The 1143494-nt window shown below is 51.8% G+C and overlaps 6 protein-coding genes and 7 long non-coding RNA genes across 43 annotated transcripts; 5 read left to right on the forward strand and 8 right to left on the reverse strand.

Moving 5' to 3' along the window:
- Positions 1-30148: 30148 nt before the first annotated feature.
- Positions 30149-36189, reverse strand: LOC128776703 (uncharacterized). Its single transcript, XM_053901818.1, has 4 exons — positions 36158-36189; positions 34581-34613; positions 34139-34400; positions 30149-30648 (listed from the first exon to the last, which is right to left on the reverse strand). Exons 1-4 carry the CDS (start codon positions 36187-36189, stop codon positions 30244-30246), a joined length of 732 nt encoding a protein of 243 aa, XP_053757793.1. The 3' UTR covers positions 30149-30243.
- Positions 36190-53669: 17480 nt separating this feature from the next.
- On the reverse strand, positions 53670-105318 carry ERICH1 (glutamate rich 1). The gene is made up of 6 exons (XM_019427996.2): positions 105204-105318; positions 86044-86190; positions 78401-78553; positions 60724-61242; positions 58325-58519; positions 53670-54196 (listed from the first exon to the last, which is right to left on the reverse strand). Exons 1-6 carry the CDS (start codon positions 105223-105225, stop codon positions 54129-54131), a joined length of 1104 nt encoding a protein of 367 aa, XP_019283541.2. The 5' UTR covers positions 105226-105318; the 3' UTR covers positions 53670-54128.
- Positions 105319-110762: 5444 nt separating this feature from the next.
- Positions 110763-897307, forward strand: DLGAP2 (DLG associated protein 2). 9 transcript variants are annotated; one of them, XM_053900746.1, is made up of 16 exons: positions 110764-111054; positions 209020-209125; positions 297528-297582; positions 551445-551477; positions 729231-729296; positions 778304-779373; positions 788542-788753; positions 828791-828938; positions 839193-839412; positions 866713-867062; positions 867986-868027; positions 874046-874131; positions 876748-877163; positions 886704-886795; positions 893476-893628; positions 896956-897307. In XM_053900746.1, exons 2-16 carry the CDS (start codon positions 209111-209113, stop codon positions 897172-897174), a joined length of 3177 nt encoding a protein of 1058 aa, XP_053756721.1. In that variant the 5' UTR covers positions 110764-111054; positions 209020-209110; the 3' UTR covers positions 897175-897307. The 9 variants fall into 9 exon arrangements, with proteins under 9 accessions (XP_053756722.1, XP_053756721.1, XP_053756720.1 ...); XM_053900745.1 differs by lacking the exon at positions 209020-209125; XM_053900749.1 differs by lacking the exon at positions 729231-729296 and having other exon boundaries at positions 110765-111054.
- On the reverse strand, positions 178766-179343 carry LOC109254233 (uncharacterized). The gene is made up of 2 exons (XR_002074701.2): positions 178974-179343; positions 178766-178892 (listed from the first exon to the last, which is right to left on the reverse strand). It is a non-coding gene; the product is annotated as an uncharacterized LOC109254233 (long non-coding RNA).
- On the forward strand, positions 456122-458146 carry LOC128776471 (uncharacterized). The gene is made up of 2 exons (XR_008421520.1): positions 456122-456864; positions 457724-458146. It is a non-coding gene; the product is annotated as an uncharacterized LOC128776471 (long non-coding RNA).
- Positions 676732-679361, reverse strand: LOC109254245 (uncharacterized). The gene is made up of 2 exons (XR_002074715.2): positions 679111-679361; positions 676732-677061 (listed from the first exon to the last, which is right to left on the reverse strand). It is a non-coding gene; the product is annotated as an uncharacterized LOC109254245 (long non-coding RNA).
- Positions 897308-898002: 695 nt separating the features above from the next.
- On the reverse strand, positions 898003-914934 carry LOC109254251 (uncharacterized). 2 transcript variants are annotated; one of them, XR_008421519.1, is made up of 5 exons: positions 914628-914932; positions 903294-903656; positions 899693-900333; positions 898739-898985; positions 898003-898618 (listed from the first exon to the last, which is right to left on the reverse strand). It is a non-coding gene; the product is annotated as an uncharacterized LOC109254251 (long non-coding RNA). The 2 variants fall into 2 exon arrangements; XR_008421518.1 differs by having other exon boundaries at positions 898739-900333; positions 914628-914934.
- Positions 914935-918026: 3092 nt separating this feature from the next.
- CLN8 (CLN8 transmembrane ER and ERGIC protein) lies at positions 918027-966146 on the forward strand. 7 transcript variants are annotated; one of them, XM_019428016.2, is made up of 3 exons: positions 918027-918140; positions 930683-931353; positions 965124-966146. In XM_019428016.2, exons 2-3 carry the CDS (start codon positions 930811-930813, stop codon positions 965685-965687), a joined length of 1107 nt encoding a protein of 368 aa, XP_019283561.2. In that variant the 5' UTR covers positions 918027-918140; positions 930683-930810; the 3' UTR covers positions 965688-966146. The 7 variants fall into 7 exon arrangements, with proteins under 7 accessions (XP_019283561.2, XP_053756726.1, XP_019283560.2 ...); XM_053900751.1 differs by lacking the exon at positions 918027-918140 and adding an exon at positions 923108-923131; XM_019428015.2 differs by lacking the exon at positions 918027-918140 and adding an exon at positions 923793-923880.
- A 4483-nt stretch (positions 966147-970629) lies between these two features.
- On the forward strand, positions 970630-1074572 carry ARHGEF10 (Rho guanine nucleotide exchange factor 10). Of its 5 annotated transcripts, none has more exons than XM_053900755.1 (29): positions 970630-970728; positions 989650-989717; positions 997574-997723; positions 998317-998604; positions 1000953-1001016; positions 1005582-1005658; positions 1007726-1007782; positions 1014759-1014922; positions 1017035-1017151; positions 1019664-1019778; positions 1022979-1023085; positions 1026897-1026974; positions 1027204-1027383; positions 1029052-1029168; positions 1031072-1031164; positions 1034390-1034560; positions 1036185-1036330; positions 1040437-1040609; positions 1045420-1045535; positions 1045922-1046049; positions 1046211-1046311; positions 1048433-1048554; positions 1051481-1051567; positions 1054203-1054381; positions 1054885-1055042; positions 1059611-1059753; positions 1063848-1064022; positions 1070737-1070859; positions 1073461-1074572. In XM_053900755.1, the coding sequence occupies exons 2-29, from the start codon at positions 989681-989683 to the stop codon at positions 1073970-1073972; spliced, it is 3978 nt and encodes a 1325-aa protein (XP_053756730.1). In that variant the 5' UTR covers positions 970630-970728; positions 989650-989680; the 3' UTR covers positions 1073973-1074572. The 5 variants fall into 5 exon arrangements, with proteins under 5 accessions (XP_053756730.1, XP_053756731.1, XP_053756732.1 ...); XM_053900756.1 differs by lacking the exon at positions 970630-970728 and adding an exon at positions 972269-972420; XM_053900757.1 differs by lacking the exon at positions 970630-970728 and adding an exon at positions 986887-986910.
- On the reverse strand, positions 1054607-1056486 carry LOC128776473 (uncharacterized). Its single transcript, XR_008421523.1, has 2 exons — positions 1056417-1056486; positions 1054607-1056247 (listed from the first exon to the last, which is right to left on the reverse strand). It is a non-coding gene; the product is annotated as an uncharacterized LOC128776473 (long non-coding RNA).
- An 11738-nt stretch (positions 1074573-1086310) lies between the features above and the next one.
- On the reverse strand, positions 1086311-1088808 carry LOC109254252 (uncharacterized). Of its 2 annotated transcripts, none has more exons than XR_002074723.2 (3): positions 1088486-1088808; positions 1088137-1088386; positions 1086311-1088003 (listed from the first exon to the last, which is right to left on the reverse strand). It is a non-coding gene; the product is annotated as an uncharacterized LOC109254252 (long non-coding RNA). The 2 variants fall into 2 exon arrangements; XR_008421521.1 differs by having other exon boundaries at positions 1088615-1088805.
- A 13-nt stretch (positions 1088809-1088821) lies between these two features.
- On the forward strand, positions 1088822-1115927 carry KBTBD11 (kelch repeat and BTB domain containing 11). Of its 11 annotated transcripts, none has more exons than XM_053900760.1 (3): positions 1088822-1088951; positions 1102394-1102674; positions 1109132-1115927. In XM_053900760.1, the coding sequence occupies exon 3, from the start codon at positions 1109916-1109918 to the stop codon at positions 1111941-1111943; it is 2028 nt and encodes a 675-aa protein (XP_053756735.1). In that variant the 5' UTR covers positions 1088822-1088951; positions 1102394-1102674; positions 1109132-1109915; the 3' UTR covers positions 1111944-1115927. The 11 variants fall into 11 exon arrangements, with proteins under 11 accessions (XP_053756735.1, XP_053756734.1, XP_053756737.1 ...); XM_053900762.1 differs by lacking the exon at positions 1088822-1088951 and adding an exon at positions 1088990-1089287 and having other exon boundaries at positions 1109132-1115922; XM_053900765.1 differs by lacking the exon at positions 1088822-1088951 and adding an exon at positions 1088991-1089245 and having other exon boundaries at positions 1109132-1115922.
- LOC128776472 (uncharacterized) lies at positions 1105072-1110567 on the reverse strand. Its single transcript, XR_008421522.1, has 2 exons — positions 1110477-1110567; positions 1105072-1108688 (listed from the first exon to the last, which is right to left on the reverse strand). It is a non-coding gene; the product is annotated as an uncharacterized LOC128776472 (long non-coding RNA).
- Positions 1115928-1143494: the final 27567 nt, after the last annotated feature.

The raw sequence follows: 1143494 nt of genomic DNA on the forward strand, positions 1-1143494 counted from the left end.
AAAAAGAAAAAAAAGAAAAAAAAAAAGTGCATGGAAGCCAATGAAAAGCTCTGGGATGCAGCAAAGGTGGTCATTAGAGGGAAGTATATAGCAATCTAGGCCTCCCTAAAGAAGGAAGAAAGGACTCAGATACACAACCTAACCTTACACCTTAAAGAGCTGGAAAAGAACAGCAAATCAATTAAAAAAACCAGCAGAAAATAGGAAATAATAAAGATTATAACAGAAATCAATGATATTGAATCCAAAAAACAGTAGAACATATCAATGAAACCAGAAGCTGGTTCTTTGAAAGAAGTAACAAAACTGATAAACCCCTGGCCATTTTGATCAAAAAGAAAAAGGAAAGACCTAAACACATAAAATTAAGAATAAAAGAGGAGAGATCAAAATCAACCCAGCACAAATACAAACAATAATAAGAGAATGTTATGAGCAATTATATGCCAATAAAATGGGCAATCTGGAAGAAATGGACAAATTCCTAGAAACATATACATTACCAAAACAGAAACAGGAAGAAATAGAACATTTGAACAAACCCATAACCAGTAAGGAAATCAAATTAGTAATCAAAAATCTGCCAAAAAAAACAAGAGTCCAGGGCCAGATGGCTTTCCAGGGGAATTCTACCAAACATTTAAGGAAGAGTTAACACCTATTCTCTTGAAGGTGTTCCAAAAAACAGAAACAGAAGGAACACTTCCAAACTCTTTCTATGAAGCCAGCATTACCTCGATTCCAAAACCAGACAGAGACCCCACTAAAAAGGAGAACTGTAGACCAATTTCCATGATGAACATGGATGCAAAAATCCTCAACAAGATACTAACCAACTGGATCCAACAGTACATTCACCATGACCAAGTGGGATTTATACCTGGGATGCAGGGCTGGTTCAAGATCTGCAAAACAATCAATGTGATTCATCACATCAATAAAAGAAAGGACAAGAACCATATGATCCTCTCAATAGATGTAGAGAAAGCATTTGACAAAGCATCCTTTCTTGATAAAAACCCTCAAGAAAGTGGGGATAGAAGGATCATACCTTGAGATCATAAAAGTCATATATGAAAAGACCCACCGCTTATATCATCCTCAATGGGGAAAAACTGAGCGCTTTCCCCCTAAGGTCAGGAACACAACAGGGATGTCCACTCTCACCACTGTTATTCAACATAATATTGGAAGTCTTAGCCTCAGCAATCAGACAACACAAAGGAATGAAAGGCATCCAAATTAGCAAGGAGGAAGTCAAACTTTCACTCTTTGCAGATGACATGATACTATATGGAAAATCCAAAAGATTCCACCCAAAAACTTCTAGAACTGACCCATGAATTCAGCAAAGTCACAGGATATAAAATCAATGCACAGAAATCGGTTATATTCCTATAGACCAATAATGAAGCAACAGAAACAGAAATCAAGGAATCAATCCCATTTGCAATTACAACAAAAACCATAAAGTATCTAGGAATAAACCCATACACCAAAGAGGTTTAAAATCTATACACTGAAAACTATAGAAAGCTTATGAAAGAAACTGAAGAAGACACAAAAAAATGGAAAAATATTCCATTCTCCTGGATAGGAAGAACAAATCTTGTTAAGTGTCAATACTACCCAAAGCAATCTACATATTCAATGCAATCCCTATCAAAATAACACCAGCATTCTTCACAGAGCTAGAACAATCTTAAAATTTGTATGGAACCAGAAAAGACCCCGAATAGCCAAAGCAATCCTGAAAAAGAAAACTGAAGCTGGAGACATCACAATCCTGGACTTCAAGATGTATTACAAGGCTGTATCATCAAGACAGTATGGTACTGGCACAAAAACAGACACTCAGGTCAGTGGATCAGAATAGAGAACCCAGAAATGGACCCACAAACATATGGCCAACTAATTTTTGACAAAGCAGGAAAGAATATCCAATGGAATAAAGACAGTCTCTTCAGCAAATGGTGCTGGGAAATCTAGATAGAGGCATGCAGAAAAATGAACCTGGACCACTTCCTTACACGATACACAAAAATAAACTCAAAATGGATGAAAGACCTAAACATAAGACAGGAAGCCATCAAAACCCTAGAGGAGAAAGCAGGCAACAACCTCTTTGACCTTGGCTGCAGCAACTTCTTACTCAATACATCTCTGGAGTCAAGAGAAATAAAAGCAAAAATGAACTATTGGAACCTCATCAAAATAAAAATTTCTGCTCAGTGAAGGAAACAATCAGCAAAACTAAAAGGCAACTGATGGAATGGGAGAAGATATTTGCAAATGACATATCACATAAAGGGTTAGTATCCAAAATCTATAAAGGACTTATCAAACTCAACACCCAAAAGCCAAATAATCCAGTGAAGAAATGGGCAAAAGACATGAATAGACACTTCTCCAAAGAAGACATCCAGATGGCCAACCGACACATGAAAAAATGCTCAACATCACTCATCATCAGGGAAATAAAAATCAAAACCACAATGAGATATCACCTCACACCTGTCAGAATGGCTCACATTAACAACTCAGGCACAACAGATATGGACGAGGAGGTGGAGAGAGAGGATCTCTTTTGCACCTCTGGTGGGAATGCCAACTGGTGCAGCCACTCTGGAAAACAGTATGGAAGTTCCTCAAAAAATTAAAAATAGAACTACCCTATGACCCAGTAATTGCACTACTAGGTATTCACCCAAGGGACACAGCAGTGCTGTTTTGAAAGAGCACGTTCACCCTAATGTTTATAGCAGTACTATCAACAACAGCCAAAGTATGAAAGAGCCCAAATGTCCATCGATGGATGAATGGATAAAGAAGATGTGGCATATATATACAATGGAGTGTTGCTCAGCAAACAAAAAGAAAGAAATCTTGCCATTTGCAACTATGTGGATGAAACTAGAGAGTATTATGCTAAGTGAAATTAGTCAGTCAGAGAAAGACAAATATCATATGACTTCACTCATATGAGGAATTTAAGACACAGAACAGAAAAACATAAGGGAAGAGAAGCAAAAATCATATAAAAACAGGGATGGGGACAAAACGTAAGACTCTTAAATATGGAGAACAAACAGAGGGTTACTGGAGGGATTGTGGGAGGGGGGATGGGCTAAATGGGTAAGGGGCATTAAGGAATCTCCTCCTGAAATCATTGTTGCACCATGTGCTAACTGGGATGCAAATTTAAAAATACATAATAAAATAAAACAATAAACTTGAACTAAAAATTTTAAAAATATGGGCAAAGAATCTAAATAGACATTTTTCATAAGAATACATACAGATGGTCAACATGCAAATGAAAAGATGCTCAACATCACTAGTCATTTGCACTAGGGAAACACAAATCAAAATTGCAGTGAGGTATCACCCTACACCTGTCAGAATGTCTATTATCAAAAAGACAAGAAATAACAAGTATTGGCTAGGACATGGAAAAAAAGGAACATTTTGCATACTGTTAGTGGGAATATATATTGGTACAGCCACTATGGAAAATAGTAGGAAAGTTCCTCAAAAAATTAAAAATAGAACTATCATATGATTCAGCAATTCCTTTACTGGTTATCTATCCAAAGAAAATGAAAACGCTAATTTGGAAAAAATATATGCACCCTTATGTTTATTGCCACTTTATTTACGATAGTAAAGATTTAGAAGTAAACTGTTTCCCTTGGTAGATGAATGGATAAAAAAGATGTGGTTTAGTATTCAATGGAATATTAGTCCTAAAAAATAATGAAATCTGCTGTGTGCAACAACATGCATGAGCCTATTTTGCTAAGTAGAATAAGTCAGACAGAGAAAGACAAAGATCGCATGGGTTCACTTACAGGTGTGATCTACAGAACGAAACAAAGAAACAAAACCAAACCCATACTATTAGGGACAAAACAGATTGGTGGTTGTCAGAGAGTGGTTGGGGGCAGTTAAATGAGTGAGAGAGATCAAGTCATACAAAATTCTAATATAAAATAAATAAGTCATGGGGATGTAATGTATAGCATGGGGAATGTAGTCTATAATATTGTAATCATTTTGTGTGGCGGAGACAAGAGGTAGACTCACTGTGCTAATAATCATTTTGTGACGTACACAAATATTAAATCACCATGTTGTTAACTGATATTTTGTGTCAATTATACCTCAAGAAAAGAAAAATTACTTTGTTCTAATACAAAAATAAATACATAAGTAAGTAAGTAAATAAATAAATAAATAAATCATGAAATGTTACTAGAGACAAAATGGGCCATTTTATAATAATAAAAGGGTCAATTCATAAAGAAGACATAACAATTTTAAATTTCTATGCACTGAAGAGTGGGACCCCAAGTGCATGAAACTGACAGAATTGAAGGGGAAATAGACAATTTAACAACAGCTGTTACAGACTTCAATACCCAATGTCAATAATTAATGGGACGGGCAGGCCAGAGATCATCAGGGAACCCTACTTCAATTTTAGTATATGTGCTGCCGAAGCAAGCACAAGGGAACCCTACTTCAAACCCACTAGACCTAACCGATGTCCAGGGAATGCTCCACCCAACAGAAGACGTGGGCAAGTACACCGAGACGTACTCTGGTGCTGTGTCAGGTGCCATGAAACACACTCCAGTACATTTAGAAGGCTGGAAACGATACAGAGTATGCAGTCTGCATACAGTGGAACTAAATATGAAATAAATAATGGAAGGAAATTTGTGAAATTCACAAATATGTACATTAAACAACACATCCTGGATCAAAGAGTATATCCCAAGGGAAATTAGAAACCCTTGAGATTAGCGAGCATGCTAACATTTACGGTATGTGGTTAAAGCAGCACTCAGAGGGAAAATCATAGCTACAAATGCCTATATTTAAAAAAGACCTCAAATCAATAACTTCTCACCCTGAGAAACTAGAAAAAGAAGAGCATGCCCAAATCCAGCAGAAGGAAGGAAATAATTCAGATTAAAGCAGAAAAATGAATCAGAGAAGAGAATAGAGAAACCAACAAAACCAAAATATTTCTTTGAAAAAATAGATAAAATGACAATCCTCTCACGAGTCTAAGGAAAAAAGAAAACGATTAAATTAGCAAATCGGGAACAAGGGGGGATGTCTTATAAAAATAATGACCTCATAAATATAATAGAAGATTAGAATTGAGCGCTATCAGCAAAGTTCACTGAAGTGGATAAACCCTAGGAAAACACAAACACTGAAACAGACTCAAGAGGAAAGAGGAACTCTGAAAAGATATAAAACAAGTAGAAATATTAATAATGCAAACTTTCTATGAGCATCTAGGCCACAGAGCTGCTCTGTGACTTCCCGAGAACATCTAAGAGGTATTGGCGTCAACACCTCCCAAACTCTACCAACGAGTCAGAGGTGTGGATGCTTCCCAGCTCTTCACCACCCTGACACCAAAGCCAGGCACGGACCCCTGGGGAGGAGAAAAGTGCAGCCTGATGTCCCCTAGGAACACAGACACGGAATCTCCATCTGCTCACCAGCACAGAGGAAAGCCGCACGGAGGCAGACGATACAACATGCGTAAACAGGATTTACCCAGCCGTGTACATTTGGCTTAACAGCAATCAATGGAATCCACCGTGTGATGAATAGAATAAAGGACAAAACCCACACGGGCATCTCAATGGATGCAGAAAATAATCCCGACAAAACCCATCACCCTTCCACCATTACAAAAATGCTCGCCAGACTACAGTAGGAGGAAACTTCCGCAGCCTGACTCTTCTGTCTGGTGAGGTGATTTTTGACAAGGGTCCCAGGACAAGTCCAAGGGCAAAGGGCAGTCTTTCACACCAGTGGTGCTGGGACAGTGCGATATTCCCGTAAGGAACAACCGCGTCGGGGCCTGTTCCTTACACTACGCACAAAACTAACTAAATGTGAACCATGGACCTAAGCGTAAAATTCTTAGGAGAAAACAGGTGTAAGTCTTCATGACCTTTGGTCAGTGATGGTTTCTTGGAGTCAACATCAAAAGCCCAGCGACAAAAGAAAAAATAGATAAATTAGACCACACTGAAATTAAAACTTGTTGTTGCAAGTGGTGTCAACAAAGTAAGACAACCCAAGAAGAATGGGAGAAAATATTTGCAAGTGGGTGAAAATACTGCAAATCATTTGCAAGGTCTAAGGTAGAACTGACATCCAAAGTATATAAAGAACTCTTTTAACCTGATAATAAAAAGGCAAAAAACCCCACAAAACCCTGTCATAAATTAGCAAAGGATTTGAATAAACATGTCCTCAAAGAAGACATACAAACGGCCAATAGGACACGAAAAGATGTTCAAGTTCAGCAGCCACCAGGTAAATGCGAAGCAGAATCACACTGAGATGTCCCTCCAAGGTGCTAGGACGGCTGTAACCAAGGACTCAGACCTCATGGAGTGTCAGACACACCCGGAGGTTGGCGCCCTTGAGACGGAAAAACAAGGGGCACACATTGCTGACGAGAACGTAAGATCGTGCTGCCACGGGGTGCGGGGCGGGGGTGGAGGGGTGCTCAGTGGGTTGAGCGTCTGACTTCAGCTCAGGTCACGATCTCCCAGTCTGTGAGTCCGAGCCCCGCATCGGGCTCTGTGCAGACAACTCAGAGCCCGGAGCCTGCTTCCGATTCCGTGTCTCCCTCCCTCTCTGCCCCTCCCCTGCTCGCACTCTCTCTCTCAAAAATAAATAAATGTTAAAAAAAAAAAAAGGGGGTTTTAAATTTATAATACGAAATTAAAAAAAATAATAGGATGGTGCCGCCGCTTGGGGGAGTAGTCTAGCAGTTCCCCAAATAGTTAAACATAAAATGGCCCCGTGACCCACAGGTGTGCGCGTCCGTCCCGGTGTAGGCGCGGCGGGAGAAGCGACAGTGGGGTCCACACAGCAGATGCTCCAGCAGCATCACTCCTAAAGGCCCCAAGTGGCGGCGGGCCCGCGTCCCTCCTCTCAGGTTGCATGTGCGCCCTGGAGCGTCACTCGGCCTGGGAAGGGATGAGGGGCCGACCACCGGAAACTTGAAAATGTTACGCAGGTGCGCGGCCGGGGCCCGGAGGACCACAGGGGGCCCACTCCCGGGGGGCGTCCGCAGACCCACAGGTAGAGGAGAGGCTGCCAGGGGCTGTGAGCAGACAGCGCGGCCGATGCTAAAGTCTCGGAGCCACGGGCTTTCTCTGGGGGCAACAAGCGTTTTCAAATCGTCAGGCAGTGTTTGCACAACGCGGTGGTTCCAGGGGAGCCTTCGAGGTGCGGACTTTGAGTGAATGAGCCAACACGCGCTGCAGAACAGATCATGGCGCTCACACGTCTCCCTTAGCCCAGGGGACACTCGGGGGACAGATGTGCGTAAAACCCGCCTCTGAGCCGTGCATCGCCTTAGGCCCCTTCCTCCAGTTTCCAGACTCACTGACTTATGTCTTCTCTTCACCCCGGGACAGGCTATGTCTCCCTGTGTTTCCAGTCAGGCCACAGGGATGTCGCCTGGGGCCAAAAATGCCCTTGAACAAGAAAACTGACGCAGACTTTTCCACGCCATAGCCGTCAGTCACGTTGTTTAGGAACGTCTGTGCTCGGCCCATCAGGGGTGCAGGTTTAGTGCCAACAAGACTTCCACGCCACCCCCCGCCCCTGCACACAGATCTTGGAGGCGTGCAAAACCACCTCCACAGCCCCCCCACCCACCTCGGCCTTCCCGGAGAGATTTCCCGGGGAAAGCAGGCTGGTCTGGGTTTGACATCGTCCCAGGGAATCTGAGCAGACGCGCGGCTCAAGTTCGCCGCACGAACTGCCTGTAATTCCGTCTGCTTCTGGTGAGAAACTGTGACGTTTTAGAAAAGCCCATCTTCTGAGAGCCAGGCGTCCAGGACTTCAGCACAGTTTAGAGAAGGACCTCAGTCGCTCCTCCGGAGACCTCGTGCCCTCCTTCCGGGCGACTCCGGGTCCCCCGCTGCGTGCGCGGGCAGGGCGCGGGGCGCTTCTGAACGCCACTGGATGGCGTGTGCGCGAGGAAGTACACAGAACTTCTGCTCAGACGCAAGGACGAAACTGTCACTGGACGACCTGTTGGGGGCTGAGAAGGTGCCGCTCTGAGCAGCGTCACGGGGTCAGACATGACACTCGGTGGGCACAGCCGAGTCGTGGTCCTGAGGGGTCGGCTGCCCTGCCTGGGGACCCTCCAGGCCGGGCCCACCTCGAGGGGTGGCGTCGGACTCAGCTTTAAGTCCTGGAAGGTGTTCTGTTCCGTCCCACTTTCTACATTGGCCAGCCGTTAGGGACCGACGTGTGGGCCCCCCAGACACACGATGGAGCCCTAACCCCAAGGGGGTGCTGTTGGGAGGGGCTTCAGGGTGACTGGGGTCAGGTGAGGGCGTGAGGGTCGGGCTGCAATGGGAGCAGGGCCCTCGCAAGACCAGGGGAGACGCTTCTCTGCCTGCCACATGAGGACTCGGAGGGAAGGTGCCGTTCCCAAGCCAGGACGGGGTCCTTACCAGGAGCGGAGCCCGCCGGCACCGTCATCCCAGACTCCCAGCCTCCGAGCAGAGGAGTCAACATCTGAGGCAAAGACAAACCTTCGTTCACACGGCGGTCCCGGTCTTGCTGGGAGATCGTCCGGAGCAGAAGTAGCGCCGTTCGGCTCCTGTGGTCCTTCCCAAGGGCGATACATGATCCTCCGGGACAGGCCAAAACGAGGCCTCAGATCCAGTCCAGAGGAGGTAAGAGGAATTCAGCTCACTAGTTCCTAAGCACTCAGCCTGGAGACACCTGGTGTCCTTGGGGGACCACACTCGTATGTTACGGGGCTCCCGCTGGACAGGAACACATGCATTGTTGGACACCAGGGGCCAGTCAAGGTCGTGGTACCAGGCAGACCAGAACAGACAACACAGGCCCAGGCCTGCATCCACATTTGCTCTCTCCTTGCTGCGTGCCCTTAGGCAATTCACTCGACCTCTCTGAGCCTCGGACGAAGGAGACTCATCTAGAACAACGTGAGGGCCTCGTCCACAGCATGTGAGGATAAGTGGTCGTTCCTGCTCCCCTCCTCCCTTCCACGGGCCTGGCCTTCGCACTGAGTGATTTCATTTATTTCCATCACACCCTTCTGAGGCAGGGTATAGGAGCCCCCGCTTTCTTCACACAGAGAAAGTCAGTTTTAGAAAAGTTCACTAACTTGCTTAAAACCAAACTGCTAGCGAACAGGAAGACTTTCACGGCAAACCATGCCCTGCCCCACCACATCTGCCTTGGCCCGGGGCAGTGGGAACCAGACGGCGAGGCCCGGGGCAGCCAGGCCCCCGCCCTCTGCAGAGCACGTCATCAGGTGTCCCTTCGTGTGGCCACGGCTATGAGACAGCGTGTGGCCGGCAGAGCTGTGGCTCTGGTCGCCCCCGGGGCCTCCCAGCAGGTGGGCAGAGGCAGTGACGCCTCCCCCCGCCCCCACAGGCCAGGCCAGGCCCTGCAGAGAACAAGCAGGTGCCCAGGGCTGCGGGAGGAGGGCAGGATGCGGTGCGGAGTCCCCTGTCTTTCTCAAACGTCTCTAATGAGCTCTGGAAAAGCCCCTGGAGGCCATCTCACTGGCCGTTCCCTGACCTGACACTCCCTCCTCAGCTCTGTCCTTGGCAGAGCGCCCTGGGGTCCCAGGGGGAAGAGAGTCGGGGGGCCCCCCCTCCGTGCAGGGTTGAGCAAAGAGCCCAGGAGACAGAGCAGCGGAGGGTGTGGGCACCTGGAGAGCACAGGTTCCAGGCAGCGTCCTGCCCTCCCCAGACTCGGGTCCTCTAACCCCACATCACCTCCCAAAAGCCAGCAAGTGAGGCGGGGAGGTAGGCCCTGAAGGAGGCCAAGCTCACTGCCAGGCAGTTGCCGGCCTGGAACTGCCCTTTGGGGCGACCCCCTGACCGGGAGCCGAGATCCTCTGTTCTGGGGGGCAGCAGGCAGGGTAGGGCGGACAACGGCTCCAGGGCCCCATGGTGCAGGCTGAGGTCCCTGGTGGGATCCTGGCAAGGCCCCTTCCCTTCCCGTGAGCTGCCATAGCCAGGGCCCCACGTCCTGGCCCAATGCTCACGGATCCCCAGCTGGGGGCTGAGGTCTTCTCAGCAACACTCAGGGCTACACGGGTCCTGTGCCCCTCAGGGGGCAGGTGACAGGCAGGGCTACACGAGTCATGGGCACACTCGGGGGGGGCAGGCGACGGGCCCCCACTGTCTGTGTGGGGACCTCCTGCTCGGTTCGGCACCCGGCCATCCGGACCTGGGCTCAGTCGCCTCCCTGGAGTGTGGGTCTCTGCAGATGAGTAGGGGACATGTCTCTCTGGTCCCATCTGCCCATCTGCCCTGCAGACTATCCCCTCCGGGTGTGACACAGGCTACGAGGGCACCTACCTTGTCCCCACTGCTCTGGGTCCCTGGGGACGAGTCAGGCAGGAACTTCGGGGAAGCACCCGGACTTTTCAGCTTCCAGGCTGGTCTCTGGGAGACGTGGCTTCCAGTCAGGGACACTGGGCGGGAAGCCAACGAGGCCGGATTTATGCTCCTGGTCCTAGTCCTGCAACGGCCTCCCACATGCGTTCTGCTAAACTACTAACATTGAGCCATTTCTGAGGGCGCAGTACGGCGGCATGAAGCACATTCATGATGTTGTGCGACCTTCACCACCATCACCTCCAGAACCTTCCGTCAGCCCTAACTGGAGCTCTGTCCACACTGGACACCTCCCACCCCTGCACCCACCTGCCCACCCCGTCCTCCGCGGATCGGACCCTCCAGGCACCGCCCGCGGCCCGTTTGTCCGGGCCACGGCCTGTCAGGACTGCCTTCCTGACGGCCGTGTGGACCGACCACATTTGTTCGTCCACTGCTCCGGCCACAGATGCTGGCTGCCCGGGCCCCCGGGGGACTCATGGTGCCCAGAGGCCTCTGGTCCCGAAGCCGCACATTCACTGTGACCAGCCTGCGTGGGCAGAGCCCAGCACGTCCCCCCACCATTATGCTGGTGGCAGATTCACTGCGGACGCGGGAAGGGGTGAGGGGAGGAGGCGTTCACCTGCGTCTCTCATAGGAGTCAAGACCAAACCCAGATCCCACTGGGTAGCTTTCCTTGAAAAGGAAAACAAAACCAAAATACTAGTTTCACAGCCCCTTCCCCTGTAAAACCTCGCCAGATTCCCTTCAGTGTTCGCTCCTTGCTTATCCTGTTTCTGAATCAGCTGCGAGACCGTGTGCGGCTGGGGAGCGGGGGCTGGGGTCCGGCCGCCCGGGGTGGGGGTGGGGGGGGTCTTGCACTGGGGGCTGCGTCTGGCCCTTCCAGGCTCGGTGCCTGCCGATCTGGCCCCCCTGTGTGGCACCTCGGACACCTGCTCCTGCCCCTGGAATTCACTGGAGAGACACCTCACTCAGCTACTCCCAACGTCCAGGGCAGAGTAAACTCCATGCCAGCACCCAGGACCCTGAGGGAGGGAGGAAAGGAGGGTAGGAGAGATACAGCACAGAAAGACACACGGAGAGACAGACACACACATGGAAAGACAGAGACAGAGAGAGAGACGCAGATGCAGAGATAGAGAGAGACAGAGACAGAGAGATAGACACACGGAGAGACAGAGCATGTGCAGATCAGGCTTCCTCTAAAGGGACCCTCCAACACCCAGCAGCTGTAGCTCTTTCTTCATCAGATAACAAATTGGCTCCTTGGGTTTTAATTTGTGGGTGATTAAGAGAAACACATTTCTTTGCAGTTCTCCTAAAAACCACACGAGACTTGCTATTTTCATACGTGCCATGCCAGCTGACTTTGTGGGGCCCTCGGGGACAGGCTGCCGGGATACTTCAGGGGGGACGGGCCCAGGCGGTGATTCCCAGTGTGGCTTCCACATGGGCCTTCCCCCCGGGTCAGTGCCGCGACTGCTTCTGTGAGCAAACACCCACAATCTGTGGGGAGCCCCCCAACGCCCACCCTCCCTCTTCCCGGGACACCCACCTCTTCTTTAAGGGCCGGGGTGGCGGCTCCCTGCTTCTGGATACTTCCCACAGCTTTACAATGAGAGGACGCATCTCTGCATCCGGAGGACACACACCGTGATTCCCTCCATGGAGCAGGGACTTCCGAGAGGCATAGACAGAACTCCATCCTTGCGAGAGAAATGGTTCATTGCGTAAACACTGGAGTCTGGCTGCAAGGGGGGTGGTGTTTCTTTAACAAGCTGTTCAAGCCTGATGTTATAGTTTTTTGTCCCGGCCCCAATTAACTCATTAATTCCAACGAGTTATTAACTGTTCAAGTGGAGACTGTTTTTTGTTCAACTTGATCACGTCTATGGCGTCCTCCCTGGAACAGATCCCCATCCTCAGTAAATCTCTGTTGAAAGGAATAAAAGAAATTCAGTTAAAAAACCCCACCAAAATCCTTACAGAAAAATGTGTAACACTTTGAGTTAATTAATAACTTTCACTAGCTAGTGTTTTCAGAGAAAAACATCCGTGAGATAATTTTTCTCAAGCTATGACTGATTTTGGCCAAATTGATTCCTAATTAGCAGCACAACTCGAGTGAAAAGTAAATGCCAAACCAGAAAGAAATTCTGAAAAAAACCGTCTCTTCCTATTTAAGACTAAAAGAAACTGAGCAATGAAATTGACCAAAGATTCTTAAAGCTCCTCTGTTTAAAACTAGACGATGCTTTATCAACTCAATATGTTTTATATTTCCCATCTTTGTAAGGATAAATTTACGAACATTGTTTTGCTACAGAAGACCATTAGAATAAGTAGCAAAAAAACAAGCATCCAGAATACTTAAAGATATATAAATTGGTAAGAATAAACCGAAAAACCCAGTACAAAAATGGGCAAAAGTTGTGAACAGGAAATTCACAGAAGAGGAAACATGGTGGCCAAAGGCCACGGCGGCACTCCATCTCACTGGCGCCTGGAGAGAGGAAAAGGGAGGTGAGTGACATCATCAACACAAGTTGACAAAAGTTAAGATCTTTGGTTGTTCTCAAGTGGGGTGGCATTGCCCCTCAGGGGACATTCAGCGATGTCTGGAGTCAGTTTTGACTGTCATGAGTGGGAGGTGCAACTGGCATCTAGTGGGGGGAGGCCCGCGACGCCCCCCAAGAAATTAGCCCACTGAAAATGTTAACAGTGTTGAGATAAGAAATCCTGAGACACACAGCAGGCGATGGAGATCAATGTGGATATTGGACTTGCTGGTGGGACTGTGAACAGGTGCCGACTGATACTGTCTCGTAAAGGTGACGATGTGCACACCCTATGACCTCGCAATTGCACTGGGGTTTATACTTTAGAAAAACTCACTCCGGCACCAGGAGATATGGTTAAAAATGCTCATGCAGTGTTGTCTGAGAAATGAAAACTGGCACATCCATCAGTGGGAGAAGGAGGATGCATTCGTGTAACTTTGTATTGCATCCGAGTGAGCAAAGTAGGACACACATATCAACATGGATGAATCCCACGATCAGAGTGCTAACATCTGCCGAAAGAAAAGTACATTTATAGGACATTTTACAACCCTAAGAACAATGTTATCTAAAATTTTGTCAAGGGGCACTTGGGTAGCTCAGTCGGTCAATCGTCTGACCTCAGGCTCAGGTCACGATCTCTCAGTTCATGAGTTCAAGCCCCACATCAGGTTCTGTGCTGACGGCTCTGACCCTGGAGCCTGCTTGGGATTTTGTGTCTGTTTCTCTCTCTGCCCCTATCCCACTCACACCCTGTGTGTGTGTGTCTCTCTCGTTCAAAAATAAACATTAAAGAAAATAAAAATAAAAAATAAAATTTTATCAAAATCCCAATGATACTTTTTTGCAGAAATAGAACAATGCATCCTAAAACCCATACAGGAAATCAAGGAACCCAAGTGGCCAAACAATCCTGAAAATAAAAGAGCTGGTTGTATGAGAGCCCCTGATTTCAAAACCTACTACAAAACTACAGTGACTGAAACAGTGTGAAACTGACCTCTAAGTCAACGGAACAGGAGAGAGCGCCCAGAAATAAACCCTCACATATACAGTCAACTGACTTTTGACACGGGTGTTGGGGACATTCAAAGGAGAAAGGACAGTCTTGTCAACAAATGGCGTGGGGGATGCTGGATGTCCACATGCAAAAGAATGAGGCTAGCCCCTCACCTGACACCATAGACAAAAATTAACTCCAAACAGATCTACGACCTAACTGTAAGATCCAAAACTATAAAACTCTTAGAAGGGAACATAGGGCAAAAACTTCATGACACCAGATTTGACATTTATTCTTGGATAGGGCACCAAAGTTACAGGGAACAACAACAAAAAACAGACACACTGACTTCATGCACATTGAACAATTTTGTGTATCAAAAGACACTATCAACAGAGTAAGAAGGCAACCCATAGAATGCGAGAAAATATTTGCAAATGTGTATCTTATAAGGGATTAATACTCAGAATCTATAGGGAACTCCTAAAACTCAACAAAAAAAAAACCAACCAACCTGATCAAAAATGGGCAAAGAACTTGAACAGACATCTCTGCAAAGAAGACACACAAACAGCCAATTAGCACATGAAAGATGCTCGCCTAACACCCACTGGGATGGCCGCTCCTCACAGCGAGGACACAGGGAGAAGACCGTCTGCCAAGCAGGAGGAGGCCTCGCACCACCTTGCAACCTTGGACCTGCCAGCGCCTCCATCTTGCACGTCCGGCCTCCAGAACCGTGAGAAGCCCCGGTCTATGGTGTCCTGTGGGGGCTGCCCAGGGTGAGTGAGACAGCTCGTCTTCTACTCTCTGTGATATTAATTACGTACACGCCACGTATACCAAGTGGAGGCGTGCTGGGCTGGCAGCTTCTGAAGCACATTTGTTTTTGACTCACTGACAGTGCCCAGCAAGGTGCCAGGCAGGCCACAGGTGCTCACTGTGTGCAGGAGGGAGGACGCAGGGCTTGAGGAGGAACCTGTGCTCCCAGCAGTGAAATCAGCATGGGGACGGACACGGGGCTGGACACAGCGAGCTCCTAGCTGGCCGCCGGCAGGCCACAGGTGCAATGAGCAGTTCCCCCCCCCCCCCCCCCCCCCGCGAGGAAAGAGAGGAAAGAGCCCGTGCCTTTAGAGCCCTCCGCATGCGCCGTCCCACTAACCAGCCGCAGGGCGGGGGAAGCAATGGAGGACAAAGGCTCTTTCTCTCAGGTTTCAGCAGCTCCGTGGCCTGCACCCAGGAGGAATCGGGTGACAGAATGGGTCCCACCAGGGCCCTCAGGAACCACCCTGGCCCCAGGGCCACATGTGGTTTTGGGGTTCCTCTGGGGAAGGAAGTGGGGAGAAGGAAGAAAGCAGCCTTTGGGGCTTTGTCCCACAGCCACCTGCTTCTCACTGCTTCCAAGTGCATTTGGGGTTTGGGCTCAGCACGGCCTAAGGCTTCAGAAACTCCCAGAAGTTGACATGTGGATTGCCAGAGCAACCTGTCTAAAAAGGAGCATTTCTACAAGAGTGGGTGTCTGTGCGTCTGTCTCAGGCTCTCTCCCCTGCAAGCACTCGAGGTGACATCCCACTCTGACAGTCCCAAACGAGCAGGAAAAAAATCACATCTCAGCTCAAGATGCAAGGAGGAAACAGTTCTGGGGACACCTGCTCTGTTCAGGGTCGCGGGGAGCCAGACGGCAGTGGGAGGGAAGAAGGCAGCAGGGGTCGGAGATGCAGGGCGGGCTCCCACGGAGCTGCCCCAGTTTGGGAAGCACGCCCCTCCGCTGCTTCAGGTTTCCCTGATGCAGCACAGACATGTGACTGCCTGAACGGTGTGCCGGCCTGGGACCCGGGCCCTGAGCCGCCCTGGCTCGCCTGTCAGAGTTGGCGCCGAGCAGAGGGAGGGAGGGAGGCAGGCGGAGTGCCCACCATCGCACCGAGACGTTCTTCCCCACTTTCCCGTCTTCGGGTTTCACGGTGTGTGGGCGAGGTCTTCCTCAACGCACTCACCTTCAAGGAGAGGAGGTGACAGCTGGAGAGGGGACGGCGTGCGCACGGGCACCCGGGAGGCTGCAGAGGGGGCGGTGTGAGCACAGGCACCCGGGAGGCTGGAGAGGGGGCGGCGTGCGCACCGGCACAACCACAGCTGGAGAGGGGGCGGGGTGCGCACGGGCAGGACCACGGCTGGAGAGGGGGCGATGTGCGCACGGGCACCCGGGAGGCTGGAGAGGGGGCGGCGTGCGCACCGGCAGGACCACGGCTGGAGAGGGGGCGACGTGCGCACGGGCACCCGGGAGGCTGGAGAGGGGGCGGCGTGCGCACGGGCACCTGGGAGGCTGGAGAGGGGGCGGCGTGCGCACCGGCAGGACCACGGCTGGAGAGGGGGCGACGTGCGCACGGGCACCCGGGCGGCTGGAGAGGAACCCGGGAATCCAGGCTCCGGCAACTTAGTCGGTAGCAACGGAGAACTTAATGGTAATCATAGTGGGCAGCACCGATCCTAACAAGCTTGATGCAAGTCGCGTGCACACCTGTAAGCGCACGCTCGCTCCCCGAGAGGCCTCGTTACCCGCCTCAGCTTATTGTGATCCGGCTCAGCGTCTGGATGTGAGGGTCTGGTCAGTTACAGATTCGTCCTTCCGGAGGGGACGCCGCTTATCCGTCTGGTGGGTGGCTCTCGCACAATTTGGGGCCAGTGGAGTGAAGCAGGGAACTCCCGGATCCTTGCAGGTGAAACAGCGAGGAGCCGCTGCCTGAGGGCGGGGTTCTCGGAGCCGCGCGAGTCTGTGGGTCCCCACGCGGACGCGCAGCCTGGCCCGCAAACCTCTGCCCGGGCAAGGGCCCTGCATGCCGAGCCAAGTGTAGTTGAGAGACGAGCAGGCTTAACGTTTGTGAATTGTGAGCTAGGTTTCTGTTCTTCCTAGATTTCTATAAAACGGCGAGGCTGCATAGGATTTTCCTGGCATGACGTCATAGCCGGCAAATGGTCCTCAGTGCCTTCCTGATACCCTACTTCCCCTCTTTAAAAAAAAATTTTTTTTTCTTAACGTTTATTTATTATTGCGAGACAGAGAGAGACCGAGCACGAGCAGGGAAGGGGCAGAGAGAGGGAGACACCGAATCCAAAGCGGGATCCATGCTCTGAGCTGTCAGCACACAGCCTGCCGAGGGGCTCGAACTCATGAGCTGTGAGATCACGACCTGAACTGAAGTCAGCCGCCCAATGGACTGAGCTGCCCAAGCACCTCTACTGCCTCTCTTTCTTGAAACAACACCCCCCCCCCTTTTGTTAGAAATGGGAGCAGCACTGCGCCCAGACCTAACTAGTAGATAGTAACTGGTTTAAGAAAGTCACAGTGACCTGTTCTCAATGTTCCCAGCTTCCCTTGCAGCTGCAGGGGGAAGAAAAGCTTTTCCTCTACCCTCTTAGTAATGTACCTGGGGCCTGCAAATTAAACCAACAAAAGACAGATTAACAGCAGAAGAGGCATACAATTTTTGTTAATGTTAATATTTTTATATGCCTGGGGGCTCCACAGCAAAGAAGGGGAAACCTCAAAGAATGAGTTAGACTCAGGGACTTAAGTACCATCTTAACAAAGGCCAATACATTGTGGAGAAGTGACCAGACAATGGAAAGGAGGCTTGGACTTCTCAGGCTGATAAATTATGGGAAGATGGCTAACAAAAACATGCGGGAAACTAATGGTAGTTAAGGAGAGTTTAGGAGAGTTTCTTTATGTGACTCATCTTGGTACCACCTCCAGTGATTAGGGCTGTTTTCCTCTTTCTGGTATCGAAGAGGGGGACACTTGGACAAAGGAAATGTATGCTCTGCTCTTAGGGAGACAGGGAGAGGACAGAGAGCTCTTCCTGTGTCTGCTTTTTTGTCATTGTCTTTAGCTTATAATTCCTATATCAAAGTGACATATTGTAGTGTGGCACATTCTGATCCCTTTTGCCTCTAAGGGTGGCCATGTGACCCAGGTATGGCCAGTGGAACTGTTACAGAAACTGGTCTGGATCACCCGGCAGAAGAACCAAGCGGCACTTGGAGATCTTGGAAGGAAGGAGGTTTATTTACACGGGTGGGCCCAGAAGAGATCATTCTCCAGAGATCTGAGCCCAGAGCATCTACAGAGGGGACAATTTATAGTCTGTTACTTCCGCATTTCTCATTAGGAGTAATTTAGCGCCTGAGGCAAGCAGGGTGGGAACAGGAACCCAGAAGGGAAGTCTTTAGGCAGGGACTGCAATTCCCTTATCAGTCCTGTCGCTGTCATATAACAGATTTTTCCCTAACAGAACCAAAAGACCAGTTGGATGTAGGTGTTCCTGATAAAAGAGGGTGGGTGTGCCTGGATCAACCGTTCTTCCTCATTTTTCTTGTCTGGGATGCAGATGTGATGGCAGGAAGTACAGCAACCACCCTGTGACCATGAAGCATTAAGCAAGAGCCAACATACTAAAGATAGAGGAAGAGAAATCCATGAAGGGTTTGGGTCCCCCAGTGGCATTGCTGAGGAGCTAAACCAGCATAAGAGGTCACCTACTCATCAACTTCTTGGTGAGACCAAAACAGTCCCGTGTGGTTGGGGCTTCTATGACTTTGCTATCAGACACATTTCTGCGTGATTTTCTGGCTGCTCTACGCAGTTGCTTTCCTGTCGCTTGAATATTTAGTCCTCCCGCCCCACGATGTCCCTCTTCCAGCTGCCAGCCTTAGCACTGCCCAGCCCTGCTGAACAGACTTGACTTCCCAGCAGTTCTGCCCTGACACCAGGGGGCTCCTTGCTCTCCCGAAGACTGATCCCCCTCCAGAGGCTGCCCCGTGAGTGCCTCTTACTCTTCCCCACCTACTCCATGTGCCTTCGCCACGTGTCCTTCTCAAGGGAGCTGTGCATGCACCATGGTGTGTGCTGTAAGTTCTGACTCTTGTCTGCCCTCCCCCGTCAGCCTGCAGGTGGTGCGGGTCAGGCTCGCCTCTGTCTCCAGGGCCTGCCACCAGGTAGGGGCCTTATGTGTGTTTATTAAATAAACAAACAAATGGACAATGCCCTAGCTGGGCTCTGGAACAGACACGTGACTGAGTGTTCTGGGACCAGCTCCCGGGCATGCTGCGCCTCCAGCAGTAGATTCTGGCTCCTTCGCTCCAGGAAATACCCCTCAGCCTCCCTCAGATCGCTCCCAAAGGCACCAGGCTGTTCCACCTCGTCATGCAATCTGCTGCTGGACCAGGGGGTCACCAGCAGCCCTGGACTGCCGACCCCAGCAGTGGCCCTGACACTGTCACTTGCGTAACGTCCTTCCCCTCTGACGGTCTCTTCCATCTGTGAGTCCCGTGGGTAGAATCTAACTCACCCCCTTGCGGAATAAACCAGAGAGACAGAGCACGGGCAGCGGAGGGGAAGAGAGGGAGAGGGAGAGGGAGAGGGAGAGAGAGAGAGAGAGAGACCCCCAAGCAGGCTCTGAGCTGTCAGCACAGAGCCCAGTGTGGTGGGGCTCGAGCCCATGAACCGTGAAATCATGACCTGAGTCCAAATCAAGAGTTGGATGCTTAACCCACTGAGCCACCCAGGTGCCTGGAAGTGATTTGTTTTAAGTGATTCCCGTAAGGACATGAGTTCTCTAAGTCCAAGACCTGCTTCCTTTTGGGGAAACTGTTTTTCATGAGATTCAAGCATCGCCCCCCCCCCCCCCCCCATCCAACATTAGTGCTTTAGAAGAAATTCTCCACCTGTGGACAACTCAGAGGCAGGATGCTTGCAGGCTTGCAGGCTGGATGTGCTCTAAATGCGCGTGTCTGACCACCAGAGCACAATCTAAGAACACACAGGACAGAAATCTGTGACGTTTGCCTTCTTGCTGCTCACTGCTTATTTCCTTAGCAGTCAAATTTCATTACGTAGACATGACCGGTCCTTTTTAGATTAAGCCCTGGTTTATCACCAAGCACAGCTGTGTTGACAGAGGGGTCCGCTCTCTCTCTCTCTCAAGCACTTAGGGGTCTCTCAGGCCCTCTCGGCAAGCCCACCTGCAGCTTTGGCTTAAGCAGGGGCTCCCTGGGAACAGACTCCGTGCATTCCTGTGGACCCGCGGGGACCTTCTCCCACGCCAGCCACTGTGCGGGTACTGAGTTTTACGATTACGGGAGTGGGTGCTCGATCTCAGCGGGGACCCAGCGCCAGGCTGACTCCTGTGGCCCAGTGGGCTTCCGTGAACTCAGGCCTCCCCCCCACCACGATGCCACTGGCTCCTTTGGCCCACGGGGGCTCCTGTGGCACCAGGCACCCGTGGACTCCAGCAAACGCAGGCTCCGGCACTGGCTGGGTCCCGCAGCCCCAGGCTCCTTCTGGGCTCCCCCGAACCCAGGCCCGCTGGGTCCGGCAACAGGCCAACTACCATGAACCCAGGCTTTGAACTCCCCAGACCTCGGCTCCTGGCCCACCCCAGCGCCGCACCGGCCTCCCAGACCCAATCTACAGGCTGGCCCCTGAGGGCCGGTCCTCCCCAACCTCTTCTAAACAACGGAAGAGAAGGGAACGCTTCCAAACTCATTGTACGAGGCCAGCATTTCTCAGACACGAAAGCCACATAAGGACACTGTAAGAAAGCTACGGGCCGGCGTTCCTGACGAACACAGATGCAAAAACCCTCAATACAATACTAGCAGACTGACTCAGCAGCAGGTTAAAAGGATCATACACCATGGGCAAGAGGGATCTGTCTCTGGGATGCAAGAATGGCTCCACACCCACAAAGCAGTACACGGGATCGATGCCCCACAGGAATACGACGAGACGTAAAAGTCATGTGATCATCTCAATAGGTGCAGAAAAAGCATGTGACAAAATCCAACATCTTTTCCTGATAAAGACACAATAAATTGAGTATACAAGAAAACCACCTCAGCATAATAAAGGCCCGCGCCAACATCACGCTCAGTGAGAGGTGGAAATCTGCTCCTTTCAGGTCAGGAACAAGACGGGGGCCTCACCACCACTATTCACCACGGTACCGGACGTCCTGGCCACAGCTGTCGGGCGAGGAAAGGAATAAACAGCATGCAAATCACAGAGGAAGAGATTTAAAACATTATCCCTATTTGCAGATGAGCTTATATTTGGAATAAAGTTTACACACAAAAAACTGTTAAACCAATTTAGTAAAGTGGCAGGATACAAAATCAACATGCAAATATCAATTGCATTTCTGTATACTAAGAACAAAGTATCAGAGAAGGAAATATAAACAACCTCAGGGGCATCTGGGGGGCTCAGTCGGCTAAATGTCTGACTCTAGATCTCAGTTTGGGTCTGTCTCAAGTCACGCATTGGGTTCTGCACTGGGCATGAATCCTGCTTTAAAAAAAATTGGGAAAAAAAACCAATCTTATTTACAATAGTATCAAAAGTAACAAATGCTTCGGAAGAAATTTAGCCAAGGCGGTAGCAGATCGGCAAGACACTGATGAAAGAAACCGAAGCAGACACAAGTCGGTGGAAAGATCTCTCGTGCTAGTCAACTGGAAGAGTTAAGGTTGTTATTGTGTCCACACTTCCCAGAGTCATCCCTAGACGCAATGCGATCCTTCTGAACAGTCCAGTGGCATTTTTCATCGAGGTGGAAAACAGTCCCGAGGTTCGTGCAGAATCAGTCTTGAGAAAGGACAAAGTGCAGGCATCACACTTTACGGCAAAGGTGGGGTTATATGAACCATGTGGTACTGGCACAAAAGAGACACCTCGCTCAGTGGGCAGGACAGGGAGCCCAGGAATAACCCCGCACACGTATGGTCACTTAATTTACAACGAAGGAGTCAGAAATGAACAGTGGGCGCATGACCGTCTCTTCAATAAAGGGTGCGGGGAAAACTGGGTAGTAAAACGGATTCCCTATCTCACACCATTCACAAAAAAGTTGATTTGACTTGAACTAAATGTAAGATGTTAAACTACAAAACCACCAGAAGAAAATAGGGAAAAGCCTCCTTGACACGGGTCCTGGCAGTTACTTTTTGGAGAGGACAGCAAAAGCACACAACAGAGAAAAACAAACAAGTGAGACCACACGGAATTAAAATTCCTCCCCACAGCAGAGGAGACCGTCAACAGAACTTGCACAGAGGATCTGGTAAAGAGGTAACTTCGAAAATGTATAAGGAGTTACTACAACTCAGTAGCAAAAAAAAAAAGAAAGAAAATGTATAAGGAGTTACTACAACTCAGTAGCAAAAAAAAAAAAAAAAGAAAGAAAACGTATAAGGAGTTACTACAACGCAGTAGCAAAAAAAAAAAAAAAGAAAGAAAATGTATAAGGAGTTACTACAACTCAGAAAAAAAAAAAAAAGAAAATGTATAAGGAGTTACTACAACTCAGTAGCAAAAAAAAAAAAGAAAGAAAATGTATAAGGAGTTACTACAACGCAGTGGCAAAAAAAAAAAAGAAAATGTATAAGGAGTTACTACAACTCAGTAGCAAAAAAAAAAAAAGAAAGAAAATGTATAAGGAGTTACTACAACGCAGTAGCAAAAAAAAAAAAAAGAAAGAAGGGGTGCCTGGGTGGCGCAGTCGGTTAAGCGTCCGACTTCAGCCAGGTCACGATCTCGCGGTCCGTGAGTTCGAGCCCCGCGTCGGGCTCTGGGCTGATGGCTCGGAGCCTGGAGCCTGTTTCCGAGTCTGTGTCTCCCTCTCTCTCTGCCCCTCCCCCGTTCATGCTCTGTCTCTCTCTGTCCCAAAAATAAATAAAAAATGTTGAAAAAAAAAAAAATTAAAAAAAAAAAAAAAAAGAAAGAAAATGTATAAGGAGTTACTACAACTCAGCAAAAAAAAAAAAAGAAAATGTATAAGGAGTTACTACAACTCAGTAGCAAAAAAAAAAAAGAAAAAATGTATAAGGAGTTACTACAACTCAGTAGCAAAAAAAAAAAAAGAAAGAAAATGTATAAGGAGTTACTACAACGCAGTAGCAAAAAAAAAAAAAGAAAGAAAATGTATAAGGAGTTACTACAACTCAGCAAAAAAAGAGAGAAAGAAAATGTATAAGGAGTTACTACAACGCAGTAGCAAAAAAAAAAAAAAGAAAGAAAATGTATAAGGAGTTACTACAACGCAGTAGCAAAAAAAAAAAAGAAAGAAAATGTATAAGGAGTTACTACAACTCAGTAGCAAAAAAAAAAAGAAAGAAAATGTATAAGGAGTTACTACAACTCAGTAGCAAAAAAAAAAAAAGAAAGAAAATGTATAAGGAGTTACTACAACTCAGTAGCAAAAAAAAAAGAAAGAAAATGTATAAGGAGTTACTACAACTCAGTAGCAAAAAAAAAAAAGAAAGAAAATGTTTAAGGAGTTACTACAACTCAGCAAAAAAAAAAAAAAGAAAATGTATAAGGAGTTACTACAACTCAGTAGCAAAAAAAAAAAAAAGAAAAAATGTATAAGGAGTTACTACAACTCAGTAGCAAAAAAAAAAAAGAAAGAAAATGTATAAGGAGTTACTACAACTCAGTAGCAAAAAAAAAAAAAAGAAAAAATGTATAAGGAGTTACTACAACTCAGTAGCAAAAAAAAAAAAAAGAAAGAAAATGTATAAGGAGTTACTACAACTCAGCAAAAAAAAAGAGAAAGAAAATGTATAAGGAGTTACTACAACTCAGTAGCAAAAAAAAAAAAAGAAAGAAAATGTATAAGGAGTTACTACAACTCAGCAAAAAAAAAGAGAAAGAAAATGTATAAGGAGTTACTACAACGCAGTAGCAAAAAAAAAAAAAAGAAAGAAAATGTATAAGGAGTTACTACAACGCAGTAGCAAAAAAAAAAAAAAGAAAGAAAATGTATAAGGAGTTACTACAACTCAGCAAAAAAAAAAAAAGAAAGAAAATGTATAAGGAGTTACTACAACTCAGTAGCAAAAAAAAAAAAAGAAAGAAAATGTATAAGGAGTTACTACAACTCAGTAGCAAAAAAAAAAAAAAAGAAAAAATGTATAAGGAGTTACTACAACTCAGTAGCAAAAAAAAAAAAAAAAGAAAGAAAATGTATAAGGAGTTACTACAACTCAGCAAAAAAAAAGAGAAAGAAAATGTATAAGGAGTTACTACAACTCAGTAGCAAAAAAAAAAAAAAAGAAAGAAAATGTATAAGGAGTTACTACAACTCAGCAAAAAAAAAGAGAAAGAAAATGTATAAGGAGTTACTACAACTCAGTAGCAAAAAAAAAAAAAAGAAAGAAAATGTATAAGGAGTTACTACAACGCAGTAGCAAAAAAAAAAAGAAAGAAAATGTATAAGGAGTTACTACAACGCAGTAGCAAAAAAAAAAGAAAGAAAATGTATAAGGAGTTACTACAACGCAGTAGCAAAAAAAAAAAGAAAGAAAATGTATAAGGAGTTACTACAACGCAGTAGCAAAAAAAAAAAAAAGAAAGAAAATGTATAAGGAGTTACTACAACTCAGCAAAAAAAAAGAGAAAGAAAATGTATAAGGAGTTACTACAACTCAGTAGCAAAAAAAAAAAAGAAAGAAAATGTATAAGGAGTTACTACAACGCAGTAGCAAAAAAAAAAAAAAAGAAAGAAAATGTATAAGGAGTTACTACAACTCAGCAAAAAAAAAAAGAAAGAAAATGTATAAGGAGTTACTACAACTCAGTAGCAAAAAAAAAAAAAGAAAGAAAATGTATAAGGAGTTACTACAACGCAGTAGCAAAAAAAAAAAAAGAAAGAAAATGTATAAGGAGTTACTACAACGCAGTAGCAAAAAAAAAAAAAGAAAGAAAATGTATAAGGAGTTACTACAACGCAGTAGCAAAAAAAAAAAAAAAAAAAAAAAAGTCCTATCGTTTTGCGTAAAAAAAAAGGAAATCTTGCCATTTGTAGCAACGTGGATGGAGCCTGAGGGAGGGATAAGCCAGACAGAGACAAGAGCTGTGTGTCCTCACTGACGTGTGGAATCTCAAAGAGCTGAACTCACAGAGGAGCGTTTGCGGTGTTGGCCAGGGCCGGGGTGAGGGGCCGGGAAAACGTTGGTCAAGCGGCACAACTTGTCAGCTTGGGTATGAATGAGTCCCGGGGACCTAGCGGGCGGCACGGCGGCTACAGGGGACAGGACTGTGCTGCACGTGCACCAGGAAGGTGGGGAGGGAGTGACCTTATGTGTTCTCACCACACACAGAAATAGCAATTCTGTGACGTGATGGGCATGTTAGCTTACCCGGTGGTGGTCATTTCACAATGTGTTTGTGTATCACATCATCACGTATGTTGTATCTCAGCAAAGCTGAAAAGAAAAACTTCCGCCCCCCACCCCCCCAACTCGCCTATTTCATGGGCGAGTGGAATTGCAATCTTCAACAGGTGCCGGAAGCACCAGCTGGGTCCGGCCAGGTGGGTGTGTAATAGGTCAACTTACAAGATATCAGAAAGCTTATTGTATGTAAGTTCGGCTTAAACTCACCTTTCATGAATAATTGAGATAAAAGCTTATGTAGTTCCCTACTAGGGTTATCAGAAATTACTAACCGCCCTATCTCGCTTCTGTAACTTCGCCTGCTTGCTAAATAGATAACTTAGGTGGCAAAACGCTCCCGCACCCCTTCTACCAAGATCTGGCCTAGGCAAGGCCAACACGTAAAAAGTCACCAACTCGCTGCCCCACGGTATCTTAGGTGTCTAACTACGACTGGTCATTTTAAACCCTCTTAGGACAAAGAACTTTAAGTTGATAGGTTCCCGCCAACACTAACGTCTGTGTGTCACAATATGACTACCATGAAATGTTGTAAATTGCAATCGGTTAACTAAATAATGACCTATTCCGACTTGCTAAAATCCATAGAAGCTCACTGCTACCTTTGTTCGGGGCCATTCTCTGCACTCTTCTCCTTAAGATCAGGAGATCAGGTTTGGCCCGGCCGTGAATAAAATCTTGCCTCGCTTCTATTCGGCGTCTGGTGGGTTTTTTCGACAGCACCCTGTTTCAGGGGGAAGACCGAGACGGCAGCAGGGCGGGAGGGCCCTGGCCTCTGGGCGCAAGGTGACGGAACAGCAGAGAAGGGATGGCTTCTCCCAGCTGCCCATCACCCCATGGAAGGGGCTAGAAGGCCAAGTCCTCACCCTCTGGGGCGACTGCTAACAGCACCGTGGCCTGGGACTGTAAACCACACCGTCGCTTCTCACCGTTCGGGGGCCGGACGTCCGAGATCAGGCACCCGCGTGGCCAGGTGATCTCTCGGTTCATGGGTTCGTGAGATCGAGCCCTGGGTCGGGCTCTGTCCTGACAGCTTCTGTGTCTCCCTCTCTCTCTGCTCTCCCCACCCCCCCCGCCCAAATAAATACACATTAAAAGAAAAAAAATTCCCTTAAAGAGCCCGCAGGGTGGGTGCTCGTGAAATGGCAGCAGTGCCCTGTTTTTGTAACAAAATTATGAAATCTTAGTATTCTGGGGAACTTTTCACTTTCTAGTTCCTGCCTGGAGCCGCTGAGGGGTGACCGCCGAGGGCTGCACCCAGGCCCAGGCCAGCACGCCTCTGTGGCCACGACGACTCTCTTTCTTCCAGTTCACCTCCCGAGAAGCAATGTACACAAACACCCTGGGCGTGAGTGGGGCTCCCCCCGTTTGTAGAGTCACCTCGCTTGTGATTCTGAAAAACTACCAGATCCAGGGCACGTGTCACTGGCCCCGTCCTCCTGAGTGTGACAGGGCACGCCCACCTCAGCCCCAAGGAGGTGCTGCTTACGTGGGTCAGTGAGTTTTGAGGGAGATGTGAAATTCCACAAAACACTTGCTTTTTCCGCCTCGCCGGAGAGCCCCTCTGGCCCCTTATGTGTGGATGTGGCCGGCGTTCCCTCTCTCCCCCTGGACGAGTGGGGGCAGGGGCCCGAAGTCAGTCCAGTCAGTACTTGTGCAGGTAAATACACGGACCTCTGGAAACTGATGGGGCGGTTTGGGTCAGAACCTGCCCAAGTTTATGTTTCAAATTTCCTTAAACGAGTTCTTGTGTGGGAAACGTCTTCAGGATGGTATAAACCTGTACTTCATAATGCTGAAACGATTAAATAACCCTTGAAAAAATCCTTTACAACAATCATCCTGTTTAGCAAGTCCCTGAGTGTCTACACTAAATGGTATGGACAGGGCATCCTTTGCAATATTAAAAATTAAAAAAGAAAAATCCCCAAGACCCCCTAAAACCCTGGGGAAGGAAGCTGATGTAAGGCAAAGTTACATTACATACAATTACAACTCTGGATGGCTCTAATTAGCCTGGTAAAGGTTAATAGCTTGTACCCCAAGGCATCTTCTGAAAGGTCCCTCTCGCTCCACATACGCAAGACCTTTTTTCAAAGATCATTCACATGATAGTGTAATAATATTTCCAGATTAATTGTGCAGGGAGAAGGGTGTCGTGTGTGAGCCCGTAATTCTGTGAGGAGGGACATACCTTCTGAAGCAGAGAAAGCTCACGCAGATGATTTCACTCGAGCCTGGGTACGAGGAAGGGGTGTGTGTGTGTGTGTGCGTGTGTGTGTATTTTCAAAAATCACCACTTAGGCATCTGCCACGTTACGTGAGTATTTTCCGCACAGCCTGTCTTGGGAGGGGAACATCACACCGGCAGGTAAGGCTCTGGAGCTCGGCACGTGCGGCCAAGTATGTAAGCTGTGACCTGGTCCACATGCGTGTGCCCTTCCCTTAATTCACCTTGGTGGAGGGCGTGCTAATAAGAATTCCCTAAAAAGGTCAAGGTCTGCAAGTGATTGTTTTAGCTACAGAAACCACAGCTGCCTGTGTCTGAGTCATTGGTTCCTGTGACTGCGCTGTAATTGGGTCTGAGATCACTTACCCACTAATGTCTGAGTCCCACTCAGAGGCGGTCAGCTCGAGTGAGTTCACGTGTTCCCGTCCGCGGGGTCGGGTGTTAGGTGGTGGAGCGAAGCGGCTGTTGCTCTCTGGGGCCGTGAGCAGCAGCCCCACCCGGTTAACAGGAACAGTTCCCGCCCTGGAGCCAGACCAGAGGTGGTTCTCCCGGTGGTTAGAGGTGAGGAAGCCCCCAGACACAAGAATCGGGCAATTCTGCTGAGTCATCCTTGTGCGTGGAAAAAAAAACCACCGTCAGCTGGTTAAACAGCCCCTGCGGGCCTCTTCCACACCTGCACAGGGGGGCGCCCTGTCCACGCCTGCACCTGTTGTGCTGCTGGGCGCCTGCCTCCACCGCTGCTGAAAATTCTGGGTGACAGTCCGTGGTTTCCATGGTTCCCATCTGTTCCCTTAGAGGAGAAGCAGCTGTGTGAGGAGCAGCACCAAACAGGGAACCAGGAAACCAGCTTCCCCCTGCCCTCTGGGCACAGGCTGCCGGAGAACTGAGTGCGGAGTCTGCAGGGGGAAAGGGAGGCCCCAGAAACCCCTGCGTCCCTGATGAGAGGGCCTGGGGCAAGCTGAGGGCAAAACACAAGCTAACACCGCCCCCCCCACCCCCCAGGTGGGATACGTGTGACATTTCTCAGCCACTCAAGGCTGCCTGGGGACAAAGAAAAGGGAAAAACACATGGCTACCTGATAGAGATCACAATCCTGTAAGACCAGTCTCCATCGGTTTATAAATATCTTAGTAAATTACAAGAAAAGGCACTATTGTCAATAGCCTCATCTGCAGAAGCCTATAGACTCAGTTTCCTGGAGCCCCAACATCACCCTCCACAGTGATGTGGGAACAAAGCAAGAAGGAAATGGCAGGTGAAATTAAATGCCCTCATAACCTGCAGCCCATCGACCAGACCTGTGGCAAATACAGAGCAGAACATCTCTCCAGGACGCCCTACCGTCCTGATGTTAATGCCTCCTGGAGGGAAAACAACCTGAACTCCACAACAGCCAGGCCTCTGGCATCTCTGAGTCCTGCTTAACGGGATCACAGTCCCTCTGGGGGCCGCCCTTTTGACGTGACCCCCCAGCTCCAAAGTATAAAACCAGACACTGTTCACAACCCCAGCTCTGCTCTTCCTGCCCATGGGTCCTGTCCCCTGCTTCAATAAAATCACCTTTTTGCACCAAAGACGTCTTCAAGAATTCTTTCTTGGCCATCGGCTCTGGACCCCGTGAACCCCCATCACCCTGAAACTTCACCAGTCCCCAACCTCATCCACCTTGTTACATAAAGTCAGACAGCCCACCCGCTCTGCTTCTCCGATGACTTCGGCTCAAAGTAGGCAATGTGCCCGAGCGCGTGTTTGTGTGGGGCCTCTGCACCCCTTCAATAGAACAGAACTGCAGGGGAGCCTCACCATCCGCCATCCGTTCCCGGCGCCTGCAGGATGGAGCAAATCTTCTGGAGCATCTGGGGAACGAGGAGGGGGAGACAGGAGGGTCATGACAACCGGGGAGGCTCCGGATGCCTATGGGCACGACCCCAGGGCCACGGGCTTCCTCTCAGCCGCTGCAGCCACCGTCCAGCCCCCCTTCCCTTGGGAGCCCCAACCCGAGTCAGCCCTCCACCCAGAACTCAGCGGCAGGGAGCTCTCAGAGGACACATTGTTTCATTTCATCCTGCAGCCCTGGAGGGGGTCAACAGAGTTACCCCTCCAACCAGCCCACCCAGGCTGAGCACGAGGGAGGCACTGCCGTCCCAAGACGCAGCCGGGGCCGAAGGGCACAGGCAGGGGGCCAGAGGCTGGGACACACGTGCTCCTCACCTCCTCTGCGGAGGGCCAGGCCGGGAGCTCCTGTCTGGGGCTCCACCTGGCACACGTCTGGGGGTTGGGCTGCAGCAGGCTGGCCTGGTGGTAAGAAGCACAACTTTTCAGGAGCTCCAGCCGACTCCCCAGCACCGGTTCCAAAGGGCTGATGAAGGGGGGCCAGGGCTGACCCTTCTCATTTCCAGCCTTGCTCCCAAGTTTGCCCACACACCATACGGTTACCTGCAGGCACCCCCGTTCCGGCCTTCTGGGGACCCTCTGGAAGGGAATTCCAAGAAGGTGCATCTGGTCCGAGTTTGTACTCTGGATAACCTCTGCGGACCCCGAACCGTCAAAGCTGTTCGGTTCAGGGATGTTTGTGTGCTGTACAATAGCCGGAGAGAATTCAGCGTCTGGGCCACGTTCCTAAAGAGCAGGGTCCGAGCTGTGAGAGAGGGGAGGCCCGCACGGGCGCTGGGGGGGATGTGGGGAGCAGGGCCAGGGGCCTGAGGAGCCTGTGGACACCTGTGAGCTCCAGGAAGTCACCGCCCTCTTCACCCCCGGTGCCCAGACCCAGGTCAGGCGGTCGAGGGGCTCCTCAGCAGAGGGCAGGGGCTCCTGGCACGATGCGGGGGGCATGGGTTTCCTCCAGCGCACACACACACACCCTGGGCTTGGTGGCCTCGCCAACGTGTGAGGTCCTGCTCTTTGCTGGTGTGGAAACAGCCGGGACGCACGCACCGCGGGAGGACCGGCAGGGGCTGCTGACTCAGAGCCTGCTGTCCCAGGGCCGTCAGCCGGCTCACCTGCCTCTGGAAGAAGGTCACGGGCAGGCACAGGAGCGGGGCCTCCGCCGGGGGGAGGGGGAGGAAGGTCCGTGTCCTGACGGAGGCTGTGGGCGCCGTGAAGTCGGGCCTGGGCAGGCCTGGAGCGTCGTCCTCAGAACTGGTTTGGGGAACGTGTTTGGCTTTCTGTGGTTGGTCCTAAGAGGGAAGCGGGGACAAAGTCGGGGAAGCTGTCAGTTACTGATCAAGTTCTGGCTGTGGGGACAGCTGTCCAGCATGATTGTTGGGCTTCCTGGATGGGTTGCTAGAGACAGAGGTCTGACTTCCTAGAGACACGTCTGGCTTCAGCAGGCTGGGCCCGCAGGGCTGGTGACCTCTGAGGACAGGGCTGGGTGCCCAGGGCTGGTGACCTCTGAGGACACGCTGGGCCCCCAGGGCTGGTGACCTCTGAGGACAGGGCTGGGCCCTCAGGGCTGGTGACCTCTGAGGACAGGGCTGGGCCCCCAGGGCTGGTGACCTCTGAGGACAGGCTGGGCCCCCAGGGCTGGTGACCTCTGAGGCCCGGCTGGGACCCCAGGGCTGGTGACCTCTGAGGCCCGGCTGGGACCCCAGGGCTGGTGACCTCTGAGGACAGGCTGGGCCCCCAGGGCTGGTGACCTCTGAGGACAGGCTGGGCCCCCAGTGCTGGTGACCTCTGAGGACAGGCTGGGCCCCCAGGGTTGGTGACCTCTGAGGACAGGGCTAGGTCCCCAGGGCTGGTGACCTCTGAGGACAGGCTGGGCCCCCAGGGCTGGTGACCTCTGAGGACAGGGCTGGGCCCCCAGGGCTGGTGACCTCTGAGGACAGGCTGGGCCCCCAGTGCTGGTGACCTCTGAGGACAGGGCTGGGCCCCCAGGGCTGGTGACCTCTGAGGACAGGGCTGGGCCCGCAGGGCTGGTGACCTCTGAGGACAGGGCTGGGCCCCCAGGGCTGGTGACCTCTGAGGACAGGCTGGGCCCCCAGGGTTGGTGACCTCTGAGGACAGGGCTAGGTCCCCAGGGCTGGTGACCTCTGAGGATAGGCCTGGGCCCCCAGGGCTGGTGACCTCTGAGGACGGGCTGGGCCCCCAGGGCTGGTGACCTCGGAGGACAGGGCTGGGCCCTCAGGGCTGGTGACCTTGGGGGATGGGCTGGGCCCTCAGGGCTGGTGACCTTGGAAGACAGGCTGGTTTCCGGCTGGCGGCTGCAGGGCTGGGGCAGAGTTCTATTGCACATGGCCCAGCTGTTGCATATTCAGTCTGTCACTGGGGTCCCCAAGCAGGCACGATAGCATGATAGCAGCGCCCCATGCCCTCCCAGGGGCCGGGCACAGGCTGCATTCTCGCTGCTGTTGTTCTTGGGAAGAAAACATCTGGTCCGACGTGTTCTGTGGTGCACGTGTCACCGATGTGTCCCAACATTCCCGTCCTCCCCAAGCAGGTCTCCCGGGCTCCCAGACAGGTCTCTGCAAGTGTGTGCGCTAATTTTGGCACAGCTTGCTTTCCCCTGAAAACGATCGGCCACCTTCATGTTACACTTCCTGGACTCAGTCCTGTGTCCCCTTCCCAGTATTCTGCACAGGACCCACACATGTGCCGGGAGCCGTGACACCACACGTGGCACTGGCTTCCTCTGAGACAGAGCAGTGGCCCGTGTTACCGCGAGGCCCCACCTGCCCCCTTCCCGCTGGCTGGCTCAACCACCACCCCTCTTGTGCCAGAGGCCCGACTAGGTGCAAAGATTGGGGGCAAACAGCAGACAGACAGTCCCCGCTTGCCGGTGGAGAGGTAGGCACTGGCCTCAGGAGAAGTCCGTGTCAGCACCTCCTTCGCGGGTCCCGTGTGCTCCCTGAGCTGCAATGAGGACCCTTCCCGTGACTCTTCCCGCAGCAGACTGCTCCCTGCCGGTGCCTCCACCGAAGGCCTCCCGGGATCTCAGGGCATTTTCTCGTCCCTGATTCCCTGCGTCGTCCGCTGCGTGAACTCGGTGGCACGTGGGTGCTGGGCATGTGGACGCAGGAAGCAGTGGAAAATCCGAATATTTCAAACGCTTGCTCGTGGTGTCTCTTACTGTAGCTCTGCCTCCAATTATGACTCAAAGTCAAGCTTGGTTTACCCTGGGGAAGTGTCGCCTCGTGCTGCTTTGAATTGTACGTGACCTGTGGACCGTGCCTCTGGACGCCAGACTGCACGCTGGTGACTGGGCACAGGGCCGTCCTCGTGTTCAAGTGTCCCCACTGCCTCCTACACGAGGTGACTCCCATACAGAGTCTAATGCAGAGATGTTCATCATTTAATTAAAGCAGGAGTTAGTACAGCTCTTTCTCAAATGTTTGGTAGTAGCTAGTCCAGAGTGACAGCCATGCTCACTTTCGTAACTCATTTACCTTTTAGCAGATGCTTAATTAAGACTTTCACGAACCATTATGAGACCTAACGGGGAGAAGTCTGTGTTCATTTGAATTAGTTTTACTAAATTACAGGCTAGAAGGACTTTCAGCAAAATCGATACTGCATTCAAAGCTGTAATTAAAAGGAGAAAAACTAGAATTTTTTCCCTATCACAGCAACCTTATATATTCAGAGCAATCCTCCACAGGTTGAAAAAGATCATCAGGAGTGACGAGAAAGTGCCAGCAAAATCTTCAGGTCTCACGAAGACTAAAATTGGGAAATTTGCCTAAATTGACATTTAATGAGGGGCGCCTGGGTGGCTCAGTCGGTTAAGCGTCCGACTTCGACTCGAGGTCCGTGAGTTCTAGCCCCGCGTCGGGCTCTGTGCTGACAGCTCAGAGCCTGGAGCCTGTTTCAGATTCTGTGTCTCCCTCTCTCTGACCCTCCCCCGTTCACGCTCTGTCTCTCTCTGTCAGGAGTGACGAGAAAGTGCCAGCAAAATCTTCAGGTCTCACGAAGACTAAAATTGGGAAATTTGCCTAAATTGACATTTAATGAGGGGCGCCTGGGTGGCTCAGTCGGTTAAGCGTCCGACTTCGACTCGAGGTCCGTGAGTTCTAGCCCCGCGTCGGGCTCTGTGCTGACAGCTCAGAGCCTGGAGCCTGTTTCAGATTCTGTGTCTCCCTCTCTCTGACCCTCCCCCGTTCACGCTCTGTCTCTCTCTGTCAGGAGTGACGAGAAAGTGCCAGCAAAATCTTCAGGTCTCACGAAGACTAAAATTGGGAAATTTGCCTAAATTGACATTTAATGAGGGGCGCCTGGGTGGCTCAGTCGGTTAAGCATCCGAATTCGACTCGAGGTCCGTGAGTTCTAGCCCCGCGTCGGGCTCTGTGCTGACAGCTCAGAGCCTGGAGCCTGTTTCAGATTCTGTGTCTCCCTCTCTCTGACCCTCCCCCGTTCATGCTCTGTCTCTCTCTGTCTCAAAAATGAATAAATGTTAAAAAAAAAAAATTTAAATTGACATTTAATGAAACACGGAACCCAGCTTGGTTTTGCATAGTGCTTTCTGTTCCAAGGATGTCTGGTCCCAGTAGGTACATTTCCTACCGCTGCCTCTGTCCCTGAGCCCCGTCCCCACACTGCCGTGACCCCAGTCTTCCTCGAGGGGCCACTCCGCCAGGAAACACCGGGCCCCGGGCCTCCCTGTCACAACGTCCACGCCGCCTGCCTGGGAGAGAAACAGTGAGGAAGGAGAGCTCGGTGCCTCAGGCTACTTACCGGCAGCAACGTGGGCAGGGAGTTAATCCGCCTCTGCCTCCTACTCGCTGGCCGCGTGAGGGCTCCCGGAGGTGCGGTCTGGCCTCCTGAGGACACAAGGCGCTTGTCTCCCTTAGTCCTGTCGCTGTCACCTGGTCCTGGGCGAGGAACCGGAGGCACAACACCCCAGCAGCCCCGCTGGCACACCGGCCACTTGCTGCTGGTCTCCGGGGGTGTCTGTTCCCCAGCTGACCACGCGGGGGTGGGGACTGCCCTAGCTCTTCTGGGTCACACATGTTCCAGCTAAGAAGGGCCTTGATGATGCCGCCACACCCACCCGGACAGCCCCTAGCGGTGACGCACAGGCCACTGGATGGGCGGCCACCGCCTGAGGGCTGAGCTCCACAGTCGCAGGGAAGCCCAGTCCCGTGGGCGCCCAGGGCTCTGGCTCACGTGCCCTGACCTTGAGCCCATGCCGGGTTTGGACACCGAGCACCTGCAGGAGGACCGGGAAAACCGTTCAGGCTGATCCGGCAGAAGACCAAGAGGAACAACGTGCGTCTCACCGAGGACCCTCGTGGACATAAACGAGTGGCCGTTACGTCACGACTTCACATCTCGCAACCGGCAGAAAGCACGCCTGTGCCATTAGCCGACCCTCGTCTCCCCGAAACCACTGGCCCACTGTTGAGAAAGCCTTCGACCCGCCTCCTGAAAAAAGAGCATAAACAGGATTTGTTCCAGCATTTTCAGTGTGAAAAATGCCATCATCATTTATCGAACCCTGAGAACTTTAACACTTTCCCTGGAACATTAAATACCTTAACAATTAGCTGAAAGAGGCGTTTTCCTTGCTGTGCGTCCCTAACTGCAGCCTGGGTGTCTCCGCACATCGGTCACCACAGGGCACTCGGGAGGGGTCACACGGGTCACACGTATTCCTTCGTCAGTTTCCAGTGTTTTACGAGGATTTTAAAAAGCTCCGATGGGCTCTGTTATACACGCTTTTCGGGTTGTCAACAATAATTTACGTTGCCAGTCACATGACACCGAGGGCGGTGTTCCTCCTCTGTTCCTTTCGGGGGCGAATGTGTCATCTGTGCTGCGGCCTCAGGGACGCAGCGGGCCACCGCCCATGAAAACACAGGGTGAGCTCCCGTGGCACAGCCTGGATAGATGCGGACACACAGCCCTGGGGAGCTGCTTCGTGATGAGGTCGAAGAGGCGGACGGAGACAAGAAAGAACGTGGCTCAGTCAGCTGGGACGTGGCCAGGGCAGCGGCCCCTGTGTCTGCCCAACCAGTTTGGGAGAGACTGAGCCCTGAGCACTGCCCAGCCGCCGGCCCGGGAGAGACTGAGCACTGAGCACTGCCCACCTGGGGGCCTGGGGGAGACTGAGCACTGAGCACTGCCCACCTGCCGGCCCGGGAGAGACTGAGCACTGAGCACTGCCCACCTGCCGGCCCGGGAGAGACTGAGCCCTGAGCACTGCCCACCCGCCGGCCCGGGAGAGACTGAGCACTGAGCACTGCCCACCTGCGGGCCTGGGGGAGACTGAGCACTGAGCACTGCCCACCTGCCGGCCCGGGAGAGACTGAGCACTGCCCACCTGCCGGCCCGGGAGAGACTGAGCCCTGAGCACTGCCCACCCGCCAGCACTTTGGGCGTGTCTGGGCCGTGCCAACCCACAAAGCAAACCTCAGGAATTAGCACCTCCAGTAAGGTTTTCAGTTTAGGGTGGAAATCAGGGCCCCAAGAGGCCAGCTGGGTTTTCCTCTGTGTCAGGCTCATCATGGACAGGGTGACGTTGGGCCCGATTCCAGCTTGAACTCAGGTAAGTGCTGTGCAGCTAAACCACGGGAGCCCCTAAAAGCTGACTTCCATTTGTCAGTAGTTATGCAGGCATGGGTGGTCCACACTGGGTCTCACCGGGTACACGAATGACATTGACCCCCAACAGCCACACGACCATTTCAACCTGCCCTCAAGGGGAGAGGCTGGCATTGCCGAGGCGAACAACCAACAATGAACAAAACTGACCTGTCAGGGTGGCACCGATGGCCGGGAGTCATGCACCCCGGGGTCCCGTGTCCTCACCTCAGAGAACGTCTGCTTCCTCCCCACCCTCCCCACCCTCCCGTCTCCATCTCCGAACTGACAACACCTAAAACACAGTTTAGTGTGCTGTTTGCCACTGTCCTTATCGCATGGAAACGGAATCCTCTCTGATTCCTTGGAAATGCAGTGTGTTGGCTAGTTTTATGTGTGCTTGTGACCAGACCACAGTGCTTAGATATTTAATCAGACGTTACTCTGGCAGTTTCTGTGAGGTGGTTTTTGGATGACATTAACATTCAAATCAGTGGACTTCCAGAAAGTAGAGTGCCCCCCTTCTGTGGTGGGCCTCATCCAATCAGTTGAAGGCTTGGCTAGAACAAAAAGGCCATCCTCTGCCTCAGCAAAAGACAATTCTCCAGGGTGTGGCATTCAGACTTGGACTGGAACACGGGCTGTCCTGGGTCTCCAATCTGCCCACCTACCCTCAGACTTTGGACTTGCTGGGCCAACGACGTGAGGCACTTCCTTATGCTAAATATTTTTTTATATATCTCTTATCGTTCTGTTTCTCTGGGGAACCATAATGCAGGCAGTCATGTTGAATATACCACAGTTTTATAAAGTAAAAACCCAACTCAAGTTACTCTGATTACATGAATCCTCAACTGAGATTTTCTTTGGGTGAGTGGTACAAAGAAAATTCCAGCCCCTTACAGTGTTCCCTGTCAGGGCACGAGCCTAGCAGGACTCACGAAGGTCATCAGACATTTCCTGCAGATCTGGTTATACTTCTGTGTGGATGTTCGCTGGGCCACCTGTGCGTGTCCTCCACTCCATTGTCATGTGGAGTCCCGGTGCGTCTGCACAGGTCCTCAGAAAGCGGACGCCAGGAAGGGACCAGAGGCATGTGTGACGGATGGAGAGTGTGTTAGTTTGCTCAGGCCGCTGTGACGAAATGCCATGAACCGGTGGCCCACACAATAGAAAGCATGATCTGTCTCAGAGTTCTGGAGGCTGGGAGCCCAGGGTCAAGGTGCCAGGGGGCGTGGCTCCTTTGGGAGCTGTGAGGAAGAATGTTCGACTTCTCTTCCAGTGGCTAGGAATCTTTGCGTGGCTTTGTAGATGCATCACCCCATCGTCTGCCTCTGTCTCACGTGGTTTTCTCCCCACGTGCATGTCGGCGTCCATATTTTCCCTTCTTATAAGGGCACAGTCATACTGGGCTGGGGACCCACCTTCCTCTAGTACAGCCTCACCGCAGCTTAACAGATCACATATGCAATGACCCTATTTCCAAATGTCACCTTCTGAGGCCTGGACATCAGGACTTCAGCACACCTCAACCCTAACACGGGGCGAAAGAACAGGGGGTGAGCAGAGGGAGCTTCGGATCACGTAGGTCTAACAGCCACGACCGGAGACTGAGGAGGAGGAAGGGCAGGAAGAACAGGAGACAGCACCGCAGGGTGGGGAGAGGTCTCCTGTCACGCTAGGCTGTCAGGGGAGCAGCCCAGGCAGGGTGGCCACGGTGTGAAGACAGCAAGGGAAGTATGGTCCACCTCGCTTGTGAATGTAAAGATTTGACTAACCGAATCCGTGACCACAAGGAGACTGGGCACCTTGAACAAGTGAGGGTCAGTGCAAGGATTCATGAACAAGGAAAATCTATCCATAAATCAGCCACATGCTCCAGTAACTGCTGGCGAACAACAAACGAAGACCATGGCACCACTCAGGATTTTATGGGTCGGAAACTGGGGGAGACTGGGCAGTTCAGTAAGGGTGCACCGAGCACAGCTAACGGACATCTGAGATGCCGGAGGGGTCTTACGATGTCCTCACGGAGGAGGGATATGCATCCAGAGCGTTCAGCGAATTCCCACCAGGCTTCGAGGACAACGGAATCCCTACAGAACCCTAGGAAATGGAGGGACGGGCTGATCCCGCAGGGGCGGTCCCCGAGGAAGCATGCGTGGATACTTGCTCGAGTCACAGAGGGGACGAGACACCCATCCGAAGGGGGAGCCGGCAAGGAGCGTGTGCGCCAGGTGGGGGCGCCCATGGGGTGGGCGTCCTGGAGCGAGTGAGGCAGGGGGTGGCGGGGATGGGGTGGCTCTGCTCTGTACAGACCCAGATGCACCTGCACGTGGCCTCACGCACCTTGGGTGTGCTGTGCTGTGTCGGGCGAGCCCACGTGGGGAGTGGGCTGGTGAGGATGGGCATGGCCGCCTGCTTCCTCAAGCCCACCTTCCAGGGAGACGTGGCCGGGCCCCAGGGTTGGTGAGACCTCCTCCTTTCTGTTCCGGCCATCCTGCCACCACCTGACCCAGCCTCTGCAGGTTGAGGCTGGTGTGTGTGGCCACGTCAGGTTGCTCCAGGGAGGCACGGAATGTGGCGACCGTGGTCTTTTCGTGAGGCCCGGGAGTGACGCCCCTCGCTGCCCCCAGGGGCCTCGCCGTCAGAACCCAGCTACGCGGCCGGCCCAGCGGGTCAGAGCAAACCCGTTACTGGCCGGGGAAGGGAGATGGGGGCGTGGGGCCCACGGAATGGGCCGTCAGCTCAGACTGTGGAATACCGGACGGCGGCTGCAACCCACAGTTGGATGCGCAAGGAGCGAAACGTCTCAGTCTTAGAAACGGGGCGTGAACAGGAACGAGCACGCCACCACGGTCTCCCCAGGTGACAGCGTCCCTCGGCCGAGGACCAGCCCCCCGTATGCATAAACCACCGCACATTTACCGAGCGTCCACGCTCAGGTATGCGCAGCGGTGCCCTGCCCGGGGCGGAGCGGGACACGTCCTCCCTGCAGCCGAGGGCGCAGAGGGGTGACCGCTGCCCGCTGGGTCTCCCTGTCCCCGCTGGGCTGACCCGGCGCCGGGTGGCCGTGGCCCTCGGTCCGGGTTCACGTGGAACGGAGCAGAGCGAGCAGGAACAGCCTGGCCCCCCCGTGCCCGATGCCTGCGAGGTCTGCCGCGTCCCAGTGGACCAGCTCCGGTGAGTCTGTTCTGGAAATCTGCACAGGCTGCACGTGATGTAAAGCTCAGCAGAAAGATTTAGGGACCCCTGCATTTCCGCGGTAAGCGCATCACTTGGAAAGCGCTGGCCCGCGTCTCCGCACGCGTGCACAAGCACCGGCCGCATGTGACTGACCCCATGAGTGAGGACAAAGGGGGTCTGAACTCTCCAGAGCGCTTTGCTGCCGTCTCCCAAGGTTTGGGGAGATCGGAAGACGGAGCTTCCTCCGGGGCACCGAGGTGCTTTGCTACCACAACGTGCACAGCGGGCGGAGCCTTCACGCCTCACCCTGGAAACCAGGACGGAGCTTACAGAGAAAATGGCACAACTCAGAGTGGCTTTCGTGTTCGGTGAGGAAGCGGCCTTCTTGGCTGGGAACCAGCTCCTCCCGTCTGTGCCCTGCCCCCTCGAGGCCGAGCACAGAGAGCGTCCACTGGGGCGCCCTGCCTGTCTGTGGAACGTTCTCAGTCCCCCGGGGCGAGAGCTGAGCCCTGTGGCAGCCATGCACCCGAGAAGCTCAGGTCAGCCCATTTGTGGCACCGGGAGCCAGCCCCAGATCGCCAGACAGTCCTTCCACAGGGAGGCGGACTCAGACCCGCCAGCTCCCGGCCTGGGAGACGGGCCTGGGGCATCACCCACCTGAAGCGTGTGGACTGGCCAACCCTGGGCTGCAAGGGGCCCTTCTGGGGGTGCAGGGTGTGTAGAAGGCCCAGCGAAGAGCAGACACACGGGGATCGAGAGCCGACGCGACACGCTGGGGTCTCTCCAGGTGCCCCAGGGGTCAGGGCGAGGTCCGAAGAGGAGGTGAGACTTGGCCACACGCTCACGGGAGCGTGTGGCCCGGGCGGTGGGCCTGGGGGACAACCGCCTGTCCCGACAGCCTTGTTCAGAGCAGTGCGGGTACCGGCGCCCAGGCAGACTCTGACGGCACAGAGGGCACATTCTCGTCTGCAGGGAGCACGCAGAGCACAGTTGTGCGGGTTGTGAGTCTGCGGACAAGCAGGTGTGGGTGGGCAGAGTCCGCGGACAAGCAGGTGCAGGCGGGCATTCCGGCTGTGTCGTTGGGGCGTCGGGGGCCAAGGCGGGGAATCAGGAGGGGACTTCGCGGGGATTCCGGCGGTGGTGCTAGCGGCCTCCACCACGTCTCCCCGACGGGACAAGCAGTGCTGTGCACTGAGTGTCCCCCAGACTCACAGGGCAGGGCCCCAGCCCCCGTGGGACTGTGTGGACACAGGGCCTGGAGGAGGAGACGGAGGCTGAGTGCGGTCCCGGGCGGGCGCGCTCACAGGAAGATCGGTGGTCTCTGGAAAACACACGACTTGGGAGCCGCTTACCACGTTTTCTTTTCAATGGCTGCATTCGATACGAAACCGATGTATTTTTTAAAATTTTATGAGAGAGGGGCGCCTAGGGTGGCTCAGTCGGTTAAGCGTCCGACTTCGGCTCAGGTCATGATCTCACGGTTTGTGGGTTCGAGCCCCGTGTCGGGCTCTGTGCTGACAGCTCAGAGCCTGGAGCCTGCTAAGGATCCTGTGTCTCCCTCTCTCTCTGCCCCTCCCCTGTTCATGCTCTGTCTCTGTCCCAAGAATAAATAAACGTTAAAAATAAAATAAAATTAAATTAAAATAAAATAAAATAAAAGTTTATGAGAGAGAGATATGGTGAGTGGGGGAGAGGCGGAGAGAGAGGGAGAGAGAGAATCCCAAGCAGGCCCCACACTGCCAGCACAGAGCCCCATGATGGGCTCAAACTCACAAACCACGAGATCAGGACCTGAGCCGAAACCAAGAGTCGGACGCTGAACCAACTGAGCCACCAGGCGCCCCTGAGACTGACAATTACGTTGAGCGAGACACCCAAGTCAATGTGGGTTATTTTGGGCTTAAATTCATGCTCTGGTTCAGTGCGGGTTGTCAGTCTAGAGGCAGGAAGAAAACTGACATTCTGTTTTGTTTTTTTTTTTATTCAGCACCTTCTATGTACCAGGAACTGTGCCAGGTTTTATAGGGGTGAAGGTATCCCAAACCTACCTGATGTTATGAACCACACGGGCGGTGGCGGTAGGGGGAGTCTGTGAGGAAGAAGGATTCTGAAAAATACTGATTCTGATTCTGAACCCATCCCTGGAGAAACGGCTGATCCCAGCTCTGGGCACAGGAAGTGTGAGGCTCTCCCCCCCCACCCCCCATCTGCTGCTTTCAGACAGCAATGGTGACTCAAAAACACAGCACAGTGGGAGGACACAGGGGCAGCTTCGGGGGGCTCCCGCTGGCCCCAGGAAAATCTGCGAGTCCCTAACTGGCTAGAGAGACGGACACACACACATCTAGCTGTCCCCGTGGAGTCTCCACCTGGAAGCTGGCTCCTACCGGGTAGGGGATAAATGGAACTCTCCCCTGCCTTCGTAGGGGAGCCGTGGTCATCTGAGGGTGACGGGAAAGGCCTTCTCGCAGCTGGTTCAGGAAAGCGTCACAGACAATGTGAGCAATTCGGGGAGGCTTAGGGAACAGAATGACCGCAGGTGAGCTGTGTCACCCAGTTTACCTGCTGCCCTCAGAGACAGAAGCCACAGGGAGTACAGGGTCAGAAGTGGGGAAACAGCGGCCTGGCGGAGGACGCAGGCCACTCTGGGAAGAACTGACCCGTCTCTCCAGAGCGGATGCCGAGGGAAGGTCCTGGGGCACGGCGTCTCTGCGAGGCCAAGGCGCGCGTTGTGGATGGAGCAGGGGTGGGGGTGACCGCGGTGGCCTGCGGCCTGCCTGCTGTCCCATAGGGCCAGAGCGTGGCAGGCAGTTTATGCAGTCGTTTGGAGATCAGGGGATTACCGTTAATTCTCTTAGGGATAAATGAGGGTGTGGTGTTTATTCCCCGAGGACGCCTGGGTCCGGGGAATTCAAGCGGCCTCGTCCGACCAGGGCCACGAGGCTCAGATGAAACAGAACTGACTCATAAGAACGTGTGGTCAACAAACAAATGCGGGAAGGACTTGAATGGCTATTTCTCGAGGGGGAGGCACGCAGATGCGGGCTTTGCTCCAGAAAGGGACTTGACCCTGCGGCTGCCCCTTCTGCCCGTGCTTCCAGGGCAAGGAACGCGGTCGGTGCTTCCGGTTCTTAACCAGCTAAGATGAGGAAACGACACCGACACTGTGGCGAACGAGGACGCCTCTCCTCCAGGAGGCTGCCCTCGGCTGTGACCTTCCCAGGAGACAGAATGTTTCTGTCTTTTGCCCACAGTCCTCCGAGGGTCTCCACTCACCACCCGGTCCACCGTGTTTCCTCCCTCAAGCCCTGGCCCGCTCTTCCCGAGTGTCCTGCCAGGCCACTGGCACCCTGAACCACAGCTGGACAGCCCCGGAAGGAGCCGGAAGCCACAACACCCACCCCAGCACAGGCCACTTGGCTGAGAAGACACATGAGACACAGCTGCTCCCTGCTCCACCCGTGGGCCTAGAACAAGGACAGAAATGCCGTGGGTAAAGGCTCCCCTCTCCCGGGCCAGGAAGAGGAGGGGTCATGCTAGACCCTTGCCCGCCCTTGTGGGCACCGTGACCTCCTTGGTTCCCCAAGCTCTACCCTCCAGGTTTGCTGCCCTAAAAGCCCAAGTCCCTCCCTCTGGGTCACCACCCCACTGCAAATGTTCTGTTCTTCGTGTTGCTGGTGAGGCCGGTCCCAATGCCAGGAGCCTCTCCTGCGATGGGGGGCCCTCCACCTGCTAGCAGACTCTGCTGTTTCCACGTGCCTCGGTGTGGGCGCATGTGCACCTGCAGGGCCCCGCCTGGAACCCGGGGGGAGGCGGGGAGAGAACCCGGAGGGGAGGGAAGAGAACCCGGTGGTGGGGGGAGACACACGTGCCGCGGTGTGGCCGCAGGTGAACTTCAGGCCCCCCCCTGGAACCCGGGGTGGGGGAGAAGCTTTTTCCCCTTGCTCTACCCTCCACACGGGCATCCTAAGGGTGTTCCTGTGGGGGGTTGGGAAGTGTGAGCAGGTGATACCGAGTCTGTCCCACAGGAGCCTCAGCCCGGTCCAGGCTCCAACTGTGCTCACGGCACCGGTGCGGCCGCTCAGCCCGCAGACGGCCCGCCCTGCGCAGCCTGGCTCACAAGCCATGTCCCCCGCGGCTGGGCCGTGGTGTCTCCGTGACGCCCCCCCCGTGAGGCCCTTCCTGGGCACCTGCTATCAGGAGACTGACAGAGTAAGACGTGGGGGAGCTTGAGACACACAGGCCAACGTCAGCAAGCTTGGGGTGGGGGGAAGTAGTCCCGCCCGCCCCGCCCCGCGGCTCAGCTGCAGAGGGTCCGCCTAGTGGGGGATCCTCGGGAACGTCCCCTGTCTCCCCTCTCCTTCTGTTCCTGACATGTGCCTCCCTGAACCCCTTTTTCAATGTCGGTTAATAATTTTATGCATAAATGTTGCATTTTTCCTAATTGAAAATGGCATGTGCGTAGATAAATGCATCTTACTATCGGGAAGAGAGAGGATACAATGGTAAAATCATGAGTGAATGTCTGAAGGAGCTTTTTAGTAGAAAAGTAAACGATTTTCCAGCTCCACCAACTTGGGCACCTTCTCTTCAGTTAGAAACGCCTATTGGCCACACTCCCAACAGAAGCTTCGTCAACGGGCGGAAACCAGGAGCCACGCTCTCGCCGTGTCCTCGGAAGTGTCTCCGCAGAGCCTGGGTCCGCAGCGGGGCTCAGCGGCCGCCTGAGTCCGAGGCACAGGTGTGGGCGTCTTGGGAAGAGCGGTGGTGCTGGGCTCCGCCCCTCGTCTAGGTCTGGCACCTGCTGTCGTCCGCAGACGGCGTGCCTTCCCGAAGTCTCCTCTACCCTGTGTGCAGACACCGAGGGCAACAGGCTGTCGGTGAAGCAGACAGCAAATAGTCACTAGGCCTGTGCAGAGCTTTGTGTGTGTGTATTAGCATGTCCAGGGTTCTCTCGGAGTTGCTGACATTTAAAAAATCTGATACGCATTTCATTACTTTTCTTTTGCCTTCTCTCAGAGACTTCCAAGTCTCAGAAAAGCAGATTTCGCGTCTCAAACTGTGAGTGCTCTTGTAAATCACACACCCACCACGTTGGGTACTTGCTCTTCTGTGGTTCGGTTGGTTGTGTGCTTGTTCGGTCGGTTGGTTCGTATGTGGTTGGCTGGACGGTTGGTTGCTGTTCTTTTGTTTCCTGGACTCCAGTTGCTGAATTAATCATGCTGCTCACTTTCTCCCACGTGACCACACTCAGTCTGTACACGGCCTTTTCTCTTGCTCATTGTCTTTTGTACCAATAGACTAGGATTTGATTTTCCAGATCTGCCCAAGGGCTTTGCTTCCTCTCCCTTCTCCTCATTATCGTGAGTTGTGAGTTTATGTCTCTAAAGAAGCCCCCTTATGGGGCAGTCACTGAGCCCAAGGGCCTTGGTGGCGATTCCCGAGCAGGAGGGTCAGGGAGAGACGCGAAGGTGGAGGCTGGTCTCCTGTGTATAGAGCACTGCAAGGGCTGCTGACCCGGAATGTCAGGTGACAGGAACCTCTTGAGGCTTGAGGTAGGCCGCGGTGTGCCCCCCACCCTGGGGCTCCTCCCCTCCCCGGGGCCGCCCCACCCTGGGATCAGAGTGCCAGGGAGAGTCTCCCCCACCAGAACCTAGAGGGCCACCACCCACTGCCCTTAAGGAAGGCAGGAGCGCCCCAGGGCTGGCGGGAAGGCAGCTGACGCGGGAGGTTCCGACTGAGGGGAGGGGCCTGGGGAGCCCCTCTCACCGCGCGGGGGGGGGGGGGGTGGGGGGGGTGGTGGGGGGGGCGCTGAACCCGCCCTTCCCAGCAGGGCAACCAGCCGGTGAGGCCCGGCTTGTTTCAGACGACAAGCTGTGTGGCGGAGCGGTTTCCATGTGGCCCTCGGTAAGTGAACCCCTTTCCCTCCCAGCTTCTGGTCTGAACACGCTCCCCCTCCGGCGGATCCGAACACGCTCCCTCCCGCAGAGAAGCTGCAAGAACAGACCGCGGGCCTCTCACCTAGACTCCCCCACCGCACACGCCTTCCCTCTTCCCGAACCATATGGAAAACCAGACACTGCCCGAGAGCAAGGACACCCCCGCCGTCCCTGGGGAAGGTTTCGTGGACTCGCTGGGACCTCGCGTGGGGCCCACTCCTTCCCCCCAACAACGCCCCCTCGTGGGAGCCCCCAGGGAGTGGCTGCAGTCCATCTGGGGAAGGGTCGGCTCTGCCCAGCAGGGGGCCGGCCTCCCGCCTCCCCGCTGGCAGTTACTGTGGGACTCGGGGTGGCCTGCCAGGGGCCACGTGACCTCCCTCTTCCCCAAACTCCGACTGTTTGATCCACTAAGGTCATTGCTGTCTTGGGTGCTTACCTGATTCCCAGTTTGGCTTCTGTGTCACTCTGATGAGTCCTTTGCAATGTCTGAGCCCTTACGTGCTTCCTGGAACAAGAAACTCCAACCCCCCGGGTACTTCTGCTCGGGGCCTGGAATCAGCCCTTCTCCAAGGAGTCTGGGGGAGTTGGCGCAGATGTGTAGACGGCAGTGGCTCCTGAACTTAGGCCTGAGAGTTCGTGAGGAACACGGTGGGCTGTGCTGTGTGCATGTGTGGACGCTGTCAGTACTCACCAGCTAGAAATTGCAACGGAGATACAAAGTATATGTTAGTTAATTTAAAAAGAATAACAAACCCGTCATATGTTCACACAAATAACACATTTTAATGACAAATAACTTTCATTTGCAAAATCAAGCTCTTTGGCAAATTTACTATAGAACGGGAAAAGTGAGGAGTATGTTAGTAGCCTTTCTGAATAATTATGGATAATTTTAGACAACAGCAAAACCCAGTAAGTTGCAGATTCTTACAAGTCAGTTGCAAAGCGGAATAGGAAACCATGTCGATAACACTGATGGATACAGGTTTTCCAAAATTCAAGCTTCCAGGTGAAAATGTGAAGTTTATCACTAGCAACAAACACTGTCAGTGTGCATTGCATATTACACATTATCACACGTAATTATGTATCACAGTCTATAACATGTACGTGTGTGTGGAGATGTAGCTAAAACGTTTGTTGGAGATGTAAATTCAGGATGAACTCCCGGAAGAGTAGAGGCCAGGCCAGATAGTAAACGCAGGGCTGTTTGCTGGGTATTTCTGGATTATCTTGGGGGCCGTGCTGCGTGATTCCAAAGGCTCGTCATCAAAGCTTTGTTTTTGTGAAGCTCTTTGATTTCTTTCCAGTCTGGTCTGTGAAGTTGCAATCAGGTTCGAGCACACAGCTCCTTCTGTGTATTTTTCCCTCCCGGACAACCAACAGGAAAACTGGTACAATTATATTTTTCATAGTTTCCTTTCCACCTGCACTGAAGACATTCAGGTGACCTTCTGTGGAAGGACTCCCAGTCGGGACAAAAATAGGAAACAGAGGCCAGCCCGTTGCCAGGCCGCACGCACCGCCTGCCCCCAGCGCACAATGTTTGCACAAAGTCCTGCTCTCAGGGGCACATTTGCGTGGACAGTCAAGCATCCCCTGTGTCCATTTTGGACCTCCCATGGGTCTCTGAGCCTCTCGCTACATTTTATTTTCTCCATTGAAGAAAACAAGACATGAAATTGTAAAGGTTTACAGTCCGACCCAAAGCGTTTCTGCGCTTGGGTTAATTTGTCCCACCTGACAATCCTCAGTGGAAGGAAGATGGAAAACCAAAGCCCACGGTCACGCATGGCCACAGGCATCCTGCTTCCAACCCTCTGGGTCTCAGCACCTCCAACGGGCGAGCACACAGTAGGAGCTTACTCAGTGCAGCCTGCCCTGTACAGGTGACAGCACGTGAGTGGGCGGGCGCTGGGGTCCCGGGGGGGTCAGGAAACCCCCCCCCTCCGTGCGTGCAGGTACCCAGCACGCAGTGCTGTGGGAAGAGCCGGATGGCCCCCCGCACCTGGGACGGCACCCAGGCCCCGCCCGGCTGGGCCACTGCTCCAGCCATCTCACGGGCACGAGGTCGCCCTGGTCTTGACGGAAGGATCGGGTCCCCGGCAGGGTCTGAACACCGCAGGCACCTCCTCACTGCCACAGCTCCACGACGTGGCCCCGGGGAGGTGAGCCCTGCCGGCTTCACGTGCCACCCTCAGCCACGCACCAAGGGCGGGGCTCCATACTTCACAGGCCACAGAGACGTGGCGCCTGCCCCTCGTCCCCTCTGCTGGGAGGCGCCTGCGGCCCCTGCGGAGCTTCCTCCTGGGTCTCTGGGCATTCGGCACCTCGGACCGGCCCTCTTTCTTCTCCAGTTGCCCTCCGCCCACTACGGGCTGCCCCCTGTCCCCCAAAGCCCCCGCTGAAGGCCCGTCCCAAGTGTGACTGTATTTGCAGGTGGGGTCTTTGAGGAGCCAGAGAGTGAGGTCACAGGGTGGGGCCGGGGCCCCTGGGCTGGCGTCCTTGTGTGCAGAGGAGGGACGACAGAGCCCCTGTCCCTGAACTCAGGCCTGGACGAGGGCTCACCGCACACCAGCCGCACCTCGGCTGCCAGGGCTGTGAGGAACAGACACCTGTTCCGGCCTCCCTGCCATGGTGTCTTGGCCAGGACAGCAAGGGGCTGAGAGCCCTTCCCCGTGGGGCCCTCTTCCTTAGCCTCTTCCTTAGCTGCTGGCCTCCTCCAGAGGCCCCTCCGCTCTGCTCCTGCACCCCACGGGCCTCCTCACTCCAGCCTGGGCGTCCTCTCCCTCGCCACGCGCCCGCGCCCGCGCCTCCACACTGAGTCAAGTTCAGTGGAATCGTGAGACACAAGCCACATTTTATTAATGGATAGAACATGCCGGAAAGTCCCATTTGTCTTTTGTCAGTTTGCCAAGCGTACGGCAGCCAAATAACAAGACCATTAAAACCAGCTCTTACGTCACAAGAACTGACGTGGGCTATTTATTCTGTAAAGCCGACCGTCGCAACGGCTGACAGATGACCGTCCTTTCCAGGCATCTTATGGGGACTGCTTACAGCATTTCCTCAGCGGCCTCGGCCTGCTGGCCACCCGGGTGAGGCCTGGCGACCCCTCCTCAGACCTCGTCCACGCTGTTTCACCCTCTGTGTGGCACCCACTGTCCCGTATGACTGATGCCACTCACACAGTTTGCCTAAAATGGACTTTCTGTTACACAGCAGCACAGACATCATCCTCCTGGTCCAGAAGGTGCTAGAACACTGAGAGCGGCCCCGATGAACGTGTGTTGCACAACCCTTCACGTTCCTCGTGGCTGCTCTGACGTCCTGTGGCCTCCGTCTCTGCTCTGGCTGGTTGTGGACGGTCACACTGCCCAGGACTTAGGCTGACGCACGTGCTAGGATTTATTTGTACGCATGCGTGGAGTCTGCAGCGGGAAAATGAAGACGGCGGGGGCGGGGGGTTGGTGAGCAGGCAGCAGAGACGGGGAGACACGGGGGGACGACTGGGTGTGACAGGGTCACGCTGCTGGGAGTGTCTGTCCACATGCACTTGGGTGTCAGCCGGTCTCTGGTGACAGGAAGTCTCCGCTCTCCCTGGTGCAGGGAGGGTGGCTTCCTTCGGGAAATGTCACGGCCTGCCTCCAGGGGGAAGGCGGAGGTAGGGAGCGCGTCCGTCCGTCTGCTGCCTCTCTAGCGCCTTCGGCCCCCGGTGGCTGACATGCCAGAGCCGTGTTTGGGGCGGCGTGTTCTACATCGGGCCCCTTCCGTGCCAAGTATGAACAGTCACTGTGAACTCACGGCTGTCCCCAGTGCTGATGGGCAAAGGTCGAGGCCCGGGGGGCTAGAGGGAAGGAAACCCAGCGAGCCAGCCGCGCAGGAAGGCGGTAACGGTGACAGGGACCCGTCCCGGAGGGTGGCATCGCCATGGTGGGGCCAAGGGGGCTTTTGCACAGGGTGTTTGTTCTCTAGGAATGTATTCCCTGAAAAACCCACTAAGGGGAAGAAGAGGGTTTAATATTTGGAGTCCGTGCTGATGATAACATTATTTTCTGGAAATTTGTATTTACACAGCCAAAAGGAAGATAAAATCAGGAGTGTAAGAAAGACATTCATTTGTGGAGGGTTTTAAAAATCTGGGCTGAGGCAACTGGAGTGCTGTTGTGTTTTCCCCAAATAAGAGACACCACCTGCCCAGGCCGACTCGCTGATCTCAACTTCCCGGGACTAGGTCAGTAAACACTCTTTTCCACCTCCGCTCTGCAGCAGGTTCCGTGACAGGAGCCTCCCTTGGGTTAATCACATAATTTTTACAACAGTCCTTGACACCTGCATGTGCCAACTCATGTGTGTGCCAACTCATGCGTGTACCCACCAGACACCCGTGTGTGCTGACTCGTGTGTGTGTACACAGGACACCCATGTGTTCTGTGACTTAGGTGTGCACGACCCAGGCATCTTGTGTGGCGGTCACTGAGAAGCGGCAGGGTGCCCCACGGGCAGTCGTCAGTACGATAAAGCCTTGCCCGCATTTATTGCAGTGTCCTGAAGGTCCCCAATCATCAGTTTTAAATTGGTCAAAAGGGACAGCATCCTGGGGAGGGGGGGTGGGGCTGCATCCGTCAGGGGAAGCCCTTTGGAGAAAGCTCAGCTCTTCCTAGATTCTTCTGCCAGGGTTGAAGGGGTCACTGCTAGGTTGGGAGGGACTCAGAGGGGTCTGTGGCTGGGACCTGGGGGTCCCCAAGGAGCTGAGAGATGTCCTGGCCAACAGCCAGCAAGGAAACCAGGACCTTGGTCCTGAACCACAGGAACAGAGCTCTGCCAACAGTCCAGGTCCAGTGAGGCCTGGAGCATATGACCCAGGCAGCCCGGGCCCCTGACCCGCAGACACTGGGAGGGAATAAATGGATGCTGTCTTAAGCCACTGGTTTGTGCTAGTTTGTTGTGCAGAAGTAGAACATTAACACACTGGAGAATATGCCTCTTTAAAGTTGCACACGATATTTGTGTGTGTGTGGGGGGGGTAGGGTGAAAATGTGTGAATACTCCTTATTTTGGAGATGGTCTGATGCTTTCATCAGACTCTCTGAAGAGTGAGTGGCCCACATGAGGAGACCCGTTCCCTGGAGTAAGTGCTGGACACAGAAGAAAAATCCAGAATCAGCTACGCAGGTGCCGGTGAACTCAGGACAGCTTTTCTCTGAAAAAGACCCCACTGCAGCACTGGGGTCATGGGGGGCAAGAAGTGCTCACACACACACGTCGTGGCCTCCTCTAGGCTCTCGGGCTTCAGGACTGCAGGAAAGCACGGGTGGGCTTTTCTCCCAGGCACCACTGTCTCAATATTAACGAGCTAATAAATATTCCTCCCATTTCCTGAGAGCTTCCTTCTCTTTGCCATGATGGGTACGGTTCACAGAAAACAAATTACATGGACTCCACGAATACTGTGCACTATCATAAAAGATAAATGGATCTAATTACTAACCAACTTCAGCCCCATGGGGATAAACAGATTATCGTATTTATGCTGACACATTAGAGACAGGATTTATTTGCTGTTGTTTTCTGGAAGAGGCATTCTTCCGTTTGGAATTAGAATGAGACGGAGCTGGCTGACCCTGACCACCCCACCTGTCAGATTCTGTCCCTGCTTCTCTGCATTTCCGAGTGTGGTCAGGAGCACACAGAACGTGAGACCCAGCGAGGTGTGGCAGGAGGTGGGGGACAGTTTACAGGGATTGTGTGTGGAGAAGGAAACCAAGTAAAGGGCCCTGTCTGCCAGTTGGAGGGTTTTCCTCTCCATCAGTAGTATGTTAAATGTAAATTGTTCATTATTAAAGGACACAAATTGGATGTTGAGAATTAATAGGAAAATTATGAATTTGTCCACATTTTCATATTGGCAGACACAGTTATTAACTTGCAGGCCTGTGGAGAGGGTTACAACATGGCACACCAGAAAGTCAGGCTTCCTGAGGCTGGCCACGAGGTCCTTGAAGGCGAGCAGCCGACACCCACCTGCTGAGAGGTCCCTTGTCCCTGTAGGAAGGGGCCTGGCTCCTGGGTGTCAGGGGGAGAGGATGCAGTGGGTGGGCGGGACACCCATGCTGGTGACGGAGGGTGGGAGGGGAGGGGAGGGATGCCTACACAGGTGACACTCCTATCCCAGGGTGTGGGGTGTCCACACCAGTGACCCTGGTGGGGTGGGGGACACCCAAGCAGGTGACACTCCTGTCCCAGGGTGTGGGGGCCCATGCAGGTGTCCCGGCCTGGTCGGTGGCTCCGCTCACTGACGTTTGTTAAGCTCGGGAGCTTAACAGCAGCTACCCGCAAGCTGATGGATCTCCAGAACTGGCAGCAAATCCTGGCTGTCCCAGTCTGCCTCCAGAAGGTTCTACTTAGTGGAACAGGTGTCTCTGAAGGACATGAGGGATGTGAGGGGAGGGGACCTCTGGAGAATGGGGGCATCCAAACTGGAAGGGAAGGAACAGAAAGAATGATCTCCTTCACAGATGATATGATCCCATGCGCAGAAAACTTTGAAGAATGTGTGCACACACCGTGATTAGAGCTAATGTATGGATTCCGCAGGATATAAAACCAATATACAAAAACCAGCTGCAAGCCTGTACTAGTGATGAACAATCTGAAAGGGAATTTAAGAAAACAATTGCATTTACAATCGCATCGGAAAGAAAACAACTTAGCAATAAGCTTAATGGAGAGAAAGACTAGTCCACCGAATACTACAAAACATCAGTAAAGGGAATTTAGGTAGAGAAATAAATGGAAAGATGTCCCATGTTCATGGAATAGAAGACTTAAATTTAACAGTGTTCAGATGATCATACCACCCCAAGTGATCTCCAGATCCCATGAAATCCCTAAAAAAATACCAAAGGTGTGTTTTCTGGAGATAGAAAACCCAGCCGAAAATTCACATGAAATCTCAAGGGGCCCCAAATAGCCCAAACAATCTCGAAAAAGAAGAACAAAGTTGGAGGATTTACACGTCTTAATCCCATACCTTCTACGAAGCTACAGTAATGAAAACAGTGTGGTCCTGGCATAAGGACACACACAGACCAATGGAGTCGAACAGAGAGCCCAGAATAAACTCTCACATACACAGTCAAATGATTTTCAACACGGGTGCAAGACCATTCGATGGGGAAAGGACAATCCCTTCAACATATGATCCTGGGAAAACTGAACATCCACACACAAAAGAATGAAATTAGACTCTTACCTCACACCATGTATAGAAATTAACTCAAAACGGATCAAAGACTTAAATGTAAGAGTTATAAAGAACTACAAAACTCTTGGGAGAAAACATGAGGGAAAAATGATACTCGTCTGGCAGTTATTTCCTGGATACAACACCAGGCGCACCAGCAACAAAAGAAAACATAATTAAGTTAGACTCCATCAAAATGTAAACAATTTGTGCATCAAAGAACAGTAGTAAGAGAGAGAAAAGAAGTCACAGAATGGGAAAGAAACACAAGATCATTTCTCTGATAAGGGATTAATATCCAGAATATGAAAGGACTCTTATAATCCAATGACAAAGAGACAAATAATCCCATTCACTAACGGACAATGATATCAACTGTATTTCTCCAAAAAAGAGAATGGCCAACAAGGGCATGAGAAGCATTCAACATTAGGGAAATGTGAACCCAAACCACCGCGAGACACTTTGCAGCTGTCCAGATGGCCACTGTCAAGGAAACAGGAAGTAACGGTGTCGGTGAGGATGTGGAGACCATGGTGCCTCGGCGAGGGGCTAGTGGATGTGGCACGGTGCAGCCTTGTGGGTGGCAGACTGGTAGTTCCTTGAAAAGTCATGCACGGAGTGACCGTCAGACCAGGCACTTCTACCCCCGGGAGGCGGGAAGACAAGTGTCCGCACGGTTGTGTGTGTGATGTTCAGGGCGGCATCGTTCACAACAGGAACAGGGGAAACATCCCAAATGTCCATCAACAGATGACGGACCAGCAGAATGCGGTGTATCCATGCAGTGGAGTGTTATCCAGCCTTAAAATAGTGGCTGAGTATCCTACCCTTAAAAATGGCTAATATGGTGACTTTGTGTCTATTTTACCACAATAAAAAATAGTTTTTCATAGACAGAGCCAATGATTTCCTAATATGTGTGTCAGTTGATGGGGCGCCTGGGTGGCTCAGTCGGTTGAGCGTCCGACTTCGGCCCAGGTCACGATCTCGCAGTTTGTGGGTTCGAGCCCCGCGTCGGGCCCTGTGCTGACAGCTCAGAGCCTGGAGCCTGCTTTGGATTCTGTGTCTCCCTCTCCCTCTGCCCCTTCCCCTCTCATACTTTGTCTCTCAAAAAATAAATAAACATTAAAAAAATTTAAAAAAAAAAGTGTGTCAGTTGACAGATGTTTAAAAAACCCAGTAATCCTAAACATAGGTGACTGTCACCAGAACAATAGGAAAGATCAAACAGCAGGATGATGTTCGGCATTTTCTCAAAGTAGAGAAGAGGAAACAAGGAAGAAAATAACAAATTCAACTAGAGCCAAGCTACTGAAACCAGAGCATTTAATGTCTACAAGGTGTTCTTAGAACACAGACTTGCAAATACAAAGCAATTTAAGCTTTATAAAAATAAATAACAACTTCAAACTCTAGTTTATTTAACAGAAAATCCGTTTTCAATTTTTAGCAGAATCAGAAAAACAGGATCACTGTGTAGTAATCTGAGACAAGCAATTTCAGATAAGTGAGAAATTTCCATTTTATCCCAATTTCTCACTTAAAGTCTCAGATCGCATCTTGCCCACTGTGCACAACACATGAATAAATAACATGGCGGTGAGGTCTTCAACGTTCCCATTGGGCTACGTTCCATTTGGGCTATGAAGAAAACTTAGGGGATTCCGTCTTTTTGTACGCAGGAATCATGTCTCTGTCGATTTCATGTTTGCCTTTTACATTTTCTGGCCAAATGTTAGCTCTTCTCAAATAGATGCACCGATTTTATTCACTGCTTCTCAGGAAGGACGTGTGTGATCCAGTAATTAAAGAAGGCCACGAGCACTCTGGCATGGTCTGCAAAGCAAACACAAAACAAAACCAAAAATAAAACCAAACAAGAAAGCCCCCGAATAAAAATGGCGATTTATCGTTTTGCAAGCATAAAACCTGCGATGGGCCTAAAACAGCACAACTCTGGCACGAAAACAGTGCTGGCAGGAACATGTCGCACGTGTGTCCTACAGGACACGGCACATCTGGACGTCTGAACTTCACGTGGGTGAGAGCCCCGCTGGTCTACAAGTTGTTGCACCTTCAGAACATCCGGGTACAATATCATGTTGACCACCCGGGCTCCAGGAAGACCACAAGGCAGACTGGAACCCAGTGTAGACAGCCGTGTGTCACAGGTGAGGGGCTGCTGGCAGGTCGGAAGCAGGATCCTAAGTGAGGACGCGGGGACACAGGTGCTGAGACGTGGGAGCCGGCCCATATACCTTGGCGCCCAGCCTGCCTCTAGCTCCACGGGCCCGTCTCCCACCTCAGGGCTGGTCTGTCTTCCAGTGCAGGTTCTTCACAAGTGCCAGGCCTCCTAGCCGCTCTGACACGTCGCAGGCCGCCATGCACAGTGGCCCGCTGACCCTCTCCAAGCAGGCGCTGTCCTAGGGAGCATCCCCCCTGCAGGCCAAGTCGGACGCAGCCGGGGCCGCCGGGAGGTGCTGCTTCGAGCAAAGAGAGGCACACGGCCAAGGCCATTCTGAAGGCGCCCTTCTGCCTGGGACGGCGGCCTGACTCCTGCAGCCTTGTCTCCTCGGTGACAATGGTGGCCCCTCAGTCCCTTGCGAGGCATAAAGCAGGGTGCGTGACAGACACACAGTAGTGGCAGCTGATATTGGTGGTAACATGTGTGCACGCGTATATGGTGAGATGTGCTTTGTCCGCACACTAAACACACGCACCGAGCTTGCGAGGAGACTGTCCAGGGCCCGGCCACATGAGACATCCCAGCGTCAGGAACAGTAATGACTGAGCTGGCAGGGGAGGACCCTGCGCCGGCTTCCAGGACACCGCCACCCACGCCCAGCCCACAGACCACGCACCCGCTCCCCACGCTTCCCACGCTACGTCCAGGGAAAAGTCGGGGACAGACATGCCGTGTTTGAAAACAAAGCTTCACCATTTACAACTTCTTTTTTTTTAAATTTTTCTTTTTACATTTTTATTTATTTTTGAGACAGAGAGAGACAGAGCACGAGCAGGGGAGGGGCAGAGAGAGAGGGAGACACAGAATCAGAAGCAGGCTCCAGGCTCTGAGCCATTAGCACAGAGCCCGATGCAGGGCTTGAACTCACAGACCGTGAGATCATGACCTGAGCCAAAGTCGGACGCTCAACTGACTGAGCCACCCAGGCACCCCACTTCTTTTTTTTCTTAATTTTAATAAAATAGCTTGAAATAGAAACATTTTAAATGCAGGGGTGTCTGGGGGCTCAGTCAGTTAAGTGTCCGACTTTGGCTCAGGTCAAGATCTCACGGTTTGTGAGTTCCAGCCCTGCGTCAGGCTCTGTGCTGACAGTGTGGAGCCTGCTTGGGACTCTCTCTCCCCCCTCTGTCTGCCCCTCCCCTGCTCACACTCTCTCTTTCTCAAAAAAAAAAATTAATAATAAATTAAAAACTTAAAAAAAGAAAAAATTTAAATGTGTATCCTACATACACAAAAGGGAATCCATTTTTAAGAAAAGTGCTTCATATGTAAGTTTTAGTTGTGCCAATCGCTTAAAGTAAGTGCACTTGTAGACAAAACACGTCTGATGGTTTCAGTATAAGAAACCGAGAGAAACATTTCTGCTAAATCCCCAATTACTGCCGAAAACTCTTCTGACACATTTTAGAGCAATGCATAAGAAAGGCCTCCGTGAGAGAAACACACAAAAAAGTAACAAAAACATTTTAAATGTAGTTTATCTTCTTATTTTTTATTTTGGAGAAAGAAAGAGTATAAATGGGAGTGGGGGAAGGGCAGAGGGAGGGGGAGGGGGAGAGAGAGAGAGAGAGAAAAGGAGAGAGAATCCCAAGCAGGCTCCACGTTCAGCATGGAACCTGACTTGGGGCTCGATCCCACAACCCTGGGATCATGACCTGAGCCGAAATCAAGAGTCAGATACTCAACCGACTGAGCCACCCAGGTGCCCCCCAAATTAAAAAACTTTTAAGTGACTTATGTTTGTCTCACAAAAACTTCATATTTAATTTAATAAAACTGGCTTTTCACAATTTGAGAAACAACTTCTGGAAATTTAAATTAGTTAAATGCTCAGTATAGGACAACCAACAATGAATGCGGACCCTGGATTGACCTCTCCGAGGAAGCTATGGCCGCCCCGCGCCCCGTGAGCCCGGCTCCTCAGCAGAAGGGCCCTGGGGTCTGTCAGCCTCTCCTCCGCTGCGATGCTGCCATCTTGAAACCCCTCCCTTCAGGCTCCCCCTAGCCTCCCCCTGCAGGGGCCCTGGGTGGGGTCTCCAGCCTCCATCTTCTCTGTTCCGTGAAGGGCCTCATCCTAAGTCCCCCAGCTGGGTGTCCAGCCAGCATGTGACCCTGGCTCCCAAGGGTCCCTGTCTCACCCCGAGTGTCACAGCTCATGACCGGCCACCAGGCTCTTCCGGGGGTGCAGGCCCCACGCCTGGTCGGCCGGCGATGCTGTGGGTTCCACCTGCACAGCCGACCTGAACCTACCACACCTCCGGACGGCCTCTTTCAGCCAGAGCACAATCAAAGCCCCCGGCCTCCCACTCCGGAAACTTCACTCTGGTCTCAACCCGACAGCTGGGGTCTTGCTCGTGCCTTGGCTCGACTTTGCACCGGGGCCGACACCACGGCCAGGCAGGCCTCTCTCCTGCCTGTCCACAGCCACCACCTGCTCCCACCACATGGCGCCCGACACGCTCCATCCCTGCGCATTTGTCCTCGGCTGCAAGAATGTCCCCTCCTGCGGATTTCTTCCTCTGCCAGCTGCGGCCCCAGTGCATACATGACGTGTTTCATGTCTTCATCCCGTCTTCGTCTCTGCACCGGGACACCGTGCCCAAGGGCGGGCTTTCGCCTGCCCAGGTCTCTGAGGCTGCGGCAGCTGAGAGCAGAGAGGAGCAGAGAGGGGCAGGGAGGGGCTCCAGCAGCCAGCTCCGCCAGGACCGGGGCTCGGTGACGGAGCCCCTCAACGTGAGAACGAAGGCTCGCGGTCCCGTCACTCACCCGACCTCGGAGGCGCCTCCCTGCACTCGCCTGTCCTTTCTCCTGATGGGATGTCTGGGCTCCAGCGTGCAGCCCGAGCTTTCGAGCTTTCTGGTGGGACCGCCATCACGGCTACTTTGACATTCCCGCAAAGAAATCGGCAGGCCCCTTTTCGTTCATGCGTCTGAACACGTGTCCAGCGCCTGTTTGGGGTGTGCACGGGAGGGGCGCTTGAGAGACCCCGATTTTCTGGGGTTTGCTATCTGCACGTTTGTGTGGCCTAGCGTCCCCACCTCAGCCCATTTCAAGCTACTAACGAGAAGTCACGACCATGGTGTCAGGGACACTTGCGCACAGGTGGCTCCTGCACCCGACAGCTGGTGTGGAATCAGGAATCGAGGCTGAGTGAGGAACCAGGGAAAACCCTACAATTCACCCTTCTTCAAGGTGTTCAGAGGATAGAAAAAATTTACCTTCTAGCAATGCAGTGGTGGAGAAGGAAGAAAGAGAGGAGAAATTTTCTCTGACAATATTTGGCCCCAAGAAACTATTAGTTCATAGCTCACAAGTCTGGAAAATCAGGTTGCACAGGCATTTCTGCATCTATCATGCGAATTATTATTATTATTAAGCTTATTTATTTATTTTTGAGAGACACAGCATGAGCGAGGGAAGGGCAGAGACAGAGAATCCCAAGCAGGCTCCGCACCGTCAGCACAGAGCCCTATGCGGAGCTCGAACTCAGGAACCGTGAGATCACGACGCTTAGCCGACTGAGCCCCCAGGTGCCCCTGACTTGTGAATTACTTTTACAGCAAGCAGGGACACGAGGACCACGCTCCTCTATTCTCCCAAGCCGTACGTGCGTCCTCACGTTTTCTGATTCCTGACCACTCTGGTGGAGCATAAGGTTTCGGGACCAACACGGACACAAGCATCTGCAGCAGCATAAGGACTAAGCAGTCAATACATACCTGCCGGCAGTGTGCAGCGTTCCGGGAACATTTCGAGGGCTCGTCTCAGCCCTTTGGTATCTTGCAGAAGCAACAGGCTTTTCATGTGATCCAGCAGGAGCACATCTGAGGGGGACAGGCCGTGACTGTCAAGATGCTTAAATAGCTCCTGAGTGGTTTCCAGGAGGACGGCGGAGCCTGGATCCTGGCAGATACCTAAACGAAGCCAGGAGCACTTAGAAACACATTTTTATGTTTATGCTTTAAAACAAAGGTAGGCTTTCGTCTCCTAAGGAAAGCTTCAAGTGTAACCCACTTCTACTTGGAACGAGCCGTCTGGGATGTAGGAGCCATCGTCAGAGCAGAGCACTGACCCGTACACAACACGCTGCTTGCTGAAGGACGGTGGGGGCCGGCGTCCTTGTGCATGGGTCTCACACAACACCTTCCAGACACGCAGCTGGGCCACAGGGACACGGCCGAGCTCTGAAGGTGGCCGAGGTGCCCGGGAGCAAAGGCCCCCCGTTTGTGCTGAGCAGCGAACAGTCAGACCCCACTGCCCCCTGAGTGTGGTGTTTTCTGCCTCAATCCTGCTTGGAGTTCACACAGCTGTTTCAGTCTATGACTTGATGGCCTTTACCCACTTTGAAGAGCTCCCGACTATCGTCTGGACACGGCCCCTGCACCTCGGCCTGGACGCCAACCACAAGTGTCACCCCTTCTCCTGGGTCCCGGCACCCAGTGCGCTCCTGTCTGCTGTTCCCACCCTCCCTGATGGACACCGCTCCGGTCTGCTTCCAGCTGCTACTTCTCTCTTGTGCTGAACCCAAGGGCTGTTTATACCCGGCATGGAGTTCGTAATTTCAGTGATTCTGTTTCTCAGAATTTCCGTGTGATTATCCTAGCAGACCAAAATTATCTGGTGAAATTCTCTAATTCTTCACTGTTTTTCTCCATTTCCCCCTATTTTTGTGAGCTCCTTAATCAAGCCCTCTGCATTCCTTGTCTGGTCACATCCGTGCCCTCCACGCCTGCGGATGCACCCCTGCTTTCCTCTCTCGTGGTTTTGGCCACACGCTCCTGTCCTCTGCCCTACCCGTGGCCATCTGTGGTGCGCCAGGAGTCAACCCTGGTCACCCTCGTCTGCACCTCAAAACTGCCAAGACGTCTGTGCTCCTGGCCACCTCGCATCCCTTGGCGTGCAGTCTGGCAGATTCTGAGAGAGACCAACAGAGCACGTGGTCCTCCCGCTCCCCTTTCTCAGCAGACTCGGACCCATGTGCAGACCTGGCAGACTGCCTGGAGGAAAGGGTGGCTGTGGAATGCTGGCTCGACCCTCACGTGCTGCCCTGTCCTCTAGGATCTGTCCCCTGAGGCGCTTTTCCCCAGAACCTCGCAGATGCCCTGTGCACCTAACCTGGCTGTCCCAGTTCCCTGGCAGGACAGGCTGCCTGCCACACACACTGTCCCACACATGGAACACATCCTGGACGGAGAGCTTTCCAGCCTCCCGTTCTGCACTGTATTCACGGTCTTCCTATTAGCGTCATTTGGACGGTTGTTAAGTGTGTTTTCAACCTGTTCGTACAAAGTACTGACACACGTGCTAACGGGGGGACATGGTTACGCTGCTCTGTTGACAGTGGTCCTTCGACATCCTTGCTTAAATCAGTCCCTGGCCTCCCAGGTCATCACACAGCCCGTCTGTCTGCACCTCGTGCATACGGCACTGGCAGATTCTCGCGGGAACGGGGAGCACTAATCACCCCGGCCCTGACTCAGGCAACGGTTCATTGTGAGCACTTTGTCCCTGGTGTGAACGCGGGGCTCTGCGTGTGCACCTGTCCCTTCCTGGTCCGGAAGTCGGCTGTCGGTAACCCCAACGCTAGTGGGAGGAGTCACCGTCCGTGAGAATATATCGGCTCTCGTCCTTCGTCTCCCCGGTCAACACAGACAGCTGCTCACCGAGGATCTCAAATCAGCAAGCCACATGTGGGGGGGTGACACAAAGTGTGTCCTAGAGGAGCCAGCCGTGCCTCCCGCCCTCCCTCTGAGCTGATGGAACGTGAGCTCGTCGGACTGCAGTCTGGACTTGCCTTTGCTTGGGAAATACAGCCGAGAATGCCACCCTGCTCTGCGATCGGGCTCTAGAGGAATCGGGACGACGAGGCCAATTATGGTTGGGCCACAGCCCTGCCAGGACTCTGCCATTTCTGTCGTTTGCCTCGCGAGGACGAGGCCACTCCCCAGCTTTGGGGGAGGGAACTTAAATGTTCTCATTTTTGCCTCGAAACTAATGATTTATTTTGACTATTGAATATCTTAATGTTTTATATTTTAAACACTTAAATATTTTACCCTCTTTGTTTACTTTTCCAAATAAGTGGATGCCGCTATTCAAAAGAACAGAAAAAACATACCGTCATAAAAATAAATTTCTTGTGTTGACTTTAGAAAATTCAGGATACCAGCCGCCTTTTCACTGATACTTTTAACACCTTCCTCATTGCTGTCTTTATGGTTTTCCTCACTGGTGTCTGTACTGCAGTGCCCACGGGCGTCTGCGCCGTCCCCCCCGCGGGCGTCTGCGCCGTCCCCCCCGCGGGCGTCTGCGCCGTCCTCGCCATCACTTTGGTGCTCGACGTCACGTTCACTGTCGCTCTGCTCGGGCTGGTACAGGAAGTTGACGCCAGAAGCTTTGGTGATCACGCCGGCTGCTTTTTTCCTTTTAATTTGCTGTTTCTTTTTCAGTTTCCTTTTTTTATTTCTGCTGATGGTGGGGCCATCTGTGCACTGTGGCTGCAATTTTTCTTGCAAAAGACTCTGCTGCTTCTCTAATTCTTCTTGTTCTCCATGAATATTATTGGGATCTTTAAAATTTTTCTTTGATTTATGCTTTCTAGCTCTTCTTCTCTTTGGTTGATCGTGAAAATCCTGATCTATAGAAACAAAAATTCAAATACAACCACTTTCTGTACAATGGAACCGTAACAAACAGATGAGGCTAAAAAAGTTTTCGCTTGGAATCTTGCAAATTCGGTAGAAAAGGAATTTAAAACATTTACTTCAGTGATTCTCAGCTTGATCTCAACTAATTATGTGATCAAGGAACCTGGGACTTACCGTTAAATGAATAGCTGACGTGTTCTTCTAGAAGGTCCTGTATAGATACAGACACACACACACTGACTGTTGCTACAATTAGGACAAATGGTGAGGTTTCAAGGATGTAAGAGTTGTTGCGATTTTACTGGGAGTAACTTTTCAGTACTGTGGCCTTGGGGGAAAAAACATTAATTCTTATTTATTTATTTTTTTAAGTTTACTTTGGTGCCTTGTGAGAGTTCACTGGATGTGAGAACAAACAATAAATAACGGCACGTTGCCCGTGGGAATCAGCAAGAGGTATTCCGACTGGGCCCCTGGTCTGCAGAAATGGGTCGGTGGTGGGCAGACAGTGCGAACAACCGGGTCTCTGGCTGGAAGCGCCCTGATGGTGCACACGGCCACCGAGCGGAAACCGTGACCCTGGCGATCCTGCACACGCAGAGCCCACAAGTGCGTACGCACCATGTCGTGGCCACAGTGCATCATGGCCAGCTAAGCACCCTGCAGGCCTTGCCTGACCTTGCCTGGGACCCCAGCACTTGCCAGAAAGTCTCCTGTTCAGCCAGTTCTCGTTAGATTTGTCTGAGCAGCATTCTACGGCCTGTGACGGATTACGGGTGGGAAGTGACACTGTGTGTGAAGTTGGTGACACACGGCTCAGGAGCCAACTTTACTGAGCTGAAATTTGCTGTAATCAACACGATTAGTAGGCTGAATAAAAATCTCTTTCCCTCTACTGTCTACTCAAGGGCGTCCACCCTGACCTCTGAACTTGGGCACAAGATGTCTACCCTGTGCTCCATGGGGCGGTCCCTCGGGTGGCTTTCCTACGAGCCCTTTGACGGTGTCAGAGACACGAACCGGCAGGTGACGGCACTGTGGGCGCCTCAACGGTACAGGTCACTCCCTCCGGCGCTCTGGACACCCCGCGTCCATTGCGCAGCCTGCACCCCGCGTCCCCGGCTGGGCGGCCACACCACGCTGCTCGCTGGAAGCGTCTGTCCAGATGGGCCCGAGTCCCCATCTCTCTCGGGCGACACAGATGCCCCCACCCTGCCAGCTTTGTGCCCTTGCCGAATTAGACTCCGTGTCCTGGAAACAGGAGAAAAACGCCACTGCTGATTTCTGAATGACAGCTCTGTCTCGTGATACACATGATGGCCACACCTTCAACTTGGCATGGGGCCAAAGTCACTCCCCAGGAAATCATGACACAGACGGCTGTCCAGTCCCACGAGCAGTGTGTTTTCTCCCCTCAATCACCAGGGAGTAACTGAACACGGTAGTTTTCTATTCTATTTGATGTAGCGTGCCTTGGCAGGGGACCTGCGAGGTAAGGCTGACAGACCAAAGCTGGTCTTACAAAATGTCAATGTTTGAGAGGTGACCGCTGCTCATAGAAGTCCTTGTTTTTTGTCTTTGTTTTCATTTTTGATTTCCCCGGTCCGGTTAAACTAACTAAATACATAAATTTCTCCTCACCGTTGTCTATTCAAAATAGATGTGCTCGCCTTCATTAATCTGGAGAAAAGTGATCCATACTGTGTTTTACTATCATCTTATCATCTCAGAGGAGAGCTGCCTGGGGGGGGGGGGGGGGTGCACAAGGCAGGTGACCAGGGGCGTCCTCGCTGTCAGCCGCGCTGCGCCCAGAGCTGGTCACTGATTCCCTTGGGTCTTGGCGAAGCCACACGTGTACCTGGTGGCTTATTTCCTATTCTGGGTGCTTAGTGCAAGCACGCCATCGGTTCTCCGTGTTAAGAGTGTGAAATAGTAACAGGACAGAAGAGGCCGTGAAACGATCAGCACATCACACTCTTCCACACACACAGGCGTGTATGCGTTGTGTGCGTACCTTTAAAAAGGAAAACGACGCACATTATGATAGCGTGAGTCCACACCCGGCACGTTAACGGTGTTAACTTGGCAGGTGCGAGCATAGGTTGGCTTTTCCTGCTGTACTTTCCTGATTTCCAACTTTAGGGCAATGAGTAGATACTGTTTTTGCCATAAAAAAATAACTCATTTTAAATTTGATGAAATTATAACATTTCAAAACATATGGGATGCCAGTAAATTCTACTTAAATGGGAATTTATACTCTTAAATGTATCAGGAAAGAAGGAAGCTATAAACTGATGATGTAAACACTCACCAGAAGAAGCTAGAAAAACAACAGCAAATTGAACACAATGAATGTAGAAGAAATATACATAAGAGCAGAAAATAAAGAAAGAAAATAATGCGGTAGAGAGACGTCAACAAGTTCAAACAGCTGGCAAGTCTGGCTGACGAGGGAAGGCAGATGAGTCACCAGCCAGGGCGTGACAGGTGTAGGTGACGGTGCACCTGCTCCGTTAAGTGAATAAAAAGACATTGAACAAGTCTATGCAACTAATTAATTTTGTGAAATGCAGGATCCTGAGAAAAGCATAATTTACCAAAATGGACACATGAAGAAACAGAGAATTTTCTGTCTCTATTTAGAAAATGGAACCTTTAGTTAAAAATAATCCTGCGGAAGCACTTCAGGTCTATGTGGATTCACCTGTGATTTCTATTCAGCACATAAGGAGAAAACGACACCCAACTTACATAGACGTTTCCAGAGAACAGACAGTGAGATCTGTCCTCACTCCAGACCCTGATGGGGACCTTCAGAGAGGGGCCAGCCGCGGGAAGTCCCTCCCATGACCCTACACGAAGCATTACTAAACAGATTCCAGGGAAACACAATAAAAACTTGTAGCAAAGCAGAAACGGTACTGGAACATTCTGAATCTGACACAGGACAGCTACGGAAAAGCCACCGGGAGCCCAGTGCGTGGGGTGGCGTCCTAGAAACCCTTTCTGAGGTCAGGAAGGGTGTGGGACGCCGCCTGCTGGAGATGCTGGCGGGGCGGTGAGGCGAGGCACTGCGTGCTGGAGCTGGGAGGGAAGGCGCAACAGAAGTGGCACACGCCCCGACAGACGGCGGTTGTGCAAACACAGAACACCCGTGGGACCGCGCAGATGGGCTGCCCTGCGCACGCGAGCACACAGCTCCACTGGGGGGGGGGGGGAATCCCTGCGCACTGGGGAAGCAAACAGCACACAACGGGGACGGCGAGCGAGGGCATGCAGACCGCGGTCTCACGACGGTATGGAGCTGGGGCAGGACGGCCACGCCGGGCCTCCACCCCTATGCCGTTCCCTGGTCTCCCTGCGGAAGACCGTGAAGCACCCAGGTGGAGGAGGGGCGCCCGCGCAGGGTGCAGATGGCAACTGCTAGGGTGATGCTCAGGCAGCCCCGCCCGCGTCTGTGCACACACACGCTTCTTCACGCTCCTATATCGTAACGCCACCAGGCGGCAAAGAGTTCCTAACCTTCCGGAAGGTGAAGTGTGGGGCAGGGCACCTTCCGTAGGAGCTGATACAGGAAAACAACACAGCTTATTTAAATGCCGTATTTAAAACCTAGACGGGGGGGGGGGGGGGGGGGGCAGCGGGGGGAGGGGGGGTGCGCGCCTGGGGAGCTCAGGCCGTTGAGCGTCCAACCCTTGATCTTGGCTCAGGTCGTGATCTCACGGTTCGTGGGGTCAAGCCCCGAGTTTGGCTCTGCACTGATGGTGCAGAACCTGCTTGGGGTTCTCTTTCTCCTTCTCTCTGCCCCTCCTCCACACGTTCTCTCTCTCTCTCTCTCCCTCTCGCTTAAACATAAACATTGAAAAGCAAAACAAACAACAACCTGTACAGCTACACAGGTTGTGAGAGCTACCACACCCAGGCACATATTTGGCGACTGAGAAGAAAAGACGTTTGTGAGTAAGTTTCACGTAGGAGATGAAGGAAAATTTCCTTGGGGGTTGGAGTTAAAAAACACCATCAGCAGGGGCGCCTGGGTGGCTCAGTCCGCTGAGCTTCGGACTCTTGATTTTGGCTCAGGTCATGATCTCACGGTTCGTGGGTTCCAGCCCCGCCCTGGGCTCTGTGCTGACAGCTCAGAGCCTGCTTCGGATTCTCTCTCCCTCTCTCTCTGTTCCTCCCCCACTTGTGCTCTCTCTCTCTCTCTCTCTCTCTCTCTCTCAAAGCAGATAAATTAAAAAAAATAAACACCACCAGCGAAATGCAAACTCCTGGACACACAGGGGCAGTAATGACTCAGATGAAGGAAATCAGATACGGCCTCGGAGTCAGGTCTCCAGTGTAACCCACAGAGAGGCTTTCTCAGTGCGCCCTGCCAGGGGCACAGGACAGACGCAGCCTAGCCTGTCTTTACCACCCTGCCTGGCTTCCTGCCAGGGCAGAAAGCATCTCCTAGACAAAGCTGCATTTCCATCTTGGCGGAAAGACACCTAACACACGGCTTACACACCTCATGGTTCATCAGAGCCCCTTTGCTGGGCTGACCGTGATGATGTCCTGAGCGTTAGCAGAGAACAGTGGACAGTAAGACTATTTGGCACTAAGACACCGAAGGCTTGTGGCAGTTAAATTTTAAATTAGTCTGTGGTAGCTGCCTTCTCCTCTAAACGATGAGTTTCCCGAAACAAGAACTGACATAAATTGCATGTAGAATCCTAACAGCCCCTGGCTTGGGATTTAAATATATATGCCTTTTAAAGTTTATTATTGGGAGAGAGAGCACAAGTGAGTGGGGGAGGGGCAGAGAGAGGGCGCACAGAGGAGGGGGTGCAGGCAGGACAGGCCACGGCCGGGAGGGGACGCGAGCTCCCGGGGGACGCCGGCCAGGGCAGCTGATGGAAGGAAGCCCCTTTTGCTCATGGTGGCCACTTACTCTGTGATGCGTTAGGGCCACCCACCCCGCACCTCGAGCTTGACCTCTTGATCTCTCGACCCCTGTCCTCAGGCTGTCACAGCTCGGTCACCTGAAGTGCTCGTGCCTTGGGGCACCGGGGCCCGTGGCCTGGCCCCACCTGCCCGCCGTGTTGGGGGGTGTCCGCGGCCGAGCGCCCCTCGGCCCTACACAGGCCCTTCCTCAGGCGGCCTCCCCGACCCTGTGGACCAGACAGGGCTCTTGTGTGCTCTCACTGGACGTCACAGGCCCCTGGATGCTGCGGTCCCCACAGCAGCCTGCCGAGGGGAATGTCCACTGTACTGCAGGCTGGGCACTCGGTGAACGGCCAGCGTGACCGGATTTTTTATTTTACTTCGGTGACATGTACTGTACTCATGGAGGCCACACTGGGCCTGTTCACCCTGAAACCCTGGCGCTGGACGCCGGCCAAAGTGAGGGCTCTGCGGCTGTTGCCGTGTCAAGTAAGAGACTGTCTCTGTCTCTGTCTCTCTGTGTCTCCGTCTCTGTGTCTGTCTCTCTATTTCTATGTCTCTATGTCTCTGTGTCTCTGTGTCTGTCTCTATCTTTGTCTCTCTCTGTCTCTATACCTGTGTCCCTGTGTCTCTGCCTCTGTGCCTGTCTCTGTGCCCCTGTGTCTCTGTCTCAGGACCCTTGCGCTGCCCCGAACGTGACAACTGCACAACGCGGGCTCCCATGTTACACCTGTAAGCGGCTCCCAGGCACGGCGACCTCCCGGGCTTCCAGGGATGATGGATGGAGGTGAAGGGAAGGGGCAGAAAGAAAAGAGGCCTGATAGCCCCAAGCTCCTGTTTTATTTTTATTCCTTTCCCGGTTTGCTGAGGCGCAACCGACACACAAAAATCGCGTCACGGAAGGCACGCCGCGGCCCGATTCGATGCGCCCACACCGCACATGGCAGGCCTGTCCCAGCGCAGGGCCCTGGGCACGCCGGCCCCACATTCTCGCCCAGCCTGTGCTCTAGCGCGTCCCACCAGTCGCCCGAGCGCCTGGGTGTCCACCGCGGGCCCCAAATCCCGCCACGTGTCACTCCTCTCGCAGGCATAACGCCAGCACCGGCCCCTGGCAGGAGGCGATCAGGAGTACGCTGTCCCAACCGGACATCGAGGCAGACGAGCGCCGAGCACGAGGAGCATAAAGGTTAGGACCTCTGCTGCCATCACCCCCGGAGGACGGGTGCGGCCCCCACGTGGCCCGCCCTGGGGGCCCAGGAGCGGTGTGGACGGAGGCGGGAGGACCGAGGTCTGCCCCCTGGTCTGCAGGGCCTTCTGAGCTGCGCACAGGGCCACAGCCCTGTGGCCACCCTGCCCTGTGATGCAGGGCTGGCCCCTCTTCCCGCCTCCTAGCTGGCCAGCACGGTCCAAGGGTCCATCCAGGCCCTCAAGAACAAGGCCACCGCCCCCCAGTCTGGCCGACAGGCTCCAGTCGTCACACAGTGGGGACAGTCCGTCACAGACTCTGGTGTGAGCGTCCCCCGGGGCTCAGGCTGGTGGAGGAACGCCCCACGCAGGGCTCAGCTGAGGGAGGTCACAACAAGGACCCAGCGAGAAGACGCTCGACTCCGCAGCTTATCACGCTTTTCCATTCTTTAAAGGTCCCTGCCCTCAAAACAAGGTTCTTTTACAATGGAAAGTACATTAATGCTCATCTTCCACCTACTTCACCCACATTGACCTTGTGTTTCACAAGAAAATCTGAGGTGCAGCTCTTTGAAGTGACTTTCTCCAAACGTGCTGCTCCATGGATTCTAGAACGTTCCATCTTCATGGGCCCACTACATGCCTACCATCTTGCCTTCTTCAAACCCTCACCCACAATATAAGCTATAGGAACATTTACATTAGGGAACCAGTGGCTTGACTATTTATACTCTGAGAAGCACACTAATTTTGAAAAGCTGCCATCCCCAAAACATACCTTTCAGACATGCTAATTTTAAAAATAATCACAATTTGTCCGAATTCTTGCAGCTACTATTTGGTACCAACATCCTGATGAACTGCTGTAATAGAAATAGTTAGATACTAAAAACAGCCATAGTCTCCAGATTATTCCAATTCTCACAGCGTATCATGTTGCATCGGGCTAAATGCTTGTAAAGGGCTAAATATTGTAAAGGAAATGTGACTTTTATTCTAGACTCAAAGCTAAGGCTACAAACACTTGTGATAATTACCCTTCAGCGATCAATGTCCCTAAGCGCTAAGTGCAAAGCAGTGAGCTTATAGTTAGTGCTGAACGACCCCGTTTACATCAAAGTCATTGTGAAGATATAGAGGTATGAGCGGCTTCCGGTCACTTTCATAGTCTGGGTGCCTAAAACTCAGGACAGTATTGGGTAGTAATCTGTGCCGGTTGTACACGCCCAGCCAGGTGAGAAAGGGGGGTGTGGGAGGGGAATGCTGGGAGAGCCAGGGAGGGACGGGTTCACAGCCCAGCAGGCATCTTGGGCAAAGGGGACTGTAAGAGTTCCCTGTAACTTTAAAAACGGATTCTCTCTCTCTGTTGTATTGGTTCTGGGTATCTAGAGCAGAAACTTCCAAAGCGGGGGGGGGGGGGGGGGGGGTGGTAGTGGGGGAAGCAGCCGTGACAGCAGGAACAGGGCAGAGTTCTGCCTGAGCTTCCATTGGGTCCCAATGTATAATTTAGCTTTTAATTCCAAATAAAATTGAAAGAACGCACGAGACCTGCATGTCTCACAAAGGGCGGCTGGCTAAAACACCAGTCCAGATAATAAATATTTCATGACTGTAAGTCTGTATGCCTATGGCCAGCTGACGAACTTTGCTCTGATAAGCAAGGATGTTCTCATCTGTTGCCACTATATAAGTATCGACTTTGCAAGAATGTAACAAACACGTGGTCAACATACACATTTGATAATCTTCAGCCTCATTACTTCCTGTGTTCTTTCCTGAATCAGGTTTTGACACTGAGAAGATCTCCAAATTTTCTAGGTTAGTTTCCAAGAGGCTTAAATTCTATGTTTTCAGAAAATGAAACTACTTTTCATGTCCATTTACTGGGTCTTGAAAACTGAGGAACAGGTGCTTAGTGGACGGATGGCCTCACCCACAAAAAGATTCGGATACATTCTTCTCTAAACAATTCACATTAGTTCCCTATGATAACTTTCAATAAAATGACCAATAAAATGGTGAAAATTTCAAAGTAATAAAATAAATGGTTTAATACACGGCAACAAAATGCTACATCCCTTAAATAAAAGGTTGAAACCAACACGATACACTGAAGTTACAATTAGGTGAAGGGGATTTTTAAAGAATGGGAAGTCAGGAAAGTGATGAAAACATAAATAAGGAAAAGACACCTCGATTTTCAATAAATACAAAGTGATAAAAGGTTTACATGGACTGAATATATTCTCCAAGAACAGAACAGGGCGGGGCAGGGGGGGGAGTCACAGGCCGAGCAGGCAGGCGTGTGCCGGGCACGTGGTCCCTGCCACAGGTTCCGCCGGGCTGCAAGCTGTGGGCTCACTGGGCACCTGCCTTGCACCCCCAGGACACTCAGCCGGGGCTCCAGGGCCAGCGGGCTCCAGGCCAGAGCCCGGGTGTGCACTGACAGCCTGCGTGCGTCCACACAGGGCACTGGGTGTGGAAGGGCCCGTGTGGACATACCAACCCTCTCCCGACTCAGCCCCTCACACAGGGTCACCGTCCATCCTTGTCCCCCAGACTCCGCACCGGCGGCTTCTGAACACACGTCCGCAGACTCGCTCAGTGCCTGGTCTCAGCCCTCGTGTGAACCTGTTCTCTGAAGACAGAAGCTTCCAGGGGGCCGGCTGGTCATGAGGTACCACGCGTGAGGACTTTGCTCCCAGGACACGCATCCTTCTCCCGCCTCGTTCCCTGAAGCCAACAGGACTCTCTGCCCCGGCAGCCCGTGGAGGCCGGGTGTTGTGTCGCGTCTTGTGGCCATTTTACAGATGACAGACAGCGGTCCCTGCGGGGAGACTGAACTAGCCCACACCATGTTGTCAGCTGACCGCTTACACCCAGCACGGCTGCCGGGCTCAGGGATGGTTTCGCCCAAGGAAACATATCCTGTTTGCTTCCTAAGGGTAACGTCTTGACGCAACTTAGCTCGCAAATTTCATACGACCCAGACACGGTTCACTTCTCTTGAAAAAGAGTCATGCACGTTAGTAATTAGATCTGATATGCAGGCAACGTAAGCGATATAAGCATCGTTTTAAGTGTCAGCAGTTCCAGAATAACCTGTGGCCTGTGTCCACTGGGCAATGACTACACGTAAATGAACGTCATCATTTTTCCGAGAAGGACAGAATGTAGCTGCTGGCTGCATTATGTGCAGAGCTCTGAGTAAAGTACAATGAAAAAAAATGGTGAAATGATAAATTTGACCCTTTACAACAGTTTTCACATCAACATACCAGGCCTTTTCATGGCTCTTCATTCCCTGTGCCCAAAACTAACTTATTTCCTGCTTATGAGCCAGCCTTCTCTTACTGCTGAGTCCAGGCTCAAACCTGTGACCCCAGGGCTCTCCTCCCACTAACAACATCGGCAAGTGAGGCTAAAACTTGTCACAGGCTCTACGCCACTTACTAGGCCGAGGGCCCTACACGCGAGAGGGTTGTGTTTCGGCCATGCTTGTCTCTCCGTGTCTGATGTTCTAGGTTCTCAGCAAACAGTTCGTGTTTCAGATCCTGTCTCAAGGAGGAAGCAAGGAGACTGGGGAGGCCAGATCTCCTTGCGCCCTCAAAGTCAAAAGCAAAAGCCGTGATCTCTCTTATGAATCCACTGTCTTTTGGAGCCCGAAGTATCGTGGCCTGCGGTCCACTTTGATCCCACACCAGGAAGGCGCTCTCTTATCCAGGGTTTCTCTCTCTCCATCAGAGTGATTAGGGTGGATTTGGGAGGAGATCTGGGTCTCCTTAACTTCTTACTAATGGGGTTCCTTGGGTTACCAGCTAGTGCGTCTCAGGGTCCAGATGGCTGGGACACTCTCAGAGACGCCACCCAAAGACGGACGAGAGCACCCCGGGGGGAAGGGGGTGGGGCGTCTCCACGCTGTCCTCCTCGCAGCTGGGGGTGGGGCCATCACTGGCTCTTCTGCGGCCACCTGCTCCTTCACAAGCCCCCGTTTGGGGCAAACTTGTGTTTCCTGAGGGTCCGAGGATGCTGAGATTGAGAGTGGACAGGCGTGGGAATATAATGGGACCTCCGTTCAGAATTCATGGGGTTCTCGTGCTGCCTCGTTGTTTCAAGGCACGGCAGAGCTATGGAAATCCTTAATTCCAAAAGACCACTTTTCTTTAACCTTTTCTTTATTTCTGAGAAAGTGTAAGTGGAGGAGGGGCAGAGAGAGAGGGGCAGAGGGTCTGAAGCAGGCTCTGTGCCGACAGCAGTGAGCCTGACATAGGGCTTGAACTCACGGCCTGCGAGATTATGACCTGAGCTGAAGTCTGCAATAACCACACACATTTGTCCCCGTTTACTGTTCATTCCCTATCTCCTGAATAATTTAGAAGAAGGTGGCAACTGCTCTTAGGAAGGATTTGTGAAGTCCCACGTAAAACCAAATTTGTGTCCGTGTAGACATGGGAGAGTGCAGTGACCTGGCGGCTGGTGCTGCAGGAAGGTCACAGGTCGCCACCCGGGAGAACGTGGTCTGTCTGCACCTCACTTCCCTGAAGCCTCAGGAAACCTCTCGACAGTGCTCAGCACCATCTGCAGTGCGCGGACAGGCTAGGCAGTGGGGTGGGGACCCTGCCGTCCACAGCTGGGCCGGGGACCAGCTGTCAGTCTACAGGGACCGAGTGCTGAGTGAAGGGTGGCCCCACGGGGCTCAGCCCGGTGCTGCCTCGTGTTTCCTTCGCTCCCTGCTCTCCGACGTCATGCTGTCCGTCTGGCTGATGCTGGTCTCCCCAGAACACACTGTCTGCTGAACAGTTTGCCCCCCGTCCACCGGTATCGCGTGTTATGCTGGCACACCCCCTCACTGGTGGCTCCAAGACGCTGCTTCAGAGTTAAAAGTATTTCCATGGCTACTCTTTATCTGTTATTACTTTACAGGACAGTCAATTCAAGGAAATAAAAGTGCACTAATGTTTCAAAGTGGCAGAGTCTTCAGAGAACCGTCTAGTTCAAACCCCTCATTACACAGACGAGAGAAACGTGACCCCCACGGTCAGGAGGCCGGTCAGGTGGCTGAGAGCGCTGGAGAACTCGGGCCTCAGACCCCCGCACGTCCCTCTTCCTGGCATCTCCCGCACTGGCGGCCAAACACCCCACCTTCGCCTGCTGCCACTATCGAAGCTCCGTGCACAGACAGGCCTGGGATCCCGGCCCCGAGGGAGACGGTGCCCGTGCAAGGCCCTGACCGGGAGCGCAGCACAAACCCTCCTTTTGGCCGTGGACTTGTGACCTCGTGCATGGAGAACTCCGCAAGCCCGCGTGGTAGAGGCTGTGGGTGCTGGTGAGGATGCCTCAGCCCGGACACCCGGCGTGGCCCAGAGGCGTGGCCCAGGGGCGTCGCCCAGAGGCGTGGCCCAGAGGCACGGCTGTCCTCCGGAAACTTCGGCATGCACTGGTGGGGCCGGTGCTTGGGCTTCTGATGGGACTCACGTGGTCCTGCTCAACGTCACTGCACGTCCTGTGTCTGTCCTTGCCTGCCGCATAGGGTGCGACCATCCTCTTCTCAAACAGCCCGGACTCCTCTCCTGTCAGAGCAGCAATCTGTGCCCATTACCCGCCTGTCCCATTTCTCCCAACCCCTCCCGGGTGCTCTCTTTCTAGGACTTAGCCTTTTGTTTGTTTAGGTTCCACACATAAGGGATGCCATGCGGGATTTCACTTCTCCCTCAGACGTGGCTCACTCACCTCCACGTCCATGCATGTGGTCACAAATGGCAGGATGTCCTTCTTTCTGCTGCTGATCAACATCTAGTGTACGTTCACACGATGGCGACTTCATCCACCCAGCCTTCCATAGACACGAGGGGTTGTTTCCACGTGTTGCTTTTGGGAACCACCCGCAGTGAACACGGGGACGGGTTTCTCTCGGTGATCTTGTTTCCACTCCCTGAGGTTCTGTGCCCACAAGTGGAATTGCTGGGTCGTACATGGCTCTTCGAATTGTGTGAGGAGCCTCCACACTGCTCTCCAGAGCGGCCGCACCAGTTTGCATTCCCACCATCAGCAAGAAGCCTCCCCTTTCTCCGCACCCTGGCCGACCTCTGTTGTTCCCTGAGTTGTTAACCGTAGCCACTCTGACAGGTGTGAGGTGGGATCTCCTTGTGGCTTTGATTTGTGTTTTCCTGATGAGGAGTGATGCTGAGCATCTTGTCATGGGTCCGTTGCATCTGGAGGCCTTCTTTGCAAAAGTGTCTAAATGTCTATTCATGTCTTCTGCCCATTTTTTAATCAGATTTTTTTTGTTTCTGGGCTACTGTTGCATAAATTCTTTATATATTTGGGATATTAACCCCTTATTGGACATAGGCTTTGCAAATATTTTTCCCATTCCCTCGGCTGCCTTTTTGTTTTGTTAGTGGTTTCCTTAACTGTGCAGAAGGTTCTTATCTTGCTATAGTCCAGATAGTTTATGTTTTGCTTTTATTGACTCTGCTTTTGGTGTCAAATCCAAAAAATCACTGACAAGAACTATGTCAAAGAGCTTTCCCCCTATGTTTTCTTCTAGCATTTTCATGGTTTCAGATCTCATATTTAGGTCTTTAATCCATTTTGAATTTATTTTTGCGTATGGTGTAAGAAAGGGGTCCAGTTTTCCCAACACCATCTGTTGAAGAGATTGTCTGTTCCCCATTTGTATATTCTTGCCTCTCTTGTTGCAGATTCACTGACCATATAGCTGGTTGATTTCTGGGCTCTTTGTTCCGTTCCACTGATCTACGTGTCTGTTTTGTGGCAGTACCACACTGACTCGACTATCACAGCTTTGTAATATAACTTGAAACTTGAGATTGTGTTGCTTCTAGCTTTGTTCTTCTTTCTCAACATTGCTTTGGCTCTTCAGGGTATTTTGTGTTGCATATGGATTTTAGGATCGTTTGTTCTATTTCTTTGAAAAATGCCATCGGTAATTTGATAGGGTTGACACTGACTCTGCGGACTGCTTTGGGCAGTACGGACGCTTTAACAATGCTAATCTTCCAGCCCATGAGCGTGGAGGTCTCTCCATTTGTCTTTAGTTTCTTTCATCAGTGTTTTATCAGGTCTTTCACTTCCTTGGTTAAGTTTATTCCCAGATATTTTATTCTGTTTGATGCAGGTGTACATGGGACTGTTTCCCTGACTACTTCTAACAGTTTGTCGTCCATGTATAGAAACGAAACTTATTTCTGTATACTGACTATGTATCCTACATCCTTACTGAATTTATCAGTTCCAACAATTTTTTTGTGGAGCCTTTAGGATTTCTTCTATGTAATATCATGTCATCTGCAAATAGTGAGTTTCGCTTCTTCCTTGCCAATCTGGATGTCTTCTATTCCTTCCTCTTGCCCGACTGATCTGGCCAGGACTTCCCATGCTGTGTTGAGTACATGTGGTGTGAGAACAGACGTCCTTGTCTGAAATAATGTCCTACCTTCTTTTCTCAGGGTCTCCTTCTAGAACGTTTATTAGTTGAATAACTATTAATCAATATGTAATAAAAGTATTTACAATTCATTCTATTACTGCAATGCATTCACTTGAAGCTAAAGTAGAAATCTACATATTTCTCTAATCCAAATTTCTTATGAGTATATGCCAATGATGGCTGGAAAGTCAGTGGCTCTACTTTAAGAAAATTAAGGGCAAACAGAACAAACGTGGCTGAAGAGGTGAACTGAGTGCATCAGCACATGATTTCAAAATAATACTCTGACATCTTGTGCCACGGGGCCCATGACCAAACATTCATCAGGTTTGTGCTGGCTCACTTCACTGAGGAGGGACCCAGAGCATCAGGTGCGTTGGTAAGACACCAGAGGAACACAGCACGAGCGCACACAAGAGCTCCAGCCTCTCAGGGGCCCAAGGATGCACGAAAGCCTTCCAGGGGCTGGCAGCTCGTTCTACCTCACGTCTGGTGAGGGTGCTTAGGTCGTCAGCAGATCGACCCCACCTCCACTGCCCCTCCCAGCCACCTGACACACCCTCAAGCAGGTGGGACGTGGCCCCTGGTCAGCAGGTTTTGGCCAAGTGCCTTCCTAGGCCTCCCCCTTGCCTCCATCTGCATTTGGTAAAAACTGCACTTGGTAGTCAAACAAGGTGGGGCGCTGGGCTGCGTGCTACAGTGACGCCCTCGGAGGCCTCAAGGAAGCCAGGGGTGGGGCTTCCCTCAGCCCAGACACAGGCGACAAGTCTGAAGCCACCTGCCAATACACGGAAGGGACAGATGCCTGGCTCACAGTGAGTCTGCAGGGAACCGTGCAGTTAGCTCCTGCTTCCAAAAGCCACGAGGTCAGTGTTTCCTTTCGTGCATGTTATTAGAATAATGATCAGAAGACTTAATGTTAATGACTTTGCAAATTCACCTGAACAAAACCACGTCCATATGGCCAAAACCACTGGTGATTATAAACTTGGAGAGCAGACTTTCCTCACGGGCTGTTTCTATAAATAATTACTGCCCTCACCTCCCAACGTTGACTAAAGACTCAAGTCCGGGCTCTGGTGTCTCGGGGAACAAAAGCTGGCTGTGCTTATGTTGGCGCAATTTTGCAGTAAACCCACTTTAACTGGCACACAAGTCCGGGCTGTTACCGCCATGAGGCAGGTGAGGGAAGTGAGTCCAGAGGACAGAAGGATCCCTCGCACAGGACGTGGTGCTGCAGACCTGGGGCCCTTTCCCCTGAGGCCCCAGCTGTCCTGAGGCTGGGGAAGGTGTCCTCAGCATTGGGACAGCGACACAAACAACCAAGAACAGGACAGCGGGCCACTCCACAAGTACTGGACACGGTGGGCCGCTCCAGGGGTAACGGGACACGGCGGGCTGCTCCAGGGGTAACGGGACACGGCGGGATGCTCCAGGGGTAATGGACACATTTACCAGCTTCTTGAGAACAGCATGCAGCACTGTGTGAGCAAGATGGGAAGAGCTGGGGTGTCTAAGGCAGTAAGGAGCACAGGGAGCACGGATTTCTTTTTATCTAAAGCTGTAGAAGGTACTGAAGTGACTCACATGCAAGGGGGTCCTGGTCCTGGGTATTCACAATGGAAGTCAATGGTCTAAAGTGGTTCTTTGAAAAACAGTAACGATTTGACTTTTTCTTCTTTTTCCAATCTCAGTTCTCATGTTCTCTTTGCTTAAAATCACAAATGAAAAGATTCAGGATTCCTCCCAGCTTCCAGGTTTGCACACCCCTGCCTGGCGCCTCCTCTGGCCCCACAGGGAGCTAGGTGTGGCTGTGCAGCAGCGTGGGCCCCGGGCCTCGGCGAGACCCCAGCCCACACGCCCACCGCACAGCACTGTACGGCCTTTCATTCCAGAGACCACTGGTGGGAGGCCTTCTCCAACTTTATCACCTCCAACACCCTGCTTCCTGGGCTGACAAGGAACAGGGAGTAAACAAAGTAGTTGGAAACATTTAGACGTCAGTTACAAGTGTTCACAAGTGAAAGATAAGGACTTCCCAGGCCTGGATCTGTATTCAAAGCTCTTCTGGAAAAGTGGACATAGGACCCTGGACTCACAGGGCCTCTAGAAAGAGCCGCCTCTTAAAGCCAAGCCGTGGTCCCCATGGAGGTGGGTGGAGCCGGTGAGGAACTGCAGACCCGAGTGGCAGACGGCCGGCCACACAGCATCGGGGCCCAAGTCGATGGGAGCCCAGACGTAAGGTGAGGGCGAGTCTCAGTGGACAGAGCAACGTGGACAGAACTGATCTCGGGTACAGACCTGTCCATTCTCTCCTTGGTGGGTGATGGGCCAAGTACCATCCCCCACATCATCACTCCCTTCCCGGGGAAAGGAAGACCCACGGAAGGTTCTCTCCACAATGGCCACGCCCACAACAGGTAACAGAGGAAGAGACAAACTGACAAATTTTCCTGACGAACACCTCACAGAGACATGCCCTGTGATAACGCTTCAGTCAACGGTACACAATTTGCGTTGAACTCTGAGGTGACCGTGGAGCTAAAAGGAATGCATCCCAGGTCCTCAGTGTCCCTGGTCTTTTCTCTTTGGCTCTCATCAGTGCACAGCTGTCAGGGCGGCACCACAGGGCCACCTCGTGCGAACACCCTGACTTCCTAGGAGGGCGTCCCTACAGCGCGGAGCCTACCGGTCACAGGACAGACTCAAGCCTCTGGCACTGGGGTCCCTCACGTGGCCCAGCCCGTGCTGGCCTCCTCGGCAGGGCCGACTGTGTGCGGCTGTGGGGGAACCAGAACTGACTGAGCACAGCGGCACGGGACACATGGTTTTTACTGAATAGACTGAGCACGCGGTGAAGTGTGCTCCCCAAAGTAATTCATCCTCGTAAGAACACAGTTAAATTTCCTAATGAAATAATCCCTTTATCTACTAATCGCATTCCAAAGATTTTCAACAGGGTTTGAAACGATGAATAGATTATTCCTCACCTACCCCATTTTTGGTTTTATGGTTTCTAGTCCTTTAATTAGGGACTTGGAAAGATCAGTGTACAAGGAAACCACCTTCTCTTGACATTTGTAGGGTAGAGTTTCTGAGTTTATACTTGTTGAAACTCGTCTGGGTGAAACCTCTATTTGTGGATTTAACGTAACATCGGCACATCCACCAAAGCAGGTATGTCTTTTGTTCACGCGACCTTCAACCACAAAAGCAAGACAGACATTCAATTCTTTCACAAAAGTGAGGCAAAGCAAGTTATTTCCATCATTACAAAATTCATATACAATCTCAGAAATGCTGAATAAAATGGAAAATCAAGGAAAGAGTTCTACTTAAACCACAACAACTACCATTAACATGTGACGCGTTTAATAGCAGCACGAGTGATTACGGCCACGGTCGGGTCCCAGCTAAATCTCCTCCTGCCTCAAGTCTGTTTTCCAGCCGTGAATTTTGTGACGTCACTTTTAATGATTGCAGGACACAAACCAGCCCACTCGGTAGCCGTCCAGTGACCTGCTCCCCCGGCCCTGTCGCGGTAAATTTGGGTGAAGTTAAGCTGCAGAATCACGCCTCACCTGAGAGGGGGCATCCTTTCCCCGCATCATCGCTGCCCGAGCTGTCCTCGGAGGCCGGGCTGGCCTGCGGCTCTGGGGGGGCTGGGACATACCCTTCAGGAGGCAAACTCGCCGTGTAGAGCCGCCTTCGAGGAGGGACCTTGGAGTCTCCACCTGCAGGAGACAAGGGGGCTGTGAACATGGCATACTGTGAAGAGACCCTCACTGGCCCTGGCCCTTCCCCAACCACATCCACTGGAGACACGAAACCCAACAGGTCACAAAGCCCAGCCACTGCTGTCAGCACTGATCTCAGGACACCAAGCACTTGGCCAGAGCAGCAGGACAGCCCAAGATCCAGCCAGGAAAGAGGGAGGATCCATGATTACCTAACCTCTGTGTTTTACAATGATGTAAAAGTATAACTGAGCAGAAAAAACAGTATTCCTCATAGCATACCTTCCACTGTTACAACATGAATCTCTTGACATCTTGGTGCACAGTCTGGGATTTCTCCAGGTGTGCAAACAACCCACATACGCTGTGTACACACACACCTTAATGGGATCTTGCCACATGCATTTCATTATTACACATTTGTATATTACGTGTATCGTATCATTCAGAAGTTAATAGAACGTGATGAGGAAATATATTAAGATATATTTACATCTACACGATCTTTTAACGGCTATATAATATGCCACGTTTGGCAAATTATAATTTAATTATAACCCAACCATTGTCCTAGATTTTGCACATGGAGATTGACTCTAAATTTTCACTATCACAAACAGCTTCTACGACCGTCCTTGTTGCACAAACTTTGCACACTTGACCACGGAGTTCCTTCAGACAAAGTCCTGGAGATGAACTGCTGGTCCGAAGGATGAGCACCTTTTTTGCTGGCTCTTGATACACGTGGTCCAGAACGGCATCCCCACCACCTCGCCTCCTCCCATGCTCTTTCCGACATCGGGTGGCATTGGCCACAGTTGATTCGCGTACAGCTGACAGAGCGTGTTGTATCCGTTCACGCATACCACAAACGGACTCGACCACTGTACGCACAGTGCCCTGTTCCTGCGAGAGGCACGGTCACCATCTGTCAGCACACGGCAGTATGACACTACGGACCCTGGTCCCCGTGCTGCACTGTCATTTCTGTCACTGGACCACGCACAGGAACAAACTCCGAATAAACTTGGTGTGAGCAGAGAGAGTGTGGGGGCAGTGGTGCAGTCGGGGGGAGTTCCGGGGACCCGCGTGACTCAAGTGGAGCCCATTCTGGGGTGGTCGCCAACACGTGCCTGGTCATCCTGTCCTTTTAGCTCCTTACTCGGACCTGGAGTGGCTCACACTGAGGTCACTGAGCAACTCCCGCGGGGCACTGGACACTGTGACACACGGCAGCCTCATCTCTGCCCGGGAGGGAGCCAGTAACGCGGTGCTCATGGCCACACAGAGAGCCACGAGGGAAACGAGCACAGGACACAGGGGCAGCCGGCCAGAGGAGAGACCCGGGGCCATGACTCTGTCTTGTGCCCGAGGAGCAGCACAGACTTCATGAGGAGGAAGATGTGTTCGGGACAGGAGCTCAGATGTACAGGCGTCCCTACAGGGTCCCCTGGCCCCTCGGCCTGTCCGTAACGGAGACGCGCTTTCAGAAGCTTGCACACTTGACCCGAGCCGGTTCCGGGTGTCCAACCCAGCATCTCAGAACAGAGCCAGCAGCACAGCCAGGCTTTGAAACGTCCAAGTAAATGCCGTCACTGACCGAAGGAGAGACGTTTGTCACAGTGTCCTCACACCACGTGCCACCATCAAAAACGGGTTTAGTTCCTTCCTTCCGTGACACACACAGCAGGTGTGGCCATTAGGTGTTCAGACTTCAGACTTTCAGCCCCCGCACAAGTAACAGGCTGTAAGCTCCGCCTTCCTGTCTCTGGTAGAATGATCGAAACTTGGCTCTGGCCCCCGACCACACGGTACGGTCGGCCCAGAGCCCTCCTAGAGCCCCCACGAGTCCTGGAGGGGACACCTTGTCTTCCCTGCTCTGGCCCCAGTCCTGGGCCTGGCTCCTACCTCTCCTTTGTCCCTGTCATTCCGGACGCAAAATTCGGCATCCTCCTTTTCTACAAATTGTCCACTCACCCCCAAGCACCTCGAGAGCTGAGTAATTAAGAAAATACTTAAGACTTTACATTTTTAGAGGTTTTAGGTTCAGAGCAAAATTGACAAAGGTACAGAGATTTCCCTTATACCTCTCTGCACACACACACTGCCTCCCCCAACAGTATGGGCACCCCCCACCCCCATCAGAGGGCACATCTGTTACAGTCAGAGGTCCGACACGGACACACTGTCATCACCCAGGGTCCACAGTCCACGTGAGGGTCACTCCTGGTGTTGTGCATTCTGTGGGTCGGGACAATGCAGGATTCCCTGTACTCACATCACTGCCCCAAAAACCCTCTGTGCTCCGCCTGGCCATCCCCCGCCCCCAGCCTCTGGCAACCACTCACGTTTTCCCTGTCTACCTGGTTTGCCTTTTCCAGAATGTCATGTAGTTGGAATCATGCAGTTTGTAGATTTCTCAGCCTTCTTTCACTTAGATCTGCATTTAAGGCTCCTCTGTGTCTTTTCACGGCTTGAAGGCCATGAAATATTCCAGGGTGTGAACGGACCTCAGCAAACCTGCCACCCACTGCAGGGTCTGAACTGACCTCAGTGTACCCGTTACCCACTGCAGGGAGTCGTGGTTGCTTCCACATTTTGGAAACTATGAACAAAGCTGCTGTAAACATCTGTTGCAGGTTTCATGTGGACAATAGTTGAGCTATTTTAATGGAGTTTTGAGGGTGGGTGAGGGGTCAGATCATTTTCTGCACAATCTTTGCCATCTTGGTATCACTGGCCCCTCCTCCTGCACCTCAAATAGAGTTCTTTTACCCTTTCTGGAAGTCTCGGGGCCACCAATACTTGTGCCCATGCAACTCAGGCAGGCGTTCCTCCTAAGAGGTAAGGGAAGTACATCAGTCAAGCAAATGATTTCCTTTGGGAAGGGGTCAGATTCAGGATGGGCTGACGGCTGGTACCTACACAGAGCAGAGAAGGGAGACGAGCTCTGGGCTTTGACACTTATAGGGATGGGGAGGGATGGGGTGGTGTCTGCCACGGACATAATGCTGTATGAGCATATGAGAGGGAGAGAGAGTCCCAGGCAGGGTCCATGCCCAGCACGGAGGCCGACATAGGGCTTCATCTCACGACCCTGGGCTCATGACCTGAGCTGAAATCAAGAGTTGGACGCTTGACCGACTGAGCCACCCAGGCGCCACAAGGAAGACTTCTTAAGCCAGACACAAACAGCACAAACCACAGACTTAAAGACTGAGAAACCACATTCTATGAACTTCTAAACAATAGAACACATTGTTGTTTTCAAAAATTAAGAGAATCCATGGAGAGAAGGTGTACAGTTGGCCAAGAATTGGGATTTGGAATACAAAAAGAAATGAAATCTGTAAGATAAACACCAAAAAAAAGCCCAAGAGGAAAACGGGCAAACAGTATGGTTTACACACATGCGCAAGCCGCCGAGCTCTTTACCTCACTAACCATCAGTAAAATGAGGTGCAGACTCCCTCCACGTGAACAACATGGGTTTGAGCTGCTGGGGTCCACTGATATGGAGATTTATTTTGATACATACGGTACATAACATGAATAGATTTTCTCTTCCTTATAATTTTCTTAATGACGTTTCCTTGTCTCTAGCTGACTCTGTAGTAAGAATACAGTATATAATACATATACAGACATGTGTTAGTTGACTGTGTTATTGGTAAGACTTCTGGTCAACAGTAGGTAAATTTCTGGGAGTCCCAACTGCCCGGAAGGTGGCATCCCGACCCCTGGCTCGTTCAAGGGTCAGCTTGACTCAACAGGAATAACTGTTGAGTAGGACCCGGGGAAACAGGAACTAGCAGGTCACTTGAGTGGTGCACGTCTGACAGGCAAATTGGCAAAATGAACAATAAATCTGAAGCTACTTCTCTGGGGACACGTGCTTGGGAAACGCCTGTGTGCAAAGGAGAGGTTGATGGTGACCCAGCGTATCCTTACTTCTAGAAAAGCCAGAAGAACGTATGATGTGCTTTTCCAGTCAAGACGGGGTGGTGGGAAGCGTGCACCACCTTGCCCAGAACAACCACAAAGACAGGCCAACCTGATGAAACAAGTTCCAGATGCTGATCTCTGAGGAAGGGAACCAGCCATGAGACTGTGGCCATGCTGGCCTGGGGCGGAGTGAGCTCGAGGATTGGGGGTGGGGCCTGGCAGCTGGGCTCCAGGGGGAGACCCCTGCGTGTTCTGCTGAGCGTGATGTGGGTGCCCCTGTGAGGAGCTGCCCGGCGGGGGCTGGGGCTCACAGCCTGGCACTGGGGGGAGCAACCTCAGGGAAGGGCCAGACAGAGCTGGGAGGCTGGGCAGGAGCACAGGAGAGGTGGCCCCTTCCGACCCCCTTGGGGCACCACTGGATGACAGACGGCAGCTTCCGCGGCCACGTGGACTTCTGCCTTGCCGCCTGGCCACGCACACCCAGCCGGCCGAGATGTGAGAACATCTTAGCCCCATGGAAGTCCAACAAAACCCACAGAAAAGGACAAGGCATGGGACCAACAGGGCATCTGTAGGCTGTGGGGCAATGTCAGGTGGCCTCGTACGTGAACTTGAAGCCCTCCAAGAAACAGTCAGGGAACATTCCCCACGTGATGGAAATCACAACCCCAGAGACCCAAGAAGCTCAGAAACTCGAAGGAGAGCTGTGCAGGAAACCACACGAGGCTCCGAAAACTCAGATTGCTAGACACCGGAGGTGGGGGGTACATCCCGATACAGTCACACAACAGCACAGGACGGCGGCTACATAGACAGCAATCGCCATCGTTAATATAAAGTTTCACAAGCCCCCTAGGAACCACGTATATATACTAAAGTATACACACTGTATCAGCAAGCATGAAACTACATGGGAACCGGGGCTTCCAAATTCTAGGGAGACGAGAGGGAGACGTGGCTGGAGGGTGTTCGAAGATTTCACTTACGCTGTGAAACCCCAGGGGTGTACCGTTGTACTGATGTGACAACTTAAACACTGCAAGGTGATGGCCACTCCCCTCACATAAGTACGACATCTATTCTCAGGAACTGTTGGGTACACAATACAGAATCGCTAACTGTATTCATCACGCTGTACATTAGCCCCCAGAACTTATCCCCCTTATAACTTTAGGTCGGTTCCATAATCTCCCCGTCCCCCAGCCCAGCCCCCAGCAACCTCTGTCCATTCTCTCTCAGTTTGAAGTTTTCAGCGTCCACGGAAACGTGAGATCATGCTGTGCCTGTCTTTCTCTGCCTGACTTACTCACTGGGTATAAGGCCCTTGAGCTCCATTTGTTATATTTTTTTATACAACAGCAGGCTTTCAGAGAAGTGGCAAAGGTTAAGAAGTAAAAGACCTGGGTAGAAGGGGTTCCGAGACATCTGTCGTATCATCAAGATTTTATAAGGAAATATTCACATCTTAATGGAAAACTGCAGTTTTTACCAAAGAGCTTTGTCTATTTTCATGACATCTCCAGGCATTCATAGATGTGTCTCCACATACTGATTTTCACGGACCCATAAAAAGCCCAGATTCAACAGCACGAACCTACCTGACCGACGCCCAGCCACCTGCTAGCCCACCTGTCAGCCCGGAGGTGGGCACTGCTCTTGCACACATATTCCCTAAAAACAAGTTTTAAAACTGGTGCCTCCGTACATACAAGTTATAGAGCTTGAGAGCCGCCATATGGAAGACTTACTTGTGCTGTGTCTAAGGGGGATCCAACACACCACAGCCACTTAAATAAGATACGTGATCAAACTCTTGGCTCATTCACCCTTTTGTCCTCTGGAACTCCAACTCCCCCACAGTTTTGCCCTAATATAATAATTTTACTGCATCATGCTTCTCAAATAAACCGTCTTCTTTAAAAAGTTTCTATGATGGTAAACATAATTTTTTCTACATTATTAGAATTAGTAAAAGGCAATTGATCAAAAGTAACAATTACTGCTTTTAATCATTACCCACTACAGAGCAAGTCCCTTGGGCCAAGATTCTCTGCTGAGAGGGAAGGAGTATGGAAGCACATGTGTCACTGCTACGAGACAGGGTCCTACAGGAACACTACCCGTTTTCATTTTACAGAGGTAACTGCTCAGAAACTCTGAACAACAAAAATAGGTAGATGACAGCATGTGGCTTTTTAAAAATAGCAATATTACTCGATTCATTGAATTCTTTGTAAATAATATGCCAAAAATCAAGGAGAAATCCATCATCAAACAAAATTATTATTTTTTATTAAAGATTTTTAAAGTTTATTTATTTTGAGAGAGAGAGAGAGAGAGTGTGTGAGCAGGGGAGGGGCAGAGAGAGAGAGAGAGAGAGAGACAATGCCAAGCAGACTCAAACCCACAAACTGTGAGATCATGACCTGAACCGAAACTAAGAGTTGGATGCTTAACTGACTGAGCCACCCAGACACCCCTTCACAAAACTATTTTTTTTAATCTTTATTTATTTTTGAGAGAGAGACCAAGTGTGAGTGGGGGAGGAACAGAGAGAGAGGGAGACACAGAATCCAAAGCAGGCTCCAGGCTCCAAGCTATCAGCACAGGGCCTGATGCGAGGCTTGAACTCACGAACCATGAGATCGTGACCTGAGCTGAAGTCAGCCACTTAACCAACTGAGCCACCCAGGCGTCCCTTCACAAAACTATTTTTAACGATCGGCTGATAACTATTTCCTTCAATTTTGCTGAAAGCAAAGGAATGTCTAATACGTGACTTGGAAAGAGATGTGTTGCATGTCCTTAGAATAATTCGCTTTCTTTCTGTGAGACCAGTATTCCCCACCGTCCCTTTGGTGGGCACACCGTGGTGGTGTCTATGCCTGGTAGGTCCTCCTTTTGCAAATGGGGGACCAGCAGCTGAGCAAAGTAAGCCTGCAGGACCCTGGGCACTTGCTTGGCGCAGGAGCTGGATAGTGTCGTGGACAGCAGTGTGGACAACGGTGCAGGCAGTGGTGTGGGCAAGGGCGTGGAAAAGGGCGTGGACGATGGCGAGGACAACAGTGTGGATGGTGGCACGGACAACGGTAAGGACACGTTGCTGCTGCGAATACCCACGTGAAAACGTTTGTGCAACATGTGTTTTCACTTCTCCTGGGTGTGGACAACGACATGGAAATGGCCAGGGGTCCTCCCCGCGCCCCAGCCACTGCCCCGTGCTCCCTGGCTCTCACAAGGGGTCCTCCCCGCGCCCCGGCCACAGCTCTTCACACTGCTTCCGCACCTGCACCGGGACGAGGACAGTCTCTGCCCAGCACAGTGAACTCAAGCTGGTCTTTAACGGAGGTGCCAGCACCAGCTTCTCTCCGCACTGAGCACGCTGAAGTCCAGTGTGGGCACAGTGACCTTGCACTGCCAGATACAGGACGTGCAGGGTCACCACCCGACAGCCAGGCCAGAGCTGCCTGCTCCAGGGCAAAACATGACAACTGCCAGGTCACTGACCCCCCCCTCCCCTCCCCCCCCCGCAAGCCCCTCACCTGTCAAGGTGGGGGCACTCCTGCCCCTGAGGTCCGTAGTGGCCACCCTCTCGGCTGGGTTTCCAGAAGCTGGAGCCACGAGTACCCTCTTTTCTTGGCCACAGGGAACACTAGGGAAAAGCCTCCTCAGAACTTTCTCCACGAACACTACAAGTGAAAAAGAGAAGAAAGAATTATTCACGGAGGTTCATTTAAATTGCAAATGGATTTTACCTAAAATAAAGACAAAGCCTGACATTACCACCAGAGAGAAAAGGGAATGTGCGTGAGGACAACCTAGCACTGTCCCCCGAGGACCCCCAGCACCATCCCCTGAAGCCTTGCCAGCACTGTCCCCTCAAGGACCCCCAGTACTATCCCCTAGAGGACCCCCAGCATTGTTCCCCGAGGATCCCCAGGACCGTCCATCAGAGGACCCCCAGGACCATCCATCAGAGGATCCCAGGACCATCCATCAGAGGACCCCCCAGGACTGTCCAAGAGAGGAAACCCCTGCACTGTCCATCAGACGACTCCCCCAGGACCATCCATCAGACGATCACCAGGACCATCCATCAGAGGATCCCCCAGGACTGTCCATCAGGGGAAACCCCTATACTGTCAATCAGACGTTCCCCCCCAAGACTGTCCATCAGAGGACCTTCAGGAACATCCATCAGAAGACCCCCCAGGACTGTCCATCAGAGGACCCCCAGAACCATCCATCAGAGGATCCCCCCAGGACCGTCCATCAGAGGACCCCCCCCAGGACCGTCCATCAGAGGACCTCCCTGCACTGTCCATCAGAGGACGCCCAGAACCGTCCATCAGAGGATCCCCCCAGGACGATGCATCAGAGGACCCCCCAGGACCATCCATCAGAGGACTTCCCTGAACTGTCCATCAGAGGACCCCCAGAACAGTCCATCAGAGGACCCCCAGAACAGTCCATCAGAGGATCCCCCCAGGACCATGCATCAGAGGACCCCCCTGCACTATCCATCAGAGGACCCCCAGAACTGTCCATCAGAGGAACCCCCTGCACTGTCCATCAGATGACTCTCCCAGGACTGTCCATCAGAGGACACCCAGGACCATCCATCAGAGGACACCCAGGACTGTCCATCAGAGGACACCCCCAGGACCGTCTATCAGAGGATCCCCAGGACCGTCCATCAGAGGACCCCCCACCAGGACCACCCATCAGAGGATGCCCCTAGGATCGTCTATCAGAGGAACCCCCTTCACTGTCCATCAGATGACTCCCCCAGGACCGTCCATCAGAGGCCACCCAGGATCGTCCATCAGAGGATGCCCCTAGGACCGTCCATCAGAGGAACCCCCTGCACTGTCCATCAGATGACCCCCCCCCCCAGGACCATCCATCAGAGGACCCCCAGAACCGTCCATCAGAGGAACCCCCTGCACTGTCCATCAGATGACTCCCCCAGGACCATCCATCAGAGGACCCCCCTGCACTGTCATTAGATGTCATTAGAGGACCCCCAGGACCATCCATCAGAGGGCCTTCAGGAATGTCCATCAGAGAATCCCAGGACTGTCCAGCAGAGGAACCCCTGCACTGTCCATCAGACAACCCCCCCCAAGACTGTCCATCAGAGGACCCCCCAGACTGCCCATGAGAGGACTCCCCTGCACTGTCATTAGAGGTCATCAGAGGACCTCCAGGACCGTCCATCAGAGGATCCCCCCAGGACTGTCCATCAGAGGACCTCCCTGCACTGTCCATCAGAGGACCCCCAGAACCGTCCATCAGAGGATCCCCCCAGGGACCGTCCACCAGAGGACCCCCCCAGGACCGTCCATCAGAGGATCCCCCCAGGACCGTCCACCAGAGGACCCCCCCAGGACCGTCCATCAGAGGATCCCCCCAGGACCGTCCACCAGAGAACCCCCCCGGGACCGTCCATCAGAGGACCCCCCTGGACTGTCCATCAGAGGAACCCCTGGGACCGTCCATCAGAGGACACTCCAGCACCATCTTCCAAGGGCCCCTAGTACTCTCCATCAGGGGACCCCCAGCTTGGTCCATCAGAGGACCCACTCCCTACAGGACCAGCAGCCTGGATGTCCACAGGTGTGGGGACAGGAGCCAGGCTGGGAAGAGAGGGCAGCAGGCCTGGAGAGTGGAGCATATGAACTCAGGTATTTATGATTGGGTTTACAAGTAGTCTTTCTTCCCTGCAATGTTCTCTCTCTTTGAAATTGTGTAAAGTACAGACTGTGAACCAGTCTCCGAATTTGGGGTCCAGGTCCTGGATGCAAAGTGTCCCCCTAGACAGGATCACACAGAATAGCTCGGGACGAGGGGTGGAGCCGGGCAGACAGAGCAGGGCCGGGGGGCCCAGCAGCACAGGACACTCCCTGGGGAAGTGCATCCGCACACACTCCCCGCTGCGCTTAGGAAGACAAGCCTGGTTCCAGCAAGTACAGGGAGATTTTCCACTTTGTTTATTTTAGTTGACATTCTGCTTTAACCGGGGAGAAAGCTGTCATAATGAATAAGCATTTCTGTCCGGATATAATGTGGATAAAGAACGGGCTTGAATCTCAAAACGGCATCTTGGAAGAGGTGAGGGAAAGCGTAATAAAGTAAGTTTGTTTTAACCTTGGTAAATGTAGAAACGGGTGCATGAAGGAGAGAGCTGCTCTGGGGTGGCCAGCAGTCAGGGGCAGAGTCAGTGCGCTCGGGGCAGGCAGGCCAGCTTCCAGATCCCTCCATCGCTGGCGCATGGGGACTGGAAGTGGGTGGCCCTCGGCAGGGACAGGACCCTGAAGTCACAGACCCTCCCAATCTCATCACACTCTCAGGCAGTGTCCCTACTAGAAATGACTCCCACTGACCTGGCCAAGTTATAAAAACATAATTAGGGTTTAAAATACGAAAGGGTGCCCTCCACCCTGATGGCTCCTCAGATAATCTACTAAAACCAGGCCGGCACTGGGAGCCTGTGCAGCCTGGTGGCTCCCAGGGAGGAAGGAAAACCGTCCGTGCTAGTGACACAACCATTTAAGGCCACAGGTCCTAGCAGTAAAAGATTCCCCATGCACTTTTGTTGAATGTTCTACAAAATCTTCACTGGCATAGGACCTGGCACAAAGCGTGTTTCCAGTACAATCTGCTGAGGGGAAGTGTTCCCAGAGCCTTCTGTAGAACACGTTCACAGGCAGGGTGTCTCAGAGCAGCACCCAAACTGGATTGTGGGGAGAAGCAGCTTGTTTTGCACGTTAAAAAAAAAATGTTCCGTGGTACTCAATGATATCAGTTAGAAATTCCATCGCCGTGTGATTCCTTAAAGGGCAGAGAGGAATGCTCTGTTCTGCCCCTGTTAGGTAGGACCCCGGGTTAAGGCTAGCTGAGCCCCAGCACTTCCCATCACAAGATGGGCAGAAACGCCCCCGACATGGCAGCACTGAGACAGGCATGGCTGTGTGACAGATGTGGCTGCACCTACCACATGTGGCCCTCCCACCTCACCCACGAGTAGGGCTCTCTGGGGTGCCTCTCCCCCTCACACACCTCCCACCAGCCACTAAAGGGCGAACCTCCACACCCACGCTGGTGTTTACACACAGCACTTGTTATTTCAATGACGCAGAACTGAACTCGCCTTTCCCACCCCATGTTGTATGCCCAGGGCCACTTCCCGACACCACGAGCGGCTCCAGCCTCATCGTGTACAAGCAGCCGGTGTCAGAAGCAGGGCCCGGGCGTGCCTGTGAGGAACAAGGGCACATGCACTGCACCTCATCTGTCTAGGATGCCGGTGGCTGGAAACCTGGGGTGATCATCAGTGACCCGAGCCGCTGTGAACAAGCCTCCAGACAACCTCAGATCGCAGGAAAAGAGGCCACGTACTCAAGGCTTGAAGACAAATGTAAACACAAACACAACTTAAATATAAAAGTTCTGCACTTGAGCTTTAAATCCCATGTGATCATGTGGAGGTGGAGGGAGAACAGTGCAGATTCAGATGTGCTGATTCACGAAGGTCGAGAAGGTCTGTTCAGTTTACATTTTAGCAGATGACAGACACAGTTCCCCTAACTTTGCCTTTAAAACTAGGCCCAGTGGGGCACCTGGTTGGCTCAGTCGGTTAGGGGTACAACTTCAGCTCAGGTCATGATCTCACGGTTCATGGGTTTGAGCCCCGTGTCGGGCTCTGTGCTGACAGCTCAGAGACTGAGGCCTCCTTCTGATTCTGTGTCTCCCTCTGTCTCTGCCCCTCCCACACTCATGTTCTGTCTCTCTCTGTCTCAAAAAATAAACACTAAAAACAAACAAATTCAACCCAGTGGTCCAACAGCCAGAACAGAAAGAAAACCTTTTAGCACCCTAAGCTAAGCTGGGTTAAGAATCTTGTAAACCCAAGTGGTGAACGTGATTTCTCTCCTACACTAGCAGGTGTTAAAACCTCATAAGCAAAAACGTCCTTTCCCGCGGGACTAGGCGCTTCTCAGGACAAGGCTGGCATCTGGCTACTGCACCATGGCACGCTGGCTCTCCAGAAGTTGGAGGTGCTCGAGAGACTCCTTCCTACCCCCGCTCCTTGGTACAGCACTGTCACAGGAGAATGAGTACTGGGTACACAATTCCTGACAGTCGTTGGGATTGACGAGGATACCGAACACTGGAAATGCTGGCTTTATGTCCTACTGTCCATGATCCATGAGTTACTTACAAAGTGCACCATCGATAGGCACAAGAACAGATGATCTAAGAGATGTCATGATGGGTTTCTCAATGTCAAGGGGGAGTTTTGTCTTCAATGAGAATTTTAACTAATAAATCTGAACCCAATCTAACTATCCAGGTATCTCAGAATGAAATCATTTTGCTAATAAATGCACATCTGATGCTTTCAATTGCCAGAACTTAAAGCATAACGTCTTTGTAAAAATATCACTTTAATTTAAAATAATCAGCTTTAAAGAGCAATGTACAACAAAATAACAATTACTTTCTGGCAACTAATATTGCTGGAAGATTCAGTCACGTGCCTCCCTCTATCTCAGTGTTGAGACTACACGATAAAGTCGGGAATGAGACTCTGTGGGGTGCCTGACCTTCAGGTCCGCACAGCTGTGCTGAGACAAACAAGCCCTCGGTCCACCACATGCACACAGCAACACTGCAGTTCTAGGGGACAATGTGGCCACAGTGCATGGAAGCAGTCACATGGACTCTCCTGTCGCTAAAAGAGTTCGTAGTTTATTTAAACAGAAGTAGCCAGCTATTTCAGGCCTAACAACATGTTGTACAGCCACTTAAACTCTCACTGCTACTCAGAGCCTACAGAGTTATGAATGAAACATGTACTCGACGAACCGCTTGATGGTTTCCTGCAAATATGGACTTAATTCTGTAAACAAAGCATGTCTTCCAACTGGCCAAATCTACTCAGTGAGTCATGTTAAAAGCAGAGCAGGAAAGAAAGTACAGTAAAACCTTGGATTGCGAGTAACTTGTTCTGTGAGTGTTCCGCGAGGCGAGCAAACATTTCCAATAAGTTTTAACTCGATAAACGAGTGAGGTCTTACAATACAAGCCGTATGTGACAACAGACGTCACATGATCACAACTGAGCCGATGGTTCTTCTCTCTCTCGCTCTTGCTGCAGGATTGTGCATGGTCGTCAATGCAATGTCACGTTTCCGTGAAATCCTCAAAAGGAGGCAAAAGCAAGTGTCATTGGATAGGTTCCTTGTTAAAGCTGCACGAAAAGAAAAAGATTCCATTGAGCCAACAGATGGCAGTCATTCTGTCAGTGACAGTGAAAGTCATCCTACATAGTAACCCTCCTCTCTCCGGTCTCCCTCACGCTGGCCATGAAGGTTTTCAAAGATAAGTGCAGGTCAGTTGGTTTACTTTTATTATTTTGTATTATATTACAGTATTGTAATCATCTTTATATGAATATTTTTGTGTGGAATGAATCATCTGAGTTTCCATTATTTCTTTGGAGAAATTCACTTTCATGTAGAAGTGCTTTGGATTACAAGCATGCTTCCAGAATGATTTTTGCTCGCAAACCAAGGTTTTACCGTATCATTATGTCTTTCAGGATGCTGGTACGTAGCAAAGCATTTTTAAAAAGTCTTTCATTTCTGGTTTGCTGAAATGCACCTTTTGACCTAGTGTGTTTGCGTGTGTTTACTCACTACAAATGTTAACTCTTCTTCAATGCAATTACTATTTTTAAATCTCACATTTGGGCATAAAAAGGGAAGAGTATATTCCATTTTTAACAAAGGTGTTAACGGCAGCATTTCAAGGAATTGCTTTCCCATTTGCCGTGATGTTAGAGCAGAAGCCTGAGAATGCCATGCTTGCGGTGTGCAGCAAGCTTCTGGAGGGCAAGCAGGTAAGCCCTCCCAGGTGAGCTCCCCCAGGTGAGCCCCCGCAGATGAGTCTCCTAGGTGAGCCCCCCAGGTGAGCTCTCGCAGGTGAGCTCTCCTAGGTGAGCCCTCGAAGGTGAGCTCCCCCAGGTGAGCTCCCCCAAGTGAGCCCCCACAGGTAAGTCTCCCAGGTGAGCCCCCCAGGTGAGCTCCTGCAGGTGAGTCCCCGCAGGTGAGCTCTCCTTGGTGAGCCCTCGAAGGTGAGCTCCCCCAGGTGAGCCCCCACAGGTGGGCCCCTGCAGGTGAGTCCCCTAGGTGAGCCCCTGCAGGTGAGCCCCCCAGGTGAGCTCCCGCAGGCGAGTCCCTGCAGATGAGCTCTCCTAGGTGAGCCCCCCGAAGGTGAGCTCACGCAGGTGAGCTCCCACAAGTGAGCCCCCACAGGTAAGTCTCCCAGGTGAGCCCCCCAGGTGAGCTCCCACAGGTGAGTCCCTGCAGGTGAGCTCCCCCAGGTGAGCCCCCACAGGTGGGCCCCTGCAGGTGAGTCCCCTAGGTGAGCCCCTGCAGGTGAGCCCCCCAGGTGAGCTCCCGCAGGCGAGTCCCCGCAGGTGAGCTCTCCTAGGTGAGCCCCCCGAAGGTGAGCTCACGCAGGTGAGCTCCCACAAGTGAGCCCCCACAGGTAAGTCTCCCAGGTGAGCCCCCCAGGTGAGCTCCCGCAGGTGAGTCCCCGCAGGTGAGCTCTCCTTGGTGAGCCCCCCGAAGGTGAGCTCACGCAGGTGAGCTCCCACAAGTGAGCCCCCACAGGTAAGTCTCCCAGGTGAGCCCCCCAGGTGAGCTCCTGCAGGTGAGTCCCCGCAGGTGAGCTCTCCTTGGTGAGCCCTCGAAGGTGAGCTCCCCCAGGTGAGCCCCCACAGGTGGGCCCCTGCAGGTGAGTCCCCTAGGTGAGCCCCTGCAGGTGAGCCCCCCAGGTGAGCTCCCGCAGGCGAGTCCCCGCAGGTGAGCTCTCCTAGGTGAGCCCCCCGAAGGTGAGCTCACGCAGGTGAGCTCCCACAAGTGAGCCCCCACAGGTAAGTCTCCCAGGTGAGCCCCCCAGGTGAGCTCCTGCAGGTGAGTCCCCGCAGGTGAGCTCTCCTTGGTGAGCCCTTGAAGGTGAGCTCCCCCAGTGAGCCCCCACAAGTGAGCCCTCACAGGTAAGTCCCCCGGTGAGCCCCCCAGGTGAGCTCCCGCAGGCGAGTCCCTGCAGGTGAGCTCTCCTAGGTGAGCCCCCCGAAGGTGAGCTCACGCAGGTGAGCTCCCACAAGTGAGCCCCCACAGGTAAGTCTCCCAGGTGAGCCCCCCAGGTGAGCTCCCACAGGTGAGTCCCTGCAGGTGAGCTCCCCCAGGTGAGCCCCCACAGGTGGGCCCCTGCAGGTGAGTCCCCTAGGTGAGCCCCTGCAGGTGAGCTCCCGCAGGCGAGTCCCTGCAGGTGAGCTCCTCCAGGTGAGCCCCCCCCCCCAGGTGAGCCCCCGCAGGTGAGTCCCCCCTCGCCCCCAGGTGAGCTCCTGCAGGACAGCTGGCTGCACTCTGCAGCACTTCCTAGCCAGGCAGTCTCACAACAGGGGAAAACGGCCGTGTGCTCCATTTGAAAAAGCTCTTATGAAAAAAGGAAAGGAAATAGGAACATTTTCTTTTAGAATATTCCATTCTGAAAAAAGCAAAAGAGAATTATAAAAGGTGGCACAGAAAAAGCACCCCATGACCTTTGACACCACTGAGGACGTTACTCCCCCGTCAATATCAGGAATGTTTTTCTTTCTCTTAAAAAAGTTCACTTGGATCACCAAGTAATACAGGTTCCCCTCAATATTTGTGTTCACAGTCTACTTTATCTAAAGTGGGGGAGCAGCTGTGCATTTAGTCCTCCTAAGTATATGCCATACATCTGGAGAGCTGTCTGGTGCGGATGAGAAGTGTTTACTCATTTGTGATTCTACAGGCAAATTTGTCAGAACCTAGGTTCTCATCCCTGCAAACCACGGTCTCCTGGAAAAGCGGGACTCTGAGGGGACGAGCAAAACGTGTGTGGGGCTAGTCTGGGACATGAGGAAGGCAATTAGTTCAAAAGCAGTCTTTTAAAGGGTGGACATTACTGGGAAGGAGCACGGCCAACGAGACTACATTCTCACTGGAACTGCACAAAAATGGAAGGGACCCCAAATACCCACATAACTTTAAAATGCTTGAGAGGAAAACATAGAATAGGTTTACGACACTCTCTAGGTTTCTGGTGAACACACTTACATGTGGAAAAGTGATCATCTAGAGCTTGGCAGTTGCCAGGCTTCCTGAAATCGCACTCAAGAAACAGTGCTGCTGAAAACAGAAGCTCGGTGGCCGTGGCTGAGAGACCGTGCCCTGTCCTCACCTTGGCCTGACGCCAGGAAAACCGTCCAGAGTGCACCAGTGACAGACACACACGCACCAGTCACGGCTCCAGCGAGAAGGGAGAAATCTCCCATCTCAGCAAATGCCAGGTCAAGCCATGCCCCTTTCCATCCTGAAATGGATGACTTCTGAGTATCTTGTTTTAACAGATGCTTTAAATTCCTCACGGTTACTGTATTTCTTGGGATCTCATGTTCTGAATTTTATCTTTGCCGTCAAGACCACGTTCAAATGCCTGCCTGGTACCTGCCAGCCTATCCATAGCTTTCTCAACAATGTTCAATGTTTTATTTTTCCATTTTATCCCAATAATGAAGCAAGGTATTTAACCACTGTCTGTAATCAAGGAATAAAGGAATAAATTGACAATAGCACTATATCATTTCACAAGATAGAAAAGTTCAGTATAATATGTTAATTTAATAAATGACACTTTCTTAATGAGTTTCATAATAGAATCATAAATGTAAGAATGATTAGCTAAGATTTAAGCAAGAGTTGGCAAGCTTTCTGAAATACTCATTAAAAGGGAAACAGCACTCAAAGTAAAACCAGAGACTGTTCTCAAATGGGACGTACTTAGAACGTACACCATGACTGACACGTGCTCTCCCGTGTAAGGATTGATGTACACCGAATATGCATTTTCTCCCAAACTGTAACATTAAAGAAAAGCCCAAATTTTGTCTCTAATTCTTGCAGAACGTCAACATCACTGACTGGATCAGCCACCAGTGGGCACGGCGGAGCCCTGCCCCACGCGGGACCCCGAAGGACACGCCGCGGACCAGGGCGCGGCCCAGCAAGGGCCTTGAGAAACTTGCTTCAACATCCTGGGGACCCAGGATAACCCGTCACGTTCACTCCAGTACTTTTATCGCTCCCAGTTCGACGAAGAGTGGCTCCTCATCGCTCAGATCTCGAATTCTGCCCAAAGCGCACAAGGGGAGACTGGCCGCGGGTCACTGGCACGAGCAGGGAGGTTAACCGCTTGCTTTGTGCAAAAGCAGACTGGCGAGCGCCCGCTCCCTCCACTGCCCAACGTTACCCCACGGGTGTCCCTAAAGCCACCTCCACTTGGGGACTGGGCCTCCTCCAGGCGCCTCCTCTCCAGCCCCCGAGCCGGGCATGCGTGGGCCTCCCCCCAAACGATGCCCTCCCATGCTGGCTGTCGGTGCTGCTCTGTGTCACCGTCAGCCGGGCTGTGACTGTGGACCACGCACTTCACGTGTGCCTTCCGGCAGAGCCCTTAGGATAAGGCCAGCGTCACCACACGCTGCACGCAGTTCACCTTCAGGGTACAGCTGCCCCTCGAACGATGTGGGGTTTGGGCACGGACCTTTGTGTCCTTGAAATTCCCCAGTCAGGAGAACTTGTGAGTCTCCCTAAACTTGACCAGAAGTCTGGCCAATAGCAGTCGATGATCACTTGCCTTGTACACTACATGTATCCTGTCGTGCGTTCTCACAACAAGGGAAACCAGAGAGAAGAGAAGGATATTAGGAAAGTCGCTCGGAAGGGACAACACACTCATCGCACTGCACGGTTCTGACCGGAAAACACCCACGTACAAGTGGACGCATGCAGTTCAAACCCGTGTTGTTCCAGGATGAGCTGGGTGATGATGTTCTGACATCTTAAAACTTTCTGGCTGGGGAGACCACCCCTCACAGGGCAGCCCATTCTTAAAGGAGAGCAAACCAGGGCAGTCACGTCCATTTGCAAACTGCTCCATCCAGAGCCCTGCCTCCCCATCTGTCCTGTACCCAGGAGCAGCACCCCTCTGCTCTGCCTCCCCCATCTGTCCGCCGCCCCCAGGAGCAGCACCCCTCTGCTCTCCCTACCCATCTGCCCCCCTGCCCCCTGCCCCTAGGAGCAGCACCCCTCCACCCTGCCTCCCCCATCTGTCCCTGTGCCTAGGAGCAGGACCCCACCAGCCTGCCTCGCCTGTCAGACCCTGCCCCCAGGAGCAGGACCCCTCCGCTTTGCCTCCCCCATCTGCCCTGCCCCCAGGAGCAGCACCCCTCCGCTCTGCCTCCCCCATCTGTTCCCCTGCCCCCAGGAGCAGCACTCCTCTGCTCTCCCTCCCCATCTGTCCCCCTGCCCCCTGCCCCTAGGAGCAGCACCCCTCCACCCTGCCTCCCCCATCTGTCCCTGCGCCTAGGAGCAGGACCCCTCCACCCTGCATCCCCTATCTGATCCTACCCCCAGGAGCAGGACCCCTCTGCTCTGCCTCCCCCATCTGCCCTGCCCCCAAGAGCAGCGCCCCTCCGCTCTGCCTCCCCCATCTGTCCTGTACCCAGGAGCAGCACCCTTCTGTCCTACCTCCCCCATCTGATCCTGCACCCAGGAGCAGCACCCTTCTGTCCTACCTCCCCCATCTGATCCTGCACCCAGGAGCAGCACCCCTCTGCCCTGCCTCCTCCATCTGTCCTGCCCCCAGGAGCTGCACCCCTCCACTCTGCCTCCCCCATCTGTCCTGTACCCAGGAGCAGGACCCCTTCACTCTCCCTCCCCATCTGTCCCCCTGCCCCCAGGAGCAGGACCCCTCCTCCCTGCCTCCCCCATCTGTCCCATCCCCCAGGAGCAGGACCCCTCCGCCTTGCCTCGCCCATCTGATCCTGACCCCAAGAGCAGCACCCCTCCGCCCTGCCTCCCCCATCTGTCCCTGTCCCCAGGAGCAGCACCCCTCCACCCTGCCTCCCCTGTCTGACCCTGCACCCAGGGGCAGGACCCCGCCGCCCTGCCTCCCCTGTCTGATCCTGCACCCAGGGGCAGGACCCCTCCGCCCTGCCTCCCCCATCTGTCCCTGCACCCAGAAGCAGGACCCCTCCACCTGCTTCCCCCGTCAGATCCTGCACCCAGGGGCAGCAACCCTCAGCGTTGATCATCCTGGGCCCCGGTGCAAGGCAAGAAGGGCCACCTTTATTGCTCAAAACTCACCAAAATTGTACAAACTAGCCGGTCCTAAATTGTTTACCATGCCTTGCCGGCCTGTCCCAGCCAAGCCCAACAAAGCCCATTCACGGTGTGAATCCTTCCCTGCCTCCTGGGGCATCCCCATGTCGTGCCCCTGTCTCTAGGACCCAGGAGTGTAACAACCCTGGCTTTCCTGAGCCTCCGCTCCGGGTCCTCTTGTGGCTGCACCTGACTGGCCGTGTCACGCAAGAACCCTGGACGGCCCCCACGGATGGAGGGGACAACTGAGGATTACAGGGAATGCCATCACAGGGGCCCACCACCCTCTGAACAGCAGCGTCCCACCCTGGGGCATGGAACCTGCTGCCCACACACCACACACCCCAACCGGACCCGTGTCTGATCCCGAAGAAAGTAGTCTGTAACTGCCAACCTACAAGGTCAGTCCCCACATCCAGGGTTTTTGGGAAGCTTCTGTCCCCCGCAGCTGCTGTCTTACTCCCCGTCGTCTCCACATACCCACGAACCCCCAACAACACGCTAGCTGGCCCTCCTGCCACTGTAACTGCCCCTTCCCACAGTTATGCCGTCCAGTCTCGGGTGGGTCTTTAATGGAAGCAAATGCCTATCCCTGTGGTGCCTGAAACCTGCAGCTCAGGGTCCCTACCCCCAGCACAGGTGCCCTGGGTGGCCAGGACCCAGCATTCACCCAACCCCCTTGTTTTACATGGAGCCATTTGTGCATTTGGTCGCTGGGCCATTCATTTCAGAAGTGCTTACTGAGCTCATTCATTCATTCATTCATTCATTCAGGAAGTACTAACAGCCCATCTATTCATTCATTTGTTGAGGAAGTGCTTACAGAGCTCATTCATTCATTTATTCCTTTGTTCAGGAAGTGCTTACTAAGTTCATTCCTTCATTCATTCATTCATTCATTCATTCAGGAAGTGCTTACTGAGTTCATCATTTGCTTAGGAAGTACTTACTGAGCTCACTCATTCACTCATTTGTTCAGGAAGTGCTTACCGAGCACACTCATTCATTCATGTGTTCAGGAAGTACTTACTGAGCTCATTCATTTATTCATTCATTCAGAAAGTGCTTACTGAGCACACTTATTCATTCATTCGTTCCTTCAGGAAATGCTTACTGAGCACAGGAAGCCTGCCTGGTAGAAGGATTCAGACAGGAATCCGGTGGTGATGATGCAGAAGGCAGCCGTGTGTGATGGAGGGAGCACGCCATCAGGGGAGCTGGCACCATGGGGTGGAGGTGCTAATCCAGCCTTGCTGGCTCTGGCCTGGGCAATTTCTGTGATCAGTAAAGCCAGACCATGTCTCCTGTAGAAGCATCACAGGCATAAGGATGAAGCTGTGCCCCAGCAGTCACCCTGTGCCAGCTGGCACCGAGCATGCAGCTGCCCAAAGAAACAGGGGGCTCCTTCCCACCGAGGTGCAACCCAACCAGAGCCTGAGGTTCTAAGATCCCAGAGGACCTCGTCGACACTGAGAAGGCTGAAGGTATGACTGGAGAGACACGTGCACACAGGTGTATGAACACATACACACACAGATACACATGTGCACACACACAGAGACACACACATGTACACGCAGATACACGTGTGCACACACACGAACACAAAGAGACATGTGCGCACACATGCAGAGATATACACACGCACATACGTGTGCACACACACGTGGATACGCACGTACAGAAGACACACATGTGTGCACAGTGGAGATACACATGCACACACGCATGCACAGACACACGTGCGCACACACAGAGGCACACATACATGGACACACATGTTCACAGACGGATACATGTGTACACACATGTGCGCGCACACACGCACACGTGCAGAGATCCACACATGCACACACGCGGAGATATACAGACACATGTGCAAAGAGATACACACACAGACACACACATGCACACAGAGATTCATACGTGTACATACATGCAGAGATACACACATGCACACAGGTAGACACACGCATGTACATGCACGAGCACAGACACACATGTGCACAGACTCACATGTGCACACACAGACATGCACACACAGACGCCCCATCCCAGTCCTGCTGGTGTAGGAACGCTATCCTCAGCACCCAGGCCACAGAGAGCACCACGGGGAGGGGTAGGTTATGCTGACCACAGAGCCCTCCCACAGAGTCATGGATTCAGGGATGAGGACAAGAGCTCGGTCATCCGGAACTGAGGCCACCACAGTTCAGATCTCATCCAAGGAAAGTCCTTGGAGGACAAGGATCTTGTGGCTCGCACTCCTGGCTCCTGGGCGAGGTGCGCCCTGGGAAGACCAGTCATGGCGGGAACAAATTCTTATTGAGAAGCAACTGGAGGGCCGCCCGGGTGGTTCAGTCGGTTAAACACCCAACTTCGGCTCAGGTGGTGATCTTGTGGTTCACGACTCAGAGCCCTGTGTCAAGCTCTCTGCTGACGACTCAGAGCCTGGAGTCTGCTTTGGATTCTGTGTCTCCCTCTCTCTCTGTTCCTCCTTGGCTGGTGCTCTGTCTCTCAAACGTTAAAAAAAAAAAAAAGCAATGGACCATCTGCATCACACACGCACTCCCCAACCTGGCAGTCGGCCTCATGAACACAGGAGGCAGGTGCAGGCAGAGACAGGTCAGGGCCAGGTTCAGGATCCCAACCAACGTACAAGCGCGTGCAGGTGGGAAGCCAGGGCCACGGGCACTCACTCAATCCTGATAACATGAGAGGCTGAGATGACCGTTTCCTCTTGATGAGACATCTTAGGATTAACAAAACTTAACTGAAGGGTGGGGGTGCTGGATGAGACACAGGTGCACTGCTGGGGGACAGGCACTCTGCCATGGTCTTGACTTGCATCCATTCCTGCAATCCTTTCCACCTACAACTCATCTTGTGAGTACAGGAGCAGGGAGGGACAGGGGCGTCCACGCTGCAGTCGTGAGTGGCAGGGAGTGAGGGACAGGGGCTGAGTGTGTTCCTCCTGGTCCAAAATGGACAGCACACTCTCAGCAGGCTGCCCTGCCCCAGCACGTAAGCACCCCCTGTCCTGGGGGCCAGGGGAGCTCACCTCCCGTAAGACGCGGGCCAAAGCCCGCACAGCCTCACGCAGCATGAGCTGGGAGGGGTGAGGACGGGGCGCTCTAGACTCTCGGGAGGCGCCGTCTGAGGAGCCACCATCCTCACCGTACACACTCGAAGCAGCAAAGCCGTTCCCAGGCGAGTGCAGCAGTGAGGTTCTCTACAGGTGGACGAGGCGCCTCCTGAGATACCGCGCACCTGCTACAAGAAGCTGTCCGGAAAGGTACGAACAGGCGCCTGTCGGGCAGGTGGCAGGAGCACTCACCCTGCTCCCTCATCTGAAGGGTTAACCGTGCAGCTGCTGCGGGGCGGTGCTGTGTGACATGGGGACCCAGCTCGCCCGCCGCACACCTCTTCCCCGGGCAGTCGGCCCTCAGGGCAGCTACTACCTGATCCCTGATCCGCCGGGGACCCTCCCGGCTTCCAAGTGCTGTCCTGCTGCCTCCGGCTTCCTCCAACACCGACTCCCGTGAGCACGGCCACCCCACCTGACTTAGCACTTTGCTCCCTGCTGGATATGCGCCCGCCCTCCGCAAGCAGGGAGGAAGCCACTCCAGCCACCACATAGGATGTGCGGGCCTCCGTGCGGTTCACGTCGGTCACGGAGGGCTGTGCATTTCACGTCTGTCTGCTCACTCACAGAGGTGTGCGGAGTCTGGCCCCGGAGATGTCTGCTCGTACTGCTCACACATTTTCCCACATAAAATAGAGCATATTAAATAAAAAAAAATTACTCAAGTAGTATCGTTGCAAAGGCAAAGCATCGTCCCCATGAATGCCGCAGAGTTCTGCGACACGCTGTCTGAGGGGAAATTAGGGCATCAGGGGGATACACAGCCCAGTGGGAGCAACCTTTCAGGGAAAAACCCTAGGACCACCGCTTCAGACAGACTGCCAGCCCGCCCGTGGCACGTGCCAGAGCTGAGTACCTTTCTCCTGGGATGTGTCCTCATCAGCAACCATGACCCTAGCCCAGGGAACAGGTTGGAACCTCCCTAGAAGCAAAGCACTTGCTTCCCTGCTGTGTCCCCAGTGCCTGAACGAGATGCCACACACACTCAGCAGACTCAATACGCATTTGCCGTGCGAGCCAGTGTTAAGAGTTCTGCGTGAAGTTGACTTGATGCAGCCGCTGTGGGAAGCAGTGTCTCTGAAGGGCAGCTGGACGGCGAGAGAGCAGGGATGCCAGCGCAAGTCTGCACCGGCCCCGGCCTTCTCCATGCACCACACGTTCCCCAGACCGTATGCTTCCACAATTTACAAGTGCTTAGACGTTTTTCCAACTATAATCTCCCGTAAGTGTTTCTGGAAGAGGGAGTGTTATCCCAGAGACATGCTCTTCAGTGATCTCGTTAAAAAGACTCAGAAAGCTAATATTTTGTTTCCCACTTACATTTAATACATACTAATCCGCCCTTCCAACCGCAACGTCTTAAACAACCTAACTTTGTTGGACAATTTTATCACCGATCCAATGGGAAAAGGAGGTCTTTTCAGAGAAGACTCCTGACTGCGGAAAACAATGAAAGGTTTCTTCAGTGAGCTGAGAAAGGCCTTTACAATTGACTAGGCACAGGAGAGGACCATGATTTCTTGCAGAGGGAGAGCATTCAGTGTGAGGCTTGGAAGGGTCACAAACACACACGGGGTGAGAAGGTATGAGGAGAAGGGGTGGACGCATAGTAGAAGAGGAAGGACTCCTGTGTGAGGGAGAAGAAACCCTAAGGGCTTATCAGCCAACCACGAAGAACCACAATGGCCACCTGGGTTGGGACTGCTCCCAAGAACCTCAATTTAACCTGCAGATTCTCTAGTCCTACTTATGGTGTGTGTGTGTGTGTGTGTGTGTGTGTGTGTGTGTGTGTGTGTAAAAACAGTGCTTTGAGTACTCGTTAAGATGTTTTAATGTTCCTTTTGGAGCCTAACATCTGACTGGTTAGAAATTAAGTCATCTTAACCTATGATGATCTGTTTTTAGAGCTCACTATGGGGAAGTCAAAACTCAGCAGGATGCGGTGCAGTAGGGAGGCACCAGCATGGTGTTTTCCCATAAAGGAAGCCACAGAGAGGGGAACTCTAGTACTCTCCATATTCTGCCTTTTTGAGAAATTAGTTTCCTTTGCTTACTTTAAGCAAGCACTTATTACCTATAATGGACACTTGACTTTTCATTTCAAAGGGCAAAACCACAATCATCCATTCTAAACTTAGAAAAGAAGAAAAAAATAACCACAGCCTGAACCAGTCCAAGCAACATAAGAAATGTCTCAAAAACCTTCACTTTTACCTGAAGCCATAAAACTTCTAGAGGAAAACACAGGGAAAGAACGTCTCAGTGACGGTCCTGGTGAATTTTTTGAAATGACACCTGATGCGCATGCAACAAAAGCCAAAATCAACAAGTGCGAACCCCCTAATTAGAAAGTGGGTAGAGGATCTGAATAGAAATTTTTCTATAGAAAACATAAAGACGGTCAAAGAACACATGAAAAGATGCTCAATACCACTGTTTACCAAATGCTAATCCAAACCAGTGAGAGACCTGTTAGAACAGCAGTGATCAAAAAGGCAAAAAATAACAAATAGTAGGAGGCGGAGGACAGGGAACCCTGTGCACTGTTGGCGGGAATGTAAGTTGGTGCAGCCACTACAGAAGGCGGATTCCCCAAAATATTAAAAACAGAACTACCCTATGATCCAGCAATTCCACTTCCGAATATTTACTCAGAGGAAATGAAATCTGGAGCTCCAAGAGATATCTGCATCCCCACGTTCATTTCAGTGCTATTTACAAGACCAAGGCATGGAACAGCCTAAGAGTCCCTCCAGGATGGATGAATAAAGATGATGTGGTGTAGACGCGCAGTGGCATATTCAGCCATTAAGAAAGAAGGGAATCTTGCCATTTGCAACCACATAGGTTGACCCTCAGAGCCTTGCCCTAAACGAAATAAGTCAAACAATGACAAATACCACTTGATCTCACTTATCTGCTGCGTCTAAAAAAACCCTAGACTCCCGGGTACAGAGAACAGGCTGGTGGTTACCAGAGAAGGGGAGGTGGTTACTGGGATTGGGAGAAGCCGGTCAGAAGGTACGGTCTTCCAGTTCTAGTCTTGTAGGACTAGTAACTCCCAGAAAGTCGCGTACGGCACGGCGACCAGAGTTTACAATGCTCTGTGGTAGAGCTGAAAGTTGCTAAGAGAGGAAATCCTACAAGTTCTCGTCACAAGGAGACTACGTGAGGTGCTAACTTACGGGGACCATTGGCAGCGTCCACGCACGTTACATCACTGTGCTGCCCACGTGGAACAGGTACGGGGTTGAATGGCAATCATATGTCAATAAAACCGGGGATAAACAAAACCTTCCCTTTTGTCATTTGAATGCTGAGGATTAAGTGGTAATGAGAAGATACAGTTTCTAAGACTCCAAAATGTTAACCAATACATTTGTATTCCGCCCCTTGAGTGCTGGTTGAAAATATTATCAGTTAACAAAGGCTGGGTACAAGGTAGAGTATTATGTCCATTTTACAGGTGAAGAAAATGAGGCTCAAAAAGGCTTCTGACCTGTTCCCAGGGAGGAATTCCAGTTATCAAGCAGACTGCTCAGTATAAGCCACAGGTCCCTGCATCAGCTTTGGGAAGTGCCTACCGCCCCATCTCCACCCTGCAATCCCACAGTCACTCATGGAAATGTGCTCCTTCCTCGCTCCTTTGGGGTCCCACAGGCCTCCTTGCCTCTGCCCAGTGCCCCTGGACACCCAGGGCTGCGATGAGGATCCCAGAGACACCGGGGACCCAAAGGGGGTGGGGGGTGGGGGGTCCTCCTGGCTCCTGGTGATCTTTCTGGCCCTCAGTGATCCCCGTTCTCCACCCCCACCCTCCCCAACACCTGTCAGGGTCTGGGGACCAGGTAGGAGGTGGGCCAGGGATCGAGCTAGAGGTAGGCTGGGGTCCCAGGTCTGGGTGGGAGGTGAACAGGGCTCTAGGGTCTGTGTGGTGGGTGGTCCCAATCCAGGAAGGAAATGGACAAGGCTCTGGGGTACAGCCGGGAGTGGGCCGGGGGTCTCGGAAGGAGGTGGCCAGGGCTCTGAGGTTCGGGAGGGCGGTGGCCAGGGCTCTGGGGTCCGGGCGGAGGGTAGGCAGGGGGTTCGGGAGAGAGGTGGACAGGGAGGGCTATGGAGCCCGGGCGGAGAGTGGGCTGGGGGTCCCGGAAGGAGGTGGCCCGTGCTCTGGGTTCTCGGCGGTGGGTGGGCCGGGTGTGCGGGGTCTGGGTCCGAGAGCAGGAACTGGGAGGGCCGCGTCCCCTTCCCCACTACCCACCTGCGCCCCCCGCCCGCGCCTCCAGACCCCTACCCAACATACCGTGCCGTCTCAGCGCTGCCATGGCGATGCTGCGACCCCAGCTCTATCCCCGCGCCAACAGCTTCAGGGCCAAAGTAGCGCTGCGACGCTTCCGGATTCCGACCCTCTATGCCCACCCACAACAATCGGCGTGCCCAATCGGGATCCAGGGTCTTTCCCGCTGGATGCCAATCAGCGGAGTCCCGGCTGTGGATTGGTTTTTGCGGGGGCCGTGGGCGTGACCAAGGGCGCTAGTGCTTGGAGCATGCTCAGAGGGAAGTGACTGATTACTGGGTGAGCCGGCTTCCCGGTTTTGGTGCCTTAGAAGAAAGTCAAAAGATGCAGGGAACTCCAGTCTCATATAAAGCCTATTAAACTATATCCTCTCCTTATTACCGTTTATCAGTATTCAAATGAAAAAAGGGAATTTTTTTATTTTTTCCCAGTTTTATTAAAATATAATTGAAATACAACACTAAGTTTAAGGAGGTATTATGAGTAGGGGTTCAGGGGGAAGGGGCTACGGAAAGGGGGTCATGGGAAGGAGTTCATAGGGACGTGGTCATAGGAAGATAGCAGGAAGGGTCAGCAGGAGGGGATCAAGGGGAGAGGAGACTCAGTGGGAGGGGCCCCTTGGTCCTGTGGCTCTGTGACCACTTAAGGTGTCACCTGGGGTTCTGTGGCCCCAAATCAGGGGTGCCAGTGCTGTAGGGGTGGGAGCAGTGCAGGGGTCCACTTAGCGCCCACCGTGCACCCAGGTGTCCACAGGTACTCCAGCACTAGGGGTGTGAAGGCCAAGGGGAGGAAGAGAGCCCGCAGACTGCTGTGGGGAAGACCCCTGCCCTCTGCTGTCCTCTTCCCCGCCGGTCCACTTCCCCCAGGTGGGTTTCTTCCCTGGGCACCCTGTCCAACCCCACTGAACCCTCTCTGTGGCCTGGATTTATTGTGTTCTCCTCTTCTTGAATTTACCTCTTTGGAAAATATATTCTCCAGAGTCTGTCAATGCAGGACACTGTTCAAGATGCTGAGAACATGTCGTGAATGGCCTGATGACAGCAGACAGGAGAGGATGAAGTGAGACACACAGCATATGTCACACGGACACGAGTGTGGGGGAGCGGATGGTCAGGAAGGTCGTGTGAGTCAGGCTGGGAGCAGGACTCGGTGGTAGCTGGGCAAAGATCACTCAGCAGAAGGGCAGCAATGTCCCTTGAGACTCTTGAGGGGGCAGAAGGACTGATGTCATCTGTCAGGAAAAAGGCCTCAGTGTTGGGACAAGACCCAGAGGGGATCATACTACTTTGCGTTCTCCAGCGAGGGAGGAAAACCATCAGCCCGGGAGAGCAGAGGTGTGATATCTGACATACATCTCACAGAGGGGCCTTGAGGAAGCAGGGAGACCAGTGTCAGCCATTGCAGTTAGAGGGACCTTGGTGGCCAGAGTCAGGGCGGCAGCATCCGGGCTCGCAGGAAGAAGTCCTCGGATTTCTGATCTATTCGACGACAGAACAAGAGATTTTTGTGTTGACCAGTGTGGGCTCTGAAGAGGAGAGTGACACATCTACACAATTTTGTTCGGGAAACTGGAAGGCTGCAGCCGCACTGAGGAGATGGGAAACATCCAAGAGGAGCACCCTTGGGTGGGGCCTGTGGGGTGGGACACATGAGGTCCGACGCTCACGAGACACAGAAATGTAGGCATCAGTTAAACAGCTGAACGGGACTTTCGAGTTCAGGAGATGGTGAGTCTTGTCCAAACCCACACAGTGTCCAGCACCAGGAGTGAACCCTGATGGGGCTCACTATGACTCTGGGTGACGATGGTCAGTGTGGGCTCATTGTTTTGACAGAGGCACCATCTGGTGGGGGTGTGGACAGTGGGGGGCTGTGGGGGGGCAGGCAGTACGTATGAAGTCTCTGCACCTTCCCCTCAATTTTGCTGTAAACCCGAAACTGCTCCAAGAAATAAAGTAAAACATGTTGGTGCAGGAGGAGGGGTGTGTGCGGGAATCATGTCCTCAAGGAGGCTGCATCCTGAACTTTTCCTTCTCTTTGGCAACATCCCCACCGGAGTTCAAGCCCACTCTGGACATGGTGGCTTTACAACAAAATCTCCCCAGAAACCAGAGTTTCCTCCTGTGCTAAGGTGATAATGTCTTTCACACCCAGACTTGAAAGAATTGATGACGACGTCAGCCTCCACTTTGCCACATGCAGCGTGTCTTCTGCCACCACCCTCGCTGCACCTGTTCCTATGTCACAGGACCCCAGGTCACCCATGCCCATGCAGGCTGACCACTCGGTGATCTCCCTGAAGTGCCATCGGCCCCTGTGCAGAGCCCAGCGTGGGATCATCACTGAGCCTCTTCTCCTCTCTTTCTCCCCCCTATAATGTGCCCGGGAAAACCAGCCAAAGATGTTCTCCCTGCAGCATTTCTGGCCTTCCCTGCCTTCATGTCTCCACCATCTCTCACTGGAATCTCCCCGGGTATTTAGACCGAGCTCCCCAATTCCACGCGTTCTTCCTCACTCTCACCTCCGTCCGTCTCTTCTCATTGCAGCCAAAATGTCTTTAAAACCCTCACTGCCACTCAAAACCAGTGAAGGTAATCCATCACTTTTGCAAACTAAAGTACGAAATTGCATGGTCATATCAATAGATGCAGAAAGGACATCTGACAAAATCCAATATTCGTTCATGATATAAACTCTCATCAGACAAGCAACTAAGGGGGACTTCTTCAACTTCATAAAGAGCATCCATGGAAACCCTGCGGCTAAGGTCATGTTAACCCTATGGTTAAAGGTGTCCCTCCCAACATTCTCTCTCACGTGGCACGGGACGGACTCCTGGCTCATACAGGAAGAAAAGGAAATAAAAGGTATGCAGATTGGGAAGGCAGAGATAAAACTGCTTCATCCACAAATGTCATGACTGTCGGTGGAGAGTATCTTTCCCCGCTCAAATGTGAGCAGGGATACAGGATAAAATTCAGAGACCTTAAGAGGTTTTCTAAACCCCGGACTCATTCTCCTCCCACTTTCACACCACTCTTTCTCTGCTCGCTTTGTCCCCCTCACTCTGACCGGTCAGAGCACCGACCCACCTGCCCTTCCCTCCACCTCCCTGCTCTTCCTCCTTCCTAGAGCCCCTTCCCTGCTCTGGTCCCAGGCTCTGGCACAAGCAGTCCTCTGGATTGTGGTTCTGCTGCACAGTCCCCAGCACTCACCCGCTGGCAGCCCAAACCCACTGCTCGGTCTTTCTAGAAGGTATAGGAGTTGCTCGGCCAGAGGAACCCGCACTAGGCCAGTGGGGATGGAACTGTAGGACTGGGGGATGGAAAGCAGATGAGCACATGTCCAGCCCTCCAAGCCATGGTCAAGCAGTTCTGAGTCTGGGGGATGGAAATCAGATGAACACAGGTCCAGCCCTCCAAGCCATGGTCGAGCAGTTCTGAGTCTGGGGGATGGAAAGCAGATGAGCACATGTCCAGCCCTCCAAGCCACGGTCGAGCAGTTCTGAGGTGCACTCCAGAGAGCTCCCCCAGGGACCCCAGCCAGACTGAGCCCCAGACGTCTACGGGGATGGCCGGCTAGATATCGTATCCTGTACACTTTCCCTTCCTCCCTGACGTGCTCTCTTCCAGCTTCCTGGACCAACCTCCCAAATAAACTACCTGCACCCGGATCCATGTCTCAGGACCTGCTTGCGGGTGAACCTGGGGCAAACTAACACTTGAACCCGACTGTGGCCTCCTCAAAGAGTTCTTCCCTGACACCCCACGCTGTAGGAGCTGCCCTTTTTACCTTCTCCACCAACACCCCACATCTGTCCTTCTGAGAAGCAGTTGAACAGCAATATCATTACAAATTACAATTTTAGGGGCGCCTGGGTGGCGTAGTCGGTTAAGCGTCCGACTTCAGCCAGGTCACGATCTCGCGGTCCGTGAGTTCGAGCCCCGCGTCGGGCTCTGGGCTGATGGCTCAGAGCCTGGAGCCTGTTTCCGATTCTGTGTCTCCCTCTCTCTCTGCCCCTCCCCTGTTCATGCTCTGTCTCTCTCTGTCCCAAAAATAAATAAAAAAAACGTTGAAAAAAAAATTAGAAAAAAATTACAATTTTAAAAACTGACGCCCTCCCTGGACCGCAAACTCCAAGGACCAGTGGCTGTTTCTGTGTTTGGCTCACGTACGGAGACATGACAGACACTCAGCACATTGTCGTTATTTTTGTCGTTGCTGTAGCATGAATGAATGAATACATGAATCTTGAAAAGAGGAACGGTTGGGGACAAATATGGAGAGGAGGGAAGGAAATTTTTTGTTAAAAAATTGATGTAGAATCTAGACTTCTGGTAGAGATTGGCACACATGATTCATGGGTTTTGACTGCAGAGACAAATTGGAAGATGCTAGAAACACTGCAGAGAAATGCGACTGTGAACAGGTTTCTCTGATTCATCTTGTATCCACAACCCTTGGCACTTGGAACTTTGCTGTCAAATAAAATGCAACGGATTAACAGGAGTGATCAGTTCTATGAAGAAGAACTCTTATGGAGACAGGGCTTTTGTTTAAAGGTCCTGGAATTTCTGGAAAAGGCTGGTTCATCCCTCTCCAAACATTTTTGATCACCTGCTTCCTTTTCTGGTCCCTGTCCATTTTCCTATGAACCTTCATCTTGCCGGCCTCACTGTTCTGGCAGCTCAGACTTGCCGACAACCCAGGGGGAGATGTGGAGGGGTGCGTTCTTTCAGAAGTGTTACAAGGGGCCCCCCTGACCTGCTCCAGGCACGTTACCGCAAGGGCGCAAAGGGGAGCAAGAACACTTGGCCTCCGGTTCCCAGCGGAGCAGGGAGGTCTCTGGCGGATGACCCTCCTTGACTGCCGGCCATCTGGTCTTGGAAAGGCATTCCCACGTATTTAATGAAGGTTTATCGAAATACGGCCAATGTCGCTCAGTTGTCCAGATCGCTCAGGTTGTCGATGCAACTTGTGCTGAATTAATCCTTCCTCCTCCCTTGGCCGCTGTCTTCTCGGTGTTGCTGAGAGCAAACGCACGGAGGCGGCCAGACCCCACGGATGATGCTCGCCGCTCTGCGCCCAGGTTTCCTACTACAGAGAAGGCTGTTCCTGGGGCCGCCATGGTGCACCCCGTCTTCCCTGCGGACACCACGCACAGTTACTGCACAGGACAGTGCGCCCACGGAGGGAGGAGGAGGCTCGGCTTCGGGGCACCCCCAGCCGCAGGACGGACACAACGGCGGCACACCCTGGCCAGCAGCTGGAGCACGCGTGTTCTCCCGAGTCCTCCCAGGCTAGGGAGCTTCTGGGTCCGGAGCCGACTTCACCTGGGCGCGCGTTCCTCCTCGGGACCCGGAGCGCGTGGTGCTGCTCGCCGGGGGCCGAGGCACGTGTGGGATCCGCGCGCTAACTTCGCGGCGCTCGGGCACTCTCCCGCGGGCGGCGCCGGAACCGCGGGACCGCCGGCCGAGCTCCTCGCGTCCGCAGCCCTCGCGGGCGCCCGGCGCAACAGGTGGCGTCCGGGGCGTGGCCTGCGCGCCGGCGGGCGGGGCGGGGCGGGGCGGCCGGGGGCGCGGCGCGCGGGCCTGGGCTCCCCCGGGCGCGGGCCTGGCCCCTCCCCAGATGCCGCCGCGCGCCGGCCGCCCCCCAGCGCGCCCGGCCTCCCCGGGCGCCCAGTGCGCAGGCGCCGGCGGTGAGCTCCGACCGTGCGCCGGGCTCGAGCGCGGTCGGAGCGCGCGGCGGCGGCGGCGGCAGCGGCCCCACGGACGGACGGGCGGACGGACGGGCCACGCGCCATGTCGCCCCGGACCTACTGAACTCTGAGCGCCCGAGGATGTCTGCGCTGAGGAAGGTGCGAACCGGAGGGTCTGGGCTCTGCGTGGGGCGCGGGCAGGGACCCCAGGGCAGCCTGGGCACGGGGTCCCGAGCTGCGCGGGCGGCCTCGTCCCTCGCTCGGGCTGGGCGCGTCGCCGGCGGTGGCCGGGGGTCCCCGGACCCTGGGCTCTCGGGGTGTGGGTGCGGTGCGGGCACCGCGGAGGCGGGACGGGCTGCGCTCGGCCGGCAAGCTGCGGGAGCCCGAGGAGGGGGCGGCGTCCGGCTCCCGCGGGGCAGCGGCCAGGGCACCGGGGCGCAGGGGGTCGCTGGTCAGGATTAGGGAGGGTCGGAGGGGGGGGGTGGGGGAGGCCGGGAGCCTGGGCTGCGCCTGCATGGGGCGCGGGCCGGGCTGGGCGGAGGGGCCACTTCTGCCGGGTCGCAGCGGCTGCAGCGCGGGGAGGGGGTGGCCGCCGCCCCGCTCTTCAAGTGGGAGCGCGAGCACCGGGCTTTTTTCGGGGCGGTTGCTAAGCGCGGAGCTCCCGGCGCAGGGTTTTGTAACCAAGCCTCCCCCGGCAGCGGCTGTTGCTGTTCTCGGCTCGCTCGCTAACGATCGCAGAGAAATAATGAGGATGTAATTATTGCATCCTGCGCTGCCAGGGGTGGGGGCGGCAGGCACGGGCTCTGCGTGCGCGGGCAGGTGGGGCCGGGCTGGGGAGGGTGCCCCAGCCCACCTGGCAGCCCTTCTTGCGCGTGCTGCGCCCAGAGGCTTGGAGCCAGCTGGACGGGGGGCCGGGGGCGGGGGGAAGGTTAGGAGAAAGAGTTAGGAGAGGTCGGGAGGGGGCCACCGGGCAGAGTGTCTCAGAGGTCAAGGAGGTCTGTAGATGGAGAGGGCCACGTGCAAAGGGGAGAGGGTGCAGGCGGAGAGAGAATAGGGCCCAAGTGGAGGCAGGAGATGTCTGCAGGTGGCGAGAGCAGAGGTCTGTGGGTGGAGAGGGGCGAGGGCACAGGTGGAGAGGGGAGGGGCTTGCAGGTGGAGAGGGCGCGCGTGGAGATGGGAGGGGGCGCAGGTGGAGAGGGGAGAGAGCCTGTGGGTGGCTGGAGATCTGCATGGGAAACTCCAAGCAGCCGCTCTTCCACACTTGTCAGCTGCTGTGATTCCAGCCGCCTGTGGTCTCTTCTGCCTAACGAATGGCGATCCTGGCCGGGGCTTGGAATCAGGAATTCGTGACTTCTCAGCCTGGGCTGTCTTGTATTGATTACAAATCAAGCGATGGGTAGCGAATGAATTCTTCGTTGGTGGTGTTAAGGCTGCGGGCGAGGGCTGGTGTGGTTTTGGAGCTCGGAATGTAAACTCAGTGGTTTGTCCCCTTGGAAGCCAAGGCAGGGGAGCTCAGAGGACTTCAGACAAGGACTTTTCTGGGGGCCTCATCCCTGGGGTCTTGGTTTTTTGCTGGCAGTGTGTCCTTGGGGAGCATGGCATGTGGTTGGAGCTCGGGGACCTGGTACTTATTTGCAGATGGTGAATTAAATTAGTTGTATTAGTGACTAGAGAATCCCTAGGCTCCCAGCACAGCCTAGGGGAGTCCATGCACCTCCTCCAGCGGGGACTCTCTTCCTCCAGTCACAAGGCTGACGTCACACACACCCCCTCTCCCCACTTTGGAAGGAGCCACATTTACATGTGAGGTTCATATGCCTTACAATGCCATTTTCATTTTGCTTCCTAAATAGTCTCAGGGTAAGGCAATAGGTAATAACTGAGGCAGAAAATGGTGAATTGATGAAAAACTGGTGATTGTTGGCAGGTCATGTTGTTATTCTTGTGTTCAAAAAATGCCATTAATCAGGGTTTTCCAGTAGCCAAATTGTCTTGTGCAGGCACTGGGTGACTCACAGACTTGGCTCCAGCAGTAATTGTGGAGCGTGTACCACGTCCTTTTAGATGATGTGACTTTTTCATTGCTTGGAGGAGAACAAATTGGAATATTTTATGCCTCACATCAGGGAACACGACTAGCCAGCACTGGGGAATACGGTCTGCTCGGGCACATCTGGGCAAAGTACGGACCTAATGAACGAAGGTGGGGGAGGAAGTCCTGTCCTAAAGCACACTGCCTGTTTCTAGAGCACTGCGGATGTCTTGTCCAGCTTGAGAAGGTCTGTAAAGCGTGGTTTACTGTCACCAATCACCTGTCAGGGGAGGCCCACTCTGTGTCTGTGAGCCTCTCTGCCCCTTCATGAACTCTCCTCCTGAAACCCTCTGTTCCTGGTGAAGAAGTCAGTAAGCCTTGAGTGACTTCCTCTAGTGATGTCACATCTGCAGGATCACTGTCAGTTACAGGGTACGCTGAGCGAGCCAGATACTGCCCCAGATGGTAATCCAAGGTGACCATGGATTCAAATGAGTGTTTTCTCACCACAGAGATGTTTGCTCAGAAAAGCTGTCTAAGCCAACTTTTCATTCTGTTAATCATGTATTCCCTTTCCTTCCAAGAAACTTGGTACTTACGCTAGAGTTGTCCAAAGTAGTTGTGCCCGAGACAGAAGGAAACATGTCTTCATTCACCACTGGTTTGGCATGGCTGATGTCCTGATGATTTAGGTGAATTAAAAAGCGTTTATTTTTATAGCATTCGGGACACTTTGCATTATATCTCCCCAGGGACAGAAATATGTCCTTCTATGGCACTCTCTTGCTTCTCTTATTTTTGTCTACTTTGTTTGTGAAATTGGGGGAAATTACAAATTAAATATTAAGAGCAAAAACATGCTTTGCAGCATTTGGGTCCCGTTGGATCCCAGATGTCCAGAACCACACCAGTTCTGAAACAAAAGTGTTCTCATATGATTAATATCATCAGAGGTTTTCTTATGTCTGTTTTTAGCAGATTATCTTACATCTTGTGCCTACGTGAGGAAGACTTCATGATTACTGAAGAAGCTCAGTGATGAATACTTGGAGTATAGATTTTGAAGGCAAAATAATTTAAAGTATTATTTATTGGCCCTTGGAATGGATATGCCAGGGTCATTCGGTGGATACAATAAAAAGAACTGTGATTCATCGTTTTGGACAGATGGGAGTCTCTTTAGAGCATTGCCAGTATGTTGGTTATAAGAGAACTATAGGCTCCCATACAGGAAGCTAGTGGGCCAAACACTTCGGGAACTTAAAAGTCCATGGGGCGCCTGGGTGGCGCAGTCGGTTAAGCGTCCGACTTCAGCCAGGTCACGATCTCGCGGTCCGTGAGTTCGAGCCCCGCGTCAGGCTCTGGGCTGATGGCTCGGAGCCTGGAGCCTGTTTCCGATTCTGTGTCTCCCTCTCTCTCTGCCCCTCCCCCGTTCATGCTCTGTCTCTCTCTGTCCCAAAAATAAATAAAAAACGTTGAAAAAAAAAAAAATAAGAGAACTATAGGCTCCCATACAGGAAGCTAGTGGGCCAAACACTTGGGGAACTTAAAAGTGCTTCTTCGTCCACCACGGTTTTATGGGTGTGTTGTGTCCTCTCACCGTGGTCCTAGCTGAACACCAGCTTCTCACATGTGTGTGCTCGTTCGGCGGGTGCTTGTGACAACAGCGAATGGGCCCGGTGCTCCGTGTTCACTCGTGACCAGAACAGTCGTGTGTAGGGAGCCGGCCTGTGTGCTCTGGGTGAAGAGGGTGGGGTTGCAGGGTGTACTGCCTCCCGCTTGCCTCCTGCATCTGCCCGTGGAAGAGCCCTGACGTTTCCAGCCCCCTCTCCCTCCCTGGGCGTCCCGGCTGGGCCAGGTCACAGATGTTGTCAGCATCCGTCTCCTTGGCTAGGCAAGTGGACATGGTGAGTGAAACCCTGTTCTTCTCTGTGAGCGCCAGTCCCGCGTGTGCTGGCTTCACCGGCTTCCGAAAAAGGTGCTGGCGGTGAGCCTCCCGTGGGCCCCTTGGCGTCTCCTGACTTTCAGGCCTGGAGCGGTGCCTGCCCGTTTCTCTGGCTGTTCCGACAATTCCCACCAAGCGCTTCAGAGAACGTGTCTCCCCGCGAGTGTTTGCCAGCGGATATCTAAACCGTCACATTGGACTTTGAGCTCTCTGTCTTTCTGGATGCATCTTGAAGGAGATAAACTCTCTAGACCAGCCTCTGTTGTACTTGCCATGCGGTGTGAATTCACCCTTCCGTGAGGCCATCTATTTCCTTTGGAGGGTCCCCTGTGCCCACTTTGAGGGCTTGGCTGGGGTGGTCTGCCCTCTGTTTAGAGGCGGGCTCCCCGTGGCCTAAAGGAAGTCACAGCCCCGGCCCTGCCTCAGGAGTAAGAGCATCCCTGTGGAACTTGACCTTTCCTTTGAGCCCAGAAGTGGCATATGCATTGTGAGGAGTGGGAAACTTTAGGAAGCCAAGCTAAAAAGATGTGGGCCCTGGAGTCCTTGCCATAAACTCACAACCTGGAGGGGTGGCCTCTCTGAAAAGGAAGCCACCTTGCAGGGAATACCAGTCTGCGAGGGACAGCAGGGCTCTGGCTGTGGGTGGAGACCACTTGGTCTCAAGAGCGTATTGTGCATGAGGCGTCATTACTGCTTGATATTCGGTTATATAAACCAGGAAATCTACCCCAGTTTGAATTGGGTTTTCTGTCCCTGACTACAAGATGAGATGTGAGGATTTTTTAGTTTCTCCAAAATGTCTACGTTAAAGCTTTCCTTGTGGTGTAAGATTGGTCCATGTTGAGGTGATATTTTTGTCTGATAGACCCTTTCATGTGTATCCACGGGAAAAAAAAAAAAAAGAAAGAAAATCTTTGCCAAAGAGGAGTAAGCCTTTTCAGTCATCCCATCCATAAAATTGCAGCAAATATTTTAAGAAGTAACTTTGTAAATGTAATTGGTCATAATCTTTACGATGATGTACATACTCTGCACAAAAACAGCCGTGCTGCAATGATCCCTTTGGGGTCCATAGAGAACATAAGCCGGGCAAATAAGCTCATCCTCTCGTGCTTAAGGAACGTGGGTCCTACTGATTTCGCTTGGCACCGACCGACAGCGTCCATGTGGGCAGTGTACATGGTGGTGAAGAGTGCGGGCTCTGGAGTCTCACCTGCTGGGCAGCCCAGGGCCAGTTGATTTGACTTCAGTCTATGGCAGTCCTTTGTCCCTAAGAGAGGGACAGACGCAAGTGACTCTGTGGGGCTGTCCTGACGTTTGAAGGAATTGATGGCCGTAGAGCACGTAGAACGGTGTGCCGTAAGCGCTCGGCGAGCGTTGACTGTTTGCGTCACGAAGTCACAGTGGAGCCCGGTGTGCACCATCCTCTGTTGGGTGCAATCAAGCGACTCTCGGAGTTCCCATAACCTAGGTATTTATTATTTCTACTCTTACTTGTGTATCTATTTTGCTGCTTACTTCCAAAACGTTTTCACCTGAGTTAACCACAAAAGACAAGGCCAAAATACTGATAGACAATGAGAGCAAACAAGCGTGGCAACTACGAAGGTTCACATGATTCTTTGGGCATACAATTTGACTGAGTTTCCTTTTTACCAAGTCAACGAAAACCAGAAAATACAGGACCTCACATGATCACCTCATGGGCTGGACTCGGCATACTTGTTTTTCAGTGAAGAAAGTATCGTCCTTAGCGCTAAATCACGATGTTCTCCTGGTAGACTTTACAGCGAGGGTTTGAGGTTGTGCCAGATGTAAGAGTTGTACAGATACAGAAGTGTTTTCATGAGTGCATCTTTCAGTAGACCGTGAAAGACGTGGAAAGCAGAATGTACAGACCTGACCTACAGGAGGCCACAGTGACCTCCTCCAGTATTTCCATGTTGTCTCCATGACCAGAGGAGAGGTGTGGGTTCAGGAGCCGTGTCTGCCTGACTTTGCCTCATGCCCTAACCTGCTGTAGTTTAGTGTTTGTGGGTTGAATATCCTGTGGACATCTCAGGTTTCTTAGCTCTTCCGTATCTTCATACCTGCATAGACATGCCCAGTGAACATGTCTTAGTCAAAGATGAGGGACCGTGTTGTCCAAATGTGACCCCAGGTGAATGGGGTCATCGTGGGTATGGTCTCCAACCCCAAGGCCACTTCCTGTCTCTGTCCTCCCCCCACACTTTGGGGAGTGGTACTCAGTCTCCACGTAAGAGCTTAGAAGCCATTGTGGTAACTTTCCTGACCCTGTGACATCGGCTAGGTAACTCTCCCTGTGCATCTACTATTATAGTAAACCTCACATTGCACTGTGATTAACCCTTTACTTCCCTTTCAGAATGACAGCTTTTGAAGGAGGATGCTGGTCTCATGCATCCTTGCCTCCCCATCTATCTAGCTATCTGTGACGGTGCCTGAAAGCGCAATGGGGGGACCCAGCCTGGCACAACGGGTGTCCCAGATCTGACCTTATGTCTCTTTCTCTTCCTTCGTCCCCATGGCTCCTCCCATGGGTTTTGAGGCTCTGTTGTCAGATCCCGTCACTGCTTGGTTTCCTCTTTCCTGACTTGGCCATGAGCAGAATGATTCCAGGCTTCTGTCCACACTTAACCATTGTTTCTTTTGTGTGCTGTCCTCGATTTATCCTTTCAGATCTCCTTGAACTGCAGCTTCCCCGTTGACGGGTTCTTTCGATGCTGGAAGCAAGTTATCCCTGTGGTTCTTGGTGCCTCTCTTCGGGATTATTTCATGGAAGACCATGCTTTGTGCTCCTCATGCTTCCATGTGCCAGTTGCCCAGCTCTGTCCATGGTGTGGAGGAGAAGCAGTGCACAGGGGGGATCTGAACCACCCCCCCTACGGTTTACAGAGCGTTTTAGGTCCTATCGCTCAATAGATGTTTGAGTAAGTGAATCCACAACCAGTTACCTCCTTGGTGCCCTGCAGGAGAGGCTCCATCCTCTTTTCTCAGAGGGTATGAGGCTGATCAAGCTGGGGAATTTACAAACACATCAGTAGATGGCTTATCTTTTTCATTTGACAAAATACTGAAACTTTTGGCTCTTTGAAAATAATTTCCATTTTTCTGACATTCTTTGTAGTTGGCAGTTTCTGAACAAAACTTTTGAGCATCTGTTTGCTGACTCGTAAGTGTGGAATATATATAGTGTGATAACTTAGAGATTTTCATAAACAGTTGAATATTGCTTCTTCAAACTTCCATTGTGGCTATTTTAGCATAACCTTCCTGGCTGTATGATCTAACGTTCTAGGTCATCACTGTCATTAGATTCAAAAGTTTTATTTTTGTTGCGAAAGACAGATTGTATAGGTATTTCGAGCCACCGAACAGTATATTTTAGCGTTCAATTTATCCACTTGTTTCTCTAATGATATTTTATTAACAGTCACAGCACTCATTTAAAACAAAAACTTCTTTTGTGTATAACTAGTGCCAGCAATTTCACCTCTGGGAACATGTCCTAAGAAAATAGTCATGGATTTATAGGAAATTACCTAAGCGATGTTCACTCCAGCTTTGTTTCATAGTCAAATGTTGGAAAACAGGAATACTAAGACATTAGATAGATTCGCTATGTTACCGTCGCGGGACAGAAAAGTCAACACCCGTTAAGACGAAAGTGAGTACTTGGGACCACAGAAAGGCGTCCGTGGCACGTCAAGTGAAGAAGGCGGATTAGGAGGAGCGGGGACACCGTCGCCCCGTGTCCCGGAAGCGTCCCTGGCCTGAGCAGAGAAAAAGGATGGGAAGGACGCGCAGCGGCCCCGGTGGGGGCCGCGCCTCGCCCCTTCTCAGCTCTGGTGTTGTGAGAGGGGCGGCTGCCCACTGCGATCTACGATCTACGCCGCAGACCCGTCCGACTCGGTGAGCCCTCCGGGTCGCTGTCCTCGCCCCGCGTTTCTCTGCTCATGTCGGACCCCTCTGCCCGGTTCCAGGCTGGGCCGTGTCCCGCCGTCGGGGCCTCAGCTCAGCCCTGGCCCCTGCCCCCGTGCTCCCGGACCCGGCGGTCACCCCTCCCCGCGCGGCGCCCTGTCAGGGAGTGCTCCCTAGTTCCCGTCCGACGCGCTGTGAGTTCTTTATTTTGGGGCGTTTGTCCCCGGCCTGTGACAACCAGCAGTGCCGAGTCCGTGCGGAGCGCGTGACACACGGACCCGTCTTCCCTGCTCTGGTCCCGGGAGGTCGGCGCCCGCACGTGGTGCATGAGGAGACCCGGGCAGGGAGGGCAGGTGACGTGCCGAGGGTCACACGTGTGGTGTGGCGGAGCTGGGGAGCTGGACGCTTCCCGCGTGCCTCTGCTGGAATATCAGCTCTGCGAAGGTAGGGGGTGTGTGAGGGGACGGGGTCACAGTGTGAGGGGACGGGGTCACAGTGTGAGGGGACGGGGGTGTGTGAGGGGACAGGATTGGAGGGGACAGGGTCCTGTGAATTTTGGTCACCGCGGTGTCCCAAGCCCCTAACATGCCCTGTCCCCTGCTGCTCCTTCCGTGTTCGTTGACAGGTGAATACTGATCAGAGCTCTGACTGTCGTCCGTGATGCCACCTAGGTTGATGATCTCTTGGTTTCTCTTTTTCTGATTGTATCAGAATGTGTTTGGCCTCGGGTGACAGTCCCACACAGAATGACTGAAACAGGACGTGTGTCTCTCTTGTCACAAGGGGTGGTGGGCAGCATGTCACCAGGGATCCTGCTTTGTGCCTGTCCTGTTTGGGGTCTTCACTGTGTAGGTCTGAGCCTGAATGGTGAAGGTGGCTGTCACTCCCAGGTGTGACCACAGCTGGTGGGAGGAGAGGACTGGCCCCCGCGTTGGGGACCCCACCAACCGCTGTCACAAAGTGACAGTGTTCGTTAGCTCTGTGGCAGAGCTTGGCTTCTAGCTCAGGTCAGGTCAGAACAGGGTTCCTGGTCAGTGAGTGCTTTCCCCAGACCGCGGGTTCTGGACCCAGGTTCTCTCTGTGGCTCTGCTGTCCTCACTCGAGGCTTCCAGGGTCTCTGTGCTCATGTAACCAGGAGAGCGAGGCACCCGGAGGACCTCGTGGGGCACAGCTGGGGGGCAGGGCCTCAGACCACCTGCCACCTCTCCTTCCCCTTGGCCTCTGTCACCTGCCAGGTCGCTTGCAAGGTTGGCGGTGGGTGCAGAGCCCTGTGGGGCCAGAAAGAGGAGGAAGTTTTTGTGATCAGCTGACCACTTTTGAGACCCCTTCCTTGCTTCATTTTTCTGACTGAAGAGACCTTGCCTGGAGGGTTTCCGGAAGATTTGACCTCTTCTCCAGGCTCCTCTGGACCAGTTACTGGAGAGAATGACAGGGCCATCGCTTGGATTAACATCAACCCTACCCATCGTGGGGTGGGCTGCACCTGGCTGCTATGAGGGTACATGGGGGAGGTTGGGGGGGGGGGGAGCTGGTTTCCCCCAGAAACCAGGAAGGCGGGTGGCTGTTCTGTGTTCTATGCACAGCCTCAAATACACTGCTCTTCTGACTCGATAGCTTCTCCACATAACACTTGCATAGTAGAATAGTAGAATTCTTAGAGGAATTAGAGGAATTCTTGATGCGTCTGTCCAGTAAAAGATTGCAAGTAGGGAACGATAGGCCCCCCGTGAAAAGCCACTAACGCCACAGGACCTAGCCTGTCATTGGTCAGCGATCATATGATCATTCACCAGTGGATTTACCAGTTAGAGTTCTCTGCTCTCAAGTACCGGAAATAAATCCCTGCTAATTTAAGCAGGAGAGAACCCACTGGAAGGACCTGGACAGGTTTACAGACCTAAGAAAAGCTGAGAATCAGGCTTCAGGAAGACAGGAGCCTTGGCCGCTCACTGGCAGGATCTGTGGGACCCCATCACAGCCTAGTTGTCAGCATGGAGCTTCCGTGCAGCTACCCCGGGGCACATGCAGGCCCCTGGATTGGGGTGGCTGCGGACCATGCGGAACGCCGGCCAGGCAAGTGCATCTTGTCCTATTCTTTGCAAGGAGAAGACCTGGCCTTTGCCCATAAATCACCGGAGTCCAAACTGCGGAGAAGGTGAGACCCCTAAGATCTTGTACCGCTTACGACACATAGCTACATAGGTACCTTGGGTCGAATGAGGGTGAGCAGTGACACGTGAGGAGTGTCACTAAGGACGCCTTGGATTACTGGCAGCACTGCACAGTCTCTTCCTTTGGCTCTGCCTGTGAGCTTTCGTTCTAGCACTTTAGAATTTCCCTTTATTTTATTTTATTTTGTTTTATTTTATTTTATGTATTTTTTAAATGTTTATTCATTTTTGAGAAACAGAGACAGTGCGAGTGGGGAAGGGGCAGAGAGAGAGACACGCACACAGAATCCGAAGCAGGTTCCAGGCTCTGCGCTGTCCCCACAGAGCCTGACCTGGGGCTCGAACACACGAACCACGAAATCATGCCCTGAGCTGAAGTCGGACACTTAGCCAACTGAGCCACCCAGGGGCCCCAGAGTCTCCCTCTATTTTAGATGTAGGCTATTCTTTGTAAAGTATGTAGGGTCTTCTCGGGGAGCAAGAACAGGCAGAACCCAGGGGCCAGTGTCTTATCGTCAACCTCAGTAACGTGTTTGCTTGGCTGCCAGATGCTGTTGTCTCTTGCATTTCTACCGCTTTTTGAAACCTCTACTATGATGTAGGCTCTCCTCTCCCTTAGCTGGTGGAGAAATTGGAGGCTAGCTGGGTGACATTCATACATTCTCTTTTCTTTTTCCAGTCACTGGATAATTTAGGGTAAACATTTAGAAATTTTAGAGAAGCACGTATTAATGACTTAAAAGTTACCAATAATTCCATGACCTAGAAACAATCACTGTTTTTGTCTTACATGCTTCCTTCCCATCTTATTATTTTTTAACTTTATTTTTTTCCAAGTTTATTTATTTATTTTGAGACAGAGAGAGAGGGACGGGTAGAAGAGAGACAGTGGGGGAGGGGCAGAGAGAGAATGAGAGAGAGAGAATCCCAGGCAGGCTCTGTGCTGTCAGCACAGAGTCTTGATGTGGGGCTCAAACTCACGAATGGTGAGATCATGATCTGAGCCAAGATTAAGAGTTAGACGCTTAACCCACTGAGCCACCCAGGTGCCCCTATCTTACTGTTTTTTAAATCAAAATTGGGAGCTATAGCATGTTTTTCACTTCATACTCTTTTCTGAGACTGTGCCCATATTTTCAAAACATTTTTTGAGTTGATTTTATTTGAAGTGTAGTAATCCAGTGTGCAGTGTTATTCAGATATTCCCCTGTTGTTAAAGTGGCTTTCCAAAATTTTTGGCCATTATGTTGCTGTTAATAGCTTTTCTGATCTTTTCTGGAAATCTAGGTAATTTTCCTCTAGTAAATTCCCAGAAAATGAATGATTGGATTAAAGGGTGCATGTAGTTGATTCGGGCTGCTGTGACAGATTACCACAAGCTAGTGGTTTAAAATAGACGTGTGTCCTGTCGCATTTCTGGGGACCAGAAGTCCGAGATGGAGGCATCCCCGAGCTGTGCTCCCTGCACAGACCCCCTCACTCCGGTCTCTGCCTCTGTCTTCATGTGGCTTCTTGTCTGTGACTCCTGTTTCTCTCCAGTCTCTCTCTTTGAGAGACTCTTGTCATCGGATCTGGAACCCACCCGGATGACCCAGGAGTGTTGCCTCATCTTAGGGTCCCCAGTGTAATCACACCCTCAGAGATGTGCTTCAAAATGAGGGCAGGCTACCAGTTTCCAGCCAGTGGAGGCCTCTCCCTGCAGAGCCGAGTACCCCCACCAGCCTGGGCCTGAGTGCTCAGCACATTCTGGGAAAAGGGGGCAAGCATGTGCTGACTGTGGCTCAGGACAGGGCTGTGCAAGTTTAAGAGCCCTGAGAGCCAAGGGAAGGAACATCAGAAAAGTTCGGTGCTCACCATGCTGAGCTTGGTAGCACGTTGATCTCATCCTTAATGGGCTAATATCCTTTATATATAAAGATTATTTTCATGGGTGCATAAAAATGGGCGAGGAGGGGCGCCTGGGTGGCTCAGTCGGTTAAGCATCCGACTTCGGCTCAGGTCATGATTTCATCGTCCGTGAGTTCGAGCCCCGCGTCAGGCTCTGTGCTGACGGCTCAGAGCCTGGAGCCTGTTTCCGATTCTGTGTCTCCTTCTCTCTGACCCTCCCCCGTTCATGCTCTGTCTCTCTCTGTCTCAAAAATAAATAAACATTAAAAAAAATTTAAAAAAAAATGGGTGAGGATTAGCAGGAAGTTAATAAAGGAGTTCATGGTGTCAATAAGCATTCAAGAATGGTCAAACTCACTAACAAAAGGTCACAAAAAGGTAAATTCAAAATCACTCTTTTAAACTCGCAAAATAGGTTATTATTTTAAAAATAATTAATGGCCACACACTTTCAATATTTGATTATCAGGCATCTGAGCATGAGCCCATTCGTTTGTATGCCTTCAGCTTTCCCAAAATACCCCCGTGGGGCATTTTTATCTGCCAAGTGTGCCGTCCCTAACGCTCGCTTTCCCCTGCGCTCCACAGCTGATCAGAGAACACTGTGTTCCGACTTTATAATGAAATGTAGATTTCCTGTTTCAAAAGGCTGAATGGGATAGCATTTTTTTAAGAAGAACTCAAGCTGGCTAAATTTAGTGTCTGAAAAATGTCCAGCCCCAAAATAGACCTTTTCCGAACTGTCGGACGGGCTGCACTGTCTTCTTGATGGACAAGGTGAGCCGGAGAAGGTGCTGGAGCCTGGAAGTTCGGTCCTCCCGGAACCTCAGCTGGCAGACAGGTGCTGTTAGTGATGCTGATGGTGTCCCGGCCACCGCGCCCTGGAAGGATCTGTGTGCTGTGCAGTCTTGTCCCTTCCCATAGTTTGTGACACAAATGTCTGGTGGGATACAAGCTCCTGACTGTTTCTGGTTCCTGTTCAGGGGTCTCTCTCCTGCCCCATTCTTTGACTTGCCAGCTCAGCGTCCTCCCTACTCGTCCTCGCTTTCTGTTGTGAAGACTTTAAAAATTTTTTTTTTAACATTTATTTATTTTTGAGACAGAGAGAGACAGAGCATGAACGGGGGAGGGGCAGAGAGAGAGGGAGACACAGAATCGGAAGCAGGCTCCAGGCTCTGGGCCATCAGCCCAGAGCCTGACGCGGGGCTCGAACTCACGGACCGCGAGATCGTGACCTGGCTGAAGTCGGACGCTCAACCGACTGAGCCACCTGGGCGCCCCTCGTAAAGACTTTTAAAAAGGACCTGTAAGGTTTCAAACACACCAGCTCTTTTCTGGATTTCCTAACTCACTCCTGATCTTTAGGGCAAGTTTAAAATTCTGCTTCATCTGACATTCTCGAGCTTCTTATTTCCTCCCGATGCACTTCACTCACTGGCCGTCCTTTGTGAAACGCGTTGTGTCGAGTCACATGCTGCAGTCAGAGAGGATCGTGAGGCCCGGTCCTTGCCTTCCAGAGGGTCCCAGTCTGGTGGGAGCCATGGAAACGGGATAGCAAGTACCGCTGGTCCTTGAATGGCGCTCAGCGATGGCATCTGATGCAGACAGCTGGTGCAGGGACCCCAGGGGGTCAGGTGCGCGCGGGGCCTGCTGAGCATCTGTCTGGGATGCATCTGGTGTGGTCGCGAGGGAACGTGGGCTGAGGCTGCAGGTGTGTGCCCAGAGCTGTGCCACCTGCCGGTCTTCCTGCTTTCACGCTCTGGGCCCGTTCATTCAGCAAGAAACCCAGCAGATGCCACTGTAAGGGGGACTGGATCTCCTTTTGAAGTGTATGAGTGGGGGCTGCAGTGGTGGCCAGCAAGCGTGGGATCCATGAAGACCCACCCAGCCTCTGGCAGCGGACCCTGAAGGGTCAGGCAGATGTGGACTTTGACGGGTGGCAGGTACCTCAGGGCTAAGCCTCTGTGGAGTGGGATGCTGGCTGGCTGGGTCCCCTCGTCCCACAGCCCAGAGTCGCCCCGCTGTTGGCCTCCCTGCATGCAGCCTGCCTCTTGGGCTTCTCAGGACGGTCTTCCTCTCGAATATTGCATTTCTTTGTTCAAGGAGACTCCTGCTTACCTTGTTTCTCAAGGTTATTTTTAGAAATATAGGCAAAAGCCACAGTCACTCCACTCTGATTGTCTTCTCCTGAACCCCCACCTTAGAAGAGCACAGACTGCAAGCTGAGAGTGCGTGTTTAACTTGACTTATCTGGGTCAAGTGTTATCATGCCTCTCTTGCAAACATGCAAACAGTGTCTTTGGAGAGTTGGAGGCCTTTACAGTGTGGGACACAAACCAGAAAACTTAGTCCGGGAGCAGGGGTGTAGCCGAGGACCTGTGACTGCAGCGGGGAGAGGTTTCCCTATGTGCTGCAATGTTCCCCCGTGGGTCAGAGTAGGGACTTGCCACGTGCCTCTCGGGAGGAACAGTGAGTGACAGCAGGGCATATTAGGCTCGGTGTTTTTTCCTTTTTTTAATTTGAGTATAGCTGACACGCAATGTTAATTAGCGTCCGATGTACAACATAGTTATTGGACAGCTGTATGTCACGCTGTGGCCACCTCAAGTGCAGCTGAGTCTGTCAGCATAGACGTTCCAGCGTCACTGACTGTGTTCCCCGTGCCGTGCCTTTCTGCCCCCCCCGCCCTAACTTACTCGTTCCAGAACTGGAAGCCTGTACCGCCCACTCCTCTTCATCCATTTTGTTCATCCCCTCAACCACCTGCCCTCTGGCAACCATCAGTTTCTTCTCTGTATTTGTAGGCTGATTCTGCTTTTTGATTGTTCAGTTCTTTGTTTTTTTTTTTTTTAAGATTCCACATATGTGTAAAATTGTATATTTGTGTTCCTTAGACTTATCTCAGTTAGCAGAATACACTCCAGGCCCATCCGTGTTGTTGCAGATGCCAAGATATCATCCTTTTTTATGGCTGAGTCATATTCCGTTGTGTGTGTGTATGTATATCATACTTTTATCCATTCATCTGGTGATGGATAGTTGGGCTGCTTCCATATCTTGGCTATTGTAAATAATGCTGCTATAAACATAGGGGTTGTGTATCTTTTTGGATTACTGTTTTTGTTTTCTTTGGGCAGATACCAAGTAGTGGAATTGCTGGATCATGGGGCATTTCTGTTTTTAATTCTGAGGAATCTCCATACTATTCTCCAGAGCGGCTGCACCAGTTTGCATTCCCACCAACAGTGCACGAGGGTTCCCCTTTCTCCACAGTCTCATCAACACCTGTTGTTTCTTGCGTTGTTGATTTTAGTCATTCTGACAGGTGTGAGGTGGTGTCTCATTGTGGTTTTGATTTGCGTTTCCCTGATGAGGAGTGATGTTGAGCATCTTTTCATGTGTCTGTTGTCCATCTGTTTGTCTTCTTTGGAAAAGTGTCTATTCATGTCCTCTGTCCATTTTTTAATTGGATTATTATTTTGGGGTATTGAGATGGATGAGTTCTTTATATATTTTAAATATCAACCACTTATTGGATATATCATTTGCAGATATCTTCTATCCAGTTGGTTACTTTTTCATTGTTGGTTTCCTTTGCTGTGCATAAGGTTTTTATTTTGGTGTAGTCACAATAGTCGAATTTTGCTTTTGTTTCCCTTGCCAAAGGAGACATATCTAGAAAAATGTTGCTACAGTTGATGTCAGAGAAATTACTGCCTCTGCCCTCTTTAGAAGTGTTATGACTTCGGGTCTCACATTTAGGTCTTTAAATCCATTTTGAGTTTGTGTATCATGTAAGAAAGTGGTCCAGTTTCATTTTCCTACATGTTGCTGTCTTGTTTTCCTAATATCACATGTTGAAGAGACAGTCTTTTCCCATTGGATAATCTTTACTGCTTTGTCAAAGACTAATTGACCATGGAAGCGTGGGATTATTTCCTGGCTCTCTGTTCTATTCCATTGATTTATGTGACTGTTTCTCTACCAGTGACATAGTGTTTTGATCACTACAGCTTTGCAGTATTTCTTGAAATCTGTGACTGTTTTCTTCTTTTTTTTTTGTTTTGTTTTGTTTTTCAGATTTTTCTTTCTCAGCATTGCTTTGAGCCTTTTGTGGTATTTTGTGGTTCCATACCAATTTTGGTATTATTTGTTCTGGTTTGTGAAAAATGCTTTCATCTTCTGATAGGGATTGCGTTGATTCTGTAGATTGCATTGGGTATTATGGACTTTTTACCAGTATTAGTTCTTCCAGTCCATGAACATTGGATGTCTTTCCATTCTTGTCACCATGTTTGTCAGTGTTTTATAACTTTCAAAGTATAGGTCTTTCACCTCTTTGGTTAAGTTTGTTCCTAGGAATTTTATTTTTTGGGGGGTGCAATTGTCCGTGAGATTGTTTTATTTCTATTTCTGCTACTTCATTATTAGAGTATAGAAACTCAACAGATTTCTGTATGTTAACTTTGTGTCCTGCAACTTTGTTGAATTCTTTAATTCCATAGTTTTTGGTGGAGTCCTTAGGGTTTGCTATGTAAGTCATCTGCAAATAGCGGAAGTTTAACTTTTCCTTACCAATTTGAATGCCTTTTATGCCTTTTTGTTGTCTGGTTGCGGTGGCTAGAACTTCCAGTACTGTGTTGAATAAAAGTGGTGAGAATGGGAATCCTTGTCTTGTTCCTGATTTTAGAGGAAAAGCTTCCAGTTTTTCTCCATTGAATGTGATATTCGCTCTGGGTTCATCATAGATGGCCTTTATAACATTCAGGTGTGTTTTCTCTAAACCAACTTTGTTGAGAGGTTGTTTTTTTTTTTTTTTCTTTAAATCGTGAACAGATGTTGAATTTTGTCAATTTTTTTTTCTGCATCCCATGAGGTGGTCATGTGTTTCTTTTATCCTTTATTTTATTAATGTGTTGTATCACACTGATTGATTTGAGGATATTGAACCATTCTTGCAACCCTAGAATAATCTTACTGGATTGTGGTGAATGACCCTTTTCATGTATTGTTGGATTGAAGTCTCGGTGTTCTTTAGTGTTACTTCTGGGTGAATATGGCCCAATTTATTTATACTGAAGCTTTCTCTGTAGGAAAATGGGGGCATTCAATGCCTGGGAAGAAAAAAGTTATTTAAATCGTCAGTATGTTCAGTAAACATTTCCTTGTAGGAAAGAAGAGTCAAGAATATCTGTGAGATAGCAGGTGTCACTGAAGGTCTTCAGAAATTATGGGCAGGTCTGCGAGGAGTGAGAAGTTCTAGGTGAGGCAACCCCAGAGGAATAGGGAGGGTGGAAGGTGCTCACAAAATTGAAGGGAGTCACGGAGAGAGAATAGAGGAGATTAGTACTTGGTGCAGTCAGCATATGAGCCCAGAAGCTTCTTTGAGATCTTTGTTCATCTGTTCAAATATTGTAGGCATAAAGAATTTATCAATGCACCAGATGGAGATTTACCAGTTTTTAAACATGGTTGTGTGACCTCTAAGATGATCCAAGATAATAAAATGAGATAAATAATCGTTATTTCCCTTGAGGTATCTGTAGATGAATGATGGAGAAAGCATGGCAAGTTGTAGGGTCTGCTGCAAATGAGGGACAGTGGCCCTGTCCGTGTGACTGTGAGGGGGGTGAGCATTTCAGGACTCCTGAGAGCCAGAGCTATGGAGACGGTACCGTATAGACTTTGATTCCCTGTTTAAAGTGATGCCCCAGTAACAGCCTTCATTGTTTCCAGCCCTCTTCCTGAGGGGCGGGCTCAGTGCCCCAGTGAGCTGCTGCCCTCAATCCCTGGTGCTGGGAGGAGATGGTCCTGAGCTATGGCATGAGTGCGTCAGGAGCAGGTGGGCTGGTCCCACAGGAATTTCCGAGCCAGCTCTCGGCGGCAGTGTCTGAATGATACGTCCAAGCTCTCCTGGGGCCCCGATGGATGTCTACCATAGCGAGCTGCCAGCTCCACCTGCAAACACTTGTGGAGTTTCCCCAAGTCGCAGCTCCACTGGACTTTGGCACCTTTCACTGTATCTTAAAGGGAAAGATATCTCCTTAAGTAGCAGAGAATCACACGTTCAGGAGGATGGCCATTGCACACCAAAGAAACTGTCAGTGTGGATTTCTGTGTGTCTCAGCTCTCTTTGTGTGTGTGTGGAAGCCTTTCATGGAGGGTCGAGTGAACAGAGGTTAGAAACCAGGGCTGCAGTATTCGCAGTCTCTGTTCCCAGAGAAGGGAATACTCAGCAATTAGATGTCTGCAGCCACAGAGTGGACACATGTCTTTGTCAGCGGGATATGTATTTTTATTCCGTCTGGTAAATCTTCCTAGCAGTTTGTAATAATCTGGAGAACTTAGGCTGAATTTCTAGACATTTGGTGGTTATGTGGTCCTTTGGAAGGTACTTTCTGGTGCATGTCTGGTGGGTACAAGAGAGAACATTACAGTCTATGCATTCATTTGATGTGGTGATTTCTGAACTCCCAATGGGCCAAGCGCCGTGCTCAGCATTACGTGTGTTTTAGTCAACAGGACAGCTCTTGCTGGAGTAAAGGTCTGTGGAGGGAGGTGAATGTTAAATTAATATATAACAATTCCTCGGAGTGTATCTGCAATTACAATTCCAAGTCTACCCTGGGGACTGCTCTGAAGGAGAAGCATTGGTTGATGTTTGGTGGCCTGGAGCCTGGGGGCAGAAGTGGCATTTCAGGCGGGTTCTGAAGACCAAGTAGGAATTTGGAGCACTGTTAGGGTGGCAAAGGTAATTGTCTTCTGGCCCAAGGAAAGGATGTGCAGGGAGCATCAAGGACTCTCTGTGGCTCCTGCCTGAGCCGGTGGAAGATGGTGCCATCCTGGGCCATGTCGAGGGTCTGGTAAGGTTGGAACCATTAACCCCCTACTTGCGAACGTTCCCTCACCTGCTCTGAGGTAGTGGGGTGCAGTCGTATAGTTAGGCTCTTAGGAGAGTACCAAATGCGAGAACTCAGTTTGCCAAACTGGTCTCGTTGTTTAGCTGTGGCTCGGGGTTTGCTTTTCTTTCTTCCCCCCGATCCCTGTTCCTATCCAGCCCACTTGCAGATCTTACCTTTTGGATCGTCTAGAACGTATTGGATCTCAAAGCGCTCTAGATGAAACGTCTGGCCAAGCCTCCTATTTTACAGATGGAGAAACTGAGGATGGCCGTTCCATAGGAGTGCTCTTTCCCTCTGCCCGGCTCTGCACCCTGACCACACCCTCCCCCCACTGTGCTTGAATTAGTAGAACGTTCTCTTAGCAGGTCTCCGCCTCCAGTCTCCCTCGGCTTGAAACCATCCTACACACAGCTGCTGGGATCATCTTTCTAAGGCCATTTTTATCATGTCACTTCTCTGCATGCTGTTTTCTGTTGCCTTTTGTCAAATCCAGATTTCTCCCTTCTGGCTCTCAGAGCCTCTTTCCTACAGTATTCCACATGAGGCTTTGTGGAGCGTTTGCACAGGGTACTGCTCCTGTGGGATTCCTGTTCATGTTTTACTGTTGCTTGCCGCTGGGTCTTTGCACATGCCGTATCACCCACCCGGAAAATTCTGTATCAGCCTGTTTCTTGTGTTACATTTCTCCCTTGGTCTGTGTCCATTTCTCTTTGCTATCTGACTCTGAGACCCTTTTTATCCTGGAACTCCTATGCTTCCCTCCTCCACCTTCAGTCTTTCCTGTCCTCTGTCGTTCCCTTTCGCAATTATTTATTCAGCTTATAACCTGCAGAAGATGTCCTATGCAAGATATCTTAATCTGCAAACCGGGCATCATATAACGGCTAGCTAGATTTGTAAAATTATACAGGGTGATACCCCACAATGAGCTTGCTTTAAATAAGTTGTTTCCATTATGTATTGTCAATGGTGCAGTGACATGAGATTTATTTCACACCAGGTTTTAAGGGATGTGAGTTATAGCTGTGTTTTCCTGGCTGACAGGATGTTCCAGCACCCTCCTCAGAATGAGGTCGTGGCTAATCTGGGCCTGGGAGTGTCTCCTTCAGCATCCTGTGCTGTTCTTGTCAATTAGGAAATGGTGCTGATTCCCAGGCTGTGTGGTCCATGGGCCCTGGTGGAGTCGTGGACCCCACACTACTGTATCTAAGATCAGATGTCTTTGATTTTCCCATTTTAGAGCCGTATTTTAGCAGAGCGCAGATAGTGCTGAACGTGGTGGGAAGCTGTGTGCCTTTCCCCAGAAACTCTGTGAAACTCACTATGTAATCAGAGGCCGAGTCTGTTCTCTTTGTGGATTTCAAAGCCATCAGACCATCTATACCAGGTGCTCTCAGGAGCGGGTGGCCCACAGCTCTATTACGTTCATGAGTGTGGGGTGACCACGGGGCATGGTGGGGAGTGGGTGAGGTCGGCAGTGGCTCTGATGCTTCCTGGCCTCCTGGCTGAGTGCACTTGGCCCCCATCACGGTGTCTCTGAGCTTCAGTCATCTTCTCTGTGGAATGGGGGTGAGGATGGCTTCATCCTTTCTGCACACGTGCATGGAGAGCAGAGCGAAACTGAGGGTCCTGAGGTCCAAGGAGCCTGGATGACCAGCCAGAGGTTCAGTGCAGCCTGGACTGACATCCCTCCCTGCGTCTTTGCACCTGACTGAAACCTTCTGTGTCGCTCCTCATGTAGCATCCTGGCCAGCTCCGTTTGCACACAGGCAACAAAGGTGGATTAACCACACATTACTCATACTGCCTTAGATTGGTCGCCCCAGATGCTGTGTGTGTGTCTGCTATAGACTTCATCCGTGTGCAGAGAGATGGAGCAGGCGGGGAGGGGGGGGCAGCCTCGCCTTGTCCACGCTAACCTCATGTCACGTCTGTCTGGTTCCTTTGGCTTTGTTGTCACGCGGTCTTTTCCAGGTGAGTCCCCAGCTACACCTGATCACAGGTCGGCCCCTCTCAGCCATGTGCCACTGTGTAGACTGTCCACACTGTTTTCCTGACAGTCTCTCTGAGTCATAGCGAAGTCCTGCTGGGTGTCCCCTGAGAACTGAGTCACTCAACTTGTCCACCTGATAGTCATGCCTCTTTTATGCCTACAGGTTATTCTCCTAAAATGCATTCATTGATGACTTTACTGGTCGCTGACTTTAGCACTAAATCCCCATTCCTTTTGCTGTTGCCTCTTCGGCCAAACAGCCATGATTATGTGCACATCAGCCTTAGCTCTGCGGTCCCCATTTCTAAGTATGTGGAACTGGATTAGATAATTTCTACAGTTCAGTTCTGAACATCAATTTCTCTACTTCTGTATTTATTTGGGTTTAATTGTTCAGGATTTTATTTGGTTTACTTATAGATTTGACCCTTGCACAACATAGATTTGAACTGCATGGTCTGCTAATATGTTATTTTTTTTTTTACAATACTGTAAATATATTTTTCTTTGATTTTCATAGCATTTTTTTCTAGCTTACCTTATTTTAGGAATACAGTATATTATACATACAGCATGCAGAATATGTTAATGGACTGTGTTATTGGTAAGACTTCCTTTTGGTCAAAAGTAGGCTATTAGTAACTGTGTTTCTGGGGAGGCAGAAGTTACATGCAAATTTTATTAATTTATTATTAAATTTTTTTAATACTCATTTTTCAGCGAGAGAGAGAGAGAGACAGAGTGTAAGTGGGGACGGGCAGAGAGAGAGGGAGACACAGAATTCGAAACAGGCTCTAGACTCTGAGCTGTCAGCACAGAGCTTGACGTAGGGCTCGAACTCACAAACTGAGATTGTGACCTGAGCCAAAGTGGGACGTCCAACTGACTGAGCCACCCAGGTGCTCCTAATTTTTATTTTTTTTTAACGTTTTATTTACTTTTGAGAGACAGAATACAAGCAGGGGAGGGGCAGAGAGAGAGGGAGACACAGAATCTGAGACAGGCTCCAGGCTCCGAGCTGTCAGCACAGAGCCCAACGTCGGACTTGAACCCACGGACTGTGAGATCATGACCTGAGCTGAAGTTGGACGCCTAACCAACTGAGCCACCCAGGCTTCCCTGTATGTGAATTTTAGACTGCACAGGGGGACTGGTGCCCCTAATCACTGTGGTTTTAAAGGGCCACCTTACCCTGACCATTAAAGATAGTAGAGGTTAAGCTACCGTTTCCTGAGCAAGTGCACCAGGCATTGGTGCTAGATGCTGTGTAGACAGCAGCTCGCTGAGTTCCATGATGTCGTCGTGAGAGTCGTCCTGCTGTTGACAAACCCTCAGCCAGACTAACAGAGAGAAAGACTCAAGTAAATCGGAGGTGAAAGAGAACACCTTATCCTGGAAGTCCAGAAATAAGAGGGTCATGTGGGAGCATCATATGTGATGACATGCTGGCACTTTGGGTAGTCTGGAGGAAATGGATAAATTCCTGGACATACAGCCTATCACGCCTGAGTCAAGAAGGAGAAAGCCAGAACAGACCAATTACAAGGAGATTGAAATAGCAATCAAAGTCTCCCAACAAAGAAAAGCCTGGGACCAGATGGCTTCACATCTGAGTTCTACCACATATTCAAAGAAGAATTAATACCAGTTCTTCTTAAACTCTTCCAAAAAGCGGAGGCAGAGAGAACACTTCCAAACTCATTTTATGAGCCTAGCATCACCCTTACACCGAAGCCAGATGAGATCCCACAAGACAAGAGAGCCACAGGCTGTATCTCTGTGATCAGTCTGGTTCAACCGTGAGGGAACCAGAGCCACAGACTATCACTGCCCAAAGGTTCAAAGCAGATTGGGGTGGATGGGGTCTGCCCTGCTCTGAGGATGTGGGAGCTGGGAGGGATGGGGAGGCAGGATGCCGTACTGAGGTTGGCTGTATTGAAGGCCTGCCAAGTGTTTCCTTCATAAAAATCATCTGTGTCTTGGTACTCTCTGCATAAACCTTGAAACGATAATGAAGGCCTTTCTTTAGGTCAGGAAAAACCTTAACACTTGTTACTTTTGTTCGATATGAAAACTTTAATGTTAATGTATATCTTTGCATATATTTTGAAGTAACATTTGCACATAATTAAAAAAAACTCAGCACGGAAGGAATGACGGTGAAAGCAATAGCATCTTGCTCTGCTTCTCCCTGTGACCAGGCCCGGCAGAATCACGAGTAACTCAGAATTGTTGAATAGACTTTGTTTTTTGGTGCAGTTTTAGGTTCATGGCAAAGTAGACAGGAAGATGCTGAGATTTCTCATGGACCCCATGGCCGCCTCCCCCCATCGTCAGTATCAACCTCTGTTGACGGTAGTTACCCCTAGGTAATCTGCACTGATACATCCTTATCACCCGGAGTCCACAGTGGACCTTGGGGTCACTCCTGGTGTGGTGTGTTCTCTGGGTCTGGTGAATGGGGTGGGCGCATATCCACCATTGCGGTGTCCCCCAGAGTATTTTCGCCGTGTGACTCGCTTTTAGCTGTTGCTGTGTTTTCAGGGCTTTGCAGGGTGATTTCCTTGGGTCCTGACTAATCCACTTTAGACATTACTCACCACGCACCACATCTGCCCCTTCTCTCAGCTTAAGGAAGTTACTCCTTTTAGATTCTTCTCTTAGCTCGCTCATTTGCTTAATTAACAGCTTCCACTTTTACTTCTTACCCTGTCAACTCTAGGTTGCCAGATCGACAGCCTGGCTTGTAACGAGGAGATACTTCCTTCCTTTCCTGTTTCGCTTAGCTGACACGTGTCCATCACTGACACCGTTAAATTGTGTTAAGTGATCATGGTTACGTCTGGTGCTTTTCAGTAGGTTGAAAATAAAGGAGTGTGTGTTGTTATCTGAATGGAGATATTATTCAGGGCAGGGCTGCCTGGTGCACGTCGATTATTTTCTTTCTCAGGTGGTTGCTTGTTCTGCCTGAAGTTTCTGATGGTTGTCACTTTTCTTGCATTTTCTTTCTTTATTGCCTTTACAGTTGTTCCAAATGCTCAAGGGGTAGTGTCCATTTTTCTCCTGAAACCACCTCATTTCCCCCATGTATAAGGGCTACTTCCTGAAGCTCTTGTCACTCAGAACTCATTACCTTCCAGCCATGAGGGTGAGCCTCACCCTTTACGTCTCTTTCATTTCTCTCCTGGCTAGACCTATTGCTCGGTAAATTTCTTGCCTTTTTCTGCCTCTATTTTCACCCTCACTTTGTTAATGGGCATCTTCGAGTAATTTCCTAAGAAAATAAAAGTACAAGGTAAATTTTTTGATCTTGCCTGTCTGCTCTCATATGTGTGAAAGTTTGGCTGGGTATAGAATTCTACACTCTAAATAATTTTGCGTATGACTTTCGAAGGCATTTTTCCTTTGTTTTAATTCAGTGTTGTTGTTGGCAAGTCTGATTCTTGTTCGTTTGTTGTTTAAGTGATTTCTTCTCTCTGCAAATAGATTTTTCTCTTTATCTTTGTGTTCTAAAAAAATCATGAAGATGTACGCAGGTGTAGGTTTTTTTCCCCTCTCAGTCAAGATGCCTGTGTGGACTCTTCTGGTTAAAAGTTATGTGCCTTTGGCTTTTGTAAACTCTCATGTAGTGTTTGTTTGATAATCTCTTCCCATCTGCTTTTTTTTTCTCCTGCTGGTTTGTTTGTTTTTTCCTTCCAAATTCTTGTTATTTGGATATGGAACTCATCCTAGATCTATTCTTTCTGATTTGTGTGTTTTATTACATGTTTTTAGGTCTCTTTTATATTTTTTTGTTCTACTTTCTGGCAGATTTTCTCAACATTGTCTTCTAACATTTCTAATCAAATTTTAATCTTTACAATTTATTTTTATTTTCCAAAACATCTCTATTTCTGTTTTTATAGAAACATTTTTTGAATGACCCAATATCTATCTACTCAGGTTACTGTTTTATAAAATGTTTTATTTACTTTTTGAGAGACACAGAGCATGTTCGTGCAAGTTGGGGAGGGGCACAGAGAGAGGGAGAGAGGATCTGAAGCGGGTTCTAGGCCAACAGCAATGAGCCCGACGTGGAGCTCTAACCTGTGAACCGTGAGATCATGACCTGAGCCGAAGTGGGACGCTCAACCAATTGAGACACCCAGGCACCCATCTCAGGTTTCTTTGTGGAGACTAATTTGCCTTCTTTTTGGGGGGTGGGCGTTCAGATAGCTACTTTATCCTCTGAACTTCCTCCTTTGCCCTGGGCTGCTCATTCTGTTCATTTTGGCTCTAGCTCTCAGTTTGCAAACAGAACTCATCACCCAGGCCTTCTCCTGAGGGTGATGGGCAGAAGCAGGCCATGTTTCTGGAGAACCCCTAAATTCTAGAATTCAGGTCTTCATTTAGAGTAAATTAATTTTATTTTTGAAAAAGAATGGCCCTGTTTTGTGAGTTTGGTTGCTAGGCTGATAGGCATTTTATGTGGAGGGATATGAGGTCCCTAGTGATGCTTTAAGCTTTGCCTGGCACCCAGTGCTCGCTGTGTTCCAGGCGTGCTGTGAACTGTTCACGTGGGTTCCTTAAATGCTGGCCTTTCTCCATCGCTCTGGGAGGTCTGTGCCCACATTCTGTAAGATCATCATTTTTTTTTTTTAATTTCTCCAGGGCATTGTGTACGAAAATCTGTGGATCTTAGTATTTCACAAGTAGATACGGACATACTTGAAAAATCAGTGTTGATGGCTTTGAGCTAGAGAAGCAGTAAGTCCTGTGTGTGTGTCTGCCGTGGGGAGCGTTTCCGTGTCATATTTGAAAGCAGGCGTTTTCGCAAGCCCGGGGGGCAGAGACTTCCTTCTGCGTGTATGAGCCCGTGTTACACGTCGGCGAGGGTCCTGCATCACAGAACAGAGCTCAGCAAGACGCACGACATTCCCCATTCCCATGTTCTCTCTGCGCCTTAGCGGTGATGCTTGAGAAGGAGCCTCGGGTGGAGGAGTCCATCGTCACAGTGTTCTTGTCACACGTCCCCACCTGCACCTGGTGGGCACATCTGTGGGGTACTCAGAACACTGGTGTGAGAAGTGACAGAGTCCATGGTTCTAAGGACCAGGTAAGGTCTTGCTGTGTATCAGGTTGTTCTGAATTCTTTGTTTTCAACAAAACTGAGGGGGAACCTAATCATATTGCCATTTGGTGGATCACTGAGAACAGGTGAGAGATCGCTGTCAGCTTTGGCATGTGACATCATGGGAATCCATGGCCGGGGTGACATTACTATAACAAACCGCTGTCTCTGCGAAAATAGTTTCTCATGCTTACTTCAAAAACCCCCAATCTGTGTAAACACCTGGACCTCATGGGCACGGGATGTCTAAAACGTACACTTTAATTCGCTCACATAGAATCTTTGCTATAGGGACAGATGAAGCAGTAGTCAGTAAAAACTTTCATGCGTAAAATATATTAGTTGAGGATGAAATTCTCCGGGGTCAATGGAGTGGAATTAAGAGTCCAGGAGTAAAAGTAACAATGTACGATTTCTAACTGCTTGGTTCACTATTTAAGGAGAGTTGATTCTGAGTTGCTACCTCGCCAGCAGCCCCGGGGCACTGTCCAATCTCCTCCGCCCTGAGGGTGGGGGCCTCCCGTGGACATGGCCGTCTCCAGGCCACTGGGTACACTTAAGAGAACAGGCTAATGGTTTAGTTTAAAATGGCAGTTGTTACAATATTCCAGGAATTCAATCATTTGCCATGCTTTGCTAGTTATTCAAAATTCTTCAAAGGGCCCCTTGAGTGGGGAAACAAATGTGAAAGGACCGCTAGTTCAGGGAATGTGGAATCCGGAAATCCGGCAGTTTCAGGAATCTGAGGATGAGGATAGAAGGGAACACCAGGAAATCCAGCTCAGGCTGGTCGTGCCTGGGGACGAGGGTGGAGAGTCAGTGGTGCAGCGAGAGTGATGGCCTCACCACCCCCGGCCCGGGCTTAACACGCACTTGTCTTTGCGTGCTCTTATGAGACTTACTTGAGAAACTTAAGTTTGAAGGAGTGGTATCTCATTTAAGCAGAGTACAGTATTACCATCTTAAGTAATAGTTTTGTTATCAAGATAAGTGTTCTCTGCTCAGGTGTCGTTGGAGAAGTCGCCTGAATCTGAAGGGCTGTACTCGACCCTCTGGAGTACACTACTGTCCTATTAGGGATTGTTCAGAAGGGAACATTGGAAAGGAATGGCGTATAAATGGCATCTTGAAATGGAGTTTTATGGTGTGATTCCCACATTATAGACCATTCCTAGTAGAATTTGCCTAAAGGGATCTATGGAGAATAAGAGTTAAGGAGTGACCATTTATAATGAGTACAAATCGGGGCGCCTGGGTGGCTCAGTCGGTTAGGCGACTGACTTCAGCTCAGGCATGATCATACAGTTTGTGAGTTCAAGCCCCACGTTGGGTTCTGTGCTGACAGCTCAGAGCCTGGAGCCTGTTTCAGATTCTGTGTCTCCCCCTCTCTCTACCCCTCCCATGCTCACACTCTGTGTCTGTCTCTCAATAGTAAATAAACGTTAAAAAAATTTATAATGATATGAATCCATGGTGAATGTCAGAGATGATTTAGGCACATGAGCCGATGGTGGCTGGTCAGTAGCAATCCAAAGACAGGATGCTGGTTAAGAACAGGTGCTTACTTAGCAGAGTGTTTGGTATATGCTTTCAAAGAGAGACAGATGTGCTCTTGCAGGGGAAAATCCATGCTGACCATGCTGCCTTGCGTGCATGTAAGACACAAAGAACTCAAGACTCATTAGCTGGATTTAAAGAGAGTAAGAAGAATCAGGGACATTGAAATAAAAAAATTCTTTCTAATTGAAGTTTTGAACTTTAACTGATAACTTCCTTATGTAAAACAACAGTGAGAATTAAACAAAAATGACAGTCTCATAAAGTAAATGAAGTGGTTGCGGAATGTTAGGATTTATACCTTATTTGGCTGTGCTTCCAGCTTTTAAGTGGAAAGCTTCACTTTTGAGAGCCTGGGAGGTCATTCCAATAGGACATTGATGTCTTACAGCTTCCTAATCTATAAACAGATTTAGTTCTTATGGTTTAAATATATTGGCAAGACACTGAGTCATGATCCCTTCTTCCAGAAATCCTGACATGGTGTCTAAATAGAGTTCTAGGGCTCATTGTTCTCTGCAGGCAGTCGCCATCCATTCGCTTCATCTTGACAAAGACGAGTCAGAGGCGTGGATTAAGGTTACAGTGTTGAAAGGGTTCTCTCTGCAGAAAAATGAGCAAGTGAGTGGTGCAAGATTTTTATTTTAGCTTCTGTTTAGAGAATTACTTCTAATCACAATGCCTTTTGAATCCTTAATATTTTTTTTTTACTTCCTATGAGTTAGTCCATCTGGGAAAAGATATGACATCAAAGGTCCATAAACGTGTACCATATACTTTTGCCATGCTGGTGTTTAAAGAAAGAACTGTGAGTTTTTTTCTAAAAATATTAGCATGTCCCCTGACAGAAGAATGACTAGGAAGTGACTGCTGGAGCCTCTGGGCTTCCCCGGTGCTGCCGAGGCCTGGTGTCGCTACCTGGGTTCAGCTTGTTCTGTTTTATCGTTAGGCAGTAATGCTCAGCCACATGCCGTTGGCCGGTTACTTTTCCAGTTCCACACAGGGTGACCTGTCCCACATGCTCCATAGTATAGGGCCCTGACACACAGCCTGTTGGTAACCGTAGGTCAGTGACCGGTGCTGTCTGCTCAGCAGGTGAGTCTGGTGCATACACATCACAGATCCCCTCGGAGATAGGAGCATGACCCGGACAGTGAGCAGTTCCTCTGTCACCAGTACAAAACACAGAACTTGAAATAGTATTAAAATCCACCTATAGGTCTACATATTTGGTGATTTAACCTATTCAGAGAAGAGCGAAGCTTTAGAAGGGAAAAAATACTTCTCAGTAACCAGAGTAGATGAAGTAAAGTTTGTGGCTGTTACTAATGCACTAGTGACTAGGGGTGGTGAGCAGGTGTCACGGGAGTGTTTGAGCATTGCACACGGGACTTAGGAATCAGGGGGGAGCCACAGTGGGTAGGTGCTCCAGCCTCCTTACCTAGATTTCACTGTGAACGTCTCTGCTTTTATCTGTATTTTCTGTGACGGGGGGGAGGGGTGGGGTGGGTTGCGTACTAGTTTATTTAAAATATAATTCAGTGGCAAAAAACAAGTGGTAACATGAACAGTATGATTTTCAAGCGTCCTTCTAGGACTAAGGTGATATGATAATAGATAAATTTCAAGTACTATTTTTGGTAAAGACCTTGTTTTCCTTTTGTATGTATATAGATTGTTGAGAATATTCTTAGATCTGTTACAGAGTGGATGGAAAAAGGAAAGAAATCCCTCACCAAGTGATTCTAATAGTGTGGGTCCCATCATTGGTAGAGGTAGTTTCTGTTAATTTTTGTGCTAGGAACAAATAATTATTTGCCAAAATACATGACATTGGGCGAATTGCCATGCCATTGACCTTGCAATAAACTAGCAGGGGGGTGCCTGGTGGCTCAGCTGGTTAAGCCTCGGACTTTGGCCCTACATGGGGCTCTCTGCTGTCAGCACAAAGCCTGCTTTGGCTCCTCTGTCGGCCTGCCCCCACCCCTCCCCTGCTTGTTCTTCATCTCTCTCTCAAAATAAATAAATAAAAACATAAAAAAAAAAAAAAGGAAAGAAACCAGCAGTTAGAAGCAGGTGAATATTCATCTAGATGAGGTTCTAACACATCCAAAAAAGATAATGAAATGGTGACTTACAGAGTGATTAATTTTTCCATAATGTAAGCAAGGGCCACACTTGGGCTATGCTGGGCTCTGTAAGAATTCCCTCATCATCAAGTATATGGGCTTATGTGTTCTTGCTCTGCTATCCTGAACTTGTGTTTTTATCTCATGGGCTGGGTTGGACGCTGGAGCTCCAGCCACCTTAACCTGCTTTCTAAGCAAAGTCAGAGGGAACTCAGATGTGCACGCCCCCCTATCGCTGAGCACATATCTCAGGAGTCACACACAACGTTTCTGCTGACATCTTACTGTTCAGAACTTAGTCCGGGGGCTCTTCCTGTCTTCCAGGTAACTGGGAGAGGTAGTTTTTATCCTAGAGCAGGGGCACACTCGCGGTTTCTGTACGAGGTCAGATGATAAATATTTTATGCTTTGCAGGCCACATGGCCTCTTCAGCACTCACGCCTGCCATTTTCACGCGAAAGCAGTCCCAGACAGCATGTAACTGAGCGTTGCCGTATTTCAGTAAAACATGATGGACGCTGAAATTTGAATTCCGTATGATTTCCACGTGTCATGTCATATTATTATTTTTAATGTTTTTTCCAAGCATTTAACAACATAAACGTTTTCGGCTTGAGAGTCCTATGAAAACAGGCTGTAACAATTGTCCTGCTGGTCAGAGTTTGTTGGGCTCTCGTTCTAGAGCGCCATGAATCCCGTTGAAACCCAGCGGGTCTAGAGACAAAGGAGGACATGACATATTGATAAAAGGTTCAGTCCTTCAAAAAGGGTAATAATTATAAACATACAGGCAACTAACAACAGATCCCCAAAATATATGAAGACTACGTGACAGAATTAAACGTATATTCTGTTGTGGAGAAATAAGCAGTTTTACCACAATACTTGGAGACGTCAGTGACCCTTTTTCCGCACAGCAAACATGCAGGAGGGCGGTACGGGGCCAGGGCCCTGAGTGACACTGAACACCAGGAGGCCTGACAGACGTGTGCAGAGCCGCCATCCGGTAGCAACCGCAGCCTCTTCAGGTGTATATGTGACTCTCTCCAGATGCACCAAATGTAGGGCCACAGCACGAGCCTCAGTAAATTTCAACATGTTGAAATAACATGAGTAACTTCTGGCCACAGAGGAATGAAACTAGAGATCAGTAATGGAAGGGAAATAAAGGAAACACCACAGTGTGGAAATTAAGCAACAGACTCCTAAATAACGAATGAGTCAAAGAAGAAATTGCAAGGGAAGTCAGAAGCCAGGAGACAAATGAATAGAAAACCACAGTATGCCCAGACTCATCGGATGCAGGGGAAGTAGCACTCAGAGAGGAACTTACTGCTTCAAATGCCTACATTTCACAATGAAAATGATCTCAAATCGGTCACCTAGTTGTCTGTTGACACACGATGTTACATTAGTTTCGGGTGTACAGCGTAGTGATCAAGTCACCATGAGTGTAGCTGCTGTCTGTCACCACACAGGGCCATTACAGCTCCACTGACTGTTCCCTGCTGTTCCTTTCATCCTGTGGCTTCTTCATGGCTTCACTGGAAGCCTGGACCTCTTGCTTCCCTTCACCCATTCTGCACCCCCCCCCCCCCCCACCCGGCGACTGTCAGTTCTTTGTATTTATAGGTCTGATTTTGCTTTTTGTTTTTTTTATTCTAGTCATTTCACTTAATATTATATCCTCTAGGTCCATCCATGTTGTCTCAAACGGCAAGATGTCATCCCTTTTTTATGGTGAGCAGTATTCCATTGTGTATATGTATCGCTCCTTCTTTATGCATCATCTATGGATGGACACTTGGGCTGCCTCCATAGCTTGATGTTGCCAGTAATACTTCAGTAAACACAGGGGCACATATATCTTTCAAAGTAGTGTTTTTGTTTTCTTTGGGTAAATACCCAGTGGTGGAATTACTGGATCACATGGTAATCGTATTTTAAATATTTGATGAGCTTCCACGCTATTCTCCATGGTGGCTGCACCAATTCACATTCCCAGCGGTAGTGCACAAGGGTTCCTTTTTCTCCACATCCTCGCCAACACTTGTGATTTCTTATCCTTTTTATTCTAGCCATTCTGGCAGGTATCAGGTGATCTCCGATTTGCATCTCCCTGATAACTCTCACTGTACGTGTTAAGAAACAAGAAAGAGAATAGCAAACTAAACCTGTAGTAGGCAGAAGGAAGGAGATAATGACAATTAGAGTACAGATAAACACATGGAGGATAGAAAATCAATAGAGAAAATCAGTGAAATAAAAAGCTGGTTCTTTGAAAATACAAACAAAATGGATAAACTTTTAGTTAGCTTGACTAAGAAAAACACAGACTCAAGTTACTAGAATCAGAAATTGAATGTTAGTGGCTTAACAGAAATAAAAAGAATTGTAAGATAACATACTATGAGCAACTGTCCAGTCTTCCTTGACTTAAGGTGGAATTCTATCCCAACAAACCCCTTGTAAGTTTGAAATATAACTTGACGTTCATTTGGTTTCAACTGAATGGATATTAGTTTCTTACTATTTTTCATAAAGTCAAAAAGTTATAAGTTGAACCATCATAAATCAAGAACTATCTGTATGCCAAAAAATTGAATAACCCAGATGTATCAATTTCTAGAAATATGTTAACCTCTCAAGACTGAATGTAAAGAGGTAGGAAACCTAAATAGACCTGTAAGAAGTAAGGAGATGGAATCAGTAAAACCTTCCAACAACAACAACAACAACAACAAAAGCATAGGAACAGATGGCTTCACTGGTAAATTCCACCAAAAATTTAAAGAAGAGTTAACATCAATTTTTTCCAAAAAATTGAAGAGGAGAGAACACTTCTGTCTCATTCTATGTGGTCAACATTAACCTGACACTACAGTCAGACAAGAATACTTCAGGAAAACTATATGTGACTATTCCTGGAGAATATCTATGCAAATATACTCCACAGAATACTAGCAAACCAGAATTCCTTGGCACAGTAAGAGAATTTTACACCATGACCGGATGAGATTTATCCCAGGAATGCAAGTGTGGTTCAAGATGTGAAAATTCATCAATGTAATACTCCACATTAATAGAATGAAGAAAAAGCCCAATGATCATCTTGATGCAGAAAAAGCATTTAAATAATCCAATACTCTTTCATGATAAAAGCCCTCATTAAGCTAAGAATAGAATGGAGCTTCCTGAACATGATAAAAGTCACATATGAAAAGTTGTAGCTAACAAGTTGGTGGCAGAAGACTGAAAATTTCCCCTAAGACCAGGGGCAAATCAAGAGTACCTGCTTCCATCATTTCTGTTGAGTGTTCAAATCAGAAAGGAATAAATCTATTTCTAGATGACGTGATGCTGCATGTAGAAATCTAAAGGGGAACCTGGGTGGCTCAGTCGGTTAAGCTTCCGACTTTGGCTTAGGTCATGATCTCACAGTTTGTGGGTTCGAGCCCTGACTCAGGCTTTGTACTGACAGCTCAGAGCCTGAAGCCTGCTTCAGATTCTATGTCTCCCTCTTTCTCTGCCCCTCCCCTGCTTGTGCTGTGTTTCTCTGTGTCTCTCAAAAGGAAATAAATGTTAAAAAAATTTTAAAGAAGAAATCTAAAGAACCTACACACCGAAAACTGCTGGAGCTGATAAACCTAGGAAAATAAACTTAGCAGAGTTTCAGTGTGTAAAATTAACATACAAAGATCAGTTGTATTTTCTGTGCACTAACAATGAAGAATCTAAAAAGGAAATTAAAACAATTGTGTTTATGTAACATCAAAGAAAATGAAGTATTTAGGAATTAAGTTAACTAAACGAAAGACTTGTTCATTCAAAACTACAAGACATGGCTAAAACAGATAAAGACACAAGTAGATGGACAGATATCCTGTGTTCGTGGGTTGGAAGACTTAATATTATTATAACAACAACACTACGCAAAGGAATCTACAGATTCAGCGAAATACCTACTAAAATTTCAGCAGCCTTTTTGCGGAAATAGAAAAATCTATCTTAAAATTCATATAGAATTTCAGTGATGCCCACATATCTAAGATACATGCCTTAAAAAAGAACAAAGTTGGAGGACTATACTGTCTGTTTCAAAACTTGCTATAAAACTGTTATGAAAGCAACATGGTGGTGGTATGTGGATAGACATGTACATCAATGGGATAGAACTGCAAGTTCAGAAATAAACCCTGATGTTTACTGCCAATTAATTTTTGACAAGGGTGCCAAGTTTATTCAATGGGGGAAGAATTGGACCTTCAAAAAGTGTTGCTGATAGACTGCATGTCCTCATGCAAAGGAATGAATTTGGACCCCTACCTCACGCCATATACAAACATTATCTCAGTATGGATCAGTACCATTGTAAGAGCTGAAAACTCTTAGAAGAAAACATAAGGGCAGATCTTTACGACCTTGGATTTGACAACAGTGGTTTCTTCATGTTGACACCAAAAGCACAGGCAACAGAATAAAAGATAAATTGGGCTCTGTTTCCTGCACAAAGGGCACTATTGAGATAAAAAGTCCATGAATAAAATATTTCCAAATCACATATCTGGTATGGGTTTAATATTCAGAATGTATAAATCCTACAACCAACCACAAAAGGTAAACAACACAATTAAAAATGGGCAAAAGACATTAACAGACACTTCTCTAAAAGTGATATACAAATGGTGAGCACACACATGAAGAGATGCTCAATATTGTTAGTCCTTAGGGAAATGCAAATCAAGACCATAATGAAATATCACTTCACACCTACCAAGATGTCAAAAACAAGCAAACAAAAAAAAGCCCCCAAAACAACAGCAAAGGAAGGTAACAAATTTTGGTTAAGAGAAATTGGAACCCTTATACACTGCTGGTGAGAATCTTAAAATGGTTCACCTTTTACGGCAAAAAGGTTTGGAAGTTCTTCTAAAAGTTAGTGGAAGTACCCTATGACCCTGCAATTCTACTCCTAACTATATGCCCAAAAGATTTAAAAATTGTAACTCAAACAGATATCTGTATGCAAATGTTAACAGATGCTTATTCACAGTAGTCAGAAGGTAGAAACACCCCAGTGTCCATCCATGCAAGAGTGGATAAATACAGTGTGGTCTATCCACACAGTGGAATATTATTCAGTCTTGAAAAAGAGTGAAGTTCTGGCACATTTTGCACAACATGATGAACCTTGAAAACATTATGTGGGGCTCCTGGGTGGCTCCGTTGGCTAAGCGCCGATTTCAGCTCAGGTCATGATCTCCCGGTTTGTGGGTTTGAGCCGTACGTCAGGCTCTGTGCTGACGGCTCGGAGCCTGGAGCCTGCTTTGGATTCTGTGTCTCCCTCTCTCTGCCCCTCCCCCACCTCATGCTCGCTCGCTCTCAAAAATAAATAAATTTTTTTAAAAAGGAAGCATTATGCTAAGTGAAATAAGTCAGTGAAATACAAGTATTTACAGTACAATTCCAGTTACGTGAAATGCCTAGAACAGGAAAATACATAAAGACAGTATAACTGGGACTGTCAGGAGATGGGGAAGGGCATGGGGACTCATTTCATATTAGGTACAGAGTTTCTGTTGGGGGTGTTGGAAAATTTTGGATTTCGTGCTGGTGGCCGCACAGTATTGTGAATGTAATGATTTTACCTAAAAATCATTAAAATGGTTAAAATGGCAAATTTTATGTTACCTACATTTTGCCACCAGCACAGTGAAGAAGTTAAACTCGGGTTGTGTTACTAAGGACAAAAAGAGAGTGGGTGCTAGGGGACAAGTGTCCGTGCCTCCACAAATTCCTATCCCCCCATGGCCACTCAGCAGTCTTCTGATAATGTCTGCCCTATGAGTATTTATTTTAGATGAAATACTAAATATTTCTGAATAATTTCTAAATAAATATTTATATTAGTATTTATTTAGGTGTGTCAGTTCCTTTTGAATAGCAGCATACAATGACAACGTTAGAAAGTTTAGAGCCTTGGATGATAATAGCTATGCTTTTACTATTCGTTCTTTTTTTTTTTTTTTTTTAATTTTTTTAACGTTTATTTATTTTTGAGACAGAGAGAGACAGAGCATGAACGGGGGAGGGTCAGAGAGAGAGGGAGACACAGAATCTGAAACAGGCTCCAGGCTCTGAGCTGTCAGCACAGAGCCTGACGCGGGGCTCGAACTCACGGACCGCGAGATCATGACCTGAGCTGAAGTCGGCCGCTTAACCGACTGAGCCACCCAGGTGCCCCACTATTCGTTCTTTAAAAACCCAAATGTCCTGTTAGTTTGGCAATATTTTTAAATGTGTGTGTGTGGTTTTTTTTTTTGCATATTTGCATCATACACATTTTTTTAAAGAATAAAAAAAGATACAAGGTACATACGCAAAGGAGATAAAATCACTGTCCCATGGAGGTATTCACACTCCCCTGGTCACTGCAGCATTATTTACAGCGGCCAAGACATGGACACGACACTGTGTCTACCGACGGACCGATGATTAAGAAGGGCGTGCGCACAACAGAATAGTGAGCAGCCGCTAGAAGGAAGGACCCCTGCCATTTCTGACGGTGCACCCAGGAGGATGGACCCTGATGCACTATGCTAAGTGAGGTAAGGCAGGCAGAGGATGGTCTCGCTTGTCTGTGGACGCGAAAGCTGTGAACTCCAGAGGATGGTAGTTACCAGGGCTGGGGGGCTGGGCAGGTGCTGGTCTGAGGGAACCGACACGCGGTTACAGGTGAATGAGTCCAGCATGGTGACCACAGTGGGCAGTACTAATATAGTTGGCCTAACACGTGTCGTGTGCTTGAACGGCATTGCAGGATGATGTGCTAGCTCACCTTATTGTGGCACAAAGTTCACAGGGTACACGCATACTGAATGATCACACTGTGCACAAATTTGCACAGTGTGCTAGGTCCGGTATATCTCAGTAAAGCTGGCAGAGGAGGATGTGTTTAGAAGAAAACCGGAGCTTGCTGGTCTGTGGCCTCCAGTCGCGTGGGACGTGAGACTCTTAAGGACGCTGGTGTCCTAGCGCTGCTTTGCCACAGGTGTGTAACTGCCAGGTGGTACCTTTCTGTGTCGTTGGGAATGCATTGATGCTCATCGGTATGTACAGTGGATTGTAGGAGGAAAACATGTTTCTAAGGCCGTTGAGAGTGTGGCCTGGGTACAGCGGCATGTCCTGGTCAGACCAGGAGACGTGTAGAACTTGGGTGAGGTAGGGACTCGGTCTTCACACGTTTTCGTCGCAGCCATGGGGCCTGTAGACGAGCAGAGACACGACGTAGAAACCAGAGTAAAGCAAAGCAGTGTGGGGGAGCGGGGTGGGCAGCAGGCGGGGTCACGGAGCTGGCATGAAGGGCCTGGCTGTTTTTTTTTTTTTTTTTTTTAAATTTTTTTTTTTTCAACGTTTTTTATTTATTTTTGGGACAGAGAGAGACAGAGCATGAACAGGGGAGGGGCAGAGAGAGAGGGAGACACAGAATCGGAAACAGGCTCCAGGCTCCGAGCCATCAGCCCAGAGCCTGACGCGGGGCTCGAACTCACAGACCGCGAGATCGTGACCTGGCTGAAGTCGGATGCTTAACCGACTGCGCCACCCAGGCGCCCCGGGCCTGGCTGTTTTGAGGAGGCTCAGTGCTACCTGTTTTGCAGTTCCGGTTCGAGCTACCGTGAGAGGCTAGGCTTGCACTGAGGTGCTGCACACTGAGCCCCTGTGACAGGTCAGCTCGTGCAGGGTGGGGGGGATGTTCATGCAGACAGGTCACATGCAGGCTGGACACGGTCTGGGGTCCCGATGGGGCTTTCTGAATCCACACTGGGTGCAGTCCCTGTGATCTTAACAGAAATGGAGGTGCTTAGGATTGTACCTGATGTGTTCTTATTCCTGTGTGTGCCGAACCTCTTTGCCATTAATATCTTAAAAAGTACGTAAGTAGTGGAGATGGTTGTACAACGCTGTGAATGTCCTTAGTGCCACCGAATGGTAGACTTAAAAGGGTTAAGATGGGGTGCAGGCAGCTGGCTCAGTTGGTAGGGCCCGTGACTCTCATTCAGACCCCATGTGGTGTGTGGAGCCCACTTAAAAAAAATTGAGATAAAATTGTGTGTATACATATATGTGTGTGTGTGTGTATGTGTGTGTGTGTGTATATATATATACACACACACACCTACATATACATATATAAGAGGTTAAGATGGTAATTTTATGTTATATATGTTTAAAAAATTTTTTTGAATTTTTATTTACTTTTGAGAGAGAGAGAGCGTGTGTGTGCAAGCAGGCAAGGGGTAGAGAGAGGGAGACACAGAATTCGAAGCAGGCTTCAGGCTCTGAGCTGTCAGCACAGAGCCTAACGTGGGGCATGGACTCACGAACCGTGAGATCATGACCTGAGCCAAAGTCGGACAGCCAACCCACAGAGCCACCCAGGCACCACTATGTTATGTCTGTTTTACCACAATACAAAGCGTGTAGATAGATGCTGAGTGTATGGTTTCCTGAATAATAGACTTTCTTTTTAAACTGATACCAGAAAAGCCAACATAGTAATGCTTTCTCTTTCTTGAAGATAGTCCTTTGCACCTGTCATTTATAATAACTGTAGCAATTTTTTGATGACAGGTGGAGATTTTTGAAGAGGCTATGTGAGTGGGACACTTAATGTTTCCTATTATGTCTTAGGTTTTAAAGGATTAAAATACATGATTGTTGGTATATTGGAACTCCTCAAATAAGTTTTCTTCTCGTGATCTTGCAGTTTAGTGACATACGTCCATTTTAGGGACCTTCCGCATTTAATTATGAAAATAATTTTAAAAAATGTATGCTTTGTAGTCTCTAAGTACTTTTTCGCACACAGTACATCACACAGCATCACACTGAATGTGTGTCATCACAGATGGGTTTGTGGGTCCTTCCTGCCTGGAGATCCAGAAATAATGTGGACTTAATTAAGATGTACTGCAGGCCGAGGGGAACAGTAATCCCAGCTCGTCCACCGCAGCGCAGAATGTAAAGTGAGTATGAGGGCAGGCAACTCTTGCCACATAGACTTTTCCTGTTATATTTAAAAACAAAGTGGAAAAGGATCTGTCTGTGCCCTAAAGTGGAGAACGAGCATCCCCCAGCATCTTGGTTTCTGTTTGCAGACGCCTTCCCTGGAGATTCTCCCCTCCCCTTCCCAGACAGTCTCTTGTCCCACCACTTCTAACCCCATTCAGCGGTCAGAGCCTGTGGGCCGGGGACCCTCTGTAGACCTGTTTTGGTCAGTGACACACCGTGTCCTCGTGTGGTATAAGCTCTTGGGAAGAAGAGTGGTGAAATTGGGCATAAACCATGTAAATCGGATTCAGATTTGCTGAATTTAGATTTAATTCAGATTTACTAAGTTCAGATTTACAGATTACTGCCTTAAGAGCCTGGCGTAAGTCACTTAATTTAAACATTGGTTTCCCTGCTTGCAAAGGACCCTAATCCTACTCACTTCACAGGCTATAGCAAGAGATGAAAAGAACTGGGTGTTCGGTCCTCCGCATGGGCTCCGAAACGGGCCCCTCATTTTTCCTTCCATCTCTCCCTTCTCCAGCTGACAGCATCGTTGTGTTGAGGCCACAACACTCATTTGCCATGTTCTGTTATGTTTGTCTGGTTGGCTTATTATTATTATTATTTTCTTTTTTTTGAGAGAGAGAGAGAGAGGGCACATGTGAGTGTAGGGGCGGAGGGAGAGAGAGAGATGAGAGGAGAGGAGAGGATCCCATGAGGGGCAGAGAGAGAGAGAGAGAGAGAGAGAGAGAAACACGGCTCATGCTCACCCAACGTGGGGCTTGAACTCATGAACTGTGAGATCATGACCTGAGCTGAAATCAGATGCTTAAGCCTGAGCCATCCAGGCGCCCTGCTTGTTTCTTTTCGAAGAGAAGCTAGAAATCAGCTGTTTCTGGATCGTGTGCGAGACGATGCACAGCTTTCATCATTGACACCTTGTTACGCTCTCGCTAAACCCTCCGTGGTCAGTGCGCGTCGTAGCAGGGGCCAGAAGTGTCCCAGGCATGGCCACCGCGATAGTGTCTGCTGTGATGCTGGGGAAGACAGATTGTCAGAAGTGCATTCTAGAGGGAGAACGAGCCGCCCGGAAATGAGGTACATTCAGACCTTCCTCAAACAACGTGTCATCTTTCACCCTCAAGAACACAACAGCATATGTGCTGACAAGGTGCTCAACTTTGTTTCATCATAATTGAAGCTTCTTAGATTTAAATTATATCAGAAATGGGACATAACGTAGAACGTGAATACATAAGTGTCATATGCAAATTAGCTTTCCTAGACATAGGGTGTTAACATCATGAAACACTATTCATTCCACTCAAGAACTGACTTTCTAAACTCTAAATTATTACCAACATCAGGTCAGACCACGAGGTAATGTGATCAAACCATACACAGCAGGGTGACCCTGACCCTACCACCTCCTCCAGGTGACCCGGAGAAGCCCCTGCCCGCGTGCTGCCTGGGTCAGGAGCCACCAGTGCCCCCTCCCCCCAGCTCGTCTTCAGTGCACCTCTCACCTCCGGTGGGAGCAATGTGTCCACGAGCTACACTGACTAATAAGCAGGGGTGGGTGGAGCATGTCCCTGTTTCTTCCCCCGTTGCCCCAGTTATAGGAAGGGTTGACTTTGGTGCAGGCGACACCCTCACTATGGACACCACGGGGGACGTCTCTTCTGGGCCCTGCTGGGGCCGATTGTTCACCATCAGGCCCCCGTTAGCCCACCGAGGAAAGGAAGCCTGGAGACAGGGGGCATCTAAGGTGGCATTGTGCTCACGTCTCAGGACAGACACTGCGTGGCCCCCCGTGTACGGGCTCCCTAAACTGTCAGACCCATGGAATCTGACAGTGGGATGGCGGCTGCTGGGACGGGAAATGAGGCAACGATGACTTATTGGTTGGTGGACGTGAGTTCCAGTTGAGGTGAGTACGCTCTGGAGAGCTGTGGACCGCATTGTGCCCGTAGTCGGCAATGCTCTGTCGCACCCACCAATTTGTGGAGAGAGAGATCCCGTGGTAAGTGTTCTTGCCACCATACAATTGAAAACGAGTGGCATCCGTCACTCTGTTTGGATTAAGCCACATTTCAGAAATACCAATTTCACCTTTTCACTTTTAACATACACTAACTCATTATTTGCAAGTTATCTCTTTTCAAGTTTGGTACTTACTGAGTGGTGCTTTGTGACAACCTTGGAAATCCTGATAAATGACAACTCTTACCTACTTTGTCTACATTTGTCTACATTGTCGTTACTGTGGGTCAAGCTGCCCTTGAGTGCAGCTGGACCACCTGTGATCTTGGTGAGAGTGCTGTGTAATCAGGGGCAGGGATGTCTGAGCTCCAGCAGGTGACCAGGGACATCTTGGTGCCCTCTACTGTCTAAAAGCAAGTTCCTCTAGGTCCCACCAGTGCAGGGAAAGGCCTCAACACTAAGATCAGCACTTAGCAATGGGCCTTGTCATTTTTTATCTGAGTGTAGAAAATAACTTTTTAAAAAAATGTATTTATTTAAATTCAAGTTAACATACAGTGTAGCATTGGTTTCAGGAGTAGAACCCGAAAATTCATCACTTACATACAACACCCAGTGCTCATCCCAACAAGTGCCCTCCTTAATGCCCATCACCCATTTACCCCAACCCCCACCCACCTCTCTTCCAGCAACCCTCAGTTCTCTGTGTTTAAGAGTCTCTTATGGTTTGGGGCGCCTGGGTGGCGCAGTCGGTTAAGCGTCCGACTTCAGCCAGGTCATGATCTCGCGGTCCGTGAGTTCGAGCCCCGCGTCAGGCTCTGGGCTGATGGCTCGGAGCCTGGAGCCTGTTTCCGATTCTGTGTCTCCCTCTCTCTCTGCCCCTCCCCCGTTCATGCTCTGTCTCTCTCTGTCCAAAAATAAATAAAAAACGTTGAAAAAAAAATTAAAAAAAAAAAAAGAGTCTCTTATGGTTTGTCTCCCTCTCTGTTTTTTGTATTTTTCCTTCCTTTCCCCTATGTTCATTTGTTTTATTTCTTAAGTTCCACATTTGAGTGAAATCATATGATATTTGTCTTTTTCTGACTTATTTCGGTTAGCATAATACACTCTAGTCCCTTCCACATTATTGCAAATGGCAAGATATCATTCTTTTTAATCACTGAGTAGTATTCCATTGTGTGTATATGTATATACATGTATGTATGTGTGTGTGTCTGTGTGCATATATATATATATACACACCACATCTTCTTTATCCATTCATCAGTCAATGGACATTTGGGCTTTTTTCCATCATTTGGCTATTGTTGATAGCATTGCTATAAACATTGGGGTGGATGTGCTCCTTCTAATCAGCACTTTTGTATCCTTTGGATAAATTTCTAGTAGTGCATCTTCTGGGTTGTAGGATAGTTCTATTTTCTTTTGAGTTTGTTTAAGACAGCACAAGTGGGAGAGGGGCAGAGAGAGAGGAGAGAGAGAATCCCGAGCAGGGTCTGTGCTCGAACCCATGAAGCTGAAATCATGACCTGAGCTGAAACCAAGAGTCGGATGCTTAACGGACTAAACCACCCAGGTGCCCCGGAGTAGTTAATAACTTTTTGAGGAACCTCCATTCTGTTCTTTAGAGCAGCTGAACCAGTTTTCATTGTGCAAAAGTGTTCCCCTTTCTCTACATCCCCTCCAGCATCTTGTTTCCTGAGTTGTTAATTTTAGCCATTCTGACAGGTGTGAGGTGGTATCTCAGTGTGGTTTTGATTTGTATTTCCCTGATGAGGAGTGATGTTGAACATTTTTTCATGTGTCTGTTGGCCATCTGGATGTCTTCTTTGGAAAAATGTCTATTCATGTCTTCTGCCCATTTCTTCACTGGATTATTTCGTTTTTCGAGTATTGAGTTTGATAAGTCCTTTATAGATTGTGGGTACTAATCCTGTATCTGATGTCATTTGCAAATGTCTTCTCCCATTCTGTGGGCTGCCTTTTAGTTTAGCTGATAGTTTTCTCTGCTGTGAAGAAGCTTTTTATCTTGATGAAGTCCCAATAGTTCATTTCTGCTTTTGTTTCCCTTGCCTCTGGAGATGTGTCGAATAAGAAATTGCTGTGGCTGAGGTCAAGAGGCTGTTGGTTGTTTTCTCCTCTAGGATTTTGATGGCTTCCTGTCTTACATTGAGGTCTTTCATCCATTTTGAGTTTATTTTTGTATATGATGTAAGAAAGTGGTCCAGGTTCATTCTTCTGCATGTCGCTGTCCAGTGTTCCCAGCACCACTTACTGAAGAGACTGTCTTTATTCCACTGGATATTCTTTCCTGCTTTGTCAAAGATCAGTTGACCATATAGTTGTGGGTCCATCTCTGTGTTCTCTATTCTGTTCCATTGATCTGAGTGTCTGTTTTTGTGCCAGTCCCATACTGTCTTGATGATTACAGCTTTGTCATACAGCTTGAAGTCCGGGATTGTGATGCCTCCTGCTTTGGTTTTCTTTTTCAACATTACTTTGGCTATTTGGGGTCTTTTGTGGTTCCATACACATTTTAGGATTGTTTGTTCTAGCTCTGTGAAGATGCTGATGTTATTTTGATTGGGATTGTATTGGATGTGTAGATTGCTTTGGATAGTGTCAACATTTTAACAATATTTGTTCTTCCAATTCATGAGCATGGGATGTTTTTCCATTTCTTTGTGTTTTCTTCATTTTCTTTCTTTACCAAAGAGGTAAAAGATCTATATGCTGAAACCTATAAAAGCTTATATAAAAAATATTGTTAATTATTTTTAATAAAAAATTTTAATTAAAAAAAATTTATATTTGAGAGAGAATGAACGAGCAAGGGAGGGGCAGAGAGAGAGGGAGACACAGAATCTGAAGCAGTCTCCAGGCTGCAAACTGTCAGGACAGAGCCTGATGCGGGGCTTGAACCCACAAGCAGTGAGATCATATCTGAGCTGAAATCGAAAGTTCAACCAACTGAGCCACCCAGTGCCCCCAAAGTATTTTTAATTCTTAATGAAAAACTGCATTTATTGGCCTAAGGTGTGAGGTTTCTTTTCAAGTGATCCTCAATGTATTTGCCTTATGGTGATTTGGGCACAGAATTTGAGAAAAAACTAATAATTGAGAACATGATAATAAAATTAATATTTTTTTCGAATAACAATTTCACTTTGTCCTTCCAGATTTCACTTGTTCTTAGTACATAATTGTTCGAAGCAGGGTGTTTCAGAGTTCCCTGCAGAGGGAGGTTACATAAGGGGGTATGTATTTGTGTATCTTTTATCTGGCTGTCTTAGCTTGGGGTGCCGTGACAAGACAGCAGCCTGGGGGCTTACACCACACGCATTTGTTCCTCGCAGTTCTGGAGGCTGTGAGTCTGAGGGCAAAGTGCCAGCAGGGTTGGTGGCTGGGGAGGCCTCCTCCTGGACGGCAGACGGCTGCCTTCTCACTGAGTCCTCACGCAGCCTTTCCTCTGCACACTCTTGCTCCTGCCGTCTGTTCTTCTTCCTATAAAGACACCAGTCCCATCAGATTAGGGCCCCACCGTAGTGACCTCATTTGACCTTAATTATCTCCTTAAAGGCCCCATTTCAAATACTGTCATACTGGCATCAGGGCTTCACTGTATGGATTGCAGGGACACAGTTCAGGCCATACTGCTGTTTACAACATCCATGTAAATCTTTTTGCAGCTTAAATTGTTACTCAGTTCAATTGTGGATAAACAAGTATGTTCGTCATGGTCCACTTTGCTGATTCTTGTGTTTCAGCAGAAGTATTTATAAAATCATAGCACATGCACACATAGCGAAGTTCACAAGCAGTGGTGCCTTTATTTTTAAGTTTTTTGAATTTACAGGTGTTGTCTGGCTGAGTTAGCTGAGCTGTCGTAAGCATCATGCACATGATTAAAAAGGTTGGGAGGTGAGATGCCAGAGAGGCTCGCTCATTTCTGTGAGAAGATATTTCAAAACCGTAGACTGTGTCTCTAGCCTTGGATGTTACTCAGTATCTTCAAGGACAGCCAGGCAGACAGCTACTGTGTTTAGAGTGTTCACTAACATGGCAGGTACCTGATGAGTAGCTCTGTTCGATGTCCGTCTGTTTCCCCCTCTTTATGGAAGAGGAACCAGTGCTTAGAGAGGTTGCCTCTTGTCCAAACTCACCTAAGGGAGGTACCGTTATGTGTTGATAGAAGACCCAATTTTAGTACCTTAAAATTAGCGTCAGAAATACTGTAATTCAAGTGAATTCTTTTTATCTATTTTGCATCTGTCTTTCATAATATGGCACCTCTAGTCCTGTTGTGTACGTATCGTTCTGTTTGCACCTCTGTCTGGGTGTCAAGGAGAGGCGTGTTGCAGAATTTATGACAAACAAGACAAGCTTCTACATGCTGTTGGTTTCCACGGAGACCAGGTAAGAGGATGCAGACGGCTGTGGGTAGTTTACAGTGTTCCTAGAACACAGCTCAAAGGGCAGATACCGCCGAGAGGTGGGAGACCTCACTCTTCTGCAAAACAACAGTGCATCCCTGTTATGAGGCATTAAGCAGTGGATGCTTATTTATTCAAAGCTCGATAAAAATAGATTCATGAATTCAAAGTGATATCTCAGTACTACCCAAATCTCAGTAGGTTTACATTAAAAATTGATTTGAGAACAAACCTAACAATTCTGCACATTCACTAATGGCTGTGCCTGCGGTGGTAGGACACTTGGTGCATCAGCAGACGAAGCCCGCTCGTGAGCCCTGTTCTCCTTTTCTGGGCGGAGCCTCTCTCGGGCACCTGCCTGCCATCAGGTCCCACGACAGGGTGCATGGCCACATCTCTTCTGCCCTTGATTCTCTCCCTCCTCCTTGCCAACCCCTCCCCTCTCTGCAGTCGTTATAACTCTGGTTCAGAGCGAAGGCTTCTGGGGTCTAATCGGGTAAACTGTGGGTTCTCAAAATTCGACACCTGACGGTGGTTTACGGTGAAATTTCTGTTTCTTGGAGGTTTGGGTCTACTTATGGGTTTCCTCTCTTTGTCTTAGTTTTTGATTTACTCCGGTGCTAATCTGTGCTCTCATTCAGAGCCTATAACTTAGAGGCTGGAGGATAAAGGGCTGCCCCTCAGCCAAGTTTCCTGTACAGAAGATGCTGGGCAGCATGTGTGAGTGGTCTCACCGGGAATCTAGGTTAAGCAGGAGGAAGCAGGATGGGGGAGGTAGGGACCCTGCCTCCTGTAGGGAGGGGTGGGGGGGAGACAGCCACTGACTGTAGGATCCCGTTACTTGTGGGAGGGGAGGCAGGTTCTGGTGACTCGGCCCAGAATCTCTGGAGGTAGAGGATTTGAGGCCAGGGAAAGCCCACAGCTGACTCCCCAGAAGGAAGGAGTTGAGAGAAGTTCCTGTTGCCTCTTCAGAGTCGGTTCCAGGGGAAGACGACCAGAACGACTCCTGCTGAGGAAAGGGGTCCTGTGGGCATCCTGTGGGCATCCAGGCAAAGCTTCGGTGCTGCCTGAGCCCGGACGCGTCCTAGAGAGCAGCTGGTTGCCGTCAGTGTGGAAGTTACCAGGGGGCAGGGGCTCCCCTGAGAAATCAGGCAGCCACACTGCTGAGTGTATGTGGAAGTGGGCAAGTCTCGGGGAAACCCAGGGAAATGAGTTTTTGGACCTCAGTCAAGAGAGGAGTATTCAGATGAAGGTTTTCTCTCTGGGGGAATTCAGGAACCAGTGTGTTCCTTAGAGAGGCAGGCAGCGAGGACCTGAGAAATGAGACACCCAGGGCAGTCCAAAGCCTGCACCACAGGAAACCTATTGAGGAAGCCTCAGCTACTGTAGAAGAGAAGTCTCTTAGGGTCCTCTGAGCATTGATGGGATATGACTGTCAAAGCAGAACTTCCTGGTTTCCACTTGCCTAGGACACACTGGGGTGTCACTGGCCCAGCTGGCAGGGTTCCAGATGTGGTGGGCGGATGCCTACAGCTTCAGCCTCGGTCCTTTGGAAGGGTCAAGCTAAAAATTAGTTGTGTTTTGTGTGGGTCTTGGAGCCGCATTGAAAGTAGATTGTTAGATCCTGGCATCCATAGTGGGATTTCTCATCTTGAAATAAAGAGGTAAAGAATTTCTTTCTTTCTTTCTTTCTTTCTTTCTTTCTTTCTTTCTTTCTTTCTTTCTTTCTTTCTCTCTCTCTCTCTCTCTCTCTTTCTCTTTCTCTCTTTCTTTCTCTTTCTTTCTTTTCTTTCTTTCTTTTCTTTCTTTCTCTCTCTTCCTCCCTCCCTCTCTTCCTTCCTTCCTTCCTTTCTTTTCTTTCTTCCTTCCTTTCTTCCTTCCTTCCTTCCTTCCTTCTTTCCTTCCTTCCTTCCTTCTTTCCTTCCTTCCTTCCTTCTTTCCTTCCTTCCTTCCTTCCTTCCTTCTTTCTTTTCTTTCTTGTTAACATACAGTGTAGTCTTGGCTTCCGGAGTAGAACCCAGGGATTCATCTCTTACATACGACACACAGTGCCCATCCCCACCAGTGCCCTCCTTAATGCCCATCACTCATCTAGCCCATCCCTCACCCAACTCCCTGCATCAACCCTCAGTTTGTTCTCTGTATTCAAGAGTCTCTTATGGTTTTTCAACAAATATTGACACTGTGTCTTATAGATCAGAGAAAGGTTTTAGAAATTAGGCTAGTTCTGCCCTGACAAGGTGGCTTAGTCTTTTCAGGCTTTTATAATGCCATAGGTTAGGCATAGATATGTATCTGGAGTTCAAGATCAGGCAGTAGGAGATTCTGTATACGATGAGGCCCTCTTCAGTCTATGTCCTCACTTGGTGGAGGGGGTGAGGGAGCTCTCCGGCGTCTCTTCTCACAAGGGCTCTAATCCCATCACCACCCCCATGACCTAATCACCTCTTAAAGGATCCGCATCCCAATACCATTACACTGGGGGTTATGGTTTCAATGTATGAATTTTCCAGGACATATACTTCCAGTGTAAAGTAGAAAGATGAGAACTCAGTGGTGGCGATAGAGTCTCAGTGTGGTGGAAAGATAGAGTTGCTGAGTATAATTGGAACACAGGTGGCCTTGTGCAATATGCACAGGAAAGAATTTCAAATAAAAATGACGTTTTTAGGTTGCAGGAGGCTGTGCCTAAATCAGGTGTGCATGCAGCTGGCTCATTTTTTAATATGAGCAAGCCTCCAGTTAGGTACAAGAGTTTAGTGTTGGAGACCAGGTGGTCTTCTGGGGTTTTGTTTTGTTTTTGAAATCCTGTTCTTCATTTATTTAAAAAAAAAAATCTGTTATCTGTACCATGGACTTCAGTGAAATAGGCTGGGAATCTTAATCACAGATCTTTAAACTGCTTTTTCCCACCTGGGACCAAGCACGTAATTCTGGCTGGTTTCACGAGGTAATACAGGCACCTTATAAAGTCTCCTTCTGAACATAAAAGGTCTTTATATACCTACAACTAATAGACCAAGAATTGATTAGACACTGTTTTCCCTGTGATCGTATTTTAACATCAGGTGAAACAGGGCCATATAAATATCAACTTTACAAGGAGCATGTGATTGATTCCATGCCTTAACGCCAGCTGTTATTAATTATGATAGAATTCTGTGCTTCTCAGCTGGTGTGCAAAAACCATGTACACAACGCTGTCCTGGGAATATGCAAACACTCAGGATAGACTGGGCATATCTTGTTGTTTTTTAAAGAAATAACAGCTTTATTGAGATATGATTCACATGCCATCCAATTCATTTAAAGTGTGGAAATCCCAGGGCACCTTGGTGGCTCAGTCGGGTGGGCGTCTGACTTTTGATTTCGGCTCGGCTCATGATCTCATGGTTTGTAAGTTCGAGCTGCACATGCGGCTTGCACTGACAGAGTGGAGCCTGCTTGGGATTTGCTCTCTCTGCCTTTCCTCCATTCATGCACGTGTGCGCTCTCTTTCAAAATAAATAAACTTAAAAAATAAAGTGTACGACTCCATGCTTGCGCATATATTCACAGAATTATGCAGACATCACCACTGTAAATTTTGGAACATTTTCATCACCCCCCAAAGAAACTACATACCCATTAGCAGTCACTCCATCCGCAGTATCTCCTGGAAAACACGAACGTACTTTTTGTCTCTATGGATTTATCCACTCTGGACATTTCATGGGAATAGAATCATATGATATTTGGTCTTTGGTGATAGGTTCCTTTCAATTAGCATCCATGTTGTACAATGGATCAGAGCTTAGTCCTTTTTTAAAACTTGTGGTAAAATATACATGACATATTACTTACCATTTTCACCGTTTTTAAAAACAAATTGTTTCAATGTTTGAGAGAAAGAGAGAGCAGGGGAGGGGCAGAGAGAGAGGGAGACACAGAATCTGAAGCAGGCTCCAGGCTCCGAGCTGTCAGCACAGAACCTGATGTAGGGCTCGAACTCATGAACCGTGAGATCCTGACCTGAGCTGAAGTCAGATGCTTAACTGACTGAGCCCCCCACGTACCTCACCATTTTCACCATTTCTACGTGTACAGTTCAGTACGCAGCCTTCACCGTTATCCATTTTCAGAAGTTTAAAAAAGTAATTCCAAACAGAAACTGTATCCGATTAAACACTACCTCCTTATTTCCTCCTCCCCCAGCCCCTGATAACCGTTATTCTACATTCTGACTCTTTGAATTTACCTAATCTAGCTATATCATATAAATGGGATCATTTGATATTTGTGTTTTTTTCTCTGCTTTATCTCACTTAGCATGTTTGGGGGATTCATCCATGTTGTAGCATGTCTGAGAATTGCGTTCCTTTTTAACACTGAATATTCTGTTTTGTGTAGCTACTGCTTTTTTTTTAATTAAAAAAAATTGTTTTTTAAATGTGTATTTATTTTTGAGAGAGTGACAGACTGCGAGCAGGGGAGGGGCAGAGAGAGAGGAAGATGCAGAATCCGAAGCAGCTCCAGGCTCCGAGCTGTCAGCACAGAGCCCCACATGGGGCTCGAACTCACAAACCGCGAAATCACGACCCGAGCTGAAGTCGGACATTCAACCAGCTGAGCCAACCAGGCGCCCCGCTACTGCTTTTCTTAATCCATTCTTCTGTTGTTGGACACTTGGGTTTCCACCTTCTGGCTATCAGTAAAAATGTTGCTGTGGATATGGGTGACCAAGCATCTCTCTGAATCCCTGATTTCCGTTCTTAACGTGTATGTACCTGGAAGCGATGATAATGTGTGTGTAACCAGGAGTGAAAATAGCCATCCTGGTAGATGTGCGGTGGTATCTCATCGTGTTTTGATTTGCGTTTTCCTAGTGACTAGTGATGTTGACTATATTTTCATGCTCTTTTTGGCCATCTGATATCATCTTTGGAGAAATAGGTATTTAAGTTCTTAGACCATTTTTGTGTGTGTTTTTTGGTCTTTTTGTTTAGGGGTTCTTTATATATTCTGGATATTAATCCCTTATGAGATATATGATTTGCAAGTATTTTCTCCCATTGTGTGGGTTTTTTTCACACCTTTGATGTTGTATATTGATATGTGAGTTTTATACTTTGACCCTATGCTTTCTTCTAAGAGTTTTACATTTTGAACTCTAGATTTTTGTTCCTTCTGGTTATTAGTTTTTGAATGTGGTATAAAGTGAGGGTCCAATTTCATTATTTTGCATAAGGATATTCAGTTTTCCAGGATTTTATGTTGAAAAGACTAGCCTTTCTGGATTGAATGGTCATGATACCCTTGTTGAAAATCAGTTGATGATATATGTGAGGGATGACTTTTGGACTCTTTTCTGTTTCGTTTGTATGTTTTCTGCCAATACCACAGTGTTTCATTACTGCAGCTTTGTAGTAAGTTTTGAAATCAGGAAGTGTGTGTCATTCAGCTTCATTCTTCATTTTCAAGATCATTTTGGCTATTCAGGATCTCTGAGATTCCATAGAAATTATAGGCTGATTTTATCTCTTTCTGCAAAAAGGCCCACCATTGGAATTTTGATAGGGTTTGCACTGACTCTATAGACCACTTTGGGGATGGGTAAGGTCATTTTAACAATATTTAGTCTTCCACTCCATGAACATGGGATACCTTTCCATTTATTTAAATCTCTTTTAATTTCTTTCAGCAGTGTTTTCTTTTTTTCAGTGTACTAGTCTTTTGCCTTTTTGATGAAATTTATTTCTAACTATTTTATTCTTTCTGATGCTAATGTAAATGGAATTGTTTTCTTAATTTTTCGGATTGCTCATGCAACTGATTTTTATGCTTTGATTTTGTATTCTGGAACTTTATTGAATGCATTTATTAGCTTCAACATTTTTTAAGAAAATCAAAATAAAGAGTTTTTTAAAAAATTAAGAAAATTTTCTAAGAGTAATTTAACATTCACAAGAAAATTAAGGGGAAACTACAGAGATTTCCCATATATGCACTGCCCCAACACATGCATAGCCTCCCCAATTATCAACATCCTTATTAGAGTGTTACATTTGTTACAATTAATGAATTTATGTTGACACATCTTTATCACCCACAGTCCATGTATTCACCATTATAGTATCACACAAGGTCCTTTCATTGTCCTAAAAACTTTCTGTGCTCTGCCTATTGACCCCTCACCATCACTAATCCTGGGCAACCACTGGTAGTTTTACTCTGTCCATAGATCTGCTTTTTCTGGAATGGTGTATAGTTGGGATCATCCAGTATGCAGCCTTTTCACATTGGCTTTGTCTTAGTAATATACATTTAAGTTTCCTCAATGCCTTTTTATGACTTGGTAGCTCATTTCTTTTTATCACTGAAGAATAATCCATTGTCTGGATGGGTCACTACTGAATGACATCTTGGTTGTTTCCAAGTTTCACATATTCTCATTTGTATGTATTTGCTTTTGTTTTGTATGCTTTTGGTGTCCTATCCAAGAAATCATGTCAAACCCAGTGTCATGAAGTTTCACACCTATTTTTTACTCTAGGAGTTTTATAGTTTTAGGTCTTACATATAGGTTTTTAATTATTTTGAACTAATTTTTTTATTTTTTATTTTATTTATTTGAGGGAGCAGGGGAGGGGCAGAGAGAGAGAGAGAGAGAGAGAGAGAGAGAGAGAGAGAATCAATCTCAGAGTCTACACTCAGCATGGAGCCCCACACAGGGCTTGATCCCAGACATTCTGGGTTAATTTTTGTAGATAGTGTAAGGTAAGGGTCCAGCTTCATTCTTTTGCATGATGATTTCTAGTTTTATCAACGCTTTTTGTTGAAGAAACTGTCTCAGTTGTGTAGTCTCAGCTTCTTGTCATAGATCATTGGATGTGGTTTCTATTTGGGCTCTCTTCTGTTCCACTGGTCTGTTTGTGTGTCTGTATGCCAAAATTACAAGGGGTGTGTGTGTGTGTGTGTGTGTGTGTGTGTGTGTGTTTGGGACAAGGGTGCAAAGATAATTACATGAAGAAAGAACAGTCTTTTAACACATAGTGCTGGAACCACTGGACATGCAGCACATGTAAGCAGACAATGTTGGACTCCTCTCCCACAGCATATATAAAAATTAACTCAAAATAAATCAAAGACCTAAATACAAGAACTAAAATTATTAAACTCTTGGAATAAAATTTAGTCATAAATCTTTGTGGCTCTTGATTACTCACTGATTTCTTATGTATGACACCAGAAGCACAGCAAAAGAAAAAGCAGATAAGTTGTATGTGTATGCCCTGTGTGTGTGCACAACTGTATGTGTAAATATTTATATATATATTTATATACATATGTTTTGTGCAGTTTCTTTTAAAATCAAAGGAAAAATGTATTCATACTGTATTTTATAATTACATAGTTATCTTCTTTAGATGGTTTGGTTTTCTATTGCTTTTGTAGTAGATTACCACAAATTTAGTGGCTTACACACAAATTCATTATCTTACATTTCTGGGGTCAGAAGGCTGAAAGGGGTCTCACTGGGCTAAAATCAATAAAATCAAGACTGTTCTTTCTGGAGATGCTGGAGTAGAATCCATTTCTCTGCTCTCTGCAGCTTCTAGAAGGCTCATGGCTCATGGCTCCAGTCTTCACCTTCAGAGCCAGCAGTGTTGGCCAGGTCTCTCACAGTACTATCTCTCCAGTTCTCTATCTTCTGATTCCCTCTTCCACTTAGACACTTTTGTGATTATATTAGGCTCACTCAGAAAATCTGGGATAATCTTTTCATCTGAAGGTCAGCTGACCAACCTTAATTTGATCTGCAACCTGAATTCCTCTTTGCCATATAGGCTAACATATACCCAGGTTCTGGATGTTATGATGTGGAGACTTGAGTGTGTGTGTGTGGTGGAACTGTAATTTTGCCTACCATACTGGTAGTTTTTGCTTTGTTTTTCATATATTACTGGCATGGGTCATGTGCTTTTAGATGGAAAAGTGAGTGTTTCTTCTAAGGCAGTTCTGCTAGCAATCAATTCTCTGCTTTTATTTATTTGGGAATTCTTTCTTTTACTTTAATTTTTGAAAAGTAGTTTTGCTGGGGGTGCCTGGGTGGCTCAGTTGGTTAAGCATCTGACTCTTGAGTTCGGCTCAGGTCATGATCTTACAGTTCATGGGATTGAGCCCTTCATTGGGCTCTGTGCTGACTGTGCAGAGCCTGCTTGGGAATTCTCTGTCTCCCTCTCTCTCTGCCCCTCCCTTCCACGCTCTCTCTCTCTCAAAATAAATAAACTTGAAATAAAAGTGTTTTTCCTGAATGGAAGATTCTCGGTTGACAGTTTTTTCTTTCCGTACTTTGAAAATGGCATTTCATTTCCTCATGAACTCATTGTTCCTGATGTGATTTCAGCTGCTCCTCTTTTTGGTGTTCCTTGTATCTGAAATCATTTTTCTCTTGGTATGTGGCTTTTAGCATTATCATGTATCTGGATATGGATCTCTGCATTTATCTTACTTGAATTTTGTTGAGCTTTTTGAATGTGTAAGTAGTTTTTCATCAATATTTGGGAATTTGTTTCCAGCCATTATTTCTTAAAGTATTTTTTCTGTTTCTGCCCTCTCTTTGTGGTACTCCCATAACACATCTGTTGATTTACTTAGTGATGTGCCACATCTCTTTAAGGCTGTCTTCATTTTGCATTTACTTCATTTTCCCTTTTTTATCTGCTCATCAGATTGCATTATCACCTTTGACCTGTCTCAAAGTTGCTTATTCTTCCGCCAGCTCAAATCCGTTGAGACACTGAAGTTGAAGTTTTCACTTCACTTACTGTGCTTTTCAAGTCAAGAATTTCCACTTAGTTCTTTTTTTTTAATTTTTTTTTTTTACATTTTCTGTGCCTTTTTTGATATTCTGCATTTGATGAGGCATTGTTAGTCCCTAAGCGTGATTTCCTTTAGAAATATTTTGAACATGATTTGTAAGGCATGCCTTGGTGTCTTTGTTAAATCTAACGTTTAGGTCTCTTACAGGTAGTTTCTCTTGTCTGTTTTTCTCCCCTCTGTGTATACATTGCATTTTCTTGTTTGCATGTCTCATAGTTTTATATTAAAACCTGGATATTTCAGATAATGTGCCAACCCTGAATATTCATCTTCCCTCTGGGGCTTGCTTCTGTTTTTTTCTTTGCTTGTTTAAATTTTTGAAAACTTCATTTTCATGAAGTCTACACCCCTCTTGTGTGAAGCTTTTTAAGTTGCTCTTTAGAGTGGACAGCCTTGCACACGGTCACTTGGATAAGAGTGGTTTCGGTACTCTTTGCGTTGTCTCTTTTTCTGCCTCGTTTGGTATCACACAGAGCTGTTGGGCTCCACTAATTGTCAGCTAATTGCTCTGTTGTTTTGTGTAATGCCCAGGGGTACAAGCTGCGCAATAGTCTGATCCAATTTTGTTTGGACCCCATTTTCATGATCGTTTTGGGGCCAGTCTTTGGGATTTTGTCTGCCCTCGGAAGGGCTCTTCTTAGCTGTGTGTTTCTTTGCTTCTTCCTGGTACTTGTTTGCCTTGAGTTTAACTTAGTGCTTTGCTAGAGCTACCATTCTCATCTTAATTGGTTTCCTCCTAAATATCCATTGTCTGAGAGTCTTCTTGGGCTTAAACTTCTCGTACTGTTTCAAATAAAGCCACTCCCTTTGGGGAGAGCGTTGGGCTTTCTGTTCTTATGGACTGCCTCTCCCTTGGGGCAAAATCCGTGAAGTGTAGCTCCAGAGCTGGGAGTGGGGTGGCCTGATCGTCTCTGCATGATGTGCCTGCTTTATGGGCCAGATGCGGGCAGCTACAGTTGCATCTGGCCTTCTTGGCTTGCTCTGTCTTCGTCCGTTTGTGCTGCATTAACAAATTGTCATAGACTAGGGGCTTAAATAAGCCACATGTAGCAAATATTGAAATTAAGCACCTGGGGCTTCAAAAAACTGATGTTCCTCTCCAACTATATCACACAAATGACTAGAGTAGTATTTCTGTACTGCTTTAAGGCTTGAAATATCCTTTCCTCTCTGTGTGATGTTTAAATAAATATACTTATTTAAACTAAGGACCACGTTAGTCATGTGACATTTTCAAGTACTCCCAGGTGAAATTTGGTAGAAGCAGGACTCAGGAGTTCTTCTCATTCAGAATCCTTCTACACATGGGACCATTCTATTCCTGTATTCCATGTTTTCTTCTTTAGGTAGTATATACTGTAAACGAATTTAAAAATTGTGTAGTTTTAAATCTCTGGATTAAACAAAGCGTAGTCAGTAGCTGTTGATGAGGTTGCAGTGTTTGCCACGCACCAAACTCTGGGAATACAGTGTGAGCCAAACCTAGTTCCTGTCCACGGGGAGCTTCCACTTGGCAGGAGTGTAAGGAAACGAGTGCGTAGGTAAATAGGTCAGGTGGTAGAGACGCTGTGAACAAAAGGATGTCGGGAACATAGTATCATGAGAGCGTAGGGGCTCCTCTTTGAGGAGAAATGGTCCAGGTACCCTTCAGTTATCCCCTCGGAGGTGACTTTCCTTTCTAGTGTGTCACGCCCATGCTGCATGGGGACTGGGGCAGTGTCCTGTTGTCCCACACGCTAATATTTCTGCGCCGGAGCCTGGATGTTCGTGCTAAGCAAGGCGAAGAAAGATGCGTTCCTTCACACTAGTGCCCATCAGTCGTTGCCTTTCTGGGAAGGGCAGAAAAGTGAGGCTTTGTTGCCAGATGAGATGCCAACACACTTGTGATTTTCAGAACCTTTTGAATTTTGGACTTTTGCATTAAGGGGTGGTGGATTTGTACTATATTTGTGAAGGCTGAGGAGGCTGAGGAAGTAGGAGGGGTAACTTTAGGGGAGAAATTCCTTCTGTTCGTCCTCACTTCTGGCACGTGCCTGTATGCTCACGCTTGCACGAACACCAGTGCATGTGTACACGTGCGTGTAAACACATGCACACGCATTCACAGGCCTGCAAGCTTGCATACCTGCACACGCCTACACCTGCACATGCACGTACGTGCCCAGGGCATGGGATCTAGAACACAGTCCTTTCCCAGTTAGCTGATCAGGTGGGCTGGCTGCCATGCAAACACTCATGCGCAGTAAAGTCACGGTCATGTTGGACATCCTTTTCCAGGTGATCACAGCACTCCTTGAGGTCAAATAGATGGCTCTGGTGACCTCCAGAATTGGACCACGGTATGACCTGAATCTGCACAGCAAATATCTGTTGATCGTGGATTGACGACCGTCTTGTGTGTGAGTCTTTTGTCTGCATATGCTGTGTGTGTGGACTGAGGTTTTCAGGTGCACGTTTCCTCCTGGGTGAGGAGAACCAGGCATGATATTCGGGAGTGGTCATTTCAGGTGTTGGTGGAGACCTTGCGGTTCTGCGGAGGACGAGATTCATTAATTAACCAACCAAATTCTGCCCTCCCAGACTCAGGCTCCAGAGAACTATGTGATCCTGAAACTCGCTGCTTGCTTTCTGACCGTTCACAGACGCAGTTGGGAATGGACGCTTTCTTCCTGCAGGCTCACTGGAAAGCGTTCGAGAGCTTCTTATTTATGTGCCATTTTATCAGTAAATTAAATGGCCCAGACTGTGAGGGGTGAACGGCGGGGGAGACTGTAGCAAAGGAACACAAGAGGCCAGTGATTCGGGAGAAGTCCTTCCTCATCTTGGAGCTGCAACTCGTGTGCAGGCTGATGAGAACCGGCATCGGGGCTGCGAGGTTGTGGACGATGAAGTTTCCTGGGCACTTGAGCTTCCACAAAAGAGATATTAAGTTCAAGGAGCTTGGTCAGGCCCCTTCTGTTGGCTGTGTTTCTTCTTTTTCACGTGGGTGTTCCTGTTTGTGAATTGTGTTTCCCAAAGGACACTTAACCCTTGCCAGGACACCTTCCCCCACTCTGCTCCTGGAACTGACTGTGCGTGTTCTCTTGACAAACTTTGATTCATTCCCAGCAAGGAGACAAGGACACGCAGCATGTTCAAACCTTGTCCTTGGAGTAAGGCCAGGCATCAAGGAGGCTGAAATGCACAGATACAATTGGCTAGTCAGTCAGTTCTTGTACCTGTGAGGAGCTTACACACCAGTTGTAAGAGTAACGAGACATTGCAAAGCATCTTTAAAGTAGACGTTGAGAACACAGGAAACACAGGACATTTTCTGTAACTGAAACAGAGCTTTGGGATGGGTGCTACTGATGAACAGTTTTCATAGTAGCAACTGATTATGAGGTTTAAAATTTTTTTTTTAATGTTTGTTTATTTTTGAGAGAGAGTACGAGCAGGGGAGGGTCAGATGCTTAACTGACTGAGCCACCCAGGTGTCCCTATAAAGTTTTTATCAAATTCTGCAAACTCAATCATCTGGGAGCCATTTCTGGTAGCAGAACGTTTCCTGGTGCCCCGTGCTAATAAAATAAACAGGATGGTTATTTAAAGTGTGTTTTACAATGGAAGAAACAATGCAACACTGATACCTTTGGAAACACGCTGCTTGCCTGACTTGTACTTATGCTGTGCCACCTGGACTTGGGGATTCTCATTCTCTCTGTTTCTAGTTTCCTTCCCACTCTGGGGATGCAATCAGGAGTAAAGCTGCAGTGCCTATCACTGTGGGCGTGTTTCAGTCCTCTGGAGATCCCCTTCTTGTCACCTGATATAGGGAAGGTGGAGTGGACATTTGTTCCATAAAAGCACTGGTGCAGCTATAGGAGGTGGTCTGCCACGTGCACCTCTCAGAGGGGGGTCACGGTCACAGTTGCTGAGCCCTGTTGGAGCTTGTCTGCAGGCCCAGATCTTCTGTGGGCTTCACTTCTGAACCACTGTGTTACGGTAGCATCATCCCCATTTACGATTACGATAACACAGGCAAATCACTGCTATTTGGGTTAATTTACTTTATGTTTCTACAATTTTTTATCGGTTTATAGTGACTTAGCCCTGAAGCCAGAAATGACATGCATCGGTAACATTGGTATAACCTCTTACTAAGCCACCTCAACATTGCAAGCCTAGCACCACTAACCACTTAAAACCTACGTGGATTTGAAAACTTTAGATTTAAAATTAAGATGTTTTTAAAATAGAAAATTCATGAATCATCTTGTGTTGTTACTTATGTCCTGGGTTGTGTCTGGAGTGGGAGGAAAGTGGTCTGTGGGGCCTGTGGGATGCTGGCCTCAGGTGAGATGGAGTCCGAACCCAGGCATCTGCTGAACTTGTAATGGGGACTGTCCCTCCTTCCCTCTCTGATGAGGCCTCCCCATCTATAAACTGAGGGTGAGACCAAAGGAATAGCATTGAATATTGAGGAGATGGTGCGTGGATGGCTAGGTGTGGACCCTGACACCTAGCAGGCAGTCTGTCCATATCAGGAATGGCAAGTGCTATCACCTAGACCCTGCAGAGAAAGGAGATCAGCATAAAAATCTCTTAAGGTTAATGAATAATGATAAAACTACAAATGATAATTTGTAGTAATTTGAAGTTAAGCTTCTACAAAATGAAGATTTATGGAGTATTTGTGGTGTTGGATCTCAGAAGCAAGAAGTATTGGCTTCTGGGACTTCCAAGCAGATACCCAGCAGAGAATGTTGAAAAGAACTTGTTTATAGGCCATTGGTAGGTGTCAGTCCTACAGGGAGAAAACTGGCTAACATAGGAAGTGTATCCCTGGACCTCAAATGCAGGAAGACCGTGACCTACTTTGTTTAGTGAAATGACACAGTAGATACTCTTCATAAGCCTCTGTGTTTTCATATTGGTCTTGTGTTTTAATTTATGAGTAGCTCTTCATGAAGTTTGGGAAGGAGCAGAAGAGTAAATTTCAGCTGACATTCATCCAGAATCTTGATGAGTTACAGATATCTAGAGTGAAACTAGTAGAATTTGAATGATTTTTTTTTATTTTTTTATTTTGAGAGACAGAGACTGTATGAGTGGGAGAGGGGCAGAGAGAGAGGGAGAGTCAGAATCCCATGCAGGCCCCGTGCTGTCAGCACAGAGCCCGACATGGGGCTTGAACCCACAAAGCCATGAGATCATGACTGAGCTGAAACCAAGAGTTGGGCACTTAACCGACTGAACTACCCAGGCGCCCCCAGAATTTGAATGATTTAGATGAAGCTTAAACTTCGGGTTCTACAGAGTGTGTTTGGGCAGCCACCATGAACTGCGGGATCATCCAGATTGGGGACAGCGAAAAGACTGGTGTTTCCATTCCATATCCTTGTAGGGACAAGAGCCTGTCATACTCAGTGGAGTTCGTCCCATCAGATAGGGCAGCTCAATGGCAGCAGGAGCCACGCTCTGTGTGTCCACAGGTAACACTGGCAGCTTCGTGGCTGTTACACAAAACACAGTGGACATGGGGAAGCCTCATAATGGAATGTGGCTGAAGTCAAGGGGGCTTCCACAGCAGCAGGTGTGTGCGCGACGCTGAGTCACGAACGCCGCTCCACACGCTGAGAGTGTCCTCCGTGTCTACACTAGCAAACCACCAAGGCAAACATTTGCAGGTGTGAATGATATTTGTGTATCCTTTTCCTGCTGGTACCTTCGAGATCTTCCCCATTTTGTGTGTAATTGTAAACAAGAAACATACTTTATTCCAATTTATTCAAATTAATTTCCCCAGCACAGGGTTGTTCACGATTTGTCTGGAGTCAGGGAGTTAATGCTGAGCTGTCTAGCACTCACGTGGAAACGGTGAATCTCTCAGCACAGGGACAGGAAAGATACAGTTGGCTGTTGAACAGCTGCTCCTGCACAGTGACCTTTGCCTCCTCACCTGGAGAAGTAGGTCACACATCTGATTGATTTAATTACAGCCCATACAGTGGCAATTTGTCCACAACTGCAGGTTTTCTGACTGGTGACCAAAAGGCTTTTCTCCTTATGGAAGCTGCACGTTGAGACCACGGGAAGGCCTGTGTTCTCCGATTTCGTGGTGCCGCACCAGTAACACCCTGTGCTCTCCTCGGCTGATTTTGTAGTGCCCTGGGTGCTTCATTAGCAATTTCCGTGGACTCTGAAAATGTTCTGGGCCTCTACCTCTGTCTCCGTTTTGACTGTGAGGACCTTCTCCACGTGGAAGTCCTTTCACTGGCCAAGTTGGCGAACGCTGACATTTTTGACAAGTTCGCCAAATTGTGTGTGCTTCGTGAACATACGTGCCATCAGAGCAGTTAATGGGTGGGGCAGCTTGTGGTTACTGGGCTCAGCTGTCATATGGTTTGATAAGGACTTAATTTCTCTTGCCCATCGTGGAACATAACATTTGACTCACAAGCCTAATGTGATTTGGAAACGATTCTCTGTAAGAAAGCACAACAATTTATATGAATAATTGTACAAGGGCTCTCTCATGCCCAAATGGAAGTTGAGTCAGTATTTTGTGTGGCATTCCTAAGTGAGGACTGTTAAAACATCTTACCTACAGATGGTCTGTTTGCTTTGGGGCTTTGAACAAAGTTGATAGATGTTATCGGGGAAGCATTATGATGTGAACCCAGCACAGGAGATTATACAAGTGTAGTTGGGAGCACCAGGCTTTGCCCTCTGCCCTGGCTCTTGTCCTGCTCCAGCCCTTCATTCATTTTCGATGGAGGGGCTGGTCACTCCCTCCTCCTGCGTCCGTGGCAGCATTGATTAGCTATGGCAAAATCCCTTAAGTTTCCAAATAACCTAAAGACTTCGTCATGTGTATTTCTCCTTTTCTGGCCATATTTCCTTGACCATGCCTCCGAAGACTGTCGTGCAAATACTCCAAACTCGAAGGTATAACTCTGTAATGCACATGTTTGGCAAATGCTTCTCATAAAGGGAACGGAGAGTCTCTGCTAATACCTGGATCAAAATCACTTTCCTAGGACCACTATGCTGGTCTCCCTTTTGAGCAGAGAACACTTTGGGAAACCCTCACAGTTTGTCTCAAGGCCTGGTGCCCATAGTAGGAGAGTTTAAAATGGTTTTGCTGGCTGTCACTGGGTGTTTGCCGTTTAATTGCTTCCCATGCAAACATGTGGACGATAGGGGTCTCTCCCAGTCCTGAATTCAGAGGTGTTCAGTACTCCTCTAATCGGTGTAGTTTAGGTGGTGGTGATGGTAACACCAGCATCACCTGCCCCCACTGCTGACCTTGTCAGCTGACAGCTTTGGCTGCCTCCGTGGACCTGTCCTAGCATTGGCGGAAACAGATTTATCTTCAAAAGCCTTTTTTTTTTTTCTTTTAAAAGTCATGTTGTTTAAAAGTTAGGGGACTGGTTTACATTTCCTGTACACAGGTATATAAAAAATGAGAATCCCCCCACCTAGTGCACCCAAGTCAGTCCCGTCCAATCCAGGGGTAGTTTCCTTTATCCAGCAGTGTCCCACAGAAATAGGAGGGGAGGCACATACTTGATTTTAAATTCACCAGTACTCACAGTGAAACAAGTAAAAGTAAACAGGTGAAATTATGTTGAACAGCCTATTTAAGACAGTATATTTAAAATATTTTAGAATTCTTATAAAATCATTAAAGTATCTTACATGTTCTTTTCTCCTGAGGCTGTAAAATCCGACACGATTTCCACTGCATCCCGTCTCATTTGGACTAAGCTCACCCCAGCGGCCCAGGAAGCACGGGGTTACTGGGGACCGTACTGGGAAGCAGTTCTGGACCTGGTTCCTTACCCACAAATGGCTTTTGCAACGTAGATGAGATTATGTGTCCTGCGAGTAACTTCGCTCACTTTTCCATATACGTGGCCGGGGTTTCTACGTATGTACACGTGGATCTTCTTTCTCCTTTTAGTGGCTGCACAGTACGAGAGTCCAGACCGTGCAAGGCACTGCTTTCTTTGGCTGTTAACACACACTGTTCAGGGAGTTTCTGGTTCGTTGGTGTTGCAGCAGCACAGCCATGAATATCTCCGGATATAATGGGTGAAGGTGAATACACATTATGTATTTTGATAGATCTGCTGTTTTAACGAGCCGGTTGTGATTGTGGTCATTGGTTTCCAGAATCTTACCTCTGCCATCCTGGGCCGTACAACCGTCTGCAAACCTTCACTAGCAGCCAGAGATGTTTCTACCGCGGTTACTTTTCTTCCTCTGTGTCCTTGTTTGTCTCCGACAGCATTTCTGACACCAAATATGCAGGGGTTTCCAGCACCAGGCACTTCCCCCAAGTTTCTGGACACGCAGTGGATGTCCTCCGGTTCAGTCCAGTTCTGACACCAGCTGCTGGGGTTAGCACAGGCCCTCAGGTTGAGGGCTCAGCCCATAGGGTCCTCCCCTCCCCCCCCACATTGTCCCCTGTACTCCTGAGTGACCCGCTACAAATTCGGGTTCCCAGGACCCTCCACAGTTTGCTGCAACGGCTCACTGAAATCAAGAAGGCACTTACCTTTGTGGTTTATTATAAAGGCTACAGCTCAGGAGCCCCCAGGTGGAGGGGACGCAGGGGCAAGGAGGGTGGAGGGAGAGCTGCCACACCCTCTCCCGGTGGGCGCACTTTCGCCTAGCACTGTGTGTGTACCAGCCACAAAGCTCTCCAAACCCCTTAGGTGGCAGTTTTCCCGGAGGTTCTGTTAGGGTTTTTCTGGAGGGTTTATGTTGTGATTAAATCAGTAGCCATTGGTTGTGGGCTGGATCCCCACCTCCCCCTCTCATCCTCTGAAGTGGGGGTGGAGCTGAATGTTCCCAGTCTCTAGTCCCCTGGTAGGTTTCTCTGGCAGCCTGAGCCTCCCTGCAACTGGTCATCTCCGTAGCATAAACTCTGGTGCGGTTGAAAGGGGTTTGTAGGCATAACAACAGATGCCCCTCTCGCCCCATCAGTCAGGAATCCCAAAGGATCTGGGAGCTCTGGTGCTGGGAAGCAAGTATTTCTTATTCTGTCACAATATCACACCTTGTTCTCAGACCCAGAAGGCGTCGCTCCTGTAGCAGAGGAGACCCCCAGCGTATACCAAGGTCAGTTCACTGGTATTAAACTTTGTGTGAGGAAACTCGCCTTTGGGGAGAAATTAGAGTTCTCTCCATGCAGCTGTGTAGTGACTCGTGATTTTTAAAACATTTTTTTAGCCTTGTTTCAGCCCATAAGAATGAATGCATGCACAATTTTTTAAACTTTTCTTATTGTGCAGTCCTTATTTAAATAAAAGTAAATCATGTATCTGTTAAGGATTTCTACTAGTCTTTTTTTTGTAGTAATACTTTATTATTAATAAGTAATATATTGCTGGGCACAGTACACCTAATAGTGTCAAATTTATAAATGCATTAAATTAATTAGATATTAAAATTCTGTGTTCAGAATTTTTGCTTATATTTTCTCCATTGTTTAAATGCTGTTAACATATTTTGTAATTATTTCTTGGGTCTAGGTAATAAACCGGTTTGAATGATACAGGAGAGTAAAGAACATCCAAGAAAATAATTAATATTACCTCAGGGATTTTGTGTGTGTGTGTGTGTGTGTGTGTGTGTGTGTGTGTGTGTGTTAAATAGCTTAAGAATGCAAACAATGAATGAAGATATGAAAACATTTGAGACTCACTACAACAGTGATTAAGTTCTGTAATTAATATTTTTAGTGTTTACAGCCCTCTTAAAAATGGAGTGTTGCCAAAGTACCACATTGATACTGTGAATGACAGAAAATGAAGGTGCTAATGGGTTCTAAGATCGTTAGCACAAAAGGGAAAAAGGAATTCAATGGGACACAGTGTTTTGGCTGAACACTTCAATGACATGGTAAGGAATTAAATTCCTTTCTAGAGCCACAGAATGGTAGGTATGGAATTGGTCTAAAGACTTGTGTGATTGTTGCTATGGGAACTAGACCTTTCTTCTTGATGTGTTAGGGTTCTCTGCAGCAACAATTACTTAACCCAAATTTTGTGCTGTAATTTTTGTTTCTTTTGTTAAAAAGTTGAATGCATTTAGGAGATAATGTCACTGTCATTCAAAAGATGGGATACACTGGTTTCTGCTCATTTCTGTGGAATACCATAAATAACTTGTAATAAGTGCTGATACATGGATAGACTTAGCTTAGATTCTCCTTTGAAACTGTGCAAGTCCCACACTGTCTCTGAAACTGATGACAAATCATAAATATTCTGTCTCATCAGGCTTTCAATTATGTATGGATACCTAAATACTGTAATTTAAGAGACTTTGTGTTATTTCATGTGAATTAATATTTTAAAGCTAAGCATCCTTAGTTCTTAATCTCCTTGCACCACTTAATTTTAATGCCCAATAAAACAGTTTAATTCTTGATAGAATTGAGAAATTTGGGTTAAATTATTATGGAAACTTCAATACATGTCAGCACACTGAAGTTGTGGTTCCTTTTTTTAATGTTTATTTATTTTGAGAGAGAGAGAGCGAGCTAGTGCGCGCGCGTGCGCACACACACACACACACACACACACACACACACACGAGTGGGGGAGGATCAGAGAAAGAGGAGGGAGAATCGCAAGCAGGGATTCTGATGCGGGGCTTATTCACACAACCTTGAGATCATGACCCGAGCCAATATCAAGAGTCAGAAAGTTAACCAACTGAGCCATCCAGGAGCCCCTGAAGTTGTGGCTTCTATCCCCAGGTAATTGAGCTCCTCTGGGGCACTAATTTTCTCAACTGTTTTTCTTAGCCCATGGCTTCTGACTTATTTGTGCTGCTTACAGTGTATTAACTCATGAGGATTTATTGTCTGCCAGTCACATGCTTCCCTTGACTCTTTTAAGAATATGTCTTGGATATAGTCCTCCTCAAGGACACTCTGGAGCCTCTCTAGCTTTCACTGTGAGGTCAGCTCTCAGATGACCAGAGATGAGGTGCGCGCCCCAGACATCCCAGTGCATGCTTCAGCGACAGAGATTGTGATGGGCTCCGCTACCTTATTCCAGAGAGTAGCGTGAGCACAGCGTGATGCCTGTAACAATCGGGGAGGTTCTCCGGTTTTCCATGATTAAGTGAAGCTGCACACAGTTCGCTGGAGTGACTGTGGACTAAGAGTCCGCTTTTTCTAGGACATAATTTAACAGTGACAGAATCCTTTGACGGAGGCGGGTCCTAACACTGCTTGCTTGCAGATGTTTTCTATAACTTCCTCCTGAAATACCCCAAATATTAATCAATGTGCTTCTGCAGCGGCCGTGAGGATTGTTATAATCCAGCACTTTCAGTTGTTCAGAGGCAGCGTAGAATATGGTTTGTCTCCACACTATGCCCTTGAGCCCTCGTTTCAGAGAGAACACTGGTAAAGGAATTAAAATGTGTGTTGATGTTTCCTTTCTCTATCTTGGTTTAGTCTTTGTTTTTAAATTTTGAAAGTAATGTCATGATCTTGTGGACATGGGAGAATATGGTCATTTTCTGAGTTTAAAAAGCTGGGTACAAAAGAGATACAGTTTCTTGATATCTTGAATATGACAGGGACTCTGTTTTATTGCTTTATCTAAATATGAATCTTCAAAGCACAGTGCTTACTCTTCTAGAGCATCAAGACCATTTCTGGAGTATGTGATACAAGATAGTTTTTAGGAGATTAATTCCCTGATCTTAGGTTTCATGTGTGCTTTTTCCTAAGGCATGTTATTCTTTTCTTTTTAATGTTTTTATTTTATTTTTGAGAGATAGTGTGAGCAGGGGAGGGGCAGAGAGAGAAGGAGACACAGAATCCGAAGCAGGCTCCAGGCTGTGAGCTGTGGGCACAGAGCCCGATACGGGGCTTGAACTCACGGACTGTGAGATCATGACCTGAGCTGAAGTTGGACACTTAACCTACTGAGCGCCCCACCTAAGACATATTATTCCGAGAAAGTGTCTGAGTTGTGTTTTTACATCTTTCCCCTCTGTTCTCCTGCCCCCCTTCCTTCACTTTATAAAATGCATGTGTGCATATGCGGCCCCATCGTGAGTCTTCCCGAGGTGCATTGCACAGGTGAGAAGCGGCTCGAAGAGAAAAGGGCAGTACTTGTGTGGGACTTGCTGTTGAGGAAGTTGATGGCTGTAATGAATAGCTAAAATTTTTGGTTGCCAATTTCTTGCTTTCAACACAACTGAAATAAGACAATTAATACTTTTTGGTGACAGATACTGCTTTCTGAAGGAGGTAAAACAGTTGAGAGTTGTTGCCATAACAAGATGCTACTTCATCATCCACTTAAAATGTAATCTAAGTTTCTCAGTGCTTATAGCAGTAAAAGGTCATTGGCACTCAGCTGTCTTCTTCACTAGCAAGTAATATTAACCCATGGACATGTTAAGGATTGTGAAAAATCTCTATCCATCTCACTAAAAGATGTATTTCCAATTGAATTTTAATATTTAATACTTAACAAAAATTTTAGTGTATTTATATTTTAGGCTCCGTTATGTACCTCTAAGAGTAATGATAATTTGGTCAAATAGAATTTTTAATCATTTAGAATCTATACCACAGAAAATTAAAAATTACATTTATGATTTTACGTACATACAAGTATATAAGCACATGAATGTGTGTGTGTGTACACACAGAAGTCTTTTTTTTTTAAGCACCCTTTACACCTAGCACAGAGCCCAGCATGACTTGAACTCACTACCTTGAGATCATAACCTGAGCTGAGAGCAAGAGTTGGATGCTTAACCAACTGAGCCACCCAGGCACCCAAGAAAGAAATCTTGTATTTATTTATTTTTAAAAGCTTTATTTATCTATTGTGAGAGAGCTAGAGAGCATGAGGGAGGGGCAGAGGGAGAGGGAGGGAGAGAATTCCAAGCAGGCTCTGAGCTGTCAGCGCAGAGCCCAATGAGGGGCTTGAACCCATGAACCATGAGATCATGACCTGAGCCAAAATCAAGAGTTGGATGCTTAACTGATGGAGCTGCCCGGGTGCCCCAAGAGAGAAGTCTTTTAAACCTAAACATGCTTTACAGTAGGATACAATTCTGTGGGGGAAGGTAGAATGGAAATAAGAATTTAAGGACAAAAATGCAAAATGTAATATTTTAAGCCTTTAAGATGAACTTGTTCATATGTTTTCCGATGGATGATGGTTGGCGTACAATTGGTGTGGCGTTTATATTCCTGTTGATACATGTGAGGGGGATGATGTAAAAGTTTTATCTCAAAATTTCCATGTAAATTATACAAGATATTATGTCATGTGCCACTAGACTTATAGACAAAGATTCAAGGTGTCACTGCACATGGGTGTACGTATATAATGGTCGCCTTACTGCACATGGGTGTACCGTATAATAGTCGTCCTGCCAGGGGTAGGTGCATCATTCCGCCGCGCATACGTGTGATGGTCGTCCTGCCGTGCTTACATGTATGTGTATTGACGGTCGTCCCGCCGTGCATCCGTGTACGTGTGTAATGGTCGTCCCACGTGCGTACGTGTATGTGTGTGATGGTTGTCCCGCCGCGCCTATGTATACGTGTGTGATGGTCGTCTTGCACGTGTACGTGTGATGGTCGTTCTGCTGCATGTACGTGTGTGTGGTCGTTGTCCCGCCGCGCGTACATGCACGTGTGATGGTCGTCCTGCCACGTGTACGTGTGATGGTGGTCTCGCCGCGCGTACGAGTACACGTACGTGCGACGGCCATCTTGAGCTCTATGGGAGACGGGTGGATGAATATCTCTGGGGGCCAGAGCCGTCTGTCCACTTTGCATCTCTGATTACGGCACTGTGACACCCGGCGTGGGGAGGGTACAGCTGACCGCCCGCGTACAACGTACTTTATTTGGGGAACGTGACGTACCAAGGAGACGAAGGGAGGCCGAGTGTGTTTGTTCAATGTGGGTCCTGTGTGCCGTCTTCGGGGCCCCGCGTGGTCTCGGTGTTCCTCAGCTGAAAGGCAGATGCGCTCTCTTTCTGTGCCAGGTGGGCCCTCCCCCGTTGTCCCGCTGCCCAGACCCCTCCTGCACTCACCTCGGGTCTTTTCCTGCTACGTTCCCCTTTCTGCATGGGCTTCGCTGCCTTTCCTGGCTCAGCGAAGACTGACCCAACCGAGGAATGATGCGGCTTGGAGCCGGAGCTTTTGCAGGCAGCGGGTCCGCTTTGCTTGTCTGCAAAGTGCGCCTGCACCGCCGGCCGTGCAGTGAGCTCGCTGCCTCCCTCCTTCCCCAGCTTCGGCCACGCCTGCGTGAGAGACGCGTGGCTCTCCCTCGCTCGGTGGCGGGGTGTTGTTTCTCTCGTAGATCTCTGTCTCGCTTATTGCAGCCTGTCGCCTTCACTGTGCTGTCAGGTGGGCTGAGTGGCATGGGGTCTCTTCCCCCGAGCTCCAGGGAGGCAGCCAGGCTGGTCTTCCTGCTTGTGTGTTCCGTGATTTCACCTTCCAGGATTTCACGTTCCAGGATCTCACAGTCCATGATTTCAGGTTCCAAGATCTCACGTTCCATGATTTCACGTTGGCTGTGCACAGTCGTCTGGCTGGGTGGAGTGTGGACTGCGTTAGGTGCCGTGGATCAAGCCCCCCACCTTCTGAGCTGAGTCACCAGCGTGCCGTTGCTCGTGGGTGTATTTTCCTGGGCTGAACCCCACGCTGTGATTCTTGAAAGAACTGTAGAAGGGTTAGCATAGGATTTGGAAACTGTGACAGGGTCCAAAGCTTTGTCTTCCAGCCCAGATGTGGATGTACCTTACGGCAGCTGCACACGTGGGGCGCTTTCCAGGCACATTGACCTGACACTAAGGCCCTGCGAGGTGGATGTGATCCCGGATGTGTGTGCCATTCATGAAAGGGAGACACACACAAACCACCAATTCTCAGAAAACGGGGGTGTTACTGCACAGACCGCACGAGGGGTTCTGAGGAGCAGCTGTGGGTTGACATCGAGGCATCAGAAATGCGTGAGAAAGAGCATTTCCGTGGGATCAGCTCATTTCAAGTGGATGATTGCTTAGCTTATGCTCTTAAAAAATTGATGTTGAAAAAAATCATAAAACTCATCTTAATTTTCTCAACACCGTCTCTGTGAGGCCAGTGAGAAACGGCTTCATCAGGGAGAGCCAGTGACCGGAAGGTGTGCATGCAGCCCTGTCCCCCCACCTCTGCCCCGGAGCTGCCTGCAGCAGAGGGTGGACAGCATGTTTTGGGGATCTCTTTGTCAGATCATAAGCATAAACAGTGCCTTTCTCTTTAGTTTTTTCCTTTCCTTTCTTTCTGTTCCTTTTTTCTTGTTATCAAAGGAGCTATAGAACTTGGATATTATTTTAGATAAACAGGTTCTTTGATTTCATTGGCTCACGTTTTTTTTTTTTTTTCCACAAATCACATCTCACTTGCTGCTTTCTGTTCCTGCCTGATAGAGTTTTTACCCCGTCTGTACGAGTGGGTTCTTCCTTTGAAGATTTTAGATAAACTGTCTTCTGCATTGCCTGTGTTCAGATCTCTGCAGGATCCGTGAGCACACCAGAGTCCTGATGGGTGCGTGTGTCTTCTTTCCTTCTGTGCCGTGGCGGTAGTTACGTTCTGAGACTGGTAGGAACCCCGTGCAAGTGCCCGTCACCAACCACTAATGAGCTGTGCCCACGTCAAGCTGAGGAAGAGTCCTGAAAATATTTCTCCTTGTAGCCTCCGGGAGGAGCCAGCCCCACAGGCACTGTAGTCCGGTGGGACTGATTTTCCACTTGGGACCTTCAGAGCTGTAAGACAACACACTTGTAGTTTTTAAGAAAGAAAGACAAATTCTTTTTCTTCTCTCTCTTTCAAAGATAACACCCCCTCGGGGCGCCTGGGTGGCTTAGTCGGTTGAGTGTCCGACTTCGGCTCAGGTCATGATCTTGTGGTCCATGAGTTCGAGTCCTGCATTGGGCTCTGTGCTGACAGCTCAGAGCCTGGAGCCTGCTTCTGATTCTGTGTCTCCCTCTCTCTCTGTCCCTCCCTCCCTCCCTCATGCTCTGTCTCTCTCTGTCTCAGATATAAATAAACATTAAAAAAAATTGAAAAAAAAAAAAAGAAGGAAAAACCAAAACCCTTTCTTCAGGTTTGTGCTTATTCGAAGGCAGAGTGGGGCGGGTCGTTAAGTGCCCGTTCAGCTGGAACCAGCTCAGATTCAGGGTGGGAATTGCTCACAGACACTGCTCCACCTGCTTCGAATCCCCTCATTTGGGTGAACCTGGCACCAGGGGCTGGTTTGCAGGAGCTGGGAGCCGGCGCAGTGTGGGGTCCGATCGGCCTGTGTTCCTCCGTGGGTCGGCCCCACCTGGCTGCTCTGTGCCCTAGGCCCTGTCTTGCCAGATGGCTCTGTCCTTAATATTGTAGATGATTTTATCAGGGGACTCACTATGGATCAAATGTTTGTTTTCCTACAAAATTCTAACCCTAACCCCAGCTAGATAGAATTTGGAGATGGTGCCATTGGGTCATAATTAAGGTTAGATGAGGTCATGAGGTTTGGGCCCCACAATGGGATCAGTGCTTTTGTAGGAAGAGGCAGGTACAGCCAGCAGGCAGCCATTGGCACGCCAGGAAGAGGCCTTCCCCAGCCCTGGGATCTTGGGCCCCAGCCTCCAGAGCAGTGAGAAATTGGTCATAGGAGCCCAGGCCGACCAAGACGGGGCTGACAGCCTGCATGAGAATTTCTGCCACAGGAGCAGGTTTTCACAAGAACATCCTCGGGGCCAACGTGCCAGGGTGGGGTCTGCACGCGAAGCCTGGGTTTGCAGTGGCTCCCTGGGCACCCCGGGCAGCTTGTGAAGCTAGGGGGCCTCGTGAGGTGAGGAGGGGGCTGTCTGCTTTGAGTCTTACTGACCGAAATCAGCCCGATTGGGTGCCATAGCCACTCAGCTCTGGTGAAACCAGAGATCATCACCTCGAAACCCAGAAATGTGCTGGTTCAGAATTTTGGATGGTGCGTACGGAGTGACATGTTCGTTCGAGGAGATGATGTCAGGGTCTGCCTGCCCCTCTGTATAAATGGATCGTATTAGACGTCACGCCACGTACTTCACAGTGACTACATCTCTATCAGTAGGGTGACGTCTGGTTAGAAGCGCGGTCACTGGTGATGAAGTGCATTGTACTTGTACTTGGGCAGATCTGAGGTTTTTGTGTCCCCCCCCCCCCCCACCGCCACCCCAGTTCTCGAATCCAGCTCTACATCTTTCCCATGGCAGCTTTTGTTGTTGTCCTGTAGAGAAATGGCTGTTTCTGGGGTGTTGGGGGCCAGTCTTCAGGTGAGTGGTGTCCCAGCCCCTTGGGTCCGGTTTGCTGGTCCCACACTGTTCCCGATAGTGTTGTGTGGGGACTCGCGGGCACACTTGTGTCTTATGGAGGAGATTCAGGTTGCGTACATGTCACCTACACCTTTGATAAACCCGATGTTACCAGGTGAAGTATCTCAGCCGAGGACAAGGCTCCGACGGCACGGAGTGCATGAGCGCACAGCGAGACCTGAAGGTGCCACCAGGGAGCAGAAGCTATATTATCCTCGAATCAGGCATCCTTCCTTTACTTCTAGCAGTATTTCAATAAGAAGCCTTTAAAAAATTTTTTTGATGTTTATTTATTTTGAGAGAAACAGAGCATGAGCAGGGGAGGGACAGAGAGAGGGAGACACAGAATCCGAAGCAGGCTCCAGGCTCTGAGCTGTCAGCACAGAGCCCAACGCGGGACTTGAACCCGTGAACTGTGAGATCGTAACCTGAGCCAAAGTCAGATGCTCAACCAACTGAGCCACCCAGACACCCCTTTATTTTTTTCTTTTAAAGTTTATTTATTTTCTTTGAGAGAGAGAGAGGATCCCAACTAGGCTCTGCACTGTCAGCACAGAGTCCACTGTGGGGCTCGAGCTCATGAACTGTGAGGTCACGACCTGAGCCAAAGTTGGTCGATCCACCGCCTGAGCCCCCCAGGTGCCCCTCCCCTAGTTTTCCTGTTTTCAGTGTGGCTTCACTGTGAAACGCTTGTGAGCCTCAGGGAATGAGCACGGTCAGTTCTGTGTCTGTGGACCAGTGACACAGGGCCCTGGTCTGTTAAAGCAGAGCAGGTGCACACAGACCTTCTTCTCCCATTTATCTTCCTGGGTGAAGCGACTGTTCTAGTTTTTCCCCACATTTCAAGCGTGGGAGGTTTGCTTTCTTCCTGGTGAGCTTCCGGAGTTCTTTATATGTCCTGGACACATAAAACCTTGTCAGATACGTAACTGCAGAGAGTCCCCATCTGTAGTTTGCCTTTTATTCTCTGAACAGTCTCTCACGCAGAAGCTGGCTTTCGGTGGCAGAAGGTTACATCTTCAAGAGGGTAGTTCTCACTGTGTTTTCAGGAACACACTGGTGGCGTTTTAGATATCCCCCAGAGTGGGACAGACCACGTCATTGATCAGATACACATTGTCACTGCTGCATTCCAGCCCTTTGGGAGTAAGTTGTTCTGTGGCGTGAAAGGTGAACCGGACTCAGACCCTGCCTGGATGTGGGTGGTCATGTGGCTGCAGATGTGGCCCGTGAATGTTGCTGTGGGTCTCTCTAGAATGAGCATGTCCCGGGTGAGTGGTCCAGTGCCTGCAGATGTGGCCCACGGGTGCGGTCGTGGGTCTCTCTAGAATGAGGGCGTTCCAGGTGCGTGGTCCAGCGTGGTCGCAGATCATGGTCTGCAGACAGAGTCACATAGAGCTGCTCCTCGTTTTCCACTGAGGAGCTGTGCATGGGTCATCCCCACACCAAACTGAGAAGGGCCTTTCTGTTGCAAGGAAATACATTCGGTCAGCGCTGGCAGGAAGCTGTTTCTTTCCCCATGTCTCTGTTTCCGTCTGGGAAACAAAACAGTGACTTTCCCCACTTCTTCCCTGTCATTGGACACACATTCTCTAACCATTCCACGTTATCGTTAACACTGGGTTTTTAAATATGTAAAGTAAACATTATTTATATAATTTTCCCAAGTTTGAGGATAATAACAAGCACATTGTAGAAAGCTTGAGGAGTACTGAAAAGCAAAACGAAGAAGGTAGTGATGGATTGTAACCCCACCACCCACATGTAACCACTGCTGGTATTTTGTCATGTTTTCTGAGTGACGGATGCTTCCCATGACTTGTGGGACTGCCCGCTGATTCCCCATACTGAGAAGCTCGGAGAATTCGAGATTGATGACTTTCCCTGGAAATGTTGGCCTGTCCTCCCTTCCTGCTGGTATACCCAAGTAAAAACAATGTAAACAAGAAACGTGTTTTTAAAAGATTTAGAATGTTGCAGATAATTCATAGTTGAATGCAGAATTTTAACCCTCAAAATCCTTATCCTCCCTGGCTATACCTGTGTATGAGACTTTGGTGTTTCTGTGCATTTATATGGATAAATGTGTTTATCGTGAATATATACTCAAGTGCCCCTGTGTACATTTCTAACATAATTGAGATCAGGCTACAAAGAGTTCTGCAGCTAGTTTTTTCACTGAATGAGCCAAATAGATCTTTGTATTTTAATGTATGTGTATAAAAATCTGCATTTCTTTTAAAAACAACCTTTTTGGGAATAACTTCAGACTTTTGGCAAGTTTCAAGAAAAGAAAAGTCGTGTGTATATTCACCCATCGTTGCTGTTTCACCCTGTTTGTTTTATCACCTGAGCTCACACTTGCACTCCCTCCCCCTTTGCACACATGTGCACACGGTACGTTCCCATGACCCACATGGAGCACCTTGCATGGGCCTGTGCTCTTCACCTCTGTGTTCTGCTGTGCGTATTCCTATGAACGTGGGCGTTCATTCCCTAGGCCCAGTGCTTCATCACCCGTGAACCTAACACCGATGCAATGTGTTTATCTCTTGTACCTTCCATACTCTCGATTTTGTCTGTTGACCCGGTAGTGTGTTTTATGTCGTGTCTCCCTTTTGCGGAGACTCCAGTTTGGGGTCAGGAATTGCATAGTTACCGTGTTGCTCAGTTGCTTAGTTCACTGTATTGCGTGTGTCCCATGTTTCACAGTGGATGCGTCGTCGTCTGGGTAACCGTTCCCCTGTTGTTGCGCACACAGGTTAGGTGGTTTTCTTCCTAGAGCAAGCATTGCTGTGATAATCTTTGTTGCATACTCGTCTTTTTGAATATACGCAATTGCTCATCATGTGGAATTGCTGAGTCAGTGAGTATTCATGTATGACTTTGACAGACATCATTTACCAACTCAGATTTTAGCACTCTGATGGAGTCATTGTACCATCGTTCTCATTAAATTTCCAAGACGACTAGGGAGGTTGCATATAGGAAGTTTTTCTTTGTAGGATGCGTTGGTATCATTTAATAAATAAGTCACATTTTCATATTCTTTTGCAAGTTTTTAAATTGTGCTGTTGTATTGTTTCCTTATTGAAGGGTTGCTAATTTGGTGTCAACCTGGGTCTTCTAAGTGGATAAATTGTAATTGTAATAAATAAAAATTTTATTTTTCCTTTCCATATCCCCCCCCCCCCCTTTTTTTGTCTTATTGCATGGCTTAGGACAGGTAGCATGGTGTTAATTACCAAGATAATCACTAGTGGACTTAAGGTAAACAATCTTTTACGAAAGAAATAAATTCCCCTTTAATCTTAATGTTCACATTATATAAGAAATGAGGGATGGTGTTGAGGTTAATCAAGCGCTTAGCCAGCATCTGTATGAAGAGGTCTCGTCTTCAATACGTTTGGAACGAGGTAGTAACTATTCTCATACTGAACCATTCATCCATTTCCCAGTTGGAGTGTCGTCTTGTGACGTGCTGCGGGGCTCAGTGTGCTAATATTTTATTGAGATCTTTGCGTTTCCCTGCACAAGGCAGCGTGTCTTCACATCGAACACGTGTGACACGCACCTTTCTGTCAGAGTCCCAGTCGAGGATCTGGGACGCGGTTGATCCCCCCAGGCCACCCCTCCTCCCCGCCCCCGCCGCATCGGCCATGCAGATGTGTCCCGGCTGTATGTGGTGGGTCCGTTGGCTGTGTGTCCCCTGTTGCCACACGGGCTCCTCTGCCATGTCTCCTCCTCAGCTTTTATTCATTTTCCCTTTGCTGTTGTCTCTTCTAAACAGTCTCTTTGTTCACATCTGTGAGTGGGAAAGCTTTTAGAGTCCTTGGTGACTAAAAATATGTTTATTCCCACATAAAATCTAATTTTACTGAGCATTGGAATCAAAATCTGTAACCACTCTCCTTGGAAACCACTGACACGTACGTAGCGTCACCAGCGGAGTCCTGTTGACCGCAGGCCTGACTCGTAGGTCAGGTTTCCTCCCCGCCCCCACCCGGTTCCGCACATGGGTGCCCCCGTGAGCTTTTCCTCCTGCTGTGGCCTGCTTTCCTGTTCTTGCCGCTGGGTGCTCAGTGGGCTCCACCGAGCTCAAGCTGCTGCTTTTCCTTTATTTTGGGGAATTTTTATTCTTTCTTTTTTCCTCTGCGTTCTCTCTGGTTTTTCTTCCGAAGGTCGCATTGGAAACACTTGAGCTCCCCGGAATAGTTCTCGATGTCTTTTAACCTTTGTCCCGTCCTTGCATTTTGTGCAGTTTTCTAGTAGAATCCTCAACGGGGTCTTACAGCCACTGGCTTGCTCCTCCGTGATCACGCGCATGCTCAGCCCGTTCTGTTTCATGACAGTTAGTGTGCATCTCCACGCAGTTCTTTTCCAGGCCAGCGTTTCCCGGTACTTCTCACGACCATGCTTCTGTATGCAGGCTGCTTCTCTGTGACTTTTTCTGTTGGTTGAGTTGGGTGCCCTTCTTCCCCAGCGGGACGATTCTAGTTATCTGTCTGTCCTTGTTTCCGAAGTCCAGCTGGCCTGATGGCAGGCGCAGTTGCTTCTAATCACGAGAATTCATTTGTAGTGATTTGAGAGAGGGTACATGTTGTGCCGGTGACTTGTGGTGTGGTGTGGCTCTTTCCCCTGCCTTGGGTGACGTTGGCTAGTGGGGCCGCTCCACTGCCTCCTGTCTCAGGTTCTCTGGCACCGCCTGTGACCTAGCATAGCACCCGTGGGAGGGGAACGGCCACGCTTTAGAAACCCCCAGTGCATTTTCTCGTTTAAACGTCTCACCGCAGTTGGTTCTCGTTATTCGCGGTCCTGGGCTCTGTGAGGCCCCTGGACCTCAGCGTCTGTGAACGTTGAACCACTGCTCCCAGAGAAGCACCACGTCAGGTGCCTGTGAGCCTTTGGCTACAACATGTTCATCAACCAGTCAGTACACAGCCTCCTCCTGTCTGTGTGTGTGTTTAAAGACCTGTCACTTACTGCACGTGACCGATTCGTTTCCATGGAACTCACACCTGAACAGAGCTTCCCTAACACACGTTATCTCTGTGAGGCACTTTGCAGCCTTCTTGACCTTAGGAGCACTGGGCAGCAGTCTGGCACTTGGCCTGGGGGCATTCTGAGCAGTGAGACCACCAGTAGAGATACATGCGAAAAATGCCATGAACAGATGTGCTTACAGCCCAGGAGTTGGAACAGAGGCAGGGCGGGTCTTCTTTGACCTGAGCTGCAGTCGAGTGCGTTGAGGACCATGTTGTTTGTCACTCTGCAAACAGCCCCGATGTGTGTATTGACTTGTGGGGTATGGATGAGCCGTGGCAAGTAGGTGAATGCACGCACACAGACCCCAACAATGAGGATGGGCTGTGCTTGCCTGGCACCCTCCTGGTCTCTGGACTCCGTGCTTCCTGGTTCGCGTCCCAGGGTCTTTGCTGCCGCCTTGGCCACTCCTGGGAGGGATTTTATCGTGGCCTCCCCTCTGTCCCTGTTGACCTCTGAGTTTCAGGAAATCCTTAAGATTTCTGTACCACTGATGGGACTCTGTCTTGGCTTCTGGTGTTCTTTAAGAAATCTTTAACATGATGTCTGGGGTCTGGGGAGGACGAAATGTGGAAGGAGCAGTCTCTTCCTTGGATTCTTCATGCCCAGAGCTGCTGCCTGACTTCAGACTCTGGCCGGTTTTCCCTGGTGGCTGTTCCAGTCTAAGAGGACTGTTCTCCTGTCCTCTGAGCTGGCCTGACCTCTCGTTACTGCCTCACAGTACAGGTCCCATTGTGATGTCTCCTATTTAAAATCCTTCACCGGGAGGCTCCCAGCCTCCAGTAGGACAGCACAGCCTCCTTGGCCTGCCCCCTGCCCATGCTCAGCCCCCTTCCAGCCTCTCGGATGCCTACTCTCTGTGGACCCATCATCTCTCTCCAGCCTCCTTTCCCCTGAAGCCGCCTGATATGAAATATTCCCTCCTGACCACAGTGTTTTTGATGGCAAATACCTACTTACCATTTCACAGCACAGGTCAGGGATCCCTTTGCCTGTGAAGCCTTCCTAACTGCCAGGAACTCTGTCTGCAGATGCTGTCTTGAACTTAAATTTGCTTCCGTCTGGGCATCCAGTATTCCTCTTTTTTACGTACGTTTGTATGGAGGAATAACAATAACTTACATACAATAAAATGGACAGGCATTAACTGTTACAGTCAGTGAGTTTCAACAGGTGCAGGTAATGGTGTCCCCATCACCCCACAGTGGACAAAAGATCCCAGAAACCTTTGTGCTGTTTCTGGGAAGTCCCCTACCCACCCCAGAGGCGACTCCTGACCTCTCTCTCGTGGAATAGTTGCATGTGTTCTTGGAAACAAACTGGAGTCCGGTCTTCTGTAGTTTCCTGTGCTTGGAGACTTCCACTGTGTCTGAACGTGTGAGGTTTATTCCTGTTGTCGCACATATAAGTACTTTGTTTCCCATGATTGCTGGGTTGGTGTTCCCTTGTACGAATATGCACATCCCACACTTCTGTCTGTTCGTTCTTCTGTGGAAGGACTCCTGGGTCATGAACAGTGTTTGGCTCTCGTGGGTAAGGCGTGTTTTGGTGGACATATGTTTTCATTTCTCTCGGGTGGTTCCCGGACCACAGATGTAGGTGTGACTCTTCAGGAAGTTTGCCAGTGTCCTGCATGGTGGTCTCATGTGTCTGTGCCCCCGCCAGCTGTGTCCGAGACTCTGGGTCTCCAGATGCCCACCCACGTTTGTGGTGCTTGCCTTTGGGATTCTCCCGGGGGCCCTGTTCTGTCTCCATGTGGTTATTTCAGTCAGAATCTTGTCTGCTAGTTCTGAAACTTTCCAGACGGGGTCTCTCGGTGCTGTCCCCACGCCATACTCAGGGCTCCTGGTAGTGTGTGCCCCACGCTGAACAAATGGCAGGTACTGGTTTCCATCAATGATGAAGATGCATGTTCCTGATTGGCTTCCCCCGGACGCTTTGCTAAGAATCTTGGGTTGGTGGTGTGCTCTGACCTCAGATTCCAGGTGAGTGTGCTGGGATTGGGATTCCTGGAGGAGCCCTACAGGGAGAGGCACCCGTCCACAGCCCAGCACTGTGTATCGCCTTCCTTCAGGCGAGCTGGTCCTGCCGTTGAAAACAGTTTCTCTGGGGAGCTGACACCAACACCTTCTCTCAGTGTCCCCTTCATCCTGGACCCACTTCTCAGGTCCCTTCCCTGGAGATGCACCTGTTGCTTTCACTCTGTGCTCAGGGGGTGTGGCCGCACCATGCTGGAGGTCCAGGGGGTGCCAAACAAGGGTGTGGAGAAGGGTCAGGTGGATGTCTGGGGCAGGGCGGGGCGGGGGGGGGGGGAGCGCCGGAGAGAAGGCTCATGTGGTAGCGGGAGTGTTTAAATAGTTCATGAGCAGCAGGAAGGTCCTGGGCGTTTGGGACTAGAAGCTCCAGAATAGAGGAAATCTGCCATTGGCCGAGGTGAGAGCTGGAAGATAGGTAGGAAATTCTCAAATTCAGCTTACTTCCCATTATGTTTGGGGCTGGCTCTGTGTACCTGACACAGCCAACGTGGTGACAAGGCATATTTTGCAAAAATGCATTTTGCTAATGATGCATACCAAATAGTTGATATTAACTGTGAACTCACTTTGGATTATTAAAAGCACTTAAGCATTGTGAATTAATGTTGTAATTACAGTAATTGGGTAAGCATTTCTGCTTGCCTTAATTAGCACTGTGGTTACACAGAAGAAGCACACTGGGAAAATCACACTTCTGGGTGATGTTTCTGAAGCTCTTAAAGCAGGTCCACTCTTCAGGGAAACCACCTCAGCCTGTTCTTTGTGTCTGCCCGCACTAATCTCCTGCCCCAGTGCGGCCAGCTTGACCTTCTGAGGATCTCATTACGTTACTCTCAGACAGGAGACGCTGCAGAGGCCCCAACCCCGTGAGGAGTGTTGTGTTGCGTTTAAAAAGTGCCTGAGTTGTTGAAGTGTGTGTGAAAGGTGTTCAGGACACTGCTTCTTTAAAGATGATAAGGTGGTATGTTGGAGACACTTAGGAAACCCTCTGATATCAGCTCAGTGCTGACTCTGGAAGGGGAATCAGCTGGACCTGGGAACTGCTCGCGGAGGTCCCACAGCTGTACACAACCATGAAGCTGCCACGAAGGACCCACGTAGCTGCTCACATGGACAGCAGCAGCATCTGCTGGGAGCAGACCTCACCTTCCCGGCCAGGGGGAGGAACACCGTCCTGCTGCTTGAGATTGAGATGACATGACAAGATGCTCGGTGTCTACAGTAGAGAAACTGTGTGTGTGTGTGTGCACGGCTGCAGGTGGGTGCACGTACGTATGCAGGTGTGCATGGGCATGTGTGCACATGTGTATATGTGTGCCAAAACAAGTCTGCCCATGTATACGAATGCATGCATGTGGGCATGTGGGTGTGCATATGCATGTTCGTGGTCATGTGTGTGGGTGTGCTTGCACGGAGATGTGTACACACTTGTGTGCGTGTGTGCATGTTTGTGCATCCACGCAGACATGTGCATGCACACGTGGGTAGGTACGCATGTAGGCGTGCATGTGTGTGTGTGTGCATATGCGAAGTCTGGGTATGCACATCTGTGTGCACTCCTCTAGGCGTGCGTGAAAGCACGTGTGTTTTCTCGCAGTGGGTTGTGCCTTGGGGCAGATGATCTTTGTCAAGAAGTTGGAAGTGAGGGGTCCTGCCTCTCCTAGGCAGGCCTGTTTCCTTCTTCTGCCACGTGGTGCAGACCCTTGCCCACTCCTCCTGTCTGCTGCCTCCCCCTCCCTGCTTTGCTCCTCCTGTCTCTCTTCCTGGGTGACCTCCTGTCTTCGTGTCACCTGCCTGAACCATGATGTGCCTGAGAAGCTGGGTCACGACTGTGACTCTCCTGAAGCCTTTCCCTGCCAGCTCTTCCCCCCACAGACCCTTGACTTTACCTAAATAAACTGTTACTGATGTGACATTGTCACCACCTCTCCTGGACATTTCTTCCTCCCTTCCCACAACTCTGGGCACATGCTTGGTTGTGACTATGCATAGTTCTGACCCTCAGGAAGCAGCCATTAAACAGCAATTACTATTAACATATCTTTATTGAATTAACGAAGCTGTTTGGGAAAATAATGTAGCAGAAAGCATCTCTAAGAGGAAGCAGTTGGAGGAATTTAAGAGTGGATCTTACAGTCTTGATTTCTAGATGTATGTTATCTCCTTTGTGAAGAGAAACTGAGGCATATTGGGGTCTCATCCCTGCAGGATGCACCTCTTCCCTGAATTAGGAAGGGGTGTAAACACTGGAGAATACGCACACGTTAAATTAAGGACGTGAGTGGTAGCGTTTGCGAAATGCTGAAGGACGCACTGACCTCGCACGTCATGTCAGTGACGGATGATTTCAGAGGAGCTGCCGTGGACGACGGGCCTTGCTGAGCACAGCGTTGTGTAAATGGGTTTAGGGGAGGGATGTCTGCCTCTGTTCTGAATCAGGATCCCTTGGCGGAAGCTGCGGTTAGCCAGTGACCTGATCGCAGCAGGACAGTGTCCGTGATTCCTTCTCGCTCTGGGACAGTGTCTGGGGGATGGCCACTCTGGGGCCGTGTTTTCTTCACCTCCTTCTCTGCGTTGGTTGTGAGGTGCTGACCGCGTGGGGGTTGACCTGTCCACGTGTTTTTTCCAGCCCTCACACGTGCCCAGCTCTGTGCTGCGCTCTGGGGTCCAGGCGAGGATGACGTTAGCTGTTATGCGAGCTCACAGCTCACGAAAGCCTCTCTGTGAACCTGTGACTGCAGATTGGTGTCTGAGGCTCTCCAACCGCTGTAATATCTGGGTGGGAGCAGCGCTGACCCCGAAGCGCTGACGCTGTCCCCTAAGAGGCGGAGGCTGGAGACTAAGACGCTGGCAACCGCGAGTGGAGGCCAGACCCGCTGTTGTCATTTCCAACATGGACAGTTCAGAGCAAGGAGAAATGCGTGGGATCGGAAGAGGTAGGGAAGGCGTCAAAGAAAAGGTAGGGCTACGGCAGGGCGCTAAGTAGTCTGCAGGGTGTGAGGAGGTGAGAGAGGCGGGAGACACCGTGGGAATTAGAGGATGGCCCACAGGAGGCTCCTCAGAAGGTGGTCCCGTGAGAACCTGTGCCCCAGCTCTTGCGGCCCCAGCTCTGTGCTGGCCTTGGGTCATTTTCCGGGGCTTGGGGACAGTGTGCTGGAGGGCACACTGTAGTGTCACAGTGTAGTGTGACCATGGACCTGGAAGAACCAGTGCCGTTCTGGAGCCATTAGCCAGCCCAGCTCTGTGTGTGGCTGAGCCCAGATGCCTCCTCACTGCCTGTCCCCCAGGAAGGGATGAGGCGGGTGCCACAGGCTGTCTGCTTTGTACTGCGCCTTCCACTCCAGCCACAGCCGTGGCTGGCGCTTTGCTTCCTGCCTCCCAAATCTGCCTTGTAACTCGGACGCCTGATGTCAACCCCTGTGCTGGCCCCAACCCTCACACTGACCCTGATCTCTGTGCTGACCCCCTGCGCTGTCCCCGCCCCCATGCCGAACCTGACTTTTGTGCTGACCCCTTGTGCTGGCCCTGGCCCTCGTGCTGACTGTGATCCTTGTGCTGACCCTGATGCTGGCCATGACCTTTGTGTTGACCCAGACCTTCATGCTGACCCCTTGCACTGTCCCCGGCCCTGCACTGAGCCTGACTTCTGTGCTGTTCTTGCCTCCGCGCTGGCCCCGTCCTCACTGTTGGACTTAGTCATCACTGGGTCCCTTCTGGTCCTGGAACAAGTCCATATTTCCTGGCTCAAGTGTCCTCGCGACCCTCGCAAATCCACTCTCCTCCTCGGTTTTCCTGTTCACTGTTACACACTGGCTGTTCCCTGCACACTCACCCTGTCAGGGCTCCACCTTGGCCCCTGTCCCTGGACCTGCCTGTTCAGGTCTCAGTGGCTTTGGCCCAAATGTCCCATCCTCCATACGGAACTTTCCATGTTTCCCCAGTGCGGAATTGTGTCTCCCAACCTAGGACTCACTTTCCACTGATCCCTTTCTCTGTTCCTAGAATCAGAGGTGTATTCCTGCTGCTGTAGTGGGTTTTTTGCTCATGGTTTATTCCTCGCTACACAGAGTGTAGACTGTCTAAAAATAATCAGCATCTGATCTGCTTTTGTAACTCCTGCACATGCATCTTTCTGATTGAAGGTGAAAGGGACCTTTGAGGCATGTGGTTCGCTGTCTCGTGAGGATGGGACTGTGGAAGCCCAGCAGGGCTGGTGGAGAAGGGCCATGCGACGCGCACATCCAGAACTTTGCTTTTCGTTAGTTGTCAATTCTGCCTTTTATAAAACTCAAATCCCATTATACAGTTAGTGTCCAGAGGCCATTTCAATAGATTAGGCTTTCCTGGAAAATAGAAATACTTGGGCCACAGGGACTTGTCTGTTTCAGCCCGAGAAGTGCGCCCCTTTGAATTTCATGTTCCCACTTTGCAGTACCCATGCTGAATTTTGAGCATCATAACTGAGCATGTTGTATTTGTACTGCACTATCGATTGGAAATAGTGTTTTTCAAACACTGGGAAGAAAATATAACTCCACGGCCTTCAAGTTAAATTTGGAGTTAAATTCTGGATAAAAAGGCTTATCCTTGAATACATCCGCCTGCCAGCTCTAATGTGAGTGTTAAGTGGCCTTCTTAGTAGGTTAGGAGGGGTGTCCGTGGTGAATTTAAGAGGCAGCAGGGGGGCTTTTGGTTCAGAATAAGAAATCATCGTCTCGACATTGTAGGTGATTGAACGCCAGAGCCCTCCGCACACAGCATTACACGTGGACTTGCCTGTGTAGAAATCTCCAGAAACAGGAGACAGTCGCATATTTAACAGTGGGTTATTGAATTAAAGGCAGAGCTGTTCTAGAGGATTCCTTGCAGTCTGCTTTAGTGCCAGGACTCTGGGATTTTTAAGGAAACCACTTTCTTCTTTGTCTTAGGTGTGCCTCTGGTTTCAGACTCTTGCGTACCTTCAAGGGAAGGTGAACAGTCATGGAGTCTGTGTCTGTGCTAAATTTCCGCAGATGTTCTGTCCCTCCGGCTTGTTCTGCAGTAAGATCACATTCTCTGTGGGTCTCAGGAAGCCACTCCTGACACACATCTGTCTTTCAATTTCGGAGTAAATCCCAGGAGGGTGGTGGCAAGGGGCGGGGGGCAGCGTGTGTCCTCGTTTGTCCTGTGCTCTACAGTTCCCAGTTTATGGTCAGCTGCGGGAATGAACGCTGCCTCAGCAGCCTGTAAGGTTTCCAGGAAAAGTCTGACACGAATGTGTTTGAGGGTGTGAAGTTAATTATTTCCTTCCTTATCGCTCAGGATACTGGACACTTTCTTGGAATGTTTTCACTGTAATTCAGCTTAAGTTGCCCCAAAAGGGACCCGCGTGTCCTAATTTCTATAAACTCGTCTCCCTTTTCCTAAGCCTTCAGACACTCCCGTAATTTGCAGTGGGTGGGATTTGCTAAGTGAACTGCAGTTGTCAAAAGTTACCTTTTTCCTTTTTATTTTTTTAAGTTTATTTACTTATTTTAGGAGTATGAGCAGGGGAGGGACAGAGAAAGAGAGAGTCCCAAGCAGGCTCCGTGCTGTCACTCGGGGCTCAAACTCATGAACCGTGAGACCATGACCTGAGCCAAAATCAAGAGTTGGATGCTTAATATGTTTTCACTCATATGTGGATCCTAAGAAACTTAACAGAAGACCAGGGGGAGGGGAAGGGGAAAAAAAAGTTACAGAGAGGGAGGGAGGCAAACCATAAGAGACTCTTAGATACTGAGAACAAACTGAGGGTGGATGGGGGGGGGGGCGGTGAGGGAAAGGGGAAAGTGGGTGATGGGTATTGAGGAGGGCACCTGTTGGGATGAACACTGGGTGTTGTATGGAAACCAATTTGACAATAAAGTATATTTAATAATAATAAAAAAAGAGTTGGATGCTTAACCAACTGAGACACCGAGGTGCCATTTTTCCCCCTTTTAAATGCCAAGAATAAACATCTTGGTGGAATTGTAGCGGGAGCGGAGCTTTAGAAATGGCAGCTCCAACCTTCGCCCCCCTCACTGCTCCCTGTGGTCCTTCCCAGGTCTGTCTCATCTCATCAGGGTACTTTCCCAGGTCTGGGAAGCCATTTCTGTGATTGCCCCCAAAGCTGTGTGGGTCTTTTCTGGGGGAGTGCATTTGGAGCTGGTCGTTCCCAGCTTCAGGAGGGCCGTGTTTTGGTATGTTCTTAGTGTTACTTGTCTTGAACTCCAAAACCACCTGCAGTTTCTAGGGTTCCAGAAGGATCTGCAGTATGATTTTTTTAAGCTATAGTTCCCCATGTCCTATATACCACTCTGAGTTCATCTTTTCTCATTTGTTTGGACACGAACAGAGCTGGGAACCTAACCAACACTTATAATTACATTTCTGTGGGAAACTACATTCAGATTTCAACCTGGACTGTTAGTTCTTGCTGGGTTTCCCCTTCTAGCCCTTCCATCTTGAAGACAAAAAAGACAGGATGCTATATTTTGCTAATTTACTTTGCCAAGACCATTTGGAAACCCCATGGAAAATTGGGCATAAGGTAAGATCTTAGAACCAGAAGATGTGAGGCAACATTTTACTATGATAGACGTGTAGCTTCCTCAATCAGGTGGGTTTATTTCATTACAGGTGACAGCTTCTCGGCTCATTATGGTCTACAAACCCTCAGGGTGTGTATGAGACCCGTATACAGGGTCATGTAAGTGGAGGCTGGATCTAAGGGCTGAGATGATGGCATTAGGGTGTGGATTCTCTGTCCCCTGCCTGAGGCCCTTGTGGTTTCTCTCGGGTGGCCTTCTCCACCTGGTAGCCTGTGGCACCTGCAGCCTTACATTATCTTGGAAGTCATGCCCAGTCATTCCACCAAAGCCCATAGTAGCGACTGTCCTCTGGTCCATGACTAGCGTGCACAGCTCTGGACACCTTGCGTGTGTGGGGGGGCAGACTGCACGGCCTGACCGGGTCTGGATCGTGGGCCCAGCCCTGCAGGAGGGCAGGTTCCCTTGTGGGTTGATGGGGGTGGGGGGTAGTCCCAAAGGAGGATCAAGGCAGAGCCAGGGGATGAGGGATAGGTGCCCCACAGGCAAAGACAAATAAATGTGTGGGTTGTTTTTAACTTCTTGTCCACTGTGGTACATGCTACAGTTTTAGATGCTTGTCTTGGAAGCCAGAGCTCCATTTACTCTGTCAGCCATTTCTTGTGCAATTCAGAGAAATCATGGGTGATGAAGCATCTTTGTGTCTGTAGCCTTCAGTCAGTGAGGCAGTGGGTGGTCCTACTCAGCTACACCTGTCAGTGTTACATCGCTCTTTCTGAAGAGGTTTTATAAATTAGCACTATGTAAAAGGACGGATGCCAGATTATTCCCCTTACATCATGGCCAGGATGCTGAAGAGCCAGACTGGCAGGAACGAGAAGCAGAGACACTTCATGACGCAGTGGTAGGATTGGGGGTGTGTGATCCCCATGCTGCCCCAGAGTGGAGACACCTAGTTGTAATGTGTGCATCTCCGGGCTCGGGCGGAGGACCTCAGATAATTCTCGACTCCGAGAGTTTCAGTGCCTTCAGATGTCCTATTTCTCATAAATGTCTTGTTTTTGGAGTTTTGCTTCCTCTGTGATGGCTTTTGGTTTCCTCAGGTTTCCCTCTGGGCTGGGAGCACAAAGCATCCGTGCTTCTTCCCTAAACACTAAGCTCTTGCTCTCTTGTGTTATGCTGGACAAAAGCCCGAGGAGAGAGATTACCATTAAGGTAGGTCTGTTTTCTGTACAATCTGATCTCTTTCCCCCCATATCCAAAAGGCAGTTTCTTAGCCATCTTTCCTGTTACCTCTTTCCCTTTGAACATAAAGCTCCTTTTGACACGCGGAGGACAGTGGTTAAGAGGAAATGAAGGAAGGGGAAAGGGCAGGGAATAAGCAGCAGAGGGTGGGGGCGGTACAGACAGCCCCGGGCGGGGGGCAGGGGGTGGGAGCCCCAGGGAGCCTCAGGAGGGAAGGTAGGACCTGGGCTCTGTTGTAAAATGAAGCAGAGAGTGGCTGGTGACTTAGTAGGTCCTTTGGAACATACGACTGACTTGAAGTCAGATCGGAAATGGAGTCCTGGCTGTGGCTCCTGTAAAGTGTGTTGTTTTGTACTGATCCATCTCAAGGTTGCCTGTCCAGAAGCCCTAAGAAGATGACGTGCTCCATGTGTTACAAAGTGACACAGGGGTCCTCAGGCTGCGTGTCACCAGGGTTGACAGATAGGAGTTGCGCTGGTTGAACATTATCTGTTGGTGACGTCCTTCTGTGTGCAGGTGTTGGGTGCGGGAAGGGTTGGGATGTGCACGTGGATCTTAAAGGAAGGGCCTGTGTGTGATGGTGAATGTCACTGAGGGAGGAAGGGCCCAGAGGCAGAGATGTATGAGGTCTGTTCCTCTTTCTTGGTCATCAGAATGTGTTCCCGGGTCTGCTGAGCCCCAGGGAGGTTTCCTCTCTCCTGTGGGAGGGAATGGGCCCCTGGGAGGCTGCTTCACCCCTTCCCTGAGGAGAATAGGAGAGAGCTGCTGATTGGGACCTGTGCCTTCGGGGGGACGGGGAGTGGGCGGCAGAGCTAACCCCTGAGTGGTCCCCAGGTGCGATCTCAGGTGTGTCAGTGAGCGCCCCAGTGGAGCGGCCTTCTGTCCACACGGGTGCACGGGTAGGTAAGAGGCAGTATGATTTCTCCACACCAGAGGTACACAGGCTACCGTAAGTTTGTGGTGGATATTACCCCACCCTAGATAAATAAATACCTGATTTACCCCATCCTAACATTCGTACTTAACACTCAGTACCTTTCAAAATGGCACCTTTCAAATTAGAATATCTTCTTCCCATTTTATATGTGTCTGTGGTGTCCTCATGTGGGGCCGCCTCTGCTGGTGTGCTGAGACTCCCTGAATCAGAGCGTGCCTGGAAAGGGCTGTAAATCCCCGTGTGAGGTTCTCTCTCACCATCTGACAGTTTGTCCGGGGATCTTCTCACTTCTTCATGGCCCTGTGATGTGATCTAAACTTCTCCTGCTTAGGAAGTCCATTTCTGAGCGTGGACACACACGTGCCCTCTCGCACAGTGTACTGGCGGCTTATTTCATGCACCCCCCAGGTGTCCCAGCCATTTCCAGCTTCTCTCCCACCCAGCACAGTCCTGCCTGGTTCGAAGGGGGTGCGTCAGAGCAGAGAGTTGGGAAAAACGGGACTATGGATAGGAGGGCTTCCTCTTATTACGAGTTAGAACACGTCTACTGCTGCGAGTGAACTTGACCTCAGTAAAAAATGGAGGTATTTTTCCTGTGAGTAGATCTGTTAATATGAGGTAGGTGTGTTCGTTGGTGGTCTCACCCTGGATGTCACTGAGGGCACCACCAGAGAACAGAAGGCCTGTGGTTCCTCCAGCATGAGGAGTGCTTGTCAGGATTCCTTTTACTGTCCTGTTTTGTTCTCTGGAATGGACTCTGTCATGGGAAGTACTGGCTGGTTGTCCTTCTGACTTGCCAGGAAAATGGTGCTGGCCTTTGGTCTGTGATGCCCTGGAGGAGACCTCCCCTGTGAGCCTCTGTGGGTGGTGACGTGTGGGATAAAACCCTTTTCCTCAGTAGGGGTGGGTCCTGCGGTAAAATTGGGGTTTACCGTGATGCACTCTCAGGCCCTTTCACTAGTCTACTCGTGATCGGGGAGGCGTCTCTGAGCCCAGGTCTGCCTCGTCTGTGTGCAGTGTCTGGACTTCACCGTGAACCGAACGCAGCTTTACTGTCTCCACCTCTGACCTCTTTTAATTCCTCCACTTCTTCCGGTTCTTGCACCACGTGATCATTCGATATTATTCAGAATGCATTTTATAATGAAATTCTCCTCTTTGGTCATTAGTTAAAATATTAAGCAGAATACGGAGTTGCTCGTCTGGTACACACCATTACCCATCGTATGCTAATGGCAATACAGCAATTATAAAACAATTGCAGATAAGAAGATGTAAACGCCTAATGCTCTGATGATTGGATTTCACACAAAGCCCTTTGCCACCTACTGTTCTCGAAGTACATTCTACAAATGAACTTCACTCCACTGTAAACCGTTGTGGAGTTCTTAATCTGTGACATGTGCCACATCACAGTTTTCCAGAACCTTTGTTTACTAAACAAATTTAACACCGTTTTCAACACAAGGATCTAAAAAGGTCTGAGTTTTCTTTTTTTTTTTTTTTTTATGCTTAAAATTTGTGACTTTTATTTTTTTATTTATTTATTTATTTTTTTTTTTTATTTTTTAATATATGAAATTTACTGTCAAATTGGTTTCCATACAACACCCAGTGCTCATCCCAAAAGGTGCCCTCCTCAATACCCATCACCCACCCTGCCCTCCCTCCCACCCCCCATCAACCCTCAGTTTGTTCTCAGTTTTTAACAGTCTCTAATGCTTTGGCTCTCTCCCATAAAAAGGTCTGAGTTTTCTTATCCAGTTTGTTTATTGAAGATTTTTTTAAACTGAAGGCAGAAGGAAGGTGGTTGGCAGTGACTCGTGAACCCGTGTCTTAGTCTTGCCGTGCGTGGGTTTTCTCGCTGTGCCGACCTGTGCAGCACTCACTCAGTCCCCACCTGAAAGGGGTCCGGCGTTTAGAATGGCACTTGTTTCGCTTAGGGACACATGTCTAAATGGAATAGCAAACGTGATTAGAGGACCTTCCGTTAACGACGGCATGTAGGTAGCCGCGGGCTTGGGCTCCTGCTGGAACACCTGTGAGGAGTGAGGGGCTGACGGAGAGGAGGACTGGAAGGGTGAGCGTGCACAGTGAGCAGGAACTGCCCCCACCTTTACCTCTGCTGTCCTGATGAGGACGCTCATGTCTGTTGCGAGGTCCTCTGCGTTACCGCCGCTCTTCCCAGTGTCCCGCGGCAGCCCAGGAGCCGTGGAGGAAGCTGGGTCCATCACGTGGGCACGTTACCTGACCCAAGCCTTTGAAATTGGAAAAGCGGTTTCTGAGAAAGAGAAGCTTCCTCTTCTGGAACTCACACTCCCTGGAAGTGAGCAAAGAAATCTCTGGGAGCTCTGAGCAGCCCTCCTGCCACTGTGAGGTGTCATCAGCTTTCGGCTGAAGCTGTGATCACAAGATACCGGGGGAAGAGAGGGTTTCCGAGTGCTTGGGGTCATGGTGCCAGGCAGTCAGACCAATTCTGAGCTCTGGACTGTGCAGCCTTGTGAGCCTATAAATTGCCTTTATTGTTAAGTGAGTTTGAGTTCTTCCTCCTTTCCCTTTCCCTTTCCTTTTCCCTTTCCTTCTTTCCTCTCTTTCTTCTCTTTTTCTCTTTCTTTTCAGAGTGAGCACAAGCAGGGGCAGGGGGCAGAGGTGGGTGGAAAGAGAGGGAAGGAGAGACAATCTCAAGCAGGCTCCATACTCAGGGCAGAGCCTGACGCAGGGCTTCAGCCCACAACCCTGGGATCATGACCTGAGCCGAAATCAAGAGCCAATTCAACCGACTGAGCCACCCAGGCGCCCTGAGTTCATTTTTCTATTACCTGCCGCCAGACACAATGTGATTGCTACTAAGACAGAGCTGATAGGATGTGTATCTCTACCTGTGTCTCTCTATCTAGAGAGAGACTGATTGATGCAGGAAGTGGGCTCACATGACGGCAGAGACTGGACGTCTGAAATCTGCAGGCAGCCTGCCAGGCCGGAGACCAGGAGCAGGTTGCTGCGGCCTGAGCCTGAAGGCCATCTGAGCCCAAGCCTCAGCCCATGCACGTGACTTTGTTCCAAATGATGGTATGTGTCCCTGTCCCGCCGTGTGTCATGTGCACTGCGTGCAGCTGTGGGACGGTGGGTAGGAATGTTCTGTGTTCTGGCCGCCTGCTGCCCTGGGCTCACAGTGACCGCTCTGCTCTCTTCCTGCAGAGGAGTCTGACGTGGAAGACGGGGCAGCCCAGGTGATAGGATGCAGGTGCTCAGACGAAGGAAAGATCAGTCTGTGTCGGAGATGTCATGTATTAGAGAAGGCAGTTTAGCCTTGATTTCTTTTTAATAATGAGATGCCTGTGACATTTCAGTTAAATCTGTAATCCTAGAGGCGCCTGAGTGGCTCAGTCAGTCAGGCGTTCAACTCTTGATTTCAGCTCAGGTCATGATCTTGTGGTTTGTGAGTTTGAGCCCCGTCCCATATTGGGCTCTGCACTGACAGAATGGAGCCTGCTTGGGATTTTCTCTCTTTCTCGCCCCCCCCCCCCCCACCGCCCAATAAATATTAAAAAGCCTGTAGTCCTAGAGTAATATGTTATAGAGGAATCAGATGGGATTAAATCAACCGTGTGCCATTGGTTTTGGTGTTGAGGAAATTTCAGCAGACATTGATGAAGATGGTGATGACAGACTACCAGTTAGAAGACACGGCTGGCTCAGTCGTGGAGCATCCATACCTCTAGATCTCGGGGTCGTGAGTTCGAGCCCCACGTTGGGTGTAGAGATGACTAAAAAAATAAACTTAAATACTTAGAAGACAAATGAATATATGAACTAAATTTCTAATCTGGGTGGAGAAATCAGATTGAAATTAAGACATGGAACTCTGGAGTACGGGAAAAGTTGAATTTAAGGAACAATAGTCATTATGCTAACATGTGTACAGTGAAATTCGAATTTACAACACATTGATGGAATTTAATAGTCCTTTTGAGTAGATATTTTTGTATATAAAAATTTTATCAGACAATCTCATTCTGTAAACATAGACGCTTGCTATTACGTGGGCACCTCTAATTTAATGGCTAGAGGAAAAACAATGCTATCATAATACTTACCTGAATTGATAATGTTGAATGAATTATTTTCAAGTTGTTCATCGTTCTGTTCATACTTTCAGACCTGAGCCTCAATTTATGATACTTAGTAGAAGAATCACATCAAGGTGAAGGTCTGTACACATCTTTATGGACACATTCTACTTTTTCTCCGTGTGTGTGGAAATGTGGAAAGTGGTTAATTCATGTTTGCTGGAAAATAGGGATGATGATTGCTTTGGCTGGCGGGGTCCGGTGAGGGAATGATTGATCTCTGTGTATCATTTAAGTGGCAAAATGAGATCAGTAGAATTGCATGTGGAATTATTTTGCATTACTCGGTTATGCTTTGCCATAAGCACTTCTTAACTATAATAGAAGACATTTTTATGCTGTTGACTTGATTACCTTCCAGCCAACTAAATAGAATTTGAAATGTCTATATTTTCTCATAATACTAAGGGAGCAGTACAGCGAACATACGGTGAGCTCAGTTCCTGTTATCACAAGGATATAACATGGTGGTTCATGTTCCTTTTCGAAAGATAAAAAGTACCTGAGATATTTTGGGACGGTCAATTAAAATAGTTGTAGATATGAGAAATTAGGTAATATTTGGTGTAATATTTATATTCGTATATGTATGCTATAATCAGGTAAACGTTTTGTGATTTTGAAAGTAGATTCCTATAATTTTGTCTTTTAAAAAATTTTTTTTTATTTGGGAAAATACCCATGTAAAATGTAAATAGGGACCTTGCTCTGCTTTGCATCCTTGAAGCCTGTGTGTGTGTATATGTGATTTCTTAAAACCTGTTCTTTTCAGCACTGAAGAATAAAAATGGAAAGTTAAATGCATATTACAGTTACACAGTGTGGTCCTAAAGGAGGTTGAGGGCCTAGAAAGCTCAGAGGTGCTGCTGATTGGACCCTCACCCAGGGGCCTGCCCCCTGAACGTTCTCCCTCGGGAGCTGGGGGAGCACAGGCCTTTCCGCCACCCCAGCTCTACATCCTCAGAAGAGCCTAAAAGTCTGAGGTCCCCGCTTTCCTCACTGATGGAGAGTCCACATTTTCCCAGCGAATCAGGAAGGAGATGCTTGTCACCCTGCTTCTCGGCCTTCTGGAGCCCCAGAAGAACGACTCCTGGCTGCTTAGAGTGTGAGAGAGGAGGATGAACAGGTGAGGAAAAATAGGCCATCGAAATGCAGTCATCACTTGGAAGACAGGACACACTGAAGTATAGAGGGCAGCCTCCTGGTGAAGTAAATTTAAAGGATAAACGGGAAGAAGATTCAGAAAAAGATGCCAAGGCTCATCTGTACACTAGGAGCGGGAGGCCATGAAAAGGGAAGAATGGTAGAACAAGATTTCGTTTTCTTTTTCCTTCAAGTTAGAAGCAGTGGAGATTAGACATCGTGCACACTTGGATCAGTGTGAGTGACTGAAGTAACAGGCCCACAGGTGCACCGGGTGTAAACTCTGTGGATGAGCACTTTCTTCCCAGAGACCATGTTTGCAACATGTGTGGAGTCTTAAGATGTTCCCATCGGTGTTCTGAGGACTCCACAGGAAGGACTCCCTCAAGCCGCACAACTACCGTATGTCGTCGGTCCTGTTGTTAGCTCCATTTTACACGTTAGGAAACAGCACAAAGTGCTTATGTAACTGACGTTCTGAGGAAGTGTTCCTAATGAAGACTGGATCCCGGATTCGGTTGTGCTCAGATCCCTGTTTTTAGCCCGTGTGCTATGTGGGACAGCTGTGCAGAAAGAGTAGGAGATGATGTGAAAGAACCAGTTAGAAATATTATAGAAATTATGGCCCTTGAAAATAGAACTCAGTAAATATTCACAGATCAGACATAGCTGAAAAAAAAGTAGTGAACTAGAAGATGAAGCTGAAGAAATTTCCTAGTATTAAGCACAAAAAGAGAGCAGATGAGAAACTACAGTCAGTGAATAGATCTAAAAGGCAGCACATGCATTTGATAGAAGCTAAAGAAATAAATAGTAGGGGTGAGTTTGTATTTGTGATAAAATGGCCAATAATCTTCCCAAATCGAGGAAAACTGTTTTCAGATCGAAAATGTGTACCGCCTGACAAATACCACAGGGTTTCAATTGTATGTAGAATTTAAGAAACAAAACAAATGAGCAAAGGGAAAAAGAGAGAGAGACAACAAACCAAGAAACAGACTCAACTCCGGAGAACATACCAACGGTCACCAGAGGGGAGGTCGGTGGGGGATGGGGGAAACAGGTGATGGGGATTAAGGACGAACCTGTCATGATGGGCACCGGTTTTTGTATGGAAGTGTTGAATCCCTATTTGTACACCTGAAGCCACTATTATACTGTATGTTAACTAATTGGAATTTAAATAAAAAATTAAAATTGGAATTTAAGTGAAAAAATGGATACAGAAAACTTGTACCACCTTCTAGGACAGAATAGGCCAACAAGACACACATCTTGAGCCATCCTTGTAAAACACAGCGGTATCCAGGGTAAAGACGGAATCCTGAAAGACTTATTAGTTAAGAGAACAGAAATTGCTTAAAGATTGATGAGAAATTTCTCAAAGGTAACAACAGATGCCTGAAGCTATCTGTTGGATTTCTTGAATTCCATACTTATGTAACTGTCATTCAATCCTGAGGGCAAAATAAAGACATTTTCAGACATATAAGGACCTGGAAAGTTTGCCACACAGAGACCATGTTGAAAGAAAAACAAGAAGATATTTTTGAGCATGAGGAAAAATGAACCCAGAAGCATGGTAGCAAAGAGATCAAGAGCACATTAATTTATAAGTATTGATTTCAGAATAAGTGATTTGTTTTCTTTTGTTTAATGAGCAATCGTGTTTGGCCTCCACACAGTAGTAACATCAGAGCAGCTGCAGTATGGGGAGGGCATTCTGAACTTGGGGGGAAGTGTGAGCACCCTAAAGTTCTTTTATTCAAGAGGATATTGGAGATACTGTTTTAACCAGTGGCTTTGCTAGAAAAATACATGTTTAATTGCCTATGTTAAAACTGTTAAGGGAGAAATAGGACGTATAGGCACTGAGAAAGTAGTGAAAAGTCCTGTTGTAAGGCAGTAAAGAATAAAGTACAAAGAAAAACAAATTAAACACGAACTATCAGGACAATATAATCCCAGTTTATCAGTAATCACAATAAACATGGGAGGGTGAAACTTAGACATTACAAACAAAAACGGTCAGATCACATTGAATACAATACAGAATCCTATGGGTCTTTAACATAACGTTATTATATTTCAATTAAAAATACAGAAAAGCATTAATTCAATGTTCAACAACAAAGAAGATGCAAAAAATGTCTTGCGAATAAACTTGTGCAAGATTAATTAAAAAAAAAATTTAACAGTGTGAAGAGTTAAGGATAAAGAGTGTGACAGAATCACAGTTAAAAGGACCATATTATCAGCAGAAATTTTTTGCTGAAATTTGAAAATCAAGATGAAATGTTTGGTTTTCTTGGTGAATATAAGTGAAATAAGTTGATCTGACAAAGCTAGAAAATGTGAATGGACTAGTAACCATGGGAAAATTAAAATTTTCCTTCGATGTACTTTTGTGAAAGATGCTGGATCAGTTTTATGGGTGAACTCTATACAAATATCTACGAATTGATAATTCTGTTATCTAAACTAGTTAAGCGTTATAACCATTACTCTCTTTTTTTTGAGTTTTTTTTTTTTTTTTATTTTGAGACAGAGAGAGAAAGAGAAGGAAGGGTAGGGGCAGCAAGAGAGGGAGAAGGAGAGAGAATCCCAGGCAGGCTCCATGCTATCAGCACAGAGCCTGATGTGGGGCTTGATCCCATGAACTGTGAGATCATGACCTGAGCTGACATCAAGAGTTGGATTCTTTACTGACTGAGCCACTTGGGCGCCCACCATCACTCTCTTTTAATGAGTAATTACCAAACTTGATAATATAGTAGAAAAAGGCTAATTTTACTTAAGAATATAAATATAAATTTCCTAAGCAAAATATTGGCAAGTTGCATCTAATTGTATATCTAATATGACCAAATGGCTTAGTCTGTAAAAGCAAGATTCTTTCAATAATAGGATCTCTATGTTAGTAATCTGTAGGATGAGCATGTTAAAAGAAAAAAAAAAACACGGATGTATCCTAAACACCGAAGGACCTTGAAACAATACAGCAGTCACTTAGGATAAAATTCTGAGAGGGAGTAATGGCAGGACAGTTCCTTAATAGGGTTCAGAATATAATCAGAAACCCTGAAGCAAGCAGACAGTTATTGGGAAATTCTAAAGTGTGGAATTCTCACCATTAGTCCCTCTCATTCTGGGGTCTCCAGTTAAGGTTATATGGGAAAGTAAAAGAGACAAAATATTAGAAATGCTCAGTGGAAAAGGGAAGAGACCATACAATATCTATTAGATAAGTAGGAACATGGATTATGTACAGCAAATACAAGCTCAGTAAAATAAAAACCATGAACTGTACTGCATGTGATAAAGTAATGGCAAAATAGGTCCAGTATCAGAAACAATAAACCCTACAAAACACCTTGGGAGAAAACAGGAATGTTTGAGGTCTATAGGGGGGAACAAAACCAGACTTTGAAATATGTGGAAAGGACGTAAAACATTACCTAGTGCTTGGTAGGGAAGTACACTTTAATGGCAAATTTAGTATTAAAACCTATCACTTCACTTCAGGTGTGTGTGTGAGAGAGAGAGATAGAACTTCAATCAAAACCTGTTTCGGGGGGGGGCAGTGGAGGTGGGGAGTGGGATTTGATTAAGGGATGATAAAGTTAATACAGAAGAATGAATTCACAAGGTGTCCAGTAAAGTTTTAAGGAAGATCTGTATAGTGGGAGTTCTGGTCTGCTAGAGAGAAACACATGTACAAATGCTACGGGAGATCAATTGATCTGTGTGACAGTCTTTTCTGCGTGAGTGGCATTTTCAAGTTGGTGGATAAAATATGGATTATTAGGCAAATTTGTTGGGATCATTGGTTAGCCGTTGGAGAGAAAGTAACTTTTCTACTTGGCATCTCAAAAAAGTTCCAAACACATCAATGATCTAATTGTTAGAAATAGTTGTAGAAATGCTAAAACAAAATTTAGTCGAATGTGTTTTTTTAAATTGTGGAGTTGGGAAGATCTGGGTAATGACAGAAGCCCTTAGAGAAGGGATTGGTAGATTTGGACATAAATTCTATCAAATGCACCTAGGTTGTTGGAAGGACACCACCGAGGGAGTTAACGCGTGAGAAAGAAGGAAAACCGTTGCAGCCTATAGAGCAGACAGACGGTCTGAAATATGTAAAGAGATACTACATGGTAATTAGGAATTTCCCCCAGAAGGAGCGGACAAATCTATAGAACAGGCAGTTTGCATGGAAAGAAGTTTGATCAATAATCACAACAAAAGTTCTTCCAAATCCACGGAAACAGCGGGAAACTTTTCTTCCCCCAGAGGCATGCAGAAAACCTGGCGACGTGTGATGTGAGCACTGGCACACGCATGGCAGTGTTGTGGACTAAAAACGTGCAAGTCCCGTGACCCGGGGACTCCACTCCTGGAAATCTGTTCTGCACAAACGCACCGAGAAGCATATGAAAATGTGTGCACAATTCTCAGCAAATGGGGAAAATTGGAAACAACCCAGATGCCCAAAAGTAAGGGGTTTGTGCGGTCAGTGTGAGTGTTCAGGCAGGAAAATACGGGGAGATCCTGGTGCAGGAAGCTAGTGAGTGAACAGCAGTGTGTCAGTTCTAGAAAGGCAGAATTTCAACAGGAAATGCCTGGAAATAAATACACAGTTTAGGGGACAGTCACAGCAGACATCTAGTAAGTGATTCCCGGAAACCAGGGGTTAATTTTCAGTTTGTGTGTTATTATCTGTATTTGCAGACTGTCCTTGCTAACGTAAAAAAACAGCTGATTTTCTTACCTTCTTGGACTCATACATTTGAAAGTAAGTACAGCATTTTGTAACGTGACCATTTGGCCAGAGTTTGGTGACAGAATAAGTTTTGGAAGATGGGGTGCATCTAAGCAGGACCTCTGGCCTTCATAGAAATTTATAGAACCTGATCAGTGTTTTTGAGGGCCACGTCAAGTATACATAGATAAGTATTTTGTGGTCATAGTAGCTTACTAAGAGAAAAAGCAAGCGTGTTTTTCTGGCGTGATGGTATAAACACGTCTCCTCTGGAGGCTCCTTTTCCTATTTCGTCTGATTCACTTGGTGGTGATGGTTGGGGGCAATAGTAATTTGATGTGTCCATGTGCAATGAAAAAAGCAGATAATTTTAGAATTATCAAAATGTATGTTCTAGCATTTTTAAATGCTGCCCTCATATTTATCGGGGTGTAGTGCTATTTTCTTTTTCCTGGAAAGAGGATGAGCAATTGTTAATATTCCTGGTACTGCTCTTGTTTCTTGGAATCTGCCTGGTTCCTTGCGGAGCTAGCCCAAGGTGGCAAATGCTGCTTCTGCCATTGGGTTATTGGAGAGACCATACCTCTGATTCAGAGTACGTCGCGTTATTTCTGGTTGCATATTTTCAAGTGGGGAAAGCTGACGTATCGCAATTTCGGGCCCCGACTGAGAAATGAAGTACTTTTCATCATGAAAGCCTACATCTGCACTTACACGACGTGTCATTTTGGGACCCTGTGTCGTTTTTCATACGTAGCTTCTCTGCCAAAGTGCTGTTCTCAGGTGATGGAAGTTTTGCTCAGTGGTTTGTTTTCCAGGCACTTCCCATGTATTTTCTTTTCCAGGGGGGAGGTTGCTTATCTTTTTTTTTTTATCATATTTTCCCCATTTCTATCCGTTCCTCATCTTAGGCCTTCCCTGCACCTGAGGCGCGGCCGTAAGCCCGGCCCGGTTTCAGCACAGCTGCCCTGGGACGCTCGGCCTGCACCCAGCCCGGCCGCCATGGGGACCGCTCAGGTAATGTTCCTGCTTTCCTTCTGTCCTCTGTCCTCTGGGCGGGCGGCGGGAGGGAGGACGCGCTCCAGGCACACGGGTGGCTGCTCTGTCATACCTGGGGACGTGGTGAGCGCTCTGATGAGGTCAGGCCTTTTGGAAGTGTGGCCTCAGAGCAGCGCGTCTGTGTCCCGCATGAGCAAGTGGTAGCCGTGGAGGAAGCCAGCTCCTCTGGAATGGAGCTTCCCCGGCAGGGCTCTGGTTCCTTCGCAGTGGTTCCTGGTGGACGCCTTCATGTGGCATCGGTGGTGGTGGTTCTGCGTTTGTGTGTGTGTGGAGGGACCCGGGAGCAGGTCCACAGAGCAGGTGACAGTGAGCAGATACACACGGGTCCGAACCACAGCGTGTGGACTGCCTCACGTCCCCAAATCCCCGGTACACAGTGTTCCAGGACTCCCCAACGGCCACACCCACCATGTACCTGCCTGCAGACACGGCTGGAGACACGTGAGGGCAGGGCTGTGGCCTTCCCTCCCCAGGGCCAGCAGGTAGACCGCACCATCAGCTGGAGCTGCCCCCCCAACCCCCGCCAGGGCCAGTGGGTAGACCACACCGTCAGCTGCAGGCCTTCCGTCTGATCTGGGAACAGAGGGTGCGTGCAGTGTGTCTCGTCTCTCTGTCCACAAGACATGAGCCTGGATGAACGTGGCTCATGGAAGTGTGGCTGGCACTTCCCATGACGCTCCTTTGTCCCCTTGTGTGTCACTCAGTACCCTATCATGTTCGCATCTCCCTTTGCTAGTATCTTCTTCTGCTTATGTGGTATTCTCAGAAAGCAGTGCTGCCTTTGGGCGTCACTCTTCACAGCCAGGAGCACGGGTTGCCCTGCGGGGGGACTTCAGTTTTGTGTAAGAGCCTTTGGGGACACATGAGGCGAACCTGTCCTTTTATTTTTATTTATTTTTATTTTTATTATTTTTTGTACAGGTTATTTATTGGTTTAAGTAATCTCTCCACTTGACATGGGTCTCAAACTCACAACCCCGAGGTCAAGAGTTGCACGCTCTTTAGACTGAGCCAGCCAGGTGCCGCAAGCTTTCCCTTTAAAATCTACTTGTCCCTCTGCTCCCGCAGGGACCATCCATGATGCCTCTTCAGGGCTCTTAACTTGTTAGAGTCCTTGAAGCTCAAAACAGGCGGTGCCCCCTTCCTCTGTGGGCTAGCTGGGGTTCTTGGTTGAAGAACAGAATTCATTCTGGTCTGTTTGAGCAGAAAAGGAGTTTGTTACAAAGGATATTAGGCCATCACAGACCTTTACATGGGGCTGGATAAAGGCTGTCAGCCCCACCGCTGGGACCCCTTGGGACAAGGAGACCTCCCCCAGAACGCGCGTTCCCCAAGTGGGGGAGGGCCGCGTGGGCACAACGTGGGCGCCAGGAAGCTTGAAAACCAGTTCTGACGTCGGTGGTTGTGTCTTGGCATTGCTCCTGGGGAGGGGTCACTCACAGCGTGGGCTTCTCGGAGGTGCAGGGCAGCTGCTGAGACGTGGGTTTGGAGCCACTTGGCTGCCTGCCCACCCCCACCTTCCTCCACCCCCTGTTCTACAAGGAACAGCGGCTTGCCTTAAGGGTGCGCTTCTCCCATGTGAGGTGAGAACACTAGCCTTCATCCCCAAACGGGACTGGAGGTGAGGGAGCTGCCAGGGCTCCTCCCTCCCTGGGACTCCCCTTTGCTGCTGCCGCCTATGCCATCAGACCAGCACCCACACTGGCTTGTGGCTCACGTGCCTTCAGCCGAGACACCTGGTTGCTGGATGAGGTAGTTTTCGTGGGTTCTGCTTCAGAGAGCAGAGCTCTAACCTTGGGAGCCTGTACAGGTGCAGTGATGGTGTCTAAGGGGCAGTTCTGCGTTCTGAACCAGGTAATTCTCATGGTCGGAGCGGTCCTGCGGTGTGGTGGGATGTTCAGCATCCCAGACCTCCAGCTGCACTCTCCCTCCAGCCGTGAACACAGAAGTGTCTCCAGACATTGCCGAGTGGTCTTGAGGGGCGGCCCTCCCCTCCCACCCCATGGAGAAGCACCGAGGTTTTCGGGTTTGCTGGAGTCAGGTTGTTCATAACCTTCCCTCATCTTGCTTTCAGTATCTGAGCACCTGTGACTGTGTGTTGCTCCTGTTAGGGATGCCGTGAGTTTGAACGTTCTCTGCTTCTGTCCTCCCCAATCAATGTTGCCAGTTTTAATGATCTCAATGAACCAGATTTTACGTCATTGATTTTCAGCATTATTTTTATATGTTCTGTTTCTCCCATAAGCCTTCTGGTTGTGATTCTTTCCTTTCTTCTACTTACTTTGGTTTCAGTTTGCTTTGATTGATTCCCTTTTTTTTTTTCTTTTTTAAAGATCGAAGATGCGGTGAATGATTTGAGACTCCTCCCTCCCTGATAGACGTTTAGTGTTGTGAATTTCCCTGAGAATGTTACCTTGTTGGGAGCCGAAGATTGTGTTTCTATAAATGTTCTTGAGAGGTGGTGAATCACGCTTCCGGTTTTGCGGGGTGAGCTGTCAGAAGCCCTTCCTCCCCTGCCCCTCCGTGGGACTGGCCTGGCCCTGGCCTAGATGAGCTGCCCACTGTCCACTCTCTGGGCCTTGGGTTTCACTCGGCCATGTGGCTCCCATCTGTGTTCTTAGAATTTCCTTAATGATTTTGCTGTGTAGGTGGAATGTTCTTGTTTTCCGGCTGTGTTTGGGATTTATTCCCTTTTACCCACCACTGGCCTTTCTATGGATTTGCAGAAGGAGAGGGAGCCAAACGGGGACTCCTCCTCCCCACCTGGGTCCCGTCTTTTTCAGCTGCTCTGTTCTGCCAGTGCAGAGACTTGTGTCCCCTCCCAGGTGGCCATTCCAAATTCCACGGGGAGGCCTCTGCCTCCCTTTTTATCGATCATTCTCAGGTAGGGCAGTTTTGCCCCCATGGCCATGGGCATTAGCAGTGTCCAGAGAGATTTCTGGTGTTCACAACTCGGGGAGGGTGCTGCTGGCATCTGGTGGGTCAAAGCCACGATGCTATAATCATCCCTCAGTGCATCATGAGGACTGCTCTGGTCCAAACGTCGTAAGAGACAAGGTTCAGGAACCTTGCTTTACTTTTATGATCTAACCTGTCCTACTTAGGTGTCTTTGAGAGGTTGAATGTTAAAGGAGACGAATAATGTGGTTTTGTGGAGAACCGCTTCTCTTCAGGGAGAGGATTTGCTCAGGAGCGCTCAGGACTTTGACCGGTTTGCATGCAGATTCATGTAGATACATTATATTTAAAATGTACATTCGGACTTTTTGGGATAACAATAAAATTTTTTTTGAAACAACCTATTGGAATTATTAACATGCTTATCTTCTTATCGTGTAATTGCGTAATCGCATCGGTAACCCTGACATTGGTAACTATTGCAACCCTCACGCAGGATTTGGAACAGTATTTACATTTATGTTGTTCTCAGACAAGGACAAGAGCAGGCTGTGGTTTGATATTTGTCTCATTTAAAGTAAGGGAAAAATTATAGAAAGGGTTCTTAGCTTTGCTGCTGAATCAAGCCACAGTAATTCTGAATGTAGGAATCTAGTTTATTTTGCAAAAGAAAACTCACTCTTCTCAGGGTAACTATGAATAGATCTATGTTGCTCTGAGACAAAGATTTATAGGAAGGGAAGCAAAATGGTCCTAAATGTGTATATGCAGTACACTCATGCTTCACAAAACAGCCCTCTGTTAAAGCATTATTCGTTTTCTTTGGGTAGAGTCATCGGTTTTTAGCTAGGGTTTTGGTTAACCAATGTTTTTCTTTATTAAGCTTATGGATTCAGTTTGGTTTAACTGTTTACTGGGCTAAACCTACTGGTTTGTTCTTTCCTTCCTCCCTTATTAGCAAGAAAGCCAGGAGGGCACTCGTATCCCCTGTCTTGTTGGTGGAGAATCCAGTTCTGGTGTAAGGGAGAATGGAGGCGGGTGTGGACAGGTGACCAGTGTTTGCTTGGCAGTGGGAAACCCAGGTTCTCATTCAGATTCGTCCATAACTCTTCCTTGTCTGTGGCAGACTCCCTTCCTGTGTGTGTCCCCCTTCACCATTCCTGTAACTGGGGGGCTTGAGTCCTCAGTTCTCACGGTCAGATCACACACCTGCCAGGATTTCACACATGGATGATGAGTATTTGTTGTTAGTTTAACCTTCTTAGTTCAGCAAGTATATTTGTGTTAAACATAAATTATACAAATTATTTGTGGGAGTACCTTCTATCTAGCTAATTCAGAGATTTACCTGTAGAAATTATGAATGCCATAATTATAAATTGTTTTAAGGTATTTGTCTCTTCCTTTTTATTTATATATTAATTAAAAAAAATTTATGTGTGTGAGAGAGAGCATGTGCACACACAAGCAGGAGAGGGGTAGAGGGAGAGGGAGTGTCAAGCAGGCTCTGTGCTCAGCACGGAGCCCGACATGGGGCTTGATCCCCATGACCCTGGGATCATGACCAGAGCCAAAATCAAGAATTGGACACTCAAGGGGCGCCTGTGTGGCTTAGTTGGTTAAGCGTCTGACTTTGGCTCAGGTCATGATCTCACGGTTTGTGAGTTCAAGCCCCGCGTCCGGCTCTGTGTGGACAGCTCAGAGCCTGGAACCTGTTTCGGATTCTGTGTCTCCCTTTCTCTCTACCCCTCCCCTGCTCAGGTTCTGTCTCTGTCTCTCAAGTAAATGTAAAAGAAAATTTTATAAAAATTAAAAAAAAGAGTTGGACACTCAACCACCTGAGCAACCCAGGGGCCCCTGTCTCTTCCTTTTTAAAAACAATGCCAGCAATATATCTTACCATGGAAAAATTGGCATAAATAAAATTAGCATAAGTAAAACAAAAATTCAGAGATGGTCATTGTTGACATGTTGGTTTACTTTTCATATTTTCTTGTGTCCTTATATGTATGTAACCACAATTTGTTTTAATAAAATGATTGTATGAATTATTTCAATAGCAGATGTCTTAACAAATTAATGCAGTATATTATTGGCAACTCTCCTTGTCTATAACAATATTTAAAAATGTTTTAATGGTGTTGAAGCATGCCATGGTACAGGCAGCCTCTCAGGTCGGCAGACGTGTTCGGTTCTCTGGTCACGTAAATAAGGTCGGCACAAATTACTGTGCCTCCCCTAATTATTCTCTTAGAATAAATTTGTGAACTTAAAAGGTTTCCAAAGGTGGAAAGATTTTAAAGATTTTCAGCATACCTTTCAAATGTGGTATTTACAAAAACACACCTGTATGTCCTCTCCCAAGAGCACACACTCAACAACGTTTGCTTTTTACATTTTCTTTATAATTACGGGCTTGACAGGTGATCTGTATTTGGCAGTTTGTTTACTTAGGTTAGCGGCTCTGTTGCACGTATTTTTTTCCCTACTTTCCCTTTTGGTTGGTGTGTAAATGGCGTGGCATAGGGTCTTTTCCTCATGCCAGTATTATCAGGATGTCTATTTTGAAATCCAAACCATGAGATATTAACTGTTTTCATGTATTTATGATCCAAATATTGTTTAAAGTTTTTAAAAATTTTATTTATTTTTGAGAGAGAGAGAGTGAGCGAGTGAGCGTGTATGTGCATGAGCAGGGGAGGGGCAGAGAGAGAGGGGGACAGAGGATCCGAAGTGGGCTCTAAGCTGTCAGCACAGAGCCTGATGCAGGGCTGGAACCTATGAGTCAGAAGATCATGATCTGAGCTGAAGTTGGGGCTCAACCAACTGAACCACCCAGGTGCACCCCAAATAGTTTTTTGCTTCTCACATTGCCATTTCACCTTCAACTCTTATGATGTATATATTTTTATATATATAAGAGTAAGTTGTCATGCAGTCATGTCTTTGAATGTATTCCCTCATGATTTCTGTCTTTGGGGAACACTTAAAAAGCCTTTCTTTGCCAAAATTTGCATCAGCATTTAGCCATATTTCACTTTCACATTTTATTTCGGCTTTTACATTCTTTAATTCTTCTGGATTTATTTTGGTTTCCGTATAAAGTGAAGGCTGTACGTCTGCCACTAAGTGGCTAACCAGACATTGGAATATAATTTCCTGAGAAATGATGCTGTTGCATTTTCTCATACTGGATTATCTTTATATTTGGGGAAAATGCTAATTGATTTCTACCTTCTATCACTATCCCCTTTCCATTGACCTCTGTGGGTAAACATTTATGTTAAAGCTGTTTATTTGTTTGCAAAGTGCCTGTTGAGTTCACAACAACTGTGCGTGTGTGTGCGTGTGTGTGTGTGTATGCTGTAACGATGATCCCTGAAAGGTGGTGTTTGGCTTTTGGGAAAATCCTAACTGTGACAACACCGTGTGATCATGTTGTTTGGAGGAACTGGCCAGGACAGTCCATTGGAGACGGGCTTCTGTTTCTTCCTGAAGTCAGTTCTTTGTGATGAGTGACATCTACAGGGCACCTGCTCGCTCCAGTGTTGTACGTGAGGGCGTTCACCCGACTCTCAGGTTGATGTAGACACAGTAACAGACCCAACAGGCATCTTCGATGGCCGCCCTGTAGTTGCAGCAGGCAAGATGGGGATTAGACAGGTCCATGTGGGAGTACTTCTTACCGTATTTCTTTTTCTAATGCTACATGTGTAATCAACGCAGATACCTGACAGTGTTCTGTAGCGGTGATATGGCCAAATTACTCGTAGGATTTTTGGGCAGGCATAGCACTAGAGTAAGCATTTTATTGCCCTTATCCAGAGAGAATTTGGGTCTTTTTATGTAACAGATTACCACGAACTTGTTGGCTTAAAACACATAAATCTGTTGTCTCAAGAGTTCTGTAGTCTGTAGGTCGGGCATCTGGCACAGTCTCGCTGGGCTGAAATCAAGATGTCCACAGGGCGGGCTCCTTATGGAGGTTCCAGTGGGGAATCTATTCCTTACATTTTCCAGCTTCTAGAGGCACCCACATGCACTCCCTGGTTCTTGCCTGCTGGCTGCAGCCTCACACCTCTCACACGTCCCTCTCTCTGGTCCTCTGAGCTAGGAAACGGTTTCTGCTCTCATGGACGCATGTGATTATCTTGGGATTATGTCCTCACCTTAAGACCCCGAATCCCACATGCAAAGTCCCTTTTGCATTCGAGGTACCATGTTGGCAAGTTCTGGGATTAGCCTGTGGGCGTCTTTGGGGCCATCATTGTGTTGCCATGATATTTATGTGTAATTTAAATTTGTGCTTCACTTTCCTCTCTGGAGATTTTATTTTTTACCTTGACCTTGAATAAAATTGCTACATTTCCTGGAAAAATAGTTGAAAAGTGTAAGTTTTTAATCTTTTATCTGTATTTATCTATTTTCAGGATGTAACAAGGTTACCTTCTTTACCATTAAAAAAGTTTTTTTTAGTGTTTATTCTGTTTTGAGAGAGAGAGAGAGACAGAGACAGAGTGTAAGCGGGGGAGGGGCAGAGAGAGAGGGAGACACTCTCTGAAGCATCCGAAGCAGCTCCAGGCTCTGAGCTGTCAGCACAGAGCCTGATGCGGGGCTCGGACTCACAAACTGTGAGATCATGACCTGAGCCAAAGTTGGATGCTTAACCAACTGAGCCACCCAGGCGCCCCTTTAGCATTTTTAAAGTAGTAGAAAAAATTGTTTATTGAGGCTGATGATCCCTCAGTAGGACCTGGATTTGTAATTTTATTATCAGTGTGATGGGCTTACCTTTTTCTATGACATGTATAGACATAATTAAGATGTTGCCCTGATTAAGAATGAAATAACTGAAGGATAGGATTCACTAATGTTTTTAACGAACATTAATTCATTAATGTTAAAGAGAATTCCGGTGTGAATTACTCGCCCCCAGTCCATCAAGGTTGGTGAGCACATGAAGATCCATCTCAGGATGCAGTTACATTTAGTGATTTTGTCACTCGCCCCTCAGAACAGTCTTGGATCGACCGCAGGAGCACAGGCTGAGGAGTCAGGACAGGAACGTGTTTATCGAACAGCGTGTCAGGTACCGAAGGAACGTTCTGGGCTGGTGCCTGCCACTTGGGTGTGACAGAGCTGCAGGCACATGTGGGGCGCTTCAAGTGCAAGCAGATGAGCAGCGGAGAAAAAAGACAGACGGGAGGAACAAACCAGTCTCGTTTTAGGAGGCCTGTGAGTGGTTCTGGGCGGATATAGGCTGAGGGGCGCTTTTCTTGTTTTCTAACGCCACGAACATGTTATTCAGGACATTGTTGTTGGAACGAACGAACTATTTTTAGTTTAAAAAAATGGTTGTGAATTTCCTTGCTCTGTGCCGCGTATCTGCATTTTAGCTTGTGTTTCTTTAGAGGAGTTGGGTCTTTTTGCCTTAAAAAAAGATCTGTCCTCCTCTACCAAATTGCTGTAAAGAAAGAAAAGCTTTCAGAAATACAGCTTTGGGATCATATCCTTGTTGCCCGAGTTCTCCTGCCTGTGTGGGTTAGAACAGTATCATCCTGATGGTTTTATTTGTTGGTTCTTCCCAAATGTGCTCTACGTTATTTTTCCAAAGATATTTAAAGAACTGGGGGTGCCTGGGTGACTCAGTTGAGTTTCCCACTCTTGATTTCAGCTCAGGTCATGATCCCAGGATTGTGGGATCGAGCCCCACATCGGGCTCCACGCTTAGCATGAAGCCTGGTTGGGATATTCTCTCTCTCTCTGTCTCTCTGTCTCTCTGTCTCTCTGTCTCTCTGTCTCTCTGTTTCTGTCTCTGCCCTATCCCTGCTCTCTATCTTCCTCTCTCTCAATTAAAAAAAAAAGATTTAAAGAACTTAAAGATTGAGACTTCATTAACTCAGGCATGGCTGTCACATTCAGTGTTGTGTGTTTATGTATTTGTGTGAGAAGGTATGTATCCTTGTGTATGAATGTCAATATTTGTGTGAACAGCTGTGTGTCTATTTGTGTGAGCAGGTGTGTATCTGTGTGTGTGTGTGTGTGTACATGTGTGTGCGCCATGAGGACAGGCGCGAGATCTCTGATCAGGGCCGTTAGTATACGATGAACTTCGTCCACACAAGTGAGTAGTCATGTGATATGAGGAATGCATTTAAAATATTAGCTAGTATCGTAAGCATTTCAATTTTTCTTTAACTCCTTAAAGTGTTCCCTACTTCTGTTGCATATTGCTTCTCAAGTCTAGTAAGCAGCGTGTGAGGTTTGAAATGTCATTCTCCAGACACATTCTGGAGAAATAGATGAAAAATCGAGGTGATGTTAAAGGACCCTGGCCACGCCCTCGCCCGGCCACTGCGTCCCCTCCCCACTGCCTTCTCCCCATGTGTGTCACATGAGTGACATAGAGCCACGCGCTCACATCTGCCTCCCCGAGACCCTGCAGCAGGCAGAGGGCATTTTCTGGCCCGCACGGCTAAGAAAGCCATGGCTCCTCCCGGGGAGTCATTTGGTATGATTTCCGGATGTGGTCGGTGCCGGTTCTTCCCAGGAACTTTGGGTTTGCCTTGTGTGAGCTTGACTGAGAACTCCTGTCTCCATGCTTGGTCGAGTCGCTAGATTCTTCAGATGCTTAGAGAACGATAAGATAATCAGCACGTTTGTGGTTGTGGCTCGCACACACTCCTCCCTGTGCCAGCCGGTCCCTGTGACAGGCCGACTTCTGCACAGGACGCCCCAGACTCGTTCTGGTGCACGGTGCTCACGTGCGATGTTTATGCACTTCCCGCGTGAGTGTATTAGCCGCAGACCTGCTCTCGTTTTGTTCGGGACACGTTTCCTTCCTCTGACGACTCTGTCTCCAGCAGGATGAATACGTCTGTACTTACATAAGAAAATAAACACCTAGATTTAAAGAACCATCTGTAACAACAGAACAGACCAGTAACACAACAGCTGTGTTGTTCTTAAGAACTTTTTTCTCTGGTCTTAAATTTAGACACAGTTACCCCACAGACACTAACTGGGAGGAAATGGAACACACGGCAGGAGCCCGGCCCTGTGGTCATTTGACGCGGCTCGCGTCACAGCTAAATGCCATGGTTCTCATGCTCCTGGAACCCACAGTCCTCGAGGCAGACGGACGGCCTCTGCCTCGCCTGTCTTTCCTGTGGGGTGGCCAGTGTGCGACATGCCCGTCCCTCGGTCCTGCCGCTCACAGCAGAGCCATCGGCATTCCGAGATGTGTCTTGTGACCTGTCACGTCGCTGGGAATGATAACAGTTGTGAAGTTTCCACTTGGGAGGGGTCTGGCCTCCGGTCAGTCACCGTTTAGACTGTGTAAACTGTTTAGACTGGTGAATGTGTTTGCTGGAGTGTAGGTGGTGGGTGGCGTCACTAAAGAGACTTTGGATTAGGCCTTTGCCCTGAATATACTTTGATTAATGTCCTGCCTGGAGCTCAGTGCAGACGGCAGACGTGCAGACAGACACGCGGACGCGTGGGCTGTGTTTCCAGCCCTCTTGCTGGGAGGTTCATCTGCAGTGTGTGGGGAGGGGACCCTGTGGGAGTCCCTGTGAGGGGCCTTCACCAGCCGTGCCCGGGCCGTGTGCTCCCATGGGCACTGAGGCAGCAGGTGCCCGAGGGACTCCTCTGAGTCATGGGGGAGGAACCGGGCCTGCGTGGGGCTCAGTTAACCCGAGAGCGAACGTGTACGTGTGAGCTCCAGGAACCCCCAGCTCCCTGTCTGCCGTGTGTTTGTGGCTGTGAGATGGGGGTGCCGTCAGGGGAGTGGAGGCAGTGAGCCTGCAGCGTTTATAGGGCTCCTGTAATGCTGTCGAGCACTGTGGAACCAGCTGCTGCTTCCAAGTTTTGACGCCTTCCCTTGAAGCTCTACCAGCTTGTCCTGGGGTCGCTCTGTCGCTCCCTGGGAACCAGGATTCCCGCAGAATGAGACGGGCGGGCTCATCGAAGACAACAGTTGGACTTGATTGTGTTTGTATCCTTGGCACTCTCCCTGGCGCCTGACACGCCATAAATCTTCTCATTGAACTTATTAAACACCAGTTTCGACCAAGACTACAAACTCAAACTCAATAAAAACACTGGAGAATGTAATATTTAAACATCTGCATGTCTGAGGGTCCTTCCTGCAAAATGCATGCCGCGTGTTTATCATCACTCCCCCTGAGAACATGGCGCTGTGCGACGGAGTTTTACTTGCTTAGTTGGCTTGAGGTTGAGCCACATCCCCCTGGTGTGCTTTCCTTCCCCTGCTGGAGAAGAGCCAGATACACTGTGGGAATTCAGTGTGTGTGTGTGTGTGTGTGTGTGTGTGTTGCACATGTGTTAGGAGAGCTTCCCTCACGCAGAGATGGTGTTGTGGCGGGTGATGGAAACAGCCAGCCGCATGCAGGCCCCTGGAGGGATCCCAGATATACTCAGTAGGGTCTAGGCTACACTCACGGTCACGTCTCCTTGTCCTTCTCCTCCTGCACTTCTTCCCTGTGTCTCCCCCAAACTAAAGTGCAGATACCCTGAAGTCCAGCTGAAGTCTGATGTTAATTATGGCTCTTACTTTATAGTAGTTGCTGATTTTTTAATAGGAAAAGTGGTCCCGAATCTCCGTTGGTGATGCTCAACCCTAACCGTGTTCAGGAGTCCCGTGGTGAGGGCAGGCTAACTCAGATTCTGGTTCACCTGTCGTGGGGTGGGGCCCTGGCATCCGCATGTTTGATACCTCCTTGAAAATTCTAGAGCAGGGGGCGCTTGGGTGGCTCAGTTGGTTGAGCGTCCAACTTTTGATCTCAGCTCAGGTCAGGATCTCGTGGTTTATAGGTTTGAGCCCTGCGTCGGGCTCTGTGCTGATAGCTCAGACCTGCTTGGGATTCTGTCTCTCCCTCTCTCTGCCTTTTCCCTTCTCATGCTCGCTCTCTGTCTCTCGCTCAAAATAAATAAATGAACTTGAAAAAAAAGAGGGTTGTGAACCCACCGCACACAAATGAAATAGAGATCTTTGGGAATTTCATTTAATTTGTAATATACAGTGTTTGATAAGCTTAAGGTAAAAGAGGAAAATATATATCTGTTGACCTATTGTATTTAGCTGTCACAGTTGGGGTGAGCACTGAGGGACCACTTACAACCTAGAAGAACAGCCATGAAACACTGTCACCAAGAGGGAGCAGGGGTCTTGTTTGCACAGCGGAGATGGGGGCCACTGCTGGAGGGGCTGTGGTCGTGGCTGCTGAGTTTCCCGAGCAGGAGCGGGCCGCTGGCTGGTGCTGCTGTTAGGCCGAGCAGTAGCTGGGGTTCGTTGTCTCGTCAGCCGCTGAGAAATGCCCAGCCATGATGTACGCAGCCCTGGGGTCACTGGGAAAGCTCGCATTCCCTTCACTGGCCTTGTGCAGACTTTGTCCTCCTCGATGGTATGATAGGAAGTGCATGTGGTTGTATGTCAATAAAGCTTTGAGGTCCACCGATGGCCTAACAATCAGGAAGTTGTCGGAACCACACTGTGAACAGAACGACAGAGGCAAAGTGAAGGCTACAGAAGATAAACATGCAGAAATATGGTTTGAAGAATTACCCTATGGAGACAATTACCAGGATGTTCTGGCCTCTGCTGTGTTCCTTGTTCCGTGACATGCCTTCTGCCCACAGTGACCACTGTCCTGACTTGTAAGCTTGTCTCCTTTGTCCCTCAGGTCAGCCTCCACTTGTGCGTCCTGCACTCTGTAGTGGAGCCCTGGCCTGTTCTCCCTCGAGAAGTCTCTGTGTCTCTCTTACACGTCTCTTCTGGGGCCCTTCAACCCAGACTCTGTCCTGCAGCCTGGATCCCACGCCCGGGCTAGCTGGGTGATGGATGGGCACGGAGAGGGCACTTGTGGGGATGGGCACCGGGGGCCGTATGTAATGATGAAACACCGGGTTCTGCTCCTGAAACCAAGACTACACTGTATGTTAAATAACTTGCATTTAAGAAATGTTATAAAGTCACGGATTAAATACATGTCATGTGTTTCAGTTGTTGTGGTGGTTTAGAGATGCTTGGACTCCCCCGTCTTTGGCTGGGGTGAGTGGGACCTCCTCAGGTTGGGCTGTGAGCCCTTTGACACGACTCCAGAGTCTGTATCTTTAACTTTGTATTTAACTTCCAGTTAACAGTGTAATATTAGTTTAATTTAATTTTTATTTAATTTAATAAAATTAAATTTTATTTAAATTCCAGTTAACAGTGTAATATTAGGTGTGCGATGTAGTGATTCTGCCTGTCCACACCATACCCGGTGCTCCTCACAGGGGCACCCTTCACCTCCATCATCTATCCTCCCCCATCAACCTCCTGTCTGGTGACCATCGGTGTGTTCTGTACAGTTAAGAGTCTGTTTCTTGATTTGTCTCTCTCTCTATTTTCCCTTTGCTCATTTGTTTTGTTTCTTAATTTCCACATAGGAGTGAAATCAGATGGTATTTGTCTTTTTTTTTTTGACTTATTTTGCTTAGCCTTATAGTTTCTGGATCCATCCATGTCCTGGCAAATGTCAGGATTTCACTCTTTTTGATGCCTGAGTAATATTCCGTTGTATATACATACATGGTATATACAGCACATCGTCTTTATCTACTCATCAGTCGATGGGCATTTGGATTCTCTCCAGAGTTTGGCTGTTGTTGAAAGTGCTGTTGTATTCACAGGGGTGCAGGTGCCCCTTGGAATTAGTGTCCTTGCATTCTTTGGGTAAATACCTAGCTCTGTAGTCTTTGATGGATGTTCATACTGTCCCTTTTCTGTCCCAGACTTGGAATTAGCCAGTGTCTAAGGAGCCTTTTTTTTTAGGGAAAGTGGCATTTCGAGAATACTGTCTTCTCAGGATGCCTGTTGTTACAAGTTAGTCATTTCAGGTTTGTAGGGGCAAAGCTAGGACAAATGTGTTAAGTTGTAATGATAGACTCCCTGTGTACTCGTACTGAGACTTAAAATTCAAGTTCAGGACTCTGGAATTTTTACTACGCCTCTTCTGTATTGCACATGTATCTGTTTTCTTCCATGCCGAGAGTCCTGATTTCCAAGAGCACAGGAGATGACAGTTAGAATCACCTATAATTCAGTATCTACTATACCTCATGCCGTACATACAGCAGCATTAAAACAACAAGGTGAACACCACCACCATCGTGACTGCCAAACACCACTGAAAGTCTTTTTCATAAGCTCTCGCTTTTCTCCATTTTAGATGGCGAGTATTGTCGGCACACCTGTCCATGAAACCGTGTATTCTTCCCACCCTCCTTCCGTCTTTGTTCTCCGCGTCACGTGCTACTTCTGGCTGCCTATCTTTGCCTCACTCTCTCCGGTCGTGCTTTCCTGCAGCACCTTGTCCAGCAGGAAGCTCACGGAAACTACAATCCTCGAGCTAGTCTGTGTCGCTACCAGCTTTCCTGAGTCCTTTATACCCGGAGGGCAGTTTTGCTGGAGATAAAAGTGGGCATCTGTTTACTTTTTCCCCCCCGGAGGTGTTACAGTGTTATTCCACTTTCCTCCACTGGTGGTGCTGTTGTGGAGGCCGCTGGCCCAGAATCTTCTTTCCTTTCCAAGTCGCTTATCTTTCTGTCCAGATGCCAGAGGGCTTTAGTGTTCTCAGTGTTCCATGATGGAATTATATATCATGGCATTAGCTGTTCTGAGTCGGTTTCTCTGGTTCTTTCAATATGTAGCCAAACCCGTTTTTTGGTTAAATTCAGTAAACTTTTCATGAATTATGTCTGTTCCATGGCTTTAATTTTCATTTTTGCAGACTTCTGTTGTCCCTCTTTTTTGCGTTTTCTTTGCCTGCCTTTAATATTTGGAACTCCCTTTTTGTTTTAAAGTTTCCTTTTCTTCCCACCTCTCTCAATGCATCATTTATTATGTTTATTTATTCTTGTTTCTAGATTCATGGTTTTCTGAAATGAACTATCATGTATTTCTGTCTCCTCATTCCTAAGTTCTTCTAATTTTGATTTGCCTGTTCTTTTATGTGTCATATCACTTTCTTAATGGGTTATAACGTGTTTAGCATAGTGGGTGGTGGGTTTGAATTACTTTGTGGGCCTGCGTTTCTGGTGCTGTCATTGTGTGGGGGTGTCATTCTGTTCCTTTTTTAAAAAAACGAATTATTTTTTCAGTTTTATTGAGATACTGCTCCTTTGCCCCTTACAGTAACGTTGTCGGGCCTGACCTTGATGCTTTTCCACTGCTCATTTTTGTCACCTGGCTTTTGCTGAGCGTCTGAAGGAGGCTTTTCTCACCCCATGAGCTCTGCCTGCTGTTGTTTGCATGTGGAGTTAAAAATACAACAGCGTGATTTCTGAGGTTTCTTGGCTCTGTTTCCGTTCCCCAATTTGATCTGTACCTTCTCTTCCCTTAGCCTCAGTTTCCCCATCCTGCTCAGTTTTGATTGTGGGGCCCTGTCCTGGAGGGGAGGTTCTGCAGACCAGTCTCTGGAGTGTAGGGGCTGTGCCCTGAGACCCCCTGCTCCCTGGCTGTTGGGGTTGGGTGGATCCCTTCTGTTGCAGTGGCTGTGTGTTAGGGCTGGCCTCCCACATCAGCAGGGAGTGCCCCTGTGCCTGGGCTGGACCCCCACATTAGCAGGGAGTGCCCTGTGCCTGGGCTGGAACCCCACGTTAGCAGGGAGTGTCCCTGTGCCTGGGTTGGCCCCCCCATATCAGCAGGGAGCGTCCCTGTGCCCAGCTGGCCCCCCACATTTGTAGGGAGTGCCCCTGTGCCCAGATTGACCTGCCACGTTTGCAGGGGGGTGCCCCTGTGCCTGGGCTGGCCCCCTACGTGTGCAGGGAGTGCCCACCGGCTTGGCTTCCTGTCCCTGCGTCCCTGGTGCCATGCGGCTCCTCTCAGCATCGGTGCTTTTCCCTATTTGAGTTTTGTGCTTCTTGGGGCTGCCTCCTCCTGCAGTTTCCTTGCAAATGGTGTTCATGAGTGCCTGTTGGCTAACTTGTTACTTTGTATCTTTTGGTGTGGGGACTTGGGCCATGGTGAAAAGTATGCTGCTGTGTTTCCCACACATCTGTTTGTAACAGGGCATTAACGCATTTTCATATGGAAGCTTTAAAACCCAATAGCCTTGTGATATTTCCAGTCCCTTATATCCTTGCAGTATAACGTCTGTATGTCTTTCATATGTGTTCTTTTAAACACAAATAAGAGCTTTCAATATCTGGAACTTTATTTTAAAAATATATTTAAACATTGATTTTCACCTGGATTGTTTTAGACCTGTTTTAGTGGATTATTTGGTAGAGGAAATGTCTTAAAACTTTGGTAATGGGTTTCGGTGCGTCAGATCCGAATGACTTTAAAGAGGGTTTGACAGTTACGGGTTCCAGTTGGTGTAGGCATTTGATGCTGAGTATTCATCCATATTTCTCATTTGTTTAAAGTTTTTTGTCACTTTGTCGTGCAGCTTGGATGCTCACGCATCTTTGGCTTGTCCACGGGGATCAGTGAATTAGAAGGAGGTGCGTCCAGAGGTCGGGAAGAGGAACTCGGTAGAAGTGACAGGGCTGGCCCTTGTCTGAGTCTGCTTACCTTTCTAAAAAGGAACCTTTGATGGAAGTACAGTGTATCTTCAGAAAATGGTACGTTCTTAAGTTTACAGGTCCCTGAATTTTCGTGAAGGGAACGAGCCCTTCCGATCAGCAACTGCCTCGGCAAGTGGAATATTCCCAGAGCGCACGAGGCTCCCTCGAGCCCCTTCCTCGGCGCTGACGTTACACTCTTCCTCTCCCACCGACGGCCACCATTGGGCTGACTGCCAACAGCCTACAAGAGCGTCGTTTATGTGTGACCTTCACGTGCCCGGAATCACGAGTGATTCACTTCCACTCGGTTCAGATCTATTTCGCATCCCACACAACGAGCCTCTTTAAAGGCCACAGGTCACTGGCTTTTAGTGTATTCGTGGAGATGTGGCACGTCACCACAGTCAACTTCAGAACCCTTCCATTACCCAGAGAAGAAACGGCACGCCCCTTAGCCGCCCCCCTCCCGCCCCCCTCCCGCCCCCCTGCTCACTGATGTGCCTTCTGGCCTTTTGATACGAAGGTGATTCTAGGAGACGTGGTCTTTGTGTCCGCCTCCTACTTAGCACAGTGTTGTCGGGGTTTTCCCACTTGGCAGCGTGCGTTTCCTTTGGGTTCGTGACGGGATGGCGTTCAGTTGTACGACTGTCCGCGTTTCATCTGTCCAGTCACGAGTCGCTAAGCTTTAGGCGGGTATACACCTTTTGGCTATTCGGAGTAATTCTGCCGACACTTGTGTGGAGAGTTTTTGTGCGGACGTGCGTCTTTACTCTCTTGGCTGTGCACCTAGCTGTGGATTTCCAGGCTGGTTTCCAAAGCGCAGCGCCATTTTACATTCCGGCCGCTGGCTGTGCGGGTTCCCATTCCTCGACATCCCTGCAACACTTATGTCCTTGTTGTTCCCATCTGTGTTTTTTTTTTTTCCTAAAAAAATTTTTTTTAATATTTATTTTTGAGAGAGAGAGCGAGTGAGTGGGGGGAGGGAGACACAGGATCTGAAGCAGGCTCCAGCTGTCAGCACAGAGCCCGATGCGGGGCTCGAACTCACCTCTAGATCATGGCCTGAGCCGAAGTTCAGATGCTTAATTGACTGAGCCCCCCAGACGCCCCACATCTGTGGTTTTCTGATGGCTAACGAGGTCGAGCATCTTTCCATGTGCTTGGTGGTTGTTTGTATGTCTTGTTTGGTAAAATATTTACATCCTTTGCCTGTTTTTAAACTAGGTGGTTTCTTTTTGAGGTGAAGGAGCTCTTTATATATTTTGGAAACAAGTTCCTTATCAGATTCATGGTTTGCAGATTTTTACCTTGTTTCGTGAATTATCTTTTTCACTTTCTTGATATGCTCTTTGAACCACAGGAGTTCTTATTTTGATGATGCCCAGTTTATCTGTTTTCTTCTTTCATTACTTGTGCTTCTGGTGTCGTATTTAAGAAAACGTTGCCTAGTTGAGGCCATGAAGATTTGTACTGTGTTTTCTTGTAGGAGGTTTATATTTTGTTTACTTCTGCCTTTAGGTCTTAGATCCATTTTGAATTAATTTTTGTATGTTGTACAAGGGTAACCTTATTCTTTGACATGTGGAGATCCATTTGTCCCCATTTGTTGAAAAGACTATTTTTCCTCACTGAATCGTCTTAGAACCTTTGTTGAGAATCAGTTGACCCTGAATATATGGCTTTGTTTCTGGATTCTCAATTTTATTCTGTTGATCTATAAGTCTCTCTTATGGCAGCTTCACACTGTTTTGGGTACTTCATAGGACTTTGTAGTAAGTTTTAAAATTAGATATGTGAGTCTTTCTGCTTTGTTCAGTCCCAAGATTGGCTGTTCAGAGTCATGTGTAACTCCATACGAATTCTAAGATCAGTTTATCGGTTTTTGCAAAGGCGTCATCTGAGATTTTGACAGTGATGCCATTTAAAATGTAGATCCATTTCCATATTGTAAATATTAGGTCTTCTGATCTGTGAACATGAGATGCCTTTCTATGGATTTAGATTCTTGTTTTTTTCAACAATGTCATACAGTTTTCAGAGTGTAAGTTTTGCACTTCTTTTACTAACTTTATTCCAAAGTGTTTTATTCTTTTAGATGCCATTGTAGAGTTTTCTTGATTTTATTTAACTGATTGTTACAAGTATACAGAAATACAATTGATTTTTGTTGATTTATCTTATATCCTGTAATGTACTAAACTCATTCTAAGTTAAAAAAAAATGTTTATTTTGTTTTGAGAGACAGCATGAACGGAGGAGGGACAGAGAGAGAGGGACACACAGAATCCAAAGCAGGCTCCAGGGTCTGAGCTGTCGCACAGAGCCTGATGCAGGGCTTGAACTCACGAACCGTGAGATCATGACCTGAGCCAAAGTCTGAGGCTTAACCGACTGAGTGAGATACCCAGGTGCCCCATCCTAACATTTTAAAAAGTGGATTTCTTAGGCTTTTCTTTTTGTAGAAATTATGTCACCCACTGACAGATAATTTCACTTCTTCCTTTCCAATGTGTGTATTTGTTGTATCTTTTGCTTAGTTAATTGTCCTGGTTGAATGGAAGTGGTGAGAACAGACTTACCTTGTTCTTGATCTAAGGGGGAAAGCGGTCAGTCTTTTGAGTTTTCGTAACTTCCCTTTATCAGGTTGAGGGAATTACCTTCTATGTCTAGTTTGTTCACTGTTTTCTTTTTAAGTTTTTTAATGTTTATTTATTTTTGAGAGAGAGAGACAGCGTGCAAGCAGAGGAGGGGCAGAGAGAGAAAGGGAGACTCAGAATCCGAAGCAGGCTCCAGGCTCTGAGCTGTCAGCACAGAGCCCGACGTGGGGCTTAAACTCACGAACTGTGACATCATGACCTGAGCTGAAGTCAGACGCTTAACCGACTGAGCCCCCCAGGAGCCCCAGTTCAGTGTTTTTAACATGAAGAATGTTGAATTTTGTCATCTGTCCATTGACATGACCATGTGTTTTGGTCCTTTATTCTCTTGATATGGTGTGTTACATTATTTAATTCTGGATATTAAACCAAGCTTCATTCCTACGATAAATCTAGAATATTTTCTGTTTTATTTGCTTTTCCCCACTTAACATTTAGCTGTGTTGTATTAATTCTAGACTGCTTACCCTCATTGCTGTATAGTAGTCTATCGTGTGACTTTTTCACTACTTATTTCCTCATTCTCTTGTTGGTGGATACTGGTTGGCTTACAGGTTTTGTCTGTTATGGGTAGTGCTGCTTTGAGCATCATTTTGTCTGTCGCCGGGTGAACATATGTTTGCATTTCTTTGGTGCATTCCTGGAATGGGCCAGTTCCTAGGTTTGCCTGTGTTCAGGTTGAATAGAAATTTCCAGTTTTCCAAGGTGGTGTTACCAGCTAATACTTCCGTCAGCAGGATTTGGTAATTCCTGCTTCTGATTTTAGCCAACTCAGTATTTTCTGTGCTTTTCATTTCAGGCATCCTGGGGAGCTTATGATGGTACTTTATTATAGTTTTAATTTGCATTCTTTGATGACTAATGAAGTTTAGCACCTTTATATATGTTTTTTGGCTGTTTGACTCATTTTCAAGATGCTTATTCAAATGTTCTACCCATTTTTCTAATGAGTTGTCTTTAGGTTTTTAGAAAAATTATGTAGTAATAGTTTATATATTCTGTAAATCTATCTTTGATTCCATTTTTTTGCCATTGTGATTTTCACTTTCTGAATAATATATTAAGTCATTTGCAATTTTAATACAATTAAATTATCTTTTTTGGTAAGCTAGCATTATTTTTTATGCTGTTTAATAAGTGTTTTTGTACTCCAAGGTCCTAAGATGACCTCCTAGTTTGTCTTCTAACCCTTTTTTTTTTTTTTTACTTTCTTCATTTTTATTTGCTCTCATTCTAGAGTTGATCTGACAAATGATGTGTGAATTTACTCTGAAAAGCCCTGCTTCCAAATTAGAAGCATTATTTTTTTAATGTTTATGTATTTTTGAGAGACAGAGAGCATGAGTGGGGGAGGGGCAGGGAATGAGGGAAACACAGAATCTGAAGCAGGTGCCAGGCTCTGAGCTGTCAGCACAGAGCCCGACGCAGGGCTTGAACCCACGAACTGTGAGATCGTGATCTGAACCAAAGCCGGAGGCTTAACCGACTGAGCTGCCCAGGCGCCCCAGAAGCATTCATTTAAGTAGCAGGGAACGCTTTGGTGATTGTGCCTTCGTATTCTGTCACGACACTGCGGTAGACACACTACGTGTATGATTAATGTAGCATGTTCCCGGTTTTATGGATTGGGAGATTGTGAAGCGTAAGCAAATTGCTTGGACCTCATGGTTGGATCTGGCATTTGCTTGTACTTTCTCACACGCTGATAAGAGTTGTCTGTTAGCTAGCGTGTCACAGATGCTGGCAGAAGGCAGGTGCTCCTGGCTCAGAGCGATGACTTCATTACTTACGTCTGAAGTACTACGTGTGTGACTGCTGCGTATGCACTGGGTTCAGGTATCACCCGGGGGACAGAGCTTGGGGAACCCCCACTTCTAGTTCAAGCAGCAGAACATCTATCCTTGGTCCTGGAGGGAAGTATCAGCCCTCCAGATGGCTCTGGTGCAGCCACGGTGCTGAGAAATGGCCCAGAGGGAGAGCCGCGAGTGCCGTGCCTTGCCTTCTTGGGTCCGTCCATGCCTGTGCTGGACTCCCGCTCGCAGCACAGGTTCCTGATTCGATCAGTCGTATTTCTACTACACCAAGCTGAATAATACAGTATTTTTTGTGTATGCAACCTGTTAGGAATGTGTTTAAGATGTGTCTGTAAGCATGCTGGTGACAATTAGTAATCCAGGCAAGTCTAGCTGTTAGTAGAGAGGAGCTGCGTGGCCACACGAGATGGAGGATGGTCTCAAACCGGTAGTAATTCAATGCTTGCCAAATAAGTATTTTTTGTTGCCAAATAAGTATTTCGCTGCATTCTTTTCGTAATGCTGGGAAGGAACCTGTAGCTAATGTAACTTTCCTATACACGTGATTAAATACTGATGTAATGCCCACTTCTAATATAAAGGTGAAACAAAGGAAAATACTTTATAATAATAGAATAATACGTATTTTAATAAGTATATGCTTAGGTATGACCACAGTCAATGACTTAATGAAAACAGCAGGTGCTTGTGTATGCTGAAAATGGATGCATTTGTTTTATATTCAAGTAAATGTTAATGGCACATTTATAGTTGACATTTAAAGGGAAGGGCTACATGGGGGTAGGTCGTATGTCTGGAGAATCCCTATAAATATAGCTGTTTTGACAGCTCTAATACCATGTTAACGTTTTATCCACCATGAAATGGTTTTCCAAAATAGTAAAAACAACAACAACAAAAAACGACGCTTAAATCTTCAAACAGGACTGCAGTCCTACTTGTATGTATATGAGCCTGCATCATAATAAGTATTTTTTTTTTTTCTTCTTTAATGGCAGAGCCAAGTTCTAGCTCAGCTAATTGTGCATTTGGTTGACTGACTTTCATGAGTGGCTGGCAGAACATTTCAAAGTTGGGTGTGAGGCAGGAGCGTCCTGTGTTGTGCAGGAATGTCCCGGGCATTACTGGAAACCTGACATCTCTGGTCCTGCTCTTTAAATTCCGGTAAAGACCCCAGTCGTCGCAAACAGATTTTCCCGGCTCCCCACAGTCTGTCTCCACTGGGGACCTGGTCGCGAGGCACTGATCTTGCACGTGTTAAGTGCCCACCCCGCAAGGGGACCGTCCCCAGACGGGCCAGGATGCAGCCGCTGGCCGTGGGTGGTTTTCGGAACCCTGGAGGAACCGTGCCATGCGGCCCACCCCTTTCCACTCTGGTTTCTCTTCCTGTGCTTGAGTTCCGTTTGCCTCGGCTGATCTCCCTGAGTGGTGCCTGGGAAGCTAGTTAGCATCGTGCTTTGAACAGAGGCAGAACTTGCAGCATCACCTGTTCGGATGTTAACAATGTTTCCTGCTGGTGATACATCATGAAAGAAATCGGAACGGTGGAAACCTGTGCTCCCCTCTAACTGGTGTTAGGTTCTCATGTAGGGACTGACGCCAGGCTTTCGGTCGTTAAGACGTTTTTTGCAGGGGCAGTAGCATTCTTTCTCATTTAAAATTGTTTCCGAAAAATAACTATGATGAAAACCCTTCAAGATTTCATTTGAAGTTCTCTCTGGGGCTTGGTTCTTCGAGCCTCATAGAGGTAATCTGTTGCCTTTAAAAAGACACTTTAAAAAATAATTTCACTAACAATGTTCCTATTCCCCAGAGGAAACACTGCTTAGTTTTTTTTATTTAAAAAAAAATTTTTTTTTCAACGTTTTTTATTTATTTTTGGGACAGAGAGAGACAGAGCATGAACGGGGGAAGGGCAGAGAGAGAGGGAGACACAGAATCGGAAACAGGCTCCAGGCTCCGAGCCATCAGCCCAGAGCCCGACGCGGGGCTCGAACTCACGGACCGCGAGATCGTGACCTGGCTGAAGTCGGACGCTTAACCGACTGCGCCACCCAGGCGCCCCAACACTGCTTAGTTTTATAAGTATTTGAAGTTTGTATTCACAGAACTGTCGTCTTTGCCTCTCTTTCATTAGTAGCTCGGCGGTGCTTCGTTTGTTGGGGATTGCGGTTTCGTGACTTTGTGAACGTGGCCCGATTTGTTTCTCCCTCCTTCTCTGCGTGAACATGTGCACTGTTTGCAGGTCTGTTACTCCAACGGGGATTCTGCAGGGAGAGTCCTCGGGTCCCTGAGCGTGCACGTCTGTGGCCCCCATCCTGCGGAAGACTGTTTGTAGCATCGTGAGCTGATGCTAACTGGTTGGCTCAGTCCCGCTGGCCCTGTGTCAGGGGCTGGTTTCCTCAGTCCTGGGCAGTAGGTGACATGGTCAGATTGAAATATTTTTGCCAGTCTTTTGGCTGTGAAGTCATCTCTCATTTAACTTTTGTTTTTCTGATTTCTAATGAGATTGGATTTTTTTTTAAATTTTTTTTTCAACATTTATTTATTTTTGAGACAGAGAGAGACAGAGCATGAATGGGGGAGGGTCAGAGAGAGGGAGACACAGAATCTGAAGCAGGCTCCAGGCTCTGAGCTGTCAGCACAGAGCCCGACGCGGGGCTCGAACTCGCGGACCTCGAGATCACGACCTGAACCCAAGTTGGCCGCTTAACCGACTGAGCCACCCAGGTGCCCTGAGATTGGATGTTTTTTATGTTTGTTGACCATATGTATTTCCTGTTGAGGTAAGTACTTCTTGAAGAGTTTTGTCAATTTCTCTTTTTGGTTATCTTTATATTGCTGATTTTTTAGGAATTCTTAATGCTTTCAGGGCGCCTGGGTGGCTCAGTTGGTTAAGCGTCTGACTCTTGGTTTTGGCTCAGGTCATGATCTCATGGTTTGTGAGTTCAAACCCCACGTCGGGCTCTGTGCTGACAGCTCAGAGCCTGGAGCCTGCTTGGGATTCTCTCTCTCTCCCTCTTTCTGTTGCACATCCTCTCTCTCTCTCTCTCCCTCAAAATAAATAAGTAAATAAAAAAAAAAAAGGAGTTCTTAATACTTTGGACTCAAACCTTGTGTCGCTTACGTGTGATACAAATTTATTTTCCCCGTTTGGGTCTGTCATTCCACATTCTCTACAGTTCATTTTAATGAGCAGACGTTCCTGTTTGCTCAAGTCCATCCGTTGGTCTCATTCTTCTTGGTGAGGGGTTATGCCCGTGAATGTTGCCTGGGAGACAGACGGCACCCTGTGTGGTGTGGCTGAGGGGTCCGGTGAAGGGGGCCACGGAGCACTTTGTGGCAGGCTTCCAGGAAACCACTGCTTGGTCCGGCTGGGGGGAGAGAGGTGCATGCGTCCGAAGGGAGCTGTAGGTAGCAGTCACAGTGGTTGGTACCATTTTGAACAACTCAAAATTTGTTTGGAACCTGAACAATGCCAACCCACTGCCCACGGGGAGGGCACAGGGTCGTGAAACCCCAACCCCACTGTCTCCCTGCATTTGATCTTGGTCAAATGGACACGTTGCTGGAAGGAGAGGGAAGGGGGTCCTGGGTGGAGTCCCCAGAGTTCAGCTCCGGGGCGGGTGGCTCAGGTGGGGGTGTGTGTGCACCGTGCACACAGAACAGCCGCGTGTTCTGGCATGTTATCTTCTGAAGCTGTACCCTGTTATACCTTTTACCTGATTTTAAGCACCTGGAATCTATTTCTTAAGCTTTTTTTTTTTTCATTTTCTTATTTTAGTGAAAAGAAGTGCTGTCCGTGGGCACATTTGTGTGGTTTCTTGTCACCATAAAATACTGTTTTGAAAGTTCCTTTCTGTTCCTAATTTGCTAAGTACTTTAAAAAATCCTGAATGGATGTTAAATTTTTACAAATGGTTTTTATTTGTCTGTTGGAATTGTAGTACAGTCTTTTGGCCCTTGCCAACCCTCCACGCAAATATCCACATATAACTTCTGACTCCCCCAAAACTTAACTGCTGACAGTGAGTTGTTGACCAGAAGTCTTACTGATAACACAGTGGATTAACACGTGTTTTGTATTTTGTGTATCATGCACTCTATTCTTTTAAAAATTTTTTGTAATGTTTATTTGTTTTGAGAGAGAGAGAGACAGAGACAGAGAGACAGAGCACAAGTCAGGGAAGGACAGAGAGAGAGGGAGACACAGAATCTGAAGCAGGCTCCAGGCTCCGAGCTGTCAGCACAGAGCCCGATGTGGGGCTCGAACTCACGAACCGTGAGATCATGACCTGAGCTGAAGTCGGATGCTTAACTGACTGAGCCACCCAGGCGCCCCTCATGCACTGTATTCTTAAAATAAAGTAACCTAGAGAAAAGAAAATATTATTAAGAAAACCATAAAATAGAGAAAATACATGTACAGAATGGTTACCTTGTTTATGAGAAACTCCGTGTACGGGTGGACCGTGCAGCTCGCGTCTGCATCATTCATGGGTCAGCTGTGCCGTTTCTCCTTTAGTCTGTTATCTGGTGGATATTCATGCGTTTTCTAATCTCAGATTTGCATTTTTTGGATGTGGCTCAATTTGTACGAGTTCTCTTTACCTTTTCATAGGCTTTTATTTGTTCAGGATTATTTTGTCCATGCCCCATGGGGGACAGCGGCTTGTAATTGGTTCTCCTATGTTCCTTGCTGGGATTTACTGTTACATTTGTGCCAGCCTCATAAAATGAGTCGTAAGTTGCTGATTTTTACTTACTTTGGAATAGTTTCTGTGCACTTCGAAGTCTTTTACCTTAGATATTTGGTAAAACTTTTCATTAAAACCATGTGGACCTAGAGTTTTCCTTGTGGGTAGGTTTAAAAAAATTTTTTTTAACGTTTATTTATTTTTGAGACAGAGAGAGACAGAGCATGAGCAGGGGAGGGGCAGAGAGAGAGGGAGACACAGAATCTGAAACAGGCTGCAGGCTCTGAGCTGTCAGCACAGAGCCCGACGCGGGGCTCAAACTCACCATTAGTGAGATCATGACCTGAGCTGAAGTCGGACGCTTAACCGACCAAGCCACCCAGGCGCCCCCCTTGTGGGTAGGTTTAAAACCACTAACTCCATAACCGTAATAATTTTAGGAATATTCAGGTTTTCTGTTGCTTCTTGACACACTTCTGGGAAACTTTGTATATCTAAACTTACCCCTATCATGTTAGTTTTCCAATTTGCTGACAGACTTCTGGTGTCTCATGAGCTGTTCGATCTTTGTGTTGTTTTCAGTTATGTTCTCCTTTTCATTGATGCTGGCTCTTAGTGCCTTTTATTTTTAATAGTTCAAATTAAAAACAATTCTAATTCCAGTTTAATTGAGCTGTAGTATAATTTTGAAAAGAGATATAATTCGTAGACTCTTTCTTTTATTCTCTGTAACTGGCCAGAATTTCTCAACCAACCAGTCTTTTTGCTGTTGGATCATCCCTGGTGTGCCCCCTTTTTTTTCTGTTTGATTTCTGTTCCTTTCTCTTCTGCATTTTTTCTTTCTTTGTAGCATTTTAGGTTGGGTGCCCAGCCTGTTGATTTATGCTGCTTTCACTAATGTGAACTTTCAAGGGATGGAAACTTCCGTGAAGACGTTATTTCGGTTGTACTGCAGTGACCCTCTTCTGTTCTGAGGATTGTGTCCCCTTGTGTCATGCACCTGCTGGCCTCTTTTCCGTCCTGCATGTTTGCTTTCTCCAGAATGCCGTGTGTTCCACAGTATGTTCCCTGCTGATCCTGGCTTCGTTCACTTAGGCTCCGAGACTCGCCCACGCTGCCGTGCGCACCCACAGTCCATGTGCGGACACTTGCTGGGTGATGTTCCACCGTGTGATTGCAGTCCTGTCCCGGTCGGTTCCGTGTGGACAGATATGTGAGCTGTCCCCAGCTTCTGGCAATTATGAAGGAAGCTGCTGGAAACGTCATGTGCAGGTTTTTATGTGAAAGCAGGTCTTCCTTTCACATGCAGGATGCGCACGGTGTTCTAACAACGGCCAGGCTCTCTTCCCACCTGCACCTCGGCCTTCCTCGCAGTGCGTGCAGGTGCCTGTGGCCCGGGGTCTGCCCACTGCGCTTGGCTGGGCTGATGTGTGTCGTAAATGGGGTTGTATTTCTCCTGGCTTATCTCAGGGTTTTACCAGACTTCCCCAATAACTAATGACATTGAGCCCCTTTTCGTATGTTCACTTTCCATCTTTAATTCTCTGATGAGGTGCCTTCGAATATTTCATCCACTTAAACAACCGGGCTGTTCGTATGTTAATGTTTAGTTTTGTGATTTCCATATGTATCCTGGGTATGGGTCTTTTCTCAGACCTGTGATTTGCAAATTTGTTCTTTCAGGTATGAATTTATTTCTTTTCTTTTCTTTTTTTTCTAAAGTGTCTTTTGGACAACGGACTATTTTAATTTCAATCACGTGAAGTTTATCATTTTTCTCTTGTATGGATTATGCTTTTAGGGTTGTTCTAAGAACTCCGCCTTCCCCAAGGCCATAAATACTTTGTCCTGTGATTCTGCAAAAAGTCTTACAGTTTCAGGGTGCCTGGGTGGCTCAGTCGGTTAAGTGTGTGACTTTGGTTCAGGTCATGATCTCATGGTTCATGAGTTCGAGCCCTGTGTCGGGCTCTGTGCTGACGACTCAGAGCCTGGAGCCTGCTTCACATTCTGTGTCTCCCTCTCTCTCTGCCCCTCCCCCGCTCGCACTCTGTCTCTCTTTCTGTCTTAAAAATAAACGAACATTAAAAAAAGTTTATAGTTTAAAATTTTACATTTAACTCTCTCAACTATTTTTGACTATTTTTGATTGTCATTGAGGAAGTTGTCAGATTCGTCGAGGCTTGTGTTTTGCATTGTCAGTCACTTGCTTTTTTAATCTTAAAAAATATTTTCAGCACATCAGTGTATTTCAAAACACTTGCACAGTTATCTTACCCTGAACGCGTGTTTCCAGCACGGATGTAGTTACAGCATCTGGCTGCTCTTATTCTTGCAAAGAGAAGCTTCCCGAGTTCTTCGTGGATTCTTTCATGTTTCAGGGAGCTTTGAGGGAGAACTATTTTCACTCAGTTTTTATTTGGTTTGATGCTTAACTGATTTTGTGCATTTATTAAATAACTTTTACTTTAGCATTGAACAGTCAACCTTTCCTTACGTACTTGGAGATGATATGCATAGTTAATTACTGCACTATGGGTTTAACAAAGTTTCTGAACATTTAAATGCCAATTTAAAAAGTGTCTAACTGTTTATAAACATTTAAGTTCATTCTCCGTTTTCCTAACTGAACTTACTAATGAACACAGACAAAAATACCACGGTGATTATAAAACTGTTAACCCTTATATTTTAAGTTACTGTAAAACGTCATGCTTTCAATTAAACATTTTAAGAAAATCCTTCTTCTTCTATATATTCTAGGTTCACTACTTACTATAATTTTGGAACTTACGCCCCTACAACCTTTACAATGTTCACACTCTTTCCTGGCCCCGGAGGAAGGCATCTTGTCTCCCGTGAGCCACCATGGCAGATATTGGGATATTGGATTTGGGTGTGTGGGGACCACTTCCGTTGATGAGAACCATTCAGGCACAAAGCCATTGATGTCCAACCCAGTGAGTCCCTTCTACAAAATCAAGAGATTATCTTTTGTGTCAGTCGACGTGAATGCCTCTATTTTTCATGGTAGATTTTTGGAGATTTGGTTTTACTTCCAGGAAGAGAGTTGTTTGTTTTTTGTTTTGTTTTTTTTTTTTTAAAGGTTTGGAATTTTGTATCTCTTATGACCTACTGACCTGGTTAGTTATTATTGCTAAAACTGTATGTTCGTTTAAAAACTTTGATTCTGAGTGGGACGACTGGAGGTTTCGTTAGATGGGCTGGGTCTGTGCACTTAGCTCTTCCCTTAGGAGATTTGACTAATTTATCGTTTTGGAATAAACCTCCTTTTGTGACAGCTCATCCCCTTTAATCATCAGAGCCTTTCTGGTGAATTATATGATTCCTGCTGGCTGATCCTTTCTGTTCTTTTGTGGCCCCTGCTTTGGCAGGGTCGGCTTGCCTTACACTGTTACTGGTTTTCTGCTGTCAAAGATAGAATCAAGACTAGCAGAAATTAGACAGTAGGAACAGACTAATGCTTACCAGAAGAAACACGGTATCGTCACACACCTAGTTGTTTCTTTGTGTCAATCAACAGGTGGGTATTCTGATGCATTCATACATTCACAGTGGTCTTTCAACTGTATTCTTAAAACACTATTAATTCTTCCTGCCTGGATTTCATTATCAAATCAGGCTTTTGTATAGACTTCCCTTTTTCTACTTACATCGTCATTATTATTAATTTTTAAAGGATATTTATTTATTTTTGAGAGAGACAGTGTGAGTCGGGGAATGGTAGAAAGAGAGAAGGAGACACAGAATGGGAAGCAGGCTCCAGGCTCTGAGCTGTCAGCACAGGGCCCGACACGGGGCTCGAGCCCATGAGCCAGGAGATCATGACCTGGGCCAAAGTGGGACGTTCAGCCAACTAAGCCATCCAAGCACCCCTATGAATTTTTGATCTCCTGATGGCTCACTGAAACCCCCTCCCTACCTCATGTTGGCTCTTTGTGATATTAGCACAGTGCCCAACTGACCTTTGAGGTCACTCTTGCATTCTGGTAACAACAGTATGTTTCCCGTGTGTTCTGATGTTTTCTTGTCTCAGGAAGTGGGGACACTGTCAGTAGAGAATCCAATCTGAGCACCAGAGGGTACAGGTGGCTGCCGGATGCTCCCAGTTAAGAGTGAGTCCACAAGGGAGATTGGAAGCTTGGTCACGTCTTCACTGACCTGCCCTTTTCTGCACCTGACTTGTGTCTGCTGTGTGGTTTCGTCCGCTGCAAGCCCTCCGTCTGTGTTTACCAGAACGGTGCCAGTGGTTTCTGACAGGAGCCCAAGAAAAATGCCAGGGAACTGGTGCGATGTGCAGCAGGAACGGGGGGCAGTCACTCTTGTCTGTCACTGTTTAATTTTTTTTTTAACATTTATTTATTTTTGAGACAGAGAGCATGAACGGGGGAGGGTCAGAGAGAGGGAGACACAGAATCTGAAACAGGCTCCAGGCTCTGAGCTGTCAGCACAGAGCCCGACGCGGGGCTCGAACTCACGGACCGCGAGATCATGACCTGAGCCGAAGTCGGCCGCTCAACCGACTGAGCCACCCAGGCGCCCCTGTCTGTCACTCTTTAAAGTGGCTGCTATCCTCTGTCAGTGGGATATTGTCTTGATCAAACTGTCTTACTTCTCCAGATGGGGTTGATTTCCTGAAAGGAGGTGATGAAGAATTTGGGTCAGCAGTTGTTTTAAACTTTTAACTTGTTGCTTGTAGAAGTAAAATGTTGCTGTTGCCATCCTGAAAGACTCATTCTACCGTTAATTAATTTAATTGAATTTTTTAAGTTACATTGTTTTTACTGTTTCGGGGAAAGCTTAAGATAAATATGTAAGAATATTTTAGAATAGGGCAGCTAATATTTGAACACTTTGATATTTGCATATATACATATATGAGCGGGTGTGTGCACATATAGAAATATGTTTGTTGTTTTATAACCCAGGTAGATGCTGGCATTTTTATTATATGTAAGCAATGAGATTAGACTCCCAACGGAAACCAACATGTGCATTATTGGGCTTTATCTATTTTTTTTAAAGGTTACTTTAATGTTTATTTTTGAGAGAGCGAGGGGGAGAGAGAGAGAGAAAGCCAGGGAGGAGCAGAGAGAGGGAGACACAGAATCCGAAGCAGCTCCAGGCTCTGAGCTGTCAGCACGGAGCTCGGCGTGGGGCTCGAACCCACAAACCATGAGATCACGCCCTGAGCCAGAGTCAGACGCTCAACCGACTGAGTCACCCAGGCGCCCCAGGCTTTATCTATTTTGAAAATGATCTTACAGCAGCATGAAATTTTAAATACTGTGGCACTCACTGACCACTGTTACCGTAATACTGACATATTCCCACAGTGCTATAGTGCTGTAGGGTGGTGTGGCTTAGCGATGAACAAAACCTGTCTTGGTGATGCTAAAGCGATCGTTAAACATCATTTTTGTTCTCTTTAAGGAGTTCAGAGATAAGTGAACAAAACTTGGTAACAGTTTTTTTTTCTCATGCAGTGTCATCTTTTACTATCTTTTCATCCTTGAAATAACCAAGGTTTATACCATTAGCACATTTCTTTGTGAAGAGAGAATTTACAGAGTCATGTTATTAAATTTTTGGGAGATAAGAGCAAATGATAGGAGATACACTTTCCAGACTCCAGAAGCATTTCTTTATCAAAACAACATTTTTAAAAATATTGACTTCTTTGTATCTCTCTGCAGCAGATGTTTGCATTTGAGGGAAGCCTAATGAAAAAGCTTTTAAAGTCCCCCTATTGTGTTTGAGCCCAAAGGGCTTTTTTTTTTTTTTTTTTTTTCTTCACAAAAAGGTTTATAAGTTTATGCCCCACTTGGTTCTCAGGACACATTTCTGGAACTTACTCTTATTATTAATTTTTTTTCCAACTTTCTCCTTGCCTTAAAATAAAAAAAAAAAAAACCAATAGGGTGGAGATTGTCACAGGACAGTGGCTTTCCACTGTAGGCAAGTGTAAATGCATATATTAAAACTAATCTTGGTGACCCAGCCAAGGTTTTAATTTCAAAGCTGGAGGGAGTCAATCACTGACTCCTGTGCCCTTTCTTCCACTCCCTTAAGTGATTAGTTGGGCTGGATGCATTTATTTATTGTATTTTGCAGCAGCCCAGGATATCTGGTGCCGGCTCAGTGATGAGAGAGTCTTCCTTCTTTGGTTAGGTTTCTGATTACTCTTTTTTTTGAGTTTATTTATTTATTTTTGAAAGCGAGCGAGCCCAAGCAGGGAGGAGCAGAGAGAGAAGGAGAGAGAGAATCCCAAGCAGGCTCTGTGCTGACAGCATGATGTGGGGCTTGAACCCACAAACTGAGAGGTCATGACCTGAGCCAAAACCAAGAGTCGGATGCTTGACTGGTGGAGCCACGCCCCCACCCCTCCCCCTTTAAGTTCATGTATTTGCAGTTCATGGTCACCCTTGGGAAGTGGAGTTGGCAGCCCTCCCGTGGTAAAGCTCGTCTTTCTGCACACGTCCTGCATCTTTGTATGTTCGCTTCCTCCAGGGCCTTCAGCAGGTTTGGAAATACTTCGAAAAGTTCTTTTCAGAGCACATATCGTAAGAGGTTTGTTTGTAACATACTGGCTGCCGTGTTTTTTTTGTTTACAGCGACACTCAGAGGAGCTGCTGGTCTTGCTAAATGTCCATCAGTAAAAACCATCAAGACGCTTGGTAGGATAGGCGGTAGTTTTCCAAAGGGATGTCCGTTCCTAATGTCGACGTAAATCTCAAAGGCCTTGGCTGCGTGGAGACTTCTAAGAAATGCTGTTTCGTTGGGTGAGCCGCTAGTGAGGGAGCGTGGCGGCCTAAAGTTTGGTAGCTTTAACATAGAAACCGTTTCTAGGAATCCGTGTCTGGAGCCTCCCCTTTTGTGGGTTTTGTGAGGTGGGCGTGTTACCGGAAACTTGCCCTGACGTCCTGTGTGTGTGTTGCATCTGTCTGTCATCCACATAATTCGGCTCTTTTTCTAAAACACAGAGTGAGGCGTGAGGGGTCGTTGAAGACCTTGCCACGTGTCACAGACGCCCTCTGAGGAGCACCCCGCAGTGCCCCCCACGGACACCACCTGTTTTGATCCCTGCATTTGCAGATGTGGAATCTGAGATTGCATAGCTGTCCGCCCGGGTCCGAGGCTGGTGCCCCTTTCTTCTTGCTGCCCCCACCTTTCCGTGCAGCTCCCGGGACCCTGGTGGATACCTACGATTTTGTGGTAACGTTCGTGAAAAACGTGAAGGAAGATGGGACACAAAGCTGCATGTTCGCATCCTGTGAAACGTTTCCGGGAGCATGAAGACGTCATACTGTAATTGGAGCAGAGGTTCTTAACGGGGTGTGTGGACCCTCACGGGCTGGCAGGTAAGGGCTCGCGTGGCCCTGTAGGCTCGAATAGGAAGCCTGTTTCAGTTGCTTCTGATGGGCATTTACGTTTCCCGGAAGTATCAGTGTAGGCAACACACCCCAGCGTAGGTGACAGCACTGTGGCCTCTCACCAGTAGGGACAGGAGAGAGCTGCTCATATCAGGTCAGTGTTGTTGCCTTAGCGTGAGTGAGCGAGCTCATCCATGCTTTGAAGTTAGTGTCAGTGGATCACACACGTGATGTGGTAACAAGCCTCCTGCGTTACTACCTCATGACTAAACGTATTTGATGGTTTCAGTATAACCGTTCTGTGTGTGTTGTGTCACATGCATTTACAAACACCGTTCTCAAGGTGTGTGGGTTCGCGCGACCAGTCAGCCCAGCACTCTGTGGCATGAACTCATACACCTGCTGAAATACTCAGACGTGCTCCCAGAAGGTTCACGGAGGTTTACTTTTATTTATTTATTTATTTATTTATTTATTTATTTATTTATTTATTTTAAAAAAATTTGTTTAACGTTTATTTATTTTTGAGACAGAGACAGAGCATGAATGGGGGGAGGGTCAGAGAGAGAGGGAGACACAGAATCTGAAACAGGCTCCAGGCTCTGAGCTGTCAGCACAGAGCCCGATGCGGGGCTCGAACTCACGGACCGCGAGATCATGACCTGAGCCCAAGTCGGCCACTTAACCGACTGAGCCACCCAGGTGCCCTATTTATTTATTTTTTAAATATAATTTATTGACAAATTGGTTTCCATACAACACCCAGTGCTCGTCCCCACAGGTGCCCTCCTCAATGCCCATCACCCACTTTCCCCACTCTCCCCCCCCCCCTCCCCCATCAACCCTGAGTGTGTTCTCTGGATTTAAGAGTCTCTGATGGTTTGCCTCCTTCCCTCTCTGTTTGTAACTATTTTCCCCCTTCCCCTCCCCCATGGTCTTCTGTTAAATTTCTTAGGATCCACGTAAGAGTGAAAACATATGCTATCTGTCTTTCTCTGACTTATTTCCCTAAGCATAATACCCTCAGTTCCATCCACTTTGCTGCAAATGGCATGATTTCATTCTTTCTCATTGCCAAGTAGTATTCCATTGTATATATAAACCACATCTTCTTTATCCATTCATCAGTTGATGGACATTTAGGCTCTTTCCACAACTTGGCTATTGTTGAGAGTGCTGCTATAAATATTGGGGTACAAGTGCCCCTCTGCATCAGCACTCCTGGATCCCTTGGGGAAATGCTTAGCAGTGCTATTGCTGGGTCATAGGGTAGATCTATTTTTAATTTTTTGAGGAACCTCCACACTGTTTCCCGAAGAGGCTGCGCCAGTTTGCATTCCCACCAGCAGTGCAAGAGGGTTCCTGTTTTTCCACATCCTCGCCGGCATCTGTAGTCTCCTGATTTGTTCACTGTAGCAGAGGTTTATTTACCGTCGGTGGCAGTGGACAGGAGGATGTGTGGACCTCCCCGTTCACTGAACAAAGCTTGTGGAGCACACGCTGTTTGTCACACAGCACCAGATGCTGGGCTCTGCGGGGCCGCGGTTTGCGAGCGTCCAGCGCAGGCTGGGTGTCTGCTGGTGGTGGGTGGGCTGCTGAGCCTGTGTGCATGCCTGGAGGGGCTTTTCCTGCCGCCCCTCTGTTGCTAGCAAGGACACTGAGCCTTAGGAGGCTCCCCTGACTTTCTCCAGGCCACTCTGTCTGTGTGGGGAGCCGTGATTTAGGGCAGGTGGGCCTGGCTCCAAGCCTGAGCCCCTCACAACCACGCCGACTGCTGATGACGCCTGCACACGTACAACTTACCCCCTTCAGACCACGGTCATTTGCATGGGGTGGAGGTGGGACCTCTTAGCAGCAGGGGCAGCGAGTCTATGCGCCTAAAGCCAATCTCGGCAGTTTACGGTTTTGGGGTTTGACTCGACTGATGGGGTGATAAAGCCGCCTTTCTCCCCCAGCCGGCTCTGTCCCACTGACCACACTCCTTTCTGTTCTGTGCACCTGGGTCTCCGAGTTTGAACAGAAGGCACTGTGGACGGTCCTGGGCTTTGTCACTTGCTTCCTTTGCCTCCGTCCTGCGTGTAATGAAGTCACCATGACCTCCCGTCAGAAACCTTGGATCGGGTTTTCTCACTCAGTCCTTAGCCCTCTTGCAAGAAGATAAGACTAATGGCAAATCCAATCAAACTGTCATGATACTTTCCCCTTTATCTGTTTATTGGCCGTAAATTGTAATGGATTATCAGCTTCATTCTACTTAAGATTCTGTGGGTCATTTTCATCTTTCTCCTGCCAGCTTAATTGATTGTCTGCCTACAATGAATAAGCAAATCAAAATCCGTCGGCTTCTTGGGCTTTGATATAAATTGCCAACAGAATTATGTTCCCAGCGAGCAGGGTTTGTGCTGATCATATTACCTGCTGTCACGTCAGCCTCTCTGACACTGCAGTAGTTTTGTAAAGGGTAAAATACCCTCCAGAGCCCTGTGGCTTCGTGGGCTTGCTGGTGAGCTTTTCCTTGGAAACCCGAGGGCCGCGAGTTTACCGTGAGCGAAACTGCCTCCTCACATGCACCTGCTGCTTTTTACCGAAGGCTTCCTTGCCCTGTGTGCTCTTTTCGTCCGCGAGTCTGCTGGTTGATTCAAGTATCTCCACGGCAAACACTGGTGAGCCTTGTCATGTGTCTGCTGTGTACGGACTTAGTGCTGGGCACCAGGTCGCCAGATGTAGATGGCATGTGGTTTAAGAATCCAGAGAGATGTCGTGGTGATGACACATTCACTGTTATGGGTAAGTCCTTGCTACAGAGAGGAAATTCAGTGCTCAGAGCTTTTGTGACAGCTCAGTGGGGGGCTGGAGTGGAACGCTTCAGCTGTGGGGGGGTTCCCCAAGAGCCCCCAGGTTCACTGATTCAGCGGGAGCACTCGGCATATGGTTGAACTCAACAGCTAAGATTGATTTCAGCAAGAGGCTGTACCGCCAGGACCTAAAACGCCTAGCGTGCTGTCTTGTGACACGGGGCTTCGTCCCCTGTCCCTGAGACCAGCACTTGTGTGTGATGGCAGTGACAAGCCTGTTGTGGCCTCAGGGCTTTGCACTTTCTTTTTAAAAAATTTTTTTTTAACGTTTATTTATTTTTGAGACAGAGAGAGACAGAGCATGAATGGGGGAGGGTCAGAGAGAGGGAGACACAGAATCTGAAACAGGCTCCAGGCTCTGAGCTGTCAGCACAGAGCCCGACACGGGGCTCGAACTCACGGACCGTGAGATCATGACCTGAGCTGAAGTTGGCCGCCCAACCAGCTGAGCCACCCAGGCACCCCTGCACTTTCTTATCACTCTGCCCCAGTGCCTTTCTCCGTGTGCTCCAGGTTGCTGGGGCTGCTGTGATGAAACACCTCGCAGCCAGTGGTGTAAACAACAGAAATGTAGTGTCTCACAGTCCTGGGGGCCGGAAATCCAAGATCAAGGAGTCATCGGCGGTGGTTCCTCTAAGGACTGTGAGAGAGGATCTCTCCTTTGCTTGTAGATAGCCATCTTCAGTGTCTCCTCACCTCTCGTTCCCTCTGCATGTCCGTCTCTGTTCAAATGTCCATTCCCTTTTTTAAGACTCCAGTCTTACTGGATTAGGGTTCATGCTCATCTCAACCTGACTATCTCTGTGAAGACCCTGTGTCCAAGTAACATCACATTCTGAAGTATCAGAGATCAGGACTTTAGTATACTTTGGTATGGGGGGGGCACATTACCCATAGAGCCATGTTATGAGCATTCTCTCTATAATGCCTCTGTTTTCCACTAACTTGAGTACTCTGCTAGCAAAGTGTGTATGTTTGGGGCAGAACTATATACCTAACACTTGACATGGGCTGAAATCTAGTATGAACTCCAGAAATGGTGGTTGAATGAATAAATGGGTGAAAAAGGAGTGACCAGACAGGTGTAAGGAGAACCAGGAAGTTGGCGTATTGAGGAAGCCGAGAGACAAGTTGAAGAAGACAGAGATGCATACTAATGCCTCCTGTGATAGACTTAGCAAGAGGAGGATAATGAAGAGTGTCTGTGAAATTGGTACTGTAAAGGTCCTAGATAAGTTCCAGGTGCCTGAAAGGAAAGCCACGTTTGTTTTGATTGGGGATAGAAGTGGAATGGCAGAAGGAAGGACGTTAGTTACTAATTTTTGAGGCATATGTAACAAATTGAAGATTTATCTCAAGTATGGGAGACTGGTTCAGCATTTGAAAATCAACTAATGGAATCGATCACATTAGCACACCAAAGAAGAAAAGTCTTATCTTATGAGTAGTTGTGAAAAAAGCATTTGACAAAATCTAACATCTGATCAGTAAAAACTCTGAGCACACTGGGAATACAGAGTAGCTTCCTCACTAAAGAAAATCTACAAAAACCCCACAACTGATGTCATATGTTATAGTGATAAAGGAGAGTCTTTTCCTCCAAGATCAAGAACAAGGGAAGGATGCTCCCTCGCTGCACTCCTTTTCAACTTCATACTAGAATTCTTGGCTAATGCAATAAGACAAGAAAAGGGAAAAAGAGGTATATAGATTGGGAAGGATAAAGTAAGATGGTTTTTGACACGGCATGATTGTTGATGTAGAAAATCACAAAGAATCAACAACAAAAAAGACCCTGTCAGAAGTAATAAGTGATGATATCAAGGTTGCAGGATACAAGGATAATAGGAAAAAAGTGAACTGCTTTCTTACATACCAGCAATGAACAATCAGAATTTGAAATTAAAAACAAAGTATTTAATTTAGCCCCAAATAATGGAATACATAGAAATATAACAAAATATATGTAAGATCTATATAGAAATAACTACAAAACCCTTATGAAATAAATAAAAGAAGAACTAAATAAATGAGAGACGTTCCATCATGTCCGTGGATAAGAAGACTCAACGTTGTTAAGATGGTATTTTTTGACAACTTAATCTGTAGATTCATTGCAACCTCAGTTAAAATACCAGCAAGTTACTTTGTGGATATCAACAACTGTTTCTGGCATTTATTTTTTTAATAACCTTTTATTTTTATTTTTGAGACAGAGAGAGACAGAGCATGAATGGGGGAGGGGCAGAGAGAGAGGGAGACACAGAATCGGAAGCAGGCTCCAGGCTCTGAGCCATCAGCCCAGAGCCCGAGCGGGGCTTGAACCCATGGACCGCGAGATCGTGACCTGAGCTGAAGTCGGACGCTTAACCGACTGAGCCACCCAGGCGCCCCTGTTTCTGGCATTTATATGGAAAGGCCCAAGACCTGGAATGGCCGGTGCAAGAATTAAGGAGAAGAACAAAGTTGCAGGGCTTACTCTGCCAGACTTCAAGACTTATTAAAAATCCAGGTACGGGGGCGCCTGGGTGGCTCAGTCGGTTGAGCGCCGACTTCGGCTCAGGTCACGATCTCGTGGTCCGTGAGTTCGAGCCCCGCATCGGGCCCCTGTGCTGACAGCTCAGAGCCCGGAGCCTGTTTCAATTCTGTGTCTCCCTCTCTCTGACCCTCCCCCATTCATGCTCTGTCTCTCTCTGTTTCAAAAATAAATAAACGTTAAAAAAAAATTTAAAAAATACAGGTACGGTAATCAGGAGGGTGTGGTATCGGTGTGAGTCCAGACAAATAGATCAGTAGAACAGGATGGAGAGCCCACAACTGACCTGGATAAATATATTCAGCTGCTTTTGACAAAGTAGCAAAAACACTACAATGGAGCAAAGATAGTGTTTTTAATGAGCTATCCTGGACAGTTGGATGTCCACATGCAAAAACAATGAATTTCGACACATACTTATATCCTTTACAAAAATTATCTCAAAATGGACCACAGACCTAAGTGTAAAATGCAAAACTAAAAAAAACACCTGGGAGATAACAGAAACTCCAGATGACTTTGGCTATGTTGATGATTTTTTAGACATAACACCCCAGGCATGATCCATGAAAGAAGTCATTGATAGACTGGACTTCATTAAAATAAACTTCTGCTCTGTGAAAGGTAGTGTCAGGTGAATGAAAAGACAGTCCACAGACTGGGATATCATATTTGCCAAAGACACAGCTGATAAGAATTAGTATTTGAAATATACAAATAATTCTTAAAACTCAACAATAAATTTAAAAATGAGTATGAGCAAAAGATTTAACAGATACTATGTTAAAGGAGAAATACATGGGCAAAAATTGAACAAACATCTGTATATGGATGGTAGAAACACATAGGAAAACAAGTTCATCATATGTCTTTAGGGAAACACAAGTTAAAACAACGAGATGCTACCACACTCCAGTGAAAATGGCCAACATCCAGAGCACTGACCACACCGTGTGCTGGTGGAGACGTGGAGCACTGGGGACTCTCACTCACTGCTGGTGGGAACGCAAAATGGGGCCTCCACTTTGGAGACAGTTTATCAGTTTCTGAAAGAACTGAACATACTCTATCATCTGATTCGATAAACCTGCTCCTGAAGTATTTACCCAAAAGAGTTGAAAACCTGTGTTCTCACAAAAATTTGCACCCAGATTTTTATAGCAGTTTTATTGATAATTGCCCAAGCTTGGAAGCAACTGAGATGTCCCTCAGTAGGTGGATAGATAAAGAACCCTTGGTCCACCCAGTCAGTGGGTATTATTCAACACTAAAGATCAAGGAGCCATCAAGCCGTGGACAGACATGGGGGAAACTCACATGCATATGACTGAGTGAAAGTAGTCAGTCTGAAAACGCTGTATCCTGTATTTGCCTCTGGAAAAGGCAAAAGTACACAGACAGTAGAGATAAGTGGTTGCCAGTGTTGAGGGGAGGGAGGGATGAATAGGGGGAGCGCAGGTTTTTTAGGGGAGTGAAACTACTCTGTGTGATTTTGATAGTATCATACTCTCTATGATATTTTATGACACTGTATATCAAACTCTGTGTCATACTAGGTCATCATTTATCCAAACCCATAAGATATACAACACCAGGAGTGACCCTGATGTAAACTAGGGACTTTAGTCAATAATAATGTATCTATATTGACTCAGCAGACATAACCAATGTTCCACAGCGATGCAAGATGTTAATGAAAGGGGAACTAGGGGCGCCTGGGTGGCGCAGTCGGTTAAGCGTCCGACTTCAGCCAGGTCACGATCTCGCGGTCCGTGAGTTCGAGCCCCGCGTCAGGCTCTGGGCTGATGGCTCGGAGCCTGGAGCCTGTTTCCGATTCTGTGTCTCCCTCTCTCTCTGCCCCTCCCCCGTTCATGCTCTGTCTCTCTCTGTCCCAAAAATAAATAAAAAATGTTGAAAAAAAAAAAAGGGAACTAGAAGAGGTTGAGGAAGGGTTATATGGGAACTCTGTGTTTTCTCCTCAGTTTTTTTTATGACCCTAAAACTACTCTAAAAATTATCTCTTAAAAAAATTGGTTACTAAAAAAGTAGAGCTGGTTAATGGCAGAACTTGAGGTTTGAGCAAAGGTGGCCTGACCTCAGGGCTCAGCACGCCTTCTGCAGCACGGGAGTCTGTTAGCTAGTGACCGTGTGTGTAAGCATTCTGCCCGTGAGTTACTTTCCTGGACGTGTGGCTCTTGCGATGAGGTCTTGGCATCAGGGCACGTGACCGCCCAGGTGACGAACTGCATTGATAACAAGACCGCAGTGATGTTGAGATTTCAGACTTACTCAGTTTGCTCGGCCAGCCTGTGGTCCAGCGGGTCCTGGGAGCTCAGCAGCAGGACTGAGGGCTCATTCCTAGCTTCCAGTGGCGGTAGATGCCGGGGCAGAAAGGGCACGTGGCTCAGATGGAGTCAAGATGGTGGTGTCATACATGTAAACGCGGGGGGGGGGGGGGGGGGAGGGGAAGGGGGAGGGGGGTTGAAAGGCGCTTCTCAGAGACTTCCCAATGTTGAGGTTTTGCCTTTTCATCTTTTTAGTGTTAATGGTGATAAAAATAGATTAAAGTTATCGTTAACCAAGATGATTTTGTTTCTGTTTTAGATTATTGTTTCCCAATTAAAGAAAGAAACCAGGAAGGGTAAATATTCCTTGATTTTTTTTTTCTTTGTTCTCTTTTTTGCCCTTTTGATGCAGATTCTATAATGACTTGCAGGAGTTTTCCACTGTTCCCGAAGTCGCCCTAACCACAGTTCGAGTGTGACCTTTGTTAGGTAAATTTTCGAAGCCTCTGCCTAGAAATTAGAATGGGGTTCTGGGACGACTTCCCAGGTTTTGCAGAAAAATCACTTTAATTACCAACAACTCGTCGCTGCCGCGAACTCCACTGATACCGTCAAAGAGCAAATCTTCTTGACTGATTGGCTGTGACTTAAAAATAAAGAGAGTCCTATACTTCACAGACTTCTCCAAGATTCTCCATCTGTTTATCACCTTGGCTTTTCCATCCTGATGGGATAAATGCTGCTTGTCAAGGAACAAATAGCTTTGTGAGGCTTGTGCTGAACCTGGAAAAGATCTGTGTTTCTCAGGGAGCCACTGAAGCCTTTTGCCAAGCACTCACTCTGTGATCGAGTTAGGGTGAATGCGTGTTCTTCCTCCTTCACTCAATCCTTAACCCCTTACCCCGTGTCTAAGTCATTCTTCGCCCTCGTTTCTTCGCAAAAATGTAAACACAATGAATGTTCATTCACTCATTTGTTCATTCCACAAATATTTGTCTCACATATGTCCCAGGCGTGCTTCATGGAGACCCAGCAGGTAAAAATCCCTGTGTAAAGTCTAGCCGTTGAGACAAAAAATAAGTAAACAAACAATGAGATAATACTATACAAAACAGTACTTTCCAGGAAGAAAAACTAACACAGGAGAAGGAGTAAAGAGAGTGATGGGGGGGGTATTATTGTAGATAAAAAGACCTCTTTCACTGAGCAGAAGTGACATTGAGCAGAGTCCTGGGTGAGAACCTGCACGTCTCTCATGGTGGATGAATATTCCAGACTGAGGGAGCCACAGGTGCAAAGGCCCTGAGGCGGCATCGCGTATGATGTGGCCGGACAACAGTTGGAGTAGAGCGAGTGGGGGGAGGGGGCAAGTGGCCCAGGGCTTTCCAGGCCACAGGAAAGACGCTGAGTCTTGTTTTCGTTTTGATGGGCAGCTGTTGGCTCGCTTTGGGCTCGCGGTCTGATTCACATTGGGCAGCATCACTCAGCTGCTTTCTGCAGAGCAGAGGCGGTAGTGGACTGAGCCCAGGGGCCGGACAGTGGCCTTGGCCAATCCAGAGGCGAGGTGATGGTTTACAGCAGGTGTGGCTGGAGGAGGCGTCTTGGCGGTAGAGCTCGCAGAATTGAATGATGGGTTAATGGGATGTGGGCGTGACGGAAAGAGGGAAGTCGTGGGTGACCCTGGGGTTTGTGGCCTGACAGCTGGGTAAACGGTGCGACTTGCCGATGGTCTTTGTTAGTTTGCTGTGTCACCTGCCGTTGTCTATCCCAGTGGTCCCTGGATCAGAATCTGGGTTCCAGGTGCACAGATCCCCCTTCCGTGACCGCTGTGCACAGCGTGTCTCTTCTGCGGGTGGTCACCGTTCTCCCCTTTGACCTGACAACAATCTGTCCTCTTTGTTCAAGTTCAACTGAAAGCTCGTCCTTGTAAGTGTGCCACAGTTCTTCCCCAAGCTTCCGCCTCCCAGAGCACCCGGCGCACCTGGCTAAGGACACACCGGAGTTCCTGGAGGGCCAGGGCCCCGGGTGCCTCGCGGACAACAAAGGTCTAGCTGCTGACCAATGAGGGAGTCACTGGTGGAGAAAGTCTTCGTTAGCTGCCAAGTCCAAGTGTTGGTGTTTTGACATAGGGTTTTATCTGAATAAAATGCTTCTTTAAAGCATTCATCTACTTATGCACAGTTAATTCCTAAACAGCTAATATTGAGGTACTGTGTTCTTCATTTTATTATAAACTCTTTCAAATGCACACCTATGAATAGAGAAAAATATAATGCTCACCACTGTACCACTCATGTTTATTAAATATTAATGTCATGCCAAGTCTGTTTCATATTTTACTTTTTCTAAGAAAGCACTTAAGGATGTGATTCCTTAAGGATCCTTTTTACTTTCCTCAATCCCATCACTGCATTCGCGTCCTGGAGCTGGTCTGTGTCGCGTCTCTGGTTTGTATGTTCCCAGGTCTTCAGTATTGTAGATGACATCTTTGTGCGTCCACAGATAATCTGCAGGTATTTGCAGGTGGAGGTCTATTTGTATGGCTGTGTTTAGCTTAAATGTTAAGCTGCTGCATGGCTCTTGCATTCTTGAAAATGACTCTGTTTATCTTTCTTCAGCTTGATTTAAGGCACTTAGGTTTTTTTCCAGGGTTTTCAGTATTGCAGAGCTGAGCTGCAATGAATAGCTCCCATTTCTGCTTAGACAGTGTCCCTCTTAGGCAGCAGTTCTCAAAGTGGGGTCCCAGGTCCCGCACCATCAACATCACCTGAGAACTTGGTAGAAATACAAACTCTTGAGCCCTGCCCCAGACCTCCTGAATCAGAAACTTTGCCTTTGAGGCCCAGAAACCCGGGTTTTAACAAGCACCCCAAGTGAGTCTGATCTAAGCTAAAGTTTGAGAATCTGCTCTAGGGTATATCTTGAAGTAGAATTTATGAGTTGTAGGGTAAGAGAATCTTCAACTTGACTTTAGTTTCAGTTTGATGTAAAATGTGGTATTTCCTCATCATTTCTGTTTGTTTCTAAATTCTTGATTACTAATGACATTGGACATATTTTTCTAAGGGTTATTGATTCTTCATATTTCCTTTTGTGTTAATTGCCTCTTCATATCCTTGGCTCATTTTTCTATTTGTGTATTTGTCTTTTTTTCCAATTAATTTATAGATGTTCTTTATATATTTGAGATACTAATCCTTGTCATCTATGACTTCTTTTGTAACCTGTTTTATAGTGTCTATTGTCACCCGTTGTGTTAAAAACATTAATTTAAGTTAAAATTTAAAATCTACTTCTTTCTGTTTCACAGTTTTTATTTTTTATTTTTGCTTTAGAATTACTTCCACACCTTGATATAAAGGGTGCTAATTATTTTCTTCTAAAGATTCTTAAAGTTTGCGTTTCACCGTTACATGCTTCATTTACCCAGAATTAGGTTTTTGGATATGGGATGAGATAGAGATCTGATTTTCTTTTTCAATATGGATAATCTGTTTTCCTGGGTAAATAAATTTCTCATCACTCTGAAATATATCACCGTTACATGGCAGTTTTTCATGGGGTATGTGTCTCTTCCAGGGCTTTCTATTTTGTTTCCTTGGTCGGTTTATTAAAACTTTTGGTAATGATTCATGTTCTTAATTATTACATCTTCAAAACAAAATACTTGGTGTAGAGTAAATCTTCCCAATTTTCTTTCAGAAATTATTTTAATTATTCTAGGCCATTTATTTGTTTACATGAAAACTGCTTATTAAATTTTCCAAAACACGATTGATTCAAATCGTTTTGAATTTATGGATTAACTAATGGAGAAGTGGTAGCTTTACAATATTTAGTCTTCTATGTTACAAGCACAGTATATGTGTCCAAATATTCAGGATTTTTTTTATGTTCTAAAGAATGTTATCTTTTCCATTTCAATTTTGGGTATCTCTGATTAGGTTACACTTACACTCAGAAAATCATCTTAGAGTTTTAGCGCCTAAAAGAGATTAAAAAAATATCTCTTGTCTTTTCTAGTTGGTTACTCCTCGTGTTATGTACTCTACCAGGTTTTTATTACTGATTCACTGCCCTAGCAATATTGGCAACTATTGTAGTTTGGTAGTCGATTCTCTTGGATCTTCTATGTGGCTCGTTACCTGCAAAATAAATTTTATCTCTTTGTCCTCATATTTTTGTGTCAATTCTAGTCTGTTAATGTTTCTGCTGTACAGAAGGTTTGCTTTTTCACTTTCAGTTAGTACATAGATACTTGGGAGGAAGAAATTGGCCATCTGCTCTTTTGTTCTTACGTGGGCACGACTTACAGGTATAGTTACCTTGCCCTCCTGGAGGCAGCTTTTATGACCAAAGTAATCTTTGTGCTCAGAACTGAAAATGAAGGAAAACTTGGGGATGGGTACTTAATTCTGTTACTGTCACTCATGCTCTTATAATCACAGCGTGGGCTTCACACTTGCAGTGGAATTTCTAAATACTCGTGTAAGAAGTTTGAAGCCTTAACTCCAAACCTGCTTTGGGCATTTCTTTTAAGGAGCAAATATTGCCTGTATCTCTAGTTGCCGCAATCCTCATTGCTACACAATAGGTGTTGTTGAATGAAAGAATGATAAGTAAGTCCAAAGATAGCTGGTCACCTTTTATTATAAATAGGAATTTTGCAAACCTGGCACCCTTTCGTGTGAAGCGAAGTATACAATTCCAAACAAGCTGGGGAATTATTCAGAAGATTACGAGAAATGTATTTGACAGTCTTAACCATAGCAACCATTCGTTAAAAATATTGACCTAGCAAGCCTGATAAGTGTTCCGTGCTGGCTCAGGACGGAGTGGCATCGGGTCTGCAGCTGTGTCACTGGAACAGGAGGGTATGTCTACCCTCCAAGTGGAGACGTGTTTGCTGCTGGATGCTTTGCTGTTTTGCTGGGAGATTATTCTCTGCTGATAATTCACATGCCATTTAATTCCTCAGATAATACTGTTTGGCTCAGTGTAAATAAATGCAAATTGTCTTCTTTCAAATCATTAGGAAATTATTTCAAAAGGCAGTTATGTATAAATTCTCATCCCACCAACTGTTTAAATTAGCAGACTTTTGAAAGAAATTCCAGCCTCCTGCATCAATGTTTTCAACACAGTTTTCTATAATTCTTCTGAAATATATGTAGAAACAATAATTTCACAGCTTTCTGAACGTATCATGATTGTGGATCCAGATATAATCGAATTTGAAATAAATGAGAACCTGTCCTTTGAGTACTGCCTGAACCGTGGGGATGTGTGATACATGGGTGCTGAGAGGCGGACGTGCTGAGACATTGACTAGCTCGTCTCTGTCTATAATCAGAGCAAACGGCTGAGGACAGAGGTCTATGCTGTGGGCGGGAGAAGACTCTACACCCAGGGTGCACCCAAGCCTGGGCCATCGCCTCTGGTAGTATTCTGGGCAGGAAGCGCTGCCTCCTATGGCTGCTGGCCCTTCCCTTGGGCATCTGGAGGGAACACTGGACATCAGGAGTGTTGGACTCCAATTTTTAGTTCTGGAAGTAGCTGTGTTGCCCTGGGAATTCACACGATTCTGCCTTTCCCTCAGTTTCTTCATCTGTAAGTAAGTGATTTAGAATGGATCAGTCCAGGGTTGCTTCTGAATCCACGTTGAATTTGAAGCCTCAGTGTTTTCATGTTTCCAGGAGTCTGGTGTTGGCACGCTCACCGATACAAGACTGTGAGTGGTCACTTGACGTTGTATTTTACTTGTTATATATAACTGATAAAATTGGGGCAATTAATCCGCGTACTTTCCATTGTCGTCCGAGAGTCCGAGCCAGTGTGTGTCCCGTCGCATGTTTAGATATGAACAAGGCAACCGTTCAGGTGTGCTGGGCGTGGTTGTTTATCAGTTGCTTATTTACGTGCTGTGATACTTGAGCGGCAGCTCCTGTGGGGCTTCTCTGGCGTGGTTCCCCTTGCTCCCAGAACAGTGAAGCGACAGTGTAGTTCACTGGTCAGGTGGGTGTTGGGATTTGGAGTGAAGGTAGGAGTGGTCCCACTCTGCCTCCCTCGGTGGTGACTGGGGCCACCCAGGGATGTAGTGTTGCCAGTGTCATCACTTTCTCTCTGGCTTGGGTGCTCTGGTTCTAAACCAGTCCCCGTGTCACTGACTGCTTGATTGGTCTGAACAACAAATAATGGTTAAATCCCCAGTGTTTAAGATTTGATGCCCTTCGGCTCTCTATGAGGAGTAATTTCTTAACCCTCTTTTCAGTGTAGATGATCCCGTACCATGGTATGTTCTAGCGTTCAGCCAGTGTCCATATGTCTTGGAAATAATGCCTCAGGGTTCTGGCTAGAAAAACAGATGAGGGTTGATGTAGTGGTTGCAGGAGAAACCCTGATCATTTGTTAGGATGCTTTGATACACAATTCTAACTTACTTTCGATTAAATTAATGTCTTTCTACCCACTGGGAGTTCAGGACGATAAAGTGTTGCATTCAGCGATGGTAGTCAAACAATATTCTTTTCAGTAAATATTTTATGGTCATAAAATGGTGAGTGTTATCTGTGTTTTGGGAGCTCATGGCACTTAGTGACAAATGGCCAAGGCCTGCACTAACACTGATAGTTTATTTCTAAAAAAGGATCATTTAAAATAAAATACCTCGGAGATGTTGTGGTTTGCTTCCAAACCACTGCAGTGAAGCAAATATCACAATAAAGTGAGTGGAATGAATTTTGGCTTCCCATTAAAAAAAGCTATGTTTGCACTATACTGTAGCCTATTAAGTGTGCATTAGCATTATATCTCAAAAATATACATACCTTAATTAAATAATACTTTATTGCCCCAAAATGCTAATCGTTATCTGAGCTTTCAGTGAGTTGTAATCTTCTTGCTGGTGGAGGGTCTGCCTCGATGCTGATGGACCAGGACGGGGGTTGCCGAAGGCTGGGTGGCCGCGACAGTTTCTTAAAATAAGACGACGAGGAAGTTTGCTACATTGGTCGGCTCTTCCTTCCGTGAACGATGTCTCCACAGCACGCGGGGCAGTTTGACAGCATTTTGCCCGCAGTGGGACTTCTTCCGGCTTTGGAGCCACCGTCTCAAACCCTGCCGCGGCTTTCTCAACTCGGTTTATGTCGTGTTCTCAGTCCTTTGTTGTCATCTCAGTGACCATCACAGCATCTGCACCAGGACTAGATTCCATCTCAGGAAACCCCTTTCTTTGCTCGTCCACATGAAGCGTCTCCTCACCTGTTCAAGTTTGGTCGTGAGACGCGGCCCCTCGTCCACTTGTGACTCTCGTTCTCTGGCTCCTTCCACCACGTCTGCCTCTACTTCCCCATGAAGTCTTGACTCCCTCAGCGTCATCCATGAGGGTTGGAGTCCACTTGTTCCAGACTCCTATTTATGCTGATATTTTGACCTCTTCCCATGAGTCACGGATGTTCTTAATGGCATCTAGAATGGTGAATCCTTTCCAGAGGTTTTCCATTTACTTTGCCCAGGTCCATCAGAGGAATCACCATCTATGGCAGCTGGAGGCTCATGACATGAATTTCTTAAATTGTAGGTCTTAAAAGTTGAAATTACTCTTTGATCCATGAGTTGTACAATGGATGTCGTGTTAGCAGGCATGAAAACTACAGTAATCTTATTGTCCATTTCCATCAGAGCTCCTGGGTGACCAGATGCATTGTCAATGAGCAGTGATATTTTGAAAAGGATTGTTTTTCTGAGCAGTAGGTCTCAACAGTGGGCTTCAATACTCAGCAAACCACGTTGTAAAGAGATGTGCTATCATCCAGCCTTTGTTGTCTGTTGATGGAGCTCAGCCAGGGTCGATTTAGTATAATTCTTAAGGGCCCCAGGATTTTCAGGATGGTACATGGGCATTGGCTTCAACTTAGTCACCAGACGCATTAGCTCTTAACAAGAGAGTCAGTCTGTCCTTTGCAGCTTTGAAACCAGCCGCTGACTTCTCTCTGGCTATGAAAGTCCTGGATGGCATCTTCTTCCAACAGAAGGCTTCCAGTAGATTTTCCAACTTAAAAGCTGTTGGTCGGTGCAGCCACCAGCATGAATTGTCTCAGCCAGATCCTCTGGATAACTGGCTGCAGCTTCTGTATCAACACTCACTGCCTCACCTTGCAGTTTTACGTTATGGAGGCGACTTCTTTCCTTACTCCCACCAACCATCCTCTGCTCGCATCAGATGTTTTTCTGAAGTTTCTTCACCTCCCTCATCCTTCAGAGAATTAATTGAAGAGAGTCAGGGCCTTGCTCTGGATTAGGCTTTGGCTTCAGGGAATGGTGACCTTCTATACAGACCACACAAACCTTCTCCATATCTACAATAGGTCTGTTTCAGTTCACTTTCTTTTTTTTAATGTGTGTTTATTTTTGAGATAGAGACAGAGCACGAGCAGAGGAGGGGCAGAGAGAGAGACACACACACAAAATCCTAAGCAGGCTCCAGACTCTGAGCTGTCAGCACAGAGCCCGACACGGGGCCGGATCCCATGAACCGTGAGATCGTGACCTGAGCCGAAGTCGGATGCTTAACCGACTGAACCACCCAGGCTCCCCTCACTTCACATTCTTATCACCCATGTGTTCACTGGAGTTGCACTTTTAATTTCCTTCAAGGACTCTTCCTTTGCATTCACAGCTTGGCTGACTTTTTGGCACAACACACCTAGCTTTCAGCCTGTCTCTGCTTTCAGCGTGCCTTTCTCACGAGCTCATTCATTTCTAGCTATTTAACGGGACAGACCTTGAACACTTAGGAGGCCGGTGTAGGGTAATTAATTGGCCTGATATCAATATTGTTGTGTCTGGGGGTGTAGGGAGGCCTGAGGGTGGAGAAGTCAGAACTCACATAACATGTATTGATTAAGTTGATCGTCATATGGACGCTGTTTGTGGTGCCCAAACCGATTACAGTAGAACAGCTCGCTGACCACAGATCACCATAACAAATGTGACCGTAAAGAAAAAGTTTGAAATCTTGCACCTGCTACCGAAATGTGACACAGGGACATGAAGTGAGCAAATACTGTTGGAAAGGTGGCACCGACACACTTGCTCAACACAGAGTTGCCACGAACCTCCCATTTGCTGAAAAAGCAACATCTGGGAAGTGCAGTCCAGCAATAAAGTGAAGGCCTATGGAAAGCACTTTAAAATAAAAATTTATATTAGGCAGTGTTCTTGTCATTTAGGATGATACAACCAATTCAACAGCCCTATCTTTTGACACCTCTTTCCTTTTTTGAAATTTTAAGTTGTATGTATTCCCAGACATAGGAAAATTGGAAAGTAGATTTAGAAATCTCAAATATAAACTTGTTGAAAAGCTGAATCTCTTCTAGATACAGTTGCCTGGCATCCATTCTCCAATCTGGAAATGGCAGTTTTCAGTATTCCTGCAACAGGGGAGGCCCCGATCCCTCTGCGCTCTCACTCTGCTGACCTCTGGGCAGCCAGCGGAGCCCCTTGAAGGCACGGCGGCGTGAGTTTTCGCCCTCAGTTCGTGTGCTGTCTGCAGTCGCTTTGCTGCAGCTCGATTGCTGTATGGAAATTTCCCTCCGCGGATCTTCCGGCCGTCCCTGTTGGAGTCCGGATAATACAGAAGGCCACTGGGGAGTTATTACTGCTTCCAAATGCTGAGCTCATGCTCCCAGCCTAATGCTTTTATATTAGCTTCCGGCCGTTAAGATTGATTTTAAGATTGTACTTTAAAGTTAGACTTTCTGGGACTCGTCTCGATTTGCACCATCAGTTCTGTATCCAGACTTCCTTGTAAGCTTCACACTTTTCTGTATTGATCTGATTATGTCATGTGCCTCGGGCCGGGTTCAGTGTGGACACCACCACGTGAGCACTCCAGTCCCTGATGCCCCGCCTGACTGTCCATCTGTAACTGTGTGCATTCGCTCACCGGTATACATTTGTATGTGGTATTTAGTCGTGGGAAGGGAGGAAGTCCTGGTTAAATAGGGCTTTATAATCATGGGAACAGCTTGCTTGCCTTAACAACGCTCTGCTCTTTCTACAAAGCTTGCTGCCAGTGCCCCTCCATGGGTCTCTAGGCCTTTGTCCCGGTGGGAGGGGCTTCCACTGGTATTTCCTGAACTCAGCTGGTCTCTGCGGCTCCCGGGTCTGTGTGTGTTCTCTCGGGGAGCGGTGGGGTCTGTGTGTACACAGTTGAATTTGATCCCTAAGACAAGAGCAGCTTTAAAATTTCTGGCCTTCCCTGTTGAGTCTCCATTGACGATAGGTTGAGGAAGCGCTTAGGAGGGTAGAATCTTCTAGTCCACGTATTCTCGTGGTTTCTTCTTAATTTTTATATAGAATAAAAAACATGATCTTAGGACCGTATTTTGGGGCCTAGAGTGTTTACTTAATTGCAGAACTCGCCCAGTCTGCAGCAGGGTTGGCGTTCCTGGCAGAGGGAGGGTGGTCGGTTATTCTTTTCCTCCCTTTATCCTTGTTCCCAATTGGACATGAGTGTCTGATGAGGCTTCTCCTGTGCTGTCCAGAGTCGTTCAGTGTGGCTCCAGGGTCTCACCTGTGATGCTCGTTCTGCCTGCTGCTACTGCTGCTCACGACGTTTGCACCGGTGCCACACACTCCCAGGAGGTGCCTGGAGCGCCGGCTGTGTGTGCGCTCCGGGTGGGGGGCACAGCAGTAGGGGCACAAGGCCTGGGAAGGGTCCTGCAGAAGTTCCAGGACAGCGCATCCGTCCGTCCGTCTTGTCTGCCGGTTTAGTGCTTGCGTTTTTCGTTCCCAGCCACATAAGGTGGTTGCCCAACCCTCGTCTTCTGACAAACCCGCTTCTCTGAGACCTGCTCCGTCAACTCCCATGGGGCTTGTCTGCATCAGACCACAGCGCTGATAGTGGGTCTTCTGTGTGCCCAAGAAAATGGAGTTTTACTAACACAGCCTGTCCGAACAGGTGCGTTTAGCTGTGACTTGTTCATAGAGAGCCTGGTGTAGCTCCTGGTGATCGCGACCATGGATTCTAAGTATGTTTCCCAGGCGTTGTTAAGTATGAACATCGAGTTAATAAATCCCGTTCATTTCTAGGATGTGCCCTTTCCTCCTATGAATTAATCTAGACTTTGCTATTCTTTGTGTTCCGGATCGTAACCTTATCCCGTGTGAGTGTTTGGAAGAACTCGCTCAGGGACGATTTTCCCCTCTTGCTCCAGGGCGCTAAGGGGACCACCCTGGCTCTGAAGGCCAAGCACGTCTGTCTTCATAGTTTTCATGGTCTCAGTGACCTGGTGCTGTGATTGCTTGTTTATGGTTTGTTTTGGTTCCTTGTGCAGCATGAAGGCCCTTCTCCTTATAGGTCAGACCGATGTGAAGTAAGAGTGAAGAAATTCTGATGTTCTGTCCTGTGTTCACCTATGGATTGTTAACTCTGTGTGACTCCAATTTATATGCTGTTTACCTGCCGTCGTCATTGATAAAGGCACAGTTGGCTTCTGGGTTCAAAGGCAGAATTGGAAATTAAATTTTATCTTTGTCTACCGGGACTGGGCTGTGTTCCATGGGAAAGAAACACTGTGTTTTCTTTGTGTGTTTCCCATCTACAAAGCATCTTTTTTTTTTTTTTTTCATAGTTTGTTGTTGTTGTTGTTGGATGTGTGGAATTTACGTATGTTTAATTATCAAAACTTCATGCACCTGCTAGTTTTCATCAGCAAACGTTAGCTTCTAAGCTCTGATTTTCCTATTTGGTGGGAAGGAGAAGGAGCAGTTGCAGGGGCAAGGTCTGAGGTCCCACACAAGCTCTAACAGGTGCTGAGTCTCGTGGAAGCGTTACTCCATTTTGACATCCAAACTATGGGACGGCAGAAGCACAGTGTGATCACAGTTACGTCACATGGATTGTTCTGTTTCATATTCACACTGGACCCGGTGACCGTAATCTTCAGTGATGTACATGTATCTGCAGAGTTTTAGATTTGGGCTTTAATGAGTATGAATAAATCACACTGATGCTGGCTGTACTTTAGTGTTGTTCATGTGAGATTCTGTTTTGCCCTGTCATCTGTGCTTTATGTCGGGGTGGCTGCCTCAGATTTTCCACCACGTATCTCTGTTCACACTCGTTTCTCATGGTGTGTGTGTGGCGGGGGGGATGAAGCTTTGGGTAATACTGCTTTGAGTCAAATTCTAGAATGTGAGCCCAGCATTTTTTAAGTAAACGGTACGTTTTGTGTCCACTCATATTTATTATGAACATATTTACTCTCTTGTGACACTTGTATTAATTTTATACTCACTTAAAAAAACTTAGCACCTGGCAAGATAGTTTTAAGTTTTCAAGTTTGTTTTTAAAATTTCTTATCACTTACATCGGTCAGACATCCATTGCTTCAAATGCAAATGTGTATGAATTATTTAAAGGTGTCAGTTTTCAAGATGGTTATGTGATTTATTTCCAGCTAATTTAAAAAAATTTTTATATTTTTTTCTTTATACTTGGGGATAAGAATACCATGGGAAAGGCATATAAGAAAAAGAAAATGGTTCTTGTTTATCCCGAAGGCCGTTATTTTTGTCTGTGTGAGGCGTCGTCACATGTGTGATTGCATATCCACGGGACTTCCCCATTAGGTGTAGGTGTTTTGTCTTGTAGTTGCCCTCCTTAGTGGGGGTGCTCACGGGTTCATGTGTTGCGCCCTTGTACTTGGAAGACTGCATATTCCTGTTGTAATGTTTGATTCAGGAAGTCTAGTAACTGTGAATCCATAAGACACTTACCTACAGAAAAACAAACCATCTGACTCATTTTCTGAAACCCTTACGAAGCACGGCCACGTGAAACAGGTACCTGGTTTCATGGCTCTGGAACCCCCACGGTGCTCCCACTTATCTGGAGATCAAAGCTGCTGGAGAGAATCAAGATTGGTCCCCATGGCAGATAATCTGAAAAATGTGCTGTAGTTTCTGAAGGTGATTATTAAGAAGGGCTCTAGAAATACGATAACGACTGTCAGCCTGTTCCCCGAGGACACGAGCTCCGAGGGAAGCACGTGTAGGTTTCCGTATGTCTGATACACGTTCAGCCTACGATCTTCAATCATATGCCTTGTGAACACCTTGTCCCCCTTCTGGGTGGGAGACGTGTCGGTCTAACGCCATCCCAAGTCTGGAAGCCCTGAGGAGTAAATAACTGGGGACTAGACCAGTCAGTCTGGAAATGGTGTTCAAGGGGGTTTTCACATAGTTTCTGCCACTATGCCTCCTGGTACTTTGGGTCCCCGTGATCACGGTGGCACAGAAGAATCTGAAGGAATTTCCCCCTTAGGAAAGTTTTGATTACCATTTGGTCTGAATTTGATAAGCAGGAGAAGGTGCCTGGCCCCTCTGCAGACGTCCCCGTCGGCCGGCTGAGTACGGGGTGAACACCGGTCCCTGGCGGTGCGCCTGCCCTCCGGGTCCCACTGCCGGTGGCATCTTCTCTGCCTTGAGGGCCCTCCTGTGCCTCCTCTTGCCTGATGTACGTGTGCAGCTTTGCATAATCCTGGACCAGCTTATTATTTTCCCTTTGGTTTGCAATGAGCCCCCCAACGAGCTCCTGTGAGCTTGGGAGTTACTGTCTGAACCTTTCTTTATTGTTGATGGAGAGCGGCCACAGCACCGAACTGGATTGTGGTGCACCCACCCCCTCCCAGCGCACCCCCCTGCTTTCTCACGGAGAAGTGGTGCCCTCCCTACCCCGTCCCTGCCCCCCAGCTCATTTGTTCAGGGCCCTCTTTCTCTCACTGAGGCCAATGCTGCACATCTCCTTCTTTAGAGAAACAAAATGCCCTTTCTGTCTGTGCTCTGAGAGCTTGAAAGTCAGTGATTAAAATAGACGCTTCCTGATTTTGCTCTGGAAAGGGATAGCCAGTCACCGTTAATCACTAGGAGGAAAAGCATGTCTCCAGCACCAGCTTTTTAATTATGCCAAGACCTCCGTGTCTCTTCCCAGGCTGGTGGCGGGATAAAGTTGGACTTAATAAACATAATAAGAAAACGAAAAGACTCCTTTGTCTTTGAAATGAATATGCACATGTCCTTTTCAGTCCTGCTGGAACATGAAGGGACCAAGGTCTGGGCGGCGAATCCGCAGTGGTGGTGTGGATGGCCATTCAGGAGTCTGGGTCATCCTGCCTGGACGCAGGCCTCTGCTCGCCGAGTGGGCCCAGTGGCGCCTAGTGGGCCCAAGGTGTCCCCACAGCAGGGCCGCCCCGGGGAAGGGGCTGATGACAGAGTGCAGGGCTGGGTGGCACCCGGTGGGCCAGAGGTGTCCCCACAGCAGGGCCGCTCCGGGGAAGGGGCTGATGACAGAGTGTGGGGTGGGTGGCGGCTTCCTCAGCGGAGCAGAGGGTTTGGGCACCAGCGAGGAAGACACTGTTACCATTTTACAAAACAGATTTGACGTGGAAAGTGAAATTCTGGGCCTGGTTTCGGGTCTTCACTCTAGGCGTGATGAAAACATTCTCTGGCTTTGGGAGGACACGACCCTGGTTTTCCTGGTTCCGTGGCTGTTTCTTTGTTAGTTTCCCCCCAAATGCACGTCTTTCAGAGTTTATAACCGTGTTTCTCTTCCGCTTATAACCGAGTTTCTCACGCGTGGGCAGGCTCCTGGAGCTGCCCTGCACCTTTACCACCGCTCTCTTCCTCTGACCCTCTGTCCCTCTACCCTGAAAACGCGGCCACCCTGGCTCCGTGACAGCAGACGCAAGCCCTGGGAGACTCTCGTTGTGTCCCTGCTCTCCCTTCCTGCACCCTCTGCCCAGCCCGTCCAGGGGTCCTGTCTTCATGCCTTGTTCTTCTGCTTTGCCGTGGTCATTGCCCCAGTCTGGGCCCATATCTGGCGTTTTGGCTGACTGCTTCTTGGTGGAAGATTTCTAGAACCGCCCTCAGCTTTCTGGCACCCCCGCCTGCCTCTGGTGGGGTCTCTGTCTATGGCCTTGCCTCTGTGCCTTTAGTACTCATCGCAAGGACTGGGAAGGAGAGGGACCCGGGTGGGGGCCGGGCCAGGGGCTGCAGGTCAGTGCCCTGTGGCCAGGCCAGCCTGCTACCTGGAGGGCCCAGTAGGTCCCTGGACCCACCTGGGCTGCTTCCCCAACTGTGCAGAGACACCACCAGAGCCCCTCATCTTTCCTTACGTCCTTCAGAGTAAACAGAAGCGGCCAAACATCCCCACTTATTTTCTCCGGGATGGTCTGTGGCAGAGAATATGGAGTGACCTCATGTGCCTTCTTCAACCGAGTCTGTATTTTAAGTGTCTGGGATAATTTGAGGAACTTCTCCGCCCCGTGCCCTGGGTTATCAGTATCCCTTCCCCACGGAAACAGGATTCCTCAGGTCTCCACCTCTACTCAGGCCACAGGCCAGCAGCAGGACCCACCGTGGTTTTCTTCCAGTGGCTCCCCACTTGTCTCACGCCTAAACTAACCAATTAATCTGTCTTTTGTGCACTTTTCAGTCAAGCTTTACACAGATCTGTTAGCATGCACCGAATTTCCATGCGTACTTTGGTTTATTCCTGGATCTTTCTTTTCTTCCATCACTGTGGCAACAGCTTGCTGTTACAGGACTGTTTTGTAACCTCTGACGGCGTGATCCCCTCTTCTTGACACATTTGTCCGTCCAGATCAACCTTAAAATCGTGTTTCCAGTTTCCAAAGAGCATTTATGTTTGGGATTTTGACCAGGCTTACGATGGATTTGCAGACAAAGTTGGTAAGAATTGGTGCTTCCTGGGTGTTGATCTGCCCCGTGGCAGACGTGTGCACGTCTCCATCCCCTTGAACGTGTGTGTGGTGATCTGTTAGCACTACTGGGTCCACAGTCTTCCCGCCCTCCCTGTTCCTGCCTCCGCGGTGGGACCCACGATGGGACGTGGATGTTCTTTCCCACTGCCGGGCCCCGCTGTCTCCTTGGTTTTCTCCACTTTTTGCTTCAGCCATTTTGACGCGTGTGGATTCATGACAGATGTTGACTCTGACTGTTTACCCGTGATGAAATCTCCTTCCTGTTTTTGACAGTTTCGCCCCAGACTCAACACTGTTCTGCGTTAACATCTCAACTCTTGTTGTTGTCTGTTTATTTTGGAGACCTGAGAGTCAGATTTTATTTTTTGACACAATCTGAGTCTTTCTCTTTCTAGGTGATTTTATCCTATTTAATGTAGCATGTGTTTTGTGCTATTCTTGTTTATTTTTATTTAATTGCTTTTATTGTTTAAAAACTCAAAAATATTTTATATACTTTGTGTGTTTTATGTGCTTTCTTCTCGTTCTTCCTCAGAAATTTAAAGGGATTTATTCTATTGCTTTTAAATTATATTTTAAATGATATGTTGACATCCATGTTTCTTGATTATTCAGTTTCAAAACCATTACTGTTAGGAAAGACGCAGAAACAACATTATACTCACACGTGTAACCACGACTAAACTGTCTTTCTACCCAAGGAGTGTTTCCTCTCATTAAAATAAAAACAGTTTTATTGAGATATAATTCACACGGCACACAATTCACTCACTAAGTTTATGACCCAGTGACTTTTACTGTATGTAGCCATCATCATGGCCAATTTTAGAATATCCTGTCACCTCTGCCATCACCCCCAAGCTCCTACCTCTGCCTCTGCTTGAGGCGCCCCTTCACCCACCTGGGTCCCGGGCATTTCCTGTGGGTGGGGTCTTAAGACATGTGGTCCTTGGTGACTGGATTTTGTCACTTTGGAAAAATGTATCCAAGGTTGAATTCGTCAAGTAGCATGTATCAGAACACCATTCCTTTTAAAAATTCCTATTTCTTTTAATTTTAAAAAACTTAAAAAATATTGTGGCAAAATATGTATAGCATACAATCTGCCATTGTAACTGGTTTTTGTTCCAGCCTTAAAGATTTGGAATTTGGCCATTTTAACCGTTCCTAAGTGTGCAGCTCAGCGGCATGACGTACATTCACCTTATCGTGCAGCCGTCCCGTCTGTCCCTTTGTAGACGTGTTTTGTCCTCTGTTCATGCCACACCAAAGTCAGGAAGTTTCACCGCTGCCTTTCCTTCTAAGGGCTGTGCAGGCTTAGTTCTCACACGTGGGTCTCTCCTCCATATTGAGGTGGTCTTTGTGTCTGGCCTGAGATCAGAGAGTCCATCTTCATGCACCGGCGTGTGGCCCTCTGGTCGTTGCAGTGTGTGTGTTGAGAAGTCTCCTTTCCGCGTTCGATGGTCTTGGCATTCTCGTTGGAAATCAGTTGACCATAAAGTATATGAGTTTGCGTCTGGATTCTCAGTTCTATTACACTGATGTGTCCTTGTGTAGGTACCACAGTCTTGGTTACTGCTGCTTTGTCATAAGTTTAGAAGTCCAGACGTGAGTCCTCTACTCTGTTGTTCTTTTTCAGGATTGTTTTGACTATTTTGGGTCCCTTGCAATTCCGTGTGAATTTTGGAATCACCTTGCTGATTCTACAAAGACGTTAGGTAGGGTTCTGAGGGGAATTGCATTCAATCTGTGGATTAGTTTCAGGAGCATTGCCACCTTAACATTTGATGTCTTCTGCCTCATGAACATGGAATGTCTTCTCATTTTTTAGGTCTTTAACTTCTTTCAACAATGTTTTGTAGTTTTCAGAGTGTAGGTTTTTCACTGTGTTTGTTAAATTTATTCCAAAGTATATTATTGTATTTGATACAGTTGTGATTGGAATTGTTTCCTTGGTTTTATTTATAGATTGCTCATCTCAGGTATATAGAATTACCATTGATTTTTTAATATTGATTTTGTATCCTTTGACTTTGCTGGACTAATTTATTCTAATTGTTTTCGGTGGATTTCTTAGACTAGTTTATATACAGGATCACATGTTAGGAGGTGGAGGAGGGACAGTAAAGTACCTGCCAAACTGAGAAGGCACTTTGAGCCTGGAAACTGAAGCAGGCCATTCGGTATATTTGACACAGTATACTTGGTGTCACTACGGTTGGGGGGTGGGCAGGATGGAGGGCAATCCATGGCAGCTGCACAGATATTCTCCATAAAATCCCAGCCTTGGTCCACAGATTTTATAGGAGAAAAGGACACACAGAAGTGCACTGCAGTGAGATCAAAGGGGTTCAGATGCACCATATGTCAAGAGTTGGCACTAATTTGTAAGGTTCCGGCAGAAATCAGCAGAGAAGCCTTCGGAGTCTGTGGATACTTTTTGATGACTAATTCACTGTCTTCACTTGTTATAGGTCCGTTCATGTTGTCTTTTTCTTCTTGAGTCTGATTTGGTAGTTTGTGTCTTTCTAGGAATTTATCTGTTTTTTCTAAGCTATGCAATTTTTTGGCATACACTTGTTTATTGTATTCCTTTATAAATCTTTTTATTTCTGTAATGTCTGTAGCAAGGTCTGTAGCACTATCCCAAGTTTCACTTCTGGTTCTAGTAATTTGACCTTCTCTTATTTTCAGTTTGTCAATTTTGTTGATCTTCTCAAGAGCTAGCTTTTGGGTTTATTTTTCTCTTTTGTTTCTGTATTCTCTGTGTCATAAATTTCTGCTTTAATCTTTGTTATTCTCCTTCCTTCTCCTTGCCTTCGGGGTAGTTTGCTCTTCTTTTTCCAGCATCTTATGTTGGAAGAGTAGCTTATCTTTTTTCTTCGTAAAGGCACTAACTGCTCTACGTTTCTAAGCACTGTTGTAGCTGCAGCCACTTAGTTTTGGTATGTGTGTCTTCATTAATCTCAAAATATTTTCTGGTTTCCTTTTTGATTTGTTCTTTGTTCCATTGGTTATTTGGGAGTGCATTGTTTAATTTCCACATATTTGTGAGTTTCCCGGTTTTTTTTCCCATTACTGATTTTTAATTCTATTCCATTGTGATTGAGTAACATAATTTATATAATTTCTCTCCTTTCACATTTTTGAGATTTGTTTATGGCTTAGCATGTGGTGTCTTCAGGGAATGTTTCATGTACACTTGAGAAGATCATATGTTCTGTTGCCATTGCTGGGTGGAATGTTGTACAGATGTCTGTTGGGTTAGTTCATTTCTAGCGTTGTTCTTGTCTTCTGTTTCATTATTGATCTTCTGTCCACATGTTCTGCCTATTATTGAAGGTGAAGTGTTGAAGGCTCCAACTGTTGTTGTCAAATGTCTTCCTTCATTTTTGTTTGTTTTTGCTTTAGGGATTTTGGTGCTCTGTTGTTAAGTTGCATATGTGTTTATAGTTGTTACATGTTTCTGGTGGATTGATCCTTCTTTGGTTATAAAATGTCCCCTTATCTCTAGTAACACTTTGGTATCTTAATCTGCTTTCTCTAAGATCGATGTAACCACTTTTAGCTTTCTTGCGGTTGCTGTCTGCTTGATATATTCTCCATCCTTTCACTTTGAATCTATTGTATCTTTGAATCTATGGTGTGTCTCCTCTGGCAGTGTTAAGTTGGATCATGGTTTGTTTTTGCTAAATCCCCTCTGACACACTCTGCTTTTGACCGGGTGGTTTAGTCCATTCACATTTCATGTTATTGACATGGTTGGGTTCCATCTGCCCTTCCAGTTTTTGTTTTCAGTTGTCTTGAGTCTTTTACATTCTGCTCTTCCTCCTTACTGCTTTATTTCTTTTGTGGTTGTTTTGGGGCTTGCCTTGTGCACAGTACCCTGTTGGAATCAGCTTTAGATTTATGCCAATTAAGTTCTGGTCATATATAGAAACACTACTCCTTTGTAGCTCTATTACATCTCCCCCTTACAAACTCCATGGCACATTGTTGTAATTATTTGTTTCTTTAGCACATTGCAGCTCTGCTCCCACCCACCCTCTTTGTGCTGTTACTGGCAAATATCTTAACACATATGTTACTCTATGTTACAGGCCCACAAATACTTTATATATAGTATATGTATATAAAATATATGTTTTATACAATGTCATTCCGTTAAGAGAAGAAAGGAGAAAATGTGCATTTATACTGTGTTTTTTATAATTACATAATTACCACTACTACCCACACTCTTCATTTTGTTCATATGCATTTGAATTACCACCCGAGGTCACTTGTTTTCAACCTGAAGAACTTTTGGTATTTCTTGTGAAGTCGGCCTGCTAGCAATAAGTTCGTTCAGTTTTTTTGTTTCCTGGGAAGATCCTCATTTGCCTTCACTTTTGAAGACTTACTGGCTGCACATAGGATTCTTGATTGCGTTTTTCTTGAGCACTTTCAATATGTCATCCTACTGACTTCTGGCCCCTCTTGTTTCTGCTGAGAAGCCAGCTGTTAATCTTACGGGGTTCTGTCAGTAAGGAGTCCTTTCTCTTGGGGCTTTCATGATTTTCTCCTTGTCTTTTCACTTTCAGAGTTTTACCTCTGCTATGCCTGTTTGTGGATCTCTTTGAGTTCTGCCCCGATATGTAGGTTGTTTTTCAAGAAGTTTGGGAAGTTTTCAGTGATTGTTTCTTTGAGTATCTTTTCTGTTCCTCTCCTCTCTTTCTCATCCTGTTTGGCACGTGTTTGAAAGCCGGGCGGCGTCTCACCTTTCTGAGGCTGTGCGGCGTTCCTCAGCTTGCATCATCTCTACTGATGGGTCTTCAGGTTTGTTTATTCCTTCTTCTCTCAGTTCAGGGCTGCTGTTGTGCTTTTCGAGTAAGTTTTTATTTTAGTCATTTCACTTTTTAGCACCAGAATTTCTATTAAAAAAATTTCTTTCTCATGCTTGCTTCGGCAGCACATATACTAAAAAAAATTTCTTTCTCTATATTCTTGTTCTCTGTTCTAGCGTTGACATCATACTTTCTTTTATTTCTTCAATCATGGTTTTCCATTATCTGTGAGCATGTTTGTACTGGGTGCTTTGCTGAGTGTAGCTCTTACACATTCTCACCATATGCTCACATGTGAGTTAACTAAGCCACATGATAGATATGTTCATTAACTGGATTGTGGTGATCATGTTACAAGTATAGGTGTATAAGAAATCCTCACGTTGTACCCCTTAAATATATACAGTTTGGTCAGTTTTCCTCAATAGAGCTAAAAAAAATAGGTTGAGGGGCTTCCTGTGTCTTTACTGACCAAATCTGGCAAGGTTATGTGTTAAAAAGAACTTGAATGTGTAAAATTTAATTTAAAATATTTTACAGTGACATAGATACTATCTGAATACATTTTATGTGGGATCCACAGGGAATGTAGGTCAGTTTCAGTGTGGGCTTGATGAGTTGATTCACTGAGGGACAGGAACACATCCGGGGGAGCCTAAGTTGTTTCCCCCTTGGCTGCTGAGTGCAGAACTCCTCACTCTCCCAGAAGTCATTTGCAGAGTCTGGTTACATGATTGTCAGCCTTTGAGGAGGTGGCCGTTGTGTCGTTGGAATGTTCACAGGGCGTCAGGCTGTGCTCCAGGATGGACACCCAAGTAAGTGCCCAGAGGTGCCCTCAGTGAGCCTGTGATTTTCCCGGTCAGCCCTTGCCTGCCCCACACAGGTGCTCTGTCCTCCACTTTCAGTTTGTCCTGTGTGGCCCTCCTCCTGCCCCAGGAGCAGCTGTGACTTGGTTGGGAGACACTCTCTGTTGACACAGAACCCAGTCCTTGGACACCTGTGGTTTCTCCCTCCATCGGTCCCCTCTTATCTTCAGAGCCATTCCTAGGGACACAGGCCCTTGCGGATCTGTTGTTCCGAGACTTTGGCTGCCCCTCCTCAACCCTCTCTCTTCCTGGTCTGTCATTGCTCTCCTTGGCAAGATTCCAAGTGTGGGTTAATTCCATGACTGAACTTCTCCACTCAGTACCCGAGAAGATTTCTGCTAAGGAAACCGTGTATCTGTGCTGATGCTGCTGATTAAAATTCAGCACCCCCCCCCCCCCCCCCCCCGCACCGCAACGGTCTCCACTTCGCGCCCATGTTGTTACCAGCACTTTCTCGTCTCTGCCCTGTCCAGACGCCCCTCTGTTCTCCCACCCCGTCTCTCCCTGTGGTGGGACCCCGCGTCTCAGCCCTCCTCAGGCTCCCCCACCTGCTTCCTTACTCGTTTACTCTCCGCAAGCAACATGCTCCATTTCACACAAAGAACACAGAGGTCAAGGAAACACTTTTCGTGCCTTGTCCCCAGGCTGCTCTTCTGTTTTCCTCCTGTGCTCTCACTCTGGGAGGGTGGGGGGGGGGTGTGTCCTTCCCGCCAGGGGGTTTTCTGTTCACTGTGTTCTTGGCTCCTCTCCTGCATCAGGTCTGTTCCCTCTCTTCATTCCTTCTGACGGGGTTTTACCACGTCCTCTTGGCCCATTTCCACGTTTCTAGTGTCCTTCCTACCTAAGCTCCTCCTGCGATCTGCTGCCAGATTTGTGCTCCGCGGGCACAGACCTGCCTGTGCTTTGCGTGAGACTCTGTCAGCCACGCCCAGGATAGCATTCAGACTCAGGCAGAGGGTTCCGTCCGTGGTGACTGTCACATGTGTGACCACTCCACAGTCTTGGTGACACGGTCGGTCCTGCTGGTGACTTTGCACGTAGGGGCCTCTGCTGAGGGTAGTGTTCCCTCATCTGGACACCTTCTCTGGTGCACAGGCCCAGCTTCCTCGGAGAAGCCCCTCCCTCCTACACTGGGGTGCGTGGCTCTTCAAGCGTGGCCGTGATGCTCTGAACGCTGCTCCAGAACAGCATGCACGGTGTTAATTTGTGGCCGGCACACCATGTCCTCTCTAATTGGATGGCCAGCTTTTGCCTGCAGGACCTGTGCCACGGCCCGCTCTCGCAGGGTGCTCTTTAAAGCTCTGAAGAACTTGCGGAAATTACATGCAGTGTGACTTCGGTCATAAATTTAATCTTACGTGTTTTAAAGTAGAATAGTCCTTTTTAAAACAATTCAGCAAAGTTATACAACCTAGAATGGGGATTTTAACTTTTCAGAAAATTAATAGACAATCTTTGTTTGAGCTATAAAATTCTCTCCAGTGGTAATAGGTCTACATAGGCTTAACGTGACCATGAGTCTCATTTGTCCCTCAGTTTTATATGAGACATTTGTCCCCTATAATTTGGCTGGTTGTAGGATACTTCACCAGAGTATCTGGTTTCTCTTCTGTTCCCCATTTCCCAAGTTATGCATCCCCCCTCCTCCCTTCCCTGACTGAGTTTATTCAGCAGAAATGTTTGAGTTCGTCCCATATGCAAACTCCTCGTGGTGTAAGTACTACTTAAGAGAAGCACTGACCTGTTTTTTGCCCATTCTGGGCACTGAAATCTTGGTATCATTAGTCAAGTAATATCCTGCAGTCCAGACATCTCTCTGGAATGGTTGAAATGGTTCTTTAATGGAGAAACTAGTGAAGGCAGTCAAAGAAGTTTTGAGTGAGAAACACCTACCTGAACACCCGTATGCGTATATGCACTTACATGGACTTAGACTTTCACTTAACCCAAGTACCACTGCCCGCGGCAGATGGACTGAGACTCGGTAGGACTGATTTCCTTCGGTTCGCTGGTTACCGACGGCCACCCTCCTCAGTGACCCCGCCCTGGCTCGCACCTGTGACTTCTGTCAGCGCCTCTGCCTCAGTCTGTAGAAGAAAAGCTGCTCAGAAGTGATGCTTTGAGTCGAGTTTCGTAGATGGTGGTGCCGGGGTCGGCCCCTCCTTCTTGTCAGCCACTGTATGGCTGTGTCGCACGGCCCTCTTTAACCCCCGTCTCGTGTGTGTTGCCGTGTTACTAGCTGATTTTGTGAGCGGTGTAGACCGTGCTGATAGGGTGGCTTCATTCTGTTCCTCTTGGTAGAAGAATTAGCTTTCCAGACTGTGGTCTGAGCAGGACCCTGTTCCCACCGTCGGGCGAGCCTTGATGGCATTGCCCTCCCCTGGCCCGAAGGCTGTGCCCTTGCAGCCGCCCTGGGCCGCTTGCTTGCCTCTCAGAAACCCGTTGTCGGGCGTCGTGTCTGTCTGCAGGAGCCGGAGCCAGGTGGGGCTGGCCTGGCCTGGGCCACCGTGACCACCACCCCATGTGCACCACTCGGCTGTGCAGGAATTGAGACCAGTGATCCTGAGACAGTTTCTGATAGAAACATTTAAGGAAATTTACCTAAGTTTAACCAATAACAAAGTATGTACCGGGGCACCTGGGTGGCTCAGTTGGTTGGGTGACTGACTTTGGCTCAGGTCATGATCTCGCAGTTTGTGACTTCGAGCCCCGCATCAGGCTCTGTGCTGACAGCTCGGATCCTGGAGCCTGCTTCGGATTCTGTGTCGCCTTCTCTCTCTACCCCTCCCCTGCTCACGCTCTGTGTCTCTGTCTCTCAATAATAAATAAACGTTAAAAAAAATTAAAAAACAAAAAAGCATGTACCTCACACACATCCCACATCAGGGTCGACCTTTTTTGCGCAGGACTTTTTAGAGTCCTTAATATGCTAATTGTTGTCAGTCACCAAGATGAGTGTGTGATTGATATTTAGTGTTCCCTCATCTTCTTTGACCTTGAAACTCTCTTTTTCCCCATGGAAATAGTATTTGGAAAACAGAGTTCAAGCCTAATTGAAGATTAGAAATAGCAGTCACCTCAAAATCTTAACTGTGGGGTTTTTTTGTTTTTATTTCACCATAATTAACCAACACTGTTTCTGTTACTTTCAGGTAGATATAGTGATTCATCACACCTGGTGCTCATCACAACAGGTGCATCCTTCGTCCGCATCACCTGTCTTCCCATCCCCAACCCACCTCCCCTCTGGTGACCAGCACTGTGTTCTCTGGACTTAAGAGTCTGTTTACCGGCTTGTCTCTCTCTCTCTCTCTCTCTCTCTCTCTGTCTCTCTCTCTCTCTGTCTCCCCCTTTTTCCCCCTTTGCTTGCTTGTTTTGTTTCTTAAATTCTACATAGGAGTGAAATCATGGGGTATTTGTCTTTCTCTGGCTGATTTATTTTGCTTAACATTGTACTCTCTGGCTCCATCCATGTCATTGCAAATGGCAAGATTTCATTCTGTTTTATGGCTAATATTCCGTTGCATATATATTTTACCACATCTTATTTATGGATGGACACTATGGACAGATGGACACTACAGACAGATGGACACTGTGTACGGGTGGACACTATGGATGGACCCTGGACGGATGGACACGCTCCGTATGGATGGATAGCCGTCTTGGCTGCTGTAAATAATGATGCAAGGAACAGGGGGTCATGTATCTTCTCAGATTAGTGTTTATCTTTTCTTCGGGTAAATATGCTTCCTGTCTTATTTCTGTATTCAGCTCTGTTTAAGATCGTGTGTTCCTGTGTCCTGTGCTCTGTCCCTACCTTGCTGCCTCACTCAGCCCACGGCGTGTGTTCCACACCGAGAGCACAGAGCGATGTGACCGGGCGGGACCTTCCCACCCTGCCCATACCCCCTAACTCTCTGGTCCTTGTTCCCAGGTCACATGTGGTTCCCTGCACTCCCGCCCTCTCCTCAGGTCCTTGTTCCCGGGTCACATGTGGTTCCCTGCGCTCCCGCCCTGCCCACACCCCCCATCTCCCTAGGTGCCTGTTCCCAGGTCACATGTGGTTGTGGTCTCGGGTTTTCAGGGCTTCCCCTCACCCTGTCCCCTGCTTGTGAGCACATGACCGCTCTTTCCTGCCTGCTCCACCAGGTCTCCCCCGGCCTTGCCATGGACTCTGGAGCCCCTACCGCTCGGCCTGTCCCCTCAGACTTTGTGCCTAAAAACCCGCTGTTCGTTCAGCTCTGCAGAGCCTTCGAAGCCGACGCTTCTCTGCTGGCATCTGCCCCCCTCCCACTGTTGTACCTGGGGTTCTGTGGGTCTGCAGCCCACCGGCCCCGTGGTGCACTTCTGGGGGCAGGCATGGGGGTGTCTGCCTTACTCCTCCCATCAGATGCTCTGGGGCAGATTTGTGAGAAGGACATGACCCCGTCCGCGGGGGCTGCACCTGTCACCAGGCATGGTGTGAGGCACTGCTGGCAGGTGACAGCCTTTGAAAGTTGAAGGTGAACGGGGCGTTTGTGGCATGAAGGAGTCAAGGAGGGTGTTCTATTCAAACTTAATTTGGAACAGTATTTCAATAGGAAAGTGAAGAAAGGTCACTGGGTAGGGCTGAGGAACTGAATGTCCAAAAGGTCAGGCTGCATAGGGTTATACCCAGTGTTGCCTTTGGTTGGTGCCTGCAGGACAGAGAACTCACAGGTGCCCCCTGCTCGCCCAAGACCGTGCTCCCGGGCAGGACAGAGAACCCACAGGTGCTCCTTGCTTCCTGGTGACCGTGCTCCTGGGCGGGACAGAGAACCCACGGGTGCTCCTTGCTTCCTGGTGACCGTGCTCCTGGGCGGGACAGAGAACCCACGGGTGCTCCCTGCTTCCCTGTGACCATGCTCCTGGGCGGGACAGAGAACCCACGGGTGCTCTCTGCTTCTGGTGACTGTGCTCCTGGGCAGGACAGAGAACCCATGGGTGCCCCCTGCTCGCCCATAACTGTGCTCCTGGGCGGGACAGAGAACCCACGGGTGCTCTCTGCTTCCTGGTGACTGTGCTCCTGGGCGGGACAGAGAACCTACGGGTGCTCCCTGCTTCCTGGTGACTGTGCTCCCGGGCGGGACAGAGAACCCACGGGCGCCCTCTGCTCACCCATGACCGTGCTCCCGGGTGGGACAGAGAACCCACGGGTGCTCTCTGCTTCCCGGTGAGTGTGCTCCCGGGCGGGACAGAGAACCCACGGGCGCCCTGCTCACCCGTGACCATGCTCCCAGGCAGGACAGAGAATCCACAGGCCCGGCCCCGCTCGCCCATGACTGTGCTCCTGGGTGGCCGTGGGTGGCAAGCTTCCACAGGGCAGCCCTTTGCTGTTATGCCAGACGCGGGCGTGGGAGGCCTGCGCAGGGTGCACACGGGGCCTCTCTGTGCGTGTGAGTCCGTGTGCAAGCAGGCATAGGGTTGACCTTGGAAGAAGACCATTCAGGGCGCACGTGGCGGTTGCTGTGAGCCTGGGAGCGTCCACAACACATGATACGCCAGGTGCTACGCGGCTGCCATCCACGAGGAGCCGGGAAGGCCCGCGGAAACGTGGGGGAGGGTGCAGCACGGGGTGGGTGTGGGGAGGGCACATTCCGGAGAGCCTGGCCTCCAGAAGGTCTGGGGAGCATCGCGTGGATCCGGGGTGGAGAGCAGAGCCCGGGCCCCTGGTGCTCTCGGGAGCGCCGCGCACGCACGTGGTAGCGCATGCGCACTTGTTCACGAGCCCTGCCGCAGGCGGTCTCACGGCCACCGGGCTGGCTGCTGTCAGAACCCAGAGAACAGCAGATGCGGGCAAGGGCACAGAGAAAAGGGGCACCTTGTGTCCTGTTGGTGGGAATGCAAAGTCCTGCAGCCATGTGGAGGTCCAGAGAGGTAAGAAAAGCGCCACCACCGGGGCCAGAATTTCATTAAGTATACACGCCTCCTGGCGGAAGCAGGGACTTGGGTCCTGCATGGCTGTGCTCACGGCAGCCAGCAGGTGTGTTCCTGTTGTTCCTGTGCAGAGAGGGGCTGAAATGTGTCCGCACGTGTGTCCACACGCGTGCACATGTGTACGTGTGTGTCCTGTTATCTAGGTGCAGCGTTTCTCCAGAGACTCCCAACTACGACAATGTCGTTTTCCGTTCAGTAGACAGGAAGAAAAACTGGAATAATCCTGAAGAAGAATTGTTTCATGCGTCTTAACCATGCCGAGATGATCGATTAAATGAACAGGCATTTGTGATTTATCTTAGTTACATGTGCTCAGTGCACTCAGATTTTCTTACACTGCAAATAAATTTAATTAAATTTAATTAAATGGATGGAACCAGTATGCGCCCTTGTCTACAGCAGAGAAGCAGGAGGAATGTGAGAGGAGAGGGCTGCTCGAGGCCATGGCCCCACGGTCTTGGGTGAAGACGGGCTGACGTGGCCTCAGGGCCCCGGGGAGTTGCGGCAGGAGTCTCCTGGGTGGATTCAGCCCTCGAAGGGGGGACGCTGTGGTCGTGGCCGAGCACCTGCCCGCCTGTCTGTGTGTCTGTCTCCGCGCTCATTTCTATCTGTCTTTGGGGAGAATGTGTATCGAGTCCCCTCTGTGCGAGGTGCTCCAGTTCTGGGACAGCTTGTGAGTGACACAGCGCCATGTCCCCTGCGTCCCTCCCCAGGGGCCTCAGCGGGGGCCAGGTTGTGGCCCGCCTCCTCACCTGCCCGGGGGTCCACCGCTCCTGGAAGGTGGGGTTCCCCTCATCATGTACTAAGTCATAGAGGATCCCACCTGCTTGTATAATGCTGCCCTGAAGCTTCCCTGACTGCTGTGCTGGAGATTTGGCTGTCAGTTGATGGCATGGTGGATGGCGTCGTGGGTGGCGTGATGGATGGTGTGGTCAGTGCTGTGGTGGGTGGTGTGGTGGATGGTGTGGTCAATGGCATGGTGGGTGGCGTGATGGATGTTGTGGTCAGTGGTGTGGTGGGTGGCGTGGTCAATGGCATGGTGGGTGGCATGAGGGACAGTGTGGTCAGTGGCATGGTAGGTGGCGTGGTGGATGGTGTTGTGGTCAGTGGTGTGGTAGGTGGCATGGTCAATGGCGTGGTGGGTTGTGTGGTGGATGGCATGGTGGTGGTGTGATGGATGGTGTGGTCAGTGGTGTGGGTGGCGTGGTCAATGGCGTGGTGGGTTGTGTGGTGGATGGCATGGTGGTGGTGTGATGGATGGTGTGGTCAATGGCGTGGTGGGTGGTGTGGTGGACGATGTGGTCAGTGGCGTGGTAGGTGACGTGGTGGATGGCGTGGTGGGTGGTGTGATGGATGGTGTGGTCAGTGGTGTGGGTGGCGTGGTCAATGGCGTGGTGCGTGGCATGATGGATGGTGTGGTCATTGGTGTGGTGGGTGGCGTGGTCAATGGCGTGGTGGGTGGCACGAGGGATGGTATGGTCAGTGGCGTGGTAGGTGGCGTGGTGGATGGCGTGGTGGATGGCGTGGTTGCGGTGCTAAGTGATTCTTGCCTCCTGCCCACATGTGCTTCTCATCACAGGGGTGGCCGTGGGACTGCACTTTGTACCTAAGAGATGCCAGTGGAGGCGCTGCATTCCTTGTGGTGACCCTGAGGAGCCAGTGCGTGACTGCTTGCCCCCACCCTGTGGCCGTGGGCTCCGGACAGTGGTCTCCGTGTGTCCCCCCTGAAATGGACGTAGTCAGCGAGCTTCATCTGTGTGTCTGCCACCCAGGCACCGGGGGACTGTTTGCCGCTACGGCACAACCAGGGCATTTGCATGTTCTGTGCAGGGTTCTGAAGCCACGGTTGTGAGTGGGCATTTGACAGGCAGTCACCAGGCCAGGTCAGCTCACGCCACAGTGGTGGAAGTTCTGTTTCTGAAGCCGGAAGGGTCCATCTGAGCTGTGAAACGGCCAGCAGTCCCATGACATCTCCATTCCTCAGTTTACTCTAAAGTGGGGGAATCATGGCAGGTTTCCTGAGATCGCCACGGATATGGAATCAGAGCGCGACAGGCGAGCATGTGGCCTGAGGCCCGGACAGTGAGTGCTGTTGGATTTGTGCATCCTGATATCCACGGGTTTGCTTGCAGCTGCCATGCCCTGTATTCATCTGGGGGGCAATCCCGCCTCGTGGGCCCCGCTGGGAGCAGCGGGAAAGGAGCCCTTGGTGTCCTGGGACCCCACAACTCAGACACATACCCCTGCACCTGCTGTTTGTTAGGGTCAGTGGTCTGAGGCTGATGACCGCTCTCACATGTGTCAGTGTACTGAGTACCTCAACAGACACTGACTCAGGGCCCACGTCAAGCCCGGCTCTGGGCCCTGGGGCCACAGCACGGCCCCCTGACAGACCGTCCTGCCTGCACAGAGCTCCTGCTCTAGCGGGGCAGGGGGAGAGCGCACAGAAGCAGGAGGTAGCACCAGGCCATGTAAACTACGAGGGAGCACAGTATGGGGAGAGCAGAGGAGCGGGTGCAGAGAAATGACCTTGAGAAGGCTGGAGGGACCTTGCAGGGAATCTGGAGGGAGCCATCGGTGAGGACGTCCTGGAGGGGAGCTTGCCAGCAGAGGGCAGCACGGGCAAAGGCCCTGGGGGATGCTTGGCAGGTGGAAGAGCAGCAAAGGGCCCGAGCGGCTGGGGCTCTTGAGGGGGCTGAGATCAGTAGCTCCTGCCACAGAGCTCTGGGGGCTTTGGGGCATTTAGGGACCAAGTGTTCTGAGGATGCATCAGTGTTCTGGGCCAACGATGACATCCAGACTGGCTTAGAAGGTCAGACTGGTTTGTGTGTGAAGACCAGTTTTGGGGCCACAAGAGCGGAAGCAGGCAGGCCAGTCAGGAGGATGCTGGACTCATCCGGCCAGTGGTAGCACGGCCGGGGCAGGAGTGGGGGGCGTGAGACCCTGCCTGAGTCTGATGCAGGCTTCCAAGAGAGGTCTGAGGCCCCCGCCGGGGACAGTGTGCTGGCACCATTTGCAGAGATGTGGTCATGCATGGATGCATGTGGTCCGATGATTTGTTTACAAAAAGTGAGGTCGTTTGTTAGGGGACATGTTAATTTTGAGATCCCACTGGACGTGTGAGTGGTAACAACAAGTGGGCAGTTGTACGTGTGGCCCTGAGATCCAGGGAAGGGAGTGTGCAGGGCTCGGGGATTCTGGACCAGGGCCCGGGTGGTGATGGAGAAAAGCCGTGTCCTAGGCACCCAGAGCTGAGAGGCGAGGCGAGGATTTGGCACAGGAGACTGGGAAGGAGCCGGAAGCCAAGGCGGGGGCCCTCCTGTGCTGTCAGAGGGCATGAGTTCAGACGGAGGCTCGGTTAAGGGGAAGGTTCACAGGTGACGTGGAACCAAGCGTTTCTGTGGGGTCTTGGCGTGGACCCTCAGTGCTCCACTCACATCTCCGGGGGGCGCACATGGCAGGAGTGGGGTGTTGGGTAAGGTGCTTATTTTATAGCGTTAGGCGTTGACCGTTCTTGAACTTTCAGAGAACATAATTGACACAATTACCAGCGTTTCTGTGCGAATAACAGAGCTCTTTAAAGTGCCAGTGTTTGTGGGTCATCACTGGCCCCCACGTCCCTTCACCTCTGTGGACTGAAGTCTCCGGGACCCCTCACCCTGCAGTCAGGAGGGACAGCCGTTGGTGGTGAGGCTGGATGACCCGTGATTTAAGTCACTCTTTGCTTTTCCGATGATTTGTTTACAAAAAGTGAGAAATGATGTCTGTTCTCGTAATTTAAGTTACGCCTTTTCAAAGCTGTCCATAGGACTGTAAGCTCCTAATTAGTTCCTGAGTTCTTAACTTTGTCAATCAATAGTTCCTGAAACTTAGACTAACAAGTGTGTGGGCCAGCGTTGTGAAACAGCCAGTCTAAACTCATTACATGCCAATTTCTGCTATTTTAAAACTCAGATAACTGTTCTGTAAAATTAAGTTAAATGGTCTCTTCTATAAGAATGGAAATATCTGCAACTTTTCTTGGCCCTTTTCTGTCTGTAACGGGTACAATTTGTGCAGTGTGTGTGCTGGCACTTCTTGGTTCCAGGCGTGCCCCCCCCCCCACCCCGTCTACAGGATACAAGTATATTGTTTGACTTTCAGAAATGAGGTGTTTGACTCCTTCACGAGACCCGAAAGGCAGGCTGTCCTGAGGGGGTTTAGTTTTCTAAATCCTCAGGACCCTGTGAACACCCCGTGAGCGTGGGGTCACCTTTCCAGATCACAGGCGTTTGTTCTGTGCCAGCCGTTGGGGTGGGGCAGCATGAGGGGCTCGAGGTCCTCACTGCAGACCAAGGATGGACTCAGGGGACGGTATGAGGAGGCACCCCCATCCCGAGGTCGGCCTCTCCTGACAGCAGCACTGAGGGAAGCTTCTGGAAGTTTGAGTGGAGTGCATGCCTGAGGGGAGAGCAGGGCCGGGGTGGTTGGTGAGGGTCTCTCCCAGTGTGGGGCCAGCCCTCCAGTCCCCACCCCCCCCCGACTTTCTTGTTGAGCAGAATGTAGGTCCATTGGCTTCCCTGGCTTTAGGGCTTGACCCTGACACCTGTCTCACTGCTTCTACCCTCCACATGGCTGCCTGCCTGCCTGTTCCCATAACAGGGCCTCTCCCCTGTACCCGGTCCTTCCTGGGGGGGGTCCCCACACCACAGTAAGTGGGACCCCCGTCCTTCCCGGGGGGCCCCGCCCCACAGTAACTAGAACCCCGTCCTTCCCCCTGGGGGGCCCCCAGCCCACAGTAACTAGGACCCCCCGTCCTCCCCAGGCAGCCCTCACCCCTCATCCTTCCCAGGGGCCCCCAGCCCATAGTAACTGGGACCACCATCCTTCCCTCCAGGGGGGACCCCGCCCCCGCAGTAACTGGGACCCCGTCCTTCTCCCCGGGGGGGGGGGGACCCCGCCCCACAGTAATGAGGACTCAGGAGCTGGCATTGCTCTGGCAGGTGCTCAGGGTCGCCCAGTGAGAATTGGGGAACAATTCAGAAGCCACATGTGCTCAAGAGCACACACCCCTGTCGTGGTGGCTTGGCCCCTCCCCTGCCTCCCCTGTGTCCCCGTCCATCACGGGGAGAGCCCGAGAGGATGTCCTCACAGGGTGGTCCCGGGCAAGTCGCCAGGGCCCCCCTGCATGCAGCCCCCACTGCTCTGCGAGCCGGGCTGGGCCGTGCAGACACGGGGGTGCAGCACGAGATCTTTGGTTGAGGAAAACCTCTCCGAGAACCGCTGGGGCGGTCCCTCACCCCGGTGCTCCCGTGGTCACCTGCTGGTGTTGACGGCACGCAGGGGCTGGGCCCACTCCAGGGCCCTACGATGTCCTGTCTCCGCGGGCTGCCCCGCGGGAGGTTTGCGCCAGGCTTCGTGGCCGAGGACCTCTGCTCTGGGCCTCCAGATGCCGAGGAGGCTGGTGCTGGTCTCTGGCTTCAGCCAGGGTGCTCCAGGGCCACAGAGCCGCAGGGCTCACGGGTGTGTCCGTCTGTCCCCCTCTCTGTGTCTCTCTGGCAGGACGTTTGTGGTGAGGAAGTGGCTCGCGCATCACGGAGGCTGCGTCCGCAGGCTGGAGGCCCAGGGGCTCCGAGAACCAGGGAGCTGCCGGCTCATCTCCCAGGGTGAGGGGCAGCAGGCACACTGTGGTGCCAGCTCCCGCCCTGAGGCGGAGAAGCGGGGGCAGCTCCTTCCTCCTCCCCTTTGGTCCTGCTCAGGCCCCGAGGGGAATGAACTATACCGCCACGCTGCCGGTCTGGTGCCGGGTCTGCTGGGGCAGGCTGTCTGTGCTCTGGAAACCCTCAGACGTGCCCAGAAACGGGGTTTCGTCTCGGCACCCTGAGGCCGGTCAAGGACGCCTCGGGACGCACGAAGTTAACCCCGGCACGGAGCCAGCAGGGTGGGCATCTCCAGCCGGGGGGCACGCGGTGGGCCGTGCGTGCAGTCTGACGGCCATGATCGCCCCGGAGGAAGGGGTTTGAGGGCGTCGAGGAGCGAAGACGGCGTTTCTGGCCACAGCCGTCCTGCAGGCCTGTTGCTCTACTTGGTCTCGTTCTCGAACGTGGGGGGTGTGCTGACGTGTGCCTCTCAGCCGGCTGTTTGCTGAGGGTGCAGAGGCTGGCTCCTGCTGGCCTGTTTCAAAGAACAGCTCTCGTAAGGCTGGGCAGTGGCCTACGTCGTGCACTCAGAAGTGGTTGTTATCGTTGGAAACACTCTACACAGCTCGCTCAGTACGTGGTTTCTCGGCCTCGAACATCGCCCCTCAGTTTGTGGATGTGCTGGGCGCCCCGCAGGCCCCCTGAGCTGGCGGCGGTGGGGAGCTCACCCAGCTGCAGTGTGTGGTTCCCCCGTTGCCTCACTTGGGGGGTGACGTTGGGCTTGGAGTCGTGGCCTCTCCATCTCCAGGGTGTTAGGTGCCAGTGCGGCGACATCGGGCGGATCACCGATGAGGACAGCCTTGTGGAACTTGACCCGCCCGTGGGTCTGGTCGTGTGGCCTCTGCCCATCCAGTGCCATTTCAGCGAGAGGTCCCTGCAGCTAGGTGACTTTGGGGTTTTCCCTGTTTCCCCCTGAAATCACAGGCAGCACCTTGTTCGGCCCCTCAGTGAGAGGCCTTGCACTACAGCGTTGAGAATGGCTTTTTATTTTGAGGTTCTCATCGCGTGGTCATGTCCAGTGGTGTCAAGGGGTTTGCTTATTCACAATCAGAACCGTGACGGGCAACGCCCGTCTGGATGAGCTCCCAGGACGGGGTTTGAGGGCTGCTGTGGGTCAGCAGGGGCAGCCCCCACATGGGTTTCTCAGCTGTCGCCCCAGCCACCCGACCGAGGGGAGGGGACCGTTGACCTCACTTTGTACGGACGCCCTGAGCTGTGTGTCTGTTGCCACGGAGGTGATGCTTTGTGGTTTGTAAGGAACGTTCAGTGCGGTTTTGTTGTTTGGAACACCACAGCAGTGAAGAGGGGCTATTAACTCCTTCTGGCGGGTTGAGTTTTAATCCTTGTGTTGACATCCATCTTTCCAGTACACAGCATGATGTGCACGCACGAACCCTGCATGTGCAGTGTCTCTGGGGGCTGTTGTCTGTGCGGCCCGTGCTCTGTGGTAATGCTTCTACCAGCAGAGATGCACCCGCCTCCCAGGAGAGGTGTGCGGTCACCCTGGGTCTCCTGTGTGTGACAGATGACAGCCGTTCTGCTGACAGAACAGTCCCTTGGTGGAGGGAGGGAGGGTCCAAGGAGGCCCAGCCGTGGGCACAGAGCCAGAGAGCCTGCACCCCCCCCACGCCCTCAACGGGCAGGTGGGGCACCTGCAGGAGGCTCATGTTCACTGTGTGGTGAAGTCCCTACGGTCCCCCGGACGTGCTTGCATTTTGTGTGAAATACAAGCCAGTTTCCAGTTTCCAGCATCGATGAGCATTCTCCCACCCTCCCCTCCCCCAGCACCCTCACCAGACGGTGCATCTGTCACACCTAATGATGTCGCCGTCGCCCAGAGTCCACAGTCTACACCGGGGTCCCTCTTGGTGTCATGCATCCCGTGGGTTTGCGGAAATGTGCGGTGACTTGTGTCCGTCCTTACGGTGTCACCCAGCCTAGTCTCACTGCCCCGAGCCCCTCTGTGCTCCACCTGTTCGTCCTCCCTCCTCCCACAACCCCTGGCAGCCAGCCTCTCGTCTTCTCACTGTGTCCGTAGTTTTGCCTTTTCCAGGACGTCCTGGAGCTGGAATCACACAGGAAGTGGTCTTTCCAGATCGGCTTCTTTCCCTGAGCGAGGCGCATTAAGGTTCCTGCATGCTTTCATGGTTGGATAGCTCACCTCTTTTTCATGCTGAACGATGTTGTACTGTCTGGATGGACCATTTTATCCATTCATCTGCTGAGGGGCTTCCGAGTTTGGGCAATTATGAGAAAGCTGCTGTAAACTTCTGCGAACAGGCATTTGCGTGCACGTGAGTTTTCAACTGCTTTGGGAAATATCAAGGAGCAGATTTCTGAATTGTACGTCAAGAGCGTGGTTAGTTCTGTAAGAAACAGCCACCCTGCATCCCCTAGAAACAGCCATCCTGCGTCCTGTAGAAACAGCCACCCTGCGTCCCCTAGAAACAGCCACCCTGGGTCCCCTAGAAACAGCCACCCTGGGTCCCCTAGAAACAGCCATCCTGCGTCCTGTATAAACAGCCACCCCTGTCCCCTAGAAACAGCCATCCTGCGTCCTGTAGAAACAGCCACCCCGCGTCCTGTACAAACAGCCACCCCCGTCCCCTAGAAACAGCCATCCTGCGTCCTGTAGAAACAGCCACCCTGCGTCCCCTAGAAACAGCCACCCTGGGTCCCCTAGAAACAGCCATCCCGTGTCCTGTACAAACAGCCACCCCCTGTCCCCTAGAAACAGCCATCCTGCGTCCTGTAGAAACAGCCACCCTGCGTCCCCTAGAAACAGCCACCCTGGGTCCCCTAGAAACAGCCACCCTGGGTCCCCTAGAAACAGCCATCCCGCGTCCTGTATAAACAGCCACCCCCTGTCCCCTAGAAACAGCCATCCTGCGTCCTGTAGAAACAGCCACCCTGCGTCCCCTAGAAACAGCCACCCTGGGTCCCCTAGAAACAGCCACCCTGGGTCCCCTAGAAACAGCCATCCCGCGTCCTGTATAAACAGCCACCCCCTGTCCCCTAGAAACAGCCATCCTGCGTCCTGTAGAAACAGCCACCCTGCGTCCCCTAGAAACAGCCACCCTGGGTCCCCTAGAAACAGCCACCCTGGGTCCCCTAGAAACAGCCATCCCGCGTCCTGTGTAAACAGCCACCCCCTGTCCCCTAGAAACAGCCATCCTGCGTCCTGTAGAAACAGCCACCCTGCGTCCCCTAGAAACAGCCACCCTGGGTCCCCTAGAAACAGCCACCCTGGGTCCCCTAGAAACAGCCATCCCGTGTCCTGTATAAACAGCCACCCCGCGTCCTGTATAAACAGCCACCCCGCGTCCTGTATAAACAGCCACCCCCTGTCCCCTAGAAACAGCCATCCTGCGTCCTGTAGAAACAGCCACCCTGCGTCCCCTAGAAACAGCCACCCTGGGTCCCCTAGAAACAGCCACCCTGGGTCCCCTAGAAACAGCCATCCCGCGTCCTGTGTAAACAGCCACCCCCTGTCCCCTAGAAACAGCCATCCTGCGTCCTGTAGAAACAGCCACCCTGCGTCCCCTAGAAACAGCCACCCTGGGTCCCCTAGAAACAGCCACCCTGGGTCCCCTAGAAACAGCCATCCCGTGTCCTGTACAAACAGCCCACCCCTGTCCCCTAGAAACAGCCACCCTGGGTCCCCTAGAAACAGCCATCCTGTGTCCTGTAGAAACAGCCACCCTGGGTCCCCTAGAAACAGCCACCCTGGGTCCCCTAGAAACAGCCATCCCACATCCTGTGTAAACAGCCACCCCCTGTCCCCTAGAAACAGCCATCCTGCGTCCCGTAGAAACAGCCATCCTGTGTCCTGTAGAAACAGCCACCCTGGGTCCCCTAGAAACAGCCACCCTGGGTCTCCTAGAAACAGCCATCCCGCGTCCTGTATAAACAGCCACCCCCTGTCCCCTAGAAACAGCCATCCTGCGTCCTGTAGAAACAGCCACCCTGGGTCCCCTAGAAACAGCCACCCTGGGTCCCCTAGAAACAGCCATCCCGTGTCCTGTACAAACAGCCACCCCCTGTCCCCTAGAAACAGCCATCCTGCGTCCTGTAGAAACAGCCACCCTGCGTCCCCTAGAAACAGCCACCCTGGGTCCCCTAGAAACAGCCACCCTGGGTCCCCTAGAAACAGCCATCCCGCGTCCTGTATAAACAGCCACCCCCTGTCCCCTAGAAACAGCCATCCTGCATCCTGTAGAAACAGCCACCCTGCATCCCCTAGAAACAGCCACCCTGGGTCCCCTAGAAACAGCCACCCTGGGTCCCCTAGAAACAGCCATCCCGTGTCCTGTACAAACAGCCACCCCCTGTCCCTTAGAAACAGCCATCCTGCGTCCTGTAGAAACAGCCACCCTGCGTCCCCTAGAAACAGCCACCCTGGGTCCCCTAGAAACAGCCATCCCGTGTCCTGTACAAACAGCCACCCCCTGTCCCCTAGAAACAGCCATCCTGCGTCCTGTAGAAACAGCCACCCTGCGTCCCCTAGAAACAGCCACCCTGGGTCCCCTAGAAACAGCCACCCTGGGTCCCCTAGAAACAGCCATCCCGCGTCCTGTATAAACAGCCACCCCCTGTCCCCTAGAAACAGCCATCCTGCGTCCTGTAGAAACAGCCACCCTGGGTCCCCTACAAACAGCCACCCTGGGTCCCCTAGAAACAGCCATCCCGTGTCCTGTACAAACAGCCACCCCCTGTCCCCTAGAAACAGCCATCCTGCGTCCTGTAGAAACAGCCACCCTGCGTCCCCTAGAAACAGCCACCCTGGGTCCCCTAGAAACAGCCACCCTGGGTCCCCTAGAAACAGCCATCCCGTGTCCTGTATAAACAGCCACCCCGCGTCCTGTATAAACAGCCACCCCCTGTCCCCTAGAAACAGCCATCCTGCGTCCTGTAGAAACAGCCACCCTGCGTCCCCTAGAAACAGCCACCCTGGGTCCCCTAGAAACAGCCACCCTGGGTCCCCTAGAAACAGCCATCCCGCGTCCTGTATAAACAGCCACCCCGCGTCCTGTATAAACAGCCACCCCCCTGTCCCCTAGAAACAGCCATCCCGCGTCCTGTACAAACAGCCACCCCCTGTCCCCTAGAAACAGCCATCCTGCGTCCTGTAGAAACAGCCACCCTGCGTCCCCTAGAAACAGCCACCCTGGGTCCCCTAGAAACAGCCATCCCGTGTCCTGTACAAACAGCCACCCCCTGTCCCCTAGAAACAGCCATCCTGCGTCCTGTAGAAACAGCCACCCTGCGTCCCCTAGAAACAGCCACCCTGGGTCCCCTAGAAACAGCCACCCTGGGTCCCCTAGAAACAGCCACCCTGGGTCCCCTAGAAACAGCCATCCCGTGTCCTGTACAAACAGCCACCCCCTGTCCCCTAGAAACAGCCATCCTGCATCCTGTAGAAACAGCCACCCTGCATCCCCTAGAAACAGCCACCCTGGGTCCCCTAGAAACAGCCACCCTGGGTCCCCTAGAAACAGCCATCCCGCGTCCTGTATAAACAGCCACCCCCTGTCCCCTAGAAACAGCCACCCCCTGTCCCCTAGAAACAGCCATCCTGCGTCCTGTAGAAACAGCCACCCTGGGTCCCCTAGAAACAGCCACCCTGGGTCCCCTAGAAACAGCCACCCTGGGTCCCCTAGAAATAGCCACCCTGGGTCCCCTAGAAACAGCCATCCCGCGTCCTGTACAAACAGCCACCCCCTGTCCCCTAGAAACAGCCATCCTGCGTCCTGTAGAAACAGCCACCATGCATCCCCTAGAAACAGCCACCCTGGGTCTCCTAGAAACAGCCACCCTGGGTCCCCTAGAAACAGCCATCCCGCGTCCTGTACAAACAGCCACCCCCTGTCCCCTAGAAACAGCCATCCTGCGTCCTGTAGAAACAGCCACCCTGCATCCCCTAGAAACAGCCACCCTGGGTCTCCTAGAAACAGCCACCCTGGGTCCCCTAGAAACAGCCATCCCGCATCCTGTGTAAACAGCCACCGCCTGTCCCCTAGAAACAGCCATCCTGCGTCCCCTGCGGAGGGAGAGGGACAGCTTCCGTTGCTCCGCGTCCTCGTTCGCCAGCGCTCGGCGTGCTCAGTGCTCGGGTTTGGGCTGTCCTCACAGGTGTGGGTGGCGTCTCCTTGTCTGAATTTGCGTTTCCCTGATGACACGGGATGTGGCATGTCTTCTCACGTGCCTCTTTGCCGTCAGTCAAGGTCTTTGGCCCACGGCTTGAGTTGTCTGTTTTCTCGTTGGGTGTTCTGCGCACATTTTGGATAGTAGCCCTTTATGAGGTGTGTCTTATGCAGGTATTTTCTCCAGCCTGTGACTTGTGTCTTCTCTAGACAGTGCCTTTCACAGAGCAGAAGATTGTAGTTTTCATCAGGTGCAGCTTACTAATTCTTTCTTTCATGGCTCGTGCCTGGGGTGTTGTACCTAAAAGGGCGTCTCCCTGAGGAAGTGCGTCTAGGGTTTTCTTCCGTGCTATGCACTAGGGGATTTATAGTTTCGTCCTTCACGTTTAACCTGTGATCCACTTCGCGCTGTTTTTTGTGAAGGCCGCAAGTTCTGTGTGTGGATTCGTCATTTTGCGCGTGGACGCCTTTGTTGTGAAGACCACCCGTCTGCTCCGCTGTGTTGCTGGGGTCCCTTTGCCAGAGATGAGTTGTCTGTGCTTATGTTCCACTGGTCTGTCGTCCGTTCTTTCACTGATACCACGCTGCCGTGATTACTGTGTTTAAATAGAAGCACTTGACCTGAGTGCTTATAGCCTTCGTAAGCCTTCTCTTATAGCCCTTCGTAAACATTTTATCGTGAAGTGACTCTGGATTGGGCCAGACCGTGCTCCTGTTTTGTTCTTGCTCCTAGCGTTTGCCTTATCCGGGTTTGCTGGATGTGGGTTTTGTATGAGGTAACGACTGAGTTCAGGTGTGTCTGACTTATAATGACAAAGCTATAAAAATGTGTGGAAGCACTTTAATTCCAAATAGGTGTTTTGGTCATTTTTGTCATTTTGAATGCCCTTAAGGACAGGGGCAGGCGCTTGGGTGGCTCAGTTGGTTGAGCGTCCAACTCTTGATTTCGGCTCAGGTCATGCATGCTCTTACGGTTTGTGAGTTTGAGCCCCAGGTTGGGCTCTGTGCTGACGGTGTGGAGCCTGCTTAGGATTCTCTCTCTCCCTCTCTCTGCCCCTCCCCCACTTATTCTCTCTCTCTCTCTCTCTCTTTCTCTCTCTCTCTCTTTCTCTCTCTCTCTCTCTCTTTCTCTCTCTCTCTCTCTTTCTCTCTCTCTTTCTCTCTCTCTCTCTCTCTCTCTCTTTCTCTCTTTCTCTCTCTCTCAAAATAAATAAACATTAAACGAATAAACATCCTTCAGGACAATTTAATACTGCTCTCCTATAATTGTAAAAATCATTGTGCAGACTGGCCGTACGTTATTTTATGTGAGTTAATTTTAATTATCACGTGAATCCTACATGTACACACTATAAAAAGTGAAGTGGTTTTAGGAGGTGTGTGAAGAGCGGCCCCGCCCTGTCCTGCTGCCTGGAGACCCCTGTCCCCTCCGAGTGCCCCGCTGGCGTGTGTGGAAGATGGGGCCTCTCCGGCCCCTCCCCCTGTGCTCAGTGTCCCTTCTGTCCTGATTTTTGGGTAAATCGATGGTCAGTACTTCGATCACATTCAGTTTATAGGATCACACCTCTTTTTTTGGTAACGTCTTTTATTGTTTGTTAATTGCCTTATTCTTTACTGTCTTAACATTTTTATCTTTCTTTCCTGTGTGTTCAGCCTGCATCCGTCCTCCGCACTCCCTCCTTCCCTGGGGCCATGGCCGGGTGTCACGTGGGGACCCTCCACCTGAGTGTGGCCCTCGCCTCCCCGGGGGTGGGGGGGTTGGGGGGGTGGCCTCTCGGGCTCTCTGTCTGCTCCTGCCACAGGTCTTGTGGGGTCATTTTAGAAAGTGACCCATTTTATGCCTTGCTTGTCTCATGCTGTCTTCTGTTTCTCCCTTGGAATTTCTAAAACACCGTTTCTGCATATTCTAGCTTCCAGTATTTAGTATTTTGGTTGAGTTTGGGACTGTTTGTTCTGGATTTTCATGATGGTGAATCTTAGGCTCGTCACGTTGTGCTGGCTGTGCCAGGAGCTCAGTGGGCCTGTTGAGTCCGAAATTACGTCGTTCAGACCTGTGGATCATGACCGTCTATGTGATGCTGTGTATTGTTTTGTGGCCTTTCACTCTGGACCTCCCACTGGCCAGAATGGTGTGCCCCTGGGATGGCCACATAACCTCTGTTCTCTCCTTTTTTCCCCTCTTTATATAATTTTTCTCTAAACCTTCTGGGAGACTTCCTTGAATTTGTTTTTTCAACTATTTTTTAAGATTTTATATTCATTTTTGTTTTCTTTTTAAATTTCCAAAAGCTGTTTCTTGTTCTGTAGATTTCCCTTTTATAAGAATAGCATCCTGTCCTTGGGTCACGGACAAAATCTCTCCTCCGTCTTTCTGCAATGTTAATTATCATTATCTTAAAATGTTCTCTCGTTTTGGTAATGCTTCTGTTTCCTCTGATTTTGTTTTTCTTAGTCACTGTCAGAGTGGGGGGTTTCTTTAAATGCATGATAATCCTCAGCTGTGAGTTTTCATTAAGTGCAAGACATTAAACATTTATGTGGAGTTGGTTTTTGGTGACTAAATGGGGCTTATTGGCTGGTGGAATTTTCCACACAGATCTGGTGGCAAGCCAGTTTTAATTGGAAAGCCTACGTTAATAGGTATTTTCTCTTGGCCTTTTTCATTTTTCAGAGGAGAATATTCTGGTCTCCTGCTTGGGGAGGATGGGGGTGGGGCAGGTGACAGGCCAGGGTTCTCCTTCTGGAAGAAGGTGAAGCAGGTGGGAGGCAGAACCGTTGGGCGTGCCAGCTTTGTGTCTTGCTTCTGTGCAGCCCCAGGATCGCTCCCCAGCACCCGTGTGCTTTTTGCTCCCTCTGGTTCATGTCTCTGGGTGTGTGGGAGGGGGGCCAGGGCACGACACACTCCGGCGTGGCTGCTTGTGCCCTCCCTGGAGACACAATGTGCTTCTGAGCCTCAAACTTCTGGTGCTGAGTCCTTGCCGAGAACTCTTGGACAGTCAGACCCTAGATTTATGGCTCTCCTCTTTCTGCTCCTTATCTTTTTTTTTTTTTTAAGTTTATTTGTTAATTTTGAGAGAGAGGGAGAGAGAGAATCCCAAGAATCTGAGCTGTCAGCATGGAGCCCAGTGCAGGGCTCGAACCCACAAACTGTGAGATCTTGATGTGAGCTGAGATCACGAGTCAGATGCTTAACCGACTGAGCCCCTCCGCCCCCGACGCCCCTTTCTGCTCCTTATCTGTCAGGCACCTGTTGAAATCCTTTCCGTACGTGCTCAGACACTCGGTTCTTGTGTGTGAGTTTTTATCTCAGCCGCTCTTCCGACTTAAAGTCATGTCTGTGTGTGTCGAAGGGACAGGTTAATTGAACGTGTTGCTGTGTTTACGCAGCATAAGCTGCATGCTGGGCTGGTTCAGTTCGCCGAGTGTGTTTCCTGTCCAGGGAGCATCAGTCCAGGGAGCATCCAAGCTTCTACTTGGGAGCTCAGTAGAAGTGTAGATTCTGGGTGTGTCCGTGCACCTGTGTGTTTAAAGGCATAGGAGAGATTTATTGAAGATTGGGAACAAAGTCTTTTCCAGAGCTTTGTTGTGGTATAATTGATACACGAAAACTCCAGTTTGAGGCGTTGGGATGTGGACACACACCATCCCCACAGTCAAGGCCGTGAACATGGCCACTGCCTCCCAAAGTGCCCTTGCCCCTCCTCGCGGTGTGGTGGGCACCCCCTACATACCATCTGCCTGCACACATTCCAGGAGCTCGGCATAGCATCGCGGATGGCGGGTGCTGCGTGTGCACAGGCCTCCCGAGCTCCTCCTCCAGCCCGGAAACATGGGTGAGTGCAGGGCTGGTGGGGTGGGGGGGGGGGCTGTGCTTACAGCCCCCTGCATCACGCTGATGCAGGCAGAGTGTGATGACGCACCCCTGCCCCACTCACATGTGACCGTCGAGGCTGCTGGTGGCGGAGGCTTGCCCTGTGCACGTGCCTGTGCCCTGAGGGTGTAACAGTGGCCTGTATCACTAGGAATAGGGACGTCTCTGTCTGTGAACCCCCTCTTCCAGTCCGCCCTCCAGTGTGGGAGTGCGTGCAAACTCCCTTCATCCCCACAGCCGCCCTGAACGTGTTTTCTTTGGAGATGCGAGCTGACGGGCATGGTGCGTGTGGGGCAGCCGCCTCCCCGGCCAGCTGCTGCGAGGGGCCGCCACGGGCACGGGGCTCGACTGAGCACACGGGAGGTATGCCGGGCCCCAGGGCAAGCGTGGGGCCGGGGGCCAGCCTCTGTGTGGCCGTGTGCCTTGCAGCAGGTGCCTAAGCTGGTCACTGCTGCTCAGCTCCCCTTGGGAGGGAGGCATAGGAGAGAAAGCCTGTCAGACATGTGCAGCTCCGCGGGCCTGGCAGTGACGTGGGGGCCGTGTGCAGATCTGTGTGCAGATCCGTGGTCCTGGATGGGAAGCGGGGACCACGTGTAAATCCGTGTGCAGATCCGTGGTCCTGGCTGTGACACGGAAGCCTGGCTGTCTCATTTCGTGAGAGCCACGGACACGGCTTCTTGTCGGGACCTGCCTGCAGCTCTTGGCTAACAGTTATTGGCCGGGAAGAGGGGCCTGAGCAGCTTGGTGTACCCCGTGCTCCCCGCGCTGCAGAACGTGTCTGAGGCTCACGTGCCCCGTGGAGCACGTTGCGCTGCACGGTGTTAGTTTGCAGATGTAAAGGGCACTAGCTCGTTCCCTGGGCCGTAGGAAGTAAGGCTGTGAGGGCCTCCAGCTCACGTGGCTCGTTGAGTCCACATCCAGCTTCTCGTGACCACACGGGGATGGAGAGGCTTCTGCCTGGATGGAGGGAGAAGGGGCGAGGACGAAACAGCACCCCTGAGAAATTTTATTATTTTTTTTATTTTTTATTTTTCAACGTTTTTTATTTATTTTTGGGACAGAGAGAGACAGAGCATGAACGGGGGAGGGGCAGTGAGAGAGGGAGACACAGAATCGGAAACAGGCTCCAGGCTCCGAGCCATCAGCCCAGAGCCTGACGCGGGGCTCAAACTCACGGGCCGCGAGATCGTGACCTGGCTGAAGTCAGACGCTCAACCGACTGCGCCACCCAGGCGCCCCAGAAATTTTATTTTTAAATATGAATGTAGTTGACACAGGATGTTGCCTCCAGACCTTGTTTTCTTCTGAAAGATGACGCACATATCTGAGGTCTGCGCCATTCAATACGGCGGCCACAGCCACGCTCGCACTTGAAATGTGGACAGTGCGACCGAGGACCAGAATTTCGAATTTTAATTGACTTCACGTATTTTCACTTAACTTCGCCCGTGTGGCCAGTCAGCGCCGTATTGGGTCAGCAGCACCGGATCTGAGGCTCTGGCTCTCTTGACCTGACGCCTTAGGTAAACCCTGCTCAGGTTGGCCCCGCCAGGAGTCAGCATGCAGGGAGGAGCGAAAGCTTGAACTTGACATTCGGGGAATGGATTGTCAGTTGGAAGACTCTGGACACAGGACGCAGAGGACGTGGGCAGCAGCGGTTTCCGAGAGCACGTGCTGTGGGTGTCATGCTCGTGATTACGTGGGCAGGTGCCCATGGATGTGTTCTGTGGGGTGCAGAGCACGGTGTCCCCCAGGTATTCTCCGCAGTAAATGCTCTCCTGCAACGGGCAGGTTAGTGGCTTTGAGCCTTTACTAGTGCCGTTGGTCAGGCAGGGTGATTTCATTCCCTTCTGCTGTTTCCTGGGGAGGCTTGAGGGAGGGAGCGAGGCTACTGTGGGTCCCCGGCCCAGCCCCAGCTGGTGGCGAGGAAGAGACGTGAGGCTGTGGTGCCTGCCGGGAACGAGCACCGGTGTCTCACCTGTGGCCATAGCGAGGAGGAGCTTGTCGAGATTAGGGATGGGTGCTATTTTTGAACTCAAATGGTCTGCCCTCAGCAAAGTCACAAGTGGATTCTATGGCTGCTTGTGATTTCTCTGGGCCCATATGTTCTCTTGCTTGGGGTCACGTGAGAAGAGCCACACGGCTTGTTCACAGAGACTGCGGTGGCCAGGGTGGGCTGAGCGCTGCCTCGGTGGGACCCTGGAATGAGCAAGTGGCCATGCCAGTTGGTGGCCGCGTGGGGCAGCGTCTAGGGTGGGGGCTGGAATGGGGAGAATCGCGGGGTCGGGTGCAGAGGCCTGTTGAGGCTTAGTTGTGTGTGTGGGTGCTATGCATGGGAGTTCCTGTGGCTTGCTTTTAGAATCACCCGTCTAATAAGCTGACGTGTGTTTATGGACATCTGTGTGGCTCTCGAGGTCTTTCTTCCCTGACACAGATGCCACAGGATGGACCCCAGTGGGGTGTGATTGCCCTGGCATATCGGGGCCTGGAAGGGGGTCTTCCTACCTGTGGACAGTCCCTGTGGAGCGTGCGGCCCCCCAACCCCACCCCAGGCGGGAATCACGGATTCTGAGGCAGCCCTTGTCACCACTGTGGTCTTTCCCACTGGTTCCTGCACTGCCTAGAACCACAGACTTGGGGTGTCTCTTAGGTTTGTTTAGACTTGGAAATTGGGAATACCATTTTGTCTGCAGCTGATGATACTTGGGCGTGAATTATTCCTTCCCTGGTGTGGAGGGATGGCAGGCAGCATGGGAGAGAAGGCCGATGCTCTTACAGAGCGAAGCTTCTGTGACCGTTAGTTCCACCTATTACAACAGGCTGTGCGCTTGACTGGATCGCAAGTCGATCAAGGGCAGACCCTGGGCTCGGTGCCCCCCTGCCTCCCCCTGCCTCCCCCTGCCTCTCCCCTCTTCCTCTCCCCTCTTCCTCTCCCCTCTTCCTCTCCCCTCTTCCTCTCCCCTCTTCCTCTCCCCTCTTCCTCTCCCCTCTTCCTCTCCCCTCTTCCTCTCCCCTCTTCCTCTCCCCTCTTCCTCTCCCCTCTTCCTCTCCCCTCTTCCTCCCTCCCTGCCTTCCCCCCTCCCTCTCCCTGCCTTTCCCCCTTCTCCCCCCCTCCCTCTCCCCCTCCCTCTCCCTGCCTCTCCCCTCTTCCCTCTCTCCCTGCCTCTCCCCCCTCACCCTCCCTCTCCCCCCATCCCTGCCTCTCCCTCTTCTCCCTCTCCCTCCTCCCTCTCCCTCTCTCTCCCCCCTCCCTGCCTCTCCTCCTTCCCTGCCTCTCCTCCCTCCCTGCCTTCCCCCTCCCTCTCCCTGCCTTTCCCCCTCCCTCTCCCTGCCTTTCCCCCTTCTCCCCCCTCCCTCTCCCCCTCCCTCTCCCTGCCTCTCCCCTCTTCCCTCTCTCCCTGCCTCTCCCCCCTCAGCCTCCCTCTCCCCCCATCCCTGCCTCTCCCTCTTCTCCCTCTCCCTCCTCCCTCTCCCTCCTCCCTCTCCCTCTCTCTCCCCCCTCCCTGCCTTTCCTCCTTCCCTGCCTTTCCCCTCCCTCTCCCTGCCTTTCCCCCTCCCTCTCCCCCTCCCTCTTCCTTCCTCTCCCTCCTCCCTCTCCCTGCCTCTCCCCCCTCCCTCTCTGCCTAACTCTCCCCCCCCCACCACCCGCCCTGCTTCTCCCTCCCTCCCTCCCTCCCTCTCCCCCCTCCCTGCCTCTCCCTCTCTCTTCACTAAGTAATTGCTCCGAGATAAGTAATGCCTGCTTCTGGGCTGAGAGTCTTGGATGGGTGTAATCACAGAGGGTTGAGGAATGGTTGCAGCTTCATCGGTGGAAAACTCAGGATGGAAGTCCAGCTTTTACTGTGATTGAGTTAGAACACCGAATCGTAAATCCCCACGTGGTCTCTTCGGTGCAGCTTCTTTCAGTCTGTGCCTTGCCGTCGCCTCACGCTGCTGTTTTCTGGGGAGAAAGCTATTTTCTGTTATTTTCACCTTCCCTTCACTTATCAAATAAGATATTTCCTTCATCATTTACGACCAAACCATGAATGTAAATAGAGCCTTTTCTCCCACATTCCTCTTTGTGACTCATCCTAGATGAAAGCATCTGTGCCTGGATCCCACAAGACAGGCTCTGTATACTGCCGCTGTATGCTTCTCCACTTTCAGGCTCTAATTGCATCTAATATTTTAAAAGCCATCACAAAAATTGGTGGGCCCATTTGCCTCATTGTAGGAGTCCCTTGAGTGCAGCTTTCAAGATCCTCTCAGGACCCATTAGGGGCATCCATGAAATAGAACTGCATTACCATTCTGGAACAGCATATATAATCAGCACACCTACCTGATTAACCTTTTTGATGAAAAATGTGTGTCATCAAAATTTTTCTGAATTGTTTAATTTGTTAGATCGTTCTGGGCGTGATGACCCTGTGCGACACGGAGCGACCTTATTAGAGAAACACTGCTACAGTTAATGAGACACCTTTCTCCACCTGAGTGATAACCGGATGTATCTTATTTGTGTGTTTTGAAACAGGTTTTGCCTGGCATTCTGCAGAAGCATTGCTGTATCTTACCAGACAGGAATACAGGTAAATATATTTTGTTCTTCTGATATGAGCTGACGGGTGTTCTCTCAGTGGAAAATTTGAGAAATATGATTGCATAATTTAGACACCTTGTGTTTTTAGCTGTTGTTTTAGTGCAAGATTGTATATTGACTGAAACAAGCGAAAAACTGGATTGTTCAGTTTTGCGGTGAGTTACAGCCTGAGCTCGGAGATCTGTTTCTCTTTGACAAAGTAAATATATTTAGATGATTGTTGTCTTAGGCTTTTAAGGGAAACTGGTTGTGTTTTAAAGTTGAATATCTGAGTTTCAAAGTGGTTTATTTTGTTGGTTGTACTTACTAAGAAAGACCTCCGGGACTGGCAGGCACAGAACGTGTTTGTGGTCAGTCTGCTGTCTGGGCGTTACTGCAGCCAGGCTAGGAACTGGCCAGGTGTTCTGTTCTTAAAGCCTTGAGGGTCTCAATGAGAAAACAAAGGATGGGTGTCTTGCCGTGGGAGATTGTGTGTTGTGTGATTTCTCACAGATTTGGCATCTGGAGGTTGTACATGAGGTGGTTTGTATTACTCTTAGGAAACACGTTGGTGGGGGGGGGTATCCTGAAAAGAAACCTTTGGAACTTTATTAGTAGTTTTAAAGTTCAGGAACAAGCATGAAGATCACATGATGGAGTGTGTTGTCCTATGGGCCTTTGTCTCAATTAGTCTCCCTGGTGGGGTTTCTAATTTAGAGCATTTTCAAAAGAAATTGCAGGACCTGAGGACAAGATACAGAATGCTCTGTCTTTCCTCCCAGGGCTGGTTCTGTGAGAATTTGCTCCTTCCTGGGATAAGCTGTGTCCCGTCAGATGTGTCTGCATCCCAGGGTGCTGGTGCTGGGTACGGAATGGAGGCACGCTGCCGTCCCCTTAGGGTTTACGGCTTTAACACAATGAGCCATAACGGACTCTCTGAGAGTCAGAAGAATTTAACGTGTTGGGATCTACTCTAACAGCATATTAACCAGCTAGAATGGTTATTGGAGTCTCATTCTTAAGTGATCAATGAGTTACTGTTTTATATTATGCATTCCAGTGTAAAACACCGAGTATTTGGGGAAAATAGGATCTTTATTTATTTTTTTACTTATGATCATGGACAGACTGTATCACCACCTGTATTATTTTTCAAAAACAGTCCATAGAGTGGTCCCTGTTTTGTTATCACCCATTTGGATATACCCTGGTTGTGACTTAGAGCACACTTACTTACAGGGGAGTTGGTCTGGAATGTGGCTACGTATTTTTTGAGCCTCTTTTTATATTTCAGAAGTCTTGGTTAGTAACAGAAATACACGAACAGGTCCCATGTGAAGGAACAAAGATTTTTGCAAACTGTGTCCATCAACAATAGTGAGTGGCACACAAGTTAAAGAAGGAGTGATTAGTTCTTGCACATTAGTTTATGTCTTCCAGGCAAGTCTCTGTTTCTGAGCCACATCAAAAAATAATGATAAAATTCGCTAAAGGCTAAGTACCATTCTCTGGGAATCTAACTGGATTTTAAATGTTGAAATGAGCTTTCTGTATTTTTAGACCATTTGTTACATAAGAAGTTTCAAGTTAATATGTGAAATTCTGCCAAATTGAGATGTTTTATTTGCTTTCTGTAAGAATCCAAGGAACTAGCCTTTAGAACCCAGAAAGCATCCCCTTCAGTAAGACCTGAATACTGAGAACGTTTGTTAGGGGATTTTCTTTTGAAGATTTTTACATTATAGAAGTCAGTTCTTGAAGACCCAAGGCTATGACATTAGGTGCGGAAAACGAAAGGAATTGTATCGAATGAGAGGAGAGGAAAGAAAAGTCGGCTGAAATTATCACTCTTTCAAAGTGTCAGCTCATTCAGAGCTGAAAGATGTGTGAATTCTGGTTTTTACCACGTAATGTGATGCAATATGTCTGAAGCTGCTCAATTATTTAGGAGATGTTGTTTGGAAATTTCTTCAGACTCAGATGGAATGGTTTATTGGCTTTGCATTTTAATGACATACAGGTTCCTTATGAACTTGAATGGATATTTTTGTAGTCTTAGTAGTTGTATAGAAGCGTTTCCACCTTTTTGATTAAAATCAGTGCTGAAATGGGGAAAGCGTTTCATTTTGGGAAGATGAAAATGTTCTGGACGGTGTTGTTGGGTGTGTGACACCCTGCGTGCACCCAGTGCCACTGAGCTCTGCACTTAAAAATGGTTAAGATGGTAAATTTTATGTGTGTTTTGCCACAGTTAAAAAATTGGACAGCTCTGGGATGAGCCATGCTGTGATGTTGTTTGCGTTTTGCTTTTTAGTTATTTTAGAAATTCTGTAGCTGCATACCCGGAAGAAGATGCACGTATTTTCAGGCGTTTGTCATTGTCATGGAACTGATGCCCTTAACAGAACTGGGTATGAAAAGCACGAGGAGTAACATCGGATGGCACACTTCGCCCTTCTCTGGATTAAACAGGAAAGACAGACGTCATCTTCTCTTTGTGTTTCGACTCCTTGGGATACTTTTGGCCGATGATACGCAGAGCTGAGTGAAGTCTCTTGACCAGCTCCGCACACTGCCTTATTTTCCGTGTTGCTCTCAATAGAGCGTCAGGCAGGCAGCGTGTGTCACGTCGTGGTGGGGACGCGCCTGCACAACCAAATGCGCCCGTAGGCCCTTTCGTGTTTTAGTACGTCAGCTTTGCTTCTAGCCACTCTCTCTTTTCTTGTTTTGGGGCCCCTGTTTGACCCTTCGTCTGCCTTCGGTGTGCCCCCTCTCTGGAGGAGAGCACTGCCTTCGGTGTGCTCCCTCTGTGGAGCGTGTGTGCGGATCCAGCACCTGCGGGGGGACGGGACCGGCTTGGGGAGGAGTGGCGGATGCCCGGCGGACCACTCAGGTGGGCGGTTGGCACAGCAGCAGCATCTGGTACTCAGCTCCCTTACCAGCCTCTCCTGGAGTGGCCGCGAAGTGTCGTGGGCCCCTCCGTCTCTCAGCACCGGTATGGGGAGCTGCCTCTGACCCGCACGTGGAATGAGGGCAGGTGTCCTATGGTCTGCTTCCCTTCAGCGTGGAACCCTTGTGTCTGAACCCCAGATGGCTGGTCTTTGGTGGGACCCCTGGACACTGCACAGTTAAGATAGTCCAAGGTGGTGCTCAATCCTGTGTGGTTGGAATCTTATTTGAGCAGTGACTTCTTCACAAACATCATTTTATTATGAGTGGCTATTTTCCGCACTAAAGTTAACCCGTCTTTACTTTGTAATAGGTAGTTTCCGCTGTGAGGTTGGCGGACGTCGGCACGTTCGTTCCTTGCGGTACGTGACTCACAGCCCAAGCTGCCCGTTACCTCTCTGACAGTATCTCGTGTCTCATCACACGAGGGTACGGTTTACCCGTAACCATTGTTGGCTAACACATCGGGGGCAACCCTCCATGAAAGAGATGTGGATTAGGAATCCAGGTTTCCCCAACAGTGAGGATTTGAGCAGCGAGGAGGTTGGGAGATGTTTAGTTCTTGGACAGTTGGGCTTCCTTATCTTGATCAGTGTGGCTGCTTCAGAAGTGCCACGCCACTTGGGGAGTCGTGAGCTTGGCAGATTCTCCTTTGTTCAGGCTACACAGCAGGCAGGGATTGGTATTCCGAGCTCCACTGTCCCGCAGCATTTATCCTGTGTGGTCAGGAGACAGCCCATTCCACTGCTAAGACTAATGAGAACTTTCTGGAATGAATTGGGTTTGCAGTGAAGCAGTGGCTGCACCCACACAAAGTTTGGTAGTAACACCTACGTCACGAAGCCTCAAGCGAGGGGGCTGCGTCATGCCTCTGTTCGACGGAATGGAAAATGTGAAATAATCTGTATATAAAAATTGGGGTGGAAAGATGTTAAGTATTTCTGTTATTTTGTGGAACCGATTCTTGTGTTTGCAAATATGTACTGTGTCATTCACTGAGGCCATAAGGGTTACTGACTCTGGTTGTTGTTGGGTCCCTGCCAGTGAGATGCTGGTCAGTGTTTGACAGTGAGAGAGGGGCCAGGAGGCCCGGGTGTCTGTGCTGGATGTGCTCCACCCCTCTTGTGGGTGAGTGTGGGTCCTCGAGGACTTCTCAGCTGCTTGCCCTCCCCAGCTGCTACAAGCTAGCTCTGCTGTCCCACCGGTTCCTGCCTTTGTGCCCATGCGTCCTTCCCGAGGTGTCTTATCCAGGGGCCAGGGGTCCATGTGTTCAGTTGTGTATTGGCTAAATAGAATCTTGGATTGAGCTTAATGTTTGTGAGAGGGCATTTAGTTTACCAAACCTACATAGGTTGACAAATATCTTTATCCTGTGTACTTGGATGTGGAGTCTAAATGCACTGTTACATAAGGTTTTAGAAGCCTATGGGGTGGTGGACTTAATTACACATTATTGAACTCTTCAGTGAGTAAGGCTATTGGAATATGGACACCCGCTGGGGTCGTTTGCATACTGAGCTCAAATGGCAGAGGGAACATAGTTGTCGAAATGGCAGGAGCATTTGTGTTTGCTCCATCTAAATCCCCGGTGTCTTCAGAGCCAAGGGTTTAAAAAGCTTAAAATTGTTTTTAATGTTTTATTTTATTTTATTTTATTTTATTATTTTTTTAAAAATATAATTTCTTGGCAAGGTGGCTAGCATATAGCGTATACAGTGTGCTCTTGGTTTGGGGGGTTCCTGTGATTCATTGCTTACACACGACACCCAATGCTGGTCCCGACAAGTGCCCTCCTCAGTGCCCGTCACCCATTTTTCCCTCCCCCTGACCCCCAGCCCCATCAATTCTTAGTTTGGTCTCTGTATTTTTTTTTAACGTTTTTATTTATTTTTGAGACAGAGAGAGACAAAGCATGAACGGGGGAGGGTCAGAGAGAGGGAGACACAGAATCCGAAACAGGCTCCAGGCTCTGAGCCGTCAGCACAGAGCCCGACGCGGGGCTCGAACTCACGGACCGCGAGATCGTGACCTGAGCGGAAGTCGGCCGCTTAACCGACTGAGCCACCCAGGCGCCCTGGTCTCTGTATTTAAGAGTCTCTTCTGGTTTGCCTCCCTCCCTCTCTGTAACTATTTTTGTGTTATCTCCCTTCCCCCAAGGTCTTCTGGGAAGTTTCTCAATGAGAAAGAATGAAATCCTGCCATTTGGAACCACATGGATGGAACTGGAGAGTCTTATGCTGAGTGAAATAAGTCAGTCAGAGGACAGATGTCCTATGTTTTCACTCACATGTGGAATTTGAGAAACGTTTTATTTTTGAGAGAGACAGAGTGTGAGTGGGGGAGGGGCAGAGAGAGAGAGGGAGACACAGAATCGGAAGCAGGCTCCAGGCTCTGAGCTGTCAGCACAGAGCCCGATCCGGGGCTCGAACCCACGAACTGTGAGATCGTGACCTGAGCTGAACTCGGACGCTCAACGAACTGAGCCACCCTGGTGCCCCTTAAAAAGCTTTTATTTTCGCGATGGGCACATACAGGAAAATCAGTGAGTGAGTTTGCTGTGTTTGCCACAGACCTGTCTCAAGAATAAAGGGTTCCCAGTAACTGATGGCGGAAGAAGGCTCACGGTCTGCGAGTGGGAGTGAACCTCTAGTTTGTGATTTTCACACCCAACGGGCGTGATTCCCCAAAGCTCTGCATGCAGCCATGTCACCAGTGTTAAACTTAAGCTTTGCGGTGACCGTGGGCGTCGCACCTTGTGTTCCTAAGGTGTCTCGGTTTAAAAGTCTCTCAGATCACGGTAACTTTTCGGGAGTCCTTCCACTTTCTTGGGAGATAGGGAATGTGGTGCCATTTTGCGGGTGATCCACAGGTACATGTGACTTCACGTGTTGTCACAGAGCTGCTAACTACTTTGCTGGGACGCAGATATCCGTTTTCCAAGTCAGCACATGACACCACAGTGACCCTGTGTGTAGACTTCCCTACCGAATACGGTTCCGGGCAAGCAGTATGGACCAGGGTGCCAGTGGAGGGAGACCAGCTTGGCCTGTGGAGCTTCAGGATGATGTGGGCAAGTGCTCCAGATGGCTTTGTTGCCAAGAAGATGTCCAGTTAAGTGGGAAACTTACCTCCACAGGATGCTTAACCATTTTCAAAATGTCAGGTGAATGGCATTTGAAGACTAGGTTAAGGGTAAAATGTCACTTCTTTCAAAGGTCAAATATTTCATAAGTTTCTCTTACCCAGATACTGAAATTATTTACACAACCTGAGGTGTGCAAATGGGGTGCCTTGCTGTGTGGCTCGCACGGTGGGAACGACAGAGGAGAAGCCAGGAAGAGCCTTCTGTGCTCGGCCTGTGTCTCTGTGGCTGGTGACCCCCCAGCCTGTGTCTCTGTGGCCTGGTGACACCCTAGTCCACATCTCCATGGCCCGGTGACTCCCCAGCCTGCATCTGCACGGTCTGGTGATGCCCCAGCCTGTGTCTCCCCGTGGCCTGGTGACACCCCAGCCCACATCTCCATGGCCTGGTGACACCCCAGCCCGCATCTGCAGGGTCCAGTGATACCTTAGACTGTGTCTCTGTGGCCCAGTGACTCCCCAGCCCGTGTCTTGTGGCCCGGTGACCCCCCAGCCTGTGTCTCTGTGGCCTGGTGATGCCCCAGCCTGTGTCTCCATGGCCTAGTGACACGTTTCCTTCCCTGTCCACCAACTGAAGACAAAAAACAAAAATCCTCATCTGCCAAAAAGGGCTTTATTTCATAAACTGAAAATTACTTTATTAGAATCCAAGTCATGCTATTTAATTGCTGACAGAATGAAAGGTTATGGATCAATAGTTTTAAGGCCAGAACTGTTTTTTTTTTTCCACGTGGCTTATTCCTAACCCTGAGGGCCTGCTTCTAGCCTAGCTGGCATCTTTGCACCACGTAGAAAAATGTCACCCCTTGGGGAAAGCGAGATGGAAATGAACGGAAGCGGGTTCCTGCTCTGCTCACCCCGGGAGCAGGCGCTTCTGTGCAGAGCAGGTGGAGGTATTTACTGACTGAGTTTTATGTTTAGTGGCAGTTTAATGTGGAGACACCAGCTCTGTGGCTCAGGGTTGAACGTGGTCTGGATGTGTCTCCACCGGGGGCCTCAAGATCCCCCGAAGACTTACTGGGACCGCCCTGTGTGCACTGATCGGGGAGGGGGGGGGCGAGGGGACCTGAAATGACTGCTCACGGGGAATGCTCAGCCCTGTGAGCGGGTTCGTGCCCTGGGGGTGTTGGGAGCGTCTTCACGGCTCTGGGCTCGTCTGCCCACTAACCCTGGGGCTGCATTTCACGGGAGCACAGAGGGCTCCCGGTGCCGAGCGGTGTGACCTTGCTCATGCCGTGAGCCGTGTGTCCAAAGCCCCGCGGGGAGAAGCCGGATCTGTGGAGGAGAGTGGCCCCGACGTCTGCCCCCGCGTCTCGAGAGCCCTGTGTGTGCACTGTGTGACCGTGAGTGCACAGCTGCCCCACGTCCCCGTGTCCACTGAGCAGGCCTGGTGCTTGCTCCTGGAGTGTGAACCGCCCACCTGCTCCCCAGGGGCTCCGGGGCTCCTGACTGAGGACATGTGCGAAGGTACATGTCTAGCTGCTGTCTGTCCAGCGCCCTGTGTGTCCATCTACCCGCGGTACGCCCCCCCCCCCCATGTGTCCTGTCCACCTGCACCTCTGCTTTACCGCGTCCTCCCTGCCCTCTTGTTATTTTGTGTTGCTGCCACCAAAGCAAATGCAAGGCAGGTCATTCGTAAGCGACTTTCAGTTCTTTCCGGCGTGAGACAGCACGCACGTGCATTCGTACAGAAAGAAAACTGACGGGCAGGTATCAGTCTGTGGTTGATCGTTAAATACAACCTAACCCCTTTCAGCCACCGGAACTGAAGGAGGAGAGGCCTGAAGCTTCCCTCGAGTTGCTGTTGTAAGTGCTGACTTGGTGTGGCACCAAGACGGGTGACCTGGCCCCAGGGTCTTTGCTTCTTGCTGTGGGAATCTGGTTCCGGGAGCCAGGAATTAAGGTCCTGAAGAACTGGATCAAGGTCAGGGTTGATGCTGAGGGGGATTTGAGGGTCTGGACCCTCCCCCCAGGCTCGCCATCCCTGTGAGAACCGGGTGGTGCCCTAGGCCCTCCTCTGGCCTGCAGAGTCCCCTCCGGGTTCGTCTCTTGCTGGGCAGAGGATGGTGTGAGTGCTGGAGGGTTGTGGGGTCGCCAGCTTTTCCTTCGCCCACCGTTCTTCTGAGTGAATCGTAGTGAGCCACGTATGTCGGCGTTTTGAGAGTGAGATCCGGAAGAGGTTTGTCTGTTGCCCCGCCAGGAGCACTCAGGTTTGGACGGGCACATTCTTTCCCAGGATGCTGCTGCCCACACGTAGGTCCGAGGAGGGAGCGGGAGGTGGAGGGAGGGTGCCCGGTGCAGGTGCGCCTGCACTCCTGATACGATCATGGCACCCTTTCTCCGCAGGAACATTAGCTCCCCTTGTGTTAGTCATTCTGGGCTTAGTCGAGGGCTTCTTGCCCTTCTGGAGGCTGGACGTCCGCGGGCAAGGCCCCGGCAGGCACTGCCCTCTTGCTGTGCCCTCACCTGCACAGAGCAGGGACGTGATCTTGTACCTCTTTGCTAAGGTCACTGACCCCAGCAGGGGGGCCCCGCCCTCATGACCAAGTCCCCTCCCAAAGACCCCGTCCTGACACTGCGACATTGAGGGGTGGGCTTCAATATAAGAGTGTCCTGGGGGCACAGACTACTGGTCTGTAGCAATCCTGCTCGGAGCTCCTGTACACTTAACCAAATGTGCTCTTCCCCTCGAAACCGTTAATGCTCATCTTTAAAGTGTCGGAAGGTTGGTGGGGTTATTGGTCTTTGCCAATGGAGGAAACCCGCCAGTGAGAGAAGCTGTCTTGTGGAGTGAGGCCAGCTGACCAACAACCTTTGACCCTCCCCATGATGCGGAGGGTCTGTTTCCCAACCCCTCAAGTCCAGACTAGCCTTGGCTCTGAGGCTGGCTTTGACCTATAGAACCCGGTGGAAATGATACTGTCCTAATTCTGAGCATGGCCTCTGGATGTGGCCATTTTTAGAAGCCTGAGGTAGCCTTCCAGAGGGTGAGCCATCACGGGGAGAAAGGCTGTGCCTGCTGGGTGCCTGTGTGAAACCACCTGGGATCTTCCCACTGCTGGGTGGGGCCCGGGCAGGACCCCAGTGCCCTTGCACAGGTACTGGCAAACTAGCAAGCAGCCTTGAGTTTGTGATGCATCGGTTCATGTGGGGCATCAGTAGTGGCCACTGCCGTCCTCAGGAAGAAGGGGCCATCGCCACTCACCGGAGTCCCTTGTGCGCCAAGCACGGTACCCTCCTTGTGAGGACCTGACCTGGAGCCAGTTCCCGTGTTAGGAAAACGTGCTTCCCCAGGAAACCTTACTCCCACCGCAATCCTTTGTCTTATCTCTGTCGTGGGACGTCTCCAAGGTGTGCTCTTTCTGAAGAAACCCTGATCAAAATGAGTCCGTACAGAATGACCGTGTGACTGTCCTGACTTTGGGACCTGTCACTGTTGATTCCTCGTGTGCAGGACGAGTCCTCGGGTTACTTTTGGATCTCAAGCTGCAGGTGATGTGGAGCTGAGATATTTGGTGCTGCCGTTTGGGAGTCATGGGCTTAAATCCGAGTGGATTTTCTCAAGGTTCCTGGTCTTTCCAGATTTTTACGTCTCCGTCTCTGAGTGGTGCCGGTATTGTGTGTGCCTGTGCGTGAGATGTATGAAGTCAACAATTTTGATTTAGTTTCCTGTTTTAAGATGTGCCTCTGCCATTTGAGCATGGCTGATTAGGGTTCCTTGTAATTTAGAGGACTGCTAGTTTTTCATCACCTTAGTGGAAAGTAGGGTTTACAGAGTCGTCTGGTCGTCTGGTGCCGGTGGATGAGCTCGAAGGACAGCCCGCTCTTAGCTCGTGCCAGCGTCCTCGTGGGGGTTGCGTGGGGTATGGGTTCTTGGAAAGGACGGTGCGCTTGGCTTTGTGGTGGGCACCAGCACCTGGTGGGCCTTCCTGTTCTCTGAAGCAAGTACTTTGGTCATAACACCTGGCAGATAAACTGGCAGTTGCTATAGATTTGTTTTCAGGAAGACCATTGTGTTAACCCACATGGTTATTTGGTTTAAGTTCTTTTCTTGAAAAATATTTTTAATGTTTATTTTTGAGAGAGAGAGAGAGAGAGAGTGAGTGAGCCGGGCAGGAGCAGAGAGAGAGGGAGACACAGAATCCGAAGCAGGCTCCAGGCTCGGAGCTGTTGGCACAGAGCCTGATGCGGGGCTCGAATCCATGAACCGCGAGATCCTGACCTGAGCCGAAGTCGGATGCTTAACCGACTGAGCCACCCAGGCGCCCCTACGCAGTTTTAAAAATAAAGTTTTAAGCACTGCCCAAATAGAAGGTTCTGGCTGATTTTTTTTGTGTGCTCTATGTCTGAGAACCTTTATTATCGGCACCCACAGCCATATATAATAGAAATAGCTTTAGTATGTATTTTAATATTCTTGTCTTAAAGTGGAATGAACACCTCAGATAAGGACAGTGACTGAGTTTTCCAACAAGGGCTTGCTTATTTAGCAGTGCAATTTCATTGCTAAACAGCTGTTCAGGTGGGACATAAATCATGCTGGGCGACTTGATTTATAGCAGTCATTCTCTCTGGTGTGAGGCGGCTAATGTGTGGGGATATTAGGAACCGGCACACAGATGATGAACGAAAGGGAAGACAGTGCCTCTTTGGGGAAACGAAGCCAGGGACCTGGGCCGCACACAAAGGCCACGTGCGGTGACCAGAGCTGGCTGCTGGTGCGCCCTGTGCTCTGCAGGAAGCCAGACATCCTTTACACGTCAGAATGGCTTGGTCCGTGAGTGAGAAATTGGCTCTACATCACGGTGGCACCCGGGTTTTGGGGCCGGGTCCCATGGCAGCATCGTTCTGGGCTGATGTGCAGAAAGCCTCTCTGCTGGACGAGGGCCGTGATGGATTTGTGATGCCCCCCTGGGGGGTGGGTGGGCTTCCCCTGGGTCAGGAGCACTCCTGACCGATCTGGGTGCCCCTCTCATGCAGGCTACACAGAGGACGGTCGGGTAAAAGCAAGTTTTAAATTGAACTTAACGTTTGCTTTTATCAGACGGCTGCTGCCCTGTTACGGGGGAAGTGATAGAGGAGGAAAGCGTAACTAATGAAAGGGAAATGTCTTAGAGAGTGGCGTTTAAAATAATTAAACGGTCAGAGACTGCCAAAGGTCTCAAGTTCATTAGCTGCGTGCCCAAGTAGTGTACAAGTTGCACGGCAGGCAGCAACGGCCTGTAGGTGACATCAGGTCCGTTCCAGCAAACGTTCTCTTCTGAAGAGACCGACGGTTAAGTGCCCTACGGTAAGTGAGCAGTGCTGGCGATGCTGCTTCAGTCGGGGGTGCCAGCGCACAAGGGATTACAGTGCAGGCGGGAGGGTGTAAGCACCGGGACGCGGGTTTGGGGAGAGGGGCTCGCACAGCGTTGCTGCACTTTGCAGTGTGTGGTGACACGTGGAGTGTTCGTTGGGGACAGCGTTAGCGATCTGTCCCGAGCTGTCCAGTGGTCGTGTGTGTTCTGAAGCGGGACACTGATTCCGTCCCATCTGCGGGCAGTGCTGTGCTGGCAGTGAGAGCACAAAAATGGGGTCTCCTGTCTGTGGGGGTCCTGTTTTCCCAGGTGGGTCATCACTGCCCACGAGCTGGGGAAGCGGGGCTGCAGAGGGGCCGGGAGCCTGGGTTGGAGCTCGGTGGTGGCGGCCGTCTGGGTGCTTTGAGGAGGGGCTGGCTTGCGGTCACCGTCGGAGGTGAGCCAGCCCGGACAGGTGTGGATGGGCGGTCGTGCGGGTGCGTTTCAGAGACCTCCGGATGTGGTCACTGCCTGTTCCTTCTGAACTGTCCCTAGTGATTTGTGAAATTCTGGCTCTCTAAAGACCTCAGCAGGTGAATTTATACTTGTCTTGATAATGACGGTCACAGAGGAGCGTGATGTAGATGGCCACTTGGAATGCTGCGGACGTACTTATTTGGATTTTATGTACGGAATGAGCTTGCCTCCTCTCTCTGGATGGAGGTGGGTCACACAAGTCGAGGGAAGGACGCTGTGCTTTGTGGGGCGCTGGGAAGGCTTTGCGGTGGCCCAGGAGTCAGTTACGGGCAGCATCGCAGATGGGCAGAGAGCCCGGTTAGTATTCCTAGGTTGTAAACATGGTGCACGGAGCAGTTCTGTGGCCTCTGTCTGAAGCTGTATAAGAGTTCTCCAGAGAAACAGAACCAGCAGGATGTGGATGTATGCACACATACACGTGAGCACATGCATGTGCACACACATGCACACACTTGTGTACGTGTGAGCACATGCTTCCTTACGTGCACACACACAGGTATACACCCCCATGTATAGACCCATACGTGCACACACGTGTGTACACATGGATATACATACACATGTCCACACACAAACACATGTGCGTGCACACATGAACCCACGTGCACACAAACACACATGTACATACATGTACACACATGCAGATACATGCACGCACCCTGCATGTGAACGTTCATACGCATGCACACAGACACATGCATACAAACATGCATACACATGCATGTAAACACACACACATTGACACATTCACACAGCAGAGGGAGCATGAGTGCTGGGGTACAAGGCATGTGCTTGTGCGGTAATGCAAGCAGTCAGGTCTCAGTATGTGGAGGGAGAGCCAGCACGCTGGGGCCCTGGGAGACTGGATGGCATCGTACGTCTGAAGGCTGGTGGGCCAGAAAGCCAGGAAGAGCTTATGTTTCAGTTCAAGTCCCAGAGGGAGAGTCGGGGTCCCAGTGTGGAGTTAGGTGCAGTCCCCCTCTCTGTCTTCTGGTCCAGCCCTCAACTGATTGGACGAGGCCCACCCACACTGGGGAGAGCAGTCTGTTTTCTCCGGCACCAAGTCAGATGTTACTCTCATCTGTAAATGCCCTCCCAGACTCACCCAGATCAATGCTTTACCAGCTGTCAGGCCACCCAGTGGCACAGTCACATTGACACAGAAAATCCACCATCACAGGACACACCTTCAGTGGAAGCCCAGAGCAAGCTCTCCTGGACCCACTGGGAGCCCAGACATCTGGGCTGAGGCAGGAGCCAGGGGGGCGGCCCATGGGCAGCACCAGCCCCGGGGCTCGGCGGTGACGCAGGCTCTTGGGGCCAAGAAGGCGTCCGCTCACGGTCTGCTGAGGCCACGCGTTCCACGCCCCCAACACCAGCCAAGTGGTGGAAGCTCCACCTGCCCGGGCACCATCTGGAGAGGAGACCGGAAGACCCTGGCACCTGTTCACGTGCTGGGGTCAGACCGAGTTTGCTGTCTTGGACCAAATTCGGGCCTCTTCCTCCTGTACATCTGCAGCTGGGCTCACCGGTAGAACAGGTGAGTGACAGAAAACACACCTGTCTCCCTCGCTTGCTGACTGCCACGTGTGCACCCGTGAGCCTGTGACTCACAGGTCGTCTGGTCTCTTCATGGAGCCTGGGAGGCGGGTCTGGTTTCACGCGCACGGCTTGCAACAAACGCACGAGCAGTGAAGACTGCGTTTGAGACCAGCCCCTTTGGGTCTGGAGTTTGGGCTCTGTCCACAAAACCAAAAGGAACATACGTGGGATCTGAACTCCGTGCGTTGGGAGGTTGTTTCTTTGGTTCCCTGACAGGCCTCCAGTATCCATGGGCTTGCCTGGCACGGGGCAGTGTCCAGGAGAAATTTACTGAGCACAGAAGGCCCAGCTCAGCTGGTCCTGCTTTGTGTTTGAAAGAACACACCTTGCGGTTAATTTTTTGCCAATATAAACTATAGATTACCGTTTGCTTCCCTATAAGGTGGAGGGTGGTCTTGGGTGAGGTCACAAGCCTGGCTGGGCGGGGATGGAGGTTGGAGCATGGAGGGGCTCACCTACCTCGGGCTCCCTGCTTCTGCTGGCAGCGTCCTCATGGGGAGCCTTACCCCGCAGAGACGCTGGAGGTCAGAGAAGCAGGATGTGCCAAGGAAGCAGTCTCCTCCCCTCTGAGGTCACAGGCTTCACCCCATGGAGCCACTTGGGTTCGGCTCTGAGGGAGGGACAGGTATTAGTTGTGTCTTTTCTGTTTCTTAGGCTGTGACATCTGGGACCTTGTATGCTCTGCAGGGCCCGTGCCTCCTGGGGCACCAGTTCCTAGACCTGCAGACCCAGAGCCCACACCCCGACCCCTCCTCCACGGGCTCCTGTGTCTGGGCCACCGAGCACCTGCCCTGCTCAGCGCAGGCCCTGAGATCAGAGCCACTGGCCCTTCCCAAGGCTGCCCCCTCCCCAGCCCCGTCTGTTCCTTCCCAGGAAACCACAGTGAAGGCTCTTGCCCATGTTCTCCTCTCCCTCTGCCTGCGGACGGACCCTGTGCTTCTCCATGTGGCCCTTATGCCCCTGTGTCCAGGAATCTGTGGGTATAAACGTTGTCCTCAGGATGGTTCATTTCTGTGTCTGCGTGTCTGTCTCACCTGGTTAAAACCAATCCTGGGCGTATTGGACACAAGCAGAATCTGGGCCCCACACTCTCCCAGTGCCAGGTGTGTGGGCTCTGCTTCTCCTCCAAGAGCAGGTGCTGTGGGGGTGGGCGGGCCAGTGGGGCGAGAAGTAGTCCCAGGTGGGCTGGGGGCAGTCAGGCAAGCGGGTGCTGGCTGTGGGGCCAGAGTGGGGCCAGCGCCCTGCCAAGAGGTGAAATTAAGCATGAGGGTCCTGGTATAGGGGGCAGGGCATCAGAAGAGGCCCCCTCCTCCAGGAGGGCCTCGGGCTTGCCCCTCAAGAAACTCTGAAGTCAGATAAGGGAGCATGGGGTGTGCCCCAGGGGGGAGTCCTCTGTGTCCCTGAGGAGTGAGAGCCCTGAGTGCTGGGCTGGGCGAGGGGGAGCAGGGGGATCAGGAGGCCGGCCGGGCTGAGTCCTGGCTCAGAAGTCTGGGCAGGACAGCGGGTACCTCAGAACCCACTGGTCACTTGATTGATAGGGACCGAGTGAAAGCCGTCCTGTGGCCCGGACATCCTTGTCATCAGTGGAACAACAGTATCCCTTCTGTGTCCTTCTCAGAGGATTGTGGGTCCCACCACTGTGAAGAGGAAGGGCGGGCTGCAGCGTGTGGTTGCTGTACCCATGCAGGGTCACGGTCCTGTCGCACACTGGAGCACGGGGTCAGGGTTTGCCGTTCTGAGAAATGCGCGAGAAATGGAGGTGGAGTTGAGGGAAGGAAGACAGTCTGCAGAGTTACGGGACTGGAGCACATGTGTGCCAGGGGGCAGGTTCAGCTGCATCTGTCGTGCGTGTGGATCCACGGGCCCTGGACCTGCGTGGGGTTAGAGACGCCCCACACCCCGTGCAGTCGAAAATCCACGTATAGCTTCTGACTCCCCCAAAACTTAGCTACTAACAGCCTGCTGTTGACCAGAAGCCTCACCAGTAACATAAGCAGTTGGTTAACACAGATTTCGTGGGTTTCGTGTATTACGTACCATATTCTCACAGTGAAGGGAGCCAGAGGAAAGAGAATGTCCTGAGGAAAACCCTAAGGGGGGGGGGGGGGAACTGCTGTATTTAGTGAACAGCAGTCTCTGTAAGTGGACCACACCCTCCAGGCTGTTGTTCAGAGCCCAGGGCTCAGTGTAACTCAGGGCGTAGCAAGTCAGTGAGAAGGGGTGGCCGTTGGCCGTGGGACCCTCTGTGACTGTGCCCGCCGGTGGGGAGGGCAGGGTGGCCCTGGAGCTCCCGGGTGCCTGCGGGGCTGTGTGCTGCTGCTCCTGAGTCCTGGCCGTCTCCCCGGGTCGCCGTTAGGTGCGGTCTAGCTGGGCGCCTTGGGGGCTGTGGTTAGGACAGCGCCTTCGCAGACTGGTGGCCGAGCGAAGGAACTGGTGTTGGGGTCTGTCGGGGAATCCTGGTCGTCCACTGGGACCGCACCACGTGCGCGGCCCTCAAGCCACAGGTCGGGTGTACCTGACCACGTTACACGTCTGGGGCGAGCTCTCGCACTGCTAAGGTTAGGAGGTTGGGGGAACGCGGCAGGGCGTTATGGGGACGGATCTACAGGTCCGTGGCGTGGCCCCGAGCGGGCGCGCTTCGTGGAGGAGGAACAGAGGGCAGGTGCGTTGGTGCTCAGCAGATGCTCACAGGCCTGACTCGGTGCCGTATGCCTGTGGCAAGGGCACCTGGGCGGCGTGGGACACATTCGCATCACAGCGTGACTCTCACTTGGAGCCGGTAAAACAACCTGCGCAAACACGCGGAGGTGTCGGTTGGTGATGAGGCGCGAAGAGCTCCTTCCGCCCCTTTCGCACCCAGCGCGAGTGTCTCCATGTGTGGGCCTGGGGTTAGGTGAGTCGCCCCCCTCGGCGCAGGTCAAACCCGAAGCCACAGGGCGCCAGACGTGGAAGGGCCTTGAACGGGATCTGTCTCAAAGCCTGGTTTCATGGACAGCTCGCCGCGCACACGTGGGGGCAGCGGCCGCGGGTGCCATCTGCCCTCAGCCCGGTCCTCAGGCTTGACTCCCTGAGTAGAAACCCGTGAATGTCCTTCCGGCATTCGCCCTGACTCACCGCGGCCGTCCGGTGACTCTGAGGCCTGAGTCTACTTACACCCGCAGGGAGACGTTGCCGGGGGCCGCCGCGGTTTCTACGGTGAGTTGTTTCCACTCTCAAGTGGGTTGCCGTGAAAGGACGCGTCTGTGCCCGACGTGAGTGCGATGCATTGAGCCAGTTAGTTTGGTCTGCCTGGTTTTGTCTTCCCCTGGAAATTAATCTTTCCTTCTGTTGCAATTCTGATTTTCCACGTCGTGTCCCAAGAAGTGGGTCCGTGTGCCTCTGCAGCATGGTTTTCCTGCGTGTTTCCACCTGAGACAGGCCACCGGATGCATCTGCTTGGGGTCGAAGGCCAAAGGTTCTGAGGCACACGGGCCAATCCTGGCGTCTCCTTTCTGTAGCATTTACGGAGGTGGCTGCACAAACTGAAGCCGCACAGCCCCTTCCCTTCCTGAAGGAATGGAGACGACGGTGCAGCGCGTCCCGTAGATCTTCACATGGCTCCTGAGCCGGCGCGGCGCTCCGTGGACGCGGCCGGTTGCTGTGGGACCTCGCCTCTGCTTTGGGGAAGTCCCGGTGCTCTGGCGGGTGGCTGGGGAGCACATGCTCCTGTGCCCGTGATGAGCCCTCGTGCTCTGGGCCCGCAGCGGGGACGTGCTGATGCCGGTCAGGAGCCAGGCTGCGAAAGCCTGCCACGCGGGAGGTGGTGGAGGACGCTTTGAAGCGGCGTTTTACGCGAGGAGGAGCTTAGCCAGGTCCGCCAGGACGTTCCGGGTCCTGGAGGAGCCCCGTGGGCTCAGACACTCAGAGCAGTCATTCACTCGGGGCTCCACTGTCGCACATTCACGTGGGGTGCAGAGGGGGAAGAGATATCCGGAGCAGGCGTCTGAGTCGGTGTGGATGGCAGCCTCGTGGGGTCGAGAGCGGTAGAGACGTGCGCAGCTGTGGCCGTGACGGGGAGGCGTTCGTGGATGAGCAGAACCTGTGAAGACGAGCTCAGACGTGTGTCTGGTGCATGTGATGGAAGGAGGGGGCTTACTCTGCCCGTGGGGGGGGGGGATGGAAGAGGGACCCTCCTGCCATCCCCAGAAAGGCCGCAGGGTCACAGAGTTCTCCCTGTGGAAGGCCTCCCGGGGAGCGGGCAGGGACAAAAGCACAGAACCGTGTGTGCACGGACGGGAACTGTGTGAGCAGGTGCCCTCGGGCGGTGGGGCGAGGGCCTCAAGCTTCCTGGACCTGAGTCCTGGGGACAAGCCGACTCTGTGTGTGAGGGCTGGAGGGCGGCGTGTGCCCCTGACACCAGGCAGGCGTATTCCCGTGACGGTTACACCAGCCACGTGGGGTCTGTGGGGACGCGGCCCCCCTCCTGCCTCCCAGCTCTGGGAAGAGTCACCGTCACGGGCAGCACGATGCCACCTCGTCACTCTTTGAACTCCCAGTCTGCCCGGAGACGCCGGGGCTTCTGATGGTTCCCTAAGGACTCCACATCCCGCGGCTCCTGAGAACGTTCGTCCTACGGTTAGAACTCGACACCCGGCTCAGCCATCGGCCCACACCCGGGTTCCCTTTGGTGTTCGTGCCGCCTCCCCTCTTCTACCTGCCGCCAGCTGCACTTGGGACTGTGGGACTTGCACTTGGGCCTGTCCTCACCCTGGCCGTGCAGCCGCCCCAGGTCCCCCAAGCACCACGCTGTGTGCATCCAGGAGAACTGGCCTTGCTTGGCATTGCTTTCCTTTAATGACCTTTATAATCCCATTATACCGCTCGTGTCCACTTTTTAGGCATCTTGGTTGGTGAAGTGTATGTAAAAGCCTAAATGTGGCCTCTCTCCTCCAGCCACGGGCACTTGTTAAGGCTGCGACTCCATTCACCGGAATCCTTGTGGACGGTCTGGTCAGAGAGAAAGATTGAGGAGCTCCGTTTGGTCCCTGTGGGTGGGAAGAAGTTATGGGATTATGCACCTTGCACATATTCTGTAATTTGTCTTTTGTCTGGGGAGCCTTCTCTTCCCAGAAATGCCTTCTAGGAAATACTTGAAGGAAAACACACATCCTGAGATCTCTGCATGAGGCAAGCAGGTTTTCCTGATTTTCCTCTGTCGGCGGACCCACCCACCCGTGGCTTCTCGGTCACTTTTGGGTGAACGGATGAGTTCAGTGCCTGACCCAGACTGCTGCACGCCGTCTGGGATGGCAGGGGCCTGTGAGGGTCAGCTTGGGGTCTCACACTCACAGGAGCGGTGTGGAGATGTGATGTTCCTCTTAGAATTTCTAAGGGGGAAATTTCTCAGGCTGTAGAGGGGAAAGCTGAGAAATGTTTCCAGGTTAAAACCAGAGATTGACAGGTACACGAGACGTGTGGTCTCGGACAGGGGATTTTTCCTTTGATGCACAGGAGGAGGTGAGTGACAAATTTGAGGCCTGCCAGTTTCGTGTCCTGATTTTAACGGCTGTCCTGTGGTGATCACAGAGGTGTCCCTGGTTTTAGGGAACATGCCGGATCACCAAGGGCTGTTCTGTCTGCAACCCAGTCTTCAGTGGTTCAGAAAAGACGGGTTACGGTTCATGAAAGACAGATTAAGAACAGCAGACGTAATAAAACGTAATGTGTGGGCAATCTGGAGATCCTCTGCAGCTTTTCTGTATGTCTGAAATCATTGTAAAATTAAAAGTTAAAAAGTAAGAGGATGAAGACAATGAGGGTAACTACTAGGTTGGAAGAAATGCCATCAGTGTTCGTCACCCACCCGGCCTTGTTTTCTGATCCTTCTGCCTGACCCGGGACCGTTTCGGGCAAAGGTGCAGGACACTGGGACTGTCACGGCGAGGGAGTTTCTTCCTCTCATGGAGGATGTGGGGAGGAATTGGTATTTTCACTGCATCGTTCTGTGTCGGCCTCTGAGGGCGTCCACAAGACTGTCTCCACTTAATTCTTGCAGGAGCCGCTTGGAGGGGGTGCGTCCCTTTGCTCTGCAAAGCGTTGGCTCGCGGGTGGTTCATACGTACCTCGCTGCACACGAAGACTGGTTGGGTTGTGATCCAGGGGTGGGTCTGTTGGTGCCACACTTCTCCCTGCGCCCCTGGCCTCTGAACTGACACTCACACGGTCCCCATACGCCATCTCAGTCCTGGGTGGTTGGGGCCTAGCGGAGCACAGGGGAGCCACACTGGCATGTGCCCACTTCCTTCCCTTCCTCCCCCTCCTCCCTTCCTCCCTTCCTCTCCCTCCTCCCTTCCTCTCCCTCCTCCCTTCCTCTCCCTCCTCCCTTCCTCCCCCTCCTCCCTTCCTCCCCCTCCTCCCTTCCTCTCCCTCCTCCCTTCCTCCCCCTCCTCCCTTCCTCTCCCTCCTCCCTTCCTCTCCCTCCTCCCTTCCTCTCCCTCCTCCCTTCCTCTCCCTCCTCCCTTCCTCTCCCTCCTCCCTTCCTCTCCCTCCTCCCTTCCTCTCCCTCCTCCCTTCCTCTCCCTCCTCCCTTCCTCTCCCTCCTCCCTTCCTCTCCCTCCTCCCTTCCTCTCCCTCCTCCCTTCCTCTCCCTCCTCCCTTCCTCTCCCTCCTCCCTTCCTCTCCCTCCTCCCTTCCTCTCCCTCCTCCCTTCCTCTCCTGCTTTGAGCCCTGGCTTCTGCACAGGTGCCCGTGTTTCCTAGGGAAGGGCTGAAGGACCCAGGGGCAACCCTGAAGCAAACTTGCTGGGTGGGCATGCTCTTACTTCCCGAGGACCACAGCTGGGGAGGGAGGCTTGCCCACCCCAGTGTGTTCCCAGAGTCACTGGGCTGCAGTTGCAGGGGTTGGAGGTCATGGGAGGTCGTTACAGAAGACTTGTTGAACTTGTCTGCATGTGGTGGAGGCATCAGTGCAGAGTCTGCTGGTTCCTGGGGACGGGCAGAGAGGACGCCCAGTCAGCTTTTCCACCAACTTTCCCACAGAATAAAGTCCCGGCAGGAGGGGCTCCCCCCGGCTGTGTCTGGGAGGACTCTTGTCAGTGCTCCCGCCAGCTCGGGCCATTTAAGTGTTCACGTGATGCCAGCCCATCAATACTGCCCTTTCTAAATGTCTGAACTCATTTTTAAATTTCCTGCGGCCCCCGAGCACCAGTCAGGCTTCCTAGACCATGGTGCAGCCCCTGGCGTGCTGACATTCTCCCTGAATATCCCTGAACGTCAGTCACTCACAGCAGTTGGTGCAGCCCTTTGTGCTGTTCTCTCAAGACCCCCTAGGCATGTTCTTCAAGGCTTTAATGACCTCAGGGTGATGCTCCTGTTTGTTTTGGTTTTGCAAAACATGCTAATCCTTACAACGGTTCTCTGGTTTATGGGGCAGCGACTCACAGGGAGCCAAGGAAGTACTTAAGCTGCTTTCCTCCCCGCTGTGCCCCTGTGCCTAGCAGGGCGTGCAGGGCACGTCACTGGCCAGTGGACAGTCCGTACCTTGCCCCTAGGTGACAGTACGGTCGTGTGCTTTGTCTTTATTACTGCTTCAGAAACATGCGCTTCTGTAACCAAAGCCTTATTAAGGTCAAAACAGAAGCGATGTTCAAAAATCTGGTCTAGTTGTTAATTTGTTTTCTTCAAAAAACTGTCTTCTCTATGGCTACCTAAGGCAAGCTGCTTTGAAGAGACGCTCACTAATACAGGTTTTCCTGAAGGTCACAAATGTCACACCGCCGAGAGCACCAGGTGTGTGGATTCCCCGTAGGACCCTGTGGTCGTGCGGGGGACAGAGCCCAGGAGGCAGGGGCCCTGGGGAGCGTTTCTCTGCATTTCCTCTCAGAGATTATTGTGAAATTGACTCATTAGACTCAGATTATTCCGTGAGAAAATGCAAAGCCCATTGTAGTTCAGACCATGTTGAGATGCAGACCCGCCAGGGCGAGATTTGTATGTTCTTGCGGGGAGCTCAGTTCGTGTTTATAAGTTTAGGCCGAGTTTTAATTATGTGTCTTGTGCTGTCCCAGGGTCTGGGGAAGCAGAAGCAGACGGGGCAGCTTCTGTCCTCCAGGAACGCAGGGGCCCATCGGGGAGACGGAACAGAGGCAGTTCCCTCAAGCACAGGGCATGGGAGGTGGCTGTGGCAGAGCAGAGGACCCTGGAATTACTCGTGTTTGGAGTACTCACAGACCTTCTCCCAGGGGGTCCAGCAGGCGTTGAGGGCTGAGGACGGCAGATGTTCTCTGGAGGGAGGCGAGCTGTGGAGGGAGGGAGGTTGGGGTTGTGTGGTCGGGCAGGGTCGGTAGGCCGGGACGGGGTCCAGGAGGGCCCTTGGTGCTGCTCGAGGAAGCCTCCACCTCCTCGGCACGCTGCAGGGAAGGAGCTTACGTGGCTTGTGTGGCCATTCTGGTCAGAAGCTGTAAGCCGGCCGTGAGGCCACCCCAGAGCCGTGGCCAGGGGTCTGTCCCACTCTTCCTCCGTTTGGCCTCAGGCCCATGGGGTTCTCAGAGGAGGAGGCCCCCACGGGCACCCAGGGTGAATGAGCACAGGATACAGCAGAGGCCACGGAGCGGATTTGGAAGATGTGAGCAAACATGTGGCGGGAGCTCAATGAGGAACAAGGCGCAGAGGCAGTGACGTTTGTCCTGCACACCTACACCCATTGTGCCCAGAAACCTCCCAAGTGCCTCTCTGAAGGAGCGACAGAGCCCCGGCCTCGGGGCTGCAGAGACCCCTCCCAGACCCTGCTGCTGAGCAGCATGTGTGGCCAACACAGGGGTCCCGGGTGGTGGCGACGGCGGAGATCGTGCCAGGCCGCGGCCAGGCCCTGCAACCACCAGCGAAGGAATCTTGGTCTTCATCCTGAAGATTAAGAGTGCCTCTGGCTGGTATTAGAGCAACAGCATACTTGGAATTTAAATGAAGGCCACAAGAGCCGTGGAAAGGCTCTGGGCCTGGGGCTAAAGATGGGGCTTCCTGTTTGAGTTTCACCGCTCACTTTATGACTCTTCTGACATTTACTTAAATTCTCGGATTGTCCATCTCACCTTTAAAATTGGTACAACAGCGGCAGCAGCAGCGAAAGTGGTTGAGTGACGTGAACAGGGAGTGCAGGTAAGACACTTTCTGTGCCATAGGTGTGCCTCACGGTGGCTCGGTGGGTCTGGGGATCCGGGACCGGGATGGAACACAGCGGCTCAGACCCGGGCCCTAGCCAGGTTTGCTCTAGGTGAGCAGCTCACTGATGACCCTGAGGTGCCCTGCGGGCCCTGTCACTCCCTCATCTATGGGGTGTATGCAGTACGTTCACACACGTGAACCCTGCGTGCATACACCGGGCAGTGGAGGTGTGTGTGCGCAGTGCACACGGGTATGACCTGTGCAGTCCGGGCACATAGATGCACTCTGCACACGTGCATGCAGGGAATTACATGTGTGTACGTGTGCCGTGTGGGACAAGCACACGTGAGCGCTGTGCACATGTATACGCTGAGTGGGATATGCACACGTATGCACTTATATACGATACATAGGCACAGTCTGCGTGTAAATCCATCCTGTAGTACAAGTACCTGTGGGGGTCATGCACACGTATATGCACTTACATATGATACATATATTCGCTACGTGGTATATAAGCACCGTGAGGGGTTAGTGCGAATACGCACCGGGCGTGTATATGTGTGTGGCAGCACATCGTGTTTGTCAGCAGATCCCTAATAATGGTGGAAACAAGTTTTCACACCATCAGATAATATCAGCATCAATTCTCCAGTCAAATGGATATTTTCCGGGATAACCCTGTTTAGGAAGAGAACCATGAGCTTTTGATGAAACGGGGGGTGCTTGCTTGTTTGAAAAATAATTTTCAGAAGATCACTGTGGAGTGGCTCCCATTTTCCACAGGAGTTGGTGATGCTCTAATGGAGAAAAAAATACTAATGAAGAAAGTTAAGTCTCTGGCTGTGCCTTTTTTTTTTTTTAATTTTTTTTAACATTTATTTATTTTTGAGACAGAGACGGAGCATGAACAGGGGAGGGGCAGAGAGAGAGGGAGACACAGAATCCGAAGCAGGCTCCAGGCTCTGAGCCGTCAGCCCAGAGCCTGACGCGGGGCTCAAACTCACAGACCGTGAGATCGTGACCTGAGCTGAAGTCGGATGCTCAACCGACTCAGCCACCCAGGCGCCCCTGGCTGTGCCTTTTAAGAAACGACTTTGGAATCAAACCTGGGTTCAGATCCTACTTTTAGCTGTGAGAAGTGGTCAGTGTTGTGGCTCTTATTTTTTTGGATAAATACACAGGAATGCTAACAACGACAACATTTATTTAGGCTTCCCGCATGTCGAGTGCTGTTCAACCAGCTGTGTGTGCATAAGTACGTTTAACGCTTAGTGTTCCTAGGAGAGAGCCCTCATCTCCCCCTGCCGTGTAGACAGGAAGCGTGCAGGGCACGGAGACACTGCGGGAGCATCAGGCACCCTGCCAGGTGGTGGGCGGGAGGGCGGGACCCACGTGCACAGAGCCTCGGTACATACCTCGTGTGAGCTACGTGTAACTTTTAGCCAGGTAGTGGTCATGCCAGAGGGATGCAGGGTGAGACCCAACTCTGATAATACGCTTTACCTATCCTCGTGTACCCAAAAACGTCATTTCTGAATGTGTGTTGGGGTCTTCAGGTGGACCCCCAGGCTTGACCAGGCACTGGGATTCCCAGGGCTTGACGCACAGTCGTGCTCATGGCAGTGATTTATTACAGCAAAGGACCCAGGGCATAATCAGCGAAGCCCGAGGAAGCCAGGCTTCCCCAGATGTCCCCGGGGTCACAAAGGCTGCACGTGACTGCAGCCACACAGCGGAGCGTCCACCAGGGAGCCTGGGAGCCAGCATTTCCTGCCCTCTGCTCACATGTGCCCCAATTCCTGAGTCCCAGCAGGAAGGCACACTCTCACCATGAAGTTGATGCCTGGGGTCAGGGTAGCAGCCCTGCATGGTCTCCCCCAGACCCCACCCTGTCCGGTCCTCACCTGTAAGCTTGGTGCTTGGATTCCGAGGCTGCCTGAGGTCGGCTCCCGTGTTCCTTGACCGTGGCACCTGAGTTCACGAGTATAGGCAACATCAGAGGTGGTGTTCGTGGAGGGTGGGCTGGACCTGTGTGTTGTATGTGGGCAGTGCTGCTGGTGCGTTGGGCATGCCTGGTGAACCCAGGGCACCAGGGAGCGGCTTGGAAAGGACTTCCTTGCTCCCCGTGTGTCTCCAGGTGCCGGGCTTGGGCTTCTCCCCATTATCACAGGATCAGCGCGGCCCATTTCGTAATCCTGACTCTGCACATTTTGTTTGTCATTTGTTATTCTCGTGCAGACCTTCTATGAGGGTGAGTCGGGAGCAAAAGGGGACAGATGCACGTTGACACAGTGTGTCTTACACAACGTAACCAGAAAGGACATCCCCTTCAGGAGTTGGTCAGGGCAACTTCCTGATCTTTTATGGAAGTCTAAAATAGCTTTGCACACTCTGACCCCTCTTGTTACGCTGATTGAGTAAGCATCCTAGAAAAGACCCCTGCCTTTTAATCATTTGGCTGCCCGGGTGGGGTTGCGCCGGTGGGAGGCAAGGGAGGGAGATTCAGACCCAACACAGGTCCCAGGGACTTGGGGACCACGTGTCAGGAGTGCACAGAAGGCCCCAGTCAGGTTTTGCAGGAATCACACTTAGGGGTCACAGCCGGTCTCCGTGTGGCAAATGTGGAGCAGGCTGGACGCCCCCCGGAGAGCAAGCCCTTTCCTATGGGCAGGGAGGGGACACTGGCCGTGTACTGAGCCTCCGGGTTTTCAGGCCCCTGCAGACTCCGTCTTCCACCCGCTGTCCCTGAGTCTGAGTCGTGTGTATAAGCAGTGATTTTGCTGGGTGTTAGCCCAATACCGTGAGTTCTGAGAACGAAACAGCTAAGAGCAGACCCTCAGGTTTTAGCTTAGTGTGAGGTCTTAAAACCAGAATCTGTGACTCCAGGATTTACTTCAAACAAACAAAAAAAGTGGCTTTTCTCAGGAAGCCACAAAGCTGAGGTGGCCGGGTGGCTGTGTCCCAGGCCGGAGTGGCAACAGCCCTTTCCCAGGCCCTTTTGTCTTGCCCAGCTTAGGATCTCAATCACCACCGAGGAATATGCACATCAGGCTCTAAGGGAGACCTCGGATTTAAGAGCGCTTGTTAGCAAGCTAAAAACCACTTGTCAAAACTCCAAAAGTGTGTCCCCAACTGCAGATTCTCTCTTCTCCTGTCTCCGTTTTCCGTGGGCTCCAACGGACAAGATTAGGGCAGCTGTCATCAGTGGTGCAGATTTGTTATGTTCCTAATAGTCAGAATGCTCTTCGAGAGTTTCCTCAGATCCGTGGCTTGGAAGGCAGCGTCTACAGGGGCAGCACTGCCAGGGGGTCCTGGCCGGGAAGGAGGGGGAGGCCACAGCAACAGTGGGTGTGTTTTCTCTCCTGTTTTCCTGTTTTTTTCTAAGCCTTGGTTCCATTTCTGGGACCTGATTTAACCTTCATTCTTACTACTTGACAAAGAGCATAACACCTGCCTCACACCTGTGGCACCTCCAGGCTCACCTGAGGGATGTGTGAGGTCTTTCTCCCCCCACTGGAGGAGAGCACAAAACCCAGAGGCATCACCGGGACTGTGCTGTACTGCCTGCATCAGCCAGTGCAGCCGAGAACATTCCAGGCACCCAGTGCACCCTTCCTGGGGCTGGACCTGTTACTGTTGAATTGCATCGGTGACTTTGGCCTTTTGGATGACAGCTGAGGTGCTGTTTACTGCCCGCAGTGACTCAGGAGCCTCCCAGACATCTGAGGTTTGACCCTTCCGCTCCTTTGTTCCTTTAAAACAAGCTTGTGCCCGGGGCACCTTGGGGGCTCAGTTAAGCGTCCAACTTCAGCCCAGGTCATGATATCACCGTATGTGGTCTTCCAGAGGCAGTTTGGTGCAGGGAAACAGTACGTAAGGTCTGCAAAGAGGAGGGTGTGTGGGGGCAAAGTCTGGGAGAAACCAGGGCTGGGTTTCAGAATCTTCTCCCAGTGAAGCTGGGACACATTTAATCCCTGCAACGGTGAGTGTTGTCTGTCGGAAGTGTTTGCCTGAGGGGTGCCTGGGGGGCTCGGTTGGTTGCGCATCTGACTTCGGCTCAGGTCACAATCTCACAGTTCGTGGGTTCGAGCCCCATGTCGAGCTCTGTGCTGACAGCTCGGAGCCTGGAGCCTGGAGCCTGGATCCTGCTTTAGATTCTGTGTCTCCCTCTCTCTCTGCCCCTCCCCTCCTCATGGTCTGTCTCTCTCAAAAATAAATAAACATTAAAAAATTAAAAAAAAAAGTGCTCGCCTGAGCCAGGAGTCTGAGTGTTGACCGGGGGCTGGCCACATCGTGCCCGCGTGACTGACCACAGGCACTCAGATCCCGGACTCCCGGAAGGAAAGAAGGTGTTCAGCAGGCACAACGCTTGTAGAGCGAGGATGGGCACAGCCAGCTACTCTACCATTTAGGGAAGTTTCCATCAGTGCGAGGGGGAGAGAACTGTTTCCCAGTCATTCTCCGAGATGCCAGCAAGGGTCATCTCTGCATCAGGCCTTTCTGAAGACAGCGGCCTCAACATGCTGGGCTCACTCCTTCCTGCACAGCACGTGACCGATAGAAAAATGTTTAAGGAGACCTTTACGCTTTGTGTGCGTGCTGTGTGTGGAATCAGGCGTGCATTTCCACCTGTGGGACGCCTCGTTTGGACCAGCCACGCCGGCAGTCAGCAGCAGCCTAGCGGGTGTACCGTGTGTGCGTGCACGGGCTCATGGATGGGGAGCGTCTGCTCACGTCAGAGCGTGTGGGAGAGCTGGCGGCACGTCATAAATTAAGATATCGTGTGGTGAGAAATTATGGATCGGATTAAGTGGTCAACGCTGAGTGAAAATATTTGAACTCTCTGTGCTTATGTTTCACACCTTGACCTCCAGGACATCAGCCTCTGTGTCTGATTCTCTGTGTTGAATCCCCAGGTGAAAACAGTGATACCTCCGTGCAAAGGACTAATCTTGGGATTCCAGACATAGATGCAACTCTGTCCTCAGAGGTTTATTTGGGCCCAGATACCATACGGTGTTGAACTCTGTTGCATAATTTGCCCTAATTGGGAAGGTAAGAGGATTGCTTACTGATAAGCAGGGACCCTGGGGCTGGTGTGGGGGCAGGAGCCAACCTGACACCCCCTGTACCTGCAGGTGACTCATTTGGGGGCACAATTGTCCAGTTTCTCATCTCATCCAGGTCCTTCGGGGTTCCTCGGCAGAACCCTAAAAAAATAGGATTTTGCGCACAGAATGCCCTGTTAGGAGTGTGACCTCCTTTATCCGGCTAATTTATGTGAAGTCTGAGCCGTATTTCAGAGCCGCGTCACCAAGCACTGACATGCTCTCCTTCGCAAACCATCCTCCCTCCAGGGTCCCCTCGCTCCTGCCCTTGGCCTGGGGCCGCGTCCTCCGCCTCCTTTACGGGAAGCATTCCTCTGTTTCCGGTCAAAACCCTGCAGAGAGAGTACGTTTCCAGACCCTGTTTGCACGTGGCATATTTGACGTTGAGTAGCGTGGGTCGTACCATGGGGTGATTATTGTGACACCCTGAAGTTTCCTCATTTTCCTGTAGCGTGAGACACAGGAGTCGGGACAGTGGGGTGTCTGCTGCAAGGGGCCGTGGCTGCCTACCACGTCCCCTTGTCCTGCTCCCTGTTCCCCTGAGGAGTGAACAGCATCATGTGTAAAGTGCAGTCAATTCTGTGAAGGAATCGTTTTTCCAAGAAGCCTGGTAGTGACCTTGCGGGTCATGTGTTTAAGGAGTGGCCATTCCGAGGCGTTTCTCTAGCGGCGTCTTTGATGGGAACTTCACGGATGCTGTTTTCCACGTTCTCCCTTAAGGGCCACTGAGGCACGTCCACTCCCGTGGCGTCTGGTCTGTGACGTCAGCGTTGACACTCCCGTGTGTCGGGGGACAACGCGGGAGGTCAGTCAGTAAGCATGCCCCGTGTGCTCTCGTCTCTGCACCGCCTTGTCCCCGTCATGGGAAGTAGGCCTCTGTTGGCCTCCTTGGGGGTCCTCCCACATGTGCCGGGGCCCCGGGACGCTGGGTGGCCAAACTGAACATGGACACGCAGGTCTTGCCACCGTGCAGCCGGGTCTGGGGCTGCCGTGGCTTCAGGTTCTGAGCTGGTGCAGGTGCTCTCTTGTGTGTGACCTTCGTGGCCTGGGGGTCGGGAGAGGCCTGCAGAATGCCGTCCTCTGGCTGACAGTGTGTCCGATGCCCTGAAGCTCTGGTCGGGCTCTGCCTGAATGACGAAAGCCTTCTCTGAGAAAAACGGTATTTTCTTAAGTGCTCACACAGCGCTCAAGGCAATGAATGACGAGACAGGATTTCTTTCTGCTGTGATTCCTAGTTTAAATGAATTTTTGAAGTGGTAATGTTAGAAAGACAGGTGGTTGAATGGTTGAAGTGGTTACAGCTTCACAAGCTGTGTGAGCATCCCGAGCGTCTGTAGATGTGACTTCCTTAATGGTCTTCGAGAATTGGGTGTTAACTACGCAGACCCAGAGCCAATTCCTGTTGATGATCTCACAACCTCAACTGCACATGGGGAGAAACGCAAACACAGTGTTAGATGTTATATCCCCATTGGTAACTGGGATGTTTTGAAAATTTTCTGGGTTGCATGCAATTTCCTAAATGGTTTGCACATGTTAATTTAATTTAACCCTCCAGAAAATAAGAAAAAATGGGGAATTGGAGATTCTGGAGCAAGGTTTGTGAGCCACGGCCTTGTTGGCATTTGGGCATAACTGTGGTTGTGGCCGTCCCGTGCGTGACGGGCGCTCAATTGGCACCTTCCCAGTCACCCAGCAGGGAAGCCTCCAGCCACTGCCGCTGTCCCCACGTGGGCAGCAGGCATCAGCCCCGACTGAGAGCCGCTAAGCGGGAGTCAGAGCCTCAGGGAAGGAGAAGGGATATGGAGACAGTGACGCCAAGAGACAGGAGCTTCTGTGGCTGGGGTTAAGTGTGCAGGGATTTGCTGAAGGCTACCGGTGAATCTGAAAACACTGGTGGCATCTGTAAGTTTCCCATCACTAGCCTGGTTTACTCTTGCGGTCACACGGGGGGCCTCCCGGACCTAAAGTAAATGCACGCAAAAGCCGAGCAGACAGCCGTGGTTTCCCTGCAGGGTGAACACCTCCTCTGTCTTAGCTGAGATTTTTCTGGTTTGAGAAATCGTAGCCTCGCGGGAAGAGTCAGCGTCACATCGAGCAGGTTTTCTGAGTGGCTGCCCTTCCCGGGCAGGAATGGACCCTTAGTCTTGAGGCTTGGTCGCTCGGTTCCCCGAAATGCAGAGAAGAGGCAGGAACCCCTCTTGGCCTGCAGGCTGGGACCTGAGCCCTGGCCAGGCAGGGCCCCCTCTGCAAGGTCTGCACGGCAGCGCCACCTGGTGGGCATGGGAGGCCGGGTGGCGGGAGGGACAGGAGCAGGTGCCCAGGCAGGAGATCTTCAGCTCCCAGCCCCGCTCCTGTGCTCCCGAGGGGCCCCCTGCTCTAGGGTGCTTTCCTCACCAAGATGAGCTCCTGCACGTGTCTGGAAGACAGCGAGGGCCTCTGGCTGGCGAGCAGACACCCGATAGGAAGGAGAAAACCCCGGTAGGGTTAGGACGGAGCCCTGCCACAGGTGTTCTGCTGGGAGATGCCGGGGCCCCGTCCCTGATACTAGACACGGGCATTTTCCCCCTTGTCACACGGGCTGCAGGCTGCAGGCTTTGCTGTCACCACCTCGAGATTCTTAATTTTGGGACAAGGGGCCACGTGTCCTCATCCACCCGTGATGCCACCGGGCCTGCCTCGGCCCCCTCAGCCCCCTCGGTTCTGCCCCTGTAGCTGAGGACAATGTGTAAATAAGTGTGAGTGCACTCTGATAAAACTATATAAAAGCAGGTGACCAATGCAGTTTGCGGAGTCCTGATCTGCGGGTTAAAGGTCACCCCTCACCATGGCTTCCGTGACTCCCAGAACCCAGCCTAGGCCACTTTACCAGCACTGACGCTGTCCATTGTGCATTCTACACCTGGGCCACACCAGGACCGGTACTCAGTCCTTGCTCTCCTGTGGATGCTGTGGACCTGGGAGAACAGGACGGACACTGAGGAAGGAGGAGATAAAGTGTGCACACAGGCTCTGTGTGGTCGGTACAGGAGGAAGGACAGACGTCCAGCATATGGCGTCCACACTCTGGTGGAGTCGGCACTCCCTGAAGGGCCAGCTCCTGGTCGGCGGGGCCCTGGTGATGCTGGTGTCTAGGTGGATTTCAGTGTTAATGCTCTCCTGGCTTTAATCACATGGAGGGTCACCCTTGGAGCAGGTGTGGTCTTCTGCGAGATACCATTTAAACTGAGCCTTGGCGGGTAGAGAAGGAGCCGGGTCTGTGAAAGCCAGACAGGGAGCCTGGGTTGGGGGAGGGCAGATGTTGTCCGTGGCCTCAGACTCAGGCACGAGTGAACTCTCACAGGCCGTGAGAGCCACAGGCCCAGGAAGGGCGTGAAGCTCGTGTTGTGACCTTGATGATCACGGAAGGGTCCGCAAGGTGAGTGTGTAATTAATTGCAGGTGTGAGGGGTTTGGGGGGGGCATGTTCTAGGGGAAGGACCTGCTGCTGGTGGCGGTGGCATGTGTGGGAGGTGGAGGAGGGAGGGGAGGAGCCTGGAGAGGAGGTTCCCCACAGATCAGGCTTCTAGGGTCTGCACCCTGGAGCCCTCCCTTAGGGCCCGTGGGGAGGTTCCCCGGACTCCCCAAGACCTTCATGGTGACCTGTCATAAACACAGACTCGCGATTTCCTGAGTAGGAGCAGGGGTGGTGGGAATCCGGAATTCAGTGTTGGCCCTCGCTGCACTCAGTGGCCTGTTAGAGGCTCAGGCATAAGAGCAGGGCACACCACCGGTGTGAGTCTGGAGATGGGCCTGGGGGCTGTCGGCATGTAGGTGGTGTCTGCAGCCAGGGGTTGGGTGGCCCCAGTGGGGCCCCAGTAGAGAGGAGGGGTTGGGTGGCCCCAGTAGAGAGGAGCAGAGACAGGCCTGAGAGATGAGCCCTGGGGCCAACAAATTCAGGAGGATGGAGGAAGTCCGGCAAAGGAGGCCCAGTGCCGGGCCAGGTGGGAGAAGGTCACACAGCTGTGCACACCACAGGCACACACTTGCAGGTGTACACTCACACTCACGGAACGCATCTGGTTCTGCGTTTCCCATCCCGGAGCTCAGCCTCCTTTAGCTGTGTTCTTTCTGGCAGGTTCTCTCTCTGCCCCACTGTCCTCTTGAGACCTCCGCACGTCTCCAGGGAGCAGCGTCTCATGTCTGGGACCATCTTTGGGTCACCTCAGGGCTGTGGGCAGATGGTCCACGCCACACCACAGGTGCAGAGTGGACTGAAGGAGGAGGGGCTCTCGGTCAGGAAGGGCTGGGCTCAGCAGAGCACGCTGGCACACAGTACGGGTGACGACTCTCTGGTGTCCGAACCTGCAGACCATCTGGCCGGCCCCACGGGTGCAGAGTACTAGGAGCTATTGCTTTTCTGCCAATGGAAAACAGAGCCATGGAAGATACTTCTCCTGGCACAGCCGCGTTTATAGCATCTTGTAACCAAGGCAGACGGACACGTCATTGCAGTGTCTTCCCTCATGGTTTCTCCAGAGGACCCCAGCTTTCCACGAGGGCCTCCATGCCCTCGGGCGTCCGTGTGGCTGCACGGAAGATCGTTCTGTCAGCGATCTGGCCCCGGATGGTGATCCCGTGCTGGATTTCCAGTTCCATGCCCAGCTGACGTGATTTGTGATCTGAAGATGGGGCTCTCTGATGCCATGTTATCAAAAATGAAGGAATACGACATGGCCAACTTTGTTTTATTCTCCGACGTGATAGAATTTGACAGGGACACAGACTTACAGTGGGGCGCTTTCCGGAGGAAAATGTTTAATAACCTTTTAAAAATCAACTTTTAAATTATACAACTAACACATAAAGATAACACTATTTATTGAGCACTTCATTTCGATCATCTCCTGTATTTTCACAGCGCAGTTTTGTGATAGGGGCCTTTTCTGTGTTACATAGTTGAGAAAACACGTTTGAGGAGACATAGAACAGGGCTGGTAAATTGCAGAGGAAAAAGTAAATCCAAACCAGATCTGTACGTTTGACCAAAACTCTACATGTGCCATGTGGAAATATTAAGAGATTAAGTTAAGCCAAAGGAAACACTCGTCTACATCTTCTTCCCAGACAGAGTCACTGTTATTATTTGGATTCTCATTTTATTCATGTGTTCTGTACGTCAATTATATAAACAGAAGACTATGCATACTGTTCCGTAATTCTTTTCCTTAATGTTGTACTGTAAATATTTTCCTGTGGTTCTCTTTTCTAATGTATTATTTATAATATTCCATCGTGTGCCTAAAGGATTATTCAACAATTGTAGGATTTCTACCTTATTTCTGATACTTTCCTACCTAAGAAAAAGTACCACGAGTAATGTCTTTGCGCATCTCCTGTGTCCTCAGGATGCCCTGGTAGACTGATGGGTAAGTAGTGCATTTCTGACTCAAAGGGTAAGCAGACTTGTAGTTCGTGTGGTTTCATTGTATTCATGAATTTGTCCCGATTTATACTAACGTGTTCAGTAATCCAGTAGATACCCCCTGAGGGACCAAGCTGTGCTGGGAGCTGTCCACGGTGCTGCCCGCTGGTGTGTGCGCTCAGGATTTCCCTGCCCTTTCACATTTTCACTTGCAACTACCTCACGGTGATGGAACATTTGGAGGAAGAAATTGATCTCCAGATTCCAACATTGGTAACATTACAAATACGTTTTTATCCAAATGCTTCTGTTTATCCTGGGAGGCGGAAGGGCAGATTCCTATTGAAACTATGAAGATAACTGTGTCATCATGGAAACTGATGAGACTCGGTAAAGAAACTGTGCTATTTGATCAGTGTGAAGGATGGGTGTGCACGCAAGGCCAGTTCCCGTGTGTGACCACTTCTCCACATCCTCACCTGGGCCAATAGGCTGCCGTCACTGGAGACCGTGTTGTCCGCAGACACAGGGTAGTTTGAATGACTGAAGCTTAAATGTGGGCACTGATGAGCTTTCTGAGGTTGATACTTGTGAGTGCACTCCTTCCGATTATTCTAGTCCTTGCCATACTTAAGGTTTCCCTGATGGCTCATTATTTTGTAATTTGTGCTGAGATTTTTTCGTAGGATATTTTTACTAAATTCTGAGGGATTTGTTGAACAAGATACCAGTGAGAGTGTTGCATTCCAGTTAGCAGAGTTACAGTTAGAGGATGGGAACAGGCGGAGCAGTGAGGAAACAGGCTCTCTTTCCTGACCAGCAGACTGTGGGCAGTCATGCTGAGTGGGATCCGTGGACGGTCATGGTGAGTGGGATCCGTGGATGGTCATGCTGAATGACATCTGTGGACGGTCATGCTGAGTGGGATCCATGGACGGCCATGCTGAATGGGATGGGCCAGACACAGAAACAGCATTGTCTCACTTGCATGGGAAATCTGAAACAGCCTGGGAGAAGTGGCGAGCAGACCCGTGTTGCCAGGGGAGGAGGATGCAGAAGTCATGGTCACAGGGCAAGGAGTCCAGGTCGTGAAGGATGAGTTCAGGTTCTGGGATCTGCTATGGGATCCAGCTGCCTGCAGCTGACAACACCATTCTGTGTGCTTGAGATCCACAAAGAAAGTAGATCGGCGTTAGACGTTCTTAACCACACACACTGCGTGTCATTGTAATGGGGGCCAGCAGGACATTTTGGTAGCAAACTGTGGCCTTGGTGGTCGTGATGGTTTCATGGCTGGATTTTCCCCAAACTCATGGATTTGTACATGTTAAATACATGCAGTTTCTTACATGTCTATCATGCCCTGATAAAGTGGTATTAGAAGAAAAAAGAACATAGAACATTACCTAAAATTGAAGTACCCTCATGGGTTCTACCTGGCCTCATTCTTTTTCTCACCCTGACTTTGGCCGGCAGTCAGGTTTTGGGGGTCATCTGCCTGTGCTGTAAAGCATCCAGGTGACTGTGAGCCTGTCTGTGGGTGCAGAGCCCTTGCCCACGGGTCACGTTCCTGCTGCAGCCATTATGGGGAGCTTTCCCATCCCTTCTTTCGAAAGGCCGCCTGCTGTGCATGGCAGAGGTGAGGAGAGAGGAAGTACGACAAAGCAGGTGGCTCCGTTCAGGTGTCACAGTCAGTGGCAGTGTCAGGTGGAGGAGAGCAGAATCCTCTGTGGAGATGTGACCCATCATGATGTCATAGGCTGGGCCCATGGTTGTCCTGAGTTGCGCAGTTGTGGACATGCTTTACCCCACACCGTCTGGTAAAGGGCATTTACCCGCTGTCAGCGACCGGTCTTGTGAGCCTAGAAACAGAATCTTATTTTTTTTAATGTTTTTATTTATTTTTGAGACAGAGAGAGACAGAGCATGAACAGGGGAGGGGCAGAGAGAGGGAGACATAGAATCCGAAGCAGGCTCCAGGCTCTGAGCTGTCAGCAGAGAACCCGACGCGGGGCTCAAACTCACCATTAGTGAGATCATGACCTGAGCTGAAATCAGACGCTTAACCAACTGAGCCACCCAGGCGCCCCCTAGAAACAGAATCTTAAGAGTCTGCGTATCAACAGTCTTCATGCTTGTCTTCGTAAATATGCTCCCATCCACTGTAGAAGGTGTACAGGGTACGAGACCTGAGCACATGCAGGTGAAACTCCTGGCCTGTCCTTCTGGCCTCAAGGAGGTTGGTTTCCTTCTACTTTGACAGTCCCTGAACTTGATGAACAGGGTGGCTGTCAGAACAGGCCACACTTAATTTCTAACACCCTCCAACACCTTTTACAGGATGATGGCTAGGCTGTAGGTGCCAGTGCATGGCACAGGCATTGGAATCACAGGACAGCAGTGAACACCCACAAACTCATATTTTTGACCACAGGGTTTGACCCTGGGTGTCCCGGTCTGACCCTAGATGACCTGGTCTGACCCTAGGTGTCCTGGATCCAACCCTAGGTGTCTCAGGTCCGACTCTAGTGTCCCAGGTCTGACCATAGGTGTCCTGGGTCCAATCCTAAGTGTCCTGGGTCCAATCCTAGTGTCCTGGGTCCAACCCTAGATGTCCGGGTCCATTGGGCAGTTGTGACAGGGCATCACAGACAGGGGCTTATAATAAGCAGCAGATAGTTACTTCTTATGGTTCTGGGGGCTGGATGTTTGAGATCAAGGTGCCAGCAGATCCAATGTCTGGTGAGGTCTCTTCCTGCTTCATAGACGGCATCTTCTCACGGTGTCCTGTCATGGAGGAGGGGCTGGGGGCTCTGGAATCTCTGGTGAGAACACCGATCCCATCATGGGGGCTCCACCTTCATGACCTCATCTCATTCCCAAGGCCCCTCCTCCTAACCCATCACCTTGGATTTCTGGGACACACACATTCAGGAGACAGCAGGGGGAAGGAATATCACAGAATGGTCTCAGGGGAGATGGTCACTTGATTAAATTCAGTGCCAGAGGGCAAGGGATGTTGTTGTGCAGCTACCTCATAGTCCACATGTAGCATCACGTGAAAATGTAATTTCAGAAGGCAAGATGATTACAAAGAAAATTAACTTTCCAGAGGTGAGGAGCACGTGTTTTGTGATGCATCATGATACATTTTATCGTGGACACTTAGACAATCTCCTCTTTAGTGATGCTGAAATAAACTTCTCGGGATGTTCGTCTCTCCCTGTCATGCAGGTGCCTTCGCGGGTGGGTTCTGGGAGAGGTCGCTGAACCAGGTGACACCCTTGATTTCACTGCCTGTGCCATGTTCTGATGGTTCATGGTCTACCTACCACCCTGAGTTGATGGCAGTCAGGCTCTTCACAAGCTTAGTGTTTCTTAAAGTGCATCCTACCCTTGAGCAAGTGGGGACGTGCCCGGATCAGGGTCTGTTTCACTTTTAAAATGGTTCAGATACCACACAGCCTTGAGAAATTTGTGCCAACTGTGTTCTCAGTCTTTGTGGTTTTGAGAGTAAGTGGGTTATTCTTATGCATTTCATCTGAGAAAGAGTCACTGGTTGCTGAAGCTTAGAGAATGTCTTTAACTCTCTGGATACCTTCGCGAATTCCGGGTTTCTATGTGAGTAATAGCTGTATGGAAAGATCAGGGTGGGATAGCTTGTAATTCAGTGTGAAACAAGGAGAGATTCAAAGTTTGGCAGAGGTGCTTTAGAATTTAACTGCACAGTTGTCTCAGGCTGGATTTTTTTCTTGGATGGGATGTACTTCTGAGGAGAGGCACAAATATCTGTATGGATCTGCTTCACAGAATCACTGAAGGAAGTTTGTTTTGTTAGCTTGTAAGATCCTGAGGAATCCAAAAAGGTATATTCAACATGGAGGTGGTTTTTCATGATGAGTAGGACATATATGTTCTCTGTTTAGGCTTCCTTATTCCAATTTAGTATGATTGAGTCTGATTTAGTCTCTTTGCTGACATACGCATGGGGCACACTCACCTCTGAGCTCACACACACCTGCACACACACTTACCTGTGCTCACATCTGCACACATACCCATATACATGCACCCACACCTGCATACACACACAGCAGTACACACATACCTGCCTTCATACAGACCTGCCCCCACACCTGTATACACATATATCTGCACTCATACCTTCACATACCTTCACTCACGTCTGCCCACATACCTGCCCACACCTGCATGCACACACACCTGTATCCACATACCTGCCCACACCTGATGCACGTACCTACCCACACCTGCATGCACACATACCTGCACTCTCACCTGCACTCACATGTGCACCCACATCTGCACACATCTGCAGACACACAGACATGTACACACACACACCCCGAAATTCATTTGCTTTACTCACGTTTTCTTTTGATAATCCTTGAGTATTTAATCTTAATTCGGTGACTTCGGACAGCATCTGAATTGCAACTTTCGTTTATATTGTAACTTGGAAAAGCAGGCTTTTTACTGAATACAACCCCACATAAGCAGTAAAAATAATGGAATAATGGTGTCAGCGGTGGTTATTGAGTGCTTACCTCCTCCCAGGCTCTTTACCAATGGCTGTACTGTGCTGACTCACTTAATTCCATAGGAAATGTACAGTTGGTGGAATATTGAACATGTGTGATGGAGCAGGAGCGCAGCACAGGCAGAGCCCCTGAAGTACTCGGTGAGAGGTGGACGAGCTCACAGCAGGCCCACATGGGGGCCTCTGGAGCCCGCCCCCACCCAGTGCACACCTCTGCTTGCTCCCTCGAGGCGCCTGCTTGAGGCGTCTCCCCCGGGAGAGGCCTGGGCACCGGAGCCCCCACCAGGGAGCCTGGTGGCGGGGAGCAGCCCAGCCTTCCCACCTTCCCTTTGCAGTCCAGGGGAAAACGCTTGCGGTAACTGGTGGAGGTCTTGGGCCGGGCCGCAGGCAGGGCTGGAGTGGAGCAGGGCCACGGTGCGCAGGAGTGGATTCCTACCGCCCTCGCGAGGCAGGTGCCGCCTCTGCAGGCGTTTTGCGTGTCAGTTTACACATCAAATGATACAGAGGTCGGGGAGACGGGAGGATGAACAGGTGGGGCACAGAGGATTTGGGGGCAGTGAAACTACTCTGTGTGATACTGTAATGGTGGATACGTGTCACTATACATTTGCCCAAACCCACAGGATGCCCAACACCAAGAGGGACCCTGGCGTAAACCGGGGGCTCTGGGTGATGACAATGTGTCCGTGCAAGTTCATCAGTGGTAGCGAATGTCCCTCCGGTGGAGACGCTGATCGTGGTGATTGTGCACCTGGGGGGGCCAGAGGGGTACAGGCCGTCTCTGTGCCTTCTCAGATTTGCCGTGAACCTGACACTGCCCTAGAGTACAGACTGGGCTGAAAGGTATGGATGATGTGAACTCAGAACCATGAACACTATCTCACAGGTACCGTCCAGAACACATGTCCCATCTACTGTCACCTGGGCTCTGGAAGCTGTGTCTGTGGCACTGGAGGGGGTCCTGCACATGGGCTCCTGGTCAGTGATGCCCTCTCAGTGGTGTGAGATCAGAGTGTCGGGGGGGGGGGGTCCCTGCCCTGGGAACTGACCGCGTCCCATCAGGGCCTGATCGACTGTTTCATCAACTGTGTGAGCCGACAACTGTTACCAGTGTGGATTAAACTTGAAAGCGTGTTGGGTCTCACCAGCATGTTGCAAACAGCGCAAACACGGAGGAAATGCTCTTTTAATGTTCAGACACCATTACGTGGTTCAGCAAGGAAGCTGCTCACATCACTGACAGACGAGGGAGATTCTGACACGTCTTCATTGTATTCCCTTTTGTCTTGCTCGCTAACACAAGCAAAAATAGCCACCAACGTTCACGTTGGAGCCGCACTCATTTGTCGGTGACACTGGAGCTCTTTGGCGAATCAGGCCGCAACCAAGCATTTCTCTGTGGTCTTATGTGCTGACGGTTGTTGGTCACACAGCCTCCCCCCACACCCCCTAGAAGCAGCTGTTAAACACTAACTGGCACCCACAGCTTGGGGACCTAGACACCCATCTGTTTGACCTTAGCTGTGTTTCTCTGTGATAGAAGAGAACAGGACTGTTGTTTAGACTGGAGTAAATAGGTGTGATTGGATTAGACTTAAAAGGATGTTTATCAGAAAAGCTTTGGAAGGAAAAGTATGTCATTGTTTTTTCGAACCAAGAAGAGCTTTCTCCTTGTGACTAAGAAATGGGAATACGTGATTTTTCTGTCCTTGAAAAGATACAATTACTTTAATAAAATGCTCTTAAAATTTAGTATATGAAAATGCTTTAATTATTCAATTAAATCAGTGGTATTCTAGACCTGAGCTGTGCTGAGTTCCTAGTATGTTCTGTGGCCTTGATTCCAGGCTTACTAACACACCTGAGATTTTCAGTGCATTTTCTATGATAGATCTCAGACTCCAGAGTGCCCTGACTTTAATGCAGTTAAGATCTCCTAAGCAAATATAAAATTCTAGTGCAAAATTCTTTTAAGGTATAAGCAAGTTCTTTTCTTTTCTTTTTGCCTACGTTCAGCATGTTTAACCATAAACTTCAAATTGTGCACGCTCTTGATGTGTCTTTCCTTCTATGTCAGGATCTTGCCTTGGTCTTAAATGATTATCTCAGAACCAGGCAGTGTCAGTCAAGACTCAGGACTTCCGTATAGAATTGGACTTTATCCAGACTGAAAATTCTGAGCTCCCAAGGACAACATCATGGAATTGAAAAGATACCCAAAAAGTAGGAGAAAATATTTGCAAATCACATATGATGTGGTCGAGGGGATACCCAGCCCTCGCGTGTCTCTTCTTCCTTTGCCATGTATGGGGAACATGGCAGAGAAGGCGCAGCCCAGGAACGCAGGCTCAGAGCAAGACGGAGACGGAGCCACGGCACCTAGAGGCTTCCCCGACCACACACCTTCCCGCCACAGCAGTGGGGTTCTGCAGGGTGACAGGCCTGCCTCTGCCTCTGCCAGGCCCTACTTGAGGAGGAGTCTTGAGGGAAGCCCAGAAATAGCAGGAGAGACAAGAACACCAGAGGAAATATTAGCGTCCTGGCCTGAAGGTACAGCAGACACGGAACAGCCCAACTCCTATGCAGGTGAGCGTCAGCCGTCCCGTCAAAGCCCTTACCTGGTGCAGCCTGTCCGGGGCTCTGGCCTTCATGCTGAGAGGCAGAAGGCACAGTCCGAAGAGACGTGCGTCAGAAGCAGACTTGGGTTCAGCTGGTTGTGGAGTATCAGATGGGGTGGGCTGAGGGCTCTGGTGGAAAAAGTGAACTGCACAGGGTGGTGTCAGCAGAGAGATGGAAAGTCAGGAAAAGAATAAAAGGAAATGCCAGAAATCAAAATTCTGTAACGGGTGAAGACTGGACACAGCCAAGGGAAGAATCTGTGGTCTGGAGGAGTCATCCATGGAAGCTTACCCAACTGGAAATCAAGGGCAGAGAGAATGAAAAATAAAGGAACAGGCCGGCCAAGCCCCATGGGGTAGTTACAAAAGGCTGGCGTACGTGTGATAGTCGACACATGACGTTATGTGTTTACCAGAGCTCATACAACAGAGCAACTGAGTGAGCCCTGAAGTCAGGGGTGCCCTTGGCTTAATAAGGGCGTGCCAGTGCTGTTTGTTAGTTTTCACAGACACACCCCAGTGGTGCACATGTTGACCATGGGGATGCTGGGGTGGGGCATAGGGGGCGTCAGCGGGGACATGGGGGTCTCTGTACTTTATGCTCAGTGTTTCTGTGAGCCTAAAAATGCTCTAAAAATGGACAAAGATTCTGAATAAACAGATTTCCAAAGATACTCAGATGTCAAGCATGTGGAAAGATGCCCCACACTTTGGCCACTGGAGAAACGCAAGTGAGTGCCAGCCACGGTCCGGTGCCACCCCACATCCACCAGGGTGCCTATAGGGATCAGGAAGAACCATGGGAAATAGCACATGCGGGTAAGGGTGTGGAGAGATTGAGACCCTTGTGTGTTGCTGGTGGGAGCGTGAAGGCTCAGTCGTGGTGGAAGGCGGCTCGCGGTCGCTCAGTAGGTGAATTACTGTACCACCCGGCGGTTCCTCTCGAGGTACACACCCAGCAAGGAGAGAGGAAAGCTCACATCCATGCAAAACTTGTACTGGAATGTCCTCACACGCATCGTTCTCAGCAGCCAAAGAGTGTGAACAATCCAGGTGCCCGTCAGGAGGTGAACGGAGGGGTAAGACGTGGCACTCCAGTGCGGTGGGGAATTAGGGATAAGAAGGGATCTAATGCACTCTGCGGCGTGGATGGACCACGAAGGCACGGTGCTCCGACAACGCCAGACGCAGGACGTCACGTGTTGTGAGTGTGTGTATGGGGAACGCCCGGAGCAGGCAGACCCACTGAGGCAGGAGGTCACGTGGTGTCCAGGGTGGAGGGGCACGGGGATGGCCGTCCCTGGGTGTGGGGTTTCCTTTCGAAGTGATGTCAGTGTTCTAGAATTATTGCAGTGGTGGTTGCCCTTGTCTATAAATGTGCTAAAAACCAGTGTGCACTTTGAGTGAGTGGTTTTTTACGTCAGTGTGTCATTTCTTAATAAACCTGTTAAAAACTCACGACTTATGACTTGGATAGGTGGCCGTGATCTATGACTTGTATGCCGAAAAGCCAGACCCTCTCAGTGACAACGAGGCAGTTTTGCGTGTTCCTGTCTCGTCTCCTCTTCTGCCGGTGGTTTGTAAACATTCCTCGTGGACCAGAGTGGGTAGAGGCCTACTGGCTTCCTCCCTCTTCTACTCCACTTCTGGGTGCTGAGAAAACGAAATCATTCTACCCCCGGAGATTTGTCCTGAAGAATACCTCCTACCTTTAGTGTTTCTGGTGACAACCTATGTCCACACCTGCTTCTTGACTGCAGGACGCCGAGTCTGCGTGCGGGTGGGGGGGGGGGGTGGTCTTGCACTGGCTCACGTCAGGGTGACACGGTCAACACTGCGGGTGTCTGGCACCACGATGTGACACGTTCTGATGGAGCAAAACCTCTCTCCCCAACGGGTCGCACTTCAAGCTGCTGCTCCAGGTTATTGCCAGTTGGTTTTACATGTTTACTTTTGAGCTCCTGCCTTTGCTGGGTTATTTTGAGTTGTCGGGGAAGGGGGTACATATTTTCATTCATATCTGGCAAAATCTGTAAAACTGTCTTTATTCTTTACAGGATATAGAGAACATTTTCTCATTTTTGTAGACTGTTTATCGGGTCTCAAGGCCATGGGGAGGGTGGTCCGGAAGAGAGGGAACATCCGGGTTCTCATCTTGGCTTGGTCGTAATTCAACACGGATCTTTGTCTGGCAGGGCATTTCAAAGCTGTATTTGCTTTTCCTAACGTTTAAAAGGCTTTGTGCAAGGCAGCTTAACTTCTCTGTGTTTTATTGAACGAGGTTTCTTTAAACGTTCCAAAATGAAAATAACGCAGCTCTGAAACGTTAATAACAAAAAGTGTACAAGACGTCTTATTACAAAAATAACTTTGCAGCCGGCGCCCCCCGCCAGCGAGCCTGTGGTTCACGTAGAATCAGTGGTGTTCCCCAGGGCAGCGTGATGAGTGAGGGACCAGTTCCTGCACTCCCTGGCGTCTGAGGGGGAGTCAGCAGATGTGACTTCTTGAGGCAGAAGAAATTTAAATCTGGGTGTGGTGATCGCCATTCCAGCATCTGGATGGGCCCAGTATTATTAAAATCCTTCAAAAAGCAGTCAGGACAACTCCACAAAGGATCCTAATGGCAACAAGAGTCTCCTCTAATGGGATTATAATGACAAAATAATAAGAGCATTAAGCAAATGGAGATGAGAGCATTAAACATACTGATCTCCAAATAGTTGGGAGAACAGCTAAGACCAGCAAGAACCCCACCGAATATCCCCCACGAGGAAAGAAATGGTATTTGAGCCTCACGGAAGCAGGCGTAGGGGATCTGTGTGTGCGTTCTTCCCCAAAAACATGCTGTCGCCAGGTGATTGCGTCACGCTTTTCTTAGTAGCATGCACCTGACTTGCGGCCGGGGAGGGGAGGTGTTGTGCTTTGACGTTTGAGCAGGAAGTGCTCCTGGTTTTTACAGTGGCGGCTTATGCTTGCGCCTGGTGATGGCGGTCTTCCCTTGTCACGTCGCCTGTGTTTGCCCCGTCGGCATCGGGAAGGACCAGGATGTGCTGACACTTGATCTGAAGACCAGGTGTCTTCAGGCCAGGTGCAGGGACTTGAGGACAGGTGCCCTTGCTTGATCGTGCTTGGCGGGTATTGTGCTTTTACCCGTGGAGGTTCTGTTTTCCCAACGGCGTGAGCTCGCTTCGTGTCTCTGTGTCACATTTGGCAGTTCTCCCCATACTTCAGATTTTTTATTACTGTTACATGTGTTATGGTGATCTGTGTTTGGGGTTACAGCTCGCTGAAAAGCTCAGGTGATGGTTAGCATTTTTTAGCAATGAAGTATTTTGAATTCGAGTATGTGCATTATGGCAGACGTGATGGTATTGCACAAGTGAGACAGGGTAGTGTAAACGTGTTTATGTGCACCGGGAAACCAAAAATTCACTTGACTTGCTTTATGGCGTCTGAGGCAGAACTGGCATTGGCCCCGAGGTGAGCCCGTTCCTCCTGAAGGTGAAGGTGTCGGGCGACCGGAGCGCCTGGCACAGGCCAGGCCTGAGGCCCCACCTCTCAAACTTCAAAAAAAGAACCCGTAAAAATGATCAAAAATCAAATGCTTTTATTTTCAGAAAACTCTTACATAGTGTTTTTGTCTATTTGTTTCAGAATAAAATTATTTTATACCTATATACGCTTGTGGTAATAATTTACACTTATTTATATAAAGTCTGCATAGCGTATTCGGGATCTTGAGAGAATGCGTGTGAGTGCGTTAGGGTCACTTGCCATCAGACCGTAGGGTTAAGAAATGCTGGTTTGCGTGAGGAGTATATCCTGACATTTACCTCACGGTCGTCGCCTGACATCCGTGTACCACTTCCTCGGTACGTTTTGTTCTTTCAGATGCTCTGTTGATGCAGGTGTTCTGGTCGGACTCCCACAGTCCGTGACTGTTGGCACGCGGAGGGGACGGCGTGTGGGCTCCGCGTGGGCGCCACGTGTGCAGCGGGCTCTGCCTCAGTGTGTCTTTACTGTGCACTTCCGCACGCATCTGCTCCGTCGAATGCCCTCGACAAATGCACAGGGAAAACCAGCATAATGACTCCAACATCGAGTCAGAAGATGGTTTCGCAGAAAAAGGAAGGGGCTTTGGCCTTACCCACCTTGGTTGACGGACAGCATCGGTTCAAGTCTGTGTACTGATTTTTCGGTCCATCTCTGTGATCAGGAACAGTAAGCCGTCCGCCTGGTTGGTAAGGCCAACCCTCCTCGAAATTTCCTTTGAGCCAGAAATCCACCTTAGTGTCTCGGTAGGGTTTTCGAAGTGCCCCCGGCCAGAAGAAGTGCCTACCTGTTCATCTTATCAGGTTGTTAGGTTTGAACAATTTGCTGAGTATTTCGGTGCTAACATAGTAGTAGTTATTTAAAAACTGCACATACAAACTTCCGATTGTAAGTAAGTCCTGAGGGTGGAAGATAGAGCACGGTGACTGTTGTTCGCGACACCGTGTCGTATATTTGCAGGTGGCTAAGAGACTCAATCTTTAACGTTTTCTCCACAAGAAAAAAAAATTAGTGACTACGTGTGGTGACAGGAGTTAACTACAATTATTGTGGAGACCATTTGCAATATATACAGCTATCTAACTGTTAGGTTGTACACATGAAACTAATGTTATATGTCAGTTGTACCTCAATGAGAATGCACGTAAACTGAAACAAAGATACTCACATCTCATTGTCAAACAGCCGTGTGCACTTACTAATGGAACACGTATCCCCGTGGGCTCTCATGGCTTCCCCGACTTGCTATTTCCTGTTCCCATACTGAGTTTTTCCTTGGGCCTTGAATGAAGGGCCGACCAGAGACCCAGCCTCACAATGATATGACCCATTGGAAGGAACATAGTACAATTTAATGAAGAAACTGAACTCTCTTAAGGTGATGGTTTCGGTGGCCCGACAGATATTGAGGACTGGTCTCTTTTCCTTGAAAGTTTAGGTGATCTGGTGGCCTTGTCCCCCAGGGTGCCCTGGAGCACAGTCTGGGGACTGTGATGCTAACACTTTCACTGTCTCCCTGTGAGTCGTGCAGTCTGGGGTTATGGCACATGCACCGTGTGCCTGCCCCTGGGTGAACTCGACACACAGGGGGCTCTGGTGGAGCTTTGGCCCTGCAGCTGCTGGCGGTGGGTAGAGTCTGAAGCACAGAGCTCTGAGGGTCCCTTGGGCACCCCTCGGCCAGGCTGAGGGAGGAGACCGCCAGCAGCCAGGAGACGCCGCGGAGAAGGCAGGTCTGGAGTCAGCGGGTGGAGGGAACTGCGTCGCAGAGAGGGCGGGTGCGAGTGTGGGTCAGCTGGAGGAAGGGACCTTCATGGCCGGAAGGCCCCACGGGCAGGTGCTTAAGATCCGGGAGGCACTGAGTTCTCTGTTGAAGAGTTTCAGGGTTTTATTGTGAAAAGTGTGCATCCGTGGAAGTGTCAGGGTTTTATTGTGGAAAGTGTGCATCCGTGGAAGTGTCAGGGTTTTATTGTGGAAAGCGTACATCCGTGGAAGTGTCAGGGTTTTATTGTGGAAAGTGTGCATAAATGTACCTCTTCACCATTCTTCAGTCTACAGCTTGGCGGCATGAAGTCCGTTCACAGAGTTGTGCGAACATCCTTTTCATCTTGTTCATAGTCCCAGAGACCCTACACCGCCGCCCTAGCCCCGGGGACCCCACTCTATGTTCTTCTGTATGAGTTTGCCCATTCCAGGCACATTATCATTACTTGACCTGAGTGAGTCATATGGTGTTCGCCCTCCTGTGTCCACACATCTCACGTGGCATGACGTTTGCAGGGTTTATCCGCGTTGTGGCGCGAGTGAAAACCTCATTCACTTCTCCAGCAGAATAACGTTTCTGTGTATGTGTGCCCTGCATCTTGTTCATTTCTCTAGTGGATGTTTGGGGAGTTTCCACCTCTTGGCCCCGGTGCGCCTGAGGCCCTGCTCTCACCCCCTTGGCTCTCTACACCCAGGGTGGCATTACCAGATCATAGGTTGATCCCGTGTGTAACTTTTTAAGGAACGGCGAAATTGTCCACTGCGGCTACAGCGTTTTATGTTCCCACTAGCTGTGCACACAGCTTCCAGTTGTCCACATCACTCGTTACTTGTTCTTTTGAACAAGTGGATGTGAGGTGGTCCCACGGCGGCTTTGACTTAGTGTTCTCTAGGCAGGTGGTGGTGAGCCGCTTCCCGTGTATTCACTGGCCATCCGTAGGTCTTCTGTGGAGACATGTCTCTTCAAGTCCTTTGACAATTTTTGAATTGCTTTCTTTTTGTTGACTTGTAGGAGTTCTTTGTATATTATGGATATTAATCCCTCCTCAGTCAGTCTGATGATTTGAGAATATCTTCTCCCATTCCGTGGACTTTCATGAGGAGGTTGGATTTTATTATTGACTAGAAATATAGTAAGTCTTGATATCCCAAATTTCTTATCTATTTCTTGTCATATTCAGCCCAATCAGACGCCGGTGTTTCTTCTTCAGAAAGCCTTCTTTCTCTTTTCCGGGCATGTCCCTTGCTGCTGCTTAGAAGTTAGCTGCCCCCCTTCTCAGCTTGCCTGGTCCTATCTGACCGCTTCCCCTCGGCACAGAGAGTGCGCAGAGCATTTGAGAGTGGACCCGAACCTCCTGGCTGGCTCCCATGGGCACTGCCTCTGCCTCAGCCGCAGAGTTGGCGGAGTGGGTGTGGTGTGCCTAATGGGGGGCGTGTGCAAGTTACTGGTGTGCTGCACACCAGCACGCAGAACTCCACCCAGTATGCAGTAAGCACTCGATAGTTGCTGCTGTTTTTACGTAGGTGTTTTTTATATTCAGTCAGACTGGAGGAAGCATTGATCGTTTGTACTGTCTCCTGAGTTCTTTTACCCCAGGTACGAGGAGTTTTCAGCAGTCAGCCGAGGATGTGAATTACTGCTTCGTGCTTGTACTGCAAGGGGCTTTTTCCACGGAGGGTTTATAAAGGATTTTTATGAAGTGATACAGATTGTCTCTTTGTAGGGGAAAAAATATATAGCCCTATAAAGAAAACCAGCGGTGCTCTCGACAGAAGTGAAGGCCAGGAGGTTTAAGAAAATGAGGATTCTTTGCTAGAATGTAGAATTATCTTGAGAAATAAATGCCACGGGCGTGTTTGAAAATTTGAGGATTTCTGAGTCTCAGCACCTCCCGCCTGTGAGTACTAGAAGACCTGCTAACACTTACAACCACATGGGACTCTGCCAGGCACCCGGGGCCCCCTCATCCTTCTTCTGTGTGGCCTTGTACTCAGCGTCAGAGCCGGCACCCCTGGTCTGGGAGCCGAGTACTCACTCACGTCCATTCGTGACTGTGGGGCCCTTACAGGCGGCTCTGACCCTCCCCCGGCTTCACACCGAGAACCGTCTTAAGACGGACTTGTCAGGCGGATACATTGGCTCTAGGCTCCTGTTTCTGTCTACGCCTTTCCTTTAAGGCAGTGAGTTGTTTGGAAAACAAGAGCTGCGGCTCACTGATACTGTGGCTCGGAGCGCAGAGGGTGGACCTTGGGGTCTGGCCGGTTTGGGTGCACGCGGTAGACGGTCAGCACATCCCCTCAACACCCAGCTGCCGATGGGCCTGGAGCTTGCTGACGCGGAGACCCGGGCGTGGAACCAGACACTTCACCGCGCTGCCTGGACCCGCCTGCACGTCTCTGAGCCTCAGCTTCCTCCTCTGTTCGCGAGGCTCTGAGGGTGCAGTAGGTGCGCAGCCGTACGAGGGCGTCTCCTCCGTACAGAAGCCTGTGCTGGATGGAAGGAAGTGGCGGCAACAGGCCGTCCGGTGCCGGGCGCGCCTGTTTCACCCCGTGTCCCACAGGTGGCTTCGGGGCGTCAGTTCCCACCCGGGGGTAGAAGTCGTTTCCGGGTTTTGTCGGAAGCATGTCCTTGACAATCACAGTGGAGAGAGCCCTGGGCTCAGACTTGGCGGCCTCGGTCCCGGCCCAGGGCACCGCCGGCCTGTGTGTCCTCGCACATAGAGGCGGGTGGGTGGACGGGGGCTTGGTGCCTTCCGATGCCAACGTCCTCTGCCTCTGTCAGGTGTCAGTGTGTGCCGACCCCGTGTCCACCATCAACAGCAGAAACACCCCAGCTGGCAGCTGGAGACCAGAAGCGCCCCCCACCCCGTCGGGAAGCGCCCTCCCCCTTATTTCTGAGGGTGTGGGTGCAGATTCGGCTCGCCCTGCTCCAGACCACAGCCAAGCCCAAGCCACCGACCTGGGACTGCCCGCGTGGACCATCCCGAGGAAGGGCCTGACCCAGAGAGCCAGTGCGGACGTGCTCAACTCGAGTGTCAGCACCCCGGGACCCAGCCGGCGTGCAGACTCACTCGAGCACGGCGGTGTTTCGGAAACAGGCTGCCACTGTTGGGTCAGTTTTCATCGTTGTTGTTATTTAGTTTGGGTCGCCGCGTGTGGTGTGAGTGACCGACGTGAGAAGTAAACGAAAGCCGTGAAGACAAGTGTCCGTGTTCTTCATTGGCCGTTACAACAGCAACAGCCTGAATGTGCCACGTCTGACCCCGGGCAGGCTGCTGGACTGCACGGCACGGTGATGCTGACTGCATGCATGCGTCTAAACTTTGAGCTGAAACACAACAGCCGCCAAGTGTCTCAGACATGCTTCCAAGTAAGAGGGAAGTAAAGCAAGTATTTACAGAGTTCGTACTCTGTGTGACGTTTCACGCATCTCCGCCACAGCCATGGCGGCGCTGAGGCTGGTCTGGGCCTTTGCCAACACTGGCAGAATATGGCGCCGTTTGGGCTCTCGTTCTGATCCGGGAGACGGGCATTCTGGAACCGGCTCAGGAGGCCTGCCTGGCCTGACTGTCCCTTGAGTACGTTTTAGTGCCGAGTGTTGGTTATGGGTGGGGCAGGTACATGAGCTTCAGAGTCAGGCTCGGGCCTCAGATGGAATGCTGTGTAGACCGCTTATTTAATCCCTTAGAACCTTAATTTACATAGGTGGAGAACAGCGTTGTCAGGATTAAACGAAGTAATGCATGTGGTTAGCACACGGGTCATCTCTGAAACATCAGTTTCCCTGTCCGTTCCCCAGGTACGGAGTGAGTCAAGGTGATTCATGCGGAGAAAATTTTGCAGAGAGAAATGTTTCAAAGGAGAGTAGACCAATCAAATTTATATAGGATTTTTTATGATGTTTCATAAAATGAAACCCTAATAAAGCCTACAGCGTATCTGAGAACAAGCATCCTGAATGGCAGAATTTGGTTAAATTCCCTGAAAATCTATAATCCGTCAGGGGAAGATGGTTTGAGATGGCTCTCTTCTGCCTTATGGTTCCTGTCCGTCCCCAGATGTGGGACTGAGGGAAGCGTGTTCATGACGGGCAGGAGCCGTGTGGGTCAGGGTCCTGGAGCTTAGTCCATGGGTGCCCTGACATGAGTCCCCAAGTGTTTCAGTGCCTTGATCAAACCCTGCCCTGGTGCTGTCCTCCCAGGACGTGGGGTTGGGCAGGGCTGGCGGGAGGAGTCTGCGTGGCCCTTTCCACCACACGCCTTCCCGGCGGATTTCCTTCGGGTTGACGCTAACAGGAGCTGACCTCATCCACGGTCCACGTGTTGACAGCCCGTGTGGCTTTCCTACAGCTGCCTGGTCTCCTGGGCGGCATTGGCGAGGATTTCCTTCTCCAAGGACAATTTACAGCCAAACTCCCCCAAATGTCGGGAGATGAAGGGGCTGTGTCCCCACAGCAGCGAACAGCCGTTAGGTGACCTGATTTGGAGGAAAGAAGAAGGGCCCTGTATCCATCAGGCCCCGCGGCCTGTCCCGCACCGTGTAGCTTAATGTCTCGACACCCTAGGAGGGAGTTTACAATCACGAGCAAGTACGTGGGGAAATCGGGATCAAACCCCTATTTCTCGTCCTGCCTCAGCCCTCCAGGTCTTTTCACCGCACGCACCTTGGACATTTCCCATTGTTCCAGATCTTCTCAGCTGCTGTCTCTGCTGGGCAGCTGCTCCTGGGGGTTGGCTGTGACCCGGGTGGGACATGCCCCTGGCACTTGGCTCTGAGGGCGTCACGATACAGGAAGGCATCCCTGTGTCCAGTGTCTTTTCTGAGTGACAGGAAGACGAGGGAGGTCCTGCTCTGCAAACCTGCAGGGGTCTTACCGGGGGACATTTCCACATCTGCACCTCCCTCCCCGCTTGTTCCAGGCAGGTCACATCTCCAGTGACCACACAGGCAAGAAGCAAAGCCCACTGCCTGAAAACCTGAGGGACCCCTGCACTCCCCCTGCCGCAGCCACCTTGAACCTTGAAAACCGCGGGACCCCTATGCTCCCCTCCCTCCCCACAGACACCTTGAAGACCCTGGGGACCCCTGCACTCCCTCCTCCTCCCCCCACCCACCCCCGCCACTTCCCAGCATCTATTGTCTAACTGTGGGCTTTTGTGGTTGCCCCGGAAACCCTGCCAACAGACAACCAGGGCAAACTCCATGTTTGCCCAGATGTTCTGCGCCCTGGTCTTACTGTGGACCTTGGGAATTTCGCTGTCTTCCCCGTGAGGCTGTCCTCACCTTTCCTGCTGGGGCTGGGAATCAGTCCCAGTAGACAATGAGCTTCATTTCCACTTGCAAATGCTGCTGCTATGTCCGTGGAGCTCGGCTGTGCTTTGAGGCTGGCTTCCTTCCAGTGTGGATGAACAGATGATAGATGGGTTCTCCTAATGTTTATCTGCTAATCCCCGGTGCACCTGTATGGTGTTGTAACAGCACACGTAAGTATATGTTATGGTAAGAAGTTGATGTTGTCTGTGGCTGCAGCAAGCTTCCTCAGAAGGACTTCTGGCCCTCGATGCGGCTTCATGCGGAAGCTAGCCCACAGCTGTAGGAAGAACCCCTCCAGAAGGGTCCTGGACCCGTTTGGCTCTCGCAGACTCTGCCACGACCCGTGCGTTGTGGCCTCACGGTGTCACGTGTTGGTACTTCAGATGGAGTGTGTTCTCTTGCCCTAAGTATTCTTACCTGCTTGGTGCCCTTAGTATTCAGACCAAAAAGTAGGCACCAGATCACCTGCAAGCGTGTCCTGGGATTTTATGAATGTGCGTGTTTAATGAGAATATACATTTTAGCTTCAGGGTCACCGTGAAACCCGGAAATATCAGTGTCCACAAACTGAGGCCCTCCAAGTCTCTTGGCAAAGTGTAATGTTCATTCTTTGCTCCAAAGCTTTGGTTAACACTCAGCCTAAGAGTATTTTACTGCCTAACTTCATTTCTTAGCTGTTCATTCCGCGTGAAGGACTAGAAATGTGATTTCTTGGTCTCAACTTAAAACGTCTTTGGCAACACAGGAGATCATCAACAGATTCCTCGTACATCTCTTTCTCTTGTCCTGACCTGGCTTGACCGCTGTATAGTTTGTGGCCTCAAAGTCCTTCCAGAAGCTGGTGTCCCCTGGGCCACGTGCGCCCCCTTCTCTCCTGGACACTGCCTGCCTGGCCTCCTCTTGACCTTCAGATACCGTCGTGCCTGGGCTCTGACCCTCCAGCTTGATATGCCCCCTCTGGCATCAGGGGTCACGTGTCAGCCCTGCTCCCCCGTCCCCCGGCCCCGGCCTGAACCTGGGCCTGCGCAGTGCACGAGTCCTGGTCTTCTGCGTCATTCCCAGTTGTGCCAAGGACCCCGCTGTCCCCACTTGTCTGTCCTCGGACCCCACAGCCCACCAGCCCTGCAACTTTTACGTCCCAAACAGTTATGCATCTCCTCTCCACAGCCGCCCTTCTGCCCCCATCCCCTCCCACCTATGCCTGCCGCCCCCCCATCCCGCTTCCATCCCCCCTCCGTCCCCCCATCCCCCCTGCCCCCTCTCCATCCCCCTCTCCATCTCCCCCGTCCCGTCGCCTGCTCCCCCATCACCTCCTCCCCATCACCCCCTCTATCCCTCCCGCCATCTGCCCATCACCCCCTCTGTCACCCCATTTCCTCTTCCATCCCCCCTCCTTCCCCCCTCCGTCACTGTCCCCCCCGTCCCTCCGTCCCCCCTGCCCCGCTATGTCCCCCCCTCCGTCACCATCCCCCCACCTCCTCTCCATCCCCCTCCATCCCCCTCACCCCCTCTTCGTCCCCCCCTCCATCACCGTCCCCCCCTCTGTCCCCCCTCCATAACCACCTCTGTCCCCCCTCTGCCCCCCTCTGCCCCCTACTCCGTCCCCCCCTCCATCCACTGCCCCATCCCTCCTCCATTCCTCCCACCCCATCCCCCTTCCTTTTCCCCCACCCCATCTCCCCCAGCTAAACCTCCTTCATGTGCCTTGGGAACTTTCCTAAAAGACTCTGAGTTCCTGAAGGACAGGATCCCACGTTACTTGTCTAGTTCTGATGCCTGTGTCATTGTGAGTCCAAGTGGATGTGTGTGAATTTTGGACAGCCCTACGGTTGCCTCACAAGCTGCATTTACACACGGGGCAGACACTGTATCTCCATTGGCGTTCGGGGATGGTTGGAGGACTGGGGAGCCCGGGATAGTCACAGCTCAGAGGAGATCATGGCGTGCTGAAGCCTGGCCAAATGTATATTTGTTACAGGTGACACCAGACCTCAAAAGCCATCCCGTTTCACTGTATGCACGACCAGTTTATGCTACATGTGAGTGCATTTTGCTGTAGCGACTTAGGAAACAGAATACTAAAGCAAATGAGACGATGGGGTGGTTGGTCTCACATGGCTCATGTTGTATTTATACCTGAATTAGACACCCGTTAACTCCTCTGTCGAGGTGCTGAGAACAAGTCCAGTGCTGCTTTGTTCTGTGCAATAATCTCAAAGTCCATAAACATGCCTGGAAATGATTGAAAAAATGAAGAGTATTACATGCAATTAAAATAAAGCACTTAAAAAAATTTTTTTTAACATTTAATTATTTTTGAGAGAGAGAGACAGAGCATGAACAGGGGAGGGGCAGAGAGACAGAGAGGGAGACACAGAATCTGAAGCAGGCTCCGGACTCTGAGCTGTCAGCGCAGAGCCCGATGCGGGGCTTGAACTCATGAACTGTGAGATCATGACCTGAGCTGAAGTCAGATGCTTAACCGAATGAGCCACCCAGCCGCCCCAAAAATAAAGCATTTTTATTGCCTTAGACACACTTTTATATGGTTAATGTAGAAAACCAGATTTAAGTATGTAAGAGAACAGTTTGGTGGGAGTCAGGGTGGAATTGGGGAGGGGATTGTACTCATTTATGAAGTGTTGGTATTTCTGTGCACACTCGGTTTTTTATTTTTATTAAAAAAATTTTTTAACGTTTATTCATTCTTGAGAGACAGAGACAGAATGTGAGCAAGGGAGGGGCGGAGAGAGAGGGGGACACAGCATCGGAAGCAGGCTCCAGGCTCTGAGCTGTTGGCCCAGGGCCTGTCGCGGGGCTCGAACTAAAGAACCGTGAGATTGTGATCTGAGCCAAAGTCGATGCTTTCAGGAAAATACTGAAATAACTCGAATCACTGATGAAAAGTCTGAGTGATGTGTTGTAAATGAGGCTCAGCTGTGACGATGCAGTGAGGAGAATCTTCAAGTCCTTGTTTCTCAGGGAGGTGTCAGTAGCACTGACATGCTTGGAGAGATGGCAGACAGGAGTCTGTCTCCCTAGAGAGCCAGCTGTCACCCCCGTGTGGACGCTGAAGACCTGACACCCAGGAGGCCCCTTCCAGCACCCACAGTCTCCTCCCGCCTCTGCCTGTTGGCAGGTGCACACAGGCTTCATGCCAGGAAACAGTCCGTTCGTGGAGGTTCCCTGGCCCCTGCCTCACAGCCTCCTGCTCCTCTAGCCCGGCGCTAGCTGGGGTCTCCCCCAGAGTGCCCAGCTGCTTAGGGGGATCCGAGAACACAGAGCTCTTCCTGGGTGGTCTGGGGTCATGATGGAAACGGAGGAGTGAGATCTGGCTGAGGCTTTGGGGTCCTGTGTCCTCAGTGTGGGGCCTTGGGCAGCAGCGTGGAGACTGGTTTGGGTGCTGAAGGCACCCTCCGCGGGGACCGGAGTGTCGGGACGTACAGTTCACCACATTAGCAAAGTGCCTCCTGTGACCGAGCCTGCCCCTCCTCAGAACACTGGAAAGATGAGTTTTGTTACCAGCCATTACGTGGAGGTTGGGTCTTCGCAGAAGGTGTGTGGGTTCAGGGGTGTTCCGCAAAGAACCTGCCTGACATTGATCTGCATGAACTGATCATACTCGTACCGGAGTGCCACGTACTGTGATACCCACTCCTCCAGCCTGTGTAGTTTCCAGGGAGAGGAAGAAAATCCCAAGGGCAGGTCAAGCACACCTCCCAGGGGTGTATGTAAAGAGTACTGTGCCCAGTTTCCCTCGAAACAAGCATCCTGGAACTTCGACATAAAAAGGGGTCGCCTCCCTGGGAATCGCACCGTTTTATACCCTTTCCAGAATTTCTCTCTGGGACCCTTCGTGGGCCTGGAATCTATCCAGAGGGAGTATCATTTGACCTGGGTGGAGTTTATGTTCGGAGGTATTGATTGCCACGTTCTTCAGAAGTAAGTGGTTAGGTGGCCTGCAGAACCCTTGCGATGGACTGTTCTGTTCACTGTGTGAAAGTCACCCCAGCAAAATCAAGAGTCCAGATCATATGATCCTCATTTTGTGAAACTGTCTTGTGACTTTGGCTACTGTTTCAACTGTTTCTGAGGAACGTGCACTTCGAGGTGTCATGCTGTACGACTTGGTTTTTCAGATTGAGGGATTGGTCCCCATTGGTTCACACGGAAGATGAACTCAAATACAGAAATTAGTTTATGAAAATTACAAAGCAAATCTTACAAATCTCAAAATACTGTTTAAATATCTGGAAAATCTGGATATTTTTACTTGATGGTTTTCCTTTTCAGTTTATCTTACTAAAAAAAAGCAAAATAATATATATATGCTCTAAGGCATTGAACCACTACAGGAAATTAGAAGGTGTTCGTGAGAACTCCTGCCTCTGGGGAATAACCACCGTTAAACACCACGTCCAAATAGTGCAAACTCTAGGAATACTTTGAGTAAATGAGATTGTATTCTGTTTGGTCCATTTTACAAAAATATGAAATGTAACTATTCAGTCTTAACAGAAGCAGTAAGTTGATGTGATGCTGAAGTCGTTGCCATTCTTGACACAAATATCTCTTCGTCCCAACAGATTTAATCCCTTAAAAGGCCTTCTAAGAATAAAAAAAAAAAATTGAACAATATTGGGAAGCTTTGAGAGAATGAGTAGTATTTTTATATTCTCTCCTTTGTCCCAAGACCTGGAACGTGCACCTGTGCACACGCACGTGTCTGTGCCATGGAACCAGCCCCGCGGAGACTTCTTCTCCGTTCTGCATGGGCTCGGTGCTCCCCACCACCCCTTTCACCGTGGCCTTTCTGTCTGGCCAGATCTGTTCTGATTCCTGGTTGGCTGAAGGGGTTCTTCTTAGCACCGGCTGTGGGGGTTGCGGCTTTTTCCTCCTGGATGAGAACGTCTGTCTCCTGCTCTCGTTCTCCAGGGAACACTTGGCTCATCTCACCTTCCTGGGTTGTACGACTTCTGGGAGCTCACCAGACGCTATTCCCTCGTCGTCTTGCCCTGGACATTCCGTCCTCCTCCACCTGGCCCTTTCCCCTTTCCTTTCCATGGCCAGATTTTGTGGCGCGGCTGACGTGCTCGCCACCAAGGTGCACAAGGCCGTGTTCCCTGAGTTGTTGGCGGTGGAGAGGGCCGACGACAGCCTTTCTGCCTCCAGTGTCCTGGGGCCGCAGTTTCCCACAGAACTGCCAGAGTCTAGTGTCGTATCACATCTGCACGGTTGATGGTTTTTTAAAATTTTAGACTTAAATCTTACCTATGCATGTCTTGTACTGTGTACGGATGGCGTAGAGTGTCGTCAGTCCTTTTCTGTTGGAGTTTGCGGTGATTCCTTCATGGCAGAGGCCCCTCCTCCTCCGATCTCGGGGGTTATTTTGGCCCCGCGTGTTTCTGCTTTCCCGTGAGGGTGTGTGGCGCTTCCTCTCCAGCCGAGCCGCTTACCCGCATCGGCCTGTGTATGGTCGTCTGATCTCATTTCCTCTCTGATTTCTCTGTGTTCACCTTGACTCTTCCATGGCAGGAACATGGTTTCTGCCTGTATCTCTGCCTACTTGCTCGTCCCGACTGACTTCTTGGTTCCGTGATGCTGGTTTAATTCCCTCCTCTGACTTTTTTACAAGGGAACGATTGCCTCCGTCTCGTCTCTTCTCATGTCATTAAGATCCAGAGGGGACGGTGCCGGAAAGCGCCTCTCCTCTGTCCGGGTCCAGAGGCCACATCACTTGATGGTGGTCCAGCCAGAAGCTTGCTGAGCGACTTTTGGACAAAAACATAATGTCATGTTATTTCCATGCGTTTGTTTTTAATGTTTATTATTTTTAGCCCAACCTTTGGCCACAAACTATTTAAATAATATAGTTTTTCAGATATTTCCTCTGTATAAAACCGCTTTTATGACACACCATTGCTTATGAAAGTGCTTATGTTTAGAAGGTACTCTGTTAAAAGATATTAAGTTTGTTGAAATTTCTAAAGTAAGTTCTAGAGACAAAGGGGGGGGAAGCTGAACTTTGCTTAAGGGTAAAACACAAGTAATATTTTAGAATTGATTTAAGCATCACTGTTTGGTTTCAGCTTTCAAAATAATGCTGAAGCTCTGAGCATTACCTGGGTTCATGAGCATGGCGGGAAGCAAGCCATCTTTTCCCCATTCCTCTAGAGTATTTGCAAGTGGCAATCTCCCTCCAAATTTCTGGCACTCTTTCAACACCAAGAAGCAAGAAAAAAATCTCTGATTCGGAACTTCACCGAAGCAGATTTGAAGGCTGGACAATCGGCTGATGCTCTTGGGCTTGACAATAGGCTTGGCTGGGAAAGTGATCTGTGTAAGAACTTGTTTGAGCTTAAAACACGGCCCTAAGAACCTAGTGAGTTGACTCCATGGTGGCAGGTGCTCATTTCCCTGTGTGGTAAACCGTAATGGCCCTTCCCCTTCCCCTTCATCCTGGGGACCTTGTTAGGCACTTCTGTGCACCTGCCTCAGCTGCTGTCATCACCCCGTTTTACAGATGGAGAGTTTGAGGTGCTGAGCACGGTCCCTGCGGAGGCTGCACAGCTAATGAGGCGTGATGACAGGCTCTGTACCTTGGCCGTCAGACCCCAGGGCTCTTTGTCACCACATTAAAAAAAAAAAGGCACTACTACACAAACACAGTGTTTCTAGCTGGTTTTCAAACCTTTTCCACCTTTCCTTATGGTCCTGTGACCTGTTGTAATTAAGGGGAAAGAGGTCTTAGTGAGATGGTCATAGTGAACGTGTTTAACTAAACCCATGCTGAGGAAATTGTCGACAAGAAATGAGTGGTTTGCACTAAAAAGAGCCAAGCTTTGAAAGGCCAGAGTTTAGTAGGACACGTATTCAGTAGCACTTAGGAACAGTCCTTGGCATTGAGGGGCGGCATCAGGAAGGTCAGCAAGGTAACAGGGGAGCCTGTCTGCTTTCCCTTTCTGAGCATGGGAGGGGTATGGTCACCAGTGTCCCTGGCCAGGCCCCTCGAGGTGGGATGGGTCAGGTGCCTGCAGGGGAGGGGGCATACATACACTTTGGGGGGGTGCTGGTATCCTGGGGAGGTCCTGGGTGTCCTGTGGGGGGGCCTGGTGTCCTGGGGGGGGTCCTGAGTGCCTTGTGTTGGAGGCCTGGTGTCCTAGGGGGACTGGTGTCCTGGGGGGGGCCTTGGTGCCCTGTGGGGTGCCTGGGTGCCTTGTGGGGTCCCTGTGTGTTCCTGTGGGGGGCCTGGTGTCCTATGGGGGGGGCTGTGTACCCCTGTGGAGGGGCCTGGTACCCTGTGTTGGGGGCCTGGTGTCCTGTGGGGGGGGGCTGTGTGCCCCTGTGGAGGGGCCTGGTGCCCTGTGTTGGGGGCCTGGTGTCCTGGGGGGACTGGTGTCCTGGGGGGGCCTTGGTGCCCTGTGGGGTGCCTGGGTGCCTTGTGGGGTCCCTGTGTGTTCCTGTGGGGGGCTGGTGTCCTGTGGGGTGCCTGGGTGCCTTGTGGGGTCCCTGTGTGTTCCTGTGGGGGGCTGGTATCCTGTGGGGGGGCTGTGTGCCCCTGTGGGGGGCATGGGTACCCTGTGGGGAGGCTGTGTGTCCCATGGGGGTTGGGTGTCCTGTGTGGGGGGGCTCTATGTCCCATGGGTGTTGAGTGCCCTGTGGGGGGGGCTGTGTGTCCCATGGGGTTTGGGTGCCCTGTTGGGGGGGGGGCTATATGTCCCATGGGGGTTGGGTGCCCTGTGAGGGGGGGCTCTGTATCCCATGGGGTTTGGGTGCCCTGTGGGGTGCTGTGATGTGGGGCTTAGAGCCTGAGTACACTTGTTCCCAGCAGTGTCCCCTGATTCCTGAGTCCATCACCATTTTTAAAATTTTTTTTTAACATTTATTTTTTTTTGAGAGACAGAGAGAGATAGAGCATGAGCAGGGGAGGGGCAGAGAGAGAGGGAGACACAGAATCGGAAGCAGGCTCCAGGCTCTGAGCTGTCAGCACAGAGCCTGATGCGAGGCTTGAACTCATGAACCGTGATATCAGGACCTGACCCGAAGTCGGACGCTGAACCCACTGAGCCACTCAGGCGCCCCCCATCACCACTTTTAAAAGGGACAAAGAAAAACAAGATGGGTCCTAAATGACACAGGGAAGTGCCCAGTGGCTGAGAGGGAGGCATGGCCTTGAGGAGCACCCAGCAGGTGACAGGGGAGGGTGTGTTTGCTGTGGCTCCTGTAAGTGCCGCTCCCCCTCCCCCACCCGTCTACACAGCCACGACTGGTAAATGGAGCTAATTCGCTGTCAGTACAGTATGTTCTGTGCTCCCACTATGGCACATGGGCTTTTATCGTGACCGGGAATCCCAGTTTGAAGTCAGCCTTCTTGTGTGCTCCCAAGGGACGTGCTGGAGGGACTTGGCCACGTGGGTAGGCAGACCCGGTCCTGAGCCAGCGCCTCCACCCCTGCTTCAGCCCACGTGGCCTCCAAAGACTCCCTGGAGGGCGGGCCCTGTCTCCCAGCAGCTGCTCTGTGTGGCCACGGCTGTGGGAGCAGGCAGCAGGTGCACACGAAGGAGCCGTGCGCCCAAGATCCCACTGCCCTCGTTACCTTCTCCTCGTACTTAGGCCTCACCGCGGCCTCCCCTTGGCTGGCATTCCTGGATGCTAGTTTTGACGGGAGCCCGGAAAAAGACCGTGCAAACACTTCACAGGTTACGCTGTTGATGAGCCCGGGGCCCGTGGATCCCGTTACAGATGTCACAGTCGGCGGCAGCTAGCAGGACCGCTCTAACGTGTCTGCGGGTGGATGGAGCATTTCTCTGGCCACATCACTTTCTAATGGAGTCCTCTCTGGTGCTGACGGATGGCTGTGTAGCAGACCACTTCACGGCTTAGTGCCTTGAAACCACAGCCAACATTTATCGTTTCCAGAGGCTGAGGGAGAGCTGGGCTCCGTGGGCTGGTCCCTGGCCCTGCCGTGTGACGGGCCTGTGGTCGCCGGACTCTGCGGAGGCTGGGATGGCCCAGATGCTCGCTCACGGGGCTGGCAGCCCCCGCTCTCTTAGGGCTGTTGCCCTGACCCCTTGGCTCCTCCAGGGAGCGCCGTCTGGTGCGGCCGGGCTCCGCGTGGGACTGCTGGGTGACTGCACAGCCATCAGGGGCGATGCACAGACCACTCACGATTTTCTCAGGTGTGTTTTTACCGTCATGTTGTGTTGAAACTATCTTTTTATTTGGTGCCCATCCCCGGCGTTGTAAGTTTGTCAAGTACCAGGAACATATTTTAAATCTTTTATCCCCGTGTTTTATTCCCGTGGAGATGCTTGAGCAAGCACCCAGCGCCTGTGAGAACAGAACTGACATGTAAGTTGTTTTTGATTTTTTGGCTTCTAGGATATTAAAACCGTCATTTCTAATTGACCTGTGGCAATGACAATCTCCCTAGGACCGTCCCTGGAAATGGAGGCGCTGGCTGCAGGTACCGCGTGTTTGTGACTCTTGATGCGCGTCTCACTGCTTCCCCTCGGGGCGGCACAGGTTTATGTCTCCAGGGGCAAGCCCCAGCAAGCCCTTTGTAGCAGCTTCCCCAGCGTTGGCTCGTTTTCGTTTTGTCTCCTGTCTAAATAAACTGGCTGAGCTAAAGGAGCGGGTCACTATTCCTGTGAGTCGCATTTTGAGATTAAGGTTACTTGTGACATGAGTAGGGGGGCTCTGGCTGACCGAACATGCGTGCAGTTTTGGTGTTGACTTGGCTTGCACCTGCGGTTTAGGGCCAGCTCATACAGAACTGTGGGCATGTATTGTAAGCACTATTCTGGGGTCCGGATGCGTGCTTTCACCCTTCTAGCCCCGTGACACGTGTGTGTTGGAGAGGGCGGCACGCCTGAAGGAGTCAGAGTCTGTCCACAGTCATCCCGCTGACCCTGTGGGCCAGTTATGGCGAGAACTAATTATCAACCTAATTTCACTATCTGATGGATTTATGACCATGTTCCAGTAAATGCAGAAGTTTTGTTTGGTGCCAGTTAGACCGTATACCAGCAAATTGAACCCTCTTCCACGTTGTCCTGTCCCCTACTTTGTAGGATCCACTTGACATGATATTGTGCATGAATCGTCACGCTGTCGTGTTTTATATCCTCCAACTGCGTGAGAACATAAATATCACACAGTGCACAAAATTCACCGCTCTGGGGAGTGATCCTGTGTTTTGACTGTAGTGATGGTTACAAAAATGTGTGTGTGCCTGAAAATACGGTGGTAGAACTGTCCACACAGTGTTTCCATGCCAATCTCCTGCACGTGTTGTGTGGTGTTGTCCTACAGCTGAATCAGGTGTCCACACTGGGGGAGGCATACGCAGGGCCATTCTGTACTTCTCCCGTATCTTCAAGTGCATCTGTAGTTATTTAAAAATAAGAACAGTCTTATTGGCACCTCTGTGAAGAGTTCTTAGCACATGGTTGAAACTCACTGACATCACGCGCAGGTAGGAATCCTTTCTGCCGATTGCCTCACAGGGTGTTTGCTCGAGGTCTTGAGGGGACAGTTGCTGACCTTGATTTTCTTGGAGTGAAGCTGTCGTCCTGTGACTCCCGCCCAGAAAGTTCTATCTTGAAAGGATGCCATGGAAAAGTCAGCCTCCTCCTTTGTAAGGCAGCCCTTCAAATATTTGATGCCTGTGCCGTGCTGGCTACACATCCTGATGTTGAAACGGTGCCCGTGTGGCAGGAATTTCCTTCCCTACAGCTTCGAAGATTTCTCTCGTCACATACTTACCCAGCTCCTCTCTGGGACTGTGGTCCCAGGTGGTGTTTTCTGGGAGTGTGCTCCAGACGTCTCTGGCCAGCACAGTGAGAACCCAGGTTTCGTGGAGATCACAGGCAGCAGGGTAACGTTGGCGAGCTGTGTGTAGGAATGTCAGAGGCCCTGGGTCAGCCCGTCCCGGGGCCGGGGGTGGGGGGCATGCTCGGCTCTCACTTCATTGTCTCCAGTGCCGTGTGATTTCTGGAGGTGCACCACGGGGGGACACGATCAGTGGCTGTCCTGAGGACCCTGTCCTGCTCTCATGCCTTTGGCTGCAAGCTTACTGAGGCGGGGTGAAGGGACAGAAGTGGCATTTTCATGCTGCATTTTATTTCTCTATTTTTTATGGGCAATTCTTTTTTTAGCTTTTTAAATTTTTTTTTTTATTAAAAAAAATTTTTTTTAACGTTTATTTATTTTTGAGAGAGATAGAGCATGAATGGGGGAGGGTCACAGAGAGAGGGAGACACAGAATCTGCAACAGGCTCCAGGCTCTGAGCTGTCGACACAGAGCCCGACGCGGGGCTCGAATTCACGGACCACGAGATCGTGACCTGAGCCGAAGTCGGACGCTTAACCGACCAAGCCACCCAGGCGCCCCTAGCTTTTTAAATTTTAGTACAGTTGATGCACAACGTTACGGTTGTTTCAGGTGTAAACGTAGGGGTTCGACAAGTTGATACTATGGTGTCTCGTAATGTTGGTATAGCTCAGGATCGATTTCACTAGACATCTTAGTCGTGGACAGAGTCAGGTGACTTGTTTACACGTCAGAAGGGAAACGTCCCGCTAGGCAGATGCCGTGCCTAAGGACACAGAGCCCCCCGATCTGCCTTGAATCCGTGCGGTCAGCGTGGCTGCCTTATGTCTAGGGTGTTTCCTGTAAAGATGCGAGTGCTGTTCTGGGGCAAAATATACTTAACGGACTGGCCAGCTCCAACGCCGTCTGTTTGGGCGTAAGCGGGAGCAGTACCTGGCAGGGTCATAGGAGCCCCAAATAGGCAGGCAGATGATGTGGTTATGGCTTTCATCTGGTAAAATCTGTTTTGTGTCTTAACTGAAGTTGTGATTTTAGGAACAGGGTTTTTGGCTTATTTTGAGCTCAGAAATAGGAGAATTTGTGTTTCTCAGATTTGTAGCAAACGTATTTTAAAAGAGAAAATGTGCTGTAATGGGGGAGAGGGTTATACCCATTCTCTGGTGCTCGGTTTCTGAAGAAGCATTGTGTCCCTGACAATAAAATGCCCTGTGCATGGGAGCAGATGTGTCCTCTCTAATCTGACGGGTTACAGAAGCTGCGGATGTATGCTTTCATGTAGTCGAAAATGACATATATTCTCCAGGCTAGAATAAGTTTTTAAGTATTTCCTATTTTTCACCAAAATTGATTAGAAAAGCCAGATCCTGATCTATCTCACCATCAGACATATTTATTCTGAAATTAGAAAGTATTTTTTAAAATTCCAGGTCAAAGGGCACCTGGGTGGCTCAGTCGGTTAAGCGTCCGGCTTCGGCTCAGGTCATGATCTCACGGTTTGTGAGTTCCAGCCCGGTGTCGGACTCTGTGCTGACAGCTCGGAGCCTGGAGCCTGCTTCGGATTCTGTGTCTCCCTCTCTCTCTGCCCCTCCCCTGATTACACACTGTGTCTCTCTCTCAAAAATGAATAAACATTAAATGGAAAAATTTTAAATTCTGGGTCAAGATTTTGATCAGGAAATAAATGTCAGTTGCCACTTAGAAGTATTGCAAAAATTTAAAAAGGTCGCTTGGAAATTTATACTTCAAATAATATATACAAGGCCATGACATAGCGAGAAGTGATACTAATCATATTGTGTGATTTTAACATGATTGTGATCATATTCTAATTTGTAACAATTTTTAAAAGGAATTATGTTCTTGAAAAGGGAACAGTGAATATTTGTACATAAAATCATACTTTCTTACTGATTCACAGTAACTTAGATGGGTGACTGTTCCCACATGAGGTGAAGTTTAACGCATAGAAACATGACTTGAAATCCTACCAGATGCTTAATGTGGCCGTGGTTACTGGAGCAGCTCTGCTGTCCCCTTGGTCGTGCATCCTGCATCTGGAGCGAGGGAGCCACTAGCTACTCTTAGTGACGGGTCGCGTGCTCCTGACCATCAGCTCGCTGGGCGCCCGGCCACCTGTGACATGTCGGCACAGTGGGTCTGCTCCCTGCCTGCTTCCGGGGGAGCCCTGTCCCTCCCATCCGTCCGTGCAGGGATGCCGGTGACCAGGTGGGTGACACCACTAGCCACACAACCTCCAGTCCACCCCTGGCCGGAGCCCCGGCAAGGAGCAGGGGAGGGCAGGGTGCAGAGGCCCCCAGTGCATTCTGTCCCCAGACCGTCCTTGCGGCTTCTGCCGGCAAACCTCCCAGACACCCTGTGATGTCATGCCTTGTTTACCTGAGACCTTAGGGGGTACGTGTCCTCTGGACGCTGGGGCCCTGCTGCAGGCTTGGTCTTGAATGGCCCACGTCCAGGATCCTGTTCTTCCCTTTGGTCAGACGGCCGTCCTCATTACAAAACGTGCCGCCTCTTCAAGAGCCCTCGGATGCCGACTTGACTTCACTGCCCGCACAGCCCTGTTTTCCCTAATGCTCATCCTCCTGGCCTTCATGAAGTAGATTCAGCTTCTGTTCATTAAGGCCCAGTCCACACGCATAGCAGGAAGATACCCAGTTTCCATTTTATTAGAAATTTCATGGACCTTGTGTGAGCTCACTGTGTAACGAGCAGGACTGGCTGTCTTTATAATGGCTTATTTCACCCAAGGAGCACACAGAGTTTTTGAAGGAGGATCTAACTGTTGAGAATTCGGCTGTCATCCAGAGTTAATACCTGGAACAGACCTTCACAGATGTGCTGATGTGTTTCTTCGTAAGTGTGGAGGATGAAGTGGGATGTCTAAATGTGAGTGGGGCTGTGAGCTTTCCCTGGTGGGCTTTCTCCCAGGTTGAGTGGCCAGCCTGGGGAGGGGGTGGAGTAGGGTATTCACGCCCTGTGTCAGCAGGGAGCGGAGTCCGTGACCCTGACAGAGCTCGGGTGTTTTATTCTGCTACGAATTTGCATTGTCAAGAACCAGAGATGCCCCTGATCATGTCAACCCGCCCTGTGTGCAAAATGGGCACCATCTCCTTTGTCTTGAGGCGTGTAGTCCTTGCTTACGTAACCCTGGCGCTTTGCAAAGCCAGGTGGGACTGACTTGAGAGATTATTATCTAAACTAGAGAATAATCAGTAGCCAAGGCCCATCCGTCTTGTCAATAGCAGCACTGTGAGACACTGTACCGGACCTGGTTTGCCACTAACAAGCCTCTGGGGTGCTTGCGTTTTTGCACACTGGAGCTCATGCAACTAAAGAACACTAGTGTAATTTGTCTTTCAAGACAGGTTTCTGGGTACTGCTTTAATAAAGTAAAAATGAGCGTTAGGGCTTCATTGCAGTTCTTGTGGTTACTCTCAGAGACCGGAAGAATTATTTAGATTCAACAGACTGTTGTTTTAAGAATATCTTTTAATTGGTTAGTCACCAGCTGTTTAGGTATAAACACACTCATGTGTGTACCCACAAGCGTGCACGTACGTGCACACACACACATGCACATACATGCACACACCCAAAATACACACACACATGCATGCATACACATGCAAACACACGGCACACAACGTATGCACACACATGCACACAAACATGCAAACACACGGCACACAATATACGCACACACACGCACACATGCATATGCCCGTGCAGACACATGCATGCACACACACACATGCAAACACACGGCCCACAAACATACATGAAAACACGTCACACCATGTACGCACACGCACACACATGCGCAGATTCAAACACAGACACACGTGTACATGCTGTCTGAAAAGTCAGTGGTGCCCCTGACTTACAGGCAGTCTGCAACTCCTGTTCCGTTTAAGACGTTCAGTGGAGCGTAATGAGCTTTAAAAAAAAAATCTGAGCCACTGGGAGCAGCTTAGCTAGTAGGTGGCCACCTCAGGGGTGTGATTTGAGGGACCTGAGAAAATTATCTTCCCAATTTCCTGCCATACTTACTGGGTTTTTTCCTTTGAAGATGAATTCCTGAGGGTCTTGGAGACTCTGTTTTAACCCCCTGCAGTTACACTTGGATCACATCTTAGGAATCTACACTGTTCATTGTTTTGCTGTGATTTCCCTCAAGGTGTATGTACAGGCAGGACCCAAAAGAATGAGCCTGCACAAGTGATCCTCGGGGTTGGGTCCCTCACTGACCAAGGAATCAGGAGCCGGGGACAGACGGTTTTGCTTAGGGGTTTGTGTATTTTGTCAAGGGAATTCTCTCGTTCTGTCCTTTGCTGGTCATGTATAGGTGGGCACAGAAACACGTTCCAAGCTCCGGACTGGTTCCTGGGGTGGCTCAGACCAGGAAGCATGACTCTGATAGGAGAAGTGGCCTGGGGACCTTTCCATAGGCTCTGCAAACGAGGGCCAGGCGCTTAGCAAGCCCCTGCAAGCCTGTCTGCCTCGCACCCTCTGCCAGGCCCCTCAGATCCACCTCCGAGCTGAGCTCTGTGGTGTCCTGAACGTGGATCTTCGCCTGCCATCCTGTGACCTGCTCCTCTGACATCATTTACCTTTGGTCCCTGACAAGCCTGAACGCCTGCCTGTAGTCTCCACATAGTTGTCTCTGTTCCTGGAATTAAAGAAAACGCTGATGGAATGAAGCCTTTTTTCAAAACTGATACTATCTTTGGGATGAAAACACATGCATCCTGGCTCCAGAGGCTGGTTCTCCCGGGAGCTCTGTGTCTGTGTTCTTGGGAAGCTGTGTCCGGGCTGGGTGGGCGCTGTCTGTCCCCCAGCTTCCTCTGACCACAGCTTCTCTCCGCCACGTCCTCATGGTGCACTTCAGGCTAACACCCAAGTGCTTGTTAAATGCCTGACGGCTGATTTATTTACTTTAATCTTTATTTTTGAGAGAGAGAGAGAGACAGCACGTGAGCTGGGGAGGGGCGAGCAGAGAGAGAGGGAGACACAGAATCCGAAGCAGGATCCAGGCTCCGAGCTGTCAGCACAGAGCCCGACGTGGCTCTGTGCAAGTTCATAACCTGACCCGAAGCCGGACACTTAACCCACTGAGCCCCCCAGGCGCCCCAGATGCCTGATGCTTTAAACGTGTGTCTTATTTAACCCCCAGGCCCCATGGGGGGCCCCTGCCAGTGTCGTTCCAACTTTACACAGGAAGAAGCCTGGGCTGGGAAGACACTTCCCATCTTCATGAGGGTAATAAATGCCGAGTCGCAGTGCTCCTGGGTCCTGCTGCCCCCCCCCCCCCCCCACACACACTCTCGTGTTCTCTCTGCAACACCAGAGTTCATACCAGGTTGTTGACAGACCCCTGCTACTAATTCTCTTCATGTTTGTGAGGAGTCAGGAGCTCTTTGTATACATTTTGAACTTTTGAACTAAATCATTGGTGTGAAAAATTTAACAAGTGTTTGTTAAGTGCCTGCTGTGTACCGTCCCGCATGCAGGATAGAGTACGGCCTTTTAGCCTCTTGTAAACTGATGAGGAAAAAGCGTAAATGCAGATGAAAGAACAGGGGAAGAGAGTAGAGGCTTGTGTGCTGGCTGCGATCTTGCAGACTTCGGGATGGAGAACTCACCATGTGTGCCCTGGGGCTGACGCTGGACCTGGGTCTCGAAGGGGTCTCCGGCATGACCCTGGAGCCCTGGGGTCCTGACCTGGCTCCGCACGGAGTCTCCAGAGTGACCCCGGAGCACCGGGGTTGTGACCCAACTCTGCACGGGGTCTCCAGGGTGACCCCAGAGCATCAGGGTCCTGACCTCACTCAGCACAGGGTCTCCAGCTTGACCCTGGAGCCCTGCGGTCCTGACCTGACTCTCCACAGGGTCTCTGGCGTGCAGGGGACGTCCCGCACATTCATCCCGTCCTGACCCTGCATGGCTCCAGTTCAGGCCAGTGAACCGCAGTCTGTGTCCCTCTACGTGTTGTTATAAATAAAGTTTTATCAGCACACAGCTCCCTCCCCCCGCGTTGCTCTGTCCTCCCCGGGCTGCTGTCCTGCTGCGGTGATAGTTGTGGCAGAGAACGTGTCCTCCTCAAATGCTACTGTATTTTCTACCTTGCCTTTGTGGAGAATGGTCCCTCCCTCACTGTCCCTGTACCCTCACCGTGCTTTGCTGTGGGCGGGCGGAGGCGTGGTCCAGACACAGGGTCAGGGCTTTCTCGCTGATTTAGGGTGGTGGGTAGCATAAATAAACCGGGCTTTGAAGAAGAAGCAGGAGTAGTTAATGTGACCACAGGGCATCTTCCTGTGACTCTGCTTTGCATGAAGTCAGGACGTTCTCTGCGAAGACATCACCTTTGCTGTCTTGCTAGTTAGCGGCTCTCGACTGCCCTGCAGGTATATGTGCTCGCGCCAAGGTTGATCAGCAGCCCCAGCAGCCCTCGCGCCTGGAGACCCTGGTTCTCGCCCTGCCCTGCCCCGCACATGTTCCTCTTGGCAGAAATTAAAATCTGTTCACCCTCACGATCGTGTTGAAGACTCCTAACTCGTGATATTTAACCGAAGTTTGTAATTTTTACATTAATTCTAGACCCTATTCTTAGAAGTATTTTGTTAATTCCAAGGAGACACATTTCAACTGTCACTTCAACTAAAACATCACTGTTTGAGATTTCATCTTCTTGTCCGTTAAAGAACATTTGGTGCCGCGTTGTATGTGATTTCCTTTTCAAACCCTGAAATCCAATAACAATGACAAGCTGACGCGGCTGTTGGGAAGGACGGTTGGAAGGCAGTCCTGCGCTCCCGGAGCAGAGACAGATGCGTCTCTGCGGGTGACGGCCACCGTCCACCGTCTGATACCCTCGAGGCACGGGAGGAAGCAGCTGAGAAGGTCAGTGCTGTCAAAGTGCTCTTGGCCTGTCCTGTTTGGAGGAGTCCTTTGTTGTGTGCGATGTGCCACCGTCCGAGTTAGAGCTGTTTTCACGCACGCACTGTTCTCTCCTAGTGAGCACGAAGCACTCTTCACACCCGAGAAACACACCGCGGACGGACAGGTGGCTCGTGCACAGCTCACCGCTTCCTGCTGGAGCTCAGGAACCCGTACCCCTCCTGTACCGAGATGCTTGTACCAAGTGACAGTACCTGGACCAGTGGGCCTCCGCTGAAGAGTCACCACCCAGGACAACTCCACAAAGTAAGATTTTCACCCAGAATCTCCTATAGGAGAGAATTCTCTCTGTGTCCTGAGTGTAACATCTGCCCTCTGTGGACAGGGTTCAAGATGAGCGTCCTCTGCTGGTGGAGGCCGTGTCTGGGTTTGAAGGTGAGTTGTTCCCACAGCATTTAGTAATCCTATGTTTGCAGGGAATGTGGCTTCTTTTGCTTCCGATTCTGACTATTCTAGAATTTGCTTTGTTGTGATTATGGGTGGGATCTGTTTTGGCCATATTCTCTTAGCTGCTGGCATCTGTCAGGGACGCACGTGGGGTCGGTGATCCAGCCTTTGGCCCAGGATAGGGTAAACTGAGTGACGCCCGGCCTTGGGGTGTGAGCATGGATGCCTTACAGGGCCAGCATGGACTGCTGGGCCCCCTCCAGCACAGCCTGTGTGCAGGAATGGGGGAGGGAGCGAGGCACGGGAGCCGCTTCTCTGGGAGAGCAGTAAAGTTATTCTGTGAGCTTTGGTTCAGTATTTCAGTTGCCAGCAAGTAAGACGCACGCGAGGAAGCAGACGTGGATATTAAGGCGCGATGGCTGTAAGCCTGTCTCTGTAAAGTCGATGCATCGTTTTCCAGGGACGGATAAATTATACGGTTGTTTGCGTATTTGTGTCATAGAGCAGGCTTGGTCAATGGTCTTGCAATTAGGCAACCTGTTTATTTGCTTTCAAAGTACAAGGGGGCCATCCTGTTCCTAAAAAAATGCTGAGCTCTAGTTTTGACGTGAACTGAGGAGGCAGGTTGGAGGCCCGAAAGAACGTGTGTTTTCCGGCCGTCAGGCCCTTGCTGGCAGGAACACTGGCTTCTCTCAGTCAACAAGTGTTTGCCGGTTCTTTCTCTGCATGTAGTGCTCTGGAACCTTCTCTGAGGAGCGAGGGCTTGCACGCGACAGCGCTGTGGCATTCCGAGGTCTGCACATGTACCAACCACCTCACCTTGTTTTATACTCGAAACAGGTCGAGGTCTTTGGAGTTGTGACCACATGATTTGTTAGCTGAATCAGCGTGTGTTTGAGAGTGAGACCAACGTGTTAACCAGAGTTACCAGGACGGTGGGCACCAACTGGGATTGTACAGATGATACGGGACGTGTGACCCCTTGAGCTTAGGACCCCTTGGGTTTCAAAGGAGCCAAAACCCAATCAGAGTGTCCCAGGCCAAAATGAGGTTGGTTCTCCAGCCGTTGGGAGAGACCTTCCCGAACCCAGAGCACGGTGGACGGCACTATCGTCCAGCTCTGGGTTTGCCTCACTGAGGGTCTGTACTTGAGAGGCTGAACGTGGTCAGTCTGCAGACTCGGGATTCCTGGCAGAGCGAGTCTGTCCGGCCCAGTGGAGACCAGCGTCCACCCTCCTCACTCCGCATCCACGTGCTTGCTGGTCACGGTCCCTGGGAGCAGGCGGAATGGTATCCAATATCCCACTGCAGGAGGGCTCGGTTCTTGTCCACAGATCGTAGATGGAGACCCTGAAAGGCAGGTGGAAATGATTTACCAAAAGTCAGCTGATCAGCGAGTGTCAGGTTGAGGGTGGAAATCTGTGTGCCGCTGTGATGGCCACATGTGTTTAGAGTAATCCGTGTCACCTTCACTGTGTTCCTGGGGACAGACAGTACCAGCCGAGGTGAAGCACCTTAGGTCCTGAGAAGATGAGCGTGCCCTTCCCACTAGAAGCTTCGTAAGGAGATCCAGACGTGTGGAATTGCTGATTTTTCTCAGGCATGAAGATCATTAGGCAACCAGGCATAAAATGCCATATATTTTGTATCTCGTATTTGCTCAGAGAAGAACACTGAACCCATCTCATGTCCTGGTGATGGAGGTGGTCTTTGAGATACAGGACGGGGCTGGGGAGCCTGTGGCGTCCTCTTGTCTGGATTCCAGCAAAGACGTTGTTGCTTGTAGGGGTGGATTAGCTGTGCTGAGTGCGGCTAACATCTCTGGGCCAGTTACCAGACTGATTTCCCCCTAATTATAGAACCACAAATTGTGGGCAGGCAGAAACCTGTCTTGGCCGTCCTGATCTCAGGCAGTCAGAGGCCTGGACAGACTGTCTATTCATATGATAAGAAGAGTGAAGGAGACAAAGTAATTCCCTAAATTGGTGAGAACTCAGCTGTAGACTACACAAGACTTAAATTCTAATGATTTTACCCGGAGTTTATTTCCCAGGGAGAGGCCGGGGATCCAGGGTCCTCTCCTGCTGTGTCTCCTGACCATCTATCTGTCACATGCCCGGGCATCATGGGGTGTCCTCTGTTTGTGACGGGTGGTGTGGACCTGTCACTCTCCGACTTCCTGCCAGGTCAGCACTCCCTCCAGGCAGCCTCCGGGGATACCTCCTTCCTCATGTCCCAGCTGGTGTGGCCAGGTTGTGGGTATAGGAGGGAGCCGTCCAGATCCCAGGGAGTCAACCTGAGTGAGATGTGTGGGGGGCAAATCCAGAACAATGCACGAGGTGCTGAGTGCTGTCCCCCACCCGCCCCCTCACCCTCCAGGGCAGAGAATCAGATGAGGAAATAGATGCCCCTTCCCTACAGGCAGTAAAGGTCGACCAGAAGTGTGCCCGTCCCACTGTGGAGGGGATCAGAGGCTGTCACCGTGGCAGGCTTGTAGCGACCTTCTGATCTGTGCTGGATGTGCTTAGGTTTAGAGCAGGAACCCCACACCCCGGTGAAGTCCCAGGAACCCACGCGGTGTCCACACCGTCACTGTGACCAGGGCACCGGCAGCTCCTTCTCAGGTGTCGGGTTCTGCAAGGACACAGCCCCGCTAACAGTGGTACCATTCTGTGTAGATGCCCGGGGACGAAGGGACCGCCGATGAGGTTGTTAGCAGAGTGCCAGAGATGGGACGTTTCCGAAGTGCAGCTTCAGCTTTTACAGATAAAGAGTTCTTTGAAGTTCTGGATGATTCTTTCCAAAAGTTTGTCCTGATTCACCTCCAGAAAGGTCAGCATGTTTTAAGATAGAAAGCAGGGTCCTATGGGTTGTGTTTGGTAGAAGGTGTTCCTTCCCAGCTGCCCGGGCTCTGTGGTTGTAGCTGGCCGGGCACATCCCGTGGGACACACTTTCCTGTCTGCAGTAATGGACCTGAGGCTGGTCCATACTCCACAGAGTGACCCGTTGGAAATATGGCCCAGGCTCTGGAGTACGTGTGTGTGTGTGTGTGTGTGTGTGTGTATGTGTGTGTGTGGCAGGTCTGTGTGTAACTGCACGTGTGTGTGTGACTGCACGTGTGCGTGTGGCGGGTTCCAGTCCTTCTGCTCGGGGGCCTGTTGGTTCTGTTGTAGCCAGATCCCGTGCCCGCCCCGTCTCTTCCATTCGGGGCCTGTTCTCCACTTTCTCGTGACTGCGGTGAGATGCCACTTCCCATGGCAGCCATGTCCGCATTCCTGTTTCCAGCTGGTGCTCCCTCCTTCCACCCACGAGTGCTCAACCTCACAGCTTTGGTAAAGAGTTTGCTGCCCAAAAGCTCTGCGCCCCTGGCTGCCCGCTTTCTGTTCCGGATTCTCCTCACCTCCACCTCCTGCGTCTGTGTCTGCGGCTGCCAGTCTGATTTGCCTCCACCCAGGTGTGCCACATGACGTGGCAGGGACGGTGTACGTCCCACCTGGACGGGACGAGGTCCTCGTGGCTGGGGCTCCAGTTGAAAATGAGCGCCCGTGGGAGATGCTTGAGCTCCTCCCCACATCACCAGGTCTCCCCTTGGCGACACAGCTCTGGACCAGGGGCTTCTCCCTTCACGCCGCCGTGACGTGGGCACCTCAGTGGTCCCGGTTGCCTTGACCAGAATCCCTTTCTCCTGCTGGGGCAGAGCTGAAGTGAAAAGAGGTGACCCATGCTCTCGCCCCTTGATGGGAGGGGGGCGGCGGTGTGGGTGTGTTCTCTGTGTTCATGAGACCACAGATGCTTCACGCTGAAGGGGTAGGGGGGCCATGCAGTGATTCAGAAGCCCAGCTTGCCTGTGCAAGAAGATGAGCCTTACAAGTATCCTGTGTCTCGGGGGATTAGGCCAGATGATCCCCGAAGCCCCCATGGTCGAGGCGAAAGACTGACCCTGCTTCCCGACCTGGGGCGTGGCTCCCTGAAGTTAGGGAGAAGCCAGAGCAGAGTTCCGGAATGTGCTTGGATGCCTGGGCAGATCAGTGGGATTCGGAACGCAGCTGATGTAGCTGGCCACATTTTATCAGGTCCCGCTTCTTTCCAGATGTACAGTGGTTCCTTCTCTGTGCACGCATATACACACACACATGTGCATACACACACACGTGTGGACAGAGATGCAGTTACTGTACGTGTGTGTGCATTTATGCACGTATGTGTGCATGTAGCCCCACGTCTGTGTGCATACATGCGGCCATAATTACAATCCCCAGACACTGGAAAGGGCCCAAGGTGGCATCCTGATTTTGTGGGCTCTGTGTCCCTGGGAGAACCCATTTTCATCAGAATGTCTGCACTTGTTGGGTTCTTCTAGAACATTCTCCAGGCATGGCCCATGCCGCTTTCTAACCAGCAATCCTCCCGCTCCTGTCCTCACCTCCATTCCCTGGCCCCATCTCTGTGTTTTCTTGCGCAGTTATGGCGGCAGACAGACCCGCGTCTACAGGCTGTTTTTTGATGCTTTTCTCTTGGATTCCTGTCTGTTTAGCAAATCTTCACTCTAAACCCGCCGTGTGCCAGGCACTGGGATGGCAGAGATTCATAGCATACGGTCCTTTCCAAAGGAGCTCATTTTCTAGTTGGAAGAGGGCTATCTAGACAATAATGTTCATGTGACAGGAATGGGTCCAGGATGGAGACAGCTGTCAGGATGGTTTCGGGAGGGAGTCTCTGGTTTAAGTGACTGGCACGCGCATCCGTGGAGTCCTCCACCACGGGCACTTGCACCAGCGAGGATGGAGCTTCCCCCCCGCCCCCACCGGAGCCATGCCTGGCTGACGTCCCCCTGGGTGCGTGGATGGTGGTGCCGTCCCCCGTGACACACGCAGGGCGGTCGCCCTGGGCCCCGGCGGTGGGACAGGCTGATGTCTCCCTGGGTGCGTGGATGGCGGTGCTGTTTCCCGACGCACGTGGTGTGGTCGCCCTGGGCCCCGGCGGTGAGTGCGCTCTTGGCCACCCTGCCCGTGTCCTAAACCACTGCTGTTGCGCAGACTTTCCTAACAATCTCCCTTTCTTCACAGGTCGCTTACAGAAGACGGTTTGTCACCACACGCAGCTCTGTATCTGCAAACTGAAAACAGTTCACAACAATGGCAGAAGGACTCAGGAAATTCTGTCGCTGTTTAGTTATTCTGTCATTTTGTATCAAAATGTTAAAACTGAAATTAAACATATATGAAACATTTGGTGCGACTGGGATTTGTTTCTAACGTTAGCTTTATTAAGGGATAATTGACATAGAATTGTCGGATATTTGAGTGCGTATCGCGGTGGCACAATGTGCACATGTGTCGTGAAAGGGTCCCCACCATCTGGTTGGTTACCATCCGTCAGGTCACAGAGCTGCGGTGAGGGCGGTTCAGGTCTGTTCCCGTAGCAGATTCCATCACACACTCGTGTCACTGACTCGACCACCGTGTTGACGTAAGATGCACGGCGTCGTTCACCTTACGCTGAAGGTTTGCGGCTTTCTACCGACCCTTGCCCTCTTCCCGCCCCAGGGCTCTGTGTCTGGGACGCTGACCTGTGCCGCTCTGTCGTAGATTCTTAGAGTCCGCATACACGTGATACTGAGGGATTTGTCTTTCTCTTGTCACCTCACTTAGCGTAAGGCCCCCAAAGGTCCATCCGGAGGGTTGCAAATGGCGGGATTTCCTTCTTTCTTGGGGTTGAGTGACAACATGCTGGGGTGTGTGTGTGTGTGTGTGTGTGTGTGTGTGTAAATATGTATTTACACATCCACTATCTCTTCTTTATTCATCTACTGATGGGCACTTACACTGGTTTCATAATGGCTCAGATTTCTTGTCCAAGCAAAGCATCACATTTACCTATAAATCTTTATATTTACGAATAAATTAACATACAGTGTGTATCTAATCATGTGTGTTTATTTTTAGGTATTTTATCTATTTATGAACACGCCCACAAAATTAATGACAGGTTTTAAAGTGTGTTGTAACCAGTCCTCCCATAACAAATACATGCTCATTTCTCTTTATTTTTGAAATTCAAAGATTATCACTGAACGTTGGGAATATCGTCTCTTATGTATGCTCTCTGTATAAATTATTGAGAATCATCCACGTTTTGGGCTTTAACATTACCCAGTAAGGATCCTATTTTGAGAAGCTGGAGGTGATTATCACCCACACTGTCTTGTGGCAGGTGACATGTGTGTCTGTGGTGGACAGGCCTCTTTAGCTGCAGGATTCAGTTACGGTTGTTCAGTGTGAACTACTTCTGGGTAAGGGTAGTAAGGCAGGAGGACACGGAGACTTTGCCCGTGTCACCGTTACATGACTCATACAAGGGGATGACCACGAACCAGCAGGTTGTGAATACGCATCAACTCCAAGACTGGTGGAGGGCCCACCCATTAGGGTCCAGGCACGGTGCTTGGTGCAGTGGTTTTAGGCAGTGGACGTGGCGTGGGACAGCACAATGTGCCCCCACACCTGGGGTGCGCCGGGGCACAAGGAGGGTTCGGTCAGCGGAAGGCCGCAAGAAGGCCCTGGTGGCAGGTCATTAGCTGGGAGTCTCCTGCAGAGACCTGCACTGTGGCGGCTCCCTAGGGCTGCTTCTGCAGGGGGTGTGCGATAGGTGTGAGTGGAGGGCAAGGGAGGGGAGGCTTGTGAGACCCCTGTGACCTGGGTGGTGGCTGGTGTGGAGAGGAGCAGAGACCGGGAGTCCTGGGAAGGTGTGTCCAGTGGGGAACAGGCAACGGTGCTTCACGGCCAAGCGGGCCTGGGTCGGGAGAGGGAGGGACCCAGGCTGGCTGCTGGGTCCTGCTTGAGCCATTGGGAGGGTTGTGTTAGCAGGACACAAGCCGTGAGGCCGGGGGCAGGTGCACGTATGACCTCTTGGTTCTGGTGCCGATGTGGTGCTTATGGGTCATCTGCATCCAGGACACAGGTGGGGCCGTGGGGCATGGACAGGGTCTGGGCTGGGGCTGCTTTGGGAAGGTGCATCCTGGTGAGTCCAGATTCACATCTGGATGTTAATTTGGGTGGGAGGGGGGCTGGGATTTTCTGGGAAAGTCCTCTGGTGAGAAAAGGGGAGGCCCAGAACCAAACTCCATGGAGACCATCATTGAAGGCAGGGAGAAGTAGAGGGAGGGATGCTGGGAAGGAATCGGTGTGAGAGGGGAGTGGGGTGTCAGGGAAGCTGCTGGCGGGATGCTGTGGCTATCTCGTCCCACTGCTGGGGGGTCCCTTCCTCCTTTGTGGCCGGACGATGTTGCAGGACCAGGTGAGGTGGCAGGAGACCCTGGTGACAGCAGTTTCACTGATGCCACTGAGAGTCGACTCAAGGGGAGGGAGGGCTGGCACACGAGGGTCGCCTTTGTGCCCACTCTGCACAAACTGCACTGTCCTCGAAGGTGCAGGGGGCTCTCAGGGCAGGGGTGGGGGTGGGGGGCTGGGGAGGAGGGGTGTGTTTCCGAATTGGACGAGTGGGAGCTCGTTTGAGTTCCGGTGGAATCCAGCCTGAAGACCATGATGGAGTGCCAGAGCGGAGGCTGGCAGATGCTCTGATACGATGCCGTGGGAAGGCTGAGGGCGGGCCGTCGTCGTAATGTGGGGGGCTAGCCCGTCATTCTTATTCGACTTCAGAAATCTAAAAAATCCACTCAGTCATTTCTTTTTCCTGAAAGAGATACTTTGACCACGTGGAACAATTGTTTTCATGGCTCATGTTCCTTCTCCATACAGTCTGTTATACGCACCCCAGCCTCTCAGGCCCTGCACCTGCTTTCCCGCCCGTGCCCCCCTTTATGGCCTATTGACATGTGGGTCCCCGCTCACGGTGGCCCCTTCCAGAAGTAATGGAACAGTTGTGTGTTCCACACTTCAGTCCCCAAACTCTGTAGTTCTCTTGTATTTCTTCCTGACGTGTTATGAAAGTGTTTATATAGACATTTTCACATGGGATGCCATTCAAGAGTAAATGCATTGATCAAAATATACCAGCACTTTTAAAATTTGGTGCTGGCTGCAGGAAATGAGATTGTAACATGTGGGCAGCTGAAATAGATGTCCCCTCGCTGGATTCACAGGCTTTCTTAGTCTTGGCTACGCCATACTACGTATTCTTTCAGTCTGTAGAATGTGGACTAGTGCTATTTTGATAACTTCTGCCCTCAAATGTTCTTTCAAAAACACTTCTTAATTTTTAATCTGCAGTACTGTGTGCTTCCAGTGACTTAATTTACGTGCTGTTGAGAGTGTCCCTAGACTAGCTCAGGACACTTATTCTATATTTTGTTTTGGTTTCTTTGCTGTTTTAATGTATGAAAGCAGCTGCCGTGGCACCATCCACGTGGCGGAAAGCAAGGCGGCATCTAGAGAGGTTACGTTGTTAAGGTTTTTTTTGTTTGTTCACCTAATGTCCACTAAAGTTGCTCACGGCAGCAGTGCGGCCACATGAAGCATCTTCAGTCTCTCCTGGAGGAAAACAGTCAAAACAGAACAAGGTTCAGGCCTCGGGCGCTAGAGGCCCTGAAGACAAGTCCAAGAAAGGGCCGGTGGTCCCAGCATGTCTGCTGTCGGACCCCCATGGCATCCCGCTGTGTGTAAGTTGTTTTGTTGTTTGAAAAAACAGTAGTAGTTACAAAAGGTTGTTCTCCCTCGTGGCCGCTGTCCTCACCCTCCTGAGTTTTCAGGGCCCTCCTGACACTGGTGGAGAAGCCGGTGTTGTTTTCTGAGCAGAGGCTGCCATGGCATCTCTTCCTAAGGGTGCCAGCTGGTGGTGGCCGGGCCTCCTGTCCGACCCGTCCCAGCAGCCGGCTGAGAACCCTGGAGTCGGGCATGCTGACATCCCATACTGTACAAGGTGGTACGATTAGATTAGAAATATTTCAGCGAAGATGTTATTATTAAGAGTAATTTTACCAAAACAAAAAACGTCACGACTCATAGACTTCTCCACCTCATTTGAAACCAGCTCTCCTAAAACAGTCCATCACGATTAGAAATGAGTTTCCTAATCGCCGAAGTTCGTTAGACTGTGTGGCTGTTTCCCAAATCCAAGTCTTTAACCCCAAGGAAGCAAGTTTGCCGTCAGCTTCGAGCCCCTGAGCCATCTCCGGAGGTCTGTGCTGATGGTGGTCGTGTCATGTCCTGGGGGCTTGGCCAGCTGCAGGGGGGCTGCCCCCTGACTCAGCACAGACCAGGCGTCAGGTTTAGCTCATTTACTGAAACGGTGAAGGGCGTGCCTGTGGCGTGGGGACATCCCCGATGGCTGTGCAGGGACAGCAGGCGCCTGCATGCAGGATGCAGCCCGTGTGCCCAAAGCAAATCCTAGGACTCACACGGGCCGGTTTTCCTGGAAGGTAGACTCCCTCCTTGTTGAACAAAGGCCCAGACCAGCATCTGGGCACCTCTGAGTCATTCCGAGCCAGACGAGGTAACAGTGACCCTCACGTCCTCACCCGTTCAGCTCACACCAGAGGGCTGACGGCACGCAGACTCACCGCACGATTTTATTTTGTGGATGTAAGCGCTTCCTGGTCTATTTCTTTTAGGCCTGTGCTGAAAGATGTCACCGTGCCCAAGAGGTGAGGTGTTGGAGTGGACAGCCCACGTGTGCCTGAGCCGCTCACTCTCCACCGTGAACCCCTCTGGCTTTGGTTGTGCTCTTGAATCGCCACTGAACGTGGACAGTGCCTTAGTGGAGGGCACCTCTCTGGGAAGCACCCCGTTGTCCCCAAAGCGCCACAGTCCCCACCGTCACACCGAGTCACCACACAGGCGTCAGACAGTAGAGAGGCATTGTTCACGGGGCTGTGCTTGAAGCTGGTGATGTTTAAGGCAATTAAAACGCGGCCATGCCTCCATCTGCTGCCGTGTGTTGTGTTCCGACAGCTGTGGCAGGTGCTCTTGTGGCCGTTGGGTGCGTTTGAGGGGTGCGTCCCCCACACACACGGGGTGGATGGTGTTGGTGAGCCCAGGGGTGAGGAGCAGCCGGTTATAGGGATGGTGAGTGTGCATTCCTGTGGCTTAGAAGGTCTCATGTCAACCTGCTTCCACAGCAAACCCGGGTCAGCAGGGGAGGAGGAAGGCCTGGCCAAGGCCACACGACTACGAAGCTCTGAAGTTGGGGCCAGACAGAGCCCGTCACTCAGACTCTGCACTCCTGGTACAAACCCACGCATTCATGCATCAGTTATGGGGGTTAACGAACACCACGGCAGAAGCTGGGGAAATGACAATGCCACCCTCCCACCCCGGGTGGATCAACAGAGCGCCACAGTGTGCCCAGTGCCCAGGACCCTGCACCTGCTGGGGCCACCAGGGAGGACAGGCTCCCCCTTAAATGTGGAGTTGGGGTGATGGCGGAGGGTGGATGATATTCTAAGGCATGTGAATGAGCATGAGGGTTTTCCGCCTGGGGACTGGCAGGTGTGTCTGGACCGGCTGTTCCCGGGGCACCTGAGGAGGGCTGTGGGCCTGGGCCTGGCGCGCTCATAGAGGCCACTGTACTTGGTGCTCACGGAGCCATCGAACGCTCAGTTTACAGGGGAGGGGGCAGTGGGCTTGTGTTGCAGAACGACCATCCTGGCCGAGAGGAGACAGCGGGTCGGAGGGGCATGTGGTGGGAGCCGGGACGGTAGCCAGGTCGCTAAGAAAGGTGTGAACAGGGTAATGCAGTAATTTGTGTAAAGTTTTAGTGCCCTCAAAATAGTAGAAGATCACGTATTCTTAATTGTCTGTGGAAAATCAGTTTCCATTTGTTGGACATCAGAATGTGTGCTCACCTACCTTATGCAGGTGTCACGGGCAGTCAGCGTCCACGTCCTTGTGTTCTGGTGGGCGAAGGGGTGCCAGTGACGTCAGGGTCCGCACCCGGGCCTGGGGGTCGGGGGAGCCCTGTTCTCCAAGCGCCCGTTATTTGGTGCACTTTTGCACACCGCAAAATACGGTGTTTTCAAGGCCCGCGATTCTGGAAGCTGCACACAGTGAGCAGTGGGGAGTATCTCTTCCCTCGAAGACATGTTATCCCTGAGTTTGGCCAGAGGGGAACGTGCAGACGTGGCCCCTTTGTAGCTACTTCAGGCCATTAAAGTAGTCAAGCCGAAGGCTTTCTGCTCCCGTGACGAACACTGGGAGATGTTCTCATAAGTCACATCGCCGCCTCCGCCCGGGTTTCTGATTCACCAGGCGCGGGGTGGGGGCCTTGGCGGGGAGGTGATTGATTGTATTTCCAAGGAGTCCCCGGGTGACGCTGACGTTGCCAGTGGCCACGACTGACAGCCACGGGTGTGAGCCCAGGCTTTGCAGACAGCATGGTGGCCTGTTTCCAGTGTACGTAGTAATCAGGCGAGTTGACTCAGAGGCGAGGGAAGCCCAGTGTGGGGCTTGAATAGGCAGCTTGACTCTATTATCGTCATGAGCTGTGCGCGTGTTGTGTCCAGCGTGGTGAGTGGGTTCACGTACGTGCAGGGGGTGCTCTGCTCCTTCGAGTGCAGGGCTGGCGCCCGGCATGTGTCCAAGGTCACTTCATCAGACGCTTGAGGCTCTTGTCTTGTTGTGGGCGGGTCACCGTGTAGATGATTGTGCCGGACGGTGTCTCCTCTCCACGCCGTTGGGCTCGATTCTGGGGTGTTCTGTTCAAGCGTGACCTTGGATAGCTGGGTGGGATTTGCCCTGACGGGAAGCAGTGCCACTGTGACCGCTCCCTGGACTTGAGGAAAAGAAACTGGAAAAATGCCGTAGGCTCCAGCGGCATTATGAGTTTCGCCTCCCCCGGGGCCTCTGTTAGACACCAAATCAGAAATCAAGAGGCGGAGTGAGATAATTATTAAAAAAATTTTTTTTAAATATTCGTCTTAGAACGTGCGAGTGGGGCGGGCGGTGGCCGAGAGAGAGGGAGACACAAAATCGGAAGCAGGAGAGCGAGAGAATTCTTAAACAGCATTTTATGGGCCATAAATACTAAGTTGGCTCTGATTCCAAAAAGTGACCCTATTCTGAGTGTGCTAATTGGGATGAGGCGGTTAGTGGTTTAACCTCACTGCTGCCGTCCCTCTGGTTTTTGTTCTGAGGAGTGCGTGGAAGGAATCCTGCGATTCTAACAAAGGCCGGAAGCAGGTGAGGGCCGGCGTCCATGCAGGTGGAAGAAGGACTGTGTGTGTGGACACGACCCCACACGTGTTCGTTCACCCATCAGCAGCTGCTCGGCCAGGAAATCGTGCTGTTGCGTGTGAACGTGGCAAGCTGCCGTGTCCTGCGGCTGCCGTGAAGGCAGGGTCTCGGCACACCGCTGCTGCGTTTGCACGGGACGTGCATGTCTGTGTGGGCTGCGTCCAGCCCTGAGGACCTAGGCTGGCAGGGGCCTTAGGGTGCAGCACTTGGGGTCTTCCAGAAATGTGCTTCAGTCGGTTTCCTCATCCATGAAGAGAAATAATCACGCCCGTGTAGCACACGCAACACAGCGCTTGCCTTGGATTGAAACCCGTGTGGCTAACACGCGTGGAATCGGCGACCGGCAGGGCTTGGAGGTGCTGTGTGCCGGGGGGTCACCCTCGGACAGGAAGGACGTGAGCCCCGCGAGGAGCCCTGCTTCCCGCCCTTCCTCCCGACTCCAGGACCAGCCTTTTCTGTCCCGGCTGAATTGCCTTCTGCCAACTGCCTGCTCGTGACTCGTGTGCGTCTCATGTGCGAAGGGGTGTGACGCCTCCAACAGTAAATGGTCAGGACACGGGAGCCTCTACTTGAGTTACTTTGCACTCGGGACACACTGAGAGAGCAGAATTTTCCCTGTATCTGGGAATGGAGCAGAACTAATCTGTCTTCTTTAGGGAGAAATCTATCCTTGACCCTTGATTACGGTTCATTTAAAATAAAATTTAAATGCAGGCGTGGGATCACGTCAGTTTTGGGACTGTAACAGGATAGCATTTGCATCTCATTTACTTGATTTATTGAGGAAGAAAATGCTGCTTCCGTGACCCGGTCCAGCTCCTCCTGGTGAGGCCTATCTCATTGCTGATCTCTGGACCCGCAGTGTGTGCTCGGGGGTGGGTGGGGTCAGGCCCTCTGTGCCCGCTTGTGGGGGAGGCCAGGTGGAGCCGTCCCCACACGCCCCCCAGGCTGGCCAGCTCGGGACTCACCCCCGTCCTGATGCACAGACACTGCCTCCCTTAGATCTGTGAAGCCCTTCTCGTCCCCTCGTCTCGTAAGAACACGGAGTCCAGAAGGGTTAGACAGCGTAGCTGTGAAGGTGTCGGGGGCTTGGCTACCCTGTCCGATCGCCACACTTGGGGACCTTGTGTGTCCATCGTGTCTGGCTTCCCGCTCACGCTCGACATCCTTTCTTGTTGCCATTGTTGTGCTGAGAGATTCCCCGTGGCACGTTGGCCGTGGGTGAGACAAGCAGACAGTGATGCTGAGCGTGACGCCCCAGTGACACCCATTACGACCGTGGCTGAGCAGAGATGTGCCTCCCCCACAGCCCTGGCCTTTGAGCTGGGAGCGGAGGCCTCGGTGGCAGGTGCCCATCTGAGGTTCCCCGAAGCAGCCAGTGGGCAGAGCTGGGAAGTGCTGGCTGGCAGGCGGGGCCTTGTGGGGGGACGCGCTCCCTCCCTTGCTGCAGGGTGAGCGCGTCTTCTGCTGCCCCTTGGTTGCTCCCCAGGGGAGCTTGCTGTAGGAGCAGCTGGGCCCTCACAAGTAAGGGAGAATCTCCGTGATGTCAGCGCCCGGCCCCAGAGTGAGCACCGTCTGTGGGAGTTCAGGGATGGAAAGCTGATCCTCTGAGAGTTAGCTGCTAAAGTGTCCACGTGTCCCCTAGATGGAGCCGTCCCCCTGCCTTGTGAAGTGTGGGGACCCAGATATGTCACGCAGGGTGTCAGTGGCCTGGGTGCCCGCACACTGCAGACTCTGGGCGGACACTGACCGGCGGGGGTCTGCACTCACTTGCCGTGGGGAATCGGGTGCCTCCCAGGTGTGGACCTCCCCACGTGGGCGAAGTCTGTCCCTATCCGCCACCTGGGACCGACAGCCCATCTGGCAGGGGCTCCGGACATGCCCACTGTGGAATGCAGTGCCCACCGTGTGCATCACCATGTCCCCAAGGTCGTGATCCGTGTGGTAGCAAACCAGCAGCATGATTCCCGCGAGAGCCAGATCTGTGCTGGATCCCGGGTTCCTGGCTCACGGCCTGCGCAGGACTTCACTTCTGACCTTGAATCCCTGTCAGATCACCTATTCTCTGGTAAAAGCGAGCCCTCCAAGGGGTGTTCTGCGTGCGGTGTGTGTGGAGGATGGCCGAGGGGAAAACCCTGGGGTGCCGTTGGGTGAGGCCCAGCCGGCGCTAGGGAGTGCTTCTCAGTGAGCCCCAGGAGGTGTAGACGGGGCAGACGCGCAGGTGGCGACCGCGGGCCCTTCTCACGGCAGTGGACGGGGTGTTAGAGCACGCTGCTCGATGCGGGAAAGAGACCGGGGTGCTGCCAGCGCAGTCCGAGGAGACCACAGACGGGACATTGTCCCAGGATCTTGAAAGACGCGTGAGCGCTTCCCGACTGATGGGAGTGGAGGTGGAGCGGACAGACGGATGACGGGAGCCCCGTGTCGGAGGCGGGAGAGGGCTGCCGGGGCCCCAGGGGAAAGTGTCTCGGGCCAGCGGAGCCCCAGCAGGTGGTGGCCAGTGGTGCTGCTCGGGGGGCAGGGACGTGAGGGGGCAGACGTGGGTTCCTTTGCAGGGAGGGCTTGGCGGGTGCAGGTGTGCGCGGCCAGAGCAGAAGCCTGTCGCGGGAGCAGGCGTGAGATGTGCCCACGCCCGCGTTTCGGGTGCGCAGTGGCACCGGGCGTCTTCTGCGCCCGTGATGCTCCTGTCCCTACAACATGACGGGCCGGTGCAGTCGCCCGAGAACAAGCCCATGCACGGAAGGCACGTGTCTGTAGCCGGGCTGCGAGAATGTCAGGGGAGAGGCTCCACCACTCACCACCGTGGCTTTGCCGGGCTGTTTGTTCCCCTTCTCCTTGAAGCCACGAGGACAGAGCTGGCTGTGGGTGTCCTGTGGGCAGTGGCCGTTGCATTACGCAGTCACGTTGTATACCTCGGGGGCCTCTGTCCGTGTTGTTCTAGTTCAGGAGGGTCGGACTCTGCCTCATCACGTGTCCCTTTCCCACCAGCACTCTGCCCAGAGTAGAGGCTCAACGGAAATTTGTTGGACAGACTGCTGGTCCTAGAACCTGACGTGCAGAAAGCCCTTAAATTATGTAGCTTGGTGTGATCCCAAGAGAACGGAGTCCCTACGACTGTGAAAGCTCAGGGGTGTCCAAGATTGCACACCCTTCCGGCAAGGCTCCCCACCTCTGGATTTGTCATATTCGTGTGGCAAAACCCAGTCCCGTGAGCCGAGCCCCTCTTCGGCCCCTGCCCCCACACAGCTGCCTGAGGCTGGGACGGGCCCAGAGCCGTGCATGTGGCCTCCAGTCTTAAATGCAGCCTCACAGCAGCTGACCGGCTCCCGTGCTTCTCTGGAACATTGGCCTGCACGCCCCCCACCGCAGATTCCCAGACGTCCAAGCCCCCGCTTGTGAAGCTTCAGGTCTGCCTCCTGTACTGCACCACCCCGCTGACATGTGGTCAGTCTGGAAGGACCTCTCTGGACCAGCCGGCCCTCACTCCTGCTGCCTCCTCTCTGCTTCTTGGGCTCCTGTCCCTCCACTCCTGCACCACCTGCCCTGAGGGTCACCGAGGTCTCCCTCTTGTTAAATCCTACGTGATCCCCACTGGCTCCCATCTGACACCGTGTGGGGTCCTGCTGCCCCTCGCCCCTGTCGCTCCCTTCTCTCTGGGCTCTGCCGCAGCCTCAGCGTTTGCCCCCCCCCCCCCTCGCCTCTTCCTACCGGCTCTCGCTTGCTCTCCCCTGTTGACATGGGCCCGGCCGTGTAGCATTAACTCTAGTCAGAGCTGACTCTTCGGACTCTCCTCAACACACTTCTCTCAGCACGATGCAGACGCCCCAGGCGGAGACTGGCTTGGGGCTCCCCAAAACGGCGTGTCTCTGACTTGACCAACTAACTGTGGTTAACTAATGTTAGCAAATCACGGCTAACCAAAGTTAGCCAACTATGGCTAACTAGCCATGGCTAAATAAAGTTAACTACGATCAACTGTGATTAACTAAGCAAGGCTAAATGGTTAACTGAGGTTAACTAACCAAGGTTAAATAAGATTGACTCGCTAAGGTTAACCCAGGTTAACTAACCAAGTTTAGGTTAACTAAGGTTGGCTAGCTAAGGTTGACCCAGGTTAACTAACCAGGGTTAACTACGCAAGGACAGCCTGGGAGTCTGATGCCTTCCACCCTGCCCATCAGGAAATCCCGTCTGACCTCGTTTCGAGCCGTCCACGTGCCACTTGGCTCCTCCCATGGTCCAGATCCTTGATGCCCTGGCTTCTCAGCCCTGGGATCCTTCAAGGGTGTGATGGGTTAACACTCCTCTGAATAAAACCCAAGCGGCTTCCCGTGAAGAAGCCTGGAGAAACTAGCGGCCAGTGTCCTCCTGGCTGATATGGTTGCACCCGGCTCGCACCCTCACCTGGGTGCCCCCTCCCTTCTCACTGGGCTCCAGGCACCCGGCTTCCATAGTGTTTCTCCAGCCTGGTGTGCTTGGCTGGTCCCTGGCCCTGGTGTTCCCGTGTGCACGCCTGGCCGGGTCCCACAGGTGTTCTGGTCTACACCACGTGCAGCCCCCGTCTGCATGCCAATCACTTTTCCTTTCCGATGCTGTTATCGCTGTTTGACTCATCCTAGCGGGTGTCGGTATCTTCTCTCTTACCCATGAGGAAGTGAGCGGATTGGTTTTGTTCGTTGCTCCTTCAAATGGATGTCCGCTCCACCGGACAGGCCTTTTCTGTTTGGCCCCCTTCTCTGTGCAGCACCCAGCAGAGAGGTGCATGATAAATGCCCAACAGATGCTTGTCGGAAGAAGGTGTGCGAGGCACCCTGGGGCCCTCGGGGAGAGCTCACCGGCCCAGGATCCTGCAGAGAGCCGCACAGTCGCCGTCAGGCCCGACCGAGTGTGTGACCCAGGTTTCATGGTGCTGGGTTCCGGACACGTCAGGGTGGAGGGGTGCAGAGGTAAGCCCTCGTTGGTTTTAACTGGTAAGGAGGGAGTAGACGGGAGTATGCAATAATATGCTATTCGATTTTATTGAAGGTTTTTCTATTAAAAATAATGAAAAGCAACCCAGCAGTATAAAAGCTGTCCAGTTACTAGTAAATTAGTAGCAAATAGAATAAAACCAGGCATTTATTAACAGAAACATTATTTTTGAAGCATAATGTGAGTTTAATTACCTTTATTTCCTTACCGCTTTCATTTCTGCTTTGCCTTTAATGGAATCTCTAATTCTGCAGAATGGAATCTGTGCATTATAAAAACATTTGCTTTGCTGTTTTCCATAAAAATGTCAAACTTTGTGTCTGACCATGGTGCACACTCTGTTTCGTGGCGAGGCGGGAAGTAGTTTCTTTTTTTGGTTTGGGTTTGTGACCCCAACGCCCCACCCAGTCCCCCAGCTGCTGTGCAGGTGTGATTCCGCGGGGCTTGTGGAACGGCACTGGCTCACTGAAACGCCCTCTGCTAAAACGCTAAAGAAAGTAACAAACGTTGCAGAGGTCCCAAGTCATGCCACACTTGAGCGCAGGCTTCCGACACTTTGGTGCCTGCCATGCACACTCTCTCTCCACCGCAGTAACCAGAGCGTCAGTGCATGTCGGGTGAGCCGACAGGCGTGCGAGCCACCACCTCTACACCTCACATTAGTACCTTGCCTGAAGCCAGTTTGCAGATGTAAAAGCGGGGTAACCTCCCTGCGGCTCCCGACGAACAGAGAGGCTTGTGGAACGTGGGACGTGCCGGGTGTGGAACCCACCTGAAGCCCCCACCGGGGGCCCGCACGAGCATCGGTGTCAGCACCTCGTCCAGAGCAAGCGTGCAGTGCTGTGCGCGAGATTGGAAACCTGTTCTGCATCTGCTTGTCTGCTTTATTAAAGCCATATATAATTTTCTGACAACAGCTGTACTAAGGCATAATTCACATGCTGTAAAATTCACTCATTTCCGATCCACAGTTCACTGGATTTTGGCGTATCCACAGACTTGGCAACCATCACCAGTGTCTAATTCCAGAACGTTTTCGTCACCTGCAGAACAAGTCTGGGGGCCAGTAGTAGCCGGTGCCCGCTATCCCCTCCCCAGCCCCCAGCAACCGCCAACCCGCATCCTATCTCCACAACGTAGCCTGTTTCGGGCATTTGGTACAAAAGGAATCGTGCGATACGTGGTCTTGGGTCTGGCTTCTTTCACTTTGTAAGGCTTCGAAGCCCATGTTTTAGGATACGTGAGTACTTCTTTCTTGCCAAATAAAATTCCATTGTGTAGATATACCATGCTTTATTTATCCATTTATCAACTGATGGACGTTGTGTTTTTAGATAACACTACTCTGGACAGCATGTATGTGGACATACGATTTCCGTTCTCTTGGGTGTGAGCGGGGGTGTGATGGCTGTGTCATAGAATCCCTCTTGTGTTGTGGAATCCCCAGAGTACTATCATTCTCTGCTCTGCCAGCAACGTGACCGTGTTCTGATTTCTCCACATCTTTGCCGACGCTTCTATCATCTGTGTCCTTTTATCCGATGGCTGCAAACAGGTGTCTTTTTGTGGCTTGGATTTGCATTTCTCTCACGTTGAGCATCTTTTCACATGCCTACTGGACATTTGAATGTCGTGTTCGTTCAGATCTGTCTATTCGGATTCTTTGCCCATTTAACATGTTGGGTGATTTGTCTTTTTGTTATTGGGTTGTAAGAACGATATAGTCTGGATACGTTTCTTGCCGGTTTGTTATTGGTGAATATTTGCTCCCATTTTGTGGATTGACTTTCACTTTCTTGGTGGTATGTTTGCAGCACAGGACTTGTGAATTTTGACAAAGCCCAGCTGACCTATTTCTCTCTTTTATAAGTTGTGCTTTTCGTTTCATACCTAAGAAAACCTTGCCCACTCCATGGTCATGAAGACCGCTCCCACACTGTATTCTGAGAGTTTATGCTAGGCCTGCGATCCACCTTGAATTAATTTTACATGTGGTGTGAGGTAGGGATCTAGCTTCATTTTTCTGCACATGCATTTCTAGTTGAGCACCATTTGTTGAAAAGACTCATCTTTCCCCTGAAAACTGTCTTGGCATCCTGGTTAAAAACCACTTATAGGGGTTTATTTTCAGGCTTAGTTTTATTCCATTGATCTACACATCCATCCTGTGTAAAGAGATGAAACCTCACCTTTGTGCTTGAACATCACAGATGCTTTAGGCATGTGGGGTGGGCTGTACTGTGTTCAGTTCAGGGTCAGGGGCCCACCTGCCTGGGTGATGTTTCCACTAGAAACTGTAGGTCTGGTTGTCCTGCTCCCTAAGGGTCAAGTTCTTCATCTACAAAGTAAAATGCACTTAAAAGAGTAGGCATGGTGTTAAGTGAGGAGTTGTACGTCGTCTGTGCAAATTGCTCAGAATGTGCCTACTGCGTGTTACTTGATTCTTCACGTGAGGTCATCATCTCTGCCTTATAAAGCAGGACACAAAGCTCACAGAAATTAAATAGTTGTCCTGGATCATGAGGGAAGCCAAGCAGGCAGAATCTGAGTCTACTTCCACACTATTCCCTCTGTTTTGCCCTGGGCCTCTTGTTACAGTGACCGCTGACTTTGAGACCTCACGCTCGTGAGCCTTGTCTGCTTAGTTACCCCCTGAGCGTGAAGGAAGAAGGGAAAGCCATGATTCTCCCTCTGAGGCAGGGCGGTGTCCCACTCTCTCTGCCGGACATGACTTTAGCCAACGGAGCACAGTGACAGACGTGCTGGGCCACGTCCATGGGGCAGCACTCTGAGACACTGTCACAGCAGCCGGGGCCCTGCCTCGGTGCTCGGTCCTGCCCGCCTTCCCTTTTGCTCTATAAGATGAGAAGCTTGAGTTACGTATTCCCCTAGGTTCTCTCTGACTTTAAAATTCAATGTGCCCGTAAATACGAGTAAGTGATTTTCACGACTGTATTGAAATGACACGAACAGACTGAAAGGTAGAAAAATAGCAACGGTGTTACTGCCTGAGTCACAATTGGAACTCAGTTTTTCAGGAAGTACATTAAACTGTAGAATATTCTGAATGAGATTGATAAGAGATTGACATAGTTCTGTGTCTGTCATCATGAAGTCCCTCCTGTTTCAGGGTAAATTCTCACAAATGTATCCTCGGGGGACGATTTTGAGCAGGATATCATCAATGATTCGTTCAAAGACTATCAAGTGTCTCTGAATTTTTATATTGTAAGGATTTTATATTCATTGTCTCTTAAATTACTGGGAAAAATTTGTAGTGACGTTGTGAGTAATGTTAAAAATTTACACGTCGAGGGGCGCCTGGGTGGCTCAGTCAGTTAAGCGTCTGACTTCAGCTCAGGTCATGATCTCACGGTTTGTGGGTTTGAGCCCCACATTGGGCTGTGTGCTGGCAGCACAGAGCCTGCTTGGGATTGATTCTCATTCTCTCTCTCTCTCTCTCTCTGCCCTTCTCCCCCCTTCACCCCCTGCAAAACAAGCAAACTAACATTAAACAAAGGTAAATGTTGAATGTGAAGGCATGTTCTCCTCTGTAATTTCGTGTCTTCCCAGTTGGACGTTCTTTGCCACAGCTTCTCTGCAGCGTCCCCGGTCAGGGCGCCATCAGCAAAGACGTTCGCCCATCTCTCTCTCGTCACCTCACCCAATGCCACAAGAGGGTGGAACTTACCTTTCTTCTTTTATTTGTTCAAATTAAATTAACTGTGTTTGTCTCTCAGGTTATGTAAATAGTGTTTCCTTTGGGAGATACGGGATATTTAGAAAAAGCAATGAATCTGGCCTTCCCTCTCCGACCTCTCTGAAACACAGCACTGCCGATACATTGCTGCGTTCGTTCCCGCTGTGCACACAGCCACAGACACAGATGCGCGTGGACACAGGGACATGAACGGGCGTTTCTGACGCTTTCAGAAAGCAAGCTTGAGTTTTTGGAATGCATGTCATATTAACCAACTTTTAAACTGAATCATGTAAGTGTATACCTGCAAATATTTTATGTGTTCTTAGTAGCTACTTTGTATTTCATGTACAGGTAATATTTTTTTCACCCCAGTCCCTGTTCTTGATATTTAAATTGCTTTCGGTTTTTCGCTGTTCTGAGTAACAACATCTAAGAACATACTTGTGTTGAAATGCCTCACTCCTTTCTCAGAAATTCCTTTAAAGTGCAGGTTCCTGGGGACTTCTCAGCAGGTCCACGGAGGGGATGGAAAGAGGCTTCCATTTTTATGTGCTTCTGACACACTGTGCTGCAGCCTGAGAGGTGACGGTGACACGCCTGCTTCAGAGGAAGAGGTGTCCCAGGGCGGGCGTGTGCAGCATGGCAGCCGCGGCCCCCGGAGGATGTCAGGGCTGCGCACTGCCGCACACAGGGTACCTGCTGTTCTTACAACTCTCTTCCTCCCAGAGAGTCCGGCTGCTCTGGGAATGTAGAGACAGCACTTTCAAGTGGCACTCAGCCGAAAGAAGCACTTGCCTGTGTTGTTTAGGATGCGGCCTCCTCCCCTCTTGATACGAGATTCTTTATACTCGGGGATAAGGTGGGCACGTACCACAGGCACATGCAGAGGAATCCGTGTGGTTTTGAAAGCGTAGGTGCAGGTTTTATTTTAATAAAGTCTAAGATGGCGTAATAAGAATGTTTAAGGGGACAACAGAGAATTTTAGGCTGTTGTCACACACACAGAGAAGCAGTTTTGGGGCCACCTCTGCTCAGGCATAGCAGGACCTCTGAGCAAGCCTGCAGCTCGCTGGGCCTTGACTTACTTCTGAACAGGGAAGACTCATCCTGAAGGCTGTTAAAGTTTGTTTTGTTTTTATTTTTAATTTTTTTTAGTGTTCATTTATTTTTGAGAGAGAGAGAGAGAGAGATTGAGAGAGAGAAAACATGAGCGGGGGAGGGGCAGAGAGAGAGGGAGACACAGAATCCGAAGCAGGCTCCAGGCTCCCAGCTGTCAGCACAGAGCCTGACGTGGGGCTCGAACCCACGAACTGTGAGATCATGACCCAAGTTTTGTGAAGTCGAACGCATAACCTACTGAGCCCCCCACCCCACCCGCCTGGTGCCCCAGGTGATGCTTGCTTCTTTTTTTTTTTTTAATTTTTTTTAACGTTTATTTATTTTTGAGAGAGAGAGAGAGCGAGCTGGGGAGGGGCAGAGAGAGAGGGAGACATGGAGTCCGAAACAAGCCCCAGGCTCTGAGCTATCAGCACAGAGCCCGATGCGGGGCTCAAACTCACGGACTGTGAGATCATGACCTGAGCTGAAGTTGGATGCTTAACCAACTGAGCCACCCAGGAGCCCCGGGTTTTTTGTGTTTTAATTCTGACAAGCTTTGTTTTCATGAAAGCAAGTGAGCTTAAGCAAGTGGTTCAAAAATATATTTGTTATGTTATTTGTGCACGTGGGATGCTCACTGTTCACCTCCTACCCAAGGTAGGTGCCCCTCCCCACCCCCCGAGGAGGCAAAGGGAGAAACCAGCCCACCCCCCACCCCCAACACATATATCCTGCAAATAATGGCCGGGCCCCAGTCTCTGGAGCCTGGTGACTCAGCTTGGAGTACTTGCGTGGGGCACGGAGCTCCCGGGACATCCTAGTGAGGGCAGAGGGAGTGCTGGTCCCCTCAACCCATTGCACCTGTGTGGCTGGCTCTCCACCCCTACCCCCATGAGTCTATAGGAGAGAGTTTGTCCAGGGTGTCTGACAGGCCCCCCTGACCGCCGGGGAATTCTCTCCTTTGCTTTTGTTCCCTTCTCTTCTGCCTCTCCTCCATCTCCTTTCCACACACCCAAGGACTTAGGTTGCATGAGGGGCATGCCCAATGCTGGGGGAAGTCCCCTGACCTCAAAAGAAAACAGGAGAGGGAAATCACTTTTCAGGCGACCAGGATGCCCGGCAGTGGAGGGTGTACCGTTATGGAAAGTTTGCAGGAGGGTCTCGAGGAGGGAACAGAGAGGAAGAGAGGACGGCACTGGCGGTGACCCCAGCCCAGGTGTTGTGCGGAAGGACTAACTCGGGCGGGGGCACACCCTGGAAGTAGGGTCGGAGGTCATAGGGAAGAGCCTGAAGGGTGGCAGAGGGGACTAGATGCTCGCCTGGGAGCCACCACTTGGGTGTTTAATTGGCTTGTTTGGGAGGTTTGCCTTTTCTGATTGACGGGCAACATGGGCACTTCTCCTGGTTACTTACAGGGAGGGGCGCCCTGGTGGCCTCAGGGACATGTAATGGACTTGGAAATGTGCAATGCCAGTTTCCAAAAGGCTATTAGTATTTCTGGGAGGCGTCCTGTGAAACCCTGAGTGATGACAGGTCCAGCAGGAAACTGGAAATGCTGTAATTCATCCAATTTCTGTATTCAAACTGTGCCTTTCCCCACATGTCTGTCTGTGCAGCAAAGCAAGGAGTGCCTGGGTTAAGCAAATATGTGAACCTATTAAGAGAAATGTAAATTGACATAATCAATAAATTTGCTTGTGTTTCTTTTCATTGTAGACTTGTTATTTGATCAAGCCTCAGCTTTCTATGTGTGTATGTTTACAGACACGAGGGAACATACATAATGTATGTTGCTGTTTGCATTTTTGCAACAGCAAAGTGATGCTTTATGTTTTGTTTTGTGAGTTTGGGTTATTTGGAAAACTAAAAACAGAAACATGGATGATATGGAACCACATCACATCTGATGTGGGATCTTCTCTCTCCTGTTGACCAGCCAGTCCCTTTGGGCAAATTACTTAGTATTTTGAGACCTCAGGTTCCTCCTCTACAAAATGCCTTCATCCTACAGCTCTTGTGAGGGTCAAGGTGACATAAATGGTTCCTACATCCTCCAAACAAGCGTGATCATCAGCAGCTGTGCAAGTCTGACCTGCCCAGAGGGAGTCTGGAGGGTGAGTGCAAACGTTAAACTCTGTCCCGAAGGCCCATCGTGGATGCACACGGTCTCAGAGGAGCAGTACGCGGGGCCCCGCTGACCGAGGGCAGGCTGGTTAATGCACATGCACCGGGAGACAGGGCAGCCCCTGGGTGGAATTGTAAAGGGCACACAGCCTTTCTGTGAACATATTGGGAACTAGCCGGATGTCTCCATAGCAACCAAGGAATAACCATAGCAGGCTGGCAAGCAGCAAAAAAAATCATTACGATATTTAAGAAACTATTTAAGAAGCAAAACTTTAATTATTTTCATTATTGTTGCCGTAGTTTCCCCTTCTTGACAGAATAGGCTCTTGTTCTATTTGTAGAAACTTGTTCCGCGAGGCTTTCAGAGCCGAGTGCTGTTGGGGTTGTATTTTCCAAAAGATGAAAAGAGTCCTTTTGAGGGATTTAACTTTTATTTGGGATTTTGTGAGTAAAGAAGTCTGTGGTTGGTGCTACAACAAATTTGGTGTTAGACTTCCATGTTTTCCTGGTTTCAGGTTTATCATTTGACTCCTGGGACCTGTTCATCATCAAAAGTGCCAACATCGGGAGCTGATAGTTTGCTGCAAAGTTGTTTCTTGGAGGGTTTCTGTATTGATTAATTTTTCTCTTTTCCCGGTTTGAACACCTACACAAGCGCCTAGAGAGACACAGAAAAACCAGAGCATAGACCTCCCCTCCCCCCCCCCCCCCCCCCCCCCCCCCCCGTGCCCGTGAGCACGTTCCCGCGCAGCACTGACAGACCGTGTTGCTGTTTTCCTGTCTGTGTTAAATGACCGACTTCTGTTCTTAACAAGAGTGTGAGGCGTGTGGCTGGCTGCATCGTAAGGCCTTTGGGCCTTGTTTTACCGTCTCATAAGCATAGAGTTTCGGATCAATGCTATCACTCTGGTAGTCTAAGTCACCGTGTTAGAAGATGTGTTTCTGCACGTTTGTATTTTTCCAAGGAGTTCCTGAACGAATAATAAAACACACACAGTAATTTGGCCTTCCCCTCTTGGGCTGCCTGCCTAGGAATGATCAGATCATGATGACTGCTTACATTTAAATTTTATTTAATTTATTAATTTAAATATTTTCTCCTCAGACACTAAAACTATGTAGAACATTTGGGTTTATGGTTTTGTGCTATGTTAGTTTTGTACTATTATATTTAGGGTCAAGATTTTAAAACTCTTTTGGGAACAGAGAGGAAACTCCTCCCAAGTAATCAAATGGTGAGGAAAACCTGTCTGACCTAGAAAGATTTTTCATTATCAGGTATTTTGAATAATGTGTTTTGTGTCGCAAAATCGCCGGAACAAAATCATACCAGTATCCTTAGCCCATGACACCCCAACTTTCCTTCACTAAGCGTTAAGCTGCACGCACGGACCTGAGCGGTGCGTTCCCACAGCCGGGCGCCCAGGCATCACGCGCTTGGAGACACAGTCACACGTGTACAAGACGCACGTGCGCTTGAGCCGTTTGTAAGGATCTGCTTCCCAAAACGTCTTACCAAGAATCCGGTCTGCAGAACATGTAGAGGGGCACTGATGGGGCTCGCTGAGGGGCTCGCGGACCAGGCCCGCCACCTGATGGGGCTCTGGCGGTCTGTGAGCACAGGGCGGCTCTCCTGGCGTCAGGGACCGATGGGGGTTTCAGGGCAGGCAGAGGGCGGGTGAGCTATCGAGGACTTCAGCTTGCTGCACTGGCAAACCAGTGTCTCTCTTTCGTTTTCAGCCGTAAGCGTGGTGATTTAGAGTCGTCTGTTCTCTCAGAGTCTCCTCTTCCCCACGTAGAATGTGACACGGCCAAGCTCTTGCACCCATGATATGTTAGGGCTTTATCTGGTTTAGTTTTCGAGTCACATAATATACTTTTCCACTTTGTACTCACTGCTAAGATTCCGTAATGCATTATTTAATAGTCCTGTTGGCAGACATTCCTGTCAAAACTCTTCCCTACGCCAAGTATTCTCCTACAACCCTTAGAAACCACCGTTTTGGTTCTCGCCTTTGGCTGGCCACCGTCCCAGTGCTCCACGAACCAACCCCAGTGTGGCTCCACTGAGGGGGTCCTGGGGGGGATGGCACCAGAGCCTCACACAATCGGCTTTGAGCACGGATTCTCACATCCTGGGTTTAGGTGAAATACTTACTCTCCGTGGACCTAAGCTCCTTCATATTTCAAGGTCAGGGGCAAGAGCGCTGGTTGGTGCGATCCTGGTGAGCCGATAGCTGGCATTGGGGCCCTGGGGGCACATGGGCTCTGCTCCAGCCAGGAGGGAGTGTTCATCACAATGCAGTCGCTTCTTCAGGCAGCTTGTTAGAACATTAGAGGTTTTAAAAAAACTCGAATTCATGTTTTAAGAAAATCTGCCCGTACTGTTTTGCGTTACAATTTTTTGATTAAGTGGCTTCAATCAAATGTGTTACGTGGAATCATTTTACAAGAGGCCCTATGGGTCACTCCTGTGAGTCTGTACATTTGAGTTTTATTTAACTCAACTACCCCCGTGCCTAAGGAGGGGACGGGGCTCTGGGGCCCCCGTCTGTCCTTCCTTCTTCTGCCCACTACAGCTGTCTCTCATTATCCTTTCCTCTTGTTTAAAAAAATTTTTTTTAAATGTTTATTTATTTTTGAGAGAGAGAGAGAGAGAGAGTGCAAGTAGGGGAGGGGCAGAGAGAGAGGGAGACAGAATCTGAAGCAGGCTTCAGGCTCTGAGCTGTCAGCACAGAGCCCGACGTGGGGCTCAAACTCACGGACTGTGAGATTATGACCTGAGCTGAAGTTGGACACTTCACCGACTGAGCCACCCAGGCACCCCATCCTGTTATGTGTGTGTGTGTGTGTGTGTGTGTGTGTGTATTTATTTTTCTTGTTTTAATTTTAGGATCTTCTTGTGTCTTGATATGTACTTCAAGGAGTTATTCTTTGTTCTCCATTTGCTATAGTGCTAGCAGAGTTAAATTGGTGCTGGCGATTTAACACCCAAGAAATAACCGTGTTGTGAAGGCTATTGTTTTTTGTTCCCCCAGATAAAGAAAACGTGTTTTATAGATGCCATTAAGATGATTACTTCCTACTTATGTTACCATTTCAAAATAGATCTTGTTTCCAAGCTGGGGAAAAGAATTGCGTTTCTCCCAGTGAGCAGGACCCCCACGTGCATGACGCAGCGGCCTCCAGGTCGCTGAGCACCCTTGCCGCACCACCCCCCCCCCCCCCCACCGCCGCCCCGGCTTTGACGGTGGGAGTCTTGCGAGCGTTGTGCTGGAGTTAACACTGAATTTGGAGTCCAGTGGAGCGTGGCGGACAGGCCCTCCAGAAGTACTGAGCTCTGATGGGGCCCAGCCCCCGTAGCTCAGAAGTCCCTGTGCCGACGTTGGCTGTGCCGTGACGCCCGACGGTACCTAGGAGGTGAACTGTAATCCCTGACTAATCCTTTGTGCCTCCGTTTTCTACTGAAGACGACCAGAGCGTGGAGGTAAAATGTCATGAGGACAAATCCCCTTGAAGAAGCGAATGATGTGATTGTTGAAGCTGAGAACTCGTGAGCCTGGGAGCATCGTCCAGATCTCGTGTGATAAGTGGCTGCCAGAGCCGCGTCTGCACCGGGACAGTGCCTTGGAGTTGTGACATTATCACTGCAGACTTTCACCTTCGGGCCTGTGCAGGTCTTCACCCGGGAGCTGCAGAGTCCCCCGTGGGCGTTTGTGCGGGAAGACAGATCGAAGTCAGTGGTTTGCACTGGCAGAGCTGACTGGACAACAGGAATGAGTTACGGTTCGAACCCTCACGGGGTGATCTGGGTGGAGGTTCGCGTTAACCCAGAGGTCCCGGCTCTGCCTTTGTTTTCAGTTTGGCTGAACTGTCGTCCGTCACGACCGTTGTGTAGACAAGAGTAAATCATTGATGGCCCAGTCTTCCCTTCTGTGGACATAAGTGACGTGCCTCAAAACTCCACAGTGTCTCTGTTGTCTCCATAACTTGCTAGCCGGCCTGTGTCTCTCTCTGAAAGAAGATGAGGCATCTCTGTTCTGAATACCAGCAGAGCCCTGGGGGTGGTGGCTGGGGCCACGCACAGCACAGCCTCTGGTCTGATTGGCTCTGAGTGAGATTGGTTTGCAGACGGCTGGTGTCCTTTCATCTTCGAGAATTGTGACCATGCGGTTGATAGTAACACCAGGGGTCAACATGCACTACACAGGAAACAGAAGGAAAGATAACCTCTCACTTAATGGGGTGAAACGCAGTACTTGTGACGCTTTGCTGCTGGAGGCTGGAGAATTAGAAGAGGTACAGGCAGCCAGTCTCGCCGCTCTCCCAGTTCTGGGTCCTTGGCTCCTCGTGAGGCCTGGGGCGTAAAGCCACAGAGTGTGTGGTTGTGGAGGGAAGTCCAGGGAGGGCGTGCTCTGGGTAATTGTGGCAGTTTTGAGAGGACAGAGCTGCACACATAGCTTCTCTGTGTCCACGGTCAGGGTCCCCTGGGGCCAGGGAGTGACTCTGGCCCGGGCTGCCCTGGGGCATTGGCTTAACTGACTGGCTATGGGTGTCATTCTGGTGTTTTGTTAAATCCCTCCTTTTGGAATGTAGCTGGTGCTGTCCAAGGTGGTTGGTGTTTCCTCCTAGCTAGGGAATAGGCCTGACTTCGCAAATGGACCCGTGAAGCTCGATTCATGGGTCACCTTGCCTGGGACCGGGCTTGCTGGTGAGACCGTGTTTCTGGGCCTGCTGTGCAGTGTCTGTGAGACACCAGTGCCGGAATCGGTGGTCTGTGTGGAGGAAGCCTCCCTGGCCTCCCACCTGCTGGGGGCCTGTATAGGACTGAAACACAGAGGAAGGGGCAGCATCCACCTTGTCCTGCTCCACCCCCCCCGCCCCCCATGGCTCCCAGGCCGTCAGACTCGGGCTGACTTCTCCGTCTGCAGATGCGGTCAGTGGGGCTTCCAGGCGTCCATAACCACGTGAGCTCTTCCTGTAACAAATCTGTTCTTATCCCCACATCTCTGTCTCTCTCTGCCAGCTCTGTGTCTCTGGAGAGTGCTGGCCAACACAGGCCCCAGCCTAGCCACACGCCACAGACTGGCAGTGTGGCCCACATTAGGTTATGAAATCCAGTTGGGTCCGTGGGCACCGTTCTCCGCACGTCCGTGTGGACGGCCGTTCTCACGTCTTGGGTGGCATTGGCGCAACCTGGTGGCCGTGTGTGCTCCATCAAGGTGAGTCCACACTGATGGAGAGGGCATGTTAACATGGACTTTCCTAGTCCTCGTGTGCGGGGGTTCGACCTGTCCTTGACGTGGGTCTTAATGACAGTGCCTTAGTCACTTGTGACAAAGCTCGGCGTTCGGACCGTATGTAAGATCGTACGACCTTAGACGTGGCAGTTAAGGACCCCTCCTCAGACTTGGCTGTGCCGCATGCAGGTGACCTAACACAGCTGGACACCCGTTTCCCGTGGTAACGATCCCACCTGCGTCTACCCCAAAAGCGCTAATAAAGTCAGAAACTACAAATCCATTGCGGTGAGCCTTCGCTTGGCAGTCGACGGCCTCACTCAAGACAGCCTCTCCTTCTGAGGACACACACGGAGCTCCTGTCCTGTGGAGGGACTGCCACAGGGCTCCCTGAGCCCCGGGCTGGGCCCTGACCAGCCCCGAGATACCTGGGACACTCCCCTCCCGTCCTCGACCCCTATCTGCAGCTGCTTCTGGGGGCGATCTGTCACCCTGTGATGTTCCCTCCACCCCATCTCCTGTGGTCCCAGCGTTGGCCCCAAAGGCTGCCCTGCCAGCTGCCCTGGCCCTCCCACTTCAGCCTGTGGGCAGACGGCTGCTGACCCTTGATCAGTGCGCAGGCTGGGGTACCAGCCCCTGTGCATTCGAAAACCCACATACAGCTTTGACTCCTCCAAAACGTAACTACTAACATTTCACTATTGACCAGAAGCCTTGATGATAACAGCCAATGAACACGTATTTTGTGTGCTGTATATATCGTATGCTCTGATTTCTTACGATAAAGTGAGCTAGAGAAAAGGAAATGTGATTAAGAAAATCACGTGGAAGAGAAGATACATTCACAGAGTAGAAACTTTGCGGGTGAGTGGCTGCGCAGCTCAGGCCGTGCTGTCCACAGAGCCACAGCATTTGTCTGCTTCCTCATCTGCACCACTGTCCCAGCATGTGATGTGCCCTCTGTGTGTGTCATCGGGAGTGGGCTGCAGACCCTCACCTGAGTGCCACGTGCTTCCCTGTGGTGGTGCAGGAGCTGTGGACTCGCCTCTGTAACCGGTGGGGACATAGGGGCTTGGCGGACACAGGTACAGGGACCACGGGTCACGATGATTCTGTTGGCATTAGCAGCATAAATCGCTTGTATGCAAAGGGGAGTTTTCAAAGGTGCTTACAGGCTTTGGGGGGCCAGCAAGATGGCGGGGAAGATGGCTGGACGGCCAGCAGAGCTGCTGGGACCTCTGGTGATCCAGGGGGCAGCTTCCATTGTGGTGTCCCGGGTCTGGGCTTGCAGAGTCCCCCCAGGAGATCAGCAACAGCAATCAAGGCTCTGGGTCAGGAACCGGCTGCAGGGTAAACACTGGAGTGTTTTCAGGACATACGCGGCTGCCTTCATTTCCTGGGACTGCCCTAACAAAGCTGGGACTTGGGGCTGAGAACCACAGATGTTTCCTATGGGTGCATTTGAAGGCAGGGGTCACGGTGTGGGCGGCTCTGCTTCCTGCTGAGGCCCTGGGGGAGGACCAGGCTCTCCCTTCCCCTGGCTTGTCCCTTCCTCTCTGTGTCCTCTCTTCCCTAGGGAGGATGCCCACCTGCTTGCCATGGCATGTAGTGTGCAGTGGATTTTTTTTTAATTTTTTTTTTAACGTTTATTTATTTTTGAGACAGAGAGAGACAGAGCATGAATGGGGGAAGGTCAGAGAGAGAGGGAGACAGAATCTGAAACAGGCTCCAGGCTCTGAGCAGTCAGCACAGAGCCCGACGCGGGGCTCGAACTCACAGACTGCGAGATAGTGACCTGAGCCGAAGTCGGACGCTTAACCGACTGAGCCACCCAGGCGCCCCTGCACAGTGGATTTTAATACACAGTGACTGGATCTCAAGATCCTTAATTACATTTGTAGAGACCCTACTTGCAAATAAGGCCACATTCTGAGGGCCAGGTGGATGTAGATTTGGGGGACACTGTCCACCCCTCCCAGTGGTACAGGTGATGTCCCCGCAGGGTGATTCACTCTACACTTCAGTAAGCCGTGGAGGTCACCCTCTGTCTGCAGGGCTCTCCCAGCTCTGGACGCAGGCTCCAGAAACGCGCCGAGGTCAGGCCCCACGCTGCTGCTCCTTGAGGCATCCCGGAACGCTGCTGGAGCAGACTCTGGTGGGGTTCGCTTACTGGGGGTTCATTTGTTTGGGAAGGAGGCTCAGAGTCCCGATCCACTTGGGTAATCCTGTAATCCTTCTCGGCATCATGGACACCCCTGTGTTGTGGGACCCTCAGTGCTGCCTCCCAGGGGCACAGGCAGGCCCACCGCGGGCTCACTCCGTCTCCATCCCTGGAGACTTGGGTTGGGAGTTGGTCAGGACTCGTGCTGACAGAAACCCCTGGCACCCCAGGGCATCCACGCTGGCCCGTGGGACGTTTCGCAGTGATATGCTGGTGTAACTTAGTATACCTGAGGTCTTCATTCGCTAATCAGTCTTATTAACGGTGAACAGTGTGGTGCAAACCCTGTCTTCTCCCGCTGCCCTGTCCCTGTCTCCAGAGTAGTGCAGGGGGAATCTCGGGAGACTGTATCATGAAATCTGCCTGAATGCCTCCCTTACTGTCTCCACGTGGCCACTCAGCTTCGGGCATCTTCCTTTGCACTGGATTCTTGCCATCCTCTCTTTGTGGGCACACGTGATGAGGAAGCCGAAGGTTTTTACAAATAGTCTCTCAGGGGCGATTCCACACGCTCCCCGACAGCCGCTTGGCGGGGTGGGAACCCGGCTTCAGTGACATCGTCTCCGTGCGTGGATCCTGGAGGGATCTCAGCCTCCCTGGACACTACCTCTCTGGGTTTTGATCCCACCTCTGACTGGAGTTTCGGAGGGTGAGGTGTGTCCAAGCAGGACACGGTCCCGGTGCCTTAAAGGGCACCGGCCACGGGGCCCAGACCTTTGCTGCAGCGGAAAGTGCCCCATTCCTCTCTGTCGGGGGCTGTCGTGGAGGTGGGTGGAGGGGTCGTGTGACAGACAGGTGCCGGTATGCCCCCTCCCACGCCCACTCCTCCCCGCCCTGCCAGAACTGGCACTGTCCCCCGGGAGGAGGTGTCCAGAGGCACACAAGGCATTTGAGGGGAGGCTCTCCTCTCCTGCTGTAACTTTGGAGATGGGGAGCATTCCGCGTCAGGAGTAGAAGCTGCCTGGCGGACGGGCCTCCGAACGCCACGCACGCTCACGTTTATAAAGACCCGTGTCGCCAGAGCAGTGACGCTCCCTAGGAAGTTGTCCATTTATGGCTACTAGAGCAAATGATATCATCACAATAGGTGGCTCCTGTCTAAATAGGGATCATTTGTGAAATGAGATTATAGACATTTATCTGAAAAAACAGGAGATGGAGGCACCTGCTTTCTGTAATTGATATCCTGGGGGATAGCACTGCATGGAATTAAGGCGTCCATCTCCGTGGCTAATTCCGTTAGGAGCAGAGAGCCTCCCTCTGCTGCTGTGTGCCAGGCGGCCCCCACATCCACATGCAGAGCACTCCAGATCCGTGTTTTCTGTTATGCCTGAATATATGGGACATGCATTGCAACCCTAGGCCACCGTGCTGCAGTGCACTTGTCTGGCAGAGCCCTGTGGCCGGCCAGCCCCGGCTGTGACTGGCCAGGTCCTCGGACACACACTCCGTCGCCTCTGGCCTTCTCCCGTGGCGGTGATTTGGGACCTTTTCTCCAAGCACACGTCTCCCCGTTTGCTGAGAAGCCGCCTGCTGTTTGCATTTGGATGCGGCCGGCAGAGCAGCGGGAACCCTGCCTTGGTAAGTCCAGGATGACTCATTTCTTACTTTTCCTGCCTGGCTGTGTGCTTGCACGGATGTGGTAGCTCACCTCCGGGAGCGGCTCGCCTCTCCGTACTTTGCACCACGGCTTTTCACTGCCCTCCCTCCGGGCCCCGGGCTGCACCCGCCTTTATAAGTAAAATGCTCCTGTCTCTCGGCTGCCGTGCCGGCAGCAGCTGGGGACACAGTCGCTGCCATCCCGGGAGCGTCTTAATTGGCACGGAGGGTGTGGGGGAAAGGTCTCGCCCAGCAGTCCACAACTACACCGCTGTAATCCTAGAGTGCGAGTTCAGTCTCCAGTTACCCGTTATTCCTGTCGTGGCTGAGCCCCAGGCACTTTGTAATGCAGGAACTACTCTGGTCGCCCCCGTTTATGACAGCAAGGACGCATCAGTCTCGCCGCTGCTTCAGCACCCCTTTGGGAATGAGCGAATCCAGGGACCTGTGGTTGTTAACACCCGTGCGTTCGTGTGCAAGCGAGGGGGAGAAGGAAGCCTGTGAAGACAGCTTCCTTTGTGATGCCTAGCGCAGCGAGGGTCTGTGCCGCTTACCAGCTGCATTCAACGGGCTGGAAGAGAAGGAGAGAGCTTTCCGGGAGGTGCTAGGCAGCTGCCCTGCGTGCCATGAAAACCGAAACCTCTTCAAAGGCAGGAGACTCCGGCGTTTAGTGCCGAGCAGGTAGCGGTCCCGCGTCCCCTCAGAGGTGACGGCGTTGGACCGTGGTGGGAATTGCTGAGGTTTTCGAGGAGGCCCCCGGGCACGCGCTCTGACCGGGGTCCCTGCAGGCCCCTGGGCCTCCCGCCCTGACCCCCGAGGAGGCTTCGTCAGAGGGAACTTTGTAGCCAGGGGACTATGTGCCTCGAGCGCGTTGAGCGGGCGGCTCGAGCTGTCCCCTGAGGGGGCTGCTGCTGCTTCTGTTTCCTGTCCTGCTTGGCTAGCATTTTTTTATGTGCTTTCTTTACCTTGTGCAGAAACGCGCACACCTCTAAATAGTAGGGGCCGGCTCCTTCCTAGTGAAAGAGAGCGTCCATAAAGGGTATGTTATTAACTCGGGCATTAGGCAGTAGCTGGTTTTGAAAGTTCCTCTCATAAATGACCACGACGCCTACTCTGTGGGTGTTATACTCCCTACACAACTGAGCATGTCCACTCAGATGTTATTGGTTTGCCCACATGTAGGTGAATGTTGACTTCTTCATTCATAATTCTGCCCCCAAAGCTCAGACTTTGTGTAATGTGGAACATTTCGTGCCCTTTAATTTGTTCAGACAAGAGAACCCATCAGTGGGACTTCCCTGGCTTTGTGACTCACGCTGTACTTAGCAACAGGTAGTTGCCCAGGACCACTCGTCACTGCACGGGGGCTTTGCACGCAGGGTGGCACGCTTCCCCCGGACACAGCAAGGAAGCGGGGCTCTCACTGGCAGTGGCTGCACCGGGGGGAAGGTCTCAGTCAGGGAGAGCAGACGGCTGCCCGGGGCTGAGGAGATTGCCCAGCCTGACCCTGGCCCATCCTTGGCACTAATCCAGTAAGTTTTTGCAAGCATCGAATACCGCATTTTTAAACAACTTGCTTCAATTTATTTACGGCTAAAGCAAAAGCGAATAACCTAAAAATAAGCGATGTAGCGGTGTTCAGATTGGAAACACGTCACCGCGAGATGGACGCCCAGTTCCCTAAAGGTGACCGCATCAGATCTTCCCCAACTTGAGTGCCGTTTGGGGGTAGTGTGCTTTGGCAGAGAAGCTTTAGTTCTCCACTCTGATTTTATTAAACCAGCATCAATAACCTCAAAGCACTTTCTGTTTTCCAAAGCAATGTCACTTGTATTTCAATACTGTTTAATCTGGTAGCTTTCTTAAGTGAGTGAGTCTTTGCATTAGTGGATTAGACTGACATTCTCCAGAAAATACAGTGTCAGTGCAGCTGGGATGTGGTTGCTGCGACGCCAGCCGCATGGACGGTTCTCGGAGAACATCTCCTCTCTCCTTTCAGCCTCTGTATGCTGCAGTGGCACAAATGCCTATCAGGGGGAATAAAATGACCATGCACGCACCTGCACACATGTCCACCCACCTCACTTAGAGACCCCAGCTATGGGGCAGTAGGGGGTGAGCGCCCGGGACAGCCCTGCACGCACCCCAGGAGGTGCGGAAAGAAGTTCTAAAGCGTGCTATGGATTCACCGTCTTCGTGGTGTGTGTGGGCCTTGAGTTGAAAGTAGACACCTCCACACAGCGTGCACAACACGTACAGGGTATTTCTGAATAAACACACGTCCACATGCTACCCGGGGCTTCCTTTCTGCACCCTCTGCATTTAAAACGCAAAGTTACCCGTTCCTGGCATCTGTGCACATAGCCAGTGCTCACAAGGCTTGTGTCTGAAACTCTGACTCAGGAAGTTATTTTCAAAGATACAGCAGTTGCCAGAAATTTGATCGTGGGGTCATTATCTTATTCGTGATTATTTCGGGATAATAACTGGTAGTAAAATTAGCAATCTTCATCTGACTCACCTCAGGAAAAAAGTCAACATTTCTATTTAGAGAAAACTAATTGTGAAATGGCCTTCTTGTCCACACAGGTTTGTTAAAAACGCACTGCATTCAGGGAGAGCGACGTATTTTGGCAGGAATCTTCTGTTTCTGTCATTTATCGAACTCCATGAAGCATTTTGCTTCTAAATCTGGTGGCAGGGGAGGAGGGCTTCTGGGGGTTGCAGTCCCGTGCCTTAAGAACGCTCCTCTCATTAATTACGACGTGCACGGGGGATCATGGGAAGGATTTCGAGTCTGCCTTGTCTTTATCTGATTGCCCCACAGACACTCACAGACACTTTCCAGATTCAGACAGACCGCCCTCTGTCTCCACTCTGGCTCTCCTCTTAAGGACCTGATCGTTCCTACAGAGTCTTTGTTATCCGAGCCCCCAAGTGCTTTTACAGGGTTCCCCAGGGAACCCAGAGTTCTGCGCGTTTGCAGACTGTCAGCCGTCCTCCTGGCCTGAGCAAAGGGTGGCACCTTGTGGGGTTCCTTCCTGAGAACCCAGAGGGGCAGGCGGGCGGGCTCGGCTGGGGTGTCGCATCCGCCTCAAAGGCTCCCATGGGTGTTGTGAGCAGGCGGTGTTCCCCGCGGTTGCACTTACGGTTGCCCAGGGGCCCGGCTCTGTGCATTGGCTCCCCGTCAGGATGCAGTGGGGAAGGACACACACCCCACCTCGCCTTCAGGCCGCACGTGTGGCGTGCTGTGTCCCCGCCGCTGGGAAGGCTGCAGGTCAGCTGGTTTGGGGTAGCTGCTGTCTGCAGCAGCTGCAGGGGGAGGGAGGGGACCGTCCCTGGCAGGTCCCGATCGATCGGGCCGTGGTGAGCTCTGCCCCCACACGCGCCATCCACTCTGTAACCCGTGAAACGTGCACACTTCTTTTGCTTCGACCGCACCAGCCTCTCTCGGCAGTAGCTCCGTGGTTCCGTCGCTTCTGCATCATGCCCCACGCCCCACGCCCCACACCGGCCTTTGTGTGGCGGTTACGTTGGGCTCGTCACGTCTCGCCCCTTACCGTTCTGTCCTGTCCACAGCGGGTGGATGGCTCTGATGGGGCCTCTCTGTTGACCTTCTGGGTGTGCTTGACCACACGCCGCCTCCGTGTCCTGCCAGAGGTGTCAATCCAGACGGCCGAGACGCTCCCCTCAGTATTCTCCATGATGCAGAAGTGAGGGTTCAGGACGGGACGCCAGCTGAGAGTCAGGTCACAGCAGCCAGCTCAGCCCCGTCAGTGTGGGATTTCTGGTGAATCAGGGTTCCTCAGTTGTCACAGGCCAGCTAGCACCTTCGTCAGGGGAGGTGATGTGTGTGGGGTCCATCCTCGGGGGCACTGCGTCTCGTGGACAGGGCAGTGGGGCCATGCGTGGCTGTGGGAGGACCATCCCGAGATGGCAAAGTCGTGCTGCGCTGTCACCCAGCTGCTAACCCACGAGTCCTGCCCACCCCTGTGCCCGTGCCCATTTTGCAGACAAGAAAACCGAGGCCCCTTCGATCGGCCTAATGTTTTATCCCTGGGCAGCAGTAGTTCCGTCTCCGGACGCTGTGCTGGTTTGTCCCTGCTGGTGGAGGGTGGGGACGGGGGGAGGCTGGTGTGGGCACGCAGGTGAGCAGAGGACACAGAAAGCAGGGCGCATGGGGACCCTGCCCCCGCCAGGATGGCGGGAAGCCCCCCTCCCAGCACGCGCCGGCCTCCCAGATACTGTCCACACCCCCTTCCCAGCCCCCAGGCTTGTCTGTCCAGACGAGGGTCCACAAAGGACGGAGAAGAACGCAGTCCGTCCTCCAGCCTGTCGGAGCTGGAGGGACCGGGGAAGGTGAGGCTAAGTGACTGTGGACTTGGAGTTTCGTTAGAGAGAATTATGGGATCAAAGTGTTGGAGAGACACCGAGCCTCATTCTCTCCTCCCTGCAGGTTTACTGTTTTCTCGCCATGGCCCTGTCTTTTGTTAAAAACACCACCGTTCGTGCATAGCGATGTGTCATATTTTGAGCCTTACATTTAATAGGCTACTATGTACCGTAAATATGATCAATACGGGGACGACCAGCTCTCCAGTCACTGCTGCTTGGTTAGTGCCAAGTGCTGCCTGAGGGCACGGCGTGTGATGTGGCGCTTTTGGTATTTACGTAGGATTGAGTGGGAGCCCACCAGCATTCAGGGAAGACGTGACCTTGGCTGGGCGGCCTCTTTGCCAGACTGATCTCCCACTTCATATGCACACACACACACACACACATACACATGCACACACCTCACATGCACACACACGTACACACGCCTCATGCCCACATGTAAACACACACACTCAATGCACACACACATACCTCACATCCATATGCACACACACACACACACACACCTCACATGCACACACACACCTCACCTGTACCCAAACATGCACACATCTGACATGCACACGTACACACACGCCTCACATGTACACACACACATGCACATGCACACACCTCATATCCACACACACGTGCATGCATACCTCACATGTACACACACATATTCACATGCACACACACACAGTTGTAGCCGTGGGAAGGAAGCAAGGGTTTTCAAGTCAAAGTACAATAGACACACATTTAGTTTTGCAGAGGTTTTTTTCTTGTACTTGATAATGTGTCTTTCTGACCCTGTGCGTGTTCCGGTACTCTTTGCAAATCCAGAAGCTTCTTCCTAAAATCACTTCATGTCATGAGCTGGTTCATGTCTCGCCTCTGCACCCAGACAGATTGGTAAACCACACAGTCCTTCCCTCGGCCTTCCTGCTGGATTGTGTCCTTGCTCTGGGGGAGGAGGTGACCTACTGGAGGTGGTTTTAGGGCTCCTGGGGAGAGCCTCCCCTTCCTCCTTAACTGGTGGTAGATTCCAGGGAGGAGACACAACACTGCAAAAATGGGGCTGAGAAGTGCCAGTGACGGGGGAACGAGCCCAGCCACGGGGCAGAGTGTGCTGTGCTGTGGACGAAGCCGTGTGGATTCTCCGCCAGCATGGGGGGCGGTCCCTCCCCTGCCACCCACTGCTGGCAGGAACCCTGCAAATCTGCGGTGAAGACGTGGCCTTCAGGCTCGTGTCCCTGGTGAGCCGTGGAGATGGCCGGAGGGCAGGCTGAAGCTGTGCTCTGTACTCTGGCTCTGGTTCCTCACACTGTGAACAGAAGTCTGGAGGAAAAGGCACAAGTCTCTTCTCTTGTTTCAATTTCCCTTCATTCACAGAAAAGGAAATGGGGGCTGGGGGAAGTTAGCCTGTAACTGTCTTCCCCCTGGCTCCCCCCGGCTGAAGTCAGGGTGAATGAGCAGACGTGATCCCAGGAAGGATGGCTTTGGCCTTTCCTGCGAGGGGAACGGTTCTGCAGCTCGCGACGGGCCGGGCCGGGCGGAACCATGTGCCATCACTCCCAGGAGCCAGGACCCGCCGCTCAGTGTTGAAGTGCGCTGTCCCGGCACCAAGGACTGTGGGCACCCCTTTGCAATTCAGCTGATATTCAGAGGGTCGCCTCTAAAATCATCACGGACACTCTAGCAGACGGTGCGTTGCAGGGGAAGTCAAGGTCAGGATGTCATTCGTGCGACGAGCATCCTGGTGGGTCTGCATGCGAGGCACAGTGCCTTGTCACAGGCACCGTGGGCTGGCCGTGCATGGCCTCCATTTTCCACTGCCCGTGGCCCAGCTGCACAGCAGAGGTGGAGGGGGTGAAGAGCAGTGGTCTCCAGTTCAGCTTTTGTGTGATGATACAGCTGTCATCTTCTGGGCAACCCAGCACTAACTGAACCCACCCATCACCTTCTCCTGGCGGGGGAGAGAAGCATCCACTCCTTTGCTTGAAGCCTGAAGAAATCTAACACAAATAAGTGCTCTGCTCAAGCTCCACTGCCCTTGACTTTCCCAGTGACACCCCTTCTCTGTGGGTGGTCGTGGGAGCCTCCGCCCTGCCCTCTCTGACCCACCTGCGGCTGCTTCCAGAGGCCGCAGGGCATCACGTGGGCCAAGCATGAGTCGTCCAGGATCCGATTCAGCAGAACATTTGCTCCTGGATGTGCGCAAGGCAAGAGCCCCTCAGATTCTCTTCCCCGTTAGGCTCTTTCCACAAATAGAGCCACAAGCGTCCTGTTCCCTCCTCACTGCGTCTCATTTTCCTGTTCCTCTTATTCCACCTCCTTTTGCACCTATTCCAATTTTAAAATTCATCCCCCTTTAAAGAACTTTGAATATTTCCCAGCCTTCTAGGACAGTGTGTGGCATACAGGCTCCAGGTGTGTGCGTGTGCGTGTACTTTAGATACGTTTTCCTTATTCATCTTCCATGTACATGCAGACTTCAGTGAATCACCCACGTATTTAACCAAGGAAGGGATTCTTCACAAAAGCAGGGTGCTCTTCTGATGTTGCTCCAGAAGCCAAGTGAGGTGGCAGGCATGTGGGCACAGGGAGCTAGGTGCGGACCCGGCAGGGAGGTGTTGATTCCTGCTGGGGTGCAGGACACCCGTCCGTCTGCGCTTGCATGGGTGCTGACGGCAGGAATGGCTGCTGGGAGCCACACGGGCGGGGGGTGGGATCCTTGCGGTGCCGTGCTACCGTTCAGGTCGTGCCGTTGCTGCGGCCCAGGCAGGTGGCGCAGGTGCTCGGACTGGAGAACAGCGATGTCCAGAGGAGACAGTCCCAGGTGCCTGTTCTTGCTCCCTCCTCCTCCTCTCCATTTCCTGTGTGACCCATGTGGTGTGTGTCAGTTTTGAGAGGAAACAGCCTGCTGTGATGGTCTCCGTCCACGTCACTATTAAGCCTTCGTTGCCGTGAGTGTCCCACACGCTCTCGCCCAGTGCCCACCCGATGTACTGAAATCAACGTTTGTGTCCTCAGACGTAGGAGTGTTTTTCAAAGCTGAACTCCAGAGTCCTCGTTAATATTCAGGCTTCCCCAGGGATCGCTCCAGGACGGGCCCCAGCCTCCACCAGCTGGGCGCCCGGTGTGTCTGAGCAGGTGCGCTGATGTGACTTCTTGCCTTCCTTCGGGCAACATATCAGAGCCAACAAACGTCCTAGCCCTTGTGCCGTCTTGGAGAAGGGGATTGTCACTAACAGCGTATCGGAACACACATACGGTCTGCACCAGCAGGCTCCGGCCAGTGCAGAGAATCTTGGCTTCTGATGTCACACGTGTAAGGTGACCGACGGCGTGTGTTAGGCATGTGCCGGAGATGAAGGAAAACAGCCGCGGAAGCACCAGCAAGCTGTCTGGAAGGTGTTCTCTGCTGGCTGAGTGGCAGTGACTTCTCAGGGAATGTGCTGTTGCAGTATTAATTCAATTAGGGAGCTTCTGTGTGACACATTATGACTTTTAATCCTGTTCCATTAATTATCACTCTCCACTTGAACCTCTGAGCTCATATCATCAGGATCATCACAGAAAGACGCTTACGCTACCTAAGGAGGGAGAAGTCCACAGTTGAGGCCAATAACAAAGCCGTTATTTTGAGTTAAGGCAATACCCACTTTCAAGGTGGGTTTTCAGCCTTCCAAAACAATTCTTGAGTAGAAGCCCTAGAAAAACAGCCCAGATCACTTTTCTCTCCTGCCTTTGAGCTGTGTCAATTCACATTCCCTTCTAAATGTTACCATGAATATCAAAAATTCTAAAAGCCATAACGGATATTAAAAAAAATAGCCACATCATCTGCTTTATTGAATTGTGTGGAATTGTACAGTTTTGTAGCTAATGCAATCAAGAAATCATCACTTTAAAGTGTATTTCCTTCTAATGACCACGGGGATTATGAGACCTTTGTTTATAGAAATTTCTATAATAAAAACATTTTTATACCGGTGCTAGAATCTATAGATGGGAGTAAGTGGCTCAGAATTGAGGACCGTGCATGTGTTACGTCTCACTTTCCTAAAGATCTTTTGTTTGTTGTCCCCTCACTGCAGACAGCTTCGGTGTCTTCTTTCCTTGGAGGAGGTGGTGGGACGTGGGCCCGTGTGTGGTACCTGCAGGCCAGTTTGTGGAGTAGCTGGAACTGTTCCTCGGACAGACGGCTCCCACAAGCCTTGTGCCGACGTGGACTCCACACACGGAGTTACTAATCCTGAGAACACCAGGTTTACCTAGACCTGTTACCTTCTGTGCACGCGGAAAGGTTTCATCGTCTGCCACATCGAGCTCTAGTTATCGCCCACACAGTCACCCTTCAGGGTGAACACGAATGCACCCGGATCCATAGTTGGGATTGGCTGTCACAGGAGGCAGGAAAGGGGGCATTTTTCTGGCCTGCATTGTTCACCATTTGCCCGCAATTTGCCTGCTGAACGTCAGAAATGTGGAGTGGTAGTGGGGTGGGTGAGAGCCCCCCTCCACTTCAGGGCCAGCCCGTGGCTCCTGGCCCCATGTCCCTGTGCCTTGGCGCCCTCACCACGAGGAAACCAGGCCAAGTGTCGGCTCCCGGGACCCCCTTTGCTGGAAAGAGCTGTCCTGTTGGATCTGCTGCTGACTCCACGGGGGATGGGCAGCAGGCAGCTTTTGGGAGAGGAAGGAGAGGTTCCTGGCGCTTGTCCTTGTGGTAATCAGATGAGTAAGGCGTGGGGTGATTTTTGAGATGTCATCTGGTTCATTCTTGGGGATTAAATTGTCTTGGTCCATTTCCACCTGAGAAAGTTCAACTCTCTCTAGCAAAGGGACCTCTGCCTCCAGGGACCAATGGCTTGTCACTGGGATCCTGCGTGGACTCAGAATGGCAAAGCCACGCTCTGGTCCATTGCATGTGAGAAGCACATGGGCGACCCCCCCCCCCCCCGCCCCGTGGCCCTTACCCTGTGGCTGGGTGACTGGGGGCCTCAGAGGCCAAGCATATCCTTGCGGCTGTGTCACTGGACACCTGTCACTCCTCTGCTGCTCTCCACTGATGCCCTCAGACCCGAAAGACATCCTCCCTTTAGGAAAAGACCCAGGGTTTAGCAAGAAAAGGCCATGCGTCCTGGTGGGCATGGCAAAGAGAGGAGTCTTTTTCAGATGAGCGGCCTATGCAAACTTTGGGGGAATTTCTGGCCTAGTTTATCAGTCGGTCACCTTGCTGAAGTGTTCGTGGGAAGGGGCACCGAAGTGGGATGTTGCACGGGAACTGCCCCGGCCGGCGTGTGTGGTGCCGCAGGTGGCCTGGGGGGCCTGCCCCTGACGCTCTGGAGGCTGGGAGCGGTTTCCAGGCGGTCTCCTCCTGCCCGGCGGAGCACATGTTCCTGTGGGTTTTGTGGCACGTGTGACCCAGCCACACGTTGTCCTTGCCCGTCCCCCTACTGTTCCATCTGGTCTCCTGTGGGGGAGGGGACAGAAGTTTGTGTAAACAGCAGGAGCTCTGCACACCAGTGGAGTCAGAGGGGCGCGTTCGAGGTAAATGAGCTCTGGGGACCTTCAGTCTTACTTTGTAAGTGCTTTTGGGAGGCAGAGGCTGGTCCCTGACCCCCCAGCCCTCCGCGTCTGGCACTTACACCTTTATAAACTACCCAAGAGGAGGGTCTGGGCCAAGTCCTTATTTGCGGCCTTGTGGGGCTCCTCCAGAGAGAGTGGTTTGAGGACTGATCTGAAGTGCACCTCTTGAAGAGGAGAAGTGTTTCCTACGAAGAGCAAAAGGTAGGAGGAGGGTTTAACAGAAGTGCTCTCTTGAAAACCTGCAGGTGGACTGAACATCCCGCACCTGCTGGCCCCTGTGCAGAGAGCTGGCTGCCCACAAGCCCTCCCTGTCGGTGAGGGGTGCGGAATTGTGTGTGCCCCCCTCCCCCAGCCTCCAGCTTTTACTTGGGATGCATTTTGGAAGCTTTGTTGTCTCCTTCTCCTTCTCCTGAGCAGTTGGTAGGTTTGGGGAAATAAATGGTAGCCCCTCCTTGCCATTAGAGGCCATTCCCCCTTGGTGTGCTAACTTCCTGGGGTGGCCATAACAGCACCACAGACAGCAGGCTTGAACGACACACATTCTGGAGGCTCAAAGGCCACCATCAAGGTGTCGGTGGAGCGAGCTCCCTCCCAGCTTCCAGGGTTTGCTGGTGTCCTTGGTGTGTGGGGGCATCATCCCTACATCTTTACCCGGTGCGCTCCCTGTGCGACTGCCTCCACACTCCTCACTTTATGCAGACACAAGTCAGTGGATGGACACTCCTCTTAACCAGTTACATCTGCAAAGACCTGTTCCCACGTCAGGTCCCATTCTAGGGGGCTGCGATTAGGGCTTCAGCACATAAACTGGGGGCACAGCTCTGCCATTACACTCAGTAAGAACTGGTCTTAGGATGTGGCTGTGCTGTGGCTGCCATGGCTTTTGGGAGCCAGGTGATGGTGGTGGCGGTGGTGGTGGTAGGGCCTCTGCTGTGACAGCCACTCACGATCTGGGTTGTGAGTGTCATTGCGATATTACACTTTTAGCAGAAGGTCAGTGGATCCAGGTTCAGCCCTTGGCTCCTCTGTTTCCCAGGCTTGAGGCTCTGGATAAACACTGTCCCTCTTGGGCCCCTTCCACTCGTCCCAGCATAATCATGATGGCAGCATTGACTCGCGTGCTCACGTGAGAGCTGACCGTTGTTGTGCCAACTTTATTGGGAAACATGCTGGAATTTCATATTTGAGCTGTGTCCTAAAAATGGTCTCATGAACCTTTCAGATTTTTGCTCGGCTGTCTCTGTGGAGAGGTTGGCCTCACAGAGAGGCTGCTTTGCTGTCTTGGATGATTCGATGTCTCAGAACTGCCTCCTCCACAAAAGGCGAGTGCCACACACATCTGCTTGGGTGGTTCTTCCCACATGATAAACGTGGGCTCATGACCGTTTCCCCATCTCCTCACACAGCAGACTCATTCACAAACCCAGAGGCTGTTGTCACACAGCACTCTTCTTGGCCGCTACCCACTCAGGGGGTGAATTTGCACTTGAAGGTCAAGCCAAGATCAATTTGAATCCCACTGGGTCCTTGGGCAGGTGACCCTCTGTCCACCTTTTCCTGAACTTTGAAATGGGGATGAGTCTAGGTTTTCACCTTGCCAGCCCTGTCCACATGCTGGCTCATCAGGGATTTTCTCCTACTTCAGAACATCTGTTCGTCCTGAATAATATTAATAATGATAGTAAGAACAGCTGGCACTGGTTTTTAAAATTAATAGACTCTTCTCAAGAGCAGTTTTAGATTTATGGAAAGATTGAGCGGAAAGTGCAGTTTCTACCTATCCCCCCAACATCCACTTCTCCTTATTTTTGTTTCATGTTTGTTTATTGATTTATTTTGAGACACACACACACACACACACACACACACACACACACACACACAATACAGGGTGGGGAGGGACAGAGAGAGAGGGAGAGAGAATCCCAAGCAGGCTCCACTCTTTCAGCACAGAGCCCAACGCAGGGCTCAGTCCCACAAACTGTGAGATCATGACCTGAGCCAGAATAAAAAGACACTTAACCGACTGTGCCACTCAGGTGCCACAAGTTTTCTTTATTTGAACATCCTGCATTGGTGTGCATCTTGTTACAAGTGATGAACCAGCACTGATACGTTATTATTGAATAAAGCGCATAGTTTACATTAGGGTCACTCTTGGTGTTCATTCCATGGGTTTGGACAAATGTATGAAGACCCGTATCCACCGTTAAAGTATCACGCAGAGTAGTCTCACTGCCCTAAAACCCTGTGGGCTCCACCTGTTCATCCCTCCCTTCCCCCAACCCTGACAACCACTGATCGATCCTTTTCCTGTCTCCATAGTTTGCCTTTTCCAGAATGTCATAGAGTTGGAATCATACAGTGTGTAGCCTTCTCAGACTGGCTTCTTTCATTTAATGAGATGCATTTACATTTCCTCCATGTCTTTTTACGGCTTGATAACTCATTTCTCTTTAGTGTTGAGTAATAGCCATTGTCTGGATGCAGCACAGTTTATTTATCCATCACCTATTGAAGTTTATTTATCCATCACCTATCCTTCACCTTGTGTCCCTCCCATCACCTATCCATTTGGTTGTTTCCAGGTTTTTTCAATTATAAATAAAGCTCCTGAAACCGTATGTGTGCAGGTTTTTGTGTGGACATAAGTTTTTAGCTTATTTAGGCAAATACCAAGGAGAGTAATTGCTGGATCCTATGGTAAGAGTATGCTTAGCTTTGCAAGAAACTACCAGGCTGTCTTCCAAAGTAGCTCTGTATATGATGTTGGCATCTTTTCATAGTGTGTATTTACCATCAGCGTGCATTCTTTGGTGAGGTGTTTGTTCAGGTCTTTTGCACATTTCTGAATTGGCTTGTTTGTGTTCTTGTTGAGTTTTAAGAATTCCTTGGATACCAGTCCTTTAACATGTTTTGCAAACATTTTATTTTTCTGATTTTGTGACTTGTTTTCATTCTCTTTAGTACTGTGTGTGTGTGTGTGTGTGTATTTATAAGAAGTAATAATGCCTTAGTTTTTTCTAGATTATTGAAACTGTTTCAAAAGATCTAAAGTCAGGTTAGCAGAAGTTATCAATCACCTACTGAGTAACAGATGGTGTGTTAAGCACTCATTTGGCTTTTATAAGCTACTGTCTTCTGTTATTTGTGATTTTATTCTTATAGCTAGGACCCCCAACAAGGGTATAAGCTCTAATAGTCATGCATTTATTTCTTGAACATTCACTGACTATGATCCATGAATTGGAATTCTCCTAGGTGATGGAGATACAGAGACAATTAAAATATGATTCATATGTTGAACAAGGTTGTAATCCAGTTGGGAAGATAGTCATAGACATAAATAGCAAAACACAGCAAGCAAGAAAGTGTTCAAAACAAAGGTATAAATGCAACAAGAACATGGGCTCTGAAGTCAGTTTAAATTAGGTTTGAAGGATCAGTGACAGTTTCACACAGGGAACAGCTTTCAATTGGACTTAGAAGTACAGCTGGCATTTTTATACCAGAATTGAAAGAAGTCATTTCAAGCTGAAAGACACTGGGGAAGGTGTTCACTACTGCTTGGGGTTGTGAAGGACCAGGAGGTGGCTAAATGACAGTTTAACAAAGGCGTGGATATGCATCATCTCTCCCCTCGTGTTAGTGTGGGCTGGCATTATTGTTATTATTGTCAATACTGTAATATTATTATTCTGATTTTACTGATGGAGAGATGGGGGCCTAAGGGAGAGAGAGACTTGTTAAGAACACAGGTTTTGAGTGCATGAACCAACTTCTGCACCTTATTACCACGTGGCCTTGAATACTTCCTATGGCAGGCTGGCACTTCCATGTCGTAGGTGTGGACGTCCACAATAGAGTTTTTTACAGCTTTGCTGTCCACAACATGCTGAGCTTGCCATGAGGCAGGCATAGAGGCTCTCAACGAGGTGAGGCAAATGCTTGATCTGAGCGAGGCAGAGCTGCCCTTCCCCTGGGGCCGATCCCCTTCCTCAAGTGCCCTGTAAAGCTCATAAGTCCACTTTCCATGCGGGGCTCTTATGAAGGATGTGTTTAGGAAGGTAGACTAGTCATGCTTGGAAAATCGCCATCAGCCATGGAGCAGCGTGTCCACAGTGAGATAAATATTAAGGAGGTAACAACTGGTGTCCTATGAAACATGGAGTCTCAAGAGAAAGGTCACGCCCATGGGGGTCTGTCCATGGTGCTGAATGTGCACTAATTGCCTGGTAAAGGCTCCTGAAGGTGGGTGCTTGTTCAGCTCATGCTGCATCTGGGGTCCACTTTCCTCAGTTCCGGTTATGAATCACAGACGTTAATATTATCAAGGTTAAACGACATAACTCCTAAGTGGTGAATTTATATTAGGCCACATCCGTTTATACAGTGCTCTGAGGAATTGTCCAGTTTATTTTACTGTAGTGGAAATATATTGTGTTAAGTATTGCTTTCAGGGAGTAATATATTGACTGGAATTCTGAATACCTAGATCTAGAATGGTTTTGAAGATGGAAAAATCATAGGCTCCCTCACATACTGAAAACTCAGTGATCATTGTTAGCCATTGTTATTTGTTATGAAATTTCTGATTCATTATAGGATAAATACATATTTTAAGAAAAAACTCACTGCTAGTATGTTTCTGTCATTACTGGTTCCATTTTATTCATCCATGGTTAGTTGAACCTTTCCCGTGTGCAGGCTGCCTACTGCACTAGGAATTTGTAAAGTTGAAAATACCGCCACATCTGAAGTTAGTCTCATCCATGGTATCAAAGAGAAAAAGAATTGTGAGCAAAGATACTCTGGTCTCCACAGCAGTGAGTGGATTCCATAGCCATTTCTGGGCTTTCCAGCCTCCATCAGGATGACAGGAGAGTGAATGCTCACTCACCTCCATGTTGTGTCAGAAGACGAACTGCAAAGAGAAGAAGACAAGGGGACCTTCTTCCCTTCTTGCGAAAGGGGCAGTGTGCAGGGTGGAGCTCTGTGCCGAGAGCCCTCCACATCAGGTGCTTGTACAGTTTGCATAAACGTCCCGTTGCTTTTTATTTTAACCCTTTGGAGATAGAATTCAAGTAAATAGTAGGTTCAAAACTATACTTATGTGTGTTCTGTGCATAATTCAAAACCAATTTTGTGGACATTTTGCAAAAATAAGAAAAAATATTTATAAACTTACTTTTTTTCTTTCTGTTCTTTGACTTTGGTCTTCACACTTCTACATTCTCTTTATTTTATTTTATTTTTTTAATTTTTTTTCAACGTTTTTTATTTATTTTTGGGACAGAGAGAGACAGAGCATGAACGGGGGAGGGGCAGAGAGAGAGGGAGACACAGAATCGGAAACAGGCTCCAGGCTCCGAGCCATCAGCCCAGAGCCTGACGCGGGGCTCGAACTCACGGACCGCAAGATCGTGACCTGGCTGAAGTCGGATGCTTAACCGACTGCGCCACCCAGGCGCCCCAACATTCTCTTTATTTTAAAAAAATGTCCTTTACAGGGGCGGGGGTGGTAATAGTTTCTGTGGATCTGGTTGGGGTGGGAACATCAATCTGGGATACTAGTGGAGAAAATATTCTGTCTACTCTGAGGGACACTGTGGCTCTCCGGGGCAGGCTAATCACATGCTCATGGACAATTACACCCAAAAGGAGAGGCACATGCCCCTGAAACACGCTTGCCAAAGAATCAGCACTTGGCACACGTGAGGCTCGGCACAACGCTGGCTCCAAGCTGTGTCAATCTGTTTCCATCCATGGGTTGTCTCCTAGAAAAGATTAAAATGGCTTATTTAAGGACTGCTGGGTAACCAGAGGCATTCATCATGCAAGAGCAGTGTACATACTTTCCTTCCTTTTTGTAGGATTTTACCTAGACTAAAAACCGTGGTAGGAACAAAATGCCACATTGGGGAGATAATCAGTGGTGACGAATTTGATTTGGGAAAAGCAGAATTCAAACTAGGCTATCCCTGAAACCATTTAAAATGAGGGCAGGGTAGAATTCCAGTGTTATTTCCTAGTCTGGTTCATTTAAACCTTTTTTTTAATAAAAGTTCTTTTTAAAAGGGTTTGTTATGGGCCTATGCTACATCATATTGAAGTGTTAAAATATATATCAGCATTCATTAAAAAAGATCTATCTCAAGCACAACTAATTACTTAGTTGTGAGATTTGACTGTATGTTTACTAGTAGAAATGTAGTCAATTATATAATTCTCTCTTCCTCAAAAGAAGTCACTTTTGGAGGGGAGTATGCTAAATTTTAAATGAACTGGTCCACATAGGGTGTTATATGGAGGGCTTTGGGGGACACAGACATCGGTTCTCCGCAAGGGCACAGGCCGTTCTCTCACTCCTGTGCCTTGTAGACCCTCAGTGACAGCTGACTGTGGACACGTGGCTCCTCCATCAGTAAGGATTCTCTGTGGCTCGCAGAAGCCCAGCCCTTGTGTAGAGCCCGTGGAGGGGAGAGCAGCCATCTTCTTTATTTTCGATTCTTTTCTCCATTTCAGGAATTACCAGATATTATAGGGGATTTTGAAGTCCTTTTAGCTCTTGTATGAAGTTTCAGTTTGTGTTGACTTCATTACCCAAATTCATACTCTGAATATTTTGAATTTAGCTCATTTGCTCCGAAAAGTATACATCTATTAATGTCTTATAAATGTCTTATATATGAATTTAGAAATGGCTACTTCCCTCATAATTAGGCTGACATCACGATTCACTGAGAATCAGATTTCATTGGTTGACTGAGCTGGGACAATTTGTGTGGTGTTTATTAGTCTTTTGTTAGGGCACGCATTTCTAAAGTAGATCATTAAAGAGAAAATTTAAGAGCATTAATTTCATGTGCAAGCATCAGCACATGACTTACCAATTACACCGAGTTCTTAACGTTAGAAATCAGAACTATGAATGTACCTTCAAGAGAAAAGGAAGGTCTTCTTTTGTGCCACAATGAGTTTTTTCCTAATATAGAAAGTGACTCATGTATCTCGGTGGCTAATAAAGGAGTGTGCTCCCGGCAAAATGCAAAATCCTAACACTCTGAGGTCTCTTCTCAATCTTATGGGGTCTGATTTTAGTAAATGGTGAAAGCATCATATTTAGTTGTAAAAGCAGCATTTCTACTTCACGGAAGTCTTCCTGGTGTAAGTAAGAACTTAGATTTATCTTTAACCATCTACGGTTGCCGGCATGTTCTATGTAGGTCTTCCTGATCATGTCATGAGCACGAAAGTAGTGGAGATAATGCTCATGCTCTTCCCAGCCAGTGCCCAAAGTTTTCTTCTGGATGGTCATTCTATCCCTGCGCCACCTGGGATTGTGACCTTAAGTTATGCCATGTTTGCATTTTTAGCTCTTAACTCTCTACCCTCTCCACCGCGACAGAGCCCTCTGCTCTCACGAACATGAGATCCTGATTCTTTCCCCTGATCGGCTATCTTCCTTTCCTCCCCCACTGTACTGTGTAGACTCTGCACACTTTTCCTCCTCAGCGAGCTTCCCTCTTGGACCACAGATGCCCGCTCAGAGGTGGGCACAGCTCGACTCTCGTTGATTCCCGTAGCAGCTGGTGGGATTGACGATGGCTTGGTCAGCTATTTGCACAGCCTCTCTTTCTCTCTGCATTCAAAGTGTAGGTTCCTCTCCGTGTTCTCTCTGGCTGCTCTTCCCCTTCTGTCTTCTCTGCTTTGGCTCTTCCTTCTCATCTCATTTCTCCTGCTGTCACCTCAACAAGCTGGACCCCAAAGGTCAGTGGCAGCCTTGACGTGTCTCCAGATGGCCAGAGCTTTGCTCTGGAATCTGGACGATGTCACTTTGGGGACCTGTCAGTGCAGTACAATCTGTCACATCCTGTCTTCTAACCCCTGGTCTAGTCTTCTCTTTGAGGCCCCACCATGTTCAGACACTGAAGCTCAAAACCCTGCTTCTCCCCAGCCCTGTCCCTGTGGTTGGTCTCTTGTCTGTGCTCCTCGGTCACCTCTCTCTGTGCTGCCTGTGACCTTGACCTGGGCTGGACGGAGCCTCTTGTCCGCTGATGGCCTCCCGGCCCCTCCCAGCCCAGTCCTCCCCATGCTGCTCTAGAACTGAGGATGTTATCCCCCAGGACCTGCTGCGAGGCTTCTCTGGTTCCATGTCACCAGCGGGAGGCACAGAGATGACAGGTAGGCGGCTGTGGTCTTGCTCCAGGCTGGCCCTGGATGTTCTGCATCCACCCATCTTTCTGTCTGGTGGGGAGGTTTGGGATGGCACATGGGGCCAGCTTCTAACCCAGATGTGAAATCTCATTTCCTTCTCCTCTGTGCGACGTTGGCTTATTTCCAGTTTCACAGCAGTTGATCAGTGATACTGTTGGACAGTGTGACAGCAGCTGGGTGTTTTCTACACCTGATGGAGTGGTGAGGTCCCGGGCGTGAGTGCATCCTTGAAGATTCTGAGGATTTAGTCCAGCCTCCTCTGGGGCTACAAGCCATGTCACCCGCTCCCTCCGCCCAGCCCTCTTCCACGGATGTTCCCGTGCAGTGGCCGTGGCCACCCCGGGCAGTAAGAAAATAAAACCCAAGGACCCTGAGACCAGTCACCGGCCTCCTCTGGGCGAGGGTCTGAGGCCCTGCCAGGTTTGCCAGGCAGGGGAGCATTTCATTATTGAAACAAATGTCTCTCTGTCTCCTGTGATACCCGCTAATGCCCGGAGGGATTTGCCCTCCACGGTAACCATGGCCCAGCTAGCTTCGGCACTTTTCCTCTGCTGTCGGGGCCTCACCCACCTTCCCTGGCACCTCCTGCTCACCCAGGTTTGGCGTTTGTGTGGATTCCAGGCCCGCAAATGCTGTTCCTATTAACACCGAATTAGCAGAATGAGGAAGCAGAGAGAGGGCCCAGAAGAAAGGAGCCGTGCTGTGTTTAGGACCTGTCATGTATCATGGCTAGCCGAAAGAGTTGGTATGTATAATGGAGTATTTCTCTCTGGCACAGCGTGGAGAACGTCCCCACATGCCAGGCTGCTCACTGAGTCCTGTGCCCTGATTTACTGCCTTGTGTGGAGCCCCGACTCTCCACCTGGCCCTGGAGCTCACGACGACGTGAGGCAGGCTCTCCCTTCAGGAGCAGAAGCCCCACTGACACTGTGCTGGGTCCCAGAGGCGTTGGACACTTGCCTGGGGTGATTCTGGTGGTAAAGGGAGGGAAGAGGGAGAGGGCGAGGGCCAGTCTGGGCCCAGGGCACTCGCCGGCGGCCTCTTTGCCCTCAGGCCTGTCCCTCCGCCAGGGTGTGCACCCTTGGCCTCTGTCCCAGCTGCACGGCCAGTGTATGGCGGCCCCCAAGCGGAGGCCCAGCAGCAGGTTGGGAGTTCAGGCCTGGGCGAGAGGGTGTGAAGGCTGCAGGCCCGCGCGGGGGCTTTGCCGGAGCTCCCGCAGGCGCCGGGAGGCAGCTGTAGAGGCAGAAGCAGGGGAGATTCTTCAGCACAATGTGTGTTGACTCCAGGGCACTGTGGAGCTGGCTTTTTGTTTTCGTTCTCTTGATTTGTGTTTCTAGTTTTGTACTAAATCTGAAGGTGGGGGAAATAATTCTGTCTTTATTGAGGGCTCTTGTTAATGGAGATTTTGTGTGAAGGTCCATTCATACTCCTATTGAAATCGGTTCAAAATTAGACATTCTGGTGACCAGGGCACTAATCTCAACCATCTGCCTCTGAAGGATGTTTTCCTGTTCTGGAATTTCAAGCTCCCTTTGCCAAGACGTCACTTGATTGTAGCCTCAAGGACTGGATATTGGCCAGGGTTCCCTCGGGGTCTCCCCCTTGGCCTGTGACTTACAGGGCTGGGGCTCCTGGGCAGCGTTGGGAGCCGGACCGTCCTGACGGATGGCGAACAGGGAGGCTGGAGCTCACGTGGGCTGTCTTTGCGAGCCAGCATGTTTGTTCCGGTGTCATAAACATCACCTCTGAAAATACTGGGGCCACAGGAATCACTGGAAGCCCAGAGAATAGGTTCAGAAGGGGTAATTGTAAGGGTTCAACCTGTGCACACAACCGTCTGTAATAAGAATCTACAGAGATTCTCAAATGCAGTGCTGAATTTGGGATCAGCGAGGTGTGGGACGGGTGGAGGCGTGGGACGGACTTATTGGTGCTGTAGCTTCCTGTCTGTTCCTGGTTAGAGACACAGCCAATTGTTATAAACCGTAACAGATAAAGGAAGTGGGAAGGAAAAAAACGGGAAAGGTCATCCGTGTTTGCTGCCCAGACTGCTAATGCTTGGATGTCTTCACATATGTGCATGAATGTGCTCATGCTTGCTTCAAAAAAAAAAAAAAATTATGCTTATTCATTTTTGGAAGAGAGACAGAGTGCAAGCAGGGGTGGGGCAGAGCGGGGGGCGGGGGGGGGGGGCGGACACAGAATCCTAAGCAGGCTCCAGGCTCTGAGCTGTCAGCATAGAGCCTGACATGGGGCTCGAACTCACGAACCGTGGGATCATGACCTGAGCCTAAGTCAGACGCGCTCAACCGACTGAGCCACCCAGGTGCCCCTCCGTGCTTGCTTTTTAACAAAAGTTTTGAAAATTCGCCGAACTGTGTTATAGGGTTTTATTTTCTTTCCCACCTCATCCCCCTCTGTGTTCCGTGACATGTGCATCAGAACATCGAGACCACAGGGGAATTGTGGATTGTTGACTCCACCATCCTCCCTGGATGTGAACTCGCGGCTCCGTGGGAGTCTCTTGTGGAAGAGCTGCTGTGTTGGTTCTGCGTCTTGTGCCAGAGCCCCGTCCCCTCTGATGCCATGCTCCCAGCCTCCCGTTATTTCCCCACCTGCCCCTTCTCTTTCCCTCCTCAACCACCCGAGACCGTGGGCCTCACGCTGGATGCTCCTGGACGTTTTGTTCTATGCCTGCTTCCCCACCGTGGCTTCCTCACTGTGGTTTCCCCGCCGTGGTCTGTTTGCTGGTTGTTCGGCTGTGATGACAGAACATGTAGCTTCGGAGAGCAGCGAGTGCATCCCGCACCAGTGGTCGAGCCTCCGTGTTCTCTTTCCTTAGAGACACGCATGGCCAGCCTCATCACACGAGCCACGTGGAGGGGCCCCCTCTGCCTGTGGGCACCTGCCCTGTGGTGCTGATCCTGCCTCGCTCGCCACCTGTGCCTGGCTTGGGGCTCTGCTATCACACGTCCCAGCAATGTTCCCACAAGGAGCCCACGCACTTTCCTCTCTCCTGGGTCTCACACATCCTGTACCGGTCTGGCGGATGTGGTGTTTAGGGTCCCTGCATGGGCTGTGGGCTGGCCTGGCACCCTGAGGCCTGTCAGTGCCTGCAGCCAGCCTGCCTGGCAGACGACCAGGCTTCACTGCTCTCTGTTCAGCTGTGGTCTTGTTGAGGGGAAGACCTAGAAGTCCCAGGAGCCCAAGGGTGTGGCTCTGGTAAGGGGGTCCCTGCAGAAGGAGGGGTCTGTGGCCGGGTCCCTGTGCCAGCTCTGTCCCACGCAGACTGGATGCGCCCCCCCCCCCCGCCCCCCGCATCAGGGAGGGGGTTCTGCCTTAGCCAAGTCCACCAGCTTAAGCGATCATTCCCTCTAAACGGTGCCTGCCCAGCCACGCGGACGGGTGCTTGAGGGAGCGTCTGGGTACCGGGGCCCAGCCACGCAGACACGTGGACATAACCCTCGTGGGCAGTACTTGCTCTGTGGTTTGGAGCATTCATGCATGAAATGAGGCTTGAGGCTGAGTGGTGTCTGAGGCCCCATCGACATGGTCCCCACGGGGAGGTGGTCCCGACTGGCAGATCTGTGCTCCAGAGAGACTCCGGGGTGGCAGCAAGGGCGAGACCTTGTATAGCTGAAGGCTGAATCACGTCGGGAGTCCTTACTGGAATTATGTGGATTTCTTTGCAGCCCTCTAGCAGCATTTGGAACCTGTAAGGTGGGTCCCCGACAAATCGGTTACGGTGAAACCAGATGCTTCCAGGACAGAGAATGAATAATTAATTTTGTTTTTCTGGGTAAAAAAAAAAAAAAAAAATCTTTCAAGCGCTTTTCTCTGTTTTCTGCTGAGGCTTAAATTTTTTAGTCCTTTGACGACATCCCTTCCTCCGACAAGTCTGGTTTCCATGGCGATGGCCGTGCGCTGTGGCCTGGCGCTCTGGCCCATGACAGCAGAGGGTCCTTGTGGGCTCTGTCCAGAGCATCAGAAATCGCCGCCACGTGCGTTTCTGGAGCGCTGGGTGAGCGCACGGGTGGCCAGCGCCCCGTCTGCATGCACACCCCCTGAGTGGGGCCGCCGTGCCCCCCTCCACAGGCAGGTGCTCATCTTAGGACAGAGAACGTGACAGATAGCCCCCACAGCCCCGTCTCACCACATTTCCTGGCCCCTCCAGTGTTTCTTTCTGCTTGTTGTGCTCCTGTGAGTGTTCTGTCTTAGGTGGGAGGAGCTGACCCACAAGGGGCAGGAAGAAAGACCTGCGGGTCCCCTGGGACGTAGCAGGGACTTCGTGGGCCAGTCAGCCCCCATCTGCGGCCACCTTGTGAGGACGTATCTGCAGACTGCTCTTGTAGTCCCCTGGGGAGACTGGCAGGACCCCATGGGCCAGAGGCTTATCCCCACGGACATTTTCTTCTCACAGCTCTGGGGGCTGGAGGTGGAAATTCAGGTGCCTGCGTGGGTGGGTTCTGGCGAGACCCTCCTAGGGGAGGCTGTTTGATAAGGACACTGACCCCATTGGTAGGGGCTCCACCCTTATGACCTCATCTTCTCCCTGGGGCCCCCCTCCTGACACCATCACACTGGGGATTAGGGTCCAATACACGGATTTGGGGGCAGAGGCATCCCGTCCAGAGCAGTAACCTTGGCATTGATTCAGGAGAGAGATGGGCTCCTGGTCCTCCTTTTCTTGGTGTTTTATAGACAACGGGCACAAAAGTATGGGAACAGAAGCCATGGTGGCTTTGGACCAATTTTAGGAAGAACGGAACAGTCTTATCGGAGTCCCTGTATGGAGGGGAGGACACACATGTCCTTCTGCCCTGCCCCTCTGTCTGGACTCACTGACACCTGACCTGTGTCTAATGGCAGACTCCCCCCGCCCCCACTCACTGCTCACACTTGCCTCCCGTGGTCGGGGATCCGCTGGGTCCTCTGTCAGGGCTCTGGGGCTGATGTCACAGGGGTTCCTGAATAGAAAACAATTTGGAACTTGTTTCCTGGCCGCTTCTCCCTGGGAGTCTCACGTACTTAGACTTTAGGACTGGGTGTGGGCGCCCACCTTTGAAGATAGCTCTGGAGGTCAGATGGCTGGGGACACCCCATGTGACCGCACAGCAAGCTGGGATTAGTATTGCCATCCTCACCTTTATCAGGTGTCCCGGCAAAATCGTCCCACGCTGAGGAAGGAAACGCACGGGCCTACGTTCTTCAATGTTCTTTCCTCTCTCAGTATTAAAAACAAACTTCTGATTGTGGAATGCAGAGTAAAAGGGTAAGAAAGCAATTACATACGTTAATAAGAGTTGATTCATTCTTCCGTATGGATGTTAAGCATGAGACGTCTAAGCAGTGTCCGTAGAACAAACATTTGCTTGCCTTTCCCGGGGAGTGTGCTCCACGTGAATCTGACACCAACAATGTGTAACAACTTCAGAGAACTCTGCATGTTTTGAAAAAGAGAAGTTTATTTTTCAGTAATCAAGATCTGGATGTTAAATGAAGAAAATGCTTTGTGAAACAAAAATAAATGTTTATTTTTTTATTTTTGAGAGAGAGAGAGAGAGAGAGAGAGAGACATTGGGAGTAGGGGACACACAGAGACACACACAGAATCCGGAGCAGGCTGCAGGCTCCAAGCTGTCAGCACAGAGCCCCACGTGGGGCTCGGACTCACAAACTGTGAGATCATGACCTGAGCCAAAGTCGAGAGCTGGACGTTTAACCGACTGAGCCACCCAGACGCCCTGACACATTTTTCTTTAAAAACAGGTTTGTTTGGAGATGATGTCACCCTGACTCTTTTCCCTAATACACAGAGGGCATGGGGGGCGCTGGGTTTGGGGTGCTGGTGGGCGCTTTGTCCACTCTGCATCCTGGCCGACTTTCCTTGGCTGCTTCCAAATGAGTAGACTGATTATTTCCCAAACTCGTACCATAAGAAACACCTGGGACACTTATTACAAGATTAAAAGATTGTCAACTCAGACTTCCTCCCCGGACACTTGGGTTATGACTCTACAGAGCCCATGTGTCCCATGTGTTCCGGGTCACGTGTGTCGTCAGGAGCTCGGGGAGTCACCGTGTTACGCAGCACAAGAGGTGAAGCAGAAACGCCCACTCGCTGTGTCTTGGAGAACTTCCTCCTGGTGCAGCCAAGCCCGCGTCATGCACAGAATGGAGCCTGCATGAAACGCACAGACCTGAGCCGGTATTTGCTGCTACGCTCTTTCTCCGGTTGGCTGAAGGCTGAGCTCTTGGTAGTAACGCAGTCATTTGGCCTCCCACATTCCTGCCTCCTGTTCTGCTGCTCTCACTGGTTTTTGCCTGAAGACCCCTCAATGACTTACACTCATGTTGGAACAGAGATCTGGCTCTCTTTTAAACCTACACCATCTGGAACATTCTAGGTGCCCCTCCCTCCCCGGGAGCGCACAGGCCCTGGAGACCAGCCCAGTGCCAGAGCTGTTCTGCGCTTGCCTCAGGGAAACTTACCCACACCAATTTGTTTACAAAAACATTCTGAGATTCAGAAAACTAAATTGGAAGTAAGTCATTTCAGATGTGAAACGGTAAATAAGACGCCAGCGCAATCTTCATTCGGCTCCGGCTCTAGACTGGACTTCTAGAACATGCAGGAGTATCAGGGGTGTGCCTCTGGCTTACCCTTCCTTCTTGAAAGGGCATCTCACGCAGGGATGCGCTTTCACACCCTCGTAGACAGATTTGAGAATATTGGCCAAGGCACAGAAAGTGTGGAAGGGCGCCAGGGTCGTGCGGGCCCTTGCGGAGAAGTGTCTCAGCACACTGAGATGGCCTCTGCACCTGCCGTGACCTGCCTCCAGTCTATACACATGCACCTTTTTGTTCTCCTCTTGCTCCGGACATTATAGAAATCATCAATGTGATTTTAGTGGATTAGTGCGTAGGTGGGAGGGCGTGCATTTTAACAGCGTCCATTTGAGAGAGGGGGACACTTCATGACCATTTCCTCTGGGGCTAATGTGCATTGTAGAAAATACTATAAGTGTGACATTTTAAAGAGATTCTTTGAAGCCAAAAATTAAAAAAAAAATAAGTTCTTAGCACTGCTGACATTCCTGGTACCTAGCTTTCTCAAGCTCTTATGTGTCTTGAAATTTTCATTCGATTTGTTCTTTCTTTTAGACCTTGTAGTAGCTGCTACGAAATTCTCCCCGAGTGCTTCTGGGAATTAATATTTTCTGTTAGCAGCGTGAAAAGCTTCACAACGATAAAAAGCAAACAGGGAGTGATTGGTGCGTTGTGCAGAGCGGGGTGTTTGGTGACTTCTGAAGCCGTGTCTACTTTTGAGCTCCTGCTGTATGCCGAGGGTTACACCGGAGATGACGTTGGTAAACAGCTTAGGGTCTCGGCTGCTATGTGCTCACAGTGGCACTTCCTCCTGATGGGAGGGACCCTGTCCCTTCCCCAGAGAACTCCAGAAGGACACGAAGGAATAGGTTGATGAAATGCTTCCATGTGAGACGTGGAGGCAGGCTCCAGGGGTGCAGAGCATTATCTGCCAGCCTGCCACTGGGCTTCCCATAGGAACTGAGCAGAGAGCTTGTTTTACATCAGTCGGTTCACTGAGCAAAGGTAGCCTGACATTTAGACAGTGATGATTAGTGCATAGGGTATTGAGCAATAGTGCAGGTCTTGTGTCATTACCCGATCTTTGGCATTCTGAAGATAATTCACTTAAACTTAGATAATGTCTTTCTAATATGCATCGACCTGCATTCAAGGCCCTTATTTCAATAAAAATATATCGCTTCTGCCCTGTCACAAGACTGACACAAGAAAACAAAGGTGCAGCAGGAAGTCAGAGGGCGTGTTCTGGAGGGTAGTGCTTAGACATCACGGTTGACAGGTGTAGTAACCTGTGGAGGTAAGCGCAGTAGTTTGGCTCCCGTGACCTTGTCCTCTGCTCGTACGTGACTAAGCAGGAGAGAGGCCACAAAGATGTGCGTTTGAGGAATTACATGCTCTGCAGAGACAGACTAAATTTGAAAAATGATTCAAATTTCTTACAGGCAATAGCATATAAAAATCAATTTCTTAAAGCAGCCCATATTAACCAAAATGTTCCCATTGCTTCACAGCTACCCGTGTGAACTTTGTTTTAAAACTGAGCAACAAAAAACGTTTTCTCTTCCCTGCACCGTCTGCGGTGGCCGCTGCTGTGGGGGCGGTTTTCTGTGCTGGCTCTGCCCATGGGCATCTCTAGGATTCCCGGGTGTCAGCCAGCGCATCCGCCTCCTGAGGGCGGGAGCACAGACGTGGCAGTCACTCGGACCCCAGGGCCGGGGTCTGCCCTGGTTTGCCACGGCACGATGCCCCCGCCCAGTGAGCTGACGTGTGCGAGGGGCTGGCTGCGGGGCTGCTGGGCACACCGGCAGGGGGCACAGAAGGTCCCAGGCCAGGGACCGACGGAGTTGTATTGTCTGGGGCAGGTTGCCCACCTGTGAGTGCTGAATGAGCGAACGCGCAATTCTTCCCTTGTCGGGAAATCCCGAGGGCCAACACTGACACTCTGCTTCCTCTTAAAGGTCCTGTGAAGGGTTTTTATTAAACATTTAATGTTAGTGCTTTTCAAAGGTGGTTTCTCTGTATTGGGTGAGAAAATGGCATGCCCGTGTCTATGGGATGGGCATTAAAAGCCAGTCTTGACAAATGGAACATTACTCCACCTTGCAAAGGAAGGGGATTCTGACACCTGCTGTCACATGGATGGGCCGTGAGGATGTTGTGATCGGTGAGATAAACCGGACAGGGACAGACAGGCCAGGGAAGGACAAGTCTATCTGGTTCCACTCATGGACGGTCCCTGGAGCAGGCACGTCCCCAGAGACCAGGACGGGGATGGTGGCACTAGGGCTGGCAGGGGGGTGGGGTCCGTGTCTGGGGGGACAGAGCTTCAGTTTGGGAAGATGGAAAAGTTGTGGAGGTGGATGGATGGTGGCGATGGTCTGGCGACTGTGTGAATGTCCAGAATGCCGCTTAACTGTGCCCTTAAGCATGGCTTCACGTGGTAAATTTTGTGTATATTTTACCACACACGCACAAAATGTTCAGGAGCAAAACTAAACAAACAAAAATAGCCAGCATGTATCACATGACAGAGAAATAATTGAATTGTCAAAAAAATTGAGAAAAAAGGTAAAAAAACAATGTATATCCCTATGTAAAATCGCGTTCTAAAATTATATGTTATTAAGTCATGTCTATTATAAAATCACGTATTTGGTACATATATACATATAGAAACAGATACGTATCCGTCTTACGTCAGTGTGATTGGTGTGTCAGCTATAAAATCAGGGAAGGGAAAAGGAGTCTCTCGAATGACGACATGAGCCATAAGTATAATTTCAGAGATGGTGAATCATTTCTCTTAATACCGTATTATTGTTCGAAAGTTTTGTTGGTGTTGAAGTCTTGGAGACCTAAGTTCTCCCGAAGGGCAGGCACAGGAACGTGTTCCTTCTGTGAGGTCCCGATAAAATTATCAGGAAATACAGTATCACGTGCTCTGAGTGACGCCATCCGTGTTACAACTTGTCTGCGGAATCTGAAACCTTCAAATCCTGGAGCCTCCTTTCTAAAGCTGTTGAGAGGAGGCCCTCAGAGCCAGGTAAGGCGGGCAGTCCCCTGGCCCCCGGCGCCTCCCTGCCCAGAGGTCACGAAGACTTGCAGCCACTGTTACACCATCAGGCCTATTTGTTGGATGAAAGGGGAGGTTTTTGGCCTGAAAGTAGAACAGAGTGGCTGGTGGTGGGTCCCGTCCGGAACCAGGTGGGCTGAGTCACACAGTCCCTGTAGCCACGGAGGCTCGTGGTGCGTGTGGAAGCAGGAGCACCGTCAGAGGGACCTGAACCATCACTCAGTCGACCCTGAGCACGTCGGTATCTGGACCGCGTGCTCTGGCCTCCCGAGCCTCTGCATGCCCGGTCGGGAAACAGTCCAGACCCCTCTAGGAGGGCATCACACGTGGCCACTGGACAGAGCTCTGCGCCTCACAAAGGCCCAGGGCTGATGGGCCGCGCTGAGGGCATGGGGTTCAGGAGACACCGATCCCGAAGTCCGTAGTGCCATCTCCTTCCACGTCTTGTTACCGTGCAGGCCAGGCTTGCCGGGGACGTGGCCTCAGGGACCAGCCGTGTCTGCTGCTGGATTAATTACCCTTAATTAGGTTGCATCCCTTTCTGGAGAGAGAGGGAGAGAGACATCTAGTGCCTCCTCCGTCTGCAGGGTCTCTGAAGACCAGTGAGGGCTCCCTCCTTGGCGGAGCGAGAGTCCCCGCTGCTGGCTCCCCTGGGAGGGCGGGAGAGGAGGTCACGGGTGCGGCCGAGGCTACAGCGGCGGGGCTGCGGGCGTGCTGGAGGGCCCCCACGCTTGGCCGTGCCCGCATTTCACCCTGAGATGGACGGACGGCCCTGTGCTCACCCACGTCAGCCACACTGCACAAGGGAGCCCTTCCCCATGGGAATGATATTGCCCGTTATGACGTGGAGCTGAGAAGTCCTGAGCCCGAGGAAGGCACCGCTGTCATTTTCCTGTGCCTTAAAGCCCAGGGAAGCTGGTTCTGGGCACTTTGTGGCCAAGGGAGAACAGCAGAGAGGGGACACTGCCTGCATGGGGGGCTGCTGGCAGGCACACACATAGTGGAACGAACAGAATCGTTTATTCACCAAGTGCCTGTAGGGACGCTTCACGCTGACCTTCTGTACACACAAGGCCGAGTGCAATTGTGTGAATGTTTCACATGAGCACACACTCCATATAGCGATGCTTCTGCAGGGCTCCTAGGCGGGGGGCTCCCGTCCTCCCCACCGCTGTCCAGGCACCGGGGGTTCCTCTAGAGGCTCCCACCACGTCTGCACTGGAACCCAGACACCCGGGCCTGAGTGTCCTCGCCCTGCCCGTGGACTGTGCCTCAGGACCACCCTGAATTCCCCAGCCTGGGAGCCATCCAGTAATGATCTGCATCGAAGACGCCTGGAGGACCTGGGCACGTTCTGTGGTCCCCGGCTCTGTGCCATCATCTGTGACTCCAGGCGGTTCCCCAGCTCCTGAGCAGGGAGGGGGCTGTCACTGCACCCGTGGTGGCCGCATGAGGGCCACTCCGTCCTACCCGGTTCCAGAAGATAGATAACTCTCTTAACTCTTAATGAGATTGAGAGGGTTTTGTTTTTTTTTTATTCTCTAGACAGAGAATAAGATTCAATTGTAAATAACCTAGAAAGTCAGATCATTCTCTGAGGTCAAAGTAGCTAATATAAAAATGCTCACAGCATTTCTAATTCATCAATGAATTGGCAGTTACAGATGCCAGTGCCCTGCAGGCATCCTCCAGGGCGACCACAGAGGCCGTGGGACAGACACGTCCATGGTGCCCTCCCTCTCGCTCTTGAGTCTCCAAGTAGTTTGTGTGCAGAAGGTCATCTTGTGCACTGCCACACTCATGTTTTGTGGTTTGTCTAGCAAACTTCAGGGACACTGGAGGGAACTGCAGAGGCAGGAGCTGGATGTGGCAGGTGGGGACACGCGGGGTTAGAACATACCTGTCCTGGAGGGCATCATTGCAGCATCTGTCCATTGTCATCTGTCAGGGCCGCGTTCAGGGGGAAGCTTTAAAATGAGAACACAGCCATGTGGACTCCACGGTGAATACGATAGGGAGGCTCCTGAAGCACATGTTCTTCAACATCTCAGACATCTTTTCTTCTGGGACGGGTCTTAGCCTCTGGGCAGAATGAGGGCAGACCGTCGATCAAACCAGATCTGTTCACTGCATCCAGAACACAGAGCTAAATGTGCCCCCAAATGGATTTTCCTTCCCAATAAAGTGTTCAGCTTGGGGAATTATCACACGTGCCTCAAAAATAAAAGTTTGCGGTATTGTTAAAGCATGGTGACCAGGAGCAGCTTGACCATTCTGTGGCTTTGGCTCCGTTTTGTCATCTGTGAAATGGAGACAATCTCTGACAGGAGGGTCATTGGTGAGGGTTCCCGTCACTGTGCCTGGCACAGAGCTGACCCTGGGCCAATTGCCCCTTTCACTAAAGGCCAAGAGGAGGGTCAGAGCTTGGGGACATGTGCCCTGTGGGCATCCAGGTGCTGTGACAGGCGTCCTTGCTATTGCTGAGACCTCATCAGATGGGGCAGCCTGGCACAAGTGCCCCCTTGCGCGGAACTCAGCAAGGCCGCCAGGAGCCCGGAGGCATAGGCTTGTCATCCTGTGTGGATCACGTCTGAGCTGGGGTTTGGCAAAGCCACAGCCCTGTGCAGCGACTGTCAGTGCGTCCGTGGTGTGGAAACTCTCACGGTCCCCTGGTTTGAAGAGGCGATGTGAGGTGGGATTGCCAAGGCCGCCGACTGGTGAGTCTGCTGTTGAGTGAGCTTTCTGCAGGACGTGGTCTCTGATGCAGGCTTGTCTCCCTTGACTCTTTCCTGGGGTGGCTGTTTTCGTTGGTCATGTGTATTATTTGCAGTTTTTTGCTTTAATTGTGCCAAGAGCCCTGCTTCCCCTCCACTCCTCTGGTATGGTTTTGTCCCCTCACCAGGTTTGGAGAGAAGCTTTCCGACCCAGACCCCACGTTCCTGAGGGGGCCAGAGCCATATGTCCACCTGCAGGGTGACCTGCTGTGGTTTCTGTAAAGCTCAGCACCTGGGTTGTCGCCCACAGAAGCAGTGCTCAGCTCTGCTCTTCTTCCGGAGGTGACCCCCTTGACGGGGTGAACTTCAAGTGCATCGTGGCTTCTCGAGAGTTTTCTGAAGATGGCCATAAAGCCCAGCTTGATTTTCTTGCCCGTTTATTGCTGTGTTTTGAAGAAACAGTCCTAATGTCAGGCCATCCTTTGCACTTGTATGAAGGGTGTCCATTACACCCACGCTCACAACCACGTGGTGCACAGGAGCTAAGGTGTGGAAGCCGCCTGTGTTCCCCAGGGTGGATAGAGAAACACAATGTGTGTGTATGCCTGCTGGACTGGTATTCAGCCCCGAAAAGGAAGGAAATCCTGGCACCTGCTGCAACAGGGCTGAACCTCGAGGACATTGCACCAAGGGAAATGGACAGATACAGGATGATAGACACGGTGTGGTTCCACCCACAGGCGACCCCTGGTGGAGGCACATCTGCAGAGATGGAGAGAGGGTGGCAGGGGGCGCCAGGGCTGGGGAGGAGGTGGGCTGGGGGTTCGCTGGGGACAGAGTGCCGGTGCTGCAAGATGAGCTCTGTGGATGGACAGTGGCAGCTGTCCACAGTCTGATGAAATGGCTGCCACCGAGCCGTCCACTGCAAAAAAAAAAAAAAAAGCTACAGTCGTAGCTTTTATGTTATATGTATTTTATCACCATAAAAGATGGGAAATGGGTCTGTAAGACAGCTGTGGACACCATGCAGAGTCAGGATTTCAGGCAGGAAGAAGGGACTGAAGAATTTTCGGGGGGTGACTTTGCTGAAATATTCAGTCTAATCATTGCATCTATGTCTGGACACTTTCCTCTAGGTGGTCCCCAAACTCAAGGACATGGTGAGGTTTTCTGCCTTTTTGCTAGTTGATGGGGAAACGGGAAGAAGAAAGTAAAGTGAGTTTTCCCAAAAGTTAAGCATTTCCGTATTATAACTACCCTTTGAATAGTCTTTTCCACTAGTTTGTTACGACAGAGTTTTGTAATTGACGGTGACAGCGTGAAGTAATTTTGTGAGTGAGCACGTGTCTGAAAAGTCTTCATTTGATACACGTGGAGGCTGACAGCCGTGGTGTCTGTCGAATTAGGGGAAAACAGTGACAAGTACAGACAATGGCAAATACCTGCTTTCAGTGTTCAGGAAGACTCTCAGCTGAATTCCACTGAGGTTCTGCAGGAACCTTCTTGGGCACTTGGCTTATTCATTGTAGCTTTCAATTTTCCTCTCCTGGTGACTGCCAAGAGGTGTGACGACCCACAAGTTCACGCCTTGCTGTCTGAGCCTGGGACGGGCATGGGCACAACCCCGCCCCTGGTCTCCCTGGTGCATGAGGCTTGGTGACTGTGCAGCTGGCTGGGCGACTGGCTCACGTGCTGGCACAGCCATGCTGGGTCCGCCGGCTGAGAAGGACCTGCTGAGCACACTTGTCCCACCGCCAGCGAGACAGGTTCTGGATCACGGTCCTGGTGCATGTGTCTCAACACCGCAGGGCCGCCCCTTCTGGAAGGGGAGCCCCTTGAATAGGCTCAGCTCATTCAGAATGAGTGCCCACAGCTTTTCTGTCTTGCTGCGCCTCACAGGTCCCTGCACCTGTCCATGGCAGGCACTCTGAACGCAGAGGTGACTGAATTGTGCAACATGATTTAAGCATAAAGAAAACGTGGAAGGATTTGGCACAGTGTCTGTCTCAGTGCCCATTAGCTTCCCCAGAACAATATTGGAAAGAATTTCCCTCAGTTCTGAGGAGGAATAGCATAGGAGAGAGGGAAGGGCATGGATCCTGGGGCCAGGCTACCTGGGTTCAAGTCCTGCCACCATTTCCTTGCCATGTGACCTTGAGCAAGTTTCTTAACCTCTGGGAGACTCTGATTTTTCTGATAATTGGGATAATAATAGTAACCTGTAAAAGACTGAATGTTTATGCCTCCACAAAATTCATAAAAAATCTTAAATCCCCATATGATGTCAGGAGTGGGGCTTTGGGGGGAGATGAGGTCGTGAGGGTGGGGGCCCCCGTGTGATGGTGTCAGGAGGGGCTGATTTTGGGGGCAGATGAGGTCATGAGGGTGGGGCTCTCGTGATGGGATCAGTGTCCTTAGAGAAGACACCTCGGCAGAGCCCCAGGCCCTCCTCCATGTGAGGACAAAGCCAGAGTCTGCCGCCTATAAGAGGGTCTCACCCCATGACCTCCAGCCCAAGAACTGCGAGAAACAAATTTCTTTTGTTTGTGAGCCACCTGGCCCGTGGCCCGATGGACTAGAGCCCTGCCCTTCCAGGTGGTAGTGAGGGTTAAGGCAGTGCGTGTGTACAGAGAGCTTGCAGCGGCACCTAAGCCTGCAGGAGCGATTCGAAACTCTGTAAAATGCTACAAGTACAGGGGAGGTCTTAGGAATCCTACCTGGGGGCAGTGATAGAATCCAAATAATTAAGGAAATGCTGGAGCCACTCTGAGATACACGTGCTGCTCAGAGACTCCCAGGAGAGAGACCACTGGCTACGTTTAATCGGGGCTGGTGCTCCTTGTATAGGAATTCAAGCCAGTGGCCAACCTGGTGGTTTTGAGATTTTATGACAAAAACTATGCCGTTACCATTCTGTTCAGAGGGATCTGACCTGGGTCCTTTTCTGGTCACATCTGTGGCCCCGTCATCTACGCAGGATGTCCTGGGTATGCTCGACATTTCCGTTTCTCGGAGTGGGGCACGATGGGTCAGACATTCCAGAAGAGCCCCCTGGGGAGTGTCACCTGTGGACTCAGTGCCAGGGAACCACTGTGTGGACAGCACCGAAGGAATCATCAGCCTCCCCAGACGGGCAGGCAGCAGGACTGTGCAGTGCTCTTGGAAGTGCTGGAGGCCTGAGTCCTGCTTGGGCTTTGTGGTGCCCAAGACCACAGCTTTGAGTAGGGGAGTCCATTAGACGCCAGATGGGACACATGTCCACCGATGGACGCCAGCCTCGGCCTCAACTGAAGAGAGATGGGGGAACCTTCAGGTCATCTGAGCCTGTCAGCAGATGGCCGTGTTTTCCACAGTCCCTGACCCTGCATGGTTTTCCATGGGCCCGAACCCCGCGCTGTTTTCCACAGTCCCCGGCCCCTCACGGTCTTCCGTCGTCCCCAACCACACACGGTTTTCCACGGTCCCCAGCCCCACACTGTTTTCTGCGGTCTCCGACCACACACAGTTTTCCGCAGTCCCCAGCCCCGCACAGAAGCATCACGGGCCTGCACGCAGAGCGTGTGACGTGTGGTGCGCAGGGGCGCCTGCCGCCGTTTTGCAGGGTGATTGCTCCTCTCTCCCCTTGCAGCTTCACAACATGTCCCACTGACTCTCTTGCTTCTGTGAGTCGACAATGTCATTCTAATGGGCGTCTGGTGGATTGGGGATGAGGCAAACTTGGGAGTCAGAAAGCCTGGGTTTGAGTTAAATTTTACAATCTGGGGGCCGTGCACCAGACAGGAGGCTCTGAACACTGCCTTATTTTTTCAGTTCCCTTTCCACAGTGAGAATGGGGCAGATAGTGTATTTGAAAATATCCAATAAATATCTGGGACATGCTAGGAACTGAATAAAAATTAGTTGAATCTAAATATGGCTGATGGGAAGACACAGAAACCAAAGCAAACCCCATCAGCAGCCAGTAGCTTTTGGCTTATTATGCAAAAGGGAAATGCCAGGATTTCTTTTGCCAAAGGAAAGCTGAAATATAAACCTGCTGTATAGTCCTCAAATAAACCCGGAGCTTTCCCACAGGATCTAAAAGGTTTTACGGGGTTTGAAAATTCAGCACGACCATTTTACCTTCTCGATGCCCATCATCAAGAAGAGATTTCAGAAAACCTGACATCATCTCTTTGACCTGTTTTCTTGAAGCAGCCCTGTGAGCACAGCCCGGCACCAGCACGGTGCTGCAGGAATGTTCCCAGGGCAGAAGCCATCCACGTGCTCTTGAGCAGATACGTGACAACGTCCTGCGATGTGGGGGTGCCTCTACTGAAATGTTAGGATGCACAGGCTTCTCTCCACCAAGAGCTCCGAAGTTCAAGGTTGGAAACCTGTAATAAAACGTGGATTATAAGTGTCAGACCCAGAGAGAATAAAGGTGGGCACACACGCACAAGGTGGCAGGAACTAGCAATAAACACATGAGCCAAGTAGGTAAGAGTAAAATCAGGAACCGGCGTTCTGGACGGAGTCCGTGTGGGGTGGGCTTGGATTCCGGGGCTTTGTAGTTCCTCCTGGTGAGGTTGCCAGAGTGAGGGCAGGGCGTTGAGCAGAGCCAGGGGCACGTCGTGCACACGGCGACTCCAGGCAGATGACTTGCACGAGGGCAGGTGCGCACGGTCATTACCTGAGCCCCTCAGCACCCATTTCAGCGCATGACATCCCAGGTCACCGTCGTGGGTAGCGTTTGTTCAGTTCAATTTTGAAGTTGTTTTTTAGAAAGGCAGACGTAAACATCAAGAATGCAAACATGGAAAAAACATTTTAAAATCAAGGTTAATGAGTACATACCCTTTTCCAGATGGAATAGACCCAATGAAATTATAAAGCAAATTCCCTAATCTTGATATATGTTGAAAAGGATAATGGGTTAATTTGATCTTCAGTGGCTTTGATTTTCATGCTGTCTCTCAGCCATCAGCGTTAAGGCTCAGCTGGCCGAGTAGGGGGCTTGGAGAGAGGACCCCAACCACAATTCGGTGGACCTTGCATTGCTCCCTAAGATGCATCCCTGACACACGCGTGAGGGCTGTGGATTCTGAGGAGCGGCTCCACGTACGTGGACTGGGAGCGGTGCAGGCAAGGGTCCCCTGGGGGGTCTTGGGCTGGGTGGGGTGCAGGCCTCGGGGGTCTGCTTTATTCTTCTCTGTTCAGGCTCCTCCACGGCCATCTGGGTGCAGTGAGGGGGGGCTCTGCTGGCTCACAGTGCTCATTCAGCTGTCAAAAAAAGCATAATTCATTTCAGGGCAAAACTCCTGCCTGGGACAAATGGCTTCATTATAATCCAAAAGCAGTGTCAGGAAAACATAAAATTGTGCAGATGGAAGCAAACGGAGCCAGTGCTTCCTGGTGCTTCCTCAGGAGGGCGGGACCTCTTCCTACTCCTTCCCCAGGAGGGCGGGGCCTCTTCCTGCTTCTTCCCCAGGGGGGGCGGGACCTCTTCCAGCTCCTTCCTCAGGAGGGCGGGGCCTCTTCCTGCTCCTTCCTCAGGAGGGCGGGACTACCTCTTGGTCCTTCAGGAGGATGGGATGTTTCCTGTTCCTTCCTCAGGAGGGCGGGACCTCTTCCTACTCCTTCCCCAGGAGGGCGGGGCCTCTTCCTGCTTCTTCCCCGGGGGGGTGGGACCTCTTCCAGCTCCTTCCTCAGGAGGGCGGGGCCTCTTCCTGCTCCTTCCTCAGGAGGGTGGGACCACCTCTTGGTCCTTCAGGAGGATGGGATGTTTCCTGTTCCTTCCTCAGGAGGGGGGGGGGACCTCTTCCTGGTCTTTCCTCAGGAGGGCGGGGCCTCTTCCTGCTCCTTCCTCAGGAGGGTGGGACCACCTCTTGGTCCTTCAGGAGGATGGGATGTTTCCTGTTCCTTCCTCAGGAGGGCGGGACCTCTTCCAGCTCCTTCCTTAGGAGAACGGGGCCGCCTCCTGGTCTTTCCTCAGGAGGGCAGGACCTCTTCCAGCTCCTTCCTCAGGAGGGCGGGACTACCTCTTGGTCCTTCAGGAGGATGGGATGTTTCCTGTTCCTTCCTCAGGGGGGCGGGACCTCATCCTACTCCTTCCCCGGGAGGGCGGGACCTCTTCCTGCTCCTTCCTCAGGGGGGCGGGACCTCTTCCAGCTCCTTCCTCAGGAGGGCGGGACTACCTCTTGGTCCTTCAGGAGGATGGGATGTTTCCTGTTCCTTCCTCAGGAGGGCGGGACCTCTTCCAGCTCCTTCCTTAGGAGAACGGGGCCGCCTCCTGGTCTTTCCTCAGGAGGGCAGGACCTCTTCCCGCTCCTTCCTCAGGAGGGCGGGATTGCAAGCCCCGAGCACAAGCCCACGGGAGCCACAGGAGAGCAGCTCCCCGGGCCCGAGTCCACGGATCCCCAGCCTCCTTCATGGCAGCCACGCTCCGCCCTGGGGCTGTCGGATGTGAGGAGCTGTGCGCGGCCCGGGGACCGAGACCCTCTCTGATCCTCACCTGGGCGAGATGGCGGGAGCCAGTCCTTGGGTGAGCTCGTCTCGGCGCTGCCTTCCGCGGTAGCCAGATCTGCCTTGAAGCGACACTGACACCTCCAGTGAGTTTTATTTCGTGAGGAATCGACTCACATTTACTGAGGTGAATTGGTCGGGTGTCAAATAAGCATTCGCGAAGGCCAGGCCGTGTAAGCGACTATGCACGTGCCTGGCCGGCTGACCCCACGTAACAGACAAAGTGTGAGGGACAACGGTCCGGTCAGCGGTTCTGACACCTTGCCATCGGTCCCATTACAAATGTTGCGAATCTTTGCACGGAGTTCCGGTTGTGCCTAGACGGCATGTGGGAGTCACGGTCGGGTCCCAAGTCACCTGCGGATGTTTCAGCCGTGCGACTGCTCGCCCCGCGCCTCGCGGGGACGATGCCTGGCCACGCTGGTGCGCGGAGCACGTGCCCGTTTTGCCCCTTGCCGTCGAGGCCTTGCTGGGCGTCTGCGCTCCTCGCTTCCCGAGTCGGCAGTAAGCCTGGCACCGTCCCACCGGCCTGCGCGTCGTGGGCGCGTCGGGTGGGAAGCGAGGGAGGGGCCGGGGACGGGCCCGTGGCGCGATGTCCCCCGGCACAGGCACGGCCGCAGTCTCCGCGCGCCGCCATCTGCTGTCTCCTGGGAGCTCCCGAGTCGAAAGCGGCATTTAGGCGTGGGGGGCTTCCCCGACGCCACCGGGCTCTGTGTCCCCCGCAGGTGCCGCCGGCTTCTCCGCGTCCTCGCGGAGGCTCGTGTGTGGTGAGCGCAGTCCACGCGGGGCCGTGCTGGACGTGAGGGGGAGCTGCGCCCGCGAGGCCACACGACCCGCGACGGCTGCGGCCGCGGCTGTGGCTCCGTGCGGGGAGAGCTGGATGCTGCCGGCCGGCTCCTTCCCCCGGGCGCCGCTGTCCCCTCCCGGGGGCGAGGAGTGAGGGCCCGTGTCCTCGGAGCCCTGCTGGCATAGTGGCCCTAAGGGGAACGGACCTGCCGACTCTCAGCCCGGCTGGTCTTTGCTGCCGGCTCGGCGCTGACACAGCCCCCAGGGAGGGGGAGGTGGTGGGGAGGCGGGGGGGGGGGGGGGGGGGGGGGGGGGGGGACCGGCCCACGCACCCCCTGCCGGGGTCAGGCAACTCCGCAGGCCTCTCTGGCCGGCCGGGACGTGGGCTGTCCGGACCCCACGCGGTGGCCGTCTTCCCTTCCTGGCGGCCACCACGGCCGAGGCGGACGTGATAGGCCTCCCTTCAGAACCTGTTGATGCCCATCGGGTGTTGGTGGGTGGCCCGGAATGGGGTCGCAAAGCAGGCCTGACCGCCTGGGGGCCCAATGCTCCGTTTCCAGCCAGGCTCCCCGCACAGGGCCAGCGGCTGGCTCCCCCGGGGTCCGCTTTGAGGGAGACACAGAGCTGTTTCAGTCGCACTATCTGCCCCCCCCCCCCCCCCCGCCCCCCGCTGTTGTCACAGGCCAGACGTGCACGGTGCTCCGGCCGTAGGGGTCGTTGCCTTCAATCCTGGACTTTCAGTTCAGAGAGAGGAACCCAGTGGGACAGCGGACGAGCCCACGTCGCCCCTTCCATTGCATTGCGTGAGAGCGTCGAGTGGTGATGAAGTGCCCGTCTCCTCCTGTAAACCATGGCAGGCAGCCTGGCTCCCCTGCTGGGTGGGGTGAGGACAGGGGTCTGCGCCATGGTGGCACTGGCCTCCCCGGGCGTTCTGAAGCCCACGTGCCTGCTCTTTCCACGCACGTGTGTACAGAAAACAATGCATGTTCGTGCTTTTCCAGAAAGAGAAGGAATATGAAATTCTGAAACAAAGATGGCACATCCTGGTCTCTCCTCCCAGGTCAGGGATCAGATACCTCGGTCAGGGTAGCAAAAGCCTTGGGGTGGCAGGCGACATAGCAGGTTCTGGATTGTTTTCCTGAGCGGCCGGTCCTCACTGCTGGGTCGTTTGAAAGAGAATGAAGGTGGCACGTTGGGAACCTGTTTGTACAGCCACCTGCCAGGGATGGATCCTACACAAAGATCAGGCTTCCTGCCCCACAGTGAATTGCTGATTTGAGTTACAGTTAAGAAAAATATTTTTTCTCCCTTTCTGACAGTTTTGTCATAGGAAACATTTGCTCTTGGTGCGTGTGTTCGCGTGTTTCCCTGCTTTATGTGGTCCCCTCGTCTCTCAAAAACACGCCTGGCTGGCTTCTGCCTCTCACCAAAGCTACTAATCCTCTGTGACAAGTGTTTATTAGGTAAAAGATGGTGGGACCCCCCCCCCCCCGCCTTTTTGAGAAACTTTCTTTTTAAGTTTAATTCAATCTTGAAAACAGAATTTCTCTATTTCCCTGACCAGCCGTCCCCTCACATGTGATTGCAAACATCTGTCAGGCTCTGAATTGAACTGGGGGGAGCCCGGGGACAAGAGTCACAGCCACTCTGGAGGACTCAGTACACCGGGGAGTTTTTGTGGCTCAGGGACAGATGCGTGAGCCCGATGCGCCTGTGCCCTCCGCTCTGTCACGCAGACTGGGTGGGGCCAGAGGTTCCGGGTGGATTTGAATCTTTTCTGTCCAAACTGGCCAACAGGAAAGAGGTATTGACCTGAAATCTTTGAACGAGTGTTTTTGATGGTTCTATGAACCGGGGACCAAAAGGCATCCCCGTTAATCTGCTTTTATACCAATTTCAATCAGAACTGTGTTTTGTATTCCAGAGCCTAACTTAAAAGTTAGCGAGCACTGATTTCTGTTACCGTAAATCTCATCCGGTGGTTCTCTTCTGTTTGATTTCTGTCCCCGTGGGGTGGGTGACAGGCACAGCCCGGGCACTTCCCCTGCGAGGTGCACATGCTCCACGGCCTTCCGGAGCGTGGGCCAGGCGGCCGCCTACGATCCCCCACGACTCCAAGCTGAAGATAGTATGTGTCATATGTTTGCACTGAAGCCTGCAAGAACAATCATCGTAAACTTGAGTGAGCCTTTCAAGTACTTTGCAAATCACCTTTTATTCATTCCCTAAAGAAAAAACAATAGTAGGAGTAGTTCTGTATTTGTTCTCTTTCTCTCCTCTGCTGCCCTCTGTCTCTCTGTGTCTCTGTCTCTCTCTGGGTCCCTGTGTCTCTCTCCACGTCTTTTGGAATACAGCCTAAAAGAGTTTCTTTTGGATACTTTGTAAATGTGTTAACAGTCACTAATAATAGTGATTTTTTTCCCCCGCTAATAACAGTGTTAAGCATTAACATCACCTTTTTCTCAGAACACTGGTTCTATTCTCTCTCTTTTGTGTAAAATTATTCTTTTATAAGGAACTTTCTTCCTCTGAAATGAAGACCGTATAATGAGGACATATGTTCCCAGGTAGAGCGAGGGAAGGTACGGTTTCACTCGTCTTGTTTTTTGGAGAGAGGCAGTGACGCTTCACAGCATCAGCACTGATTTCCCCTGGCTGCTTAATAACTGTTAACGGGGTCTCCAGGCCTCTCTGCCCTTGGAGTCTGAGCACTGACACTTGTAAAGCACATGCCACAGCTCATCTGACCCCCACACACGTGAGGACACAGGTGCCCCGGCTTGTCATCCTGTGCCGAGACAAAGGGGGTGCCAGGCCTGAGGATGCGGGGCTCCAGGTGTCTACGTGGGGAGACCCTTGGGTGTCCATCCGTCCGTCCGCCCCCACTGTGCCTCACGGGTGGCCGGGACATCATCAGTCTCCCAGGGGCTTCCCAGCGGGCCGGAGACAGGGTGCCCCCCATAGGTGTTTGAGAGGTGGGCCTATAAAGCGAGCTGTGCTCACTGAGCGATTAGTAGCACATCCCCCCAGCTTTCAGTCGTCACCCTGTGCAGCTGTGAGCTGGATCGTCTGACCCTGTCGTCTTGCGGTGTCCCCCCATCAGCAGAGCCTGCACTGCCGATCTGTGCTGTTACTGTGAGCAGGTGTGCGGGTTTCATCGGTGAAACATCGTGTGCGTCTCATGGGTTCCATCCGTGTCACGTGAAACACCTGCGTGTCCCGCATGTTGTATTCCTCCGGCCATGTTGTGTCATTTGTGACGTGGGCACAGCCCCTTAGAAAGAGTGAGCGGGAGCCCTGGTCCCCAGACACGTTCCCGGTGATGCTGCCGGGTCCCCGTCCTCAGGCCCGCCTGCTAAAGGGCCATTTCTCACCGTCTCCTGTCCGCGTGTCCCGGTTGCTGGCCTGGATTCCCGTCACCGGCTGCCCTGCTGGCACATGGGGTCCACTTTCCCAAGATGGGCATTAGCGTTTCCGTGGTACTACATCCCACCTGGGCCGTGACCACACTGAGCTCCTTTATGACTCCCCGCGAGCGTCGTCCGTTACTACCATTGTGGTTTGCAAAATCCCCCGCAAGGTCTATAAATGTACGTGTCCACTTGGGGCTGCAAGGCTCCGGAATATTATGGTGACAGCTTTGGAATTGAAATTCAACTGCATCCCTGATGAATACTCAGCTCTTGATCAAACGTTTTCTTATGGAAAAATGAGTCTCTTCCATTACTTGAAGGGGATTTCCTATAATAGAATTACACTTCTTTTCCAGCCAGTGTTAGGCACTGCATACGGCACAGTAATCACAAGCCCCAGATTGTCTTGGGGTTCAGTGGGACCCCTTGTCCCGAATCATATGCAAATGAAGCCAGCTCAGCTCTGGAAAAAAACCGTTTCCTCTTGTTGTCTGGTCTCATTCAAATCTAGTATAAAAACAAAGCCGTTTATGTTTTTATGTGTTATCAGATAAAGATCATAAAACAGTGGCTGTTGTATTTGGAATGTACTTTGATTCATTTACACATTTTAAACTTGCAAGGCATCCCCTTTTTGCCTCACCTGTAAGTCTCTGGAGATCTGCAGGCAGAGCAGTGCAGGGAGTGAGGCAGCCCTGTGTGCGGGCTGCAAGGCCCGGACGGATGGGCAGGCAGGGGTGGGACGGGTGAGCTAGGACGGCATCCCACCGCCCACCGCACCCTTCTCCAGATACTGCTCTCAGTTCACGGATCCTTCCAGCTCTACAGGTCCGTGGTTTTATTTTACACGTCTGAGGATGAACAAGAAAAGAAAATTGACTGTCGTGTGGATGTTTGATACGAGTTGACAAATTCTTGGCACAAGTGGTGCCATGGTTTCCGTGTTTAGCTGGAAGAACTGCCCACTCAGACACGCATGGCTGTGGGAGGCCCATGAATTTTCTCCACATGGTTTCTTCATTCTCAAAAAGATGCTGATCTTTAAAATATGGAGGTCTTCTGAGGTTCTCCACATATGACGTCTCTTTATGGATAGCCACTGAGTGACACACACGTGCAGGACGTGTGACAGCAGCTTCCATGTGCACCAGCACAAGGGGATGCCTGGTGACGTGGTCCTGTTTACTGATCCCACCTCCCGCTCGCCTCTGGACTTTGTTATATGCAGTTGTAACGTGTATCATGAGGGCTCTGGTCTGACACCTGATGCTGGATTAAGAAAATAAAACAAAAAGCAAAAGTAGCCCACCCAGTCCCTACGTGTCGTGTACATGTTCACAGGTGTCCTGAAGAATCAGGACCCATGTTTTCAAACCAGGTTCTCTGTGGACATCTCCCTCCCTCCCTCCCTCCCTCCCTTCCTGTCTCCCTCTCTCCCTTCCTCCCTTCCTTTCTCCTCCCTCCTCCCTCTCTTCCTCCTCCCTCCCTCCCTCCTCCCTCCCTCCCTCCTTTCCTCCTCCCCTTCCTCCTCCCTCCCTTCCTCCTCCCCTTCCTCCTCCCCTTCCTCCTCCCTCCCTTCCTCCTCCCTTCCTCCTCCCTTCCTCCCTTCCTCCCTCCCTCCCTCCCTCCTCCCTTCCTCCCTCCCTCCCTCCCTCCCTCCCTCCCTCCCTCCTCCCTTCCTCCCTCCCTCCCTCCCTCCCTTCCTTTCCTTCCCTCTCTCCCCCCTTCCTCCTTCCTTCCTTCCTCCCTTCTTCCCTCCCTCCCTCCTTCCCTTCCTTCCTGCCATCCATCCATCCATCCTCCTTTCTCCCTTCCTTCTAACAAATGTGTACAGAGGCTCTATTGCATGTTGTTGAAAAGCATTCAGTCCCTGGGCAGATGGAATTCCCAGGTGTCTGTTAGTCCTGTCTCCATGGTGGTGGAGTTCATCTCCAGTTTGGCCATAAACTCTTTAAGCAGCTCCGTGTTGTAAGCACTTTGCTGGACAACAGCTGTGTGCAGAGCTGGCCACCACTGGCTCTCACGGCACCCCCAGGACAGAGGGAGAGCTAGTCATCAATGAGAAGCGCCACTGATGGATGCGTGCTGCGTGCAGGATCCTGCCTATCATGGGAAGCAAAGCCTGCACACGGTGGACTGCATATGGTCTCCCCACATGGAGACCTTGGCCGGGAACTTCTGGAAGCTGGGGGAAGGCTGGGGGCCACACAGGCCAAGGCAGCTGGTCTGCAGGGGTCTGGGCATGGGGAGGCTGGCAGTGTGGAACAGACCTAGTGAGACTTGAGACAGGGACAGCTGGGCAGACTATTCCTGTCTGTGACTGGAGGGCCACCCAGGTAGGAAGTGGGGTGGTGGGTTCCTCATTTGAGGCTCCATAGAGTCTAAGCTGAGTCAAAAGATATGAATTCTTTTTTTTGACTCTTTTTTAATAATGTGTATCTGTTTTTGAGAGAGACTGAGATAGAGCATGGGAGAGAGGCAGAGAGAGAGGGAGACACAGAATCCGAAGCAGGTTCCTGGCTCTGAGCTGCCAGCACAGAGCCCGATGTGGGGCTCAAACCCACAAACCATGAGATCATGACCCGAGCCAAAGTTGGACACTCAACCCACTGAGCCACCCAGGCACCCCTTGACTCTTTCAATAATGAATAAACCATACAAAATATTTTAAAATATCATCATTCTTTTGTTTGAACAACCAGTTTCTTTGTTTTGATAGCTTTCCCTTTAGAAAGGAGCGGCCCAGTCTTCATGTTTAGCTGCTTGCTCTTTTGCACACTTAAGGGTGTGTGTCAGAGACCTTGGAACACTAGAATTTAGTGACTTTTTCCAGAGTCCTGAATACTCAACACTCTTGAGGTTGTCTAAAAAAAGAGAGCGTTAAGAGTTAGCTGTTTTAAAGAGTGGGGGACCGAGGCTTTCCTAGTTTCTGCTCATCATTATTGAAAACAGGCCCTGAAAGCATAACGTAGGTTGCTCTTGGGTAGAAATACTGGAAATACCACGAGTCTGGCCAGGCTATGTGCAGGTACGCAATGCCGATGCCCCCCATGATGCTGCGAGGTTTGGGCAAGCATCAGAGGCGTGTTTCTAGAATCAGCACATCCGAGTGAACTCAGAAGTCCACCTCCTGACCCGTCTTCTCTGTGCGCCGATGTGAAAATTTGAGTCAAGTGTTTCTTTTGGTTACTCTTAGAAGGTAAAAGTGATTAAAGATTAAAGGCAATTTTGTGCTTTTTTAGAACTCAGGAACCATCACTAACATTTGTACCTATAATTCTAATGACATTTCGTGAATTACTGCAGGGAAACATCTTGTTAATATTCTCACTGCCGAGGGTCGCTGCCTTAGTGGTCCTGTTGTACCGTGTGCAGACATCGTCAGTGTGCCTGGGTGGGTAAACACATGTGCCATTGATTTCACCGTACTCTGTTTTCCCAGATCAACCAAACAGTTGTGTCTGTAACTGGGAGCACGGGCAGATTTGGGTTTTGGCATGTTTTGTGTTTCCCATGTTTGTGTGTACATGTTTTTACGTGAGGACAGCTGTCCTGCCTGATTGATAGGAGAGAAACATCCCTTGTGATGGACAGTCGCACGTGTCAGAGCAGTCTAGATTTCCATGCTGACCCTGAGGTCAACAGGCCGTGAACTCCCTGCGCCTCAGAACCCCACATTTGTAAAATAAGGGGAGAATATCCATTGCACAGCGTTGCTAATTGAAACCATAGCCAACCTGTGTTCTGTGCTTCCTGCTTCTGGAGTACTTCACGTGAGTCCGGTGAGATTTACAGGGAGCAGTCTCCCTGGCACAGAGCGAAACCAGTGAATTACCTATGATTAATATTTATAGTTGGCGAGTGTACCCCTCTCTCCCTTGCTTTAAAAAGAATCACTTGCAGAAGTAGATTTTCAAATGACGGGAGCTTAAATGTTACACCGTTTCTATATGTGTATGGCTATACCACATGTACTTGTTTTTTAATTATCCGTTATTCAAAAAGTAATAAAGGACAACCCAGAGTTAAGGGTTCACATTCAAAGGGAAACAGTGTGTAAGATGGACAGAACTGACCTAACAAGACAGAACGCTGCGCTGGTTTGAGATGAATCCAGCCTGGATGGGGTAGGGAGACAGGGTCAGTTCTGTGGTTCCTTGTGTCCTTTATGTAAAAGCGGACGCCAGTAACTCCCTGGAGAGCAGCCACACCTGGCTGCAAGGCCAGCAGGGACCATCCCCGCTGGGTTTTCCCTAGGAGCTCTAAAGTGCTGCAGGGCCAAGACCCACATCAGCGTGGCTGTAACCGTGGCAGCCAGGGGCCCAGAATCTTCTCTGAGTCGGTGGCCCAGGATAGGCTGGTGACATCCCTGCGGCCACTCTGGGGAGATGCCAGGCGGGAGCAGCACCTCCTGACCCTGAGGAGACTGGAGATGGACCCCCGTGGCTCTGGCCGGCCGCGCCCATCCCTCGGAGAGGCTCCCTGCAGAGTGCTGCCAACAGGCTCTGGGTGGCTGGACTTCCTGCCGGGCCTCTGCCGCCCTGGGACGTGACCTTCACAGGACTCCCAAGACCTTCGCACCGCATGTTTGCACCGGCTCATGATTCCCGAAGAAGATGTGCGCACTGATTTCCTTAATTTTGAGGCAATTTATGTATTTTCATTATGTAAGAAATATAAAATACATTCATCCTGTAAAAGAATAAAAGCAAGAATCCAATCTTGGAAGGGAAAATTCGAATCTTTCAACTGCTTTCCTTGGATCTCAGAGATTCCCTCAGCAGCCTCTACTGAGTAAGGGGTAGCGTGTGCATGTGCACGAGTGTGCGCATGGGCGTGCACACGTGTGTGTGTGTTCGTGCGTGTGTGTGCTCCTAGGAAAGTGAGCAGCTTTCATGAGGATTGCTCCCAGCGTTTCACGTTAAACGTAGCGCTTGCTGGCGTTCTGGTAGGTCACCCTTCTGTTGCAGACGTTTCTTCTGATTTCCAGCTTGTGAAGAGGTTTCTGTTGTTTTTTTTTTTTTTTAAATCAAGAATATGTTTTGAATTTTATGCTTCTCGGGGACCATCTATTATAAGAAGCATGTTTTCCCCCTTGATTGATCAATTATGCTGTTTTGTTTTTAATGCCATATCATTCTTCTGCCTCTGGGACATACCCTACTTGGTTATGATGCTCTTTTAATAGCCTACTGGTTTTGATTGACGAATATTTTATGTAGAATGTTTCCATGTTTGTTCAGAAGCCAGATTGTTGTGGATTTGAGAGTATCAGTTGTATCTAAGCTTGGCCAACAATTAAAGAATATTGGTTGCATTTAACTGTCAACATAGACTAAAACAAGGATTGAATAGCTGTTCCCAGATGATGTGAGAAGGGTAGTACAGTGATCTCTCACAGTGAAGGACAGCTTTTGATTATGTGTTTATTGCAACAAGCAATTTGCCTTCGAGTAGAAAGCTACTGTGGTATCTAAAAGACATAAGTTGTAGAAATAGAAAGTGGTGCTTTTGACAACTGACTCTTAAATTTCGTAGGATCTTTATTTTCTTGTTGGTAGTGTTTACTGCAGGATCTCGTATAATCAGCTGACTTTGTAGCCTGTGCCCAATCCTGGACCTCCTGCATCATGGTGTGGAGCCTCTGGTGGACAGGTGGAATTAGTCCTACTGTCAGGTCCTGACAGTACAGTAAGTTCCTGGACATTCCTGGTGGTTCAAAGATGAGTAAAAGGCTAATAGGCATCCAAACACCTCCAGGTTTCAGCAATCAATACCGATTTGGTGGGTTTCTTGGCAACACGTTTATACACGTAATTTATATGTGTGTAGCTCTCCGTATTAGAGCATACTTAGAAGATTACTAAAAAAGTCATCTCGCAGGGTGCCTGGGTGGCTCAGTCAGTTGAGTGTCTGACTTCAGCTCAGGTCATGATCGCACACTCTGTGAGTTTGGGCCCCACGTTGGGCTCTGTGCTGACAGCTCAGAGCCTGGAGCCTGCTTCGCATTCTGTGTCTCTCTCTCTCTCTGCCCCTCCCCTGCTCATGCTCTGTCTCTCTCTGTCTCAAAAATAAATAAAACCATTTTAAAAATTTTTTTAAAAAGTCATCTCTCTGTAAAAGGAAGCTGAACTAGGAGGATTGTAACATTCTGTGTGTTATCGATGGGAGAAATCATCCTGAGAAATACGTGTTCATATATAAACAAAAAAATGTTTTGTTTTTTCTTATAAAAGGCATTTAGGCTGACACCTAATAAATATTTACTTTCTGGAAAAATTAAGTCCAGCTTAATAAAAAATAGATATCTGGGATCGTGACTGCCCCTCCCAAATTGTACAGCTGATTCGAGGGGCATCCAGGGGACTCAGTTGGTTAATTAAGTGTTGGACTCTTGATTTCGGCTGAGGTCATGATCTCACAGTTTGTGAGATCGAGCCCCACGTTGGGCTCTGCGCTGACAGTACGGAGCCTGCTTGGGATTCTCTCTTTCCCTCTCTCTCTCCCCTTCCCCTGCTTGTGCTTTCTCTCTCAAAGTAAGTAAATAAACATTAAAAAATAAAGCTGATTTGGGATTAAGAAGGGCCTGGACCCAGTCATGCTGATGACAAAGTCATGTGGTTTGTATGTGGTTGGTCTGTTACCCAGATTTTATTCCAGCATCACAAATGTCGGAAATTATATTCACCACATTGCAGTGAAGAAAGTTTAGAGTATTCTAAGATAGAATTTTAAATCAAATGAAAGGAAAGAACTCTGTTTGGTTAAACTTTGATTATGACTTTTAGGACTAAAGAACTTCCTCATAAAATTATCCTGTAATCCCTCATTTTAATTTGATTTGATTTAATGTGACCATCCATTGTTTTTCCTAATCCAGCATCAAAAGATTTCCTTCCCCAGCGATTTTAGCACCTTTACATATATATCTTTCTTGCATTTCTTTTTTGCAAAAGTTTTCTTCCTGCTCTTGGTCTTGTAGGCCTCTGGTGTAAACACACAGTGACATATGACTCAGCCATAAGAAAGACAAAAATCGTGCCATTTGGGACAACGTGGATGGAGCTAGAGTGTTACATTAAGTGAGCTATGTCTGAGAAAGACAAATTGTATGATCTCACTTACATGTGGAATCTAAAAAGCTGGATTCATACAATCAGAGAGGGGTGGGAGTTTCCAGGGGCTGGAGAGGGGAGAGGGTCAGGAGGTGTTGGCCAGAGGCTACGGGATGAGATGTGGGGATGTAAGCTCAGCTTGGGGACTGTTGAAACCCCAGTGCTGCCTCGTTTAGCTGCACGTTGCTAAGGGAGTAGACATTGTGAGGAGACCACAGCAGGAAGGTGACCATGTAGGGTGATGGGTGCGTAGTTAACCTGGTCGTGGCGATCACTTCACAGTGTGTACGCATATTAAATCATGCTGTACGCTTTAAATATGCACGATTTTTTTTTCAAATACAGCTCAACAAAGCTGGAACCAAACCTTAATGTGGGAGCTTCTCCTAGGCAAAGGAGTGGGGTTTTGTTTTGTTTTGCATTTGAATGAATAGATGTAAGTCATTGTTTTCTGGGAGCACCTGAGCAAAACCTTTAGCTCCAAAGCCAATTGCGAGAATGAAAAGGCAGCTACAGAAGCTGGCAGAGGAGACTCGGCAGAGGAGTCTGTGCCTTGAGCAGCTCGGCAGAGGAGACTGTGCCTTGAGCAGTCTTAACAGCCGCGAATGAACGAACATCTTGTCTCAAGTGACAGGCCTTTCAGTGGGCTGATAGAGTTTGAAGTGGCTTTTATGAACCACGTAGAGATAATCGCTTTCAAATTCCTCACCTTGAATGACGGAAGGGAGTGCTTTCCTTGTGGCCCATTTCCTAAGCAGTGGGAGATGCTTAGGGTCTTAGGTCTTAGATGCTTAGAGTGTGAGGATGCTTCAGAAATGCGACTTCCCAAAAGTAACCGTGAGCGAGCGACATGCTGTGGATGTTTCACGACCCTGGGACGGGGCTTGGGAACTGTTTTCATGAATGGCTTGTTAGACCCCAAGCTTTCGGTTTAAAAAAGCTGGACCTCACCATGAATGTGTAGGCTCCCACTTTCGTTTCCAGTCGTGGTTAGAAACAGTCCTAATTTCTCATAGAAAGCCACAGAAGGATGTGTTCACGATGAAACGGGCAGGCCCAGCTGGTTCGAGAGAGACAAAGGTCGGTCCCTTTTTACACAGGCCGGTGTTCCGAGAAATTGAGTTAGAATTTGCCACACACGTCGGACCAATGAGCTGTTCGCCCCAAGAATCCCAGCTGATTCAAGTCTCATCTCCTTTCTGGACCTGAAGCCAACCTTTCCCACCTGTTCACAAAGCCCCCTGGAGTAGTGTGAGGACCCCCACTGCCCTGCTCCAGGGGTGTTTCTGAGCAGGACGGCATCACGTGGAAGTGGAGGGACCTGTTCGGCTCTGGCCCGGCCGTAGACCTCAGAGGCCTGGCCTCCATTTCTGGAGCTGTCAGACTTCAGTCTCCTATAAGCCTGTCTCCAGCTGTGGTGGGAGATTTCGGCCTTGGCAGGTGCCTAGGCCAGTTGAGGGCCTTGCCAGGACACCAGATGTGCAGACGAACAGCGTGGGTGTCCTCCCTGCTCATGCTGGTGTGCGGAATCGACGTGCCCCGCGTGGTTATGCGGAGAACGTGTGGAGCGCCCAACCCCGTCTCCGGCACAGAGAAGGTCCACAGCTGTGAACAAAACCGGACTTACCACCCACAAAAGCTACTTTCTCCATGTTCTGCAAACAGAAGAGGGATTTCACCAGCTCTCTGCAGAGGGACTTGAGAAATCCCTGAGGCTAGCACGTGACACCCGTGAAATCTGAGGCCCGACGCGGTGCTATGGTTCCTGCCCTGATGCACACGCCTGGCCTTCTCTACGTAGATTGATGATACTAATGATCAGAACAGAAACGAATATTTGGATGACTGTGACTCTTTTTTGAAACGGAGGTCACCCAGTGTTCTGCTGGGACAACACACATTCGTCTCTCACACTCTGGAGGCTGTAGGTCCAAGGTCAAGGCGTCACAGGGATGATTTCTCCGGAAGCCTCTCTCCTTGTGTGGCTGACAGCTGCCTTCCTGCCGTGGCCGCACATGTCATTCCTCTGTGCACATGGACCCCGGTGACCCCGGGTGTCTCTTCCTATAGGGACACTAGTCCTGTCACACCAGGGCCTCACCTTGAAGACCTCATTTAACCGTAATGCGTCCCTAAAAGTCCCATCTCCAAACACATTCACGCTGTGATTGTGGCTTAGATTTGGGGGACACATGGGGCGTATGGCTCAGTCGGCTAAGCGTCCGACTCTTGGTTTCAGCACAGTTCATGATCTCATAGTTCATGAGTTTGAGACCCACATCGGGCTCTGTGCTGACAGTGCAGATCCTGCTTAGGATTCTCTCTCCTCTCCCTCTGTCCGTCCCCCGCTAGTGCTGGCTCTCTCTCTTTCTCTCTCTCTTAGTAAATAAACACTACAAAAAGAAAAGAAAAGAATTTGGGGACATATTTCAGTCCATAGCACCCACCAAACCATAGGCCTGACCAAGATCCCAAGAATCCTGTAACTGGTGAGGCTACCGGCCTTCCTCACTATCCCGTCACTGTAGGAATCCCGTGACCTCCAGGCATCATCCAGAGCCACCCAGCCCACAATTTTTATATTGATTACAGGTTGAAATGATAATATTTTGGATATATTGGGTGAAATAAAATCTGTTATAAAAATTTAATAGATAATTTAGAGGTTTGTATTTTAGTACGTGGTACCTGAGAGCAAAAACTTCTAAATTAGCACAATGGGTAATTTTTAACGTGGTATTTGATTTAATAAAACTGCTTTCCTAATATCATGTTGTTTAAATGCTTCGTGGCATTTAGGGTTCTTGATAACCTAACTTTTGAGAACATGAGCCATCTGAACTGAGAACACCGGCCTCAGCTTTCCACAAGTGCTCTTTCTACTGTGTGAACTGCCCAAGTGGGGGCATTTTCCATTAGAAAATGAGAACTACCAAGGCTGTATTCTTGGAGTGAAGTTTACAACCCTTGTGTCAGGTGCTGGAGAGGACAGTTTCCATCACTTAGATTTCACGAGTGTTCATGAAAATGGGTTTAGGATTTGATGTCATGTGTCTGGTTCCCTCTGGCACTCCCAGCTCACTCTTACCCAGCTTTGGCAAGTGTATCTTCCAGGGGGCTTTCTGTGGCCTGCCGAGAGTCCCCTGTCACCTGGGAGGGAGCCACGGTGACACTGGTGTCCCTTTGGGCCCCCACACTGGGGGTCTGCTCACCCCTGGGCTCCCAGGAGAGCCCAAGGCCCGAGAAGTGAGTGTCAGGCTGGGCCTGAGGGGAAGAGGGTCAGGGCTGGGGGGGGGCTGGCCACACCGAGCCTCCCTCCCCGTGTGAGTGGCGCTGGGAGGCTTGCCCACCACCGTTGGCAGACACACCTTGCAGGTGCCCAGTAGCCCACAAGCTGGCAGCATGGCCTCCCAATCCAACCTGGGTGTATCCCAAGCTCAGGAGGCTACTCTTGGGCTTCTGGAATGTATAAGAGAAGAAGCCAGAAGTTGTGGCAATGGTTTAAGCGGGTTAGAAACATAATGGGAGACATCTGGGAGTTCAGATCCACCAGGAGATTGCCCCTGAGGCACACAGGGCCACACTGGCAGGTACAGGACGTGCTGGTATTTAGAGGAAACAAACGTGAATGGAAAAAGCAAAAGTCCTGCAAAGTATTGGTGATAAGGTCTGATGGGATCTTTCTTATTGGTGATAAGGTCTGATGGGATCAGTGGGAATCCAGTGAGCTGTAACCTTTGTAAGAGATACACCTATTCCAGAATATTTTTTCTGTGGATATAATCAAAGACATGGATGGATATTTATATCAGCCAAACTTTGGAAACAACCTTAAAATTTTAAAATAGAGGAACGTAAGATGAATTATGTGCCAGAGGTTGGCAGCTAAGATTATTTTTGAATAATATTTAATAGTATGAGTAAAATGGTTAGGGCATAAGTTTAACTGAAAAATACAAGATTCAAGGCTGAATATAAAGAAGACTACAAAAGACTGATACTTGTTTTGCATTTTAAATTGTTTCTTTTTACTTCTAAGAATATTCTCCATGGTTTTCAAACTGAAGGGATACTAACCTTACAATTAGTAAGCATCCTATAAACATTTTGTATAGAAGAATTTATAATTAGCTTTTTTTCATTTAAAAAAAAGATTCAAAAAAGTATATCACAAGTAATTCGACGTTGCCAAGGAGATACACACATTTCCACTTTCTGCCTCTGCGTGTAATTCGTTTGCCGTGGTGTCCCAATTCAGACAATAATCCTACACAAGGAAGCTTTTCAAAACCTTGGAGTAATAGCTTTATTATTTTTTTAAATTTAAGGCTCTGAAAATCTTTGAAGTTCAGGGGGGTTGCCATAGAGATTTATATTAACTGAATAATAAAAGTAAGAATTATAAGGCAGTACACTGGTAAGTTGAAAGGTTATACAAGTTTTTCTTTCTTTTATGAAAAAAAGTACAATAAATAAGCCATGGGTTGTGAGCCGTCCATGCCTGATAATTTAAAATGTAATAACCACCACAGCAGTAGGCTTGCTCAGCAAGTCCCCGCCTAGAGAGCGGGGGCAGAGCAGGTGCCCAGACACATAGTCCTCTCTGCTGACTTTGGTGGGGGGTCCTGCGCTGTTCAGGACGAGTCTGGGAGGGCACCTCTTGCCAAAGGACCGTAAGGAGATGCCGCCGGCCACTCTCGGAGCTGGAGCCGCGGGGCAGATGGCGGAAAGCGCCTTTTTCTCCAGGCGCAGAGGGACTTTTGGGTGAGGGGCCGGGGCCCTCTGCAGGCCCTTAAATGGCCTGAGCCGGACACTGGGGGGCTTAGACGCTTGTGTGCCTGTCCCGCGGGGGCCGGGCGGCTGCTGGGCCTGCGGCAGGTGCACTGGGGATTCGGAGCCCCGATGCCATGACGTGCGGACAGCCGCACTTTCCTCTAGAAACAGGCTGGCAGGTGAGGGGCTGGGGATGTGCAGGCCAGGCTCCCCTCCACATGGTCCTTCCCTTCCCACTGGAAGCTTTTCCTCAGAAATGTGGAGATCCGCTAGAAGCAAGGGTCTGTTTCCCTGAGCCAGTGGGGATGACGGCTGGAGTGCGGGGCCCAGCACAGGCCACCGGAGCCCTGTGTTCCCCTGAGACACCTGCTCTCCCCACCTTCTAAGCCAGTGCCTTCCTCCTTAGTAAATCAGGGAAAACTACCCCGCCTGTTCTCCGCCACTGTTCCCTGCACACGATGTTAGGAGAGTGAAAGCACAGACACAGGCACCTGAAAGGCTAGGAAGTTTCTGTAAGAGGCTCTGACCCCCGTGGTGGAGCACAGTACCCTCAGTGGGTGTTTCTCGGGGATGGGCTGGACTGACCATGTCTCCAAACCTCCCGAGTTCCTGTTTTTAATCCATGGCTTCAGCACTGTGGTTCTTTCACTTCATATCATCACCAAGGTACTGTGTTTTTGCTTCAAGATTTGTCTCCCTAAAGCTGTAGGGGATGTGTACCTAGTTGTCAGAGCACTGCTGCCATAACCGAGCGCCACGCACTGGGGGACCACAGGCTGGGGGGACCACACACTGGGGGACCACAGGTTGGGGGGACCATGCACTGGGGGACCACAGGCTGGGGGGATCATGCACTGGGGGACCACAGGCTGGGGGGACCACACACTGGGGGACCACAGGTTGGGGGGACCATGCACTGGGGGACCACAGGCTGGGGGGATCATGCACTGGGGGACCACAGGCTGGGGGGATCATGCACTGGGGGCCCACGGGCTAGGAGAACCATGGGCTGGGGGACCACGGGCTGGGGGGGACCATGCACTGGGGGAACCACGGGCTGGGGGGGACCATGCACTGGGGGACCACGGGTTGGGGGAACCACGCGCTGGGGGAACCACGGGCTGGGGGTCCATGAGCTGGGAGACCATGCGTTGGGGGACCACACGCTGGGTGGGGACCTTGGGTTAGGGGACCACAGCCGGGGGACCACATGCTGGGGCGGCGTATAAACCACTGATCTCTGTTTCTCACAGTTCTGGAGGCTAGGAGCCCAGGATCCAGGTGCCAGTGATCTGGGGTCTGGTGAGGGGCTCCTCCTGGTTTGCAGACGGTGTCTTCTCCCTGCATCCTTATGTGGAAGAGGGGCTGGGGGGTCTTCTGTAAGGACACTAATCCCATTGTGGGGGCTCTACTGTCATGACGTCATCACTCCAAAGCCTCCGCCCTGACACCATCACTTGGGTGGAGGCTTAACATATGAATTTGGGGGGACGCAGACATCCAGTGTGTGGCGTCTGTGATTACGGGATTAGAAAAGGAAGTAAGTATGCAGTCGACTTCAGCGAAAGTCCTGGTGACGTGTGAGTGTTGCTGAGAGTCCCTGGGGTCTCAGATCATAGCGCCTGCAGCGGGACGGGAACTCCGGGCGCTTGCTCTCCCTCACCAGCGCCTTCCCACCACTGTGCCATGGGTGTGGCCTCATGGGCACACTGCGTGCCTGTGTCTCCTCAGGCACACTGTCTGCGGCCCTGCCTCTCACCATCCCGCAGCCCCCGGGACTCCCGTGTGGCCTCTCTGGACCCGCCAGCGAGAGCGCCGTGGCGGAGCTGTGTGCACATCCAGCTTTGTTCCAGTTCCCGGCTCGGCGACTAGGGCCTGCAAAGGGCAGGAAAACGTCCTTCTTTCCCCTACCCTCTGTCTGAGAGGGGCAAATTAGGTGGACAAAGGACAGATTGGCGAGAAAAACACAGAGGCGTTTATTAACACGCGCGTTGCTCACACGCGGGATCATGCGAGCTTGAGGATGCACAGGGCGGGTGGGGATCCGGCTCGAGCCGCATCTGAACAAACACCAGTGTTTTGTACAGAAGTGACAACACACAGAAAGAGGACCTTGGGTGTCCGGGGTCACAAACGGTGGGAAGGCAAGTACACACAGACGTGGTGGGGGATGAGGGCCACGCTCAGCAGAGTGCGTTCTGTGGATTCCGTCGGTGCTACTTCCTCTCCGGCCGAGAAGGGTCTGCGGCATCCCCCATGATTGACTTCTTCCTGGTACTTCCCGTCTCCCTTCAGCTCGAAATAGTCCTTACACTGAAGTGGTCTACCTCGGAGGGCCCACTCCAGTGCCGTACGGAGACCCGAGCAGATGAGGAGACACAAGGGTATCAGGCAGAATTCCCGAGGACCTAGCACTGGGGCAGTATTCTCGTGCAGGCATTTTGTGGAGCCGTTATTAGCATCGCCAGCATTCACGCTTTTTCCTAGACACCCAGAACAGGAGCAATTATATCAAGCAAATTAACGAAGGAGGTCACGGAAGAGTAAAGATGAGGCAAAAAGAGAAAAGGGGAGATTATTTCCAGCGGGGCGCATTTTTGCGGCCATGTGCCGGGAAGGCGTTTATGAAGGTAATGAATATAAACTTACACCCTCCGAAAACAGATAGAAAGTGCAGTGGAGCATTCGAGTGGATGATTAAAGAGAAAAACAAATCAGGAGGTAAAATTACTGTGTATGGGGCCAGAGAGGCTCTGCGGTGAGGTCTGGTGGAATTGTGTTTCAGAGGACGCTGTAAGGAAACGCAGACGCTATTAAGGCTATAAAGATCGATAAAGATTACAGTGAACCTTCACGAGACAGTTTTTTCTCCACTTCCAAGCACTTCTTCCGAGTCTGTGTACTCCTTGGGCCAGATGTTGTATTTCACATCCATCACAGTACAGGGTCTTTGCCCTGTCTTTATCCCTGTGGCCAGCTTCAGACGTTATAGAATAATAGACCCTTTTCCTATGAGTGTCTCTTTCCCACACAGATACAGTAAAATTAGGTCCAAATAGTTTTATTTCCACGGCTTCCAATTTTCTTTCCTTTCTGTTGTAAATACAGACGTCATCTGAAGGTCTTTTGTTGTCAAGGAATGATTTGAAATTCCGCACCGTGTCTCTCTTGGACACGCCGTTCATGTGATTTCCCAGCATTTCCGTCGCTGTCCCAGAGAAGGGTGGGGCGTTCCAGCTCAGATGTCTGCAGACTGTGTTAGGAAAGCATTTCTGTGACAGCTCACAGGTGGTCTGTTTTGAACAAATGTAGCTTTTTCTCTTTTTCTACCTTACATTTCTATTTGTCTCTACTCTCAAGTAAATGTTCCAGTAAAAGGGCCAACGGAAGAATTCAAACATCCAGATTATGGACGTAGAAATTTTGATAAAGTGAACGCAGCCATGTATGCACAGTGTGAACCATAAGATAGAACTTTATCAGCACCCCCCGGTCACCGTCCCCAAGAGTAGCCACTTGTAGTTCGTCTCCTGTCAGTTTAGTGTTCCCAGCCTCGGGGGACCTCAGGCACAGACTTGGGCACAGCTGTTTGCTTCTGCTGTTTGCCGTGTGAGCCTCCTTGTGTCGAGATCCTACACAGCTTGTTCGTGTCCTTGTAGGCGTGTGGCTGCACTGGTCCTTGTCACCCACTGTGAGGTCACTGGATGCCTTTTCCTTTCCTCCTCTCCTTATACCTTCTCCTTATCCTCTGCCTGTTTTCCTGGTTTGGGACTCTGGCAAACAGCACTGCTGGGCCTATCACCTGCATGTTTCCAGTGAGTCCAATGCGTTCTGCGGTGGGTGGGGGTGGGGCCGCAGCGTCCTCACGTCCAGCCCCGAGGCGTCCCACCGGCAGGCTTCACACTCACGGGGTCAGTGTGCACTCCTGCACACAGAGGGTGGAGTCCCTGCCCACCCCTTCACCAGTGCCTGATGTTAACCTTGCCGTTCAGGCCACTCCAGGTGGCCTCAAATGGCACCTCACTGTGCCTGCAAGATGGGTTTCCCTGACGATCAGTCACATCGGGTTCCTCTTTCTGTCGTTATTGGCCATCAGGACAGCCTCTTTTAGGAAATGCCTGCAAATCTCCTGCCATTTTTTTTTTTAATTAGAGAGAGAGAGAGAGAGAGAGAGAGAGAGAGAGAGAGAAAATATATCCCAAACAAGCTCAATACTCATTGCAGAGCCTGATGCAAGGGCTTGATCCCATGACCCTGGGATCATGACCTGAGCTGAAATCCAAAGTCAGATGCTCAACCAACTGAGCCCCCTCCTGCCATTTTTATTATAGGTTCTCTGATTTTTTCTAAACTAGTCTAGAAAGGAGACCTTTTAAAGGACACGTTTTTCGCGTATCTTCTCCTACTCTGTGGGGTTTGTTCTAACAGCATCTTTGATGGTCTGGATTCTTCAGTGCAATGTAGCCCCAGCGCATTACTGTTGTGTTCTGGAAACTTACTGTTTACCTTTATATCTAGATTTGTGATATACCTGGGGCTCTGGTGTGTGTGTGTGTGTGCTTGTGTGTGCGTGCACACGGGAGTGAGGTCAGGGTCTAGATTTGTTCCTTTTCCAGAAGGATGTCCAAACGATCCGTGTCAGGGAGGGAAGTATATTTTCTCTGCCCATATCAGGCTCTCCGGCTGGGGCCCTCCAATACCGCATGGACGGAAGACAGATCAGGAAGAGCAGCGCAAACAGGAGTCAGTAACCATGTGTGTCAATCACGCACACAGGGGCACAGAGAAAACTCCGAGGAGTGGGGGGAACCCGGCTCAAGCTGGCTCTGAACAGGTAGCACTGAATTTGTACAGAGGTGACCAGACAAAAGAAAAGGACTTTGAGTGTCCAGGGGGGCAAATTGTGGGAGAGCCAGAGTGAGCACAGCCCATTATGTGGACGCCTTTCCATTCGCCGCTCTGCATTTCCATGTGAGATTTAGTTTACAAAGAATAATTCACGGGGATTGGATTGGCAGTTTCTCAAAGATACAGATTAAACGGAATTTTCCAATTGTTTATTGCTGTTACAGAACAATAAAATTTTCATTAACCTTGTTTCTAGTAACATTGCTATATTCACTTATTAATTTATTCTAATTTATTTGTTCTGGAGATATTTTAGACCTTGTACATCCAAAGTAAGTTGGTTGCAGATGCCAGTTTTATTTTTTTCCAGGTGTTTTGTTCATTTTTTTAGCTTTATTGTACCAGTGGGACCTCCAGGGTCATGTTAAATAGATGTGGTGACACTGGGCATCCAAGTCGTATTCCTAAATTCAGTTAGGGGTGGAGAACTTCCAGTATTTCTTTATTAAACATGATGTTCTCTGTAGGGTGTGTATGTACCTTTTGTCAGGTGAAGAAAACTTCTTTCTAGTTCTGGTGTGTTTAAAGTCGGTATCATAAATCTAATTTTATCTATTTTATTTATCATGAAGATTATATCATTTTTATTTTTTGTTCTGGGTTTTTTGTTTTGTTTTGTTTTTGAGAGAGAGAGAGAAGGAGGGAGGGAGGGAGGGAGAAAGAGAAAGAGAGAGAGAGAGAGAGAGGGAACACGAACAGGGAGGAGCAGAGAGGTAGAGTAAGCAGAGCCTTGCATAGAGCCAAGCAGGCTCAGTGTGGGTCTCAGACTCACGAACTGTGAGATCATGACCTGAGCTGAAGACAAGAGTCAGATGCTTAACTAACTGAGCCCCAAGACACCCCAATTTATTCTTTAATATGGTATTAAATTGATTGATTTTTGAATGATAAATGAAATTTGCATTCCTGAAATAAATACAATATTTTGTGGTGTTTTTATATCCTTTGAAATACTGCATAATAATTGGTAATATTTTGTTTACTACTTTTTTTTTTATTTTTTATTTTTTAACGTTTATTTATTTTTGAGACAGAGAGAGACACAGCATGAACGGGGGAGGGGCAGAGAGAGAGGGAGACACAGAATCGGAAGCAGGCTCCAGGCTCCGAGCCATCAGCCCAGAGCCCGACGCGGGGCTCGAACTCACGGACCGCGAGATCATGACCTGAGCCGAAGTCGGACGCTTAACCGACGGCGCCACCCAGGCGCCCCTTTGTTTACTACTTTTGCGTGCTAAAGTTTACGACGCATTTGTCTGTTCATGACACAACTGCCTGATTTCATTTTTTAACCCCCTTGTTTGGAATGAATGTTAGTCTGACCTCCAAACACAAACTCGCAGGAGTATTTATTCTCTAAAACATTGGAAATATTTCTGGAGAAGCCATCTGCTCCAGGTGATCCTTTTAGGTGAAGGATTTTAATTCCAGATCTAATTTCCTTACTGGACACAGAGTTGTTGAAATTTTTTATTTCTTCTTATGGCAGTTACTGTAAGTTGTGTTTTCCAAGGAATTTTTCCAATTCAGTGAATTTACAGATTGGGACATACAGTTGCTCTCATTGGCCTAGAACTGTTTAATGCCTGGGCAGTCTGGGGCGGATTTTCTTCTCCTTTTCTGGTATCATCGTTGAAAAAGCCCTCTTTTGTTTCATTCCCGATTAAACCTAACAGAGCTTTATGAATTGTATTAGCCTTTAAACAATAACGATTCTTTGACTTGGTTGAATTTTCGTGACACTGTTTTTCTCTGTTTAACTTCTGCCCTTATCTCCATTACTTTCCTTTTGGTTTCCGTCTGCTAGGCTAACGTCCTGTGGTGTTGCGAGAAGCCATTGGTGCCTGGCCTTCTGTCCCTGGTGCAGCTCGCCCTGGAGGCATGGACGCTTCTGGCGCTCAGTCTCGCTGTGTCCCCTGAGTTTCGATGTGTAGACTTCCCCAGACTTCTACTCAAAATGTTTTCTAATTTCCACTTGACTCTTTCTTTAGCGAGGAAGTTTTAGAAGCGTACTACCTCCTTCTGCCTCATTGTCCGTTTACTGTTAGCTCTTTTATAACCGAGTTCACATTCAGCTGCTCCGTAGTTGGAGAGCGTCTTCTGAGTCCTCAGTCGCAGAGGTTTGCTGGGGTTTGACTTCAGGTTCAGCATGTACAGACAGTTCTGGCAATTGTTCTGCACAGTCCCTTACAAGTGGAGTTATTTAATCCTTGGATTCAGGGCTCTGCAACTGTCAGCAGCTCCAGATTATTAATCCCCTTGTTCCGATGTGTCGGTTGAATCCTTACGGTGTTTTTCATTTAATCTGTGAACTTAATCTGTCAAATTTACCTAGATGTATTTCTTTTTCTCTCTTCTACCAGCTTGTCCTTCTTATATTTTGAAGTCCTGTAGTGAGACATACAAGTTCTGACTGCTCTATCTTCTTGTGGATTCACCCTTTTATCATTACAAGATACCCTTCTTATCTCTGCCCGTGATTTTGGCTTTAAAATCTACTTTGATGTTAGTATGTATCCGCTTTCTTGGGGTTAGTATTTGCAGAGGGTATCTCCTTCCGTCGTTTCCATCTGTTCTTATATTTAAGTCATTCTCTCTGCACACATGCTGGTTTTTATCTTCACCTGGTCTGACCACTTACATTAAATCCAGGTCCTGGTTTGCTCAGATTTCAATCTGCCATCTGGGGATTCATACTCTGCACTACCCATTTTATATCGTTTCCCCTCCTTTTTTTCTGTTAATCGAGATTTGGTTTTTTTGTGGCATCTCTTTCCTCTCTTGACTTGTAATTGGCACGTCCCACGGCTGCACCTTTGGTGGCGTTCCCGGGAGTTGCCAGAGTCATCTTTAAATTATCAGAAACTATTAGGGACGTCTGGGTGGCTCAGTTGGTTAAGTGCCTGACTTCAGCTCAGGTCATGATCTCACGGTTTGTGAGTTCGAGCCCCACGTTGGGCTCTGTGCTGACAACTCAGAGCCCAGCACCTGCTTCCGATTCTATGTCTCCCACTCTCTCTGACACTCCCCCACTCACTCTCTGTCTGTCTCTTCCTCTCTCTCTCTCTGCCCCTCCTCTGCTTGCTCTCTCTCTGTCTCAAAATAAATAAACATTAAAAATTTTATTAAAAGAATGCCCTATTAGGAGTAAAATTACGGGGTCAAATGTCACAAACATTTTTTTTTAAATTTTTTTAACGTTTATTTATTTTTGAGACAGAGAGAGACAGAGCACGAACGGGGGAGGGTCAGAGAGAGGGAGACACAGAATCTGAAACAGGCTCCAGGCTCTGAGCTGTCAGCACAGAGCCCGACGCGGGGCTCGAACTCACGGACCGCGAGATCATGACCTGAGCCGAAGTCGGCCGCTCAACCGACTGAGCCACCCAGGCGCCCCATGTCACAAACATTTTTAAGACTCATGATCTATAAAGACAAATTACTTCTCTGATTATTTGAACACATGATGCTCCTGAGAAATTTTTGAGCACTTTTTCTACTGCCATCTCACTAGCTTTAAATTGTAGTTCATTTTTAAACTTTCCCAAATTAAAATGTGAGAATTGTATCTTGTTTTAATTTGCATCCCTTTGTTTCCTAGAGAGGCACATGCGTGTGCAAATATTTACTGGCTATTTATATTTCCTTTGTAAATTTTATTTGCAAACGTTTAACTGTTTTGTCATCACAGTGTTAGTGGGGTTTTTTTTTTTTACTGTTTTCTAACAGTTCTTTGTAAAATGTTGATATTAATATTTTCTATTGTTCAAAATATGTTTCAGTTGCCCTTGTGTCTTTTTATTGTGTAAATATTATTTTTAACGTATATGAATGGTGATATATTCCTAACCTATCCCCTGGAATGCACCATTTATTTCCTGAGCACTAAGAATGCAAAAGTAAATGAATCATCTCGCCTCAAAGAAACAATAAATGTTCAAATGGAATAAAATAGAGTCTCAGAAGCTGAATAAGAATGATTTCTATTGTATTCTATTACCTGGTTCTGGTGAAACAGGAAACCATGTCTTCTGTTTTTTTCCCTTGCGGGGAAGAAAATAATTTTATCTCTCCCCTTCTGAGTTCTTGGCCGAGATCCCTGTAATAAAAGACTGACAAAGGAGAGAAACACAGACGTTTATTAACATGCGCATTTCGTAGGCACACAGGACAGACCGTGAGTCATGTGACAAAGTCTGGGGTGGGTCCTGTGACAAGTGTCCATCCTCCCAGCTGGTTAGACTCCAGGGACGTGATTGGTTCCAAGTGCTTCCTTGGGGGAGGCAGTCTGTGTGCAAGCAGATGGGGGTTGTTCAGAGAAAGCCCCTCCAGGCACCTGCTGGTTCTCCAGCATCTTCAGCTCAAAATAATCAGTAGACCCAAGTGGCAACTTTTGGGGTGCTGTGTCCCAAACCCCTGCAGTCCTACTTTGGGGTGGCATCTTCTGCTACTTGCCCTTGACACCATTCTTTGAATGACATGTGAGATACACAGCAGTGAGCAAGGCCATGGTTGAGCACAAGAAGTGTTTGATGGATGTTGGACATCTTCCATCCAGGAAGGGTTTGCAGGAGGATGTGACCAGGAGGACAGGCAGATCTGAAGCTGAGAGGCAAAGAGATCCGTCACCCATCTCTCTATGTCTTTGTAAACTGAATGCTCACACAGCACCAACTTTCTCCCTGGTGAGGACATGAGTGGCTCCATCCAAAACCCGGCAGCCAGCCTCCATCACTGCTTGTCTCTTAGGGCCTGTGTGCCTGCGTGGGACGGCCGTCCTTCTCGCTCTGCTTTTGCTTCTGAGATGACAGCGTAAGTGAATTGGCATGTCTTTAAAGTATGGATGCATGCCCACTCAAACATTTTTCCTTGATAATATACTTGGCACTCACCAAAAACTCATGTCTTCTAAAGAAAGTTAAAAATGAAATTTACCTCCTTGACTCTCATTCTCAAACTTCTTTTTAGAAGATTTGATTTCAAGAGTATTGTGTTGGACAAGATGCTTCCTTTTTCTGCTCTGAGGCTGTCTTCCTCTTGTCCCCTCTGTGCCTGAGGGGCAGGGGCCCCTCTTGCTCAGGCTCCAGGGTCACGGGGACATTAGCCAGACTAGCTGGTGCCTCTCTGTCTCAGCAGACAGACATTGGTCCTAATGTAGAATGTGTTCAGATGATCACCATCTTCTTCAGAAGGAAAAATCAAGCCTCTGATTTGGCAGTGTCTAAAGCAGAACTTGTGTACCTCGGGCCTTTAAAGACGGTCAGGCCAGGCTTCTGGACAACACGCTGTCTGTCTCCTTTATGGCCATTGATTTAATTAGCAAAGAACATATTAGTTTACTCTCTCCGTGTGTAGAGCGGAAAGCCCGTCAGTTGTGTGATTATCACCAAACCCTCTTCCGCGACTAACTGAATCCACAGAGTCATTCTAGAAAAGTTGATACGTCTGGTTCCTGCAGAATTACTTAGCCTACACTTCATTTTCTTTTCTTTTTGCTCATGAGTGAAAGTATCAAACAATAGTAAGTGAAGGTCGCAAACTGAGATCTTTGATCTTAACTTTTCACAGGCATTTTGGAATGTGACTCTAATGAGAACCAATCCATCAAAATTAGGCTTTTCTTGTTTGCCAGACCATTACCATTATTTTAACATCATTAGCTCTGCTTAATAGCGCACATTTACAGTCGTAATTATTAAAAAACAGAGTAATGTTCTTCAGATCCATTTCAATGATAAAACTCCAGAGTGAGATCTTGATAAACACAAGGTTTAAAGATGTCAGTGGTATGAAATTATGTCCAACTGGTGAGAGACTGCATACATTTCTCTGTCTTCTCCCTGCACACGGCCAGCTCCATGTTACCAGCCATCCTGTCTTCTTGTGCTTTTCTTCTTTTGTTTTCTTTAAAAAAAATACCCTTTGGGGCGCCTGGGTGGCTCAGTCGGTTGAGCGTCCGACTTCAGCTCAGGTCACGATCTCGCAGTTCGTGAGTTTGAGCCCCGCGTTGGGCTCTGGGCTGATGGCTCAGAGCCTGGAGCCTGCTTCTGATTCTGTGTCTCCCTCTCTCTCTTTGCCCCTCCCCCATTCATGCTCTGTCTCTCTCTGTCTGAAAAATGAATAAACGTTAAAAAAAATTTAAAAAAATACCCTTTGAAAAGAGAGAAAGAAAGAAAAGAAGGAAAGAAATAAGCAAGAAGCAGAAAAAGGAAACCAGAAAGTTCAAATGTGCTTAGTTGAGTATTTTAGTCCATTTTCTTCTGATTAGTTTTCTTTGCCTTGTCTTGGAATCAGAGAAGTTCGTCATGTGGAGATAACTCATCGAACAGGTGAGTCACACCTGCTGTTTTGATCAGAACAGAGGAACGTGCAAAAAGATAATGTTCTGATAGATGTGTTTGGGGGCAAATATGTCCAGATGTCTTAGGCAGGTGTTGGTCAAGAGAAAATAGGGAAGTTGATAAGCCAGGTCCACGGTGAGAATTGTGTCTTTAAACCCAGGATTGCTCTCATTTGCTTTGTTGTCGTGCATTTTCTATGCTGATCGAATGACTTGGTAATTACCCTGCACATTGCTTTGATGCATTCAGTCCTTAAAGTGTCCAGACGCAGCCATCTGGTTTGATATCGTAGAGGTTTGCGGGGCACTCCTCACTGGAAGACACCTTGAACCTTATAAATGCACGTGGCTGCTGGATTCTCATAGATGGCGAATCTGTTTCTCTCTTCTGTGACTGCAATTTTCTTTCCTTTTTCAGTGCATAATAAGACATCATCCTTCAGAGTGGGGGGATCCAGAGTAGTTCACTTTTATCAATTGTTGCTATGATTTGGAAATATCCAGTTTAAAGCAAAGCCTTCTCTGAAATCCTACTGCTTCTGCTTCTTTGATATTTAAGTTTTGAGCCCCTGCTCTTGTGTGTAAGAAGATCAGCAGGAGTCAGACGGACTTGGACCATAGGGCAAAGGGATGTTGATCCCAGCAGGTGTGACGGAGCAGAATGTAGCGGCATCAGGGGGCACCAGGGACCTCTGCCCTCTGGGGCTCGGGGACACGATCACTGCCTGGCATTACAGCCGAGGAGGCACCGGTGGCTGGCGGCCAGTCTTCAGTCCTGGCTCTCGAGAGGTGTCCGCAGTAGAGCCACGTTTCATTAGCCTTTGTGTTACACTTGCGGGGCTTGAATCACAGCTGCCATTCTCCTCTATTTCGTTGTGACACCAGCGGGTCCTCCGCGGACATGAGCAGTGGTTTGCTTCACTTGCTGGGTCTGCCTGACTGCAGCTTGCTGTTCCGAAGTGTACACTTGATCGCTCTTCCAGATGCAGTCTTTCCCCGCTTCCTGTCGGCTTTCTTGCACTTGGCCATATTTCATGACGCTTCTTAAAGGTGGGTGCCCCCAGAGCGGCATGTGTCCCCCTCAGGAAGGCCGGGAACATCAGCATGTGAAATTCTGCTCGAGAACTTTTGCCTGGTTCCCTCTGATGTGATGCATGCAGAAAATGCCAGTGACGGGAGCAGGATGGTCGCAGTGCCAGGAGGAAGATAGGCACCGGTTCAGCGACAGATGCTTGGGTGGCGGTGAGAACGCGTGAATGGCATGGAGATCATAGGTAAAGAAGGCAGATGAAATCAGAATTTCCCCCTGTTGGTGCATAAAGCTGAACACACTCCAGCAGAAAGGCCAATAAGTGACATCAGAACTGGTCCTGTCTAATACAAGGACATATTTAGGATCACGTAGATATTTAGAATATTCAGCTTTTGCTGAAGGCAAGCCGGGTCAGTAGATGTCTGTCCAAAGAGAAGCTGGTCCTGCTCTCCCTCTGCCTCCGACACGTAAACAGAGGTCATCAAAGCTGTACTTGGGCACGCCCTACCTTTACATGGGCCCAATTACTCTGCGTTTATGACACTTAAGAATGGATTTGTTCAAAGGGCGCCAATATGCCACCTGGTTTTGGATCGCCCCTAGTGTGAATGCTTCCCCTTCGGGTCAGGGTTGGCCACCTTTGATAGAGCTGAATCACGTCAAGGTGGGGTGAGTGTGCAAGGCAGCCCCAGGTACGCAGACGCATTTCCACCCGTGGGGGGTTCTCTGCCTCCATGGAAGGACAGTTCCATGACCGTTTCTATTACGTTCAGCAAGCCCGCTGGGATCCAGAAGTTTCTGACCACAGAAGGAGGAGGTCTGGAGGTCTGAATGAATGTTGTCATGGAAAGTCACAGCCTTTCGTCTTTTCCGCGAAGGATCACGTGGGTACTTGTGGCCCCTGGCACGTGAGGAGTGCTGCGTGCGGGGTGCTTGTGCCGTCCTGAGAGCTCGGCTTGCGTCTTCAGCGGGTTTCCAGGTGTTTCCTGAGTGCCGCCTGGGGTCTTCCAGTCTCTTCTGACATTCTTGTACAAACGGAGCATTTTTCAACTGAATTTAGTTTGTTTTGGAGACATGAATCTTGCCTCTCCAAGATTGTCAGGCGATTCCTCATGGTGATTTCCATCATTTGTCAAACCTGCCTCTTTCCAAGCCCAGCAATGCGGCCCCACATGAGCTACAAGGAGGGGGGGGTTGGCTACTCTCCATTCCCGCACAGAATGGGCGTAGGCGCTGAGGCCAAGACTGCTCGGGGCCACGCCGGCCTCTGGATGACCACCCAATAGGGTGAGTGCTCCAGTCACACACACACACACACTCACACACTAATACTCACACACATGCACACACATAATGCATACTCACACATGCGTACTCACGTGCACATATGTATGCACGCTATCACATGTACGCACTCACATGCATGCCTGCCCGCATGCACACACACCTGCACACTCACGCACGTGTGCACCCACACTCACATACACTCTTGCACGCGCTTAATGCACACAGCGCACACCCACACACATGCACGCTTTCACACACATGCACATGTGCGTTCACACGCACACATACACCTTGGACTGCTCTAATTTGTATCACTATGTCACACAGATCTTCCAGGAAAGTGTCTCCTGAGATTCAGAGGCCCAGAGTTCCCTGGGTGGATGACTAGGACCCTGGTATTTGTTCCCTGACTGGAAGACATTTTCAGAGTGTATGTGGCAGTACCTAGCAGGTTTGATGTCAGTTCTCTGTTTCTCAGAGATACAAATAATCACTGTTTCTGTAACTCATTCTCGGTTGTCGGATGCTGTGATGTCAGAAGTACTAAGCCAACGTGCTTTCGCTTGTACGTGGTGAATCTAGGTACGCACTTTATCACTAAGGGGCTTTCATCCGTACATGTAGAATCTAGGTACGCATGTCAAACCGGCTGCCCTTACTAGCTGGCTGTGAGGGAAAACTCATTTTAACAGTAGCGAAGGCATCGAGTTTTACACTCACACGCCCCAGGCTGGGCGCATTAGTTGTTCGTGGACACTGATTGTGCTGCTGCCTGAGGGAGTGGCCCTCATCCACGTGGCCCCAGTGGGCCAGGATGTGGCCAAGCTATGGTCACCGCATCCATGTCCCCGATGGCACATCCTTGCCTCTGATCACTTCTGGAACATTCCACACACTGCTGTATTTGCTCCCCACTGCCTAGAACCTGGTCGCACAGCTGCCCTCTGTGGCTCGGGCACCTGGAAATGTCATTTTTCTTCTGCAAGACAAGAGCTTGTCTCCGCATTGGGGTTATGTGGCCAAGCAGGAGGGCACAGCACATGGGGCGATGAGGCAAATTCCTGGCCCCCATCTGGTCTCAGCTTCTGTGAGCAGAGTCAGCTCCTCAGGGTCTGCTCTGAGATTCCTGCCGCTCTGTCCCTGGCACGTGGCTTGAGGAGTGACGTGCGATTGTGCCCTTGCTGTTGGTACCTCTCCTCTGGGTGCCATAGGTGGGATTTGATGTGTCTGAAGGCAGACTCGAGATTTTCCTTGCCTGTCGCCCCCTCCCCCCACCTCTGTGTCTTATCTCTGGAACAGCGGCCTCCCTTCCATGCAGTTTTGTAGGTAGGACAAGCCAGGATTCCCCTATCCCTTGACGTCATGATTGGTGGTTACCAGGTCCTGCCAGCTTTGGCTTTGGGTTGTGTGGGTGCGTGGTAGGTGCCACAGCCCAGGCTGTCCCCCCTCAGTGGAGCACTTCTGGCCCTCACCCGAGGTGCCAACCCCACTTGGGAGCTCCACACGGGGCCCCCAGCCCCGTCAAGGGGCCCTGCATGGGGAGGAGACAGCGTTCCCGACGCTCAGACAGCTGGGTCCATGCAGGTGGACAGAGAGTCAGTGACAGAGTGTCTTTTGCCATGGCACCCATGCAGCCCCTCCAGGAGGTGCCCTTGCCTGTGGGCAGGCAAGGGCTCTGCTCCCTGGGGCCCCTGCCCAGCACTGGCCTCCTGGGAACTTCTCACCGGGGCATCTAGCTCTGGGCAACGCTGCCCCATAGCGCCTTCCTCCGGTGCTGCCAAAACCTGGTAATGGTGACACTACGGGTGTATATTCTTTGTCCTCAACGTCTCTGAGGGACATTAGGATGTCCCCCCATCACGTGTGGACACAGAGCCCACGTTGTTTGCCCTGGAGGACTGGCTTTCCTTCTCTCAAGGTCGCAGAGTGCTCGTTCTTATTAGGTCTCAACATCCACGGGAGGGCAGAGGAGGGAGGTGTTTTCATCAGGTTCTGGGGAAGCTTGCTGACCTACCAAGGCCCCAGATGGCTAGTTTGACACTCTGGGAGAAAGGCAAGCCCACTGGGCTTTCTCACAACGGGTCTCTGTACGCGGCGGCCACCGCGGCCCTTCAACAGCCTGTTACGCTCTATCAGAGTCCAGCCCTCACGACTCTGCCCATGGGTACCCCGTGTCCTGTGGCCTGGGTGCCCTTCCTGATACCCCCAGACTCTGCCCCAGGCCTGCCCCTGGGGAGCCCCCTTGGCTGCACAGTCGGGAGATGCACCGGCCACGTGCACCCCAAGTGTCTGCTCTGCCGGCCCCGGGTCAGTGTCCTGGCTTCCAGCACACGTCCTGAGAATATGGGAGTGAACGCGTGCACCAGCAGATTGTCCTCAGGCCCCCCTGACTCTTCCCCTGGCCCTGCTGCAGCCTCCCTGGGACATTGTCTCCCCAGGAGGTCACCGGGCTTTTGCCGGGTGAGGCCGGTGAGGACAAGTGACGGGGTGGCCTTCCAGGCTTTTTGAGACCAGAGATAGAGCGGGTACCATTACCTGCACTTCCTACAGCACCCGTGATGTCATTCAGAAACCGTAGGCAAATCATTCTAAAAACGTCCAGCGGAACTTTCCAAAAAAGCACGTATTGCGGGAGTTTATTTAAGGCAGTGGATTTGCACTGCGGTGTAGGCAGGTTGCTAGGCAACCACCTCCAAGCGTGGCTGAAATCAGCAGAGAAGGAAGGAAGCAGCCGAGTCCCTGGGCCTGGCCAGGCATCCCTGGGACCCGGTGGGGCCTCTGCGTGGCAGGCGGTTAGACACCCCGCCAGGAGGCCTTGCTTTTCAGGCTGTAAAATCCCTGTGTGACAAGCGGTATTTAAACTCGGCTGTGTCTCCTAGCATCCCGTGAGCTACCTGCTGGCCGCAGAGCTGCACGGGCCTCTGGTCCCTGTGCCCGGAGCAAGTGTCTCCATGATGGAGAAAGCCCCGACTCTGCCCGTTTCTGTGGTGTAAACACTCCCGCCCTTGCCGCTTTCCGGCCAACAGCACGGCCTCCCTGAGCACCGGCTCGGGCACAGATGGGCACACTGGGGTACACAGCCGCGGGGTGCGGCCAGCAGTAAAATGCGGAGTAACGAGGGGGCGTGGGTGTGAGGGTTTGTTACCTCTGTTTAAACGTAGTGTATTTGGTTGCAAGTTCACGGAATCCAGTTTTAAGAATGGCCGTGTAACGCCGGCTCCTACGATTCCCTGGGATGTAACGGTCTGTCTCCCGGGCCGCTCAGAGGGGCTCTGTTGCTAACACACTCCCATGGAGGCTTCGTCGCGTGTGGGGGCCCTGTGCACCTGGGAGCATCTCCCCACAGCCGAGGCAGAGTTGGCTCTGTGGCAGGGCCATCAGGGCTCGGGATGAAGGTGGGGCGGCAGGAGGCTGGCTGTCCCTAAGCTGGTCCCCAAGTGAGCTCTCTGCCTCACCTTCCTGTCTGACCCTGACCTGGCACTCTGTCTTGCTTGTGAGAGCTGCTTCCCTTTGGTCATCTGGGAGGTTCTGGCCAATCTGGAGACTCTCCCGGCGTCCACCCCTTTGGGTCTCCACGGACTATCCCTCCTTGTCAGGGTGCAGTATTTGTGACCCTGCACGGCTTGTGCTCTCCCGTATTTCTCTCCGCCTCTGTCCCCTGTGCAGCGCTGCTCCCTGGCGATATGTTCTCAGCCCCCGCTTTTGCTCCAGGGTGGCATTTGCTCCCGGGTGAGCTCACCTGCTCTCCTACTGTCGCGGCTCCGTTATTAGCTCCTCGTCGGCACGGATGAGACGTGTCTCCAACCTCGGTGCCTGGCCGTGGCCCCTGTCACAGCCCGAGGACAAAGCCAGCACCTCCACCTGGATTTGGAGCTGCTTCAGCTCCAGACCCGCTGGCCTGCCTGCTGTCTTCTCCTCTCACCCCGCCATCCACACCGTCTGCCTCCGTCCATGTGCCAGGCTGCCTTCGACAGGTGCTGTCACTCACCGTTTTCCCGTGCGCACTGTGTGCCCACCAGCATCTCCCAGGCTCGGCCCTCGAGCCCAGTCTTATAACAGCCCAGATGGGTGGCTTCAACAACGCGTGCTTCTCCGTGGTCTGGGGGCTGGACGCCCGACACGGAGGCGCCGGCAGATTCCGTGTCTGGTTCACACACCGCGTCTTCTCACTGTGTCCTCACGTGGAGGCGGGGCCGGGGGCTGTGGGGTCCTGTCACAGGGGCCCCACCCTCATCCTCTCCCAGAGGCCCCTCTCCCAGCGCCAGCACATGGGGGAGTCAGGTGTCAACGTGCATTTTGAGGGTCACGTTAGGTCTGTGGCCGTCTCCATTGCTAACAATAAGATGTAGTGAAGTTGGCCGGCACCACGTTCACCCCAGTGCCTCCTGCACGTGGACTCGTGTGCACATGGCCCGCATGGCCCGTGTGGCCCACACACGGCCACATTGCCAGGCTTCCTTTGAAGACCCCTGTGTTCACAGAATTAGCCACCCAGCCATCCAACAAAGTCCATTCAGAGGTCGCCGGCTCTGCAGAGGGCCATGGGGTCAGTTCTGGCTCCATAAGACACCTCGTGACGTCTCTGTGCCTCCTGTCCTAGTCACGATCTCACACGCATGGCCCCTTTTGGGGGTCTCCGTGCTGGGTTACCACGGCCCCCTTGCACATACCTTGTCCCTTCCCCCCCACCTCCCCTGCTTCCTCCTGCTTTCTCTGTCTCCTCCTCCCCCGTCTGTCTCCTGCATTCAGTCCTCTCCTTTCTACATTTGGGCCAGGTGGCTGGGGCACGTGAGAGACATGGCAGGGACTAGAGGACACAGAGGTGGTGGCCAGGGGGGTGGCCGTGAAGGATCACATCCTGGAAGCCGACACAGGCCCCTGAGTCCTTTGCTGGGGCTGTCCCCTCGGCCACATCCCGATGGGGAGAAACTTGGGGAAGCCGCAGTCTGTGGCCTTCCCACGCCCTGGTTCCGGAAGCTCGCATGGCCCGGGGCTGTTGCCCCAGCTGCGGTTCTTCGCCGTCTGTAGCCCTGACTACTCGTCTTCCATTCAGTGAGTCACACTCCTAAAATAGCCGAGCCCTCTCTGAAGGGGGCGGCCGTGCGGGTGCGAAGGGCTGTCTTTGGAGCCTCCCTCCACCAGAAGGAGCATCCAGGCGGACGCCGGGGCACAGCACCCCTCCTTGTCATCTCCATCCTGTGAGCCTACGTTGCACCAGGGGAGCCCTGCTGTGCGGGGCCCTGGGAGCTGACCTCACCAGGTTCCCGCGAGTTCTAGGGGCTCCGTGTCTGTTCCCCTTCCCCACTCGGCCCTGCCTAACTGAGAAGACCAGAGTGGCCATGGAGGATGCTCCTTGCGTGGGGTTCCTCCCAGGAGGGCACAGGTGGCATCCACATGTGCCTCCATGTGTTCTGGACCAGTCCCCACCCTGAGTCAATCACTGGCCTGCACGCTACGCCTTAATGTCCTCTATCCTGACATTGGCTCCATGGCTTGCGTGGGCTCGTCTCCATGTTGTAACTGGTGAAAAGCAGTGACTTTTCCAGTTGCATAGACAGTGACCAGCAGAGCCAGGGGCAGAGGGCAGATGTACCAACTTCCAAAGCACATTTCTTTTCCCCATCGCACCAGCTCATTTATCCCATGTTCTTCAGAGAAAACGTTGCCCCCAAGTCCTGAGATCTGGTCCTTGCGCTCCAGCTTTAGTGCTGCTGATAGAGGCCGGGACCATCTCACTGCGGTCCCTCCTTAAGAGCCATACGGTGTAGACGTGAAGCCACATGGTGCTGGTAGACCAGGCCTCCTGCTTGCCATCCTCAGCACGGAGATGCTGAGCCTCAGGAAGGTCACAGTGTTCACTCCAAGTCCTGAGTGGGCCAGTTGTTCTGTCATCGTCAGCCAACTTGACAGCCTTTTCCCGGGTTCTCACCTCCCGGACCCTGTCCGGGCCCGGCTGTGGCCACACCTGGATGCTGCTCTGGCCTGTCTGTGAGGGTTTGTGGAAGATCTTGGTGGCATTCAGTTACTCAAGTATGTGTTGACACACTCTGCTTATCCTTCAGTCTTTCCGGGGCTTTTGGATTTACTGAGAGTAGCAAAAAATAAGGTCTTCCTGGGTCTGTGACGGGCCCAGGCCACACACACGGGGGCAGGAGAACCAGCCGGCACGGCGTGCCCAGTGAACGTTCACACTCGGTGCATCCACACGATGAACCGTCCGCGTCCAACAACGTAGTGCGGTTGTGAGGTCGGTTGGTGGTTCCGCTGACACCCGCCGGCTCCTAGAGAAATCTCTGAGATTTCTCTGAGGGCCCCACCCTCAAGGACGTGGTATCTCTAGAGAGATTCAGTGTTACTTTTGGGGTCATGATCGGAAACCAGGCGTCCCAACTTTGTGCGTTGTCAACCCCTTAGGTCTACAGTTTGCTTCCACTCGCCCCAGGCCCCACTGACCAGTCTTCTCTTCAGAGTAACTCTCGTGGAGGTCGCAGAGAGGTTGCTGGCTCTGCTGTGAACCTCGACCCTTGGGGCGGGGCTGACGTGCGCTCACCACATCTGTGTCGGCCGTTCCCAGAGGCCGGTTCTCTTTGGCAAAGGTGCTAAATGACAGGTTCTTAGTTAAGGTGACACAACGGCATCACAGAGAGTACCAGCTGCCAGCACGTGCATGGCCTTTCGTAACTGAAACACGTCCCGTAAAACCACATTTCTATCAAAGAAGGGACGCAGGGCCTCCTATTTATTAGCGAGTGGAGGGTCCCGGGCCTCTGTTAGGTGCTTTTAAGTTCAGTCTCATTGGGTTTTCTGGGGGGTGAAACGTTATCCTCCACATTTTCGGTCTTCAGGGACATCTGCCCAGCACAGGGGATAGGTTCCCCTTCTACAGGTGAGGACGCTGGGCGCTAAAGAAATTAAATTGCCATCCAAGCTCACCCAGGACGGAGCCGCAGGACCGTGGCTCAAACACTCGCTCCGGCTCAGTCTGTGTCCTTTTCCTCCTAACGGGCTGTGCTGCTGCTGCGTCCCAGCGCGCTGTTGGCACAGAGCTGCTAAGCCATGCTTGGTCGGTCTGAGTCCCCAGTCGTAAGCCATATGATTATTTTGTGGCTGCCGCCAACATTTTGGAATTTAAAACATGAGGCGCTGCACGAAACTGGCCGTGCCAGGCTGCATGACACTGAGCAGGAAGCAGGTGCCCCATGACATCGTGTGCGTGTATGCACGCGTACACGTGTGTGCGTGACGTGTGTGTGTGTAACCCGTTGTGACCCTGAGAACACGTGTGTCGAATGTTTTATTTGTGCTTGAGAATGCCAACTTTTAATTGATACTTGATTTACAAGTGATACCACCACACCCTGGGTGCTTTGGGTAATTGGTTGCTTTAATATGTGATTATACATTTCAGGGGATAGGTATGAGTTACTCGAGAAATACATTTTCACACGTAGAAATTGCTCTTTTCGTGACTTTGGACAACAACAATTTAATGATTGGCTTTCTATAGAAGTCACTCCATTTCTTTGCCAAGTTGCTTAAAGCCACAGCCCGTCCCTGGTGCCTGGTACTGGCCGATGCCACGGAGGGCAGTGACACTGCCCTGTGCCCCTGCACGCGTGAGCAGCCGCGTGGAGGCCAGTGGCTCAGAATCACACCAGCCCCTGAAAGTGTGTCATGATGTGGTCCACGCCGACAACTGTAAAGTTTATTTTCTTGTGTATCAATCACTTTAGGGGTCACTGTAGTGGAACGTTTCCTTCCCATTTAACAGAGGACATGAGCGGAAGGTCTGGCCTGCCCCATGGAGCTGAAGCTAATTAAAATCAAGGGCAACCTGCGCGGACTGACCCTGTTTAAAGGTACGGGACTCTCCACGGAGGCCGTGTTCCTGTCTGTGTGTCTGTGCGCGTGAGGGAGCGGGCAGGTGTTGGCGCTGGTGCGAGCGGTCTGTTCCGGGAGAGGCAGCCGGTGCCGGGACCCTCCAGGGGAAGGATGTAGACCTGTCATTTATACCTTCAAGGGACGTGTATGACTTTTAAAAAGATATCCAATATCAAGAGTACAGAACATGTCGGGGTTCCCTAAATTTACTTGTGAAACTCTCGTAAATTGGACTTTTTTATTGTTTTTGTTTTTTATTCCATCTGTGAAATGAAATGGTCACTTTATGTTTCTCGAATGTCTCTTATTCTTTTGCCCTTTAAAGAAAATGTCACAGGTAAACTTTGTGAAGAAAAAGTATCAGGAATAATGAAGGTGTTAGTTTTTTTTTTTTTTAATGTTTATTCATTTTTGAGAGAGAGAGAGCAAGTAGGGGAGGGGCAGAGAGAGAGGGAGACACAGAGTGCGAGGCAGGCTCCAGGCTCCAAGCTGTCAGCACAGAGCCCAACGCGGGGCTTGAACTCACAATCTGTGAGATCATGACCTGAGCCGAAGTCGGACGCTCAATTGACTGAGCCACCCAGGCACCCTGAGAGTGAGTTTTAATACCTTGAAATGTCGAGCAGCCAGAGAAATGAGAATTAAAACAAAAGATGCCATTAAAAACAAATTTTTTTAACATTTATTTTTGTGTGTATGTGAGAGAGAGAGAGACTGAACATGAGCTGGGGGGGGGGGGGGGGCAGAGGGAGAGGGAGACACAGAATCTGAAGCAGGCTCCGGGCTCTGAGCTGTCAGCACAGAGCCCGACATGGGGCTCGAACCCATGGACCGCGAGATCATGACCTGAGCCAAAGTCAGATGCTTGACTGACTGAGCCACCCAGGCACCCCAAATGAAGTAGTTTTTAAGGAGATTGTTTATTTCCAGAATTGGTTTGTTCTGTGAGAAGGAGAACGTGTCTCGGTTCCTGGGATGTATCACTTACCAGCAAACCAATCAGTGCAAAGTTGTCAAGAATTTAGTGTGTGCAGAGCTTACGTGACCCAGCGTTTCTCCTTATCCGAGTTTTTAGTAAGTTGTAGGTGATAATTAAACCACTCATACCCAGCAAGCTCCTGCGTGGTCAGTGTCCCATCTAGGGTTGAGTGAAGGAAACGGCTTACTCACAAGCATCCATAGTCCCCCAAGATGGGACTGGGAATATCCTTTGTCCACTTTAAATACATTGTCATCGTACACGTGGTCAGTACAGCTGTACTGAGCTGTGCTTACACGATTTCAGTCATGAATTAGAAATTCTAGTGAAGCATTCAGCAAACAAGTGAAGCCTTTCCCTCTGGTTTCTGATGACCTCAGGCAGGAGTGAGTAGTATCCCGGCTCTGCTAGTTTCTGCGGGCCACTCTGTGGGTCACTGGACCTGAGATGCCCCGTGTCACTTCACAGTGGGACTAGTAGGACTGAGGGCGCCACCCTTCCCTTGTGAAGGCATCAGGGGCCATTGGCCCCGGATGGGGCCTCTGTACTTGGAAAGTCTTCAAGCGCATTGTGTGAGCGTAGAAGTGTGTAAAAGTGAATGGCGCACCTCTCACGTTGTGTCTGTTGTGATGATAACAGAGGCAGGGCTCCCCGTGGGCCTGACCACAAGACAGCCTCCACCTCCTGCGGCCGGACCCAGTGCAGCCAGCCCCCGGGAGCCCTGCACCCTCTCCTGCCATCGAGCACCATGTGGCAGCATAGATGGAGGCTGTCACTTGGGGGGTGGCGGTTGTGGTACCAAGCACTCACTCGGACGTGTGTCACCTTGGTGGGAACCCTTCTTGACACACCAGAGTGGTTTCCCCCGTGCTCTGGGGAGTCCGATGATGGCCATTCCCCTCACCAGATTCACCAAGCCCCCGTTCTGTGCATGACCAGGGGGCAGCCACCCTCTGGGGTCCAGGCCAAGGAGGAGCTGGGCCATGCCTCCAGGTTTTCTGGGAAGTGTACATGAGAGATCTTCTCCGGCTTTGGAGATTTCTTTTCCACCAGGGGAATCTTTTGTGATTGTTTTGTATTATAAACCGAGAAGGATACAGTACGTATGTGTTTTGCTTTGGATCTTACGCTCATCAGCTTATGAGTTTTGAGGCAACATCTTAGTTCTTACACAGAGAGATTCCAGAAGCCACGGTGGCTCTCCGCCTGGCATCATGAGTTTTTGCCTCAGTCTGTGCTGAAGAAGGCCCGCCACGGGGCTGTGAGGGGCTCAAAGTCAGCGTGGCACAGATTTCAAAGCACAAAGCCACACACAGCCCTGGAGCTTCTCACGACAAAACCTCTCTGGGAAGCACGGAGGCTTGACTTTCTCCACAGTCTTGAGGACCAGCCTTGATTTTGTTTCCATTTTGGTCACGTTTGTTTTTGAATTTCATTCTACCAACCAGGTAAGTTGAATAACATCCCGGGTTTTTCACTTGACATGTTATTTTTTTTCCCCAGCGTCATCACAAAAAAAGACAATGGTGTTAGGATTCCCACTTGCGGTATCAAATGTTCTATAATGTAGAATATCTGATGGGTTTATCTCTACCCAGTGTCTTACTGATGGCATTCAAGGAAGTGATCGGGGTTCTACTTGGCCTGGGACGACAGGGTTAGTTTTATGGTGGTGGTTATAAATTGTCAGTAATAATAAATCAGGTCTTAGCTCGACACACGGTCGGCGCGATGGCCATTTGTCAGCACACCTGTGTCCCCCGCTGTGCAGAGATGGGCTCGTGGAGGGACCAGTAGCTGATTCACAGATGTACAAAGTGACGTCACGTGCCCGGGGCCTGAGATGCAGCCGGCACTCACTAGGTGCTGCTGGGGCGTGGGTGGCCGGTGGGGTCATGGCTGTCAGTTCTGCCGAGCCTCTCAGCTTAACGATCAGAGATTGTCTGTAATAGGATCCAGAAGCGGGAACACCCACAAAACTGCTAGAGACGGTGCAGGTGGCCTCAGCGTGAGGTCGGGAGGGTCAGGGTCTGGACACACGGAAGGACCAACCCCCTTGTGGAAGCACTTTCAAATCCACACTGAAAAACCCACCAGCCACCCCTGTGCCAACGTGGTGCTGCCCATTGGCAAACTGTTCTGCAGGGAGCCGAACGTCGATGCTTCCCAGGTGCCAGCCTGTGGGCAGACAGGCAGGCAGGTATGTGAGACCGTGATGGGGCCGGCCTGCCCTGCAGGTGCTGAACCCGCGCCCCAGGGCAAGGCGGGAGGCAGCATTTGCGGTGCCTGAGCTAACGCTGCAGTTTCCGCGTGTCGGGGGTGGCACGGGTGACAGGTGCAGAGCGGAGAGGAGGCTGCGGGTCGTCCGCTCTGGGGGAAGAGCATCTGTACAGCAGCTTGTCTGTCAAGGGCGGGCGTCATTTCCCACGGCTGTAAATCCAGCCATGGCCGAAATGCCCACAACCACGGTGGAGATGCCTTAACGTCAGGGAGAGGAGCTGTGTTTTCATCGATGGAAAACCAATCAATTACAGCGATCACTTTCCTCTTTACTGAAGAAAAACACGTGACTCACTCACCTGTATTATTAGGAAAGGACACCCCCAATACAGGAAAGATTAAGTGAGTTTTAAAAGTTTCAGAATAGAAACCATACAATAATCTCACGATCACATGCGATATTTAGTATAAATCTGAAATATGAGGGTACACACATTTCAGCCCCGTGTTAGGGCTCACGAAGCTTACAGTGACTTTCTAGTGTGTTACTTCTTTTCTATTTTGTGACATTAGAGCCATAATGTAGCTTAGGAAGCGAACATCTGTGCAGAAGCACCTGATTCCGACATGACGGTCTGAGTGTGGTTTGTACGGCTGAATTATGCACAGTATCTGCCAAAGTGGAGCCCACGAGCCAGAATTTCTCACTTGGGTGCTGACATGGACCTGTGGCGGCCTCTGGAAAGTGCTGATGGCAGATTTCGTGGTATCAGTGGTCTGATCTCTTACCAGTGGGATCAAAGTGTCAGATATTAAACTTTTGGAACCGGAGAATCTCAAGTGACGTTGCTGCCTGTAAGTGTGGCAGCCTCTTCGCCCTCCCCAGGGCCAGTCCCGTAATACTTCCCAGGGCCGGGTCTCTGTACAGCCGCCTGGGCACCTTGCCCCATGGGGGCGAGCTTCAGATGTGAGCGGGAGTTACGTACTCGGGATGCAGGGTGACCCCGACGTGTGGAGTGGTCCGGGTGGAGGGCGCTCTGTGAGCAGGGAGTGCCAGGAGCGGGCAGCAGGAGGGCCTGCCGGGGGACACAGAACAGACCATGCACATCTCATGCCGTCTGTGAAAGTGACGTGGCCTCCCCAGGTGCAGGGTTACTCCACCTTCTGTCCCTCAGTGGCCGGGTGAGTAGGGGATCAGTGCTCCTGCAGACGAGGCTCAGACGGACGACAGCCAGGAAGGCTTCGGATCTGCTCAGCACTGGTGCTGTCTGTGCTGCACGCCCCGAACGGACCTCAGCCCCGTCCCGCCCTCACTTCATCAGCTACTACTCTGTGCTGTCCTTTCACAAGATGCTTCCCCAGGAACTCCATCCCCACTGGCCCCTGGAGCCACGTCCTCTGTGGGAGCCCAGAACTCCAACCACCCAAGCTTCTCCTGTATGTGTGCACGACCTGGGCACAGCCCCGTGGGAGGGGTCTCCACGGACAGAGCCAGCCTAGGTGACAGGGGGCCGTGGGTCCTGCCAAAGTGTCCATGGGACATCTTTTAGGGCCTGAGTGACAGAGGGACTTGGAGGTTAGGATGAAGGGAGGGAAGGGAAGGAAATGACCCACGCATGTCTGCCCACAACACGACCTGAAAGCTAGGTCCCAAGTCTGCGTATCTCCACCACGTATTTTGTAAAGGTTTTCATTCCGACTCCTGGTGGCCAGAATACAGTGCAGGTGGGGAGAAGTGGGACCTCCCCACCCCGGGCAGAACCAGCCTGCCCTCTGCTTTAACCCATCCCTGGCTTCTGGAAGGACAAAGCTGCAAATCCTCAGCCTGACAAACCCTTGGGCCTGCAGGGTTCGCACAAAGGTGCGCAAGGAGCGGTCTGGACGGGCTGATTTCCACTCTTCTCCACGCCCCAGCTCCTCTGGTGGGGGCCTCCTCCTTCGGCCGCAGCCAATGGGACCCAGAACCTTCTGACCGGGTGTGCTGTGGGCTCAGGACTTAGAGCACAGCCACTGTGAACTCTCATAGAGTCCGTCTGTTCACTTGTTATTGGCCTGAACTACATTGTGCTAATTAAATTAACTCACTAACTCATTCATCAGGTGCTTATTCAAGTGCGTCCTTGTCGCCGGTACTGTCTCAGCACAGGAGATAGGACGTGAGCCCTGCCCTAATGGGATCACTTAGATGCTGTATGTTGGCGCTCAATAGTACTTTCATTTTTATCTTTTTTACTGTTTATTTATTTTTGAGAGACAGAGCGTGAGCCGGGTAGGGTCAGAGGGAGAGGGAGACACAGAATCCAAAGCAGGCTCCAGACTCTGAGCTGTCAGCACGGAGCCTGACGCGGGGCTCGAACCCACGAACAATGAGATCATGACCTGAGCCGAAGTCGGATGTTCAACCGACTGAGCCACCCAGGCGCCCCAGGACTTTCATTCATTTAAAGTTCTCACTTTTGTTTGTCAAAATTATGTTTCTAGCTAAGTTATTTCCTACGCAAATTTTACAAACAATATCATGAATATTTTTTATTTAAAAAAGACAGATTTTCACAACTTCTAGCTCTTATTACTTTGATTTTTCTTGTGTGGTTTTCAGTTCTAAAATGCCGTATCTCCCCCTGTTACATTTTAGAAAATGAATTTTTTTCAGGAAAGTTTAACACTTCTGCTACTTTGTAGATGGCAACCTACTGTATCAGGCAAGCCTGTGACTGTTGTCCCGGGGTTTGTCCTTGTGGGTTTTCTCCTTCTGGCCAGACCGGGAGGAGACGTTCCCGAGGGATTTCCCCAGGTAATTAATGAACCCCCTGTTGTCTGGGCTTCGTCTGAGGAGGGGACCCCGCAGTTTTGTCGGTCAGGCACCCATGGCCAGGCAGCTGACCCGGGTCCCCGCCACCCTTCCCAGGACTTGTTTGGATCAAAGCACGGCCTGTATCCCCACCTTCTTCCCCACAGGGGGCCGGACTGGAGGCGAGGTCACCAGCTTTTGCCCCTCATAGTGCACCTGCCTGTAGACCTGCTCTTCGGCCCGAACCCGGCCCTGTGCCCGAGGCCAGTTTGATTTTGCAGTTCACCATGTGGTTCACCCTCTGACTGTTGGGGTTTCCCATCTCTGAATGTGCGGTCGGGGGAAGACTTCACAGGAGAGTGTCTCGTCTGGCGGGGGGAACCACCTCACGCTGTGGCTTGCCTTGGCGTTCTCGTAGACAGCGAGAACACTCACAAGAAACATTTCTCCCGTTTGCTGGTGTCGGGTTTAATTATTTTATCTTTTCTGGGAACACTAGGTTCCAGGACATCATACGGCAGTGCAATCTTTCAGGTCAAAAACAAAACGTTTCCAGTCATGATCAGGATAGTTTCCTCACTTTCCATGAATGGATGATGGTATTTAAGCAGCTTCTGAGTTTTGAAGAAAAGAAGAAGCGTTTGTGAAAGCCTCCTGATGTACGTCGATTATGCAGGAGGCTATCGCTCGAAGGTTTTGGTTCCGGGAGACTGATGATAAGCCAGAGATCTCAGGAGCTGGAACACACACGTGGGTTGCTGGAGTCAGACACACACAGGCACTTTAAAGCGATTGCTCACGTCCATTTTCCCTCAGTCATTCTGGCCACCGCAGTGTTGGCCGCGGACGGAAATGCACACGTGCCATTGCCGTGCCATCGTGGGGAGCGGCAGAGCAAGACGGCCCCGGACGGGCAGCAGAGGGCACAGGCCCGGCTCTCAGCCAGCTGGGCTGCGTGACTGGTGTTCGAGCACAGTGCAGCCCCCGGGCGTCCTCAACATGAAGCTCGACCTTGTTTCCTTGGACTTAGATGATTCTAAATGACCCACACTGAGTTGATAACCTAAAAGTACATGGGACATAATTTAAGCTCACCTTGTAAGTATGGTGGTGGCATTCTTCGGGACACTTGCTGTGCAAAGTGACCGAATTCCTGGTCCAGGGACGTCTGCAGCTGCTGGCTCCCAGGCTTGTGTCCGTTCACCCGACAGACCTCCGCCGTCTGCCATGCGGGGCTGGGGCGCCAGGTCGGGTATGGAGTATGTGTCTGCGGTGGGCCGGTTACGGGGCACCCGTCTCGAGGGACGCGCCGGTGCAGGAGACGTTCCTCGGCCGTGTGGGGTCAGAGTTGCAGTCAGAATACACAGTGGCCCCGGGTCAGGGAGACCCAGTGGACCCTGAGCTATGTGGAAGGCTGATTGGGAACCAGGTTTTCCAGAAATCTAGGGGGACGGGACAACGTGAGGAAGAAGTGCATTCTCGGGGTGGGGGGGGGTGCGGACTCTCCACACATCAGGGCGACCCGGTGCGCTGTCCCCTTTCCTCCAGGTGCGCAGCCGGCGGGAGGCCCTCGTGGGTGAGGGGCGGGACACTAGACTGTGGCCGCTCACAGGAGGTGGCGCTCAGAGCCCTGCTGCCCACCCACCCTTGTTGTGGGGACAAGTACATCAATGTCTCTCTTTTCCCTGGGAACAGAAATTGCATTGTTTTCTCCACGGAGTAGCCAGATAACAGTAGACAGTTCAGATTAAAGCACAAAAATAAATTCATGAACTCAATCAAGGCCCCCCCTCGCCCCCCGCATATAACCTGCTCGACACCTCCTTCCTGTAGGTCTCAGAGAATCTGTTTTGTTGACTATGGAAATTTCTGTAATGACACTTAGGCCACGGGCCATAAATTACTTACTGGCAACCTAGGATGAGCATGGAAATGTTTTCGTGTCCTTGACTTTTTTAAACTGCAGAAGCAGAGTGAGGCTCAGCCCTGGCGTGTCGAGACAGACCCAGGCGTGCGTGTGCGTGTGGGGCGTGGCTTCTGCGAGTCTCTGTGGCACGTCTCCCCAGAGACCTGGGTGAACAGCAACAGCTGTAAAAATCGCATTAGCGTTGTATTTGGGGGCAAAAACGGGCTTCACTTACAGAAGAAAAGTCTATTATCAAACTTAATTTGATCACCTGATGTCCTCGTGGCAATAACAGTGGCATGTCACGTGTCACTTAGGCTCCCGTAAAGAGCGGGGACTTGATAGTCTGGTTGTGAGTCCCTCAGTGCAGGGGTGAGGGGGGACAGAGATCTAGACGGTGCTGGTAGTACATCCATCCCTGTGTTTTGCCGTGACTTCGTTTTGTCAAGCTCTCGGAGACCGTGTGTGTGGCTAAAGCTGGGCACCTTTGAGAACCTGGCACTGGGTCCACCTTGAGGTAGTGCTGAACGGTATGTGCCGTTCTCCCCAGATTTTGTGCTGACGGGAGCCGGGAATTACAGTCACTGAGCGTGTGGTGGCCTGTGAGGCACGTGGACTTCGGGTGTAGACAAGCTTAGCCTCAGACCATGTTTCCGGCCTTTATCCCCGCAAACACGGCATCCACGCGGGCTATCGTGCAGACATGGGCGTGTGGCGGGCTCCCGCCGGGACAGCTGTGAGTGGGGCCGTGTGGGAGAGCCCACCAGGACACATCACCCCAGGGGAGCTGGTTTCGGCGTGTCTTCCGGACTGCGAGCTGTGAGGTCACACTCGCACATCTGCTCCGAGTATTTAAGGTGCAGAAGGACGGATGAAGCGATAAGCCATTCTAGCTGGAAGGGATGGTTCTCCGAGATGCTGCCCTCCCAGGGTCCTCGTGAAGGTGACCAGTTTAGTGACATAATCAGAGCTCAGACCCCATGAAACTCTGTGTCCCTTCTGGTTCCTCTGGGGCTGCTTCGAGGGGCTGGAAGCTGAGAGTAGTAGGGACACATGGCCCCGAGGTGTCTGTGATGCCTACGTGCAGAGCAGGACAGAAAGTGGGGTGTGTGACAGTCACCCCAGTCCCGTTCGGGCTCCCTGAGCTGGGATGGATGTGGTGGCCACGTTCACCCACATCCTTACGAGATACCAGGGGCAGGAAGACCAGACGCGACTCAGAACCACATGCGGCCAAGCATCTCCAAAGCTGACCAGCAGGGCAGCACCTTGCGGGTTCTTGGACCTACTCGCAGGTCAGGTTCACACACGTGGTGGACAGGCTGTAGAAATAGGAGGAGTTAGCCCTGGAGGCTATGCTGACCTTGTATTAACGGTTTTATAATTTTACTTTCCTAGGCGTATAGCAATATAGTCAACCTAGTCTGATGACCTAGTTGTAGGTAAATAGTATGTAATTACATGTGGGATTATATCACATATAATCTATATAATACTCTAATACATAATCACATATGATTACATATAAATAATTACATCTGTGTTGATGAAAAACAAACCTTTTAGAATTTCTAAAAGGACAGAAGGGACTTCAGGACAGCTGCCCAGAAGGAAACCGTCACAAGGAGGAGAGTGCTTCAGAAAGGGAATAATTGGTGTAGGGTGATACAGTTTTTTCCATAAAAGGTTAAAAATCATTACACAAAGGATGTTTTGGAAAGTTGCAGTCCTTCCATTTCTAGTATTTGCAGGACTGTATGCTTTAATCTTACGGACCCTGGGAAATGTCTTCCTTTTTCTTATCTTTTGTGTTCAGAATGCTCCATTTTGGTTATTTTCTTTAACGAAGCGGATGCACAGTATGTGCTCAGGGCACCAATGGAGCCCGTGCCTGGACGTTTTGCCGAGTCATGTTGACCTTGGTAAATGTTGGAGTTTGGCTTCCGTGGGAGCCCAGGAGCAGGGCCCACAAACATTGGAGCATTGAAAATGTCCTTTATCATCTGGTAACTATATGTATATCTATTTTGTCTAAACGCCCCGGTCCTGTGAGTGATCTTTGCTCAGTGAGTTAAGATTTTGAATGGGTGCATTTAGATCTTCTCCCCTAGCTCAGCTGTTTGGATGCCTTGTGTCCCACGAATGCACTTTAGTTTGGATCCTTTGCCAAAGCCACATATTTATTTATCTGTTCTCCGTATGTTACTGGAGTATTTTTTGCTCCAGGGAGGAATTACATCGGCAAACCTCAGTGTTTTATCAGGTCCAGATAGAGAAATACGTGGTCTCCTGGCCAAGCTGTACCATCTGTCGCCAGGAGGCAGCCTCACTCTCCCCCGATATCCATGCAAACCGAAGTCCGTGCCTGTGGCCACGCACTTCTGGACGCAGGATGGCGATGTCAAATATTGGCAGTTTATTGGCAAATATTGGCTTTGTTTCTTTGTGCCTTTCCTCCTGGCCAACGTTTATTTCCATTACATTTAAGTCTCAGAGAAAACGGATAAAGCCCTTAGAGGCTTACCTGATGCTTCGGTGATTTGCATCTTGAAGGGAAATGTCTGTACGTGAGGGGCTGTGGTTATGGTTTGGGGCCCGGGCATCTCATCACAGGGCACGTGGGCCAAATGCCAGTGAAGGGACCAGCGAATATCAGCATCGAGGGTGCTTACCGAATTAGGGATCCAGGGCCTCACTGGAGAGGATCGTGAACCCCAGAGGGCCGCTCGAAGGCGACAAAAGGTGAATTTTGGGGAGATGGTTTGCCCAGGAGTGCATGCCCAGGTGATTTCTCAGAGGTAATTCACAGAGTTGCCACTTCCTGGCATTTGCCGTCAAGGACCGTGATCACCCTTTTCCCATTAGGACAACCCTGCCCGTCCCTAGAGCAGCTGGTGGCCTGCAGAGGGTGAGCCTCCATCAGGTCGAGTGGATTCACAGGCAGATGCCCATTCACTTTGCCTTTGTGCCATTGCTTTGGTGTGGAAACCCTTCCTGACATAGCCAGACGTGCAGACCAGTTAGTGGTGGGGTTAGACCAGAACAGCGTGGGGTTTCGTGTGGCATTTAGAGAGAGACAAACACTTGTGTAGGCTTGGGCATTGCCTTTGTTCTTCTCCAGGTAGAGTTTTAAGGACCGCGTCATTTGCCCTGATTCTAAACACGAATTAAGTTGCCATCCAACTTCTAAATCCACCTCAAATCGTTTTGGGGAAAGGTACAAAATGGGACACTTTGCAACTTCAGGCTTGTGAGTTTTCTCCACTGTGACCAAGAATCCTATTGTGACCCTGCTTTGTTAATTCTGGGAAAGACCCTGGGTCACTGTGTACCCTCGTCAGCACTTGGTCCTTGGCTACAAGAGAAACAGGAAGTTCCCCGCTTGCCCAGCCCTCCAGAGTCCCCTGGGACTGGTCTTTATATTAGGAGGGGTGGTCTGCACTGCCTGAGCCAGCCTCTGCTCCTGCAGACACGCCTGCCTGCCTGCCTTATGTCTCCGTTTCACCTGCCGGATGTCCCTATAGATTTATTCTGAGCCTCTGAATAAAACTGCCAGTTTATGTCAGGAGTTAAGTTTAACACACACGTGCTTAAACTGGTTCTAAAAAGAAATATCAGGTGACTTTTCTATACCTTGGTATTGTGCCAAAGAGCCTAGAGTGTTTTATTATACTTAATTTCTTTTAATCCCCTGAATGACCAAAGAAAGCAAAAGGCAATGCGTATCCTTGTTGCCGTGATCACTTAATATTTCAGAGGAGGTACACCCAGCATCAGGATGGGAACCCAGCTTTCCAGAGAGATCCTCTCCTGCCAGGCCTCGTGGAGCACGCAACACCTGAGGGAATACGTCAATTGGTAGCTCTGGCGAGAAGACATGGCCTGTTGTTTCCAAGGACTCCACAGCTCATTCCTCATACCTTCCCCTGATTCGAAACAAGATTCTGCAAGTCTCGGTCCTGCATAGGAGTCCCCTGACAGAATGAGTTCTGCACCTTTACTATCCTATCAATATTCATTTGGTATTATTAATATTAAAAATATATTTTCTCCTTAATTCAGGAAGGTGAAATAAATACAGTATTGTGTAATTAACTCTCCAAGGTGCTTATGCAGGATCGTCTTCAATAATTCTGCTTTCCTGTGTCTCTTGCAGTCAGAGTTTGCTTTACTAAAACACATGAAATGATACCAGAATGCCAATTACTACGTTAGCATACACTTAGGCAGTTGTAATAGTTTTATGCAATGTAAGTGTGCGTATGAAATTTTCTCAGCTGAATGCAAAAAGTATTTTTGGGTCTGTAGCATGCCCTTAAATGTGCACCCTGCGATCGCCAAGAATAAATAGGCTAAGGATCCCTCCACGTGCAATTCTGGCTGTCGCGCACACATCATTATGTGAAAACAGTGACTGGTGGATGGAAAATTGAAGCATCCCCTTAGAAATACAGATTGGATTCTTGTTTGAGGAAATGCAACTATGATATTTGGTGTTTGTTACTATCCAATTAAAGTGAAAACAGGGGCACCTGGGTGGCTCAGTCGGTTGAGGGCCCGACTTCGGCTCCTGTCATGATCTCGCGGTTTGTGAGTTCGAGCCCCGCGTCGGGCTCTGTGCTGACAGCTCGGAGCCTGGAGCCTGCTTCAGATTCTGTGTCTCCCTCTCTCTCTTCCCCTCCCCTGCTTGTGCTCTCTCTCTCTCTCTCTCTCTCTCTCTCTCTCAAAAATAAATAATAAACATTAAGAAAAAAAAAAGTGAAAACATCACGGAGCGCCTAGTAGCTCAGTCGGTTAAGTGCCCGACTCGACTCCGGTCATGATGTCATCATGGTTTGTGAGATTGAGCTCCGTGTCGGGCTCTGTGCTGACCGTGCCGAGCCCACTTGGGATTCTCTCTCTCCCTTTTACCTCTCTGTCCATCTTGCGCTCATGCACTCTCTCAAAATAAAAGTGAAAAATCACGTCGCTTGTTTGGATTTGAATGGAGAAATACTCACAAAGGGTTATTGAGTATTGAGATTATATTCCTATCAGTTCCATAAGTTGAATAATCAAATAAAAACAGATATGTCTTCCCAGTGACATAAATGTCCTTCATTGTTTCCAAACTAATGAGGACAGAAATTAAGATTCATTTCTCTTGTAAAGCCAAATGTGCTCTGTTTAGTGGTATGTAGTTTCATCCAGTAAAGAGCCCAGATACTGGCTGTGCTTGTGCCCACAACACACACACTAGTCATGGTGCCAAGCTTGTCTACACTCCAGAAACCCCCGCGTGGGCCTTCTGGTCACCACGGATGAGCCGGCTGTGATTTCCCCAAGCGAGCCTGCACTTAGCGCAGGTGCATGCGTGAGGCGTCCTACTGCTGTTTTCGTGGTCTGCAGTGAGATGAATGAAAGCTACATCACATCACCCGGTCCCGAGGATGCACGGTGCGAAAACACCCACGTTGAAGGGAGAAAGCCCGTTGCTTCCATGAAGATGGGCCGCAGCTCTGGAAAGCGCGTCCTCAGCAGGAAGCTGCTGATGGGTCGTGGCCGGAGCGCCATGGGCTGATGTGGAGGGACCGTGGCCACTCGGTTCTGCCTCCTCCTGGCCGCGTGGTGGCCCATGACTCTGGTACTTCCTGTGCAACCCAGAGCGTATTTCTCCTGTTCCTTGTTTGCGACGAGTCGATAGAAGTTCATGTTTTGGGTGAATGTAGATACTGTGGAATAATGTGGCTGAAGGACAGGAGGGAGTTTCATGGCTGCAAGTTCACGAATGCATCCTGGAGGCCGGGGGTGGGGGAGGGGAGAGTCATCCCCCTGCTGGGTTGTGCTGGGCGAGGAGCTGATCTTCAGAAGCATTTCTGTGTGGCACTCTGCACGTGCAATGCTAGGTTATGTGTCCTTAGTGCCTTGCTCACATAGGTGACCTCCCACGGTCCTGTTCCACGTACCGTGTAAACGTGTGCGAATCCCCCTGTTCTGGATACAAATGTGCAAGAAGGGCACCTGACATTAGTCCCTTGAGGTCCCCGATTGTTTGTGGCAAATAGAACGGAGCATCCTCCTCACACACACAGCATCAGTTAGACCGCTGAGCTCCTGGACGCTGAATTGTGCAGGAGGCTGCCATTGCCCTCACTTCATGGCTGTTGCTTGGCAGGGTGGGCATTTCCCCCTCCCTACAGGCCACTGGTGTCTTGCTGCCACACAAGGCAGAGCTCAAGGGGGAGCGGAGCGGTGCTGTGCAGGTCACAACACCACACCGGCCGCCTCCAGCCAGGCTGGCCTTCTGCCCGGCGGGAAGGGAGTAACACTGTGGGGGAGGGGCCAGGCTGGGAGGCGGGCACTTAGAGCGCGTGGCATCGGCTCCAGCTCACTGGCTGGCCTTCCTGAACCAGCTCACCGGTGATGCTGGGGGAAAGCAGCTGGGGAAGCAGGTATTTGAGGGCCAGCTAGGACAATGTGAGAGGACTGTTGTCTACAGAACACAGTCCTTGCTCTCAGAGGCTTCTGGTTGCTTAGGCAGCTGCCCGTTGCACAACCATGTGTGTCGGATGCTGGCTCTCCATGGGTGCTGAGAGAGGAAAACAAGGCTTTGACCCGGATCTGAGAGCTGGTGGCAGGAAGATGGCAGCAGACAAGTCATTACTGTAGAGCCGACTGTTTATGAGAATGGACGTGTCTGCTGAGTTTTCTGAGCTGTAGAGTAGCATGCGAGTCTGAGTTCTCCAGAGAAACAGAGCCATAGGGCATGCAAGTGTATATATTTAGAAGGAGGTTTATTATAAGGGCTTGGCTCACACGATTATGGAGGGAGGCAGCTCCAAGATCTGCAAGGTGAGTTACCAAGCTGGAGCCCCAAGACAGCCGATGGTGCAGTGTCAGTCTGAAGGCTGGTGGGCAGGGCAAATTCTCTCTTACTGGAGAGAGGCTCAGCCTTTTGGTGCTTTTCAGGCCTTCATCTGATTGGATGAGGCCCACCCATGTTAGGAAGGACAGTCTGCTTTGCGCAGTCTACCTATCCGATGTTAATGTAAAAACACCATCACAGACACACCCACTGGGTGTTTTATCACATGTCTGGGTTCCCCGTGCCTCAGTTGAGTTGACAGTTCAGCTAACCATCAGGAAGGAAGACTGAAGACCTTGTCCTATAGACAAGCTGGACCCCAAAGATAAACAGGTCTTATATGCCAATTCTCCAGATGCTCTGGCCAGGTGATGATTGCTGAGGAGGTTTAGTGGACGGGCTAGGCATGAATGAAGAGAAGTTCAGGTTTCTGGTTTGGTTCTAGAAATGTCTAACAGCGTTACTAATACAGGGTGCACATTGGCGTAGCCCCAAATTAAAGTGTGCTGAGTTGAAATCCAGAAACACCATGGTGCTTTAGTATTTAGCCACATGACATCCCCACACGTATAAATGTGGCTGTGTCATGTGATGTGACCACAGTCCATCACAGTCCTTAGGATACACCTGATCATTGTCCAAACCCACGCTAGTTCCCCGAGCTCCTGACCCAGCTCATCCCAGGTAACCAACCTGCAGGCCTCCTGTAGATGTTCTCAGGTCATTTGTCTTATTATTTTGGGGAAAAAGACATTTTGGGGACACTTTGTATATATGAGACAGTATTTTGTTTTTAAAGAAATTTAAAGAAATGTTTCAGGGTCAAGTTCCTATCTTCATGGATCTTACAGTCTGGTTGGGAAAAGTAATGTGTATAATATTAGAAGCCAAGTAAGATGGAAATCAGTGATCCCAGCCACGGAGCATGTGATGTGCTTTCAGTGTGTGCCAGAGACAGAGACAATTTCAGTCCCAAGAGCAGTGATCCTGGGCAGGGTGGAAGGGGAGAGTGGGTTTCACAGACTGGTGGGAACAGCATTAGCAAAGTAGGAAAGGTCATGGCTCAGGAACGTTCGGGATCAGTGAGCGCACAGGTGCAGGACTTCTCTGGTGCACCTGCCAGGGTGCAACTGGAGAGGAACGGAGCTCACGGTGGCCATGGTCAGGTGTCAGTGCAAGGAGCCTGGGCTCCGCCCGGGGCAGGGGCAGTGGTGCTACAGGGAGCGTTCAGGCTTGATGTCCTTGAAGAGACAAGTGGAGATGGGGGCAGACGCGGCGTCTGTGGTGGACGCGGCAGAGCGCTGGCTGAGTGGCTGTGGTCTGGGGACCCAGCAAGGAGCACCTGGTAGGGCAGTGGCTGTGGGGCTTAGGCCGGGGGTCTCCCCAGTGCGAAAGCCACACAAGATGTGGGGTTTCAGCAGAGCAGGGACTCCAGAGCCGTCTTAATTCACAGATCAAAGAAAATAATTATAATGGCCAAGATGGCCAATTTGTAATCTGCCCAATGATTTATTTTTAGATCGCAGATTGGTTGGTGTTTGGTGTGTGTGTGCAAGTGTGTTTCCTGATAGGAACATTTGATCTAATTAGTGGACTCCACTGGTCTACACGGCACACTGCTGAAAACAGTTGTCAATGTTTACGCACCAGAACGGATTCCAAGTGCTAAAAATATACTTCTGATTTAGTGATGGCAGCAGCCTATGGAGGCAGAGGCCGCTGGTACCTTCCTGTTGTACACGAAACAGTGAACAACACGCAGGGAGGTGGCGGGGGGGGGGGGCACGCCGAGGGAGGGTTTGCAGCGAGGCCCTGGGCCCCCTGTGAGGTAGCAAGAGCAAATTGCACTCAGTCCCTGTTCACGCTATGGCATCGTTATTAACAGACGCACAGAACAGGGAGCGCTTGTGAGCCTTCCAGGAGACAGGAGTCTTGGCCCTGCCATTTATTAGCTGTGTGACCTTGGGTGAATTTATTTCACGTCTCCGGGCCTTTACTTATTTACGCATAAAATAGAAATAAGAGCATCTAATTCATGCCACTTTGGTATTTTTCACGTCACTGTTATGTGGCGGGCATCGAACTGAAATGGAGTGTGTTTGCGTTTTGTTTGAAGCTGTGCCATCTCGCCATGCTGTCCAGGAGCCTGTGAGGCATGTATCACTCACTCCTCGACCTAAAACTATACTAGAACGTGTACTTGAAAATTTAAATCTCAAGATAAGCTAGTGAAGACATCATGTATTAAGATACGAGGCATTTGAGGTTCCTTCGTTCAAGACGGGAGACCCCGTGAAAATGGGCATGGCTGGCAGAGGTGGACGGCACGACGAACGTGAGCCCGAGTGTGAGAGCTCACGGGACGTCGTGCTGTCACGTCTCAGCTGGGCTCTCTCTCCCTTACCGCCCAGGGCTGTCTGAGCGGAGGCTGCTGTGTGGGACGCAGGACCAGATGGTGTGGCCGAGACCACTGCCCGCTGGAGCCCGCGGGACACGTGGGGAGAAGTGTCCCCCTCCTTCTGGGCAGTTGGTGGGGGGGATGTCGTGCATGAGCACTTTCTAGAGCAGGGTTGACTGAGTCTCGGAGAGTTAAGTGAGGACTTTCCAGCTGGGCCCTAAGCTGGGGGTGGGCTGCACGGTCCTTGGAGGCAGTGAGAGGGGCTGAGCGGACATGGTATGGAAGGGACAGACAGCACGGTGCAGGAGCAGAGATGGCCTGGGCGAAGTCTGGGAGAGAGGCACGGCCTCGTGACGCCACAGACACCCCACGGTGGTGAGTGCTGGCCAAGGTCCAGGCCCTGCTCCGTTTAGACACGTGCTCGTGCCGTTGCGGAAGTTGCCTGCTTGGCCCCAAATCCTAGAGCCGAGCGTGGAAGAGGCAGACACAGACCCAGGCTCTTCCCTCTGAATCCAAACGCACTGGGCCTTTCCCTGTGCGCCAGAATCCCCCGCAGGAGTTACGCGTGTCCCCCTCACATTACCAGGAGCCCTGTACGCTGTGGAAAGGAGGTAAACGTCTGTCTGGAGCCAGAGCAGAGCGAAGGGCTTGGCCCAGCGGGTCCTGAAGCGACTCGGTTCCCAGGAAAACACCAGGGCGCTGCCGTCCGTCATCACAGTGGTGGCTGCAGTCTGCCGAGCGCCTCCTGTGAGCCACGCTCTGTCTGCTGTCCTCTTACTTCACGCGTCCTTACACAAAACTGCGAGAGGTGGCTTCCTGTGATGTGGTTCAGTTCACAGGGGCCTCTGAGGCTCTATGTGCCAGACCACGGGGTGCGGGTCAGTGAGTGCGCTGCTTTGTGAGATGCTGAGTTTCTCTCAGTGCCGTCATCCTGGGTCGTTCTCGGTGCCACGGCATTTCCAGTAACACTAGGTCTCCCGCAGACACGGGTGACTCCAGCGGTGCCACGAACGTAAGATCAAACGTTTCCATTAAACGCGAGCAGACAGGACACTTGAGTGGCTGTGAGAGTCTTTTGATATAGAGGTTGTTTGATCGTGAGGGGAGGGAACATCCCGATGTCTGTCAGTCACTTACTGGAGCCCTATTTCAATAGAATAGGATGGTGGAAACAAAACACCAAACCACAGGGAAAAGCAGTAGAATACAAGATTCATGGGAGAAAAATCAGCAACTAGCTCATGAGGAAATGCCATGAGACCCAGTACGTAGTTTAAATAGTCACAGACAGGCTCAAGCCAGCCATGGACAGTGCTCCGGAACCAGACAGCACGGAGTCCTGGCTCCATCTGGACCTGCCCTCGACCATGTCCCCCAGATGCGGGTCCCCACCCCAGCACTTCCTTTCCCATTTCCCTGTGCTGACGAGGGTCTGGCGGCTGAGCGCCGGGACCCTGGAGACCACCTTCTGGGGTCAAGTCCTGCCGTGGCCACTTCTCAGCTGGGTGACCTCCCGGACCACTGCCCTCCATGACTCAGTGTCTGCATCTGTCAGATGGAAGGTTTGGTGAGGGCACGTTGGCAGGGCTGGTGTCAAGATTAAAATGGATCGATATGTCCGAGGCATTGAGGGCAGTGCCTGGCCACGGAGCACGTGGCGTGGCGATTATTCACACGGGTTCCATGATGTCAGAGCATCTGGAAAATATGGGGGCCCTTGGAATAGCAAACGTAGCTCCTTGTTATTATCACGATCTGCAGTGGCAGAAGTGTGACCACGTCAAGAAGGAGTTTTGGGGTGCTTCTCCATCACCTTTTTGTGCACGCGGTCATGCTCTCGGCCACACGCATGTGGGCCTTAGAGCAGCGCCCACAGACTTAGCTGTTGGAGCCTCACAATAACCCTGAGGGAGAAGGAAAGTCCCGGGGGAATTGCTGTGAGCATGTCTGCAGGGCAGTTTTGAAAGTCGTGCCCTGCACTGGCCCTAAGGGGTCGACGTCGTCTTGGAGGTTCTCTGAGGAGCAAGCCGCAGGGTCCCCGGACTGCACTTGATCCCAGTCTTCCTGTGATGTTGGACGTGACTCCTCCTCCAGCCTCCACGCCTGCCTGCCGCACCCACCCCGCGGCCCGCAGCCCAGCATCTTAGACGTTTGCCCCAGATACCGCGTGGTACTCGAGAGACGTCGTGTGTCTTCCTTTCATTCTCACCCTGTTCCCAAATCAAACAGAGCAAGCTCAGGCCACAGTCAAGGAAACAGGAGTGGGTTTTGGGGGGTCGTGGTCTCGGCGTGCAAGGCAGTTATTCTCAGCAGCTCTGTCAAGATGCAGCCGCAGGGGTAGCTCTTTAGTAACTTTGAAGATGCCATCGTGTCACCAGAATAGCACAGGCCACGTGGTAACTGCATGTAAAACAGGGACGATAATAACAGCATTGGAGCCCTCGTGAAATTTCACAGCACCTCCCAACAGGCCCAGTGACTCACCCTACAAGCAAGCCCGAGGGAGTTAAGTATATGTTGCTTCCCCGTTTGGCAAGCAGTTGGGCCGTAATTTGTTGGTACGGTGTCTGAGCCGTCAGCGTCGGGAAGAACATTTCCGTGTCGTGCAGTGAAGAAAGGCCTGGGGGTGTCCCCTGCCACGTCGTCAGGATGGGACCTCCTTCGGAACCACTAACTTGTCACTCCAAACGGTTAACGAAATAACAGACCTCCAAGGATAGATGGCACCAAATATGCTCAGTCACACAGATAGTCTTCTGTGGGTCACGTGTCAAGGTATTTTCAACTGTGTGAATTCATTTCACACAGAATTCGAACCTGAGCAGAAGTTTCTGCCAGCGTTAAGTGAGGATGGCACGCACAAGCGTTTGGACACCCAACAGCCTGTGGTGGGGACTGGAACTCCCAAGGTGGGGACAGGTAAGACAGGCCCGTAGCTAGGAGTTAAGATGGGAACGTTTACCCAGGACGGTCAGCGTATCAGAGATTGGGGGAAGGGGACGATTCGTCCCAGAGCCCCAGCGGGCACCTCACAGTTTCTGACCTCCTTCCGCACGTAGACGACGTCACGTCCCGCTCATTTGCGCTCATTCACCGCAATCTGCAGCCATTAGAAAAAGACCAGCGGAAGCTTTTACCTCCAGTAATGAAGAAACGGTGGTTGTGGTCATTCAGGCACGTGTGGTGATGCCGTGTGACGGCGCCGTGCCTGGCAGTCTGGGCGTGCAAACGACGGGACAGACCTCCCTCCACGGTTTGTGGCCGCGGCCAACTTCGCTGCCGTACAAGGATGCTCCCACGTGCTGTGTCAGGCAGGTGTCTGCGACACAGCTGCCCGGATGCTTCTGGGATGCAGAGCGGCCGGACTCCCCCCTGCAGGGCGTCATCGCGTGCCTGTGCTTAGGGGTGCTGGCCAGGCCGCCTGCCCGCCCATCCTGGAGCCGGAGCATCTTTGTCTGTGAAACGGGACGGTGGTTGACAGCAGTATTACTGTGTGATGGGGTCTAAGGAGTGAAAATGGGAACTGGGCGAGATGCGCAGGGCCTGGCTCAGTGCCCACACCTTGTGTGATAAACGTCCTCCCTTACGAGTGGGAAGGAGCATCTTGACTCTTCCTGGATGCTTCCTCAGGTGGATAGGAGCAGCGGCCACAGAGCAAGGGACTGTGGGTGGCAAAAACCGCAGACAAGAGAGACTGGAAATAATCGCAGGGAGGGGTTGTCATCTGTCCCACCCTGCCAGCTGCTTTTTTCAAGGCGAGAGGATTGGGATCCTGAAACGGAGTCTAGAGTCTGAGCAGTTGCTTCAGATGATGTAGGCAATGCTATTTGTTGGTCCTTGGCATAGAACTAACATTTTAGGGTTCAGGATTTACACTTTTAATAATCTAGAGGCAACTTAAAAATCCCACAAGCTCTTTTCCGGTCTGACTTGATGAGGTGAGGGGACCATTGTGACCAAGCGACAAACCCCTTCGGGACCCGTGTCCAACAGGGAGACAGACATGTAAGGAGAGGAGCCAGAATGTCATGCAGCCTGAGGGCAGGGGACAGATGGAGGCTGTAGGTGCAAGGTCAAGGCCATCTGCCTGGGCTTTGAATGGTGAGTGGCTAACCAGAAGGCAGGGGAGCATGTGCGGAGGCAGGGAGATGGGCAGAGTGGGGCCGGGGCTAGCATTTTCCAGAAGGTCCTCCAGATCCCGCCCCGGGCCTCCTTCCTCTGTGCAGGAGACCACGTGCGTCACAGTGCCCTGCTGCTGGCCGCTGGTGTGGCTGTGTTGAGAAGGACACGTCCCAGAGCTCACGGGGGCTCTGTCTGGTCTGCTCCGTGGGCCACAAACTCCTAGAGGCAGGTGCAGGGTCTTGCCCCAGTAGGTGCTGTTTTATCCTGCTAGAAACAAAATAGAACGACTTAGACCTATAATTTAGAATCCTGTGCTTCTCAAAGAATCCTCTTTTATAATTATGTTTGCCCTTTCTGGCTCCGGGCCACCCCTGTGAAGGGTGACTGTCCCGGAATTCACTCATTCTGTGCACGTGCTCACCTTGCACTCGGTGGTGATTTTCTGTTCTTGTTGCTGTGGGGTTGTCACCCGCCCAGACGTTAGGGCGTCCGTGGCTTCTGGTCTTGCGCCGCCCCACGTGCCGCACAAGGCTGCCCCTTCTCCGTGTACGGGGCCCTCCTGTGTCCTTACGTGGGGAAAGTTCCAGAGGTCTTTATCTGTGGAATTCCGCATCCCTCCCTCTCCTATTGGAGCCACGGTGGGGAGCGCCACCGGGTCGTGAACCAGCAAACCGCAGCCAGACGCGTGCACCTTGCTGGTACCTTTGGCAGGCGCCCACGGAAGCGTCAGCCGTAGCACATGCATCGGAACGGTGAGGGCTGAAGAGAAGCGTTCACAGGGAAGACATCCCTCGCTCAGCCTGGGCTTTAGAGATGGGTCCACAGCCCATGGTTCTCCCTTTGCCTCTGCCTGTGAGGCACCCGTCCAAGTGAGCTTGCACAAAGCAGCAAGAGTGCACCTCAGATACGGTGTTTCTACCAAGTGTGAAGGCGGTAAAATGTATGTGATCACCTAGGGTTGAAGTATAGCATCAGAGCGTATGGATTTATTTATTTATTATATTGATATATGCGGATTTGTATCATTAATAAAAAACATTGTGAAGTGTTTTTTAAAGGGAAGCCTTAATAAATCCTAGGGCTGCCTGGCATATAAGGACAGAAAGCTTTTTTTTTTTTTTAAGTATCCCACTAAGAAAAATGCTTTCTACCTATCTGAGTCATACAGTACCTTCTTAAGAAATAATTCTTTTTCTTATTGAGGTACAGTTGATATATAGAATTATACTAATTTCAGGCATGCCACAGAATGATTCGCTATTTGTATGTGTTACAAAACGGTGTCCACAGTAAACCTGGTTCACATCCATCACCACACATAGTTGCACATTGTTTTCTTGTGATGAGAACTTTTGAGGTTGACTCTCTTCACCACTTTCAACTATGCAGTATGGTGGGACCAATAGAGTCACCTTACATCCCTAGGACTTGGCTTATTTTATAACTGATAGCAATCTCAAAAGAAATAACTCTTCTTAAGGCATTTCTAGAAAAACATTTGTAACATCTCTTCCAAAGGATTCGATTCTACTTTTCGATAGGCATCTTGTCAGATGTTAGAGGCGGGTGTGTTTTGCTTACATTTTAATTATGGGAGGTGCCGACGTCTCACCCTTCCTGCTGTCCTGAGGACCGCCACATCAGGTTTGAAGGGACACGTGTCATTCAGTCAAAATGCTTCCAAATGAGTCCAATAGGCTCAGGGAAGCTTTTAGCATTTCTGATTCTCCCATAAAGCACAAGAATGTTTCATTCTAGCCTGATTAATATTTGCTTCCATTTCTGGACTTTTCCACCAGGCATCTGTGGGAGCATCAGCTAACCTGGTGTGAAGAAGCTCTCACAATAGGAGAAAGTTTGAAGGTGAGGCCCCGCCCTCGCCGTCTCATCATGACTGACGCGTCGCTGCTGAGTAGGGGCCCTGTCGCTTCTTCCTCTTCGTAACCGTTCTGTGCCGTTGGTCACCTTTTAGATAGTGGGTCTCAGCATTCCATTGTTGGTTTTGTAAATTATCTCAAATTCTTTCGTAACGGGCTCAGTTTCCTTGAGTGTGTGTGCACGTGCGTGCGATGCATCTGCACAGAGGACAGCGTGTGCACACGCACACACACATTTGCAGCGGTAGCTGTTTTCCCGATGGCACGACACTCCCCTCGTGGGGTCCCTCAGCGCAGGCTTTTCGCCCAGACAGGCAGAAACATCTGCTTACAGTGGAGTGGATTTCCAGGGCTTGTCTCTGGTGCCAGAATGGGTGGACCTTTGGAGCACAGCCCTCTGTGCAGACTTTGATTTGAGTGGCAGAGGCAGGTTTTGGAAAGGGAAAGCAGTCTCGTGTTCTGGAGTTCGCAGAGGGTTGCTGTGAGTGCGTCCCGCCAGCAAAACCTCATCTCCCGGGCTGTGGGCCGAAGGGCAGAGTGGCAGCCCGAGTGTGGTGGTTGGCTTCCAGACACAGCAGCAAGCACGGACCCGGCTTTCAGCACCTGGTGCTCTGAGTGTCACGGGGTGAAGGTGTTTCCTAGACGGAAAAGTGTCCCGTTCTCATTGACTTCTTCACGGGGCTGTGTTAGCTCTTACAAGTGGGCCACGAGCTGCTCCAGGCCGAGGGCTGTGGCTCCACTCCCCAAAAGCAACTGTTTTCATGGAGTCACAATTTGACGAGGAAAGTGAATACTAGGAGAATATAGAACATGAAACGTAAGGGTGTCAGTGATGTGAGCAGAGGAAGAAAGGAGAGCAGGGAAGAGCAGGCGGGGGGGAGAAAGGGAGCGTCTTCCTCTCCTATGATGCGCATCTCTGTCAGCTCGGCCGCCGTAGCAGAGACCCCGCATGGGTGGCTTAAATCCCAGACCTGCACCTGTCACGTCCTGGCAGCGGGAAGCCTGAGATCCGGGTGTGGGCCAGCCGGTTCCTCCTGAGGCCTCTTGGTGCCCTGCAGACATGGTGTGTCCTGTGTCCTCACGTGGTCGTCCCTCTGCCTTTCTGTGTCCTCACCTCCTCCTGTGGGGACAGCACAGTCGGGTTGGGGCCTCCCCAACGGCCCCCTTTTACCTTAACCCCGTTTAAAAGCCTTCGTCCATCTAGTCACTTAGGGAGGTGCTAGGTTTAGGGCTCCAATGTAGGAATTTGAGGGACACGGCTCTGCCTCCCGACTTCTGTGAGGCTGGCCCTTTCCCCTGTGATTCCTCAGCTGCAAAAGTAGACCCCGAACGCCTCGTGCTGTGTTGTACTCCCCCTCTCCGGCCTGGACCGTGTCTTCTGCATCACAGAGCTTGACACAGATGGAGAATCTGTGTATGTCCTTGTGTGTGTAGAATCAGATTGGACGACCCTTGAATGCAGGAGGTACTGAGGGGCTGTGCAACAGCCCACGTGGCCAGTGACATCCCTGCATGGTGGTCCCAGTGGACGGTGACACCCCTGCGTGACGGTCCAGGCAGACGATGACATCCCTGTGTGATGGTCCAGGTGGATGGTGACATCCCTGCGTGGTGGCCAGGTGGACAGTGACGTCCCTGCGTGGTGGTCCAGGCGGATGGTGACATCCCTGCGTGATGGTCCAGGTGGACAGTGATGTCCTTGCGTGGTGGTCCCAGTGGACGGTGACACCCCTGCGTGATGGTCCAGGCGGATGATGACGTCCCTGCGTGGTGGTCCAGGTGGACAGTGATGTCCCTGCGTGGTGGTCCAGGCGGATGGTGACATCCCTGCGTGATGGTCCAGGTGGACAGTGACGTCCCTGCGTGGTGGTCCAGGTGGACGGTGACGTCCCTGTGTGGTGGTCCAGGCAGATGGTGACATCCGTGCGTGGTGGTCCAGGTGGACGGTGATGTCCCTGCGTGGTGGTCCAGGCGGATGGTGACATCCCTGCGTGATGGTCCAGGTGGACAGTGATGTCCTTGCGTGGTGGTCCCAGTGGACGGTGACACCCCTGCGTGATGGTCCAGGCGGATGATGACGTCCCTGCGTGGTGGTCCAGGTGGACAGTGATGTCCCTGCGTGGTGGTCCAGGCGGATGGTGACATCCCTGCGTGATGGTCCAGGTGGACAGTGACGTCCCTGTGTGGTGGTCCAGGTGGACGGTGACGTCCCTGCATGGTGGTCCAGGCAGATGATGACGTCCCTGCGTGACGGTCCAGGTGGATGGTGACATCCCTGCGTGGTGGTCCAGGTGGACAGTGACGTCCCTGTGTGGTGGTCCAGGTGGACGGTGACGTCCCTGCATGGTGGTCCAGGCAGATGATGACGTCCCTGCGTGACGGTCCAGGTGGATGGTGACATCCCTGCGTGGTGGTCCAGGTGGACGGTGACGTCCCTGCGTGATGGTCCAGGTGGACGGTGATGTCCTTGCGTGGTGGTCCCAGTGGACGGTGACACCCCTGCGTGATGGTCCAGGTGGATGATGACGTCCCTGCGTGGTGGTCCAGGTGGACAGTGATGTCCCTGCGTGGTGGTCCAGGCGGATGGTGACATCCCTGCGTGATGGTCCAGGTGGACAGTGATGTCCTTGCGTGGTGGTCCCAGTGGACGGTGACACCCCTGCGTGATGGTCCAGGTGGATGGTGACATCCCTGCGTGGTGGTCCAGGTGGACGGTGACGTCCCTGCGTGATGGTCCAGGTGGACGGTGATGTCCCTGCGTGGTGGTCCCAGTGGACGGTGACACCCCTGCGTGATGGTCCAGGCAGATGATGACGTCCCTGCGTGGTGGTCCAGGTGGACAGTGACGTCCCTGCATGGTGGTCCAGGCAGATGATGACGTCCCTGCGTGACGGTCCAGGTGGATGGTGACATCCCTACGTGGTGGTCCAGGTGGACGGTGACGTCCCTGCGTGATGGTCCAGGTGGACGGTGATGTCCCTGCGTGGTGGTCCCAGTGGACGGTGACACCCCTGCGTGATGGTCCAGGCGGATGATGACGTCCCTGCGTGGTGGTCCAGGTGGACAGTGATGTCCCTGCGTGGTGGTCCAGGCGGATGGTGACATCCCTGCGTGGTGGTCCAGGCGGATGGTGACATCCCTGCATGACGGTCCAGGCGGATGGTGACATCCCTGCGTGGTGGTCCAGGTGGACAGTGACATCCCTGCGTGGTGGTCCAGGTGGACGGTGACGTCCCTGTGTGGTGGTCCAGGTGGACGGTGACGTCCCTGCATGGTGGTCCAGGCAGATGATGACGTCCCTGCGTGACGGTCCAGGTGGATGGTGACGTCCCTGCGTGATGGTCCCAGTGGACGGTGACACCCCTGCGTGATGGTCCAGGCAGATGATGACGTCCCTGCGTGGTGGTCCAGGTGGACAGTGACGTCCCTGCATGGTGGTCCAGGCAGATGATGACGTCCCTGCGTGACGGTCCAGGTGGATGGTGACATCCCTGCGTGGTGGTCCAGGTGGACAGTGACATCCCTGCGTGGTGGTCCAGGTGGACAGTGACGTCCCTGTGTGGTGGTCCAGGTGGACGGTGACGTCCCTGCATGGTGGTCCAGGCAGATGATGACGTCCCTGCGTGACGGTCCAGGTGGATGGTGACATCCCTGCGTGGTGGTCCAGGTGGACAGTGACATCCCTGCGTGGTGGTCCAGGTGGACAGTGACGTCCCTGTGTGGTGGTCCAGGTGGACGGTGACGTCCCTGCATGGTGGTCCAGGCAGATGATGACGTCCCTGTGTGACGGTCCAGGTGGATGGTGACATCCCTGCGTGGTGGTCCAGGTGGACAGTGACGTCCCTGCGTGATGGTCCAGGTGGACGGTGATGTCCCTGCGTGGTGGTCCAGGTGGACAGTGACGTCCCTGTGTGGTGGTCCAGGTGGACGGTGACGTCCCTGCATGGTGGTCCAGGCAGATGATGACGTCCCTGCGTGACGGTCCAGGTGGATGGTGACATCCCTGCGTGGTGGTCCAGGTGGACAGTGACATCCCTGCGTGGTGGTCCAGGTGGACAGTGACGTCCCTGTGTGGTGGTCCAGGTGGACGGTGACGTCCCTGCATGGTGGTCCAGGCAGATGATGACGTCCCTGTGTGACGGTCCAGGTGGATGGTGACATCCCTGCGTGGTGGTCCAGGTGGACAGTGACGTCCCTGTGTGGTGGTCCAGGCAGATGATGACGTCCCTGCGTGACGGTCCAGGTGGATGGTGACATCCCTGCGTGGTGGTCCAGGTGGACGGTGACGTCCCTGCGTGATGGTCCAGGTGGACGGTGATGTCCTTGCGTGGTGGTCCCAGTGGACGGTGACACCCCTGCGTGATGGTCCAGGTGGATGATGACGTCCCTGCGTGGTGGTCCAGGTGGACAGTGATGTCCCTGCGTGGTGGTCCAGGCGGATGGTGACATCCCTGCGTGATGGTCCAGGTGGACAGTGATGTCCTTGCGTGGTGGTCCCAGTGGACGGTGACACCCCTGCGTGATGGTCCAGGTGGATGGTGACATCCCTGCGTGGTGGTCCAGGTGGACGGTGACGTCCCTGCGTGATGGTCCAGGTGGACGGTGATGTCCCTGCGTGGTGGTCCCAGTGGACAGTGACACCCCTGCGTGATGGTCCAGGCAGATGATGACGTCCCTGCGTGGTGGTCCAGGTGGACAGTGACGTCCCTGCATGGTGGTCCAGGCAGATGATGACGTCCCTGCGTGACGGTCCAGGTGGATGGTGACATCCCTACGTGGTGGTCCAGGTGGACGGTGACGTCCCTGCGTGATGGTCCAGGTGGACGGTGATGTCCCTGCGTGGTGGTCCCAGTGGACGGTGACACCCCTGCGTGATGGTCCAGGCGGATGATGACGTCCCTGCGTGGTGGTCCAGGTGGACAGTGATGTCCCTGCGTGGTGGTCCAGGCGGATGGTGACATCCCTGCGTGGTGGTCCAGGCGGATGGTGACATCCCTGCATGACGGTCCAGGCGGATGGTGACATCCCTGCGTGGTGGTCCAGGTAGACAGTGACATCCCTGCGTGGTGGTCCAGGTGGACGGTGACGTCCCTGTGTGGTGGTCCAGGTGGACGGTGACGTCCCTGCATGGTGGTCCAGGCAGATGATGACGTCCCTGCGTGACGGTCCAGGTGGATGGTGATGTCCCTGCGTGATGGTCCCAGTGGACGGTGACACCCCTGCGTGATGGTCCAGGCAGATGATGACGTCCCTGCGTGGTGGTCCAGGTGGACAGTGACGTCCCTGCATGGTGGTCCAGGCAGATGATGACGTCCCTGCGTGACGGTCCAGGTGGATGGTGACATCCCTGCGTGGTGGTCCAGGTGGACAGTGACATCCCTGCGTGGTGGTCCAGGTGGACAGTGACGTCCCTGTGTGGTGGTCCAGGTGGACGGTGACGTCCCTGCATGGTGGTCCAGGCAGATGATGACGTCCCTGCGTGACGGTCCAGGTGGATGGTGACATCCCTGCGTGGTGGTCCAGGTGGACAGTGACATCCCTGCGTGGTGGTCCAGGTGGACAGTGACGTCCCTGTGTGGTGGTCCAGGTGGACGGTGACGTCCCTGCATGGTGGTCCAGGCGGATGATGACGTCCCTGTGTGACGGTCCAGGTGGATGGTGACATCCCTGCGTGGTGGTCCAGGTGGACAGTGACATCCCTGCATGGTGGTCCAGGTGGACAGTGACGTCCCTGTGTGGTGGTCCAGGTGGACGGTGACGTCCCTGCATGGTGGTCCAGGCAGATGATGACGTCCCTGCGTGACGGTCCAGGTGGATGGTGACATCCCTGCGTGGTGGTCCAGGTGGACAGTGACATCCCTGCGTGGTGGTCCAGGTGGACAGTGACGTCCCTGTGTGGTGGTCCAGGTGGACGGTGACGTCCCTGCATGGTGGTCCAGGCAGATGATGACGTCCCTGTGTGACGGTCCAGGTGGATGGTGACATCCCTGCGTGGTGGTCCAGGTGGACAGTGACATCCCTGCGTGGTGGTCCAGGTGGACAGTGACGTCCCTGTGTGGTGGTCCAGGTGGACGGTGACGTCCCTGCATGGTGGTCCAGGCAGATGATGACGTCCCTGTGTGACGGTCCAGGTGGATGGTGACATCCCTACGTGGTGGTCCAGGTGGACGGTGACGTCCCTGCGTGATGGTCCAGGTGGACGGTGATGTCCCTGCGTGTTGGTCCCAGTGGACGGTGACACCCCTGCGTGATGGTCCAGGCGGATGATGACGTCCCTGCGTGGTGGTCCAGGTGGACAGTGATGTCCCTGCGTGGTGGTCCAGGCGGATGGTGACATCCCTGCGTGGTGGTCCAGGCGGATGGTGACGTCCCTGCATGACGGTCCAGGCGGATGGTGACATCCCTGCGTGGTGGTCCAGGTGGACAGTGACGTCCCTGTGTGGTGGTCCAGGTGGACAGTGACGTCCCTGCATGGTGGTCCAGGCAGATGATGACGTCCCTGCGTGACGGTCCAGGTGGATGGTGACATCCCTGCGTGGTGGTCCAGGTGGACAGTGACGTCCCTGTGTGGTGGTCCAGGTGGACGGTGACGTCCCTGCATGGTGGTCCAGGCAGATGATGACGTCCCTACGTGGTGGTCCAGGTGGACGGTGACGTCCCTGCGTGATGGTCCAGGTGGACGGTGATGTCCCTGCGTGGTGGTCCAGGTGGACAGTGATGTCCCTGCGTGGTGGTCCAGGTGGACAGTGATGTCCCTGCGTGGTGGTCCAGGTGGACAGTGACGTCCCTGCGTGGTGGTCCAGGTGGACAGTGACGTCCCTGCGTGGTGGTCCAGGTGGACAGTGATGTCCCTGCGTGGTGGTCCAGGTGGACAGTGACGTCCCTGCCTGGTGGTCCAGGTGGATGGTGACATCCCTCCGTGGCGCCCAAGGGGTGGGCGGGCTGCTCACCTGATAGTGCTGAGTTTGCTGTTTGGCCGACACAGGCACCGTCACGGGCGGGGGGATATGCGGATGATAGAGCTGGAGGGCAGTAGACAGGGAGGCACAGAGGGGATGCGCATCTATGCCCTGGGGAGGAGGTACCCCCTGAGGTCATGCTGGAGAGTCCCCAGAGCGGGGGTGCTGATGGAAACACATGCAGCCACGTGCCCTTATGTCACATGCTGGGTAAACGTGAGCTTACGGGAAACAGGTGGCCGATGTGTCCTGGTGACAGGATGGTCGAACGCGGCATGCCCTTCCCCGGGGCTGACTTGTGCAGGCCACGCTCTGGAGACCCCCCTCCCCCCCCGCCGCCGATGCCCGCGAGCCCCGGGTCTCTGCTCCAAGCTCTTTGCCAATGAAAGCCTCATGCCTCCAAGCCTTCCTGGGCTCCTCTGCTCCACCCAGGAGGTCTGAGGTCTCCTGAGGAAGGAGCCTGGGGTCTGGCAGAGGTCATGTGTCTCCCACCATCTGTGCCCTGTCCCCCTGCCACCCCCTTGGGGGAATTTCAGGCCCGTCTGCATACAGCAACCTCACATTCCTGAGGTTCCCAGCAGGGGCAGTTCTGGGGAGCAGTCCTGACAACCAGGGTGACCTGGGGACCCTGGGAGGCTGCCCTCTAGGGCAGAATCTCACCTCCCTCCGGTGTGGCCGCCCTGGAGACCGAGCCTGGGCTGCGGCTCACCTCCACGACCCCACAGTCTGCACTGGGTGTGGAGATGGAATTTAGAACCGTTGCCGGGCTTTTGAGGCTCGTTGTGCTTGCATCTCGCGGTGCTGGATTTAACTCCAGGGCTGATTTCTAAGTCATGAGACATCTTGCCAAAAGACGAGTCTGGGGAGTTGATTTGTTCTTGATTGCAGGCACCTCTTTGATGAGCCCTCATCCCTCGGAAGGCCCCACTGGGGGGCAGCTGCAGGGATGACAGAACCGTCTAGAACCCACTTCTGGGTGGGGCTCTGCCCATCCCCTCACGGACAACAAGCCGGCCTTGGGAAGAGCTCCAGAGCCCCCCTTGTGTTTGCGTGTGAGAGTCGCTGGGGCTGGAGAGGCAGGCCTGCGGGTCAGGCGCTTCTCACCGTCGTGCGTGTCCTGAGCCCCGGAGCTGCTTAGCACGAGTCAGTGGACTGGGTTCCATGGGGCGACCGCACTTGTTTGCTGCTCTGCTGGTTTGATTGTTCTTCCTCTGACCCGGGGCAGAGAGCACCTGCTCTCGGTGCAGCTTGGCTCAGTAGGCGGCTGGCAGGGATTTAACCTACGAATCCTTGTAACGCACAGTCCGACCCAGAAACTCCAGAAGTTTCTCTTCCGGGCGTCTTTGACCAGCAGCGCCACCTCCTTCTAGGGGGAGGCCCAGGAGTGTGGGGGGGGGGGGGTCCCAGGAACAGGCGCCTAGCAGGCTCCCGGTGACACTGGTCCACAGTCTGAGACGCGCTCGTCCGGGGAATGGCTGGAATTTCCGGAATTCTGGAACAGCTGAAGGGTGGGAACACACAAACAAAACCACAAGCCTTCCAGCCGTGGGAGAAGCAGCTCCTGTACCCCAAGCCTGATGTGTTGTGTCTGAGAGTGAACCTGGTGGTGCTGATGGTCAGGATGGACGGACAGATGGCCAGGACCACGCGGGCGCCGGAGTGAGCCCGGGGGCTTCTGGGAGCACAGGGACCCCTGACGGGAGTGTCTGAGAGCAGAGTGCCCACCTGCCATCCTCTGTCCAGGCGGGGTCCCAGAGGTGAGGTGGCCGGACCCCGGACTCTGCTTAGTATGTTGCTCAGCGGCTGGTCTGGATGAGCTGCCGGGGCGGAAACGTGTCCCCAGAACCTCCACGAAGACACGGATGTCAGCTTTGGGAACGTGCATGCCTGGCTGTCTGTGTGCGTGTGTGCGTGTACATGCTCACACAGGCTGCACACGCACAAACTCGTGTACCTTCACAGGGCGCATCTGGACGGGTTGACTTATTTTAGTGAGCGCATCCCCCATCCAACCCCGTGAACTGCCCACCACCCTGAAAGTGAAAAGGCTTTTTTATAAGCGTCCAGTTTGTGGTCTGACTTAAAAGCAGCCTGGGGACACTTCCTGTTGTTTTGAAGCGACGCCTGCAGCCTCAGTGCCGGGGCTCTAGGGACCTTGTGCCACCACGCTCCGGAGGGTGGTGCCCTGACCTGGCCTGGGACACTCGCGAGGGGCACAGCCGGCCAGCGGGAACAGAGGCTGGAGGGGTCAAGCTCTGCGTGCACTGCCCCCAGCCCTCAGCTCTGCCCCAGGATCCGCAAAGTCACACCTTGCGGCCAAGGTCACAGCCCGTGGGCACGAAGCCCGGTTCGCTGGGTGGCCCAGAGCAGATGGGAAGGTTTGCTCTGCGAACAGAGACCCCGGGGGAGGTGGGAGCAGCAGCTGAGCCACTGAGGCCCCCTCCCCTCCCTTCTGCTCCCCTCCACTCATCCCAGGCCCTATGCCTTGTTCAGGAGGAGACAGCATCAGGCAGGATGGGGAGCTGGGGGAAGGGAGACTCAGGACTCGGACTCTGTGGTAGGGGTGGCACCTGTTCTCTGCTCAGGCTCGGTTTGGGCCAGAGCTGTTGGGAGAAGAGATACGTGGGAGAGGGGGACGGGGCAAGAAGCCGGCTGGGGGGGTAGCACGCACTCCCGCACAGAGGCAGTGACATACCGTCTCCCACCGACTGGCTCCAGGCGAGGACGGGACTCCCGCCGGCCGTGAGTGGAGATGGGAGAGGTGCAGGTACACAGGGCGGCCGCAGCCCCAGCCAGCAAGCGGCAGTCGGGGAGCTCCCCAGGAGCGAGTGAGGCAGCACCCCCCTGCGGCCCGTGCCCCTCGGGCGAGAACAGATGGCCGGCTGTGCACACGCAGTGCCATAGGCCCGGCAGCCCATCTACGGCAGGGATGAATCCTGCGCTTCTGGAGGCCAGGCGTCCGGGTTCAAGGCGCCAGCCGTGTGGTGTCTCGTGAGGTCTCTTCCTGGTTCACGAGGGCATCTTCTCGCTGTGTCCTCCTGTGGAGGAGGGGCAGGGATCCTGTGGGGTCCCCACCCTCATGACCACATCACCCTCAAGGGTCCACCACTTTCAGTACCATCACACTGGGGATGAGGGTTCAACCTAAGAGTTTTGGGGACACAGACCCGTAGTGCATGGCAGAGGTGCACAAGAGAGGACAAGTCACAGTAGGAAGGTGCACCCTGGTCCTCTCTCCAAAACCACGAGGCCGTGACCTTGCCAGTGAGAAGGACATGAGATTGAGGTGCAAAGTGCATCATACAAAACTGGGCTGCTCATCCCTGCAAGGGACCAGAAGGAGTAGTCGTCTAAGGGACTGGACAGAGCACAGGTGAAGGTGTGTCGGGAGGGAGGAAGATGCCTTCACGGCTGCCCCTGCCTGCCCTTCTCCTCCCCCACAGCCCTTCCAGGTCCCTACGGGGGCTCTCAGACCCATTGCTGTACTTCTAGGCTGTGCTTTCAAGGCCGAGCCTCCTGGACACACTGTCACATGGGAAAAGCACAGCCTGGTTACCGTTGAGTGTTGCAAAGTGATTTCACTGGAGGTCTGCCTTTTCTATCTGATTAATCCATTTATGGACGATTGATTGGCTTAAGTATGTATAAAAATTACTCTGCTGACCACTGGGGCTCAACGGGGACCTTCGGTTCAGTTATTTGCAGGCAGTGTGAGCCCAGCTAAGGGAATGATGGGGACCCAGGGCGCAGGAACATGGAGCGTGGAGGCGGTGTCTCCCGAGGCCTCAGGGTCACCCCTCAGCACACCAGTGTTGCCAAAGAATACGGTGGAAATAGCTGCAGAAAACGTCTGCTTCAACCACGTTTCAGACGGTTTTGCTGTTGCTATATTTTTATTTTGTCACTTTAAATCTACAAATCCTGCTAACGGCCATAGTTTTCCCCTTGGAGCATTCGTTGCTGCCACCACGGACGATCTCTGGGCCTGGACGCGGCATGAAGCCCTTTGTGTGGTTTCTCCTTTAATCCTCACTCCAGCGCGATCCCTGTTTTCCCCTGAGAAAGGCGAGGCCCACAGGACAAAGGCGGCTTACTGACTGCATGGGGCTGTCGGTGGCCAGAGCGCGTTTAGATCTATAGCTGATGCTCAGAGCAGATGGGGCCCGGGTTCCACATGGCGGCCACCGCAGTGCACATGACATCGCTGGGCTCGCTCTGACATCACAGCTCCTGCTCTGACATCACAGCTCCTGCTGTGACATCACATCTCCTGCTCTGACATCAGGGCTCCTGCTGTGACATCACAGGCTCCTGCTGTGACATCAGGGCTCCTGCTGTGACATCATGGGTGGTGGTGGGCACGTCTGCCTCGCCCAGCACTCAGTACCTGTTCACCCCGTGTCCTTTCTTTGGAAGGTGAGGTACAGAAAAGAAGTGGGTACGCTGGTGGTGCCCAGCAGCTCAGCAAGTAGAAACACATATTTGGACTCAGCTCTCCACGTACACAGGTCCTTGTAAACCTGTGCCTGAAACGGGCTAATCGTTGGAGCTGTTGCAGATCTGCTCCTGCAACTTTTCACAGCATGTCGGGGGACAGAATAAAGATGATGTTCCAGTCATTAGGAGCACTGCAAAGCCACCGGAAATAGTAAGACTCTTTTCTAAAGCAGTTATAGAAAACTTTAAATACTTACACACACAATAGTCTGATTTACTGGAAAGCATTCTGGACTATTGAGTAATTTTCTAGAAATAAAATTTTAATGTCTTCACTCAGAGTAGGAATAATTAAAAGCATGGCTGAACAGATACCATTTAGGAACCTGCTTTAATGAATAAATAAGCATATAGCAATATTTGAGCAGGTTACGCTCTTCCTTTGTAATATATTTTGGCCATTAATTTGTGTAGCGATTTCTTTTTCTCTTACTAGAAAAACAAAAGTGAGTACACGTTATAAATGAGTAGACATTGTATTAAAATTTGGGATAAAAGCCGAGGTACAGGAACGCAGAAAAGGTACGCATATGGCAGAGTCAAGGTATGGAAAGATGCGGGAGTGGTCTTCAGATGGTCAGCTGTTTGTCAGGCCGCCATGTCTGAAGACTCATGGTTGGCTTGGAAAGGTCATGAGGTCTTGGGAGAAGCGTCTTCGTGACCCAGACTGACCTCGGTCAGATTAGTGCCGGAAGGCGATCCCATCTTTTGCAGCGAACAACAGTGCGTTCTGGTGGGGAACCTTCCGCGTGTGGCGACGGCTCTTTGTAGCCAAGACACGGAAGCGCCAAGCGCTCTGTGTGAGGAAGGTGGGTGTGGTGGAGAGTTGGTGAAGAGGAAACAGGAAGTCCTGGAAAACTCGTGGTATCGAGGCCAGCAGGGCCCAGTCTCCTCCTTCCTCCGTGGCACTTGGTCTTTAGTGGCACTAAAGGTTCTTTAGTTCGCACGCGGTCGGTTCCTGGAAGCGGTCGGGGAAGTTGGGACGGTCTGGAGGAGTCCGGTGAGCGGCGCTCTGTGCCAGGAAGGCCGAGGAACCCGGCAGGCTGTGCAGCTAGCCATCTACACTGGCCGCAGCTCTGCCTTCCTCGTGTTCCCCTGGTGCCTTTCCTTCCATTTGCAGTGAGTGTTTTTCACACGTTTCTGGTCTCTTGCTCCTGCTTGTCCTTTTATCGTTGAGCGCGGCCCATGCCTCCCTCCTAGTTTATCTTTGGTGCTTGTTAAAACGATGCTTTTCATTTCCTGTCCTCAAGGACAGTAGCCAGTGGATGTTCAAATGATTCACTGTGCTTCCATTCCTACCAGGATGCTCATTCATCATAAAACTATCCATCTGGACTCTCGCTCCTCGGGGACAGTGTTGCTGGAGTAACGTGGCCGTCCTCGGGTCTGCCGGGCGGACACGTTCGGGCCACTCGCCCTCTCAGACCGGGGGGCTGTGCCACGTGCAGGGGCCTCCACGGCACCCCCTTCAGTGAGGCCGTGGATGCAGATGTCGTGCTGGCCCCTCGGGGAAGCCTGCACACTTGACCTTCACAACCTGGGTCTATCTAGAGATGCAGGAGATCAGGGAGCCTGGGCTCAGAGTGCAGTGCTTTTGTTGTGGTAACGCTTCCTGCCTGTGCGGGACCAGAGCCTCGGGAGGACTCAGAGAGAACAGTGCCCTCAGCGTTGTTTTCCGTCTGTGCACATCTTTGCCGAGTGTACCTTTGTGCCAGCCCTCGGCTCTGAGCGACGGTGCGGCTCGGGTCCGCCCAGTAGCCGCAGGTGGAGCTCCGTGGCGCTGCACTAATGGCACGGGCATGGGAGGGGCGTGATGTTTACCTGCCAGGGTCCTGTCCCAGTAAGGGACCCGACCTCAGGGGAGCGACCGCTTGGAGGAGGATGTGGGGCCCGCGGGATGCTCAGGCACCCAGAGGCCAGCAGCGGAGGAATCATGGGAGGCATGGGGAAAGGAGCAGTGTTGGGGAGCCCGTGGCGAGAGACCTCAGGAATCTATGTACAGGAGCAGGCTCACGTGGTTACGGAGGCTGGCAAGTCTAGGTCCAGCAGAGCCGATGTCCCATTTCGACTCTGAAGGCTGGCGGGCTGCCATAGACCCTGGAGGAGCCGAGCCCCTGTTCTAAGGCTGTCAGATGGGGGAATTCTGTGGTTCTCTTCAGGCCTTCGACTGGTTGGACAGGGCCCACCTATCCTGGGGATGGCAGTCGGCTTGATGCACAGCCCACTGATTTAAATGTTAACCCCAAAACACATTCACAGACACATCCAGAGTGTTTGACCAAATGGCTGGGCACCCCATGGCCCAGTGATGTTGACAATACAATTAGCTGTCACCCGGCCCCCAACGAAGTTCTCATTGTATGGAGACTCAGGCACAGCTGTCCTGCAGCACAGGGAGGTCACTCCCAGCCTCCAGCCTGTAGCCTCCCGCCGCCAGGTCAGTGGACTGCTGACGAGCGTGGGGTGACCCTGGGCCCGAGTCACAGAGGGCGGGGGAGCGAGTGGGGGACAAAGAAGATCCACGCTCGCGGTGCAGAAGAGAATGTGGAGGCTGATGCAGAAGCACATGGAAGGTCACGGTGGACCCGCGCCCCTGCCTCCCCACTCCGCTCCCCTGCACACCTTCACACAGTCTGGCGGCCTCCCGGGCCTGCTCTCCAAGTGCCGCTTCCATGGACTGCTGGAGCCACATGTCATGTCATTGATGGGAGCTGGCTTTCTGACGAGGTCCATGCGAGCCACGCCCTGTGCTTGTCCTTCTGTTGCTGGGAGATCCCACCAGGAGGCAGGACGTTCCAAGGAACAGACGGCTCTTGAGTTCACCGTCAGCAGGTGGTGGTGGATGGATGGTGTTCATAAGCATAGGACAGGTTCATCAGGGTAGACGGGCCGGTTTCTGTGCTTGCAAACGACTGCCCTAGATGCCCTGGGATGGGGTCCTGGTCAGAGGAGGTGTGAAGCTGTGGGAGAAATAGCCACAAATCCTGTGACCCAAATTATTTTTTGGAGCATTTGTTGCCATAGCTGTGGAACCAGAAAGAGACCAATAGAATGGCTGTAGCCACAGCTGGAACCCACAGCCGGCTTCGTGTGGGTGGAGGGTTTGAACGAATCCCACTGGGGGCTCTCCTCCTCCTTTAACATTACATACAAGTGAGAACCAGCTGAGAGCAAATGCCAGTGATGACCTTGGTCCAGGGTCTGGGGCTGAGCCATCAGAGAGGCAGCCAGGTCCAGTGGGAGTGTGGACCCCCCGTCCGTTCCGTCCTGGTCCCCGTCCCTGCCAGGGTTCGCCTTTCCTGCAGAGCCCTGCAGCGTGTGCCCTCGGCTTCCCCTTTCCCCTGCACCACCCACCCCTACTGCCGAATCCCACCTCCGGGTTAGGACCAGACCCGGAGCAGAGGCGGCTCGGCCCACCCACCCTGAGCCACCGTCAGCCCCTCCCACCCCCTTGCTGAGCTGGGCCTTCGTCTGGAGTAAATGTCCCAGGACACTTGGGGCCCTCAGGACCCACGCAGGCACCTGTCCTGTGTGAGGTCCTGGATGCCCACCTGTGGCAGCTGCTGTCTCCCCATCGCTGTGTCCTGGGCCGCCTCTAGGTGTTCTGAGGCTGTGCTCAGCGCGTCTGACATGAACTGCACCCGGGTGGTGGTTTTGGCTTGAATGGCACCGGTCTGGAAACGTGTCTGTTGTTAAGTAGACATTGCCATTTTCATTCTTAAAGGCATAATTCAATCTCTAATCCTAAATTAGGGCTGAGTTTTAAGATGTGCTACATTTAAGGATGTTTCGTAAGCTCATTACGGCCTCAAAATCATGAACTCACCACCCCCTGCTGCTAATAAGGGACGTATGTTGTATCCATCCACAGTCGGGGCCGGATTGTCTGACCCACTGCTCTCAGAGCCCTGTGGGGTCCCCACTGAGAAGTCAGAGCTGGACGCCCCACTCTGAAGGGCAGACTAAGGCATCCCCAGGACACATGGGAAGGAAGGATTAGCCAGATCCATGATGTTCGGCTTAAATGCATTTTTACAGTTGAAATGGCAAAGAAAGGAGTAACTCCCGTCTTTCTGTTATAGCTTAAGATGCTGTGCTAGGTGCCCTGGTAATCCCAAGAGACATTGTGAGGTTCACCCTGATAAAATACCAGAAAAACAGAAAACAACAGTCAGCCAGCCCTAACTGCTGGGTCTCTGGCAGGGATTTAGAGGGGATTCATAGGAAACCGTTTTATTTGGTCTGTTTCCCTGAGAAGCACTCGTTATGGGAGCCTGTGACCATCCCCCTTTGCCATGGCCGTGCACATGGGTACCCTGCAGGCATGTGAATTGTGTTCTCTTTAGCCTCAGTGAAGCCCCTTCTCACACCAGCTCTTCCTGTGTGTCGAGACCCTCTGTGGTACTTACTTGTGCAAACACTCCAAGTGGTCATTCAGTATTACTGAATCCACCTTCCTGTGCCACCAGGCTTCTCTGAATGCTGACACACAGGAGTGACCAAGTGCTGGTCTGTGTCCCCTGGGTCCCCACACGTGGCCCCATTCCCCACAAGAGTTCCCTGGAAGACGGTGGACTTACCACAGCCAGATCTGGGCAGTGGTTTTCCTCTTTGGTCCTGCACCTTCCTAGGTCTGGGTTCTGATGATTCTGTGGCCTTTACCCTTAACTGAGCCAGAAGAAGCACAATTAATCATCCCAGCCATCACCCCCTCGTGTCTGCCTACAGGCTGATGGCTGGCGTCATGCAGGGAGGCAGATGAGCTCCGGGGAGGCGGGCCCCAAAGACCCCATCCCAGAGGGAGAGGTCAAGTCAGCCTGACCGCCTCCGCGCTCACGCTGAGCCCCCGCTCATTGCTTCCCACTCTCCAGACGGCTTACTTTCACCGTCCTCCTCCCCGAGGGCCATGGGATTTAGTGGTTCATCATCCAGCCTCTTAAATTTCCTGACTTCACACCTGCGTGGGTGGTTCTGCCTTCCCCCTCTGGGGGTGCTCTGCAACCCTGGGAGCTATCCGGCTGCCCTGCGGGTCAGCAGTCTACAGACGCCGTCTCGGGACGCCCAGGATGCCCGTCTCCTCTCTAGTGGGTAAACCTGTGCACCGGCCCGGTGTCCATCACACTCACCTGGTGTTCAGCACAGAACCAATGGGTCTTCATGGTGCCGGTGGAGACACAAAAACCCAGAGTCCGATAACTTTTAGGCACCCCTCGAATGTAATAAAACATTTTTCCTTTTAAATAATGGAAGTAAAGCCTGGCTTCCTGCTGTGGGGAGTAAATGGTAGACGCGAAAGGCTTCAGCTGACCTGGCCGCAGCACGAGGACCTTTAGGTGATCTTAAAATTTCCTACGTGCAAGGGACCGATTCCGTGTCAGGAGAGGCAGGTGCACCAACTGCCTCCCATGTTCAGTTCGCCTTGAAGACCTTGTGGCAGGTGCCACCAGGAGCTCTGTCAGCAGAGTGCTTCTGAGTGCAGGGCCCTGGCGGGGCCGGGATGCTGGCGGTGACCCCAGCTCTGCCCTGGGGGCCTTGGCAAGCCTGTTCCCTCCTGCTCTGTCTCACTGTCCATCCGCCCAAGGGAGGGTGTGATGAGGGGACTTCTTGTGTTTATTCTTATCTTGTACAGTCAGTGCATTTTAAAAAATTTTTTTTCAGGCGGTTTTAGATTCATAGCAAAATTGAGAAGGTACAGAGATTTCTCATATCCTCCCCCGCCCCCCGGCACGCACAGCCTCCCCCTCCACCAGCATCCCCACCAGACGGTGCATTTGTTACAAGTGATGATGTTGTCATCGCCCAGAGTCCACAGTCTACATCAGGGCCCTCTTGGTGTCGTACATTCTGTGGGTTTGCACTCCCCATCCTCCGCCCCTGGAAACCACTCCTCTTTTTACTGTCTGTGTAGTTTTATTCTTTCCAGAAGGTCATAGAGTTAGAACCATACAGTGAGTAGCCTTTTCAGTCTGCCTTCTTTCACTTGGTAAGACTCATGTAAGGTTCTTCCACGGCTGTTCATGGCTTGAAGGCTCTTTTCTTTTTAGGGCTGAATAATACTGCATTGTCTGTATGGACCACAAGTTATTTATCCACCAACTACTGAAGGCCACCTTGGTTGCCTCCAAGTTTTGGCAACTATGTAAACATTCGTGTGCGAGATTTTGTGTGGACATAAGTTTTCTAGTCTTTTGGGTAAATACCAGGGTCGTATGTTTAGTTTTGCAAGAAAGCACCAGCCTGTCTTCCAGAGCGTTCACACCATCTTGCATTCCCACCGGCAGGGAGTGGGGTCCCTGTGGCCGCACACCCTCGCCAGTACTCAGTGTTGTGTGCGGTGTTGACTCTAGGAGCCACATCCCTGGAAGGAAGGAAGTCAGCATCTCCTGGCTGGTTGGTTATGGGCGTTGGGCCCGTCTCTGGGTGTGTGCTCACCCAGAGCCTTCTGGCGCATAGGACGGAGCACATTTCTACAGGGCTCCATGAGTGGGAGAAAGGGCACCTCCCTACATCCCTGCCGTCATGGGCCTCATGCTTGTCCACTAATGTTACCGGAAGGTTCTCCCCTTATCCTCTAGTCCCTCACACACCGTATCCTGGGTGTGCTCAGAGGCTCATGGCTGTGGAAGCTCCAGAGGCACCTGGTCCTGCGGACCCCAGGGCCCAGGTGGGGACACATATGCAGCCCCACATGGTGACTGACAGCCCGTGGAAGGCAGCAGTGATGGTGTTGGCCGGCGTAGGTACCACATAATCACGGGGGAGGAAACCTGAACTCAGTGTCTGGGGGAAAGCAGGAAGACGTGGAGAGCGGTGTTAGTAAAGGGCTGGAAGCTGGGACCTGTCGGGCAAGATTCAACCTAACATCTTGAATTGGGGTTTACTGATCGTGGGAAGTTGTGATGTTTCCTTCAGAGGGAGAGCGAAATGTCAGACACACCAAATTTACTTTTCAGGAAATATATTCCAAGCCTACTGATTGAATGCATAGGGATTCCCGGCGCTGGGAAATGTGCAGATTCCCCGGGAAGTAGCCAGACTGGAGGTGGTGACAGGCTGTAGGAGGTGAGGGTCCGAGGCTCATGCCCACAGCTCTCAGGGCCAAGGCACGCACAACGATGCCCTGGATGGGAGAGCATCGCTGGTCCCTCCCACCGTGTCCTGCACGTGCGTCCGGGCAGCCAAGCCCCTGCATGAGCCCAATGGGCTGCGGTCCTAGGACAACAGCTCCCGTGCCTCGTGGAGAACCTGTGAGTGGCCAGTGTGCACTGCCCACTGCTGCCTCCACGTGCACCCGTGTCCACCGACACCACTGCCCACGCGCCCCACCAGGCCCACACGAGGGGTGGTCTCCAGTGGCCCCAGAACCATGCTGGCGGCCTCCTTTCCTGCCCCGGTCCGCCTGCTGCCCTCACTGTGCCCACACGGCCTGTCCCCTCTGCTCCCACACCTCCCACTGGGCCTGCTGTCCCTTCAGGAGGCGATCAGGATCCACCAGGAGCCAGATGCTGCTTCTCCTGGTCTCAGGGCCTTTATGGACCGCAGTGGGGCTGTGTGTGACCCCTTTCCTGCGGACACAGCCCCCCGCCCAGAGCTGGGAGAATCCCCATCTTTCTACCAGATCTGTAAGGTCGGGAAGGCTGGGGACTTCCCTGATCCTATCAGCAAGGGTGGCCTTTGCTTTCTTGGATTTATTCATTCTTGGGGGAGATTCCAGGCAAAGGTGGAAATCCTTTCCCAAAGCCTTCCACAGGTGGACAGTAAAGGACGCACTCAGCATCCAGGTGACGCAGCAGATGTGGGGTGTGGGGCTTGTGGTGTGGGGTCAGTCCATGACGTTCCTGGAGCCTCAACTGTCCCCTCTGGGTAACTGACTCGGTGTCAGGTACTGTGGTCGGGAGGAGTACTGGTCAGCGGGCCCTTGGAGCACACGCGTGCCTCACACCTCGAATATATTTACACGTATCCGTGTGCGTCATTCAGTGATGCAACTGTCCGTACCTCTGTTTTGGAACCCGTGAGACGTCTAATCCTGAGGTTTTGAGATTTCAAGGAAGAAAGGCCTTTCTGAACTACCCGTTCCGTGTTTCTCGCGTCCTGAGTAGGAACGCCCTTCCCAGTGGCCCCTGCAGAGACGTGTCTACAGGGTGTCTTCTACCAGTGTTTCCCCCACTCCTCCCTGCACTATGTCCTTGGAACGCGCCCCTACCTTCACATGGAGTTGTACTTACATCAAAGGAGGAGTGGAGGACCGAGCCAAGAGTTAAGATTACAGGAATCCCTTTATTTTGTGTCCCTTTCCTATCTACAGATGACTGCTGTTCTCTTCACAGTAAGGAAACATCACTCTAATCCTCACATCACCAGCTTCACCCAACAGTTAGCTCCTTGTCCCCCCACCTTCCCCGAGCAGGGAGCCGGCTGAACAGAGACCGGACCTGCCACTCACTTGTGCCGAGAGTGGATATGTTTACCTCAGTGATGTCCTCACTCGCCCGCAGGCCTGCCAGGAAGTGTATGCGTTTCAAGGGTCAAACAACTGGTCAACTTGGGGCGCCTGGGTGGCTCAGTCAGTTAAGCGTCCGACTCTTGATTTTGGCTCAGGTCACGATCTCGTGGTTCTCCAGATCGAGTCCTGCAGGGGGGCTCTGCGCTGAGCTGGAGCCTGCTTGGGTTCCTCTCTCTGGCCCTTCCCTGTTGGTGTGCGTACTTTCTCTTTCTCTCTCTCTATCAAAATAAACATTTTCAAAAAATTGGTCGCCTTTGAAAAAGGTTTTGTTTTAACTAAAAATGTAAGTTAGATCACTGCTTCTCAACCTTCTACTTGCTTATGAATCACCTAGGGATTTCGTTAAAATGCAGATTCTGACTTAGTAGGTCTCAGGTAGGACCTACTGTGTTTCCCAGTACAATGCAGATTCTGAATTTCTAGAATGTTCCCTAGTTGATGGCCATGCTGCTGATCTGGGGATCAGCACTGGATAGCAAGGAAGCCAATAACATTTATTAGAGAATATCTCAACGTATTTTGATAAGCATCCGCTGTGTGTTCTTCACTATCAGATATAATGAGAGATTAAAAACACTGTAATACAGAGTCTGGACCAGAACTACACGGGAGGGACAACTGTGGAGCCAGTGTGTGGGAGCAATGCAGTGTTTGGGAATAAAGAAGGAACAACAATGCTGTGGACCTTGGAATAAAGTGAAATTTCATGGGTTATTTCAACAACACTGAGCAAGTTACTTTATGTAGTTGACTTTAGTTTTTACCTGTAGGAAAACAGAACAAAGATATGTACATAAAAGGTATATGTGTATGTGCATATGTGTATTATATGTGTATATATTGTATATATACACACCATCCAGCATGTGATATACATCCTGTGGGTATGCACAAATGCGATATAGTTAGCTTACTGTATACGTGCATCATGTGTATGCACAGATGCGGTGGAGGTAGCTTCCTGTGTGTGTGTGTGTGTGTTTGTATTTGTTGTCACGGTCACAACGTATTTGTTGTGCATCTTTTCAGGCTCAGGTCATGATGTCACAGCTCATGGGATCAAGCCCACATGGGGTTCCGTGCTGAGTGTGGAGCCTGTTTGTGATTCGCTCTGCCCCTCCCCCACCCTCTCTCTGTCTCTAAATAAATAAGTAAATAAACTTAGGAAGGGAGACACTCACCGAGCTCTTTCCTGGGTTTTGCTGGCAGAGTTGGGAGCAGGAGGCAGCGTCCCCTCGAGGCCCCGGCTCTGACCTTGGACGGACACAGGCATGCTCGGGCTCCAGGCTCCGTGTGGACAGGCTGCACGTGCTTCTTGAGCTCAGGGTCTGTGCCATGGAAATGAGTTGCCGGGACCCAGCCCACATGGCGGCTGTGCCCATCAGTGCCTGGTGGAGCCTTGCACGTGGCCTGTGGCGTGTGGTGGCCCACGGTAGATGCTGACCTCACCATATCCTGGACAGAAGCATTTTAAAATCACAAGCGCAGGAAAGACGACTGGTGACCATTCAGTATGCTTTACCACGAGGGCGTGACAGGCACTGGACAGGCTTGGGGGTGCCATCCGCAGGGCTGGGGCTGCACCGAGGAGGCAGCTGGGGGCTGCACAGGCCTGGGGGCGCGGGCAGGGCTCAGGGAAACAGCTTTTTACAGGTGTCCTTATTTTACGACTGACGTGGCTGTCCGCCTGAGAGGTCAGGCCTGTGAGCGGTCCTGCAAAGCTGGGGAACCGCAGGCACTGGTTAGGACGCTCCGGGAGGGACCAGCAGCCCCTTTGAGGTGGGGGCGCCACGTTGCCCTGTGTTCACCTGGGAGCAAAATGGTGGGGAGCGGATGCCGCGGGGTGAGGGCAAGCCCGCCATGGAAGGCCATCCCGTTCCACGCAGGATGCTGGTGTGCTTTGAATTTCAGGTAAACGAGTGGCATTTTAGTGTTAGGTCTCAAGTTTGCGTGGGAAAGATTCACACTACAAACTTGTTTGTGGTTTATCTGAAATTCATGCTTAACTGGGCCTACTTACTTCCTGAATCTGCCTACTTCATGCTGAAGGGGTGCGCTCTGAACTCCCGGCCAGTGGCCATCGGGGCTCACCTTCCTGTCTCTGAGGACCTGTTCCTCCTCCACCTTGTGAGCCCACACGGCTGGCCACACGCTCCTTGGACTTTCCACGAAGCTCTCACTGTGTCTCCACCCCAGCCCGGCTGCACGCGCCACGGTCTGGTTTCAGCACCGACCTGGCAGACACATGGCTGACACCGCGGACGGAAGGGCGTGGTCCCCATGAGGCTGCCACACTCCAGGCTCCCAGTCCCCTGAGCTTGCCCCTGGCTGGCTGCAGATATGGAGGCTGCCGTGACCCTTGGATTTGATAATTCACTGAAACTCATGGTTAGATTGTTGCAAAGGACCCGTGCAGGGTGAGGTCGGGGCGGGTCCTGAAAGAGCTTCAGACACACCCTCTCCCTGTGGACTTAGGGCCGGCTTATCTCCCTTCAGGGACATCAGTGTCCGGGACACTCAGCTCTACTTGTTTTCATACAAAGTTCATTGCAGAGACAAATTTTAAATATCACCAATAAGGAAAAAACATTAAACAACAATAATCGTTTATAACCATCCTCGAGATACTCATTTTTCAGGTTCCACTATGACTGTACCGTGTATATTTTACCTACTTCCTTAGTTTGGCATTGTGTTAAACATAGATGCACTTTAATGCATAAGGATTTACAACATTCTTTAAAAAAAAATTGTTTTAATGTTTAGTTATTTTGGAAGAGAGAGCACGAGCAGGGACAGGCAGAGAGAGAGAGGGAGACACAGATTCCGAAGCAGGCTCCAGGCTCCGAGCCGTCAGCACAGAGCCCCACGCGGGGCTCGAACCCACGAACCGCGAGATCATGACCTGAGCGGAAGTCGGACGCTTAACCGACTGAGCCACCCAGGTGCCCCTCAAGACAGATTTTCTGACCAACCTTCATTGGAGAGAGGGGGGTGGATTTAATCGCACATGGAGTTTATTCAAGGGAAGTATAAAAGTCTGTGACAGAAACAGTGCAGGAGGAACTCTCAGGTTCACACGGAGACCAACTTCAAATCGAGCGTACGTGTTAAAACGAAGAGTTCTGTGCGGTCGCTGCCAGTGCCGCAGATCCTGGGTCGGTGATTTCAGGCAGGTTCCTGGGGAGGATAGAGCTGCCTCCCCAGGGACGCGCAGATCGGCGCGGTCCGTCTGCGTCGCCCCAAGCGCCACGTCAGCCTCCTCCCAGCCCCTCTGTGCGTCCCCACTCCTGGCGGGGACACGGGCGGCACAGGAGGTGTCCTCCTAAACCCCCTCAAGTGTGCCAGAGAAAGCAATGTTAAGTATGTAGGCTGAGGTCCCAGCTTTGAGCACGGTATAAAACGCCTCCCGAGCTACTTCTGTTTATCCTTTCCTGTGCCCGTTTTGCAGCCCCCACGCAACTGCCCATCTTTCCCCACACGCACCACGTTATCTTCACATGTCTGTGCTTTAGCCGCGTTTATCTTTCATGCCTGGAAAACGTCTTGTTATTGTTCGGGGAGCTAATTGCCCCCATCCTTCAGTGTCTAGCTGAGGCTTAATCTCGAGAGACTCAGTGGGACCCACAGTGTCGCGTGTGGGTGGGCGCAGCGCGCGCTGGGTCGTGCGGGGATGCTCTGTGTGCACGGCTGGCTCCTTTACCACCAAGCGAGACCCTCCGTGGGCAGGGGCGCGTCTCATTCCAGGGCCTGGGGCCACGCTCACTGGTGTGAATGTTCCACTTCCCTCTGGAGCCTCTCTCCCTTCCCTGAAGGCTCACTCTGCCCGCACGCACACACACACGTGTGAGCTGATTGTGGCATCGTGTTTTGTGGGGGGGAAACAGGAAGAAAAGGGAGCCCCCTTCTTCCCAGATGGGTGGTCACCTCATGAGATTGAAAAATAGAATAAATTGTTGGGGAGGGAGGGAGGGAGGGCCGTGTGTCACAGTCATGACAGGACCGCACGTGGCTGCCTGACCCCCAGAACCAGCCTGGGAATCCAGAAGACTGTTCGCGGAGCCTCGGCCACCCGCCGGCACCAGACCTTAAAACCGTACAGGACCCAGCACGGGCATGTCTTAGAACTGAGACCCTTGGCCGGCTCCTAAAGCAGGAATAGGAAGACAGTGGGCAGGTGGGTTATTTGAGATCAGTGAGGACACGGAAGTGTTGAGATTATAAAAGTGAACAGGAGAGAGTAGAATATACACTGATGATTCCTCTGTGTCCTGGGTGGGAGTGGGGTTATGAGAAGCTGGGTCTTACACAGGGGTGTTTGCACACTTTGCACACATTCTCAGTGAACCCCCGCTCCTGCGCGGCTGGGCCCACGTCCACTGGCTTCTCCCCTTCAGGGCCCCGACGAGCGCCAGTGCAGACAACAATCTAGAAAGCGAAAAATCTGGTCAGTGGGACAGGAGAAGGGGTTTTCCAGTGGTGATAAACACCCCCATTGGGCTCTTTTGGTTTCCTATACAATAGCTGAATAGAAAAGTTCTACCCTCGATTATACCTCAATAAAGCTGAAAAGAGAGAACAACAGTATAAAGGATCTTGGCATCACAAAAAAAGGATTTTACTTTATAACCTAGAGCTGTTAGGGTTGGAAGCAGATCAAAAACTCATAAAAAATTCTGTAACCACGATGTAAATTACTCTCCTATCCAAATTGCTGTTTTCAAGATACGTACACAGCTTGGGTGATGCGCTCTTAAGTTACCACTTCAGTTCATCAGTGTTCATCTCTCGCAGTAGACCCGGCCCCATAGGCTGCTCAGAGGAAGCCTGGTTTGCTCCGTTGTGCACCTGACTCACACCCCTGGAGCAAACCGCAGGGTGGGCGGTAGTTATTTTCTGCATAAATAAAAGAGTTGGGACTTAGGGGTACGATGACTGAGAGACTGTGCGAAAATACGAGAGCAGAGGAATGAGCACAATGACATATGCTCAAAATTCACAGGAACCGTGTCTCGATGACCGTCTTTTAGAAACTAGAAGTCATTTCTGGGGCGTCTGGGTCCCTGCCACCACCTCAGGGAGGGAAGGGATCTGCAGCAGATTTCAGTGCCAGTAGAACGTGCTCCTGGGGAATGTTGCTTCCTCCACAGAGGCAGAATAAGAAAGCCCCCTTTCTCTCTGGTTGACACCCAGGGAGCATGAAAACAGGCATCTCAGACTGTGTGGCAAACAATACCACCCTTCACATTTTCACCTCATTCATTCACTTGACAAAGATTGGTTCAGTGTCTGGTCAGCTTGTACTGGACATTTTTGAGCCACAGGGTGCTGGTTCTAACGACATGAGATGGGCAGAATCTCCGTGCCCGTGTGCCTCCCCGAATGGTTTAGAGGCAGAGGCAGGGTGCGATCATGGAGGGCTGCCTGGAGAAGTCCCCTAGAGCCGGGCTGTAAAGGACAAGTGCCAGCATGGAATGCCACACCTGATTGCATTTCTTTTAAGACATTTTCTGAGGTCTCTACTTTTCCCTAACCCTAACCCTATCCTTTTCCTGTAGTGGGCATTTTGATTAAAGTTCTCAATTCCTAACCCTTGAGAAGGACCACGCATACAGCCTGTACTCTTCCCTCCCATACCTTGTGTCTCTCAGTTTGCTCATCTTTTCATCTGAAACCACTGGAAGGTTACTCCTGTTTATAATGTATTGTTGCTCTTGTGCTAGAATATTTTCCTTTAAATTGTCTCATTTGTTTCACGGTAAGAATTTGGGAAGCCACCCAACAGTGTGTACTCAGCACCTTAATAAACTATTCATTTTTTTCTGAGATCTCTTGATTTTTCTAGAAAGAAAATCATTTCATCTGAGTAATGATTTTGCATCTTTTTGTTTATTGAGTGATATTAACTATCCAGCTGATGTAGTGTTTACTGGTTTGTTACATAAATGGATTCATATCTACATATAACCAGCAGGCTTAATGATCATTACTTTATAATAGATTTTGAAGCTCATTTAAGGAACTTATATCTGTTTGGTTTTCATAAAAGTTTTGATCAATTTTGCAAGTTAAACCTTGTCAAATATCTTTTTACTCTGCATTGCAGTGATAATCTGCCATATCCTGCTATTAACTTATGAAAATAATGACATTCATCATTTCCCTAATATTGCTTTCTGAGTTCCCCAGAGTAAATCACCATTGTGTTAGTGGCATTATTAATTTTATGTATCAGTAAATTTCTGTTGCTTCTATCCTACTTAGGAATTTGTATCTGTGAGTAAGATTGGTATGTAAGTTTCTCGTGATGCGGTTCTCAGGTTTTGGTAGCAGTGGTGAGCCAGTGTCCTAGGCGAATTCCCCTGTGTTGTGCACTTTAAATGGTACGGGAATGATGTCTCCCCTCACCCCTGAGAACAGTACCGTAAGTGTGCCTGTGACTGTCAGCTTTCATGCGGTGACCTTGGACTCTGAGGCCAGTCATTCCCACAGCCCTGGGTTGGCTGAGCCCCTGCCTGTCCCTGAGTCAGCTCTGGGATCCTTGCTCGTGGGGAGAATGAGCACAGAGCAAACGCTCAGTCTCCAGACTGTATGCGTGCCTCACCTGTCCCGCTGGCCCATCTGTGTTCCCTGGGAGATGGCGTCCCCCCGCCCCGCCCCACGAGCATCGGTCACGGTCTCCTGTCTACCCTATCTCCTGCTGCCCTCACGAGCCCCCTGCCGCCTGGGAGCCCTGCTGTGGCCGCAGCTGGAAGGCACACAGCTTCCACACAGGCTGTCAGGGACCCCTTGGTCCTGCTGTGCTTTCTCCACACCCCCTTCCTCCCTGCCGCTGCCTGCCCTCCTCACCACCACTTTCCCCCGCCCCACCCAGCTGGCTCCTTTTTAGTTCTCAATGTTTATTTTAAATGTCCTGAAGCTTTTCTTGACCAATCTGAATGAGAGTAGTGGCGATAAACAGTGTGTATCCATTGCCTACCATGAGCCAGCATCTCGGGGTCGGGGTGCATCCTAACATGAGCCAGCATCTGGGGGTGGTGGTGGCATCCTCTGTCCCCCCAGCCGGGCCGCTCCTGAGAGGGAATGGTGGCTGTACTAGGCGAACCAGTGGCGCCATGTGGACCGGCGCTGTGGAGGACATGCTGGGATGTCACGTGGGCTCCCTTGCCACCTGCCCTATTACTCTGCCATGTCTGCTCTGCAGAGAAGTGAGGCAGAGAGCCACCCGGGAATCTGATCCTGGGGGCTCCACTATCCTCTTACACGGCCCCCTCTTCACTCATCCCTCACCTTTTCCTTAGCTTCCAGATACTCGTAGGTCTGTGGGGTCCTCCTTATGTCTGCAGCTGCAGCCAGGTCTCGCGCCCCACGTCAGCGAGGGCACGGCGTCTTCGCTCAGGGCTGCAGACCTGGTCCTTAGCACACGTCCGGGAGGCTTTCGAGACATCTCTGCAGTGGATACGTGCATAAATATTTGCTATTCTTGCCACTATCGAGACCCTCTAATTAGCCTTGAATTATACACAATATTCTCTGATGAATTAAGAACCATCTGGTGCTGTTGTTGTTTCCATGTGCGTGGCCATATCTGAACTTAACTGGGGCACACGCACATCTCCTCTGACTACAACCCACTAGAGCTCACACTTAGAGTCGAGGTGCAATCCACACGTGGAAGCCTTGCCCCCACATTCTGCTGCCTGCTGTGCTCCGTGGACGTAGGCGAAACCCAGAGGGCCATGCCGGTGTAGGAAACAGTGGGTACCATTAATAAAAACGTGGGGCAAAGAGGCAGAGTGGAAGGAAATTAAGAACAGAGTATCTCAGTTTCAGTGAGAAGAACAGGATCATGACACCTAAGTGGGAATTAAGACAAAGAATTCGTGAGAGGAGAGCAGAAATTTGAGTTAATGTAATGCTGTCCTCTTGACAGGTTGCCATCCCTGGATGGGACCCCACACGATGAATATGTGTACATGAGTAGGTTGATGTGTGTGGGAACACACACGCCACGGATGCTGTCCTGGAAGGAGCCTGTATCATATGTCCCTGGTGCTGCTCCTTTGCAGAGGGTGATTTCCTTCTCATTTGTGAAGGGAGTTTCTTCACTGTTTTTTTCTGGTCTTAAGGAGCATGAGTAGATGGGTGTGTGCGTCTCAGACTTACATCCGTCCATGGGGATCGAGAAAGGGCGCCTAGCCTTGTCAGATTTGAGTTTTCAGGTATTGCATGAAAAAAGTCTCAGTTACCCCAAAGGACGAGCGATAATTATAAGCAGCCGTGTTTTCGCCTCATCCTGGAAGCCTTGGCATTCTGGAAAGGTACATCACCCCTTGAGTGAATTAGGCTTCTGTCCTAATTGTTATGGAACCACCGATAACATTTTTTTAATTTAATTCTCTCCTTAAACTGCAGTGTGTAATTTCACATTACCAGCTATCACCTTCTGTCTTGCCGTCGTGCATAGATCATCCTGTCTTCCCCACCAAAAAGCTCATATTTTCCCTGAATTGGATGTAAAGTAAACAGTATGATGTAAGCAGTGGTAACATGATTAGAGGATAAATTCTGTTCTGTCTTGGTTGATGGAAGGTAATGAAAAATCAAGGTAAAGAGGATACGTTTTTTTCAACCAAAGGTGCTGTTTGTCACTTTACAGTGAGACATAACAGGATAATACCTCTGCATTTTTTAAGCAGTGACTAGAGGGTGGGAAGGAAAAGGATGAGTTTGAACCAATTAGTGGGTGGATGACATTTCTCTTTCCTTTACCAGACTACTAGTGAAAGTTTAAAGCATTGAAGAAAAAAATCATTGCATAATAAGGGCTGCTTGAAAAAAATAGTATGACCAGAATTGCTGATCCTTGCTTCCCCTTTCTTATTGTAAGCAGGAGAGAAATCCAAGTTAAAATAGTGTTTATTAACTGCTTCTTGACAGGCTGATACCATTTTAAAATATGATTTATTAAAATTCAGTGTGGCTCAAACACCAGAGATGGCTGCATAGAGTCAGTGGCACTGGTTTATCTGGTTCCCACAGTAAGACTTTCCAAATGGAAGGACATTGTTTTGCAAAGGGACCCCCCCCCCCCCCATGGTTAAGTTATCCCCTGCTGTCATTATGGAGGGTTTTGAGATGATGGTTTAATTTTCCCTAACTGGGGCAGGACAGTTACCTGCTGGAATTCTAAGAACAAAATCAGTTGAACAATAGGCAGATACTGATTGAGCACCAACTGTATGCTCATTTCTGGTGAGCAACATGTGAGATAGGAAAGAAGTTGCATAGTCCTTGTCATTAAAAACACTCAGGGGGCACAGGGCAGGGGGTGGAGCGGCTCAGTCGGTTAAGCTTCTGACTTCAGGAAGCTCAGGTCATGATCTCATGGTTCATGGGTTTGAGCCCCGTGTGGGGCTCTGTGCTGACAGCTCAGAGCCTGGATCCTGTTTCGGATTCTGTGTCTCCCTCTCTCTCTTTCCCTCCCCTGCTCATGCTCTGTCTCTCTCAAAAATAAATAAACGTTAAAAAAATTCTTTTTAAACACTCAGAATATTTTCTTAACCTTAACTATATGACTTTGTCAGCTTTGATTTCTTCTTTTTTTTTATGTCTCCTTAATGTTAATTAATATGAGGGCAGATCCAAATTAACCAATCAAAATGGTCGTTTTAGGGTGATATGTTTGAGGCATGATGGTGGGCAGAGTTTAAATCACAAGGATAATTAAAATAGGGTTTCTACTCTCCAATACCTTATCTTACTTTCCTGTTGGCATTTCCCCGGCATTCATGGAGCATTTCCCAGGGGCCAGGGAGAAAGCGTGTAAAGATGGGTAAGGCAGAGTTCTTCCACATAAGCAGTGCATCTGAGTGTTGCTGTGAGGGCTGCAGTCTGCAGTGAGTTTTCTCTGCCATATCCTGAGTCCCTAAGACACAGCCTGCCTGGCAGATACAAAGTGTCCAATGAGAAGTCAATGAATTAATAAATATTTATACACAAGTTCATTTTTTTATTATTTAAAAAAATTTTTTTAACGTTTATTTATTTTTGACAGAGAGGGGCAGAGCATGAGGGGGGGAGGGGCAGAGAGAGAGGGAGACACAGAATTCAAAGCTAGCAGCGCAGAGCCTGACGCGAGGCTGGAACTCACGAGTTGTGAGGTCATGACCTGAGCTGAAGTCGGACACCTGACCAACCGAGCCACCCAGGCGCCCCACAAGTTCATTTTTTAAGGCCTCTTTACATCCAGGGTTTCACTTCACCCTCCCCAAAACCCCGTGTAATGATAGAGCAGAAACTAATGAAATACAGAAGAGAAAAACAAGAGAGAAAGTCTATGAAAGCAAAACTTTGTTCTTTGAAAAGATCAACAAAACTGTTAAGCTTTTAGCTAACTGCTGAAGAAAGAAAAGAGAGACAATTCAAATTATTAAAATCCAGAGTGAATAAAGAGACATTACAACCAACCTCCAGAAAGAAAAAAATTACAAGGTAGCATCCAGAATATGTGAGGATATTCTGACAGAAACGATAAAAATGTTTGGAACCAAACAGAGGTGGTGCTACACAGCCTTGTGAACATGCTAAATGCCACTGGATTGTTCCGTTTAGCTTTATGTTACGTGAATTTCACCTCAATTTAAAAAAAAAGGAGACTTAAGAATTTTAAGACAGTACTATAAACAATTGTAAGCCAGTAAATATCAGTTAGCAGAAAGAGATGAATTCCTAGACACATACTACCAAAACTGACTCAGTAAGAAATAGAAAATCTGAATAGACCTATAAGAAAGAGAGAGATTACATTAATAATCCCCTAAAAATATTAGAAACAATGACTGAGTTCAGCAGGGTTACAGGAAACAAAATCAATTTACAAAAATTAATTTCATTTATGTAGACTTCCCATGAACAAGCCAACAATGAGCAAAACGTAATGAAATTAGTACAGAATTTATACTGTGACAACTATAAACTATTGTGGAAGGAAATTAAAGATTAAATTAATGGAAAGGCATGCTAAGTTCATGGACCAGATCAATACACTTGATGTTGTTAAGCTGGCAGTATTTCCCAAATTGGTCTACAAGTTTAACAAATCCTTATTAAGATCCCGGCTGATTTTCTTCCCCAGAAATTGATGCACTGATCCTAAAATTCACTTGGTGATTCAGAGCAGCCAAAATGGCCTTGAAAAAAAGAACTTGTAAGTTCTCACACTTTCTGATTTCAAAACTTACTGCAGATCTATAGTAATCAAGATAGTATAGTTCTGGCAGAAAGATTGACATATAAATCATTGGAACAGAATCGACAGCCCAGAAATAAACCCTCACAATTATGATCTGTTGCTTTTCAACAAGGGCACCAAGACAATTCAGTGGAGAAAGGATAATGTTTCCAACAAATAGTGCTGGGACAACTGGACATCCCCATGCAAAATCTCTCCTTTACACCATATGCAAAAATTAGTAACTCAAAAGGAATCAAATTTTAAAGATTAATAACTGAAACTATTAATAAAACAGAGGCAAATCTTCACAACCTTGTAATAGGCGATGCTCTCTTTGATGTTACACCAAAAGCTCAATTGGCAACGAGAAAAGAAGATAAATTGGAATTCACCAAATATTCTTAAAACCTTGTGTTTCAAAGGGCACCATCAAGAAAGGAAAGGACAACCTGCAGAGTGGTAGGAAATATTTGCACGTCATCTAACAAGGGTTTATCTAGAGTATGTACAGACCTCCTCCAATTCAGTTTTTAAAAGTTCTCGCTCTGAAGAAGACACACAGTTGCCAAGAAGCACATGGAAAGGTGCTCGCCGCCATTCATCGTCAGGAACACGCAGACTAGCACAGCCATGAGGCGCCACTTCATTCACACCCTCCGCGGTGTCCATACTAAAGGCAGACGGACAACACCGAGTGTTGGCAAAGACATGGAGAAATCAGGCGCTTGTAAACTGCTGAGGGGAATGCAACATGGTGCAGCCACTGTGGAAAACAGGCTGGCGGTTCCTCAGGTGACCGAACGCAGAGTTAGTATGTGGCTCATCCTTCCCCTCGTAGGTATGTACCCAAGATAAATATCCACACAAGACTTACATGCAAATATTCAAAGCAGTGTTACTAATAATAGCCAAAGTGTGGAAACAGCCCCGATGGCCATCAACTAGCTGATGGGTGAATGGATTAATACATTGCACTGTTCCTACTATGGAATAGTTTTCAGCAATAGCAAGGAATGGAATTTGAACACACACTACAACGTGGATGAACCTTGAAAACTTTACATTCATTGAAAGAAGCCAGACACAGAAACCACATGTTATAGGATTCTGTTCCTATAAAATGCCCAGAATAGGCAAATGTTCATAGAAAGTAGATGAGTGGTTGCCCACAGTTGAGGGGATAAGGAAGTTGGGAGGGGTGACTGCTAAAAGGCATGGGGTTTCTTTGGGGTGTGATGAAAATGTCCTAAAATTGATGGTGGTCACAGTTGCATGTATCTGTGAATATACCCAGAACCATCAAGTTGTACACTTTAAATCGAGTAAACTGTGTGATATGTGATTATATCTCAGTACAGCTATCCCCCGTAATCCCCCAGAAAGCCGACTTTGTGACATGTAATCACCATTACCTTTATTTTATTTTATCTTATTTTATTTTATTTTATTTTATTTTATTTTATTTTAATTTAATTTAGTTTAGTTTATTGTCAAGGTGGCTAACATTGTCAAGTGTGTAAAGTGTGCTCTTGGTTTTGGGGTAGATTCCCTTGGTTTATCGCTTACATATGACACCCAGTGCTCGTCCCCGCAGGTGCCCTCCTCAGTGCCCATCACCCACTTTCCCGTCTCCCCCACCCCCCATCCACCTTCAGTGTGTTCTCTGCATTTAAGAGTCTCTGATGGTTTGCCTCCCTCCCTCTCTGTTTGTAACTATTTTTTCTTCTTCCTCTCCCCCATGGTCTTCTGTTAAGTTTCTCACATTCCACATATGAGTGAAAACATTTGATATCTGTCTTTCTCTGACTGACTGACTTATTTCACTTAGCAGAATACCCTCCAGTTCCATCCACGTTGCTGCAAATGGCAGGATTTCATTCTTTCTCATTGCCAAGTAGTATTCCATTGTATATGTAAACCACATCTTCTTTATCCATTCACCAGCTGATGGACATTCAGGCTCTTTCCATAATTAGGCTATTGTTGAAAGCACTGCTATAAATATTGGGATACATGCGCCCCTGTGAATCAGTACTCCTATATCCTTTGGATAAATCCCTAGTAGTGCTATTGCTGGGTCATAGGATAGTTCTATTTTTAATTTTTTGAAGACCCTCCATACTGTTTTCCAGAGTGGCTGCACCAGTTTGCATTCCCACCAACAGTGCAAGAGGGTTCCCGTATCTCCACATCCTCACCAGCATCTGTCGTTTCCAGAGCTGTTAATTTTAAGCACTCTGACTGACCACTACCTTTATTTTAAAGACAAGGGCTCTGAGACCCAGTGTGTCATAACAGCTTGTTTGTGAGCCTAAAGCTGTCGGGGTAGCTACAGAGGGACATGAAGTCCAGTCTTTAATCCCAACCTTCATTCTGTTCCTAGTCTGCATTACATTATATACAAAAGGACTGCTATAGGAATTGGAAAGTATCTACAGAAGCAAGGAATCGGAATTTTGAATTACTTTTTCTCCGGTTTGAAGGAGAGTCCAAAATGCTTATTTAGGACATTTACAACGCAGCATCGTCACTTTTACAGGTGGTGGTAGCTGACCAGTCAACTAGATAAGGCGTCCCATTTCGACCTCCAGGGGCTGCCAGGCTGTGGGAGCCGGTCCACCGAAGTGAGGAGCTAGCATCAGGAATGGGCACTCCAGGCCGGAGCTTGGTGGCTTGGCCTTTACGTTGGGATGTCCTTCCTCTCCTTAAGGACTCTGAGGAGCCCTGCCCGTGGAACCTGACTTTCTCTGCCAGCTGTGAACACTCCTCTGCCCCCTTCTCTCGGGCTCTCAATTTCTGGGCTTTTCTGCAACCCTCTCATGGTCGTGACTGCCACATTGACCTGTGGGTGGCGAAGAGGAAAGCGTGGTCTTCTCTGGGTCACCTGACCTTGCCCCAACTGGTCTTGTCCCTTGAATTGCATGTCCGAGGCTGGATTGTTAGTGGGCCGGTATGAGGTGTAATAAGGTGGGGACTGTGATGTTCAGGCATAATTCGTTCCTTTACAATTGATTACGGATATTTGTGTCTATTGAGTGTTTCATTTACAAGGTGCTACCATATATAGCATTTCATTTTCCTCTCTCAAAACTCCTGCAAAGTGGAGATGATCGCTCTTCGAGAAAGAATTTATGCAGCATGTTCAGGAACTTACCTGAGGCCACTCACTCATCTGTTCTTTTTTCCACTAACATTTTTGAACGGCTTTATTGAGATGTAATTAGCAAACCATATAATTTACCCTTTGAAAGCATACATTTTAATGAGTTTTTTAGTGTATTTATAGGGTTGTGAAACCATCACCACCCCTACTTAGTTTTAGCACGTTTTTGTCCCCCACAGAAGAAATCTTGGGGGCACAGGCCCATGAAGCATCACTTCCTATTCCACGCCCACCGTTCACTGGCCCTGGACAACCACTGTTGTGCTCTGTGTGTCCACAAATTTGTCTGCTCTGGACGTTTCAGATAAAGTGAATGCTACAGGCCTAGTGGTCAACATTTTGTGCCCCCTTCACCCAGCACAGTGCTTCCCAGGTCCATGCATGCTGTAACATGTATCAGAACTTCATTCTTTTCATGCCTGAATGAGATTTCACTGTATGGATATTCTCAATTGTGTTTGTCCATCTACTGAGTAATGGGCATTTGAGCTGTGTCTTCTTTTTGGCCCTGATGAGCCACATGGCTGTGAATACTGCTGTGTGAGTTTTGTATGTGTTCCACTAACTTTTGTTGCATGTTTGGCTCACCCCGTGCCACGTGGTGTATTTACAAAAGTAGATCTGGTCTTGCCTCTGCTTGAAGGAGTCCTCCATTTAATAGTGGGGTAAGCTGTGGTCCCATGAGAACAGTCCCTGTGACTGTGTCATTAATTACTGGAATGTCCTGCGTAACATCAGGATCTCCAGGAGATCCTGGGTGGGGGGCTGTGTGACTGAGCTCAGCGTAAAACAGTGCAGGGTGGGTAGCAGCTGGGTCACAAAGCATCTGGGTTGCGTTTAAGAGAACCTGAGGTTAGGAAGTCATTGAGGCAGGACTCAGCCTCGGAACTTCTGAAGCCCATGTCTGAAGGCTCTACTCTAATTTTGCTCCAGTTTATGGTTATTAACAGATGATCTTGTCAACAAGAGCTTACTGGGTACCTGTCCAGTGGCTTTCTAAGCAACTAAAGGAAAATAGGGAGAACATAAGGTCGCCTTAAGGATCTCACTTCCTACTTGACAAAGCACGTTACATACTGGAGACGTGAAAAGTGCTGTGTTAACCCACAGGACTGCAGCATAAGCTATGTGCTCTGTGTCCTAGATAAGACGGTGTCCTATGGATGCATGTGAACTATAAAAATCATCCCTGTGAAACGAGGGACTCAATATGCCCCAAGGGCCTCCACTGGGGTGATTCTAATGTGATTGATCAGTTGGTGCGCGCTGATGACACTATTGAAACTCCCAAATGAGCATCTACATGTTTTCAAAGACAAAACGTCAGAGAGAAATTCTTCATTACTATAGAGCCTAAAATGGTTGAGAAAAACTGAGTGTAAAGGGGCTCTCCCCTCCTTCCAAGGGGAAGGTACTACATGGGCCTGGTCATAGGCGGAGTATTGGTTCCCTGGGGCTGCTGTACCAGAGTACCATGGACCTGGGGGCTCAGACTGCAGAGACCTGTTGTGTCACATTCTAAGCCCAGAAGTCTAACCCAGGGGTCAGCAGCGGCTCCTGCTGAGCCACAGGAGGCTCCATCACAGGCCTTCCTCACCTTGGCGGTCCCCTGGCTTGAACAGATCTTCACACGGCATTCTCCTGTCTGTACCTCTGTGTCCACGTATCCCCTCTGTATAAGGACACCAGTCATACTGGAGTAGGGACCCTGGAATGACCTTGCTGTAACTTCACTAATTCCATCTGCAGTGACCCTATTTCCAAATAAGGTCCTGGTCTGAGGTGTGGCGGGGAGGGGTTGGGGAAGTTAGGGTTTCAACATGTGAGCTTTGAAGGCCATAGTTCAATCTTGATTCCAATTCTAAAATCCCATGTCAGAGAATGGTTTGAAAACAAGGCTTAAAATTATATCCCTCGATCTGAATTTGATTTTGGGACTGCTAATGAATTTGGTTTTTTACTTAACTTGGACATAAAGTGTGAGATGGTGAGAATTAGCCCAGAATGAAGAGATCTTTGGGCTGGGGCTCTGTGTATGTTCTCGAGTGAGGAAGGGCACAATGTCTATAGCAGGTGCAGTGCAGACACTTTTTAATGTTCTGTTAATATAATACTGGGTTCAGGAGACCCCTCATTTCTTCCTTGGAGTCATTACAGGTGGTCCCTGCCAATGCCCACCTACGTGAACACTGCAGGAAGTAGAATCTGGTTCATCTGGGGGTCCTCTGATACACTTCCATCCTGGGTGGGGAACAGTCAGCTCCTAAAATCTTTAGCTCTGCATTGGGCTCAGTCATTTGTAATAGGCTTCATCTTAACTAACGGAAATGACTTGTACTAACTGCATAATTTTAATTTCTCAGAGCATGAATGTGATTTAGATTTCAGGTCAGCAAAAAATATGTAGGTGGTAAAAAAAAAAAAAGTAATCAATCCTGGAAACATTCAGATTGTCCTTATTTAATTTTATAGTTCAGTGCTACCTACACTGTTAAATCTGGTGATTCAATTTTCACAACCTAGAAATACAGAGAAAAATACAGCTGTCACACTGTTCAAGTGACTTTTCTAATAAATGTTTTTGAAGTTTTAATATGACAGTATACATCAATTATGAGCATTACCTCTGTTTTAAATGTTTCTTTATGATACGAGATTATCTCTGAGAGTTCTATGGGGAAAGATGTGCATTTAAGACTTGCTTTGATGATTGGCATTTCAGTGTAATTTGGTGTAATGGGATTTAATTTATTTGTAGATAAACTTACCTAAAGGGACCAACACGAGAACAGAAATCTCATAGCTTATATAAACAACGGAAAATTAATTAACATGGAAGCACTAATTAGTTTATCCAATTTGCTGGCAGAGCTCTGGGCACCGAGGTACTGAGGAGAAGAGGCTCTGTGTTGGGAGGTGGGTGGAGGAGAGGGGCAGAGGGGAGGCTTGGCGGGCTGGGAGAGGGGCCGTGAAGCCTACTGTCCACAGATTGGAGGAGGCACTGGTGCCCAGATGAGGTCGCCAGCTAGGGCCATGGCCCTGACCTTGTAGCCGGAACGTCGGCTCCCTGTGTCACCTGTCTGTCTCCCATCCACACGGTGGGGACGGGCCTGTGTGGCTGACATCACTTGTAGACTAGAGAACATTCCTCTCTCTGGAATGCCTCCTCATCCCGTTTCCTTCTAAACATTGCTCAAGGTCATTTCCTCAAAGGCACTACCCTCACTTAGACAGGTAGGTCCTAGCTTTCCGGTCTTGTGCACCTTTCCTTGGGCGCACTGACCACAGGTGGCATGTTACATTTGTCCTTGGGACTCCCTGGTTAATACATGCCTCCCTTACTTGAAGGTAAGCCCTGGGTGTGGGGGAGAGAAACCTGCAATGAATGGATGAATGAGTGAATGAATGAGGGAAGGAAGGAAGGAAGGAAGGAAGGAAGGAAGGAAGGAAGGAAGGAAAATCTCCCCTGCTGGTTCAATGTCATCTCAAGCATTCTGCTCTCTGCAAACGTGTTCCTGACCTGTCCCCAGGCAAACTCCAGCATTCTTAACCCTATTTTCCACTTTCCATTACTGTATTTTATTGTGCGTACATGTTCCCTCCTCCACGGACATGGGCTCCTCGCACTCAGAGACTCAGCGTGGGGCCTGCCTCACGGTGGGCTCTCACATCTTCGCACTAAATGAAGAGGGGGCGACCAATGAGCAGGGAGCAGGTGGGAGCCTCCAAACCCTAACACAAATACACTCTGTGCTGAGTTTCACAAAGTGGGAACCCATTGGCCGGCAGAGCTTTTGTGGGGAGGAAATGGGATTCTGCCAGGCCTTGGCACCTGTATATTTTACTAAAGCTGCACTACGTCCCTTTCCACAAATACCCATAAACCCACATCCTTGCAGACTATGGCTGTTTCCACTGCTGAGCTGCCCAGGACTCTACATTGAGTCATGAGATATGGGGACTGGATTGTGGAGGACAAAGAGCCCCAGCTGGGAGCATTGGCTTTGCGGCAAAGCAGACTGGGCCCTGGCTGTCCACGTAACTTGGGGACTTTCAAGTCTTGGACCTTGAGAAGAGGAACACAGGTGGTCAGAGAGGTGGGGGGCAGGGGTGGGGGCTGGCAGCAGCCACCCTGGGAAGAAGGACCCAGAGGTACCCATGTTTCTCAGAGGGGGCCCCCAACGCCCCATCTGGCAAGGAGGCCTGTGCACACGCCCAGCGTTTGCTGGACCAGGAGCTGACCACGCTCTTCCTGTTTTTTTCTGTTCTTCCCTGCAGTTGTTTTCTCTGATGGTGATTCTGTTGTTGAGAACTGCTCATTCCCATCTCAGGTTTCTGGTTCCCTCTCATGATAAGTCATGAAATCAGTTACTTTCCACTTTCCTCACATTAATTTGAGAAGTTGGGTAACTGGATCGCTCGTTGGATTTTCCCTGTATGGCCCTGTTACTTTCCTAAGTGGGATTTAAAACAAACCAATCGGGCATTATTTCCTGGTATTCCACAGCCTACTTGTGTGGGGCCTTCCATCCCACAACCGCTGCTTTCCTCCTGTCTTCCAGGAGCCCTCAGCAGTCACTGTCTTACCTCTGCGCCTTCTCTCAGATGCTCATCCGCCTGCTACCACAGAAGTCTTTCTGAAACACAAGTTTGTTTATGTAACAGCCTTGCTTAAAACCCCTGAGTAGCTTCATTGTCCCAGAGGGTGGAGCCCCACCCCTGGGACTTATTCTTTTATTAAGCAAATTAAGCAAGCTGATTAGACCCCTAGAATGTGACCCTGCCTGCCCTTCCTGGTTCAAGCTCTGCTTCAGATATGCCCAGCCATTTTTAGGCTTGCCTATATGCTGGAGGTTCGTTCTTGTTTCAGAGGACATGATGCAGGTACAGGGTGGATTTATTCGTGCACATATGCGTCTTCTGCACAACTAACTCTGTACTCCAGTTCGCAGCCCGTGTTGGGCACTGTAGCCAGGCGCTCAAATAATCATTGTACAAATGATGCATCATAGACCATTTTCACTTAACATTGCATAACGTGGATTGTAGATGTGCACTAAAGGCTGTGCGTATGTATGTATATATATGTGTGTGTGTATACATATACGTACATATATGTATATAATCATATATATTCGTTATACAATTATATATACTTATACGTATGTATACAATTTGTGTGTGTGTGTGTGTATATATGTGTGTGTGTGTGTGTGTGTGTGTGTGTGTGTATATATATATATATATATATATATATATATAATCTCCTGAGGGAGAGAGACGATTCTAATGAGACTCAGGTATTCAGGTATTACAAAAGTTGCTGCAGAAGCACAGAGAAGGAGCCATTTAATTCATTATGGAGCCCTACAGCTAACTTCCTGAAAGGATTGACATTTACAATGCATCTTAAAGAATGAATAGAATTTCAGCAAATGGTGCTGAATATCCTCACACGAAAGAATAAGGTTGGGCCCTTACCTCACATCATATGTAAAAATTAAAGTAAAATGCAGGAAAGATTTCAATGTAAAAGCCAAAATTATAAAATAAAATGAGCACAAATCTTTGAGCTTTTAGATTAAGTAATGATTGAGCATCTGACTCTTAATCTCTTGATCAAGCCTCACATCAGGCTCTGTGCTGAGCATGCAGCCTGCTAAAGATTCTCTCTGTCTCCCTGCCCCTCCCCCACTTGTGTGTGTGCATGCTCGTTCTAAAAATAAATAAATAAATAAATAAATAAATAAATAAATAAATAAATAAAATTTTTAAGAAGGTAAAGTAATGGTTTCTTAGGGAACCAAAAGCACAAGCAACAAAATGACTAATTGAACTTCATTAAAATTAAAAATGTTCAGGGGCGCCTGGGTGGCGCAGTCGGTTAAGCGTCCGACTTCAGCCAGGTCACGATCTCGTGGTCCGTGAGTTCGAGCCCCGCGATGATCTCGCGGTCCGTGAGTTCGAGCCCCGCGTCAGGCTCTGGGCTGATGGCTCAGAGCCTGGAGCCTGTTTCCGATTCTGTGTCTCCCTCTCTCTCTGACCCTCCCCCGTTCATGCTCTGTCTCTCTCTGTCCCAAAAATAAATAAAAAACGTTGAAAAAAAAATTAAAAAAAAAAAAAATGTTTCAGAGGTCACCATCAAGAAAGTGAAAAGAAAACCCACAGAATAGGGAAAATGTTTGCAAATCATATAATATATACAACTCAATAATAAAAAGACAAATAAGCCAATAAAAGAATGAACAAAGGACTTTGAATAGGTATTTCTCCGAAGAAGGCATACAGACAGCCAATAAGTACAAGGAAAGGGGTACAACATCACTGTATGTCAGAGAAATGCAAATCAAAGCCACATTGGGATACTATTTCACACCCATTAGGGTGGCTTTCATCAGAGATAGCTAGTAACAAGTGTTGGCCAGACAATGGAGAAATTGGAACCCTCACACTCTACTGTTGTTTGGGAATGTAAAATGGTGTAGCCACTTGTGAAAACAGTTTGGTGTTTCCTCAAAATGGTAAACGTAGAGTTACCATATGACCAGAAATTCCATTCCTTGGTGTATATCCAAGAGAAGTGAATCATATGTCCACTCAAAAACTTGAACATGAATATTTAGAGGGGCATTATTCATAAGAGTCAAAAAGTGCAAACAACCCAAGTATCCAACAACCAAGAAATGGGTAAATAAATGATGAATATCCATACATTGGAATATTATTTAATGATCAAAAGGAAGTATGACACATGCTATGTAGCAGAATAAACCTTGAAAACATCTTGCTAAGTGAAGTTGGTCACATATTACAAGCATATAGGATTCCAGTCACATAAATTGTCCAGAATGGGCAAATATATACAGAAATTAGCAGAGTGGTTTCCAGGGGCTGAGAAGATGAGGACTGGAGGTGGACTGCTAAAGGGTAGAGGGTGGAATGTTCTCAGATTGATTGTGGCAATGGTCACACATCTCTGTGAATATGCTGAAAGCCACTGAATTGTACACTTTATTATTATTTTTTAAATGTTTACTCATTTTTGAGAGACAGGGCATGAGCTGGGGAGAGGCAGAGAGAGAGGGAGACACAGAATCCGAAACAGGCTTCAGGCTCTGAGCTGTCAGCAGAGAGCCTGATGTGGGACTCGAACCCACGAATCATGAGATCATGACCTGAGCCGAAGTCGGACGCTCAACTGACTGAGCCACCCAGGTGCCCCTGAATTGTACACATTAAATGGGTGAATTGTATGGTATGTAAGTGGTATCTGAAAAGAGCTGTTATTTTTATATTTGTATTTTTTTAAGTTTATATATTTATTTTGAGAGAGAGACACAGAAAGCAAGCAGAGAAGTGGGAAAGAGAGAGAGAATATCTCAAGCAGGCTCCACACTGTCATTGCAAATCCTGATGCGGGGCTCAAACTTGTGAACCATGAGCTTGGACCTGAACTGAAACCAAGTTTCAGCACTTAACTGACTGAGCCACCCAGGCACTCCCAGAGCTGTTATTTCTAAAAATCACTAAGGAAAAAGGAGGAGTAGTCATTTGCCAGACAAGGGCAGAAGGATGCACTCATGAACAATGCAGTGTGCAAAGACCCAGGGCTACACAACAGCCTGGCTTGATCTGAGAGGGCTGTGTGGTCCTGGGTGGGTGTAGTGCAGCCTAGCGGAGGGCGAGAGAGGTGCCTTCTATTCCTCGCTGAGAAGTGAAGGCTGTTATAATTTAGGAAATCGATCTCCTGACAGGTCAGAGCAGGGGAGTAATGACACTTTTAACTTTCACATTAAAATTTTGTGTTGAATTTTGTTCCTGTTATTTGTGTACTATCAATGACTGCCTTTCAGCTCAAATGAGCACATTTGTCTCCATAAATATAGTAAATGTGTTATGGATAGGGTCCCTGTCTGTGTCTTCTAAACACTTTGTAGTCACTCTGTTAAATTTGGTCACTTTAATGTTCAGGATGTGTATAATTCGCCCAAATAAAATCAATAATTTAAAAATATTTTTAAGTTTATTTATTTTCAGAGAGGCAGTGTGAGCAGAGGAAGGCCAGAAAGAGGGAGAGAGAGAATCCCAAGCAGACTCTGCACTGTCAGCACAGAGCCCAGTGCAGGGTTCAAACTCATGAAATCATGAGATCATGACCTGAGCTGAAACCAAGTAGGAGGCTTAACCAATTGAGCCACCCAGGCATCCCAAAATTGATAAATTAAGGAGAGCAATTATCCTAAATCTGGAAGAGTTCTAGAAGCTGTCAGCCAAATCTGGAACTGTATAAATGAGTTTCCCACCTATAGCAGTTCCACTCGGACCACGAGAAACTGAGTTGATGCTTTCGGCTACATTACTGCTTTTCAGGTTTTCATCCCTCAATACTCTCCATGCCTTTCTACAAATACAACTTGTCCACGGCTGCCAAAATCTTGATGAATCTCTTAGCCACATTTCACCTCTGCTGACCCTCTGAATTCGGGGGTCACTGCTGCTGTTCTACACAGGATTTCATCATGAAGTATGAGTTTAGGAGTCCATATTTTAAATCACTTTCAGACTTGGAGACAAAGCTTCCACTGTAGCTGTGTTTGGCTCCAACTCAAGGTAATACTTCATATAGTCTGAACTATCACAAGGACTTACTCTCTTTGAAAAATAAATTCAAGATAAATTCAAAAACATTTGTAAAGACCCTATACTTTGTCAGGTAGGTGTAACTGCCTTTCAACTTCATCCACTGCCTACAAGTGACATAAATGGAAAAGAAATAGGTTATGATGGGTCAAAAAATAGAAAATACAAATTCAAGTAAAATTAAAGTATGACAGCCACTACCTAGCGAATATTGTTTTAAATTTTACAGTGGAGTTCTTTCTGTACAGCAGTGTGAGTAATGATCCCAGACATGTCAAATAAATAACAGCCGCTGTCCATGGTACTAAATAACGCCGTGCGTATCAACTCTTGTGAATCCTGCTATGATAAATGAATACCTTGCCACGAACAAAGAAAGAGGCTTAAAAATAAGTGATATTTTGCTGACACTTTTTGAACAAACCAAGGACACACTGATGCCAGGGAAAGGATATTTGGTACAAAAGGCTCTAGTGGAAATATTTATGGCTTGTGGAAGTGAAAGTTAGCCCTGAAGCAATCTTGGACCTTCCATTACCCATGGGGCTTTGATAAGGCTCTTGTCCTGGGTTTACTTATGTCATCCCAGTATTGCAGACTGTGTGGTATTTTTGTCATTTTGTATGGATTTACGTGAACTTGGCGATAATAAATTAGGTCAAGTCTTCTGAGGCTAATACTTATTCTCTGTGTATGATTATCAGAAATATATATGGAACATGAATGCTTATTTTTAAAAACATGAGCACCTGTGGACATGCCATGCCACATTGGAAGGATACACACTGCACACACATACTTCTGCGTATGAGTCTTATATTTGTGCTGATGTGTGTGTGAGGCATATAAATAGAAGCATGCATATGCTTATGTATGTCTTTATGTATTTACATTTGTGGTTAAATACTTATATACCTATATGTATCTATACATGTATTTGTATATTTATAATGAGATCCCTATGGAAATAGTAGGCAAATGACTATACATTCATGTGAATGTAGTCGGTATGGCACAAAATATGTAAGAGATGTTGACAAGATAATGTTGACATTATTTATAGTTGGAATTATTTATAGTACAATGTAAATCTTAGGGACACTTCCTTTTCAGAGGGGGAATTGAGTCTTTGTGTTCAAAGACTGCTCTGATGCTGAAACCTATCTGGGTACAAGTTCTGGGGAGACTCAGCCTTGACCTCTGGACACCCCCAGTCTAGAGGGGAGAGAAAACCACTTCAGCCACATATTCACACGTAAAGAACTTCATGATCCTAAAGGAAGAAGCGGAAACTAGTTCTGCCTGGTGCACTGGTGGCAACTGCCAGGCAGGGCTGCTGCGTTCCATGAGGCTGGTCCTCGGGGTAGGGGGCAGAGTTCCCAGCAGAGATGCCGAGCAGTCAGTGTGGCATATATTGGTTCTGGGATGTCACATGTCGTCCAGACCGAGTGGCCTCTCAGTGGGTGCTGCCTCACCCAGTTCTGTCTCTTATCACACGTGGCAGCTGGTTCATCGCCATGTTTGTTCCAATGGCTCCCACCCTCCTGTTTTACCTCGTACCCATACCTGGCACATCTTCTAATGTGGGGCATAACAGGTACTTGTGTCCTGCCTGAGATACTGCAAAGGGTACCACCTTTGCTGCTGGCTAATGGATCCTGGTACATATTATTAGGCACATTTTGTGCATTTTGGTGATGAAACTCCTCATGGTGATAAGAATCGTGAGTGTTGTGATTTATTTAACACACATTCATCGAGTATCTGTTGTGTGACAGGAACTATTTTAGATCTGGTGATAGAGGAACACAGTAAACAAGAATCATGCTCTCACTGTGTTTGTATTCTGTTGGGTGGGAAAGAGATGAATGTCAAGTCTTTAACCAGATGCACAAATAAATCAGTAATGAGTTTGAGGATGAACATGAGATAGGGCACTGGATAGAGACAACAGCAGAGGAGTTTGTTAAGGATGAATTCTCAGAGCAGAGGGGGCAGCCCTGTTGTAAGGTCTGAAGGAAGAACATTCCTGAGAGAGAACAGCAGATACAAGTCCTCCTGGCCACCAGTACGTGGACAGAGCCACGTTGAGGACAGAGCCTTGTAGCCAGTGCCGACGTCAGAAGGAACAGGGGTCAGAACCTCTCAGGCATTGGGAGAACTTTAGCTGTTTTCTTAAGTGTGAGGGGGACCCACCAGAGGGCTCTCAGAGGGTGTAGCATGGTCTGACTTATGCTGTGGAGTTGCCATGCTGGACACCAGGCTGGACCTAGGAGCACCCAGAAAGCTCACCCTGGTGGAGGGCATGTTGGGTAGCTCTGGTACATGGTCTTGGCAGTTAGGATGGAGGCAGGGAGTGGGTTCATGGTGAATTTTGGAGTTAACAATTTGAGAGAACTAATGATTAATTGGATGTAGGAGGGAAAGGAAACCATCAAAAACTATACCTATATTTTAGCCTTGATTAACTATGTGGATCATGATGAGATAGTGAAGTCTTGAGATACTGACCACTAGGGACCCAAACATACTCTTCAGGTTGAGTGAAAACCTGTGCATCCAGAAGGTTTTTAGGGCAGTGAATCTACTGTGTAGGATCCTGTAACGGCAGATACAAGACATGGTACATTTGTCCAAACCCGTAGAATGTACGACACCAAGAGGGACCCTGATGTAAACTGCAGAATCTGGGTGATGACGTGTCCATGTGGGCTCATCAGCTGTAACAAATGCACTATCTGGCGGGGATGCTGGTGGAGGGGGAGGCTGTGTCAGCGGGGGAGGCAGGGATTTAAGGGAAGTCTCTGCACCTTTCATTCAGTTTGGCTGTGAAACTAAAACAGGCTCTAAAAAGTAAAATCTATACAAAATAAAACAAGGCCAAACAACCAGTCCATCTGTCTTCACATGTTGCAGATTTAATTGGTAGGATTTATGTGGTTCTTACAGTTTGGGCTTGTGCAACAGGCAGGATCAGCTTGGCATCATCATGCAGAGGAGGTCACTCATGGGTCATATTATCTGTGGTAGAATCATCTGCACTTTTGATGGCTCACTTTAGTGGCGATATGAAGGGCTCTCTTCGTTCGGGATGCTGTAACAAAGTACGGCACACTGGGGGGCTTATCAGCATCAGAAATGTGTTTTCCCATAGTTTCAGAGGCTGGGAGTCTGGGACCAGGTGCCAGTGAGGTCAGCTCCTGGTGAGGACCTCTTCCGGGGTGTCCTCACTTGGAAGAGGGAGGGGAGCCCTGGAATCTCTTTGATAAGAGCACTGATCCCATCGTGGGGGCTCCACCCTCATGACCTCATCACCTTCCAAGGGGCTGGCCTCCTAATACCATCACCTTGCAGGTAAGATTTCAGCATATGAATTTAGGGGGCGGCAGGGGTGGAGACATAGACCATCAGTCCATTGCACATATGACCCAGCAACCCCACTTTTGAGTATATGCACAGAACAAATGAAAGCAAGGACCCAGACCCTGGTACACTATGTTCGCGGCAGCATTACTGACAGTAGCCAGGAGGTGGAAGTGATTCAGAGGTCCAAGGATGGGCAAGTGGATAGACAAATAGTGGCTTGTCCCTGCAGTAGAACATTAGTCAGCCTTAAACAGGAAGGAAATTCACCCACAGGCTACACGTGGACGAGTCGTGAAGACATTGTACTCAGTAAGCTGAGCTTGGGGGCTAGGATCTTAGCATATGAAGTGAGGGAGCACAGACCCTCCGTGCACTGCGAGAACCCCTGGAGATCCACAGGAACAGCCCATTGGGAGGCCGTGGTGTGCTGGGCAAGAGTGAGAAGTCAGACGCTGGGGACATGGCACTGTATGTGGTGGGTATGGTTGAATACGGGGGAAAGGCAGACGCCGGGTTGCTCAGGCCCAGACTGAGGGGCGGGGGGCGTCTCTGCCCGAACAGTGGGTCTCAGCGGCTGCTGCTGGGCCTGGGGTCTGCAGATCTGGGCTCGGGGAAGGCTGTTGGCATAAGGGAGTGGCAGTTGAGCCATGAATTTGGGGAGCTCCCCCAAGGAGGCCACGGAAGATGAGGCACCAGTGGACCGAGAGCAGAACCCTGGGGGCATTAGCTTTTAGGAGAGCCGTCCATTGTATTGGCTGTGATGTCGCAGTCACTGTACTGGGGTACATCCTTGGGAACCAGAAATCAGGTTCGACACAAGCTTCCTTCATGCGGTTGCAGGGACAGCGGCTGATTTAACGGGGAGATCGGCTTGTGCATGTTTTGTTGGCGAGAACAGAAATGCCAAGAGCACATCATGTTGAGCATTCGTGGGTGCCATGGATGTATTTCAGGAGCAATTTCACACAAATAAATTGAAATAAAGTGCTGGTCCTGGCTATTAACTTGCCTGCATGGCTGGCCCGTGACTTCATTTCTTTAGACTTCTCTTTTCCTGACTGAATGAAAGAAATAATAATGCTGGTATTTACATATAGTTGTCACAGGAGTTAATAAGATCGGAATCATGAGGAGCTTGAAATTTCGTAGATAAAATTGGCACAGGATGGAGTGACCCTTGGATTATTTGCAGACAAGCCATTTACTCTGCAGCGCAGTCTTCACCCCGGCGTACCTCTGCCGGCAGTGAGCGTGCATCCCAGCAAGTGACGTCGGGACCCTGGTTTTGCTCAGAGATCCCAGGCGATTATTTAACTTTCCTAAGTCAAACTTACTCTGAAGGTGAATCAGCTCCCCAGAAGCATTCCGGAGTCAAAGATGACATTTAGGGACATGACGGCTGGAAACGGGAGAGGCAGAAGCAGGCACTCACAGGTGACTCAGGTCAGAGGCAGCTGGAGGGCCTCCCGGCCCTGCCGAGTGCCTGCTGAGTGCCTGCCGCTCCCACAGTTGTGGACGGTCCAGTGCTCCACATGGCCGTTTGCTGTTCTGGTCACAACTGTGTCCTCAGGGAGAGGGGAAGGACGGAGGGAGGCGTCCTTGGAGATATGTGAGCATCCCACGTTAGCGCTGATCCTGAAGTTGTGATCGTATGTGTTATGACGGATCCAGAGTGGAGAGAGGTCGATGACCAGCAAACAGGGGCTTCCAGACATCTGTCCGTGGACTTTATATTTTGTTCCCTTTGGCCTATTGCTTTATTAAAGCTACTGATTTCTGGGTTTGCCTTCACATTTTTAAATTTTGTATAATAAAATCTCATTGGAATTCTGTTGACATTCAATTATTTGATTGAGTGAATGGTCCTACCCTCCAGTCACCACTTAACAGCGGGGCATATGTGCAGCCAGCTTGTGGCCCAGCTACGTGGCTTCTCGTAGGATTTCTTCTCGTGTTTCTCAAGTATTGAAGATTTAACGGGAGTGCACATTAAGAGATGAGAAAGAGATAGCATGGAACAATATTCTGCTTAATGGAACACTTTGAAAATGGTTAGAAATAGAACTTGCATAATTTCCTTCCCCAGACGCTGATGCAGACTCCTTTCCCAAGAGGGCCACACCTCACCTAGAGAACTCCTACTGATCCTTCAAACCCCCGGTCACTCTTGCTGTCCCTGCAAGTGCTCCCATCTTTCGGGGCTACATGTGCGTTGCTACATTTCTCCTCCCTCAGGCACAGCTCTTACAGTATTGTAACTGGCTCCTGTCGTCAGTGTCTGCCCACGTGAGGTGATTCTTATCTTTGTAGAAAAATGACCCGTGAACATTCTTACTGAACTGCTAACATTTGGTGACTGATCACCGTGTGCTAGGTTTGGGGATAAGGCATCTTCATGATTATCCCATTTACTTTTGGAACGCCCTTGGAGTAGAATCTATTACTCTCCTAGATAGTGTAATCGTGTCCTGTTTATTTTGAAATTGGAACGAGGGCAAACTCAGATGATTGTCATACTAACAGCTAATATTTAGGGACTGGATTTGTGCCAGAAATTTTTTTCCTTTATACTTAACCTGTTTGCATTTTGAAAATGCTTTTCAAATGAAAAGTTAGCCTAAGTTTGCTGAGAGCTTCAGGTTATACTCCTTGTCCGTAACCCGTACTTTCACTCCTATTGCCCCGTATCCCTAGAAATCATCTGATATAAATCCACTGTTTGTCATTCTCGGCTTTGCTCTGCATTTATCCGTGTACAGCACCCAGTGTATCGTAACAGTATTTTCAGTGCATATCAGCAGCCCTGGCACACAGTAGGCTCTCTACATGTTGAAAAATATTAACACGCTTTCAAAAATGGAAATGAGATATGATATTCTATGCTTTCCTCTTTTTACTTTTGAATGTTTGAGATATTCCCATTTTAGCTCCTAAGACCCCTGTGTCAATGGTCGTGACCCAGTTAAGCTGTTCCTTGGCTGATGAATAGGTTACTTGAGCTGTTGCACCATCATATTATCACATAGCCGTGAAATCATAGAGTTCCGTGTCCCGGTCCCATTAAGCGTGTGGACGGGTGATCCTGTTCATGTGATCTTTGCGGAGGGTGTTCACACTGTGTGCATGTTTGGGGGGCACTAGTGGTGACAGTGCTGCTCTGCCCGCGTGGTGCCCGCAGGTCTGACTCGCTCCCCACCCCCCATCCAGAGGATGGCTTCGCACTCCACCTCTGGTGGCCCCTGTGCTGCACCATTTCCCTGGGATGAGAGCCACGGGGTCTCCTGCACCTTTGAGACTTGGGAGGACAGACATAAGCTGCGAGGTCTTGGCCCCCGTTAGTCGCGGCCCCAGCTGGAGGGAGGCAGGGGAGTATGTGAGGAGCGGCAAATTAATACAGTTGGCACAGCAGCCCAACGCCGGGCCCTCCACCACCCCTGCCCGCCTTCCTGCTGCCAACCTGGGTCTGCTGTCCCCTGTCCAGCCACACCGCACAGCCCACGGCCAGCACCACCTGTACCGCCCAGCCCATGGGAGCCGTCCACACCGCCCAGCCCATGGCCAGCACCACTCACACCACCCAGCCCACGGCCAGCGCTGTCCACCCACCCAGCCCGTGGCCAGCACCACCTGTACTGCCCAGCCCACAGGAGCTGTCCACACCGCCCAACCCAGCCCATGGCCAGCACCACTCACACCACCCAGCCCATGGCCAGCACCGTCCACACCACCCAGCCCACGGCCAGCACCACCCACACCACCCATGGCAGCACCACCTACACCGCCCAGCCCACAGCCAGCACCACCCACACTGTCCAGCCCACGGCCAGCACCACCCATACCACCCAGCCCACGGCCAGCACCACTCACACCACCCAGCCCATGGCCAGCACCACCCACACCGCCCAGCCCATGGCCAGCACCACCCACACCGTCCAGCCCACGGCCAGCGGGAGAGACCCTACATGTGTGCATGCTTCACACTTACACTGAAAGCCACCGCTCTGAAAACACGTGTAGCAATTTAGAGTAACCTCCACACGTAAAATGCCTTACGGATTCACACGGGAGACGTAGCCGTCCCTCACTTTGGGAAGATTATGCCAAAGCAAGAGCGGGTTAGACTTTCACGGTTCGTGTTTTGTAGTTTGGGGAATGTGCCGATCCTTCCAGGGCTGCGTCTGGTTCAGGTATAGATTATGGGCACATAAGATCATCAGGCAGATTTCTCTATCTTACGTCAATTAGCATAAATTAGTGTAGTCTTCTCCTAATTTAAATGAGACTCTGTACTAATGATGATGAATTCACAGTGTATCCAGTTTAATTCCCTTCTACATTGTGTCTCTTTTTTTAATGGGTGTTCCTGAGGGAAGACAGGTTGGCGTAGATCACATGCTCCTCCCTCCCGCCCACGTTGGGTAAATACTTAAGCTCATCAAACAGCTCACCTTTCTGTGAAACTTCCCCGGCGCATTTCCGGCAGAAAAAACGGTTGTAACGTGTATGTTCACTGTGCTTTGCGTGAGTTCAGGTAGAGTCCCCAGAGCTGGGCAGGCCTGCTGTCCTTGGGTTTCCGGACAGTCAGCTCCCAGGGCACTTAGGGAGGGGAGAGTCTGGTGCCCTGATGGTCAGGGACTTAGGAGGAAATGTCATTATAATGAGGTCAACAGGCCACCATTGACAGGGGTCACTGGTCTCAGCTTAAATTGTCATCTTGGAATATCTTCCTGATTGTGAGGGTGATGACGTCTATGATCCATGTAAAGTGGGGAACAGCACTTGGCCCCAGCCGCCTTCCACACACAGGCTGGCCGGTTCCCTCACATGAAAACCTGTGCTTGAGACTCGGGGCACGTGGAATTTCCGGTGCTCCCTGGGGTCGTTCTCATCAGTGTGGCAGTGGGTCCCCCAGGGATGCATTTGCCACAGACAAATGGAAAGCCTCACCACCCTGCTAACAGTCCCTGCAGCTCACGGCAGAAGACCCATGACGGAGCTTTACAGGAAATAGTTGGACTGTACCAAAGAGTGATGAGTTAGTCACGTTGTGTCCTGCCTGGGCTTAGAACACAGAGGATGATGGTTTCTTACCTGTGATCTTGCCGGAAATAATTTTTTTAAGGATAAGGCCTAGGTGCACTAATAATGAACTCCAAAATGGCATTTGCTTAAGCCTTGGACTCTGGAGAAGTTAATGCTGCCCGTGGTCAAACTGACATGCTTCCCCAGGCGCCTGGTGATCTTTGATTCACAGAATTGAATTCACTGTCAGTTACTGTGCTCTGATCATTATTGTGTGATCGCTGTGCCTTGAACTTGGTGGATAATTCTGACACCTGACCTGTGATGGGGATTGGATGTACTGAGAAATCCTATATTCCTGGATCAGGTTAGCACTTCGGGATGAGTGGGGATGCCAGTGTCTGAACTACGTCCTACTTGAGCAGCCTGGTGCTGAGTTCCGGTCTCTTGTAGGAGAAGGAAGGGTGGACGGAGGTCTTGGCTGAGGCTGGGCTGAGAGGTAAACCCGGCTCTCCCATGTGAGTGGCTCTGAACTCACGGCCGCCCTTGGCCCCAGGCTGCCCGCCTCCCTGGTCCCCTTCCCCAGCTCCTTGGTCTACTAGGGAGCCCTGAGCCATCACCTCTTTCTCCCCCATAGACACACATGCCTCCCAGAGGCCCCAGGAGAAGTTCCATTTCTGTCTGTCCTGTCACCATGAGGAGAGCCGGGGCCGGGGGACATCAGGCTCCTGTGTCATCGTGTGGCCAGGAAAAGGTCCCTTAGTGCAGGCAGCTCACCCACAGGGGAGGCAACAAGGGGTCTCCAGCATCATCTGGGGTGTGCTCAGCATCGTAGCCATGGTGCGCCACAGAGAAGGCAGATGCCGCTGTGCAAGGGGGGCCTGGCTTTTGAGATTTGAGTGATGCTCCTGGGGTGTCGCTGGGCACTGGGCAAGAGGTCCCTACTTCCTGTTTCCTGTGGATCCCCGATCAGTGGTGCTGTGAATTCATTGCTTATCTCTGCATCGATCACTGGCGTCCACTCCTGTGGCTGCAGGGATGTGGCCTCAGTGCTGTGCCAGCTGCCCTGTGTCCTGACCCCAGGCCTAAGTCCTGAGCCCACGTCTGTGTGCTTCTAGACCTTGGCGTGGTGTCCAAGGGAGCGAGGCCCCTGCACCTAGTTGTGGCCTCTCTGTTGAACACTCTGGCTCCCCCGTTTTCTGGATTCCCTCACTTGTCCCCTCCCAGCCTGTCCTGGCCACCAAGGTGGTCCTACCACAGACTGATGAACACACCACACTCGCCACTTCAGAAACCATTCCAGGCTTCTAATTTTACATTAAAAGAAAAAAAAAACCTCTCCGCTCCTTTTATGACTTTCAGTTCCCTTCCCAAACTGCCGGCAGTGTCTCCTCCCCACTTATCTGATGCTGATGCCCGCCAGCCCTGTCCTATCCTGCAGCCAGACTTGTCACTTGTCACTGGCCGTCTGCCTTCTCCCAAGCCTGTCCTCTGACTTGGATGCTCTTGTGCTATATTCCTCTCTACTGAAAATCCTACGTGTCCTTCGCGACTCAGCCCAGACGGTCTCTTCCATGAGCCCTTTGCTGCTCCTTGGGGTTGGAGTGGAAGGAGGCCACATTCCCCTGAGTGCCCGGTGCCTGATGGGCTGAATGAATGCATTTGTCACTCAGCCCTCCTGTCCCTGCGTGGAGGATACCAGTGTCCCCATTCTGGAGCCACGGGGGTGAGTCACCTGCCCAGAGTTACTCAGGAAGGTGGACAGTGACCTGGGGCCAAAGTCTGACCTCTTCCTCCAAAAGACAAATATAGCCATTTGCACCTCCATTTACTGTATTGTGTTTGTTACGGTCATTTCCCTACGTGAATGCCACAACCCCAAGTGTCTTGGGTGTGTTTTGCAGGGCCTGACGCAGAGGCATGGTCCTGCTCAGTGAGGACACTCAGTGCTTATAGGCTTAGTGTTTTTACTGAGATATAGTATCGTCCTTTTGCTCATAATTGTGTGTGCCTGGAAGCAGATACAAGGGTTGTAATCATAGTAAAGGTTTAGATGTTAAATTAGGTGATATAACATAACATTTATTTCAGCTAAGTGATTTGTGTTGAGTCATACACAGTCATGAAAACATGTTTAATGTGTGCATGTGCATATGACAAAGAGAGATCAGTATTCTACTGAAATGTAATATGTGAGGTATTTGCTAAGGTAGTTTCTCTGAAACGGAGTTTGCTCAGGTGCGGGAGCCGTGCTGGCTGTGGCATGGAGATGGCCACCCATGTCTGTGAGGCAGGTGGATGCAGCTGGACGGCACCCGTCTCTCCAGCGGGCGGTTCTGTCATTGCTCTGTCGTTTAACCTGTGGCGCCAGCTGGAGACCCCTCAGTAACGGCCTCTCTCTCTCTCTCTTCCTTTTGCAGAATCCCAGTGCACCCTCTGCGGGGAGCCGGAAGGTGAGTGTACTCGTCCTTACCCCTGCCTCCCGTGGGCGTGGCGGGGGCTCCACGGTGGCTCATATGTTGTGTTGGACGGTGACAGACGGCGGTGAGGCGCGCCCAAGCGCGTGTTACAAATTGGAAGCATTCTTCAAGGTGTTTGATGGAAAATGGATAAAATCATCTGTGTGATGTATAGGATGAGGGTAGGGAGGAGGTAATTTCCCTAGGAAAGTGGAATCACGACCAAATTACAGCATTTTTCCTTTTTGTTTTGGATTTAGAGATTTTCATCCGGTTTCTCTGGGTAATAAATTCCAGCATTAGAAATACGTATTTCTTGGTTTTCAATATATTAGCAAAAGTCCTGATGAGCCTCCTATGAAATAGGACCTCGGAAAACCATTCCTTAGTATTAGTGACTAAATCTGAGAGACACAGCATGAACTTTGCTGGTGATCAGCGATATTAAACAATATACGATAATTTGAATTTTATGTGTCTACAATACTTTCCAAAGTAGAGCTCCTGGTTATATGATTTAACTATCTTCCAAAATTGTTAAGGCCAAAATCTGTCACATTTTTCAGTGTCACAATAAAAAATAAAATGTGGTCAGCACAGGACCTCCGCTAATGGGGGGATTGATTTCTGGGGTCAGAGCAGTAACTTCTCGCTTGGCGCACTGCAGAAGCCTCGCGATGGCCTCTGAAGTATGTCCACGACCCCAAAGTGACTGTGATAAGTGCACGGAGCTATGTAAGTGTAGTCATACTCACTGGGAAGATTTTTACCCACAAGCTGAAAAAAAAAAGTGAATATTGGGTTAACTTGGAAATTCCATCAAACACTCTTGTTTCTTCAGTTTTGTGGTTGAGATATGGCTAAGTTTTCAGAGTTCTTGCTGTGTTGTTTATGGAATTTATTACGCACAGATACGGCTGTGGCAAAGTGCACTAAGTTAAAGTGTAAAGTCTTAAGTGTCACTGTTACAGAAAACACGCGACTTTGGACCCCTGGTGTTTCCAGGGTCACAGAAGAGTCGGGTGTCAGAGTCGGGGGTCGCAGAGGGCCCTCCGGGGCAGGTTCCTGATGAGAGCGGCTGCCTCCTGACTGCTCTCCCAGGACCCCTCTCCCAGGTGCTGAGGGTGTGGTGGGTGCTGACAACGTTCTCCAGCGTGTCTGTGTCCTTCCGGCATTTGGAGATTCTATTCCTTCTCCTCATACAATTTGTGTTGTCTTTCCCACGCCGGGAACGTGCACGTCACGCGACTGCTCCCTGTGCACTCCCTTTGCCCACTCCCAACATATGCGCTTTTTGCTGAACGTTTTCCGTGTGCTCCGTGCTCTGGAGAAACCCTGAGATATAAGAGAGAGCTGTACCTCGTGGCTTGTCCACGCCACATCATGCTTTCTCGTCTGCTTGGCCCTGTTCACAGTGTCTGTCGTCTGCGGTCTGTGTGCGTCCTGTGGTCTTCAGCTCTTTGCTGCTTCACGCTGTCCTGAAAGAGCAGATTTCGGTTGCCACAAATCGGTAGAGCTCACGTGGGAGGGTGTGGTTGAATCCAGGTGGTGTTGAATCGAGGGTGCGGTTGAATCAAGGTGGGAGTCTTCGCTCAGGGATAGGTGTCTGTGTGTTCCTGTGGACGCCCTGGTCGTGGGACCCCGGGGCTGACCTCCGCGCAGGGGCCTTCTGCGCTGCGGGCTGGGGTGGGGTCCTTCGCCTGGAGCGTCCCAGCCCCACCCTGTCCGACATCAGCCCTGTGTCTGCCCGTCCTGGACAGTCGCCGCTGTGCCCCCAGCAGCCTGCTGTTGCCTCACGTCCACATTACAGACATTGTCCATGCACACCCAAGGTGTCACGATGTCAGAAGAGGGAAGAGATACGGCCTTAGTCTGGGGGCAGCTCCAGCTGTAGATGTGAAGCAAGACCTGCTTTACTCAAAGAACAATCCCAGTTGTCCAACCCCAGGAGACTGAGGGGCAGGGAGACTGAGGCCGAGCCTGTGGGGCCGTGGGACACACTGCCGCCGGTCCCCTTCTCCTCTGCGAGCCCAGTCTCTGCAGCCCATCAGCGTCTCAGATAAGCAAGCGAGGTATCCGTAGATCAGAGAAAGGGAGGGAAGATTTGATGGCATGGTCTCAGCTGGGCTTTACTTTTTGAAAGGCACTATCATGCATATTCATACATTTTTAAATCGTTTAAGTAATTAGTCTAAGTGAGAGCTGCCTGAGTGCAGTGAGTGGAATCAGAAATCAGTTTTTTTGTTCCGTAATTTCTTGCAGCTTCTATGAGTTAACTCATAAAGGCTGTTGCACAGAAAGGATCAGAGCCGGAGGCTGGTGCAGAACGCAGTCAGATCTGGGTGCACTGTGCTCATTCCATCCACAAGGTTAAGGCATCAACTCATTAAGCTTCTCTCTTTCTTGTCAGAAGGCTGTTAACAGTCTTTCTCTGCTAAACCAGTGAAGTGGGAAACACCTATTTGCATTTTAATGATTAGTTCTCTTGGAGGAAGCTAGTTCTTTGGGTTCAGATTGAATAATTAGCATTGTCTCAGATGATAATATCTGTCAGGCTGCCAGACTAGGAACAAAGTTTATGGGGTCCTGGAGACCTGAGGATGCCACAATTGGGGATCCCTGTTTCTCAGAGAACATACATTTGTAATTGTACATGAAACGTAGACCACAATTTCAGTATGCAAATTTGCTTATACTTTCCACCTTGCAAGGTTTCTGAAATTTGGATGACTATGTTCTCAACAGGAAAATGTTTAATGGAATTTCTTGTTACTTGTGGGTATCTTTCTTCCTAGCAAGAATATACAGACAGTTCAAGTCTGAAAGCTGCGAGGAGGGGCTGCCAGAACGTGGAGGGGCTCCTTACTCAGCCAGACTCACCGTGCCATGGGCGGGGAGACGGTGACCATAGTGTTTTGCCACACTAGAGACCAATTTAAAAAAACAACAACGATTAGAATCTGCTAAGGGCATTCTTGTTATAATAGTTAGCGATAGTCCTTGAGTAGTAAGACTGTCCCTATTTGTATCATGTTCTGAGTGGTTCCTGCTGTCTTTAGACACGGGAGTGACTGCACTTTAACTGGCAAGATCACGCAGTCGGTCTATGTTGATGCTGCAAGCATGACAGAGGGCTTCGTGTGATATAACCCATCAGTTTGATGCAGGAAAATACTTGAAGAGTATATGATCCTTTCAGACTGTATTGACGGACACATGATAACACTTGCTTTTTAACCAGACCACAGGGAACGTTGCCTAGAACCACAGACGTCAATTCCTGGACACGCCTGTTTGTTTACTTTTTTATGCTTCAATTTGCTCTCCTAGCAAATAGATTTTCTGATATGGGAAGACAGATAATGGTGCCTACAAGGGTTTAGGAAGACTGATTAGAGACCCCTGCAATGGAATAACAGTGCCTTCCATCTACATTACTTAACCCAATTAAAACTAAGGAATAAATTGAGCTACTTAATATAAATTTGGTGCAAAGGAATAATGCTACAAAAACGTTTGGATGGGTTTTAGCCTGGAAGACTTTTAGCGATACTTGCCCTAAGAGCCAAAGTAGACCATTTATGGAGGCATCGATATATAGTAGATTATTTGGAAAATGTTGTTTATAAAAATTCTGGTCCCAGAGCAAAATTCAAGTTCAAAAAAAAAAAAAACCCACAAAATAAGAGACTTTCTTTTAAAATCTGTTTTGTTTTCTACTTTGATCATTTCAGGACACAAATTGCATACTGCTTTTAGAATTTTGGACAGACATACAGACTATTATATTTCACTACGAATAGAAGGAACCTGATGAGGTTTTGGGGTGATGGTGGGGTGATGGGGTCCAGAGAAAGAATTCTTGAAGACATTTGTGATGCAACAAGGTGATTTTATTAAAGCACAGGGACAGGACCTGTGGGCAGGAAGAGCTGCCCTGGGACGCTGAAGAGAGGCTGGTTATATACTAATGGAAATAAAGTCCAGGGGAAGTTTGCAATGAGATTTTCACACATTATAGAAGACTCCCAGGATCCCAGATGCCTAGTTATTGTCAAGCTAAGGTTGTTTTCCCTCCAGCAGAGATTAGCATTAAGACATGCTAAGTTCCTGGAGAAACATTTTGCTCTGCTGGCCCCAAGTATCTATCAATGGGCTGCAGGTTATAAGGACATTTAGTTTTATCTGCCATTTCCTTCTGCCTTTGTTTCCACATCACTATGGAGGGTGATGTTGGGGCTCCAGGAAACTGAGTCTGTAGGTTTCTGGAGATTAGGTTATTGATAAGATTGCCTTTTTCTTGTAATTTACTAAGATATTTGTAAACTATGGAGACCCATGTCCTGCATGACTGTGATCTCTGTCGGTTAATCCTTTGTTTTCTTTCCTCTCTTTTGTCCTTGGGCAGCCAGGAGAGCCTGAGGAATGTCACACATATCCCACCTGTGGGGGTGGTGGGGCTAGCTTGTACTTTGTCCTCAGCCCACCACAGGCTCCCTCATCAGAACCCAAGCTACCTCTTCTCTTCCTCACTCATGACAAAGAAAAAGTGGAAAATGTTTCCTGGATTTACTAGCATTCTGTTCTTGATTTTTTATTTGTTTATTTATTTATTTTTAACTGTTTATTTTATTTTTGAGAGAGACAGACAGAATGCGAGTGGGTTAGGGGCAGAGAGAGAGGGAGACACAGAATCCGATGCAGGCTCCAGGCTTTGAGCTGTCAGCACAGAGCCCGACGTGGGGCTCGAACTCACGAGCTGTGAGATCATGACCTGAGCTGAATTCGGACGCTCAACCAACTGAGCCACCCAGGCGCCCCTGTTCTTGATTTTTTAATGTAAGTGTTGAAGATTTGCCTCCCAAATGACTCCAAACACCGTAAAACTTCCATTCTGTTTTTGCGCCGTAATTGAGTAGATATCTTCCTAAGATTTTAGGATCTCTCAACAATTGGAGAAAAATAGGAAGGCTGCTTTTCAAGGCCTGGGCATCGTAGGTTTGAAAAGAAATGTTTTGGCCCCACCTCTGGGCTCACGGAAGCCGAATGCGTCAGCACCTCACCTGTAGCTGCTGCCCTGTATTGTGTGCAGATCAGACCTCTTTAATTGTATGCTTTGGGTAAAAATGGTCTTTTCTGATTGCTATTCTTGGAGATTTGTGGAAGAAAACCAGCATTTAGTAAGTTCTGAACATGTGCCAGGCACTGGAGAAAAAATTAGCGTTGCTTAGGAACCGAAGAATTCAACTGGTTTTTGAGAGAAAACAGAATTCCATTCCAGCCGATCTGTGTTCTGGGACCTTCGAATGGTTAGTGTTTTAGTACAAATCGGAACATACTGTTGAGGATACAAGAAGGAAAACTGTTGGTCTCGCCAGGTTAGGATGGAGGGTGGCAGGAGCTCTTCTCGTTGTGTCGTAAACACACCAAACTGTGCAGCAGGTCAGAGCTGCTTTGGGTGTGCACCTGAGCTTGAGTGGAGGAAGGCAAAGCTCTGGGCCCCAGATAAGAAACACTTTTAAACCAGAGGAGAGGCAAGACTCAAGCCGCAGTAGCCCCTGAGAAATAAAACCCAAAGGGGGTGCTGGGATGGGTGGAGGCAGAACAGCCTGGCAGGTGTGGGGTGCAGGTGCTGGGACCCTGCCCCGGAGTGAAACTGCAGAATCTCAACAGGTTTCCCCGTGTGAGAGAAGACTAGAGAACCCTGACCTAGAAGGCATAGCGGAAGCCCAGCACGGTTCCAGGGTCATGGGAAGAGTATAAAGTTACCAGCAAGGAATGCACACTCCAGGCGTGGACGTGAGATCTGAGCCCCCGCGCCTGTGTGCCACAGAAGGCCACTTGGTGAAATAGATGTGAAAATCGTTCCCAAATCAGTTACGGTTCTGTCAGAACCTGAGAGCCGCAGTGGGATCAAAATCACAAATTATCTACAGAATCGTTGACCACATGGGACTCCCCCTTTCCTAAAAACGAAAAAACCCACTTTAGATAAACAAGCATACAAAAAACGATTTTAACCCACATAAAGAAAGCTCAAGGGGATGGGAACACAGGATAGAAGGGTGGGCTTGTACAGATACTGGCTGTGTTTCAATTACTAATCAGGTTTTGAAAAGGAACAGAAGTCTTGATAAAATAACTACCTAGTACAACAAAACGATGAAAGGACAGACGGCGTATCTAAAGACAGGAAATGTCATTTAAATTCACTGCTGTGTGGGGATTGCCAGGAGAAGGTGACAAACCCAAACCCCAGTAGTAGAGCCCTTGTCTCCGTGCACAGGGTCGTGCTGGGGGGACTGATCACCCAGGTGAGAGCAGACGAGCGCTCAGAGGGGGTCCTGTGGCCCAGGCACCCTGACTGGGAACGCTGCCTACTGTCTGCCAAGGGGTTCCTGCCGCGTTCAGGAAGTTTCCTCTTGTTCAGCCACAGTTCTCCTACACTTGTGACTGTCTCCGCAGGTGTTTATGCAACCAACCATGCTTTTGTTGGAAGTATTTGCAGAAATGTAGGATCCTTTTGGTTTCTAGATGGACACAGATTCACTTGGAGCACGTTCTCTTGGTGGGGACGGTGTGAAGGAGGAAGCAGCGTCTCTGCTGTCCCCTCACTGGGTCTCCAAGCGCTCAGAGAACCCAGACTCCCCTCTCAGCGTTTATAGCCAGCTGTGAACATCTGCTCCCAAAGCCCGTGTCAGACTGCACTGTCTCCTGCTTCAGATGCTGTCAGAATCCCTCATCAGCACTCCACATGCAGACTCTTTCAAACATGCCACAGTGTGCCTTTCCACCCATGTTTGTGGCAGGTAACACATACCCATTTTTGGGTCCCTACCTGGGGACATAGGGCCCCGTGAGTTCATTCTGGACGTGGAAGGAGTTTCTGCAGTGCAGTGGGCAGAGGAAGGAGAGTGGTGTGTGGGGAGCATGCACATGTGCGTGTGAGTGTGTCTGTGTGTGTGGGCACGTGTGCCTATACATATCTGTACGTGTGTATATGTGTGTGCGTGAGCACGTGTGAGGTCAACATGGAGAAAGGCACGAGGAGTGGCCTACGTTTGTTATCTTAGCAGAGGTTAGGGCTTGCGTGGATGGGGGGAGAGGGGACACGTGATACTTTTTCTTAAAGACAGAGAAGTCCAGGAGCAGACTTGAAGGTCAGCCCCAGCGCCATCTGCGATAAGCCCCGCGTCCTTCCCATCAGACACCCTCTGTCGTGCCTCGTCTTATGCTCCATACAAGGTCCTTCTCCGCGGATGCCTGTCAGAGCCTGATGTGCCTTGGGCCTGTGACGGGGCACCACGAGCAGAGGGGCCGTGTCGTTCTCATCTCCACAGCCGGGGGTGCACTTCACAGTTGTGTGTGTCTGAGCCAAATGCATAAAACTGACCACTCCGATATCTGGTCTCATTACCAGCAGAGGCAGTTTTGTCAGCCGCGCTTAGAATCAGAGGTGAAGCCACAGCTACTAAATATGATAAAATAGAGTGAACGTGGGGATGAGTTACATAGACCATCTGGTGTCTGAGACTCGGTCACAATTATGCATTTATGCAGAATGATATAAAATGCACAAATGAACCCTAATTTGCACATTTCTATTTTTTTTAGATTATTCAATATCTGAGATTCAGGCATTCAGCTGGCGCTGAAGCAATTTTACCTCATTAATGTGCTCAAGGAATAAGTAAATGCTCTATCTTTCTGGTCACCGACCAATTTAAATATCAGGTTGCAGATTTAGTATGTTTAGGTAAAGTACTGTCTATTTTCTTGTTGCTAAACTCATGACTATTGGCTGCATTTTGAAGCATATTCGGAAGAGAAAGTACAGATGGGATATGTGCAGTCCGACGTAGAGGACGAGCCGACTGGAGCCCCCTGGAATTGAAAATAGGTCGTCTTCAGTTCTGGAGAAGGGCTGACGAGAGAAATTTCACATGAGGACAGGGTCCGCCGTTCATCTTCCACGTTGGGATGTTGCCTGTTGGAAAGGAAGAGTTTGTTGTCAAATCTGCGTCTCGTCCGTGCTCTCATGATGTGGGCATGAAATACCCCACACGCGGTGTCTTGGGTTGGTCTGCCTCGAGACCTGTGTCCCTGAGAGAGCCCTTGCGGCTCCTGGAGCTCCAGGAATGAGAGGCTGAGTGACTCCTGGTCCCAATAACGACGTGTCCACACAGAGGCTATATTATCTGCACGTATTACTCGTCTTCCCCTAGTGGCTAACCGCGTGCTTTCGGCTAGCCCCTGGCAAACATGGCGGGGATGCTGGGGGAGGCTCGTTCTGGGTTGGCGGGTACCACCACGGCCCACGGACGAGCAGGCATCCGTGTGCCTTGCGCCTGCGGGCTGGGAGAGCTTCGTGGGCCAACAGCCCGTGTAGATGCGCCCTTCTGCAGTGCGGCCCTGCTGTCGGCCTGCGAGGGGCCCTGACCCTCGATACAACCAGGCCTCAACTTCTGGGGCCTCCGACTCACTTCCTGCTGGGCAGGCTGTCACCCAGCCTGTCCGTCCGCAGCGTCTCCAAAGGAGGGGACGTGAGCCCGAGGTCAGGCCGGCGACCTCTCTTGCACACACCCGTGTTCTAGCTCATACACGTGACTGGGTTTTAGATAGCACGCATCTTTTTAAGTGGCTGACAGAAAGGAGAAACCATTTTCTCCGAAAGCCCTCGTTATGATTAGTGATACGTATTCCTAATTTCGCTTTCCTCTCTGATTGTTGCATCTCATTAGCTACGCATGAATCATAAATGCCTGGGGATTTTGCAGCATCGGCCTCCGTGTGCCAGCCTCGGAGGGGAATGTCCGACATGCAGTTAGCGTGCGTCCCCCGTCCCCCCCCCTCCCCCCCAGCCTCCCATCCGATGGCCCAGGGCTCGCTGTGGGTCTGGACATCAGCCCCGTGCTTTGAGGGCCCACAGACGCGGGCAGGGTGCTTGCCCAGGATGAGGTCGCCGTGGCAAGGCCGGCAGCGGTCTGGGAAGCACAAAAGCAAGCTGGGTCTAGGACAACTTTTTCTGAAAAGAAATGAGCCGAAGTTCTTTCTTGGTGGGGTTGTTGAGGGGCTCACGTGAAATGACATGTGTGGAAGGACTTGCAGATCTTAAAATCCATGTGTTCCTGGGTTGGGGAGAGTTTTCAGGAACGGCCTCACCAGTAAACATGCCACAGATGATGGACTTTCCCCGTTTCTCCCTTAGACAGGCCATCGTCCCCTCTGAGCTCCGTTCACAGCGGACCCTCATACAAAGCCTTCCCCTGGGGAGCAAGGGTGGTTTTACAGTTTATAAATTATGTGGGCCGTCTCCTCAACATGGGCGGCGGTGTGTGGGCCGGGATGCCGGATGCACAGGGCTGGGAACCAGCTACTTGGATGTACGTGCAAGGTGACTTTGGTCGGGAGAAGTCACACTTGTCAGAACACATCTGTCAGGCTAGAAATGTATGGAAAGGTGGACACACAGTGTGGCACCTCAGTGCATATGTTATTCATTGTCAAGACTTTATCGACTAATAAGATACAAAATCACTGCTTTTGCTCTAAAGCATAGTTTTTGAAATACATGTCTACTATGTGGACTCCTGCCTTCTATCTAAGGTTACTGAGTTTCTGGGGAGAGATCGAGGCTCTGAGTCTGGTAGAAAGGGAGTCGGCAGGAACCAGGAGCCCCTGTCCCAGCATCTGTTGTTAATTCGGAGCGTGGGCTTTCAGTAGCACTCAACCCCGTGGGCACGAGTTCTCACCCGGAAACGCTCCACGTCTTACAGTTGTGTGTCTGCACATGTGTGTATGCCTGCACAGTGAAGTCTGCCTTCAGAGGCTGGCTGCTATTTTCTGGGTGCTCTGCATACGCACAAGTTGGTTTCCATGACGCTGTGCATCATTGACCTGCTGTTTAGCGAAACTCTGTGTTTTATTATTAGACATGACGCGAACAAGGCAGATGGGAACCAGTCTTTCAAAATTGTGTTGAGGGATGAGCCACGTCCCGTTATGCCCACTCACGTTCCTCCCCCACATCTTTGCAAAGTCCGCGGTGGTTAATTTTGGCAGATTACCTGCTACCGGAGTAAAGAGTTATCAATTAAATGAACAAGTGAGAAATGTACAAATGAAAATGTGTGAAGAGGTTAAAAAAGACCATACATTAAGAAGACAGAACTAGAACTAAACAGATTTTTGTGCAAATCTTGCTGTCTCCCCTTAGAACCTGCAGACCTTGAACAAATCATGTAACGTCACAGAGTCTGAAGTCCTCATGTATAGAGTGGGTAAGACGGTACCCTCATCTCAAGGCCGTTCTGAAAATGACAGTGTTGAGCATAGTGCCTGGTGCAGAGTGGGGACTCAGGGAGGTGTGTGCTGTATTTTGCTGCTTACTTCTTTGTTCAGTTGTTGATTCCATTTCTGTGGTTTGCATTGGTGTCTGCCAGGCATTATTATCCTAGGTGTCGGGGACGTGCCCGGCTATGCATCTAAAGAAAACGTAAGAGTTAAAACGATAGTCGTAATAGTTACAAGCACACCAGTAGTGGCATTGTAGCGATAACGATAATCAACGTGGTCTTGCGAAAAGTGGTTCTCACATGCAGTCAGACTTTGCACATGAATGATTTCTATCCAGGCTTCTTTGACTCAGAAGGCAAAGAGGGACTTTGGGGTAAGGAGAGAACAGAAGAGAGAGGGAGGGCTCTTTTTTTGTCTTTCACATTTTAGGAGTCTTGTGAGACATAGCTGTAGAAACCTTTCTTGTCTGTCTGCAATGAGTTTCTCATCCCAGTTGGAAACTAAGAGCCCACAGCCGATGGGTACGTCACTGTACCTGCAGTGTGTGCGTTAGTGCCTGGCAGGTAGTAGGAGCACAGAGGAGATTTGTGAACTCGCGGTCAGGCTAACACACCGCTGACTCGCTGAGCAAAGCACAGGGAATTGTACAGAGTAGGTACTTCCCAGGTGCATTATCCTGATTCTGTTAAAGCCTGGAGAGAGAAGCAGAGAACCTTCACATTCGGGTGGACCTCGTACCAGCCCTTCAGCATTGTCGTCATGAGCGCTTGAACTGGGAGAGGTGTACGGTGGGAGGCGACTGGAAGGAAGGGAGAACGGGGTCACGATTCGCCTTGAGAAATTGCTCAGGACTCCTGAGCAAAATGTGAATTTTATTTTGAGTCTTTGTGGGGATGATTCGGTGGGAATTCTTGGGAATATAATTAAGAGCAGTCCTTAGAGGGACAAACTAAACCAACATTGAGGAATGTTCCAGAGCGTTGACGTGGATTCCACGTTGCTGCTGACAAATTTGAGTGGTTTATATACAGAAAGCTGACCTAAGATGGCTCTTCCAACAGACACGCTTCTTACTGCTCTTGAACAATGAAATTATAATGATGTTGGTATTCTCCATTTTTCCCAAATTCTAAAATAGTTACTTAGGTATTGCAAGGTGAAAAAAGGAAAGTTAATGTGATGACAGATGCTACTGAAACACCCCAGTTTAAGATACAATGTAAGATGTATCATATGTGTGCAATTAGCATTTCCTCCCAGGTTTTGCCATTGAAGCGCTAAGTTCACGTAGATCAATATATGGAGAGTGTCTGATGTGTGAGGGAGGTGAGCCAGGTGACGAGGGCTTCAGACCAATGACGTCTAGTGGAGAAAGAAAGGCATGCGCATCGTATAAATCCCAAAACATTTTAAACTTTGTGTTATAGTAGTGTCGGAGAAGAAGTAAATAATGTCACTGTGGGAAGGAGTCATCAAATGATGAGCACTGGATGTGGGAAAAGTGTCTGAAATAAATGATGAGCTGGACCCCAGAAGAAGACAAGGCTTGGGAAGCATGGTGTTGAGGTCTGAGGGGTCTGTGGGACTCAGGTTTGGGGGGGGGGGGGCGACTTTCCATGTCACCCTGCAGATTTTTTTCCCTGCATCTCTTAAAGACAGACCAGGAGCCATAGGCCTGTCACAAGCCCACAACTATATGCAGAACTTTTGGAAGTGTCTGTAAATTCCTTAGGGACAAAAGGATACATCATTTTTGTCAATTTCTCGTGGAGATTTAGGACCATGAAAAGGTAAAAAGAACAGCTCTCTTGCTCTTTCCAGGGAAACCTGGAAGGAACAATCACAGTTTATCAACGTTTCAGTGCTACAGGTTTTGTCTCTGACAAAATCCACCTGGCCCCTGGGAAGTGACCTTGGTTCTGCTTCTGGATTCCTACTCAGGGCCAGCCCTTATGATAAGAATGAGTAGATGACAGCTCCGGAGAGCTGCGGGGGCCGGGGGAGGGGGGCAGCGCATGCGTGGAAGGGACTTGCCAGGCTGGATGGTACAGTTGGGTGAGTTTAGAGACAGGACTTCACCCTAACGCCAAATCCTGATTGACTCCGGTTCCGAGGAATCGGGCGAGGACTAACAGGCAGCAACAGGAAGCTCCCTGGATTGTGCAGTCACCAACCTGCCCAGTGCTTGCTTGGGGAGCGTGAGGCACTGATCAGGGGCTCCCGTGTCACACTGCGCCGCAGCTTGTGGCGACACACAGGGTCCTGGACGGTCTCCCATCTTGATCTTGCTCGACTGGTCTTCTGGCTTTAAGTATACCTGGTGCCACTTACCTAGGTTTACGCCTGAGGCGGAGGACCGGCCCATCCAGCCACCACGGGTGGATGCAAGCGCGGACGGAAGCGGGCAGGTGGCGCGGGAGAGCGGTGACGTGCTGGCCTCGCAGCCTCGCCGTGGCTCCGCCATCCTTTCCGGAGGCATCCTAGCTTTGCGTGGACGCTGGAGTCCGCTGCACAAAGGCATCGGTCTGCATGTGAATTTAATCCAGGTTCTCCAGCCGGTGTGAAGGTGGCCACTCAGAAGCTGTTTGTACTGAGCTGGGATGTATACCGCATGCGAAATTAAGATAGACGTGCTGTAGAATCCCCAGCGAGGGAGAAAGGATTCTGTTCAAAGATGAGGCTGGAGAGACATGGATGTGATTCCAAGCGGGAAACTTGCGATGATTTGTTAATACCTTTGTGTGAGACTGAGAGGCTGCTCTGACCTTGGACTGTGGGCCAGATACTAATCAGAGCAACTTCCGGTTCGGGGCAGGCACTCATCAGCACAGCTTCCGGTTTGGGGCGGGTACTCACCAGTCAGTACAACTTCCCGTTCGGGGCAGATACTCATCAGCGCAACTTCCGGTTCGGGCGGCTACTCATCAGTACAGCTTCCCGTTTGGGGCGCGTGCTTATCAGTACAACTTCCCGTTTAGGGCAGCAACTTATAAGTACAACTTCTGGTTTGGAAACCAGCTGGGAACCCGTCAGTCAGCAGCCAGCTCTCAAGTATGGGAGACAAAGTCACGTACTAGGCTGTGGTGCCCCAGCATGATAGCCCTGCTTGTCACTTCCCACTCCACATGAGTTACGTGTGTTTTTACATTTATGGAGAGTGCATTTCTGAATTATGTTTTAATTTATGTAAGAGAGTAGATTAAAAGTGAACTGTTCTTTCCCCAAATGTCAGCGTGCTGAACATGCACACACACACACACACACACACACACACACACGCTCATGTAAACAGGAATAGAGCAACATCTGTAAACACATAAAACATACGATAAGTGTCTTTGGATTTATTTTCTGAAGTAGTTGTTTTTACTTTTATTTATTTATTTATTTATTTATTTATTTATGATGTTTGTTTATTTTTGGCAGAGAGAGAGAGAGAAAGCAGGGGAGGAGCAGAGAGAGGGAGGGAGACACAGAATCTGAAGCAGGCTCCAGTCCCTGAGCTGTCAGCACAGAGCCCGACGCGGGGCTCGAACCCACAGACCATGAGATCATGACCTAAGCTGGTGTCGGAGGCTGACCCGACTGAGCCACCTAGGCGCCCACTTTTATTTTTTAAAACAGTGATTCAGCTCAATTAAAACTAAGAATTTACACCAAATATTCAGGCTGCTGACAAGAGCAGAGAAGTAACTCCCTTGCTCTTAATTTTCTAACTTAAAAATTCTCTGTATTTCTTTAATTTCTTCATTAGAAAACTTCTATTAAATATTTTCCGTGACTCCTTCCTTCTACAGCAATGATAATTGTAGCAGCCACGACTGGGTGCTGTCTGCTGTATTGTGGTCGGAATGCCCATCTATTTGATTTGCTCCTCTCTGTTTACTTCTTATTTGCCATCATAAATACGTCAGTAAAGTTGCCAGCTCAGTCTTACATGACCTGTGAGAGATCAGACCTGAATCTGGAGGCCTCTGACTACAACACCAGGCTCTGATATGTTCCTGAATCACACAGAAGCAGCTGTGGTGTGATACAGACACACATAATTTGGTCATGGTATTGAGGATGGGGGAGGGGGGGACCTTAAAGATCACGTGGTCCAAACCCCTCCGTCTTCAGTAAGTACATGGGTTCCGGAAGGCAAGGTGCCAGCTGCAAGTCAGAGTGCTAGCTCATGGAGCAGGTAGAAGCAGGCACACTTTGTAGCTCGTGGCAGAGAATGTGGAACAAGAAAAGCAACACCGTGATAGATCTGTGCCCCAGATGCCGCAGGGAGAGTGCGGACATCATGCTCACCGAGATGCCTGGACAGTAGCACTGATTCGCTTCTCTGTGAGACCCTAAATTCCGTGCGCCGTGAAAGTCGTCAGAGCATCATTTTCACGTGGATGGAATCATGTTTCCTTGTCAGATATTTATGGAGACGTGAGGCCAAAAGGTCATGCAAAGCCTCTGCTGCTGATAAGTTCCTAAGGAAAGGGTCAGAGTGGATGACTGCCATTCTGGGGCTTTACCCCCAATCCAAAAAGAGAAGAGCAAAGGAAATTCCATATAGAATAAAGATTTTTAGAGAACTGTAGAAGGACTAAAATAAAATATGCTTTTTGTAAAAAATCAATATTACTCTTTAGAAGCATCCATCAATTTAGATCTGTCGTATATAAATGCTGTTTTTTTTTTTTATTTTTCTCATCATTTTATTTTGGCCTTATTACAAAAGAGAACAATAAAATATAACTAGGGGAAATGAAAACAGAAACCATCCATCATCTGACTGCCCCCGGGACCCGGTATGTGCAGGCTTCTCCTCTGTGTGCATTCACAGACTTCTTCCTTCGACACTCTGATTAACAACCATCCACCACCGTGGCTCTTGAAATGTGGCATCTCTTTCTGACAGCTTCTAAAAAAAAATCACGCAACTGCTTTTTCACCCCCAAAACACTAAGGGAAGTGATATTTCAACATCAGAGTTTGGACTAACACGTCGGTTCACTCGGAGCGGTAACGGTCAGACAGTGGCTTGTGGATCAGATCTGACCCACATGCCACGTCTCGGCGAGCCTGCACAGCTTTGCTGGGGCATCCTGAGAAGGGAGGGGTGCCGAGGTCACTTTGCTGTGACCCTTCACCTTGCTGTGTGACCGTGTTCTTGACACGTGTTGGTCCTTCATTTTGCCCTGAACATGTTTCTCTTGCTGTAATTTAAGTGCATCTTAGGTGCTGGAGAACTGGGAGCCCAAACGTTGCATATCAGATGCTTGGTTCTCTGACATTCTCTCGCCTTCCACAGAAGCGTGCCCTCACACCCTCATAGCAAGGCCACATTGTTGAATGTAGCAAGCTGTGTCACTTACATTTTATGGCACAATTTTGTTGGTTTACTTTGTAGTATTTATGACAAACATAAACTTGTTTGGATCCTTTAATTGATACGTTTTTCTATAGGTGAAAATTATTTGTATACCTTGGATTGGAAGAAGATATAATTTTAGCTCATTAAAATGAATAAAATTAAGTTTTCTTTTTATGGCTTTTCACTTTGTAGCAGGGTTTTCAGGAATGTCCTAGGCAAGGAATGGATGTATTTGTTTACTGAATCATACCACACATCTTTCCTTATTATCTGCATTTTTGCTTGGCTATGAATTGTGAACTCTATTCCATAACATTAAATATGCTTCTAAATATCATTTTTAGTGGTTATGTATTATTCCATTGTCTTGGTCCACTGTGATTTATTGGATTAATTCCATTTTAATGAAAATTTAAGCTGTTTCTAATCTTTTTATGAATATAAATTATACCTTCATGAATATATTCATAGCTTTATCTGTATGCTCATTCATGATTATTTCCTTGGGGTAAATTCTAGACGTCATAGAAATATAATTGTTAATTCAAAGTGTGGTTGCTTTCTTAATGAATCTTTGGAACACAGGAGTGATTCATATCATATGTTTCCTTTCCATCCTGAAGGGGAAGACCTATCTGTGCAAATATGATCACCTCACCAAATGTTTGGGAACTTTAATTTGTATTATTATTATTATTATTATTATTATTATTATTTTGCAGGTATCCAGACAACCTGTTTTCACTAGACTTTATACTAAGCACTAGGGATACAGAAAGTAATGGAGTAGGGAGATTTTGTAGGAAAAAAATCCATATATCAAGAAATATATAAAATAAGTATATACCATTATAGATTTTTAGTGTCCAAAGGGAATGGCCAGCTTTATCAGGAAGCAGGTAAATCATAAAAAATGATTATAAGAGAGGTGAATCTTCAACTCAGTAGTGAAAGGTGTCCAAGTGTGGGGGCCTTCCAGGCAGGGTGTACCATTGTAATACTCAGGGACAGGAACCAGCAGAGCTAACTCACTGGGGTCACATCAAATCAGTGGTCAGGGTCAGTTTGCTCCCAACCCTTGTCCCCTGCCTCAAATTCATTTAAGGTGAGCATCTCCCCAAGCATCTGGGGCCAATAATACAGAAAGAAAGTCAAATAGAGATGTCTGGTGGGTTATAAAAATTGTGCGGGAAAAATTCTCTTGAATCTGAGTTAATTTAAATTTTTTTTTCAACGTTTTTTATTTATTTTTGGGACAGAGAGAGACAGAGCATGAACGGGGGAGGGGCAGAGAGAGAGGGAGACACAGAATCAGAAACAGGCTCCAGGCTCCGAGCCATCAGCCCAGAGCCTGACGCGGGGCTCGAACTCACGGACCGCGAGATCGTGACCTGGCTGAAGTCGGACGCTTAACCGACTGCGCCACCCAGGCGCCCCGAATCTGAGTTAATTTAATGTGGTTCTGAACTGGGTGTTGGGAGGTTGACAGGGTTGGGAACTCATCAAACTACTTGCAGAACAAACCAATGGCGATTCATAATTTGTCTTAGTCAACAGTCATTTTTAATGGCCTTTTTCAATTCCAGAATGCAGGAGACATGGTCATTCTGGAAGATACCCACACCAGGTCTCTCACAGGAGCCACACTCAAGCAGAGCAGGTGCTGTGTTCTAGTTCTTTTTCTGCCACCAAAGGGCAGGATGACCTTGCACAAGACACTTAATCCTCAGGGCTCTCAATTTATTTATGTACAGAAATAAAAAAGAAGCATGACCTCTTGGAGCCTTATAGTTGTGTGACTGAGAGAGCAGAGGTGAGAGGTGTGATCCTTGACCGCGATGCGCTGAACTCCTGAGACTCTGCTCTTCAGGTCACCTACATAATCCTGAATGTGGTCAATACTCAATTACTTTCTGTGCTGTTGGCAGAAGGAATAAATGCCAGGAAGAATAAATGAATTCCAATGCAATTAAATCCTTATGCTAACTTAAAAAAAAAAAGAGAGATCCTCATGCCATTTTATTTGCTTACCAGTGCTGTCAGTAACTTGATGAATCTTTAAAATTCAGATTTTAATAAAGATGATATATTTCTCTAGTCAAACCATGGGTTTATGGAAGAAAAGACATCCCTGTGTAGCTGATTGTGTATAAGGGAAAAAGCTTCATCTTACTCTCTCTAATCACTGGTACAGTCAATTTTATGTTTATATTTTATGTACACGTGGTTATAACATGGGATACATAAGTCATGTGATGAAGAGCCCTTGGATAATGAGAGGCATAAAGCCATGAAAATGCCTCAGTCATTCATTTGAGTAAAAGACGGGCACTTTCCAGTCTTCTCGGAGGAGATCTATTAACGCAGAAGTGCCCTTCACATCGATGAACCCATGCCCGCTGTGCAGACGTGATTTCTTCCTGTTCACACCGGGAGAAAGAACATCTAGAAAATTAACAACAGTTGTGAAGAAGTAAACTTTGTTCACCACAGGGAATCAATTTTAACTACATAAATTTGCAAAACAAGCAACAGAAGCAAAAATCAACGAGTGGGACCACATCAAACTAAAAAGCTTCTGTAGAGGAAAGGAAACCATCAGCACAATGATGAAGCAAGCTGCAGAGTAGGAGGGCGTATGTGCAAGCCACATATCTTATAAGGGGCTAATATCCAGCATATGTAAAGAGTTTCTATAACTCAATGGCCAAAAAAAATCAACAGTTGAAATGAAAAATGAGCAGAGGACCTAAACAGACATTTTTTCCAAAGAAAACGTCCAGTTGGACAACAGACACATGAAAAGATGCTCAGCATCACTGATCATCAGGGAGATACTGATCAGAACCACAATGAGATTCTGCCTCACACCTGTCAGAATGGCTAGCATCAAAAACACCAGAAACAACGGGTGTTGGCGAGGATGTGGACAAAGGGGAACCCTCTTGCCCTGTTGGTGGGGAGGCAAACTGGTGTAGCCGCTCTGAACAGTGTGGAGGTTCCTCAGAAAAACAAAAACAGAACTAGCATAGGATCCAGCAAATTCACTTCTGGGTATTTATCTAAGGAAATGAAAACACTAACTTAAAAAGACACCTGCATCCCCATGATCACTGTGGCCTTATTCACAAGAGGGAAGATAGCAAAACAACCTAAGTGTCCACTGTTAGATGAGTGGATAAAGATGCTGTTTTATATGTATGCATTATATATATTATTCAGTCACAGAAAAGAAGGGAGTCCTGCCATTTTGGCAACATGGATTGACCTTGAGGGCATTATACTAAGTGATGTAAGTCAGAGAACGCTAAGTACTGTACGATCCCACTTACATTTGGAATCTAAGAAAGCCTAACTCATCAACAGTAGATGGTGGTTGCAGGGGAGGGGCTGGGAAATGTTGACAGACTTGCAGTTATAATACAAGCGAGTCCCAGGGCTCGAGTGTTCAGCCTGATGAGTGCGCCTTAAAATACGGCATTACCTACTTGAAAGTTGCTAAGAGAGTAGACCTGGTCACAAAGAGGAAAAAAGGCAACCGTGAGGTGGTGAATGTTGGCTGTGGTGATGCTGCAGTACCTACGTGTGTCAAATCACGTCTGCACAGCTTAAACTTACACATTCTTACCTGTCAATTAGATCTCAATAAGCCTGGAAAAGCAGATACTTTCCTAATTGGGACTTGCGTGTAATTGCAATAAGAGATGTGTGACATCTCTGTGGTTTGACAGCCAGACTGTAGCAATTTTTAATTAGAAATTCCCTATCTCAAAAGCGATTTGTGAAAACAACTTGAAAGTCCTTTGATTATTTGGATACTAGGATTGGCCAACTCACTGATTCTGTGCTCTAGAATGTTCTTCAACTCAACTTCAGTTTAAAATTTTATACCTGCTGTCGGTGAAGACCTACTCTGCGCTTTTGTCTGTGTGAACGTGTAGACATATAAACGGGAGGCCCGTCCTAACTGAACTGATCAAAACATAGGAAAAGTTAGACATGTTGAGAATCTTGAGTCAAGAGAGAAGCAGGGTCCTAATGAGTATATAAAGAGCATGCTTTTGGAGGGAAATTGGAATTCTAGGAATATTAGCTTTGGGCTGCATGGAAAATTACCGCAGACACATGCCTTAAAAGGACACACATTTAGTATGTCACAATTTCTGTGAGTCAGGAGTCTGGGCATAGCTTAGCTGGATCTCCACCAGACCTCAGGAAAGGTGTTGGCCAGGGCAGTGTTCTCACTCGTCAGCTTGTGTTAGTGGGCGCCCGCTCCCAGGGTCACTGAGCTTGGTGGCAGGATTCCTGGGGCCGTGGTGTTCCTCGAAGCCCACAGTGGGGCCAGAGAGCCTAGAGCCTCTGACGGTCCTAATGGACCCGGTCACAAGAGTGACACCGTGGCCTTGCTTAGGGCCACGTCCTGCCTGCATGCAAGAGGAGGGAGTCCCACAGAGGCATGACCCCCAGAATGTGGAGACACCCAGCGCCACCTAGATTCTGTCCACCGTGCCAGGGTCAAGAAACGGCCTGAACAGAACTTCTCTGCTTTGAGAAGCTTACGGTTTAGTGACCTTGACAGGCACGCAGGGCTCAGCAGTTTCTGACTCCTCTGTACGTGAGTCTTCTTTCTGATTCCACAGTGTGCATGACTCCCTCTGGTAGCTGCTCACAGCCAGTGTAGACCCCTCCAGGGGTTCCCCTCTGTCGGCCAGTTTTCTGGATCAAATCTCAGTGAGGTCTGCGGCTACTGACTTGAAAGCCGCAGTGCTCTGAGCTTGCAGTCTGTCTACGCTCCTGTCCCCTTCCCATCTCTTTGCTTGTGGTCAAGAGTGACCCGTTAGTATTTAACTGGGAAGAATCAAGACACCTGCCTGTGTGACAATATTTATTTATTTATACCCATTTAGTTAATAGATTGATTTTCCCTGAACCAAAAAAACCAACAGCACAAAAAACAAAACACCCATTCTACATGTTTAGACTGGAAGGGATTTAATAAGAGAAGGTGATATTTAGGAGGCATATAAAGGAAGGAGGGTTGATTGTAGCTGAAAGATTAAGCAACAAACTTCCTGGCAGAAGTGACACTTGATGCCTGTGGTGAGCGATGAGGATCTTGTTCAGGGGAGAAGGGGTAGAAACCGCGGAGTCAGCCACGAGTCACAGACACCGAGGAGAAAGGAGCACCCGGGTGTGGTCCTTGGCTGGACGTAGGGGCGTTTGGGCGACAGGGCCAGAGGGCGGCTTGGGGTCAGGTCTTCGTGCCACCTTCACGTCTGCAGATGTCAGTGGTAGTCTGAAGATCCTTAAGTGAACCTTCGAGGACATCCTCGGGGTGTGTTGAAGTGAAGTCTACCCTATAATCACGTTCATAGTTTTGTGTGTGGCTGTCTCAGGAACAGATCCGTTGCCTTGATGTTTCGAAGCTGTCAGGGGAGTTTAGGTTTGGAGCCTGTGGGACGTGGCAGGGAGGCCTGGGGAGCCCATGGGACATGGAAGGGAGGCCTACGGATAGCTCTGTGACCTTGGGCAAGGCCTGGCCTTGCTGACTTTTCCCTGTAAACTTGGGACAGTAACAGTCCCCAGCTCCAAGTGTTGTCAGCGTTAAATGAGATCATGTGTGTAAAGTCCTTATCATAATGCCCGACACAGAGTAATAGTCCAAATATATATAAATATAAAAAATAAATTTTTTTCCCCAGTTAGTCTGCATACTATAATGGCTAAGCAGTGCTGACTTAGCAACCCCCAGAAAGCACACACTTGCCAAGTCTTGGATTTGGGTTTTGAGCCAACTGCGTCTGTCCCTAGTTTATGGCAAAGGCAGTATATACATTGGCTTTTCCCGTCATCGTGATCTTGAATGGTTCCTCATCCTTTAGACTCCCAGACAGCTCCCGGCTTGATGCTCAGTCCCCCCTGCACCCCCTCCCAGCCCTCCCGTCCCGGCTGCAGACTGTCACCCATCAGCCCCCACACAAGGTGGGCCACAGGGCTGAGCCGGCATCCAAGAACAGGGGTACATCCCAGGGCTGAGCAGTTGTGAGCACCCCTTGTGTCCACATACAGATGAGACCGCAAGGAAGACCAACCTGGGAGAAGCCCCCTCCCCAGGCTGTCCCAGGAGTCCACGGGCTGAAATGGTAGTAGAGGCATAGAAGAGGTTCTGTTTCTGTCACTCTTTGCTTTGACCTCCTCTTGGAGAAACCTGAGAAAGACAAGAGGGTCCCTAAAGGTGATCATTGGTGAGCACACCAGGGCTGCAAGGTTCCAGACAGACACAGGGTTCCGCACCTGTCGCCCTGGATCTATCATCTGGTCTGCTTCCCTTCCCAGAGCCCCAGACCTTTCATTTTACAAAAGAGAAAGCATGATTTTTTTTGAGTAAAACATGTTTGTTTTTATTTACAGAGTACAAGTTATTTTAAAATAAAATATTAACCTATCTTCCTTTCTACTAAAAACATGAATTATTTGGTGGCCGCAAAAGGCAGTTTATTTCAGCCCAGATGCTGTTTTGCTTTGTTCTGATTTCTAGTTTTGTGTTAGGTGTTTTTTTTTTTAATTTTTTTAAATGTTTATTTATTTTTGAAAGAGAAAAAGAGAGTATAAGCGGGGGCGGGGAAGAGAGAGATAGATACACAGAATCCGAAGCAGGCTCCAGGCTCACAGCTGTCAGCACAAAGCTCGATGCGAGGCTTGAATTCATGAGCTGCGAGATCATGACCTGAGCCGAAGTTGGACACCGACTTCGTGACTGAGCCACCCAGGTGCCCCAGGTGTTGTGTTTTGTTTTGTTTTTTCTTTTTTCTTTTTTTAATTCCAAAAAGGAATAGTGATGATACTGATAAAACTTTTATTGAATATTCAACTTTTTTTTTTTTTTAGTAACAAATTCTCTTATTACCTAACCATCATCTTGAAAATGCCTGCACACTGTGGTCTTATAATTCTAATCCTGAGACTCCCTCTGTGAAAATAAGTAAAAATTTAGCAAAAGCTCCCATACCGGCTTGTTTTGCAACTTACTTTATACAAGCAAACACTTGGAAACGGCCTTAAGTCTGACGGTAAGAGGATGCTATTGAACCACGTATCTCCCATGTGACGAAATCCTCCGCAGCCTTGTGATGTAATGCGTTACGTTTCGAAAACCGTGGGGAGAGCTGCAGTGAGCACCTGTTTGCGAGTGCCACAAAGCCATCCCATACATAGGTACATAGATGCAAACATAAAATAGAGCTCTGCATTCCCGTGCTTTCCTCCTCCTCCTCCATATATCCTAAACTTTCTGTAACTGGTGTGTGGCCTTTCTGGGCACAGGAAATACTATTTAAAGTCTGCTGTTGCCTAGACCTCAGACCAGCAGGCGATACTACATGCATTCTGAATACACAGCTTCTTCAGTTAAGCCGTGAAATGCCCTGTCCCCAGGACAAATGGTGTCATGGCTGCTAGTGGTCACATGAGCAGCCCATTGTAGGCTGGCACTCGAGGGGAGATTTTCTAAATTGCTTCAAAGAAGCCCATTAAAATGATCCTCTCGGTATAATGAGGCTCACCGAACCCATCCTGGTACCGTTCTCTGCGTCAGTACAAAGAAGGGATTTGCTCCAAGATGAAATAAGGTCCTGATGCCAGTGAAGGAATATCAACTCACCCCTATTTGTGTCTGCTCGTTCCTCTCCTTTTCTCAAGAAAGTCTCTCCTTTTCTCAAGAAAACTCTGTCCTTTTCTTCCTGACCTTCCCCGCTTCTATTAATCTCTGCCTGTGCATCTCTCTGCCCAGAGTCCCAGGACTTAATGACCTCCAGATTGCTTTATCTCGCTTTTGGTGTTTTGCCAAAATTTTGCTACAGTTATGTATGGCACAGATTCTACCAGATAAGGCAGTTTCCACCTGAAATTTTGTCACGAGAACTTATGTTTTCAAAGTAGATGTCTGTGTTCTGTTTCATCGATCACATTTTCAATAGTTTCCATAGTGGGATAAGAATAGAAATAGATGAAAAAAGTATTGTTAGGTGAAACTTCTTGACGTCTACCATCTGAATGGTTTTTCTCAGTATTCATAGTTGGAAAGCAGCTGATATGTGTATTTTTAAACAGTGTTTCGTGATTCATCTTTCTCAGTAAGTTCAATCATATTTCAAAACGACACTGACAGATGAATGTAACATTGTGCATTTAGAGTCACTTTAAGAAGATATTTGAGGGATGGGACGCCTTGGTGGCTCAGCTGAGAGTCCAGCTTCGGCTCAGGTCATGATCTTGTGGTTTGTAGGTTCAAGCCCCGGCTCAGGTCATAATCTCAAGGTTCGTGGGTTGGAGCCCCGTGTCGGGCTCTGTGCTGACAGCTCAGAGCCCGGAGCCTGCTTCCAATTCTGTGTCTCCCTCTCTCTCTCTGCCTCTCCCCTGCTCATGCTCTATCTCTCTCTCTGTCTCAAAAATAAACATTAATTTTTTTTAAAAAGAAGATATTTGAGGGGCGCCTGGGTGGCACAGTGGGTTATCTCTTGGTTTCAGTTCAGGTCATGATCTCACAGTTCATGAGTTCGAGCCCTGCGTTGGGCTCTGTGCCCAAGGAGTATGCTTGGGATTCTCTCTCTCTGCCCCTCTCCTACTTGTACACACACCTGTGCACTCTCTGTCAAAATGAATAAATAAACTTTAAAACAAGAAGATACTGGAACACGCTTATAAGTAGAAATTGTCCTAGAGATGATAGGAGACTGGCTTTGACTTTGCGACGTAAATATCTGGTACCTCAGTACTGCTGGTGAACCACAGCCAAGTGTCCCGTGACATCAACGAGACATACCTTTCCGAGGACACAATTCTCTGATTCGTTACTTTTTTAAAACAGAGAAGAATAAACTTGTAAACAGGAACTTTTTTAAAGAAGTGAGATGCGATAAGTGTGCCCTAGATATTCCCGTTTTTTACTTGTCCGCTCATGTTATTTTTATGTGTCAGCAAACCGTAGGTAGGAGTCAGAGTCAAAAAGGTTTGGGGAGAGGCTCAGGGCTCAGACGTCTGCCCAGCGGCATCGGCTGTGAGAGCTGGGCTCCCAGTCTGTCTCCTCTTCTCTGAGCTGGACGAAAGCAGCCGTGTGGGTGGGGGGCCGTGGTTGCAGGTGTTCAGTAAGGGTCGCTGGCCTTCTGTTTCCATCCCCTCGCCGGTGAAGGCCCACCGGTCCTGGGCTGCATTCGCACGCGGGAGGGGCCGCGTGCAGTCCTGCCCGAACGTGACCGTGTCTCAGAAGCCTGACGTCCGTCCCTCACGGGGCGCGTCCTCTGTGCGCCGTGACACCTCCCCGAGTCTCCCGGCTTGTCCCCTTTCTGGTGGACTCCAGGGGCCGTAGGCAATATGATGAAGGTGCCCTGGTTCACACAAACGCGTTCTGGGGGAAAACCATTCGTTCTCCACTCCGACACGACTATCGAATGCTCACAATGGGGGCCTGTGTTTCCATTAACCCTTGGTGACTGATTGAGACACTTAATAGCCTCAGTAAATTACTTAGGAATGTTGGTCATAAAATGTGGACTAATAGCCTGACACATTGTTTGCCTGTGTTTGGGTTCAGTGTGCACATGTGTGAGTGTGCATGTGTGCACATGAATGTGTACGTGTGCACGTGCGAGTGTGCATGCGTACACAAGTGCATTTGTGAGTGTGCACGTGTGTGGGTGTGCATGTGTGTGCACGTGTGAGTGTGCATGTGTATGTATGCGTGTGTGACTGCATGTGTGTGCATTTGTGTGAGTGTGTGTACACGTGTGTGTGTGTGTATGAATGCGCACATTACACAAGTGCATTCCTGCATGTGCATATGTGTGCGTGCACTTGTGTGCATGTGAGTGCGTGTATGTGCGTGTGTGTACATGTGTGTGCGCGTGAGTGTGCATGTGCATGCACGTGTGCGTGTGCATGCATGCGTGTGCACGTGTGTGTGCACATACAGCTCTCTTAGTGTAGGGAGGGGTAGATCTTGTAGGATGTTCACTGTTCTTTAACATTCAGATGAATTTTGCTGCTTGTTGGGTTCTTTTTTGGAAAATCATGTAAGATTTTCAACATGAAGATCTGGACTTAGAAAATTCTAGCCATCTATGCATTAGAGTTGCTGAATTTAAAAAAAACCCTCCAAGGAAAACAAAATTCCTTTTGAATCGTTCTCTCTTTGACATTGACCTAGAGCCGCTCTTGCTCTGCTCTGGTACAAGTGACGCAAATGCCCTTCGGCAGGCTCCTGGAGGTGAGATCCCGACCATTCCTGGCCTGAAGGGCACTCGTTTCTGGATCCGAGTGTGTGTGTGTGTCTTAGTAACTGGTGTTAGGAGCTAAGATTTGTTGGAAAGCAGGGGAAGACTGGACAAGGTGAAGAGAGCAGTACATTTGTCGTAGAATTGTTAAAGATGGAAACATCTCCTTTTTTAACGAGTTGGAAGAAATAAAAGTCATTAGCATATTATGACATGTAAAAGTCACATTTTTGACAAATGGTGATTTGGGTTTGAGACTTGGAGTTGCCATTTTAACTCTGCTGTTATGGCGGCAAGCGGCTGAGCCTGCCTCTTTCACAAGGTTACCCTCTCTACACCCTGGAGGCCCCTGTGCATGTGGGACGGCATCGAATACAAACTATTTATTTATGTATTTATTTATTTTGAGAGCCGTAAGGTCATACTTCACCATTTTTATGCCTGTGGACTCAAAGTCAGAGTGTGTGTCCACGGCCAATCTTCGTCACGTCACCCCATTCCCGGTACACCCTGGGAGCACCTGCTCGTGTGGGGTTTGCCCGGATTTCGATTCGTACACCCCGCCTCCTGATGCCTCAGGACGGACTTCCAAGTCCCCCTCATGCAGCGTTCTTACAAAAGTACCTGCCTGAGCTAAAATTTCACGAGATCAGGAGACCCCAGCAGAGTGTGCCCACCCTGGTGGTTTAAGGACATCACGCCTGTGCCGTGTGCTGACCGAGGACCCGAGGGAAGAGCTCCGAATCCGTATTCCAGTTTCAGTAGCAAGTGTAACTTGGGAGCCTCTCTCCTAAGAGAGGTGAGATGGTTTTCAAGTGGTTTTATTCAGTTACATATTTCTTGACCATCTGTGATACCCCAGAAATGACATGATAGATTCTGGGGGAGAGAAGACGTGACATAATAATACCTAATACAGGGACCGAGCCAGATGGGGTGGGAGCAGGGGAAGTGTTCTATGGCCAGATTTTAGGGTCCCAATCATAATAGTTCACTGACGTGGTTCGTGTTGGGAATTCACTCCTACCTGAGATACAGAAACTGGGGGAAACAGGAGACAACGACTGTTTAATCTGAGTGGCCACATACCTCCCCAGAGCAGATTTAATTAGGCGGATCTAGTGAAAAGAAGCCATGGAGACAAGAAAGCTGCGGAAAGCCTTGGAAGGAAGGCTGTGGGTGGGCTTCTGCATGTGCTCAGCTCCATTTCTCACCTCAGCCTGTCAGGATGTGTCTTACGGCTCGGAATGGGGGTTGTCGTGGTCAGTGTGATGGGGGGGAGAAGGTGTACCCCACTGTCTTGGGGGAGGTGGCCCAGAGATGCCGGTGAGATCCCCTCGATGGAGGGTGTTGTGGAGTTCGACTGTGTCCTCACTGATTTTCTGCCTGTGGAGCGTCTCTGACAGTGGGGTGTTGAAGCGTCCCACTAGAATCGGGGGCCGATCTACTTTTCTTGGCAATGGCATCGGTTTCTGCCTCCGAGAGAGCGACAGAGTTCTGTTGTTAGATGTGTGCATGAGGGAACGCCGTGTCTTCTTGGAGAATTCTGGAATGCCCTTCTTCCCTCATGACCTTCCTGCTCTGAAGTCCCTCCGACTGGCTGCTTTCTTTGCGTTTTGTTACCATGGTGTATTTTTCTCCATCTGTTTACTTTGAGTCTATCTGTGTCTTTATATTTAAAATGGGTTTCTTGTGGGCAGCATATGAACAGGTCTTGTTTCGTGATCCACTCAGACAACCTCTGTCTTTTACTTTGTACATTTAGACCACTGGTGTTTCACGTTATTACTCACACAGTAGAGTTCACGTCTACCACATCTGGCACTGTCTTCAGTTTTTTGCTTTTGAATTCTTTAATTGCCATTTAAAAACACACCGCTAGTTGAATATTATTGTCCCCACTTTATAGATGAGGAGAGCGAGACTCAGAAGCAGTTAACATTTTGCCAAGCACACGCCTTTTGTCACTACTGATAACAGGGATTGAATTAGGACCGTCTGACCAGTTAATCTCTGCTCCCTCCATCCCACGAAACTACTTCCCAGACTTTCCTTCTCTTCAAAAGTTTTTCATCTCTCTCTGAATATGGTAACCATGCGAGGCTCTAAACCCTTTATAATGGGTCACAGTTAGTTGTTAAGGGAGGGGAAAAGTCACATGAGCCAGCATTCACGGGCAGGTGCTGATGCGGGACGAAGGGGGGGGTGCAGGTGGGAGACGGGAAGGCTGGAGAGCTCTGGGGTCGGAGGTCATTCTCTCCTGTCTGCTTTCCTGTGTTTCCTGAGATTAAAGTTTATAGTGTGGACTCACAAGATTTCGAGCTCATGCTCCAGCCTGAATGGCTTGTTATCAGCACACAAAAAGTTGCAGGCAAAGAGAAATGGCATCAGTATCTTTTATTGTGACAAAATACACAAGACATGAAATTTACCATTTTGACTGCTTGTCAGTGTGCAGTTCAGTGGCATTAAGTTATTCAGGGCACCCCTTTGCCACAGAGAGAACCACCCGTCCTCCTGGCTTGTCCTCCAGCCTCGTATTGACCCCGGGACAGACAGACCCCTCTCTCTTTCCCCCCGGGACAAACAGACCTCTCTCTTCCCCGGGACAAACAGACCTCTCTCTTCCCCGGGACGGACAGACTTCTCTCTCCCCTGGGACGGACAGACGCCACCCCCCTCCCCTGGGACAGACAGCCCCCCCCCCCCCCCCATGGGACAGACAGACCTCTCTCCCACAGGACAGACCTCTCCCTGGTTTTCCTTCCTCGCTTCCTGCCTTCTCCTGCATTATGTGCTTTTTATCTCAGCAGCATTGATGGTGCAGGGACTTTCCCCATTATCTCCCATCGGGTCTGGAATCTTTCCTGAAATAATGTACATATTTATCCGTTTTATCCTGTGCTGAATTTTTTTGTCGTCGCCTCCGTGGCTGCTAACCCCGGCTCAGACAAGAGGAGTTTCCCATGCCTGCTACCCCAGGGCCGCCCCGCCGGGGGGAGGAGGAGAATTCCCTGCCTTGTCCCGCTCCCCGGGGTCCACACGGAGCAACACAGCCGGACACCCCTCGGGTCAGCACCCATCCCCTCCTGCCACGTGCATGGCAGGGCCCACAGGCCGCCCACCGCACACTCGGGTTAGTGAGCTGTGTCTCCCATCCTCCTTTGTCGTCCACAACCGCCGTGATGTTGCTATGGCGTCTCCTTCTGGGAGCTGTTTCCCCATTTTTCCGATGAGTAAATGGGACCTTGTGCCGAAGACATTTTCACTTGTTGCGTACTGGCTGTAAGTGTAGCTGGGAGGGTTGTGCATTTCACCCGCGGTCCTGCGTCCCCTCCGCCCGCGTGATGCCCAGAACACAGAAGCCACTGGGTCAGCGTCGACTTGAATTTTTAACACTAAGAGAGTAGAGAAGCTGTTTACTACCTGTCACCAAATTTTTAAAATACAAAGCCGCCCTACTGAAGTACTTGTGTGCGTATGTGTGTGTGTGAGATAATAGAAGTTTCATTTTATTTTCAGTCACTAAGCTTTGGAGTAGTTTATGCAGCAATATGTAATTTATACACTGAGTAGGACATACATGGAGACTTTACCAGGAGACAGTTAACTTAATCCATGTGAGAGGGAAGAACCCGACAACCGAAGCTATTGGAGGGAGATGTTAGTACACACAAGTGAAAGGAATGGTTGGGAAAGGCAGACCTCAAACCAGAGATTTGGAGGGTCAGACAGCGGGCAGAGACCGGCCAGCTGGCCGCTGGACTCCCTTCTCGTCCTTCCTGTCCCCAGCCTCCCCGCAGCCAGCCACGGCAGTGACACGGCACCACCAAGCTGGCGCGTGACTTCCCACAAACCCTCTGTCTGTGTGGTTCCCGCCTGTTGGCAAGATGGAGGCACGCACGGTGACCTCAGAAGCCACGTGCAGAAGACGACAGAGCCCGGGTCCTGATGGGCCTCGGAGCACGTAGCGCCCAAGCCGGGCACACGGGGGCCTTGCCATCCGCCGCGTGGCCTTGGAGGTCTTCTCCTCCGGCAACCATTCTGCCCGGGAGTAAAGTCACGCTGGGTCCTGGCCACCTCGGCGAGGAAGTGGCACGCATCACTGTGCCCCAAGCACTGGTAAACACGGGTGGTTTGGCCCCAGGGGACTAGAGGGAATGGGGCGATGGCGGTCCAGGGTGGCCCTGCAGGGGAGGCGGTGTGCCACCTTCCTATGGTCCTTGCACACAGACACTCTGTCCCCAGGGGCTGACCCACCACCTCCAGGCTGCATCAACTTCCGCCCATGGTCTGTGAGTCTCCGAGGCACTTTCCCTGGACTAGCTGATTTTGCAGAAGATATTTTGGTGTGTGAGTCGTTTATACGGGTGAGCTCTTGAACACCTGTTTTCCTTCCCGTTCCTAGAAACTGTGGGGGCCGTTATTACTGCATTTAACCAAACACCCGAGGTGAAGAGTTTATTACCCTGTGGGTGCTTTCTGGAGCGTTGTGGTGCAGACCACATGTGTTTTGCTTTGCCTGTTTACAGTGTTTAAAAGTGACCTCTGTACACATCTGTGTGTGTGTATGACATAGATCGATATTCATATATATGTATACATGCACATATTTAATACACACACACACACACACATCTCCCAAGGACTGAAATGTTTTTGCAAAAGGCAGTTAAGTCTGTTGAAAATAGTGGGGAAAAAGCCTTGTCACGGCGCTCCGCCTTTATTCTGGCGCAGGCATCGATCTGATGGCAGGTGACTCTGCAGAAGGGCTGTCCTGGCATCTCTGTGTGCTGACGCCTTTATTCCAAGGACGAGAAGAGAGGTGTGCCGTTTTGCTTAAAGCAAAATCCATCAGTTACACACCTTTTCCACGTACCCACCTGGGAATTTAAAACCATTTTAGGAGCCTTAATTAAGGACGCATCACAATGTGCCTGTGGGCTAGCTGAGAAATATCCCAATTTGGCTGGTAGGCAGAGCCCTGCAGAGGAGTGGGCCCAAGCTTTTGAAGGTTACCCCGTGACTTAACGAAATCCTTGGAAACGTATCTGCCTTTTGTGGGATTTTTTGGTTTTTGGGGTTTTTTTCGTCTGCTGTTAGCACAAGGGTTTTACACCTTTCCTGTATCAGTTTCCCCAAGGATACGCCTGGGGCATGGGGTTCTGGCCAACACAAGCTGGCCGTGGACCTGTGGCTTCTGTCCTACACTGCAGGTGGGCTGGGACCCTTAATGAGCGAGAGCCTGAGGGAAAATGTCTGTGACATCCGACGTTTCTCCTGAACGCACGTTAGCTTTGCGGTCTTGGGCTACCTTGAGTCCTTTCCAAGAGCCTCAGCTGCAGCGTTACAAATACGAATGCGTCCCAGCGTGTGCTTGGGAGAGATTTCCTAGGCACCTGCAACCTCCTGTGGAATTCTGATTGCACGCACTCTGTACCTTCCAGGAACATTTCCTCAGTGATGGTCAAGGTCAGAGGCAGGCGTCCTCATCGGACATTTCTCAGCCTCTATCTACGTGCACATCTGAACGTCTGCTAATCTTCGCCATGGCCTCTCTTGCCAAGCGTGCATTTTATTCAGTTCTTTTTGAGATTCTACATAAGTAAACATATGCCGGGAGCAGCATGCAGGCTGGTCTCACAGTCTGTGTGAAGTCTTACTGAATGCTTAACTCCCACAAATCCTATGAACAAAGAACAGCCTTTTCACTCCTGCTTTAAAAAGAAAGCACCTGATGAATCAGCACCCTTTGGATTCATCCAAAGGATGCGTCCCGTGATCCCTCCCGTGGTGTGGGGTAGATGGCCTGGTGGCTGCAAAGTGCAGAGTGGGAGGCCGTGTGCCACAATGGTCCCCACAGGGTGTTGGGGCTCAGACATGCTTAGCCTGCGTCTGACCCCACTGGTGGAACACAAAACTACACCAGTTTAGCCTAAAAAAGCATATGGGGAAGTACTCCATAATAACAAAACCGCCGTTCTAAGGATTAGGTTTTACCTTTCCCTCAGCGACCAACAGCTTTGTTCCTACTAGGATGTTTACTTGAAAGCCTGTCTTCCGATGCTGGTTGTGAATTAGGAGTAATAACGCTATTTCCTACCTAATATTTTTTTAAATAACTTTTTTTTAAATAATGTGAGCCCCTCAGAAGAAAAGTCCTTGCGGAACCAGAATGACATCATAATTACAATGATCTGCATTTCCCGCTGGGCTGCGCTGTGAACGTAGGTCAAGAATTGGTCTAGAGAGACCTTCTTGTGTAAGTAAAAATGTCCTGGCTGTTCAGATGACTTTGGTCTTCGCTCAGCTGCCCTAACACAACACCAGAGAGGGACCCATATTCCTCACAGCTCAGGGGCTGGGCGTCCGAGATCCCGGAGCCGGCCATCCCAGAACCAGAGATCCCGGAGCCAGCGATCCCGGAGTCGGCTGACTCAGTTCCTGGTGGGAGCTCTTCCTGGTTTGCAGAGGGCACCTTGTCTGTGTCCTCACCAGGCGGAGACAGAGAGAGATCGGTGGTTTGCGCCTCTTCCTATGGGGCACCAATGCTAATCTGATTAGGACCCCACGCTCCTGGCTTCCCTTAACCCCAATTACCCCTCAAAACCCCCGTCTCCACATCGGTTACATTGAGGTTAGTCATCAATATATGAAGAGTCCCTTGCAACCTTCAGTAGCGATACCTCCATAACCTGTACGCGAGCTGGCCCCTGCGTGGGCAATATCTGGGCCTTTGAAGGTAGTCGGGACCTTGTGTTGGACTCCTGCCACTGAGAGTGCTCCCCCTCCACTGGCATTTGCTGAGACAGGGCTCCGCACCTGCCACACGACTCACAGGGTCTTCACCGTGCCTTGCCACCACCAGACCTCTGGAAAACACAGAGCCCTGTTCCACCTACACCAGAGACTGACTGACAGGTGGAGGTACCTCCATCCTGTTCAGTCTGTCACGTTGTCAGCACACAACACATATTTGCTCGCTAAATGTAAGAGTGGGGAGCAGGGGAAATTTTGGTAAGAAAATGGAGCTGTCTCTGGACGGTTCTGCCTGGTGTCCAGATCCCTAGCTGCCAGCACTGGCCCAGGGTACAAGAAAGGTGACCACCACTCATTTATACAACAGATATTTACTGAGTGCTGACCAGGAGAGTCTGCTCTGTTCTGGGGCCACACCATGGACAGCACAGGCCTCAAATTTGGGGAAACAGAAGGTGACAGGGGGAGGAGGCCCTACAACTCCAGCAGTAAACTCTGGTGTGGTTTTGTTTCCCACGTGATTTCATCCCCATCGAGGTGTTAGGGGAGACGGGACAGGTGTACTTGCGACGTGGACCCAGCTCAGTGGCTTTCCTGGGCTTGGTCCTGCCCCTGATGTGCTCCAGTTCCAGGAGGGGGCCCACAGCCCCCGGCCATGCTGCCTCCCCACTGAATGCAGCTCCACACCCCCTCCCACGGGGGTCCCCACCTCCCCACTGCTCTCTCAGGCTGGAAAGCCTCTGCATTTTTTTCCAGTAGACCCTGCTCTCTTTTCCAGGCTGTGCTCTTATGCAGATGAGCAAACTTTGCAATCTTTCTTTCTTTCCACCTTTCTTTCTCATCAAAGCCTTCACTGAAAGTGACAGTCCAGATGTCTGCAGAGCCACCAGGGGAGTCCCATGCTTGACAGCGGTGCTGGCTTTCTGTTTGTGCCGCTGTCACAGCGATCTGCCTTCCATCCTGGTCCACACACCTCTGCCTATGCCGGGGAGCATGTGGAGTGTAAGCCAGGACCTGGAAGATGCCCCCTTATCATAAACGAATGCCACGGGCTACAGAGGAGGCAGAAAGAGCCGTCTGATTGGGATGTCGCACTGTGTGTGTTCCCGTTTCGCTTGGTCCCTTCCCGCATCAGCAGAGAGCCAGAGCTGTGTCCTTCCTGGATCGGTGCATCTGGCCCCACGGAAGCCAGTCTTGCTCAGACACCCGTCTGCTGAATGGCTACGGCGCTGCCCCGGGGAGGCACGGAAAGGGTGTTTTAGCAAAGGTGTTTTAGCAAAGCCTCCCGCGTTGGTCTAAACAGTTAGGTAATCATTAAACCATAGTTTGCAAGGAATTAATGACAACTAGGGTGGCTGCTGGGGGCTGGTGGAGGGGAAGGGGCAGCTCCATGGTCCAAAGCTCTGTTGGCGAGATGGGTGGGTCCTTGAGGGGCCGGCTGAGCAGCAGAGCACCTGCAGCCGACGACACCGTCCGTGTACTGTCAATAAAATATATTAGCGGGAGAGATCTCCTTATGTGCTGTCACCAAGACAAACACAAACTTACAAAAACACAAGGACATTTCTGGAGGGGTGTAGACATAACCACACTCATCGGAATGCCCACATTTCGCACGTACAGTGTTGTGTGTTTCAGTTACACCTCACCAAAGCTAAACAGTTCCTTTTGTTAAGTAACAGCCAGGTAGTCTTTCCTCAACACTGTCTCCCACAACTTACACCGACGTGTGTGTGCACGCAGGGGAGAGAGCAGGGGGCACAGCTCTCCTGGTGGGGCACTTGCCAGAGCCTGGATTAAACATTTTCCACGAGTGAGCTCCTCCTCTGCTCATCACAGTCCTACAAAAGTACACAGTGATGCCGTCCCGTTCCAAAGGCACCAGTGGCTGTGGGTCCCGGGGCCCCGGGCAGGTGTCACCACAAAGCCTGTGCTCTTCCCAACCATCCCCAGGGCCGCACACCCCAGGAAACCCCACTGACATCGACCCACCTTCATAGACTATACTCCTTATCATCTGTCCCCAGACCTTCTGACTATAGTTAGTTCATTTCTGCCATGCTTTTAGTAAACTCAACATAAGGTATCCATGTCCTTTGAATTCTGTCATCGCTGTCTCTGTGCCGGGCTAGACAGTGTTCCTCTTGTAACTAAATGACGGTCAGTTGGCTCTACCTTCAGCGGGGAGCACACGTCCCTGGAAGAGGGGGCAGCTCGTGGAATGAAAAGGAAGGTCAGGATTTCACGTGAAGGGGAAGGACCCGTGACCTGAACAACAAAGTGTGTTCAAAGGCTAAGTGTCTAGATCTTTATGCTTGGTGTTTAGTCCCTCGTAGGATCCATTAGCTTTAGGGATTTATTTTTCCCTTTACAAGGTCCAACTTTTTCTTTCTTTTTTTTTTTTTTTTTTTTTTTGTGTGTGTTGTTTTGTTTGTTTTTTTTTTTTCAACTTTTTTTCTTATTTTATTTTTGGGACAGAGAGAGACAGAGCATGAATGGGGGAGGGGCAGAGAGAGAGGGAGACACAGAATTGGAGACAGGCTCCAGGCTCCGAGCCATCAGCTCAGAGCCTGACGCGGGGCTCGAACTCACGGACCGCGAGATCGTGACCTGGCTGAAGTCGGACGCTTAACCGACTGCGCCACCCAGGCGCCCCAGTCCAACTTTTTCTTAACGCGGAGTGAGTAAAGTGCTTCTCTCTGCTTTTAAACACAGACGGCCACAGACAGCACGTAGTGGTGACTCCCAGCACAGGCAGGAACCCCAGGAGAAGGGAGACCCCCAGGGCCAGGCCACTCTGCTCCCCTGCCCAGTCTCCGGAGTTTGGGATTGTTTCTTCCACGGGCTCCTTAAGCCCTATCTCCGGCGCTCACGGTCTGCCCCGACTGTCCCGTGAGGCACGTCTGCTGACCCTCCCCAGTGGCCTCTTTCCTTTGCTAGAACCACGTAGAAGTTGAGAGGATGGGATTCCAAGGCATGTCTGTGAGCCCACTAGAGACAAGAGCTAACGCACTCTGAAAGAAAGTGGCCATTAGCCCTTTGTGAGGAGAGAGACGACTCCCAGCGGATGCCTTCACCGCTCAGACTGCGCAGCAACTTATCAAAGTTCAGCAGGTGGAATCAAGAGAAGTTTTCGCGTGTGTTTTCCAGTGCAGAGGCCATTTTCACGTTCCTGAAATTGTAGCTGAAGCCCAGAGAAAGGCCACCTCCGTGGCGTCAGTGTATCCGAGACAGGAAGGAGGATGTGTCTGCACGGGGTCGGCCACTGGGCTCTGCCAGAGGGGTCAGCGGGGCCACGGACTGGCGGATCACACAGCGCTGGCTCCCGCGGGCCCCACCGGACGTGGCAGGTGTGTCAGGACTGGGCAGGGATGAGGGTCACTCCCATAGGCAGACCTTTGTTCGTGATGCAACAGGGGAGAAATTTGAGGTTCCTGGGCTTTTCCTCACAGAGAAGGTAGTAAATGAGGTTTTTAAAATAACGACAACACATCTGCACCGAAACCAAACAATGAAGAGCTCGTGGCCGAAGTAGAACATCTGAGGAAGATGAGCACAGTGGTAGTTCACTAACAACCGAGAACGTTAATGACCCGCTTTTGCTTTAAAGAAGAAGAAAAGGGGCCGCCTGGGGGGCTCAGTCAGTGAAATGTCTGACTCTTGACTCGGCTCAGGTCATGATCTCACAGTTCGTGGGATCGAGCCCCACGTTGGGCTCTGTGCTGACGGCACAGAGCCCGCTTGGGATTCTCTGTCCCTCCCTCTCTCTCTCTCCGCCCCCCTGCACATGCTTTTTTCTCAAAATGAATAAATAAACTTAAAAAATGTTAAAAAAAAGGAATAATAAAATAGAGCAAGGGAAGGGACCAGAGGCACATGTTCTTTTCTTAATTCAATAAAGTAATTTAACTTCGTATGACTATACTTTAAATTTTTTTTTAAGTTTTTAAATAATTCTACCAGAGCAACAGAGCTTCAGGAGAGATAAGGAAGCGAGATGTTACGTCAACTCAAGGGGCATGAGCTACTGAAAGCCACGTAACGCTGGGGCCTATATGTGTGCACCAGTATTCTGTGGATCACGTTGGTACTAACCAACAGACACGGAGCGCCCCCAGCGCCGCAAGCACACGCTGGAAAGGCACATCCCTGGAATCACATCCGATGCAGTCGTATGTCGTTCACGCAGAGATGGGCGCGAGGTGACAGTCACACGCAGACCCACCTGAAGGAAGATGCGTGGGAGCCGGGCAGGTATGACAGACACGTATGTGGGGGTCCTCAGCGGTTTCCTCCATTTCAGCGGTGAGACAGAGGGTAGAACATGGCAGGCGCTCTGCCGTAGGGGTGAGCCCCAGGGTACCCCGTGTCCTTTCCGGCCCCAGCCAGGCTGACGCCGTGGGGCGCCCGCCGGGTGGAAGTGCCTGGACTCTGGAGCCGGACAGCCTGGGGTTTAAGCTCGCCCTGCGGCTTCCCAGTCGGCGAGGTAGCCACGGCAAGGGATATAACGACCCTGCGCTTAGTGTCCTTCCTTAAAAATGACAACCGGGGCGCCCGGGTGGCTCAGTCGGTGAAGCGTCCGACTCCAGCTCCGGTCTCGATCTCACCGCTCATGGGTTCGAGCCCCACGTCGGGCTCTGTGCGGACAGCTCAGAGCCTGGAGCCTGTTTCAGACTCTGTGTCTCCCTCTCTCTCTGCCCCTACCGCGCTCAAGCTCTGTCTCTGAAAAATGAATAAACCTTAAAAAAAATTTAAAAAAATGAGAACAGAATCTGTGTATCTGAGGAAGTGTGAGGGGCCCAGGCCTCAGCAGTCTCAGGACACAGTAGCCGTTGCTTCTCTGATGTCGTGAGGCTCAGCCCTTCAGCGTTGCCCTGTGAGTTCATGCAAATCGTGTGTTTATTTCATGCTTTACTTAAAATAGTGGGCCCTCAAGATTTTCCTGGTGGCTAAGCCTATAATATAACCATATAACTTTGTTTGAAACGGCGGCAGGGGCCTCAGCAAGAACCGGCCAAGATTCCGTCTGTGCCCTTGACAAGTTCTGCTGGCCCTTCACCTCCCTAGGCCTCAGCTTCCTCTCCGGAAGTGGGTACCATACAAGATTTGCGAACGTCCGTGTGTCTGGCGCGTACCGTGGCCCGAGTAACTGGCCGCGGGCAGCGCTGTCACGTGGGGTTCTCTGTGAGCACGTCGCAAACTCTGCTTGTGTTCTCTAAAGAGAGTGTGTTGTTTTCCTCAGTACTCTTCCCAGATCCTAGCGAAGCAACGCGCAATTAAGTGGTGTTCAAAACTGCTATTTAATAGAGTTTTTAACTTCTAAATTCAGTTTTCTTGATCATGACCAGGAAGTTAGCAAATTATCCCGGAATTTGGTCTTCTTCACTGGCTCAGAGATCGTTCTCTGTGTTTTCTCGCTTGTATGGCCAATAGCTGCCATTTCACTGGGGCACAGTCATTAGATCAAACTGTTTGCTGGGGACCTTACAAGGTGAGTCATGTCATGAGCGTTTACAAGTTACTTCCAAGGATAATTGCAGTTTTAAAGCACTCAGGTGGCAGCTCAGACCCTTCATGAGGTCGATGGCATGCCAACCCTAACCACACTCGAGGCTGCAACAACGGGCCTGAAGAGGTCACTGGTTTGACCTCAGACACTGGAAGTCCAGTTTGCCAGAGGACATAGGGGACCGTGTCCTGCGGGTGCGTCCCCTGCTGTCTCAAGAGACACTGAGACCTTCCTTTCTGTATCTCGGAGAAAGTAGCCTCTGCGGTAAGGACACCCTCTTACCTCATGTTATGACTCTGCACACTGGTTCTCAGCTGGAGTGGGAGGCAGTTGCCACAGACAGTGACTCTGCCCTAATCCACCCTTTAAAATTTCTAGTGAAAGAAGTCAGTAGAAGTCAGATGAAACAGGGCTGAAAGAACGAGCTGTGAGTCTAAATAATACTCACCCGGCTCCTCACGTGCCCCTGCCTCAGGGGGCTTCTCCCGTTCTGTATAGGCTGTGCCCAGTGCCCGCGAGAGCCCTTTCCTGCCCCTGGCTCTCCCTCCTGCGCCCACACCCCTGCCCACGTTAGAGTCACCGGTGTATGAGGCAGGTGCGACAGCACACCCTGCCCCAGGCTCCGTGATTGTCTTTGTACATTCGCTGCGCTTAGCTAGATTGCTGAATGGTGCATATCTCACCGTATTGATTTGTAGCCACGATTTCTACGTATGAAAAGATACTCCAGCTTTTTAACGATGAAAGAAAAGTTTTTATGAGGTGCTTTCCCCCCCATCCAGTTGGCAAAGATCTAAATATTTCTAAGGCACCAGGCTGAAGGCCTGAGATACTTCCCCCCATGGCTGATATAGTTTCTCTGAAGGGAAGTTTAAGATGCCACTGGTGACAGGAACTGGTGACAGCTCCTAGCGCCAGCCTACCTGTGGAAACAGCAAAGTAAATGGAACCTTACAAAATAGTCAGAATTTTACAGCAAGCTTAGTGCTTATCAGGCAAGCTGAATCAAGCAGAGGGCGACTTTAAAACGGTAAAAAATTTAATTTAATTAAACTTTTAAAATGGAAAAAAATTAAATTAAATTAAAAATAATTACTAATTTGGGCGCCTGGGTGGCGCAGTCGGTTAAGCGTCCGACTTCAGCCAGGTCACGATCTCGCGGTCCGTGAGTTCGAGCCCCGCGTCAGGCTCTGGGCTGATGGCTCGGAGCCTGGAGCCTGTTTCTGATTCTGTGTCTCCCTCTCTCTCTGCCCCTCCCCCGTTCATGCTCTGTCTCTCTCTGTCCCAAAAATAAATAAAAAACGTTGAAAAAAAATTAAAAAAAAAAAATAATAATTACTAATTTAATTTAATTAAAAAAATATTTGTGGAAGTGTTATTTGTCCTCACCCCACACGCTCACCAAACCTTACACTATGTGTATTTTACCACCACACACACACACACACACACACACACACACGGCACCCATCTTTAATGGAGAATTTAGAAAGCCCCATGTGTACTTAGATCAATGCATATGTTCATGGAAGACCTACGGAGACTGTAAATGTTCAGTTCAGGCTCATGGCAACCCTGTCCAAGTGATGAAGGGTGCCCTAGCACACAGAACACCTGCAAAGGCTGGGGAAAGTGCTTTTGTTTGTTAGCATTTTGGTTTTTTGTTTGTTAGCTCCTGTCACTCCAGGAAGTGTCTGTCAAATACTAGCTGAACACAAAGCTGAAGCAAAGACTCTAGTGACCACACACCACAAAGAAGACAGTCCTTATAAAAGTCGTTAAAGTTACCAACTAGACTACTGTAGCCTTCAAAAGAAAGAAAAAGCAGCCAACCCTGGAGAAAGCTTTTCAGAGTTACATCATAACCTTCAAATGTCCAGTTTTCAACAAAAAATCAACACGCATACAAAGAAGCAGAAACATATTACCCATTCAAAGCCCCAGAGTAAATGGAAAGAAAAGATCCTTAGAAAGCCCCGACGTTGGAGTTACTGACAAAGATTTTTAAAACAATTGTTTTAAATATTCTCAAAGAGCTAAAGACAATTGGCAAGACAGTATATGAACACAATGAGAATATTAATGGATAGAAATTATAATAAATTCTGGAGGGAAAAAAATCTACAAACCTAAGATTAATGAACTCCAAGTAGGTTAAACACAAAGAGACCCATGCAGACACACACTACAATTAAACCACTGAAAGACAAAAAAATAAAATAAAATGTTAAAAACAGAAGAGGAGCGACTCATCGCCTGCAGAGGACTTGTAAGAGCTTATCACTCACCTTCTAATGAGAGACTGTGTGGCAGAAGGGCAGGGGATGATATGTAAAGTGCTGAGAGAAGAGTGTCTCATGGAAAGTCTGTGTCCACTAAACCTGCCCTCCAAAAGGAGGACAAAATGAAGCAGTTGCATACAAGCAACAAATGAGAGAGTTTGATACCACAAGACCTGTCCTACGAGAAATACTGCGGGAGATCCAGTAGAGATAAGGGTGGGGACCATAACTCAAAGCATACGAAGAAACAGATTACCAGGGGATGTCAATACACGAGTAAATATGAAAGCTGACCTGATCATACGGATGGCTCGTAACTCCATTTTTTGTCTCCTACAGTGATTAAAGACAATTACATGAAAGCTAATTACAAATCGATGTTATTGAAGGTCTAATTTGTGAAAACCAACAAGAAGGAGACGAGAACTTTTTGGCATGCCATTGAAGTCAATTTTGTATCAATTTGACCTGGACTGTTATGCATTTAAGATGGTAAATGTAGCCCTAACACCCTACATATATCCACAAAGAAAATATCTAAAAATGTATACACAAAAGAAAATTAAAGAGAAATCAAAATGATTCACTACAAAAAAAATCAAATAAACACACAACACAGTAATGGAGGAAATGAGGAACAAAGGATATTTATATATTGATGAAAGTGTCAATTCACCAGGAAATTATAATAATTTAAAAAATATGTGCACCAAACAGTCTTAACACGTATAAAGCAAAACATTACCAGAATTGAAGAAAGATGGAATTGAGTAAAGCCATCGGGTTACAGTGGGGAGGCGGGGGGAACCTGGGCAGACAGGCCCTCAGGAAGGGGTCACGGGTGCACCTGGTCCCTCCCGCAGTGTGGCGGCTTGGCCTGACTGGCCAGTCCCCCAAGAGGCAAAGTATTTTCCGATCAGAGGATGGGAACACAGAGGGCAAAGCCCGGGGTCAGTCGGCGCTGAAGTTTAAGCTCAAATAATGATTTGTTCCCTCCGGTTCATTAGTTACATCAGAGAAGGGCTCCTAATCCACCTCATTTCCTGAAACTGCCGAAATGTAGCTTTCCCACATCAGATGGTAAAACTTAGCTATTTGTTTATAGACTTTAAAAATTAAATAGTAACCAAGAAAATGTAATGTAAGAAACATATTTATTTGCTTTAGAATTTGTAGCCGCACAAGCTTTTTGATCACCTGTTGTAATGTAATCCTTAGTAAGTTAACCATGTGCGATATGTTTGCTGAATAACCCTTAGGAAGTAGAGACCTTCTCCTCACACTGAAGGCCAAGTTCATTTTTCAACCTTGAAGTGACCTTATCATGCAGCTTTTTGCCTTCAAGTGTTACATTTTGGAGTGGTAGAAACTCACGAGTCATACATTTTTTTAATCTGTCAAAATCAGGACGCTGTAGATCCTTCCGTTGTCTGATAATTTGAGGGATTCTCCTTCAAAAATCACATCTTTTTGCACATTCGGGGAGATCTCGGCTCCTTTACTGTCTTTTCATAATTTCCCTTTTCTGGCTTGAATCCTCCAAGACCACCTCCTGACTTTACTCTGTGTTGAGGGAGTGAACAGCATCCCTCAGGGCACCTAGCACAGCTCAGGAGAGCAGCCGACGCTCGGCGGTCAGGGTCCAGCCTGCCTCTGCCCCGACTCCGACCACCATGCCCTGTATTTCTGGGGAAAAACATCATGGTTCCGGTGATGGCTGAACTTGCCGTCAACTTCCAAGTGTCCCCTGGACTTCTCCAGGTAAATTCCAAGCCTGTTGAAGAAAAAGACTGTTACTTTTCTGTCTCCTGTGGATCCTGCCAAGGAAGAGGCACGCCACATGGAAGGCGGGCTTCCCGGGGCAGCTGCAGGCAACAGCGATGCTTTCCTGCACTGCTGTGGGCTATGGCTTCCCCGTGCCATTTGCCAAATCCTGTGAGCTGTGTGTAGGAAACGCAGCACCTGTGGTGGGTAACGTTTGGAGATGAGCGGAACTCCCTGAAGCAAGTCGGGAACTAGCCGGGGTCACCGCCAGCACCCGAGAAAGCCACCCCTTTAAAACTGGAGCCTCCACACAGGAGGCTGGAAGTGCCCATCCTTTCTACTGTTTGTTTTCTGGTAACTCGTGGTCAGTCTCCTGTCAATCTTTGATTTCTGGAAACCAGAGCAACAACCTGACAGCGGTTTGGGGTTTAGACGGACCAGGAACGTGGGGTTATCACTTTGCTCTCACTTTTCTGGGTTTGCTGTCAACGGCACTTGCATGATTCCCCAGTCCTGTCACCCGCCACAATCATCCAGTGCGTGAGAGCTGCCCATGACCTCGTTCTTCCGGAGCCTCTGCTGCGGGAAGTGGCTCTCCTGTCACCAAAATGCAGCCTGAGCCTGCAAGGCCGACTCCATCTAGCAATTAATGTCAACATTTATCACTTTTTAAAGGAAAACCAAATGGCTTGCCTTAAATGTAACTTTAGTCCATTTTATTTATTTTTTTTAATGTTTATTTTTGAGAGAGAGAGACAGAGAGAGAGAGAGAGAGAGCGAGCATGTGCGCACAAGCAGGAGAGGGGCAGGGAGAGAGGGAGACACAGAATGCGAAGCAGGCTCCAGGCTCTGAGCTGTCAGCACAGAGCCCGATGCGGGGCTCGAACTCACGACCGTGAGATCATGACCTGAGCCAAAGTCAGACTCTCAACCGACTGAGCCACCCAAGCGCCCCAGTTTACTCCAGTTTAATTGTCTGTACAGACATGAGAACTGGAGACCCAGGCAACTGGAAAGCCAGTAACATGTGATCTGGAGGGAGGATCTGCTTTTCATGCCGGAAAAGCAGCCACGTGGGGCCTCACGGGGAGAGCTCCCTGGAGACTAGGAATTCCTTGAATGTTGCAATGTAGCATTCTTAAAAAAACAAATATGAAAAAAACATTGTCCCCTCCATGCTGCACACAATAGGTACTTGTTAAATATTGCTTGTGTTAAACTAAAAACATTTAGTTTTTAGTTTTAGCCTGACTCCAGGCTCTGAGCTGTCGGCAAAGAGCCCAATGTGGGACTCACACTCACAAACGGTGGGATCATGACCTGAGCCGAAGTTGGATGCTTTGAGCCACCCAGGACCCCCCTTTTAGACTCTTGAACACAGCTTCATCCATCAGGGGGTGAGACCCATACACCTGTGCTCTCTGTGCCCCTTTTGACTGTCCTGGTCCATCTGCCTGGGGCAGGTGAGCCTCAGTACCACATCAGTTATGCCGAGGACACAGATGCAGTGTGGGCTGGGGGTAGGGGTGCTATCATGCCACCCTGATGTTCTTTTCCTGAAACTGTCTTCTGGGTGCCATTGTCTTTCTTTTTTGTGTGAAATTTATTGTCATCAAGGTAGCTAACGCACAGTGTAGACAGTATGCTCTTGGCTTTGGGAGTAGATTCCCATGATTCATCACTTACATACAACACTCAGTGCTCATCCCAACAAGTGCCCTCCTCAGTGCCCATCATCCATTTAGTCCTTCCCCTACCCACCTCCCGGCATCAGCCCTCAGTGTGTTCTCTGTATTTAAGAGTCTTTTATGGTTTGCCTCCCTCCCTCTCTGTTTGTAACTGTTTTTCCCCCTTCCCCTGGTCTTCTGTTACACATATGAGTGAAAACATATGGTACCTGTCCTTCTCTGACTGACTTATTTCACTCAGCATAATACCCTCCTGTTCCATCCACATTGCTGCAAATGGCAGGATTTCATTCTTTCTCACTGCCAAGTAGTATTCCATTGTGTATATAAACCACATCTACTTTATCCATTCCTCAGTTGATGGACATTTAGGCTCTTTCCATAATTTGGCTATTGTTGAGAGTGCTGCTATTAACATTGGGGTACAAGTGCCCCTGTGAATCAGCACTCCTGTATCCCTTGGATAAATACCTAGCAATGCTATTGCTGGGTCACAGGGAAGTTCTATTTTTAATTTTCTGAGGAACCTCCACGCTGTTTTCCAGAGTGGCTGTACCAGTTTGCATTCCAATCAACAATGCAAGAGGGTTCCCATATCTCCCCATCCTCGCCAACATCTGTTGTTTCCTGAGTTATTAATTTTAGCCACTCTGACCGGTGTGAGGTGGTATCTCAGTGTGGTTTTGATTTGTATTTCCCTGATGAGGAGTGATGTTGAGCATCTTTTCATGTGTCTGTTGGCCATCTGGATGTCTTCTTTGGAAAAGTGTCTATTCCTGTCTTCTGCCCTTTTCTTCACTGGATTATTTGATTTTTGGGTGTTGAGTTTGGTAAGTTCTTTATAGATTTTGGATACTAACCCTTTATCTGATACATTATTTAAAAATACCTTCTCCCATTCTGTCCGTTGCCTTTTAGTTTTGTTGATTATTTCCTTTGCAGTACAGAAGCTTTTTATCTTGACGGAGCCCCAATAGTTCATTTTTGCTTTTATTTCCCTTGCCTTCAGAGACATGTTGAGCAAGAAATTGCTGTGGCTGAGGTCAAAGAGGTTGTTGCCTGTATTTTCCTCTAGGGTTTTGATGGTTTCCTGTCTCACATTCAGGTCCTTCGTCCATTTTGGGTTTATTTTTGTGAATGGTGTAAGAAAGTGGTCTAGTTTCATTCTTCTGCATGTGGCTGTCCAGTTCTCTCAGTGCCATTTGCTAAGGAGACTCTCAATTTTCCATCAGATACTCTTTCCTGCCTTGTCAAAGATTAATTGGCCATACATTTGTGGGTCCAATTCATTCTATTCCATTGGTCTGTATGTCTGTTTTTGTGCCGATACCATACTGTCTTGATGATTACAACTTTGTAGTAGGTCTGGGAATGTGATGCCTCCTGCTTTGGCTTTCTTTCTCAACATAACTTTGGCCATTCGGGGTCTTTATTTGTGGTTCCATTCAAACTTTAGGATTGTTTGTTCTAGCTTTGAGAAGAATGCCAGTGCAATTTTGATTGGGATTGCATTGAATGGTGGATTGTTTCGGGTAGTATTGACATTTTAACAATATTTGTTCTTCCAATCTATGAGCATGTAATGTTTTTCCATTTCTTTCTGTCTTCTTTAATTTCTCTCATAAGTTTTATGTAGTTTTCAGCATACAGATCTTTTACATCTTTGGTTAGGTTTATTCCTAGATATTTTATGGTTTTTGGTACAATTGTAAATGGAATCAATTTCTTGATTTCTCTTTCTGTTGCTTCATTATTGGTGTATAGAAATGCAACTGATTTCTGTACATTGATTTTGTACCCAGAGAGTTTGCTGAATTCATGTATCAGTTCTAGCAACCTTTTGGTGGAGTCTTTCGGGTTTTCCATGTAGAGTATTGTGTCGTCTGTGAAAACTGAAAGTTTCACTTCTTATTTGCCAATTTGGATGTGTTTTATTTCATTTTGTTGTCTGATTGCTGAGGCTAGTACTTCCAATACTATGTTAAACAGCAGCAGTGAGAGTGGACATCCCTGTCGTGTTCCTGATCTCAGGGGGAAAGCTCTCAGTTTTCCCCACTGAGGATGATATTGGCTGTGGGCTTTTCATAAATGGCTTTTATGATGTTTAAGTATGTTCCTTCTATCCCGACTTTCTTGAGGGTTTTTATTAAGAAAGGATGCTGAATTTTGTCAAATGCTTTTTCTGCATCTATTGACCAGATCATATGGTTCTTATCCTCTCTTTTATTAATGTGATGTATCACATTGTTTGATTTGCAAATATTGAACCAGCCCTGTAGCCCAGGAGTGAATCCCTTTTGATCATGGTGAATAATTCTTTTGATATACTGTTGAATTCGATTTGCTTGTGTCTTGTTGAGAATTTTTGCATCCATGTTCATCAGGGATATTGGCCTGTAGTTCTCCTTTTTAGTGGGGTCTCTGTCTGGTTTTGGAATCAAGGTAATTCTGGCTTCATAGAATGAGTCTAGAAGCTTTCCTTCTGTTTCTCTTTTTTTGGAAACACTTGAGAAGGATAGGTATTAACTCTGCTTTAAATGTTTGGTAGAATTCCCCCGGGAAGGTATCTGGCCCAGGACTCTTTATTTGTTGGGAGATTTTTGTAACTGATTCAGTTTCTTTGCTGGTTATGGGTCTGTTCCAATTTTCTATTTCTTCCTGTTTGAGTTTTGGTAGTCTGTGGGTGTCTAGGAATTTGTCCATTTCTTCCAGGTTGTCCAGATTGCTGGCGTATAATTTTTCATAGTATTCTCTAATAATTGTTCATGTTTCTGTTGATGTTGGTTTCTCTTCTTTCATTTGTGATTTTATCTCTTTGGGTTTTTCTTTTTGAGAAGTCTGGCTAGGGGGTTATCAATTTTATTTTTTTCATAAAACCAGCTCTTAGATTCATTGATCTGTTCTACTGGTTTTTTTTTTTTATTCTATGCTGTTTATTTCTGCTCTAATATTTATTCTCTTCTTCTGCTGGCTTTGGTGTTTCTTTGCTGTTGTGCTTCTAGTTCCTTTAGGTGTGCTGTTAGATTTTTTATTTGGAGTTTTTCTTGTTTCTTGAGATTGGCTTCGATTGCAATGTATTTTCCTCTTAGGACTGCCTTTGCTGCATCCCAAAGGGTTTGGACTATCATATTTTCATCTTCATTTGTTTCCTAGAGCAATCACAAAGTTGTCCATGAAACCCAGCACACCATGTCTGCTGTGATGATCAGGCTGCTGTCTGACATCTCGGATGCCTTAGAGCTCCTCAGGGAGAAAGAGGTTTCACGTCCTGGTTCATTTCCTAATCACACCTATCTTGAGCAGACAGCTTTTCATGATGATGATGATGATGATAATGATGATTTTCATAATTATTTTATTATTTCTGCTGTGTTATTTCTTTCTAGAAAGCACTGTAGGGTGGTTTCAGTAGAGTAAGGACTTGATGTTTCCTTAAGGTGGATGGATTCAGTTTTATTTATCAAGTAAAGTACATATTTGCTATAATATCCAACAGGAGAGATTGGAAATGATGTCTAATCTTTGGGGTTCTTGGGTTCATCAAATGAGAAGTGTTAATTGAGGGAGGCAAGACATGACTGTGGTCTCTGTACTTTGAATATGTATCCTTTGCTCTTGAACTGCTTTTGAGCATTATTTATTGTTTTCTAAATCAGAACAAACCACTGTCTGGGCTCAATAACACCCAGTCGATGTTTGTAAGTCAGTAACAGCAGAGTCTCGGTGCATCCACCGACTGCTTATCCCCAAGAGCACACGTGGGTTCTGTCCCGTGTTGTTTGTATGGATTATAAACCCAGCCCTGCTCCGACTTTACAAAATCGGAAGCAAACTGGATTGCTGGTACATTTGCCCTTTTCAAGCTGAATATGATTTTACGTCTCCATCACTGTCGGTAATTATTCCACAACTCACATTTGCATAATTCAGTGTCCACAGCGAGCAGGCTCTTCTGAGATGATCTTAGGTCATTAACATATCGCTCCAAATGTACAGTTGTCTGAGGCACCGTGTTATGTACATTTTCCATAAAAGCTTTTTTCCCCAAATCGTCTGATAAGGGGAACAAAAAGTGTCACCCAATCAAAACTTCCTTTTTGGAGGTTAATTCCTCCTTCTTTGTGCTGCATCAGTCTTAGTCAAGTGTTGGCCCTTTACTCATTGAGAGCCGACAGGGACCAGATGCTGGGGCAGGTGCACTGCTCTTTCCCTGTCTTTCTCCCTAAGATACCAATGAAGAGGGAAGAAGGCACTTCAGTACCTAAAACAAAACTTTGCCCAACAGCCCAGCACAGTGAGGAGCTGACTTCCTTCCCAGGGCAGGGCCCAGGCACTTACAGAGGGGGCCACCCTTTATGCGGCCTTCTGCCTCACACTGGGCATTTTCCAGCCTCCAGCGGTACTGGTCCTTGGTGTGGGCCCCGCCACACCGCAGCCAGGCTGCTGCGGGAAATGCGGGAGCTGTTATTTACGTGAGCTTTCATGATCTTCTGCAGTTTCAAGATGTGGGATGCTTGATGAATTTATTGTATTTTACAGACTTCATATATAAATTGGTAGCCCAGCATAAGTTAAATCTTATTAACATTTCTTTCAAATTTGGGATAAAGCAGGGGCCTCTCCCCACATGGGTTAAGAAGACAGAAAGGGAACCTACACAGAGCCCCTCCACCAAGGGTTTGCACCTGCTGCTCATTGTGCTTGTGGGCAGTGGCATCTGCAAAGTGGGTAGCAGTCTAGGGAGGTCCGCCTTGCCCTCGAAACATGGCCAAACTCAGATCTGTTCCCTTGAGAAAGGTGAAGTGTGAAATTACCGTGCTGGGGTTATCCCGGGCTCCTGCAGTTTTCCCCAAAGATTCCCTGTAGACTTAGCTTCCCAGACATATTCCGCCACAAAAGCCCAATCCTGCCATTTTGTAACACCTACCAGTACAAATTACAGGCAGATCCCCGTCTTCCCAGGGAGCTGTAGGCCCATGAGAATGTCAGCTGCTCCTTGGGCCAGAGACCTAATCTGCAGGGCCTGGTGCAGAACGAAAATATGGGCCCTTGTTCAATAATCAGGAAGAAGTGCTATTAAAATATGAAGGCTTTCATTCCCCCCCCCATCTCCTCAGTCGTGGTTTTGTTTATTTGCTCTGTAATGTCATCCCGAGTAAAGAAAAATGTAAATTGTAACCATCAGCATGAATTTTACCAACCCTCCTTTACGCTGTACATCACAGTTTTACATGGAAATAAGAGAGCATTTAACTTCAGTGCAGAATGACTGAAATTTTACAATATACGCCTGTGTGTTTTCTTTCTGCCAGAACAGTGGAAATGTTGCCCCAAACCGACTCGGTTTCTTTAACTTTACATGGTGCGATGCTGCCTCCAGTGCAAAATCCCTATTTATGCAAAAGTCATCATTTATTCTCTTGTCTTACTGGCTGAATAGCACCAACTCACTTGCTTATCACCAGCTTATAGTTTGTGAAAAATCGATCAGAGCAACTGAACTTGACCTTCTTGAAAAATTTAAATATTTGCAGGGGTGGGTAAATAAATGAAGCGGAGGAAAACACGAGAACATCGAACGGACTGTCGCTAAGTCCCCTGGAAAGGTTTGCATCCATAGGATGCTCAGCAACTTAAGCCTGTTGGAGGCTGGCTGGTGCCCGGGGTGTGGGGGGGGGGGGGCTGCTGGTTTCCGTAGCGACGGCACAGCCTCTGGGTGCCACCTCAGACACATCCCTGTCTGGAGAGGATAATTTCCATCACCCATACTGGAAGTGGGTCTCGAGACGTGTTGTGGATAGACGTGCTTTATTCACTTACGTGTTATTTGAGGTAGCTGAAGTTCAGGAGCACCACCTAGACTTAAGACTCTAATTGTCTATTCACACAGAGAAAAAAATAAAAATCCCGAAACACTGGTTTCAATCCATGTGAGCTGCCATAACAGAATATCACACACTGCATGGCTTGTATCCCACAGACATTTACTTCTCCTGGTTCTGGGGGCTGGATGTCTGAGATCAAGGCTCAGGGGATCCAGGGTCTGGTGAGGACCTCTTCCTGGGTCACGGATGGTGTCCTCTTGCTGTGTCCTCTGGGAGGGGCTGGGAGCTCTCTGGGGTCTCTGACAAGGGCACAAATCCATCATGGGACTCCACCCTCATGACCTCATCTCTTCCCAAAACGCCTATCACCTTGGGGGTTCGGTTTCAATGTATGAATTTGCAGGGAGACGCAAACATTCAGTGTATACCAACCGGGAAATATTGCCACAAATACAAGAAATACAATGGTACATGACACCCTCTAACATAATAGCAGTACTAGGTAAGCAAAATCTGAAAGTGTTTTTCAGTAAATTCTGGTAACTAAAAAGCAAACGAAATATATCACAAAATTGAATTAATTTGATATAAAAGCTTTAGGCAAAGCAAATTCATCAGTTAAAAAAAACCCCAAGAAAATAAAAAGAAAAAATACAACAAATTTGAATGAATGTGTTTACAAAGTAGCTATAATACATGATTATAGAAAATGAGATATTTCAGTATAAACTGCTCTTACGCATACATAAAAATAATCTGGATGCGGAGAGATGGCCATGCTCGTGTTTGAAGTAAAAGGAAACATTCCCCTCACCATGGGACCATTGTTAGCAACAGAAAAATCACTGAATTCCAGTAGAAATTATCTTGAACCTTATTTGAAAGTCATGTATCCATTGTTTTTGAGCATAGGTTAGAACTAGTAATAAATTTATATGACTTCAGTTAGTAGAATAATAACAAATTTGTTGCCGACCAGCCTAAGACTTCTGGCTTGATCATTTTGAATCGGACTACCTGCAGGAGGTGAAGTTTATCTCTTTGGTGGGGTGTCTTATGCTGGAAGCGGCATCTTCCTTTAGGACATGCCCCAATCCCCAGGACACTGGCCCACAGTCATTGGCATTCCATCGGTGCAAAGGGCCTCACACTCAGGAGGGCTCTGTGCTTGGTTTAAGGCTGCACTCTTGCTGTTTGAACAAGGGGACCTCCGTTTTCATTCTGCTCTTAGCCCTGCAAATTATGGCCTGGTAAGAATGGTGCATTTTGTACAAGAGAATTTTTTATGTATTTTTTTTAGTGTGACCACACCTTATATTCATGCCTATTTGCATGAATGCAAGATTTTTAAGATGCTATTTGGTTGTTAAAATTGCAAACATCCATTCTGCAGATTTTTCTTAATTGTGGGTGTCCTTACCTAGACTATACATAAATACAGGGATTTCTGGTTAGGAACCTGAGGTCTGCATAGGATATAGCAGACCCTTTAGACTTTTATGGGTGAACAGGAGACTCTTTTGCTATGATAATCTTTTATAATTAGTATATTTCCTTTGTAACTTGAATGATCATTATCGTTCCGTCTTCTTAACTATTAGAAAAGGCAGACAACAACAAAATAAAATAAATGTCCCATGATAATGGAAAACACAATGGAAATGTCAGAATACTAGTTGAATATTTGGATTTTCGTGTTCTCGAGACATTTCTTGGAAACATAGAAAATAGATATTTGCCGTGAACACTTGAGTGATTTGGCTGAGAAGCCTCCTGGAGGCTTTTGGGAAATTAGATACAATAAAGGATGAAGTGTCTGGTTATCTAAACATTAATACTTGGAGTAGCTTGGTAGGTTTGCTGCAGATTTTGCATGAAAGGTGGCCTCTCAGGCTTAGAGGCAGCACAGCGGGACAGCTAGAAAACCCACGTCTGCGGTGACGTGCCTAAATACGCAAGCAAGAAGGCCAGAGGAAAAGTCCCGAGAAGGGTGAAGAAGTGGGACTCTAGTGATGTGATGAAGTTGGATTGCCAGTCTCCAGCCCAGAGTGAGCCCAGATCGGCCCCAAGGGCTCAAGGGATAGAGAAACCTTTGCAGATTATGGAAGAAAAGAAAATGAAGAAGAAGGTTCTTCTAGTCAGTCTTTAAAGATACTTTTAATTTCTGGAATTCCCTTAAGAAGTTAGCTCTTAACTAGTCACGGAAGTATGCCAGGATGCCCCAGTCTCCAAAAATCCTTGCCAATTGAGATTAAATGGTATTTCATTTTAGAATCAATACTCTCTTTTTAATGTCTTATAAATCAGTTGGATTAAGCCAGCTCTATTTTTGAAAGTTCATTTTAGACCAATGTATAATGATTATGAAATCTTACATTTCTGTCCTTCCTAAAAGTGTACGTACGTGCGCGTGTATTGAAGACCTAGCAGGGTCTACTCTGGGGCTCCAGGGAATGCCAGTTGAGCAGGTGTTCACTGAATGTCTCCTCTAGGCCAGTTATGTGCCAGGTCCTGGGGACATCAGGGGAGTAAGGAGAGGGGGTCACATTTGAGCAACAGAGAGGATTTGGGGGTCGTGGGCAGAGTGTAGATCCTGCACCAGCCAAGCGGCTGCTGGCACCTCCTGGAACCCAAGTTAGCACCCCCGTGAGCCCTGTTAACTTGAGGCTGTCTTTTCTCCCGTGTGTCTCCTACCAAGTAGGCCTGGAAGATGGCAGAGTCCCTCCGAATATCACAGCCCCTCTTAAAGCAGATAACAACACAAAGCCCCAGCCCCTCGAGGCTGGGACCTGCCTCAGTGGCCACAGCATGTGGCTGATGTTGTAGGCTGATGTTGTAATCTCCGTGCAGAGATTAGCGCCTGGTGCACTGGCCCTCTCTCTGCAGTGATGCGGCTCTCGGGGCCTCCCTCCCCACTGCCACTGACCTGCCCCTCGCCTCCCCGCAAGCAGTCGCTCGGTGGTCACAGCCAGACCGCAGTGGGACCACTACCTGCATGGTAGTCTCTTCCCTTCTCACATCACCGGCTGCGTATTTGTAGTTTCCTTCCCAGGGCCTCTTTGTCTTTGCAGCTTCTAAATGTGTTGGTGCCCAGAGCTGCATCCTTGGACCTTTCCTGGATTTGCACTTATTTTCCAGGCCACCCCATCTTTCTCGTAGTCTTAAATGAAGGGTATACGTTGATGATTCTTTAACTGATTCTTAAATGTCCCCTCGAGGCCCAAGCACATACATCCTGCAGTCTACCCCAGGTCTTTGCTTGATGTCAGCATGCCTCTCAGAGCTCTCACGCGTCAAAGCAAACAGTATCCGGAACCCATGAAATGCTGGCCAGGATGTGGGGCAACAGGGACTCCCACCGCTGGCGGGGTTGCAGAACGGTGCGGCCACTTGAGAAGGCACTGGGTGGTTTCTTACAAAACTAAAATAGTCTTACCAATGACTCAGGAGCATGTGCCTTGGTGTTTACCCAAAGGAGCCGAAACCCATGTCCAAACAAAACCTGCAGCTTTATCCAGAACTCCAAAATTTGGAAGCAACCAGGATGCCCTTCAGTAAGTGAGTGGTAAATAAACTGGTTTATCCAGACGGTAGAACATGATTCGGAGCTAAAAGGAAGCGAGCCATCAAGCCATGAAAAGACATGAAGGAAACTTAAATGTGTATCACTGAGTGAAAAAAGCCACTCTGAGAAGGCCACATACTGTATGATTGCAACCCCATGACATCCTGGAAAAAATAAAACTATGGAGGCAGTGAGAACATCAGTGATGCCCCTGGTGTAGGGGGAAAGGAGGAACTGGCAGAGTGTTGGCGATTTTTAGGGCAGTGAAGCCACTCTGCCTTATTTGCCTTTGTGGAAACGATCCCATCTTGCAAATGGGATCAATTCACCCTTGAACAACACGGGTGTGAAGTATGTGGGTCCGGTTACATCCAGTTTTTTTTGATAAATGCAGTTCAGTACTATGAATGCATTTTCTCTTCCTTGATAGGATTGTCTTAGTAACATTTTCCTCTCTCTCTCTTACTTTATTGTGAGAGTACGATATGTGATACATGCGACACACAACGTTTGTGTTAATCAACTTTGTTATCGACTGGTAAGGCTTCCAGCCAACAACAGGCTATTAGTGGTTGAGTCTGGGGGGGAGTTGGAAGTTGTACATGGATTTTTGAGTGCACGGTGGGGGCGGTTGGTTATTCCGGGGTCACCTGTACACACAGGCGTGTATACACACACATACACATATTCAAGCAGGTGCATAGCTAATTTTCTAAATTCCTTATTGGAATGGTAGTTTCATGAAAGGACAGGTGTTACTTTTTCCGCTGCCGTGTTCTCAGCACCCGAAACGATGTCTGGAACTTAGGAGGCACCCACCAGTGCCTGTAGAACGTGGGTATGTTGTCTCATCCTCATTATTTTCCCCCAGATTACAAAGGCTTCTGCCGAGTAAATGTATTCTCCCCAAGGACCGTTTTCTTGTGAGTTTGAGAAAGGAGGTGATCTTGCTGTAGAACATGGCCACCTCCCCCTCTTGGTCTAATCCATCTGGTGTCCAACGGGTTCTCCCGTGGCCAGAACAGGCTCCCCTGAAGTGACTTTATTCCACGCCATGCCTGGAGGTCCTTGTGGCCATTTGTGGCCACAGTTGGCTTGTGAAGTGATGTGTCTCCAGGGGGAGATGCGTCTCTGACTAGTTAGGGACACGGTCGTGCTTGGGCAGCCAGCGGGCACCAGCGCACAACACTGACCCCTGGGACTTGGGAATCAGGATGGGAGCCCGTTTGCAGGGAGCCCCTGCTGGAATAGCTGGTCTTCACTGTGGCTGGCTCACCACTTGGTGGATAATCACACCCTTGTTCATAACCCAGTGACAGGCACAGCAGTGCTTTCTGAAGCTTGCAGCCCGCAGTGTATTTGCTCCTCCTCTCCCCTCGTTGAGTTTGCCTTCGTCCCTCGACGTTCTCGGTGAACTCTCAATTCCTCCTTCCCCCTGGAGCCTTTTCTGGTGGCTGGGGATGTCCATGGTCCTGCCACGTTCGTGAACCCTGCTTGCATTTAAAGTCCTTGCTGTCACAGCACCGGTGGTGCTCGGTAAGACAGTCTGTTCACTGTCACGCCCTGAGCAGCACGGACCAGTGACTGTCTCAGGGCTCGCCACAGCCCAGGGCTGTTCGTGGCCAGGCATGAATCCGTGGCTGCAGAAAGACCCCAGCTCCGTGCCTGGTGCAGCCAGCAGCTGGGGTTGGAGAAAATTTCCAGACGTGGGCGAGATCAGGCAGCCTTGTTGCTGTTTTCCTAAAAGGACCCCCAGCAGTGCCTTCCTTCCCAAAGCACCCGTCACCCAGCAGCAACACCCACCGCCCTTTGAGTCAAGTGCAGCTGCAGGAACGTGGGGGCTGTTGTGTCACATCTTACACGGTGCAAAGGCACCTCTGAGGTCATTCCCCAGCATGCCTCCTGTGTAGACAGAGACCCCTTCAAGGAGTGGGTGTCTGCTCCTCTTAAGCAGACAGGTCTCCATACGCAGAACTAACGTGAAAGAAGTCACAGAATATTCTGGAACCTTCTGGATCACATCCTGGCACTTTGCAGGTGCAGGGATCTGGAGCTGCATTCCTGGGCCACTGCAGTGCCCTCTGGGAGAGGGGGTCAGACCACGCAGGGCCTGAGAGCCGCCAGTGTTTCCTGGTAGCTTTTATTTAGCCTCATCCCGAGCCCTCCTTGTGCACATCCCGGCTCTCCCCTGCCTCCTTGAGCGGAGGAGGATCTGTGTGTGTCTGTGCCCCAGATGCCTGTCCCCACAGGCCCTGCCCTCCCCGCAGTCACCGTCGGCAGCCCTGGCTCCAAGCCACGTATGATTGGGTCTGAACAAGAGACCAAGTTTGGATGTCACAGGGGTGCGGGGCGATGCACGAAAAGCTAGTGAGCTGGACGTTAGTCACGCAGGACGAATGGGCTCCAGGCTGGCCGCACAGCGTGGAGCCTGTGGGCAACAGTGTCGTGTTGGGCACTTAACTCTCGTTAGGAGGGCGGGTGTCATGTGAGCATCTCTTACTGCACACAGGCGTGTGCACACGCATGCACACACACTCTTGTGAAGCACAGGGACACGAGGAGACTTGAGGTGATGGGGGTGTGTCTGTTCCCTCAGTTGCTGCGATGCCTTCACGGGCAGATACCTGTGTCCAAACTCATCACAGTGGGTGTATTAAATATGCACAGTCTTGCATAGATCAGCCGCACCCCGATGAGCTATTTTTAAAAAGCAGAATGCAGTAATCTGGGTTGCAATGGAAAGGAACGTGGAATATTAAAATCAATTTTGTGAATAAGTTGAGGTATTGGGGCACCTGGGTGGTTAAGTATCTGACTTCGGCTCGGGTCATGATCACAGATTCATGAGTTTGAGCCCCACGCCTGCTTTGGATTCTGTGTCTCCCTCTCTCTCTGTGCCCCTCCCCTGCTCATGCTCTGTTTCTCTCCCTGTCAAAACTAAATAAATATTTAAAAAGTAATTTAAAAAGTTGAGGTATTAATTTTGGGTTAAATCTGTTGAACTTGATGAAATTGCTTGGAAATAAGAAACAAAGAGTCAAAATCAATTCCAAGGACCCAGCCTTTGTGTGTGGGCCCCAGGGGCCTCTGAGGCTGGCCTGAGGCGCAGGTGTGGACCCGCTAGGGGTGCGGCCAGAATCTGGGGACCGGCAGGGGCTCCCACAGGGTATTGGGCAAAGTCACGGCAGTGCCGCATTCTTTGGACAAATCCTCAACTGTTGCAGATGAGAAGGGTGTGCAGACTCAGGGCTGAATCTGGGGCAAAATGTCCATTTTGGCTGCACAGAGTGGTGAGGTCTCTGGGGAGAAGGCGAGAGGTGGTAAAGGCAGCCACTCAGAGTGAGTCCGTGATGAGGGTCCAGGCAGTGGGCACTTCACACACAATCTAAGCACGGCTGTGCTCCCCACGATCGCTCCACGCATGGCCACTTTATATAAATAAGGCGTGTCCACTGCCACGGATTCATGAAGCAGGTCCCTGGCCGGGGCTCCTGAAGGCCATGGCTCACGGCAGTGCCGGCAGATCACGTGCGCCGAGCTCGTGCTGCAGTGAGTGTTCCCATCCTGCTCTTGAGCAGATGCATCCCGGGAGGTCCCGAGGACACGGGATGCACAGGAGCCGTGGTCCCTGCCCGTGGAGGCTCCTGCCTGAGAGAGCGGCGGGCCTTCATCCAAATTCCTGCATAGAGTGTGTGTTCTAGGAGAGTCACAGCCACGTTGAGGGGACACCTAGCCTGACCAGTAGGGGCTGCCGGGAGCATGCCCTGCAGCCCAGGTGGGAAGGGCAGGGACACACACAGCCAAGGGGGGGGACCCAGCGGGAGGTGGGGGAAGGGTCATGCAGTTGCATTTGTGTTGGAACAAAACTCCGGCTAACCTCACGGGACAAAGGTGTGTGTTTAAGATGCGGACTGTGCAGACCCAGGACACAGAGCCCTGGAATCGCGGGGGGCCTGGCCTCCCGAATCCCAGCAGACCCGGCATCCTGGTGGTGCTGTCCACACACAGTATTCAGCCCTTGCAGAACCAGTGAGCGTGGGTGGAGAAGACCCTCAGTCAGTCAGTGCACTGTTACGGAGAACTTTCATCGGGGCAGGAACATGCTAGAAGCTCCCTCCCTCTGCCCAGGACCCCGGAGCCACCCAACAAAGAAAGCCTTTTTGTGTATTTTTCCTGGCGGCCTCAGAAAGAGGAAGGCATTGCGTCAGGGAAGACAGGGTTGGGGTCAGGACAGGGCGCTCAGGTTTTTATGGGGACAGAGAAAGGGTGTTGAGCCCTGGACACGTGCCACCATATGGAAAGAATTGCTGTAAAAGCCACAGGAAGGCTTCCCAGCAGGTAGAACATCGTGGCTTCAGTGATAATTCACCAGGAGAGACTCTTCCGTGGGCACGCTGGCGCAGCATGTGGAAACATGACCGGGGGGCATGGCGCTACTTAGATGCATGTAGGAGTGTGTGCGTGTGTCAGGGCACGAGCACGTCCACACGTGAACACGCGTGCTCACGTGGCTCTGCTTGGACCAGGAAAGCACAGCCAGGCTGACCTCCCACGATACGACACGGCCGGCTGTGGCTTCACCGCCTGGCCCGGGTGTCAGAAGGGAGCCAGGCGTGTGCACTGGGGTCCCGGAGCGCGCAGGGCATCGTCTGTGCGCCTGGGGTTTCCCGCCTGCCTCGTCGTCCAGCCACGGGTGGGGCCTCTCTTCCTCCCTGCGTGATGCTCCCACGCCGTCCAGGCTCCTACCTGCCGTCCAGATGTGTCATCAGCCCCATCGGGGACCCGCCACGGAGTGGACATCGTGATGTCGTGAGGTGGAACAGGCAGGAGGCGAGGCTGTCAGTCTGGAGAGTGGGCGTGTTCGCGGCACTACATTCACGCGGAATGTGAACCGCGTCTGTGGCCCTCGGCATAAATCCAGTCTCGGGCGCCCCTCCTGCCCCAGCCGAGGTCAGCCTGGACTCCCTTTGAGAGCAGGGGAGACCAGAGTGAGGACTTCTCAGCCCAGACTCCACAGCCACGCGGGCGACACAGGACCCAGTCCTCCTGCCTCCCGTCCGCGAACTTGGCCCTCCGGGGCTGTGGAAGCTGCAGAGGCTGGCGTGCTGTCAGTGAGCGGTCAGCACGACCGCCGGAAACGGTTCTTTCCGCGAAGGGGGCCCGGGGGCCCGTGGGTTGAGGCCGCGTCCCGAGGCACCTTCGGCATGGGTGTCCTGTGCGCCACGCCGGCCCCGGGCACCTGTGGCCCGTGCCCGCCTAGGGAGCTGCACCTGCGGGAGGCGACTTCGCTGAGCATGGTGCCAGGGTCAGAAGCACGGGGCTCCGTGGTGTTGCTCTGCAAATTCCCACGGGCTGCCTTACAAGCCACCAAGCTGAACCAAAGGAAGAGTTTGCCCATGAGAAAAGCCGGCAGCTTTCCAGCTGCAAACCCACATTGTTTCCGCTAAGAAAGCCGTGGAGCTGCCGAGCCGCTCACACCGGCAGGACTCAGGACTCACCAGGCGCCCTTCCTTCACCTCCCGCCCCCTCGACCACATCTGCAAACTCTGCATCCAAATGTGGAGACTTTCCGGGGATAAGATCACATTTTCTCTGAGGACATGGCACACAGGCCTGCCGTGAGTTCGCCATTTTTACTTGATTGCTGTGCTCAGTCTTTAAAAGTACGGCCAGGAAGTGGCTTTCCGGTGAGAACGCGCGCGGACACGTGTGTGTGAGACATTGCGCCGAGTCCCCTTCGCTGCTTCCTACAGACTCGTCCGCGTCATGTGCAGTCTGAAATTCGTGGCTTCCTCGGCGCCCTTGCTGGCTGCCTGTTCTGCCTCCGAGACCGATGCCCTCACTGCCGGGGAGCAGTGGTCTGAAATGGACCGTGTGTTCACAGGTTGTAGAGAAAAGGGGCGCTAAAGGTGCCTCGTGAACTGCGTCCCCTTCTTGCTTCTCTGCCTTCTCCCCCTTGATTCTCTGTCCCATCTTGTCTACTCTTGTGCCTCCCTGTGTCCCCTCCTGTCCCATGTCCCTTCCTGTCCTGTGCCTCCCTGTGTCCCCTGTCCCCTCAGCCTTCTCCCCGCTTTGCTGTAGGGCGTTGGCTTGCCCCTCCCACCCCCACGCTCCCATCAGATGGAGTCCCAGGACCCCGACTTCGCAGATGCTTCACTAAACTTTGAAAAGGCAGAAATCTTCTCAGCTTCCGGGTAGATTCTGGCTAGTGCTGAGGTGTCTCCCACGTGGGGCAAATCTGAAGGAACAGCCAGTCCTCGGGACCACAGAATGATGCGTCTATGCGTGGGAGCCCCTCGCCCAGAAGACTTGTGGATTTCTTGGGGCGCCTGGGTGGCGCAGTCGGTTAAGCGTCCGACTTCAGCCAGGTCACGATCTCGCAGTCCGTGAGTTCGAGCCCCGCGTCAGGCTCTGGGCTGATGGCTCGGAGCCTGGAGCCTGTTTCCGATTCTGTGTCTCCCTCTCTCTCTGCCCCTCCCCCGTTCATGCTCTGTCTCTCTCTGTCCCAAAAATAAATAAACAACGTTGAAAAAAAAAATTAAAAAAAAAAAAAAAAAAAGACTTGTGGATTTCTCGGGCACGGACAAGCAGTTGTAGTGTGGCGTGTGGCCCCTCTGACCCACCTTAACGGGACACTCGGAGGGCCAGAGCGGAGAGGACATCGTGCTTCACCTGGAGACACAGGTGGTCCGTGAACTGTCATGATGCCGCCTAAAATGTGCTGTCACAGAGAGGTGTGCCCGGGGCCATAAGAACCGTATGTGCCCGGGGCCATAAGAAGGAGAGACCTGAGCTTCCGGGACAGAAGGTGTGGCAGAGCGAGACGCTCATGGCGTGTCTCGTTGGATGAGCAGGAACCTGGTAGACGGAGTAGAAGAAGCAGTTGCTGAGCAACCAGGAGGGAGACGCAGGGCCCGCGGGGGGCACGCGCCATGCTCGCGAGCCCCGGGGTTCCTTGTGTGCTCTGTTGCCCCGTTTGTTTTCATCCTGTCTTGTTCCAGAAAGGATTTCTTAGGGTGAAAGAAAACCAGGTTCAGATCAGAAAACTGGAGGAATGGAAAGAAAAGAAAGGAAATAGGAGGGAGCCAGGCCATGGGTCACGCTCCTCTGAGGACGAGGCTTGGTCTTTTTCCTGCAGCATCACTCCGGGCCCCTGAGGGAGAGCCCAGAATGGACCGAGCACACGTAAACACGTACACGGGGAGACGAACTCTGTGTGCTTGCTGCCAATGGGGCCCAGGGTCCTGGAGAAGACCGTGCCAGTGTTACAGAAATTAGGGTAAGTGCTCAGCAGAAAGTAGACTAGAGAAAGAAGGAAAACCCAGTACTCCTGAAAGTCAAAGGTGACCCACAGAACATGATTTCTTACTCAGGCTCCCAGAAGGAGGGAACCTCAAGTGACTGATGCACACAGAGCATCGTCAGGAGCAGGATTGTAGCTGCTGGGAGAGTCCCACACGAGCTCCTGATGAACAAGCCTCTGGGGAAGAAACGTCACCTATAAAGTGACCCCTGAACCCCAAGCGATGCTGCCGGTCTCCTGTCCTGTGATCCGGCTCTTCTGCCCCCATGCTCCGGGACGATTCCAGAAGCCAGATCCCAGACCCTGAGGGCACCGAGCCCTTCTGCCTCCGTGCCCAGGGGATAAAGTTGGGCTGACTCCCGCTCCTCTTGGAGGACGTGTTCCCAGCATCAAAGGACAGACTCCAAGCATGTCACTGCTGTTCTTATTGTCCAGACTTCTTTTGAAGACACCGGCTCAGTGTTGGTGTGGGAACAGAGAATCAGCTGAGCTCTGAGGTGCTCATCCCTCTGGGGAGAGGGAGGTGGGAGAAGGAAGACAGTGGGAACACATAGTTTCCAGCAATAGGTGCAGAGTCAGACAGACGTCTGCTGTGTGGACAGCTTCCTGTTGGACGCCTTTATTCTGGACGCTTCTCCAGGCCAAGTATGCCCAGGGAGGGGAGATTGCACTCGGTCCAGCCCATCCTGTCACTGGCTGACAGTCCCCATGGGGCCCTGTGCACCCAGCAGCTACCCCACCGCCGCCCCCTTCCCCGCTTCTGCACCTCTCCGGGTCTGGAGCAGCCCGGAACCCTGCAGGCATGACACGGAGACCTCTGAGCCAGCCCCTGAAGGAGGTGATGGCCACGGTGGCCTCAAAGCTGATGTGGAGGGTGATGGGCTCTCACTCTTCTTTATGAGCCACTAGGTGCTGGCATCTGCTTGCTTCGTAGGGATACCGTCTCTCTTATCTTCTTGCAGCGTCAAAATTTGTAGTGTCATTAAAAAGTGTAGATTCTACAGTCAGAAAAACATGGTTTTAACTAAAAAAAAAAATGACCCTGAGCAACTCACTGAAGCTTTCCAGAGCCTCGTGCAGCCATCCCGACATGGAGGGGTCACTGACCGCCCAGCACTGATGGGGCTGTGCTGAGAACGAGCTGTTCGTGGGGGTCCCGGCCAGTCCTCGGGGGTCAGGGCGTGGTAGCCGGTGGCTGCTGGGGTCAAGGGCTGGCGGCAGAGGAGGGAGATGGTGACAGTGGTGGTGGCCTCACGTCCTGAGCCCCAGGGGAGGGTTGACGGGCGGGGCCACAGTGTTCCCGACGGTGCACACTAAGTGCTTTCTTGCACCCGGCCCTTGGGAAGAAGTGTGGGGACCTAGGATTGGGGCCCACCAGCACTCCGAGCTCTTCTCTCAAGTGTGTAAAATGCGAGTAATGCGCAATTGCTAGAGAATTCAGGGACATGCCCGGGAGGTGAAGAAGCTTTGACTCGTGTCTGCAGCCATGTGAGGAGTGCCCTTCACCCTCCAGTCATTAAATTACAAAAAACCTCACAAACAGAGCCGGCTTTATACGTGGTTCATGAATCGGCAGCCCCCGGCCAACATGTGAGGGGCTCCGGGACTACCGAGTGGAAGGATTTTACGGGGCGGGGCGGTGGCGGGGGGTGCAGGAAAGTCATTAGCAAGAGAAAATGTTCCGGGCTCGGATGCTGCCCCTTGGGGGAGGAGCAAGGGGTCTTGCCCTGTGGTGACCTCACCAAGCTTTGGAGGACGGTGGGGACCCACGGGCAGACTCAGTGGGCCGAGAAAGGGTCCCGACCGACCCGGGAAAACTGCGCTTGGGCAAGGGGTTGGGGAGGGGCTGAAGCTGCACGTGGAACAGGAATGGAGCATCCTCCCCTGGTTTGGACTCTCGGGATACGTAGCACTGCCTGGGGTCTGCGGTCCCCTTTTTAACAGGTCCCGGGAGTGACAAAGCCACGGCCACCTGGCCGGTAATGCGCCTCACCGCTGCTTTCTTCCGTTTGCTTTGTTTTCTTTTTATTTCTGTTTTCCTTGCCTTAGTTCCAGAAACATAGCGGAAATGGGGAAAATAGCACGGCCTCTCCCGAATGGGAATGTAAATTTTGCTCTCCCTTTCTTTTAAATATTATTTGCACTTAAATGTTGAAAGCTCTCCTAGAGAAGAACGATTTTCAGAAACCACCACGTTTCCATCGTGCGCCCAATGTAACACGGGGTGGGGGGGACTTTATGACAAAGGCCAGCAGCCTCGTGGGAAACCAGAGACCTACCTGGTCCTGACAGTCGCTGCGGCAGGAAGGGGAGGCCGTGGTCTGTTGCTGTCACAACACCTCGCTGCGGAAGAAACGGGAGTCAGTCTGACCCAGGAGGCACGTTGAGTTCCCCGTCTATTCACTCATTCGTTCGTTACGAAAAAAAGGAGTTTTGGTGCCACGCCCTGGGAGCACGGCTGGGCCCGCTCCACGACAGGGTTAGAGACCCGCAAAGCCTGCAGCCCTGGTGGCGGTCAGCAGAGCCACGGCACCCGGCCGGCGTGGGTGCAGGGAGAGGCATCGTTTCCAATAGCCCCCGGCATTTTCGGGTGACGCGCCCAGGCGTGTGCTGGCTCCTTGGTGAGTCGTAGGTGAAACCGCAGCAGGTGACTCGTCTGTCGCTCAGAGGGAGCTCTTCGCGGCCAATGAGGGAGCCCCGGGAATAACTCCCAGGGCGCGAACCCCAGACAAGGGGGACGGTTCCTCTGATTTGAAGGGATCCTCGTCATCGTACGTAACGGCGGGCGTCCGGGGTCCCGCACCAGCGGTCCAGGCGGCCGGGCGGGCTGCAGGTCCTGTCTGGGCGGCCGTGTGGCTTGAGAGGCGGCTCCGGTTTCCACCCGTGTGAGTGGAGACAGAAGTTGCAGAGAAGAGCTGAAGGCAAAATGCGGGGCCAGGGTGGTGAGTACGAGCAGGTGGGCAGGGGAGGTAGGCCTGGGTGGCGCTGGAGAGGCTCCCTGCCCCTGCCGTCCCCTGCCGTCCCCTGCCGTCCTCACCGTGCTGCTACGGGAGCTCGCTGGGCTGCGCCGTCTCACCCCCTTTCTGGGGGGAACTGCACCAGGATGAAACCACAGGTCACCTCCCGTCTCACAGGTCACCTCCTACCTCACAGGTCACCTCCTGCCTCTCAGGTCACCTCCTGTCTCTCAGGTCATCTCCTACCTCACAGGTCACCTCCCATGTGACAGGTCACCTCCTACCTCTCAGGTCACCTCCTGCCTCTCAGGTCACCTCCCATCTCACAGGTCCTCCTATCTCAGAGGTCACCTCCCCTCTCACAGGTCACCTCCTACCTCACAGGTCACCTCCTACCCCACAGGTCACTTCCTGTCTCTCAGGTCACCGCCTATCTCACAGGTCACCTCCTGTCTCACAGGTCACCTCCTACCTCTCAGGTCACTTCCTGTCTCTCAGGTCACCTCCCATCTCACAGGTCACCTCCCATCTCACAGGTCACCTCCTACCTCACAGGTCACCTCCTGTCTCACAGGTCACCTCCTACCTCTCAGATCACCTCCTACCTCACAGGTCACCTCCTACCTCACAGGTCACCTCCTACCTCTCAGGTCACCTCCTGTCTCTCAGGTTACCTCCTACCTCACAGGTCACCTCCCATCTGACAAGTCACTTCCTACCTCTCAGGTCACCTCCCATCTCTCAGGTCACCTCCTACCTCACAGGTCACCTCCTACCTCTCAGGTCACTTCCTGTCTCTCAGGTCACCTCCCATCTCACAGGTCACCTCCCATCTCACAGGTCACCTCCCGTCTCACAGGTCACCTCCTACCCCACAGGTCACCTCCCGTCTCTCAGGTCACCTCCCGTCTCACAGGTCACCTCCCATCTGACAGGTCACCTCCTACCTCTCAGGTCACCTCTTGTCTCTCAGGTCACCTCCTACCTCACAGGTCCTCCTACCTCACAGGTCACCTCCCGTCTCTCAGGTCACCTCCCATCTCACAGGTCACCTCCTACCTCTCAGGTCACCTCCCGTCTCACAGGTCACCTCCTACCCCACAGGTCACCTCCTGTCTCTCAGGTTACCTCCCATCTGACAGGTCACCTCCCACCTCTCAGGTCACCTCCTGTCTCTCAGGTCACCTCCTGTCTCTCAGGTCACCTCCTACCTCTTAGGTCACCTCCTACCTCTCAGGTCACCTCCTGTCTCTCAGGTCACCTCCCATCTCACAGGTCACCTCCTACTTCACAGGTCATCTTCTACCCCACAGGTCACCTCCTACTTCACAGGTCACCTCCCGTCTCACAGGTCACCTCCTACTTCACAGGTCACCTCCCGTCTCTCAGGTCACCTCCCCTCTCACAGGCCACCTCCTACCTCACAACAAACTGAAAGGCGCCTTTGGCTTGTTCTCCGGGAGACGATACACCATTAAACTGAAACGTGTAGACCAAAGGCAGCAGAGATGCGAAGGATTCTCAACGCAAATTCCTTCCGGGATAAAAATGCCTTCGGACCACTTGATTTTGACACTCCCACTTCCAGCTACCGTGTGCCCAGACCCTCCCTCGTGACGCCGCCCCCTAGAACGAGCACTGGGGTCACTCCGTGTGTCTCGGGCCCTGGGGCTGCCACGTGCCCAGTGCACACCCCTGGGGGGAGCTGTGCTCACAGATGACGGTGCTGTGACGGGTGCCCACAGGAGGGGACAGCCCCCTGCCTGGTGCAGGCCACCGTCCCGAGCATCGCTGGCGTTTAGGCCGATCGCCTTTCAGACTCCTTTTTCCTGCCGTCCGTGTGTTCAAGGCCATCAGTCACGTGCCTGTGGTGAACCCGGGTTTCCCCGATTCCTGGCATGGGGTTGCGAACACTCGCCCTCAGCTTTAAGACGGAGGGACTTGAGAAGATGACAAGGGCTTAGTAAAAGAGCAGCCTTTTGTTCCTGCCCTTGTTGCCAGAGATGCCTGGGTATGTGTTCGACTTTTAAGGCACGGAGGAAGTACTTCAACTTCCCTTCACCGCCACCCAGAAAATGGGAGTGACATCACCTCGCTCAAGGGCGTCTGTGAGGCTGAATCATCAGAGGAAGCTTCTTCTGTCCGGTGCTAAGCAAGCGTCTCATCAGTGTCGGTTCACTTATGGACCGGCTTACCGGGAGGAAACGCAATTATGCATCAACAGTGAATTTGGATCCGTGTGTTTTCTGTTCTAAACTCTCAAAAACCTAAGTCAGTTAAGCTATTTAAAACATATCACAGATCTCATGAAAACTGACTCTGTGCTTTATGTTTTCATGCATGCACGTTTATTCCACAAACAAGAATGAGAAACTCCGGTGTGCTGGCCCTGTATGAAGTATTGTCAGGTGTATGGGGGCAAACGGGGCCTACCTCACACCGTATGCCCGAATTAACTCAAAATGGATCGGAGATCTAAATCTAAGAGAGAAAACTAGAAAACTCCTGTGAGAAAAAGTAGCTGTAAACTTTTGTGACCTTGGATAGGCCATGATTTCTTAAATATGACAAATGACACAGACACACAAAAACCAAAGATTCAGAATTAAAATCTGTGCTTCAAAGGACATCATCCATCAGGAACATGAAAAGATAAGCCACGGAATGTAGGAAATATTTGCAAACGGTATATGGTGTGAGACCCTCTATCTAGGATATATAAAGAGTTATACAACCCAACAAGAAAGACCGCCCAATTTAGAAGTGGACAGAGAATTGAAATAAACATTTCTCGAAAAGACGATACACAAATGACCAGTGGGCACATGAAAACAAGGTCAGCGTGATCGGTCATCGGAGAGATCCGAGTCAGAACCGCGAGGCACGGTTTCACGCTCACCTAGCGTGGCTGTGATCGCAAACACAGCAACAAACAGTGATGGGGAGGAACCGGAGCCCTCGCCCGCATCCTGACCAGAGCGCAGGATGATGCAGGCACCTTGAGGAGCAGTGTGGCAATTCCTCGGAAAGTCAGACATGGAGTTACTGTCACTGGGCAACTCCAATTCTAGGTACACACGCAGCAGAATTGAAAACATGTCTGTGCACGAACGCGGTGTTTGTAGTTGTTTGTAGCAGCCGCGAAGCGGGAACAGTCAAACACATGGACTGGCGAACAGATGAACACATGAGGCACATCCACACAGCGAAATGCTGTTCAGCCAAGGAAGGACCGAGGTTCTTACTCACGTGACACCGTGGACGAACACTGAAAATCTTTTGCTGAGAGCAAGAAGCCAGGCCTGAGAGTCTACAAACTGTGTGATTCCATTTACACGAGACGGACAAGCCCCTCAGGGTCTGGGGCAGGCTGGGGTGAGGGGTAATGGGTAACAGGTGCAGAGCTACCTTAGGGTCAAGGCAGACATGCTCGACCCACACAGTGGTCGTTAGCACAGCTTCGGGAATACACTGAAACTGCTGAATCGCACACCCTGAAGGAGCGCACTTTGTAACACGCTCATTGTATCCCGATTCAAGAAATCTAAACAGACAGACCAAAGGCCAAGCAAACGGAGTAAAATCTGACATCCGTGCAGCATGAAGAGCATCCAGTCCGGCCGGGGGGGCCCGGACACCTCAATAGACCACAATACAGGGTCCGTCCCACGAGGACGTGATAAGGGGGGCACCGAGATATCAGGATGAGGGAGCCATTCCGTCCGCATCGGAAACAGGAGAAGAAGGTGTGCTGGAGACCGGCCTCCAGGGACCTGGAGACTTTGGTGAAAGGAGTCTTTCAGGGATCAGCTCTAGAATGTCAGCTCTGTGTGGAGGCCCCTGCCATGAGCCAGGCTTCATGAAGACACGTGTACTCTTCAGGGCTCAGCGCACACAATTTTGTCTGTTTTACTGATACAGAACCCCTAAGAGGAGCTTCGCACGCATTATCTCATCTAATGCTTCTCACGACCTTAGGAGGAAGACACTGTCACCTTCCCTTGGTGTATGAGAATCCTGAGTCTCAGGGGGTTAAGTGACAAGGCCATCCACAGGTGACGGGGACGCTGTGAATACAGTGAGCCTGAGCTCAGAGTGCTCTTCCCCACGAGCATGTGCCTCTTTGGCTCAGTGCTTTGGAAAATAGGGAACTTAATCTCTCAGCACTGTTGGAAGGAATTCTGTAGAAGAGGTTGTGATCATCGATAAGAAGTAGAACCTATTTTTTATCTTCTGGGATCCCATGATTCAGTGACAGATTATGTATTTGCAGGAAGCTGCATAAGCAATGTCATGTTAGCTGGTTTAAAGTAACGATGGAAAAGCACCCAGACTCCTGAGGTGCAGACACGATAACATCCAGAGGTGTTTACAAAGTAAGTCTTTAATATTCTCCTTTTTGTGTAAAAAATTAAATGCCTTTTGCATCCACGAGCATTTTCCAGGAGAGCTCTGTTTAATTCTTTTGGCACATTTTCCTTTTACAGTACATTTAATTTTGTTAGATTGTTCTTACGCAAAAATACTTTGTAGCCAAACTGTAATTGAACACTGTCTTCCTGAATCACTCTTCTCTGCAATACACATAGGTGTATTAAACAGGATTCTGCTGTCAGCAGCTCTGCAAACAGGATAGGCTTGCTGTATTAGTTAAAGTGCATCTCAGAAAGCGCAGACGGGGAGAATGAGTATCGCTGACCTTTTAAAAGAATTTATGCCATGTGCTCATTCCCAGACGCTTGCAGGTAAATATGGACACACAGGCCATCCGATAGCCCAGGCCTGACCAGGAGAACTCCCAGAGAAGCAAAGGTGAATCAGGGTGGCCCTCAGTGGCTCATCTTGTAACCGCTTCAGGGTACGTGAACAAGGTGTGCTAACCAGGGGCCATTTACCAACATGCTGTGGCTATCATCCCTTGGGGTTGTTCACTGAGGTGGTCCTGGAATGATACTGCACGCTGCGGGTGTGGACTGAGGCAGTGGCAAGGCCAGCGTCATGCAGGAAGGACTCGGACGTGCTGGGAGCTGGGCTGAAAATGCGTGGCCGTTTGCATGGCGAGCGCTGGGAGTAGCAACAACGAAATAATGATAAGTTACACAGTTTCGTGAGCATTTTCTCTTAACCAAACTGATCCTTGCAATTAATTAACTTTCGTAAAATTGTTTCGTCCTACTCAGTGACCTCACTGCCTGTGAAAGGGAGCTGAGACCACAAAGGAGAAGCATCGGCAGAAAGTGCAGCCATTGTGAGTGAGGCGCTCCAGGAGGGCAGCCAGAGCAGGGGCTGAAGGCCACACCTCACACTCACGGGTTGATTTTGGGCAGCGGAAGCATGGGGTCAAGAGCAGACATGGCTCAGCTCCACCTACGAGGATCTCTAGCTCTCCCAATATAAATTTTAAAAATTAGCACTCGCCCACCTAGCTACCTGGTTCCCCATCAGCGTCCCAATTTCTTTCAGACAGGACACAAGCTTGGGATGGGCGGGGGGAGGACGAGGGTCTTTTCCCATTTCCCTACAGCCCAGCACGCACCCGGCATGTTGTCGGTGCTCGGTGAGTATTTGGTGGACGGTCCCGTGGGCCCGTCGTGCAGCCATCGGGCTCCTCTACGGACTCAAGATGGCAACACGAGGTGGGGCGAATGGATCCCACAACTCACTAAGTGTCCGCCAAGGTGGTCCCTGCTTTCACAGACTGGGCATCGACAGAAGAAAACACGTTCCTGCCTGAGTGGAGAAAAGCAAGTGGTCAAAGACAAGAAACTGTTATATAAAATGGAATATTACCCAGCCATAAAAAAGAAATCTCGCCATTTGCAACAATACGGATGAACCCGGAGGACCTTATGCTGAGTGAGATACATCACTCAGAGAAGGAAAAAAGCTGCAGGATCTCACTGACATGTGGATTCTGAAAGGGTCAGATACATGGAGACAGAGCATAGAACAGTGATGACCGGGGGGGAGGCGCTGGCCAAAGGGGACAAAGCCGTGGGGGAGGAGTCAGTCCCGGACCTCCTGCAGGGCACGGTGACCATGGTGAACGATACCGTATTGAATACTGGAACTTAGTGGGAGAGCAGGCCTCAGGTGCTCTCAGGACGCACACGGTTGACCGTGAGGACAGGAGCCATGAATTTGTTTGGCCACGGGAATCATTCCGCTGTGTGTGGCCCTCAGAACGTCGTGTTGTACACTGTACATGTTCACAATTCTCACTTAAAAAAAAATAAGATAAAAGAGGGGCGCCTGGGTGGCTCAGTCGGTTGAGCGTCCGACTTAGGCTCAGGTCATGATCTCGCGGTCCGTGAGTTCGAGCCCCGCGTCGGGCTCTGGGCTGATGGCTCAGAGCCTGGAGCCTGCTTCAGATTCTGTGTCTCCCTCTCTCTCTGCCCCTCCCCCGTTCACGCTCTGTCTCTCTCTGTCTCAAAAATAAATAAACATTTAAAAAAAAAGATAAAAGATAATCCTGCTCGGAAGTTGGGACTGTGACTGAGGACCACGCTACCTGGTATGTGATTTTCAGGCGTTGATGAGTGAAATGAAATTGAGTTTTCAGGGGTTTTTTGTTTTTTCTATTGTGGTTTTGTGTCGCATTTTTTTTTTTTTTTTCAGATAGGCTGGCATGTTTGGAGCTTCAGCATTAGGTTTGCTTCCTGATATGTACAAGTACAGAAAGGTGGATTCCAGGCTGTGCTAGAATTTCAGCCAGCGCCTCTTCACTGAGGAACGCTGAACTTTGAGACGAGGTCGCTCCTCTCTAGCTTTATTTCCCTGTCCTCTCATTAGCCAAAGTGACCAAATGGAGCTTCACGGTGGAAATTAGCGAGCCTGTAAAACACATCATATTTGTTGAAATGCCAGCTAGTGTCATCCACTCTGTATGTGGCATTTCTCCGCCGTGGATGAAGGGACAGCAACAGTGTAAATACCGTTCGCGACTCTTTCCTCCTGTACGCATTTATCCTGAGCTACTTCCTAAGTGCCGCCTTAGCTCTGAAATTGAGATGGGAAAACAGGTGCTGAGGGCCCAGCTGCTCCTTCTTTTCCTTTAAATGTCAGGTTTTGGCACGCATTCACACTGAGGAGCTCACAGAGTATTGAGAAATCTGTTCTTACCACATTCGTTTTTCTACTTTTTCCTCATGTTCCTTGAACTGAGACATAGACCTTGACCAGTTCTTGGTAGATGATAGCGTATTTATTATTCACGTGTCCTAGGACCACCCTCAGGTTCAATGATTCTCTAGAAGGACCCAGAAAAACTGTTAGGTGCCTAGTTACGTTTTATCAGCAAAAGGGTAACCGTTAACCTCTGCACAGGGCACAGTCCAGATGACACGGGGGCCGGTGCAGCCACGGCACGTAACTGTCCAGCACCAGCCCTGAGGGACACGTACAGCGTACTGCCCATGGGGGCTCACCCGGCTCGTGTGCGGGGCTTTGCTGGGGGGCCGGTCACGAAGGCACGGGGCACTCATGTGACTGACCCAGATACCCCACCTCCAGCCCCAGAGGTCAAACAGGCACCGCGTGGCCCGGGGCCCAGGCAAACAAAAATAGGCATTCACCATAAATCACACTGTCAGCATCAAGGATCTAGTGCAGCCCAGTCCCAGATAGACACAGACGCTCTGACCGGGCAGGACGTTTCAAGGGCTCAGAGGCTGACTCCCAGGAGCCGTAAAGGGCCACCCCTTTCTCTGGAGCATGTGGGGTTGGAGCTCCCGGACCTGCCAAGTTAACCCCTTACTGAACACCCACCACATGCCTGGCTTATCCCAAGGCAAGGATTTCGGCACATCTACGTTTTATGAGCAGCTGTGCCTGAAGAGGGGTGTTGGATGCTGTCGTGGAGAGGGGAACTGCTGTTTGAGGTCTCTCTGTGCACTGGGCACAAAATCGTGTGCTTCGTCCTCAAGCTCGTGGCCAAGGGACTGGGTTCCAGCTCCACGTGTGTTCACATGCCTCACCCTGCTTGGCACAAGTACCGTTTCCCAGATGGTCAGCGTCCGTAGCTCCCTGCAGGCCGTGGCCGGAGTGAGGGCAACACAGTAGGGACAAGCGACCTTGTATTTAGAAACGTTTCCCGCATGTTTCAGCACACGTCCATTTTTATGCCACTCGGTTCCTGCAAAAGTCACGTGAATGAGGAAGCGCTAGTCGTGGGGCGTTAGAGGTGCCGGCTCCTGTGTCTGGCGGTGGTGACCATAGGAACAAGGAACAAGGGAGCTCGTTGGGACCACATGTGCTCTCCTCTTGTCACAGCAGCAGTTACTTACGTTACGTGGGTTGGCCACGTTAGTTTCCAGGCTGCCATGATGAGGTGCCACATGCCGTGAACTGACCCCGTGGCCCCCCATTCGTATGTTGGAATCTAACCCCAATGTGATGGTCAAAGGAGCTCGGGCCTCTGGGACATGATAACAGCATGAGGGTGGAGCCCTCATGGTGGGTTTAGCGCTTTTGTAAGAGCCCCCCGGAGCCCCCTCAGCCGCCCCCCACCCCCGCCCCACTTGAAGACAAGGAGGAGACCCCGTCCGTGACCCGGAAAGCAAGTCTCAGCAGACAGGGAACGTGCCAGCACTTAACGTGGGATTCCCAGCCTCCAGCCCTGTGATGCCCTGTTTATGAGCCCCCCGGTTTGTGGTGTGTGTCTGGCCACCCGAATGGGCTAAGACGATGGACTGGGTGGTTTAGACAACAGACATTTACTCCCATGGCAGGAAGTCGGGGATCCTGGCGTGGGCGGGCTTGAGTCCTCCTGGGGCCTCTCTCCTGGGCGAGTGGACACCTCCTGCCCTGTGTCCTCACTTGGTCTTTCCTTCGTCCTCGTGTGTCCTTGGTCTCTCAGTGTGCTGAGCCTCCTCCTCTTGATAGAAGGACAGCAGTTGGACTGGAGCCACGTGAACAGCCTCCTCTGACCCAAGTCACCTCTGTCAAGGCTCCGTCTGCAAATACAGTCTCGTTCCGAGGTCCTGCGGTGAGAGCTTCCACACATGAGTTCAGGGGCCACAGTCCGGCCCACGACAGCAATCCAGTTTTGATGAGCCCCTCACTCCCCTGCACGGCACATTGCTTCCGGCAGCAGCGTCCCGCCCCGGTCAGGACCTGGGCCACCTGTAACAAATCTTTCACCGGCCTGTAGCAGATGCAGAAACCAGGGCGCTGTGGGGAGACTGAGTGATCGGTTTTTTATGGACACGTAATGGACGTAGGATATCCTGGTAGTTTCAAGTGCACATCACAGTGGTTCAGTACTCGTGTACTTTATGAAATTATGCCCACAGAAAGTTCCGTCACTGTCTTGTCACCACACTAAGTGATTACAGTATTGCTGACCGTGTTCCCTGTGCTGGACTTTCCACCCCCATGATTTGCTTATGTCGTAGCTGGAACTTTGTAGCTCTTCATCCCCGTCACTGATTTCACCCCCTCTGCACCCGCCTCCCCTCTGGGAACCACCAGTTTGCTCCCTGTGTTTGCGTTACTTTTTGTGTCTGTTTTGTTTGTTCCTTTGTTTTTTTGGATTCCGTATGCAAATGGCAACAGATGGTCTTTGTCTTTCTCTGAGCACCATACCCACTAAGTCCATCCGTGTTGTCACAATGGCAGGGTTGATCTCTTCCTTATGACTGGAGAAGATTCCACTGCACACACACCACATCTCCTTTACCCATTCATCTGCTGGTGGGCACTCAGGCTGCTTCCACAGCTTTAATATTGTAGATACTGCTGTACTATACATAGGGGTGCATGTGCCTTTTCAAATTGGTGCTTTCATTTTCTTCAAATAAATACCCAGAAGTAGAATTACTGGATCATACTGGTAGCTCTATTTTTAACTTTTTGAGAAACCTCCATGCTGTTCTCCAGAGCGGCCACACCAGTTTGCATTCCCACCAACAGTGCAAGAGGGTTCCCCTTTCTCCACTCCCTTGCTAGCATCTGTTGTTTCCTGAGTTGTTAATTGTAGCCACTCTGACAGGTGTGAGGTGGTATCTCAGCGTGGTTTTGATTTGTGTTTCCCTGATGATGAGTGATGTTGAGTATCTTGTCATGGGTCTGTTGCATCTGGATGTCTTCTTTGGAAAGTGTCTGTTCATGTCCTCTGCCCATTTTTAAATTGGACTGATTTTTGTCTAGTAAGTGTTCTAAGTTCTTTACATATTTTGATTATTTATCTTTATTTGGATGTATGTTTTGCAATTATCTTCTCTCATTATTTTCCCTTTGTTGATGGTTCCCCTGCTGGGCAGAAGCTTTGAGTTTGGAGAGGTCCCACTTGTTAATTTGAGATTCACTTGCCTCTGCCTGAGGAGACTGGTCCAGAAGCATGTTGCTGAAACTGAAGTCACAGAGCTTATTGCCTGTGTTTTCTTCTAGGACTTTAATAGTTTCGGGTCTTACATTCATGTCTTTAATCCACTTCAGGTTTGTTCTTGTGGGTGGTGGACCTTGACTGCTCCAGGGTCATTCTCTGGCACATTGCTGTCCAGTTCTCTCAACACCGGTCATTGAAGAGACTCTTTCCCATTGGATATTCTTTGCTCCTTTGTCAGATTAATTGACCATATAAATATGGGTTTCTTTCTGGGCTCTGTATTCTGTCCCATTGATATAGGTGTCTGTTTTTGTGCCAGTTCCATACCGTTTTGATCACTGCAGCTTTGTCACACAGCTTGAAGTCTGGAATTGTGACGCCTCCAGTTTTGTTTTTAATTCTCAAGATTGTTTTGGCTCTTCGGGGTCTTTTATGGTTCCATACAAATTTTAGGATTCTTTGTTTTAATTCAGTGAAAACTACTTGATATTTTCAAAGTAATTACATTGAATCTGTAGGCTATCTTGGGTAGTATTGACACTTCAACAATATTAATTCTTCCAGACCATGAGCATGTAATATCTTTCCATTTATTTGTGTTGTCTTCAATTTATTTCAAAGTCTTACAGTTTTCAGAATACAAGTCTTCCACCTCCTTGGTAAAACTTATTCACAAGTATTTCGTTCTCTTTGATGCAATCGTGTGGTAAGATTTAAAAGACAAAATGCTCAATGCATTCATGTTAAAGGATTGGTCTTTATTTTGAGATTATTTCCTTTCCACATTTTTATATTATTTTATAACATTAATATAAAATGGTGGTTTTGTTTTTATTTTATTCCTTAACAAAAAAAGACATTGATAACCCTACGTTGGCTCCCGTTACATAGGGGACTTTGATGGGCTGCTCCTGAAATGCACAAATCTGGCCTCAGCGCGGCCCAGCCACCTCCCCCTCATCATGGGGGCTCCTGACATTTGCAGCCCTTCACACCTTGTGCTCCGTTCTGATATCTACTCTCCCCGTGTGCCAGCCCACATTCCCCTCACGTTGTGTGAATGCCTGGGGCGCAGCTATCTGTCCTTCAGGGACAGCTGACATCCTCTCCGGGAAGCTCTTCCTGTCACCACAGAGACAGAGCTGAGCCCGCCCTCTCTACCGGGCTCCAGTGCAGCTCAAAGTCTGCATTCTGCACTCAGACTTTCAGGACCCACTAGTGGCTGGACCCTGAGCATGTTACTGGCCTGCTGGACCTTGAGCAACTTACCAAACCATGCTGTGCCTCAGTTTCCTCATTTGTAGGATGGGAACACTCACGCTTCCTTCATGAGGTTGTCCTGAGGATGCACTGAGGCAGCACGTGCCAGAGACCGAGTGTCTGCTTGGTACCCGTTAGCGACTCTTCTTCCCTCCACACCATGACCTTGGCTGGGCTGTCACAGCCATCCATCTTGAGGGCTCCTGGGTCCGTGTGCACCTGTGCACAGCTTGCCATCTGGTTCAAAGCAGGTGCAGGGCAAACATTTGTTGAATGAATAAAGAAGAGACCAAAGAATGAAGGCTGGGCTCTCTGTTGGGATACATGTTGTAGTCGAGGATGTGTTCTTGGTTCAGATGACTCAGCACATCAGACATCCTAAGAGGGCTCACCTCTAAGTAATCACATTTAGCGGCTTCCCGATTTGATTTGCAGAGAACAATTTAGAGGCACATTTTACCTAGCTCTTTGAAGAGATCCTCGCTGTGGAGAACTTAGCTTAGCTGCCCCTGAAAATGAGCCGTTAAGTTTTTTTATATTGTTTTCTCATGTTGAGAGAGAGAGAGACAGAGACAGAGCATGAGCGGGACAGAGGCAGAGAGAGAGGGAGACACAGAATCCAAAGCAGGTTCCAGGCTCCAAGCTGTCGGCACAGAGCTCGATGCGGGGCTCAAACTCAGAAACCAACCACTAGATCATGACCTGAGCCGAAGTTGGACGTTCAACTGACTGAGCCCCCAGGCGCCCCGAGTGATTGAGTTTTTTTTTTAATTTTTTTTAACGTTTATTTATTTTTGAGACAGAGAGAGAGTGTGAACAGGGGAGGGGCAGAGAGAGAGAGAGAGACACACACAGAATCTGAAACAGGCTCCAGGCTCTGAGCTGTCAGCACAGAGCCTGACGCGGGGCTCGAACTCACAGACCCTGAGACCATGACCTGAGCCGAAGTCGGCCACTTAACTGACTGAGCCACCCAGGCGCCCCCCGAGTGATTGAGTTTTGATGCTATGTTAACACCAAGGGAACTCACTGGGGTTCAGTGTGCTTTATATGAAATGGAATTTTGGGGAATGCTTGGCACCCCTTCCTTGGGCATGCAGGTACGATTCCTCCCAAGCAGACTGTCAGCTTGTTCTGTTTTTCTTCTACAGATACACTTGTTAGATTTCTTTCATCAGCTGCAGAAAACTACATTATATAGGTTCCCCTACTTTGAGCTGCTAAAATCTAAAGAGGTTACATTTAGTTCAAAATTATAAAAAACATTTCACCCAGATCTCTCCCTTCCTTGAAAATAGTTTCTGTCAGTACTTCCGTTTTTTTTATATGAAATCTCCTGTTTTATACATTTTGACATGATAAGCTCTCTCAACTATTTCAAGAAAATAGATTATGCATTTTTAACCTGATTAGTTTTCAGTGTATATTTTCCAGGGCACCTGGATGGCTCAGCCAGGTGAGCATCTGACTCTTGATCCCCAGGTCATGGGATTCTCTCTCTCTCCTCTCTCTCTCTGCCCCTCCCTGACTCACGTGCCCGCTCACTCTTCTCAAAATAGATAAACATTATAAAAACATAATAAATGCATATTTTCCCTTAGTGGTAGAATTGTAGCTAAAACATAGCACTTTGCATTTATATAATTTGTGGCTTTCATAGCTCTCCATGTGCATTAGCTCGTTTGATCTGTGCACAATAATCCTGGGAAGTAGAATGGACAGATGATAATTTCCATTTCATAAAGAGGCAGACAGCGTGATGGTTAGGGCCATAGGCCTTGGAACCAGACGGATGCCTCAAATGAAAGGTATTTGGCTTTCCTGAGCCTCTTGGTTATTGCTGGTATAATGATGCTGTAATCCCTACCCCAGAGCTGCAGTGAAATTAAGAGAGCCTGTTCACAGTGCACTTGGCATCGTGGCAGTTACAGCCCTCCAGGAAGGAAGCTGGGTGTGGAGAGGGCACGTGCTCCCGACCGCGTGCACACGTGGGCCGCCTCTGGGGGCAGCTTCCAGCCTGGGCTGTCCTTGCTCCCGTCGTGCGTCCTGCAGACGGGCCAGGTCCGCGGTCTCAGCCGCCATGCACGCACAGTGGCTGCAGGAGGACCTGAGAGACGCTGAGTGCAGCCCATGGGCGCTGCTGGTTTCTGTCCCGCGGGCACGTGCCAACCTCTCCCTACACCGCCTCTCTGCCGGTGCCCCCTGGCCCCCTGCCCCTGCTTCCGGGATCTGTGGAGCCATCTCTGGGTGAGCCTCTGCATTTACCCTGAATTGCCCTGGAAAATGACTGCCAAGGCCTGTCACCTGGCTTAGGAATAGGTGGAAATAGGAGACATATCATTGGTGTTCATTTACTCTTTCTGGAACCTGTAATGAGATGTAACGGAAAGCAGTTATGTGATGCTTCACTCCCGTGAGGCCACCTGAAGGAAGCACCACTCTGACTAGAGTAGCCGTTTTTATTTTTATTTATTTAAAAAAATTTTAATGCGTATTTATTTTTGAAAGAGAGAGAGACAGAGCATGAATGAGAGAGGGGCTGAGAGAGGGAGACACAGAATCGGAAGCAGGCTCCAGGCTCTGAGCTGTCAGCAACAGAGCCTGACGTGGAGCTCGAGCCCACGAACTGTGAGATCATGACCTGGGCCGAAGCCGGACGCTCAATCGACTGAGCCCCCAGGCACCCCTAGAGTTACCATTTTTAAGGGCTGACGGGTCCAGTGGTGCCCTCTTCCGTCCAGTCACCTCACACAGATGTGGCATCCGCAGAATTTGACGACACTGTATGCTGCGCCTTTAAATATTAAACCTCAACCCTAAGATAGTTGGGGTTTGTGAACTAGAAGTTAAGGAAATAGGGCTGCTGTAGGGACCGCGTGCTCAGCCTCTTGCCCACGTCTGCATTCACGTGGAGTACCCTGGGCCGTGGCTCCACAGATGCCGTAGACAGGAGCAGAAACTCAGGACACACCTTGACCATTTCAAAACTTTGTATCGCTCTATTATAAATTCCATAGACCCATTAAATCGTAATTCTTTACGTAGGTGTTGTATACTATTCCAAACACAATTGCCTATAGATGTTGTATTTTTTTTTGCCAGCAACCGAAACACATATTATCTTAAAGTGAATATAAATGGGAAAAATGTGGCTTTCGTATCGAAAACGGTTCCTTTGTAAAGTGGCAACGATTGCTTTGAATGTGTAAACCCAGCTGATTCTTAAAACACAGGGAGAATTCAACAGCACGCGCAGCCTCCTTGTGCTCTTGTGATGTGCGGTCAAGGACCAGGACTCGGCTCCTGGAGGCTGTGCTTTCTGCCGCGGCTCCTCTCTGGAGGGTGCCCTGTGCCTGGCCCTTTCTGCTCTGCTCTGTGGTTCCCTGGCCCTCCCGACGCAGCCCCCACCCTCACCCCTGGCCACACAGCTTGACTCAGGTTCTCACTGAAACTGTAAGCTCTTTCTGGGCCATTTGTCTGTTGGTAAAGGAGGCTTTGTGAGGGCTGGAGGGCAGGGTGGTTATTCTTGCCCCATCTCGCCACCCCGTCTCCACCTTCCCCACCATCTGTCCGGGTTTACTGGACATGCGTCTGCCATGAGAGCAGCTGGTGCGACGTCCCAGGGAAGTGGCTTTCCTTCGAGCACGCACGTTCCCAGCAGAGCTGCGAGTGAGGGAACAGACGGGAAATTCTCCAAGTATGTGCCTGTGATCCCCGTTCCTGGTGCAAACGGCTTCCCAGCCTAGGACGGTCTCTCCGCAGGGGGACTGTGCTCCCGGTGCCCTGTTTCCCTTTCTTCCTGAAGGTTCTCCACCCAGATGGATCCTGGTACCTCCACTGTGATGTTCATGTTCTTAAATGTTTGTGGGGGTATCATTCGGACTCATGCATGTTAAAACAATTCACTAGCAATCCTGTCGCTCCAGGAGGGTAGAAGTTTCCACCGCTCTCTGTTCTGTGGCTGGGATGAGGATCCAAACCCTGACCCTGGTCCAGCGACCTTCTCCGCAGGTCCTTCCTGTACGAGTCCTCTGCCCAGTCTGTGGTCCCCTCGCTGGACCCTGGACGCAAGTTCCCCCGCACGCCCCTACCTGCCACACCCTGGCCCTGACATGTTACCGTCGGTGCACCTTTCCATCTCCCTACCTTAGGAACCAGTTCCGTGGAGAGGTGGACAGGGTCTCGGGGAGAGGAGGACGTGGAGGGCTAGGATATCCGGGGATGGGATCTCAGCTGTGTGGCGGGAACGCTGTCCCGCATCCCGCCCAACCCCCAGCAGGGCCGGGAGACCCCGCGTGGTGGAGAGCTCTGACCTGGAGCAGGGTGTGGGAATTGCCCTGTGGACGGGGAGCCTCCTGGCCTCTGCCGTTGTCCCATTGTGGTGTGAGCTGCCTTGGGAAGTGTGTGGTGCTGCCCAGCGCCCTCCTGTCAGGGACAAAGAGGACATGTGTCCCCAGTGTGTCTGTGAGCTTCACGCACAATCTGGCTTTCCGTAGTTATCGCCTACCTTTGGCACGCGGAGAGGTTTCCGTTAGGCACGCGCACACAGAAGCACTATGATAAGTTTGAGGCAACTCTTGGGGTTAGCCTTTATGAACATGAAACTGAACACTGGGGTTTTAATGAATACAAATAATTGACTTAACATGAGAATCGAATTTCTATAGGTCAAAAAAATCATAAACAAGAGTAAAAGGCAGAAACACAATGGGAAAAATAATTGCAACGTATTTTCATAAAAACTTTAGGAAACAATATCTCAGTTTGGGAAACACGAGGTAATATTATCAACAAAGGAATGAACGATTATTTCACAAAGTACAGCTTTAATAAATGTCAGTATTCTTAGCAACAAAATAAGTAGAAATTGAAAAAAAACTAGAAAAGAGTTTTTGTTGCTACTTATCATACTGTTAGGTTTTTGCATGACAACGGCCATCAGTTTTTATGGAGGATGAATATTGATGCTGCCTTCTGGAGGAAAATTATGTATCAGAAGCCCTAAAAATGTTCATTTGACTTGACCCCCAAATTCTAGTTCTAGAAATCTTCCATAAAAGGAAGTTCTCTCAGCACGCAAAGTAAAAGAAAATATTATGAAATCCAGCACAGCCACCATGATGATGTTGTAGACGGACGTGGAATAGGGTGGAAACATGTACATTGAAGTTTTTAGTAGAAAGAATTATGACCGTGTGATCGCATTTGTGTGAAACCACGTGTGGTTTATGCGGAGAGAACCCATGTTGTAACGCAGCACCAGCCCTCACAGAGGTTGTCCCCAGGGAGGTTGGAGGGGGTGATCTGTCTGTCCGTCCAAGCCCATATGTGTAGTTTAAGACGAAAACAAAATTATTTTAGGTGACACAGGCATGTTCATCTGCTTGCCTCAGAGACTGGATGTTCACAGGCAGTGAAACAAAGTCTCTTTTCTAGATTTTGAAACCTTATTAAGTTCAAAATATCAATATAAAAAGAGAGAAAAAAAGGCGTCTGAAACTGAGAGAGAAGGTTTCAGGGGGATCGTAGCTGAGCAGTCAGCAGGGACCGTCTCCCCAGGGCTCCGGGTTCCAGCTGCATCTATGCCTCCGGCTCCTGCCGTGGCCTCACGAGGGGCCCGAAACAGGCAGCGGGGCATCAGTCCTCACGGCCCCGCACAGGGCACGCGGCACCAGGCAGGCCGGGCAGGGCGTGGAGGGCCCAGGCGTCAGCCCCGTGAACACGGCAAGTGCTGGAAACAGAAGGTGAGGGGCGGACCGGAACGGCAGAGAACGGGTAACAGTAAGGGACGTCCAAACAGCGGTGCCGCCTGTAACCCTCCCCGGCCTCTGTGCCTCACTCGGCAGACACGCACGGAGCGACCGCTGGTGGGATGTCCCCGGGCTGGGAGCCGGTGGGGCGACAGGGTCCTGAGCCCAGATCTGATGAAGGACGTAGTCATTCCTTTTGATATCTCACAGTGAGAGCTTCCTGTACAACCTGAGTTTGATTCGTGGCATTAACAAAAATGGGCAATCCAAACAAGTATATAGCTCTGTCGTCCGAGGGGAATGAGATGTGCCCCGACCGGTGGCCTGGGGGACAAGCAGACGCATTGTCCCCATTGGAGCCCCTGGGCCCACCAGTCTGGGCGTGGCCTCGCACGTTCTCTGGGGTGTGGGGTGTGGGGTGTGAGTGGTCCTCTGAGAAGGAGCGAGCTTTGGCAGACATTCTCCTGGGGTGAGAGCAGTCGGGCTCGTGGACCGGAGGGTCGTGGCCGCGCCCACCGTGCACCAGTGGAATCACGCAGCCCCTTCCTGGGGGATCTGCTGGGGTCAGACCTTCTGAGCTTGCTGCTGTCACAGCGGTCACAGTGATTGTCATTAGTCCTTCACGGCCTGGTCACCTTCACTGTTCCAGCTACTGGCAAGAGTGATAATAGCCAAGGCATCAGTCACAGCAGAGGCTCCACCTCTCAGCGGCCTTGCTGTTGAGTGAGTGGAGAAAGCGTCCTATGTCCCCCTGAGAGCACACCTGATCAACTCTCACACAGCTGCAAGAAAAGACCAACTCTGGTCTTTGACTGTCTTCAGGTCTCACGGAGAAGATGTGAGCCAGTCCTCAGCTCCCACCCCAGCTCCCGAGCGGTAGAGCCCGACGCTTCCTGGCCCCGACCTCTGTCTGTTCGAGGACAGCTTCCTAGCACCGGCCCGGCGCCCACACGCCGCGCTCGCAGCCGCCCGTGGCAGCTGTTTGCCCAGCGCGGCGTGTGGGAACTTTGCAGTTCAGGTTCTTGGACTCAGAAGCACCAGGAGACACTCAGGTGCCTCTCCGAAGGGAGCGCACGCCCCTGCACACGGGACCTGGGCGCAAACCGGGTCGCGGCTTCGGGGCGACTCGTGTCAGCCGTGTGGTTCTGCTCCGTGGTTAAAACCCTAGGGCACAGCCAGTCAGTGGGGGAGGGAGAAGACGGGCAGTGTGTGCGGGCCGGGATGCTGACCCTCTGGGGAGGGGGTCACTCAAACGTGGTGGAGACCACAGCCCAAATAAGAGAGGGAGGACACATGCACACACACGTGTGCACACGGCTACGCACAAGTGCACCCGTGCACACGTGTGCACATAAACGCGCACACGACTGCACACGCATAACTTACACACATGTACAACACACACTGACCTGTTTTTTAAGTCGCTTTTCAAATACAAGATAGAAGGACGGAGACAGGTGCAGTAAAATGGAGTGTGAAGGAATGCTTCTGAGGGTTTGTTCAGAATTCCACGAAGATCTCGCGCTTTCATTAAATCCGTCCGGCTCCTCCTTCCCCAGAAGCAGTCTCTGGTGGGAGTACGTCTGATGCGGCGCCGGAGCCAGAAAAGCACTTGGGTGTCTCTGCGGTGGGGGCTAGAGGTCCAACCCGAAGGTCGTAGCTGTGCAGGAAGTGGTGGCGGGCAGTGTGCCCCCAGGAAAGGCTCATGCTCCCCTCACCGTGCAGGGCTGGGGGTCCGCGTGCAGACTCCCGTCAGGCCCTTGTGCTCATGGCCACGCACCTGAGTGAGGAGGCCGCCTGGGGGGGCTGGCAGGCCAGCGGTGGGGGGGGGGGGGATCCCACGCAGGCACCAGATTCAAGCGGAGACGGGGTTCTTCCTCAGTGCACATGAGCGGGACCCTGGCTTTCCTGGTGCTGCAGCATTGCGTGCAGGGCCCCGCAGAACTTCCCCCTTGGCGGGTCTGGGGTGGGCCAGGAATCTGCATTCCTAGCAAAAGTCTGGGGAGTGCTGCATGAAGATAAAGTGCGCCCCCCCCCCCCCCAGTTTGTTACTGAAAATGCCTTTGGGCTTTGCCGCTGTGATCGTGATTTAAATGACTTGATCCCGTTTTTATCAGTGACTTCAGTGGCTTCATAATACTGTACACTGCTCAGTGTGAGGGAGCCCGCTGGCCCTCCCTCCTTGTCCTCCTGTCCTCCCACAGCCTGTCCGTGCTGCCCATCCTCCTCTCTCCCCACCCCCTCCCATCCACCTCCATCCAGCATACACATTACTGTTAGTCACCCTTGCTGAGGGGTTCCCCACCGGGAGGCAGGAAGCATAGGCAGAGGGTGGGAGGGGAGGTTCTGGAGATCCCTGGGTGGGGGGCCAGCCGTTCAACAGCATGGTGGGGTGGGGGGGGGGCGTGCCGTTCAGGGCATGGTGGGGGGGGGGCGTGCCGTCCCAGGGCGTGGCGGGGGGGGTATGCCGTTCAAGGACATGGCGGGGGGGGGGGGGGGGGGGCGTGCTGTTCAAGGGCATGGGGGGGGGGCGTGCCGTTCAAGGGCGTGGCAGGGGGGCGTGCCATTCAAGGGAGTGGCGGGGGGGGGGCGTGCCATTCAAGGGAGTGGCGGGGGGGGGTGTGCCGTTCAAGGGCATGGCGGGGGGGGGGGGGGGCGTGCCGTTCCAGGGCGTGGCGGGGGGGGGGTGTGCCGTTCAAGGGCATGGCGGGGGGGGGGGGGGGGGCGTGCCGTTCAAGTGCATGGGGGGGGCGTGCCGTTCAAGGGCGTGGCAGGGGGGGCGTGCCATTCAAGGGAGTGGCGGGGGCGGGGGTGTGCCGTTCAAGGGCATGGGGGGGGGCGTGCTATTCAAGGGCATGGTGGGGGGGCGTGCCGTTCAAGGGCATGGCAGGGGGGGTGTGCCATTCAAGGGAGTGGGGGGGGGGTGTGCCGTTCAAGGGCGTGGCGGGTGGGGGGGCGTGCCGTTCAAGGGCATGGCAGGGGGGGCGAAGCTGGCGGCTTCCCAAGGGGTCTGGTGTGGCAGAGGCCGTGGAGGGCAGGGCTGAGGACCCAGCAGGGCTCCAGGCCATCCCTGTAACTCCCACCGCTGCCGATGGCAAGGACTGCCAGGTGTGCAGGTGTCTGTGTCAGGAAGGGGACCCAGATGACCTTCTCCCGCTTAGACAGTCCCTGGACTGTAGCTGACTAGTTTCTCTCCCGTGTGGGGGCCGGGCAGAGACGTGCTGTCAGTGTGGAACCGTGCATGCAAGCCCGTGACACACGGCCGGTGACTGGCAGAGAGGACGGCTTTGGCACCGCTCTCAGCCTCACAGCCCATACTCCTGTGCGAGTCTGGCGCGGCGCGGACCAGCCCCAGCGGACGGGAGGGTGTCCTCGTGTCTCCCACCAATCGCACGTGTTCCACGCGTGCAAGCTGTGCCTCGAAGGGTGGCGGGCACGTGCAGCAACGAGAAACGGGCAGATTGAGGGGTGCCTGGGTGGCTCGGTCGGTTAAATGTCCGACTTCAGCTCAGGTTATGATCTCGCTGTCCGTGAGTTCCATCCCCGCGTCGGGCTCTGTGCTGACAGCTCAGAGCCTGGAGCCTGTCCAGATTCTGTGTCTCCCTCTCTCTGACCCTCCCCTGTTCATACTCTGTCTCTCTCTGTCTCAAAAATAAATAAACGTTAAAAAAAAATTAAAAAAAAAAAAAAAAAAGAAATGGGCAGATTGAAAACCTCACCCTGAGAACAGGCAGGAGGCCGTCCGTCTGCCCCTCCGTCAGTCAGCATGCGTGGTCCCCTGTGTCTGGGGCCGGAACCCAGGTTCATACTAGTAATGGAGCAGAAAAGTCCTCCGGGGACACGCTAAGCAAGATTGATGACCGGTCCTGCCAGCGCCTCACACGCACTCCGACGCATCGACCCCCCGACTGCCCGGGCGTGGCTGTTCTGAGGGGGCGGCATCTGCAGGACAGGTGGCCGACTCTCTGGGCTGACGTTGGTGGATCCCACTGTCCCCAGGCAAGGCTTCCGAGTGCCGAGACCTGTCCGTGCCTTTACTTCAGATTACATGAAAGGACACAGATTTTCTTCAGTTTCTAAAGGTGAAACAATAAGAAACCTATGTGTTGTCTTTGAAGATTGCTTGTCTTTCTCCCGATGTTTCTTCTGCTGTGATCTTCAGGATTTGTTTAGTGCACAGTTCCGTTGACACCCGCCCGGCGCTGTGACACACAAACATCCTCCAGCTTCTGTGTGGTCACTATTGTTTCAGGTAAATGGTATCCAACGAACTTCGTTCCTTGGCTTCGTATTCTTGACTCAATACACAGAACTGGAAATCAGTCTAGAGGCTGCCTGCATCCGCTTCTCAGATTTCTCGGGTTAATCAATATGCGTTAAGCATCTTCTCTGTGGAAGGCACGGGCGGGAGCCAACTTAGTTTGTGACTGAACTCGTATCAAAAAATCTAATGCAAGACGGAGTATTCTGCCAGAATTTGCCTCTTCAAATAAAATTCTTAAAAGTGCACTGTTTTTCCAAGGAGTAATTTCTTGACACGTGAGTGTGAAGGCAGGCAACTCCCCCTTCGCCTTTTTGGAGGTTTCTTGTTCTTCCTGCCTCCTTCGTGCTCCGTAGGGAGGCGCAGGTGGGAAGCGGGTGGGTGGGCTGTTCTCGGCTTCTGTGGCCAAGTTCAGCGTCCCAGCTGAAGTTTGGAAGAATTAGGAAGAAGACCCACCACCAGACCGTGCACGGTGACAGGCGTGAGGCTGGCCCGAGGCTGCAGACCGTGACTGCGTGTGCGTCCGCGGGCCGGGCTGCCTAGAGAAGGCGGTGTCCTGCCCTCAAAGCAGGTGACCTGGGTTTGGACGCTCCAGCTGTGCCCCACGACCTGAGGCAAAGCTCCCAATGTCTCTGAGCTCAGCTTTGTCGGAGTGTGAGTACAGACAGTCACTGTGGCATTGCAGGGTCTGGAGTTCCGTGGGAAGACCGCGTGGCGGGGATAGCGCGGACCTCGGGAGCTGCCCCATCAGGGCGCTGGGCTCCTGGTCATCCCCGTTCCGTGTCGGAATCCCCGCAGATGGGTGGCAGCCGGTCTGGCCGGTGCGCCCTTACGGTGGGTGCGTCCCTTGATGGCGGGTCTAACGTCAGCCTAGCACAGGCACGGCCTTGGCTTTCTGGGAACCTGCTTCCTCATGGTGCCGCCCAACGCTGAAATAATTCAAGTCTGTCCTCTGCCGGTTTGTTTCTCCAGTCCGGAAGCTAAAACCTTTGTCTTGAGCAAAGCAATGAGCTCTTTCAATAGTATTCATTTTAGTCTCAGAAACATGATCCTGTGAGTTTCTAAATTTCTAATAATTCAGTGTGAAATTTGAAAGTATACACAAGGAGTCTCCCTTTTCTTCTCATTTCCGAACTCTCTTTATGGTGCCACCTTCTCGCATCTGGGGAGGGGGTACCGCAGAGGCCCGGCGGACGGGCCGGCACCCAGAGGGACGGCCCGGGCCCCACCCAGATTCAGGCTCCACGCTGCCAGATCCTGTAAGCATTGGAGAAGCCAGAAATCTGGTTTCTGTCTGAAATCTTCTCATTTTTAGATGTTGGCAAGAATTTCATTAGAAGAAATGCTGTGTGAGCTGAACACATCCCATCAGCAGGTGCGGCTGGCTGCCAGCCCACTGGTTTCCAGCCTTCCCCACAGGGAGGAAAGCAGGCTAGGTGACAGGGCAGGGGGCCTGGGCCCCGGGGCAACAGCCTCACCATCCTCGGACAGCGGGCCTCCCTCTGTCCCTCACAGCTGCCCTCTCTGGACCTGCGGGAAAGGGTGGGAAAGGGGACCGAGTGCTGTCTTGCCCTCCCAGATATTTTCCCCAGTGATGCCTCTTTTCATGGGAACAAATCTTAGCAGGAGACGTGGGTGGGTTTCACCATGGGATTGCGGCACTGAGCACATCACCCCGAGAAGCTCCGCAGGCGGGGATTGGCAGGAAGGCCACGGGCCGCGGAGCTCAGGCGCCTGCCAGGGAACTTCCCTCTCTGCGTCACGGCCACCGCACTGCCCCCTAGAGTCGTGCAGGCAGCTGCATGAGGCCGGCAGGAGCTGTCAGAGGCAGACTGGGCGAGGCTGTGCCACAGGCTGGGAGGGAGTGAGGCTGCTCATAGACACGGGCACCTCCTGCCCCCACCGCTGGCTGCAGCCAAGGGAAGTGGGCTTTCTGGTCCCTGCAGGATAGCAGGTGTCGGCCGAGACTGGGCTGCTCGCCACCCCCATCTCTGCGAGGGGCGCCTTTCTGAGGGATGGCCGTCCCATGTCACAGGGGAGAGGTCGCCAATGACAAGTGTGTAAAGTGAAGGTTCTGAGAACCGGGAGTTGGGGGCCAGTGTCAGGAAGACGCCTGTCTAGAGGTTGGTCAAGCTGAGGGGCGATGACCACTGGCTTGGATAGCTCCTTCTGGTCCACAGCCTGGGGTCTGATAGATGAGACCCTTCCCTGCACAGACGGAAGTCCTGCCCCTTCATCCAGGCACTGGTGGGAGACCCTGGGGACCAGGAAGCGACGGGCCGCGTGCATTCCCAGTCTTCGGGGAGAAAGTGCACACCACCGAACAGGCACCCGTGCGTGTGCAGGAGGCCCGCCCCCGCTGAAACAACCGTGGCCAATCCTAGCCCACCACCTGAGCGTTCTGTCGATGAACAGCACTGACCTGAACACTGAACGTGCACACACCCCCAGCCACACCAGCAGAATCACCCTCCAGTCCCCTCAGACAGAGCCACCACGACCAGCGTTCCTGAATTAGCACAGACTGCAGGAGGCCACAGGAGGAAGAGCCACGGGAGGAAGAGCCACAGTCGGGCACACGGGGACAGGTGCACACTCCACCAGAATGCCCAGGAGACCGCACGCAAGGCGGGGGCTCGGATGGAAATGTGGACCCCTTCCCCTCACCGCCCAGGATAGATGTTTGTCCAGGAGGAGGAATGGGCTGCAGGAGCCCCACGCGCCCGATGCGGGACGAGAGCACCGTGTGGGATGCGGCCGAGACATTGTGCAGCAGCTGTGTGCCTGCGTCCGCGTGAGAGTGGCCCGTGAACTCGAGTCAGCCTGAGGGCTGGCCTGACCGGGACATCCCGCTCCGGGAATTCATGAAGCTCGCACACTGTTTAGAGTTTCCTGTTTTCTTTTCTTTTTTAAAAAAGTCATTTCCTGAATTGTCAATATTCACATGTTTATTTCTTCATAAAATATTTGCCACCTAACGTGTAGCAGGGTCAGTGCCACGGGATAGAGATGTGAGCCGCGTGTGCTGTCCTCAGGGACTCACACTCCCGAGGGGGCTGTGTGCCCAGCGGCTGGTCAGTAGGCATTGGCGAGGGCCTGTCGTGGTGGAACAATGCCCACGGTGTTCTGCAGGTAGACAGAACCCAGCCTGCAGGAGGAGAAATCAGGGAAGGCTGCCTGGAGGAGGTGAAGAGAGTGGGCCGGTGAGGTGTGTGTGGGTATAGAGACGCTCCAGGCACAGGACGGGGCAAGAACAGTGACCCAGTGGCATGTGCAGGGAGTTGGGGACCACTGGGTTCAGCCAAAACAGGACTGAAGACCAGGGAGGCAAGAAGTTAGGAGGGAAGGGCCCTGGGTTCCCGACAGCCTGGAGGGCAGACCGACGTTCACCCGAGGCTCCCGCTTCCTCCCAGGTTCCTGCAGCATACACCTGTGAATAGGAACGAAATAGTCAGGTTTGGGCTGAGTCTTCGAGATGGACGAGATTCGATAGTAAATCACCGAAATTTATGTAACTTAATCCCCCACATGCTCGCTGGACCGTGGAACCTAGTTACCAGTGGGATTGATTAACTGTGAGCCACACTTTGATAAAACGGTTTCCTAAGGAACGAGGGGGTGGCTGTACAGCCGATGTGTGAGGATGCGGCCGCTGTGGGGTCCTCGTGTGTGAGACTCCGTCACCAGTGCCACACAGAGTGCGTGAGCTCAGACGTTCCCTCCAGGAGCTGAAGTCTAAAGACTGTTCTCTTGGATTCTCTACTGGATCCCAAGCTTCTTTAAGAATCTGTTGAAAACATGTTACTGCCTGGGAAAATTCGCAGATCAACCAGTAACACAAAAAATCAGCATGCCTGTTCTGGGGCTTCGAGACTCACTGAACCTCACGTCAGGCTCGGAGCCCCGGCCAGCCTGGGCCACAGCCTGGGTCCCCAACGTCCAGGCCCACCTGCAGGCAGGGAGTGACCCAGGAAGGTGGGATCACTGCCACTCTTCCCCTCCCCCAGCTGCTCTTGCAGTCTTAAAATGTCCAGAAAGGCGGGGCGCCTGGGTGACTCTTGATTTCGGCTCAGGTCACCATCTCACGGTTGTGGGATCGAGCCCCATGCTGGGCTCTGTGCTGACCGTGTAGAGCCTGTTTGGGATTCTCTCTCTGCCCCTCTCTCTGCCTTTCTCCTGCTTTCTCTCTCTCTCAAATGAATAAATAAGCATTTTTTAGGAAACAGTCCAGAAAGATGTAGGTAACTCACACATTGCTAATAAAAAGCATTTTGGAAGGTAGGTTTTTTGTTGCTGTGCTCGGAAACTATGCTAAACCTTAGTCCTGTAGCAAAGAGGGTTTAATGAATATCTCATTCAACACCAATTTAAAAAAAAAAAACATGGGCCGTGATTTATGCATTCTTCACTGTGATTCAGATGACCGCTCACTTGTGCAAGTATTTACAGCATATCGAGATTAAATGTCAAGTTTCCATCAGAAATGCCAAGTTACTGGGCCCACGTCTGTACGTAAATTATTTATAAAGTGCTCGGAGGAGAGGGAGGAGGCAGAGAAGCCAGGTGCAGCGAGGAGATGTGTCCATCCCCATGCTCTCTGGTTTCTTCCACCAGGAGCGTGAGCAGCCTGGAGCCCAGGGTGGGGACCGTCGGGAGGGGGTGACAGTGTTCTGTGTTACTGGTTATTTCCCTGCCGTTTCCGTGTGCAGACCTCACCTCAGGCTCCGGTCCAACTGAGGTTCTGGTCGGGCAGGTTTGGGGCAGGACTGCAGACCAGCGTTCACGTGTTCGCACCTGAATCCCGCCATCTCTCCCGCGGCGTCCTTTGTGAACGGCCAAGGAGGATGTGACACATGGCATCCACTGTAGCCCTCCCTGTAGTAAGCATGGGCCTGTTTGGGGGACAGTTAATGATCGAAAACAGGTAAATCTTTCAAGATGAATGCAATGTTCATTAACCTATTCATCTTTCCTGTGAGCTCACACGTACCGTTTTTTTTAATGTCGCATAAACCACGTGAGAAGCTATGGCGTGACTACATATTATTTAGGGACTCCAAATCAACGCCCCTGGCAGCCCGTGCTGGTGTGTCCGGCCCTGGGGCCCGAGGCTCCTTTTCAGCATTTGGATAAACTTCCGTTGGCCAGGACGCATCTGCTCCTTCTGTGTCTTCTTTCTTTTTTCCTACAAAGGCTCCAGCTGCCCTTCCCTTTCATGTGGCTTCTACAGGTGCTTTACCCACTCATTCCCTGGGCACTGGCCCCTGAGACATCCTAGGGGCATCCGAACACGGACCCACGTGCACAGAGAACCCAGCACAGGGAACCTGTGATAGGTACTGAGGTGGGTCCTACACACAGAGCCCCTGCCTGCATGGACAGTGGAAACTGGCTGATTGCTAGGTGGGACGATCCAGAGTCCCACCTCCAACACCCATAAAGTAACATGGATTCTCATCCAAGTGTTCTAGGTGGTGTATTACTTGGCCTGAGGGGCTGGCTGTGCAGGACCTACCACAGGCCCTCATCTCTCACGTCTTAGAGGCGGGAAGTCTGGGACCCAGGTGTGGGCGGGGCCAGCTTCTCCCGAGTCCTGCCTCCTTGCCATGTAGATGCCCTCACTCCTCGTCTCCTCACACGGTAGTCTTCCTGGGCATGTCTGTTTCTTCACCATCTCTTGGACGAGGACACCAGTCCTGATGGATTAGGACCACTCTAGTGACCTCATTTTTCCTGAATCGCCTCTTTAAAAGCCAAATATAGTCACATTCTGAGGTCCTGGGGGTTGGGGCCCTGACTTGTGGATGGTGGGGACTCAGTTCAGTCCGTGGCAGCTGGTTAAGGCCGTGGTGTCTTTTCTCCCCCCGTCTGTTCTGTCTGGCATCGGGCTTCCCTGCAGGAGTGCCGACACCGCATGGAGCCGCATCACGCTGGTGTGTTCTTCTTGGGCTGACTGTGTGCAGCACCTGTTCCCTTATCTGACCCCTGCCCTCCCGCAGGCCCGCTCCCGTCTCTGCGCCGTTATGTCATAACGCCTTTCCCACCCTCTCCCCGGCCACACAAAGTCCGGCATGCTCTGAGCCCCTCTAACGCCGGCATCTGCACGGATCAGGCAGTGACGGAGGAAAGTGCCCTGGTCGTCCGGACATTTAGGTGTCCACAACGGGCGGTTGGACGAGGTCAAGACATGAGCCAGAGGGGAGACCAGGTCCCGAGGCTCAGACCCAGCACACAGCCGACCACAGGTCTGCGGAGGGAACTTCACACTCGACCCGCCGCGTCCCTTTAACCCCATTTACTGAGTGACGCGCTCTCACAGGGCACGTGATCCACGCTCGGGGACTCTGTGCCCAGAGGAAGGTGTAAGACCTGACTTCCCAAAGTGAAGAAGCACGAGAGAAACAAACAGGACAGAAGTGAAATCATAAGGCAGAACAGAACAGGGAGAAAGGTGCACACACATCATAGACCAAAGATGGTAATGGGAGGGGGAGCGAAGGACCAGACGTGGAGAATGAGACCCTGGCCCTCAGGGTGGAGGGGCCGTAGAGCTCTCTGCACCCAGTTTTCCCCTTGGGTTTGCCAGTTGGGCAACATCCTTTCCAAATCCGGGTCCGGGCCTGTTGGCCGTTTCCAGGGTGATGAGCACAGTCCTGGAGCAGCCCCTCTCCGGGCTGTCCGAGTGGAAAGCTTTGCCTGGACCTGACCCCAAACTTGACCTGAATTCCCCCTCCCATTCTCAATACTGCCATCCAGAGCATAGCCAGCGAGCTCGGTCCCTTACCAGAAAACAGGTGAGGCCTCTAGGCAAGCCGGCCCTGACAGGCCCTCCCAAGTCAGTGCACACGGGTCACCCCAACGCTATGGGTGGGTGGGCTCCCCGGGGCTTGCCACCAGCTGGGCCTTGCAGAACCCCCTCCCCAGGGACCTTCCCCTTCATACAGTCACAAACTCGCGGTGCTGAGGAATTCTCCTTCCCCTTCTAGTAACAGTAAATGTCTTTACTCAAGGAATAAGCCACATGTTTATTCCTCTTTGCTTGGCTAAAAATATGAACGGTAAAGATTAAAAAGAGGAAAAGCGGCCTCGGGCCATCGCTGGTGGCTGTGGCAGAAGGGACGCAGACAGCAGGCGCGTGGAGCGAGGCATGGACGCCGTCCGGAGCGCATCTGTCCCTGGGTCGTTCCCGCAGAATACCTCTGTCTCCGTCTGTTCTCGTGTCTGTCTTTGCCGCACATTCGTAAGCTAGGCGCACAGAGCTGGCACCCAGGTTCTGCCCGCCAGCAGCTGCTTGGCCTTTGCGAGCTACTGAAGCGCTCCGTTCCTCGGTTTCCCCGGCTTCACAATGGGGCTAAGGCGAGTGACCCAGGCCATGGGATTGTTCTGAGATTAAACGGATTAGTCTAAGTGCTCATGCACGCTGCCAGGGGCGAGCACCGCACATCAGCCCCGTCTCTCTCTTGATTATTGCCACAATCGTCATCTGAAGCAAAGTTGGCTTACGCACTGCCTTACCTTATTTCTAGTTGTACGTGCATTTCCTGTCTCCCTACTGTGCGCGTCAGCTCCTGAGGGAGAGCGAAGGCGTACTTTTCTCTCTGTCTGTCCTGTGCCCAGAGCGGTGCAACATCTGCCAGGTGACCTTTAGGCACCAAGCGGAACTGACTTAATTCTTGCTTTTGCAGCAGCCCCTGGGGACTGCTCATTGACCTCCTGTCCCCGGCCTGAAATGCTGGCCGGGTCCCGCTGTGCGTTTTCTGGGCTCACAGCAGAAACCCGGAAAGCACGGGTGAGATGGTTCAGGCTGATGTTCTGCCCAAACGTCCGCTGCCCGGCCACCACAGGGTTAAGATTCAGCGGGAGTTTGGTTTCCTAATTGGAAATCTCTTCAGCTGAACTCCATTATTCTCCCACTTAGTGTGGCTTGCTCGGAAAAGGAGGAGTTTAAAGATCTTGTGTGTTTTCTTAAATTTGATGGTAATAAGATTGGATGTTGAAATTTGAGGTGAATAAATCATTGCTAACAGGCGGTCTCAGGGCTCCGCGCGGGAAGAATACAACTGCGTGTGGAGTCGGCAGCCGATGGGTCACCGCCAGGTTAGGAAAAGGGAAGCGGATGTTTGTTCTTACTCTCTAGACTTTATTTCCAATACTCTGAATGCTTTATTGTGGATCGTGCCATCGTCACACCAACTCATAAGACATTCTGCATTTCTGTTTGAGAAAACCGAGCCCCAGAGAATCGCACAGCTTGGTGACAGAGCACAGTATTGCCTCGAAAGTGCCTCTTAGCTCTGAAAAGGAAGCAGGTGACAGCAGGGAAGAGTTTCTTCCAAACATAGACTTGGCGTGTAACCTACAAGTAAGCTCGCTGGTGCAGCCTCTTGACCCTGCAGGTGAGGCAGTGTGACCCCTGGTGAGGAGGGGAGCTGCTGGGTGACCTGGCCACAGCTGCGGGAGCTCCAGGACCTGGCCCCCCCCGCCAGCAGCCTCCACCGTCCCTTCTTCCAACTAAAACTTATAATAACCATCTGCTAGGGCTCATTTGCTGTGCGTTTCCTAAATACTTCAGGTGAGTGGTTCTTTTTAACATTTTTTGTGCAGAATAGATCGTGAATAGATATAGCTGCTAAATAGGAAAAGCCGCCCGATTAAATTTGATATTTACTGAAGTCTTCATCTCTCCTTCCCTTCATCCTTTCCTGTGTCCGTTCTTCCCAGAGAGGCAGACTCACGGAGAGCACCACGTGTGTGTCTGTACCTGTCATGTCTATGTATCCACCTCTAAATCTAAATATCTACCTGTAGATGCGTGTCTGTCATCTGACTGCCTGAATTACATTGGGAGCCTGCGTGTCAGGTGCCAGGGCAGAGGACTCACAAAAGTAATTTCGACCCTATGTGGTTTTCCTTTGTGCCTTCACTTTAGCATGTTAGAGCAAAGCAAAATACAAGAAAGTAGAAGAAAGAGCAGTCGTTTTTGGGGTGACTCTTTAAAGAAAGGTGGGATTCCCTAAGAAGAAAAAAAGCAGGATTATTTCAGGCAGAGAGCACAGCACACGCAGGGCAGAAAAGCATCGTGCTACGTGGGCCCTTGACGTTAGAACACGTGGCGGGAACCACACGGTGTCAGGGAGGAGACAGACATCGGGGTCTAGCCCTTGCCTCCAGTGAGAGGTTCTCAGACTTCCGTGAGCATCAGAATCACTGGAAGGGCGTGATGTGGCACACGGCTGGCCCTGCCCTTGTCTCCAGAACCTGTGCTTCAGGGGAGGGGCCTCAGCGCCCAGCTCGTTCCCCGCTGATGCTGGTGCTGCCGGTCCGGGGACCCCACTCTGCAAACAGCACTCCCGGCAGTGAGCACCGAGTGTTAAGTAACAGAGTGATGGGGTTCGTTTTGCACTTGAAACAGTCCATTTTCCCTGTTGAAGATAGGTTTTCCAGAGAGAAAGTCTGGACAGGAGGACCAGTGGGGGAGCCCTGGCCATTCTGTACGCATCGGTTTGGTGCTGTCCCTGCAGGTGAGCAAAGCCGACGCACCCCTGCCCCGCGCACGGCCCTCTCCTGGCGGTGGGGGGACGGACGGTGGGCCACTCTGGAACAGGCTGTCAGCTCTGCTCTGACACGGGGTGGCGAGTGCTCCGTGTGGCGGCTGTCCACGCCCTGGAGCATGTCCAGGAGCCTCCCTGGCTTCTGCCCGTGACATCCCAGAAGCACTTTGTAAAAAAATAAAATAAAAGAGAGAGAGAGAGAGAGAGAGAGAAGTTCTGTAGGTTTCAAGTCCCAGAGCTGTTAGTGGAGGGCTAGTGTTGAAGCCAGACGTCTTTACCTTCTAAGTGTCTGAACGCTTTCGCGGACGACGGGTGGGGCAGGTGGGAGGAGGTAGAGGACAGTATTTCTTATATTTTTATGATGCATTTCGTATTTTATGCATCGCAGTAGAGACCGTACTTTGTCCCAAGTGAACATGGAGGTCGAGATGACCAAGTCAGAATCTGTTCCAGCACAGGGATTCCTTGATGTGTGTTTTCTTCTTTGGTGTGGAACCATAGGAGCCTAATGGAAACATTCTTCCCGGCTATTCTGAGTAGGCTATTAAATGTTTCTGTGGAAGAAGCACGCAGTTACCCATGAACTGAAATGGTAACGCATGCATGGTAATAGTGGGGTGCAGATTTTAATTGTATTTTAGGACCAGATTTGTGTTTGTCCTTGTGGTTTTCCTGGAGATTTTCCTCTGTGCTATGGGAGGGCTTCCCGTGACACATCAGGGGACGTGGTCTGCACACAGACACCCTTTAAGGATACAGTTTGCTGTGCCCGTCTGAGCGTCAGCAGTGACTTCCACTTGATTTAGCAATCACTCAGTCTGAGTACATCCCACAGAGCCAGCTTGCGGTAATGAAGGTGGGGCACAAGGGGGGCTGGGGGGCTTACCCGCTCCTGGAGAGGTCCATGCACCGACGCGTCCGCTGGCTGCAGGGTGGGGGGCTCGGGGTGCCTGTGGCTCTCAGATCCCAGCCTGCAGCCCAGCAGACAGCATCCATTGTCTCAGGGCCTCGTCCGGAGACCCCGTCGGGGATCATGTGCAGCCTGGGTGTCTGCGGCAAGTTTGTGTTCCCTTTGGAGACACATCTGCCCACATCCACCTTACCGAGATGTGATTTTTGTCCATATTTAGTGATCTTATTTGTGATATACTGAACGTGTGTGCCCTGAACATGTCTGTAACCCCCAGTGTGATGGTCCTGGAGGGGGGCTGTGAGAGGTGACCAGGTTTAGATGGGGCAGGGAGCCCTGCGTCGGGCTCTGCGCTGACAGTGTGGAGCCTGCTTGTCTCTCCCTCTCTCTGTGCCCCTCCCCTGCTCTCACACTGTCTCTATATAGATCAAAATAAATAGATAAACATTAAAAATGTATGATGAGGAAATGCAAAATATAAATTTCTTGTTTGCCTCTGCAGTCCAACTCTTAGAATAGTAAAATACAAAGAAGGATCACATATATATTTATGGAATCTGGAAAAAACAAATATACATAGATGCATGTACAGAAATAGGTAGAGGGTTTTTTTTTAACTTTTTTATTCTTTATTATTTTTGAGACAGACAGAGACAGAGACAGAGAGCAAGCAGGGAAGGGGCAGAGAGAGAGGGAGACACAGAATCGGAAGTAGGCTCCAGGCTCTGAGCTCTGAGGACAGAGCCCGACGTGGGGCTCGAACTCCTAGACCACGAGATCATGACCTGACCTGTAGTGAGCTGCCCAACCGACTGAGTGCCCCGAGTTTATTGTTTATTTTTTAACGTTTATTTTTGAGAGAGAGAGAGAGAGAGAGCGAGTGAGCATGCGCATGAGTGAGGGAGGGGCAGAGAGAGAGGGACACACAGAATCCGAAGCAGACTCCAGACTCTGAGCTGTCAGCACAGAGCTCCACACAGGGCTGGAACTCACGAACTGTGAGATCATGACTTGAGCCGAAGTTGGACACTCAACCGACTGAGCCACCCAGGCACCCCGAGTTTATTTTTATAATAGCAAAAAATTAGATGGCATTGTGGATGTCCCATCAAAGAGGATTAACTAAGTAAACTTCAGTTTTTCCAAAAAAGTAAAGCTTCTTTGTGGGCAGTTGAAATTATGGAGGGACATATGTATGTGGGATGTGTGTGTTCACACGTGTGTTTGTGTGGAGAGACAAGGGAGACTCTAATCGATAAGAAATTACACTCATGATATTATGTTAATCTGATAGAAAAGCATATGTGGTGTTGTTTATGTAAAACATGAATCTAAACATCTATATATACATAAAACAGAAGAGTGTTAATCACAGCATGAGCCATGCCATATTTAGTTTGTAAGATTGTGACATGTTTTTGGTATTTTAGCAAACTTAGTTATTTTATCATGTATACTCATGGATTTTGTAGCCATAAAAATAGGCTATTTTTATTTTGAAAAAATAATGAAGTGCTTACTGAGTGGTTTAGGGAATAAAGTACTTAAAACTCTCAAATGTGGAAAAGTATTCAAACAATAGTGCTGCTCTAGACAATGGGATGGGCCTCGCCCCGCCCCGCCCCTCCGTCACGCAGGTGCGGGTGTCACACGGGTGTGGGTCTGCTCCACGTGGGGTCCGTGGGCCTTTCCCCCTGGACCTGGGTCCCCGCTGTCTACCTTGGTCCCCAGGCTCTGGTAGCCTTCCTCAGGTTGATGTCTGGGAGGTTTGATTTTCCAGAGGAAATTAAATAGCTTTATATCAAATTATATTACAGTAATTGCCAAATGCTTTCCTTTAAAAAAAAAATAGTGCTCTCTCCCGCCCCTCCTTTGTGCTGGGTGCTACTCAGTCTCTGAACCTATATTGGCTTCATGGCGGCAGGAAGTAGGAGTTAAATTCGTGGTCAGATGGCCATTGGCAGTTCCCGGCAAGCATTTTCCAGCTGAGTAAACTAATAAATCTATTTATTCTTCACGGATGACAGAGCCCATTAGCGGCTGCTGCCTCTGGCGACAGATTCTGATGGACAGGAGGTGGTTCTGATGTAACATGTTCATAACACAAGAGGGGCCCAGTCTGTCGAGACCCAGCATCTGCACGTGGTGAGGAGATGTGTGAACAGAGGGTAAAGGGTCTTTGCCATTCGCTGGCGCTTTCAGATGTTGGGAAAGAAAATACTCTGATCCAGGCGTTAATTAATAAAAGGACTAGGTCAGAATCCTTAAACTAGTGTTCCGAGTCTGTATTTGTGAAAAGGGACACGTGACCATGACTACCACCACCTATGGACCTGTGAACGTCAGATGAAGTGGCCTTTCCTGGGTCTCGTTGCTTGGGGAAGAGTAGGGTTCGTGGCTACAAGCCCGGCTGTGTGAGTGCGGAGGGCAGGGCTGGGGCTGGGGTCCTCATCTGCCCCTGTCCCCCACGAGGACTGCGTGCGGGGGCCCGCTCCCCACACTGGAGCTGTGAGAACCAGTGCCCACAGCCCTGTCCTTGGGAAGGGGTGAGGTTTGCAACCTTGCTTTTGTTTTGCTATTTCACATTCAAGTTCAGAAGCATCAGACCCCGGCAGGAATCCACATCGTGTGTCATCACGTGAGACCCAACCCTTACAGAGGCCGGGGTCCCACCAGACTTGGCTTTGGAGGCCCTGGAGGGAGGCCTGCCTCAGCATTTGCAACGCCTCCTGTCTACCTCATCACACAGACCACTTGAGACAGCGTAGAGGAAGAACATTCTCACTGGTCATGGGACTGATACACTACAAAGGATGGAGTTGGGAGAGAGGAAGTGGGTATGTGGACAGGGCAGGAGGGTTTAACCGGATATGACAGCTGTTCAGTCTGAGGGCGCAGGGGAGGGGCGGCCTGACCCTCAATCACAAACCGTTTACGGCCCCTTCTCATAAAAAGCATGGCGGTTCTTCAACGGAAACAAAGGTTTTCTTGACTCTGAGGCATAAGGAAATTTCCTACACAGAATTCATGTGAGAGAAACAGCGCCATGTTATCAGAAGCCCCCTCCACCTGTTCTTAGAATAAACACCGTAGCTGGTTTGGGGGAAGGTTCTTACAGCCCCTGCCCTCGATTCCCAGCAAGAGTAGGATGTGCAAATGCAAGTCCTCAAAAGCCATCTTTGCAGGAGGCCACGTCAGTGGGACTAAAGAAGGAGCAAAGCCAACAGCAACTAAAAACTTCATCTATTCATTCAAAACACTCTAGTGAGGCTTCCTGTACATCTGACGTTATGGTGGAAACTGAAAGTACCAGACAATAAATGCTCCCCTGGCTGCTTGTCTGAGAGCTGTGGTCTCCTGAGGGCCCCGGGAAATAGAAGGAAGGGTCTCTGCTATGGGGCCCAGAGGGATTTCCAAGCGGGACGGGGGTCGGGGAAGGGTTCCCAGGAGAAGACATTCATGCTGCTCAGGGAGGGAAGTGGGAGACCGTTGCCCCCACCCAGGGGTGAGAGAGGAGAGGAGGGAGTTTCAGGCAGGGTGAGGGTGTGCGGAGCAGGGCATGGGGGCTGATGCGAGGAAGGTTCAGGTGTATCCTGAACACATGGGGCATCTTTAGAGGATTCTGACCCGACAATGAGAAGATCCTTGATTTGCATTTTAAATCGACCCATGAGAAAATGAGTTTGGCTGCAAGTGATGTAGCTCAGGTGTGCAAGGGGGCCAAATGTGTGCCTTCCATACACACGTGGATCCCTACTCCATCCGTGGGGATGACGGCAGTTTGGAAGGAGGGAAGCAGGTCAGTGGGAATTAGCAGATGTGGGTGGCAGGATCAATGCTAAGCCAGCAGAGGGAAATGGACAAGAAGCCAGGGATTCAAACCTGGGGGACGTTCTCCCTTGGAAGACTCCAGAATGGAAAATAGCAGGCAGCCAGGAGGATGGGGATGTCGGCAAACAGCAGCTGGACCCCACATCCCAGCTCGCTCAGGAGCGAGGCCCTGCCGGCCTGCAGTGGCTGAATAATCTGCCCGAGAGCCGAGTTCTGCAGACGAGCAGGGTTGGGGCAGGAGGAGCAGAGCATTCCATGGTAACAAAAGGAATCAGGAGAAGAGCTGTGCTGTGAGCCAGCCTCGCCCAGCCCCCTTCTCCTGGCGCACAAGCAGGCCAGCACCTTCCCATCCTCAGTTGAGGTTCCAGGGACTCCTGACTGACCAGCTGCAGACCCGGTGGAAACTTCTTGGTGCCTGTGGCTCCAGCGCTTACTGCAGTCAGCTTGTAGCTCCCACCACACATTTGAGAAAAGCCTCTAATGAACTGAGTGAGCCTGAAACAGAAACTGAAACAATTAAGAGTAACTGAAAATTGCAGATCAACACTAACAAACACCACATCTCAGAATGATGGAAAAATCCTCAAACATGAACAGGATGCTATGAAACAGGAATATTCATGAATGTGCAAGAACTCCTATGAATTAAATATACGATTGCAGAAAATATGGTTTAATCTACATAAGATTTGGAAGATAACATTGAAATATAAATTCCTGAAAAGTAGGATAAGACAAAATAATTGAAGAATAAAAAGACAACATGCCTACAGTATCTTTCCAGCCACTCCAATATATGACCAGAAAGTTCTTAAAGGGACTGTGGAGAAAACAGAGCAGGAACTTATACCCACCCCCCCCAAAAAAAATTCTAGAAAAATGACCAGACCCAAAATATATGTGTTTCCAGATGTAAATGGCATATCAGGTTTCCTGAACAATGAAAGAAATACAGACCTATGCCAACCAAGAGATTTCTGTGCACTGGGCATAAACAGAGGGGCCCACGTGGTTTTGGCAAAAAAAGACAGGTGAATACACAAAATGACAACATGCTCCTCAAGGGTGACACCGGCAGCTGGAAGAATATGCACAATTGCCTTCCATGTTCTGAGGAGAAGGAGATCAAGTCCAGAATTCTATACCCAGAACAACTACCTGCCTGGTGTAAGAGCAGAATAAAACACTCAGCCATGCAAAACTTCCAAAGTGTCTTTTCTGTTGTACAGGCTCTGAAGAAGAGTCAGAACATGTGATGATTCAAAAATGGGACAGGAAAGCAATGAACAGACAAGTCTGGGAACCCTAGAGACAAGATTCCACATGGGCAAGGGCAAAGGTGATGCTCAGGATAGTGGAGGAAAGTTCACACAGCATCTGATGCAGAGAAAGCAAGAAGGTGGGATCTAAAGAGATAAAGAGAAACATCTGGTGGGTGTTTAAATTGGTTTGACCATATTCATGGAGAGGAAATTATGATTATGTTGAGAATTTGGGACTGTGTTAATAAGAGGAACCTAGAAATTCCATACATTGAAAAGTAATAACTCCAGGGAAAGCAAAAAGTTTCTTAACAAAGGAAATGTAATATTAACTTATTATACAAGTTATCTGTGAACAGTGTTTACCTAGAAATAATGTTTATACTAAATATTGATTTGGGGGCACCTGGGTGGCTCAGTTAAGCACCTGACTCTGGCTCAGGTCACGATCTCATCATTTGTGGGTTCGAGCCCCACGTCGGGCTCTGTGCTGACAGCTCAGAGCCTGGAGCCTGCTTCAAATTCTATGTCTCCCCCTCTCAGCTCATACTCTATCTCTCTCCCTCTCTCAAAAATGATTAAACATGAAAAAATTTTTAAATTGATTTTAACAAATGTTAGGATATTGGAAAAATGGAGGAGAGGAAAGTAGGTATAGTAGGTATTACAGGTATAGCTCAAGGGCTAAAATTTAATTATACCAAAATAGTGGTCTAATCATGGTCGCTATAAATAAAGAGGATAATATTAAGGAAAACAGCTGGGAGAGTTGACAGTAGCTGCTTTGGGGCAGAGTGTTCACAATGAGAATAGGGGCAGGGCCCAGGGTTGCAAATTTTTTAATAAGACTTTTGGTATTTGGTTTCCATAAAACTTTACACATCAAGATATTATAAAGATGGAGTCTTTATTAGAAAAAATTGAAATAAATTTGAAGACAGTGGGAACACCTAGACGTTGGCAAGTGGGACTGGGAATAGAGTGAAAGGGGTGGGTTTGAAATATCTGGGGGGGCTCCTGGGGGCTCAGTCAGCTGAGTGTCCCAATTTGGGCTCAGGTCATGATCTCGTGGTTTGTGGGTTCGAGCCCGGTGTCAGGCTCTGTGCTGACAGCTCAGAGCCTGGAGCCTCTTTCGGATTCTGTGTCTCCCCCTCTCTCTGCCCCTCCCCTGCTCATGCTTTCTCACTCTCTCAAAAGTAAATAATCTCGTGGTTTGTGGGTTCGAGCCCGGCGTCGGGCTCTGTGCTGACAGCTGGGATCCTGGATCCTGCTTCGGATTCTGTGTCTCCCTCCTTCTGCCCTCTCCGCTCATGCTCTCTCACTCTCTCAAAAGTAAATAAAAATTAAAATTTTTTAAAATATCTGCAAGAAACGTATTAGAAAAATCAGTACTGGATATCTGATTTAACGGGTGCAGGATTTCAGTTTGGGGAGATGGGAAAGTTTCAGAATCGGTGGTGGTAGTTGCACAACATCACAAATGTACTTGATGCCACTGCACTGTGTGCTAAGTGGTCAAGTGGTAGCTTTTGCCAGAATTGTTTTTTAAAGACGGGCTATCTGATTGAATGTCGGAAGGAAGGAAGAAAGGGCGAAAGTCAGTGGGTTTCAGCTGGAGTTGCTTGGTGGCTGGCTGGAAATGGCACGGGAGTGGGGGTGGGGAAGAGTGCCAGTTTTTCATTGGGCACCTGGGCAGAGGGTCTGACCTTTCACCGCAGTAAGAACCCGGGGAGGGAGCGAGCTTTTTAAGGAGCCACTGATGTCAGTTTAGGGTGTGTTGAACTTGAGGGCACATTCAAGGAGATCCATACATATCGCGCAGCAGGCTGCTTTGCACGCGAGCTCTGGGGCCCAGCCAGGTCAGGAGTCCAGCTGAGCAGAAACGTAGAGGGAGTCCGCCAGCCCAGAGATGATGGTGGAGCTCAGGAGGCCAGGCAGGCACCCTCGGGGAGAGGGCCCGGGCGTCTGTGGTTTCCAGGGTGCTGGGTTGTGAGAAGTCAGGGTGCGCGGTGGGCAAGAACTCTCACTGGAACACGAGGGAGGGGTGATGGGAGGAGATGCTTTTCTCGTGGTGGATTAGAGTGTGAACATTTTTATTGGAAAGCTGGACCTGGGGGGGAGAACAGTGGTTGGAAGGTGGCCTCCTCTCAGGCAGGACGCAGCGGAAGAGGGGCACTGGTGGGTGATGCATGGGAAGGATCCACAGAAGGAAGACTGTGGAAGGAAGAGGCCATCATAGGGCGCCTGGGGGGCTCAGTCGCTTACGCGTCCGACTTCAGCTCAGTTTATGATCTCATGGTTCATGAGTTCAGCCCCATGTCGGGTTCTGTGCTGACAGCTCAGAGCCTGGAGCCTGCTCAGATTCTGTGTCTCCTTCTCTCTCTGCCCCTCCCCTGCTCAAACTCTGTCTCTGTCTCTCTCTCTCAAAAATAAATAAATCATTAAAAAAAAAGAAAAAGAAGGAAGAGGTCATCACTTGGAGTCTCAGTGTGTGTGAGGCAGGGTGGACGCAGGGACACAGATGGACAGGGAGACTGCATGAAGGACGGTGAGGGCTCAGAGGCTCAGACTGCTAGTGACTCTGGTCTGTGTGGTCCATCAGCTTTTATCCGAGCTGGCCTCATCCACTGGGAGAGGAAACCTTGAGTGACTGCAGAGTGTGGCCTTGAGGCCTCATCCACTGGGAGAGGAAACCTCGAGTGACTGCAGAGTGTGGCCTTGAGGCCTAAGAGTGTGGAGAGTGGGCACAGTAGAGAGATAAGAACATGTTCTCTGCCAGAACACTCTCCGTGGATGCCAGCTTTCCAAGCCTGCCTTTAGTTAAGAGCAGGATAGCAGGGGGTCTGCACTTACTGGGCAGGCCAAGAGCAGAGTGGAGGTCCCCTGGGGGTTAAAAGCAGCTATGCCCTCTGGTGGCATCATTTTCTGGACATCAGGAACCTTGATCATAATTGCCAAAAGACACTAACCCACTTTGCACTCAGGTAGAGAGTGAGGGAGCACACAGAATTGGGCACTAAGTCATGGAAGGCAAGGACAGCCCTAAGGCATTGGCAACAAAGCCACAGCATTTTAGACTAAGCACAGAGCAAACCCAGACTGACTTTGCCTAAAAATGTTTCAAAGCAGGAACGAACAAGCAGCCACTTGCGTCGGGGCTCAGGGTACCCTTTGTGGAGTAGGTAGTTTAAAGGAAAAGCTATTCCGGAATCAGTAAGTGGGCTACAGAGATGTAAGCCAATTTAATCTGGAACATTCTGTGCTACAGGTAGTCACGTGGGTGACAAACCAGACACAGGCAACCCCCCTGCCCCCCCCCCCCCCGCTCCTGCAGCAGGTACAGATGACGTTCCATCACCTGCGTGCTGTGATGGTGTCTCACTTCCTTTATCAAACCCTACACGTAATCTCCTTTTATCTATTAGAATAATTGTGATTTTATTTGTTCCGATCCTATCCACCGGACAAAATAAATGTATTTGTGTGGAGGCTTACCACGAAGCAGCTGGCCATGAACTTTAACTGTTATTTGCGAGCCCACCTCAGACCCTGCTGTTCGTCTTGGGACCTCTGCGTTCTGCACTGCAATTACAAGATTATTATTTGTCTTAACTGTGCTCCTTCCTCTGCGAGGGCATCGGACTCACTCCGCCCCTCGCTGGCCGAGGGAACTGGGTTTCTGCCCTTTAATTGCATTCTTGCCCACCTTTTCACCTCCTCTCCGTGACCACCCTCCACGTCCGGGGGCTCTTGTCTGGATGTGGTGATCAGGGATGTTGACACTTGGCCGAGGGTCTGCCTTAGAAGTCAAGAGGCAGGGTTAAACCCTAACCCCTTTTACAAACCTATTATCCAAAGCTATCAGCAACAGATTGAGCCCATAGTGAGTGTAAACGTACCGTTCTATGTAAGAGAGATAGAAATCTACGACAACATCCCTGTCCTCATAAATGGCCAATGTAGCCAGGACCTAGAGGACAGATTCAAACACAACTAGGAAGGCAGGTGGCAGATAGTAGGAGCTTTGTGGTGGGTGGACTGGCAGCAAATGTTTAAGAGGATACCAAAGGGCCCCGGTTGCTGCAGCTGGGAGTATGCGGAGCAGCACCCACAGATCAACATACCCTAGACCTTGAAAAAGAGCTGCATTAGGCATAATCGGGATAAAAGGGAACACCTTCCAAGAGCAGGAAGAACGTTTAGGGCAGGAACGTCTGGGGACAATGAGAATTTCCACCGACTAGATTGGAATGTTCACGTTGGGAAACCGGGAGAGAGAAAATCAGAGGTGTCCGGGGGGCCCGGTTGTCCGGGACCGAACTCCTGAGCTGTCCGGGGGACCCAGTTGTCCGGGACCGAACTCCGAGGTGTCCAGGGGACCGGTTGTCCGGGACTATGAACCCAAGGCTGTCTGCTCTGCGTTTCAAGGTTGGGCGGTGGGACCATATTAAAGGTTTGGAGCAGAGGGAATGAGAGACGTTTAGGCGTGGCGTCAAATGCACAAAGGGTTGGAGGTAGTGCGAGTGTAGACGTAGGCGGCCAGTTTCCCTGTGAGCAGAGATGTGTATTTCATCCAGGATTCCAGGGTGGAATACAAGTGCAGGCACCATGAGTAACAAGTCACAGAGGCACGGAGAAGGAAGGGCACCAAGAACAGTGGTAGTGCGGGTCCTGACCCCGCACGAGAGCAGTGCCCGCGTTGCCGGCGGTCAGAACTTGCCCTGCACACGGTCTGCGCCCAGTCTCGAGGAGCCGCTGCCGTCCACAGGTCCAGATGCCACGCCCCATAGGACGGAAGGTGATGAAGTCAGAAATGACATCTGGGGGTGGTTCTGCTGGCGTGTTTTCTGCTCTTTCTTTCACTGCATTATTTAAGGAGCTCTCATAGTAGAGGAATTTCTTTTCCTGGATTGACCTGAAGACCCTTCTCAAGCCAGCTGGTCTAGTTTGGAAGTAACCTTTCTACCAGCAGATGCAGTGGCCGCATTACCCACTCTTCCACACCCGTCACATGTCCACCTCGGAGGGCCGTGAGGGGCCAGTGCAGCCCTGGGTATTTGTGAGGAAAATGGCTCACAGATTGCACCAACACTGAGGTCTTTGGGAAAACACGGACAGTGGGTCTGGGAGCTTCATGAAGAGTGATGCTTGTAGTCTTATTGAGGCCTCTGCGTCTCCACAGGACAGGCACTAAAACCAGAAGTGTGGAAGGGTCTGGAAGGCAGGCTCCTGACCCCAGGCCAGGCTGCCCGCACCCACCGGCGGGACACCTGGCTCGCTGACGCCGTGGCCTTTGGTGGGGGGGGGGGCAAGGAGACAAATCGTGCCATCATCGGTCAGATCTGGGACTGGATTTGTAGAGACATAGGTCTGCGGGCTCTGCTTTTCCTCTGTGTTCTCAGGAGGCGACAGCTCACGGCACTAGGAGCCCCTGCTGGCTCCCATCTGCTGTTGGGTAGCGGGAATCCAGACTCCCCCTGCTGACCCTACCGCGTCTGGCCCTTCTCTTCAGCAGCGTTATCCCCCTGTGCTTTGTTGCCACATGTAAGGGGGCAATGCAATGAAAGCAAATAGTCCTTGTCCCAGATTGCCTAAAATCGACTGATTATTTTCATAATATCTTTGCATTTTAATTGTCATCTTATGTGGCATTGAGAGTTGAGAGTCACACAGCCCGGCTAATGAACTGTTAGGTTTTCTCTGCGGCTCTGGGGACTCAGCAAGTGATTTGGTCAGCACTTTCCATTTGAGGAGACAGGCTGCACTCGGGCCCCGTAATTGCACAGAAGCGAGCCGCGTGCATCCTGCTCTGCACTGTGGACGAATGCGGTTGGTGCCACTGGGCGTCCCTGATGTGACGTGGTCAAAGTGGACACACGTGTGCATCTGAATGGGGCTTGCATATTCGTTAAATAAGCCCCTTTTTGCACAATAATTTCTCCAAAATGCAGACAGACTGGTCTTGTTGCAAATATGGAAGAGTAAGGCATTTGGGCTTGTCAGAATCTCCTGGTACTATTACTGTTGTCATTCGAAATGATTGGCAGCGGGCTTGCTGGGTACTGAGTGGTCTATTTCAGGGCTTCTTAACAGTGGCTTCACTAACATTTGGACCGGATGGTTCTGTGTTGGTGAGGGAAGGGCCGTCCTGCCTGGTGTGTTGGCTGTTTGACAGAGGGCCTGGACCCCACCCACTAAATGACAGTCCAGACTGTCTCCAGTACAGCCAGATGTCCCCGGGGGAGCAAGTCATGCCCCCGTAGAATGGCTGCTCTTTATTACAATCCAGACAATTCTCCAATTCACCCTTTCTTTCCTGAGCCGATAAAGTTTTCATCCAGGAACCCTTGTGCTCATACAGAATCTGCCTCACCATCCAGCCCAGATGCAGTTTTCCTTAATGCCATTTTCAAAGTCAACTCTCCCTCCTGGTAACCAGGATAGGTTCCTTCCCTCTTAAGAGCTCCCGATGGCTTCCACTTGCCCTTGGGAACATACCCACGATCTCTTTGGCTGATAAGCCTGTCCCACACTCTAGGCTTCTCTCCGGTCTCCAGGACTGTGATCTCCCCATCTGTTCTCCCCCCTATTCTGGCACTGGGTATGATATAATGAGGGCATTGGTGGCTTCTCCTCTAGTCGTGGGGTCCTGGTGACAAGGCTGCTGCTTTCCATTGTGATGTCAGTGTTTTCAGGCAGAGACATGAACACTTTTGACCTCTCAGCATCTTCAAGTCTTAAACCTGTTACCTAGAAGAGCCGACATTTTTCATTTACGAGTTTGCAAGTGCATCTCAGACACGGGACGACCTTCCATCATTAGGTTGTAAACATCCACGTGATTTCACTTTCCAGTGAAATCAAAGCCAGGAAATGCTGGTCAGCCTATCCCGGGAGTGCTAACACGGAGCAGCCATTCATCTGTGCGCTGTGGCCACTTTGCTGTGTTAACTGGACGGCCAGATTGGCCGTCTTCATGCTAAGATTGTAAAGGCTCTGAGTGCGGTGAGTGGCAGCCATGGGTCCCAGTGCTGACTCTGACGGCCTCCTGGTCTCTCGGGGTCACTGGTGTGCGAAGGTGGACATTTTATTTGTGTCTATTGGCAAAGCATCAGCCAGTTGTCTGAAAACTAAATCCACGTGTGAGAAAGGGGGCCACATGGTCTCATTTCCAGAATTCAGTCCACCCCTGGAATGCTATCCAGCACCTCCCTACCACAGGGAGCATTTTTCTCATCTGAAGAGTCATTATCACGTGCACCTGTTTGTCTGGGATAGCTTGAGATCCAGAATAGAGACCCATTTCAGAAACCCGGCAGCGCTGGCTCCAGAAGGGAGAGGCACAAGTCAGGTGTGCAGGGACCTCTTTCTGTTTGCCTGTCACCCAGCGTGCAGACCGTGGCCAGCTAAGAAATCTGTCTTTTCTGTGAGCCAGACATCGCTCGGTCCGGATGACTCAGACTGCGACACACAGAGGACATGCCGTCCGGTGGAGACCAGGAGCCTCATCCAGTGCCTGTCCTTGGGGGTTTGTCAGAATCTTGCTTGCATCAGGGAAGCACAGATTCCTTGCCCATGGAGGGAGGTGGCCATGAGGGTACCAATAGGAGGAACACAGAAAACAAACCACGAGAGCGCTGTGTTGTGGTCCAGCCAGCCTCCTGGTGAAAAAGGTCATGGCGAAGCAAATACAGTGTGTTTCAGGGGTTGCTCAACTTTTATCCCTTTACAATATTTATTTAGGTGCATCTTCTTTTTTTTAATTTTTTAATGTTTTATTATTCTTGAGAGACGGAGGCAGTGTGAGCAGGGGAGGGCAGAGAGAGAGGGAGACACAGAACAGGGGCATCCTCTTTATTTTCTGCCCGCCCCTGCCAACTATCTCTGTGGAAATGACTTACTTTAACGTCCTGCAGTTTGCGGGATGGCTGAAGGATGCCTTCCTGGGGGTGTGTCTCCGCAGAATGCCGCATTTCCCGAGCAGGTCGGCTCCGGACGTGCTGTAAGTCAGGTGTTGAGTCAGCTCTCTCGCTGGGATGAATTTCGCCAAGTCGCCTTTGTAAACGCCCTGCATATCTCGTAAACAAGAAGAGGTCACACCCCGCGGTACACATAGCATCAGCATTGACCACCTGCCTGCAGGAACACAGACCAAGAGCTTCTCATTTGCAGCCCACCTGTATTTTATTCAGGGCTTTGCCAAGATGCCCCCACTCCTCCCATGCCTCCGGGCACGCGTTCTCCAGCGGTTTCTTTATTTGTTGTCCTAAGCAGTGTTCTCCTGGAAGGAACAGTCAGTGCTAGCAGAGATGTATAAATAATTATTTTAAGGTGTTTTAATAATTATCTTGTTATAATTCTATGCTATTATGAATTAATCTGGTTCAGCAGCTACACGAAGCTGTTGTTTGCCCTCCTTCAGCATGGCAGACGTGTGCCAAGCGTGACCCGAGCCGTGAGAAACATGTACTGAAGGCTTGCCACCCATTGCCGGTCCATGAGAAGCATCTCGGCCAATTTCCAGCATTTGATTGAAAAATCAGTGCCCATATCATGTGTTTCAACCACGTACAATAACCGTGCACAATAGCCAAAGTATATACTATTATAGCTTTCAGAAAACAGGTATAATCTAAAAATCAGAGCGTTTACATGGTTTCAAAGGCAGTGAATTTTAGTGTTCATGAATACAGGCTTTCTACTTGAAACAACAGAAAAAGAAAACAGTGACCCTTAAGGTGACCGGAGGCCAGGTGACACTGGGCTGACCCCTGGAGCCAGCACTTAATGACTCTGGAAATTTGGCCTAGTTATTTCCCCTCCACCAGCCTTGGAGGGTCACACAAGGTGACCAGTACCAGACCCCAGGGCTGTGGAAGGCTGGCAAGGCCCTCACCTTGGCCGGTGCACCACGCCTCTGACCTCCTTCCTGCTTTGAACCATGCGCTACACCTCCAACGGTGCCCATAGCACACCTTAGGGGGCTGCACCTGCTTCCGTTTAAGCAGCTTCCAGAATTATTTTCATCAACTTTCTGGAACTTGAATTTCACAGAATGCTACAAGCTAAGCCCTACGCGACGGGCTCTGCCCTCCTAACCCGTGAGATGTGTTTGTGTCCTGCCAGACCATATCCTCAGGCACCGAAGTGTGCTGTGTGCATGGCCACCTCAGTGCTACCTGCTTCTTGTCATGTCCACACTCTCGCAGGCCACGTGCGGGGGCCGGGCTTGCCTGCGGCACATCCGGGGCCTGTGTCCTGGCGAGACCTTGCCCTCTCTGTGAAGCCACCCCGCACACATCCTCAGGGAGGCCGTGCTCCCTGCCCCCGATCTCGCCTGTGTCCTGCCCTGCTTCCCAGGGAGCCGGCCTAGACTCTGCTGTGAACTCCCCGTTAGGCCACGTCCTCCCTGACCCCATCCACCACCGTCTCTTTAACCCTCCCTCCATCGTCAGCTCTTCCTGTCCATCTTCGGTAGACCTGGAGGTTCTGGAGGGTTCTGGGAACCTCGCCTACATCTCAGCTCTCTGTTGTGCTGGTGTGCTGCTCTTGACCTGTCAAGTGAACAAGACATTTCCTCAGTTGGTGTTGCACATCCCGGGCAATCTCTGACCAGCTGTGAGTTTCTGGGTGAAGTCCCCCCACCTCCCTCTCTCTGCCTCAGTGTCCTAATCTGGGAAATGCTGATAAGTGATCCTTCCTCAGGGTTCCTGGTGAAGATCAAATGAGTTCACACAGGCAACTACTGAATCCTTGGTACAATTCTTGGGCACATGAGAGAAAACCCTAAGTTTCAGGCTCTAATACCCCCTTCCCACGTCCCAACACCCCCTATATGACCCATGTGTCTCAAATGCACAGGACTGCATGCTATTTCCATCCTATGAATTCCCTCTCCCCAACTGGGGAAATTCCAACAGCTACCTCAAAGCTGCACTTCCGGGAAAGTCCTTGCCCTTCCTGTGTGGTTGGTTGGTCCTGTGCTTGGCCCCTTGTCGGTCTCCTTGCAAATCTCGATGGAGCGTCTATGCAATTGGGTCCCATTCACCCATCTGTCTTCTTCCCTAGACTGTGGCTTCTTCAAATTAATGGCAAGTCTTCTTTAGCTTTGCCACCCTTTGCTGTGTTCAGTACCTCTGCTGTTGCCTACTTGTGAATAGCATTTTGAAATAAATAAAGCAAATAAGAGAAGAACCATAAAAAGAATGAATAAATGGATGGGTGTAAAGGAGAAAGATGTAGGTAGGAATGCCTTTTCATTGTGATATAAATGAGGTTAACCTATCAGAAGGAGGGAAATAACATGGAAATAAGATTTTTCCAAGATGACTCAGGTAAATTTAAGGGCCAACAAAAATCATTATGCATATTTTATTTAGATTCTCAAAGGAGCTGTTGACTATTTCCCACTAAATCTGTCAAGTACAGTTATAGTGGAAATGAAAAAAAATGTTTATCACACAAAAATATTGTCTCGAAGTCAGGAACTATGAAATGTTTCAAGGCCCTTCTCTGGATGGAGAAATGATAAAACAGGGACTCAAATCCCCAGTAATCAGTGACTGGATTCACTATCTTTTATAAATCATCTTGAATTAGGAAGGCACCACAAAGTCTCCAACGCTGGAGTTCTTGTCTGGTGCCATGGAGACAGTACAGGTAGATCACATGAGGCTCTCATGAGGCTGCGTGAGTGCGTCCAGAGGAGTCGGGAAGGCTGGGGCAGGACACGCCTGCAGGTATGTAACAGCAACTGTATAGTTACTGACGACGAGTTTGTGTCTGTCACTTTTTTCCAAAAAGAACCTTAAATCACAATAAGCCATTCCCCGAAGGCACCAACCAATAGGAGGCTATGATTTAAAGCAGATAATCAAAAGGCTCCACCAAATATGGGCACCATGAAGAAAACTTGGTGACGTATCTGAAAACATTGTCATATCCTCTGTTGGGAACAGATGTTCTTGCAAGGTTCTGTAAAGCCAGTTAACGCCGGTCAGAGAAAGAAAACCAAAATATTCAGTGTTGGAAGGAGTTGTCTGTTGAGAAGCAGCTAAGAGGAATGGGCTTACATTGGGAAGATGGGCTGAGCAAAAAGGGGAAGTAGTGTGGATGGGGTGCTGTGTGATCTTTCAGCGGGATTGGAATGATGTCCCACAAATGTGGTAAAGGTTCAAAGTAAAAATAACTTCAAAGGAGTTTGAGATGTTTTTTACGTGGTAGATATAGCATGGACATTGCATAATGGAAGCCAGATGGACTATTGGTTCTTTTCAAATTATTTCAAATGCTCCCTTTGAACATCAGCCGTAGTGTACCCAAATGACCCTCCCATGCCCATGCTAGATGCACGATGGTTACCCACTTGGCCAGGCGTGGCATTTCCTAGGTTCTCATCATGACCTCCATGGAAACTGATGAGTTTGTGCTTAATGCCTTCTTCTCTGTGCCCATGTGGTCTCAGGCGTCTTGAGGGCAGCGACACCATACCGGATACCGCGCTTGTGTGGTGTAGTGCACTCTCTCCTATCTGTGATCCTCCCATGAGGTCACAGAGTCGGATTCTGTCACTGGTGTCCTGTGGATGAGGAGACGGAGCTCCAGCAACACCGAATGCTCCTCCCAAGGTCAAGAAGATCGTCTCCATCCCCCCACCTGCCCCGTTCTGTGAAAATGTGGACAGAGAGACAAACAGCACTGCAGTTAAGTCAAGCACCTGTCAGGCAGCTTTTAATAAGTGAAAGAGGAATTAAAAACTTGGCAGCGTCCCGGTCAGACGTGTGCATACAACGAACATTTCTAGCGGCTGGGTTTTGTTCTGCAAACAGGCAGCCCTAGGCTCGCTTTCTGCACGTCCTGTCTCTCTTCAGGTATTTATTCCGAAGTGTGAACATGAATCCATCCCTGCACAAAGCCTGTTAGTGCAAATGCTCGTGGAGTTATAAAGCATGTGCTTTTGTTCCAAGTAATAGGTTTGCTTGGTTAGAGAGCCGCCCGGCTCTGATGCCGCAGGACTCCAGGCACTGCCATTGTTGGGGCTGCCATTGGAGAGCTCCATGCAGTTTATGCCACGGAAGATCGCGTCCCCATCCCCCTCTCACGTCCATGATGCTAGCTCAACCAAGGAACCCGGGGGGAGCAGGGGAGAGACACATGCACTTCATACCTGTCATCTGCTTGGTGCAAATGCTCTGCACACCTTTCCTCCCTTCATTCCTACAAAACCCTGCATCAAGCATTATTATCGCTGCCTTAGTGCTGGTACAGAAATCTGGGGTGCAGGTAGTTGAGCAGAACTTGTCTCTGGCTTCACGTCCTTCTGTCCTTTTGCTGTGAAGGCTTAGAACACGGTCCCTTGGCCAGGGTCAGTGTGGTAGATAAACTACAGGTGTAAATGCATGGACGTAATCAGAAGGGAGGAGGGAAAGCGGAAAAAGGGAGACAGCAGGAGAAGAGGAAAGAAATGTAGGGTGGATGAAACAGAGCAGAAATGATGTTGGCTTGGCGGCCCACCTCCCCTTGCTCGGTGGGGCAGCCGCCCACCACATGCACTTGGCAAGGGTCTGTGCAGAGGAACCCAAGGAGGCCTTTGAACAGACCCCTGGGCGTCCTGGAACAGTTTCAGAGAAATCGATCAAGGTCCACCCACATGCAGCTAATGCATTTGAAGGATTCAATTACTGCCTCATCCTTCCTGGCAAGAATTCAGAGGTTCGCAGCCCATAAGTTTGAACACCAGGAGCCTGTGTTCTCACCAAATATTACATTTTCAAGCATAGCTACCACTCACACTCATCTGTCGTGAAGTGAAGAATACAGTGTCTGAGATCATCGTGTGTTCAGGGGGTGGGGAGAATGTGTTCAGTTGAGTCCAGGTGTGGGCAGTGCAGCATCAGATGCCCCCAAGAATACTGCGACCTCATTAGCAGGGACAATCCAAAGTCTGCTCCACCGGTAATTGAAGCCTCTCCAGTCATGCAGCCACGTGCACCATATTCTGCCTGAAATCCATCTTCAGAAATTGTGATCTTGGTTGGCCAATTATTGTGTAAGGTCTCCACTGGTGGATATTGAAGAAATGGATATCCAGTAGGTATAGCCAAGTCATTTGTTAGGTTATGTGATGTAAAAAAGTTATATAAACTCCCTTTAAATGGTGGACACCTGAAAACTATTAAGTTCTAGAACATTCTTGGGTCATTGTTAGAAATACAGTGAATGGATTTTATTCTAGGATTTTTTGGAAAAGTAATTATTTTTCCAGTCACGTAGCTTGATGGATGGTCCTGTTGACTTCCCTCTTCCTGTCAAGCTCCAAATCCCGTGAGTTAAGTCTTCTTTCAGTGTTTTAAGTAAATGAACCTGAAAAAAATAAATCTATTTCTGTTAACCTTTTTAAGATCATTTCCCCCCCCCATCATATGTAAGCATCCCAATCCGTCTCAACATTTTGAATTTCTTTCCATCCCAATTCATTCTGTGTAAAATATCCTGAACTACAATTTCATGCACATCACTTCCCGATTCAGAACCATGTAAGTTATCAGTAGTATATCCTGAATATACAAAAATTATTAAGTTCTATATTTAGCTAGGTACCTTCGCCTTGAACTCAAAACTTTCTGGATTCAATCTGTCCTTCCAAATGCATTCCTTTCTACCAAAACACCCTTTACTCTAACCAAATTATACCGCTTGCTGTTTCCCAAATATCACTTGCTTGCTTTGGTTCTTTGTTAATCTGGTTAACAGGGCCCTCCCCGCGTCTACCTTGATTGAAGCCTCCCACACATCTGGGTCTAGAGCTGCCGGTTCTGTTCCCGCAGCTCCATGCTGTGTGCTCTCTTTGTCACCAGCAGAGAACTTTGCCATCTTGGTTTTAGTGAGTTGAGTGGCTGCCTTAAGGCCAGCCTGGATGTCAGCTTCCAAAGGGAAAGATTCTTTTCTTATGGGCGATCACTCCCCTGAGAAGGATGTGTGCTGTCTCATACCCTGTCCAGCTCAGGAGAGTGCACGAGAGAAAATGGAAGCCCCTCCAAAAAGTGGCAACACAAAAATGGCAAAATAACAAAGCGTGCATTTCAGACGTCTGAATGCCGTGGCTCATGAATAAGGAACCTGGTTCCTTCTCCCTGGGAGAGAGCTAGTTCGTGCCGTATGATACGGTCTGTGATAATCTGGGGACACGGCCTGCCATTCGCTCATCTTGGAGCTTTTATCCAGTGCTTTTTAAACAGAAAAATACGTGTCTATGTCGTGCACGTATTAGCATCTGGCAGCTGTGTTTAGAATATAGTTTTGACTACAGTTCATCAATCAACATCAAATCTTACGACTCCCGGAATAAGAACACCTGAGCAATCTACGCAGCATTAATACACAGGCCAACAAGGCTTGAAAGAGAGGATCAGTTTCATGCTATACTGTCAGTCTTACTATGATGTCACAGTACTCCACTGAAGGTGGGTAAAACTTCACCTGTTAGAGCGGCGAATATTATGAAAATTGTATTTCCGTAGACTGAGTTCACTAAAGAGGCAGAATAGAGATTAATGGTGACCAAGAGGCAAGCATATAGATTTAGTACATACAATAAATGTGGCATATAAAAATATTAGCAGTTATGATGGCCGACATTTACCGAACCCCTAATATGCACCAGGAGCTGACGGTAAGGTTGCGTTCATTATTCCATGTAATTCTCAGAACACCCCAACAGGGTAAGTAGGAACCCCCCTGCCCCCCACGGTTTTCAGGTGGCAGAGCTGAGGTTTGATGGAGTTTCCGGAGGTTGCAAGGCCACTTGGAAGGAGAGACTTCCCATCTATAGGAAGCGGGCTTCCTGTGGCTCCAACAACAAACGACAGGGTTCTCCAAAGCCACCAGCACGGCGTCTGCTGAGGCTGTGGTGGGGGCTGCTCCCCTACCCTCAGGGGGGCCCAGTGGAGGCCCCGTGCACTGAGCCACGCGGCGCTTTCCTGGCATGTCCCAGTACCTTTCCCCACCAAGTGTTGGAATGTGGCTCTTTTTGCTTTTCCTGTGCCCTTTCCTTCCCAGGATTCAAGGGCAGAATTGTGGGTGGCTATAGCTGAGGGGTGGTTTCACTGATACCCACAGTCCTGCGGCCACAGTCTCCTTCAGTCCACTGCCCACCCCACACACAGGCTCCATCAGAGACCGCCTGCTCAGTGCTCGACATCAGCACCGTGACAGCAGCTGGAACTTTCCTGGAGATGAACTTTGGGCAGACCCACCCGCACACCTGACATTGAGACCAGAGAGGCTGGAATCAGAGCGGTGCACAAAGATGAGGCTTTGTGTCCCTCTGCTGACTTCTGGAAATCTGACACAAGGGGACAGAGACGTTTGGGTCTGCTGCTCTTGCTGAGGCATGGCAAAGAGAAAGCACATCTATTCAAATCTATTTAAATCCATTTTCTCTGTCAAGAAGAGTGATCTTCTGACAAAAAGGGTAGCACGCATATTTGAGGAGAGAAATGAAGTCTGAGATGGGTGAGAACATAATTGCACTAAATTAGTTTAAATTTGCAGTCCCAGATGAACTCCGTCTCAGGGAAGCGAAGGCACTTGCATATATGATCGCTAACACGCTGGCAGTAATTCTTGAGAAGTTTTGGAAAATAGAAAAGATGCCAGAAGACCTAGGGTAGGAAATACCATTCTGGTTTTCAACATAGGAAAGAAATGGATTCCAACAATCCATTATGTTCTGGTGCAATCCTTGTTTATTGCAGGCAGAATTCTACAACCAGACTTTCAAGGACACAGGTGATGAGTGTTTAGAAAGAAAAACAGTGACGTCTGTGATTGAGTATGGATCAAATAATTTCAGAGAAACTCCAATTCTGTCTTTATAGACATAACACAAATCTGTGTCTTGATTCCACGAAGACAGAGAAGTGTTTGAAAAAGACTTTCTCTGGGAGGAGAAGGGCGGGTGGTGGAAGGGTCCCCAGGTATTAGGGGGGCTTTGAGGGCCTGAATCACCTGTGGCTGGAAGGGTGTGGGCTGGTGTGTGCTCACTGCCCCACGTTGTGGAGTATACAGTAAGTGCTCGTTAAGTTTCCAGGGAACCCAGGAAATGTGCAAATGGCCAGAACTGTGGGGGCACGTGTTCCATCATCAATTGGGGGAAAGCTGAAGAAACAGTTCAGCCCAGAAATGTGCTCAAACATGACAAATGCCAAGGGATTACACGCACACTCCGCTGTCTGGGAGTCAGGTGAGTGACAGTGTCGAGTCAGCAGACATGTGATGCAATGAGCAGCTGGAAGGCGGAGTGAGCCCAACTAGGTTTGTGAAATGCTGCGCTGGGGCTGTTCCATCCATGACACCACACCCTTCCAGGAACTGGAATGACGTTGCAGGAGGTGAGGCAGCTGGCTCCCCTTGCTTCTGAACACATGGACCGATGACCCTCCAGGTGCCAGGCAGGGACTCCACTGCGCCCCGAAGGGAACCAGCCCTGGCCCTGGACGTACACAGAGCTCAGGACCATGGACAGGGCCGGGCCCCCAGATCTTGTGAAGCTGGGGCCTCCTGGAGGAGGTAACTTGTAAGTTTGTGGGGCACGGTCACCTGCAGAGGATCGGGGCACGGCCCACCACTGAGGAGCATGATGGAGGTTAGTGGTGACTGCCATGGGGACAGAGACATGGGGCTGCTAGGGAGCCGGAGAGGTCCTGGAGCAGAGTGTAGACCTGCAGGGCCACCAGGGCCACATGGAGGCCGGGGAGGACCGGGTGAGGCCACAGCGTCTGAGGCATCTGCATCGAAACCGCTATCACCCTTGGACGGGAAGGCCGATGGGAAGGAAAAGGAACGAGGGAGGCCCACGAATGGAGAGAGTATGTCTGGGGTAGGTTCACGTTAGGCCACTTGGCAAGAAGTCTTCTTTGGGGGATACAGCGTCCCTCACATCACATCCCATTTCGAGGCACATGTGGCACATGGTTTCACTACAGGTGATGATAAACTTTCTCATCAGAGTGTGAGTGACTGATCTCTCCATCGCAAAGGGGTGTCTCCCCATCTTCAGTCAGTAAATAACGCATGGGGTGATGGTTTACCTCCATGTGCATTTCCGTGCAGGTCCTTGCCTGATTCGGTTATTACACTTGTTTTGGAAAACGGTGATTGCTCTTCTTAGGCCATTTCCTCTAGATTATTAGCTAGCTTCTGACTGTTAAGAAGAACCTTTCCTTTTTTTGTAGATACAAAGATTTTGAATTCTGAATTTTTGATTCCTTGATTTATAGTATTTGCTTTATTCATGTGGTAAGGTCCCTTTTGAGAAAGATCTCATTTCCAGATAATGCCAGCTGAAAGTACTATTATATATTTTATAAGACAAGAAATTGAGAGAGCTTGTTGTAATATGAGTGGTACAGTTACAGAGAACCCCAGAGGGCACGCGGTCCTTGAACAGATGTCAGTGAAAGCTTGTACATGTGTATGTGTTAAAGAATGTGGATGGCTACGCCGTGCCCCCTGTGGGTGAAGGATGAACAGATGGCCATCTCTAGGGAGAGCTGGAAATTGCCTAAGCGTGTGGATAACTACAGCAACATCATAGCACACCGAAACCAGTGACCCTCCTGGCAAGAGTTTGAGACACAAAAAAAGATGAAATGTTTGGGACGGACGACCCTAACAACATAGATTCATTGTATCTTTTGGGGGAGAGGGAGATCTGTTTTTGGGACAGTGAACGAATCCATAAATGTCAACAGCTAATGCCAAGGTGGCAAGTTGGTGGTTTAACATGTATTTTTGAGTTTGATCGACAGAGATTTAATGTTTTCATGTAAACAGGTGCATTCTGTCACTTCCTTTCCCCAGGGTGTCTGTACATGAGATGGAGCTCCTGGGGTGCCCATCCCTGGGGACCCCCACCTTGGGGTGGGTGAGGGATGGGACCTGCTTTTTTGGCCACCCCTGTGCCCATACACGACTGATAACCATGGTGCTGACGGCTGACCGCTCCTTCCTTCCTTTACCAGCTTCCCTGCCCTGGGACATGTCAGCGTCCATGTCTCGGCTCCGAAACAGTCTCGGAGTGCTAATCCCGAGCCAACTGACCATGAATTCACGTAGTGGAGGTGGGTGGCACCTGCTTCTCCCCGTTGGTCTCTTGTAGACAGCATTCACAGGCGCTGAGTGTGCGAGATGCTCTGGAGGACGGAGTGGGGGCAGGGAGGATGGGCAGAGCTGGCGGCAGGAGCAAGGAGCCACGCCGTTTGAGCTATTTCTGGTTGTTGAGCGATTATCGTTGATCCTAAATTAATCTCTGCAAAAGTTAGACCTGCAGGTATGTGATGCTCCCCAGAGTGAGGGTTCGGAAGACAAGAATCTAACGCATCCAAACTCACCTGAAATGACCAAGAAGTATTGGAAAATAGACATGCTCCTACTGTAAACACCGTGATTTCAATGAGTTCAACAAAAATAATAGCCAGACAATTAAAAAACACATTAAGTAGCCAACTGGACGGAGCTTTTCCTGTTTAACGATCTAAATTTATGGTGGCAACCACCCCATGTGCATGTCCAGGAGGGTGACAGGCGCCCAGAAGCCCCTGGAGAGGAAATGTAGTGTAGCTTTTAAGTATTTCTCTCTTTGACCAAATGTAGAGAATTGGGGGCATTTAGCTATTCTTAGGCTGATTGTCTGACACAGGTAAGAAGTATGTTAAAGCCTAGGGAGGCCTTTTCTTTTCTCTGTGTTCTAATTCCTAATTTAAAGGAGACCATAATTTTTACTAACACATATGTACTGAGTACCTTTTAGTGCTTGGGGCCGTATTAGACCCCTACATTGTTTTCCTTCAGCCAGAACATACTGACACTGTGAGATAGAGGGTGCTTGTGATTCCCAAGGGAAATAATGAAAATTAAAATGGTCAGTTCTTTATATCCATACGGGAGAATATTAGCCAGCCTCAAAAAGGAAGGAAATTCTAACACCTACTACAGCAGGGATGGACCTGACATCTCAATGCTGAGGAAAAGAATCCAGACACACAGAGACAAGCACTGTGTATTTCTACTTACGGGTGGTCCCTGGAGCAGCCACATCCACGGAGACAGGATGGGGACAGTGGGCACTGGGCTAGGCGTAGGGGTGGGGGAGTGTCCAGTGGGGACTGCGCTTCAGTTTGGGAAGATGGGAAGGTCCCAGAGGCAGACGGTGGTCATGGTCTCACAGCATGACTCTGACTTAATGCCGCTGAACTGGACGCTTAAAAATGGGCGAGGTGGTAACTGGAATGTGAAGTGTAGTTTACCACATATAAAGGCTCAGTCGGCTAAGCGTCCGACTTCGGCTCAGGTCATGATCTCGGCGTTTGTGAGTTTGAGCCCATCAGGCTCTGCTGACAGCTCGGAGCCTGGGGCCTGCTTCAGATTCTGTGTCTCCCTCCCTCTGGCCCTCCTCTGCTCACGCTGTCTCTCTCTCTGTCTCAAAAATAAGTAAACTTTAAAATAATATTTAAATGTTCAGTTCTTAGTAAACTGGTGTAGCACTTTGCAAACTAAAGCGTTTATTTGTTTATTTTTAATGAGATGCATTGACATATAACATTATGTCAGTTTAAGGTGTCCAGAGTGCTGATTTGGCAGGTTTATATGTTACGGTATGATCACCACCACGGAGTTAGCTAACACCTCCATCACATCCTATAATCATCAGTTCTCTCTTGTGCTGGGAACAATGGAGACCCAGTCCCTTGGCAACGATGGCATTCATCAGACAGTGTTGTTGACCGTAATCATGCTGTGCGCTCATTCTCAGGACTCACTTATCTCCAGCTGCGAGCTCGTAGCGGTCAACACCTGCCCAGTCCCCTTCCCCAGCCCCTGGCAACCACGTTACTCCCTGTTTGTATCAGGTTGACCTTCATAGATTCCCCATATAAGTGAGGCTGTGCAGTCTTTGTCTGTCTGTCTTCCTTCACTCAGCATAAGGCCATCAAGGTCCATCCATGTTGTCACAGATAGAGTCCTTCCTTATACCTGCGTAATAGCCCACGTGTAAGTGTCCTCTTATCTGTGCACGCATCCATCGGCGGACACTGAGGCTGTGTCCCCGTACCAACTGCTGTGAATACACTGCCGTCAGCACAGGGGTTCGTGTTTCCATCTCCTTCGAACGTATGCCCAGAAGTGGGATTGCTGGATCCCATGGCGGTTCTGTTTAATAATTTGAGGGATGTCCCTACTGTTTTCCACAGCCTTGTACAGCACTTTGAAAAATAAGGTACTTAATTTTTTAATTGTATTTTGGCACTGAACAAGGTAATATAAATTATACATAACCGCGTAGCTTCGGATGCGACGACGTTGTGAATTCGGCCTTTGAACCGATGTCAGTGAAAGCTTGTACATGTGTGTGTATTAAAGAATGTGATGGCTCAGCCGTGCCCCCTGTCCATAGAGGACAAGCAAATCCCTGTTCCCTGGTAGGTGGGAATGTGGCCTTGCATTAACTGTCTGGCTGTCATCCCCTGGAAACTTCACAAGGGTCAGAACGTTACCTGGGTTTTCAGGCAGTATCGGAACCAGTGAGCCTGGCTGGCAAATTGAGGGAGGGAGACACATCTGCTGGCGACAGCACGTGTGGCTCTTTCCTGAGTGTGGTGACACTGGTCAGTGGGCACGCCCCTGCCAGGACCCAGGAAGTTGTAGACGTGCAGTGTTACCGTGAGATGTTGTCAGACCCTGGGGGCACCCGAAGGGGATGTCTCTACACCTGAAGCATCACCTGAACACAAGGGGCTGTGTAGACGGCAAGCTGGGGTTCCTGCCCCGTGTTGGAAAGTGGCCTTTGTGGACTATTGAATGGGGATAAAAGTCTCCATGAACACATGGAAGATAAACCCCTAGTGCGCTGACGGCGGGGGACAAGGCCAGGGAACTCCTGCAGTGCAGACCCCAGGCACGGGAACTCAGCCAGAAGTTCAGGGCGTGGGAAGGAACATGGACGCGAGCCAAGGCGCCAACCTAGACCCGTGTCCAAAACCTGGAGAGAACACAGACCGAGAAACGGAACACAGCAGACACAGCTGAGGCAGGTTCCTCCAGACAGGATCAGCAAATGCCTGGCCTCCGAGCTGAACGCCAGGCATCGATGGCCTCATTCCAACAGCTCGAGGCCACCTTGGCGAGGGACAGCCTGTCAGATGAAGGTCCCAGGAGGAAGCACCATGGGGCCATAGGACAGGGAGGTGGGGGGGGGGCGGTGGTGAGCGGGCAGACTCACCAACGGAAGAGAAATGCCCTGCAGGTGCCCTCAAGTCACAGGACAATCACAGGATGGTTTTAGAATACATCCGGCTAAAAGCCACATGGAAGTAAAACAAAGAAAAGAAAAGAAAAGAAAAGAAAAGACACCTATCCATCCAAATGACAAGGGAAAAGATAGGAATCGAGAGCAGATGCTCATGAAAAATGAGGAAGCAAATACTTTTAAAATATAGTCACTGAAACTTAAAAATAATGCACTAGGCAGGGTAAACTCTGGACCCTTGATCTGTGTGGGGAGGAAATTCTGAGTTGTTGACCAGAATATAGTGGAAAGCACGGACAGAGACCAAGAAATAAGGAGGAGACATTTAAGACTCATCCGTATGTAGAGCAGGAATCCCAGAAGAAAAGATTCCTAGAAATGACAAGGAAGCAGTGGCCAGAGAGTGGTGGCCAGGAACTAACCAGGAGACATTCTCTGTCACTAGACGGAACCTGCAGCTACGACCAGCAAGGACCAGAATGCCAACCTGAACAGCCTGTAGTTAAGCTCAAGGCTGTCCAACACCAAGAACAACTCTAACCGTCGGCTGGAAATTCAGTCTCCCCAGGCACAAGGCTCAGACCCACGATGGAGTCCTGCAAGAATGGTTGAGGTCAGAGCTCCCAGTATTGAAGAGAAATTACTTCCCATCGAAACTTCCCTTTTTTTTAAAGTTTATTTGTTTTTTGGGGGGGCGGGGCAGAGAGAGATTGAGAATCCCAAGTAGGCTCCCATGCTGTCAGCACAGAGCCCGATGTGGGGCTCAAACTCACAAACTGTAAGATTGTGACCTGAGCCAAAACCAAGAGTCGGACGCTCATCTGACTGAGCCAGCCAGGCGCCCCCCATCTAAACTTTCATGTCTACGTAGAAAATCACTTATTGTGAAATAATAATAGTGTCAGCTATACAAAAACTCAACCTTTCGTTATACTTGAAATATCACAAAAAATCAAGAAAAAAAGCAAGAAAAAAGAAATTGACAGGTCTACATTCATAGATTTTAATGTAGTTTCTAGAAACAAGTAGCTCCAGCTGACCAAAATAAAAGTAATGAGGATATAAATTATCTGAAGAACGCAGTGACAGAGGTAATGTAACTGTGTCTCAACAGATAGAGAATAAACATTTTCAAGCACACGTGCAGCATTTACAGAAGTCAACCACAAACATTTTAAAGAATGAATATGATGAAGCTACTTGCTTTAAATATAATGAGATTAAATTAGAAACCATAACACGAACAAACATCTGTACATTTAGGAACAATCAGATGCCAGAAGGAAATATCTCTGTAATTCATGACTTGATGACACCACAATGAATATTATGAAATACTTGGAGTAAATAACATCACACACACTAATATCAGCATTTGTGGGGACAGAACTAAAAATGGTACTTAGATTGTAATTTTAAAACTCCATAGATGCATTTATTGAAAAATGACAAGGATAATGAAAAGTAAATGAGTTATATAAAGAGTGAAATGAGCTAGGAAAAGGGTCACAGTGCTGCACTAAATAGAAAATGATCAAGATCAAAGAAAAACGAAATCAAAATGGAAAGCAGAAATGGCTGGTGGCTTGAAAATAGAAAAATCTCTATCAGAATTGATCAAGATAAATCAGGAAAATTTAAAAATCCAGTTTTTTAAAAAATCCTAATATAGCACGAGTAATTTCATGATAATAAATTTTAAAATCTAGATAAAAAAGACAATTAAAAAAATAAAACTGGCTCAAGAATAAATTGAGAAACCAAATAAACCAGTTATCTGTAAGTGGATCCATCATTTAAAAATTGCATCTCCCCCTTTTTTTTTAATGTTTATTTATTTTTGAGAGAGAGACAGACAGACAGACAGAGTGCGAGCAGGAGAGGGGCAGAGAGAGAAGGAGACACAGAATCCAAAGCAGGCTCCAGGCTCCGAGCTGTCGGCACAGAGCCTGAAGCGGGACTCGAACCCATGAACCGTGAGATCATGGCCTGAGCCGAAGTTGGACGCACAACTGACTGAGCCTCCCAGGCACCCCAACTCCCATCTTCTTAGAGAAACTAACAGGGGCAGAGAAAGGTGGGGAGGGAGGCAAAAAATATAAATAGAAAAGGAAGGAAAGCTGAAGGCAAATATTTTAGAAAATACAAAAAAAAGGGAAAAGCTAGCCAATGTTATGAGTAGTATTTTCTTGGCACCAAAACAAGCCAAGGACAATACAAGGGAAGAAGATTACCAATTCGTTTTATCTGTGATCACAGATGGGAAATAGCCAGATGTTAGAAAACTATGGTATAGGATAAAATAAGGGTGTCTATGCAATACATAGGAGTAGTCTTAGTTTTCTCATGGTTTTACCCTTACTCTTGACCGCGGAAGGGTTATCTCAGGAAGGGAGAGATAGCTGGGCACAGAAAATGCATGAGAGCAAAGGTTTATAAACAGGAGACGAGTAGGTGCCTGTGCTACAGGTGTATTACCTGCCCCAACGCCAGGCGCTGAGGGCTGCCGTCCAGGAGCTCCCTGGGAGCTGTCACTCCCTCCCCAGGGGCAGCACCTGCCCAGCCTGACCCTCCTCTTGTTTAACTGAGACCCAGGCACGCCCCTGATGGTCCCCACCGTGCACTCACGGGGTCCTGGACGGAGTCTTATTCGTTTCTGTGATTTCAGGACTTGGCAAGATACTGGGGAAGTGAGGTACTGAGTGTATGGGGAGTGTGGATAGAATGAAGGGCTGCATTGATTTATTGATAACGTGCAAGCAGATGAGTCTGTGATGCTGAACACTGCCCTTTTGTGAAATGCTCCTACAATAACAGCTTACTAGAAAATAATTCCTGAAGGCAATCGTCTGCAGCCACAGAGATGACTAGAGAAAAATGCCCCAGTGTGTGGTAGATGGATGTGGTTAAAACCAGGCTGTTGGCACGGCTCACACGGGTGTGCAGCCGCACACAGCAGGTGTCAACGCAGAGTGGAGTCCTCCTCCTGACTTTTCTCCCAACCGGTTCAGTCTGTCATGTGTTCCCTCCATAAAGGGAAAGTAGGCAATGCCTCCTCCCCGGGACACTCCCTCTAAGGCAGAACAGCAGCGTTTTCATGTTCACTAAAAAAAAAAAAAAAAAAGAAAAAAGATTCAAGCAATACTCCCATAACTCAGCCTCAGTGACCCCCCCCCCACCCATTACTTATGGAGTCAAAAGTATATGCTCAGAGTCCATTTTATCTGTTTATTTCTTTTTACTGAGATACGTTGACATGGAACATTGTGCACATTTGCGGTATCAGACATGTTAATTTGGTGCCCTTGTTAATCGTGGCGATGGACATTGTGGTGTAATTAGCACCTCTATCGCATTACGTAATTATCCTCTTTTCAGTGGCTAGAATCACTAAGCTCTGGTGTGTCGGCAAGCATGACTGTGATGACGGAGTGCTGTCTACGTCTCCGTACTCTGCACCGCTTCCTGCTCACTGCGTCAGAACACATTTCAGATGTATTCTTTACGCCCTTCTAGATGATTCTCAGCTGTGCGGCACACTGCACTGTGGAATGAGAACAAATGGGTGGACGAACAATGTACGTGGGAAGATACAACCTGTACTTAGCGAGCACCATCACGTTACAGTAAGGCAGACTGAGCGACGGCGGTAGGACCTGCCTGGTGGGATCATCTCATGTCTCCTTAACAGGTTCCAATGCACACTTTCAAGAGGGCGTTCTCTGCAAAGAGATTTTAATCCCTCTGTGTCATCAGTGGCCTGAGATTCCTTTGCTTAGATTTTAATTGCATTGGAAATAAGCATTAGAAATCATTCTTGCTACAACTAATAAAATCACAATACATTTTAAATATTAAGAGCCTTCATTACTTTTACTGGAGGAATATAGCATGTTTATGCCATGTATGTGAACATACATACGTGTGCTTTCTCGAACACAAGGAGCCCAGGCAGACATTTCTTGTGTGGCTAGTTTGGGTGGAACCGTAAGAGGCAGAGGACTCTGAACTTGTTTTTTGTTTTGTTTTGTTTTGTTTTGTTTTTAATTTCTGGGAGAGAGAGAGAGACAGAGCATGAGTGGGGGTGGGGCAGAGAGAGAGGAAGACACAGAATCCGAAGCAGGCTCCAGGCTCTGAGCTGTCAGCACAGAGCCCGACACGGGGCTCGAAGTCACAGACCATGAGGTCATGACCTGAGCCGAAGTCTGACACTTAACCCACTGAGCCACCCAGGCTCCCCTTTGTGGGAAGTGGGAAGTCTCCTGGTAGAAGGAGCCTGGGGCTGCTGGTGTCCCATGTGTTTCGTGGCTGGTGCCTCCCACCAGCCCAGAGCACCTCCCGGCCTCAGAACGTCAGTGCTTAATACGAGCATTGGACTGTGGCTCTCAGTACATGATCATCTATAAGATCAAGAAAAGAGGGCAGCCTGCCTCCCATAATGTGCTGAAGAAAAACTAAAGTTAATCATTTGATGTATTTTTCTTATCATGATTTGTTTCTACTCAGAAACAACTTTAAACTGTCGTATCAAAAAAAAAAAAAAAACGGTTATTAAAAAACTGTTTAGGGGCACCTGGGTGGCTCAGTTGGTTAAGCGTCCAACTTCAGCTCAGGTCATGATCTCAGGGTTCGTGAGTTTGAGCCCCGTGTCGTGCTCTGTGCTGACAGCTCAGAGCCTGAAGCCTGCTTCAGAATGTGTGTCTCCCTCTCTCTCTGCCCCTCCTCTGCTTGTTCTCGTTCTCTCTCTCTCTCTCTCTCTCTCTCTCTCTCTCTCCCTCTCCCTCTCCCTCTCCCTCTCCCTCTCCCTCTCTCTCCCCCCCCCTCCGAAATAAAAACAAAGAATTACAGAAAATAACATTAAAAAAAAGTTATTAGTTTTTAAAATAAAAGACAACAGTCAGCCAAGAAAGGAACAGCAACTTCTTACTTATTCGGGCTGAGGATTAATGGATGATTCTGACAAGTGCCAGCTTCCCATCCTGCCTCTGCGGATTGCCACCCTTGGGGCTCGCAAGCCTGTGTTGGCCGCTCACCCCAGCTGTTGCCTCTGTAGCCTGAAGCCAGTGTGGCCGCCCCGCTCACCACGAGGGGCAAAGGAGATATTCTAGACAAATCTAGAGGTGAACCTGTAAACCACAGAATGCCACGCAAAGGTCTCTGTTCCCAAAGGTCCAGGAAATGCTTGCTCTCAGTGTGTAGATCACTGAAGGGAGCTGCCCTGGAGGTGTTACAGGCCGGGAATAAAAATACGTCTCGTGTCAGTCTCACACAGGATTAGAATCATGGTGTTTAAGCTCTAAAAAATTTTTAAAATTTTTTTTAAAGGCTGAAAAATCACTAAATTTAACTTTTTAGTAATGAGTAGAGTAAGAGTTTGATTTCGTTATTCCTTGACTGCATGCCTCATAGGTGGGACCCCCCCCTGCTGGGTGTGAGCCCCATCTGCCAGGCAAGCGGCTCCGCCCGTGAGCCCATGGTAACATTAGTACGAAGAGGGGTGGAAACAGAGGCAGAAGAAAAGTGTTTCCAGCCCATCACATACAGGCTGTCCCTCTGAAGGCAGAGCTGGTCAGGCTCCCCCCCTGGAAGGTACCTCTGGGCCACCACGCCGCTCACGGGAGGGGGCTGGCAGCTGGGTCTGACTCCTGCCTGGCGCACGGTGGGTTTCTGGTCCCTGTTCACATTCTCGGGGACATCAGGCGCTCGCCTAATCTGCCTTCCTTGGAGCTGGTGCGAATGGAGATAACGTCTTCCGAAGGCTGCGTTGAGGCAGCATCCAGCCCCGAGTCGGCGGCCAGTGGCAGCGGCCTCGTGCTGGCTAGTCACCAGCACAGTCATCATGGGGGCTGGGACACGACGTTTGGACCATCTGGTGCTGTTTCACCACATACTCATTATGGGAACAGGTGTTTCTGCTTTTTTCCCCCTCCATATTCCACTGGAGTCGACAATTTGCGAAGGCCAGTTGCCAAGATCAAGATCATAGCATTTAAAATTCTGCATTGATTCGCTTCCCTTTCTCTGCAAAAGCAGCTGCCAAATTTAATCTGAGAGACTGTGTTTGCGTTCCAGAAATGCTGCGTGCCTTAACAAAGAGGTAGAGACGAGGAGACACCAACTAAAGTCAGAGGGGTGAAGAGTCAGGACATTGGTCCAGCCAAGGAAAGTGCAGTTTTGTCTAAATGTTTATTTATAATTGTCCCGTAAAGATTCATGGGGCATATTCTCATCCAACGGCCACCAAAATTGTTGCCGGGGGTAGGGGGTAGGGGGACAAGATGGGGTATGGTCTAAAGTGTGTTGGGTATTGAATTTAGGAAACTATCTCTTTATTTTTGTTTCTAGGAAGTTAGGATTTTTTTTTTTTATTAATAGTAAAAATGCATTTGAAAAGTTTACATTGGAAGCACTTATACAAAGCTGTTCATTTCTACGTCTGTTGTACTTGCATGCTATGAACTTTTGGAAATAAACACCTGGACTGTCAGCCCAGGGAGCCCACGTAATTCCCCTCCAAGTGTGTTTTGGTTAAGCTGGGTTCAGAGGGAGCTGACTGGTCCCGTTCCGTGTTGGGACCCTGAGCCATCAGGTCCCGGAGCTTAGACCCCCTGCTCAGGCTGAGGCCGGGAGTGTAGGGAAGACAGGTGAAGGCAGACGTGTGTTTGTGGGAATGGTGAGTGCAGGTGCAGAACCTCGTGGAAGATCCGGAGGGCCACGGCCTCAGTCCCAGCGTTTCCACCTAGAGGGATCGTGGCCCCATAGGAGGCGGCACCAAGCCAGACCTCTGGACTCCCACATCTGGGGCCCTTTCTCTGTTCTGCGTTCAGTCAAGGGGCAGTGGGAAGATGACTGACAGCACGCCTTGGGACTACCTTGACTGACCACGTGTTCCACTTGTGATGTGTCGGAACCCAGCAGATAAAGGAGGGCTGTAATAGCAAGCTCACATTTCCTCTGGAAAATCTGCTGGGCTTGCTGCGTTCCATGAGCTCTCCAGGGAGTTTGCCTTGAAACTAAATCACTGAAGACACCTCCTGTGATTTTGGTGACAGAGCCCATCTGGGAGTCCTCTCCGAATGATCTGCTCCCATACCAGCCCAGCCACCACTTGGGGTGAAACACGGTGGGTCGCAGAATGCACGTGATCCGTGGCAGGGCACGAACAATTGGTGACCTCCTTACGCACAGACGGCTGAGTGCTTGAATAACAACATGTTTTGGAAATAAACCTTTGCAAAGGGACTTGTCGCTGAGCTTGTAGGGTTGCTTTGGCTCTTGCTGGCTTGTTGGTTGAAGTGGACGAATTGCACCGTTTGGTGAGCCAGCCCAGGAGTATCCGTTAGATGGCATGTTTGAAACTCAGTCATAATCAATATGGCAAAATTACTGAACGCTGGGTAGCGAGACCAGCAGACCATCTGATCTGGCAATTTTCCTGTGTCCACAAACATGCTTTCGGCAACCACTGATCCCCGTCAGGTCCTAGACGCTACAGTAAAGAGATAGATGCATGAAGCCCGGCTTCTTAGATCCAGGAACACAGGCATCGGAATGCTGGGGTCCTGCACGGTAGAAGGTCAGATTTGTAGGAATCCGGGTTTTATTAAACTACATAAATGTCTGTTTATTTGTTGTAACTTCTCCACGCATATGGAATCTGGTTTAACAAATGTTCCTTCCATCCCCAGGGGACTTAAAGTACTCAAAAACAGAGAGAATAATACCTCTCTGAAAACCACAAACCAAGATCCTTTATGTAAATATTATCTGAGAGAAGAAAAGGAAATGGGGCCCATCCATTCCCCCCTAATAAACATTTTTTGCAGACAGTTGGAGAGCCAGCACCTGTGGGGAGTCTGCTCTGGGGGAGGGGCCACCCCGTGGGGAGCGTGGGATGTGCCCATCTCTGCTGGCTCTGGGGGATTAGTCAGACCTCAGCAGCTCACTGGTACTGCTCTTTGGGCATGTTTTCTCTTGGTGAACATGGAACATTCTAGGGTGTCTCTGAGCACAGTGCCTTTAGCTTCCCTAGAAAATTATCAGTCTCCAAAGAGTTGCCAGGATGGGTGGTCAGAGAAACTAGACTAGATGTGGGGAGGGCTCCACGTCAGGCGGGAGCTCGGAACCTACCCCAGCATCCATCTCCGTGCGCGGCAGAGGGCTCAGGGCTCTGGCCCACATCCGTCCCGGGGCCGCAGAAGACACTGCTCGGTAAATTCAAGGGAAGGCATATGACAAATAGAAAATGTTCTATAAACGTGAGTTGTGTGGATCATGGATCGTCCCACGGGCATCCCCATCACCAAGAGGCTCCAGCGGCGGGGAGAGGCGCCCGCCCATGCCCACTTCAGCCGCCACCAGGGGCGTCCTGATGTGCTGTGTCCAGACACACAGGCGGGAAGTAGCCTTTCCTCTTCCTCTAAGACGTCAGCGCTGCCAACATGGAAGGACCACGTCCGCCCCCGTCTTCCTGCCTGTTACGAGGCGTTCAGGCCGTTTCTGACTTAGTGACCCACTGCCCTTCAAGTCTCTTATCTAGAAACAGGTGTGACGCAGGGTCAAGACATTTGAGTCCAGGCCCCAGGTTCTGCCCATTCGCTGTGTGAGCTCATCGAGTTCCTGAGAGGTGGGGCTCGAGCCCATAGTGGGTGGGGGCTGCCCGCTTGCCAGGAATAGATGTGGGGGGGGGGGGTACGCAGCGCCGGGTACATGTCAGCTCCTCTGGTGCGTGTGCACCCCACTCGTACATGGAAAAGGGGCATTTTTGCTGGATGTGGGGAAAGAAGCTTGGGTTAAAATACCTATTTCGTGCAGAGTATCTGCCAAACTATGAACTAAGTGTTTCCCCTCTGAAAATACTTGTTTTGTCCTTGGACACCACTATGCCCCTCCCACCAGGCCCGGGGAGGAAGGGGCCCGTCTGAGCCCCGCGTGCAGGGGGAGAAGCCCTGGCTGACGGGGTTGATACGTATTTTCATGCATGTTTCTCTCTGTCCCCCCCCACACACACACAGCTTGGGCTCTGCGGCCCAGCCCTTTCATTAGCGCAAGGAAGAATGTTAGTCTTTCTGTCTCTGAGAATTGAAACCATAAGACCAGTTACAGCTGGCATTTTTGTGTCACCCTCCTGGATCCCCTGCTGTAGTCGGGAGGCCATTTTTCATGGACCACCGAGAGAGCTCTCCTAAAAACATAACACCATCATCCTACCCTAACCGTCGGTTTCAAGGCCCATCGAGCGGTGGTTTGTGAAGCAGACTCACTATGCATACATGTAAGTGGTGACTCACCACTCACTTTCAGCCAAATAATTTGTCCTTTTAAAAAGAACTAATTATGCAGAAAATATTTTAGTGAAACTAGCAACGAAGGAGGAAATGAGAAGTGTTCTGTGTGGATGAGCGTTAACGGGGCAGCGCTGTCCGGAGATTCTTTCAGAGAATGGGAAGGAACCACTTTCGCTAAAAATATGTTGCTTGTTGCCATGGGAACCATGGCTCACGAATGTTTCATGAGCCCAGTCTAGCCAGGATTTGAGCGGGGTCTGATACTGATACCCTAATATTAATTTTCCTTTTGAGAAACAGCATCATTTTCACAATTGTTAAATACAAACATGAAAATAGGGACGCTTTGTTCCAGCACAGTCAGCCACTTAAAAGCCATCACTGGTTAGGGGCCCCTGGGTATCTCAGTCAGTTAAGCGTCAGACTTTGGCTCAGGTCATGGTCTCACGGTTCGTGGGTTCGAGCCCCACGTCAGGCTCCGTGCTGGCAGCTCAGAGCCTGGAACCTGCTTCAGATTCTGTGTCTCCTCCTCTGTCTGCCCCTCCCATGCTCATGCTCTGTCTCTCTCTGTCTCTCAATAATAAATAAACGTTAAAAAAAATTTTTTTAATCATCCCTGGTTCTAAAGGAAGGGCCGGTTTAGGTGGAGACAGCAAGAGGGTTGAGTGGGTAATGGTTACCTGAGCCAGTCGGGAAACTTCGCAACATCATCTCCGATAATTTATTGACATGTGGGCCAGGTTCAGGTACCAAAACAGTTTTTTACTTTTTTAATTTTCTTTGTTTTATTTTTATTATTTATTTTGAGAGAAAGAGAGAGACAGCATGAGCAGGGGAGAGGCAGAGAGAGAGAGAGAGAGAGAGAGAATCCGAAGGAGGCTCCATGCTGTCAGTGCAGAGTCTGACATGGCGCTCAAAGTCACGAGCCATGTGATCGTGACCAGAGCTGAAACCAAGAGTTGGACGCGTAACAGAATGAGCCACCCAGGCCCCCCTCCTTGTGCCTGTTTCTAATGTTTATTTATTTTTTAGAGAGAGAGACAGAGACAGAGCATGAGCAAGGGAGGAGCAGGGAGAGAGGGAGACACAGAATCCAAAGCAGGCTCCAGGCTCTGAGCCGTCAGCACAGAGCCCAACACAGGGCTCAAATCCACAAACTACGAGATCATGACCTGAGCCAAAGTCGGATGGTTAGCCACCCAAGTGCCCCTGAAACCGTTTTTTTAAAGAAAGCGTAAGCTGCACAGACTTCTTGTTTGGAACAGGTGGGGAAACTGAGGTTGGTCACGCGACTGTGGATGGAACACCTGGTCGGTGGGGCTGGGATGGAGACCAGCACGTGGCTCAGAACTGGTTCTCAACCGCCGAGCAAAGCTGCCTCTCCCGTCATTGTTCTCGGAAGTGGCAAATTGGATTTCCCGTCTCTTCAAGTGAAGAAGGAAAAGTCTGTTAGAGTAAGGGGGAAAAACCCTAGGACAACTCCCCCCACCATATAGATTAAAAACAGCATCCCAAATTGTGGTATAAAGTGGGTTCCTATTTTGAGTTGAGTTTCCCTTTTAGCACACTTTTAAATTCTGTGCTTGAGGCCCATTTAATCTAACTTTAGATTGTGGGGGCTTAACTGATTGAGGGTAAGGGGGGCTTACCCGACCAAATATACGCTCTCTATAAATATACTCTGCCCTGAATTTGCATTCAGCTTTTCCAAAGTATGCGTAGAAACCAGCTACATGGCACACAGCCTTGCTTAACTGTGTGTGGGGCTGGCCTCCATGCAGAAAGTACTAGAAGCCCCTCAGCAGGAAGGAAAGGAGAACAGGGGGAAAGAAACTTGGTAGCTGTAGAAACGTGACGCTGCGTGAATTTCCCACGAGAATAATGTAGGACCGAAGTGGGGGAAACAGCAGAAACAGGCTCATGAGCCATTCCTGATAAACAGGTGGCTGAACCCGTCGACATGGGCTGGACCGGGGATGGGGGGCTGCTCCCTCTGTGGTCCTGGGGGGGCTGGACACTTCCCACGGTTGTGCGAGATCTCGTCTCGTTTGTACAACCGACAAACCCATTTCGGTAGATTTGGTATTAGGCAGTCATCAATTTATAGTGATGGGTAGTTCTTTCAATATGCTTCTAACTGAAGAATTCATCGAAGTGCTTAGTACTCTTTTATAGCACAGATGTTGATAACCGTTCACATAAATAGACGTTTTAAATGGCTACAGGGGCGCCTGGGTGGCTCAGTAGGTTAAGCGTTGACTTCAGCTCAGGTCATGATCTCGTGGTTTGTGAGTTTGAGCCCTGTGTTGGGCTCTGTGCTGACAGCTCAGAGCCTGGAGCCTGCCTCAGATTCTGTGTCTTCCTCTCTCTCTGCCCTCCTCCACTCATGCTCTCTCTGTCTTTCTATCTCTGTCTCTTTCTCTCTCTCTTTCTCTCTCAGACATAAGTAAACATTAAAAAATTTTTTTTAATAAATAAATGAATGGCAATGGTTGTGCCCAGGTTGGGAGAGTGCCTTCTGAAATACCTCATATAAAAGGAACCGAATGTAAAAGCACTAAGTCTACACTATAAGCTTCCCAGCACTGTGATTTTGTAGCCAAATGGTTGGGGCTTATGCAGAAAAATGAAATATTCCGTGGTTACAGTTTAAGCATGTGAAAAGAACAGAAAATTCTATATTAGAATGTAATCTGAGAAGAAAAATCAAGCTCCAAAAAACAAAGTTTTGAGGAAGTAAAGCTTGGATGAAAAGATGCATTAATATAATTGATGTGTAGTATTTATTTAGTGCTAATCTCTTCATTAAAATGCATTCTGAATGTTCATAAGTTCTAGAGATTTAATTATGGATATGCTATTTACCATTGTATTATAAAATTGCATAAAATTACCACCTTTCTGAACATCTGCGCTGATTAAATAATATAAATGTCCTCGTGCCTCCGTTCCTATCAAGTGTCTGCTCTTTCAGAGACTGATTTACTTAAGACCTCGTGCAAAGTGAAACTCCCATCCGCGGTCACTGTCGTAACTGAAGTTTGCTTCCCGAGTTTATGACGTATGGCGAAAGCGGGCTTTCACTAACTGGCCGGTTTCTGTGGGGAGCTGTCCACACGTGGGAACTTTCTTACCGGGGCTGTGGATGGACATGTGGCTTTTTCTCAGCTTCCTCGGAGAGGTGATTTATCAACACATTGATCTGTGTGCTATTGATTGGTTCAGTGATTGTTATGATACCACTAACCCAGACCATCCTGCATCTGGTTATTTTTATCAGACAGATATGCTTAAGGCTCTTTCCATTAAAATGAAGGCAGGGGGGCGGGTAGTGTTTGAAAAGCAACACTTGCATTGGTGGAAGTTACTCTTCTGTGATTTCAATTAACCTCTTGACCATTTATTTAATACTTAGTGCATTTCTCTCTGCTAGACAACCATGAATGATATTATCATCTTAATACTGCAGACATATGGGCAGCTCTAAACTTTACAAAGTAACTTAGAGCTTTTCTCATGTCACAACAGCAATTCAGTCATTATAGGCAAGATACGAAAACATAATGCCGCCTCCGAGAGATGACCGTGGTGGACACTGGGTGTCCTTCTTCCCGCCCCCACTCCCTCCCACACACATATGTAAGCATCCAACATTCTTCCCTGCTCCTACTGTAACTGCTCACTGTGTTACGAATTTCTTTTCATATCACTGCATCTCTTTCTGCAACACAGGGAGCCCGATTAAAGTGTTGAGGTCAGATCAGGGAGGAGTGGCACTAATTCAATGCAAAAGCCTATCTTGATCATTTTCAATCAAATGGAGGTGTGGGCCAGTTGCATGGCTGATGGACTTCTGACAGTCCTGTGACTTTACCCGTGCCTGTGATGGTTGGGTACATGCAGCGTGTGGGGGGCTGGGGAGGGCACGGCCCCTCATACCCCCTCACCCCGTGTCATCTGCGGGATCCCCATCCTCTCCGTCAGTGGGGCCGGGACACAGCAGGCTCAGCCACGCCCATGTCAGTGGACGCTCAGGCCGTATTCGAGGGTTCAGCCGTGAGCCACAACACTATCAAATCCTCATGTTATTTAAAGGGAAATTGTGGGGTTTCCTATCTTCGGAGATCGGTGTCTCAACCGTTTCCATATTTAATGCCTTCCCTCGTCGTGTTTTGCTTGACATCCTTCATCTGGCATCATATCTATGTTGGCACTGCGCCTTCCCTCTTGAGTTCAAAGAGCCCCGTCATCAGCGTGTTGAGAAGCCCTCCGTCCTGTCTCCGCCGTCACCCTTACGTGGGTGTTCCTTCTCACGTTTCAGGCCTATGACGCCGTGATTTGAATGACAGTCTCCTTTCCTGTGTGTTTACCCCACGCCCTGTGGACTCCCCTCACGGTTACCCTCCAGACCGCTAATACTCACAAGCTCAAATAAACACTGTGGCTCAAAGGAAGTACATTTAAATAATAAACTTCTGAGCAACTGTCTTGAAAACCTGGACATTTCTTTGCTGTTCTTTTTAAATCTGTTTTTAGAGATGCAACTTTCTCCGTTACTGTTACTGTTCCCAATCACTAGCTTTTAGGCTGAGTGCATTGCGTTGATGACCCTGAGATAGTAACGGAAAGATGGGGGAGGGGCACAGGGCAAGCCGGGGTTCTGTGCACCTGACTTACGAGTGTGCTGCCTTGTGTAAACCGCTCGGATATCTTTGGAGTGTCCACTAACCTCAAATGTCATGGTAGGTGCTGGGCATCAAAGGTGGGAACAGAACAGGGTGTGTGCCCTCAGAGAGCGCCTACTCCTGTTCACAAGCTGATATGTGGACTGAAAATGGAGCAGAGATCTTGTGGGTCTCAGCACAGACAGGGCCCCCACTCCCAGGGTGGTCTGGCTCTGCCTTTGTCCTGGGGTGGTAATCATTCCTGCCCCTCCCCTCTCCCGACTGCCCTACAGGGAAAGTAAATGAGTCATCCCAGCCCTGCAGCGGAGCGGGCTGCTCAGAGCCCAGGCTGAGCCTGAGAAGCACCGGGAGGTTTTCACGCGGACGGGGGTCTGCCCTCAGCCCAGATTCCAGCGGACAGGTCTGAGATGGGGTCAGGCCCAGACGGTGGTCGAAGCTCCCAGATGGTTCTCAGGTGCAGCCAGGGCTGCGAGCCAGTATAATGAGCAGTGTGACGAGCGGTGCCATGAGCGAGGTATGTCAGGGCGCTGAGGTGGGTTGGATGGCTCAGCCTGAATGATCAAAGAGGGTTTCACAGAACAGACGCAGGCCAGGCTTCCAGGGTGACTGAAACTGACAAAGCCCGTGTGGAGTTCAGCATTTCAGGAAGACTGACCAGGAAAGGCGGCAAAGGAAAAGCACGGCCCGTGCATGGATCTGGGGCGGGCCCCATGCTTGTAGCAGTGCTCCTCGTGTTTTGCTCTTGTCGAGGCAGAGTCTGGGCCCTGGGCCCTGAGCCCTTGGGGCTGAGTCACACTCTGCATTTCTAACAAGCCCCCAGGCAGTGCTTGTGAGGTCCTGGGACAACACTTTGAAAGGGAAAGGTTTTCAGCCTACGGTGGAAACAGGGAACACTCGCATGGATACGCACTCAGCAACCCTGCTCGGGCCTCACTGTGAAGGCTCCTACTGTGAGAAGCCCCGAGCCCAGCCAGCTCTCATGTGAAAGCTGCTCAGACATAACACCTCATCTACAAAGTCGTCACGAAGATCTAATGGCACGATGCAGGCATGCTGGGCTGGAAAGACCCACCGAAGTAGGGGTGGTTAAGGCTATTGTACTCGCCCTTTGGGTTAACAGAGGCTATCTGGGAGCAATTCCTCATGCCCATCCTCATAGGGTCATTAGGGAGCACCTCCTCATGCCCATCCTCATCAGGGCCATCAGGGAACACTTCATGCCCATCCTCATAGGGTCATTCAGGAGCACCTCCTCATGTCCATCCTCATTGGGTCATCTAGGAGCACTTCCTCATGCCCATCCTCATAGAGTCATTAGGGAGCATTTCTTCATGCCCATCCTCATCAGGGCCATTTGGGAGTACCTCCTCATGTCCATCTTCCTCAGAGTCATTAGGGAGCATTTCCTCATGCCCGTCCTCATAGAGTCATTAGGGAGCACTTCCTCATGCCCATCCTCATCAGGGCCATTCGGGAGCATCTCCTCATGTCCATCCTCACGGGGACTTCCAGGACCTCTTCATCATGTCCATCCTCATAGGGTCATCTAGGAGCACTTCCTCATCTCCACCTCCATCGGGGCCACAGGGAGCACTTCCTCATGCCCATACTCATAGGGTCATTCAGGAGCACTTCCTCATTCCCGTCCTCATCGGGGCCATTCGGGAGCACCTCCTCATGTCCATCTTCCTCAGAGTCATTAGGGAGCATTTCCTCATGTCCATCCTTACCTTGGTGCCTGTTTTCCCTTCCACACTTTGTCTTTCCTACTGATGGTTCTCTCTCGCTAAAATTATCTGACACTGCAGTTCTAAATAATGGATGTACCAAGTTTCTGGGATGAGGAAAATGCTACAAAATGAAGCTGTATGAGGATGCCAGCTGTCACTGCAGCTGAACAGCAAAGAAAAATTTTCCCTCCTCTGATGTTTGTGTCTTTATGCTCACATGTTCAAAAGCTTGAGAGACAGAAAAAAAATGCTATTTAAGAAAATAGAAGAAAGAGTGTTGGAACTAGTAAAGTGAAAAAAATAATTTTTATTTTAAAAGAAACACTGTAATAACCAGCCCTTTAAAAGTTGCTTAGTAAAACATGTTCTCATGATTTTTAAGCTAAAGTGCTGATTTATGTTTGTGTAATTTCCTTCTCTATTTGAAAGCTCATCATACCTTCACGTTGTGAACTTGATGTGAAAGATCCAGTGTCTGTGAATTACAGACTACTTCCCATTGTCTCTGTGGAATTTTTTTTAAATTTGAAAAAAAAAAAGCAAAAAGTTTGCTCAAATTCCCACATCCCAGAGATAACCACTGTTAATATTTTGCTAAATCTTTATCTTAGCCTTTGTATATTCATATATATAAAAGCTTTGCACTGGTTGTCATTTATGCCAGGAAGTGGACATTGGTTATAAAAGATAACTTTCTGGGGCTCCTGGGTAGCTCAGTCGGTTGAGCGTCCAACTTCGGCTCCGGTCATCATCTCACGGTCTGTGAGTTCGAGCCCCGCGTCGGGCTCTGTGCCGACAGCTCGGAGCCTGGAGCCTGCTTCCGATTCTGTGTCTCCCTCTCTCTCTCTGACCCTCCCCCATTCATGCTCTGTCTCTCTCTGTCTCAAAGAAATAAATAAATGTTAAAAAAAATTTTTAAAAAGATAACCTTTCTAAACCACTGATGACCTCAATACCCAACACTCATTTAACATCTCATACGCAGAACTTTATGCGCATTATTTCTTTTAATTTTTTTGATCACCCATCAAAGTAAGTTTAGGGATGGTCAATATTCTACATCCAGCGAAGGTAGAGCTCAGAGACAGAGCTGCAAGTTTAGGTGGCTGATGAACGGAGGAGCTATCCTTTCAAGTCATATCTGACTCAAAGCCCTCAATCACTGCGCTTTCCGGGCTGTCTCTACTCCACCCGCCGTTTGGTCCTAGGACGCTGCGCTCAGTTGTGTGTGCTGGGAATCGGCTGACAGAAAGACTGAGCAGGTCTGGTTGTTGAGATGTCTGAGGAGCTGGTGCTTCGGAGTTCATAGGCCATTCTTCCTGTGGAGCTGACCTCACATCACTTCTTTCCTCCTCCCACTTGTAAGGTCATCCAGGTGAGACTGGCCCACAGACACTGGTTCCCCTTCTGTCGTACATTTTTCCTGTGGCCGGTGGGCTTTATGGCGAGGGGCACGCTGCCCGCTGGCAGGCTCTTCTGTCCCACGCAGCCGAGGGGCAGTCACAGTACGAGGAAGGTACGAACCAGCGTCTCCAGGTTGCTGTCAACCTCACCACCCCCAGCCTCACGGTGCCCCACGCATCACGTGGAGCGAAAGAGAGGCCCTGGGGCTTTTTCTCATGAGATTTGCTGAATCCCCGTGGAGGTTAGAGAACATGCGCTGACCCAGAGGAAGGGAAGCTTGTCACTCTGAGAGCATTGTTTACTCGGGTTTAGATAAACACAGCCGGTAGACGTGCCTGTTCTCCTTAGACTGTGTTGTTCGACTCCTTTTGAATCCTTCCCGTAAGTAAGAAAGACTTAACCTCAGAATCGAAATTACTCATCTGAAGGGCGCAAGAACAAGCAGATCACCGTTTGCCTTTTCTTCACCTGACCTCAGGCGTAACTGAGCAAAGTTGGTCCTGCTTGGACTCAGCATGGGGGTGCTGACCGCCTGCGTGCCCCCCCCACCCCGAGCCACACCCGGGAGGGCTGGCTCCGAACCCGTGCTGCTCCCCGCCCCCCTGTGTGTCACAGTGCATCCGGGAGGGCCTCAGGGTGTCCCCCTCCATCACTTTCCACCTGGGGGAAGGGACCGTTTCATAATCTTTTTAGTCCTAAATTCAACAAAACCAGAACAAGAACAGAAGCGCACTCATGGTTGCCTTGAGGATCAAGTGGGATAAACAGTGCAGTGTCTGCGAAGTAATCCGTTTGTTGTTTTGAGTCCTGGATCCTTATCATCTGAGGTGAAGTTATTGAAACATAATTTTATATACAAGTTGGAGCCCTTTCGAGATTCGATTTTCTGCATCAGTAATACTGATGCTTCCTTAATCCCCATCGTGGAGAACATCCAGCGTTTGACATCAGCTCCAAAACTGCCCCTCCCCCCTGCCAAGTCCATGACTGACCTCCAGGGACACCTGACCACGGGGACCCGTCCCCTACCTCTGGGCCACTCTGTGACAGCAGCCCAGGCCTCCCTGAATTTACCATCCCCACCGCCCTGTCCTGAGAGCCCTGGTTTGGGGACACGGAGGGGCTCCAGCCAACACCGTCTGCCGTCCAGGATTATGTATTTCTTGGCGGTATAAACAAGCATGACAGATCGCCGAAACCCACTCGCTGCAGGCTGACCCTAGTGGTGACGAAAGACCCGAGTCACGCGCTCACCGTGTCCTGTTTTCTGCAAAGGCTCCGGCCTCCTGACGGAAGGAGCCACAGGCGCGCTCGCGTGCCCCTGTCAGCAGGGAGCCCCTCGGGTCTGAAAGTCTTACCACGTAGGCTCCCCCGGACCAAACCCGAGGCAGCCTCCACCAGGGCCAGGGAGTACGGGAGCTCAATCCCGCGCCTGCACCTCCGTTTCCACATCTGTCCCCCGGCACCCCCACAATGGCTGAGCTGGAGGAGGGAGGCCGGTTCCGCATGGCATGCGGGTCAGACAAGCCCTCTATACAGGGAGTCACGTGAGGCCTCTGTAGGGGGAGCTGGGTTCATACCATCCCATTATGACTCACCCAGCAGCATGCAGAATCTGGAACTAATTTTGCCCCAGTGGCCCCTGCATCTGGCGCGTTGAGACATACTAGAAGGCAGGAGACAAGGGCCAGTCCCAGCAAAGGCACTGCTGATTCTAAGCTGCCGATTCTGAGCCGGAGGCCGAGCTGTGGTCACGGCAGCAGGTCTGAGCCCCGGTTTAGAGTCAGTGGTTCTCAAGGTGTTGCCCTTAGACCATTAGACCAGCAACTGTAGTATCACCTGTGAGTATCTTGGAAATACAGGTTCACGGGCCATCTCCCAACCTTCTGAGTCAGACTCCCTGATGAGGGGACCCATTCAGGTTTGAGAACCAGTTTTGGTAGAAGGAGGGGGTGGCTGGATGTATTTTCAGTGGGCGCCCATGCCTGTGTGTGCCACAGATTGTAGAGATTCAAAACCTGCCAGGCAGCGTGCTTGGGCACGGCTTTCAAAGGTGAGGGAGGCATGGGCGTCCGCCGTTCGGAGAAAGGACACAGTCGCACGTCGTACAGTGTTGGAAGCTGCCAGATGGAGGCAGGCCAGCCACAAGTCGGAGGTCCTGTCCGGGACGAGCCTGGGGCTGAGCCGCTGAGGACGGACCGACGTGTGCAGGCGTGTGCAGCGAGGCCATTCCAGGGCGTGGATGGGCAGCGCCCCGCTAACTCGGGGAACTGAGGGCAGTCGTGAGTCGTCTGTGGCTGAGCTGAGACGTGGGACCGCGCGGGGCGGCTCCAGGTCCGCGAGACCGGAGACCCGGAGACAAACACATGGAGGCGTTGTGTGAGTACCGTCCGTGTGTGACAAAGACTGTGGTACCTTCCACCGTGAAGACGGCCCTCCCTGCGTGCCCCCCACACTCAGCCCCGAGAGAGCACGGGCCGTAACGAAACCCGCTCTTCTAACTGGGTTCCCGTCAGGTCAGTCTAATTCCCTGTGACATGAGTGACAAAATTGAACGTCCACCAGCCTGCGTGTGTGATTGCTTTGAAAATGGCTATGCATTCTGAAGGAAAGACCCAGAAATTAGGTGGATTATTCCAGAGGACCACCGTTTGCAGCCTGAACTTAGTGACACTTCATAGAACGTCTCTTGGGTCCCCCTGGGAAGGAGCAGGCGTAATCTCCTCTGTGTCCGTGGCCCCCACCTGACCTACCTTAGCACCACGTCCAGGCCTGAGAAGGAGCGAAACTTTCTCAGAGCGCACAGGTTTGAAACCACCACCTGACCATGTAATCGGAGCATTTGGGAGGGTCAGTGAGGGCACAGCAATGGAGATTAGCTGTCGGCAGCCACTCTCATTACAATATGCGATTCCATATTAGCCGTATGTGTTCGTAACCATAAGCGGCTTGCAGACATTTCAGCCCGCTCCAAAACTGTGAAGCACCAGGCTCAAGTTATTAAAAAAACAAAAACAAACCAAAACACCCTCTCATTAGACAGCTCACTTTGATTCCAGTCTCCATAGAGACGGGATATTCAGATGCGTTAAGATATTTTTGTCTTTGGGGGTGTTTGTATGTCTCGGAATTTGGGCATGTGTGGAAACAAAAAGCCAGATGCCTCATCCAGTGTCGGAGACACGGTCTGGAGACGTGTCACGCTGGGCAGTGAGACGCGTCTGAGAAACAGAAGCAGAAGTTGCCACTGTTGAGTGGCAGATTCAGAGCTGAACCTGCAGAGTGACAAAAGCGTGGAAACTTCCTGAAAACAGGCGGGTCTGACATTCCCGGCTGGGGAGAGGATTGGAGTCTTCTTTATAAACCAAGTGTTGACACGTGTGTGTGTGTGCATGTGTGTGTGCGCACGTGCATGTGTGTGCATGCGTGTGTGTGCATTGTGAACGTGTGTGTGTGTGTGTGAAAAACACATCGCCAAAGAGGCGTGAGCAGGACACCTTGTTCAGGGTCGTCAGCAGCATCTCCGCCACGAGGACCTGGGGACCGTGTCCTGAGCCGCGTAATGGAAGACAGGGTGGTCTTCAGAGGGGATTTGCTGCCTTCGTTTCTTTTTAGACTAGAACAAAACCTCCTTTCCCTAAGTGCGCGGAAGGCAAAGATTTTCTTTGCCTTCAAAACATCACTTCCTTCGTCTCAGGAGGACGGAGGCTGGCTGTTCGCACCCGGGGACAGTCCTGCTGGCTTTCAGTACCAGTTGTGAAGTGAACCCAAACCAGCACCAGGAGCGTCAGACGCAGCGGCAGAGCGTTGCTGGCTTTGCGCCGGGGGCGTGGGGATGTGCCCGGGGGAGCATCCACTTCACGGACACCGGATCTTTCTCAGATGAAGCGCCTACACGTGTCTGGGCTCCAGGAGGTGAATCCTGTCCAAACGCAGGCGGGCGGCTTTCACTGCACCTTGTCTCCACGGTGTTTGCCGTGGGTTTGGCAGGCTGGCCCGGTTCTGGGACGCACAGCAAGGAGCAGGCTCGTGGTCACGGGAACACAGTGAGAAGAGTGAGCAGAGCACGGTCAGAAGCCAGCGGTCCACTGTGGACCCGTCCTGGCCCTGGTCCCCCCGTCCCGGGGACACTGGGTGTTCCTGGTCACAGAAGCTGCACCAGGACCCCCGGGGGCTGCCCCTCTCTGGAGCCGCTAGGTGTTCAGAAAGCACAGCCATCACGGGGCGCATGGGGGGCTCAGTCGGGTGAGCCTCCGACTCTTGATCTCAGCTCAGGTCATGATCTCACAGTTCCTGGGATTGAGCCCCTTGTTGGGTTCTGTGCTGACAGTGCGGAGCCTGCTGGCGATTCTCTCTCTCTCTCTCTCTCTCTCTCTCTCTCTCTCTCTCTCTCTCTCTCAAAATAAGCAAACAAACTTAAAGGAAAAAGCAAGCACAGTCCTCAGTGACTACTCTCGCGTAGTCCGAGTCTGGGGAAGGAGGGTTCTGAACTGGAGGCAGAGACGTGTCTCCAGGTGCAGCCTGAAAGTGTGTATGTGCAGAAGCTCAGGTCCTCGGATGCAGGAGGGACACTGCCGCAGGGTGAGCCCCCAGGCACTGTGCCGTGCTCAGCTCCTGGCTGCCAGCCTGGTCAGGACAGTGGGCAGCGGTGAGAGGCGGAGGGCACAGGGGTGAGGACACTGGCAGGGGCAGGGCTGCCTGTGGAGGCTCGGCGTGCGGAGAGCCGGTTTCCACAGCTCGTGCGCGTCCAACCCCACAAGTGACAGGGGAGGGTGGCGGGCAAAGAGCCAAGGTAACCCCACACCCAGACCCCTCTTTGCCTGCTGCGATCCCAGATTTGGGGAAAACAGCTAAAACAAGATGTGAGTCTATGGACAGTCATACTGAGGCCTGATTACAGGTGCACAGAGGAGTTAGGTGCTGGAATATGACCACTCACGTCTTCCTCCTAAGACAGACCCCTCCCTGCAACCTGTCTCCCTTCTCACCGGCAGTCTTGGGATGGATTGAGTCCTTGTGTCCCACTCCCCCTGACCCGTGCGCTCCCTGGGCCATCCCTCCCCCCACAGGCACAGAACCCATTTCTTGTCTCATTAAATGTCACTTCCCCAAGGAAGCATTTCTGCACCCCTAGCCTAAGCAGACTCACCTGGAGAGTTGCTGAGTGAGCGTGCAAAATATCCTCCTAGTAAAACCCACCTTAGTATCTTTTATTTTAAGTAGGCTCCACGCCCAGTGGGCGGGTCTTGAACTCAGGACCCTGACACCAAGAATCGAGTGTTCTACGGACTGAGCCCGCCAGGCGCCCCCTCACTACTTCCTGTTGGGTCTGAGTGTCCCAAGTGAACAGTCAGTGCCAGGAAGGCAGGTGGCAGGTCTGTCTGGTTCACGGCGCCCCCTGGGTGCGGCCTGACGCCAGCCCGAAGGCTCCGTTAGAGACCAGAGGCCTTCAGATCTGTTACTGGTCCCCGACTGTAAAACAGAAACAACGCTCTGTATTGACTGTAACTCTTCGGCTTTATTGTGAGGAGGCTGCTGTTGACCGAAGTAGTTTTTCCTAGCAGTTTTCCAGGGATGAAGCTTGCATTTCATTTGGAAACAACCTGATGGCTTTTGGAACAGGCCCTTCCCAAGAAAGCTGTAGACTCCGCAGTATTTTGCAAATAGGAAGCTTTCTCATCTCATAGAAACATCATGTGCCAGCAGCCACTCCGCTACCCTGAAGGTGTGTCTTTTTATCGGAGACAGTGTTGCAGGTTAGAGAGAAACATTTCCATATGCAGGCTTCCTCCCAGCTGCCGAGCGGCTGATGCTCATTTTGCCCTTTTCAACGTGACTGAAGTTCTGTCAGTCTTTCTAAAGGAAAAGCGTCTGGCGGGTGGTACAGCAAAGTGTCTTCCCGGATCATGTAACTGTTCGGGCTGACTTCAGTGTCTACTTTGTTGCTTGTAAATAAGGGTCTCTTGATCGAGATTGTTACGGTATAATCTTGGAAATGGCTGATTTAATGGTCAAAACTACTTTCAAAATTATTGCCAGAAGCATCACTGTTTTGCAGCAAAGTATGCTTTTTAATTAAAAAAAAAACAGTGCCACCAAAGAAACATAAATCACATTGTTTCAAAATAAAAATGAGACAGATCATGCGGTGATCCAGAGTGCGTATCGGCCTAAAAGTTGCCCAATACGGGTGTGTCTGAACGTCAGGAATTTGTGGGTCAGGCTGGAGGAGTCTGGGTGCCGGGCAGGGTGTGTTGACAGGTGTCTACGCTCAGCCCCCACTTCCTTCTGCCCAGAGGCCTTGGATTCCCCCCAGCTCTATGTAAACTGTGGTCTTTGTTCCTTGAGCCCCGGGAACATGTAGAAATTCTCATGTCGGTGGAGTTGCAAGATTCTTAGGGGTGTCCTGTGTACAAGCAGGTTAAATATGTTCCATCAGGCACTTTCCTGCGTTCTTTTATGCCCTGTTTTATTCGTTTTATTTACTTTTTTTTTTTTAATCTAAATCCAAAAGCTTGACCTCAAGTTCTAGTTCCAGCCCATAAAAACGGTCACGGGCCTGGGGCCCCGAGAATAGTTTCAGCGAGAAAACCAGAGCTTCGAGCTCCCGGTTCTGGTTCTGAAGTGGTACTCTGCGTCTCGTGCGGGCTGCCTCTGCCACGAAGAGAGAAAATGGAACGAGAGATGTGGCCCAGCCCGTGATTCCGTGTGCCCTGTCTCCTAGAAACATAGGTTTGGATCCTTAATTAGTAGCTGCGAGAACCATTCTGAATACTAATAGGCAAAGCCAATGGCAGCAACTCAGAGCCTCCGTTCTGACAGGACAGATGGTCCCCTGCAAACAGAGCTTCGAGCAGCCTCGCTTTGCAGTAAACTGAGATCTGATATTTACTAAAAATGGCATCTTCCATACAGGTGCTCCACTCTTGAGCTTACTTGCCAGTTTTGTCTTTGCTGCTAACGGGAAGTTTAGCTGCCTTAGCGAGCAGCCGACTTCGCAGTCCCTCAGCACCCCATGTCTCCGTCCTGAGGACTCGCTCTTCCTCCGTCTGTCCGGGTGACGGCGATACACGGCCGACACCTGCAGCCTGGCCGGCCTCCCCGTCTGTCACTGCTTCCTGAGTCCCGTTCTCGAGCGCACGCGCGATTCTCTCGCTCAGGCAATGGCTGTAAACTCAGTGGCACAGCTGGGCAGTCCTGGACACTTGCTCTGTTCTCCGGTCTTAATAAGTCCTGGGCTCTCTTCCTAGAATGGCTTTGAAAGGTAGAGAATTGTTGAATTTTTAGTAACCTTGTCATTCAGGTTAGCTTACTGTCCTAAGTGACAGAGTGTTTTCCCAGAGTTTGGAAAATCTGTTCTGTGGCTTTAGGGGAGAGTCACTCCCATGTCTATTATACTTTATTTTCATTGTGTTGAGCCGGATGAGATAGCCGATATCCCGCTGTTTCTAACCTTCTGCAGCAGCCGCGTCCCGTGGCTCCACCCAGAACGTTCCGACGAGGTCTGTCAGGTGGCAGTGCAGACAGCGGTTGGGCATCTGGGCACCGACGGAGCCCTTTCTGCAAAGTGGCGTGCCAGCCTGTGACTTCCCGTCAGTCTCTAAGCAAGCTCAGACTCTCCCACACGACGTACCCGGACGGGCCCGGACGCCGCGTGTCAGGGCTCCAGGTCACGGGTGTGTTTCATGGGAAGGCAGGGTTTTCACTCAGCCCCACAGACACGATGCTGGTGTGCAGGCTAGCAAGGGCACCTGGCTGGCTTCTCGAGCCCCAGGCACGAAGAGGGAGGAGAGAGGGGCGCTTGGAAGGGATTCCCAGGCAGAGGGGAGGGAGAGAGCCCCTCAGGTCTGCAGTGCACCCGGGCCCTGTGACACGGGCCGGCCCCTTCCCAGCGGACTGTGCACCAGAGAGACCCCACTGCCTCAGGCACACGTGGGCCAGGTCACTGTGCTCTGCTAAGACTCCATGTTGTAAATGTTGAGGGACTGTCGCTGGTCACCAGATCTCGTTCCTCTTTTGAAGGCGTGATCTTCGTTATCCGTAATTAATATTGCAACCCAGGTATCCCTGAAAGATGTTCTGTTCTGGGAACACTTGTTTGTCATCGTCAGGAGAGCCTCATTGGACTTGGGCTCATTTCTGCCTCCCATTAGCAATTAGCTGTTAATACCAAGCGTGTGTTATTTGTAAAGTTGATTAATCGCATCTAGACAAGCCTATCACCCTTACAGAATCTGCCTGTTTCAGTTAGTGCCTCTCTGTTGGCATTTTAAATTCTTTTGTTTCCTTAATGGGGGGGGGGGGCAGAAAGTGCCGAGAGAGGTTTAGTATCTCGACCCTCGTTCGCGTTCATGGCCTGAAGTCAGTAAGCACTGTCACCCCCTGGTTCTTTGCGGGCGGGGGTGGGGGGTCTGATAGGGAACCAGACGGTGGGGGAGTGGTGCGGGTCCCAGGCGACCAGGGGGTGGCAGGAGTGGTGCAGACCCTCCAGAACCTTCTAACCCCAACCTGAGGCGGTTCCCACGGTCTGGGCGTCTTTCCCTGTCGTTGCTCCCTGGAAACCCGGTGCCATGCGTGTGAGAACAGAGTCCACCCATTTACGATTACTTTCTATTTGAGGACACTTACCCCAACACGCCACACCTATCTCCCAGTAGCCAGGTGGCTTCTAACTGAATTAGTGTCTCGTAACTGATTGTTCGCATTAGCTGGGAAGAAACCACACTTCTAGTTCTGATGTTTTAAACAGATAGGAATGGGCTTTTTAATTTTTCAATTGAAAAAAAGGATTGAAACAAATATTGACCTGCACCCTTGTGAGGGCTCTGTCTTATTTTACATTCTCCTCACAGCAGCCCCTAAGGATTAAGATGATAGAGTTTCGCCGACAAGGCGAGCAGGGTCCCGAAATTTGGAGCACCCCTCCCCCCGCCCCGCCCCGACTCTGCACTGTACAAGAGGAGACCCAATGTTGGGTTCTTAACTTAGGGGAATGATGAGTCTTACTCCTTTCTCTAGCGTCTGTAGATAATTTCTCTCCCTCTGTTAACACATTGGGTTAGGGCGGCCTTTTCCCAACTGTAAAGGGATGAAACCCTTGTGTGGTAGTGTCTCCTGGAGAATGTGAGGTGCAGCGAAGAGTAAAGCATCAGTTTTTTAAATCAGAGAATCTGCTTTCTGGCGGGGGCTGCAGTGAGCCCCCCTCCCTGGGAACTGGATAGCCAGTGTGTTTTCTCATTCACTAGACTTTCCACACGAGTCTTCGAGCTCACAGGGACACAGAAAACACGCTCTGTAGAACATAAAAGGCAAGGTAATATTTGGGAAGGAATCGAAATTGGAAACCCACTCTTGCTTTCTGTCTCCATGAACTAGAATAGTGACCCGCTGGGTGAACTTGGTGAAGGAGGAGGAAGGGAGCCGGCCGAGTCCATGTTGGAAAGAAAACAGTTTTCACCTGCTGTTGTTGTATCAGGCAGATATAAATTAACTTAATTCCTCCTCTGCCGTGGTCCAGCCCCTAGGACTGGCTCCAGCAGGATGGGTTGCTTGGCAACAGGTGCCCAGGGAGCTGGAGGCAGCAGGACTGAGCGATGGCCGGCGGGCGAGAGGCTGGGCCACTTTCCGGAGAAACCTTATCTCCGTGACACACGCCAGGCCCCCTGCCCCACGGGCCCAGCGGCATAGGATTTATAAGATCCATTTTATTGTCAAAGGACTGATCCAAGAAGAAAATGGTACTTCCCGGCCAATGACTCAAACCGGTGTTGCGCCTCATCCCGTCACACGAGAAATTCTAAGCGGCAGTAACAGTCCAGCGGACCACAGACTCAACGCGAGGCCCCGCTTGGTTCTATTCATTAACGGCGACACGCAGCAGGAACTGCTATGTTGTGTGCTCTGTAAAAGCCACGCGTGAAGACAAGTGCCATCGTCATTCTTCCACGTCCAAAAGATGGCTGTGGTCCCCAGGACCCTTTGGGAGCCCGCCATGCTGCTCCTCCGTCCCGTGCCGGGTCACACAGGTCCCGGCCAGCCCTGCTGATGCTCCTGCCCCCAGTGACCATCTGCGGGGGGGGGGGGGGTCTGTGCATCACCTGGGTGGGTGCAGGAGTCTTAGCCCCAGTCCAGGACCTGGACCCCCGAGGCGTCACGTCACATCGGATGGCCAAGTCTGCTTGTGTTTCCCAGCAAGTGTTGCTGGCATTCCAGTGAGTGTTGCAGTGAGTGTGGCAGCAGCCAGCCTGCTGTGAGCACCTACCCCGCTGAGACAGCCCCTCACGGGGACGTCTGGAACACCCAGGACGAGGAGGGGAAAGCAGGCAGAAGCAAGAGACACGTCCTCAGTGATGGGTCTGATGCCACGATTGGAGCTGTTTCACCGAGTTCTTGCGATTTTTTTCTTTCCATTTTGTGACCTCGGAATTCCAGAGGGGCTGTTATCATCCCAGGGACACAGGGGTACTTCTGGTGGCTGTTGTGAGGAAATAGTAAAAAATCTTTCAGGCTGTGTGATAATTAGAGACACCCCAGTGTCACACAGGGAAACAGTGAGTCAGTATAGATGCCGCTGAGTGTCAGTGAGAGCCACCTTCTCAGAACAGTAATTGAGCAGTTGTTTAACAATTGAATAATTCTGTGGTGTCCCTGTCCCCAGAGACTGAGGAAGGGGATGGGGCTGGGGCCGGTGGGGGAGGGGGCTCCAGGAAGGGGCTAGTGGGCTTCCTGGAACATTCCCAGCACCCCTGTTTTCTTCACGCCAAACACGTGCACACCATGACTCAAGCTTTGGAACCTGTAAACAGCGTGCTACCAGAGCTCGTACTTTCCAGGCCTTTAAGGGAGACGTCCAAGCCTAGTGGCAGAAATAGCAGAAAGATGACAATTATAGTATAAAACAATTGATGGCTTTTAAGCAAGAATTTCAGGGGAAGATGCTAGAGGATGCTTTACAACAAGAAAGAAAGGAAGAAAGGAAGAAAGAAGAAAGAAAGAAAGAAAGAAAGAAAGAAAGAAAGAAAGGAAGAAAGGAGAGAGAGAGAGAGAGAGATAAAGAAAGAAAGGAAGAAAGAAAGGAAAGAAAGGAAGGAAGGAAGGAGGGAGGGAGAAAGAAAGGAAGGAAGGAGAAAGAAAGGGAGAAAGGAAGGAAGGAAGGAGAAAGGAAGGAAGGAAGGAAAAAAAGAAAGAAAGAAAGGAAGGAAGGAAGGAAGGAAGGAAGGAAGGGAGAAAGAAAGAAAGAAAAGGAAAGAAAGAAAAGGAAGGAAGGAAGGAGGGAGAAAGAAAGAAAGAAAGGAAGGGAGAAAGAAAGAAAGAAAAAGAAAGGAAGGAAGGAAGGAAGAAAGAAAGGAAGGAGAAAGAAAGGAAGGAAGGAAGGAAGGAAAGAAAGAAAGAAAGAAAGAAAGAAAGAAAGAAAGAAAGAAAGAAAGGGAAAAGAAAAGAGAAAAGAAAAGAGAAGAGAAGAAAAAAAAAAGAAAAGGTAGAGTTTCCTTACACCGTCTGGCTTAAGTTGCTTTTCTGGTAATCAGCCACCCGTGTTTTATCACGTTTCGATTTAAGCTGGAGCACGCTTTTTGAGTTCTATGGAAAACCAGTCAGAAACATACGTGTGTGTGTGTATGTATCTTGAGTCGATGAGCTGTGAGATCATGACCGGAGCCGAAATCAAGAGTCAGATACTTAACTGACTGAGCCCCCAGGCGCCCTGAATTCTGCTAATTTAGATCCCATGTATTAGTAAGGTCACAAAGAGCTTGTGTCTGTCTGCCTTACTTCACTCAGCTTCACGCCCTGAAGGTCCATCCATGTTGTTGGAATAGCGGGATTTCCTTCTTCTTATGGCCGAATCCCATCCCATCCCATTCCAGTCCCTCCGTCGACGGACGCCTAGGTGGGCCTGGTGTCTTGGCTCTTGTGACTGACATGCTGTGGACGTGGGGGGCAGATGTCTCTCCTAAATACTGCTTTTGTTTCCTTCGGCCGAATACTCAGAAGTGGAGTCCTGGGTCACACGGTCCTCCTGCTTTCGGATCTCTGAGGAAGCTCCGTGCTGCTCACGTTCCCACTGATTTCTAAAGGGTGATGAGAAGTCTAGACATTTTGAAGCTTACGTAAACTGGGGGTACCCTGGGCTGGTCTAACGCTCTGCAGCAACAGGTGAGAGATGGGCTCTGGGTCCAAAGGGAAGAGCAGAGATGCCGTCCGGCTGAGGAGGAGGGCTGTGTGGGGACCTTGTAATGGGTTCCTGGATTTCTCCTTTCCTTGAACTTGGCCTCCTCAGCCAGGTGTGACCTCAGCGCTTCCCCCACTTAACAGACCCCAGGCCCCTCTGCAGCCTGGTCTGCACAGCCGAAGCTCCACCCAGCTCCGCAAGCCGACCCCCAACCCACGCACCTGCTCCTGAGACCCCACACCTCCTTTCTGTGGCCCCACCTGCCATTGTCCACACTCCTCACCTCCCCTGCTCCCCACCCCAGCCACCCACGTCACCGCGTCCTGCTCGGGATGCTTCTGGAGCCCCAGACAGGCGTGGGTGCTGGCCTTCTGTTCACCTGTTCACCGTCGCTCCCGCTCACAGACAAGCCCGGGCCCAGGGATTCGGTCCTAGGCCCAGCGCCACATGTGGCCTGCGTATGCACATGCCCTGACGTTCTCTGAATTCCTGACAGAATGGGCGTGGGGGCGGGGGGGCTGCTCTGTGTAGCTTACCGTCAAGAGGCAGAGAGGGGAGACTGCCATGGTTCTCAAAGCGTGTTCTGTGGAGCCCCAGGTTCCGTTCGGTAGTGTAGACCTAATGTGGTGCTGAGGCCTCAGAGCCACCACAATCAGAATCCTGCTGTTAAAAATTATTGGAAATCATTACCCAGCTGGAGGAACGCTAATCTTTCCGGCACCTGCGCCCAACACCCCCCCCCCCCTCAAGAGAGAATGTACTGCCCACATGCTTCTTTGAGGTGCTGAGTGGTGGCTGCTTTGGCTCACTGCTCGACCCCTCGCAGAGCTGCCTTCAGAGATAATTGGCCCGAGGAGTCAACCCAGGGTCGGAATGGCAGGTAAATGCGGGCTGGTCCCGTGTTTCTCTAGCACTCTCGGTAGGTTCTGAGAATCACCACATCCGTTCAAACGATGTGGATCTTTTGAACCTTAGATGAGCCTTAGATGCCTCATCCCAACAGGTCAGGACCCTAGTGTGGTCTCGGTCCTGCAAAGGGACCCCAGGAAGACCGGTGTTCCAGGACCAGCGCCCTCATGGCGGGACCTGCTTCCTGGGGCCTTCGTGACAAGTGACTGAAGTGGTGCCCTGAACAGGGACTTTGTTCTCCCACAGTCCAGAAGCTACAAGCTCCAAACTTGGGTGTTAGCAGAGCCGGCCCCCTCTGATGTCTCTAGGGAGAATCCGGCTCTTGGTGGCTACAGGGTCCTCGGCGTCACTTGGCTCATAGACGTGTCCTCCGGTCCCCTGGTCCCCCCTGCTGCTCACGCGGCCTTTCCCTGTGTCTCTGTGCAAATCTCTCTCCGTGTCAGGACACCAGTCACTGCACTTGGGGCCCCTCCCTTATCTGAACTTCACTGCATCTGCAAAGACCAAGGTCAGACGTGAGGGTCCCGGGGGGCACGGCGGCCGCTGTGACATCCTCTGAGGGAGAGAGCACATCCTGCACGTCAGGCTCTGGGGTGTGAGGACGAGGCACACAGCCCTGCCCTCGTGAGCAGCCCTGCACAGGACGGGAGAGCCGTGCCCCCGACAGCTTTGCCGGCTCCAGACACACAGCCTGGTGCCTGGACGGAAAAACCGTCCACGAACGAAGGCTGCATCACGGGGTTCCCACCAGCATGGCTGCAGGGCCCACCTCCCCCGTCAGGAGACAGGAGCACGGCCGCCCACATACAGCAAACCGTTTCTATTCAGGACTAATGGACAGCACCCGGGGCTCATGCTTGCTACTGGGGCTTTCGCCTCATCTTTTTGTCGTCCAGGTTGACCGCCCTCAGAAGACCTCTGACTTCTGTCACTGCAGGGTCCGCAGCAAGGTTCCCTCGCTACAGGATCACATGCTCTCAGGCTCCGCTCCACCCCCCGGGCTGGGCTCAGGGTCTGAGGCATCTACTCGGGAGTTCTGGACTGAACTACACTTAAGATTTGTTGCCCTGAATAAGACTAACCCACAATAGGCCTCATCGAAGCATGTCTGCTGTGCATGAGGAACGAGCCAGAGACATCATCTGTGACCCTGCTCCGTAAGGGACGGCCCGCGATTATTTCCCTAGGCCTCGCCCCAGTAAGGAATCCTAAGAAACTGCGTCGTAGCTGGTTACTGAAAGGCAGAGCTCATGGCTGCGTGTGCTGTTCGGCTCCCGCGGTGGGCTGGGTCTCTCTGCGGCGTGTTGTCCCAAGTCCACTCCGTCCCCCGCGCTTCCCCAAGATGACCTCATTGGTTCCCCCCACCCACATCCACCCCCGCGGGACTTGGAGTTCGTTCCAAGCGGCGAGGCTGTGACATAACACTTGACAAATACTTTTAATATCACCTCTGCTGAAACGTAATATTTTGTCGTGTGTCCCCTCCTTCCTATCTCTGAAGAGTAGCTCAGAGGTGACCGAAGCAGTGGGTTGGTAGCGAACGGAGGCGCGTGTACTGGTCGGTAGCTTCGTCTGCTTTCTCTTAAATATTTGATGCCTGACAAATCCTCCAGAGGTGGAATAAAAAGCTTGGCAGAATCAAAGCAGAAGTGACTAACCTTCCAGCACCATCTGCCATTTTCCCTAGCTTCAGCTCCCCTCTAGTGTCCTAGTGTCCTGTGACAAAAGCAGCTGGCGGCCGTCCCCTCCTTCTGCGCTTCTGACCCGTGTCCCCAGAGGGCGTAGAGCGCCTGGTCGGAGGACCTCGCTGGAGGCTGCATTCCCCTCCACCCCCCGCACGGACACCGCAGCCGACCCCTGCCCCCCATGACGAGGTGAGCCCGCAGCCCCACCCCAGCCTTAAGTCCTCCCCGTCCCTTCTACGAAGACCAAGAAGCCTCTTCCTCTGGACGGGAAGGGGTTCTTTCAGAGCGGCAAGATGTGACAGGTGACATGCTCAGGGGAAAGCCGGGGGCTTCAGGTGACCCCCGTGTGCCTGTCACCTCCGGGTCCAAATTCAGCCTCTGTGGTTTACAGCTCAGTGAACGTGGGCGAATCCAACTGTCCAGGCCTCCCCTTCTTCCTCCGCCTCGCCGGTTGTGACGGTTGAATGAGCTTCTCTGGAGATTTGCCACTTCACCCACATTTGTGTCCAGCTCCGCATCGTGAACTCCTTCATTAAAACTTCATTTCACAAGCATGTACTTGCGAGCCGCTCTGTGCCAGAATCCGAATGTAACACAGGGAACAGAAGACTCCAAAAACTCCCTGCTCTCATGGCAAGTTATAGTTTAGGGCAGGAGCCATACGAGGGACGGGAGGAGCAAACCCACAGCCGGTCTGTGCAGTGGGGTGCATGGAGAGGACCACAGAAGCACAGAGCTGAGCGCGGTTGTAGGCGGGTGACCCGGCCACGGGCAGCTGGTGGGCAGAAGACCCCACAAGCAGCGCGTGGGGACCTGGGGCGGAGCTGTGCCCCAAGAGGGCGCCAGCCTGGTGGTGGGTTAGGGGGTGAGGTGGGAGGGGGTAGCAGGTGCGGATGGGGGAGGTCAGCCCCGCGATCACTGGACATCACTTGGGATATCTGGTATTTGTCTTCAGCAAGGAACGGCGTCGCCTGACTTACACGTTATTAGAACCTCTCCAACTTTATTTTTTAGAGCAGATGCGGCAAAAATAGGGAGAATAAGGTCAGACCCAGCTGCTGAGGCAGAAAGGACGCCGTCTTGGGGATGACGTCCTAGAGGGCTAAGAAGTGATCCCATCGCGCAGAATGGCAGGACGCATAATCGAAACAGTTGTCTCCGTCGTGCAAGTTGTCGGAGTTGTGAGGCCCGACACGTGTTGTCTGCAGGGGGCAGAGATGGGTCAGGGTCCAGCTGCAGACTCTGCAGAAAGCCACACACAGGCTCTCAGCTTCCCCAGGACCCCAGCCAGGCTGTCCCAGCTTCCAAGAACAATGGAACAGAAGGTAGGGCAGGACAGCCAGCATGTGGCTGGAGGCCACCTCCTGGAGCCACCCTGCTTTCTCACGCTGGGACCACCAGCCACGGCAGAGGCCACCAGCAGTACGGAGACCGTGTCTGTGCTCACTGCTTTTCATCCTTGAGGTCAGAGCAGCACCTGACTCATACACCTGACACGCACACACCTGAGAAGCACACAGCACGCAGTGCGGATTTGACGAGAGGGGAAGCACGAATACTCTGCTGCTGCCTCGAGCCACGTCCTTCACAGCGGTGTTAGCGCCCGGCCACCCCCAGGTTTGGGTCAGGCCGGCTCACGGGTTCTCAGCTTCATGCGTGTCTGTGAGGCCGTTCCAGAAACAAGCCAGGGGCTCCCATGGCATCAGGCAAATGTGGGACTAGTGACCACGTCTTGAAAGCCATCTGAAAGGCGCCCAACGGTTTAAGATTCTCCTTGAAAAGGAACGCTCGTCCCAGCCTGTTAGGATGGCTGCATCGTGGATGCGACGCCACCAAGGGGGGCAGCTTGACCGTTCGTCGAGCACATCGTGCGGCAGCCACGTCTGGAGTTGGTCCGGTAAAAGCCAAGCACGCATGTTGCACACGGCCCCGCATTTTCTTTCCTGGGTGCCTCCCTGACCCAGTGAAAACTGGGTCCACGTGACATCCGTGATACACAAGCTTATAACAGCTTTATTCGTAACAGCTAAAATCTGGAAACACCCATGTGTCCCTCACTGGGCAAGTGGCTAACAAGCTGGGGTCTGTCCACATGGCAGAATCCTGCGTGGCCACAGAGAGGAGGGAGCGTGGGACACGTACAACAGCAGCATGAGCCTCACACGCGTGGCCGTGGCTTCACGCACGTGGTAGAAGAAGCCAGACTCAAAGGCGCACGCCGTGCAGCCCCATCTTTGTTGCAATCTTTAAAACGTGAAACCAGATCCGTGCTGGCCGGGGGCTGCAGGTCGGTGCGAGGGCCCAGGGACTTCTTGGGGTGATCGAGGGCACCCTGTCCCGATCACAGTGCTTTCGGTGACTTTGCTGCGTGCGCTGCTCTCTGTGCGGATTACGCCTTGACGATCTTATGCTCAAGAAACCGTGTTATTCCTCCCGATAATTTCCTCAAAAATAAGGGAACGCCATACGCACTGTATTCTTGGCCAGGGAAGCAGAGAAGTGGTTCGCCTCATGGTCGGGGCCCAGAGAAGCCAACAGAGGCCCCGAAAACAGGCAGAGACTGCTCAGGGTTCGGCCTGTGGCGCAGGAGGAGGGCCACGCTTGGGGCCAGGTTGCCCCTGACAATTGTCTGCGTCACCGCTCTCTCCAGACTGCAGGTTTCTTCCCGTGTTAAGTGGGGTCACAGCCACGTGTTGACTATAATGGACTTGATTCACGGATGTCTTTGAAATAGGAGCCGCTTTTATTCTGGGTGCAGAACTGGGTGCAGCGTCTGCACGTGCACCTCAGGGACCCCCGAACCGGGCTGGAGGCCACCCTGCATCATGGGCACCTAATCTGTGTTCTCGGAGCTGCCCCAGCCTTTAAGCTTTTTGGTCTGCAGCGCATGCTAAGAGATGCCTGTTCCCCGAGGACCCAGAACAGCAGCAGGGGCCAGCTCACAGGACACCTGTGTCCCCAGAACAGAGGAGAATAGTTCCACAAACAACAGTCGCCTTCACTACACGAGGGGCCTTCTGTTCCTCCCTGCCCTGCTCTGTGCTCTGCTTCTAAACACAGTTCTGGCCACAGGCCACAGAATTGAACGTGCACTAGGGGGTCACTGGCCGCAGTTTTAAAAACAGCCCGTTAGAAAGCATTTCAGGACCGAGGCTGCGAGTGAGCCCTCGGAGAGGGGCCCTGGGGCGCCTGCTCTCCACTTACCCAGACCCACACAAAGTCTGAATGATCTTTTTTGTGACTCAGAAATTCCCTCAGCAGCACGAAGCCCGTCATACACGTTTACTTACTTGGAGACGTGTGTTGTCACGGTGTATCTGTGCCCTGGTAACACAGTGAAGCTCTGTGTCGGGTGCCGCCGTCCTGGCCTCATCCTGCTGCCAGAGTATAAACTCACTGAGCACAAATTGGTCTGTCCGTCTACTACACGCACCCCACTTAGTTGTCAATAAACAGTGGCTTCCTGTGGCCGAATGCATTTAACTCAGAAAGTCGGTTTCGGCTGACTCAGTGGCATCTCCGAGAAATCATATAGGTTAGCCTGATGCTGCTTTATTCCCAACAAGTAAATATCCTGTCTGTGCAAAGTAGAGCATATCGGGGGTGAGTCACAGTGACAGGAGTCCTTGTTGCCCCAGCCTTCTGTTTGAAAGGAGCACCACTGATGGATTGCTGGATATTCTAGGTGGATCGACAGAGGGCAGGGGTTAGTTCCCATCCGCTCCGCTGGGGGACCCCACGCCCGAGTCCTGAACAGTCTCTGCCTGTCCCGAGTCTCTTCCGGGCTCCCGGCCATCTCCGATCTACCCCAGCAAGCCAGGCAGGGGTACGTCCAGAGCACCCTCTTGTCCGATGGAAGAACGGGGGTGGCCTTCTGCTGGCACCGGGAAGTCAAGGAAATGTTTCCCAAAATGAATTACTTTCACCCACTATTTGATGATATTTCTAGAGTGTGATTTATAGAACTTTTACTTTTGCTAACCAAGTGGAAAGATTCAATTTGCAGGTTCCTTTTGTTTTTCTGCAGAAAATCTCAGCAGTCCCTTTTCTTCATTAAAAAGAAAAATATTGTCTGTAGTTACTCTTCCAAAGTCTGATCTCGCAGTCAACAGAGCTGGTCGATCTTCCTTTGGAATAATGGAAGCACTAGGGGCCCAAAGCATTCTTCAAAAGGGGGTGTCGCCGCTCGGTTCCAGCTGTGACGGGCGGGGGCAGCGCGAGCAGCATCTAAAGAACAGACCGCAGCATCATCCATTCTGTGCCACAGCCATTCTCACGACCTTCGCGACGGGAGACGCTCCCGTGAATGCACGCTGTGCCTTTGTGTCTTGGGATAAGATGCTTCTGATTCGTTATAGTGAGGTTTTGAGGAGATATTCAGGTGCTTGTTAAAAATCATCCTGAAGGCTTACTTACAAACACACCCATGTGAGTAAAACAGTGCAATCCTAATAATATCCCCTTACACATTTAAACCCGTATCGAGAGGGGTGCCTGGGTGGCTCAGTCGGTTGAGCGTCCGACTTCGGCTCAGGTCACGATCTCACAGTTCGTGGGATCGAGCCCCGTGTGGGGCTCTGTGCCGACAGCTTGGAGCCTGGAACCTGCTTCAGAATCTGTGTCTCCCTCTCTCTCTCTGACTCTCCCCCACTCATGCTCTGTCTCTCTCTCCCTCTCTCTCTCTGCCCCTCCCCTTTTCATGCTCTGTCTCTGTCTTTCTCTCTCAAAAATAAACAAATGTTAAAAAAATTTGAAATAGAAATAAACCCCATATTGAGAGACAAATCTACCCTTATAATGTGAATAATTGGCCTTCTGTCCTCTGTGCTTTCAGAATGTCCCCTGATCTACTCCCTTATGGCCTCCTTAATTCTGTATAGTTTAGCTGAGCCAGCACGTGTATTTGGCTGAGTCCAACTAATTTCCGCAGAGACCAGCCTTGGTGTTTTGATCACACGCTTCCTCCTGATCCCTCCCCTGGTGCAGATTTGGTCTCGTTACTCCCGAGTGACACTCCAGAGAAGTCAGTCTGCCTCCCACTGACGTGCCTTCGAGGAGGACCCTATTCGTAAGGCTGTGTTCTCACCCAACTTATTTGCTCATGTTTGCTAAGTGACACTACGCATCATAATGTGCTTGCTTCTGGTGGTGCTCAGGAAGCCAATATACATAAACACTGGCTTAGTCTTGGGTAATTCATGCAGAATAGAGCACCTACTGTATGCAGAGTTTGCCTTTTTCCTCCTGCATGTGCTAGACTGATAGCCTTTTGCCTCTAGGAGGATTTGGTTCATTCCACTGGGTGGGTTCCTTGGAGGAGGTGTGGGGTGGAGAAAGGGGTTCCCAGATCTTTGTGCCTGAGGGGCAGGACGCATGCGTATCTGCCCACAGGAGGCATGACCGGAGACCCAGCCTATCTGCTTAGATTGGGTATTTGGACCGAGCGACAGGTACAAACACAACATAAAATACCAGACAGATAATGCCGCTCCCCTGACCACTTAGTGGTAAATGTGTGGATGGCGGGTATCCTGGGGGACGCTGGCTGCCCCCCACGTTCCTGCTGCACGTGCACCCACACACTGTTCTAACCCCCGCCCCCGTCTGTAAACATCCCCTGTGAGATCGCCCACTCCACTTGCTCTTAAACTGAGGAATGGGGCTCTTGTGTTGAAATTCTGGCTCAGACACACGGCTTGAAAGCTGGAGCGCCAGGGGCCACAGCAGTCTGTCCCAAGCACGCGTCTGACCTGGTATCTGGTGTCTCACACTTTACCCTTGTACCGATCTGCACAGGGGGCCGTGGACCCCAAACAGCTGGCTCGTTTCCTTTCTCACGTTTACGTATGTGGATTATGATGGGTTCACAGACTCAGGGCCGACAGTGTGTATTTCCTGTTCTGCCGGGGGCTCCAGGTGGCATCCTGGGAGCGGTTTCCAGGCCTCCCTCCCCTGGGGATTTGCATCCCGGAGGATACAAGCAGGTGTTAGCAAGCTGTGAGACCCTCCTCAGCTCACGTGAGATGTGACGTGTGCAGGCGTAGCCTGTTTTCTCAGCGAGTGGTTTCTAGAAGATTTTCAAAGGTTCTTCAAGACATTGAGACCACGGCTTTGACTCCTAGCTTGCCTGGGTGAGCCCTCGGCTGCCCACCATCCCTGGCCCCTCTTCCGCCTCAAGACCGCTCACTCTGTTTCTCTGTCCGTGTACGTGCATCCTGCTCGGTTACGTGGCCGACCAGGAAGGCCTGATCCCTCCTCCCTCCATCTTCCTCAGCACAGATGAGTTGCTAGCCAGGTACGGATGAAGGAAGGACGGCTTCGGCACGGTGCGAAATCGAGCGTCAGACGCATCAGACGCACCGTAGCCCAAATAGGACTCACAGAGCAGACCCTCCAGACGATATGTACTGACCCGCATCCACAAATGACGCTGGGACGATGAAGTCCATAACCTCCCAGGACCTGTAGTACCAAGTCATGGCCCCAAGAACCCAAGGGGAAGCCAGACTAGTGATGCTCCCGGTGAGGTGGGCGCCCGTAAGCGGGAGGGTTCTTCCCGGTGACCTGGGTGACCGCGGGTGTCAGAGTCAATGAGTCTAAAGCGAGCTTCCGTTTCACAGACCGAAGGGACTTCCTAAGCTTTGCTCAGTCACCAAAAAACACAAATGGGAGTTGTAAGGGGCACATGTAATAAGAAGCTGATCCGAGTGATAATTAGCCCCTGCTCAGATCACCTGTGCCCCAGCTGTTTTCTGGACGAAAACACATTTTTGCAGGAGGAAGCTTTGCCCTGAGTAGCTGATAGGATTTGCCACCTGCACGCAAGAACTCTGAGGCACGGCGAGCCATTAAGGAACTGTAAATGGGTGACCGAAAAGCAGACCCATCGTTAAAGGGGTGGGGACAGAGTTGACTCCATGGGGACGTGCTTCATGAAGCAAGAGTGAAAGCTGTGCCTTCCACTGCGTATTGATTCTTGAAAGCAATGAACAGTATCGTCGTTTTGGTAAATCATTGATTTCTGTCCCCCTCATCCTTCCAATCATGCGTCAGGTCGGCCAGCCCTGAGATGGAGACAGTCACTGGTTCTGTGAGAGTCTCTTCCTGGGGCCTCATCCACAGCTCCTACGGCCCACGCTGATGGGTGTCTGCACTCCGTGGTGCTTTGCAGTCAGGTGGTGCAGACAGCAGAACTTTGGTTGGAAGGAAGGCTTGGAAGCTGTAATTATTTGCTTGGGATTTATCATGGAAGTATCTCAGGTGCCTGTCTAAACTGGGTTGTGCTGGTGTGGGGACGGTAATTTCCCAAGGACGCTCTGCGGTGAGCAGACACTTAACTTGGACATTTAGCAAAACTGTGCTAAGCCCGCGTCTCTCCCTGCTGACCGTTCGATCATGGGAGAAGCCCCGTGAGGTGGGGCGGGGGTTTCCAAGTCTTCAAAATGTAGGGCTTTCTGGCTCTGGAGCCGGCACGTGACTTACGTGAGTTTGCCCCGTGCTTCCTGGACAGAGACCAGGAGACGGATGTCATCCCTCTGTTGTGTTCAGTACACGTTACTACGGAGCAGTAACTATGCACAAACAGGGACGGGGCAAATGTATTCTCACCCCTTGCTCTGAAACGACTTAAACCAGGAGAGAAGATAGTTGTTGAAGCGAATACCCAGGTCAGCTGGTGCTGTGGCTGCCCGTTGTATCATTTGTAAACAGTTTGCCAAATAAGAGAGTTCTTGTTAAAAAGCTGAGCAGTGTGTTCCAACCTGCCCGGGGTCTAGTGTCCTTGCGTTCCCACACCGTCCGTGCACAGGCGCGCGAGCACACGAGCAGCTGGGTGACTGGGTGGCGAGGCCCTTCCCGCACCAGGCCTGACGGGAAATATCCTTTTCTTTCCACTGGCAAAGACTTCTTCCAGAAAAATCTTAGGAATAAAAGTCAAAGCTAGATTATGTTTTACAGGATTTTATTTGTAAGGCACTAAACTCTTAGAAGATGAATTTTAAAGGCTTCAACTCTTCAGCTGGCCCAGAGAATTACACTCATCTTAGGGCGCCTCCATGTGCCGAGCATCAGCTGGGCTCCGGCTTCCCCTCTCCCTGGACTGCTCTGTCCCCATCCCCTGGCCATGGGACGTCACTACCTGTCACCCTGGACTGTTCTGTCCCCATCCCCCGGCTGCGGGACGTCACCACCCGTCGCCCTGGGCTGCTCTGTCTCCATCGCCTGGCTGTAGAATGTCACCAGCAGTGTGGAGAATGGCCAGGAGGAGATGCCCGGGGCTGGTCCTGAAGCTCTGCCCCCTCCCTCAGTGTCCGCACATCTGCTGGGATCAGGTCTGTCTTCTCAGGAGGAAGCTGCTGACGTCTTCGAGACGGGACTCCAAGTAACCGAGCCTTCAGAAAACAGAGACGATGGGGCACCTGGATGGCTCTGTCGGTTAAGCGCCCACCTCTTGATCTCAACTCAGGTCATGATCTCAGGGTTTGTGGGTTCGAGCCCCACATCAGGCTCTGTGCCGACGGTACGGAGCCTGCTTGGGATTCTCTCTCTCCCTCTCTCTCTGCCCCTACCCCACTCGTGCTCTCAAAACAAATAAACTTTAAAATATTAAGAAATAAAAATAAAACAGAGAGGCCCCTGTGGCTGTGTGGTATCGGTCCCCTGCCACCTTGAAGTTTGGGGGAAGCTAGTTCTATTACAAGGTATGTGCCTGAGAATACGTGGGTTTTAAAGACACTTTTAAGTCCAGAGCACTTGGTTTTCCAGATCATAGTTTTCCTCTTAGAGAAACGTGAAGAGCCGTGCGATCTGCTTGCTGATACTAGACACACCCGAACTGAGACTCGTTACCGTCAGTTATTAGTATCTGTTAGGAACCTGCATGATGTTTGTGGTTCTCAACCCTGGTTTTGGTGCTTCATTTATGAAGTTTTTATATCTAAAACGTGGTTTGGCACGTGCTGAAACTCATTGCGTTACTGTTTAAAGAATTTATAGATATAATGGTAGAATCTATGGAATGTCTGCTCTATTAAGCGATTTATATCATTTTTTATGATTCTCACAATAGCTCACAGTAGCCCCATAAAGTATCTTGTAGTTAATAGGAAGGCTCCACGAGATTAACGCTTCCGTACTTAACTCCGACGGCCAAGTCACGGGTCTGCCTGCCTTGTCCGGGCTTCCTCCCAGCCCCATGGCTCCTGGAAGCCACCACACGGCCACACACCCTCCAGTGTATGGACGAAACCGGGGATGGTCACCCAGCAGAGGAGTGAGGCACCTTTGGGACCATCTGTGCCCCAGCAGCTGGTCTGGGTTCCTGCATCCACAGCCCCCTCCCTCCTGGCGCTGGCTCCAGTGGGTCCCCGGCACCTGCAGGGACAGCCAGCCTCCCATCCAGCCTGCAGAGCCTGGGGCACAGGGACTAGTGAGGAGGGTGGCTCCTTGCCTGGGGCGTTTCCAAGGCATCAGTAGGGGGCAAGCTTCCTGTGTGATGACCTGGGGATTTGCACATTTGTGGGAATCTCAGAGGGTTTTCAGGAGGAAATGATGCACCAGAACTTGAAAACGAATCACATTGGACCTGCACCACCCGAGTGGGGGAGGGGCCACCACGGGCAGAACTCCAGCCACACGTGGATGGGCCGCCTGCACATTTTCAGAGTTCCGCACGCCCGCGGGGAGGCCGTGTGCACCGGGCACCCCCCTTTCCTCCGGGAGGCCGGGGGGGCGGGCGTGCAGGGGCTTCTCCAGAGGACGGACACAGAGAGGCCAGAGAGTTCCCACACGCCGTCACGGAGCAGGACGTGTCTGTGGGTCTAGAAAACATCATTTGCTCAAGATCGTTCACTGACTAGTGCCTGTTAGATTCAAAAGTAGCAATTGTTAACAGCGATCAGAACTAAGATCCTTCCTTTAAAGGAAAGGTCGGCATCCACACTCTCGCGTACGGAGCTGGTGCCACATGGGGAGCAGAGGCTGTGCCCAGTTTGGCGGCTGGCGTGGTGAGGAGGTTACCGGAAGGAGAGGAGGAGGGGGAGGCCCGGTCCCTGGAGCGTCTGGGCCTAGGCAGCGTGGAGGCCGCACGGAGAGCAGACACGGGGGTCCCTGACGGACACTGTGGGCCTCGGAACCAGCTGCCTGGCAACGTTTACCACCGTTACAGCACTTACAGTGTTTCCGTGCCCCATCATTCACACCTGCAGCCTCGCCCTGGCCCGGCCCAGCCAGCCCTCACGAACTCCCGAATTCAGCACTCGCAGGTCTGAAACGGAAAGTCCAGTGGTGATTACTGGAAGGCTCCAAAACGAGTTGTGTAGATCTTCACTGCCCAGAGACAGCTTGGACGAAACTCGAAGTCTGGTGGCTTAGCCCTACACACGGTAGGCCGTGTCCCTAAGCCAGAGGACTTCGGCCGTATTTCGTGGAACATGAATTTCTTATCTGAGGGCAGACCATTTGGTGGTAGTGGAGAGCCCAGTCCAGAAACTCAGAGGACTTTCAGTGATTGGGGTCATGGGGCCGTCCATGCACATATGAGGTATTTGGGGGTCATGGGGCCCTCCGTGCAGACGTGAGGTGTTTGGGGGTCGTCGGGCCCTCCGTGCAGACGTGAGGTGATCAGGGGTCATGGGGCCCTCTGTGCAGATACAAGGTACTTGGGGGCCATAGGGCCTTCCGTGCAGACGTGAAATGATTGGGGGTCATGGAGCCCTCCGTGCACATGTGAGGTGTTTGGGGGTCTTTGGGTCCTCGTGCACACCCCAGCTGGTAACACAGATGCAGACATGAGCTGATGGGACTTCTTTCTCAAGTGACCATCGGTTTGATGCAAAAACATTCATGGTGTTGGTTCATAATCCCTCCCAGGAGATCGATGGCAAGTGAGCCCAGCCCCACCTGGCCATACATCTGAGGAGTGGGGCAGTAACAGAGGGTGGTGTGGTTTCCGAGACTCTGGCACTCACCCCAGGTCTGCAGGCTGCACCCAGACTCTCCCTGCACCAGAAAGCAGGTGTGTCCCCTTCACGATTCACCGTGCACCCTGGATGACGTCTGCCCCGTCGCAACTGTATTTTGCCGCCACTGCTGCCCTGTCCTTAAGGAAATGGTATGCCGAGCGTTGGTGACACAGAGTAAGTTGGAGCGGACATTATACATTAACCCCAGACACTCCCACAGTCTCGTGTCTGGAGCCGTACGGGTTATGTGGACACTGAAGACTATGCCTTGACGGGAGGCTTTAGAAAGGAGCTTGAAATTGGGATGATTATAATGCAGTGGCCCCGTTTCCTTGTTTTTGTAAAATAAGTAAAAACTTATTTTTGTCCTCCTTTTCTCTCATCTGGGCAGTTAATCATAAGCCTTTTTAGTACAATTTAGATTAGGTTCATTAGCCAGACCTGCTCTGCAGTATAAACACAGCTAATGAATCACAGACTTTTGCTGAGGTCTTGCACCTTAAAGCACAGGCAGGACGTGGCTGTTCCTCAAGTGCAGAACCCGTGTCATAGAGCGGTCACACCTCTCGAGAGTTTGCAGGAGAGCGGTGGAGAGATACAAGGACCACGCCGCTTCAGAGGAGAAGAGAAGGACAGCATGTAGCCGAGTGGGAGACTGAGTAAACGGTTTTTGGTGGAGACAGCTAATGAAACCTGGCAGCGGCCCCGTGTCCCAAGGGCAGAGGGGCTGGGACTTCCCTGGTCCTTCTTGAAAGCACCCAAGTTCAACTCCTGACGGACGGGTGTGGTCTGAAACACTGGCCCATTTCGCAGATGAAGGGACAGAGTGAGCCTTTAAAGGCTCGAGTGTCTTGTAGAAAATCAGCAAATACACAGTCTTTATCTTCAGGATCTCCGCTCCCTGTTTGCTCCTCCAGTGTCCCCTGGTCCTCACTACCCAGACCCCGTGCTGTGGCCCGAGACCTCCCTCGGTGGCTCAGCTGTCATGCTGGAAGGGAAGGGACGCGGGCATAGCCTCTCCCGGGAGCTGTTTGGATTTTCACGGAGAAGGCAGGACGTTGAGGGTGTGTTAGTGTCACATACTCTGCTCGGGGATGTTACGTAGGTTTTTCTCACTTCATCTCTTTGAGGTGCCTCAGTCCGCCGTTATTAAGCGCCCGACTTCGGCTCAGGTCACGATCTCACGGTTCGTGGGTTCAAGCCCCGCGTCGGGCTCTGTGCTGACTGCTCGGCGGAGCCTGGGGCCTGCTTCCGATTCTATGTCCCCCTCTCTCTCTGCGCCCCCGCCCCCCGGCTCATACTCTGCCTCTCTCTTTCTCTTTCTAAAATAAATAAACTAAAAAAAAATAATAATAAAAATCACACACCCCTTTGACATTCATGTTGTCCCCATCTTACAGACGGGGGACCGAGGCTCAGCTTACTCACCCCAGTCATGGAGGCTGGGACATGCTCCCGCCTGATTGGGCAGGTCTGCGCTCACCCCACAGGGGCCGGGAAGCCGTGCCCCCAGGTGGGAGTGTGGACTGCACACCTGGACCCAGGCAGGTGGAGCTTCAAGTCCCCGAGGTGGAAGACAGAAACCTCAGGTCTGGTGGCTGCTCAGCCTTTGAGCTCCTGAGGTTTCCGTGCCTCGGGGGAGGAAGCCTGTCGTGTTCCGGATTCCCATTAGAGGACATAAACTGCTGAGGCAGACACGCTGCCCGTGAGCCCGCCGTGTGAGCACCGTCCCTCCACGGCACGGTGTCAGAACACGCGCATTTGCGGCAGCTGATCTGGGATGCGCTACCAGGGGACAGACGGACCCGGCGGCTGTCAGTGCTGCCCCACTTGCCTGGTGTCGCCGGGGAGCCCATAGGACAGGCCCTTTGGGTGATTGAATGACACTGGGTGACCAGGCCGCCAAAGCGTGATCCCGTCCTTCTGTGCCTAGTCCCAGGTCAGGGGCCACAGAGTTTGTTAAACCGGAACCGATCCAGAACCCGAGGCTTTGACAACGAATTGCCACCTCGGTGGTGCGGTAGAGGCCGCCTGCTAGTCACCGTGACGCGGGATGTATTCAGGCAGGAGGAACGAGGCCCTCGGCACGATTTGTCAGCGAGTAATAGGTAACCAGTCTCATCTTCATGTTTTAACAAACGGTGTTCACTGTTATTAATACCCAGAGGAATAGTGAACAACAGCTAGGCCTGGGGCTGTAGATCAAAGTTCAGTTTTATGGCTAAGTACTCCTGAAAGTGGGTATTTACAAAGATTCAGGGTCTGAAACAACCACCCACAAATCAAACCTTTGAAATTGCTTTCTTTCAGAAAATAAAAATAAATATGACATTTTGGCTATGAAATATTTTAATGTATAGATTTATATAATAAATTTTATATGCAATTATGGGTTTATTCAAGTCTTTGAACGAAAGAAACATAATAAATCATGAACCGTTACTGGAGTTGACAATGCATTTTTTACGGTGATTCTCCCGGTGAAGTCCGACCGTCCTGTGCCCACGTGAAGGACGCCCGCTGGTGCATCAGCGGGTTCTGAACTCCCTTCACTGTAGAGAAGTCATGCTTTTGTGTGAGTTTCCTCCAGACCGTGGCCCCGAGCTCTCAGTGTCAGTCAGCAGGTGTCTGCCGGGTGGGAATTTCCAACCCCGAAGGTCCACAGGTGTTGTGTTCGTACGTAACAAGGAGGCAGCAATGCTGACGGAAAATACTCGGTTCAGTGAAATAGTACGCATGAAAATATCATCTCTTCAATGATGCTTTGGGGGAATTTTAATAATGTAGGACTAGCACGTGATGCGGTTAGAGGTATTTGGTCCTCTGGCAGGGTGAGGACTTCCCGACGGGCCCAGGCCTCACGTGGCTGTTGTGCAGGGTGGGGTGGGGTAGAAGTGGCTGAAGACTCAAGGCCACTGCATCACAGGCTACACTCGACGCCCGGTGGCTCTGGGGAAGGACACAATTCCTGGTGCTACTCACAGGCAGAACTGGATGCAGAGCAAGCATTCAGGGAAGGCTTCCTGGCATCTATTTACATTTTAGTATGAACGAGTTGGGCATAGCTCTTTTCTGAGCCTGGATTTCAATTCCAGAAAGGAATTTCCTAAGGATGATACTGAAGACTGTGGGCACATGAACGCCTAAGAACAGCACAGAAGCCAGGGAGAGGTAGTGCCAGTACCCACTTGTCTCCCCAGTATTTTCCCGAGTGTCTGCACGGCTTCAGGCTGACAGACAGGTGGCTGATGCTGGCATGCAGCACAGGGAGGGGGGACTCAGAGCCAGAGAGAAAGGTGGGGCCTGTCTGGCCTCCGCACCCACACAGAGTGGTCGTGAGATTGTTCTAGCTGAGGTATCGCGGGCACGGCACCGTGACCGTGGGCAGTCACACCGTGTCACGTGTCTGAAAGTCGCTAAGAGAGCACCTCGTACGAGTGCTCATCTCACGAAAGGACTTCTGCAACGGCGTGCAGTGATGACTGCTAACGGGGCTTACCGTGGCCACCGCGTGGCCATGCGTGCAAATATTGACTTACTATGTTGTGGGTCTGAAGCTAATACAACGTTAAATGTCAGCCGTGCCTTATAGGGTTTTAGGTTAGTTACCAAAAACCCCGGAAGATCACCCTCCTCGTTTCCGTGTTCAGGTAACAAGCACCCTCCTCTAAGGCGAGGTAACTGCAGGCAGAGAGTGAGTGAGACAGCAGGCTGACTGTGTGAGATAACGGGCAAAAGGGGCGCCAGGGGCTGGGGGCCTGGATTTCCAGTCTGGGGTGGGTGAGGGACTTGGGCATGCCATCCGTGCAACTACCACCTCACCCCTTCCTTGGAAAGGAGCTCGAGGGGCAGGTGCCACAGGCTGAGCCGATGCACAGTGTGAGGCGTCTCTGCTCCCCGCCCGCCCCCCCCCCCCACACCGTGTTCAGGGTCTGCAGGGAGCCCGGGCGCACCCATTCTCAGAGTTATGCTCAAAAGCTGCCGCTTTAGATGCCAGGATGCCCTACGTGTGTGTTGCAGACAGAAGGTAAGAGAACACACAAAACTACTCCTTTTTCACGTTACCTACAAACTGTAAATATCTGGAAAGCAGTTTTCTGTGCCGAACCGTGGGCCGGCACCTCAGAGAGCTGTGGCGACAGGAGCCACACGAGCTGCCGGCTTCACGGCCACACGTGGCAGACGCTCAGAGACAGACCGGCCAGCCGAGCGGACCAGTGGCTCGCTCTCTGTGGGCGTCTTCCTGAGCACTGATTCTCCCACCGTACGCACGAAGGACGGCACTGAGTAGACACCGGTGTTTGACGGAGGAGGACAGAAGCTGTGTATCGTTGCCCTGCCGTCTTCAGTCCAGACCATCTCGTTCCAGTGAACAAGGAGAAATTCAGACGTAGGCTTTACCAGAGACTGTGGAACAGCAACTGTCTTTATCATTTCTTTCGTACGTATAAAAGACTGTGGGCTGGTGGACAAGATCTGGAAAGCCCAGGAGGTTTAGAGGACGACCAAATGTCACTATTGTCATCCCTCCGGTCAGCGACGGTCCCAAATCAGCATCATGGTAAACTGCCTCCAGTCTGCCCTCTGAGCAAAGCGGGGACCTCGAAGGACACAGGGTTTGAGCAATGCTTCTCCCGCAAGCGTTACATCAGGAATCTCTCAAGTACTTGCAAGGTCTCTAACGGTCTACACTTTGTGCCATAGTGAACCATTCTGCTGCAATCAGATACCCAAAAGCCAAGGCTGCCGAGGTTTTTAGAGAAGAAACGAGCGTCACTGCTTCCCTGCAGTCCCTCGTGCAAAACCCAGGGCAAAGACCCCTTGCTCACCCCTCCTGCACATCACAGCACATTCCAGCTGGCGTGGAAGTCATCCTACGGGGGGTGAACAGGCAAAGCGAGACACCAGATAGTCACCCGGTATAGAAGATTAAGACAACATGCCAAATACACAATTTAAGAGTATTTGAAAGTTAATATCATGGCTTCTTTTAATGTTAAAATGCCTAGAAAACTCCTCTCCAGACAGCTGGTGGTGTAACAAAGAGAGGGAGAGGAGGTGGTAACAGGCAGAGGATCCCCTTCCCCAGCTTCACACGAAGCCAGTAATTCCGGGAGCACCTGCACACTGTGGGGCTGGGCTGGGTGTCCCTGCAGCCCAGGAACGCTGGCCACAGCTGACCTGTGGGGGGTTGGATGCCAGCTCTGTTGGCTTTAGTTAGAGAAGGAAAGGGAGGGATCAGGGCCTTGGATGAATTACTTTTGTTCATTCCACTAAGTTAGTGGTTCTCAACCCTGCCTGCCCACCAGACTGGCCCCTGGTGCCATGAAATGAACCCGCCTGGGCCTTGGAATGTACTTTCTCAGATGATACCTCGTCATCGTTGATTTAGGGTTAATAGATTGGTTGTTAATCCCAGACTCAATAGTGACGTTGAGTGGAGGTGGAATCATCCTGCCAGTCCTGAAGTCATTAGAGCAGCTGAAAGGGCTCCTGTGAGTGGTCATGGACTTGGGTTAACTCTGTGGCGTGCGTGGGTTTGGTGGGTCATTACATGTTGTTATGTAGTCTGGACTTACTAACAGGGTGACGACATAGGTTGGAATTCAGGCCACAGCAAATGCCAGGGCTGTTGGTAAAACGAGGTGGCGAGATAATGAGGGCGACAGCGGTACTGATGTTCATTGGAGCTAGGGTGGCCCCGCCAGCTCAGTGGGTTAATATGTGGCCCTCGGTAAGTTAGCTGTGAGTCCCACACCCAGGGCTACTGGTTGGATAAAGAGGCTGAGCGTCTCAATAGTTACAAGTATAGGAATTAGCTGAGCATCTCCTACAAGCCCCTCGGGGGAATCAAGCCAAGATTTAGCAGAGTGCCCTGCAAGTTGAGTGTCAGATAAACAACAGATACTGCATGGGACAGAACAACAAAAAAATTACTCTTTGATTATCTGAAATTCAAATGTAACGGGGGTTCCTGTGTATTACGCGGCGGCCCTGGCTAGGGACTCCTCATGAGCCAGCGTCAGAATGAGCTGCCCGTCAGAGACAAAGAACAAGTTTTGGTCCCCGCAGTGTTCATGCTGGTCTCTGAGACTTTCATGTAATGTAGGTATGGGCAGTAATAACCTGAGGGAGGAAGGCCAGGTTTTTCTAGGCTTTATAAAAATGCCCCTCACTCTGTCTGTAAAACAATATTTCCAGTTTAAACATGATGGACAAATCTTCATGCAAACTTTGGCATAAAACCTTATTAAATACAGAAGGTGGTGCAAAAGATTTAACTCCGCATCCATTTGGAATGTAGACTTCAAACATATTATATAAAACATAATTAATGTCACTTTTGAAGTGAGTTATGTTCAACTTTCACAGCAGACAGGTATAGTTTCATCTCAAAGCCTTCAGATATTTAAATAAGAAACAGTCTGCTTTTCACTTCAGCATTTTTAAATCTTTTCCCCCAAGTCAAGAGAAATGCAAACGTTAAGTGGATGTTGTAGTTGGTTGTAACTGAACTCCTTGGAAGATGGTCTTGTGATTTATGTGAGTACACAGTGGTGGGGTTGTGGTGAACTTAACTTGATAAGCCTCCAGGCCTGAAAGCCAGGGCTGTGAGTGCTAATGCCCACACAAGGTCTGCTCAGCTGTCTCCTGCTTTGAGAGCCTTTATTATCCTGGGCAGAGTTGGGGTTGACTTGTTAGTGACTTTGAGTTGTTCTCTTAGCCTGACTTAGGTGACATGTAACTATTAGTGAAAATTCTGCAGACTTTAGGGGCAGCTTCTGCTGAGACTTGATCCTTGGTCCAAAATAAAATCGTGAGCATTTCTATGGCTTTCAAAGAAAAGCCATTAGTAATCACTATGGTAGCGTCTGATGGCACAGCTGTGAATGGAAGAAGGGGAAGCGAGCATTCAGGCTAATCAGTGTCTTTGTCCTAACAGAGCAGAAATGAATTCTTAATTTAAGCAGCCTTCAAATCCTGTCATTAGGGAAACGGCTAAAATGTAGGCTTGAGTATGCTTTTTTTAAAGTAAACTTTTAAAGACTGGAAGACTCTAGAAACTGGGCGGACTGTTGGATTGCTGAACTTTGTGGTTACTTCACTTTCTCAGTGGAGCTCACGGGGTCCTAGAAGCAGCTGCCAATTGTCATGCCTGAAGCCTGGGACCGCCTAGCACTCTGGGGGTGTCACTGCGCCCGTGCCAGTAACACCAGTGACTCTGCAAGGCCCTGTGCTGTGCCCTTTCTGTCTATGAGGAGTTTCCTGACCGCAGCCACATGGCCAGGAAACTCAGCTTCACAGGGAGACTCATTGACTTGACCGCCGGCCTCCTTGCCTGGCCCCATCCCTTAATCAATGCGCAGGTGGCGTTCCGGAGGGAGGCTGACACTGGTGGGGTGGAGAAGGCGGGGAGCCAGACGGTGAGAGAGCACAAGTTTGCAGGCTCTGGATGGACAGAGGCAGCAGTACCTGAGGGCAAGGCACCCCATGACTTGGACAAGGCCTCTGTGAGCTGGGATGGGCCCCTGGGCTGCAGAAGGAACAGAACAGCCCTGTAGTGGGGCTGACCCCAAGGGAAGACCTGGGGTCAGCTGAGCACAATGTGGGGGCAATGCATGGCCTTTGGGGACATGAGCCAGAGTTTGAAACCTAGACATAACAGCACATCTTCCAATTCCACTCCCATCAGAGCAAAGCCTCCTGTCCCTGCAATAAAAGAAAGTGAATGTCTTCTTCAGACACTTAGGTGAAGTCAGCTTCCAATGTCTGGCTGCTCTTGGGCTGCCACATGTGCCCTTCAACCCTGTGGTTGTGCAGAGGAGCCTCGTGGGCGTCAGCGCAGAGGGCTCAGAAGGGGACAGCCCTCCTCACGTGCTTCCCACCCCAGTGCTGCTCTGTAGTTTGGGGTTCTGCATGGGTCACACTTGGGAATGGGGCTGTCCCACCAAAGGGCTGTGCTCCAACATGCAGCATGGAGTCATGGTTCTGGTGAGGACAGGAGGGTTGCTTCACTGCTCTGGGCCTTTGTCAGCTTGGTCAGGACACACGTCTGCCCTCCCGCCACCACTGGGGAGCTGCAGGGCTCACACACATACACACACACACACACACACACACACACACACACACACACACACACTGCACGGAGTGGGAGATGGGGCAGAGTGCCAAGCACAGTGGATAAAAACGTGGCATTTTGTTTCCTTGTTGTTTATGAGGTAATGCAGTATTGGATTCCTTTATGCGGAGAAATCCAATATTTTCTTATGAGCAATTTCCCTTTTCATATACAAACATTGTTTTCCCTTCTACCTACTGTTTTGAAGCCTTTCCTGTTCCTTATTGTAGATTCCGAGTTAGCATGATTCAGAGACAACTATTCCCTTCCCCAAAGGTGTAATTTGTACCTGTGCTTCCAAGGGTTTAAAACCCAGAGGTTGAACACATGTGTCTTTTCTGAGCCTCGCAGTAAGAATTCACAGGTCAGGTCTTTATGAAATGAAGGGTCACTCATGGCTCACGCCTCCAACCAGCTGCCCCCACGCCGCGGCCTGAGAGATCCCTGAACTGCAGAGCCAGAGGCTGGGCTCGACAGGACTCTTCAGGGACATCACCCACCCTCCCCAGACCCCAATTTCTGCATCCATCATAGCAGAAATGAGCAGGTGTCCACCGACTTCCGTGAATGTTGGACTTCTTGAAGTTTGTCTCCCTGGGCACCCTTGAGCCTAAGTGGCCCTCCCCCACCCAGAATCATCTCTCTCACCTCTTCAGCCCCTTTGTTCAGGGGGGGTTACCTCATTCCAATACCAGTTCAAGACACTGGGCTTCCTCTTGAGGAAGGTCAGCGCAGAAGCCCCTCTGAATCAGACACAGGTCATGGCGGATGCATGAAGGGACCCAGAGACATGACAGAGAGAGCAGAACCAGTCGGAGATGCGGGGGGCTGTGTGTCCTCAGGTCATGTACTCAGCCTCTCTGGGCCTCATGTTCCTTGTTGGACAATGTCCATGCTGCGACCAGTTGATCTTGCTTGTGAGGACTGGCTGTGGGCAGATGCTGTGCTGCCTCAGTTTCCCTTCCAGCGAGTCTTACGGTGCTGACACCACTCCTGCGGTGACTGGGGAGGTAGAAGCCATGATGCCTGATGGAATGGCCATGATGCCCTGTGTTTTACTGAGTGTCGCCCCCAATGATCTCAGACCCCTCCCTTGTCCGCAGGTGATTCCAGAGACGTGAGGGAACGTGCCCATGTCGCGTTGCATCAGTGGCCACACCCAAGTGTGTGGGGTGCTCATCTTAGACACACGCCTCGTGCACGCAGAATTAAGTGTTGGCTCTGGAGAAGCATGACTGACACAGGGTCACACAAAGGCCTGATTACGATTCGCCCCAAGGTGGCAGCAGAAACTGGGTCCCGTGTCAGATGGCACTCATCTGGGTTTCAGGATGACAGAAAAATAAGTCATGAGGTGAGTCTAGTCAGAGAGGTTGTAGGCTCACAGCCCCAAGTTAGGGGTGTCCCTTCAGGGATCATAGGAGTGAAGACCGACTTCATTACGTGCGTGTAAATATGTCGGTGGAGGGCTTCTAAAACTTTTCAGTCTATGGCACATTTCTGTTTTTTTTTTTTTTTTTTTTAACGTTTATTTATTTTTGAGACAGAAAGAGACAGAGCATGAACGGGGGAGGGTCAGAGAGAGAGGGAGACACAGAATCGGAAGCAGGCTCCAGGCTCTGAGCCATCAGCCCAGAGCCCGACGCGGGGCCCGAACTCACGGACCGCGAGATCGTGACCTGAGCTGAAGTCGGACGCTCAACCGACTGAGCCACCCAGGCGCCCCAGCACATTTCTGTTTTTGCTAAGAAACCGCGACGGACATTTTCACTTGATGTCAGATGGGCATTTCGTTTCTAGCACTGAGTACCACTCTCACTCTCGTAGCCTGTGCCGCTCCGGCCCCTCCTGGCCATGGAAGGCACAAAGCCAGGACACTGGGCCAAGGCGGCCCACGGCCACCAGGTTCAGAAGGTCGGTGCAGAGCAAGCAGAGCCGCTGGCCCAACACGCTGCCCACGCTTCTTTCTCAGGTGACATTTGCCTTAGTGACATTGGCGAGGCAGAGGGTTCCCTTCCCGAGCACGGACGGGGCCAGAAGAAAGATCCCCGAGAGAACGTGCATGCAGGTGTCCCTGGATCGGGCCCAGGGATCGAAGCCAAGGCCTGTCAGAGCGGGTGTCCGAGCAGGACGGTGTGGCCCGCCCCCCTTAGCTCGCCCGTCGCACATCCGATGGCGCCCAGGGTAGATGCTGGGGACGGCAGGGCGGCGGACGCACAGGCACTGCCCGTGCATCTCAGCGGCACTGCCGTCTGGGTCGGGTTCCGGCTGGGAGATGGTGCAGATACGGTGAAAACACACTTAAGCTGAAAGACAAGGCCTGGTTGGGTGAGGCGGGACGGGAACCACTGCTTGTGCCAACACCCACTTGAAGCGAAGCCTTATCAGCTAGGAGGCAAGCCAGAGCCAGAAAGCTTGAATGCATTTACCCCCAACCCATATCCTAGTTTTCTAACTGTGAAGGGTTCGCCTGGTTAACCTGCTTCTAGGCCTTGTTGAATTTTGGTCTGATAAAGGACAAGAGCAGAGGCAAAGTCGGCAGTTAATCATTCCCACCTTTAAAAGTCAGGACCGACTGGGGCTCTGGGTGGCTCAGTCGGTTAAGCGTCCGACTCTGGCTCAGGTCATGATCTCGCAGTTCGTGAGTTTGAGCCCCGCGTCAAGCCTTATGCTGACAGCTCAGAGCCTGGAGCCTGCTTCAGATTCTGTGTCTCCCTCTCTCTCTGTTCCTCCCCTGCTCGTGCTCTCACTCTCTTAAAAATAAATAAATATTAAAAAAAAAAAAAAAAAAGTCAGGACCGACCTTCAAACCCACTCACCGTCATCCGGGGAATGTTCTCGAAATAATGCGACAGGCCCGTGTTCAGCTGCGGCTAAAGCTTTGTGAGTGCCTTGTGAGCTTTCTGTCGGCGGCCTGCGTGTGCTTGGTGTGTTTGCAGGCCGGCCTCTCGTGCGTTTGATTTCCACAGCCGGCTCAGCGTCCACTCACCCTTCCAGTCCGTTCTGCGGAAGCTTGCCCTTTGTTGCTTTCTGCTGTGTACGTGTGTGTCTGAGCTAAGGCGAACGAGGTCTGCAGGCGGAGGCTGGCTGTTTTGGTTTATTCTCCTAATTCCATTCTTCCCCAACTAATGCAGACTGCTTCCAAGTTGGCCGCGCGGGCTGCGTGACCACGGTCGCCATGGCAACTGTATTTAATTAGAAGTGTGCATTCTGTTGCATTCTAGTTCTAAAGAGACGAAAGCACAGCCGTGTCTGGTCTAATGTTATACCTAACGTGCTCATCTGACGGGCCAGCTCTGGAGCAGACCAGTCACGAGCAGGAAGACACAGCTCCAAAGTGCACAAAGTGGCTGCTGCTGTGGGAAAATGGGGCGTGGTCAAATCACGTTAAATGACTTTAATGAGCTGTCTTGTAAATACTTGATTGACCCAGTTCACACACCATTCATATATAAAAGTATAACACATGTCACTTTTCAAGCAACGGCCGGAAGATCCCATAACATGAAATTCCACTGCAGGTTTGCGTGAGAAGTGCCCGTAGCCTCGGGACCATCTCTCATCGCCAGCCTTGCATCTGCCTTTCTTAACGTCCTGTAAACGGAAAATGCTGATTTGCTGAAACGAAGGTGGTGACAGCCCATGTGGGTTTGGTCACAATGTACTAGAATGAATCCTTCTGCAGATGACAGCATGGTTAACCATATTTAACGTTACTAGCAGGATCTAAGCGTGGAATGTTTGTGTGCCTTAAAACTCACTCATGAACACCGGAGGCCTGCATAAGTGCACGTGGAAAAATTATATTTATGGGACATGTGCCAAAGTATGTATTTACTACATACGTGATGTATTGCCAGAAGAGCCCTTGCCTGAAGCTGCCTGTCTCCATATGGAGATGAGCCAGCTATGCCTCTCACCTCTGACTGGGTGTGGGGGTCCGGGACCCCGGCGCAGCCCCGGTGGAGGCTAGGGCAGCAGACTGCTCTAATCCGGTGCCCCGGGGGCCAGCTGGGGAAAGAACCCAGGTCCCTGCATCTCCGTGGCCCTGCCATCCCATCTGGGCAGGAAGGGCAGTGCTAGATGACCCCCAAGACCTTTTACCCCCACGTGATGATGTCACTGCAGGCACCTGCTGTCTGCTTTTGCAGTACATGCCACTGAGCAACTGAACATCAGTGCCAGTGACCTGACGTGTTCTCCCAACAGAAGGAGACAGATTTCATGTTTGGGATGTCGACCTTAAGATTAACTAACGTTAGGCGTGGACACGGTAACTGCAGGCTTTGAATATTGCTGAAGGAGCCTCAGTGTAGAACTTTATGGACAAGAGAGGTAGTGTCATCCTGGGCAGTGCAACGCTCACCCAGGATTCAAGGGGCTGGAGGTGGCGGGGGGTGGGAGGGATGGAAGCAGAGTGTGGCCGACTCTGCAGACGAAGTCTAATAAATCTGCAGAAGAGCTCAGATTTATTATCTGTTATTTATTAAACCCAAAGTAGAGCGGAGACTCACGGACGCCCTGCCCGGGTGGACACCTGCACGGGACAACCATGCACCACGTTCCAGTGCTGTGTTCATAGAGGGGGCACCCGTGCCAAGGTTACAGCTTGGCAGGGACCTCTGAGCAGTGCCCTTGGAGCAAAGAGGCACGAATCTCTCGTGTTTGGGCATTGGGGGTGCGGAGCGTTGGGGACGCGCTGAGCTAACTGCCATCCACTCCTGAAATGTATTAAAGAGTGACTCTCTCTCTCTCTTGCAGAGGAAGAGGGCGGGGACCTGGTCCAGCCGGGCATCAGCTTTCCGGGGCCGGCAGAGGAGGATCTAGGTAGAGTACACAGCTCGGCCCCGGTGACTGCACAGATCAGACACGGCGGGCACGCCCCGGGCCGGGTGGCGCTCTGCACCTCAAAGACGGGATCCCCACCGCAAAAACGGGTTAAGCAAGCGTGTGACTTTGCGCGTCCTAATTTCAAGAACGGAGTAAGATGTGGTGAACATTTTAAATAGTTTGTAGACATTATGGAAGCTGTAGGTGAGAACACGTTTGCTCCAAATCACCACAGATGAATTGCTGAGGCAGCTAACTATTATTAATAATCATCAAGCTGTTGGCATCATTGATATGTGTGTGAGATGGCACCTGTCGCCTTTGCTCTCTTGTGACTAAAACTTGCTCTCAGTGGATCTGAGGAAGGGAAGAGCTCCTCATTTATCGTTCTTACGAGCTCTTTCACCCGACTTGAGACAGCAGATTACTGCGGGCCAGCCCAGTGCGCACCGGGGTGTGGATGCTGAGTATGGCCGTAAGCTCCAAATTACCGTCACAGCGTATTTCCTGTGGAGATTTCCTTTTTATGCCACATCACAGACACAATCGAGCCAGTGCTCTCTTTGGCCATCGTCACTTGACGTGGATCATGCTTACATGAAAAGGGGCCAGTGTTTCTGTAAGACATGTGGAGTGTTGAATAAATTCAACATCCAACAGCAAGTGAGAAAATACACCCTACTCGTGGCTCCACGCTGTCTGCCCCACGCTGTCTGCCCCACGCTGTGCGATGGCCTAAAAGATGCCAAGCTGCTCTCCCAGGTCACCAATGGTCCTGGGCTGTCACAGCCCTCGGGGCTGAATTAGGGAACATAAGGATGGTTTAGGCTTGAATTTGAATTTTTCCTAATTTATTTCAGACCTTTAGCCAGTGAATCTATTGCCCATTTGATTGGCTTAAAGAATAATATTGGAAAGTCAAAGAGGCCATTTGTATAAAGCTGTGATTTCTTTTAAAGAAAATTAGGGGCACCTGGGTGGCTCAGCCGGTTAAGTGTCCGACTTTGGCTCAAGTCACGATCTCGCGGTTTGTGCGTTCGAGCCCCGCGTTGGGCTCCGTGCCGACAGCTCAGAGCCTGGAGCCTGCTCCCGATTCTGTGTCTCCCTCTCTCTGTGCCCCTTCCCTGGTCACACTCTGTCCCTCTCTCTCAATAATAAATAAGTATTAAAAGAAAATTTTAAAGAAAATCAGAAGCAAAAAAAAAATTTCTTTTCAATGAGATTATAAGTACAGATTTAGTTGTAAAAGAGTAGCTATTTTCCACTGTGATCAAGTTCAAAATTTACTTCTAACTTGCCGTTCTAAACAAGCCTTTCTTTACTCAGAAATATGCAAACCAGGTTATCTTTACTTCTTACTAGAGAGCGAACTGGCTCGTGTGGATGGGTGTGCGTTATGTTTTGTTCCACTCGGTGGCGCTCTCCATCACCCCGAGCAATCACCAGGAAGCAGGCGTAAAGAGGCGTCCAGTGAACGTACGATTCCGCCAACTTTTGTGTCACTGGGACTTTGGCGGTTCACCTGCACTCGTGCTGTGTCTGGACGTCTTTAGATCACCATGTGCCTGTGGTACCGGTTCCCTTCTGTGACCGCCTCAGAACAGGGGACATGGGCCAGAACAGAGGAGGGGTGTGCGTCTTTAAGCCACATTTTGTGGCCGGCAGGATTTGGTGCTGACAGTCAGCAGCCAGGAGGAACTCAGGGGAGAGCCAGGGCGCATCCCTGAGAGCTGGTCCACCTTGGGGGAGACGCCTTTTCTTGGCTAAATCACGGCACGCTGGGCCTTGTGTAACACGGGACGGCGTCCCGGAGGGGCGTAGGTGACCAAGCAGCGGCACAAAGCCAAAAGCTTGTGGGGATCACACTGGAAGCACAGGTCCCACCGTGTTCTTACTGCCGAGTCCCAGACGGGGAGTTTAAATATGTTCCTGGTCACGCAAACGGAGTGTGGAGAGGTAAGTACAGGGATTGAAGGGGTCAGAGCATCTCACTGGCAGCATGACATGGGCTGCATTGTACAGACACAAGGCATTTTGTCTTGGTAAAATATGCACAGCGTAAAATTCATCATTTTGACCCCTTTTCAACGTGTGTGTTCGGGGACGTGGAATACATTCACAGTCACCCAACAGGGTGATTGTCGCCCGTCCCCAGATCTCTTCCCATCTTCCCAAACCCAACTCCGCACCCAGGAGCAGGTACTTCCCGCCCCCCCCCCCCCCACCCTCCTCCTCTCTGCTTCTGTGAGTTTGACTATTTTAGATTCCCGGTCTGAGCGGGGTCATGCAGTATCTGTTGCTCTGTGACTGACTTCTTTCACTCTCTAGAATGCCCTCAGGATTCGGGCATATCGTAGCACATGACAGAACTTCCCTCCTTGTTAAGGCTGTGTAGTACTCCGTCGTATGAATCGACCACATCCAGTCTGCCCCTTCATCCCTTAATGGACACGTGTGTTACCTCCACCTCTAGGCCACGATGCGTAATGCTGTCAGACGCACAGAATCTCTTCGGGACCTTGCCTTTGTCTTTTAGAATTGCTGGATCCTAAGTTTGTTTTGCGGAACGTCCGTACTGTTTAGGGACAGAAAGTGTTTGGTGAGCTGCTTGTGCGGTCTGGCCGTGAGGGGATGACGATTACAAGCACGTCAAGACAGTTGGATTTTAGAGGCGGAAAGAAAGATGAGGCTCTGGGGAGCGTTGGCCACAAGGAGCTCGCAGACACACATCCAGCTTTCCCACGCGTGGTGCTGAACAAGCAGGCGTGGCGTGACTTAGACCCACGCGGAGGTGGCCCCGGTCGGGGACATGCACCAGTGGGTCCCGCCATCCTTCTCAGCCCGTTCACGGCAACACTGGGTGTCCACCGTGGTTCTCACTAGCCGGAACCACCTGGGGAGTATTTAGAAATACGGAGACCTGGTCCCGCGCCGGGACGTTCTGATGCGTGGTTGCCTCTGAGGGTTCCCTGCGTGACTCGAGTGTGGCCCGGGGCAGGGAACGCTGGTGTCAAGGGCACAAACGATACTCTACTCGACAGCAAGGAAGGCAGCTAGGGCGGCTCAGCGGGAGGAAGGGGGGAAGGGCTGAGTCACGTTCCCACTGCTGCTAGAGTCGCTGATCAGGAACAAATGCCAACTCGTAGACTTTTTCTTTTTTTCAAATCCCCTCTGCCTGTAGCCCCTGAAGCGGATGGGTCTTTACAGGTCTTCTGTCTTGAACGCACGGCTCTCCCATCCTCCTGCCTCACATCCACGTTAACGGCCGTGGCTGTGGAAGGAGGACGTCTTGTTTCCGAAACGTGTGGCCGCTCCTCAGGGCAGCTCGGGCTACATCCGGGCAGCGGTGAGGTTACAGGAGGGGCGAACGGCACTCACTGCAAATCCTAAAATTGTCCTTTGTGACAGACAATTTGGCAAAGAAATAGGAGAATCGGCTCCGGCTCCTCCTGTGCCCCATTAAGGGTGCATGCGTGCTGCAGAGCTCACATAATGCAGCGTCTGGAAGTAGGAAGATAAAGCAGGTTGCTTTAGAATTAATCTGAAGTCGGCGGTAAAAGTCAATTGATTTAGCACCTTCTCAATGACTACAAGGGAAGACCCCACTTCTCCCAGGGAAAGGGTTTGAGGGAAGACGTTCAGACACACTGAGATCAGATTGCTCTCTCTGCCGGTAATTTTCGTGACACCGTTCTCTTGAACGTTATGTTTAAATCAGTTGTAGAGAGTTGCCAGTTTATAAGCATTTATGAGGACTGCAATATTGGCCTAGATTTTATGCTGGTAAGTCAGCTGCAAAGTGAAAATTTTTTTAAAAAGGCGACATTAAATGATCAAAGAAGAGTAGGTACCTATTATATGAGACACGACACAAGGAAAAGGGGTGGACTCTGCAATTTAAAAAAGTACTTGAATGTTGAAGCAATAATTACCGACACAGCCTTCTGTGGGGCAGGTGCATATGTGGGGATATGGTCTTGTCTAGTGCCACTCCCCCCATTACCATTTCTGGTCTGCACACCATTTAACCACATGCACGTCACACGGTATTTAATTACACAAAACTTATTTTCAAAGAACTCCCTTTTTAGATGGGGCACCCGGGTGGCTCAGTTGGTCGAGCGTCCTACTCTGGATTTTGGCTCCGGTCATGATGTCAGGGTCATGGGAGGGAGCCCCGGGTCGGGCTCTGCAGTGACACCACAGAGACTGCTAGGGATTCTCTCTCTCCCTCTCTCGCTCTCTGCCCCTCCCCCACTTACATGCTTGCTCTCTCTTTCTAAAGGAAAATGTTTTTAAAAAAAAAAAAAAAACTCCCTTTTTAGAGATTTATATTTTGTGTCCTTTTATAAACACCCCTGGTCATCTTGTAGACATGTAGCTTTGTAACTGAATGGACATCCACACTTATTTCCTTAAGGGAAGTTCCTAGAAGTTTCTAGAAATAGTGGAAATGGTGCCATGTTTCTGTGCAGTGACAGTGTGTTCATTTGCTGCACCCTAAGTGCTGTGAAGCCCTCTCTCCATCCTTCCCTGCCCTCCCCTTGTCCTTCACCCCCACGCACCAGTACCCGTGGGAGCCCAGAGGCCACAGGGGCAAGAATCCTCCCCAGGGTGTGACATCCACAGTTACCATCACATGCGGCAGGACAGGGGGAAAGGTTAAACATCAGTAAAGAGAGCATTCCAAAAGACTGTATAACCATTTCATGTTAAAACTTTATTTCTATACAAAGAAATCAAAATTAGTTTTAAAATTGCTAATATTTATTATTTGTGGAAATTAGGATGTTAGGAATTTACATCTAAATTTCTGAACTGCATTCCCTAGCTTTTCCCCTAAATATCAATTTTTAACTTGCACAATTTCCGAGCCTGGTTGTTACCAAGTGAATTACGGTATCTTTTCCCCGGGCCGGCCCCCTTCCTCAAGCAGTAAATCTTTATTGACTCATTCATGCTTCCATGCACACGTGCCTTTGTCCTAGCTTGTTCAGGCCACGGTAACAAATGACCGCGGACTGTGTGGCTTGTAAACAGCAGCATTTGTATCTCCCTGCTCTGGAGGCTGAAGTCCCAGATCAAGGTGCTGGGGATTTGGGGTCTGGTGAGGGTCCTTCCTGGCTCATAGACTCCGTCTTCCTGTGAGTCCCCACCCGGGGGGGGGTGAGGGGGCTCTCTGTGGTCTCTTATATGAGGGCACTAATCTCTCATGAGCTAACCACCGCCTCAAGGACCCCCCTCCCAATGCCATCAATGTATACATTTTGGGGGATGCAGACATTCAGACTGTAGCAGCCTTCATTCATTCATTCATTCATTCATCCATTCAAGTGACAAAGTTCAGTGTTTTCTGCTCCGTAGGGTGCTCCCACGTCCACGCAGACGACCACCAAGCTCCCTGACTCAGTTCCACTCGGTGGAGGAATTAGAAAAAAACAAACCAGGCTGGTGTGTAGGCTAAAGAAAGTGAGTTCAGTACAGCTAGAGAGGCACGGACAACGTTCCCTAAAACTGCAACAGGTGTCAAACTAGTGCAGAGCGAAGAACCAGAGAGGAGGGTGAAGAAGGTGAGAGAGAAGCTATGCAGCCAGGCCTGAGCTCAGCAGCCGTGTGGGGCGGGGCCACCGGAGGACGGGCCGTGCGTCCACCTGCTACTCAGCCCTCCTGGTCCGGGAGCAAAGCATGAGATCGCTCTCGACCCTGACTTGGAAATCCGACAGCCGCCCTTGGGGCATAAAACACATCAGCGTGTGAACTGGTAGTTAAAGAACCCGTGTAGAAAAAGCGTGCCCTGATTAGGATCCCAGCGCCGGCCCGTGCGGGTGGGGCTCCTTCTGGAAGGCGAGAGTCAGTGAAGCACAGCTGTGAGGTTGGGTGTCCATCCCGCAGAGATGCACTGCACTCAGCAGGGCACACGGTGTGTAAGCCTCACCCACACCAGGAAGACGCTGTCCCCGGCCTCATGGCCTCAGAGGGCCTGAGGGTCGTGACGTGCCCACGGCCATTGAGACGATGTCACCCACACCAGGAAGACGCTGTCCCCGGCCTCACGGCCTCAGAGGGCCTGAGGGTCGCAACATGCCCACGGCCGTTGAGACGATGTCACCCACACCAGGAAGACGCTGTCCCCAGCCTCACGGCCTCAGAGGGCCTGAGGGTCGCGACATGCCCATGCTGTTGAGACGATGTCACCCTCACCAGGAAGACGCTGTCCCCGGCCTCACGGCCTCAGAGGGCCTGAGGGTTGCAACGTGCCCACGGCCGTTGAGACGATGTCACTCACACCAGGAAGACGCTGTCCCCGGCCTTACGGCCTCAGAGGGCCTGAGGGTTGTGACGAGCCCATGGCCGTTGAGACGATGTCACCCACATCAGGAAGACGCTGTCCCCGGCCTTACGGCCTCAGAGGGCCTGAGGGTCGCGACGAGCCCATGGCCGTTGCAACGATGTCACCCACACCAAGAAGTCACACTCCCCCGCGGGGAGGCCGCTCTGTCCTAGCATCTGCGTCCCTGCACACGAGACGCCCCACACACGCCCAGGCCCATGTGTGGCCATCCAAGATGCTCTCTGCAGCCATCGCCAGATGCCGCCTGGGGGCCCAGCCTCCCTCCCTGGGAACCGCTGTCCTGCCCCTGCACTGCACTGAAACCGGGGGTTTCTATTAGAAAACAAGAACGCACTTCACTCACAAGATTCTATTTTAGCTTTGAAGTCATTTAAAAAAAAATCCCACAAAGTACTAATCAAAAAGTAGCTAGATGAACTCCTAAATAAAATAAGCATCTGAACGTGAGGCTAATGGCAAAAGCAGAATCGTGTTGGGCTCTGGCCTCATGATCCCCAGAAGCACGTGTGGTGGGCACCAGGGACCGGAGATGTGAGGGAGGAGAGGGGGCTGGCGCCCGGCCGGAGGTGCAGAGACAGCCAGAGTGGACAGCAGCCCCGCCCACACCCCCCACAGGGACCTCGCTTCCGGACACCCGGCTGGACTCGTGGGGGTCCCCTCCACCCCCGTCTGGACCTCCAGACTCATGGGGGGCCAGCCCCCCACCTGCCTCCCTGAGGCTCTGACACAGCCTGCCCAGCAGGTCCCTCCCACAGAGAATCCGTAAGGAAGCGAGCTACTTGCATATGTGTATTTGCACATGCACACACATGCTCACACGTGTGCACATGCTTGCGAATGGAAGCAACAACACGCAGAAGCCTTCAGCTCACCTTTCAGAGCTGTGCCTTCCGAGACACCACTTTCTCCATAATAGCACCTCGGGCCAGCAACGTCTAAAATCCATGTGTGGTGGCCTCGCACCAAGTGAAGTGGTCGTGGGTGGAAATAGATCAGGAGGGCAGAGATAAGGTGGCAGACGTGTTGTTTAACGAAGGAAGGTGTGGCTCGTCTGACCTTTTCCTAATTCAGTGAGAGATTTTCGCTTCATTTCCTGTGTCTCCTCATCTATATTGACACAACACTGGTTTTTAAACGGTGGCTTGCAATGCACTGATAGGCCATGAATTCAAGTGCACTGGCAATTTTTAATTTTTTTTTTTAATGTTTATTTTTGAGAGACAGAGCATGAGTGGGGATGGGACAGAGAGAGGGGGAGACACAGAATCCGAAGCAGGCTCCAGGCTCCGAGCTGTCAGCACAGAGCCCGACGTGGGGCTCGAACTCATGGACAGTGAGATCGTGACCTGAGCCGAAGTCGGACGCTCAACCAACTGAGCCCCCCAGGCGCCCCTCGTCGGTAATTTTTAACTGAAAAAGAAAAAGGAACAGGAATGTATGGAACGTGTAGGATGAACAGAATCAACGCACATCAGACACAATAAGGGCAACTATCACTTAAGGAAACCGTGTGTGTGTGTGTGTGTGTGTGTGTGTGTGTGTGTGTGTGTGTGTGTGTGTGTATATTAGGTTCCGGTATAAAACATCTTGTTTTTACAAAACTTTTTTTACAAAAAGTTCAGCCACCGAAAGACTGTCTTGCATAAAACCAGGGTGGTAGAAAGAGAGCATGTTACGTTTGTGCCACATGTAGTTTTTGGGAACGAGAGCCCCTGTGGGGTGGGGATACTGAGGCAGGCTCTGAGGGCCGACCCCAGTGCCCAGGCAATTCGCCTCATTTCCCTGTGACTTTGATCCCTTAAATACTTGTTTGTTTATTTTTTAAAGAAAAGGGGCAGCTAGTAAGACTATTTCCTACCTCATAACAGATTAAAAGATGGTAAAGATTCAATCTGATGACCTTAGCAAGATTTATCACAGTAAGTGTTCGATGAATATTAGCTTCTACCATAATTCTTATTATTGCAATGTTCATTGCTATTAAACCAACCCCGGGTATTAAAGAATGAGTTTGGGGAATCCGGGGGGATGCAGGGATCACACACAGGGAGGACGGGCGGGACGCTCCGAGCAGGCCCCGGGCTTTCCTTCCTGCCATTTCAGAACAGGATTTCCACGAGTACTAAATTCATTTACAAGTTTCAGTAACAGAGACGTGGACTTCTGGGATTGTTTTTAGATTCTGAAGGCTTTTTTCGGGTGGAAGGGTTTGCCTCTTCGAGTGCACGTGACGCCTAGGAGTGCGTGCTGGAAACGTGCTTGGGACCGAAGGGAAGGAGCTTCCAGGAGGTGTGAGTCCTTGGGTGGGAGAACCCGGTGGCAGTGGGGCGGGCTGGTCTGGAGAACGGCGGAATCTCCCTGGTTCCCGTGGAGGTTAGCCTGCAGTGGTGAAGCACGGCTTCCGGGACCCAGTGTATGAAAGGTCCGCTGTCGGGGGTCACCTGACCAAATGTTAGGCAGCTGGGGAGCCTGGCAGTGTGAGAAAGAGGGGAAGTAGAGGATGCACGAGGTTCAGGGCATTTTGCCAACTCCGGATGGTTGTGGTGGTGGCTTCAAGAGTGAGGGAGTGCCAGCCGCTTGGCAGGTCAGAGGACAGAGAAGTGCGGGAGACGTGGGACAGGAAGGGACTGTCTCCAAGCACCTGCTGCCCACGCTCCCCGCCCTTTGGGCGACAGGGTCGGTCTCCTGGCCAAGCTGCCTGATTGCCAGTCTCTGTGCAGGTGAGGAGCAGCCGCTCTGTCCGAACGGAGCCGAGCCTGGTGAGGTCGTCCCGCAGCTCGGGTCCCGCTTCCTTGAGGAGGACCCCACGTGTCACAGACCTCATGTCTGGCCCCGTATACCGAATGCTCGAACAAAAGGCATACTGTGCATTTGACACCTGAGATGGAATTAAGTGTTAGGTAGATAGTAACAAATTGCACTTCGAATAAGCACGGGCTAGCATGCACGTGAGCGTGTGTCCATTTGCTTAACTGGCCTGCACTCCGTTTTATTACGTTTTTATGTTAATGCCACTACGGTATTGTATTTGAGTCAGGTGTACATACAGTGATTCGTCCCTTCCGTAGATCAGCCAGTGCTCATCAGAGCAAGTGCACTCCTATTTGTTTAATGTTTATTTTTGAGAGAGACAGAGCATGAGCAGGGGAGAGGCAGAGAGAGAGGGAGACACAGGATCCGAAGCAGGCTCCAGTCTCCGAGCTGTCAGCACAGAGCCCAACATGGGGCTCGAACCCACAAACCGTGAGATCATGACCTGAGCTGAAGTCGGACGCTCAGCTGCCTGAGCCACCGGCCTCCCTCAACTGCACTCCTTAATCCCCATCACCTATATCCCCCATCCCCCCCCCCAACCTCCCTCTGGTGATACAACATCAGTGTGTTCTCTGTAGCTAAGAGTCTGTTTCTTGGTTTGCCTCTCTTCTCTTTTTTCCCCTTTGCTGGTTTTTTCTTAAATTTCTCATGTGAGTGAAATCCTGTGGTATTTGTCTTTTCTGACTTACTTCACTTAGCATAATACTCTCTAGATCCAACCATGTCCTTGCAAATGGCAAGACTTCATTCTTTTGGACGGCTGAGTAGTATTCCATTGTATGTGCACCACATTTTCTTTAGCCATTCATCAGTCAGTGGACACTTGGGTTCTTTCCATTGGCTACTGTAGATAGTGCTGCTGTAAACATCAGGGTGCATGTATGCCTTTGAATCAGTATTTCGTAGTCTTTGGATAAATCCCTAGTAGTGCAATTGCTGGGTCATAGGTTAGCTCTATCTTGAACTTTTTGAGGAACCTCCACACTGTTTCCAGAGTGGCTGCACCAGTTTGCATTCCCACCAACGGTGTAAGAGGGTTCCCCTTTCTCCACATCCTCACCAGTTGTGTTGTTGATTTTAGCCGTTCTGACACGTGTGAGGTGATGTCTCATTGTGGTTTTGATTTGCATTTCCCTGATGGTGAGTGATGTTAAACATCTTTTCATCTGTGCGTTGGCCATCTGGACGTCTTCTCTGGAGACCTGCACACCTTTCTGATGTCAGCAAGGGGAGTTCTCCCCTTTAATCTGTAGAAGCCTCCTCCACACTTATTCGTCCTCTCTGCACCTGTTACCCAGGCCACCAGTTAATTCAGGGCCCAGCCTTCCTCACGTACAAGTGTGCCCTCTTCACTGCGATGTGGAACTGAAACATACATGTCCATGTGGACACAGACCTTCCATGGGGAGGATGGCCACGTGGTCACGGCAGTGTGTCCACGGGCCGAACAGGACCTCGAAATCTGTTTAGTAATAACAACAGAAGCGATGTGGCCCAAGTCTTATTGGGGTAGAATAAAAAACATGCATGTTTCAAATCATGAATTTGATATAAAACGAGTACTGGCTGTAATTCACGTTAAATGTTTAGCTAATGACATTGTAGGCAGCTCCCTTGCATCAGGGCCCCTCAGACCTGTTTGGTGCCAGCCCACGCAGGCAGGGCAGAGGCCCCAGACTCACGCACGCACCCGGTGGTCCCCAGGCTCCCAGTGGGAAGAGCACTGGGTCCAGACACCGCAGAAAAACTCGTTACACGTGTAGCGGACGGCCAGCTGCTCGCAAACAGACGCCAAACACATGGTTACATTATAGGAGAGGACTATGCACTTATACACAGAATGTCTTAACAAAATAACACCCTCCAAACTCAAAAGTAACCCAGGAATTGTATTATACTCACCCCGACAATATAAGCAAAGTTATTTATTTGACATCATTTCCTAAGCAGGATGTCACCAATGAAATGAAATGTCACTGTTCCCACAAATTGTGATATAAATTACAAGAAGTGTTAGGGACGGAGGTGAAAGCGTATCTGCTTCAGCCGTGAGTGTGTGGTGATTCTCTCTTAAGCCTTGGCGCCTTGATACTTTCATGTCTGGTATGAGGAAATCAGAGTCCCGAAGCCCGGGACATACTCTTGAGCGCAGGCAACAGCTGGCAGCAAAGCAAAAATGGTCACAAAACGCCCACACTGCAGGCCAGGAACAACGAACAACAGAGCACAGGGCTGTCTGTCCAGTGGAGCAGTCCTCCTGGGAGAGGGTTCTGGAAACCTGCCGATGACGAACGCCTGGGAGCACCCGCCCGGCACAGGTCCCCAGCCCTCACACCTCTTCCTCACTGATCTGAAGTCTAGTCAGACAGCCGTGTGACCATCGCCCACATTCCTGGAGAAAAGTGACATCCACATGTCTCCGGTGCTTCCGGTGCTGGGGATTCTGGCCTGGGACCTGGCATGTGGCCACACCCTCCTTGCTGAGAATGTGGGTCGTCTCAGGGGTCCCCGTGGGCCGGGCCCGGCCTGTGTAGAGTCACGGTGGAAATGCAAGCCTGTGTGTTCCCGGACTACAGCAGTGTAGGAGGGAGTGTTGTCACAGGGGCCGTCTGTGTGCACCCTAGCCCCTGGCACATGCAAGCCTCCAGGGAGCCGTGGGAGCCACCCCTCCCCTCCCAGGTGCTACAGCCCTCCTCACTTAGAGATCCCCAAGTATACCCCGCTCCTCAGTTATCAATAAACCATCACAGATCCATAGGAAGTCGTAGAAATGATCCCACTCCCAAGACGACATGGAAATAAACCTGGCAGAATGTCTCACGCTACAAACGTGACCGGAAGGCTCAAGGATCCATTGTTCACTCATTCATTCCTTCGTTCGTTCATTCATTCATTCATCCAGCCACCCAGCCATGCATTTGCTCATTCAAGTATTTATTACAGCCCTGCTATGCACAAAACACAATTTTTTTAATGTTTTTTATTTTTGAGAGAGAGAGAGACAGAGTGTGAGTGGGGGAGGGGCAGAGAGAGAGGGAGACACAGAGTCCAAAGCAGGCTCCAGGCTCTGAGCCGTCAGCACAGAGCCCGATGCGGGGCTCACCCATGAACCCCAAGATCACGACCTGAGCTGAAGTTGGCCGCTTAACCGACTGAGCCACCCAGGCGCCTCCACAAAACGCTATGTAGATTTTGAGCCAAAAGATGCAAAGAACTCTGTGTATTCTTTCCAACTCCTTTCAGAATGGTTGTTTTAGGCCATGCAGAGCATTTAGGTTTGCCTTAACTAACAGGCATCGGAGTGCCTCCGTGCAGAGCAGAGCCGGGCGGGCATCTGCTGAGAGCACACACTGCCGTGTGCACAGCGTCAGGGAGGCATGAGACCCAGCACCTAATGAGGCAGCCAGCAGGGAGGTGGGAGGCATTGGAAGGGATACAGTGCCCGCCGCGAGTCTCAGATGAGATGCTCCGTGCAGCATAAAATGTCCTCTCCTCCCCGGATTTTACATTCATCCCTCGTATGTTTTCTTCGTTCACCAGTCTTCCCAGGAGGCCACCTCCAGCCTACAGAATGAAGTGAATTCTGAGCAGCCTAGGTATTTTTAAATAGCATTTATGAGCTTTCTGCCTTCTCTTACTCCTGGTAAAGAATCTGCAAGGGCAGCTGAAACTCCATTTTTAAGACTCCATGAAATTATGGAAAATGTAGCTGGGTTGTAACCAGATCAAGAGCACAGGGGAAGTAGCTTGTGCTGTATAGAAGAGTCTAACAAGACAGCGTACGAAGCGTTGATATTTAAGTGACTGCTGAAAACGTGGTTCGGGTGGGAGTGTGCACGGAATCTGTGTGCCCACTTCCCGGGCACATCTGCATTCCAGGTCCTGTTGGGAGCGTGTGACTTCTCCGCAGCCCTCTGTCAGCCGGGGTTTCAAAGGTGGGGAAGGTGACGCCTGACGTGGATCCAGCGGGGGAGAGGTCAACGCTGAAAGCCTTGGAGAGGGCCTGGGTCATGTACCTGTGTGGGTGACTAATGACTCACCAGAGGCACGGAAGTCGGTGCTGCATGGTGCCTTCCCTCCATTTACTGCGAGAGAGACCCTGCTGAGAGCACGCGGTGTGGGTGGTTTCTTGTGAGGAGCAGGGACAGACCACATTCCTCTCCAGGTAGACACCGCCCGAGGTCAGCACTCTCACTGGGGTGAGGATTTAGCATGTGACTCGGGACACACACCCAGTCTGTAGCGGTAGGCCAGGGAGAAGGCTCTGTGTGGGTTGGAGGTTAGGAAAGAGAACGGGACGGCGTGTTAGGAGGTCCCAACCTTGGCCGTGAGGGCAGAAAGCCAGGGAGGACACCCAGAGTGGAGCCACGGCTGTAGCGATGGGCGAGGGAGTCCCTCCCTGAACCATACAAACTGCCCCCTCCCCCAGGCAGGAAGCCCCTCCAGGGAGCACACAAGCTGACCCCGCCAAGGCAGGGAGCCCCTCCTGGGAGCACACAAGCTGACCCTGCCAAGGCAGGGAGCCCCTCCCCAGAGCACACAAGCTGCCCCCCACAGGCAGGGAGCCCTCCCTGGAGCACACAAGCTGACCCCCCAGGCAGGAAGCCCCTCCCCAGAGCACACAAGCTGCCCCCCCCCAGCAGGGAGCCCCTCCCCAGAGCACACAAGCTGCCCATCCCCCAGGCAGGGAGCCCCTCCCCAGAGCACACAGGCTGCCCCCCCTCCCCCGCGGGCAGGGAGCCCCTCCCCAGAGCACACAGGCTGACCCCCCAGGCAGGGAGCCCCTCCCTGGAGCACACAAGCTGCCCCCCCAGGCAGGGAGCCCCTCCCTGGAGCACACAAGCTGACCCCCCAGGCAGGGAGCCCCTCCCTGGAGCACACAAGCTGCCCCCCCAGGCAGGGAGCCCCTCCCTGGAGCACACAAGCTGACCCCCCAGGCAGGAAGCCCCTCCCTGGAGCACACAAGCTGACCCCCCAGGCAGGAAGCCCCTCCCGGGAGCACACAAGCTGACCCTGCCAAGGCAGGGAGCCCCTCCCCAGAGCACACAAGCTGCCCCCCCCCCCCCCCGGGCAGGGAGCCCCTCCCGGGAGCACACAGGCTGCCCCCCCACCCCGGGCTGGGAGCCCCTCCCACCTGGCCTGTGCCCTCTCAACCAAATGTAAGGTGAAATCCCGGCTGCTCTTGCAGAGACACTGAGATCTTATCCCTGTCCTCGTGCGCATATGCACCTGCTGAAGCGACCCGGCCCGGGGCAGGAGCTGTGGGTCCCGGGGCGGGGCCGTGCCAACCTGCAGCCAATGCGCTCACACGCGCGTCGTCAGGAGCGCAGACGCGGCAAGCAGTCCGGGCCCGTCCACCTGTTGCTCTGGGAGCCACAGATGCGCGTATGTGTTTCATTTTCAAAAATAAGCCTTGGCCTTCTGATGTGTCCCTGAGGCAGGGGTGGAGCCCAGACGTGGACTCGGGGAGCACTACATGAAATGATCGTGCCGTGGCGTGGAAATTGCCAGAATGAATGCCTGTCGTTGGTAACAACACACTAACTGAATTTCACTCCAGGCGGATTTGTGGACTGTTTTGTCGAAATGACATCTGTGGAGAAATTTAGAAGCGATGACTGCCGATAGCGGCTGCCAGATTAGAGGCTGGTGTATCTCAGACAGTGCTGACGCGGGGCGGTCCCGTGGACGTGTCCGGAATATTGAGTGTTACGCCCTCATGTGACTCGTCCTCAGCCCTTAGTCTTCCTTTGGGGCAGGAAATCAAGTTTGCTGACGCTCAGCCTGAGCAGGATGGGCCACTGTCCCAGATCGCGTTCTGCTCATAATGAGATCTGTCTGCTTCACTCGTATTTACTGGGATAGAGAATATTAGCTCTGGGGGGTTTGGGGTTTGCTTTTGTCTTCAGATTGTGTGTTCTTTGGTGTGGCAGACAAGTATGTGTTTAAAATGGACTTTTAAACTACGCGTTGTAAAAGGAAAGCGCAAATCATCACGCGATGCGCGTTTTGGTGCTATGAACACGCAAGGTACGTGGAATAGAGCTGACAGGCTCTGTCACTGCCCTGGAGACTCATGACAGCTGTGGGTAGTATTCCGTTTTCTAATACAGAAACTGAGTCTCAAAGAGTCAACTGAATTGTCAACGAGCAGATCAGCTAATAAATGACCGAGCCATGGTGTGGACCCAGGGCTCTTGGAAGCATTAGGGTTTCCAGTGGATCTGGGGTCACATAATAGACATTTGATCTCTCCCTGCTGTTTATCATGGATTTAAGTAAGTTATTGAATCTCTGAGCCTTCCTTTTCTTAATTTCCAAATACTGTCACAATCACACGTGAATTCTGCAGCAGCCCTGAGGACCAAATTAGGCCAAAGTGAGCCGTATTTATTCTAGTCACCTCTTTTGACTACGAAAGATAATTTTTAGTTATTGTATGTATGTGTGCACGTGTGTGTGTGTGCATGTACACACTTCCGGGGCTGGACGATCACCACGTACTTAGAATCACTCAAACGAGACCAACCGTGGCTGGAAGGTCACCTGCGTCTGAAAGCCATTCAGTTCTGTACCAGCTGCCAGGCACTCGGGCGACAGCAGCCAAGACAAACAGCACGTGTTCCTGCTGTGACGAGGTCCACCGTCTGGGGAAGGGATGTGGACGTTTAAATGGTAAGATCTGTCTATCAGCTGTCCCGGGTCCAGAGCACGTCCCCTGTGCTGTGTGGACAGCGGACGGGATTTCCAGTAAACTACAGAACGCGGAAGTTAACTTAGCTTTCGGCTGCTTGTTTCCATCCTACGCCCAAAAACCAAAGTGTCAAAAATAGAATCCTTGTCTATATGGAAATCTTTGTTTCAAATCTCAAGACCTACGCTTGGCCAGCCGAGCAATGGCTCCAGGTGGACTTGGTGGCTCAATTCTGGTGTTGTACGTGACGAGGTTCATTAACCCAATTTCTGGAGTGGGTGAGGCAGGCTCCGGATTCAGGGACGCTGAGTTTTGAAGCTGGAAAGGTTGCTGAAGTCTCTCTTTCTGGCTCGATATTTTAATTTCATGGTTTAGTGGAGCCTGTGGCCAGAGAGGCCCGCCCTGAGTCCTCTGTGCCAGGGGTGCCACTGGGTCCTCACTCTGCCTTTGCTGAGTCCCTGCCTCATTCCCTGTGTTTCATATGCCAGCCTTACCTCGAGCAGACTCACTGTCAAGATGCTCTGCATGTGGCTTGTGGGATGCCTTGCCTGCCTCTCAGGCTGGAGGAGCAGGTTCTGGGAGCTGCCGGGATGCCTGCTTTCTCCCTTGGCCGGCATGACAGGCCGTTCTTATGCAGATCGGGGGTGGGGGCTGAGCTGGGCTGGCACCAAGATCCCAGACTCGGGTCCAGTGCTTCGGGTTGGGTTTGGACCATCCCCATCATGCTGTGCCTCTGTGACACCTGAGCACCAGTCAAATACACAGGGAAACGATCTGGTGTCTTCTGTCCTGGATTTTCTCAGACACGCAGCAAGACGCTGCAAATCTTATGAACATGTATGGGATTTATGCAAGGAAACCCTTTGGCCACGTCTGAATGTGTTGGCAATTCATCATGTGCCGATTAGTCATATACTGTGGCCAAACAAGGGCCAGACCCTGCCCTTGAGGCTCAGGGTGGAGGGAGGGACATAAACGTGTCAATGAAGAATTGTGGCATGAGGAGGTCATGCAGGGATAGAGGGACACAGAAAGTGTTTGCAAATAAGTGGAGACAATGATGTGACAGTGACATGGCCAGCAGCATGACAGCTGCAGAGACATCCCTGTCCTGTCCCCAGAACCTGCAAACACGTCAGGTTACGCGGATAGGGGTTTTAAGGTTGCTCATCAGCAGACTTTAAAGTTAGGCGATTGTCCTGGACCATGAGGTGGGCCCAGTGTGGTCATAAAGGTCCCTGGGGGACAGAAGGGTCCAAATAGAGAGAAGTGATATGAGGAACATAGCCAGCCACTGCCGGCCTTGAAGACGGAGTTGTGTCTGGGAGCCCGGAATGCAGCTAGCCTTTGATGCTGGAAAACCATTGTCCCCAAGGAGCCCAGTGCTGCCGACATCTTGTTTTACCCCCGAAATCTGTCAGACTTCTGGGCTCCACTGCTGAGATGAATGTGTGTGTTGGTTTTGGGGAGAGGGGCTTGTTTTCAGTTAGTAAGTTTTATCATGTTGAGCAATTTTAGGTGGATTTAAAAGTCAGACAAAGTATAGAGTCCCCCACCGCAGTTTCCCCCATCACTCCACCTTGCATTAGTGTGGAACGTGTTACAGTTGATGAGCCGGTGTGGACCCTGTATCCTTGGCTGAAGTCCGTGGTTTGAGCTCATGCCCACTCTTGGTGGTGTGTATTCTGTGCATCTCGGCAGACGTCTGGTGTCATCTGTCCACCATCACATGCGCGGTCTCACTGCCCTGGAAGTCCTCCCTCCCCCACCAAGCCTGGCAACCCCAATCGTGGGGCCGTTGCTATAGTTTTGCCTTTTTCTGGAATGTCATATAATTGGAATCCTGTTGCAGAGCCTTATTATACTGGCTTCTTTAACTTAGTAACATGCATCTGATGTTCCTGGCTGTCCTTGTGTCCTTGTGTGGCTCCAGGGCGCGTGTCTTTTGTCACTCAATGATAATATTCCACTGCCCAGATGTTTATCCATTCACCTTGGTTGCCTCCAAGTTTTAAGAATAATGAATAAGGTTTTAATATTAATTAAATCTACCCAATCCATTTTTTCTTCTTTCATGGATCATGCTTTTTGGTGTTGCGTCTAAACACTCATTGTCAAACACAGGCTCACCTACCTTGTCTTCTGTTATCATCTAAGGACTTTATAGTTTGATGCTTTACCTTTAGGTCTGTGATCTAATCTAGTTTCAGTTAATTTTGGTGAAACATGTAAGGTCTATATCCAGATTCACCTTTTTTTTTTTTTAAACATATGGATATCTAGTTATTCTGACACCATTTCAAAAACAAAAACAGAAAACAAAAAAACTGTCCTTTCTCCATTGAATTGCCTGTTCTTCTTTGTCAAGGTTAAATGACTGTTTGGGTCTATTTCTGGGCTCTCTATTCTGTTCCATTGATCTATTTGTCTCTTCTTTCATCAATACTGTCACCGAACCCCAGTTCAACTGCCCGTCACTCAAAATGCCAATACTCAAGAGGCGAGTTTTGGTTGGAAAGGAATATGAGCTTTCTTCAGGAGGCCACCACCTGGGGAGAAGACAGACTCTTGTCCAAAAGCCAACCCCGAGGTCTCTGCCTGGCCCAGGGGTTTATAAAGGGGTTTAGGGCCGTTAATCAGCAAAGGGAATGCAGGGGTCTACAACTTTCCTCCATTTCACGCAGATTCCTCGGTTGCCAGCTGCAAACGTTTTCTTGGTGCGAGAGGGTTGTGTGAGGGGGTGTGGTTCCTGGTTCATGATGCACAGGAAGACTCTGTTCTCTCTGCAAAGGAGGGCAACGTCTACAGATGAACAAAGAGAGGTTAGTAAAGTCATTTGTGTGACCTACAAAAAGAAAAACATTTTGCTAAAAACTTGCTGGGCTAATCAGGCGGAGACAGCTTCAAACGGGCCTGCTGGCTTCTGCAGCCTGGGAACATTCTGGCCCTTCTCTGCCTCAAGGCCACTGGTCTGATAACCTCACAGAGAGTAAATGAGTTGTTACTGCGAGGGAGGAGTGTATTCACTTGAAGCAAGTTAACCCTTCAGAGTAGCTGGAGTGCTAGACCTCAGCGTCCTGATGACTGTGGCTTTGTAGTGGGGTGTGATGGCGTGTAATGTCACTCTCCATTGCCTTTCTTTAGTACTGTATTGGCTGTACCAGTCTTTTGTCTCTCCATATGAACTTTAGAATCCGTTTGTCAATATCCATGAAATAACCTGCCAGGAGTATAATTAGGATTGCTTTGAATCTATAGATCAAGTTGGGAGAGACTGATGTCTTGACCATATTGAGTCTTCAAATCCATATACGTGGAATATCTCTTCATTTTTCACATCTTCTTTGACTTCTTTCATCAGAATTTTATAGTTCTGCTGATAACAGAGCTTGCACAGATTCTGTCAGATGTATAGTTCTTTCAGATTTTGGCACCAATGTAAATGGCTTTGTGTTTTTAATTTCAAATTTAATCACTCACTGCTGGCCAATGAGAAAGCAGTTAAGGGGCACCTGGGTGGTTCAGTTGGTTAAGCATCCAACTCTTGATTTTGGTTCAGGTCATGATCTCACAGTTCATGAGTTTGAGTCCTGCATCAGGCTCCATGCTGACAGTGCAGAGCCTGCTTGGGATTCTCTCTCTTCCTCTCTCTCTGCCCCTCTCCCGCTCATGTGTGTGCTTTCATGCACTTTCTCTCTCTCTCTCTCAAAATAAATAAATAAACTTTAAAAAAATGTTTAAAAAAGTAATAGAGCAGTTAACTTTTGTATGTTGACCTTGAACTCTGCAATGTTGCTACGATTAATTATTAGTTCCAAGAATCTTTTATTGATTCTTTTGGATTTTCCATATAAATAGTCATGCCATCTGTAAACGATGAGAATTTTGTTTCTTTCCTCCAAGTCTGTATACGTTCTACTTCCTTTTCTTGTCTTATTACATTAGCCAGGACGTCCAGTGCAGTGGTAAGCAGGGGTGCTGAGAGGGAACACCTTGCCTTGTTTCTGATCTTAGCTGGGAAACAACTTGTTCTTCACCAGTAAGTATGATGACAGCTGCAGGTGATCAGCCAGTGCTTTCTACCATGAGGTGGAAGTTTCCTTTTTCCATAAATGGATGTTGGATTCTGTCAAACGCTTTTTCTGCATCTGTTGATATGATCGTATGACTTTTCTTCATTAGCCTTTTCATGTGATAGAGTACATTCATTGATTTTAAAATTTTGAATCCATTTTGCTTATTTGGAATCAACGCCACTTGGTCATGGTGTACAAACCTTTTTATACATTATTGGGTGCAAGTTGCTAATATTTTGTTGATCTAGATTCATGAGAGATATTGATCTGTGGTTTTCCTTTTTTCGTAATGTCTTTGGTTTTGATATTATGTAACACTAACCTCATAGAAGGTTTAAGGGAGTATATTCACTGATTATATTGATTTGGAGTAGATTGTACAGAATTGGTATAATTTGTTCCTCACATGTTTGGCAGGATTCTCCAGTGAACTCACCTGAGCTTGGTGCTTTCTGTTTAAAAGGTTATTAATCATTGATTCAATTTCTTTAATAAATAAAGGTTTATTGAGATTATCTATTTCTCTTTGTGTGAGTTTTAGTAGACTATATGTTTCAAGGAATTAGTCCATTTTTATCCAGGTTATTGAATTGTGGGTTTAAAGTTGTAATTTTCTTTTTCTATCTTTTCAATATCCGTGGTAGTGATGGCCCCTTTTTTGCTTCTGATGGTATCACATTGTGTATTTGTTTTTTCTTAGTTAAAAAGACTAGAAGTTTATTGATTTTATGGATTTTTCAAAGAGTCACCTTTTGGTTTCATTGATTTTATCTTATTTCCCACTTTCCCTTTCATTTCTCTGCTCTAATTTTTATGATTTCTTTCATCTTACATTATACTTAAATTTCCTTTATTTATCCAGTTGCCAAAAGTGGAAGCTTGGATTACTGACTTTAGATCTCATATCTTTTCTAATATATGCAATGCTATGACCATTCCTCTGAGCACTGTTTTTGCTATGGTCTTTAAATGTTGATTTGTATTTTCATTTATTTCAAAATACTTATAAAACTGTTTTGAGGGGTTTTTTTTGATCTGTGTTATTTAGAAGTATGTTGTATAATCTCCAGGTAAGTAATTATTGATCGGTTGACTGATTGATTTCTAGTTAGATCCCATTGTTTCAGATTATATTTTGTATGATTTCTATTCTTTTAAGTTTAGTTTATGGCTCAGAATATGATCTGTCTTGATGAATGTTCTCTTTGAGCTAGAGAAGAGTATGTATTCTGCTGTTGTTAAATGAATTAGTCTACAGATGCTTATTAGATCCAGCAGACTGAGAGAGTTGTTCAATTCAACCATGCCCTTATGATTTTTTGCCTGTTAGATCTGTTCATTTCTGACAGAGAGGTGTTGCAGTCTCCAACTGTAATAGTGAATTTATCTATTTCTGTCTTGTGTATTTTGAATGTTCTGTTGTTAAGTGCATACATGTAAAGGATTGTTATGTCTTCTTGGAGGATTGACTCCTTTATTATTATGTAATGGCCCTCATTAGCTCTGAAAATTTACTTTGTCTGAAATTAACACAGTTAATACAGCTTTCTCTTTTTTTCAAAGTTTATTTATTTATTTTGAGAGAGAGAGAGAGAGCACAGGTGCGAGCAGGGAAGGGGCAGAGAGAGGGGGGAAAGAGAGAATCCCAAGCAGGCTGTACACTGTCAGTGCAGAGGCCAATTCAGGATTCCATCCCATGGACCATGAGATCATGACCTGAGCCGAAATCAAGAGTCAGATGCTCAACTGGCTGAACTACCCAGGTGCCCCTAAGACAGCTTTCTTTCTTATCAGTGTTAGCATGGTATCTCTTTCTCCATCCCTTTATTTCTAACCTGTTTATATTTACGTTTAATATAAAGTGAGTTTCTTGTAGACAATATACCAGTTGGGTTTTGTTTTCTATCCATTCTGACAATCTCTGTCTTTTAATTAGCGTATTTATACCATTTATTTATTTATTTGTTTGTTTTTGAGAGCGAGAGCTAGAGAGATCATAACCTGAAACAAAATTAAAAGTAGAATGCTTAACCGACTGAGCTACCCAGTGCCACATGTACCATTGATATTTACAGTGATTACTGGCATAGTTGGATTGCTATCTACTATATTCGTTACTGTTATCTATTTTGCCTTTTTCCTTCTTTTGGTCTTCCCCTGTTTTTCTGCCTTCTTTGGTTTTAACTCAATATTTTATGATTCCATTTTCTCTCCTTCTTTAGCATATCAACTGTGCTTCCTTTCTTATTTTGTTAAAAAGCTCGCAATATCCATTTACAAGAAATCCAAGCCTCCTTTCAGGGAGCACCGTGCCGCTTCACATGCAGGACACATGCCTCACAAGAGTATTCCCAGTGCCCGTCTTACCCTCATGTCCTGCCTTTCACATACTCGTAAGCTGTGAGCGCTGAGTACTTTGTTGCTGTTATTATTCCGAGCAAACAGTTGTCTGCTAGATCACTTATGAATTCAAAACTGATTTTATTATGCCTTTATTTCCTCATCTTCAAATGACGTTTCCTTTGTTAGAATGAGTTTCTCATCCATGTCATTTTCCTTCTTTCTGAAGGATTTCTTTTAAAATTTCCTGCAACACAGGTCTATTGGCAACCAGTCCCCTCAATTTTTGTCTGAGAAAGCCCTTATCTTACTTCTCATTTTACTGATCATAGAGGTGTATGTGAATGGGGTTCTTTGTTTTTCTTCTAACCCTTTAAATATCTCACTCCACTCTCTAGTTGCACGTGTGATTTCTCAAGAATAGTCCAATGCAATTCTTACCCTTGCTTCTCTATGGAAGGGTTTTTCCCTACTGCTTATTTAAAATATTCACACTATTTGATTTCCAGTGTTGGAATATGATGTGTCTACGAGTAGATTTTTTGGCATTTATCCTCCTTGTTGTTCTGGCTGTACATCATTAATTTGGGGAAATTCTCAGCCGTTATTGCTTCAAATATTTCTTCAGTTCCTTTCTTTCTCTTCTCTGGTATTCCCGTTATGAGCATTTTACACCTTTTGTAATTGTCTCTCTGTTCTTGGGTATTCTGCTCTGCCTCTTAATTTTTTTTTTCATTTCTGCATTTCAATTTTGGAAGTTTCTATTGACGCTTCTTCAAGTGCACCGATTCTGTCTTCAGCTGCATCTAGTTACTTGACGAGCCGATCAAAGACATTCCTAACTTCTGTTACAGCGTTTTTGTTTTGTTTTTTTTTTTTTTCTGGTGCTTCTTTTAGATTCTGTCTGAAAACTTCTGTCCCCTGCTGATATTACCCATCTGCTCTCGCGTACTGTCCACTTCGTCCATCGGAACCCTTAGCATATTAATCTAGTTGTTTAAATTCCCAGTATGATCATCCCAACCTTCCTGCCATGTCTGACCCTGGTCCTGATGTTCTGAGTCTTTTCAGACTGTGTTGTCTCTAAGGATGCCTTGCAGTTTTTCCCTGGAAGCTGGACATGATGTACTTAGTAAAAGTCTTCAGTGTGAGTTTTTATATTTTTTTCACCGGCAGCTGGGCTGTGTTTACTGTTTGCTGAAGCTGTGGGCGTCAGAGATTATAATGTCCTCTGGTGACTGGTTTTGTCCCTGATATGCAGGAGCCCCTTGGTGTGGGAGGGGAGGCATTCTGTGGGCCTGTGAATAGGCCTCAGGCTTCCAGTGAGCCTGTGCCCCTAGCTGTGACCTCACACTGCTTCTGTTTCCACACTCGGGTGGGACAAAACTGCCAGCAGGGGCTGGGGTCGGTGTTTCCCTTCTCCTAGGTCAGTTAGGCTCTGATAAAACCGAAGTAAGTTAGCTCTGGTTCACTAGTTTCCCCTGAGGGAGGCCTTGTTAAGAGGAAGAGTGCTCTGGAATATTTCGGAATGGCCATTTTTCCTCTCCCCCCTCTGGAATCACACGGGACCTTTCTCCAGGCTTCTCCGTGAGAGCCTGGTGGGGCTCCTACAGGTGTAGCCCACCGAAGTGTGTGGGGCCCTGACAGTGGCTCCCCCAGAGTTCTTAATTCTCAGACTCCTTCCCACTGAGCCTCCAGTAGTTTCCCACCGACAGGTTAGGATCTCCCATTGGGCACTGGTTTCTGCCCAGTGAGGCTGATTCTCTGTCTCCTCCTGTGTACATCTGCAGTTTGGGGAGCCGTGGTTTGCCCTGTGCCCCTGGTCCTCTGCTGCATCTGGGGAGCTGTGGACTTTGAGTTCGCTCAGCTGGTTGCTTGTTGTGAAGGTGGAGTGTGTACCTCCGGGCTCTTGCCGGCCGGGCCAGGAACCAGAAGTCTAATGCTGTTTTAATAAGCACCTGCATCTGCCATAATTTGCCCCAGTGTCCACAGGAGACCGGCAGAAGGACTCGGACATTCAGACATGGGGGCGGTGGGGACCAGGCATAGAGAAGGCTCTGGAACACAAGGAAGAGAGAAAGTACCGCCAGTGGTCAGGACTCCAGGGCCCTGCCTGAGGAGGAGCAGGGGTAGGTTGAACCGAAGGAAGCCCCAGAAATGTGGAAGAAAGTCCTTGAGGACAGATTCCAAAGGGCTTTGCCTGCCCAGAGAGTCTGGGTTTTACACTGAAGCAATTCAGAGACCTTGGAGTCGTTTTGTTCCTCCTTTGAAGGAATGTAATATCGGAGCTGTGCTTTGGGGAGAGGACGCCGGCCGTGATGCCCGCCATGGCCGGGGCTCAGCGGCCGCTGGCAGTGGGGACCCCAGCAGGGCCTGCAGGAGGTCCACGGCAGAGGCAGGGTGGTGGGACAGTGCAGACACACTACAGGGACATCACAAGACTCCCGGAACCATCCATATGCTCTAAGTTGCATGGCGATAGGTCAGGTGGAATTTACCAAGCGGGTGAACATCGAGCATTTCACAGAGTGCCACTCACAGCCGTGGGATGCTAATGCTGGCCGGGCTGCACGCCATCTGCCGTGCACTCACCGTGCTTCCACGGCACGGGATCTCCGGGGACGGGCCGGTCTCCTCTTCCAGGAGACTGTATTCTGTCCTCCTCAGTGTGCCCAGTTCCCCCCAGAGTGAGCCGGATCCTCTGCACACACGGGACAGCTGACCACATTGGGTTGGTGGGCTCAGAGGCAGGTGGGGAGCAGATCAGGTATCACGGCAGTTATGGCTTGGGGACCTACCATTTGTTCAGCTGGAAAATATTTGTGGGTCTCATGCCGGCTGCCAAGAACCCCTATCAAAACCGTGGTCATGGATCTTGAGTTAAGGTTTGTGCCTGTGACTTTATGGCCATGCGGCCATCAGTGAGTCTCTTATCTATCCCTTTTATCCCCTAGCTTTGTCATCAGGGCAGTGGGGACACCAGTGCCTTCCCAGCATGGCTACCATTAGGATTACAGGTAGTGTTTGGTTTGTAGCCAGTGAAGCACAGAGGCTTAACGCAGAAGCTGCTGTTTTAGCAGAAAGGAAAAAAAAAAGTGAGCGAGCAAAAGTAGGAGTTGGAAATTACTTTTTTGGACTATAATTCAAAACGCTTTCAAATTCTATGGCACCAAGTGCTTCCTGAGCAGATAAATGAGGTTGGCTAGCCAACAGTGCCCTTTTCGTCTTCCTGATTGTCTTGTGTGAGAAAATGCGGTGTCCCAAATCCTGGGACAAAGACTAGGGGATAGTCGTGTGCACTACAGAGGGGACGCCTTCGCCTTCTTGCATCCAGTATTCACCGCGACCACCAGAACCCAGACGGGTGGGGTGCAAAGACCTCTGGCCAAAGAGTGGCCGGCATTGGTGTCCAGTCCGGCCAGGCCAGACTCCAGCAGGATGGCCTTGAAGACGACCTTCCCAGACGTTGGAGCTTCCTTCTGTAAAATCAGTTGGGGGAGGGGCTGTGCGTCCAAGGTCGCCTGTCCCTGGTCGGTGCCCAGAGTCTGTGGTGCTGCCAGGGGACCGTGCCGCGAGACATCACCCTGCAGCAAACATCCGAAGTAGTGCTTCTTCTCCTGCTCTCCATGCATGGAGGGAGCCGGGAGCCCGAGCAGGGATGGACTGCAGGTGCCCCACTCGTGGCCATCACCGGCCCGTAGCCGCTTTCCACCCTCCACCTGCCTCCACGTCCTTTCCTTGCCTCACAACGCAGATGGGGGTTTATGCCCCCCCACAGTCCCAGGCGGTCTTGGGGCCGTCCCGCAAATTGCATGGCAGACAGCCGCTGTCAGAAAATGGGGAGGACTCCTCAGTGCCAGCCCATCTGCACAAGCCTGAGGCAGAAGCCTTGATTTTGTTCAGACTCTGCTCCAAACCCTGGAGGCGTGCGGGTGTGCAGGGCAGGACCCGGGTGGTCTGAGTTCTGGTGGGCCCTCGGTCTTTTTATTGGATTTGGACTGACACCCTTGGATCAGAGTGTTCCCGCACGCCCCCTCCCCCTGCCCACATCTGCGCTGGAAACATAAGCCCCCCGGGGACCCACCCCCACCTCCCAGCAGCTCTTACACATAATAGAGATGTGAGACAAATCTGGTGAGTGCACTGACTGAAATCAGGAACTGACCCGAATTTCGCTTGTGAATCAGGGCGAATGACCCCTAGATCAGGGCTCACGAGAGTCCACACCGTGGCGCAGTCAGGAGAATGAACACACGCTCGAGACTGAGAGCCGGCCTCCATCCCCGGGGACACTGTGGTCTGAGAGCCCGCAAACACTCAGGATGGAACAACCATGTCCCACAGTGTGTGCTTCCGGAAGTTGTTTCTTATCTGTAGGAACGACTTGTCAATTTCAGAGTGTGGTGGCATCTGTGTTCTGATCACAGAACCCATGCAGAAGAGTCAGAGTGAGTTGTAACGGGGAAACCGCTGCAGGATAGGGTTGTTCTCAGCCTCGCATCCCAGGCCTGTCTGAGCCTGGCATGAGGAGGGTGACCCAAAGTGGCTTCTTGCTGGCAGACTCTTCACCGGGCATTGGAGGCATCAGGCACCGCTGGGTTCACGCCACGGGTACAAGGGCGAGAAAGTGGTTCCGAGTGTCGTCAGATGCCTATGATAGTTCAAGAACTGAATGGCACCTGCCCTCCCTGCACCTGCCCTTCCCGCACCTGCCCTTCCCGCACCTGCCCTTCCCGCACCTGCCCTCCCTGCACCTGCCCTCCCTGCATCTGCCCTCCCTACACCTGTCCTTCCAGCACCTGCCCTCCCTGCACCTGCCCTTCCATCGCCTGCCCTCCCTGCACCTGCCCTTCCCACACCTGCCCTTCCCGCACCTGCCCTTCCCGCACCTGCACTCCTGTCACCTGCCTTCCCTGCACCTGTCCTCTGGCACCTGTCCTCCCCACACCTGCACACCTGCCACCTGCCGGAGAATGGCTCCTGCCCGAACCACCGTAACCAGACCAGGGACCAGCAGCTTATTTCCTCCCAGTCCTGGAGGCGGGAAGTCTGAGATCCAGGTGTGGGCAGGGCCGGTTCTCCCAAGTCCTCTCTCCTTGCCCTGTAGACACTGTCTCTCCCCGTGTCCTCATGTGGTGGCCCTGCTGTGCGTGTCTGTGTCCTAATCTCTTATGAGGACACCACTCCTAAGGGAATAGTGTCACCCCAGCCGCCTCATCTGAATGTAATCCCCTGTGTGGAGGCCTTGTCTCCAGATACAGCCACATTGGGACATGTGGAAATCAGGGTTCCTGTATGCGGACTGGGGGACACAGTTGGGTCTGTACTGAGGGAGCTGGAAGAGAACCCTGTGTTCTTTTGCACACATCCCCCCCTCCATGAGGCTCCTTTAGCAGGACCACTCAGGGCTGTGGCCTCAGAGCATCCCCTCCCTGGACCCCCTCTGTGCTTAGTCCCTTCCCATGCCCTCCCCAGGGAATGAGAAACCTGACCCTGCCTGAGCCGCGGCCATGACCTAGCGCCACTCCTTCTCTGTAATACCTTCCTCTCTGCTGCACTTTCACAACACTACTCAACCCAACAGCCAATTTTTTAAGTGAAAACTTTTGTCACCAAAGAGCCTGTGGGCAGATGATGGAGCACCGTCTCCTTCCTGCAGGCTTTCAGGAGTGGTAGTTGGGGATGCAGACAGAGCAGGGAAAGGGCAGGTGCTGGGAGGGCAGGTGTGGAAAGTGCAGGTGTGAGAAGGGCAGGTACTGGGAGGGCAGGTGCAGGGAGGGCAGGCACTGGGAGGGCAGGCACAGGGAGGGCAGGTGCAGGGAGGGCAGGTGCAAGGGGAACAGGTGCCAGAGGACAGGTGCAGGGAGGGCAGGTGCAGGGAGGGCAGTGCCTGAGGACAGGTGTTGGTAGGCAGGTACAGGGAGGCTGGGTTCAAGGAGGGCAGGTGTAGGGGCTCCCTGGTGGGTTTGCTGATGGGGCTCTTAGCAATCAGGCTCCTGCCGCCAAGGCTAGGAAATGGGCGTCCCCAGGTGCTACTGGACACGTGGGCAGTTTTTTGAAGCCGGACTTTCTCAGGCAGGCACTTTGGGTGCTGGGGTCCCTTAGGGGTGTGGCCTTGGGCTATTGGAGCCTCTGTCCCTGCTTGTTCACATCTTTACAGTCGGGGCGGGGGGCAATGCCTCACGGGCAGAGGTGCGGGCTGGCTTGGCGGGGTCTGGAAAGGAGAGAATTTGTCACAGGTACCCTCGTCCTGATGGGGCTCATAGTCTAACAGGAGTGACCAGTGTGAATTGAATCACTACCTCCATCAAAGCAAAATTGCAGTGGCCACGTGGTCCTAGACGGGGCACCTGCACCCTTGATGCCTTGCTTCTCTCTCAGAAGTCTGCAGTGGGAGAAATCTGCTCTAAGCCACCAGAGTGGGAGGCACGTAGAGACCCGCAGGCTTTCTGAGGAGGGGGAGGTGTGCAGCTCAGCAGAGGTCAGCCGGGAGGCAGCCATCAGAGATGGAAAGGGCAGTGGGAGCCAACTGAGCCAGGAGGGCAGGAAAGAATCTTCCAGAAGATGGGGGAGCATGCACAGATTCCGTTGTGGGGCAGGTGCTCCTTCGTCCTCTGGGCAGCAGGGAGCCCCACAGGGTCTGAGAGCAAGGGATACAAGCAAGGCTTCCCGTCAGATGGAGGAGGAGGCAGAGAAGAGGGGCAGAAAACCAGGAGGGGAGTGGCCTGTGGTCTCCTGGAAGAGGGCAGGATGTGGTCTCCATTTAAGAAAGTAGACTGGGGCGCCTGGGTGGCTCAGTGACGTAAGTGTCTGACTTCAGCTCAGGTCATGATCTCACGGTGTGTGGGTTCGAGTCCCGCGTCGGGCTCTGTGCCAACAGCTCGGAGCCTGGAGCCTGCTTCGGATTCTGTGCCTCCCTCTCTCCCTGCCCCTCCCCCACTCATGCTCTCTTTGTCTCTCAAAAATAATAAATGTTTAAAGAAAGCAGACAAACAGAAGCTTGAATTTCTTAGGTCACTTCCAGGCTCATAAAGAGTCTTCACACACTCTCGATCCCACCATGCCTTCCAGTGTTCACGCGACTTAACTTTCCCAGCTTTCATAAAAGTTTGATGGCAGAAAATCATTTCTGTTATGTCCTCCACTCTGTCGGCTTTCTCAGTGGTGGGCAATGAAATGGACCCCAGGCTTTGGAAGAAACACGACAGGGTAGAGCCCAAGGTGTTCATCTAATGCCGAGATAAATTTGCATTGACAAGAAGTACTAAATCCAACATTTCTTACCCAGAATGTGCTATGTGAGTCCCCAAGCGTTCTCACAAGTAAGGTGGGGGCCCAGGCACGTTCCAGCCGCGCGGGCTTGCCGAGCATTTAAATGCATCCAGACAAGCTTGCGTGGAAAAGCCGCAAATGCTTGTACCTTGAGCAGACAGGAAGCATGTCCAAGAATTGCCTGGCCAGTGTAAAAACCGCTGTGGCACTTGTTAACGATGGTGTCCTGCGAGCACAGGTGTCCCTCCCCGGACGGCAGCAGTGAGCATTCAGGGCGGGGGGCCTTTCCTCACCGCACACCCGCAGGGCCTGCCATCCGGGAGGTAGAAGCGTCCCCACTCGGAAGGACATCGTTGCATTCCAGTATAGCTGGTTAGGGACCAGCATTTGTTTTCCGACACATTTCACTTGGAAGTTTATTCCAATTATTATTTTTGTTTTTGAGAGAGAGAGAGAGAGAGAGAGAGAGAGAGAGAGAGAGAGTGTGTGTGTGTGTGTGTGGTCTACGGTATGGGAGTGTGTGGGTAGGGTGCGGGTGTGTGTGCCCGCGTGTGCAGGTGTGTGTGCGTATGTTCTCATACTCTTGACCTGGTGATGTTGAGAAGAGCCCATCCTCCTCTTTGGATAAATTTCTTGGTGAAACATCTGTGCTTCCTTTTTTAATTAGGTTTTTATTTACATTTCAGTTAGTTAGCATGCTGGGTAATAACCCCCGTCCCCCACCCACCTCCCCTCTGGTGACCACCAGCGTGTTCTCTGGAGTTAGGAGTCTGTTTGGCGGTTTGCCGCGCTCTCTTTTTTTCCTTGGCTCATTTGTTTTGTTCCTGGATCTATTTTATTCATATAGTTTGGTGGTTAAAGTTGCTTGTGAGGTTAAAACCTTTTGTTAGTGATTTGTATTTTTGTGTCTATGAAATTGTTTTCATTTTACCAGATCGTGTGGGATACCCTAAACTTACACAAGGTGATATGTCAGTTGTTTCTCAATACAGCTAGAAAATATTCTCTCAGGAGACACAGAGAGGGAAATTCTCTTTTGATGTTGAAATTGCACTTTTGTGACCAGTGCATCTTGAGCCTATGGACGCTTCAGGTTTGTCCCTCCCCTTGCGTGGGTGTGAGAACCGCCTGTAGCTAATTCACGGGAGTCATGAGCCTCCCTTCCGGCTTCACACCATTCCACGCCTCTTTCTCTTGTTTCTGTCATGAAGCAAAAATGTCCTGTCCCTACCTGGGTCCTTCCAGCTGACCAAGAGTCATGTGGACATGACACAGACGAACAGGAGAAAATCAGGTGCGAGAGCCACGGGTGGGGAATCCACGCAGACACGAACATTCCAAAGACAGCCAGAATTCCAAATTCCTCAGACAACGTGACACTTCTGTGACATCCTGTGGGGCTACAAAGGGGAGGAAGGCCATGAGCAGGAAGGTAAGAGGAGGGGTTTGGAGAACGAAGGTGGCCCTGTTGTGCAGAGAGGTTTCTTAGGTAAAGAGGAGTCTGTTATCAATAGCTCTCCTCCGGGGGCAGGCTTTCTAGTGTAAGTCCAGGCAGTGGACTCCGAGGGGAAGAGCTTTTCCTGAACGTGCTGGGGTTTCATCGCCTTTAACTCACCATCACGATTGTGCCAAAGTGGCCCATCTTGGGGGCAGTCTGCGCTTTGTCCCTACACTTCATATTTAATTTGTATTTACCTTACTTTCTCATTTGTATTTATAAATCAAGCCAAGTCCTTATTGGAACATGTCAGCATATAAATACACAAGCAAAGAAGAGATTGGTTTTCTAATACTACCAGAGACATCCTCACGCAAAAGTGGTTTCTGCATTCCAGACTGTTCTGTACGTAGAACACCGAAACTCTAAGTACCTGGCTACAGGGATAAAGACTTCTGTGCCTTCTGAGACTTGGCTCACTTATTTCTCAGGAGGTCACGCTCATTTATAAGCGCCCTCAAGTAGTAAGGGATTCACATGTGTTACCACGTCTTAACTATAACAGCTTATGTTGATTCTTGACAGACCTGTGTGATTCAAAGAAATGTGCAGAAATATGTTGACTTTAAGTTTGCTTTTTTTTAATTTATTTTTGAGAGAGAGAGACAGAGAGCAAGCAGGGGAGGGGCAGAGAGAGAGGGCGACACAGAATCCAAAGTAGGCTCCAGGCTCTAAGTGTCAGCACAGAGCCCGACACGGAGGTCAAACTCACGAACCGTGAGATCATGACCTGAGCCGAAGTCGGATGCTCAACCGACTGAGCCACCCAGGTGCCCAGGTAGCATGGATTTTAAATTAAAATGTTGGGGCGTCTGGATGGCTCAGTTAGTTGAGCATCCAACTCTGGCTCAGGTCACGATCTCATGGCTCATGGGATCGAGCCCCGCGTCAGGCTCCACGCTGAGCATGGGGCCTGCTTGGGATTCTCTCTCTCTGTCTCTCTCCCCTACTTGTTCTCTCTCTCTGTCTCTCTCCCCTACTTGTTCTCTCTGTCTCTCTCCCCTACTTGTTCTCTCTCTCTCTCCCCCTTAAATAAATAAATATGTATATAAATAAAAAATAAATATATAAAAATATATAGATTAAAATGTTTATAAAATTATGAAATATGAGTTTCCATCACCTAAAATATTAAAATTAACTTAATTTTCATTAAACTTCAAGTTTATAAAATGAGAAAGTCATCATTGATACTACTTTAAAAATTACTGTAAGTTCCTATTTGGAAATTATGTTTGCTCATGAAACGATTCTCAAAAATCACAGAACAATCATTCTTCTACAAGACTCTGAGGTTTGCATTTGGGAATTGGCAACAGACGCTTGTGACAGGTTATAAATTTCTGTCAAAGCAAACCTATCAGATAATCACCTATAGAGAAGGTAAGAAAGATTTATTTATCAAGGAGTCTCTATGATTTGTACCAAAGGAAATTTAGAAGAAAGAGATTTGGGAAAAAATTATAACTCCTTTGTGAGGCTAACCGTGTATTTCGCAAGGCAGATGTTGTAGGACAGAAAGTGCCAGAAATGACTTGGCTTCTTGAATAACGGGATTAGGTTTACAACTAATAGAGATCTTCTTCGGTGCTTTGGAAGCCGTTGTTTGTGAATGATAGACTCAAGATGGGTTTAAAAGCCATTTATTTGGCCCATAAATAAGAAGTCACTTGGTAATTAAGTGCAATCAAGCTGCAAATGTCTTCACCGTGAATGCTTCATCGAAAATATGATGAAAGTCTGTGGAAGAGCTAAAGATGGGAGCACTGAGCCTGGATCCCAGAGCTCACATCCACATGGCGCATCGGAGGCGTCTGTGTGCAGCCTTCCTTTTAAACTAGAACCTACATACGCTGCGGGGAATCAGTGGGAGTCAGAACAACAACGAAAAAGCTGCTTGTGCGTCTTACGGAGTATTGATCATGCTACTGTTACTGCTGGTCAAGGAGCCAAGTCAAATCCCTAGCGTCTGGTTTGTTTTTGTGTGTACTCAACAGTGTGCGTGCTGTGCTGTGGAACCAGTGACAAGAGTCAACAGTGAGACTGTGGTTTGAGTGGATTCAGTCCTCCTTCCATCAATCCCATTTCCAAATTGGCCACGTGGCTCCATCCGGTGAAGTGTGCGCTTCTGTCCCCACGTGGTCCCGCTCTCAGCCCTCTCTGGTTGCAGGGGACAGGTGCCGTGGGCCGCCTGCAGGGGCGGTTTGGTGGACAGGTGCATGGCGACCTGCCAGCATCAGCCTGACTGCTGCCTGTGACCAGAACATTCAGGCAGAGTGGGAGCCTCCACAACCAGCTGCAGGTGGGGCCCCTGTGACTCTGGTCATCGTGCCCTGGGCCCTGGCCGTCCCATGTGACAGCTGAGGCGTTCCCCTCTCTGCTGTTCCTGCACCACTGTCCCTGAGTGTCTGGATTTCAAATTCCCCAAGGAAGAGGATGCACTTTCTCCCTCCGTCGCCAATGCACATGGTCCCGTGATGGACCAGGAGCCATCCTTAACCCCCTCCTCTGAAGGACCACCGGGATACAAGGTTTGTGGTGCAGGATAATGGCACGTGCATAGGTCACCAGGGTCAGGTAGGGGTGCCTGCTGGACATACACGTTGTCTTAAGCTCTCGTCCAAATATGTGTGATTCGGAGAATACGCCAGAGATTCGGTTTTACTTTAGCAAATTTGGGGTTATTTTTAAGGTATGCTTCCGACGCTGTTCCTTGATGCGATTGTACAAAACCGTTGTTTTGTCACCTGAACAAGACAGTCACAGCGTTGGAGAGGAGCTGAGTCCTGAAAATGCTCATCACCTCCACTCCACACACCGAGGTGGCAGGTGGCTGAGCCTGTCCGTGTTCCCGTGGGGTTCCAAGTCAGACCACTGTTGGCACTTGACTGGGAGATGATGGTTTCACCCAGGAGGTGGGCAGGCAGGACAGGACTGTGAGGGCTACAGGCGAGGATCCTGTCCCTCCCGCCCCAGCATCATCTCCCAGCTGCCCCTATCCCTCCCGCCCCAGCATCACCTCCCGGCCCGCCCCCGTCTCCCTCGCCCCAGCATCACCTCCCAGCCCGCCCCCCGGCCCTCCCGCCCCAGCATCACTTCCCAGCCCGCCCCCCTCACCCCAGCATCACCTCCCGGCCCGCCCCTGTCTCCCTCGCCCCAGCATCACCTCCTGGCATACCCCCTGGCCATCCCGCCCCAGCATCACCTCCCGGCCCGCCCCCTGACCCTCCCGCCCCAGCATCACTTCCCAGCCCGCTCCCGTCTCCCTCGCCCCAGCATCACCTCCCAGCCTGCTCCCGTCTCCCTTACCCCAGCATCACCTCCCGGGCCGCCGCCTGGCCCTCCCACCCCAGCATTACCTCCCAGCCCACCCCCATCTCCTTTGCCCCACCATCACCTCCCGGCCCGTCCCCATCCCTCCCGCCCCAGCATCACCTCCCGGCCCGTCCCCGTCTCCCTCACCCCAGCATCACCTCCCGGCCCGCCTCCCGACCCTCCCGCCCCAGCATCACTTCCTAGCCCGCCCCCGTCTCCCTCGCCCCAACATCACCTCCCGGCCCACCCCCTGGCCCTCCCGCCCCAGCATTACCTCCCAGCCCGCCCCCATCTCCCTTGCCCCAGCATCACCTCCCGGCCCGCCCCCATCTCCCTCACCCCAGAATCACCTCCCGGCCCGCCCCCATCTCCCTCACCCCAGAATCACCTCCCGGCCCACCCCCATCTCCCTCCCCCAGCATCACCTCCCAGCCCGCCCCCTGGCCCTCCCACCCCAGCATTACCTCCCAGCCCGCCCCCATCTCCCTCACCCCAGCATCACCTCCCGGCCCGCCCCCGTCTCCCTCATCCCAGCATCACCTCCCGGCCCGCCCCCCGGCCCTCTTGCCCCTGATGCTTGCCTGTACCACACATGCCTCTCTGTGCACAGAACACGCGCCGCCCCAGTGATTGGTCCCCGTGCTTGTTTCTCCCACTAGACCATGCGTTTCAGACCTTGCCTCTTCAGAACAGGGACTGTCTCATCTGCTTCCTTCCCGACACCTGACCCGACGCCAGCACGGTGCACTGCAGACACTGAATGCACGGCGTGTGCGTGTGAGGACCGGTGGGTGGGGCACGAGTGAGTGGGTAGAAAGGCACAGCTAGAGCATTCTTTCCTGTGTGGAGAAGGCACAGACTGAGTTTTTGTGGGAGAGTTCAGGGCACCCGGGGGTTGGGGGAGCAGAGGACCTTGTAGAGGGTAGGGTCTTGGCAGGCCAGGCGGCTAAGCTCTGAGAAACCGTGCGGTGGGCACAGGGGCAGCGGAGGAAAGAGAGGGGTTCGCTGCGGCTGGGACTCAGGCACCGTGGCCTCAACAGCTGCAGCTCAGAGGGGTGGAGGTTGGGCGGTGGGACGCCAGGCCTGCAGCCGCTCCCGGGGAGCCGGGAGCATCGCTATGGCCAGCAACGCACTTGGCCGCCTCCAGTGGCTGCTCCCCTCTCTCGTCCCTTCTTCCTTTCCTGCCCGTCTGCCTGCTGTTCACCCTCAAGTCTCTCTTGCTTTTATCTCCTTCAAGATCCACCCCAATACGCACCCTAACCAACTCACATCTCTGCGACGCACCCCAAACTCCTTGCTGCGATCGGTGTATCCCCCCGTCACGCCTCGGCAACACTTGGCCCGATCTAACCTCCAAACACATCTCGCAAACACGGAAGTCCCTGAAACCCGACCAGAGTTGAGTGCAGGGGAAAGACAAGCATGTTGAATTCCTTTTAGGTCCCTGGGCTGGTTTCTGTGAGACCCGGCCCCTCGGCCGGGTGGCTGTGTGATAAGATAAAACATCCGAGAGGAGCCGAAGGCTGACACACTCGTGCTGTGCAGGTGCGTGTCCTGAGCTGGCGGAGGTGGTGTGGTCGCCCTTCTTCCTCCTTGGGGACCAGGGGGCCCCACGGCTTATCTTTCTGAGCTCTGTGACCCGCTTTTCTAGGAATGGGGTTTGCCGTCATAATTCAGCCTACTTCCCGGTGAGAGGAAGGCCCTGGATGTGTCCCCCGGGGAATGAGGATGACAGTCACCTAGAGCTGTCAGAGGGACGAAGCTTCAGGCTCCGGTGGCCGCTTCGGTGTGCAGCACGACAGCCTCCCCACTGTGCAGCCCCTGTCGTGGAAGGGGTCGCTCATCTTTTAGCCCCAGGATAGGAGCTGACCCTCCCTGTGTGTTTGTTTAGCGACAAGCAGCATGTGTCCAAAGAGACCCTCTGGAACTTAAAACAGTGACCTTCTCCAGGGCCCTTGGTGAACTCCATGTAAAGGGGGTGGGAGTGGGCCTCTGAGCCTGTCACAGCCCTGCAGACGATCGTTCAAGCTGTCTAGGGAGGGGCTGGTGAGAGAAGGAGACCCGACCATGTGGAGACTGGAGGGACCGCACACTTGAAACAGGGGGCGTTCCTCGGATCGCAGACCACACAGTTTGTGGACTGAGAACCATCCCATCGACAGGGGCCACAATGCAGTCGTACCTAGAACCCCAGGGGCCACAATGTCATCATACCTAGAACCCCAGGGGGCTGCGGTATAGTCATCTCTAGAACCCCAGGGGCCACAATGTAGTCATACATAGAACCCCAGGGGCCACAATGTCATACCTAGAACCCCAGGGGCTGCAGTATAGTCATATCTAGAACCCCAGGGGCCACAATGTAGTCATACATAGAACCCCAGGGGCCACAATGTCATCATACCTAGAACCCCAGGGGGCTGCGGTATAGTCATCTCTAGAACCCCAGGGGCCACAATGCAGTCGTACCTAGAACCCCAGGGGCCACAATGTCATCATACCTAGAACCCCAGGGGGCTGCGGTATAGTCATCTCTAGAACCCCAGGGGCCACAATGCAGTCGTACCTAGAACCCCAGGGGCCACAATGTCATCATACCTAGAACCCCAGGGGGCTGCGGTATAGTCATCTCTAGAACCCCAGGGACCACAATGTAGTAGTACCTAGAATCACAGTGATCATAACAGTTATACCTAGAGCCCCAGGGGTCATAAAGTAGTTATACCTAGGACCCAAGCAAACCTCAGAGGGGACACGGCAGTCTCTTGAGTCCTGCTGGGGTCCTGCTTTGGGGCTGTTTGACCTTGGGCAAGCCATTTGCCCCCTGACCCCGTTTTCCTTGTTTGGAAGAGCTGGTGCTGACGGCTACCACACGAGGGCTGCTCTGCGGGTCAGACCGTTTCGTGTAGGAAGCATTGTCCACACAGGACGCGCTGCACTCACGTGCATACTGCCTGCTCGTCTCTGTCCCTCGGACTGTTGAGACGGAGCACCACACACGCCGGCTCAAACCACAGGCTCGTCCCTCACACACTGGAGGCTGGACGTCCACGGTCCAGGTGCCGGCAGACTCGCATCCTCGTCCGGCTGTGTCCTCACGGGCGGAGAGCCCGCGCTGGGTCCCTTCCTGTGAGCGCGCCCGCCCGGGACCGCACTCAGCCTCCGTCTCCTCCTCCAGGCCCTGTGTCCACACAGTCCCACGGGGGCTGGGGCCCTGCCCTGTGAGTCTGGGGGACACTCAGTGCACAGCACTGCTTGTCACCGTCCCGTCGGGGAGACGTGGTGGAGGCCACTGGCACCACGGCCGGAATCCCCGCGAAGTCCCCTCCTGATTCCCCGCCTTGGCCCCAGACGCCCTGTCCACGCTCACAGTCCAGAGATCCCTTCAACCTGCGGCTCTCCTGCCACTTCCTGCCCCCGAGACCTCCCGATCTATCGGAAGTGGAGCAAGTCCCCGGGGAACCGCACGCTGGCCGGCCTGCACACGCCTCACCCAGGCTCTGCCCCACGGGGCCTCCCAGCAAGCCCACCTGACTTTCCCAGTACCTGTCACCACCGAGGCGCATGGGGCCTGTTCCCTTGTCCCCACGGTCTTGTCCACCACACACAGCACGTGCTTCCCAGCAGGTGCTTCGCGCCGTGTGCCGACGGGCAGAACCTCACCAGCAGTGCGAGAACGAGGTGGGGCGTGCAAACCCTTCAGCGGCCTCTGCACACACTGACTGGGTGCTGTCCCCGAGCCTCTCATCTGCAGAGGGGGCGGTGGGCTCCCCATGGCCATCCGGCAGGCCACGCCGTGCGGTGGGAAGAACAGCCTCTGACTGACTCTGTGCGCTTGGGCGGCCTCGTGTCAGAAGCTGCAGAGCCTGGTCAGGCGGCGGCCACACACTACGGCCACGTGCCTCCTCCCAGGGCCTCCCTCTGTGCTCGCTCGTGGAACTGAGAGATACCGCCACGCTGGAACCGTTTGTGGGTAACACGCTCATGCTTTTGAAAATGGTGTGAAACCGCACAAACGTGGAGGGTTTCTTCCACCGGGGGCCCTGATGTTACAACAGTAGGATCTTTTTAAAAGGACATCTAAAGAAGGAAAGCACAGGAAGTGAAGAGAAGTGCTTCAGCCGGATGCTTTCCACTGAACTCAGCCCGGGGCCTCACAGTCAGGACGCAGCAAGGTCTTTCCTGCAGAAACTTTCCTTCACAGGGGCTCAGAGCGCTTGAAGATGAGGAGTTCTCCTGAGCGACGGCAGGCTGGGAACGTGCGGGAGGACACGAGTGTGCCCGGCACCCGGCGAGGTGCGCGAGCGGCCCCCACCCCTGGGAGGACACGAGTGCTCACAGCGTGTGGTCAAGTGTCGTTCACTTCTACAGTCACCGGCTGGCCCGACACCGAGGAGGATGCGCCACGGTGGCCAAAGGGACTCTACTAACTACGGGGAGCGACTTGGAGAGACGGGAGGCCAGCTGGGCAACATGATGCCGCACGTGACAAATCAGCAGTGAGGGGCACGGACCCGAGGGCCACGGAGGTATTTGCAGGTTGATGACCCATATCCTGAGATGAAGTCTCACCACGCCTGGGACTGCGCCCAGAAATTTGCCCTTGAAATGCTTCCCAAGTGACTCTGGTGTGAAGCCTTGGTGTCCAGACCTTTGAATCTTGGGCAGATAAAGGCAGAGCCTCGCTATGTGAGGGATGTGAGTGTCCCAGGACAGGTGGTGGCTGCTGTCCCCGCAGGAGACTCAGTGAAGCCTACGGAGTCCCGGCCAGGCTGCCCCGATGCGCCTCCCCCCACGGTCCCCAGGCAGGGGGCCCCAATGCGCCCCCCACGGTCCCCAGACAGGCTGCCCCGATGTGCCCCCCCCATGGTCCCCAGACAGGCTGCCCCGATGTGCCCCCCACAGTCCCCAAGCAGGGGCCTCCTGACACACCAAAAAGCTACCATTCACTGCACAACTTGAACCATCGTCATCAGATTTCTCTGATTTTGTAAGAAGGCAGAACAGTGAATAACCAAACCACGTAAAATATCCTGATGGAACAGAAATGTGATCACGACACATGATCCGGGGAGGCAAAGACGGGGGACAAAGGAGGTTGCGTGTGAACATGCTCAGGACCTTTGCACTGAGCCCCAAGTTTGCCTCTGAGCCTGATGGCTTCGACCACACGTGTTGTGCCCTAGACAGAAGCCATTAAGGAGCAAACCAACAAGCTTACTGCTTCCCTAAATTTTACTAAGCAGGTTTTTTTGCTGGGTTCTAACACACATGGGGAAAATTTTGTAAATTAAAGTTTGAATGTGTTCAACTTCATGTTTTTGTTTATGTCTTCTCCCATTATAGGTGTTTATTCATGAGTACGCGCTTTGTGGGGACATACACACATTGTACACTTTGCCCATCCACGTGTGGCTTTCGGCATACTTACAGACATATGCAACCATCAGTGCCATCCAATGAGAGCATTTTTAGTGCCCATACCCTCAGCAGTGACTCCCCATCCTCCCTGTCCCAGCCCCTGACCAGCAACAAGCTGCTGTCTGTCCCTGAGGACCTGCCTGTCCTGGACGCTGCACAGAAATGGGATCATGTTTCAGTCCTTGGTTTCTGTTGCCTCCTAACATTCCACTGAATGGATACGGCCCTTTGTGTATTCATCAGGTGATAGACAGTGGGGTTGTTTCCATTTTGGGGCTGTGTGGTGGACGGTGCTGCTGAGAACAGACGTCCACAAGCTTTGGGGACACGGGCTCACATCTCTGTTGGGCGTGTGCCTGCAGGTTGGATCCCTGGGTCATGTAAGGAACTGCCAGACTTTTCCACAGCAGCTGCACCATTTCACGTTCTCCCCTCTCCAGCGGTGTGTCAGGTTTTACCTCCCTGTGTGCTTCGAAACCCTTGTTCCCGTCCATCTGTTACAGACATCCTGGTGTGTGTGAAGGGTATCTCACTGTGGTTTCAGCTCCGTTTCCCTGATGGTTAATGACGTTGAGCATCTTTTCACATACTTATTGGCCACTTAGGTATCTTCTTTATTTTTGAGAGACAGACAAAGCACAAGCAGGGGGATGAACTGAGAGGAAAGGAGACACAGAATCTGAAGCAGCTCCAGACTCCGAGCTATCAGCACAGAGCCCAATGCGGGGCTCAACCCCACGAATCATGAAATCATGACCTGAGCCAAAGTTGGTTGCTTAACCAAATGAGCCCCCCATTTATGTATCTTCTTCAGGGAAATATCTGTTCAGCGACTTTGCCCATTTTTATTTGGATATTATTTGCCTTTTTTATAACTGAGATGTAAGTGTTCTCTATATACTCTATATATAATTTCCTTATCAGATGCGTATTTGCAAGAATCTTCCCCATTCTGTGGGTTGTTTCTTCACTCTCCTGGTAGTTTGCTTTAAAGCAAGAAGTTTTTAATTTTAGGAAATCCATTTTGTCGTTTTCTTTGTTTCCTGGACTTTGGATGGCATGTCTGGAAACCTCTTCTAATTCACATGACCAAGGAGAGATGTGCATTTTCTCTTTAAAGAGTTGTATGCTTTTATCCCTTACTTTTAGTTCTCTGATCCATTCTGAGTTCATTTTTGCATATAGTATAAGGGGTGCAGCTTTGTTCTTTTGCACGTGGCCACTGGGTTATCCCAGAACCATTTATAAAAGAGGCTATTCTTTTAACAGTGTTAGCGCTCTTATCAGAACTGAACTGGCCACAGATGTGTGGTTTCATGTCTGGACGCTCAACGCTATTCCATGGACCTATATGTATATCCCTGGGATAGTGCCACACTGTTTTCGTTACCATAGCTTTGTAGTAAGTTTTGGAACAGGACCTTTGAGCCCTCCGACTTCCTTCTTGCTTTGCAAATTGTTTTGGATGTTTGGGACCCACTGCGTCTCCACATGAATTTGAGGACTGATTTTTTTTTCCACTTCTGCAAAACCAGCAGGAATTTTGATAGACAACATGTTGAGTCTGTAGGTGACTTTGGGTAGTATTGAAAGTCATCTAATCCATGAACACAGGATGTCTTTCCATTTATCTAAGTCTTTTTTTTAATGTTTATTTATTTTTGAGAGAGAGACAGACAGAGCATGAGTGGGGGAGGGGCAGGGAGAGAGGGAGACACAGAATCGGAAGCAGGCTCCAGGTTCCGAGCTGCCAGCACAGAGCCCGACGCGGGGCTCAAACTCACAGACTGTGAGATCATGACCTGAGCCGAAGTCGGATGCTTAACCGACTGAGCCACCCGGGTGCCCCACCATTTATCTAAATCTTTAATTTCTTTCAGAGATGTTTTCTAGTTTTCAAGATACAAATGTCTCACCTCCTCGGTTAAATGTAGTCCTGACCATTTGATTCTCGAAGACATTACTGTCAATGGAATTGCTCTACTAATTTCATTGTTGGTTTGTTCGTGGCTGAGATGTAGACACATAACTGACTTGCACGCTTTGATCATGTAACCTGCAACTTTGGTGAATTTGTTTATTAGCTCAAATAGCTTTCTTATGGATTCTCTGGGATTTTCTCTCTCTAGGAATATGTCATCTGCAAATAGAGATAGATACATCTCCTTTTCTTATTAGGATGTCTCTTATTTCTTTTTCTTATCTAATTGCCCTGGTTAGAACTTCCTGTTAAGGGTTGAATAGCAACACCAAGAGCAGAAGCCCTTGTCTTGTGCTGATCTTAGGGCAAAAGCTTTCAGTCTTACACCACTGAGTATGTTAACTGTGAGTTTTTCATAAATGCTTTTATCACGTTGAGTAAATTCCTTTATGTTCCTAGTTTTCTGAGTGTTCTTACCATGAGAGGTTGTTTGATTTCCCCAAATGCCTTTTCTGCATTTGAGTTGAGTTGGTCACGTGTTTTTGCTTTGGTCCTATTACTCTCTTGTAATATATTGATTTTTCTATGTTGAACCTCTTTTGCATTCCCGGGATAAATCCCACTTGGTCATGGTGTATGATACTTGGAATACACTGCTGGGTAGGTTTGCTAGTATTTTGTTGAGGATGCTTGCATCTGTGTTTATAAAAGATATTGGTCTGTAATTTTCTGTCCTCATGATGCATTGATCTGGCTTCCATATCAGGTTATGCTGGCCTCATAGAACGAGCTAGAAAGTGTTCCCACCTCTTCAACTTTTTGGAAGAGTTTGGGAAGAACTGGCATTAATTTTTCTTTAAATGTTTGGCAGAATTCACCAGTGAAGCCATCGGGTCCTGGGCTTTTTCTTTGTTGGGAGGTTTTGATTCCTGATTGAGTCTCCTTATTGTTATTGGTCTGATCGGATTTTCTGTTTCTTCTGGAAATAATTTGTGTATTTCCATGAATTCACCCATTTCATCTAGGTTGTCTATTTTTTAGTGTAAGTTGTCATAGTATCATAATCCTTTTTATTTATGTCATCAGAGGTAACTCCCCAGTTTCATTTCTGATTTTAGTCATTCGAGCGGTCTTCCATTCCAGCCAAAGGCTTGTCAATTTATCGGTCTCTTCAAAGAACCAACTTCTGGTTTCGTTGATTCCCTCCATCATTTCATTTATCTCTGCTCTAAGCTTTACTATCTCCTTCCTACCTCTAGCTTCACACTTAGTTTTCTTTTTCCATCTGTATGAATTTTAGGGTCGGCTTTTGAATTTCTATAAAGAAGCCAACTGTGATTTTGATAGGGGTTGTGTGGAGTCTGCACATCAGTTCGGGAAGTGTCTCCACCTTCACTGTGCTAAGTCGGTCCACGAATAAGGGACACCTGTCCATTGGTCCAGAGCATCACGGACTCCTCCCGCCGTGTTTTGCGGTGGTCCACATACTCACCTTGTACTCTTTTGTTAAATTTTTGAGGAAACCCTTTGTTGATGGGGGTTCAGGTAGGTCCTCTTAACATATGGCGGGAGACATCTTTCCTACCTTCACGTGGTAGATACAGGAGTAGGTTCACATGGCTGTTTCTTATCACACCCCCCTGCTCATGCGTATGTTGTGAGGTCCTGACGGATGCAGATGAGACCGTGGGCCTGAAGACTTACGAGAGAAGGAGGCTGAGGCAGGTGCCTCAGCAGGAAGGATGGGTGGGTGTGTAAAGGGTGAAGGCAGCAGAGAAGAGAAAGGGAGCCAGGGCAACCCCAGGGACGAAGTGGGGGCACCTCACAGCTCTGCACGGGGGCAGAAGACACGATGGTAAGTGGAACTGGTGTGGGAAAAATACACGATAGCAGAATATTTCGCTTTTCGGCAAGTGGCTCCACAGCCCGCTCACCAAGTCCGTATTGTTTGGTGTCATCTTGTGCGGGCTGCTCTTTACTCTTAGCTTCTACCTTTAGTGAGGATGTTCCTTTTAGGGTGCACGGCAAGTGCAGTGATGATGACGGGGAAACACGTCTGCCCGGTGGACACATAGAATGAAATCAGACGAAAGGCAGGCAGGCACCTCACCTGACTCGGTGAGCTTCAGGCCCCCGGGAGACACAGCTGGTGTCCTCAGTGCGGCAGGACCTCGGGGAGGGGTGCCTGCCTCCAGGGCTGGGGTGCAGGAGAGGTTCCACGCGTTCTCCAAGACTCGGGCCTGAGCCCGTCGCCGCAGTGTGTGCCCAGCCTGGCTGGCTCACGCCTGGGCTTGGTGTGCAACCAGCAGCCGGTTTAATGAGAAAGGGCCCGTGGGGCCCTCACCCAGCACCTTCCCCCACCTGGTGGCAGCTGGTGCTGGCAGCAGGCCACCTGGAGCTGTGCGCACGCCGCGTGTACGTGCAGGTCTGCGTGCCTGTACGACCTCAGTGACTTTCCCCACCTGTCCTTCCAGCCTGGGCTTCCTCATCTGCATGTGAAAAGCGCTGGCTCCCTGCACATGGTGCCCACACCCAGAGATAGCATATTTTTTAAAGTTTTTATCCCTACACTCAAAACATACTTTTTCAGATTAGAACACCAACACTCTTGTGAAATCCCACAGTAAAATGTGCCTTTACCCTGTAGTTTGAATTTGGGGAGACAGCTAATGGATAAGGAGGATTAGACCGCCGTTTTCTCTTGCCTCAGAACAAAATATGGTGCGGTGAGTAGCGGGCAATGAGGGAGCTAAGGTGCCCCCACATTCTGTGTCTCTTACCTCACTTAATACAGAGAGACTGCCAGCCCCCGAGTGTCTATTCCGTGTTCCAGAGACTTAAGACAAAAACAACCTGTAATACAGGTCTCTAATGCACGTTTTAGAACCGCCATTGTTTACAGAACGTTATTTTGTTGTTTGTCGTTGGGAGTGATATTATTTTTACCAGGCAGTGCGTCAGTTTCCATGCCTACGTCAAGGCACTGAGTCCCGAAGAGCAGAGATGAGAATGTGTTCCGATGTGTTACATAATCCAATTCAATTCATTACGGCTAAACTTTTATCTTTTGTACTGTTCTTTCATGTGGCCGCATTCATAATGTAGCTTCTGGGCCGAACGTGAGGCAGAAATAGGATACGTGATTGGAGCCATAATGGTTGTGCTTTTTAATATAGAGGAAGATTAGAATTGTATTAAATTACATGTTAATGGAAAAATAAAGCAAAAGATAATAGGACGACAACTTTATGCTGCTGTAAAGTCTAGATTACAGCACATAGTTTTGCTATTTATCAGCTGGATATTGAATTTCCTTTGAAAACTTGCTTTTAATTATATTAAAACATAATATAATCTACACTGTCCTCTCCTAATATATTAAAGTGCTCTGGTTATAATTTGGCTGTTGAGAAAGGAAGGCGCCCAGGAGCTCTTCCAGGGCAGACACTCCCATGAGGCGGTGGCGCCCCTCACACCAGTGAGGTCGGGCTCTCTTTGGAGACAAGGGGTCCCTGCTCCGGAGGACGTGCAGGAGAGGCCCCTGTGCTGCCCTTCCTAGGAGACAGCCCCGCCCCTGCTCAGCGTCCGGTCCCGGCCGCTGTCCGTCGCTCCCAAGTAGGGTAAGTCGTGCCCCGACTCCTTCAGGATCTGCGAGATTGTGCCTCTGCCTTGTAGGATATGTCTGCGTCTAGCTGGCCTGGACAGGTGGCGGTCCAGAGCCTGCAGAGGGGACATTTTGAATCCATGTCTGGGACCAGGCACTTGGCAGATGTTCGCAGGGGATGATGCTTCCTTACGTCAGTCACCAGAAGAGTTGGTCAGAAATGATGTGGGAGACGACTGGCATCTCTTAGGTTTCTTTCCTATTTCCCACAATTGCCCCGAATGTCTGTTTGGCATCTGCTGTCGGGTGTCCCTGACCCCAGGCTGCAGGTGGCACCTCCCAGGTGAGGAGCTGCCAGGACAAGGACAGGGATGGGAAGGGACGGGTGGGCGGGGCGGGCTGACTGGTCTGGCCTGAGGCTGGAGCAGCCCGGGGAGGGGGCTGGGCCAGCGCAGGAGCAAGGGGACAGCAGACAGCTTCCTCCCTGAGGAAGCGGGGCGCAGGTGCCTCGCGGAAGCCCGAGTCTTGTCCTGCCTCCAGGACGACGCACAGCGGGCACCGCCTCCCCCGGGGTTGCCTGGACTGCGGGGCTCTTACAGAGTGCATGCTGCCTGGGAAGGAGCCCACAGAACAATGGCCAGAAATAGGGGTTGTTGCATTTGGTTAAAGCGGCATGCCACACCGACAACGAGGGGCGGGAGGGAGGGCCTGGCCAGCCCACCCGGTCAGCAATGGCCTCCGGCACGCGCTCCGGACTGGCGCACGGCCATCCCCCGAGCAGGCCGTCCCCGGGGCCGCTTGGATACAGGCTGACGAGTGAGGACTCAGCAGTAAGCCGGGAGCCGCTGAGCAGGGAGGAGCAGGCTGGCATGTGCACGGGCAAGCGAGGGAGGGAATGAGGACAAGGGGAGGGGAGGCAGGCAGGAGGCCGCTGCTGTGGCCCTGGCTGGCGACAGGCACTCAGGGTCTGAGCCAGGGCAGGGAGGAGGTGGGAGCAAGTGCCAGCCCTGGAGGGCACGGCCGGGAGAGAGCCAGCAGGTCTGCCTCTGGGGCTTCCCGGCCCCTGACAGCCTTTCCGGGACAGCCAGCAGAAGGCGCCCGGCCACCCCGGGGTCGAGTGTCCTGACACGGCAGCCTGAGCGGTCCCTGCACCCTGATGTCCTTGTGGGGAAGGTGGCAGGGGCTGTGGAGAGGGACACAGCCCAGGCCCATCCAGGGAGCCAGCTGGTCTCCGTTTTCCCAGGACAGAGAGCTGTCTGGGCACCCCCAGTGGGACGAGGAGGCTGGGGCCCTCAGATCCTGTCTGGGCTAATCCCACAGTGTTTCTCTCCTCGGTGCTCATTCTCACGCCCTTCCCACCTGTTCCCGTGACAGACAGCTTCCATCTGTGTCTCCTGCTTCTATTATATGCATATTATGTAGCGTATGTGCGCATGTGGATACATGTTTTACGTATACATACTATATATGCACATTATGCACTGTGAGAGTGTGTTTCCTGCATGTATTACATACACGTTATATACATATAAATGGATGGATACGTTATGTACACTGTATGTGCATATTTTATAGTAGGATCTATTTCCTGCATAAATTATATGCGTATTAAATATTATTTGTATATGCCACATATAGATATATGTATTATATATGCATACCATATGTGCATGTGATATACTAGACTATTTCCTGCATATGTTGTATGAATATTATATGCTATATATCATATATGGATATATGTCTTAGAGATATTTGACATAGATGCTATTATATCCTGTAACAGTGTATTTCCTCCATATATTACGTATACATTTATATACATATATATGGACATTATATATACTGTATATGCCTATTATATACTAGTCTGTTTTCCTGCATATATTATATGCATATTAGTATATGTGCATATCATATAGATATATGTATTATATATACATACCATATATGCATATAATATACTAGACTCTCTTTCCTGCATATGGATATTACATGCAATATATATATATTATATATGGATATATGCATTATATATACATACTGTATGTGCATATTGTATATTGTAATAGAGTCTATATTTCTTGTATGTGTGATATATCTACATTATATACATATATTATGTATAGATAGGTTCATTGTATATACATACTATATATGCATATTATATATCGTAATAGAGTTTGTATTTCCTACATAGGTTATATGCATATTTATACCACGTATGCATGTTGTATATGTATACGTGAACTATACATAATGTATGGATAGTACTATAATAGTCTTTATTTCCCATCTATAACATGCATATTGTATACCAGATATGCATATATGTATGTCATATACTGTAACAGAGTCTATTGTTGCATCTGTTTGGAGACTTCTGGAAGCAAGCTCTGAACTGAGTCTGAAGCAGAAACACTGAGTCAGTAGGAAGCAGGGGTGAAGGAGAGGCTTCTCTGAGGAATCCTGGAATCCAATCACTTAGATTTAATAAACCCAGAACTTTGTAGATGCTGACCCAAGAGCGTGTAAAAGGACGATAATTACAACACCGACAATGGATGGCACCAGAGAGTGCCCTCCTCCTGAGGCCCTGCCTGTTGCTTTGCCAATGTCTTGTCTCCCGTCACAGGGAGCAAACAGAAGCACAGGGAGTGTGGCTGGCCCGCCTGACCGGCCCGTGGAGTCACACACCACGTGGTGGCAGAGCTGGGGCCTGAACCTGAACGGTACAGGACGTAGCCACCTGCCTGAACGTACAGCACGTAGCCACCTGCCTGAAAACAAAGCCAGCCCCCTCTGAGGGATGACTCCTTAGGACTTATCTGTGCACAATATTGCATCTCACGTAAACAAACCATGTTTTTCTGTCCTGGGGAGAATCTTACAGTTGAAAGGCAAGTATCTGAAATGAAAGTTAGGACATCCTGTGTTAGTCCTGCTTTGACACAGACAGGTGGCCTCGAGAAAGCCACCTCTTCTCCCCCTGAGCCGCAAGGACGTGGCTTTAGACCCTTCAGGATTAATGCATGAGTGCATATCACATGAGCTTACTGAGCAATATTGCTAATTAAATAGCAAATGTTACTTTTTAAACTTCTGAAACTGAACCACAATACTCAAATCTAATTGAAATGCAACTCATTCTCCCCCCCAAATTGTTGATTTGTTTAATAGCACAAAGTCTTGCTGTCCAGAGACCCGATGAATCTCGCAGACAATACATACTTGTGGTTGTAGAACTATATTTAGGGATAACCAGAGTTTATGCTTCTTTTTTTTTTAATGTTCATTTATTTTTGAGAGAGAGAGAGAGAGAGAGAGAGACAGAGTGCGAGCAGGGGAGGGGCAGAGAGAGAGGGAAACACAGAATCCGCAGCAGGCTCCAGGCTCTGAGCTGTCAGCACAGGGTTCGATATGGGGCTTGAACCCATGAACCGCGAGATCATGACCTGAGCCAAAGTTGGATGCTTAACCGACTGAGCCACTGGGCGCCCTGAGAGTTCATGCTCCTTAATAGTCTCCTACTTTGGAGCAGTCAGCGTACAGGGAAAAATGATTCCCCTCTCCAGTGCCCAAAACTGACCCCTGAGGACCGGATAAAACGGTGCCCGCGTGGGGTGTCCGATAATTGACTCTTCCAGCACGTCAGTGAGGGCGGCGGCTGAAACGGCTCTGTGTGTTCTCTCAACAGACCAGCAGTACTCATGGTCCCCGACGCAGCACTTCAATGAGGGAAGGTACTCGCCGGCTCCCAGGAACATGAAGGGGCTGCCGGGGGGCCGGGCCCCAGCCCCGCTGTGCTCCGCCCACACCTGCGGCCTCGCGGGCCCCGAGGACTGCGAGCGCGCGCACGACCACCTGCACCACGTGCAGGAGGCCAGGCAGCCCTACCTGCTCAGCCCGGTGGACGGCTGCCCCCTGGACCACCACCGCTGCTCCCCCGGCAGCTCTGTGCACTCGGAGTGCGTGATGATGCCCGTGGTGCTGGGCGACCACGTGTCCAGCAGCACCTTCCCCAGGATGCACTACAGCTCCCACTACGACACGAGAGACGACTGCGCCGTGCCGCACGCCGGCGCCAGGGCCAACCGCATCCCCGCCAACCTCCTGGACCAGTTCGAGAAGCAGGGGCCTCTGCACAGGGACGGGTTCCACACGCTGCAGTACCAGAGGACGTCCGCGGCCGCGGGGCAGCGCGGCGAGAGCCCGGGCAGGATTCGGCACCTCGTGCACTCCGTGCAGAAACTCTTCACCAAGTCGCACTCGCTCGAGGGCCCCTCCAAGGGCCACGTCAACGGGACCAAGGGCGACGGCCGGGCGGAGGACCACCACCACACCCACCACCCCAAGCACGGCAAGAGGAGTAAAAGCAAGGAGCGGAAGCCCGACGGCAAGCCCCGGTCGGGCGCCAGCAGCTGGTGGAGCTCCGACGACAACCTGGACAGCGACAGCACCTGCCGCACGTCCAGCGTGGTCAACAGGCACCACGTGGACCACGTCTCCCACTGCTACCCCGAGGTGCTCCCGGGCCCCTTCGGGGACCTGTCCCTGAAGACGTCCAAGAGCAACAGCGACGTCAAGTGCTCGGCCTGCGAGGGCCTGACCATGACGCCCGACACCAAGTACATGAAGCGGAGCTCCTGGTCCACGCTCACCGTGAGCCAGGCCAAGGAGGCCTACCGCAAGAGCTCGCTGAACCTGGACAAGCCTCTGCTCCCCCAGGACGCCAAGCCCGCCCTGAGGCCGTGCCACTACCTGCAGGTAAGGGGTCCGGGCCGCCTCCCGGCACGGTCTCGCTGACAGGCAGTCGCGGGCGGTGGGCTGGCCCTGAGGCCCTCCCAAGGCGCCCCCTCCCCCCCCGCCGTCAGTCTTCGGCCCCAAACTCGGTGGGCTGGCCTCTGAGGCCCTCCCAAGGCGCCCCCTCCCCCCCTCCGTCAGTCCTCGGCCCCAAGCGCGGTGGGCTGGCCTCTGAGGCCCTCCCAATGCCCCCGCCCCCATCAGTCTTCAGCCCCAAGCTCGGTGGGCTGGCCTCTGAGGCCCTCCCAATGCACCCCCTCACCCCCCTCCGTCAGTCTTCGGCCCCAAGCTCGGTGGGCTGGCCTCTGAGGCCCTCCCAATGCCCCCGCCCCCATCAGTCTTCGGCCCCAAGCGCGGTGGGCTGGCCTCTGAGGCCCTCCCAAGGCCCCCCCCCCCCCGCCCCCCGTCAGTCTTCGGCCCCAAGCGCGGTGGGCTGGCCTCTGAGGCCCTCCCAAGGCCCCCCCCCCCCCCGCCCCCCGTCAGTCTTCGGCCCCAAGCGCGGTGGGCTGGCCTCTGAGGCCCTCCCAATGCCACCCCTGTCAGTCCTCAGCCCCAAGCGCGGTGGGCCACTCCTTTGGTGCCTCCAGGGCTGGAGGATGTGGCCCCAACGACAAAGCACATCAGCCCCTGGTCTGTTCCCTCCCTGGAAGGTGGCCTGCAGCCAGCAGGGCCCCCCGACCTCTCCCGACTGGAGTGTGTCTGAGCCTTAAAGCACCACTGGGCATGCCTGGAACACGTATCTGCTCCTCCGGGGCGGCCTCTGGGCCCTTGTCCGGGGCGGGCAAAGACACACACAAGTGAACGGGGCGAAGGGCGAGAGCCGCTCACGGTGGGATGCTTCTGTGACGTCCCTGAGTGTCTGCCTCCTCCTGACACCATCCCTGAGCACGCTTACAATTAAGAGGCGCCTGCTTCCTCTACAGATGCCTCCCAATCCCTCTTACCGGCTCCCGGTGCCCTTAGCAGAGCTCAGAACGGGGAGAGTTGTCTTGGGTAGGGACGGGACGGTGTTCCCCTCCCAGTCCCTTGTGCGCCTGGAGAGACCTGACCCCTAGAATGAGGGACGCTGGTGGACACTAGCTGAGTCACCGGGCAGTGGACTCACGGGGCAGGTGGACGACTGTGGGTCTTTCCAGGGTGCAGGTGGCTGCAAAGATGCCACCCTGGCACACTGTCTAAAAGCCAGCGGTTCTGTTTTGAAAGGAAATGCTAACAAGTCACTTTCACAGGCAGATCGACTCGGAGACACGAGTTGGTAGCGGGGTGAGATGTTGTTTGTAGAGCCGTGGGAGAGGCTTCAACTTTGCTTGTGGTTAGCAAGCCCCAGTCCTATATGACGTACGAGTCTTACCTGCCCGTCTAAAGGAACGTGACAAACAGACTCAGGGTTCGTGCCGGCCCCTGCTGGAAATGCAAAGTCTCCCGCTCTTCTCTCTGCGGCTTCCTGGACACTTCACCGTGAAGCTGTGTCTCCGGTGTGTGGGCCCCCGGGTGTCTGCCCCCGAAAACTGCCTCTTTCCGGGACACGTCTCCTGCCACACGTCCTCTGTGGTGCCTCACACCCTGGGCTCTTCCTGCCCTTGACCAAACATCCTTTCTCTGTCCGCCAGCTGCTGGTTTTAATTTGTTTTCATTATGGAAAATACGAAGCCCCTGTAAAGGCAGGAGTGTAATAGAGTGACCCCGGTATGCTCGCTACCTCCCTTCAGGAAGGTGGGTTCCCAGAGGGTCTTGTCCCGTCCACACCCCTCGCCCGCCCACGCGGATGGAAGGAAATGCCCGCATCCTAAGGACCCGTTCCTGCACTCACCTGTAAAGGATCCACACCAGAAGATACGGGCTCTGTCTTTAGAAGCATAACTGCAATACTGTCCTCAGACATCAGGAAATAACGATCGTGTGCTAGCTTCACACATGTGCTCAGGACTCAACTGTCCCCATTGCTCCCGATTTCTTTTTAACGGTTTGGATCTGGATCCAGATAAGGGGCTACGTGGAAACCGGTTCATCTGTCTCTTTAAAGCCCATTGTTTCCTTCTTCATTTTCTCTCTCTTTCCTTAAAGTGCATGTATGTATGTGTGTGTGTGTGTGCATGTGTGTGTGCATGTGTGTGCGTGCATGTTGTTGAGGAACCAGCTCTGGAGGAGCGGCGTCCCTCGATCTGGTTCTGTCTCTGCCAGCTTCACGGCGTCGGTGCAGGTGCCCATCTGTCCCCCCTTGGGCTCCTGTGGTCCCTCTGCTCATGTGCTCATGCAACCCACTCCTCAGCCGTCCTCCCCCTTCCCTCCCAGAGCTTCCCCAGTGCAGCCGGTGCCTCAGGGGTGAAGGTGAGCGGGGGCTGCCCTGGCCAAGTTCTAGACTCCGGGATACGCGGTCCTGACACAGATGTGTGGCGGGTGGTGAGGAGGACCAGGACCTCAAGAAGTTGTGTCTCAGTGCACAGACCCACACCTGTGCTACAGCAGAGGTGAGCCCAGGGCGGGGACAGTGCCCTCTGGAGGACGCAGCTCAGCACTTCCTTCCTGCCCCGCCATCATCTGCTCCGTCACTGTGGGTCACTCTGGTGAATATGGCGGTGACCTCACAGGCGGTGCCCCTGTCTCCCCAGGCTGTCTGTCCTGGTGTCCCAGGATGTCACGGACCCACGTCCAGCCCTCACACAGGTCTCCCCCTGCCGACTGTACTACCTTTCCTGTGGACATGTGAATCTGCGGACCCTTGTGAACCCAGGTTTCTTTCCCAGCCACAGCCGGGGAAGAGGAGGAATGTGTCTGCAGACCCTACAAAATAAAACTTAGGAGACAAGAAGGGAGGAATAAGCGCTTATAAGTTCTGCTCACATTCGTTCCCCCTAAAACTAGGCAGATGTGGAGCTAAGAGAGGGAGCTGTGTTTTCCTCCACCTTCGGTCCGTATGGACGCCGAGTTCATGCCAGAGGAAGGCTCTTTGTGTTTCTAAGTCGGTCGAAGCAGACAATAGACAGGATTGAAAGAAAATGAGGATGCATTTTATGCTCTGAAACAGATGTTTTCATCTTTTCTACCTCTTCAGACAAAGCACCTAAGGTCAAACTTTTAATGAATGTCACGCTGACTGGGGGCTGACAGCAGCCCTGAGCTCAGGGAGTTCTCCATGCGCGAGGGGGGAGGTGCCTGCGGGAGGGCAGTCACGGCAGGCGCACCTGCCTTCCCCGGCAGGCATGTGGGCCTGGCCTGCCCGTGGCTCCGTGGCCCCTGACCCATGGCTGCAGCGTCCCCACTGCCCCTCCCCTCCCAGGCTCCCCCTCCCGCCCCCTGTCTCCACTCTTGGGTGTCTTCACCCGGCCTGTGGGTCCCTCCTGGTGAATCGGTGGCCTTGGAGATCTGGTGGCCACGGTGTCTGGCGTCTACACAGGAAGCACTTCATATTGACGTGTTGGGAAGCAATCAGAGAAAAGTAGCAGCAGAAAGAAGTACAGTCGTCTGCACACGGCTGGGGAGCACCTCAGACTCCCTTCCCCAGGCTCTGGGGGTCTGGCCTCCAAGCAAAAGTTCAGCGAGAAGATCAAGCATGCACACGAAAGTGCTTCTTAAAAATGCTACGTTTCCCATGGGGCGCCTGGGTGGCTCAGTCTGTTGAGCGTCTGACTTTGGCTCAGGTCGTGATCTCGCGGTTCATGGATACGGGCTCTGTGCTGACAGCTCGGAGCCTGGAGCCTGCTTCAGATTCTGCGTCTCCCTCTCTCTCTGCCCCTTCCCTGCTCACACTGTCTCTTTCTGTCTCTTAAAAATAAATAAACATTAAAAAAAATTGTTTTTAATTTCCCAATTGAATTTGTTTCCGGGTCCTGTTACGTGGTCTAGAGAAACCACCCATCTTTTTCCAAAGAGAGCCTGTTTATTGTTTCTTCATCAAGCATCTGAAAGGAGTCTCAGTACCAGCCATCGGCTTCCAACCGATCGGACGCGAAGGGTCTGTTGTAACTCAGGGCCGGGGGCCGTGCACGCTCCTTCAGGACTTGCTTGCCCCGGACCCCCTTCCCCAGCGGCTGCCGACCGTGTGTGCGTCTCCTTCCTGCCTGACTCCCACACCCTGTGCCGGTCTGCCCCTCGGTCTGTGCTCATCTGCTCGGCTGTCTGTGACCTGGGTGCCCAACAGGCTGCAGGCTTAGGGTCGGCAGACCGCCCTCCCCCTGCGTCCAGGCCCTGATGCTGCACAGAGACCTCGCGCCTGGGCAAGAGGTGCACCTGTCCCGTGACGTCGCTGAGGACACTTGGAAACCATGAAAAGAAGCTGCCCGGTGTCCCCTGAGCAAGAGGAGGTTGATCCCAGCACTGGAGGGTGGGCGAGCCCCTGACTCCATGTTCTCACTGGACTCCTGCCTCCTCATGAAAGCGGCTATTCCCACAGGCTTCATGGAAGGCCCTTCGGTTCTAGTAGGAGCACAGCTGGTGTGGCCGGCGGGAGGAGCCCGCGCTCAGCTACTCTGCCCTCAGTGTGTGCAAACCAAGGTGCCGGAGGCAGGTTCCAGTCTGGGAACCTGGCCAGGGACCTGCTCAAGACCTTAGGTCATGGTCACCCCAAGGCAGCAGTCTCATTGCCAAGGCCGGAATGAAATACCAGGCCGGGAGGCATGTCTGAAGCCACTTTGGACACGAACGCACGGTCTTGAAAGGGCCAGAGAGGTCATGCCTTTCAGTTGTGGATCTACCTGCGGCCCCCCCATCAGTGGGCTCACTTAGAGTGGCTCCTGGGTGTTGTCCACTCACGGGCAGCACATGATCTGCCTGGGACCGTCCACAGGAGCTTCAGGGACTGTAGGGCCGCTGGGGTCACGTGACTGCCCCTACAATCGGTCCCCCCCCAAGGCTGTCCCCAGCGACCCGTCACCACAGGAAATGGCTTGGCGTTGCAGCCACACAGAAATTTCAGTTGTTCGGGCCACTTTTGCAACTGCTGAGCTGCTGTGTCCCTGGTGACGTGCGCCCTGTGCTCGTATCTGTTGCCCCCTCGTCCTGGTGGAAATGGCTGGTCCTTCTCCCAGCCCCTCCCCATCCCCTGCCTCTTACAGGGTTTCCATGTGCTTCCTGGCCCACTCCCCCAAGAGGTCACATCTTCTCACGCATGTGGCAGTTTCTAGGCAGCCTGTCACTCCTGTCCCGTGCAGTGTCCCCATGACCAGGCTGGCGAGTCTGGGAGCAACAGCATCCCCTAAGAAGGGTTCACCTGGAGGGCTTCTTCACGGGGCTGTGGGGGTGCTGCCTGCCGCATGACAGGAGACCCCACCCCGGGCAGGTCTGGGGAGAAGGAACCTGGAGGCGGGACCCCGAGGAGGCAGAGTCCTGAGGACCACAGAGCCCAAGCCGGAGAGAGCCAAGCAGCACCATTCCAGCCACCCTCGGGGCAGGAATAATGAGTAACAGGCCCACAGAACGGCCACCAGCACTGGGTCCCACGGCAGGACATCAGCCTTCGTACCTGGATTGTCCCGTCCCACAGTGACAGCTTTCAGGGAATGTCTGTTGAGATGAATTCTTCGTGGGAGGAAGTTGGGGTTTCAAGTGTTTGCCGGCCCTGAGGCTGATTTTGTGTTGGTCAGAGTTCGCGGTTAGATTCGACAGTAAAGCACGAGCCCCTTGAAGATCGTGGGTCGTTAGCCTACGCTGCGGCCTGAGCGAACATTCTGTTTCATCCAGGTTTACACCTAGGAGTGACGTCACCCACATGACACGTGGCCACTGTGGCGTTTCCAGCAGGAAGTCAAAGAGCAGTCATGCCTGAGTGGGAGGGCCCGGGGGTCTCAGGCTCCTTGGGTTCAGAGGCGAGACTGTTCGTGCGGCGCCATCGGGCACCTCCGTGCGGTGAGGTCCCTCTCTGTTCTGCTTCCCTACCCGCGGGCACGGGCCTCCCCCGGCCCGGCTCGCGTGTTTCCCGGGAGAGGGCGTCCGGATGGGTGGCCTGCAGGCGGCAGCAGGGAATTCACTGAGTGAGCAAGGGGGTGCTGAGCCCAGCCCTCGGGGCAGCATGATTACAGGCGGGCCGGAGTCTGGCCAGTGGCCCAGGACTCCCGGCCGTGTCTGGCTTCTGTCCGTCGTCTGTCCTGGTCTCGGCAAAGGAAATGGAAACCGCGGTGGCCTGAAGAAAATGAACTCAGCAACTGAACGGTGGCGCACAGGGTAAATGAACATACAGGAGTGAGCCAATGAAAAGGCAGTCCCCAGCCACGCTAAGGAGACCTGGGTCCCGGGGCTAATCCGGGCTGCCTCGCCCCTGCCTCGCCTGGCAGGATGCACGTGGCCCAGCGCAGGCGGCACCGTGGCCTCCAGATTTTCTCCGCAGCTGACGGTGGGCCGATGCCAGGCTGGACAGCTGTCTCTCTTGTGGGGGTGGCCCGTGCACCTGGACGTTGAGCAGCATCCCTGGCCTCTGCCCACTAGCCGCCAGCAGTGCCGCCATTTTGGAGACAGAAACCTGTCTCCAGATGTTGCCAAATGTCCCAGAGGGACCTCCAGCTGAGAAGCATCCGTGTGACCAGATGGCACGAGGCAGAGGGACCTGGGATGCTCAGCTGCCCGCTCTCTCCCCTGGGCTGGTGACCAAGCCGGGGGTCCGCATGCACCACTCCCTGCGCCCTGTGTCCCCGCCCCCATCGTGATGACCTCCCCACCTTCTCTGCACTCTCCTTGCACTGATGACGCATCCGTGTAATCGTTCAAACAACTTTCCTGTCCGTAACGATGGCTCATGAACTCAGCAAAACAAGTGTCCCATTTATAACAGCGTTCGATGCTATTTTTCTTCCTTGATTTCAACACTTGAAAGAGAACATTGTTCAGAGCCTGGGCCCTTTCACCCGTGTCTTACTGCTTAGAAGGAAAGGAGGATGTATTTTAATACGCGGAGCTGAAGTATCCTTGCAGCGAAAACAGGAGGCTCCTAAGGTCAACCACAGGAAAACACCTACTTAGAAATGATAAACCTTGCTCCTCGTCATATGCGGGTGGATGATGGTCACTAGACGCAGCAAACACTGTACTTCGGATTTGCAGAGGCTGGTGGCTGTTGTCAGGAGACAGCCATCTGTGCATTCACTCGCTGGAAACCACAGAGGTGTGTGATGTTTGTGGCCGGACATTTGGCCACTCTTGTGCACCTGGTGCAGGTGTTTGATGCTATAACATACCGGAAAGATTTTTGTATATATTTTTTGAGAGGGAGAGGGAGAACGTAAGCGGGGGAGAGGCAGAGAGAGGGAGACACAGAATCCGAAGTAGGCTCTAGGCTCTGAGCTGTCAGCAGTGACCCCGACATGGGGCTTGAACTCACAAACGGCAAGATCATGACCTGAGCTGAAGTTGGACACTTAACGACTGAGCCACCCAGGGGCCGTGAGGACCGATTTTTTTCTTAAATTAAAAATAAGTTTATTTTCTGTTGTAACTGCAGTATATGTTCCAAGTGGTGAATCTGGAAAACACCAGAACGAAGAGAACTGAGGACCCCATAATCACTCTCCCAGGGATGACCCCCACTCCACATTCTGCCAGCTGTGTCTCCATGCATAATGCAGGCGTGTCTATTTTTAAAGTATAAAAAAATTGAGTGCAGACTGTACCTTAAAACCTGCTTTCTTTCTCCCCCGTGAACCTCTTTCCATGGCCGAATACGTGTTCCTCTGCAGTTATTTTGGGGGCTGAAGTAGGCATTGTGTGATTGTGGTAAGTACCAAAGCTGCTTCCTATGGGATGCTTCCGTGTTTCCTCCTTTACCGTAGTGGCTAATTCACCAACCCCTGGCACCTAATCTGACAGTCTGCGGACACCTCCACAGGAGCCACTTGCCGGGCCAGAGAGCATGAACAGGCCGAGATCTTCGGCTGTCTTGGTCTGTGGACATGGTCTCATGCCCGTCTGCACCGTGTGGGGACCTGCACACAGGAGCTTAGTGACGCTCCCTGGAAAGGCTGTTGAGGCCACCCGGCCAACTGCTGTTCTGCAGCCACAGGGACCGGCCCGTGTGAGTCCCCCAGCCACAGAGCGCCGTGCGGTCAGAGCTGAGTGAGGACCTGACGACCTGGAAGTTTCTGCTGGAGCCGCCCCTCATCACAGCGTCTGGGTCTGCTCCTCTGCGTGCTCCTGCCGTGGTTCCACAAGCTTCCCGTGTACCTGAGCGAGTTCGGGAACGTGCTGTTTTAGAAAAACAAACGTGCAGACGGGAGCCACGTATGCCATCGCCCCCGGGGCTGTCCAGATGCCCGCGCCTGCAGAGTTTACAGGGACCGTGGGGGAGCTGTGGTCCTGGCCGCTGTCCTGGGCTATCTGTGCCAGACGTCATGTGCCAGAGCGATGCCACGGTCAGGTGTTGGAAGGAACTGAATAAGGCGCTTTCCCCCGAACGCGCTGCTGTTCCGAGCTGGTGCGCGGGAGCCGGCAGGGTGCTGGACCAAGCGGGGTGAACGGTGAGGGGCACCTGACCCTGGCGGCACAGAGCAGATGCGCCCGTGGTGCTGGGCACTCAGTGCTGGGACTTCGCTGCTTGCGGAGGAGGTGCCGGGGTCCCAGGTGTGGCAGGCGGGTCCCAAGGTGCCCGCCTGCTCTCCCATCTCAGGGCCGGGCCCAGAGCCTGGAGCTGGCGGTGCATGTGGGGCCTGTCGGGTCTGCGAGTGAGCGCCGGGATCCCACACGCCGACGCCCCTCGACCCCCAGCCTCACCGGCTCCTATACCCGCACCCGGGGCGAACCCCAGGAACGTCGCCCTGTCCCACCCTCTAGTCTTCCTTGTCCTCCATATCCCGGAGACCTCTGTGCCCCCCAGCCTGCTCAACACGGTTTCGATTTCCTTTTGTGCCAAAAGGAAGTAAATCTGAAATGTAAGCAGTGTTGTTTTCTGGGTGCTGAGATTCCAAGTGGTTTCCTCTCCTCCGCCGTTCCTCATGTGCCCTCACTTTTTCCGTGTCTGTGTATCAGCCTTTTAATGGGGAAAGGCAACAATTGTCCATTAATGTCCTTAGGGCTCAGCTCCAGGAAGCACGTGTCTTCACGCGCCCCGCTCTCAGTGACAAGCGGCCATATGAGGCGTGTCTTCCAGAATTCACAGAGCATCTGTCCCCCGCGAAGAGCCCCTGACGCATGCGTGTGTCTGTTCTCCCCTAGGTGCCTCAGGACGAGTGGGGGGGGTGCCCCACGGGCGGCAAGGACGAGGAGATCCCCTGCCGGAGAATGAGGAGCGGGAGCTACATCAAAGCCATGGGCGACGAGGAGAGTGCGGAGTCCGACTCCAGCCCCAAGACTTCGCCCACGGCGGCCATGCGGCCAGAGCCCCTGCTCAAGCCCATCGGACCAAGGCCACTGGCAGATCTCCAAACGTAAGCCCTCCTCCCCCGCTTCCCTGTCCGGCCGTAGGCCCGTCGTGGCCGCCTTCACATTTCTGAGTTGCGAATATTAGATGGATGGCCACCGGTTTCAAGACCTTCAAAAAATGTTTTGTTTAGTTCTTTTAAAAGCCGTACGTTTGGTCATTTACTTGGGTGATTTCTATGTCAGTTAATCATAAAGCCACCGACATAGCCAGTGTGATCCATCCTGTGTTCTCAGGCGATGGCGGGTTGGTTTTCCAGGAGCGTATTTGTGTGCACACGTGCGTGTCTGTGTGTGAAAATCACGATAGGGGCTGTGCTGTCGGCTGAAACTTTGTAAGTGCGTTTGTAGGCAACCTTTCTGTTTGTGGGGGAGGGGACAGAACCTGTATGACTTTCACAAGTACAATAATAGCATATGCTTTATGATACTGTCCAAACATAGATGGCTGATAAATTTAACTGATTTTCAAAATATAAGCAGGGGAAACTATGTGGGAATGAGGTATTCATATGAACTGTGCAAAACATGGCCCTTACCACTCGCCTTGCTCTGTCTGTCCAGTCCCAGCAGCTAAGTTTGGATGCACATTTGACCCTTGGGCAACACGGGCTTCTGGATTCGCTGACCCCTTGGCAGTCGAAAGTCTGCGTACGACTTTTGACTCCCCCAAAAGCTTAACTACTAATAGCCTACTGTTGGCTGGAAGCTTCACCAATAACATAAGTAGTCAATTAACACATCATTTATATGATGTATGTACAATATACCGTGTTCCTATAATAAAATAAGCTAGAGGAAAATGTTATTAAGAAAATCCTAAGCGGGGCACCTGGGTGGCTCAGTAGGTTGAGCGTCCGACTTTAGCTCAGGTCATGATCTCACAGTTGGTGGGTTCGAGCCCCACATCGGGCTCTATGCTGACAGCTCGGAGCCTGGAGCCTGCTTCGGATTCTGTGTCTCCCTCTCTCTCTGCCTCACCCCCGCTTGCATTCTGTCTCTTTCTCAAAAATAAGTAAATGTTAAAAAAATTAACGAATTTAAAAAAAGAAAACCCTAAGCAAGAGAAAATACATTTACTGTGCTGCACTGTATCTATTGGAAAAAATCCACGCAGAAGGGGACCCACGCAGTTCAGACCCGTGCTACTCAAGGCTCAGCTGTCTGGCTCCTCCCCCTGCAAGCTGTAGGTTTCGCACGTGAAGGTTCGGCACCCGGGGACCCGCTTCTTTGTGTCTTGCTGGTGTCGCAGAGTCGTTCACCATAACCCGTGAGCATGGGGACGAAGCCCCAGACTGAGGTGTGATCTCTGTGTCGTCCCTGCCCGTGCCTGGTGCACGCGGTGACCAGCAAAACAGCGTTGTGACTCCTCCCAGCCCCTGCAGCTCGTCACTAACGTTAGCGTGCATTGCAGCCACATCTCACACTTCACCAGCGCAAACCACGTCTTTGCGACCTGGTTCGGTTTAAGTCAGTGACCGTGTTGGGAATGCCGGACGGGAAGTGGGGTGGAGGCAGACACCGCGGCCTGTCTCACTCCACGCGGGTCTCCGCTCTGCCTCACACAGAGAAGACTGTCGGGTTTGTCGGGGACAAGCTTGGGGCGAGCACTGATGTGCTGGGGGGACGCCGGGGAAGGGAGGCGTGCATAAGCAAAGACACAGTCGGGCAGCGCCATTACTGGAAAGCTGTCCTCGGGACTTAAGACGCCGTGGAGCCAGGCGCAAACCTGGCCGGCCACCACAGCAGGGCAGGGAGCCGACCAGCTGTTTCCCTGGGCTGCTTCGGGTCACGTTTGACGATCGTGAAGCATCAGGACTCACACAGGCAACCGCTGTGCAGAGCAGGTCTGGGGGCTCGAGCTGGGGACAGTCACACGCGGTCTGGGGGCTCTGAACCACTGGGCACGTGGCCACTGGCGTGGGCTGGCATTTGGAAAGTTTGTGATTCATACCACGATTGCATACGTTTAAAGCAAACCACAGGAAAGAAAAAGAAAGGCAGGCTGTGATTTAATGGTGGGCGGGGATCAGGTCGTGTTCAGAATTACGAACTTTATTTTCGTGTTAATGACTTTCCTCCCCTTTGCCGTGCAGGCCCCCAGGGACTAGCCCTCCCCCGACCTTCTGCGTGTCCACCCTGGATTTGTCCTCGGGACCTGAGACCACCTCATTCTCCCGCGGGTGGAGACCGCCCGGGGTCTGGTACTGGGTGCCCACCAGACAGCGTTAGGAGTTTACATTTGTAAAACCCACACCATGACCCAAAACAGTCAAAATTCCCTCCAAAACCCAAGAGCCACGAAGGGGCCGAGGCCGCCTGACGTCACAATCCAGGTGTGGACCGTCCACAGGTGGAAGTCAGGCTGGGCGTTCGCGCACGGCTGGTTCCTGGGTGCCTGAGCCACGTCCGCCCCGGTAGAAGTTGGGGGAACGAGTCATCAGTGGTGCCTAGCCGCTGACCCTCTTCCAGACTTAGCCCGACCTCCGCCCTCGGCCCCCACGGCGCCACCCACACTGCCCCAGAGATAGCCTGGCGGTTGGGCTGCACTTCCCCACACTCCGTCCCCCCATCCAGGCTTCCAGCAAGCGCTGGGGCACCGAGCTGAGTTTCGTGCGGATGATTCTCTCCCCTCATCTGGCACGGCCCTGGAGCAAACAAGACAAGGAGGGCAGTGTGGCGAGGTGACCCCAGGGTGCCGTGCCCGATAGGAGCCCTCTGTGGATTTGCCACGTCGTGGAGGCCCCGTGAGTCCGTCTTCTGTAGAAGTTCTGTTACTGGGACGCACATCCATTAAGTGATTGCTCTTACTGCCTAGCAGCGTCTTCGCCCATGTTGCATTTGTTTAGAATTTTACAGATTTTGGCGTGATTTCATTTCTTGCCATCTTAAGCGGCGTCACAAAAGCTCAACTATTTACTCAGAACCCCCGACTCAGAGGTGACGAATGTCACAGAAGCGCCCCCACAGGCTTAAAATGAAAGTAGTGGCTTTAACCCCACACCCAGAGTGAGGGCGTTTGCCTGTGGATGGCAGGATCGCGCGCCCAGAGACCAGCGGGTGTCACGGGAAAGTGGACAAAGGAACACGTGGACTCCTAAGAGCAGCGGTGGCCGGGGACCCCCAGATGAGCGGACCCGCGTCCTGGAGAACGTTAACCTGCCCCTCACCTCACCCCTGTGCCCTCTGCCTGTGGTTCCTGGGGACCTGCCCTGAGCACTGGGGACGCCCCCGGTCCCACGAGGATCGTTTGCATCAACTTAATCTGATATGCGGTCCCTTCCCACAAATAGCGCGTCCCTATTCTGGTCTATTCTACACCCAGACTGTGAAGCAACATTGATAGTTCTTACGTTGGATTTAAGTTGTTTCTTTTTTCTTTTCTGGTTAGTTGAATTGAGAAGTCAAAGCTCTTATAATTTTGAACATCTCTGAGTCCTCTCTCAGGAGGCTAGCATTTTAAATTTATGGAGAAAGGACTTATTTCAAGAACTACTTTATACATAAAGATAAGCACAGGTGGATATGAGGTATAAGCATAAGAATCTTATCAGTGTATGTGGGTGTGTATCGTGTGTGTGCACACTTACACACGTATGCATGTATGTGTGTGTGTGAATGTTTTATGACTTTCAGATGGAGAAGACATATCCAAACATTATTCCACAGTGAGAAACCACAAGAAAATGACAGATTTGAATTCATAGTATTAACAACTGACTCATAGTCAAAGTGAACAAACCTACCAACAAATTAAAAGTATCATCATGAAGGTAAAACAATAATTAAAGTTATTAATTTTAATTAATGTTTTACTATTAACTGGGAAAATGTTTTGCCATTTAAGTGTCACACTTGTGTTCTTAATACATGGAGACGCCTTACAAATTAATGAGAAAAAATAAACACCATGATGTAAATATGGGTAAAGCCAGGAAAAGATTATTCACATACCTTAGAAATCACTAAAACTTTCCAGAGGGTATTTTAGCATACCATTTGAAACTAGAAATCTAGGGGCGCCTGGGTGGCGCAGTCGGCTAAGCGTCCGACTTCAGCCAGGTCACGATCTCGCGGTCCGTGAGTTCGAGCCCCGCGTCAGGCTCTGGGCTGATGGCTCAGAGCCTGGAGCCTGTTTCCGATTCTGTGTCTCCCTCTCTCTCTGCCCCTCCCCCGTTCATGCTCTGTCTCTCTCTGTCCCAAAAATAAATAAACGTTGAAAAAAAAATTTTTTTTTAAAAAGAAACTAGAAATCTAAAGACACATTCTAAAGAAATTTCTGAAAAGCACACAAAGATGTACAAAAATACAGTGATGTTCACTGTTTCATCGTAGGTCGTTGTAAGAAACTATAAATCACCTAAACACCCATCAGTAGGGATTGGGTCCCACTTTGGAGAACTTGTCCCCTGACTCACCCGCTCCTGTAAGGAGTGATGTGTGCTGTTAGGGCATAAAAGTTTAACCCACAGTCCACTGCTATCGGACTGACTAATAGATATACCAACACTAGAATGCCGTTTATAGAATATACTAGAACATTATGCAGCCGTAAACATGAGTCAGACTTGCACGTACTGATGTGGCAAGATACAGGTTGTATAAATTTTAGAAAGCAAAGTGTAGCACGTTATAAAACACGCACTTCCTGTATAATAAAGATGGAGAAATAAGAATGAAATTCCTATAGGTTTATATTACATAAGGAAACAATGAAAGAATGCATAAGAAATTAATGAAAACAGTTTATGTCTAAGGAAGGAGGGAAGGAAGTAGACGCCATGGGGGCAGGAGAACAGCCTGGTGTCCATCTTTCCTGCTTGGTGTTAATGCCATCACTCATGCAAGTGTGCGCTCTACCCAACAGTGTATGAGATGCATCTTAAATAAAAGGAGAAGGTGAACTGAACTGTCTCATCCGTATGGCAGGACACTAGGTAGCCAGCCAGTCTGTAGAGCGAGGTGTCTCTACAAATTCGCATAGAAGGATGTCCATTTAGTCCTTCATTGGGAAGAGCAGCGTGGGGAGGTAGCAGGCGAACGAAGTCCCAGTCCTGCCTCGGATGTGGGCACGAGGGAGAGTCCATCCGTGCCACGCTGACATCGAGAGGAAAGCCGGGAGCCCTGCAAGACCACCATCCGCAGAGCTGGGGAGGTTCAGACCCCTCCAGCAGGGACTGGATTGGCAAGCTGTGTCTCGTGAGGCGGTGTCAGCCTGAGTGTCAGCAGCTGCTCACAGCTGCTAGTGTGGATCCGTGGGAACCCCCGGCCCACGGGGAGTGCACAGCCCCCTGCTCTTCTCAGCAGCCCTCCGCTGCTGGGAACAGGGCTGGAAATGGGAGAGCCCCTCACCCCACCCGCTGGAGCAGCTGTGCGGTTCCCCACCTTCAGGGAACATGTAGAACCCTGGGGTCCCTGGCTGCACCGCAGCTTCCTGTGGCACAAGGCCGTAAGCTGCCAGAGGGGGTGTGGGTAAACACGCAGGGGAAAGATAGCGGAAAAACCCTCCACCCACAGTCCTGGCTCACATCCTCATCCAAGAGCAGAATAGCTGTCCTTCCACCGGGAGGGCCAGGAAAGGCTCCCCAAACAAGACCGGGGCAGGGTGCAGCTGCTGCAGGGGTGGCGGGGGCCCTGGAGAGCACTCCCCCTCCCTGCATTAGACACGCAGGGCTCCTAGTGGCCGCCTGTTCCACACAGGGAACATCCCCCTGCCATCATCACAGGATAGCAAACAGTGGGAGGGAGGACAGCTGGACAGAAGCCCTGTCAGTGGCCCGGGCACGTGGCGGTGGGACATCCAGCCCTCACCCTGAGACAAAGGCAGTGGTGGCCGGATCTCACCTGGCAGAACACGAGGTATGTCCGCTCCCAAACATGAACCCGACTTACCTCTGTTTCTGCCATTGTGCACACGGTGGCCAGCATCCCCCAGAATTTAGACATAGTACAACAAAACCCACTCTCAAGACGCAGAGCCACCCAGAGAATTTAGAGACCGTGAAGCTATCAGAACCTCAAAATGCTTGATTAACATAACAAAAGATCCAGGGGAAGAGCGTGAGGGATGAAAAGTGCTAGGAAGAGGCAGACAAATACTGCAAATAAAAATCGTGTCAGAAAGAAGGCGTCTTGCCGATGAACTCGTCAGTGGACATAACGTAACTGAGTAACCAATCCGGGAGTTTGAAGATAGGTCCCCAGAATTTACCGAACAGAAGCTCAGAGGGGAAAAGAGCGGGTGAAAAAGCAGAAGAGAACATTCCGGAGCCTGTGGGAAAATACCTGACACTCTCGCACACGCAGGATCGGAACCCCGGGAGCAACCGAGGAAGGCGAGCACGTCCCAAGAGTGCCCACAAATAGTGACACAAATCCCAGATTGGAGAATCTCAGAAAATCTCGACAAAGAGAAATACAAGAAACCAAACTCCACACATATAGACAGACATCGTACTCAAACTAGCAGAAACCAAGGAGACAGAGAGTAGCTTGAGGAAAGCTGCAGAAAAATAAAAGCCGCTACATACAGAGGAAAAAAACTTGAGGCAGACTTTTCACCATAAGTTACTGGAGCCGGGAAACAAGGAAGTGACATCTTTAAAGCACAGGGGAAAAAAAACAAAACAAAACAAACAAATAAAAAAACCGCCAGCCAGAATTCTAGACTGAGAAACGTCTTTCATGGGGCACCCAGCTGGTTCAGTCAGCCAAGCGTCTGACTCTTGATTTCGGCTCGGGTCACGATCTCACGGTTTCGGGAGTTCAAGCCTCACATTGGGCTCTGTCCTGATGGCGCAGAGCCTGCTTGGGATTCTCTCTCTCCCTCTCTCTCTCTCTCTGCCCCTCCCTACTCATGCTCTCTCTTTCTCTCTCAAAATAAGAAGAAAAAGAAAAGAAAAATGGCTTTCATGAGTGGAAGAGAAATAAGGGCTATGTTATAAAAACCAAAGCTGGAAAATCGTTGCCAACAGACAAGTAGCACAAGAAATATTGAGGGAAGGTCGTTGAGCGGGCGTATGAAGTCATATGACAGTGGCAGACACTTGCAACCCTTCAGAGAAGGGAAGAGCTCCGTGTCTCCGTCGTGACCCCACGATCTGCCAAAACGCACAGAGCCGCACACAAAACGGAGGCACCCGCAGATCCGGCGACTGAACCAGAAGTGGGAGAACCAACACTGAGTCTGCGCAAGCAGTTCCTCGGGGGTGACAGACGGACTTTCTTCTGGGGCGGGAAGAGGACGAGTGGACGTCAGCCTCACTGCCTTTTTCTGAGGTGTTCGTGTCCAGGCAACTCGAGATGTGAGATGAGCCCAGCCCCTGCTCACTCCCCCTTGGCTGATGGTGGGGTGAGGAGACCTGGGGGAGGGGCGGAAGAGAACCTGCCTGCCGGGTGGCCTGCCTCAGAAGATGGGCTCGGGTGTCCTTTGCGGCTCATCAGCCTGGGAAAAGCTACCTTTTCCCAAACATACAGTAACCTGGTCATGTGGGTCAGCTGGCTGATTGCTCTGTGAGTCTCCCAGAATCCACTGGCCCGTGACAAACGGTGATACCACTGGGCTACCGGGGAGGGGTCGGGTCCCCTTCTGAGACACAGTGGAGCCCACCCGAGAAACCTTTGAAAGAAGTCACGAGGGGCGCCTGGGTGGGTGGCTCAGTCGGTTAAGCGTCCGACTTCGGCTCAGGTCATGATCTCGTGGTTCGTGGGTTCGAGCCCCACGTCGGGCTCTGTGCTGACGGCTCAGAGCCTGGAGCCTGTTTCAGATTCTGTGTCTCTCTCTCTCTCTCTCTGACCCTCCCCCGTTCATGCTCTGTCTCTCTCTGTCTCAAAAATAAATAAAACGTTAAAAAAAATTGAAAAGAAAAAAAAAGAAGTCACGGGGTGTTCGGAATATTCAGAACCCATCTAGAGAGAGTGACTGGGGGGTCTCTCAAAGCGCTTCCCTCATTCCCACCAGCACTGTGAGTGTTGGCATTTTCTGTTTCCTGATCCTGGGACCCCGTTTTGGATTTGGGCTCAAAATCTCCTTCAGACCGCTCAGCTCCTGGCACGTCTCAAACAGCAGCCCGGAAGCCCGCTTCCCATTCCCCATGCCGTCCTCCCCCTCCGCTTTCTAGCTCGGATGCTGCATGCCCCCGGTTAATGTAGCCGAGTCCCATGGCAGATGCTTCATGGTCCGGCCCCGGGACAGCCTGTGAGGCCTCACTTCCCACTGGGCCCGAACTCCCAGGTCTACATTCCGGCCCTCCGGAACCACTCAGAGTTCCCGAATGCACCACGGGCCCCAGCAGTCCTGGGCTCTTGCTCATGCTTCAGTGCCCAGCTCAGGATCACCTCCTCTGGGGAGTCTCCCCGGGTTAGGTGCCCCTGCAGGGTGCTCCCTTGGTGCCCCGTGCTTACCACTACCACACGCTTGCTTGCTGCCCCCGTCACTTGTGTGCTCGTGAGGGCAAGAGAAGCGTTAGGTCTCATTGCCTTGCTCCGTGCACAGAGTGAGTGAGCTAAGCCAACGCCTCAGGAGCCACTTGTGAGGAATCCTCGCTCATCAGCTTAATTACAGAGCGGCTCTCAGGACACCGTCAAAGGAATCGTTTGTCCAGATTCTAAAAAGGAAGATCCTCAGTTGGCAAGATGTGTGTAAAGCTGATTCGCACCCACCCAGATCCTTACACTCTTCCATTAGTCCAGGAAGGGGCCAGATGCTAGCCTCCTGGAGAATATCGCACGCCTTTCAGCTGCGCTTCTTCCGTCAACAGGACACCATGCGCTCCCGCGGAGAAAGCACCCTCTGTCGCGGTTTCCACTGCCACCTATGGGCTGGTGGCTCCGTTTCTTTCCTTCAGCTGGAGGAACCCGGGAGCTCTGCGTCTCTGGGGCACTGCTCTCCTGAGTCCCGCCTCCTGGCTCCCAGGCAGCCTACAGCCTCTCTCGCCAGGGGGTCCCCACCCAGGAGGGGAGTGACCCCACTGTCCCCGGGTGGGGGAAGGTGGGCGCGCTCAGCTTTGCTGCTCGTTTCTAGTTCTCCATTTCACGTGCAGAAGAACAAGGACCCGGCCTCACACATCCTCACCTATTTTATGTTTGTCTAGTACGTTCCCAGCTTTACCTGATTTCATCTCTTAGGTTTTCAGCACACACACTGAGTCTGGTCTCAATCTGATTCTCTTCCTGTTGTTTTGATGTTTTTAAAGTCAAATCAAGAACTAAGTAAAAGGAAAGGCAAGTGAAAAGTTCCTCCTTAAAATTTCATGTTTTCTTTATTCCGTCTACTCCTCCTTTATTTCTAGTGTTTGACTCCGAGAGCTGGTTTGCAGCCTACACCAACTAGTACTGTTCCTACGACCCCGCCTCCTTTTGCTCATGGAAACCCGTGAGGACCATCAGCCCAGTGGGCTGCAGCACAGGGCTTGTCCAGCCCTTTTATGGGGAACCACACATTTAAATCCATAATCTACAGAACACAGGATTCTGCTTAACCAAATTTTGCTTATGCCACTGTAGATGCAGACAAGGAAGGCAGGTCTGGGTGGTCCTTTGCAGTGAGAAACCCTCCTAGTGGCCTGTGTCTCGAGAAGCCGGGGACACTGAAGCTTCACGACCCAGACGAGAGTGGTGTCTGTGTGGTCTGGGGGCCAGCCTCAGAATACACCATCAATCCGTTAATTAAATTACTAAATTGATTTTTTGAATTGCAAAATTATTCGTACTCCTTGTAACAAGCTACCCCAAGACCAGAATTATATGAAGTAGAACGTCATTCTCTCTCTCACATTCCCGTGCCTTGGGGAGTAGCCATTTCTGACAATCACACCCTGTCTGGACATTCTTGTGTGCACATAAATGTATATATACACATATAATGTATACATATAATGTATAATGTATATATATATATATATATATATATATATATATATATATATATATGTATATATATAGGGAACTGCCTCTAGGTTTTCATTCCTGCATGTAGTGTGCAGAGAAAAGGTAACTGTGAGTGAGGGTGTCACCTGCTTGCTGCCGGGATGGCACCACGGGGGGATCCCCTGGGACCCGTGTGCCTCTGAACGTGCATCCTCACACTATGGCTACGGAGAATCTGACTAGAATGGCAGTAACTCCAAATTAGCTTTTACATTTACTGGTGCCCTTAGTCTATGAATAGTTTAAACATCTACGTCTGTACAGTCCTGAGGGGTAGTCATTGTGCTGACACTGCCCTATTGCGTTTCTCTAAAACCACATCAGGGCACTGTCTCAGAAACACCTGAAATACCAATCCAAAAACCAGAATACTGAGAGATACTTATAAGCTCATTCTCTGTGGGCAACACTACTCTGATACCAAAGCCAGACAAAGAAACTAAAAACAAAACAAAAAAACTACAGGCCGAAATCTCTGATGAATATTAATGTAAAATCCTCAACAAAATGCTAACAAAGAGACTTCGACAGCACATTAAAAGATCAGACTTCTGGGGCGCCTGGGTGGCGCAGTCGGTTAAGCGTCCGACTTCAGCCAGGTCACGATCTCGCGGTCCGTGAGTTCGAGCCCCGCGTCAGGCTCTGGGCTGATGGCTCGGAGCCTGGAGCCTGTTTCCGATTCTGTGTCTCCCTCTCTCTCTGCCCCTCCCCCGTTCATGCTCTGTCTCTCTCTGTCCCAAAAATAAATAAAAAACGTTGAAAAAAAAAATTTAAAAAAAAAGATCAGACTTCTGAAGAATACCTTGAGAATCTCCCAATTTAGACCGTCGCCTTATGTCAAATACTGGCGCCTTTGTGGAAGTCCATTGACAATCCATGCATCTCTAGAAACATCAGGAAATAAGCGTCTTAGAATATTCTTATGGATTGGCTTATTGGGAAAATAATTTAGGCTGCAATGTCAATATTAGGGGTCATCTTGAGAACAGAAGGTGGGCATCTGGGATGCAGCTGGAGAATGTTGTAAGGGCCGGGTCGTCCAATCAGCTCTTGCTTTGGTTTATCAACTTTCTGTAGCTTTCCTGTTTTCTGATTCATTAATTTATGCTTTTGTTGATTTTTTTCCTTTTTGTCTCCTTAGATCCATTTCATTATTTCTCTCCTTTTTCAGCTGAATGCCTATTTAGTAATAAATGTTTAATAAGACTACGAATATTCCTAACAGTGTGTCTTTTGCTGCATCTCATATACCTTGATATGTGACGCTTTCATTTTCACTACTTTATAGATATTCTGCAGCTTTGTTCTGATCCCCACTTTGATCAGGACCGAGTGAATTAACTGAAAGAAAGATACACTTACTAGATAAAGAGAGCCACTATTAAGTCTTTTTCTTCCTTTTAATTACTTTTTCAAACTTTTATAATTTAGGATGTTCTTTAATTTTAGTCACTTTTCCTTCTTAGCCCTTTTGGCAGGAAACTAGATTTAGAGATAGAGATAAAATGTTATCGTTTTTCCTTTTTCTGCCATCTTTCCCATTTCTGATTATATGAGCTCTCAACTTTCCAAAAAGTCAAGTCATTCCCACTAACTCTCAAAGCTGCAAAATGCACTTATGCACTCTCCGGTCTACTCATGAGCTATTTTCGTGCACTTTTCTGCTGTTCGTCTAGCTTTCGTGTGTGCCTTCCTGCTCAGGAACTCAAGCATTCTCTCAGTTCGTCTCTCGGCTTGTGACAGAGCTCTGACAGCATAATGGACAGAGAATTGTTCCCCTTCGATCAGCGAAGGGTGTTGAAAGCATTGTTCTCTGAACGCGAGTAACTCTCTTCACTTTTGTAGACTTCAAAATGTCTAGCAGCACAGAAGCATCCGTCGTGCTCCTGTGACAAGTCAGAGAGCATTTCTGTTAATAACTCAGAATCGATCAGCTGCTGAAGGGCTGTTTCCAGAGAACGTGCTGAATAAGGAGAAAAGAGCAGAGGCAAATCTGTAAGGTGTGGGGGCAACATTAAACAACATGAAACCCAATACTAAACTTGAGGCCGCAGGAAGTCTCACTCTGTATAACGGCCCCAATGTGGTAAAGAGAATTTCTTCTTTGGAATTCGTTGCCTTCTTTGGTGCATGATACATAACATATGAATTCGTTCATTTATTCATACAATAAATTGGTATGTGCTGAAGACTGAGTATATAAATATGATAATTATCTAGTAAATGAATAAATAGATGTATCACCAGGACATTAATGAGGCACCTGAAACTAAATAATTAATAATTACAGATGTAATTTTCACAGAGCTAAGAAAGTGAGATTTTGAGGAACTAAATTGCTTTTGAAATAACTTTACATTAGAATAAAAATGTTTGAAGCTGAGAAATTTGGCAATGTATATCAAAAACATTTATATCAATTCCACTTAATGGAACCCTAAAGAAATAGTCAAATTTCAATAAAATGTTTAATCAAAACAAAAGGAAATCCTAGAAGAAATTCCAATTGTTTGCTATTATTTGTAGTGAAGAATTAATTAGAAACAGTAAATATCCATTAACGTGCAAAATGATACTTATTTGTCACCAATTATAAATGTTTACAAAGAATTGTTCATTGTATAACAAAATGGTTATGGTATTATGTTTATAAAATTTCTGAGACTCCAACATTGGAAAAGTCATAGCAAAATCTGCAAAGATTATGTGGTGTGCAAAAGTCCAAGATGACCCTCTTCTGTGTATCGTCCTTTCCCTGTGAGTGTGGGTGGCCAGTGCGTACCGTGACGTAGCCCTCTCTCGGCCACGTGACTTTATGTGGCAAATGGACCTGATCCCCGAGGCTGGACCTCATAGCAGTTTTCTCTGGCTGGTGGCAGGAAGGGAAGCCAGAGATCTGATACAGGAGAAAGATTGGACGGGCCATTCGTGGCTCAGAGGGGTCCGCCTGGAAAGAACCCGAGGCGGCCTCTCGGAGAGGACAGTCTTTGGCCAACAGCCAGAAAAGAGAGTGGACCCCCTTCCTGCAACCACAAGGAGCAGCCTTCTGCCAACAACCGAGTAAGCGTGGACCTGGGTTCTTTCCAGAGCGTCCGGATGAGAGCTCAGGGTGTCTGGCTCCTTGATGCCAGACTGTGATACCGTGAGCGGAGAACCCGTCACGTGTGCCAGACTCGACCTACAATTGTAACGTGAGCTAACACGTGAGGGTTGCCTGAAGCCACTAAGTTTGTGAGAATGTGTTATGCAAGTTATTAGCCAGGATCGCCCAGAGAAACAGAACCCACAGGGCGTGTGCGTGTGCATGTGTAGTGAGAGAGACCGATTTTATGGAATTAGCTCACGTGAATTTGGAGGTGAGCAAGTCTGAATTCTGCAGAGCAAACTGGCAGGCTGGAGGTCGAGGGAAGAGCTGGTACTTCAGCCCAACTGAGAAGACAGTGCAGAGGCAGAATCTCTCTTCCTTGAGGAGGTCAGTCTTTTCTCCTAAGACCTTCAGCTGATTGGCTGAGGCCCACCCCCATCATGGAGAGCAATCTGCTTTACTCAAAGTCTACTGACTTAAATGTTAATCACATCTAAAAAATGCCTTCACTTCACCATGTAGACTAGTATTTCTTTTTATTTATTTATTTTTTTAACGTTTATTTATTTTTTTGAGAAAGAGAGAGACAGAGCATGAACAGGGGAGAGTCACAGAGAGAGAGGGAGACGCAGAATCCGAAACAGGCTCCAGGCTCTGAGCTGTCGGCACAGAGCCCGACGCGGGGCTTGAACTCACAGACCGTGAGATCATGACCTGAGCCACCCAGGTGCCCCGACTACTATTTCACCAAATATCCGGGCACCACAGCCTAGCCAAGTAACCATCACAGGCAAGCAATAGAAATCTAATACAGAAAGCCACCAAAATATTAGTAATGATCATCCCTGGGTGGTGGTTTTGTGGCTGAATTTTATTTTCATTTAAATACTTTTTAAATGATTTGCAAAAGTATATGTTAGTGTTGACATAAGAAAAGGTCCTGAAAACTATTTCATTGTGTTTAAGGCCGTCATAATCTCTCAGTGTTGTTTTTCCCATAATAATACTGCATTTAAAAGCAAATTATACTTGTGTTGTAAAGTTACCATAGTAATAAATCTATGCTCAACAGCTTTATTAGACATTCAGCTATGAGTGGAAATGTAACTGTGCGTGTGTTGAAGCCACAGAAATGAGATTATTCCCAGCGGTATTCCCACACGTTGTGTGTCTGCGGTTTTAAGAGGCTTGTGGAACAAGAATGCCTGTGATGCGCTGGCCGTTGGGAGTGGTTGGGGTTTGTCGGTGTCGCCGGGGCCCCTCTGTCTCTGATGGAGGGACACCAGCGAGCTTCACTTCAAGCATTTCTAAACCGAGGCTCTCGAAAATCCCCGCTGATTCCAGCCTCGTTGTTTACATGTGGGGTGCAGCGTCCGTTTTACTTCTCTAGGGGCTACCTGCAACGGACTGCGTGTCTGTGTGCCCCACGTCCGTAGGTTGAATCCTAACCCCAAGGTGATGGTGTCAGGAGGTGGGACCTCGAGGAAGTGACGAGGTCGCGAGGATCGAGCCCTCTGGAATGGATTAGCGTCCTTCTCAAGGAACGCTGCCGAGGCCCCTCGCCCCTTCCACGTGGGGGCACGGCAAGACGGTCACGTATGAGCCGGTCCCTCACCAGACGCCAGACCTGCACATTCGGACTTGGACTTGACCTCAGACTTCTCATTCTCCAAACGGTCAGAAGCCAGTGTGAGTTGTCGAGTTGTTGATAAGCCCCCGGCCTGTGGGGTGGGGTTGGAGCCGCCCTAACGGAGACACTGCCTTCACACAGCACCACACCCTGAGCGGCTTAACGCAGGAGAGCTTCATCCTCTCGAGGGTCCCAAGGCTGGAAGGCCCAACTCAAGGTGTGGGCGGGGCCGGGCCCCCCCAGAGCATCTAGGGTTTGCGTCTCCCGCGTCTGCTCGCGGTGGCCCAGATGCTCCTTGGCTCGGGGCCACATCACTCCAGCCGCCGCCTCCCTCTTGCGTGGTCTCTCCTCTTCGTAAAGGACACCGTTCATACTGGAGGGGGGTCCGCCCCACGATCCCGTCCTCGCTGACTACATCCAGGACGACCCTATTTTCAAATGTGGTCGCGTGCCCTGCGGGACGGGGGGTATGGACTTCAGTCCATCTCTGGGGGAGACGCGGTCGCACTCGTGACAGAGGCCACCCTCACGTAGCCAAGATGAGGAAATACGCGTAAAATAGCGCTGACCGGATTGGAGACTGCCACACGCTGCTTCTGAAAGTTATTTCCGTCCCCCGTTACTTTTCCATGCTGGCGTCTTTGGCCAAACACGGAGTGGTTTTTCTCTCCCCGGATGAGCTCTGCAATTGTGCCTTCCAGCACCGAGGTCCGAACCGCTCAGCTGGGTCTCCTCTCTCTCCCTCAGTGATTTGTGTGTAAATCAACTTCCGCAGGCCTTGGCTGTGACTCGTTTCAAACACACTAACTGTGCCTAAAACAAGGAGAAATTCGCATTGCACACAGAAGTGAGTTTGATATTTAACTGACTTTATCATCCTTGAAGAGACCAGCTGCCCAAATTCTCCTCTGCCCCTTGGCTGCGCTGAGATCCCACCCATGTAATGAGCGTCCTGCTGATGGACCCTGGTCCGTCTCCGTCCCGCCTCAGTGACCCGCTCTGCCCTGCACGTCCCTGAGCCCCCCCCTCCACTCGCACCACTCGGGGCTCCAGGACCTGTCCCTTTCCACCACTCCTCAAGCAAAAGAGACATGACTCTAGTCTTGGGGGGGCGTCAAAGGGTCCTCAAAACACTGGGCTGTAATCGTGGGACGTTTCATAGCTTCTGGCCCCGCTGTGCGTGGGACCCACCCTGCCCCCTATTCCCAGCAGCGGGCAGGCTGAGGCCACCTGAGCGTGGTCCCTAAACACACCGGTATTGGACACCAACGGTCTTGCTTCTTTTGAAATTTCCACATTCTCCGGTTTGGGGCTCTTTTCTTCCCCTCACCCTGGGCAGGCTAGGAGCCTGCAGGGACAGGGCAGAGAGCATGGGGGCCTCCCTGCACATGCTGCCCTCCCCTTGGCTCTTCCAACACTGGCCCCCTGGCCCTGGGGTGGAAGGAAGGAGGAAGGGGGAGATTTGTGGGATTAAGACCAGCATCTGGATCTTTGCTGACAGCCTGGAGCCTCTTGGGATTCTGTCTCTCCCTCTCTCTCTGCCCCTCCCCCATGTGTGCACACGCGCGTGGTCTCTCTCTCTCTTTCAAAACAAATAAATAAACTTAATAAAAATACCACAACAATAAAAAAAATCACAACTGTGTTGTGATTCTGGAGTTCGTGCTTTTCGCCTCTACATAAATAATTCTGATGCAGGCTAGAAGGTTGCGACATGAGCCAAACATAGCCAAAAAAGGACACGGTCAAAAGCGACAGGCTCTCGTGGTGACCCCCACCCCCCACCCCCACCAGCTAGCCGGGTGGTGGGAGGAGGGGAGGCAGTGTTTGAATAGGCCGGGAAGTCCAGCACGTCTCCTCCTGGACAGTTCTCCAGCTTTCTCCCACCGGACACCCGGTTTTACTGTGAGCACTGCAAATATTTACAAAGCAAACGCTGTGTTCGCTTGGGACCCTTCTTCTGAGCCCCAGCTCTTGCCCGCGCCCAGATGTGGCGGGCGCCCAGCTCCGGTGGCTGCAGGGTCAGGGGCACGCTGGCAGCTGCTTCCGGGCCAGACCTCTCTGCTGCTTCCCGCTGCCCTGCGTTCAGTAACCTCCACCCGGATCACGAAGACCCTGAATAATCTTCACGTGCTGCTCCCCACCACCTTCTCGAATCTTCGTGCGTCAGTGACGGCCTGAAATGCACTTGCTTCCCTGGAACACACCGCGTCCTCCGATCTCCCCCCGTCTGTCCGCTCAAGGAAGTCCTCGCTGCTCTAAGATTTTGCTCGCACTGCTGCGCCTCATACAGACCTGCCCCTGGGTCTCAGAGTCCCGTCCGGGTGTCCGCCATGGGAGCTGTGGAAAGCCGGCTTTTCCACCACAGATGCCCCCGGGGCCCCATTCCATCGTGGGCTGACTTCTAAGGACTGGAAAGTTCCCACAGTAGGGGTTGTCCACAGGCCATCTTCCTGCACATTTAATGCTGGTATTTTTATTAAGTTTATTTATTTGTTTTGAGAGAGAGAGAGAGACCACGCGCGTGTGCACACATGGGGGAGGGGCAGAGAGAGGGGGAGAGAGAGAATCCCAAGCAGGCTTCCCAGTGTCAATGCAGAGCCCGACACGGGGCTTGAACCCACCAGCCTGAGCCGAGATCAAGAGTCAGACGCTCCGTCGACGGAGCCCCCAGGCGCCCCGGGGTTCTCACTTTCATTTGTGCCCTGGTCTGCTTCCTGATTAAATTACAACCCCCTCCCCAAGCGGGAGGGCGTTGTGCTCTCATTGCTTTGTGCTGTCCCCCGTAACCGCCCGCCACAGCACCTGTCATACCTTACACGGCACAGTTACACGCTTGTAACTGTTACGCAGTTACTCTCATTTCGGACGGACTCACATCTAGCAGTTAAGTAGCATATGCCTCTTTATAGAGTGGTAGGTAATCAGGTATTCAGCCTATAAAACCAACAGTCAACAAGTAAGATGGAGGGGGAAAGCATGGAAACACAGTTTCTCTGCTGAGGCACTGTGTAATCTCAGGGGTACCCGGTGAATCCCGAGGCAGGTGGCTGTTGCCGTAAGGACGGGACGCGATCCGCCACAGGGAGCATCGCGGGGAACCGCCTGGCCGTCAGCTTGCCTCGCTCAGCAGACTTCACCCTCCAGGGCAGAGAAGGGGTCTTAATAGTCCTGACACAGAGTAGTGCTTCATATGATATCTGAGGGCCTGAATTGCTTCTAAGGAAATCTTACCTGGGGCCGGTCACGTGGGGTTATTGCTGTTAGTACCGGGGAGCACTTGGTAGAGTGCTGTGTTTCCCATAACTTTGTGTTGCAGAACTCTTGTGTGTTAGACTGATAATTTTCTTAATTTTTTTTTTTTTCCCTGAAGGTCATACAGAGCCCCTGAAAACTTTCAAGTAGACCAGGAGAGTTCTATTCTGGAAAGAGCTCTTTGACTTCACGGGTACGAGGAAGCGTCAGTCACGAAAGGGGGCTGTGACAGCCACAGTGGTAGAGATAGAGACCACGGGTGGGATGCGGCAGACATTTGGGGGGTGGAACCGGCCGAGACATGGTGAGTGCACAGTCCCCCAAAGGAGCCAGCAAAGGAGGCCCCGAGGACCGTGACCTGGGCAGGACCGGAGGTGCCCCTGGTGGGTGGGACGGGAGGGACAGCCGAGCACACATGCTCGCTCCTGCTTCGGGCACATCGAGTTTCAAGTGGCTGAGGGGCGCCTGGGGGCTCAGTCGGGCGAGCGTCTGACTCTTGGTTTCGGCTCAGGTCACGATCTCACGGTTCGTGGGTCCGGGAGCCGCGTCGGGCTCTGCACGGACTGCACGGAGCCTGCCTGGGGTTCTCTCTCCCTCTCTGCCCCTCTCCAGCTTGCTCCCTCTCTCTCAAAACATAAGCTAATAAGAGTAGTTTCAAAAATTAAAAATAAGTGAATGAAAATGAAACGCCTGAGACGAGCGGCGTCCACGGTCCTGCTGACCAGGGAGGAGAGAGGTCGCAGACGGGTCATCCTGGCCCAGACCCACCAGGTCCAGCGCTGCCGACTGAACACCTGCCACCCTCTGGGTCCGGGCGGGGGAGGACGTGCTCCGTTTGCCCTTCCGGCTGAGGGGCCATGTGATCGAGTTAACGGCCAATGAGTCTGAGTGGAAGTGATGCAAGGCACATCTCGATGAACCTGACAGCCCCCCACACCCAGAACCGTCTTTCCCTCTGCCAGGTGACCGGCAATCTCTGGGCAGTGGCAGTTCCGTGAGGCTGCGTCCCAGAGAAAGGACGGCATTGAGCAGAGCTCCCAGATGGCTTGCGGTGGGCATGTGGGAGTGAGTGAGAATAAGCCGTTTTTATTTGGAGCGGTTGCTGCAACATCACGTCGCCCGTCCCGGTGGACGTGGCCAGAGATGTGCACCGGGAAATCACGAAAAGAGCTACGGGATGAATTCGTGTGGGTGGTGCACAGGCCCGGCAGGAACATGAGGAGCAGAGGCGGGAGGCAGCGAGAACGCCGCCTGCCAGGGACTGTCCGGGGACACGGAAGAGGAGAGAGACCGTGGCTGAGGCGTGCGGACGGCGCCCCGGAGCCGGGAGCCACGGGGCCCCTGCAGCCGCAGGAGGAGAAGGTCCCCGGGGGAGCGTGCTGGACGGTGCCGAGGCAGCACGGAGATGGACCAGGGGCAGACTGAGCCAGGATGGACTTTTCGGGAAGGAGTCACCCACGAGGCTGGGAGGAGCGCGGAGCCAGCAGGAGGCGGCCGGCGTGGCCGTGGGGACGGCAGACAGGAGAGGCTGGAGTGCGGTCAGCCCGTCCAGACGCCCACGGAAGGGACGCGTCTGTCGGGTGGCAGGGGCAGGGAAGTGGAGACAGGACACGTGTTGACATGGGTGCATTTCTTCCCACGTGAAGAGAACAGCCTCACTCCCCCCGTCGCTCGCAGCGCACAAGCCGGGGTGCCGAGCCGTTTGGGCTCCGCTGGCTCCCCCCGGGGGCTCCTCCTCTGGGGGTCCTGCTCCCTGGTCCCTCCCCGCACAGGCGGCTGCCCACGGCCCCTGCGGGTCTCCGTGTGCCTCTACTTCTCTCCCCCTGCTTGAACTGGAGGATTTCTCCCACGGCTCGGTGTTACATAACCGCCCCTCTTCTGCACAAATGAAGCCTCCAGCTTGAATGATGTTGATCTGCTTTCCACCCGTGTGTCTTGCTGGACCTGTAAGTACCGAGTGCCCGGGGGCTCCGTCCGCGCCCCTCGCTCCCGTGTCTGTCTGTAATCTACTGCATGACCATATGCACGTGCCTGGCCACAGATACCGTCTTGGGCTGCTTCTCCCGCGTCTTCCTAATGACCTCTCGCTTCTATCTGGATTCCAGACTTGAAATGAAATTGCCTGGGGATGGTTCCGTGGAGATGCCGGATAAGCATCTCAATTCCGCTTGGCCCTAAAATAACTCTGGGTTCCCTACCATTATCCCCAATCTGCCATGTTCACGGTCCCCTATCATAGCACAGGACACAGTGATCCACCCTGCTCCTGGGATAACGATTCCCCCCCTCCCCCGGAGGTAGTGGAGAGAAGGAGGAACAGAAACGGGCAGTGGGGATGATGGGGGACCCCCCACTCCTCCAGGGACACACCTGTCAGTAGCCCCGATTTGTAGAGCCGTGCTGATGACTCACGTACCCCAAGCAATAAACGCTTCGCTGAAATCAACAAGGACCCAGAATGGAATGCAAACAGAAGCAGATGAGGTTACGAGAAGTGGAAGAGTGACAAAGCCGATGGCTGGGGGGAGACGCAGGAGCCAGCCAGAGACTGACTGCCTGCTGTGAGGCTAGAGACAGAGGAGCCTACAGATTCCGGACCCACTTAGAGCCTTTGTTCCCCACAGGCACGTGGGTTAGCGGTTCCGGCCACGGTGGGTGAGTGCTAGGGTCGAACAAATAAGTAAGCACGTGACGGATGATGAGATGTACGCGTGTCGTTGCCAGAGAACCAGGTTACAGATGAGCAAAGGTGAATATTGGAAACGGGCGTGGGGCGTTCCATTGGAATCAGAGACAGTGGTATGAACTTTTTAATTCCTGCACGTACACAGCCAGGGAGATACGGAAGTATGTGCTCGTGTGTGTCTGCCCGTGGCTCGGTGCACACACCCTCACCGTCCGCGTTCCATCAGCTGAGGGTCTGGAAGCAGCCACGTGCCTGGAGAGGGGAGCACCCGGCACCCAGGTCCTGATGTCTAACAACCAGTCTCCAGTTACAGGAACCTGTGTTCTTTGGGGAAACGTTTGACCCCCGTCCCGGACAGAGAAGATACAAAATCGGGTGGGATATCAAGTGCATTCAGAGAGTAAAGGAGCAGTCGGTGCAGGACGGGGGCAGGTCAAAAAGAGGGGGCCACCAGCGGCCACGCCTGGGGCGATTTAAGCAGCAAGACAAGGATTAACGATACTGAGTTGTGATCCACAGCTCATTGAGTCCATGCTGACATTAATAAATTATTGACTAATCAATGGGGGAAGCTGGGCATTTCTTCCTGGAAGCACAACACTTAGGGCAGAAGGAACGGGGACCGGAAATCACCACTAGGCCCGCACCGTGCGTTTAACTAACGCAGCGCGAGCTCCCAACACACGAGCCGCAGCGAGCTGAAAAGTAGCGTGTTCGCATAGTCTCAGAGCGTCTGTATCCTGTGTGCGTGCTCTTCGCAAAGGGAGCAGTAGACGTGCCACTGGGGAGAAACCCAGCGGCCCCTCCTGGACCTAGGCAGGTTCCCATCCAACCTCTAAGACTCGGTGATGCCGTGGACCCCGCGTATGTGAGAAAGCTGAACATCGCTGTGTGGAATTCTTGCCCAAAAGGCATTGCCTCCAGGTGGCCACGGGAGACAGCACACAGCCCGGCAAAGGGGCATTTTAGAAAATAAGTGACGAGTAGTTTTCCAGAGCATCCGGGTGATGAAATCCGGGGGAGTTGTCACAGGTGGGAGGTGGTAAGAGGCCGGGACAACCAAATGCAACGTGGAATCCTGGACCGGACCGTGGACCGTAGAAAGATCAGTGGGAAAATCTAAAGTTCTGACAAGTCTGCTGTGTAGCTAAGGGTGTTGCACTAACTTTAATTAGTCCGGTCTGTATGTCTCATTGCACTCTGATTACTTAAGATGCTAACATTAAGGAAAGCCGGTAAAGAGTATAAGGTAACACTGCAATATTTGTGGTGCTTTTTTGTGGTCTAAACTATTGCAAAATAAGGAGCTAGAAAACTCACATTTTTATTTTTTAGCTCAATCATTTGCAAGAAATAGAAACATACGGGTCACATTCTCTGAGTGCAGTGTAATAAAACTAAAGAATAAATGCCCCCAATATAGCAACGAATACAGTTTAAGTCTTGGGATGGTCCTCTGAGTGCTTCTGGACGCTGCTCTGTCCCTGCCCGCTGCGTCCAGCCAGGGCTAGGTCCTGAGCACCCTCTCCCCCCACCCCAACCCCCGAGAACGCACTCCCCCAGCCCTGCTTTTGAGCTGGACCGTGGCAGCACCTCTCAGCTGCCTGGCCTCCCTGCTTCCGACCTTGATCAGCTGCAGCCCGTCTGCACACCGCAGCGAGTGGTCTTTTTAAACACACGTCAGACCACAGCACCTCTCTGCCGAAAGCCCTGTAACCCAGGCTCACCACGTTCGGGGTGAAATAGAGCCTCTGACTTGACCCGAATGTGCATATTATCAAGCCCTGCCTACTGGCCACTCTGGTCCCTAATTCCTTCAAACGTGCAACCCTTACGCCCAGGGAGAGTCTGTGGACCTGCTACCTGCTGTTTCCTTCGCTGAAACGGCTCCTCTCCTGTCCGTGTGGCTGATTTGTACTGAGCTGTCAGCTTACTGGCATGTATTCGGTGACACTTTTCCTCGTCCCCAAATCCATCACTTTGCATGAAACCTTACTTGCCTTTTCAGTCATTAGCACTGTTTGCTACTTTCTTGTTTGATGATGGTCTGTCTGTCCCTGACCAGCCCTTCTGGGTCGTCCTGCCACTTCCCTCAGTCCCGGGACAATGCGGGCCACATAGACGCGTTTGATAAATACGTGTTGAATAAACCAGGAAGTGAGTCGGTGAATAGACACAATTTGAATGCCCAGCGCCGTTCCTAACGTGTATCAGATGCTCAGTAAGTGCCTGTCGAGTGACCCTTTGCTGCGTAAGGAGCAAAATGCCGTTTGTTAGAAAAAGCATCAGATAGATAATGTTGACACTTAGGATTAGTGACACAGCGTGGCTGACACAAGCCACTAAAATTGGGCTCTTCTGCAAAACTTCGGCCATCCGTTTGCAAACCACTGCTTAGAGGTCGTACGTTATCCAGAATCCTTGGTTTTCAATGCAAAGGCCTCAAGGGAAGTAGGGAATTGACTGGTGGGTGAGACCAGAGGTCCGGGGCTGGGTGTGGAGGCAAGCCCGAGTCCACGGAGGTTCAGACAATGTCACTGTCAGCTCAGCGTGTCGGCTCTGCTGTGCTCGGTGTTGCTTCGTTCAGACTGTCCCCGGGCTGTGGCGGGACGGCACCCAGCCAGTCCAGGCTGACGCCGTCCAGCTTGGTGGCCGCGGTAGAGAGAGACATCGTTTCTCCATTGATGGCAGCAACGTGTTGATTCGTACATTCAGTCAGCAGATGACTCGTGCACTCCCGTTATGTGTCAGCTACCTTTCCAATGTCACGAACACAACGGGCAGGAGCCCCGGCCCCGCTGGTTCTGGCTCTAGCCCAGGCAGACAGGCGGCAGGCGTGACAGCAAACCAGCGATGAGAGAGGGGAGTGGGCGGTGCATTTAGAAGGTGCCGTGGGCCGTGGGGCGAGCACGAGGCGAGGTGGGGGTCAGGCGGGCCCGCGAACGGCGTGGGGCGTGTGGGGGGGGGGTGCGGCGGAAAACAGCACGGTTGGGAGATCCCGCGTGAAGCCTGGGGGTGTCTGACAAGGGAGCCAGCCGTGCATATTGCGGGGGAGGGAGGTCCTGGCAGAGGGAAAGGGAGCCAATGGCCTGGGGCAGCCACAAACCTCAGAGTCAGGAGAAGCAGCAGCCAGAGAGGGAGGTGGGGATACGGGAGGTAAGGAGACTGGGGAAGGAGAGCAGGGCGAGCCCCAAAGTCACATCGTTCTAACTCTAGTGCGTATGACTTACAGGGACAGGGGAGGCCCAAAGCTTTGAGCAGAAGAGCAGCATAATCTGGGTCCATTTTAACAGCGTTTGAGGGATAATTACTCAGGATACGTGTCACATGGTGAGGAAGCCTTTGCTAAGGACCGTCAGAGAAGGTGTGTGGACCGGGCGATAGGTGCTGCTGTGAGGGAGGGTCGGGCTGAACTCTCAAGACAAGAGAAAAAGTGGTCATTTACAGCCACGAGGAAGGTGGGAGTGGAGACTGGGCGGGAGGCGGTTGGTGGAAGGAGAGTGGGGAGCGGGTGGTAGTGGGTGGGGAGGCGAGGGGATTCCGGACGGAGAGGGGAGCCTGGTGGCGGGAGCGGTGGGCGGGGAGACCCAGGAGAGCATCCGGTACCCACGTCTACCAAGGGGCAGGTGTGGACTCAGTCGCTCATGGATTGGCCAGATGAGGACCCAGGGTCTCACTGGGAGGGCGGGAGTTCAGGTCGGGCGATGGGAAATGCCCGGGGCACGCAGAGCAGGGGGAGGCTGAGATGAGGGTTGAGGACACAGGCCGGGGAAGGAGGGACTGCGGACTGACCAGGCACGACAGGGACCTTTTAGGGACCCGGGGCTCCTGCTCGTGAACCTGAGCTGAGTCCCGGCGGGGCCTGATGTGTTCCCTTCACCTGGCCTGTTGGCCTCCGTGGCCCTGGTGACCATGCTCTCTCTCCGGAGCCGCCCTGTGTATTCCAGAACCCAGTGTCCGGAGAGGGACCCTGAACCTGAAGGACCCGGGTTCCCAGGCCGCGGGCCGCTGTGCTTTCGTCACCAGGGAGCTTCCGATCTTCCGTTATCCTCCGGGTGGCCGTATCCTACTTCCTTCTGTCCACTGCATCATGGGGGCCTGCTTGCCTGGGGCTCTAACTTTTCTTTGGTCATCACATCCGAACCAGTTAGCTTTTGTTATTGGTCAGCTGACGTTGACCGCAGGAGTGTGAGCCCCACGCGCGCCGGCCCTGCGTCCTCTGTCTCCCAGGTGCCTGGGTCACTGACATGCATACTGTAGTCGCTCTGTAAGTAGTAGTTAAATAAATGGGCAACCAGCTGATGGTGACGCATCCATTAAACGTATTAACTGATGTGTTTTCCTGTAATGAATCACTAGTGTAGCCATTATTGCTTATAAGCCACATCAGCCGGTCGGCCTGGCCAGCACTGTTCCTTTCGTCCTCCCCGTCAGGCTTCTTCCGAACGTTTGCGTTATCTTGCGGGGACTCAGAAATCTCGTGTCTGGAAAGCACGGCCCATTCAGTACCCGAGTGGGAGGGGCCTCTCCGAGTCGCTCGCCCCGACGTCCTGGCCTGTGCGGAGTGAGGTCTGCCTGGGGCGCCCAGTGACGTCGGGGTGAGGAGCTATGTGGCGGTGCCCACGCTCGGATGGGGCGCCGTGCCCGGTGCAGAGCCCAGCATCGGTGTTTCCGGTCTTGGTGGCTGTTTGTCGGCGGGACCCGGCCTGCGGGAGGCTTAGGGCACTTCTGAGCCAGCCAGCCTCTGTAGCGTCCCAGTGTTCTCCGGGCAGGATGCTGCTGCCCAGTATGCGGCCGTTTAATGTTTGCTGAGATCCAGTGCAAATTACTCGAGGCAGGTCTCCCTGGAGAGAAGTGTTCCCGATCCTGCCTCTCCATCCCGACTCGGGACGTCCGGGGGCGGCCCCCGATCCACGTCTCCGTCATGACTGATGTCGGCCACCCCGTAGCTGCGCGGCCGGTTCTCAGTGCCCGCAGTGAAGGGGGCACGGAACACGTGCCTGAGGACGAGTAACTAAAGCTTGAGCCGTGCTTTTCCAGACGCTGCTGACTCTACTCTCCCGTGGCCAGTGCCTACGTCTAGAGGCTTCTTTTCTAGGAAACACGGTCTATAACCTGCTGCAAATGCATCATAGATCTTGATGCACATACAAACCCTGTCTCCTAACACCACAGGAAAGATGCGTCATGAGTGGGTTTATTGTCTGTGGATGAAATGGATAAAAATCCAGATTCTTCAAAAGGTGCTTCGGTGGGGTCCCCTATCTCTCTATCCAAGCAGATGTGTGTTTCTCAACTGTGGTCTGGTCCACAGACCCCCTGCGACAGAACCACCTAGTTTGTTCATTAGGCATTCTAAACCCGTCTCCGGGAACGTGATCTAGGAATGTGCATTATCACAAGCACCCAGGGGATTTTGGTGTAGGTTAACATTTGCAAAACCACTGAATGGATGTGTTCTCGTTGCCTTGACACCAGCCTTTAAATATCAACCAGTAACTGTCGGAAATTTTTATAAAAAGAAAACCTGCTTCCTTGGTTTAAAAAGGAAATCTCATGGGGCGCCTGGGGGGCTCAGTCAGTTAAGCGTCCGACTTCGGCTCAAGTCATGATCTCGTGGTTCACGAGTTCGAGCCCCACGTCGGGCTCTGTGCCAACAGCTCAGAGCCTGGAGCCTGCTTCGGATTCTGTGTCTCCCCCTCTCTCTGCCCCTCCCCTGCTCATGCTCTGTCTCTCTCTGTCTCAAAAATAAATAAAAACATTAAAAAAAATTTTTTTTAAAGAAAAGCTCAAACATAGAAGAAGGTCGAGAAGAAGGAACACCAATGAAAGGACCTGGGCACAGAGTAGTTGTCTGTTTAGGCCCTGAGCTCAGCATTCGCCCAGCACTGCCGTGTGGGCCTTGTGACTTGGTTAGGACGAGCATCGCGGGGCCACATCTGTCTTCAGAAGCCCCAGTAACAGCAGTGGGCAGGGGAGTGTCACACGGCAGCGAGCCTCACTGCTCTCCCCCGGGGAAGGTACCTGCCCTGCCCGAATTCACAGGACCCTCGGAACGAGCCCCTGAAGTAAGGCGTAACCCTTGGCCTCATTGCCAAAGGAAGACAGTCTGTGTGGAGGACGCTCGTGGCCTGCCCGGCCCCCCACTGCACGGACACACACGAATGGAATTCAGACTTGAGACCCAGGTCTTGTGGCTTCAAATCTGCTCTTCTCAACATTTATCCCCTCCCTCTTTAAGGGAGCTGAATAACTTAAGGGGAAGCTGGTAGAAACACTTAATTGGCATTTCTGTCCCCCCCTCCTGTGGATGGGATTTAGGACATCCCTGAGAAGCAAAACTGTCGCCACATTCCCCTGAGTTTTCCTTGTTCACGACCGAAAGCGGACGGCAGCGAGAATTTCTCCCAAATGCCCAAATTTGACCATCTATTGAGACCAGCCCATACTTTTTACACTTGCTCTGCAAACTCTCCCCATCTTTGCCTGCCTAAAATGTCCCTTCGGTACAGGACTTTTTATTTAGCAATTTAAGGCTTTTATGCCCTGCGCGTATCAGTGGCCATCCTCTCCCCCTGCAAACCCAGGGCCCCGGATGACTTCACATTCTGATTTCTAACGGGGAGATGGTGCACGAGGCCCCAGAGCCAGTGACAGCCCCACAGAGGCAGCTCTCTGTTCTGGAAACAGACCGCCCACAGCTTTTTTGTGCATCTCGGCTGTTAACTTATCAAGTGGTTGTAACAATCCTTTGCAACTGTTTGAAATGCTTATTATGATACAAAGTAACATATGTATACTTGGGGGGTGTTGAGATCTTAGTCCCTGAATTTCGCTGAATCACAGCTCTGCGACCTGTAGACAACCTGTCACCCCTCCATCGAGATCCCTTTATGAAACAAGGTGGATTGTCACACCTTCCTCGGAGAGTCCTATCCGGCATCAAGGACAGCAGAAGCGTTTGTGGAAGGTTCCTTTTCACTGGTAACTGCACCGCGTCTCCTCTGAGCGCTGGTGAGAGCCTACGACCCAAAGGCCCCCGTGGGATCTCAGTTGGTTTTTGCAAATTCCTTCCACATCCTCACGATGGACACACGTTTCACTTCAATTTACAAATTATGTGAAACTTAATACAGTACTTTTCATATCTGATTTCTAGCAGCTTTATGAAGATACAATTTATACACTTCACAGTTCCTCCGTTCGAAGCACACAGTTCAATAGCTTTTAGTATATTCAGAGTTGTGTGTCTTCCGATCAATTCTAGAACGTTTCTTCACACCAAATGGAAACCCCGTACCCACTGGCAGTCACTCGCCCGGCCCCGAACAACTGCCCATCGCCTTTCTGCCTCTGGGTTTGCCCGGCCTGGGAGTTTCCTATAAATGTGATCATGTGATATGTGGCCTTTCGTGTCTGGCTCCCTGCACTGAGCATCATGTTTTTAAGGTTCACGCATATGAACAGGTAGAGTCTGTCCGTGTCTCGTCTCCTTTTATGGCTGAGTGATGCCCGTGGTGCAGATACGCCGTGAGCACCCGTCCGTCGATCATGGACGTTTGGGTCGGCTTCCCTTCCACTCAAGGATGTTATGAGTGATTCTGCTATGAATCCTCGTACAAGCTTTTGGGTGGACACGTTTTCACTTCTTTTAGACACGTGCCTGGAAGTAAAATTGCTGGAACACGTGGAACCGCATTTAACCTTTTGAGGAACTTCCAGGCCATTTTTAAAGTGGCTGCACCTCATTCAGTATTTCAGGATACAAAGTTTCAATGTATTCCATACGTATTACGCTAGACTTACAAATCATTCACATAGTTATGTAAAAATGAGCCCTTATTTAAGAACTTTTCTTATTTATATTGATACTTTAATCTCTGAAAGTTTACAGACAGATAATTTTGTAATAAGAGCAGATTTTTTTCATTTATCTTGACACATTTACATCTGTCGATATTGATATATTGATAATCATAACATGGGAGATAAGTGATTAATGGAGCTTTTCCTTAATACTGATCATTCTCTGATTCTTTAACCTCTCCGCGTTTCTTAGAGTGCAACCTAATTTGTAGTTCTCTGCACAACATTTCCACTTTTTCTTTAAAATACATTTCAGGGGCGCCTCGGTCGCTCAGTCGGTTAAGCGTCCAACTTCGGCTCAGGTCGTGACCTCACAGTTCACAAGTTTGGGCCCCACGTCAGGCTCTGTGCTAGCTCAGAGCCTGGAGCCTGCTTTGGATTCTGTGTCTCCCTCTCTCTCTGCTCCTCCCCTTCTCTGTCTCTCTCAAAAATAAACAAACGTTTTTTAAAAATACATTTCAGAAGTTGAACTCTAAAGCAATTTAAGTAGGAGAAAGGCAAGATTTTCAGGAGGACATCGGGTCTCTTTAAATACATCCTTCAAGGGGTGCCTGGGTGGCTCAGTCGGTTGGGCGTCCGACTTCGGCTCAGGTCACGATCTTGCGGTCCATGAGTTCGAGCCCCGCCTCGGGCTCTGGGCTGATGGCTCGGAGCCTGGAGCCTGCTTCTGATTCTGTGTCTCTCTCTCTCTCTGTCCCTCCCCCGTTCATGCTCTGTCTCTCTCTGTCTCAAAAATAAATTAAAAAAAAAAAAAAAAAAAAAAAACGTTAAAAAATAAATAAATAAATACATCCTTCAGAAAATCGAACTCCATTAAAATTTATGTGTGGCATCTGGGCTCCTTGAGGACAGGGGGGAAATGATTCAATCACCTTGTTTCTGTGACAGGCGCCCGGTGAATGTTTGTTAGATGAATGACTCATTTTGATGGATGAACATATTTGGGGAAAGCATTTTAATGCCGGAGAAAACCTTTTTAGAGGGTTTACTTCATTCCGTGATGTTGACTTCCGTGCCTCTGGGTTCCTCTCTGTTGATGTCAACTCTTTATAGAAGTTCACTAATACTGGCCTCAATTTTGTGTCTCTTTAGAAAAGTAAATTATAGGGAAGGACGCCAGCAGATTGAATTTAAAAAATAACCTCAGAAATGTTAAATGTCCAGGAATTAAGTTGATACCTTTTATTCTGGCTATACTCCACAATTTCTATTACAAATATTGGCAGTAAGACCAGTTTAAAGACTTAAACTCTGTCTCAAAAATAAATAAACGTTAAAAAAAATTAAAACAAAAAAGGGGGCGCCTGGGTGGCTCTGTCGGTTGAGCGTCCGACTTCGGCTCAGGTCACGATCTCGCAGTCCGTGAGTTCGAGCCCCGCGTCGGGCTCTGGGCTGATGGCTCAGAGCCTGGAGCCTGCTTCCGATTCTGTGTCTCCCTCTCTCTCTGACCCTCCCCTGTTCATGCTCTGTCTCTCTCTGTCTCAAAAATAAATAAACGTTAAAAAAAATTTTTTTTTAAAAAGACTTAAAGCGTCATTCAGTAAAAATGAACCTGAGGGAGACTTGTGGCAGACCCAGACGGACCTTAGAGACACCGCTCCCTATAAATGCAGGTGTGGCCTCAGGGGTCACTCTGAGCACCTACCGCCCAGGCTGCAAGGCTCCATTGTCGCACGGGGTGCTCGTAGGACCGTGTGCACACTCTCGCAGGACCCCCTACATATGCCAAAAGTGGGCTCTAAGCCCACAGCTGCTCGGTAAACTCGTGCGCCATCAACAGCATGGGCTCCCCCTAGCCGTCACCTCGAGCCTCTGGAAAACGCATCTCACTGAAGGAACGTAGGCCGTGTGTCCACACCGCGGCCTGAGGGGGTCTGTTTGGTCCCGTGACAGGAGCCAGACTGCCTCTCACAGTCATGAATTCCCTAAACGAGTAACAACAAAATAATTGGGATGTTAGTGAGCCAGACAAAGGACAAGTGCCACCATGACCACATAATTTTCAAAAATAAGACTTAATGAGTAAGAGTTCTCGAGAACTGGCTCTCCTACAGAAAGCAGTTCTAAATCCTGGAATATGTTGTATATCTGCTACAAATATATACAGCTGACCCTGAAACAACATGGGTTTGAACCATGCAGATCCTCTTATACACAGATTTTTTTTTAATTTATCTTACTTTTGAGAGAGAGAGAGACAGAGTGTGAGCAGGGGAGGGGCACAGACAGTGGGAGACACAGAATCCGAAGCAGGCTCCAGATTCCCACCTGTCAGCACAGAGCCCGATATGGGGCTCAAACTCACGAACCGTGAGATCATGACCTGAGCCGAAGTCGGACGCTTAACTGACTGAGCCACCCAGGCGCTCCTATACACAGATTTTTTTATTTTTTTAAATTTTTTAAAAAATTTTTTTAATGTTTATTTTTGAGACAGAGAGAGACAGAGCATGAATGGGGGAGGGTCAGAGAGAGGGAGACACAGAATCTGAAACAGGCTCCAGGCTCTGAGCTGTCAGCACAGAGCCCGACGCGGGGCTCGAACTCATGGACCGCGAGATCGTGACCTGAGCCGAAGTCGGACGCTTAACTGACTGAGCCACCCAGGCGCCCCTATACACAGATTTTTTTAAATAAATACAGTACCGTAAATGTATTTTCTCTTCTTTGTGAATTTCAAAACAGCATTTTCTCTTCTCCAGCTTATCTTATTGTAAGAATATGGTATATAATACATCTAATATATAACATATGTGTTGATCAACTGTTTATGTTATCGGTAAGTCTTTCTTCCGGTCAACATTAAGTTATTAGTAGAGGCTGGGGTGGGTCAAAACATGGATTCTCAATTAGGTTCCCTGAACCTGCATTGTTCAAGGATCAGCTGTATCTATCTGTTTTATATGCAGTATATATAAACATGTATACTAAAAACAACAGGACAGGACAGCAAACAACAGCGAGCAGGAAGTGGATAATATTCAAACACTGCCAAAGGAGCACGTTCAGTGAAGTCCACACGTATATGAATCTAGTCCTCATGGCATGAGGTGGTAAGGATTTAAGCAAAGGGCTTCAGTCATAACTTTGGATGTTGAGGAACAGGATTTGGAACTTCCACAGTGGAAGGAGGTACGGGTTGGGGGATGCAAAGGGACAACACAGAAGCAAAGGAGCCATAGTGAGGGAACCCCCAAATCTGCATAAACACTGGTAACCCCTAAACTGAGTTTAGTTTTCAGCTGCTGGCACTGAAGGTGATTAAAAGTTAGGGACTGAAGCCCAGCAAATCACGGTGTCTCAAAAATAGCAAGAGACCTGAACACGGTGAACATTGAACTCAGCGAATACTTGGAGCTTTCTGCAGACGCATCCTGTGAATGTGTCTAACCACACACCCACCAGCTCAGGAGGATCCACCAGAACAAAAATCCATACTCTTCAGAGGAAGATAACAGGATCCAGAGTCTCTATCAACAATGTCCATTATACCTAAGAAAAAAGAAGAGGAAAAAAAAACATGCAAAGTTGTAGCAAAGTGATACTCGCTAACAAGAAAAAAAATGAACACCTGAGATGACCCAGATGTTGGGCTTAGCCAAGAAGAACTTTAAAGCAGCTATGATAAGGTCTTCTATGTAATATAAACACAGCTATTATAAGGTTCTAGGTCTTAAAGGAAAAGATGGTCTTGATGAGTGAACAGATTGTGGAAAGAACCAACTGACATTTCAGGAACAGAAGAGTGAGAAGTTCACTGCTCAAGGGCAGATTGAGAGTGCAGAAGGAAAAAGTTTTGGTAATTTGAAAAGTTGATAAACCCCTAGCAAGACTGACCACCTAAAAAAGGGGGAGTGGGGAGAGGAAGAAAACACATATTATAAATATTAGGAACATAAAAGGGAATTATTGTAGATCCAACAGAGATGAAAAGGAAAATAAGGGGCAGAGGTGCCTGGATGGCTAAGTCGGTTAAGCGTCTGACTTTGGCTCGGGTCATGATCTCATGATTGGTGGGTTCAAGCCCCACGTTGAGCTTTGTGCTGACAGCTCAGAGCCTGGAGCCTGCTTCAAATTCTGTGTCTCCCTCTCTTTCTCTCTGCCCCTGCCTCGCTCATGCTCTGTCTGTCTCTCTCTCTCTCTCTCTCTCTTTCTCAAAATAAATAAACATTAAAAAAAAAGGAAATAAGGGGAAACTGTGAACAAATTTATGCCAATAAATTCTACAGGTTATATGAATTGGACTAATTCCTTCAAAAACATAGTTTTTCATAGAAAGAAATATAAATAGAAAAATCCACGGAAGAAGAAATAGAAAATCCATATAGCTCTACGATGTATTTCAAAGACTTAATTCACTATTAAAAACATTCCCACAAAGAAAATTTTTGGCCACAATAGTTTCACTGGTAAATTTCCATTAAATCCTAAAGGAAATAATAACACAAATCATGTAAAAACTTATTAACTGGAGAGTGAAGGAATATGATACTTCTCAACTTATTTTATGGAGGCTGCTTCACTCTGATACCAAAAGTGTTACCCAAAAAAGGCACTTACTGAGCAATGTATTGTTTTAAAATAACAAAATATTAACATTCCAAATCCAATAATATATAAAGAGAACCAAGTGCAGTTTCTTCATGACCAAATAGGGTTTATTCCAGGAATGCATGGTTAGCTTAATCTCTCTCTAAAAATCAATGAAGGGATCTACCATATTAGTAAGTAAAGAAGAAACCAAGACATGAGGAAAAAAATAAAAATCTCAGCAACTCCGGAATAAAAGGGAAACTTCTCCAGTTGGGTGGAGAGCCAATATACATATTAAAATTATCTAAGATTGGGTAAAAGATAGGGCATCAACCCTCACCATTTGTCCTTAACATTAGAGCGGAGGATAGCCAGTAATAAGGCAAGCAAGACAAACAAAATCGAGACTAAAAAAGAACTTCATTCTGTTTATTCTCAGAAGACAAGACCGTTCACACAAAAAACCTAAGGAAAATACAAAACAAATACTACAACAAATATTGGCATTTACCAAGGCCAGGTCAGTAGCCAAATAATGTAAAAATCAACCATATTTCTCAATGAACAATTGGAAATGTAAAATTTGTGGGGTTTTGGAGAGTTTGTACTTGGCAATCTTCTTCACCTATTTTGCTCATTCACCTGCCACCCTCCTCTCTGGCAACAAGCAGCTGTTCTCTGTGTGTAACAGTCTATTTCTGTTTTTTGTTTATTTGTTTTTTATTGAGATTCCACATATGCAGGAAATCATGTGCTAGTTGTCTTTCTCTATCTGCCTTATTTCATTTAACGTAATATCCTAGTCCTGTTGTCTAAGTGGCAAGATTTCATACTTTTTCATGGCTGTGTAATATTCTAGTGTGAGAGAGAGAGAGAGAGAGAGAGAGAGAGAGAGAGAGAGAGAGAGATCTTCTTTATCTGGTCATTTATTGACGGACAATTAGGTCGCTTCCTTGTCTTGGCTATTGTAAATAATACTGCAGTAAACACAGAGGTGCATGTATTCCTGAAATTCGTGTTTTTAGTTTCTTTGGGTTAATACCCAGTAGTGGAATTATGGGATCTTATGGTAGTTGCATTTTGGTTTTCTGAGGAGCCTCCATGCTGTTTTCCAGAGCAGCCACACCAGCTTATGTCCCCACCAGCAATGTATAAGGTCTTCCTTTTTTCTACATCCTCGCCAACACTTGTTATTTGTAAAAGGGTTTTAAATATCTCAACAGCGTCATCGAATCTCTACTCCAGAAACCACAAACGCTGCTCCTGGACAAACTGACAGGAAAATTCTCAAATATACATCAAAATGCAAACAAGGTTGGAAGAGCCAAACAATGTTGACAAAGAACAAAACTGGGCGACTCATGTTCTTGGCTTTTTGTCCCAGTCCAGACGCAGAACACCGCACCTCTTCAAGGACCCCCTCCCCTTGTAGGGAATGGTGTTTGCAAGCCAAGAGGCAGGCGCTCCCTGGGCTCATTGCTGGTCCCTCTTAGCTACCACACACACGTCCGAAATTATTTTGGCGTCTCCATCGGGCTAAGCGTGAATTCACGTTGTTTCGTGGCCCCAAGTAAAGTCTACTGTGGTGACTGTGCAGTGTGCACTTGAGGGACGTGCGGCTGAGGCTGTCGTTGGTTGGAAGACAGTGTGATTTGGAGCAAGAGTAGAACAGGGTTTCTCGGCCACAGCACTACTGATATTTGGGGCCAGACGACTCTTTCCTCGGGAGCCTTCTGTGCACCTGCTGGACGTGCAACCTCATCTCTGGCTGCGGCCGTTACATGCCCCTCCCCCGAGTGGTGGTGACCCAAACTTTCCCCAGAACTTGTCCCACGGGAGGGGGAAACTCCCTCGGTTAAGAACCGCTCGAAGAGATTACATCGGTGTGGCCAGAGAGTGGATCTCACCGGCACGTGTGAGACCTGTGCTCGTCCGAAGACACCGGTGAGAAACTGGACAAGGCCAGCCCCAGAGTGAAGGAAAACGTCTGGCATTCGTGTCTGACAAGGGCGCTGAATGCCCGATGTAGGAAGAGCCCCACAAAACAAAAACGTGAACCAAGTAACCCAATTTTTAAGCTAGAAGAGCTGAAAAGTCCCGTCGCAAGAGAAGATACACAAATGGTCACCGCGGGAATGAGAAGTACAGCTTTGGTGAGATAGCGCTTCAGGGCCGCTACAGGGGCTTAAACGAGGAGGGGTGGGGACACAAGATCCCAGGGAGGGTGTGGCTTACAGAGGGCAGGCAGAACTTGCCCAGGTTGTATTTGAGACCCGTGCATCTTGCTGCGTATTGACTCTGCTTCCACTAATAAAAACGTAGTGGGTATTTCTACTTCTGTTCTACGATTTCCATTTTAGAGGGAAAAAAATCTTTTTCTTCTTGTCGGAACTGTTCAAACAGTTGAAATGTTCACTTGAGGCAGAATCTCACATGGAAAAATGGGGTCCCATCCGGGCAGCCCCTCCCCTATCAGCTGCCCCCGCCCCCAGGAGACACCCTCACCAGACTCCCTGGAAGACAATGGAGAGCCGCCACTCTGGGCCCCCCTGGCCGCGTCCAGGCCTCCTGAGGGACAGATTCAATGCGACGTCTGTTAACCAAGCGCTCGCCAGGTGAAGGCCCCACTCTCAGCCTACCGTGGAGAACATCCCCACTGTTCAGTGAACGCTGTGCGTTAAGTCCTGATCCTCACCTTGTACACGCTCCCTGAGCAGGGACCGTCCGCAGGGACACGGGGGCCTGTCCTCCTTGGGGACAGGACTCGGACGGAAGCCCGTCTGAGGGGACGCGGGAGCCCGTCTCCCGGGACTTGGGAGCCCGTCTTTGGGGACATGGGAGCATCTCTGGGGATGTGGGAGCCCGTCTGAGGGGACGCAGGAGCCCGTCTCTGGGGACGCGGGAGCAGGGGTTGAGCAAAGGGAACACAGGCCAGCTTCCGTCCCCGCCCCCCGCCCCCCGCCCCCCGCCCCGGACCCAGCTCCCAGGCAGAGCTGTGTTCACACGGGGGCCTCTCTTGCCTCCCCCGCCCAAGTGTCCTTCCCACAGCATCTTCTCACTTCCCAAAAACACATGGACTCGTCCCCCCAGAACTCACGACTTTTCTCAGATGACCCCGGCGCTGTCCTCCGCATGGACAAGTGCAACAAATTGTTTGAAATGGTCACTTACACTATCACTTTCTTGTCTTTGCTGCAGTCAGTTTCTGCCCCAAATCCACCGAAGTCATTTCCCCGGTGGCCTCTGTGACCCCTGATTGCGCTGAGAGCCGCCCCCACAGCCTGGTCTCCTCGCCTCGGCCTCGCTGGCTCCCTGACGCCCAGGTGGCCCTTCCTCTCCATCCCTGCTCCCCTGTGGTGACCGGTGACCTTGCTCCGCGTCACCCTCCGGCCTTGGGGCTCACGCCTGTTCCACCTTTCTGCCCCTCGGACGAATAATCAGCGGACACTGTGCCCCAAGCAGGAGAATGAATGCACGACCACAGAAGCACCACGCAGCTCTTCATAGCGTGGAGCGATGCCCTCTGCGTGTGGAGCGGACACGTTCAGGGTGGATAAAATGGCTTCCTTCTATTTCTCCCTCACGCAATCTGAATCAGTCTTCACCACTTTCCTAAGGAGACCAACATAAAGGGGTGGTTTATTTTGTCTACATTTTCGAGTCTGTTTATATGGATCTACGCAGCTGAAAGCAGAGGCCTGGTTAGCATGTATTTCGTTCTGTGAGCCTGTGTTGCAAGCATCTGAGGTCGCAGAAGAGGCTTGTCAGCCTGGGATGCAGCCCATGGGCCCAGAATGGCCGCGGGCAGGAAGGGAGACGTGGGAATTCTAGAAGCCTCCTCCCCGCTGTGTGGTCACCGTCCCTCTCGCAGCCTTCCAACACGGGCCTCCCTGGTGCCTGTGCACATAAGACTGTCCAGTGTGGGTGTAGTTTGGAAGGGAAAGAACTGGAAAAAATACCTTCATGTTATCCTGGAAAACTTTTTGTAGTTTCCTTTTAACATTTCCTCAGCTGCTGCCAACCTATGCGTGAAAATAACCTCTACCCCTGACAACGAGCATCCCAAGGTAGAAAGTGTCGATTTGAGGAAGTAACCAAGGGGCCTCGAGGGGGTTTCAAAATGCTATAGGATTCCCGAGGATGGTTTCTAGGGAGGAACGGGAGTGTCCTGGGGTCAGGGTTCCCGGGGATCTTGGTATGTCCTGTGCAGAAGACACATGATGCTGGCTTCTAACCCCAGTTGTGCCTCTTAGTCTTGCTTCCTGCTTTTCAGCCTCCAGGTCTGTGATTTACAAAGACAGCTGGTCCTCGGGACACTGTATCATAAAATGCTAAACCATTACAATAAAAACAAAATTCAAGGGGCGCCTCAGTGGCTCAGTCAGATAAGCATCCGACTTCAGTTCAGGTCATGACCTCACGGTTCGTGGGTTTGAGCCCCACGTCAGGCTCTGTGCCGACAGCCCGGAGCCTGGAGCCTGCTTCGGATTCTGTGTCTCCCTCTCCCTCTGCCCCTCCCCCGCTCATGCTCTGTCTCTGCCTCTTTCTCTCTCTCTCTCTCTCTGTCAAAAATAAATAAACATGAAAAAAATTAAAAATATTCTATTGGGGCACCTGGGTGGCTCAGTCGGTTAAGCATCCGACTTCGGCTCAGGTCACGATCTCACGGTCCGTGAGTTCGAGCCCCACGTCGGTCTCTGTGATGACAGCTCAGAGCCTGGAGCCTGTTTCAGATTCTGTGTCTCCCTCTCTCTCTGACCCTCCCCCGTTCATGCTCTGTCTCTCTCTGTCTCAAAAATAAATAAACGTTAAAAAAATTAAAAAAAAAATAAAAAAATTCTGTTAAGCCTAATGAGGCTGAAGTTGGTCCTCCAGGAATGGAGGACCATGCTTTGGGGGCTGTCTGCTTCTATGACTCCGTAGCTGTGATCGTGGGGCTGAAGGCATGAATTCTGCAGCCAGATGCATGCACAGAGTCTGGCTGGGCCATGCGCTCTGTGTGAGCCTACTCCAGCCACGCCGTGTCCCGTTTTTACAATGTGGAACGATCACAGCACAAGAGCATGCAGCCAGCGTCAACTATGGTGAGTCACTGTTCAAAAGAAAAAAAAAGAATGTGTTCAGCGTTCTACAATGGCAACTTTTCTCTAAGTGGCATGCCCGGTTTGGGAAGAGAGAGGTCACGGGAGTTAGAAAACGTGTTGGAAACATAGAATCGCAACATATACCAAATCATGTGTGAGTGCCATCCAAAAGCCACCAAAAGGGTCATCTGCTCGCATTCCGAGGACACGTGTTCACTCACGGCGCCCGGCATGGGCTAAAAGCGCCGATTCAGAGACAGACACCAATCCTTCTTTAGGGGCTCTGAGACCCGAGCATGTCACCACGCGAGGTGGTCGTGTCAGTCACAGGGGAGAGCTAGTCTGTAGGAAGAAAGTGCGAAATCAGTACCAACCGGCAGAAATGCAAGGTGTGAAATGAGCCATGTCAAGGAAACAGAAGGAGGGAGAAATGCAGAACGCTTGCATTTTTGCAGAGTCAGAAGTGAGGCCAGGAGCCTAAGTCAGGGGTTTGCGCAGAGGCTGTGCCCACACGTGCACACAGGACGAGGGACAGCACACACACACAAACACTGATGAGGGGGCCCGGCCCTCTCGCCCCCACACAGTCCTGGCTGCCGTCTGTTGGCTTTTTGCCGCTCCCACGGACTCTGGCCACTTCCCTGCCACATCCACAGCGGGTGGCCACACGTGGGGGTTTGCTCACCCGTCTTCCTGGTGGTCAGGCCCGGCGCCCGCCCTGGTGTGGGTGTGGATCACGAGGCGTCCAGGCAGAGCCGCTGTCCCCGTCATGTGCCCACACCAGACCTGCCTAATGCCAGTTTCCTTCTCTGTCTTTGTTTTGTTTTGAGCGAAGGGAGCTGGAATGTTACACACCTGGTTTTGAAGCAAAAATCACCATAATAATAATTCGTAATATAAATTGCATTCTATTTATATATAAATGAGCGTTATTGATTTTAGCAGAAATAACGACTTCAAATCTGTAATAAATGGGCTTTGTTTAATCTGCACGTGTCACAGAGCCCAAGCCCTTGTCTGCTGTCCCATTTTCAAAGAAAGAAGTAAATCACAGAGAAAACAAATTGCGTCTGGAATTTGCTCTGAACGGCAAGGCGCTTACTTTAACCGGCCGCAGAGCCAGACTCTGGCAATCCAGTATTTGGGTACATGTTTACATGCAGACAGGTGTGCTGGCCCCGTCGAGTGTCCCGGTGTGACCCAGCACAGCAAAGAAGAACAGCTAATTCCCTTCTTACTACTCCAGTGTTTGCTCAGATAAATTGAGTTTTTATTATGGAAAGATTGTCAACAGAACTTGAAAGAAAGAGAATTCAGTTGGCCGGGAGTTTAAGCTAAGCCGACCTTTCCATCTGCCAGACGCCCTCACGGTCTTCCCATACTTTTAACATTTTAGAAAATAGCAAGAAAGGGGATCAGAGAACACTGATTTTTAGGAGCATTTGGAGGAAGATGACCGTTAGGATAATGAGACGCAGTTGACTTCTTAGTCTGCCCTTTCCGTCCTCCCATCCCAGAGTCTGGACGACGTTGCACAAGCGAAAACGGAAGGCTGGCCTCTTTTTTAACTTTATTTTTCCGAATGCGTAAAGTTGCCAGAAGCTAACATGATTTTTATGAGACTCTCAGGGTTTGGGCTTAAATTCAGGAGCCAGGTCCGCTGTTGTGCTGTGTGAACGGTTCCGGTGCTTTCCAGCGCCCTGTTTCGTTTGTGTGGAACGATCCGGACTTCCCTACCTGGCCATAAAAAGCCAGCTTTCCAAGAAGCTTTGTAAATAGCACCACTCCCTCCCCGCCATTACTTCTGTAGCTGAACCTGCGGGTATTTGCCCAAGACCAAGCTGTCCGTCAAAAGACAAACACGTGGCTGGAAATTTTCTAACAGCCGCTCGGCGGCGGCTGGAACGCCCCTCACCTGCTCTCCCCCTTCGGTGCATGCTCATGGAACGCCTTTCTCTTCATTTCTTTTTCTCTTTTAGCCAGAGCTACCTGCAAGCCGCAAGGGACGTGTCTGCTGCCCACAGCCTGGACCCCTCTGCCAAGTACAACTCCCCGAAATTCCGCTCCCGGAACCAGAGCTACATGAGAGCCGTCAGCACCCTGAGTCAGGCCAGCTGTGTGAGCCAGGTTGGGAACCCTCTCCGTCCCCTCTCCCTCGGGTCCGGTCTCTGAAGCCACGTCCTCACGGCAGTCACCTGCTCGGGGGACGGCGGCCCCGCCCGTGTCCGAGGAAGGCAGCGAACGCAGGTGACGTTCCTGCCTGGCATCGTCTGGCTGCAGACGCAGGGACCCTGTGAGACTCGGTTCTCCACGCCCCCTACGCCGGCCTCCTCTGGGTAAGGGGTGGCGCCTCGGCTGCCTCAGCTCAGACTGTCCTCTCCCCAGGCGGCTTCCCCGCTGACACGGGCGGGGCAGGGCCGTGACAGTCAGGCTGTCTGTGCTGGCCTCCACCGCGGACGCTGGGGGTCCAGTAAGAAGAGGTGAAAGTGGTGGGTGGTGCTTGGTGCCCCCAGAGTCGTGTCTGTCGGGCTCAGAGGACCATGCCCGGCTTCACACGCGGCCCCGGTGGGATCCGTGGCCCCGGGTGAACGGCGGGTGTGGCCGCCGGCGAGTCGGGGACCCCACAGGCGTTCCCGCCCTGCTCTGAGCTGTGCGAAGAACGCGCCAGAGCAAGATGAGCCGTATGCCGGAGAATCGCTAGGAATTGCATCTCTAAGTTTTTGACTAAACAGGTTGCTTACTGGTTTCAGCTGCCGTTAAGAGCGGTGCCGGAGGTTTTGAGGGCTCCACCACGTGCCTCCTTCCGCTCACTGCAGGGCGGGCGCCGAGAGGGCGGCCCGCTGCCTCTGACACCCGTAGCCTGTGCAGTCCCTCAGCCATCGCGAACTTCTTTCCCGTCGGTGGGGAGAGTGAGGCGGCCACCCAGGGTGGTAGGGAGAGGCAGGCCAGCTCGCACAGCGCGCGGGGCGGTGGCTGGAGGGTGCCGGGCATCGCTGCGCAGACAGGGGCACGTGCTGAGTCCTCAGTGCCACCGCAGGATCATGGTAGCAGTGGCCGTAAGTACGCGGTCCCTCCTGCTCACGGATCGTGCCGCGGGCTTCCGGCAGCTGGCCGGGGGCTCGAGCGAGCCGAAGACTCTCTTGCCCAGGCTGTCGCTGCCTCGTAGAGCAAGAGCCTGCTCATCTTGCCGTTTGTTGTCTCGTCAGAAAGCCGTGCTCCGGACCTCTTCTCCTACCCTGTCCGGGTTTTTCCTGTCCCGCAACCGAAGAAAGAAAGACCTTACTCGTTAATCAGCTCAGACGCGATTCCTCCTCAAACACAGGATGAGGTCTCCATCCGCCGCAGAGAGAATGCCAGTGACCCTTTGTCCCCCCATGACAAGGAAAGGACCGTTCCTGAGTCTGTACACCGGGGCCGTGCCGGCCTTAGCCCCGGACCCCGACCCTGGGCGAACCGGGACAGAGGGTCACTCCATGGTCCCAACTCAAATGCCCCTGCTAATAATAATGAAAACAGCAGTAACGACAGCAGACGGACAGCAACTAGACTACCGTAATTACCGACTTGATTGGGGACACACCCCGTTTCAGAGTAAAGCCCAAGGTGACGGCAGGAGGTGGTAGCTAAAGAGAGCGGCTGTGCCCAGAGGCACCCTTCCCCACGCCCGCACACCTGTCCTGAGAGGCCAGCGGCCTTTCCGCCTCCAGCAGCCGCGTCGCCAAAGTAGGGCCTCAGAGTCACACACGACCCACGAGGTTTGCAGCAGGGCCAGGTTTGCACTGCAGACGCTTTGTCTTTCTCTTTCCTCCTCCCTCCCTCCCTCCCTCCCTCCCTCCCTCCTTCCTTCCTTCCTTCCTTCCTTTTCCTTCTTTCCTTCCTTCCTTCCCTCCTTCCTCCTTTCTTTCCTTCCTCCTTTCCTTCCTCCCTCCCTTCCTTCCTTCCTTCCTCCTTCCTTCCTTCCTTCCTTCCTTCCTTCCTTCCTTTCTTTTCCTTCCTTCCTTCCTTCCTTCCTTCCTTCCTTCCTTCCTTCCTTTCTTTTCCTTCCTTCCTTCCTTCCTTCCTTCCTTCCTTCCTTCCTTTCTTTTCCTTCCTTCCTTCCTTCCTTCCTTCCTTCCTTCCTTCCTTCCTTCCTTTCTTTTCCTTCCTTCCTTCCTTCCTTCCTTCCGTCCTTTCTCTTCTTTCCTTCCTTCCTTCCTTCCTTCCTTCCTTCCTTCCTTCCTTTCTTTCTGGAGTGCAGCCAACAGAACGTTACCTTAGATTCAGGCTACACATAGTGATTTGACTCTTACACACTGTGCGGAGCTCACCATCTGTCCTGTTACGTTGCTGGTACAATGTAATGACCTCCGCCCCACCACGCCTGTTATTCCTGTGACTCATTTGCTCCATCAGAAGCCTGCATCTGCCACCCCTTCAGCCATTTTGCCCAGCCCCCTCCTCATCCCCCATCCCCAGCAACCATGTTTGTTCTCCATGTTTATGGGTCTGATTCCGCTTTCTCTCTGTTTTCACTTGCTCTCAACAAACAGATTCCAGTTGAACGCACACCATACCTCTTCAGACATTCCTGTGAAACTGGCCAGTTTCCCTGGGGCTCCTCATCATTATTTTCCAGACACATAAGCCATGTACTACCCTCAAGTATGTGTGTTTTTGGTGAACCCAAGCTGGGATTTCCAAAAATACGTCGGTAAAAAAAAAAAAACACTCTCACACCTTTCTGTATCTGAAAAGATTTGTCGTTGTAAATAATAGCAATAGAAGACCGGTTGGTTGTTTTACAGACTCTGATGACTTTGATTCCGATCGCTGAGTTCTAGGATAGGACTTTAACTTGCGCTCCAGTTTTAATTCTGAAAAAAGCATATAGTTCCTTAAGATACTCCCGGCACCCTGGTGGTGGGTGGGCCCGTTTCACTCGTGGGAACCGATCTGGAGTCATTGTGTGTCCGACCCTGGCCAGTGCACTCCAAGTCAGGGAGGAGGAGGCCGTTCCCAGTAACCGAGGACGATGCCTTTGGGGTGCTGCCTCTGGTGAACCCCTCGTGTCCCTGAGACACTTGGCTTGGTTGCTAAGCTGCAGAAGTTCACCCATCATCTTTAATACCCAACGTCTCTCGAGCAACAAACATGAAATTAAAAGTCTAACTGAGCCCCTGTGAGACTTGCTTATCTCTGAGCCATGCTGTGAGTTGAGCTTGAGTCTCTGAGCTCAGGTCCGGCTTCTCTGAGCTCACGAACCGGGGAAGAGTCCGCGTAGGCGTTTGGAGGGTCTGGGATGATGCCCTGGGGTTGCCGGCGGTGAGCGTCCGGGACGGTAATAGTGCACGTGCGGTTACCCCTGCCCAGTGACCAGCTTGAGGGATGGAATTTGTTTTTAACCACGAGAGTTCTCACCTGGAGGGATCTCACCGAAAACGCTAGAAACGCACATTGACAGGTTGCGTTTCGGGAGGTGTCGGCATGACACAGGCCACCCGGGTGCAGACGCGCTGTGTGCCTGGGCCGTCCCATCGGCGCCGACCCTTCCCTGGCCTTTCCTTATCTCCCTGGGGTTCACCAGTTTGTCAGCCCATCGGACAGGGGACCCCAGTGCTGTTCTTATTCTCAGCACGACGTCCCTGTGGTTTCAGAGAACACAGTGGGCTTGTTGGTTGTACCCCCACCGCATGTAATGTCTGTCCGGCTGGGTCTAGACCTTACCCGGAAGAATGACCACGTTCTCCATTTCCCAGAAACGCACGGGGAGCGATAGGCTTGAAGACCACCTAGTCCTCCACCATCTGGTAAACGATAGTATGCTGGCGGTGTGGTCCCCATCAGTGTGATGGGCTCTGCCAGTGACTGTCACCCAGGGCCACCCAGCAGGGCACGACCTTGTGGTTTCCTGGCACACGCAGTGCCCAGCCACATGAACCGAGCTGCTTCCCGGCTGCGCAGAGACTTGGGGACACACAGCAGCGAGGGAGGCCCTGGGTCTCGCAGCAGTCACCTGTCTGACAGCCAGGGCAGACCAGGGTTTCGTGTCTACACCTGGCATGTCCCACGGCCACCCATGTCCCACGGCACCCCAATCCCGTGCTCTGTGCCACCCTCCCATCCCCTCCATCCCCACCACACCGAGCAGCCTCCTTTCCTGCGTCACCTTGTCATCTTCCCACACCCCATGTGGAAGGCCTGTGTCCCACCTGGAGGGGTCACAAAGCCACGCAGATGCCCGCTGCCCACACATGCTGGCACTCCTGGGGTCGGGCGCTCCTTATGAGTCCCAGCCCCCTCCAAGCAAGCTGCAAGGACACATCCCTACTCATCTTCAGGCTGTGAAGTGGGTCCCCAGACCTCCCCCTGGCCCCTCACTGCAGACGGAAGGCACACGTGGGGAGGCACAGCTGAGCTGCGGTGCAGGAAGGGCACCTCAGCGGGAGTGAAATCACAGCCTCCAGCCAGCGGGGACCTGCCACACTCTCCCCCCACCCCCGGCTGTTCTCACCTTCGGGGCGGCTCTGATGCCTCCTGAGCTCATCACTGCTCAGGCTGCACATTTGCTTTGTTTCAGTGCATCCGCCATCAGGGTAATTCTGTTTCTTGGAACTAGCAGGTGGTGCTAGGGGTCTGGCGTGTCCTAGAACTTGCAGGTGGTGCTGGAGGTCCGGCGTGTCCTAGAACTTGCAGGTGGTGCTGGGGGGTCCGGCGTGCCCTAGAACTTGCAGGTGGTGCTGGAGGTCCGGCGTGTCCTAGAAAAGACAGGTGGTGCTGGGGTCCGGCGTGTCCTAGAAAAGACAGGTGGTGCTGGGGTCCGGCGTGTCCTAGAAAAGACAGGTGGTGCTGGGGGTCCGGCGTGCCCTAGAACTTGCAGGTGGTGCTGGGGTCTGGCCTGTCCTAGAACTTGCAGGTGGTGCTGGGGTCCGGCGTGGCAGGGACGCTGGGACCTCTGCATCCTGGCCGTGGAAGGGTCCTGGAGCTGGCAGGTGGTGCTGGGGTCCGGCCTGTCCTAGAACTTGCAGGTGGTGCTGGGGTCCGGCGTATCTGAGAGCTGGCAGGTGGTGCTGGGGGTCCGGGCCTGTCCTAGAACTTGCAGGTGGTGCTGGGGTCCGGCGTATCTGAGAGCTGGCAGGTGGTGCTGGGGGTCCGGCCTGTCCTAGAACTTGCAGGTGGTGCTGGGGTCCGGCGTATCCGAGAGCTGGCAGGTGGTGCTGGGGGTCCGGCGTATCTGAGAGCTGGTAGGTGGTGCTGGGGGTCCAGCCTGTCCTAGAACTTGCAGGTGATGCTGGGGTCCGGCGTGTCCTGGAACTTGCAGGTGATGCTGGGGGTCCAGCGTGTCCTTGAGCTGGCAGGTGGTGTTGGGGGTCCGGCCTGTCCTAGAACTTGCAGGTGGTGCTGGGGGTCCAGCGTGTCCTTGAGCTGGCAGGTGGTGCTGGGGGTCTGGCGTGTCCTAGAACTTGCAGGTGGTGCTGGGGTCCGGCGTGTCCTAGAAAAGACAGGTGGTGCTGGGGGTCCGGCATATCCTAGAACTTTCAGGTGGTGCTGGGGGTCCGGCGTGTCCTAGAACTTGCAGGTGGTGCTGGGGTCCGGCGTGTCCTAGAAAAGACAGGTGGTGCTAGGGGTCCGGCGTTCCCTAGAACTTGCAGGTGGTGCTGGGGTCTGGCGTGGCAGTGACGCTGGGACCTCTGCATCCTGGCCATGGAAGGGTCCTGGAGCTGGCAGGTGGTGCTGGGGTCCGGCCTGTCCTAGAACTTGCAGGTGGTGCTGGGGTCCAGCGTATCTGAGAGCTGGCAGGTGGTGCTGGGGGTCCGGGCCTGTCCTAGAACTTGCAGGTGGTGCTGGGGTCCGGCGTATCCGAGAGCTGGCAGGTGGTGCTGGGGGTCCGGCGTATCTGAGAGCTGGCAGGTGGTGCTGGGGGTCCGGCGTATCTGAGAGCTGGTAGGTGGTGCTGGGGGTCCAGCCTGTCCTAGAACTTGCAGGTGATGCTGGGGTCCAGCGTGTCCTTGAGCTGGCAAGTGGTGTTGGGGGTCTGGCCTGTCCTAGAACTTGCAGGTGGTGCTGGGGGTCTGGTGTGTCCTAGAACTTGCAGGTGGTGCTGGAGGTCTGGCGTGTCCTAGAAAAGACAGGTGGTGCTGGGGGTCCGGCATGTCCTAGAACTTGCAGGTGGTACTGGGGTCCGGCGTGTCCTAGAAAAGACAGGTGGTGCTGGGGGTCCGGCGTTCCCTAGAACTTGCAGGTGGTGCTGGGGTCTGGCGTGGCAGGGACGCTGGGACCTCTGCATCCTGGCCGTGGAAGGGTCCTGGAGCTGGCAGGTGGTGCTGGGGTCCGGCCTGTCCTAGAACTTGCAGGTGGTGCTGGGGGTCCGGCATGCCCTAGAACTGGCAGGTGGTGCTGGAGGTCTGGCGTGTCCTAGAACTTGCAGGTGGTGCTGGGGTCTGGCCTGTCCTAGAACTTGCAGGTGGTGCTGGGGGTCCGGTGTGTCCTAGAACTGGCAGGTGGTGCTGGGGTCTGGCGTGGCAGGGACGCTGGGACCTCTGCATCCTGGCCGTGGAAGGGTCCTGGAGCTGGCAGGTGGTGCTGGGGTCCGGCCTGTCCTAGAACTTGCAGGTGGTGCTGGGGGTCCGGCATGCCCTAGAACTGGCAGGTGGTGCTGGAGGTCTGGCGTATCCTAGAACTTGCAGGTGGTGCTGGGGGTCCGGCGTATCTGAGAGCTGGCAGGTGGTGTTGGGGGTCCGGCGTGTCCTAGAACTTGCAGGTGGTGCTGGGGGTCCGGCGTATCTGAGAGCTGGCAGGTGGTGTTGGGGGTCCGGCCTGTCCTAGAACTTGCAGGTGGTGCTGGGGGTCCAGCGTGTCCTTGAGCTGGCAGGTGGTGCTGGGGTCCGGTGTGTCCTTGAGCTGGCAGGTGGTGCTGGGGGTCCGGCGTGTCCTTGAGCTGGCAGGTGGTGCTGGGGGTCCGGCGTGTCCTTGAGCTGGCAGGTGGTGCTGGGGGTCCGGCGTGCCCTAGAACTTGCAGGTGGTGCTGGGGTCCGGTGTGGTGGGATCGCTGGGACCTCTGCATCCTGGCTGAGGAGGCACGCTTGCCTTCCCCACATCTTCCAGCCATGCCACTGTCTTATGGCCCCTTTTCTCTCTTCCTCTTGAAAAGCCTTCTCTGGCACTATGATGGCTTCCTTCTTAAAGGAAATTCTTAAAAACTGTGGTAAAATATCTGTAACAGAACTTTCCATCTTAACCGTGTTTCAGTGTGCAGGTCAGCGGTGCCACATGCTCGGACAGTGCCCCTCACCGTCCATCTCCAGACCTCTTCTGTTTGGCAGAATGCAGACTCTGTCCCTACGAAACACTGGCCGGTGTCCCCGGTGCCACCACCTCCGTGTCTCTGTGGACGTGAGTCCCCTGGACCTCCAGCCAGCGGACTCACCCGGCGTCTTTCCTTGTATGACTGGCTTCTTTCCCCCGGCAAGTGCCCTCACGCTCCGTCCACATCACAAGAACAGTCCACCATGTGCGTGTGGGTTTACAAGTATATGTCCTCCCCAGTCCCTGCCTTCAGTTCCTGTGGGTAAATATCCCGAAGTGGCCTCACCGGACCACAGCGGTTCTACGTTTAATCTCTGGAAGAACCGCCACCCTGTTTTCCACGGCGGCCACGTGCAGGGCCGTGTCTGCTCGCCATCTGTCATGACGTCTGCAGAGCCCACCCCCGGCTCTGCCACAAACTGGACAGTCACCCTGTCACTCCCACTTTCCCAGCTTGCCCCGCTTTGGCTGTTCCGTGCCCACATTTCCAGAAGCAGGCCCGGTTGTGTTCTGAGTTCACGGTTCACAAAGGGAGACAGAGGAAGCCTCAGGCCACACTGATTGTCTTCCATAGCTTTTACCCCACTGGCTTGGCACCCTCCTGGGATTCCCGGGGACCAAGCCATGCTTTGAGCCCCAATGTAAAACGACACCCACTTTTCCCAGTCCCCCTCAGGCTCGGTGAACGCATCAGCTCTCGGAGGACAGAGCATTTCAGGTCCTCTCTGGACCAAGTCTTGAGATCCTTCTCAACTACTTCTATTTGGGAGAAATGAGTCACCTTCATTTCTAGAACCTCACGGATGTGTTTCTGTAGCTGGAAGTACTAGCCAAGTGGTCCTCGCTGAGATTTTAGCCTTTAAGATGCACGAGCAGGTGTGATGGTGTCCTGCCTCAAGGACAGAGCTCCTGGCCCGCAGTGGGTTTGCAGGAGGGGGTCCGCGAAACCCCGCGGCCAGGGTGCTGGGGACGCTGGCGCCATCACTCAGAGTTTGGCCTTTTCAGGCTGTCTGATGCGGGTCTTTGACATAAATGGCATGAAACGATCTGAGGCTTCTTGATATAATTCCCCATAAGGGAAAACAGAGTGTAAGAAACGTGTAGTCAGAAAATGTCATGTTTCAACCCAGCAGGTGTGTGTCCCACAAGCTTCGTCACTGGGAACGTGAGGCTGTCATGATGGGAGTGTCGTGCTTTGTCCTGACCCTGATTTGTCTGCCCCTCTCCAACTTCAGAAACATTCTTCTGGTCTTTTCTGTCGATGCGACCCAGAGATTCTCCTCCTCACACTGGGGGCCAGGCAGCCCGCCTGCCTTCCTCCCCCCTGACGCGCGCGCACACACACACACACACACACACACACACACACACACACTTTCCTCCTCCATCTCCAGAACCAGAGAGGGTTATGCTCGCTCTGTGAAGGGAGCCATTTCCCAGCATGTCAGGAGCCCCACGTGGTGCCAGGCAGGGCCACGTCCAGGTCTGCAGTTAGAGATTCTGGAAGAAAGCAGGTTTTCCTTCCTGTCGGAAGGGAGATCAGCTTCTCTCGCCCACTTTCACCCTGCAAACAGGCAGAGCACAGGTACTGAGCTGGTGTCTTTATCTGTGAGCATCACGCAGGGTGTTCTGGAAGTCGTGGGTGGCCTTCCGGGCAGTGGGATAGCACATTGAGACATTGGTGTGTGAGAGGCGGACACAGCAGGTGCAGGACGGAGGCAGGACGGTGACAGCAGGGGGTGCTGGGTGTGGAGAAGCCACCTGAGAAGCGGGGCAGACGTCCCGGGCGGCGTGGGCCCCTCCCAACGCCCAGGGCAGGAGGGACGGCCGGGTACCGATCTGGAGGGACAGCAGAGGCCACGGGGTGCCCCCTCAGCCCTCGCCGCCTCCCTGTGCACTGAGCCTCCCCTCCCAGCCCCGGCCGGTGCACGGGGACTTCACCAGCAAGCATCCCACCCATGCATACGTGCTCACCCACGCGTGATTCCCCCGAGGGGTGTACCCAACACAGGAGTAGCCGGGGAGGGCTCATTTATCAACGTCCCTTTCAGCCTAACACATGACCCACCCCGAGAGCCCTGCCCGCGGACCCGTGAGCCTCCCGTCCTCACCGACGAGTGGCTAAGCCATTAAGCTTTTCTTTCCTAACGTCTCATCTGCTCTGTACCCCGTTCTCTTCATCCTGGCTCTCCTGCGCACCTCCCTTCACTGGGCACCCAGATGAAGCCTGTAGGTTTGGCTCTTGGGAAACGCGCAAGGATCACTACCCAAGAATGGCAGGAAAAGTGTGTCCCCTGCTAGCGCTCACTGACCCCATGCAAAGTCCCTCTAGCCAACCCGATGGGCGTGCCCCTGTGTGCCCGGCACCTGCAATCCCACGCCTGTCCAAAGCCTCGATGTTTTCTTAACACATTTGGACCTTTTAGGTTCCCAGGGTGACTCTATACCTGGAAATTAAATTGCAGGCATGAAAATTATACTTCACCTGCTAAATTGTCAAAGGAAGTGAGTCTCCTAACATCCCAGGCCGAGCAGCAGCACGGGCAGGACGCACATGGCACAGGCTGGTGACGAAGCGATGGACAGCCCGCTGGCCGTGTCTTTCTCTCCTGGACCCGCGGTCCTGCTGCTCCCTGGGGAGGAGATGAACTTCCTGCCAGATGTGTGCTTGGTTTCCACGACGATGCATAGAGGCAGGCTCAGCTCCTAGAGTTGCTGGGCCATGGACAGCCTGGAATGGTGACAGAGGCGCCGGGGTTGGGACGGAGTGGGGATCAGCAGCGTGTGCTCACTGACCGCCCAGGTGCCGAGCTCCACCCGCGTCCTGTCTTCTGTCCTGGACGGTTCCAGCAGGCCACCCTTTCAGCCACCCTCAGGGGCCCTCAGAATTTCAGTAACATCTCAGAAGTGACATTTTTCTTAGTGTTTGTGAGAAATAACCCAGTAAAAGCCCTTCCCTCAGCTTAATGGAGCCCCAAGGCCAATTTCCAATTAACTCTGCTGAAGAGACAGTACCTCAAGGTCAGGGTGAGTTTTGTTCTTTCTTTTTCTCCCGTGACCTGGCCACATCTCGCCATCACCTGTGCATTCTTGTTCCAGATGAGCGAGGCAGAGATGAACGGGCAGTTCGAGTCGGTGTGTGAATCTGTCTTCAGTGAAGTCGAATCCCAGGCCATGGACGCCCTGGACCTTCCCGGATGCTTCCGGACGCGCAGCCACAGTTACCTCCGAGCCATCCAAGCTGGTTACTCCCAGGACGACGAATGTATTCCTGTGATGACGCCCTCCAACACCACCCCAACTGTCAGGTCCACAGCAGGTAAAGCCGCCCTTTCTGCCTTCCTGGTGAGAACCATGCAGGGGTGCGGTCTCCATCCGGGAGGAGCAGGCACACCTTCGCCGCACACGCGATACACTCTCCGAACGTTTGGTAACTTTCCCAAATTGCGTTTGTCCCATTTTCCTATTTGCAACGGTCTTTTGAAACACTTCTTTTGTCGATAACCTTTCTTTTTCTCAGAATGCAATCTCTTAGGTATCAAAGTTCTTGCAAATAACCAGGTATAACTTCTGTAAAGTTTTCTGCAGGAAAAAAAGTTTAAGGGCTGACATTTAGAAAGCGACTGTGCTTTAAATACCAAGGTTTAATAGATTGCAGTAAAACTCGAGCAGACGTGCAGTGACTCCGGGGCTCCCTCACCTTCTCCTCCGGTCTGAGTGCCGAGTGCCGCCTGGTGGGCAGATCCATAAACATGATTCACTGCTTGGAGCAGATCCTTCCTTCATGTAAATTCACTAATCATCCCCTTCAGTGTCACAGTTTGCTTCCATTCTTATGGAAAACCATATCCACCCCTTTGAAAATTTACCACCTACACGAAATATCAGTGCCCAGTATTTCCCTGCGCTGTTACTGTTTCTGTAACATAATGAATATACATGGCCTGGAGAAACCATAAAACACAGCAAGCAATAAACATTCGCCGAGCCCCACATAAAGGCCAAGCGGAGAAAGTCAGAAACGGGCAGAGTTGGGGAGCGAGGTCATCTGAACACTGTCGGAGCAGGGAGGGGACAGTCTGAGAAGAGAGCTGTGGGGGCCTGGTGGTGACGAGGAGCAGGGTGAGGAGGAGGGAGGGCTGCGGCAGCTCAGGGAGGGGCATCCCCACCGTCCTGCCACTCAGGAGAGGACGGCACGTGGTTGGCTAGCAGCAGACGGGAAAGGACACCCTGGACGCCAGCCTTGTTTCAGGATGCCGGCCCTCGAGCACCTCAGGCTTGTCGACTTGCCGAATCTCAGATTTCAGAAGTAGGTGTGAATAATTTATCAAAGGGCATGTGTGTGTGGGTCCTCAGTGATCTTCTTGTGTGGCGGGGGGCACCCAAGTGGAGGGTTGGTGACACTTCTTGACCGTGAAGCCTTGGGGTGTTCGGAAGAGGCGCACAGCACCGTGGGGTGCCGCGTCCCCAAAGCACAACTCTGTGGAGAGGGTAGGGCAGTGCCGTGGGCATGCCCCGTGTGACATCTGTCACAGATGTGCCACTGTGATGGGGCCTGTGGGTGGTGGGACTGAGCCTCCAGGCCTCCTCCTAGGTGCCCTGTATCTTAGGAAGTCTGTGACACCCTGCAGCGAGGTCATGGACCACCCCCCACACCGTGGCCTTTGTGGGAAATGGCCACATGAGGAATTTAGGGAGGTAATGAACTTCACAAGCACTGCCTTTTAAAAAGTACACTTTTGGAGACCTTTACTGATCTACTCGCCAATATTTGTTGAATGTCTCGTATAAGCAAGTGACAGGCCCTTTCACGGTCTTCAGAAATGCTTTGAAACGATAATTACCTGGCAGAAAATGACTTTATCGTGTTTGTCGTTATGCGAGAATAAAAATAAGACAGTTTTCATAGAGATCACGCAAGAACCAGTGCAGAACTCACACTAAAATTCTGATTTGTGTCATTTTCCCGAACATGTTGTTGTGTTCCCAAAATGTACGCACCAAATAAGTCCCAAAACATACTTCCCTCCGGAGTTTCTACCAGACCTTGGCCTAGTTATTGAGCCCAGATCTCCTCCAGGCCAGAGGGGACAGGGTGCAGACTTGGGGAAGGGTCTGAGAAGCAGGTGACCTGCTGGGAATCTCATTCTGCAGAAACGGAAAAGGGGTCACTATTCCACCATTTCCGGTTTTACCCTAAGCACTGCATTTTTTTTTAATTTTTTTTTTATGTTTATTTATTTCTGAGACAGAGAGAGACAGAGCATGAGTGGGGGAGGGGCAGAGAGAGAGGAAGACACAGAATCCGAAGCCGGCTCCAGGCTCCAAGCTGTCAGCACAGAGCCCCATGCGGGGCTCGAACTCACAGACCATGAGATCATGACCTGAGCCGAAGTCGGTCACTCAACCAACTGAGCCACCCAGGTGCCCGACACTGCGTATATTGATAATCTCACTTCCCAGATAGAATTGGGAGGGTGTGCAGCAGTTGTCTGGTTAATAAGATGAATGAAAAATCCCTACCTGCAACATCATAGAAATACAAAAGTTTGGGGGAAAACCATCCAACGACACAGGATGTAAACGCCCGCTAAGCTTCTGATCTGATTCAGAGCTTCGTGTTTGAATCTTCGAGGCAAAATGTGATCTGTCGTTTTATATTAAAATAGTTAGAAGATCGTAGAGCAACATTGACATTTCATAGTTACATGGGTAGGTGTGTGTCTGTGTGTGTGTGTGTGTGTGTGTGTGTGTGTGGAGAGAGACAGATTATTTTGGCAAATTGATTTTCTTTTATGGTTCTAAAACTCTCTTGAAAATAATTCCAAAACAAGCTATTTTCAAAATCATTCACAGTGATTATTTGGAAGTCTCAGATGTATTTAAATATGTATTTAAATATGTTTCTTTTTGCGGCTTGAAAAGTGGAAGCTGCTGTCATGAGGCTACGTCCCCTTGAACAAGGATGAACGTGTGATTTTAATATGCATCTAGTAGCCATTAAGTACCAAATATGTGCATGAAAGGTTTGTTAAGAATGTGAAAATATGTGTCAGACATTCTATTTTAAACACTGACAGGTGGGCGCCACCAGGAATGGGTGGCTGGCTTGGAGTGACTGGATGTCACCTGTTTTCTCCCTCGGCCCTTAAAGGCACGTGGAGATTCAGCCGAAACAGAGTCCCTTCCTGTGCTGTCCAGGGACCCCCGATAGGCGTGGACCACGTTTCTCCTGCACTGTCTTTCATTATAAGGAATACACCTATCGATTAGTGTCCTGTCCTTAAACGGAGTGGTTTTCAAAACATCTAACTTTCATTTCACACATGGTTTCTTTCTCGTCGGTGAAATGATTTATCAGAAAGATTTACTTGTCTAAATATGCATTTCACCCAACTTTTCTAGGGAGAGCGTGTCATTGATATTATGGAGGAAAATGCTATGACATTAGATTATAATGATTTTTCTCTGGGTCAAAAGTTCTTTCAACAAGTGTCACAGCTGATTCTAGAAGTCATTAAAACAAAGGGAAAATCCATACAAAGCATGAACAGAGGAAACAGCCATAAATTTATTTTTATCCTGTTGTTTATATTTCAATAATAACCTGTCCCTCGGGGGCACGTAAGAATCTGCTTCCAAGATGTCCTGGCTTCTAGGGTCTGACCGCCTTCCTAATACGCCCCCAGCCACACGGCCCATTTCCGTCACCCACCGCGTCTCCTTCTCGGACTCTGGCACCCTTGCCTCCCTCATGTAAGGGCCTGTGATGCCATCGGGCCCCACACGACCCAAGGGTGGTGTGTAAGGTGACGTAGTTATAGTCCCAGAGATTAGATGTGGACATCTGGGGGTGTGGGCATCCAGACCACCCTAACGGGACTACCACATCGTTATAGTAAATATTGGCTGGGCGCATGCGTGAACGGATGGACGGATGGATGGAGGGGGTCTTCTCTGGAACCACGCCAGGAGATCTTCCTCTCAGTCACACAGAAGCATGGGGTGCCCACTGCTCTGCTGGGCGGCGTGTACTAAATCCAAGCTCCTCCTGCTGACCGGAAACCAAATCCAGTCGAGGCTCCCGGCCAGGAGTGTCGCGAATCCCCTGACCTGTGGCAAGGTGACGTGGAGGGCTCTCCTCCATGCTCTCCTGGAAGCGGACGTCCTGCCACAGCCACGTCTCTGACCTCATTGCCACGTGTGGCGTCTGAGGTTCGGGGACAAGGGATGAAGACTGGGACGTTCGCATCCTTTGTGGGTCTGGCCATGGTGCTGAGATCCGTGGAGGTTAGCAGATGTGTCTGCAGAGCTCTTACGTGGCGGCTCCCCCTGGCCTGTGGACTTGCGCGTCAGAAGAAGTCAGGATACGCCGCTTGGATACGGAAATGTTGGGACATAGTCTGTGCGATTCTAACTGCCTGTGATTCCTTGGACTATATAACCTCCGGGTCAATGAGCGAAAGACAGCCTCCGCCCTCAGGACCAGTGAGCGAAACTGTGCAGACAGATACCTGGACACAGAGGAGGGGGCCCTCAGTTTACCTGGCTGGTGGCGGGCAAGCCCCAAGAACGCAATGTGCCCTTCCCTCCAAAAGCACCGCGATTCGAGTGTTTCTCGCCTCTTAGACACATGCACCCATCCGCTCACCCACAAAGGAGAGCAGTGTGAGCGACCCCGTCGTGCCGTCCAAACTTGTCAAGGGGTTGAGTCATGGTGGGACTGACACTAGACCCACAGACCCCAGACTCACGGTCCAGGATTCTTCTTTACGACCGTCTGCAATTCAGTTCATCCCTTGCCTAAAACGGGGAGGGGGGAGGTTGGAGGGTACAGGTGCGCGGCAGTTCAGTCCGAGATCCACGCGGGAAATTCTGTGCCGCCATCACGACAGCAACGACGACCTTAGTTACTCTAAGAGTTGTTTAACTTCTTGGAAGGAAGCCAGCCAAACTGGTCCCTTCACACCCCGTAAAATGAGTACCCGGGGGTGAACAAGGAGGCAAGTGCCTGCGTGCGTAAGCCGATAGCTGGGCCAGGGAGTCATTCAACCACGCGGTGGGGGCCACGGAAGCTGCCTCGCGTGCCCTGCGAATAGCCACATGCTCCATCGCGTGACCCCTCTGTGCTGCACGCCCGTGGCGTGCTCCCTGGGCCTCTGCATGGCCTTCTTACTGGCCCCCCTCTTGGACTTCCCATCCGTGCCCACCCCACACTCCACACTCCTACGATCTTCTTTCTAAAAATACGGCCCCCCCAAATTAATAGAACAGAGTTAAATACAATATAAATCATAGCCCGACGCAAACATACCCACCTGGCACCCTCTCTCTCGGCTTCCTGTTAGCAGCGAGTGAAGGGCCATCCCCTGTGGGGCCGTCTGACCCTGGGTGACCTGACCCAGGCTCTCCCCACAGCTCCCCGTCACCTCGGCTGGTACCCACTCACCTGAGACCCTCTCGCTGCCGAGCTTTGCACACGCTCTGCCCAGCCCAGAACTCGCTCCCCTGGCTTTCTCTATGTAATTCCTAGCTCTGCCTTAAGATGCAACTGTGAAATCCTTGCTTCCAGGAGGCCTTCCGTGATTCATTCTCCTAATCAGTTTAGGTGCCACATAAACTCCTTCCTCCCCACTCCCTGATCAGACAAGTTCCAACAAAAAAGTATTTATTAAAACCAAGAAATCCCAGCGTTCATTTATTTTTAAAATGAACTTCCTTTTAAAGATGTAGAGATATTAGATGCCCAAAACTTGAGGCTATGGTTATATTCACTATTTCATATACTTACAACATCTCATAAATATATTTGAAAAACATTGATATTATAGCTTTTATTCCTTATAACATGTTAGTTTAAAAAGCATTATATTGAGACAAGTTATAAAAATACATAAAATTCATAAAACATCCTGAGAACGTTGAAAAGAAAATACTTTTCCTCTCTCAGGAAAGACAATACTGTACAATGCAATGCTTTTAAATCACATCTCCAAAAGTCAGTATTTAGTTTTCTTTCTGTACGATGATGTAGGATATAAATTAATGTTAGAAATGAGAAGAGTCTGATCAGAAAGTCCTATGTATACCTTTGAGTTTATGATTATCCAGACCTAATAATTTCACATATGCTATCTTTAAAACGCACTTTAAAAATTATGATTCATTTGTTACTTTTGTAACTTCAAATTCCTTTCTTTGCTTATGGGTTCCAAGAGACACTTAAAACAACTTAATGTGACAATTTTGGACTTACTCAAAAATGGTATGGTCTCTGATTAGGAATTCCTAGATTCTGGAGGATGAGCCTTTTTTAAAAAAATTATCCTTTGGTTAGTTAACTATATGTTAACTAACTGCAATTTAAATTAAAATTTGAAAAAAAAAATACCCAAGCAAAGGAAAGGATGGACTGAATCACAGTACTGATGTCAGCGTTAGTTAGAACTGCTCACTTTATTTTTTTTAATTATTTTTGAGATAGAGAACGGGGGAGGGGCAGAGAGAGAGAGAGGGAGACACAGAATCCGAAGCAGGCTCCAGGCTCTGAGCTGTCAGCACAGAGCCCGACGCGGGGCTCGAACTCACAGACCGTGAGATCATGACCTGTGCCGAAGTCGGCCGCTTAACTGACTGAGCCACCCAGGTGCCCCATTTGTAAAAATGAATTTAAATGGAAGTTTCTTACCCCTAATTATAACGAACCTGACATGCACTTTGTATTAACTATTAGGTTGAAAATAAAACGTAGTTCGAAAAATTACCCTTTGAAGCATCAGCCGTGTACGAAGAGAATCAGGCTTCTTGCTTCCAGCCCGTCCTGGCCACTCCGGCCCTCCCGCTGTGTCGTGCACACGCGGTGGAGTTTTGCTCTGTGCTGGTGGTTGAGGAGGAAAGCGTAGTTGTTCTGAGGAATGTTGGAAAATTAACCTGACGGTTAACCTTCTGTGTCACCTTGACTGAGCCAGACATTTAGTCAAACACTATTCCAGGTGCTTCTGTGAGGGTTTGTTTTTTGTTTTTTGTTTTTTGTTTTCTGCTGAGTGAACACTTGAATCGGTAGACGGAGAAAGCAGAGGGCCCTCCGGGTGGGCCACATCCAATCCGTTGAAGGCCTGTCTAGAACGAAAAGCTGACCGGCCCATGAGTAGGAGAGAATTCCTCCTGCCTGCCTGTCTTCAAATTGGGGAATCAGCTTTTTTTGCTCCCTGGAAACTTGGACTGATACGTGAACTGTTGCCGGGTCTCTGGCCCCCCAGCTTCGGGCCAGTGCAGCATCCACTCTCCCGGGGCGCCAGCGTGCTGACTCTCCCTGCACACCCTGGGTCTGGTCAGCCCCCATACTGCGTGAGCCGGCTCCTTACGCCAAATCTCTGGGTGAACGTACACGGACCTCCCTTTGTGGTTCTTTTTCTCACACAGCCCCAGCCCATACGGTGGGCTCCCAGCGTACTTCTGTGGCTCCCTAGTTAAAACGGTCAGACTACTAGCTCAGACTACTAGTAGTTTAACTAACTACTAGTTAAAAAGCTAAATCAGAAACTGTTGTCCTCATGGCTGGGGACAGGGGAGGGTTCGTTAAAATGAAAGATGTCAGGGAGCCCGGGTAGCTATGTCAGTTAAGTGTCCGACCCTTGATATTGGCTCAGGTCGTGATCTTGGTTCATGGGATCGAGCCCCGAGTGGGGCTCTGTGCTGACAGCACAGGGATTGTCTCTCTCCCTCTCACTCTCTCTCAAAATAAATAAATAGACTGTAAAAAATGAAATAAAAAATAAAGTGAAAGGTGTCACGGATGTCCAAAAGCTACATTTGTGACATAAACAGGTATCCAAAGGTGTTAAAAACCCCATTAATTTCAGAAATATCCAGGTGACAGGTGTTACGCGGCTGCAGGGAGCTGGCCTCCAGGACGACGGGCTCCCCGTGGGAAAGTCTGGCCGAGGCTCGGACGGGGCGTGGATGTTTGCTACCTTCCAGAGCCCACACTCTCCCCGCGGCCGTGGGCACCAGGCAGCCAAGGAAATCCCGCCTGGCTGCGCACACCGGGGCCTGAGATCGGGTCCCGGCCACCAGGACTGTGTGCCACGCGAGGGGGCTAGTCAGCCAGGCCTGTTAGAGGCAAGGGAGCCAGAAGGCACATGAAGCTCCAGTTTAAAAAGGAGAAGCAGGGGTGAGTGCTGGATGAGCCCGCAGGGAAGGGAGAGAGAGGTCAAGCTTCAGAAGTGACCCGACGCTCAGAAGGCACACAGCCTCGGCTTGTGGGGCTCGCCCGGTGCGGGCGGCCGGGGCTGCAGAGGTCTGCGGGGTTAAAGGCGTGTGGTCCCAGGGACGCAGCATCCGTCGCGCTCTCCCGGATGCGTCCACACTGGGAGGAGGAAGGCGGCCGCACCCTGTCGCTCTGTCGGCGGTCACTTGCTCCGGAGCTGATGTCCCACGTGGAGGCCAGGGCCCGAAGCGTCCCTAATACATTCAAGACTCGAGGCTGCGTGAACGTAGGTGGGTTAAATAGCGGGTCTCTGTCTTTAGTAACCTCTGACTGGAGGAGTCCCCTCGGTTACGCACCAACACACCCACCTCCCCGTGACTTGGTCAGCACGGGACTCAGACGGCGACAACCCTCAGTTCTCGGTGCCGTCTCAACACATCCTTTGCGTTCATCAGGCTTTGAAATCCCAGCAGTTGTTAGTCCTGACGCCACTCTCGTTACTGCACCGATGCGCACGTTACCGCAAAGGTTCGGTAACTCTGACGACTGTATTTCCGCGTAGGCTTTTTAATCCTCTGCATTTTATGTTCTGGGGTTAAAACATTATCTTGAGAAGGAGTCAGTGGGCACTGCGCTGCTGAGGGGTCAGAGCTCGCGGGAAGGTCGGGCGCCCTGCTCTGGCCACCACGCGTCACAGTGGGTGTGACGCGCTCTGACCGCCAGGCGTCACGGTGGGGTGTCTCTCCCCACAGCAGCGAGGCCAGATATGCTCAGTTTTCCATATGTGTAGTCGTTGGCTTTCTTGTAGACAATTGCTATCAGAGCTTTTTGTTTGTGTGTTGTCTTCCGCTACTGAAACGTAGGGGCTATGAGAGCAGGCACCTGTTAGGAGTGGGCAGACGTGCTGTTGAAAACATCCAGAACAGGGTCCACACATAGAAGGGCTTGCATGCATCACACGAGAATCACCCTGCACGTTCCATGGCTGGAGGGATTTGTCGGACTCACACAGATTACCCTCGCGGGATAGCTTTTCCCTCGGCTGTGTCACACCCAACACCAGGGTAACAACATGGACCCTAAGGAGTCCCAGGGGTGGGTTTCTTCCCCCCGACACTGCTGGTCCCACAGGACATGCCTCGTCCCAGGTGTCATATCACCCCCAGTGTGGCAGCAAAGCACCGTGGCATGGGAAGCCCATGCTTTGCTCGTGGCGGGGGTCTGTCACGGTGAGCTGGTCACAGAGGCGTCTCCGGCTCAACCCAGCAGCTCCAATGACACCAGCTGGCAACCACAAATCCCATTATTATTTCCAACAGCACTGGTACTGACGAGCTGGGACATCCTGCCCGAAGCAGTCACAAACTCAGTTTACAGGCCATCATTTATCTTTAGTTAATGTACTTCCCAGGACTGACCGAAGGCCACGCCTGTGCTGGAGGCCGTTGGGGAGACTGTCCAGGTGAATTTAGGGCCCCCCAATCTCCTCATCTACCCCACACGGCACAGGACTCCATGGATATTTGCTGAATGCATAAATAATGGACTTAAGAATCTACAGCTTATAAAATATTTAAATCCATTTACATGAACAGTTTGCACTGACTTAATATTTTAAATTCAATATTTAAGCCCTCCCCCCATGTACTTGGCTATTATCTCCAACATCTAGATGGGTCTTTTTCTTTTAGATCTGCTTCTGTGGGCAGCCCCAGTTGACAGGCACCCACACATCCTCTAGATGGTCTGTGTGACATATGATTCGACCATCTACCACACAGACGTGCAAGGAGAAATACGGTCATTTATTTTCTTAAATAAATCCAACCCAGTTCTGAGCGCCTCACCCTCGTGCCTGACACACCAAGAAACACAGCCTCCGTCATTTTGGGGTGAGCCCGGGGCCGAAACAATGGCACGGCTCCCACAAGGCAGCAAGGCCCTTGGGATCCCGGTGCCAGCTGACCAAGATCCCCGTGTCCCTGCAGAGGGGGCCCCTCGAGTCTCGTGGATTTCACGGGGCCTCGTCAGGACTGCGGCTGCCCAGAGGCCCACGGGGGCCTCTCCCCGGCTCCCACTGCCTTCCTCCGAGCCTCTGCTCTTGTGCCTCGCCACCCAGACCCCCAGGCACTCTCCCTGTTGAATCGAGGCTGTCACAGAAATCAGGCCAAGGTTACCCTGGAGCTGGCTTCCCCCAGCAAAACCCCCAAGAAGTGGAACCCTGGAGCTGGTTTGTGGTGGGAAGGACTGTAGGAGAGAGACAAGCAAGTTATACCCTAAAGATTACTGTGCAGAGCAGGCCTAAGCAGAGGCCTCTCCAGGATGGGCAGCCGTGCTGGTGACTCCTTCCTCAGACGACATCTGACGCCTCTGAGAACGGGCCCTCCATGGCCCCCTAACTACAGAACACTGCCTGTGACCCTGCACAATAAGAATTACTCAGGCATGTGAACCGAATTTGAGGGAACCACCTTTCTCTAAAGTCCCAGATGGCCAAAAGGGAAACACACATATGTCAAAAAATTTTTCTAAGTGAAGAAAAAATTCCATCACTAACTTCCTTTTGCCTTCAGGAAGATTCCAGAGCCATTGAAAACTCTGCGAGTGTTAGCTGCCTATCACCTATTTCTAGTAGTGGGATCAGGCCACACAGGGTATGTTTGCTCTTTTTAATGGTCCCCAGTTTGGAGGAAAGGTTGAATGAGGTGGATTATTTTTGAGCTTACTCTGTGAACTGTTGTTCAGACGCTGAAAATGTAGAGTGCTGCACACACACAGACACACACACACGGTGAACTGGGTTTAGGCGTAAGGACTTGGATCGTGAGATTTGTGCCTCTGTGGATACACGTGGTGAGGAAGTCGTCAAACGGAAGACAGGAAACATGCCCCCGTGCGTAAAGCATCCCCCTTTACAATATTTCATCACATTGCCGTATTTCCTCCTGACACAGCCATGAGGATCTAGGACCAGGCTGCGCTTCTTAAACATCAGTGATGAACAGAAGGGCTGGAAAGGCCCAGGATTGATCCTGGGGAATATTTATGCCTCTCCTGCTCCATTGTGGTGTTTTGGATGCTGCGGAGGAAAGAGATAAGGAGGTTTGAAGTGATCGATCGGATCAGGTGCTCTCAGGAGTGTAAGGAAGACACCTAAGCAGGAAAAGACTCATCAGCGGATCAAGGGGAAGCCCCGTGCTGGCGTGGGCACCTACAGGGCCGCTGACGGCCCCAGCAGCAACCACACGCGGAGAAGACCCAGAGGGTTCCATCTCCGGTGTTCAGGTCGTCTGGAAACTGTCTCCGTCTATACTGGAGACCTGGCGCTTTCTTGGCCAGCGTACCGGTTCCAGGAGGCCGTTCGCTGGCTTCCGTCCGATCAGTCACACCAGCAGCTGAATCAAAGCCACAAGTATTTACCTCGTGTCTAACTTGTGCAACATACCGGAGAGGTGCTTCGTGCAGTGCAAGGAGACAGAAGGTGAAGCAGAGCTAGGTACTCCAGACTCGTGGGCAGACGGAAGGATAATGATCGTGTTCGGAACTTCGCCACCAACACTGGCTGCACAGCATTCAGTCCTTGCTCGTGATAAATATTAAGTGATCTCAAAAGGTTCTATGATTCATAGAAGAGTCGAATGCCTCTCTGAAGATTTGCGGCACGAGCTTGGATCTTAGATCCTAACTGTGAGGACACAGGAACCTGCTCCCTCCTGCTCCTTCTTGCACCCTCAGATTTGGTTGTCTCTGGAAGGGTACTCCTAAAAGACCTACCTTCTGGCAAATGGCACTAAAAAAAGATGAGGTACTTTGGCATCTGGGGCTGTGCAAGGGGCAGATACTGTGTGCTTTCGAGAGATCCTCAGGGAGTCTCCGTCTGCAGAGGTGCAGGCGGACGTACAGATGTTGGGACTGATACTGCTGCTTCAGACGCGCATGCCCAGCGGGAAAATCCGCACTCAGCATGACTTCGGGATCACGTGGCCGGTATTTGGGGGAACGGTGCTAACGTGGAAAGGCATTCACGATCTCCAGTGTACAGCCCGAGGTCCACGTTCTGGGTTACGAAGGTCATCAGACTCTGCAGACACTCGAATCCCCAACCTCTGCCCTCTCAGAAGGGCTGGGAGCCTAGGGCACCAGCATGCGGCTGAGACTCTTGGAGCCCGTTAGCCTCGTGTGGCACGTCTTCATGGGCATCCCCTGGTCCAAAAGAGAGGAGTGTGGCCACATCAGTGGAGCCAGAACCCTCGGTGTTGTGTGAACGGCAGTTTCAGCCCGGCTCAAGCCCTGGGTCAGGGAACCCAGCTCTCCCGGGCCACCATTCAGGACTCCAGTGCCTCCCCAGAGAGGCAGAGCCCTGGGGACAGTGTAGACCAGGAAGCCCCAGCTGGGACGCTTGCCCAGAAGGTGGAAGCAGCAGGAACCACAGCACGTGGCAGGCGGGACACAGTTCCTCGTGAACGTGGTCTGCACAGCTGTCCCTCTCCAGCCCGGGGGCCCCGGCCTCCGGGGGCTCCACAGGTGGCCCTGCTGTCCCTCTTCACTGCGAACAGGTGCACGGCCCCCAGGGGGAGAGTATGGGGGGTGTCTGCTTCTCTCGGGGGCCGTCAGGCTGCGGGAGAGCTTGGGTTTCACGCTCAATCGGCCCCTCACCTGGTGCAGGACAGCATTGACAGGCCGCTTGGGGAGCCTGGCCTCCCTGACAAGGCCTCCTCCGGGGCCGGGGGGCTGTGTTTTGTCCGGCCCCATTAGCCCGCTCATCTCCCCTCCTCCTTCGAGAATTAAGGTGGTCTTGTTTCTAGCCTTGCATTCATTAACAGGCAGGTGTGGAATTTAGAGACGTTTGCGCTTCTCATTTTTTTTTAATAATTGCACTCACCTGGTGCTAATGGACTATTAAACTGCACGCTAAGTTTAGGCAGAAAAGTAGGCCAGGTTTTACACACAGTGTGGTGTTTTCCAACATGTTAAGGAAGTTGCACTTGGAGCCCGTCCGGAGACGTCATGTCTGTGACCTGAGAATCTAATGTATATTTGTAATGTTGCTTTGGTTCGGCGTATCACCCCCGCCCCTGGGAGAGCACAGCCCACCAGGAGAGCAGGGACGGGGGGACACAGTCTGTTCTGTAGTGTCCTGACAGCTGGCGTGTTGCAGGTGACGCGTCCACGTCAGGGACACAGTCGTGACGGAAGCCCCCTGCCTGGGTTCCCCTGGAGGACGTCTCTGGGGTTCACCCCAGAATCGCATCACTGTTTCTCCAGTTCCAGAAGGCAAGGTCAGGTTATTCTCCTCAGTGAAGGATAACACACGAGGGGGACACAGGGACGGGAGTCAGCCGGCAAACGGAGGAAGTGTTGGGAGCAGTTTCCGGAAAGCTCAGCACCTCGCCACTCGGGCCCCTGCACACCTTCCCTTCCGTGCCCTCGTCTGGAGGCCGTGCTCCCTGACGACTCCTCCGGCAGTTTCCATGCCGGCCTTTCTCTCCATGTGCCTTCGCCGCGGGGCCGTGGAGGACGCCAGATGGCTGTGCCAGGTGCCCCTCCGTTGTGCTCTCCAGGGCACCGTTACCAGGGTCGATTTGGAGCAGGCATTTCATTGACCGGCTTGCACACAACCTCGTGTTTGCACCGTCCGTGTTCCTTGCACCGGGTCTGTGAGTCTGTCGGGCGACTGGGATGCCCTGAAGCCCCTGGGCTCCTGACGGCGGTGCCAGAACAGAGCCCCCGGACTCTGTTCCCCCCGACAGAGCCGCCGGACAGAGGTCCGGCTCAGGCGACAGAGCTCACCATCCTCCTCAGTGCCCTGTGCCCCGCCAGCTGTCTGGCCGCACGCGCCGTGCGTGCTCGGCTAGCTCACACCAATGCTGCCGATGGATTTCAGCGGCTGGGAAGCTCACGAAGAAGCTCCCCTGGCCGGGGAGCTCTGGTTTATTGGCACGGCCGACATCGGCCACCTGACCGTTCACTGTCAACGAGACGCGCGCAGAAGGCACTTGTCGAGGCCTGGCCTGTGTTTCAGGATGGATGACCGTATTTCCTTACAGTCACCTTGAGGTTGTGAGTATGTCACCCCTACCTATGCAGTGGGGGCCTTCCGACTTTCTTATCGAACCGTTCTGGGGGGAAGCGGGCAGTGTTTAGCACGTGTTCACTGAGCACCCACAAGTGTGAGCAAGTCACAAGTCATGTATTATTTTTACGCTTGCAGATGGCATTTGCCTTATCGGTTTAGTAACTTTTTCATGGAAGGTCGTTTTCTTTTCCTTGAACAGAGACAGCAGCGCCTCTGGGTATATTAACTGAGATAGGCCGTCAGCCACACACCATTGTTTCCACGTGCAGGTGTGAAAACCCACAATTTCACTGTCAGACAAAACGCCGTCTGAGAATCTTTCCCCGCTCTCCAAATTTTTACAGTAAAAATGTCATGCCGGTGCGACTTTAATGTAGACGGCTTTCACAATTAAACGTCCCAAGTGGAAATGAATACACACACATTTTCTGCGGAAAATCTAAGTTCTCATTATGTAATGTGAATTTTAAATATTTAAAACGAACACAGGAAGTGCCTTGGACGGTGACACGGCTGTCATCGCTATGTTCCCGTCTACGAGACGTTAAGTGCTGGTTAGACTATAATTTCTTGCCAATTAACACTTTTGAAATAGATGTCTTCGCTGCCAGCCCATCAACGTTGCCCCAGAACTTGGGCGGCCCACATCATTTTGGTAACTTCAGGGAAACCGCTGTCTGTGGGTGTGGATATGGCTTCTGCGTCCTGCTTGATTTACACTTATGTTTGGAGACTGGCGTTAATTAAAGTGTCAAAATAGCTTTCATCTTTTATGTTGAATCTTTCGCCTTCAAAGTTTAGTTTCTCCAACATCCAGACTCTCATTTAGACATTCGTGGACTTGATTGCTGTGATTCTTTTTATGCTGTTATCTTTGAAGCTCTAATTAACGGAGGGCGGTGAGTTTAAGTGTGGCTATTACGTTCGGACAGACCGGTGCTGCTTGCCGTGTGGGATATACTTCATCTTGATTACGCATTTGTGCTTTACACGACAGAAAGCTAATTTCTAAATTTCCTTTTTGGCTTGCAAATGGCCTGCCTGGCTTGCATTCGGAAACGGTGTGGGGGACGCCAGGTGTGGGTGGGTCAGTAGGCATGTGTTTGGAGTCACGATGTATCCACATTTGAGATGACTCAGCAGCCACACCACAGTGTAGGGCATCTCCTTCGTGAGCGGACCTCAACGGGAAGGTGTTTTCCCCAGATTCTCCTTCCAGAGATTTGCTAAGCCAACACTTTGAAGACCTAAGGTCACATCTTGATGGCTGATTTCGTTTGCTTCAAGTCATCTGTTGAACAGATGGCTGCACGCGTACTCACGTGTTCGTTTTGCGGGACGAAAATCTTCTAGCCCAGTGTGCATGTCCCGAAGCTGTGCCGTCTGGGGCAGGGTCCGGTAACCAAGCTGACAGCACAGAGCCCAACAAGGGGCTTGAACTCAGGCACCTTGAGATCATGACCTGAGCCGAAGTCAGATGCTTAACTGACTGAGGCACTCAGGCGCCCTAAGAAGTTAGGTCACTTAAAAGTGGCCAGTGGCTGTGCTGTTGGACGCAGCAGGCTGGCACGCAGCCTTTCTCATGTGGCCGCCCGAGAGGGAAGCCAGGAGTCTGCGGACACAGGTGTGGTAGGCACGCCCCCCCCCCCCCCACCTGCCAGGGTCAGCACCGCAGCCGCTGCCTTCTCCTCCCTGCTAACCGCCGTTTACACCCAGGGCTCTGGGCAGTCCCTTTTGAAAGGGTTTCCAAATGAGGTTAACTCAACCCCAAACGTATCTGGGAAAGTACATTTTTACACGCCTCATTTATTCACCTCTAAGCAGGAAGAACAAGTCCGCCCGAGGCAATCTCCATCAGGCCTCACTACTTGCATTTAATGGAATTTTACCGAAATTATGTGCATGACTCCTTCCATATTAAATCAGGTGGTTAGCCTCTTCTGCGTGGCACAGAGGCCTGTGTTGGCACGGTGCACTCGGGAGGGGAGGCACTTCAGGGCAGCCTCCTTCCCTGGCCCCCCGCGTCTGGGGGTGACTCTCACCAACTCACCTGATCTCTGGGACATGAGAAAAACCCAACTAACCGGGTGATTGGATTAGAAAACATACATAGTGACCTCTCTCCCTATACTTAGGAAGCCACTTGAACAACAACCACAGATTTTCAGAGTGTTATGCACGTGGTGAAAGAAATCCATGACAGGCTTTTAAACACAAAAGGACATCATGCCTGAACTCAATTTTTTAAAAGAATACAGTAGTCAGGTCTTCAGATACCTTAAGATACTAAGTTAAGTAATCATTTCATTTTCATTTCAAAATTCTTACTTGGTCACTTATATTTAAATAAATATTCTGTGGTTGTTTGGAAACCTTTCTCTGTTGGCAGAGAATTCAGCAGAATTTATTGCTAAATTAAATTTTCAGTTTTCAGTTGTATTTAAGGTTTGCCTGACATACATATAGAAAATGATAGGTAACAATGCCCATAATTAATAATTATTAGCTCCGGTGAGTATATTCTAATTGTGTATTCCCACACACGGAACGGAGTCAATTATTATCCCCAGACTATCCAGCTGAATAATTGAATGTTTTTCTTGAGTGGCTAAGATTGTTTCTTTAATTATTTATTCTAATTCTTGACGGTAAAGTAACATGATCCGATGATCATTTTAAATCTTCGACGATATTTCCAAGCTTCTAATTCTCACTGCGACACATCATTTAGGCCACACAGTTCTAGCCCACAAGATCGTAGGTACCAACAAATCTTTGTCACTAGAGCAGATCGATGTAGCAATGAAAATACTGATTTACTTCCATTTTTAAAAAATTCTGTCTCAATATTACTTTATTTACCTAAAATATTGTATGTCCTGCAGTTTTATTTACCAAAAGCTCACGACTGATAGGTAATTTTTAACTTATAAAATTAAAAAGCATTCAATTAACCAGGAATATAAAAGCAACTTACTGTTCTGAATACTAAACTTCCCATTCAGGACCCTCTGGGGGAACACGCATATGGGTATAGAACCACTGGGAGAGGCTGTAGGGACTTTGAAAATGCACACGAAAGGCCTATCTTATGCCTTAAAATGCAAATCTCATTGACTTCCGTACTAACATGTGATAATAAGTCTGATATCTGGGTGCCTGCAAGTTTTTATGTGTATTTCTAAATCTGTTTCCTCATATGATATTAATTTATACAGTATTTGTTACTCTCAAAACATTAAGTACCATTTATTTCTATTAAGTCTGTGGTGGGTTTCTCATGGGGCCCTTAGAAAGGAATCACGTGGACAAGTATAAGTATTTTCAGGGCTTAACAACGTCCCACCAGCGCATGTGTCTCTTCTGCGTGGGGGTGTGGGTTCCTCAGATCCTGAATTATTCCCCCAGAACCTTCCCCGGGCCCTCCGGTAACCATCCTGGATGTCCCGAGGGAAGTGATCTTCTGGCGGGCAGTCACCATGGGCACTTTCGCGGAGCATGTCCCAGAGGATGGCAGACGCCCCCCTCGCTATGGCCGCTCACAGACTCCAGCAGCGAGGCCGCAGGGATCCACTGACTATCTGTGGGGCTGAGAGCTGCCAACCCGTTCCCACTTCCTAGGACTTCAGGAGGATTAAACACAGTGATCCACATCAAAAATAATAATACTGTGTAGACTTAGTAAAAGTTTACCAAATGTGAGCTATTTCCACAAAAACTTTGTACAAACAGAAATCTTTTCATATGCGTTCAAGGATTTTTTTTTCCTATTCACACTCAAGCAGCAAAGAACGCTGTGGTCTGAGCTGGCTGGGCTTGGGTCTCTCGGCCGGCAGTGGCACCTGCTGTCCCAGCCCTGTGACCGCAAATCACATGCCAGCAGAGTGACAGCATCATCTCCCTCTATCCAGATGGCCGGTCGGTGCTGAGACGGGACAGTCATTAAACACCACTGTTACTCAGCTAGACCAGGGAACGAGACTTTCCCGTGCTCAGTTCTGAATAGGAGGCCACACCTGCGTGCTCTGCCAGAAGGGTGACTGGCCGGAGGGCAGAAACAACCTCGTGTGGCTGTGCTCCCATGCTATTGTGATGTGGACGCTCTAACGTTCTCGGCGTCCCCTCCGAACTTCCCGTGAACCACGGCAATCTCTCATTAGGCGATGAAGAAAATATAAGAGGCCTTCTTCCCAAAAATAGTTTTCACTGGTTTCCATCACTTGAAGAATTGAGAGATAATTACAATTAATTTCCTCTGTCTGGGTCTTAATCCCATTAGTTAACAGTCCCTCCAAACAATCTGCATCACAGAGTGGGAAGACAATCTACAATGTTTCCGATGCCAAACGTATTTTGATTTTTTTTTTTCGGAAATTTGGAACTGACTAAATTAAGAGGAAATTCTCGCTGAAACAATAAATGATTCTCCCAGTCCCCTTTGCGACGGGCAAGGATGCCGGTGGGCTTCCGTGCACCGTGGAGGAATAAAATCAGATCAAGCCGTGAGAAATCAGACAGCTCTGTACGTGGTCCGAGAAAGAAAAAAGGCTCATTACCGCCAGTAACTGGAGGGGAACTTCTCTCCCAGTTCTGCCACCGGCTGCCTGGCTCACCTCGGGGAAGTGATTCAACCCATTGGAACCTCTGTGTTCTCACCTGGGAGATGGGAATACAAATGCCGCCTACCTGGCGAGGTTTTCAGAAGCCTGCATGAGAAGTGAAGTGCTCAGCGTGGTGTTGCTGCAGCCCCCTCCCCAGGCTGGGGCTGGTCGCGGGCGCACACCCCCGGTCAGATCTCCTGAATATCCCTATGGACACTTGGTAACAATCTGCAGAGAAGCAGGGATGGCACCCAGTTCGCGGTGGCTGTTCGCACTTGTTTCTGTCCGCTGAGCACGGACGCCACAACGGCTGCCCTTGCTGGCCGCTTTCGTCTGCACGTGCCTTCTGTGTGTTTCCATCCCCACAGCAGCACAAAAGGAGACATCCTGAGTAGTCCCTTTCACAGATGAGCAGGCTGAGGCCGAGAGAATTTAACTTGTCCAAGATCACACGGTTACCCAACTGTATGTCGGAAGCAAGGAAGAGTTAGTTCAGCTCTAGTAGACCGGAACGGAAGCTAGAAATGGAATTTCCCTTTGCAGAAATCTTGGTGGGAGAGATGCCGGTGTGTCCTCGTCTATGAGTCCCAAGATTCTGTAACTGCTCGGCCACCGCGAGTTTAGGGTACCCAGCTATGAGCATCACCGGCCAGGACCGCATTACTACGTCAAGATACTAAAATACTAAAGTGTATCAAGGCAAGTGTATGAACGTTAAAGCACATTTTTTTTTCCATTTGGGGGAAGAAAGAATAGTAGAATGGCCATTTGATATTTTCCCCTGGAAATAAATAATTCGAAGAAAACTCTGACACTTAAAAAGGAACAAGATAGTATCCCTAGAAAACTCATGTAATTAGTCAATTTGTCCCCTGAGTGAGAGCCTCCAGACCTCTGGGGAGAGCCACAGTAAACCGTAGAGTACCTTTTATTTATTTATTTTTTAGCATAATTTATTGTCAAGTTGGCTAACATACAGCGTAGACAGTGTAGATTCCCGGGACTCGTCGCTTACGTACAACACCCAGTGCTCGTCCCATCAAGTGTCCTCCTCAGTGCCCATCACCCATTTTCCCCTGGGGACCCCACCCCCGTAGAGTACCTTTTAAATGAGAGCAGTTTTATCGGTAGTTCCTGACCCACTGATTCTGATTCCACTCCACACGGCTTCCGGTATTGAGCACTGAGAGTCCACGCAGGGGAACGCGCACCCTCAGGGCGCACCTGCTGTGCCTTTCCCACGTGGCCCGCTCTGTCCTTCCGCCAAGACCCCACCCAAGCCCATCTCCTCCGGAAAGCCCTCCCTGTCACCCCGGGGTCAGTCTGTCCTCAGGCTTCCGCGAGGCTCTGGTGCCGACTGTGGTCTTTTTGCCCTTCCCTTCAATTTGATGTTGAGCACGGAGGCGCCAGAGTCTCAGGCTCAAGCTCAGTGTTCACTGGAACCTTGGATCTGACAGTATGGCCGCTCAAACGATGCCTGGAATGCATGGGACCTCGGTGCCCACACAGAAGGAACTGCAAGGTCTCTGCACCCCCTGCCCCGGCCCAGCTTTCGGGGTGTCCTTGGGCCCAGCATCCATAGAACACCTCAAGCTGACTCTGTTGTTACACAATTAACTCGGTGGCCTGACAGGGAAAATGCGTGATTATATTGGAAGCAGTCGATTTGTTTTAAGCAACAGGAAAAGCGTCAGATTGGACATACTTCCTGCAGTGTTTACTAGGAGACGAGAGCAGCCCTAACGAACACCCCGGTAGTCGGCTGTGCTGACGAGCGGAGGAACGTGAGTCTCCCAGACGCGCTCAGAATGTGACTCGCCGAAGCTGATCCAGAGCCTCTCCGGCGGCCAGCGAGCTGGCTCCGCGGTCCGCTGCTCCGCACAGGCCGCGCTGATGGCGCTGAACCACGCCTCCGCCGCAGCGGCCGTTCAAACCGCGTGCGGGCACACGACACAGCGTGAAGACTCTCTCTCTGGCCACCCAGAGAAAGTCGCTCTTGCGTGCAGCCCACGGTCCTTATGCAGGTTGGGAAGAACTGCCCAGCCTTAGCCAGCGTCTCAACGAAGCGTGTTGCTCACCTGCGCATCTTTACACAGAAACCCGTTCGAGAATTCGTATCACCCCCTGTAGCATCGTGAGGTGGGAAGGTGCGACGTGAGGTTTTCCTGTGGTCGTGGACATACGTTAAAACACTCCGGAACTTTGTTTTTATTTACAGGCCACCCACACGGGAGGTCCAGTTGGTTTGCCAAATGGCGCTCAATACGTTTGGGAGACTTGTCATCTGGGGGTAGGGTTAGGGACGTGTCTGAGGATGACTGTGACCATTTAGCGGCCAGGCTGGAAGTGGGTTCCAGGAGTGGCTGTGCTCCCACGTCCTGGGTGGATCTTTCCGCTGTGCCTGACCCCAGGGTGTCACGGTCCTTGAGCGCCACGAGATGGACACGGCAGCAGAACGTGGCCCCAGGGTGTCACGGTCCCTGAGCGCCACGAGATGGACACGGCAGCAGAACGTGGCCCCGGGGTGTCACGGTCCCTGAGCGCCACGAGATGGACACGGCAGCAGAACGTGGCCCCGGGGTGTCACGGTCCCTGAGCGCCACGAGATGGACACGGCAGCAGAACGTGGCCCCGGGGTGTCACGGTCCCTGAGCGCCACGAGATGGACACGGCAGCAGAATGTGGCCAGTTTGGGGATTTCTTGAGCACCTTCCAGCTCCTGCCAGCGTGGCGAGGACAAGTGTGCCCGTGTCACAGCCGACGTCGCCTGTTAACCGCAGTCCTGTGTTTCTCTGTTGTCCTTCATCGTCACCCCCGCTACCGCCAGGTCAGGACAGTTCTTCGGTCAGCCACAGCACAGCCACCTGTGTGCTTTGAGTGTCACGCAGAGCCCCGGGGGCCGTGCTTACCTTCTGCCGGCCCCGTGCAGTCTGGGGACAGGGCATTACAGACTCTCCTTGCAGAAGGTGGACGATGCCGGGCGGGTCAGCGCGGAAGCAATGACCAGTGTCCGTGTTGTCACACGAAATAGTCCGTCGGCGAGCCTTCCTCACGCTCTCACCCGCTCAGTTCTCTTATTCGTGTGTATACACCGCACTTAGTACCCTGAGACGTCAACATTATGAAGTAGTAGTAAGAGAAGCTTCGTGAGAAACCGATGTTTAACTGGGCCGCCTCAATTCCTCAAGGACAAGGAGTGCACTCTGAATCCTCATCCAGGTTGGGAAGAAGCGGGATTGCCACCACGGGTAACCAAGTAGAAGGAAATGACGAGCTCTCGCCTGATGAGCCACCCACAGGCGCGTCCCTTCATCTCACGGACGAGCACAGGAGACCCGCTGGGAAGCAGGAGATGACTTGCAGCCCCAGCACCATGGCATTCCCAGCTGCGGGGGGGGGGGCGGCTCTTCTGGCCTCTGCCTGCTACATGCCAGCAGGCCTCCGGTGCCCACCCAGTTGTGACGCCATCAAGCACGTCCCTGGCAGAGAGCGGAGGCCAGGCCGCCCCAGCGGAGCGCCCTGGCTAACACACGGAAGTGTCTAACGTGGGGACCTGAGAGTCCCCAAATCTGAATCCTCAGGGCACGGCCCTTGCTCATCATGCACCTGTGGTCCGTGCGGAGCACTGCCAGGTGGCCGCGGCTGAACGCGCGGTGATGGATGGAACCGAGAACAGGGCGAGGCGCCCGCCTCTGCACGTTTCCGCTGCACCTCGGTTCCACTCAGATGGATAGACAAGCACAGCCTGGCCCCTCTCCAGCCTCCCCTGGGCTGATGCATCCGTACCCCTGGTCCAGGGCCCTGTGGCTGCCAGAGTGGAGCGGCTCGCTGACATAGGACGGCACACTCTCCCGAGGAGAGTGGATGCCGCCGGCCTCCAGAGCGAGCTGTGATCCGTCAGAGACCGGAACAAGCGTCAGCTGCCGAGGCCTGGTGGCCGGGCTCCCCCAGGGTCTCCCTGCAGGGGCCTTGGCCGTCAGCAGATCTGACCGGGTCCCATCTGAGCCCTGCGTCCGCCCACAGCATCAGGTAGAAAATGGACTCAGCCCCGTGGAGACGTCTGCTGAGGGTGCTGTCCAGCTGCTCTGACTCTCTGTTTCCCCCGGGCCTGGGGTCCCACCCCGAATGCCAGTGTATTCACTAGTGTCTTCCCTTCCTGCCCACTCAGACCTCCGCCCTTTTGCCCTTGTGCTAAAAACCTGCCCCAGGACCACTACCTGGAGCCCTTCTCCCAAATGCTGCCCGCTGATTGCCCTGTGAGCGCAGGCAGTCCTCATACCCCGTGCTCCTTGGGCGGGAGGAGTCCTGCCTGCTCTTCCCTCCCTCACACCCCTGACTCTCAGGCCCCCTCATGCCTCCTCCTGGGTCAGTGGGGTCAGCGGGGATTTCCGACCCGACACAGCTTTGGAGATTCTGCATCTCACAGCTTACTCCCTCCAGATGTTCAAAGTGATTTCCGGCCAAGCCTCTCTGTGCCCTGGGGCCTTGCTCCTCTCAGAACCCACTGGTGTTTCCCCTCTGTGCACCTGTACGGTACGTGTAAATTAAGTTTATCGACGGCAGAAGTTATTCTCCTCTGTGTTAATGTTTGAGAAGCACAAACATGTCCGTAGCTTGTTTTTCCATCGCCAAAAATAAGCTTCGTGAAGAAGGTGGGTCTTCCGCAGTTTTCATTTCACTTGTTACAGAAGTTCACCTGTTCTGAAACCACGTAGCCCCTGGTGATGGGGGAGGGACCCCACAGTTCCCAGGACCTCAGCCATGTCTTCTCCCCAGAGACCATGGCCATGTCCTAAAGCTACAGGATTCTTCCATAAGCTCATCCAGCCCCAGTTATGTGCCAGCCATGGCCCCGGGCATCACAGGTACCACACGTCTCCCCGGAACGAACAAGTTCAGAGTCTGGTATCTACCACTTGCCCAAAGAAATGCTGCCATGGATGTAGGCCTGGGGCCAGGATGGCTGAGACGGAGATTTCCTGGGCCTGAGAGTCAGGAGAGGCCCAGGGAAGGCCTCCCGTATGAGACACAAGATGGAAATAAAAGGAAGGAGGTGAGAGCCTGAGAGAGGCGCCACGTGGGGCACCTGCAGTGATGTCTGTGGAGCATCCACGTGTGATCCAGAGGACTGATGGGCTGGAGAGGGTGGTGATCACTGAGGCCAGCAACAGCCACGAGGAGGAAGGATGGCGCGCTCAAGACTCAGGAGCACGGGCGCGAAGCCAGGGGAGCAGACCAGAGTCCATTCACAGACGGCAGTGAGGAAGCTTGCACGAGACTGGCTTGGGGCCAGGGAGGATCACTGTCCCGTCTGGAGGACAAACCCAAGGGGTGCCCTTGCGCCAGACGAGCCACAGAGAGAGCTGAGTGCTGAGTCTGAGAGAACTGGGCCGCAGACCAGAAGCTGTCCCCGTCCATAATGGGAACTGCAGCACAGGAGGGTGTGACTTTGGGGCCAGTCAGGGGCAACAGTTGAAGCCCGGAAGGGGATGTGTCGCCGTGTTGGAGACATAGGATGAAGTCATCCAACAGTAAATGTGAGAGGGGAAATAGGGCTCAACACAGTCACAGGCTTGGGGACTTGAAAGTGGGCCTTTGCATGCTGTCCTTGGAGGCCCTTGAAGCAGTGAGGGGGGCGATGGGTGGGGAAGGTGCAGGTGAGGGGGGTGGAGATGGTGCAGGTGAGGGGGCGGGGAGGTGCAGCGACACAGGAGGACACGGTAAAGACAAAGGCTGGATGTGATCTCCCAAGGGGAGATGGACCCTTTCAACTGGGCTGTTTAAGGATCAAGAACAAAAGTTTAGGTCGAGGAAGGTCAGGACGGAGAAGGGTGGGGCACGGGCTGGCTCCGGGAGGAGGCAGACACTGTGGGACAGAGGAGGGACGGGACACAGCAAAGGACTGCAGCCAGCACACATGGGCGCAGGCCGGTCCAGGTGCCATCAGTGTGCTCACACATTTTATCCTCGAAACAAATCATAGCACGGGGGCTGCTTTATCCCCACTTGGCAGATGCGCGAGATTTTGTTAAAATTGCTGTTGCTGAATGTCCCACCTGCCGCTAGCAGGCTGCACTGGGGTCCGAACCCAGGCATCTGTCGCCGACCACCTGTTGCAGAAGCCTCTAAAGAGGGTGGCCAGGAAGCGGGGGGAGGGCCAGCCAAGGCGAGGGTACCCGCACACAGAGGGTTCCGCTGAGGCTGCAGGCCGGGGCCGGAGCTGGGGGCGGGGGCCGGGGGGAGGGGCTTCCTAGCAGCTCTGAGGTTGAACACCGTGGCCCGCAGGGCCAGCGGGCCCACTTCTGTGGATTTCCCCGGCAGCAGCCCCACCATGGCCCACGGTGCCCTCGGCAGATACCTGCCCGCTGATCTGCGGTGAGTCCCATAGACACCCTCCTGTGGATCCCTACAGACCCGAGAGGGAGCCGCGCAGGGTTCAGGAGCGTGGGGCTGAGAGGCGGCTGGTGAGCGGGGAAGGAGGTAAAGTCCAGCAGAGCAAGGGCTTGGTGGCCTCTGAAGTTTAGTGACAGGGAAGGTGTGGGAGCCAGAGAGGAAGAGAAGGAACAGGGAGGGCGGGAGAGGGCAGGCGGCTGCAGTGAGCGTCTCACAGGCAGAGACCCAAGCAGACCCACCACACGTCAGTGGGTAGGTGCAGGGGCGAGAGCCCTTGTGATTCCCTGAGATCCGATGGAGACCGAGCCCTCTGCCACCAACCTAGCCACTTCAGCCACTTTGACAGCAAGGGCAGGACACTCCCAGAGGAGGATGTCCAAGCCCTCCGGGGAAGGCAGGGGTTCGGCAGAGGTGACCCCAGGACACGAGATGAGAGGATGTCCCGGGACAGGGAACGGTGCCCAGCGGCACAGAGAAGGCACCAACAGCCTCCACCCCCGAGGCCCGCACCCTTATATTCAACACGTCAAGCAGTTTGTGTTTGAGCTCAGGAACCATACTGCGTGCGTGTCTGAATCTCCTAGAATAACACCTCGAGTATGGTCCGTGTTCGATAATCTTCCTTTAGAGCTTGATCCACATTAGGGGGGAAATCGTTAAAATAAGAAAGGTGATTTTAGATGCTCCTCTGTGTAGACAGAGTTCAAAGCCTGTGTTTCCAAAAACTGTCTCCCTCCATCTGTTTCCTACCTTCCAGAGTCTCTTTTGATGCATTCGTTTAAAAATGTGTCCATTTCATAAATTTTCACGTGCAGTTTTGATGCCTTTAAACTCAGATCATCCTGACGTGACAAACTCGCTTTATTTTGTCATTTGCCAACTTTTATTTGGAATGACATCTGAGGTTTTATTTATTAGGAAAACCCATTAACACAGATTAAGCAGTAATTGGGGGAGAGGATAGGGAACAGGGAAGGGCATTGAAATCCTCAGGAACAGAACAGGGGAAATCCTGTGCTCCCAAGTGCCACAGCAGGACGGTGACTCGGGACAGCTTCTGAAAATCGTAGGTGAAACTTGCCCAGTCTTCTCCCCCCTGGGGGGGATGCCAAGTGTTCCCCAGGAGATGCTCCCATGCACATGCGGCCGGGCACACAGCAGCCCTCACCTGCCTATGGACCGCGTGCGTGCGTTTTTGCACTGCACCGTGGTGAAGGAGTCTGTTTCAGAAGCACTTCTGTGGGCTCTTCTTTCCACATAAAGAAGAATCATCAGGGTGCCTGGGTGGCTCAGTCAGTTGAGCGTCCGACTTCAGCTCAGGTTATGGTCTCACGGTTTGTGGGTTCGAGCCCCATGTCAGGCTCCGTGCTGACAGCTTAGAGTCTGGAGCCTGCTTCAGATTCTGTGTCTCCAGCTCTCTCTGCCCCTCCCCTGCTCATACTCTGTCTCTGTCTCTCAAAAATTAAACTTCTTTTTTAATTAAAAAAGGAAAAGCATCAGCTGTAATGGAAAACACATTCGTGTGAAAAAGGACTAGTTCGTCGTCACTTGAAAAATAAGTAACACGCTGAGCCCAGCAAAGGTGTCTAATGAGTTCAGAGACATTTAGTGTAACTCCACGTCCAGATACGTCTGTATTCTTCGGTGGATTGACTGTGGCTGGGGGTGGAGAAGCCCGATGTGAAGGACAGGGGGAGACGGGCGGCTGGTGAGGGGCACACACGCGAGCGAGGCTTGGGCCGGGGATTGATCTGGGATCCCGGTGTCCCTTCTCCACCGACGTCTATGCTTACTCCCAGTAAGCATGTCCTTACAGGGAGCAAGCTTCTCAGATCACATTCGTGTCCATTGGAAAAATAGAACTTGCTCATCACAAACATTCCTCAAACACAGAAGCGGAGGAGAGAACGGTCAGCCACGCTTTCCCTCGGTGATGACCTGGCGAAGGTTTTCTGTGCTTCTAACCTTTTTTCTGTACACAGGTTTTCTTTGCAAGTACATTCCTCCTTCATCTGGACATAATTTAGCGTGTCGTGCTCCTTAGCGGGGCGCGAAGACACGAGCATTGCCCACGATGCTCGCTGTCTGTCCTGCTGAGTCAGAACTCCCTTAGTCCGGTCGCCATTGTTGCATTTGGGGGGGGCTTCACCCTTTTCCTCTGTTAGGAGTGTATCTGTGCGGACTCGGTGAGCACACGGTTCCCCCCACGGTTTGCGCTACTTCTTAGGCCACGGGTTCCGAAAGGCCCGGCGGGTCGTAGGGGGGCGGACGGGGGACCCGGTTTCCGGGCGGGGGGAGGGGTAGGTGCTTCTGCTGATGGGACTCTGATTTCCCTCGCAGCCGTGTCGTACGCAAATTACAAGAAGACCCCGCCGCCCGTGCCCCCGCGCACCACGTCCAAGCCCCTGATCTCGGTGACGGCGCAGAGTAGCACGGAGTCCACCCAGGACGCCTACCAGGACAGCCGCGCCCAGAGGGCGTCCCCGTGGCCCCAGGATGGCCGCGGCCTCTACAACTCCACGGACAGTCTGGACAGCAACAAGGCCATGAGCCTCGCCCTGGAGACGGCCGCGGCCCAGCGCCTCGCTGCCGAGGGCCAGAGCGGCTCCACGCGGACCAGCGACAAGGCCGTCCTGGTGTCCAAGGCGGAAGACTTCCTCAAGAGCCGGCGCTCCTCCATCGGGATCCAGGTAGACTCTCTCTGCCGCCCGCTCAGCGGGCTCTGCGAATAGCGTAGACTGACACACGGCGCCCGGCCGCCCTGGGGCCCTGGCGGGGAGCGCGAGAGCCGGGCCCAGCTCGTCCGCACCGCAGCCTGCAAGTCTGCAGCCGGGCGCCCCCCCCCCCCCCCCGGGGGCAGCTGGGGCCCCCGCCTCACACCCGCCCCTGCCACCCTGGGCCCCCCACCCCCCAGGGCAGTTTCTAGGGGCCACCGGCCGCTTAGAGAGTGTGCAGACAGCTCATTTTGATGCTTCGGAAGGATGGTATTTTTGGTGGACCCTGGTGTTTTGAAAGCCTTCCAGTCTTTTGGCCAAACACTTAAGTGGGGGGAAAGGGCATTGGGAATAAAACGGTAGAAGGAACAAAGACTGAGGCGAGCCCACAGCTGCTCAGGTCACGGCCCCCAGAAGGCGCTTGTGCGCCGGCCGTGGGGCGCTCTGGGCCTGTAGTGGGGGAGGCAAAGCCAGGCCCGTAGTTTCAGACCACCGAGGGATCACGGCACCCCGAGGCGCCAATTCCCGCCCGAGATCCCGACGCGCTGCCCGCACAGGGTGCCGCGGTCTCCGGGCAGGGGGCGGGAGGCACGTGGTGAGGACCCAGGAGCCCCCTTTCACTCAGGGGCACAGGTCACCCTCACGCCGACCCTGTCTTGCCTCGGCGACTGTCCCCACAAGATTCTGCCAGCGCGGCTCGCCTCCACTCAGCCTGTGTGCAGCCGGAAGTTGTAAAATCAGGACTTCCTGGCCGCCAGGGAGAGGGTGAACGGAGCCCCGACCGGGGGCCGCGCGTGCCGGGCATCCCGGGGACACGGGAGAGCAGGCTGGGGAGACCGGCCGCTCGACTAGGTCGTCTGAACCAGGTCTCCACACTGTGGCTTCATTGTTTTGTTTAGGATTCTGAATTCCCAGAACATCAGCCATACCCAAGGTCAGATGTAAGTACCAAGATATACTCCAAAGCCAAGTACGCATGAATTTTTATTTTCTCTCCCTGTTTTGGATTATTCATACAAACGCTCTGTCACCTCTCTCTGTCCTGATTCTATATGCCAGGCGCTATGCTAGGTGCTCCCCGCTGACCGCCTCCCCAGTGGCGTGCAATTAACGCCACTCTGACGAGGGCAAAGATGAGGCTCAAACCGGGCCGGTAACGCGGCAGTCGACGGGCTTGCCGGGGCCCCAGCGGTGGGACGTGGCGCTCCGGGGTCCCTGGCCGTCCTGGCTCTGAAGTCACGTCTCCAGGGAAGACGTGTGCGGTCCCCGAGTTAAGGAGGCTGACTCCACACCCCCGGGCGCCCCCGCACCCTCTGGCCTTCTCCCCTGCCACCGGCTTCCGACTGGCTGCCCACGCCAGCCGTGGACAAGGAGGGGCACGTCGGCCTCTGACACTGTCCGCTAAGAGCAGGAACACGTGTCGCGTTCGGTCACCCGGCCGCTCGGCAGTGCCCCCTCCCGCCTCCGCCTCACCCCCCCCCCCCCCCAGAAGCCCCCACACTTTTACTTGCCCCGTGTGTGCTTCTCGCAAGCACGCCTTCCCTCTGCGGGAACGTCCTTCTTCCTCCCGCTGCCACCACTCACTGCTTCCCGCGGTTCCCGCGTAAACCGCTTCCCAGAAGCCTTTGCTGCAGCCGCCCCCGGAGCGCGTGTCTGGGAGGGTTGCCCCTCCCCCTCTTCACACCCCAGCGCCTAGCACAGCGCCTGGCACATAGCAAGTGCTCGGTAAATGTCGGATTGATACGTGGCGCGCGGGTGACAGTGGCCGAGTGGTCCGTGAGAACCAGTGTGAGTGCGCGCGTGTGCTGGACTCAGCTCTGTTTTGTGGCAGAAAAAATGCACAATATCCTGTGAGCCTGTAACCTGGCAGTTGTCAGACCAAAGAACGGAGGAGCCAAGAGGACACGTCGTCACAGAAACCCGTCTTAGCGTACATAGGTCGAAGAAGTGACAGCTGGGAGTGTAGGCAGCTCACTCAAAGAGCAAAGCACCAGGAAACGGGGTGAGGGGGCCACTTAAGCGGAGGGCAAGACCCCACAGACCCCCGAGGGCCCGGAGCAGCGGCCGGCCGGCCGGCTGGGAAGGCGCAGCTCGCGACGCTGCCGTGCCCCTGGCGCCCCGGTACGGGCCCGTTCTCACCTCACACCCCCGGGAGCCGTTGTTCCCACACCCAAGTTCCCGACGGGGAGACTGAGGCTCGGGGGCCCGGGACCTGCCTCCGGGTACACGGCCGTGAGCGTCCAAGGACGGAGGGGGGGCCTTGCGGGAGAATCGAGGGAAGGGCCGCACGGTGCCCTCTGCGAGCCTCACCGGGCCCGATTCCTGCGACTCGCGTGGACGAGCACGGTCCGCCCCGGTCTGTCCCCGTCGCCCGTAGAGGAAGGAGGCTAGCGTGGCACACGCTCGGCCCGGCTCCCGGGGGGAGGCCCGCCTGACCGCCGACCACGCTCCCACAAGCACGGCGGGCTCTCGTCCGCACGAGGACACCAGACGACGCACAGCGCACGACGTCTTCCCCCCGTTTCTGCGGGTTTGGGGGAAGGACGCCAGGCCTTCCGCAGCCTTAGCCGCGGGAGGGGGCGGTACCGTGACGCCCCGCCCCCAGCCCCGCCCCCCCTCCCTCCCTGGACGGTGACGCGTGCCTCTCTCCTTCGTGTCCCTTTCTGTTCGTGTCTGTGATTGGTCCGTCACCACGGGGTTTCTTCGCTTGTGCGTCTGCGTCTGTCTGTGAGTCCTCGCAAGGTGTCTCCTGTCCGCGGGCAGCACGGCTCGGCTTCACGCGCAGGCCCCCTGCCTCAGCTGTCCCGGCCGGATGCGCGAGCAGTGACGGTCTGCTGCAGCCCCGGGTTGTGGGACGGGACGGCGGCATCGATGCGGGCCCCTCGTTACTCCACTCAAACGTCCGGCCGAGCGAGCGTGGGTCTGCCCGCCGACGCGGACTTCTCCCTCGCCAGCCTGAGCCGCCGCACGTCCCCGCAAGCCCCCCACCCCCACCCCCACCCCGCCATCTGCTCTCAGAGCTGCGCTGAGCCTCTCCCGGCAGGCAGGCCGGCAGATCACGTTTCTCTCTTGGGCGTGGAACAGGTCCCCGAGGGAGACACGGCCCCCGTGCGCCTGCCCAGCCGCGCGCCAGGTCTTGAAGGCAGAGCGGAAGCGATCCACGTTTAGCCGCCAAAGACGCGCCGTCGGAGCCGCGGCCCACGGCCGTTCCGGCTGCCTGCCTGGACCCTTCTCTTGGGTCCTGGGGAAGCGGGGCTCAGACAGCAGCTCGTCAGCCGACTTCCCACAAACCCCTACGTGCAGGACACGGGGGCCAGGGCACACGGGGGCCGCCTCCCGTCCAGCTCACACTCCCCGACATGCACATGCTCACACGTGTGTGCCTGGACGCTCACACACACACACACTCCTGTGTACACTTGTGCTTACGTGTCTGCACACACCTGCATGCACACTCAACACGCGCGCACCCGTGGGCTCACACCTCACACGCACACTCACACGTGTTCATACCCACCCACATGTGCACGCACGCTCGTGCGTGTGCTGTGTGCACGCTCGTGCGTGTGTGTTCACATAGACTCACTGTGCACCTGCTGGAGCACACACGGTCACATGCACACGTGTGTGCTCCCGTGTGCAGCCAGGCATGTGGATGCACACAGACACATGCACGTGCACGCTTGCACATACACACTACACTCGCGCAGTCACACACACACACACACACACGGACACAGTCACACGTGCACACGCACGCAACAGCATGGACGTATTTAGAAGTCCCCCTCCCTGCCTCTCCCCACGGCACACGGCTCTGCTCCCAGTGCTCTGGCCTCACGCAGGGAGAGCCGCTGCGGGCTGCGCAGAGCCAGGTCGGTCTTCCGTGAAGGCACTCGCCACCCACTGCGGTGACTGTGGAGGCGTCTGTCCCCGTGCATCAGGGAGCCCTTCAGAAAGAATTCGCTTAAAATACAGCTTTCCTCTCGAAGCCTAGTCCATGGCCGGTCTTGTGAAAATGAACATCGGTCTATAGTTCTCAAACCTTTTAAGATCACTCACTCGACCCTTCTAGCCAGAGTCTCCTCTTGGGAAGACATTCCTTTCATTTCCTTCCCACTGTGTAAAGTGGTAATTCCTTTTCTGTGTCCTAAATTTGCTTTTTTTTTCCATCTATACAAGGGTCTCTGGTCCCAGGATTTCCAAAATGGATAAGTATTTAGCTCATCCAGGCGATACATGATTTTACCATCCCCCTCAGCCTTTACCTTCTGAAAATAGGGATAACTACGTTTTTCCCTCAAGAAAGTTACACGTGACAACCACTGTAAATCTGTGAAATTCCTCAAATTTAATGTCCATATCACACACACCTGACTGTTAACAGTTGAGGTGCGAAGACAGAGCGTTAACACTTGCTGTGGACAGGCACCCGTGACTCTGGCTTCCTGTGGCGTTTTACAATTAAATGAAGTGTCCGATGTCCCCTCATCTTTGAGAACCGAGGAAGAAGAGATTCAACCAAATCTAAGAGACTTACCGGAGGGTCACAGGGCCAGGCAGTAGCAGAACCTGACTCCAGAAGCCGTACTCTCCTCATTTGCTAGGAACGTAAGAGGGGTCCAGCGGAGGGGATGTGCAGACGGGACAAGGGGAGAAGATGTCTTACTGTCTGCCTGTATGCATTAGTCACTTATGCAACGTGTTCACATGCCCGTGAATATGTGCGTGTTTCGTGTGTACGCACACAGCTCCCGACTGCACCGTTCACGCCACTTGCTAATGTGCCTTGGACCATAAGCATCTTCCGTGTCGCAGCTGCATAGCGTTCTGTGTCTTGAGCAAATCATACCCGACCCCATGTCACCGTTCTCCTCCATGACTACCCGCTGTGTTTCACCTTACCGCTACGATGAACGCCTCACACGTTTGCCAGAGTAAGGTAATTTGGTAGACCAAAATCCTAAAGTAGAAGTGAAGCAAATATTCTGAACATCTTGATGATAAAACCCTGTGCTCTTTCCATTACAAAAGTCTTTCTAAAAGTATATGTACGCAGTGATCTCCCCCATATTATGAGTCTATCACATTCGACGACATCGACCAAAATCATCAGGCATAGTAATACCTTTGACCCAGAAATCACCCGTGCTGTGAAAATAGTCACAAAAGCACACACACACGTGCAGATGCATATCTATAGCAGCAGCATAAATAATGGCAGAAAACTAGAAATAAGCACATTACCCCTCCAGCGAAGACTGATTACAGATAAATTAGGTCGTGTTCATAAAACGGAGTAGCAAGCAGATAAGACACAAGGCAGCTCTGTTTGCTCTGACGGGGACGATGTTCCCAATACTTTAATTTTTATTGTGATCCTTTGTGTAAGATAATAGTGGTAACAGTCTCCACGACCAGGAAGGTGAACTTCATCAAAGCCATGACCCCCTTAAAACTGGAGAGGGAAGGAGAGACAGCAGCGGGGATAGGATTTTGATTCAACAGTGTCCCTCCCCTGGGGGTCACCCCATGTCAAACCACGCGACACAAAGGAGGTGCGACCTGTGTGTACGTGTTCGGGACTCCAGCAGTAAGAGGGGGTGTTCTCGGTGATTCTTGGGGGTGCCAGAGTCTTCACGCGGCCGGATTTATTCCGGCCGCAAACAATTAGGAAGAGCCTGGTGCTGCAGTCAGAGAGACTCAGGTGTAAACCCTCCTTCTGCCCTAGTGAGCTGTGCACCCCTGGGCAAGTTTCTCACCTTCTCTGATTCTCAGCTGTCCAGTGTGGCAGGAAGTAACAGCAGGAGTATCGTGGGCACTCCATGCAATAATGCTTCCTATGCTCTTAGCACAGTGCCTGGTGCGGGGTAAGCATAAAACAAATTATCAGCTATCAAGATCATTATTTCTCTTTGCCACAAATTTAGTTGGCCCTCGATGGTATGAGCTCAGCCATAGGACAGCCACAAATTACAACGACAGTCTCTCATCATCACAGAAGAGAATGTCACAATTGTTTGTTTAATGGGTTATATCTTACCCTTGTGGCAATCATTAATACTTTTAAGAAAAAAAAATGTGTTTTACAACTTAGCTGTGGCATTTTAGATTGGGGTCAAAATCCTACTGATATAGTAAGTAATCTTTTCTGGGAAAAAGGAAAGGGATGTTTGCGTAGCCAGGATAATACTTACGATTAAACTAACCTTTGGTTTCACAGACTTTTCGCACCGAGAGGTTTTTGTTGTTGTTGTTGTTGTTGTTGTTGTTGTTTTCCACAAAACGGAGTGTCTCAGAGTTCCCTCGTGTGTCCCTGCTCATGGTCCTGAAATGCTTTCTGGGTTTGGGAGAGATTTTGGCAAGGAGAACCACGATCAGGACTCCATGGGAAATGCAGTCTCTGCTGTGTTCTGACATGGCCTTGCTGCACACAGTCCTGGTAGCAAACAAGAGACACCTGCAGGTGGGAACAGTCAGAGACGTTGCCTCAATATCCCCGGTAAACACTGAAAGTCCTTTCCGTGTGTTTTTGTATGTGGATACCGCCACCAGTATACTTCCATTAAATTGCTTATGTTGTTGCAAGCTCTGGTTCGTGCTGTACTTACTTTCTCCACTGTAGGGTGTGATAGGAGCTTTTCAGCCCTGTAATAATGCAACCCAACAAAGCCTCTTTCTTGCCTTAGCTGAGCTAAGCAGTTGTATTTGCATAGGTTTAAGAGATCAGAGCACAACACTGAGTTCAAGGAGTTATGTAAACTTTGATGAAACGCAGTAGCAATGTAATTACACCAGTACAATGCATTTCCCTCTCTCTGTGATTTTTACTGGGTCAAGTGGAACTCTGTATTAATTACATGCGCAATTAATTACAGCAAATGAACACACACAAAAAACAGTCCCTCACCAAGGTCCCCTGTCGTGGTTCTAAAATAAGATGTTCTGTGTTATACTAGGTGGAAACAGCCACAGATTCGGACACGGAGAGCCGAGGCCTGCGGGAATACCACTCTGTCGGCATCCAGGTGGAAGATGAGAAGAGGTAATCAGCCCCTTTGAAATATACAAGGTCCTCAGCAGGAACGACCTGTTAGGGATACGAGGTTCCCCAGCAGGAAGGAATGATCTGTTAGGAATACGAGGTCCCCAGCAGGAACGATCTGTCAGGGATGTGAGGTCCCCAGCAGGAACAATCTGTTAGGGACGCGAGGTTCCCAGCAGGAACCATCTGTTAGGGATGCAAGGTCCCCAGCAGGAATGACCTGTTAGGGATACGAGGTTCCCCAGCAGGAAGGAATGATCTGTTAGGAATACAAGGTCCCCAGCAGGAACAATCTGTTAGGGATGTGAGGTCCCCAGCAGGAACCATCTGTTAGGGACGCGAGGTTCCCAGCAGGAACCATCTGTTAGGGATGCAAGGTCCCCAGCAGGAATGACCTGTTAGGGATACGAGGTTCCCCAGCAGGAAGGAGTGATCTGTTAGGAATACGAGGTCCCCAGCAGGAACCATCTGTTAGGATTGCAAGGTCCCCAGCAGGAAGGATCTGTTAGGGATGCGAGGTCCCCAGCAGGAACCATCTGTTAGGGATACGAGGTTCCCCAGCAGGAAGCAGTGATCTGTTAGGAATACGAGGTCCCCAGCAGGAATGATCTGTTAGGGATGCGAGGTCCCCAGCAGGAACCATCTGTTAGGGATGCGAGGTCCCCAGCAGGAACCATCTGTTAGGGATGCTAGGTCCCCAGCAGGGACCATCTGTTAGGGATGCAAGGTCCCCAGCAGGAACAACCTGTTAGGGATATGAGGTTCCCCAGCAGGAAGGAGTGATCTGTTAGGGATGTGAGGTCCCCAGCAGGAACGATCTATTAGGTATACGAGGTCCCCAGCAGGAACAACCTGTTAGGGATGCGAGGTCCCCAGCAGGAACCATCTGTTAGGGATGCGAGGTCCCCAGCAGGAATGATCTGTTAGGGATTCGAGGTCCCCAGCAGGAAGGAGTGATCTGTTAGGAATACGAGGTCCCCAGCAGGAACAACCTGTTAGGGATATGAGGTCTCCAGCAGGAACGATCTGTTAGGGATACGATGTCCCCAGCAGGAACGGTCTTTTAGGGATACGAGGTTCCCAGCAGGAACGATCTGTTAGGGATATGAGGTTCCCCAGCAGGAACCATCTGTTAGAAACCTGACTGCAAACACCTAGATCATGCTGACCATCAATAATTCATGCCTCTCGTGGAAATAGGGTCATATATTTATACTTTTCAATATGTCGTTCAAGTATGAATTAGCATCCACCTGTGTCTTGTTTTTGCAAGAGGCAAGGGAATAATTCTTTCTAAAGTAATTTACTGCCTATGAAATCTGACAGCTCTGAAAGCCAAGTTCTTCACCCAAAGGAAGAGCACATCGGCCTGAGAGTCGACCAGATGCATGCCTTCTCACCTAATAATGTCAAAAGGAAAAGAAAGAGAGATAAGGAAAGATGTTTAAGACCTTAGCCACCATGACTTCAACTACAGAGTAAGAGATGTCTATTAGGATAGTGTTATTTTGCAACAAGAACAGGATGATTCTTTTGTATTTAAAATAACATATCGTATAAATTTCATAAAAATGAATTTTAATGAGAGCATCATTACATCTGCAACTTCTGTTCACATCTAGCTGGTAAGGTCCTGGGTGACATTCTCATTGGAGAGTTTTAGGACCCAACCCATAAAGGTTTTGATTGCGGAGATATTCAGACCACAAACTAATGGCTTCCCAGGCTCCCAACAGACCTCTCAGAGGCTGGACGGCTTCTGCACTGGGGAATCTGGGCTTGCTGCCTTCCGTCCCATCCCTGGCTTGCTCTCTTGTTTGCCTCCAGCAAAGAAAGTAAGTGGCACATTCATTAACCAGCTGCTCTCACAGCTATTGCCATCTGCAGGTTCAAATGGGGAGAAGCCAGAATGTTTAGTTAGGGTACAGTGTGGATGTACCACCCCCCCCACACACACACACACAGAGTTCTCACCCAGCAATGTCTGGACTCCAATTACAAGCCCTTTCCTACCCATCATTTCAGTAATTGGCTGTGCAGGCATGGGTGGCCTCCAAATACATACGATGAAAATGTTTTTCAAACACCTGCTAAAGTCAGAGCTCAGATTCATTATTTCGCATAAAAGACTTAACGGAGACGATATTAAGATATTCAGAAAGGAGGAGAAACTCACGTCCTGAAATGTGTCCCCAGAAGTCAGAGGGTACAGAAGTTATTTGTATCAAAGAAGCAACGCGGCCTTACTTTTACCTGCATGCAACACACGGGAGTTCGTAAACTTGTGGCGGATTTGCAAAGGGAGGTCACTGTTCCAAGGCGGAGGGGTCTCACGGGCCGCTCTCCTCACTGTGCCCTACAGTACACTCATGTCTTAAGTGGGCATTATGTAGGCACTGAGACGTAGGTGCATGTCAGAGGTTGCTTATGAGCGAAACCCAATGTGCTTTCTTAGCTGGGACCCCAGAGCAGCGGCAGTAGAGGTGAAAACGCTCACCTTCCCTTGAGCCGCTGGCTCGCTGCATCGCAGGAGTGCTGCGTGCGAGCTCGCCGTAGGTGTGCCGCAGAAAGTCATCTCAGAAAGCCTTTCGTTTTTCTTCCTTCCCGCCTCCACAGACATGGACGTTTTAAGCGCTCGAACAGCGTGACAGCCGCCGTCCAAGCAGACTTGGAGCTGGAGGGCTTCCCGGGACGCGTCACCATGGAGGACAAGGGCCTGCAGTTTGGTCCCGCCTTCCAGCGGCACTCGGAGCCCAGCACGCCCACCCAGTACGGGGCGGTCAGGACTGTCCGGACCCAGGGGGTCTTTAGTTACAGAGAGGACTACAGGGCGCCCGTGGACACTGCCACCCTGCCCCCTCCCGAGCCCTGGCTGGAGCCGTGCGTGGAGACGGCAGACACCGGGAGGATGTCTCCATGCCGCAGGGACGGCTCGTGGTTTGTGAAGCTGCTACACACGGAGACCAAGAGGATGGAAGGCTGGTGCAAGGACATGGAGAGAGAGGCAGAGGAGAATGACCTCTCGGAGGAAAGTAAGAGCACAGCCTCCGGTGGCTTCTTAACCCCGTCCCTGGGCAGTTGCATGAACGGGCAGGTGCCAGTATTAATGGGGGAATGTCCTTTGATACTTGGGCAAATTGAAACTGCATCCCACTCAATTCCAAGAGAACAGACAAGAGAACGAACAGAAAAGCAACCGGTAACATGTTCCAGGGGCTCCTCCCGGGTTTTGTTAGATCGTGAGCCCGGTGGTGCCGACTGTGGTGTCCTTAGCATCCTTAATCTCGTGTTCCACGTGCCAGCTCTCTCCACGTGGAGCACTCTGTTTTCTCGAGTCCTTCCCGCCCCGTGTTTACATGGAGCGGAGTTGGCTTTATGCCAAAGAGAAGTTGGAGACGAATAGGAGATTGAACCGGCCCCATGACGGTGCGTTCCCATCGCAGTGCCGCGCGCAGATCTGACCTTCCTGAATGAGGGTCCGCAGAGCAGATCTGCTCCAACCCTTAATGGCTCAGATGGGTCTCTGCCTCTCTGTGCAGGAAGGGACAGCGTCCCTTTTTGCCCTCCTGCTCCCCATTTCCCTGAAGAACCCTATCTTGAGGATTGTCAGAGCGGCCTCCTTCACAAATCACTGCATGTGACTTCCAAGCAAGTACCCGCCGTCTTTGTTTTTAGAACAAGATTACCATGAGAATAACTGCAACGTACTTAGAACTAACCCCTGGTCTTTAGCACAGTACAGTTTCTCAAAGGCATTTCTGAGTGCCTTGACTCGACAAATCATGCTGTCTTTAAAGTGGTTGTTCACTTTCCATGAATTCCTTTGTACATTTGCTAGGTCGCTACAAATTCGCAAGTTCAAAAAGATTGCTGACGTCCTTGGGAATTGTGCCTGGCGTGACATGTCTAGATGGCTGCCATAATAGAATGCGTCAGTAATCTAGAAACGGAAATGCAGTGATGAAATTATATGGACTTCACATAACGTACAGAGTAAAATGGCCCTGGGATCCTAGAAGCCAAGAAAATAGTTGGTGTATGGATCTCTAGTTGTTAGAACTTATGGTGCCAACCTATGAGGAAAGAGAGAGATTGCCCTTAAATCGCTAATTCCTTCCCCCACATTTCTCTCTGAGTCATCCAAGTCCACATGTTGTTTACCTGGGCCGCCATCAGACCCTGAGTATTTTGGAGGAATCATTGCCAGGGTGAGCCATTTGAACCTGCTCCCTGGCCGGCTCTGGCCGCTGGTGTCTCGCACCGTCCCCATGCGTTTGTCCCAATCTGTTGTCTGCTTGGGGCACATTCAGTGGAGGGCTTGCTCACAACTGTGGTACTGAAAACTCGCTTACTTCCCGCACGTTGTTCTCACTCGTCGGTATGTGCGTCGGCTTGGCAAAATTGTTTTTCTCGTCACAGGGACTTACAATCGTTCTCCCAAAGACAAGACACAGGAACACTAAATTGTGTGCGTTGGTGGGAAATCGGGGCCGGGCTGCCGTCCCCACTGTGTGTGCGTGCTCGGCGTGAGTTCTTGCAGGGCCTGGGGCGCGCAGACCTGCCGGGTGGTCAGTCGGGATGCACGTCCCCCGTCCCGTGGCTCCGCAGCGGAGCACCGCGGAGGAGGAGACGGGAGGAAGACGCAGCGGTAATAGCGGTCAGTCGTAGCTCCACAGAGTGTCCGCCAATTTTATCCTGTCATCTTCCGAATCTGCACCCTCAGGACACACCCTAGAAGTTCTGGCTTCCCTTTGTGTGCAGAGCAACGAGGGTCGCCAGCCACTGATGTGTGTAAGGTGGTCCAGCACAAGAGCTCCCTTATCCGAATTTCCCATATTTCATGTGTCCTTTTAACCCAGTCATCATTTTCCAAGAATCAGCTTTAAAACGGGTATTTTTTAAAGGAAGCAATCTCTAAGCCAGCACATATGAAGGCGTACGAGCACGTATCCTGTGCCAAATCTTACGCTAAGTTCTTCACGTACCTCGTCAAGGGCTCGCCGTGGGTGGTGGGTAGAGAGCATCGTCTCCATTATCAAAGTAAACCAAGGCTCGGGGTCACTCTCTTTCCCCAGGTCCCACAGAGTAAAGAGGTGGAATGTGGTGTCAGAGTCAGGGCATCTCCTGTCAAGAGCTGTGTTTCAGGGCTGGCTGTGCTGTCTGAATTTCTTAAATCATGAGATTCTTTTACTGGAAACTTCCTCCCTACATTGCGTCCTTCCCATCTGTGTTCTTGGGGATCACCTTCTTCTGTGTCTTATAAAGTGCTGAGTCCCATCCTTGGCCATTTGCTTCATTCTGGTCCGTTTTGGCCGGGACACCCATTTATCCTCAGAGAGAACTCCTGAGCTGATAAAATACAGACCTGGGGTATCCTTAATAAGCCACTGGAGATTAAGAGAGCAAAGAAAAAAGGGCACAAGTTCTTTCTCAAACTAAACACGAAAGATCCGACAGTTAAAAAAGGCTTCAGCACCGAAACAGCATCGCAATAAGTCATGACTGTCTTGTCATAGGAGACATTCCAGAAAATTCTGGGAAGAGTGCCATAAGGGCACCATATACGAAAGTCAGTTTGATGGCCTGCAATGACCCGAATCAACTATAAGATTACATCATCTCAGGATACAAAATATTTAAATTTCGGTTGGAGAGCACATTCTCCAGCAAACTATGGTGGAAGGTGACTTTCTGCTGCCCTTCAATTGCGTTTCCTAAACACCTTTTTTAAAGCCTTTGAACCTCTGGGGCCTTCTTGGACTGTGTTGTTAACATAAACATCCTACGGATATTTACCGGATACGTGCCGTGAGCCAGGCACCACCGCACAGAACGTAGGCTAGTGGAGAGTGACCAGGGTACAGTGTAGACCCAGACTGCAGTTACCTCGGATGGAGAAGTGAGACCAGGACAAGACTATCGCGAGGGGGAAACATCACGTGTAGTAGGAGACAGGCAGGCAGGTACGTTAGAAACTCAGAGGTATAAGATGCTGTCGAGGGGAGAGATTCCAAGATGCTTCGTGGAGAAGGTGGCCTGGTGCAGGGCCTCGAGGGGGAGTTGGATTTGGCTGAGCAGCAGAGGGGGCAGAGGGAGGGCGATGGCACAGGAGCCCCTGTCCCAAGACTCTGTAAGAAGACCTTTGCTTTGACGCGGACCGTGCACCTGCCTGCGGGAAGGAGCCCCTTTGCTCCGTCACCTCCACACCCTGGGACGAGCGTTTCTTCTTGGAGGATAGGACAGTCCCTGTGTTTTCCCAAAGCTCTGTCCGTCTGCTGTCACGGGAGGCCTTCGGCGCCCTGCTGCAGTGATCATGTCTGATACGTTTATTATCCCCCAGCAGCACCCAGCCCTATGTGCTCTGCAGGGGAGACAAAGAAAGGGGACGGAGCGGGGGAAGAGAGGAGCAGTCTTCATAAACAGGGACAGTCCCACTCCCCCTCGCACCTCGTAAGACCGTGGCACTTAGGGGCTGGGAGTGCCCTGGGCGCTCCCCCTTCCATAGATACCGTCTACCGATGTGGGTTGTGTGCGGTTTTCCCAGGACTCTGTAATGACTTAAGATGACTGCTCTGCTGCGGGACTTGGACGCAGAGAACAGAGAACAGATCCACTGGATCTGCTTCTTGTGGTTTTCTTAACTTCTTTACTGAAGTTGCCCAGACGCCTTGATCTTCTTGTGGACAAAGAGGACACATTTATTATGTGTCTCCTCTGTACACTTTGCACCGAAAACTAGCACCCTATTAGTCACGTTTAGATATTTCCCTAATAATTTGTAACAGGAAAGATAACCTGTGGTTCTTGCCCTGATTTGAAGAACAAGTATAGGGTTATTGCTGATGGCGCCCTTTAAAAAGTAACGATTAGGTTAAGTGGTTCATTAAGCCAGAACTCTGAGCTCCAAATATTGAAATTTCCATCACACGAAATAATTTCTTCCCAAAACTGTAATTTTATAATCACAGCTCACTGAACCGATTGAGCGAAGTTAGATCCGTTCAGCCCTCTATGATTAATAAAACGTATCATGAGCCCAAATAAATACTGGTTTAGTTAAGTCGTGTTCAGGCAGGCTTCCTGTTGTTAAATCATTCAAAGATACGTTCCGGAGGGAATGTAAACCATTCCTGTGCTAGCGTTTGGGGACTTTTGTATCTGTTACGTTAAGCCCAAAGGGTAAATGGCATAAAGTGAAACAAAGCAAATAAGGTGTTTTTCTTGAATAAAAGCAATTGTTCCAAAGCTACCAAGTTTCATTCAGTAGGTCCACAGAGACATGGGCCACACGAGGGACTCAACGGTAGGGTCTTCGGACAGGTGTTGACAGGTTCTCTTGCCCAAAACAACTCTGCCCAATTAGCTGATAATCTAAACACTGCTGGGTCAGATGTGTGGAGGCACAGATTCCCGGGGCTGCGGGTGGGGCTTCAGCGATTTCCTCATTCGAGGACCTGCTTTCCACCCCAGAAGACGGGGGGTAACCCCCGAGACTCCGGCCGTGATCCCTGGATGGGATGATGCCTGGCTCATAGACTGTGTGGCGGGCAGAGGGAAGAAGAGAGATTGCTCAGAGCTACCCCACGAGAGCACGACACGGGGCTGAGGAAGACATGGGCCCTGCAGTCCACAGTTTGCCTGGACGCTGCACAGCCACAGAGAAGAGAACAGACAAGTATCAGCTATAAGGGAGATGGCCCTGAGGGGGGCAGATGCCACGCGCACCTTGGGGACCTGCCCACCATACAGCTCGGTGGATAGCCACTGCTCCCGGCCTTCTGACCGGTGTCCAGGTCCTTGCTGCCAAGGGCAGGCGCCTACAGGGAGGTCCCACACATCCCAGGCGCCACACAGCCACATGAAACTGGATGGACACGAAACGTGCGCTCCAAAGCAATGAATCATGGGAATGTACCTCTGAAGCCAAGAACACACTGTATACACTGCATGTTAGCTAACTTGACAATAAGGTATATATATTTTTTAATTCTTATTTTTGAGAGACAGAGAGAGAGAGAGACAGAGAGAGAGAGAGAGGCAGACTGCAAGCAGGGGAGGGGCAGAGTGGGGAAGACAGAACCTGAAGCAGGCTCTGGGCTCCGAGCTGTCAGCACAGAGCCCGACCTGGGGCTCAAACCCACCAACTGTGAGATCATGACCTGAGCCGAAGTCAGACACTGAACCAACAGAGCCACCCAGGCATCCCGACAATAAATTATATTTAAAAAAAAAAAAAAAAAAGAAAAATCTTGTTTTCAAATCCACGGAGAATGATGCTAGATTTTAGAGTTGACTGTGATCTACCGTTAATCTGGAGATTATACTTTTCCATTCATCAATTTGTTCTTTAAACAACTTTTAAATACTAAGTATATGATTTCAAAAAAAAAACCCAGAAATGTGTGCTCGATAAATATGAAAACAGTAACGCTGAGACCTTACAGGGGGACACACCTGTGGGGGCAGTGATTTTCCTACACCCACTCTACAACCTCAGTCATGGAAGATCCCAGAGACCAGGGAGGAAGAAATATTCAAATGATCATTTCAAACTACCTGCAAATTCTACAAAAACCCACCTCAAATTTTGAAAGAAAAGGCTCATGTGAATGTTCTGCTGGCATGTCATACCAAAATTTGCAAGAATGGGAAATTGTAGTAGACACGTGAAAAGTAACTTAACGGGAGCAAGCAAGTTCATCACATTTCCATGCACGTCAGAGGCAACCGTCATACAAGATTCTCTGTAAATTTGCATTCTGATGAGCATTAGCCCTTATCGGTAGCTCTTGAAAGTGTCCAAACTAGGACAACATCAGGGAAGGACAGAGGAATAGAATAAATTGAATTTTTCACTTCAATTTCATTGCTGTATGGGAAGCTATTTGCATTAAAGGCACCGGATAGAGAGCATCGGCCCACTGAAGCGCCCGGCGCTCCTGCCGTGAACACGTTAGCAGTCACGTCGCGAGCTGCTCTTTGACGTCCGCCAACTCTCCCGAGCAAGAATCCACGTACGCCCTTTATAATATCTCTTCACTACACTAAACCAGCACCAAGGTATGACCCCATCTCTCCACGATGTGCTAAAGATTCTACAGTGAAGTGCTTTATGTTAATACTTCTGTTGAATCACGTTTTAAGAAGACCGTGAAAGCTGGGAATTAAAACTTGAAATTGTGTGAAACGGATTGACTTGTAATTAGCCACCGAGGGAGCAGTGAGTGCAGGAAACCACACAGACCCACCGCTTCTTTCTATTCCTGCAGCCACAGCTCACTCAAAACAAGTCTCTTTAAATGTTCTTATCGGTCCTGCAGGTGATAGGGGTTCACAGGTGGAACTTCAACATTTCAAGATCATTCCTCCACTCGGTGGCGGTGAGACCAGAGCCAGAGAGACATGTTCAGTTTGGGGGATCCAACTGTGAATGGGTGCTCTCACCCCTCCCGGGAGACACTGTGTCCTGCCTTGTCCCACACCTGCCTACCCGCCCCCCCCCAACCTATCCCCAGGGCACTCAGTCCTGAACCCGGGCGCCCTCCCCTCCCTGGTGCCAGCTTCCTCCTCCCGTGCTGCCTGGCAGATCAGGTCAAGGAGGTGGGTGTGGGCACCCACCTTGGAAGTGGGCAAGCCCCTCTTGGAAATGGATTTGCAGAAGACGGGTGGGCACAGGTAGCAAGACGCATGATGATACTTTTAAGTCTGAAGGGAGGCCAAAGTGTTATCCAATGTATTCGCTTCTATGGGAAGTCCCATGTGTTAAACTCCTCTTTAATATCCTAGAAGCAAGGGCACCTGGGGGGCTCAGCCAGTTAGGTGTCCGACTCTTGATCTCAGCTCAGGTCTTGATCTCAGGGTCATGAGTTCAGGCCCCCTGTTGGGCTCCATGCTGGACGTGGAGCCTGCTTAAGAAAAAAATTCTGGAAACAGTGCAGAATTAGTTGTGTGAGGGAATTACTCACTCTTTAGGAAGGATAAGGAGAGTGTGGTTGCCCAGGGCGATGGCAGGTGACAGGCGGGCTATGGCTTATTGTCAGATGGCTCAGAAAAGCAAACGTAGGCACGTGACAAACTGTTACTCGCTGACTCTAAGTGATGCGGATGCCTTTCTTTAGATCTTCTGTATGTGTGAGATCGTTAACAACAAAACCCTGGGGAGCGGCGGTCGGCAATCTGAGTTCCTTGTACACAGATGAGAAAGTCAGGCAAATCTAATTAGACAGCGTTTCCCCAGAGAAAGTCACTGTCGGAACGCGCTGTGCAGGACACCCGGTCCTCGTGCTTCAGCAGATGGACCCTGTGCTTCGCTGACTGCCCCGAAGCTGACTGACCCACACACTGCAACGTGTCCCGGGCATGTCCGTGGGTTTACTTGTGGGACATCTGTGTCCACAGCCTCACGGCATTTCGTCACATGGGCACTGAGGCCCTTCCCAACTCTGGTCTGTGACTGTCTCCTCCAGAGCAAGCCCGAGGGAAGGGGACACGGCACCTGTGCGGCCTGGCTGTCGGGGTGTCAGAATCTTCGATGCCTGTCTCTAGCGCGCACTGAGTGAGTCTCACAGCCGCTGGTTTGGAAGCACCTGTTACAATCACTACAGTTTGGGAAACTGTGCGGGAACGCGGACCTCAGTTTCCGCCTCTGTGGACACTTGCGAGGCCCCGATGGTGGAGCGTGCCCGAGGGACCCCGGGTGCCCCTGAGGAGCTGAGTCGGGACAACACCGTGGGCTGGAGCGCTGGTCCCCTCTTCTTTAGACAAACCTCCAGCACAGAAATGTCCTGATGTAGATAAATCCGCATAAATACATGTGGGAGGGGGGGTGTCTTTCCTCCTCTTCCCTGATGGGCAAATCTCCGGCTAAGGCGAAACACCCCCTTCCCTAGCCACCTGCCGTCAGCGAATATAAGCTCCCACCACTGTCTTCCCCTTCAAAGCCCAAGGAGATGCCTTGGTTGGCCCCTCGCTGCCCGTGTCCTGTGAGTCTGCGAGAGAGCCAGAGAGGCGACAAAAGCCAGAGGGAGGGAACGATCTGCTCCGGCCCAGACGGGTGGATCCGTATAAACCGAGGGAATAACTTCTCTTTCGTCTCCCAAGCGAACGAAATGTAGAGGTCCCCGGGCCCAGGCCCAGCAGCGGGAAATGTGTTCCAGCAGGCTCCTACGTGCTGTTGAGAGGCCTGCGAGTTGGGATCTAGCACAGCTATTATCTCCAAAATCTTGATGGTGCTGCCACCTACATGGACTGGGTGTGAGAGCGGGGGGCAGGCCGGCGAGGCGCCTGGAGGTTACGGGACTGCGGCAGGGCCCCCGCGTTTCACTCACCAAGTCTTTTGTTTGCCAACTGTCCATCCCAAGTGGTCGCTCCTGCCCTTTGCTAACAGGAGTCCTTTCCCGTTGACAAAACCATTATCACTTACCTTTTTACAAAGTGCCGTTTGATTAATTCAAGTCCCACAACTTAGAAATCATTTGTCAACTTCAGGCCACATCGCAGTGGGCGCGCAGGAGTGGGAGGGACATCATCACCACGGACGTCCGTGATGTGAGCCTGTTGTGGTGACAGGTGGTGGCCAGTGGCGGGAGCCATGGACTGAGCACGAGGCAGGGAGACCGTCACGTCCCCTGCGTTCCTGTGGGAGATGCTCTCAGAGCACCGCCCCAGGGCCACCAGCAGTCCTGAAACACTGTTCGCGGGACTTGAATGCGATAACTGATGTCACTGTGATTTTCTAGAAATTGGGAATTAACACCTTCATCTTCAGGCATCCGTAAAAAATAAGTACTTAACGTCTTTGTATTCATCCTTCTGCCTCATCTTCTAGCTCATGTGAGCATCGTGATAAAAGTGTCCTGATGCCACAAACAGGAAAACCTCCTGCAGTATAGACCGCCTTTCCAAAGTTAGTTCTTCCTAACACTGAAGAGTCATCTCCTAATCGTTGATACTATGTAGTATTCCTTGAGTTTCCCTCAAAAATCAGAAAAGGGACAGGCCAGGGCGCCTGGGTAGCTCAGTCGGGTGAGCGTCAGACTCTTGATTTCACCCCAGGTCATGATCCCAGGGTTGTGGCATCGAGCCCCGTGTCAGGCTCTGCGCTGACAGCACAGAGCCTGCTTGGGATTCTCTCCCTCCGTCTGTCCCTCCCCTGCTTGCTCTCTCACTCTATTTATTGTGCAAAGTGAGAGAGCAAGCAGGGGAGGGACAGAGAGAGAGGGAGAGAGAATCCTAGGCAGGCTCCACACCAGCACAGAGCCTGACACGGGGCTCAAATTCATGAACCGTGAGATCATGACCTGAGCCGAAAGCAAGAGTCAGGTGCTTAACCAACTGAGCCACCCAGGTGCCCCAATAAATAAGCATTTTTTAAAAAGGAAAAAAAAAGAAATGGAACAGATTGGAAAAGAACTTCCATCAGTGGACATATTCTGCACAATAAATTCAAGGTTTTAATCTTCCGGAAAAGAAGGAGCGGCTCCCACCTTTTGGAGTTTACTCCCTTTGTGTAATGCTTCTGCTTCTGTTTTTCAACTGACCGGGTCTCAAGCTGGTTTTCTTCTGGTTCACAGTTCTCGGGAAGATCCGGAGTGCCGTGGGGAGTGCACAGCTTCTGATGTCCCAGAAATTCCAGCAGTTCTATTGGCTGTGCCAACAGAACATGGTGAGCAGACCCCCAGGTAACCCGGTTCCTCAGGGCATGCTCAGTGGCCGTCTCACGTTCTGTGAGTTTGCAGCCCAGTGAGTGAATGGGAGTCACTGTGGTGCAGCCCAGAGAGGGGGCCACAGCGCGGGGGCCAGGGAGGGGGTTGCGGAAAGACAGCCCCCGACCTGTAGGACACTGGCGCAGCTCCGGGCCATCCCCCTCCAGGCTTACGAGGCAGGTGGGAGGTGAGCAGGTGTGACGGCAGGTGTCACCCAGGTGTCACCGATGCAGGCCGTGGTGGGAGGCGGCTTGACTCAGGCAGAAACGGCTGCAGTTAAAGAGATTCAGCAGGGATTGTACGGTAATTGGGCTGCATGTTCCGTAGCAGCGAAATGAATGCACCGGGTGACACAGTTGGCATTAAAACTTGGCTCTGATCTTCCTGGGAATCAAAGAGAAGGAAAGCCTGGGCATATGTTTGTAAATACTTAGGTGTGCATATTTGCCGCATCTCTGTGTAAACAGACACACACACACTTTCCTTTGTGACTAAACGAAGCATCTGCTTAATATCACTTCTAGAAATAACTAAAGAGTATTCACATTACTGTATAGGCTCTTTTATAAATGCATGCATTCATTTTCAGAGCAAACAGTTCCTTAAAATACAAGTAGGTCTGGGGGCACCTGGGTGGCTCAGGCGGTTAAGTGTCTGACTCTTGATTTCGGCTCAGGTCGTGATCTCACGGTTCCCGAGTTCCAGTCCCCTGTCGGGCTCTGCCCTAATGGTGCAGAGCCTGCTTGCAATTCTCAATCTGTCCTTCCCCCTTACAGTCTCTATCTCTCTCTCTTTCTCTCTCTTTCTCTCTCTCTCTCTCTCTCTCTCTCTCTCACACACACTCTCTCTCTCTCTCTCACACACTCTCTCTCTCTCTCTCACACACACACACGATAAATAAGTAAACCTTAAAAAAATGCAAGTCTGTCCCAGGCCCGTGGTAACCATGGTGCTTGGTGATTTGACTTTGTTTTGTTTTGTTTTTTAATTGCAACAAGACGTGAATTTACAGAATGTTCTTACACATCAGAGGAAGCATAGCACTAGAGCTGCCAAATCATCCCTTTTAAGTAGGGTCGTTAAAAAGTACATTTTCTCTAATATTTTCCAGTTAACCCCATTGAAGTTCAGCACAAAATGTGTAAAGTGACCACCATGTCGCCTGTGACATGAAATTATAACCATCACTTAAAAAGGGGGACACAGGGGCGCCTGAGGCTCAGTTGGTTGAGCGTCCGACTCTTGATTTCGGCTCGGGTCATGATCTCCAGGTTTGTGAGTTTGAGTCCTGAGTCGGGCTCTGTGCTGGCAGAAGGAGGCACCTGCGTGATTCTCTCTGCCCCTCCCCAGCTTGTGCTCTCTCTCTCAAAAATAAACATTTTTTAATTTAAAAAAATGGGGGAACAGAATGGTTTAGGGCTCCTTGGAAGGAACATAGAGCCGTGAGACGCTCAGTTACCATGTTGAGCAAGCGTGCTCCTGCCTCCTGTGTCATACCTCTTTGACTACTGTCCCTGAAGGAGTGGATGTAGGCCGCTGCAGGGCTCCCTACCCTCTGTCACACTGAGTCGGGTTAAGCACCGGTGGTCACGATCTTTAGGAAGCCCTTATCTAAAGCACCCGCCACATGCAGTAAAAACGTACAGATTTTGTTCAAGCTTATACAATGCCCGTGTCCTCGCTCCCAGAAGCAGCTGACGTTGGATTTTTAAATGACCCATCCTAATATTTTTGATGCTTCCTACACGTGTCAGATGGCACTTTATCCCAACTGTAAGAGAATAATCCTTTCGAAATATGTGGTGTTGCGCTTTCTTTTCTTTGGCATCTATCTAGAACTGGACAAAAGCACAACAAATATCTGCAGGCTTTGTTTCAGCGGAGGGGGGGGAAACGGGGGGCGGGGGAGTCTGAGACCAGCCAGAGGGAGGTGCTGAGGCAAAGTGGGGGGGGGGGGGGAGCGGGGTGTCTGAGACCAGAGGGAGGTGCTGGAGTGAAGTTGGCGGGGAGTGTCTGAGACTGGAGGGAGGTGATGGAGTGAAGTGGGGGGGGGGTGTCTGAGGCCACAAGGAGGTGCTGGAGAGAATTGGGGGGGCGGGTTGTCTGAGACCAGAGGGAGGTACTGGAGTGAAGTGGGGTGGGGGGGTGTCTGAGACCAGAGGGAGGTGCTGGAGTGAAGGGGGAGGGTGTCTGAGACCACAAGGAGGTACTGGAGAAAATTGGGGGTGCGAGGTGTCTGAGACCAGAGGGAGGTGCTGGAGTGAAGAGGTGGCGGAGTGTCTGAGACCAGAGGGAGGTGCTAGAGCGAGTGGGGGGGTATCTGAGATGGGAGGGAGGTGCTGGAGAGAAGTAAGGGGGGTGTCTGAGACCAGAGGGAGGTGCTGGAGTGAAGGGGGGTGTCTGAGACTGGAGGGAGGTGCTGGAGAGAAGTAGGTTGGGGGTGTCTGAGACCGGAGGGAGGTGCTGGAGCGAAGTGGTGGGGGGAGTGTCTGAAACCGGAGGGAGGTGCTGGAGTGAAGGGGGCAGAGTGTCTGAGACCAGAGGGAGGTGCTGGAGCAAAGTGGGGTGGGCAGGGTGTCAGAGACCAGAGGGAGGTGCTGGAATGAAGTGGGGGGGGGGGGGGAGTGTCTGAGACTGGAGGGAGGTGCTGGAGAGAATTGGAGGGGGGGTGTCTGAGCCCAGAGGGAGGTGCTGGACTGAAGAGGGGGGGTGTCTGAGACTGGAGGGAGTGCTGGAGTAAAGAGTGGGGGGATGTGTGAGACCAGAGGGAGGTGCTGGAGTGGGGGGGGGGTGTCTGAGACCGGAGGGAGGTACTGGAGGAAGGGTTGGGGTGTCTGAGACCAGAGGGAGGTGCTGGACTGAAGAGGGGGGGTGTCTGAGACTGGAGGGAGGTGCTGGAGAGAACTGGTGGGGGTGTGTCTGAGACTGGAGGGAGGTGTTAGAGTGAAGGGGGGGGGTGTCTGAGACCCGAGGGAGGTGCTGGAGTGAGGGGGGTGGGGTGTCTGAGCCCAGAGGGGGGTGCTGGACTGAAGAGGGGGCGTGTCTGAGACTGGAGGGAGGTGCTGGAGTGAAGAGTGGGGGGATGTGTGAGACCAGAGGGAGGTGCTAGAGAGAATTGGGGGGGTGTCTGAGACCAGAGGGAGGTGCTGGAGTGAAGGGGGTGTGTGTCTGAGACCGGAGGGAGGTACTGGAGGAAGGGTTGGGGTGTCTGAGACCAGAGGGAGGTGCTGGAGAGAACTGGTGGGGGTGTGTCTGAGACTGGAGGGAGGTGCTGGACTGAAGAGGTGGGGTGTCTGAGACTGGAGGGAGTGCTGGAGTAAAGAGTGGGGGGATGTGTGAGACCAGAGGGAGGTGCTGGAGTGGGGGGGGGGGGGGTGTCTGAGACCGGAGGGAGGTACTGGAGGAAGGGTTGGGGTGTCTGAGACTGGAGGGAGGTGCTGGAGAGAACTGGTGGGGGTGTGTCTGAGACTGGAGGGAGGTGTTAGAGTGAAGGGGGGGGTGTCTGAGACCCGAGGGAGGTGCTGGAGTGAGGGGGGTGGGGTGTCTGAGCCCAGAGGGGGGTGCTGGACTGAAGAGGGGGCGTGTCTGAGACTGGAGGGAGGTGCTGGAGTGAAGTGGGGGGGAGGGGGGGCGTGTCTGAGACTGGAGGGAGGTGCTGGAGTGAAGAGTGGGGGGGTGTGTCTGAGACCAGAGAGGTGCTGGAGAGAATTGGGGGGGGTGTCTGAGACTGGAGGGAGGTGCTGTAGTGAAGAGTGGGGGGAGGGGTGTGTCTGAGACCAGAGAGGTGCTGGAGAGAATTGGGGGGGTGTCTGAGACTGGAGGGAGGTGCTGTAGTGAAGAGTGGGGGGGGGGGTGTGTCTGAGACCAGAGAGGTGCTGGAGAGAATTGGGGGGGGGGTGTCTGAGACTGGAGGGAGGTGCTGAAGTGTGGGGGGGTGGTGTCTGAGCCCCTGGTAGGTGCTGGAGCGAGTGGGGGCCGGGGTGTCTGAGACCAGAGGGAGGTGCTGGGATGAAGCAGGTATGTGTGCTGGCAGCTCAGAGAAGCTTTGGCAGCTGCTGGGAGGTTCAGGTGCAGCCCAACCAGTTCAAAGTCAAAGGGAAGACCCTAGAGAACCTGCTGGCTCCTATCCAGATGTTTCGGGTGGACCGAACGCAAGGCAAGGACCTATGAGTCCTCACGGGGTAACAAGGATGCAAAGAGCGATGGGAGGATCTGCCCGTGAACCTGCGGGCGCACACGGGCCACCTGGGCCCACCGCACCGCACCGCACCGCCAGGTCTGAGTGCCACTCACACCTACTCGGAACCAGTGCCACCACCCCCGTGCCCCCCCAGGGCTCCCCAGCCCTTGGAGCCCTTCCCAGGACACTGCCCCAGAGCCTGGGACGAGCAGCGCCCATGTCACAGGGACCTCCGATGGCCGGGCCAGCAAGTCTTGCGAACTCTCAGTGGCAGTGATTCACCAGGGATGCCACTGTGTCACTTTGCTGGGGGAGGGGCGGCGCTCACCGCTGACGTTTAGAAACAATTTCATAAACATACCCCGGGATCCGACGGCCTAGTGGACCAGATGGAGCCACCCCCCGAAACAGAATAGAGGACACGGATCCTCTGGGGGCAGCGACTCTCTTCCCTCTGGCCTTCGCTCAGCACAGGCCACCGGCTGGTCGCACGCGGCAGGTGGGATTGGGCCCCAAAGTGATCGTTTTGAGGTGGATGTCAAACCACTGCATGTGTGCGTCCCCCCCCCGAAAACCACGTCGGCCCCCCACCCCCCAACGTGATGGCATTAGGAGGTGGTGCCTCTGGCCGAGTCCTGGCAAATGGGGTCAGGGTCCCTGTAAGAGAGACCCAGGGGAGCCCCCAGCCGCTTCCTCCCCATGAGGACACAGCCAGAGTCCCCCAGCTGGAGGAGTGGCCCCCCAGAACGCGCCCCCACCGGCACGTGGCCGTGAGGCCAGCCTCCAGAGCTGCCAGCAGCAAACGCCCAGTCCCTGGGGCTCATCTAGCGGCCCCGGCGGACTAAGCCGCGGTTTAAAGCGAGTTGAAACAAACCAAACACAAGTCCACGTTGTGCTTAACGTGAGCAACGGAGTGGGCTGAAAGCTGCACGTTTTAAGCGAATTCACAGAAACGTCTCTGTTTAATCTGAGATGGCCTCACACTGCATCAAAGGAACCACACGTAGAAAAGCCCGTTCGCTCACCCCCAGGGATGCAGACCCAGGCAGGTAGAGTCTGACCCAGGGCTGCGGTCCCTCGCCAGCCACAGGCGGTGCGGGAAGGGGCTGGGCAGGTGCCCTCGGACCTTGGGAAGTCACCTGATTTTAACCATAGGCAACACACTGAAACCGTGTGCGTGCGGGGCACCGTGTGTGTGGAGCAGAGCAGGTCTCTGGGCCACACGCAGCTCACGGACTGCCAGTTTGTGGCTCCGTGGCATTGTCTGCTCTTCTAAGCTCAGGGACCAGTCCGGCGAGCTTTCTGTACCTTCGTAAAATTGACTTCATAAAAGTCGTCCTCCCTCTACATGGGAGCAAAGTAAATGCACGGGGGGGGGGGGGGTGCGCCTGGGGTGCTCTGTCGGTTGAGCGTCGGACTTGGGCTCAGGTCGTGATCTCAGTTCGTGGGTTGGATCCCCAGGTCGGGCTCTGCGCTGACAGCTCAGAGCCTGGAGCCGGTTTCAGATTCTGTGTCTCCCTCTCTCTCTGCCCCTCCCCTGCTCACTCTCTCTTTCAGAAATAAACAAACATAAAAAAAATAAAAATAAATAAAAATACATGGCATTGGAATGAACAGAAACAGACATGGCTCCAAGCCCAAGCTCATGGCCACCTCCCTGTCCCTGCCCCTGTCCCAGGCACCTGGCTGCAGAACAGCCCACAGGGAGACGGAAACCACAGCAGCCCTATTGCTTTTAGGAATGGCCAAGCATTTGAAAACTGTAATATTTGCCACCGTTTTCAAGGTCTAAGAAAGCCTCTTCAAAACAAAACAGTGAGTGAACGCACCAAGTGTATTTTCTTTAACAGACTTTATGTTTTCGGAGCAGTTTTAGGCTTGTGGCAAAATTGAGGGGAAGGTACAGAGTTCCCACCCACCCTGTGGCACCACACGCACCATCAACATCCCAACAGCAAGTGCATTTCACACGATCTGTGACCCCGCGTCGACACGCGTCATCACCCAGCATCCGGGGTCCACATCAGGGCACTTCTGCTGTCATGCGTGGTCTGGGTTTGGGCGCACGTATAGTGACATGTAGCCACTATCATGGAATTCTGCAGGGTGGTTTCACTGCCCTAAGAGTCCTATGCTCTGTCCATCCGTCCCCCCGCCTGGACCTCTGGCAACCACTGATCTTTTTGCTGTCCCCACAGTGTCTTTTCCAGACTGTCACAGAGTTGGAGTCACTCATCATGCAGCCTTTGCACATTCTCTAACCGTCGGCAAATGCTTGCGTTAACTGTCGGCGGCCCTTCGTGGGCCTTCTGGAATGTTTGTCAGAGCATGAATTTTTCAGGCTTCCCCCCAATCTGGTTCCTTGAAAAGCATCTGCAGGAAGGAGCGGGGCCCCCACCCCCCGAGCCCTGGGCCAGCTGGGGGTGTTCATGGCTCTGAGTTCTGCCCGTGTGTTCTCAGGACCCCAGCGCCATGCCGAGACCCACGTCCCAGGACCTGGCGGGCTACTGGGACATGCTGCAGCTCTCCGTCGAGGACGTCAGCATGAAGTTCGACGAGCTGCACCAGCTGAAGCTCAAAGACTGGAAGATAATAGAGTCTCCGGAGAGAAAGGTAACCCTGCCCGGGCCGCGCGCCCCCCACGTGCTGCTCCCCGCGGGCCCCCGGAGCCTAACCCTGACGCGGCAGGTGCTCCTTTGTGTCATGCCACATGGTCTCCAGTCGGCAACGCACGATCAGGTGTGCAGATGCTTGCACGCGGAGCCGGCGATAAGCTGACGTGGGACGAACGCCGCCGGCGGGGGGTACAGGTAACAGGTCCTTCTGCCGTATCTCTGGGACTCGAACGGAAAATCACATGGAGACGAAGAGTCTCATTCCTTATAGGGACCTACCCTGTGCCTTCATCAAACCTGTGTTTGGATTATATAGAAATGATTCTCCACAAGGAAGGCGTGAGGTCTGGTTACAACAACTACCGATTCAGATCGGTACTTTCTGGTGGTTTATCTCCAGTGGAAGATGAAGACACACTGTGGGCTCTACTTAGATGTCCTGTAGATCTGTCAGCCTTCGCCCTTAAACAGGCTGAAAGGTTCCATTAAATTTGAGCCTGTGATCTTTCTCCCCTTCAGATGCCATCCATAGTAGGGTAACAGGTAGGTCCGAATCAGCAACAAATACATTGATTTCCTAACACATTTGAAAGACGCTCTAAGTAATCATAATCTGAGTTTCTAGGTAGACATTATCGATTCAAATAAAATGATGAAATTAATCCAACACACTTTAGGACAGTGGTGTTACTATATAGCGGAGGATGTCTACATAGAGATTTAGAACAAAAGCCATCACTGCCATCCTCAATCTTCCTCCAAAGGTGCCACTGACTGTGTCGGTGGAGTTCTGGGCTCGATGTCATAGATGCCACTGCAGATGACTGTCACACCCCCTCTTTACTAGACGACGGGGCAGAGGGGAGTGGGAAGGTGTAGGCTGTCTGTAAGCCATAAATGGTACATTAGCAAGTCCTATCTATGGTCTGGTTTTGTAGTGAAGGAGATCCTAAGATCGCCAATGAAAATGCCATTCTAATAAAATACTAAAAATAGAACCCATTTAACCATCCCAGAGCCCTGCGATGATCCCTCCTATTTTTCATTCTTCAGTAATTGACAACTAATACAACCCCTTCTACCTAAGGTATGCAGAGAGAATGGTCCTCAAAATTAAGACAGCCTTTTGCTGAGGGTATACACGATCTATCCATCCATCTATCCATCCACTTGCCGAGGGTATACACCCCACTGCAGACATGAACTGCTCTTTCACACCACTGAGGCCCCAGGCCGTGTGCTTAGGAGCCACTCTACCCTGTCGATCCGCAAGGCCACCTGGTCAACCCTCTCCTACCACAGGACACCTGGAGGCCAGGAGTCCCTTTAAACAGGAGACTCCCACAAGAATTGCCCCTGTGTATTTCTTACAGCCCCACACTTCAGGGGCTACCAATTAAAGAGAAAAGAATAGGTAGATACAGTCATGTGCTTAACTTAGGAACTAACTTTTGAAAGAGCTGAATGAAATCTTTAACAAACCCATTACCCTACCGTTGTGGATGCCTGCCAAAGAGTAAGAAGTCGTTGCTTCTGGCCAAGTCATTTAAAAATAAGTCATGGGAATAAAGTGTCAGACACCAAAACAACCTTCCTGCCAAAACCAGTGGGTGGGGTTCTGCCACACGTGTCTGCCCAAGCTGTGCCTTCCCCACAATGTCCTAGCACGTCTGGCCCATTTGCATGTTTGCAGAGGCTGAAGGGAGACACAGGGGTGCGGTTTTCCCCCAACAACTGGATCCCTGCCCAGGAAAGGAAAGGTTCCAGCGCCTTCTGCTAGGCATCCTTCCCTGGGAAGGAGGTAGTCGGCTATGCAGGGCCCTGCCATCACCCGCTGGGAAGGGCAGTCCATGTTGGGTCCAGCTTTGTTAGTTAGGATGCACGTTCAATAACAGGGCAGGGTTGGGGACACAGACCTTTCACCAAAACAGTAAAGACACAATATAACATTATGTATCTGCTGCAGAACTGTGTGATTTAGCCTTCTGGAAAAGGCCTACACCTACTTTTGTGACTTATTTAAGAATATGAGCTAAAGGTCAGAAGTAATTACTTGCATGTTTTTACCAAGCAGGTGAAAAATCTGTCTGTCCATCCATCCACCATATCTATTATCTACTGTCCATCCATCATATCTATATATCTATTATCTATCATCTATCTAGTCTATTATCTATCATCTACCTATCCATCCATCCACCAAATCTGTCCATCCATCCATCCATCCATATCTGTCCATCCATCAGATCTATTTATCTCTCTGTCCATCCATCATATCTGTTTATCCATCCATCCATATCTGTCCATCCATCCATATCTGTCCATCTATCCATCCATCCATATCTATTCATCCATATCTATTCATCCATCCATCATATCTATGTATCTATCATCTATCTAATCTATTATCTACCCATCCATCCACCAAATCTGTCCATCCATCCATCCATATCTGTCCATCCATCATATCTGTTTATCCATCCAGCCAGCCAGCATATCTGCTTATCCATCTATCCATCCATCCATATCTGTCTATCCATCCATCCAGCATATCTATGTATCTATCTATCCATCCATCATATCTATATTATCTATCATCTAATCTATTATCTATCATCTACCTATGCATCCATCCACCAAATCTGTCAGTCTGTCCATCCATCCATCACATCTATCTGCCTATCCGTCTATCTACCTATCCATCCACCCATCTATCCATCCACCATATCTATCTGTCTATCCAGCCAGCCAGCATATGTATGTATGTATGTATGTATGTATGTATCTATCTATCTATCTATCTAATCTATCATCTAGTCAATGTCAAGGGGTTTTAGGCCCATAACAGGAAATTTGGCTAACAGCTCCCCCATGTAAGATGGTTTCCATGAAGGTCCTTAGAATCCGGACTCTGCTGAAAAGTCTGTAGCACATGACAGGGATATCAAGTGACACCTTCCAAAATACCTGGGATACTCAAGAACTGAAATTGTGAATATTTGCCAATGCTCAGAGATGGCAAAAATCTAGCAACAGCACGAAAATAAGCCTGAGACCAAGGACACGTTCCATGTTACCGTGCGGGACTTGGTTCCTTACGTGTAAGGCCGTCACCCAGCCCCTCTCCCTGCCCTGGAGGGTGTGAGGGAAGTCACGGTGTCCAGCAGGCAGGCGGCAAGGCCACTGTTGGGGGCGTGGGGCCGGGCCGGTCAAGCACTGGGGTGGTGTCCCGGGCAGTTTGCGGTCACCCTGCACGGAGACCAGGCCCATGGACTGGCGCTGTTCCCCTCTGATGTCCCCAATTTTGACCTGTGATCCTTTTCAGGAAGAAAGAAAGGTCCCCCCTCCAATACCAAAGAAGCCCCCCAGAGGGAAATTTCCTGTCACGAGAGAAAAGTCCCTGGACCTGCCGGACAGACAGCGTCAAGAAGCCCGGAGGCGGCTCATGGCTGCCAAGCGGGCCGCCTCCTTCCGCCAGAATTCGGCCTCGGAGCGCGCAGACAGCATAGAGATCTACATCCCGGAGGCCCAGACGCGGCTCTAGGGGCACCTTTGCCCTCTTTTCTTTTTAACAAGATGCGTGTACAGTTTCTCACCCACCCGCTAATTTTAGTCTTGTTTCTCCACCGAATACACCCTGTTGTGTTCTCTGTGCCATAGACACACCGGAATGCGTTCATTTCTGCCGTGCGCCGAGCCCCGGCCAGAGCTCCTCCTCCCTCCCCCCCTCCTTCCCCCTTTCTCTTCCCTCCTCCTCCCCTTCCTCCTTCCCCATCCCCCTCCCCCCCCTCCTCCTCCCCTCCAGTGGTCTGACCCACGGTCAGCTGTGCCAGCTAGGCGTGGGGACACCTCCCTGATCCGCTCTGTTCTCAGAGGATCACAGGAAACACCTCTCGAGATGGAGCCCAGCTCACATTTTTGTTATTTATATTTTTATAAAGCGTGTGACAATTCGAGGCAAGACTAACAACTAGATACGGGTGCATCTTGCCACTCACCAGACACCCCAGTGGAAACTGCTTCAGCTCGAAGTGCAGGCAAGAAAGACCCCCACCCCGTCACCTGGGGGGTGCCTCCCCCTGCCCCCCAAGTCTAGCCGGCCCCTGTCACCAGGGTCCTTGTGCAGAGTTTATGAGAAGCCATCTCTCCAGCCACCCGACTCCCTGCCGTGCGGTTCTCCAGAAACCCCCGGCAGGGGGGAGGGAGGGGTGGGTCACAAGTCTGAACACGATAGAAATCTCCGGCACAGCATCTAACAGTCCCAAAATAAGCTGAGTGTTCATTCACCCAAGGGAGTGACACATGAAAAGGGTTGGAGTCTTACAGAAGGCTGGCTGGCCTGTAGCAGGCATGTAAAGAGAAAAATAATCGCCCTTATTCTGATGAAAGAGTCATCGTATGTTTTATTCCTTCATAACTTCTACCACACACAGTCTTGTCTGTAAGTGTCCCCATTTATGTACCTGTGATTTTTTTTTTTTATGGATGTATATATATTCTCAAACTGCTCTATCAGTTGACTTTCCAGGGTATCCTTAAAAAAAAAGTTTGCTTGTTTAAAATGACAGTTGTGATGTAAAAAGTTTAAGAAATATGAATGTGAGTGGTATCTCTCAGCTTAAATGGTAAAGAAGAAATGTAGCTTACATTTGTATTTTTCCAGAATTCTTTTGTCCTATGCAGTATCGCTAAAGTCAAGAATATATTTCTTGCCTGTTTTAGACATGACAAAAAAAAAAAAAAAAAAAAAGGTCACATGTGGTGATTTCCAGCTGTGGACTCTGAGAAAAGTAATTAGGTTTCAGGATTCTGACTGGCACCAGAGCAAAGCAGGAAGGATTCGAATGAAAAGGCTTTCCACTTGTACAATCACGCTTAGACGCAGTGACCGTCATCCCAGCATCGCTTTCCTGTGTCCCTGTCCAGACGCATCTGCAGAGGAAGAGCCCGTCAAATCTCTCCCTCGGATCCCAAACTCAGAGTCCCCACTGTAACGCAAGGTGAAAACAGGATGGCACCTGGGGACAGGTGTTTCCTCCCCAAACACGGGCCTTCCCGCTGCCCGGAGAGGTACCGAGTACTCGGCTGGCGGAGCAGCCCTGGCTTACCTCCTCTGGCACTTTGTTTCCTCAGCTTGCCGGGCACTGTCATGCCCCCAGGTCCCCCTGCAGCCTGGTGACACCAGCAGGACATCCAGTGAGGTCATCCCCCGGGGGTGCTGCTCCGGCCTGCAGTGTTTTCTTTTCCTCATACTCTCCATCCAGCCAAGCATGGGGTTCACTGGAGCACAGTTGATACTAAAGCATGTTGGCCTTCCAAGTCTTACTTTTTTAAAGCTGAGTAGTTAAGAATTCCCTGTAAGAACAAAACCCTGTAAATTGAGCCTCATATCTGGTATATTTTACCAAACAGCCTTAAAATATATTTGGAAGCAAAAATCAGTACGAATGTATATCCTTGAAAAATGCAAAAAAAAAAAAATTCCCTGAAATATTCTTCTATAAATGAATCCTATTTCCCCAGAGTATTCAAAGCATTTTTTCTACCTAAATAAATATTTAAATCCTGAGTAGTATACAGTAACGACACTTCTTCCTATACTCACTATACTATGTTACAAACAAATGTATTTGCAAGTATTGGCATTTTAGACTTTAAAAATGATGTATTAAGATGAACTGCTCTTTAGAAATAGCCACAGAAAAGCAAAGTCAGTGTAGACCCCTTAGGGAGAGGAAATGTAAAATGCACATATGCGCCCAGACCTGCTGACACATGTAAATCTTCTGGCCGCTGATGCATTTTACCTCATTTCCTGCAGCTTGTACAAAACGTCTAATGGCAAATTCTAAGATTAGACAACAACTATTCTAGATCCCAGCTTCTCTGACCCTGACTTGAATGAAAGTGTTCACTGAATTTGGATTTTTTTTTTATGTTTTGTATACTCATTTTTATCTTAAAATCCCCCAAAAGTTTGGCCTGAACCACCCCTAGGTGAGATTAACCTGTAGCTAAACGTGACAGTGGCCACCGATTCGCAGTGGGGGGTGCGTACGAACCCCTGTCCGGTCCACCGAGTCCCAAAGAAGGTCATGTGACACGCAGCCAGGGCCTGCCGCCGGCCCCCAGGCAGTGTCACCTGCCACCATGACTCAGTGCAATATTTTCACTTCTCACACAGGCGACATCCCACCGTGAAATGCAGATAAGCCATGTTTACACATTGTACATGTAACGAAAAATAAAACTGTTTATGATACTTGTGTTAGTCAATCAAACCAACTTATTTCTGGCACTTCTGGCAGATACGCACCACAGACCTGTAGTGTGGCCGTCTCACCACGTTATGGAGATAGTTTCAGTAAGAGATTTTGCGTATGCTGGAGACGCTCAGATCGGACAGCGTTCTTCCCCGAAGACACCGCGTAACTGTTGACACACGAGCTGACACAGCGTTTTGCTCACGGCAGCATCGCCACGCTGAAGGCTTTAGTTTAACTTTCAAAATCAAAACACAAGTATGATAAACAGGACCCTTAAGTTCCACGAAGCCCGAGCAGGTGAATGTCGCTTGGGAACAAGAGCACTTTGCACATAACTCCTCTCCCCCATCCTCGTTTGTCGTCGTCGCGTGCACCGTCTGCGTTGTCACCGGTAACGCTTGTTGCCACCTTCCTCTCCGCAAACGTGTAGGACTGCCCTAGAACAGTGGATAAAGAATGGAACTGTTGTAGGATACCAAAAATTTACACTTTTGTTTAAAAGGAAACGTTGATGTATTCACCTCAAGATCAATACTAAAGACTTCTAGCATTAAATAGAAAAGTGTACCGTTAGAGAAAATGATCACATCTAAGGCTCCCTGTTTAAAAAAGCAAACACAAAGACATAGCCACGAAGTCAGTGACCTCCCCAGTGGGGGGACTCCCCCCCCCCCACCAGCTCCCGTGGAGAAGCCAGACTTAGAGCGGGAAGGCAACGAAGGGGGTACTCAGACGTACGGGCCGCGATCGTTGCGCTGGGGTTGTGTCTTCTAGATGTTTGCCTTTCTCAACACGGTCCCCGCACGCCAGTCAAAAGACCCCAGGCTGCGTACTTCCAGCCCTGCCAGACACCCCGCCCCAACCCCACCCAGGACGGACTTTCCGGAAAGTCATCATCTGGCAGCCGTTGGCCAAGGTTCCTGTGGTGACTGTGTGTTCACCCGTCGGAACCGCTGTCTGCTCTGGGCCAGACCTCTTGCTGGCGAGTAGGAAGGGGTGAGAGGGGTCGTGGTCTTTGCCAGAAGGCCAGTACAGCCAGATCGGACCTCGTGTGGCCCGTGGAGCCTCTCAGAGGACCACCAGCCCACACCGAGTTGGGTTTTTGCTGGGAAGGGCAGCCAGCATGTTACCAGAACCTTCACTGGGCAGGAGGTCGGGTGCTGCTGTTTGGAGTCAGCCTGGGAGCTGGCACGTCCCCAGGCTGCACAGAGTGGCTGGGCTGCTGTTCGTGAGAGAGGCCCCCCGACATCTCGGTGGTGTCAGCAGGAAGCGTATGAACGTGGCATGTACCACTTGAGTGTACCCACGTGGGAGGGCACCTGCGTGCGGCGTCTGACCCCCCACTGCTGAAAACCAGAACAGTCCTGCCAACAAGTCAACAAGTGTTGAGTCTGGTCCCCCCAGAAACCCGCCTCAAGCCAAATTCGACACGTTTCTGTGTACTCCTTGCTGCTTTCCCAGACGCCTCCTTTCTTCTCAAGACCACTTTTTTTTTTTTTTTTTTTTTTTTTTTTTACTGCAAATTTAACACACTAATCAGGTAGTTGCAGACTGTGGTCTCCAAGCCACACGCCCTTGGAACTTCCCGAGGGTTCTCTTTTGTTTTCATTGGTATCTGTTTACCCTTTGAAAGTTTGGGTTGAATACAGAATGCCAAAACTTGAAAACAGATCAGAAAACCACAAGCAGAAGAGATCGGGGATGTGGTCCGCTGCTGAGTGGGAACACATTCAACCGCTTGGCTGGAGCATTGGGCGTATTGCTTCACTCCGAACCCCTCCCGTGTCCATGATATCGGGTCCCCTGTGCTGTGCTGACGGTCGCAGTAAGGCAGGGAAGGTGACCGAGTGTTGGAGGAGAGGTGCCCTTCCACACGCCCGACAACACGCCCGTCAGCACAGAGTGGCCGCACAGTGTTTTGGAAAATCACTAGCTGACCCATCGAACAACCTGGCTCCCAATCATACATCAGCCAGACTTCATTTCACGTCTGTTTCCTCCTGTCTCTTGTCTCACTCGCAGACAGATTATGAAAATCAATGTCATGTGGGCTCCAAAGTCCTCCAAGCTCCTTGCGGACCGGTGGCAAAAGCCTGAATTACCACTCAAGATGCAGCCCAGGGCCCTCTGGCCAACAGTCCTCCCCACCAGGTGTGGGACGCTGGCAAAAGTCAGGTCCGTTCATAAATATCTCAGAGAACCAGATGCCGCCCAGAATTAGGCAATGTCTTCGCCGTTACTTAAGGTCAGCGGCATCTTAGATGCATGGATGGCTATCAAGCCCAATGTTCAAGGGGTGAAGGAACACAATTTGGGAGCACATCCAGAATGGAATCAGACAGACTGACCGAAATTGCTAAAGGTTTGCGACATCTGCCCCTCTGATTCCAACTCTTTGTGATTGTTCTAGCTCAGGCTTCAGAGAAGGCGGAAGTGGTCCACGGGAACGCTCCAAGAAACACCCATCTTTTCATCCCTGCAACATTGCGACGTGTCCATAACTTTATGAATCGCTAACCCTAACCCTCGCATTTCTATCCAGCGTGAGAAGAAATTATTTCAAGTTTCAGTGTAAACACGTGACAGATGACTTCTTTGCAGAGGAAACGTTAGTTACCTACTCCACCAGTACTTTTTAAAAAGATTTTGTACATACACCAACTAAGGTAACAGAGGCTTACCGCCCTACTTTCTTAGATTTTATGTGACTCTTCATCATGGGTGCTTATTCCGAACCTGAAAGGCTTGGGAGTCCAAGCTTTCACGTACTCAGTGGGGGAGGGGTCATGACGAAAGACGTCGGCCCGGTTTCTTGTGCCAATTTAAGTACAAATCTCTCTCTTGCCAGTAGACCGTGTGCTCTGTGCTTCGGCCAACACACGTGAAGGGAGCTCAGAGGCTGTCTGTGGTCCTTTATGGACGCCACTCACCATTCTTTGGTTTTCCCCCAACTCACGCCCATGCCCCGCCCCTGCCATCCCAGCATTAGGACCATATCACGGTAAAAGGGCTCAGCATGTGTCTCCCTCCCTCCACCTTATAACTGGTTTGCTGAATTCAAAGGTTTCCCCCACAAGTAGTAAACAATCCTAGGCTACTTTTGAACTCAGATTTCCGATCGCTAAGCCACTTTCCTCTTGTACAGGTCCTTCCTGTCTAGAGACCAGTTCACATACCCACCTCCATGTTACGTGCCAAAATACCCAGGGGTGGCCTAAGGACTAAATTCAATGCCTCCTATAGAAGTTCAAGGAATGTCAGAACCAGGAAACTAGCTGTTTAGTTCAAGTTTTAAAAAGAAGTATATAAATATATATATATACACATATATATATATATAAATATATATACATATGAAACCATATCAACGAGGATGAGCAGAGTGCCAAATATTCACCTCTGTGCAAAGTTACACCTCACTGGGATCCAGCTATTTTACGTACTTCTCTCTCTCATGCTTTTATGGTTCTTTTGATAAATTCTGTTTACTAGCATGCAGAATACCCGACGGGAACGTACGGCCCGCGGTCCGTCACCGCCTCGTCTTGCTTCTTGTTAATAACGTATCAGAATGTTGGTCATTTCTTTCAGACGCCACCAGGTTGCATTATTTGAGTTCTCTTTGTTCGTGACTTTTTTTTCCCCACGCTCAGCCGATTATAAGGAAAACGTGCCCACCGTTTTCTCCATCGACTCCCCTCTGATGAGGCCTCTCTCATTTGATCTCTGTATTGCTGATGTCCACCTCTTGTAAATAGTTCTGCAATTAAATTTTTTGAGAAAAGCAATGTTTACTTTTCATTGGAGTGAATTCTCGTGTTACTTTAAACTCAGAAAAAAATGATACAGACCAAAGAGTTTTATCACAGACAAGGGCACCCTTCCCCCATTATATATTTCATTGTTGAACTAGCCTCGATTTCTCTATCTACTAAGAAGAAATGGACACTTATTAAGGCTACAGATTTCATATGTATGCAAAAATGGCACAGATTGAAATGAGTTTAAAATTAATAAATACTACGGTATTTAGTTAATGGTTGTTTTAGACTCTCTTGAGTTGCAACGAGAGGAGACACGTTGTTAGGTCATGATGCTGAGTCTCAGACCCAGGCTTCCATGAGAGAGGCCGGGTGCTGTGTCTGCAGTGACTCAGCCCCCCACCCCGGAAGAGTGGGGGCCCCGCCTGGAATGGTGGAGGCCTGCCTGGAGGACGAGACCCTGGCCGCCACCAAGCAGCCAGTGCCAGAGATGCAGTGTGCTCTGTCTCTTGGGGTGGAGCGGGCCGTCCCCCACGCTGGTCAGGCACCAGTTCCCCTCTACCTGCGTGGTCAGACGTGCCTGGGCTTCCTTCTCGAGTCTGCCCCTCCGAGCCCCAAGGAAGCACCAGCGGAGGTCCCGGGAAAGGGCAGCTTGGCACCCCTGCCCCTGGGGTCACTGGGGACCATGCTCAGCACCGTTTCCTTCCCTCTCCCTGCTCTGGTCGCTGAGGTTGGTAGGTGAGGTGATGGCGCGGAGTCAAACCTCCCCCCCTACCCCGCAACCCCGTGCGTGTGACAATCAGTGGAGGAACCCTGTGGCAGCACGTGGAGCTGGGTGAGATGGGGCTGACTCCACACAGGGCCCTTCCCGCGGAACTCACTGGGCAACCGCCACCATTTACAGCAGTTTTCTGTTCAGAGAAGCCATTTCTAAAAGAAAGGCACACACCTAATACTTCAGTTCTCCACTTGCCCTGTTTCTATAACACACTTGTCGAGAGCAAAAAGGAGGCTTCCTGTATATATATGCGTTTTAGTCCCAAAATGCTTCGGTGAAAGTTTTCACTTACCTGGCATTAGACTGGAAACTGCACTTCAATCCACACGAATCATTTAACAGTTAAACAGTGGTTTAACGCTGTTTTCCCAGAAGTCAGCCCAATACAAAGGAAGGGAAGCGGGTGGGGTGATGGTGAGAACTCGGCTGGTCCCCTCGGCCTCCCTAGAAGCCACAACGCGCCCCCCAAACGGCCCATTGACTAGAAACAACAACACCCTCAAAACAAGAAGCGGCCATTAGAAAAGTCAGAGGCAACCATTTGGATGTTTTCGACTTGCTTTCTGTTATGTGATATTTAAAACAAGTTGCCTTTTGACAATCAGGACATTGGAAAGATTTCTGCTCTTTATTTTTGTTTATTTTTGTTTCGTGAGCTCTTAAGTTAGCATCACTTGGTCTGTTCAGAGAATTGTTACTTGACTCCCAATTATGGCAAAGAGCGTCGCGCAGATGTCGTACCAGGAAAGAAGTGATGATTTCCGAAGACACGACTTCAAACTTCGGCATCCCGCCAAATGACGCCACCTCGAGCTCCTGGGAGCGCACCATGGGACTGCTGTGGTTTCAAATGGACTCGATGGATGTTCTCTGAACAAGTAGAGTCCAGTGCCGATGAAAGTTCATTTGCACGTGATCTCATTACACCGCTATGGGCTCTGACAACGTAGAGCGTGAAAAATTCAACTTTCTACAAACAATACGCTTTGCAAAGCCGAGCTTCAGTGACCATGCAGGCCACGCTTGAAACACGCACCTCCGTGTGTGTTTCCACGGGCAGGTCTTCCTGTCCCAGCCCCTGTGACAGACACCCCACTGGGATGCAAAACACCAGTGATCCCTCGGGACCCTGCGGCCCCCCAGCCCCTTCCTCCGGCCTCCCCGACCAGCCTTCCCCTGTCTCTCCCAACACAGACCCCTGTCCGGAAGCACCGGGGACACCACTCTGCAGCGCTGGTGGCCGGCGTCCCTCCCTCCGGCTCCCGTCAGACCAGTCACATAGTCCTCCAGGACCCCCTCTCCACATGCTCCCGTTGTGTCCCACTGGGCTGTTCCCTGTCACCTGCCGAAACGCTGTCTCTATGATCCAGATCCCCCAAGGGCGGCTCCTGGTTGAAACATCCGAAGACTCCTCTTCACATTGGTGGGACTCTCCATCATCGAATGCCTTCCCATCTCCGGGGCTCCCGCTGGGACAATCACGAGCAGTTTCAAATTCTTGCAGCATTCAGTGTCACAGCTCTGCCCTGGGACCTCGCCTCCATGGACTTAACAGACTCCTGCCACGCTTTCACGTGACCCCAGCCATCTCCTTGGACTGCCACCCTCAAGCTTCCCAAGTGAGCTGATCACTTTCTTCTCTGTTTTCCCAAAACGGTGCTCCACCTTGCATCTAATCCATCATCATATGCCACATAAGCAGAATGCACCTGTTCACTGGCCTGAGATCAGACTGTGAGCTTTCTGAGCACAAGAAATATATTGACATCCTCCATCTCTGGCTCCCGCTCCCAAAAAAGCATGTGACAGTGACCACATGCTCACAGTATTCTTATACACACTTATCGGTGAGCATCTGGGTGAATGAAGGGACCTAAGTCTTCTGTGTCCCTATCCGCCGTTCACTGACTCACTACATATTTGTAGAACACCACTTAGGTCCTGGGCATTGCGCTGGAGATACCGCGGTTGAGAGAGTTGTGATTTCACACTTATGTTCAACTACAGTAGTGTCATTGGTCTGTGAAGGGTCATCGATGTTCTTATTTTACGTATAAGCTAACGAGCCGGCCTGTTACTGCTGCATTCATGCCGGTCAAAGGTAGAAACCTGGGATCAGAAAACCTTCATACCGTCGACTTCCCAGGGGCCCGTGAGCTGCCGTGGGGGCCGAGGCCGTGCACGCTCTGTGTTTGCAGCACGGCTGGGGATCCCTGCACTTGGGGGCCCCCCGGAACAGACAGCAGGAAGGACGCCTGCTCTTGGTCCAGGGGGGAGACCTGACCTGCTCCTCAGGGTTGCCAACAGCCAGTGTCAGCCTGAGAAATGGCTCTTACACCTGGCAAAGACAGGGGCAGAGGGGGAAGAGTCCCCAGAGGATGTCTTTCCCTGCCAGCTGTGAGATTTTGTTCTGAAACTGCAGAGACCGTAGGTGCCCACACCCAGTGAGAGATCACCCTCTCTCCACACTGCCCATCTCTGCCTCGAAGCCCCGCGCCCTGCGTGGTTCCTCACTGCACTCGCTGCCAGCGCGGGGTCTGTCCCTGCCGCTGTGACCCCAGCCACATGGAGGGAGGCACCCCAGGTGCTGGGTGCACCCCAGGTCAGCCTGCCCAGAGCTGGTGAGCCCCCATGGGGACAGACTCCAAGGTGACTTTCCTTCATTAACATTGGAATCTAATCCTAATGAATCTTCCCAGGCATCTGCTAAATCCTCCCCTGCCCTTTCCCAGTGATCTTATACTCACTAATGAGATTTGGCCGTAATTTGGTAACTTATGAAATATCCCAAAATGGTCAATTGTATTCAAATGTATTCAAAGAAAACGTTGGTTTCATGACATAGTGCAAACAAACCAAAATACTAGAGGCTTTTGCCTTGATCTTCAGTGAGCAATGTCCCTGAGAAAGACTCTCCTTCTGCATTTGAAACATGACTGTTGGAAGCTTCCAGACGTGAGATACAGATTGGGCTTTTGAGGCCAACAATTCCCTGGACACACCCGGTTGTAGAGTGCCAGCCTGCTCTCACCATGATAACCAGGAAGAAATTGGGGCGCCTGGGCGGCTCAATCCGTTGAGCGTCGACTTCGGCTCAGGTCATGATCTCACAGTCTGTGGGTTCGAGCCCCGTGTCGGGCTCTGGGCTGACAGCTCGGAGCCTGGAGCCTGCTTCAGATTCTGTGTCTCCCCCTCTCTGTGCCCCTCCCCTGCTCATGCTCTGTCTCTCTCTCTCTCTCTAAAATAAACATTTTTTAAAAAGTATAAAAAAAGAGAATAAAAGAAATTGAACAGGGAGCCTTCATTTGAAGTAATGGACACACGGCAAATGTGTTGTGCAGATTCAGGCATTAACAAGGAGCCGCAAGTGGCCGCCAGACTTGAGCGACAACTTTGTTTCCAAAGTAAAACATCTTTTGTTATAGTTGCCCGGGGACATTTTGGCTTCAGGCAAAAGAAATTGGACTCATCAGAATCCACGCGGTGGAGACCGCTGGGGCCCTGAGCTCCTGGCACAGAGGGTGGCGTTTGGGAGCTGGTTCCTCGCAGACTCGGCTCTGGCTGACGACGGTGACAACTATAAGTACCATCGTTAAACACCGATTTTTAAGTTAACAAACACACAGAGTCAATGCTGTTTGGCCACATCGATTTTTGTTCAAGGAATCGGCCAGACAACACTACTTGAAACCGTGAGCAGTATGACACAAGCCGTCACAAAATGACAGTGGCCCTGGGAACACAGAGCAATTATTCTGTTCTGTAACTAGCAATCCTCCTTTGAACTCACCCACAGGGTACGACTCAGGAAGAAAATTGGCATCACAAATGGACCGGGAAGTGATGACTCTTTATTTTAATCCCTAGTTAAAGTCAACCAATAATTGCTGTCTCTGGCCAGGTATTTTTGTGTTGGCAAAATACTTGCCAACTGCCGCTGGCGGGTGGACAGACGTGTGTCACTGTACGTGGGTCCTCTGCACGGACGCTCCTCCACGGCCATGAGCCCAACAAGACATGACGAGCATCCCTGGCAGGAAGCTGTGTGTCGGGAGGTGTAGACCATGAGGATCAATCAATCAGGCACCAATGGGGAGCGTGGGGAGTTTTCCATAGTAGCTCTCATGGGTTATATAATTACAGATTTAATTCTTGTTTCAACGCACAATTTCATTATTCCCAGTCCACTTTCCTGTTTCACACCTTTTAAACGTGCTACACACAAAAGAAAGAAAGGGAAGGGGGAGAGAAGCGCGGGAGGGAGGCAGAAGCCAGTTACCTGGTTACCTGCATGCACACGATGGAAACGGTAAACATCATCTGGTTCACAATGGCCCCCACCTTGGGCTTGGACTCAAGCAGGAGGTCAATGGGGCATCCTAGGTTTCATTCAGTTGCTTTGTTCTTATGACAGGGGAACAATACACCTCATAGGGAATTGTGTTGCACCTCGAAGTAAACTTGCCAAAGCTGAGTGAGGGCAAGCCCAGCTGTCCCCCGCCAGGGACTCAGGTCTCCCTCCCAACGGCCCAGCTCCCCCCCTTCAGGGACTCAGGTCTCCCCCCCAGGGGCCCAGCTCCCCCCACCCCAGGGACTCAAGTATCCCCGCAAGGGGCCAGGCTTCCCCCACTCAGGGACTCAGGGATTCCCCCCGCTCAGGGGCCAAGCTCCCCCCACAAGGGACTCAGGTCTCCCCCCCAGGGGGCCAGCTCCCCCCCAGGAACTCAGGTCTACCCCCCCGCCCCCCTGCCCAGGGGCCCAGCTGCCCCCCTCAGGGACTCAAGTCTCCTTCCCAGGGGCCCAGCTCCCCCCAACCCGAGAGACTCAGGTCTCACCCCAGGGGCCAAGCTGCCCCCCCCCCCAGGGACTCAGGTCTCCCCCCCAGGAGCCCAGCACCCCCCACAGGGACTCAGGTCTCCTCTCCAGGGGCCCAGCACCCCCCCCCCCCCAAGTGACTCAGGTCTCCTCCCCAGGGGCCCAGGAACTCAGGTCTCCCCCTCCCAGGAGACTCAGGTCTCCTCCCCAGGGGCCCAGCTTCCCCCACCCCTGCCCTGAGACTCAGGTCTCCTCTCCAGGGGCCCAGCTCCCCCCACCCTGGGACTCAGGTCTCTCCCCCCAGGGGCCCAGCTTACCCCCCCAGAGACTCAGGTCTCCTCCCCAGGGGCCCAGCTCCTCCCACCCTGGGACTCAGGTCTCTCCCCCCAGGGGCTCAGCTCCCCACTCAGGGACTCAGGTCTCCTCCCCATGGACTCAGATCTCCTCACCCAGGGGCCCAGCTCCCCACCCCCCACCCAGGGCCTCAGGTTTCCCCCCCCAGGGGCCCAGCTCTTCCCCTGCCCAAGGAAGTGAGCCCCAAGCATGAACACGTCCCCCTAATGGGCCAGGAAGGAAAATCCTCAGGAAGAGCCCCTCAGGGTCACTGGGCACCAGCCTGGCACACAGAAGGCGCTTGGTAAACACTGCAGGAGGGCTCTGTGACCTAGAAAATGAAACGCACAGGTTCTTTCCAGGATGGAAAACTCTCTTCCCCATAAAGACCCACGTCCTGAGATGGGCAGCAGTGATGGAGACAAGTTGAACCAATGATGCTGATACTTAAATCTGAGGCCGCCCAGGTAGAGATCCAAGCACAGAGGTGAGCCATCATGAAGACAGTAACGGGAGGGATGAGTTTCCGTCTCCCGAATTCCTCTTCTTAATCGAGCTGAGGTGGACATGTGACATTGCAGGTTGGGTATATCAGGCGGAAGGACTGGCTACGTGCCCAGTTGTGACGGGATGGCCACCGTAAGTTCGGTACTACAAATGTGTCACATGTGACGAGAAATTCTGTCTTCCCTCTTAGCGAATGTTAAGACTACCATAGACTGGGGCGCCTGGGTGGCTCAGCCGGTTAAGCGTCCGACTTCGGCTCAGGTCACGATCTCGAGGTATGTGAGTTCGAGCCCCGCGTCGGGCTCTGTGCTGACTGCTCAGAGCCTGGAGCCTGTTTCAGATTCTGTGTCTCCCTCTCTCTCTGCCCCTCCCCCGTTCATGCTCTGTCTCTCTCTGTCTCAAAAATAAATAAACGTTAAAAAAAAAAAATTAAAAAAAAAAAAAGACTACCATAGACTATTGGTAACTATACTCAATTGACCTTGAAAGTGACACAAACCGAGCGGAACTGTCAAAAGGAGGAGTGTCTTCGGGAACAGCAGGGACTTGCCACCGGACGAGCACACCAGCCGCAGGCGAGGCCATGGGGACTTGGGGCCGTGAGCGGCAGCGAGTGTCCAGAGGGGAGAGTTCACCCAGAGTGTTAAAATCTAAACAAATGAAGACCAGCCCAGAAACCTCCCCCAGCCGACAAAACCACCGCAGTCACACAAACAAAAGCTCAATTCAGCTTATCTGGTGACACCAGACCCACTAGGGTCATTTGAGAAAATTCTAGTATTACCTCGGTTTCCTGTCAAGCAGGCATTTATGGGAAAACAGCGTCTCAATCCGTGAGTTCTGTGTTTTTGAGGGCACATGCATTTTCATATCCTCCGGTTTCACTTTATTTATTTTTACATTTTATTTTATTTTTATACATAGAATTTATCATCAAGTTAGCTAACATAGAGTGTAGACAGTGTGCTCTTGGCTTCAGGAGTAGATTCCCGGGACTCATCGCTTCCATACAACACCCAGTGCTCGTACCCACAGGTGCCCTCCTCAGTGCCCATCACCAACCCACCCCCACCCCCCATCGACCCTCAGTCTGTTCTCAGTATTCAATATTCTCTTAAATGGTTAGCCGCCCCCCCTCTGTTTGAACTACTTTTTCCCCTTCCCCCATGGTCTTCTGTTGAGTTTCTCAAACGTCCATCACCGATGCGTGGTTTATAGAAACAGGGAATACTATTTGGCAACGAGAAAGATGAAATCCTGCCCTTTGCCACAACGTGGATGGAACTGGAGGGTGATATAAGTCAGGCAGAGAAAGACAGATACCGTGTTTTCACTCCCATGTGTATCTTGAGGAATCCCGATTTCAGGCCCCCCCCCCCCCACCTCCTGAGGGCTGACTTATCTCACAGTTGCAAGTTTCTACCCTGAGACCCTGAGTTCTCAAACTGGTGTCTGTTCACTTCTGGTGGTTTGCTGGGCGACAGAATGCTGAGGTGACACTCCACGTGTCGTCTGTGGCTTCTGGTCCTTATTTTGAATGCCTAAGGATGTTTAAATCTTAAAGCTCAGATCGTTCACATTTTGCAGTGCAAGAACGTTAAAAAAAACTCCGTCCGACCGAATGCTTTTGCAGCACCGAGACAAAGCCAGCCACACCCGACCTCCCCTGGTCCCAACGTTCCGCAAGGGTGACCATGGCCACCCTACCTGTCATCATCCGAACTCCAGGGTGTCCTCTCTGCCCATGCATGACCCCCTGCTCTCCATGCCAGGTGCCTTGCTATCCTAAGCAGAGCCCCACAAGGACTTCCTGTCTGTCCATGGGATTTGTCACAGCAACCAGAGCCGGATGGCTGGATGAGGCATGCCTATGCAGGACGGAGGGTCCTGCCCCCCCAGAATTTGGGCCTGGCCGACGCCGAGCTGCGCCCTTGCCACACTGAGTTTCCCCAGGGCCTCCCTAGCATGTGGGATCTGGAGGTTCCCTCCCCTGTCCTGAGGGGAAGGACCCCCAGGACCCCTGCCTCCTGCGCCCTGAGTTCTCAGGAAGGTTCTGTTTCTACACTTGCTTGTTTTTGCTCCCCATCCCCCCAAACAAAGAGAAGTAAGAAGAGAATCGGGTTGCCAAGGCGAACTGGGGGGGCGGGGCAGGGGACAGGACAAGCCCCTCATTGTGTTCCCTGAAGTTGGTATGCATCTCGTTTTCTGTGACTTATTACAAAGCTTTCTGCCTGAATCTGTAGCAATTACCAGCCAGTCCCTCCCCTCCCCCCACAGTAAATACAGGCACAGTGACTGTGAGGACGGCGTGCTCAGCCCCCCTCCTCCTCTGCTCCACCCCCAGGCTTGTGACCTGTGAGTCACTGGCCCTCCCTGCCCTCCCGCCTGGCTTCCTCCTGGAGCTGTTGCTATATTCCTGAGTAAGCGTGCACAGGGGGGGCCCTGTGGACACGTACCACGTACCGCCCAGATACGTATCAACAACCAGTACCAATGTGCATCAAAATGCATTTATAAAGTGTATTTTATATCAAATACAAATCCCAAGAATAGAAACTTCCCTAAATTTGTATAAATTCTGTCTATCCCAAGGACACGGTGTTAGTTAAATGTCTCGAAGGTGAACTCATACAACTGAAACCCAGTAATGATGCTTCTAAAACTTGCCAAATGTCTACAACTGTGAAAATTCAGTGGTAAAGCTAGTCTCCCGGATAAGAAACCTACCCTCTAGCATCATCTAGTGACGAGTTAGTGGAATTAGCCATTAAGAGATGGGTTGTGGATTCGGGGGGGGGGGGGGGATCCCTTCAGGTGCCCAACCCCCAAGCCAGGTACGTTGGGAGTCGTGACCCCCAGGACCTCAGAATGTGACCTTCTATGGAAATAGGGTCTTCACAGAGGTAGTCAAGGTAACCCGAGGCCATCAGTGTGGCTCCGAGTGGAGGATGCCAGCTCTCCTTGTACGAAGGGGAATCTGGAGTCAGCGCAGCGGGCAGGCACGCACGTGGGGAGCCGGCACGTGAAGGGAACCACCAGAAGCGGGGAGAGTGACCGGAGCAGACCCTTCCAGCACCTCCAGAGGGAACCGGCCCTGCCCTCACCCCCACCTCGGACGTCCAGCCTCCAGGATTCGAGAAAACACATTTCTGTCGTCCCAAGCGTCCCAGTTATGAGGGGCCAGGTCCTCCAGACCCGGGGCGCGGGAAGGCACAGGTTGTGCATCAGAGCCCAGCCCCGAGCACCGCCAGCCCGAGCCCAGCCCCGACACTCGCTAGCGGCCTGTACGCGTCATTCCTCGGCGCTCCCGTAAATATGCGTCACGCACACAGCGCCCGTGTCATTACAGAAACACATGCACATATATGACCGGGACGCCCGTGTCTTCGTCCGAACGGGCGTCCATAGCAAAGAAAACCACAGCCGGAGGCTTAGACCACAGGCATTCCTCTCAGTTCTGGAGGCGGAAGGTGGACATCCGGGCGCCACCAGAGCCCGTGTGTGGTGAGAAGTGTCCTCCCGGGGCCCACGGGGCCGTGGCACAGCAGACGCAGGGAGAGAGCGAAGGACGCTAATCCCCCCATGAGGCCCCCGCCTCGAGGCCTGATCACCCGCCAGGGCCCCACCTCCTGGCACCGTCCCGTCACCGTGGGGGAGGATGCAGACATTCAGTCCCTGGAAACCTCCCTGGGACAACACGGGTGGAGGGGACCCCTCTCTTTCGCTCCTGGACTGGGAGCTGTCGCGGGGCGGGTGGCTAAGAAGACGCCAGGTCATTCCGTACTTCCGCCCCAGGGTCGGCCTAACTAGGTGCCTGTTAGATGGATACAGGTGGGCCCAGGCACCAGTGGGACGTGGTGCCTCAGGGACCCCCCCCCCCACTGCCACCATGTCAGTTCCCAGGCCTCAAGACGTCTTCACACAGAGTTTACAATCCAGTGTTTAAACTCTCCAGTGCTTACCTCACAGGGTTGAGTTCACAGTGATGAGCCTCAACTAGGAAGGACCCTTGTCCTGGGGCCCCACGGCGCGCCCCTCCTGCCCTCCCTGACCCCCCCACCCAGGCCCCCCAGCCGCCTCTCCCGCGGCACCCCACCTCCAGGGCGGCCTCCTGGGCTCCACGGATCTCCTGCTGGGTCCCTGCAAATGCCCTTGAGAATTCAACGCCTCTCACCAAAGTCCTCATTAAGAAGCTACGTGCCTGGATTTGAAACAGACGGTGACAGCCCCAGGTGGCCCGCAACGGGCCCACCTGATTAACCCGCAGACTCGTTTGCACGCAGGCTCCCCTTTCCAACAACTTTCTTTCTCTCCCTGAATTTGCAGGTAACATGTCAGCGCGGGGCACAGAGACCTGAACGTCTCACAGACCTTGTCTACTCTTCTTTTCAATTAACATTTAATTACGCACTTCAGTTTAGAACTTAACTACTTCAACATTGACCTTCTGCCTACTCTTTTAACATAAAACAAACAGAGACTGCGCATCGAATCTTCTGGACAAATGAGAGACTTACCACTAGTCGCAAACGCTTACCGAGTGTTCATCCGGTGGCAGGCGCCGTCCCAAGGGCTTGGCTCGTGGAAAGTACTAGCTTGACGGATCCCACGGCGGGGCCGGGAGGTGAGGGGGGCCACACGCAGAAGACTCGGCCGCCAGGCAGCGCGACGGTAATTACCAGACGGTGGGGACGCCTAGTGGACCTGGCAATGCGGGCCGGAAGTATCTAGATATTTAGTAACCCGAAGTGGCCGCACCGTGGGCCGCCTGGTTGCGGCGCAGTGGCAGGAAGGTCGCCGGCCCCGTGTCCAGGAAAAGGAACCGAGGCAGACAAGTCCCGCGCCGGCCCGGCGCCTGCGCACACAGGAGCCGCGCAGTCTCCGTCACCTCCGCTCTGGCTCGTCTTCGGGAGCCCGAGGGGCACCCTGCGAGCGGGCGTTGCGAGAACGGTTTTGCGGTCAAGTACGTTTTCCCGCCGACTGAGAGCAGTTAAGTGCACAGAAGAGGATTTTAAATGAGAAGATGAATACCCACGTTCCAGACACCAGACTCGGCCACGACCGGCCGTCGTCACCCAGCAGCCCTCGCGCCCACGCTCGCGCCCACGCTCGCGCCCCGCCCAGGCCGCTGAGCCTTTGCGCAGGCGCCATGGACTCTCGACTCGACTCCGCCCATTTCTCCCGTGAGTGACCGTTCCTGTACCTCACCACGCCCCCTACCGCGCAGGAAGATCAGCGGAAGTCCCGGGAAGACGGGCGCTCCGCGTTGGTCACGGCAGGCCGGGGTTCACGCAGCACGCTGGGCCGTTGTGACCTCCACGGACGCCGGACCCCTTTTCCTCACTCCCGGCTCGCTGGCTTGTCCCGCCCAGTGTCCCACGTTCCCGACTGGCCCCAGCCGCTTCTCTGTGGCTCCGGTCAACGTGTCCCCGGGGACTGTCCCTCTGGGGACTGCGTCTCTTGTAACACAGGGTGTTGATCTAGGGCCTCGATGCCCGGGACACCTCACAGGTAACAGTGTGACCGACCGCATGACACAGGAGAGAGCCGCCAGCCTGCACCCCACGCGCCTTAATGCCGGTCGAAAACGTGGAGCGGAAGACACTCAGCCGAGCAAGTCCAGTGTCAGTGGCCCTGCTGACAGTGAGGTCCCGTGTGGACCAGGTCCCTGTGGACAGTGCCGGCGGCACAGAAGACAAACCTAAATCCCCCGAGGGATGCTCGTTCCGGACACAAAGCTTGCCCGTTTCCGCCTGGAAGAGCCCGCTCTCAGGTCTGGCATTGCTGGCGGGAAGGACTGGGCAGTGTCACAGGGCGGCCTGCGCGGTCAGGTGTCTGTCGCAGCCTCTGAGCGCCAGAGAAAGGGAGCCCGGCAGCCTTGCGGCCGTCTTTCGGGCTGACCCGCGCCGGGTCCCTTCCGACTCTGGGGCACCGGCCACCCCCGAGGCCGGCCGCCTCGACGACTCTCTGCCAGGCGGGCGGGGCCCCGCAATTCAAAGATGCCTCCCGTGCCGTCTACACCGACGGAGACTCGGTTGGCCAGCGAATGGCTTCACGTCGGGGAACACCAGGAGGGCGCAGGGCAGGCAAGGGACGGGCCGCGTGCCTTCCTGTCGGGGGGCTGCTGTCTCTTAGCAAAGCCCTTGGGGAGCTGACTTCAGATGTTCTTATCCACCTGAGACTGTGGGCCCCGTAAACCATCCGGCCCTCAGCTCTGAGCCTCGGACGCCACGTAGAGAAAGCAGCATCGGTCTCCCAACATCTTCTTACCCACGAGGATTTTAAACACAGACACCTTGTAAACTCACTGTTTTGTTCCTGCTGCTGTCGGCTGCGTTCTGTTTCTAGGCGACTTTTGGTCTTTGGTTTTTTATTTGTTAGTTTTCAACGGGGCTGAAAGAACTGTTGGTTCTTCTGAAAATGGAGGTACACAACTGAGCGGAGGGTGTATGCCTGGGATCTGCTGGACGCAGGCCTCGTGAGACACGCAGGCACGAAGTGATCGTCGTGAAGGAAGTGGCTGAAGGTCGCAGATTCCTGGACACAGGAGGCAGGGCAGGTCCCACGGGGCCACCCCCCTGGAGGCCCCGGGGTCGGTCAGGGCAGAAGAAGTGAGGGGGGAAGCCTTACTGTGGTTTTCATAGGAGGGACTGAGCCGGCAAGGGGACAGCTGACCATACCGGGGACTGGCAGGTCTGAGTAATTTCAGTTCCTCTGGGTCCAGGGGCTGCCCCGGGGGTCAGAGCCCCACGGCTGAGAGCCGGAGAAAGGCGGGCGGGTGGGGTGTCGTCACCACCCTAGGGGACGCAGTCCCCGTGACGTCAGGGAGGCCCCACGTATCAAAGCATCCTAAAACATGGAAAGCAAAACACAGGATTGATACACAAACCACACAGACATAACGATTTAAACCGAGATTTAGTTTCTCAGTTGAGAACACTTTTTTTTTTTTTTTAATGTTTATTTTGAGAGAGAGAGAGAGAGAGAGAGAGAGAGAGAGAGGGAATCCCAACCAGGCTCCACACTGTCAGCACAGAGCTCGACACGGGGCTCAAACTCATAAACTGTGACATCGTGACCTGAGTGGAAATCAACAGTCAGATGCTTAACCGACTGAACCCCCCTGGGCACCCCGGGAACACATTCTATTTTAGAGCAATGCCTCTGCCCCTTTTGAAATGTGTCAAGGCAAAGAGAAACGGTCATGTTTGTTTATTTATTTACTTTAATCTTCTTTGAGCACATACTCCAGTAAAATAATGTTTATAAAGCACGCGTTATGAACAAAAGCGTTATATGTGTGGGTAGTATTGCTTTCTACAGGTAGTAACTGCCCCAAGAGTAATCTCTGTTTTCCTGCCATCTGTAAACTCCAGCACGTACCGCTTTGTTATCTCCTATCAGTAGGTTGTATAATAGCAAGAATTTGGCTCCCGGACGCCTGGGAGTCAGAGCTAAGTGACTTCCACGGGTAATATTTATTGGCAGAAAAGAGCAAACGGCCCTCTTGGCCGGTGTGCCGAAATGAAGGTCCGGCCGTACTCCTGGTGGAGACATGTGACCCCCAACTCCAGAGTCATGGCCGAGCACCGCTTTGGCTCAGGTCAGACCCTGGTGCGGCCGGTCTGGCTGGTAGGCTCCTGACGGCCAGGTTTGCCCGAAGTCTCGGGTGTGAGCACGGGGTCCCCGCACCAGCTTCCCTCAGGGATGAGGGTGGACAGCCCCAGCCAGTGGGAGCCCTACAGACATCGTGTTCCGCCCTCAGTGACTCAGACCTGTAATTGTCACCATCAGAGGAGGCCGTGCGCTGGGCCACTGAGCAGCCAGCACCAGAGAAGACGGAAGGTCGTCTGGTTCCTGGGGGCCTGCAAACAGACGTGAAGGGGCGAGCCTGAGGCCCGGGTCCGGCTCCTTCACGAGGGCCGTGACTTATTACAGGGAGACGAGAACCGGGGGAGTGTTTCCTGATTCCTGCCGGTGACTTCTGGCGGCACCTGCCTCTCCCTGTAAATGTGCACCTGCCGGGAGGTAGAGCAGAAACAACACTCAGGTAAGTTCTCACTGTGCGGCGGGTTCGAGAAGGGCCCACCTGCTGTGGGGATCTGCCTGCTGTGTCATGTTCGACCTGACCCTCGAAACACACTGCCTCTCATTTCCTTTTCCGTGCCTAGATATTTGATTTGTGCGTCGCATTATACTTTGTGCTGGGGGCGGGGGGCGGAGGAGAGGGCGACTTTTGAGCCTGTAAGTCTGTTCCCAAACTAGTACCTGAGGTAAAACAAAAAAATCCCAAGGGATCGCAGGGATCCTGTCTCTGCAGCTCTGACTTAAACATTCCTCAAGGCTGCACCACTTCCTTCAGTGGATGAGCCCCTTCTGCCCCCCTTTCCAGGGGATGGAACCGGGCAGACCTGCGGGGGGGGGGGGGGGGGGGGAGGGGAGGGCGGGGGGAAGGCTTGCTTAGCATACCGCAGCCTGGGCTCCTGTGAGTTCGCAGTTGGTGAGGGTTTCTGAGCCTCTGCATTACTGCCTGCCTTCGTTGTGGGTGCTGTTCTGTGTCTGTGGGTGCAGCAGCCTCCGCCCCGGAAGGGCCTCAGCCCCACCCCCACCGGCTGCGAAGACCCAAGTGTCCCACGCACCCCCTGTGCCCCCCAGGAGGGGTTGGCTAGCCCGGGCTCGGCTTGGGCAGGGCCGCTCTGGAACAGCCTGGCTTCCTGGTCCTTGAACAAACACACTCTTATCGAGGCACTTTTTTAAACGCTGGTTGTTTTGGTTGTGTGTTTGGCCAACCGAGACTCATGATTCTTTCTGGGCCAAGATAATCACAGCCTTCAGCTTCCAGATCATCCTGTCCTGCAGAGAGAGCCCCGCCCTGGCTCAGCTGACACTCACGGAGCAGAAGCCTTGATGTTCCCGGACACTTGAGATGAATTCTAGCCTTGTAGGTTTGTGGCTCAGAGAGGTCACTCACACCTTCCCAGGTCGCAACACCAGCCCAAGCAAAGGGACCCCAGTTCAGGGCCCTCTGAAAATCTTGGACGTGAGCCATCAAAACCATGGTTTGTGGTTCAAACACATACTTTTCAGAAAAGAGTCAGATGCAGTGAATACTCATATAGGCAGGAATGATTCCAAGAGAATGCATTCTTCTCTGGCATTTTTTTTTTCTTTCTAAGAAGCTTTCATTTTGCCACAATTGTCGAAGAAATGTTCCCCATGACACTTGTTGAAGAGTGCTGACACAGGCATTATTCAGGAAACTACCGCCATTGATGCGGTGTCCCCGCGGTGGGCTTTGCAGTAGGGGATGGGGTGGTGGGCAAGTCCACCACAAGGAAAAGTGGGTTATAGCCGAGGCGGGTGCGTGTTGGGGTGCCTGTGGGTGGGAAGCCTCACGCTGGGGCATTCCCGCTGGACCAGCCCAACAGCATTCTTGCCAAAGCAGGCTGAGGAGATGTGTCAAGGGTAGGGATTTTGCCACAACTGGACGGAGCGTGCAAGGGCAGAGCCCCAAGGTTGGGGCCTTGAGGGTAAGAGGAGCCCCAGGAGAGCAGGTCAGGGAGCATCTCCATCACAGCGGGGCCGAGAACCTACTCATTGGCAGTGCAGGTGTCCAGAGAATCCCGTGTTCGTTTCTGATCTGTGGTCTGCAGATCGTGAACTGGGGTCCAATGTATTAAAAATTTTTTTTAATGTTTATTTAGTTTTGAGAGAGAGAGAGAGACAGACTGTGAGCAGGGGAGGGGCAGAGAAAGACAGAGACCCAGAATCTGAAGCAGGCTCTGAGCTGTCAGCACAGAGCCTGACCAGGGGCTCGAACCCACAAACCGTGAGATCATGACCTGAGCCGAAGTGGGACACTCAACCATCTGAGCCACCCAGGCACCCCTAAAATGTTGTTTGGAATATTTCTCCTCCTCAGCTAACTGCGCTTTCTGGTAACAAATACAGGAATTTAAAAGGGGAAAGTTCCCCCTCCCCCCCATGACAACCCGTCCACTTATTTCTTGGTTCTTACTGACAAATAACCAGAGGGGCACCTGGGTGGCTCAGTAGGTTAAGCGTCTGACTTCTGTTCAGGTCATGATCTCACGGTTCGTGGGTTCAAGTGCCTCGTCGTCGGGCTCTGTGCTGACAGCTCAGAGCCTGGAGCCATCTTCAGCTTCTGGGTCTCCCTCTCTCTCTGCCCCTCCCCCACTTGCACTCTGTTGCAAAAAGAAGTGAGCATAAAAAATTTAAAAAAAGGAAAGAAAAAAGAAGAGGAGAAATCTCACTGCACCCACCCCACCCCTGCTAATTAATGTCTTTAAAAAATTTGTCTTGTTCTTAAGCAAGCAATGAGCCTTATTGCTTACACGATCAGAAAGGAAAGGCAATATTAAAACTGTCCTACCCACCACCTCTAAAAAATCAGTTTCAATTGCCTCCAAACACCTCATGGCCTTGAATTTCAAAAGTCAGCCTCATCTTTCAGCAGCTGAGGGGAGGGGACAGATTCCTTGACCTTACCACACTGGAGCCCTGGCTTTCTCACCTAGGAAGTGCGAGAATACGCCTACTCGCATCCCGGGACATGCCAGGCCAGCCAAATGGTTGTGAATGAACCATTTCCGGAAAGCACCTGCCAGGCTGTGTCACACACAGTAGATATGTTGTGGCATCTGCTGGAGGGAGGGGCCGGTGACCCACTTGGACCCACAGGGGCCTCAGTAGGAAGACAGTCCGTGGATCCCTGTGGCCTCACTGGGAGGACAATCCCGCGGGTCCCCTGTAAGCAGAAATAAGGCTGCAGTGCCGTCTGTCTTCTGAGTTGCACCAGGTTATTTATTACTGGTTGTCTCTGGATTGTTTTCCAAATGACTGATCTTACCACGATGCATCAAAGAGGGCAGAGTGGAAAGGCACAGTCCTTGAACATTTAAATTCTAGCTGAGGCGGTTTCTGCCTATGAGACTGACTGAGCAAATTGTCGCTTGGTTTCTATGAGCCTCAGCTCCGTATGCATAAGGTGGCACTGAGGGCAAGGAAAGGGAGGCAACCCGAGAGGCCGTGCACCGCACCAGCGCACAGTCACCACTACGGCTACATTTAAAACAAGTTTTTTAATCTTTACTTATTTTTGAGGGAGAGAGAGACAAAGCACAGGCAGAGAGCGAGGGAGACACAGAATCTGAAGCAGCTCCAGGCTCCGAGCTGTCAGCACAGGGCCCGATGCGGGGCTGGACTACACGAACCAGGAGATCATGACCTGAGCCGAAGTCGGATGCTCAACCCACTGAGCCACCAGGTGCCCCTATAGCTACATTTTTATGTGACACTCAGGACCAGGATTTCACCTAAAGCAAGGTGGCACACACCAGAAAAAAAAACGCTGAACTTGAAAACCTGAATGGGAATGGAAACCTTCTTCCTGATGTGCTGAAGGTATAGACTAATTTTCTGATACCTTACTTTCAAAGAACATTCACAGTTAAAACGCCTTACTTTATCCCCACATTGGCCCCAGATGTACATGGGCAGTGGTTAAAACAAAACAAAAGCATGTGACTCAGGATCTGTCATATTCTTAGCTCAATAAAGTGTTTGAGGGCCTCTCATGTGGGAGGCTGGATGGGTGCAGGCATGTGGGTGCAGGTTAAAGGGCTTTTCACAAGTCACTGAGGACGTTCTAGGGAGTGGGGGGTGGGGTGGCGCCTGGCTCAGTGGGTTAAGCGTCTGACTCTTGATTTGGGCTCAGGTCATGATCTCAGGGTTCATGAGACTGAGCCCCACGTCTGGCTCCCTGCTGACAGCACAAAGCTTGCTTGGGATTCTCTCTCCCTCTCTCTGTCCCTCCCCCACTCTCACTCTCTCAAACGGTTTAAAAAAAAAAAAAAGAGGGAGCAGGGCCAAGTCCCTCTTCATGCAGGGCACATTTTAGTTGAAAGACACAGAAAATAAAAAATAATTAAAACAAACACATAAAAACACAAAGTGTCCGGCGGTGGTAGATGTGGTTAAGGAAGAAAAGGCTTCAGGGGAATATTCAGGGGCAAGGGCCCTACTGCGTGCTGACCTGGAGCTGTGCCCGGATGAGTCAGCGCCCCTGGAGACCTCAGAGCCCCCTACCAGGTGCTGTTCCCACATTTCCCAACAGAGCTCAGGGGTTGAGAGGGTGCACGCCAACTTCTCGAAGCTGGTGGTCCTGGAGGCCAGGGCTGTCTGGGTCCAAAGCCAGGGGGTTTACTCAAGGCCAGGCTGCCTGGCGATCTTCACTCAAAAACCAAACCCCCAATTCTAAGCCCCTGGGCTCTGTCTTCTGTGGGCTGGTTCTTGAACTACGCGAGAAACCAGGGGCACAGGCAAGGCCAGCAAGCTTTGCCTTTCCCATGGAGGTCTTCGTTCTGGAGGCTGCCTCACCTGGACGGTGAAGATAAGGACAGGGGAGTTTGACACCCAGTTGGCAGTTCCTACAGTTAATGACTTTGTATGACTAAGTAAGTAGCAGGCACTGAATGCCAATATAATGCCAGCCACTGTTCCCATCATAACATCTAATTCCCTGGGCAGTATTCCGAGTGGATGCTGTCCTAGTTTCCGTTTCACAGAAGCAGATTCTGAGGGCCAGGAGCCCAGGTGATGAGGTGATGTGGGGGGCACACCGCCAGGAGAGGGGGCCTGCTGGATATCCATCACATGCCCAGAGGGGCTCTGGAAACCACAAGCCACCATAAGCAACCAGGGTCCTGGGGAGACTAAAACAACTGCTTTCTCCGGAAGATAAGGAGTTCCCAGGGGATGACATTAACACCGTGTGCCCAAGCTTTGCCTCCAGGGGTTCACAAAACCACACACAGAGGAGGAGTGACAGTCGGGACAGGCCACTCAGTGGGGCAGTCTTACGGACTTTGCAGACCAGAAACTAGGGTCGAGAGAAGTCCCTGTTCGCCAAAGGCCACGGTTGGGAAGTGAAACTATCTGAATGTTCCCCATTTCCAAGCTTCTGATTGCTGAGTCACCCCGGTGTGGCGTGGAGCTGGGGCCTCCAGCTGCGGCCCAGCCGTGAGCTGCATCCCTGGGCTTCCGGGTGAGGGGAGGGGGCCTCCGGGGGGAGGGTCCCAGTGGGGGTTGTGTGGGGTCTCCGTGAAATCCCGGGGGGGGGGGGCTCCTTGGGGTCGCGGTGGGGTCCCCGAGGGGGGTGTGTGTGGCTCCGCGGGGACTCAGGGGGGGGTCCGAGGGGACTCGGTGGGGTCCCCGGGGTGGGGGGGAGCTCCATGGGGTCTCCGTGAATTTTCAGGGGGGGGGGCTCCGTGGGGTCTCCGTGATGTCCCGGTGGGGGCGGGGCTCCGCGGGCTTGTCTCTGCAGTGCGCGATCCCCGGGGCCCTACCGTGGGCGGTGGGCACAAAGACGTTGCGGGGACCCAGCACCCCCGCGACGGTGGGGTCTGTCAGACGGCCCCTTTCCTTGGACAGCCACTGCTCTCCAGGGGTCAGCCTGGGGCGTGACGAGGGCGGCGAGGGTCTGCGCACAACCGAGAGTACAGGGCAGGCAGGGCAGGGGCCTCAAGTCGGAGCCAGGTCCGCGCCCCCGCGGCCCCGCCTCCGCGGTTCCGTTAGGTCCGCGTTAGGCCCCGCCCCGCGCCCCTGGTTCCGTTCGGTCCCGCGCTAGGCCTCGCCCCCGCCCCGCGGTTCCGTCCGGTCCGCGCTAGGCCCCGCCCCCGCGGTTCCGTTCGGCCCCGCGATAGGCCCCGCCCACCGGACGTGCGCATGCGCAGCCGTGTTTGCGGCGAGGTCGTGACGGCGGCCGTGCGGTGAGTGCCGGGATGAGGGAGGACGGTGGGCGGGTGGGCGCACGGGCCGGGGCGGGGGCCGTGTGGACGGGGTGGGCGTCCTCTCCGTCGGGGCGGGGCCTGCGCTCCCCTACGGCGTGGCCGGGAGCGAGGTCCCGGCTTGGACGGGAGCGGGGATGCGCTGCACAGGGCTCCGGCCGCCCCGCTTGCAGGTGAGCCCTGTGCTTGTGCAGGGGAGCCTTGTGCGGGGGAGCCCTGTGCGGGGGAGCCCGGTGTTTGTGAGGGGGAGCCCTGTGCGGAGCAGCCCTGTGCTTGTGCAGGGGAGCCCTGTGTTTGTGCAGGGGAGCCCCGTGCCGGGGAGCCGCGGAGCTCGGGAAGCAGCAGGGCGCGGCAGTGAGCCTTCCTCAGGCAGCTCCCAGGGCCCGCTCGCTGTGCGTTCTCGCCCAGGGCTTCCTGTCCCTAAACACTGGAGCTGCGCCTGTGCTGGGGTCTCCGGGTGGCCTGGACCACGTGCACTGCCTGGCAGTGGGGAGCTGTGAGGAACGGGGAGCCTGACGGGGCGCTGGATGGGCCGGTGCACCCTGCGGGGTGGTCTCCGTGCCGGGGAGACATAACTTTGCAGGCAGGATTGTGGACGGGAAAGGAGCAGGCGCCAGGCAGTATGTATCCCCGGCCCTTATTTTAGGGGAAAAATTAGTAAGAGCTTATATTTAGTGAATCGATTGAATCGAAAATAGTAGTGCGGCCTGGAGCTGGCTTGGAGGATTACAGGGTTTTATTTTTGTATTTATATGCTTGGTCAGATTTTCTGAATTTTGTTCTGTTCCTGGAGTCTGAATTTCTTTTGATTTTGGAAGAAACATTTTTACACACGACCAAACCATCATTCTCAAAGTGATACACACATGGGTCTCGCACAGACAGGGAACATGTGTCAGGTGACTTTGGTCTCCTTGACTATGGACCCAGCAGGATGAAAAGTCGGTTCAAAACCGAGTGAATGAAAGGGTCGGAGAGGCGTGCCAGGTGAGGCAGGGCAGTGGTGAGTGTCTGGGCGCACCGAAAGCACAACCGCACACTATCTCTTCCTGGGGCCGAATGGGGAAGGTAGCCCCTTATCAGTGTCATGGTTCAACCTGTAACTTCTCTGACTGAATGGCCGGTCCCCAGGAAAGGGTGACAGTTACCTCCCAAGTCAGGTGATCCTCACGAGGTTTGTTAAGCAGTCATCCAGCATGATGTAGAAAGCATACACCCTTCCTCATTTCCAAGTTTTGGATCAATTATCGAAGCCAAATACGGAACTGCTAGTATTTGGCAGTTTAGCAATTTAGCCCCCGGTGAACTCTTCGGTGGGCGTCAGATGGAGTTCTCAGCGTCCTGGTGGCCACGGAGTCCCATCCCTGGAGACAGGGCTGGCACGTCACACTGTGGCCCTGAAACTAATGCTTGTTAAAATTTTTAAAAATGGCTGGTCCAGCGCAATGCATCCGTTGAAACCAGCGAATCTTAGAAAGACGAGGTTTGTAGATAGATTTTTTTTTTTCCGAAAGAAAACAGAGAGCTGCAGAGAGTTGGGTGGGGGACCCCGGGCCCGCCTCTAGGAACCAGTGCCTCCCCCCTGCCCCCACAGCTCCTCAGCCACCTGGACTTGGATGCCTTCCAGATGGAAACAAAGCCTGAGGTGAGCTGTTGGGCCTCCTCTGTCCCCGAGAGGGAACAGGGACTTCCAGCTGTGACCACCCGCTAGACTTCAGGCCCCAGAAAGGAGCCCTCCAGTCTGGGAGGCAGGCACGCGGCAGTGGGACAGCGGTGACCCTAGTGTCCTCTGTGCCATCTCAGAGGGATGTGATCAGGGTGACAGGCCAGGGAAAGACAGGAGAACTGGAGGTCGGCCCCACCCTGTCTGCACTGCCTTGCTGGTACCCGTCTGTCTCAGCTCCGCTCTCCTGTTTTGTTTCAATGTCTGACTCTACTGTCTGCAGCTGTTTTTATTTTTTAATATATATTTATATGTATATATATGATACTGTTCTCAAAAAGGTCTAGAAGGCTCCTCGCGTTTTCCATGGTGTACTTTAAAATAATTTTTAAGTTTATTTATTTTGGGAGAAAGAGAGTGAGGGGAGGAGGGGCAAAGAGAGAGAATCCCAAGCAGGCTCTGCATTGTCAGCACAGAGCCAGACGCGGGACTCGATCCTATGAACCATGAGATCATGACCTGAGCTGAAATCGAGTGTCCGATGCTTAGCCGACTGAGCCCCCCAGGCACCCCTCTGTGGTGTACCTTAAAGGACAGTGTTTTTTCTCGGATTTCTGAGCCCTTGCAGCCAGTTTCCCATCACCCACGTGAAGAGCTGGCCCGCCCCCGGCCGCCTTACTTGGGCCTCCTCAGGAGCCCTGTGCCTCTGTCCTTGCCTCACGTGGTCTTACTGTCAGTGACTCAAGCATGTGGTTCTGAAACATGTGGACCCAGGAACGGGCCTGTGTCCTACCATCCTCCAGAGGACTGTGAGTTTGGTGAGCAGATCCCTGTCTCAGAACCTCCGCTTTTCCGTTCCCTTTACCCGGGACGGTGCACGTCTCCACCCTGGAGGCACACTGTGGCCGTCCCCTCCCTGACCCTCAGGACCCCCAGGTCCCTATGCTGCTTGGTGGGGGGCAGGAGTGTCAAGGGAGGGGCAGTAGAAAAGAGAGACTCACAGTGGCTTGCTTTGAGCGTTTCTTTCCAGCAGGATAATCAGCTTTTCTTCGATTGTGTGTGGCTCACATTTAAAGCCACTGCCGCTGTGTGCTGCCTTTGAGTTCCGCTGACCTTGTTTGGAAGAAGGAAGAGACTGGGCCACCCCACCTGAGATTTCCTGGGTTTTCACAACCAGATGGGGAGCGGAGGTCATGCCAGTTCAGTGGCTCCGCACCTGCCTCGGGGCACCCGCGTGCTTAGGAAATGCCCAAGCGTGGCCATTCCTCCGGGGCCGTAAAGGCAGAATCTGGAGGTGGGCCCAGTCACAGGCATCTTCCACGCGCGTGGAAGAGACACTGCAGGCGATCGATTGTGCACCATGGGCCGGGGCTCTGAGGGCCGTCTGGTCACATGCCAGTGCAGTCTGAATCGGGGACCACGCCTGGGCTCTCCTGCAGACGGCCGAGTCGAACATGCCTGGCACGTGGTAGGTGTCTCCTGTTAGTACCCAATGCCCACTCTCCCACATTTATGTAGATTTTTTATTCTCACAGTCAGAAACGGGCCCAGCATGGCCCTGAATAGTGGAACCACGGTCGGATTCCACCGTTCTTATTCCTTTGGCCGTGGCACCCTGGGGTCCCTCGATCCTGAGCCCAAACTTCCTGATACAGCACTTGTCCTGGCTCACCAGTGGGCCGAGCCTGAGGCTTAGAGGCCCGGGCAGAGGAGCCACAGAAGCTGGGAGCCTTGGCTAAGAGCATATTCACGCAATCGTGGCAAAATGGGAACTGTCACCCGGACCTCGTGACTGGCTCGTGGAAGAGTACAAGAAGTCTTCGGGGGAGTCCATAGTTTAGCAGAGTTTACAGTTTTGTGCAGGGTGACTCTTGTAATGGTTACCATCACGTGCTTGGAGGTGAGGCTTCCTTTCTACCCAACCCTGGAAATCTCTGCAGGAAGTTGACCTGCACCTGTAAACTTCAGCCTTCCCCACCCTTGTGGGGTTAGGAGGTGACTCCCCAGAACCAGATTGTTCTGTGTGCTTTTATGAGACAGGTGTTGGCACCAGCGGACACAGAGCAGAGGCTCAGGAGAACCAGGGTTATCACACTTGTGGGCCCTGGAGACGGGCCCTGCCCGCCCCATGCTGGGCCCCATGGGGAAGTACCGGTCAGGAGACAGGACAAGGTTTAGGCTGCAGCCTTTGTTGGGGTTTCCATGGGAAAGGCAAGCAGGTCAGCGTGAACGTGAGGACTGGCTCGCTTGAACGATTTCGGTGGGCTTTGGTGGACCCTGGGGCGGTCAAGGCAGAGCAGTAGTGCCTCCAGGTGCAGGGGCTGGGTGGGGAGGCAGGGCTCTGATGGGTTAGGTCCCTGCTTTGCTCTCTCAAGAATGGGCTGGCCTGGGAGGGGCGGGCTGCCCAGCCAGGAAGGTTTTTACGATGTCGGAGTGTGCGGGGGAATAAACGCGACACACCAGCGCACAGACGCCCGGGCGCTCTCGCCAGCCTGTCATCTATTAGACTGACCTGTGTGCACGTGCGCTTGTACGTGTGTTTGGGGGCGTGTGAATCACAGGAGCAGAGAACAAGTCCGTGAAGCGGCCAGCGCAGCCCCCTCGGTGCCTTCAGTCTTGTCCGATACAGAGCACTCCTGGGCACGGGCACAGGCGATGGCACAGACTCGGGACTCCCAGGGGGACGTGTGTGTACGTGTGTGCTTTTGTCTTTCCTCCCTGAATCGATTCATACCCACAAAGAGCCAGCCTGCCATAGAGCTTGGTTCACTCAGAAGTAGGAAGACAAATGCTTCTATGATCTTTGCCTTTGATTACAGGACCATTATCAAATCCACGAGTTCAGTAGTTAGAAAAGGTGCCTCCGTAGTTTGGGTTAAAGGAGCTAGTGCTTCCTACGTCCCGACAGTGGTCACCGTGACTGTTTGGGCAGGGTAGCTCTTTTCGCCGAATAGTCACAAATGGACAGCTGTGGCTCTGGGCTCACAGCCCGCAGTTCAGCTAGACATGGTGACCTCCGCAAGGATGGACAGCTGGAACGCACCGTGGCCCCTGCCCAGTCCTGCTCCTTGTTGCCCAGATGTGGGTGGGAGAGCCCTCCGCTCCTGAGGAGGTGCCCTGTCTGGTGAGCCCCCTGCAGGGCTGTGGGATGTGGAAGGTGTGGGCAGGAGGGGACCCAGGGGGGACTCTGGCCACTTTGCTAGCACCTGATCCTGGGGTTCCCTCCTGCACATTGGGGTCCCGCGCTGTGAGGCTGACACAGAACGCTTCAGAGGTCCCTTCCTCCTGTTCTGAGGACTCGAGAATCTGGTCTTGGAAGTTTCACAGACTAAGCATCCAAACTTACGTAAATGTGACCATGGGAGCGTATATTCAACAAGTGTTTCCTGGGCACGTCGTCTGCGCCAGGCGCCATATCAGGTGGTGGGGGCACAGCGGCGGGCAGGTGGCCCGGCCCCGCCCGCAGAGAGCTGCTTGTCTTGTGGAGGCCGGGCTTCCAGAGGGGGCTTCTGGAGGAAAAGGCATTGATGCCGAGATCAGAAGGATAAGGGCTGACAGGTGGGGCCGGGTGGGGAAAGGACTCTTAGAGGACCCAGCACCAGCAGGAGCCCAGAGGTGAGGGACACGGGCTGGGCTTTCAAACAGCTGCCTGTGCAGGAGGGCTGTCGGGTGGGGCAGGGGGCAGGTCAAGAGCCACCACCCGACCCTGTCCTGGGAGCACGGTGCTCAGACTCTGCGGGGACGCGTGTGAAGGGCAGGAGCACGGGTTTTGGTGACCTTCCTCTAGCGGTCACCACAGTGCAGTCTGTTGCGCTAACTAGTATAAAACGTACGACAGCCGTCTTCTAACGTGGAGGCGGGAAGGTCCTTAAATGTATTGGAAATCCAGCCAGAAGTTCATCTTAGTCTCCAAACTCTGCCGGACTTGAGGTCAGCAACAGCAAATGGGCTGGTTGCGAAAAGAAGAAATATTTTTTTGTTTTTTTATTTCTGGGCAAAGAATGAATTTTTGTTTTTACATTGTTACAGAGAAATTATTGGGTTATTTCAATTGCACTTACTGTTTGAGTGGGTAAGTATGTTCGTAATATCTTCTCTGCGTGTAGCAGCCGCTGGTGTAGGAGAAAAGGATTTGGAAACGGGGCAGTGGTAAGCGATACCCACACCCTCCTTCGTGTCTTTACGTACTGAGCGTAGGGGATGTTTTTCACGGTTGGAAATCAGAATTCCCACCTTGCATTTGAGAGCTGATGTGGTCCAGGGTGGGAGGTGGGTTTCCTCCGGCAAGGACTCGGCATAGCCCCCTGCCTGGGCGGGACACGCTGTCCTTCCCGGTGTCCAGGGCGGGGATAGGCACACACGGGTGGCCTCGTCCCTTTCCCATCCAGGCCCTGCACTGGCTTCAGATGGGAGTGTGGACGGGCTTCATGCCGTAGGCAGGTTAACAGACTGGAACTGGGGACTTGGGTTTTCCTCCGGTTTATAAGGACCCTGATGTGACGGGTGATGATAATCCTTGTGCTGAGTCCTGCAAACACCTTCTGTGTGCCAGACATTACTGCAGCCCGTCTACACAGCCGCCCCTGCTCCTGTGCTCCCAACAGTGATTTCTGCATGCGGAGAGCGAGCGCAGACAGCGTGAAGTCTGCACGCAGCCTGGCCGGGGCGTGTACCCTGCACAGTACTGCGTGCAGCCTGTAGAGGGCAGGCAGGGCTCTCCCTCGGGGGTGTGAGAAGCTTTGACAAAGCGTATCCCGGTGTGGTTGCCTAAGTGTCTCACCCTGTGGAGTGTGAGTGTGACCCAGGCTGTGAGCGGGGCGTCCCCGCGGCAGAGTCCCGGATGGTGTGTGCCATCAGCCTCACCACTGCTGCCGTCCCACCTCCCGGCTCCCATGCCCTCTCCTTTCCTCCTCAGGTGCTGCCGGTGGCGCTTCCCTGCTGTGTGTGTGTGTGTGTGTGTGTGTGTGTGTGTATGCGCACGCCTGCCTGCCTGCCTGCAAGCACATGAGGACAGAAGGCTCGTGACACTCCCTCTCCCAGCACTGTGTGCGTCCTGCAGGAGCAGAGAAGTGGGGGGGCCCCCATCCCGTCCACACATGTGAGCCTGTCTTCCTTCTTCAGGTCGGAGACGAATACATGACGAGCCCAGACGCACCTGCACGGACGGTGCCTCGTGGGACGAGACGCGGTGTGGGCGCCCGAGCCCTGCATTGGTCCTGGGACGCCTTTAATCCTCCGCACCTAGGACGATGACTCACGTGAGCGATGGCGGCACAGCAGGGAGCATTTTCGACCTGGACTACACGTCCTGGAAGATCCGCTCAACGCTCGTGGTCGCCGGCTTCGTCTTCTACGTGGGCGTCTTCGTCGTCTGCCACCAGCTGTCATCCTCCCTGAATGCCACCTACCGCTCCCTGGTGGCCAGAGAGAAGGTCTTCTGGAACCTGGCGGCCACCCGCGCGGTCTTTGGCGTTCAGAGCACGGCCGCGGGCCTGTGGGCCTTGCTGGCGGACCCCGTGCTCCAGGCCGATAAGGCGCGCGGCCAGCAGAACTGGTGCTGGTTTCACGTGGCGACGGCAACGGGATTCTTTCTCTTTGAAAACGTCGCGGTTCACGTGTCCAATGTGCTCTTCCGGACGTTTGACTGGTTTCTGGTCGTCCACCACCTCTTTGCCTTCCTGGGCTTTCTCGGCTCGGTGGTCAACCTCAGAGCCGGCCACTACCTGGCCATGATCACGCTGCTCCTGGAGGTCAGCACCCCCTTCACCTGCGTTTCCTGGATGCTCCTGAAGGTGAGTGTTTCCGCGGGCGTGGGGCTCACCTGTCCTCTCTTTCCTCGTCAGCACGACCTGGGGAGCCGGGCAGGGCCCCCTTCCCGTCTCGCGTCCGTGCCACGGCTTCCCTGTGCGCCACGCTCGGGGTCCCCGCCAGACCAGGTCATGGCGTCCACAGTAACCGCTCATTTGGTTGAATTCCGTGTTACTAATTTTTTTAACGTTTATTTATTTTGAGAGAGAGGGAGAGAGAATCCCAAGCAGGCTCCACGCTGTCAGAGCAGAGCCCGACGAACTGTGAGATCACAACCTGAGCAGAAACCGAGAGTCAGACGCTTAACCGACTGAGCCACCGGGCGCCCCTCCATGTTACTAATTTTATTTTATTAAAAAAATGTTTTTAATACCATTTATTTTTGAGAGAGGGAGAGAGAGACAGCACAAGTGGGAGAGGGGCAGAGAGAGAGGGAGACTCAGAATCCAGAATCCAAAGCAGGCTCCGGGCTCCGAGCTGTCAGCACAGAGCCCGACATGGGGCTTGAACACACGAACTCTGACATGACCTAAGCCGAAGTCGGATGCTTAACCGACTGGGTCACCCAGGTGCCCCTGCTAATTTTAAACAAATGTTTTAAGCTTCTGGCTCCATAACAAAACAGTGGATCTGAGCTGATCGTATTCTGTAAGCCCCAGAGAAGGTGATTTTGTTTTTCTTTCTTTCAAATGTTTTTGAAACAAGGTCCAAAAGTGTATATATGAATTACACACATCTTTCTGAAATGTTTCTCTCATCTTATGTTAACACTTGAGATCTACCCTTTTAGCCAGTTTTTAGGTAACGGTATTGCAGCTCTTTTGAGCTTGTCTCCCGTTGCGTGGCCGACACTTCATGTCTGGTGATAAGCAGCTCCCTGCCGCCCTCCTCCAGCCCCGGGCACCCGGCATTCCACACTGATCTGTGAGTTTGACCATTGTAGGTGACTCGTATCGTGGAACCAAGCGGTGTTTGTCCTTCTGTGACGGGCTCGCCGCTCTGAGCATCACGTCCTCAAGGCTCATCCACGTTGCATATCGAAGAATCTCCTTTTTTCAGGCCGAACAGTTTTCCGTTCTGTGTGTCCAGCACACTTTCCGTGTCGTGCACCTGCCGCGGGCGCTGCGGTTGTCTGCGTGTCTTAGCTGTTGTGCGTCACAGGGAAGGAGCTCACAGCTCTTCGAGATCGTGATTTCGGTCATTTTGGAAAACTACTCAGAAGTGGGTTTGCTGGATCATAAGGTAGCTCGGTGTTAGAAAATAAAACCTCCGAACCATTTTCCACAGCGGCTGCCCCATCTTCACTCTCCCCACACTGCGAGGCTTCCTGTCTCTCCACACCCTCGCCGACACTCGTCTCGTGTGCTTGACGACAGCCGTCCTGACAGGTGCGAGGCGGCTCCTCCCTGTGGGTCCAGGTTCCGAGTGATGCTGACCATCTTTTCATACAGCTGTTGGCCTCTCTGGAAAACGGTTCAAGTCCTTAGGCCATTTTTTGAATCTGATTTTTTTTGTTTTTTACGATCGAGTTGTGGTTCTTTATGTATGTTGAAGACTAATCTGTTATCAGTTATGTGGTTCACAGATATTTTCTCCCACTCTGTAGGTTGTGTTTTCACCCCAGTGACCGTTTCCTTTGCTTAAAGCAGGATATTCGTTTCATGCAGTCCCAGTTGTTTGTTTTTATATCTGTTGCCTGCCCTTGGTGTCTGTCCATGAAATCATTGCCAAGACCAACATCATGAAGGTTTTTCCCCCATGTTTTCTTCCAGGAGTCTCAGCTTTGGGTCTTATTTTTAAGACTTGAGTCCATTCTGACTTGCCTTTTGTGTCCAGTGTGGGAACGTGGTCCCATTTCGTTCCTTTGCACGTGGCTGTCCGGTCTCCCCAGCAGCACCTGTCGAAGGTACTGCCCTTGCCCCGTTGTCAGAAATGGACTGACCACACCTGGCAGATTTCTCTCTGGGCTCTGCGTTCTGTTCCATCGGACTGCGTGTCAGTGCCGGGCAACTTTGATTAGCTTTGAGATAGAGTTTGAAATCAAGAAGTGTGATGCCTTCATCGTTGTTCTTCTTTCTCAAGAGTGACATGACTATTTGCGGTCTTTTGTGGTTTCCTGTGAATTTGAGAATTGTTTTTTCTGTTTCTGTAAAAAAGCATCGCGATTCTGGTAGGGATGGCTGTTACATCTGTAGATCACTTTGGTAAACTTTCTAGTGAACTTTTCTGTTCTTCACCGTGTTCTCAGTTCCTTGATTTCTGTCTGGTATTTGTTTTTAAACATTTTTCTGTCTGGCTTGAAATTCTCGCTTGTGGTCGTGCATGTTGTTCTCGTGACTTCATTGAGCATCTTCGTGACAGTTGTGTGTAATTCTCTGTCACATAAACCCTTCAGTCCCGTCTCACCAAGGGGTGCTTTTGGAGGGTTCTCCCTGTTCCTTGGTTCAGAGCTCCGTTGCCTGGTCCCGCTCCCGGCTCCGTTGCTGTCTGTGCATTAGACCAGGCCAGCACCTCTCCAGGTCTGCACACACTCCTCACGCAGGACACGACCCCGCTGGTCAGCCTGGCCCCAGGCTCTGGGGCAGAGCAGGCCGCTGTGGGGTCGACCAGCCAAGCCATTGCCGCTGCTCCCCACGGGCAGCCGGGCTCTGCCGGACTGTCAGAACTCCAGGACCGGCGAGCTCGAGGCCAGTCCTCTGGGAGCCCCTCGAAAAAGTTGGGGTGCTGGGCGCGTGCCGCAGCTCCTTCCTCCTCTGGGGTCTCTTCCCGATCGTGTGGTGCGGGAGGGTGCCCTGAGTGCCCCTCCCGGCCGCGGCGAGTGTGGGCTCTCCTGCACAGGGGCCTCTCCATCAGTGTCGCATTTCTCACGGAGGGACTGTGTGTGTGAACGGTTGCTGAATCAGTGTCTGTGGGGAGGGCGGATCCAGGCTTCCTGCCCGCCGTCTCAGTGGCGGCTGTCCCACATCGGGATGGTTTTCTCGTGTTTTCGTTTCTGAATAAGGTTGTTTAGGACCTGGAATTGTTATCTGTGTATTTGTTTCCTTTATGTTTTTAAAAGCGTGTTTTTAAAAGATGTGTGTCGTCTGTCTACATCTTGATTCTTATTCTGAGATCAAGATGTTCATGTTAAACTCTTAGAATTATACTGTAGCACAGATTCTGGCCATCTCGTATGACACATTCACAGCCTGTTTTACGTGAAACTTGACATACAGCTTTTTGTTTTGTAAACGTCTACTGCAGTCAGCACACATGGGTTGTGTCACTCCTGCGACACTGTGGTAAGCTTTGGGAGAAAACAGAGAAGTAGGAAACACCACACTGCCTTCAGGGTCCTTGGGGATCGATGCTGTACGCACACCAGAAGTGAATTAGCAGTGTAAGTGTGCAGACTGTTCATACGTACCTGGCCACGTGCCCGGCAGTCCCGTCGTCCCCCAGGGCCGCCCCACCCGGTGCCACAGGAGGACGTGGCAATAGAGGGGCAGGTGCCGTGGAGGGGGACAGGGGGCCGGGCTGGCAGGTGAACCGGGGCAGGTGCACGGGGCGCTACAGCAGCCGGGCAGTTTAAGCACCTGGACAGCTGCTCGTGGATGGGGGGCTTGGGGATGGCGTGAGGTCCTCGGACAGGAGTGATCTGGGGGGAGGCTGGAAACCGTTAATGGAGTGAAGGAGCGTTTCAACTCAGCCGAGCTCTGAACGGTCATGGAAGCCGCTGGTCCAGGTGTGGGTCCTTTTAGGTAAGGTGCTGTGACTTGGGACCCGCCTACTCACGCCACGTGGCTTTTCAGCGCTGCCCTCGTGGGTGTCCTCCCCACGGAGCGGGGCCTCCTGAGGACGGAGGGCAGGGGGAAGCTTCCCTGTGCCCTCTGGCTGTGAGCACGGCACCGGTGGCATCGTGGCCGGGTGTGGACGGAGGGTGTGCGGGTCAGACAGGCAGTGGCCCAGCTGTCCTGTCTTCTCTGCCCCCTCACACGTGAGAACACCAGGCTTCACAGCAGACGTGGCTGCGGCGGGAAGGGACGTCCCCAAAAGGAGCCGCGTACGTCCGTTCCCCGGGACACCGTGCCCCGTGGTGACTGGCACCACAACCCACAAGACGCGCGAGCTTGGGCTGTGGTTCGCGTGTTCCGAGAAGATAGATTATTAGTTATCTCAAATTTTTTGTCATTTTTTGGAGGATGCTCTTAAAAAGAAGAAATGAAAATCTTTCCCTTTCCTGTGCTCGGGCAGCCGGTGTCGAACGGCTTCACGGTGTCTTTCCAGACCTGTTCGTGCCCCGCCTGGAGCAGGGCTGCTGGGGGGTCTCCAGGTGTCTCCCTCCTCAGGTGTGCCGGGAGGCCCGGCCTTCGGTCCCCAGCATCCCCACGAAGAGGGCGGGCTCCAGCCGTGGGGGGGCGCGGGCGACAGGCCTGGTTTGGGCCCTTGTCTGCAGTCTCTGCGGTTTGCCGGGCGCTGTGTACGCAGGATGGAGAAGGGGGTCTTGGTGTGGTCGCTTCGCAACACCATTCGCTGTGTTGACTCTACGGAGCAAGCAGGTCCCAGCGACAGAACCGTGCCCTAAAACGCGGTAGCTTAGGTCAGAAACTCTAGCTGTTTCCTTGCCGTTCACACGCTGCTGTATGTATGTGCCGCCTGAGGTGCGGAAATCCTTTTAGCTTTTAATAAAGTCGCCAAATTCACGCACGGTTGGGCGTCCTGTTCAAGAATCTGCCCACCATCCAGGTCTGATTTGATGACACACTGAAAGGTGTGAATCAAGACCGAAAACGTCACCGTCGTGTAAGACGGGTTTCTATCTCAAAAGCAGGGGCCCGTTCTTAGCGTCTCCTGCTGGGCTGGGATTCCGCAGTGTGGCTTGGACTCACACGGGACTCGCACACTGGGTGACACGGTGCATCTAGGACACACCGGCCCATGACGCGAAGTGGGTGAGGTAGAAACCGTCGCTGTCGTGCGTGTGTCCTGTGCGGTGCTCACCGCCGGGAGCCGGGGCCGCACAGAGCCCACTCTGTGTGCGTTGTCACAGATCTCGTTCCTGTCCCCGGCTTTTCTCGGAGCTCCGTCACCTCGTGACACTGAGGAGTGCCAAAGAACGCTCGGTCCCCCAGCTTCGAGCTTTCCAAACGTAACCTAATTATTCCATGGGGAGGAGTTCGTGTTTGTGATACGAGTATTCGTAATTTAAGAAGACCGCTTTTAGTGGTGAGGGAAGACTCACCACTTAGAGACTGAGGCAGGGAGGCTGTCTGCGGGAGGCCCGAGGCTCCGGCCTCAAGAACCCGGGTGCCTGCAGACGGACAGTCTGTGAGAGCCTCCACGGGGCTCCAGTCTGTCCGATTCTTTTCTCTCCTCCTCTTCCGGTAGGTGCTTTCCTCTACACCTAGAGGAAATTTAAACTCTGCCGGAATAAATAGAATGTTCCTCTGGGCGCTGTTTACGCCTAACTTAACTCTCAGCAGTACTAGAAAACATGCCTGGGTGTGTCCGATCTGAAAGTAGGAGGCCGTTCACATTTCTTGTGGCGTTAGTTTTGGGCCAAGCTCACCGTATTTCAGACAGCAAGGAAATTTCTTGTCTTTCTCACTTTCTTTGTCCTAAGTCATCATTTCCACGGAGTCTCCTTTTCCTTTGTCCGAGCCGTGATGACACTTTTATGACCTCAGAGTTAGGATTCCTTTCCTGTTTTTTAAAAACAGACCCCCCCTCTCTCTCTGCCCCTCCCCCATTCATGCTCTCTCTGTCTCAAAAATAAATAAACGTTAAAAAAAAATTAAAAAAAAAAAAAAAAAAAAAAAACAGACCCACTCTTGGAAATTGGTTTGCATCCTCCTCAGGGTTCGGCAGACGTGGCTCAAGTAAAGCCTGATCCCTTTCCTGAGGTCGTTTCTGCTGCCTGCTCTCGGGGCCTCTCTGCCTCAAACTGCTGACTTTCCTTGTGCAGAAGCAACACAGCGTCCCCACCCGGGGAGGGGCCACCTGCGGCCCGGAGCTCCCGAGGGAGATTGTGCAGCTTGGGGTCAACGGAGATGAGGTCGGAGAGGCTGGTGTGTGGAAGGTCTGAGGGGTGCGGGGATGCGGGGGTGCTGGATGTCCTCTTGTCACCTGGCTGGGCGCCCACCGTCCTGGCACCGGAGTGGCCTGGTGCCGGCCAGGTCCCGCCTTCGCGTCCAGGATCTGCTGGGCCATCTTCAAGTTCTCTGTTCGGTTTTGGCTACAAGTCTTGGAAACCGGTTTTAGTGTAAAGTTAGAGTAATTTTAAGGAAAGTCCACTTGTGCCTGCGTCCGTGGGCTCCGGGGGCGAAGGACCCAAGATCAAACCAGGAGGTAAGTGTATATCATCCTCAGCCTCCCTGTCCCCAGAGGCCCTTCTCCCAGGGCCTGCTGGCGGCCAGTGTGTGTAACTCAGGGTTAGAAAGGAGACTGAAGTGAGACTGGAAACAGGTCTGGCCTTGGCTCCTGGGAGCGCGAATCCGGGAGCGGACGGGCCGTAGACGGGTGGCCTTGCTCCGGGGCGATGCCCCCGGGAGGGGGAGCGGGGGAGGGGGGGCACGGCTGTTGCGGGCCCGGGGGCTGGGCGCACCCAGGCGGTGAACTCGTGGTGGGCGTGAGGCCTGGGCGGCCGCGTGCTGACGCGTGTGCTCCGTCCCGCAGGCCGGCTGCTCCGACTCCCTGTTCTGGAGGCTGAACCAGTGGCTGATGATCCACATGTTCCACTGCCGCATGGTGCTCACCTACCACATGTGGTGGGTGTGCTTCTGGCACTGGGACGGCCTGCGCAGCAGCCTGCACCTTCCGCACCTGGCGCTGTTCCTCGTGGGGCTGGGCCTGCTCACGCTCGTCCTCAACCCCTACTGGACCCACAAGAAGACGCAGCAGCTCCTGACCCCGGTGGACTGGAACTTCGCGCGGCCGGAGCCCGGAGGCGGGCGGCCCGCGGGGGCCAATGGCCAGGTGCCGCAGAAGAAGGGGCAGTAGCCGCTCGGAGCCCCGGGCCCCGGGGCGCAGCGGCTGCTGTCCACGGGCTGCGCGAGGTCCCCGCCGCAGACTCCCGCGGAGTGAGGCGGGGACCGCGCCGTCCCCGGCGCTCTTTCCGAGTCACGCTGACTGTGCTGATTTCCCGGTGGCCGCAAAGGGTGTGCAAAGCCCGGCTTGGCCTCTGGGGGCACATTTTTGCCGTCGCGACCCTGTCACCTGCTGTGGTTTGCTCCTGCACGCCTAACCGTGTGCGGCCCTGTCGACCATCAGGGAGGGCGTCGTGGTGGCGGCCGGGCCACCTGTCCAGGAGGAGGGAGCGCTCCCAGTGCCGGGCGTGACTTGGCATCAGCAACCCTCCCCACCCCCCCCTCCCCCGCCGCCGTGGCCGTCAGCATCCGGTCTGTCCGGTCACCCGGTCAGCAGTTTGTGTGTCCTATCTGGTGGTGGTGACCTTCTTAGCCGCAGGGCACCGTCCTCGGACAGAAGGGGTCCTGCTTGGGCCCCTTGTTAGAATCTCCGTGGTTGGAGAGGCCAGCCTGGCTGCGGTCGCGCCATCTGGTGGCGAAGCCGTGGGCGGGCCCCTTGCAGGAGTGACCCTCCCCCCCCTTGGGGGACGGAGCCAGCCTGGTGGGGGTGCCTGTGCTCCAGTGCAGGCTGTGGGGTCGCGCAGCAGGGGATCTCCAGTAAAACCAGAAGCGTGTATTCACACTCTCTTGGTCACTTGGTAAAATAAGGTAGATGTTCGGTAATCAGACCTGTCTGGATTTTAGAGCCGTTTTCAACGGACCGAGTTGCCAGTGTGCTTCCCAACCAGACCCTCGTTCCGTGGCTGGCGTTCCTGAGGGTTTCAGGGCCGGGCACTGGGCGCTCTGCCCTGTGAGCTGGGGGGGCAGGCATGCCGCCTTCACCTGCCCCCTCCTCGGGAAGGCGGGCACCAGCCTAGCACGTGTGCGGGGAGGTCCGGGTCCCCCCGCTTCCAAAGCTCGCTCGGGCACCTCCACTGTTAGCAGAGATGTGTCCGCCGAGTAACGGCCTCTCCTGTGAAAGTGAGGGTCCCCCCCGCCCCAACTTCCTTTAGTCCGCGAGAACAGGCACCCAGTAGGTCTTGTGTAACAGCAAAGTGCTGCAAAGGGGGTCATTCCAGCTCACGAGAGGTTTCAGGGGACCGCCCTACTGTGGGGACACACGTACAGACATTTGATTCTGGCCTGGGGTGTGCAATTAAAATTAGGTTTATTTTTTTTTTTTGAAAGCCTTTTTGACGTCTTTGCAAAAAACATGTGTTTATTGGTCACGGAAACGTCCGACTCGTGTTTAAGTGACAGGGCGCTCACGGCGGCGACCTTCGTTACTGCTGCTTCGGCTTTATGCTTAGGTCAAGATCCGTAACACCCGTGTATCTCCTCGTAAGGAGTGATTGAAGCCTCAGAGGTACCCCGCAAACCGCGTCCCCGCAAAGACGACTAACTCACGATCCTGCGGCCCCCGCCCTTCTTGTGGAACAGACGTAGCTGGTGTCTTCCGATGGCACAGAAGCTTAATAAAGTAACTTATGTTTATGGACCCAAAAGGATGTCCGTTCTTGTCTCTCCATAATGTTTGGTCGGTGTGAATCGTTTGTCTTGGAGACACCGGGTGATGACCCATGTCTGTTCACAGTTCAGGTTAAAGTATGAAATATTTAGCTTACTTTTTACGTGACCCACACCAGGATTTGACCTTCCCAGGGCTCCCCCCTTACACCCCACGTCTTTATAACGACGCAGTAGTCGTGTGTGGAGAGGGAAGGACCAGATAGCACGAGAGCTTGGCCCGTGCACACTTTTGTGCTCCCTCTGACCGGGGACTTCCCACAAGGAGCAGCAAGGCAGGCGTGTGCGTAGAAGAGGCTTTTTGAACCCTGTTGATCCAGGACCCACACACCTTTATTGCCCAGGGGCCGGCAGGGCCTTCCGGGTTGTAGGGCGCTTTCCGGGCTCCGCGCCAGGCCAGGCCACCCGGCACCGGCTGTGGCGTGGCTCAAGGCTGCCAGGACACAGGCATCTGCAGCTGGACGTGCAGCGGGGGAGCCCCGTGTGACTCCCACGCTGTCTGCAGAGGGGGCGGGTGGGCGCTGGACAGGGGGAGTGCACGTAGCAGCCAGAAATTCTGGAATCTCAGGGTGCCTGGGTGGCTCTGTCGATTGTCTGACTTCAGCTCCGGTCACGATCTCACGGTCGGTGAGTTCAAGCCCCACGTCGGGCTCTCTGCTGTCAGCACAGAACCTGCTTCAGATCCTCTGTCCTCGCCCCCTCTGTGCCCCCCCCTTGTTCCCTCTCCCCCTGTGTCCCAAAAATAAGTAAAAGATTCTTTAAAAATAATAAAAAACTGGGGCGCCTGGGTGATTCCAGTTTGGGCCCAGGTCACGATTCACAGTTCGTGAGTTTAGGCCCCGCGTCAGGCTCTGTGTTGATATCTCAGAGCCCGGAGCCTGCTTCGGATTCTGTGTCTCCCTCTCTCTCTTCCCCTCCCCTGCTCACACTCTGTGTCTCTCTCTCTCTCTGTCTCGAAAAATGAATAAACATTAAAAAAAATTTTTTTTAATAAAAAAAATAACCTTAAAAAAGAAATCCTGGAATCTCGAGAAATGGGAAGACCTGGCCGCAGCAGCCTGGACTCACCTGCCGCAGGTGTCGGAGGCAGGAGCCAGCTGTGCCCTCCAGCGTGGCCCGTGGGGAGGTGAAATACCATCGATTATCGCCTGTCACCGCACTCCGTGCTTTGGCATAGACACACTTCTCTGTGCACAGGCTGTGCTCTTCAGAACGGCCTTGGCCGAGGGGTGGGGGGAGGGAAGGACAGTGGGCCAGCGAGCGTCTTCTCTGTGGAAGGAAGACGGCCCCGACCCTTCTCGTGTGTGTTCCCAGGCCCTGTAGGCCGGGAGGCCGAGCCCCCGCCCCCTTCCTCTCTCCTCAGACCCCGGGGTCTCCCTGCAGCCGGCAACCATTGCCCTGTGCTGGGTGCTGTGCCGAGTCACCTGCAGCTTCTCACCGTCCCTGTGCGAACGACCCTGTGCTGGCAGTCCTATTTACGCCAGGCACCTGATTCCCTAGGCTGCCTTCTTGCTGGTAGGTGACGGGCTGGGACGCAGCCTTCCTCGTACTGGGGCTCACTCCTCTGGTGTCAGAGCCGAGGCTCGTCGACGTGCGGTCCGCTCAGAGCGTAGGACAGCCCCTGATGGAGCCCCGTCCCGTGTTCACGCTGTCCTTGTCTGTATCCATCCACGGCTGACTGCACGTCCCCGCGGTGCCTGGCGTGGGCCAGCCGCTCAGCCACAGGGAGCCAGGGAGGGGACAAAGCCCGATGTGGACAAGAAGGGCTCACCAGCTTGTGGGACGGGTCGTGGCGGATCTTCGTGGGAAAGGCAGGGTTGGGAGGTAGCTCGGAGGTACCTGGCAAGGCCGGTGGCCGTAGGGGACATTCTTGGTGGGGAACCCGTCATGAAAGCTGGCTCAGCTGTGAGAGGGTCTCCTGCTTCCCGGAGCCCGTGGAGGCCCCGGGGGTGGCACCTGTCAGGGTCCCCGAGCCTTCTCTCTGCCTCGTGGGTGTTGGTTTCAGTGTGTCTGTGTCAGCTTGCTTCACGGCACACAGAAATCGTGTTAAATCTAAGTGTTTTGCAAGGCGAAAAACTTTCCCTTATTCCATCGTGTGAGCCCTCGAGCAGATAAAAACCTTCCCTATTCCATTGAGCCCTCGAACAGACAACAGCAAAACGGAGAAAGCTGCGTCATCCTCCCTTCATGTGGTCAGATGTCAGGATGGCCCTGACCTACAGGTCACCGTCACGTGTCCTGGGGACTTCTGGGTCCCTTCCTGACCCCGTAGCCTCCCGTTCCCAGTGAGGCAGGGACGCGGCACTGTTAGAACTGCTTTCAGATGCACGTGACTGCCCAGCCTCCCAGGAGGAGGTTGCAGGGGTGAGTGGGGCCAGCCCCCAGTCGGAGGGCCGCCCCTGGTGTCGGGGATCCGAACACCTCCGTCCTCAGGGCTCCTGAACCGGTGCCCGCTGCGCTCTCACCCTGCTCTGTCCCTGCCACACCAAACTCCTGGAGCTCCTGTGCTGGCAGGAGGGGTGCGGCTGTGCACATGGAGGGGGCACATGTGGGCCGATGCCTGCCGCCCGCAGACTGGTTTCTAACAGTGAGGGTGCCGCCCACCTAAGAGTGAGTACACGGTAAGGGTCCCTAGACTCTGGTGAATCACCTCACCTCTGTCTTTGCTCAATCTGTTTTACTCTAATGGGAAAGCTTGCTGGTTCAGTATTTCTCCTTTTAAATAAGTCTCCCCTTTGTCAGGAACTAAAACACACGGTGATATGTGCTGTCTTTTCAGCTTGACTAGAATACAGCGATGGGAGGAATTGGGGAATCTCTGTTTTCTTCCTCCTACTGACTCAGAACACAGAATGTTCTGGAACCGACTCCCAGGTATCCAGGGTCTGGTAGCCTTCCATTCGCGTTGCCCGAGTGCCAGCGTGGAGGTGAAAGACGCCGCTGCATTCCTTCTGAGGACAGCGCGGAGCCCCGAGCACAGGCACCTGGCCTCGTGGAGACACCGTCGGAGGGAGCCTCACCTCTGCCCTGGGAGCCCCGCCAGGGGAGTGCAGGCCTCTGCTCACTGTGTAGCTCTTCGCATTAGCGCCGTGCTGTTTTGTACCGGGTGGTGTTCACTCCGTGCCGTGGAAGCCTTCGTGTTGTGGAGCGTGTCTGCGTGAAGCCCGAACCCCCAATGCGATGGCATTTGGAGGTGACTGGGGCAGAGCCTCCGTGATGGGAGTAGGACGCTTATTGAAGAGTCAAGAGACCAGCCTCCCTCGGGACCCTCCCGGGTGCCACCCAAGTCCGCCGCCCGTACGAGGAGCGCAAGAGAGACCAAGGACAGAGGCAGGCCAGTCGGGCTCCCTCCAGCCAGGTCTTAAGTTTCTATCGAGAGGGGCCTTAAGTGGGTCTGGTCACGTATGCCTACCGTACAGCTGTTACCACACCGCGTTGTTCTCTCAGGCTGTGTCCCTGGAGCAGGAGGGAAGCAGAACCCACATCCAAGGGCAAGGGTGGGGGCGAGGAGCCTCCGAGCGCCCAGCTCACAGGTCACCCGGCAGTGGTTACGTCTTTCCTTAGACCTTCCGACACCCTCCCCCGCTCTCCTCAGGTGAGGGTACAGGGGAAGACAGGCAGTGGTCCCAGCAGGCACGGAGTCTGCCAGCACCGTGACCTTGGACTGCAGCCTCCTGGTCCCCAATGATCGGTCACAGCAGCCAGACCTGACCTAGACGCTTGGGCCTCCCGTCAACATTAGTGGTTCGTGTCTGCAGCCCCGAAGCAGCCGAGAGACGTAAAAAATTAAGCCAGAGTTAGAGTCCTCAGTTATTCCGTGTCAACGCCTTCAATCTCAGAATTGCCTGCTGACCCATAACATGGAAAACGTTTACAGCACCTTGTAACTTTCTCAGTAGTTACCTTGCCCACTTGCAAAAATCTATAAAAAGCAAAACCAGCATCGTCAGATGGCACATTTCAGCCACAGTTTCACTTGTTTATATTAAGACAACCCTCGGTTCTTGCCCAAGAAATTCCTGAGCCCGTTTGGTCCACCCCAGAGATTTTATTTCCATGCTGAGCAAACCCAGAGTGCACAACATTGGGGCCAGGGGTGCTTTGTGTGTAGATAGCCAAGGTTAGGAAGTTGGAGGCCCACCACGCTAGGACCCCCATTTTACGTCTTCTGGGGATTGCTTGAGTATGTCAGATCTAAAATATGGAATCACTTAAAAAAAATAAAGCTCGGAAACATACCTCACTCATCAAAAGCGATTTTCTACATTCTCATTTCAGAGTCCATCATGGAGACTGTGGGTTGTCCCTGTCCCCGTGAACCTCAGTCTGGGCATTTCCTTCCCAGGTGAACACGAGCCCCAAGAGCAGAGGTCCTTCGCCCCTTTCCTGCCTCCTACTGGCCTCAAGTGCAGTCATGATCCCACAGGTGCACCTGCCCTTGTCACAGAGGGGACAGGCACACGGACCAGGGACGGTGGGACATACAGCCCTGTGGCCTCTCGCTGCTGTACGGCCTCGGGCCACCTGCGTCCGGATCACATGTCAGGTGAGACAGACACGCTGTGTCAGCCCCAGAGCTGCCGTCCCGATAGAGCGGGTCAGCCAGGGGACACTGCTCACGCGTTAACCTTCAGAGTGTCCATACCTGTGTGTCTGGACTTCATCTGGGGCTCAAGCAAACAGGTGTAATCAGCCCTCGTGGGAAGACATTTCCAGTGTGAGACCGTAGACCTTTCTCAAAATCATCCCTGTTGACAGGAGGAGAGACGGCAGGCGCCCTGGGCCTGAGCCCCTCGTCCCTGGGCCACGGCCCCAGAAAGAAGGTTTTTTGTTTCACGTGTTACTCAGTTCGTGTTTATTTTTAACTTTCTAATTCGAACGAATTTCAGACTTGCAGAAAAGTTGGGGAAACAGTGTGTGCTGTCCCTCCTCCCTGCCTCACCACACACCCCTCGGCCCCACGCTGCAGGGTGCGATATTCCTCAGAATAGGGGTCTGGTCTGAAGTGACCGCCGTAGAGGCCCCAGGACGCTCAGCACAGTGAACGCATTTTAGGGATCTGCCGTTCGCATCCTGGCCTTGCCAGCTGCCCCCACATGCCCTCTCCCGCCACCACTCCTGGCTGGGGACACGGCCGGGGACACGGCTCTGCTGGCCGCTCGGCCTGCTCCCGTCCTTAACGACATTGGTATTTGTGAGGACCGGCAGCCATTTATGTTAGAGGACATGCCTCCGTGCGGGTTGGTCTGATGTCAGGATCGGACCAGACCTTTCTGGCTGGAAAACACATACGTGTTGCCGTCCTTCTGGCGTATCGGGTCCGGAGGCACCGGTCGGCCCCTTGTTGGTAGCGTTAACTTTGGTCACCCGATCACGGTGTTGTCTGGGCTGTGCCACACACGTCGTATCTCGCCCTCCTTGTCTCAGGTGACGTGCGGGGATGGGTCGGGACCGTGTGTGTCCTGTATCTCCACGGCACCGCCTCTCGCTCTGGCTTTACCGTCCACTGATGCCAATGCGATGCTTGCTCTCCCGAGTCCACTTTTACCGTGATGGTTGCAGACTGTTAATCTCCTGACACCATTGTTCCTTCTGTAGTCGTTTGCCAGAAATCCATCTCGAAGAAGAGACTAACCTTCCCATCTTGTGTTCATGATCAACATGGGCTCATGGCTTCTTTGTGCTATGAGTTTATTCACAGTAATTTACAATGCACTGTTCTCCGTGTACATTCTGATGCTCAGATCGCCCCAGATTGTGAGGGGGAGTCCCTCGCACTGGTCCCAGGGTCCTTTCCTTTGCCCCATCATTGCTTTTGAGTGCGTCCTTATTTTCTGTTGCAACAGGATGTCCCTTCTCTGTATCGTCCCTGTATTGGATTCAGCCATCTCTCCAAGGACCCTGGTTTTCTTCACTGGGGTTGGTACTTAGAAATCAAGATGTGATGGGGCGCCTCGGGGGCTCGGTCAAGCATCTGACTTTAGCTCAGGTCATGATCTCACGGTTCATGGGTTTGAGCCCTGCGTCGGGCTCTGTGGTGACAGCTCAGAGCCTGTTTGGGATTCTCTCTCTCTCTATCCCTCCCCCATTTGCACATACGCACACACTCTCTCTCAAAATAAATACGTAAGCAAATAAAATCTTAAGGCGTACAGTTTGGTGGGTTTTGGGATTCACAGGGCTGTGAAGCCATCACCACAGTCCACTTACAACACTGTCATCACCCAGAAGAGACCGCACTCATCAGTAGGCACCCTGTGTCCCCGGGATGTTGTTTACCTGTACATCTACCCATGCACCAATATCACAGTGTCCTCGTTACTGTAGCTTTTCAGTATGTTGTACAATTGGCAACGTTTCTACATATGACCTAGGAATGTCTCCACTTAGGTGTTTTTCAGAGGTAGGCACATGCATATGTTTTCTTATTGTCCCTTCTTTCCTACTGCACAGACACTTACTCTTTTCCTGGATGCGTTACATCCAGAAAGCCCCGCATCACTTCTCCACACGACCTACATGTTAATTATCCTTCGTTCTGTCATCACCCATGCTCGGGCCTTAGATAGTTTCCGGTGTGCTGGCAATGATAGATGACGTGTCAATGAAGAACCACGGGCATGCATGTTGTTGTATCGTGAGAGGTGTTAGGTGAGCTGGCCTCTGACCGTTCGGTAGAGCTCTCTCGTGAAGCCATCTTGGTGCTTTTTTGGGGGGTAGCTCCCTGATGAATATCTGACTTTCTTCTATGGAATTGGTCCCTTTAAGCCTTGTAGCTCTTTCGGGGTTGATTTTGGTAAATTTTTTTTCCAGAAAAGTATTCATTTCATCTAAGCTTCCTACTTCATTTGCATAGAGGTCTCGGCAAGTTTCTTAAGTGACTCAAAGGAGAAAACTCGAGTTCAAATTTTAAGAGGGCTTTGGGGGTAACTGTGGCTGTGCATATAACCCCATGGTGACCATCTTCCTTCTTGTCTCCCATGGTCCCCGTGTACCAAGGAGTTCTGATAAATGAAATCATGCTTAAAATGTAAAATGTAGGGGTGCCTGGGTGGCGTGGTCCATTAAGCGCCCAACTCCTGGTTTCGGCTCAGGTCATGATCTCACGGTTCATGAATTCAAGCCCCACATCGGGCTCTGTGCTGAGTGTGGAGCCTGCCTGGGATTCACTCTCTCTCTCTCTCTCTCTCTCTCTCTCTCTCTGCTCCTCCCCCACTCTTGCTCTCTCAAAATAAATACATAAACCTTAAAAAAAAAAAAAAAAAAAAAGAAAAGAAAAAAAGCAAGTCCACGCCGCAGCCAGCACCCTCCTCGGCCCTGGGCATCAGTATCCCGCGCCCTGCTCCCCCCACAAGCCTCTGCCCCAGTGGAGGGTCCTCCCGTGCCACAGGCCAGGTTGCCCTCTGCGCCCTGGGGGCTCCTTCCGCAGAGGCCCCGTCAACATTGCCTTCCCCTGGGCCAGGTCGCTCGGGGAGCCGGCCCTCCCCGTTCAGGTTTGCAGAGTCTGCCCTCTGGCCCGACGGTCGCTTGCCCTGCCCGCTGACTTCCCAGGCCCCCGGGGACACCAGGGGCCGTGTAAGGCCGTCAGCCCGCCCGCAGATGAATCAGGAGCCGGCTGCTCCGACCTCGAGGGACCCTGGTGCTGGTGCTCACAGGTGCTGTCCGCTGTTCCTCCTTTCAGAACAGTAGCGGCCCCGTGCTGTGGTGGCCCAGACTGCAGTGTAAGATCTACTTTCCCGTCCTGCCAATCACAGGGGCAGCCCGTGCCCAGAACTACCCAGGATGTGAAAACAGCAGGTATAGCGTCCCGTGAGCTTTAGATGTCAGCACACTCGAGTACTGGGGAGTGGGGGGGGGGGGGTCCTCGTTCAGTATCGGGCCTCACCTCTGTAATGTCTGCACATCCTTTCCAATCGCCAGGCATCACAGGTGACTCAATTATGCCAATGTTAGGGCTGCCCCGTTTTCTCAGAGCTTGGAAAACAGTAGAAACCACAGGCATACATATTTCAATATGAAATCCACAGCTTTCTTCAAAAGTGTACAATTAGGGAAAGGGAGTCCCGCGTCTCAGATGCTCACCATCCAGTTAATCCCACGAACGCTTTCTTTAATATGGAAAGCCCGGGGATGAACGTGACCCTCTGTTCCTAGATTACAAGCCTGTCAGGCGTCAGCGGAGGCCTGGGTGTGGGTCTCAGGCCCCTCGCTGGCTGCATGGCCCCGGGCCTTGGACTTACTGAGGCTTCTTCTCTTCGTGTGTAAACAGCGGTGATTCTAATAGTGACATCGGTTTTCTTTTCCCCCCCTCAGGCAAATTATTTAACCTCCCCAAGCCCTGGTTTCCTTTCCCATTAAACAGGGACAATAAGGACAATAATTGTGACCTAATAGTGAATTTTTACAAAGCAAATGCTCTCTTGTAAGCAGCATCCGAATCAGGAAAGGGAACGGCGGTCCTAGCATTGCGGCCATGGTGTAGAAACTCTGTGGCCTCTGCCCTCCGCACCCAGCAGAGAGCACGCCCCGTAGGACACCTGCGTGTTCCAGCAGGGACAGACAGACAAAGGAGGAGGCTCAGCGAAGGGCGGGTGGCAGGTGGCAGGGAGAGGCCCTCAGGCCGGGTGATGTCAGGTGCAGGTCGTGGGTTCACTGTGCCCCCTGGGACTGCCCTCTGTATGCTCTGCTGCACCAGCGGGCTTCACCCTGCTCCTCACTTGGCCCGTATCTGCACGGTCCCCTGCCCCGTCCGGGTCACTGTCTCCTCGCCGTCCAAGGAGGGGTCTGGATCCCCACATGCGGTGCCAGTGGCCTAGTCTGGTGCCCTGGGCGCCCGCGGCCTCCTCCCACCCGGGAAGGGCTGTGGACCAGAAGGAAGGGGGAGGAAGGAGGATGGCCAGCCCGAGCTGCCTCTGAGTTCTGGGCGGCGCTCGAGGACCACCTGGGAAGCCCCAGCGCGTCAGGACGCAGGTCACCCTGCTGGACTGGCCTTCCTGCCAGTGGCTTTCTGAGGACGGAGCATTCGGGGGCCCGTCGTGCGGTGATGCGTCCCATCCCGTGGAGAGTTTCTGGCAGTTCAGAATTCAAGAGGAAGGTGCTGCCACCCTTTGACTCAGAACTAGGTTCTAGAAATGAGACTGGCTACAGGAATACATCAGCCCAGACACGCTGATTGCCCGCCATGAGCGTGCGAGGTCGGAGTGTGGCCCTTGAGGACAGTGTTTTACGTCCACTCCCCTCCCCCAAATTAGCTCTTAGTTTAAGGTGACAGCCAGCACTTCAGAGAATCAGAATGTCAGGAATGAAGTGGCCTGAAAAGCCACACAACCAAAGTCACGAACGTGTTTTCAGAGGGTTTAATGGGATTCTATTAGAAAGTCACAGGAGAAAGTAATTTTACATGAGAAATTTCCCCCGGAGGCCGGAAAACAATGGCAACCCCCTCCATCTAACTTTCTGGCTTTGCTGTTTGCATTTACTTTTAAAATGGAGATTGTCTTTTGACTCTAATGAGATAATAAGACAGGGCGCCCGGGTGGCTCAGTCGGTTAAGCATCCAACTTTGGCTCAGGTCATGATCTCTCGGTTCATGGGTTCAAGCCCCATGTCGGGCTGTGTGCTGACAGCTCAGAGCCTGGAGCCTGCTTCAGGTTCCGTGTCTCCCTCTCTCTCTGCCCCTCCACCACTCATGCTTTCTGTCTGACTCAAAATAAATAAAATTTTTTGAAAACTTAAAAAAAAAAAGAACATGACATTCTTACTATATTCTAAAAGTGCAGCTCTAACCTTTCATCATCTCTTGTGGAGGAGGTCCGTATAGAGCAAAAAGAGAAAACACATTTCATTATTGCATATGCAAATCTGAATGGATATATTATTTATGTATTATATGAAATATTATATATATAACAGGTGTACCCATCTGTGGGTTGGCCTTGGCAAGATGACTTTGAATTCATTGGGAAACTTTTCTGAAATACCTTGAATTCACCTTTACTGTTGCCTGTTTTATATTTTTTTGTCAGGCAACTGACACTTTCTTTTTACTTAATTTTACATTTCTTTCCAAACACCACACAAATGAGCTTTAAAAGTCACCTCTGGGGGGCGCCTGGGTGGCTCAGTGGGTTAAGAGTCCAACTCTCCATTTGGACTGAGGTCATGTGATCTCACGGTTCATGGGATGGAGCCCCCTGTCGGGCTCCGTGCTGACAGTGTGGAGCCTGCTTGGGATTCTCTCTTTCTGCCCTTCCCCCACACTCTCTCCCTCTCTCAAAATAAACTTAAAAAAATAAATAAATAAAATCGGTTGAGCGGATCTGTGTTCTCTGGCTCTGGGACTCTGTCAGAACATGAGGCAAGGCTGTGGTTAGCTTGCAAATGAAAGTAATGTCCCAGTCGGGAGAAGGTTGGGATCAGAGTGGGAGCCGATGCGTCTGTGCTGCCTGCCACCAACGTTCTAATTTCTTATCTGGTTACATTTGCATTCGATTTACGATTCATGAATTTTCTATATATTGTATTTCACAACACTATGTCAGCGTTTAAAACTAGAAGAGGCAGGAAAGGTACGGTGTGATTTCCTTGGAAATTTTTTCAAGAGATCTTGGGGCCAGTAGGAAAAGCTTTTATGATGACTGTTTCTGAGTAGCATAAAAGTACCATGTGCCGGATCATGCAGTACCTGGACGTGTCTAGACAGGGGCTTCTGGTTATTTAGTTTCCTTTCATGAGGTGGATCCCCTCCCTTCCCCTGAGCGGGCCGTCGTACCCAGAGACCGGTGTTTCTATGCACTGATGATGTTTACGTGTCTGAAACGGGCAAGTTTAAAACCACAAAAATCACAGTCTTAAAAGACAAATTTGATTCCAGGCCTGAAAGATAATTCACTGTTGAATCTCATTCTTCATCGGGCTGCCCCACCCACTCCCCCGCTCCGTCGTGCTTCACAGCCCAGGGAGGAACGGGGTTCCAGCACTCCAGCAGCCCTGCTGGGTCCTGTTCCGAGCAGACTAGTCCTTTTAGCGGCATGTAGGGGACTCCACAGGACTAAGACGTGTTTCCAGCGACTTGCAAGTCCTGGGGCAGTTCCCGTAAAACAGCGTTAGGACTGGGGGCAGATGCCCACAGGTGTGGGAGAGGCGGCCACCTGCACTTCGCTCCCCTGGGTATCCGCTGGGAGGGCCCGAGCGTTCACCGCAGGCTTCCATCACGTGCATCAGCCACTGCAGACAATATGAGAATATTCCCGCCTGGCTGCTCCGGGCCCAAGCTCCCCATGCTCTTCCCAGACATCACGCAGGCTCTTTGTAGAGTTCTCCCTTGTAAACTCCCAAGCTGTGATGTGCATATTAGTAGTCCCGTTTTCCAGACGTTTAGACCGGAGCTCAGACTGTGTAAGTCACGCAGGATTTCAAAGTCTCAGAAACCAAAGTAGCGTCCCCAAATGGATTCCAAATCCCTTGTTTAGTCTATCCTTTGGTACTATTTCCTTCTTATTTCTGGTCTTCTTGATCCGGAAGCATAGCAAAGATCAGAATTTTCTGGTGTGGCAAACTGGAACTAATTCAGCCGGCTTGTTTTGTTAAACCGTGGCCATTAAGGTAATTATCTCAGTGGAAGTCCTTTGAGTAGGGTCCTGAAAGAACCCTAGGAATACACCCACAATATTTTTCTGCATTAAAACCACTAGAAGGAACTGTCTTTTTTGATTCAGACTCTAGTCTCTTCAGTCTGCTGTAAGATCTGAAATAGTATTTAAAAATAGATCAGCCAATTCCACCAGCAAATGCTAACAGCAAACTTTGCTAAAAGATAACCTCAAACTATTATTTACATCACAGTCTCTGTGTGTTAGGACCATGATTTACATTAGTCAAAACTGTCAGCGAATGAACTTACACAGAGCCGCCAAGCTGTAGGGGCGCTTAATGTTTCAATTAATTATGACAATTAGCTGCTTGGTTTTATTCTCTAAGCCTAGTGAGCGGGGCCAGAGATCTCTGAGACGTCTGGCAGCTGTAAAATCCCGACCTTAAATCGCTTCTGGGGTTCAGAGATTTGGGCAGGAGAGGGGAGGAGCCCACGTCTTGGAAAAACAAGAACAAGCGTGCTACCTGTGAGGCCCGTGTACCAGGGAACATCCTCCAGCCGTGAGTTCGGTTTCTTCGTAGTCTGGTTAAAGACACCTGGGTCCCCAGTCCCTCCCTTCAGTGGTCACGGTAACAATAGTGCGTTTCTTTGTAAATCATGAAACAGGCGCCGCTGGTTAACAAGTCCAACAGCACGGGGGCGACCTTCCCGTCCAGGCTGGACGCTCCCCTGCGGAACCCAGCGTGCCCCGGTTTTCCACCACAGATGGACTCAAAGTCTGCGAAGGCTGGAAAGCCTAGGACGCGCTCCGCATTGGGGGGCGGAAGCAGAAGGCGCGCTTGTGTCTCTCAGAGCACTACTCCTTGCCTCTGAAAATTGGCTGGGAAACGTGTGAACTCGCTGCATTTCCTAAGGCCCAAGCCCTGGCGGGTCTGAGAGCAACTGACCTCCTGAGGGGCCAGGACCGGCCTGCAGGCTGGACCAGTACCGGAAGGAAGGGGTGGTGCTCTGGGGGGTGGTCTGTGGCCCAGGGGCCCTGCCCAGGCACAGCCCAAGGGTCCTCAAGAAGGACAGGTGTCTGTATGGGGGGGGGGGGCGGGGGGGGTCCTGCCCCCGCCCACGCGTGCACAGCCCAAGGGTCCTCGTGAAGGGCCAGGTGATTTGAGGGGTCCTGCCCACGACCCGGCCCACGCGTGCACTGTCTTTGGGTGCTTGGGGAAGGACAGGTGTGTGGGGCGGGGTGAGGGTAAGTGAGGAGGGGGGGCGTCCTGCCCCCGCGTGCACAGCCCAAGGGTCCTCAGGAAGGGCCAGTGTCCCTGGGGGGTGGCGTCCCGTTCTTGGCCCCCGCCTGGGCTTGCGCAGCACAAGGACCCTCAGGAAAGACAGGTGTGGTTTCGGGGGAGCCTCGGCGCGTCCCCCCACCTCCGGCTCACGCGTGCGCAGCCGGCAGGTCGTTGGGCTGGTAGTCGCGGGCAGAGCCGGCCGCCACTGGGCGGTGCCGAGGCGGGGGCGGGGCGCGGCGAGAGCGGTCAGCCAATGGGTACCCGGCCCCGGCTGGGCCGGCCAATCGCGGCGTGGAGGTGGTCCCGCCCTGGGGGCGGGGCCGGGGCGCGCAATTAGCTCGCCGAGGCTGGGCAGTGGGAGAGGCTCTCAGACCGACGGCAAGTTCTGGCACCTGCCAGGTGAGTGCGGCTCAGGGCCAGGAAAGGGGGGGATACTGGGGCGGGGGTCCTGGGGCGGGGACATGAATGCGGGCCCGGGGTGGGGAGGCTGGGGTCCCCAGGCGGAGGGGGCGGGGTCCGAGTTTGGTGGCCAGTGCGGGCTGGGGGCGCGGGCGGGGTACCTGGGGAGAGGGATGCTGTGGCTCCAGGGGAGAGGCGGTGTGCTGACTGCGGACCAGGATGGGAGGCCGGGGTCCTTGAAGGGCGGGCCCCCAGAACTCCCACCGATCCGTGAACTCCGGGCGGCCCGCCCCCCCCCCCCGAAGATTTGCAGGACGGGGCGTGTAGAGCTCCAGGTGTCGCTTGTTCCCCAGGAACGGCGCAGTTAGAGGACCTCACGCAGGCCCCCATTGGAGCGAAGTGCTGTTTTCCCCTGGCACAGACAACCCAGGAAAAGGACCACAGGCAGCCCCCCAACTTTAGAGGGGTCTCCCCTACGCTCTTGGGCACCCACAGTGCAGGTGATGCACCGTGACCAGCACCCCATCCCGCCCCTGTCCCCTGGCTACAGACAGTGCAGGTATAGGACCGTGAACAGCAACCCCCCCCCCCCCCCCAATTGAGCAGGGTGGCCGGGGACAGTGGTAAGGGTTGTCAGGATTGTGCAGGAGGGGCCTCCAGGTGAGGGCCTGGAGGCCTGAGTCACCCAGACCCCGCTCAAGCCACGTGCCGTTGATGCGTTGAAGTGTTTGGAACAATAATTTCTCCTTTCTTATAAAGACGAAGTCATTGATCTGCTTTAGGATGAAGATAATTACTACCTGAAAACGTACGTGTTTCCCCTTCTCCCGGAGTATCACTGCTCCGGAAACTGAACTCTTCATCGTGTAGATTAGTTCTGAGTTTCTGAGATTTTGTCCTACTCTTTGTGTACCGCAGGAAGTTAGCTGTCTTCTGGCCTGGAAGCCTGAAGGCTTGTGCGGAGCTCCTGCGCAGGCGGAGTGTGCTGCCCCCTGGCCCTCAGGACCAGGTACTGCAGGGGTGCGCCCTATGCTGGCTTCACCATCAGCCACTTGTGGCTGAGCTGTGACTTCTGTGGGTGTGTTTGCGGGTGGGGCCGCCCCCGCCCCCCAACTTGAGCAGGAGCTGTTTTTGAGGGCTGTCTACCGGGCATGAGGTCTGTGTGTGCAAGAGAACAATGTGCAGGGTGAGGAGATGGTGTGAGAACATGCACCTGCCTGCATGCGGCCTGGGGGGCTGGTTGGTTGAGCATCTGACTCTTGATTTCAGCAGGTCAGGATCTCACCGCTCCTGGGATCGAGCCCTGAGTCGGGCTCTGCACAGACAGCTTGGAGCCTGCTTGGGATTCTGTGTCTCTCCCTCTGCCCCTCCCCTTCTTTTAAAAAAAAAAAAAAAATTTTTTTTTTTTAACGTTTATTTTTGAGACAGAGACAGAGCATGAACGGGGGAGGGTCAGAGAGAGAGGGAGACACAGAATCTGAAACAAGCTCCAGGCTCTGAGCTGTCAGCAAAGAGCCTGACGCAGAGCTCGAACTCACGAACCGTGAGATCATGACCTGAACTGAAGTTGTACGCCTAACCCACTGAGCCACCCAGGCGCCTCTGCCCCTCCCCTTCTTGAGCGCTCTCTCTCTCTTAAAAAACAAACCAAAACAAGGCCTCCTCGGTGGGTCAGTGGGCTAAGCGTCTGACTTCAGCCCAGGTCATGATTTTGTGGTTCGTGAGTTTGAGGCCTGTGTTGGGCTCTGCTGACAGCCCAGAGCCTAGAGACTGCTTCGGATTTTGTGTCTCCCTCTCCCTGTGCCCTTTTTCCATTCACACTCTGTCTCTGTCTCTCAAAAATAAACATTGAAAAAAAATTGTTTTAAAAAGCGTGAAATGCAGTTAAAGCAGTAATTCCAGGGATGTGTGTACCTTTATGTGCTTTAACTAGAAAGAAAGTGGGGGGGGGCAAGATTATTGGCTCTACAACGTCAGCTAATTAGAAATAGAATGACAGAACATCCCAAAAGTAAAGAGAAGGGAGAAAAGAAAAATGAGAGGGTGGAAATTAATCAAGTGAAAAATAATAACACCACAGAGACAGAACACAAAGAGACTAAAAAAATGAAAGTCCCCGGCAAAACTGATCAAAGGAAAAGTAAGAGAGAGGTGGGCCAGGGAGCCAGGGAGAAGGCATAAATAAATAATCTCAGACATTGTGGTAGCACAGCTAGGGTCTCCCGAAGTGTCCATGTCCTAATCCCCAGAGCTAGGGACTCCGTGACGTCACATGGCAATAGGGACTTTGCAGATGTGATTAAGGCAAGGACCTTGAGATGGAGATGTTATCCTGGCCCGAAGTATTCTCCAGTGTCCTTGGTCTTGGCCGAGGGAGGAGAAGTGTTTGGAGTTAGGCGGTGTGACGGGGACCCTGCTCACTGCCGTTGGCTCTGAGGCTGGAGGGAGGGCGTCGGGCCGGGGAATGTGGATGACCTCTAAAGCTGCACACAGCGAGGGGCAGATCTTGTCCCCGGAGTCCCCGGGAAGGGACACAGCCCTCCACCATCTTGATCGTGTCTCTGCGAGAGCCGTATAGCACTCTGACCCACAGAGGTATAAGGCACTACATCTGTGTTGTTTCAGACTCACTGTGTGATCCTGTATCACAGGAGCAGTGGAAGACCAACGCGGGTGTGACGAGCGGGGCTAAGCCTGTGCACGTGGCAGAGATTAAAACCACAACAGGACCACGTCATAAGTAGCTCTACAGTCCTAGAATCAGTGGATACATTCCTCAAAAAAAAAAAAAAAAAATCTAACTTGCCAATACCGGTTGAAGGAAATTGACAAGACCGGAAAGTCCAAATGGCATTTAAAAAGTTGAGTAAGTAAAAATTTCCGGCAAGAAAATAGAAGCTCCAGTCGGTTTCGTGGACTGGTTCTACCAAATATTCAAGGAAGAGAGAATTCAATTTTTTTTTTTTACATTTATTTATTTTTTGAGAGACAGAGAGAGACAGAGCACAAGCAGAGGAGGAGCAGAGAGAGAGGGAGACGCAGAATCCGAAGCAGGCTCCAGGCTCCGAGCTGTCGGCACAGAGCCCCACGCAGGGCTCGAACTCACATGACCTGAGCTGAAGTCAGATGCTTAACCCACTGAGCCACCCAGGTGCCCTGGGGAGAATTCGAATTTTAAACTGTCCCAGAGAGTGGACAGAATCCATGTATTTTATGAGGTTAGACTTGATAAGAACAGTGTGAGAAACGAAATTCCAATCTCATGAACTTAGACTTAAAAAAGTCCCTGAGACAATTAGGCAAATGAATCTAGCAATCCTTTATCCTAGGAAGCCAGGATTGTTAAAATTTAGAAGATCTATTACTTTTTTTAAAGTTTATTTATTTATTTTTGAGAGAGAGTGCATGAGCAAGGGAGGGGCAGAGAAAGGGAGGGAGAGAATCCCAATCAGGCTCTGCGCCATCAGCAGGGAGCCCCACGCGGGGCTGGAACTCATGAACCATGAGATCACGACCTGACCCCAAATCAAGCGTCAGACGGTTAACTGACTGAGCCACCCAGGTGCCCCGAAAATCTATTACTTTTGAATCCCCACTAGAAAAACCGCATGCTCGTTCAATAACTACAGGGAAGACACTTCGTAAAATTCAAACCCCATTAATAGTAAAAACTCCCGGCATGTGGGGGTGAAAGTGAACTTCCTTAATCTGCTAAAAGGCATTTACACTTGTATGAAATAGAAAGAAAAAAAAAATTACCCCAGGAGGCTAAGACAGCTGGCGGGAGTTTCTGTTGGTGCACCTGTTTGCGAAGGGATTGGGTCACCTAGCGACACTGAAGATGTGCATGCCCTGTGAGCCAGCATCTCCGGTCCTGGGCGTCCATCCTCGGAGGGAAGGCAGACACGCACGTGAACGTCCGCGGAAGCGTGTCCAGAACGCCCGCCCCCTGGGGGTCACGTAAGATGTATGCAGAACTTAATTTTTTCAAAGTAGTGAAAATGAGTGAACTGCGTGTAGGATAACAAAGAAAGTCTCAGGAAAATACATGTTTGTGTACAATACCTAGAACATGCAAATCTAAGCAGTATATGAGAGATTGAGAGAGGGCCCGAAGGACTGGTAATTAAAACAATAAACTAAAGACGGGGTGCCTGGGGGGCTCAGTTGGTTAAGCCGCCGACTTCGGCTCAGGTCATGATCTCACAGTTCGTGAGTTCGAGCCCCGCATCAGACTCTGTGCTGACAGCTCAGAGCCTGGAGCCTGCTTCGGATTCTGTGTCTCCCTCTCTCTCTGTCTCTCTCTCTCTCTCAAAAATAAAGAAACATTTAAAAAAAAAAATGCCTGCTTCCTTCGTACTGCTTTCTTGCCAGCCTTACACGGAAAGCGGGCCTGCTCAGCGCCTGGAGGACTGAGCTGTTCTGCTCAAGGCAATCTCCCTTTCTCCTCCAGTATTTCGGTTCCTCAGGCCCTGTTTTCTGACAGATAATTCATAAGATAACAGATACTGTGGTTGTGGACGCATTGAGGATGTCGGCTAAGTGATTTGCCTCTCATCAGAACTTAATGGCGCTTCGAGGAAAACCCAGTCGTGGGGGGTGAGGGAGGCCAGACTGGGGATCAGTTCTGATCCCCGTGAAATCTCAGCACCAACGCGTTGGTAAACTTTGTGATGGGAAAGATACCATTTTATCCTTTCTTTCCAATATTAAATGATGTAAGAAGCACGATACTGTGTAATCCTGAGCCCGGCCATGTGATGAAAACATCTCAGTGTGTTTAAAGTGTATGACAGGGGCGCCTGGGTGGCGCAGTCGGTTAAGCGTCCGACTTCAGCCAGGTCACGATCTCGCGGTCCGTGAGTTCGAGCCCCGCGTCAGGCTCTGGGCTGATGGCTCGGAGCCTGGAGCCTGTTTCCGATTCTGTGTCTCCCTCTCTCTCTACCCCTCCCCCGTTCATGCTCTGTCTCTCTCTGTCCCAAAAATAAATAAAAAACGTTGAAAAAAAAAAAATTAAAAAAAAAAAAAAAAGTGTATGACAGAGTTCAGGGGCACCTGGGTGGCTCAGTGGGTTAAGCGTCTGACTTCAGCTTGGGTCATGATCTCACGGCTCATGAGTTTGAGCCCCGTGTCGGGCTCTGTGCCGACTGCTAGGAGCCTGGATCCTGTTTCAGATTCTGTGTCTCCCTCTCTCTCTGCCTCTCCCCCCCGCTTCAAAAGTAAATAAACATTTTAAAAAGTTTAAAAAAAACTAATAAACTAAAGCAAAGGAACGACAAATACAAAATTAGGTTACTTCAGTTACCACTGGGAGGGAAGGGGTCCCAAAGGAGGTACTGATCTGTTCTGTTTCTTAGTAGAAATAAACCTACGTGGTGCCTCATGTGGAACGAATGGCAGACGGTCAAAACAGCAGAATTCTGTGTAATCAAACCTGTGGTCTGCCCATTACTGTAGACGGGTGGGGACTTGGGAGGTAATCTAACCCAGCCCACAGACCCCGGGAGTTAAACGTTTTACACAGTCATCCAGCGAGTTGAAGCATGGCTAAGACAAAGGCGAACACCTTTGCAGCCAAATGCATGTTTTATTACTGCGGGATGTTGCTTCTTACGAATGCTGTTTAATTGGCCTGTTATTTCATCTAATAATGTCTGTCTTCAGAAGAAGAACTGCTTAGGAGATTTTAGAAAACGGTACCATTTTCCCTTCAGACGTCATTGTTGCTTATCTTCCCCAACATAGCCGTCTTGTCTAAGTATCACTTGGGAAGGAAGGAAGAAAAGGGATTAAAACAACAATGTCGTGACCATACGCTGAGTCATATCTACAAATGCTCCACATGTTGGCTGGACCTAACCCTGCAGGGCCCAGCTCTCAGCGCCAGGAAGGGCGGGGCTGTTTGTGTCTCAGAGAAGCTTCCCGGTAGTCCGCTTTTAAACAACACAGCCAGAAATAATCTGGGGGACAATTAGATGAAAACTGAAAAAAAACCCAAAGTGATCAGAGTTAACTGAAAGGTCTGACTTGGGGTCAAGGCAGGGAAGCTGATGGTCCTGGTGGCAGCACTGCGATCGCGGGCAGTCACCAGGGCGCTGGCTGCCCTGTTGTGAAGGTGGCTTGTGACGTATCGGCTCACTTTTTACGTTGGTGGCTCAGTCGGTTAAGTGCCCGCCTCTTGATTTCGGCTTAGGTCATGATCTCGCAGTTTGTGAGTTCAAGCCCCCATTTGGGCTCCTTGCTGACAGGGAGGAGCCTGCTTGGGATTCTCTCCCTCTCCCTCTCTGCCTCTCTCTCTCTCTCAAAATAAATAAACATTTAAAAAAATACTTTAAAAAGTGATAGAAAATAATAGAACTGACTGTAAAATTATTTAAAATTTACATTAAATGTTGATGCCCCAAAAGATGTAGGTTTAACTAGAGAGGAACAAAGGATCATGCTTTGAGAATCTGAAAGCAGGAAAAATAAAGACAATTTAAAACTCAGTGTTTATGTAAAACTCTTCCAACTGTACCTCTTTTCCGCTCAACTTAAAAATGAACCATCTTGGGGTGCCTGGGTGGCTCAGTTGGTTAAGCGGCCGACTTCGGCTCAGGTCATGATCTCGCGGTCCGTGGGTTCGAGCCCCGCGTCGGGCTCTGTGCTGACAGCTCAGAGCCTGGAGCCTGTTTCGGATTCTGTGTCTCCCTCTCTCTGACCCTCCCCCGTTCATGCTCTGTCTCTCTCTGTCTCAAAAATAAATAAACGTTAAAAAAATTAAAAAAAAAAAAAAAGAACCATCTTGAGGTACAATTTACCTGCTATAAAATTAACGTACCCGTTTTCACTTAACAGCCAGATGAGTTGAGAAAAACGCATATGCCATGTATGCGCCCCCCCCAACCACGACAGACAACACTGCCTTCACCCCAGATTTTCTTATGTCTCCCCAGATGACTCACCGGCTCCCCCGGGCCACGTCGGCTGTTTAGAGCTTCGTGTCAGTGGGAAGACACATTCCCGCGTGTCTGACCTCTTTCGTCTGGCATAATGTTTGGAGATTTATCAATACTGTTCTTTTTTATTACTGAGTAGCGTGCCGTTGTCTGAATATAACCAGATAGATCTGTTTATCTGCTCACCTGTGGATGGGTTGTCTCTACCTGGGGTCTCTGGAAGAAAGCTTCCAGGCTAATTCTTCTACAAGACTTTTGTGCACACACATTTTTATTTTAGCTGGGGTAAGCACCAAGAGTGGCGATCCTGGGTCGGCGGTGAGTGTAGGCGTGATGTGTGACAGACCGCACCCAGTGCTGCGGGTTAAACGGACTGTTTGGGCTCCTATAATCACGTGTGACCATCCTACCTTCTCCACGGACTTGTCGGCACTTGGTATTGGAGACTTCACTGCATTCTCAATCTGGAGCGTGAACACCTCATTGTATTTCTTTTTTTAAAAGATTTATTTAAGTAATCTCTACATCCAATGTGGGGCTTGAACTCACAACTCAAGAGTCGCATGCTCTATGGACTGAGCCAGCCGGGAGCCCCCACCTCGTTTTAATTAAGTTAGAATAGGGCCGGAGGGTCACAAGCAGAGTGAAGAGAGGTGCACGGGAATGAGGGAGTCCTCAGGTCATTGGGGAAATGACTCCTCAGCCACAGGGGTCCCTCTGGGGGAGCGGAAGCCGTCCTGGGAAGGCGGTGGGTTGGGGTTGTCCGCCTGCAGGCTGGAGGGTTGGCCCAGGAGCTGGGCTTCCTGGAGCAGGTGGGATGAGGGGCAGCCATCGGCCCAGGTGAGACTGTTCGGCCAGCTCGAACACAACCTCCCTCGGGTCGGTTTGATCAAAGTCTCATCAACCGCCGCCTTGCTGCCCTGTAATGACCCGCGTCCCAGAAATCTGCGAGAAATACCTCTTTTAGGGACAAGCTTTTGAATAATGGCGATACCTAAAACACAGTGTGAGGCGCTACCCCAGCCAAGTCTCCCTTGGTCTCCAGCCTGCGGATAAAAACCGGAGATGGGAACAGCAACAGACCGCCTCCCTCCTGCCTTAGCCTCTGTTAATCCCGTCACCTCATGTCTCTATGAGGCAGAGCCCCGGCTTGAATGTGCTGGAAGCAGGGGGAGTCCTGCGGGTAGCTGGGAGCCAGGTCAGATCACGCATGGTCTGCGTGAAGGCTGGCCGCGTGCGGATGGACTGGAGCACGCTCAGAAGGAAGGCACTCCTGGAACCCCCGGGCTGGCGATCTCGGAGGCTCCGCGCAGGGTGGGGGACGCGGGGCAGGGGAGGGCAAGTCTGGGGAAGCCTGACTCAGGAGGGCGCAGGGCCGTGGCCGTGGCAGAGGGAGAATTGCTTTGTAGCAGAGAGAGGAAGCCAAGCCGTGAGGGAGAGCGTGGGACCCCGAGGTGTCCCTGGGGGATGCTTCGGCAGAGGGATGTCGAAGGACAACGTTCTACTCCCAGCACTTGGACACCACACGCGTGGAGTCCCTGCACCAGCCAGTTCTCCCGGCATCAGCCCGGGGTCCTACAGCCTGTTGGCGTTCAGCGTCACATCCCCAGGCTAAAGGGCTCCATCCTGTCCTGTGCTTCTGACCCGCGTGGTTCCCACGCCCCCCCGCCTCAGCTTTCAGTCACTTGCCCCAGTGGCTCGAGAACTCAGGAAACCCCTTGTGTGCACTGGTTTGTTCTGTCATAAAGATACTACTTACCTGGATGGCGAAGGGTGCTGACCAACGGCTGGATCAAGAGGCACGTGGGCTGAGGTCTGGGAGGGCCCCTGGGAGCTCCTGTCCTCGTGGACGTGGACGGGGTGGGGGTGGGGAGGGCATCACCCTCTCAGCACGTAACACGTACACCCGCCCGGAAACTCCCTGAGCCCCCCACTGGTGGGAGACACTATTTTACGGGGGCTTCCTCACGTAGACATGACGGTCGTTAGCCCAGTGTCGGGCCCCTGTCCCCTCCTTGGGATGTGGGGGTGGGGCTGAAGGGCCCAGATTGTGGCCCCGTGTTTCCACTGACCAGCCCCTGCCCTGATGCTATGCCGGGTCACCTCATTGGAACAACTGTGTTCCTACCACCCAGGAGAGTGCAAGGAATTCTGGAGCTCTGTGTCAGGAATTGGGAGCAGATACATGAACGCTTTTTAAAAATTATATCGCAGAAGTGTAACAAAAACCACGTTGGAAAAGGTGGGGGAGCAGACAAGGCAGCTGGGAATGAGAACACATCCTAGGTTGGGTTCTGCCTTCCAGGAAGGGCCCTGGGGAGCTGGGCTGCAGCCCCGCCCGCCCTCGCTGTGCGTCTGCAAGTTTGAGTGAGGGTAAGGGGGTCAGGAGGATTGGCCTGTTTGGTGCATTGAAATAAAGCCAGACTACAAGGCTGAACTCTGGGCAACAGAGTCGCCAAGATGGGGTTGGGCAGGAGCAGGGACACCTTGTCCCGGGTCAGAGCCAAGGACTACATGTCCTGCGTGAGGATAGGAAGGGGCAGAGCGAGGTCACCCTCGAGCCTCAGGACTCCTGGGTAAGATGGGAGGAGAGGGAAGGTGCCGGTCAGCCCCATGGGGTTGCTGGAAGAAGGAGTCACCGTGGAGGGAGCGTCCGTGAACCTGGTGGAAGGAAACTCTGCATCCATGGGCGGTGCAGCTTGCACCCAAGGGACCCGGGGAGCACACTCTTGCGAGGCGTGGGATCGCTCCCGCCACGCTTCCCGTAGCCTCTGCCATGGGTACGGCTGTCTCTCCTCTGCGCTCACCGGCCTCCTGGCACCGAATTCCCGGAGTCCATGGCGGGCACCACGGCCTGGCCTCCTCTGCCCCGGCTCACACAGCACCACGATCTCCCTGTGCTTCTCCGGACGGCCCTCAGACGGCAGCGGGGACCGGGGTGACCGCGGAATCAGTATGAGTGCGCATGGTTGGGGCACAAGATGCCCTGCTTCCCACTAATGGAGGGCCTCAGGCCAAGGGGACAGCTTTGGGGCGCAGGCCTGTCTCGGCCGTGTGTCTTGCTAGGCACGGATGACTCCTACGCTCGGCAGCACTGAGAACCGCAGCTTGCCGTGGGCAGAACCATGGCTCCCGGAACAGAAAAGAACCTTCTAGATCATCCACAGGAGTCTTCTTCTTCTTTCCCTTCTTCAACATTCCTTGCCAGCTCCAGCCCCTCCAGCTTGGAATTGTTCTGCCAGAGGCTTGGGCGGGGGTGGGGGGGGGGTGGGGGGAGGAGGGAGGCCGAGGAAGGGCGTGGGGGAGGGAAAGAGCTTGTGCTGTCCGTGCGCACCGCGTGAGGAGGGGCACGGCCCTGCGGATGGGTTTCAGGACTCGAGCGTCAGCCCCGCAGGAGCCAGGAGCCACCTGGAGCGTTTAGATGGACGCGTGGCATGTGACCGGCCCCTCCCCGGTGCTGCAGGCGTCTGGACATGGAGCCGCCTGCTGTCCTGAGAGCCCCCCCACCCCCCACCCCCGGCCTCTCCTCCACTGGACGTAGCGCAAAGCAAGAAAACAGCTTAGTCGTTGTTGCAAGTTCTCTGGGAACAAAAACGTTCCTGTTCCCCGCCTGGAACAATGCTTCCTTCTCCCCACCAGATTCTAGCGACCCATCTGAAACAGAGGGGCAGTGTTACCCCCAGCTTCGCCAGGCCCCTCCACCCTCCGCTGGGCTTCTTGTCCCTTTTCTCCTCCCCTCCCCCCACAGGTCATCCACTTGGCCCGCCATCCATCCAAGGGGGCACCGGTGGGCGGGGTGGGAAGTGCCGCTGTGTCGGGCCAGCACTGCAAAGGGCATGCGGAGAGAAGGCCACGTCCCTGCTGGGGGGTCCACATGACCATCTCCCTTCTCTTGCTCTCCTGACGGCCGTCTTCCACTGGCCAACATGTGTGGGTGGCGCAGCTGACGGGATCCGGGCCCAGTTAGCCCGTCCACACACGCGCCCCATTGGTCATCTGTGCACGGGAGGACAGACAGTTTTGAGCAAAAGAATTTGTTCTAGGTCTTCTAGGTCTGCAGCTAGGAGGGCAGACCCCGTCCTGTGGGAAACAGGCGCCGGGCATTTCCCCACAAGCCTCACTGGGGACCTCGTCGGGAGACCTGCCGCCTATCCATTGGCCCATCTTTTGCATCTGGCTCTGTCTCCCCACTGTCTCCTCCAATTAAGTTTTGCAAACATGTTCCGTGGGCCATGGACATATGCAATGCCAATTTGCAAAGACCAGTAACCTCCAAATGCCCTTGAGGCAGCTTCCCGGAGCAAAAGCAGCAGAAAGTTCCCCAACACCAACTCAAGGAGAGAACGGCCGCTAGAGAGAACCTTGGAGCTAGGCAGGCAATGTCCTGTTGTGAGTGTGGGGCGTTCAGCAGGTGGACGCCAGGGACGCCTGCCATCCTCCCATCTGTGCAATCATGGTGTAGTCCTGAGGCAGGGCTTGTCGACACTCCACACCGCCGGCCCCCCGGTGTTCCACCTGTGGACACCCCACACCGCCGGCCCCCCGGTGTTCTACTGGGCCGCCACATCAGTGGGAAAACGTTTATGACCATCTGACCCTAAATCCCAACTCCGTCCAACATGTGGGGACAGGAACTGGAGTCCCCATGAGTGCAGCCAGGAAAGTCAAGAGAGGGCACACCTGCTGTGTGTGAGACCTAAGCCAAGGGGTCTCAGGCCAGGCTGCTCCCGGCTCTCGCTGATCTGTGTCTAACAGCTTTGTTGAGGGATAGCTGACGTACGATAAACTGTGTGTAATCAAAGTTACAATTTAGTGAGTTTGGACGTCTGTGCACACTTGTGAAACCATCACCACAGTCAGGAAAGTGAGCACAGCCTCCCTCCCCCACTAGGACCACCTAGAAGCCAATCCTGACCGATTCTTGAACGGTGTGTGTGTTAACCTAGTTGCTTGTTTTCGTTTTACTTTCAGAACTTTATAAAGACACAGCGATCAGTTGACTGGAAAGGAACCGTGCATGGTTTGCAAAGCGGTCCGCCTCACTATGTGTCTTTGACTCTGTCCTCAGGGATCGGGATGTGCCTCACCAGGAGTGGCTGCCCCAAGTTCATCTACAGCCCCTTCTTATCAGCCTGGTGTATCCTCTGGTGGCCCACACGGGCCGGACTGTCCCCCAGTGGGTCCTGCGTACCCATTGCAAGCCAGGCACGGCTAGCAAGGGTTGGAGTGCATGTGGGGGATTGGACACAAACACAGTGGGGAGCAGTGTCCCTGGGGCACAGCTTGGGAGGGGCCGGCCTGGGAGGAGGGGTGGCTGGAGGGGATGGAAGGAGGTGGGGCTGTGGACAGAACGTGAGACACATAGGGTATCGGTATACTGTCGCACGCATGCTGACTGAACAAGTGGCGTCTTTCTGGCCCTGTATTTGGTGTCGGGAGGCCCAGAAGAAGCGGGAGCACCCCCGTGGCTCAGAGCCTGCAGGGGAAGAAGCAGACACACAGGAGCACTGGTGGCCCAAGACTTCAGTTAGCTGAGCACAGCCCGGGCGCCGGAGGGAGCTGTCCTTAAACCAGCAGTGTGTCCTCTGTGTCTGTTCCACGTCAGACCCTGGCGTTGCCCCAGCAAGCTCCCTGCAGTGATGTCGGCCACCCCCAGGCTTCTCCCGGTCCTTGCCGGTGGCACCGGCTCTGATCCCCCTGGTTGACTACTCTCCCATCACACCACGTTGTCCCCTGACCCCTGACATAACCGTTAGCAAACACTAGAACTCCTAGCTCCAGTGTGGGCAGGTCTGTGCCCACGGCCACAGTTAATCTTCACTCCCTAGGGCCTCCCACGCTGGGGACCGAGAATAAGCCTGCGTACACGGAGAACACTGAGGCTTAGTGAAGTCCAGAACATGTCAAGGTCACCCAGCTGGGAGGTAGCAGAGATTGAGCCTGGCGGTCTGGTTCCAAAGCCTGCTCTGTCCTCCCGCCCGGAGGAGTGACTGCCGACTTCCTGTCCGGAGCAGTGGCCGCGCTGTCCTCCCGCCCAGAGCAGTGGCCGCCAACTTGAGTTGAGCAACATGCCCAGGAATCCCGTCCGTAGGCAGGGGCAGGGACAGGCACTAGGAGACACATGAAGAGACTGGCTGTAGGCACTTGGCTGGCGGGGTGTCAGGATGGCCGGGAGTCAGCAGTCCCGAGGGCAGGCTGTGAGGCAGCTGTCGGGGCCCCCTGGCCTGAGGACAGCCTCTGACTCTGCAGATGTGTCTCCCGTCTACTCTGTCCCTGGAGAACTCGGCAGACACGATTGTCCCCGCTGCTCACTGTCCTCACTGACACTTGCTATGGTCAGTCTGATTTTCACTGTCCTTGCATGGGTGTGATGGTATCTCATTGTGGTTTTAATTTGGATTTTCCTGAAAGTTACACTGTTGAGCACCCTTTCTGGTTCTTCTTGGCCATCAGCAAATCTTCTGTGAAATATTCATTTTTGAATAGACTGTCTTTTTATTGCTGATGTGTAGGAATTCAGTATGTATATTGCACATCTTAACTTCCAGGCTGTGGCTTTCCATTTTCTTTTTTATTAAAATTGATCTTAATATTTATTTGTTTACTTATTTTTTGGAGAGACACAGTACAAGTGGGGGAGGGGCAGAGAGAGAGGGAGACACAGAATCTGAAGCAGGCTCCAGGCTCTGAGTTGTCAGCACAGAGCCTGACGCGAGCCTAGAACTCACAGACCGTGACATCATGACCTGAATCAAAGCTGGACGCCCAACTGACTGAGCCACCCAGGTGCCCCATTGCCTTTCCATTTTCTTAATGATCATGAGATAAATGTCACATTTGTATGAAGTCCCATTGAATCCTTTTAAATGGTAAGTGCATTTTGTGTTCTACCCTAAGATGCATATTTTCTACATTTTTCCCCAGAAACTTTATAGTTTAAGGCTATGATCCATCTCAAATGTCTACATTCCCCTTTTAATTCTAACAGTTTATTTGCACATTACTTTGGATTTTCTATGGAAACAATCATATCATCTGTCAATAATCAAGTTTTTCCTCTCTTCATACTTTTTGTTTTTCTTACCTTATAACACTGGGTAGATTCTCCAATACAATGTTGAATAGAATAGCATGTTTGAAGATTTTAATACGCCTTTCTTAATATCTGATAGAAAAAGCAGACCGGAAATTGGTAACAAATATGACCTAACTGACGTATAGAACATTACATAATACATGCAGAATACGTTCTTTTCAAGTGCTCATAGAGCATTTACCAAAATAGACTATACGCTGAGCCATGAAGCAAGTCTACACGCTTGAAAACACTGAAATTATATAGATTATATGTTTAGACCACAGGGGAGTTAAGCCTTAGTCATAATGAAAAGAAAACCAAAAAGTCTCTCAATGTTTAAAAATTAAACCGAAGTTTTCTAAATATACTAAGGGTCAAAGAAAGAATCTCAGTGGAAATTCGCAACCTTTTCCATATCAGGGCTCACAGAAAATGGCAATACGTCTGTGAGGAACACTGGAATGAGCTAGAAGGATTGGAGCCTTAAATCAGAGTTCCGCCTGACCCAGCCCCGCCGGGCGCATTGCCCTGTGGTCCCCCCCACATGCCCTTTCTGGCGGCCCCGAGCTACAAGTGTCAACACCACCATTTGGAAATGGGAAACTCCAATCCGTACTGCTAGTTATGACGGGACTACTCCATTGTCCTCATAGGTCCCCGAACACAATTTCTGAGTGAAATATGACACAATAGTAGCTTTGTGATTGTCCTTAAGTTTTTGAAAGTAAGCTTGTGAGCCATCTATTAGAAATGTTGATTCAATATGTTTTCATTCTTCTGGGGAAAAAAAATAGACCCAAATAGTTATTATGACTTACTGAGCACCTGCTCTTGCCAGACATCCCAGTGCCTTTTTGTAGAGTTCCCCCTTTTAAATGTTTATTTATTTTGAGAAGGAAAGGAGGGGGGGGAGCAGAGGGAGAGAGAGAGAGAATCCCAAGTTGGCCCCATGCTCAGCACAGAGCCCAATGCGGGGCTCCATCCCACCACCTGGGACCATGACCCGAGCCGAAATCAAGAGACACTTCACCGACTGAGCCACGCTGGCACCCCAAGGTCTCCCTTTAAGCTTCTGAGCTGTGATGTAGATATTATTAGTCACGTTTTTATATGGTTAGAGACTGTGTAAGTCACAGGATTTTCTCAGTGTCAGAAACCAGGATAGCATCCCCCAGATGGACTCCAAATCCTTTGTTTATTCTATACATGCTACTATTTCCCTCTTACTGCTGGCCTTCTTGATCCGGAAACATAACAAGCATCAGGATTTTCTTGCTGTGTGGCAAACTAGAACTAATTCAGCTCATCTTTTAACGTCTGTTCACCATGACCAATAAGGTAATTGGGTAGAAGACCTTTGAGTAAGGTCCTGAAAGAACCCTAGGAATACAGACATTATAATATTTTTCTGTTATTAATTCACTGACAGGAAATATGTTTTTTCATTGATTCAGGCGCCAGTATCTTCAGAGCATGCAGTAAGACAGGTCTGAAATAGGATTTAAAAATAGCTCAGCCTATTCTACAAAATGAGCAAATGCTAATAATAAATATCGCTAGGGGCGCCTGGGTGGCTCAGTGGGTTAAGCTTCCGACTTCAGCTCAGGTCACGATCTCACAGTTCGTGGGTTCGAGCCCCACGTCAGGCTCTGTGCTGACAGCTCGGAGCCTGGAGCCTGCTTCGGATTCTGTGTCTCCCTCTCTCCCTGCCCTCTCCCGCTCACACCCTAGCCTGTCTCTCTCTCAAATATAAAGAAACATTAAAACAGTAAATATTGCTAAAATATTGCCTGACCTACTATTGTTTACTTCCTAATCACCACAGTCTCTGTGTATTAGGACCGTGATTTACATTAGTCAAAACTGTCAGCGAATGAACTTACACAGAGCAGCCAAGCTGTAGGGGCACTTAATGTTTCAATTAATTACGACAATTAGCTGCTTGGTTTTATTCTCTAAGCCAAGTGAGTGGGGCCAGAGATCTCTGAGACGTCTGGCAGCTGTAAAATCCCGACCTTAAATCGATTCTGGGGTTCAGAGATTTGGGCAGGAGAGGGGAGGAGCCCACGTCTTGGAAAAACAAGAACACCCGTGCTACCTGTGAGGCCCGTGTACCAGGGAACATCCTCCAGCCGTGAGTTCGGTTTCTTCGTAGTCTGGTTAAAGACACCTGGGTCCCCAGTCCCTCCCTTCAGTGGTCACGGTAACAATAGTGCGTTTCTTTGTAAATCATGAAACAGGCGCCGCTGGTTAACAAGTCCAACAGCACGGGGGCGACCTTCCCGTCCAGGCTGGACGCTTCCCTGCGGAACCCAGCGTGCGCCGGTTTTCCACCACAGATGGACTCAAAGTCTGCGAAGGCTGGAAAGCCTAGGACGCGCTCTGCATTGGGGGACGGAAGCAGAAGGCGCGCTTGTGTCTCTCAGAGCACTACTCCTTGCCTCTGAAAATTGGCTGGGAATCGTGTGAACTGCATTTCCTAAGGCCCAAGCCCTGGCGGGTCTGAGAGCAGCTGACCTCCTGAGGGGCCAGGACAGGCCTGCGGGCTGGACCAGTACTGGAAGGAAGAGGCGGTGCTCTGGGGGGTTGTCTGTGGCCCAGGGGCCCTGCCCAGGCACAGCCCAAGGGTCCTCAAGAAGGACAGGTGTCTGTATTGGGGGGGGGGGGGGGTCCTGCCCCCGCCCACGCGTGCACAGCCCAAGGGTCCTCCTGAAGGGCCAGGTGATTTGAGGGGTCCTGCCCACGACCCGACCCACTTGTGCACTATGGGTGCTTGGGGGAGGACAAGTGTCTGGGGGGGGGGTGGGAGTGGGCAGAAGGGGGATTCCTTCCCCCGCGTGCACAGCCCAAGAGTCCTCAGGAAGCGTCGGGTGTCGGGGGTGGGGGTGGGGGGGGTGGGTAGGGGGTAGGGGTCTTACCCACGACCCCGCCCACGCGTGCACAGTCTATGGGTGCTTGGGGAAAGGCCTGTATCTGGGGCAGGGTGGGAGTGGGGGGTGGTCCTGCCCCCACCCACGCGTGCACAGTCTAAGGGTCCTCGGGAAGGGCTGACGTTTGGAGGGGGCGTCCCCATGCCTCCCCCCCGCCCACGCGTGCACAGTCTAAGGGTCCTCCGGAAGGGCTGGCGTTTGGAGGGGGCGTCCCCATGCCCCCTGCCCACATGTGCACAGTCTAACCGTCCTCAGGAAGGGCCGGGAGTCTGGGGGACCGTGCCCCCGCTCCCCGCCCACGCGTGCGCAGCCTGGCGGGGCGTTGGGTCTAGGAGGGGCCGCGGGCGGCCACGTGGCCCCGCAGGAATGCGCGGGCGTGTGGGCGGAGCGTGGCCGAGGACGGGCAGGAGTAGAATCCAATGGGCTCCCGGCACCGTCGAAGCCGCCCAGTCAGACCGTGGGGGTGGAGCTGCCTCCCTGTGGGAGGGGCCAGGGCGCATCCCAGGGCGGCAGCAGCGGGGCAGGGTGAGGGGCGCTCGGAGGGCCGGCTGGCGGTGGTCCCGCCTGGGTGAGTGCAAGCTAGAGGGCCAGGGTACTTGGGGGGTGAGTTCGGGCCGGGACGTGAGGATCCCTGGGGGACGGTGCAGGCCCAGGGGCAGGGTCCGGGGGTCTGTGGGGCGGGGGGGGCAGGGATGACTGGCGGTCGCAAGGAGTCTGGGGTCCTGTGGGGAGAGGCGGGGGTTCCGGTGGGGAGGGCGCGGGCCCAGGAATGGGAGGCTGGGGTCCTTGAAGGGCGCCTCCAGCGAGTTAATCGCGGGTCTCGGACGAGTTTGCTTTTTCCTTTGAAAGTCTCTCTTCCGTCCAGTGCCCCCTAAACTCGCTAAATCCCACAGATCCGTGAACTCTGGGCTGCCCGCCCACCCGGAGTTTTACGGGAGGTGCAGACCCCTGGTGGTGGGGGCCTTGTTCCCCAGGAACAGTGCAGGTAACGGACAGCACGCAGCCCCCAGCTTCAGTGGGGTGCGCGCTGTGCCCTCTCCCCAGCACACAGTGCAAGTAATGGACCACGGGCAACACCCAGCTTCTGCGGGATGGTTCCTGGCACCCCGAGCACCACTGTGGAGCTAACCAGCCCATGAGCACCCCCTCTCCTCCGCCCCCCCCCGCCCCCCGCCCTGAACAACTTCGGGGTGTGCCCTTCCCCCTGGGCACAGACAGTGGACCTAAAGGACTGAACGCAGCCTCCCAACTTTAGTGGGGTGCCCCTGTGCCCTCAGCCCAGCACACAGTGCAGGTAACAGGCCCATGAGCAGCCACCCAACTTCAGACGAGTGTCCTGTCTCCTCTGAGCACAGACATCAAGGAGTGGTTCATATGCAACCCCCCCAACTTCAGAGGGGTGTCCCCTGCACCCTTGAGCACCCACAGTGCAGGTGATGCACCGTGAGCAGCACCCCACCCAGTGGGGTGTCCCCTGTCCCCTGGCACAGACAATACAGCTCATGTGTAAGGGGGTCCATGAGCAGCCCCCAGCTTCAGGGTGTCACCTGTCACTCCTGGGTACAGACAGTGCAGGTAACAGACCACGAGTGGCCGCCAAGTTGGGTGGAATTTCTCCTGTTACCCCGCGCACAGATGTGGAGGGAGCAAGCCCATGAGCAGCCCCCCAGCTTCGGCAGGGTGCCTGGGGTCCTCCCCCGCGGGATAGTGGTAATGGGCTGTCAGGATTGTGTGGGAGGGTCCTCCGGGCAGGGGCCTGGAGGCTGGAGTCAACCAGACCCCACTCAAGTCACGGGAGGAACTGAGGTGTTTATCTGGAACAGTAATTTCCCTTTTCCTGTAAAGACAAAGTCATTGGTCTGCTTCAGGATGAACGTAATTACATCTTGGAAGCAAGTATGTGTCCCCGTTCTCTCAGAGTATCACGGCTCCAGAGACTGAAGCAGGGGTGCAGGCCATACTCAGGAGGCACCGACTCACCCCCAGCTGGCGACACTTCGCCTCTGTGAGACCCTCAGTTTTGAGCATCAACATCTGGGCAAACGATGCATCCGTGTTCAGAGAAAGCAGCAGATGGGCGCAATGCAGTATTCATGTCAGTGACTCACTTTTGCTAGAGGTGAAACTTCTCATTAACTCCAAACCTCGCGGGCTGTTCTCTCCTCTCTGGTTGAGCCGCAAAGTGCAACCTAAGAAGCTGTCAGTGTGTGGTTTCGGTGCAGGCGTGCCTGAGTGCCCCGCCAGGTGGAACATTGCAGGGGTGAGGTTTTCACTGTTCACTTACTGTTCACTAAATCTATTTCGCATATCTGTTTCGTAGGAAGTAACTTTTATTAGAAAGGAAAGATAAGATTTGGTGTTTGTGTTTTGGAAATATAATTTGCTCCACAACTAACAGTGTTTATTTGATTGGCCCTAGCATATGACTGAGTGGCTAACGTCTACGGTTAGGGACGGGGGCCGTTTGTAGTCAGATACAGAATTTCCTGGTTCCTTGTCATTTGTCTAAGGTGCTGTGTCATAACTGATTAACCTTCCACCAGGGGTTACAATTAGGGAAGAGGGAAATTGAGAGTTATTTAAAATAGCTTTTTACCTTTAAAAATGTTTTTTTTTGTTTGTTTTTTTTAATGTCTATTCTTGAGAGAGAGAGAGAGAGAGAGCTGGGAAAGGGCAGAGAGAGAAGGAGACAGAATCGGAAGCAGGCTCCAGGCTCTGAGCTGTCAGCACAGAGCCCGACCCGGGGCTCGAACCCACGAACTGTGAGATCGTGACCTGAGCTAAAGTTGGACGCTTAAGCGACTGAGCCACCCAGGCGCCCCACTTTTTACCTTTTACCTTTCTACTTTTACTAAATTTATCATCTCAATATTTTGATCTGCTGTGTTTTCCTTGTAGTTTCTTTGCAGTGAAGGTAAGAGGAAAGTCTTTGGGAATTCTGGATAGAGGCAGGCCGGTTGCAGCAAGGGGCTTGATGGTCAGGAGCCCTGGGTCGAGTTCTGGAAGCGCTCACCTGACCCGGGGTGAGTCAGGTCATGCCACAGAGTTTCAAGTCTACTCACTTACAAAGTTGCAGGAACACAGTTTCTATGGAAAGGCTTTTTACACAGAAAATGGTCTGCAGAGTGAAATGAAAATGGGGGGATTTTGGCTGTATTGTTCCGTAAATAATAGTTTAAAAACCCGAGTTGTGGGATGTTGCTGTATTGCACAGGGTGTGGTAGAAAGGTCTCAGAGCGTGTTGGTGTTCAGCTGGTACGTTACTCCTAGTCTGCACGGGTAGAAGGGGAGTGGAGAGAAAGAAGACGGAAAGGGAGAGTAGGTGTGAAACTTCGATTAGGTGGGATCATAGCTTTCTCAACCAAGCCTCCTGCAAGTGTAATTTTGGAAGGACGGGAGATCCTGGAGCTGTGCGGTAGGCACGGGAGCTCCAGGTCTGGGTGAGTCTGACCCGGGGTCCCAGATGAGAGCTGAGTGCATCTGCGGGAGGCTGTGGCGGGGCCTCGCCTGTGACAGGGACGGCCCTGGCTGACGGCAGGTGACAGACCCGGGACCTTCTCCGCCCCCAGCCTCCCTGACACACACACCTCACGCTTCTCACTGCCTGTTCGTGAATCTTCAAAGCTCCGATCGTGAAAAGGAATGGTTGTCAGAACCACAGGTACTCTTTTTCCCCTGCTTTTCTTTGAGTCACTGAAGTGATCTGTACCTGCTGGTAGGAGGGGCTGTGTGTGTTTTTATTTCATATTTTCACGTGAAAAAGATTTTTTGAAATATTGAATCTTTTGTAGTGTTCATGTTTTTCTCTCCCATGAACCGCCTTCCAGTATCAGAAATTGGTTACAGTAAAACACAGCCTCAGCTAAAACTGTGTGGGGTGGCCTCTGTGACAGGGAGACACGGAGAAGGGGGGTACGTTGTGTAGGAGCCGGGGGGCGGTGGCGCATTGCACGTCCGGAGGGAATCGAGCGGCTCTTAGCTCTCCGCGGGGGCTCCGAGGGGTCTGCTTACCTGCTGGCCCATCCTAGACTCCGGAAGCTTGACCCAGTGACCGACCACTCACAAGTCCCAAACTGGAGAATTCATGAAGAAAGCAGAAGGAATGGGGGAGGGTGCCTGGGTATTCTGTACACGGACAACCTCGCGTAGCAAAGGATCTTCCAGTGTGAGGCGTGTCGGGGTCCCTGAGGATGTGGGCTTCGCTTTGTGGGCTGAGGGTGTGTCTTCATTCTTATCCGGGCCACGGCCACATGGTTTGGCCGTGGAGCTCCAGACCCTTTCGTGACAGTGCCGTGATCATCGTTACTATTTTAAGAAGGCAATGTAGACATTTCCTCTGAGATACAGATGTTATAAGGAAAGCCACGATGTCACATATATACGTGACCTCTGAACTTCTGGCTTCTCTCGTTAGTGTGGGTCATTAGGAGCTGCCCATGGGACGGGGCGCCTGGGTGCCTCAGTCTGTTAAGCCCCCAACTTCGGCTCAGGACGTGATTTCACGGTTCATGAGTTCGAGCCCCCAGTTAGGCTCTGTGCTGACAGCTCAGAGCCTGGAGCCTGCTTCGGATTCTGTGTCTCCCTCTTTCTCTGCCCCCTACGCACTCACTCTCTGTCTCTGTCTCAAAAATAAATAAAAACAAAAACATTAGGGTGCCTGGGTGGCTCAGTCGATTAAGCATCTGAGATCATCAGGTCATGATCTCAGGGTCATGGGTTCGAGCCCCACGTCGGGCTCTGTGCTGACAGCTCAGAGCCTGGAGCCTGCTTCGGATTCTGTGTCTCCCTCTCTCTCTCTCTGTCTCCCTCCCCCTCTTGTGCTCTGTCTGTCTCTCTCTCAAAAATAAATAAACGTTGGGGCGCCTGGGTGGCGCAGTCGGTTAAGCGTCCGACTTCAGCCAGGTCACGATCTCGCGGTCCGTGGGTTCGAGCCCCGCGTCAGGCTCTGGGCTGATGGCTCGGAGCCTGGAGCCTGTTTCCGATTCTGTGTCTCCGTCTCTCTCTGCCCCTCCCCCGTTCATGCTCTGTCTCTCTCTGTCCCAAAAATAAATAAAAAACGTTGAAAAAAAAAAATTTTGAAAAAAAAAATAAATAAACGTTGAAGTGAGAAGTGCTGCCCGTGTGAGAAAGGCCCGGGCATTACATCTTGACACAAGCGTGCTGGGCACACTGAGGGTTTCATTCTGTTATTCTCATTTCTCTGAGCGGAGAAGAGAGCAGCGACTTGCGCTTGGTTCCTGGCTTTAAGGACCGGGAGGCGAGTGCATTGGAAGAGGTGTTGATGCTGACGTGGTCCTCCGTGGCCAGCGGGCGAAGTTTGAAGCCAGGGCTTGGAAGGGCTGTGTCAGGAGGGCTGTCGTCCGAGTTTGCAGCACAGCCGTCGTTGTTGGCTGCTCTGCCTTTTTAACAGCGGCTGGGAAGTGACTTGAACCCCGAGGGCGTTTGCTGAGCCGCCTGGATGGGAGGCCTGCACGGGCCAGTGTAGACACAGCCCGGGGAGTCCCGGAGAGCAGGAGGATCGCGCTCCCGAGGCTGGCGCTGAGCTCCAGCGGAAAGAATCCCGCGTGTCTTTTCGTCACTTGTGCCAGCAGGTCTGGGCCTGCGGGCCGGGTGGACCGGGCGGCCGGGAGGCTGTGGGCCGTCACTGGCCTCGTCCCAAGGACAGGGACTGGGCTCCGCCCCCCACGGCCCTGTGCTGCAGCAGTGATAAGACCGCTCTGGAGCCCGGACTCGGCGGGGCGGGGGGCAGCGGCCCAGTCGCGGGGAGGGGGGGGGCGCGGGGCAGGGGCTTACTCGTGCCCCGCGTGCCACCTGCCTCCCGGGAGCTGCGGGAATGTCGTGGGCATGTTCGGGGAGTCTGGCGGCACAAGCGTTTCTGATGGGGCCACGCTGGGGCGTCCTGTCCACCACTACTGTGCTGCGGGGAGGGGGTCACTTGTCATTTGCAGCTGAGATCCCGTTCCCGCCGCCAGGTTCCCAGGACCGCAGGGGCCAGCGGCCTCCGTGAGGGCCTCGGTCCGGGCCTGATGTGTGAGAGTGAGGCAGAGCCCGGGTGGTCTGCTGTCCCTCCTGCGCACTGTGCGACTTACCAGGAGGGAGTGACAGGTGTCCCATTCTGCCCGGCCGCAGGGGTGTGCGGGAACCGGGCACAGGTGTTCGCGGCAGCGAGGAGATGGCCCTGTTAGGCAGGACCCAGCCAGAGGGAGATGTGCACCCCGGGACGGGTCCCTGCTCAGCGTTCGGGATGGAACAGGAAGTGCACGTGCTCACCTGTAACCGAGGCGGCTGTGGCTTCACACGCAGGTGTGTTCCTAGTAAGGCCCATTCTCCTGATGGTGCTCCGGGGCGCAGTTGGCCGGCCAGCCTGCTCTCTGGCTCTGCGCTGCGGAAGGGCCCCAGGCACCTTTTCCCCCCGGGCTTCGCACCAGGAATCAAATGGGTTCAACTACTAAGCTGACATGATAGGCCTGCTGAAATGGACCAGAGACTATGATAAATGCTCTGGAAGAGTAAAGGTGGAGGCAGGGCTGGGGGTGTGAAGGTGAGGAGAGGGTGATGCTGTTCACACGGGAGCAGGTAGGACCGCTAGGAGGGCGATACTTGAGTAAAGATCTAAAGAAGGTGAGTGATAAGGCAACGAGACCTTTCCAAGCAGAAGGAATCGCACGTGCAAAGGTCCTGAGGCAGGAGCGTACCAGGCATGTCCAGGAACAGCAAGACGGCCCGTGGCTGCGGAAGACAGAGGTAGGACTTGGCCTCAGGGAAGTGACAGAGGGTGACAGAAAGCCATGGCAGGGCTGTGACCACACGTGACCCCTGTTTAACTGGGCCATCCTGGCTGCAGTCTTGGAAACAGTTTACAGAGGGTTGAGGATGGGGAAGGGAGATCACTTGTGAGGCTTTTCCAGTAACTCAGGCAAGAGACAGGAGTCAGTGTGGGCCAGACAGGTGGCCTTGGAGGGAGTGGTTGGTCGTATTCCGGTAATGATTTCAAGACGGAAGTGCCCCGATTCCCAACGGGTTAGATGCTGGGAACAGGAGAAAGGGGGATCGGGGTAACTCCCAGCTGTTGAAGTTCTGTCCTGAGCGAGGGCAAGAAGGACATTTCTGGGGGTGGGAGTGCTCACAATTCGATATGCTGAGCAAGGTGCCTCCCGCTGGGGCCGGCGATGTCTCTGGGGGAACATTTTGCATACCCCCGTGGCAACTTTCAGATACGAGCGTCTCCTGCTTTCTGAAAGGTCACGCTAAGCCACTTGGCTTCTTGGAAAGACCCACGTTAGGACCTGGTTTCCCTCGCCCAAAGAGCCCGAGGAGGATTTCGCTTCTGTGAAAACAGTCGATCCGTGAAAATAGACGTGTGTCCTCCAGCCAGAGGGGCACAGCCCGGCTCTGTCCTAGGGACGCTCTGCGTGCAGCCGCCTGTCCCCATCTGTGCCTTCTCCATTTATTTCGGGCGTCTGTTAGCGGCATGTGTCCCTGTGGCCCAAGAAAAGCCTGAGAGAATAATTTTTGGGGTCTGTTCACGGTCACAGATTTTCCCATAGAAATGAATGATGATTCCTTCTATCTCTGCTCTGAGGGATTTCGTCGGAATGCTGTACTTTCGGACAGCGGGGGGCCCGCGTGCCATAGTGTGCTCTTAGCGCTAGTGTCCCTGCCTATGGAACGTTCCAGGACCGACTGATCTTGTCGGTGGGATCTTGGATCTCTCACACCCTCCCCTCACTTCTCCCACCCCCACCCCTGCGTCCGGCAACCACCAATCCGTTCTTTGTACTTATGAGCTCGTTTTCAGTCCACGTAAGACGAGGTCACTTGATACTTGTCTCTGTCCGTTTGTTTCAGCCAATGTGACGCGGCCAGCCGGTCCGTGTCGCTGCGGAGAGCAGAACCTCTGTCCCCACGGCAGGGTAGTAGTCCGCGTGGCGTGGTGTGTATCACACCGTAGTTTCTTCCCGTTCTTCCTTCCGTGGACACTTCGGTGGCTTACACGCGTCTTAGGATGACTGTCCAGAAGTGGGATTGCCGAACCGTGGGCGAGTTCTAGGGTTAATGTTTCGAGGAACCTGCGTGCCTTCTCCAGGGCCCCTTTCTCCACATCCTTGTCAGCGCTCCTTACCTTTTGTCTTTTTGATTTTAGCGGTTCTGACAGGCAGGAGGCGATCTCTCAATGTGCTTTTGATTTGCATTTCCCTGATGGTCCCTGATGGTGAGAGCACCTTCCCATGTGCCTTTGTGCCACCTGTATGTTTTCTTTGGAAAGATATCTTTTCAGATCCTCTGCCCGGTTTTTAAAAAATGTATATTTATTTATTTTTAAGAAAGAAGGTACAAGTGGGGGAGGGGCAGAGAGAGAGGGAGACACAGAATCCGAAGCAGGTTCCAGGCTCTGAGCTGTCGGCACAGAGCCCGACGCGGGGCTCAAACCCACGAACCAGGAGATATGACCTGAGCTGAAATTGTATGCTCAACCAACTGAACCACCCAGGCGCCCCTCTCCCTCACTTTTTTTAAATGTTTATTTATTTTTGAGAGAGACAGAGAGACAGAGAGACAGAGACTGAATGGGGGAGGGGCAGAGAGAGAGGGAGACACAGAATCTGAAGCAGGTTCCAGGCTCCGAGCTGTCAGCACAGAGTCCGATGTGGGGCTCGAACCGACGAACCGTGAGATCCTGACCCGAGCCGAAGTCGGACACTTAACTGACCGAGCCACCCGGGCGCCCATTTTCTTGATTTTTCTGGTAACTTGTTACTTTGTGTAGAAGTACAGCCGATTCGTGCGTACTTTGATTTTGTGTCCTTCAGCTTTGCTGAATTTGTTTCTAACAGTCTTTTGGTGCGGTCTCTGGGGTTTTCTATGGACAGCGTCATGCTGTCTGCGGAGAGTATCAGTTTTGCCTCTGCCTTCCCAGTGTGGATGCCTCTTGTCTCTTTTCTTGCCTCATTGCTGAGCCTGGGACTTGCAGCACCGTGATGAAGAAAGGTGGTGATCCCTGTCTTGTTCCTGATCTTAGAGGAGACGCTTTCTGCTTTCCTCACTGAGTGTGATGTCGGCTGTGTGCTTGTCACATGGGGCCTTTATTAGGTCGAAGTACGTTGTCTCTATACCCACTTGTTGAGGTTTTTTGTTTTCTTTTTTAAGTCATACACAGATGTCGGATTTTGTCAAACGGTTTTTCCGCACTGATGGTGATAACCCTGTGATCTTTGTCCTCCTTTTTGTTGGTAGGTGGTTCTCGTTGACTTGTCGATGTTGAGCCTGGCATTCCTGGGGTGAACTGCACTTGGTCACGGCGTTTGATCCTTTCAATGCGGCGTCCATTATGGTTCACCACTATGTCACTGAGGATTTTTACGTCTTTGTTCATCGGGACTGTAATTTTCCTTAATTATATTGTCTTTGTCTTGTTTTAGCATCAGGGTAATGCTGGCCTCCTAAAATGCAGTTGGAAGTGTTTCCCATTCCTCTGTTTTTCTTGAAGAGTATGGGGAAGGATTGGTATTAATTCTAACTTTAATGTTTGGTAGGTCTCGTCCGTGAAGCTGTCTGGCCCTGGATATTTGTTTGTTGGGAGGTTTTTGGTGATTGATTCTATCTCCTTACTAGCAACGGGTCTGTTCAGATTTTCTATTTCCTCCTGATTCAGTCTTTGTAAGTTGTTTGTAGGAATTTTCCATTCCTTGTAGGTTGTACAGTTTGTTGGCTTAAAATTGTTCGTACTAAGTTTCTTATGATCCTTTGTATTTCTTTGGTATCTGATGAAATGGCTCGTCTGCTGCGTGTGGTTTTATTTGAGTCCTCTCTGGTTTTTTTCCCCAGTAGGTCTGGTGAGAGGTTTGTCAGTTGTATCTTTTCAGAAACTCGTAGTTTCATTGATTTTTTTCTGTTGCTTTTTGTCCGATTTATTTCCATTCTGATCTTTGTTATTTTCTTCCTTGAGATGTAGAGTGGAGTGGTTCCTTTGAGATTTTTCTTGTTTCTTTTTTATTTTTTATGTACAGAGAGACAGCATATATGAGTGGGAGAGGGGCGGAAAGAGAGGGAGAGTGGGATTGAGCCCCTCATCAGGCTCCACACTGAGCGGACAGCCTGGTTGTGATACTCTCTCTGTCCCCCTCCCTCCTTCCCCATCTGCCCCTCTCCCCCACTCGTGTGTGTGCTCCCTCTCTCTCTCAAATTAAGAAAAAAAAAATGAAAAAAAGAGAGTCTTACTCGAGCTTCATGCCCAGCATGGAGCCCGACAGGGGACTCAATCTCACAACCTGATCTGAAATCAAGAGTTTCATGCTTAACTGACAGAACCACCCAGGCACCCCATTCTTGTTTCTTTGTTTTCTTTTTTTTTTAATGTTTATTTATTTTTGAGAGAGAGAGAGAGAGAGAGAGAAAGAGAGAAGGAGGGGAGTGGCAGAGAGAGAGAGGGAGACACAGAATCCGAAGCAGGCTCCAGGCTCCAAGCTGTCACAGAGTCTGATGCAGGGCTCGAACTCAAGAACCGTGAGATCATGACCTGAGCCGAGGTCGGACGCCCAACCGACCAAGCTCCCAGGAGCCCTCTTGTTTCTTAACATAGACATTTATGGCTACAGATTTCTGTCTCAGAGTAGCTTTGCTGCATTCCATAGATTTTGGAGTGTTGTGTTTCCGTTTTCGTTTGTCTCAAATGAAACAAGGTATTTTTTTTTTTTTTTTCCTTTGGGTTTCTTGTTTGACTCACTGGTTGTTCACTAGGATGTCGTTCAGTCTCCACATATTTGTGTTTTTCCCCATTTTCCGGTGATTGGTTTCTAGTTTCATTCCAGTGTGATCACAAGAGACGTTTGATATGGTTTCAGTCTTGTTAAGTTTGTCGAGATTTGATTTGTCACCTAACACGCGATCTGTCCTGGAGAATGTGCTGTATGCACTTGAGAAGAGCGTGTATTCTGCTTCGGAAACGAATGCTCTGCATGTGAAGTCCGTCTTGTCTGATGTGCCGTGTGAGGCTGGGGTTTCCTGTTTGATTTTGTCTGGCCACCTGTCACACGTACTTTAAGACTTGGTGGGGTTGAAGGAGAAATGCCCACCACTTTGGGGGCGCCTTGTTGGCTCAGTGGTTAGGTGTCCGACTTCGGTTCAGATCATGATCTCGCGGTTCATGAGTTCGAGCCCCGCGTCGGGCTCTGTGCTGACAGCTCAGAGCCTGGAGCCTGCTTCACATTCTGTGTCTCCCTCTCTCTCTGCCCCTTCCCTGCTCATTCTGTGTCTCTCTCTGTCTCAAAAATAAACATAAAAAAAAAATTAAAAAAAAAATAAACATTAAAAAAATTAAAAAAAAAAAAAGAAGAAGAAATGGCCACGACTTTGGAGGGCTGCAGGCTAAGGAGTCTTCAGTTGCCTAATTAGCATCGTCTCATGGTCATGAACCTCTGCTCCTGCCCCGTGGTCTTGGAGATACCCTCCATCCACCTGGCCCTCCTCCCCGGTGCCCTGTGGACCCCGATACCTGAGTAACCTTCTAAAAAGGCCTCTCTGGCCACATCAGTTCCCTGCTCAAACACATCTGTGGATCCCCTCGGAGCCAAGCACGAGGCCCTGCCCTGGATGGGGGGGGTCCCCCTGCAGGTGGGGGGGCCTCCCTCCCCTCGTGCTGCCCTCCTCTGTCTTCCTCCGGGAAGCACTCTCTTCGCAGCCCTGCCTCAGCCGTGCTGGCAGAGTCCTAGCCTGCTCTCCTGCCTCCCTGCCCAGGACTGCAGTGTGGGCACAGTGATTGCGCCCTCTGGACACCCTCTCCTTCCTCTTCCCAGGGTCCACGGTGTGGCTCCGCTGGTGTTGGGTGTGTGGGCACCCCAGTACCCTGGGGGCCGTGTCCCGGGGGACGGAGCAGGTTCACGGACTCCCCTCCCCACGTGTGTGAGGAAGGAGGCTTGCTGTGCCCTGGGGGGGATGGCTCTTATCCTGGGTCTGACCGATGTGATAACACTTCTCTGTGGGAGCATTCGATTACGCTTCCCGTAAGTAGCTCCCTTCCTGGGCGGCCCCCACCCCTTGGAGGCCCTGCACCCTGGGCACGGAGGTTGTCCTGCTGGGGGTGCAGCGCTCAGACTCTGGCCCGGGTCCCAGGTGACCCCCGTTCTGAGGCTGCCTGTCCTGGTCTCTGAGGATGATTCTTACAGTTGGAGTTCACTTTATGTATGAGACTTCTGGGCACGTGGGTCTTAGTGGAGGGGCTTGTGGTTTTACTCTGGGTCACGTTGTGAGCTGACCTTTTTCTGGGATGCTCTGCCCTGTCCTTGGGTCGGGCACAGTGTGGTGTGGGAAAGAACAGGGAGGCCTGGAGAGGCTGCGGAGGGCACCCGGCCCCAGAATTAATCAGAGAGAGCGGCGCCCCCGCTGGTGGGCTGATGGGGCACAGGGTGTGGGCTCCGGGAGGAGGGCTGGTGGGAGCACAGGGTGTGGGCTCTGGGAGCAGAGGCAGCTCTAGAGACCGTTCACTTCCATGAGCAACTTTCTGCTATTTTGTTTTCCGAGCTTGATATTTAAAGAAAGCATTTCTCAAAGACTTGGGCTGATAAAGACAGATCTCACTTACTCCTCGGTAAGTCTTGATCATGTGAAGCAGTTGTGATTTTGTGCAGGTGAAGTTGAGGTTTAGAGAAAAGTCTGGATTGCTCTGACTCAGATGACCCGAGTCTGTGCATTCAGTGCAGACGGGCCTTCCAGAGCTTTCCGGGGGACGTGCAGTTGGATGGTGAGTCTCCTCTTGGTAAATTGACCATCAGAGGACAGGAGGACACAGCCATGTCACTGACATGGTCAGAGCCCGTGTGGACCCCACCCCCGGGGCAGGGGGTTCCCCTCGACCTGGGCCTCCAGCTGCCCACAGTGTGACCCACCAGGAGCTCCTGTGTCCCTTCCCCTCCTCTTCCTCCCTCTTCACAAAACCCCTTTCTGGAGTTTGTTCCTTACTAGTAGGTCCTAAATAAGGAAGTATTTCTCTACAAACGTGCACTTACGGCCTGGGCATCAGCCAAGGTTACGTGTGTTCCTTGTTCTGAGCCAGCGTTCAGCAGCCTGCGCCCTTCCAGAGGGAGCGTGCCTGGACAGGCTCCTGGATGTGTCCCACCCCGAGCCACACGCACTCCCTGCGGGGTGGGGTTGGACAAGGCTCCTTCCCTCCCCTTTCTCTCTCTAGGGGAGGGGGATGGTGTTTCCTCCTGGACTCCAGATTGGGGGCCTGGGCTGGGCTCAGAGAACAACAAACCAGAAGGTTGACATGCACATGAATTCATCTCAGCCATGGCAGAGGCCTTGGGTGGGGGGAGGCAGGGGTGCAGAAGTCCTTGGGTGGGGGAAGCAGGCAGGGGTGCAGAGATCCTGGGAGGGGGAAGGAGGCAGGGGTGCAGAGATCCTGGGAGGAGGAAGGAGGCAGGGGTGCAGAGATCCTGGGAGGGGGAAAGAGGCGGGGTACAGAGTTTCTGGGTGGGTGGAAGGAGGCAGGGGTGCAGAGGTCCTGGGTGGGTGGAAGGAGGCAGGGCTGCAGAGGTCCAGGGAGGGGGAAGGATGCAGGGGTGCAGAGGTCCTGGGTGGGTGGAAGGAGGCAAGGGTGCAGAGGTCCTGGGTGGGTGGAAGGAGGCAGGGCTGCAGAGGTCCTGGGTGGGTGGAAGGAGGCAGGGCTGCAGAGCTCCAGGAAGGGGGAAGGAGCAGGGGGGCAGAGGTCCTGGGAGGGGGAAGGAGGCAGGGATATAGAGACCTTGGGAGGGGGGAAGGAGGCAGGGGTGCACAGGTCCTGGGAGGGGGAAGGAGGCAGGGGTGCAGCGGTGCTGGGTGGGTGGAAGGAGGCAGGGGTGCAGAGGTCCTAGGAGGAGGGAAGGAGGCAGGGGTGCAGAGGTCCTGGGTGGGTGGAAGGAGGCAGGGTTGCAGAGGTTCTGGGTGGGTGGAAGGAGGCAGGGGTGCAGAGGTCCTAGGAGGAGGGAAGGAGGCAGGGGTGCAGAGGTCCTGGGAGGGGGAAGGAGGCAGGGGTGCAGAGGTCCTGGGAGGGGGAAGGAGGCAGGGGTGCAGAGGTCCTAGGAGGAGGGAAGGAGGCAGGGGTGCAGAGGTCTTGGGTGGGGGAAGCAGGCAGGGCTGCAGAGGTCCTGGGAAGGGGAAGGAGGCAGGGGTGCAGAGGTCCTGGGAGGGGGAAGGAGGCAGGGGTGCAGAGGTCCTGGGAGGCGAACAAACTGGTGAGCTGCAGGGGTCAGGGGGAAGGGCAGGAGGGCCTGGAGGGCAGGCAGAGGGGCAGCGCGGGTGTGGGCTGTGCTCCATTCATGGACACTTTCAGTCAAAGTGCAGTCCTGGCTGGGCTGTCTGCCCTGCTTCTCCAGCCTCTGGTCCCCATCCTGTCCTTCGTTCCCTCCCAGGACGCCCCGGATTCTGTGTCCTAGGGCCCCCAAGTGGGCTGCTCCTATTAGGATTTCCTTGTGGTGATGCTTCGTTGTGCTGAGGCTGGGCATTGTCCTTTTCCACAGGTGAGATGTGTCCTCTCCTTGTGGCTGGGAGCTGAGGCCACGCAGGAGGGGCACAGCCGTGGGAGGGAGGGCAGAGAGAGGGATCAGAGTTTGCAGGGGGAGTGCCGGGAGAGGCTGCATGGAGGTGGCCTGCGTGGAGATGGCTGGCGTGAGCTCAGGACGGCAGATGGGATGCAGGGTCCCAGCCTCTGGCTAGGGCAGCTCGCCCTCTGGGGAGACCTCACATCCCTTCCCTGGAGCAGGGGCGAGTGGGAAAGAGTGGCTGGTGCCTCAGGTTCTCTGATAGCCGTTGATCCCGGTACATTTGCTTCTCTTTTACTTGTTTTTGGGCCAGTGGGTGCGGGAAGGAAGAGATCTCAGGGCTGGCGACGGTGTGACCCGGGCACATTTCTTATGGTAAGAAATGCGCAGACACCCGCCCCCCGCGTAGCCTTGGCGAGATGATGCCTCGCTCTCGCCCCGGCGGTAAAATCCAGGCGATCACGGGACGGAAGTGCCAGGTGGACAGCGATGTTCCCTGCAGGTGTCAGAGAAGACCCTCTTTCCTCCCCACCCCTCCCCTTTTTTGTGAGCATTACCTCTACTTAAAAGTCTGGAAACGTGAGGACGGGGGGCTGACGTGTTTGGTCTGCTGTGGAATCTGGTTAAATGTAGACCCTGCCATTCCAGCAGGACGTGCTCGCTGAGCTCTCGGGTGCTCTCCCTTCTCCCCTCGTGGTCTCTGTTGAGGGACAGCCTACGGACGTGACGCCGACCCACAGGCTCCTGGTTCCAGTACCAAACTGAGCGCACCTGCTGTGAGCCCCCGGGATTTCCTGGCTCACGCCGATGGCTCAGCGTCCTGGCCCCTCAGCCCCAGGCTCTGTCCTCGGGGCCGCCTCCCCCTAGGCCTGAGGGACGGGGCCCCGAGGCTCCCTGCCCCAGCCGGGCTCTGTGCCGATGTTCCGAGCCAGCCCCTTAGTCTGGGACGCTGGCAGGTGCTCTGATTCCGGCACGATTGGTGGCGGCGGGCTCGGGTGGAGGCCCACCCAGAGAGTGGGGAGACCATTGGGGTGGATGTCGGGGAGCCGAGCCCGGAGCGCACTGTGCGTGGGGTGCCGTGCGCTAGCAGAGCTGAGCCCGATGTGCCGAGAGCCTGTCCCCTCCGGGGTGCTGCCCCAGCCTCGCGGACACGGGGTCGTCTCACCCCCAGTGGCCCTCGGGCGGGCGGCACAGCTGAGGACAGCGAGGCGCAAACAGCAGAGCCTGGTCCAGCCGGGAGGGGTCAGGACGGCGGGGTGTCGGCAGAGTCCGGCCCCCAGCCCTCTGCTGCTGATTCACCTGCTTCTCGGGGGACGGGGCCTAGGTGGCGAGAGTGCCGCAGTCCTCAGATTCCAGACCTCAGCGTTGCTGCGGTCACAGGGTACGAGCCGCAGGAAGCACCGGCCCCCTGTGCCTCAGCATCCTGCTGCCCACCGGCCCCAGGTGCTACCTTGCGCATCTCCACGGATCGTGCAGGACACACACAAAAAAATGCCACGGGAGTAAAGGTTCAAGTCTATTTCTGTGATGTCGCAGAAGGCAAGGGAAGCGATCTGGGGTGTTCCCTGGCCTGGGAAACCATCTTGTGACGTGGAGCCACATGGCCTCCAGACCCGCGGCACAAAATCCTCCTGCAGCGCTTGACCTCTGGCCGCTGCCGTGACTGGATGCGTCATCGTTTGGTCGAAAACCGCAATCTGGGTGCACGATGCAGTCTCTCATTAGGATGCCGAAATTGGAAAGTGACAGCAGTAACACAGCCCGGACTGGAGTTATCTCACGCTCTGTCCGTCGGAGGACGGCATCGTGTAAGCGACTCTTGTCCTGTGTCCCTGGGTTGGTCTCGGGCAGAGTGGGCTGCAGCCCGGCCCAGTCCCCAGAACGCCGTCTGCCAGCCCAGAGGGCACCCGGGGAGGGTGTTCACTGTCAGGCACCCGATGGTGCAGAGAAGTGGCTTCAGAACCTGCTTGGCTGCGGGGGGCCTGGAGGGCCCGGGGGTGCAGACACGGTGCCCGGGCAGGCTGCAGGCACGGTCAGTGCCTCTGTGACTTCCGGAAGCCGACTTGTGTGTTTGCTGCCTAGAACATTTCCTTCTCAGGAGCACGGCTTCCTGCGGACGCTGATCTTGGAAGCAAACCGTCACCGGGCACTCTGCGATCTGCCTGGCGCTCACCGGCTACCGGAGCACAGGTCGCGGCACGGGGGGCCCCGGGCTCCAGCCCCAGCTCGGGCGCACGGTGAGCGAGCCCCGGGCTTGCTTGGAACGGGTCCTGTGTGCAGCAGGTACCCTGTGGGGGTGAGCCGTGCTGGTCAGCGGGCCGGGCGTCGGGGCAGCTCTCGTGTTGTCCCGCGGTTACCCGTGGGGAAAAGCCCAACTGGACTCTGTTCTGAAGTATTTTAAGGACAAACAATTCGCATTAATGAGATTTGTGCACCGAGGTTTAAAGAGTTTGGAAGCCGAGTAGGGCGTGTGATGGAGAGAAGAGAATCGAGTTAAGACGAAGAGGGTGTGGCTGGTCGATGTGGCTGAGCTCCCCCAGGAGGGACCCCAGCAGCCACGCCACCACTTTGTCCCCACCGGGAAGGATACCTTTTTATGGCCGGCCTCCAGCACGTCTCACGCGGGAGGAGAACGTGTGCAGAGATCATACCGCGTAGAAAGCTGTGCTTTGCTCTAAAGCCCAAGAGCCCCTCTGGCTCCCGTGGGCTCTGCCACGTGGGAATGTCGTCCTCTGCAGCTAAGAGTGCAGGATGTGTGTCCCTGGTCTGTGGAGAGAATGCCTAGGAGCCGGAAGCCCTGGTCCACTCACCTCTCAGATGGCTAAAAATAGCAGTTTCCCTTCTTTTCCTCGCTTCCTCCCATGACTGTGGCATCCGTTGGCCCCTCTTCCCGCGGATGTCTCTTCTTTCCTGTTCCCCCCGGTGCCTGCGGGGTCTTGGTGCGCCGGGAGGGGCCGGGTCCAGTGTTGGGACCAGCCTGGTGTTTCCCTGTGTGAGCAGCACCAGTAAGAGCCCCCCGCGCCCTCGACGGCCTCATGTACGTCACGACGGGTCTCGGCTGGCGCACTCCAGGGAGATTTGCAGGCTCACCTCTGGAATGTGTCTGCATTTGAGGGTGAAGGCCCTCCCCCCTCGTGCTGCGGAGGCCTGCGTGATTCCTGCAGACTGTCACGTACACTGCCCCTCCTGGCACCGCTGCCCCAGAGCAGGTGGACCCTCTGGTGTCCGTGCCAGCTGGGCCAGCAGAGCGTGTGTGCGCCCGGGCTGTGACTTCCTGCAGACTCAACTTCGGTGCCTTGACCACGGTGGACGTTGCAGGGACATTTGCTGACTTGGCAGGCGTGGTGTTCCTGTTAGCATCTGGGTTCCTGTGTCCCCGTCCCTGGGGAGCAGGTCACCTGAGGTCTCCGCAGCTTCTTGGCCAGACGTGCTTCCTCCCGCGTTATTTTCCCGAGGGTTCGCTGTGGTCCGTGCACGTCTGTCTGAGTTGTTTAGAGACCTAACTCCGGTTTGTGGCCAAATTTTGCTGTGGCCTCTGTTGACACCACTGAGTGTGTGTCATATCAGATCTCTGGAGAGGGCCTGGGGGTGGACATGGTCTCACAGAGGACAGATGGCAGTGTAGCTGGACCACCACCTGCTGCCATTCACCGAGTGTCCCCTGCGTGCTGGGCCCTGTTCTGATCCCCACGGCCGCCGAGGCCCGTACCGTCCCTCCGTTCCAGGTGGAGGCTTGGGCTCAGAGATACGGACACTCTGGGGCTCCTGGTGGCCCGCAGGAGAGCAGGGAGCAGAGATCACAGCCCCAGCGTGTGCGTCCATGTCTGTCCTGGGTCTCCCTGTGGGTGGGTTTCTCCAGGACCCCCAAGCCTTGGTTTTCTCATTTTGAAAATAAAGGGAACCTGTTTTCTGGAGGTGTGGTGTTTCCAAGCGCACAGCAGGGAGGTGCTAAGCGAGAGAGGCGGGCGCATGGCAGGTGCGTGGCCCACGTGGGCCCGTGTGGGGGCCACTTCGGGGGCTGGGGTGTGGCGTGTGCAGGGCTGATGTGTGGCTGGTGTGTGACTGGTGCATGGCCCGTGCACGACTAGTGTGGGGCCCTGTGCGTGGCTAGGGCGTGGCCCAGGTGGGACCTGTGCGGGGGCCGGTCTGTGGCTGCTGTGGGGGCCAGTGTGTGGCCTGTGTGTGCTCAGTGCGTGGCTGGGCGGGCAGTACCAGTGGTGCCCTGCCAGAGCCCACACGAGCAGTCCCTTCTGCCACGTGGGTTGACAGCAGGCTGTGTCCTGGTTCCTCCAGCATGTTCCGCGCTGTGGGCGGATGGCGGCCAGGGCACTGTCACCGTCGTCACTGTCCCTTGCTGCTGTCCTTGCTGCACCGGAGCCTGGACATTTTCACCGGATCGTTCTGGTGGGAGCCGGGCAGGTGTTTGATACCCTAAACCCTCGTAAACAGGGAGGGGGCTTACGGGACGGCCGCCTCGTGGCCCGGGCACTGACCTCCTCACGGTTTGGCTGGTTTCACGCTCATTCTCAGACTTGGGTTTCCTCTGATCGCATGTACGGGAACGGGATCTGCAAAAAAGAGAGGAAAACGTGTGCGGAGATGTGGCCTAGACCCAGGGTTCAGAGACTGAAGGCTGAGGAGATCGTGGGCGTGGCCCACGGTCCCGGGTGGCGAGGGCTTCACGCGAGGCTGCAGTGGAGGGAACGGGACCGGGAGACGTGTGCAGGGCGGGAGGGGCCGTCCCCGAAGCATGGGCGCAGACGCAGCTCCCAGCGAGGACCGGGGGGGAAGTGAGGCCACCTGGACTGAGTGCTCCGTGCTCTGGGCGTGGTCTCAGAGGACACTTGGCAGGCCTTGTGGGGGAGGGGCTGGTCCCGTAGCTGCCGCCGTGGATGACCGCTGGCCTGGCCTGGAGAGCCCCCTGCAGCCCAGGGCGGCCTCTGCCTGTGGTGACCGTGGTGTCTTTCCTTCCCCAGGGCTCCCAGGAGTGAGCGTCCCAGCTGCACGATGGACCAGCCAGAGCCGCCCGCCCCCGCGCCCGAAGGTAACGGGGCGTCCTTCGGGGGCCCTTTCCCCCTCGGGGACGGGGAGGGGTGACCACAGGTACCGACGAGGTGGAGCTCGGCCGCCCCCCCATCGCCTGGCCACCAGGGCCCATCCTCACTTTGGGGTAACCTGGCTGAGCGCCTCCCCGGCCCTGGGCCCCCCCACGGGGCACGGGCCAGCACAGCCTGCTGTGAGCCCTACCTGTGGGGACCCATCAGTGCCCTCCGGCATGGAGGGTGGCCTGGAGGATGATGAGGAAGGGAGTCGTCCCATCCAGCTCTTGGGCACGTTCCTTATCTGCCTCCCTCCACCACTGTGAGGACCGTGAGGGAGGGGTGCAAGTTAACGTTTCCCTGTCCCATCCCCTCGCCACGGTGGGGCATCGGGGGCTTGGTGTCACTCCCCGCTCACGGGGCAGGGCCTCCTTCCGGGCTCCCCGTTCCCGAGTCTTCCCCAGACGTGCCCCCGTGGACAGACTCGCGTGTCCTTTGCACACCTGGAGGCTATAGGGCCTGAAGGGCAGAACCCTCAGCATGTGAAGCTGCGAGAGTGTGGGAGGAACCCACGCAGGGCCCGTGGCTCTTCCGTGCCCTCCCGCTCCCGGCAGGCGTGGGCCCTTGGATAGTGCCCCGGCCCGGCTCTGCGCTGCAGGTGGCTCTGGGCCTCGGGCTCCCAGTCGGAACAGAAGGAAGGCAGCCCACAGGTGGAGCCGCTCCTGTGGGGAAGCAGGGCTCGGGCCGAGGGGTGCCTGGGCTGCTGGGCGCTGGGCCCCCCAGGAAGGCTCAGCTCGACTGGAGAGCCATGTGGGTAGGGCTGGTCCAGAAGGAGCCAGTGATGCTGGGCTATGTGGCCAGAGGGGCCCCTGCCCACCTTCAGCCAGAGTCTGTACTCAGGTGTGACCTAAGACCCAGCTGTCGACCTTGGAGAGTTTCCTGAGCCCCGGGGTGAGGGTGGCTCGCTGGAGGGCACCCCAGGAATCCCGCAGCCCAGGCCGTGCACCTGCTCCTTCTGCGGGGTGCCTTCTGGGGGAGCTGGCTCCTTCCTTGGGCTGCGGCCGGCAGGCTTTGGTTGGGGAGGGGGTCCTGGATGGCCCCCGTGCAGGTGTCCGCCGTGTGTCGGGGGGGTGGCACTGAGGCTCCTCCAGGCTGGATCGTACTCGATTGTCATAATTGGGAAGGTCCCAGAACTGCTCACTGCTTCCTCCCCTACGAGCTGGGTGTAGCCTACACACACGTGGCCGGGCGTGTCCCCGGGGCTGGCACACCCAGCTTCAGGGAGCCTGTGGGCTGCCTTCCGTGGGACGGTCCCTGGATCCTCAACGTCAACGGTTTCCGTGGCCTGCATGGGCCGTGCTGACTGCTCTCCCCGGATACCCGTGGTGCGCACACCGGGCGGCTGGGCCGGGCCGCGTCTGGAGCGTGGTCACGGCAGAGCAGAGTGGCGCTCCCAGGGTGGGCTCGCCGCACTTGTTGGGGAAAAGCTAGAAAATGAAAGGCCCAGAAGCCCTTTCCGCACCAGTTGTTAAGACTGTGTGGGGCTTGCGACTGTTGAAAATCTGATGGCGGTGCGTGCCTTTTTCCCCCACGCTTTGTCCGCTGTTTTCAAAGGAACCGGAACCCGCCCTTCTCTCCTTCCGTGTGTCCCAACATCTGCTGGCAGCAGCCGGCTGGGGCTGGTCCCGTGCGTGACGGAGCCTTGGCAGTGATACTGAGTGGATCTGCAGGAACGCCCGTCCACCCACGGGCTTCGCCCCCAGATGCACCTCTGCACTTGGTCTGGGACGGGAGGGGGGCCCTGACCACACGGCCGGGGTGTGGGTGGCTGTGCTAATGGGCCGGGGCGGGGACCTGGGAAGGGGAGTCACGGCCTGTGAAGCCCAGGGCATCGGGGGGCCGCGGGCAGGCTCTGCGAGGCTTCGGTGGGCGGGAGCACGTCCGGGACGTGGAGAGCAGTGATGTGACCGGGGCGGTGGAGGGGCGGGCAGCAAGGCTGTCTTCTGGGAGTGTGCTGAGGGGGCAGCTCGGACATGTGCTCCCTGGGAGAGAAGTGGTTCTTGAACGTGGGGTGCACGGTAACCAGCCCGATTTGGGTGGTTATTTCAGAGTCCTCCCGTGTGCTCCTGAAACGTGCACGTTTTTATTTGTGACTTCGGTCTCAGTAGAGGAGGGAAAGAGGGCCAGGCAGGAGCCGGGACGGTGGGGGGCTGCTGAGGGCGTCGGGCAGAACCACCCCGCGTTCCCTGCAAGCCCACACCCACCCTGTTCTCAACGTTCAGAGTGACAAGCAGGCTGCCCGCGAGGCCTGTCGCTGTGGGGCCCGGCTGGTCCGGTCAAGCCGTCTGTGGGTCAGGCCCCAGGCCCTGTGAGCTGGGAAGTGACCCTGGGCGGCAGGCAGCCGGGAGGTGGAAAGGATCCCCCCATGGACCCCTGTTCTCGGTTCCCCTGGAAGATTTCCTCCGGGCTCTGGGCGTGTGGCCAGCGTCCTTACGGGGTGGGGGGAGAGTGTCCCCATTTCTGTGGGTGGATGGCTGCTTCCTGGCTGGTAGCCTGTGGTTGTGCCTTCTGGCTTTGGTGTGGACTGAAGGCCGCTATTTGACAACGGAGAACCCCATAGTTCAAGACCCGAGATCCTGATCCGCACAGCCTTGTGGGCGGTTGACTCTTGTGACCCTTAGCGACGGGCACCCACGGGGCTTTGTGGGCGGGGACGGAGAGGGATGGGAGGCAGGGCAAGTTGGGAGTGGGTGGGGACTGATGCAGGGGGGTGGGGGGCAGGGCAGGTTGGGAGTGGGCGGGGACACAGGGGGTGGGGGGCAGGGCAGGTTGGGAGTGGGCGGGGACGGAGGGGGTGGGGGGCAGGGCAGGTTGGGAGTGGGCGGGGACAGAGGGGGTGGGGGGCAGGGCAGGTTGGGAGTGGGCGGGGACGCAGGGGGTGGGGGGCAGGGCAGGTTGGGAGTGGGCGGGGACGGAGGGGGTGGGGGCAGGGCTGGGTCGGAGGGCCTCATGGAAACCCCAGCAGAGCTCCTTGGATGGGGGTCTGGGGCTCCAGCAGGGGGTCTGGGTGTGGACTTGGGGTTTTGTGCAGACGACACCAGGGCCTCCAGCAGGCCCGGCCGGCCTCCCCGTGGGGAGAGTGTCAGGTGCACTGGGACTCTCTGTGTGGGGGGGGCAGAAGCAAGGGGGTCCGTGGAGGGCAGCAGAGGCAGCTTGGGGAGCTGTTCTGAGTGCGGTGGGCGGTGCCACAGGCCTGCACCTGTCACAGCCTGGAGGCGGACGTCGGGGATCCCGGCCTCCTTCAGAGGCCTCTCTCCTTGGCGTGCAGACACCGTCCCTCCCCGTGTCCCCACGGGGTCGTGCCTCGGCGCGTGTGTGTCCTGACCTCCTGTGATGAGGACACCCGTCGTACTGGAGTGGGGCCGCCCTGGCGACCTCATTCTACCTTAATCACCTTTGAGGCCCCGTCTCCACACGTAGCTGTGTTCTGAGGTCCTGGGGTTAGACCTTCAGCCTAGGGTGTGGGGGGACACGGTTCTGTCCTCAAGAGGGACTGAAACAAGCAGCTGGGTGTGTGGGAGGGAGCCGGGAGACTGTAGTGTCATTGATGCCAAAGGATGGTCATGTTAAACGGGGCGGTGAGGTCACCGTAGGGGACAGCGGGGAAGGACCACGGGCATTGGCTCTGGGGACAAGGCACCCAATAGCGCGTGAAGCCAGGTCACTAGCTGGTGGGGAGGCATCAGGCATTCTGGGGGTGGCAGGGGAGGTGACCTGGCCGAGTGCAGGGGGCGTTTCTGGGCTGCTGTGTCTGACGCTGTGATGGTGGCCACACATCACGGTGCCTTTGTCTACACCCGTGTGGTGCGCCTCACTGGATGGAAACCGTGGACTCTGGGCGACGGCGGCCTGTCCGTGAGGGCCTGGCCCTGTGCTGCCCATCTTACTTGCTGAAGGCACAGAACAAGAATTACCTTCTTCCTTTAAGGGGAAGACCCTGTCAGGCTTTGTTATTTAAGTTTTTAAAAACATTCATTTACTTTTGAGAGAGAGAGGCAGAGTGTGAACAGGGGAGGGGCAGAGACAGAGAAAGACACAGAATCCGAAGCAGGAGCCAGGCTCCGAGCTGTCAGCACAGAGCCCGACGTGGGGCTCGAACCCACAAACCACCAGATCACAACCTGAGCCAGAGTCAGATGCTTAACCAACTGAACCACCCAGGCGCCCTAGGCTTTGTTGTTTGAAGCAGTGTTCATAAAATCACTTTCAGGTGTATTTTATCTACTTCTTAAAGTCCGGCAGTGATGAACTGTGACTTCCGAGAGGAGGGTTGATGGAGGGAGAGCAGGCAGGTGGTTCTGAGTCCCTGCTGCGCCCCGTGGAACGTGTCGGTGGCGGGATCTCCATGTGTCACGTCGCCGGGTCACAACTCGAGCTCTCCCGTCATCACCTTCGGCTGGGTGTTTAACTCGTATTGTTTCCCCGTCACGTTGACCCGGCAACCACAAATCTAGTCGTGGGAACAGTTGTATTTGGAAAGCATCCTGTGCGTTTTGGTTTTTGTGTTGAAGAGATTTATCGCCCCGGGACGTGTTCCCCAGGTTACTCCTGTGAGTACGCTGACTGACTCCCTAACGGTAACGCCGAGAACCCACGCGCCGACCTCCCTGTCGTTGGGCCCGAGACCCGACTTGGTGGGAGAGCGCACGTCGCGTGACTGATCCGCGGACACAGGCTGCGTCCACCCCCAGGTCCGGTCCGTGTCTGCTGCTTTTTCTTGTGACGCTGTCCTCACTCGGTGGCGGCGGTGAGCTGTGCGTCTGTGTTTATTAAGTACGAACCTCAGGGGATTAGCCTGCTCCCGGAGTTTAGCCCAAGTGGAAATGTGGTCTGAACCCGAACACAGCCTCACGGCAGGCAGGAAACGTATGTGTTGTGGGGAGTTTGCCGAATGCAGGGAATCTCAGTGGAGAAAGTACCAGTCGTTTGCAGAGGCCACGGTTAATATTTGGGTCTGTGTGTGAGCGGGATGAAATTAGTAAAACCAACCGTCTTTGGATGATTCCCTTTATTGTGGTGAAATATACAGAACATTTACCGTTCTTCAGTGCCCCCCGGGAGCACGAAAACCACCAGCAGTGCCCTCCGCCTCCAGAACTTTCCATCTTCCCAGACTGAAGCTCTGTCCCCACGAGATCCTGACCCCCATCCCCTGCCCGGCCCCCGGCACCCGCCGTCCTGTCTTCCGTGGGTGCTGTCACGCTGTGTCTGTCCCGTGGTGACTGGCTCCCTTCGCTCCGCAGAATGTCCCCAGGGTCCGTCCGTGTGGTGACAGGTGTCAGAATTTGTCCTTTCTAGGACGGAGTGCTCCCCGTTGTGTGCATCGACCACAGTCCATCTGGCCGTTCATCTGTCCGTGGACTCTTGCCTTGTTTCCATCTCTTGGCTGTTGTGAATTATCCTGCTTGAATGGTTGCACGCTCACACAGTGGCACACTCGTGTGGTTGCACACCTGTGTGGGCGCGCTGGGATCTGTGTGCCTGCTTTAATTCCTCCAGCTGAGGGTCGGAAGCAGGATCCTGGGGTCGTTCGGTGGTTCTGGTTCTGTGCTTCCTTCGTGAGGGGCCTCCTTACAGTTGCCACGGCGGCCGCTCTGTTTTCTGGTCCTGCCAACGCTGCAAGGGGTTCCAGTTTCTCCAGACCCTCATCATTGTGTGTTATTTTCTGTTAAATGGGTGTGGAAAGACCGATTAGAAAGACTATTAACTTAATACGTCAAGACCTCTTTCCAAATTCTCGAATAAGCTTCGACCAGATAACTTCAATGGCTTCGTGAGTGTCTGGCTGTATAAACACGTAATACGTAAAGTCTCTTTCCTACTAAAGGACATTTAGGTGAGTGTCGTGACGGTCTCTGATTATTTCCTTAAGATAAGTGTTTTGCAGTAGGATTTCTGCGACAAGGGATGTACAGAATTGTCCGGCATTGTACGTGTTGGCAAGTTCTCTTCCACAAAGTCGCCAATGCATACTCTCACCAGAACAGTTTTCTGAAGCCTTTTCTGGATTCCATTTCGGTATTTGCCCCTGTCATGCTTTTAGCACGTGTCAACTGGGGAGAAATTGCCCCAGAATGCTGCTTGTGGACCCGGCAGTCTCGTTCCCCCTGGGTCCCCGCTGAGGGGCCCCTCCCTCCTGCCCCGACAGAGCCTGTCCACCTGACCTCTGTGGTAAGGTGTTTCCTTCAAAGCACCTGTTAGGACGTGTTGCCAATTCCAAAGACCGAAGGGAAAAATGAGCACCTGGTATTTAAGACCGTTGTTTCTGGACCACCGAAGGTTCATCTGGACCCACAAGGCCACAGCCGGAAAGACTGTCCTAGACTGGCTCAGGTAGCCCCAGCTCTGTCACCTTCTCTCCCTAGAAACCAGGCCACCTCTGAAGGCCTGAGTCTCACGTCCTACCCCCCAGCCCCCCCTCCCCTCTCCCCTGGCTCCACTCCCCCCACCCCGGCCCCGCCCCCCAGCTGCCAGGTGGCTGTGGAACATTTCCTTCCTGGAGAGCACACATCGCCCCCTGCACAGCATCTGCGTCTGCTGGGGCGATGCTGACCGGGGCCCTGCACCAGGAGCGAGAGGCACTGGGAGTGGAACTGGAGGGGCCAAGGCCCCCTCCCCGCCCCCCATCATGCTGGGACAGTCCGTGCCCCGACTCACCGCACCCCCACCCCGACCCAGGGGAGGTGACCCCTCCCCAGCCTCTCTGCACCCCCGCCCCCACCACCCCCAGAACCTACCTGGCTCTGGCTCAGGGGTGCTGGCTCTGTCACCCCACCGCCCCGTGGCCGGCTTCCCAGCCCGTGTTCACGCGTCTTTGGCTCTAAGATGACTGGTTCAGATCCCACATTCCCACACTCAGGCCTGTGTGACCGCTGGGTGGAACCCTCTGGAAGGGAGGAGGGAACCCGCTCTGGGCCCTGGGCGCCTCTCTCAGCAGATCCCTCTGCAGCCTGGTGGGACCGGATCTCTCTCTCCGTGGGGACGCCTGATGCCCTGGCCCACCCTGCAGCACCCCGGTTTGCTTGCAGAGTGAGCGGTTTGGGTTCCATCTTGGGGTCATTTCTCCCTCTCCGTAGTGCCCACCTACTCGTTCCTTCGCAAGGGAACTGCCCTGGACATCCCAAGGGTGCAGGGTCCCCATCCTGGGAGAGGGTCCCCGTGTGGGTGTGCAGGATCCCTGTCCTGGGAGACGGGTCCCCGTGACCGACTTCCCGTGATCTGTGTGAGCACCAGACGCCCGCAGACCGTCTGGGTACAGAGGAGTGAGTTGTGCACCAGTGGAGAAGGCCGTCAGGTTTGGGAGTTTTCTGTGTTCTGACTTCCGGCCCCAGTGTTGGGGTGCCGTGGAGCAGCAGAGGCTCCCTCCCCACTGGGCTGTCCCCTGCCCCAGCCCCCTAGCCTGGGCGTTGTCACCAGGGCGCTGTGGCCTCTCACGGGTTGGTGGACGGCATCTGTGGGTCTGAGCGGCCTCCACCCTGCCCCGTACACATCCACACGCGGGGACGCGTGCCGGACGGGGACCGCAGGGTGGGCCTGGCCTGGGCAGGGGTTGTGAGGTCCCCTTCCTTGGGTGGCATTTACGTTGTGGGTGATTGGCGTGGACAGAACCGAAGGGGCCTGGGGCCCCATGGGGCTTGAGCGGAATCCGCTAGTGTTGAAGTCTGTGGCCTCCCTCGTTTCCTGGCGCTTCCTTTCCCTCATCCTCTGCCCGTCGCTTCCACCACCTGCACAGTCCCTGGCACTGAATGCTAGCGCATCTCTGCTCCCGCGGCGGCTGAGTCTGTGTTCTTTTCACCGTTAGAAAACGAGGTGAAATACGACAGGAACAACAACGAAGAGGACGAGGGGGAGCAGTTCGATTTCGACAGCGGAGACGAGATTCCAGAAGCGGATCGGCCAGCCGCGGGTGCCCCGGCCAGTGCGGGGGGCGTGGATGCCGCGTCTGGCTCAGGTGAGTCCCCGGGCCGCCCCCAGCGCCTGTGGCCCAGCGGCCAGCTCGTCCTCACCGCGGGTGAGTGACGTGGGGGGAAGTCGGTGTCCTGGAGCGGGACGTGAGCTGTGATGGCTCATTGGAGTTTGGCCGCGCTCCTTTGGTCCCTGGCATTTCCCACGGGCGTCAGGCTGCTCGGCGGCCCCTGGCAGCCTCTCGGAGGGGGTGGGTATCGGCCACATCTCAGCACCGTGTTGCTGCGTGGTGGGAAACGTTTCTGAAACTAACGCTCTTTGAGATGCATGGAGTCCGTGTTGGATCCTGGAGGTGGCTGCTTTTGTCCCGACCACGAGGGCTGGTTTCTTGTCCACAGCGAGGGCTCTCCGCACAGTCAGTGGCTCCCCTGGTCCGGCAGCTTCTACCTGATGCCTGTCAGCAGAGAAGCGGCCCTGGGAGCTGCCAGGCCCTGGGGTGTCGCGCGCTGACCCCAGCGATGCTCCGCCCTGTACTCCCAGATCTGGGCGTCGCCTGGGTGCCCTGGTGTTGCGTGCCCTTTGGGGGGGGGCGTGGCTCTACTTGTCCTCCCTTCCTCCACACTGTGTGTTTGCCTCCAGGAGGTGAAATCGGGAGGGGAACGGACGCGGAGGCCCCGGTGGAAGGCACGACGCTTGAGGTCCCGACACGGGTGAACCCCTACTCCGTCATCGACATCACGCCCTTCCAGGAGGAGCAGCCCCCGCCCGCCGACCCGGATGCCGAGGAGGAGAGCGCCAGCCCGCCGGTGCCCAGTGGGTACTCGGTGCCCGTGCCCTGCGGCTATGCTGTGCCCTGCAACCTCCCGCTGCTCGTGCCGGCCTACTCCAGCCCCGTCGTCATCCGCGCCGCGTCCCTGGAAGAGGAAGGTAGTGTCCTCCTCCTCGCCGCGCACTGCGGGCCGTGACCGCCTGTCGTCCGTGAGTCCTGCAGTCCTCCGTGTTCTGGTAGAGGCGCCGGAGCCGGCCCGGGTCACCTTGCCCCGGCAGGTGCCTGTGGGTCCGCGTGCGTGAGGGCAGCGGGACGTTCAAGTACGGCCCTCCCTGAGCAGAGGGCGGCCTGTTCCGTTCCGAGTGTGGCCAGTGAGGCAGCCCAGCCGAGCGTTTGTTCTCTCGCCGAGATCTGCGTGTGTTCCCTATCCGAGGACGCAGCACGGGCGCTGTCCCAGGTGTAGAGGCTCTCAGGGACGTGAGGCTGCTCGGACACGGAATCACAGCTTGTGCGAGATTTCAGTAAACACGTTCTCTCCTTCCCAGTTGTGACCATTGAGGGGAAAAAAAAGTCTTCGTTAAAGAAGCTCTTGAATTTGTTTGGAAACCACAGGTTTTTAGGGTTGAGGTTTTTCACCTATGCTTTCTTGTAATTGGTAGGAATCTTGGAAATTAACCGTGGTCAACAATGCTATTCGTGTTTTGTGGCCTCTGACAAGTAAGAACGATGTGAAAATACGGAAGTAGATTATGGAATTGAGAGGAGAAGGGGGGGCACCTGGGGGGCTCAGTCGGTTGAGCATCCGACTCTCGATGTTGGCTCAGGTCATCCTCTCGAGGTTCGTGAGGTTGAGCCCCACGTCAGGCTCGGTGCTAACAGTGCAGAGCCTGCCTGGGATTCTCTCTCTCTGCCCCTCCCCCACTCTTGCATGCGCACACGCGTGTGCACATACGTCCTGTGGTGCCCTGGCCGGCTTCCTAACCATCTGCACCGTGTGGTTCCCTCGTGGACACAGGGCGGCCTGGCTCTGTGGGCTCGTTCAGCGTGCACGTCCTCGCTGAGGCTCCCTCACTCGCATAGAGGCTCCCCTGGGACATGAGCCCCAGAGTCCGGGACAGCAGGAACCCGTCGTCTTCCCCACTGCCCAGAACCAACACTGAGCCTCCACTTTCGTTCGTTAGTGGTCCTCCAGTGGCCAGAGACTCATGGTGCTCTGCCTCGTGGCATGGGCTTCCAGATCCTTCCAGAACAGTGAGAGATGGGCAGTGTGCGTGGCCAGCGGGAGAACTTCCTCTCGAGTATGCTCACCATACTGTCATCAGAGTTTTCGTTTTAGCAGACATCACCTCCGGGTGCATCTGCTTTCTCAGAAGGGGGAGCGCCGGGAAGGAAGGTGTTGGGTGGGTGCATTGAGGCACGCGCGGCGTGCATTCAGGGGTGGTGAGAGGGGCCCCTGACACAGCCGTGGGGAAGGTAGTCACCGTGTGAAGTACGCTCGCTGCCAGTCCACATCCTTTCTTCGTTGACTTTGTCGAGTATCTTTGTCTTTTAGGAAGTCATGTGGGCCATTTTTGGGGGGAGTGTGGTGTGGTGGGAAGTCTTTGGACAGGCAGGTCTGAGTTCAGATCGTGGCCCTGCCTCTGACCTGGCATGTGCTCCTTGGCAGACAGCTAGGTTTTCCATGGCCTCGAGAACTTGTTGAGTTCATGCCTCTACAATTCCTGGTGCACCGCCAGGCAAATCCCACCACCGGGTAAGGGGTATTTGTTACTGTTTAGCGGGATCAGGGGACCAGTTTTATGAGTGAGATCTCCAAGCTTATTGCATTAAGCCCAGCCTTCCTGGACCTTGAGTTAACTGCTGAGTGCTTTGAAAGTGGTCAAGAACGTTTGCCTAGCACACAGTAAATTCCTTCTAAAACGGTGTTTATGGACAGTTTCCCAGTGTAGCAATTAACCAGTTGTTGGTTAGGCACGTGGCTAAGCCTGAGCTCATCACCGCTTGGTAAATCAAACCCAGAGGTGGGAGAACAGCAGTCAGCTGGACATGTGTGACAGACTGTGTGTGTGTGTGTGTGTGTGTGTGCACGTGCGTGTGAGTATATAAAAACTTGGTTGCCAGATATCATGAACGTAACTCTCCCTTGAGAATCTTTGGAGGCTCCCATTTAGACATACTTTCCAATAAATCACAATTGTAAATTCCCATGAAAAGTTAAGACACAGGAGAAAATTTGTTTCTTACTGTAGCCTGCTTTCTTTGGGTTTAATTCCAGCTGTTTCAGGAGCCTTTGGATATCACTTTTTACTGTAATCCTGTTTTGAAAACATCTTATTTTGAATCTAACCTAAAAAACCTTAAATCTATCAGTTAATCATTTTTATGCTAAGATAAGCCTATCATTCATAAGAATGGAAAATAGGGAACCATTTTAAATGTAAAAATCCGTTTCCTACAATTTTACCCTAAGCATGAAACTATATGATTTTTTTTTCTTTCCTCACAGAGACACAGGAAGTAGCAGAAGACAGCCCATTTAATTCTTTAAGTTCTGAGGATCCAGCAAACAGGTAAATTTTTTCATTTTACACACGTGCTCTGGGTCCATGACCGTTCCCTGTAATGTGGAGTGTGGGACACCTGTCCTGCCTGCCCTCAGTGCTGTGAGGTGGTGACCGACCAGGCCTACTCCCCGCCCCAGACCCTCCGCTCCCAGTCCTGCATCCATCTGCTCTCTCGCCCAGGGGCTCCCAGGATGGGTGTCAGAGTACGAGGACTCAGAGGTTCATACTGTCTGTGTAGAAGGACAGACCGTACGAACGCACATACAGATAGGCCCCAGAGAGGTGGCCCTCCTCGGCCTCCACCGTGGAGATTCTGTGTGTACTTCAGCCTTGGGAAGGGTCTCAGAACCCTGTGGGGCCGGAGGGGATTTTTCAGTGTGTCTGACCCAGCTTTCAGCGAGAGTACTTCAAACTGATTTGATTGTAGACCTTTCTTTCATGCCACTTGCCTTCAAAAACGCTATTTCTCCTCCTTGAGATGCCCAGGAAAAGCCCGTCCTCCAGGCAAACTCCTGCATGCATTTCAAAACCCTGCCTTAGTGTCTCGTTTTATAAAGTTCCCTCTTGTCCATCCAGAGCTGTGTGGGCACACCGGCTTTAAAACTGATTAAAACAGTGCACCCTCACTGTGACTTCCCCTGTCCCTTTCTGCTGCTGGACTGAGAATCCTGTGAAGGGGGAGAGCAGGTTTGACCAAGGCTTAGCACGCCATCATGCTTGTTGCTTGGCGGCTGTGCAGCCATACTGATGCATTATCCACACCTGTTCGAGGTGGAGCGTCCTGTGGCTTTTGGTACACTGCGTTGTCCGTATTAAAACTGTGTTAAAATATATACAACATAAAACTTGCCATTTGAACCCTTTTCAGTGTAACATGTAGTGGCATCGCGTGCATATACTGTGTCACCACTCTCCCCTTTCAGAATATTTCATCATCTGAGACAGGAGCTCTAACCCTCCTGTGGTAATCTACCGCCCCCCTCCCCCAGCCCCCGACAACCCCTACTCTGTGTCCTGTCTCTGTGGATTGGCCCGATCTAGGTAACTCGTGTCCTTCTGTCTCTGGCTTGTTTCACTCTGCATCATGTTTGCGAGGTTCTCCTGTGTTGTAGGATGCGTCTGGATCTTCCTTTTCAAGCCTGCATAATATTCCTTTGTAAGCACATATGACCTTTTCACTCACCACTCGAAGGACACTTGCTTTGTTTCCACCTCTTGGCTGTCGTGAATCGCGCTGCTGGGAACACAGGTGTATGAGCATCTAAGTCCTTGCTCCCTATCCCTTTGGCTCTGTACCTGTGAGAGGAGCACTGGATCTTATGGTGAGTCTATATTTTCCTTTTTGAGGACCAGCAATCTCTTTACCACAGAGACAGCGCCATTTCACATTCCCACCTGCAATGAACTGCTTCCAATACGGTCACCAAATTTATTTTCCAGTTTTTAAAGATTGTAGTCATTCTAGGGAGTGTGAAATGGTACCTCCCGGTGGTTTTGATTTGCATTTCCTTGATGACTAATGATGCTGAGCACCTCATCACATCCCATCGCCCATTTGTATGTCTTCTTCAGAGAAATGTCATTCACGTTCCTTCCCCATGTTTGAGTTGGGTTTATTTGTTGTTGTTGAGTTGTAGGTGTTCTTTATATAATCTGAATATTAATCTCTCATCAGATGCGTGATTTGTGAACATTTCTTCGCATGCTGTGGGTTGTCCTTTCACTCTCTCGATGGTGTCCTTTGCACAAAAGTTTTTAATTTTGATGAAATCCAGTTTATGTGTTTTGTTTCTTTTATATTGCCTGTGCTTTCGGTGTCCTGTCCAGTTCGTTGTTGGCATATCCAGTGTCATGAAGCTCTCTCACTGTTTTCTTCTAAGAGTTTTGTAGTTTGACTCGTGAGGGTGGGTGGGTGCCACGTTCTGCCATGTCTCTTAGGTCTAGTTGATTTGTGGCGCTCTTAGCATCTTCTGCCTGGTGGTTCTGCTGTTGACAGTACTACATTGGCATGTCCAGCTGTCACTGTGAGATGGTCCATTTCTGTGTTCAGTACCGTGTATTTTCACTTCATCTATTTTGGGGCTCCTTCGTTAGTTGTATGTTTGTAATGGTTATATCTTCTTGTTCTATTGGACCTCTATTCAATATATGATCTCTGTCTTTGCCTTCTGTGACCTTTTATGAGTTAAAGGCCATTTTGTGGGATCGGGCTTTACCCAGCATTAGAATATCCACCACCTTGCCTGGTCCTGTGTTTGGTGCGTGCTGGCTCTGTTTGTTTACCCACTTTTAGTTGTTACGTCTCAGTTCGCCAAGCCTTTACTGAGTGCCTGGCCTGTGATCGGCATCAGAGACCGAGAGGAAGTAAACCGGTCTCAGCACGCCAGCGAGGACTTCCCTCCCTCCCATATGGCGGCTTGCGGTGTTTCCTTTCACCCGCGCAGGCACCAGCAGAGGAGACAGAAAGCGAGAACGGACTCCTGACTCGGGTTTCGGGTCCTTGGCGTGCTGTTCTCACGCTCACCTGGCTTTTTCTTTGGGGTGGTAGGCTGGCCTCTGAACGTAGAAACACATACTCGTCCCTAAAAGAGTGGTGTCTTTGCAGAGAGGGACGCGCAAGCTCTTTCCACCTGGTTTACATTACATGTGGCAGAGCAGGTCCACCAAGACCCCGCAGTAGAATCACAGATGAGATGAGACACGAGCGGGTGGCGCATTATCGCTGGTGATCTGAGATGTACGGTGGGAAACACGTCTGCTGAAAGGATCGTTTCTTAGAACAAAAAGAACGTGAAGTGGCGTGAGAGGGCAAGCTCAGATTCTCTTCCAAAGCGCGACCTTTTTTAAATCTACGGAAAGCGACCTTTTTTAAACCTACGGAAACACTCGGGAGCAGTTTAAATATCATCCATTTTTGCTTTAGATTTTCTGTTTTTTTGCTTAACTTCATTTTGATATAATTTTAGACTTGAAAAGTGTGAGAATACTTTTTTTTTTTATGTGACACGTTCCTCAACTAAGTGTGGGGACGGACTCAGCTTCTTTTCTTACATGCATCCACAATGTAGCGTATTGTGTTGCACATGCTTGCATAGCTAAAGTGTCTGTGACCTGGACATTTTTAAGACCTTTGCCATCTTTCCTGGCCCTTAAATCTTGTATTTAACCATTAGAACTTTCAGAAAACTAACAAAAATGATGATAGAAGAGACCACGCTGCAGTGACCCCCGCCATCTCTGTCACTTATCGTGAAGTGTGGCATTAACTCCGTATGAATGATTCTCCTTTGCACGTGTGCGTTTTTCCGAGCTGCCCATGGTTGTCTCTGAGCACTCACCCTAGTTCCAGCCTCTTTCCCTTCCCGTGAAGTGCTCCACACTGCGCTCGGCTCTTCCTTGCAGAGCTCACCCTAGTTCCAGCCTCTTTCCCTTCCTGTGAAGTGCTCCACACCCCGCTTGGCTCTTCCTTGCAGAGCTCCCCTAGACCGCGGGCCCCTGAGGTTGGTCTTGTCCCAGCTGTGTTGAATGAAGCCGACCTTGTCGTTCTTCTGAATAAAGCATTCCAGAGGCTTGCCGTAGCCTGCGGGACAGCATTCCTATCCCTGTGTGTGACCCTGTGACTTGGCCCCCGGGACCATTGCACTAGAGCACAGCGCCAGTTGAGTCGTGAGCACTTTTTATTTCTGGCGGCGTGAGGTCCCTTCCCGGAGGCGAGAAGGCCCGTCTGTCACTCGGGCATGTCTCTGCAGCCGGTACCGTGTGCGGCACACAACAGGCCCGCAAGAAGTTCTGGCGAACAACTGGAAGACGCTTCAGGCCCCCTGGAGCAGAGACCTCGTTTCTCCTGTTTCTGTTGTGCGAGCACCTGTCCCGGGCACGTGGCGGGCGTTCGGAAGCACGTACAAACCGCTGGGAACGAAAGCTTGAACCTGGCGTCTGTGTTGAGAAGCCGCGGCTGGTCCGATAAAACGAGCACGTGCAGATTCTGACCTGCTGGGTGAGGGGGCGGAAGCCCCCGCCTGTGTCAGCCGGTGGCCCCCTCAGCGTCCCAGAGACCACTGGGGGGGTGAAGCCCCCGGGGCGTTTGGATCAAAGGCACGGCCTCAGTACACCCTCACAAGGGAAAGGAAGGCCCCAGATGTATTACTCATGTATCCCAGAAATGGGGTGTGTGCATGGGGCCGGGGGAGGGCGTCCCCTGTCCCCGTAGATACAGAGCGAGGTCAGCCACTGGTTCCTAATGAGATGGTTAGGGCGGAGGTCACTGACTTTTCAAGGGCTTAAGTCTAAGTGTTTATTGTAAAAGGAGCCCCGAAAAAGCCAAGTGGGAAGGTGTGGTGGGACCACAGGCGTGGGTCCTTCCATACACGTCCGCGTTGTGGGTGTGAGGCAGGGTCATACATAAAATGCATAGGCAGCGACTCAGAAGACGTTCCCAGCACAGGACGCCCGGAGTAACATCTGGGGACAGCGTGCACACGTTGGAGCTCACGTACCCTTTGGGGACATTCGGCAGCGTCCTGACTGGAAGCACACTCACCCTTGTGGTCTCCTGGTTTGTTTTCTCCCAGTGACGAGCGAGCGCCTAAGGAGGACAGTGCCCTCGCCCGGTGGGCGGCGGACCCGGCCAACACCGCGTGGATGGAGAGTAAGTACACTGACCTCCGGGAAGCTGGCGGGGCCGTGCCCTCATCTTCGCCAGGCCCCGCGTGGACGCCGCCCCAGGGGTCGATGTGTGTTTGCCGGGTTCCGCTGATTATTCCCACGTCCCTTCAGAACTGCATTCGTTTCCCTGAAGGACCAACAGAGCTGCCTGTCGCCGCTGTCCCCAGGCTCTCTGAAGCCCTTATTTTGTTTCCAGTCAGAACATCTCTGCTCCCCCCGTCCCACACGGGTTTCCTCCTGATTGTTTCTTCCCAGTACAGTCCTTGGGTCCTGTCACGATGGTCCCGTGTTTGGGGAACTGATGCTCTTACACGGGCCCGCACTCAGCAAGTTACCACGGAGACGTTACCAGGCATTTTCTTGTGATTCTCACGGAGATGCTTTTTCAGGCTACCATTTTGGAAAGGGGGTGGATGGCTGGTTAAGCCAGCCCACTGTCCAGATGGCATACCAGACCTTCTGTTCCACATGTGGCTTAGAAAGCTGAGCTATTTTTAACTAGATTTGACTTTTAATTTTTTAAAAAAAGTAAAGATGGCTTTTCCAGTTATCCCTTTATTATCTACTGGCTCACTAATTTCTGTGTAATTTTGTATGATTGACTTACAAGGAAGAACCATCTTAACAGTCTCCTGATTGTTCAGTTATCTCCTGGAATGTGTCGTGTTCTGGTTTTAATTATGACATTGTCAAACAAAGAGCCTAGCATAAGTAGAGGATTCTGCTAGGGGGCCGCTAAATGGGGATCATTAAGGGGTGAAATTATTTTCCTCCTGTTCGCTAGCAATTTTATTTCCAGAGTAAAATTTATGTGACTTTCTCCCATTACTTGTTTTATTGCACAAGTGGCAGTTAATTAGGATAACACACAGGTTAGGGGTGCTGACACCCCCCCACAGTAAAAAATCTGGGTATAACTTTTGACTCCTACTGGTGCCTGCTGGTGACCGGAAGCTTTACCAATCACATACACCGTCAATTATATTGTGTGTATGTGTCACATACCGCGTTCTTACAATAAAGTATCACAAACAGGTTCGCGTAGGTGTCACAATCAGATCTGCACGTAAGCGGACTCGTGGGCTTCACGGCCGTGGTTTTCACGGGTGCGTAGTCGAGCATCCCACACATTGTCGGGAGTGGAAATGCATATCACGGTTGCAGTTAATCTTATTACAAGGAAGGGGTTGTCTGTCACACGGGGGCCTGACGGCAGGAGGAGAACGAGGGGCTTTCCCCAGTTTGCTGCCTCCCCCTTCCCCCTCCCCAGAATGTAACTGGCTTGAGAGCAGAGGCAGAGTTGGGAGTACTTACCTCATCTTCTTGTTGTTGCTTAGTCGCGGTGACCTTCACGGTTTTCAGTGTGTAAGTAAGACCTCATAACGTGGTTGGTTTCCACGAAGGCCCAAACTTACAAATACTGAAATGCATTTCTAGCTTCACTGCTGTTCTCGTACACGACCTTTTCATACCGTATTCGCTCAGTAGTCTGGCCCGGAAGGATCCCGACCTTTTCTTAAGAAAACGTGTTACAGTCTCAGAGGACACGAACGTTCCACATAGTGTAGTCGGAGAGACTTTATCCTAACAGGTGAACATTCTCATCCTTGCGTGTGCCCAGTTTTTATATCCAGTAGTTCAAGATATCATAGATGATCGACTTACTTTAGGTTTCCTGTTAACATAGCACCTCTTGGGCTGTCCCGTTGTTTCTGAAACCGTGTGTGGCACCTCTGTATTGTTCGTACATTGGAACACGTTAACTTCGTAAGCTGAAAAATATTTATAAAGAGCCACATAGAGACGTGCAGGTGAACACAAAATAATGGACTAAATTGGCCTAGAAACCATAAAATTCCCCATTCATACCCGGCTCATGTAGAGCGTCATCCTTCAGTCCCCAGAAAACTTCTGCTTTGGGAAGGTGCATGTGTCTGCCCTTTGGAACTAGCTTTCTGCATCATTATAACGCCGTGTGAGACTGGCCCTGAACAGTGGACATTGTACTTGGTGTTGGTCGGTTTTGAAAGTTTCCTTCTTTTTATTCCAGATCCAGAAGAAGCCATTTATGACGACGTGCCAAGAGAAAATTCAGACTCTGAACCAGGTTTGAGTTGTCTGAAATTGAGTTTTAGAAGGTTCAGTTTATCAGTCTTTCCCGCTGGGTGTAAAAAATGAGTAGTCACTGTGCACACAGACCCTAGATTCACAGCTCCTACGGATTTTATTATGTCTTGTAGTGCCTCATTGGTACCATGGGGTAGAATATTTGAGCACATAGATGTGTGTGGCTGTATTACAACCTTATTTTATTTTTTTTAACATTTATTCATTTTTGAGACACAGAGACAGAGCATGAGCAGGGGAGGGGCAGAGAGAGAGGGAGACACAGAATCGGAAGCCGGCTCCAGGCTCTGAGCTGTCAGTGTAGAGCCCAATGTGGGGCTCAATCTCAGGAAGGTCATGACCTGAGCCAAAGTTGGATGCTTAACCGACTGAGTCACCCAGGTGCCCCTGTGTTACAACTTTAAATAGGATAGTTGATACATGTAAAGCAGAGGGAATTAAAGATGTGGAGTGTATAAGTGGAAAGGTAAGAAATATGGAGGCTGAGTACTAGCACGTATTTGATAAATGATACTAATGAGAAGGTAGAAGAAGGAAGTACCAATACTTTTCTAGAATTCAGGAAGGATCTAAGTTCTCAGATTGTAGAAATACAAGTTCAAAGCAGGGTTAAGCCTGAATCCATACCTAGGCACATACACTTAACAACTGCTGGGCACAAATCAGTCCACTCATATGAAAACACAGGTGTTTAAAAAGAGGGAAGCAAAGGCAGTATTAGATAAAGATTGGGGAGATTTACCACTTAGACTCTAAAAACTGTCACGTTGCATTTCAAGGAAAAGGTTACCGAACCTAATGAGAAGCAGACACGACAGTGAGCAAGTAATAACTTTGTGAATGAATCGAAAGGAGTATTGACCACGATAGCAGTAATAGTGTTGTTTCATTTGCAGGGTGGGACCAAAGCCCCAGGCTGTGGTAACTGTCAGCTGGAGGGTGGACTGACCCTGAGCATCTAAAGTCTGTGCGTTTTCCAGGAAGAGCATAGATAATGATGTGTGTTTTTGGCTGTGATAGGTCAGGTCTGCATCTTATGGGTAACTACTAAAAGAACAGAAATGGATTATTTAACTCCCAAACCAGTAGAGAAAACCTCAGTCTGGTAGAAAGCAAGAAAATGGAAAGTAAGAAACTATGGCAAATGGTATGAAAAAAGATGGCAAAATTAGTCCAAATATATTGCTACTTATGGTAAATATAAATTGAATTCAGTGGCCCATAAAAAAAAAAAATTCTCATGTTGGATGAAGTAGCAAAGCTAGCCACATATTTTTGTGACAGCTATATAAGGATATAAAACATTCGTAGGTAAATGGATGGAAAAAGAAATATAAGACCAGTTCCAACGAAAATATAGCCAGTATTACTATAACATACTGAATTTTAGGCTATAAAACATTAGGTTTAGAGTCCTTCACCAGAGAGAATTATAACAGTTCTAAACTTGTGTGTACCTAACAAGATAGCCTCTAAATACAGAAAGCAAACTATGACTGAGAAATAATCAGCAATAGTTAAGTACATAATTAGAGTGGGAGATTTTAAGACCGTTCCCTCCACTGTCTTGGATACTGGATACAAAATTAGTAAACTGTGGAAGAATATAGTATATGATTAACCTAAAGATTGAAATTTCTTTTCAAACACATGGAATATTTATAAAAACCATATAGCATTCCCCAAAGCAAATATTAAGAAATGCCTAACAATTGGCATTTAGGCCTCATTCCCTAAGTAGAAAAAATCAATAGGAAGAAACACTTGAAAGTTAAAAATAATACTAGTACTTAGCTCACAAACAATGGTGAAAACAGAATGGAAAGTAGAAATATTATGACTTGAATAATAATGAAAATATGGCATAAAATATTATGGGGAAGATTTAAAATAATGAAGAGTTGCAGTCACGATGGCGCCTGTTAAGAAAAGACGGTGGGGGAGTAGTGATCCGAGCCTCTGCTCCGTGATGTAAGAGAAGAGCGGAGCAAACTCAGCGAAAGTAGGAGGACAAAAAATGATAACAGCCAAAGTGTTAGAAAACAAAGAAACAACAGAAAATATCAACAGAACCCAAGAGCAGTTCTCCAAAAATAATATAAAAACAGACAAGCCCCTGGTAGTGTTAGGAAGGAAGGATATTGTCGGGAGGAGAGGGAAGCGAAGGATGAATCGGGAACAAGAAAGTGTGGTAGAGACAAACGCCAGGAAGGGATTCTAGAAACACCTTGATGTCAACTAGTTGAAACGTGGACTGCACCTGAAGTAGAACACGCTAATGTCTAACGATTCACAATCTAGAATGAACTGTTTAATCTGCCCGGCAGCCCACTAGGACCAGTGTCCTCGTCTGAGAATTGCTAAACCGTCAGGGAACAGAGTTCCTCGGCTCTGCGTGTAGTCCCAGCGGACCCCAGCTACCCAGGAGCAGGGAACCCATCTTAGGGTGTTGGTGTAAACGTAGAGCCCCCTTCGCTTGAAGGGGTGACGGTGAGCATCCTGATGAAAATGTAAAGAAATCAAATCTGGTAATATCCCAACAAATCAGCAAAAGCCGACCTGAACCCTTCAGATTGGTCTCAGGGGGTGACAGACCCTTCAACATGAGCAGGTTCCTTTACCGCCTTTTCCACAGGAACAGACTTCTGGACATAAACCATAGGCTCATCTTAGTATTTCCGTAAAGTGCACTTGACAAGATTCAGTGGCCATTCGATGTTAAAAACTCATGATAGAAGGAAACATTTTCGACCTAAAAAGGACACATTCTTATAATCCACATCCAGCGTACTAACTGATGAAGAGTTAAAAGCACATGGTAGTTTATTCATTCCAAAATGCTTTTGGACGCTGTTACCTACCGAGCACCAGTTTAGTTTCAGCTAACAGAGTCACCCCTGCCCTTGAGATTCCTGCGTTGAGGGAGACAAACACTTGACATTTGGGTCCCTTTATAAACAGAACTGGAATTTCTTATCAATAAATGTGCTCCTAGGTAGTTATTTAAATACATGCTGCAAATAAAGTGGGGCTTAAAGACTGGTTTCTGTAAAAACAAGCTTGAAATTTTTATTTTTAGGTAATTTATGCTACCAGGTAGGCCTTTGCCAACACAGAACGTTGATCTGGCCCCTCTAAATCCCAAACACTGGCAAAAGGTCTGCCAGTAGTTTACCTACTAAAGGTGACAGCTGTTCTGCATAGAGCCAGCCACGTCCCTGTAAGGACAGCGTGCGGCAGGGCCCTGATGTGTGTGGACTCAGCCAAGAGTCACTGAACTGTCAGCTGAAAGAATACCTCCCTCGTACTCTCTTTATTTGTTAAATACATAAGAGTCTGCTCAAGGTTCCCACAAATACTTTCAAAACTTTTGTGGCCATAAAAGATGTCTTAATGTGTTTCTTTTACGCAGTTCCCTTGGTATATTGACCCTGATGGACGTCCACAGTTGCTTTCAGTCCCACGTCAGCCAGGACCCTCCCTGGTTAGGATCACAAAGGGTTCTGGCTCCCTCTGTGGCCCTTTGCTCTTTGTCTCATTAAGCATCTTGGTGCTGCAGTTGTTTTGAGAAACACTTTAGTAAGAGTTAGCTAATGTGTAAATGGTGATATAAACCAGTGGTTCCCTTGCAGGTGTGTTTCCTGGAGAAATTCATGCCCGCTATCCGGGAGACATGTGCAGGGATGCTTATCTGCAGCACCGTTTGTAAAGAGCCAAAGATGAAGGGGAACATAGTGGCCCCACACTCGGGGAAGGGATCAGCATATGGCAATGAATTTATACAACAGACCATTATATTGCAGTTAAAAATGAATAAATGGTGTGTTTGTGTGTGTGTATACAGCCAAAGGCAATGTTGAGCAAAAAGCAAGACACACAGAGGTAGGCTGCATGTGGCCTTCGGGTAAACCCACACCTCAGAGGTAAGTGGACAGGCACAAGCCAAGAACGGTTCTTGCTGGCCTGGCGGAGGGGCCAGAGCTCTGGCTGTATGCATGTTGCCTTGTGCTGCTGCCTTTACAGGAGTGGGCACTGAAGCAGGGTTTGGGCGGGGTCTACAGACAGGCCTGCTATTGTATGCTTTTTGGTGCATTTCGATATTTGATAAGTAACTATATTCTTTAGTGAAGTAGGTGGCACTAGATCTTTGAGGTTCCTCCAGCTGTTCAGGACTTCAGCTGTCCAGCTGGTGAACTTGGGGAGACAGAGGTGTCTGAGGGAGAGTGGAGGCCTGTGTGCTTTGTGCAAAATATGGTCATTTTGGGTTAAGTTCTGTCACAATACTGGCAGGATACTGAAGAATTTCTTATGAGATATGATGATGACCATCCAGGGTTCCTTTTTTGTTTTTTGTTTTTTGTTTTTTTTTATTGTGGTAAAGTGCCCACTGCATAAAATTGAGCATTTTAACCAGTTTAGAGTGCACAGTTCAGTGGCATTAAGCACACTCACAGGACTGTGTGGCCACTGCCACTGCAGTGGCACTTCTTAGGTCCGTCCTGGCCCAGGGCAGGTAGCAAGGTTGCTGCCAAGTAAAATCCAGCCACGTAGACCAGTTCTCCCTTCGCTGGCCTTGTGGGAGAAACACAGGCCCTGGGGCTGTGCTTGCTTTTCGGTCTGCTCTCAGAAAGCACCAGTCTGCGCATCTGGGAGCTCAGGAGGGCATTGTAATTCACAAAGCATCAGTCATCTGTCCTTAACAAGGCTCTTCAGAGTCCTTGAAAGTTTCAGTGTGCGGGTGAGGCCCAGATAGTACTGCCTTTTCCAGAACACGGAGAAGCATTATTTTCCCACATTCTGACTGCTGAGTGGAGATGTACCTGAGTTAGAGGTGGTCCATGGTGCCTGGCGTTGGTCGCTCCTGCCTCCCCAAGATGGACAAGCCATCCAGCCCGCCTGAGAGCAGGGCTCACAGTAGAGCAGGACCCTCGGCTGTCTTCCCCAGAGCCAGGACCAGCCGCCCAGTTGACCTGGGTGTACCTGCAGCTTGCCTCCGCCCCCACAGGCTGGACGTCCCTCTGCAGGTGTGAGCAACCCCGCCCGGCTATTCGTCCGGACTTGTTTCCCGCACAAAGAGTAGCCCGATGTCCACAGGGGTTCATGGAGGGAGGAGGGAGTGCTAGTCGGGCAGCTTCAGGATTCATGAGCCGCACCAGGGGACAGTGCACAGGCACATTTCTGCATTTGCATGCCTCCTGCCGACCAGGCCATGGAGGTCACAAGGTCCTTCCCATGGCAACCTGCCTTTATCAGGATGGCTCTCGGCCCCGACCTGCGTGGCAGCTGAGTCAGGGTCTGGCCGCATCCCTGGAATCCACCTGCCCTGTTGACCCAGTTGCCCAGTTGGTGGTCATCTAGGGCAGATACGCTGACCTGTGGCTGACCCACGCTCCTGTGGCTTCTGGAAAATGAGCTCGTTTTCAAATGTTGCATGTTCTTACCCAGATGACATTTACTCTCAGAGCCTTTAACCAGAAGTTTGGATTTCTGTTTTATATTCAAAATTAATCTGAATTCGGTGGAGAGAGAACGTGAGGCCAAGTAATCTGAGATCCTCAGTGACAACCTTGTATCTACTTTTCATTTCCAGTGAAAGCAAATATTTGCCTCTAAATGTCATTATACCTACAAAGCTTGCTCTTGGCCCTAGAGAATCTATTAATCGAGGTTTAATTACTGAAAAATTTTTAAGGGCAAGTTTTATTACAGAGGATGACTGAAGATGCATATGGAATAAATTCTTTAGTGTTCATTTTGAAAGAGAAAGAGTGTGCACGTGTGTGCACGCATGAGTAGGGTAAGGGGCGAGAGAGAGAGAGGGAGAGAGGGAATCCCAAGCAGCCTCCACGCTGTCAGCACAGAGCCTGGTGTGGGGTTTGAACTCACGAACCATGAGATCATGACCTGAGCCAAACAAAAGTAGGACACTTAGCTGACTAGACCACCCAGGTGCCCAGAGAATAAATTTAATTGGGAAACAAAAATGTATTCCCAGGTGTGGAAATGTCTTTATCTCACATGGTACTCTCCTTCAGTGATAGTTTAAGCAGAAATCACTCTTAGCACATCATTTATACCTGAGAAACTCCAGCTGAAATAACCCTTCATGCTCATGTGTTTAATAAGCAGGAGAACTTAGAGAGACACTGATGTTCCAGAAGTTTGTAGAACGATGTTTTTGTTCTCGGAAAGTCCCAGTGCACAAGACTCCATGTGTGTTTTCTACTTCCACTGAGTATTCTGTAATTGTCAGGGAGTCTCACAGAACTACTTTCTTGGGACCTGAGGCCTTTGTGTGTGTCAGAAAGGAAGCGGGCTAGTTGGTAAGACGTGTGCCTTGCCCTGGGGGCGCCCGCAAGGCCGCTTTGCTCCGGGAATTCACTTTTGCAGAAGAGATGGTGAGACAAAAGACGGGAATTAAAGACTGCAGAATTTTTAAAGTAAAGAGCTCCCGTCATCGTATTTGGTGGCATAAACGTGTTTTTCACTAATTCTGCATGACTCATGTGATGAAAATATTTTAAAAACAGTAATAGATGAGATTTATGAGACGGTTTTTCGCACAAAGGCAAAACTTAGAACTGTTTCCCGTGAGCCTCACGTGTGTTCGTATTTGAGCATCTCTATCACCCACTTGCATAACTCGTTCATATTCCGTGGGTTTATCTTTGTACGGCCGGCAACTTGTTTTGTATTGTCATGGTGGATTCTTCTAGACCAGCAGCCCTCGGGATACACCTGGGGCTGGGGGTTCACCGGAGCGCTGTCGGCCCCGCACGTCTCTGCCCGCACCCTGGAGGGGCTCCCCACCACCTGTATAGGGAGCCGACCCCGAGGCTCCACGCTGCCCCCGCGGGTTTCTGACACGCTTCCAGACCCCAGCTCTCGGTGATCGGTAAAACATAACTAGAGAATTCTGTGTTCTTTTTATTTCCTTTTGGCCTTTTGGCCTTCAGATGAAATGATTTATGACGACGTCGAGAATGGAGACGAAGGTGGAAACAGCTCTTTGGAATACGGATGGAGCTCCAGTGAATTTGAGAGTTACGAGGAACAGAGTGACTCCGAGTGCAAGAATGGGGTCCCCAGGTCCTTCCTGCGCAGCAACCACAGGAAGCAAGTACGTGTTCGGCCTGCGTGAGAGACACACGTCTCGTGTTAGCACAGGGACGGACTGCAGAATTTTCATTCCGTAATACTGAAGTGCCCTTAAAGACGTTGGTACCGGGTGTGGGGAGGGTGTGAGACGCTGGCCGCAGGGGAGGCTCCTTTATTTCACGTTGTAAGTGTAATCGTAGCAGGATGGGAAGTTACCTTCTTATAAATGAAATCACTCAGGGGGTCCTATGTGACTGTCCCCTCGTTCTTTGTGTTGTGTAGACAGCATGCCTTCTGTGCTCACTGGACCAAATCGGGTCTCTCTGAGACGCGGCACAAGCCTGCTTCCCTTTAAGGGGCGTTTTGAACTTCCGCGTTTTCTACACAAAAAGGAAGGTCTAAAGATAGAATATGTTACAAAATGATGTTGAGGGCCGGAGTTCCTAAGCTGCCCCACGTTCTCTGTCCTGAGTGGAAGGTGTGTGTGTGGCGGGGAGGGGTCTCCGGAAGTGAAGGCCGGAGGAGGAACTTCACAGGTCGCGAGTGTGAATTCTAGAATTGGGTGGTTGTCAGACGTGAGACCTACAAGCGCTTTTGTTGAGGCACATGATCTTAATGAGATTCTGGTTTTCAGTGTTGAGCGGCTGTGCCCGTGCTGTTGGTCGTGGGCTCCGGCTGCTAGTGAAAGGGCTGTTGTGCACCGACATCCCCACGCGTGTCTGCAGATGTCACGTGCTTTCTGTGTGAGGCCGAGCATCAGGCCACAGGCGCACGGAGCCTGGCCCATGTGACTCTGTGTTGGTGCAGGCCGGGCCGTAGTTGCTGCCTCGCCACCATGACAGCGTGGGTAGATGCCGTGGGCCCCTAGTACGTGGACGCGCGGGTTCTTGGCTGAAGCCCCCACAGACCTCCGGCTGGCAGGTGGTTACAGGGGCCTAGTTCCCGCACTCTGTGAGCTTGCTTTGTGACACTCAGGACGAGCCTTCCGCTTTGGGAAGGTGGCCGAGCACCTCCCGTCCTACAGCCGTCCCTTAGACCCCCTTTGCCAGTGGCATTGGCACAGCGGACACTAAATCCTTTGGTCATGCTTGACTCTATGCACCCGACACTCTGGGCTTGAGATTGGAGAGTCGAGCACAGGTGCCGGGAAGAGTGGTGAGGCCACGCCGGTGTCCTTCCGTGGGCGGGTAGGGTGTCCTTCTGTGGGCGGGTAGGGTGTCAGGGGCCCGCTGACCAGCTGCTCGCACACTCACTGAACGAACCGTGCTTTCCTCGCCCTCCGAATGGACCCGGGTTACCAGGCAGGCCCTTGAAGTGCCACACGAGAGGCCGCTCGGCAGCAGGTGAAGTGCCACACCGTGGCTCAAGGTGCGGGATAATCAGGCGGGGTCTTCCCACCGCCCTGGCCCCAGCTTGGCTGCACCCTGGGGGCGCTGGGAGCACGGCTGGCATGAGGGAGGGCGGGGGGAGGGGGGAAGGACCTAGCGGTCTCCTTGAAGTCTTGTGTTAGAACGGTCCACTGAACACCCTAAGTGGTTGAGGTCAACTCAAGAAAGGTCCATTCTCTAGTCAGAATTTGCTCACAGCACACAGTGTCTTTGCCTGTGTTGACATGGGAGACGCTGTCTCGAGAAGCCTTGAGGGCTGGGTTTCCACGTCTGAGGCGTGCGTGATCACGGGGGACGGCGTCTTACGAGATTTCGCCCCTTCCCCGTCAGCCGAGGCACGTCAGTTTGGAGACTTAAAAATCGGTGCCGCCCACTTCCAAATTCTGACGCCCTGTAGTGCAGTCGTGAACCCCGGTGTCCTGTGCCTTGGTGCTGACATAAGGAATAGTTTTATACGTATTGTATTTACACGTCTGATCATTGTGACGTCATCCACGTGGACGTGAATGACAACCCTCAGCCCTTCGTTCACTTTCTTGTCCTGGGCTGGCACAGAAAAGTCTCCAGTCTGGCTCCTGAGAAGCCGCCCCATTTTTCCCTCTCAGGAGTCGGTGGGCCAGAGCTGGGGGCTCCCCGTGGTGCGTGGGCTTCCCCAGACGCTGCCCCCCGGGCCTCACAATGTACGATCGTCTCAGAGTACCAGAGGGAGCGTTTTTGTGAGAAGATTGTGTCTCTTTATGCTGTAGCTTTCCCATGACCTAACCCGTCTCAAGGAGCACTATGAGAGAACGATGAGAGCTTTGATGGCAAGCACGGTGGCAGCCACAGAGATTCAGCAACTAAAGCAGAAACATGAACTGAAGGTAGTGTGGCTCGCTTCTCGACCAGCCGCGTGGAAAATGCTCGTTCAGAAACAGACCGTACTTTAAACAGAAGCGCCAAGGAAACTAAGTTTGGCCCTTTCTGTGCGAACACTGGTTCTCAGCGTGTGGTCCTGGGCTTCCAGATGTCACCGAGGTCAGATTAATCGCGAGACACCGTTTGCGTTCCTCTCTCTCGTCCTCGTACGCACGGACGGGAGTTTCCCCGAGGCTCCACTGTGTGTGTGCTGCCCCGGCCGCAAGAGATGGCCAGCCATGCAGAACAGCACTGCCTGTTTTGTGGTTTGGGAAAACACAGTAACTTTTCACGAATGCGTCACTTAGACAACACGGAATGGGCTTATTAGTATTTTTAAATGAATATTCGTAAAAGTTCGATATTTTTTGTCAGTCTCCATTCTTCATCCAGTAAGGGTAGATGAGTGAAAGCCAGATCAACGGACCTCGTTGGGGCCCTTGGCATCTTTCCGGGTACAAAGGGCTCCGGAGACCGGAGGTCGGAGAACCGCGAGGTTTGAATGTGGTGCCAGTCAGTTCTCAGAGATGTGTTTTACAAGGACACTGTCGAGTAATTGTCACTCCCGTTACACCTGTCCGTCTGATGTTCTGTTGTTTGTTCGTGTGGGTTGAACAGCATCTACCTGCAAGCAGACGTTCACTTAGAAGTAAGTGTCTCCCGTTATGGTCGCCTGCTCAATTCCAGAGTGTTCTTGAGCCCCGGGCTCCCCAAAGTGGGAGCAAAATGCTGGCAGTCACTTCTTTCCATGGAGCCTCTGGCTGGTTCCCACGTGGGAGCGTCTGGGGCCTGATGGGGTCTTCTGGGGAGCCCCGAGCTCAGTCATTGGCCGTGGGGGAAGCGTGAAGGAGGCCAGCTCCATGGAGGAGTCTGGAATCAAGTGCAGATAGCAGGGCGTGGCAGGGCGAACAGTGTGCGTTGGGGGGCAGCGAGCAGTAAGATGGGGTGAGTGGGTGAGGGCCGGGCCAGGCAGACACGCTTCACCCAGCGAGAAGCAGACGTTAGGGAGGGTCAGGAGCCCTGGCTGTTCCCTGGCTGCCATGTGACCTGGACGGACGTCTCAGCTCCCCGGAACCTGGGTCTTTATCGCAGCTCGAGGACGGGGGCCCTGACTGGGGTCAGGCTGACGCCGAGGCTTAGGGGTCTGGCGTGGGGTAAGAAAGGGAGGGGTCTGAAAGGGCCGTGTGGGTCAGGAGACAAAGCCGAGAGACCTTGCAGGCAGACAAGCACTGGGCGCGTGGAGCAGGGCGGAGGCCACAGGAGTGGCCAGGGAGGTGGCGAGTGTGGTGGAGGGCACGTCCCCAGGATGGGGAGGAAGGGACGCAAGAGAATCCCGGAGTGGCTGTGTCTCCCAGGAGACTGCAGTGGCCGTGTCCTGTGGGGGCTGGGGCGGGGCCCCGGCTAGGCAGCGTGGACGTGGTTCGGGGTCACCCGCTGGGTGGCGGGAGACAGAGGACGTACAGAAACAGCTGGGCCGCGGTGCGTGTCTGACACCAGTGTGTTCCGCGGGGACACAGTGCAGCGTGGACAGCGCGTCCCCAGCTGTAACCGGGCAGCACGGTGCCGGCGGTAGCGCTGATGGTCCGATCCTGAGGCACGCTGGCAGGGAAGGCGGGCTGAGGAGGGAGGTAGAGACAGATGAGCGTGCCGGAGGGAGTCTGCAGGAGGAGCAGGGCAGCAGGCAGCGTGGACGTCCCCTCGGCGGGATCCTGCTTTGTCTGTAGGAGGCCATTTGGGTTTTCTCTAATCGCTTGGAGCCCCATAGCCCACACCTCAGACCTCAGAATTTTCCAGCGTAAGGGGTGTGCCAGAGCGGGTCCGTGCTGCTCTGGGCACTGATGGCCCACGGGAGTGCCCACAGGACTCCGGGGTGGGTGAGCCAGGTTCCCTACACGGCGTGACGGTGTGGAGTGGTGTTCCTGACTCCCGCCCGTCTGCCTCCTCGTCTGTTAACCTGCGGTGGGGCCCCCACGAGCCTCTGGCCTGGCCCCCCGGGGAGCTCAGGAAGGCAGCCGGGGCTCTGTGTTTCCTGGTTTCCTGCGTTTGCCTTGTGACCTGGGGCTGGCTGCCTGAGTGTATATGTGTGTGTATGTGTGTGTGTGTGTGTGTGTGTGCGCGCGCGTGTGTGTTTTACTTGCTCCCTCTGATGTCCGCCAGGCTCTGTGTTTGTAAGTGATCGTAAGAAAAGTGGAGGCTGCCGTTTACACACAGCAGGAAGCCAGGTCAAAGAAGGGCTCGCTTTTCAAGTTTGCTTTTCGTCCTCGTTTTTTTCTTTTAAACAAACAAAATGTGGCCCAAGTTACATACACACACACACACACCAAGCAAGTAAGTGCTCCCACATCAAAAAGCCAGTTTCGGGCGATGTTTTAAGACCAAGCTACTTGACAGTATTCTTTTAAAATAAAGTAAAAGCAGCTAGTGGATTTTTACCGATGGTCCGCTTCTCACGGTTCTCCCTTTTTTTTTTTTTTACAGATGCAGAAACTCATGAAGGCTGCGAAGGAGGGCACTAAAGACGGGCTTGAGAAGACCAAGGCTGCCGTGAAGAGAGGCCGCTCTCTCATTAGGACCAAGTCCTTCATGGCTCCAGGTCAGTGGCCCGGCCTGCAGACAGGTGCTCCAAGCCTGCGGTCCCCCCGACACAGCACTTTGGGGTGGGGAGCGCGGCCACGGGCACGTCACACGCAACCTCAGCACAGTGGTGTTTGACTCAGCTGGTGTTTGACTCAGCGGGCCGCCTAGGTGTCAGCTCCCAAATGGGGGCGAGGGTGCACACTCTCCGCTGAGGGCCTGCACGGACTTGTGCAGTAGCTCGGGGACACACACACACACACACAGACATGACAAGCAGCGGAAAGTTAAGAGAATTCGCGTAGGTAGTAGACATCAGTTCTCTGTCTATTGTTTCCTCCCAGCACGTCGTGGGCCCTTAGTGAAACCCCCTCCCCCCCGACTGCCCCAGGGGGCTTCACTCTCTGCTGTGTCTCCTGAAACCCCCTCGGGTACCCTGGGACCTCAGTCAGGCATGATTCTCGGCAAGTCTGTTCTCAGTAAGGCGTGGTAACGGGTGATCTCGCGTGCGGTGTATCCTCATACAGACGTGTGCTTCCCACCAGGACGAAGCTATAAGAAGGTCTCGTTCTAAGCAGAGATGTTAGGAACGCTCTTGCTGGTGTGGGAAGCTCTGAGATGATTCCAGAAATTTCAGGTTTTCTGAGACTCTCACCAAGGGGGTGTGTAGCCTGTGCTGTCCATCCGTCTGTCAGGAAGATGGGCTGTGTCTGCTGCATTCCTGCTGACGCCCGGCTGTGGGCCAAGGATTCTCGGACGTCGGAGAAAATGTCTACGCACTGGCGTGTCCTTACAGCCTGGCTAGTACGTGCAGTGTGGACGAGAGCACATGCTTCCAGAGGGCGTCTGACCGGTTCTTGTAAAAACGGGACTTTGTTGTTTGCACAGACGTTCTAAGAGGCAAACCCAGTGCCGGTGTGAGTGTAGCATTTGCTGATCCCGGTGCCTGGAAAGGACGGTGAGGCCACGCTTCTGTAAGGGGAAGTCATTGGAGTCAAAACTAGATTTTTTAATACATTTTAGTGCTAACAACATCTTCACCTTGAAACAAGACAGAGGAAAGGTTTTCCGGAGCCCCACTGGGTTACTTGGGAAGGGGACGGCCCCGATGAGGTGCTGGCAGTATGCTGGGCACCCCGAGGAGGAACACCTTCACGGTGAGGGGAGGGGGGGGCGTGCACCTGCCCCTGGAGAGCAGAGGCAGGGTCTGAGAGGGGCTGAGCCTGGGATTTGGGGCCCTGGATGCCAGACGCTGGGCAGAAACGCCGACTCTGGCCCACCCCAGGCCTTGAACTAGGATCTGCAGGCCAGTGACCCAGCACGCAGGGCGGGCCTGAAGCCCCAAGCTAGGCAGGGAGGAGGCCCACGGGGTCACACAGCAGGTCGTCAGGCACGTCCTTGAGCCCAACGACCTTCGTGTCCTAAGCTGTGACATGGGAAGATAACGCTGAATTCGCGGTTCCTCAGCCTGGATGTGCATGCACTTGCCTGGGCCCAGCGCCCCGGGACCAGTCAGCGACACTCGAGGGAGGGGTCTGGACACCAGAAGGTTCTGTTTCTATTTCTTCGTAAGACTTTATTATTTAAGATCGATTTTAGATTCACAACAAAACTGAGCAGGAGATCCGCCCCTGCCCCCGTTGTCACGTTGTCACACAGACAGCTGACACACCCGCCCGGGCACGTTGTCACCACCCAGGGTCCGCACTGCACGTCTTGATGTGGCCCATTCCGTGGGTTGGGACAAAAGTACAACCACGGGGATCCATCGTCACACAGAGGAGCTTCACTGCCGTCAACCCCCCTGGGCCCCACCGTTCGTCCCTCCCAGCCCCGGCGGCCTCTCGCCTTGCTGTGTCCACGGTTTTGCCTTCCCCAGAAGGTCAGAGTTGGAATCATCCGTGGTGTAGACTCTTCAGACTGGTTTCTTTCACTTAGTAACGTGGTTAAGAACAGACCTCCGTGTCCGTTCGTGGCTTGAGGGCTCGTTTCTTCTTAGCGCCGAATGATCTTGCGCTGTCTGGACGCACCGGTTTAGTTATCCGTCACTACTGGGGGGCGCTGTGGTCGCCTCCAAGGTTGGGCAGGTGGGAACAGAGTGCCGTAAACGTCCGTCACAGCTTATACGTGGACGCGGGCTCTCCACTCCTTGTAAATGTCGAGGCGTGTCGTCGCTGGATTGTGGGGAAAGAGCAGGTTTCGTTTTGTGAGACAGCACCACACTAGCTGCACAGTGTGCACGACCACCAGCCGTGAGTCCCTGCTGCTCCACGTTTTCTCTAGCACTTGGTGCACGTGGCATGGTCGCTGCTCTGGATTTTGGCCGTCCTCATAGGTGTGCGGACACTGGGAGGTTTTTAAAAGCTCCTCAGGAATTTTTCTATGCAGCCAGCGTTTGGGATATTTAAATTCGATAATCTCTGGGGTCCTATTACCTAAGAATTCCTTTGCTTTTCTGTTTTCCAGCCGTTTTGTGGATTCTTTTTTCTTTTTTTCTTAATGTATTTTTTTAAATTTTTTAAATGCTTATTTATTTTTGAGAGAGACAGATTGTGAGTGGGGGGGCGGGGAGGGGCAGAAGAGAGGGAAACACAAAATCCGAAGCAGGCCCGACTCGGGGCTCGAACTCCCAAGCTGTGAGATCATGACCTGAGCTGAAGTCAGAGGCCCAACAGACTGAACCACCCAGGCGCCCCAGATTCTTTCATTTATTTAGCTACGGCTGCGTTTTTAAAAATAAATTTAGATTTGGTCTAAATGTTTTGATCTGGCAGAAGCTGTGTTTTTCCAGTGAGAAAGACACACAGAAGGTCAAGAAATACACGGAGTCTCCACTTAGCTTTCGTCGATTACTGACTGTGGGTTCTTAGCTGTTTTCACCTGCCCTTCTCTGACTCTGGGTGTCGTATTTTATAGGCGAGGAAATTGAGGTATTTATTTCTGCTTCACCGACTGGGTACTCAAATGACACCCCTCTGCCTTTTGAAACGAAACTTCCAAGGTATTGGAATTTTCAAACTTTGACGGACACGGTGTTCCTCTGGTGGAGAGGATATCGTCTTGGGTTTGTTAAAATTTTGACCTAGTCATTGCCAGGCGGGAAGAGAACACAGGAAACGGAGGTGTCTGCCCGACGCATCGGTTCGACGGCGTATTTCACCGCGCTGCAGTGTTACGGGCGTGCCGTCTCGGTGTCAAACGAGTGCATTATTTTTTCAGATCACAGATCTTGTCTCGAAGAGGAGCAGAATCTATTTATCGACGTGGACTGCAGGCACCCGGAGGCCATCCTGACGCCGATGCCTGAGGGTCTGTCTCAGCAGCAGGTAGGCCGGGGCCGTTGGCCGGCACGGCCGTGCCGGCTGGAGACGTGCCCGAACACGTGCGCGGCCGGTGACTGCCCCCTGCGCGCTCCCGGCCCCTCCGTGTCCTCGGGCACAGCAGTGGGTCTCGGCGGCCCCGGTCGGCGGCTGTGGCCTGGACGCGGTCTCTGTGGTCCTCGAGCACTTCGAGTCCCCACCCCAGAGTAAGCGTGAGAAGGGTGTGGAGCTGCCCTCTGTGCAGGCGCCGTCTACGCCCGTTCTTCCTGACAGAGACACCGTGTGCGTTTGTGTCAACTGTGCCTCTGACAGAGATGAAAACACGGATTTCCAACAACTGATACCGTTACTATCGCGCATAAAGCAGTCTCTCGATGTCTGGAAGTAGGCAGCAGAGGGAAGAGAAATTTGGTGATGTCCTCTCGGTTATCTTTGGGTGAAAGGAAACGAGCCTCAGGACTCTTGGGGCTCTTGGGGGGCGCTGCGTGCGTGCGCAGTGTGACTCACGTTGTGGGCGCGGGCAGGTGGACACGTACGGGGGCAGAGCGGAGGCCGGGACGGAGGGGCCTGCGTGGCCGGTGCGGGTGGTAAGGTTAGAGTCTGGGGAATGGGAGCCGAGCTGGGGGGAGGCCCGGGGCTGTTCATCATCGTCGGGCCAGACTGGGAAGCTTCGAGCTTCGAGGTGAAGGGGGAGCCAAGCAGCGGGGGCTGCGGTGATGAGGAAACGTGTCGGGGGCGAGGGGTTGACTAGTGAGCATGTCAGGAGCGAAAGAGCGTTTGACCAGGTGACAGATGCCCTGTAGCCATCACTGCGTCTGCTCCCCGCGGCACCCCCACGAGCGCTCTGGACATCAGGAAAGCCTCGCACGTCCCTCCGTGAGCGCACGCGTCCTGTGGGAGGACACCGTGGCTCCGAGGAGGCCGGGGCGGCACCTGCCATGGGCGGGCAGGGCCCGACGTTCCAACCACATCTCTGATCCCCAAACCTAAACTCCTCCAATCTAAGTCAGTTAGATTAGCCGTAAATCCTCTGCTGTGTGGTGACCCCGTGGGGTGCGGCTGGGCCCTTTCTGCCGTAGCCCCGTGTGCCCGTGTCCCCCGTTCTCCAGCCTCACGAGACTGAGAGAAGTATGAGAAAGGGGCTTGATGGTTGGAAAACAGCCTTGACGCTCCTCTGGGGTCTCTGTGCCTGGGTCCTTCCTGCCCCGCTCCTGTGTTCTCTAGTCCTGGGGGGCCGCGGGGTGACTGGGCCTTGGACCCTCCTGTCCGAGGCTGTGGTGTCGGGGACGTGTGACGCAGAGCACTCCCAGGCAAGGTGGCAGTCACGGGTGGGACATTGTGATGGAACAGGGGGACGGCTGTGCAGAGGACAGAGGACGGGCGGGGCCGGGTGGGGGGAGGTGGCCGTAGGGCGTCACTGTCCAGGCCGGGACTCGGCGGTGGAGGCTGGGTGTTGTGAGCGTCTGTCAGAAGACAGGAGTGGAAAGGTGTTTTGAGCCGGGAGGGTCTTAGATGCACGCTCCCGCCAGTCTGTTTCGGGCGCTCGTAGAGGCTGTGTGCTGGCCACGAGCGTGCTGGCCACGGGGGGTCTGTGCTGAGGAAGGGCCTCCAGGACGGTGTCCCGTGGGCCTGGCCCCAGCCCCTGCGCTGGGATTCGCTGGGCAGTCCTGTGAGGTTCGCCCCTCACCACCCGGGCCCGTTCTCTGAGACAGGGATGCCGTGTCTGTGCACGTTTCTTCCTGGGACAGTGACGCAGACGTGGGCACGGTGCACGTGGACACGGTGAGGTCAGCACCAGGGGACAGGCCACCGGGACGGGGGCTATGGAAGGGTTCGTCTTCAGGATCTCTCTGTCCCCCCAGCTTTCCCTGTGGTCGTGGTTCACGGGGACCCCTCCCCTTCCCCTCTGGCGACCGGGCATGCTCTCCGTGGGACTTGTCCCGAGAGACGTCAGACCGGGGCGCTCGTGTTCTTTATCACATCGTTTTCTCCCCAAATCGAAATGAGGTAACGTAACTAAAATGTTACGTATCCAGCATTCTCTTCACGCCCTGTTTGGGAAGAAAAACACAAGAAATTCTCTTATTTCATGGGTTGCTTGCTGTTTCCCGAAAAGTGCCATCGATGCTGCAGGCTGGGGGCCCTGCCTGGGGACGGGGCTCTGCCCCCCCCCCCCGACTGAGTGTCTCCTGGGCCCAGCAGCTGGGCCCTCGTGCTGTCCGCTCTCCTGGCCAGCGCTTCTCCTGATCTGTCCACCTGGCCGTGGTGAAGACACCCACTTGGGCCTGGATCTCCCCCGTCCGCAGCCACGGTGCTGGGCCCTCAGGACGAGCCCGACGACCCTGGAGCCTCACCACCCGTGTCCACGTGGGGCACACTGTTCACTTCGTTAGATTTAACTTCCTAGAAGGGCCAACCCAACCTGTAGGAGCCACAAAACCTGCTGGAATTTTTTATTCTATTTTTGTATTTCCAAGCTTATGCCCGACTCCCAATTCTTTGACCTGACACATTAGGATCCTCTCAGGACTTTTAAAAATGTCTGTAATTCCTGGGTTTGACCCTGAATATTCTGCCTCGGGAGACTTGAAGTGTGTGGGAATCTGAAATTTGGGCCACCAGGCTGGGCGGGTGGGCGCCCTCGTGGGAGCTGGCTTTAATCCCAGACACATCTGGGCTCTTGAAGTACATCACTCTGTTCTCTATGTGTTCTGGAAGCACTGATCTGCATCTTAATTTTGTGAATTGAACGGTCCTTCTTGTGGAGCAGAGAATTGCTCCCGCGTCAGTCATGTTTTGGAAGACTTGGTGGCCCTGGAATGTTCTGGACTGAGGGCTTTCTCCTGTGGCAGGTGCCGTGTCCACCCACTGGGTGGCGGTGTGGTTCCTGCGGTGAGTGTTGACTCCCTGCTGGTGGTTCCCCCCGCTGTTGCGGGTGTGTGTGGTCGAGAGGCAGCCTTCCTGAAATTTGGTGCTCTCTTTTCCGTTTATTGGAGAAAATAACTTGCCAGAATATGTGTAGGCTTGATGCAAGGGCCAGGCATCAACGTTGGCCATTACCAGGAATCGTGCGGCCAGACGTTTGTCCGTGTATGTACCTGTGTAGTGACAACAGTGACGTCCTTGTCTGAAGTGGCTCGTCCCAGACTGTGGAGGGTTACTTCACCCACTGTGCACTCCGCCTCGTGGGTGCGTCTTTGGTCAGAAGCTCTTGGCCAAAAAGAAAAATCTATTCTTCTATCTTTCAAAAGCTTCTTCTTTTCCGACTTCAGAATAATAATTTTATGAGATGAATGTTGCTAATAGCATTCTTTGAGTCAAGACTAGAACTGCTTTCTTATACTCAATTTATACGTGAAGTGTCACATAAGTCAGCGTAGGACACGTCAAGTACAATTAATTTAGCTTATAATTGTTGCATAAGTGAATGCATTTGTTGTTACTGCTCTAATTTCACTTGTCTTGCTGTACTTACGGTTTATAATTTGCGGTTTAAAATATTTCATAATTGGGGGCACCTGGGGGGGCTCAGTTGGTTAAGCGTCCAACTTCGGCTCAGGTCATGATCTCCAGGTCCGTGAGTTCAAGCCCCGCGTCGGGCTCTGTGCTGACAGCTCGGAGCCTGGAGCCTGCTTCGGATTCTGTGTCTCCCTCTCTCTCTGCCCCTCCCCCGCTCATGCTCTGTGTGTGTCTCTCTCTAAAATGAATAAAGGTTAAAAAAAATTTTTTTTTAATTAAAAAAATAAAACATTTCAAAATCATAGCCACAGAGCAAGTATGTTTCTCTGTTACCATCGTATTTTCAAATTGCCAACAGGTGGTAAGAAGATACATCCTGGGTTCAGTTGTGGACAGTGAGAAGAACTATGTGGACGCTCTCAAGAGGATTCTGGAGGTACCGAAACACCGTGTCACACAGTACACGCAGGTTTTACTCACCTTTCTTGCACGTGTGTGTGTGCGTGTGTATGAGCCATGACATAATCAAACTTGCCGAACCCTCAGAAGACCCTAAGTGCCGTGTCTGCGTGTTGACGTGAAGTCCGGCGATTTGTGGCGAACGCTGTCGTGAGTGGCTTTCCCCCCGTGTGTGGCGCACGCCGCCCCCCCCGTGTGTTTCTTAGCGCTACGAGAAGCCACTGTCGGAGATGGAACCGAAGATCCTGAGTGAGAGGAAGCTGAAGACGGTGTTCTACCGGGTCAAAGAGCTGCTGCAGTGCCACGGCATGTTCCAGATCGCGCTGGCCAGCCGCGTGGCCGAGTGGGACTCCGTGGAGACCATCGGGGACGTCTTCGTGGCCTCGGTAATTCTCGGCGGCCCAGCCGCCCCACGCTGTCCTGGGCTCCGGAGCCGCGTCCCGTCCCGGTGAACGCGGCTGCGTCACACGGGGTGTCGGTGTCGGCGGGGAGCCCTGGTGCCCTGCAGGGCCCCTCGAGGCCACCGTGAGGACAGGGCGCTCTGCCCAGCGCACAGGAGGGGGAAGGGTCACGAAGGCCAAGGGCGGACGGGGGGAGGTCTGGGCGGACTGTGCACCAGCAGGCGATTTGCGCGTGCTTTCTGTGGCCTGTGGCCAACGCCACGGCTCTGTTGACAGGGTTGTTGCCTCATCCCGCTCACGCCCTCATCAGGTGGCTCTCGCCCTGAGCCCTGTCCCTGTCAGGGGGCGGCGGAAAACGCCCTGTGGGGAAATACCGACCCGTTTCCCTGAAGCTTGTCCTCTGTGACCGGGGTGTGGGGTGCGGATGCGGTGGCCGGGTGGCCGCTGACACAGGATGAGCCTTTCCTGGCAGGGGGAGCCGTGCGCTGCCCGGGAAGCCCAGCCTCCGGTCTCACTCAGCGGTTTTATCTTCGGTCGTTTGTGGCCGTGTGTCGTGCGTGAGGGAGCGGTCTCTCTGGATGCGGGAGGTTGTAGCTCAGGAGAACGGGTTCCCTAGCTGCGTGAAGACAAGAATGCCATCAAAGCTGGAGGTTCAAGTGCTCGAACGCTCTGTGAACGCTGTAGTAACAATAAAGAAACCTTTTCCTTTTTTCTGTACGACTGTGTGTCCTTAATGATGTATATAAATTACAGGATGCCTTGAACACAGAAACAAGAGCTCTTCCTGAGATACTTGTAGGATCCCTTTCGGGGACCTTTACGATAAACAAAACAAAGCAACCGTGGATATTTACTTTGTTCTTGCATTTTCTGGCTATTTTCTGGGTTTAGCATAAACGTTTACTCTATTTCTCTTCTTAAAATATTTATTTACCTTGGGAACTTTTTTTTTAAAGGAAAGAAACTTTAAAAAAATAAATACATATGTATAAAATTTAGGTGAAAGCATTTTGCCGTAAGTGATGGTCACACCAGATACCCGCTATGGATAGTCCTGTTTATCCCGAGAACTTGCCAGATCTTAGAAGAATACCAGCGGGTGGTGGTTGTGCCTCCTGGTGTTTCTAGGAAAACAGGACAGTAGGCGGACAGACGGACGGATAGGACACTGACCTCAGCCACAAGGGCTGGAGGGGATTGATTTTCTTCTTGCCCCGGAGCATTTCCAGGGGACAGTCAGTGCCAGCTCGTTGGGACATTGGGGCCTGTGTGCCAGTCTTTCCCACAGGGGAAATCCGCAGTGAGGATCGGCCGCAGCTTACGGAAGGGGGTCGGAAATGATCATGTCCACACGTCTGTAGTCAGGAACTCTTATTCCCTGAGAGCCAGCCCGCCGGGGATGTGAACCGGGTTGCCTGCACGGGCACCAGGGGGAGCAGAGTAAGATCAGCTGTCCAAACAGTTCCTGACGAGTTTGTTTAAAGACGGAAAAGGAATCACACCCAGGCATAATGAAGTGCATCCTTCGCAGACATCGTGGTGCCCGAGAGGTGGCTTTTAGGGCAGGTTTCAAACCTTTTATCCCGTCCTGGAAGGGGGAGGGTCTGGGCTCTGTGCATCATTGACGCTTCCCAATGTTCTCTGGTCTTTCAGTTTTCCAAATCCATGGTGCTGGACGCCTACAGCGAGTATGTGAATAATTTCAGCACAGCCGTGGCAATCCTCAAGAAAACGTGTGCCACGAAACCTGCTTTCCTTGAATTTCTAAAGGTAAGAACTGGCTGCTTTTTCATTTAGGTTTTAACACCTTTTGATAACAGGTTCCATGAGAAAACACTTCACAATGAGATTTTACCAAACCCTGCCTCTAAACGTGTAACGTCCCGTGCAAAGATTTTGGCACCAAGGTGTGGGGTCAGCGCTGGAAATAAAGATGAATTTTCAGCAGTGGCTTGGCTCTTTGAAAACAACCTTGATTTGCACATCCTCGGACTTGTGTGGATGTGAATAGACAGAAAGCGAGGGTCGGGTCCTCGGACGTGCGTAGACGTGGATGGACAGAATGTGAGGGTCGGACCCCCAAGGATCTGCCATTGGCTTCCTGTCCTTGAGCATAGTATCAGGAGCAGCAGACCGAACATTCGGGATCTGGGTGGAGCTCTCTGGCCCCCTTCGAGTCAGAGCAGTGAGCTGACCCGCAAGGATGTGGCCCCCAGTGGGGCTCTGTTGTCAGGTGGAGAGGGCTACCCTCCCCAGGCTTGTCTGACTTGGACGTCGTGGGGTTCCTGCTGGGGGACGTTGACCCGGGATATTTAGGTCACGGCCACGGGGGCTGCCGCGCATAGAACCGACGGGATCCCTGCAGACGCTCACGGCGGCCAGCCACCGAGCCCAGACCTCAGTTGCACGAGGCTCCAGTTCCCGTTGTAACACTGGAGCCAGCCAGAGTTTGGTCCTGTTACTTGAACCGTATTCTCGAAGCTCAGGCTGTCCGGCAGTGAGCGAACACGAAACTATTTTCGCTGACCACAGCGTGATCAAGGCTGCGTTATTCCCCTCCTCCTCCAGTCAAGGCTTGCCGAGGGATTAAATCAGCCCCCAGCCTTGGTGGCCTCGGTGCCTGGTGGTCTTTTTATACCACGGTGTTTCTTCTCCTGGGGAAGAAAATACAGGCCATTCAGACAGTTCCTTCCTTGCAGGAGGCCGAACTGTCTTGGGGACCGTATCTGAGATGTCAGCAGGGGAGCTGGCCACGGCCCCCACTGTCCCGTGACCTCCTGGTCAAGCCCGGGAACCGGTGTTGGGAGAGGGGGCTGAGCCCTCCCTCTGCCATCAGACCGCACAACTCCCTCAGCTGGAGAGAGCTGGATGCCCCACCCCGGTTTGCCAACGGTCCAGCCCGGTGGGGTGTCCGTCCCAGGCTGAGAGGCGGGTCAAGGGACCAGGCGGCCCTCACTCAGCTGGGGCAGCTCAGACAGGACAGACCCAGGGACACCCCCACCCCTGAGGCCCTCACACCTGGAGCCTGAAGTAGGGAGTTTGGAGGTTGGGCCCGAATGCAGGAGGGTCCGTGGCCACCATGGAGATCTCGCTCCAGCGCCCGTGGCGGGCTACCGTTAAGGGTCCTCACGACTCCCGTTTGGGATTCTGTGGTTTTCTTTTCTTCTTTTTTTGTAAGTGCACTTTTCCGGTGATTGTAGGGTCCCAGAAACTAACTCAGCACTTAGAGGATTAAATGAATTGGTAAACGATAAATGCTGCCTGGCATCAGAGGTGGCTCTTTTTTTTTTTATTTCTTTTAAAGTTTATTTATTTTGGAGGGGGAGGGGCAGGAAGAGAGAGAGAGAGGATCCCAAGCAGGCTGTATGCTCAGCAAAGATGCAGGGCTCGAACTCACAAAACAGTGGGATCATGACCTGAGCTTAACCGACTGAGCCCCCCGGGCGCCCCCAGAGGTGGCCCTGAAAGCAGCGGATGATACAACGGGAGATTTCAGCCGGGAATCCAGCCCCGGCCGGCTCAGACCTAAAGCACAGGGGCTCGCCTGTGCTGGCGTGCGAGGCATCGGGGGGTCGTGAGGTCGGGGCGTGCGCCCTGCCGAGGCGTCTGTGTCGGGCGGGAGGGCGGCCCCGGTGTCGGGAGCAGCTCGGGTCATCGAGGCCTCTCCTCACAGCAGTGCCAGGAAAGCAGCCCCGACCGCATCACACTCTACAGCCTGATGATGAAGCCCATACAGAGGTTCCCGCAGTTCATCCTCCTGCTGCAGGTGAGGGCACGCGGGGTCGTGGGCAGGGACCCCGAGCGAGCGTGGACACGGCCTCGGGCCCCACCCGCGCTCTCGTGCGCGGGTGGAGGTGGCCGGACTCCCCGGGGCGGAGAGGAACCCGCTCCCTCTGCCAAGTCAGGGTCGGGTCCAGGGTTGTGGGGAAAACGTCCCATCCTCTGTGCCCTGGGGGCGGGCGCAGGCTCAGGAGACTGAGTGGAGACTCAGACCGACCGTGCCGGCCGTGAGCTTGGTGCACAGACGGTCCAGGGAGCAGGAGGTTCCCCGGAGAAGAGGTTTCCCAGCGGACCTTCCCCGTTGTTCAGACTAATGCTATTCAGACTAGTACATGTGTTGTTTCTGACAGGACTGGTTCTGAACGGGGGTACGAAATACCGTCCCGGGAAGCCCGGCCCGCTCCCGTGTGACGCACTGTCCGTGTGTACCCCTTGTCCACTCCAAAGCCCGTGACCCCGCGACCGGGGGCGCTCTGCACCCACCTCCCGGAACTGCCTGAAAATGGCATTTCTGAGGACGGTCCCACTGGCCCCTGCGGCGTTGGGTCTCTTAGATCCCTCAGCTTGCCCTCCTGAGGACGTCGGGCGGCTTTGCCCGGCTTACCGACTCCTTTTACGCAGAGGAGTCGTGAAAATAGGAAGAAAAAGGTACAGACGTGAAACGTGAACATCGGCTGCTTCTGTGTTACTCTCGTCTTTCTCCCTTTTCCACTTGTGTTTCCCGGCGCGTGTCCAGTCACACGAAAGTGTTAGATCAGGTGTCTGGTTTCCAAACGCCTGGGTCTGAATGTTAATAACAAAAGCCCGCTGATTTCCCCCTGAGATCAGAATATCCGGGAAACGCGTTTTATTCCTCCAGTCGACAAGTATTTGCCAGGCTCTCCGAACGTGAGGCTCCAGGCCTGCGTCCGTCCACCGCAGAGGGTGGCAGAGGGTGGTGAGGAAGAAAGGTGTCACATCCAGAAACCAGTTAGCTCCTTGTTTAGCTAGACGGGGACCAGCCTCCCGGGCCACAGGTGCTGGCGGTCGGTAGGTCACGACCCAGGCGCCAAGAGCAAAGACGGAAGCACTTGTAACCCGTGCGGTGTATGTTCGAGTGCTTGGGCAGACCGCGCTTAGTGACGTGCTGCTAAGTGATCGCCGGTCGCCCGCGTTTACCGCGTGCGCCGAGGTACTGTCGGGTCGTCACACCTCGCTCGTGAGTAGCGTTTTGTCCTTAGTTAATTAAAGTCGGACGTAGTCTGCAGTCTGGCTTGTCGGCTTTTGGTTAGCCGTTAATAAATGACGGCAAACCTTTGGCCCAGGGTTTTACCAAAATCAATTTTTCCAGAAGGGTGAGAAGGCCGTGGGCAACAGAACAAAAGCATCTCAGGACAAGCTCTGAGCCTCGTACTGCTTGAGAGCAAGGACATGGTCCTGGGTGACGTTTCTCTGATTTTTGTCTAAGAGCAGTGCCCTTAACAAAAGGAGGCGTGTTGCTGTCCCCCCCGCCCTTGTTTCCTGGGGCTGTGGTGTTCCTCCCCCACCCCTCCCCGTCCTACCTGGGCACCCGGGAGACTCACCCGAGATGTCTCCAGACGTGTGAGCGGGCTCCCTGGTGGCCCGCCCTCTGTCCCTCAGGGTTCACTCTGGGGTGGCTCAGGGAGGGTCCGGGTTACTTAGGAAGATGCACAGCAGGAGCCGGACGGGGTGAAGCTTGTGCACCTGAGAGGGCTGCGTGGGGGCGCCCGGAGACCCAGCTCCCAGGAGCTGGAGGACAGTGCCCTCCCTCCCTCCTGAACTGTCAGTGTGTGGGGAGGGACGGCCTGGTGACTGGCATGCTTCCTTCCCCTCCTGTGACCCGTCAGCACCCTGCCCTCCTTGTCTCTGTGCTGATCCCTGGCTCTCCTGTGCCCGGGCCCCTGTGGCGCCAGGACCCCGCAGCCTTCCCTGAACCTTCCCCGCTCTCCTGGGCCTGCGGGTTCCGACACGTGGTCCTCCTGGAATTCGTCTCGCTGTATCCCGCTCCTGTCTCCTGTCCTGCGTTGTCCCCAAATAAGTAACAATCCGGAGAGAACGACAGACTCCCCTCTTCCCTCACGTGGTTCTGTCCCGGCATCTGGCGGGTCCTCCCTGCTGCTTGTCCTGATGGCGCTCAGATAGCAGGTAGATGCTGCCAGCAGGTGACGGTGGAGCCAGAACCCATCGTGAGACTGTCGACTTCCCTTGCCAGGATTTGATGTGACTCACGGGGGCGCAGATGTATCGCAGCTCAGTATATAGTGTTCGTTCAGACCAGAAGTATTTCATCATTTGTGCGGTGCTTTGTTTTTTCCCGATAGAAAACGAAAAGCAGGTTTAGCAGACGAGGGTGCCATTGAGTTCGAGCTCGGGTTAAGCAGGTGTTAGCATGGGGAGGCTGAGTGGAGGGCCAGGCTGGCCCGAGGGGGGGCGCGTCCGCACGCGTCTGCCACCCCCAGCAGAGGTCAGCACGTCGTCTGTGGCAGCTGGAACGCGGAAGGGCCTGTGTGGAATCGAGGTGGCGACGTCAGGACTGTCACTTAGATGTCACTCTTGAGAGCGTCCCCCGTGTTTGACCCACGTGACGTCATTCTGTTGGTGACCACGTCACTCCCTGCCGCACATCCTTCCTGCAGCCTGCTCGTCCCTTTGTGGCCCTGCAGGCGCGGACAGAGGTTTCTGGCAGAGGTGGGGCACCCGGGGTGGGGCGAGGCCCTGCCGTGTGCGGGGAAGCCGGGGCTGCGGCCCGAGGTGCCCCAGCAGCCGTGCCCACTTGGCGTTCGGGAACGGACCTGTTGAAACACAGCAGCTGGAGCCGTGCGTGGGGCCGGGCTCCCTTGGTCCGGCTCCGCCAGAGGGAAATGGTCTAGGCCTGACCTTGAACACCGCTGCCGGGCACGGGACGTTTCCGAGATGTGGTGTGCCTGTGATTATGGTGCCTGTTATTGGAAAACGCTGGCTTCCTCCATCAGCAAAGCCACTGAGTGAGTTTGTTTTTGCACAAGGAGCCGCTCTGGTGTTCAGCCAAACCGTGAGTCAGCTAGCTTACCATCCTGGCCGCCGTGCTCATTCTCTTCCTCCCCACAAGTAGCCCGAGCGCTGCTGGCTCGTGCGCCACGTGGGTGTTGGCCGGACGCATGCCTATGCAGCCGTCTGCGCCTCCGCACCAGCAAGCACGTGCCCCCTGTTCACCGTGTTTCTTCTCCCCAAGGACATGCTGAAGAACACGTCCAAAGGGCACCCTGACCGGCTGCCCCTTCAGATGGCGCTGACGGAGCTGGAGACGTTGGCGGAGAAGCTCAACGAGAGGAAGAGGGACGCTGACCAGCGCTGTGAGATCAAGCACGTGGCCAAAGCCATAAACGAGCGATACCTGAACAAGGTTGCCCGAGGCGTCCCGGTCTGGGCTGGTGTTCGGTTTGCTTTGTACTAATGAGCCACCCGTATGTCACCTGCTTGCTACTAATCTCGTGGACGCTTTGCAGTGACGCCGTGGCCCAGAGCCCTGGTCTGGAAGCCGGTGGGGAGCGTCAGGCGGGTCGTGGCACATTTTCTTGGGGAAGGGGCTCCCACGGTCATTAGACCCGCAGATGGGTCCGGGACCGCCATGGCGGTTTTCATCAGCTCTTGTAGCTGAATCTGTTGCCAGAATGCAGTATTTCCTTTTGGATGGTCACGATAAAATCAGGAAGTGTTGCTTACGTTCTCACCTGCACCTTTCTGTGTGTGTCCTAAGCTGTGTTCATCATGGAAACGGGCCAAAATATGGCAGGAAAGCAGCTCCTGGGCAGAGCTCTGTTTCCTGTTTACGTTCACAACTCCTTTTCCTGCGACACTAAGCTGGTTTTAGGTGGGCTTTTCCATAGCTATGCATGGCTGTGGCCCCCGGAAGAAGTTATTGACAGGAGCTGTCAATAGATAGATAGATAGATAGTTATCTATCATATGTATCGTTGCTAATGTCACCTTTTGTTTTTGTCATTAAGGGTAATTTCTGAGCACAAAGTGACACTCAGTAGTTTAACTACGAGAACTTTACTGTATTACGTTTTAAGGAACGGGTTTTCCTGATTTTCTAAGTGATTTGTATGGGAATTTCTATGAGCCAAAAATTGCATTAAATGACAGTTTGCGTGGTTGAGAGTCATGCCCGCTTGTGGTCACAGCGTTTGCAAACCCGTGCAGCACAGAGTGGGCCCAGGCGGACGAGGAGGCAGAGCCGTGTCGCTCACTACCGATTCCGTACCTGTGCTCACAGCCCCGTTACCCTGTGAGCACGTCAAGAATAGGTAGGCGGTGAGCTCGGCCGCTGCAGATTTACAATCCAGACACGCTACTGATCATCTGGGCTGAGGGTTCCAGATGTCCTTTTGGGCTGAATTGTTGCAAGAAGTCCGACTTCTGTGTGACTTACTTCAGTTTACTAATTAATACAAAGCATGTCTCCGAAGACCAAGGCTGTCGTGTTTGGCTCAATGAAATAAAATGTGGGGAATCACGAGAAGCAAAGATGTTTCCATAATTGTTACCCTGGGAAGAGTAAGACCAAGTAGCATTGCACTCGTAAGTACTCTCGGCTGTGCGGTGTTGTAAAGAACAGAGTGGTGGCCAGGTGTGGACGGCGGTGTGTGAGGAATGGAGCAGGCACTCGGGCACGTCATCTAAGGAGAAGGGAATATGATGAGCGCCGGGTGGAAACCAATGAGCCCTCCTTGCCGGAGGCATTGTGTTTACGAGGACAGGGTTAGTCTCCTCACGCTGTTCAGGATAACTACAGACGCTGGCCATACAACTATTTAGCTTAAAAAAAAAAGCCACTTTCTGAATTCTTAATAGCATACATATGAAGCGTGCTTGCCTTGAAATTACATGGACTCTCCGTGAGAAAAATCTGTAAACGTTGACACTCTATATGCCTGTATCTTGCAAGACTTTTGCTCACCTGTTTTCTTCTTTTGATGAACTTGATTGTGGGAACCGTGTCGAGCGTGACCTTGAATGTTCAGCTTCTCAGCAGTGGGAATCGGTACCTCGTGCGGTCTGACGATATGATCGAAACCGTGTACAACGACAGAGGGGAGATCATGAAAACCAAGGAGCGTCGGATCTTCATGCTGAGTGACGTGTTGGTGTGTGCCACGGTCAGCACACGGTGAGCGTCCGCCGCGGCCACCAGGGTATCTTCACGCTCGCGTGCGGGGCGCGTCCCGGCTGAGCGGGTGACTCCATGATCGCTCCCGTCCGTGCTGCGCTGGTCTGTGTGCACGTCTTCGTTCCTCTCCTGGGATTGCGGGGGGCCAGGTCCCAATCAAGCCGAGGGTTTGCGGAGAGTCGGGTCCCCAACAAGCTGAGGGCTAAATGGGTGCAGTGTTGGGGTGCCCAGGGGGCTCAGCTCGTTAAGCGTCCGATGTCAGCTCAGGTTATGGTCTCAGGGACAATGGGTTCAAGCCCCGTGTCAGGCTCTGTGCTGACAGCTCACAGCCTGGAGCCTGCCTTGGATTCTGTCTCCTTCTCTCTCTCTCTGCCCCTCCCCTGCTCACACTCTGTCACTCTCTTAAAAAGCATGAATAAACACTTGAAAAATTAAAAAAATAATAAAGGGGTCCATTGTTAAGTCGCCAGGTCACTGCTGGAGGAGATTAGGGATGTTTGGCCTATTTCTCTTTAAACGTAAGGCCAGTGTTGGAACCAGAAGCTACATTGAGTTTCTTTTATTTGCCTCCTAAATCATTCTGCAGTCTTGTTGTGATCATTGCTCACTCAGATTTTTCTCCTTAGCTGCCTCTCTGTGAATACATTTTTGATGAGTGCGTCTTATGTAATTATATTGGAGGCATTTATGTTCACTGTGAAACCGAAGAAACGAGGGTATAGTGCTTCAGCATTTCCTACACTTAAATTTGTTTATTGTTAGAACTGCTTCCCAGGGTGCCTGGGGGCTCAGTCGGTTAAGTATCCAACTTCGGCTCAGGTCATGATTTCACCGCTTGAGAGTTCGAGCCCTGTGTCGGGCTCTGCTGACAGCTCAGAGCCTGGAGCCTGCTTCAGATTCTGTGTGTGTGTCGCTCTCTCTCTGCCCCTCCCCTGCGCTCGCTCGCTCGCTCTCTCTTTCTCTCAAAAATAAATAAAGATTACAAAAAAACCTCCCAACACCTAGAATATTGTAGCTGGTTGAATCTGAGAAGTTACACGAAGAGGTGGATTGTAAGGGAACTGAGGTAAAATGGCATGTTTTGAATTGAATGCTCTGGGTGCTTTATAAAGTCACACACGCTGACATCCTGAGCCAGCTCGTCATGGCTTGAGAAGGATTGCTGTTCACGCTCAGGAGCTTGGGAGACGGTTTCCAAACCACTGCCTGCTTGAAATCGCCCACCGTGTGTGTTTACAGCGTGGAGACTGGCCAGGGAGACAGTGAGGCCTTCCCCTCCCAGCGGAAGCCAGGCATTAGGCCCTCCCCAGCACAGGCTGAGTGGGGCCCCAGCGGACAGCCGGGCGGGAGAGTCTCTATGGGCTTACGCTGCACAGCCTGGGTTCCAGCCCCGTCCCAGCCCGGCCTTCTCAGGACATTGGGAACCACCCCATCTCGCTGAGCCTCACACCCGTGCTCATATGGTGGGGAAGCCAGCCACCCCTGGGACCTCTGTGAGGGTCCAGCCCAGGACCATCGTCAGACTTCCAGCTCAGCGCCTGGCACGGTCCTGCCCAGTAACCATCACCTCTGTTAGGGCTCCTCCTTGGCCACACTTGATCTGAGGCAGCTACGAGATAAGGCTGGAAAATCTACCAATTTTATTTTATATTGATTATTATTTCTTTTAAAGTTTATTTATTTTGAGAGAGACAGAGACCGTATGAGTGGGGGAGGGGCAGAGAGAGAGAGAGAGAGAGAGAGAGAGAGAATCCCAAGCAGGCTCTGTGCTGCCAGCACAGAGCTGATGTGGGGCTTGAACTCACGAAACCGTGAGATCGTGACCTGAGCCGAAACCAAGAGTCGGGGGGTTAACTGACCGAGCCGCCCAGGCGCCCCTGGGAAATCTACCAATTTTAAACGACCACCCCCTTTGGCAAGAATCCTGTTTGTTTGGTCCCTGTCAGTGGCTCAGCCTTTATCGTTCAATTTGCCGTGGCCACACTTTGACCTCTGGAAGCAGCCACGTTTGGTGTGGTCTGGTCCCTGCCTTCGTCCACATGTAGAAAGGAGCAGCCAGTGGCGTCCGTGCGTTGTGAGGTTTGTCCCGAGTCTGGACGCCCGGGGAGGCTTGCGGGGTGTGTCTCCCCAGCAAGACCTTTCTGCTCTTGGCTTCCCAGCCCGTGTGCTGCTTCCTGCAACACGGAAGTTAATGGCACGTGGTTAGCAGCATGGCTCCCAGGCTTAACTGCCCAGGAAGCACCCCCACCCCCCATTCCCAGGTGAAGCCAGTGCCTTTTCCCCACACTGGCTCTGGGCGAGGCTGCCCCAGATGCCCCCTGCCTGCCCGGGAGGTGCTGCCGTGAAAGATGAGATCACACAGTGAGATGACTTTGTAGACAGCTCAGCACAGAGCAGATGTGGGTGTTTCTTGCCCAACGTATTTGCTGTTCGTAAGCAACCTTTGTCTGAATGTAGTGGGAGGGCCACCCTCCCTGCACGTGGCATCATGCATCTCGTGGGCAGCCCAGGTGCGTGATCCACCAAAGGAGCCGCGTCCTTTTGGTTCTTTTGAAATTTGTATGTAATTTTAAAAATTTCAAGCCGAATAAGAAACGAATGAATCCTTAAAAATGGATGTAGCTGTGTTAGCTGCCAGGTCTATTTTTTAAAATAATGCCCAGGCTGTGGCATAGATCCCGAGTTTTGACACCTTTTTACAAAGTGAGTAAAGAGGAACAGTTCAGTTCCCCCTGATGTGTTATCAGCGACTCTCCTGGAAGGTGGTGAAGGGAGGACCCACTTTGCTCTGGCTGAGATGTTAAAATAGCCCCAGGAGACCCCCTGATAACCTCAGAACATCGAGATCCCAAACCTCTGCAGAAGCAAAGATTTTTGATTCAAATAGGATGGGTAGAAATTTGAGGTCAAGTTCACAAACCTCTTCATTTTTAAATATAAAGCACATCTAATTCATAGAACTCAGTCTTTCATTTCCTAGCAGCGTCTGAACTTTGCCTTCTCCCCCTTCCCATGTGGGCTACAAGCTGAAAAGCAAACCCTTTCATAGCAGAGAGAGGTCCAGGAGCTTTGGTCCCAGCTGACTCCTATCAGGTCAAGGATTTCAGTTTAAAGCATGCTGTCTGACATTTTGGTTATTCCCAAATACATTTTGATTGGAAAAAAAAAAATCTCGAAAGCAAATTGATTATCAGTAGGAGTAAGAACATTGACTGCTTCAGAGGGGTGGGGTTTTCCTGGTCACATGGAGGGCCTCAGGGTGCTGGCAGCCCTATAGCCTGGACTGGGGGGTGGTCACACAGGTGTCTGCTCTGGCATTTTCCACCTACCTGAACCAGTATGCTTGGTATGTTTCTCTGCGTGCTTCATTTTATCGTTAAAGAAGAAAATAGTCTATGTAGGTCATGGGATTTTTTTTTGTGTAAATTCTACACAGCCAATAAGTAAAAAATATTTTTAATATTTGTTTACTTTTGAGAGAAAGAGACACACAGAGCACAAGCAGGGGAGGGGCAGAGAGAGGGGGAGACACAGAATCTGAAGACACAGAATCAGCTCCAGGTTGAACCACAAGATCATGACCTGGGCCAAAGTCGGATGCTCAACTAACTGAGCCACCCAGCTGCCCCCACAGTCAATAAGTATTTTAAACATGGAGTATGATGACATGATTCAATCTTATTAAAATGCTTATGCCACAACCAACAGTACGAGGAACTTTAAGGTTTATTCAAATGAAATGACCAGAGAATATCTCTGTCCACATAGGAGAGTTTCCCTGTTAACAGTATTTGCCAGAATCCATGAGCATCTTTGCTCAAAGAGTCATCAGGGGTCTTCCAGTTCATTCCCTCTAAGCTCTTGTGGGAAACTGAGAGCTCTCTGGGAGATCAGCATTCGTGTTCTCCCGTTTTCCTGGATTAGACAGTGAAGAATTCCTACCCTCTCATCTAAGGGGAGGCCTCATTATGGAACCAAGTGGTAACTGTTGGTAAGAAGGTCATGAGCAGGATGTTTCAATAGGTGGATGTTACTCACCTGACTAAGGGATATAAAAAGTATCAAGACTTGCACTCGTAATTAACCATGAAATAACGATGTTTCAGCACCTCGGACAGCAGCACGATGTCCACCAGCCAAAGGTATTTGTTAAAGTGGAGTGTTCCTCTCGGACACGTAGAAGTAATAGAGTACGGCAATAATGAAGGTGCTGGAGAAAACAGGTGTCCCCCGGTGTACCCACCTGAGAGCCTGGCGGTCGTTGCCAACGCTAAGCCAAGTAAGTGACACTTTTACTAACGTGCTTGTGCGTCGTGGGGCTGGCATCTGCACTGACCTAATAGACCCTGTTTCCGTGGCCTCAACATGAATCCAAGGACCCAGGTAGATGGTCAAGCCGTTGGATGATGTCGTCTTTGGCGCCTGTGTTTTATGTTGGCTGACAAGTGTAGACTGAACCCTCATCTTTGAGCTTGTCTCCACTGGTGTGCATCCTGTGGGTTTATGGGGAAGCCCCATCACATGGGTGCATTCAGTCTCCCCAGGTTTGATTTCTGTTGTGTTCTGCATTTCCCACATAAGCAGTTAAGGCTCTGGCTCCTGTCTCCTGAGTGTGCACTGAGTTGCCACACAGGACATCCTTGAGTGTGTGGATCTGGGTTGTAGGTTCAGCTCTGCGTGGACCAGCCCGGGAAGCCCTTTGTCTCTTCCCCAGGCTCCTCGTGGAGGGGGTGCTGGGCTGTGCGCCTGACGGGGTGAGATGAGCCAAGGGAGTCCTGATAACTTTGGCAATGCTTCAACAGTTGTGTAATATTTCTTACTAAATATTACTGTGGTCTTTGGACTGTGGATTTTGGAATAGCATAGTATTCATGACTTTCTCCTTCCCTCTCTCTTTTAATCCAAATAAAACCTGGCTGAGTTTCACTCACTTGCTGGCCTCTGCCTGAGTTATGAATGAGAACTTTCAGTAAGCCTTTTTATGCAAGGAATGAGCCTTTATATTAAACATTAATGCTTTTGAAGTATGTATTTTGAAAGAGAGAACATGAGTGGGGGAGGGGCAGAGAAAGGGAGACACAGAATCTGAAGCTGTCTCCAGGCTCCTGGGTGTCAGCACAGAGCCCAACGTGGGGCTCGAACCCACGAACTGTGAGATCATGACCTGAGCTGAAGTCGGACGCTCAACCAACTGAACCACCCAGGCAACCTAGGGATTGTTGCGTCTGAAAGGAAGGGCTTTAAGGTCAGTGTGGAGCTGCGTGGACTTGGGGACCTGAGACGCTGCTTTGGGGCCTAGCGGCCCTTGTCCCATGTTTCATCCTGTGTTCCTCTTGCTCTCGTGGCTTCTGTTACATGTGCGGTCAGACGCCGGGAGAATGAAGCATTGGGTCAGAGAAGGAAAACTGAATCACTGCTGGTTACTTGGTAAACTGTCTGTTTCTCAGAACAACAAAGAGCAGAATGAAGGTGGCTGGTGATGTTCAGGTGATACCAGCTTCTCCAGGAGAAAGAGTTAACGTGCTTGTCCGTCCATGGAGGAATCGCCCATCGTTAACAGACTGTGGCCATGGAAGGGTTTGATTGGGAATTTTCTGGACGCAGCTTTCCAGATGGAAAGGCCTCAAGGAAGCTCCAGGAAGCAGTGTTCGTGGCCCTGGAGTCCTGGGAAGGGCACTTTGCAGGGTCACTGCCCACCCTGATGTCCCGGTTTCCTAACACAGTCATTTAATGGTGTCAGTTCTGTGTTGGACGTGTTACTTGTTTCAGCATTAACATTTTTATCATGGTGTTCCTACAGTACGGCTCACCCACCTTACGTGGACAGTGGGCGTTACCTTGGCGGTGACCGGTGGACAGACACTGCCCAGAGCTGGGGGTCCGGTGGGCACCGAGACTACAGTTCAGGAGGTCCCCACACACGGACGTCTGTGGGACGTCTGTTTGCTGGGTTCCAGGTTTAGGGGTGCAGCTTTGCTGTGTGGCCATCAGTCCCGTGGTTTCCCTGTCCACACGGTGGATTGCAATTTTAGCTCTGGGCTCCGAAAAGACCGGTGTGGAGTAAATGTGTTTGGTGGTTTAAATGCCTCCCAGGTTAATGATAATTTTTTTTTTTAACAAATTAAAATGTGTAGATTCCGTGTGCGTTAGAAGACCGAACTCAAGTCGGGCTTCTCCGGGGCAATTTCAGGCTTCTGGGCAGGGGGTCTGGGCTCCTGTGCTCCAGAGGCGCCAGCTGGGAACGTGGTCACTGGCGAGTTCTGCAGCAGGGGTCATCCCACCTGGTCCAGACTCATCAGGAATGAGGGACAGTCTGCTGTTGGGGCCAGAAAGTGACCCACTCTGTGTAGCCGATCCATAGTATTGACCTCCTTCGCACCAGCCTGCGGCCGGCGAGCGGCTTAGTTTTCGTGCAGATAGAACCGTGCCCGTCCACGAGTCACGGTGCAGCAGGCCTGTGCCCAGCGGCTCAGGGTTTTTATAGAACGGCTTCAGATGCGCCCACACTGCTTGTGTTCCTTCGGATTCTCTTGATTTGTCATGCCTCGATTATTTCGAGCCGCGAAGTAGGAACGATTGTGCTCTGTGGATAGCCGCATGACTCTCCTGCTGTTGGGATGGCTGTGCTCTGAAAGCCAGCCCGGAAAATTCGGTGTGTTATTCAGTGCTGGAGATGGAGTGTGGGCGTCACTGCGTAGCAACCACTGTCAGGAGCTGCCGGCGTGGCCGCCGTGCGTGGGCCCCAGGAGCCGCACACACGCCTCGTCCCCAGAAGAGCTGCCGGGTCCGCCTCCCCGGCCCGTGACGTTTCATTGGCGCTAACGTCTGCGCTGCGGGCCAGTGCCCCCGGGTGCGTGCCGGGTCCTCTGCGGCCCCACCGCTTCGTTGCAGAAAACAGGCCTCTTGAAGTTATTTCGCAAAATTCCGTGCTTTGTTCCGGGGTGACTGAAAAGTTTTCACGGACACTGAGTCGGAGCTGGCGACCTCAGGGCCCCGTTGCCGCCTCCGCCCCCACGGCTGGGTTATGTGCACGGGGCCGCAGCCTGTCTGGGAGTGCATTCACGGGAGAATGAATTTACCTGTCGCCAGAGACAAGGTGTTTTCTTTCTTTTTTAACGTTCATTTATTTATTTTGAGAGAGACAGAGAGAGCTCACGTGCACAAGCAGGCGAGGGGCAGAGAGGGAGAGAGAGAATCCCGAGCAGGCTCCACGCTGTCAGTGCAGAGCCTGACGCGGGGCTCGAACTCATGAACCGTGAGGTTGTGAGCTGAGCTGAGATCAGGAGTCAGAAGGTTACCCGACTCAGCCCCCAGGCACCCCAGGGTTTTCCTCATGCAGGGTCCTTACAGCCTCCGTCCGTTCACCGGCACGTCTGGGGCACCCCCAGTTTTCAGGGAACTGTGCTAAGGGGGGGCCGGGGAGGGGACGGGGTCTTCACTGGAGGAGACCCACCGTCGCCTCTTCAAACACGTCCCGAGGAGAAGGTCTTCAGACGTCTGGAGAAATGGGTGCAGGCTGAGCATGTTGTGGGGGAGCGCGTGCGACTGTGTAGGATTCCGTCCCGTCGCCGTCCCTGAAGATGAGTGTGAAAGTCACCGGCGTGGCTGTACTTGTCCGTCCTCGGGGGCACACAGGGCGGGCGGGACCGGCACCTGCCCAGAGTGTTGCTGATTTTCGTGGGGCCCCATGGCGGGCTCTGCACGGACAGCTCGGAACCTGCCTCAGATCTCTGTCCCCCCCACCGCCCCATGTGCTGGGCCACGTGCACCGTGAAAACACAGGGCACCTTGTTCACAATTCTTAAGGATTCTGAGTCACGGTCAGTGGAGCCTGGAACCAACCAGGAGACCTGGTTTCTTCTGGGCCACGCCTGAAAAACCGTCCCGGTGGTCACATGGGTCAACTTTACATCCTGTTCTTCCCTAATAGTACGTTTGTGATTTAAGATAATTTTGGCTAACAACATATGTACTCAATTTCATTTACTGAGTGTCGATGCCCAACCCGGCCCAGCCTCGTGCTGAGCTCTGAGGGCAGCTCTGACCACTGGCTCCTGGGCTGACGCCGCGAAGCTGGTGCCGTGGAAACATGAGCCCCGAGAGACACCTCTTGCTCACTCAGTGGAGCCTCCCCTCGTCCCTGGGTCGGAGCTCCTGCTCCGCCTGTTGCCGGTTACCGTCGAGGGGACGCGAGGCGGTATATTTCCGTGGACGTGGGAGAGAAGTGTGGCTACCACTGCACGTCCTTCAAAGTATGGGCTGTGAGTGTGGTTCTGTGTGCGAATCCTGCCTGTGTGACTGTGGGGGGAAGTGACAGAATACTTGGAACTGCGTCCTGTGACCTGCAGGCCGCCCTGAGTCCAGGGCAGCAGGGGGGGCGGGCCCTGGAGGGACGCTGTCCCCCTCCCCCCTCCCCCCGGACACGAGAGTCCTGTCTGTGTTCCTGTTGTTCACATTAGAGACAGCGCACTGGGGAGCCCACTCTGGTGTCGGATGACCCTGGTTACGGGAAATTTGGTTTGCGTCCGGTGCCGTGTGTAGACACCGCTTACCGCAATGACATCAACAAGGCTTAGAGAACACCCAGAGTGGTAAACCGTCCGTCAGAGCCAGAGCGTGAGATGCTCTGTGAAACAGCTCACCGGCTCGGGTCACAAAGTTGAGGTCATGAAAGACAGACGCCCAAGGAACGGGCCTAGACTGGAGGAGAGTTAAGGAGACCACAGCAGCTAAGTGCGTGTGGGACCGCGCACCGAGATGACGTGAGTGGGGAGGCTGCATGTTACTTAGCGGTGCTGTGTCCGTGTGGCTCCGTGAGATCGCGGCGTCCCGGGACGCAGGGCGAAGGGCGTACGCGGGGGACCTCTGTGCATCTTTCTTATGTCTGAAATCATTCCATAGTTAAAACTTAGAAAAGGAAAAAAAAAAAAAAAAAAAAACTTAGAAAAGGAGAAACCACCAAGTGCTTGAAAGTACCCACTTTTTAAAAACATTCTAGGTCGACCGGAATCTTAATTTTAGTGCTTTCTCCCCCCGCCAGCGTAGGTGCAGACGGCGCTTCAGGTGCGTGCTGCTTGCTTGTTTTGCAGACCAGGTGTACGTGGGGCCGGGACAGCTGTACCAGGATCTGCAGAACCTCCTACATGACCTGAACGTCATCGGTCAGATTTCTCAGCTGATCGGTAACCTCAAGGGGAACTATCAGGTAACGGTCGAAGCCGCGTGACTCGGAATTCTTTTGTCACTTGTAAGTCCTTGTCAGAGCGTGGCCGTGCCTCCGGGTCCCACCAGACGTGACAATTACGGTGGTTTTAAGAACCAGTCCGACCGCGTGATTTCTCCCGTTTCGGGTGGGGCGGGACTATTTCAGGGTCGCTGTCCTCCGTCTGCGCGTGGCCTTGAGTAGCAGTTCCCTCTCAGACATGTCTGAGCCAGACCGGCACGCGGCCCGAGCCCCGGGGTTCGTGTTTGGAATCCAACAGAGCATTACTGTCTCCTCTGAACTTTCCTGGTCCCGCCTTGCTGTCCTCCTTGCGCCGGCCCCACCTTGTTAACGCACGTAAAACGCGCACGTATGTGTTTCGTTGGCAGAACCTAAACCAGTCAGTAGCCCACGACTGGACGTCGGGTTTACAAAGGCTCATCTTGAAGAAAGAAGAGGAGATCAGGGCTGCGGACTGCTGCAGACTCCAGTTACAGCTTCCCGGGAAGCAGGACAAGTTAGTAGTGACCCTGCCAGGGGCCTCCTTGGCCGGCTGGGCAGCCCGCTCTGTCGTGACGCCAGCCTTCGTGGTCTGGTGATGGCGCCGGGCAGGCAGGGTGCAGTGTCCCGGATGGGGCACACTGTGGGACACGAATGCCTTTCCTCTGTCCCTGGCAGGTCCGGGCGGCCCACGTTCTTCACGGCTGTGTTCAATACGTTCACGCCTGCCATCAAAGAGTCCTGGACCAACAACTTGAAGATGGCCAAGCTCGCCCTGGGTAAGACTGGGCTCATGGGAGCTAAGTGAGGGATGGTCGCACGACCAGGCTGCGTCCGCTGGTCCCCTGGTTTTCTCCGTGATGGTGAAATATGTGCCTAAGAGGATAAAACCAGGTCGAGAATGACCTCGACGATAGATTCATCCATTCACCTGAAAGAATGTTTTTATTTTTTATTTTTTTAAATGTTTATCTACTTTCAAGAGAGAGAGAGAGGCAGAGCACCAGCGGCAGAGGGGCAGAGAGAGAGACACAGAATCTGAACTGGGTTCCAGGCTCTGAGCTGTCAGCACAGAGCCTGACATGGGGCTCGAACTCACGAACAGAACCGTGAGATCATGACCTGAGTTGAAGTCAGGCGCTTAACCGACCGAGCCACACAGGTGTCCCTGAAAGAATGTTTTTAAACGGGAAAAATTGGCTCCAGGATGAGTGATTTTTTAAGACCTCTATGTTATAATTTAGGGATCCTAGAAAAAAGTAAGCCGTCCCTTTTATTGCAACAAAACATTGACATCAGCTGAGACTGCCAGCACTCGCAATAAAGGCCCGTGAGTCTGTGGCCCGGGAGTCGGGAGTCGGGTCTGGGTCTAGCCGTGGTTCCCCCTCCCCAACCTGGGAGAAAGTATAGGGTGGCACCGAGTAGTCACTCAACGATCCTGCAGCAGGAAAAGGAAGTCCTGTAGTTTGATCCGAGACAAGTTGACCTCATGGTTACTTTCCTGCTCCTTTGTCCAAAGCCTTGCTGTCTTTCCATCCACGTATCGGGCAGACCTCTCTCTCTAGACCTGCGTAGGGAGATGTGTGTGACTCACACACACGGGTCTGTTGCTCAGCTCACGCTGGATAGTGCGTGCATGTACACATGTGTGTGCAGTTCTCTTTGAGATGTGGTCGTTAAATGAAAATTAGACACAGAAGGGAACTGGGCCCTTGTGATGCTCTCGCCCCCGGAGCTGTGATGAGTGAAGCGCCCTTGTCCCATGGGAGCCCCCCCTCCTTCCTGAATAATCTAATGCTTCATCAGGCCAGGCTCCTCAGCAAGTCCACAACCCAGGAAATGGCCCGCTCCCTGAGGAGTGAGCTGAACCTGGAAACGAGCTCTCTGTGTCTTTAAGAGCTTTCATTAAGAGCCCAGAGCTGAGATGGGCAACTTGCTCTATAGCAAAATATGTCCTCGTTTCACTTTTTTTTTGTCCTATACCGTTGTCCCGTTGTCAAAAACCCTCTCACTGTATCTGTGGTATTTGAATCTGGACATTTCCGTTGCTTAAAAAAAAGGGGATCAAGAAAAACAGCCTTAGGTGCTTTACAAGTGACGTCTCTCAGCCCTTTGCGCCAGCGCAGTCACGGGGAGCACACCGGAACGCCGGACGGACGCGCTTTCTCAGATAAAGCAGCGAACATACTGCTTTTCCCTTGAGGAAAGATTGTGCTGTTTTCCAGAGATGAATGTTTAGTTCTGCTATCCCCTGTAGGGCAGGAGGCCCGAGTCTGGGGTCCATGCGCCCAGGGCAGGAGGCCCAAGCCTGGGGTCCACGCTCAAGAGAGGAGGCCCGAGTCTGGGGTCCACACGCCCAGGGCAGGAGCCCGAGGCTGGATCCGCGTGCTCAATGGGGGGGGGGGGGGGTGGCTGAGCATGGGGTGCTTGCGTGCAGGGCGGGGGAGGGGTGCTGAGCATGGGGTGCGTGCGCACTGGGTGGGGGGCCCCGAGCCTAGAGTCCGTGCGTAAGACAGGAGGCCCAAGCCTGGGGTCCGCACGCTCAGTGCGGGGGAGGGGGGCGCTGAGCATGCAGTGCGTGCGCCCAGGGCAGGGGGGCCCGAGCCTGGAGTCCGTGCTCAAGAGAGGAGGCCCGAGTCTGGGGTCCACGCGCACAGGGCAGGGGGCCCGAGTCTGGGGTCTGCACGCAGGATAGCAGGCCCGAGCCTGGGGTCTGCACGCGCAGGGTGGGGTTGGGGGGCTGAGCCTGGGTTATGCACGCAGGGCAGGGGGGCGGCGAGCCTGGGGTCCACGCACACAGGTTGGGGGGGAAGGGTGGCCCGAGCCTGGGCTCCACAAGGCCCCCAGGAAGCTGCCGATGGCTCAGCTGTCCCTCCCCGTTCTCTCTGACCTGACCACAGAGGAGGAGAACCACATGGGCTGGTTCTGCGTGGAGGATGATGGGAATCAGATTAAGAAGGAGAGACACCCCCTCCTCGTGGGACACATGGCAGTGACGGTGGCCAAACAGCAGGAGTTCAAGGTGACAGGAGGGTGGACCGGGAGACAGGGCCCACTGTCTGTGTGCCCTCTTGGTCTGGGTGGGGACAGCGCCCCATGTTGTCGCCCCAAGTCAACTACGGTCTCCCCTTCTCCGTGGCTGTGTGGCGGGGAGCCAGTTAGGATCATTAGAGCACGAAGGCGAGGCCTGCCTTTCTGCTCAGCCGTCGGCCTGGCGCTGGGGCTTTGTCGCGCGTCTGACGCCTGCAGGGCACCCTTAGTCCTCCCAGGGCACACGTCTCAGACCTGTGGGCTCAGCTGCCCTTGGCTTGGCGGCATCCAGGTCCCACTGTAGGTCACGGTCAGTGGGTCACAGTCAGAGGGCGGCCCCCAGGTCCCACAGTGGGTCACGGTCAGTGGGTCACAGTCAGAGGGCGGCCTCCAGTTCCCACAGTGGGTCACGGTCAGTGGGTCACAGAGAGCGACATCCAGGTCCCAAAATGGGTCACAGTCAGAGGGCGGCACCCAGTTCCCAGTTCCCACTGTGGGTCACAGTCAGAGGGCAGCATCCATTTCCCACAATGGGTCACAGTCAGAGGGCGGCACCCAGTTCCCACCATGGGTCACGGTCAGTGGGTCACAGTCAGAGGGCGGCCTCCAGTTCCCACAGTGGGTCACGGTCAGTGGGTCACAGAGAGCGACATCCAGGTCCCAAAATGGGTCACAGTCAGAGGGCGGCACCCAGTTCCCACCATGGGTCACGGTCAGTGGGTCACAGTCAGAGGGCGGCCCCTAGTTCCCACAGTGGGTCACGGTCAGTGGGTCACAGTCAGAGGGCGGCCTCCAGTTCCCACCGTGGGTCACAGTCAGAGGGCGGCATCCATTTCCCACAGTGGGTCACGGTCAGTGGGTCATAGTCAGAGGGCACCACCCAGTTCCCACAGGGGGTCACGGTCAGTGGGTCACAGTCAGAGGGCAGCATCCATTTCCCACAGTGGGTCACGGTCAGTGGGTCACAGTCAGAGGGCGGCACCCAGTTCCCACCATGGGTCACGGTCAGTGGGTCACAGTCAGAGGGCGGCCCCTAGTTCCCACAGTGGGTCACGGTCAGTGGGTCACAGTCAGAGGGCGGCCTCCAGTTCCCACAGTGGGTCACGGTCAGTGGGTCACAGAGAGCGACATCCAGGTCCCAAAATGGGTCACAGTCAGAGGGCGGCACCCAGTTCCCACCATGGGTCACGGTCAGTGAGTCACAGTCAGAGGGCGGCCCCCAGGTCCCACCATGGGTCACGGTCAGTGAGTCACAGTCAGAGGGCGGCCTCCAGTTCCCACAGTGGGTCACAGTCAGAGGGCAGCATCCATTTCCCACGGTGGGTCACGGTCAGTGGGTCACAGAGGGCGGCACCCAGTTCCCACCATGGGTCACGGTCAGTGGGTCACAGTCAGAGGGCGGCCCCTAGTTCCCACAGTGGGTCACAGTCAGTGGGTCACAGTCAGAGGGCAGCATCCATTTCCCACAGTGGGTCACGGTCAGTGGGTCACAGTGAGAGGGCGGCCTCCAGTTCCCACCATGGGTCACAGTCAGAGGGCGGCACCCAGTTCCCACAGGGGGTCACGGTCAGTGGGTCACAGTCAGAGGGCGGCACCCAGTTCCCACAGGGGGTCACGGTCAGTGGGTCACAGTCAGAGGGCGGCACCCAGTTCCCACAGGGGGTCACGGTCAGTGGGTCACAGTTAGAGGGCAGCATCCATTTCCCACAGTGGGTCACGGTCAGTGGGTCACAGTCAGAGGGCGGCACCCAGTTCCCACCATGGGTCACAGTCAGAGGGTGGCACCCAGTTCCCACAGGGGGTCACGGTCAGTGGGTCACAGTCAGAGGGCGGCACCCAGTTCCCACAGGGGGTCACGGTCAGTGGGTCACAGTCAGAGGGCGGCACCCAGTTCCCACAGGGGGTCACGGTCAGTGGGTCACAGTCAGAGGGCGGCACCCAGTTCCCACAGGGGGTCACGGTCAGTGGGTCACAGTCAGAGGGCGGCACCCAGTTCCCACAGGGGGTCACGGTCAGTGGGTCACAGTTAGAGGGCAGCATCCATTTCCCACAGTGGGTCACGGTCAGTGGGTCACAGTCAGAGGGCGGCACCCAGTTCCCACCATGGGTCACAGTCAGAGGGTGGCACCCAGTTCCCACAGGGGGTCACGGTCAGTGGGTCACAGTCAGAGGGCGGCACCCAGTTCCCACAGGGGGTCACGGTCAGTGGGTCACAGTCAGAGGGCGGCACCCAGTTCCCACAGGGGGTCACGGTCAGTGGGTCACAGTCAGAGGGCGGCACCCAGTTCCCACAGGGGGTCACGGTCAGTGGGTCACAGTCAGAGGGTGGCATCCACCTCCGACAGTGGGTCACAATCAGAGGCTTCGTGTTTGCCTGAAGGGTCGCACACTGTTTGCTGAAGCAACTCTGGGCCGAGGGGCTGTTTTGTTCGTGGTCCTGTGCTGCCTGTTGAGGCACCACAGCGGGTGTCTTCGGGGACATGTGGATGTGTCCTCCCGTGAGAAACAAGTAAAGACATTCCTGCTTCCTGGTCTCAGGCCAACACCTGGGCCTGGAGCCTGGGCCCCCTGCGGCTCCCCAGGGAGGCGGGCTGGCAGGCAGAGGTCAGGACCGCGCGTCCACGTGCCCAGGCCACCAGCATCCGGTACGCCGCAGCCGCCCGTGCGCCCCGAGACGTTTGCGGCGTGTCCTGGGGTCCGAAGATACTCAAGTGATGACCCATGTGGCTCCTTAGAGGGTTGCCTCCAAAAAGCCGATTTTAGTCTGTTTTTTTCCTCCCATTCTAATCTCTAATACGTAATCACCTGCGGTTTTTGTGTCTCAGTGTCAGAAGTCTGTCATCCGCTCAAGGCACCGTGGCGTCTGGACACCTCCTGGTCCTGTGTTAAATGTGGGCGTTTGATTTTATTCCCGCTAGATCGAATGTGCCGCCTACAATCCTGAGCCCTGCGTGAATAATGAGGTTCAGCCGGATTCGTCGTCCACGGCGCATGGTTTCCTGTGGGTAAGACGCGCTGCGTGTCTTTAATGCGGGTCCCTGAAGAATCAGGGTCCGTGGGCCGCGTGACGAGAAGCCGTAGGTTTGAAAGGTTCAGACTTGGAACGCGTGCTCGCTGCCCGCGTGTCCTGGGCTGTGTTTATAAACACGGAAGTCACGGACCAGGAGAGGGGACTGAACACTTTTGGGAAAGATGTGCGAGTCTCCCTGCCTTTTCTTTCCCATCTAAAACTTTACCAGGTTAGATTCAACCAATTTAACGAATATAGGAATTTAAATGTTTCTTTAATTTGGGTTGTTAAATCTCACGAGATTTCTTTTTTCCCTGTCCAAGCCGTTGCTGGCTTTTTTACACTGGAAACTTAGTAGTTAATTTCTTCCAAATGAAGTGTTGCATTTGGACTACGCTGCAGTTGAAGCGGGGTTTCTGGTTCCTGCACCCAAAGTGCGTCGCCATGCACTGTGTTTTGAGGTCTCCTGTGCCCCGCTCCCTGCGCTCCCCCGGCCTCCTCCCCGACGGGCGCCCTGCTGTCTTACAGCTCCGAGGTGCCCAGTGCTCAGGCGACCTCTCCTGCCCCCAGCCAGCGCCTCTGTGTGGTCAGTGGCCTCCCTGAGTGCGCAGAAGGGGCCGCCTCATTACCGGGCTGTTCTGTGCACCCAGGACCGAGGGTGGGACGGGCTTATCTCCCTAAGGTTTTTGAACGTGAAGAGAGTTTTCCCACCAGTCCGACGTGGAATGGGTACCTCACTCCCTCTCCTGGTCGCACCCCGCCCCTGCCGGTCAGAGCAGGGCCGGCTGGTGGCACCGTTCGCCTGGAAGGCTGTCCGAGCAGGACGCTTATGTGAGCGTGGAGACACCGCAGGAAGGGTCAGGGGAGTGTGGCAACATTTGCAAAGCCGGCAAGAAGGACAGAGGGTCTGTGAAGCCTAAACACCACCTACTCGGCCAACTTTCCCCTCCAGGACCTCGCGAGCTCTGTGGGGTCAGTTCTTCTGAGAGCAAGATCCCACTCTTTCCCACTTAAACAACAATTTAAGTTGGGGGCGTCCGGGTGGCTCAGTCGGTTCAGCGTCCGACTGGCTCGGGTCATGATCTCGTGCTTCAGGAGTTCGAGCCCCGCATCGGGAGCCTGGAATCTGTGTCAGATTCTGTGTCTCCCTCTCTCTCTGCCTCTCCCCCACCCACACTCTGTGCGTGTGTCTCTCTCTCAAAAATAAAAATCATAAGTAAACCAACAGTTTAACTTCAAATTGGAAACGAAGTTTGCCGAGTGCGTTCAGTGACCCGGCAGATAGGTTCGCGGGCCTCCCCGCGGTGACACAGGTGTCACAGGCGCCCGCACACGGCCTCGCACGCGAACGCTGGTGACCACGTGGGGAGGCGTTCTGACGCTGCCTCGTCTCAAGAGCTCGTTTTCCTAGGTGAGCGTTAGTGTTAAAGTGCTGAGACTCAGTATTCGGGTACTTAGGACTCAAGTGGTGCCTGAGCTGGCCGTCACCTGTGTGGTGCTGGGGACGCAGGTTTTCAGGGATGGAAACACGAATTGTAAAAAGCCGAAACCCCCCTCCTGTTATGAGAATTAACGGGAAGAGCAGCCTCGTGAGTTGAAGAGAAATGTGCTCTGACGGCAGATCGTTTAGGCGCCCCCGACCCTCTTAATCGCGCCGGCCCTTGTGGGCATGTCGGTTCTCTCGTTGCCATGGAGTGTCAGGCCTCCGCGTGCTGTGGAAGCTCCCAGTGCACCTTCCCCCCCACCCCTGCCTCACATCCAAAGCTGCTGTGGAAGCGCTCAGTGCTCCTCCCCCCGCCCCCTCAGATCTGAAGCTGCTGTGGAAGCTCCCAGCTGCTCCTCTCTCCCCCACCCCTGCCTCAGATCCGAAGCTGCTGTGGAAGCTCCCAGTGCTCCCCCCCACCCCTGCCTCAGATCCGAAGCTGCTGTGGAAGCGCCCAGTGCTCCTCCCCACCCCCCCTCAGATCTGAAGCTGCTGTGGAAGCTCTCAGTGCTCCCCCACCCCCACCCCTGCCTCAGATCCGAAGCTGCTGTGGAAGCTCCTGGTGCTCCTCCCTCCCCCACCCCTGCTTCAGATATGAAGCTGCTGTGGAAGCTCCCAGTGCTCCTCCCTCCCCCACCCCTGCCTCAGATATGAAGCTGCTGTGGAAGCTCCCAGTGCTCCTCCCCCCCACCCCTGCCTCAGATCCGAAGCTGCTGTGGAAGCTCCCAGTGCACCTCCCCCCCCCCCACCTCAGATCCGAAGCTGCTGTGGAAGCTCCCGGTGCTCCTCCCCCCCACCCCTGCCTCAGATCCCAAGCTGCTGTGGAAGCTCCCAGTGCACCTCCCGCCCCCCCCCACCTCAGATCCAAAGCTGCTGTGGAAGCTCCCAGTGCACCTCCCCCCCACCTCAGATCCGAAGCTGCTGTGGAAGCTCCCAGTGCTCCTCCCTCCCCACCCCTGCCTCAGATCCGAAGCTGCTGTGGAAGCTCCCAGTGCACCTTCCCCCCCCCCCCACCTCAGATCCGAAGCTGCTGTGGAAGCTCCCAGTGCTCCTCCCCACCCCACCCCTGCCTCAGATCCGAAGCTGCTGTGGAAGCTCTTAGCCGCTCCTCTCTCCCCCCTCACCCCCCACCCCACCCCTGCCTCAGATTGGAAGCTGCACCAGTCAGATGGGCCAGATCGCCATCGTCTCCTTTCAAAGCTCCAGCCCCAAAGTCATCGAGTGCTTCAACGTGGAGTCTCGGACGCTGTGCATGGTGTTCATCCCTGCGGAGCCCGGGGCCGCGCCGGGCGTGCCCACCATCTGCCTGGGCACTGAGGAGGGGAGGTGAGCCCCGCGTGCCACTCCGTGACGAGGAGCCGGACGGTCACCTGCTCCATCTGTTGGGTGACACTGCGTGGCGAGAGTGGCTGGGGTCGCTGACCTTTGACACGACCAGCAAGTGCGCCCGTGCTGCCTGGCGCTTCCCCTGACGTGTTTCTTCTCATCCCTGATTTCAAAAGTACCTTTCTCTTCATGTTTTGGAAAAAAACACGGCCAGAGTCTGTGCTGTAAACGTATTGAACACAGACACCTTTTAAAGGAAAGTTAACATGGTTTTCCTGATATGAAGTTTTAAGACAGATCAAAAGAAGTAATTTTTTAAAATCTGTGTAACCCAAACTTTCTCCTTTAAAATGAAGCGATGGGGGCTGAGAGGCAGCAACGTTTCTGCCCAGGGCGGGAGGAGGCGGGAAGGGCTGGGGCGTCACGAGCACTTTGTGATGAGATGAGGCTGCCCTTCCTTCCCGAGCAAATGCGCTGACAAGGTTTGCGTTCTTCTCTCGAAGCATCTCCATTTACAAGAGCAGCCAAGGCTCCAAGAAGGTGCGTCTGCAGCACTTCTTTACCCCGGACAAGTCCACGGTCATGAGCCTTGCCTGCGCGGCCCAGAGCCTGTATGCCGGCCTGGTCAACGGGGCCGTGGCCGTCTACCAGAAGGCGGAAGGTAATTGCGTCTGCGCTGTGCGTGCGTCTGCGCGGCCGGTCTCGCGGCCGTGTCCGGGGGTTTGCTGTGGACTGAGCTGTGTGCTTCTGGGTCACATCCCCGCCAGCGCTTACCCCCACCTGTCCCGGGCACGTGACTTCCCAGCCCCGAAAGGAGCACCCCAGCCGCACAGGCGGGAAGCTGTTTCAGAGGACGGTCTCCTGGTGACCCCTTAGCAGGCCGCCGAGTACCTTCCTCTGTGTGCGTCTGTCTCCCCGCAGCCACGATTCTGTCCCCCGGCCCCGCAAGGCTCTCTTACCCGGGGGAGGGGGGGCACTGCAGGCCACCCGGGTGAGCGGCTACGCGAGGTTGTCACCAGCCCACCAGCCCGGCCATCGTCCCTCCTCCTCAGGCTCCTTCTCTTGTCACAGGCTTGGCTGAGCATTCCAGTGGCTTCCGGTGACAGCAGAGGGGCCGGTGGGCATCTCTTCCCCGGGGCCTCCGGGGCCCCCCGGGCTGCAGCTCTCAGAGGCAGAGGCAGGGGCCCTTGTGTCCACACCTGCTCCTGCCAGTTCTGATCTGACGGATTGTCGCCCCTTTGCGGAAGCTCTTGTTCTCAGGGGCTCCTTCTCACCTCACCCCTGGCTGGCAGGCCTCCCTGCACCTCTCGTCCGGGGGTTACACGGACATGTGGGATTGCCGCCCCGGGGCCTCAGCGCTAAGACGTCGTGTCTTGGCTGGCTCTGGCGCCATAGCAGATGCCACAGAGCGGGGCCTGAGCAGGGTGTGGCAGCGGGTCCCTGGGGAGAGTCGCTTTCTGCTGTGGAGGGCGCCTCCCTACCGAGGGACAGGGTCCTCACGCGGCGGACGGAGCACGCGCTCTGGGGCGTCCCCTTCTTGCAAGGGCGCTGATCCTGTCACGGGGCCCCACCTGACACGGTACGTGTGAGTGCTCAGCGCCCTACCTACCCTTCCTTTGCCCAGTCCGGGCGGTTTGCACATCCTGGCTGGTTTCCACGGCAACTGGGCAGCCCCGTGTCCAGTTGGGTCCCCGACAAGGAAAAGTAAAATGGCAAATTTATCAGAAGGGTTGAGTGAGGGAAGCCAAGGGCTGAGGCCCCATAAGGAATGGGGGTTGCCTGGCCCCCCTGGGGCCTTTCTGTTCCTGATACCTGCCTGTCTGCCTGTGGTCCACCCCAGGAACCCCCACCCTGGCTCCTGCCCTCCTGTGGTCCTCCCCAGCACCTGCCCACCTGTGGTCTACCCCAGGAACCCCACCCCTGCCCAGCTCCTGTCTACCTGTGGTCCACCCCGGGAACCCCCCCTGCCCCGACTCCTGCCCGCTATTGTCCACCCCGGGAACCCACCCCCACCCCCGCCCTGGCTCCTGCCCACTTGTGGTCCACCCTGGGAACCCACCCCCACCCCCGGCTCCTGCCCACCTGTGGTCTACCCCAGGAACCCCACCCCCACCCAGCTCTTACCCACCTGTGGTCCACCCCAGGAACCCCCACCGGCTCCTGCCCACCTGTGGTCCACCTCGGGAACTCACCCCCACCCCCGCCCTGGCTCCTGCCCGCCTGTGGTCCACCTCGGGAACCCCCCTCCCCCCGGCTCTGTACTGGGGTCAGTCACCATCTCAGGGACAGTCTGAGTGTTGGCTGGTTCAGGGGACCCTGAGCTGGTCACCAGCGGCTGCAGATGGGCACAGGTCCTACTCCTCACGTCCGGGGGGCGAACAGAACAGTACCCAGAGATGAACATAGCTCTCAGGGCACCCAAAGAGCGCTGGGGGGTGCTGGGGTCAGAGTCGTGTGCGGGAAGGCCGTGGAGCCAGCCTGGAGGTGCCCGTCCTGTGGAGCTCGGCCAGGGGGCCGGGCCGCTGCGGGACCCCGGGAAGGGCGTAGGCTAGAAAGGGTGGGGAGCAGGGGTCTGTGCCCTTCCTGAGGGCGGCCAAGAGCCATTAGCGGGTTTGTCTGTCTTTGTCTGACCTGTCTCCTACGTTACAAGCAGTAGGATTTGCTCATTTTCTATGGCCAAATGATATTCCGTTGTATGCATAGCACATCTCTGTCCATTCACACGTTGGGGGGCACTTGGATCTTCTCCGTGTCTTGGCGATTGTAAATAATGCCGTGTGAACACGGGGCGGACAGGCCTTTTCAAATTACTGTTCGCGTGTCCTTCGGGTAAGAGCCCAGAAGTGGGACAGCTGGGTCGTAGAGTAGTTCTGTTTCTAATCTCCTGAGGAGCCTCCACACTGTCGTCCAGAGCGGCTGCACCAGTTTGCACTCCCACCAGCTGTGCACGAGGGTCCCCCTTTTGCCGCATCCTCGCCAACACCTGTTGTTTCTTGTGTCTTTGATGATGTCATTCTCACAAGTGTGGAGCGATGGCCCATTGTGCTTTCACTCCATTTCTCTGATGATGCTGGTGCTGACCGCAAGTTCACGTACCTGTCCGCCGTCTGAATGTCTTCTTTGGAGAGGTGTCTCTTCCCCACTGTCGTGTTCTCTGAGGGGTGACGATGTGCCTAGCTGGAGGGGGAAAGGCTGCTTCTCAGCCAGGCACTGCTGCAAGCATCTGACTTTTCAGGGCGTTCGAAATCTGGAATGTTCTGTAGGAAATTTCCAGATTTTTAAGTGTGGGCTCAAAATGTCATTGGCATGGGTTTGCACCCAGCTGTGGTTGGACAGCCTGGTTGAGGACTCAGGTCTGGAGGGAAGACTGCAGAAAGAGGCTGTCCCCAGACAGGTGGCGTGTCAGCTGGAGCTGAGGCCCGCATCCCAGGGACCAACGTTGTGCCCTCCCCCTGGCCCCCAGAGGATTTTGTGCACGGGATCTGTAGAAGGAGTGACTTAGGTGGTCGGAAAACAAAGTTCAGTTGTTAGAAGTTAGTCCCAAGCCAAAATAACTTGACAGCAGCAAGCGTCTTGATTCGGAGGACGTGGCCACATCAGGGGGGCAGGCCCCGTGGGGCAGGGGCAGGGGCAGCAGGGATCCACAGCCCTGCTCTCTCAGTCCCGTGCGAGTGTTGGGGAGAATCGCGTCTCAGCTCGGAGCCTCTGTGATCCCATCGAAAGTGGAGACTGCGGGGTCTCAAAGGGCTCTGAGTCCCAGATGAGAAGGCCTGTGTGCTTCTGTGTGTATGTATGTGCACGTGTGACTGCTAGTGAGCGTGTGCTTGTGTGTGCACGCATGTGTAACCACACGATGATACTCCGGGTCCAGTGCGGATTTTACAAATGATTTTACAGGTCATTGTCCACTGGAACCAGTAATTGTCCTGCAACATCTTTTGGCTTAATTGTAGCATAAAAGCATCTCCATTTAAGTTGAATTATAACTTGAAAGTGTGCCATGGAATTCAGAACCTGCCTGGTTGCCTCCTGGTGGTTGCACAACCTCAGCTAAAGTTATTCATAAAGAGGGATTGGATTAAAAGGTTCGGTGCTTCAGATCTAGAACACAGAAGCCAGAACTTGGTTCGGAACCAAGACTGTGCCCTCGTCCCTGAGCAAAGCTCTGGTTTGATTAGGAAGTCAGAGGCACTGGTGGATGAACCATTAAATGCTTTCAGGCATAGGGGCGCCTGGGTGGCTCAGTCAGTTAAGCATCTGACGACTTCAGCTCAGGTCACGATCTCACGGTTCGTGGGTTCGAGCCCCGCGTTGGGCTCTGTGCTGACAGCTCGGAGCCTGGAGCTGCTTGGGATTCTGTGTCTCCCTCTCTCTCTGCCCTTCCCCCACTTGTGCTCTGTTTCTCTCTGTCTCTCAAAAATAAATAAATGTAAAAAACAATTTTTTAAAGATGTTTTTAGGCATGATGGCTTAATTTGTGGTTGCTTTGAAAATTGAAAAATTTATTTTAAATTTTCACAGGACAATTATGTAGTCACGTTGAAAACGTGTGTCTAGTCTTGCTTTACATATTTTTTACCGCTCTCCAAGTTGTTGACTCTACTTCATGTGAAGTATGACAGACCTCATCCTTAGATCCTTGAAAGTATTTGCAAAGCGACATATTTCATCAGGGCCTGTGCTTCAGGACCAGAGCGAGCGAAAGCCTCTCCTCCCAGTTCTGACTTACTGTTCTAATACAGGGAAGATACGGTCCATCCTGATGATACAGGATGCGTATCAAGGGAAAGCTCAAAAGAGCGAGCAGGCAGCGGGAGGTGCGGACGTTGGCCCGCACCGTGTGGGTGTGGATCCCTCCTCCTGACGACGGGGTCATTTCGTGTATTGGTGTTGTAGATGACAGGGCGTATGAGACACCTGGGCGCCGGGCACCTTGCTGAGCTGATCAATCACCTCGTCATGCCTCACACTGTCATGGCCACCTCGCGGGCCGTTTGTGCGGGACACGCGCCAGGTGGCCGGGCTGGGGTCGTGTGCGCTCCGGGCTCTGCCACCGTGCTGAGTTGCCTCGTGGAAATGGTGCTCGTGGAACTCTGGACGCCCAGCACCACGTGTGAATGTCACGGTTACTGATGATATTTTGCCTGTTACTTAAAATGAGCTGGGATCCTGTCCCTACTCCCTGTGTACAGATAACTGAATTTGAAAGTAAAATTTTTGTTTTTCAAGATGGATCCTGGAGTCCCGAACCTCAGACAGTGATAAAACTAGGCGTGCTACCAGTTAGAAGTCTCATAATGACGGAGGACACGTTATGGGCAGCTTCGGGAGGTCAAGTTTTTACGATCAGCGCCGAGACCCACACAATAGAGGTAAGCCCCTTGAGTGCGTGGCACAGAAGAGACGCATCTTAGAGCTGGCCCCAGTTAGCCTCCGATGCTGGCGGTCAGAGGGCCTCTGGCCAGCTGATGCTGGCAGCCTCTTGCATGTGGCCCTGCACGGAGAGAAAATTCCTCCTAGATTTGGGAGGGAAATCTGGGGAAGACCATATTAAGTAGATAACTCAGCTAACGCCCATGAAAGAACAGTTGCTTATTTATCTGCTAACGACCACAAACACATTACTTTAAAAAACGTGCTCAGTACGAACATAATAGTCTTCAAGGACATGGACAAACTTGACATTTGATCGAAGTGGCCTTTTCCAATCAGTGCAATCCGTGGATTGTTCAACAAAGGATCAGGAGACAACGGGCCATGTGGAAATGTGGAGCCGTGCCTCTGGCCCCGAGCCTTTTCCCTTGTAAACATTACAGATGGAGGTAATTTTAAAAACATAAACAAAATCATAAACTTAGATAGAAAGCAGTACAATGTTCTCATTACTTTGTAGCGGGAGAGATTTTCCAAGCATGACACATGCCTAGAAGTTGCCATAATAAAGAAAATAAATTTGGTGTGGTTTTAGAACATTTTCTGTGCACATTTAATAAGTGTGTGTTTGTATAGAAACTTTTGTAAATGAAAATGAAGAAAATATATGCCACATCTGTGGCTGAGAGGTAATGTTCTTATTAAAGAGAATTCTTATTAACTTTAAGAGAAAGAAGCCAAGCTAGTAAAAAATGTTCAGAGGACATAAGGCAGCTCAGAGAAAAATACGAATAGGGCACTAAACTAAGAATCGTGCAGCGCACAGGTATGTGTTCATACACCCGGCCAGTGTACTCACACACGTGTTTACCCGTACGTACGGGCATACGTGTGTTAGCCTCATCTCTAGAAAGCGCTTATTGTAACAAGGAGCCATTTTTCAAATGGGCGAAAGGTGAAACGTTCTCACTTTCCAGCGTTGGTGAGCTGTGGGCGCATCGTGGCTGGTCCTGGGCAAGTCCAGGGCTCCGGGACTCAGCCAGTGGAGGGAGGCCACTGTGCGGCGTCTCCGGAAGGCAATCCCACGTTGGCGTCTGGCATTCAAAGGGCTCAATCCTTTTCCTGGCAATGCCACCGCTAGACGTTTGCTCCTTAGATAAGCTCACGCGTGTGTGGGTGAGGTTACGTATTGCCACGTTGTGTGATATCACGAATGGTTGAAAATACCCAACGAGCACCAGTGGGAGAACTAGGTAAATAACGTCATACCTGGCAGTGGCAGGAGAGAATGAGCGGGCAGCGCTGGCAGGTGTTCAGTTAAGCGGAGGAGGGGCAGGTTGCAGAGTGTTGTTGTGTGAACGTACAGGTACAGAGAGTGCCCGCAGAGCGCTTTACATATTACCTGTTGTTAGCAGTTGCTTAACACGTGCACGTGTGTGTACTTTCAGAGACACACAAAAAGCCGTCCTAAGCAGGGTAGCAGGGATGAGAGAGAAAGAATTTTCCTTATTATACCTTTGAATTTTTTGCCCATTTTATATATTTCTTTTTTTATTAAAAGTTGCACGTACCTAATTATTTTCTGTCTACACATGACCATTTCTCACCTCTACTCTAAATGAACTCAGGTAGCAAAGGTTTTGTTTTTTTTTTCCGCCAATGAAACAAATCCTGTCACAGATAAAAATTCCTCTGAGCATCACACCAAAGGTGGTAGAGAAAGGAATCTGTCCAGGGGAGGGTCCCCGTCATCCCCGTGAGGGCCCTGAGGGCATTTTGGAATGACTGTTGCCAATCTCCACAAACTCGTGATCAACTTTAGTCATCGTGGACTTCCAAAAATATTCGTCTAGACTCTCCTTAGGAAGGGTCGCCGGTTCAGCCAGGACAGGGGCTTGAAGACATTTTGCCAGCACTCATTGAGACACATTTCAAGACGTTCGTGAAACCCGCTCACGGACACGCTTGGTGGCAGATTCTGTAACGTCAGAAGGCGGACCGTAAGGCTCCAGCCCGTTGTAGGAGCTCCTTCACGTCACGGAGCGTGGGCTGACCGCGGTCAGAGTAACACCGAGTCCGTGCGGGCCTGGGTGGACGGTGTTAGACTGCGCGAGACCCCCGAGGGCGGCATAGGACAGCAGGCCTTCGGGAAGTCACCAGGTGCCACACCTGGACGCGCTGGGTCCCAGACGGGCTCGAGGTCGATGCACTTTCCGTTGGACCACAACTAGCTTTTCTGTGGCTTGTCCTTGATGTGCCAGTCCAGGGTCCTGCAAGACCCCACTTCCTGCAGCTGGCAGAAAGTCAGCCAGCGGTGGCTCTGGCCGCGCCAGGCAGCTGGCAGGAAAGAGCGGAATCGTGGCTTTGATGCCAGGGACACACAGGGCAGGACAGAAACGCTGGATTATTTCTGCCCGAGAGCCCTATGCCGCCGGCTGTCCCGGCCGAGCAGAATTCCTGGAAGGAGACGACATAGAGCCTGTGAGGAGGGACGCCTGTCACGTGCGAGAAAGGTCGGGGGAGCCTGAGAGCCTGGTGGGAAGAGAGGGTGGCACAGGTGGGGTCGGAAGGGACCTCACGTTCATTACGGACGAGCTTAGGGCTATTCCTCGGTCCCTGTGAGCATCGCAGACGGCCGCCAGGGCGGGAGGTGTCCCACGACAGCAGCCACGTCTGGCCGGGGCAGGGACACCACCACGCTGGGTGGATGGTGAGCCACCGAGGGGCTTTAACGTGAGCAGATGTGAGGAAGTCGTGCTCTCCGAAGGCCGGTTTGCCTCAGCGGAAGGGGGTGCTGCTGGAGACCACGCACGTGGGTGGGGGGGCCACAGGACCTGCAGGCCTGCAGGACGAGCTGGTTCTGGGAGGACAGGCCACCGGCCGCGAAGTGCAGGAGACACGTCAGCGGGCAGTCGCGGACAGCGTGCGCCAGCAGCACTGGAGACGTGCCCGCGGCATCTTGGGAGCACATCAAGGCCGCATGTGACGTGACTCGGGACAGAAAGGAGGACAAACCGCAGTGAATGGATAAAGTAACTTGCCGGAAAGCAGTGGAAAAAGGGGTGTGGAGCAGCGGCGGGCCCTCGGAACATTCTGGAAATGCTAGTTCTGGGCCCCACCCTCAGCCTACTGAATTAGAAACCGGGATTGAGGGCCAGCAACCTGTGCTTCCTCGTCTTTCCTGGAGTGTCCGCGGCAAGGACAGAACGTGGCTTTGCTCCTTGATTCCCGAGCTTGTGTAACGGGCACAACCCTCCCCCTGGATGTGCCTTCCTCCCCCAGGGAGTAGTGACCGCCATGTCGTAGGCCCAAGAGGAGCAGCCGGGGAAGGCGGGCAGTTCAGCGGGCTCTACACAGCCCCCCCTGCGCTTAGACTTTTGGGACCAACCCTTGGGTCAGAGAAGTAAGCCCGCCTGTTTCCCGTGTGGCTCAGCCTCCAGTGTTTCCATCTGGAGGACTGTGTGGGGAGGACCGTGTGGGGTTTGGTCTGCCCTGAGGACCCCGTGTCTTCACACGGAGTCTCCAGGCTCACACCCCTCCTCCAGACCTAGCAGACAACACGCCAGCTGCCCAGTGCTGGCCCATCCGCGCTGTGACCAAGTCACAAAATCTGCCCCCGTGGGTCCCCATAGAGCAGGGTTGTCAGGATGGAGATGTGGATGGGGCAGAGCTCGGCCAGAAGCCCGGGAGGAAGGACCTGGTCACACAGAGAAGTAGCAGCTGGCCTTTGTGGGCAGGCCAGGGGCGACTGCAAACCCAGACACCGTGGGCAGCCCAGGAGCGCTGGGAGCGGTGGGGTCAGACAGGCCGTCTCAGGGCCGCCCAAGGCCGGGGTGTGGACCTCCATTCCTGCTCGGGATTTGGGGGAGGGCTGCTGACTCCCCACCAAAGTCGGGGGCGCTGGCTGGCCTCCTTTGGCCATCGTGTCTCCCTGTTCCCAGGCCTTCCGTCCCTCTGTCCCTCCCGTCTTCCTGCTCTCGCCCCGCCCCCCCCCTCCCGCCCCGGCGGGGGACTGCCGGGCTGTGCCTCCGCGGTGGGCGGGGCTCCAGGCACACCCGCTGCCCCGTCCACCGCTTCTCCTTGATCTCTCCAGAATCAGCTGGACGCCCACCAGGAAGAAGGCATGGTGGTCTCTCACATGGTCGTCGCTGGCGTGGGGATCTGGATCGCCTTCACCTCTGGCTCCACGCTTCGCCTCTTCCACACGGAGACGCTCAAGCATCTGCAGGACATCAACATAGCCACGCCTGTGCACCATATGCTGCCAGGTAACTGCACCCGGGGGCGGGGGGGGGGTGTCCCCCGAGGGAGGACATGGAGGGGGACGTGGCGCACAGGCGCGACCTTCCGGGCGAGGGCGCTGTGCGTACCTCGACTCTGTGCGCTGGCGTGGAACCGTATTCAAGCACCACTTTCGTAGGTCAGGAGCCGTTGATCATAGCCCGTGTGCGCCAGTTAAGCCTGCTAAGACTCCACCCTGGGAGCAAGCTGAAGAACAGAGAGGAGGAAAAGACCTGCTGGGGTGGGGACAGCTCCCAAGGGAAGCCAGAGACGCAGCTTCTCGGCTGGGAGGCCACCAGGCACAGAGCAGGAAGGATGCCGCTAGCGGGGGTGGGGGGAGTGGGATGGGGGACAAAACCAGCAAAGGTGCAGGAGTGCGGCTGTGGGGTGGCAAGTAGCTTATGTGTGTGTGTGTGTGTGTGTGTGTGTCTGGGTGGCAAGTGTGTATACATGTGTGGCTCGCGTGTGCGTGTGCACGTAGCTCATGCGGGTAGATTCATGTGGCTGGTATGTGTGTGCACGTGGCTGGCACGTGTGAACGCGTACCTAGCGTGCGTACATACATATGTGTCTGCGTAAACACATATGCAAGTGTGTACATAAGCGTGTAGCCAGTAAGTGCAAACAGGCACCTAGCACATGCGAGGACCATGTTGCCGGTGTGTGGCCAGTGTGTATAAGTTTCTAGCCAATATGTATACGTTCGTATTTCGTGTAGCTGGTACGGACACCCATGGAGCTAGAGTGTATTCCCATATCTGGTACATATAGGCGTGTAGTTAATGTGTGTGTATGTCACGTATAAACGAACGTGCAGCTAGTGTGTGTGAGCGCGTACCTGGTGCCTGCATGCGTGTAGGTCGTACGCGGAACGCATCGCTGGTGTGTGCGGGCTTGTAGCTGGGGCACGTCCGCGTGTGACGGACATGCGTAAGCAGGTGGCTGCTGTGCAAGGGCGGAGGGGCAGAGGGAAGGAGGAGGCCGGGAAGGTTGTGCGGTCATGAGTGTGGAAGGGGCTTCCCGGCAGCGGGCTGCGAGGACGGGAGGGTGGCGGGCCGTCCTGTGGTCCCGAGGGACGCACCCCGGCAAGCGGCAGTGAGCAGAGTCACCTGTGGTGGGACCGACTGGGGAGAGGAAGGGCCAGAAAGCCTGAGATTTGGGGCCTGGGTTTTCGGGAAGAACGTGAAGTCATCAGCGACACTGGGTCCCACAGAGCCGGCTTGGAGGAAGCTAGCATGTGTGGTGCTGAGCGAAGGAGCCCCGTGGGAAATTGGAAGGAGGGGCTGGCATGCGGACGACGAGTCGGGAAAGGGGCCTGTGTGGGACTTTGCCCTCCCAGCGAGCGATGAGGGACAGGGGGACAGGGCAGAGTCAGGGACCACCGTCAGGAGGTGAGAGGATTGTGCAGAGTCAGAGGGGGCGTCAGGAGCGCAGAGAGCCCTGCAGTGCGTATCCAAGCGGCCAGGAGAGGAGCACCGGGCGGGGGACGGCCACGCACACGGCCCGAGTGCCGGTGTGCGTGCGTGTGCACACGTTGTATGCACCTGGGGGTGTTGTGTGCATGGGTGCTCGCAGGCGATGAGAGTGTGTGTGTACCTGGAGTGCTGCTGTGTGTACGTGAGCATGCTTGCACGCGTGAGTGTGGGTGTGGGTGAGTGTGGGTGTGGTGTGTGCACCACACCTGTGCGTGTGTGTGTGTGTGTGTGTGTGTGTGTGTGTGTGTGTACATGTGAAGGAGGAGCTGTGCTGCTGGTGTTTGAGAGCAGGGGGAACCAGGATAGTAAAGGCACTGAATTTAGGATTCACTTTGGAAAAGTTCATCACGAAAGGCTGAGCAGGTTAGAGAACCCCGATCAAGTTGCCTCTTAATCGGGATTACGTGTCGGATGACATTTAAATTCTGCAAGTACGTGAGTGTGGAAAAAAGCTCTTAGAAGTTGTCTGGGTCCCCTGCTCATGTCGGTAGCGAAACAAGTTCTCAGAATCTTACAGACTCAGGGCAGATTTGGTGGTGGGTTGGCGGTGGGTTGGTGGCAGATGGGTCAGTGACAGTGTTGAAGATGTCTGTAGCTTGAGCGGAAGGTACTGGAGGAACGGTCACCGTTGACGCATTGAGAAATGAATAGTCTGGGTTCAGGTTCCAGAAAGGCTGGCCTCTGACCAGGGGAAGCACACTGCAGTTGGAAGACGGGCCGGCTGGGGGCAGAGAGGACAGTGGGAAGCAGGGACGGTGACAAGACACGTTTGGGGCTCAGCGAGCGAGGGACAGCTGCTCCCTGGTTGTGTTTCGTGTCTGTACTGGGGTGACTGGCACGTAAAACCGCACCGGCCGTGTGGCTCGTTGTTTGCACACGTGTGTACGTCGTGAAGGGCTCGCGGCAACCAAGCTAACGCATTCTCCACTTCATGGTTTCCACATGTGCACGCGTGTGTGGTGGTCGGGAGATTTAATCCATAGGACGAGCTGTGTACACGTCGTTTCTTAAGTACCATAGGGCGCTTTTGTTTCGCGAGGAGCACCGATTGACACAACTTACGAGCTTGCATATAAGAAAACGCTGGTTTATGGGCACTTCCCTGGGGACCTGGTGTGTTCTCTTTTGCACGCCAGCTGGTGGAGCAGGTGTGTGCAGTCTGGATCCGTCGTATCAGATGGTGTGTCGGGCAGGCTCTCGTCGTGCCCGTGGGCGGCCGGCCCGTCCGGGGGACTGCCCTCTGAGCCCCCAGAGTCCTGACCCCGCGGCCCTGCGGGGCTCACTGGCCAAGCAGCCCCAGGGGAGCCCCGGACCCGCTGCCATCTTGCCCTTGTTGCTCAAGGTCGAGGCGGTTCCAGACCCCCCACAGGCTAGCCCACAAGTGCCACGGGCTGGGCCCCTTCTCGTAGGGCTGAGCTCTGTCCCTGTCCTCACTTGGCCTCACGTCCACGCTGCGTTTACAGACCCACACATGGGGGTGTTTCCTTCATTTCTCACGAGCGTTTTCGTGACTGGTTTCACCCTCCAGTCAATGACTCTCTTGCCTCCCTCTTCGTGGCTCTCCTGTGCTGTCACAGACCCACCTGGGCTCTGGTGGGACTGAGAGGCTGTGCGGTGAGACGCTTCCCCGAGCCCACCCTCCGCAGGCCGGACGCCGGCGTCCAATGGGGCTCGGCTCTGTCCTTGTGGTCACAGCACACGTCCCCTCGGTCGTGGGTCTTCATTCCCGTGTCGCCGTCAGGCTGTGGAGAACCAGCAAGCCTCCAGGCCACATAGGGGCGGGAGCCTTCGGGTGACGCGTGTTCTCCCGAATTTCACCAACGTCCGGGGGCATCTTACGCCTGACCTGCGTCTCAGACTCTCCGTGAAGGTTGTGTAGCGGCCTTGGAGGGGGGTGGGTGGTTAGAGCAAAGTCCGCTATGCTCGGAATGTTGTTGTCTTTGTCTCGTCTCCTCAGTGGCTGTGGGGTACAGTCCTCAGAAAGATGTGATCCAGAATTGGTCTGACGTTTAAAAAATTTTTTGAGTTTATTTATTTTGAGAGAGAGAGAGAGAGCAAGCAGGTGCGCACTAGAGCAGGGGAGGGGTGGAGAGAGAGCGAACCCCAGGCAGGCTCCAGGCTATCAGCACAGAGCCTGATGCAAAGGCTCAAATTCACGACCCTGAGACATGACCGGAGTCCACATCAACCGACTGAGCCACCCAGGTGCCCCCAAATTGGTCTGATTCTCGTTGCATTTTGTGATGTAGAGAATGAGAAGGCCCAAGCCCCAAGTCTTCCCTTGAACTTTTACCGGTGGTCTTACCCTCAGGCCAGTGCTTCCTGGAGACAAGCGTTAGTTGGCTGCGGCTTTAGGGGACTCTGTGTTCACGCTATAGGCACGGAGGTGCGCCGATCGGAGGCCGCTGGGCTGTGTCGTTCTCTGGACACTGGTGCCTGTGACTGCCGGCGGCTTTCCCGCACTCCTGCATGTCCAGAGCTGGCACGTACCCGGAGCCTCCGTCCGAGAGTCGTGTTCATGGGTTGCCCACATGGGTTTCGTTGTGTACACGTGGCAGGAATATGTGAAGTTACCCTTTTGTGCTCTTACCGGACGATGAAATTCCAGTAGGTTCTGGAGGTGAAGACTGCCCAAGCCAGAAAGAACAAAAATCGAACACAAAATTGATACACTGGTAATTCACACCTTTTTTGGGAGTTAACAGAACTTCACGGAACCCGAATAATTCTTGGAGGCCCCAGCGTGCTTTTCCTGGAGGAGGACGTGGCTGTGCTGGGTGGGCCGTGTCTGCTGCCTCTGGGTAGAGCTCCGTTCTGAAAACCATCACACCCAGGCTCCGTGACGTACAGCACATCGGCCCTCACACGGTCGAACACGGGATAACGCAGCCTCCGGGGGAGCACACACACCTTGGAGAGCAGATTGCTGGTGTAGAATTTACAGCGAAAGCGTGTAACGGGGCCTTGTTCCTTGGGGCCCCCACTCAGTTACTTACCCCACGATGCAAGCGGCACGTTTTGCTGCTTTGTCTAGAATATTCCAGGGAGACTGTTTTGACGGAGAAGTTCTGAGAGGTCATGTGAAGTCAGCCTTTCTGTGTCCCCACGGAGCGAACGCGTTGCCTTCCAGGAGAGACGTGGCCGCGTACGATGGCCAAATTAGGATTAAAAAAAAAAGTAAAATCAGTATAATTTAAAAAGAAATACTCAATGACCACATCCTAGGGGAAGTCAGCAAATTAAACCAGACTGAAGATGATTTGTGAATTAGGAAGCAAAACTGAGGATGGGGTTTGGTATCCTGGTTCCTGCTGCCATCCTGGATTAAGTGGTCCTGGGTTAGCCAGCAGCTAATCCCGGGTTAACCAGCAGCTAATCCCGGGTTAACCAGCAGCTAATCCCGGGTTAGCCAGCAGCTAATCCCGGGTTAGCCATCGGCTGGGCCCTGTCCGCTGCCTGTGGGGTGTTCTGGGTGCCCGTGCAGAGAGAGGGACCCTGCTGAAGCGTTGCATCCCACTCTTAGAGGCTCTGTGCTGCCCCCGCTCCCTGCCTCTGTTAGAGTATCTACCGCGAGCATGTGGACACCCCCCAGCTTGTCGCCCGTTGATGGCGGTTGTGAACGGTGCTGAGGATCTTATCCCTCAGCCGCGTCCGCTGGCCCCATCGCATCTGACGGTGCCTGTGCACCTGTGCTCTGTGGTGTGTACAGAATTCACACAGCACCCACCCATCTCCAGAATGACGTCCCTCAGTCAGACGTTCGGAAGTCCTGGGAACGTAAACCATTATGAGCTTGTAAGACAGGATGTAAGCCTGTGTTGAGAAACAAAGCCAAAAGTTTTGTTCGTTGTAGATGTTGTTTTTAAGCTTATTTACTTATTTTCAGAGAGAGTGGAAGAGAGAGTGTGCACCAGTGGGGGGGCAGAAAGGGAGACAGAATCCCAAGCAGGCTCCGTGCTGTCGGCGCACAGCCCGACGCGGGGCTTGAACTCACAAACCACCAGATCATGACCTGAGCGGAACCAAGGATCAGATGCTTACCCGACTGAGCCCCCCAGGCGCCCCTTCTTGTTTGTTTTTGCCATTGCAAAAAAATTCGTAAAAATAGTCGTGTTAATGTAGCTTTGGCCTTGGTACCAGGCCACTTGTTGCCATGTTTCTTACGGGAGGTGAACTTGAGGTCGAAGCAGAGATGTTGGAAGGAACCTTGTCTGTGCAGGATGGGGTCATGTCAGCTTAGGTGCCACCGTGGCCTCACACACAAGGAAAGCCGTCTGGTCCACGCGCCGACTTTCGAGCTGGCAGAGAGAGGCTGGGGGTCGCCGTGTGTCTCGCTCAGAGTGGTGCCACCCGCGGAGTGGTGGTGATCACGCAGACACCCCCGGCACCCTTCAGGACAGAGGCCCACAGGAGACCAGCCAGGCGGCCCCGTGCACTTCTGGGCCACAGGGCCGTGGCTGTAACCCAAACTGATCCGAGGGCCATGCCGTGAAGGCCTTCCTGGTGCCACCGTTCCATATGACATTTCCCAAACCATGTCCCACGTCCTTCCCCGTCCCGACAGAAGCCTGGGGTGTGGCCTGCTGTCGTTGATGAGCTGTGCCGACGAGCACTTGTAGGGGAGTCGTGCTGGACCCATGACATAGAACACAGAACACAGATCACGCGTTAGCTCCGTGTCACCTGCTGTCACTGATGAGCTGTGCCGCGGGGCACTTGTAGGGGAGTCGTGCTGGCCGCGTGACGTAGAACACAGAGCACAGATCGCGTGTTAGCTCCATGTCACCTGCTGTCACTGATGAGCTGTGCCGCAGGGCACTTGTAGAGGAGTTGTGCTGGGCACATGACGTAGAACATAGAACACAGAAGGCGCGTTAGCTCCGTGTCACCTGCTGTCACTGATGAGCTGTGCCAATGAGCTTGTAGGGGAGTCGTGCTGGGCGCATGACGTAGAACACAGAACACAGATCACGTGTTAGTTCTGTGTCACCTGTGAGGCAAGGCCGCTCCTTCAAGGGGGCAGGGGTGGGGAGGGCCGAAACGATGCTCGGCTTGCGGCCTTCCTCTTCCTGGATGGGCAGGGACTGAGTGCATTGTGTAGCTGGAGAGCCACTTGCCGGTGGGGAGGGGGTTGGCTGGGCGGGGAGCGCTCCGGGGGGTGGGGGTGAGCACCTGCCCCGCCCCCACCTGCTGCAGACACCGGACTCCGTCCCCCGCCCCCTGCAGGGCACCAGCGCCTGTCAGTGACCAGCCTGCTCGTCTGCCATGGCCTGCTCATGGTCGGCACCAGCCTGGGCTTCGTGGTGGCCCTGCCCGTGCCTCGTCTGCAGGGGATCCCCAAAGTGACCGGTGAGTGGACCCCTCCGCACGCACCATCCCATCCCGTCAGCTCGCTGAGCCCGTCTGCCTCCTTGCGCTTTTGCAGCCGGGGGGAGGGTCTGCTTAAACGGTGTAGATTATCTGGGGTTCTGTTTTCCCTTCTTTTCTGGCATACTCTGGACTGTCTGCTAATTGGGATCAATTCCTGCTTTTGTTTTTCTGCTGCTTCTGTTAGTGGCCCAGGGAGAATCTTTCCCCCCAAACACGTTTTCATGTTACCTTAACTGCCACCTGTTAGTTTCTGTCATTTTTGTATGGTTTTGCTCAGTGGGAGTGGATGCTTTTTATATTTTATGTGGCCAAGAAGGAAGCCCGGCCTCTGGACAACGTGAGGTGTGCTTTTTTGCACAACGTTGCTAGGAGTTCAACTGGGTACAGGATTTTCGGGAAGCAATTTGGCATTTTAGATCACAAGCCTGAAAAGGCTTGTGTGTCTGGATTCAGGATTTTTCAGTTGAGAAATCTGACTTGGTAAGCAGCCGAGTCCGTGAACAAAAACAAGATGCAAAAAAGATATTCGATACAGCGTTCAATTTTTAGTAGCCCAGAATAGGAAACAACTTAAAATTAGGGGGAAAGAGATACTTGAGAAAATGGTTGCACTGCCATTTTGGTATATGATGTAGCCAGTAGAAATGGTGTCTGTGGAGAGCTTTAAATGATACACACAAAACGTCAATTCCATAAGTAAAACCAAGATCTCAAATTTTACGTTGATGATGTAACATCAGCGATGTGGGAAAAACTCTCAGAAGAGAAAGATTTGTAGGAAACTCACGAAAATGTCAATAAAGATTCTGTTTCTACAGTTTTTTCCTACTGACAATTTTAGAGTATTTCATGTGACATCAGACAAAAAGCTTTTTTTCTCCACGGGCTTTAACAGACTTATCTTTCCCTAAGTTCAGGAGCCACCTGTTAGTGCTAAGGATTCCAATTTTGTTGATTTTTTTTTTAAGTTTATTTATTTATTTGAAAGAGAGCATGAGCAGGGAGGGGCAGAGGGAGAGAGAGAGAATCCCAAGCAGGCTCTGTGCCATCAGGGCAGAGCCTGATGTGGGGCTTGAACTCCCGAAACTATGAGATCGTGACCTGAGCCGAAATCAAGAGTCAGACATTTAATTGACTGAGCGACCCAGGTCATTCATTTCTTAATCTCAGTTTTTATTCTGAGCTCTGTATTGCACGTACACGAAATTGCACGTAACCAACACGTACAGGTTGGACCGTGCTGATGAAGCGGTCACCCTGCACCTGCCCCTGGCACAGGGGCCCCTCCCTCACAACATACCTGACTATTCTCCTGAGTCGTACACCCTCGTCCTGTTGATTTTTCTGTATAGTTTTGCCAATTTGTACCTGAAAAAACCAAACTTGTGATTTTGCTGTTTTTTTTCCATTTTCTATAATTGCCTCATAACATATGACGTGTCTGTCCCTCTGTAACTTTTAGATCACACCTCCCCAGCTGGGGTCGAGCCTTCCTGCCCCCTTTAGGTTCCCTCCAGCACCTACTGGTTGGCCACTGCCACTCACACCGGCTAAAGAATCCTGTGATTTAATCTGCTTTGGCCAAGGAGGGGTGAAGGTGAGGGCTAGGGCCTCGTGTCAGCCTTACAGCATCTGGTGACAAAGGGACACATGCTTCCCATCCTGGTCCCCTCACCTGTGAACCACTTAAAAAGTGCTGACACCCTGTTCCTACCGGACAACGTAGGGTCAGGACGTTCGGGGGGAAATAAACTTTGTTTCGAAAAAGACCTATAGGTAGTTTCTGACACGTGCTCTTGGATTAGGTGATGTTTTAAAATTAAATTCACGTCACTTTTAAATCAAAAAGTCCTCAATGTAATTAAAACCACAGAAGTAACTCCTAGAACCTTTTTGTAACAGAAAATGGCAGGAAGCTACTGGCCGTTTACTTAGGCATCTTGTTCTTAAAATTGACACATTTCTGGCATTTAAATTTTTGTGTTTTTTTTTTTAATATTTTTTTAATGTTTATAACTGAAAGACAGACGCAGAGTGTGAGTCGGGGAGGGGCACACAGGAGGAGACACAGAATCCGAAGGAGGTTCCAGGCTCTGGGCTGTCAGCACAGAGCCCAACACAGGGCTCAAATCCACAAACTACAAGATCGTGACCTGAGCCAAAGTCGGATGGTTAACCGACTGAGCCACCCAGTCACCCCTGGCATTTAAATTTTCAATCAAGACTTAGAAAAATTAAACATGTTTCTGTAGAGCAAGTGAGAAGGCATTTATACAGAGAACAGGAAAACAGCTGTTTCACTGCTGTGAAAAGTCCCCTGTGGGTGTCGGGGTGGAGCTGCTGTGGACGAAAACCAGGGTTGTATCCTAGCCCGTCATTCTGGAAGATTTCGTGGACTTAACTAAAAATCCACGAGATTGCGAGAAGCTGTTCTCGTGTTAACTGGTCAGTCGGTGTCCCAGTCGTGTGTGGGATTCTGTGGTTTAGACGGGGGCAGATGCGTGTTGACCCCCTCTGGGCTGTTGCACGCGGTGATTGCTGAAGATTGCTGAATGACCCCTCCCCCCCACCATCCCCCAGGAAGAGGCATGGTCTCCTACCACGCACACAACGGGCCCGTCAAGTTCCTGGTTATGGCCACCGCCGCCCTCAAAACAGACAAGGACAAGCCCTTGGGCAGCCCACCACCCGGCGGGGACCCCCAGGACGGAGACCAGAAGGATGTGTTGCCGGGCGAGGGGCCGGGCCCCGGCCTGAGTCAGAGCAGCCCAGACGCCGTCTGGCTGGGGGGCTCGCTGGGCTCCGTGACCCACAGAAGCGATTTCTCCTCGTCGTCCGGGTCCCTGACCCCGTCGCAGGGCTCGGGCTCCCTGGAGCCCAGAGCGGAGGAGAGCGTCGTCTATGACCTCCTGCGGCTCCCCAGCATGTTGCCGAGCAGAGGGCGGCGGGTCAGGAGGGCGAAAGCCAGCTCGGTGCTGGTGGTGTGCGGGGGCCAGGGCCACCGGCGGGTGAGCAGGAAGGCCCGGCCGCAGCGCCCCGAGGAGCTGGCCGCCTCCATCATGGTCTGGCAGATCCCCCTGCTGAACGCGTGAGTCCGCGGCCCATCTGGGTGGCCGTGTCCTTGCGGCCAAGCCAGGCGACCCGAGGGCTGTAGCCGTGTCTACACTGGTTGAGGGTAAATCACGTCTTGGGGGAAGAAATGTGCAATACCGTCGCGGTGGTGTTTTCCGGAGCGGAAGTCAGCACAGACGCCCGTGAGGGGACAGAGGACCAGGCCGGGTTGCAGCCGTGTTGGCGTCCGGGGGCGACCGTGTGCTTCGCGAGCGCGGCAGACCACGCGGAAACACAGACGCTCCGCACCCACTCGCGGGCCCTGCTGCTTAGAGAGTTCGCGGACTCAGAACTTACGGGGAAATACAGCTTATTCCGTCGTAGAGAAACTTATTAACAATTCCTAGAGTAACCTTACTCGATTCAGAGTCTCTCCTTTTATTTATATTGTATATCTTTAAATTCCAGCACAGAGTCCGTAACGCTGAAGAGAGCCAGCTAACGTCCCCCCCGTCCAGGTGGTGGTATTTGCTTTCTGAAGTGAAGTGGGTTTTCCAAAGCGGCATAATGTGCGTGTTGTGTATTTTAACAAAGTAGTATTTTTGTACTGCCTTTTTTTTCTATTAAAAATTAACAGTTAATGTTTTAGTCAATATATCGTCTGTAACGTTTCACAAATAACGTTCGGCTTTGAACCAAAATGCTCAATACATTATCAACATCTAGACTCGAGCGTCCACACCAGAAGATCCTTCCCTCCTCCTCGCAGAGTATCAACACCCACATTAGAAATGCACGTTTCCCTCTCGTAGGAGATGCACACTGAGCGTGTCCTCAGCTCTTTCAGGGTGTTTCCCGCGCCTGCTGACCTGGACCTCGGTGTCTGCTTCGAATATGCCTTCTGAGGTTACTCATGGTGCTAGAGAGTGTGGGTGTGTCCCTGCTGGGGTGGGACACAGGCCGGGGACACTGCCTCAGTGTGCCTCCTGCAAGCACGCAGGCTTGCATTCTGCGGTCACAAAGCCCCCACGCGGTTGAGGCGTGCGGGCGAGCGGTGGGCCCCATCCCGTGCAGCGTGGGTTTACGTCTCCGTGTCATACTCACTGAGCGGTTTGAGAACATTAATGCGGGCATCACCGGAGATAAACTTCTCAGCACTTTACAGATGACTAAAAAATGCTAATTTTATGACTTAGCCAAATATTTCCCAAGGTGCACATATACCCCCACGCGAAAGTAATCTCTCCCCAAGCTTTCTTAAACTGTTAGCTGCTACCTGAAGTCATAAATAAAGTCTTTTTATTTAAAAATACAGTATTCGAATTGCCTTTTTTCCCCATAAAACACAAAGGGGCAGTTGGGGGGGGTCTGAGGGGCCCTTTCAAGTTCAGGATGGCCACCTGCCGGCCTGGGAGTTTCGTACGAGTTCCAGAGACAGTCCCAGCGTGAGAGGAACACGGTGCTATGACTTGAGGCGGGTGCTGAGCTGAGACACTTCCAAGAGACTCACGTACTCGCCGTTTTACATTTTGAGTGACGTCGCAGGTTGAATGAGTCTCGTGTAAAACACGAAGACCGCGTCTGCAGCCCCCCGAGCTCCGTAACGTCTGTGCGGCAGAAGCCATGAAGGTTCTCGGTCTTTTCACGGGCCGGGGGAACGGAAGGACTCTGACCTGATACTGTCTCAGAAAACTCCAAACCGGTAGGTTTTCTTCTGGCGTAAATAAGGAGAGAACGAGACCGTACAGGTGGAGGTTTGCATTTGGGTTGTAACATCAAGGACGTCATTAGAAAAAACCCCACGTGACGCCACATAGGGTGCTTCCGTGGTAACGGTCCCGCTCTGTGAGGGGCTCTGGGCGCTAAGCGGCCTCTCTCTGGGGCCATAGTTGTCTCCCGATTCACCCGCGGCCCCCTGAGCTCTTCCTGGGCTCCAAGAGTTAGGGCCCCACGCATGGGCCCGGTTCGCAAGGAGCCTGGCACGGCCCTGGCTCCTCCAACTGGGGCTCCCCACCCTGCCTCCCTACCTCGGGGCGAGGCCCGGTTCCCTCGGGCCCCTCACACCCCCCGGCCCGGCGGCCTCAGCGGCTCCGCGTGTGGTTGGCGCCTGGCCCCCAGCAGCATCCTGGGACCGCCAGGGTCAGACCCAGGTTTGGGCCAGTGCCGTGGATGGGTGCCCCCAAACTCTTAGGTTGGAATCTCACCCTGCAAGGTGGTGACGTCAGAAGGAGGGCGATGCTGAGGTGGCGAGGGTGGCGCCCCGTGCCGCGATCAACGCACACGGGAGAGGGTCCCCGGAGAGCTCCCACCCCCTCCGCCGGGGAGGACCGCGAGGACAGCGAGAAGACACCATCTGTGAGCCAGGGAGCCCCCTTCACACACCGGCCCCGCCCGGCCTCCGCTCTGGACTTGCGGCCCCAAGGGGTAAAGCGTAGCCCCCCGTCGCCGGCACTCCCGTACCCCCACCCCCACCCCAGGGTGGTGCTTGTCTCTGGAGCCTTATGTGCTGCTGAAGTACTGGCCCGTTTCCAGAGGGGGCCCTTCCCCAGACAGCCGACCCCACGCTGGGCCCCTGTGGGCCGCGACCCGGCACCCGGAGACTTGCCCCTGCACGGCCGTCCCGCCGCCCAGGGGCCTCGCGAGCTCAGGGCTCACCCAGGAGGCCCCTCGTGCTCCGTGCTGTGGGGGATGGGGCCCAGCTCCCCCCACCGAGCCGGCCGAGGTGCTGGCCGAGGGGGAGGGACGTCAGTGCGGGTGGGGCGGGGCGGGGGCGAGACCCTCCATCACGGCCAGGGCGCCCCCGTGTTAGGTGGGTGCTGTCATTCCCCCGAAGGGACCAGGAGCCAACCCGGAAGTGTGGACTCATCCTGTGGGGTTGACTCTGACCGGTGTGCCTGCAGGATTGGTGTGCACTTGCGGGCAAGAAGTGAGGACATCTGGTTCTTGTGAACAGTTAAGGCAGGATGGGGGCTCCGTGTTCTGGGGGGGGGTGGCAAGTACGTCTGCAAATCTAAGTGGTGCCAGGGGTCCTGTCCTCAGGCTCCTTGGCACTCGGCCGCCTGCACAGCAGGGAGCCCCCAGGGTCTCCGTGCCCCGAGCCTGGACTGGACCTGATGAGGGACTCAGCTCCAGGAGCTGGCCCAGCCCGGGCCTAGCCCGGCTCACAAGCTCAGCGGATAATGGCGTGCCAGGAAAACTTAGGGTAAGAGACGGACACAGGGGTGTGACAGGTCTGCCCCCCATCCTGGTTGGAGACAACCCCCATCTCCTCCTGCCCCCACCTCCTGTCTCCCTCCCCCCACCCTGTGGGGGACGCCCCCACCTCCTGTCTCTGCACCCCCACCCCCCGTCCCGGGTAGCTGGACAGGGCTGGTGGCTCCGAGCCCCCCTCTCTGAGCTGACACGCAGATGTCCCAGAGTCCCCTGCAGGGACCCAGCTCTGACCTCATCCATTTGGACTCTACCCGCACCACCTCCTGTGTCTGCCTCTTTGGCTGGGAGCACAGCCTTTTCCGCAGTTTGAGCCTTTGGGGACGCCTGGCTTCTGAGATAACCCTGTTCCCTGCAGAAGTGCTAAAGACCCCGGGCCCGTGAGAGGCCCTCCTTCCAGCAGAGAGAGAGGAAACGTCCTAACAGCCTCGGCCAGGGCCTGCTGCCGCCCTCTGAACCCCCGGCCACCAACCCAGCAGACACACGGGGGAAGAGCTGGGCGAGAGGCTTCCTTCCAAGACTCCGGTGCCTTTTTCCTGGTGTGGTGAACTCGGGGCCTGCTGGCTGGCTTTCCTGGCGGCTCGGGGCCTGCTCTCCAGCAGCGTTTCCTTGGTCACGAACGGGCGACTCACTTCACTTTCTGGGGTATTTCTGACAGGCTGTATAGAAATGGGATTTTGCAAATGGAGTCCTTGTATTTGATTTCCTAAATCATGTCCCAAAGCTGCTGTATGTCAGTATTTTGTGGGTTCAATCTGATAAGCGTGTCCTAGATCCTGAGGAAAGTGGGGTAGTTTCTAGCCGGTCTTCTCTCCTATAAAACGGACACAGCTTAAGCCCTAGAGAGCAGATAGTTTTCGGGTGACTTTCGGGTTTACGTGCGGGGAAGTGCGTTCTGTCCCGCGCCGGGGCGCAGGTGTATTGAGGGAAGCGAGGTGTGCTGCTGATGGTGGCCAGCCACCCGTCCGTGAAGGGTCCCCGACCGCACAGTTTCAGGACTGTTTCCGGCTGCCTGAGACCGTTGGAAAGCACCCCTCCCCCCCACACCCAGCGTGGTGGTTCTGCTTTGGGGCGCAGAGCACTTCCCCCCTTTCCAGACCACATCTCTTTCACGCCTCGCCTGCAGTCCCTGGGCACGCGCACGCACACACACTCAGCTTGCACACTCGCCTCTGTGCTCGCCTGCGAGGGCCTGTCTGCGCAATGTTTATTCAGGCAGAAGAGGAGAGAGAGAGAGGCAGCCTCTCGGCCTGTGTCTGGCTTGAGTTTGCTCCCTGCTGCTGGCTCTCTCCAAAGAGCCTCAGAAAGAATTAACCCTTGAAAAGCGGGTTGGTGAATTCTTTGGTGCCTGACAGCTTTTGTTGGGTTGAAAGCACCCTTCTGCCGCCTCTTCGTGGGGGAGAATTCCGCGTTGGTCCTTCTAGGCGTCCGCATGGTGTGTCCTTCGCCCTCCGGACCTGCAGTCGGTGACACGGCCCCTTGTCCCTCCTGAGAAGGTGCCGAGCCCTGGACCCCCAGTGCGGGAGGGCCCAGCCAGGGCAGGAAGCGGGCGGCCTGGGAAGCTCAGGTGACTTTTTCTCACCTGTGCCGTGAGGGCTGTGGCCCCTGCCTACTTGGCGCAGGGACTGAGCAGCCGTCCGTGCGTCACAGGCCATCTTGCCGTACAGGACACTTTCTCGAGTCTGACTCTTGAAGCGGCGTTTCTCCGCGCCTCCTGTCGGCAGACACCACGTGGGCACAGCTTTGTGGTTTTATGAAAGACGGTCGCCGTGGGAGGTAGGGGGTCTGTGCCCCGTTGGGCGGTTGAGGACGCCGCGACTGGGAGAGGTCGGGCGTCCCGCCAGAGGGGACTGGGCACGGAGCCGCGGAAGCCGGACGCTGGTGACAGACAGCAGGACTGGGTGGGCCTTCGGCCAGGACCGGAATTTACCGGACTGGGGTGACCGGGTGGGAACCGCGGGGAAAAAGGGGGAGGCGCAGACCCTTGGCGGGGACCCCGCTGGCCGGGATCGTGTGGGTGGGCTGCCGGGAGCCCAGCCAGGCCGCGGAGCGGACAGGCAGAAGGGCGGCCAGCGTACCCGCACAGTGGTGCCCACGGAGACCCGAGGCTCCGCGTGATTGAGGGGCTTTTCCCTCGTCTGGGTTGTCAACGCCAGAGATAACGGATCACCCATACGAGCGGCTTGCTGGCTGAACGTGCCCACCAGGCTGTCTCCGGTTACGATGCACGGGGTCTCTAGAAGTTCTGGTTCACACAGACGACCCGGTACGGAGCGCATCAGCTGAGCGTCACGGAGCCAGCCGCCTTCTAGGAGGATGACCAGACGTAGGCCGCGTGTGGTGTTCTAGAATGCGGTTTGAGGGCCGAGGCAGAGCCCAGGGCCAGGCGGTGATGAATGTGGGGGAGGGGAGCGAGGGGGAGGGCAGAGCTGAGGTTGGGGGAGGGGCGGGGTCCCCGAGGGTCCTGCTCTGGTAGGTCTGCTCCCGTACAGCGTCTGAGCAGAGCCGGGGGACCCGGTAAAGTGTGTCCCAGCCGCTGACAGGCGAATTCTAGAAGGTTCTGAGGTGCAGGGCTGCTGGTGCATGGCGTGCACGCAGAGAGAGAGCCCTGTGCGCCTTGCTCTAGGCCGGTAAGTAATGGAGGAGTTATTCTTATGTTTTTCTGCTCATCAAAAAATTATTGGTTTTTTTTTTCCTGTGGTGCCAAGTGTGTGGGACTCGTGTCCTGTGTCCAGTTCAGTGGTTCTCATCCAGGCAGGGCGGCAGGCGGGCCGAGGCCAGGGGGGACGCTGGACGCCCCGTGCACAGACGGCCCCCGGCCGACGGAGCTGAGGCCACGCCAATTCTTCACGTTCTCCGTCTCTAGGGAAGGTCGCTTGCTCGATTTCTTTTTTTGGTGTGAACATACGGGATTCCTGCTCTGTCCCCAGATGTCCCCGTCGTCTCGCTGCGTCCGCCTGGCTTTGGCGCTATTCTCGGCACCCTATTCTGGGCAAGTTCAACGGGCGCACGTCCAGATTTACACAAACGGTAATTTTGGTCTCCGCACAAAGATTCACGACTGACTCCGCTACGGAATTCCTCAGAGGACAGGATTTCTCCAGACGAGGATCCACCTGGGGTTTGTGGATCTCTAGGGGCCACAGTTGGCGATCGGGGGCTCTGAACTGCCAGGAAGCATACGCAACCCGTGTGCCGGCTGCCGTGTGTGTCTGCGTTTCCCGCCCCGGGAGCAGCTGGAGCGTTCATTCTGCCAAAGTGAGCGACCAGAAGATTATTTGAAGCCACTGTCCTGGTTTGTGCCAGCATCCTGAAACCTCTTTCAGCTTTCGGGAAATACAGACGGGGGGCTGAGAACACAAGCTTTGACATTCAGACGGTGGCTTCGCGACTTAGGTTTGCTGGCCATGCAGCTTCGGGCTAATTACCTCTTTGAGCCTCAATTCTGTCACCTGTAAAATGCAGGAGGTTGGTAAGATTTACATAAAATAACGGATGAAGGTCTCGATTCAGTGCCTGGCCTGTGGTCGGGCAGCCGTCACCCCGGAAAGCGCTTGCCCTCTGGACCCCTGTCTCCACCACGCCGTCCTGCAGGCCACGGTTATTTTGATCTTCCCATGATTTTCTCACTTCTTATTGGATACGTTCATCCTCTCCACAAGGATGTGTTGCTTGCCTGCAGCAGGCCAGGCCCCGGTTGGGAGGGCCAAGGCCGGGGCACCCACCCGGGGCCACACCGCTCCGGTGCTGTGCAGACGCCTCTGCAGATCTCGCTCATCTCGGCGAGTTCGTGTGCCGGGCCGAACGACGGCCCCCAGATGCCCACATCCTAGTGCCCAGACCCCTTGTTGCCTCACACAGCAAAAGGGACTTAGCACATGTGACTAAATTAAGGATCTTGGGATGAGGGGACGAGACTCGATCCTGGGGGCCCAGGCACCATCACAGGGGTCCTTGCAAGGGAGAGGCGGGCGGGTCAGAGAAGGAAACGGGTGAGGGAGAGAGCCACAGGGGCAAAGCCGAGGAAGGGGCTTGTGCACGCCGGAGAAGTGAGCAAACGGGGCCTCCCCTGGAGTTTCCAGAAGGAACCGGCCCTGCCACCGTCCCGACTTCAGCCCGGGGAGACCCAGGTTGGGTTTCTCACCTGCAGAACCTCAAGCAAGAAATGTGTATTGTTTGAAGCCGAAGCCACAGATTTTATGGCAACATGTCACAGCGACCACAGGGAACCCGCACCCTCCTGTGGATTGAGTTCTTACTCGTGCAGGACTAGGCCACGCAGAGGTGCCGTCAGATGGCGGCCACGCTGGAGGCCCTGAGGAATCCTGCGGAGGCTTCTCGTCTTCTGCTGGACACCTTCCGGGGCGAAGGGCAAGATGGGACCGGACAGCAGATCGTCTGAAAGGTCTTCTTGCAACCGGGTGGAGGGGCACCAACCCGCGGAGTGACCATCAGCCCCGTGTCCCAGCAGCGCCCCCGGGCTGCTGCACGCTGAGCTCTGTTCAGGAGTCACCCGGTGCCGCCTGACCCAGCAGGGCTTGGTTTGGAGCGGGCTCTCCAGGTGTGGGGACTGCGTCCCGACTTCCTGTTTTCTGCACTGTGCTCTGCCTGGATGGAGCAGGTGGTGGTCGGGGGTCTCTGAGACCTGCAGCCCCCCGGGTGTTCCCACAGCACGCCCGCTGCCTGGTGGGCCTCCAGTGCCCAAGGACTCAGGGCAGAAGCCAGATGCAGGCCCTGCGGCCCCAGGCCGTGTGAAAATGACACCTTACTGTTCTCCACGGCCGCTGAGGTGTGGTTTGGGGCCACAGCCGTCTCCCGAGTCCCCTGGCCTTCCCGGAGCTCTGCCCATGGCATCTTTTCTGCAGGGGACCCCGTGAACTCTCACGGCCCCACAGGGCGAGGGCAGTGAATCCCTGCAGCCGGCACAGTCCCTTCCGAACGCAGCCTCCTCGAACCCTCTCCCGTCCCCTTGGAGGCCTGAGTCCCAGGCCAACCTTGTGGCCGGGCAGGGAGACCCCTCGCTTGGCAGAAGAGAGGTGACGTGTGGGAAAGAAGGGGGCGTGAGAGCGGGACGGGCTGAGGGGACAGTGGGGCGACTGGAGGTTCAGCAGAGTCTCTGTGGAACTCATTCCCCAAACACACTTGTCCAAAGTAATCGCATTTATGTTTTCTTTTCCTTTCTAAGAGCAAAACGGTAGACGTTCAAGGGGAAATAAAAGGCACGAACAACAAAGTCGTCAGGCTAGGATGTCTCTGATGACAGGCTGGTCCTGGCCCAGGACACCTGGCGGGCAGGGCGGGGACGGACCCTCAGCCAGCGGCTCTGGGACCTCGAGCCCACCGGGCAGCGGGGTCTGGGCCCGGCCTGGGGAAAGGTGGCGGACAGGCTTCGGAGAGGCCCCGAGCGGGCCTGGACGCAGAGCTGGGAGCAGCCCCCAGACGCGCACCGTGTCAGGTGCGACACAGGTGCGGCGGGGAGGCTCCCGTAACGCAACCGCTTTCGTGCGTGGACATTTCCGCCCAACTCGTCCGGCGGCTCCCGGAGGCGCCCGGCTCGGCCTTGCTGGAAGGGTCCGGATGATCGCAGGAGCTCAGTGCCATCGTCCGCTTACCCGGGGGTCCCCTCCCACGGAGGCTCCCTCCGGAGCGGGACCCCAAAGATGCCCGAGGAGGGGAGACACAGCAGGAGGCAGAGGCCTCTCGGAAGGAAGGCAGGGGGAGCTGGGAAGGCTTGGTGGCCCCGGGCCTCCTGCGGCGGCACAGAACGACTGTGAGCTGCGGGGTCCCGTCCCCTGCAACTGTGCCAGGCGGCCCTTCCTCCGGCCGAGGCCGCCCCCTGCTTCCGGGGGACTGAGTGCAGGAGTGGGGGTCCGAGGAAGCAGCGTCCAGCATCTCTGTAACCACGAAACCAGAGCATCGCGCACCCGAAAGGCCAGGGTTCACACAGGCCCTCCGGCTTCGATGTCCCTCAGGAGCGCTCTCCTGGCGGGCGCCCGGCCGAACCCTGGAGCGGTGGGAAAGAGGCCGTGTGCTGGAAGACGCGGAGGACCGCCTGGCCGGCCACCAGATTCCGTGTCCACATACAGACTTTTAATCGTTTATCCTGAGAGAGAGCCGGTGCGGGGGTGGGGGGGCGGCCAGAGAGGGAGGGAGAGAGAAAATGCCAGGCAGGCTCCGCCCTGTCAGCCCAGAGCCCGACGTGGGGCTCCAGCTCACCAACCGTGAGCTCCTGACTGGAACCAAAATCAGGAGTCAGGTGTTTGACTGACTGAGCCCCCCGGGCGCCCCGGATTCTGTGTATGTTTATTGGAAATAGTCTAGAGCCCCTTTGTGACCACCCCTCCCCCATCCCGTGGCTACTTTTCCGCGAGCCCATTGCCCAGCCCCACGGGAAGTCGAGGTCCAGACAGATGAGGCAGGAGAGCCCAGCCGTGCTGCCCTGGGTGCCGTGGCCTGGGGCTTCTCGAGGACCAGCCGGCAGCCTGCTGCTCCTCAGACCCACATCCTCCAGCCGGGCCGGGTCCCCGAGTGTCCCCAGGCCGCGTGTGGAGCAGAGACGCGGGTGACATTTTGACAGAATGCCGTGTGCCCATTTAGCTGCGTCCCGAGGAAGTGGCCGTCTGTATTGTGTATCCTTGCCAAACTCTCCTTTGTCCACCCATTCATTTGTATCGTATTTTGAGAAGGCCAGTCCTCAACGGGTTAAAAACAAGGAAAACAGCCACGTGCTCCCCCACAGCAGACCGTCTGAGAGGCGAAGACCCCAGACCCCTGTCCTGCTTTCCCAGAGCTGCCTTAAGGAAGGGCCGCGGGAGGCCGGGGCAGGGGCCACGCGCCCTCCCACGGTCCGTAGGCCAGGCCGGCACCCCTGCGTCACGGCCTCGCCGTCTGAGGGCCGGAGCTCGCCGGCATCCTCGGCTGTGGCCGTATCGTTCCAGCCTCTGCCTCTGCCTTCACTCGGCCTCCCTCTGTGCCCGTCCACGTCTGGGACGGAGTCTCCTTCTGGAAGGACCCGCTCACCTTGCGTTAGGGCCCGCCCTAACTCGCTCATTTCAGTTTGGCTGCCCCATCTCCAAATAAGGTCACGCTCTGAGGGGCTGGGACTCCAACATGCCTTTATCGGGGGTTGGGGGGACACAACTTGACCCATAAGAACCTTTAAGTTGGGGTTAACTGGATAAGGTGTCCTTATTTAGTTTATACTTTTGAGATTTCCTAATTAGACCTTTACTGTGTGAAAACTTGAAAAAAACAAAACTTTTTTTGCAGTCCCTGTGTTATCAGTGGGGAGACAGTAACACTGTGCTTCCATTTTGATTTTGGTTTTTGTCTCATTTAACCTTGCACCTCACCTAAGGCATTGCTGACATTGTTTTCTTTTTAACTGGATTTTTTTTTTTTAAGTTATTTATCTTGAGAGAGAGAGAGCAGAGGAGGGGCAGAGAGCAGGAGCGAGACAGAATCCCAAGCAGGGTCCTGGCCATCCGCAAGGAGCCTGACGTGGGGCTCGAACCCACGAATCGCAAGATCCTGACCTTGCTGCTTAACTGACCGAGCCACCCAGACGCCCCACGAGCATTCCTTGTATAGTGAAATCAACTGTGCTGTAGAAGAGACTGATCTGAGAACAGCAGGCACCCCGCTCTGGGGACCGCCTTCCCGGCGTGGCGGTAAAGGCACCGGGCCCTCCTGCTGCACCCACACCACTGGGCGTCCCCAGTGCTGCTTGTCCAGGAGAGAACTCCCGTCCTGGCCCTAACCTACTAGAGCAGTGGGCAAACGGCAGGAGATTCCCTTCCGGAAAGTTCCTGCAGGCCCACTGTGAGAAGTAGGAGTGTTGAGCAGAATGGTTTTTAGGGCAGAGAAGGACCCATCCCCCAGGTTGCAAGGCCAACACCCTCCCTCCCCGCCCCCAGTCTCGGGCGACTCACCCACCGGGCAGCTTCAGCTGGAAAAGTGAACCCTTCACTCGCAGCACAAAGTGTTTGGGGCTTGGGGTGGAAATCCGTGTGGCAGGATGAAGCCATCGAGATGTACTAGGAAGCCAATTTGATTTTTAACGCATCGATTCCCGTTACACGAAGTATGGTTTTGTGCCTCCTTGATCTATACTCGGAAGATAGGACTCATTCATTTGGAAAGACGGTGTTTCACTGTCAGTGTGAAGAAGGGCCTGGGGTTGGGCACGTGACACGAAAGTGACATCGGACTCTTTGAGAGAGAGTCCGTTCCCTCAGCTGTAAAACTGCCCTCTGGCAGTGCGTGTATCTACACCTGGGTATTTTGCGGAGTTACATGCACGCTTACGTGTAGGTATACCGCGAAGATTCATGTGAGATCGTATTTGATTGTAAATAACTTGCTCTAACAGGATAAACACATGCCTTGAAAGTATTTAAAAATAACTGTTCAGTTGGTATGTCTTTTCCAAGAGAAGGTTTACCAGAATCAGCACTAATGAACTTCACGGCCCTTAGGGATTGCAGTCCTGACTCACTTGACAGGAACTGTTGGCCTCCTGGTGGCCTGCCAGCCCCCCCCCACCCCCCTCCTTCCGCTGCCCACAGTGATGAAGGACGGCAGGAGGGAGACACTCAGCACAATCAGGCTTCCTCCTCTCACCGACTGGACCAGCACCGAGCACAGCTTGATCTGCTCACAGTGCTGGCCCTGGGGCTTGAGGCTAAAAAGACAGGTCTCCATTGTCCTATTCAGATCAGGACCGCTCAGGTATTCTCCTAAACCCGGGACTGTCCGTAACAGAAAATGTGTGCAGTGACATCACAAGTACACGGTCGGTACACAACCAGTTAATGGCCAATCGTCAACAGTATTTCAGGGCACTTACATTCCTCTTTTTCGCGCTAACATTCTCAGGCACGGGCTAATTAGATGCTTGGGAAAACTCAGGCCTGAGGAGAATATTCACCATGTTGAAGAAATGGCTTACACGACACTACAAACGGACCCAGAGCCATCAGAGCCGAAGGGGGTAGTCACGGTGGGGCCAGGGGAATTTCAGGGAGCTCTGTGTAGGAGATGGCTTCGTGTTCGTACGACACGGGCAGAATTTTTCAAGGCCGCGGGGACTGATGTTTCCACACCAACACACAGATATTCTGGTTAATTTTTCATGCCAAGAGACTCAAAGCACTATGTAGCAACGGGATCGATTCCTGACAGCTACTGGAATTTAATTGCTTCTTATTGGAAGGCAGGAGTGCATCAACTCTTATGGGCTATTAAGCTTTGGGGAAACTATCTGCTCTCTGGCATCAGCACAAGTAGAAAACCGGTGTCCAGCATCCAAACAGGGCTCAGTGCTGGACTGCCCAGCCGCCTGAATCTTCTGTAAGTACTGGGTGTTGTGTGATGAAAACGACATGCAGAAGCACAGAACTGGGAACACAGAAAGTATTTGCTGACACTCAGCCAGAGGGGCAGTGACAAAGTCACAGGTGACGAGTGGGGCTGTCCTCCCGCTAGAGTTAAGACCCACTGAGCTAAATGCCTTGCATGTGTCACCTTGGTCAGACAGAAGAGGACAGAAGACCACAGAGAGGTCAGGGGTTCTGTGCAAATTTCTTAAGATGGAGAAATGGTGACATTGGTGTTTGAAATGCCATCTGTTGAATTCCAAAGCTGTGCTCTCTGCTCTCCCCATGCAGTTTCCAGATGGGGGTCAGAGTCCCCTAAGCCTGGTGCCCAGGCCGGGAGACCCTGCATTTATTAGGGGGCCGGACACCATCTCACCCAGGGCAATTCTGAGTTTCACTTACATTTTCATTTATACCTCATACAGCTCTGCACAGCTCGTTTATACACTTCAAGTGTGCCATGCGTGGTTAGGCTCTTTCTGAGCAGTGGAAAATTTAAAATAGTAAAATAATAATATTCTTGAAATACTGTTGGAATGGACGTTATTTAATGTTTACGACAAGTCCTTCTTTTTCTGGGTATTGTTGGATCCCATGTTTGATTTCAGGGACTCTGGATGTCCCTGTAGTTTGAATGACTTCCTAATTAAATGCATGGATCGTTCCACGGCAATTTCCATTGGCCATATTGGGACCACAGTACATTTTTAAAAATAAAACATGTAAAGTCTGAAAATGGATGGGGTTCCCCACACACCTTATCTACCAGATGGCATATGGGTTGGATGAATATTTTAAGTTAATTCATTTACTTTTTCACTCATTCAATAAACATTTACTAAGAACCTAGTATATGGCAAGCATAGTAAGATCCCGCGGGAAGAAAAGTTAAATGCGACGTATTACCTGATCTCTGGAAGTTTGGAGAACGGTAGAGAAGACAGGCCAGTACTCCACCTTTGGTTGGGGAAAACTTAGGGGCCACTGGATTCTAATCCATAAAAGTGGGTGGGGGACGAGGATGAGGCTATAAAGCTGTGGGTCAGCCTAAAGCTTCCCCTGAAAGAATGGGGGTGAGGGCTGGAGGCATTGCTGGGAAATAAGTTTAAAACTCCACTCCAGGCATCTTTAAGCCAATGGAGCTGGGTGAGCTAGTGACACACAGTCTCCATGTGAAGGTGAACAGAACATCCGCGAAAAAAGATCCCAGTAGATTTTGGAATGTTTTTGGAGTAAAGAGAACAAAACAAAAATGGAGCATGATGGGAATGAGTTCAGCCCCTAAAAGATCTGCTTCTGGTATAGTTAACTGATAATTTAAAAATATACATCCCAGTAGTTTGCTTGGTTTCTGCTTCCTTTGATCCAAATCCCGAGGTAAAGTATTCCACTTGGCAGAATGAAAACGTTTTTTAAGGATGTTCTCAGGGTGTTAGCTCTGGCGCTGAAATCCAAAAGCCTCGCAGCGTATGAAACCGGCAAAGGCTGTCAAAAGCAAAATTTGAAAAAAGTCAAGTCTGAGGCTCTCTGGGCCTATGGAAATGTAATCATCATAATTTTTGCATAAAACTTAAAAATAGCGTTTGCCATCAGGGGTCCAGTCTTAATTAGAACTGACCTGGGCAGGAAGCAGCTGTATGTAGGAATAAAAAGCAGCTGAAGTCAGAGGAAGTGTCTCCCTTGTCCACTGGTTTTGTGGAGCTAACACTTCACGTTCTCGGTGAGGTCCAGAGGGTCCCCCCTTGGCCCTATGCCAGGTCCGAGCTGCAGGGAGCCGGAGATGGTTGAGGCCACACTTCCAGACAGAAGAACAAAGTTCAGCAGTTTCCTCTGAGCGTTCGCAACGTTTTTGTCTTTTATCCCGGAATCTGTAAGGATGTAGGCAATAGGTTTTTAACCACTAAATATGCCAACAACGCAGCGTCCCCAATTTTGCAAACATATGTAAACACTACATTTTATCGCACGGTTTTGTAACGGAGGAGCGGGGGAGGGGAAGCAGGACACAAAAGAGTGTGGTCGGGGCAGAAACCCCGAGCCCGCCGGCGGGAACCTGCTCTCCGCTTCTCGCGGGGTGGCTGCGGGGATTCACTCACACCGGGGCGCAGCTCGGGCCCAGCATCGGCCGTGGGGCCGTCGTGGGGTCAGGTGGCGCCGCCCTCCACGCCTGCAGCCCGCATCTCGGCAGGAAGTCCCGGGGTCCTGGAAAGGGTTAAGCGGGCGGCGGGCGGGCGGGGCGCGCGGAGGAGGCCCCGGCGCCGAGCCGCAACCCTCTCCCCGGAGTCGGGACTCGCGGCGGCGCGGGCTCGCGCTCCCGCCCGGAGGCCGCGCGCCCGTGTGCACGCGCGCCCGGCCCAGGCTGTGGCCGCTCCCGCCCCCGCGGCTCCGAGCCTCGGCGCGCTCCCCGGAGCGGCTGAGCGTCCGCGGACGAGGGTGAGTGCCGGGCGCCGCTGTCCGCCCCGCGGGGGCCGGGCTTGGGCGCGCTTCCCCGGGGACCAGCGGCGGGGGGCGGGGGGCGGGGGAGTGGAGGGCTCGCCGGCCCGGGCCCGGCCGCGCCGGAGGGCCCCGGGGCTCGCGGGCAGCAGCCGGAGGGGCCCGGGGCGCTCGCGGGCGCGCGGGAAGGAGCGGAGGACCCCCCTCCCCCGGCGCGCAGGAAGAGCCGGAAGACCCCCGGGCGCTCCCGGGCGCGCGGGAAGAGGCTTGGGACCCCGCGGGGTGCTCGCACAGGTGCGCGGGAGGCGGCCGCCCCGCCCCCGGGCGCTCTCACAGGTGCGCGGGAAGAGGCCCGCGCGCATGCGCGCCGGAGACCACCGACTGGGGCTCAGCGTCCTGGCTCGGGTGGGCCCCGGGGTGGAGGGCGAGGCGCGGAGCTTCGAGGTAGGGGTGGGCCCCGCGGAAGGAAGGCGGTGGCCAGACGCCCCCGGAGGCGCGGGACTGGGGCAGCAGGGGCGGGAAGGGGGTGGCCGCCGAGGCGGGGGAGGTGGGCGAGGGGGGAGGTGGCCGTGGTGGCCCTGCTGGCGGTGGGGGTGTGGGCAGTGGGCTGGGCGCACCTCCGTCTCGCCCCCGGGCGCCCGCGTGGAGGCGGGTGTCCGATCCGCGGGGACTCCCCCGGGAAGCGGGTGGCCGCCTCCCTCAGGGCGTGCGGTGGGAGTGGGCTGGGAATCGGCGGCCGCGCTGGGTCTCGGGGGGCTTCGAGCCCCGCGCTGTCCCCGCGGTGACCGCCGCCGAGGAGACGGCCCCCGGAGGCCCGGGAGCGCCGCGGCCCAACGCGTGTCCGCACGCAGCTCGGCCCAGCCCGAGGCCCCCCGGAGGCCCGCCGCCCCCGCGGAGCGCTCGTGGAGGGGGGGAGTGCGCTGTGGCCACGTTTGCTGCCGGCGCGGCCGGGGATCCCCGCTTTCTCAGGGCCTGTGCGCGGCGCCCTACTCGCGGGTCCCCGGAAGCAGGCGAGAGGTCCCTCCCGGACTGGGGACCCGGGAGAGCGGAGGGACGCGCCCCGCGGTCTCTCCTCCCTCGGCCGCTCTGAGCCCTGTGGCCGCAGGTCGGGACCTCTAGACCCCGCCCCCGCGGCCCCCGCCCCCGGGGTCGCACTCCCGCCCCGAGGGTGTCGCCCTCAGCCGCCGCTGCCCGCGGTTGCGCTCCCTTCTCGCGGAGCCTGTGCCCCCGACCGGGCCGGGCAGCCCCGTGCCAGCGCCGGTGGCCTGTGCGAACGTGCCCGACATCACGATGGGGTGGGGGCATGACAAGGAGCGGCGTCGAAATACCCGGTGCGCGGAACCAGCTCTGCCTGCGCCACCGACTGGAAGACGTCCGGTGGGGAGTTTGAATGCCAGCCGCGCGGTCTGTCCGCACCCACACGTGCTGGGGACCCCCCTGCGCGGGACCCGGCAGGTCTGGGGGAGGGGCTGGCTCGGGAGCCAAGGCTCCCAGAGCCTTTAAACAAGGAGGGTCTTGAGTAATTCCAGCACCTCTTAGTTTCCTACGAAACCGTATTCTCTATCTCCACCCCCCACATTTATGTTAAGGGAAAAGAAAAAAAACAATAGGATAACCTGCATTTGTACGCACAACACTGAAGGCGTGAGCATCGGCTCTTAATTCCCTGCCCTTCCCCCTTAAGTGCCGAGGGAGTGGGGAGTTCGCTCTGTTCCCGGCCTGTTCTCCGGGCCCCTCTCGCCATCTCATTAAATAGCAGTTACTCAGACTCTAATTAGGAACTCCTAATGGGTGCCAGCGCTGCCCTTGAGCCTTTTATCCTGAGCTAATGGCGTCCTATTATTAGAATACTCCTCTCCACACCCCAAAAACCACAGAAGCCAGCCTTCCCCTGCCACCAGATTTGCTCCCGGGATGGCCCTTGCCTGCAAATTTATGGTAATTGGCGTTCGGAGCCTCTCTTCTGGGGATAACTAAGCAAAAATTTTAATGAGGTAAGAAGTCTCTTGAGCTTTTAGCGTCGACTGCACAGATATTGCTGGTAATATAATTAGAACAGAATGAGCAAAATTGTAAGACGTTGCTTGTGTTTAAGGCAATCTCGGTTTGGGAAGGGAGAAAAAAATAGTGCGGATGTCTGCCCGAGACTACATGCGTGCAGGGAGATTTTGTATACGATCCTCTGGCCTTTTTGCTATCTGGGCGTCCCTTCAGGGAAGACCCAGCCTTGACTGTAGAAGAATCTGGAAGAGTGGTGAGGCCCTGGCCTCATCAATGAATGTCTTTGCACACAGTCCCCACTGCTTCCGTTTTCACCTTCTTAAGTCCCGGTACAAACGGCGGTGGGAGGGAAAAGGTCTCTTTTTAGCTTAAAATACACCTTTGGAGTCTTTGTTCCTGTTCCGGAAAAACAGAGGTTCTCCAAGCTCTGAACGCCTCCATCTGGAATCATATTTCTGTTGTTTTCTGAATGCCAACAGCATAAATTGCTCAGTAATAATAGCTTTGCAGGGAATCTGGAATCACTTAGGCAGCTGTAATGCCCCCGAGCCTCCCTACATCTGAGCTTTGTGACCCGAGAGGACTGTGGCTTCATTGGGCTTCAGAGGCGCCTGTGACGCCGTCCGCTTGCAGGGCAGAAAGCCCCCGTGTCATTTCACACATCTTCCCCTGGTGACTCAGGATAAGATCTGCTCTTCTCTGGAGTTCAAGGGATTATTGTCTCCACCGTGGCCCTGATTGGAGTTTTTCTCTTGCAGTTATTGTAATTATGTTGAAATTACAGTGTTGGTACCCAGCACATATTTGCAAAATAGTTCGCAAAGAGCAGCAATAACTTTTGTAATAAAATTAAAACTTCTAGGAGTTTATCTTTTGCCAAGAACCTGGCTCCTGCTGGAAACGATATTAAAATAAACAGTGCCTTGGAAATTGAAGCCATTCTCTGTCTTATGCAATGTTTGACCAATTAAAAATTAATTTCCTCCTTTCACAAATATTTACTGAGTACCTTCCGTGGGTCAGGCACAATTCTAGGGGTGGTGATGAGTGAAGTAGACCCAGTCCCCCAACCCCTTGCAGCCTGGACTCTAAGGAGATGAAAGTCAGTAAACGTGACTGTGTGAATTCTTGTGTAGTAACAGATCAAGACAAGTATTCTGAAGGAAAGGAATAAACCATGAAAGCACATAACAAGGAAACGTTGAGTTGAGATCTGAAGGGTGAGAAGTGGCAAAGGAGGATGGTATGGTGAGGTCCCAGGGGGAATCGTGTGCAAAGGCCCTGTGGTGAGGACTAGGGCACACTGGAAAACTGAAGGAAGGCCAGAGCAGAGAGTCGTAATTTGTAACTTCATATAATGTTGTTATTAGATTGTGATATTTCATTTATGTAAATTGATGGGGCTTCATACTTTAGGGCTTGATGGAGTAGGACATGGGTTAATTTTGCAGAGCTGAGATCTACCGAATCATAAAGGGAAATCACCAAATAAGATGATGTAGACGAAACGTTTCATAAGCTGATAAGCACAGTGCCAGCGTTAATGCTGTTACTGCTATTGTATTACGAAGTCTTAGGCTGATCAGTCCCTGATCTGGGACTTCCCAGCCTCCCGAACTGTGAGAGATAAGTGTCTGTTGTCTCTGATGTTTTTGTATAGCAACGTCAGCAGACTCAGGGTGGCTTTACGCAGGAACAATCTGCTTACAGATCTGCGGCTGCGGCGTGAGGACGGCTCGTCTCTGTACCACTCGGCGGGCGGTGCGGTACGTGGTGGCTTAGAGCCCGCACAGCCTTGAGCTCTGTTGTCTGGGCTCCGGCTGGGGCTGGTTCAGGCAGGCGGGGCCCCTGGAGCGTCCCTGTCTCTCTGCGGCCCCTCCCGGTGCTCTCCCAGCTTGGCCGCTTCAGTGTGCTGGACCTCGTCCACGTCGAGGCACCGTTCCTGAGGACCGCGTCCTGAGGAGGGAGAGCCGGGGGGAGTCCGCGCCTCCTTTCCCAGACTAGGCTCGGAAGTCCCACCGTGTCACTTCACGGCAGCTCCCGGCCTGCCCAGGTTCAAAGGCAGGGAACGTGGACCTCACCTCCCGTGGCGAGTGTCCTCTCGCGTGGTGAGAAGATCGTGCTGGAAGGGAAACGTCCGTGGGGCCATCTTTGGAAAATACCCTGTGCCGCAGCCCACTCTCTGGCCACTAACTTCCTATTCCTCCCGCGTGCAGTGTCACGACCCCCCCCGTCGGGTCCCCCAACCTCATCCTGTCGTGGCATCCGGCTCAGGCTCCAGCATCCTGTCACCGAAATCAGGCCCAGGTGCGCGTGAGCCGTCCTGGCTGCTGGTCAGGAGTGCAGCTTTGTGAACACGCTCTTCACGTGAGGACCCATGCCCGAAGCCACCTGCCCCACACCGGACATGCAGTGGCAGACGCGTGTGGGACAGATGCCGCGGGCCCTGGGGCTGGAACCAACAGGATGTTCGTACTTGGACAGAGACAGACTCGTTTCTGCTAAGGTACGGGCTCCTGTGGCCGTGGGGCCGGTGGGGCTGGCGGCCGCCGGGCAGGGGACCGGGGAGGGCGGGGGCCGCCGCTGGAGCCTGAGGGCCGTCCGGGGACAGGCTTCTCTCTTCCTGGGGGACCTCCCTTCCCCTGCTCCGAGCCTTCGACTGTTGGATGCGGCCCCCCTGCGTCAGGGAGGGGGTTCTGCCTTTAGCCAAGTCCACCAGCTTAAGCGATCATTCCCTCTAAACGGTGCCTGCCCAGCCACGCAGACGGGTGCTTGAGGGAGCGTCTGGGTACCGGGGCCCAGCCACGCAGACACGTGGACGTCCCCGTCACACCCGCCCCTTCCCGAGCGGATGTGGGAGGCCCCCAGAGCCTGGCCCATGCGTCCTGCGCTGCAGTCCGGCCCAAGCTGGCAGTTCCTGGAAAGGGCTCGATTCGAATTCCTGAGGATGATTTTTCCATTGCTCTTGGCCTTGCCTTCTGGATTCGTGGCGCTCCCTTGGAAGTCACCCTTTCTTGTCCAGAAGAAATGCCTGGTGTGTGCAGCTGACGCTTTTCTCAGCCTGCTTCCTGTTTCCGTCTTGTGCTGTCTCTGTCCCACGGAGTCCACGCTGGTGGTGCCTCTTCCTGTTTGTGCTGCAGACGTGGGGGGCCGCTTGTGGCTCCGTTGGGACTCGTGCCGTTTGACAGAAGCAGCGGTCACGAATGTCACTGGCGTGAGCCCTCGGTCTACCTTGGACCTCCGCTGGGCCAGGGCTGCTCGGAAAAAAAGTCCCTGAAATTCCCAAAAGCTGCAGTTTAGTGTCCACGAGGCAGGAGCGCCTCAGGGGACTCCTGTCTGAGAGATGCCGAGGCGCCCCGTCCGACATTTACGAGGCCTCCGCAGAGGATCTGGGTTTGACCCTTACTTGAAGCTCCTTAATTTGACGCTCTTGGAGAGGCTGGGAAACGGGCCCGTTTTATTTTTGACCCCAGCCCCCAGCAAGGCCCGGTTCCTTGATATTTGCTTGGTCCCAGTGTCGCTTGAGAACCGACTGCTTCCTTCCCGGACCTTGTCTCCTCTCGTTCCATCGCGCCACCAAGAAAAACCTCAGCAGCATCACTGAGACCTGCGTGGAGACCGCCCCGAGGCCGTCGGTTCGGCGAGGCTGGCCGTGCCCTCAGCCCCTCTGCCGCCCCGTCACGGGGGGCTCGGGGCAGGGGCCTGGCCCCCGGGGACCCGCTGGCTGCCAGGCGTCTGCTCAGCTGCTGGACATCCTTCCGACCCAGCGCCCTGCCTGGCCGAGAGCCCCGGGGTGGGGGGGGGGGGTGCATAACCAGTCATTCCAGAAGGCCCGCTCGAAACAGCAGGGTTTATTTTGGTCACACTCTGCAGGGATCTGCAGGGACGGTCCTCTGTGCCTCACTCAGCTGAGGGAAATGCAAACAGATCCTCCTCAGGTTCACACGCCCTTCCAAAACCCAGGCTGGGGCGCCTGCCGGCGAGCACTGCCGCTGTCTCTGGTGGCCCCTCCGGCTGGGCGCTCCAGTGACACCCCCCCGCCTCCCGCCATGTGGGCACGGGAATCCAGGCGTGGGTGTCACGAGGACGAGAACCAGCAGCTGCTGTTTGCAATGTGGCCGCTCGGGTCCAGAGGATGCTAAGGGGTCAGCATCCCCTGGGGAGGGCAGCGTGGGACGGGCTGGACCCGGGGGGCCAGGGCGTGCCAGCCGTGTGTCCCTCGGGCCCCGTTCCTCCTGGTGGCCTGCCGGCGGCTCCCTCGGTGCCCCCGTGCCCATCTTACAGCTTGTGTGCGGGGACCGCGTCTTCAGGCCTCCTGTCCTCCTCTCAAGTCCTGCTCGTCCTGTTCGCCCCCAGGTACACCTGGCTTCCTCTGGGAAGCGTCCCTGAATGTGCCGGGGAGGTCTGTCCCCCGTGCTCCCCCCATCTGTGATCATTCACTCAGTCACTGGGGACGGGTGGCAGGGGGTGTCTGTCTCGCCTCCCGGACCAGAAGCCCCGGGAAACCCGTCCTGCACCCGGCCCGTGTGGGGTGGCACCCGGTGGGCTTGGGGGGCTGATGAATGAGGGCTGGGCGTCCCCCCTGCAGCGGGAGCCTGTGAGCCAGGATTCTTCGTGGCCTGTTCCCTGTCATCTGTGCCCGGCATTTCGTGGGCTTCCGTCAGTGTGCGTTTGCGAACGAATGCATGACTTAGTGAGAAGGAAGCCCACCCAGCAGAGCCCTGGACAGTGCACGGGCTGTGTCTCTGCCAGAAGGATCGTGTTCTCGGCGGGCGGAGAGCTCCTGGTGCAGGGGAGAGCCGGTCTCCCCCGCCCTCTGCCCTGGAAGGATGGATGCCGGCTGTGGAATTCTGTCCCAGGACAAGACAGCAGCTGTGAAACGTGACCGGGGCAAGAAAAGTCTGTGCCTTAGTTCATGCCACAGCTTCTCATTCATCAGTCCTGGCACTTTGCATGGGGCGCTCACCTGCACGGTCACTGCCCCGGGAGCTGGCGGGAACCCCGCTTTGGCCGAACGTGGAGATTGGGTTCGGTAATTTTAGCCACGTGTGTTGTCATTTTGATCACGAAGCCGAGATGTAAAGAACAGTTCTCTTTGTTTCCTGAAGGCAGGCAGACAGCATGATTCGCTTTTGATGTAAGCACTTTTGTTATTTATTAAGGAGACCTTATGTAAAGGTTGGATTTTTTTTTTTTTTACTTTTTAAGTGTTTTTTCATTGTTGAGAGAGAGAGACAGAGCATGAGTGCGGGAGGGGCAGAGAGAGAGAAGGAGACACAGAATCGGAAGCAGGCTCCAGGCTCTGAGCTGTCAGCACAGAGCCCGAAACGGGGCTCTAACTCACAGACTGTGAGATCATGACCTGAGCCGAAGTCGGACGCTTCGACTGAGCCCCCCCAGGCACCCCATTGGGTTTTTTAAGGAGAAATACTGGGATGGGAGAAAGAAGCCCAGTTTATGAACCAAAGGTTGTGAACCACGAGGGGGAACGTTGAGTGAACTCCAGGCACCTGGGGTATGTCTCCAGGAGCAGCCCCAAGGCCATGGGGAGACCGTGGTCCCAAATCTCATGCCACTCGGGCGTGGCTCTAGTTGGTGGTTTGTGGGTGCCTTGGGTCTGCTGACACGGGGTGTGAACTGAGAGGCGCTTGCCCCCACCACCCCCCGTGGAGCTCTCCCCCCCCCCCCCCCCGCCGGTCCCCCTGCTACGGCAGGTGGCATTCGGCGGCAGACAGGACGAGGCCCAGAGGCATGGTAGCGTCTTTTCACGCTGTCCTGCTACCACCTGTTCCTGGAGGCACCAGCCTCGGCCCCGAAGCCTCTAGCAGCTGTCAGTGTGATGCACTGCTGGCCGCGTGGCCTGTCTTCCGTGGTGTCGTGGGCTTTGTAGGAATCTGTACAAACGGCTGGATCCTAGACTTCCGCCCTCCTGGAATTGAGAGAACACCACACAGGAAGCAGGGCACACTGGGGTCGTGAGTCCGGGTCAGCATCAGTGCTGATTCGCTGTGTGGCCTGGAGCTGTCACTTGACCCGTCTGGTCTCAGTTTCCCCTGTTGAAGTGAAAGGCAGGGCGCCTGGAGAACTGGGGCCATCGGGGTCCCCAGAGGCCTGGGTTTGGGGACGGGATCTGGAGCTGGACGTTTTGACATCCGGCAGGCTGTGTGAGAGTGTTTTCCCTGCAAACCTGCAGCCCACAGCAGGCCCCGGATTTAGCAGAATTTGACTTTTGAAAGTGACGTTTTCTTTTCAGGACCCTAAGCCTGAAAGCCTGGCCATCTCACTGAATTCTTCACCGAGGGCCCTTCCTCTTGGGGCCCTTCCGGAGTCAGTGTTGTTTTATTTTGTGCATGGACACACACACAAGTGTGCACACACACGGGCGTGCATATGTGCACATCTGTGCATAGAGGGGTGTGCATGTAGAATAATGTCTCTGATTCCCAAAGTAGTACCTCTTGAGGATAGACAATTTGAGGGCAGCAAAAGTTATGAAAAGAGAAGTCACATCATCTTGCCACAAACAAGCTTTTTAGACCTTTTGGTATTTTTCTCAATGTTTTTCTGTGGTTTCCCCTGTGTGCACACGTGCATGCGTGCACACACACACACACCCACATGCACATGTGCACACACACACACGTACACATGTGCACACACCCACCCCCACACACATGTGCACACACACGCGCACATGCACACACGTACACATGTGCACACACACGCACACACATGTACACATGTGCACACACCCACACACGTGCATGCGCGCGTGCACACATGTACACATGTGCACACCCACCCACATACACACGTACACACGTGTGCACACAGCACACATGTGCACACACCCACCCACACATGCACACACCCACATACACAGTGCACACACGCGTACATACATGCACACACATGTACACATGTGCACACACGCGTGCACACGCGCACACATGTACACATGTGCACACACACATGTGCACGCCTACCCACATACACATGTGCACACGTGCACACACATGTACACATGTGCACACATGCGTGCACACGCACACATGTGCACACACACCCACATACTGCTCTGTAAGTGGCATGTGCCGCCTTGTGATCTTGGTCTCTAGAGTCACTGTGGTCGAGGCGTTTTCACAAATGCTTGGAAACTTCGAGAACGTAGCTTTTAACCAGGGCCTATGAACACGACGGAACTTGTTGGTAAAATTCCTGGTCTGTTATCCCAGGGCTTTGCAGATAGGGATGCTGTGGGAAGTCCTTGTCCTCAGAGCTCTGGTTTTCCAGAGTGGGGCTTCCGTCCGCGTCGTGAGTGCTTCGGACATGCCAGGCGCAGGTCTCCCGAGGTAATCGGGTCTCTGAGCGGCAGGTCCTCGCACAGGGAGCCTGTGTGAGCCCCGCGGCCCCCAGGCCCGCCCCGCCCCCACCTGCTTTCAGCGGGTCTTGCACTCTGGGTTAAGGCGGTTTGACAAAGCAGTGCATTACCTCCGAAGGGGTCCACACTCTGTCCTGGCGTCCACAGAAACGTCTCTAAAAGCCGAAAGCCCTTTTCTGGAGCTCCTGTCGCTGGGGGGCTGGGCTGTGAGGGGCCGGGCGGCTCGCAGAGACCCCCGAACGGAAGGGTGGCTGCAAACACAGGCTACGTGTCGGGACAAGAGGCTGAGCGTCCGTGGAAGGAACGCCCCGCGTGTGGCCTTGGCTCCTTGTGAGAGGTCGCCTGCCGAGGAAGCACTGACCCTCCCCACGAGGAGACACCAGCTGTGCTGCGATTCTGTGCGGGGAGGCTCATCGCCACTGGTTCCGTCGCCTCTGTCCAGGCCTGACACACAGCAACTGTCCACGTCCTCCTGGAATTTCAAACGCTGGACACACTGCGGGGGACGCTGTGCGGTGCCTCACGGTCACGCACCCGAGTCGCAGCCTCCCCAGAGCCACTCCGATGTCTTACTGTATTTTGCATCTGCAAAGTGGGACTGTTTGTTTTTTTCTACAGTCATCACCTTCGTGAGACTGGTTTCCTCTCTCGCCCTGAGCTCACTTCGCGTTAGCTTCATGCTCCCAGGGACAAAATGAAGACAAGTCGAGACGTTGGCGACTTTCATCTAGAAACCACATTCAGTCCGATGTTCAAAGCGTTTGCAAAGACAGCAGATAATAGCACAAAGGCTCCTCAGATTCAATCTCGGGCCAGAACTATGAACCTTTAGCGTCCACATCTGCACTCACCTGGCTGTGTCTGGACCGCCCACTGGTCTGCCTGGTTGCTCACGCACGTGAACTCACGCTCGTCAGACCTTTTGTCTTGATTTCTCCTTCAAAGGTAGCAGCTAAAATAGCAGTGAGAGCAATTAGCACTTCACGTCCGCCTGGACACTGGGCAGAAAGCCTGTTCTGCGTGGCCGTCCGTGACCTGAAGCACACCGCAGGCGTTTTCCCTGGACCCACGGCAGTCCACACTCACTGTTCGGGAACAGCCCATGCCCGAGGAGGAAGTACAAGTTAAATAACATCCTCTTTTTGAGGATGTTTTTGGATGTGTTGGTGATGCAGGTGCAGTGGGAAGGAAAGAATGCATTATGTCTTAACCAAGAAGTTGGAGAGAAGGGTTTCTACCTTATTTTCAATGTGTATCAACAACAGTAGATCAACAGTGACATTGATAGCTAGGGCACTGGCTTAGGACTCTGCATAGTTGGGTTTAAAAAATTTTTTTTAATGTTTATTTTTGAGGGAGAGAACTTGAGCAGGGGAGGGGCAGAGAGAGAAAGGGAGAGAGAGAATCCCAAGCAAGCTCCACTCTGTCAGCACAGAGCCCGACACGGGGCTTGAACCCACCAACTTAACCGTGAGATCATGGCCTGAGCCGAAGTCAGACACTCAACCAACTGAGCCGCCCAGGTGCCCCCCCCACCACCTCCCAGGACTCTGCACAGGTTTTAATTACACTCTGTAGGTATCCGGTCTGATCTTGGACAAGGCTCCCTTTTATAAATCCAAGAGCTTAAAACTTTGAAAATGACAAAATGTGAGTTTTTATTTAATGTCACCATATCTCAATTCCGGTACAATTTTAAGCATCCTGAATAAGTTAATCAAGCACTCCAGCACTAGCAATGAAGGAAGTTACTATCTGTTGATTAAATCTACTTACTTATGATTAAGGTCGTATGGCTTCCATTAATTTTCAGTGAAACCAGATTCATTAATTGATAAGGACTGATAGCCATTTAAACAAACAGAGGAACATCTGACATCTTAAGTTGTGAAATATCTCAAACACCATAAACGATGTGTAAAAGGAAATAGACAAGTTATCCTTTGCCTTGGATGCTTTAAATTTTCAGAAAAACCAAATGATACCAAGCTGGGAAAACGTCCCCTTCCTTCCTTCTTGGGAAGTAACCTCTATGCCAGATTCCTGCCTCTTCTTTTCACATCCCGTAAACAACCTACAGGATTTTACTTCATGTGCAGGATGTGGACGGTATTGCACGGTATCTTTGTACCAACTGCAAACCCTCAAAAATTTGAAGTTGTGTTTTTGAGATGTATTCATAGCAATGTAAATTAGCTCATTTTCATGTATATAATGATTTTGGCAGACACGAGAGTAGTCTAAAAGCAGTCTAGTGAATTCCATTTGTGCAGCAGGACACAAAGCATTCTAAAACACAGGACTGAGCACGGTCGCTGCCAGGTCACCTTCCCTGCACTTCTCACAAACCATCAGTGGCTCCCCACTGTAACCAAGACGGAGGGGCTCCATGGACGTGGCTGGTACAGCCAGCCGCTTTCTGTTTCTAGAACCGGTCAGGCTTGTTTTCACCCCAGGACCTCCCCGTGGCTGCTCTCTCCCGCCTTCCCTGCTAACTGCTACCCCTCTCAGCGGTCAGCCTACCTTCCATACTCTCGGAGGACTCTTTCCCCATCCCAGAGTAGGAGTAGGAATCCCGTCCACCATCATCAACTCTCAGAAGTGCGTGTTTCCTTCATGGCACCCGCCACGGTTTGTATTTCCATTAGAGTTCATGTGACGGCTTTAGGTTCACCTTCCTCACGAGCCCGTGAGGGCCATGGGGCCTGGGGCCACGCCTGTTGTGTTCCTCGGTGCTTCCTGGTACGTCGTACACTTCCTGCTACATTGTGGGTGTGCAACGTGATCAACGAGGAATGAGCCAACGAATGCACATTGTTCGTTATTTATCAGTGCTGAGGGATCCATGGGAAGCTAACAGCACAACTGAGAAAAACCGGGATTGAGTTGGCACGGGGAGTCTCTTATTTTCCAGCTTTCCGTCATTGTGGGACACTCCACTTTATTTCAGTGGATGCACGGAACAGATTTACTCGGAAAGGGCCAGGTTCACCCAAATACTGCTCAGAACTGCATTTTATAGCTACAATTTGCACACTGTCAGTGATTCTCTAACCTTAGTGCTCACACTTGTATGTTGGGCCAAATCCATGATTCTTGAATCTTGACCCACGAAGAAAGATAGATGCTTCTATTTCAACAGATTTTGAGTTTGCATTCTTTTTTTTTATTAAGTTTTTTTGATGTTTATTTATTTTTGAGAGAGAGACAGAGCGTGAGCAGGGGAGGGGCAGAGAGAGAGGGAGACACAGAATCCGAAGCAGGCTCCGGGCTCCGAGCTGCCAGCACGGCCAAGGACGCGGGCCCAGAGAGCCCGCGATGCCTTGGCCTTGAGCGCAGCACTGTTGAGCTGCCCTCAGAGCCGGGAGCACAGCGCCTGGAGCAGGACGCCTCGGGCTGACCGGCAGGGGTGCTCACCCCTATGGCCCCCGTGGCTCCCGTGGCCCGCTCCTCTGGTGAACACATGGGATGAGCCCGGGCAGGTTTTCCTGAGGCCACGCAGTCAACGCTCCAGAGATGGGAAAAGAGAAGGCTGCCGTGGTTTGGGTCTGTTGCTAATTTTTTTGGTTTTCTGAGACTAGGAACTCGAACTGTCTGGGCTTCAGGCATTTTCTCCTTTACTGAATCAAGACGGTGGTGACACTTGTCCTCACGCATGGATCGCGAGGGGGCTCGTCTGGGTACACGGGTGGGGTTGTTCGCGCTCCTTCGTCCCGCTCGAGGCTTTCTGTGCTGCTGTCGGGGCGGGAACCTCGCTGTGCATGCTTTCCCGGCAGGAGCTGTGCTGTGCCCGGTTCTCTCTAAACGTCCCGCTTAACCCCCTGGGCGATGCGGTTCTTGTTTTCAGCCAGTCTGACTGCGGTTTCCAGGGACGGGAATCCCACCCAAGTCAGCATAGGTTACAGATGGAACTTATTAGCTCACGTACGTCAGAAGCCCCGGGATGCAGCTGGCTGTGGGCACGGCTCGATCCAGGGGCCTCTCTTTCCATCTCCTAGGTTTAGCTCTGTGTGTTGGCTTCCTTTTCTTCTACTGAAAACAAGCTTTCCTTTGATTTCAGCTCCCTGACCCGCGGAGGCAAGGCCCTTTCTCCTCCTGCATCAACTGGAAGGCTGATGTGTCACTGCTGCAAAAGACCTGGCTTGAGGCCGTGCTCCGCTGAACCCGGCACCGAGGAGCGGGCCGGGCCCGGAGCAGCCCTGTAATTAAAACCCACCCGCATCTTCTAGGATTACAGAGCAGTATCGTTTATCTAGGAAATGGAGAACCCGGCATAGTTGTGGAGGAGATTAGAAAGCCCATCTTTATTTCAACCCCCAATTCCTTTCAAGAACTCTTTTTGTGAGCAGGATCCTCGTTCCTTGATAAAACTGTAATGTGTGTCACCCTTGGTACAGCTTCCGAACCTTCATGTGTTTTCAGAGTTTGTTTTTCGTTGTTTACCTAGTTAGCGCCATCCATCCATCCATCCATCCACCCACCCACCCATCCACCCATCCATCCAGCGTTTACTGGTTGTGCTTGGAGAACCCATCCCTGTGCTAAAGACAGAATGACTAATGAAATCTTCTGTCCCGAATTTCACGTTCTTCTAGAAAAGGGTGGTGCACGGGCAGATGAGGGGCGATACTAGGTGGAGCTAAATTAAGACATTCTGGGAACACAGACCACACCACCTCACAGGAAAGGGAGGCAAGCGGTTTCTACCGGATGGGGTGCACGGGGCTGGAGCTCAAGAAGGAGGGGGATCGTAGTTGAAATGCTGACCAAGCTGGCTTGGGGCAGGAGGAACCCGTCAGCCCAGGATCTAAGATACAGACCTGCACGAGGGCGCAGGTGTCCTGGGAACAGCTCAGAGCCTCCTTCACCAGCCTTGGCCTCGGGACTTTAGGAAGAGCTGTTACATACACCTGTTATTCAGGAAATTCTCTGAAATTTTACTTGGTGCAAGTGAGCCCTGCCAAAGATTCACCCCCTAAAGTTATAAAGATCGTAACCGCCCTAAATGACTCCCGCCAAAGCGCTCTGAGCAGGTGCGCGCACGCCGCTGACTGCTTTATTCTCAGAGCTGGGTGGGGCACCCAGAGTTACTAGGACCGGGGACGGGACACCCTGGGCAACCGACAGAGCGTTTGGAGACAGTGTGGGCTTCAGTCCGCCCAGCTCGTGGCTGTGACGGAAGTCCCCTCGCACCCGATCAGTAGCGCGTGCGGAAGCATTGGGCGTGGTGCTTCTGGGCCAGGTGCACTTGAGCCAGGGCGCTGGTCCCACTCTGGCTCTGCCACTTACCAGCCGCGTGGTTGGTTCGTTGTATGATGTGGGTGAGATTGCTTCACATCTCCTTTCCTCTTCTGTAAAATGGGGCTAGTGAAAGCAAGGGCCTCACAGGACGGTGGTGAGGGTTGTGCATGGTTGCATGATTTATCACAGGAGAACCGTGCCTGGCACAAGAGATGTTAGCTATCGTTTTTATCGCTACTAGTGTGTGGTCAGCCTGTGTTACAGTTCATCTGCGCTTTTAGGAATCTCCTTCATAAAAAATAAAAATCATACATTGTAGTGTGGTCACATAAACCCCAATCAATGCCACTGGACCTACCGGAGGGCACCGCTTACATCAAATTATTCACCAAAGTATGTCACCAGCCACTCTGTCCATTTCCTTTTCTTTCTTTTTTTTTTTTTTTAATGTTTATTTTTGAGAGAGAGAGAGAGAGTGAGCGAGCAGGGAAGGGCACAGAGACAGGGGGAGACAGAATCCTAAGCAGGCTCCAGGCTCTGAGCTGTCAGCACAGAGCCCCAAGTGGGGCTTGAACCCATGAACTGTGAGATCATGACCTGAGCCAAAGTCAGTTGCTCAACTGACTGAGGCCCCCCCCCCCCCCCCCCAGGCACTCCTACCCCGTCCATTTCTAAACTACACAGACTATGTTACCTAAGTTGGTTTTAGTTTTCTTTTATTCACTGAGTATCTCCACGCTTGAAACCTCGTAGCTCTCTCCCGGACACGCTGGGCGTGGACCACTTCTCATGTCTTCCGACACCATGCAGCACCGTGCTCTTGGTGGCCAGACAGCAGTGTTACTGGGATGTGTTTCAAAATGAAGAAGCATCTTGGGATCGATGCTTCTTCACGCCTGGCTTTGGACTTTGTAATTCTGCACACATAGTGTGATGGCCCTCCTAAAACTCCACTCTGTACTACGAACAGGAAACATGAACCAGGCATTGGGGTGAAGATCAGAGCCTCGCGGAACGTCGGTTCATCTACAGCCTGGGCTCCCTCCTGACCCACCAGCTCTAGGCCCCCTCCAAAACTGCCAACTGTTTTAATTGGGGCCCAAAGAAGACATCATCTTGAAAAGTAATATTGGTGTGAACAGCCGAGGCAAACCAACACATTCTTTAATCCAACAGAAAATTCCTGGAGCTTCCTATGAGTTTGTAAGACTCTGTGACAGTTCTATTTATGGCTTTCTTTGTTGATGAACCTCACATCGAGTGCTGGCTACTTACCAGGAGGATGGTGTCTTTCTGGTGTTAAGGGAGGCACACAGTGGGGACAGCACGGGCACTGTCCCCAGGGCCTCTGGGACCTAATGGGTGTGGATGGAGACGTCTATGGAGCAACAGGCTGGGCAGGACGTGGACAGCACCCAGGAGGAGCTCCTTACAAGCAGTACGTGTCACGGAAACTCACATAAGCTTCCTAAGTCGATTGACAAATAGTTTTTTAAAAAATTTTTTTAATGTTTACTTATTTTTGATAGAGCATGAGCAGGGGAGGGGCAGAGAGAGAGGGAGACCCAGAATCCGAAGCAGGCTCCAGGCTCTGAGCTGTCAGCACAGAGCCCGACGCGGGGCTCAAACTCAGATTGTGAGATCATGACCTGAGCCGAAGTCGGACACTCAACCGACTGAGCCACCCAGGCGCCCCGACAAATACATTTTTTTTTTTAAAAGCTGACTGTAATTATTTAAAGGATTCTTTTTAGCAACCTATATTACAATGAAGCATATTTAATTTTAAATCAACTAATTTCTACGTTAGAGACACAAATAATGTTCCCATTAGGATATCGTACGATCATTAAAAAAAATTCATTGTTCATAGTGAAGAAACTCATGGAAAGAAACTGTAAAACTTTGGTTTAGGTTTCTGTGAAGAAGAAACTCCTTCAGGGGGAAATGCTACATAAATGACATTTAAATAAGACTTGTTCTTGAAACACTTTCTGACTACAGTCGAGAAGGGAGCCTGTCACTGTCACCTACGTATCCACCCTGACACGTCCCTTTTCACCATCTGCCGCAGCAGCCCCCAGAAGCAGTGTTCGGGGCAACACCTGATGGCGATCACTCGGGAAAGAAGGCCTTCCTGATGCCACGACCGGGTGCGGGGTTTCGGTTACTTCATGTGGCCAGGACGGGCACCCTGCCCAGAGTCCTGCAGGACTCCCTTCCTGGAATTCTGATTCTAGAACCAACCACCACATGGAGGGAACACTGTGACTCCCAGCCCACGGAAATTGGGCGATAACCTCGTCAGCAGGATTGCTGAGGCCTCAGGACTGTTAGATGCAAAACGGGCTGACTCTTCCCCATCTGTTTTTTTTTTTTTTTTAAGTTCATTTTGGGAGAGAGGGAGCGTGCATGCACACAAGCAGGGGAGGGCAGAGAGAGGGAGAGAACCCCAAGCAGGCTCTGCACTGTCAGCACAGAGCCCGACATGGGGCTCGATCCCACGAACCATGAGATCATGACCCTAGCCGAGATCAGGAGTCAGACGCTTAATCGACTGAGCCCCCAGGCGTCCCTACTCCCCATCTATTTTCAGGCAAAATCACAGCAACGGGCCATTCAGGGAGGAGGGAAGACAGAGCTACTACTGTGGAGCTTCTTTAAAACCTTTCGGGAAAGGAAGTGGTCCCTCTGTGTAATGTCCTCATTTCTCCTGTGGACTCTGACCCGCCCATTCTTCAAGGTTTGGGAGAGACTCGGAAGAGGCCCGAAGTGGTGCTTGGGGACCGTCTTCCAGAAGCGCTGGCCAAGAGCTTCCGGTGGGGGGTGGGTGGGGAGGGCTGGCCTCCCGGCTCCTAACTCGGCATCACCGTGCCTGACGTCGAGTGGCAGGCCGTCTTGGGGCCCAGCCGGTAACACCCGTGTGCGGCATCGCCTTGGCTGGCTGGACGTGAGCAGGGACTGACCTGGTCCCGGGGTGCACAGCTGGGCACGTGGCTGAGCTGGGAGGGGCTCTCGTGGCCGCATCACTGATATCCAGGCAAGGGGGCCTCTGCCCACCGGCTCCAACCCCAGCCGGGTTCCCCGGGGAGCCTGGGGCCCGAGCATCCGCGGAACAGCATGAAACCGTCTCTGCTGCAAATATCCCTCAAAAGGACAGTTTCACAACTTTCACGTGTGCCGAGGAGTAGAAGTGGTATTGTCACTAGAACTCTAGAGGCAGGATTTTCGAGAGGATTGTTCATCTTTCTCTGGGTGGCTGGGCCGAGAACCAGTTCCGTCTCTCCCAGGTCAGCAGACGGCCCGGCGGGCCACACCACGGGCTGCTCTGGATTGTGTCGGTTCCTTTGTGGAGCGAGAGCCCGTGCTTCATTGTAGCTACAACATACCCCACGCTTCCCAGCCCGAGTCTCTTGGGCCTCACACTCGTCCTGTAGGGCTTTCAAAACACAGAGCCCCAAGCGTAAGCTTTAAAAATGCGTGCTGTTCTCTGCCGTTCCTTTCAGTCTGTGATGATTTACAAGAAGACAACTCTTAGGGTTTTCTTTGAACCGAGTCCAGCCAGAGAAAGAACCAGGAAGTTCTGGGGCCCTTTCTCAGCCACAAAAAGAAATAAAATACTAGCTTGGTCCTCTGAGGTCTACGGTCTTAGGCGGAGTGCAGAAGTGTGAAAGAACGAGCCTGAGAACACAGCCAGTCCCTCTGACTTTCTGCCCGATGTGAAGGTTCACAGGTGGACACTTTTACCCGTTTCTCCCACTGCTGACTCTGGCAGCCGCCAGTCTGTTCTCCGCATCTATGAAGTTTGAGTACGATTTGTCAGTACATCTCAGACCTTCCCTTGAGTGACCTCACTGATGAGAAAGCACCGCTGGGTCCCTGGGGAGACACCACGAGCTTTGCTGACACAGTGCGTACAGGTTTCCAGTTCGTTGTCACGCTGCCTCGCTGTGGGTCAGCGGTCACGGCCACCTCGCCGGGGCATGGCCGCTGGGGCCGGGATGGACAGCACTGAGCCTGCACCACAGCGGGGCTGGGCCACAGCTGAGTAAACAGGAGAGCCTCCTCCACCACCCGCGCCCCCGGGCAGGCCAGGGTTTCAGCTTACTCTGCATTTCCCTGTGTCGCGGGACTCTGCTTTGCACACAGCGGACGTGCCCTGAAAGTTACTGTTAAAGATATCTGGAAAGGAGAGACAGAGGAAGGGAGGGGGAGAGAGAGAGAGAATTGAATGTCTTGAATTTTCAACTTGAAGACATTTACTGCTAACATAATGGGAAAGTTTTTTTTTTTTTAATGTTTATTTTTGAGGGAGAGAGAAAGAGAACGAGTAGGGGAGGGGCAGAGAGAGGGAGACACGGAATCCAAAGCAGGCTCCAGGCTCCGCGAGCTGTTTCAGCACAGAGCCCGACACGGAGCTTGAACTCACGAACCACGAGACCATGATCTGAACCGAAGTCGGACACTTAATCAACCGAGTCCCCTAGGCGCCCCGGGAATAGTTTTTTAGTAATAGCAGCAGGAGGAACAGGGCAGGCAGGTGTAAATGCTGAGCGCTGAACGTTTATGAGGACCAGGTAGGCGAGGTAGAAACCAGGAGAGGTTGAGGGAAGGTGATTGTCATGGATCTCAGTGGAGAGGCTAACACATCCTACATGTGGTTTCCTTCCCTGTAAGTTCTCTTCTTTAGAAAGCTGGTACACGGTCGGGCCCTCCCTTTACGTTTGTGGTAAAACTGCCAAGATCCTTCCAGGCTGGGGAGTCTCAGAAGGTTTTGCCAACTTGGGAAAGATATTTCATGGCTTTACAGTTCACCTGCACGTGCTCACATCTGCCTTCTACATACTTCCTTTTTAATTCTTCTTCTTCTTCTTCTTCTTTTTTTTTTTTTTTTGTTGTTGTTGCTTTGGCTTTTCTTTTGCTGTCCATGGACTGTTTGTGGGGAATTGCTTCCCTGAGGTTTTAAAGACACGATTCCAAGAATGAGCAGTGCAGACCGATTTCGGAGTTAGGCCTCTGAGGCCAGCTCCAGAGCAGGTCCTTCCTCCCAGTATCTTTTGCAGGTCCTTCCTCCCAGTATGTTTTGCCACTTAATTTGAATCAACCGGAAAAGACTGTAGGAAAACTCATATTAATACAATTAATAAGGTCAATTATGCTCTCTCACTGACCGTTCTTTACATGTACATCTCATTACTTTGAAAATAAGCTGTTGATATTTGACTGCTTTTTAGCCGCAAAATGAGCAGTTTTGTTCAGATCAACCCTATGTGTTTAAAGCCCTCTGCCTGAATTGGGTTCTCCTTCGGGGGCCTCACAGTCAGGGCAGGAACAGGGGAGAGAACACTTCCAAAAATCCCTAAATTATTCTGTATATCTTCTCCATCAAACTCTCCAGCAGCCCAAAGTCACAAACCCCTTTCCCACCAAACGTGAGTCCCCTAACCTGAAAGTCAGGGGCAGCGCAGTAGACCCCACTGACACAGAATAACCCCACTGAAAAGTGCACATTCAAACGCCCTCTCTCTCTGTCTCTCTCTCTCTCTCCCATAAACAGGAACAAGAAGAGTGTGGTGACACCATATGGAAACACCTGATGTTCCACAAAGGAAGAGGCTCCTGATGGATCCGTGAGGAAGGCCAGCTCTCAGGGCAGTAATTGTGTTTTTCTAACACCTGGGCAAGTGAATTATGGACACCCCCCGGGGGTGAACAGTGCGCACGCAGACGCATCAGGACTGCTGCTGATGCTGCGAGGCCAGACTAATATAAATGGGAGTCGTACAAATAAAAGCTCCGTGGGGGGGGGGGGCTCTCTACCGAAGCCCGAGTTCAAGTCCCCCTTCTGAAGTTTAGAGACAGCCTGCCTGGGTGGTGTTTGTCCTCGGACCCAGTGAGGAGACCCGGAGTGATGAACACTGACTCGGAAGGAGGGGGCATGCCCCGGTGGGTCGGCCGACCCACTACCCAGTAGCCCAGTGCTTTGGGGACGGAGCCGCGGATACCCGGCCGGTGCCTGCGCGGGACCCTCATCAAAGATCAGTGCTGCGGCCTGGGGACCAAGCCACGGAGACCCCGACGCCCGGCTGGCCGGCGGTAGCGTGCCTGCGGTTCAGCAGCTCGGCCGAGAGTGCATCTAGCGCCGACCCCCTCCTCCACGCGGGAGGGCAGCGCTGTGTGAGCGCCACGGGGGCTGTGGACGCAGAAGTGAAATCTGATCGCGGGCCAGGAAAAGCCTGCGCAGCTAGAGCCCCAGAGGAACCGCCGACCTTGAGTCAGGGCGCGGTCATGGTGGGCTGCTGAGCGGGGGTCGGGCCGCGGCGGCGAGCGCAGGCGGGCCCATGGAGAACCCGGTGCCCCCCTGCGCCCTCTACCCCCGGGAGGACCAGGGCCGCGGGGCCGAGGCCGGGGGCGCCTTTGCGCAGGGAGCGTGCGGCCAGGCCGGGGACCGGGGCGGCGCTGCCGCGGCTCCGGGAGAGGGCAGCCTGCAGCCACCGGACGCGCAGACACCCTGCAGTCTGAGCGCGTCGCTGTGCTTCAGCTCCGGGGACGACTCCCCGCCGCAGTCTCGCGCCTCCGCGGCGGAGGGCGCAGCGACTCCCCCGCCCTCGCGTCGCAGCGGCCAGCGGGTGGTGGAGAGGCAGTGGGAGGTCGGCAGCGCGGGCGCCGCGTCCCCCGCGGACTCCGCGTCCCCGGAAGAGCCCGCGTCCGCCGAGGAGCGCGCGTCCCCGGAGGAGCCCGCGTCCCTGGAGGAGCCGGCGTCCGCCGAGGAGCCCGCGTCCCCGGAGGAGCCCGCGTCCCTGGAGGAGCCCGCGACCCCGGAAGAGCCCGCGTCCCCGGAGGAGCCCGGGGACCCCGCGCCGGTGCCCCCCGGCGTCGGGCCCGCGCACGGGGAGCCCGACCTGGTCATCGAGGTGTCCGGCCGCCGGCTGCGGGCGCACAAGGCGGTGCTGGCGGCGCGCAGCGACTACTTCCGCGCGCGCGCGTCGCGGGACGTGCTGCGGGTGCAGGGCGTGGGCTGGGCGGCGCTGCGCCTGCTGCTGGCCTACGCGTACAGCGGCCAGATGGCGGGCGTGCGACCCGACAACGTGGCCGAGGTGGTGGCCGGCGCGCGCCGCCTGCAGCTGCCGTGCGCCGTGCAGCGCGCCACCGACGCCGTGGCTCCTCAGCTGAGCCTGGCCAACTGCTACGAGGTGCTGAGCGCGGCCAAGCGGCAGCGGCTGGCGGAGCTCCGCGACGCGGCCTACCGCTTCATGAGCGACCACTACCTGGACGTGCTGCGCGAGCCCGCCGTGTTCGGGCGGCTGTCGGGCTCCGAGCGCGACCTGCTGCTGCGCCGCCGCCTGCGCGCCGGCCGCGCCCGCCTGCTGGCCGCCGCGCTCGGGCCGGCCGGGGAGCGCGCGGGCAGCCGCCCGCAGAGCCCGTCGGGGGACGCCGAGGCCCGCGGCGACGCCGCCGTCTACTGGCTGCACGAGGCGGCCGGCGAGTGGCGCGAGCTGACGCGGCTGCCCGAGGGCGCGCCGGCGCGGGGCTGCGGGCTGTGCGTGCTCTACAACTACCTCTTCGTGGCCGGCGGCGTGGGGCCCGCGGGGCCCGACGGCCGCGCGCGCCCCTCGGACCAGGTCTTCTGCTACAACCCGGCCACCGACCGCTGGAGCACCGTGCGGCCGCTGCGCCAGGCGCGCTCGCAGCTGCAGCTGCTGGCCCTGGACGGCCACCTGTACGCCGTGGGCGGCGAGTGCCTGCTCAGCGTGGAGCGCTACGACCCGCGCGCCGACCGCTGGGCCGCCGTGGCCCCGCTGCCCCGGGGCGCCTTCGCCGTGGCGCACGAGGCCGCCACCTGCAACGGCGAGATCTACGTGTCCGGGGGCTCCCTCTTCTACCGCCTGCTCAAGTACGACCCGCGGCGCGACGAGTGGCAGGAGTGCCCGTGCAGCAGCAGTAGGGAGCGCTCCGCCGCCATGGTGGCCCTGGACGGCTTCATCTACCGCTTCGACCTGGGCGGGGGCCGCGGCGACTCGCAGGCGGCCGCCGCGCCGGCGGGGGGCGTCAGCGTGCTGCGCTACCACTGCCTGGCCAAGCAGTGGAGCCGCTGCGCCGCGCACCTGCGGCCCCCGGGCGCGCCGTCCGGCCTGCAGCCCTTCCGCTGCGCCGCGCTGGACGGCGCCATCTACTGCGTGAGCCGCGCGGGCACCTGGCGCTTCGTGCCCCCGCGGGACAGCGAGCCCGGCGCGGACGTGGGCGCGGGCGAGGGCGGCAGCTTCGAGCCCGCGCCGCTCCGCGCCCCCTTGGACGCCCGAGGCGCGCTCTTCCCGTTCGTGCTCAACCTGCCCGAGAAGCCGGACCGAGGCGAGGAGGGCGCCGCGTAGGGCGGGCTGGGGCCACCTGGGCATCTCCCTCAGGGACGCCCCCCGTGGGCCGAGATTCAAGTGGGGAGAGGGGGAGGGGGGCGGGGACAGAGAGAGTGGGCGCTGTCCGCGGGGACCACTGAAACGCTTATAAGTTGGAAGCTTGTCGCGTGGCCTTGAAGATTTTTCGCAGCGCTGTCTTAAGGTCTGCCGCCCCATTCTGCGTTCCTTTTCGCGTCGCTTTGCTTAACGGGGTCGACGGTGTAAGTTGTGTGCAAATAGGGAGCCTTACAAGGATGACACGGGATACCTGAGGGAGAAGGAAAAGGACTGGGAAGATTAGGCCTGGGGTACAGTGGGCGGGACACAGAGCGTGCCCGGGTGGGCGGGGGTGCGCCCGGGTCCTCGGGGGCACGTGCGCTCCCGGGCGGAGCGGAGAGCTGGCCGGACGTGAGCCTGCGCAGCAGCCGGCTCGGGGGCCACCGGGCTGCAGCGAGGAGATCCCTGAAGTCGGTCACCGTGAGCTGTATTGGTGAGCCACCGAGAGAGGGCCACTCTGCCGTTGGGCCCCTTATAACTGACAAGTAGAACTCTTAAACCTTTTCTAATTACTTAAAAAGCTCATGTCATCATAAGGTCAAGCGTGGGTTGGGTTTGTTCCAGGTTTCGCAAGAAGGTGGGGTCTTTGGTACAATAGGACTCTTGTCCAGCACCCGGCAGAGACGTTTCCCGTGTCTACCGCGGATGCCACAGAGGGTGGGTCTCGCACCCCTCTCTCAAGAGCAGTTTAGGATGCTTAAATACTTTGAGATTTTATTTTTAAGTGGTACCTACCCCCAAGGTCCGGCCAGAACTCACAACCCAGAAATCAGGAGTCACACTCTCTACGACTGAGCCAGCCAGGCATCCCCTGACGGTTAAATGTTTTCAAGTTAAAGGATCTTAATGATTATGTTTGATGAAATAGTAATGATTTGCTCTTTTTTGAATCTTAGATCTTTGGTGAATGAGTGTTTCCCAAAGAGCAGATCATGAGTAGGGAAAGCTGACTGACAAGGACACCTGTCTGTTGGAAAAGGAGCCTTTGATAGACAGTGTCTGAATATTCTCAGCCACCTTCATGTATTATAATGGGCTCAAAGAATCGATTATCTCTCCCTCCCAGAGAAAGAAGGTTGAAACCACTCCTTTTGATGCTTCCGAAGACCAACATGTAGGCACATTTGGAACCCGCTATTTACGGTGTTCCCAATATATGTTACGTAATTCTGATGAGGGAAATTAATTTTTTAAGCATGACTCTAAGAAAACATAGCAGAGTGACAAAAAGCATATTAGCATAGGGAAAATAACATCTACTTAAAACGTAAATAGTAAGTAATTACGGGAATTCTAATTGAATTCCAAAATACCCTAGTAGACTTAGTGTGGAGCTCAGTACTTTGAGGGATCACAAGCATTAAAAACAAATCGGTTGATCCTCATTTGTTATAACATTTTACTTTCCAGATCGGTGTAGACTGAGTTTACTACTTACTAAGAACTTAAGGGTACGATACATGCTCACAAATGGAGGTGAAGCGATTTGGATTCCGAACCCAATCCACTCTTTGATTATGATGGGAGAAGTTTGCATTGAAAGTCACTGGCATGTAATTAGATGGAATCATACACACCTTATGGCTCCTTACTTGTTCATCCAGTGATGGGGGTTGACCTCTCTGTAGCAATAGTGGGTGATTGGGAAACAGGTTAGAGTCTGTGGTTACGAAAGTTACCGGTTAAGTATGTTTAGAAATGACCGGTTTCATCTTGACGCATGTGCCAGAGGAATGGAGTTTACGGTTTCGGTTACAAGTTTATTCATTCTGGCGATCTGTGTGCTTGCTCGTGACTCTGCTCACCAACCAGGAGGACAGCTTGGCAGCCTGGTTAAGCATCTTAAGACAGACAGGCGTCCTATTGCCTGACTTTATCGGCCTTTTATAGGAGCAGAATGCAGAAATGGTAGTAGAAGGAGAATTTACAGCAAAAGGACACAAGGTTCGTTGAAAGAAATGTATCGCAGCACATTTTTCTCTGGAACGTTCTTACATTTATGCTAAAGCTTTTATATGAAATGGAACCAGGCTAATATTTTCTTTCCTTAAATATCGAATTCATGAAGTATTATCACTGTGATTTTGCTTGAGAAACCATTCCTGTGATGCTTACTGTTCGAAAACAAAATGCCACGGAAGGGGACTTCCGAACTAGAGTCACCCGCACAGGGGGTACCGGGGGACTTGGGGAGCGTCGGGTGTCCGGTGCAGACAGCCTTGCAATCACACAACCACCTGCAGCTCTGTATTTTGTTTTGTGACTTGATTTAATAAGAAATGCTGGTCCTAGACCTTGCGGCGCTTCCGGGGGGAACTGGCCGTGGAGCCCTGGGGGCTCGTCCCGGTGGAATGCCCGAGGACATCTGGGGAGGCCGAAGGGCGAATGAGGGCTGTAGAATCTTCTGTGTCTTATCTCTAAATAGGAATACCTCATAAAAAGTACTGCAGGACCTGGCAGGCCAGGAGGACCAGTTGATTTTGCTTTCGGGGGGCGGGCGGTACCTGCAGGTGCAGCCGCACGGGTTTGTACTAGTCACACGAGCCAAAAAGCCATCCCTCTGGGGTCGCCGATGCGGAGGGTTGCGTGGGGAGGGGGCGGCGGGCAGTCCCTGCGGGGACCGGCCTCTGAGGGCTGTTGTTGCCAGGAGGCGTCTGTTCGTGTACCACGTGATGTTCGGAGTCTGCACCCAGCGCTGTGCGGGAATGCCTCGGTGTTACTCGTCACCCGCGTGGGTGCAGACGTGCTCCTGATGATCGATCTGTCAGCGGCAAGTGAAGCCAGTGTCGGGAGGACAACCATCCACAGTTCTCGTACAGTCCGTCCCCGCACGCTGACATTTCTACAGACTTGAGAGAGCGGTGGCATCGTCAGGGGAAACCGTGGTGGACATGAAAGCTTGATGCTTTGGTTGGTGACCAGTAGTGGTTTTGTTCTGTCCGTCGAGGTTCATTTGAGAGCCAGAGACACGGGCTTCACTTCCTGGGTTTTCTCTTGGTCTCGGGAGCAGCCTCAGCACCGGCGCGGACGGCTCGGCAGCTTTCTGGAGCTGCGTCTGGGACCTGCTGATTGGAGTTCTGCGTCTCCGGTGGCCCCTCTCTCTTTTTCTCTAAGAGAACTAGCCGAAGCTGTGGACATGCTTTGGCTCCAGTGAAAGATCTTACAGCGCGGGTTCTGCCGCAGACGCCTGAGAAGCGGAGCCCTCTGCTGTATCTCCGTCGCTTTCTGCCGTTGCCTTAGTAATGCTGGTAGCAGCCGCTTCGTCTGTGGGTCTCTGGGGTAACATCCTGGGCAAGCTTTGGAAACGGGATGTGTTGGAGGCCCTTTGCCGTTCTTCCTGAAGTCAAGGTGGTTTCTGGACGCAGCCGGCTGTGACACCTTGTGGGGGCGAAGTGTAAGCAAAAGTGCTGTGTTGTGTTGTCTTATCTCAGATGCTTTCCTGGCTTACGACATGTTTTATCTGGGCATTAACGAAACGAAGAAGATGGCACTCACAATGAGCACCCGGTCCGGGGGCGCCCGCCTCCCCGTCAGTAAGCAGTCGGCACTCGACCCGCACACGGGGAGATGCCCGGCGGCCACCGGCCCTCACGCCCCACCTGCGGGCACAGCCGCTCTCCACGTGCTCAGTGAATCACTCACAATGAGCTGAAGTGCAGGCTGGATGTGTTCTCACGTGTTACCGAGGCTCCTCCAAAACTCTTCCAAGCGGCAAACAGCTGCAGTGTGGCGTTGATTAGAGACCCACCGTCCCTGCTCGTGGCCCGGTTCAGGCCAGCTGATGCTTGCGTGCAGTTAATGTATTTATTAACGCTTTGGTATTCACCACCTGGGCACAAATGCTGTAAAACCTTGTATGTGTCTGCGTATGCCGAGATGAAATAAACCAGCTCCTCAAGTCTGTGATAGAGTTGCCCGTCTTTTCCCCCCGCTCAGAGCAGAGCAGCAGGTGATAGAGTTGCCCGTCTTCCCCCCCCCCCCCCCCCGCTCAGAGCAGAGCAGCAGGTGATAGAGTTGCCCATCTTTTCCCCCCTCAGAGCAGAGCAGCAGGTGAGGCACCCTCCCGTGGGAAACGTGGTCACCTGGGCTGGGAAGATTCTAGCCCTGCCTGTGAGGCTTGGGGCTGGGGTCTCATGAAAGGAGGAGTTTGCAGCTCCAAGGTTTAGGTACCGGGGTCTCTTACTACTTACAGGATGTGTGCAGACACCTCCCCTCCCCCTCCCCTGTCCCCTTGGCCACGGGTGGTGGCTCATCATGGTCGGGATGCCAACCACAACGCTGGGTCACCGTGCTCCCGTAGCCTCCTGGGAATGTGGTTTATAGACCCAAAGGTTTCTCTCTAGTTTGTGCTCCCCATGAGCACGGACCTGTGTTATTGTTAATGTGGAAGGGCTCTTTAAAAAATTAGGTCTTTTCCTCTTAAAAAACATTTCTTCATGGGAAGGGGGCGGTGTTGCTAAAAGCACATCCTGAGGCAAGGGTGCACTAAGATGCTCCCCGCCCCGACGTTGCCGCCTGTAATTTCCTTCATAGCATTTTTTCCCCCCTGCAAAAATAGAATTAGATCTGAACTTTTCCACAGCTGCAACTTTTCCCCCTGAGTTTTGGGATTTTGATAATAGATTGGAATGATTTTCTTGGCCTTTCGCATCTTTTAAATTAGACGGAATGCCACAACACCCATGGGCTTTTCAGACTGAGGTGATGACTCTTGTAACTAAGTCGGGGCTGATGAAGGATGTGGGAAAAGTTCACATTAGTCTAAGATTCTCGCTCAGTGAGAAGGGACGGTGGTGGTTTTTTTTTTAACCACTTCTGACAAATTAAATGTTTTTGCAAAGGAGAGTCCATTGCACTCAACTCTTTAGAGACCACAAAGGCCCGTTGAGGACCTTCCTTGGGGACCCATTTTGCCGGTGGCTGGTGTCCCTGCCCTTTGGCGCTAACACGACAGTGATCTGGGCACTGCGCTGCCTTTAGAATGGTCTGGTAGCTCCTGGGAGGTGCCTGCAAGCACTCCAGCAACCAAAGGGCAGCAGTCGGATGCCCTCGGCCATAACCCAAGGAATTCCCCTAGCGGCACGCCACGGGAGTGTTTCGGGGGGTGGGCACCATGGTTGGCGAGGGGTCACTGCAGGTTGCCCTTTCACTCCCTGAAGCTGTCCTCTCTGCTGGTTGCAACTCGGCGGGAAAAGCACACATAAAGTGGGTCCTTTGCAGTTCGTTTTGAGCTGCAGTGCTGTCCCCCGCCTGCTGAACATGCAGGACAGACTCCTCTGCTTCGCGAACCGTCACATGTCCTTGTTTGCACACTCGGGATTGTAACCGCGCCCCCCCCCCCCCCCCCCAGAGTGCTTACGAGCTCAGGCGTGTGCAGTACTCGCCACAGGGCCCCACTAGGGCAGGGCTTCTCAAACCCCACAGTCTGGGCGAATCGCTCCAGGAATTTTGGGTTTTTTTTTTTTAAGTTTATTTTGAGAGAGGCAAGCAGGGGAGGGGCAGAGGGAGAGGGAGAGAGAGAATCCCAAGTAGGATCCGGGCTATCAGCACGGAACCTGACACGGGGCTCGAACTCACGAATCTGAGATCATGACCTGAGTCGAAGTCAGACGCTTAACCCCCGGAGCCACCCAGGCGCCCCCCTCTGGGAACTAATTAAAAATACGAGTTCCTGGGTCCCAGCATGAGAGATTCCCAGGCAAGATGTCTGAGGTGGGGCCAGGAATTCGCATTTTAACAAACAGCACAGGTAACTCCGGTGCTCCTGGCCGTGTGCACACGTGGGGCCTGAACGGTGAGGTGGTCCCCTTGGAGCCCAGGGCTGTGCCGGGCCGGCTGTCCTCTCTGCTAGCACGTCTCCCTGGCCTGCCCCTCGTCACTCACGACCACGGCAGACCCCACCTGCGGTGTTACATTTGGGTGCGAGCCCATGCTGGCCACAAACCACATGTGGGTAAAGGAAGGAGCCAAGAAAGAGCTTTTTATTATAACTCACTTACAGTAAGGGAATCCCAAGCAGCTACCAAGACCTGCGATGTCAAAGTCCAGTAACACTGGGCTGAGAAACCAGAGGGAATGTGCCGCATCTGGGGACGCCAGTGAACCTTCCCGGCGGGTGTGATACGTGCCGCCTCTGGCAGAACTGAAGAGTCCCTAATCCCCCTCCCCTTACCCCAGCATGCACAGCCTCCCGCTCCCCCAGCACCCCCACCAGATGGTGCATTTGTTACACTGATGAACCTGCACGGACACGTCGTCATCGCCCAGAGTCCATAGTCTACGTGGGGTCACTCCCGGTGTTCATTCTGTGGGTCTGGACAAACGTGTCCATATTATAGAATAACACAGCCTAGTCTCACTGCCCCAAGCCCCTCTGTGCTCCACCTGTTCGTCCTCCCTCCTCCCACAACCCCTGGCAGCCAGCCTCTCGTCTTCTCACTGTGTCCGTAGTTTTGCCTTTTCCAGGACGTCCTGGAGCTGGAATCACACAGGAAGTGGTCTTTCCAGATTGGCTTCTTTCCCTGAGCGATGCGCATTAAGGTTCCTGCATGCTTTCTTGGTTGGATAGCTCACTTCTTTTTAGCGTTCGCTATTCCGTTATCTGAACGTACCTCAGTTTACTGATTTATCTGCCTGCTGAAGGACACCTTGGTTGCCTCTAAGCTTTGGCAATTAGGATAAAGTGTGTGTAAGTTTTTTTCTTTTTTAACGTTTATTTATTTTTGAGAGAGGCAGCAAGCGAGCAGGGGAGGGGCAGAGAGAGAGAGAGGAGACACAAATCTGAAGCAGGCTCTAGGCTCTGAGCTGTCAGCACAGATCCTGATGTGGGGCTCGAACCCATGAGCTGTGAGGTCATGACCTGAGCCGAAGTCGGATGCTTAACCGACTGAGCCACCCAGGCGCCCCAAGATCAACTTTTTAAAAAATTTTTTTTAATGTTTATTCATTTTAGACACAGAGAGAGACAGAGCATGAATGGGGGAAGGTCAGGGAGAGAGGGAGACACAGAATCTGAAACAGGCTCCAGGCTCTGAGCTCTCAGCACAGAGCCTGATGTGGGGCTCGAACCCATGAGCCGTGAGGTCACGACCTGAGCTGAAGTCGGATGCTTAACCGACTGAGCCACCCAGGCGCCCCAAGATCAACTTTATTAAGATAAAGATACACAGAACAAAATACACTACTTTCCAGTACACAGTTCAAGGACTTCTGACAAAACACATACATACATGCACGTAGGTGTCCACGGATCTAGGGCACAGGCAAAACAGAATAGTCCCTTACCCGTGGCTTCCCTCGTGCCTCTTTGCTCCCACACCCCAGCGCCCTGGCTCCGGGCGGTCCCTGTCCTGCCCTTGTCCCTATAGATCTGTTTGCCCGGTTTTCAGTTTCATGGAAATGGAGACATATAGCATTTGCTTTTTGTGTGTCGTCCCTTTTCCCTCATTCAGCACGATGTTCTGAGATCCATCTGGATGTTGTGTGTGTCGGTCTTTTTTTTTTTTTTTTTTGTGCAAGTTATTTTTGAAAGGTTATTCCTCAAAACAGATGCAGTATTTGAAGCTCTGTAGGCAGCAGGGGTGATGGTAGAGAACACTGGATTAATTGTAACGGCTGTCTCGGGGGCAGGACAGCACTTTCCCAGCCAGATTTCTGGTCAATTGCGTGATAAATGACAGCATGGATGCTTGTGTCCTGCCACGAATACCTAAATTCTGCCTGGCAGTTTGTCAGATTTTGGGTCCCACATGCTGTCAGCCGTGTAACTTCCCTTTGTGCAGCGTGCTGTGAAATTCACGGTCAGATGGGTGCTCTTTGCTGGTCGGTCGGCAGTAACCCTGCCTTCTCCCCCAGTCCTTTCTCTCTGTCGGCTTGGGTGGAAGTCATGACCTTTTGTCGTATTTTTGGTAGCCATAAAGGCACACGCAATCATTCCGTGCCCAAAGGGTGCACGAGCCACCTTGTAAATGAACTTGGGGCGACCTCGCTCCCCAGATCAAATAGCAGCCACTTACGTTTTATACCAAACCATCTCTGCAAAGCAAATCACCACCAGTTATAAAGCATTTAAGAGCACCCAGCTATCAGATACTTTACTGTTTAAGTGAACGGTTTTCACTGATGGATCATCCACAGGCAGAGGCCACCTCGGGCACTTTGCATTATCACACATTTGCATTGGCACACATTATCACCTCCACGCCTCACAGACATTTGTGGGGTAGGTATCTCGTGGTCCCCAAGGTGACACTCAGCACGGCGAGGTCTTTCCAGAGCTCAGGACAGCCTGCCCACCGGCATAGCAGAGCCCTCCCGGATTCGGGTCCTGACTTGGGGTGGCCCGCAGTGCCATCCAGGTGTGAGCGAACCCACACTCATATGCGGGCCCCGTGCAGGTGCACCGGTTCCAAGGTGACCCTGGGGTTGAACTCTCCTTCCCGGTGCCCGGAAACTTTCTCCCAAGTGTCGACCGACCGGTGCCCTCCCTCAACAAGAGCGAGCGCCTCGTAAGGGCTAGGTTCTGTTCCAGGTGTGGGGACACAGCGTGAACCCCGCCAGCACCCCACAGCCCTCCTTGACGATGTCTTGAAGACAGGGCGGCGTGCTCTCCTTCCCAGGATGTGACCCAGCGGCCATCGACCTGCCGCGCCTGCAGTCAAGGGCTCATGCCCTCGGGCATCAGTTATGAAGCCTTCTCTGCGGTCAGCACCGCGCAGGGTCGGCAGGTGAACCGGAAGTGCCCCCCCCCCCCGGTCGTGTGGTTATTACTCACAGGCTAAGTAAGTGTGGCGGAGGCCAGACCGCGTGAGGGCTGCCCCACCGTCCTCTGGCCGTGGGCACGTTCACCAGCCCTCTGTGCCCTCGGCCTCCTGCCCCGCACGGTGGGGGTGACTCACCCCTCATGTGGATGTGGCCTGGAGTCGTGCCCCCCAGAGCGGCCCACTGCAGGGATTGTTCGAGAACCACGGACCAGAGGCTCAGTGCACAGACACCGCTGGGGTTTCAGACTCTGTTCACAGACCGCGAGGCTAAAATTTAAAGAGCAGTTGAGGTGTTTTTGTTTGTGTCAGAAGCAGTGAGAGTCAGGAGCACGGGGGGAGGGTCGTGCTGTCCTGTCTGGGCTGTGAGGGCGGGTGAGGCTTCGTTGGACTCATTGGAGCCTCATCGACCAGTCAGTCATTCAGCAACCACTTGTGTATCTTCTGAGGGTCGGCCCTAAGCTCTGGGCTGCCCTGGCCGCCGGTCCGTTAACACAGAGCAAAGTGCCCGCCAACCGTGTGTCCCAGAGGCAGACAGGACACAGGGGCCGGGCCTGGCTCCACACAGGACCCCCTCGTCCTCCCGTCCCTGAGGATTCCCTTCTTGCTCCCCGCCCTGGCCCGTCCGAGGCTCTTCTGTCCCCCGTCCCCTTTCTGGTGGCCTGGAGGCACCTCCTCTCTGGGGGTGCCATCCAAGCCTCCACCTGGCCCGACTCCACAGAGGACACTGGGCCTAGACGTTCAGGCCTCGGCCTCTGGCTGCCTTTGTGGGGGCTCGGAACCCCCTGCTCGACTCCCAGGACCAGATCTCCTGCCCCCTTCAGACCCGAACTGGTGCTAAGTGGAAAGGCTGGGCTCTCGTGGATTTTAAACATCAGTGGAGAGGGGCTGACGTGAACCTCGCCCTCGGCTGTCGTCACGCCGAGCGTCTGTCTGAGGGACGTCCCTCCCCGTCCCCTCAGACTCTCCGGGAGCATGCTGACGCCTCAGCACGGAGTGGAGACTCCAGCCCCGGCCCAGGGGCTCCTCGGTCCACCCCCGCGGTGGTAGGGTCCCCTCCCTAAGGAGAGAGAAAAGGAGAGAACTTCAGGGGAACCTGGCTGTGTGCCTACGTGACAACATCCCTCACGACCTTGTAAACTGAGACCATTCGCTGCATGTTTGTGTGTTCCCATGTACGGGAGACAAAGAAATCGAAAAAGCGTAAAACACTACACCGCGTGGCGTTCGGGGCTCAGTTCTCCGGGTACGAACCCAACTGAGCGGGGCCGGCACGAATAAAGTTGCTTCCGGAAATGAAAAAGCCTCTGTGTCGCGACTGTCTGTGTGAGAATCCCGCTACACCACCGCCCCTGCACCCTCTCCCTGCCTTTCCCTCCTCTTTTCCAGGCGTTCTGGCTGCCTGGCCGTTCCCCCCGCGGCACTGGCACCGGGGGCCCCTCGGCCACTGCCTCTCCGCTGGGAAGGCCTTGCCTTCGCGGGTGGTTTTCGTCAGCGTCTAGTTAGATGGCGTCTCTGTTACTGTAATCCACCGTGTCCTGTCCTGTAAGCGTGACTTCACCGTCAGCGTCCCTCATGTTCCTAATCTGTTTGCACCGCGTTCTCACTCCTAACGTGGAGGACGGCCGGTCTGTATTAATGCCCCGCATGTCACGTCTTCACTGTTATTATTCAGCTGGGCACCTGTGTGTCTGCTGTCCCCACCGGAGCGAGCCCTGCGAAGATGTGGGCTGCCCTTCCCCTGTGTCCCCGGACCCTCGGCCAGCGCCTGGCCCGTGGGGGGCACCCAGCCCCCATTTGTGCGGCTGCCGAGACCACCGAGGAGCAGGTGCGTTCACGAGTCCCCCTTCCCCCACCGGCAGGTGTGAGCAGAGCCACCGCCTCCCCCCCCCCCCCCACCCCCCGACGGAGCTCACAGACCCCGCGCCATCAGAGACACAGCCCTTAACTGGCCGTTTATGTCTTTCTAGAAACATTCGTGTCAGGGCAACTTCTATTTTTTAATTATTTTATTTTATTCTTCCTTACGCTAATTGTGCTCTGAATCCCCCCCTCCCCCTGGGAACCGTCTGTGGTCTCCGTGAAGAGTCTGTTTCCGGGTTCGCCTCGCTCTCCCTTTTTCCTTTTTCCCTTTCCTTTGCTCGTTTGTTTTGTTTCTTAACTTCCAGCCAGGAGTGCGATCGTCAGGGCAATTCCGAAGAAGCTGTGAGCAGTGAGAGTTCGTTATTTCGGCGGACAGGCTCCGGTCCTTTTGTAGGAGGGTCTGCCCCCAAACCAAATCAGGTCAGACCCACGTGCCCCCGGCTTCCGTTTGCTTGGGCTGCCCTTTCCTTTCCCCGTTTGTCCCTCGGCGTGTGTGTGCGTGTGGCTGTCCCGAGACGTGGGTGCCCTGAGCGGCGGATCCGATGCGCCGTCCTGGTGGCACATGTCCCACGTCCTGCTGTGCCTGGGATGAGCTGGTCTCAGAGTGTGAACGGGCCTCAGCGCCCGCTGCCGTGCAGACGCGTGTCCTTGTCATGTGCAGACACACAGACGTGTCCGACACTGACTGGGTCTTGTCTGTCTTCACGCGTTTAAAAAGAAAGCTGCCTGAGTTGCTTGGTGTCGACCTGTCCTGCCACCGTTGGCCGCTGGCCCGTCTCCGTGGTGCGTGCGGTGGCCGTTGTTACGTCTGAGGCCGCGGCACCTCCTGCTTGGAGCGGTGAAGGGACTTGCCTCCGGGAGGCACGGCGGTGGGGGGGGGGGGGGACGGCGTGGCCCCCTCGCCCTGCAGCCAGCACGGGGCATCGCCCGGCTCTGCCACCGGCTGCACCTGTGCGTCCACGGATTCTGCGTGAGCGAGGAGGGGCCGCGTCGAGGCCGGCTGGTGACCGGGTGGCATGGGGCCCACTGTCTGATCCCGAGGGTCTGCCCCGGCCGCGGTGCCGGGAGGATGCACGAGGCTGCCGTCCACGTCTGGTCTCCACCTCCTGGGATGTGCCTCTCTACACGTTGTCTCCTCCCGAGCCAGGCACACCACCCAGCCTGTGCACGCGCTGTCCTTCACCTAGCAGCCCTCCCAGGAGATGCCCCTCGGGTGCCCCCGCGATACAGGACTGCTCGTCAGCAGTCCACACTCCAGGCAGCAGCTCTGCGGGCAAGTGCACAGTGATAACATACCGCTCAAGCGAGGGGCCTTTCTGCACGGCTGCGCTCGCGTCCTGCCATCACTGGGCGCCCAGCGTCTACCCGCATCCTCACCGGCACTCGCCTTCGTGTGGCCTCCCCATGTCTGACCGTCGGGCGGGAGAGGGCTCCCTCTTGTTTTAATTTGCATTTCTCTGAGGGTTACGGGATTGAGGGCCCTTTGTGTCCCTGTCACCTGCCCACTCTGCGACCTGTGACCTGTCTACCTTCTCTGTACATTTTTCTTTAATGTTTATTTAGTTTTGAGAAAGAGAGGGAGACAGAGAGAGTGGGGGAGAGGCAGAAAGAGAGGGAGACACCGAATCCGAAGCAGGCTCCAGGCTCTGAGCCGTCAGCACAGAGCCCGATGCGGGGCTCGAACTGACGGACCGTGAGATCGTGACCTGAGCCCAAGTCGGCCGCTTAACCGACTGAGCCACCCAGGCGCCCCTGTACATTTTTCTTTGTTGAGTTACAATCTCTCGTAGATTTTAGGCACTGTCCCTTGGCTTATTTTAGGGGTTTTAAATGTGTTCTCTCACATACTACCTGTGAGCATTTTTTTGGGGGGTGGGGATCTTTTACGGAGCAGTAACTAATCTTTAACTTGAGAAATTAAATCCATTAATTTTTTTCTTGATGGTTTCTTATTTGGGGATGAGCCTTTAGCAGTTTCACAAACGGCGTGTCTAATATTTGTTAACAGTGGTACAGGATGTGTAAATGCTAATGTGTTGTCGAGTTCCTTTTAATAAAAGGAACCACGAGCATATTCTGTGTTAAGAAAGCTCACACTGAAACACGTTCTCTTGATACAGCCGTCTAACCTACCTTCAGGTCAGCTGCACAAACACGATGAAGGATGTGATGTGTGTTGTAACGAGCAGTCAGAGAGGCTGATGCCCTGTCGTGAGGGGGGTGGGTGTGAAGCCAGGTTGTCAGCGCAGCCCAGAGGACACGGCGGGGGCCCCGGGTCTCCTGCCACGGGAAAGGCGCGGCTGTGGGTGCCTGAACTTCTGACCTCCGAAGCACGTCAGACCGTCACCGCTGGACATCACCGTGGTGACACCAGGTTTTGTTGTCCCTCCTGACCGTAGAGAAGGAGCCAGGGCACAGAGTGGCATTTGTGCGGAGGTGATGGTGTTTTCAAGGGGCACTGAGGGAGGAGGGACGGGGAAGTGGGCACAGTGACCACCCGCAGAGGGCTGCACAGTGTTAATGCGAGGAGACGGGCGTGCCTGCCTGCTGGCCGTGACCTGAGTTGGGACCCCACCCTCTCTGCAGGGACCAGGACACGGAGGTCCCTCCTGATGATTCCGTTTCCAAGGAACGGCTCTCAGGTCCTTGGGCAAGATGCTCCTGTGGGTGGGAGGGGCGTACACATCCCAGAGACAGCAGTCAGGGCTCCGAGTCCTTTCCAGTAAATGCTCTAAGCGGGGTCATGCGCTGGCTGGATGGTGAATTCTCCTGGAGGCTCCCGGCTTCTTACGGGACTTTCGTGGGTGGGTCCAGCGCTCCCCCAGGACACAGCCTCACAGGTTCCAGGTCCCAGTGCCCGGGTTTGGGTAGTCCCATCTGCCCGGAGTTCTGCAGTTCTCGGGCACATTGACCAGTGAGATCCGGACCTGGGTCCTCTGGTGTTTCTGCAAACCCGATGCTCACCTTGGTAGTGCATTCCGCAGACATTTCCTTCTGCTCCGGTGGCATAATCCGGAAACTCTGTAACCTCTGAGCAGTAATGATACCATTGCGCTTATCAAAATGCACATCGTGTCCACCACGGTATCAGCATCGTAGAGCCATTTAAACAGTATTGCACAGGCCCCGAGAGGCTGTCACGTTCCCCCGGGTTTAGACAACCGCGTCTGGAATAACGCAGGACTAACTCCACGTAAAGTCTGTTAGGCTAACAATGCTGTTCCCCTTCAGGCGGCGATCCTGGGAACTGCGAGGTCAGGACCCAGGTCCTGCTTCAGCTGAATGCTGCCCCACAGCTGTTGCTGTTTAGGAAATGTTTACTCTTAAAAATGTTGGGTGGTTTTTGTGATTCAACAGGCGACTCAGTCTGACTTACAGCCCGCGGGGCAGGGGGCACACCGTCTGCTCGAGAATCCGAGAGGGTGCCTCACCGGGGGCCGATCCATCGTGAGGCCGGTTTGCATAGCTTCGGTCAGGACAGCAGAGTCCTGGAGGTGCCTCCTACGGCAGGGTTGTGAACACTGGTAGGGACCGGCCTGGCACGCACAGACGGCCGGCACAGGGCTGAACAGAATCTCGCGTCTCGGGTGCTGCACGGACGGACGTTTGCCTTGGCGGTTTCCACCTGTTCCCCCCGTGGGCCTTTCTGCCGCTGGGGCCCTCACTTCCTCTTCCTGGAAGGATTTTTACAAATGACGGCACTGAATTCCGGGCGGGTTCTGCACACAAGATGCTGTTCCCCTTCCGTCGTGCTTGCCCTGGGTCACCGTCTGTGAATACTGAGAACCAGAAACACAGAGGGCTAAGTGTCCGTTGTCTGTGTGTCTGTGTGTGTGTGTGTGTGTGTGAAAGCCAGCGCGATTCGGCTCCGGGGAGGACAAAGGCCCTTTCTCTTCTGGGCCCTGGCCTGAATCTCCTCACTGTTTCCGCCTTCTGGCGGGACGGGGTCCAGGGACAAACGGGAAGACTCTTAGTGGCCTCTGCTGCTTAAGGAGGTCACTGCAGTGGAGAAAAAGAACATTTATTTGTTAATTCCGTACCATTTTGTTAATAATCAGAGTTTTCTTTGATGTTGCTGCCTCTGTTCTTTTCAAAAGAGGTCAAGGTAGGAGTGATGGGTAAGTGGAGACAGAAAGTCGTTCTTTGATCCCAGCCCTGAAGGATGGATGCCTCCCTACCCCCTCCTGCGTCTCTCTCTCTCTCTGTCTTTGTCTCTGTCTTTCTGTTTCTGTCTCTTTGTGTCTCTGTGTCTCTGTCTGTCTCTGTCTCTGTTTCTCTCTGTGTCTCTGTCTCTTTGTGTCTCTCTGTCTCTGGGTCTCTGTCTCTGTCTCTCTGTGTCTCTGTCTCTGCTGGCTGTCTCTGTCTCTTTCTGTTTCAGTCTCTCTCTGTTTCTCTCTGTGTCTCTGTCTCTGGGTCTCTGTCTCTGTCTCTCTCTGCCTGCTCACTAATCATTTATTTGGTGCAATACAAATGCCTCTCTGTTTGGGTTGAATGCATCAGAGATTTGGATTCGAGGAAGGAAGAGATGATATTAAAAGCATTAGTAGATGTCATTTCGACAGATGCTGAGCCTGACAGCGTCCTGGACGAGCTGCGGAGGGGAGGGCGCAGGGGTGAGGACGGCCCGGTCCCAGCATGGACAAGCGGGGAGGCTTCCTGCAAAACCCTTTCATTGTTAACACAATTGTAAGGAATTAACAGGTACAAGTCAAAGTAGAAGAATAAAAAAATATCAGAGCTTGTCCCCTGCAGTCAGGGCGGACAGTTGTCTCTCTCTCTCTCTCTCTCTCTCTCTCTCTCTCTCTCTCTCTCTCTCACACACACACACACACACACACACACACACACACGTGCACGTGTCCCACCCTGGAACATGTGTGTGTTTCTTACTAGGAGTGTGGAAGCACATCTATTATCTGTAACCTGCTATCCCATCCGTCCGCCTGTCCCGCCATCCCCGTCCGTCCGCCTGTCCCGCCATCCCCGTCCGTCCCCCCGTCCGTCCCCCTGTCCCGCCATCCCCATCTGTCCTCCTGTCTGCTCGCCCGCCCGGCCCAGCTCTCCTTGCATTACTCGTCATCTCTGCTTAGCGAACCTGGAGGCTGTGTCAGGCTCCCCGGAGAAAGAACCAAGAGGAAACGCATACATTTCCAGAGAGGGATTTGCTGTGCCGTGTTGGCTGCTGCGTTACGGGGGCTGGGAGCCCTGCGGTCCTTGTCCGGCAGGCCACGAGGCGGGCGTGCTGTCGGCGAAGGACGCGTGTCCAGCTGGAGCAGGGAGGGCCCGTGCAGGGGGTGACACCTGCCCACGCTGGGGTCCCTCACGGCCACTGCTCTTCCTCTGCGGTGCTCACCCCTCCGGGAAGCACCCTCGGACTACCCACAAGTACCGCTCAGTCTGGGCATCCAGGTGTCGCTGGACACAGAAACCAGCCCTCACGGGGCAAACAGCTGTCCCGGCACCAGAGCGGCCCGGGCGGCTGAGTGAACCCCGGGAGGCAGAGCCCCCGAGCCCACCTGCTCCCCGCTCGGCCGTGGGCTTCATCTGGTGGCTTTTCTACTTCTAAAAATAGTTTGTATCCTTTCCCTTTTGAATTCCACGTGAAGTCCCCATATAGATGTGCACATCCTGGGTACCTTGCCCGACTTCAAGTGGCGTGAGAGGTTTTGTTTGCCCCCGTGTCCATCATGATCCAAATGACCCCGCCGCCACCTGTCGCTGCATTTCGGGGTCAGGAGTCTCACCGCAGAACACGTGGGTCAGATGCGATGCTGGGTCCGGGCCCTGCTGGCTCGGAGGTGGTGTGAGTCTGGGGTCTGTCTCGCCCTGGAAAGGCCACCTCGAGAGGCCTGCGTGCCTCCAATTCCGCCATCTGCTGGGGAACACGGAGAATTACACTTCTGGGACGACTGAAAATATTCAAGACATTGAATTAGGGAAATAACCAAACTATTTTAAATCATGTTACAGCTACTGTAAAACAAGTCAGGGCATGTAATGTATTTTCAAAACCCTTTTACATACATTTAATATTATGTTAAGTAGCTTCATGTAATAAATGCTGGTTAACTAAAGAGTTCAAGTGCATTTTTTTGTCAAAGGTAATGCATGACTTAAGTCCTATAGTGACACGTATTTGTGTTAAGAATATAATGCGCGTGGGTCCCTCTCTCTGTGCCTGCCGTGATGTCTCAGAAGTCACAATAATGAGTGGACATAGGGGATTCCTCTGATCAGCAGCCTTTTGGAGAAACCCAGATGTCAGCCTAGAGTTATAAGCAGGCAGAAAAATTACACCTAATGTTCACAATGTGAAAAATCAGCAATCTGATGGGGCACCAGGGTGGCTCAGTCGGTCAAAGTGTCCAACTCTTGATTTTGGCTCAGGTCATGATCTCACGGTTCATGGGTTTGAGCCCCGTGTCGGGCTCTATGCTGACGGCGTGGAGCCTGCTTGAGATTCTCTCTCTTCTCTCTCTCTCTTTCTCTCTCTCTGCCCCTCCCTCCCTCTTTGCCCCTCCTCACCCCCTCTCAAAAATAAACATTTAAAAAATCAGCAATCTGAGAGGAAGAACATATCAAACGTTATTTTTAGCAACCATAGAATCATTTAATATGAAGGAAGAGAGGACTGTGTGCGGTGTAAGCCAGGACCGGGGGTATTTACCCCAGAGTCACCTTCTCATGAGCTCCTCCGGGATCACCTGGCCTAAGTCACAACCCCCGGCTGGGCTCCTGGGCACCTCCCCTGCTCTGTCCACACCTCGGTACGGGTCACCAGCCAGTGGCTGTTCGCTTCTGTGAACCACCTTGGGTCCTGCGGCCTCTCCGAGGGCGTTTGGAACATAGCCTGATCTTCAGCGCTTGAGTAACCCTGTTCGGAGCAGGTGCACCCGGGACCCGCTGGGTGAACAGGTGTGGGCGTGGAAAGGCATGGCGTCTCGAGGCCAGCTTAGACCCAGCTTAGCCCTCTGTCTTGCTGTCCCCAGTCACGGGCTCGTCCCTTCACGGCCACCCCTGGCTCCTACAGGAGATTTTTCTGCAATGTGGGTAACACTTGACAGAGGACATGGGGGTCGTCAGGGTGGGAGACTCACGCGGCAGGGGCCGGGTCCCTGTGGCTTTCCTGGACGCTGTGCCAGGGTGGCGTGGGTGCTGTGAGCTGTGTGCACTGGGCTTGTCCCCGGGGCGCCAGCTCCCCGATCTGTGCACGGACCTGCTCCGGCCGAGTCTTCAGGCATTTTCTCTGGCTGGGACCCTGGGCAGCCTGTAGTAGAAAGACCTGTAGGGCTTTTGGGTTTTTTTTCAGACTTAAAAAAATTTTTTTTAATGTTTATTTTTGAGAGAGAGAGACAAATCATGAGCAGGGGAGGGGCAGAGACAGAGGGAGACACAGAATCGGAAGCAGGCTCCAGGCTCTGAGCTGTCAACACAGAGCCTGACGCGGGGCTCAAACTCATGAACCGTGAGATCATGACCTGAGCCAAAGTCAGATGCTCAACTGACTGAGCCACCCAGGCGCCCCGAAAGACCCGTAGGTTTTGGAAATGTCACTGGCTTTACACGAGTGTAGATACAAAGTTTAGGTACTATTTTGGGTGGCTCTCACTGGTATAAATCAACCATTTCAACACAGAATTTTGCTGCTGGGAAAAATCTAGTGAACCAGCTGGCTTTTCCCTTTGTTGCAGGAATAGACCAGCGCTGGGACATGGCCCCTGGGCCTTGTGGCTGCACCAGGTGCTGGTTCTCCCCAGAAAACCCAACCAGCAACGGGAACATTATAGACCGTTGGAAGCTAGTTTTTCCTGTAAATACGGGGACATACAGACATATGGATGCATATGTACATCTGAGGGTGTTGGGGACGACATTGATAGACTAATGAGTGGTGAGTTGGAATTCTGGAGAGAACAAAGAATTAATATTCTAGATCCTTTTCCTCCCTTAGTAGTGCCTGGTGTGTATTGTTTCCTCGGGCGGAGGAAGAGTGATGTGTGATGGGGAATGTGTGGGAGCAGTTGATTTACAAAGCCTGAGATGCCCTCGGAGCCAATGCTGATTTATCACGTGAGCAGTGGTGTTCCTAACTTGGTTTACAGTGTGTATATGTGTGTGCGTGTCTGTGTATGTGTGTATATGCATGTGTATGTGTGTCTGTATGTACACGTGTATGTATGTGTGAGTGGGTGTGTGTATGTAGGCACGTAGCATTCTGATGTCATATTTGTAAATGTTTTCGAAGTATTTATCTCTAAAATCTGTAAGACTAGAATTTCTAGACCAAAGGGAAGGTGTATGTTTAACTTTGTAAGAAACGTCCAAATGTTTTTCCAAAGAGGTTGTACAGTTTTTTAAAAATTTTTTTAACGTTTATTTATTTTTGAGACAGAGGGAGACAGAGCATGAGCAGGGGAGGGGCAGAGAGAGAGGGAGACACAGAATCTGAAACAGGCTCCAGGCTCTGAGCTGTCAGCACAGAGCCCGACGCGGGGCTCGAACTCACGGACCGTGAGATCGTGACCTGAGCCGAAGTCGACGCTTACTGACCAAGTCACCCAGGCGCCCCGGTTGTACAGTTTTACATTTCTATCAGCAATGCCCGAGAGTTCTGGCTGCCTCATATCCTTGCCAAACTTGGTATTTGTCAGTCTTTTACAAATTTTTTTTTAAATGTTTATTTTTGAGAGAGAGAGGCAGAGTGCGACAGGGGGAGGACAGAGAGAGAGAGAGAGAGAGAGATAGACAGAGAGAGAGAGAGAGAGAGAGAGAGAGAATCCAAAGCAGGCTCCAGGCTCAGAGCCATCAGCACAGAGCCTGACGCGGGGCTTGAACTCACAAACTGTGAGATCACGACCTGAGCCGAAGTCGGATGCTTAACCGACTGAGCCACCCAGGCGCCTCAGTATTGTCAGTCTTTTTAATGTTAGCAGTTTCAATGAGGATACAGTGGTATCATTGTGGTTTTAATTTGCGTTTCCTTGATGACTAATTATATCTACATGTCTCTATGTCTGTCTCTCTATCTCCCTCTGTGTAGTGTTGTCTGAATTTTTAACTGGGTTGTGTCCATTTGGGCTCCTATAACAAAATACCATAAACTGGGTAGCTTCTAAAGAACAGAAAAATGTCACAGTTCTGGAGACTGGGAAGTCCAAGATCAAGGCACCAGCTGGTCTGGTTCTGGTCGGTGAGGGTCTGCGTTCTGGTTCATAAGTGGCTGCCTCTTTGCTATAACTTCACATGGTGGAAAGTTTGGGAGCTATGGCGGGTCTCTTTTTTAAGAGGCTAATCCCGCTCATGAGGGCTCCACCCACATGATTTGAGACATCCTAAAGGCCCCTAGTTCCAACACAGTGGGCATTAGGATTTCAATCCATGACTTTGGCGGGGTGGGGGGGGGCGGGGGCGGGGAACGATAGAAACATTCAAACCACAGCAGGTTGTTCACGTGACTACTGGGTTGTAAGAACTTCTTCTGTGTTCTGGATATGTATTCTTTGTCAGATATACATTCTAAGAAATATTTTCTCCCAATTTGAGGTTTGTCCATTAAATTTTCTCAGTGATGTTGTGTCATGAGCAGAAGTATTTTCGTTTGATGAAGTCCAAACGTATCAATTTTATTATTTCGTGGTGTTACTTTCGGTGACCTAAGAGGTCTTTGTCTCTTCCCAAGTTGCAAAGATATTCTGTATTTTCTTCAAGAGCTTTATAGCTTTTACTGTTACATTTAGGACTGTATCTCCGCTTCCACAATTTGTGTGTGTATACTAAATTTTTGTATAATATAAATTTATACTAAGATTTTTAATTTTTACTTGTTTTAGAGAGAGAGAGAGAGAGAGAGAGAGAGAGAGAGAGAGAGAGAGAATCCCAAGCAGACTCCATGCTGTCAGCTCAGAACCTGACACGGGGCTCGATCCTACAACCTGGGATCATGACCTGAGTCAAAATCAAGAGTCGAATGCTCAACTGACTGAGCCCCCACAGGCGCCCCCGTACTAAATTTCATGTCTGGCATGTGCCGGGTATATATTTTGCCATGTACATACCCAGCTGTTCTAGCATCATATATTAAAAGGACTTCATCCATCTTTAAAAAAAAGAAGTATATCTCTAAATAATTCCATTTGAAATTTTCAAATATAAATCCATACATGCCAACAATTCTGTCCAGTCATTCAAACTTCATGGGGTTTAAATTTTGTTTTGAGGAGAAACTCACTTTTGTTAGGTAAGTGTGGCCATCCACGTGTCAGACAGACCCACGACGGGGAAGCTGCTTGTCAGATGTGGCCAGGAGCTCCCAGGTGACTTTGTTAGCAAAGTTAAGGACATCACGTTTCAAGTGACACCCCATCCTTGGCTCCTGGGGTTTAATTTGTTAAGTCACCTCCTGCCACATTATCCCATTATAACCGCATTTTCTTTGCCCGAGAAAAACAAGCTGCTCTTCTCACTGAAAATATTTTTGCATCTAGGACAGAAAAGAAAAGAAAGCAAATCCAAAGAACACCACCCTGTAATCGAAATACTCCAGACCAACGGTCAGCAAACGTTTTCCCAAAAGGGCCAGACAGTAGATATTTCAGGTTTGGTGGACCTACTGGTCTTTGTCCGTGTTTTTCTTTATTGTGTTTGGTTTTGTTTCTACAACCTTTTAAAAATGCAAAAGCCGTTTGACTTGGGCCGTGTACAAAAACACGCGTGCCCTCTTTCCCCGAGATGAGCGTGTCCTGCAAACGAGGCAAATGCCGGCGATGTGGGCCACGATGCGTGTCCTGTTAGGATGTCATCGAGGTCTTATAAAACTCAACCCAATTAAAGCAATTTTTTTTCTGTGAGTTTCATGGACGAGCATTTCTATAGGATTGGGGTGGTTCACTGCTTTCTTTGCCCTGTAGCTCTGTCCCGTACATTTCCCACCCGGAGCCATTTTCCTTCCGTCTGCGTTACACCCTTAGCGTTTTCTGCTGCTCGGAAAGTCTCTCAGTGGCTGTTTGTCTGGAACGTCGCCCGCACTGCTGTTGTTCTCGGGGGATCTGCTCTCTGGTTGTCAGACACGGTTCCGGGGGGCAGCCGCTCCCCCGTGGCCACAGAGGACACCGCTCCGGCGTCGCTGTTCTCGGTGGCTGCTGTGGAGGGTCCACTGTCCTCAAACTGCGGGTAACCCCGGACCCCTTTCCGCTTTTGTTTGGTTCTTTGTCGGCCTGCCCTCCCTCTCTGTGTCTCTCGCAGTCAGTTTAGGTGTGGATTTCTTTGTCTTTCTTCTGCTTGGCATTTGTGAGTTTTCTGGAATCTGTGGATTGGTATTTTGCGTCAGTTCTGGAAAGATGTTATCGTCTCTTCACATTTTGGCTCTGTGTCAATCTCTAATAAAGCAGATTTTAGAATGTCTTACTTTCTACCTTGTATAGCTCTCACATTATTCTGTATATTCTTAGCAGTTTTGTCTCTGGATAATTTATTCTGATTCGTATTCCGGTTCGTGAAATGTGACGAATCTGCAGTTAGGTTTACCCATTGTGTTGTTGACTTTGGCTATTTGATTTTTGTTTCTGAGAGCTCTAGTTGGTTATTTTAAAATCTGAGGTGTGCCTTTTTATGGTTTCCTGTTATCTTAGATACCTTCAGGATTGCCTTTTATTTCAGTGGTTTAGCATATATTTTAGCCCCATGGCTACACACACACACACACACACACACACAGTAAAACCTTGGTTTGTGAGTATAATTTGTTCCAGAAACATGCTTTTAACCTAAAGCACTCGTACATCCAAGCAAATTTCAAAAACCATTGGCTCAGTTGTGATCATGTGACATTTGGTGTCACGTACGACTCGAATTGCAAGACATCACTCGTCTATCAAGTTAAAATTTATTAGAAATGTTTGCTCGTCTTGCGGAGCACTCGTAATCCAAGGTTTTCTATATCTATATCTGTATCTATCACGTACCATATACTTCACCCGTTTAAAGTGTATGATTCCCTGGTGTGTATGTAGCACATTCATAGGGCTGTGCACCCATCACATGGTCAGCTTTAGAATGTCTTCCTCATCCCCAAATCAGCCCTGTCCCCGCTGATGGTCACTCCCCTTTTTTCCTCAGTCTTTCAGCCACTAAGTTCTCTCAGCTTCCAAGAATTGGCCTCTTCTGGACCCTTCGTTAAATGGAATTGCCCGGTAGGTGGTCTTCACGACCGGTACGCGACGTCTTATTTTACCTGTTGATCATCTGTTGGACGGTCAAGCTGTCTCTCCACTTTGTGGATCTGACGAGCCATGCTGCTGTGAGCGCTCATGCACGGGTTTTGTGTGGGCCCCTGGTTTCATTTCTCTGGAGTGTGTACCTGGGAGCGGCATCGATGGTTTTCCAGAGTGGGGGCACCATTTAAACTCCCGACCAGCGGTGTGCGTGAGTTCTGTTTTCTCGGGTCCTCTGCGATGCTGGTTACCATCAGCCTTGAACATCATAGCCATGTAGCGGGCATGCAGTGTTTCATTGTGGTCTGATGTGCATTTCCCTGATGGCGAATGCCGTAAGCACATCTGTTAAGAGCGTATGGTTCTCCGGTTTATAGCATATTGTGTCTGCCTGATGCCGGCCACGGCAGAGGTCTCAGAATCTGTTTTTGCTGTCTGTTGTCTCTGATGCATGGGGTAGTTGTCACGGATCTTTCCTTCTCTTTGACAATGTGCTAGTTACTGTGTTTGAAAGATTGTAGGAACCATTTGTTCCTACCAATGAGGTACCTTTTCCTTTTTGTTTACATTTAGTTCCACCAGGCTGCTGGGGGGATGGGCGGGGTTGGGCGGGGGTGGGAACCATTAATCTGGGACTCCCTTCAACCAAGCTCAAGGCACAAGGTTCTCGTGATGGTACTGGGCGGTTGACCCGAGGCTGTGGTTTTGTGCATCGCCCCGTGTTCACCCTGACCTGTGCCCCTCTGGATTTCCTGGTTGGGAGGGGGTCGCCCGCCAGATTCCTCACCTCCTCTCAGCCACAGGAGTTTTATTTCTGCCTTCCTAAGTGAGGCCGTCGAATGAAGGGGTTTTGTGTGTGTGTGTGTGTGTGTGTGTGTGTGTGTGTGTGATTAACAGAAGCCATCAAGGAAAAATTGTTTCCATACTCATCGTGTAGGACTTTATTATTCTTTTCTGTTTAGGCTGGTATTCCTTGTGAAATTCTTGGTCAGTTCTTCTGTGTGTGTGAGTGTGTGAGTGTGTGTGGGTGTGTGCGTGTGTGTGTGTGTGAGAGAGAGAGAGAGAGAGAGAGAGAAAGAGAGAAAATGAGCGTTCTCCAGAGAAACAGAACCAACAGAAGATAACACATAAAATCAAATGTAAAAACCAGACCTAGAGAGAGATTCATTGTAAGGAATTGGATCCCACAATTATGGGGTTTCGGCAAGTCCAAAACCTGAAGGCTGGGCAGCAGGCTGGAGACCCAGGGAGAAGTTGCAGTTTGAGTCTGAAGGTGATCCATGGGCAGAATTCCCTCTTCTGAGGATGTGAGTCTTTTTTCTATCAGTGCCTTCAACTGATAGGATGAGGCCCACCCAGTACCATGCAGGGTTATCTGCTTTACTCCAAGCCTACTGATTTAACTATTAATCCTGTCTAAGAGATACCTTCATGGCAACGTCTAGACTGGTGTTTGACCAAGCATCTAGTTACCATGGGATGGCCAAGTTGACACATTAAAGTTAACCATCACAGCATATACAAACACACACACACACACACACACACACACACACACACACACAGACACCTTCAGATATTCCAAAGTTTATTTTCAGTGTAAGAGTTGTTATAAACAACTAATCTGCCATTAATCAACTTGGAGTTCTTTACACTGATATGTTTTTGGTTAGATACTATTACTATGACTAGTTGGAGCCAAGTTAGGATTAATATAATTTTTCCCAAAATTGCAAAAGATTGTTGGCAATAGAATTTTAAAAAATGTTTATTTATTTTGAGAGAGAGCATGCATGTGCAAGCAGGGGAGGGGCAGAGAGAGAGGGAGAGAGAATCCCAGGCAGGTTTTGAGCTGTCAGCACAGAGCCCAATGTGGGAATTGATCTCATGAACCGTGAGGTCATGACCTGAGCTGAAATCAAGTCAGATGCTCAACCACCTGAGCCACCCAGGTGCCCCAGAAATAAAATCAGTTAAATTTGTTTAATGTTTTCCCTCTCTCTCATAAAGTGCTTTTGGATTTCTTCTTAAAGTTATTGATATGGGTACATTTTTTCCCCCTTAGAAGGACAAAGATGGTTTTGAGGGTTTGGAGCTCCATCTAGTGGATGTAAGTTGAATTCTCCCTTTGGCGAGATTTCCCAAGCCTGGAAGGTGCAGAGCTTTAAAAGAGGCTGGCATGGCACTTCTCCAGGTGTGGCCAGGAGTCTCCGGGAGATCTCTGATATCTCTTAGGGAGCCGAGGGGTCCGAATCATTTGCATAATGCTGATAAGGTCAGTGATTGTTTTAACAATGTGAATTTTTGCTTCCGGGTGATGGCATTTGGGTGGATTGCATAATTCAGTGAACTATTATTTTCCAAATGGCCAATGTGTGACGTTACCAGGTTCTGCGTGGGTGAAGATCCACCCATGTGTGGGAGCTGTCGAAGGGGCTGGTGTGGTTTCAGATCCCACGTCGCGGCTCATCCTCCGGAAGTTGCCGTGTGGCAGAGCGCGATGACGGAGACCGTCCACAGCTGTCTGGCGGGGCTGACCCTGCTCCTGACTGGGTTTCCTCCACACATCTCAGCCCGCACTTGGGTCCCAACACACCGAATGCACAAACACACACCCAGTTGTCTTTCCCTAAGCCCGACGTCGAAGAGATTGGCAAAAATACGAAAACGTGCCGCTCTAGCTGTTTTCTTGTCTTCAAAAATATCGTTATTGTTCATAAATATGTTGTTGGTGTTAATATATAATGGGTTCATTTTTGTTACTTTAAAATGAAAAAAGCACATGAATTTTATAAAAAATTTCTCCGTTTAAATTTCTAGTGTGGTCGATGTAGGTAGATACAACCTACATGAAGAAACGCTGTTTGGGTTATCAGTCATTTTTAAGGGTGCGTAGGGCTCCAGAGTGTTTGACCAAAACGTTTGAGAATGTTTAGATTGAAGAAATAGTACCTGATAATCTACAGAGAATTAAAAATAAAATGTAAAACTGAATTCAAAAACTATAGTGGGTCGCCTGGGTGGCTCAGTTGGTTCAGCATCTGACTTCGGCTTAGGTCATGAGCTCACGGTGTGTGGGTTCAGGCCCCACGTCGGGCTCTGTGCTGACAGCTCAGAGCTTGGAACCTACTTTGGATTCTGTGTCTCCCTCTCTCTCTGCCCCTCCCCTCTTCGTGCGTGCTCTCTCTCTCTCAAAATAAATATTTAAAAAATGAGAAAAACACTATAATAATTTGAGTCATATCTTGCTAATTGTTGATACTTTATATCATCTCCTTGGTACATCAAAACAGTTAGTGTTGATACTTAATAGTTTTACATTTCATAGTTTAAAAGCAGGTTCCATCCCTGACTTGACCACATGTCTTAGCTCAGTTTATTTCATTATTTTTTTAAAACAACCAAATCAAGAAGTACTTATTGGGTATCTATTATATGTGCAGGGACATCGCTGAACTATAACAAGAGAATGAGACTGGTTTCTACCTCTCCCGGGGTGAGACAGTAATAACATATCTATGTACGTATCTAAAAATAATTTGCTCAGTTTCCCAACATCACTCCCAAATTTAACTCAGAAAGATCATCTTTTAATTTGTGAATAAGTGAGTGTTCTTGGGCCCCTGGCATTGGGACTTGTGGTTTTATGCCTAATTGGCGGTAGTGAGAATTTTGTGCACATAAACTTTCCATTAACTTAAGATATTCTGCCATTGGTGTGGTGTGTGTACGTTTTCCCCACAGAATCTTCTGCAAGTAAGAAAGTCTGTTCTGATGGAAGAAATGCTTTTTTTTTTTTTAATTTTTTTTTTAACGTTTATTTTTTTGAGACAGAGAGAGACAGAGCATGAACGGGGGAGGAGCAGAGAGAGAGGGAGACACAGAATCCAAAACAGGCTCCAGGCTCTGAGCCGTCAGCACAGAGCCCGATGCGGGGCTTGAACCCACAGACTGCGAGATCATGACCTGAGCCGAAGTCGGACGCTCAACCGACCAAGCCACCCAGGCGCCCCGGAAGAAATGCTTTTAAAGAAGGATGACAGTGGCGCCTGGGTGGCTCAGCTGGTTCAGTGTCCTTCTCTTGGTCTCTGCTCGGGTCATGATCCCAGGGCCGTGGGATCAAGCCCTGCATTGGGCTCTGCGCTGAGTGTGGAGCCTGCTTGAGATTGTCTCTCCCTCTCTCTCTCTGCCCTCCCCCCCCCCCCCACTTGCACTCTCTGTCTCTCTCAAAAATAAAAAAATAATAATAATAAAAAATACTTAAGGAAGGATGACAATCGAAAGCCCAGGTTCAGTGACATGACTCCGTGTAAGCACCACGTAGTTATAAAAGAAAATAACTAAGTACAGAGCTCACGGGCAAAGTAGGCAGAACGACGTGGACCCCGCACAAACGTTGGTCTTTTGGAGAAACATTTTAATTGTCTTTCGCCCAGAGAGAGCCTGCCTGTGTTTCCCTCTTATACAGCGTGCCTCCTGCGGTGGTGACCGTTGATCAAAGTGTGAGGTGGCCGGCGCTGTCCCGTTCTTGGATGCTTATCTCATGTTGGTTATAACGAGGCTGTGTGTTAGCGTCCGCGGAGGAAAAGAACCGGTCCGCTACGGGTAGATGGACAGGTCGGTCGCTGGGTCGATGGAAGTAAGATTTATTACGGGCATCGGCTCCCGTGATGAGAGAGGCCGGCAAGTCCCCCCGTGTGCCGTCTGCGAGCTGGGCGCCGGGAGTGGCACTGTAGAACTCCATCCAAGCCCGACGGCCTGGGCGCCAGGGAAGCGAGGTCTGAGGCCGGGAGGAGACGGCTGTCCCAGCCCCGCAGAGGGAGGGGATTGGGGCTCCTTTCGGGCCTCAGCGGATTGGATGTTGCCTGCTTGTATTTCAGAGGGCTTCTCCGCTCACGTGCTGATCTCTTCTGGGGACACCCCCACAGACGCCCCGGAAATCGCCAGCACGCCGGGCCTCCCTGGGCGCAGTCAAGTTGACATGAAAATGACCCCTCACAGGGTGATGGCAGATACACGCCCGTTGTCGCAGCGTATTGATTATTAGTCCCTTCTCCCACTGCTGAGGGGGTCCCCGTGTGGGTCATGGGTTGTGTGGTCCCCGCGTTGTAACAGAACCACGGACGCTTGGGGGTGAGGTAGATCTTAGTGATTGCTTTGTTTGACTACTATCTTTTCACCGCCTGCGATCTAGTGGGAGGCTGCATATTTGCGTGATCTGATGTCACAGGGCTCATCGGTGACCATCTCTAGGATGCACGCTTGGAGTGTCAGTCTGGGACCACGTGTACGGCCACTTATTTGGCGTCATTATCTCTCCTTTTAGTCAGTTTGCCTGTGGCCTAATGGGTGTCTTGGCATGATGGCGGTGGCCCCAGAGGGACCTGCTGGAGGCTGGCGCTTGAGCCCCTCGGAAGAAGAGGCCGCTGTGCGATGGCAGCTTCCCCACGGCAAACAGACTCGAAGAGCTGGAGACCACGTGAGGACCCAGTTCCTGAGAATGTGCTGGAGAGCGGGGCTCATCCTAAGCCAGGCACATCCAAAAGCTTAGCTGTCTGAGGATGATGGGTGAGTGTTGCCTTGACCTCCGTTTAACCCCGAGAAGAAAGTTTCCTTCATCCCACCTCGTTATGCGGGTGGAAAAAGTCATGCTCTCTGCTGTCCCGGGGGAACTGGGGACAGCTGTTAAGGGCACAGTCTTAAGGTTTGCGTGGGCCGGTAGATTTGGAGTAATCACAGCGTCAGCCTCCTGGGGGAGATGCCTCCATGCCTCGCCCGGTGTGGAAGCCAAGTCTCATCACAGGGGCCCCCGCCCAAGCACAGCCTGCCCTTAGGAAGCAGGAACAGACCACCCCGCTGGGAGTAGAAATGCCAGGGAAGTGACACAGGATTCTAGTGACCGTTTCTGACTTTCACGGATTTAAGAAGAATTCGCCCCCAGAGCCTGCTCTTGTTATGCATCAAGCCTAGGGTCTCAGCAGACGTGACCCAGTAACCACCCCTGGAGGTTTAGCCAGAGTCCAGTGCAGAACAGGATCATGGCCTTCACCTTGACCTTGACCTGGGAACCACCCCTCCCTGGAGGCTGAATAGCGATGGCCTTGACATCAAGATACTTAAATTTTGGCTCAAAGTCATTGCACAGCCCTGTGACCCCGGACAGTTTTTCCTGTCCCAGCCTCCAGCCGCCCCACCCTCTCCTGGAGCCCAGGGGCACTTGGCTGGTTCCCTCTCCGCCAGGACAGGCCGGCCCTGCCAGCTGAATGTGCTCACGAGTGCCTTCCATCCATTTTTATTTTATTACGACCACTCTTCTTCCAAGCACATGGCTGGGCCGCATTGTTGGTAATCTCTAAGCCATTAAGTGCTTTCGGAATGGAATCCTCTTGGCGTGGCCGGCTTGTGCTCTGGTTCCTGTTTCCTGGATCCTATTTGGAGCCAGGCAGCTGGTGACTGTGTCCATGTGCGGGGACGCTCCCTTCCCTGGACATGATCATTCAGGATTGAAATCGTAGCGTATTGGGGCTTAAACGGGGATCATGTAATCCAAGTCTTACTTTACCAGCGGGAAAGCCAAGGCCCAGGGCGGTCGAGGAGATTCTGCCCGGGTCACGCAGCTTTGACAACAGATTAGCAAACTTACCAGCCAGGCCCGGAGCCAGTGCCCTTGACGACCGGCTCGGGGCTCGGTGGCCAGATCTCGGCCTCTGTAGCCTCGCTGTGATTATTTAATGACATCGCAGAGATAAACTTCCCATTAATGGAGGGCCGTATCTGTAAATAGAAACCTGTAAATAGAATCTACAGGGTAAAAAAAGGTACTTGTTGAGTTTCTGTGATGCACAAGGCACCGTTTCAGTCAAAGTCAGGGGATCTGCACCCACTTTTGTCTCTCACAACCCTGTGGTCACTGGGTACAGTTCGTTCGGGAGAAAGGAGCCCGTTGTATGGTTTTGACTCGGGCAGGTGGACGATTCGTACGGTTTTAAATATAACCATGCGTATTGCATCCAGGGCCACGTTTTCATCTTTTACATTGAAGTACAGTCAACATGCGGTGTTCTGTTAGTTTCAGGCATGTAATATGATGATTCCACAATTCTGTACATCACCCGGTGCTCGTGTTGAGTTTTACCGAGATGCAGAAGCCTGCGGTGGTCTAACGCAAACCATACGCGACCTCGGTCTTGGCCTCTCTTCTTCCCGCCTGGGTCTCCACACCCCCTTTGGGTTTCTCTCTCCCGAGAAAATGTTTACCCCCTACCTGGTCCGGAAGATCCTTGTGAGTCAGAGAGGAACTTGTAACTGCTAGGTGAGCTGGGTGGGCTACGTGTGTCCACAGCCCTGGGTGCGCGGCCCCAACACCCCACCTCATCGACGGGCACGACGGAGGTCACGCCGGGCAGAATGCACATATGATACCTGCCGAGGGCTGCCTGCCAGGTTTCCTAGGCTGTGTTTTGATTTACAAAACATGGAAAAACTTCGGGCCTCAGTACAGAGCCATTGAGCGACGCCCAAATACCGACCAATCTCGTTGCTTTGATGTTTGGGGAAGGCTATCGGTTTTATCACCACTCAGTTTCTTATTGATAAAAAAGGAGGCACATTAGTGAATTTATTTGGTTTACTGGTTCGGGAAGCGAGTGTTTCTTGAGGTGTATCTCTGCACCTCCGGGGGTTGGGAAAACACCCTGTGTTCACGGTCGGCTTGGAGAGACGGTCGTGCAGGGCAGTGGCCGTAAGGAATGCGTGGCTGCCAGTCGAGGCAGGGCCCCTGGGAGAAGGAAACGCGGCTCTCGGGAATGTGTCACAAAGGAACCTGACAGACTGGGGTGGGAAAAGGCATCTGAGAAATGGGCGTTTGAGGGGGAGTCTGAACGGGAGTTAGGCCGGGGGCTGGAAGAGGCGGGAGGGACCGTGCGGAGGAAGGCAGGGCCAGGCGGGGCCGTGGGTGAGACGGAGTGGCGGTGAGGGTGCCACGGGGTGACTCTCCAGGTGTGCACTCTGACACACTTGTGTGGGACTTGGTTTGGAGGACAGTTTGCAGCCGGCTGGGGCACGCGGTGGGATGCGGGAGGCGGGACGAGGTGGCGCCCGGGCGGTGTGGACGGAGGCGGGTGGCAGGCTGGACGGGGTATCCAGGAGGGACGACGCCTGGGATGTGTGGCCGAAGGAAGGTGTCCACGGCTAATGGCTGGTGCCACTCAGGGGTGGGGGACACTGACAGAGGCCAGATGGGGAGCTGCAGGGAGAGCACGAGTTTGGTCTTTGACCTGTTGGGTTTGAGGTTCCATTTACTCTTCGGAAGAAGGCGGAGAGGTTGCTTGACATCGAAGCCTCGCCCCTCAAAAGCCGTGGCCCAGCTGCGGACGAGCAGGGAGGGGGCACGAGCCATGCCCTGCAGGGGCCGGAGGCAGGGACAGGGGCCCAGGGAGCATGGACTCCAGGCGGGAAGACAGTCGGCGGGCTCAGAGGATGGGGACAGGTGGACAGCGGGAGAGCAGGACAAAGACTCTGGATTTGGTGGCCATGGTGACGTCCAGCTATTTTGGGGTGTGATGTGGCAGGAGTGGAAGGCAGGCTGGACTAGACGAAGGGTTTGGGGACGGTGAATGCATGGAAAAATGTGACCGTACGCA

The sequence above is a fragment of the Panthera pardus genome, unplaced genomic scaffold (genome assembly GCF_024362965.1).
Source record: "Panthera pardus isolate Hobbes unplaced genomic scaffold, ASM2436296v1 HiC_scaffold_13, whole genome shotgun sequence".
Lineage (NCBI taxonomy): Eukaryota > Metazoa > Chordata > Mammalia > Carnivora > Felidae > Panthera > Panthera pardus.

Bases quoted from the DNA above. Each gene is read 5' to 3' on its own strand.
- ARHGEF10 (XM_053900755.1), top strand. From the start codon at position 989,681: ATGGACCAGCCAGAGCCGCCCGCCCCCGCGCCCGAAG. The intron at 1,019,779-1,022,978 runs GTCAGTGGCCCG...TTATTTTTTCAG, and splicing joins CAAGTCCTTCATGGCTCCAG to ATCACAGATCTTGTCTCGAA. The intron at 1,036,331-1,040,436 runs GTGAGCGTCCGC...ACGATGTTTCAG, and splicing joins TGTGCCACGGTCAGCACACG to CACCTCGGACAGCAGCACGA.
- DLGAP2 (XM_053900745.1), top strand. The intron at 779,374-788,541 runs GTAAGGGGTCCG...GTTCTCCCCTAG, and splicing joins GGCCGTGCCACTACCTGCAG to GTGCCTCAGGACGAGTGGGG. The intron at 886,796-893,475 runs GTGAGCAGACCC...GTGTGTTCTCAG, and splicing joins GGCTGTGCCAACAGAACATG to GACCCCAGCGCCATGCCGAG.
- CLN8 (XM_019428016.2), top strand. From the start codon at position 930,811: ATGACTCACGTGAGCGATGGCGGCACAGCAGGGAGCATTTTCGACCTG. The intron at 931,354-965,123 runs GTGAGTGTTTCC...TTTTACTTTCAG, and splicing joins TTTCCTGGATGCTCCTGAAG to AACTTTATAAAGACACAGCG.
- LOC128776703 (XM_053901818.1), bottom strand. From the start codon at position 36,189: ATGACTCCCGGCCATCGGTGCCACCCTGACAG. The intron at 34,614-36,157 runs GTCAGTTTTGTT...GTCCTCCTGCAG, and splicing joins CATCGGTGCCACCCTGACAG to GTGCTCGGTGTCCAAACCCG. The intron at 34,401-34,580 runs GTCAGGGCACGT...TGTGTGACCCAG, and splicing joins AAACCCGGCATGGGCTCAAG to AAGAGCTAGGGCAGTCCCCA.
- ERICH1 (XM_019427996.2), bottom strand. From the start codon at position 105,225: ATGGCAGCGCTGAGACGGCACG. The intron at 78,554-86,043 runs GTGAGGGGCTTG...TGTCTCCTGCAG, and splicing joins GAGTGCCCCCACCTTGACAG to GTGGAGACTCCAAGGTCCCT. The intron at 61,243-78,400 runs GTGAGGCGTGAT...TTGTTTCTATAG, and splicing joins GAAAGGATGCCCCCTCTCAG to ATCAGGATTTTCACGATCAA.
- KBTBD11 (XM_053900760.1), top strand. From the start codon at position 1,109,916: ATGGAGAACCCGGTGCCCCCCTGCGCCCTCTACCCCCGGGAGGACCAG.